Source organism: Anabrus simplex, chromosome 1 (genome assembly GCF_040414725.1).
Source record: "Anabrus simplex isolate iqAnaSimp1 chromosome 1, ASM4041472v1, whole genome shotgun sequence".
In the NCBI taxonomy this organism is placed as follows: domain Eukaryota; kingdom Metazoa; phylum Arthropoda; class Insecta; order Orthoptera; family Tettigoniidae; genus Anabrus; species Anabrus simplex.
The window spans coordinates 739,277,242-740,430,674 of NC_090265.1; the positions used below are offsets into that span (position 1 = coordinate 739,277,242).

The window sequence follows — 1,153,433 nt, forward strand, 5'->3', positions numbered from 1 at the left end:
AATCAACATTATATATATATATATATATATATATATATATATATATATATATATATATATATATATATGCGTTAGGCCCTCTAAGGAGCACGTAGAACCATTAGTTAGCATTCTTGTTTCTCTTCTTCTTCTTCTTCTTCTTCTTCTTCTTCTTATTATTATTATTATTATTATTATTATTATTATTATTATTATTATTATTATTATTATTATTATTATTATTATTATTGCCTCCAAAGTGCCTGCAATAATCCTGGACTTAAATTAATCCTAAGGTCAAGTAAATATCTGATTAATCAAAAACATAAAGACTTACATCATCAACGACTCAAACATGATTTGATTGTTACTTCAATTATTATTATTATCGAGCTTGGGACATTCACATTCCGATCGTTTAATTCGAATGCTCCGGCCTCGATTACGGATTACGCTACAAAAACTAATTTAAACGCAACTCTACTCCATATCAGGTACGCGAATTTTACGTATAAAACACTACAGAATCATAACCTAACCGGACCACGCGTTATTCACGTCATTTTAATTACATTAGATATAAACACAACATGCTCTTTTACCTTGGGTTGAACGTGGGCTGCATCCTCTTAGTCCCCGCTTTGGATTTGAATTAATCCATCTTGGACATGGTGATAATATTACACAACACTTCACACACTGATTGGATCCATTTTTACTTATATAGCAATCGCAGGTAGGTTTTAATCACACGCATTCTTCAAGCTTAAATTAATACTATTTATATAACATAAACAGAATTAATACACATAGAGTTTAGCTTCCGTTTGTTCTACAGAAACAGAAATTCTCTACTTGACGTGTACCTTCCATGCTGCCTGTAATTAGCCCGATCCGTGCTTGTTTGTATTGGGGATTAAAACGTCATTCACCTGCTATCGGAATAGAAAAAACGTCCAGGCCTGCCTTTCTCCCGTTACTTTCCGTGGCGACAAGTGTCTTCGCCCTTGAATATGTACACCTAGTCCGCCGACTCCATTGTCCCAGCTAAAATTGTCTTTAATGTAACGTCGATCCTCTCCGAGTAGATTACTGATCACAAAATCTACTGCTTAAATTTGTCCTTCTGAGTTTTGTGAATTTCATGAGCAACTCCTACTACGAAATTCACATTTGAGCTTGTAATTTGCTGCAAATATACATGTTCTGGCCGCTGTCACCCTGGAAAAAGTATAGTTCATCTGGGTACGCCGTGAAATCAACACTCTAGTGTCTATATGTGAGAAATAATAGTGGAAATTCTGCGATATTGCGACCATTCTAAGTGTCCTATCAGTTCATATTCTACACTAGCTCGTAATATCTTAACAGTTCTCCAAGATCCATCTCATAATTTAACTCACCGACATACGCGACGCGACTGAAGATACAACGGGGGGTTTAAATACACTTGAAAACTTCACTTTCCGCTGCTCGTCTGAAGTGTCCGTAGGTTAATTATTCACTGAATAAACTCTGATGACTCCAAAAATCGGTGTGGTTGAAACGTTGCACTAGACTATAAGAAATGATCGTTCATTTTTCCACAGATTGCTAAGCGTCATTGGGATTATATTATTGATAAAATATGGCGGTTTCCCGCTATGAGACTCAGTCTTGTGGGTGAAACCATTCTTCAGAAACTTTCGACGTAAATTCGGATAACTTCTTACTTATAAAATAATGTATCACGTAACCACATAAACAATTCCTTAAATTTTAGTCTAAGACTGGAGCACAGTACATTTCCATTAACTCTCTTCTCCCAATCACAAAAGACTAATAACATTTCTGCTAAAACAGGGCGGTTTAATTTTGTAATTTTCTGATTGGCCGAAAACTGCCTCCAGATGTACTGACATACATAAACAACGATTCAACCATTTTCACAGAGGGGTATCAGGTATAGCTGTCTCAGTCACTCATTAAGGTATGGCGAATTCCAATGTCCTCTTTCTCCTGGGAAAAGTTCAGTGGAGAGTTTCACATTGTCGGGACCATAAAACTTTACTGGAGAGTGCTATTAGCGAGGGCCTTCTTCAGACGTGCTTTTAAGCAAGTTGAAGGGATGTATCTCCTCCCTGTGGGGTCTCTTTGTTGCCACTTATAAATATCTGCACTGACTTGCCATTTGCAGAATTTACATGTAGAAATTCATCATTTAATCAATGCTTACATCTGGCCATTCGTCTTTTGGGTGCAAACCAGATACAGTACTGTATAACCCAGGTAACCCAGGAAGGATGCCATTTGTAGCATCCTTTATAAGGTAAGATTTCATATATTAAAGTGTACACGTTTAAAGCAGGGCGGCCGCGCGCGACAGAAGTTCGGCTGAGGCAGCTGCCGTAGCGCGGAGTACAAACACCGTGCGTACATTCTGGGTTTATAAGAGAGACCCTGTATTTAGAAATCAGACACCCACGGAGTGCTCCGATATCAGAGCAGAAAGTTAATACCGGTACATTATGTTCTACAGTTTTGTAAAGAGGTGGAGAGGAGAAGTCTCGTAATCCCTACCCGAGAAAGACGTGGGAAGGACTGATAAAGCCAACGACAGACGTGAAAGGACTGCTTAATATTGATAGGCACTGTGAAGAATCCACAGAACACGGAACTGTGATTCGTACCCTAAGCAAACGTTGCCCCCATCAGAAGAAGACAGAGCTTGACGAATTCTATAAGAATGGTGTGCACCGAACATATCTCGAATTTTATGAAGTTTGCAAAGAAATCCCCACTTTACGTAAACTTCTTAATGATATCAAAAGAATAATACCGTTTACAGGAGGGAAACACACATTCTGTAAACTCATAAGACGTATGGGAGTTTAAATTTTAAAGGTGTAAAAATGTGAGACAGTGATAATGTTGCACAAAGTGCAGCGTTAAAAGTTCAACTTTAGATGTCACGCAGTAATTAATTATTGTAAAATGTACATACAAGCAATTTAATTTTATCTAAACTCGTTTAATTTACTTCAAAATATAATTATTGTTATTATACTTACTTGTACGTTGATGAATATCTGCCTGGAGCCAATAACGCTGCATACCGAGGGTACCCAGGAGTGTTCATGTCTCCCAGTATAGAGCCCAGCAAGCTCACACATAAACGGCAAAGACTCGTGCAACGGGTAATGTGCCGATAAATCCCGTAAGTCGGGAGTTTCAAAATCACAGCGCAAGTCCGCAGATTCCTCAAAATAATGCTGTATGATGAGAAAGATGAGCCTACGTAACAATGACTTCCGGGCTTTGACAATCTTTTTAAATACGATGTCTAGTGCAATAAATACTGTAAAGGTGTTTTAAAGCGTGAGGTACATCGTATTAAATGCCGACCCCGTCAACTGTGAGTCTCACTTGTAATGCAAATCCAGGTCAAGTCTAAAAGAATTGGCAGATGTGCAGTGATGAGTGAGCAGGAGCACAGAACAATTAATTGTTCTGCGTTGGTTGTTCTCGTCACATTCCTGCGAAAAGAGGTCACTGTGTAAAAAACGGACGGTAACATTTGATGATCTGCTAATGTTAGAAACACCAACATCCACAACTGTGCGCATCTTTAGCCAGCCCTAGCGTTCGAAACGGATAGACGCAATGTTTTACCACTCCAAAATTTAAATTATACGTAAGTACAAAAAATGTGCAAAGAGGTTGTTTATTGTGTTGTTTGAGTTATAGACGGTTTTGATGCAGCCCTTCATGCCACCCTATCCTGTGCTAACCTTTTCATTTCTACGTAACGAATACATCCTACATCTGCCCTAATCTGCTTGTCGTATTCATACCTTGGTCTACACCTGCCGTTTTAAACGCCTGCACTTCCCTCACAAAACAGCTGAACAAATCCTGGGTGTCTTAAGATGTGTCCTATAATTCTATGCTTTTTACTCTCACATGTAGCCAAATTCATCTCCCCTCACCAATTTGATTCAGTATCTCTTGAATCTACCCATCTCACCTTGTGCTACTCTGCATTTTTATGCCCTAATTACTTCTGCCCTCGTTGGTTATTTACTACCCAAATAACAATATTCATCTACTTCCTTTAAGACTTCATTTTCTAATCTGATATTTCCTGCATCACCTCACTTCATTCGACTACACTCCATTACTTTTGTTTTGGATTCGTTTATTTTTATATTGTACTCTGTCCATACCATTCAACAATGTCTCCAGATCTTCTGCATCATCAGCAAATCTCCAAGTTTTGATTTCCTCTCCTTGGATAGTGATTCGTTTTCCAAATTGCTCTTTGATTTCTTTTACCGCCTGTTCTATATATATTGTGACCTTACACGTATTCTGATTCAGGATAGAAGTTATTAATGTTATGCCTCGGCTGATATCATGCGGAGATGCAAGGAACTCCACTCAAGGCACGTGTAAGTTCGACGAGTATGGTCACAGTCTCGCACCGTTTAGACTTTCGAGATCTGACTGACGTACGAGAGCGCATATTCAACGATTACTTAAAACTATACCATACTATGATACTATGAATGAGAATTCGGAGAATGATCTTTTCTTCGGAAGGATATTCCGTTTAATGAATATCATCACACAAAATATAATTACAAGTTAATTGAAACAGCAACATAAATGGATGTCTAGTTGAAATTGAATATACAGATTAATCGTAAATGTCCAAAAATTCCTAACTTTTGTTGGTTATAATATATCACAGTAGCAAAGTTACATAATATAATTAAACCTGTTGGTTCCGTTATTAACCTTAAATTCCAACAAATAAAAGAAACCAACATACGAGTTGCTGAAGGCTTAATTTACGTTACAAATCCATTATCCACATCATTTATTTTCTAGTTAATAAAATGAAATTAGAGAAATCTTATTCTTTGGCACTCGTATTCGTTGACCCCAAACATTCATGTCTTTCAGTATTCCGTTATCTTTTAAAACCATCACCTAAATTAAAATGTAATAAAACAACTTGGAGGCTTCACTGACATGCTCACAACGTTGTCGCTTACACCAACATACGATCAAGAAATAGAATTACGTTATGATCCATCTCTAATTACTAAGGTTGCGTAATAAATTGGAAATCAGCCTCCTTTGAAATTCTGCAACAGTTGCATCTAGACAAGAAGTTCTTGAAAATACGGTCATCACTAATAATAATTATTATTCAAAACGTCCGATGACTCTGCAACCTCTGGTATTCTCCATGAAAAATCCTGAAAATCTACATTCAGTGCTAATTACCAACCCTGTGATCTACCAGAAGACTATCATTAGCAGAAAATCATGCTACACCCTGCTCAAAATAAGATCTACACATCTCATCTGCGGCATGGTTCACATCTACATGGTGTCATTTATTATCGAAGATTATTTTTCATCCCTTCACATCTGCGCGTAATTTACTTACATTAAAACTTAGGTTATCGCATCTTTGATGGCTATCACATAAACAGCTTCAGTATTCTTCGAAAACATCATCACAAAAATTACATCTATGCTTAAGTACTCGTCACTCACTACCACCATTAAATTCATACGCACGACGAACATCAATCCTTACCTCAATAACATATCACCGGGACTTTTCGAAGACTGCATCATATCATTCAGTGCATAACCCCAATGAATTTATTCTCCATCAAACAACACATTAATTATTCACTTTATTTCGACGATCATATTCCAAGCCTCTCTCATTTCACATGCTCACCATGCTCAATAAATTCTCAATTCGTCTTCCAAATACTCAAGCACATTATTTCTCGAAGACTACCTCATCCTTACATACCCATAAAATCAATATCAATGCAATAATACTATCATCTTACTGGCGGAAGCTACGCATATGGCGTGAAAATATCATCCTAGATGACACCAATTTACACACATGTTAATCATCTTATGGTCACCTTCAAATAAAACATATCTATGCAATAAATTACACACTGAGGTTCGCTTACGACGACATTATCGTAATATAATGCAGCTACCGTGTCTAAAAATCTCCTGCATAATATCTACTGTTAATCGCTTGGATTCAAAATATGGCACACGACAGATTATAACTTCTCCTGGATTATTCATGACGAAAATCCATTATGAAATAATGATCGACAACCACACGGTATCACTCAAGTTGTTTACCTATACATGTCACATTCTGACACCACAAACTGATTCTGCACTACTTTAAGCAACTACATTGAACCCATAAGTCTACTCCGCTAAATACTGCAACTAGAAAATTGCAACTACAAGATGCAACTACGAGTGCAACCATAATTCTTTATTGCAAGCTTATTTCACATTCCGTGGCATGAGAACTCGCCGTAGTGAGCGAGCCACCCATTCGAGCGAGGTCGAAACACTTCGATTGACTTCGGGTAATTAATAATTAACTTCCACGTAATAAACCTTCATTGCGAGAGATCCTGCAATATCATTAACCAAGAAATAAATAATTAAGAATTTTAAGAAATATTTAATGAAGCTAAAATCCACAGGGTGGAAATTTATGTAATTAGGCCTGGAGAAAACTTAGCATCCACACTGGCAGATTAGAAACAGTTGCCAAGGCCACGAATTCCAAATGCGCGTGAAATCATCTACACGAAATTAATTAATTATGCGCGTTACAGACGCGGAAAAATCAGCGAACAACACCATCATGGTTTGGAAATTAGGTGGAAATTTTGGGGTGAGTCTCAAAGAAATCGGTCCAGTGGTTATGAAATTGTATGATTACGCCACAATACATCATGACAAGGATAGCGTCACTAGAAAAGCTATAAATATCCCTACTTCTGGACAGTAGCGACACTCACTTGGTCGTTGTTTGCGCGGGTGGACCTGCGTTGCGTTAATATCAAGATGAGGTCTTGAAATGTTTCTTCAAATAAACTTGTGACATTTATTGAGTGATTTGGCTCGAAATAAAATATTTTGTTGAATTGGTATCGAATTCCTGAACTTCTCAAATGAAAACCGCGAATTTATATATAGCTTTCGTGAATTAGTGTGTGTCGTCGTATTCAGTGAAGGGAACCGTAGACTAGCCAAGATAAGCTTCGGGTTTCATATCAGTGAGCCACCTGGCATAAGAGGGTGAGAGTGAGGTAAATTCTCACGGAGAGTTGGGTCTTCGCCGATGAACAATGTAGTTGTACATATTGTTTGTGTCTAGAATAAGTTATTATTTGCAAGTGTTAGATTAATTAAAGTGTAGAATCTGTTTAATCATAAGTCACATAGAATAAAGAGGAGGAATGTGCTCTCCAAATATGAAGGGCTAAGTGTGTGAGGCAACCTGGCCCAAATGAAGCCAGGATGGCCACTATATCTACGACGCAGTTACCAGGTTTGTCTAATTTGAATTTCATGTTTCGTAGTTAGAAATTGTACATGCATGTCCCATTAAATTACTTTGTGTCGTGTGTAAAAATTAAGTGTATAGGAAAATGTTGAGGGGAAGTGTCTATTATTCATGTCATTGCGCGAAACTGTAAAATGCGTTTAAAAAGTTCTTCAAGAAAAGTGTAATCGGCGATGTTTAAATATTGTAATGTGAAAATCAATGAAATAATGTTCAGGCTGGTAAAAGTTGCATTAATGATAATGAAAAATAGCTGCTGTTAGCGTGATAAAGTTAAATCCCATAATAATAATAATAATAATAATAATAATAATAATAATAATAATAATAATCTCGTCGGGAACATTTGAGATGATAAATTATGTGTTCAGTGGTAATGTCAAGCGAGATTTGCGATTTATACCGAAATCTAGTGAAGTCCGATAAAATTAGTACTTATTTTGGAAAAAAATTTTGTGACACCGTGTATTTGTGATACATAAAATCACGGTATGCTATTTTGCTCTTGAGGTCAGAAGAACGTAAAGAAGTTAAGTGTGAGATTCTTATAAAGTTGTTCGTCATGGGAGTACGTATCTTTGGAAAGTTTCGAACAGGAAGAAATGGATTGTAATGGAAATGAAATATTATGAGAGTAGTTAGGAAGATGTTAAAGGCAGAGTAAGCCTGTATTTTATGAGTTATGTGTAATGAACAGGAGAATGAGGATAAGAAGCCCTGTTTTACGACGGAGAAGAATTTGGGTGAAAGGGTGTATGTGAAGAGGCAATATTTCTGAGACAGGCTGTGTAAGATAAGGATGTCCTGTAAGCAATCCCGAACAGTTGACTAATTTAATGGTGGTCAAAGCCAAGTTAGCGCGTAGTAACACCTATTTTAATTACAAGTTGATGTTCTCCCATGGTTACTAATTTTTATGAGACCGTAGGCAATTAAGTCCAAGTGACAATTCTATGTAGTACCAGTAAAGTGCATTTTTGTGATAGTCAACCTCACGAGCAAAGTACAATCTAACGCACGGTCAAGGCAATACTCGATTATTGTCAATTGAATTCTATTCTGTAAGTTTACGAGACGAATTTATCGCTGACTAGAAACATTGTGGATGTGAAAAATGAATATATTAGAACGAGAGTGTAGCTTGGGTAGATTGTTGGAATGTTGCTTCACTGGACAATTCGCGGCAATACATGTTTGGAACGTTGAGACGAAAGGCCATTTGGAGCCTTACACTCGAGTCGTGCTGTGGATCTCGCGATGGTGGTGATTGCTGTTTTCAGCGATATTACGTAAAATCATACGAGAGTTGAATTAGTTTTTATTTAGCGAACTTCGCTGTGTGTGTTGAGATTGTATTGAGGAATGGATTAAACTGTTCGGACAGGTTGTTTAATTTCGATTTCACATTTTATTGCAAAGAAATGGACATAGTTATATTTCCAGGTTCGAGTTCATTCTGTGGCGAATTTCATTTCATTGTGTTAGAGTTTAATCAAAGATTAGATTTAAATATCCGGGATTGTGTTTGAAGTTTCGATTTCGCCTGACAGTGTAAATGAAGTGTAGACATCCTAACGTTGGCTCAACGATGGATTTAGGATACTACGCGTATTATATAAATATAAGGAGGTATAGACACTACGTAGGCTCAACGACAGGATTAGGGCGTCGTCTGTATATTGTCAAGTCATAGGTTAGTCATTTTTGCGAATCGACTTGAATGACGTTAGTGTCTGCAGTAGTGAATACGAATGTGAAGAGTATTAGCAGGTATTATTCAGGCCATGTTTCGGCATAATTCTTACTAGCCAGAAGGTGTTCCCATAATAGCGTTGCTTTAGTAGTGGCATGAATGTGAGTGTTGTCCCACATGGAAACCCAGCTAATGGAGACTGCTTAGTCGCTCGTGTTCAAATTCGATTAACTTTCGTTTTTCTACTTTTCCTTTTCTTTACTTTAGATTTATTGTTTGGATGTCCGGTATCTTCTGATAGTGCCGTGTGTTTACACTTAGTTGATTTATGTAGGATTTACGCTACGAATGCGGTTTGTATTCGTCAGCTGTTAATATATTTTATTTTAAAGTTTCTTTATTTCACTTTATATTAGGTGAGACGTTGATCTACCTATCATTGGTAGTTTAGTTTAATGCGACAAGTGTAGGTAGACAGATTTGTAATGGTAATCGTAGTTATAGAAAATTGGAAAGATTTCCTTTATTTTGTTTGGATGTGGACTTGTATGTTAATAAACTTAACGTCATGATTATTTATGACCTGAAAGTCGGTTCAGTAAGAACATTTTCAAGTGACTTATCACTTTTCTTTAACTTCAGTGATTGGCATTTCTTCTAAATGCATAATGAATTAACGTTTTCCTGCATTTCCCAGTTTTGTTCCTTCAGGACGACGTAACGTAAAATTCCCTCGGATCAAGTTGTTGTTGGTTCCTTCTGAATATCTGTTTGGGGTGAAGCATGTTTCAGCATTGGGATTTCTTCTGTAACTTAAGGGTGTCACGAGATGACAATACATGGTGGAATTTTATTTTGATTGTGATAGTTGTTGTTAACTTGTAACGAACACTATGCTTTCTAGTAATATTTCGCAACCTATCCAAAGCAACTGATAGTCGATTTGGTTCGATTGGGGGTCCATTCAGGGGATGTTCCAATATCCGATAGGATACCAGACTGGTATGTATGTTCAGTCCGTCAGCGCTAACGATGGTGGGATCTTTAACAGCTCTGCAGCTGATGATCTATGGCGTACTAGGGAAATGAGGAGTGAGGTAGTTTCCCGTTGCTTTCCTCACCGAGCCAGAGTTGCTATTACATATCAGTCTGCCAAGCCCACTGAAATGCATACACCAACCGACCCTATGAGCAACATTTTCACACCATTCATAGCAGGGACTGGCTGTATAAGGATTGGCATTACTAGCATCGCTCATACCTCAGTCACTTTCATATTGTCAAAGCCAAGGATAAGACAGAGACAGATCTATGAAAGTAACAAAATTGCTCTAGCCTATACCCTAGTACGCCTCTTCAGTGATGCCTAGGCCATCTATGACAGCTGATGGCAGAGCTGTTGAGGATCCCACCAACGTTAGCGCTGACGGACTGAACATACATACATATACCAGAAGACATAGTGCACTGTAAACACTAGGTCCTGCCAGCAAAGACATACCAGACATAACCTTCATTAAATGTAAATTTGGAATTCCACTTGTTGAAGGTCAGACTTTCCACGGATCGTGTGGATTAACTCTCAGTTATCGTTTGGATTAATGGTGCCCGATTTCCAGGGTTTTATTCTCGTTTTCTGGTTTTTGTTGTCCATGAACTTTACACATTTTCATAAATAATATTAAAAAATAATATTAACAGGATAACACGTTATGTATTGTGACTGCGTTAAAACGTTGTAAAATTATTAAGTGATTTTTCTAATTAATTTAATAGATATGCTCATCGTGATTAAATTTTAATAAATATTTTAGTAAGCACATTTTTGCTCCTCATTTAAAGTAGTTAGGCTCTCCCCTGAACCCCATCGTTTGGTCAATGTAGTGACAGAAAAAAAACCCTCTTCGACCCCAAGATCTAAAAGTTCGATATTGCTCTATTGAAGCACCCCTGTAGCAGACGACCAACGATGGAACGGGAAGTTAAAGGGTTCAGCATATCAGAATAGATGAAAGACATTTATTTTTGGTACTTTTCGAACTGATAGCTTCGGGAAGATAACACCTCTCATCTCTCGGGTCTTAATTTTATCATTTGGCATCCATCTGAACACTCTCCAGGTCCCTCAGGACCACTTCCCGAGTTTAACTCATTATCTGATAGTTAGGCGTCATATAACAATCTTTCATCATGTGTGGCGACATCGTAGTACCTGAAACTTGTAATGTGAAATTAGCACAATGGCATTGACAATATACTGAGTTAACACTCGCCTTATTACCTGAGGGAATAAGATATATTTTTATCCCTTTACAATAAATAATCCGTACTATTCGTACAATATTTATACAATTAAAATCAGCTTTTGATCTAGCTTCTTCCTAGGCGTGTATGATGCTTCTGGTGTCTTTTAGAATGTTTTTATTATCCGCATTGTTCTCTCAAAACAAAATCCAATTCTAAAATACAATAATAAAAGTCGGTTTGCATTTCATAAATCTTCCGAATTCTGTAGCATGTAATCTCCCTTCCAGATGATTTTAACGTTTAACGCATAACCTCTTTGATACAGAACGCTCTTGTAATCACTGACCGTAATATCAAAACCAAGATGGTGGACGTCGTGGGCGCAGTAGCTGCCGACTGATGAAGGTTAGGGTAGCACCCAATAACTTCATTTCGACGATAAACCAACTCACGATTTTCGGAGATGTCGGAATTTCGTCCCAAAGGAGTTCTTTTACCTGCCAGTAAATTTACCGACACGAGGCTGGCGTAGTTGAGCACCTTCAAATACTACCGGACTGAGCCGGGATCAAACCCGCCAAGTTGGGGTCAGAAGGCCAGAGCTTCAACCGCCTGAGCCACTCAGCCCGGCGTCACATTAAATTACTTGTGTTGATAATACTGAAAGAGCTACACAATATCTGGTTCAATCCGCCAGAAATTAAGAAAAGATCACGTACATATTTTGCAAACGGTGGTAGGTAATTTAACATGATAAATGTAACATCATAAGGAAAATCACTGTTGCACCTATGAAAACGCTTCGCGAACAAGTACTCATCACATATGATCAACTAGAATCACGCATATTCTGCTAGAATAGATGGACAGCCCCACAGCAAAAGAGAACAAGCTGATAATTTCGAAATGTCACTTAGTCAAATAACGTTTTCTCTTAGATTACACTTCGCTGGATAGATGGAAATACATTATAAAACTGTTAAAATGATATTGATAACATCATTTTGAATGTTTAAAAATAATTTAAGGTGCGAAATTCCTCGATTTATTCACTCTCATAAGAACTATGAAACATAACGTGTTGTCTTAGTTTCGCAGTGGTGGACAATTTCTAATGTTCAGCACTCGATGAAAATGATGAAAATGAAGTACACCCGAAATGATTATGCCAGCCCAATGAACAGCCCCGGTGATGTTAAGCCTTCCTTACTGGAAACTCTTATATCACATGTTGACATATGATATAGTAGCACTTCTAACCATGGTGGTAAACTTAGCAGTGAAGCGTTCAGACACGAAATATATAATAGGATTTTCCCCATTGAAGAACATGAGTAAAACAACTCTATTGACTCTAAACAATGATGTCTTTAACCTACATGGACGAGCTACAATTTGGTGTAGACTGCTTGATAAAAGATATCCACAGCATGAATCGGAAGGTATTGGTACAATAAAACCCCTGAGTCACAAACAAAGCTAATCCCTGCAAATGTCCCTGTGGGTGGGGGCGGTAGAATAACACCCACGGTATCCCCTGCCTGTCGTAAGAGGCGACTAAAAGGGGCCCCAAGGGCTCTGAACCTTGGAGCGTGGGTTGGCGACCACGGGGCCCTCAGCTGAGTCCTGGCATTGCTTCCACTTACTTGTGCCAGGCTCCTCACTTTCATCTATCATATCCGGCCTCCCTTGGTCAACACTTGTTCTTTTCAGACCCCGATGGTATTACGTATGGATGCCTAGAGAGTCTTTCATTTTCATGCCCTTCGTGGCCCTTGTCTTCCTTCGGCCGATACCTTCATTTTTCGAAGTGTCGGACCCCTTCCATTCTTTCTCTGTGATTAATGTTACATAGAGGATGGTTGCCTAGTTGTATTTCCTCTTAAAACAATGATCACCACCACCACCATCCCTGCAAGTCACTATTTCTTCTGTGTAACAGTGTTCAGATTGCTCCATCTATCACACTATACGTTTTGTCATACACCAAGATCTAGCCAAATGTTCCCGCAGGCAAGCACAGATTCTTTCAAAATACAATTGCATCTAAATCACACGACACTTTGAAGCACATAGTCACTGAAGGAACATCACCATATCAATTATCAATATCTAAATGAATTGTTTTTTCGAGGAATACGAATAGGTCAACCATTTAGAATTAGAAAAAATAGTCTTCCCTAATCTCAGACTTACTCTCAGATGACATATGCACACTACTGTTTTGTAGAAATATTCACAATGTATGTTCCTAATCCACTTCTCTCTTAATGTTTTATTCCTTAGAGAACTTAAGAATAGATGAATGAGAGGCACTGCCATAGTTCGATTTAAATCCGGTTCACAACACGATCAAAACTAATATATTCTCACATGACTGCGTATAATTCCAGATCCTAGTGACCAGTGACCCATATAAATACACTCACACACTTATATTATACATAGAAACTAATACTTATCGTCAACTTACATGAAATTACTCCGACTGAATGAGAAAACTAAAACGAATAGGCTCACCGTTATCGGTTGGAAAGAGATCTTCCCTAACCACAAATTTTGGTTACACACATAGCCTAGTACGATAGTTTGGTCTTTAACTTCCAAATTTTCCCGGTGAATATTCCTTATCTATTTCTCCTGTAGAGATCTATCTTCAGGGAATTTAAAAGCTTCAGCAACGGTATAATTAGATCTACAACCACGAACGCAGCAGGAACGACACATTTTGTGCTATGTTACAGCACGACAATATAAACACTATTATACATCAAAAATACCATCATATAAATTTCTAACAAAACACCATACTGATAAACCGTTATAGATTACTATTTTACCAAACATATACTTTATAGTTCAATAACTCGATCAAAATAACACTCTTTAACAGAATGTAAACACAGATATGAACCAACCACATGTCTCAAACGCTTGCCCACGAAGTCGCCATTTTCCTCCTAATCGATAGTAACATTAAGGTCTGATATTATTGTAGTCGGTCTTGGTCTGTGTCAATTGGTCTCGATTCTCGAATTATATCGTAATAGATAGACAATGTATGACCACCGTAAGTGAATTGAACTTGGCCATTTGATCCAACCCATTCCATGGCCTCCGCTACACACTTCATCATTGAGATTTCATGCCATCTATTGATAATTTGTTCATCTTCCGCTGAAGAAAATGCAATATTTATTCAATATTATCTCATCGTACGATAACATTCCGTTACCGACCGCAATTTAATGAATACCGCGGTGTTCTGAGCTTGTGAGTTCACCGGTAACTTCAATTCGTTATCTGTTCTTTATTCAGCTGAGTGAGTTATTTAATTTACTAGTGTACTTGAACGTATGACAATTGGACGTATTACAACTGGACATATCTTCACGTATGATTTCATCAATTTTATATTACCATAAACTTCCAATAGTCTCTTTAACTCTGATCCAGTAACCATTGGAAGGTTATAATATAGGCCTGTATATTTCAAGTTGCTTTACGTCGCACCGGCACAGGTAGGTCTTACAGCGACCATGCGATAGGAAAGGCCTAGGAGTGGGAAGGAAGCGACCGCGGCCTTAATTAAGGTATAGCCCCAGCATTTGCCTGGTGTGAAAAAGGGAAACCACGGAAAACCATCTTCAGGTCTGGAGAAAGTGGGATTCGAACCCACTATCTCCCGGATGCAAGCTCACACCTGCGCGCCCCTAACCACACGGCCGTTTTTATCATTATTATTCTGCCTTTATTTCCATGGCATGGTTCAGGCTATGAAGCCTGCTATACAGTTTAACAGTATATTTTTTTTAAAAATTTGTGTGGCTATTTCTAGCCGAGTGCAGTCCTTGTAAGGCAGACCCCTCGATGAGGGTGGGCGGCATCTGCCATGTATAGGTAACTTCGTGTTATTGTGGTGGAGGATAGTGTTATGTGTGGTGTGTGAATTGCAGGGATGTTGGGGACAGCACGAACACCCAGCCTCCGCGCCGCTGGAGTTAACCAATGAAGGTAAAAATCCCCGACCCGGCCGGGAATCGAACCCGGGACCCTCTGAGCCGAAGGCCAGTACGCTGACCATTCAGCCAACGAGTCGGACAACAGTATATTATACATATTACGTACATACTATAATATTTAACTGAACATAGTTACAAAAGAACACATTATAGGAAATAAATAATCTTATAAAAAATAACCCAAAATTGAAGGAAGTTTCCTAACTTGTCAATAAAAAATAAATGTAGCACGAGACTTCATAAAATATGAAAGGAAATAACAGAATCCATATACTTGCACGCAACTTACCCGTCCAATTCCTACTGCCAGCATTCTCTTGTACGTATCGGTTCATATATGGCGTCCCTAAGATCAGTGAGCAACGAATTCTGTGCTCGAATTGTACTAACAAAAGAATTACTGTAGTGGGTGGTAGATTAGGCTCCAACTCAGGCGGGTCTGATAGCAACTGGAAATACTTTGTTTGGTCTGCTTGTAGAGTAGTGATGGTTACGACGGTGGTTCAGTTCAAGCCGATTTAGCACATGGAATGCAGAAGTTATATGATGAAATTTTGGAATGTCTAGTATAAAGCGGACGCAAGCATTCTGAGCTCTCTGAAGTTTATTAGATTGGGCGCCGTACACGACGTCACAGTAGTCAAACAGCTTTTCAACCAGCAGCTTTCTGACCTTGAAAGAAAGTAAATCATTCATTCCTTTTTAAGTGAGTGAAAGGAGAAAAAATCCTTTTGGCATATAGCTGCTACGTGTTCTGCCCAGCCAAGGTTTTTGTGCAGTATTAAATCTAAACTGTTAACTTTGGTTTTAAAAGGGATGATGATTCCAGGAGGATATTTACGTTCGTTAAGTGATAATGGTGTACCTATCAGTATAACTTGAGATTTCGCGGGGTTCATTCTGAGTCCATTTGGTCTAGTCCACAGTTTGATAAGGTGCAGGAAGGGTAATGACGAGTGTTCTTTGACATGGAGGGTGTGGTGCACGTGGAATTTATGCTGGAAGGTGGTGGTGGTGGTAGTGGTGATTATTGTTTTAAGAGGAAGTACAACTATATAACCATCCTTTATCAAGAGGATAATCCACTATGATTTTTCACCCAAAAGTTGGCTTTGGGTAAGTTAGCGTATACTGAGACGCCCCTTCCTCTCAAGGAGTGAGAAGCCCATGAAGCTTTCTACATTAAGACTTTTCTTAATCACCTGCCCGTCCAGTTGTTGTTATCAGCTTCGTTGATATTTAAAACGCCAAAGACAGATTTCCTCTCACTCCAAAAGTCTGACAGAATGGAGGTTGGCACCATTGAGCGAAGAAAGACGGTTACACAAGTGTTGTTTACCTTTCACACGACCCTGTCCTAGACAACTTCTCGGAGCATATATCATTCCATCCGGACAGTCGTGAGGAAGCCCAATGACAGGTCGGTGGATGCAGAGAGGGTCTCGACCCATAAGTGACCACGGCTTGTCCGTGGTCCAAGAGCTCTGCCCTCTGACCGGCCAAGCGAGCAGAAGAGGGGTGGCAACGGCTCCCTCATGGCTGGTACCCACCGTCGGCTGTCCTGAAAATGGTTTTCCGTAGTTTTCCATTCTCGTGCACTAAGGCGAATGCCGGGACAGTTCCTAGTATAGGCCACGGCCGCCAACCCCCTCACCTTCTCCGAGCATCTCCTTCACCGTACCAAATCTTCCGGCCTGAGAGACGGCGTCACCGTCTAAGAGGGCCACCTCCCGCTTTAGGGGGGTAATGAAAACATTTAGTAGTTATATTAGCACAATGATTTCTTTCACAGCTCCTGTCAGTAACTTATCTACGGCATCTAGAAAGCTTTTGTTGATGTTTATTAATGGTGCACCCTGTAGAGACTGATTAATGACGGAGAGTTTCTGATCAGATTTCAGCAAACGTGAACAACACAATTTCTGAATGGCCTTCAGAACGTAAGAATGCAGGTGTAACAGTGTTCATTGTTGCATAAAAAGGGTTTTCTTCCTGCTTTCAGACTGCAGAAGAGTGCAAAGGCGGCCGCAGACGTTGAGTACCCGGCGTACGGAGTGACAGGTCCCAACAAGGAGGTGTCTCCTACCGGAGACCGGCGACTGGCGCAGTCCGCTCAGATGTACCACTATCAGCATCAGAAACAACAGATCATAGCCATGGAGAGGTGAGTCACACTATGTCCACCGAACGTGATGCATGTATCAGGTATCACGGGAAATGTAATCTTTTCAGCACTATATTGTACGAAAATCGGTTTAAAAAAACACTTCGGATCTAACACAGTTTGATCTGCATACTATCGCAAGAGGATTTTTACAGCCGCCTTGTAGAGGCATGACCCCTAAGGCATAAAGTCTGTTGCCTGACACCATGGGTGGCCGGTCCGAGTTTCATTGGTGGAAAAAATGTCACCATCAGAATGTTTGGCGACAGGGTAGGAGAAGTCGATCACTCCGCAATGTTTGTACGGAGTTAAGGGCATATAATGCTGTTGTTGGTGATTTGTACGTCGGATGGTGACGTTAAGCCTTGAACAGGTCTTATTAGATGGAAGTAGGCTATGTGCCGACACCGGGCTTCATCTTCTCCCTACCTCATTATCATCGTGACCCCACACGAAGACGCGCAGATCACATTTCGGCGTCAAATAAAAACATCACCAGGCAGCTGAACACGACCTCTGGCACTCCCGGCACTAAATTACATGCGATTAATTAATTAAATGAACAGGATTTTACAGTTACGTTGAATTACTTAAGTTATAGAAACTATTGTTTGTATAAGGAATATTGTATACTAGTTGATAACCGGCGTACGCTGCTACGCCCCAAGAAATAAGAGGTCTTTTTAACTAATTCTACTTTAAGCAATATTTATTAACATTTTCCTTCATTATGTTTGGTTTTGTTATTTATATTTTTCTTATTACATTTACTTGTAGTTTCACTTATAAAACAAACAAGTAATTATTATAAATATGTTGCATTTTTAGATGTCTATTCATTTGATCAAACTATTTCTGTATGCTTACATAAATGGCGATTTACACTGACTGACAGAGCAAATGCAACACCAAGAAAGAGTGGTCAGAACTTTATGCCAATTGCAGGGTAGACTGACGTCACTGAGGTATGCTCATGATGTGAAATGCGCCGCTGTGCTGCGCACGTAGCGAACGATAAATGGGACACGGCGTTGGCGAATGGCCCACTTCGTACCGTGATTTCTCAGCCGACAGTCATTGTAGAACGTGTTGTCGTGTGCCACAGGACACGTGTATAGCTAAGAATCCCAGGCCGCCGTCAACGGAGGCATTTCCAGCAGACAGACGACTTTACGAGGGGTATGGTGATCGGGCTGAGAAGGGCAGGTTGGTCGCTTCGTCAAATCGCAGCCGATACCCATAGGGATGTGTCCACGGTGCAGCGCCTGTGGCGAAGATGGTTGGCGCAGGGACATGTGGCACGTGCGAGGGGTCCAGGCGCAGCCCGAGTGACGTCAGCACGCGAGGATCGGCACATCCGCCGCCAAGCGGTGGCAGCCCCGCACGCCACGTCAACCGCCATTCTTCAGCATGTGCAAGACACCCTGGCTGTTCCAATATCGACCAGAACAATTTCCCGTCGATTGGTTGAAGGAGGCCTGCACTCCCGGCGTCCGCTCAGAAGACTACCATTGACTCCACAGCATAGACGTGCACGCCTGGCATGGTGCCGGGCTAGAGCGACTTGGATGAGGGAATGGCGGAACGTCGTGTTCTCCGATGAGTCACGCTTCTGTTCTGTCAGTGATAGTCACCGCAGACGAGTGTGGCGTCGGCGTGGAGAAAGGTCAAATCCGGCAGTAACTGTGGAGCGCCCTACCGCTAGACAACGCGGCATCATGGTTTGGGGCGCTATTGCGTATGATTCCACGTCACCTCTAGTGCGTATTCAAGGCACGTTAAATGCCCACCGCTACGTGCAGCATGTGGTGCGGCCGGTGGCACTCCCGTACCTTCAGGGGCTGCCCAATGCTCTGTTTCAGCAGGATAATGCCCGCCCACACACTGCTCGCATCTCCCAACAGGCTCTACGAGGTGTACAGATGCTTCCGTGGCCAGCGTACTCTCCGGATCTCTCACCAATCGAACACGTGTGGGATCTCATTGGACGCCGTTTGCAAACTCTGCCCCAGCCTCGTACGGACGACCAACTGTGGCAAATGGTTGACAGAGAATGGAGAACCATCCCTCAGGACACCATCCGTACTCTTATTGACTCTGTACCTCGACGTGTTTCTGCGTGCATCGCCGCTCGCGGTGGTCCTACATCCTACTGAGTCGATGCCGTGCGCATTGTGTAACCTGCATATCGGTTTGAAATAAACATCAATTATTCGTCCATGCCGTCTCTGTTTTTCCCCAACTTTCATCCCTTTCGAACCACTCCTTCTTGGTGTTGCATTTACTCTGTCAGTCAGTGTATTTGCATGATGTTCATTGCAACGCGAGTGGATACATGACATTCTTTGTTTTTCCATCTGGTGCGATTCCTCGGCAATGGTGGACATCCACCGGAGAATGAAGACTGTGTATGCGGCAGCATGTAGCTCGAAAACCACCGTTGTGGAATAGTGCGCGAAGTTTCGTGCGGGTCGCGTTTCGACACAAGACGCCGTCGATGTGGGAGACCAGCCTCATCCATTACGAACAGCAACAAGCGGGTGGTAGATGAGGCTTATAGTCCTGATCTCTCCCTCCCGCGTCTTCAGTCCCCTCAAAAAGACGTTGAAGGGTGGACGCTTCCTGTCCAAAGACGATGTGCAGCAGGCGGTTACGGACTTCTTCACTCAGCAGGACACGAGGATCTTCAATAGTCGCAGCGATTTTGCTTGATTTGCATTCCGATTCAAGACCGTATCAATCAATCAATCAATCAATCAATCAATCAATCAATCAATCAATCAATCAATCAATCAATCAATCAATCAATCAATATCAATACTGATCTGCATTTAGGGCAGTCGCCCAGGTGGCAGATTCCCTATCTGTTGCTTTCCTAGCCTTTTCCGAAATGATTTCAAAGAAATTGGAAATTTATTGAACATCTCCCTTGGTAAGTTATTCCAATCCCTAACTCCCCTTCCTATAAATGAATATTTGCCCCAGTTTGTCCTCAGCCATCGAACGAAAACATTTTGATCGTTCTTTATACATATCATTAAAAAGTGACTGAAATAAAACCTGTCAGTTTTCTATCACTAATGATAACTGAAATATGGGCCTCGCAAATGAGAAATATATTTTATTATTATCATTATTCGATCATTTTAACGACATAATTATGCAGGAAATCTTAGATTAGGAAATGAAGTCGTAAACGAAGTACATGATTACTATTATCATTTAGACTTTCACGGCCCGTGTAACTATTCATGAGTTGTATTTTTGGGCTTATGCCGTGTAAATAATTATAAACACACTCAACGTTTCAAAAGGAACCTTGCCTTTCTTCATCAGGAGACAAAAGAGAAGAGAAACGACGTATTGATGGTTGCTAGGAGAAAGCAACAAGAAAGCTTCAAATGGTGCCCAAAGATGTAAAGGTGACGCCATTTTGGCCCAATGCTAGAGACAATGAATAGTAACAGCAAAGCATTACTCTCTAATGGTTCTGAGTATAGGTAGCCATGATTCACTGAGGTTGTAACCTGTATCGCGGTTGAAATTATCTGGATGTTTACGTATTTCAACCGCCTCCCTGATAATTCTTGAGCGATATTGCTTTATACGGGCAAGAACATCCACTTCTTGGAACAAGACATCATGACCAGGTGTTAGGGCATGGTTAGCAACAGCTGATTTATCAGGTTGGTTGAGTCTGATACATCTGGTATGTTCTTTGATGCGAGTACACACCGTTCTCGAAGTCTGCCCAATATAAACCTTGCCACAAGTACAGGGAACTCTGTAGATACCAGGTTGTTGTAATTTAGGCAAACTATCCTTAGTTGGTCGCAGGAGTTGCCTAATCTTAACTGATGTTCCAAAAACAGTTCGTACATGGTACCTACGTAAGATTTTAGCAATACGATCCGTCGTGTTATGTATGTAAGGTAGGTAAGCAGTTCCTTTTACATCTTTTTTCTTAACAGACGTCCGATTATGTGCCGATTTCAGAACCCTTGAGATCAAAGCTCTGCTGTAACCGTTGCTCTCAAAGGTGGTTCTCAAGGTGTTAATTTCCTCTTGTAGATCTGACGCTTCACAAATCCTCCTGGCCCTGGTAGTCAGAGTTGTAAGGATACCATGTTTCTGGGCAGGGTGATGGTGAGAATCTGCATGGAGATATCTATTGGTGTGTGTAGGCTTACGATACACGCTGTGTCCTAAAGATCCATCCTCTTTCTTGGTGACGAGAACATCTAAAAATGGTATCTTGCCGTCAGATTCCATTTTCAAGGTGAAACAAATGGAAGGGTGCTGGCGATTAAGGTGATCCAGAAAGTGACCAAGATTGTCTTCACCTTCTGTCCATACGACGAACGTATCATCCACAAATCGCCACCAGATCTTCGGTTTGCAAGGTGCCGACGACAAAGCTTTCTCTTGGAAGTTTTCCATGAAGAAATTGGCCACAACAGGAGAGAGAGGACTTCCCATGGCCACACCATCTGTCTGTTCATAATATTTCCCATTCCATAGAAAGTAGGAGGAGGTCATGCAGTGATAGAAAAGCCTTGCGATCTCTTCAGTAAAAATATCAGTAATAAGAGACATAACACCGTCAACAGGTACTCTCGTAAACAGAGACACCACGTCGAGACTCACCAAGATATCGCCTGGCTGAAGTGATATAGTTTTTAACTTCTCAATGAAGTGTGTGGAATCCTTAATATATGAAGGGGTGTTACCCAGGTGTGGTTGAAGAAGACTACCTAAATATTTCGAAAGGGCATATGTCGGGGAACCAATCATACTGACAATAGGCCTAAGAGGAATACCCTCCTTATGTATTTTGGGAAGGCCATACAGTCTCGGAGGAATAGCATCCCCTGGAAGGAGACTCTTTGCTGTATCTTCTGGAATAGAAGATTGCTTGACCAATTTGACGGTCATATTTGAGTAGCGAGTTGTGGGATCACGACTGTTGATCCTGTATATAGGATCAGCTAACAAGGATTCCACACACTTCATTGAGAAGTTAAAAACTATATCACTTCAGCCAGGCGATATCTTGGTGAGTCTCGACGTGGTGTCTCTGTTTACGAGAGTACCTGTTGACGGTGTTATGTCTCTTATTACTGATATTTTTACTGAAGAGATCGCAAGGCTTTTCTATCACTGCATGACCTCCTCCTACTTTCTATGGAATGAGAAATATTATGAACAGACAGATGGTGTGGCCATGGGAAGTCCTCTCTCTCCTGTTGTGGCCAATTTCTTCATGGAAAACTTCCAAGAGAAAGCTTTGTCGTCGGCACCTTGCAAACCGAAGATCTGGTGGCGATTTGTGGATGATACGTTCGTCGTATGGACAGAAGGTGAAGACAATCTTGGTCACTTTCTGGATCACCTTAATCGCCAGCACCCTTCCATTTGTTTCACCTTGGAAATGGAATCTGACGGCAAGATACCATTTTTAGATGTTCTCGTCACCAAGAAAGAGGATGGATCTTTAGGACACAGCGTGTATCGTAAGCCTACACACACCAATAGATATTTCCATGCAGATTCTCACCATCACCCTGCCCAGAAACATGGTATCCTTACAACTCTGACTACCAGGGCCAGGAGGATTTGTGAAGCGTCAGATCTACAAGAGGAAATTAACACCTTGAGAACCACCTTTGAGAGCAACGGTTACAGCAGAGCTTTGATCTCAAGGGTTCTGAAATCGGCACATAATCGAACGTCTGTTAAGAAAAAAGATGTAAAAGGAACTGCTTACCTACCTTACATACATAACACGACGGATCGTATTGCTAAAATCTTACGTAGGTACCATGTACGAACTGTTTTTGGAACATCAGTTAAGATTAGGCAACTCCTGCGACCAACTAAGGATAGTTTGCCTAAATTACAACAACCTGGTATCTACAGAGTTCCCTGTACTTGTGGCAAGGTTTATATTGGGCAGACTTCGAGAACGGTGTGTACTCGCATCAAAGAACATACCAGATGTATCAGACTCAACCAACCTGATAAATCAGCTGTTGCTAACCATGCCCTAACACCTGGTCATGATGTCTTGTTCCAAGAAGTGGATGTTCTTGCCCGTATAAAGCAATATCGCTCAAGAATTATCAGGGAGGCGGTTGAAATACGTAAACATCCAGATAATTTCAACCGCGATACAGGTTACAACCTCAGTGAATCATGGCTACCTATACTCAGAACCATTAGAGAGTAATGCTTTGCTGTTACTATTCATTGTCTCTAGCATTGGGCCAAAATGGCGTCACCTTTACATCTTTGGGCACCATTTGAAGCTTTCTTGTTGCTTTCTCCTAGCAACCATCAATACGTCGTTTCTCTTCTCTTTTGTCTCCTGATGAAGAAAGGCAAGGTTCCTTTTGAAACGTTGAGTGTGTTTATAATTATTTACACGGCATAAGCCCAAAAATACAACTCATGAATAGTTACATGATTACTGTTACTTGGGTAGTAAAATAACTAACGATGGCAGAAGTCAGGAGGATATAAAATGTAGACTAGCACAAGCAAGGAAGAGCTTTCTTAAGAAAAGAAATTTGTTCACGTCGAATAGGCCTAGTGATATAGGAGTTAGAAAGATGTTTTTGAAGACTTCTGTCTAGAGCGTTGCGTTCTTTGGAAGTTTTACATGGACGATATGTAGCTCAGAAAGAAAGAAAGAAAGAAAGAAAGAAAGAAAGAAAGAAAGAAAGAAAGAAAGAAAGAAAGAAAGAAAGAAAATAGAAGCTTGTGAAATGTGGTGTTACAGAAGAATGCTGAAGGTGAGACGGATAGATCGAATCACAAATGAAGAGATACTGAATCGAATTGGTGAGAGAAAATCCATTTGGCTAAATATGGCGAGAAGAAGAGACAGAATTATAGGACACATCGTAAGACACCCAGGACTTGTTCAGTTAGTTTTTAAGGAAAGTGTAGGCGGTAAGACCGATATCGATAGACCAAGGTACGAATATGACAAGCAGATTAGAGCAGATGTAGGATGTAGTAGTTATGTAGAAATAAAAAGATTAGCACAGGATAGGGTGGCATGGAGAGTTGCATCAAACCAGTCTATGGACGGTTGACTCAAATAACAACAATCTGAAGACGCTAATTAAGTTGGTACTTAATCTTGATTTTAACACTTCCCTGCGTCTATTTTAAAATGTCGATATTCTTAAAGAACAAGTTTTTTGTTCGATGTAACTTGGAACGTTATGCAATAGATATTGCGTGGTACTTTCAACGATATCGACGTTATTCCAGAAGCACCATTTCAACCTGCGTTATTACAACAAAGAGCTTTGGTCGGTAATTCGTGCTCATTTTTGCGTTGAAACCAGGCTAATCGCTCAAAAGCGACGTAGAGGTATTCATAGACCCTACTCCAGATTTTCAGCACGCAATAATGAGCATTTTAAAATGCATTTCTGTGAATAAAAAACGCAATTCATTGTTTTTAAAAATATTAATTAAAAAACTAAAACAAACGTAAAACTAACTAACCGCAATTACTTTTTGTAAAGGTGGATGACATTCAGAAATGTTTGCAAAAGTAATTTATAAACAGACGAATGATTTTAATATTTATATCCATATAGCCTCCTGTCTGGCCAGGTATATCCTGCTACGGTAATTGAGTAGGCCATACAGCCAGCGTCTCAACGCCGAGTGTTGGGCGGCGAGAAATAATCCAGCCAACTGAGGGGACCAACGGCTTCGGGCGGAGGAGTCCTCTTAGTAGGGCGATGAACCCTCAGTGGAGGAAATGCCACTGGAATTCATAACTGTAAGCGTCTGACCCATAGTGGGCGGCTTGTGGGCAGCGTCTGTTCTCCAGGTTACGGGCGGCTGTTAACCTGATGTGCAGAAGGCAACGGGAAACCACTGCACAAGCAAAATCCCAAGATTAGCAGTCATGGATAGAAGCTTGAGCGAAACTGTAAATACTGATCATGGGCTTCGGAACCCAAGATCCGGCAGGAGAGGGGATGGCTGCAAGGCCTCTCAGGTCGTCATCCAACGAAATCCTTGTAGGAAAGTGCGTAATAAATTCAATGTAGGAACTTGGAATGTGAAAACGTTGCTAAGAACAGAAAAACTAGAAGAAATCAAAATCGCAATGCAAGAAACAGCACTTGATATTTTAGGAATATGTGAAACAAGGTGGTCAGGCAACAGGGACTTCTGTTCAGACTAATTTAGAATAATTTACAGTGGAAGTGAAAAGTCGGGAATGAATAGAGTGGCTATTATCTTGAGAAGAAAATGCTCCAGTCATGTGATCAACACATATCATGTAAGTGACAGATTGATGATGATCAAAGTGAAAGCCACTCCAGTTGATCTAGTGATCATGCAGGTATACTGCCCAACTTCAAACAGTTTCGATGAAGAGGTAGAGACAGTCTACGAGCAAATGGAAAGCTTGTTGGAACTCATAGGAAATAAAGATAATGTGGTCATAATGGGCAATTTCAATGACTCTGTTGGTTCACATAGCAACTTGAAATATGCTGGTATAATTCGGACTAGGGAACATGAACAAAAGAGGTCAGAGACTTTTAGAATTTTGTGAACAGCATGCTATGGTTATAACAAACACATTCTTTGAAGTGCCTGTCCAAAGAAGATACACATGGAAAGCACCTGAAGATAATGCACGATATCAGATTGATTATATATTAGTCAGAAGCGATATCGAAACCAGATTCAATTCAGCCACAGCTATCCATGACCTGATGTGGACAGCGACCACAATCTTGTATTAGCCAAGTGTGACATTAAGCTAAAGAAGAATATAAAATTGACCCAGCACAAATGGAACACACAAAGTTTAAGGAAGACTGGCATACAAAAGGCATACAAAATGAAAACTAATCAGTTAGCAGAGACTTTTCATGACAGTGCAAAATGGGAGGAAATAAGGAATGGTATAACTGAAGCTGCTGAGGAAGTGCTGGGAAGAAGACAGTTACAGCCGAGGAAACCATGGATGACTGATGAAATCTTAAACCTTATTCGCGAAAGGAATAAAGAGAGGAGAGTAGGGAATAAAGAACGGTACAAAGAAATTAGAAATCAGATCACAACAAAGTGTCGCGAAGCAAAGGAGAACTGGATGAAGGAGACAAGCGAGATTATAGAAAAGGACATGATCAGAGGACAGGTGGAAAAGGCATATTTTAGTATCAGAACCCTACAACACAAACCAAAAACCAGAAGTTCCATAGTCAGAGATAAAAAGGGAAATCTCCTGTTCAACACCGAAGAAATCTGTGAACGTTGGAAAGAATACATTGAAGACCTGTACCAAGGAAACGATGTAAATAATACAACCAGCTACATTGAAAAAGAACACGAGATAGACGAATGCAGAAAGGGTCCCTCAATCACATCTTCAGAGTTTAATGCAGCACTACACAGTCTCCAGGAAAAGAAAGCACCCGGTCCAGATAACATTCCAGCAGAACTTCTGAAACACTTGGGTGACGATATGAAACGTTACCTTTTTCAGCTGGTGTCCCATTGCTATGGGAATGGCGTAGTTCCACCTGACTTTAGTAAAACCAGAACTGTTGCAATACCAAAAAAGAGGAATGCCACGGTCTGTTCAGATTATCGAACTGTCACTCTCCTGTCTCATGCTTCAAAAATACTGTTCAACATAATCAAGAATAGAATTAAAGGGAAGTTAGAACACCATATCGATGATGACCAGTTTGGATTTCGATCAGGGAGGGGTACTAGGGAAGCAATTCTGGCATTACGTTTGATTCTGGAGAGAAGAATTGAGAAGAATGGGAAAGTATACGTGACCTTTGTCGACTTAGAGAAAGCTTTTGATCGAGTAGACTGGGAACAACTTTTCCTTAACATGAAAAAGCAGGAATTGATTGGAAGGATAGACGCCTCATACTAAATTTATACAGAATACAGAACACTGATTTAGAAATCAGTGGGACAAATAAAAATGCCAAAATAAGAAGAGGAGTTAGGCAAGGATATCCACTGTCTCCTTATCTCTTCAATATGTTCATCGAAGAAGCTATCGCAGTCATGAAGGAGAAAACAACGGGGATCAAAATTAATGGCAAACAAGTACACTGTATAAGATTTGCTGATGATATTGCCATCCTAGCAGAAACAGGTAAAAGTATGCAGAGAATGATCAACATATTAGCAGAAACTTTAGGCAAATGGAACCTCAAAATTAATACAAGGAAAACAAAAACCATGACAATATGTAAAGACAAGAAAACACCTGTAACACACTTAAAAATTGGCCCTGATAAAATAGAACAAGTGAAACAGTTTTGCTACCTAGGAACCCTGATCACGAGTGATAATTGGAGCATATCAGAAGCCATGAAGAGGATAGCCATGGCAAAGAGAGCATTCCAAGATAAAAAGCATCTGCTGGCCAACGAACTCGGAAGGCCTTTGCAAAAACCTTTGTATGGAGCGTGCTTCTGTATGGTCGCGAAAGCTGGACATTAGGAATGCAAGGAAAGAAAAAACTAGTGGCAGTTGAAATGTGGATCTGGAGAAGAATGCAGAGGATAAGTTGGACGGAAATGAAGAGCAATACCGAAGTTCTCGGAGAGATAAGAGAAGAACGGAGTCTGATAACCGAAACTGAAAAAGGGAAAATGAAACTTATTGGTCACATTCTGCGGCATGAGGAGTTCCTTCGTAATATCATTGACGGAAAAATTGCTGGAAAAAGAGGAAGAGGACGACCCAGAGTGCCTTACTTCAAGAACCTGCTTCTGAGGATGAAGTGCAAGACCTACGCTGAGTTGAAAAGACTGGCTCAAGATAGACAACTGTGGCTGCAGCGACAAGGCTTAGCCTTTAGAATATGATGATGATGATCCATATAGCCATTTATCTGATAACCGGTTTATTTTAAATAGCATTTCAGCTGGCCGTCTGTATTTAAAGTTCAGTAACTTGAAAATACTCCATTATTTTCTATTGTAGGACAAGTTCTCGGTATTTTGAATTAATTGTGCTTGCAAACTGTACAAGCAACCAAATCGACTGGATTTAACTTTTCAGAGTGCAGTCTGAATCTAGTTTAAATCGATCGCATTAATAATAATAATAATAATAATAATAATAATAATAATAATAATAATAATAAGCCTCCGTGGCTCAGACGGCAGCACGTCGGCCTCTCACCGCTGGATACCGTGGTTCAAATCCCGGTCACTCCATGTGAGATTTGTGCTGGACAAAGCGGAGGCGGGACAGGTTTTTCTCCAGGTACTCCGATTTTCCCTGTCATCTATCATTCTAGCAACACTCTCCATTCTCATTTCATAGCATCTATCAGTCATTAATAAATCACTTTGGGAGTGGCGACCACATCGTACTAATAGCCTACATATGATTCATTCATCACATCCCTGACCCGGTCTAAGACTGGAAAACAGGTTGTAGATTTTCATTTTCAATAATAATAATAATAATAATAATAATAATAATAATAATAATAATAATAATAATAATAATAATAATAATAATAATAAAAAATGTAGAAAAGCAAGAAAGAAAAAACTTACGGAAAATTGTTGGACCAGTCTGTTCAATGGGAATCTCGATTACAAGGAAATCGCGTGACCTGTACCAACACCCAGAGAAAATCTTAGACACGCTTAGGAAAAGACGTTTGAAATTTTAAGGACATATTCTCAGAATGAGTAATTAATTTACAGTGTTTGGCCTTTGCGGATGACGTAGCAGTGTTGTCCAATAATAGACAGGAAACGAGTGCATCCATCGAAAACCTCCATTAAATTGCATCCTGAACGGGACTTCAGATCTCAAATCAGAAAACTCACTACATGGAAGGATCTCTTCGGTACCTGGGTGGACAACTAATGAAAACCCAATATGGCAAAATATCCGAAGTGTCTAAATTCAAATACCCGGGAGAAGTCATCCAACCTTCAGGACTGAATCGTGAAGCAAATAAGCGTGTGTAAATGAAGACGAACCTTAAATACCTCATACTCTAGGAGTGGGTAAATATGTAATGTAAATATAGGATACAGTAGGGTTCATCCTTTAAACACGCAATTACATAGGAAAATGAACTAAACGAAATTTGTTCTGATGGACTGTATACCAACATGTGGCTGGAAGGCGTGACCGGTCTTGAGAGAAATAATGGATAGGAAGACAAGTTTTAATTGTTATACAGTATATATTCCATTGTGCTGTGACCCTTTCCCCTTTTCCAGGACGTCTCAATTCTCGTCCCCTAGAGTCTGAGGGCAGTAAATTAAAATTGACTTATAGGCACTCAACAAGTCGTGAAACTCGTGAGCGAACCTCTAGACAAGAGCAAAAGGTATGACAGTTGTTGGAAGTAACGACAAACTTCGAGAATTATGTCCTGTCCTCACATCATCTCTCTGCCGCTGCGTGCCCGTGAACGGTCTAGTTGCTGTCAACGCTTCTATTCCTTTTCATATGACATTCCTTCACATTATGGGGCTCTAGGGTGGGAATAGAATATAATGCCTGGAAATACATCATAGGATTGAAATAGCATACGCAGATTTTGTGTTTTTTTTTTGCTTTACGTCGCACCGACACAGATAGGTCTTATGGCGACGATAGGACAGGGAAGGGCTAGGAGTGGGAAGGAAGCGGCCGTGGCCTTAATTATGGTACAGCCCCAGCATTTGCCTGGTGTGAAAATGGGAAACCACGGAAATCCATTTTCAGGGCTGCCGACAGTGGGGTTCGGACCTACTATCTCCCGAATACTGGATACTGGCCGCACTTAAGCGACCGCAGTTATCGAGCTCGGTAAGATTTTGTAATTCTAACAAAAAATCTAGACGTGCCTTCGACTGTTCAGCACGAACGTCCTGCCAATCCTATTGATTTTAAACAACATGGGGACGCTTAAATGTTCACAGGTGATATGAGAAATTAATTGAATATCCGGTATCATAACACGTTTTGAAAATCTTTTACTGTTTTCAACATCTCGCTTGCAGTATTGGTTCTCTTGCACATGGATATGAAGTTACTTTCAAGACGGACAGTACACTTGAACTTCACCGCTCGAAACGGAATTGAGTTACTTAACGGAATGTTTGAGTTTCATTTCATTGCGCTCCACAACTTTGAAGCTGTTTTGTGTAACTAATCATGTAGAACCCAGTTCTGCCGTGTGCCTCAGCTACATACAACACAGTAAAACAGGTGCTTCGGAAGTAAATATTCAGTTCAAACTCAAGATGTGCTCTATCTGTCTAGCGGGACGGTCTTCTCTCAAGGAGATGGCCTCCAACTAAACAGAGCAATCTCGTTATGTGCAGTACAAATGTATTTACAAAATATATCCAAATTATTATCTGAAACTGCAGAAGATCTGGAGAAATCGCTAAATGGTATGGACACACTCTTCGTAAAGGAGTACAAGGTGGAAATAAGTAAGTCCAACACAAAAGTAATGGACCGAGCTCGATAGCTGCAGTCGCTTAATTGCGGCCAGTATCCAGTATTCGGGAGATAGTGGGTTCCATCCCCACTGCAGGCAGCCCTGAAGATGGTTTTCCGTGGTTTCCCATTTTCACAACAGGCAAACGCTGGAGTTGTACCTTAATTGAGGCCACGGCTGCATCCTTCCAACTCCTAGCCCTTCCCTTTTCTATCCCGTCGTCGCCATAAGACCTATCTGTGTCGGTGCGACATAAAACCACCAGCAAAAAAATCGGAGGCGTGTGTCTCCGTTTACAGCTAATGTGAATCATAGACAGACCTCATGAAGCAAAATATGATGCTGAAGGTATCATCGATATTTTTCGATCCGTTCAAGAGATAAGCACCGAACAAATTGATCGTAGTAGGCCTGCGTCCGATGCTGACATGACGTCACCATCTGATTGTCTAGTGTGCTAATACCGAGCGAACATTGTTTCATTCTGTTCATTACGACACTTACTAATAAACTTGTTAAATGCGTGTTCCATTTCGCTAGCCTCGGCTAAAACTGGTTGTCGTGACTTACGCACCGCCTGCCCCTGTCGGTGGGTGTGGAGTGGTGTCCCGCTCCTGTCATAAGCAGGGCGTCCAGGAGTGTGGCTGTCCTTGCGATGCTTCTTCTTACTAGTGTCAAGCTTTTTACTTTCATGGACCTCTCCAGCTCAACTCTTGTTCTCTTTTGACCCCCATGGTTTTGGCTTTGCGAGGCCTTTCCTTTTCCGATACCTTCATTATTCTCCTCTCTTCTATTTTGATTAGTGTTAAGAGGTCTCGGGTTCGATTTCCGACCTGGTCGGGGATTTTAACCTTCATCGGTTAATTTCTGTTACTCGAGTACTTGATGTTTGTGCCATCCTCCACGTTATATTTAATCATCAGAAATGCACAGGTCGTCCGTGGGCGTCAATTCGAAAGACCTGCACTAGCTGTACTTCCAGTGGTAATTTTTGTTGTAAGAGGAAGAACAACCAGATAATCATCATTTCTGAACAAATTAAGTGGAAAAGAAATTTAAAATAAAACAACAGTATTTATTCAACGAAGGAATTTCAAAACGAAGTACAAAATAAAACAAAAAATATTGAATTAAGCCGAAAAATCTCTAACGACCAAAAGAGAACGTGCGTTTCCTGAGTAGCAGAAAACTTGCGATTTACATACACTTGATTAGTCCACTGTCGCACATAAAGTGGATGACGAGACCAGCGGTAATCTGTGAGGATGTGGGCCACGGTGAAATCGGCACCACAAGAATACACTAGGGGAGATAAGAGTGCGTAGATCGTCCATGACTATCGTGAGCCTACGCAATACAATGGTCTCTCTCCTTGAAGGCCGAAAAGAGGACCGCCACACGATAGTTGTCTTAATTGTTCTCAGCTCATTGAAAGTTCGGATAGCTAGCAATCCGATTCCCAGGACGCCAAGATGGTTTGACGTAGCTGACAACAAATATCTTTAGCAGGTACATTCATAGGTCTTGGAGGTAAAAATACCGCTACCTTTGCAGCTTCATCCGCAAGTTCATTTCCCGCAATCCCAATGTGGCTTACTACTTTCTCATGACCACCATAAACCCTCTATGGGTGTGGGTGGTAGAAAAACACCCACAGTATTCCCTGCCTGTGGTAAGAGGTGGGCTCTTAACTCGGGAACGTGGGTTGGCAACCACAGGGCCTTTAGGTGAGTTCTGGCATTGCTTTTACTTGTGCCAGCCTTCTCTATCCTATGTGACCTCCCTTGGCCATCTCTTGTTGTTTTCCGACCCCGACCGTATTAGGTGTCCATGCCTAATGAGTCTTTCACGACCTTCGTGGCATTGTCTTTCTTTGGCCGATATCTTTCGAAGTGTCAGATCCCTTATATTTTTCCCCTCTGAGTAATGTTGATATAGGATGGCTGGCTGTTATCGCGGCCACCACATTAGGCGGGTGAGGAAAACTGCGCTGTCGTCAGATATGGGAACGGCGAAGCGACAGATGGTCGAGAGTCGCTTACCTCCGGGCACGGATTGGCAACGCTGATCGTGCAGTGCTGTCAAACTGAAGCCCATCCGCTCCAGGCCACCTTACCCGAGTCATTCCCTGTAATGCAACTGTTGAGCTCGCACCGTAAGTGCAGTTAAAGATGGATAGTGAATGTGAATTGATTTGGGCTCAAGTCAAGAGAGAAGTGGCAGAGAGGAACAAGACATTCAAAATAAAGGACGTAGAAAAACTCACGTCAGAAGCCATAGACCGTGTGACTGCTGCAGACTGGAAAAAGTGCTTCAATCGCGCGGAAAATCTTCAAACAGACGATTGGGCCAAGGAAATAGTAAGGGACGAAAGAATGGAGCCATTCATCATCATCAATGTAAAAGACAACTCGACAGATAGTGAGATGAGTGATGACAGTGACTAAGAAATCTTAGGCTGCCTTGAAGCTAGAAACCGATTCTTACTTCATTGTAAATTAATGTAAACCTATTCTTTAAAGTAGTTATTTTTCTATATTACTCAGTACAATATAAAGTATTCAAATATTTAAAGTTATAATGTAATAAAACTGATACAGATTAATATGTAATCCGAAAGTAATTACGGCATCCTGTGCTGGTGCGCACGCCCCGAACTGCCTCAGCTAGTGACATTTACATGATCGCTTTCCCGGCCATTTTCCAGGAAAGTTATAAGACTCGCGGAAATATTTTTCAGATAAAAATATAAGTCAGGCGATTTTTTACATTTTTCCCTCAGACAAAATGGTATTGGCTGAAGAAATAAGAACTTGGCTGCTTACTGAAATGTTCAATACATGATCCTACGGATTTAAATTTACTTGTTCAAGCTTTTATTTTTAATAATTATTTAAAGTGGTTTATATGGAAAAAAAGTTTTACCACTGGAATCAGCAGTGTTTTCTGAAGCTTGTAGTATAATTTGTTTCGAAATATTGTATGAAGTAACATCAGGAGCTTGAGAGAGAACAACTTGCCTCGCGCTCCGAAATGATGTGTTCAGTTAGACATTTCTTAGCCAGTTGCTACATATCCTTGGCAACAGTGTAATTTCTCTGACCCACCTAATTTGGTGGCCGCGACTTGTACTTCCTGTTAAAACAATAATCATCACTCACCACTATAACCCCATCTACCGTAATCAGTCGTATTCGCCTGCCGTAAGAGTAGACCGTCCCGCTGAACAGGTAAAGCAGAGACATTGCCGACACATCAGAAATTTAAGTTGTATTTATATCCCCAGGACGCGGAACGTTCTGGAGACGGTAAGACGTTTTTTCGCTTTATTAGCACTATAAAACATCCACAGTTCTGGCCATTCAGTCAAGCAACTCAATGTTGAACAGATCCTAGGGATATGAGCTACGAATTGTAGATAAATAAAATATAATAACGTATGAGAATATATTATTTATTTATTCCTAAAAATTACAATTCATTTCTTAATCATCATTATCCGGTCAATTAGATTAGCAGTTTGCATTTTTCTACCACTACGAGCGCTAATGTGCGTTAATGCAGAGTTTCACTGAAGCCCTTATAACTACACTCGGTGTGGACATTTTTCAAAAAATCAGAAAACGCCTGAGAATATTGAACCAAGGAACACATTGCTGAAAGAATTATGCTTTCTTTTTTTACAATTTATTTTATGTCGCACCGACACAGACAGTTCTTATTGCGACGATGGGATAGAAAAGGGCTAGGAGTGGGAAGGAAGCGGCCGTGGCCTTAATTAAGGTACAGCCCCAGCATTTGCCTGGTGTGAAAATGGGAAATAACGAAAAATCATCTTCAAGGCTGCCGACAGTGGGGTTCGAACCCACTATCTCGGATGCAGGTTGACAGCTGCGCACGCCGAACCGCACGGCCGAGTCGCGCGGTGAAAGTATTACGTGAATAAATTAATTTTGCTAGAATTTTAATCAAAAAGAAAATGAGTATAGAAACAAGCGAGTTTAGGCTGTTTCTCCGGAATTGCAGTTAGGCTGGTATTGATTTTCCAAGTTTGTTTTTATAGTTTCATAGTGCTATCAAAGACTCACAATTTGAGACCTTTCTCAGCCCTTTAGCCCTTCAACTTTCGGCATAATTGAGGAAATTTCGTTAATTTTACGTTTTTCGTAGTATGGGGATCCCTACTTTGTCTGCTGAGAAACGTTCTCAACATTAGTACCCACAGTGCGCTGTGAGTTAGACTAGCCAGCTCGTTGGAACGGACAGAAACAGACTGGAACCAGGCTCAGTACTGCTCAATCGAAAATGGCGATATTTGAACAGTGAGCCGTGCTTGAGTCGAGGCTGAGCGGGACCCAGTTCTTCTAAGGAAAGCTCTGCTGTGAGCGGTCTGATATTACTCACTGCGCGATTTTGAGTGTTTTGCGTTTACCCACAACACGAATTATTGTTTCGAAATATTAAATGGGACATTTAATGAAGAGTTTGAAGGTGTTGCTCTCTCAAGGATCGCGCAGTATGGCAGTCGCAGAGCGACAATTACAGCAAGCTATCAGGAAGGTGGAGCAGTGGACCTTGGAACATGGCTTTCGGTTTTCTACTGCAAAGACCTCTGTTGTCCACTTTTGTCGTCAGCGTACTCTACATCCTCATCCTGAACTTTCTCTAGGAAATATGTCTCTTCCCGTGGTTGACACTTACCGATTTCTTGGGGTCTTTTTCGACAGTAAATCATCGCGGGAGCCACACGTACGGGAGCTAAAAGTGCAATGCATCAAGAGGCTAAATCTCTTAAAATTTCTTAGCAGCACTAATTGGGGAGCTGACCGTGCGGTGCTCCTACGATTCTACAGGGCACACGTTTTATCTAGGTTAGATTACGGCAGCGCAGCATATGGCTCCGCAAGACCAAGCGTCCTTGCGAAGCTAAACAGCATCCACCACAGCGGGGTTAGGTTGGCGACGGGAGCCTTTCGTACAAGCCCCATAGCTAGCCTGCTCGCTGAGTCTGGTGTGCCGCCTTTACACCTGAGGCGCCAGCAAATGCTTCTTTCGTATGCTGCAAATTTGCGACAGATGCCACTTCATCCCAGCTATCCTAGCGTATTCAACATTGGCAACCTTATTCCTTTTCTCTCTGTATTTTCTCTTATTTTAATAGAAAATAAGGCATTGTGAATTAGATCCACTGCTGTTTTAATCTCATACTCATTTTTTCATCACCATATTTTTAACTCTTGTCAGTGGATACATTTTTAACATTTTAAATATCATGTATCATGTCGTCCATCACGTTCCATTAGGGGCCGATGACCTTCGATGTTAGGCCCCTTAAAACAACAAACATCATCGTCATCATCATCTCTCTCAAGGCTGATAGATCGCTCTCAGTGTATGATGGTCGGTACAGCCAAATGGTATGTGCAAGCTACGAAAAGGCAAGACATTTTGAGCTTCACGTGATGTGCGGACAAACTTTGGTTTTGAACGGTAGAATTTGCGTTCTTCTTGAGTGGACGCGAGGAAGTAGAATTTCATCATCATCATGATCATCATTTCCCGACACCAGTTTCTCGGGTGTGGTGTATGTACAAGCTCTTCCCATCTCCTCCTATCTCCTTTTTTTTTGTTAGGGGCTTTACGTCGCACCGACACAGATAGGTCTTATGGCGACGATGGGATAGGAAAGGCCTAGGAGTTGGAAGGAAGCGGCCGTGGCCTTAATTAAGGTACAGCCCCAGCATTTGCCTGGCGTGAAAATTGGAAACCACGGAAAACCATCTTCAGGGCTGCCGATAGTGGGATTCGAACCTACTATCTCCCGGATGCAAGCTCACAGCCCTCCTATCTTCATACGTCTTCTTTTTTTCAGGACATCTTCCCATCTGAGACCTCTCTCCTTCATATGTGATTTTACCATCCCTAATCCAGCGTTTCCTTAGCTTTGGACAATAAGGTCCAGGTATCATCTGCCACGTCTCTCGCTCTTCATTCTCATAATGTGCCCACGCCAGTTCTTTATCTCACTGGTAACAGGCTGATTTACTTCATCCCTGATTTTGTCCTTTCGAGTAAACTACTCGTCACGTAAGGCTGTGCACTAAAAGGCAAATATCGCCGACCTATTCTCTTTTCTTTTTTAATGGCTCATCCCTGCTGCCAACTTGACTAGTTACATATTGAAATCACGAGACAAACAAACTAACTTCAATTTAAGTATCAGTAATGGAGGTGCCCTAAGCCAAGTTAATGATAAAAAAAATATCAATCAAGATACTCATAATTAAGTCGGTTTCCAAGCTTTATGAGGAATTAAGTAAATACACACACTCTCTCACTCAATTTAATGTTATATATTTCTGCCTTTATTTTGATATGCACGTTACTATATAACAGCAATCTTCTGTGTTTGCCTGCTGTAAATAATTGAGCTCCCTTCTTGGAATTTGCTATTACTTGTCGGACTGAAGAGAAACCACGCTGTAATAACACACACAAGCTAATATACTACATGCCGTACATCAATAAGAATACACAGAGGCTGCAAACCGTACAAAAGTCGTGACAAGACAAGATTGGGTTGATAACGAAACTTTCTTCCATTTGAACTGAACTGCTCTTTACCCAGCTCGATAGCTGCAGTCGCTTAATTGCGGCCAGTATCCAGTATTCGGGAGATAGTGGTTCGAATCCCACTGTCGGCAGCCCTGAAGATGGGTTTCCGTGGTTTCCCATTTTCACACCAGGCAAATGGTGGGGCTGTACCTTAATTAAGGCCACGGCCTCTTCCTTCCCACTCCTAGCTCCTTCCTGTCCCATTGTCCCCATAAGACCTGTCTGTGTCTGTGCGACGTAAAGCAATTTGCAAAAGAAAAAAAATGAACTGCTCTTTATCAAGGGAGCAATGTTGCTTTCCTTTTGGGAGGAGTTCTTGCAAATTTGTCTTGCTTCTTAGACACCCTAATCGAATTCTATACGTAAGTATTCGACGAAATAACACCGTAATTAATAAAATGCTGCGTTTCACACCAACTACGTTATTTAATGCATTATTCTACTTACCTGGCATTACTCAAACAGATTAACAATCCCACAGGAAAAGAAAGTTTGCTTTAATTGTATCCACAAATGTAACACTAGTGATGTGGCAGTGGCAATACGTAATTCTCGCCAATCACGAAATAAACCAAGACTGTTTAGTGCCAACGTGCCAGATTAACAGGAACTGTAAGACGTCGTATCGGCAAGTATCGTCCCTAAACTGTATGGTTAGCGACACTGAATCGAACCCAACAGTTATAAAATAACTAAAAATCACTGGTAAAGTACTCGCCTTTGAGAACTGGTACGATGTGGTAGAGGGTTGTTGTTGTCCCAGACTAGGTCTCTGACTCGATTTTAAACGTTTTATGCTTTATGTGTCCTGCTTGACAGTGCTGACGTTGGAGATGTGCTTCCGGGGAACTTGACGTGAGAAACTGATCATAATTGGGTTCCTTCCAAAAAAGAGAGCTGAATTTATTTCTTATCTGTTGATGCTCATTTCTCACGCATCTTCAGTCCAAAGTCATTGAGCATATTGTTTCATTCAGTCAGCTTTTTCTGTACTTCATAGTCTGTTTTTCCACATAACAGCACTTCATCAGCAAAGACCAGTGCATTGTAAACTATGTTTTAGCTGTTGCCCTTAATTCGTTTCTATTCTAAAGTTAAAAATTAGTGAAGTTGTATTTTCATCTGCGTCTTTATTACTAATTGGCATAAAAACAGATAATCATAATTTTTCTGAACTGAGTCCTTAAGTTGAAGGAAGGAGGAGTTGCAATTAAGCTACATATTATAATTCATAGAAAAGCGGTACAGAAGGTCGCTCGGGATATCTGGGGACGATCTTTAGAAGGTATTAGCTTATGAAAAGCTATGCCTCCACCAACGATTATGCTCAATTGGAAATACAGCATTTCTATCTATACCCGACAACATAACTTCCATTGCAGCAGACGTTTTCGCAGAGCTAGCATGTGTATCTTATCCCACTCCTCCTGACAGGCTTTCGAGAGATCATTGATAGTGTGTGGACGTGTATTTCCTTATACCTTTTTAGAGGTCTAAATGCACAGAGGTCCCTGGATATCCCATCGGGTGCCTTCACCGGAATGTCAATAAAAAGAATAGCACGGATTCCGGTTTCCATCCCCATTCTCTCTAAGAACAGATGAGTCGAACGAGAGGTGTGGCTGGATGCTTTATCTTCACATACACTTACCTGATTTTTCGCCCTCCCATGCAGTGGTGGGATATCTGTGTTGTAAATGTGTGTTAAACCCTCTTGTTGATAGAATGTAGAGTTCACCTCCACATTATTAGCGACACGGCGACTGGTTAGCTTGCCACTGTCGTAGTATCCACCGATGATCATAAAACCTCTTGGAAAACTTTCCTGGCATTCTTTATACAGTGTTTGATTTTGATTTTATTTGTGTCCTTAGGGCGGTAATAAATTGCGAGCGGGGTTTGTTACACATACATGCTTCATGTAATGTCACCACATTTTCCCGTCTATTCCCTGCAAGCTTTCTTGCGTTAGTGCGACGTTCCGAAATGTGACGAGGCAAGAGCTTATGAACTCGGTGCGTATGCCCCTTTTCTAATCGCACATCCTTGCTGATCATGGTGTTAACTGTTGAAAGAGACATCCCTAATTTATGTGCGATGGTCCTTTGGGAGGCAAGGACAAGGGCCTTCACTTTCCTCACCACTTGTGGTGTACGGCTGGTCGTGGATTTGCCTGCTTTTCCCGTCTGGAGGCCTTTGCCCTTTTTATTCAATGCAGCACTGATCCCTTTCTCTGATATAAAGAAATCGCACTTTTTCCACATTCCTTGAATTCAGTAGCATCGGCAAGAGCTGTTGTGTAGCTCTCTCAGTAATGGTCAATCCACATCGTTGCAGCTAATGTTACGAAACTCGACACACACCATCTCAGTACGAACGTGAATCATCATTCCCCGTTTTGACGCGCTCAAGTTGATAACAGCGCCGCCAGTGGCCTTCAAACTCGTCATCAGAGATCCTGAACGACCTTATGTAATTGTGAAGAAGTTTGAAACATTCCTCTAAAGCATTCAGCAGAAAAGGCCATAGTTCGTACACGGGAGGATTACAGTGTCCTACCAAGATAACCCTACATATGTTAAGTTACTTTCTTTTTCTTGTCACAAATGTATTTTACTCAGTAAATGTAAAGGAAAGTGCGCCTGTTTGAGTACATTTGGATGACAGTTGTAGCAATGATGATCAACAGGAGGCTGGAGCCAGAGTTGAAATACCCAATAGCATGTGACACACGCCCAGCGTGCTTGCTCATATCACATCTCTGATGAATATGAACGTGGTTAATAAGTCAAGCATGTTCTAACCCTGCGTCGTGTGTGAGTAACGAGGACTGGCAGTAGTGCAGAATAAGAAACTGCTTTCACTATTACCTCGTTAGAGTTTGTTTTTTCAGTTAATCAACGCGTGATAACATCCCTAATTCATTCTGAATGGGTTGTTGTTGTTGTTGTTGTTGTTGTTTGAGTCATTTCCATAGACTGGTTTTATGCAGCCCTCCATGCCACCCTATCCTCTGCTAACTTTTCCATTTCTACGTAACTGCAACATCCTACACCTGCTCTAGTCTGTTGCGTTATTCATACCTTGCTGTTCTTAGCTACACCTCCCTCAAAAATTAACTGAACAAGTCCTGGGTGTCTTAAGACGTAACCTGTTATTCTCTTTCGTCGCCATAAGACCTATCTGTGTCCGTGCGACGTAAAGCAAATAGCAAAAAAAGAATTCTATATCTTTTTCTCAACAAATTTACCCAAATCGTTCTCCTCTCGCAGTTCGAATCAGTACCTCGTTCTACTCGTCTCGCCTTCAGCATTCTTCTGTAACATCACATCCCAAAAGCTTCTACTGTCTTTTTTATCTGAACTAGTATTCGTCGATGTTTCACCATGCCACGCTCCAGACGAAGGTCTTCAAAAACATCTTACTTTCTTTCTTTCTTTCTTTCTTTCTTTCTTTCTTTCTTTCTTTCTTAATCAGTTTACTCTCCAGGGTTGGTTTTTCCCTCGGACTCAACGAAGGATCCCACCGCTTCCACCTCAAGGGCAGTGTCTTGGAGCGTGAGACTTTGGGTCGGGAGATGGGGATGGGAAGGTTGGAGGGGATAGACAAGGAAGAGGAAGGAAGCGGCCGTGGCCTTAAATTAGGTACCATCCCGGCATTTACCTGGAGGAGAAGTGGGAAACCATGAAAAAACACTTTGAAGATGGCTAGGGAGGGAATAAAAAAAAAAAGACTTTCTAATTCCTATATCTATGTTCGAAATGAGCAAGTTTATTTTCCTAAGAAAGGCCTTCCTTGATTGTACTATTCTGCATTTTATGTCCTGCTTACTTGTGTCATCGTTAGTTATTTTACTACCCAAGTTAATTTAAATATAACCGAGCTCGATAGCTGCAGTCGCTTAAGTGCGGCCAGTATCCAGTATTCGGGAGATCGTGGGTTCGAACCCCACTGTCGGCAGCCCTGAAGATGGTTTTCCGTGGTTTCCCATTTTCACACCAGGCAAATGCTGGTTGCTGTACCCTAATTAAGGCCACGGCCGCTTCCTTCCCACTCCTAGCCCCTTCTTGCCTCATCGTCGCCATAAGACCTATCTGTGTCGGTGTGACGTAAAGCAAATAACAAAAAAAAGCGTCCGTGGATAAATCTAAATGTCGATTTGTTTCTGTGTTTGTCTTTCTTTCTCGTAAAAAGTGCCACTTATGCGATTGAGCTCAAACTTGGTACAAGAGTATGCACGACTGTTATTTACGTAATCTGTTTACAATTTGCTTTACGTCCCACCGACTTAGGTAGGTCTTTTGGCGAAGATGGGATAGGAAAGAGCTGTGAGTGGGAAGAAGACGATCGTGGCCTTAATTAAGGTGGGAAGACCACGGAAAACCATATTCAGGGCTGATCGACACTTGGATTCGAACCTGCTATCTCCAGAAGACAAGCTCACAGCCATTTGCTCGGTGTTAACGTAACCATGTACTTGGTCGGAATCAGGACACGTGGGGAAGGCAGGGAGTTTTTAACTTCTTTGCAAGTGAAGGATGTTATTGGTGAAACTAATGTAGGTACAGTTTGCTACCGCGATATCGATTTGGAGGGAGTAATATGAAACAAATGTAACTACAAATATTAAACTCTTGAGGAGAGACAACTCACAAATTACGTTCAATGTGTGCAATCTTTTACCATGTAACATACATCTCTCAGCAGACATGTGTGCCAAATCCAGGAACTGTTGCTAAAGAGAGAAGAACGCGATTATCTCCAGAAACCGAGGATGCTATCCCTATTGAGTACAATAATACAACTATTTAAGTTTAGAATGAATCTGTTTCTCTTTAACCCTAGAACTGCTGCAGGTTTATCTGTCAAATGCCGCAGTTATCTTCCTCAATATTCACCATGTAAACAAAACCATGCCTGTAATCATATATTAATCCTAATAAATCCATTTTATAGACCAGTAGAAACCTAAAAGTCTCATCTACATGAAGGTGACTGAAATAACAAAAAATATAGTTACGATTTCTAACTATTGTAAAATACAATTATACACTTTTTAAACAAAGAAAATTGCTGACACGTTTTGCTGTAAAAAAAACAATCCCTAATAGATAATTTATTCCTGAAACATGGTATTCTGAAACACATAAGTATGTTCTTACCCCACACTTCTCCACTTTTCATTTCGAATGCTAAGTAAGACACAATTTTTAATGGAAAGGATTTTATACTGGTTTCTTCAAATATTGACGCCTGCCAATAATAACATAACCTGCACCGACTTGAACATCACGGTACAACTTTATCTAAGGCTCACCAGTGTAGAAACGCTGTTTAATGCTCATTTGTCATAGATTAATTTCTAGTATGACGTAACAGTGTCTTCGTTGCTATGGTAATCAACAAGTTACTGATGAAAATGAACGTTGGTGTTTGTGGACATTGCAATTAAGGTACGTTCAATGTCGGTATAAATGTTTCTTTTTTCTATATCATTCTTTATGTCAATCAATCGATCGATCGATCAATCAATCAATCAATCAATCAATCAATATTCTAAAGGCTAATGCCTTGTCGATGCAACCACTCTTTTCTTTCGATGACTGTTCGTTTCAGTTCCATGTAATTGTCACAACCTAACCTCTTCTTGATGTCCAAATACTTCATTCTAGGTCTTCCCCTCCCTTTCTGTCCCAGCACTTTCCCTTCAAGTACGTTAGTGATGAAAGTATTGTGTCTGATGACATGTCTAATAAATTTTAATTTCCTGTTTTCCATTTCGTTTAAAAATCTTCTCCCTTCTTTAACTTCCCTTAAGACTTCCAGGTTGGTTTTTCTTTCCGTCCAGCTCGTTCTGTCATTGTCCGCCATATCCACAGTTCAGCAGCTTCAAGTCGATTCCTTTTTAATTTACCCAGAGTCTAATCTCACTTCCATACTGAAGTATACTCCATACAAATGATTTTGCAAAGGATTTTCTGATATCTATATTCATGTGTGTGCTGGTTAAAATGTTTTTCTTACTCATAAATGCCTGTTTTGCCAATGCTATTCTTCTTTTTACTTCCAGGAAGCATCTATTATCCACTGTTATCACACTACCAATATAATAGAATTGTTTCACCTGATCAATTCTGACGTCATCAATTTTTTTATTGGTTTTAATTTCTTCCATATTTTTCCGTACTACCATTACTTTCGTTTTCCGTTTGTTTACTTTTAATTTGTATAGTTTAAGAGTGCCTGAGAGGACTTTCAGCATTATGTTCATTTCTTTTTCTGAGTCTGCAATTAATACGATGTCATCTGCAAATCTGATACAATGTATCCTTTCACCATTTACTTTTATTCGCTTTGTCTTCTCCTTCATGATCTGAATAGCTTCCTCAATGAACATATTAAATAAATACGGTGATAGAGGACAACCTTGTCTAACTCCTTTCCTAATCCTGGCCTTTTCTTCTACCTGATTGATGATTATTTTCATGCTTTGGTTCAGATACAGTTGATTAATCATTCTTCTATCCTTCCAGTCCAGTCCTATTTTCCTCAGAGTTCTAAACAGTAGTTCCCAGTTCACATTGTCAAAAGCTTTTTCTAAGTCAATGAAGGTAAGATAAGTCGTTCTATTCATTTCCATCCTTCTCTCCAATAACATGCGTAAGGCCAAAATTGCTTCTATTGTTCCTTTGCCTTCTCTAAATCCAAATTGGTCTTCTCCAACATACTTATCTACTTTTCCTTTTATTCTGTTCTTAACTATGCTAATGACTATCTTGGAGGCATGTGTTAATATCGATAGTGTTCTGTAATTGGTGCAGTCAACTGCCCTTCCTATTTTAGGTATGGTAATTGTTCTGCTTTGTGTGAAGTCTTCTGGCACGATTCCTCTTTCGTATCATTCATTTATTACTCTGAATAATTGGTCTTTCATGTTGATACATACATTTTTCAGTGATTCTGCTGGGATGTCATCTACACCGGTTGCTTTTCCTTCTTTCAGACTCTGAAGGGCATGTTCAAATTCATGTCTCATGATTGGAGGACCTTGCATTTCTCTTCCACAGTCATTGATGTCTTCAGTTAGCTTATTGTCATTCTTGAAGTCCTTATCATCGTACAGTTCTTATAGGTATTCTTTCCATCGAGCACATATCTTATCGTTGTCTACCGGTAACATTCCTTCTTTGTTTTTTACTACTGCAGATTTGGTTCTATTTTTGTACTGAAGGGCACCGATTTTCTTATAAACTTGATCCTGTTTTCCCTTTTTTATATCTTTTTCTACCTCTTCAGAAGTGTTTTTGGTCCATTTCTCTTTTTCTTCTCTGCATTTGGTTGTGATCTGATTTTTAATCCTTTTGTAGTCATCTATATTGTTTTCCTTCCTGAGATTATTCCTTTCTTGTATTAGGTTTAGTATTTCTTCTGTCATCCAAGGTTTTCTGGGCTCCAGTTTCCTTTTTCCTAAAGGGTCATTTGTTGCTTCAATTATCCTTATCTTGATGTTATTCCACTGCATTGGCTCATCACTTCATTATCTGCTTTATTGGTTCGTTCTTCAAAAGCCACCTTTGTTGCTGCTTCTTTCAGTCCTTCTAGTCTCCACTTCTGTTTGATAGATCTTTTGGTTCTTTTAAATCTAATGTTGCACTTGGCTAACACAAGTGTATGGTCACTATCTATATCAGGACCTGGGTAGCTGTGGCATGATTTTATCTGATTCCTGAGTCTTTGCTTCATTAGAATATAATCTAACTGAAATCGTCTTTTGTCTGGCGCCTCCCACGTGTACCTTCTTCTAAGAGGAACTTCAAATAATGTGTTTGTAATAACCATACCATTTTGACTGCAGAAATCTACCAAAGTTTCACATCTTTCATTTGTTTCTCCCAGACCAAAACTTTCTACTGTCTTATTGCTTGTATGGAATCCCACTATTGCATTAAAATCGACCATTATTACATTATCTTTTTCTTTAGTTAGTTTTAATAGTTCTTCAATATTTTCACACATAGTCTCCACTTCTTCCAAGTCATGAGCCGATGTTGGGAAATATGTCTGAATTATTACTAAGTCCACAGGTGCATTATTAATTTTCACCATCATTAACCGGTCGCTGACATGGTAGGTGCTGCAAACATTATTTGACCATTTTCCTCTTATTATAACTGCCACTCCATGCTTTCCTCTTTTCTCTCCACCACTATAAATTACTCTAAAGTCATCACTGTAGAAGTCTCCATTTCCTTCTCATCTTGTCTCACAAACCAAACCAAACCCCATGGCACTACAGCCCTTGAAGGGCCTTGGCCTACCAAGCGACCGCTGCTCAGCCCGAAGGCCTGCAGATTACGAGGGGCCGTGTGGTCAGCACGACGATTCCTCTCGGCCGTTATTCTTGGCTTTCTAGACCGGGGCCGCCATCTCACCGTCAGATAGCTCCTCAATTCTAATCACGTAGGCTGAGTGGACCTCGAACCAGCCCTCAGGTCCAGGTAAAAATCCCTGACCTGGCCGGGAATCGAACCCGGGGCCTCCGGGTAAGAGGCAGGCACGCTACCCCTACACCACGGGGCCGGCCATCTTGTCTCACACATACCTAATATATCTATCTCATTCTTCCTGATCTGTTCTTTCACTTCATCCAGATCTCCCGCTTTCAATAGCGTTCGTACATTCCATGTTCCCATCTTCATGACGGTTTTAGAAGGATTTCGTTTGCTAATGACATGAGAAGCCCTCTTACCTCTCCTGCCGGATCTTGGGTTCCGAAATCCATGGTCAGTAATAACGGCTCCTCATTAATGTCACCTTCCATTGTGTGTGTGTATGAAATATTTTTTCTAGTGACAGCGAGATGTTCTATCTTGAATTATGGGAATGAAATTTCATTGGCGTAATCTTCAACCACTGGCAGAGTCCATTCGCGCACCGTCAGCCATGATTACTATGTTATTTATCCTGGCGAGCCTTATGAAAATTTATACCAACATCATTCCGGTTATCGGAATTTCCTATTACTTCCAAGGCACCTTGTACTTCGCTGTCACTTTCACTACTTTCAGGAGTAATTTCCTCGTCAGGCTTAACACAATAATCACTGTCATTATCGGTAGCGTCACTATGATCTTGGAAAATCAAGCGATCCATTTCAGAATATTGTCTATAAAGCGGGCTACCATCTTGATTCTCAGAACATGTGAATGTAGTTCCACTTTTGCAGTTGAATACACTTCTCCAGACCCCTGCTTGTTCTTCAAAGGCTGTCGAAAGTGAAGATAAAAGTACCAGTATTCAGCTGGTATCTGTCTTAGTGCCATCTGGTGTCGGAGGAAGAAAGACACCGTCTCTCAGAAGCACGATCGCACTTCACGGTCCGCAGTTCCACAAGAGTCCGCGTAATTCCGCAGCAGCAAATCAGGCTATTTTAAAAGTAATAAAGAGTGTAGATGTAACGGTGGCTGGCAAGTGACAGGAAGAACAACACGGGATACACGTCTTCCAAGCACAGTGAAGTACTGAACTGTACAGAACTTCTCCTCACAAAGCCGCACTTCACTTACTGAAGAGCGCCCCTTGTTCATTTTGCCTGGAGATTTTGGACTTATTCTTATTCTTATTATTATTCTTCTTAATCTGTTTACCCTCCATGATTGGTTTTTCCCTCGGACTCAGCGAGGGATCCCACCTCTACCGCCTCAAGGGCAGTGCTCTGGAGGTGAAGCTTTGGGTCGGGAAATACAACCGGGGAGGAGGAGCAGTACCTTTCCCGGACTGCCTCATCTGCTATGCTCAACAGAGGCCATGTAAGGGTGATGGGAATATTGGAATGCATAGACAAGGAAGAGGGAAGGAAGCGGCCGTGGCCTTAAGTTAGGTACCATCCTGGCATTTCCTTGGAGGAGAAGTGGGAAACCACGGAAAACCACTTCGAGGATGGCTGAGGAGGTTTTCGAACTCCTCTCTATTCATCTGACCTCCCGAGGCTGAGTGGGCCCCGTTCCACCTCTCGTACCACTTTTCAGATTTCGTGGCAGAGCCGGGAATCGAACTTGGCCTTCGGGGGTCGCACTACACCACACTGGTGGACTTAGATTTCTTACGGAATATAATAATATTTCCTATACCTGTCATCGATGTAAAGTGCTAATTGTATTTTGTGTGTATGTTTTTGGTCCTCGGATGTATATACCTTCATAAGGTTGTTTTACACGTTTATAAGCAAAGCTACGAGGAATAATCTTCATATTTTTCTGTTCGTAATCTCTTATTTAATTCACCTTAAATCAATACCTTTACTTTTTATTTCAATTTCTTTCGCTTTGTGCATCATGTTATTGCTTACGAAGTTGCAACATATTGAAAATGGATCCTTCTCAGAATGGATATATTGTAATCATTTCTCCTGCATTCAACAATAATTTATTTATTTCTTCCTTTCTTAGTCTGTTTTACTCTCCACGGTTCGTTTCTCTCCAGACTTAGCGCGGGATCCCACCTCAATCGCCTCGAGGGCAGTGTCCCGGAGCGTAAGACGTTTGGTCGGGGATACAACCGGGAAGGAGGACCAGTACTTCGCCCACGTGGCCTCAATTGCCATGCTGAACAGGGGTCTTGTAGGGGATGGGAATATTGGAAGGGATGGGCAGAGGATGGTGGGAATAGAACACCCCTCTACTCAGTTGACTTTCCTAGGCTGAGTGGACCCCGTCCCATTCCTCATACCACTTTTGAAATTTCGTGGCAGAGCCGGGAATCTAATCCGGGCTTCCGGGTGTGACAACTGATCACACTAACCACTACACCACGGAAGTACAAGTATGAAGGATGAGTTCTCCACCTAATCAATACTTTATTTTACTATATTTTATATATATATACTTTATACTATTTTTATATACTATATTTTATTTTAGTACTGTTTATTCTGTACAGTCGCTATTAAGTAAGTTCTCTAACAGCTGAAGATGACCTATTTACGGGTCGAAACCGGTATTGTTTTTATGTAAATTATTGACCCTATGTAAAATAAAGTATTGATTAGGTGGAGAACTCATCCTTCATACTTGTACTTGAACCATCAATACGGACCATGAAACTAATAGATTATAGTATCCCAGCCAACCAGGCAAGAAACATCGCGTTTAGATATCAGAACCTGAAAATTAAAATAGCGATTGTGATCAAGAACATTACCTTTTTAAGAGAATGCCTGTCTAACAACTTAGTACCGAATTTCCTTAAGAGATACAATAATAAACACAGGAACACCAACCAGACACGGAACACACAGAAAAAGACCAACAAAATATGGTTAACAGAAGAAATCAAATTCCTCTATAGGAAAAAACAATACCTCAATACCAAACTTTATGAAACACACCTAGAAGCTTCCCATGTTTTACCACATACCTTTTGGGACAACTTTCAACTAATAACCCAGGACAAAATAACTAACATAGCAATCCGGAAACAGAACACATTGAATAGAAAGCTTAATGCACTAAAACAGTCACAAATCCAAAACAAACAAGTTAATAACACCCCCTCCAAACGCAACAAAGAGAATGAACACACTTTTCACCCACCCATCATGAATTTAACAGACACGCACTTTGATGAAACAGAAACTAATATATTGAGCAAAGGACCTAACCATAATTGGGGAAACACATCAACCTTCCATAACCTCACAACCATCATCGCTGAAACTGAAAAATGCTGTAATTAAGGTCCCCCATGATTTACGCGATGAGATTAGACACGAGGTTAAGAAGAAATTACCACGATACATAAACAAGATTAACAACAACAACCCAAAAAGCAAAACCGATAACGCTCAGTTCAGGAAACTCAAAGACAAAATTAAGCAGAACAATCTATTAATAACAAAGGCAGACAAAGGTAATACGACAGTCATCATCGACAGAAACGAATAAATCTCTAAAACTAAACAATGTTTCCTGGACGACACCTTTCAAACCAAAAGAAAAGATCCAACTGCCAGTATCCAAAGAAATCTAAAAACATTACTAAAACACCCACTTTCTCCTTAACGAGCAGGAAACTGCGAAGCTAACCATAATGAATCCACAACTGCCGACTGCGAAGGCCTACCCTAAGATCCACAAAGATAATGTACCCATGAGGCCGATCATAAATTATAGATCAAGCCCGACATATAAATTATCATGCTTCATACAAACATTTCTCAAAAAACACTACACATTCTTAGCCAGGAAATCAGTACGAAACTCAATAGAATTCTGTAACATCACCAAAGAGCTGAAAATCAAACAACACCACATCCTAGCATCATATGACATCATTAACATGTACCCTAACATACCCACACAGAAGACGATAAGACTAATAGAATCAAATTTTAAAAAACGCAGTAATCTAAGCATCCTCGAAATAGAAGAATTCATTAACTTACTAGAATTTGCCCTAAACAATAATTACTTTAGATTTCACGACACTATCTACAAACAGCAAGGCCTTCCCATGGATTCACCAGCCTCAGGAATACTACCTGAGATCTACGTAGACCACTTAGAACACTCTAAAATTAGCAAAATTAAAATATAACATTCTGGTGCAGATTTGTAGACGACATCTTCGTCGTTATAGTCCGCAGGTCCACAAACGAGAACAACATACTTGAACAGCTAAACAAAATAGATCCACATATAAAATTTACTATGGAAACTGAGAAAGATCACACTTTGAACTATCTTGACTTATCTGTCACTAAAACTGAAGACCACTTAATATACAAAATCTACAGGAAACCTACACAAACCTCCAACACAATAAAAATTGATTCCACTCACCCAAACGCACACAAAAATGCGGCATACTACAGCATGATTTACAGAGCTTTCAACATACCTCTCTCTCAATAAGAATTGAAAAAAGAACTGAACATAAATCACGAAATAGCTGAGCATAATGGATACAACAGAAACATAATAAACAAAATCATTCACAAAATAAAACATCATCCGAAATCTAAATTGAGCACAAACAGTGAAACTAAGAAAGACTATGCACTTTTTACGTTTAACAACACCCACATCCACCCCATAACCAACATTTTCAAAAAACACAATCTAAGAATAGCTTACAGAACCTCACGTAACAATGCTTCTATCTTACACAACACTAAATCGGTCAATGAAAAAAACAAATACAGCCACTCAGGAGTACACCGCATAAAATGCAACGACTGCGAAGCTAGCTACATTGGGCGCACAGGCAGAAGTTTTTCTATCCGATACAATGAACACATCAACGCTACTAAATATAATCACTTTTCATCCATAGGGCAACATGTTGAGGAACACAAGCATAAATTCACCAACATCGAGAATGACATGGAAATTTTAAATATAAACCCCTCAGGCCCATTGCTCAATATAATGGAAGATTTATACATCAACATGGACCAACACGCTAATCCTAACTACAACTTAAATGAAGTCGCAGATAAAACAAGCATCCTTTTCAGCACAGCCATACCCTTTCTAAAAGACACATATTTAAAAAGAATCAGCAAACAAGGGCCCATACACGCCCCATAATACACGCCTCACTCCACACCACCCCCTCCACATGCCGCCCCCCCCCTCCCAACCATCCCTCTTTCTCAACTCTACGAGAGCCACACGACGTACACGCAACAATGTGCAACACGCTCCTAACCATGCTCAAGGACATATCCAGCTCACACGTAAGTAACACACACATCCCGTATATACAACCTATTTAACAGGCACTCTCTATCAGTTATTTTAATACCTACCTTCCTTTTCTTCTTTCTCAGATTTTCTAAAATTACATGAGGGAACGCAATTATGAAGAGAGGAGCACCCAAAACTAGCTTTCACTGATTTCAATATGTCACGCACAGCAACGTAAACCTCAATAAGGAAGTCTAATATAAACTACCGGTAGCTTGTTTTTTATCATTGATATAGACTGAGTAAGAGCTATGTATCTGTAAACAAGTTACTAAACCTCTTATTCTAGTGAACACGACGTCCCCGCATATTTGCGGCCCAACAATGCACCTTGAATAACCGTTGGACATGGTACTGGCATTTAACATTGGATATCTGAGCCTGACACCAGTATGTCAATGATTCTCCATAAACCTAAGAATTGTATCCAATTTCAGCCTCAGCAAACGAAACTTTTGTAATATGTGGTAATCATTGGGCCAGTGTAAAACCCTTCAACCCCATAACTGTACCATATGTATATATTTTAAGTATTTTTTAGAATAGTGGCACTCACTAACGTATTATTCAGCAGTGATATAGACTGGGGATAAGCTATGCGTCCGTGAACTGGTCCCTGAACCTCTTATTCTAAGGAACACGATACCCCCGAATCTTTTCGGCACAACAATGCACTTCAAAGATCTCATAAACCGTTGGACATAATAGTGGTTTTAACACAGATAAACTGACATCTGAATACCAGTGATTCTTGATCAATCTCCAAAAACTGTATCCGATTCCAGCCTCAATATATGTAATATTTGAAAATAACACCCTTAACCCCAAAACTCTACCATATGTATATATGCTAATATTAAGTCATTTTAGAATAGTGGTATCATGTTTATTTAATGCATTCTTGTTTAGTTTTAATTTTAGTACTGTTTATTCTGTACAGTCGCTATTAAGTAAGTTCTCTTAACAGCTGAAGATGACCTATTTACGGGTCAAAACCGGTACTGTTTTATGTAAATTATTGACACTATGTAAAATAAAGTATTGATTAGGTGGAGAACTCATCCTTCATACTTGTACTTGAACTATCAATACAGACCATTAAACTAATAGATTATAGTATACCACGGAAGTAGACCAACAACAATTTACGGTACGAAAATTGCACGTTTTTATTCGGTTTACATATTCCCAAGTTCATTTCAGATGTTTGTGCAAACAGTTACGAAGAATAGTTGACAATGTAATTATTTTAGAGAAGAAGAATTAGAATTATGTTTTACGAATTTACGAGCTAGTCACCCTCTGTATCTATCCTGCTTGTTTTCCAATTACTGCTGCCCGAAGCGAACTTCACCTCTTCGGGCAGGTGTGTCTCGCGGGTACCGTAGACCTGGTTACTGTGCACGTAGCACGGTATAGCCTGCACGGCGTTTTTGTCTATCGAATTGTTCGGCGCCACTCTCGTAAAATGCGCTATCCTGACAGCTTAATCCCTGTTCTGACATCACTCGGAACTCTGTGCCCGCCAAAGCCTGAGAGACATTACAAAACCTGCCGCCGAAATTGAGAACACGATTTTGCCACACTATGACGACTCATCTCACACCGACGATGGGTTTCTGCAGTTAACACATTCTTCTGCTTGAACTGCACGAAGTTCCTGTTTGGACCATTGCTCTCATCTTTAACTGGCCTTTCTCAGCAAGATCCTAGCTGTAGTTGTTCTAGCATTACCTTCACAGATGGTGAATGTGTTGGACGTCCCTCATATTTACAGATACTATTATATCCAGAAATCAGACTGGTCGGTAATGATTTACACCTCCTTTCATAAGCCACCTATGTGGAATAAATTGAGCTTATTACCTTTCCGCACCTCGCAGACAGACTCGGTTTCTAATTGGACTTGGGGAATTACACTTTCGTACCATTTGAAATATGAGCTCATCTCTCTGTGAATACAGCCCCGTGTACAGGTTACTTTCAAATAGTATTGCATTTCAGCTCAAATTTGTACTCGTGTGGCATACAGACGCATATTTTCTAAAATCATTTATTTCATAGACGTCTTACTTTGTAAAACGTTCTCTAACGAGATTATTGATCGCTTAATTGTCACTCTCCAGTTCATATCAGGTTATGCACAATCAAGAAAATTGAGCATTTTCATCAATAACAATTTGATACCATTTTATATATCAAATGAGAGAACCATGTTTCGAGTGCTGCATTTCTTGAGGAAGTGTGCATGAACAGTGAAAAATCCTCCATCATTGATCATCGACGTTGAGGTCTGTCGTATGAGCGACACCCCGCTAGGCACAAGACCCCGTGGTGCCCCTTTGAAGCGTTATGAAAACGAGGTGAAACAAACCTTGAAGGTAAGCCATCAAACGTGGGACACACGTGCCAAGGTTGACGGCGAACTGTTGAATTGTTTGAGCAAGAGGGTCGCAAGCATACTCCGGTCCAGTGCAGTCTCGTCCTTCCCCATGGACGCATGTCTCTTGTACAGCCACAAAGAGTATTGCGTACTAGTGGATATATAATGCACAGTGCCTCCATTCAACTCTTGTAATAACAACTGTTGACGGTATTAAATTTACTTACGAAGTGCCAAAAATAATTGCCCACCGGGTGTTCCTTTACGTAGCTGTAAATCTAGCAAGCAACACGAAATCAGACTGAGCTAAGATAGAACTTGTAGCGTCTGAACTAGTTGGTTGAGCAAAGTTATACGCAACACGTACACCTTAAACGTTAAGCAATGTTGTCGGTTGTAGTTGACGCATTGTCCATAGGCCGCTAGAAATGTATTATTATTATTATTATTATTATTATTATTATTATTATTATTATTATTATTATTGTTATTATTATTATTATTATTATTATTATTATTATTATTATTATTATTATTATTACTAAAGCCTCCGTGGCTCAGGCGGCAGCGCGCCGGCCTCTCACCGCTGGGTTCCGTGGTTCAAATCCCGGTCACTCCATGTGAGATTTGTGTTGGACAAAGCGGAGGCGGGACAGGTTTTTCTCCGGGTACTCCGGTTTTCCATGTCATATTTCATTCCAGCAGCACTCTCCAATATCATTTCATTTCATCTGTCATTCATTAATCATTGCCCCAGTGGAGTGCGACAGGCTTCGGCAGCCGGCACAATTCCTATCCTCCCCGCTAGATGGGGGCTTCATTCATTCCATTCCTGACCCGGTCGAATGACTGGAAACAGGCTGTGGATTTGGATTATCATTATTATACATACATACATTATCAGTATAGACTGTTATGCCTTTCAGCGTTCAGTCTGCAAGCCTCTGTGAAGTTACTAAACGTCGCCACAATCCTCGATTTGCAACTAGTGTCGTGGCCTCATTTAGTTCTATACCTCTTATCTTTAAATCGTTAGAAACCGAGTCTGACCATCGTCGTCTTGGTCTACCTCTACTTCTCTTACCCTCCATAGCAGAGTCCATTATTCTCCTAGGTAACCTATCCTCCTCCGTTCGCCTCACATGACCCCACCACCGAAGCCGGTTTATGCGTACAGCTTCATCCATCGAGTTCATTCCTAAATTAGCCTTTATCTCCTCATTCCGAGTACCCTCCTGCCATTGTTCCCACCTGTTTGTACCAGCAATCATTCTTGCTACTTTCATGTCTGTTACTTCTAACTTATGAATAAGATATCCTGAGTCCTCCCAGCTTTCGCTCCCGTAAAGCAAAGTTGGTCTGAAAACAGACCGATGTAAAGATAGTTTAGTCTGGGGGCTCACTTCCTTCTTACAGAATGCTGTTGATCGCAGCTGCGAGCTCACTGCATTAGCTTTACGACACCTGGATTCAATCTCACTTACTATATTACCATCCTGGGAGAAAACACAACCTAAATACTTGAAATTATCGACCTGTTCTGGCTTTGTATCACCAATCTGACATTCAATTCTGTTGAATTTCTTACCTACTGACATCAGTTTAGTCTTCGAGAGGCTAATTTTCATACCATACTCATTGCACCTATTTTCGAGTTCCAAGATATTATACTGCAGGCTTTCGGCACAATCTGCCATTAAGACCAAGTCGTCAGCATAGGCCAGACTGGTTATTACATTTCCACCTATCTGAATCCCTCCCTGCCATTTTATACCTTTCAGCATCCATGTAAACTACGAACACAAAGGTGAAAGATTACAGCCTTGTCTAACCCCTGTAAGTACCCTGAACCAAGAACTCATTCTACCATCAATTCTCACTGAAGTCCAATTGCCAACATAAATACCTTTGATTGATTTTAATAATCTACCTTTAATTCTATAATCCCCCAATATGGCGAACATCTTTTCCCTCGGTACCCTGTCATATGCTTTCTCTAGATCTACGAAACGTAAACACAACTGCCTATTCCTCTCGTAGCATTTTTCAATTACCTGGCGCATACTGAAAATCTGATCCTGACAGCCTCTCTGTGGTCTGAAACCACACTGGGTTTCATCCAACTTCCTCTCAACGACTGATCGCACCCTCCCTTCCAAGATGCCAATGAATACTTAGCCTGGTATACTAATCAATGAGATACCTCGATAGTTGTTGCAATCCTTCCTGTTCCCTTGCTTAGGTGCAATTACTACTTTTGTCCAATCTGAAGGTACCTTACCAACACTCCATGCTGATCTTATTACTCTCTGAAGCCATTTCATCCCTGCCTTCCCACGATACTTCACCATTTCGGGTCTAATTTCATCTATTCCTGCTGCTTTATGACAATGGATTTTATTTACCATCCTTTCCACTTCCTCAAACATAATTTCACCAACATTTTCCTCCTCCCCATGAGCTTGGCTGTTCGCAACACCACCAGGATGATTTCCTTTTACGTTGAGAAGATGTTCAAAATATTCCCTCCACCTCTCCAGTGATTCCCTGGGATCTATTATGAGTTCACCTGAATTACTCAAAACACTGTTCATTTCCTTTTTCCCTCCCTTCCTAAGATTTTTTATTACTGTCCAGAAAGGTTTCCCTGCTGCTTGACCTAGCTTTTCCAGGTTGTCACCAAAATCTTCCCATGACTTATTTTTGGATTCAACAACTATTTGTTTCGCTCTGTTTCTTTCATCTACGTACAAATCTCTGTCTGCCTCGGCCCTTGTTTGGAGCGATTTCTGATAAGCCTTCTTTTTACATTTATAAGCTGCTCTCACTTCGTCATTCCACCAAGATGTTCGCCTTTTCCCATCTTTACACACAGTTGTTCCTAGGCATTCCCTTGCTGTTTCTACTACAGCATCCCTGTATGCCACCCATTCACTTTCTATATCCTATATCCTGAACTTGCTTACTGTCTACTGTTGTCTGTGAGTGGCGCCATTGTGTGAGCAACACCATAGGTCTGCGTTCCCTGTACGAATTGCAATACTTGTGAGTAGTACCATCTTGTGTGGACCACCGTGAGTCTTCGCTACTTTTGATCAGTACCCCAAAATGACAAATACCATGGTTCTACTTTACTCGCGACATGTACCATTCTGTGGGGCCTTAGTCGTGAATTTAGCACCCCTTCAGACATCAAGCATCATTGTGCTTTATAAATGGTCCCTTGGTCAGTAATACTCTAATTAACTACCTTCTTTTTGAGTCTGATCCACTGTTTTTGTTTGTTTGTTTGTTTGTTTGTTTGTTTGTTTGTTTGTGTTTTTGTAGGGTTCATGTCCATCCATTCATTCTTCATGGCATTTTTTATTTTATTTTAATCAGTGGATGAATTTGAAATTTTTGTTTTTTCATTTCGTACCATTAGGGGCCGATGACCTCGATGTTAGGCCCCTTTAAACAACAAGCATCGCATCACAAAATATTCTCCAAAGTGCTACTGAACAGGGTCGAAGAACAAATAGACTCCCTCATTGGAGAATACCAAACTGGTTTCAGGAAAGGGAGGTTGTGTACAAAACAGATATTAAACCTCAAGGGTATTCTAAGGATTAGAGCATTGAGGGGCCAGAACACAGTGGTAATCTTCGTCGATTTCCAAAAAGCATATGACTCAATTGATAGACAGGCATTATTTAATGCCCTAGAAGAGTTTGGAATCGACAGGAAAACGAGAGGAATGATAAAACAAACCTTGACAGACACCATCTCAAAAATTAAATTCGCTGGAGAAATCTCTGATCCATTCCAAATAAAGACAGGAGTCTGACAAGGAGATGGATTATCACCCATCCTGTTTAACATTGTATTGGAGAAAGTTATAAGAACCTGGGAAAACTCTCTGAAAATAGAAGGCATACAGGGAATTCATGTTGGGTGCAAGGGACAAGATTTAGAAATTAAATGTCTGGCTTTTGCTGATGATCTGGCTCTTTTAGCTCAAAACAGAGAGGATGCCCAAAGGATGCTGGAGCTTCTTCATGACATTGCGAAGAAAACAGGTCTCAAAGTCTCCTACGAAACGACGAAATACATGGAGTACCGACATCAGGGAGAGAAAAGCATGGAAGTGAAGTGTGGAAAGGTTAGAAGAGTAGAAAAATTTAAGTATTTGGGAGAACTGATCCAACCAAATGGACTAGACAAGGAGGCAAACAAGGAAAGAGCTAGAAAATTGGAACTGAACTACAGCCTGACACAGAACAGCTACAATAAACGGGCAAAATCCTACAAAGCCAAAATTAAACACTACAACGTTGTTGTAAAACTAGAGGGGCTGTACGGTTCAGAATGCCTTATCTTAAATAAAAAAGGAGAACTGAAATAAATCGAGAAGAAGGAAAGGACAATTCTGAGAAAAATTATTGGACAAAAAACGACAGATGGTACATGGAAGAAAAGGATAAATGAGGATCTCTACAAGTATTCCGAAAAGATCATGGACACAATGCGAAAACGAAGACTGAAATTTTACGGACATCTCGTCAGAATGAATGACAACCGCCTGACTAAAAGGATATTTCAATATATAATTGGATTGAGGAGGACAACGAAATGGGTGGAGGAGGTTAAGAAGGACGCAGAAGAAATTCAAATAACACCAGAATTGATCCTCAACAGAAAGAAATTCAGAACTTGTGTAGATGACCACAAATTCCGTGAAGAGCAGCGGAAGAACAGGCCCAAATTTGTAATATCTGAGGAGCAGAGAAAAATAAGGAGTGAACGAATGAAGAAGTTCTGGGAAGAGAAAAGAAGAAGACTGGCCAGAAAACATTAAGTTTCACGCGGTCCACAGTTGGCCAAATTCCGAAGCAAGAAGAAGTGTACAGAAAACTAACCTATTGGTGTTATACAACGTACATGACAATAAGTGTAGGCCTACTAAATAATTTTTGTTTCAGTATTAATTGTACGAATACTGTACGTAAGTTATAACAATATTTTCTGATTTTTATGCAGTTTGCTGAAGAAATGTTACAAGTGTACCCTGTGACGATCTTATACAACCCTTTACGAGCATTAAAACAATTCGTGTAGCGTTCAGTGGGTTAATCCATACTCTTCAAATTGGAGACATTAATGGACCAAAATAATTCTTCTTTTTCTACCGCTTTTCCCACATCGCTGAGGTCGCGGTTGAGAAACTGGGTCTCATATGTGGATTTGGCCCTGTTTTATGGCCGGATGCCCTTCCTGACGCCAACCCTATATGGAGGGATATAAACACTATTGCCTATTTCTGTGGTGGTTGGTAGTATAGGGTGTTGTCTTAATACGAAGAGGAAAGTGTTGGAAAAACACAATCAACCAGTCCCCGGGCCAGAAGAATTAATCAGAGGCGATTAAAATCCCCGACCCAGCAGGCAATCGAACCCTGTACCCTCTGAACCGAAGGTCTCAACGCTGATCATTCAGCCAATGAGTCGGACAATGGACCAAAATAATTGTGCCCCATTATTGTCGTAAAATGTTTGATCATTATTTTGTACAACAGTGTCTCAGCTAGACAACAGCGCCTTTCACGTTTCCTGAAACTTTGTTTGGCGTCGAGTCGTGTGTTTGTCATAAAATTCCTTTCCCCCATGCCCCTCTTCAGTTAGCAGCGTTGTCTTCTCTTCGTGACAAGACATATTTTGTCGTACCAGTTAGTTCGCTGCGTCAATCATCTGTTTAAGCTGGAGATGATCAAATTTACTCTATTAGCATCAATCGCCCATATTGATTTAAATAATTAATGTCCTTTCGTACAAGTATTCGGTCTAAAGTCGTAAAAGTCTTCAAATAGGCTTCTAGCTAAACGCTTTATAGGGCAGTAATATTTTTCTTAATCTGAAAAATATTTTTGTGATTTATGGGTTCAGTAGCGATGAATAAGTGGATTGGGAATATTTTTGGAATGGATTACCTGCTAGTTTTACTTTTGAAAAATGGAACGGTGGCTGAATATTTGGACACCGTCCTTTCCAGGATGTGGATGGTAACCCGACGTAAAAAATCAACACTGCCCCACTCCAGTATAGAAAAGAAGGGGAAGGGATTGAACGGTGTAACAGTGCTGAAGGCACAGTGAGTGTATTGTCTATATCAATCACAACATTCTTGTGTCCGGCTCCATGGCTAAATTGTTAGCGTGCTGGCCTTTGGTCACAGGGGTCCAGGGTTCGATTCCCGGCAGGGTCGGGAATTTTAACCATAATTGATTAATTTCGCTGGCACGAGGGCTGGGTTTGTGTGTCGTCTTAATCATCATCTCATTCTCATCACGACGCGCAGGTCGCCTACGGGAGTCAAATCAAAAGAACTGCATCTGGCGAGCCGAACTTGTCTTCGGACACTCCCGGCACTAAAAGCCATACGCCATTTCATTTCATTTTTTACAACATTTTTGTATCGGACTATCTACCTGTAGCGAGGAAGTGAGGCGACGCCATGTTCTGTTTAGCTGCCATCCCCGGAGGCCGAGGTTCGATCTCCGGATCTGCCATGAAATTTGGACAGTGGTACGAGGTTTGGAACGGTGTCCATTCAGCCTCGGGAGGTCAACTGAGTGATGGTGGTTCGTTTCCCACCTCAGCCATCCTCGAAGTGGTTTTCCGTGCTTTCCCTCTTCTTCTGCATGCAAATGCCGGGATGGTGCCTAACTTCAAGCCACAGCCGCTTCGCTTCCTCTTCCTTTCCTATCCCTTTCCTTCCAATCTTCCCATACCCCACAAGGCCTTTGTTCAGTACAGCAGGTGCGCCAGCCTGGGCGAGGTAGCGGTCCTTCTCCCCAGTTGTATCCACGACCAAATATCTCACATTCCAGGGCACTTCCCTCGAGGCGGTAGAGGTATAATCCCTCGCTGAGTCCCGGGAGGAAAAGCAACCCTGGAGGGTAAACGAATTAATTAAACAAATATATAGTAATTAATACGACTCTAATTTTTAATTCTAAAATTTATTTTTGTATCATCGTGAATACTTCGTCATTGTTTGGATACCTAGGCAGAACCTAACACCTTACGAGATAACCACCGATGCCATTTCTGCCTGAGACTTTGCAGTTGACTGTTTGAAATAGCTCCATAAAGCGGTGAATAACGAAAGAAAGTGTAATCCGGGCTGTGATTAATAATTGTTTTTGGACATCCGAAGCAGCTAGGCGTTTCCACGTTTTAGCTCGAAGATGGATGCAAAATTACCGTCATTCACTGGGAGTGGTACAAGGAAAATTGAAACATCACAACAGGACGCCAGATTAGTGGCAGAGGTTGAAAGGAATCCCTTTCATGCCACTGCTGCTTTGAAGCCGGTTGTTAATTTTCGTGGCCACGACCAGCCGCCAATATGAGATCTCGACATGCCATTCATAGATGAGTGTTTAGACTTTGGAGTGGAAAATTGTGATCGGGATTTGAAAAAAGTAATCATTTCTGAAGAAGTGACATTCTGTAGTACAAAGGAAGGACCCACTATGGTATATCGCCCTCCTGTCCCACGGTTCTACCATAGATACGCCGCCATTCGTGCCGGCAGTGGTCGAGTGTCTGTATCGGCTTGGGGGTGAAATTCTCGTCCTAGAGAGGGAGTAGTCCATCGCTTCGCGGAAAATAAATATCAGTGGTGGTAGGAACGTTGTATGTGTCTTTATACTAGGTTGTTGTATCCAGTGTGCACATCATCGAACTCGTAATGATTAGATGATACGAGACCTTAAAAAGGAATCCCTGACTCCAGAATTAATGCGAAATATTCCCTGAGAGCATTAATAGGCGTAACTTGTTCCGTCTTCTTTATGATTGTACTGTCCCCACAACACCCTACATTCTAAAATAAAGTAGCCGAAGTGTGTTCCTTTGCGCTAATCTCGAGGACCACCGAGTGTATCTTGATGAACTTTCCCAATTGTTTGGGGCATTTATCGAGCAAACATTAACTTATGACAAAAGGTAAACAAACAGTGGCGACTTCAGCGAAGGCAGTCACAGAGTAAAACGACCTATCAAGCATTTTATTGGTTTATTACGCTTCCTAAAGCGTGTGGCCTCTGAATAGGCCTGGTGCAGATCTTTTGAGTTGAAAAGTCCGCCTGCAAGTAAACGGTGGCGCTCAGGCGGGAGAGATATTTTTGGAAGGCAATTTTCATCCTCCACGGTCCCTCACACATTCTTCTGTCAGTTCATTCTCCGTGTAGTGTCTTCGCACGTAATGCACACATCTTGCTTTCGGCGGACCTCTTCTTCTGGTCCCTTCCCACCAGCCGAGTTGGCCGTGCGGTTAGTGGCGCGCAGCTGTGAGCTTGCATTCGGGAGATAGTGGGTTAGAACCCCACTGTCGGCAGTTCTGAAGATGGTTTTCCGTGGTTTCCCATTTTCACACCAAGCAAATGCTGGGGCTGTACCTTAATTAAGGCCACGACCGCTTCTTTCCCACTCCTAGGCCTTTCCTGTCCCATCGTCCCCATAAGACCTATCTGTGTCGGTGCGACGTAAAGCAAAATAGCCAAAAAGTATTATTATTATTATTATTATTATTATTATTATTATTATTATTATTATTATTATTATTATTATTATTATTATTATTATATACAAATGTTGAATTTTACAGCATTATCAGAGGTCCTACGCATCGTTCACTGGTTTATTACCTTCCTCGGGAGATCAGTGGTGGTGTCCGACCCATGATCACGGGTTCGATTCGAACAATCAAAAGAGAATACTAAACCTGACAGATTACATTTCATTTCAGTAGATTTACCTTATATTACTCCTATAACAGTCTTCCTACAAAGATGTAGAAGTAACGGGAGTAAAATATCAGCACTTTGTTACCTATGAAGTGAGGAAGTATATATGAGCAGGAACGCATGGCTGTAGCGATTTGACGGACCGAAGCCTAGCACACCTATCCCCCGGTCCCTGCACCTGTCGGCCATACATCAGCAAGCCGCGCGAGGTGCGTCGAGGGGAGAGGGACACATAGCCTGGGCTGTAAGACATGTCTCCGATGCCTTGCTCTCAGAAATACATGCGACGTTCTTTTTTTTAATTGCTTTGAAATTTTGTAAATGCAACAACGTGTCAGATGCCTACATTATAATGTGCTTTAGATTTCCATCGTTCTCATTTGAGGTTTGGACTTCACCGATAGCCTTAGTGCCTTCAGTATACGCCACTGTTGAATGAGCTCGTCAGCTGTAACAATATATCTGATTTAGAAGTCCAGAAAACAGGTACAAAACCTAGTTGTTAATTTGCATAGATAAGAGCATTATTGCTTCTGGCAGGTACAATATCTTGAAAGATTCACAGGAGTCTGAGCTCCAAAATACAAGAGACTAGCCTCGAAGAGGCGATCTGTTTCTAATGGCGCACTTAAAATTGCACTAGGCAACACGTCGGATGACCCCACTTCAAAGTTTTCATCATTGCTCAACTATAGTAGTAGTAGTCACTGTTCCCAAAAGGGAACTAAAACGAATAACAACTACCTCATGGATAATACAGGACAAACAGGGGCATAATTACCCATACTACAGGGTATTAACAGTAAAGAGAAAATATTGCACAAAACCGGCTATTAACAAAAAGCAAGGGGGCGGAACACCAGCACTCCTTATAAAAATTCTAAAAACATAAGTGGGCTTGCGGCCTAAAGATACAGAGGTTAATCCCATTCTACAAGGGGATGACTAAAGGAGAAATCTTTAAAGCCAAGATGAGATTTACAAAATGTAGAGTTTGAAAACTTTAGTCACCCAATTGCAAGGTCGAATGGGGGACGGTAGAGGGTCACCACTCTTCATTCCCTTACATTACATATTTCCCGGTAGGGAATAGAAAAAGAGTCCTTAGACCGCCGAAAATCCTACATTTAAACCACCCGTTTACAAAATTACATTAAAAGAAAACGGCTAAAACCTTCCTCTCAAACTACCCGCAGGCGCTATCACATGTTTACGTTAATTCTGCCATTACCTTGTATCGCTGGGTGTTCTACAAACAGGCCGCGCCCCTGCCTCCTACGCCATCGTCAAGTCACACTCCCAAACACTGGAGCAATTCAGACAAGACGGCCCTGAAGTGCCCTGCTTATGTAGTCCCGTAAGGGGAAGCTTCCCGATTAAATTTAACTACACTTTGCTGATAAGCTGGATTCTTGTACACAACCCCGGTTTTGATTGGCTAGAGAACATATTTACAAGCATATGCTATTTAGATTACAATAGAGGAAGAACCAGCTGAAGTAGTGAAAACTTCGATACATGTAAAAAACCAATCTCCAGAAAAAGGTTTACCAATAACAAAAAAGAAATTTTCTAAGTTCTTGGTTTGTTTTTAGTGCGTGAGAGTGAGCTAGCAAATTGATGTTAGAGCCATCTAGAGGACGAAATTCTTTGGGAGTTTACAAATTCAAGTCCGTTGGCATAGATGGCCGCAGAGAAGGCACACAGTTTAAATAGCCAGGGAACCCCTGGCATTATTATTATTATTATTATTATTATTATTATTATTATTATCTACATACACTTCATATACACAAAACATATCACACTACCATCCACCACAGAAACACTGATAACGTCCCACCCCACAGCGTTGGCGTCAGGAAGGATATTCAGCCGTAAAACTAGACCTAACTTCGGTACGGGATGACTAATGAATTTAGTAATAGGACAGGGATAATAATAGCAATAATAATGTCACACTCTCCCTGTGGTTGGGGCCAGTAGAATACAATTACAGTATCTCTAGCCTTCAGTAAAAGGTGACTAAAAGGGGTCCCAGAGGCATTCATTTTGTAGCATGTTTGAGCCTGACATTGCTTCCGGTTACTTGTGTCAGGTTACTAGCTTTCATATTTCTCATCCGACCTCCCTTGGTCAACTGTTGTTATTTTTCTGTCCCGACGGTATTAGGTTTGCGAGGCCTGGGGAGTCTTTCATTTTCAAGCCCTTTATGGTGCTTGTATTTTTAGCCAACACATTAATTCTAAGCATTGTTGGAACTTAACAAATTTTGCTTAGGATGGTTGCCCAGTTATACTTCCCCTTGAGTCAATCGAAACCTGATAAACTACATTCCTTCAGACCAGTTACAAATGAAACTGATCAATTAAGGGGTGGTGTATATGAAATACACGCATTAGTGTAAGTAACCACCAAACACACACTTTCCTTGAAATATACTGGTGATTCGAATTTTGCACAATGAATGAAGATGACAATACAGATATAATAATAGTTCTTATGTAGATACGATAATAAGCTTTTGGGCTTTCTTTTCACAGAGAACTTTGCTCTGCGTCTTGAAAAGATAATCTCGTCTGTTAACGAGTAAGACTTCTCTAAAAATGAATGAAGGTTTGAATCACTTAAACATAAGAGGCTTTACCGTTGTCTATAGTACTACATGGCTCCCTGTGCGCAGTGTGAACCATCTCGTGATGAGAACACGAATTTGTAAAAAATCGGAAGGAAATAATAATAGTGAAAGGACAGCGAAGAGAACTACCTATATACTCGTAAATCCTTAATGGCTGGCAAGCAAGTAACAGAGAGTGTCCCTGGAAATTGTCAGGATTTTTACATATTTCCACGGCTTCCCGTATAATCCCAGACCTGTAGTGTTTAGTGTGGGTAAGAGCTCGAACATCTGGTCGGTGGATGCAGGGTCAAGTGGCCACGGCTGGTCCGTGGTCCGACAGCCCTGCACTCTGACCGGCCAACTGAGCAGAGGAGGAATGGCCACGGCTGTACGCCCCTGTATTCGGGAGACGGAGAGGGGGTGGTCCCCACTTTCGGCTGTCCTGAGAGTGGTTTTCCGTGGTTTTCCATTCTCCTGCACTAAGGCGAATGCCGAGATAGTTCCTAGCATAGGCCACGAACGCCTACCCCCTCACTCTCTCCGCACATCTTCTGGCGCGAGAGACGGCGTCATCGTCCAAGAGGCTCACCTCCTTCAAGGAAGAAATGAAAACGTGTTAGTAGTAGTCGAACATCTTGGAACGCGACATCGTGACCCGCTGATAGGGAGTGCTCAGCTTTCGCCGATTTGTCTGGCTGGTTGAGGCGGATATTACGTTGGTGTTCCTTGATACGAGTGCCAATGGAACCGGCATGTTTGGCCAATGTAAACTTTATTTTATAGGCAGATAAAAGGATACGCAGTAGTACACATTGCTATTCAACATACTCACTATTCTTATACAAGCACTTATTCCTCTACACCAAGACATCGATGTTGGCAAGACAGAAATCTTCTCCCAGTCTCTGAAGCCACATCATGACGTTCAATTGGGAACATGCATCATTTTCAAACAATTTTTTTTTTGAAAAGTACACCAATGAAATAGTACGTAAACGTATTACATTGTGGTATGTTGCCTTGTTTTCTACCATTAAAAAAATATTTAATAGTGCCTTTCCGCAAGGCGAGTGAAACGGCCTCTGACGTAAGCGGCGCGCTGTGACGTCACGATCCAGTACCTCATGGAGCTCTACCAGCCGTTGTGCATCAGCCGTTGCTAAAAGCCGATTGTTTATTATTCATGATCGCGAATAACTTCAAAATAACAGAAGAAAGGTTCAAAACAGCACAATCAGACAATCTATCATGTGTAAATGTCATCATTCTTGAAAAATAGTGACTTTTGTGGCCGCAGAAATTCGCGGATAACAAGCAAGTTTGTAAGTGGCGTCTTTTATATACGTGCAATGTACTGTAACCCATAGTATTAGGATAACAACGAACCTGGATAGATATCACATCACTTTCAACATTTCCTTCTAGACTGATTCCCCTATTAAGGAATAACATTAAATTTTCGGGCTTTCAGCATTAGTAAAGTAAGAAATCGGATTTCAGCACTAACATAAACATATAGGTAGCATTATAGTACTAGTCCGCTTCTGTGGTGTAGTGGTTAATGTGTGCTACTCCCGGAGGCCCGCTTTCGATTCCCGGCTCTGCCATGAAAGTTGAAAACAAATAGTACGAGGGCTGGAACGGGGTCTACTCAGCCTCGGAAGGTCAACTGAGTAAAAGGGTTTCGAATCCCACCTCAGCCATCCTCGAAGTGGTTTTTCGTATTTTCCTACTTCTCCTCCAGGCACCTCAGGCCACGGCCGTTTCCTTCCCTCTTCCTTGTCTATCCCTTCCGATCCTCCCATCCTCCAACAATGCCCGTGTTGAGCATAACAGGTGAGGCCGCCTGGGCGAGGTAATGGCCCTCCTCACCAGTTGCATCACCATACTCAAAGTCTCACGTTCCAGGACACTGCCCTTGAAGTGGTAGAGGTGAAATCCCTCGCTGAGTCCGAGAGAAAACCAACCCTGAGGGATAAACTGATTAAGAAAGAAAGAAAGATCATAGTACTATAGGGCTATAATCTATCATTCCCAAAAAATATATATATTTTATGGTTGGGACAACTGGCCTACCCACTTCCGGGGCCCGTGAAAGAGAATTAAATATCTTTGTGGAGGGAAAAAGTTAAACATGATAAAGATAAATATGACTTCATCTAGTTTTCACAAGTCGGGCTGAGTGGTTCAGACTGTTGAGGTGCTGGCCTTCTGACCCCAACTTGGCAGGTTCGATCCTGGTTCAGTCCGGTGGTAGTTAAAGGTGCTCAAATACGTCAGCCTCGTATCGGTAGATTTACTGGCACGTAAAATAACTCATGCAGGACTAAATTCCTGCACATCGGCGTCTCCGAAAATCGTAGAAGTAGTTAGCGGGGCGTGAAGCCAGTAACATTAATTACATTTGGCTTTTAACAAGCTGAGCATATCAGGAAAGAAAAGTGTCCTGGTGACATTTTAGTCGCTCAATACAGGAATGTCTTTGGGTGCTGTGACTTTTACTTTATATTTTTTCTGTTTGCTTTACGTCACACCGTCACATATAGGTCTTATGGCGACCATGGGACAGGAAAGGCCTAGGAATGGGAGCAAAGCGGCCGTGGCCTTAGGTACAGCCTCAGCATTTGCCTGGTGTGAAAATGGGAAACCACGAAAAACCATCTTCAGGGCTGCCGGCAGTGGGGTTCAAAACCCACTATCTCCCGGATGCGAGCTCACAGCTGCGTGCTCCTAACCGCACGGCCAACTCGCACGGTATTTTTACCCTTCGGTTTATTGACTTGGCTTGTATAACCTAAAACTTAGGCTAAGTTGGATAATATTTTAAACACCTGCATCACTATTTTCACCTGTGTGCAATTATGTTATTTATTTCATTAATATTATGATAATTATTATAACTGAGCATTGTTAACTTATAAGACCCCAACAGACAAGCATTGGTTTTGTGTAGAGTTATACATTTGTTAAATTCACGTTGTTTCCTTTCATGATGTACACGCCTATTCTTTGTTACATTATAGAGTATTTAGATATGGCCTAAATTTCTTTACCAATTAAGCTCTTCAATAAAGACATACATAACTGTCCCATGCCAAGATATATTGTTAGAATTAGAGCTGTCAAAATGGTTCATAACCCCTTTGATTTATTATCTTGACATGGACCATCCAAAACATAGGTTAGGTTTGAGGAATACTTTAATAATCAGCATTATTTAATGCACTGTTTATTACTTTCATATTCCAAGATGTAATTGAAGCATTTAAATAAAGCATCATACATTAAAATTTAAAGTTTTACCACTATAACAGCTGACATGGAAAAGTGATTTGAAAATTCAAACAAATTCATCTTACGTTAAAATCTTCAAAAAAATAAACTGTAGACTTTTCCGATATATCACCAGCATTTCTCCAGCTCGCCAAAATCCATTTCTCCCTAGTTTTAGCGTCTTTGGAACGTTTATAAACAATTTGTTTGGTATGGTATGCGATGTGCTATTGCACATGGGAACTCTACACCATTTATAAGTTTTCTGCCTCACTGTCTGCGCAGGATTCATTTTAAGTCTAAAATATACCACTCAGATTATTATCCAATGTATAGACCTCGAATTTAACCATACTAGTCACTAACGTAAAGTACAAATACGCGATGTGTATCCTGCTTCTCACAGCACACTATGTGTTATTTCGTCTGCTAATTCAGTCAACCTGTACGATGACGTCAGGCCAATGAGATCGCGTACTTGCGTGACGTGACATTTTCGTAGATTTTTTATCATGTTTGGAGTTATTATTTGTACATTCTGATCACATTTTTGAATTCTGCATGCAATTTTGAATCAGATTAGCATATTTTAAATTAAAACCCCGGATCATGCATATTCCCTATTGCTTACCATCCTCCTATTTCATCAACGATCCGAAGAGATGGAAATCAGTGGAGGCCTGGTCGAATGGTCATCGCTCAGCCCAGCTCGACAAGGTTTGCCCCTTTCTAGGTGAGATAAAATATAGAGTTGTGTTCGTATGTGTCTTTTTGGAGCAGGGGGAGGGGTGCCGTGAGGCTCTAACGCCCGCGTCACAGCCCGTGGTGACCTACCTGTTTGGAAAAATGACCGACAAGCGAGTACTAACGCGGGAACAAGAGTACAGAACAACTTGAGTTGCAAGGGATAGTTTTCTGCCAGCTACTTCAACCCCTCCGTAAAGGAGAAGTTATGAGAAAACTTCCTAAACCCACCAGGCATTCCCATATCTCCTTTCGGCACTGGTTACCCTGTCGCGGTACAAGGAAAAGAAGCCGGAGCTGGCGGAGGGGCTAATGTGCAAGATGGCGGCTATACATAGTCACTTACGGGACTAACTCTAGGGAGCTAGTGCAGGGCAATTGTGCAAGATGGTCGCCACGCATTGCGACCTCTGACACCCTGAGACAATAGGATGTCGTCATCTTATGGAATACAGTCGACAAAGGCTACTAAAAGAGATACCTGGCTTGAAAGAGCATGTGTTAGCGAACTCGGGGTATTTAACTGAGTCTAGGCATGATGTGTTCTAAGCTGTTGTCTATCTAACCTCCGTTAGTCAACTCTTGTAGGACACTTCATTCCGAGGTGGCGAGGTCAAGCAGAGTAAAGCTCCTCCAGGGGCACCCTTGTTTTACGTAGGGTCCGAGAAACCTGTGATGTTGTTGTGTCTGCATTAGTGAACTCGGGGTCTTTAGCTGAGTCTAGACATGTTGTGTGCTAAGCTCTCGTCTATCTAACCTCCGACTACAGTAAATGTACAATCTCAGCAGAAAAAAAACGACTTTGTGAGCTAAGCTCTATTTCCTGACCTGGTGTAGTGAAGGAATACCGACAATGTGTTATGACGTAAGACACCTAACTTGAGAAAACTCTGGGTTTTAAGCTACAGCTCAAAGCTTGTTAGCGGTGACGTTACTACAGCTCTGGAGTATCTTTGCCCTAGAGGCCTAGCAGAGTAAAGCTCCTCCAGGGGCACTCTTGCCTTAAGTAGGATCCGAGCAACCTGTGCTGTTGTTGTGGTGTCTGCATTGGCGGTCACGGGGTCTTTAGCTGAGTCTAGGCATGTTGTATGCTAAGTTGTCGTCTGTCTTACCTCCTTGACCAACTTTTGTAGAGGCACTTCCTCCCGAGGTGTAGTTGAGCAGAGTAAATGCTACTCCTAAGGATTCGAACATGGAGCTGACTTCGAACCTTATTTCGACAGCCATGAAGATGGTATCCTCCTCGTCTTTATAGACTTAGACTTCCTCTTCTCCTCCTCCTCCTCCTCCTCCTCCTCCTCCTCCTCCTCCTCATCTTCCTCACTGCACCCTCCTCCTCCTCCTCACGGTATTATGGTTACATAGCTCTTTGTTTTTTGAGGCAATGTTCACAGTCTTCAAAACGGATGTAATTTACAACACTTTTTGTAATACCTTTAATCTTCTTGATATCATAACCATCTATATCAAGGGCATACATCGTAGGTCTTAGACCCATAAATCTTTTCATAATTTTTCCACAAGCTTCACCCTTAAATTTTCCTAACACTTTCTTGTTTTTCAGTGAGTAGCACATGTAATGAACAGGATAGTCGGATGTGTCAAGATGATCTAGGAAGTGTAGTTTATCCTTGTAGACATCTGTTTTACTAGATGGATAAACGAATCGGTGTCCATGTACATCAAAGGTAGGTTTTCTTTTCCGTAATAAGGAAGCAAAATATCATAATGATAGGAATACGTAAGTGTTTTTGATATGTCTAGTACACTCATGCCAACATAAATAGGTTTGTTAAATAACAGTGTACGCCTTGCCGGATGAACCGCAGCTAGCTGAGGTCCGTGTATGGTTCTGTCGATAAAATGAGGTTTTGCTACAAGTTTTTCTAACATTTTAGCATCAGTAACCAAACGTATATCTATTCGCTTCCTGATATTTTTCACTGCTTTCCAAACATCGCATTACGGTATTAAACAGTTTGTACAGATCTTTTTCAAAGTAATTTTTGCTTCTTTGATTTTTATTGAAGTCAACGTAGGGTTTGAGCCAACGTGACTGACGAAACCTTAATGCACGGTGTATTTTAGTTAATCGCAGTCCGTGGGCCAAGGATGTGTAGTAGACTACATACTGTTGCTTGTTTTTGAGGTTAGGAATTAACTTTTTTGGAGATGATGCAGTAAGTTTCATACACTGAGGAAGATATGGTAAGTCATTATGAAGGTTGTGCAGTTCAGGAAGGTATTCAACGTCTACGTCCAATATACAACCAAGGGGTCATCTTCATTCATTGTTTCTAGGTGAATAGTATCAGGAGACACCCACTCAAAACCTCCCTAAGGAAGGGGGTGGCACATTGCCCATACATATCGTATTTCTTGTATCAAACTGCTCCATATACTTATTGTTCGCAACCGCATAGCGATACGGTACTTGGCATAAACCTCCACATATCCCTGCTTCCACCATAAGGTGCTGGTCATAGTCCTATAATAACTCCACTTCCAGTATCAGTAACCAAACGTATATCTATTCGCTTCCTGATATTTTTCACTGCTTTCCAAACATCGCATTACGGTATTAAACAGTTTGTACAGATCTTTTTCAAAGTAATTTTTGCTTCTTTGATTTTTATTGAAGTCAACGTAGGGTTTGAGCCAACGTGACTGACGAAACCTTAATGCACGGTGTATTTTAGTTAATCGCAGTCCGTGGGCCAAGGATGTGTAGTAGACTACATACTGTTGCTTGTTTTTGAGGTTAGGAATTAACTTTTTTGGAGATGATGCAGTAAGTTTCATACACTGAGGAAGATATGGTAAGTCATTATGAAGGTTGTGCAGTTCAGGAAGGTATTCAACGTCTACGTCCAATATACAACCAAGGGGTCATCTTCATTCATTGTTTCTAGGTGAATAGTATCAGGAGACACCCACTCAAAACCTCCCTAAGGAAGGGGGTGGCACATTGCCCATACATATCGTATTTCTTGTATCAAACTGCTCCATATACTTATTGTTCGCAACCGCATAGCGATACGGTACTTGGCATAAACCTCCACATATCCCTGCTTCCACCATAAGGTGCTGGTCATAGTCCTATAATAACTCCACTTCCAGTGAATAGAAGCATAGCATCCCATGTAAGACCAGGTGATGTGAAGTAGTGTCTAATTTATGGGTTTCCATGGTCTTGTTTCTGCAGGTTACAAACACGTCTGCCAAAAGAAAGTAAAGGTCACTATATTCTCCTGAATTGTTTATATTGAAATTATTCCAGACTTGTATTGCATGGATATAATCTTCATCTCTAATATGCTCTTGCTTTAATTTACTAAACCATGATTCCTTACGTGGTAACTTCTCTGTCTTCATCTCTTCCCACGAGTCTAGGTAATCATAGGGGAAGACTACCTTGCGAGTTATTAGATGCCCCTTATCCTCACCAAAATACTTGATTGTTTCAGGACACGATGTCAAATTATTTACTAATTTTTCTAAACTATTAGCCATAAAGCGAAACGTGTCTACAAATCTAAGCTTAATACCACCCACATGTTTGGTGAATGAGATGTAACTTTCTTCTGAGTTAGGAATAACTTCTATTCTTTCAGGAGTGCATCCTAACTGTTTAACGATAAAATGTCCATCATGACCACTTAGGTTGTGAATCAATACCGGGATATATGTAGGTGTTGTACATTTTAAATTACAGCTGTTATGTGCAGCACCGCGGTACATCTCTGTGATATGGCAGTGATCGCGAACTTTCCAGTCTTCATCTGTGAATTTATTAAACACAGGTAGCAATTAACTGCTAAGTGTAAATCCTTTTCTTGATCGGTATTTAAGCCTATAGGCTTATTTAAACTGTATAAGCGTTCAATTTCAGAGGCTGTAGATATCAAATATTTCATAAATTTCTCTGCTGCATCAGGTCCTCGATACACAAAGGGGTATTTTTGGAAGATTTGGCTCTAGATGTTCAATATCGGAAGAAGGTTTAACATACACCGCAAAGCTCATAGGAGTATGATCCTGGTAAAGAAGAGTATAACTCCTTTCAGGGATAGGCACACGTGTTTGAAGTAGTAAAAGAATACTTTGAAAATCAACATATATAAATAGGGTAATCTCAACATTCTCTCTACATTTTTAAATTTCAGAATACCCTTCTTTCTAGGCATTTGAATTCTAGCAATGTTATGTTGCTGACAGAATATCCTATGTTATTTCAATTTATCCAGTCCGCTAACTCCATACTGATCATCAAAGTATGCAAAACACCGCTTACGGATATATATTTTATGCTCTCGCTTAGTCAATTGATGACCGAGCTCGATAGCTACAGTCGCTTAAGTGCGGCCAGTATCCACTATTCGGGAGATAGTAGGTTCGAACCCCACTGTCGGCAGCTCTGAAAATGGTTTTCCGTGGTTTCCCATTTTCACACCAGGCAAATGCTGGAGCTGTACCTTAATTAAGGCCACGGCCGCTTCCTGCCCACTCCTAGCCCTTTCCTGTCCCATCGTCGCCATAAGACCTATCTGTGTCCGTGCGACGTAAAGCAACTAGCAAAAAAAAAGTCAATTGATGTACAATTAACTTCTCAAAGTTGGTTATGTAGACGTAATGATTACGGCCTGAGAGATCACTAAGCAGTAGTAGATAACAATGGTCTGTCAGTTCTTTGTCTACAACTTTCAAGCTAAAAATTGTGTTGTTTTCTTCCACTCCATACACATTCACGGAAATGTTGTTAACCTTTTCAAACTTCTCTATCTCAGGTAACGATGTTGGAAATGAGATGCCTCAGAAATCATATTTATCTTCCAGCTCCTTATATTTATTAACATATTTTAACAAATTTTGCTAATACAGCATACATAAAGCACTTATTATTCTTGTAATTTTGAGGGTTGATACAAGATTGTCTTGCTGCTATAGGAGCCGGTAGGTGAATATATGTACTCCCATGTAAGGGTCTGTACTTATTTATCCTCAGTCGAATGCCTTCAATAGCTAAGGTAGCCCAGTTACTGCCTTTTAATTGAGATTCCTCCATCTCTGTTACCGATTTTTAAAGTGATTGTTAAGAAAATCACTGAAATCAGTAGTCAAAAATATGGGTGTATTACGGGTTTTGAATGCTCGATCTGTGATATCCCCTACACTCAGACATAATATTCACTTTCAGTGATTTGTGTAAGGAAAGCTCTTTATTAATAATAAAAGTAATCCTATCCTTTGCTTCGTTCAAATAAGAACTTAGATCATTACATGTATTACACCGAAGAAAATAGGACTTCAAACGACCTTCGAAAGAGGTTTCATGCTCAACTAAACCATTATTATCAGGAACAGCAGAGAGCAGCTGATATTTGGTAGACTCTTTTTTAAATATTTTCGTTGGAGAGGTTTTCCTTCTGCAAGCGTCCTCATGCCTCTGTCCGTTATAGACAATGTTGAAAACATTCCCACACGTTGTACACTGATAGAATTGTCCGCACAACAATTCATGACGTTTCCTGATATATTCCCGGAGAAAGGTTTTTCCACAAGTCTTGCATGCATAGCTAATAACAGGCTGCTCCATGATGTAGTTCCCCACTTCCAATAATAATTGCTGTCTGTAGATTAAATCTGTAAAGATATATATATAGAAATAGCTAGATACTTTATTATTCACGCTAGATACTTGTAGAGAAGAAATGATCTAACAGAGGCTTACTCTATTCTTTATTTTAGATGTAGGTAGATCGCATTCTTACGATTACAAAGAATACCTACCTGACTATTTTACATAATATTTAAAAAATTATTCTACGGTCTTATCAAATTGACAGCGCGCGTGTAATGCCTTAGTACAGTGCCTGTATGACGTATTATATGCACTTAGAGTGACCTTCGAGTAACTACACATACACATACACACACACACACACATGTCTACGCAAGATAAAACTTGTAGTAGCTAACAGTTATTTGTTTCGAAAATATATAACTTGATATATACTGACTAGGATTTGAACCACGGAACCTAGCGGTAATAGGCCTATGCACTGCCGTCTGAGCCAAGGAGGCTTCACGATATATACTTGTAGAGAAGAAATGATCTAACAGAGGCTTACTCTATTCTTTATTTTAGGTGTAGGTAGATCGCATTCTTACGATTTCAAAGAATACCTACATGACTATTTTTACATAATATTCAAAGCTATACATCCAAAACAAGTTATTACGCGGGTCCTATCAAATTGAAAGTGCGCGTGTTATACCTTAGTACAGGGCTCCTGTAGCTAAAGCTAAAGACCCACAGTTCTCTCAAGTGAAGTGTCTTGCGTCATGACACATTGTCGGCATTTCTTTGGAAAATACTGTACAGCTTAGCTCACAAAGTCATTTTTTTCTGCTGATGTACATGTCTCCACATTTACTGTAGTCGGATGTTAGATAGATGAGAGATTAGCACACACGATGTCTAGACCCCGAGTTCGCCAATACAGACACCACAACAACAGCACAGGTTGCTCGGCTCCTACCTAAGGCAAGGGTACCCCTGCTAGGCCTCTAGGGCAAGGATGCCCCAGAGCTGTAGTGACAAGCTTTGACCTGTAGCTTAGAACCCAGAGTTCTCTCAAGGTACGTGTCTTACGTCATAACACATTGTCGGTATTCCTTCACTACACCAGATCGGGAAATACAAATTAGCTCACAAAGTCGTTCTTTTTCTGCTGAGATGTGCATGTGTCCACATTTACTGTAGTCGGAGGTTAGATAGACGAGAGCTTAGCACACAACATGTCTAGACTCAGCTAAAGACCCCGAGTTCACCAATGCAGACACAACAACATCACAGATTGCTCAGATCCTACCTAATGCAAGTGTGGCCCTGAAGGAGCTTTACTCCGCTCGACCCCACCATCTCACTCCTACAGGAGTTGGCTAAGGGAGTTTAGATAGACAACAGCTTAGAACACATCATGCCTAGATTCAGCTAAAGATCCCGAATTCGCTAACCCATGCTCTCTCAAGACAGGTATCCCTTTCAGTAGCCTCTTTCGACAGTATTCCATAAAATGACGACATCCTATTGTCTCAGGGTGTCAGAGGTCGTAGCGCGTGGCGGCCATCTTATACACTTGTCCTGCGCCAGCTCTCTAGAATTAGTCCCATAAGAGCCCATGTATAGCCGCCATCTTGCACATTAGCCCCTGCGCCAGCTCGGGCTTTCCCCCCCCCCCCCCCTACTATTCGCGGTCGTACCGAGACATCCCCGGCGCTAGACCACTGCTGCTCAAGAGCCACTGTCACCCGCGGGCCATGGCGGTCTGCAAGGCTTTCAAGGTAGAAAATGGAGAAGTTAATGAAATAAAAAAAAAGAAATGTTGATGCACGTTCGAGAGAGAATAAATAAATTAAAAATAGTCTTGCAAACGCCCATGCGATGGCCAGTAATGCGAAAGCTCTTCCCAAAGGAGCTACTTCGCATACCCCCTTCAAATTAGGATATTATTGTCGCCGCCACTTATAACATTAAGGACGGACCCCATAGAGAGTGTGGTGCCGCACCATTGTTCTCACAGCGGTGGTGGTGGTGGTGGTGGTGGTGAATATTGTTTTAAGAGGACGTACAACTGGGCAATCATCCTCTGATAACACTAATCAGAGGGGCTGGGGGAGTAGAAAGGATCCGGCAATTAGGAAATGAAGGTATCGGCCAAAGAAAGACAAAGTCCACTACGTGCATGAAAACGAAAGACTCCCTAGGCCTTGTGACCTAATACCATCAAGGTCTGAAATGAACAAGAGTTGATCAACTAAGGTCGGGTAGGACAGATGAAAGTGAGGAGCCTGGCACAAGCAATGCCAAGGCGCAGCAAAATACCCCGTGGTCGCCAATCCACGCTCCCAAATTGTCTCTGGAGCCCCTTTTAGTCCCTTCTTATGACAGGTAGAAGATGTCTTGGCTGTTATTCTACTGCCCCCACCCACAAGGCAAGTTAAAGTATATTAAAGCTCTCACAAACTTTACGTCTAGTAGAAGAGAAATAACTGAGAGCGAGCATCACATCTCGACTAGCAATTCCCCATAATATTAACGTTGTTACTGCTGATTGTTTGACTAGAAACTAACGAATAGTACAGCGCAAGGTATATTGTGGAATATTAAGGAGGTTGTCAAGAAAGGTTACACATCTCTCCACATGGTTATGAGCGTATTTAGGGGTGTATAAGTCTCTGGTAAGACCCCAGTGTATGGGATCCTCACCAGGACTACTTCATACGAGAACTGGAAATAATTCAAAGAAAAGCAGCACGATTTGTTCTGGGTGTTTTCTGACAAAGGTGTAGTGTTACGAAAACTTTGGGCTGGGAAGACTTGGGAGTAAGGGGACGAGATGCTTGACTATGTGGTATGTTTCGAGCTGTCAGTGGAGAGTTGGCGTGGAATGACATTAGTAGACGAATAAGCTTGAGCGGAGCTTTTAAAATTAGGAATGAAGTATGAAGATAAATTTGGAATTCAAGAGGAAAAATTCGGGCAAATTTTTGTTTATAGGAAGAGAAGTTAGGGACTGGAATAATTTTCCAAGGGAAGATTTCAATACGTTTCCAAATGTTTTGCAATTATTTAACAAAAGTCTAGGTAAATAACAGATAGGGAATGTGCCACCTGGACGACTACCCTGAATGCAGATCATTGATTGATTGATTGATTGATTGATTGATTGATTGATTGATTGATTGATTGATTGATTGATTGATTGATTGATTGATTGATTGATTGATTGATTGATTGATTGATTGATTGATTGATCGCGTATTCTGGGATCAAGACGTGGGCGACCAGTAGACTTACTCTAGGTTACCCCTTGTCGACGGTTGGCTTAGTGAACGTCAAGCCTTCGGAGTTTTTAAGCTGCAGCCAATAGCCAACGGAGACTGTGTTGTGAAGACTGCTTCACAAGCTACTGCCCTAGCCTCTGGTACTGCCAATGCTCAATCCCTGATCGTTTGAGATGGTAGCCTAAGGTTTAGCAAATGAAAGTCCGGCTTTGTGGCTAAATGGATAGAATGCTTGCCTTAAGTCCGTTGGCCCCGGATCAATTTTCAGAATCAACCCCCTCATACTTTTAATTCCCCTGGCTTGGGGACTGGATGTTTATGACGTCTTTGCCATTCATTTTACCCTCATTAGGACACCACCAAGCCTATACAGATGCCATGCACCATTATTATTATCGAAACCGACTTTCAACCTATTAGGTCGTGTTACGTACATATAGTACGTGTTGAAGAGATGTTAAGTCATCATCATCTGTTTACCCTCCAGGTTCGGTTTTTCCCTCGGACTCAGCGAGGGATCCCACCTCTACCGCCTCAAGGGCAGTGTCCTGGAGCTTCAGACTCTTGGTCGGGGGATACAACTGGGGAGTATAACCAGTACCTCGCCCAGGCGGCCTCACCTGCTATGCTGAACAGGGGCCTTGTGGAGGGATGGGAAGATTGGAAGGGATAGACAAGGAAGAGGGAAGGAAGCGGCCGTGGCCTTAAGTTAGGTACCATCCCGGCATTCGCCTGGAGGAGAAGTGGGAAACCACGGAAAACCACTTCCAGGATGGCTGAGGTGGGAATCGAACCCACCTCTACTACTCAGTTGACCTCCCGAGGCTGAGTGGACCCCGTTCCAGCCCTCGTACCACTTTTCAAATTGCGTGGCAGAGCCGGGAATCGAACCCGGGCCTCCGGGGGTGGCAGCTAATCACGCTAACCACTACACCACAGAGGTGGACAGAGATGTTAAGTACAGAACAAAATGGCCAACCAGACAGGTTGAAAGTCGGTTTCGATTACAATGCGGTCGTGAAAACTCAATATTCATTGACTTGCCCCTCAACGGGCAACTTAAACGCACTCTACAGTGTGATGCTAGTAGTACCAGACCTGTAGCTCAGATCCTTTCCAACAGAACAAAGATGGCCTAGGCCACCATAGCTCAATTGGTAGAGCAACCGACGCGAAATCGGGAGGTTGTGGGTTCGGATCCCACTGGTGTCTGGGATCCCTCGCTGAGTCCGAGGGAAAAACCGAACCTGGAGGGTAAACAGATGATGATGATGATGACTTAACATCTCTTCAACACGTACTATATGTACGTAACACGACCTAATAGGTTGAAAGTCGGTTTCGATTACAATGCGGTCGTAAAAACTCAATATTCATTATTATTATTATTATTATTATTATTATTATTATTATTATTATTAAATGCTGAATTTTACAGTGGTCGTACCCATCGTTCACTGGATTATTAGCTTCCTCGGGAGATCAGCGGTGGTGTCCGACCCATGATCACGGGTTCGATTCCAACCAACAAAAGAGGACCTGAAAGACTGCATTCCTATCCAACATTCAGCAGCAAACCGCAAGGGGCGAGTGAAGGGAAAAGGACGAGAGTCTGGGCTGCGATATCAGTCTCCAATGACTAGCTCTCAGAAATAAGTGCTACTTTTTTCCTCATTGGTTTCAAGTTTTGTAAATGGAACAATGTGTCAAATGCTTACATTATAATGTGCTTTAGATTTCCATCGTTCGCATTTGAGGTTTGCTTCTGTCTGTTTATCTAATCCTCTCTCCTCCAGCGCTGTACAGCACGTTTCCCACTTTCGCTGTAACTCGTCCGTGTTTATACTGCACAATACACCATCGGCAAACGGCAGACACCATGGCGCTTGATCCGTGATCCTTTCACTTAACTTCTACACAAGTACGAAGATGTACAGGCTGCTGCAATCCCACTCGTACTGACGTCCAGTCCGAACCCTTCTCCGCACTCTTTCATACATGTTCTGTACCAAGCGGTACAACTGTTTCCGTCATGCTCCTCCAAACGTCCTCCCGTGTTACCCTGTCGTATTTCTTATGAGAACAAATCTTTATTCGCCTTAATCATCTTGAAAATCACAGCTTGTTTCCAGTCATTCAACGGGTTCAGAAATGGAGCCCCTATCTAGCGGCTAGGATAGGAATTGTGCCGGCTGCCGAAGCTTGTCGCACTCCTCTGGGGCAATGATTAATGACCAAGAGATCGAATGAAATTATATTGGAGAATGTTGCTGGAATGTAAGATGACGCGGGAAACCAGAGAAAAGCCGGTTCCGCCTCCACACAGGAATGTTTGGGGGTATAAAAGCGAGCCAACAGGCAGGTGGTATACATCAGAAGTAAAGCAACTAATGTCGTCTACAATAAGCCCTATCACCATGCGAAGCTGGGGCAATGCATTCAAACAGACTCACGTACCAAAGTAACCCTGCATGTTGTAAACCGGGGTTATAAAGGCGGACGAGTAAACCTCCCCGGTGGGCCACTACCAGTAACGAGGTCCCGTCCGCATTCAATGGCTTGTCCTGGAGCTACCCAAACAATCGCCAAACAGGGGACGACTGAATTGCCTATCCGCTCCATTCATAACATGTTGATGTGATACCGAGAGGGAGAGAGGAAATCTAATTTGAACAAAGTATTTCTCAAAATGAGATTATCTGTCCTAACCTGGGAGAGAGAGTGGTCGGGCAGTTTGTCCGACCCACGAGGGAACGGTTTAGGATGGAGAGGTAAAATTCAAATGGATGGTCTACCGGACCAAGCAGCAAAAGTAGATTCCTAGATATTTACCCAAAATAATTCGTATTAATTAATTTTTCTTACCAAAATGAATATAAAGACATGAATTTTCTTGTCAATATTTGAAAATTAGTGATATTTTACATATATTGCCATAATCTAACAGACCTAACGTTTCGTATAAATGGTTCAAGGAAGTAAGGAAGGGCCCCAAGAGCATGGGACTGAATCAGGAGGACATCTCTAGCCGATCAAAATACAGATCAGTGATCAACAGCTTGCACGATGAGCAAAAGCAGACCTGCGGCTGGACAAACGAGAGAAGACAGGCGGTCAGAGAAAGAATGCAACGTTTTTGGGTTGCAGAAAAGGCTTCCAGAAATGCCTTGTAGTTACTTGACATGGTATCTAATAGCCTTAAACGAGAAATTGTTTTTGTCATAATCTGGGATAATGGCGCTTGGTCATCTTATTAAACACCCACGGTAGGTTGGCGACCACGGGGGCCTCAGCTGAGTTCTGGCATTGCTTCCACTTACTTGTGCCAGGCTCCTCACTTTCATCTATCCTATCCGACCTCCCTTGGTCAACTCTTGTTCTTTTCCGACCCCGACGCTATTAGGTTTGCGAGTGCTAGGGAGTCTTTCACTTTCACGCCCTTCGTGGCCCTTGTCTTCCTTTGGCCGATATCTTCATTTTTCGAAGTGTCGGATCCCTTCCATTTTTTCCCTCTGATTAGTGTTATATAGAAGATGGTTGCCTAGTTGTACTTCCTCGTAAAACAATAATCATCAATCACCATCACCATCTTATTAAATAATTAAACAAATTTCTTTTCTTTTCCGTCCCTTATTAACCAACAAAATTGTCATTCAGTGATTCGGTTTGACTTTTTAAAATGCAGTGCAGTGTAGAATATGTAATTTCTTAACAAATTATATTGCTCATTTAAGTATAGGATATCTTCTGTCAAATACCGATTCATGTGTTGTATTGATCATATTCGTCTACAGAACTCTTTCACAAATGCCTGCGTTTTGATACGTAATTCAAACTCAGAAATGGCGGTCACTTGAGCAAAACTTCAATTTAATGACAGAGGGTTTGGCGTTTGGTCAAAATTTATTTCCCTCGAAACCATCTTGAGAACAAATTTCCGGACAATGTTTACACGTTTAGCCACCAGAGGGAGCAATTTTGGTGCTTGGTCAAGTGATGCAGTCAAAGATGGGTGCAAGATTAACGAAGTTTAATGTAATAATAATGTTCCTCTATTATCAAGGGCATTGTTTACTCAGAGCATTTAGCTGATGACTTCAACAAGTTCGCTCCGTCTCGCTCCTTGCCATTCAATTCTTCACTTTCCTACAAGGTACGTATGGTGCAAATTTCTGTCACTTTCATTTTGAAAGAATGTTATTTTCCACGCGGGGCAGATACTTTATTCTTACCGAAGATTGCATAAGGTACGCCACGCCATCAACAGGATTGAGGAGCTTTTCCTTTATTAAATGTCGTTCGTTGTTGCCAACGTTAAGTGTAGATCTTACACTAAAATGAACCGTAATTTACTTACCGGTATGGTTGACGGTCCCGTACTTTCCCAACCAAATCCCACTTGCCCAATAAATCTCCCTTATATCTCATTTTGTGAGTGGGGTTTCTCTTGCTTTGAGAATCCACGCCAGGATTTGCACTTATCTTTCAAGTTCTAGAAACTAATGCTGAAGTTCAAGATATCTCCTAAAATGTCTGCATTTTTGTGAAGTGAAATCTATAAAAAGGGAAATATAATAATTGAGACCCTGTTCCTATCACAAAGTTACTCAAATATTGCAGGCAGTGGCTGTAGTTGCTAGGCAACCTCACTCATTACTCGCCCTGATGCCTTCGCATGATAAGACTAACAAGTGGGCTCGCCATTAATTGAGCTGTCACTTGAGCAACCCGCCGCTTCTTCTCGTCGATCTCAATTGGACATCCTGGGGACATAATCTATGCGCCGTCATGTCTTTGAAGAAACAGCGTTTATAACATAGACCTCATTTCTGATTGTCGGTGCAGTACCTATACACCGCGTTGAGATTGCCTTAAACTTGCCTAAAGGGACTAGAATACGGTCCTTGAAACTGTCTATATAACCAACTGCTGTACCTCGGCATGTACAGGATTACAGTTTGTCGACCCCTCATGACGTTTTTGAGGTTCCTAGGCAAATAGGTGGGCATGTCTCCTTATCCTGGTGTACTCGGCTCGCCGCCATCTCTGGCCATTTGGAGTTTCATGCTACTTGCGTCATCGCTGGTCTGGATGTAATTTATTCATTCAGGTACAAGTATCGAGTAAATATTCAAAAAGTACATTATTACAGTGAGCTTCTCTCATCGGTTGGCCGGCAGGCGTGCCCATCTTTTCTCTTTTCTGCCTCCCGTTGACTCATCACTCCCCGTTACACAGCGCAGCGTCAGCACAGGGATGCCCGCACTTCGCAGTTCAGGTCCGTGCTTAGAACGTGTAGTAAGTGTTGATCTGTCGCTTCAACTGTTCTCGAGTTGTGAAGTGTTACTTCAAGGTATACTTTTCGTAATACCTCCCCATGTGTACACGGAAGAGGAAGGGGTATTTATGTACGATAATGATGTGAAAACAGAGTCTTGCAGGGAAGTCATTACGCGATTTGTACCACAATTTCCAGGTGTACACCGTCCACATAGAGAGACCGTGCAGAAATTGAGAGGAACTGGTTCTTTACTCGATAAGAAGCGAATTGTTAAAATACGTGTACTTAACGAGGTAAAAGTAAATGAAATCGCAGAAAGATTAGAACATACGTCTTCAAAATCCCTAAGAAGACTTGGACAAAAAACCGGAGTTTCGAAGAGTTCAGCGTGGCGGGCTATGAAAATGTTAAAATATGTGGATGGAGAGGGAAAACATCTCCTGTCATAAGGTACGAGCTTATTTTGGGGCGCGCAGCTTGCATCCGGGAGATAGTGGGCTCGAACCCCACTCTCGGCAGCCCTGAAGATAGTTTCCCATTTTCACACCAGGCAAATGCTGGGGCTGTACATTAATTAAGGCTACGACCGCTTCCTTCCAACTCGTAGGCCTTTCCTATCCCATCGTCGCCGTAAGACCTATATGTGTCGGTGCGACGTAAAAGAAATTCTAAAAAGAAACTTATTTTCTTAATTCTTATTTTTAATTGTTATCTCATGTCATGCTCTGATAAAGTGAGCAAAGTGCTGTCGTTGTTGCTACGCCGTGTGTTGGCGTGCCATCGTACTGGAACCAAAGTTGACCACCGCCACACAAAGGGTGAGTGTGGCAGTTCTATACACTTGTTCTTAGTTTGTACCTTCTTAATTGCCAACAGGACAATGTATATACACAACCTACCACAGCTACTTAAGATATTATAAACAAATACTATCTAATAAATCATTTTACCATGGAATAATAACAAACATTCTACGAAAAATACAAATCTTACTAAGACGCAAATCGTAGGCAACTCTTGATGGTATAGAAGCTTATTGAACCGCGGGTGGTATTTACCGCTATTTCTGTCAACAGATGCTTTTCTGTGCCTAATGAACTCCAAAAATTGGTAACATTTTCTGTTATACATTAATGAAATCTATCCACTGAAATGTTGAATTTGTAGAGATTGTGGGTGCTTTTGTTTATGTCTAGCTCTCCTACAAAAACAGCATTAAAAGTCTGCAACTTACACTGCCTTCCTTTATACTCCATTCTAGGACCACTGCATGTTGGACATACCCAGATTGTTCGTGCGAAAATACGTCAAATCCTGTTTTGGTTTGAAGGGCCGTCGATGATCCTGGTTCCTTTTCCTGTCCTGAGAACTTGCGTTGTGCTACATTTACATTGTAATTTTCTTTCAGAATGTGCATGTATGGTACCACGATACTGCAATAAACTTGAGGAAAGCAACTTCATTCCTAATGCATTATTATTATGATTATTACTTCCTTTCTTAATCTGTGTACCTTCCAGGATTTGTTTTTCCGTCGAACTCAGCGAGGGATCCCACCCCTACCCCCCTCGACGGCAGTGTCCTGGAGTGTGATACTTTGGGTCGGAGTATACGACTGGGGACGTGGACCAGTACCTCATCCGGGTGGTCTCACTTGCTATGCTGAACAGAGGCCTTGTGGGGGGATGGGAACATTGGAAGGGATACACAAGGAAGAGGGGAGGAAGCGGCGATGGCCTTAAGTTAGGTAGCATCCGGCATTTGACTGCAGGAGAAGGGGGAAACCACGAAAAACCACTTCGAGGATGGCTGAGATGGGAGTCGAACCCACCTCTATTCAGTTTGATCTGGGCCGATGACCTTCGACGTTAGGCCCCTTAAAACAACAAGCATCATCATCATCATCATCATCAGTTTGATCTCACGAGGCTGAGTGGACCCCGTTCCAGCCCTCGTACCACTTTTCAAATTTCGCGGCAGAGTGCACGCACCGACGAATTTCATTGGTTGCGAGAAGCAAAGAATTGCATGAAAAATACTTCTGTCTCCCTTTTTCAAACCAACTTTGAAACTTTAAACGATGTCTAGTTAAACACCAGCTGAACATTGTTTATGCAATGGAAGATCGTGCTCGATTTAGACGTACCGAGCTCGATAGCTGCAGTCGCTTAAGTGTGGCCAGTATCCAGTAATCGGGAAATAGTGGGTTCGAACCCCACTGTCGGCAGCCCTGAATATGGTTTTCCGTGGTTTCCCATTTTTACACCAGACAAATGCAGGGGCTGTACCTTAATTAAGGCCACGGCCGCTTCCTTCCCATTCCTGGGCCTTCTCTTCCCCATCGTCGTCATAAGATCTATCTGTATCTGTGCGACGTAAAGCAAATGGCAAAAAATTTAGACGTTGTTTAGGTAGACGTTGTCTAAGGCTTAAAACTAGTCATCATTTCTGCAATCGGCGCATAGAATTCGACTATTTGCTTTTTTTTTTCTAGTTGCTTTAAGTCGCACCGACACAGATAGGTCTTATGGCGACGATGGGATAGGAGAGGCCTGGGAGTGGGAAGGAAGCGGGCGTGGCCTTCATTAAGGTACAGCCTGGTGTGAAAATCGGAAACCACGAAAAACGATCTTCAGGGCTGCCGACAGTAGGATTCCAACCCACTATCTCCCGGATGCAAGCTCACAGCTGCGCGATCCTAACAGCACGGCCAACTCGCCCGGTGAAGCCAAATCGGCTTAGTTGTTCTCTCGTGGCACCATTAGTACTACGTCACATTAGGAAAATGTATGCAGGATGAGTATCTACAAGTCTAATTCTCATGTCTGATGGCAGCATATTCCGATTATATTCTAGTGGATGGATGGAGGAGTACATTTTTCTACAAACATTGGTAACATTGGTGGTGGTGATTATTGTTTTAAGAGGAAGTACAACTAGGCAACCATCATCTATATAACAATAATCAGAGAGAAAAATGGAAGGGATCCGACACTTCGAAAAATGAAGGTATCGGTTAAAGTAAGACAAGGGCCACGAAGGGCGTGAAAACGAAAGACTCCCTAGGCTTCGACTGCTCTAATACCGTAGGGGTATGAAAAGAACAAGAGTTGGCCAGTGGAGGTCGGATAGGATTGATGAAAGTGAGAAGTCTGCACAAGTAAGTGGAAGCAAAGCCAGGACTCAGCTAAGGGCCCGTGGTCGCCCATCCACGCTCCCAAGTAGGGTCCCTCGCGCCCTTTTAGTCGCCCCTCTGGCATGGGATACCGTGGGTGTTATTCTACCGCCTCCACCCACAGGGGGCATTGGTAAGACTCTCATTTATCATTACACCAAGATTTCATAAGAAATAACTTTACCTAGAAAATGATTGGGAGAATGTTTTTGTTCTTTACGGCACTAATTTGTTTCCTCTACCCAACAATAAGGGAGAGCCTGGCCGAGGTGGTAAAGGCGTGTTCGGTTCACTCGGAGGGACGTGGGTTTGATTCCATGTCACGAAGTCGAAAAATGTAAGTTACGAAATTTCCATTCCCAGAGGTGAACATGACTCTGAGGATCACTCAGTCTACACCAAAAAATGAATACCAGGTTAATTCCTGAGAGCAAGGCCGCCGGGCTAAGCACTCCACCCCATCAAGTGCCCAGGTTACGGATAGTGGAGCCTTTACCTTCCACCCCTCCAAGGGACTTCACGGCCTGCAGGGAGATGACTTTACTTTCCTGTGCTTTAGATTTTGATGAATTCGTTAAAATTAGTTACATGGGTACATGCGCAGATATTATATAAGTCAAAGTTCAAATAACGTATTGATTGATAGAAATTTTGCAGTGATAGTAGATCTGTAGAACGTCAGCATTTAAGTGGTATTTACAGGTGCCTTAGCCGTGTCGATATATTATTCATTAACATAACAAAGAGAAGTGGTGCAAGTACTGAACCCTGTGGTAGTCCTGAGTATTTCGTTACCCACTCAGATGACATATTTCAGAAGATTACGCGTTGTCTACGATCGGCAAGATAAGACTGAAAGAATCCTAGGGCTGTCTATCTAACGTGTGGTGAATTCAATTTAGTCAACAGTATGTCCACATTTACTGTGTCACAGGCGATGCTACAAGGAAGAATTGCAAGTAATGTCACCTGTTGTTCGTCCACAGCACGTCTCATGTCATCTGTAACCTCCAGTAGGGCAGTGACTGTAATTTGTATCACTTTTTAAAATCTGAGTGTAAAGTGTGAAATAGTGATTATTTATTTAATTGGTCAGTTAACTGCACATGTGCTATGCGTTCAAGAGGCTTAGAGAAAGACGAAAATATACAAACAGCCCGATAATCTGTTAGAAGTACAGGTGGGGCAACAGGTTTTATAATGGGCAAAACGGTTGTTTATTCATTACACGCTATAATGCCACTTTGCTCTTTACTTGATGATATGAAAAGCTCGTGTATCTTGTTGTTAAAGAAGTTTGAGAAACGGATGTGAAAGGATCGTTGTACGTCCTGAGTGTGAGAAATGTTGAGAAGCGAGGGAGGAAGTTGTGAAATAAGCTATTCCGAGCGAAAATATCCTTTAAAATTGCATGAAGGAAACTCAGCTCAGCTAATGTTGCATTGGTTAATAATGAAGAAGGCCGTTATCCAAATCGGAGAGCAGTAGTTTAATAGAGGTTGAACAATGCAAGGAAGAAGAGGCGGATCAGAGATTTCTGTGCCTAGTAAAAAATGCAGTTGTTCACAAACGAAGTGATTATTCAGTAATTTTCAGCTTCTGGTTAACTTTTTTTCCATAGAACGTTTTACATAGAGTAAATTATTAATAATTAACTTGGCTTTTTTATTTAGAGAATCACTGAGCAATAGGTCACGACTTGTAATTTACAAGAACTTCCACTGATTATTTTCTTGGCGGAACTAAAATATCTTGGAGAACAACATTTAATCCCGTGTGGAAATTATGACTGTTTCCGAGGGGAGGAACACGGCAAGACCTCTTTAATTGTATGACGATATTCGAGACCTGCCGTAACTGCTTTGATAGGCACCGAAATTTGCAAGGAATTCTTAAAACCGCAATCGAAAGAGATTTATAAAAGCACAGTACATACAGTTAGTGATGATGATGATGATGATGATGATGATGATGCTTGTTGTTTAAAGGGGCCTAACATATAGGTCATCGGCCCCTAATTGTACGAAATGACACGAAATATAATGACAATTCAAAATTCCAAAGTTCACCCACTGACGAGAATCCAAAACTGGATGATGAAGAATGAATGGATGAATATGAATTTAAAATTGTAGTCGCCTGTTACAACAGGCAGGGGATACCGTGGGTGTATTCTTCATTTGCACCCCCATCCACAGGCGTTCATACAGTTAGCATAGTGTTTGTTTCAACAACGTCTATCTATTAATTTACTTACGTGTTCTGTTACCTGGCTATGAATACAAGTACTTATTTATCTTCTCAGTTGGTAACGATGGACTATTACACATGCCGCTAATTTCTTTTCCACAAGAATATGAAAAAGTGATCATTCGTAACTATTTTGAGGAGGGATTCGTTCCGAACGCTATTTAAAATGAACGTGCGTCCCCAGGCCTGCAGTACACTCAAACTGCAGGGTTTTCGCCTGGCCAAGTATGACTTCAAGACACGTTGGAGTATCTTATTTACAAGTGCCTGATGAGAACTACATTAAGATATAAATGGCATGGCAGTGATCAATTGTCATGTCAATAAATAAATACGAATTGACTTTAAAAAAATTCTTAGTGGTTACCTTTATTTGGAAATACTGCCTCCAGTAGGATTCAGTATGTTAAAGAATAGTGTAGTTTGCATAATATGGACAATTTATAGCTATGGTAAGTAACTCGCCGCAGTACATTTCGTCTAAATTTCAATTTCCTTACTGTAACGCTGCCGCTGACTCTACCCTTGATATTGCTTATCAGCATTCATCTACGTATACGAATTATTGTACTGCAACCGGTTTCAGACTTAGGAATTCCTTACCTGTCAGTGTCGGTGTCATTAACTACAATAGCTCTTGCCGAGATCAGAAAGCTACATTGTAGAGTTGAGTGTGTGAATATCGATAGACTGAATGTTACGTCATATTCGTCAATATACAGTATACTATTTTAATTGCTTTATTCATGTGAGAGTGTGCCTCTTAGAATTATGCAACTCTAGTAAATAATTTAATGTATTTTCAGAAAAGTGTTGTAAATGCGGTTAAGTGTAAACGAGGACCAGACCCTCTAACTTCGCCACTTGAAAGAAGCCAAATAGATAACTAAATAAATAAAGCATTCGAGAAAACAGTGACTTGTTTCCAGATTCAAAAGTCTCGTCGGAAACGTCTCAAACTCCAGGCGTGCACATTTTCTGCCCCGGTCAGTGGTCAAAAATGAGTTGGAACTCATGGCTGCGAATACTGATCACATTGGCGATGAATCATCAACAGCACCCTGGCTAGATACTGTATCCATTAGCCGGTATAGCACCGTTCGCGTATATATTGCACATATTTACACATTCCGAGTGAAAATATACTCTATATTCTTAACTCACATCACAGGACATAAGGAGCAGAGTTGAGATTGTATCGATCCTGCTCTATAGAGATAAGTTGGCATGACTTGGAGTACGCATTGAACGCTGCCAACTTTCACTGCGGCAATCCGCAGCATACGTCACCAGACAGTCTCCAGCCCTTGTGTTTTATGACTTATCTCATGCTTCCATTGAGTAGTTATCTTCAACATGGAGTCGTTTTAAAAACTTCGCAATCAGTCTGTACCGCACTTCTCATGAATGAATGAATGAATTAATTAATTAATTAATACACTTCTCTCCCATTCATGGATGACCACAAGCTTAGGAGAGCGTATTCCTTTATCATCATCATCATCATCATCATCTGTTTACCCTCCAGGTTCGGCTTTTCCCTCGGACTCAGCGAGGGATCCCACCTCTACCGCCTCAAGGGCACTGTCCTGGAGCTTCAGACTCTTGGTCGGGGGATACAACTGGGGAGTATGACCAGTACCTCGCCCAGGCGGCCTCACCTGCTATGGTGAACGGGGGCCTTGTAGGGGGATGGGAAGATTGGAAGGGATAGGCAAGGATGAGGGAAGGAAGCAGCCGTGGCCTTAAGTTAGGTACCATCCCGGCATTCGCCTGGAGGTGAAGTGGCAAACCACGGAAAACCACTTCGAGGATGGCTGAGGTGCGAATCGAACCCACCTCTACTCAGTTGACCTCCCGAGCCTGAGTGGACCCCGTTCCAGCCCTCGTACTACTTTTCAAATTTCGTGGCAGTGCCGGGAATCGAACCCGGACCTCCGGGGGTGGCAGCTAATCACGCTAACCACTACACCACAGAGGCGGCCGTATTCCTTTATTGTAATCTAAAATATTACATGGAGTTACATTTTAACGTACTACAAACAAAAAAAAAACATCCAAAAATATTCCAATTCCTTAAATGTTAAATAATGTTAGTATATGTTGCATACCCCATACATATTATACATCCCATACATGAATGCATGAAGACAACGAACAGGACCTCACCCCGGTGACGGATGACCACCAACATGGGGGGGAGTGACCGTCCGATCATCGTCACTGGTTTTGTTCATTTTCAAACTGTAACATACTTATTTCAACTAACAAACTGTCATGATACATAATTCAATTATAATTTACTACTACAAACATATTATTTAATGGGTATTTAGGTATATCTTTGATAGTATACAATCTTATGGTTATGACGTATTTCCTGCATTTTAACTAAGTTATACCGTCCAGGATACCTCGTCCTTAATTACATGTAATTTTCTCTGATTTCTTTACATTTCCTTTCTCAAATACTTCTAATAATATTAAATAATTTTACCGTTATTCCAGGTTTCCTCCATTCTGCGTTTAATAGCTTAGCAAGTGTGTAAAGTTCCTGTTCGTTTAGAATTTTATCCAAATCTTTCCCATCTAGGCCTATATATTTCTCTCTTATATTTATCGTTTCTTTACAGTCCTTAATCATGTGTGCCACTTTCACATATGAATTACATAAAATACATTTATGTTCGTTATTTTATCTCTTAAAGCGTTGCTTTTGTAAACTCCTATCAACCACCAAATTATTCCTCTCATTTCCCTTTTTGTCAACATTTGCGTCCTTATAGCAATATTTTCACTTCTATTAGTGTTCTCTTGCTGTTGCATTCTGTCTCTATTATTTGTCTTTCTGTATCTTTCACTTTTTAGACGACATTCTTATACAATCTCCTGCCATCCACTTCCTATGGAAACTGAAAGCTCCCCCTGTGCACGTGCGTTAGGGCGCCCACTCCGCATCCCAAGACCGGACACTTCTCCATGTCGTACACATTTAGTGTTTACCTCACAACATACAACAGAGATCCGATTTACTGTGCCCTCTGCCGGAGTAAAGCAGAACGTCGAAACTGACACGCACACTGCTCAGATGTATGCATTTACTTGGTTTATGCTACATGTTAAGCCGCGTACCATTTCAGGAACAACGAACATGGTAACAACACAATGAATAATTTACTAAACTGAACAAAAAAAACATTTTAAAATTGTGTCAAATTTACCTTTCGGAAAATGGAGTGATCATAAATATGTATGTGTGTGATGTTACCTAGCAACCGAGCAGGATGTGATGTGAAGTCCGAGGGAAAACCCGAACCTGGAGGGTAAACAGATGATGATGGTGATAATGAAAAATTGCCTTAAGCAATCATTGTATCGACTAGGTGGAAAATAAATAAATACTTCATTGTGAATCTATTTCATTACACAAATTTTCAGATTACCCCCAGGTCCAAGACTTATTCAAGTCAAAAACAGAGAGAGAGAGATGTGCAATAGAGCGAAGAGAAACACAAATTTTAAAAATGAAGAAAAGTATAAATATATATATATATATAAATTAAGAGATGAAAAGCGTAAAATGTGTGTTGTTGCAGCCACTAACTAGCTGTTGTTGACGTTATGACGAGGTCGTCGATAGCTCCGAAGAAGGCTGTATAAATGAAGTGATACAATTATTATATTTATTATTAAATTCTGGCATCTTCACGTCTCTGGAAACTGTAAAATTGGTTATCGGGACGTAAGAATATTAGTATTATTATTATCATATTTTTTAATGGATACAACTTGCGCAATTTTCCAAAGGAAACCGAAACTGATAGACGTGCACTTTCTCAGTAAGTTGGGTGGCCTGAAGTGACAGGCGCTTTAGAGAAGTCCACTTTTTCAGTCCGAACTCGAGATGTGCTTTACTTGTGCAGCGAGACAGTCTACTTTCACTAAAGGCGAATGGTGTAGTGTTTCTACGACTCGCTATATGGAGGATAAGGACTGAGGAAGAGTATTTGTTGATGTTCTGACTTTGCTGACGATAGAACATTCGTAACAGGGAAGGATTAGGGCAGCAAGTGATGCTGTCGAGGTTGCAAGAAAGCGTTGAGGTAACAGGAGGGTAGATATTTTGTAAATAAGAAGGTACTGCACGGTAATGAAATGGTACTGTTCAGTTACGTTTCTGAAGTAAAATACGTCTGTAGTTTCAAAATCGTTGTTGGGCTGGCGGGTTGGTAAATGAACACACAACTAGCAGTGTTAATTATCGGATTTATTAACTAGCTTATAAAGTGCTTATGTGACTACACAGGCACACAACTACATCAGTTTTAAACTGTCACTGCTCAACCACCCTATTACTTATAACTGAACAACCACAATACATGTTCTCCTACAGCTGTCACTTAGACCCTAGGGCAGTTCACAGTACACTTATCACAATCGCACAGTTCACACCTTGCGCGCGCCCAAAACGGTCTTCCAGTTTTTCCGTTGTAACATTGTCCGTACACTCACAGCGGTCTTCGTTCACTGCCCTTAGTCACTGAGCTGTACTGTCCCGCACTCGCCAAGAACACATACATACACAGCACTAACAGCCAGTACTCAGTTTCCAAAGTCCATTGACTGATACAATGCTCCACTTCTGACAGAATCGAACCATTGAAGCTCACACGGCCTGTCTTAAATAAGAAGGCTGGTCTTTCAAGATACTTCTTGAAGGGAGAAGTCTGCAGAAACCTCTGGAATCAGAAAGCTCTGGGCTCCCCTTCTAGTCTTCTCTCGTGCTGTCAAGGGCGCCTGCATCGAGATCACGGAGTTTGGCTCGTTTCTGAGTGGTTGCTGCAGCGACGAGCGGGTGGGCCCTAACTCGGTGACGTCACTCGCAGTTGGAACCAGGCTAACTTGCCTTACATTAAACTGGTGGATACCGTCACACTATCTAGACAACACGTGTTACGGCAGTGAAAGAGGAAGGACAAGTGCACCCAGCAACGAGAATACGTCGTCATCAGGTGATGGAATAGCGCCGTCATATTGAAGTCATCGTGCCGTACAGCTAACATGTAGTGTAGCTTCTGTGTGGTATCACGTCCGTAATCTGATTCGTCTGAGTTACTTCTACAAATGCGTGGCAAAAATAGACAGTATTCAAGGAAATTGTGGTACGAGAAAGTGAGAAAAATCTTTTCTTTTCGAAAGCACCGTGACATGCTGACAGTAAATGGCTTCAAAATAATGTAAAGGGGAGAGAGTGGCTTGTCAGAATTCCAAACAGTCCGCAGCAACCAATATCGAACGAAAAGGGTTATTGGGAGCGAGTTCCGCGCTACTAGAGTCCCATTGATGGAAAATGGATGAACCTGGAAATGGCGTCTAGGACCCTGTGATAAGCCTACAATACTTGACTTACGTCGTCCATGTCTTACCACGTGTACGTTTTTCTTTCATTCCGTGCATTTCCGGAACGATTCCGGTACAGATAAGGACTAAGTAGAAGGTATCCGCCCTGGACTACGAATAGGAATAGTCCCAGCATTTGCCTGAAAGTGAGCTTGGGAAAACCTATTTGTATATCACACACACACACATTGTACATCGACTTTTTGTTCTTTTTTTGCTAGGGGCTTTACGTCGCACCGACACAGATAGGTCTTATGGCGACGATGGGATGGGAAAGGCCTAGGAGTTGGAAGGAAGCGGCCGTGGCCTTAATTAAGGTACAGCCCCAGCATTTGCCTGGTGTGAAAATGGGAAACCACGGAAAACCATTTTCAGGGCTGCCGATAGTGGGATTCGAACCTACTATCTCCCGGATGCAAGCTCACAGCCGCGCGCCTCTACTTTTTGTTCTGAAGTATGACTAGACAATAGCTATCATGAAACCGAAACCCAGGCACAGCTCATTTCTTCGTTCCTTCAGTTTCTTCTTTGTAGTAGAGCGTGCCGCTGCACAGATCAAGCAAACAGGTTGCCGAGGGTTTGGGCTGAAGTACCGGTTGCTATAGGCCACCCATCTTACTGAGCTGAAGCACGCGGTTTATGTTTTACATTATAATATTAAGAAAATATCGGACACATTGCACAGTCCTCACTAACTTGTCAATTATTATTTTCGCACGGAAAGTTCTGTGTGCTGGAAAAACATTGCAATACAGATTTATTTTATTTATATAGAGAATAAAAAGTAGGGTGTGTTTTGGTATTACATACGATACACCGCAGAGAGCATGCTGTCCATGTGCAGTGCTTATGCTTTGACATCGTGGTTATGTGGTTCGAGTCCCGTTGGTGGAAAAATGTCAGCATCAGAATATTGGGAGACAGGGTAGAACAGTTGGTGGTGTGAACATTCTGATCAGTGGATTCCGTGCCAAAAGCCTCCAGACCTCTGTTGATGGCAGTTCGTCTATCAGATGAGGACGTGGAAACTTGAACAGGCCCCTTGGTGTAGGCTACGTGCCGGCACTCTGCTTCACCCTCCCCCTACCTCATTACCATCATCTCGCACCCGGACGCGCAGGATGCCCATGGAAGTCACGCAGTGTCATCAGTAGCAGTGAGCACAGTGTACGCGGTTTTATCTTCTATAATAAGAATTTTGTCTGTACTTTACTCAAAATTAAAAAAGAGGGATATTTCTGTATCGGTCGTGTCCATAGTAAGAAGGAAATAGAATGTTTAACTTTTCGTCATCTCTGTATGGACACTGGCGGAAAATGAATCCCATTACCAAGAAGGGTATGTACCAGACAAGCGAAATTTGGGAGGCATGTTTGTACATCTCAAAGATGACGGCTATTCAAATTAGCTTGTCTTCCTGGCAGATGTAACTGGTTGCTCGCACCAGAAAACGTTAACTGTTCACACTTGTTCTGGCACTAGGTTAGTTAAAGAATGTGTGACGCTTCCATTCTAAACAGCACCTTGTATTTGTTGTGATTGTCAAGGTATTCGACCTGTCTTTCTCGTTTCCTTTCTAGAATCTGCTTTACAGATAGGTCTAAGGCGAGAATGGTGTATGAAACGGCTAAGAGTGGGAAGGAAGTGGACGTGGCCTTAATTAAGGTACAGCCCCAGCATTTGCCTGGTGTGAAAATAGAAAACCACGCAAAGCCATCTTCAGGGCTGCTGACAGTGGGGTTGAAACGCACTATCTCACGGATGCTAGCTCATAGCTGCGCGTCCATAAGCGCACGGCCAACTCGCCCGGTAGGTTTTTCTAACGATGAAATTGGCGTGCGAGCATGTAGGGTAACAAACACAATCTGCAGCGCAAAATACCTTAGAATCTGATTGATTAGTACCTCAAAGAGGTTCGTTTTCCGATGAATGTCTATTGGGACTTAAACATGGATATGTTTTCGGGGTGGGGTCCGTCTACGAGTCGTCGTCATCTTCTTCTTAGGACGTCGTCTCCACACGAAGGTTGGCGATCGAATTGATTTTGGTAACTCGTAAAACAGCGGCTCTAAAGACTTCAATACAAGTTCGTCCAAACCAATGGTGCAGGTCTTTAAGCCAGGAATTTCCCCGTCACCCCCAGAGATCGGTTTCCTTCAATTTTTCCTCGATGATGACTTGAAGTTCATATCGTTCACACCAATGTACCTGAGCTTTCGTTCCTTTATGGTTGTTAGAAGCTCTTTTGTCTTATTTAACAATTTGAGGACTCTTCCTTTACTGCTCAGGATGTTCAAATCATTCCTCTTACAAGTACATTTGGAGAGCCTCTCCAGCAAAGGGCTACTGGTGAACAAATTTTTGGCTTGCCCCATCCTGAATAAGTCCCAAGATATTTGAAGGATGACACTTGTTGGTGATGTGTGGGGAGACCTCTGGAATTAGCGTCAACAGTTTCCTGACACTACTACGACCTTGGCAAACCAGTTGTATGCTAGGTCACTAGCGTCGTCTATACGTTGCTATAAGAACGAGTATCGAACTAGGTGGTGATTGAAACATCGATCTGAAGTTTCTCTCATCGAATTCTCCCTCGTTTTAAACAACGATCCAGCCACTTCCACCACGAGGAGTAGTACTTGCACGGTCGTCAACAACCCAACAGTCTGTTACTCATTAGAACTAAGGTACATTAATGTGGAAATATATTTTTGTTTCATTCCATCTTTACTTCGCGAAAAATACTCTACACTCCTCTACAGACACTCGTACATTTTCTCCACTAGACGGAAAAGCGTATAATTGTGGATATGCACTCGCTCCCTCGTCGTCTACGCGCTGGGAGTCATCCAAAAATTTGAGTAACTTGACGCGACAAAATGTGTGACGGAAGTATAACCATAGCAACCGTGCAGGCAGTGATGTAAAGTATTGTTACCTAGCAACCGTGCAGACAATGTCTTGTAGCTGGTCTGAAATTAGCAGCCGTTGATGGATGGCCAAGACCGGGAGACATACGATCATTTGATTTTCGCAAAGGGAAAAGTGGTTTGTTTATTTCTTTGTTGCATTGACCTGTACACAGCGCAGCAGTTTGTACCTTACATTTGTGCTCTACCGGCAGTGGTCAATAACGGCAGGAAAGTTTCAAAACTGTTGAAGTAGAACCTTCCACTTCTCATGTTCATTACGGTCCAGTTGAGAAGTGGGAGGATCTCTAGTTGTTCCCTTAGTTCATAACACTCTGTTTCTATGTAGCGACATCCCCGTTATGAACTAACCGGAGGAATCAGAATATTATTATTTGCTATATTGTACCGTGTTTCGTTCCGTATCGAACTTGGTAGTGATTTTAACATCGATCTGAAGTTCGATAAGTTCGCTCTCGAATTCAACAACGACCCAGCCTTTTCACATTAAGTGTAAACATTTTCAGTTCAGCTTAACACGTTCAGTCTGCACACTGTTGTGTACGAAGTATGACATTCGCAACTATACTGTGGTCTCGCGTGGGTGCGGACCTCTCTCTTAGATATTTTATGACACATAATACCAGGGTCAGCATTTATAGTCACTAAAGGCAGTTAAAATAGGCACCAAACGGCCAAAATAGGCATTTAGTATAATTTCATATTGCAATCAATGACTATGAGAGCAAAGTTTTAACATTTTCAGGTAATAATCGCGTTCTCTTTTCCTGAAGAATGTTTCTGTATTGTGAGAAGCGTCTGTCAAAATCACACGATGTGATGGGAAAACGGTTCAATGAAGGAAGTTCATCTACTTCATCTACCTCATCTCGTTCAACATTGGACACGTTTACTATCTCTTTGCACTCTGGATTTCATAGTGGGACCCTATCAAACTTTTCCCTAATAGCGGCTACCTTCCCCTAACTTGTTTCAGAATCCTAACGGACTTGGCAAGAGGCAAGCATGCCACTCCTTTCCAAGTCTGGGATGGCTCCCGACAGCTTGGTGAAGTTTCATTCAAGAACGCCGAATCTCATCCAGGACATGGTTTTCTTGGCATTTCTTATACAGACAGCATCCTCGTTGTCCATGGCCTGAATTATATAGCGTGCAACAAAACAACTTGCCCCAGTACATACATTAATGAGCCAAGAATGTTACAACGAAATGCGATCGTAGACCTGAACAAAAATAAAGGACAAATGAACTTGTCTCCTTACATGGCAGAAGACTTCCCTTCGATCGGTAGTGAAGTTGGGATCTCCAGTGATCCACTGCTTTAGCCCGTAGGACTTGGAAGATTTCTCTTTAGGCATTGCCGAACACACTTCTTTAAAGTAGATCACGGCGCGATTTCAAGTCAAAGCGTCCAGTAACTTGCAGCGAGAGGAAGATAGGTACAGTATATGATTGTGTACAAGATGGTTCGACGTTGACTGGTTCTCCCAAATGCTCTTAGGAGGCTTCGAGATCAAATTGTTCTTTGTTTGCTCTGAAGTGAATTCCCCAAGCAGAATTTCTGGAGACGTCCGAGAAATTTCCTTATCGTAAACAAAATTGAGAAACAAAAAATAAATTTGTCGATTATGCCAGCTACAATAGAATGCATTCGAAGAAAACTCGCTGTTTTGAACGACTGCCGAAAGACATTAAATAGACACACTCTAAATAGACACGAACCAATGAAAAAGACAATTGCAGTCGCAATAAAAGCAACAAATTCTTGCTAAAAGTGTCCTAAAACAGATTTATATCTTAAAAGCCTGCCTTACCGTACACAGGAATAAAATAGGCAAAACTCCCATTGCTACATATTACCTAAGAGCAAAACTAGTGCGTTGACATCAATGTTTATGAATTGTTGTGTAGTCGATCGTGGTACTGGATGTTCCTCAAATTCAATATGTTATCTGAATTCATTTTAATTATCATCAGAATGTAGATACAAAACCACGGAAAAACCACCTTGAGTGCTGCTCACGGTGGGATTCGAAGCCACCATCCCCCGAGCTCAGAGCTACACGACTCTAACCGCGGCGCCAACTTGCTCGGTCTGCGAGGAACTTATGCCGTCATTCTTTCTTCACTGTGCCTAAAATTTTAACTTACAAATGAAGATCTTTATCAGTTTTAATAACTACGTAGTGTGTAGCTACATTCACGCATGTGAATTCAATTTTTTCATTTAACGTATGATATTACTCGGCATTATTCCATTATTCACTCTCTTTTAATGGCACTTTCAGTTCTCCCGAGCGTCTCCGACCAATAGATTAAACTCGCAAGTTATTGTTTTATTAATATTACATTACTATTTACTCTAAGTTGATAATTGTCAGTATTCTAATACCAAACTATTCTTTATTCTAGCTGTGTTTAAAATGCGCACTTAGATGAGCGAAACGTGTTATATGAAGGGTGTTCCATAAACACACGGCATATATATAGGCTATTTTTACAATTTGCTCGTTCCACCGACACAGATAGGTCTTAATGCGGCGATAGGACAGGGAAAGGCTAGGAGTGGTAAGAAAGCAGCTGTGGTCTTAATTAAGGTACATCTGTCTTGTGTGAAAATGGTGAACCACGGAAAACTATCTTCAGGTTAGAACCACTATCTTCCGAATACTGGATACTGGCCGCAATTCAGCGACTGAATAATTTCAGGTTTGGATTCATCCCATATAGAGAAGGAAAAATTGTACCGGTATATAAAACTGGATCCGGAAATGCGGACCTTCAATGATATCAGAGCGTCAAGCGTTGTGGACTATCGTGCATGTAGGCTACTGATGTACTCCGGTCATTACCGTACTGCACGCTTGTGCTGATCGTTGCATGGTGTTACGAACATGCTCAAATATACCCGGTGTTGTACGTGAAGGGGCCTTACAATTCTGCGTCATCCTCCACATTAGTCGCGTACGCCAAAGAATGTGCGTAACCCCACACAAAGAAGTCCAACGGATTCAGATCAGGGGATCGTGGAGGCCATGGAAGTACGCATTTCCCAACCCATGTTGGTACACAATTTTTCTTTGTCTGCATGTGACGAATCCAAACCTGAAATATGCCGCGTGTTTTGAAGCACTCTGTATACATAGACATAGTCTCACTCTGAAGTTGTATTAAACACTGCTTTATGACCGCGGAAGTGTGCACGGCTGTCCATTACCAAAGTCCTAACTGCTTGAGTGAAAAAGGACAACCAATAAGCAGCACTCACTTCACTGGCAGCTATCAATCAATCAAATCAATCAATCAATCAATCAATTAATCAATCAAGCAAGCAAGCAAGCAAGCAAGCAATAGTGATCTGCATTTAGGGCAGGTGACAGATTCCCTATACGTCGTTTTCCTAGCCTTGGAAATTCATTGAACATCTCCCTTGGTAAGTTATTCCAATCCCTAACTCCCCTTCCTATGAATGAATATTTGCCCTAATTTGTCCTCTTGAATTCCAACTTTATCTTCATATTGTGATGTTTCCTACTTTTAAAGACGCCACTCAAACTTATTCGTCTACTAATGTCATTCAACGCCATATCTCCGCTGACAGCTCGGAACATACCACTTAGTCGAGCAGCTCGTCTTCTTTCTCCCAAGTCTTCCCAGCTCAAACTTTGCAACATTTTTGTAACGCTACTCTTTCGTCGGAAATCACCCAGAACAAATCGAGCTTCTTTTCTTTGGATTTTTTCCAGTTATTGAATCAGGTAATCCTGGTGAGGGTCCCGTACACTGGAACCATACTCTAGTTGGGGTCTTACCAGAGACTTATATGCCCTCTCCTTTACATCCTTACTACAACCCCTAAACACCCTCATAACCATGTGCAGAGATCGGTACCCTTTATTTACAATCCCATTTATGTGATTACCTCAATGAAGATGTTTCACCGAGCTCGATAGCTGCAGTCGCTTAAGTGCGGCCAGTATCCAGTATTCGGGAGATAGTAGGTTCGAACCCCACTGTCGGCAGTCCTGAAAATGGTTTTCCGTGGTTTCCCATTTTCACACCAGGCAAATGCTGGGGCTGTACCTTAATTCAGGCCACGGCCGCTTCCTTTCCACTCCTAGCCCTTTCCTGTCCCATCGTCGCCGTAAGACCTATCTGTGTCGGTGCGACGTAAAACAAATAGCAAAAAGAAAAAAGAAGATGTTTCCTTATATTAACACCTAGATACTTACAATGATCCCCAAAAGGCTTTAAGGTGAACAAAAACGGCATGACCTCTTCGGAGTTTCCGAAACAGTTTTCAAGCATTCGGTAGTCATACCAGTGTTCTCCCCAGAAATGTTCGTCAGCTGAGTGACAGGAATGAGTAACCGGGTGAGGATGAATATCAAAAACTTCAATTTATTCCCCTTAGGATATTAACAATAATATCAGATAGATAAATATTATTGAAGTATTTTATAGTGTTATTATCACGAACAAGACATATTAAAGTACTTTGTACTGCTCGTTCATAAGCACGTAACAGCGGGGCTGTGGAGTGCCATGCGGAATACCGCTCGCGTACGACACTACGTGATAGTCAAGCTAAGCATAAACTTTGATGTAATTGACGGAATTTTTCTGACAATAATGATTTATCGTTTAAATAAACAGCTCTACAGTATTTAGACTTTAATTTGGAGCATCCAGTGACTTACATACGTATCGCGTAAACAGCACATAATATTTAGGTTATGTTAGCCGGCGGTCTGTAAAAACGGCAGGGCGTTGCGGTCCTAGGGAGACCTGTCAGTGGAGAGATGGCAAATAAGCTTAAATAGAGATTTTGAAATGCCTTTGCTGGCGAGATGCACTATGATCTGCCTCATTTTTATCCTTGACCTTGATGTATGAGTGATGCTAGTAATACCATTCCTTATGCAGCCAGTCCCTGCTACGAATGGTGTGAAAATGTAGCTCATAGTGTCGCTTGTTGCGAGCTTGGAAGACTGATATATAATAGCAACATGTGGCTCGGTGAGGAAAGCTACGGGAAACTACCGCATTTCTCATTTCCGTAGTATGTCTCTTCAGTGACACCTGGGCTATCTATGACACCTGTTGGTGGACCTGTGGAGAGTCAAACCAAGCTTCGAGCTGAATACCCAACATACATACAGATATTTTAAAAGTAGGAAAGATAAAGAGGACAAATTAGGATAAATATTCGTTTGTAGGAAGATGGATTAGGGATTGAAATAATTCACCAAGGGAGATACTGGATACATTAACAACTTCTTCGAAATAAAGAGCAGGTAGACAAATCATAGGAAAAATGGCGCCTCAGCGAATACAGACCAGTAGTGGATGATGATGATTTGATGACGTCATAAATCAAGGAAATTCCCTGTGTGGTTCAGGTCCTGTTAGCTTGCATGGTGGGATCGAAACCTCTCAAAAGCAAGGCTTGGAAAAACGGTCAGCAAAATGATGCCAAATGCGGCGAGATCTTGCGTCGTATAGAAAAACGTCCCCTCTCTCCCATATAGTTAAAACTTCGCCTGGATTTTAGTATCAACAATTATTATTGCAAAAAGTGCTATGCAATAAGTTTTTACTCTGTTCAAACTACAAGATTTTGGAAGAACTTTCTCAAACGTAAAATAAACTTTTCAATCTGACCTGTTTTTAGTGGACAAATATAATTTTGTTGTATTTATTGCATGTTTTCCTGTCTTTCTTTCTTATATTTGTTGATATATATCTCTAGCCAGGCTACGGCTAAATATGCCCTGCACTTCAGGATGAAACATGTCGCGTGCATTAATGTGACTCAGTAAACAAATAAATAAAGTGTACTTTGTATTCTCTATATGGCATTTTATCTCCATGTGTGATGTCCAAACACCACGTTGGTGAGCCAATGAGCTAGGTCTCATGAGACAATAATGAACTTTGTTCTTGATGTTCATATTCATTGTAACTATTGTTAAACATCTAAATTATCAGTTCTTCATCATCAACATAGTGATACTATCATAATAGAAGGAATCACAGCTTGACTTGGCCCAGACAACAGCACAGTTGCAATTATTGGCCGTCGCCTGAAGATGATTTTTCTGACGTTTTCCTTTCTCACATAAGAGAAATGTTGTACCTAGTACTTCTTTACTCTTACGTCACCAAGAACATTCCGTGTGTGAAAGTGTTGTTTCTGTTGCAGCCGGTTGCCTGGGGAGAGGAACGGTTCCTTGTCCGAGGCTGAGAGTGACGAAGAGAACGAGGAAGGAGACTACACGGTGTACGAGTGTCCAGGACTGGCGCCGGTGAGTCGGCTACGTTATTCATTGCTGTGTTGTTTGAGTCATCCATGCCACCGTATCCTGTGCTAACCTTTTCATTTCAATGTAACTACTACATCCTACATCTGCTCTAATCTGCTTGTCATGTTCATACCTACCGTTGTTACCGCCTACACTTCCCTCAAAAACCAGCTGTAAAAGTCCTGGGCGTCTTAAGATGTCCTACCGTTCTACCTCTTCTCGTCAAAGTTAGCCAAATCGATCTCCTCTCGCCAATCCAAGTCAGCATCTCTTCATTCGTCATTCCATCTGCCCATCTCACCTTCAGCATTTTTCTGTAACATCACATTTCAAAAGCTTCTATTCTCTGTCTTTCTTAGCTAGTTATCGTCCAGACGAAAGTCTTCAAAAACATATTTCTAATTCCCATATCGAATGTTCGAAAGGAACAAATTTCTTTTCTTAAGAAAGGCCTTCCTTACTTGTGTTAGTCTGCATTTTTGTCCTCCTTACTTCTGCCATCATTAGTTATTTTACTACCCAAATAAGAATATTAATCTACTTCCTTGAATACCTCATTTCCTAATCTAATATTCCCTGCATCACCTGACTTTGTACAACTGCACTCCGTTACTTTTGTTTTGAATTTGTTTATTTTCATCTTGTACTCCTTCTCTAAAGACTATGTCCATACCATTCCGGAATTTCTCCAGATCTCTTGCAGACCCAAGTAAAATAACAATATCATCAGCAAATCTCAGAGTTTTGATTTCCTCTCCTTGAATTGTGATTATTATGTATTTCCAAATTCCTCTGTGATTTTCTTTACCACCTGTTTTATATACATTTTGAAAATGAGGGAGACAAACTTCAACCTTGCCTCACTCCTTCCAGGACTGCTGCTCCTTTTTCAAAGCCCTCGATTCTTATCACTGCAGACTGATTTTTGTACAGATTACAGATTCTTATGTGTCACTATTGTACCTCATTTCAACTATTGTGGTGCAGTAGTTCAACACTGGCACCACAAACAGCTGAGTGGGATGGGAAGCAAAGTTGTCAGTTTTCATTCTTTAGTGAAGTCTTCATTTGTTTACTTAATATTTATTTTATAGTTGGATCAATTGAGTTTCATGTTGTAAGGTCCTTAGTATCCTTATTTATATCCTGTAAAATATGCAATAACTATATGACAAGATATGGCAACCCAGCGCAGCACTCCACGCGGAGTTGACAAGCATTCTCAGGTTTTACTGGATACCACAGGGCTCTCTCACTTGTGTGGCTTGAGTCTAATGAAGCTGTCGTTGGTGCGGATCAACATAAGGAACATCGCATGGCAACATTCAGAGAAACGCAATAATAAAACGAGGTGGCGTTTACCGTTAATGAAAAATTACAACTCGATAAAAACATCTGTAGTCCCTAGGGCCTATACACATGCCCTACATTGCTATAACTATTGTTACGCGTTGGTTTGTAAGGAACTTTGTAACGCGATGGCGGTGTAGACAAATGAATACAGAAATTGGTACCGTTAAAGTTATAAAGTGTAACTACGTAATCTACACATTAACACACACAGGCGTACCAGGACCACCACTTACACGTCACAGTACAGATCACACAATTACACAGTTGGCGATCTCTCTCATTCTCCCGGTTCATTCACACTATCACTTACAGACTAACACATATCACACTGCCACTTTCACAACTGACACATTCTAACTCAGTTCAGTTATTCTCGCTGTCGTTGTCACAGTCCTCTGCACGCGTCAGTCTCGCAGTTCAGGATGACGTACGCTGCCCGTTCCCTGTCCCCTGCCGCTACCCAGTATCCTCTTCCACACTGCTACAGCACACAGTGGCTGGACCACAGACGACGACGGACATGCGCAACACAGACTGTCAGTTCTCACTCACACTGTCGCCACTCAACTCAAACTGAACCCACAACAACAATAACTGAAGCATCAAATCCCAGGTCTCACCTGACTTATACACCTGGGCGGCCCTTCGAGGTACATCAGGCACTAGAAGCCCATGGAAGTCTCTAGATATGGAAGACTTTTGGTTCGCGGTTTCTCGTCATTTCTACACCCCTCAAGGCCTCCGGTGACGTAGCGGCCATCGGCGGTATAGTTGGGGACAAATCATGACGACCTCGCCTCACACCACTACTTTCCAGCGGCAGCTCGGTGTCTATTAGCGACTTATAGGATTTACTACCTCTACTGCAGCCAGAGTTGCCAAATCGACTACTGCACTCTACACGAAGAAAGGATAAATACTTGCAGAGAGTGAGGAAGAAAGTGGTTTGGCAGCCTCTCCAAAACAAACAAGGATCACTTAGAACTCGTTAACTCAGCAGGGTGCAGGGTGTGATTGATTACTGGCTTCCAGCTCGCTTCTAGAAAGTGAGGCCATCATGTTTTGTCCCCAACTATAACTGCAGCAGGGTCCGAACAATGTGCGCCTGCATTCTCCCGTCAGGTTGGCTGCACGACGAGTAGCGAGGCTCCAGCGAGGTGACGTCACTCGTGATGGGACGATAATGGACCGCTCCCCCTCCTATCTTGCTTCACACAATGGCGAACATACCACACTTTGTTTCGCCTGCCTACAGCGAACTTGAACAGCGCCTTATACCATCCTCATAAACACTCTCTGACAGAGAGGCCTCACCTTCTAGTTCTCGTTTGTTTGTTGAGAAGGAAGCCATTCATTTCCGTACAGGCTCAGTTTATTCATAAGTTATTTTATTATTGGTGAATACGCCCTTCAGGACTACGCGAAGTACTTAGAGGCGAGATTTTGCCTTCCTTTGTGCTAATATTTCTTTTATTGTGGTCTCCCTCCTGTCTTCAGACCACGTTGTTTCAGTCTCCTTTTTTTTTGATCTTTCCTCTTGGTCAACTTGCCATTTGTGAATTTTTCATCTGAAGATTATTCAGTTTTGTACATCTGCTGGTTTAATTCCTGCGTGTTTCAAATCGATTTTTGATTTCTGCAATCCTTTTCATGGTTTTTCTTTTGGCTTAACGTCCTCTTTCCATAGAATTCGGCTATTTGTTTTGTAAGTCTGTCTGGGTGCATTTTCTTAATACCAGGTGTATGCGTAAGTCTTCTTCAGTTTCACTAAGAGATGGCGCCAGTGAACAGTAAGCAGCGTTTGTTCGTCTGACGTTAACCTACAAACACACACTAGCGTCTGTGTTGTATCGTTCAGTGATCATGTCTACGTTTGTGCCTGAAAAAGAACATTTGCGGGACGCATTGCTTTTCTTAATTAATCAAAAGAAAAAGGCTGTGGAACGTCATCGTTTGCTGGTAGAAACATATGGTGAATATGCTCCATCGATAAGAACATGTGAGGCGTGTTTTCGACTATTTAAACGTAGTGATTTCAATGTGAAAGAGAGTGCAGGCTCTGGTAGACCCCAAAATCGCAAAGACTCATGAAGCCCGGTGAAACCGTTAATGCACATCGCTATGGACAACAAATGATTAATTTAAATCACGCATTGATCGAAATAGATCGGAATGGGCCAAAAGACATGGCAAAGTGATTTTGCTACACGACAACGCGCCGTCTCACTCAGCAAAACCAGTGAAAGACACCATGAAATCGCTAAGATGGGACATCCTCCCGCACCCGCCGTACTGCCCTGACCTGGCGCCATCTAGCACCTCTTCGCATCAATGGGGCACGCGCTTGCAGAACAGCACTTCAGCAGTTTCGAATAAGTTGTAAAATGGCTCGATGAATGGTTTGCCGCAAATGAAAGGCAGTTTTTCTGGCATGGTATTCATAACTTACCTGAAAGATGGCGAAGTGTGTAGAAGCCGATGCCCAATATTTTAAATAAACAAAAAAAGGATTCCCTTGAAAATTACGTGTTTTGTTCACCACAAAAAAAACGGCAAAAACTTATGAATACACCTGGTATGTCCATAGAATCTTGGCCTGCGTTTTCTAATGTCACTGTGAATATTCGTGCATTGTTTGATTTCCTGTCTTTCTCTGAATCAGTATTGTCCATCTGTGAGTTTTTGGCCTAGAATTTTTCTTATGATTTTGCGTTCCTTTTTCTCAATGTTTTCAGTGTCTGCTTTCTTATTCAAAATTAGCGTTTCAGATCCATAAAGATATTCTGGTTTAATGACTGTATTGTTTATTTGATTTTTGTTTCGAGTGAATTTTCCTGAATTGTATCACCAAGATATTTAAATTGTTATGACATACTGTATAATATGTTATAGTGTTAAACATTTTGCACAAATCTTCAACAAACTGAAAAGCTTGTTTTTCATATGATATTCTAATTGCAGACCAATCTTTTCTTAAGCTATGCACTGTTTATAACCTACTGTTATTGTTACCGTGGTTTGGTGGATTAGCAGAGTTGAAAGACGGTGCGGGGGTGAACAGGTCTCAAAATACGAAATTAAAGTTAAGATAAAATTTAACAAGGTTATATTTTCTTTTCAAGATTAAGAAATAACAAGTAGAACAGGTACTCAGTAGCCGAAACACAATTCGAAAATGTACAATTACAGTAATTACAGGATTTGGGCTCCGAGAGCCAGACACATAATTCTTGAGCAATGAGCCCAACTTTACTTATATTCAAGGTTCAACCAAGGGGCAGAAAACCCCAATCATGCCTAGGAGCACTTGCTCCTCTTTACACAGTAAAGCCTCCTCGAGGCATACAGCAACTCAATTTTCAAGAAAGGGCAACTCGCTCTCAAAATTTAAGCCTATCATAGGCCACACCAAACTCCACTTTTAAGTTGTCCTCCAAGGACATGAAAACAGGGGAAAAAATACCCAACCTACTGAGGCCTATTAAGTAAAGAAACAGGTCAATTACATGGCCTCTAAAATACCAACTTGAGAGGAGGCGTTCTTGCACTCCTAATACACTTTATATAAAACCTACTTGGTACTAGGCCGTTACTGCAAGGGCTAATCCCATACTAGAGAGGTGACTTATAGAAGAAGACAATTTACATTACATTAAGGAAGAAACAGTTGAGAAAATAAGTTCACCTCAACGCCATATGAGTGGGAGCTCGAGAGGGTTAAGCACTCTCTATCCCAATATGTAGTTTAAAAGATAGAATAGATACTAAGTGTCTTTACATTTTAGGGGAAAAGTTACACGGTAGAAAGGCTTCGGACCTGCCCCTAGAGTTAAACTGCTGAGCTAGCAAGAAAAGAAGTTATTAAACAGCCATTACCTGGTGGTTCAACTGCTGCCCGAAGAAATAGGCGCTACCCGCCCCCTGCTACGTACTTTACACACTGATAGATGTTACTGAAGTGGCTCGGAGACCCGAAAATCAGCAGTTTATATACCCTCGTGGAAAGTTCGAGGCGTTTCAGGAATGAGAACACCCTCCCACAAGAATTTTATTGGCTACCCACGAAAACCCCTACACAAGATGAAGAAGAAACACATTATTGGTGGAAAATTAATTACAGAAAATTATGATTGGACAGTTTCAAAACTGGCAGAAGGGAAGGGTTAATATGGCCAACTTAAACAATAACTGAAAGAAATTTAACAAAGAACGAACTTATGAATTCAAAATTTCTCCAAAAAACACAGTTCTTTCACTTCGCACTAGGGTGTATGATTGTATTCCTTCAGTAGTGCCATCTAGAAGAGAATGTCCACACTTCTTACTACAGGGAAAACAAAAATGAATCGAAACTGACACAGTTCAGAACTTCAAAATTTACAAGTAGTGACTTCTTCTGAGAAACTTGATAATTAACACAAGTTCAGACTTCCTCCAGTAGAGGAGTTTCGACTGGCGCAAAGTTTGAATTAGCGGCGTGGGGGTGTACCACCCGGTACAGTTATCATTAAGGATAATATAAATAAGCTAAGTTAATATTTCGTGAATGCTAGCTAGACTCCTGTTACTATTTTAATCGTACACATGTGATTATTGTACTTTATCGTTAGACGGAAGAGAGGAGAGGACTTAATGACCTTAGGGGACACTGTAGTGAAATTTCAATATTTGAATGAATTTTAACCATTTTTCCTGAGGTATATCTCCTGTGATATAGTAATATTGCAACTTTCAGTATTGTACGTATAAAATATTTTAATATGATATTTTTACTTTCATTTATTAGCATTAGCATTAGCTAAGCCATAAAATGCAAAGCAAAAATGTATGCAACTTCACTCACTTTAGAATTGCTCTGAACAATAAGTGTGCCATTCTTCTCTCTTCCAGTGATATTTTCATCACCTTCTTCTTTTCCTCAGCTCCTTGCTTTCACCTGAGCTCATTTTCCTGGGACATAGAGCATGGAACAATTAAATAGCGGCATTTAAAAAATAAAAGCATTTTGGATAGAGCACACATCTGAGTATTTTTTAGTGTTCTAAACTCAATTTCGATATTTTTCTTGAATCCATGAAATTTCACTATGATTTCCTCTTAATCTTGCCAGATTAAATAAACCTATTCTACTGTTCTTTGATAAAGAAGGTACGGCGTTTCAAGAAACGAATAACTTTGAGTGGAGTTTTTAAAAGTAGGAAAGATCACAATATGAAGATAAAGTTAAAATTCAAGAGGACAAACCAGGGCAAATATTGGTTTATAGGAAGAGGATTTAGGGATTAGGATAATTTACCAAGGGAAATGTTAATACATTTCCACATTCTTTAAATTATGAAAAGACTAGGCTACCAACAGACAGGGAACCTGCCACTGGACTACTGCCCTAAGTGGAGATCAGTGGTGATTGATTGATTGATTGATTGATTGATTGATTGATTGATTGATTGATTGATTGATTGATTGATTGATTGATTGATTGATTGATTGATTGATTGATTGATTGATTGATTGATTGATTCCCGGTGCAGTGCCACCTTTGTTGAGCCCCCTAATGCTTGAAGTTGGGCGTGTTGTCGATAAAAACACTTTACGCCAGGTGCTTCCACCGCCACTGGGCCAACAACTTCCTCTCCCCATTCACCCTCAGGCTGGTGTCAGCATGGAGCTCCTGAGAGAGTGATCACAACTGTAGTGTTTTGAGGGGAGGGTCTGTTTATTGCCTGCCCGGTTGAAAAGAACGGGGTAGGGGTATGGGTGCCATGGACACGTGCGGTCGCCATGGAGAAGAGCCTGTTGTCCGCACTACCGTAGCCTCTCCCTCCTGCACTAGCTGTCAGAGAGCTTCTTTTAACATTAGGACTACACGCCACCATCCTCCCTTGGCATTACAGAAGAAAAATGAAAGACGTCCGGCACTTTCAAAACTGAAAGTATCCGCAAAGTGCGTGCGTCCTGTTATCATCAGGAATTTCACCCTCTCTCGACCTCATTATTTAATGATCCGGCATCCATCGGCATCAAATAGAAAGTTTCCCTCGGAGTGATTCCTTTAGTTTGAGGAACATATCGACGTCACAGGGACTCATATCCGATGAATCAGATGGATACTTCAGGATCTTCCACCTCCACTAGGCCAGCAAATTGCTCCCCCCACTTCGGCATTCGAAGAATGCAGGTATCGGCTAAATAAAGTCTAAGGCCACGAAAGGCGTGAAAATATACTTCGCGGGCCTCGACACTTAATACAGTCGGGGTCGAAAAAGAACAAGATTGACCACAGGAGGTCGGATAGGAGCCTGGCACAAGTACGTAGAAGCAATGTCAGACTGAGATCGAAGACCCGCGCTCACCGAGTTAAGGACCCCTGCAGCCTCTTATGACAGGCAGAGGTGAACATAACACTCCCGGCACTAAAAGCCATATGATGAATAATGAAATAAAACCTCAAGGTCTCGTAAATCTAAAACATTCGCAGTCGGAAGGGAATAAGATTTGACCTCGCGAGGTCGGATAGCAAAAATGAAGGCCAAGTAACTTGAAATAATGACAGACTCAGCTAGGGGAAGAAAACCCATGTTCCCGACACGAAGACGCATGGGTTTCCCTCTTATTCGCCTTTTACGACGGGCATGAATGCATTCTAGCGTCCCCACCCATAGGGAAACAAAAGTTCAAAGCAAAACTTACTAGTCCCTTTCCCAGAGTTTATAGACTGAACCTAAAATCTAAAACCCACTTGCATTCCAACTTTATCTTCGTACGTGTCCTACTTTTAAAAATGAAGCAAATTTCTCCTCTACACGGAAACGCATATGACCATGGATATGTCCTAATATACAGAGATGTACAGTGGTTGCCATGGTTATTGTGATGTAGGAACACTGTCCCCCCCCCACCTCAAAAATATATATAACATAGAGCGATATAATCCTGAACTGAAACAGTAAGGAACAAAGAGACATGAGTTACGAACTGTTACATCATTACTCCAAATGTCAACTTTGAAACCAGCCAAACCGTCATGACCATTGGAAATCAGGAGGTTCAAATTCAGGTGATCTTTGTGCAGTTAGTGTCATCTTCAGCAATAATATATACAAGGCCTCAGCCATTCCTGTAGGAATTCTTGGAATGGTGAAGGTGGAAGGTCCAGGAGCATCCTCCCTATTCACCGGATATGGAGCTCCCGGCATGCTGCGCCTTCCACACATCTGCCAACATGTCCCAGGAGATTACACTGAAGGGTTTTATATACGCATATACTGCCACTAGTTCATCGGAGAACACAAGGGCACATTTATATATGTAAAACACTAGGCTGATTTTTGTGATCGGCTGAAACGATTGACTGTGGATTTACAGAGTGTCTTTACAAGCATAAAAAAGTTCGTTCCATATATTATTAAATTATTAAAGGAAAATGTAGCATTCTGATTGGTGAGTGCGCTCGCCAGAACTTGAAGACAGCCTGAACTGAGCAGGTGACACGATAAGGGAGGTGGAAGAGAATAGGCACGCATGCGCATTCAGACATATTCCTAGTCGGCTGTACTTCGTGGACAGGAATAGCCGCTGGTTTGCTGCCCAGGCGTTGAACAGTGCTTATTTCATCCGAAAAGTTTCTAGATTTAAATGAAAGTTCGGTGTCTGGATTAAAATTAAATCCCCAAATCCATTAACACGGCTCAATGTGTGCGAGTCGTCTTCTAAAATATATCGTAGGTAACGACATTCCATTCCTTATGGCGGGAAAATTATTATTCTTGAGGGAGATTTCATAAAGGATTTGGCTGATTTTGCCACATGTTTATCGCCGAATAATTATTTATTTATAATTGTTTGAAATACTTTTCTGAAATACTTTCCTGTTTGACTCTTCTTCAAAATACGCCGCTTACATAAAATATGCGAGCAAAACCACAAAAAAGCTGATTTTTTTTAAGAAATCGATAACAGCGTCTACCCCTCTCTAGAGAGTGATGGATCCAATGTTACTGAACTATCAGCCAGAATTTTAGCGCGTGATATCGTGATTGAAATTATTGCAAAACGTTTACTTCTGCGAAGTATGTCATCATTTTCTCGAAAGTTACCAATCTTAATTAATTTTAAAATCATTGGATTTATAACCGTTAGTTCAAAACCATACATTAGCGTCAACAGACTACTACTGAAGATGAACCTAGTTACTTCATTTCCCTACATAATTCTTGAATTCCTTGGAATTAATGGTTTGTCTCCACAAGTTCTTATTCTAAAACTTGGAGCCATAGCTATGCTCCTTAGAAATCTGAACGTTTCCCAACGGCTCCTAAATGGAACCAGATTAGCGCCCAATTCTGGGAAGTAGGCCTATGTACGAAAATTGTTTAGATTTGGAAATGATAAGAGGAGATAAATCTGGATAGGGAATTAACAACATCCGATATAACACTTCCATTTTCTTTCAAGAGGAATCAATTTCCAACTAGCTTGGCATTTTTCACCACGATCAACAAACGTCAAGGTACGTGAAGGTCTCTATTTCAGCCATGGCCAGTTAAATGTTGCAATGTCAAGACAGCGATATTGTAAACTTGCAATAGTCCAAAAAGTAATTGTACAAGGAATGCACTGAGCAAGGTGCGGAATGGTTTGGGAGATAGTGGGTTCGAACCCAACTGTCGGCAGCCCTGAAGATGGTTTTCCGTGGTTTCCCGTTTTCACACCAGGCAAATGCTGGGGTTGTACCACGGTCCCTTTTTGCCACTTCTAGCCATTTTCTTCCCCATCGTTGCTCTATGACCCATATGTGTCGGTGCGATGTAAAGAAAATTTAAAAAAATAAAGTACAAGGATTGTATATAAGGAAATCCTTACCCCATTGACGAGTTTCAGCTAGTATTATTCCACCTACATGAATGCTTGAAAAGTTACTGCCCCCAGTGTAAGAGTTTAACTGAGTGACGTGTTATTGTTCCAGACCGGCGAGATGGAGGTGAAGAATCCACTGTTCCAGGATGACCCCACCCCCGCTACGCCTGCACCCGCGCCTAAGGATCCGGCGAACCAAGACCGCAGCAAGCCATAACTTGTGTGTTAGGTTTATCTGTATTTATTTCTCCTCCCTCATTATTTATAATTATGTAATAAGAGATAATATATATAATATTTTTAATTAAATGAATATTAGAATAGAATTTTTATTTTTAAAATAAAGAAAGAGAAAATGATGGATGTATGCGCCATCTGGCGGACAAAACACGAACTCTAGTGTGGGTCACTTTAGAATAGAAGTTCTTTGTTCTTTTACTCGCCACAAATACAAGTTCCGAAGGTAAAATACGTTTAAATCGAGACATGGCTATTTCATAGACTTTTCAGCAACTACATATAGCAAATATCCCTCCTGCAGGCAGAAATTATATATAATTCCGTAAGGAACAAAACATTTCGCGAGATGGCTCATTCTTAAGGTCATAATTCCAGAAACTTCGGGGTGAAAAAACACTTTTCTCTTTGCGAAAATCAAATGATCATAAATATGCCCTTCGGTCATGGCCATCCATCAACGGCTGATAATTTCACATGACCGCCAGCCGTAAGACATACCCTGCACGGTTGCTAGGTAACGTGGACCGTCGGCACGATTGTTATGGTTACACTTCAGTCACACATTTGGTCGCGTCACGGTACACACGACCGCCAGCCATAGAAAGAGTAAACACTGCAATAAGAGTTAGAAATGAACGAGCCAAAGGGATAATGAGATCGGTATGACAGGGCACAATGGTTGTCCAGCATTCATAGGGGATGTAGCAGTCTAGACTAAATCCTCTCAAATTGGCTGCCTTTAGCAACCCCGTCATAAAGTAACCCCTCCGAATTGCATGGAGGGCACGCCATTAGGAACATCTTCAACTCTACTCCACGAAAGAAACTTTTTATCTCTTCTCGGAGACGTGACACGACTGAGGAACGGCACAAAGCAGTTTTCTACATTCACGTTTTATTGCCGACCCTTAATGGAAACGAACGTGACAACATTTCGTGAGAACCTGAACGTGATTTAGTATACAATCAGTGTGACGAATTCTAAACATAGTTTTCATATTTAGCTTCTGTAGTAACAATTCTACCACGATAAATAACACATCTGATTCCTGGTGCAATATTCCCAAATGCCTTTATTATTATTAAGACGAGAAAACATATCTACAGTAAAAGTATCCCATATACCTCCGAGAATCGATTTCTAACGCTTAAAAATTGGACATGCCGAACGTCATAAATGGGTAAAATGCTGAATATTAATTGCGTAATTCGTCAAATAGTACATAATACGGCTAATATGCATTACCCTGCTATGTTTCAAATAGAGGGTGAGAGTCTTATAGGGATGTGAATCTGTGACGTTGGAACGCTGGAGGTTGAATTGTTCTAAAATTCTGAGTATGGTTTCAAGTTGCAGAACATTTCTCCCGTAAGAACACAATATAATACAACTTCCAGAGAATGTTCACAAACATGTGGTAGTCATATCACTGAACAACCAGAAATAAATGAGTGATAAATGTATATTCCACGATGTTATAAACTTGTGAAAAGTCTGTTCTTGTTTTTGTGATGAACTCTCTGTAGGTGCCACCAGTGTAGTAATAATTTCTTTCACATTTTACCGTCACTCTGTTAAGTTTATACTTCATTCCAGCTAACCAGTATGAAAAGTCTGGAAATAGAAGATGTTTAATGAGTACTACACTAGCGGGTTCACCTGACAAACACACAAATCAATGTTGCTATTCCATACATGAAATACGGTGCATTTAGTGTTAAATGTCATGATGTGGCAAGCTATTACTTAGAATCTGTAGTCGAATGAAATATACTCTTGACATAGATAACGTTAATATTATTTATTTATGTAACGTCGTAATTTACGCAGTAAAAGAAGTAAAGTTCAGTTACAAAAAGAAGAAAGAAAAGGAAAAACAATTCATGATAATGAACACAAGTAATAAATAAAATGAAACAAAAAGCATGAGAATACTGAAAATCGATGACGAGCAACGATATGAAAAATATAGACTGCTAATCTGATAGCCAACTTTGAATCTACTTGAACTACTGGCAGCCATGACACTTGAAGGCAAAACAGACGTTTATTTTCTCTAGATCTCCCATATATAGTATCAGGAGAAGTTGTGTCATGGCGTACAGTCTTTGAAAAGACGTACAAGTCGAAAATAAATAAAAATGAATAATAAATAAATGTAAACAATGAATGAAGTGAGGCGAAGTTTGACCAAGGGAGGCCCGATAGAAAGATGAAAGCGGTGAAGCTGGTAGAATACCGTATGCCGAAGGAATGCTAGACTCAGCCAGGGGTCTGGTGGTCTCAAGTTTAGTGGCCCCTTACGACAGGCAACCAGCAGGCGTATGTACTGTCTGTCGCACAGCTGCTCTCAGAAGGTAGTCGTAACTAACTGAAAGCATGAAACCTAACAAACTAGAACAAGAAAAACTATCACAAATTAGACCAGAATGAAACTGAAGGTATGCCATTCTCTACAGGTGGGAATTTCTCTATGAACTGCTGTGCGTATATTATGTCTTCCTGTGGTGCATTACTTTATTTTTAGTGTAAGATGCGTAATTACCCATTCTACTGTACATACCGGTACGTAATTCTTCTTATGACCTGTCAGAGTCACTGCGCTTATTTCATTATAACACTAATGTAATATCAAGGCTGGTTTCAAGATGTCGGGCTTATCTTTATATATAAAAATTCAGCCTGCGTATGTTTGTGATCGCAAAACTCTAAAAGTAGTCGGTCGATTGACTTGAAATTTTGACACGACGTTGCATTCGAATACGCGAGTGTTTAGGAAATGGTTTGAAGGAAATGGGATAGGTAGCTTTTTATAATGAGCAATTTTATGGAATTAATTTAATTACAAAGCCGCACCAAGATTGGATCGACCTTGATGGACAGATTATCGCCATGCGACAACGACTTACTTTGTATCATGACAGTTCGGTAAGAATTGCTGTATATAGCAGGATGGAAACACGCCACCACGTTTTATGAAGGACGTTTATTTCTAGGAGATTCATGTAATTAGGCAACTCAATGCCTGTTATTTGTAAATAGGAATCCAACGTGCCGTGATCGCGGTGTACTTTCATGTAACTAGGCAACTCATATCCTCTTATTGTAAATGTGAATAAATGCGAATAAAGTGTAACACAAAGGCTAAAGGTTTCCACCTATTCAATACTTTTTGTTGTAACCTTTAAAAAGTTACATATATTTGTTGAAACTAGTTATTAAATCATTTTTGCAATAACAAATAATCGCATCAACTCATTGAACAGATAATAGGCTAAATATGAAGGTCACGAAGTTGAAGCCACCGCGACAGTTACAGGCAACAGTTAATTTGCTGAGCGCCATTTAACGGTCTTAACTTTCATGTCGTTGATGACGAGTTATAAGGACATTCACAGTAAAACCATTAACGTTACAATGCGAGTCATGACATTGCCGTGGACGATGAAATATAAACCGCAAACAGTCGCAACAAGGAAGTAGAAAATGGAGTTTGGTACAGGTTCCGTTACTGAAGATGCAGCCGTATATTTTATGCAGTCTCTGTTTTAGGTATTTTAATATGGACATGCTTTTGGGCTGGGGTCCATCTGGAATTAGCGTCGACAAAAACTGACACCGTAACCAGGCAATGCATGGAAGAACGACGCCATGCTGGTGGACGGAAAGACGTGTTTTTGGAAGATGTTGGACATATTAGACCTGTAAAGAAAGCAATGGCGAATAATTTTAAAGGGAAAACATTAACTAACATTCTGAACAGTGGAGAGAAAAATAAATGATGTAATAATGTTGAAAACATTCCCTAGCAGACAAAGACTACGAAAAAAGTAAAAAAAGCAATGTTCTTAATTGTGCCGAAAGTTGTAGGGTTAAATGGCCCAGAAAGGTTTCAAATTGTGAGTCTTGGATAGCACTATCAAACTATAAAAACAAATTTTTAATATAACTTCGGGCCTAAATGCAGTTCCGGAAAAACAGCCTAAATCGCTTGTGTGTTTACTCGTATCCGTTTTTATTCAAATCCTAGCCAAATTAATTTACATTATTCTTTCTGTAATGTGTTCCTTGGTTCGATACCCTCAGGCATTTTTATAATTTCCAAACCGAATGTGAAACTCTGCATTGACTCACATTAGCGCTTGTAGTGGTAGAAAAAGGGAAACTACTAATCTAATCGATCGGATAACGACGAATAAGAAAAAGATTGCAATTTTTAGAAATATATGAAGAATGTATTCTCATACGTTGTTATATTTTATTTACCTAAAATTCGTAGCTCATATCCCTGGGATGTTTTCAACATTGAGCTGCTTGCCTGAAGAACTATGGATTTTTTGCTGTTGTAGGGTCGGAAATATCGATGCAGACGTTCAAAGACTTCAACGTAGCCTGTGTATCATCTTCATACGAGTTCTGTGCTTTTTCTTATAGACAGTGATAAAGCTGAGAAACGATTATCAGTTTGCCATTGTGTTTCTTTCCTCTAGCATTCTGCAATATTGTTCTTTTTTCATTACACTACAAATGAAAATCTTGGAGTTTGCAGGCCCAAAGTTCATTCACACTGACGAATGAAACCTGTTTTCGCAGCGCAACGGTTACCACTATTAGATGCCGTCTTCGGATGACCGGATTCTACTCCCAGTACAGCCAGAAATTGCAGGAGGGATGGTGTGTGTTTGAAATGGTACTTGCAGCTCACCTATATTAGAGGTGTGCCCGGAAAGGGCTGCACCACCTCGGGAGGAGGTCATGAGTTTACGTTTTTTTTGCGAATGATCCCATTTACGAAAACGTTTCTAACTGTATGCCTCTATAATCGTTTTGTTTCACTGGCTTCAAATTTTAAAAATGGATTTCTATATTTTAAAGTTATGATTGGCTTAGATTGAGATATATTTCATGTTATCATATATTTTTTCCTGGCCTTTTGTAATTCAGAACAAGGAAAATTCTAGTGAATCCGACTAAAATCACATATTAATTATTAACCTTTCTGACCCACACTAAACTTTGTGTCTTGTTTATATTTTAAATATTCTTGAAAGGAAAAGAAGACATTATAAAATTATTAATTTGATCCAAGCTCGTCTTGAAAGAGAAGTTTATCTTATAAACTGTGTATCGTCCCAGCAATTGTAGAAAAGAAGAGTTGTCGTACCTAGAGACACATACAATTGTTTGCCTATGTTCAAAATATAACATAATAATATAATGACTGTATTTTTGTATTCCTGTTCGTTTAGGCTTTAACACTGGCCAAAAGGATTTGTTTAGAAAAGACGATGAGAATATTTTAAAAAATAAACTGTTGTTAATTATACCTTCCTCAGTATGCAGACCTACTGTGCTATTGATGTTCAGGTCTCGAGGTCCTTTAGGTAAATGCTTGTGTCTCAGAGGAAAAGGAAACATGTGTTCTTGGACATAGAATTTCTTGAAGGAGAATTATGTCCATCTCACGGTGGAAACATTCCTCTGTAAGAGTTGTGAGTGTGATATTTCTGTTTCTTATGGTATTTGAATTCTACTCCTTCTTCTAATCTGCTCATCAAATTTCTGTTTATGAAATCAAATTTCATTCACTTTTCAATTATCTCAGAGTATGTATTGTAGATAAGTTAAAAATGTCTGTAATACATACATTCGTGTATCGTCTTGGTAATTTTATAAACAAACTTTAAATAATGAAACATTTATTTTTCCATGACAGGGCGGTAGGATTTCCCATTCATTTTGTGGTGGTGCAAGAAAATGATGACGAAAATTCAGAATGAAATTTTGTCTTATCCTTATCTATGCTAAGAAGAGATAACATTATGTTTCTGTACGTTATTCTGAATTAAAGAAAATGCACAATTGGTTTGCTTTAACTGCGTCCTTGTGTTTCAACAGGCAGCAGTATTGTAAGTTTACATGACCTGACTTCACAGCAACCCAAATCCTACTGATATTATGACTTATCCAATAAGTACGTGTAAATCTTTCATATGGTCATCACAATTGCACTTACGATCGTCCTATTCTTCACTGCAAAGGAAAAAGTCTGATTTTGTGCTTCAGGTGAAAATCCAGAAGCATACCAACATTTTACTGAATAACGGCTGTAAGGTTTAATCTCCTACTCTCAGTGGATTCCACCATCTGTAAGGAAAAAGTAGGGAAGGGGTGATCTTTAGAGGTGAAGTCCGGCCAGAAATTCATACTGTAATCTGATCCGACTTTCGTTAAGGCGTCGATCATTCACTCGGTGTTTAATAGGCCTGCTTATGAACAGTAATAAGTTTTAACCATCAGATTGGATTAGAGACATGGCGAGTCGGGGGCAACAGACTCAGAAGTTGCCCTCGCTGAATATCATCTCTTGTATTACAGTTCGTGCTAATTCATAAAACTTGCTGTAGTGTTCTTCATCCTAAACTTCAAGCAGACCAGTGAAATAAAATAAAGTATCCATTTCGTTGAATCATGTGACAGTCAATAGGATGAGCGATCACATCACGTCAACCTCGGAGCTCGTCCTGCAAAGTCAAGGCCATGTAAAGAGATAGTTGAGCCTGTTTCCACTCGGAGGATAAATTATGGATGGGCCTATTTACTTTTCTTAATTGGTTTCATATATCGAGAATATTCGGAGTTGATGTTTGGGAATAAAGGTTAGAATTAATAGAAATGTGTTTCAAGGTGTTCTTGGCGACTGAGACAAATTTTACTTCATTCCTACAGCCCATTCTTCAGTACCCATGAGCGTTAACGTTTATTTTGGCGGGATTTATCGATATTTAGATAATCTGTGGCGCACTTTCCCGCTTCCCATCGAAAGACAAATATTTTCCGACTTATTCCTTTATGATGACGAACTTTAAATTATTAACAGTAATTAAATCAATTTGGCTCAACATACTAATTATGACTACTCCGTTGGAAAAATCCATTCTCCGTCATAACTTCCTGAATTAGGTATGAATAGTCGTTCACCTGCATGCTAATCGATAGATGAATGGCATCTTGATGAGAAAGCAAAAGTCCCAAATTAATTTGTTGGAAGAGTTGGTTGCGCTGTGATTTCAGGTTTCTGTTAGTTTTGTTTCATCATGTTCATGCTCTCCAAACGTAACAGTGATATTCCTTCACCGAAGAGAAAATATACAATAACCCCACTTAACGCTCGTTGCGTGTTGGACATTTTGGCATCAATGTCATGTGATGTAACATTAAAAATACAGTTTCTTGATAACAGTACATACAGCCAACAATCATTTAGTTCAAGTGTGTTACGAATGAGGAATTCCAAATACTAAAACTGTCGGTTTCACACATTTTGCAAAGAAATGAGGAATTTCCTTTTTCATTATGAGAAAATATCTGTTAACCCTTCTCACAATATGAAAACTACAGGATTTTACCGCTGTTTCTATATACACAGAAAAATTCCCACTTTCATTCTAACTCGCAGAAATCCCTCTCCGAATTTTCTGCCACGTCTAAATTAATTACGAAAGAAGTTTCTATGCCATGAGCAACTGGATCTATCAACAAAGATCTTCACCTGAAAGCACTGTTTCCTAATTCTATTTTCTACGTCTTGGCGATGTATAATCTTCAGGAGCCTGAATTCATCTTGTGTATAATATACAGGATAAGTTCTGGCTTCGACATTTTATTAGATGTCTTCTCTATTTAGCGAAATGAAAAGCACAAACCAGCTTCTTGCCAGATTTTGCTGGAAAGTCCAATTCTACTATTTCCATTCATGTTTTTACTATATTCGCTATATGAATAACTTTTTGGATGGTCCCGAACCGTCATAACACAAACAGTACGAAATGTGAAGACATATTTTGTGGAAGGTCCATGAAACACGGCAGCGAGGTCCAGGTAAGAACTGGCCGGCTTCTTACTTGTAAAATAGAACTCCGTTATCCCTCCACTACTTACAGATAATCCCTAATCGTAATTAAGTTCATCCTCTAAGGTGGTATTACACGTAGCGGGTTGCAGTTTTGCACTCTGATGTCGGTTTGCATATCTGAAGTTTTTTCTATATCATGTGGCGGAGAACGCCTAAAAGATCATAAGGAAGACGTCTTTGTACCACTCTCCTCGGGATTGCACAGCTATGAACACAGACTTGTGTAGAGCGTTACACAGTGACTACCAAAGATTAGGTACTAGAGTATTCCTAGCGGGTGGCTTTGCCGTGAACCGCCACCCTTGTTCGAAGGCTAAGGGTGGTTTTGCACTTATTGATTTGGACCTGTCACCGTTCTACGCCGTGCATTTCGTCGAGATTCTCGTCGACAGCTCAGCAAGTTCGTTGGGAGAAATGTAGGTAAAAACATGTGTGAGCACGAAATTCATATACCACCACGGGAATGTCTGCTTTATATGCTGATGGCTATCTACACTGCCACGCATTAATTTCAGTAGAAAATAAAAGTTATCTAGTATTTAAAATGTCTATCATTCACAGCGATATTGAGAAAACAAGAAGGTTTCAACAGCTGAAATTGCTTCCAGGTATAGATTATGTCTTATTTAAAAGAAAAATACGTTTCTATCAGCCATGATGACCAATCCTCCTGTAGTGCAAGCTGTGTGACGTACCAGTAACTACGACTGCAAAATTGATAGTATATCATTTGCATTTATTGCGTGAAATAACGTTCTCTTACGAAAACGTGTGAGCCAATACATTTTTTCAAAAGCCTGGAAAAGTACTGCATGTTCAACTATGAACCATTAACTAAAGTGGAAACAGAATGTCAGTATCTTAAACTGTTTTCCCGACTTATTTGGGGTGGACATCTTAGCTGAGTAACCATGCATAATTTGTGAATAACTGAAGATAGGATATACACCTACTTGGATACTATAGGCGTGCATTATTCGAACCTGAGACGGGGAAGATGTGCTTTGCTACATACGCAACCCCCATTACACATGAGTGGAACGTGTAACAGGGGTGATGGGCAACTCTCTCGAGACCGATTCTCGTGTGCTGCGAGCTGTGAGATGTCCCAGTAACTACGAATGTAAGCTTGATAGTTATCATCAGCAGTTCTCACATGGAAACGTGTGTGACGATAAATTTGGTCAAAATCCTATTAAAGCACTGCATGTTGAACTATGAGCTCCTTACCATTGACGAAATTTAATGCAGAATGCCAGTATCTTAAACTGTTCACGAGTTATGTCAGGTGGACTTCTTAGCTGAATAACCCGTATAATTTGTTAATAATTATTATTAGGATGTAATCCTACCTGGATGCCTCACAATCGTTGTCGGCAGGGTGGTTTCTTGTGATTCAGACCGGGCCGGAGGTGTTCTGTGGCGATTCCTCTTCATTGATATTATGCGTTTGTAAGTGCCGGATCATCCCAGAAGTATTTCTGCCGATGTATTTTACTTCTTTTGAATAAGCAACACAGTGGGCTGTGCTGTGACACCTCTTAAAAATAACCGACATCCACGACTTACGTTGCGTTTCGGACATCGTCTTCAAGTTGTCGCGTACAATTCGACACAGTTCACATTGCACCATCATATATCGAAGTACCTACCTAATTATGACGTGAGAACTCTATAGCAATTTCACATTCCACTCATGCGTAATGGTGGTTGCATATGCAGCAAGGCGCATCTTGCCTCGTCTTGAGGTCGAATAATGCACGCGTCTAGTATCCAGGTACGTGTACCTACAGTAGCCGTCAGGTTCTGTACTTAAACCACTCATTCGTGTACCTACCAGTGAATACAACTCCCGAATGCGTATCCTTTATAATTAAGTTTTACTTCGTCAAAACAGACCTCGGTATAAATAAACGCCCTAGTCGCTTGTTGACACGTATTTACGAAAATGAGAAGGCCCGTTGTTGGCTATTCGCATATTCGGAACAAACAACATTCAGCTCCGACTACCTGCAGGCCTACGAAACGCTGCTTGTCGCACATTGCGGGGATAACGCTCTCGAGATTTCTCGAAATTTCTCGCGAGAAATAATGCCTGCGCTAATCTCGAGAAATCCCGAGAAATCTCGAGACCTCGTCTCAGACTGCCCATCACTAATATCTATCGGCATGTTGTACATCCTGGCTTCTGTTTTCTTCCACAGATATATGAGACTTAAACTGGTACCTTCTTGTTCATTACTACTAATTCTGCGCGCATATGTGGCGCAGATATGAACCTAGTTCCCTCACTAATAAATCTTATAAATTAATAATAACTTTTAGTTGTCTTACGATGTTGACCTGGTCGTGCTAAGTTCGGCCGTCTTCTGGTGATGTAGGCTGATTGCGCCTCCCCTATGCTTCGTAGTTTAGCGAGTTTATAAACCTGATTCTCTGAGTATACAACTGCAGCACGTGTCCACTCGTGGAGCGATTGTTACTAAGAGACTGAAATGTTGAATGCATCTTGGCAATGCTTGATGATGACCGCGGACGTCAAAACACAACAAGGTGTTCCTGTCGTGTCTTCAACTACGTGAACAAACATACCTGATGAGGTTCCCATTATTTAAGTTCCCAACATACGTTTCGTAAAATATTCCATCTAGAAGGAAACACACACTTAAATCCTGCATTTTTAAAACAAATGTTTTACTATTCCTTCACTTACTCAACCACAACCACAGGTTTATTACTGAATTTATTGGAAATTCTATGTAAATCATTAGGTGTATTGAAATTCATGAAGGATAGTGTACATACAGTTTCAAACAAGGGAGACCTTGGGAGCGCTGAAAGCCGATGGAAGCAGACATTCGATCTGGAAACATGTGTTTCAGACAGGGCCATGGTGTTGTACGCAGACTTGCGAATCTGCAATTAGTTTTTGAAATTCTATTAAGTGTATGTCACTGTTGCATTTGTAAATATATTTTTCTAAAAGAAAAATATTTTTTGCTTTAAGTACTACACTACTCCGTTAATTGGATCTTCCTTTTCTTTCCCGAGACAAACATCGAGAGATGATTGAGAGCGAATTAAATGAAAACCTTAAATATTTTCTTAAATTGAGCGAAAGTGGTCCCCGTTTCGCTTAGTGCCGCTTCAAAAGTGCATGGATTCGCCTAGTTGTCCGTGCAGCCATTCATACAACGCCTTGAGTAGCTTAAACAGGTGAGGACTAAGGTTTGGTTAATACGGTGGATATGGAAGATACTCTTGTCACTCAGGCAGTATGAGGCCGAGCATTGTCATGTCACTGTTGCTGTGACAAACGGGCATCACCACTTCAATAAGTTTCATAGCCCGCTGTTCTTCTTTCGTGCGAGGCCATTGTTACACGTGACTGCACGATGCTGCCATCTGTGGGATATTCGTTAAAATTTAAGGTTTTCATTTTAATCATCCTCGTATATGGGAGATTACTGAGAGGGTCCTAAAATGTTCAAAGTGTGGAGGTGTAAGAAAGGCGAAAACAGATTCTGAAGAATAGTTTCTTATACGCTTTAAATACTCCAAATAGAATTGAGCCGAAAACTGTTTTTTTTTCTTATGATCAAAATGTTAACGGTCAGAAAAATGGTGGGCTGTGTAGCGTTACTACTTTGGTACTCGTTTATCTATGTTCAGAGCTTCGAGTTCGACTACAGCACAGTCCATTGATATTTTAGAGCACTTATGTAGGAGAGACTAGTCTCAGTTGATTTGAATAGGCAACATTATGACATTTCTTAAGTGAAACTACATTAAAATGATTAGTAGTAATTATTATTATTATTATTATTATTATTATTATTATTGCTATTCAAGGTCTTTAAGCATTTTCATTCGTCCAATTACCAACGTTTCCTTCGTGACACTGCTTATCGGCGAAGAGGGTGACTTGAGAATAATATATATCAATGTAAACTATACGGTGGGACCCGACGTCTTTCATAACTATTTCCATATTCAATAATCAAAAATACTTTTTCCCAAGTTCCACCACAGTATTGGGTAACTTGGCACACTTTTTTTACTAATTCATTAGAGGAAGTGTGTGAAGAGAAAGGAATATACATTATTATCATCAAAGAAAATGCGCCCAGAATCAATAACAGGTCGAATTTTATTTCCTCGTAATGACATAATTATTTATTCTTTGCGGCACTTCAATGATACCGTCCACCAAAAAGGCGTCGTCTTGTAAGTCTAGAAACATATCCATGATTCGATGTTTCTCTTTGCAGCTGAAAAAATATTAACTGTTTTCTTCACGACGCAGGCCTCTTTAAAAGAGCCCCGATAAAATTATATTCTCAAATACCTTCCTTTATGCCATAGCACTTGTGTCTGAAGAGCAAATAACCACTAACTTGGTGGATGTGAAGCCAGTGATACGACATGAAGTGTATCTAGTTTGGTTTCTAATGGTCTTGCTTTACCGTACCTTAGTAATTAACAATTAATGAAGCCATGAAGCAGCGGGACGCGTGATTACCTCAGTGGCTTCTTATCTGAATCACGTGACGTCAGAAGTGCATAGTCTCAAATCCCCGGCGAAAACCAGAATGAACCTGGGTGGTTCCAGTAACTGGGATAAGCTCAGCAGCGATATTGGTTGACACTCGAATCTTAAACTTCAACATTTCTCTTCAAAATAGTTAAAATTCTGTACGATAGTCATATCACAAATAACTATTTCCGTGTCCAGAAAAGGCCTACTTTTGAAACGCAAGGGAACGCCTAGTTTTTGTTGTGATCGTACCCTAGATAAAAGTTATTTCGTGTCATTTATAGGGAATTTCCTTTGTCACTGACTGGACAGTTAGAAACCAGGAGACTTAGTTCATCGCCTGAGGTTGTCCAAAGTTTTCAGCTCAGTTCTTTTTTTTTTTTTTTTTTTGCTAGGGGCTTTACGTCGCACCGACACAGACAGGTCTTATGGCGACGACAGCTCAGTTCTATTCCAGGTATAAATTCTATTGGCACCTTCATGAATTTCGTAAGCTCTATTTTTATAAGCCAGTCCAGGGATGTGCATGTGCTGCTATTGACCTTGTAGTTGTAGCTACCCTGCATGAATTTATAAACGACACCAAACAACAATCATGGTACTGCAATGAATGGACGTAAGGATTATATTGTATAATATTAATTATAATGTGAATAAATCTATCGTGTAACATATTTAAACAATAGCTTGAGTTGTTTCAGTCACTAACCCATCTTCTGTTCCTTTCAGTGACCTGCAGAATGTTCTAAGAATTGCAGGTTTATAAAGCTTTACTCTGCGAGATGCGGACATGACTCACTCAACTCTCCGGGGTGCGAAGTACTAACAAACTTCATGATATATTTTGTATTCCCACTTACCGACACGTACAGTGGTGCATTTCGGTTTTAACACAAATATGTCTTACGGCTGGAGGTCATCCAAAAATTGGTGTAACGTAACGCGGCGGAAGTGACGTCACATTAGACGCTCCGCCACAAGTTACGTTCCTTTGACGTAGAGTTGCAATTCTCCTTGATATAACATTTTATTTGATTTATTGAAAGACATCCATGATCATTAACATTTCGCAAAGGGAAACGCTTCTTTTTTCCTGGAAGGTTTCCGGCGGCACTAAAACTAGACAGAAGGGGCTGTGGCCTTAACAGGGAACATGCGTGGTCCGGGGTTTCAATTTAAAATGTGCTAATCTGATCCAAGCTTCCATGCACAATTCAAAAATGTGGTCATAATATAGAAATAATAACTCCAAACATGATAAAGATCCAAATTACAGTTCGAAATGTCAGGAGACGAAAGTACGCGCGATCTCGTTGGTCTCACGCCATTGTCCAGCTTGACTGTATTAGCAGACGAAATAACACACAGTGTGCTGTGAGAAACGTATGTTAGTGTCTGGTGAAGTTAAGTTCATTTTCCATACAGCGTGTAATAATCTCAGTGTTATTTCTTTAACTTAAAACGAATCTTGTCCAGACAGTGAGGCAGAAAAGTTATAAACGGTGTATATGCACTAATACATCGCATACTACCACAAAAAGTATATTAATGTGCCAAAGGACCATAAAACTAGAAAGAAATGGATTTTGGCGAGCAAGAGAAATGCCGCGGAAAAGTCTACAGTTTATTGCTGTGAAGATGATTTTAATGAAATTTGAATTAGATTTTAGTCGCTTTTTCTTGTCTGCTGTTCTAGTGGAAAAACTTTAAATTTGAATCTATGATGCTTTAATTAAAGTCTTCAATTACATCTTGGAATATGAAAATAATAAACATTGCATAAGTCAATGCTGATTATTACAGTATTCTCCAAACCTAACCCAAGTTTTGAGTGATCCATGTCAAATTAATAAACCAAAGTGTTTTGAACCAAATTGTTTCTTCTAATTAGCCTATACCAATTTATTTATCTTGCCATGTAGCATTTATTTATTTATTTATTTATTTATTTATTTATTTATTTATTTATTTATTTATTTATTTATTTATTTATTTATTTATTTGCCGGCCCCCAGTTACCAGGAGGCCGCGTGTTCCATTCCCGCCAGGTCAGGGACTTTTACCTGGATCTGAGGGCTGGTTCGAAGTCCTCTCGGCCTACATGATTACAATTGAGTAACTATCTGACGGTGAGATAGCGGCCCCGGTCTAGAAAGACAAGAATAACGGCCGAGAGAATTCCTCGTGCTGACCACACGAGGCCTTGGGACTGAGCAGCGGTCGCTTGTAGACCGAGGACCTTCGGTGCTGTTGCACCATGGAGTTTGTTTGATATTTTTATTTATATGGAGGGTAAGACGCGTAGAGGGAGACCAATACGACAATGGTCAGGCTCAGTAAGGCCTTGCCGCTTCCGGATGATTCGTCTGGCCGAAGCATTGAAAGCTCTGGTTTCGGCGACTCCCATTGGCCGGGATCAACATGACGCCCAGGCGGTCCTGTGGGGCCTCTCTTTTTGGCCGCACATGCTGAATCATAAGCCGCACTACCGTAGTCCGTGCAGGAAAGCTCCGCGGACGTGGAAAAACTTAACAGCACCGCACGGTCAGCTCCACTAAGTGCTACTGAGAAATTTATTAAATCTCTTCAAGCAGATGCCTTCAACTGATGGATGTGAAGTTGTCAGGTTAGTCTTGTATGGAAATGGACACCCAGAAACCTGCAGGTTTCGCAAGCGGATCTGTGAGTCAAGACGTACAGGCCAGCGTTTTGAGGCTGAAAATCGAAAATCATACTGCAGGGCCCACCTGTCGCCTCGGTTAATAGAATGTAGTAGCTGTCTCTCAGCAAACGCTATCTTTTCGAAGCTGTGATGTACATCTAAGTCGTCTACATACAACGATGGAACGAGTGCCGGCCCAGCAGCAGCAAACAAGCACTTGCTGGTGATTGCGAACAGTGGCACTCGGTACAGACTCCATTTCCTTGAACGTTGTACTGAGACTATTCCGTCACTACTCGGACTCGAAAGAGGCGGAAGGACATGAAGTTCTCAATAATCATTGTCGAATTTCTCCGAAATTTCCACTGGTATGGTATGGAGGTCGTTTCTCCCCCGCCAATGTAGAACCAGAGGCTTTTCCGACTCATCGGCATTTCTCGGAAACAGGTGAGTAAAGGGGCATAGTTTTCGCCCTGGGATTCTCAGGTATTCGCCCTCAACAAAAAAATAAACAATAACCCCATGCCACCAGGTAGTGTCGTAAGATTTTCTTTCATTTCGAACAACACAGCGGTCCCAATGATTGTCTCCTAAAAGGCGCTCTCCAGTCTAACAGGATGATCGGTGGCATACCGATGAGAGCGAAAACCTCGGTGGTAGTTGGTCAAGACACCTCTCCCTCCCAAGGTCCACACACGTCGTCGGTTAACCATCCTTTCAAATAGCTAACGGCATATTGGTCTGTAGCTATATAGAAGCTTTGGATATATATCTGGCTTGGGAATTTGTGAAACAGTTCCCTCCTGCCATTGAGGTGGAAACTCTCCGTCACTCCATATTCTAATGAATACGGTGAGAGACCGGTCACTCAAATTGCAACGGCCCAAGGACAAACAAAATTGACACAGTCAAAACAACCGAAAATAATAACAAGGCACAAAGTTACTTACCTTGGTGCAGTAAGTTACAAATACAAAACGTGTAAGGAGCCCAAAATTAATTAAAGAAAAGACCAGGATCTTAAGCAAAATTTACACTTGCCTGAGTTGCCAGGTTAATGAGACTAAGTGTATCAAATGAGAACATTAAATTAAAAATGGAGTTAAAATATTTAATTAATACATAATTATTAATAATTCATGAATAATTACAATCAAGTAAATCTAGAAGTGGATTGAAAAACTGGGACCTTTTTAATTATTAGAATCAATTAAAATGGAAAGAAAATTGAGAAACTGATGTCTCTTTAAGATGACATAATTGAATAATTAATATGTACTAAAACCAATTCTTAAAAATAACTAAAACACTGGTCAGTAAGTTTACCTTGATACAATAAATCTACCTAAATTAAAACTTGCTTCAACCTAATTGATTTTCACGTAAATGTTTAAAGAACAATCGTGGTAATATGGTCACATACTTCAACTCAAAATGCGACCCGAATAGAAATAAATATTCAATTGAAATTATAAACTAATAAATAGTAGAAAATTTCCCCGAAACAATTACAAAAATTTAATGGAAAAATATATTAATGTTCTGCAAATACTACAGAACAAGTACACACGACAGAAAAATGCAGCTTTCCAAGCCAAGCTATCATTCATTAACAGCAGGTAAAGCCTGCAAAATTAAGGCGTACACCAATAGAGAATGAGCGTTTACCATAATAAAATTTAAGAATTAGGAGAATCAAATTTCAACTCTCTACAAACCGCGCTGTTACTTAAAATACTAAATAATAATAATAATAATAATAATTATTAGTAGTACATTAGAAGATATGATATAAATTTCGTTGCACTTAATATTTCATTTAACAGAGGACCAGAATCGTTGTTATTAAATTTAACGTGAGGTGGCCTTGGAAGCGGCATAATGCACATATGAATAGAATGTAAACACGACCTCAGGAAAAGCAGGAAAGGAAGAACGATCCCATTACAAGAAATCAGCCAACACAGGGCATCACACAATAAATAACGGTACAATTGGAGATCACAATACAAGAATAGGGAAATATAGATAGAATGAATTACACCCCAAAAATAATAATAATAAATCCAAAAAATAGGAGGAGAAAATTAAACACAAACGATAATCTCAATTAAATCAAACACTCATTGGCCCATATACCGCAATTCCAAATTACCTCAGTTACCCTACTAATATCAGAATTACATTTACAAGACATGTTTCCCCTTTATTAACAATTAATTTAATTATTTAATCCATAATAGGAAAGTTTTTTGTGCTGAAGAGAATTTTAATCAATTTAACGCAATAAATCGTTGCTGAAAAGTCTTAAATTGATAGGTCTAATTTTAATAATGTCCCATGACGATGCTTTTCTTTGTTGATTCAATTTACGATGTTATATTCTTCAACTAATCCGCGGCTGTAGAAATCCACCAAAAGATTTTAAGAATGAATAATTACTTACATTTTCACAGTAGAATATCCAAATGGGTAGGTAATCCAGTCACTCACATAACTTAATGCTCAGTTGAAAATAGGCGCACAGCCAGTAATTTAGCACTCACATGACCTAACTTGTTTGCAAATGAAAATAAGGAAGGTGATAAAATAAGAAATTAAGTCATGACCTTAGTTTTCAGTTATGTTAACCCGGAGTATCGTACTCCATCCCACCGACAACCAGACACACGCCAGCGCACCTCCATGTTGGAGCAAAGCCAGACCGCAAGTCCACGGCAAGGAGAAGGTCACACTCAAGAAACGAGTTAAGCGCATGCGCGCCAGTATTGATTTCCCATTGAGCGAATAGGATTCATCTCAGCTTCGACGCAATAATTACAGATCATACATTTAAATCATTTCAATTGTAGATCGCACTAATTAACAGGCGCTCTAAACAATGGACGATTAAGGGGAATAAAATTCCAGTACACAAGTCAAATATGTTCAAATAAATACAGTTTCTCTTATTCACGTCACACAAATGTTTGTTCTATTTTACCCAGCCGAGGAGTCGTGTCCGTGCAGATCGCGAGTGCACTCCGCAATTCCCATTCCGTGAAAGGCACCTTATAGGAATGCGAAGGACTAGAGGCGAAAGAGAGGTGGTGAATCTCTGCCTTGAGTTTAATAGGCAGAAATGCGGGGACGTGGTGTGACCTGCAGTGATCGAAGGAATGGTAACCGTATCTCCATCAATGAGAATCAGTGTACTAGTGGTGAGTTACATACGGTGGAGTTCTGTCCACGCTTATGATGACGGAGTATTTACAGTTATGAAAGACACATACTTTCCCAAGTGGCTTTCTTAAATGCTATATGGTTGGACATCGTTGGCTTCCGACGCTAATGCTTAATATTCCGTTCCCGATGACGTACGGTAGCTTCAATTTCGTGGGTTCACTATTGAACCAGTTTCCGGCGAGAGATGCCGGAGAAGGAACGTATTGTTCCTTTGCAGCGGCTAGAATTCAAGTGATAATGAAGCAAATATGATTGTCAACTAACCCCTATCGAATTACAAAAATGATAATCTTACGCATTTTTGACTACCTAACTTATTTTTGTTTGTATTTTGTTCCTTACAAGAGAAAGACGTGTACCGGAAAAAGCTGGATCTTTCTTAAATTTTGCCCACTTGTTAAATGAGTCAAGAATAACTCAACGGCCAAAACATTTAAGTCGGAAATTAATTTATGCGACATATAGAAAGTCTTAAAGTTCGCATGTTTGAATTGGCGCCTTTGGATAAACAGGACTACGGTGCGTGCTGGGTTCACTGGTCGATGGACTGCGCCATTGATTTCTTATTCCAGTAGTATTTGCGTAGCACGTCGCAAAGGTGATGTAGCAGCATTAGTTCAATTGGTGCATTGATTGTGGGTCAATAAAGGCAATGAAATAAGATTGTTATGGTGAAAATAAAGGTTAATCAGTAAAACAAGGAGCGTTAAACACGAAAGGAAGTTGCTCCTTGTAGTTTCTGCAACAACGATGCTCGTGGTGGAAATGTTGAAATGAAAAAGCGGTTTACACCAACCGCATCTAACGAAGCGAGGATAAGGCCAAGAGGAACCGTTGTCAAAACAGTATTGCACAGGATACTCAAAGGCTTCCAGGTCCTTGGACATGTTCTGACTTCGGTACCAGGCGTATTGACACATGGGACGAAACCAGGGGACGATAGTTGGTGGTATGTCAAAGACTGATTTTTCAAGATGGTGTTCCTCTGAGCTAGAATTATATCCAAATTAAATAATCGAACAGTGTCAGATAATCTACATACAAAACTTTTTCATACTCTAAACCGTATACATCTAGTTTTTGACAGTAAGCTATTGCACCTGAAGGGATGTTCATCAGCTGTAGGGTGTCTTCATTACGTGTATATTTATGACCAGAAAGGAATCGCATGAGAGAACTTCTATTTCACTGGCGAAAACGAAAGCAAAAGCGGGCCCCAATGACCACTTCTCGAATATCGAACAGCCTTCCTTTTTAAGCGTATGTCAGCGTGGCCTCAAATCAGTTGTTGGACAGTGCGAGTGACGATTCGACGAGTGAACACAACACGCGGTGGAGTACTGTGTACCCAAACGCGCCGATTCAAACGTACGAAAATTTAACGCTTTCTGTAGGTCGCACGAATTAATTTCCGAAAGACGTATTTTGGCCATTGTGCTATACGTAAGATCGGTGATTACACAGTACGCGCCCTCCCTTTGTTAATGCACTTTTCAAGAAGTATGGTAATCTCTGAATGTAATGAAATATCCGACTTCCCCATTGCATGACGTATCCCTCACCTACGCCAGTACGTTAGTACACATCGTCCACCGACTGCCATCAAACTCGATCAGAGAAGGATCAAAATAAGTCTGCACTGTACAATGTAATAATGAGTACGATATGCATAAACATTACACGACAGAACTCTGTCACCATAATCTTCAAGAGATTTTGCCCTTTACACAATTGCTCCATTATGACGAAGTCTGCGAACGATCTTATCGCAAAACTTGCATCAACCATTGAAGACATCCCTTTTCTCAGGAGACAGAAAGTCGACCCTTAACCTTCTATTATTTCCAGCATTCCCGAGCTATGGAAAATATCCTTTGTGAGACTGTTGGATACCAAAGACGACAATACTGAAATTCTCAAATATGATCCATAATACCATTCTCAAGAAGAGCGCGATTACTCGCTGTTGGCACAAAACCTCAGCTGCCCATTAAATAAGTTCTGTATGCGAACGAGTTCATGTGCTGTAGCGTGACCGAGAGCAACGTTGCTGGTTGCTATAGAAGTGTTCACGTTGGCTGCAGGGAACTGAAAGACCTTGTCTTCTGCTGTCATCATCCTCACAGGGCGTCATTTCGCATCGAGTAGCACAGAGGTAGCCCACTACCTTCCTTCCCCTCCAAGCTCGTGGCTTCGTGCAAGTAGTTTGTGTCATCAGTTATTAATCGTACTCTATAACTTATTTATAGTACTACAGTCCTCAGTGAAACGCAATAGATTTTATCATACACTCCCTGACAAAAAAATGGAAGCACCTGGAAGGGGAGGAAGAAACGAAATGGAACTTCTCTTGTTGAGAGGGTATGTGATGCTATTTCAGTGATTACAAAATCAAGTCAAATTTACAAAAGGACTTGGCAGTACGAGCGCCCTTATCAGTATGGCGTTGCACCCCCTGGCCTGGATGTATGCACTGATTCGTTTGAGAAGGGTGTCATAAAGCCGTTTTATCCTTTCCTAAGGCAAGCTGGCCCACAGCTCTTGTAACTGATCTTTGATATCCTGGATACTGTCACTGAGATGGAGTTAATGTCCGAGCTGGTCCCACACATCGGGGACAGATCTGGAGATCTTGGTGGCCACGGGAGTACCTCAACATTATGCAGACGGTTCATAGAGACACGTGCTGTGCCTGGACGATCATTGTGCTGTTGAAAAACGTCACAACGATACTGCCGCATGAAAGGGCGTAGGATGTCCATGATGTACCGTTAAGTCCAAAAGCCTATATCATTTGTACAAGTACGGGGTATGAAACCATCAATGGTAACACGTACAAATATGTTGGTTTCCCATTTATGAAAGTCACATCATTCAATAACTCTTTCCAAAATTTAAAATGTGTATCACCTGAAAGTAAAACTTGCCATTTTCACTCTTAAGTACAACCGTCTTATTAAAATGTTATAATGGTTGTTGATAATTTCAAGAATTCGCAGATGTCTGCTAATTCTTTAGATATGGGTAGATAAATTTTAAGATGGAACCACAGAAGAATTTTAACATAACACGAACTGAGGAGGACATGCGAATAATGTTGAAGTACCCTACAGGAAAGGATCACACATGTACAATGTAGTAGAGACGTGTCTTAAGGACAGAGAATCGCTCATCCAGTGTGGGGTCGGGATGAGTAGGAACTGACCCTGGCTCACTGCGTTGATATTTGAAAGAATTTTTGAGGTAAACAATTTCTCGCACCTCGGCGTCTCTGAAAACCGTAAAGTAGTTAATAGGACGTAAAACAGTGACGGTATTATCATCTCGTTCACGAGGTTGTGGACTTCATGGTGACATAGCCGCCACACTTCCTTTTGTCCCTGAAAGCCCTAACCATTTCCAGCCCAAATGGCATCATCACCTGTCTTATATTTTTCAGTACATATTAATTACGGCACTATTAGCTTGACCATGATGGCCACCAATGGTCCGTATTGACTCAATCACTGTTACTAATTATGTCAAGGTCCGCCTTGTCAATACAGTTCAAAATCTAGTATATACCCTAAACCATCAAATACATAAATATATAAGTACATGTTTTGGGAATTAAAAATCTCTTCTTCAGCTTATAGATAGAAGTCACATGCATATAAAACTATTTTATGCCCTAACAGAATACTGGATAAAAACAACAATAAAATAACAACATTAAAAGTTTAAACATGAATATTATTCATGTTAACTCCAAAGTCCTATAAAAAGTTTGTATGTGGTACCAAAATTGAACTGGTAGATCATTATCTAATGTTATTGTGGTGTGGCATCTTTATGACCTTGATAGTCAAACCACCCCTCATGGGTCAACCAGCTCAATTTTAGTACCAAATACGAACCTTTTACAGGACTTTAGACATTCATGTTTGACCTTTTAATGTTATTCTATAGTTGTTTTTATCCAGTATTTTGTGTAATTCAAGTTTACGAACGGTGAATCCATACTGGATATTCTAGTGGAAATCTCGGATTTTGAAATTGAGGACGAGGATAGCAATTATATAGCAAGTGAACAGGATTATTTTGACGCTTTAGGAAAGTAAACTGAGATAATGAACTGATTTCAAATTGGTATTTAAGGGGTACTCTAATAGAGCTTTATACCGCTGCCTAAAAATTTTGAATGTTTGCCGTGTGTAAATGCGAATCTCTAGCAAATCCATGCAAGGCCGTCGTCAAACGACAAACGGCGGGAAAGCATATTAGTGCTTGGAAAAGGGATACTCGTGCTAATTGACCAATTAGGTTAGAATCTGTTTTCGTATGTTTTAGTCGATGTGTCCTCAATATTTGTCAAATTTCAAAATATTAACCTAACTGGCCTCCATAGCCGCGTAAGAATATTTTTTCGTTTTTTGAACTTATTATCTTCATAAATTTATATGTAAACATTGCTGCTCTATTTTGATAATGAAAACTCATTCTTATGTAGAGCAGGCGTGCGGAAGATACGGCCCGCGAAGGCATTTTATGTGGCCTCCTGGCCGAGATTTCATAATGTGCTCAAGTTTCAGTTTCTGGTTTTCATAGATATCGAAACACGTAGTTAGTAAGAATTTGTTGTAATCTACGCAGAAAGGAGATACACCATAAGAAATATCACTGAATAATTCGTAGTTTTCTTCTTGGCGTGATGTTTCTTTCACTAGGCTCTAGGAGGCTGCATAATTATTCCCACCTTAAAATTAGGTAAGGATTAGACTTTATTCATTCATTTCTTTGGAACTACAGTTGCAGACTTCCCCGGAAAGTGAAGGGCCTGCTGCATTCCACGGAGGATTGATTATATAGGTAGAGTTATCTTGGGTATCCACAGGAAATGGCTAGTTTACAGCCGGAAAGTGCTTTGGGAGTATCATTGTTGTGGTTTACTACTTTACTGAGAACTAATGGTCTTATGAACTACTGATATTTAAAGTCGTTTGAATAATTTATTTGCGAACGAAAATGTTCCCTTTCAAATGTACAAAAGTGGGCACTGTTCCGTGCCGTGAGGCGCAGACGTCTCGTTAATTGGTAAGATTATCCGAAGTTACAGATTGTTGTTTACTTTTGTATTGCGTATCAGGTTATTGTATTGTCGAGTGGCCATGTGAGGGGTTGGGGCACCTGGGTGTGTGTTAGCAAAAGACGGGGTAGGGTTAGAGAATAATGTGTCCCACGGTTAATTTAGAATCTGCTATTCTGGCCGCCTGCACATTAAGTTGAGCACCCTTGATGTAGAGGAAAGTGTGATACTTTTTAATATCCCAAACGTTATAACAATCATTGCTTTCCCTAACATTGAAACAATTTCAAAAACCATTCAAATTCCGTAGATTTCTGGAGGTTAGGACATTCTCATATGTCCGTCTCCAAAGAGTTAAAGCGCTATAAACGTTGAGGAAACTCTTTCTTGATTTCAATTTTTTAGGAGTCTGTCTAAGTCCAAATAGAGGCTTAGTGGAAATGATGAACAAAGATTAAAAGACACACTACACCATTCTTAGGAAAACAAAATAACACTGCATAAAAATAAATAGAAAGGAGAGTAACGTAATGAAGTGTTATAGGGATGGGGAACAGAAGACCAAAGTGTGGAGGAGTAGTAGTAGTATAAGTGCCCGGTTCGGCCGCCTCCACCTTCACAGGCCCTCCGCAGAGGCCTACACCTCCACCTCCTCCACACGCGCTCGGGAGAGTCCTCCTCCTCACGCTGACTAAGAGCGCGACCCTTACCTCACATCCGCCATTTTGGAGGAGCTTAACCTAACTTTTTATGCGTAAGAGAGCTAGCCTAACCTCATGGAAGGGCCTAACCTCCGTTATACAGCCGGATGCCCTTCCTGACGCCGTTCACATGTGTTTGTCCTGCTATTTTAGCATGACCTATGTGCACGAACTTAAAGCACAAAGAATAGATATGTTTAAAAATCTTGTGAACATAGCAGCAGTAAGAACTGCAAGGTTTAAAAGCATACACACATCACCTTTCGATGATGCATACATCAACTATCGTACTAAACAACTTCCACTAGAGCATGAGACCATCGCTTGTATGTGTGCTGCTGCTATCTTAACATAACGTATGTGCACGAACTTAAAGCATAAATAATAGCTATGTGTAAAATTTTTGTGAACATAGCAGAGTGTTAACTACGTACGTGTGGACTTTGAACTTCGCATGCTGACGTAGCATGCCACGTGACCGCAACGTCACAACCACGTGCTCTTGTTGGTAAACAAAGCCACGTGCTTTTTTGACAGCTGTCATCTTGACGGACCCTTACCTCACTTTTAAGAATAATAGAGCATCGCTAACCTCACTGCTGCCATCTTTACGGCGCTAAACCTCAAGGCTGCCACCGCATGCATGTTATAGCGCGGAATTTAAAATCCAACAACAGAACATCGCTAACCTCACTGCCGCCTTCCTGACGGGGTTAAACCTCACTGTTGCACCTTGGTTATACGCTTTTGTGTTAGTTTACTGTTAATCGCTAAGCTGTTCGCATCATCGAAGCAGCGAATAACAAGTATCTAGCAGATTTAAAGAAAAATCTGTTAGCAGAAGATAAAAGTCCGTCATGGAAAACCCTATTTCTAGGTATATTTGTAAAGAGTGTGGAAAAGCATTTTCCCAAAGCTATCACAAGAGACGTCATGAGATATCATGTAGGACAATATTTCAATGCAAACATTGTAGAAGAGAGTTCAAGAACGCATACAACGCTCAACGTCATGAAGCCGCGTGTAATGTAGCTTCATCGAGAACAAAATACAAAGAGCTCAACCGTATACAAGCGAACATTGATTTATTTTTAAAAAGTACACCTGTGCGAGAGATTTTCAATTCTCCCTTGTTGTCTAGGCCTGCCACAAGTTCTGTTACTAAGCACAAACTTCAAGATAAAGAGAGGCAAGATCATGATTATGATAATAAGGATAATGATGTTGATCAAAACAGTAGTAAAGGGAAAGTAGAAGAAGAAGAAGAAGATCTCAATATTTCATTGCCATTACAGCTTGATGATTTTACTTCAATTTACTAAGCCTACTACACGTTCTGTCGCAGTGCAAACGTCTCAAGAAGAGATGCAAGATTAAGAAGAAAATTTCAACGCTTCATTGCTATCGAAACAAGTTAAGTTTGTACCTAGAAACGCTACTGATGAAGCACGTATTACATAAAAACAAGTCCCTACACATCAACTGTCTGCATATAGACTCAAAGTTCACAACAAGCCTCTGTTACCCTATGTAGACATAAGATACTGTAAAGACCCCAACGTACTCGTAAAATGTTTGCAACTGCTAAGAGCCTATCATGATGCTGGTTACACACAGTACAAAGTAGGTGTTTGTGAAATAGAGCATGAATTACGTCGTGTAGGTATTATTAAGTAATAGCTCTCTCTCGACAGTACAACAGCTTAAACATCTTCCTACAATCCCAGTGCTTACCCTCACCTAAGTCATCCTTCTGTAGCATATAGTCGATCGAGTAGCTATATTCGTATAGATTATTTTCCAACATTCTCCCTTCCTTAGGGTGTTAACGCGGGTCACAAGCCCGGATAAAGAGAGGAGAGGTACCCTAGCCCATTAGCCCTTTATCCTATTAGCCCTTTATCCCTACAAGGAATGTGTGGCAATCGGATCTTCTTTGAACAAAGGTATCCCTGACAGGTTCTAAACACATGTGTCGAGTGTAGTGTTCGATTCTAGTCTTGTTATTACTTATTTAGTGATCTGAACACATCAAACAATGTTCTAAACGCATGTTGAAGTTAACGACATCGAGTACAGTGTTCGATTCTAGTTTTGTTATGTTTCATTCACTTCTTTTGTAATCTGCAAATCTAAACGTGCACAACTATGATGACGTCATCGCTGCAGTACATGCACACTCTTGCTTTCATGATGCATACTTATTGCATTCCTTTGCCTCCTTACTCTTGAGAAAACGATCAAGTCTAAACATGTACAATAACGTCATCACTGCAGCACGTGCTCACTCCAGCCTTCGCGATGCATGTTTAAATTTGTACCTTACCGAGCTCGATAGCTGCAGTCGCTTAAGTGCGGCCAGTATCCAGTATTCGGGAGACAGTAGGTTCGAACCCCACTGTCGGCAGCCCTGAAAATGGTTTTCCGTGGTTTCCCATTTTCACACCAGGCAAATGCTGGGGCTGTACCTTAATTAAGGCCACGGCCGCATCCTTCCCCCTCCTAGCCCTTTCCTGCCCCATCGTCGCCATAAGACCTATCTGTGTCAGTGCGACGTAAAGCAACTAGCAAAAAAATTTGTACCTTAACAGAGGAGAAGGTCATAACAGCAGCTACCATCTTGTGTAGTAACCTCTAAGTGCTAATTAGCGTCGGGAAGGGTATCTTGTCGTAAACTAAAGATAGTCTCCTTCAAGATGGTAGATGAGGGGTTAGGTTCACGTATGCACTAAAGTTGATGATAGCGAACGGATTTTTTTCAAATTACCCGCCACCACATTTCAAAGGTAGCTAAAGATAGCAGCACGGTGCTCTGTCAGTTAAAGATGGCGAATGACAACTGACGGAATGTTTCAAATTGCCCGCTACTACGATAAAGATGGCAGAACGATGCTCTGTTGATTAAAGATGGCTCTGTCAGCTTGTCAAAAATGCACGTGGGTTTGTTTCTAAACAAGAGAACGTAGAAACTGCCGCCAGCACATTTCAAAAGTAGTAGCTAAAGATAGCAGCACGGTGCTCTGTTGATTAAAGATGGTTGCTGTCAAAAAGCATGTGGTTTTTTTCAAATTGTCCGCCACCACATTTCAAAGGTAAGTAGCTAAAGAGGGCAGCACTAAGGTTAGCGATGCAAGATGGCGGATGACAGCTGTCACGTGGAAATTGCCCACTACTACGATAAAGATAGCAGCACGGTGTTCTGTTGATTAAAGATGACAGCTTGTCAAAAATAACGTAGCTTTGAAGAGCACGTAGAATTTCAAATTGCATGCCTAACAGCAGCCGCCATCTTGCGCAGTAGCTTCTAAGCTAGCTTTCTTCATAAGAGCCTGTGTATAACCGCCATCTTATGCGAGCACCCCTAGGCCGTCTCATAAGGAGCTGTGTATAGCCGCCATCTTGTCGCAGCCATCTTGCGCAAGCATCCCTTGGGCGTCTCATGAGAGCAGCAGTCATCTTGTGCAAGCACCCTTAAGCAGTCTCATAAGAAGCTATGTATAGCCGCCATCTTGCGCAAGCATCCCTAGGGCGTCTCAAGCCGTCCTGTGCAAGCCCCTTAAGCAGTCTCATAAGAAGCTATGTATAGCCGTCATCTTGTGGAATTAAATAGCTGTCAATGCCAAAGGGCCTAAGTAGGAACCGAACCGTTGATCTCATCATTAGACTACTTTTTTCTTATGCTAGCATGTTCCTGATACTGCGAACCTATGTATTGGGCAGAAAATTGTTGTCCGTTTTGCTCTACGACGCACCGTTTTCGAGATATTTAACATTTTGCATTTAAGCCCCAAATTTAATTAATCGAACCAGGACGGTACGTTAGCCTCTAAGATAGCTTTCTTCATAAGAGCAGCAGTCATCTTGTGCAAGCACCCTTAAGGTGTCCCATAAGGAGCCGTGTATAGCCCCATCTTGTGTCCGCCATCTTGCGCAAACATCCTTAGAGCGTCTCAAGCCATCTTGTGCAAGCACCCTTAAGCCGTCTCATAAGAGCAGCCGCCATCTTGCGCAGGCACCCTTAAGGTGTCTCATAAGGAGCCATGTATAGCAGCCATCTTGCAGCCACCATCTTGCGCAAGCTCCCTTAAGGCGTCTCATAAGGAGTCATGTATAGCCGCCATATTGTGCAATTGACGTCGGGAAGGGCATCCGGCCGTAAAACTGAGGTCATGTCTTCTATAAGGTTAGGCTTGCTGTCTTGTGCGTTAAAAGTTAGGTTAAGCCCCTCTAAGATAGTGGATGTGAGGTTAGGCGGTGTCTCATAAGGAGCCATGTATATCCGCCATATTGTGTAATTGGCGTTGGGAAGGGCATCCAGCCGTAAAACTGAGGTTAGGCCCTTCCATTAAGTTAGGCTTGCTGTCTTGTGCGTCAAAAGTTAGGTTAAGCCCCTCCAAGATAGCATATGTAAGATTAAGCTCACTCTCTTAGGCGTCAGGAAGGGCAGCCGGCCGTAAAACTGAGGTTAGACCCTTCCGTGAGATTAGGCTAGCTCTCTTACGCATACAAAGTTAGGTTAAGCCCCTCTAAGATAGCGCATGTGAGGTTAGGGTCGCGCTCTTAGGCGTCACGAAGGGCATCCGGCTGTAAAACTGAGGTTAGGCCCCTCCATGAGGTTAGGCTAGCTCTCTTACGCATAAAAAGTTAGGTTAAGCCTCTCCAAGATGGCGAATGTTAGGTTAGGGTCGCGCTCTTAGCCAGCGTGAGGAGGAGGCCTCTCCCGTGAGCGTGTGGAGGAGGTGGCGGTGGAGGCCTGTGCGGAGGGCCTGTGGAGGTGGAGGGCACCGAACCATCCACTTATACTACTGTGTGGCAGGTCACTTCTGGGGAATACAGTCCAGTTCAATATCTCACGCCAAGATGGTATTATTTTTAAACGATCTTATTAACATCCAAATATCTCCGCCTAGGAACGAGGAAAATATTTGTACAATTCTTATGCCTCTGAGCCATGGACCCTACAACCTATCGATTAAGGAAATGCTGAGGAAGAAGATAGCACTGTTTACCTCAGGCACCTGCTGGTCCAATACTTGCCTAGGATGAGGCTATGAATGAAATGAAGTCAAGAAAGACCTGGAAAGGAACAACATACGAGAAGAAGAATTATTGGAAATAAAGTTTTTAGGAAGAAAGTCTTACAAATGGAAGGATTCCAAGAGAGGAAGGAAAAGAAAACAGGCACAAAGTGGACTGAAGACAGGAAAAAGAAGCACAGTGAAACAATGAAAGAATACTGGAAGAAAAGGAAAGAACTAAGGAGGAAGAATTGAAATTGTAACGTGGTCCTTAGAAGGCCGGAACGCAAGAAGAAGAAAGAAGAAATGACTACGATCGCTCTAGGTACCATTATACCAGATTCGCTGAGCCCTGCATTATTCATCGTCACACTGGTCAAATGTTCGGCGTTTCGGTTCGTGTGCCTTTGCACTGCAGTTCTGTTAGACTATGGTATGTTTTAACCATTGCCATCATTCACTTCAAAAACATCTTTCTAATTCCTAAATCAATGTTCGAAGTCAGCAAATTTCCTTCCTTAAGAAAAGCCTTCTTTGCTGACTAGCAAAAGCATCTTCACTTCTGATGTCTCCAAAATGGATGAAACTGTTATCAAAGTCTCAGAGCAGTGTGCTAGCGGACAAAGAGCGACTGACGATGTTTCTTTGCATTCGCGGTGTGGATGAAAAACAACAATCTACTCCTTCGTCCAAGGAGCTTTCCTTGCATGCTGTGGGAATTAAAACTCTTGGACACCAAGACCAATTTTTTATAAGAGGCATACAATTTTGGACAAAGAAATAGAAATGCAGGAGTGAAATGAACCTCAAGAGTCCGAATGTTCGACTTTTGTCACAAACACGACCTGCACTTTCCGGTCAAGTTCTTTGGGACGGCGCGACGCTTCCCTTACGTCAGTCATCGCGGTTAGTTCACTTCAAGAGAGTCGGGAAAACGTAACTATTACAACTGTTAAATTTTCCAAAGGCAGTGACAGTAAATATCAAAAATAGAAACACAAATTGTATGAAATATGAACCAGTGTAGATAAAGTAAGATAGAAGGGGCCATATTTCGTCCCCTTACCAGATTTGGACATGTAGAAATTCAGGAATATTATGGACAAGGCTAGAAGTTGGTATATATATTACTGAATATATTCTCTACTTACGGCAAAGTTACATTGAAAGTGTTATAAGGTTAGTCAATATTTGACATAAACATAAAACGTTAAGTACCAAAAATGTGTTCATAATTTCGTCTCCCACCAAATTTATGAAAAGTACAGTTAATTTTAATATACTTTTCCTTTATAATCTTATCAAACAATTTCCCTATAATGTACTTGAGAGCCATTTATGAAAAATGTTTTCTTGGTATTCTTCTTGACATAGTTTTTCAGCGTTTCTCGTGGGATGTTAAAATCTTTACTTGCACGTTGTAACCCGTTATCTTGTCTCTGACTGCTTTAATACCCCTTTTATATCCTCCTTATCCCACTGCTTACGTTTTCCCACCTGAAAATATGAATAAACTTCATAAATAACTAATAAAATGAAGGGGACGAAATTACGCACATTTCTGATTTATTACAATGGCCGCTACACTAACACCCGCCAACCACCTCACTGCAGCGATTACACGTCAGAAACTACACCATACGACTGAAATTCAGTAAAATATTTCACACACATATCAATACTCACTCTGCGAATAACAGGCTCTTAATCTGAAAGCTGCACCAACTCAGCTCAGCATGAATCCTCCTTGTACACAGAAACTAATCGTGTGCACACAACCAACTCTCACAACAAGACAACGGAATGAGGCTACGCGTGTGCGCGTGGCTAAACATTAGGTAACAACCACGGAAACTGGAAATCCCAAGGGCGGATGAAATTAGGAGAGGGGGCGGAATTTGGCCCCCTACATTACAGTCATATACTGTATGCTTTTAAATGACATTCATATAACAGTATTAGTATTACATGAAATTAAATGCCTACAACTTTCAAGTCGTCAGTCACTTGCTATCTTTAACAGCTACTGCGCGTCCCGAAAACATTAGGCGCATCGTGACTCATCGCAAGTTTACGGTGGCTCACTCTAAGCACTTGTAGATTGAATTTAAATGATTTGCTGGATACCGGGGGAGTTGGTTGTGCGTAGCTGTGAACTTTCATTCGAGAAGTGGTGGGTTTGAACCCCACTGTCAGCAGCCCTGGAGATTGTTTTCCGTGGTTTCCCATTTTCACACCAGACAAATACTGGGACTGTACCTTAATTGATATAAACAGATAAATAAATGTTACACTATAACATATATAAAACCACACTTTTTGACAGGTAAATTATAATATATTATATTATAATATTTACATTGAACTTGTGTGTTCGACGGACTGAAATAATTTAAGTTACATTGGACTCAATTCACCTACAGGAGTTTCATCTATTCTGTGTTCCCTGAATGCAGTGATCATACAATGAGTTTCCAGAGCAGTTTCTATATTGTCGCCCCCCCCCCCCCCGCCCCCCTACGGGTCAGTCCAAACACAACATTAACAAACAGCGATAATACACGGCGATAAATTATAAGGTATCAGAGTCTAGTACGCAGAGGGGCAATGTGGTGGAAAAGAATTCAGGTCCGATAAATCGTCGATCGGAGCAAACAAGAAACTGTTCGAAGTTGGACTCCTTCTGTCCAATGTAATATAAACACCCAACTAAACCAACCTTACTACCGGCAAAAGAAAGAAAGAGATAAGACTTAAACATAAGTTTATTAAAAATCAAAGGTTCTAATGAATGATTAAATGGCTCCGGTAAAGAAGTAGGGGACTGGAAATAATAATAATAATAATAATAATAATAATAATAATAATAATAATAATAATAATAATAATAATAATAATAATAATAATAATAATAATGCATTGAAAATTACTCAAATGTGTTCAGCACTCCATTTTGAATATTTTAGGTTCCGAAATGTAGCATTTTTAGTGATTGTGTGAGTAACGTTGGTAATAATTACTGGTATGAAGCAGGAGTATCTACAATGATAGCCGTATTTGTTTCCAGAGATGTTATGGGATAGACTGGTCACGTTGACTTTACAGCAAAGCATGGAACTTACAGCAGGTGAGGAAAGCATGGAAGTTACAATGCAAAGCGTGGGTGTTACAAAGTTTTTTATGTTATTGATATAGGCCTAAGGCAATGTATTTTCATAGGTTATGGTATGCTGTCGAGAAGAACAATGATCTGGTGACAAGCGAGGGGTCTGGAGGCGTAAGCCCCCAGGTTAGAGCCGCGAAGCGGCTTTAGGCCTCTAGTTTGCAGTGCAAGCAACATTGGTGTGGAATGGTTAGAGTAGGGGCTGGACTAGACAATTGATATGGATGCACCACTCATACGGGGACAAGCAAAGGGAGTCCGGGGCTCCCCAGGTTAGAGCCGCGAAGCGCGTTAGGCCCCTAGTTTGTACTGGAAGCCTCATTGGTCTGGAGAGGTTAGGGTAGGACCTGAATTAGGCCATACAAATCATTGCTTTTCTCAACACCATACCTATGAAAATATATTATCGTATATCAATAACATAAGCAAAACTTGTAACTTCCAAGATATGCGTTGTAACTTCCAGTTTTTCTCACCTACTGTAAGTTCCATGCTTTGCTCTAAAGTCAAAGTGACCAGTCTATCCCATAACACCTCTTGAAACAAAGATGGCTAGGATAAATACATCCTCCTATTACTCGCGAAACGTTTAGTGAGTCAGTGATCACCCCGGTTTCGAGAGAGCGCACTTCGTTGTCCTGAGAATTGATTTGGTTCTTTATTTCTGGACACGTGTCTGAATCAAAGAAATGAACTATTCAAACATCGCTACGGTCCTCTGTTCGTTCTTCATTTTCGAGTCAAATATTGTCCAAGAGTCCTGTCACGGTCGCCAATTTTATCGTTCTCAATGCGATTTTATTTTGGTGTAAATAAATATAACAGGAGATATGCCCACTTTTTTCCATAAAACCACTTTATTCCCGCTAGGTCTATTCTTTAACAGCTCAATGGCTAAATGGTTAGCATGCTGACCTTTAGTCATAAGGGTCCCGGGTTCGGTTCCCGGCAGGGTCGCAAGTATTAACAATCATTGGTTAATTTCGCTGGCACGGGGGCAGGGTGTTTGTGTCGTCTTCATCATCATTTCATACTCATCACGACGCGCGGGTCACCTACGGGCGTCAAATCAAAACACCTGCACCTGTCGAGACACGCATATCCTCGGACACTCCCGTCACTAAAAGACATACGTCGTTTCATTATTCCTTAACAACACACAATTATACAAAACACAACACTATTCAGGGAAACACACTGAAGCAATTAACTATCGATTCTGAGTACAGATATCAACAAATTCTCACACTGGTTATTCACTTCATCATTACACAGTCGATTCTGACAAATGCATATATCAACTCACTGTAACCCACACTCTACATTGTCTTACTGCATTGTCTCTGTCATTGGCTCACTGACTGACTGTCTGACTCCACCACGGGGCCAAACTCTCACTTCACCACGCAGCCCAACTCTGACTGACTGTGGTTCTGTCAGCTTGAAATATATACTGTTCGACAAACAGTCTAGAAATATCGACTTCTGGAAACGTTCTTGCAACCAAGTTGCAACACTCTGAATGGAACACACAGAGAACAATCAATCGACCTGGTTCTCGATTAGAGTACAACAAATTTGAATGTTCGATTACCGTTTATAAACACATATGGACAAGTCTATTACATTCCTAAAGTTTCTATATGTACCTGGAAAATAAATCATCACTGTAGGTTTCCAGAAACCTCCATATGTTACAGAATGATATTGGATTACACCTAATACACGAATATTATAGAGTTTTCTACAGTTTTCGATTAGAGATTTTGAGGTCAGGCGTATTCACAATACCTATTTGAGGTTATACAAATGTACAATACATATTTACAGGCTATAGTCGTACTCAGCATTTAATCAAAGATAATCAAATATATTTACAATGATAATTGAAAGATTTACAAGAGTTAAGTTATGTGTAGGTTGGCATACATACGACAATAAATATTTTACTGGGAAATGATCAGGGATCTGGGCATGAGAATCTTCATTTAAGAGTGAACGGCTCTTAGGAGCAGGTACAGAGAAGCTTATGCAGAGAAAAATAATAGTACGGATTAAAACTCAATTTATTCATTGCCATGAATTTATGGGCTATGTTTCCTATTATTCCTGCTCTTTTTGACTAATTATTTGTTTCTTTGGTAAATTATTTAAACATTAAAATAAGTTATTTTACGAAATGTTCGTAATACAAAAATAAATAAAGTTCATCTTGATGTTTGCCTAATTTAATAACGTAATATCCGCAAAAGATTGTCTTTATCTTGATGCTCTGAAAATAATTTTGTTGTTTGGACTTATAAGTTAATTGAAATGAGCGCCTTTCGCTTGAATATCAAATTCAAAATTCAAAATAACAGAATTGTTTTCCCTACAGTCTTTTTAAATAATAAATTTCACTCGTTTCCTACAGTCTTTTTTAATAATAATAAATATTTCTTCAATTTAAAATAAATACCCTTTAACTCCCAAAGTTTGTGAAGTTATTCCTAAAATTTCTTATAAGTATGGAAAATTTTACACTTCGAAAATAACGCAAACTATAATTTTGTAAAAGTAAAATTTCCAATGAGCGTTGTAATGATTGTTCGAAAAGCTACTAAACGAAGTCACAGATTTTACTATTCCACTTGGCAAGAAGAAAGTTTTTATGGAATTTTATGCACTTTTAAAAGTGGTTTGAAATGCACTTCATTATCACCTGTTTTAACTAGAACTCAGGACTGGAATGAAGTCAGCTGCTGGTCAGCGAACGGCAAGTTGTTACCATAGCAGCCGATGTCGTGAAGTCATCACCATAACACCACGCTCCATATCCGACGTTGATACCGCGGTTCCATTTCCTCGTTGACACGTCCCACGTCGACTCGAGATTCAGCTTGTGCAGCGGAAGGCAGATATGATAATTATGAGAAACAGGCAATTGTCAGGATTTTACGCGTCACTGTGTAGTGTAGTGAACACTAGAAAAGTTGAACTGACTGTGATTGCTTAGTAGTGTCTTATTCAAAATAACTCGTATTTGCACTTCATAAAAGTATGCACGGTATTTTGTTATGTCGTGTACCGACCTCCCCAGGGACTCGAACCGGCGGACTGCCAGATGGACGGCAGCCGGGGTTCGCAGCCGAGACTCGAACTCAAGGTGTCTAGGGAAACAAACTAGTATTAGAATAATGATCATCGATATGAGACACCTTGTAGTATCTGAGTAATTGTATAATAAGTATAATAATTATGGTCAGAATTAGCATTTAGAAGGAAGAAGTAATTTTTCAAGAAGTTACATGTAGTGGAGAGCGGCTTGTGAAATACGCTTACGAAAGCTGTTGACCAGAGCGGAAGCTTGTTTATTTGATGTGGACAAACAGAGTTGGTATGTGAGCCGCGCGGCCGGCGAGCCGCAAAGAGACAAAGCCCCAGTACACTTGCACTTTAGAAAAACAAGGAAGGATGAGTGCAAAGTAAGACAGAGACAGTAGTGCCCAGAGGGCAGCATATATTGGGATAATTATTGGAGAATGAGTGATTGAGGGCGCCACCGACTAGATGAGTAGCTTAGGAACGCCCATAAGACCCAACCCTAGGTAGCGGGAAGGGATCGACCTTTGGGTCCAATGAGCGGAGATATAACCCTAGGACAAGATGGCGCGGGGCTCTCTCCCAAGCAGTGATAGGTACTTTTCAGGACGAGGCTCTTTCAAGCAGTAAGACATACGTGTCACAGGGCAAAATTCAGAGATACGCGTAGTCGTAGAGTAGACGCGTGGAACAAGCTCGCTCTCTCCTCAGAACGAAATATTCAACTTGTAAATACTTGTACATAGTAGACTTAGTCGCTTTAGGAAATAAAAGGCAGTGGAGACTATCAATTCGTTCATTTCGTGAGTTGCGGGACAGAGTCACACCTACAATTACCTTCCTACTTCCGCTCGGCAGGACAGGTAATACTTCAACATCCAACGGCCTGGTGACCAACCTACAAGAACGTCTCTAAGGACAGGTAGGTCACGACAGTTATGTGTACTTGTTCACTGTTCTCAACACTGGCAGCAAAATTACGAACCCTCATTTATCGGAATAACTGTTCAGAGAAAAACACAGTTCTAATAAAATCATTGGTATGACACACGAAGGAAAGGTCTATTTACAACAGTAGAAGTGTTCTATACTCATGAATGTTCGTACGTTCAAATAGTATATCAGAATTGTCTTCCCTATAGTCTTTTTAAATAATAAAGTTCACTTGTTTCCTACAGTCTTTTTAAATAATAATAAATAAACAACAGTAGAAGTGCTCTAAACTCATGAATGTTATGAAGAAGAAATCGTCTAATGCGGCACTGTCTTGTTTACCCGCGATGAATATTTTAATGCTGTTTAGAGTTAAGCACACTTTTATTAAGTACGAATCTTTAAGCACTTTTTATGCGTGGTATGCTTTAACAGACTAAGTATTTATGTATTTCACTGGAAAATTGCACTAATATACACACACGCTTTTAAATTACAAATGTTTCAAATTAAAAATAAATCTGGTGCAGTACAAGTTCTACACACTCGCTTTCGACTGAGTTGAAGTTCAGATACATTATTCCACAGTTTAAGTTACTGTCACACGTTTTCGAAATACTCCTAGTAGTTCGTAAAGGCTTAGTTCGTATGTCAATTTTCGAAAAATTTCTAAGTACACAAGTAGCACTTTTGACGACAATTACGGCAGAGTTCTTACCGGCGAACCTCACTCGCGGCGGCTATGTTCGAACCTCGGAGTAGTCACTCACGTACAACATCGTGTTGTTCCTTCAGCTGCGACTTAGGAACTGATTTTTACTTGGCGAATCGCGTTCTTTTATACCATTCTGCCGAGTCTGACTCAGTCTGCTCGTGGCAGAATTGGTCTCATTTGAGGTGGAAATACTCGTAAAGCCCTGGGCCGATTTACTTGAAATTTGAATATGTTTGCCTTTAAATGATGGACTACAAAAGGACATGTTACAATATTTGATAGCTAATCCTGATCAAAATATCGTAAAATTATGTTCCATTCCTATCCATGTAATCATGCACTGTACACGTGATCGGCGCGACACAGCAAGGTCAGTTCCTTGCGTGGAGCTCGTTACGTAGTTACTCGCTCAATCAACACAAGTTTTAGCTGTGACAGTTAACGTCGCAGTACCTCGCGCTGAATTGAATTATGTTCCAAACCGCTGGCGATTCCTGGTACAATATATACATGCATACATACAAACACAAACAAATTATCATATGTATAAATGCATTTAAACAGAATTGCATTATTACAATAAGGGAAGTACGATTTCCAATTTATCATCGGCAATTTTTTACTAATGCCTGGAGGAAACCATCGGGTAGTTGGCTCGGTGAAACGCGGGTCCAGTTATGGGGACATAAACCCCTCTCTTACTTGGCTCAAGTATCAACTAGTTGTTATTAACACTGAAACAACTGTAACGCCCATACATACTCTCGTGATCACACACACACACACATGCATACACTCTTACAAATTATCATATTATCATATGTATATATACATGTAAACAGAATTCCATTCTTACAATAGTGGAAGTACATCTTCCAACCTACCATCGGCATTTTTTTACTAATGGCTGGAAGAAACCAATCGGGGAGCTATCTTGAATCAACGGGTGTCCAGTTGGCTCAATTATCAATTATCTTAAGATCGAGCCAACACCCTTGTCTACACCTATTCACATATTCTCATACGCCCTTACATACGTACATATGCACATGCACACAGCAGGAGATACGTGGTATGCAATTATACACAATTATTTTCCCACAATAACAGATGCAATGCGCTGTACTTATTAGTACATGATCATGGATTGGGGATTAATTCAAATAACATAAGTTGATTCGAGCAAACTGGGGCCCACCTCTCTTACTTGGCACAAGAATCAACTTATTGATGTTAAGATTGGAAAATTCTTCTGTCCATTCACAATCGCGTGTTTGCACACGATCAACCTCTCTCGAACACATAAAAAAATGAAGTGGCGAATGGCTTTTAGTGCCGGGAGTGTCCGAGGACAAGTTCGGCTCGCCAAATGCAGGTATTTTCATTTGACTCCCTTAGACGACATGCGCGTCGTGATGAGGATGAAATGATGATGAAGACGCCACATACATCCAGCCCCGTTCAGTGAAATTAACCAATTAAGGTTAAAATTCCCGACTCTGCCTGGAATCGAATCCGGGAGCACTGCCACCAGGATAACCATTTAGCCATGGAGCCGGGCTCTCAGATAAATAAATACATACATACGTGCATATATACATACATATCTTCGTTCCTATGAGATAGTATTTTTATGTTAATAAATGTCACATGAGATACGATCCCTTCCTTAAATAAAATCACCTTATTTCCGCTACGTCTATTTCTTAACAACACACAACACTACACTATTCAGAGAAACACGCTGAACCAATCAACTATCGATTCTCTCAAGTACAGATATCACTACTGTAAGTTCTCACACTGGTTATTCACGTCACATTATATAGTCATTCCGAAAAAGTGCAGATATGAACAAGTCCATACAGTGGTTACTGACTTTGCCGTCGCAAGGCAAGACTGATTACTCTCTCACTCAAGTCGATACTGATAAATACAGATATCAACTCACTCTAACCCACGCTCTACATTCGCTTAATGCGCTGTCTCTCTCTGTCACTGTCTCACTGACTGACCGACTGACCGACTCCGCCATGGAGTCCAACTCTCACTCCAAGTCCAACGCTGACTGATTGACTCCTACTAACTAACTGATGGAGAGTCAGTTGGATATACTTACTGTTAGACAAACAAACAGTCTAGAAATATCGACTTCTGGAAATGTTCTTGCAAGCAAGTTCCAACACTCTAAATGGAACACACAATCGACCGGCCTCTCGGTTGGAGTAGATCAAACTCAAATGATTGATTACCGTTTATAAACACATATGGAGAAGTCTATTACATTTCTAATGTTTCTACATGTGTATGGAAAATAAATAATTACTGTAAGTATCCAGAAACATACATGTGTGTCAGAATGATAGTGGATTATACCTATTATACAAATGCTACAGAGTTTTCTACAGTGTTAGATTACAGAGATTGCGAGGTTAGACGTATTCGCAACACGTATTTGAGGTTTTACAAAGGTACAATACATATTTACATGCTATATAGATTAACAATAATAATTGAAGGCATTACATACAACAATTATCCCCCTTATGCCCTTCAATATCTAACCTGTACATTCCTTACTCTAGGTTTTCAATTATATCTAGGTGACCTTATATGTGAGTCCTCACTGTTTGACTACATACCGACTCCCTCAGTCATACAGTCCTTTCGTTGGCCTTGGCGCTGTCCCATTCCACATTTCACTGCCAGCCGGTTCAGCCGGAAGCCACCGCCTTCCCATGAGGGATCCGCTGGTTCTGGTCGACGGTGCCCTCATTCCTGGTGGCGATGATCCGCAGTTCCTCACGTGGCAGTCGAAACTCCGCTGGCTTTCCCTTCGTTCACAGCTTTGTGTTTTGTCAGGGCCCACGTGTCTTCGTAGTCCACTAGTGTGATGGATGTGACAGGCTCGGGCTTGGTCCTGTTGAGTCTCCTCTTTCTCCGGTGTGCTTTACTCGATGTTCTTGTCGGCACATGGCTTCGAGCCGCGAGGAGTGTCCTGATCAGGTGACACCCTTGTTTGTCGCTTGTCGGTTCGAAACCCATTGGTTCTCCGTCTCCTACATGTGGTCCCACTGGACGTGTCGTTGCCATCGTCACCTCTTCCTGAGACATCGCCTGAGACTCCTCGTAGTTCTGTTTCACTCCGAACATCCTCTCTGGGCGTTTCTCGGTGCCGCGGAGCTTACTGCAGCTGTCGGGCACCTCGTTCTTGTGTCAAAGTGGTACGGTCGTCCAAATTCGCTTCGTTTTGTTGTTCGGCCCTGGCGTCGAATACCCGCAGCAGTCTATCGGTGCGCTGAGTCTTCTCCTGCTGCTGGACTCGGTAGTCGGCTCTCGGATGGTGGATACTACCACTGCCGTTGAATTCTCCCATAACATCCTCGCAAGTTGAACACTGCCGAAGTGTGCGTCGTACTTCCATGTCCTTCCCACGTAGTCCGGCAATCGAGTATTCGGCTCCCTCTTCTATCGTCGACCCGGTCTCGAACAGGGACCGACATGCTCTCCAGGAAGTGAGCCTTTCGTCCCGTGGAGTTGCCACCTTCACGACGCCAGAGCCACCTACACTACTCGCAAGCTTAAATCGTGTCCCCACGTCGCCGTACTTTCACGTAGGACCCACACTTCCACCGCTGGGCCTTCAACTACGGAATCCACAACCGCGAACATCACTTCGGACCGCTTTCCGTCCGGTTCGATGTCGTCTTGCACGACGTCAGTGATCACCTCGGTTTTGAGAAGGCGCAATTCGTTGTCCAACGTATTGATTTGTTTCTTTATTTCTTTATACTGGGTCTGAATCTAAGAAATTATCTGCTCAAACATGGCCGCGGTACTCTGGTTGTTATTCATTTTCGAGTCAAATATCGTCCAAGATTCCTGTCATCGTCACCAATTTTGTAGTTCTCAAACCGATTTTATTTTGGTGTAAAATAAATATGATACGAGATACGCTGACTTACTTGCAATAAAAGCACTGTATTCCCATTACGTCTATTCCTTAACTACACACAGTTCTACACAAGTATACACAACACTACACTGTTAAGGGAAACACACTGAAGCAACTTACTACAGATTCTGTCAAGTGCAGATATCAACCAGTTCTCACACTGATTATTCACTTTGTCATCACAAGACAAGAATGACTTCGCTCCATTCGATTCTGATAAATACAACTCACTCTAACCCAAACTCTATATTCTCTCTCTTTCCACGTCTCACTGATGACTGACTGACTATGTCCTACTTCACCGCGGAGTCCAACTCTGGCTCCACCACGGAGCCCAACTCTGACTGACTGTCGGCCTGTCAGCTCGATATATATATATATACTGCTCGGGAAACAGTCTAGACATATCGACTTCTGGACATGTTCTTGCATCCAAGTTGTATCTCTCTAAATCACCGGTGACCAAATGCTGCATAGTTCGCAATGTATACACTCCGCCCGCTCTCGTGGAGAGACTGGGGAGCACTGACCGTAGAGTTGGCCAGGTAACATAGCATACACGGTTCAGAACGGCGGTTCGTTCGCAGTGCGGTTGCAAACGCATTGCTAAGTACATAAAAAAGGAGAAGAAGTGACGAAAATTTGCAATCATTTAAAACGGTCTGGGGATTACAGTTCTTTTTTTAAGCCCGGCAGAAACAATTATTAATGCTTATTATGCCTTCGGACGATCTGCGGACACCAAAATGAGACACGATAGTATGCGAAGAACACGAAGCAAGGCTAAGGTATCTGAAAACACATGATCGCAGACAGCAGACAGATTCCGACGTAAGTTAAACATTTGAAAACGTATTTTAAGATCCAATCTTCTGTGGTTCACAACCGCATAATGTTCAATAGTGTCCTTCTCTCATACTTTCAGGAAGATGATCTCGACATTTCGGCATTAAGAGCTAGTTAAAACATACCGCTGATAAGAGCGAGATTGAGAAAGCTTTTAGCGTATGGCGAAATAGTGAAAGAGTACTAGGTTGACGCAGGAAAAACTTCTCAGCTCCCAAAGAAGCCAGCAAGTTTGAAAATGTCCGTTTTCCGGCCAAATAGTGACGCATCGCATCTGTGTCATGGCTAGTGATGTACAACAGTAGTTACTTTTGGACAGTTCTGCTACCACCGCCACCACAGGCCCCTGGGCGAGGCCTTTAACGGTGGGTGACGTCCCAGCGTGATTAGCAGGATGGCGGAAATAACGCTCATACGTACGTTTTATTCATTGGCGCCTACATAAAGCGAGAAGGCTGACGCAGAGGCTAATGCGCAAGATGGTCGCTATACAGAGGCTCTTAAGGGACTAACTCCGAGAAATTGCAGCTACGCCCCATATCAAAGTGGTCGACGCAGGAGGCTCGATTTCATCAGAAATATATCAACATATTGTCCATATGAACCATAACGGCAAAGCTATCAACCATGAACTTTACCATCAAAAATATTTGTTTACCCCTTTTCCTATCATCCGATCATCAATATAAAGGTGCCATTCGGAAGATCAACCCTTACTTAGATATTTTATTGAAACAGATTGACCCTTTTTCACAAACTTCAAGGCTATCAGCCTTCAAAGTACCAAAAATTTAACTTCTAAACAATTACAGCTCCAACCTATATCAAGGTGTCAATCGGCGCAGGAGACTCGATTTCAAAATTTCAACTGTTATTCCGATGGTTATCTAGTGTGATCTATACACTTCTCATAAGGTACCCCGTAACCAATATCGCTCTTAAAATGGTTTATTCTTGGTTACACGTTTATTTCAGTCTACCGAGGTAGGGGACTTGGAGCTGAACTTGGAATCTTGAAGAAGATAACGACTACACTTTGTACTAATAGGACTAGGGAGATTGTGTAACACTTAATGCATATGATTTATTCACAGGTGCGTAATGTCGGAGTGCAACCTCAGTGGCTTGGAGCTGAACTTGGAATTCCGAGAAAAGATGGCGACAATACATTGTATGGGACTATGGAGATGGTGTAAGGCCTAACAGGATTGCATTGCTTATATGGATGTAACGTTGGAGGGCGATCTCAGCGTCCCTGAACTGAACGACTGCAGAGTCAATTGCGCTAGCGTTTGTGCTGATGCTGAACGCTCTGTTGTTTTAGTGTCTGGAACACTGAATTTTTATTTTTAAATTTTCGAGCTGATAGATTTGAAATAGAGAGACTTCTAATTGCCTGCCGTAATGCTTACATCACTTAGAGATTAAAACTTAATGTTCAGAACCGACAAAACAGTTCGCGCTACAGCTGTAGTGGGAGGCTGCATGTTTTGACTTGATGCTATATTGTACCGTACCCAGGGATAAATGCCCTCTAGGACGATGCCTTCATTCCTGTATGAACATCCGACTAACTCAGGGTTGGGCAGAGAGTAGGTTGGTCGTCATTGGGTCAGGCTAAAAGTCGAAGTTCTACACTTAAATATAAGTAAATGACAGGAAAATGGAGGTATAACTCGAATGAGAAACAATAATATGGGGTAGGATGAGTTTATTCATAAATATCACCGAATCATACTACTCGAAAATCAAATAAATCAAATAATAAAATTTCATTACAAAAATCTCAAAATTAAAGAAATAACTGGACATTAACTACGTTAATTGTTCAAAGAAACAAAAGTGAAATGAAGTATCAAACACAACATTGAATACTTGCAAACTTTCAGAAATAATCTTCTGCTTGTCCATTGTTCATGTTATATGGTAACATATGTACGCATATACTGATACGTATTTATTTCAGATGGAGTGACACTGGAAAATAATCACATAGATACCGGTTTGTAATTGAATTTATAGTCGTCGCAAGATTAAACGTTAAAGGAAAATTACAATATAAGAGAAAGTTACGATGAAAAGAAAAACTGAAGAGAAAAATTAAGACGCAATGGGACATGATATGAATTATGAAAAATACTAGTAGCATTTCCTACGTTATATTTACAATAAGCAAAAATAAGCAAAATAACACATCTATTTACATCGGATAAGAGAAAAGTCTTACATACTACCCAGATTACAAGTGATCAGCTTTAACTGCTTCATTTCAAGTAATACTAATCTCGTATTGACTATAATCAATCAATGAATATTCAAGATAAATATTATAATTGAGCGGTCCGCCTATTCAACACAATATATAATTTATTAATATCTAGGACATGTTTCGTCCCCTAAGGGACATTATCAGCTAATAATAAATTAATATTAATATATCAGAAATAAATATTAAAATTGGAAAGACACATTAAAATTTTTGACAATTTAAAATAAGATCTTCAAATTTTGTTAAAATTGCAAGTCATAAGACAGGTAAAACAGTCAAATTGTCCATATTTCTCTTGTTGATGTTCTTGGAAAATACAAGTTTTGCTTATAAAATCTTAACATATCATTTGTTGCAAAAAGCACACTTGATTTGTATTCCTTGGTGAAAGATTTGTTAAAACTTAATAAGCATTCCTTAGATGGTATACTAAAATTTCAATGCTTCAGAATTTAAAGTCAGATCGGGGCCGTGATGGTAAAGTTCTGTGTGGTAATGGATATAATTTTATTTGAAATAAAATGAAAAAATAAAAAATAATATAAGTGTAAGTAACGTGAAATGGAAGATGAAATAAATATAATGTAATGTAATAAAATCGTATTACTTACTCATTATTGGCCCCGATGTGCGGAGAAGGACTCACTTCTACCGAGGTAAGTGTGCATCTGCTTTAAAACAAGTACTGGTAGTTGCTACGCTGAGCGGGGAGTGTGGAGGGGAAGTAGGAGAGTGTGTCCTAAGTTGAACAACATGAGTGTCACCGAGCGTGTGACGTGTTAGAGTCTGGCGTTTCTTCCTAACTTTCGCTTTTAACACTGTTATACTTCTCAGAAAGCTCATTGATATTATTTGTTGGATTGTTTTTCTGGTTCAGATAAATGTACATTTCCTGATATATGTTTAATAAATGGCCTTTCTTTACGGTTTTCGGTATTTTGAGGTCATTATCTATGTTTGTAAACATGTGATTGGAGTCGGTCATGTGTTCGCTCATGGCCGAGTATCTGTTGTATATCTTGGCTCTGGTGCGTTCCTGATATCTTATAATGAAGTTCCTACCTGTTTGTCCTATGTAACTTTTTAAACAACTAGCACATTTCAGTTTATAAACACCCGAATTTTGGAATTTATTATTATTATTATTATTATTATTATTAACGATATGAGTGTTATAAAACAATTTCGAGTTTGTGTTGTTTGTGCTGTGTTGTTAGTCCTAAAAGCGATTCTTAAATTACGTTTTTTGAATAGATTCGTAATACTATATATTTTACTGCTATTATATCTAAATACGGCAAATGTCTTATTCTCTTTTTTAATTCTTGTATTAACGTTGTCTTAGGCTTACTTTTTACTTTATTTATAATCCTGCTTACAAACTCTTTATTATAGCCATTCTTGTATGCTAAATGGTATATAGTATTAATTTCTTTTTTAAAATCCTGGGTTGAAAGCGGAATATTAAAAGCTCTGTAAATCATGCTAAAGAAGCCGGCTCTTTTATGAGCTCCCGGGTGTAAAGAATCATTTTGATCATTTTTTATCATGTTGACACTCTGTGTTGGTTTTCTGAATATGTTAAAGGAAAGGTTTTGACTATTTATAGTAATTTTCAAGTCTAAATAATTTAAAGGGTTATTTACTTCAGAGTCAAGTGTGAATTTGATATATGGTTCAAGGGAGTTAAGTTGGTTTAAAAAAGTCTGGCCATTAGTAATTCTCTCATCTAGTATTACAAAGGTGTCATCTACAAATCTAGAACAATGGTACAAACCATCAAGTTTGCTGATAATTTTAGTTTTTTCCATGTGATAAATATAAATTTCGGCTAGGATGCCTGATGCTGGGGCACCCGTCGGATATATTAATATTAATTTATTATTAGCTGATGATGTCCCTTAGGGGACGAAACATGTCCTAGATATTAATAAATTATATATTGTATTGAATAGGCGGACCGCTCAATTATAATATTTAAGTTTATCCTGAATATTCATTGATTTACTATCCAGATTCTACGTGAATCTCGGTTCACCACAAAGGATCTAGTGAGAACTAGATTAACCATCAATATAACTCAGCACTCGGGCTGTTCCCCATTAAACAACTAGACAACATATTCAAACAACATGAAACATCATAAAACACCATCCTGTGAGGGAAAACATATAATTATCCATCAATATGATGTAGAAAGCAATGAGCAACATTGCCTTCTTCTGCTGCATTTGCGCACTCAACAGCGCGATCATCCGTCACGTATTTCCTGGTGTGCTGTGAGCTGAAAGGAAATGTTGGAACTCAACACTGTACTAAGGCTTGGATTCTGTCTGCCAAGATTGTAACACGGAAATACCATCTCATTCACGCCGTCTAAGAAACACGGCCAATATATCAGCCTGCTATGAAATATTATCTTTCGTCGGCTATACGGAAACTCACGTACAATCATATACCTTCCTAGCATGCTTCGACAATTTAACACACATCAGACTCTTTGGTCTGGAATAAATTCCGTCAATTCTGATAACTAATATTCTCTCAGAAGACAATAGCTGGTACATATCCACTGCACATTATTCTTTCACTTATCAGGCATGCAAACGGCCTGCATAATCATTTTATAACTCCGCATGCATTATAACTTCTCATATCTCTCACAAATCACATTATTATTATTATTCTCGTATCAGAAACATACATGTTGTACACAGTTATAATTACTATATTACATTTGCCCAAAACTTGGCCACTTCCAAAGCATTTTTTGATGCTTGATATAGTTCATCTTCTGTGCAGGAGGCTGGACATAGACGACACTGGAGCATATGTTGGACTGTCTGGTCTTCTCCGCAGTCACATTGGATTTTTTCTTGATCTATATAGCCCCATCTTGCCAAATTAACTTTGGATCTGCCAACTCCAGATCTCAGTCTATTCAGGGACTTCCAGGTCATCCATTCTTCATTGTAACCAGGAGGTAGAGTTTCAGAAAATCTTATCCAGCCAGGAGGAAGGTAGGATGTAGCCCTCCATAATTGCAACCTGGCTTTTTCAGTAGTGGTTCTAAGTTCCTTTGAAGTTCTGAGAAAACTCTTCCTTGACTTTAAACGTTGCAGATGCGGTGCATGCCCATATAGAGGGTGGGTCCTTTCCTGTTCCACTGTCTTTCTTTCCTTGTTCGCAGCTATTTCTCTTCGAACAGAAGGAGGTGCTATTCCTGCAAGGTGGTAGAGCCATTCAACTGGAGTGGATTTCAAACAACCTGTTATAATTCTGCAAGTTTCATTGAGAGCTATATCCACCTGTTTGGCATATGTTGAATTATACCAGACAGGACACGCATACTCTGCTGCAGAATAGCATAGTGCCATTGCAGAAGTTCGGATGGTTTCAGGTTGGCTACCCCACTGTGATCCGGCCAGTTTCCGTAAAAGATTGTTCCTGGTGGAGACTTTTGATTTGCAGTGCTTCTTGAAAGTAAGAGATCTTCACAAATCACATCAGCCTTAGACATTATGAGACCCGGTTCGTTTCCTGTGCAAATCATCGGACAAAAACAGATTCTAACCTAAATTCGAAGATCCTATTCTTTCAACGATGTTATGCAACTCCTTACGTACAGCTTCTGAAATACCATGCGCCATGCAATTAACTGTTACTGTTTCTCAAAATGACCAAAATAAAATAACGTAGCAAGTGTTCAACTTTGTAAATTGGATGAACTTGTCAATCTAATCCTCCTAGCACTAATCTACAAGGAAAAACCGGAATTATACTAAACTAAATTATCATGCATGAATGAACAGCAACTAATCCTAACAATTCTCTCATTACCCCCAACAAACTAGTCATAAATCAAAATAAAAATAAAGAGAACATGCATTTCTCTTTTATCCGTATACACAACAATATAAAAGTGAAACAAACACATGGCGTTAGGCTTACTTTACGTTAAATAAAATCCCTATTCTAAACTGCACTAGTATTTTAGCATAACCCATATGAAAAAAAATGAAAACCTACAACCTGTTTTCCAGCCTTTGACCGGGTCAGGAATGTGATGAATGAATCATATACAGGCTATTATTACGATGGGGTCGCCACTCCCAAAGTAATTTATTAGAGACTGATAGATGCCATGAAATGAGAATGGAGAGTGTTGCTGAAATGAAAGATGACAGGGAAAACCGGAGTACCCGGAGAAAAACCTGTCCCGCCTCCGCTTTGTCCAGCACAAATCTCACATGGAGTAACCGGGATTTGAACCACGGTATCCAGCGGTGAGAGGCCGACGCGCTGCCGTCTGAGCCACGAGGCTCAGCATAACCCATATAACATTCCATAATTAACAGATGCGCCTTATCTTGGAAGACTCTCTGGATACATGGCAGCAGCTCACATCTCTGCCTTACTGGGTGTCTACTCCATGTTGATCACTACTTCAACGCGTAGAAATACACTTCCTTCTTCTTTAGGCGAAGCCATCTTCTTGCTGAAAGTTATTAAACACTGCAACACAGAAGGCTTTTTCACCGCTCAATTCTGCACGTGCCGAACAACCCTTATTGTTGCTACAAACTCAGCCAAACACACTGACACATAAATACACTGTAAATTTTACACTGGAGGGTAGATGTACACAGTTTTTGAGAGCGTCACGCGGAGCGAATCGAGAGTTCCTTGCGAAACGCGACCGACACGAAAATATGAGATAATGGAATGTCTCTCCTGCACTTTCTACACTGCGGCTAATTATCACCGTCTATATATTGGTAGTGAACTTTGCGATAATATAATCTGCAATTAACTCTGCATCAGTTACTTTGTTCCACTGCACGACTGAAACACTGTTTATTGGTCTTATTAACCATACTCTGTTAATGATATATTCACGTGGCAACTTTTAAGTACAATACTCGGAGCACATCGAACAACGTCCACCTCACGTCAGTATCCACGATCAGAATAACACTTCTACACTCTCCAAACTACCCGATCAGAGTCGCACCTCTGCACTCTCCTAACTACCCGATCAGAGTCACGCTCTCCAGAGCTTGGGGTGCTAAGCAAGCGTGGGTAACGCCGTTGTAGCCATGGGATTCCCGCATGTCTAGACAAACCACCAATCAGAATGCTTGCCATTTATAATGACACAATAGTAATTATAACATATCAATAAAACACAGTTCAAATAACATCAAATCTCTTCCTATAAATTTTATATCGTACTCCTGATCGTATTTCACTTGTAGACCTGTGGAAATCCGTCAAATAACAGAATTTATTTCAAGCAACTGTACATGTTGGTCAACCTGGGATTATGACTTCGCGCTATGTAGAATCCATGTTTGCCATATCCTCACGTTCTCATTGGCTGAATATTTCACTTTGTCAGGATCTTGTACACGTGCCGAGCTGTGCCAACGCTTGGTGATGCTAAGCCATTCCCACGGTCCCGAGGAAGTATTGGGCAATATTCAGCGACTTAATGTCTCCATCGAATTCCGGTCTCAGCTATCTTGCGATTCTTTACTTTACCATATATGACTGCAATTTAGATCAATAAAATATATATATTATGTCAAATAATAATCCGAGTATGTCTTATGAGCCGGCAGGATACGGCTCAATATAGACGACCTGCATATTTAGAGGCGAAACCTATGACTAACACCCTACCCTCTTCCGAGTTCGAAAGCAACTTAGGCTAAGTAGTTCAGGCAGCAAAGCGTTAGCATTTTTAGTCTTTAAAACTGCATGCCCATCAACTTGAGAGACGATCTAAGAATGACAGACAAAGGTGATGTTGAAACATAGCAGACTAACTTAGGCTGAGTATCTCAGGAGGCAAAGCGCTAGGCTTTTGAGTCTCAAAAACTGCATGGCCATCATTCCAACAGAAATAATCATGAATTTAGACTTTAGCTGAGTTGTGAGAAATTTTTTGAACAAATATAATAATACTCGGAATGTAAAAGTTAGGAATAAGCCGCCACTGCGTAGACTATAAATGACTTTTATTCATGCTAGCTGAAAAGATAGTTTAGTAGGTGAAGTCTAAAATTGTATTCTCGTATATCCGCGCTAGTAGCAGTTCTATCGAAAAATACTGCATAAGTAGAGTTGTTGAAAATAACATTTCTAATCATTTTTGTCTTACATGTTTTTCTGTATACAAGGTTATAATAACAGATATAATCGTAAATGTATATATTGTCGAGCTGCTAGGAAATGGTTGAACAGAATGTAACGGTCAGAAATAATGTGTAATCGTGTAGGCTATAAATAATTTTATTCATGCTATAAAACACACTTAAGAGTGCATATCGGCGACAGTGAATAGATGCTTGTTGGCCTACCCCTTATTTCTAGAGGCATAAGTAATTATTTTCATTAAGTTACCTTGCTATAGTTCATCCTTTCTGCATGCGATGACACATCTGCAACGGTAGATGCGATGAGCTTGTTGAAGTAACTTATGTGCAATGCTTATTGTTACAGGCTGGGCGTTTAATTTGAAGAGCTATTACTCAACTTACCCTACGACATAATTGTTGCTCTATTTCTAGAATCACTTCTTCATACTCCGTGTAACCAGCATCTTGATGAGCTCGTAAGAATTGCAAACGTTCTATGAGTAAGTTGGGGTCTTTATAGTATCTTACATCTACTTAGGGTAACAGAGTCTTGTTGTTAACACTGAGACTACCTGCAGGCAGTTGATGTGTAGAACGGTAGAACTTGTTTTGATGTAGTACGTGCTTCTGCAAAGCTATCTGTAGTTAAAACTAAGTAAAAAGAAGAAAACAAAGTTAAAATGATTACAATTACAGTAAGTCAAGAATACATCTATGAGATTTGAGTAACTTCGTGCTTCCTCTCATTCAATTCGAGAAGTACTTTCAAATGGTAAGATTTTTTTTTTTCTCAATCTAGTTACACTTCGTCAGGATTAGGTTTCGTCCAGGGACCTTACGCAAGGGAATCACAATTCTTAATCACAAGACAGAATTTCCTTTGGTTACCAAAACCAATCTGCCTTGAGCAACCGAGGAGTGAAGTCGCGTGGTGCAGTGCGTACCGTGAACATGGTCGGTATTGAGCAGTACCGGGCCGCGATTGGGAAACGGCAGGTGAAGCAGAGGAAGGAGGCCAAGAATGGACTGGGGAGAAGAAAAGAAGAAGTTAAAATGGGTGAAGCGGTGCTGGTAGCGACAGTGATAGCTGTGTTGCTGGTGATTGGGGGGGGGAATTAAACTCAGGCCCAAATGCCAGCGGAAAATTCAGCATGGAGGACTTGGCAGCACTTAAGGTGGCAGTGAGAAAAGTATTACAAGAAAATTGTCAATGGGATAAGGTACAAGAAATAAAGGACATGATGGGAGAACAGAGAAAGGAGTTCAGGAACATGAATAAATGGTGAGAAACGAAGACGGAGGAATCGAACAGGAGAGTGGGCAACAATGAGAAGGAAATAGAGTTATTAAGAGGTAAAGTGATACATCTAGAAGAGGAGGTGTTGATGCTGAAGAGAGAAGCAGGGGGGGTATAGGCAGGAGAGAATGAAAAAAGGCATATTTATATATGGTGTGGAAGAAGGTGAGAGGGAAGGCAAGATTGCACTAATTTACAAGGTGGTAGAGGTCATACGAGATAGAATGAAGATAAACTTCAGTGAAGTGGACATAGACGATGTGGAGAGAGTGGGAAAAACTAAAGGGCGGAGGCCTATTAGGATAAAAAAAATTCTCTACCCTAATGGCAGAAATTGTGATAAGAAACGGTAACAATTTACAAGGCCAGAAAGTAGGGGTGAAAAGAGACTTGGGAAGAGAAGGCAGTGAAATTATGAAGATATTGAACAGACACCTTTGGAGAGCGAGACAACCGGGTCTTAAGGCCCGAATAAGAGGTCAGAGGCTAGTTGTGACGAATGGAAGATGGGTAAGAGAGTACTCAGTGGCGAAGCTGAAAGAGATGGACGAAAGCGTGAGTGCCAAGGGGGGAGAGATGGCAGTGCAGGATAGAAGGAAGGAAGAAGGAACAATGAGGAGTGGAACGGAGGGACGAGAGGAAATCAACCCAGGTGGAACTGGACAGTGTTGTGTGGATACAGAAGGTCAGAGCAGTGAAGGGGTGAGTGAGGGTGAACAGCAAGAAACGGCAGGAGCTGAGTGCAGTATTTTAGTGAACAAGAAAGGACATGGGAAGAGTGATCGACAGGAAGGTAATGCAGTTATGAGCAAAGTAAGAAGTAGGAGTTTGAAAGACTTATGGGGTAAAGTAACTAAGGGGATGGAGGATACGGAGGGAATGGAAAGGCAAAGGTTGCTAAAAAAGGAGGAATGGAGATAGGGGATGAGGGGATGAGAACTACAAGGAGTAAGAATATGGGAGGAAATTTAGAAGGGAGGGAGGGAAAGTTATAACTATATTGGAAAATATGACGTGTGAATGTTGAGGGACTAATAAACAAACTAGGAAATAAGAAGGTTCGGAAAGTTGTAGAAAGTTTCGACGTTGTGGCACTCTTGGAGATGTGGCTGGATACAGGGAAAGAGATTACATGGAAGGCGTTTGTGATTAAATATAAATATAGAAGGAAGGAGAGGACTAAGGGACGAGCCCCAGGAGGGATCGTAGTATTAATTAGGGAAGAAATTAGTGAATTTGTGGAGGATATCGTGACAGATATGGAAGAAACCATATGGGTGAGATTTAATATGGGATGGGTAGAGGGAATGATGAAGAAAATAAATATAGCGTTCGTTTATTGTCACCCTAGTAGTTCAGCATATGCTAATATCTTTTTGAAGAGCTATTGGTGGATATTAGTACGATAAGAGAGAGGTTTGCAGAGGAAGAAGATATGTTGCAATTCGGAGATTGGAACGCGAGAATAGGGGAACAGAGCCCAGTATATAGTAGGGAAGATGGGAAGTATTTGTTGAAAAGTAGAAGTGAGGATAAAATTGTAAACAACTATGGAGAGAAGCCCCTAGAGATGTGCGCGGCGGGAAATTTGTATATTCTGAATGGATGGAAGGAGGGTGACAGTACAGGGAAATTGACCTATGTTACAGATAAGAGGGGTAGTGTGATAGATATGGTTTTAAGCTCGGAGGGAGTGTTGGAGGATATTGCAAGGATGGATATAGGAGACTGGATTGAATCTCACCATTTTCCGGTATGGGTTATGTTAAAAAGAGGGGAGGAGAATCATATAAGGAAGGAAATTAAGATGAAGGATGAACAAGGGAGTGGATATAAGAAGTACAAATGGTCAGAGAAAGTGGAAAGGGACTGGGATAGGGTAGCAAAAGAGGAATTACAAATTCTGAAATATGGATGGGAAGGAGCGTTAGAGGAGAATAATATTGATAAAGCCTTGGAATTACTGCAACATCCATTAAAGATGATAGCACAGGAGGTAAAAGGTAGGAGGAAAAAGAAAGAGGGCGAAGAATGGTTTAATTGGGAGAGAGAAGGTATGCGGAAGAGGGTGCTGGGGGCGTTAGGGGAGTATATAAAAAAGGTGGGAGTGCAGAGAGGAAGGTCTTCTGTAAGTTGAGGAAAGAGTATAAAAAGAAAATTTGTGAGGTAAAGAAGGAGTGGTTAGAGGAACAAACTGAAGCCATAAATAAAGAATGTAAGACTAACAACATGGAAAAAGTTTGGGAAAAGATTAACAGAATAATAAAGGGTGGAAGGAGTCGAGATGTAAAGAGCATTGAAGATGTACAGTGGGTGAGCTACTTTGGTGAATTACTCGGGGGTAAGGAGGAAGAATGTTGGAGGAAGACGGGGGAAGAAGTAATTTGGAGGAATAGAAGAGTGGCAAATTATGATCTGGACAAGGAAATTACGAGGGAGGAAACCTTAAGAGTGATAAGAAGAATCAGGGGCAAGTCGGCGGAGGGTTGTAATGGGATCAATAATAAGTATTGGGAAGAAATTAGCAAAAATGAGACAATGATAGAGGGCATAGTGAAACTATTTAACAAGATCTTTGATCAGGGGAAGTACCCGAAGGAATGGAAAACGGGAATTGTATGTCCAATATATAAGGGAAAGGGTAGTATAAACAGTTTGAATAATTATAGAGGAATATCTCTGTTAGATTCCTTAAGTAAAATTTACACAGGTGTGTTGGCGAACAGGTTGAGTGAATGGGCAGAAAAAATGAAGTATTGTCTGATTTCCAAGGAGGATTTAGAAGAAATAAAAGAACGGTGGATAATATAATGATAATGATGACAGTTCTGGAAAAGTATAAGAGCCTGTCAAGAAGGAAGGTGTATGTGGCTGCAATCAATTTTTAAAGGCACTCGATAAGGTGGATAGAGAAGCTCTATTAGAGAAACTGGGAAGGTTGGGGGTTTCGGGAAAGATTATGAGGGCAGTAGAGGGGATATATAGGGTAGTCAGGTTCTGTGTAAAATTGGGAGATGATAGGTTGAGCAGACCATTAGAGTCCAAGGTGGGTTTAAAGCAGGGGTGCAAATTATCGCCAATTTTGTTTTATTTATTAACGATATCTTGGAGGGGCTTGGGGCAAGCAATTGGGCAGTGCCGGTAATTAATGGGGTGGAGGTCCCACGATTGAATTTTGCTGATGATGTGATTTTGATGACTCTAACCCCAGGAGGGATGCAGAAGGCTTTAAATGCAGTCGGATTTTCAGAAGAAATGGGCCTTGAAAATTAATAGGAAGAAATCTAAAATGCTAATAGCCCAGGCACACAAAGGAAGAAGGGATGACGGGATATGGGTTATGCAGGGAGAAAGGTTGGAATTGGTAAGCAAGTTAGAATATCTAGGAGTCATTATTAATAGTATCGGCACCTGGAATGATCATATTAAGAGGGCGAGGAGCAGAGGGTGGGCCGCCCTAGCCTCAGTCAAAAACTTGCTAGCGAAATATCCGGGTATCAATTATAAAACCCTGAGGTCAGTTCTAAGATCGGTGATTTTCGGGAGAGTATGACGCGGAAGTATGGGGGTTGGATGACAAAAGAGTTGAATTAAGACGAATTATTAGTAATTTCGGTAAGATGGTGATGGGGCTCCCGATGTGCACAGCCAATGCAGGAGTGGAATTAATGTGTGGGGAGGATTTGGAATCTGAGTGTGTGAAAAGAATAGATATTGGATGAACTTGAAAATACAGGAAGGAGAGAGGGTATTAAATGCCGAGTACGAACAACAGAAGAGTATGTATAAGTGATGCTGGCTAGATAAAATTAAGGGATACTTGGTGATGATAGGTCTGCGGTACATGTGGGAAGAGGTGTGGACGAAGACAGATGCTAGAGGGATGAAGGTACTGGTAAGGAGGATTAGAGGTTTGGGTAGGCAGAAATTATTGGCTGAAAGTAGGTTAAGAAGTTCCCTTAGCGTTTTAATAATGTTGAGGAAGTAACGGGGGTAAATATTAGATACGTTGATAGGTTGAGAAGGAGAGGGTTGGTATGGTTGTTGTTGGGGGTACATAAAAATGGGGGGTGGCTGAAAGGTAGAGATAAGGCAGTATGTATACTTTTTCACTTATTAGGGAAGTGTGAAGAAACAAGTAGGATTAGAAATAGTTTACTGAGTGCCAAACATCGGAAAATTTTAGGTAAAGAGGGTCAGCAGGGTATCATAAGGTGGATTATTAAGGAATGGGAAAACGGAGGAGAACTGAACAGGTATTTATGTGCGGTAAAAAATTCATGTGTGAAAAAAATGGAAGAGGAAGAGGCATAGGACGATAAGTCAGGATGAAGGGAGAAGTGGTTAAGAGTATGAGGATATTCAGTCGATGGAGTTTGTTGGAAAATTTAGAAGCTAGTGAATTGTGGGTGATGTGGATACAGTGAAGTAGTTTGAATTCGAGCCTGGAGGCTAAGTAAGACCAAGTGACAACAAAGGTCGTTGAGGTGGCGAGGTAGTTGAGTGAGTAAATGTTATGATATCTTGGAAATGTAGATACCTTAACGATTGCGATACTGAGGATTGTACGCAATTGTTGTCATTTGGTTTACTTGAATCCAACGGAATTAGGTCATGGAACAAAGAATGCGGAGTAAGCAGTAGTGATTACAAGGGAGTGAGCCGAAACTGTTGCAAAGTACAGTCAGCGGTTCTTGCAGCATAATCTGTTGTGAAGGTCATGTGGAGTATACAGTCATGTGGTGAATGCAATGTCAGGGTAGGGCCAGATTAGTTGTTTTGAGGTAGATTTTTGTTTATTATTATTATTATTATTATTATTATTATTATTATTATTATTATTATTATTATTATTATTATTATTATTATTATTATTATTATTATTATTATTATTATTGGTACTTGGTTGTAAACATTAAGGCGTGTGTTTTTTCTCACTATTCACGCATGGTAGGAGCTGGTAAGGAATGATGGGCAAGGGAGAGTAGGACATACCCGTAGGAAGACGGGGTGGACGGGCCCACTCAAAGTGAGTAAAAGAAGAGAGAAATGTAAGAGGTGGGATATGGGAGGAGAGCGGCTCCAGTTTCACGTGGCAGACCGCAATGGAATGGTGAGAGAAACGCATTGTCATCTGGTAGTGTTGTTGGGGTCTTCCTTAGGGCCCCACAGATAGGGCCGGTCGTGTCATCATCGGGAGGGCGGCCTCCTTCTCACCATTGGTGATGACACGGCCGGACAGTAGCAGTAGTCACCAATATTATTTCTTGCTTTATTTTATTATCCTTTATTCTTCATTTTATTTTGTGCCTTAATATTAAGTGGAGACGATGGGCGTGGCATGAGGGACTGAGGATGACTGCCGTGGTGATTCTACCTTGGGAGTGTCACGTTTCCGCAGTATCCAATGAACCTCATGGCATGCCCGGGGAATCCGGTATTTCTTTTCTTTTCTTTTCTTTTCTTTTCTTTTGATGTGAGTTGTCCATGTGAACATGTATCGGGGCAAATTCGCTTGTTATGTTCAATAAATATCTATCTATCTATCTGGTTACCAAAACCACACAAGAAGAGAGTAAATAAACACCAATGAGGCAAAGAGTTTCATAAAAATAACTTACAGATGGACATTAAGGTGAAAATACACCACTAAGATCAGAATCCTTCACAGGAAAAATTAATTACACCGACCAGGTAAATCAACAATAGTCATCAAACCATAATCGCCATGATAACGTACACACGCTAAAAGCAAAGGGTAACGACCAGTCGCGAAACCAAAACACAACAATAGGACCTTACGTGAGAAGAACAAATGGGAATCTATTAGATCATAAAACTCCAAAATTACGGTTAAATTAAAATAAACGGGGAACAGAAAGTTGATATTAAGAATGGGATCTAACCAAAATTATAAAACACTTTGGAAACTCACATGGTTGTAAAACCGCCCATAAATATGATTTCATTAAGTCACATAGTAGGGCAATAATGCCTGCCCCCCCCCCCAAAAAGTAATAATATTTTACTAATAGCATAAATGGCTGTAACCTGATTAACGTAACAATCATATAACTCAAGACTTTTTAGGCGATTAGAATGCATCGTATAAAATCCGAATACCCTTTCAAATACAGAGGAAAATAGATTTTAAATTTCAGAAAATGGGTTTCTAGGAGGAGATCACGGGGAGTAGTAGTTTCCTTAAAAGCCTAATTCACAGTCCATGACGGAAATCCAAAATTTAAATGCATGAAGAAAACTTACAGTTTTAATTGCAGCTTGCAGTAATAATAATTGCGTATGGCCTTCGGAGAGGCCTGGTGCGGGTCTTTTTCTCGTAGGCGGCCTATTAGGCGACCTGCATATCTGTGAAGATGATTTCTAATGCTGAATACGCCACACACATCCAGCCCCCGAGCCATTGGAATTAACCAATTAAGGTTAAAATCCCCGACCCGGCCGGGAATCGAAGCCGGGACCCTCTGAACCGAAGGCCAGTACGCTGACCATTCAGCCAACGAGTCGGACACAGCTTGCAGTGATATGTCAACACGCATTTCTGCACACTCACAATAGATGTGCTTTGTTAGGGGATACTTAATTCACACCGATTCACCAAAAAAGCGAGGACGATTAAAAGAATCAAGGAAAAAATCATCTGAGGGTGATAACACCCTAACACTAGATCAATTAACCTGGATCCATGATCCAGGCCGAAGCCAGGACGCGGCGTCTTCTTGTAAAACGACCTCTCATCGTGGCTGAACAGAGAGTCATGACTGCCACAAGCTTACAATAAGCCGTTGCCAGGACAATAATGGACCCGTGCTCTCATTGGTCAGAGACAGCGCCAACAAGATTAGAACAGCTGCCGCGAAGAGCAGCACAAAGCAGGAACGAATGAGCACTTCACATGCCGAGTTGAAGAGATACATCAAGAAATATTTGAAAAAAGTAGCTTAGCGCTCAAAGGCAAAGAGGATATTAAAACTAAAAATGTGATATCCAGTCACATAGAAAATAATAGGAGAAGACAAATTCCCAGTAACACAGATTTCTACGATGAGTTTGCCTCGTCTAAAATGTTAATGGAGGGGGCCCCAAAAATGTAACCTCGCTTAAAATTTACAGGGTATGTTCGTACTTACGATTTAATAAGTATAATTAAAATACATCAACAATAATAACTGAAGGTTATACAAGAGTTACGTTATGTGCAGGATGCTGTACATACGACAATATATTATCTTAGGTGGGATAATTGTCAACCGATGACATCTAACCTGTATATTCTTTACTCTCGTTCTTAAATTATATCTAGGTGACCTTATATCTAAGTCTTCCTTTCCCTTTATCCACACTGTTGAACTACACACCGACTTCCTCAGTCATACAGTCCTCTCGTAGGCGCTGTCGAAGTCACACTGTTCGATCGGAGGCCACCACCTTCCAATGGGTGGTGATCCATTGGTTTCGGCCTTCGGCGCCCTCATTTCTGCTGGCGACGATATGCACGTCCTCGTGTGACGATCGAAACTCCGCTGTCTTTCCCTTCGTTCAGACCATTGTGTTCTGTCAGAGCCCAAGCGTCTTCGTAGTCCACTAGTCCTGTTGAGTCTCCTCTTTCTCCGGGGTGCTGAACTCAGTGTTCTTACCGGCAGATGGCTTCGTGCCGCGACGAGTTTCTTGGTCAGGTGGCACCCTCGTTTGTCAGTTGTCGGTTCGGACCCCATGGATTCTCCGTTTCCTGGAATGGGTGCCACTGGCCGTGTCGTTGCAATCGCTGCTTCCTTCACCTGGAACTTCGGCTCAGCCTCCTCGTAGTTCTGCTTCACGCCGAACATCCTCCCTGGACGGATTTCGGCACCGCGGAGCTTATTACTGCAGCTGTCGGTCGCCTTGCTCTTGGTGTCGTACTGGTACTGCTCGTTCACCTTGTCGTCGTCTGGTTGTTTTGTATCGGCGTTGAATTCCCGCGGCGTTCTACTGTTGCGCTGAGTTCTCTCCTGCTGGACTCGGTAGTCGGCTCTCGATTGATGGATACTGCAACGCCCGTTGAATTCTCCCATAACCTCCTCTCAGGTCGAACGTGGCTGGGAGCTGTGTAGTACTTCCACCTCCTGTCCACGTAGTGCTGCGATCGGATATTCGACTCCCACTTCTGACGTCGATCCGGTCTCGAACTGGGCGCGGTATGTTCCCCAGGAAGTGGTCCTGTCGTCCCCTGGAGTTGCCACCTTCACGACGCCGGAGACGCCATCACTGCTTGTAGGATTAACTTGTGTCTCCACGGCCGCCGTACTTTCACGTAGAGCACACACATCCTCCCCTCGCCCTCCTTGAACTACGGACTCCACAACTGCAAGCATCACTTCGGAACGCTTCCCTTGCGGTTGGTTGTCGTCCTGCACGACTTCAGTGATCACTTCAATTTTAAGAGAGGTCACGTCGTTGCCCAAAGAATTGATTTGGTTCTTTATTTCTTGAGACTGGGTCTGAATCAAAGAAATTAGCTGTTCAAACATCGCCACGGTCCTCTGGTATTTCTTAATTTCACGCAGGCGTTGGTGTTCTGATGTCAATGTCAACCGACGCATGGCGCGCTAGGACTCAAATCCGGCGGATGCGAGTCGTCGGGACAGTGTGCAGGAACTCACAAGATGTTGTAGAGTCTCCAGTGCATGTCCGCGGATGGCGGATGCCGAAGTTATGGTATCCGGAATGCTTAGTGCAACATACGACGGTCTTCCCTCGGGGTGTGTATTTTGGTCGACGCGAATCTGGACGACCGAGCTCGATAGCTGCAGTCACTTAAGTGCGGCCAGTATCCAGTAATCGGGAGATAGTGGGTTCGAGCCCCACTGTCGGCAGCCCTGAAAATGGTTTTCCGTGGTTTCCCATTTTCACACCAGGCAAATGCCGGGGCTGTACTTTAATTAAGGCCACGGCCGCTTCCTTCCACTTCCTCGACCTTTCCTATCCCATCGTCGCCATAAGACATATCTGTGTCGGTGCGACGTTAAGCAAAAATAGCAAAATAGCAGAACCTGGACGACGTGATTGGGTGCCCTCATTTACCCAACATCGGGCCACTGTGACAACTGAATGGCCCACATGCCTAGCAATTGCCACTAGCCTCATGCAGTCCCACAATGCGGCCTCTGTCAAATTCTGTCAGTTGGTGTATAGGCTGTCTAACGCATCTGCGAGGCATCGCGGATGATCCTACTTCACGTAGTCTCCTCTGTACGCCTTGCTTAACTGTCTGACTCACAGTAGGGATGGGCCACTCGATCGCCTGCTCGAGCAGGCTCGAGTGCTGACGTCACGAACTGGTGTGTCGAGCGTGGTCGAGCCAGATCGAGCAACACGGAATTCCCTCGTGACGTAGGCTTGCATGTGCGCTAAGCCAGTACCTACTAATACAACAGGCCTCACAGCACGGCTGATGACGTCACAAGGAACGAATTACTTTGATGATGAGAACTTGTGAGCTTTACAAAACGTTTTCAAAAGATGCTCTTTCAGGGTATTAAAGCACATTCAGTTGTACCGAGACCAATTAAAGCAGAAGAAAGGCGGAGAGATGGCGCACTCCGTTTTCTGGAAATTTCGTAAAAGTTCAGATTGATAGTAAATAACAATAAGGGGTTTTAATTTGATTGTTACCATTTTTAGTTAATAATAATTTTATGACCCTTGGTGATTAGTAATTAACCTACGTTTTACTCATGAAGTATCAGTTAACATTTTACTGGAAAATAAAATAATTATATTAATTAATAATCAAGGTCTTTCGTATATACTACTAATGATAAGCCAAAGTAAACTGGAATTTCGTCCCATTTAAGACTCTTTAACGTGCCGGAAACCTCCCTTTATTTCTTATTTACAACATTTTATTTTTACTATTTTGGTAAATATTTCTGTCTTAGTGCTGACTTAGAAACAAATCGGATATTATACATAATGGAAATAATTAGTTACAAATGAAAAATGGAATACAAAGGAGGGAATGATTCACAGAGGATGAAGAAATTATGCTGGAATTCATAACAGGAAATACCACAATTTAACAATAATAACATAGTTTTAGTTAAATAACTTAATTCTTCTGTACAAACATTACATCAATACACATTTCTGAACTGTTAATTCTTAATGAAGGGAATTTTCTCACAGAAACTTGTTTGAACTCATTTGTTTATTTAGATGAAATTAAATCCTGTAAATTTTCAATGTTTAATAATAAGAATAATAATATAATAATTCCACAAACATTACTGAAAATCCACTGAAATTTTCCTTAAGTCTTCCAGTGAAATAATCTGACATTTGTCCTAGATGTTCCATATTTCTTTTCTCCATTAGTGGCAAGATGCAGTAATTAACTTAATTTTTTACTTTTCAAGTAATACCCTGTCAATCACATTCCGTTAATGTAAAGGCTCTCTTTCTCTCCAACACACTGGTTTAAACATATTTTGCTCAAATTGCAAGAAAAGTGTTAAATATGTTTTTATGGAAGACAATTTAACTTAGAAACTGGCATAACATAGGAAAAATTCTAAGAAAAAGAAATCTAAAAATTCCAACAAGTGCATATTTTGCACAAATTGCAAGAAAGATGTTAAATATATTTTTCTTTTTTTGTGGAAGACAAATTAGGCTGGCTAACTAAGAAAATAGCATAATATGGAAAAAAATTCTTAGCATAAGAAATTTAAAATTTTGCTCAGATTACAAGAAAATTTTTAAATATGTTTTGTTGAAGACAAATTAACTTAGAGACTAGCATACAATTAGGATGATGGAAGTAAAGCCTTTTATGGCAATAGACTAACCTTGAAACAGTGAATCAACAACAATACACTCAGAATATGAGTGCATGGGCTTAATAATATCACAAAATTAGAGCCCAGAAATGCCTGATTAAATTCAGATTACATGGAAGTACTGATACTAAATTATGTACTCTCAAACTCAACATGTCAAAAATTAAAAGTATCTATTTGAAAATATTTTAACTTGGCTATAAAGTACCACTGGCCATTTAGATAATGTTTGAAAAATATTTTTTCATTGTCAATAGAAATATGCAAAGGTTTGGAGTATATTTTTTAAGAAATAATTTACAGCATACATGGTAATATAATCATGCATCCAAACCATAGTCACTGCAAGATATTAATTCTTAAAATTACAAGACACATTTAAAAGGGTATGCAAGCACCTAATATTTTTCAAGGAAACTCATTAATGAAACTGTGCAAAGATTTAGGTTCATTAAAAACATGATGCGATTTAATTTCAATTTCAACCTTGGCATAGAGCTCGAAAGTGAACTACTAAGTTTTTCACTAAGGCAGTACTTTAAAATTTAAAGATTTTTTTCTCCTTTGCAGGAACACATACATCTTCTGGTTCTGTTGCCATTCTGATAGGAATGAACACTTTATATTAATTGAAGAACACTTTAAAAATATGACACTTTTTGAATTACACTACACTGCATTTATGAAAATATCTGAACCAGTTTATCACTGACTAAAGGGTGGAATATGACAACATAATAGCCAAGTTTACAGGGTATGCCTACATTATAACATTTCATCCTCTTACTGTAGAACCACTCTATTACAAGATAATTTAGTACCCTTAACCTATGAGACTGTTAAGCTTCCTCCTCTTTGTATGTATGCATGCGACTCTGGACATTATTAAGTTTCTTAACATAATTATTAAGGAATATGTTACATCCTGTTTTCACAATGTAAGAGAGAATTTTTTCATGAGTATGGTCATCTTGAGTATATGGCAACTCCACAAGAAGTACACCTTCTTTTCTAATCACAGACATTGCCAATGTTACAACTAAATTTTGCTGTGATGGGTGCTTCATAAACAAGTATTCATACTTCTCAGATACCAAGGTTTTGACAGTCAAGTAAGTGAAAATAATGGCATTAACAACTTCTGGGTTGGGACAATGCAGCCCCCCCCTGTCAACACTTTTTATAAGCTCATAATTACCTTGATCATCTGTTAATGATAACGTTCTATCCAAAACGAGTGATGTTTTACAAATTTCACACTTCAACCTTCGAAGAACTGCTCTTACACAATATCCTGACAAATATGTGATAACAGGCAAATATTCCTGAATGGATAAAAGCTGGTCTTCACTGACATCTACACAGTAAAGGTCAACATCTGGGGGACTAGCCTCAAAGTCATCCAGTTTGAGATCACATTCAAATGAATCCAGGTCCAGATCAATTTCACCAAAAGCATTAGATGCAATTTTCAATGACAATAGAGTTTGAATTCTTATCTTTGATTCAATTTCAAATACTTGTCGCAGAGATATTAGGTACTGAGATCCAGCCATTGTTCTGTACTTACCAAATCGTGCTTCAAGTGCATCTGTTTGAATTTTACCTGGCAAAAGGTATTTGAAATTCAGCTCTTGAGTACAGTATTTAGTGATTTCTAAAAGGGCATGAGTAGTATGTGATATGGCTAGATGTGTTTCATTTGACAGAGCACTTGCACGGTTTGGTAAATTTTTCCAGAAATCTAACCAACACAAGAAACGTTCCAGAAATATGAAATTTTCATCACTTGGATTTGACAATGGTTTTTGACAGATATCCTTAAAACGAATATCTCTACCAGGTGATCCTACATTTACAATTCTCCACCATGTACAAATTAATTTAATGAAAGTGGCAGTTGCCTTAAAATTTACAATTCTGTTGCTTTCTCCAAGAGCTTCCAGCCCCTGAATAGTCATTTCATTGAAAACATTCAGTACAAGTTTTACATTTTGACGTTCAAGATTGGTAGGAAATAGTGACTTCAAGTTCAGCCGGTTGGCATATTTTACAATCTGAGTACTCTCAAGGTCATGAAGTGTCTTAATGGCTGAGAATTTGGCCACTGCTAACTCAGTGTCTTGTGGAAATGTCTCAAATGAGGGATACATTATCGACTGATCAACATCTTTTTGGTTAAGCCAATTTGAGAATGTGAACAGAATCTAACACATAGAAAAGAGGCTTGTTGTCATCACATGGGTGCCTATAAACAATTGATAATTTTGGTGGTGAGGCAAAAAAAGACATAGTCCTTCTATTGAGTGCATTATTGTCAGTTACAATGCATATGACCTTAAAACCTATTGCATGTAATCCACAAACCACTTTCTTAATAAATTGAAACAGGCCCTCACCATTGAGCTTCTTGACTGGAAGTATGTGTACTACATCTTTGAATGATGACAATAAACTTTGAATCATAAAAACTTGAGCACTAGCAGCAGCATTTGAGGAATTATATGCAGCACCTAGTATGTTACCACCAGTATAATCTAGATAAGGTTTCAGATGGATTTCATCAACCATTAGTGAAACAATATTATCTGATACACTAAGAAATTTATATTTCTGCCTTATATAAAGGAGAAAATTCTTGTCAATTTGCTCCATAGCTGGGTTGGTATTATATGCTGAGCAAATTTTATGCAGTGTGTTGGGATGGGGCAGTATCAAATAGCCTGAACTTCTCATAAATCTATATGCATGAGGTGAAATAGAAAATAAAATGCTGCAAAAAATTAGGAAATCTGATGAATAAGAATAATGATTCTTGGGTAAATTAAATAACAGTAACTGTTCACATATAAAGTTGATCAAACTAGATTCTTCTCCTTTAAGTAGCTCTGATAACTTCATTAAACTGTCCTTAATAAACTGAAAATGATCTTTTATAAAGTCCTGATTTTCTAATCGTCTAATCTTATCAAGTTTGAACATACTGTCTGCTACATCATTGATATTACTAACTATTATAGGAAACTTTCTTTTATCTAGGTTATTAAGTTCCATTTTCCCCACATGTAAGGACATACTCAGGTCACTTTTTACCACAATGGAAGCTAGGAGTGTGGGAATACTGCATGTCTCGAGTAGGACAAATGAAACATTAGATTCTGATTTAACACAGATCCAGTCATCTAAAATTTGGATATTAGGGAGACATTGAAGAAAACCTTGAAAGTCTGTGAAATTCCTTTTGTCTTGGTACTGAGCATGGGTTTTCAAACTTTCTGCTAATGCTGTTTCAAGATCCGTGTTTTCCAACCTTTCTCTTCTTTGATCACCACTCTCTCTACACGAAGAAGTGGAAGAGAGATAAGAGGGGCAGTTGGGCATTATTGTTGGCACTGCTCCCTGTTTCAGACGAGGTTTCTGAAGAGGTATACAATACTTATTTCCAGTCTTACTGTCATAGCAGTCACTATGCCTCAGGATTTGGTCCTCACTGAAATGCAGTTCACAGACCTTAAAAAGAAAAAGAAAAGTCTAAATTGTTATGCCAATACCTTAGAAAACAGTGAAGTAATTAATTAACTACGGATAATCATCTCAAGGTGGGCAGTTAAAATGTGGAACAGGACAGCAACTTGATGTGTGTGGTTCAAATTAGGGTGGTCTTAGACTCAAATATTATAAATCTTAAATGTTCACATTTATCACCTGGTTCAGTTTGAGAGATAATGAATACGGTATAACAAGCTTCCTAGACCTTTAAGTGAAAAATAAGAGCTCACAACCTAAAACGAACAGAATTTTCAAAATATAAGTACTGAGCTTACCTTTGAATTCTGCGTGACCTGGAAATTGTCTCGGCGTATTGCGTTAACCCATATCTTGCGAAGTTCTTCATCGCTTGGGAAGGAAAACACAGCTACACGGGATCCTTTATCATAATTTCCCCTGCAGCGGGGAACGGAACATTTAAACACCATTCTTCTACGAACTGTAATACCGGTACACTACACTAATTATTTCGACCATACGCCAGTATTAAACAGATTCAGCACAGCATTATTTAGTCGCATGTTCCTCACGCACAACTCAACATAGCAGCCATGTTTGATGATGATACTCATTACAGTAGGGTTGCCAACATGGAAACTTCAGTTTTTCTCCAGGTGAAGAGGCAGGGAAGGGAAAATAAATTGGTTCGAAATACATTTAACCGTTTTTATTCATTAATGAACTTCGCTGTTCTTTGTAGTTCACTATAATCACATTTATTTACGATGCTGAGCGTGGAATTAATATTCCATACGTGGGGTGAAATAATAGACGTTGGCACCTCTACTATGCTTAGTTCCTCCTTTCACCGCCAAGGAATCTCTCTCTTTGCTGTGATCTAAACGCTGGGTCGTCGACTGGCCACGTCTGCCTATCCCCGTGACGTCACATACCTCACGACACATCTGTTGTAAGGCCTGTAGTATTAGTAGGTACTGGCTAAGCAGGAGTGTGTGTTAGGGCTCGAGCCACAATTCCGTTTGCACTCATTCACGTTGATATTCACCTTCCGGCACTACGCGTAGAGTAGAAGTAGAGTCATTAGCGATAGCGTCCATTCTACAGAAATACATACGTACCGTAAGTCATAGTGGACGCATCGTTTATTAAATCCATATATGCACAGAATTACTTTTTTTTTTTTTTATCAAATGGAAGTGACTGCTCGACATAGCGATGAGCTCTGCATAGTGATAGTATTTGTGTGGTTTTCCTTTCGTTACTTGGTCGCTACTTCCATTTTTGGTTCTTCTGAACATTGTATGTATCATTTTAATAATATATTCTGTTCAGTTTTATTATAATGCTATATTTACTATTTCTCCTACATAATAAACAAATGTGAACAGACCTGAAGTCCTGCGTTCGATATAATATAACTGGGTTTTTTGCTATTGGTTTTACATCGCACCGACACAGATAGGTGTTATGGCGACGATGGGATAGGAAGGGTGTTAGGAGTGGGAAGGAAGCGGCCGTAGCCTTAATTAATCTACAGCCCCAGCATTTGCCTGGTGTGAAAATGGGAAACCACGGAAAACCACTTCGAGGATGGCTGAAGTGGGAATCGAACCCACCTCTACTCAGCTGACCTCCAGAGGCTGAGTGGACCCCGTTCCAGCCCTCGTACCACTTTTCAAATTGCGTGGCAGAGCCGGGAATCGAACCCGGACCTCCGGGGTTGGCGGCTAATCACGCTAACCACTACACCACAGAGGCGGACTTACTTACGTATTACGCCGTTTCATTTCTCAGGCGATAATATTACTCTAGGATAACAACCATATAATCCATATACTCCTATGTTTTGTAAGGGATTCAATGTATTCCGTTAATAATGTTAAGGCGTTATCATTATAAATATTATTTTCATGGTACGAAATGAAACAAGCTATTTCTGAAATTGCCGGGTGAGGATATAGTTTGTTCAGTTGTGTTCCTGTACACACACTGGTTTCATTTCATTAGTATAGGGATGTACTGAAACACTACCGATAGATGTCTCACGTGTAGTACCCGGTATGCGCTTGTCGATCGTCATTTGTTTGCATGTGTTTTTAATGGAAGTTACCTAGTTAAATGCTGAAATTAAAGATTTAATATATCGTTACGACAACAAAGATGACAAGAAAATTGTGATGTCTGACTATTGCTGTGTCCCAATGTCCCAAAATCAAGGTCGACCGTATTCATACCATCAGTTTCCTAAGCAAGATGCTATCCGTAAAAAGTGGTTGCATGCGATTCGTAGGCAGGACCTAGGAGTGACTCATAATATCAAAGTCTGCACGAAACATTTTATAGTTGAAGATTATGTCATTACTGAAACTGGCAAGTAAGCTAATTAGTACTAATTAAGGAATAATTTTATAATAAAATAGTACATTCTGAAAAGTTAATATGACCTATTTCAATAATTTTAGGCAAAAGACGAAGACTTAAGGAGAACGTTGTACCTTCGATATTGTCATGGTATGGCACCGGTACCTTGGAAATAACTCGCAGAGCAAGAAGATATAGAAGTAGAAAAACAGCCATAACACCGTGTGCGGTACGGAACCTAAATCACACAGTGACCTATAATTTGACACTGGAGCACCATCATTTTCAGACTTCCTGAACGTTGCTTCCAAATTTGAAATTTATATACCGGTATTTGTCTTATGGTCCGAAACAATAATCCTGAAACTCGTGCGCTACACGGAAATGAAGTTCAGTTGTACTGGATGTAGCCCCAGGCACTGCTGTCATAGCAATGTCGTGCCTTATGTACGCCTATAACCGGCAAAGAAAAGAAAAAATACCATATTAGGAATGTTTTCAAAATGCTATTTGTATTTTAAGAATTCAATCTTAACAAAAACGCTAAAAGAAAGAGTTGCTGCATTTATTCCTTACTGGTACCTTTCAATCAACTCTTGCATTTTTCCGGATATTTTTTCGCCCCTTTTCTTCAATTCTGCTTCCAAATCCGCAATCGTCATTGCACCTATACCATTTCCCGTCTTGTTGAAAACATTAGCAGAATATGGTAACTCCATTTTAATGCATTTAAAGCAAAAGTTTCGTTTCGATGATCGCAAATGTAGGAATACTCCATATAAGTCTCATGTAAAACAGTCGAGCAGCGGAAAGCGCATACCGGGTACTATCATTATGCTGCCTAGCGGACAAGTTTTGCGTGATACATCCCTATTAAAAGAGCAAAGAAGATAGCCACTCTTCTGATTTAGTACAAGGTAATCACTCATAGATGGCAGGCCATACTCCTGCTCGAGTACTGCTCGACCTAGATCGAGCAGTGACGTCATCAGCTCGAGCCGCTCGAGCTGCGCTCATGCCCATCCCTAACTCACAGCAGTTGACTGGTAACAACATATCAAAAACAGGACGGTGTCATGACGAATGCACTCTGGTGGACGTTATACACTTTCCAGATCCTTGTGAATGTGATCATTTACTCACACATCAAAGGTTTGCGTGTATACCGAATTAGAACGATATTGGACCACTGGTTCTGGGTGCTTAATTTGTTTTTGTCAGGCAGTGTATATACTGTTCGACAAACAGTCTAGAAATATCGACTTCTGGAAATGGCCTTGCAACACTCTGAATGGAACACAATCGAACATCCATGGACAATCGATCGACCACCTTCTCGAATGTTCGATTATCGTTTATAAACACGCATGGGCATGTCTAAGAAATTCCTAATGTTTCCACAGGGACCTGGATAATAAAAAATTAGAGTAAGTTTCCACAAACCTCCATATACAGGGTTATTCACCTAACATGTTAAACGCAAATAACCTCTAAACCATTAAAGTTATCAGAATTCTGTTTTCATATTCGTAAATGGTACGCAGGGTCTTGTAAATACTCAGTCTCATGGGGGTGATTAACAACCAAGATATTGATACTAACTCCATATTTTAAAATCGAACGGCACAAATTTATACAGGTGATTTAAAATTTCATCTGCCTACAAATTCAAATATGTAAGTATTTTCAAAATCGGACAATTACTTTTTGAGATATAAATAAGTTCTGCATGCCGCATCTGACGGCGTGAAGTCGGGCAAGGACATATTGAGGCGCAAGCAGTTTCCTGGGAGTGAGTTCAGCCACAGAATGGGTAACAGGCATGTAAGCACCTCGTACACATGTGATGGGTTTGCAAAGTGTGTATGACAGGCGAACACATGACAGGACAGAAAGGGTTGATGTGTTTAAAAGGAATAAAATAAGTACTTTGCCTTCAAAGGAACATAACGAAAGCTATAATTGTCACTGGTTTTAGTGTACAGGTCATACTACTATATGAGTTGAAAAATAAACATAACACAAAACACCGGAAGAGCTCCTTCTAGAAAAGCAAATGTTCAGATCTGATCCTGGTGAGATGGCAGCAACACTATTATTTATTGTTTTATTTTACACGCATTAATCTCCGCAGAGCTCCAGCGCGACTGTAGTAGCGTGCATTCGGGAAAGCGTAGGTTCGAGTCCTGCCTCGCCCAACCTGACATTGTCTTTCATGGTGTCCCATGTTTAACACCAGGCAAATACCGGATAGGTACCTTTGTGATAGGCCACAGCCGAATTTCTTTCCAAATCCTTCCCATCCCCATCCATCAGATAAAACGCTAAACTGAGCGCAACCTATTACATGTCAAATCAAAACAATACAACTTTAATCTCCCTTCCCCGTTGTGTGTTCGCCAGTCATACAATAATGTTGCACACCCAGGGTATGTTACGGTACATTACATTATGTTTACAGTACATGCCTGGTATCCGTTCTGTGGCTGGAATCAAGGCCAGGAAGCAGCTTGCGCCTCAGTATGTCCATGCCCGACTCACGCCGTCTAATGCGGCATGCAAAACCGCGCATACTGTTCTTATTTATATCTCAAAAAGTAATTGTCCGATTTTGAAAATACGTACATATTTGAACTTGTACGCAGATGAACTTTAAATCATCTGGATAAATTTGTGTCGTTCTACTTAAAAATATGGAGTTAGTATCAATATGTCAGTTGCTAATCATCCCATGAGACTAAGTAGCACGTAATTTTACAAGACCCTGCGTACCATATACGAATATGAAAACGGAATGCTGATATCTTTTAACTCTTTCGCTGCGCTACTTTTAAACAGAACACTTACAGAAAAATGTAATTTTTCGTATTTTCGAAATGAACTGAAACTTTATTTTTGTAAAGGCTAGTGACATTCGACACCAATTGCACCATTTTTAACTTAACTTTGGAAAACTAGCAGTGACATTTGACCTTGAAACACACATTACTGTGATACATCTCCGAACATGAGCTGACACATTGCAGGCTGTCCTGGAAAATTCTTACCAAGAAAAATACTGTCTGTTTCCTCTTGCACAGTCCCTGTCCTTTCTTTGAACACTTTGCTGCTAATTTGCAACAAACAACATAATTAGGTTATTGACTCTTGTCCGCCTGCTCCCCAAGAAAATGCCTCTCCGTCAGGCGCGTTTGAGGTATGTAATCAGAAGGTCTTCGTTTCGCCGGCGGACTGTCCTTATACTCTCGTAGAAGTCCCATTATGACAGAATTTCTGAAGTCAGGAGCAGTAATTGCCATTTTTGAAGCTTGTTGTGCAATATTCTAGAATTCATTAGTGGAGTTTCGATGTCATCACTAATATTCCGCTAGTCCGACACAAAATGAAGATCTTTCTCGTTGGCAATTTCTTCCGAACAGTCACTATGCCATCATCACTTGTTTCATTGTGCAAATTTACGGATCAGTCTGAATTAGAATCGGCCACTAAAAGATTCAAGATTTATTCACTGTCCTTAGTCATTAGTCACTCATTACTAATGTTGTTCCGCGCGCTCATATCTGCTGAGTGAAGCCTGGTATCGGCCAGACAGCTGACAGGAATGTTGGCGGGCGGGCGGGTGAAAGATAACAAATAAACAGGTATTAACTTTCGTCTACTCTAACGAGAAGCTTAGAAGAGCGAACAGTTTCATTTGGCACACCAACGTGAAGCTCGAAAACCATTAAGTATTCGTGGAAAGAAAGCAGTAAAGTAGAGTCTGTGTTTTGGGGGGTTAAGTGAGTGTCCATATAATTTATATGTGTGATTTTGGGGGAATCATGGCTGCAAGAAGAAGTGTATGCCAATGGCAATGTTTATGGTCGATCAATTATAAGTTCATGACCGCACTATGACAAAATTAAATCTTATATCACGATAAAATATTATTCACATTCCTACAGCTCTGAATGAAGTTAGCGCGAATGCTCAAAAGTAATCATAGTCTTTGTTTAGACAAAGGTTTATGGCGCAGTAACCAAGACAGACACGCGACACGCACTGGCAGCAATCTTACAGTCGAATGAGATGCCTCCCTTCAAATCTCTCGTCTGTTATAGGGAGCAAAAGTGATGCCACGCTAGGAAAAATCCGGCAAACTTACTTGAGTTTGGTATGCAGCCACTCGACTGCTTCCCATGGTGGTCGTATTAATGCGGAAATATCGAATTTGTCATGTATAAATGGCGTTAGACATACCATCATGTTCACAAAATTCTGGGAATTATTTTCATCGTTTTATTATCCCCAAAAGCCCTCAGGGAGATGAGATATCACTCAATTCCCGTGACGTAGTAATCCTGTCTTGTCCCGCTTTAAATGCTATTAAGGTGGCATGGTACTTCCCAAAACACAATTCTTATCTCTCTTTCCTTCTCCAACACACCTTCTGTTTCACTCATACATGGTCACACCCTTCCTAGGGAACCACCTCCGAACTCCAGCGTTCTATACAGCTTCGCGCCCTTATACTTGGCGTCATGTTGCGCAATATTACAATTGCGTTAAATATCGCGTACTATGTCATGAACAGGGTCTAATAGTTTGAAAAAATACTATTTGTAGCTCGATGAAAACAAGCAGTTATCCTGATCCCGGAGTACTTGTAGTCAGGACTCAATCACCGACCACCAGCGATTCGATCTCCATGATGTGCGACTTATTCTGTGCCCCGGTTTGGTTAGTACTGGTAAATATCGGCTGTATTTTAAACATTCTATTTGCTACTATCGGTTTTGCTAATACATTGTTATTATTGTTATCATGACCTTCTTCTTTTTCTACCACTCTTCCATCAACTGTGGGGTGGTGAGTGGGAACTGCGTCACACATATGTGGGTTTGGCCCTGTTTAACGGCCGGATTCTCTTCCTGACGCCAATCCTATAGTGAGGGATGTAGTCAACATTGTAAGTTTCTGTGGTGATTTTTAGTGTGGTATGTTGTCTGAATATGAAGAAGAGAGTGTTGGGACAAATACAAGCAACTAGTCCCCAAGCCCGAGCTATTAAAATACCCCACTCGGCCGGGAATCGAACCCGGGTCACTCTGAACCAAACGGCAGTACGCTGACCATTCAGCCACGAAGTCGGACTATTATTGTTATCATTATGATGTATGGGAAAACTCAGCTTGATGCCAGGCGGCACTTATAACCACGTGTTTTAAGAGATGAATAGCCATAAAGGTTTGAATTCGAACATATATCAATCGTAATATCTCATTCGGTGAAAATGAATGAGACTTGCACTCAATGATCGGGAGTGAACTTTCCCTGTGTAAAATAATATAATCGTGAAAATCTCAGTAATAATTCCTTACACGGTAAAATCGCACGTAACGTAAAAGATAGGAGATTATATTCTAAACAACTTTCGTTATGTACAGGTATTCGGTACGGCGAATATTAACGGTGAAATCTGACATTTACTGCCTTGGCCTCCATAAAATTACTAACCCATTTTGGTATTATTTTTACAATTATAATGCTTGAGACAACTCGACTAGTTGCTGCGAGTTTCTTATAACGTGCTACTTTCAGAACTGAAAACAAGCAATTATTGTCCAATTTCATTTTTAAACCCTTTCTGGATCTGTTTCTGCATCCATACGCATAACCGCCTGGCGTAATTTTCTACAAAACCCAAACCACACACACACATTACGAAACTAATAATAGTATAATTTTTTGGTTGTATTGAGGTTGAAACAGGTAGCTTGTACTTCGCTGAAATTGCATAAAGAGTGATCTTATCCAGTGCGGAATACATTTGTTTAAATCAGCTGACGGGTCATTTGGCTAAAACATGGCGGAGCCAATCAGAATGAAGCACTCGTTGGCCACACTGTACATATAGAGTCACTGTGATGTAACTCGCTGTTACTCGTCCGTCGTTAAGTCTTACATTTACAACTGATATTCATTTAGGACTACCCCCCCCCCCCTGCTTGTGGAGAAAACATAACATTTTTGTTCCATTTTAGGCGGCTGGAGCTAGGAATTAGAGGAATTATTTGAAAACAGCAATTTGTACAAGCCCTGTTGTCTAATCAGTTAATTCTTTCCTTTATTTTATCTAAGTATTAACAAAATTATTAGCGGAAATACGCACAAAAAGTCGGCTGGCTGATTTCTATAGCGCCACAGCAAATAGTGGAGACTTTGCATGTGCTGTGAGGAAGGGTAGGAGAGGTGTATTTTGTGAGGCATGATTCACCCGCTTGCCGCGCGCATTCTTCCGTCTGCCAGTCTCTAATGTCTGTTGGTTTCTTAGTACGTAGTCAAGTACTAAATGATTTTAATTCTATCATCACGCCGTACTTCTATTCATTTGTAATACGTGTGTAATATTATTCCTTTGGTGAACGTTTTATTGTATATTAGCCTATGGAATCACAATCTCAAGAAAAAGAAAGCCTGTTATTACGGCACTTAAGTTTGTTAATTGTCAACCTTTACCTCTCTGTAGAAATTCCCTCAGAGAGCATCAGAAACCTTTCCATCTTGTAGCTTTCTTTTTTTCTATATCCCTCAAACCCAGGTACTTTTTGTTGTCTGTACATTTTTTTGCCAACGCACTTCTAATTCCCAATCGCCGCTACTGACATCGTTCACTTTCCTATAAAGTCACCATGCAACCCCCTCATTTGACTTCAGTCAGCTATTAGATGGCGTTACATATAAACCCATTCGATTGAACGTTTCATAATTTTATTTTGCGAACATCACTGAATTTTACATTTTTTAAAACAGGTACATTTTAAGAATAAGATATATTTTTGTTTAAACCTAAAGAATATGGCCATAGAATTAATTGAAGGCATACTTCTTTATTAAAGCGCAATGTTAACTTATGCTAGATTTTCGATCTATTTATTAAATGTTAAAATAGTAAAATATGTTGGTATGTTGTGCGGCGTGTCACCTGGTGGCACGTGTGTCATAGGTTCGCTTTCAAGGAATGTAAACACAACCGCTAGGCTTCAGAAGCGTGCCGGTCGTTTATGTTGTTGATTTTATATACCACTAACTACTTTTACGGTCTTTGGAGACCGAGGTGCCAGAATGTTGTCCCACAGAAATTATTTAACGTGCCAGTAAATCTACGGACAGGAGGCTGACGTATTTGAGCACCTTCAAATACCACCGGACTGAGCCAGGATCGAACGTGCCAAGTTGGACAGCTCCGCTGCTGAAGGGGAATATGAGACTGTCGGACATAATTTGGAATATTCGAATAACAAATAAACGAATGAATACCTACACACACAATGGTGTAACAAAACACTACTAAATACACATAAACTGATACTGAATCAATTGTCATCATCAACATCACCATTACATTTAAAATGGTCATGAACTGGCCTTATTTTAACTCAGTCTCTCATTTTTTGTTCATAGAGTGATAGAGACAATTTACCACAAAATATGCATAACCAAACACAAGAGAAAACGTTAGTGATATTGCAGTCACTATATCTCTTTGGTGAACTGTCATTATAAATGGTTTGGTCGGTGGATGCAGAGTGGGTCTCGGCCCTTAAGTGGCCACGGCTGGTCCGTGGTCCAACAGCTCTGCAATCCGACTGGTCAATTGAGCACAATCGGGAGACGGGACAGGGCTGGACCCAACCGTCGGCTGTCCTGAGAATGGTTTTCCGCGGTTTTCCATTCTCCTGCACTAAGGCGAATGCCGGGAAAGTTCCTAGTGTAGGCCACGGCCGCTAACACTCTCTCCTTCACCGCAACGAATCTCCCGGCCTGAGAGACGGCGTTTCCGTCTAAGAGGCTCGCCTTCCCGTTCAGGGAGGAATGAAAACGCTTTAGTAATAGTAGTAGAAGTAGTAAATGGATTTACTTCTCATACCATCACTTATCGTAGCTATAGTTCGTTCTTTAAGGCGCAGTTTGCCAATACTAGTTTCCGTATACATGAGAAATAAAAATAAATACGAATATAACATTTAAACAATTCATAAAGAAGACAAGAACCACTACAGTTCACAGTTCAAGTTAACAGCGCAACTAATATTGTAACATAGAAGTCTTCCGCAGTCGAAAGACAAGGTAAGGAACACCAGAGTAAGCAATACTTTCAACTGAATGATGGCTGCGAATTGCAGCGCTGGACAGAAATGTTATGTGATACCGAGCTCTGTTTTGCTTTAAAAATTATTTAAGACTTTTATAAACATTTGTTTTTGCTTAGTCATCAACCTACAGTCAATAAATCAATAGGTTAGTCCTTATCTAACTTTTCTGTGATACCATTCGAGAATTTTCAAGTGATATGTAAAAAGTAACTTTCTTTTTAAATAAAATGTGTTATGCAGGGAAAGAGTATATTTTATATCAACATCAGGCAATCAAGAACAAAAACATCTCTATCTCTTTTGATCATTGTTTTTTATCTATAAAATGAAGAGTAATTTATTTGCAAAAATATAGCTTCAAGTTAACAGTCATACGAGTGAACAACCAAACAGCAACAGCTAAACAATATTCAACAGCAGGACGATACTCACAACAGCGAATATTGACACAGGTCTATTTACTCTCAAACTACCGACGAGTTGGCCGTGCGTTTAGGAGCGCGCAGCTGTGAGCTTGCATCCGGGACATAGTGGGTTCGAACCCCACTGTCGGCAGCCCTGAAGATGTTTTACGTGGTTTTCCATATTCACACCAGGCAAATGTGAACTGTACCTTAATTAAGGCCGCAGCCGCTTCCTTCCTACTCCTAGGCCTTTTCTATCCCACCGTCGTCATAAGACCTATCTGTGTCGGTGCGACGTAAATCCAATTGTAAAAAGAAAGTTTACCCTCACACTCACGATAGCGTCTTCCCTTACTGACTCCCGGCGATCCTCAGTCCACAGAAATACACAAACACACAGTACTCTCAGGGAGTACAGTGTCTTCCGTTCCGTACGTCGTCTGCAGCCCACCTACTCACTGGACCCTCCGACACCGTAACAACCGCTCCTCGTTCAGACCTCGGTGGGACACTAGCGGCAGCCAACGCCTCTATCGCCCTCAGGCCACCCACAGAACCACAACACACTGAGTCTCACACTGACTCCGAGTCCAACACCAACGCTGACTACAGCTCCTCCACGGAGTCCAACTCTGACAGACTGTCCGTGGCTAGCCTTCCTTTTTATAGCTCAAGTGATGTGAGCCAAAACATTCGCGAGGTGGCTAGAGGCGGAACATTCCCGTTGAATAAACACGAAACTCACAAACAAGTCAGCTGACGAGAACAATACACGGACAGGCCGCCCATGCCCTCCAGGCTGGCTGACTCTCTAGTCCCTTTCAGGAAGTACCTAAAGGGGCTACCTCAGGGCTGGCACGAAACAATAGTATAGTTACTAGACCAGTCGCCGTCACACGTTTATATGGATCTCTTCTTCCCGCACTCCGTCTCGACCTGGCGTGTCTATCCAAAGAGGAGCCGCGCTTAAATTCCAACATGACTGTCCAACAACTACAACCTACATCTGGGGCTACGATGACTTAAATTTACGACCCTTCAGAAGATCATACTTAGCAAAACCATAAGTAACTCGCCGTACAATGTAAACCGATTACGATGTCCTATCTTGTCATAACATTTCCGTGAAGCTTTGTGCGCCCCTCACAAACAAAACAATCATCATTACCATCGCTCTATATTTTGGACAACCCTGTTAGGGTTTGTTTACGATTTTTTGGGAGTCTGGGAGTCTCTCATACTCCCTTCGACTAGGTCGTTGACATAATTTCTACACCCCAGGGGGTGCACGGCCATTTTTAACAGCCACATGTAATAGTTCGTTCCTTTCCTTTCCATATGAGATTTATTTCTTTGACAGAGATTTTTCTTTCGCTTGCCTATATTTGTGTGTACAGTGTGTGTGATATCTGTATGTATTATTTGATTTATGTTTGATCGTTAGATTGGTAACCGTGAAGATTGCCCAGCGGTTGTGAGTTAACGTTCATTCAATTTTTGTGGAATCGTGTCACAAGTAGCTTCTGCGTTTTTTGTTTTGGTTCGGTTTTACAGTGTTCATTTTTCTGATTATGAATAAATATGCCCGGATGCAAGGGATTTTTAATGGTAAATTTATTTCTGCGGAACGTCGCTAATCCTAGCATTATGATTTGTTTTAGGTCCAATGGTATTATACACCGAAGGACCAGGTCACTAGTTCATCCGTCAGCACATAGACATTGTCACTTATATTTCTATTGTACGCCGTCTTTTTCATTTTGTTTTCGCACCATGAGTGCATCAAATTGTAAATAGCATTGTTTGATGTGCGATTGAAGAATTGACTATGCTTTTGTCAATTAAATAGTTTAAAACTTACGAAGTTCCTCAGTCATAAGATGTTTAGTAGTATACCTGTCCTGTATACACTCTCGTCACAAGAACCTGATACGAGTTCTCTCCGGCTGCTAGTTCGGTGTATTTTATTTTTGTGGCCAGGTAAGCAGGTAAGTTATTTAACCCACCATTTTTCTGTAATTAATCCATTTACTTGAGCCCTAAAGGGTACACTATAGGCATATTGTATAGTGATACTGAACCCTGTTTGGGGTGTCAGCTGGGTCATTCAATTAAAATTATTTATTAAGGAATATATTTCATGTTCGCTAAGCCAGAATATCTTACATTATAACAGGTGGCTCCCGAACGCCGTACTTTCTACTTACAAATGTCCCGCATGCACGAGTGATGAATGGGATATCTACCAACTGATTTTCACAGGGGTACTACTGCCAGTTGGTAGGTTACGTCAGAATATGAAGAGAGAAGAACCAGCCTGTCACCCGCAGCATGTTACTCAGCGCTACAGGTCTAATGCACCCCTTGCATTAGTAAACATCGTTTTCCACCGCATAGTCCTAGGCTTGTGAATGTACAACTGCACTATATTTGCTGTCGGCACATCGTCAATGGCCAGTGTATTCAGCAGCGACAAATGCACAGACATTATTTTAATCTGGATAACCTGGTCGGAATGCAACCAAAGCTCCAAACAGACGTATGCCTTCTACGCACGTATTTCGCCGAACAGTGTTAGTTTTTTTTCATACAAGCAACTCTATTATCGAGTGGAATGTCTACACGTGTATAAATTAATAAGTTATTAAATTTCCTTTTCTGCATCTTTGGCGTGTTTACAAACAGTAGCGGTGATTATGGAGTGGGGCGAGAAGAGACAGTCGCACCCTTCCCCCACACACACTTTTTGGAGTAAACAACACATTTTTATTCCACTTTAGCCAGCTGGAAGTAGGAATTATTAAAAAAAGCCGTGTTGTCTTATCTGCTAATTCTTTCCTTTATTTTTTTAATTATTAACATAATTATTGGCGGAAATACGCACAAAATGCCGTTCGTTGTGGCTAACCGATTTGTATAGCGCTACGGCAGGTAGTGGAGACTTTGCATGTGCTGTGAGGAAGAGTAGTAGGAGTACGTATTTTTTTTTTTTTTTTTTTTTTTTTGACAAAGTCGTGGACACTGAGTTATAATTCACCCGCTTGCCGCGCGCATCCGTCAGTCTGGCAGTCTCTATTAGTGACTATTCGTTTCTTAGTGTGTATTCAAATACTAAATTATTTTAATTGCATAATCATGCCGTACTTCTATTTAATTGTACTGGGCGAGCTGGCCGTGGGGTTAGGGGCGCGCAACTGTGAGCTTGCCCCCGGGAGATAGTAGTTTCGAATGCCACTGTCGGCAGCCCTGAAGATGGTTTTCCGTGGTTTCCAATTTTCACACGAGGCAAGTGCTGGGACTATACCTTAATTAAGGCCACGGCCTCTTCCTTTCCACGCGTAGTCCTTTCGTGTCTCATCTTTGCCATAAGTCGTATCTGCGTCGGTACGACGTAAAGCCAATTGTAAAAAAATATGTATATTTAATTGTAATTTCAACGGGAGATAATAGCAACTTTACTTTCACCGGACGACATTCTTTCGTTTGTGTTATATTATTTATTATGCAAATGTAATTAACCTGCTCCTTGGTTTGTTTGTAATAATACTTTTTTGAGATTTTGATTCAATGCTGTATACCAACATTTTCACCAGGTCTCACAAACAAACCACGGGGCAGGTTAAATATATTTACTTAATAAATAACATAACACAAAACAAATAATTTAGCTCAGTGAAAGGAATCTTGGTATTATCTCCCGTTGAAATTACAATTTCAATTGAATTTACTTTACAATTGGCTTTACGTCGTACCGATACAGATACGACTTATGGCGACGATGAGACAGGAAAGGGCTACGCGTGGAAAGGAAGAGGCCGTGTCCTTAATTAAGGTACAGCCTCAGCACTTGCCTGGTTTAAAAATGGGAAACCACGGAAAACCATCTTCAGGGCTGCCGACAGTGGGTTTCGAAACCACTATCTCCCGGGTGCAAGCTCACAGCTGCGCTCCCCTAACCCCACGGCTAGCTCGCCCTGTACAATTAAATAGAAGTACGGAATGATTACGCAATTAAAAATAATGTAATATTTGAATACACACTAAGAAACTAACAGGCACTAAACGAGACTGCCAGACTGACGGATGCGCGCGGCAAGCGGGTGAATTATAACTCAGTGTCCGCGACCTTGTCAAACAATATGTACCCCTACCATCCTTCTTCACAGCACATGCGAAGTCTCCACTACTTGCCGTAGCGCTATACAAATCGGTTAGTCGCGACGAACGGCATTTTGTGTATATTTCCGCCAATAATTATGTCAATAATTAAAAAAATAAAGGAAAGAATTAGCAGATAAGGCTAAGGCTTGTACAAATAGCTTTTTAAAAATAATTCCTAGTTCCAGCTGGCTAAAGTGGAATAAAAATGTGATGTTTACTCCAAAAAGTGTGGGGGGGAGGGTGCGACTGTCCCTTCTCGCCCCACCCCCTAATCACCGCTACTGTTTGTAAACACGCCAAAGATGCAGAAAAAGAAATTTAATAAATTATTAATTTATACACGTGTAGACATTCCACTCGATAATAGAGTTGCTTGTATGAAAAAAACTAATACTGTTCTGCGAAATACGGGTGTAGAAGGCATACGTCTGTTTGGAGCTTTGGCTGCATTCCGACCAGGTTGTCCAGATTAAAATAATGCCTGTGTATCCGTCGCTGCTGAACACACTGGCCATTGCCGATGTGCCGACAGCAAATATAGTGCGGCTGTACCATACACCAGCCTAGAGCTATGCGGTGGAAAACGATTTTTACTATTGCAAGGGGTGCATTAGCGCTGAGTAACATGCTGCGAGTGACAGGCTGGTTCTTATCTCTTCATATTCTGACGTAACCTACCCGCTGGCAGTAGTGCCCCTGTTAAAATCAGTTGGTAGATATCCTATTCATCACTTGTGCATGCGGGACATTTGTAAGTAGAAAGTACGGCGTTCGGGAGCCTCGTGGTATATTGTAGGCCTACTGGCCAATTCGGGAGGTATTGAGAAGCCTACCACAGACTTCTGTCTTCACCAGAGATTATGAAACACAATGGCGAGCAAGATTAGTATTCCCAGGAATTATTGCCACGTTGGAAAGAGGAGGGAATAGTTATTTTCCAGTCAATGGAAAATCCCGATCCGGAGGGCCAAGTGATATTAGAACAAGGAAATTACAGCGCGCAAGATCTTGGAAATGACGTCAGAGAAAGGCCAGGTTTGCGGACGGGTGTGAAGCGTGCAGTTGGTATTTAAAGAAAAAAACATGATATTCCATACTCCCTGTACCGGGAGGTACACCCCAACGCCGCGCATTTAAATCTAGCGCCTAAAAGAACTCCTCTACTGGAGAAACCGTGAAATTGAAACTAGACCAACTTATAAATTTACTCAGAAGATGTCACCACAGAAATATGATATAATTTTGTTATTGTGAAGTTTCCTGAACTGACTGTATTTCTACTTGTTTTGTTTATCATTCATCAAGAAGTTGGGACATTCTTCCATAGAAGTCACTGCTAAAAACTATGATCATGCACCCTCGTGTGAAATGAAAGAAATTTTGATTTAAAGAAGTTTTTTATTCATAAGTTTTTTCTAATTGATGTTCATTTATTTTTGGGTTGGCAATATTTTTCTTTTCTTTCCGCCAGTTTTGAATCCAGCCAATCCCTAACTTCTGTAATTACTTTCCTACCAATCACAGTCTTCTTCTTCTTCTTCTTCTTCGATTTTCAGTGTAATTTTTTCAATTGACCAATAAAGTGTGAGGGTGTGGCTAGTTTCATATTGAATGATCTCGAACTTCCCCGAGGGTTTATAAACTGCGGATTTTCACGTCTCTTGGCCAATTGATCGTCATCTTACTAAGTGTGAGCGTCAAAGCAGGAGGCGGGCGGCCTCTTTCATCGGTCAGCAGTACAACAACAAGGTAATGGCCACATAACATCTTTCTTTCTTGCTAACTCCTGGTTTAACCCGAGAGAAAGGTCCGAATCATTAACTGTGTAACCTAGTTTTCCTAAAAATGTAACTTTCTGATGCCTAATGTAAAAACTTCATAAATCTTTAACTGTAAATCGGAGATAGAGAGTAATGTACCCTCTCGAGCTCCCCTTCATCTTGGTTTGAGGTGACTACGTTTGTAACTGGCTTTCTTCCTTTCCGTAATACATTAATTTACCCTTATACGAGTCACCTCAGTAGTTTGAGAATAGCCCCTGTATCTCCGGTCTAGTGCCCTTTAGGTTTTAAGTGCTCATATCTAGGAGTGCAAGCATTCACCTCCATTCATTTTGTGTTCGGGCTTTTTATTTAACCGTTTTTCCTTTTACATGAAGGCCCAGTAGGTTGGGTATTAAATACCCCTGTAGAATCATTTTACTATTGTAAGTTGTGCCTTCAGAGGCCAGAATTTGTAAGTTGATGTTGCCTTGAGTAGGCTTGGAAAACTGAGAGCCTGTTAGCTCTTTTTCAAAGTTTTGTAAGATTTATGAATGCCTCGTGAAGGCTAGGTGTTGTAATTTCGGGGAGCAAGTGCTCCGTGAATTAGGGGATTTCTGCCCTTTGAACAAATTGGTGGCCGTCTGTAAATTTGAGTTGGGAGCTCGAAAATTGTAAAACTAGGGGCACGAAGCCCAAGAGTGTTAAAGTTCTGAAATCTTGGATTTTCTCAGTCTTGTTTCCAAGTTGCTATTTTGTACCTGAAATGTCATTGTTATCTCACTAAGTGAAAATTTGTTAAGTTGTTGTTTTTCAAAAATATAACCTTCAGTTTACGTTTTAAATTCAATTCTTGACATTGTAGTTAGAGCCATTCCCCCCGGCACCTTCTTTCACCTCTGCGTTCCACGGGTAACCTCGTATCACTCAAACAGTCAAACCAACATCATATTATAGGAGGCGCTATCAAATGTAACTTCACTGATTATATTTATAAAGGGAAACTGAAGGCAGATTCGTAATCAAGAAAAATTTAGAAACATGACCAAATATTAAGTTATTAATTAACGAAGTTTGCCGTCATAATTCTTAGAAATCAATGACGCTATTCGCTGACTGATTGAAGGCAGGGACGCCACAAATGGCCGTATTTACCCGCCAATAATACAGGAGCTAAATTCACAACTATATTAATTGCCAGCGATCGAAATGAGTCGAGATTTGACATAGAGGCAAGAATCATATAATCACATCAGTGGATCGCAAGTTCCAGCCACTCGCAGGTCTGCAGATAGTCAAATGGGGAAATAGCAAATGCTCACTCTAACGTGACCTCTCGTGAACTCGGAGAGGGAATGAACATTCACTTAAGTAGCAGGTCAGGGCGACTGAGGAGACACTTGCGAAAAGTTCGTCGAGCAGTTACTACGTCAGTACGTGTACACACTTGAAAAATTTTGGTCGAGCGACCACGATATCAGTGCGTGTAACCAATGCGTTTTGTAACATTTGTTCGAGCTGTTATAACGTCGTTAGGGTAGTGTAACAAATCGACTCCATAAAGTTTAGAGTCATCAGCAGTAATTGCCTAACGGCAAATTTACAGCAATATTCATAAACATTTGCGAAAACTTACAGATTCGGAACAAGTCCTGGTCAGTCTCACGGACATTAGTAGACAAGGACGCCCATATTACGGAATGCCGAGTTATGAAACCGAGTGCGCAACGGGCCGTTAAAGTGATCGCGTTAATATCACCAGTTCTTAAGTGTCGCGGAGGAACGAAGATATGTATGTGTAAATTAAGCGGGTCAGACATAAGGCCAGAAGTGTATTATTTCATTTAAATAAGCCCTGAGTTTAAATTGTTATATGTTAAAATTTTAATGCGTAGAAATGCGTAAAGTTCCAAAGTGCATTGGATTACTTCTTCAAGCTGACAGAATGCAGTGCTAGGCGGAGAAGGGCCACGAGGCTGTTCGTCCGGTCTAGCAGACAACAGGCTAAGATGACTAGGCCTACAAATACCTATTAAATTATGTAGCTTGCTAACGTTAGCGGAAAAATCATATCATTTAAAACGGTAACTTGAACGTCGAGCGATGCCGCTTCACGGCTCGTCTAATTCAGATAGAGGTAAACAAAGGGGCAAATAAATATGTAAATAAATATATCAGGCACTCATAATATTCTTGATTGTTTTAGTAGAGTAAATTAGGTTTGATTTGTTTTGTTCAAGTGCTTGAAGTGTTCATGATCGATTGTATAGTCCTGATCGCGTAAAGATAAATTAAGATTCATGTTAGAAGGGTTCCAGATTTGTTTGTCTGACTTAGCTCAGTTTATCGTAAATTTTGTAGATATTAAGGCATGTTGTACGATTATCCAGAGGTAGAGGGTTGCCAGTGAATTTAAATGTTGTGGGTCTGGATTAAAGTCGTATTGTTTGTCTGTAAATCTCAATGATTATGTGTACCGCGAAGTTTCGCCAGTGGACAGCAAAAATAATAATTATTAGAAGTATCGGAGTGATAAATGGACTGGTTATGTCTAAATGAGTGTTTAATAAATATGCTTTGTGAATAAGGCACGGTTCTAGTTTTATAGAATGATTGCAAGTTAAAGTAATTTAAACGTGGAGATAACATGTGGCACGTGGAAGACTTTAATTCGAATAGTAAATTTGATTTTAATATTATTTGTTGATTTAACGTTTTTGGACTCAAAAATAATCAAAATAATTTGTTTAGAAGCGATAGAGGTACTTGTATATGATGGTCACGCTATATTGAAGGCCCAGAGTGGGTTAAGGCCATTTTTGATTTTGGGAGTCGAGTGGGATAAAAATCCGGCATGAGATAAAATTGAGTCGTACTGATGTTTATGTTAAAATAGATGAATTCCTAGGTCTACCTCGATGTTATATGCCTATTCCAGTGTTATGAGTGGCAGAAGAGTCCACGCGCCGAGGATAAATGAATAAAATATTTTGAAGAGTTCCAGTGGAATAAATGGACTTCAAATGAGAAGGAAGGAATAATTTAGCACTCGCAGGGACTGGATGGATGTTTCCCAGCCGCGAGGTGCCATGGAATTTGAGATTTGTCTTGGGATAACATGGTGTCCCCATAAATTAATAACAGTACGAAATGAAGTAAGGTTGCGGTTAGAATACCGTTATTGTGTCCCGACCGATATGAAATCGAATCTTGGTTGTTCATATGGGATTTAACATATCTGACTTTGCTGGCGGGACCTAGTGTTTACAGTGCACTATGTCTTCTGGTATGGGCTAGAGCAATTTTGTTACTTCCATTGATCTGTCTCAGCTTTATCCTTGGCTTTGACAAAAGGAAAGTGACTGAGATATGAGCGATGCTAGTAATGCCATTCCTTCTGCAGCCAGTCCCTGCTATAATGGGTGTGAAAATGTTGCTCATAGGGTCGATTGGTGCATGCATTTCAGTGGGCTTGGCAGAATGATATGTAATAGCAACTTCTGGCTCGGTGAGGAAAGCAACGGGAACTACTTCACTCCTCATTTCCCTAGTATGCCTCTTCAGTGATGCCTAGGCCATCTATGACAGCTGATGGCGAAGCTGTTGAGATTCCAACCAGCCTTCGTGCTGAGGACTAAACATACACACATACACAATAATAATAATAATAATAATAATAATAATAATAATAATAATAATAATAATAATAATAATAAAAGTAAATCATGTCTTAACTGATTGCTTAGTGCCAAACAAGACCGGAACCGTAAAGTGTTATGCATTGAATATAATAAGAGTTAACTACCGTGTAACAAGTGAAATCATTTTAATAATAATAACCATAATAATTGTTACGAGGACACCCGTGGAGCAGAAAGAGGTGAAAGAAGGTGCCAGGGTGAATAGGTCTATCTACAATACCAAAGTTAATTTAAAACTTTAACGAAGGTTATATTTCTTTAGAAATTCAAACTTAACGATTTTTTAAAACAAAATTACAGGTACAAGTAGCAATCATTAAACAAGATTCGGAAAAATCCAAGATACTAACATTAACACTTTGGGCTTTAAGCTCCTAGTTTTACAATTTCACAAAAGGAAGAGGAATTATTTAATGAGGGCAGAAATCCCCTAATTCAAGAGCACTTGCCCCCTAACTCACAATATCTAGCCTCCCCAGAGGCACACTTTACTGTTACAAAACTTGGAAAAGAGCTAACAGGCTCTCAGTTTCTTCTAGCCTATTAAAGGCAATATCCGAAAATTACAATCACTCGCCCATCAAGACACAACTTACAAATTGAAAGGTAATGTTATACAGGGGTATCTAGTACCCAACCTACCGGCCTTTGCGGGAAAGAACAGCTTAAGTAAATGGCCCGAAACACAAACTGAATGGAGGCGTATACTTGCACTTCTAGATATGAACACTAAAACAACCTAAGGGGCTCTAGGCCGATGAAACAGGGGTTATTGCCAAACTACTGAGGTGACTCGTATAGAAATCACTTTAACACATTACAGAAGGAAAAACAGTTATAAAACGTAGTCACCTCAAACCAAGATGAACGGGAGCTCAAGTGGGTACATCACTCTCTATCCCCGGTTTACAGTTAAATATTTTATGAAGGTTTTTACATCAGCCGGAAGAAAGTTACATAATAAAAAAGGTTGTTACATACTAAAGAGTCGGGCATTTCCCTCGGGTTAAACTGCGGATGGTAGCAAGAAAGAAAGAAGTTATGTGGCCATTACCTTGTAGATGTTCTGTTGACCGATGAAAGAGGCCGCCCGCTTCCTACTTAACCACACACACTCTCAGAAAGACGACGATCAATTGGCCAAGAAACGTGAAAAGCCGCAGTTTATAAACCCTCATGGAAGGTTCGAGATCATTCAAGACTAAACCAACCACACCCTCTCAATTTAATTGGTCAATTTCAAAGTTACACTCAGAAGCCTGTGATAGGTTGAAAATTAATTACAGAAATTAGTGATTGGCTAAATTCAAAACTGGCGGAAAGAAAAACGAAATATTGCCAACCCAAAAATATATGAACATCAATCAGTTACAAAAACCTAGAAATACCAAACTTCTTTAAATTATAACTTCTTACACCTCGCACCAGGGTGCATGATCATAGTTTTTTGGTAGAGTCATCTATGCAAGAATGTCCAAACTTCTTGATAAATGGCGAACAAAACAAGGAGAAATTCACTCAGGTCAGGAAACTGCACAATAACAAAATTACAAAATATTTCGGTGGTGACATCTTCTGATTAAAGTTCTAAGTTCCTAATGTAGTAGTTTCCACCTTACTTCGATAGAGGAGTTCATTTAGGCGCTAATTTTGAATTCGCGGCGTTGCGGTGTACCTCCCGGTATAGACACCCCCCCCCCCAAATGTCCTTTCTTGGGGTGACACAGAAGAATTTTGAGAAAACATTTTCAGTTGAAGAGAAAAAAAATCTAAGTTTTTTTTTGAAGTAGATAGGTAGAAACTTGTTTAACTCCAGCTTTAGAGTGTCCTTGATATTGTAGAATATTCAATACATGTTGACAGGTTTGACGGCAAGACCTACCGCCGCTGCCGATACCCAGTTAAGGTCGCCCGGACCCCTCAAGTACCCTCAGATATACCTCTCCCGATACTATGAGAGGGGTAGTCGTGGAGATGGTCGCCGCAGATTAGAAGCATATGTACAGTCCCCAGATGAGTTGGCGGTCGGGTCACCGCTTCAGCCTTTGCCGAGAGATGGGCTCCGGCGCGCCGTTCACAAGGAGTCTTCACGGGAGTGGAGTGGGCCCGTATCCAACTTCTGTTGCAGTACGGCGACAGACAGGTGAGGCGGCACTGAAACAGTGAGATCTCGGCGACAGAAAAGTGTTATTGCAGACATAAGACTATGATCTTTATTGGTGATGCAGAGGGGCGGGCGGCAAACAAAATAAGGAGAAATTCACTCAGGTCAGGAAACTGTACAATAACAAAATTACATAATATTTCGGTGGTGACATCTTCTGATTAAAGTTCTAAGTTCCTATTGTAGTAGTCTCCACCTTAGCTCGATAGAGGAGTTCATTTAGGCGCTGATTTTGAATTCGCGGCGTTGCGGTGTACCTCCCGGTACAATAATAAAAATAAAAATAATAATAATTTGAAGGAGAAAAAGAGGAATAATTTACGATATTATTTCTGAGAATAAAAATAATGGTGAAAAATGAAATTAAAATGAAATCGATGATGATTAAGTGGTACGATAAAATGATATCCACTGACGAAAATAAATAACAATAATAACAATAAAAATATTTTTATGAATTAATCTGGATGATGATGTGGACGGAGACTAATCAAGTCAGCTGGCGAAATAACGTAATAATGTCAAGTTGTTGTAAATAATAAGCTAAGTTTGTGATTTTAAATATGATGGCAAATCCCTACAGTAGTATAATACAGGGATTCGGCGGCCACCTCCACCTCAGGCTCCCAGAGGCCACCTCCACCTCCACCTCAGCCAGAGGCCTCCCAGATGCCTTCTCCACCTCCACCTCAGCCAGAGGCCTCCCAGAGGTCTCCTCCACCTCCCGCGGGAAATTTGAATTTGTAAACAAAGCCACGTGCTTTTTGACAGCTGTCATCGACAACAACGCATCGCTAACCTCAGTACTGCCATCTTGACGGGCCAAATCCTCAGTAGTGCCAACTTAACCTAACTAGCGCGAGGTAAACAAAGCCACGTGCTTTTTGACAACCACGTGCTTTTTGACAGATTTGTAAACAAAGCCACGTGCTTTTTGACAGACAACAACGCATCGCAAACCTCAGTACTACCATCTTGACGGGCCTAAACCCCAGTAGTGCCAACTTAACCTAACTAGCGCAAGGTAAACAAAGCCACGTGTTTTTGACAGCCACGTGCTTTTTGACAGATTTGTAAACAAAGCTACGTGCTTTTTGACAGACAACAACGCATCGCTAACCTCAGTACTGCCATCTTGACGGGAATAAACCTCGGTGGTACCAACTTAACCTAACTAGCTCGAGATAAACAAAGCCACGTGCTTTTTGACAGCCACGTGCTTTTTGACAGCTGTCATCCGCCATCTTTGAGCACTGTGCTGCCCTCTTTCGTCACCTGTCATCGGCAGTGCAGCCATCTTGACGGGTCTAAACCTTAGTGCTACCAACTTAACCTAACTAGCGCGAGGTAAACAAAGCCACGTGTTTTTGACAGCTGTCATCCGCCATCTTTAATCTATAGAGCACAGTGCTGCCCTCTTTAGCTACTTACCTTTGAAATGTGGTGGCGGATAATTTGAAAAATGCTTTTTGACAGCAGCCATCTTGCATCGCAAACCTCAGTGCTGCCCTCTTTAGCTAGATACCTGTGGTGGCAGACAATTCCACGTGACAGCAGCCATCTTTAATCAAGAGAGCACCGTGCTGCCCTCTATGTGGTGGCGGCAAATTGAAAAATTCCACGTGCTCTTGTTTGGAAACAAACTCACGTGCTTTTTTTGACAGCTACCATCCACCATCTTTAATCAACAGAGCACAGTGCTGTACTCTTTAGCTAGATACCTTTGAAATGTGGTGGCGGCAATTTGAAAAATTCTATGTGCTCTTGTTGGGAAACAAAGCCACGTGCTTTTTTTTTGACAGCTGTCATCCGCCATCTTTGAGCACTATGCTGCTGGCAATTTCGTCAGCTGTCATCCGCCATCTTTAATCCAGAGAGAACAGTGCTGCACTCTATGTGGTGGCGGTAAATTCCACGTGCTTTACAAACCCATGTGCTTTTCTGACAGCTGTCATCCGCCATCTTTAATCTAGAGAGAACAGTGCTGCACTCTATGTGGTGGCGGCAAATTCCACGTGCTTTACAAACCTATGCGCTTTTCTGTCATCCACCATCTTTAATCTAGAGAGAACAGTGCTGCACTCTATGCGGTGGCGGCAAATTCCACGTGCTTTACAAACCTATGCGCTTTTCTGTCATCCACCATCTTTAATCTAGAGAGAACAGTGCTGCACTCTATGTGGTGGCGGCAAATTCTACGTGCTCTTATTTGGAAACAAATTCTACTCGCTCTTCAGCTGTCATCCACCATCTTTAATCAAGAGAGCACCGTGCTGCCCTCTTTGTGGTGGCGGATAATTTGAAAAAATTCTTTTCGACAAGCAGCCATCTTTAATCCAGAGAGAACAGTGCTGCCCTCTTTAGCTACTTACCTTTGAGGCGGTTAATTTGAAAAATTCTTTTCGACAAGCTGCCATCTTTAATCCAGAGAGAACAGTGCTGCCCTCTTTAGCTACTTACCTTTGAGGCGGTTAATTTGAAATATTCTATTTAACAAGCTGCCATCTTTAATGAAAAGAGCATCGTGGTGCTATCTTGCGGGTAATATTTTACGTCACAGCTGTCATCCACCATCTTGCATTGCTAACCTTAGTGCTGCCCTCTTTAGCTACTTACCTTTGACGAGCTGTCACCTGCCATCTTGCATCGCAAACCTCAGTGCTGCACTCTATGTGGTGGCGGATAATTTGAAAAAATCTTTTTGACAAGCAGCCATCTTTAATCAACAGAGAGAACAGTGCTGCCATCTTTAGCTACCGCCATCTTACATCGTTTACCTCGCTGCTGCACTCTATGTGGTGGCGGCTAATTCGAACAAGTTTAATCACGCATCAGGCAAGCTAGAGTAAGCACGTGCTGTTGTGATGACGTCATTGTGCATGTTTAAACCAGTTCGTTGACTAAAAGCTTTAGTCTTCGAGAAACAGTGATAGAGTGTAGAGTGCAAACATGACAAAAACATTAATAGTTGATGTGCAAGGCTTTAAAGTAAATGGAAATAAATTTGTGTTTAAAGAGGTGGCTGTGTTAGATTGCAGTGTGTTGTGGGCTCCAAAACTTGTTAGTTTAGTATTTAGTCCACCGTTCCCTTACTGTTTGCAAACAGATGAAGATAAAAAGCAGACTCAGTGGATTGAAAACAATTTAGGTTTGAAGTGGGAAGAAAAAGGAATACCTTATCGTGTTCTACCTTTAATGATGAATGCACATTTGTCAAGAGCAGATCTTGTTCTTTTAAAGGGTTGTGAAAAGAAAGAATGGTTGCGTGATTTTCTACCATCATCATGTGAAGTTATCGACATGCATGAATTGGGGTGCCCATCATTTAAAACTCTTCCGAAAGAGCATAGCAGAGAAACAAGTAAACAGTCTTTACAACATGTAGGTATGCTCTTTGATTGGTTGTGTCGCAGTGCATGCCGGGAAGTGAACAACATATGTAAAGTGCAGTGTCGAAATAACCTTAGTGTAAAAGAAACATTTGTAGAGTAAAGACATCATGTCATTTCTAACAGATACTAAGTGTAACGCAGTTGAAAAGGCGATCGTAAAGTTTTATGCATGCAAGAAGAAACTAAACACTTTTACTGAAGAAGAGTTAAATGCATTACCAAAGGCATTTTTGGTTAATGTAGCTGCGAATGCTGTAAAGAAGATTTGGGAAAAGGTGCCCCGTGAGTGGACTCAAGATCCTGTTTTGTCAGAGCTTCAAACGTATAGTTTACATCATGAACACGTGAGTTTAGCTAGAAGACCTTCTGTGAGACAGTGCCGTACATGTCAACTAATTAAACTGTATCACGGACCTAAAACTAACGAGTTGTCTTCGCTTATAAACACTTATCATGGCTGTGGAGAGAGTAAACAAGGAAAAGGTGAAGAAACGTGCTGGGAGAAAGATGTGGAAGCATGTTGGGCGTGGGCTCATCAATAGAGTGATTGATCTTCTTTTCTTCGTGCTTCATCTCCCCTGCGGCCCTAGAACACATTCGCCTGATACGTAGTTACATGCTGCCTGCATAGAGTGTAGCTGTTAAAATCTGCTTCGTAAAGTTATGCTGTGTGTGTGTGTGTGTGTGTGTGTGTGTGTGTGTGTGTGTGTGTGTGTGTGTGTGTGTGTGTGTTATTACCTAGTGCTTTAGCTGCTCAGAAGAATATAGCAGCACTTGTCGTTGTTGGTGCAATAAAACGAAAAACTGAGTGACAAAGACCGTAAAATAAACAAAGGATAAAAATGTATGTATATAGTCTAAAATAAATATGAATTGTCAAAACATATTACAGGTGTTGTTTAATCCTACAGCATGTCCTAGTGACTTAGAAGAAAGGAAACGTAGAGGATTAAAAGAAAACACACATAAGATTTAAAGTATATCCTCTTTATTAATCCATGAATTAAAGCTGTTATTAAAACCAAGCCATTTAACATACAGTTTATTACCACGACGTCGAATAACACGTTCAACTAAATAGTGATCAGGATATTTTGTTTTCTGCAGTTCTTCGATGTAGAATCCTCCTTCAATAGGCTGTCCTCTGAGATCGCGAAGTAAATACGTAACTGGATTAGTAAGCTTAACACTTCTGATTTGAAAAATTTCAGTGCTCCAGTTAGGTGTGTATCCTTTTGCAAAGATAGACTTGTGTTTGCTGATGCGAACGAAATCACCTTCTTTAAAGCGATGACGACGTGGATCAGCTGTTTTGATTACAAGATGAATAGCATCTAGACGAGGTGTATTCTTTGTAACAAGACGTGGCTTTGTTCCGATAGTGCGATGAGGTGTATCGTTGTAGGTAGATAAAAGTCTAGGTAGCAGATCAATCCAACGATATGAACCTTGCGCTGTAAATTCTCGCCACATCATTGTTTTGAGTGTACGATTAAAGCGTTCTACAACACTTGCCTTGAGATTACTGAACGTAGAGTAGTGTTGAATGCCAAGTAACTTGAGGTAAGAAGAAAAATCCTTGTTGTAAAACTCTTTACCTTGATCAGTTTGAAGAAGCCTTGGGCAGCGTTTCGATTCTTCAACAATATGTTTAAATGCTTCTTTAACTTGAGCTGCTGTTTTAGAACGCACGGGTTGTGCAAAAGCAAACTTTGAGTACACATCGATAACAGTAAGTAGATACTTATAGCCCTTATTACTAGAAGCATATGGAATCATTTCTACTAAGTCTGCTTGCCAGAGATCATCTTTTCCTCGTGTAATAACGCGTCTGCGACAGTAGGTGCGACGTGCTGGTTTATGTAACTCATGTGCGATGTTTACCTTTACAGGTGAGATCTTCTCTTGACGAGCCATTACAAAATAATACCGGCATAACGTAGTTCTCTTTCTATTTCTAGAATTTCTGATCCGTGACCCGTGTGACCAGCCTCTTGCGATGCTCTTAAAAGTTGTAATCGTTCAACGAGTAAGTTTGGGTCATTCCAGTATCTTACATCCACATACGGCAACAAAGGCTTGTAGATAACGTCTAGACTACGTGCAGTCGGAAACAGCTTAGAAATAAACTCACGATACTTGTAACTCTTATTCGCATTTACAGCTTCTGTTCTCTTGTAATTACGTCGTGTTGCATCAGTAGCAAAAAGTATTGCTTTATACTTTTTAAGATCATCTTGTAAAATTATATCCTTGTCAGGTATTCGTGAGAAAAGAAGTTCTAAGAGTCCTTTCGTAGGTTTATAGGTAACACCTTTTACAATGAGTTTGTTGCTATTAATCTTAACATTTGAATTTCCTATCCGGAAACAGTCATCTTCGTAGCGAATACCATAGGTAGTGTCAGTTTGTCCTGTAAAAAGTTTTTCTATATAAGGTGCAAAGAGAGATCCATAGGTATCTTGAATAAAAGTTCTAAACTGATTGCGATATTCTGGTGTAATCATAACCTCAGACAAAGATGGTAGATTTTGCGTCGATGTAGTAGGTGTTTCTGCAATAACATCTGTAGTTAAAAACTCAACACGCTTAGATGGTGATGCATCATTAAGTTCTTCTTCTTCTTCTTCCTTATCTTCCTCTTCTTGATCTACATCCTGCTTCTTCTCTTCCGTATCTTCTTCATGCTTTTCTTCTTCATGCTTCTCTTTATGATATGATGTTTGCATAGAAGCAAAACTTGAAGTAGGCTGCGGTAATGAAGTAGAATTAAAAATTTCTTTGAGTGGTGTACTTAGCTGTGTTTTTAAAAATAAATCCGTGTCTGCTTGAATACGTTTAAGCTCTTTAAATTTCCGTCGAATATTGTTTCGAGCTTGGATGATATGTTTTGTGATCTCCTTGCTAGATGTTAACATGATGGTGGTTTTTAATCAAGTAGTTACTGTAATTCTGTGTTAATGCATATAAAATGATCGAAACCCATGCGATATCGTCCATGCTGTACATCACTTTCTTTATCAATAACTAAAAAGCTGTAACGGTGTAATGACCAACATTTAGCACACATACGTTTAAAGTCATCGAATGTCATATCAGTGTTAACATGATCGTTATACACATGTCGCATGTTGCGCTCATCTTGCCGAAAAAGCACAATAACATTTGCGTTGTCGCGTATCAACTGCTTGGGCACACGAGAATAGGTTTGGCACAAATAGATGCAATCAACATATTTATGTCGACCCATACTAAAGAATGCACGAATAACGTTTTGCTGTTCTGTTGCGACATCATCAAAGATCATTAGAGAATTAGGAAGCACATCGTCTGGTGATGGTACTTGCTCATGTGAATTAAATTTAAAATATCTTATTCCATCTTTAACTAGATCGTGCATTACAGTTTGTAGAATAGTATATAGCGGCTGATAGAGTGACTTTGCGAAAACGTAAATATTCTCGAAGCGTACACCATTTACAGAAGTAATAAGTGTGAGTAAAAGATTTGTTTTACCGCATCCCGACGGACCTGATATAATACATCGAACAGTAAAAGGAAACAACGTTCCATGACGTTTTCTTGTAGTTGTACTAGAACTAGGTAAGAGATGTGGTACAATGTCGGTAACAGGTAGCGTGTCTTGCTGCTTTATAATCTTCATGATAACTGAATCATAAAGTACGTAATAGTAATATATATATATTAAACGAAACAAGAGGCAACGGTTAGTTTATGATTTGCTCTTGACTAGTAAAGTCGTGTCCAGCATGGTGAAACAACGATATCCAAACGACATGAAGAAGAAGAAGAAAGTAAAAACTGTTGGATGGAAAGATGTTATAAAGGCTGCGCAAAAAGCTATTCGAGGGGAATACAATCCTCGTGTAGCTATTACTAAGGCAGCAAGAGCGAGAATTTCTCCAAAGTGCAGAGCAATATTTAGTAAACGTGCGCGAATTATTCCTGTACCAAAACGAGGAGGATTTCTTCCTGCGCTGTTTGCTGGCTTAGCAGCTTTAGGGTCATTGCTAGGTGGTGCTAGTGCTGTAGCGAGAACTGTCAAAGCTGTAGAAGAAGCGAAACAACAGTTGAAAGAGAGTGAACGTCATAACAAGACGATGGAGGCAATTGCGTTACGAGGCAAAGGTGTGAACATGAAGCTAGCGCCATACAAGAAAGGGCTTGGTATCTACATTTCTCCAAAAAACGTCTACTGAATGCACTGCCATATCGAGCTCTAACGCATGATGAAGTTTTTACGTTTGCTAAACAACTAGGAATTCATTATTTTCGAGGAGTGTATATGCGCGATCAACTACCAGCACGTCCACGTGAACGTGAAAGTGCCGTAATTAACTTGGACGACAGTCGTGGACCTGGAACTCATTACGTTGCTTATGTAAAACGTAAATCTAAAGTATGGTATTTTGATAGCTATGGAGATTTACCTCCTCCTTTTGAGCTCATACGTTATTTCGGAAGCAGTGCAGACATTGTTTACAATAAAAACCGTGTGCAAAACTTTAATACACGCATGTGCGGACGATTATGTCTTATGTTCTTATATCAAACCCAGACAGTAGAGAAAGTGTATTAGTATCTACGTGATGACGAACAGTGAAAGAACGTTTGCTGTACGTGGAGAAGGACCTGAAACAACCATCTATTTTAATCCACCAATCGAACTTGGTTATCAGCCGCATAGTCTTGGACTAGTATCGTTTGAAAGCTACAATAAAATCTATAATGTGCGTGATGGTTTAAACAAGTTCTATTACGATGAGTATGTGCTAACACTACCCTCAGGTAGTTATACAGTAGATGATATTCACGACTATATTGAAAGTACGTTAATTGATCAGTTTGGGGAAGATAGTTTTAGTAATCATAATTACAAGTTCTCAATCACTATAAGCAACATTACGCATAAATGTGTTATTGAATCATCATTTAAGATTGACTTCAAATCACAACCTGATTCGATTGGATCACTGCTTGGATTTTCATCGAGGGAGCTCCTACCGAACGTACGTTACGAGTCTGATCAACCTATAAAACTCTTCGATGATTATAATGTGAACATTACTTGTAATATTATTACAGACTTGAATAGTAATCTACAACCTTCGCACGTCCTGCACGACTTTATTGTTACAGAGGAACGTGGATATACTATTTGTGAGAAACCAGCAGTAGTTCTTTATCATCCTGTGTCTGTAAAACACATTAGCAACATTACTCTTAGACTTGTAAATAAACATAATCAGCTTATTCATTTAGATCAGCACGCGTACGTAGCTTAAAAACTACATCTTAAACCAGTATGAAAACCATCTATAAAACACGGTGTACATTCCGAAGACATACTACATGTGTGCAGAGACTCATCGAGTTAACAGATACCCATAAGCAGATACTCCAAGATTTAGGATATACACTACTACAACAGAATGGAAGAAATGCTAGACATTACGAATACAGTAGAAAGTCGTGAAGGTGTAGTACGAAGTGAGCTTCATTCCTATCAACCTTTTACGTTTGGATTAAATAACAATGATGAAATCATTTTATTATTAATCAACAAGATGTTTACACCTTACCGCACGAAAGCTACCTCTATATTGAAGGACGATTAGAAAAGTCTGATGGAAGTGGACCAAGCACTTCACAACTAAACAACCATGCTCTAGCTTTTCTCTTTTCTGAAGCGCGATATGAAGTAAATAATGTTGAAATAGATCGAACGAAGAATGTTGGTATTACAAGCGCAATGAAACTCTACCCTTCTTTCTGTGATGAAGAAAGTAATCTTTTGCGGATGGCTGGATGGTGTCTAAAAGCTACTAACAACTGGATGATTAATGAGGATGGAACTTTTACGGGTATGTTATCACTGAAACATATTTTTGGATTCGCAGAAGACTTTACACGTATTATAATCAACGTAAAACAAGAGCTTATTCTAATCCGTGATCGAAGTGATTACAATTCTCTTAAAGCAGTAGAAACACCTGTAGAATCGAAAATAACACTGCATCGTATACTGTGGCGGATCCCACATGTAACCTTATCTGATCGTGAAAAACTTCGATTGCTCAAGATTGTAGAAAATGATACACCATTACCTATACGTTTTAGAAGTTGGGAGCTGCATGAATATCCTGTGTTACCACCTACAAACAAGCATAGCTGGGCTGTTAAAACATCACGTTTTACTGAGAAGCCCTTGTACATTATTTTTGGATTTCAAACTAATCGTAAATTCAATCACGAAAAAGATAGCTCACTGTTTGATCACTGCAAATTAAGACACGTTAGACTATATCTCAATGGAATTACGTATCCCTACGAAAACATCGACATTAACTTTGAGAAAAATAAGTTTGGGATGCTCTATGACATGTTTTGTAAATTTCAATCATCGTATTATCAGAAAGAAGATCGTCCGCTATTTACACCTCAAGAATTTAAAAATAAAGCACCGATTGTAGTTATAGACTGCTCTTATCACGAAGAATCTATAAAAGAATCTCCAGTTGATATTCGTTTAGAATTTGAAACATCTGAAAACATTCCTGCTAACACAGCAGCCTATTGTCTTATTATTCATATGAGTGATGTTACTTACCATCCGCTAACGAATATTGTTACGAGACTATAAATAAGAATAAATCTTTATCATTTTCATTAGTGTGTGCTTCGACATCGTACGCTATGGAACAAAACTGTAAATGTGCATGCTGTTTGCATGCTCATACGCAACATCTTATTTATGTTTCACGAGTGAGTGAGGCTATTAAGATGTTCTATAAACGTAGATCGTCGATGCCGAAACATCTTATTCAATACTTACCACCAGGATTTTTATATACGTACGCTGCCTCTTACGTACATAATTTTTGGGACATCCTTCCTCTACACAGTAAGATGTCAATCGAAGTAGCTTTATGCAGAACTTGTGAACGACATTACAAGCATCGAGGAGAAAATGGTGATGATGATTGGGATGGACCAAATCCGAGGATTGAACACTGTACACAGTGTATGAATGAACTTTCTCTAGTACCTCATGATGATGATGATGATTCCGAAAAGGAATAACAGCAAGGTAAGAAGTATATGATCTTCTCTGTAAAGCATAACATACTTAGTATAATATATTTCTAAATGCTTTGTTTAATTTGAATGTTGCAGGAGGCATTTCAGAAGCATACGTTGTTAAGAAGCACACCAACCTTGTCAGCAGCAAAAACGAACACTGTTGTAGTACATTTGTAAATAAATATTTGATCGCATTCAAAAAATGTTGTACTTATTGCATTGCTTTACACCGACTTACTCTTAAGAAAAACGATCAGGTCTAAACATGCACAATGACGTCATCACAACAGCACTTGCTTACTCTAGCTTTCCCGATGCATGTTTAAACTTGTTCGAATTTACCGCTACCACATTCCTTTACACCGACTTACTCTTAAGAAAACGGACAAGTCTAAACATGCATGATGACGTCATCACTGCAGCACGTGCTTACTCTAGCTTTCCCGATGCGTGATTAAACTTGTTCGAATTTACCGCCACCACATAGAGTGCAGCAGCGAGGTAAGCGATGTAAGATGGCGGTAGCTAAAGATGTCAGCACGGTGCTCTGTTGATTAAAGATGGCTGCTTGTCAAAAAGATTTTTTCAAGTTATCCGCCACCACATAGAGTGCAGCACTGTTCTCTCTGGATTAAAGATGGCGGATGACAGCTTGTCAAATAGATTTTTTGTTTCAAAGGTAAGTAGCTAAAGAGGGCAGCACTAAGGTTAGCAATGCAAGATGGTGGATGACAGCTGTGACGTAAAATATTACCCGCAAGATAGCACCACGATGCTCTTTTCATTAAAGATGGCAGCTTGTTAAATAGAATATTTCAAATTAACCGCCTCAAAGGTAAGTAGCTAAAGAGGGCAGCACTGTTCTCTCTGGATTAAAGATGGCAGCTTGTCGAAAAGAATTTTTCAAATTAACCGCCTCAAAGGTAAGTAGCTAAAGAGGGCAGCACTGTTATCTCTGGATTAAAGATGGCTGCTTGTCGAAAAGAATTTTTTCAAATTATCCGCCACCACAAAGAGGGCAGCACGGTGCTCTCTTGATTAAAGATGGTGGATGACAGCTGAAGAGCGAGTAGAATTTGTTTCCAAATAAGAGCACGTAGAATTTGCCGCCACCACATAGAGTGCAGCACTGTTCTCTCTAGATTAAAGATGGTGGATGACAGAAAAGCGCATAGGTTTGTAAAGCACGTGGAATTTGCCGCCACCGCATAGAGTGCAGCACTGTTCTCTCTAGATTAAAGATGGTGGATGACAGAAAAGCGCATAGGTTTGTAAAGCACGTGGAATTTGCCGCCACCACATAGAGTGCAGCACTGTTCTCTCTAGATTAAAGATGGCGGATGACAGCTGTCAGAAAAGCACATGGGTTTGTAAAGCACGTGGAATTTACCGCCACCACATAGAGTGCAGCACTGTTCTCTCTGGATTAAAGATGGCGGATGACAGCTGACGAAATTGCCAGCAGCATAGTGCTCAAAGATGGCGGATGACAGCTGTCAAAAAAAAGCACGTGGCTTTGTTTCCCAACAAGAGCACATAGAATTTTTCAAATTGCCGCCACCACATTTCAAAGGTATCGTTCTAAAGAGTACAGCACTGTGCTCTGTTGATTAAAGATGGTGGATGGTAGCTGTCAAAAAAAGCACGTGAGTTTGTTTCCAAACAAGAGCACGTGGAATTTTTCAATTTGCCGCCACCACATAGAGGGCAGCACGGTGCTCTCTTGATTAAAGATGGCTGCTGTCACGTGGAATTGTCTGCCACCACAGGTATCTAGCTAAAGAGGGCAGCACTGAGGTTTGCGATGCAAGATGGCTGCTGTCAAAAAGCATTTTTCAAATTATCCGCCACCACATTTCAAAGGTAAGTACCTAAAGAGGGCAGCACTGTGCTCTATAGATTAAAGATGGCGGATGACAGCTGTCAAAAAACACGTGGCTTTGTTTACCTCGCGCTAGTTAGGTTAAGTTGGTAGCACTAAGGTTTAGACCCGTCAAGATGGCTGCACTGCCGATGACAGGTGACGAAAGAGGGCAGCACAGTGCTCAAAGATGGCGGATGACAGCTGTCAAAAAGCACGTGGCTGTCAAAAAGCACGTGGCTTTGTTTATCTCGAGCTAGTTAGGTTAAGTTGGTACCACCGAGGTTTATTCCCATCAAGATGGCAGTACTGAGGTTAGCGATGCGTTGTTGTCTGTCAAAAAGCACGTAGCTTTGTTTACAAATCTGTCAAAAAGCACGTGGCTGTCAAAAAACACGTGGCTTTGTTTACCTAGCGCTAGTTAGGTTAAGTTGGCACTACTGGGGTTTAGGCCCGTCAAGATGGTAGTACTGAGGTTTGCGATGCGTTGTTGTCTGTCAAAAAGCACGTGGCTTTGTTTACAAATCTGTCAAAAAGCACGTGGTTGTCAAAAAGCACGTGGCTTTGTTTACCTCGCGCTAGTTAGGTTAAGTTGGCACTACTGAGGTTTAGGCCCGTCAAGATGGCAGTACTGAGGTTAGCGATGCGTTGTTGTCGATGACAGCTGTCAAAAAGCACGTGGCTTTGTTTACAAATTCAAATTTCCCGCGGGAGGTGGAGGAGACCTCTGGGAGGCCTCTGGCTGAGGTGGAGGTGGAGGAGGCATCTGGGAGGCCTCTGGCTGAGGTGGAGGTGGAGGTGGCCTCTGGGAGCCTGAGGTGGAGGTGGCCGCCGAATCCCTGTATTATACTACTCCCTACATCTGGACCATTAGGTTAAAGTCCCTTTGTCGTTTCCTTCAGTTAACGATAGCATATCTTGGTTAGGAACCCGGGGGCGATATTGTAATATCCCGGGTTGGTCTCATCTCCATAAAGGTGGAGGCGATGACATAATTCATGTGATCGCGCCCACCTTGCCGACAGGTAATTGGTCTCAACCATAAGTGGTCGTGGTTTTGTCACGAGGGTCGTGTTTCAACCCTTGGCAATCAACAGTTCAACCACTCGAGTGGTCTGCAGTGTCAAATTTATTACGTAAATTTTCAGGAATGATTTGCCAAATTATGGGCAAAATAAGGGTCAACAAATTTTTGTGTATGTTCCAGTTTATCTTTTAACTAGCTAATGTACCCGTGCTTCGCTACAGGTTTCTCAGAAAGACTGTCTTTGTGGTTTTCCTACCTGAAGTCGTCAGAAGGAATGTAGTGTAAAAGCAATGTTATATAAAATACTCGTTCAAATTAATAAACCGCACATTTCCTCATTTTTAACGAACAGTACTACGGTGCCGATCTAACAGTCCAAAGTTCCAGTCTGCAATGAGCAGACCGCAGACACACGTGAACACTTCTCTGCCATTATTCCGTTAAATATGCACACTGCTTATTCCAATCAATGCCTCAGAGTAGGAACAGAATAGCCCGAATGCTATGATGAACCAGTTTGTTACGTATCAGTAGTATCAGGAATTTATCTAACTCCCCAGCTACTTCCCGCCAAACCGGGCGAGATGGCCGTGCGCGTAGAGGCGCGCGGCTGTGAGCTTGCATCCGGGAGATAGTAGGTTCGAATCCCACTATCGGCAGCCTTGAAAATGGTTTTCCGTGGTTTCCCATTTTCACACCAGGCAAATGCTGAGGCTGTACCTAAGGCCACGGCCGCTTTGTTCCCATTCCTAGGCCTTTCCTGTCCCATCGTCGCCATAAGACCTATATGTGACGGTGTGACGTAAAGCAAACAGCAAAAAAAAAAAAAAGTAAAAGTCACAGCACCCAAAGACATTCCTGTATTGAGCGACTAAAATGTCACCAGGACACTTTTCTTTCCTGATATGCGCAGCTTGTTAAAAGCCAAATGTAATTAATGTTATTGGCTTCACGCCCCGCTAACTACTTCTACGATTTTCGGAGACGCCGATGTGCAGGAATTTAGTCCTGCAGGAGTTCTTTTACGTGCCAGTAAATCTACCGACACGAGGCTGACGTATTTGAGCACCTTCAACTACCACCGGACTGAACCAGGATCGAACCTGCCAAGTTGATTTTATAGACAAAGAAAATTGATAGAATTAAATATTGTAAATATATGTAAATGATAATGCACATAACTCTTGTTAAAATTGTACAGTGTGATATTTTTAAATTATGAAGTCAACAATTTTTAAACCTGCCATTGAAGGTCCAAAGCCCTTATGAGAAAAGGTGATGGGAAGTGGAATTTATACGAGGAAATAAAATGAAAGGTTGAAAGTAAACGAAAAACTGTGTTCGTTGCGCGCGTTGTTACTACTGAACGCGGCAACACTGTGCCCGATTTCACCACCCAGCCTGCTGTTAATCGCACGGTCCGGCGTACACAAAACCTCCTTTCAATATTACTCTTCATAAATTCGATACCACACTGTACGGTTACAGTTGTTGTAGTTTCTGATAACCATGACTGAGTGCTTCAAAACAAGCCCAAGTTTGCTGCTGTACGTTTATCGTGGGCTAAGAAAGAGTTGCTTTAGAAAAATGATAAGATTTTTTTTCGGGGTGGTTGAAGAAAATTGTAACTTGAGTATTACATTACAAATACATATGGTTATAACATATAAAAATGTCATTACCATCAGACAAGTAGTTTACCTTGTATATAGGCCTATTCCTAAGTGAGCGCTTCCTAGAGAAGAAGCCAAAAACCCGGGCAATATTTATTACAACCACAAATAAGAAATATTTAATGAACGTTGAAAACAATGTGTCTTATATACGCTAATGTAGAATTAAACAAGGAAAATATAGGTATAACTCGCATTGCAATAGGCTTATTGGTTCGTTTGTAATTAAAGCCTAAACTCGAGTGTCCATAATAAATCCGACAGTAGGTAATACAATTTTGTCTACCCATCGGTTAACTACAATTTCTATCTTCTGCGCGTGTTAAGATTATATACATATCCATAAGTCATATATAAATAAGTACGTTTCTAGATATAGTTTGATGATACTGCGTTGTATATTCTGATATGCAAAACCATGTAACCTGGAATATGGTAATGCTTATTTCTTTCATTTAAATCTAGGCTAACTTTACAGTCATTACATACATTATCCAAGACAATGACAATACTAATGTATGCCACATGTATTATTATATAAATCTTAATATAGGCCTAGCTACCTACACAGAATTCCTAAACTCTTCAATAATTGTGACTTGTAGGCCTATATCACGTATAAATCTAAATTTTGAAGTCTTACGTCAGGTGGTCAGACTCTGAATATAACAAATACCGATAGGCCTATATATACATAGCATAAGCAAAATAAATAACATCTTAAAACATTGAACTAGTCTATTCTTTATTGAAACAATAATATTATCATTCTCCTTCATCTATCAGCAGAGTCCTGCATGGATGCGGATACAAACTGCAAGGCAGTGCGGATAAGTTTGCAGATAATTTCTAAATAATTATGTTTAGTGATTTTCACGCTGGTATTCTCTTACTTTTGCTTGTAGTTAGGCGACCCTTGACATTGGTATGGGAGAATGATAATATATAGAGCCTTGAGATAATAATAATAATAATAATAATAATAATAATAATAATAATAATATGTTTTATTTATTCTGGCAAAGTTAGGGATGTGCTCCCTTTCTTACACTTAACCAGTCTTAACCTAGTACACTTAATAATAACTACTGATGATCATAATATGATAATCGTCGCCATAAGACCTGTCTGTGTCGGTGCGACGTAAAGCCCCTAGCAAAAAAAAAATAGTATGATAATGTTAACAATAGAAACAGTAACAGTATTAATAAAAGAAACTACACTTTAAAAAAGTCATATCATCTGTATAATACACATCGTACGTAGAGTACATTAAAATATATATGAATAATGAGTACCATAACTACTACTTAAGAAGTTTAAAAAATGTATACATTTCTACAGTACACCGAAATATCGCCTTCAATTGAGAAGTGAAGAGAAGGATTAGTAAGAAGAAGAATATCTGTGAAAGGAATGGGGAAATAATGATGAAGAGGCGGTAGGAGGAGGTGTTTGCAGGTCATAATTTGATGGTTCATACATGTTTACCTAGTATTTCGGCACAGGCATGTTTTGTTGTTGTTGTTGCTAGTTGCTTTACGTCGCACCGACACCGATAGGTCTTATGGCGACGAACAGGCATATTTAAAAGCTGAGCTGCTGGACGTGCTTCTGACGTCCGCTGGTAAGAGATTCCATTGTCGGGCTGCGGTAACGGTGAATGATTTCGTGTAGATTGCTATTCTGTGTACAGGAAGGGATAAACACATGGTGCTGCAGGATCGGGTACTTTTTTATGGTCTGTGGAGAGGGGCTTGATGCGATCCCGGAGATAGGCTGGTTGAGAACTTTTAAGAATATTATGCAAAAAGCAAAGAGTATGAAGTGTGCGCCGTTCTTGCAGGCGAAGCCACCCGAGCCGTATGTAAGACGGTGTGACATGGTCAGCGTAACGAAGTCCACAGATAAATCTTACACAAGCATTCTGAGCACACTGTAATTTCCTTCCCCAGTCTAGTCCTAGATTGTTGTAAACTATATCGCAATAATCAAAATGAGGTAATGCGAGTGATTCCACAAGAATTTTCTTTAGTTTAAAATGGAAAGTGAATTTGAATTTACTGAGACAGTGTAGCGTTCCGTATATTTTCCTATACAGAGATATAGTTTGGGCAGACCAGGACAGATGTTCGTCAAATATTATACCAAGATTTCTTACATTTTGACTATACTGTATGGGAGTACCACGTATGGACAACTGTGGTAACGCTGTTCGATTGAGTTTGCAAAGTAATTTAGGGTAACCAATAATATATTGCCTGGGATTTTCATGGATTTAATTTTAATCCGTGAGTTTTGGCCCATCAAGTCTTCCTTCAGGTGAAGTGTTTCTGAGTGTAGATCATAAAGCAGTAAATATGATCTAAGCTTCTGCCCGCAATGAGTGGAAGAAAGGAACAAAGGTCAGTACGTCGGTAGTTGTCGCAAGAGAAATCCCTCATAACGCTGTGACTGTAAGGGTTCTGGTGCCAGGTGTTAACACTAGTGGCGTGAGGTGAACATATATATTACCCCAGCTTCATTTTTTTAAAAATATAAACAGTCGTAGCCCCACTACACTCTCTAAAGTCAACATTATCATTTTATAAGGCTGCGTTTTTCGTGGGAAGGTCTGCCTGATAAAGATCTTTCAAGAATATTTTCAACCACACGCTCGCACATACTTCCAAATTGATATTCACGGCAGTGACGACACCATCATTACTTAATCTATAGCAGATTTTAAATAATGTACGTACAGTTTAATCCGGTGACGCTTCGTGATAGTACAGTCATGGTTTTCACAAAAGCACACTGGGACTAACTATTTGTCTTTTACATAAAAAGCCTACTCTAAACTAATGAGCAAAATTTAACTGGTTTTATAGTTTCACTCGCATGCTGAATGTCCGTGCATCAACGACAAACGAGGGAAAATATTTGTCACGACGTATAACACACGTTATATTCATGAAGAATGCCACAGAACTCGCATAACCTTCACCTATAATCCAGAGGAACACTACGAAAATTCACTATATACCACCATCACGAACAACCAAATACAAAATTATTTTACCTCGCGCTTAAATCTGTGTTCATGCTGGGTAACCTAAAGATTTTTCTGCGGCTATCGGAACACATACGGTACTCTACGTGCCATCAATGAATTGCTCGAAAAAAAATGTATATATGCCGAAACCCAAAACTAAAATATATTCTTCTGTATTACAATTGATTTCATATACTGGCTCTATTTTTTTTAGCAACACGATGTACAAGTGGCTATACTATTAAGATGTTGATATTTTTCTTGCCGTCTCTAGTGAGTGGCGCTGAAGACTTCGAGTGTAAAGTATTAAAACTTACATTACCTTACCTAAGCTACCTGGTCTGTCGCTGTAAATTGCTGTCGGGGCAGGGCCTACAGCTCCGCCCAGCTCCCAGGACAAGGAAGCTTCAAATGCATGCATCACCCAAGCGACCTTAAATTTCGCTGGGGTAGCTCTCTTTTGCGCCGGCAAGGAAACGCAGCTCGCTGGAGAAGCTGAACTGCGGTAGTGCGAGCGGATTGTCGAGACAGCTGTACTTGGCTTGGCTTAGATGTTCGCAATTTTTTAAACATTATAAAAAGCGTTTTAAGGAATAATTAGAAAATGTTAATACAAAGTTATTTACTCCAGCAGCGCTGGGGTAGATGGGGTTCAGTGCACGCCACTGGTTAACAGATCTACCCGTTTCAATATCTGGGGTGTAGGTAAATAATTATAATATCCGCGGATAACCATTCGCGGATGCGGGTGCGGATGATGGAAGTGCGGATGCGGATGTTATTTTGTATATGCGCGCAGCTATCAGCTGATTGTGTACTTGGCTAAAACATGGCGTTACTACTGGACTTAGCCACACTGTACATAATTATAGAGTCACTGCAAGTTACATCAAATACAATAGAGACAATACGCGACACTTCCGGATTTAGCTTTGTTAAAATGGGAGACAAGTCGCAAGTGGCGCTCCTAGTGGCTTGACCTGAAAATTCGCGCTAAATACAAATATCAGTGGAAATTTATACACGGAAATGGATAAATAAATTACGTCTAGAAAGAAAGTGTTACTAAGATATTAACTTCAAAGTTGCTAAAGCAATTCTGGATAAATGAATGAAGAATTATTTAACAGGTTATTATTTAAAGACTGAAATTAGACATATAATCAAGATGTGAAATGGACTGCTGTGAAAGGGCTTGATCTTTCATTTATGCATTAGCATTTTAGCTTTAGAATTCCTGCCTGAACGTTCACGGCTAGATTTTTCTTTTTTCTCATAAAAAGCATCGTATCATCATATTAAAACACTTTATCGGCACATTCTTTACACATATGATTCAATGAATTTACATTTAAGAGCTGGACAATTTTCCTTTTAACTTGAAGCCTACTAACAGAAAGAAAATCTATAAATTTAGCCTCAAAAATTCAAGCTTTCCTTATAAGCAACACTAACTTGTCATAATGCCATTACATTAGGGTAAAGCAAATTTGCATCATCATATTGTTTCAACAAAATGTACATTTCTTAAATCACCCATATTTTCTTCAGTGTTTGACAACGCATTACGGCATTCCAAATGTGGTAACTTGGAACACAACCAGCCACACTCATATGCATATGTATTTTCCTGAATTAAATTAAACCCACAGATCACACCTACAACAGCACATCGGTACTGAAGGTTAACTGCTGCACTATACAATGAAATATCGTATTATATTTTAAGCCAGTTAAAATATGAGTCGAGCAGGTCAGAAGATTATGAAGTACTATAAAAATATCTTTGTCACTGGAAGAATATATATGCAAACACAATATTACTTACATGTTCTTGTCACGAGGGAAACGGAAGAAAGACCGCGCATTCTTCTCTACTTCATAGTTACTGCAGCCAAACACAGCACATATCTTTCCCCCATGTTGAGAGGAGATATCAAGGAATGACACACGCTACTATTTAATTATGTCATCTCACTGAAAACGCATAAATAACACCAAAAACTTCACACACAAATACACGTGCTCTTATGACAGAATCAGTAGTTCTCAGGTCAATCCGCTAGAGAGAGCTCAAATAACTGTCCCTCGATATCTCGCTGAGTGTTGCGTATTGTCTCTTCTGTATTTAGTTACATCACGTAAACCTGACATCTACCAGTAACTGTTCAATTCTATTGCAGTTGGTCTTGGTTCAATCCAACACTAAACCAGAAGGGTACTTACTGTTCAGATCATCACCGTCTTTGAGATCAACCGACCGAAACTGCCAATCGAAGGTAAACACCACCGCCATTTCGATCCTTTTATACTGCCTGCTCTGTGCCACTATAATTCAACTCAAGTGCTTAGGAAAAGTATCCTTCCGCATGTGAGCACGTCCCCTGTTCCCCCTTCCCATCAACGTTCTCCATCTCCACCACAACCAGCTTATCATTAACGCCGTGCGTCTATCTGTCAAGTACTTCATTCTGAAATAGTGACGCATCAAACGAAATCACTTCCTTTTACGTAGCTGTACTTTGTCCGGCTCCATGGTTAGGGCTGGTTTACACGGGTAGAGTAGCGAGGCGAGTAGAGTGGATAGTAGAGCTACTAGCATCGTGTAAATGACTGGGATAGTAGCAAGTAGAGTAGAATAGCTAGTACGCAGTAAAGTAGAGTGGGTTTCCGCTGTGGTAAAGTAACTCTACCACTATCCTACCCCCTCCACCGGAACCGAGCTCCGAGAGCTGGCGGAGAAGGCCGAGGACGCTCGATTTTTCAGTTGGCGCGTCATTCGCCTATTTCCATGTGTGTACTGACGGTATTCCGCTGAGAAAACTGAGCATTTTTGTACGTTTATTTGGTGGCAAAATCAAGTGTATGGAAGAAGAAACATGTACATTTGTAGAACTGACAGTGAAAAAAGAATGTTTATGGAACATAAACAGCATTATTTACAGAAACTAAAATATGAGACGGGTGACGGAAGAGGACTTGATTACGAAAATGGGTAAAGAGGGTTTTGGTTTTATGGAACTTAAACAGAATTTTTTTTAAATACGATGTACCTACAACCAAGAACTGACGAAAATTCGTAAATCCAAGAAGTCTGGAGGTGGTGCCGCCGACACCTACACTCCCTCTCTTAAGTGGTTTAGTAAAGTATAATTTGCAAGGTAATACTGAAAGCCGTCCGCCTCTGTGATGTGGTTAGTGTGATTAGCTGTCCGGCTCCATGGCTAAATGGTTAGCGTGCTGGCCTTTGGTCACAGGAGTCCCGGGTTCGATTCCCGGCAGGGTCGGGAATTTTAACCATCATTGGTTAATTTCGCTGGCACAGGGGCTGGGTGTATGTGTTGTCTTCATCACCATTTCATCCTCATCACGACGCGCAGGTCGCCTACGGGTGTCAATTCAAAATACCTGCACCTGGCGAGCCGAACATGTCCTCGGACACTCCCGGCACTAAAAGCCATACGCCATTTCATTTCAGTGTGATTAGCTGCCACCCCCGGAGGCCCGGGTTCGATTCCCGACTCTGCCACGAAATTTGAAAAGTAGTACGAGGGCTGGAACGGGGTCCACTCAGCCTCGGGAGGTCAACTCAGTAGAGGTGGGTTCGATCCCAACCTCAGCCATCCTGGAAGTGGTTTTCCGTGGTTTCCCGCTTCTCCTCCAGGCAAATGCCGAGATGGTACCTAACTTAAGACCACGGCCTCTTCCTTCCCTCTTCCTTGTCTATCCCTTCCAATCTTTCCATCCCCCACCAGGGCCCCTGTTCAGCATAGCAGGTGACACCGCCTGGGCGAGGTACTGGTCATCCTCACCAGTTGTATCCCCCGATCCAATGTCTCATGCTCCAGGACACTGCCCTTGAGGCGGTAGAGGTGGGTCCCTCGCTGAGTCCGAGGGAAAAATCAACCCTGAAGGGTGAGCAGATTAATAAAGAAAGAAGAATATTAAAAGCCACAACGTAACATTATAGCTCAGTGACATTAAGGGGAGGTACACCTTTGGAGGTCAAACAAATTCAGGTGTATTGTCCTATAATGGAGAACAGACCTCCCTCTTTTCGATAGAAGAAGGATTTAAAAAATACCTAAACCTATAATAGTTTTGAACATGCAACAACAAATATAAACAAGTGTCAGCTGGATTGTCCCTTTAGATGAAGGTTTCTCAAGTTTCAGTGTTACACAGCGTGTTCATTATGTGTCTCGACGTGTTTAAGTTAGACAATGATGCAGGACTGTGTACTTTAATCATGTTAGTAACATACATAGGGATCTTAGACCTCGTATCACTTGACAATGCCATTAATTTTAAGCAATAACAGTAATTTCCACAACAAATAGAATAATTTTCATATTTTGTTTGGAATATCCAAAATAATTATTGTTTACAGCACAATGTCAGGTCTTGAAACTTAATCTCTACACCTGGGCCGTACAAGCAACGAACAAACGAATTATATAAATAGATCAGTAATTGGGCTATTTATGGCAAAGAAGCTACTACAAATTAGGCCTACGCCAGCGTGATTTACAGTGTACCGATGGCTATTATCATTGGCCAAGAACTTCAGAGTCACCTCAAGCTTAAATCTCGGTGTTATTGCATTTCTCATCACTGTGTTGTGTCTTTGAATTTGCGGTCTTATAGCATCTAACAGTGTCTGAAAGTTATCAGTCTTCGATCTCATACACTTTCTGTATTCTTCTTTATACTCTGTCGCAAGCTCTCTCAGAATTAATGTTGATGCCCCGAGTGTATCTCTCCTAAGCCAGCCTCTTACCCATTCCCTTCTTTTCTCATTTGCTTCTTCTAATGCTTCACTAACCTCTTGCATTAATATGTTTGCAAATGTCTTTAAACTCTTCGTTACGATGTGCTTGCTTCTTGACATGGTGCTACTACTCTACTGTATGACTCTACTCCCGTATGAACGATACAAGTGTCAACTATACCAGACAGTGGTAGAGTAGAGTAACGTGGCTACTCTACTATCTACTCTACTCGCCTCGCTACTCTACCCGTGTAAACCAGCCCTTAGCGTGCTGGCCTTTAGTCACAGCGGTCCCGGGTTCGATTCCCGGCAGGGTCGGGAATTTTCACCATCATTGGTTAATTTCCCTGGCACGGGGGCTGGGTGTAGGTGTTATCTTCATCATCATTTCATCATCACGACGCACAGGTTGCCTACGGGCGTCAAATCGAAAGACCTGCACTTGGCGATCCGAACCCGTCGTGGGATCTCCCGGCACTAAAAGCCATACGCCATTTCATTTCAGCTGTACTTTGATTACGTACCATACCTATTTATTCCTTTATTGACCATGTAAAACCTACAGATTACTGACGAATAGCGAGGCAAGAGAAGCAAGGTTTATTTTTATTTCATAATGCAATTCGTGTAAGGCACATGGAGACTTTTAACATAATATACTATTCCGCTCTCGTGCAACGACTGTCAGTGGCAGTTTCTCACATTTTAGTTTAGATTTCCTACTTAATTTTTCTCCACATTTGTTAGCTTTAAAGTATTTCACAGGGGACTCAAGTGGCACAGCATCACACACGTCTTGCTCACAGCTGGCAGTCATTATGAATACTGAACACGCTGTTGCAGCCAGTATTGCCAACAGTTTTCTTGGATCCATCTTCAACGTCACACATATTATGCGAACGTATCAGCAATGGAATGAACTCGAACAAAGCTTACTAAGTGCACAGTGCAATAAGATATCAATATCATATTAAATAATTATTATTTTGCTACATACACCACTGAGAACAATATCTATTCATATCCATCTATGTATGAAATATAAGAGTTGGTAACGAACCCGAATAACATACAACCTGTGATATATTTTCCATATTTATACAGGGCAAAATATTTTAATTCGTTGAGCCAGTTCACCATAATATCTAACCAAATTGAAGAAAGTTCCTGACCTCAGGAACAAGTAACAAATCTAGGGAACTATTTGGCGCTGCGGAAGCCTTTTCACCGACCAGAAGTCTGACTAACATCAAAGGGACCGCTAAGGTCTTGAATTGACTTTCAGTATAGTTTTACACAGGAAGGGGCGAATACCAATATTTCTTCAAGACGCCGTAAGACTGCAGCAGTAGACGCACAATCTTCGCTGTCAGTGTGGGTGTAGCACTGTGTTATTGGTGCATGAATGTGTGTGAAAAGCTGAGTTTTTTCGTACAATGAGTAAACGTGTCTGGTCATTTCCGTTAGTACAAGAGATATTTTGTATAGAACTGTGAAATGAATTAATCATGTTATGCTTATAGATATTTCAAAAGTTGTTTCTTTCCGTTTGTGCAAGGTATATTTTTTTTTTGTAGAACTGAAACTTCTGATTCTTTCCCCGAAATATTCAACTGTTGTGTACCATTTTGCCAATCTCGGCAAGGTGGTTCGCAGCCAGAAAAGATACGACTCCATGAAATACCGTCTAGAAGGGAATTAAGAGAAAAGCGGCTGTCGGCTTTATCTAGGCAAGGACCTAATAAAAGAAGTAAAATGATATCCTCAGATTACTCACGCATCTGTGCCTTTACACCTTATTTCAGAAGGTGATGGAGTCTCTGTGGCTCAGGCGGCAGCGCGCCGGCCTCTCACAGCTGGGTTCCGTGGTTCAAGTCCCGGTCACTCCATGCGAGATTTGTGCTGGACAAAGCGGAAGCGGGACAGGTTTTTCTCCGGGTACTTAGGTTTTCCCTGTCACATTTCATTCCAGCAACACTCTTGAATATAATTTCATTTCGTCTGTCATTCATTAATCATTGCCCCATAGGAGTGTGACAGGCTTCAGCAGCCGGCACAATTCCTATCCTCGCCGCTAGTGGGGGCTTCATTCATTCCATTCCTGACCCGGTCGAATGACTGAAAAGAGGCTGCGGATTTTTTTCAGAAGGTGATTAAAGCCGTGGACGATAGTGGATTCCTTGTGATAAGAATTGTGACGGACAGTCACAAAACAAACGTCTTCATGTTTAGACATTTTGGACAACCTCAAATATCCAGACGATAATATCCCAATCAAACTATAAACAGGAAATCAAATCCTAATTTACGGATACTTTGTTCGTGTTGTTGAAAAGAGGATGGAATGTGACATTTGCGACAGCAACATCTCACTGCCTAGAACAGGGCCTCTCAAACGCCCAAAATCTCACGCGTGCAGAACGAGGCGCAACAGCTCCGTGCACTGTGCATCGGTGCCGCTCGGTGCCGCTCGGTATGGCTCGGATCAACGCTTCGTCTCTGGGCTACTCGGCTATGCTCGGCTCTACTCGGCTATACTCGGCTCAACTCAGCCCGGATTTGGAGCGCTACGGCGCAAGTGGGGGAGAGGGAGACAGGCGGAGCGAGCGAGACAGGCGTGAGGAAAGAGAGAGTAAGCGCTATTGCTCCAAATCGAGGAGTAGGGGGTCTGCACTCTGGTCAACCAAGCCAAGTCATCTTTTGCACCGTGCACAGTGCATGCACCACGCGCATGCACCCTGAGAGGCCCTGGCCTAGAACTTCGACACCGCTAAATGGAAGTGATTATGCATCAGGACAGAGGAGGAATTCGATAACCAAAACCTTGTTTTGTTGCTCTGGTGAAGTATTCGCAGGAGTTCGCTTAAGCTGCTGTGCCCTATTGTCGAAGTCCTTCAAACGTCCGAGCGTAATACAAGGACTTGCGACGTCTTCCCTTTCAGAATGTGTTTTGTTAGAGTGTGAGGTCAAAGAACATCAGCAAACTGTTAGTGATATTATCCTAATCAAGTTCGTAAAACCTCTATTAACTGATATTGCGTTGGCAAGAACACAAAAAGTACGGTACCACTCCAAGCCTTCGTCCAGGAAAATCTTTAAATTGTGCATGAAGAGGCCAACTGCGACTTCATACAGGTAATATTGCCGATATTTTATATTACTGATGTAACTTGCGAGCTTCAGTGAACATATGACCATACTGCATAGCACGGGCGCCCATACGACAGTTTGTAGTGGAAGGGGAGGGGGTAGACCTGGGATTTGTAGTATTTTTAATGGCGACTTGTATTCGGCGGTAGAATAACACCTACGCTATCCCCTGCCCGTTGGTGGAGGGCGGTACTACGACATCCACGTAATACCGACTTTTAACTCATTTTCTTGAAAGAAAGACACCTGACTACATTAGATTTTTGCCTTCCCGTGGGAGCTAGGGGAGGGCTGCGTCCCCCCCCCCCCACGCCCCTGGGCATGGGCGCCCATGCTGCATAGTGTTTTGTAGCCTGTAGTCATTAGAATAAGTTTGGAACATTATGTACAGTGACTCTATATGTACAGTGTGGCCAACGAGTGCTTCATTCTGATCTCCACAATAGCCACTCTTCCTACCCCTCCACCTACATCCCTATCCACAGCTAACGTAAGCCCCAGACGCACTCGTAGTAAAACACAGCAAGCTTACAAACATATTGCTACACTACCTCCACAACAACAATAGTAAGTACTCTTTTCATTTCCATACACACACCGGGCATTCCTTCATACGCACATATTAGCTTACCGTTACAGATAATAACTATAACACGGATACAGACGAGAGAGGTGTCGCCACAAACAGCTCCTAATCAAAATTTAAACTCAAATCTTGCAGTCTGTCATAAAACTTATTGAAGTACATCAACAGTTGGATTACATAGTACTCCAAAAAAATTTCACGACAAGGGTTTTCACCACGAATCAATGTGACATAATCAGCCATAGATTAATCTCGAAGATCACTTCATACAACTAAATTAACATGATACAGAAGCACAAGAACCATAAAGAAGATTGAAGAAGGAAATCCACGCAACACGAACTGAAATTTTAACAAGTCTTTTAACATATATATACCATATTTTAGTGTGTTCAACTTAAGTGTTTTATACTGTGGCTTATGTATTTTAATATGTTTAATGTACTCGTATCCAATGTATACTCAATATGTTTTAGTTTACTGTAGCCTTCATCACCACTTTGACCACAGATGTTTTAACCTCGCATAGACAAACACTACTACAATATATTTTATTTGCATCCCCATTAGACATCCGGGTGATCTAACATAACATTTTTGTGATATTGTCTAATGGCTGTAATATAATTATGCACTAGATGATGATGGACATGGAAGGCCGAAACCGGTACTAATGTAAATCCATTTACAATAAATAAATATTGATAGGTGGAACACATTTCTTATCTGTACAGTATAGGTGATATGTTCCGAGCTGTCAGTGGAGAGATGGCATGGAAGGACATCAGTAGACGAATAAGTTTGAGTGGTGTCTTTAAACGTAGGAAAGATCACAATATAAAGATAAAGTTGGAATTCAAGAGGAAAAATTGGGGCAAGGAAGGGGAGTTAGGGATTGGAATAACTTACCAAGGGAGATGTTCAATAAATTTCCAATTTCTTTCCAATCGTTTAAGAAAAGGCTGGGAAAGCAACAGATACGGAATCTGCCACCTGGGCGACTGCCCTAAATGCAGATCAGTAGTGATTGATTGATTGATTGATTGATTGATTGATTGATTGATTGATTGATTGATTGATTGATTGATTGATTGATTGATTGATTGATTGATTGATTGATTGATTGATTGATTGATTGATTGATTGATTGATTGATTGATTGATTGATTGATTGATTGATTGATTGATTGATTGATTGATTGATTGATTGATTGATTGATTGATTGATTGATTGATTGATTGATTGATTGATTGGCTCCGCCATATTTCAGCCAAATGTCCCGTCAGCTGATTTAAACGTATGTATTCCGCACGGGGTAAGATCACTCTTTATGCAATTTCAGCGAAATACAGGCTACCTGTTTCAACCTTAATACAACCGAAAATATATTTTTATTAAACACTGAAGATTATTTAGTATTATTAGTTTCGAAATGTGTGTGAATTTACGTATTTCTGAGGTCTGAGTTTCGAAGACAATTACGCCAGGCTGCTATGATTATGGCTGCAGAAACAGATCCGGAAAGGGTTTTAAAATGAATTTGGACAATCGTTTGTTTTCAGCTCTGAAAGTAGCACGTTATAAGACGCTCGCAGCAACGAGTAGAGTTGTCTAATGCATTATAATGGTAACAATAATAACAAAATGTGTTAGTAATTTTATGGAGGCCATGAAAGTAAATGTCAGATTTCTCCCTTAATATTCGCCGTATCGAAAACCTGTACATGACAAAAGTTGTTTAGAATATATTTTCGACCCTTTACGTTTTGTGCGATTTTACCGTGTGAGGAAAAATGACAGAGATATTCACGTTTATATAATTTTTCACAATTTTGCAAAATTTCCCTAAATGTCGGCCATTTTACACAGCCATGGAAACCACGATGCAGATGGGAACTCTACCCTACATTTTATGCGTTGCCTAGGCCACAGAGCTTAAATTGTTTATTTACATCTACTGCCCTTACTTAGTCAGCCATCTTTAGAGCGGGGTTTTCGTTGCTACACGTCCGTAGGTTTAACCTCATATTACCCTACACGTGACCCCTGGGTGGTGTTAAGAGAGCAACAACTTTGGCTGCTGGACCCTAAGCTCTTCTTTGTGGATATCCCAGCAATTCAGAGGATTCATTAACTCAATATGAGAAAAATGATTAAAATCGTAAATGGTCCTTTTCAGAGCCCCACTGAAAATCATGATTCTACTTTAAACATTCTGCAGCTCAATATCGAAGGAGCAAGTCGACCAAAAAGTGACTATCTAACAAAAATACTGACTGATCACAAGGTGGATATTGTTCTATTGCAGGAGACCCATTGTGAAAACCAGGACCAGCTTTATGCCAGATGTAGGATTCCCGGATACAATCTGCTCAATGCAACGTTTCATAAACAGTACGGAACAGCAACATATGTAAAAAATGATATAGAGGAAGCTGAAATAATAAGCACAAATACTGATAACAACATGTTTTGCTCTAAAACAAAGATTGCAAATACAGAAATTGTAAACATCTACAAACCACCTTGTCAACCTTGGAGCCTAAACGAGACCATCCTGAATATACAGCACCCAGCCGTAATCCTTGGAGATTTTAACAGTCAGAACACTAAATGGGGTTATAACTATACCAACAAAGAGGGACAAGATGTGTCTGAATGGGCTGATGCCGAAGATCTTTTTCTATTGTTTGATGCCAAAGAAAAGGGCTCCTTCCACTCTACCAGATGGAATAAGGACTATAACCCTGATCTGTGTTTTGTATCAAAAGACCCTCTTGGAAGACCTCTACACTGTACTAGGAAAATTCTGAACAACTTTCCCCGAAGCCAACACAGACCAGTGCTTGTCAAAGTCGGCCTGGAAATACCTGCCATCAGATCAGTCCCACTTCCCCGCTGGAATTTTTCCAAAGCCAACTGGTCTAAATTCACCAGCGAACTGGAACATAATGTACAGTGGATTCCTCCTACAACAGGAAATTACGAGCGCTTTGTCAAACTAACATCCACCATCGCGAAAAAGCATATCCCAAGAGGATACAGGAAGGATTATATTCCTGGATGGAACCCAAAATGCAAAGAGCTATACGAGGAATATATGCTCAGCAGTGACCCTGAAATTGCAGATGAACTGATCCAGTCTCTAGATTCATCTAGAAAAGAAAAATGGTTCAATCTCATGGAAAATATGAGTTTTCAACATTCCAGTCGAAAAGCATGGTCACTTCTAAGGAAACTTGGCAACAGCACTCCCAAATTCGGTCCCAAGAGCTCTAAGATAAAACCAAACGAGGTGGCAAACAGATTAGTTAACCTGACAAGAAAACCAGTCGGCACAAATAAGAAAGAGTCAAAAAGAATTCAACAAGAGCTAAAATCGAGGATAACCCAGGCCAAAGCAGTCTCTCAGTTTTCCTCTGATTTCACAGCTGCTGAGATCTTAACTGCGCTAAAAGAAATAAAGTCAGGAAAAGCAGCCGGATTGGATGGAATATACCCAGAATTCCTTATACACTGTGGCCCCCGAACAACCGAATGGCTTGCCAAATTTTACAGCAATATCTTACATGTTGGACAACTACCATCAATACTCAAAAGAACAAAAATAGTAGCAATCCTTAAACCAGGGAAAAGTGGAGACAATGCAGAAGATTACAGACCCATAGCCCTTTTAAGTGTCTGCTACAAACTACTGGAGAGAGTAATATACAATAGAATCTCAGCCAAAATCCTAGAGCACATACCACTTGAACAAGCTGGCTTCAGACCAACCCGCAGCTGTACCGACCAGGTGTTAGCCCTAACCACCCATATTGAGAGGGGATTTCAAGATCGAAAGAAGACCGTAGCAGTGTTCGTAGATCTGTCATCAGCATATGACACAGTCTGGCGAAAAGGAATGATCCTCAAATTCCTGAAGTTAATCCCTTGTAAGACGCTTGCCACCCTGCTGAATAATATGTTGGCTAATAGAATGATTGAAGTACACCTACATGGCAACGTAAGTAAAACTTACAAACTGAGTGACGGATTACCACAGGGATCGGTATTGGCCCCATTACTCTTCAACGTATATACAGCAGATCTACCTTCAACTAATGCTAGAAAGTTTATATACGCTGACGACATCTGTTTGGCAGCCCAGTCTAGTGATTTTGCTGGAGCAGAAACCACACTCACTAAAGATCTCTGCAGAATTGATAATTATTTTAAAACCTGGCGACTGAAACCAAACATAACAAAAACAGAGGTCAGCTGCTTTCATTTGAGCAACAGACAAGCTAATTATGCCCCTCAGGTTCAATTCAGAGGTCATATACTGAAGTTCAATCCTCATCCAAAATATCTAGGCGTTACCTTGGATCGATCTTTGACTTACAGCGAACATGTACGCAAAACATCTGCCAAGATCAAAACCCGCAATAACATCCTGCACAAACTCACAGGAACAAGCTGGGGCCCATCTGCATCCACCCTCCGAACTACAGCACTTGCGTTAGTATACCCAGTAGCCGAATACTGCTGCCCAGTATGGCTCAACAGTGCCCATACAAAGAAGATAGACACTCAGTTAAACGATACAATGAGGGCTATATCAGGAACCATCCAATCCACACCTTTGGAGTGGTTACCAGTTCTTTCAAATATTCCACCTCCTCATCTCCGAAGACAAATGGCACTGAAGAAAGAATGGGTTAAATGCTGTGACAATCCTCTTCTACCAATACATCAAGACTGCCTACGTGAAGATCTCAGGCTGAAATCTAGGAAACCTTCTTGGTTACTAGGAAAGAGGCTAGTCCAAGATGAATTTCATACTAACACTGCCTGGCGCTATGGGTGGGCAGCTTCAAACCCTGACAGATTAGGTCTAATTTCGGATCCAGTTATGCAACCTCCTGGTTTCAACTTACCCAGAAAAATCTGGTCATCACTTAATCGGATCAGAACTCAACATGGCAGATGCAACTTCTGGAAACACAAGTGGAAGATTACCAGCGATCCTTATTGCGACTGCTCTGATGTGCCTCAGACCGTTCAACATATCGTCACAGAGTGCCCACTCCGAAGATTCAGTGGGACAATAAAGGATATCCACGAGGCCAGTGATGAAGCTGTGAGTTGGCTAAAAAAACTGGACATTCAGCTTTAGCAGCAATGCAGATATTGATGAGCTCAAATGTATAAATATAGTTAATAACCAAATTGTAACAATGTATCCTCATGCCATACGAAATATATATATATCTAAAACCTGTACATAACAAAGGTTACAGGAAAGGTCACTCCCGATCATTTACGGTAAGTCTCATTCATTTTCAACGTATGAGATATTATGATCGATATATTCTCGAATTCAAACTTTTATGGCTATTCATGTCTTAAAGGACGTGGTTATAAGTGCCGCCTAGCATCAAGCTGAGCTTTCCCATACATTATTATGATAACAATAATAGTCCGACTACGTACTGCCCTTCGATTCAGAGTGTCCCGGGTTCGATTCCCGGCCGGGTGGGATATTATTTTTCCGAGATATCTGTGGAACAGCAGAGGTGAAAGAAGGTGTGGGCTGGAATGGGTCTAACTACAAGTCCGAAAGATGAATTAAAAATTTTAATAAAGGTTATATTTTCAATAGACAACAAGATTTAACAAATTTTCACTAGGTGAAATAACAATGAAGAAAATCAGGTACAATTATACATTTACAAACGAAAGCACAAGTTAAGGGATCCTTACAAATCCTGGGCTTCGAGCCCCAATTTCACAATCCGTGAGCTCTCAGCTCACAACCACAAAATACCAAAGGGCAGAAATCCCCTAATTCCATGGAGCACTTGCTCCCACCTAGTAATGTCAAGCCTCCTAGAGGCACCTTTCAAAATACCAGAAAGAGCTGACCCGCTCTCAATCTTTCAAGCCTATTAAAGGCAATATCAGACTTCACAATTAACTGCCACCAAGGCAGAACTTACAAATATAAACAGGGGTATCTCGTACCCAATCTACTGGGCCCTCGCAGGAAGGAAAACAAAACGGGTTAAGTTAATGGCCCAAAATACAAAGGTGAATGGAGGCGAGTACTTGCACTCCTACATGAAAGCTTGTTAAAACCTAAGTGGCGCTAGGCCGATTCAACAGGAGCTATTCCCATACTAGTGAGGTGACTCGTATAAGAAAATTTTAATACATTAGGAAAGAGAAGAAAATCGGTTATGAAAATGTAGTCACCTCAGATCAAAATGAAGGGGAGCTCGAGAGGGTAAGGCACTCTCTATCCCCGATTTACAGTTACAGTAACATGAAAATTTTACATCCAAATGGTATAGGTTACATCAAAACGGTTTCGGACCTTCCCCGAGGATTAAACTGCTGGGCTACCAAGAAATTAAAGATGTTAAACGGCCATTACCTTCCCGCCTCCTGCTATTCTTCCATACACTAAGCTAGATGTTGTACGAGTGGCCGGGAGCCAGGGAAATCAGCAGTTTTTATACTCTCGGGGAAGATTCGAGACCTTTCATGAATTATTAAGACACACCCACAGTCGTTTATTGGGTAGCTTACAGTTACACATCGACATAGGTAAAGAAAGACGCCATTGGCTGAAAATTAATGACCGAAATTTACGATTGACTAATTTCAAAACTGGCGGAAAGAAAGATTAATATTGCCAACCCACAAATGAAAGAACAACATTTAGTAAAGAACAAACTTATGAATACAAAATATCTTCAAGAAAAGTTGCTTCACTTCGCACCAGGGTGCATGATCATAGTTTTGGTAGAGACATCTGTGAGAGAATTCCCACACTTCTTGATAATTAGTAAACAAAAACAATTCGAAATTAACATAGTGACATCTTCTGATAAACGGTTGAATTAATTCAGTTTTAAAGTTCAGAGTTTCAGCTGTAGAGGAGTATTTTAAGGCGGAAAATTCAAATGTGCGGCGTATAGGTGTACCAACCGGTACAATTATAATAGCTCAGGCTTGGGGACTGGGTACTTGTGCTTTTCCCAACAGTCTCCTGTTCATATTCAGACAACATACCACATTACAAATCATCACAGAAACACGCAATAGTGATTACATCCCTTCATATAGGATTTGCGTCAGGAAGGGCATTCTGCTGTTAAACAGGACCAAATCAACATGTGTGACACACCCACAGTCGTTTATTGGGTAGCTTACAGTTACACATCGACATAGGTAAAGAAAGACGCCATTGGCTGAAAATTAATGACCGAAATTTACGATTGACTAATTTCAAAACTGGCGGAAAGAAAGATTAATATTGCCAACCCACAAATGAAAGAACAACATTTAGTAAAGAACAAACTTATGAATACAAAATATCTTCAAGAAAAGTTGTTTCACTTAGCACCAGGGTGCATGATCATAGTTTTGGTAGAGACATCTGTGAGAGAATAGTTGTGGAAAGAGCGGTAAAAAAACGAAGACGGTAATGATAACAGTAATAACAATGTATTAGCAAAACCGATAGTAGCAAATAGAATGTTTAAAATACAGCGGATATCTACCAGTACTAACCGAACCGGAGCACTGAATTAGTCGCACATAACGAGGATCGAACCGCGTATAGTCGATAATTGAGTGCTGAATACAAGTACTCCGGGACCAGGATAACAGCTTGTTTTCATCGAGCAACAAATAGTATTTTCTCAAACTATAGCCCTGCTGTTTAGTGATACTAATATTTCATTCCTCATTGCGGGAATCAAACCGTAGCCATCATTAGAGGAGTAACATACACAAACCGGGGACCATAGCAGCTTCTTGTTTTCACCAATAAAGAGTAGCAGGTTTTAGTTAGTATTTCTATTAGTACCACGCGTAAAATGGTACTGTATATTATGCTAACTTATGTTACGTTAACATAAATATGGAGCTAGGTTATACAATTTTGTCTAGCCATCGGTTACCGTAACTAATCATATTAATTTATTTCTTCTGCGTTTGTTAAGATTATATATATATACCGATAAGTCATACATAAAAAATACACTCCTATGTATAGTTTGATGATACATTATTCAAGACAATAACGATACTATTTTATGCCACATATATTGTAATATACATATTATTGTAGGCCTATAACACGTACAAATCTAAATTTTGAAGTCTTACGTCAGGTAGTCAGACTCCGAATATAACAAATACTGATAGGCGTATATACATACAGCATAAGCAAAATAAATAATTAAAACACTGACCTAGTCCATTCTTTATAGAAACAATATTAATATCACTCTCCTTCATCTATCAGCTGATTGAGAACTTTGCTAAAACATGGCGGCTGGACTGGACTTAACAACACTCTACATATAGAGTCACTGTAACCACAGAACACCAATATACTGTAACATAGTGCGTCTCAACGGCATCTACGGCGGAGATGGCGGAAGGGGCATACCCGTAGCGTCTGTACTCCAGAGGAGCGGCTACGAAAGGCGTCTGTCTCCACGTTAGGGGCGGCCTAATTTTGAACCTGGCAGTAGGTATAAAATGCCTTTGGGTGTGGCGAGCCCATCGTAACAATAGCCTATATGGACAAAGGAGATATGGTGCCTCGGAAAAGGTTAGGGCGTCCCCTACTAAAAGCGACGCGCAGCTCTTCAGGTGCTGGGGGAACTGTGAAAAATGGGCAACCAGCACCAAACTACATCAAAATTGCAACAGTAAATGTACTGACACGGGAAAGACAGAAGAACTGGTTGACTTCATGATAGGAAAAGATGTAGCCATACTTGGACTGTGCGAGACCAACAAGAGGAGTACAGGGGAGATCCCTCTGGGAGAAGGATATAGGCTGTATTACAGCGGAGGACCTGAAGCAAAAAAAATGGAGTGGCCATCATACTTAGAAGAGAAATCCAAGAATATGTGGAATATACAAAGTACGTCAGTGATAGGATGATGATGATGATGAGACTCCAGTTTGAAAATGGCGTGGAAGATCTATTTCAGTTGTATGCCCCACAAACTGGTTGCATAGATGAACATCTAGAGGACTTCTTAGAGGAAGTGGAGAGACAGATAGAAGATAAGGAAGTACTATTGATGGGAGATCTAAATGCACAAGTTGGAATGGAAAGACAAGGAAAGGAAGATGTTGTAAGGCCCTTTGGATATGGAAATGTAAATCCAGAAGGCGAGTTGTTGTTGGTTTTTTGCATGAGGAATCAAATGATTGTTGGAAACACCTAGTTTAAGAAGAAGAACAGTCAGAAGATTACAAGGTATGGTTGGGGAGACAGACGAACAAAGACCATGATTGATTATATAATCATAGAGAAAGAACACCGGAAGAACCTTTTAGATGTATCAGCCATGCCAGAAGAAGCCTTTGGTGGAGATCATAGAGTTGTGATAGGAAAATTGAAAGTTGGAAAGATTGAAAAACCCCAATTAAGAAGAGAGAAAAGAATTAAAGTATGGAAGTTGAAGGAGAAAAGTATACAAGAAGAATTTCAAAGGGAAATAATACCCTTGGTACCCAGGACAGAGGTGGGGAATGTTGAAGAGGAATGGAAAAGATTTAAGGAAGCACTGGTTGGATGTGCAGAAAAGGTGTGTGGTAGAACATCAGGAAATGTGAAAGACAAAGAAACACACTGGTGGAATGATAGGGTAAAGATTAAAGTGAAGGAAAAGAAAATGGCATGGAAAGCATGGAAAACATCTAAGACTGAAGAAAGTAGAAGAAAATATGTGGAGGCAAAGAATTTGGCCAAGAAAATAGTGGAGGAAGAAAAGAGGAAAAGCTGGGCCTTATTCACACAGAAATTGAGAGATGATACGCAGGGCAGCAAGAAATTACTGTATGGTATCTTAAGAAACAAAAAGAGAGATCAAGTAAACACCAGATTTGTGATGGATGAAGGCAACATAATATCAACAAAGCCAGAAGAAATAAGAAATAGATGGAGAGAGTATTTTCAGAAGTTGCTGAACATGAGACCTAATGAGTCAATCAACGGACCACCAGGAAAGGCAATTAGTTGAAGAAATTGATAAAGAAATTATGATGAATAAAATTGAAATGACAGTAAGAAAGATGAAGAATGGAAAAACTGGTGGAGCTGTAGGCCTGCAATGGACACACCGAGTTCTCAGGAGTGTCTGGGAGAATCAGGAGGTCCCTGAGGATCGGGAAAAAGGAATAATCATCCCAGTTTTCTAGAAAGGCGATAAGAAACTATTGAAGAACTATAGGGGAATTCCGCTGATATCCCATGTTGCTAAGATAATGGAGAGGATATTGGAAAGTAGGATAAGGTTGAGGGTTGAAAATCAGATACAGGAAAATCAGTTTGGTTTCAGAAGTGGAAGGTCAACAATAGAGCCCATTTTCATTATGAGACAACTAATAGAAAAGCAATGGGAGTATGGGAATGATAATGGTGATGGCATTCATTGATTGAAAAGGCATATGACAGTGTCCCCAGGACGAAAGTTTGGGACAGTCTGGTGCAAAAAGGAATTGGACAGGGATTAATAAAAATGATCATGGCAGTGTATAAGGAATGTTGTAGTTGAATGCAAACTCAAGTTGTCAGGACAAGTTGGTTCAAAATCACTAGTGGATTGAGACAGGGAAGTGTTCTATCGCCAATCCTCTTTACAGTAGTATTGGATGACATCATGAGAACAGCAAAATCAGCATATGGAAGAAATGAAATGAACATGTTGTTATTTGCAAATGGTATTGTGATTTGGGGAGAGGAGGACATGATGTTGAAGAACAGTTGAATGTGGTAAATGGGATGATTGAGGAATGTGGATTGAAAATAAGTGTAGAAAAGAGTAAAACTCTTGTTATGACCAGAGGGGAGAAAGAAGGGAAAGGTCAGATTAGACTTGCAGACAAGCCCCTGGAAGTAGCGGAAACGTTTAAATACCTGGGGAGCGAATTAATGGAGAATGCTCGACTGAATGCTGAGATTAGTAAAAGGATTCAATCTGGAAGTTGTTTCTATCATAGTGTAAGAAACATGTTATGGGACAAAGATGTGCCAACGGAAGCAAAGAAAACTATGTACAAGATGTATTACGTACCCATAACAACTTACGGAGCAGAAACTTGGACAATGACAAAGAAGGACGAGAGTCGAATAAAGGCAGCCGAAATGAAGTTCTTGAGGAGTATGATACAGAAGAGTAGAAGAGACAAAATAAGGAATGAGAAAATCCGGGAAGAAATTGGAGTGGAAAAAATGAATGATAGGATAGAGAAGAGCCGACTAAGATGGTTTGGGCACATAAAGCCAATGAGCGACGAAAGAATGCCAAAAAAGGTGATGGAAATGCAAATCCAAAGAAGGAGAGGCCATGGACGACCACGATTGAGATGGAAGGATACCATCCAACGCAGCATTATAGAAAGAAACCTGGACTGGGACACAGTGTTGGAGGAGGAGTGGTGGAAAGACCGAAGAAAGTGGAGAGGAACCATATTTGCCCCTACCCGGCTACAGCTGGATAAAGGGAAATGATGATGATGAGTGCGTCTATGCCTGCCATCTAGCGGAGAATTTTTGTCGCAGCCTAGTTGCAACACGGCCGGCTGGATCCCTCGCTGCGCTCTTTATACCGGCCTTGACAATCGCTTGTGAAGCCCAGCATAAAGCTGTAATTGGAAAGTTTCACCGTAATGCCGCTGGAGCGCTGGCCTACTACCCACTGACAGGAAGCTGTATACCGCAAATTGCCGCATTTCCAGTTTTATTTATATGGTTTTGATGTCGTAAATGATGGCAATGTGTTCACAATGAGGTGCTTGTTGGCTTGATATTGAGATCTGATAGTTATGCGGCAGTGAGTTTATTTTTTATTGTGTTTTTAAATTGTGTTTACAAATCTTGGAATTTGAGACATTCTTCTGCACCTTTTCTTACTTCGAACAGAAATTTTATGGAAACAAGAACAAAGTGATTTCTCGCTGTAACTTCGTCCTGAACAAGGATTTTAACTTATGCGCTAATTCGTTTTTTAATGGTGTGGTGATTTGCTTTTCTTTAACTGTGTTAGGAAATGTGGGAATATGTATTTTGGTGTGTGCCTTTTTTGTATTCCAAACAGGGAAAAAAAAAAGAGCAAAGGCACACTATCATTTCACGAATTATCTGTAGACCAGGACAAAACTTCGGAGTGGCTAAAAGCAGGTAGCACTCTACCACCTCAAGGGTAGTGTCCTGGAGCTTGAGACTGGGGGTCGGGGGATACAACTGGGAAGGATGACCAGTACCTCGCCTAGGCGGCCGCAACTTCTATGCTGAACAGGAGCCTTGTGTTGGGGATGGGAAGATTGGAAGGCATAGACAAGGAAGAGGGAAGGAAGCAGCCGTGGCCTTAAGTTAGTTACCATCCCGGCATTTTCTTGGAGAAGTGGGAAACTATGGAAAACCACTTCGAGGATGTCTGAGGTGGGAATCGATACCCACTTCTACACAGTTGACCTCCCAAGGCTGAGTGGACCCCGTTCCAGCCTTCGTACCACTTTTGAAATCTCGTGACAAGGCCAGGCATCGAACCCGGGCCTCAGGTAGTGGCAGCTAATCACGCTAATCAGGTATTTTTACCCATGAATTTTCTTTCATAGAATAATCCTTTAGGCGGTGTCGTGTTTACCATATGACAGCAACACAACACATTTTTATCCAAGAAAATCTGAACCTTAATATTTAAACATTGACAAGTAAGAATCGCTACTGCTATGACAGATAGGTCTTATGACGCCGGTGGAATAGGAAAGGGCTAGCAGTGGGAAGGAACCGGCCGTGGCCTTAATTAAGGTACAACCTGATGTGAAAATCTGAAACCACGGAAAACCATCTCCACGGCTGCCGACAATGGGGTTCGAACCCACTATCTCCCGGATGCAAGCTCACAGCTCACAGCTGCACGCCGCGCGGCCAACTTGTTCCACCCTACTGCATTTCAAGTAAAAATTATTGTCTGAATTTAGCACGGCCAACTTGCCCGGTATTTAATATTCTAATGAAAGGTAGAATGAAATGTAATCTGAAACTATATATATTGAAATTAAAATTTAAACATGTTTGAGTCAAAACATGTATGTTATGCATACAACGAATATGGAAAAAGTAAGACTTTTATGTTTTGTCCAGCCCCCTTCCTGAAAGCAGCGCTTGAAGAATTTTAAAACTCTAATTGAACAATGACTCTTAATCTCAATATTAACATCAGAAGACAAAAGCATTGTGGTAAGTTCTGCTATGTATCTAAATGCCATGATAATAAAAACTATTACTATTATTCCTCACAATTAAGGAACGTCAGTTGGACTACTCCATCCTCCCCAGTTTCATTTCACGACGTTGTTTTGGCACATATCAATGCAAGTAGCCTTTAGGATTAATCATTTTAACAATATTAGTCAATGTAACATACTATTTTATTCCCTAAATTAAGATACATCGGCAATCCGAGTCAATATTAGAACGTCAGCTGAACTAAGTCATCCCCCGGCAGTTTCATTTCACGACATCATTTTGGCAAATATCAACGAAAGTAACCTTTAGGATTAATCATTTTAACAGTATTAACCTATGTAACATTCTCCATAACTCTAAATTACGATAAATCGGCAATCAAAGTCAATACATTTTCCATAAAGAAGTATGCATTTCACCGCCGTCTCAATCTCTATATACTGCCTGCTCTATGCCGCGAGAATTGCGTTTACAGCGACATTGCAGATGGCAGCACTTACCGCACCCAGAGCACATGTTGGTTAAATGAGAGTTGGTCCGTAACACCAATATAAAATGAAAAATAATCCTTAACATGTTACTAATTGAGAAGATAATGCACATACAGAAACTAACATTTCACATTTAAGCTTGGTTTAAGATATAGAAACGTAAAATATATAAAATCTTACCAGTCACAGTAGATATTTTAGGATCATCCCATGCTTCATAGTACATACCAATTTCAGAATTTTTTCGACACGTGTAACGGAGCACCTTTTCCGTACTTTTCTTACTGTTATTTACCAGCAGTGGACGCAAAAAAAGTTTCTGTCGCTATTTCGCTGACCGTTTGTTCATGAGCAGTTTTCAGGATACGTTTTATAGCACATCATGCAGTGCGTGCGTTCGTCATGTCATTAAATCCACCACCCAATCTCACTGAATTGAATAGAGCTTCTATTGCGTCTCCAGAAAATCATCTAGTGAGAACATAAAATAACCGATTATTTAACAGATAAGACACACATTCCACTATAGATTTCACAGTTAGCGAGACAGCATCTGCCGTCTCATTAGACAGACACTTCAGTTTTTCACGTTCTGATTTCAACCGAATTATGTTAACGTACTCGATGAAATCATCATTCAACCATTGTAAGTATTTTATCTGCTGGTGAATAGAAATGCACACAATCTGGATCGTTTTGCTGAAAGGCATTACAGTAATCATTTCTGGACTACAAGGGATAGATCGGAGACTTTTAAGCCTTTAACGAGGGAGTAGGCAGCAGGACTAGAGAACTTCTTTGAAAGTCAGATTACAAGAAAACACAATAGTTTATTCGCGAGAGTAGCAGATTTTACAATATCTGTGCCGCATACACGTTCAACATTGACCACGCAAACGAACTTGTCACTGGTTCGGTTTTAAAGGAGCCGTACCTAATTAACCATTTATTCAGCGATCACTGTTACACTCCTCTCAATTGGTCTGATAGTTTTACATTCAGCTCAAAGCCTTTCCTTCACTAATTGGGAAATCCCGACAAACACAATCAACATTTTCCATTTAGGCTACCTGTCCAGAGTACTTTGTGACGGAGCTGACACTAGACCAGGAGTCCTGCCATATTCGTAAAAGTTTAGGATACTATTCCCCACGCCACATAGTACCGCGTGACTTGTTCAGATTGCCCAGATTTTGTCTTGGGAAAATTATGGTTTTGATTTTAATAAACGGTTGTTTTTTCCATTAAATTTACCTCCTTCCTTTACTTTATTCAAACGATCAATTTCTGGGTTGTCTTCGAATTGTCTCTGTAGTCTTTTAATTTCATTGTGGATAGTCATCAGCTGTTATCGCAGTCTCAGAATTCTTGATCGGAGCCTTATCACTGCTGTCATTCTTACTCGTTGGAATATTGACTTGGATTGATACATCGCTGTTCAAATGAATTTCGTACTCGTCATCCAATATATTTTCTGCGGTTGAAGAGCTTGTTTCATCACAGATTTCTTCCGAAGAAATATCTTGTCGCTGTCTGGTCTTTCGTGGAGCTATTTTTCTGGCTTGAAGGTTATGAAGATAATTTGAAGACCGACTAGGCACGCTCTTTGGCTTCAATATATTTTTCTTTTAGCTTTATCTTTTACCTCCATCTCTAACATTCAGGCTACAAACACGGGAATAATCGGATGGAATCCATTGATCACCTTTGGTTGATCCTTGCCTTGATATAGCGTTAAGCCAATTTTCCCAAAGTTCTTTACTTGGGGGGATAACAGGAATCCTCGCGCCTGAAGAATGTGGATTTCCTACTTTGATATGCAGAGAGGAACACAACAATTAATCATTTTAAAACCAGAGACACACACACAAATGCTCGATGCAAACGCATTGGAACACAATAACGTGGGTACGGAGATAAGTTGGGTGCGTTAGCTGGCGCCCCTAGCGGAGGTTCATGACACCAAGAGCTCACGCCGAGAAGCATGTTAACCGCAGGGAGGCCTAAGATTCACCGCCATCTAGCACCACGTGTGACCTCACGCAAAGCCGAACATAGCCGACTCCGCTCCGACCCGGAACAGTCTCTTATTGTAGCACCCGACAGGGGCCAGCGGGTTCGCGCGCACTGGGACTCGCATTAATGTAATAATTTCAGAAAATACTGAAATATACACTTCCACTGTAGTACTCATGATGACATGAGATCTTCTCCAGTAGTCATTATTAAAAGTAACTATAAGTATATTTTAAAATTCGAAGTTCTTTTCCTTTTCAGAAATATAAATACAAAGTACACAATAAATTTGATATTAAATATCACTTTTGTCAGAAACATAATGCTGCTTATTCGTTTATATACCAGTTCTCAATAAATAATACAACTGTACAAAGATAATATACACAATTTTATTCATGAGTAGCTAGTTATCTCCCTAAAAATTATGTCTTTAGTTAATCTCCGTTTCAACGCAAACCTCGTAATTATCTCTGTTTCTGTTTATATCTCCATGACAGTGAAAAGGTGGTGGTGGTGATTATTGTTTTAAGAGAAAATACAACTGGGCAACCATCAACGCTTAATAAATTGATAACAGGAAGAGGTCCGACCCTTCGACAAATGAATGAATCGGCCAAAGAAAGACAAGGGGCACACAAGGCGTGAAAATGAAAGATCCATTCGCAGATCTAATACCGCCGGGGTCGGAAATGAACAAGAGTTGACCAAGAGAGGATGGATAGGACTGATGAAAGTGTGGAGCCTGGCACAACTAGTGGAAGCGATGCCAGGACTCAGCTAAGGACCAACCCACGCTCCCAAATTGAAAGCCCCGGGGACCTCTTTTAGCAGCCTCTTACGACAAGCAGGGGATACCGTGGATATATTCTACAGACCCTGCAACCTCAGAGGGTACCGAGCGAGTTGGCCGTGCGGTTAGGGTCGCGCAGCTGTGAGCCTGCATCCGGGAGATAGTGCGTTCGAACCCCACCGTCGGCAGCCCTGAAGATGGTTTTCCGTGGTTTCCCATTTTCCAACCAGACTAATGCTGGGACTGTACCTTAATTAAGGTCACAGCCGCTTCCTTCCCATCGTCGCCATAAGACCTATCTATGTCGGTGTGACGTAAAGCAAGTTGTAAAAAAACATCAGAGGGCTCCATGAAAGCCGTTATATATTACGAACAAAAAGCCTACACAGTACCTCAGTTAAACTTTAATATTAAAGATTTCTAGATTGGATACTAATTCTGAATTTTTAAAAATAATATGCATAGCTAAGTTACTGTATAACAAATAAAAATGTTTATTTAACGGATATTATCCTACGCTGCTATTAGCTCCGTAACTTCTGGCCAGCATCAAGACCTCCATTTCAGAGCGTCTTAAGTTCGATTCCCGGCCGGGTAGCTTTATAACTGCGTCTAGTTAATTTAACTCGGGGACAGGATGTTTTCTTTTTTTTTTTTTTTTTTTTTTTTTGCTAATGGTTTAACGTCGCATTAACGCATTTTCAGAGCTGCCGACGGTGGGACTCAAACCCACCATCTGCCGCATGCAAGCTAACAGCTGCGTGGTCCTAACCGCATGGCCAATTAACTCGGTACTCGTAATACATCCCTCCACATATATTTGGCGTTAAGAAGGGCATCCGATCGTAAAGCAGGCTCCAGTCCACATGTGCTGCACAGTTGGCACCCGACTTCACAAGGATATGGGAAAAACGGAAGAAGAATTGGAAAATCCCGTGGCACTATTGCTTTCCTATTGCATCTGTTATAGCTATGCACATTATTTTTAAAAATTCAGAATTGTTTGTTTTTTGTTTGTTGTTTAAAGGGGCCTAACAGCTAGGTCATCGGCCAAATTCAGAATTAGTATCCAATTTAGAAATCTTTAATATTAAAGTTTCATTGAAGTACTGTATAGGCTTATTGATGGTAATATATAACGGCTTTCATGGAGCCCTCTGAGGTTGCGGGGTCTGTAGAATATAATATCCACGGTATCCCCTGCTTGCCGAACGAGGCGGCTAAAAGGGGTCCCAGAGGCTTTCAGCTTGGTAGAGTGGGTTGGTGACCACGAGGTCCTTAGCTGAGTCCTGGCATTGCTTCCACTTAGTAGTGCCAGGCTCCACACTTTCATCAGTCCTATCGAACCTCTCTTGATCAACTCTTGTTCATTTCCGAATCTGCGAATGCTACGGAGTCTTTAATTTCTACGCCCTTTGTGACCCTTGTCTCTCTTGGGCCGATTCCTTCACTTGTTGAAGTGTCGCACCTCTTCCTGTAATCAGTTTGTTAGGCGTTGATGGTTGCCCAGTTGTATTTTCTCTTAAAACAATAATCACCACCACCTTCTCACTGTCATGGAGATATAAACAGAAATAGAGCTAATTACGAAGTTTGGGTTGAAACGGAGATTAACTAAAAACATAATTTCTAGGGAGATAACTAGTATTCACGAATAAAAACTGTGTATATTTTCTTTGTATAATTTTGTTTATTGAGAACTGGTAACTAATCGAATTTTCGTTTTACTTTAATATTAAAGTTACACTGAATTTTAAACATATCGTTTGCCGTCATGAAAATATTCCTTTTGTAACAGTAAATATTCTTTATTTACAGAGAGTTTTCCAAGGATTCTGTCTGAAGACAAAAATCTAACAGAACAGTTCTGAATAAAATTATTTTATGGTATATTCCTATCCCGCTGAAGTTCAGCATTATGTTTCTGACAAAGTGATATTTAATATAAAATGTACTGTGTAGGCGTACTTTGTATTTATATTTCTGAAAAAAACTTCAAATTTTAAAATATACCTCCAGTTATTTTCAATAATTATTACTACTGGGGATGATCTCATGTTATCACGTATAAAATGCGTACTACAGTGAAAGTGTATATTTCAGTATTTTCTTAAATTATGACATTAATGCGAGTCCCATTAAACGCGCAACCGCTGGCCTCTATCGTGTGCTGGAGTAAGATACTGCAGTCTCGTACTGTAGCACCCGACAGGGGCCAGCGGCTGCGCGCGCACTGGGACTTGCATTAATGTAATAATTTAAGAAAATTCTGAAATATACACTTTCACTGTAGTACGCATGATAACATGAGATCATCCCCAGTAGTCATTATTAAAAGTAACTTGAAGTATATTTTAAAATTCGAAGTTCTTTATCTTTTCAGTAATATAAATACAAAGTACACAATAAATTTGATATTAAACATCACTTTGTCAGAAACATAATGCTGAACTTCAGCGGGATAGGAATATATCATAAAATAATTTTATTCAGAACTGTTTTGTTAGTTTTGTGTCTTCAGTCAGAATCCTTGGAAAACTCTCTGTAAATAAAGAATAATGTTTCACAGTTACAAAAGGAATATTTTCACGACAGCAAACGATATGTTTAAAATACAGTGTAACTTTTTTTCGCTAGTTGGTTTACGTCCCACCGACACAGATACGTCTTATGACGACGATGAGATAGGAGAGGACTAGGAGTTGGAAGGAAGCGGCCGTGGCCTTAATTAAGGTACAGCCCCAGCATTTGCCTGGTGTGAAAATGGGAAACCACGGAAAACCATTTTCAGGGCTGCCGACAGTGGGATTCGAACCCACTATCTCCCGGATGCAAGCTCACAGCCACGCACCCCTAACCGCACGACCAACTCGCCCGGTATATGTAACTTTATTATTGATGTAAAACGAAGATTCATTTAGATACCAGTTCTCAATAAATAATAAAACTGTACAATAAAATATACAGCTATTATTTGTGAAAAGCTAGTTATCTCCCTAGAAATGATGTCTTTAGTTAATCTCCGTTTCAACCCAAACCTCGTAATTATCTCTATTTCTGTTTATATCTCCATTGCAGTAAGAAGGTGGTGGTGATTATTGCTTTAAGAGAAAATACAACTGGGCAACCATCCACGCCTAACAAACTGATTACAGGAAGAGGTGCGACACTTCAACAAGTGAAGGAATCGGCCAAAGAGAGACAAGGGTCACAAAGGGCGTAGAAATTAAAGACTCCGTAGCATTCACAGATTCGGAAATGAACAAGAGTTGATCAAGATAGGTTCGATAGGACTGATGAAAGTGTGGAGCCTGGCACTACTAAGTGGAAGCAATGCCAGGACTCAGCTAAGGACCTCGTGGTCACCAACCCACTCTCCCAAGCTGAAAGCCTCTGGGACCCCTTTTAGCCGCCTCGTTAGGCAAGCAGGGGATACCGTGGATATTATATTCTACAGACCCGGCAACCTCAGAGGGCTCCATGAAAGCCGTTATATATTACCATCAATAAGCCTATACAGTACTTCAATGAAACTTTAATATTAAAGATTTCTAAATTGGATACTAATTCTGAATTTGGCCGATGACCTAGCTGTTAGGCCCCTTTAAACAACAAACAAAAAACAAACAATTCTGAATTTTTAAAAATAATGTGCATAGCTATAACAGATGCAATAGGAAAGCAATAGTGCCACGGGATTTTCCAATTCTTCTTCCGTTTTTCCCATATCCTTGTGAAGTCGGGTGCCAACTGTGCAGCACATGTGGACTGGAGCCTGCTTTACGATCGGATGCCCTTCTTAACGCCAAATATATGTGGAGGGATGTATTACGAGTACCGAGTTAATTGGCCATGCGGTTAGGACCACGCAGCTGTTAGCTTGCATGCGGCAGGTGGTGGGTTTGAATCCCACCGTCGGCAGCTCTGAAAATGCGTTAATGCGACGTTAAACCATTAGCAAAAAAGAAAACATCCTGTCCCCGAGTTAAATTAACTAGACGCAGTTATAAAGCTACCCGGCCGGGAATCGAACTTAAGACGCTCTGAAATGGAGGTCTTGATGCTGGCCAGAAGTTACGGAGCTAATAGCAGCGTAGGATAATATCCGTTAAATAAACATTTTTATTTGTTATACAGTAACTTAGCTATGCATATTATTTTTAAAAATTCAGAATTAGTATCCAATCTAGAAATCTTTAATATTAAAGTTTAACTGAGGTACTGTGTAGGCTTTTTGTTCGTAATATATAACGGCTTTCATGGAGTCCTCTGATGTTTTTTTACAACTTGCTTTACGTCACACCAACATAGATAGGTCTTATGGCGACGATGGGAAGGAAGCGGCTGTGACCTTAATTAAGGTACAGTCCCAGCATTAGTCTGGTTGGAAAATGGGAAACCACGGAAAACCATCTTCAGGGCTGCCGACAGTGGGGTTCGAACGCACTATCTCCCGGATGCAGGCTCACAGCTGCGCGACCCTAACCGCACGGCCAACTCGCTCGGTACCCTCTGAGGTTGCAGGGTCTGTAGAATATATCCACGGTATCCCCTGCTTGTCGTAAGAGGCTGCTAAAAGAGGTCCCCGGGGCTTTCAATTTGGGAGCGTGGGTTGGTCCTTAGCTGAGTCCTGGCATCGCTTCCACTAGTTGTGCCAGGCTCCACACTTTCATCAGTCCTATCCATCCTCTCTTGGTCAACTCTTGTTCATTTCCGACCCCGGCGGTATTAGATCTGCGAATGGATCTTTCATTTTCACGCCTTGTGTGCCCCTTGTCTTTCTTTGGCCGATTCATTCATTTGTCGAAGGGTCGGACCTCTTCCTGTTATCAATTTATTAAGCGTTGATGGTTGCCCAGTTGTATTTTCTCTTAAAACAATAATCACCACCACCACCTTTTCACTGTCATGGAGATATAAACAGAAACAGAGATAATTACGAGGTTTGCGTTGAAACGGAGATTAACTAAAGACATAATTTTTAGGGAGATAACTAGCTACTCATGAATAAAATTGTGTATATTATCTTTGTACAGTTGTATTATTTATTGAGAACTGGTATATAAACGAATAAGCAGCATTATGTTTCTGACAAAAGTGATATTTAATATCAAATTTATTGTGTACTTTGTATTTATATTTCTGAAAAGGAAAAGAACTTCGAATTTTAAAATATACTTATAGTTACTTTTAATAATGACTACTGGAGAAGATCTCATGTCACCATGAGTACTACAGTGGAAGTGTATATTTCAGTATTTTCTGAAATTATTACATTAATGCGAGTCCCAGTGCGCGCGAACCCGCTGGCCCCTGTCGGGTGCTACAATAAGAGACTGTTCCGGGTCGGAGCGGAGTCGGCTATGTTCGGCTTTGCGTGACGTCACACGTGGTGCTAGATGGCGGTGAATGTTAGGCCTCCCGTTAACCGCATAGCATAGAGCAGGCAGTATATAGACATTGAGACGGCGGTGATGCATTTCTACCGCAAATAGGTCGGCCGCCAGCGCCACGTGTCGAGCTGTGCAACTAACCCGATTACAGTTCGTGCATCGCCCTCTACTATGACTGTGGTATTAGCAGTCATAGTAGAGGGCGATGGCAAATACTTTAATACACCAATACCGGACAGCTCTATCTCAACAGCATTGAGTGGAGTGCGAACAGCGACGGTGGTAACATCTAGCGTGTTGGTGTGAACTGTATACTTGTCTATGCTACAGTCAAGACCAACGGGAGAGGAATGCATTACACTCATTGGAAATGTTTTTGTTAAAATAATTGAATAATAATAATAATAATAATAATAATAATAATAATAATAATAATAATAATAATAATAATAATAATATATGAAATGCCTCCTTCATAAACCTCCAAACGAGCATTATGTTAGCCGTGCCTTTCGCTGTCTTAAAAATTATAAAGCAGAATTTGTTTGAGGATCCACCCAGCCTCTGGGGGAAATATTTAACAACTACTCTCTCCTCTTCTTTTTAGCCTTTTCTCAATTACCTAGCGCAAGATTTTGTATGGACTTAGCCTAGTTTTCCGGCCGGATGCCTTTCCTAACAGCAATCATATGTGGAGGGATATATACCGTACTCACTATCGCGTGTTTTTGTGGTTGTTTTCTGTATGATGTGTTGTATATACTTGAAGATGCGTATGAATACGAACACAAATCCGTAGCCCTCGATCTACAGGAATTAACAGACGCGATTAAAATCTCCGACTCAGCCGGGAATCGTACCAGCGCCCTCTGAAGGCCAGTACGCTGACCATTCCGTGGAGATGATTATTTTAAGAGGAAGTACAACTGGCCAGCCATCCTCTATTAACACTAATCAGAAGGGAAATGGAAGAGGTCCAACACAGAATTCCTGCGGGACTATATTCCAGCACCTCGGCGTCTCCGTAAAAGTGCTTAGTGGGACGTAAAAATATATTATTATTCTTACAGTAAAAAAAAAGGTGACTGGATTCGAAACTCGTGTCCTTCAATTTTCAATTTCAAGACTACCACGCTAACCATTACGCTACAGGCCCACAAGTTTCCGCTTGTGAAATTTATGGTACTGTTTAACAATGTGGACCCTCAAGTTTGAGTATACTAGAGTTCCATATTTGTTAATATTATTGGTTTTAGGTCCCACTAACATTTCAGTAGAGTATTTGATTGATTTTCTTAATATAAGGAGCATAGAATGTAACCTCAACACAGATGCGAGGTCATTACTTTTTTTAATACTTGCGGTCCTTATCAGTTCCCTTGCCCATTATCTTGCTGGGTAATTTGTTCAGCGCATAACACTTTTCTTGGAATATAACTGCAATGTAAGATTATTTAGTGACAAACACTGATACATTATAAACAACACGGCAGTGCGTCAAGAATCATACAGATAGCAATATGTTATTGAAGAGTTGGTCACACCAAGCTGTGTAGGTATCAGCACTAACGACTTTCGCTGAAAACAGTAAGCTGTCCCGTATTGGCGATGGTTCGTGGACCCGATTGTCAAGGCCGGTAAGGAGCTAGTTAGAGCGACGCATCAAGTTGGCCGTGGTTGCAAAAAGCCTCGCATAGAGCAGGCAGTATAGGAGGATCGAGACGGCGGCGATTCTAATGACGACAGCCTGAAAAACACTATGCAGTATGGTCAAATGTTCACTGAAGCTCGTAAATTTCATCAGTAATATTAAATATTGGCAATATTACCTGTATGAAGCCGCAGTTGCACAATTTAAAGATTTTCCTGGACGAAGGCTTGGAGTGGTACCGTACTTTTTGTCTTCTTGCCAAGCAATATCACTTAATAGGGGTCTAACCAACGAGCTAGAAAGAGGACTATAGAGTGGCTATTGGACCACCATATTTGAATCTACTTGAAAGCCACGTCCGCCATATTGTAAGCGATCAAATCGAGTGGGCTTGTGAAGCAAGTACAGAGGCTGCGGGAATAAATACCGTTTCACAGTTTTTTTTTATTAGGGAAGCACTCAAAGATGCGCAATGTCTGTTAAAAAGGACATTAAAAATACAAGATACAGGCTACATACTTACATATTGCATAAAGAAAGAAAATTAGCGCATTTCCAGTAGTCCGAATTACAAAACAAATCACAAGACATTGCCAACCCACTTACAGGGAATGAAAATATAGAACAGAAAACCTTGAGCAAAGTAATATAACATCGAAAAATAATTCATATAACTCTAATAATAATAATAATAATAATAATAATAATAATAATAATAATAATAATAATAATAATAATAATAATAAATCCTAGTATCTTTCCATTTACCTGGAATTGGAATTTTGTATGGATTTAGCCTAATTTTACGACCGGATGCCCTTCTTGCCGACGCCAACCCTAGGTGGAGTGATGTAATTACTATTGCATGTTTTTGTAGTGGTTTGTAGTATGTTCTGTTGTGTGTAGATGAAGAAGGTTATCCAGTCCCGGATCCAGAGTAATTAACTGTCGACTACCCGGTTACTATCCTCAACCCGGTCGAATCCGGTGCCCTCTGAACCAAAGGCCAGCACGCTGATCATTCAGCCAAGGAGCCGACCCTAAACAACTTGGCAGGTTCGATCCTGGCTCAGCACGATGGTATTTGAAGGTGCTCATATCCCTCAGAACTCCTGCGGGACAATATTCCGGCACCTCGGCTTATCCGATAAAGTAGTTAATAGGACGTAAAACTAATAATAATTTATGAAAAATAAGTATTCTAGAGCCGTGGGGTACAAGGTTTGAAGTGAACAATGGTGTAATAAAGTATCCCTTAATAATAATAATAATAATAATAATAATAATAATAATAATAATAATAATAATAATAATAATAATAATAATAAAAATAATAATAATAATAATAATAAAATAACAAGAATTTGTAGGATAAACAATTTGAAATAACTGTCGAAAAAGAGAACGGTTCTTCTTGTGATAATGATCTTAAATCACATAAGTTAACTTTCCTGAATAATTCACTTCGATTATCTTTGGAAGAAGATTATGGTAACGCCGATTTTTATTTGCCTTATGTAGCACCCACTCAGACACGCCTTATAGCTACGATGGGATAGGAAAAGGCTAGGACTGCGAAGGAAGTGTCAGTGGCATTAAGGCACAGCAGCCCCCGTATTTGCCTGATGTGAAAATGGGAACCACGGAAAACCAGCTATCAGTGCTGTCGGCAGTGGAATTAGAACTCACTATATCCCGAATGCAAGCTAAGAGCTATATACCGCGAATCACGTAGCCAACTCGCTCAGTAGTAGTGTTGATGTAGGACTTGTAACACCGTTGTTCACTTTATATTTATTTTCAAAATGCTGGGGAAATGTGCTCTGTAGGATACAATGTAATAATAAATAGTGGTCTTGGTTTTTCTTCCTACCGACTACTTAGTACGGTTTTCGGAGAAGCTGAAGTGCCGGAGTTTTGCCCCGGCGGAGTTCCCTTACGGGCCGGAAAATCTACTGACACAAAGGTGACCTGTCTGAGCATCTTCAAATACCAAATATGGCAACTTGGGCTCAGAAAGCTAGCGCTCTACCGTCTGAGCCACTTAGTCAGGTAGGATACATTTTTATCGTGTTTGGCTGCCAGTTCCTACAAGAAAATAAAAGTAGGCCTAATGTACACGTGCTGGATTGTGCTACACAGGCAACGTAATTCTGCTAATCGCCCAAAACTGTGTACATTAGTAAAAAAAAATCTTATCTGAAATGATATTTATTCTTCGTGTTTTCTCTACAATTTATGCAATTGCATGCCGCACACGTAGAGAGCATAATTTCTTCGATCTAATCTGTTAAAAGTATCGCACCGTATGCGGAAGAAATTATATGAACGGCGCTTAAACTATGGAGTCGCTATTTCGTCTTGGCACCACCCAGAGCGCTGTAGCAGCCATGTTAGCCACTCTATAGTCCTCTTTCTAGCTCGTTGGGTCTAACAGTTTGCTGGTGTTCTTTGACTTCGCACTGTAACAAAACACATTCTGAAAGGGAAGACGTCGCAAGTCCTCGTATTACGCTTGTTCGTTTGAAGGACTTCGACAATAGGGCACAGCAGCTTAAACGAACTTCTGCAGATACTTCACCAGAGCAACAAAACAAGGTTTCGGGTATCGAACGCCTCCTTTGTCCTGGTGCATAATCAGTTCCATTTTTCTCAAAAGAGAACTAGGTCTGTCAAAGTACACATTATCCCGACTTACATGTTATGTAATGACAAGAGAGCAATTTTTTATCGACCTGCTTCTACCAGCTGCCAATGCCTACTTGGATGTACTGCAGGAACTCAATAAAATTAGACAAGGGATATGGCCAGAGTTTCATTCAACGGATGCAGTGATATATAGGGAATGGGCACAAGCCAGATATGACCTACGTCATGTATTGACAAGATATGCTGTACACGGTTTCCATCATTGGATATGCCTAACAGATAAATTCCATGACCCGGACGATAACTGCAAGTGTAAATTACGTAGAGCCTACGAAATACACAAGGCCGGGAAATTCAGCACTCTAAACTTGTCCTCGAGATACTTCTGACAAGCGCCGCTAGAGTTCTCTTTACTATTCTGTCTCGCCCGCTCATTGCAACACGTTGGTTTGCGAAAAACTATGAAATTTAATTAAAACTAGTAATTTCAGAGGACACCAAACCGATATAAGATAAAAAATAGACTAAGAGCAATTGTATGACTTATTTTCTGGAACGTAGGCCTTTGTCTCACACGAAAACTTCGTGATCAATTAAGACAAATACAAATCAACAGCATTAATGTTCAAATGATCACAAGGAACAATTAATTTAATCTCACAGAATACTATCTATAATGTATGACGTACCGATACATAAGATTAGCTTACCTGAGATGCAGGGAGTTATCACAATTTCAGCACTTTGCGGTTCAGGGGTTTCCTTCTGAAATTCTTGAACGCATCATCCTGATCGGAAATTTTTGAAGTTCAGATATCTTAAAACGTTTTTCTGATTTCATTGCCCGTATCCTACTTCTCAATTTAAATAGTGTTTCCCTTAACCTGGTATTTGACTTTCTTGTCAATAAATATTTCGATTTAAAAGAGCTACTCGTAGCCTTTCCCTTTCATAGAAACGAGACTTGTACCCCTTTTTCGTTTGTGACTGGTGTAGAACCGTTATTTGTTGAAGATATATCATTATCTGAATCAGAAATTCTACTAAATTTTGATGGTACGTCATTTCTGGGAGCTGGATCCTTCCTGCGCTTGTTACTTTTCTGTTTAACAGGGTACACACTAAAAAAAAAGAAGGAACTTTGTTGGGAAGAATTCGTTTGATTGATGTGCTTACTTTAAAATCTGACGTATTAAAATGCAAGCTACACACTCGAGAAGAATTGTTAGGTACCCAAAGAGATCCTACTTTATCACCTTGCCTCCACTTCTCTCTTAAACCGCGCTCCGAAGGGAAACTATGAAGTCACATTTTCTTGCTTTTTAGCAGTATCGAAAGTACACAGAGGTACACAACAGTTCACCATCTTCTCAACCTCACATACACACACCGACAGAAAAAATACTGACAATAAATTGCACAAAATCAACACAACATCCGCACATCACAATGTTAAAAGTCCGCCAAGAACAGAACGGAAACCTGACATCTAGCGGCCAAGCCGTGAACACGGTCGGGCCGCTTTTTCAGCGGCAAATTGCTTCCTATTTCCCGGCCTTGGTAGAGCCGTTGCCTACGCTATAATAGTATCTAGTAGGCTTTGGTAGAGCGCAGCGAAGGATTCAGTCGGCTGTGGTTAAACTAGTGGTATAAAACAGGCAGTATACGAGGATCGAGACGGCGGTGTGTACAATGCAAGTGGTGTTGTAAGTATACAACAGATAGCGCTACAATCCAGCTTTGGAAGAATGCGTACAAAAAAGAAATGTGTCGCTTGCAAAATTGTTAAAGTCTGTACTGCTCAATACAGTAATCAGTACGTGGAAAACTGTATTGAAACTAGTCTCGTTGTATAAAAATTAATCGGATTACATTCTGTTTATTCGTTTTCATTTACGTTTTCATAGTTGGTAACATTTCTCTCCCGCCCTTCTATTGCGGATCGTTTGGGAACTAAGGTTGACAGGGTGTATGAATGTGTGTGTAGTGATTGATTTCCGAGATATGTTGTGAATGTGTTGCATTTTCATAAAATAAGTTGGTTTTTACGTAGTGAAGTGTTTCTGTTGTACATTAGTGAGTTGGTATACTTCTGTAAAGCTGCACGTCAATTATTTCGAACAGCAGACATTCACTACCGGCTCATCAGTCGATGTAAGTATTTTGAACTGAAGGCTGTTTTGTATTGATCATGGATTGTTAGGATTTAAGAAACATATCAGGAAATCATCTAAAAGTGAAACAGTCTTCTTCTCTCTTTGTTGGCGATGTTGACATGTATATCAGGAATGTAGAATTCTTCTTACGTGATTTATAAATCAGGCTAACCACACCTAAGTAATGTATAATAGGTCTATTTATTTTTCAGATTTTGAAAGAAAACTGTCACATTTGAAAATATTCGGTATTAGCTTTCTTTGTATTTGGATCAATATCCAAACACACAGAAGAATCATACCAGTTGGAACTGGAATGTTGCCAATAGGCCAATTCTATTATTCTCATCCAGGTTTTTTTCAAATGTAAATATAGTCTGCCGGTGACGGATTTGGTCGTATTGCGTTTTGTTTGTGTGGTTTACTGACACAAGGATGAGTTGGGAGATATTTTTCTTTCTGACTTGGCCCTACCTGATGAGTGGAAATTAGGATGAATTCTTCAGGAACTTGCGATTTTATGTTATTAAAAAAGACGGATTTGAATTGTTTTACAGTGATAATGTACATATAGGCTACGTATAATTTCTCAATATGCAAACCATATTTATTTAAATCATATTAATAGGCTACTGTTACACACTTGAACATATTTGTAGCATGTTCTTAAAAAAAAAAGAAATAGCTTTTAGAAAGGCCTACATTTCTGCTGAATAAGGCTATTAGTATAGGGGAATGCTGTTCAGTTCCTTGCTCTGCATCCCTCAGTAATACTGTTGTCAGTGTATGTGTTAAGAGTATTATTTAATGTTTAGTCTCCTCATTTTAATTTTCTCTGCAACAGAACTACCATAAATTAAACTATTTGATTAGAACTACAAGAATTGTATATTATTATAAGTTCATGGAAAATATGGTTACCGGTACCTGGTTAAGCTGTGGTTGACAGATCGAGTGGCTGTGCAGTTTGAGTCATATAGCTGTCATTTTGCATTCAGGAGATAGTGGGTTCGAACCCCATTGTCGGCAACCCAGAAGATGGTTTTCCGTGGTTTCCCATGAGGCCATGGTTGCTTCCTTTCTTATCCCACTGTCACCATAAGACTTGAGCTATCTGTGTCAGTGTGACGTAAGTTCATAGTTCCGGAACCTTTAAATTAAACTGCTTCCAAAAATTCACAATGGATGTAGGAATAGTCCCACGAGCTCCTACCATTAATCCTATCACTTCAGTGTCCTTCACTCCAAATGTTATCTGTATAATAAGTTATGGTCGGTTACTGGTGATGTCTTGTCTAGTTGATGACTCATCAGGGCTTATATAATTTTACCACATTACTTATTTTCTTCTGACCGGGCGTGTTGGCTGTGCGGTTAGGGGCATGCTGCTGTGAGCTTGCATCCAGGATATAGTGGGTTCGAACCCTACTATCAGCAGCCCTGAAGATGGTTTTCCAGGCAAATGCTGGGGCTGTACGTTAATTAAGGCCACGGCCACTTCCTTCTGACTCCTAGACCTTTCCTATCCCATCATTGCCATGAAACATCTCTGTGTCGGTGTGACATAAAGCATATTGTAAAAAAATATATATTTTCTTCTTCCATGGTATCATAGCCCTTTTTATTTTAACGTGTGCTCTCTTTAGTACGGTGGCCCACTCTTCCCTATCGCTGTATGGTAGTCCATATTAACAGATTTGATTACCGGTATTTCTTTTGATGCAGTCTTGAGTGAAGTTGTATTCTAGCTCTGAAATAAATTAACATCTGATTCCTCATTCTCCTTTTCTGTTCCCCTTGATGATTTTTGGCATTGCAATTTTCATTAATTTGGACTGCACGCGTTCTACACATGGAGAAGTGTACAGACATGCTCAGTTCACCTGTCGAGAAGTCAGAAAGTTTACTAATGAGACTTCACTAGTGGAGAGATTCACTCAGCCTTCATCAGAGACAAGAAGCTAAGGGCGTAGAGTACCAAGGTTACACACAGTAACTCCGGTACAGGGATGGTTTGGATTATTCCTTTGCATTTTTTACATGGAATAAGTCTTACCCTTCTCTCCTAACATCTGACAAGAAAAAGTAAGCTACATTATCAAAACATGGACCCTGAGAAAAAGTAAAATAAAACTGTAGTAGGCTGAGCGTAGAATCTAGAGAACAGTAGTTGAATCAGAAAGGTAACAAATAAAGAGGATTTGAAAGAATTTGCCAGGAAAGAAGTTTTGTGAGAACTGATTGAGTCACTGTTTCTACTTACCGGAGTGCAGAGTAAAAGGAAAAAGAGAGAAATAGGTCTCAGGCGACCACAGTTCATACACGACAATAGCTCAAGTTTCCATTAGTTTGGAATAACGTACAGTTCTGTGCTAATATATTTTGTAACTTGTCATAGCCATGGGTAACTTCTTTAATGCAAAATTACATCTTGTTTTCTAAAAGTCTCATCGTTTTTAGGTATTATTTATATATTTTACATGTTCAGGATATCAATTTTACATAGTTAAATAGAGAAATCTGTACCCTAAGTATACAAACTACATTACTAGATGGAATGTGAGGACCATGGTATTATCATTAGCAGAAACTAGATCGTTCATGCTGCAACTTTTAGGCAGGTTTCTGCAGATCAGTGGATGTTATGGGTCCTGTAAATCACCGCACTTGTAGCGCTCGTCTTCAGTGATGTATCCCCATTTTTCAGATTCACCTTGCATCGGGACACTCCAGTTCTCAGCCTATTTAACGTCTTCCATGTAGCATACGGCAAATGATAGCCTTGCAGGTTATAAACTTCATTTTCCTCGTCCGTATTGAAGATCTACTTGTGATACAATTCCTTTAGTTTTGCCAATTGCCACCTTTTCAATACAATAAAAATATGTTACAAACTTACATATTTATTATGATCTTTACATGGTGCATGTTTCGTTCCTTTTCGTGAGCATCATCAACCAAACTATCATTAATCTAAGATTGTGTAAGATCATAAAACAATTCTTTGGTTCAAAATTACTCTTATAAAACTAATTGAAAATCTTATAATATTTTAAAAGTCACACTACAATAAAATTATGTCTTAAGTTAACACTTTTTGTCTAAAATCTTCTTCAGTCTAAACATTTTATCGCCAAAACTTATCCGGTGAACATCTTTTAAAATTGTTTAAAATGAGAATAAAATAAAAATAAAAAAACTTTGAAATCTGGCTAGTTGTGTTGATTCCCGTTGCTTAAAACTTCATAACAGTATTGAATATCTTCTGCAGTTGATAATTGTCATTATGGATAATAGACTTGTTCTCGTTGCTGGAGTAACATTTATAAAATTTATTGGTATTAAATTTGATTATCAATGGGGTAAAATTATTCGTGAACAAACTTGTTGATAAAACACTTTTTGATGTGATATTGGATTCAAAATGTTCTCGAACGTTCCATAATGACATAATGACTTGGTGTATTTTCCTTTCTGCTGCTTGATTGTTTGGTGTTACTCCTAGCTTCTTGAGAACTCAATCAAGCAGCAGAAAGGAAAATACACAGTCATTATGGAACGTTCGAGAACATTTTGAATCCAATATCACATCAAAAAGTGTTTTATCAACAAGTTTGTTCACGAACAATTTTACCCCATTGATAATCAAATGTAATACCAATAAATTTTATAAATGTTACTCCAGCAACGAGAACAAGTCTATTATCCATAATGACAATTATCAACTGCAGAAGATATTCAATACTGTTATGAAGTTTTAAGCGACGGGAATCAACACAACTAGCCAGATTTCAAAGTTTTTTATTTTTATTTTATTCTCATTTTAAACAATTTTAAAAGATGTTCACCGGATAAGTTTTGGCGATAAAATGTTTAGACTGAAGAAGATTTTAGACAAAAAGTGTTAACTTAAGACATAATTTTATTGTAGTGTGACTTTTAAAATATTATAAGATTGTCAATTAGTTTTATAAGAGTAATTTTGAACCAAAGAATTGTTTTATGATCTTACACAATCTTAGATTAATGATAGTTTGGTTGATGATGCTCACGAAAAGGAGCGAAACATGTACCATGTAAAGATCATAATAAATATGTAAGTTTGTAACATATTTCTATTGTATTGAAAAGGTGGCAATTGGCAAAACTAAAGGAATTGTATCACAAATGATAGCCTGCCGCAGATATCTCCTCAATATTCTCCCAATGCTCTTCAGCTAACAAATCTCACCACAGTTGGAGTCTGCATTTACTAGGTAATAAAAAATCAAATCAAAATCTCTTTATTTGCGAATGAGGTGTCTACCTCGGTGGCAAATGGTACACTAAAATACATTATTGTCAAGCACTAAATTTTAAATTAACAGGAGACGAATAAAATTTTCCTAGAATACAATATTATACAATTTACGCTAATAATTTTTTCTATTAAACACACACATCATCCTTAATAAATTTATATTGTTTACAAAATTCTACTTATAATATCTTACAAACATAGTCAACTCATATACAGTACGGTATGTGAAATTACTTCTAATAATACTATACAACTGGTATAAGATTAAAATTTACATAGCATTTATTTACATATTTATATTTTACCCATTTTGGAACCTAAGTAGCATAACGACCTGCTGCGTCTTAACCAGAGCCCCTTTTGCCACCTCTTTTCAGAGTTCCTGAAGGGCCTTCACAGCTACCGTAGCGGTCCCAGGGCCCTCGAAGTCCCCACTGTACTTCACCCCTACAGGCAGTCCCCTACTTGGGCTGTCCAAACTCCTTAGACCAGGGGATGGAATTAATTTAATCACACACATTTATTATTTACAATATCCTGCACTGGTCGAATGCCCTCTAACATTTAATTTATTATCTCTGTTGTTGTTTATTCTCTTCTTGAATATCTGTACAGATTTTGGAAAAGGATCAAACACTACCCCTGGTAAACTGTTCCACTCCTTCACGCCCTTCCCAATGAAAGAAAATTTACCCCAATCGCTTCTGCTAAAATTCCTTCTAATTTTGTACTTGTGGTCAGTTCTACCAATATAATTATTTTCCGACCGAAGCCTCTCACGGATATCTCCCCATGCTTCTTCTCCTGTATAGGCTCTATATAATCCTATAAGTCTAGTTTTCTCCCTTCTCTTACTTAAAGTTTCCCATCCAAGTTCCTTTAACATTTCTGATACACTACTCTTTCTCCTGAAATCCCCTGTTACAAACCTTGCTGCTTTCCTCTGCACACCATCTAGTTCTTTTATTAGGTATTCTTGGTGAGGATCCCAAACACTGTTTGCATATTCCAATAATGGACGAACCATACTTAAGTAACATTTTTCTTTTAATTCTTTGTTGCATCCTTTAAGTAGCCTCATTATGACATGTAACGATCTGTATGCTTTCCCAACAACGTCATCAACATGACCCTTCCAATGCAAATTACTTTCAAATCTCACACCTAAGTATTTGCACTTGCCATCTTTTGGGATAACTACCTCATCCAAAGTATATTCAAATTCAGTTTTAAAGCTCCTGTTTGTAAAAGTTGTAACAGTTGATTTGGCTCCATTAATCTTCATATTATTTTCTTCAACCCATTCCTGGATACTGTCAAGGTCCCTTTGTAATTCTGAGCAATCCTCAATGTTACTTATTTCCCTATAAACAATTATGTCATCTGCATACAATCTTATTTTCGATGTTATATTGTTCCCTAAGTCATTTGCGTATATTAAGAAAAGTAACGGACCGATTATACTACCCTGTGCAATTCCCTTCCAGACTTTCTCTTCCTGTGATATATTATTTCCTACTTTGACTTTCTGAACCCTTGAATTTAGAAATGTTCTTATCCAACGTATAACCCTTACGTCCAATCCTATTCCCTCCAATTTCTTTAATAATATTCCATGTTCCACTCTATCAAAGGCTTTGGAAAGATCTATGGCTATGCAATCTAACTGGCCTCCTGAATCTAACTGATCTGATATGTCCTGCTGAAATCCCACCAGTTGTGCCTCGCAAGAAAATTTCTTTCTAAATCCATACTGGCTCCTCATGAACCAATTTTTATCATCACATATCCCTCTGATGTACTTTGCTATTAAACTCTCCAGTATTTTACAAACTATACTGGTCAGGCTGATTGGTCTGTAGTTCTCTGGTTTCCTTTTATCACCCTTTCCTTTATAAATTGGTATTATTATAGATTCCTTCCATTCCTTTGGTATCACACTATTATTTATGACATAGTCAAAGAGAAATTTTAAATAAGGCACTATATACCACCCCATTGTCTTTAATACCTCCCCAGTAATTTGATCACTTCCTGCTGCTTTTCCTTGCTGAAGCAGTTGGATTTCTCTGAAAATATCTTCATTTGTGAATGAGAAGCTTCTTGTTTCCCTCTGTGTCTCTCCCTCTCTATCTTCTGTTACGGTTTCCAAGTCCTGACAATCTTCTACTGAATCTCGGAATTCCCTACTAAAGAGGTTTGCTTTCTCAGTATCTGTTAAATAGTGTTCACCCCCTTCTCCCACCATTGTAGGAATTTGGATTCCTTTTCTTTTTTGATTCCTAATATATGAATACAGCTCTTTCCATTTCCCTTTGTGGTCATTACCCTCTTGAAGAATGCCATTCATATAATTCTCTTTTGCTTCCTTTTTCACTCTATTCAGTTCCCTCATTAGTTGTTTTCTAGTTTCTCTATTCTCCCTACCTTCTTTGATTTTCCTGTTTACTATTCTACATTTTCTTTTTAATTTTCTTATTTCCCTTGTGTAATAAACAGGGTCTGAGGTCATTTTACCCTTCTTAACAGGTACAAATCTCTTCTCTCCTTCCCAAATTATTCCTTTAAATTTAGCCCAAAGTGTATCCACATTATTCCCTTCACTTATCCAACAACTGAATTGTGATTTAAGGTAAGTCCCAAATTCATCAACTTTAGTTTTTCTGTATAATTTCTTGTCTTTTGTGACCCTCTATTAAGCATTTTTGGTATGAGTCCTACATCCATTATTACAGCCTTATGGTCACCTATTCCTTCAATTACCTCAGTTTTATCAACAATTTCCCATGGTTTAACCAAGAATACATCTAGCAAGTTATTGAGACGAGTTGGTTCTTGTACTACCTGTGTAAATCCTCCCTCCCAAATTAACTTATTTGCCAGTTTCTGTTCATGGGCTTCACTTGCAGCTCCATTCCATTCAACTTCAGGCAAGTTTAGATCTCCCCCAATTATTACCGTATCATTATTGTTTTTATGAGTATAATCTATTATTTTCTCAAATATTTCCATATCTCTTTCCTCCCTTCCAGGCCTATATGTTCCTATAATTCCCACCTCCTTCATATTATCACAAACTAATTTTATCCCTAATATTTCATCCCTTTCATCAGTAAACCATTCATGCGAACAATAAGTTTCCTTCACCAGAATAAATACCCCTCCTCCTTTTTTATCTCCTCGGTCTCTACGATAGACTGTATACCCTTCTGGAAATACTTCTGTATTACCCACCCCTTCTCTCAACCACGATTCCACTCCTATCACCACATCCGTCTCATAAGATTCCATCAATGTACCGAATTTTAATTGTTTATTTACTACACTCTGACAGTTTACCAAGAGCAATCTCAGACCTCCTTCCTCCCTAAAACTTGACTGTTGCAATTGGGTAACGTTTGACTCATGATCTAACTGCCACCGTTGACTGCAAGAAGCTCTTTCTTTATCTTAGCCTTGGAAGCTGTTGTTTTCGTCTGTACAGGGGATGTCTCGGATCAGATTCCTGCTGCTTCTTCTCCATTTCCGCAGCTGTTCTTCTCCAAATATCTGATGGTGCTATTCCCATGATTTGATATATTTTACAGATTGGAGTTGGTAAAATATTTATTCTGATGTCTCCAAAATATGCCAGCCCCGTGGTGTAGGGGTAGCATGCCTGCCTCTCACCCGGAGGCTATGAGTTCGATTCCCGGCCAGGTCAGGAATTTTTACCTGGACCTGAGGGCTGGTTCGAGGTCCACTCAGCATACGTGATTAGAATTGAGGAGCTACCTGAGGGTGAGATAGCGGCCCTGGTCTAGAAAGCCAAGAATAACGGCAGAGAGGATTCGTCGTGCTGACCACACGACACCTCGTAATCTGCAGGCCTTCGGGCTGAGCAGAGGTCTCTTACTGCTCTCAAAACTTGTTAGCTGAATTCATTTAACCACAAATTATTTCTAAGAAAAGGAAATCCAAAATAATTAAACATTTTTGGTACAAAACATGTAAATAATACTTGGAGAATGGTGAAAACCATTATAGTATGAGCAAAATATGTTTAATACAATTTTTTGGTCACATATATAAGTATTTATTGTCAACTTTTGGATTTGGGCGATGATAAATGTAGTAAAATATGCACATCTGTGACCAGAAAGTCAGTAAGTTTAGTAATGAGACTTCACTAGTGGAGTTATTCACTCAGCCTTCATCAGAGACAAGTAGCTAAGGGCGTAGAGTACCAAGTAACATAAGTTTGTAAAATGAAATCCGCATAAAAGTATGAATTGTCATAGAAATTCCAGTCCTTGTCATGATTCAAGCCAGATTTCGATTTCATTTTGTCCCGTAAAACCAATATTAGCTGCCCAAGACTATTTTCAACGAGTGAGTTGATTGATGAGAAACACACCAAGCGATTTGCTGTGTGGTATGGCTCTGGTAGGTATAAGCTTGTATTATTTATTGCAATGGAAAATAAATGTTTTATATATTAATCAGTCTCTACAGAATAAGAATGTTCAGCAACAATGATAATAATTACAATAAGTGCCATAAACTAAAATATGTTCACACACAGACACACACACAAAAGACAAGAATTCTTGTAAACAAAATACAAGGAAGAAGAATATTTATTACTAATAGGTTTAATCTCTCCTGAGGCTCCCTAGTTTGCATTGGAAAGATGCATGACTTTCTACAAAAGACTTCTATATTAGGTGATATCCTGAATACGCTTGAGTGTGCCATTTGCTTCAGAGCTGATGTTTACATGCCTCCACGTTAAAAATTATCTTGACCTTCTACAGGATGGTCAGCAGAAGTGTGTGTTCTCCTGCAATTATGAACTGACAATTAGGCTGGAAAAATCTTTTACTGAAAAAAAAAAAAAAAAAAACTAATAGGATGTTTGTCCTTGTTTCTATTTTTAAGATACAAACCACACTGTAGGTAGCTCTGATGGTATTACACAACAGATAATATAAGGGGTGTTGCAGCATTGTTGCATTAGTGGGACACGGGCACAGAATACCTGCCTCTTGTGAGAGTTGACTTCCCAAGAACACTCAAGGCCGGTAGCTGAGATCGTCATTGGTTCTACTCGCTTGCTCTGTATTCGTATCCGACCTCCCTCAGTTGACTCCTGTTCCCCTCCGACCCTGGAGGTGTTAGGTTTGTGAGGACTACCCTTCACGGCCCTTTCCTTCGTTTTCCAATACCAGATTGGACCTCTTCTGATTTACCTAGAACAGAGCACAAGTTTGTTTGTTCAGATGCCGTAACTTTCAGTGATATCTAGTTTGAAAACAAACAAACCTGTGGCACAACAGCCGTTGTCTCCCAAGATGACTGTTGCACATCCTAATACTAGAGTGGTACATATTCTGCATCTCATATCAACAGGTCAGTTGGTCTCATGGGGCTGAACCCTCACTGCAGGACTGGCCGAGAATCAAACCTGGCATCTCCAGGTACCCCTTCATCTTAGGACTTGCAATGTCTAGTTGAGTTGAGGGTTTCAGTCAGTCATCACTTCACAAGTTCTCAAAATAATGGGATAGGTTACTTTTTTTTTTTTTTTAATGTGAAAGTATGGATGCAATGAAAGTAACACATGTAATTAAATATCGTAAGCTTTTATAAATACCATACTGGAATGCTTTTCAAATGTATGACAGAATGATGCAAGAGATTAAATAACGCACAAATAAGCTCCTCCTTCCCTGCTTTCTTTCCTCTTAACATGCATCATTTAATATCTTAGGCCTATTTCTAGGCTATATGAAGATCTTCAGGGAATAATATGTGCCATTTTGTTTTCTTTTTTCAGGAGAGCAGTTTTCAAGTTCCAAACACATTCAAATTAAATCATATGATGCAATATGATCTCTATTTTTGTTTCACGGTTAATATATCTTGTATCATCAGAGTATTTTCTTGGTTGCAGCATAAGCCATTCCTTTGTGTTTTCTTTTTGATGAAACATTATTTTTCCTGAAAAAAATATTTTTTGAACTCTTGTAACTTTATTTAGCCTGATTTTGATCAAACTCTGTCCTTAAAACACAACAAAATATCATTTAGCGTAGGCCTGTAAAATACTAAAAAGGAAACATATCAGACTATTTTGTTAGAGTATAAACAGTAAGAAGATCGATGGATTTTATACCAGTTTATGATTTACATTGAAGTCCTTTATGTGAAAATCCTTTAAAAAAGGCTTTTCTCTCTGGGCCTGTTGAGCAAATAGAGAGAAAAGAAGCATATGATTTATTTTCTGATATTAGATGCTTGCATATAGAAGATTTACTAAAGAAAAATATATTAATGTTACCTTGAGGAAAGCAACGGGAAACTACCTCCCTCCTCATTTCTCTAGTACGCCTATTCAGTGATACCTAGGCCATCTATGACAGCCGATGGCGGAGCTGTTGAGGATTCAACCAGCCTTAGGGCTGAAGACTGAACATACATACATGTAAAATATCACTAATATTCAAATATTGACAAGAAAATTAATCTTTATATTCATCCTAAAATTGACAAAAATGGACTTATCATGTTTTTCCCCTGTGGTCTTTTTATTGGGCCCTACATATTTCTTAATCTCGAACATCCTTTTATGTCTTCTATTTCAGATTGTCAGCTTTCTAAACACTTGATGAGATTAATTTTATATTTCACTTGTGATTTGATTTAATTGACCACTTGCCTAATTAATTTTAACATTTCTCAAGACTGAATGACATGCCCAATTAATATTATAATTCTACTTACTTCATTCTTATTCTTCCCTGTTACATTGTGTGTTTATGGGCTCCATTGGTAGACAGCATTTGTTAGTACTGTTAATTGAACCAGTTGTGTATTTTTGCTGGAATGCATTGTGGACTGTGAAAGTAATATGGACCTATTTAAGGTACAATAATAGAAGTACATTATATTAAAAACAATTATATAAAATCCTAGTTATTTTTATCGATGTGAATGGAATTGATGTAAATTCTAATCAGTACTGTTTTTGCATTTTATTCTTAATAAGAATAATCAATTAATAATTTTGCTGCTAATTAGTGATCATTGTTATGCATTAAGCCGGCCCTGTGGTCTAGGGGTAGCGTGCCTGCCTATTACCCGGGGGTACCGGGTTCGATTCCCGGCCAGGTCAGGGATTTTCACCTGGACCTGAGGGCTGGTCTGAGGTCCACTCAGCCTATGTTATTAGAATTGAGGAGCTATTGGTGAGATAGGGGCCCCGGTCTAGAAAGCCAAGAATAACGGCCGAGAGGATGCGTCGTGCTGACCACACGACACCTCGTAATCTGCAGGCCTTCGGGCTGAGCAGCGGTCTCTTGGTAGGCCAAGGCCCTTCAAGTGCTGTAGTGCCATGGGTTTTTTTTTATGCATTAAATTCCTAATGGTATGCCTTTTACTGTATCATTACGTATGTGAAATTTATCTTAATTTATTACAAGTCTAAAGGAACAAAGGAATGGAACTATGCAGGCAGTCTTTTAGGTCTTTTGGTATTGCCCTCCCTGGTCTTCCTTGTCGCGGTCACCAAATTAGGCGGGTGGGGAAAACTGCGCTGTCGTCAGATATGGGAACGGCGAAGCGACAGATGGTCGAGAGTCGCTTATCCCCGGGCACGGATTGGCAACGCCGATCGTGCACTGCTGTCAAACTGAGGCCCATCCGCTCCAGGCCACCTTACTCGAGTCATTCCCTATCAAGCAGCTGTTGAGCTCGCATCGTAAGTGCAGTTAAAGATGGATAGTGAATGTGAATTGATTTGGGCTCAAGTCAAGAGAAAAGTGGGAGAGAGGAACAAAACATTCAAAATAAAGGGCGTAGAAAAACTCACGTCAGAAGCCATCGACCGTGTGACTGCTGTAGATTGGGAAAAGTGCTTCAATAGCGCGGAAAATGTTCAAACAGACGATTGGGCCAAGGGACGAAAGAATGGAGCCATTCATCATCAGTGTAAAAGACGACTCAACAGATAGTGAGATGAGTGATGACAGTGACTAAGACTGCCTTGAAGCCAGAAACCGATTCTTACTTCATTGTAAATTAATGTAAACCTATTATTTAAAGTAGTTCTTTTTCTATATTACTCGGTACAATATACAGTATTCAAATATTTAAAGTTATAATGTAATAAAACTGATACAGATTAATATGTAATCCGAAAGTATTTACGAGGTTCTGCAGCCTGTGCTGGTGCGCGCGCCCCGAGCTGCCTCAGCTTGAGACATTTACATGATAGCTTTCCGGGCCATTTTCCAGGAAAATTACAAGACTCACGGAAATATGTTTCAGATAAAAAATATAAGTCAGGCGATTTTTTACATTTTTCCCGCAGACAAAATTTTATTGGCTGAAGAAATAAAAACTTGGCTGCTTACTGAATTTTTCAATACATGATTCTACGGATTTAAACTTACTCGTTCAAGATTTTATTTTTCATAATTATTTAAAATGGTTTATATGGAAAATAGTTATACCACTGGAATCAGCAGTGTTTTCTGAAGCTTGTAGTATAATTTGTTTCGAAACATTATATGAAGTAACATCAGGAGCTTGAGAGAGAACAACTTGCCTCGCGCTCCGAAATGGTGTGTTCAGTTAAGACATTTCTTCGCCAGTTGCTACATAACCTTGGCAACAGCGTAATTTCTCTGACCCGCCTAATTTCGTGGCCGCGACAATAGACACGTTTCTTCTAGGATACGGATTAGTGTTTACCTACCGAATCGTAGGCCTTCTTGAAGTTCACGAATTTCTTGTTACTCTGTTTTTGGTATGCTGTGATCACGTTCAAGATCTGTTCCGCACATGACCTGCCCTTTCTAAAACCGCCTTGATACTCACCAATTTGCGGTTCCAATTGTTTTCTGCTCTATCTAGCAGTGCTTTTGAAAATATATGTGTCTGGTAGTAGCGATATTCCCCTGTAAATGTTGAGGTCTGCCTTATCTCCTTTCTTGTGGAGAGGGTATATTAACGCTGATGTCCATCCATCTGGCAGCTTCTCTTCTTCCCAGATATAGGATTCTTGTCAGTTCAACGATCGCTCTGTTGTCAGCATATTTCCAATGTTCTTCAAACATTCCATCTTCTCCAGGTGCTTTGTTGGTCTTTAAGGTCTTGATGATTCTCGTGACTTCGTCCACAGTCGGAGGGTCCGAGTCTGGGTTTGGTTCCTTTTGACTGTAGTCAAATTTCTGAGACAGTGGCTCAAAGTTGCGAAGTAGTTTGTCACAATCTGGCAATTCTCCATATCACTGGGAGCTACTTTTCCTTCTTGGTTTCTGAAGTTGAGGCTTGGTGGATCATATCTACTCAAGGTGTTCTTGGATGTTTTATAAAAGTCCCGGGTGTTTTTTTTTTTTTTTTTTTTTTTTTTTTTTTGAAATCCTGTTCAATCTGAATCAAGCGTTCCATTTCATTCTTTCTCTTCAGATTCCTGATGGTCTTGGATGTTCTTTTCCTTCTTTCCTGGAACTTATTCTGGTTCTGTGGTGTTTTCTGGGAACACCAATTCACCCACGCCTTTCGACGTTCTTCGATTGCATCAGCACATTCAGATGACCGCCATGCATGTTTCCTCTTTTTCTCTAGAGGAACTGTGACTCTTGCAGAATCAATCATAGCCTCGTTTAACTTTTCCCATCCCTGGTACTGTCTTTTTTAATTCTGTTGCAAAATATTTGTGCATTCTGAGATTTTCTCTGTCAAACTTTGTTGTTTGAGTTGTTCCTTTTTTCTGGGATCTTGGGATGATCTTGACTTCGATCTTGGAGAAGAAGTGATCTGAATCTATATTTACACCCCTCAGAACTTTAACATTTTGGATCTTCTTTTCTGCATGTTTTGAGATCGCTACGTGGTCAATCTGGAACTCTCCTAGATTGGGGTTGGGAGATATCCATGTTTTCTGTTTTCTTGGGAGGTGTCTGAATGCTGTAGATTTCATGACCAGATTGAAGGTCCTACATAACTATCGTTCTACATTTTGATTAGTCCTTTTGTGGGCTGGATAGTCTCCAGTGATGGCTCTGAATCTCCTTTCCCCAGTTGTGCGTTAAAATCTCCAAGGAGTATAATCACATTGTTGGTTGGTACCCTGGATAGTTTCCTCCAAGTCTTCCCAGAATTCCTCTACTTTCTCCGGGTCTTGTAGCTTTCATTTGTAGATGCATGTGCATTGACTAGCGTATAGAGCTTATTTGCTCCTTTGAAGGAAAGGGTGGAAATCCTGCCGTTCCTGGAAGTGAAGTCTGTAATTGATCCTAGGATTCGCTTATTGATTATAAACCCGTTCCCAGGTGAGCGACATTTTTCATCACACTCTTGCTGGTTTTCTTTTCAGAATCCTGTACCCTTGTGATTCAAAAGCTGGCTCATCTGTGAATCTGGTATCCTGTAATGCTGTTATCACGATGTCTTGTTTGAACGGTCTTCTGAGTTCAGTTTGGCTGTTCGATCCTGCCTCAGCCCGGTGGTATTGAAGATCCTCAATTACGTCAAGCCTCGTGTCTGTAGATTTACTGGCACGTAAAAGAACTGCTGCTGGACAAAATTCCGTCATCTCGGCGTCTCCGAAAACCTTAACAGTAGTTAGTGAGACGTAAAAACCAATTATTATTGTTGTTGTTTGAAGTTTCTCCGTTATTTGATTCTGTATTCATCGGGTCCGAATCAGATGTGTATTTCTCTCTAGATTACCGCCCAGGTTATCTAGCTTTCTTTCTTTCTTTCTTTCTTTCTTTCTTTCTTTCTTCTTTCTTTCCGTCCGTAAGTCATCATTCTTACTCAGACAACACTACTTCTTAAAATATACATTTCAGGTGGGTTGTTGCTAATTTCTGGGTGTAAGTAGCTAAACGTTGAAGACAGAATTAATTGATTTAGTAAATAATCAACATTTGTGTTTGTGTAGACTGATCTTTGCTCCTATTTACTTCTTGGAACTATCTTATCAGTATCTCCTTGAACTGATTGTGTAACTGCTGTGCTTTCAGAAATGTTAAGGAAAACGTTTATCTGAGGAATATATCGGTCTGCCTATTAAGCCTCTTCGGAGATATAAAGAATTCGTACGAGCTCTACCTACGAACATGTTTATGTCCCAAAATTGAAGGAACACTTTCGCATTCCTGTAGAAACAGAGATAAACTTACACCCTGCAATATTGATGACAGAAGAAAGTACCCTGGCTGTCATACGGCGAGCACTTCAAAACCTTCTCAAAGAACTTAATGACTAGTTATTGACGCAAGTGCGATATCATGTATAACTTGAAAACAATATTCTCTCACCCATGGGTAACTCATGTAGATATCGAGCCCGAATATGTTTATTATTTTACGATTATGGTCATTATTATTGTTATTACTTGTATGTATTGTTATGAAGTGTTACATCATGTTAGTATTTGTATTATTATTACGATACGATCGCGTTGTGTGTTAAGTTATGCCATTAAGTATTACTGTTGTTATTATTATTTACGTAGTCGAATGATCGTATTGTGTGTGAGGTTATGAAACATGTGTTGTACATAGACATTGATATCAGTTCCGTTAATGTAAATACATGTAAATTAATTTATTCTTACCTGTATAATTTGTAATCCATAATTGTGAAACACACTGTAACTTCCAGAATGGTAATAAGGCACTAGAATTATTGAGAATATTCTATACACTGTAATTTATTGGACACTCTGGAATATTCAAGAATAGTTTTTTTGTAAGTTCTAGAAGTTTGGCCAGACACCTGTATAAAGAGACATCTTGACGGAGTAGTTAGTTACTGCTGAGTTAGTGTTTCGAAGTTGAGTTATGGTGTAACAAGTAGTACGTTTACATGGGGATTGAGATCGATTTTAGGTATTCCAAATGTAATTGGTGCCATAGATGGAACGCACATTCCAATTTAACCCCCAACAGAAGGTTATCGTGATTTTGTTAATCGCAAGGGCTGGCCGTCTTATAATATGATCGCAGTTGTTGATCGTTTATACAGGTAAATATATTTACTGGCGTATTATAGTGTTATTTCGACAGAATTTTGATGATGATGATGAATTCATCAGAACAAACATGGAGTGTGTGCGTAGTCGTTTCAATACGATCTCAGTACGATCCGTGTTTACATGGAACTCAGTTCGAACAGAGTACGATACGATATCAGATTTTACCGTATCGACCTTGAGACTCAGTCCGAACTGAGGCCCCGTTTACATGGCGTTTTCAATACGGGAAGCGTACTCAAATCAATCTGAATCCTGCATGTAAACGTACTAAAGGTTATATCTGTAACCACGTGTCTGACTTGCTGAAGTGGACAGTCGGTAGTCATCTGTTTTATTTGTGTTTCATTGTTGTCATCTCGATATGCACCGATTGGCAGTTGTATTTAAATGGCGGTTTTTGATATGAATGTTTTGGTTTTGACAACAGTTATTAAGGTTATGTGTGTGTTTTGTAAATATATGTGAAAATATAACTGTATCAACTGACAGCATCTTGTGTGCGTCTTTGTGAATACGTTAATATATCTGAAAATAGTCCCTTATTTTCCTGTATGTTATACCTGTGCAGACAAAACAAATAGATTTACCGGTACACTGTGCTAATTGGTCAGTCTACTTCCAACAGTGGGTGCAGAAACAGTTCTATCGAAATTGGAATCGGTGACATTTTCATCCAGTGTAATAACGTGGATAAACCATTTTCTGTCAAGTCGTAATTAGTGTGTTTACGTCGTGAAAGAACAACCTCGTGGAAGCAGGTTGAGAGAGCGACGCCTCAGGGTTCTGTAATTTCTCCTCTTCTCTTTTCCCACTATATAACGATATTTCATCAAATATTGAAAACTGTAAATACCATTTAAATGACACGTACATCAAAAACCCATTATCACTCAACGAACGTAAATATCCCCCTCCCCAATAACGTTGAATGGAAACATTATCCCTTTTGAAAACAAAGATTTAGGATTAATATTTGACTGGACAGGATACCTAACAGGTATATGCTAACGAGTGTTTTTCTACCTTCACTCACTAAAGAATAAAAGATTTACTTCCATTCAAGTTAGTTGTTGATTCAACAGCTAATAATGCCTCTGACTGTTGTGACATGCTTTTGTCAGTTATATAATTAACATTCCAAACCTCCTGCATTCCGTGTGCTAAATTGGCTTAAACTAAACCAGCGTCTTAGCTATCACTCTTTACTGCGTATACTCCACAAAATAATATACAAGCAGACCCCCTCTTATCTAACAGATTCTTTCCGCTTGTTTTCAACCATTCATAAACATCCCGGCCAGAGTTGCAGCTAACCTAATCCTCAAGAGTATCAAATCGCAGATCCACCATCTACAATAATCATTTTGTTAGTACAAATTGAACATGGAATTCGTTGCCCACTGCTCTAAGGGACACCATATCTGAATCGGTATTTAAAAACAAATGTTGGCAGCGGTACTCGGGGACGGATTGAGCGTAAATTCATTATTTTTTCCTCTTTTGTTATTTAATTCTGTCTATTACTTAGTTTCGTGCTAAATTTGTTTTCATTGATAAGACAACTTTTTTATTCTGAGCTATTTTATCATTTTTTATTTCCTTGAGTGTGTTTTTATAACTATGTACAGTTTAGTGTGTATGTAATTACTGTACTTCGGTATTATGTCTTGGTCATGGCTAAATGGTTAGTATGCTGGCCTTTGGTCACAGGGTTCCCGGGTTCGATTCCCGGCAGGGTCGGGAATTTTAACCATAATTGGTTAATTCCCCTGGCATGGGGACTGGTTGTATGTGCCATGTTCATTATCATTTCATCCTCATCACGACGCGCAGGTCGCCGACGGGTGTCAAATCAAAGACATGCACCAGGCCTCTTCATAGCAGTCTTCATAGCTTGAGTCACGTCGTGGAAATAAAGACACAATAATAATAAAGCCAGCACCAGTAGTGTCGCAGATAAGATTGTGCATAAGCGTTTGCGTCGCCCCCTCTGAAATCATTGCGTCGATTGTCTGAGGAGACTGGCGATGTGCCAAAGAGCAGCTAATAAGTCAAAAGTTAGGCCGTTCAGAATGACAGCTATACACCACTTGGCAGAGTCCGATCAGGTGGTTATGGTGATTAAAGAGTAAGTATACAATCAGAAGAAAAATGAAAGAGGTCCGACACTTCGAAGAATTAAGAAAGGGAATCGTGGAAGTGACACACTGCGTGGGCCTCCCAAACTTAATAGCATCGGGATAGGAAGAAAACAAGAGTTGACCAAGGGAGGTCGGGTAGGAAAGACAAATTTATGGAACTTGGCGCAAGTGGAAGCAATGTCAAACTCAGCTAGGGGAATCGTGGTGGCCAACCCACGTCTCTGGTCCCCCCCCCCCCATTTCCTTCCTCTTATGAGAGGCATGAGATATCGTGAAAGTACTCTACCGCCTCCACCTACAGGGGGGTACAGCTCGATCCTGACAAACGTACGCATTATTGCAGTTGATCCCACAACTTTGTGGAAAGAAACCCTAGAATTTTGACAGTAATGTTGTTTACCCATAAAGCTTGGTTTCTTCTCTCAAACACGAGGATTTGGGCATCAGAAGACCCTCATGAGTTCGTCGAGGAACCACTTCATTCGTAGAAGGTTGACGTGTGTTGTGCAATTTCCGCTGAGAAAATAATTGATCCAGTTTTCTTTGAAAGCACTATGAATACATCTGTTTGTCAAGACATTTTCATGGCCTTCATGAACTGAACTTTCGCAAGGGTACTTCAAGCAGAACAGCGCTCACGCCCCACACCTCCAATAAATCCGTGACATTCATCAGGAGCTTTTTCGAGGATCGAGGAAACTTTTGGCCTCCAAGGTCACCATAATTTACATCAGCAGATTATTTTCCTTTCGGCCCATCTTAAGGAAAAATTCTACAAGAAATATTCAGGATTTGCAGGCAAGCGTCTTGGCTGGAATACCCAATATTGGCGCGGACATGTTGAGGCGTGTATCGTAAAACATGGTAAATCATTATTCCACGGTTTACTTCTGATTTGCACGCAGTAGCGCTGTTGCAATGTTATGTCGAATTCTACAGCTATATCAAAAGCGGGACTTCCACTGAAACATGAGCATCATTTTACTGAATGAGGTCGACCTCAAATCTTGCTATTTTAGGGAGTTTGTCCCTCTCTGTCGTGGGCAGTAGGCCTACAGTATATTTACCTCAGCCTCGTGTAGGTAGATTTACTGACACGTAAAATGGCTCGTGCGAGACAAAATTCCGGCATCTCGGCGTTTCCCAAAACCGTAAAGCCAGTAACGTTCATCATCGTCGTCATGAATTCCTTCCTGCGAGCCGGGTAGGATGTTAAGAACGACGTGCCTCCTTTTATTACGGCCCTGATATGCTTCTTTCTCTCTACGTCATCCCATGTTTCTCCTCTCTTCTTTGTGTCTTATCTTACCTGATCTAACCACATTTTTCTAGGGCGTCCAATTGGTCTTCGTCCCGGAACGTTTTCAAAATACTTCCTTGGTGTTCGAATCACCTGCATTCGCTTAACGTGTCCTAGCCACTTCAGCCTTGCAACACTCGGCTTTTCTTCCATGGTCAGTGTTACCGGGTTTCCGTGGTTCAGAGAGAGGTGAAAGAAAGTGTGGGCTTGAATGGGTCTAACTACGATATCAAAAATAAATTTAAAACTTTAAATAAAGGTTAGCCTATATTTCTTTTCAGAAAATCAAACTTAACAACAGTGTATCCGGTACAATGACAATTTTGATATAAGAATAGAAAACCCCAGAATAGGGAATTTAACACTTTTGGGCTTCAAGCTTTTACTTTATTACTTTACAACCTCGTAAATGTTGTGTTCATTAGACAAGGACAGAAATATCCCAATTCCAGAGCACTTTGCTCCAACCGTTACAAATTTACGGCTTTCCAAAGGCACTAGTAGTATCACACAAAAACCAGAAAGAGTTTACAGGTTCTCCGAATTCAACAAAGGAAATTGGCTCCCGATTTCTTACAGCCTACTCAAGGCAACATTACATAAAATCCTACAATTTCTGGCCTCTCTAGGCCCAACCTACAATTTACAATTCTTGTACACAGGTATATCTATTACCCAAACTACTGGGCCTTCGTGTAAAGAACAGGATAAATTACTGGCCCAAACACAAGATGTATGGAGGCGTACACTTGCGCTCCTAGAAAACCAAGTATAAAACCCTAATTGGGCTCGCAGCCCGATGATACAGAGGCTAATCCCAAGCTATTGAGGTGACTAGAATGAAAGGTTAATTTAATGCTTTACAGAAAGAGAAACAGTTACAAAATCGTAGTCACCTCGAGATAAATTGAAGGGGAACTCAAGAGGGTAACGCATTCTCTATCCCCGATTTACAGTTAAAGACTTTATGAAATTTTACACGAAAAGGAAGAAGTTTACATTTTAGAAATCAAACGGTTACATAGTTAAAGTTTAGTACTTTCCCCTCGGATAAGTTGGCGGAGATAACTACAGAAATAGAAAACTGGTGGCCATTACCTGGACTGATGTACTGCCTGCCGAAGACTGAGGCACCCCGCCTCCTGACCCAACACACACACTCAGTAATTCGACGATCAGTGAAACAAGGTAGCTTGAAAAAGCCGCAGCTTATATACCCGAGGGGAGGGTTCGAGAAGGTTCTGGACTAAATCCGGACACACCCTCTCATTTTATTGGATAATCCTAAAGGTACAAGGAGCCTATTATTGGCTGAAAAATAATTACAGAAAATTTATGATTGGTCGGATTCAAAAACTGTCGGAATGAGAAGGAAGTGTTGCAAACCTTGAAATATTGAAATGAAAGTAAGTTTAGTTGTGAAAACCTATGAACACAAAACAAAATGTTCAGACTACTTACTGTAAAACAAAACAAATCCAGTCAGTTTAGGAAACATTAAAATAACACAATACTCTGTTATTTATGAGTGACATCTTCTGATTAATGTCCCAACTTCATGCAGTCGCTGTTTCACGTTTTGTTAGATAGAGTTCCTTAAGACGCTTCTTTTAAATGTGCGGGGTTGAGGTGTACGTCCCGGCACAGTCAGGGTGACCTGCAGGTCTCTTCGTATCTGTTCATTCTTAATTCTGTCCTTCCTTGTTTTCTGTTTAACCCTCTGAGGAATTCCCTTGTCCCATACCATGTTCCGTACTTGATGGAAAGAACTTGGATCATTTCTACACCCTGTTCAACACTTCGTTCTTAAGTAGGTCTTCATATGTGAATGCAGCACAAGAAGATTATACAAGACCTGCTTATGAACTTCAACTGGAATTGTTTCGGCACGAAATAGTGTTGTTCTTTTTACTCTTTTGACTGATCGTTGTGCTATAAACATCAACTGGAATTGCTTCGGCACGAAATAGTGTTAATTATTCTACGTACTTTTTCTGACTGTGATCATTGTGTTATGTGTTTTTAGAACTTTATTATTTAATTTTTGCTCTACCTTGCTAATTGGCTGATGATGCCACTTCAAATATGTTGAAACCGGTCCGAAATGAACAGCTTGTAACTTCTATTTGGTTCAACTTAATAACAGGGTATTGAAAAGGTGGGTCCTTACTTCTATTTAATATTGTATAAATCGTATTGCGCAAAAAATCCCATAATTCCCCCTTGTGTCACAGTACATTCTATCCATTTTCAGTCTTCACGGGTCACGTTGAAAATCCACAACCTGTTTCCAGTCATTCGACCGGGTCAGGAATGGAATGAATGAAGCCACCATCTAGCGGCGAGGATAGGAACTGTGCCGGCTGCCGAAGCCTGTCGCACTCTTTTGGGGCAATGATTAATGCATGGTAGATGAAAGGAAATGATATTGGAGAGTGTTGCTGGAATGAAATATGACAGGGAAAATCGGAGTACCCGAAGAAAAACCTGTTTCGCCTCCGCTTTGTACAGCAGAAGTCTCACATGGAGTGACCGGGATTTAAACCACCAGTACCCAGCGGTGAGAGGCCGGCGCGCTGCCGCCTGAGCCACGGAGCCTCTCCTTCACGGGTAACGTACTTACGAAATCGTCGCATACGTCTTGCCTACTTTAGTCTGCGGCTTTCAGAAGCTGATAATGTGGTCAGTAGGTTGTTCATTCGTAATGAAGAAGCTTGACTCAGCAAGTTTGTAACCCAGTCTTCTCCCAGCACGGCTTCAGCCATGTCATTCAACAACAGTAGCTGAGACCTCGATGTTTTGTTTTCGTTGTATGGTTATTACCATTTCGGAATACCGATCGTGGAACAACAGGACGATCGCTACGAGACTGTACAAAAATTAATTAGAAGAGGGTTTAAAGTTCATTTTAATGCTGAGAATGGCTATTATTAGCCCGCCTGATCGTTAAGGCGTCAAAGCTGTATTGTCTGTCAACGTGTTTAGCCGGTTCGAGTCCCGTTGGTCGAAAAAACATTTCGCCAAAATGCTGGCCGGTGGGGTAGGAAGGGTGGTGGTATACAATTTCTGATCATTAGACTGCGTGTCAAAAGTATGAATTCAATTCCAAACCTCTCTGCAGTGTTCATATGGAGTGAGAGCATACAGCATTGATGTGGTTCGTCCGTCGGATGGTGGCGTTAACCCTTGAGCAGACCCTGAGTAGTATTCGACAGGAGGTGGCGCCAAGTTTCTCCTTCTCCCTTTCTATTATCATGTCATGCGTTTCATCTCATTTACTCCTTTGATTAGACTGACGTCAGGAAGTGCATCCGGTCGTAAAAACTCGCTACAAATATTCATCTCACTTCATACCCGACTACGTAAAGAAACGGGACAAGGGTTGTGCATATAAATGGTGATTGCTAGCTCCTATTGGCCTCAGCAGGCTGTTCACCGTCTGCAAAGGGAATAAACTAAATTATTTGTTCCCGCGAAAATAATAAATGAAATGGCATGTGGCTTTTAGTGCTGGGACTGTCCGAAGTCATGTTCGGCTCGCTAGGTGCAGGTTTTTGATTTGACGCCCGTAGACGACCTGCGCGTCGTGATGAGCATTGGAATGATGATGAAGACGACACATACACCCCGCCCCCGTTCCAGCGAAATTAACCAATGATTGTTAAAATTACCCATCCTGTCGAGAATCGAACCCGGGACCCCGTTGACCCAAAGCCAGCACGCTAACCATTTAGCCAAGCAGCCGGAAATGTGTGTGACTGAATTCACGCTTCACTGTAGGTGAAAAGGCAACAATGTCCAAAGCCTTTCTTTACTCCACTAATGCTTCCACAGTCCGGCTCTATGGCTAAATGGTTAGCGTGCTGGCCTTTGGTCACAAGGTCGCGGGTTCGATTCCCGGCAGGGTCGGGAATTTTAACCATAATTGGTTAATTTCGCTGGCACGAGGGCTGGGTGTATGTGTCGTCTTCATAATTTCATCCTCATCACGAGGCGCAGGTCGCCTACGGTAGTCAAATGAAAAGACCTGTATCTGGCAGCCGAACTTGTTCTCGGACTCTCCCGGCACTAAAAGCCTTACGCCATTTCATTTCAATGCTTCCACGCTGTCACTGTTCCGAATTACTACCGGTACTGGACATCAGACAACTTACAGGAACAGTACTTAGCAGCAGACTGTCCATATTCCTAACATTCGTTTGGCCTTTCTATTTTGATGACCTGTAATCTGAAAGTTAAGTGAGATTGAATCAAGATGCAGCAAAGCTAATGCAGTGAGCTGGCAGTTGCGATCAACAATATTTATTCTGTAAGAAGGAAATCCGCTCCCAAACGAAACTATATCTACATCGGTCTGTTTTCAGACCAACATTGCTTTGCGGGAGCGAAAGTTGGGTGGACTCAGGATATAAGTTAGAAGTAACAGACATGAAAGTAGCGAGAATGATTGCTGGTACACGCAGGTGTGGAAACAATGGCACGAGGGTACTAGGAATGAGGAGATGAAGGCTAAATTAAGAATGAACTTGTTGGATGAAGCTGTACACGTAACCGGTTTCGGTGGTAGGGTCATGTGAGGCGAATGGAGGAGGATAGGTTGCATAGGAGAATAATTAATTCTTATGGAGGGTAAGAGAAGTAGAGGGAGACCAAGACGACGATGGTTTGACTCAGTTTCTAACGATTTAAAGTTGCGAGGTTTAGAAGTAAACGAGGCCATGGAACTATTTACAAATAGAGGATTGTGGCGGCGGTTAGTACATTCACAGAGGCTTGCAGACTGAACGATGAAAGGCATAACAGACTGTAGTCTGCAAACTTTATTTAACCACGAGGAAAGGAGATCTAAAATACAACAAAACCTAACAAAATTATGGGCACAAATCATCTGCATGCAGACATTCCAAAGTTGTACTGGCACATCTTTTTTCGTGCAGCTGTAGGAGAATGTGTCATAATTATGTTTTTCGGCTACTAAACAGTGTGCAGCCGTAGGAGAATGTGTCATAAGTATGTTTTTCGGCTACTAAACAGTGTATCTCCGAATGTTGTTGGAATCGTTATCCGTCTTTGGTCACGGTGAGAGAACGGACATCTTCGAACTCATTATGACTACATGTTACATTAAATGATTCGAGACCGGGCGAGTTGGCCGTGCGCGTAGAGGCGCGCGGCTGTGAGCTTGCATCCGGGAGATAGTAGGTTCGAATCCCACTATCGGCAGCCCTGAAGATGGTTTTCCGTGGTTTCCCATTTTCACACCAGGCAAATGCTGGGGCTGTACCTTAATTAAGGCCACGGTCGCTTCCTTCCACCTCCTAGGCCTTTCCTATCCCATCGTCGCCATAAGACCTATCTGAGTCGGTGCGACGTGAAGCCCCTAGCAAAAAAAAAAAAAAAATGATTCGAGACCTCAAGACAGAACTCTTGACTCCACGAAATACCGCCTCCATTCCAGCTAAAAACCATGTAAACGACCGATCGTAACACGTATGTTCATTCGATCTGTCCGCGCCCCGACTTCTCACACTTTTAAACATACCCTGTGTACTTCAACAGCTATGTAGCTTGTGATAGATTACAGTCGGGGTCAGTGGTCTTTGTACACAATGTAATGACATAGTAACACGCTTGTAACTGTTAACTTATCGCTGTTAGCTGTCACTGTTATTGTTTCCGTGTCGACAACAGTTATGCTTTTGTTTCCCCGCCTTGCAGAGAACATGATGTTGCCTGAATCTTCACCCTTATTTTATCCGTATGTGGGAATGCTTGTTGTAAGAGGCAATTCAAGGGGGTACCCCCAGGGGCTCTCAACTTGAGAGCGTGGTTTGGTGACCACGGGGCCCTTGTATATGTCCTGGCATTGTTTCCACTTGCGCCAGGCTCTTCACTTTCATCTGCTGTATCCTATCCGACCTCCCTTGGTCAACTCTTGTTCTTTACCGACTCCGACGATATTAGAGCATTCGAGGATTCAGGAGTCTTTCATTTTCACGCCGTCCATAGCCCTTGTCATTCTGTGGCCGATACCTTCATTTTTCGATGTGTCGCACTCCTTCAGTGTTTTCTCTCTGGTTAGTGTTAATAGGTGATGGTTGCCCAGTTGTACTTCATCTTCAAACAATAATCATCACCACCACCTATCATCGTGGAAGCATGTATTTGTGACCATGGGCCCCCTAGCGGAGTCTGACGTTGCTTCCACTAACTTGTTTTTTTTTTTTTTTTGTTTGTTTGTTTTTACAATTGGCTTTCCGTCGCACGAACACTGATAGGTCTTATGGTGACGATGGGACAGGAAAGGCCTAGGCGTGGAAAGAGAGACGTGGCAGATGCGACTGTGCCACTAGCGACCGCATAATCTGTAACCGTGCCGCATGCGACCGGCGTTGACAAGCAAATTGTCATTTCATAAGCTTTGCCATCACCCAAGGTAAGGTAAGCTAAATCAGAACCAGAAAAAGTTAGAAAAATGGCCATAAATTGAGAACACTGCTTACGGGGTAGGGAATGAAAATGACTTTGTTCTGTTCAACTATTAAACCGCAAACTGTGCACAACATTAATGTACACTGAATTAGTCAACGGGAAATACAGCCTATACAGCTCTTTACGGAGAACAGTTCGAACGATTGCATGAAAGGCTTATAGATAATAATGACTGGGTACATTTCTTACGAAAGTTAAAATAAAACATACATTACTTCACACACACACACACACGTAATATCTAAACCCAATTCAATAACTCGCTGAAACATGTCAGTGTAATGTGTAATTTGGAATGCCATAAACCTAGGTATTCCTTCACCAAAGAAAACATACATAGGTCATAAATAGGCATAACGCAAGAGATATTTCAAGGACAAATTCCTAAACATTTGGGGAAATGTACAACCAGTAATCTTCTGCTGAATACTAGAATAACACAAGTTCGGTTACATTTTAACAAGGATTATTTGTTTTACAGTTACCTGATCCGTAAGTACAGCTCCTGGGGATCATCAGGACCAGTCCCTGGATTTTCGGGAAACAGATATGACAGAGTAGCATCTTCAGTTGCTTTTCAAGAACTTTCCTGTGACGTACCAGTACGGAGTGCAATGTCATTTCAACAAGTCCTGTAAGCAGCTGCTGCCCCTACTTTATGTAACACTTCTGGGGGAAACTCGTTATCTTACAACACGAAATATGCAGATGCATTTACGTCTTTTCCTAAATTATGTCCATATATGGAGCTGCGTTTCCATGTCTGGGACAAGGTACCAAGCAGGTTAGGTCAGAGCGTTGCAGCATGAAAAGTTACTGCTACTTAGGTAGGCTGCTGGGTTCGAATACCCCGTTGGCCATCCTCGAAAATGGTTTCTCGTCGTTTCCCATTTTCATCTTCAGGAAAATGCCTTGATGGCGCCTTCCTCCAGTTTCTAGCCCGTGCAATTACACTCGCAGGCAACACCCTCACAAAACGTACATCCTCGGACACTCCTGGCACTAAAAGCCAGATGCCAAAAAGTAAAATGTTAATGAATAGTTGTCTTCTAGTGAGGAGTGTTGTAGCAGATATGGGCCCTACAGAGAATAGCTGACACTGGAAACGCCATGCCCGTGCGTGAAGCTGGTGGGTCTAGGCCTGATCTTCGTACAGAGGACCGCATATTAGAATTTACTGCAGAGGGCCCCCAGCAGTAATACTCGCCATATCGCGGCAGTGGTAGGAGTGGACCGTCCTACGAACATAACTGGAAGACCGGCAACATCAGTATCATTTGCATTATGTTCAGCACTATTGGAAATAAATTATGCACCGCAGATAGCCTTCTGTGAATAGGTTCATCCTCAACACAAAGACTTCATGAATCATATTTTATTCACAAATGAGGTCTCGTTTACGAGGAATGGCAGCTTCAGTTTTGACAACACGCATGTGTAGTCGGAGAACTAGCCCCATGCTATGAGACGTTCCCACCACTAGGCTCGGTTTTCCTATTAATGTTGGAACAGGGATTTTGGGGGAGCATTATCAGAGGGTCTGTAATATTACCTCATAGAATGGCTGGCGTATCTTATCTACAGTTTCTAGAAGGCACTCTACTACTACTACTACTACTACTACTACTGCTGCTGCTGCTGCTGGAGGATGTTCCACTCCATATCGACGGCATCTGTGGTTGCAACATGATGTGGGCCGATGACCTTCGATGTTAGGCCCCTTAAAACAGCAAGCATCAAGCAACATGATGGAGCACCCCCGCACTTTACCAATGCAGTGCGCCGTCACCTCGACGCCGCCTATCCGCAGCGATGGATCGGCCGACAAGAAGTCCCGATCAAAACCCCTTAGATTACTTTTTTGGGGGGTTCATGAAATCTAAGGTTTATCGCAGAGAAGTGGAGACTCTGCAAGAGTTCCGGGAATGTGTCTTGGAAGCTGCTCAGGACATCAGTCAAAACAACGAGGCGGGTTCAAGAGAATTTTCTCCGAAGGTGCCGAGCATGTATTACCGCCAATGGTGTTTTCGAACACTGCTGTAACAATGAAAATAATTTCCCACGGCCAGTCTCGTCAAGTATGGTATTCTCTAAAAGGTACATAAACGCTTCGTCGTTGTTGTGATGTTTTTCTATTAAAAAGCAAATACGCTTAGAGTTTTACGTGACTTCTACTTTTGTGATCATAAGCCACAGGACCTCAATTTTTATGTAGAATCCGACCCATAGGACGTGGCATTTCCTTTCGTAAATCCCACACGTATTGGCCGGGAATCAAATCCGGACTGCCTTGGTGAGAAGCGAGCAGTGATACCACTGGGCTCGTTTCTATTACTCCCCACTTTATCCGGTTTTTACTGCGGGTCAGGGTTTGTAGCAGATTTGGCAGTCTTACGGCTGGATGTTTTTCTTGACTTCAGCCATTAGAGGAGAAATGCTATGTGTTAATGTGGTGGTGGTTATTATCAGAGAGAGAAAAAATGGAGGCATCCGACACTGCGAAAAATGAAAATATCAGCGAAAGAAAGACAAGGGCCACGAAGGGCGTAAACGTGAGACTCCCTAGGCCTAGAAAGTCGTAATACCATCGGGGTCGGAAAAGAACAAGAGTTGACCAAGGGAGATGGAACAGGATAGATGAAAGAGAGGAGTCTGGTACAAGCGGGAACAGTGCCAGGACTCAACTCAGTGCCCCGTGGTCGTCAACCCACGCTCCCAAGTTGAGAGCCTCTTACGACAGGCAAGGAATACCCTGGATGTTGTTCTACTGCCCCCACCCACAGAGGGATGTGGAGTTAGATAACTTTCTTTAGCATGGCATTCCTCTGGTTCATCGATTGTCTGATACTACTGGAACGTAATCCACTGGTTTATCACAGTATTCCACGCACTTGATCCCTACTCTGAGGTGCTGATTGGAATGAGCATTGTGCACACTTAAAGGAATAATGGCAGAGGAGTGTTCACGGACGTCTGCGGCCTGGTCATTCCAGGTCCGGAACTTTGGATTGTTAGATCGGCAGCATAGCACTGTTCGTTAAAAATAAGAAAATGTGCGGTTTTCTATTTGATTATTTCATATGATGATATTGCTTGTAATCTTGACATTCCTACTGACTTCATTGTAATGACCTGTGATGATTTCAGTTGGGAAAACCACAAAGACAGCCTTTTTGAGGATGTAAAAAGGCAGGTGGAGAGTGATTGTCTGCCATTTATCATCACACTGCCCAACTCGACTGACTGGTAGTATAGTCCTGACGCTCAACCCGTACCCAGCGGCATTCAAAGTGTTCGGCAAACGTTTGATCACCCTGGCCACTTACGGGCCTAGCAGGGGGTGATTTATGACGGCAGTGGGCTTTAAAACGGAAGTTCGCATTCCCCTTCAGAAATCTTCACAGCTCTGTTGCCAATGCACCTCTTGTTAAATAGACGTCAGTCTCTCTTTTCAGCTCAGATAATTCACACTTGCTTTGTTCGCTGTTTGAAAGTTTTGGATTATTTCTTTGCTTCGTTAATTAATATTTGTGAAGTGTGTTGTTTTTCACTTCGCTTCCCGCAGTAATGTGGAGGCCGTGGGAGTCACACCTGGAAATTATCGGATCAGAAAATCCTGAATTAAATCTGCCAGTGCAGGCAAACGATCCTCAACCAAGCACCGGTAACAGTGATATTCGACCGAGTAGTACTGGTTCCGTGTCCGCGAGTGATACTCAGCCGGGTAGCAGTGGTTCCGCGCCCGCGAGTGATATTCAGCCGAGCAGCAGTGGTTCCGTGTCCGCGAGTGATAGTCAGCCGGGTAGCAGTGGTTCCGTGCCCACGATTGATATTCAGCCGAGCAGCAGTGGTTCCGCGCCCGCGAGTGATACTCAGCCGGGTAGTAGTCGTTCCGCGGAGAAAAGAAAGGCGACTAAAACTTCAAGTAAGCAAAGTCAACGGCTGGTATGTAACGCATACGAATACGTTATGAAGAACAACGTTCTCAAGGGTTATATTTCCGAGACAGCTAAAATGTTGAAACTTAACAGGAAAACTGTAAGTAAAATAGTAAAGAGGGGACCTACAACTCCGAAAAACTGTGGTAATAATAGGGTTATCTTTAATAAAAGTGATGATTTTTGCTGTGACTTGGTGAGACGCGAGGTATATGCATTCTTTACTAAAGGTAAGTCACCAACCGTACAGGAACTGTTAAAATATTTGAAAAATGTGTGTGGCTTTCCTTATGAAAAAAACTACTCTACAACAGCTGTTGAAAAAACTTGGGTTTTGTTTCCGTATTCTGAAGAAAAAACAGATTGTAATGGAATCTGCTAGAATAGTAGCTTGGCGATATAAATTCATAGAGCGTCTCCGGAAGTTGCGTTCCGAGGATTGCAGAGTTGTCTATCTAGATGAAACTTAACGATACTCATGACATTGTGAAGAAAGGGTGGGATGATGGAACTTGTAATTGCATACTGAAAGCACAAACATCGCGGGGCAAGCGTATTATGGTATTGCATACTGGAGGCAGTGAGGGCTGGGTTGAGAAGTTTTCGAAAACTGGTTTAGGTCTCATCTTCTAGGGAACCTACCACGTGACCGAAAATGTGTAATCGTGATGGACAACGCAAGCTATCATTCGCGGCAGCTGATTAGGTTTCCATCCATGGACACTAATATTAAGGACATTAAGTTTATGGAGTACAATAACATTCCCGTGCCAAAACCTGTACCCATCAAGGCAGTTATGTTGCAGGAAATCAAATCAGCCAATATCAGTAAAAGGTACGCTGTAGAGGAGATCGCAGCCTCACGTGGACACGAAGTTTTGCGACTCCCTCCATATCACTGTATTTTAAACCCCATAGAAATGATCTGGTTTCAGCTGAAGACATATGTTAGGAAAAATAATGTTACGCCAACTTTGAGTGCTAGTGTGTGTCAACTTCTTCGTGAAGGAGCTGGAACGATCGGTCCTGAGAGGTGGTCTGCTTGTGTTCGAAGCACCATTAAGACAGAAGAGAAGTACATGAAACACGACACGGATAGCAACCAAAATAGATTTGTAATTCACCTAGCAGACAATGACGAGGACGACGAATAGAGGTAAGGTAAATACTGCTTTGTTTTAAAAATAGCTAAGTTTGCTGGCTATTTTTTGTCCGAACTACACACTCCGATATTTATTATTATTATTATTATTATTATTATTATTATTATTATTATTATTATTATTATTATTATTATTATTATTAATCTGCTTACCCTCCAAGGTTGGTTTTTCCCTCTGACTCAGTGGGATCCTACCTCTACCGCCTCAAGGCCAGTGTCCTGGAGCGTGAGACATTTGGTAGGGGGATACTACCGGGGAGAATGACCAGTACCTCGCCCAAGCGGTCTCACCTGCTATGCTGAACAGGGGCGTTGGTGGGGGATGGGAAGATTGGAAGGGATAGGCAAGGAAGAGGGAAGGAAGTGGCCGTGGCCTTAAGTTAGGTACCATCCTCGGCATTTGCCTGGAGGAGGAGAAGAGGGAAAACACGGAAAACCACTTCCAGGATGGCTGAAGTGGGAAACGAACCCACCTCTACTCGGTTGACCTCCCGAGGCTGAATGGACCCAGTTTCAGCCCTCGTACCACTTTTCAAATTTCGTGACAGAGCCGCGAATCGAACCCGGGCCTCCGGGGGAGGCAGCTAATCACACTAAACAACTACACCACAGAGGCGGACAATTATTATTATTAGTATTATTATCCCAGTCCCTAGTTCGTGATTTTACTTTTCCTTTGCCAGGCGAGTTGGCAGTGCGGTTAGGGGCGCGTAGCTGTGAGCTTGCATCGGGGAGATAATGGGCTCAAGCTCCACTGTCAGGAGCTCTGAAGATTGTTCCCACTTTCACACCAGGCAAATGCTGGGGAAGTACCTTAATTAAGGCCACGGGCACTTTCTTCCCACTCCTAGACCTTTCCTAGCCCATAGTCGCCATAACACCTATCTGTCGGTGCGATATAAAACAAATTGTAAAATTTTTTTGCACTTTTCATTTCTTTACTGAAAGCGAGACACTGATCAGCATAAAATTAATATTTTAATGGGCCTACTTTGGTATCAATTTACGTTTAGTCTTTGTCGAGTTTATTTGCCAATGCCTTCTTCCTGTTTTTTCTTTCTTTCTTTCTTTCTTTCTTTCTTTCTTTCTTTCAACATCTGCGACCACCGCATGGGTTAAGCACGAAACAAATTATTCTGCGATATTGGTTTGTGCTGTGGTTCATTATCAAGTTTTTATATTTATATTTTGACTTTAGAATAAATTAAATGTTAACATGTTTAAATAATCGACGCAAAATATGACAACCTTGCTTTTGACAGAGCTCACTTGCCTTTTAAACGACACGCGCCTCTTGTGTCCAGAGGAAAGAAGCCGATTGTCAACCCTCATTATCACTAGGGCGGGCAGACTGTCAACCCTCATTATTACCAGGGTGGGCCAAGTTTTGAGATCAGAAGATACCGCTTGGGTATACGTTGAGCGTCAGGACTATAGGAAGTGGGCCTGCCATCATAATGAAAACTCCCCAAGTTCATTGTGACTGATAGTAGGCAAGAAGACGTGCCATTATAATTCCCTAACCCAGTCTTCACATGAGAAAAGACGTATGGTGACTTTCCCGTCGCTTTTCTGGGTAACTTTAAGAACTATGCATTTTAATATAATCTTACAACGTCCAGAGTACTTAATCTAGAATTCTGAATACAATGTAAAATTCCGTAGCGAAACACGGGCACATCAGCTAATCATATCTAAATTTGTTTCAGAATCTAATTACGCTGTGCCAGTGACTCCGAAATTAAGGTTGAAACCCTTTCAGAAAACAATCGATAAACTTCGGTAACAAAACACACGAGTAGCTTTACGAAAATGTTGCAAATCTTGGGCTGGGAAGACTTAGAAGTAAGAAGATGAGCTGTTCGACTAAGCGGGATGTTCCGAGCTGTCAGTGGAGAGATGGCGTAGAATGGCATTAGTAGACGAATAAGTTTGAGTGGTGTTTTTAAAAGTAGGAAAGATTACAATATGAAGATAAAGTTAGAATTAAAGACGACAAATTGGGGCAAATATTCGTTTATGGGACGAGGAGTTAGGGATTGGAATAATTTACCAAGGGAGATGTTCTGTAAATTTCCTAATTCTCTGAAATTATTTGTGACATAGGCCTACTTAAGTATCGTGTCCTATTAGTGCCGGGAGTGTCCGAGGACGTGTTCGGTTCGCTTGGTGCAGGTCTTTCTACCTGACGCCCATGGGTAGAGAGAGGGTGAAACCTGGTGTCGGCACGTAGCCTACTCCTTTCGAATAACGTCAAGGGGTTTGTTCAAAGCTTTACGTTGCCATCCGACGGACGAATCACCATCAGCAGCATCATATTCCCCACTCCATTTGAACAATGCGAATAGGTTTTTGGATTTGAATCCAGGCATTTGGCACGCAATCTAGTGATTACAAATTGTATACCACCAACGTTTCTACCCTGCCGGCCTACATTCTGATGAATATTTTTTTCATTCAGGCTAAGTGGTTCAGACGGTTGAGGTGCTGGTCTTCCAACTCCAACTTGGCAGGTTCAGTCCTGGCTCAGTCCGGTTGATGTTTGAAGGTGCTTCGTCGTGTCGGTGGATTCACTGGCACGTAAAATAACTCCTGCGGAACTAAATTCCAGCACATCGGCGTCTCCTTAAACCAGAAACATAGTTACTGGGACGTAAAGCTAGCAACATTAATATAATTCTTTTTTCGTCCCATGGCACTCGAACGGGCTAACCACGGCGTCAGACCTTTATTTTAGAAAAGACTAAGTTAGTAAGCAATCTGCCACTTGGTGACAGCACTAAATGCAGATCAGTTGTGATTGATGGGTCGCATGCGGCACGATGTTAATCCACTCGGTCGCTATTGGGTGGTGTGAATAAAAATGAGCACGCACTCTTTACTCGCGAATTTAGAGCAGGCACTCGCAATGAGGTGAATAAAAACCGCCTGTCGGAAGCAATCACTCACAGCAGACCTGTGACCTTGAGCACACACTCCAGTCGCTCGAGTAGTAGAGTGGGCGCTCCAGATTTCTGGTGAATAAAGATAAAGCAGGCACTCTTTCCGGTAAGCGCCTGCTCCTGTTTCCTTGAGCTAACTCAGTAGGTGACTCCAAATTATAGTGTCAAGTTCAATAGCATGGCAGAGGAAATGCTGGTGGTTAATCGGAAAAGAACATTATATAAACTTCGCAGAGAATCATCTCAACTTGATTACAGTGTGTTATAAAGGTCCAGTAAGGAGCATGCTGAAGAGCCTCCGTGGCTCAGACGGCAGAGCGCCGGCGTTTCACTTTTGGGTTCCGTGGTTCAAATCTCGGCCACTCCATGTGGAATTTGTGCTGGACAAAGCGGAGGCGGGACAGGTTTTTCTCCTGGTACTCCAGTTTTTCCTGTCATATTTCATTCCAGCAGCACAATATCATTATATTTCATCTGTCAATCATTAATCATTGCCCCAGAGGAGTGTGACAGGCTTTGTCAGCCGGCACGATTCCTATCCTCACCGTTTCATTCATTTCATTCCTGACCCGGTCCGATGACTGGAAACAGGCTGTGGATTTTCGAGGAGCATCCTGAATGGTTAGCGGAGCATGTTATGTTGGTGACTCTGGGTTTCAGAGTGGAGTTGGTGAAGACATCTCGGAGAACTATGTCAAAAACATTTACGCAGGTTTTGACATGAACAGAAATGAAAGCAGATTATTAAAGTTCCAACAAATGTTGCTTAGATGCAGGAAGCACGGGGTAAGTGGCAAGAACGTTTGAGCTTCCCTTATGCTGTCGCAACTGTAGACTGTACTCATGTACAAATTCAGAAGCTACATGTTCATGGAAATGACTACATTTACAGAAAAGGCGTCCCTAGCATTAACGTACAGGCCACTTGCAATGGAAAAGAAGAATTCAACCAATGTAGATGTATCACGGCCTGATTCTGTCTACGACTCCCGAATTTGAAGAAACTCCGATGTTTGCAGAGTTATGACGCCTCTGTAGAAAGTCGAAGGGATGACAACTTCTGCAGATCTTGCAACTTGCTTACGTCACGCCGACGTCTTATGGCGACGATGGGATAGGAATTGCGTAGGAGTAGGAAGAGAGCGGATGTGGCCTTAATTAAGGTACAACCCCAGCATTTGCCTAGTGTGAAAATGGGAAACCAAGGAAAACCACCTTCAAGGCTGCTGACAGTGGGGGATCGAATCCACTATCTCCCGGATGCAAGCTCACAGCTGCACGCCCTTAACCGCACGGCCAACTCATCTGGTCCTGCAGACTGGCTCCTTAAAAATTTCATTCAATTGTCAATATATTTTTTTCAACATAATTGATGTTTGTTATTTACGTTATAGGCCTACCATTTTCCTCAATGTAATAATGTCGTAATATTCAGGCTACGATTTCCTACCTTTCAGACGGCCGATGGTAGGGTTATTCTCCCGCTGCATCAGATTCATCAGCCGCTTCTCCCATTATTTTAACGATATGCATTTGTTTCCCGTACGCTTTAATTCTACTTTATATTTCAGTCTTGTTTTTTATGTTTTGTAATTTTTTACCAACAGTTGGACGGAAAATCCTCTTCTCCTTCTACCACTTTTCACACCTCTGTGGGGTCCTGGGTCGAATTATGTCGCACATGTGGATTTGGCCCTGTTTTACGGCCGAATGCTCTTCCTAACGCCAACCCTAGATGGAGGGATGTAATCACTATTGCGTGTTTCTGTGATGATTGGTAGCGTAGTGTGTTGTGCGAATATGAAGAGGAAAGTGTTGGGACAAACACAAATACCCAGTCTCCGGGCCAGAAGAATTAATCAGAGGCGATTAAAATCCCCGACCAGGCCGGGACCCTCTGAACCGAAGGCCTCAATGCTGACCATTTAGCCAATCAAACAGTTGTTGGTCGGAAATGTTTAAGGTAAATTTGGCGAGTAGTTCACACTGAACTGCATTTATTTCTTGTGCTTCTTATCCGGTAACTGTGACTCTGAAAACATAATTGTATATTCCTTTAAAATGGAGATAAAAGCGGACTGGAATTCCACACTGTCGTCGCCTGCCATGTTAAGCATTGAACTACCCGGAAGTCATCGAAGTGTTGTCACAGTCTAAAGTGTTATATACATGGCACGTGCACGACCTTGATCAGTGACACTGAGAGGCTGCTCCAGACACTCGAGTGTACGCTGTGCTTCCGCTCTATATTTTTATTCACCGCAAATGCGGAGTGGAAGCTCATCGGCAGGGAGGCACTCAGGCACTCGGCGAGCACACGCTCACTCGCTTAGACTCATTTTTATTCACACCACCCATTGGCACGATAATGGCCGGATCGCATCCGGCACGGTCGCTTCTGGCACGTAACCTATTTACCAGTACTGCGGAACAGACTTTCGGCACGTCGGCGTCTCCGAAAACCGTAAAGTAGTTAGCGGGACATAAAACCAATAACATTTGTATTATTAAATCGGGATGCTAATAGGACCGCACTCAGTACAGTACGCATAAGAACGGTAACGACCAGGAGCGGTTCTGGGCGAGCCAGCGTAGCGAGCGCATGCGTTAACCGATTTCAGTGAAATCTAAGTTATTTCGTACAGATAACTTTAGAGTTATCTTATAATACCATTGAGACAAGGTTACAAACATTTGTCAGTGTCGACGCATATGGCGAATTTATTCGAGAGGAATTTCAGGATACGGCAGTTAGAAGCAAGAGTAGCTTATGGACGAGCACAGAAAGGTGCGACTTAAGTTAAATATAGATCATTCCATGTTAAGGAAACAGTATTGATGTTACGGACCTACAAGGAACGAACACATCCCCTCTTAGACGCTCATAATTCCGCGTGGTTAAGGAATATTATAATGTATTTTTATTGTATTATGAAAGAACATTGATTAGGCATGTTTTTGCCTTGAGTTATTAAAATAACGACTTAACATTCCCTATTTAATAAATATATTCGCAGGGAAGAAACAAAATGGCGGGAACAGCCGTCACTTTGTTGTCTTCATTTTCCTTCTGAGTTGCTCTGGTACATGCAATCCGTTACGCTGTGAAATGCCGCCAGATTATCACTGTTGAAGAGAAGTCATCTAGTTATTTATGTGCGTGTTCTAATATTCTTGTACTGCACAGCAGTTGTTACTGAAGGTTTTGATGCTGTGGTGTGCAGCGATACATCACGGCATGACTTGGTACTGTTACAGAAATTCGCTGTGATTTTTATCTGTGCTTGGTTTTATTTAGCTTTTGTTTCTTAAGCGCATTTTATTTTTGCTACATGTTTTCACAAGCACATTTATTACCATTCTTTTCGTGGGGCGATATGACGGCAGAGAAGTGCCCGGCGTTGCCTGGGCAAATTTATTAAATGCAATTAAGTGCATCCTCCACCCCAAGCCTGCAAAAAATATCTATTTATTTTATCCCATTTTGCCTTGAACTTCAATGATGAGGTTTTGTATATGCAGTAGTTTACCCATTTTGCTGTAAAAGCTTAAAATAAGTCCCCCGATCTACAACCACTGTACCCTAGATTTTAAACAAATAATTTGTAGCTTACATTCTTCGTTCTTTTATTTTGAACTTACGCTAATTACTGAGTTTCACCAATATATATGCGACAGTTTTCCCATGATGCTGTTGAGCAGAGCCATTGGGTATGGCAACTCTTTTGTTATAAGAGCAATACTGTTGGTTTTTTTTTTTTTTTAACATGGGATGAGCCATAGTGCCGAACGGAGCAGACAAGCGCGTTACCCACTGTAATACTGCGATGTAGAAACTGGTGCTTACTGCGTTATTCCCTTGTTAATCTGTTAACTGGGATATATTTTTGGTCTGTCTGCAATTAGCGTTATCAATTTCCCGACACCAGTGTTCGTCTATATGTACTATACTCGTAATATTGAAAGAAGCATTCTGACAGAGCTGGGGGGAGGAGCATTGCACGTGCATTCCTTTCTCCTTCCCCTAGTTTCCCGCTCACTTGTTCGTTCAGACCGCTCAGAAGTGAGAGTTTTGGCAACTGCAAGCAACTTCAGCAGGCCGCAACCGCAGTGGGCAGTGGGCACTCTCACGTTTCCATGACAACCATATCCCCTACTCCCTTCTTGCCACCCAGGCAGGCAGTAAACGGACCTCCCTTTTCGAGCTGTCAGAATTCATCTTTTAACATTATGACCATAGGTCAGAAGCGTCACTTCTCATTGTGCGCCTTCTTCCTGTGGAAAAACTCGAGTTAGTTAGCTAGAACCGGCATACCAACTGACCAACAATAAAAAGTGTCTCTCCCGTAACACTAAAATGAAGCACTACCAGACAGCCTTATATGCTTCAGAATGTCTAATATTCAACAGGAAGAGGGATTCACGGACAAGCTCGAAATCCAGGAGAGAAAAATATTAAGGAAGATATTAGGACCAATAAAAAAGAGAACGAATACTAAAGGCGGCCCAGCCAAGAGCTGTACAGATACTGTGAAAAAATCACGGACGTGGCCAGGAAGAGATGCCTAGCATTTTATGGACACTTGTACAGGATGCATCATGCCAGGTTGACCAACCATCTTCTCACTCTGGAAAAAGAGGAAGAAGTCACCATGGTTGTCGGAAGTAAACAAAGATCTGTAGGAACTGGGAGGAACAGAAAGAGACCAGACATCTCTCATGAGGACGCTTAAACAAATGAGGTTCCATGACAAACCACCAAGAAGGAAGAACGGTGCCCTCTGGACAACACAGCCAGAGGATGCGCATTAACATCAAAACCCGCCCGAAACGCAATAATTGAATATCGTGGTCCTTAGTCGGCCTATAAGAAACAATGCGCGATTATTAAATGTTTCGCAAACTACTAAATATCTCTCAAGTCATTTCTTGTATCTAAAAAGTGTAGCCTGCGTAGCAATTATGGAATATATATATATTTATATATATATATATTTATTTTATGCTTTATATCTGATGCATTGTTATCGATCGAGTAATGGAAATGAGTGTTATCTTTATTAAGTCCAACAGGGAGCATCGCTGACGTGGAAGTTAATAAAGAACAAGCTAGCGATGGTGGTGGTTGTGTTTTACAAGTTGAAAAACTACGTGGTCACTATCTTATATTCATCAGGAAGATAATGAAGAACATGAATGAACATTAACTCGAAGAAAGAGCCCCGGGCTGAGTGGCTCAGACGGTTGAGGCGCTGGCTTTCTAGCCCCAACTTGGCAGGTCCGATCCTGGCTCAGCCCGGTGGCATTTGAAGGTGCTCAAATACGTCAGCCTCGTGTCGGTAGATTTACTGGCACGTAAAAGAGCTCATGCGGAACGAAATTCCGGCACCTCGGCGTCTCCGGAAACCATAAAAGTGGTTAGTGGGACGTAATGCCAATAACATTAATTCAATCGAAGAAAGAGGGAAAAAGGAATGAGAAAAGATGGGGTAGGAAGCCTCGGCTGTAATATCACTGAGCCGAAACGAACAGCAATAACATTACACTGACTGAGGTTTGCTGCCCCTTATCTCTGCTAGAAACGACAAGTCCGGTAGGTATAATACATGTTTGTGTCATTTTGTTATTTAAAAAAAACATTCTCCAGCAGTAATGTGTTAGGGCCAACGACAACACAATGAACATCATCGCGACTCAGTGCCATCTGTTCATTGGCTGTAATTAGTCGACAACAAAGCGACAGAACACATTCCTATGTAAAGGGCACATTCCACTACGTCTTCAAAAGGCTGTAATTGAGGGGCGCTAGAATCGAGTTCATCAACCTCAGGCAAAGAAAGAGAGGGGTAGGTTGTAGGTAATAATTAGGATGCGAGGGACAGGATGTGATCTGTGATCAGTATCGGGTGACTTGCCTTCTAACCATGGGCCTTAAGTGCCTGTTTTTGGTGGCGACGAATAAAATCCCTGTTATTGTGTTCACGAAAGCCAGAATTTTTTAATTTAGGGTAGAGTGAGATAATTGGGGTGTGGAGTAACGTGGTGGTATGAAACTCTTTCAGATGTACCGTACCATCTTCGAATGGCAATTTTAATTACTTAACAATTTTATTGTGAAAAGTATGTCACTGGGGTGCTTTGCTCTGTATTACATATTTCAGTACCATGGAAATTAAGCAGAAGTGTATTTGATGCTGCCAATACTTACCCGGTGTTATTTATAAGCTAAACCACACTTTATATCTAGTGACCCAAGGTACAAATGCATGTTATACCTTGGGCCACTTGACACACTTTTTTATTGTCTACTGCACTAATATCAGCCAACGGCCGTAGCCGTGTTGACACAACGGATCCCGCGAGATCTCCGAAGTTAAGAAGTGGATGGGTTGCCACGCGCTGTTGGTGGCGGGTAACAGAATGGAGGAGGGGAGAGGAACTGGCCACCCTACCGTACATAAACTCCGGCTCATGCACACCTCTGCGGAGGTTCGGACCTGCCTTCGGGCAGAATACACCCTTACCTTGCACTAATGTCTATGTACGTAGTTGATAAAAGAATGCCAAACAAGTTCTTTCTTTCATTGTAGGTGAATAACAGGTGTATGACTAGAAAACCATTTTATTGAAAAATAAACAGCTTACAGCAATTTTTAAAAATATTCTGCCCTAGGTACAGCGGCTTTCCCTTCCGCCCATTTATTCAAAGGACAGTAAAAATTGGAACTGTAAGCATATGGTCATACAGCACCATATTACCCGGTGGTACGGTAATTTGGATATTTCCGAGTACGTCTGAACATTCCCATATACCAACATCCAGTATTGCCATAAAAATGTTATGCTTCTAGTATTTGTACTTAACAAGTAGTTCCAATTAGTCATATCTTCACGCCTTAAAAGTACTTAATAATGTGAGCAATTCAGGATTAGAAAAAAAATACCACCAATTTACCCCATTCTACCCTAACTAAAGTTTCCGGGATAAAAACAAATCATGTCGAGTCCTACTGATAGGCTTCTCTGCCTCATTCATCCATTATGAGTGAGTCGCTTCATCCGGCGAGAGGAAACCCCCGTGTTGGGATGTGCTCTGGCTATATGAAGGGCAGTGTACTTTATTGCGAGACGAACAGCTGCGTCGCTCTCGTAACCACCACATACGTGCTCTTTGTAGTGTGGACAGATGTTCCCACCACTTGATGCGGTACCCTTGTGATATTACGTGCCGTGAAATGCGTACTACGATTTTTCTTTGTCGTCCTTCCAAAGCGTCACAACTGTGAGGATGTATTGGTGAGACGTACTCTAATCGTTGTCGGGCAATTTCAACCTTTATTACTCAGTTGTGATGACCTGACACGAGAACAACTGATGCATAACAGCGAACAAACGTGCATTAGAAAAAACGACAGCGGGATTACACAGTATGAATACTGGGCGAGTTGGCCGTGCGGCTGTGAGCTTGCATCCGGGAGATAGTGGGTTCGAATCCCACTGTCGGCAGCCCCCTGAAAATGGTTTTCCGTGGTTTCCCATTTTCACACCAGTCAAATGCTGGGGCTGTACCTTACTTAAGGCCACGGCCGCTTCCTTCGAACTCCTAGCCTTCCCTATCCCATTGTCGCCATAAGACTTATCTGTGTCGGTGCGACGTAAAGCCACTAGCAAAACACAGTATGAAGCACACAGGAAAGAATAACATATTTTTAAGCCAACATTTTTCAAGCTACTTGTCTGAAATTGTTGCTTTAAATATGAATGAAGAGAGATTTATCTGCACTGAGTTGGTTCTTTTTAGGTTCGAATAGAAACTACGGTGCTTCTCCTACAGGTACTTCAACATATCTTGCAGATCATATGTGTTACAGTATTTTCGTGGGTCAGAGGAGAAAAGAAATATGAGAGTCAAATAGCTGGGCAAAGCATACACAAAACATTACATTTTGAAAAGTTATATTTACTGAAAAACTTGTCATCTCTATTCTTTGGTACATATTTGTTCAAGCAACAACAGTGACAAGAAATACATTTAGAACATTTAATAACTGACAAGTTTGGAAGCTTAGCTTAGTATACAACCGGGGAGAAAAGGGCTCCCATTTTCCAAACTAGATGCCTCAAAGGATCAAAAGGATCTTACAAGTATGTCCTGTCTTTGGTATTAATGAGATCAATGAGGCACTAGCCTTTACAAATGAAGTTCCCCAACAGAGGGAGCATTAAACCTTGCTTTGTTCAAAAACAGAAAGAAGCAGGAGCTTTAAGAACAAAGTTATCAAGGGGGAAATCGAACTCACAATTACAAAGTTACATGTCAGATGGGTTTCGAACCCTGAACCACAATTTACAGTTGTCAACAGCCTAATGCGGGCCAATTGACTTTTTCATTCCCTACCCTTATTCCAAATAACGGATCGAGGTACACACACATCCTAAACGCATACTAAACAGTCAAATAGAAAGCAAATGTAAATAGAAAAGGCCGAGAATAAAACGAAAGAACACCTCAAGCAATCCCGTTTCATGACTTGTCAACAAAACCTAATCGGGCAGAAGGCTAGGCGACACAGAGGATAAGCCATACTACCCAGTGACTAATACCAGAAAGAAGATAAAGTTCGAAACACGATAGAAATTTAGAGTTGAAAATCTTAGTCACGAGAAAGCGAAGTGAATAAGAGAAACGAGTGTACACACTCCCCATGAGGATTTACACCCGTTCCGTAAACAACCTAGCAAACCTACAGTACATGACAAACTTAGAACCTTACATTAAAATTGAAGGTAATCGCAGCAACTGTTACATACTAAAGACGAGCGCTGGTATTTTCCCTTCGCCAGACGTAGATAAAGTTACATATTAAGAAAGATTCTGTTTTACCTAGCTGCGGCTGCCTTGCCGCTACCCCAGCCCCGTCCACAGTCTACCAGGGGGTAACCTCACTCTATCTTGTACTCCCGAAGTTCAGATCAGGACACTCATAATCTGTTCGAAGTCTCTGTATATAAAGGACCAAGCTGGGTGCTGATTGGCAGAAATAGATCGATAATGACATCGCAAGGCAGTAAGCTGATTGGTTGATAATGACGTTTAGTATGAAATGAAATAGCGTATGGCTTTTTTTAGTGTCGGCAGTCGGCGAGGACATGTTCGGCTCACCAAGTGCAGGTCTTTTGATTTAATGCCCGGAGGTGACCAGCGCGTTGTGAACATGAAATGGTGATGAAGACGACACATACACCCACCCCCGTGCCAGCGAAGTTAACCAATGATGGTTAAAAGTCCCGACCCTTCCGGGAACCGAACCCGAGACCCCTGCGACCAAAGGCCAGCACGCTGACCATTTAGCCATGGAGCCGGACATTACAAAGGGCACTAGGAAAGTTTTGCAATAAGCAAAAACGGTTGGTTGGACACCCCTGTTATGGTGACGGGTAAAAATCGGTCTAGAAGACAGCAAGGCGCGACCTTAACACCAGTTGTTACCAAGCAGTGGAATTGAAAGCAAGTTAAGATATTGTGGTCTAAAGGTGAATATCGCGCAATTACCCGCTACAGTTTTGCTCGTGGATTAACTGTTGACCAGTGTCTGGAGGAAATGACTCCTGTGCTGGGGAAAGACTGTCCACATCGGACAACAATTTTCCTCTGGTACAAAGAGTTCCAGAGGGGAAATTTTGGGGTTGAAGACGATCCTCGTTCTGGGCGACCCGACCGTCTGTATCAGTGACTGAGTAAAACATTGAAGCTGTGAGGAAAATGTAGCAGCAAGAGAGGCGGTTGACATATCGACAGGTACAAGAGACCCTCCACAACCTTGCACCAGCTATTTATTCAGTTCTACACGACCATCTCCATGTTAGAAAGGTTTTTTTCCCCTTGGGTGCCCCATTCACTTTCAGAGGAACAAAAGGCACATCGAGTGAAATGGTGCCGAAAAATGCTAAAACAGTGTGAAAATGGGACTTCGCGTAACGTCAATAGCATCGTTACAGGCGACGAAACTTGGTATTATTATTACGATATCCCAACAAAATCCCAGAACAAGGTGTGGCTGTTTGAAGATGAGGGTACTCGTGTGACTGTGTGAAAGTCAAGGTCAGTGAAGAAAAGGATCATTGCAGTATTCTTCACTAAACGGGACATCCTGACTCGGTTTGTGCTAGAAACACATAGGACAGTTACTGCGAAGTGGTACACTGAGACTTGTCTGCCTCAGGTCATCCAGGCTCTCAAGCAGCTCCGTTCAAGGTCACGGCTGAACACTTGGTTCTTGCATCACGACAATGCTCCAGCACATCGTGCTAATGTAACAATGGATTTTCTTGCCAGATCAGGGTTGACTGTGCTTGATCACCCTCCATACAGTCCTGATCTTACCCCATGTGACTTCGCACTCTTCCCAGAAGTGAAGATGAAGCTGAAAGGGCGGCGTTTTGGATCCGACGAGGAGCTTCTGGCAGCATGGGATCAAGAGTGTAAAAATGTAACCGAAGAAAAGTGGCAGAGTTGGTTCAGTGACTGGTTTCGACGTATGGAGAAGTGTATTGAGTGTGGTGGAAATTATTTTGAAAAATTCTAAAGCGTTCACCCACATTGCAAAACTTTCCTAGTGTCCTTTGTACAGTAGTGACAAAGACACGCGCCCAGGCTGGACCACTTAATTTAGAAACAATTCTCAACCAAGTAAACACAACAGTAGTGATACCAGTAAATAGCTGGCCATACACGGATAGATTTATTCTCAGGCCTCGCCTTTGGGGCCAGATCCGACAGGCCGCCTGCCAGGCGTGACCTTCAGAGACCCGGCCTGCCGCTCGCCATCAACTGTGACACGAAGCCAGTCGTGTTGTGCAACATAATCTGTCAACATTCCAGACCCTCCCGTTAATGGAATGATCCCTTTGTTCTCGGCAGGCCAAACCTCATCCGCTGGCCTTTCAAACTAGTTTGAAATCCTTGCCGGTCGGGTCTGCCGTACTTAGAACTGTGCGATGGACATCGAAGCAGACAGTGTCCAGAGGGAAAAGAAGTGCTGTTGCGGCTGCTGGAATGTGCATTTTGCTATATGTTAAGTCATGCAAATAGAAAAATCGATCGAAGTGGATGAAATCATGGATAGGAGAGCGAGACAGCTTTAGTCACATGAGTCTGATACAACACCTGAGAGAAAATGAACCGGACGATTACAAGAATTATTTGGGAATGGACCACAGCGATTATGATATGCTGTTAGGTAAGCATGTACCGGGCGAGTTGGCCGTGCGGTCAGTGGCACGCGGCTATGCGCTTGCATCCGGGAGATAGTGGGTTCGAATCCCACTGTCAGCAGCCCTGAATATGATTTTCCGTGGTTTCCCATTTTCACACCAGGCAAATGCTGGGGCTGTACCACGGTCGCTTCCTTCCAACTCCTAGGCCTTTCCTATCCTATCGTCGCCATAAGACCTATCTGTGTCGGTGCAACGTAAAGCAACTAGCAAAAAAAAAAGGTAAGCATGAATGGATTTTTCTCGTTATTATGTTAAATGTTTGATGTGTGTCAGTCTTATCCTTGGCTTTGACAATATGAAAGTGACTGAGGTACGAGCGATGCTAGTAATACCATTCCTTATGCAGCCAGTCCCTGTTATGAATGGTATGAAAATATCACTCATAGGGGCAGCTGGTGCGTGCATTTCAGTGGGCTTGGCAGACTGATATGCGAGCATCTGGCTCGGTGTGGAAAGCGACGGGAAGCTATCTCACTCCTCATTTCCCTAGTTCGCTTCTTCAGTGATGCCTAGGCTATTTATGACAGCTGTTGGCATAACTGTGGAGGATCAAACCAGCCTTCGGACTGAATACCAAACATACACAACACATACATAATGGACTTGTTTACCGGGCGAGTTGGCCGACGGTTAAGGGCGCGCAGCTGTGAGCTTGCATCCTTGAGATAGTGGGTTCGAATCCCACTGTCGGCAGCCCTGAAGATGGTTTTCCGTGGTTTCCCATTTTCACACCAGGCAAATGCAGGTGCTGTGCCTTAAGGTCACGGCCGCTTCCTTCCCACTCCTAGGCCTTTCTTATCCCATCGTCGCTGTAAGACCTATCTGTGTCGGTGCGACGTAAAGCCATTAGTAAAAAAAATGACTTGTTTGGCGTAGCTATTACTGGAGAACAGTCTAGTTGAAAGCGTATTTACTGTGGATATTGTAGCTTCTAAGCTGAAGAAGGAGGATACTGAAGAACGCTTGATTGCAACACCTCATGTTTTAATTGTCAGAGACACGGCCGCTCTTTGTTCATTTCAGTAAATTTCCCTAGCAGTGCCTTTGTCCACTCCATGCTTTCCTTACAAGAGGCTTGATCTGTGAAGCGAGGTCTTTCCGTTGAGGCGCTGACAACAGGTCTCGCCTGTAGCAGATACCGCCTCGAACTGATCTCGCTCACTAACGAGCAGTCCTAGCCTGTCGGAACGCTTCACAAAAAGCCTCGTCTGTCACAATTCCTTTCCGTGAATGGCCAGCTATTTACATGGAGATAGTAGGGTTCAGCTAGTCCTCGGAGGATTTCATTACTTTCAGGCGTTAAAATGTTTTTCTGCAACTGCCTGCGTGGGCACAAGGACAGTACATCTAGATAACGACACCTCCTAACTAATCAGAAGATAAAAAGGAAGAGATTTGACCCTTTCAAGATTAACAATCGTATGGCCTCAGCTGCGTGCGCCTCAATTTTGATTTCTCGTTTCATTCTGTCTGATGGCAGAGTACGCCAGATCTCTTTTGAGTGATCTATGGACGAGTTTTAATTAATTTTGTCAGGTAAACACCAAACGTCTCACCAGAGATCTCGTACGTCGAACGATATGGAGTGTGGGCCGGTACCACTACAACTACTTCGAAGAGCCACGAAGGCCGCGAATATAACTGCCTAGATCTGACAAACCTAGTAGCGTCCTTTTACGAAAGAAACCAGGGGAGGTCTGATGCGAAAGTCAAGATCATGCTTAAAATCGCCGTTTTGTCAGGTTTGGTATTGGCCGTCCAATCCTCTGCCGTCTACTCTTACGTAAGGTAGCAGAGTTATTCGTGCTCTAAAGTTGAGAGCCCCACGTGGCCTCGTACGACAAGCAGGGATTGCCACGAATGTGTTCTATCCTCCATCCAGAATCTACAGCATTATGGCCTGATTATCTAGGTCATTACATTACAAGGTGCAAAAGACGACTTCCGTAGTTTGACCAGAGTGCAGAACCCCACTCCTCAATTATTTTGAACAATAAAGCTCGCTCCGCTGTCTCCCCCTTTCCTCACTTGCTCTGCAGCGTTACACCATCCGAGCAGAGTTGAGTCGAGCTTAGCCGTCGCCCCGAGACAAAACGTTGATCCAAGCCGAGCCCAGTCGGACAGATTCACTGTGCGCAGAACATTTGCGCCTCGGTTTGCACGTGTGAGATTTTGGGAGCTTGAATGGCCCTGATCTAGGTATTGTAATAGATTCTTGGAAAACGCTCTCGTGGTAAACCTAAAGCCATTAATCAAGGATCTTAGGTTGAAAAATAATTAATGGTGGTACAGGACAGTCGCGAGGAATGGGTATTTTCACCCATAAATTCCTCCTCCTTGAACAGGCCGTAGCAGCGTTCATGTTCTTCCTGTCCTGATTTGCTTTGTCCAGGTCTGGCCGTCTGTTGTGCTTGGAAAATGTCCCTACCATGACTTGCAGCTAGTCCAACCATCTGATTGAATGTCTTCCTTGCGGTCATTAACTTTTCCCTCTACCACAAGCTTCTCCTACGGTATATGATTTTCTGGCGATGTGTCCGAAGTACCGAAGGTGAGCCTGGTCTGGATGCCTTGTTCTTCCAGCGCGAACATAGTAGTTCGGTGCAGTTGCAATTCAGCTAGCGAGGTGAACGGACGTAGTGCTGAACGTGCGGGAAGTACAGGAGTGCGCGAGCATGGGAGTGTCAATTGAACAATACAGATGTGCTATAGGCAGATGGCAGGCCCGAGGTAGGAAGAAATCGTTACAAACGGTGAAAAACGATATCAACATCACTCATACAGTAGTGTCATTAGTTGTAGTGATGGTACTATTAGTGATTGGCGGAGTGGAGATGAACCCTGGCCCAGGACTGACATGGGACGATATCGAGAAGATTAAAGAGATCATGCAAGAATGCCATACAGAAAAGACCAAAGAAATGCTACTAGAACAGAAAAATGATTTCAAGGACTTGAAATCATTTATACAAACAGAACTGAAGGGTATTAAAGAGAGTGTATTACAAAACAAAAATGAAATACATGGTTTGAAGAAGAAAGCACTGGAGGTAGAAGAAAAATTAAGGAAACTCGAGGAAAAAGAAAAAACACGGTCGAAAGAAGAGAGGAAGAAAAACATAATAATCTACGGATTGGCAGAACCAGAGAGAGAGAACTTCAATGACTTGATAGATAGAGTACTCTCTCTAATCAGAGAGAATTTGAAAATAGAGTGCAATGATAGTGATATTGATAACGCCTTCAGATTAGGAAGAAATATGGGAAAAAGACCAGTAAAAGTCTGCATGGTATCTGGTTTGAAGGCCCGTAAAATTTTGGAGAATACCAAAAACTTGAAAGGCACGAAGATATGGATAAAGAAAGATCTCGACAAGGAAGAAATGGAGAATGTACGAATACTACGTTTTCACCAAGGAAAAGCTAGGCATTCGGGACTAAAAGCCTTTATACGTGGAAACAGACTTATTATATCAGACGATTCGTGGAGCAAGGCATGGTCAGCTAGTCAACTACGTGAGCTAGGGCATTGTCCTGATACGTCAGAGAAGCGGAAGTACAGCAGTACAGTGAGCGACGCCAGCACTCCTGAGTCAACAGGTACGTGTGCAATCCTACCAAGCAAGGACAACGAACTGGATGTTGTGACGACAGAAACCGGACATCACCAACCCAGGAGATCTACCCAAGAAGGAGATGTGATCCAGAGAAAGCAAGACACCGCAGGGAGACAAGAAGAAAAGAAACGTAAGCCAGCGTTAAATTTAAAGGACATATGGGCAAAGAAAGGATTGACAAGGTCTGAGGAAACTAGAGGGTCAGAGGAGGAAATAATTAGTTCCCCAAGTGGTTCTATTATACAAATAGAAAAACCACGAACAACGAGAAGCAAGGCCCTGGTAGCATCAAATATACCTATGAAAAAATAACTAGACTGGGTAGTGGGATTAATTAACATAGAGGGTATATTAAGTAAACTGGGAAATGATGAGTTTATAGATTTAATGAGAGAGAGTGAGATTATTGGTATAGTAGAGACATGGTTGCCGCCTAGTAAAAATGTGATAATACCGGGATTTAAGGTCTGGAGTAAAACAAAACATAAAAGGAGTACGAAAGGGCGTCACCCAGGAGGGATAACAGTTATCGCAAAAGATGAAATTAGCAAACAAGTGGAAATATGGGAATCAGGATGTGAGGAAATGATCTGGGTCAAAACAAAAAAAGGAAATCAAAAGGGGAGAGATATGTTTATTGGCTTTGGCTACAACCATCCATCGGGGTCCCCGTTTGAAAAGGAAAATTTCTTTGAAGAACTCGTCGACGCAGTAAATCAGATAAAATTACTAAATGAAGAAGCAGGAATAATTATAATGGGGGATTTTAACTCAAGGGTGGGCCTAAATAATCCATTATACGACAAAGAAATCGGGGAAATATTAATAGAAAAAAGGAGCAGCAAAGACAAAGAGTGTAATAAAAATGGAGAGAAATTATTAGAAATATGCGCGATAGAGGAATTGTACATTTTAAATGGGGGATGGCCGGGAGATGAATCAGGCAACCTAACATATATAGTTGAGTCAGGAGGGAGTGTTATAGACCTAGTACTGGCATATAGAGAGGCTTTAACTCTTATTAAAGAAATCCAGGTAAAAAATTGGACAGCGTCTCATCATTTCCCAGTTGCTATTCGGCTACAGAGAGAGGAAGATAATAAAGTAGACAAACAATTCTTTAACTATGAACAGAGAAAATTAGTAAGATATAGGTGGAATGAGGAAAAGAGAGAACAATTTAGAGATTACTATAGGGGTAAAACCTTTGAAATTCTGAGAATAGGCATGGAGTATATGATAGAGGATAATAACCTAGATGAGGCAATAAGAATGCTTGAAAGATCAATAGAAGTAGCTGGTAAAAAAATGGTTGTGAGTAAGAGTAGACAATATAAAAGAAATGTATGGTATACGGAGGAGTGTAAGGAGAAGAAAAATCAAGTGATTAAGGCTTTAAAAAGGTATAGAAATGAGGGATCTCAGGCCTTACGAGTAGATTTTTGTAACCAGAGGAAAGAATACAAAGATTTAATAAGCGATAAGAAAAGTAAATGGCAGGACAAAGAATCAAAAATATTACTAAAGTACTGTAAGGAAAATGAAACAAAGAAAGTATGGAACAAAATTAGCACAATATGTAAGGGTTATAAAAGCTATGATCAAGTAAAAATATCTAATGAGGAATGGTTAACGTATTTTAAGGGATTATTAGGGGGTAAGGACACATGGGTAGAGAACAGAAACGAAATTGGTATACTGAGACAAATGGAGTGTACGCTGCCTATACTAGACGATATAATAACCACAGACGAGGTACTAGATGTAATGAAAAAAGGGAAGGGCGGAAAATCAGGTGCTGCTAATGGAATTACGCATGAATTCTGGAAAGAGATAGGTAAAAACGGTCAGATGATTGAAATAATAACTAAAACATTCAATAAAATATTTGAGGGGAAAAAAATTCCAAGATCTTGGCAGGAAGGAGTAATTTGCCCGATCTACAAAAGAAAGGGAGAAAGGACGAATACGAACAACTACAGGGGGATTACATTGTTGGACTCACTAAGTAAGATCTACACTGGGATTTTAGCGAAAAGAATTATGAAATGGGCGGACGATTACTCTATTCTCTCGGTATATCAATCAGGATTTAGGAAAAGAATGAGAACTACTGACAATGTATTTATAATCAAAACGTTAATGGATAAGTACATAAGAAAGAAAGGTGGTAGACTATACATTGCAGCAATAGACCTACAAAAAGCTTTTGATTCAGTCAGCAGACGGGCTGTCGTTGTGAAGCTGGCCGGAATAGGAATGTCAATGAAAATGATTAAAGCCATAGAAGAACTATATGCCGAAGTAATATGTTCAGTTAAAGTCAAAGAAGATGTAATGATAGGAAAGATACACTCGAACATTGGACTTAAGCAAGGATGTAAACTATCACCAATACTGTTTTTGCTCTTTATTAATGACGTAATAGAATGCTTAGCAAAAGAGAATAATACTAGCCCTTGCTTACACAATAAAGAGATCCCCGGTCTAGTCTTCGCAGACGACATCCTGCTGCTCTCACTAACAACAGCAGGTATGCGAAGTAACCTCAAAAAATTGGTGGAATACTGTAATACATGGAATTTGAAAATAAATACCAAAAAAACAAAAGTAATGGTTTGCAAAAGAGGTAATAAATTAAAAAGAAATGAAAGGCGATGGCTGTTGGATGGTGTTGAATTGGAAGTTGTAAATAAATTAGAATATTTAGGAATAATATTAACAAAGAATGGGTTGTGGAAGGAACAGATACGCCATGCAAAAATAAAAGGTGTGGCCGCCCTATCAAGTATAAAGGCCTTAGAAAAGAAGATGCCTAATTTGCAATACAAAGTACATAAAAATGTTTTTAATGCACTTGTGGTATCAAAAGCACTGTATGGGGTTGAAATATGGGGTATAGAAGTTGATAAAAAAGAACTAGATATCATAAGTAACAAATTTTGTAAAATAATAATGGGCCTACCAGAATGTGCAGCAAATAGTGGAGTGAGAACTATATGTGGAGATATCAACATCCAAGCAGACATAAGTAAGAAAATAGTAAAATATTGGTTAAGATTAAAAAGAGGAGAGGGGAGGGAAATATTAAATCTAGCCTACCAGCACCAGATGAGACACTTGGATGAGAATTATTGGTTATCGAAAGTAAAAGGTATGCTAGACAAAATAGGAATGGGGCTATATTGGGATAAGGAGATAAACGGTAAAGAAAACAGCTTCATTAAAATACTAACGATTAGGGTAAAGGACATAGACAAACAGACGATCAGAGCAGAATGTGAAACCAAAAAAACACTAGTAGAATTCTGTGGCATTATCCAATATATGTCAATAAGAAAAAATAGAATCACAAATAGGGAACTAAGAGGTGTGTTGTGGTGGCTTTTGGGTTTATACAAAAATAAGGGAATAAGTGAGAACCATAACGTAAATCAGTGTGTATTTTGTGACGACATTATGGGAGAAGCTCATTTACTGAGAACATGTAAGGGAACGGAGGCACTGAGAACTAAATACCTTGGAGATGAATATAAATTAAAAATAGAAAGAGAGAAAGAATTTTATACAATAACCAAACTGTTAAATAGAGAATGGATCACCCCAGGAAAACTAGCTAAATTTTTCTGTATTCTAAGAAGCATGTGGAAGAAAGAAATCAAAATGAGATTTGTAATAACAGAAAGTAATAACAGTACAGGTAAATGATAGTAAATGTAATATACATGAGCACGATGATGACTGTACAACAAGAGACCTCGGAATGCTATAGTTATAAGTTTAGGACTATGTTTCTCTTGTAGTTGTTCAGTGTTCATTTATATTAGATATTGTATATTGCCAAGTAACAGATTTAATTCAGCAACATGCTAACAGTAATGAGTTCCTTTCAATGAGCTCATTTAAGAAATTAAAATGAGATTAGCAATAACTCAAAGTAACACCAGTGTTAGTAAATGATAGTAAATGTAATGTAGATGAGCACGAGGATAGATAAGTAATTTGTAACTATAAGTATTATAAGAGGAATGAGAGGTAGTATGGAAATAGAAAAATGTAATAAGCAAAACATAATGGCAATGTGTTTGTTAGCCTGTTTTTAGTTTGCTTTGGGATTGTTAGTTTGTTTTGACTGCTGCAGTGTATTAAACCAGAGAAAACAAGTTGTCAACCAGTCAGCGAAATATGAGCCGAGTATGGATTCCGTCTCGGCAGTGGAATACAGGTGAGGCAGCCTACATGTTGAGCTAGGTCATCCGCACACATGTGGGCTGTCACATGAAGGAGTGGAGAGGAAACAATATTGACAACTTAAGGGGTCTACGAGGTTTCGATTTCGGAGCCTCATGAGACGGGTCTGGTCGTGACATCCCTGGGAAGGGTGGTAGGAGTTCCTCACCAGGGGGGATGTCGTAACCAGACAGATTTAGGTTAGATGTAGTATATATTCAATGTAAATTTGTCATTTTGATTCTAACTTTTCTTTTAATGTTATAACGTAATATTTCTAATTAGTAGATTTAGTTCATTAATATGTTAGCAGTAATGTGTTCCTTACAATGAGGTTGTTTGTTAGCCTGTTTTTAGTTTGCTCTGGGATTGTTAGTTGGTTTTGGCTGCTGTAGTATAGTAGAGTTGGGAGAGGAGGAGATAGGCCCACCTATCTCAAGCATAGTGTTGACTCAGTACTTCTGCACGTGTAGATTAGAGTAAGGTGTGAACAGTATTAAACCAGAGAAAACAAGTTGACAATCAGTCAGCGAAATATGAGCCGAGTATGGATTCCGTCTCGGCAGTGGAATGCAGGCGAGGCAGCCTACATGTTGAGCTAGGTCATCCGCACACATGTGGGCTGTCACACGAAGGAGTGGTGAGGAAACAATATCGACAACTTAAGGGGTCTACGAGGTTTCGATTTCGGAGCCTCATGAGACGGGTCTGGTCGTGACATCCCTGGGAAGGGTGGTAGGAGTTCCTCACCAGGGGGGATGTCGTGACCAGACAGATTTAGGTTAGATGTAGTATATATTCAATGTAAATTTGTCATTTTGATTCTAACTTTTCTTTTAATGTTATAACGTAATAAATAATAATTCGTTCAGTTAGTAAGATAAGGTAGGGAAGATACATGTTGTCCTAGACTATATAATATTGTTAATGTCTAGGACAAAATAATTCATATTCAGTATAGTAACAGCCAACAATTGTAAGAGGGTATTGTAAGTCATGTATCATAATTCAAGGAATTGCAATAAACGAATGCTCTCTCCCCAGCTCTAGGCGATCCGGAATTGGAGGATGGGAGTATTCTATTCTATTCTATTCTATTCTATTCTATTCTAGTAGTTCGGTGTTCAGTCCAAATGCGTCTGTCCCACATCTCGAAGCTCTTCATTTTCCTGTTATCCGCCTATTTGGATGTCCAGGTCTCAGCTGCATTGGTGGCAATGGAGAATACGAGAAAGTGAGACTGTTCCAGTTTTGTGTTCTTTGTAACTGTGCTGTCCTTTCATATCCTGCTCAGCTTTATCGTTCCTGCTCTGGCCATTGCCATTCTTCCTTTGATTTCATCGGAACACCTTCCTGAGTTGGAAATCATGAGGCCCAAGTAGACGAATTTCTGAACGACCTCGACACCAGCCTGTCTCCCTCACACTGGGTTCACTAGCTTTCTGTCTGTCGACAGTTATCATCTTTGTCTTTCATCTGTTTATTTACAGGCCATACTCCCTGCTAATTAACACCAGCTTCTCCACGAGGACCTGTAGTTCTTGTACACTAGCTGACAGAATCAGCGTGTCGTCAGCGTACCTAAGATTGCTAATTATCCTACCCCCGGTAGAAATACTCCTTCCCAGTCTTCGAGCACTTTTCTCAGTATGTACTCGGTGTTGATACAGCAGATGATGATTGAAAAAATGCAGCCCTGTCTTGTACCAGCTTCTGCTTTGAAGTTCCTGGTTGACCCGAACAATCGCCTTATCAGAATGAGGATTACGCACAAGTACCACCAGATGTTGTGGGAACCCCACTTCTAGAAGAATAGTCCAGAGAGGTGTCCATTTTACCGAATAATCAAATGCTTTGGTGTAGTCAACGAAGCAGGAAAAGGTAGCAATATTGAACTCTGGCCTTTTCCTTTGATGAAGCCACATTGCTCTTCGGCTATTTCAGGAAGTAGAACGTTTTTCAGCCTATTGTAAAGGACATTGAGAAGAATCTATTCCTATGAGTGAGTGAGTGAGAGCTACTGTTCTATAGTTGGAAAATTCAGTCGGTGAACTTTTCCTTTTTTCTTTACATTTTGCTATACGTCGCACCGACACAGATAGGTCATATGGCGACAATGGGATAAAGACCTAGGAGTGGGAAAAAAGCGGCCGTGGCCTTAATTAAGGTACAGCCCCAGTATTTGCCTGGTGTGAAAATGGAAAACGACGGAAAACCATATTCAGGGCTGTGCTGACAGTGGGGTTCGAACCCAATATCTCCCGGATGCAAGCTCACAGCTGTGCGCCCCTAACCGCACGACTAAGTCGCCGGTGTGGACCTTTCTTGCAAATGGGGATGAAGATTGAATGACGCCATTCGTCTGACTATCTTCCACTCCTCCAGATGGTATTCCATAAATCTAGGATTTTGTTTGTTTGATCCGACCTGGCCCATGGCTTTTAGTACCTCGGCAGTTACGCCATCCATCGCAGGTGACTTCCTGGTTCTCAGCTGACTGATGGCCTTTTCAAACTCGGACTGCAAGATAGCAGATTCCAGTTCATGGTCGCATAGTCTTGGTTATCCTTGAACAAATTCACGCAGTACTCTCGCCATACTTCTGCGGTTCCCTCTTCACACCGCACTCGGTTTGAGGCTCGACTTCCCTTGTCAAATACTTGACAGTCCTTAAGAGGTGTGAGTTTTCATTCGAATGTTATGGCGCTGAAGCTTGGAACAAATGTTTCTCAGGAAGAAGACTTTGTCCTGATTGCAGGCTCGTTTGATCTGGTTGATCTGATGCAGTCGATCCTCACAGTCCAGATCACTCGATTTGCTTTTAGTGCGTCGCCTGTCTTCTACACTAGTGTCCAAAAGTTAAGCATACGTTACGAGTAAGCAGGGCAACAGGAAATAGACCGCAAATCGCACGACATATGCACCTACCAACATTATGTGTTCGCTTTGTATAGGAAAGGAGTGTTCCCCGTTTTGACTGGCGGCAAGGTCAACACAGCCAGTGCCTGCGCCCCTTATTCCCTCAGTCGTGTTTGCTCTGTTATAGTGTGCGGAGTGTAGCCTCGTAGTGAACGTGACAACATAATGGCACACCGACGCCATTTGGACCCCGTTTTGCAGGGTAGAATCGGCCGCCTGAAAGCAGGCCAGAGAGATCGAAGTTGCCATATCCTTGGAATGTGCCACAAAGTGTCATTTCCAGGCTTTGGAGACGGCTTCGAGACACAGGAGATGTTAGTCGAAGGCCACTGCCATGTCGACCAAGGGTAACCACCCCACAGCAGGACCGATATCTGGCCTTAACCGCCCGACGAAATCGGAGTGCACCTGCAAGACAATTGTCGGCGGAGCTTGCAGCCGTCTCAGGGGTTACCATTTCCCGGCAGACTGTGTACCGGAGGCTCAGAACAGCAGGGATGTTTGCCCTACGTCCAGCGGTGTGCGTCCCGCTCACTCAGCACAGAGACGGGTCCGTTTACTGTGGAGCCGTCAAAATCGAAAATGGACCCTAAATGGATGGAGGCATGTGGTCTTCGCAGATGAATCCCGCTTCAGTTTGCAGAACGATTCCCGTCGCACATAAATCTGGAAAGAACTAGGTAGCCGATACAACTACAGGAACATCGTGGAACGGGTTCAGTATGGTGGTGGTGGCGTCATGATGCGGAGCGGCATCATGTTTAATGGCCTTACGGACCTGCACATCTTCATGAGTGGTCCGAGGAACACTGTTAACCCTCGGAGATACAGGCATGAGGTACTGAGACCACATGCTCGACTGTTGAGAGGTGCGGTTGGTCCAGACTTCCCCTTAATGGACGATAATTCCCGACCACACAGCGCTGCTCTGGTGGATGAATTTCTGGCTGGGGGAGACATTCATCGCATAGACTGGCCAGCGAGGTCTGCCGATCCTAATCCTATAGAACATGCCTGGGATGCATTGGGGAGGCGAATTGCATCCCGTAAGCCTTCACCAAGGACCCTCCAAGACCTTCGCATTGCCCTTTCTGAGGAATGGGATCGACTGCCACAAGAGCTCTTGGACCATCTGATAGAGAGGATGTCACGTCGCTGCGCAACATGTGTGGCCGTTAGGGGTAAACCATACACCCTATTAACAGCATATTTTGTTGTGGAAGACATTGCTAAGTTTTGTTAGTTGTTGTCAAAGGTATACCTTAGCTATCAGAACGTTTCTGACACTGTTTTCTGGACAAGTTGTGTGACATATGGTGTGTGATTCAGCTTCCGTTTGTTCAGCATTCCGTCTGACATTCCTATCAGGAGGTATGGCCTCGTTTAGTGATATGCTTAACTTTTGGACGCTAGTGTACATTGCCGCGCGCATGGATGCGAGTATGTTTTAGAAGTTGTAGTATTTTCGATTTGTGATTTGTTTCGTGTCTGGTGCTGAAGAATTGTATAATTTTACTTAAAGCGTCTTGTTTTAACTGAGCCAGCTTTGGTTTTGTGAAAGTATGATGGAACAAATACATGTGGGGGCTTTAAACGCCAGTGACTGTATAATACGGAGTTTGTTCAAAGTTCCTTTCAGCCGTCGTCCATATACTGACACACCGGGTGAGTTGGCCGTGCGGTTAGGAGCGCGCGGCTCTGAGCTTGCATCCGGTAGATAGTGGGTTTTTTCGAATCCCACTGTCGGCAGCCCTGAAGATGGATTTCCGTGGTTTCCCAGTTTCACACCAGGAAAATGATAGCGGATCATCGCCATAAGACCTATCTCTGTCGGTGCGACGTAAAGCCACTAGCAAAAATAGCATATAGTGAAAAAGCTCAAATTAGGAATATGACAAGGCCTACACATGAACTGTAATTATGTGTCGATGTGAAGGAAAACATCATGAGTATACACGTCATTTCACATCACTAGAATACATATGATAGATGGAATTCGTGGTCTGGTAATTCTAAGCTGTCTAAACTGTATTGCTGGCCATGTCGTTATAAAGTCGTGAAGATAGTCGTGAAAATATGAACTATTTTCGCACGGCAGTTCAAAAATATGATAAATCGAAGTCTCTCATTTGCAATAGCATGAACTTTTCAAACTTTGGTAACACAAGAATAGATTTACAACTAGTTAAACAACATGCTCTGCACATTGACCAAAATAATGCTCTTTTAAAAAATAAGCATTGTGAAATTTTACTACATATTCGATTTCTAGCAAAAACAGTCCGTGAAATTATTTCCGCCGTATAAGAAATCAGACTAAACCAAGTGATTGCTGAAGTACTAAATTTGACAACATTAGCCGTGACAGACCTTCAGACTAGTATACGCCACTCTAAATGAAACGGTCATCATTCATGAATATAAAATGCATTTTATGAATGAAGGCTCCTATAGCAAGATTAATATTTTGAATGTATTAGTTCAGGTGGGTCAAAATCTTCTGCCTTGTGTAGAACGTGGCATACTTCATGTGGTCCTGTGGTACAATAACACTGAAATTAACATAATGTGAAAACTTCATTCTTCAGGGATCGATATCTGCTCATTCATTCTATTGGATTTTCGGAAAGTATTGAACGTTTTTGGATGCTTTCCGATGATTTCCGCATCGCTGTAGGAGTACATCAAGGCTCTGCCTTATCACCACTGCTGTTCATTCTTGTGATGGACACTGTTACATCAGACCTGCACAAGCCAATACCATGGACATTTCTCTATACTGACGATGTCATGTTGGCTGCTGAGAATAAGTCTGATCTCCAGCGCCAAACGGAAGAGTGGAACAACCGACTAGCGCAATACGGCCCGCGCCTCAACAAAATGAAGACAGAGTACATGACCTTAGATCCTCGAGAAGTTCGAACCATTCACGTTGATGGTGAAGGTCTACCACGAGTAGAGAAATTTAAATTTCTTGGCTCTACACTCTCTGACGATGGCAGACTTGCTGATGAGGTCAACACAAGGATACACGCAGGCTGGCTGAAGTGGCGAATGACAACGGGTGTCACCTGCGAACGTCGGATGTAGGACCATCTGAAATCTAAGATCTACCGGACTGTTGTCCGTCCCGTCGCTCTCTACGGCACTGAGTGTTGACCTGCTACGAAGGAGGTAGAACGTCGACTAAGCGTCATGGAGACAAAGATGCTTAGGTGGACAGCTGGCATCACTAGACTGGATCATATTTCAAACGACAATATTAGGAAACGCTTTGGCGTTGCACCGATCCAGAAGAAAATGCAGAAAAACCGTATGCGCTGGTTTGGACATGTGTTGCGTGCAGAAGACAATACACTGGCAGAGTCAGCGTATACATTGGAAGTCGCTGGAAAGAGGCCCAAGGGACGACCAAGACAGCGATGGATCGATACAGTGCACGACGACCTGAAAGCTGTAAGACTACATCCTGACATTGCCCGTGACCGAATTAAATGGAGACAACGAATCCACACAGCGGACCCTGCCACCAGGCGGGACAAACGCTAAAGAAGAAGAAGAAGGCATTTGCCTACGGTATAACAGCTGCTTGGTCTTACTAAAGAACACTTTCTGAATGAGGTGTTATGTTGCAGGAATAATGCCATCTAGCAAAGCTCGGAAGCAACACACGGCAGTCAACAGTTAGCCAGTCAGAATACTGTGATACAGTCCCCGAAGAATTAAAGGTAACTGGGTAAATAGAAGGTTCAAAACAGCGTTTCGCCGCAGTGTCATACTGGGTAGATCAGAATAGAATAGAACATCTCTTTATTGCCCACCCTAGTATACACCATCAGCTTACAAGCAATAAAGGTAATGAAACACACAGAAACAAAAAAACAAACAATATCTACTATATATCTCTTTAAAACTACTTAACTACATACTCTAATTTGATGGCGCCCGCACAGGCGGAATTACTGGGTAGATCAGTGCCGCACTGGGGCGAAACGGTTGATACTTTACGATTGAGAAAACCTGACTATTAAAAATTAATTCTAAATTCAGTTTTGTTAGAATTTTTTTCAAACGAAACTGACCCTTCTCAAATATATCAGCAAGATGCAATTTCAACATCCTTCTTTCCCCATTAGCAATCATTCCTTCTCTGAATATCGTAAACCCAATAAGGCCAGCCACTGGATGCTCCATAGCCATTTCCATGGGTCCGCGGAAGAAGGAAATGCAACCTCTGTTCTCTGGTTAATATGACAATGTTTTAATCAGTCTCACGAACAGCACGCAGTATTACAGGATACGAGCGTGTGCCCTGGTGCCGAGCAGTCGCTTAAGTGCGGCGAGTATCCGGTATTCGGGAGATAGTGGGTTCGAAACCCACTGTGGGCGGCCTTGAAAATGGTTTTCTGTGGTTTCCCATGTTCACACCAGGCAAATGCTGGGGCTGTGCCTTAATTAAGCCCACGGCCACTTCCTTTCCACTCCTAACCCCTTCCCGTCCCATCGTCGCCATAAGACCTATCTGTGTCGGTGCGACGTAAAGAACTTGTAAAAAGTACTGGCAAGGTGTGCTGGGAACACCTGTTGTGATTCAGTTCTTAGAGCATCAATGACTCAACAGTATGCTTTAAAATGTTTCGAAAATGTTTAGCAACGTTTAAGTCTGGCCATGCAGCAGTACCATTGTCTTCTTGCATTCACCCTAACGCAGACTCCTTTTTAATGGTGGAAACAGGCGTTTGCTGAATCAAGGCTGTTGGCAAGAAAGAGAACATTTTGCTCTAAAACTGTATCCCAGAAATAATCATCATTCCATGACTGATACACGCCACTCACTTTACTATGAAACATACGAATGCACTCCATGTTGATGTTTATCATGAGTGAGCCCGCTCTCGGTCATTTTGGTAGTTGGTGTCAAGTGCATCAAAACTTCATCCCAGTCGCGCGGATAATCCAAAAATCCAGAAGGAAGTCTTCAGTGTTTAACGCAATGTTCATGGCAGTACGTAAAAGGGTTTTATTTAAATTCTCGTTTTCGTGTTTAACTTGGAACAGCCTTCTCCCTCTATTGTAAGATTTCCTTTGCACCATCTGGATTGCTTCGACGTACTTCCCCGCTGCTGTCGTGATGTCTTTGTTCTCATACGACAGTTTTTGAGGTCATATGTACTCCATTTTTAATTTGACTCACGGCACGCATTTCTTGATGGATGGGGTGTGTCTTCACACAGACCAGAACAAAATGTAGTTTTCACTGAAGTCCCAGTCTCATCCATAGCTGTGATAATATGGAAGCTGCTGGGGTATGCGTGGTGCTGAGTAATGACGTTCGGCGCCCAAGCGTTGTGAAGGGTGTTTTCCATAGGGTCAGTCTTGCTGCAATAGCACTTTCTGGTCCAGAGAGGAAAGCAATGGCAAATTGCCTCACTCTTCATCTTGCTTAGTACGCCTTTTTTTTTGTTGTAGTGACGGTATTCGAATCCCGTGCGCAGTATGGCTTGTATCCATTTCTCACCGGCAGAGCTGACCAGGCGGCCAGCTGACACTCTACGTCACCGCTCGAGACCCTATAAGTGAGTGAGCCGGGAGAGAAAGCAGTCAATCGTCGGTCGGTAGATGCAGAGTAGGTCTCGGCCCATAAGCAACCACGGGTGGTCCGTGGTCCAACAGCTCTGCACTTGACCGGCCAACCGAGCAGAGGACGGGTGGCCACGGCTTTACAGTGGCTCTACGCCTCTGCATTCGGGAGACGGAACAGGGCTCGATTTACCATTCTCCTGCACTAAGGCGAATGCCGATACAGTTCGTAGTATAGGCCACGGCCACCAACCCTTTCACCTTCTCTGAGCATCTCCTTCACCGTAACAAATCTCCCGGCCTGAGAAGGCGTCACCGTCTACGAGGCCCGCCGAGGAATGAAAACATTTTAGTAGTAGTAGTAGTAGTAGTACTAGTCAGTCGTCCAACGGCTAGCTACACCTTACTTCAGAAACGCAGAGGGCGAATTGGCCATGCGGTTAGTGGCGCACGGCTGTGAGCTTGCATCCGGGAGATAGTGGGTTCGAATCCCACTATCGGCAGCCCTGATGATGGTTTTCCGTGGTTTCCCATTTTCTCACCAGGCAAATGTTGAGGCTATACCTTAAGGCCACGGCCGCTTCCTTCCAACTCCTAGGTCTTTCCTATCCCATCGTCGCCGTTAGACCTATCTGTGTCGGTGCAACGTAAAGCCAATAGCAAAAAAAAGAAGCGCAGAGGATGCTCTGTATAAGCAGCTTACTGAATAAGTGGACTGAAGCTAGCTCGTGAGGTTTCTGTCCCTGGACTCGCTGACATCTCTCCAAACTTTACATTCTCAAGTCTTCAGCTCTTGAATGAGCACTTTGCAAGTCAGTTGCTATGCAGCATTTCTCCCTCAGTGAGTCTTCATTTAGTTTGTGTACTGCCAACGTGTAAACATTGTATATATGTCAAGTGTCGTAGCAAACTGTTTGTGACAAAACCGTCCGTTCTTTGAAAGGACTTTTTCTTCAGCAAAAGCTGAGGACTTTGAGTTTAATGTGCCAGTGGCACATATTTTTGGAATACTGTATCATTGCAATTCTCCTTTAATAAAGTTTTGTTTCGTGTGTGTGAAATAAGTCTCTTAATACACAACATCGGTTCTTGCGGATCCAACCAGCATATGGACTCATGACCTAAGAGACACAATCATTCTATAGGTTCTTCACGATTCTCGAACACCCTATCTCGAAAACGGTAATCTTGTACCAACCAAAATTACCACTGCGGGCAGTTCTATTGTACATTCTTTGACAAATACTGAGTTATTAGATATCTTAGCGTTAACTTTGGTGATGAAATTGTCTTCGATGAAGCTGCGCTCTTAAAGGACCTGAAAGCAAGCATCAACAAATCATGTACTTCACCTTTGCCAAAACCTGATCACAGACTCTCCGTCATTAATCAGTGTATTTGGTCAAGCCCTGCAGTGCGTATCGTTAGAAAAGATTAAAAATGGCTTTGTAATGATGTAGGTAAGTTACTGAGAGGAGGTGTGAAAGAAATCGCTGTGCTTCCCCACGACTGTACAGATGGAATGATACATGCTCCAAGTAGTTGTCGCGAACTGGGTCTTGTGAAAGCTAAACGGGAAGCTTCCCTACAACACTTGAACATCTGTAACCGTCTGCTTCGCGTGAAGAATACCAAATATTGTCAGCGACTCACTGAGTGAGAGAAAATCTGTATTTGGCATTTTAAATATCAACGAAGCTATTAACAACTGGACTGGCAGGTGATTAAGAAGACTCTTAAGGGAGAAAGCCTTTCATACATAGGCTTCTCGCTCCTTGCGAGGAAGGGGCGTCTCAGTATACGCTGACTTACCCAAAGCCAACTTTTGGGTGAATAATCATAGTGGATTATTGTCTTCGGAGTGGACGAACACCCTTAAAATATCGTCCAACATGTCTGCGGTTCTAGCAGTCCCTGGAATGTGCACAAGTACAACCCGCTGCCGTCATCCTGACTGCAGCGAGACTGAATTGTTACGACACGTGCTTGGTATTAAGGGCTGGTTTACACGGGTAGAGTAGCGAGGCGAGTAGAGTGGATAGTAGAGCTACTAGCATCGTGTAAACGACCGGGATAGTAGCAAGTAGAGTAGAGTAGTTAGTAGGCAGTAGAGTAGAGTGGGTTTCCGCTGCGGTAAAGTAACTCTACCACTATCCTTCCCCCTCCACCGGAACCGAGCTCCGAGAGCTGGCGGAGAAGTCCGAGGACGTTCGATTTTTCAGCTGACGCGTCATTCGACTGCTGTATTTGCATGTGTGTACATACGATGGTATTACGTCGAGCGTTTATTTGGCGGCAAAATGAAGTGGACGGAAGAAGAAACTTGCAAATTTGTGGAGCTCTACAGCGAAAAAGAATGTTTATGGAACATAAACAGCGTTACTTATAGAAATAAGAAAATGAGGCGGGCGGCGGAAGAGGACTTGATTTCGAAAATGGGTAAAGAGGGTTTTGGGTTAACGGAACTGAAACAGAAAATAAAAAAATTACGATGTACATACAATCAAATACTCATGAAAATACGAAGATCCAAGAAGTCTGGAGGTGGTGCCGCAGACATCTACACTCGAAGATGCAACATAAAATATAAACAAGTGTCAGCTGGATTTTCACTTAATATGAAGATTTCTCAAGTTTCAATGTTACACAGCGTGTTCATCATGTGTCTCGACATGTTTAAGTTAGGCAATACAATGGTGCAGGACTGTGTACATTAATCATATTAATAACATACATAGGGATCTTCTACATATCACTTGCCACTGCCGTTAATTTTCAGCAATAACAGTAATTTCCCCAACAAATTGAATAGTTTCCATATGTTGTTTGGAATATCCAAAATAATTATTGTTTGCAGTACAGTGTCAGATCTAGAAGCTTAAGCTCTACACCTGGGCCGTACAAGCAACGAACAAATAAAAAAAAAAAAAAAAAGATCAGTAATTGGGATATTTATGGCGAAGAAGCTACTGCAAATTACGCCTACGCGAGCGTAATTTACAGTGTACGTATGGCCGGTTACGTCTCAAAACTCACGTGCAAAAATTAGTACCAAATGGTATCAAAACTCACGACTGCAAACTAATAGCTAAATTAATATTCCAATGAGTCTCAAAATCTACGACTCCGGATAGCAGGTGCCTGCGATGACGGCAGGAGGGGTGAGGTGCGCGGTGACTCACTCACCAGGCCTCTCCTGAGGCCACAATACCATTAACATTAAATTTATATCAAAAGGAAAAATACGTTATATTACCTTTAAGACCACAGAAAAATGTTTTGATGATGATAATAATAATAATAATAATACACCTCTGTGCCATTCACCGACCATTATTTTCCCCTGTGTGTTGGGGTGGCAGAGTAACATCCACAGTATCCTCTGCCTATCGTAAGAGGTGACTAAAAGGGGCCCCAGGGGTACTTACATTTTTTAGAAAAGGCCCTTGTCTTTCTTTGCCCGAAACCTTCATTTTCTCGAAGTATGGGCCACCTTCCATTTTTTCCCTCTGATTAGTATTAATAGAGGATGGCTGCCCAGTTGCACTCCCTCTTAAAACAGTAATAACCACCACCACCTTTTCCTTCATTGTTTTCAACACTTATTTATTTTTAATGAACCTTTCCACATTTTCTTGGCTGGGGAAAGAACCACCATCATAAAATATCATCAACATCAGCGCTGTGGAGTCTTTTTTAAGTCATATAGCAACAGAACGTCAAAGATAGCGATTGGCTACCTCGCTATATTTCAGATAAAATTCTGACACATTTTAATTTATGATTTTATAAATTTGGTGAGCCAAGTAGTCAATACTACAAGTATATAACATTGCGTATCGTGTAATCGCGTGGGGGCGTGATGTAATATATTAATCTATGCTAAGTAAGGCATCTGGGAGTACATGACTCAGTCATACGTGTGGAGCATGAGTTCATATTATTTTCGGAAAGCGTATCAGAGACCGTTCATCATACTCGCCCACTTTCTGAAGGGAATGGAGATAAGTAATTTAATTTCCCTGCGATGAGATTCATGACCAAATTAATCTCTAATGAAACTAAATGAGTGAATTAACAGTCGTAATATTTAATATCGGTAAAATAAAGTTTCTTATATAAGTAAATGCCGTCTTCTGGCCTCATAATAGAACCAAGCCCCGGTAATTACTACCAACTGAAAATTTATTTTAACTAGCAGCAGGCAATATACCTACTTTAATTTTATGTCGTCCGGCTGCATGGATACATGGTTAGCATGCTGGTCTGTGGTCCAATGGGTCCAGGGAGTCCCAGGTTCGACTCCTGGCCGGGATTTTCACTTTCATTTGTTAATTCCTATGGCTCGGGAACTGAGTGTTTGTGCCGTCTTCAGCATTGGACTTCATGGATTGCAAAAAAGAGGTGTATTTCTATTTTTCATCTATTCACATAATTCAATCGATTATCCATCCGACACACTTACACCGAAAAATGTATTCATGACGCAACCGATTATTCTACGCGATATAACTGAATGATATTTGAAATTCATTTGATTATTTATTCCATTATTTAAATAACCGGATGGAAGCTATTTGATTTTTAAAAAATATCCGATTATATCATCACTAGTAGGGTGGGCACATATCCATTCAAAGAAGAACTGGTCCTGCTCGTGAGGTTTGAGACTGGCCCAGATAGAGAAACCTATTCTTGCTAATCCTCTTCTTAGAATTCGTGAATTTTGATACTCGTGAGTTTTGAGACTCGTGGGTTCTGAGACGACACACTGATGGCCAATGGGTATTCTTTCTATAACTTTTGAAATGAATTCTGTAAACTTTCATTCGGATAAGATTTAGGTTGGCTGGAAAAAAAAAAAAAAAGGAAATAGAAACATCACTACAGTCTAACTGGGGAAAGGAACCCCCCCATATTTCTCCAAATTGCCAAGTTCTCTCAGAATTAATGCCGATGCCCCGAGTGTATCTCTCCTACTAAGCCAGCCTCTTACCCATTCCCTTTTTTCCTCATTTACTTCTTCTTCTAACGCTTCACTAACCTCTTGCAGTAATATGTTTGTAAATGTCTTTAAACACTTCCTTACGATGTGCTTACGTCTTGGCATGGTGCTACTACTGTACTCTACTCTACTGTATGACTCTACTCCCGTATGAACGATACGAGTGTCAACTCTACCAGACAGCGGTAGAGTAGAGTAACGTGGCTACTCTACTAACTACTCTACTCGCCTCGCTACTCTACCCGTGTAAACCAGCCCTAAGAGAAATGAAACTGCAAGTTCACTGTGTCTTCTACGTGGTCGAATCAACGAGCTAGAATAACATAGAGGGGCTGTATGCCTGTCATCAGCGCTCCCTGCTTGAAGCAAGTTGATAAGGGGCAGCCATGTTAACGGTTGTCAAAACAAAACGAATTGGCGCGAGAGCATATGTTGAGGTGACAGGGAGATCGTGCATGCCAATTTAATTCCCTAAGTTTCAAGAAGTGAACCATAGATTCTCGCTTTCAAGAATGCCAGCCGTAAGCTCAGCGTATGGTTGTTCTAATCGGAATAATAAAACCAAGGATATATCGTATTTTAAGTAAGTATTACTGAATTATAGCCGAATTCCTTTTTGTAATTTGTTTGTAATTAAATCCATTTTATTGTTTACTTAGCGAAAGTACGGATAGCCACGGTAATTATTTGTCGAATTTTGTTTCAGATTTCGTTTAAAGAACAAGGAATTAACGGAACAATGCGTTGTGAGGGCGAAAAGAGATAAATGGTATCCTACTCAATTCAGTTGCTTATGCTCTGTACATTTCCAGCCCTATTTAATTTCCATTCACATTTACAAATAAAGGAAATGGAGCGCCCACCACCAAGAAAACGTAACCACAAAAAAAACCCACTTACTTCGTTCAAACGTACACTAAGTATGATAAATACAGCATTTTACTGCTATTTTTGAAATGTATACAGCCTTTACTGTAGATGTATGTTGCCTTGGTTTTTAAAACTATGCCACACTTCATAATGGACAACTTTCAAGCTTACCTTTCAGCTAGTAATCCCAGTATGATATGGTAATGGGAGAAACATGATACCCCCCCTATATTATAATAAATAATTACACTAAACGATTATTGTGGTAAAGTATTCATGGGCCGCCTCTGTGGTGTACTGGTTAGCGTGAGCAGCTGCCACCCCTGGAAGCCTGCGTTCGATTCCCGGCTCCGCCACGAAATTTGAAAAGGGGCACGAGGGCTGGAACGGGATTCTATCAGCCTGGGGAGGTCAACTGAGTAGAAGTGGGTTCGACTCCCCCCTCAGCCATCCTCGAAGTGATTTTCCGTGATTTCCCACTTCTCATCCAGGCAAATGCAGGGATGGTACCTAACTTAAGGCCACGGCCGCTTCCTTCTCCTCCCCCACAAGGCCCCTGTTCAGCATAGCAGGTGCAGCCCTCCCTCACAGTTGTATCCCCCGACCCAATGTCTTACGCTCCAGAACACTGTCCTTGAGGTGGTAGAGGTGGGATCCGTCGTTGAGTCCGTGGAAAAAACCAACCCGGGAGGGTAAACAGATTAAGAAAGGAACACAGTACTCATGAGGATGCAATAATTTTAAAACTATGAACAGAATGAGGTTGTAACCTATTGTAGGTTCCAATGATTTTAAGGCTTCCTGTCATAAATATTTATGTCCATCGTTTTTATTCTAATTTACGCTTAACCACAACAGCCAAGCAGGGTAACGCTCTTGTTCCGATTTCGAGGCCTATTCGTATGTCACTGTGCGATGATTTCGAACTACCCTACAATCAACTGATCGTGATGTTGGCCTCGTGCCGCAATATGATGAAGTGGCGGTATTCGCTTTAATGCTTCAAGCTATCGGCAACGGTCTTTAATTCTCCCCCAGTGATTCTAAAATGCGTATTTTCTACACTTTTCGTCATTTAAAGGCCATGCCCCCTTGCTTGTGTGACCACAGGAAACATGGTGGACTTTCGTTCTATTAGCTTCACCCAGGCAGCGCTTCCGCCTCTCTATGTTATTCTAGCTCGTTGGGTCGAATACGAGGGCAAATCAAAATGTAAGTTACACTAGCTCGCCGCTAGAGCACACTGTGTGTCGTGATAATGGCCAATGCGGAACAAGCTACAGTAACTGCAGACACGTCTGACAGGAAGGTTGGTGTTGTATCCCTTTGTATTGTGTGTGCAAAGCAGGTTAGCCCCAATGGCGCGTCAACTGGATGTTCACTCCAAATTGGAGGTGCGTGCAACCAACAGATTTATATCGGCTAAACGGCTCAATTGCACGGACAGTCATCATGAAATCACTGCTGTATATGGTGAGCTTGCAATTCCTCGTCCAGGTATTGCAAAGTTGTGTAAGCAATTTGACGCCGGATGCACGGATCTCACGGACGAATATCGCGAAGGCAGGCTTCAACGTCCAGTGCCGTTGCAAATGTTGACCGTGTGGGTGGCATCATTAGGAAGAATCGGCTCATAGCACTGCAGGAAATTGCCAGCATACTGAATATTTCGCATGGCAGTGTGTTCGTAAACTGTGTCAAAGACGGGTCCCACTTCTGCTCACAGATGTTCACAAGGGACAACGATTCCAATCGTCACTGGTATTTTTGCAACGGTATTCTGTGGAGGGCAACGAGTTTCTGCGGCGAATCATCACAGGTGATGAAACGTGGGTCCATCACTTCACCCTCGAAAGAAAGAGAACATCGATGGAATGGGTGCAAACCACATCGCCACCACAAAAGGAGACTAGGGTCCAACCTTCAGCGGGAAAGGTAATGACGAGTGTTCATTGACATGGAGGGTGTGGTGCACGTGGAATTTATGTCAGAAGGTGGTGGTGGTGGTGGTGATTATTGTTTTAAGAGGAAGTACAACTATCTAACCATCCTTTATATAACACTAATCAGAGAGAAAAAAATGAAGAGATCCGACACTTCAAAAATGAAGGTATCGGCCAAAGAAAGAAAGAAGGGCCACGAAGGGCTTGGAAAATAAAGACTCCCTAGGCCTCGAGTGCTCTAATACCGTTGGGGTCGGAAAAGAACAAGAGTTGACAAAGAGACGTCGGATTGGATAGATGAAAGTGAGGAGCCTGGTGTAAGTAACTGGAAGCAATGCCAGGACTCAGCCGAGGGCCCCGTGGTTGCCAACCCACGCTCCAAAGGTCAGAACCCTTGGGCCCCTATTAGTCGCCTCTTACGACAGACAGGGGATACCGTGGGTGTTATTCTACCGCTCCCAATCATGGCTAATGTGCATATGGTTTGCCACGTCATCAACAGTCACTTGCCTGTTATTCAGGATCATGTCACCCACTTGTTCAATATTGGCATTAGTTACGGCTTCTGATGGACGTCCGCATCTTTCCGCATCCTCACGCTCATGTGACGCCTTTTGAACTGAAAGTCTTGTATGAATTTAGGCTCCTGGTACATCCTCAGACCAAAAAAAAAAAAAAAAAAACCGGATTACGGAACGCTGTTCTTCTTTGGTGGAAACAAGAGTGGCGCGGCCATCTTTATATCGCAACGGCGCAAGCGGTACTGACTTGATAACGCTGAAACCTACCACAGATGTAGACAACGGTGCCATCTAGCGGCTGGAGAAGACACAACGCCATAGAGCCAACCTACAGACAATTGCAGCAAAATTGCAGTTACTTATTGACTTGCGCAAGTATCAGGGAACTATTTACATATTAGGCTATCTGTGACAGCTGTTGTCGGACCTGTGGAGGATCAAACCAGCCTTTGGGCTGAATATCTAACATACATACAGATGGTATCGATTCATAATAGAATACCCCTGTGCCTGAGTTCCGAATCACCTGGAACTAGGGACTTTATTGCAGTTCATTTGTTTGATACATGCATTAAATTGACCTTACAATTTTTGTTGTGATTTGCTTTACGTCGCACCGACACAGACACGTCTTACGGCGACGATGGGATAGGAGTTGTAAGGAAGTGGCCGTGGACTTAATTAACGTACAGCCCCAGCGTTTGCCTGGTGTGAAAATGGGAAACCACGGTAAAGCATCTTAAGGGCTGCGGACAGTGGGGTTCGAGCCCACTCCATCTCCCGAATGCAAGTTCACAGCTTCGCGCCTCTAACAGCACGGCCAAACTCGCTCGCTCTTCTTACAGTTATTTGACTGTTACTACATTGAGTATTATACTTAAAGCCAATAATGCTTATATTAATTCCACAAATTATCATCCGTTTTTATTTTGTTTTTACTTTCATTTTATCCTATAGCCTATGTAGTTCAATTTCCGGAAGTTAGCTCATTTAATCTCACTTCCTAAGAACCTAGATTCGAAACTTCTATCAGATTACTGTTAAATTCCTATTCTTCCTGCCCTCTCCAAAACACTACAACGGTTGGTACATATTCAAACACAAGAATAGCTGCACACTCACTTCATTCTCGATCCGCTGCAGTCTTGCTTCGAAAAGGGCCAGAGTACAGCAACTCCCTTACTGAAAGTGACTGACATCAGATAAGCAATGGACAAAAAGCAAGTGACTATACTCACACTCCTCGACTTAAGCAGTGCTTTTGACACGATCAATATCCAGATATTGTTAAACAAAGTTGAATCATTTTTCGGTACTGAAGCTTCAAAACTTTTCCGCTCTTTCTTTACAGATCGTAAGCAGCGTGCTATAGCTCACGACATTACTTCACAGGGGTGGGTCAGGAAGGTAGGAGCTCCGAAGGGTTCTGTCCTTGGTCCTCTCCTCTTTCCCCTCTATATTAATATATATCGTCTAAAATAAATTATAGCAGGTATCAGTTGTTTTTGTCGATGGCGTCAAAATTTACTGCCACGTTAATATAAAAGATATATCGAACTCAATAAGAGATTATTAACTCCGACCCTCAACAACTCGGTATGTACACCAGTGAAAACCCTGTCCTCCTCGACCGTAAAAAAGCCTCAATCAATTATAATCGGTTATGAAAAATTATTAAACGTCATATATATGAAAGTTCTATTGAATGCAACCGTAATCCCGTTCAGTAAGGAAGTGAAGACTTAGGTATGACACTGACTGAAACTCTTGACTGGTCTACACACGTAACAAATACATGTAGAAAGATGTACGTTATTCTGCATCCTCTGGAACGACGTAGGATCATTTTGCAGCTAGATGTAAAGATACAACTTCTCCAATAGGCTACTTGTCTATTGCGCCATTGTCCTTGTTGATGCGACCCGTGAACAAACTACAAAACTTCAACGAGCACTCAACTCTGGTCTTCGATTTGCTTTTAACATGTTACACAGCTCTTGCCTGCCTGAAATCCGGCAGGCGATGAAAGTTTCATATACTTCCGTTGATATATCGAACATTGAAGGAAAATCTACCCAAATACATGTCTGTAAAATTCCATTTATCCTCATTCCACAATTGTAACACAGGATCTGGCACTTCACTCGCTATTCCTGTCAACCACTCTTCAATGTATAATATATCATTCATTGTGACTGGGTTACGACTTTGGAATTCACTTCCAGCTGCTCTCAGAAACTCGTAAGTCAATATCAAAATTTAAGACTGCATATAGAGATTACCTGTTGAATACCGCTGATTGTTTCGTGTGTTTGGTGACGTATGATAGGTTGTATGTTGTGGTAGGTAGGCTAGTAACATTACCATTGTACTGTACAGCTGAAGAACACTGTCCTTACAATTAATATTAGGTTATAATTATTATTCGTATGATTGTACATTAATGAAACGCTCTTGGAAATATATTCGGGTGGTTTCTCATGGCCAGCTTGATCCTTTGCCGTTCATCAGATATATAACTAGTTCACCCGTCTTCGTTCGTAAATGGTGCATGCGTCATAACGCGAATCATTCGAAAGTAGTGGAGTCCTTAGGGGAGCACGTTCTGTAGTAATTGATCGCAAGTGAGGTGTGGCCCGCCCGAGTTCAGTGCTCCTATACACTCCCGCCAGACAGGATCCAATCGATGTGTTTACCTCGGCTAGACGGGGGGTGACTGACTCACTGTCACTGAAGTATTCCCAACAATTCGTCTTACTGACTGAAATAGTGAAGCAAGACAGAATTATCGTACGGCTTTTAATGCTGGGAGCTTTCGAGGCCACGTTCGGCTCACCTCGTGCAGGTCTTTCTATTTGAGAATGTGAGATGTTGGTAGGGAAAGGGTTAAACCCGATGTCGGCACGTAGCCTACTCCGGTCGAATAACACTAAGGAGTCTGCTCAGAGCGTGATGTCCCTATCCGACGAACGAATGGCCATCAACCACAAGAACGAAGTATGTTTTAACTCGGGCAGTATTATGTTTGAACGTTCTGTACACGGCATGAGTTCCTCCCAATTGACCTCTAATCCAGAATTTCCCGTTCTCCGTCGAGCTACCGTCCCTTTGGCTCGAACAACTCATCATCAGGTTATTTATTTATTTATTTATTTATTTATTTATTTATTTATTTATTTATTTATTTATTCTTTGCGTTTAGGCCATCTGTGGACCACGGTGCTTGTGTTCTAGCTGTGTTTTTGTCGTCTGCCCCTTTTAGCGTACTGGATTGTGTTCTTAATGGCCCCTTGAGCCTTCCTGTTGGCCCAGTATTCCTTCATTTTATTGCTGAATTCTTTCCTGCGCTCTTCTGACCAATTCCCGGCTCCTTTGTGGCTAGCTGATGTAAGGGATGTTAGGAAAGGTTTAGTTTTGACCATTAAACGGTATGCATTTCTGTCAGTAATGGCGGCTTGATTAATATTAAGCTCTGCAAGATCTTTGTCCACTTGTTTGGTCCAGGGGAATCCAGTAGCTTTGCCTTTGTTAGCAACCTTGAAGATCTTATGGGATAATCTATTAGGATCCATTCTGTATAGATGTCCATAGAAAGTCAGACGTTTTCTCCTGATGACATCTATGAGGTTTTCTTGATGCTGGTAGAGCTCATTGTTGGGTTTGTACCATCGCCTTCCATCTGGTAGGATCCTTGGCCCTATTATTCTTCTCAGGAATTTCCGTTCTTGCACTTCCAGGGCTCTCAGTGGGGACTTTTTAGTTAGGGATAGGCATTCTGCTGCGTAAAGGACTGATGGTCTGACTGCTGCATTATAGTGTCTCAGTTTTACATTCTTTGATAAATGCTTTGAGGCATACAGTTTTCTGCTGATTCTCCTTTATTCAAGAGCCATCGTATCACTGATTCTCATTGTTGTAGGGATTTATTTATTTATTTACTTATTTATTTATTTATGTATTTATTTATTTATTTATTTAATTATTTATTTATTTATTTATTTATTTATTTATTTATTTATTTATCATATGGCTTTTAGTGCCGGGAGTGTCCGGGGACATGTTCAGCTTGCCTGGTGCAGGTCGTTCTATTTGACATCCATGGGTGACCTGCGCATCTGGGTGTGGGATGATAATGTGGTAGAGAGAGGGTGAAACCCGGCGACGGCACGTAGCCTACTCCTGTCGAACACCGCCAAGAGGTATGCTCAAAGGTATCCCTAGATCCGACGGACGAATCACCATCAATTGTGTCATATGCCCTCACTTCATATGAGAGGTTTGGAATTTAATCCAGACTTTTGGCACGCAATGTAGTGATTAGAAATTGTATACCACCACCTCCCCTACCCTACCGGCCGACATTCTGATGGTGACTCGAACCAAGGCCAACTAGATAGACAGGCCATAAGGCTCCCGCTCCACTTCCGGCGTTACGTCACACAAATAGCCGGCCGCTTCATTTTTCGCCACTGACTTGCAGGCTGATCTGAACCTCGCAGCAGTGAGGCTGTCAATGGTGTTGAATGATTTAAACGTGTGTGAACATTGTGAATTATGCCCACGTCGTGTTGTGTACCTGGTTGTAGAAGCAACTATAGTTCAAAAGAGCCCAATATTTCAGTGTTTAAATTTCCTACTGACTTGGTTCAGAAACAAAAGTGGACCTTAGCCATCCATCGAACCGAATTTGTCCCTTCAGCAAGCTCAGTTGTGTGCATAAAACACTTCGACGAACGTTTCGTAATTAGGGAGGATTCTGTTAAAAGACCTGATGGGTCTATTTTAATCGTAAAACGTAACCATTTAAAACTCTCAAACGACGCTATTCCTACTAAGTTTGAAAATGTGCCTGCCTATTTGTCTAAAAATATTCCAACACCTAGGAAAACTCCTATCCAAAGACAAGAAGAAAATTAAAAAAACGTGAATAAGAAAGAAAGAAAGAAAGCTGAGGAATAAGATGACAGGATCAAGAACTTCGATCATTAAGGGTAATTTCAGTACTAAATGCAAATTAGATTTTGACAAATTTTTTGTCAATTTTGACAGCCAAAGTCTCTGTATTTTCAAAATGTATATGACTGAAGAAAATATTCCGTTAATTGGTACTTCTTTAACATTAAACGAAGCTCTTGATTTTAAAGCCATAAAACATGGCATTTTCATTAATGATAACCCTGATATACAGTGCATAACAGTCTTGTTTGTACACCAGCTTATTGCAACGAAACAACAGTTAAACTATGGTATACAATTATTGTGTTGTATATTTTTGCTCATATCGTAATTAGGTATACACTAATAAACAATGCAAATAAAAAACAGATCTGTAATCTTAAAATACAAGCAATGTACCAAAACTGGTTCTCTCATCATGCATCATTCTTGTTTGCACACTTACAGAAGAAAAGGAAAACTTCACTCAAAAACACTGGTAACCTTGGATTTAATACCCCGATGAGTATCCTCTGATCTTGAGAACTGCCGTCGCTGCATGGAATTAGCTAGTTTCTCACATCTTTTTGGGCCGGTGTTACCCCATTCTTCGTTGACTATACTTCTTAACTGCTCAAGTGATAGAGGTTTCCTTACATGGACCCCTTCTTTTTAGATCGACCCACAAATGATCTATGGGGTTCACGTCAGGGGATTGGGCAGGAGTTCGCAGTTGCGTTGGTACGTTCAGTATCACCCCCTGCTTGCAAATATCAGCTGTGTGCTTGGGGCCATTGACTTGCTGAAAGATGTAGCAAGACCCCAACCCCATTTTTACTGCACTCTGTTTGACATTGTTCTTCAAAATATTTAAATAACCTCATTTGTCCAGGATGCCATTGATGATTTCGATATTTCCCACTCGACAAGGCCACATGCACCCCCGAATCATAATTGATCCACCTTCATGTTTTACAGTGGGTAGTGTATTTGCAGATTTGTTGGTTCCATTTACTTTTCTCCTTACAGAACTGTTTCCATCCGAACTGTATAGAGATAACTTTGGTCTCGTCTGTCCAAATAACTTTGTTCCAGAACGTACAATCGTTGTTTTCATACTCTCTGCAAACTTTCATTCTGGCTTGTCTGTTTTTCTTAGTAACAAACGGCCTTTTCCATGGTCGTCTACCGTGATACTCATATTTCCACAATACCCTACGAAATATCTGACTTTACATTTTCTTCGTACTTCCTTCCAGCATTACGCGGACCATAGGCGCACTTAATTGTGATTCTGTTTTACTTCTTTCACAGTATACGTCACTTCGGCTATTCAGTATTTTTCTTTTGCTTTCCTTGGCAAATTCTTTGTGATTCATCTACATCTGAATTTGTTCAACACATAGTGTATTGTAGAATGCGGTTTATTTACTTTGGGTCCAATTTCTTGCAGAGAATACCCTTGCAATCCGAGAGATGCAATTACATTTTTTTAGTTTCTCACTTAACTCTGTTCTTTTACCCATTATGTAACTCACGGCACTAACTGCAAAACTATACACACTAGCACAGCACAGATACACACTAGCTAACTAGGAGTGTTCCCGAGCGAATACGAGGTAATGAACGTGTACAAACAAGACCGTTGCAAGCAAATAGGCTACTACATAACATATTTCACTCCTATTCTTTCAAAATGAGTACCGAGACTTTTTATCACTAACATCAAGTTCTCAACACCTTGTGCAATAACTTATCCAAGTCTCGTGCATTGGTTATGTACTACTTAGAAATTATAAAGACATTATATCTGCTAAGTGGGGTGTACAGACAAGACTGTTATGCACTGTACGTGCATTAGGTAGCGGGGGCAAGATATTAAAATGGTCAAATTTGAAAAGTATCTGTAACTTCTTGTCTAGTCTTGCTTGTTACTCAAAAGTGACTGTTCACGACAAAATAGAAACTGTGAACAAAATAATCGATGAAATTGAAAGTGAAGTTGATGACTTTATCATTACTGTAAAATTCGAATTTTTCAAGGAACAGTTAAATTTAGGCTTTGCAAAGAAAGTGTGTTACTCCTGTATGCTAATAACATGGTTCGCTTCAATATTTTTCGCATCTCCTTGGGCGTATAAGAAGATAAGACAATCAACGTTCCTTACAATGCCTCACCCTGTGTATTTATAGTCTTTTACTGCAAAACTAGGCACGGGAAATTCAGGTATAGATGATTCTCATTGGAATTACCTGGAAAAAGAAAACTAAAAACTAAAATGGTTTAATGAATTTGAAAGATTTTGTAACTTGCTTGTTGGATGAAATCTATGTAAAACATAAGGTTAACTATAAAAGAGGAAAGGTAGAGGGAGTTGCTTTTAGTTGTAAAAGTGGAGAAAATAACACAACATTAGCTACAGCTGTACAGACCTTTATGTTGTCATCCGTTCTTTTAAAAAAATGAAGAACCTAACGTCATATTTCTTAGAAGAACTAACTTTGCAAGTCCTTAAAGTATTCACAGATATAGGTTATTAGGAAGTATGCATAATTTCTGATAATAACAGTGTTAATAGAAAAATGTTTGAAAAGCTGTGCAAAAGCAATTTACAAACCACTTTTCAAAATCCGTTTGACGAAACACAAAAGATTTTTGTAATGTTTTATACTGTTCATTTATTTAAAAGCTTAAGAAATAACTGAATCAAGTCAGTAACTTACAAGCTGTCGTGTTTCCTGACTTTGACAACTCTGAGTCAGACAAAAAATGTTTTGCTAGTGTTGGTCACCTTAAACAGCTGCACAGAGAAGAGAATGATGTAGTTAAGCTTGCTCCTGCCCTGAACCAAAAAGTGTTGTACCCAACTTCTTTAGAGCGACAAAATGTAAACCTTTGTTCTAAGCTGTTCGATGAGAAATATGTCACTGCTTTAAAACACTTTGATAAAATAAAAAATAGAGATTATTTTTAAAGCTCAGCTGTATTTTTAGAAATAATTCGTCAGTGGTGGAAGATTGTTAATGTTAAACATGCTTTCAAAGGCGATAGATTTAACGACCCTTTTTCAATTCATGACGACAATGTTTTATTTCTGCACAGGTTTCTAACATGGTTAATTAGATGGGATAATCTGTCTGTTCAAGGGGAGATCACACCAAAAACAGAGTTGTCATGGGAAACTTACTAATGAAGCTCAAACAGCCTTAGTTCGCACTATAAAAACTATTTTAGAGTTAATAAATTTCTTGAAAACAAGTTTAGGATTCATGTATGTATTGTTAGGGAAATTTTAAACTGAGGAATTGGAAGCAAGATTTGGGCAGTACAGGGAAATGAGTGGTGCCTGCTACCATACTTCAGTGAAGCAAATCCTTGAGTCAGAACGACAATTGAAAGCCCTGACGGTAATAAATGCATACTCTGCTAAACATGCAGCAATCCCTGTTAGTGATATTTCATTAAGTATGTGGATTGCAAGAGCTCAGATTGTAAAAGCTTCAAACCTTACAGACATTTCACATTTTGAAAATGTGGTAGTTGAATTAAATGATGTCAATGTATCTGAAAACATTTTGTTAGGTCTAGTTTATATTGGTGGATATATTTGTAAAATAATTATGAGAAATCATACAAGTTGTCAATATGTTTTAGTGTTAAATAATGATAATTTAACGTCAGATGTGTTAAAGCCAGAGGACAATTATTATTTTAATGTAATTGACAGGGGAGCTTTGAAATATCCATCAGATTTTATTGTTAACATTTTGATCACACGATTTAAATTATTTAGTGTACTTATAAGTGATACATTTGAATCGAGGTTTTTACATGGGGATTCTCAGAAAAACATTCTGATTTTGCTTGCCAACAATGTTCTGGAAAATGAAAATGTCATGTTTGAAACATGCAGTGATTGTAGAAGTAGTTTTAAAGATTTCGTTGACAAATGTATATACATCTTTTGTAATATATTATCGAATAACTGTAGAAAAGATATCGCAGACAAACTCGAGGCGAAGAAGAAGAAGAAGAAGTAGTCCTCAAGTAAGGATGCCAATAAATCGGCAAATAAAAGATAAATTGATGAACTGAAACCTTAAGAATTGTTAGATAAGTTTTAAGCTGAAGCCTAATTTCTAAGACAGGTTCCAGACTATTGTTGTGAATTGCTATCATGTATTTGCCTAGTAACATTAAAACTATTTTTATACGTATTATGGGTTTTAATCTTTTACACGAAACCGTGTTCCGTTACAAATGACAGATGTCAGCTTAATTTTACGTAAAGAATCGTACGTAAATTGTCCCGCCCGTTTCTCCCCTCATAAAACTCGTGTAGTGCAAAAGCCTTCATAAACCACAATTGAAGGCGTGTTCAATTATATCATTAAGGTTCATTAAATGAACAATATCATTGAGACGGTGAGAGCGGGCCGTACACTGCCATGCTGAACGCCAGCCACTCTCGTGACGTCACGGTCCGAGCTAGGGGGCTCTTAATATCAGGTATGCTCGCCCGCCATTATGGTTCATTCCTGCACTACGTTGGTAAGGCAGTTGACCGCCCCAGCGTTATTCATCCCTCTTTTTTTACTCTTCTAGACGCTACAAAATAATGCTAAACTAACATACCGTACTGTAAAAATACTCATTGTCAGTATTGCTCAAACGGTTACTCAACATAAATATTAGTATATTTCGTACATTATTGTGTAATTTTTACTCGAGACGGTGATTGTAAAAGCAAGGTCGTTGATAATTTGTCGTTTAATAAACAAACACACTAGGAATGTACTCTCATTGGACAAAATATTAGAAAAAATAGCTTACTAATAAATCGTTTTATTGTTATTATTATATTACTGATAAGTAGATAGGTTGTTCGTAAGCTATGAATCGCGGTACCGTCTAATGAAATGAGGGACACCGTGGTATTGATATAGGCTACTGTCATTCTTAAATCGTGGAATTTGACGAGGTAATCCGTCAGTGTCGAAGATATATAAATTGTTATAGAAGATTTTGATACCACATGATCTCAGTCGGTATTTCATACTTTCGTAAAATTGATTCAGCGCTATTTTCAGTGTTGTCGAAATAAGAAAAATACTCTTCGAACAAAAATAACGCTGAAATGTGATGTACGAAGACGAACACACCCAAGTAACTGGGATTCTTTAAGTTTATTTCTTTCTTCTAAAATTTAGTCCCTTTTATTATTTACCAGTATTTATAAAGCATTCTATGTGCAACATAAACTTAATTTTTGTAAGTTTTTTTTTTACAAGTGCTTTACGTCGCACCGACACAGATACGTCTTATGGCGACGATGGGACAGGGAAGGGCTAGGAGTGGGTTGGGAGCAGCCGTGGCCTTAATTAAGGTACAGCCCCAGCATTTGCCTGGTGTGAAAATGGGAAACTACGGAAAACCATCTTCAGAGCTGCCGACAGTGGAGTTCGAACTCACTATCTCCCGAATACCGCATACTGGCCGCACTTAAGCGACCGCAGCTATTGAGCTCGGTTTTGGTGAGTGTTATGAATCTCATCAGTTTATGCAGTTGTAATGAACAGAGGATTTTAGTTTGTTCCACCGAACATTCATGAAACATATGTTGTTATAAATTACACTCGGGAAGAAAATAGGAATAGAGTAATTACTTCTATAGCTGAATCTTCTCTCCCAACCTGAAGTATTGCACTGATAATCAGTTACCAGTGACTTGTTACGGGAGTGATCCACATGCTGTAGAGCAAATTGAAATTTTTTGACTTTGGCAAAAGTAACAGTAGCTTCTTGTTTAACTTGCTCAGGCAGCACATTAAAAAATATATATTTAAGTGATACTTGGCAAATTTACTGTCTCTTTTTATAACAGTATTTACAAAACAATACTTACAATGCTTACATTTTTATCTTCTTTTCCAAACCAGTTCCATACATTTTACCCCGTTTTCGAACATTTTTTTTTAAAGTTCACAACAGTATAGTATCGAATTTTGAAGAAGTGTCTAACATTTTTTTCTTTTAAATTACAGCATGTTGGAGAAGATGTACTGGTACGTTTATCATTCAAAATTTTCTGCGTTACAAGATTTGCACCATTTTGCATTATTATAATGATTATAGTCCCTATACAAGACCTCACAGTTACAAATTAATTTCATAACCACCCCAATTTTTAAAAAATCGAATATTTCAGAGCTTGAGTCAGAAAGCTCATAGTTGAAAACCTGTCTGCATATGGGCCTACCACAGATCTTGGTTTACAAAAATGCATTTGTTGTACTACCACCAACCTTAAACAAATTATTTCTGTCATATGAAGTTAGTTTTGACAAATATTGTAACTGTGGTGTTTGGATATTGCCGGACTTTGGGGGCAAAACTGAATATCGAATGATCAATGTGACTGAATTAAGGGGTGTAGTGGTTCGAACCCCACTGTCGGCAGCCCTGAAAATGGTTTTCCGTGGTTTCCCATTTTCACACCAGGCTGTACCTTAATTAAGGCTGCGGCCGCTTCCTTCCCACTCCTAGCCCTTTCCTGTCCCATCGTCGCCGTAAGACCTATCTGTGTCGGTGCGACGTAAAACAACTAGCAAAAAAAAAAAAAAAAAAAAAAAAAAAAAAAAGAGGGTGTAGTATTGTCAGTGGGAGTTGGATGCAGGTTTAAGTCAGCAGTCAAGTAGAAGGTTTAGCAGTTTAGCAGAGGGAGTGGAGGCATAATGCAGACCAGAAGGGAATCTAAACAACCTGTTTCTCACAGTAAAGACATTCCTACAATTAGGTTCAGAACAACCCATCATTATGTAATAAATATCCACACAAATATAGCACCATTCCGTCCATGCACGCGATGATTAAAGCAATACGTTCACTGTGACGAAGCGAGTGCCCGTACGAGAATCTAGAGTTTGATCACATGGCCCATTGTGCATGTATGAACTAAAATGGCGGCTAAGCATACCCATCTTTAGAGCCTTAATCCGAGCCTTGTGGCCTGTCTATCTAGTGCGGCCTTGCTCGAACCGGCTAACCACTGCGTCAGACCATATAACGATCATGGCCACCAGATAACCCACATTCTTTAAATACACTGACTGACAGAGCAAATGCAACACCAAGAAGGAGTGGTCAGAACTTTATGCCAATTGCAGGGTAGACTGACGTCACTGAGGTATGCTCATGATGTGAAATGCGCCGCTGTGCTGCGCACGTAGCGAACGATAAATGGGACACGGCGTTGGTGAATGGCCCACTTCGTACCGTGATTTCTCAGCCGACAGTCATTGTAGAACGTGTTGTCGTGTGCCACAGGACACGTGTATAGCTAAGAATGCCAGGCCGCCGTCAACGGAGGCATTTCCAGCAGACAGACGACTTTACGAGGGGTATGGTGATCGGGCTGAGAAGGGCAGGTTGGTCGCTTCGTCAAATCGCAGCCGATACCCATAGGGATGTGTCCACGGTGCAGCGCCTGTGGCGAAGATGGTTGGCGCAGGGACATGTGGCACGTGCGAGGGGTCCAGGCGCAGCCCGAGTGACGTCAGCACGCGAGGATCGGCGCATCCGCCGCCAAGCGGTAGCAGCCCCGCACGCCACGTCAACCGCCATTCTTCAGCATGTGCAAGACACCCTAGCTGTTCCAATATCGACCAGAACAATTTCCCGTCGATTGGTTGAAGGAGGCCTGCACTCCCGGCGTCCGCTCAGAAGACTACCATTGACTCCACAGCATAGACGTGCACGCCTGGCATGGTGCCGGGCTAGAGCGACTTGGATGAGGGAATGGCGGAACGTCGTGTTCTCCGATGAGTCACGCTTCTGTTCTGTCAGTGATAGTCACCGCAGACGAGTGTGGCGTCGGCGTGGAGAAAGGTCAAATCCGGCAGTAACTGTGGAGCGCCCTACCGCTAGACAACGCGGCATCATGGTTTGGAGCGCTATTGCGTATGATTCCACGTCACCTCTAGTGCGTATTCAAGGCACGTTAAATGCCCATCGCTACGTGCAGCATGTGGTGCGGCCGGTGGCACTCCCGTACCTTCAGGGGCTGCCCAATGCTCTGTTTCAGCAGGATAATGCCCGCCCACACACTGCTCGCATCTCCCAACAGGCTCTACGAGGTGTACAGATGCTTCCGTGGCCAGCGTACTCTCCGGATCTCTCACCAATCGAACACGTGTGGGATCTCATTGGACGCCGTTTGCAAACTCTGCCCCAGCCTCGTACGGACGACCAACTGTGGCAAATGGTTGACAGAGAATGGAGAACCATCCCTCAGGACACCATCCGCACTCTTATTGACTCTGTACCTCGACGTGTTTCTGCGTGCATCGCCGCTCGCGGTGGTCCTACATCCTACTGAGTCGATGCCGTGCGCATTGTGTAACCTGCATATCGGTTTGAAATAAACATCAATTATTCGTCCGTGCCGTCTCTGTTTTTCCCCCAACTTTCATCCCTTTCGAACCACTCCTTCTTGGTGTTGCATTTGCTCTGTCAGTCAGTGTAGTTTAACTTACAATTTACACTTAAATCCTAGAAAGCATTGAGCGCTTATAGCAACTTTACATTAAAATAATGTATAATGAACATTCTTCTTCTTGGCCTTCCCCAAATTATTTCGGGTCGACACTAAATGTCGAGTAAGCCGAGTTTTACGATTTGGATGCTCTGTGTGGAGGAATGTAATCACTATTGCGTTTTTCTGTGATGTATAAATAAAACTATAGAATAATGTTTTTCCAAACATTTCCGATATCAGTGTCATACTTGTTTCTTTTCCAGCGGATTTGCTATACGAAAGTCGAAAATAGGTTCAGTTCATAGACATCGCGGGAAAGCTGTTTCTCGAAACTCGGTATTCAAGTACACGGATTAGTGTACAGTAGTGTAGCAGGGGACCCAAACCAGGCAAAGTCAAATTTCACCGTTAATATCAGCTGTATCCAAAAACAGTAAATTTTTGTAATACCTTTGATAGTATTGCAAAATATGTTTTTATTTCTCGAGCAGGAAGAAAACTAAATGGCATAGCCTACAGTGTCCTAACTGATCAACTCATTTCCGCTAGATGGCTGCTGCAGCAATAGCAGCTTCAGACTCGAATGTTCTTGTGGACTTGGTGGAGCGATATCACACCAGGAGTTTTAAAATCTCCACTTTGGAGTCTTAGTTTTTATTTGGAAGGAAGTTCCATGGTTACACTGAAACCACGTTCCACCTGATATGATGTTAGAGGATCTTTCTGACCAGTCCCCGCTGTGAAGGGAAATATATTTCTGCTACCAGAAATCTTGATACGTTCTCTTTAAATTTTTACGTCAGGTCTAGTAAGCAGTTCCTTCATGGGCGCCACTGCCTCGGTGTATTTATCACCCAGTCTGGAACTTCCAACGAAAGTCGATCCTTAAATGGTCTGTTATGTAGAAAGGTTGAGCGGACAAATCGTCGACTTACCAATGTGAGTGGATGGTCGCAGGCTGTCATTGAGTGTGCACAAAGATCGAGTGTAACGTTAAACTCGCCAGCTACCGTACGTAATATTATTTGGATACAAAGAACGACGAACGAGGGACATTTTTTAAACTCAGCCATACATCGTCCAAGAGAGATCCAGTTTACTCTGTTCGCACACGATAGTTGAGAGCGTAACAAGTGAAACATCAACATTAGAATTACTGGGTACACGGGGTGAGGAAAATACTAGACGTGATGGAGAAGAGAGAACAACATAGAAAAGCTAACAACAGGGTCAGACTGTGGCATCAAGAGAAGACGAACAGAATTCTGTTTGCTGCTTAAAGGTGGTAAATAAGGATAAAACTATCATGCAAGAAAATAAGGAAACATACTTCACGAATTCAAGATCTGATTAATTATTATTACTAGTTACTTTAACGGAAAAGGCCTACGGAATGATTACTTTCCCACCCTTCTTGGCCCTTCCATGTATATTTTATTTTATTGTTGCCGTTATTTCTTCCTTTTCGTCTTCTGATTATATTTAGGAGGATGTTTGTCTCGTTCTGCCCCTTAAAACACAACAAGTGTTATTTACTGTAGATAGACGCTTTCACGGCCCGTAATTATGGACATGATAGCAAGCTTTTGGGCTTTCGCCATGCACCAAGAAAACATGAAATCTCTAATTCATTCCTCGTGAACGGACAAGTTTTTCCTCTGACGACGCGGAGCAAAATTCTCTGCGAAACGCAAAGACTTCATCTTGTTTTCTTAACACGGCAAAGTCCGGCTCCATGGCTGAATGGTTAGCGTGCTGGCATTTGGTCACAGGGATCCCGGGTTCGATTCCCGGCAGGGTCGGGAATTTTAACCATCATTGGTTAATTTCGCTGGCACGGGGGCTGGGTGTATGTGTCGTCTTCAACATCATTTCATCCTCATCACGACACGCAGGTCGCCTACAGGTGTCAAATCAAAAGACCTGCACTTGGCGAGCCGAATATGTCCTCGGACACTCCCAGCACTAAAAGCCATACACCATTTCATTTCAACACGGTAAAAGTTCAAAAGCAATGGCGGTTCGTGCATGAAGAACTTTTGGGCGCCGCCCCATTGCCTTTTCAAAAACATTTAACGCTATTTCACTCTAATTGATTACATAAAGAGATAGACAAATGTAGCGAAGTCGAACTTGTGTGGTGTGCTGTTCAGTTATACAATGTAATCTTTATTATTATTTCAGCTGTAAATATTTCGCTTTTCTATTTTCAACGAAATGGCAAAGCCTTTCAGACCGTGGCTGCTATCCAGCAAGCAAACTGTTTTCTCTTTAGTCTTGAGGCGCTCGGACTGTGGCAGGAGAGCCCTCATTAGGTCCCTAGTGTTAGCAAGTGTGTGGGGTGCGGGAGGAGCCTGGAAGGATAATATGGGCTTGTCAGGGGAAGGAAGAGTGCATGCGGGTGTATGGTCTATCCAGCAGAGCCCTCATTAGGTCCGATGAGTTAGCAAGTGTGTGGGATGCGGGAGGAGCATGGAAGGATAATATAGGCTTGTCAGGGGAAGGAAGAGTGCAGGGGGGTGTAAGGTCTGTCCGGCAGAGCCCTCAGTAGGTCCCATGAGTTAGCTTTTTTTTTATGCTAGGGGCTTTACGTCGCACCGACACAGATAGGTCTTATGGCGACGATGGGATAGGAAAGGCCTAGGAGTTGGATGTAAACGGCCGTGGCCTTAATTAAGGTACAGCCCCAGCATTTGCCTGGTGTGAAAATGGGAAACCACGGAAAACCATCTTCAGGGCTGCCGATAGTGGGATTCGAACTTACTATCTCCCGGATGCAAGCTCACAGCCGCGCCAAGAGTTAGCAAATGTGTGGGGTGCGGGAGGATCCTGGAAGGACGATATGGGCTTGTCAGGGAAAGGAAGAGTGCAGGCGGGTGTAAGGTCTATCCAGCAGAGCCCTCAGTAGGTCCCATGAGTTAGCAAGTTTGTGGGGTGCAGGAGGAGCCTGGAAAGATAATATGGGCTTGTCAGGGGAAGGAAGAGTGCATGCGGGTGTATGGTCTATCCAGCAGAGCCCTCATTAGGTCCGATGAGTTAGCAAGTGTGTGGGATGCGGGAGGAGCATGGAAGGATAATATAGGCTTGTCAGGGGAAGGAAGAGTGCAGGGGGGTGTAAGTGCTGAACGGCGGAGTCCTCGGCAACATCGCCAACCACTTTGCAATGCACCTAGGCTTTTTTGCCAACGTCTTACATTAATTGCTGTTATCGATTAATTACACTACATTTTACAAAACAGTTAAGTCCATTATACTGCCTATTTAAACAATTCAGGTCTATAAAGAAGCTAAAATAAAAATTCAGAATGTAATCATAACGTGACGGCTCTATTTGTACGGTGGTCAAATTGTTAAATACTTTGTCATGCTTTGAAATTTGAGCAAGGAGAGAGGAATTCGGGAGTGCACTGTTTGTTTTCATGAATGTCGTTATCACCTGTGATTGTGATCAGTGAAAGAATGCAGTGCTATTGTAGTCGGGATTGCATTAGCTGTTAGCCTGTTAATGTGTGTGCATAAATACCATTGTAGTGTAGTTAATTTATGATGTAGTGCAAGCAGATTTCTTTCCAGCCAGTGTCATCTTATTATTATCATCATCATTATCATTATTATTCAGAACATTTAAGCTCTTTAGGCTTTTTCAATCGTGAAATTACCAGTGTTTCTCCCCAGTGTAGCAGTTGGTTCATAAGTTGGATTACTACACATTTCCAAGACGCTGGCTACTAGTGCTCCATTGAGACACTACTGCAAGCCTCTTATGTAGGACAATGCAATGACGGTGCACTAGAGTAAGCATGTGCCTCCTCTTGTATAAACATCTGCCTTTCGCCTTTATATAAAAAATTAGCAAGTGTGTGAGGTGCGGGAGGAGCCTATAAGGATAATATGGGCTTGTCAGGGGAAGGAAGAGTGCAGGCGGGTGTATGGTCTATCCGACAAAGCCTGGGTACATGCAAAACGGTTGGCGATGTTGCTGAGGACTCCGCCGTTCAGCGCTTATACCCTCCTGCACTCTTCCTTCCCCTGACTCCTCCCGCACCCCGCACACTTGCTAAGTCTAGGGACCTAATGAGGGCTCCCCTGCCACAGTCCGAGCTCCCCAAGACTAATAAATTAATGTTTAATATAAAGGCCAAAGCCAGGCATTTATACAAGTGGAGGCACTTGCTTCCCCTAGTGCACCGTCACTGCATTGTCCTACATAGGAGGCTTGCAGTGGTATCTCAACGGCGCACTAGCCGCCAGCTTCTTAGAGAGGTATAGCAATCCAACTGATGAGCCCACTGTTACACTGGGGCGAAACGCTGGTAATTTCACGATTGAAAAAGCTTAGAGAGCTTAAATGTTTTCAACATTTGCAATCGATGAAACTAAAGTATGTTTTCCTTATGGGAACTTAATTTTGAAATTATTATTATTCCTCTAAAAGTATCGCGGTGCTGGTCATGAGAACTGGGCTGGTTGGGGAGGGGGAAGAGATGACGGCACAGCCCTGGCAGAGTAAAATGTCACGAATCGCCACTGCTCGAAAGATGATCATGTCTACAAGAAAATTATTATTCGTACGGAAATTACATGGAACAGAGAGGTGTAAGAAGGTGCCGAGGTGAATGGGCGGACAAGGAAATGACCAGACCATACGTTAAAGCACTAAATACTGAAATTTTATTTCCTTCCTTTATTTTAAAATTTGGTACGTAGAAAATCTGAGCAAGCAACAACAAATAACAGTTAAATGGAATAATAATGAGCTCGTTAGCTCTGATAGCAACAGTGGACTATAAGTAAAAAAATCAGGTACAAGAATGAATAGAATTTTCAACAAGATAATATATAAGGATGAGCCCTAGTCTAAGCAAGCGACAGGTGCACGCGTGGAGTGGCGAGTCATGGTGGGAGTTGAGCAGTACCGGGCGTCCATCGGGAGCTGGAAGAGGAGGTGGAAGAAGACTACGATGTGGACGACAGGCAAAGGTGTGCAGGGGAAGATGGGCGAGGTGCTATTGGTGGCGGCGGTGACAACTTTGCTACTAGCGATCGGGGGAGGGGTGGGGGAATGGAATTGAACCCCGGCCCGAACGCAGCGGAAACATCAGTTGGGAAGACATGGTGAAGATTCGGGAGGCGGTGAAAGAAGTGGTAAAAGAATTCTGGCCCTTCGAGAAGTTAATAGAGACGAAGCAGGCTCAGAACAAGGATTACGGAGATCTGAGAGAATGGATTTTTTAAAATACGGTGGAGATAGACAAAGGTAGGAAGTAATGTGAAAGAAATTCAGAGGTTAAGAGAGAAGGTTAAAAATCTGGAAGAGGAGGTGATTAAATTGAAAAGGGAGACAGAAGTCAACAGCCAGGAAAGATGAAGAGATGTTTATACATATACGGGTTGCAGGAAGAAGGGATAGAGAAGAAAGTAGATATTATATACAAAGTGGTGGATGTTATCCGAAACAAAATTATAATTAATTTTAGCGCAGTGGACATAGATGACGTCGCTGAAAGAGTAGGTAAAGTGAGAGGGCACAGACCAATAAAAGCCAAGTTGTTCTACCCTACCGAGCTCGATAGCTGTAGTCCCTTAATTGCGGCAAGTATCCAGTATTCGGGAGATAGTCGGTTCGAACCCCACTGTCGGCAATCCTGAAGATGATTTTCCGTGGTTTCCCATTTTCACACCAGGCAAATGCTTGGGGCTGTACCTTAATTAAAGCCACGGACCCTTCCTTCCCACTCGTAGTCCTGTCCTGTCCTGTCCATCGTCGCCGTAAGACTTATCTGTGTCGGTGCGACGTAAAGCAACTTGCAAAAAAAGTTATCTACCCTAATGACGGATATAGTAATAAGAAATGCAAGTAACTTACAAGGGAAAACAATCTGGGTTAAGAGAGACATGAAAAGAGAAGGGAGTGAGAACTTGAGAATGTTGAAGAGGCATCTAGGGAGAGCTAGATTTCAGGGGCTGAAGGCGTATATAAGGGGTTAACAGTTGATCGTATCCAACGGAAGATGGAGGCGAATCTCGACGGTGGCAGAATTGAAAGTTATGGAAGAAAAGCTCAAGAAAGAAGAGGACCTGGTTTCAAGGCAAGATGGCAGGTCGCTGATCAAGAGGAGTGAGGTAACGAAATAAGAACTGATTCCAATGAAGGAACAAGTGATCAGTGCAGTGTAGGGCTAAATACAAGGATTCAGGAGGAGGTGGTGGTGGTGGTGGTGGAGTGTGACGTTCAAGAAAAATCAAATGCAGAGTTCAGGAGACATGGGCATAATAATGGAGGTGGTGGGTCGAGGGATGAAAAGAATGGGAAAGATACTATGATGAAAGGGACAAGTAGGAGTCTAAAAGATCTGTGGGGTAAGAAAAATAAAGGTACAGAGGAAAAAGAGAGGAAAGAACGCCATATGGTATCAAAATATGAAGGAATGGAGTTAAAGGGGGAGAGAGCGATTTTAACGGGAAGTAAAAATAAAGATGGAAACGGAGAAGGAAGAGAGGGCAAGTTATAAATTGATTGGAAGATAGGCTTTGTAAATATTGAAGGTTTATTAAGTAAAATAGGTAATATAGAGGTGATAAATGTGCTGGAAACTTTTGATATTGTGGCACTCTTTTGGATAGAAAGAGGGAAAGAGATAACTTGGGTGGGTTACAGTCAAGTATAAGCAAAAGAACAGTGTAACAAGGCGCGAACGCCCGGAGGAATAGTGGTGTTAATTAAAGAGAGATCTGTGAATTAGTAGAGGGTATTGAGAATGATTTGGATGAAGTGATTTGGTTAAGATTTAACAGGGGGAAAGGAAGGGAAGATAAAATATATGTTTGGCTTGTGTTTACTGTCACCCCAAGGGATCCCCATATGCTAATGATAAGTTTTTTCAGGAGTTATTATTATAAACCAGTGTTATTAGTGGGAAGTTTGAAGAAGATGGAATATTTTTACTTGGCGATTGGAATGCCAGAATGGGTGAGCAATGCCCAATGTTTAGTAAAGAAGTTGAGTTGGAAATAAGGGTAGGAAGAATCAAGATAAGGAAAGAAACAGCTACGATGGAAAGCTCCTGGAATTTTGTGAGGCAAGAAAATTCTATATTTTAAATGGTTTTTGGGAGGAGCTAGAAGGTAAACTGACATATATTACGGCACAGGGGGAAGCGTTATTGACTTAGTAATGTGTTCGGAAGACATGTTACGGAAAATCAAAAGGATAGAGATAGAAGACTGGGTGGAATCGCGCCATACACCGGTAGGGGTGAGGATAGAAAGAAGTGTAAAGAAAGGGAGTGAGATAAAAAGAGGATTTCAGAGAAGGGTAAAAGCTACATTGAATATAAATGGTCGAAGAATCCAAAACGAGAACTCGATTTCTTTATAGAAAAAGATCTACAGTTAGATGTGGATGGGAAGTAGCATTGAAAGAAAACAATATCGATAGAGCCTTTGATCTAATTGAATACCCAATAAAGAGGGTTGCACGGATAGAGCAAGGTAAGAGAAAAAAGATGAGAGATGGGGGAGGATGGTATAATAAGGAATGTGAGGTATTAAGGAGTTCAGTGATGAAGGCATTAAAAGATTATAGAATAAACAGAGGAAATGAAGAAAGAGAAGCTTTCTGTAGATTACGGAAGGAGTACAAACTTAAAATTGTCGACAGGAAGAAGCTATGGGCAATGGAACAAACGGAGTTAATTAATAGAGAATGCAGGATGAACGAAGCGGAGAGAGTCTGGGAAAGAATAAATAAAATTAATAAAGGAGGAAAAAGATATGACAAAGCAAGGATTGATTATGACCTGTGGGTGGTATACTTCAGCGAATTATTAGGAGAGAAGGAAAAATGAGAGTTTGGGAACGGGACGAGGGGCGCATGCAGAAATATAGAAGTTACTATATATGAACTCGATAAACACCTCTCAATTGAGGAAGTACAGGTTGTGATAGGTAAACTTAGGAGCAGATAGGCGCGGGGGGGGGGGGGAGAAATGGTACAAACAATTTATTTTGGAAAGAAATCAGCAAATACAGACAGACAGGGGAGGGAATAGTAAAATTATTTAACAGGATATTCAATGGTAGTAAAATACCTAGAGAGTGGGAATGCGGAATTATTTGCCCAATATACAAAAAGAAAGGGAACAAAAACCTGCCGACTAATTACCGAGGGATAGACTCACTGAGTAACATCTACGCAGGAGTTATGGAAAATGGTGTAAGGGTTTGGGCCGAAGAATAATCGATGCTATCAATGTTTCAGGGTGGATTTAGAAAGGGAAGGAGAACAACAGATAACATTATGACAGTAAAGATGATCACAAAGTTTATACAAGGAGTAATTTTAATACCGCCTATTCAATATAATTTATTCCACTATTGTGTGGTTAAATACACATGGAAATTACCAGAAATTTGAAGGGTACATGTTTCGCCCACTGTTTATTGGGCATCATCAGCCTCAATCAATCTTAAAACACACATGGTCTAAGGAGTCATAATAATTTACATAAAACGTATTGAAGAATATTTACAAGTGTTCATACTGTAGATGCAAAATGTTTACAGTACAAAAATATTGAATAAAACAGAACTTATGCTAAAATTACTTTGAAAAGTTGAAACGTTCGTCTAAAAGTAATTGTCACACATTGTTTTTTTTAATAATCTATGTCTGGCACTGAAATGTATTTTTGATAGAAAGCTTGAGCAATATATATAATATTTGGAAAACAGAATATCAAAAATAAGGCGTCACAGGACAACAGCAAGACGGTTAAGTGATACAGTATTTGCTCATGTTTGAGGCCAAAATTTAAAATAATAATGAAAATATGTAGTCGAATTGGAGGCGGTATAGATTAAGACGTCTTGGAAAGTTGGATAAAAATCATAGTATGTCGTGAAGTGCTAAAAAACATCGAAGAATTTGCCGTAAACGCTGCTAAAAATATCCAATTAAAAGAAGGTAGGTTTGACGACAATTTCGTGTAACCAGAAAATGATATTCTGTTTTCCAAATGTAATATATATTGTTCAAGCTTTTTATCAAAAAGATCCATTCCGGTGTCAGACATAGATTATGTTTTAGAAAACAATGTGTGACAATGACTTTTAGACGAGCGTTTCAATTTTTCAAAGTGATTTTAGCATAAGTTCTGTTTTATTCAATATTTTTGTACTGTAAACATTTTGCGTCCACAGTATGAACACTTGTAAATATTCTTCAATATGTTTTATGTAAATTATTATGACTCTTTAGACCATGTGTGTTTTAAGATTGATTGACGCTGATGATACCCAATAAACAGTGGGCGAAACATGTACCCTTCAAATTTCTGGTAATTTCCATGTGTATTTAACCACACAATAGTGGAATAAATTATATTGAATAGGTGGTATTAAAATTACTCCTTGTATAAACTTTGTGATTAGCTATTCTTCAATACGGAATAATGACGAGAATAACGGTTTGTAAAGTAAAGATGATAGAAAAATACCTAAGCAGGGAAAGAGGCTGTGTTTACCTAGCGGCCATAGGTTTTGAAGAAGCGTTTGACACGATGAGCAGAAAAGCGCTGATATAAAAGTTAGACAGGTTGAGAGTCTCAAGGAAGATGATACAGGCGATTGAGGCAATATACCAAAACGTATATTGTATTAAACTAGAAGAGAATTGAATTAGTAGGCCGATAGATTGCACGACTGGGTTAAGACAAGGATGCACACTATCGCTGATGTTATTTTTATTATTCATAAACAACAGTCTGGAAGGGCACGGATGAGAAAAATGGGCAGTGCAGGTAGTACACAAACTAGAGATCCCAGGATTGATATTCGCAGACGATGTCATTCTAATGGGTTTAACAGGGGGGGGATTACAGATATTTTTGAAGTTGTCGGAGTTCGCAAGGAAATGGGCACTAAAAATTAATAGTAATAAATCGAAGGTGCTAATTATACGTAAGGAAAGGAGGAGAAAAATTATGGGAAATGGATAATACAGGGAGAGAGCATAGTAGAAGTGGATAAGTTAGAATACCTAGGAGTGCTGTTAAATAGAAGAGGAGGATGGGAAGATCATATTAAGAGTGCAAAATGGAGAGGGGTTGCAGCACTCTCTCTGGTAAAAATTTTAGAGGAAAAATTTCCGGGGATAAATTATAAAATACTGATATTAGTAATAAACACATTAGTACTAAGCAGAGGGGCAGAATTATGGGTTATAGAAGAAAAAGGGGTATCAGTATAAAATGATATACAAATTTAGTAAGAAAATTATGAGATTACCGCAGTGTACAGCGAATTAATATGCGGATAATATTTAGAAGTGGAATCCGTTAAGAGTACTGAACTACTGGATGCGACTGAAACGAGGGGAGGCTGGCTTAGTGCTGCAAGAAGCTTATAGTAATTTGAAAGGTATGTATGCCGAGAGTCGTTTGTCTAAAATTAAAACCTATGTCGAGAATATGAGAATGGGTTATATTTGGTTTGAGATGTGGAAGGGAAAAGCAAGTAGTAGCCAGAGTGCTGTGATAGCAAGAATTAAGGATATGCAAATGCAAAGACTGATAGAAGAATGCAGGAATAGAGCTTCGCTTAGTTTATTTTATAAAGTGTTCCAAGTCTCCAAGATAAATATAAGATATGGGGATAGAAGTGGGTTATATAAAATAAGAGGTGGATTAGGAGTAAATGAAACTCACAATGTATGTTATGCGGGAACAAGACAGATGACCTACATTTAGTAGGGTATTGCAATGAAACAGACAAGTTAAGGGTAAAGTTTCTAAGTGCTAAGCTGCAAGAGATGTGCAGACAAAGTGATGAACAAAAATGAGTGGAACAACGAGGGAAACTTGAACAAGCTTTTAAGTGCAGTGAAAAATACGTTCAAGAAGAGTGGAAGAAAGGGTCTCATAGCCTAGTGGTTAGAGTTATAATGTGTAGATTAACATGTTTTGAAGGTGCAGGAAGTGATTATGTAAGTGCTCAGGCGGTCCGGAATTTAAACAGTAAGTATGATAGTATAATGGCAGCAGGAAGGAGGACAGTGTACACTCAGCAGATTGTAATATTTTGATAGCTTGTAGTGGTACATCGTAATACCAGACAAGCTGACTCATTCAGATAATATGTGGGTCAGCACCAGGTGATAACTTGCAACTATTAATGAGGTTGCCTTATTTTCTTTTACTTTTGTTACGTAACCTAAAGTTACAGGTTTCTTAACAGTTTCTCTTACTTTGGATCATTTGCCAAGTTACCGCAGTTGCCAGTTGCCGTAAATTTAGTAGTTTCATTTATTTTGTTCTGAGGGCCAAGTTGTAGTGGTTCCTCTTTTCATGTTGAAATAGTTTGTGATAGTATTATAATCTTAACCTGGTTTTGATTTGTTCATTTCATATAACACAATCTAACTATGGAAGAAAACTCTGTATAGACTTATTGAATAAATAAAGGATGAGCATTATAACTCTGAACAGGTACAGTTTTTTATAAGAGCATATCTGCTCCACTCATTTTCATTCTAGGAGACTTGAGCTCCAAAAGGTTACTGTAGTCCAGCCTCTAAAAGGCACAAACTTCTTACAAAATTATGCCTTACATATACTGTGTTTACAGTAACTTCTGCTCAACAAGCCGTTACACACTCGTCTATAAACAATTATCAAAGTAACAGGGGCAGTGAGTGCTCATTCTAAACGGTCTTTAAAAAAAGTTTCACATGAACGGCCATGGAAAAAAGGCTAGGGGGCGAAACACTTGCACTCCTTTTAGAAAAAACTCTTAAAACTCTAAATGGGATTATGGCCCTAAGTTTGAGGCTAAGCCTATTCTACAGAGGGTTGATTAAACGATAAAATTAAATACCAAAAATGTATTAAGAATTTAGAGGTTTAGAAAATTTTAGTCACCCCATACCAAGCTGAATGTGAATTAACAGAGGGTGAACACTCTTTGTTCCCTTAGTTTACATGTTTCCCAGCAGGGATTTTCACAGAGTCCTCAGACTTGCCGAGAATCTACATTTAAAACCTAAGATTAGCACTTTACATAAAATCAAAGAAGTTTGAAACTTTCCCTCAAGCTATCTGCCTGGAGCGGTCACATGTTAAGAAATGTCTGCCTTTACCTTGAGTTGTTGGGCCTTCCGAATGCCGGCCTGCATCCCCTGCCTCCGAGTAACACGCCGCACTCACTAGACCGGAGCGATGAAGATGACAATACGGCCCTAAAGCGCCCAGCTTTTATAGCATCTCAGAGAGGAAGTTTGCAGAACTCCTTTTACAGATAGGCTGGATGCCTGTACACACACCCAGTTTTAATTGGCTAGAGCAAATTGTTCTGTGTGTCCTCCGCACCTACAAGCGCCGCAGCCCGCCCGACATGGATGTTTCCAGGGACCACGAGGCAGACTGCAGTGCGCTGACGTGATCGTCTGTGACGTCAGCCGGCGCTATAAAAGGAGCAACGTTTCTCGCCTCTCCAGGACTCCCACAGTGTCCAACGACCAGACTACACCGCAAGTCAGACACGGAGGCACCCTCTTAAAAATGTGTTCTGAATAGGTGGACTGATTCTTGGCCGTGAGGTTTCACCTCTGGACATTGCCTCATTCATCCTGCATCCCGTGGCCACATCGAACACCCATCCAAGCATTCTGCTATTCACACAAGTCCCCTACAGTGCTCCGACTGCAATCATAGCATTCTGCTATATATGAACACTAGACGCAAGTTCTTTGCAAGTTATACGCCTCCTGTTAGCATTCTGCTAATACGAACTCTCTCTACAAATTCCACTCGTTATTATACATGACCGATAGTTTTCGACTATCAAGAACATTCTCTCATTTGAACAGACTGTCTCATCAAGACAAGATTGAATGATTATAGAAATCTCAATTTGTACCTATTAAATATTATTAGTAAATATTATTCATTAAACGTGTGCAACTCAACAAGCTTCAAGAAAAGTTTCGTTCTATTTCATGTACATATTGTATAAATGTGTTGAAGCAATAAACTTTTATTTTGTGCCTTGTATACCAAGTTCCTTGTATACAACACACATATTCCTGATTGACACACAAAAAAACCAATCTGCAAAAAATAAGGTTAACAAACTTTGAAAATTGAAATTCCCTTAAGAATTAATTGTCCTTAATCCCGCAAAAGGGGGCACATAGGTCGATGGTATAGACATCTAATTGTTGAAGGTTCAAGTATCTTGTATTACATTAGGTCAATATTCATAGCACAGATGGCCTTCTAGAAGGCGCGCAGTTTAACGGGGCGGTACAGACCTCCACCCTCTGAGGTTTTACCACAGTCTCTCCAGTTTTGAAATCTTGCATCTAAGAACACTTACACTTCTGTATATATATATAACTTGGTAGAGAGTCTGTTCTAATTAATTTTTGAAGTAAGGAAATCTTGATGTTTGCGAATTCGTAGAAGTCCGGTTAGTTGCTCCCAAAGTTGACGGCAAGAGTGGCCGCCACTGCCGATGTCAGGATGGGGTCCCCCAGGTATCCTAGGATACCATTCTCCGGTATATTGAGGGATGCAGTCGAGGGTATGGTCACCAAGGACCAAATAGCTTAGTGTTCCGCCCAGTGGTAGAGTGGGTGGTTAGGGTTCAGGTTCCAAGCTACTCCTAATTATGACAGTCCCTAGTTAGCCGTATAGAAGGAGACTTGGCCGAAACGACGCGGGCCCGTACCGCGCCCTGGCATCCGTCGCCAGTTAACACGACGTGGCCACAGGTGAAAGTAGGGCACTGCAACAATCGAATTTCTGGATGACAGTAACTGGCTTACAGACAGGTTCATCTGGAGGTGTTAAGGTTGGCAGTTTTGTAGGACGAGGGCGCTGAATTTCCGACTTAGGTTTGGTAGAAAGATGAAGAAATTATTGAAGGGAAGGTTTTCCAAAAAAATTAAATTAACCTACAAATTTTCACCACCCACAGGGGCAGAAGGCCTCCTTATTTAAACTTGCTTATTTAAAACGTGAACTAATGAGATGCTAAGGAAGGAAATGTAATTAAATCGGCAACACCATCACTTGGTGGCCTATAATGAAAAGCAACATTGTTTTCACAGGTTATACTTCAAACAGATGAACGAAAAAATCTTTTCTGTTTCAGGGTTACTCACCAAGAGGGTGATAGGACTAAGGAAATCTAAGATGACACAAGGTCCATGAAATCCGGGGTCAAGCTTGCCTGCTGGAACAAAATTTTTAACAATGACCTGATCTCCGAATCTTAAATTGGTGGGTCTCCGTCCACGTTCATACCTCCTTTTTTACTTTCTCGTGAGAGACTTTGCTTATTTTTGGCTTTTCTCCACAGATCCTGGTTGTTATCTGGGTCTATTGTCTCTGGTAAAAGCTCATTGATTAACCTCAAATTGGACAAGGGAGTGTTGGGAACAAACTTAACCATAAGAGGTATGGGAGAAAACTTGTGTGACTCGTGAACGGCCGAGTTAAAGGCTAAAGATAACCATTGTAATCAAGTGTCCCAACGAGAATGATCGTCGTGGAACGCAATCAGGGCAGATCGAAGATTACGATTAACCCGCTCAGCTAGAGATGGCTGTGGGTAGTATGCTGACGTCGTGACATCTGAGATAGAGAGATCGAAGCAGAATTTACGAAATAAACTAGAGGTGAACGCCTTAGCGTTATCAGAAACTATACATTGACAAGGCCAAACAGATGCAAAAATAGTATTGAGAGAAAAAATAGTGGACTGAGCAGTGACAAGCCTAGTCGGAAACAGCCATGAGAACCGTGTGAAACCATACACACGAGAATGATTTTATTCGCATTCCCCGTAGATTGAGGGGAAGGTCCTACGTAATCTATGTACAATCGCTCCATAGGGCGAGATGCTATGTGTGATGACAATAGTACCTTGGTAGACGACGGAGGCTTGCTAATCAAACAAGATTCACATGCTTTAACCATTTCCCTAATCTCACCGTCCATACTTTTCCAGATAAACATTTTGCTTATCTTCTCTCCAGTTTTGAAGATGCCCAGATGTCCCCCTAATGGGGTCTCATGGTGATACTTGAAAATCATTGGCGCTAGAATAGCTGGGCCCAGAATTTTAGTCTTCTGATCGTGCCTCGAAGGGCAACAGAGAACACCATTCTTCAAAACATAAGGGACAACATGTTCCCCAGAAGAAAGGGTTTCCATAATAGGAGCCAGCACCAGATCTTCACGCTCATATTTCGCTATATCACGAAATAGCATAGGGCATCAGTCAACATGGCACTTACAGCAGGAGGTATGGAAATAAAAGCTGAAGGACTTTCCTCCGGGTCAACAGGTTCTAAATCGCCAGAGAACGTTCTCTTAATCCATCTGCGACCACATTGCCTAGCCAAAACCCAGCTCAGAGCATGTTTGTCAATGTCATGCTCAAGGTAAAGACGGAATTTTTCCAAAGCAAATAGGACGGCCAGTCCTTACTTATACATAAAGTACTTGGATTTTTGTGGCGACTAGGTTTTAGGTGCATAGGCAATTGGCCGCCTTCCGAGTTCCTATTCTTGAAAAAGAACTGCAACGACCGCAGATGACGAGGTGTCTGTCTGCACAGTGAACTTCTTGGAGAAATCTGGCATTGCCAAGACTGGGGCGTTACGGAGAGCTAATTTCAAATCGTCGAACACAGCTTGCTGTGACGGCCCCTATTCAAAATTGACATCTTTTCTACGGAGGAGATTTAGGGGTGTCGCCCTATTAGCAAAGTTGGGGATGAGTTTCCTAAAGAAATTCACCATGCCGATGAATCTAGCAACCCCTTCAACATTTTTTGGAGGTTTGAAGTTACGGATTGCATGCGTTCTGGAATAATCGACTGAAACGCCATCAGGTGACACAATATGCCCCAAAAAGTACATAGATGGTTTAGCAAAAGATACCTTTGACAACTTGACCGTCTATTCCGGTTTACGAAGGTGTTTTAGAGCTTCCTCTGGATGAGCTAAGTGTTCTTCAAAGATCTTAGAGTTATCATCATGGAGATAATGGTACAGATATTCAAATTTAATGTCAGAGAAGACCCTATCTAGCAGCCTAGTAAGAAAAGCCGCGCCAGTGAGGAACCCGAAAGGCACACGGTTGTATTCATACAGGTTCCAGTCGGTAGCGAAAGCCGTCAGATGTTTCGATTTTTCCGCCAGAGGTATCTGGTTATAGGCTTGATGAAGATCAAAGGTGGTGAAGATCTTAACCTTACAAAATCAAGAAAAATATGAGTGTAAATCGGGAAGGGGTACTGATTGTAGTGCAATCTCGATTTAATACCCTATAGTGGATCACTGGCGTGAAGCCACCTTGAGGTTTCAGCACCAGAAAATTGGGTGAACAACACGCCGACTTGGAGGGTCTGATGATTCCATTCCTCAGCATTTGGTCTATGATTTCCTTGAGGGCCTTCATTTTAGGTGAAGATAATCTATGTGGAGGAAACCTTACAGGAGCAGAATCCGTAACCTCGATCTTGTATTCAGTTAAATCAGTCACACCAAGATTTTTTGAAAACACCTCGGAAAATGACTAACAATTTACGAATGCGACTAGTCTGATTCTCAGGTAGATGGCTAATGTCTAACGACATCTCACTCTGGGTAGGCGAAATCATAGAAGACGATACAGAATTACATTTTTAAAAGAAGTATATAGAAATTACTCCTAAATTTGAATGTGCAGGATTTACTTTGAAGATCGAGCACAAGACCGGAATATACATGAAATCTGTCCACAAACAACTTCAACTTCCATGTAGATTTAGAAGTACGAATTTTAGCCTGGATAACTCCTAAAATTTGTAGAGGAGAAGAATTAGCCAAAACACATTTTACAGAAAAAGAAACATATTCAGGAAATTTACAACAAACTTGTAATATGGAATACCATTCTTCAGAAATAATGGAGCCAACGTTTTCTGAATCTAAAAGGGCCGTAACCGGTACGTTAATTTCATTTCTAAGGAAGGGCACAAATCTTGGAGTATCCGAGGCAATTTTTAGACATTCTTTAAAACCTTCAAAAAACGTCTTAGAGGGTCTTCCCTCCTCAGAAACTACGGTGCCAGAGTTAAACTGGGCTGATTCTTGAGAAGCTGATAGCGGCAACTCAGCCGGACACGCTAGTCATTTCCTATTGCTTGGGCTAGCGAAGGTAGAGCCAGAAGTAGAGCATATAAGTGTACCATTTGATTAGTTACAGTTTTTAGTGAGGTGTGTGAAAGACCCGCATTTGAAACATCCTTGAGAAGACCATGCTCCATTTCTAGGTCTGTTAGTTTTTAATACAGGACACTTATTCCTTAGAGGGTCGCCGCCCCACACGCATAATATTTGCCGGGAGAGAAGGTTTGGCGAAGTAGTGGCCGAGAAATATTACAAGACTGTGATGGTTACCGAGCGACTCGCAGAGTATCTGCATATCTTACTCCTTCCGCGGACACGATATAGCCTCGAGTTCAGCAAACGTTTGCGGACGGAAAGCAAAATATAAATATGATCTATAGATTCTACACGATGGCGAAATCCCTTCAATGATAGCCTGAACTGTTTTACCTTCAGAATAAAGCAAGGCAAACACACTGGTGTAAAACTTAATGTCTTTTATGAAGTCCACTAGATTTTCATCTAGGCTTTGCACTCAGAAATAATATTTTGGACTACAGATGACAAAACTCTTGCAGGGATAACATTTGCCAACAAATGAGCATGACATATTTCAATTGAACTCCTTTCCGCTGTGGCCTTGACGATCTTATCTGAGAGGACACCAACAAAGTAGGGGTAAATAACCTGTAAGATTTGTGAATGCGAGAGGGCAAATACTAAGGCATGGTCCTGAGATTCTATTAAAAATCTTTAAAATGCTATTACATCATCAGTTGAATTAACAGAAAATTTTGAAATCCCCTTAAGCAACGTGGCTAAAGGGTGGGGTAAGCTGCTAAAGCCTGGTGATATGACCGGAGAAGGCGCCGGAGGTTGAGGAGGTTAAGCTGCGTTACGGTTTAAAAAGGAGGAAGATGTGGATTACCAATTGGGTTTACCACTTATTCGGATGGGGCAGAAGCTTGTTGTGGCTCAACCTATTCACCACTATCACAAGAATTATTAGGGTCCCCTTCTCTGTGGACTTTGAATGGGACAGCATAGTCACACTTCCCGCTCGCCGACCCGGACTACATTTGATTAACTTTATTTGACAAGTCAGAAATGTGTTGAGCCAGAAAGATAGCCATACTAGAATCTTCATCACTGAGTTTGGGACAATATATTGTAACTGTACAACAGGGCTACAGACTTCATTTATCATTTATTATTATTATTATTATTATTATTATTATTATTATTATTATTATTATTATTATTACGGAGATATCCGTGACAGTCAGAGGTGAAAGAAGGTGCGGGCTGGAATAGGTCTCAACTACAGAATTAAAGTTAATTTAAAACTTTAACAAAGGTTATATTTTCTTTTCAAAATCAACAAATAACAGATAACAACATATAACAATTTCCACTAGGTGAAATAACAACTAAAGGCAGGTACAAAATAATTTTACCCGTTCAGGGGTTTTTCCACAAGGTTTTGGGGGTTATTACAAGATCTGGGCTTCGAGCTCCAGGTATAATTTCTGAGCTCTCAGCTCACAACAACAAAATACCAAAGGGCAGAACACCCTTAATTACATGGAGCATTAGCTCCCAACTTTACATCTCAAGCCTCTCTAAGGCACTTTTACCACAACCCTATAAAGAGCTATCCCGCTCTCGATCTTTCAAGCCTATAAAGGCAATAACGGACTTTTACACAAACTGCCATCAAGGCATAATAAAGAAACAAGGGTATCTCGTACCCAACCTACTGGGCCTTAGTGTGCAAAAACTAGTTTAATTTACATGGCCCAAAACGAAAGGATGGAAGCGTGAATTTGCACTCCTAAATGTACACTTTAAAACCTAAGTGGCTCTAGGCCGATAGTACAGGGGCTAATCCCTATCTATGGAGGTGACCCGTATGAGAAAACTTTAATACATTAAGGAAGAGAAGAAACGGTTACGAAACGTAGTCACCTCAATTTCAAAATGAAGGGGAGCTCGAGAGGGTACAGCACTCTCTATCCCCGCTTTACAGTGAAAGATATTTGTAGTTTTTACATAGAAGAGGAATTTACATTTTAAAGTGGTAGGTTACATATTAAAGGTTTCGAACCCTCCCCGAGAGTTAAACTGCTGAGCTAGCAAGAAATAAAGATGTTAACAGGCCATTACCTTGTTGAAGAGGTGCTGCTTGAAGAAAGAGTCGCTTCCCGCCCCCCGCTACATATCCACACACTAAGTTAGATGTTACTGAAGTGGCACCGAGACATGAAAATCAGCAGTTCTTATACCCTCGTGGAAAATTCGAGACCTTTCAGGAATGAATAGACACACCCCCCAATTTTATTGGTAGACAAATAATTACACATGGAAATTCGAAGAAGAAAGCAATGATTGGAGGAAAATTAATTACAGAAATTAGTGATTGGTTAAATTCAAAACAGGCGGAAAGAAAGGATTAATGTTGCCAACCCACAAACCACAGAACAAAATTTAGTAAAAACAAAACTTAGGAATACAAAATTTCTTCAGGAGAGTACATTCCATTACACCAGAGTGTATTACCTTAGTTTTTGGTAGAGACATCTGTTAGAGTTTGTCCACACTTCTTGATCCATGAAAAACAAAAGCAAATCAAAAACACTCAGTGACATCTTCTGATGAACCGTAGAATTAGTTCAGTAGTAAAGTTCAGAGCTTCTCCTGTAGAGAAGTTTCAATTGGCGCAAGATTTGAACTTGCGTCGTAGAGATGTACCGCCCGGTACAATTATTATTATTATTATTATTATTATTATTATTATTATTATTATTATTATTATTATTATCATTATTATTATTATTATTAATTGACCCGATTCATTAGATTTTATATTCACCGGGCGAGTTGGCCGTGCGTGTAGAGGCGCGCGGCTGTGAGCTTGCATCCGGGAGATAGTAGGTTCGAATCCCACTATCGGCAGCCCTGAAGATGGTTTTCCGTGGTTTCCCATTTTCACACCAGGCAAATGCTGGGGCTGTACCTTAATTAAGGCCACGGCCGCTTCCTTCAAACTCCTAGGCCTCTCCTATACCATCGTCGCCATAAGACCTATCTGTGTCGGTGCGACGTGAAGCCCCTAGCAAAAAAGATTTTATTTTCTGTTTTTTATCATTTAGACTGTAATAATTAGGTATCATGCATATTATATTATTTAATTGGATAAGGGAATTTTGTTTGTAATTGTTCTGTATATTAATAAGTGAGATTTGATGGTTTGAGATAGTCATACTGTAACTTGTAACTGTGGCCAGATGAGCTGGCATATTATTTTGCAATCTAGTCTAATTTTTAACCGAGACTGTATGAGGCAAGTAAATTTTCCGCTGACACATGCTATATAGTCAAGCTTTTAGACGCATGACTAATGACACCAGTGCGTGGTCATGTGGTTTCCACCGAGTGTCTGTATTCGCTAGCTACCGTGTGTGTATGTGGAAGGGATGACGAGATAGTAGGGAGATGAGTGATCATTACGAGTTTATAAAAGTAGAGGTAAGAATAGTTGGCCCATCTAAGAGTGGTGGTCTGAGCTAAGAAGTGGTCTAAGTGTTCTAAGAGGTGTTTGAAGAGGTCTTAGAATCGTCGAAGAGGTCTACGAGTGGTGGTTTCATCTGAGTAGAGACTGGTACTGGGCTGATAGTGAAATATCATTTACTTGTGAGGAGGGCCTTCACAATGTAAGTTTATTGAAGTAAATTCATCAGAGATTTAGTGCCATGGTTTGCAGAAGTATAGGATATATATATGTCGCGAATTTTACCTATGTATGCAGTTAATTGTCGCCATAGTACTTCGAATTCTTTATTGAATTCTAGTATGAAATTCGCAAACTGTGTTCGAGAATTGAATGTAATTTAGATGCATCTTATACCGCATAGGACTGTTGTAATTATTTCAACAGTCTCTATATCAAAATCAGGACGTGTGAAACTAGGTAGTATGCCTGGATATTACCGATGGTTCAATAAAGTTTTCCAATTTCTACTTATAAATATTGAGTGGTCGTAACCGCATTGGAGGTCACTACACTCGGAAAGGAAATGTAGGTCAACTCCAGGTTACATAAGAGAACAAGATTATAGCAAACGACTTCTGACTTCAACTCAGATTTTTGCGGGAATTTCAAGTTCAACAGTTGTGTGTGCAGCCATCAGGTAATTACAGCATCCGACATGTATCCGAATGTAATCAGCGGCGATATCATATTTCACTTCAAGTTCATGTCAATAACTTTTTTTACTTCGATTAAATTTTCTGCTCCTGTAACAGCAAATCTCATAGGGTATATTTTTTTTTTTGTTAAATTAAAGTACGGCAATGCTAGTTCATTGTGAAGCAAAATATTGTAATAATTTCAATTTTCTTTTAATAATAATAATAATAATAATAATAATAATGAGTTATTCTATTTCCAAATACAATCCTTAATTGTGGAAATGCAACCGTAATCTACTATTGTCCTGATCTATATTCCTCTATATTGCCAGATGTGTGAGTTTATCACCTCACGCCTTGAGAATAAGTTCTATAAGAGGCATGGTCTCCAAATGTTTTTGTTGTTTTTTTACAGCAACTGGCGCTCAACAAATGTAATGTATATTGTGTGAAAGAGATTAAGGTGTAAGAGTAGTGGTAGGAGTAGATACAATATCTCCCACTCTGTTGTAAGAATGAAATAACCTAACTTGAACACTTTTAAGTTGGTTACCGGAGGGTTCACCTCCTTCAAAAAACTCAGAACAGAAGAAAGTTCAGTAATGTTAACAGTGGTCGTGGATAAAGCGTCACCAACTTCTTTCTCTCCATACACAGGAATGCTACTAGGCAACTTTTAAGAATCGAGTCTAGATGCATCTGTTGCAACCGTGCCACCAGACTGGAACTTTCTAATTGATAGTTCATAAATAAGTTCTTTCTTGCGCAAATACCTATAGAGCGTTCCAACCTTAAATTGCTGTACAGCGTAGATGGAGCGCGCTGTTGCGAAATCGACTCGTGAAGATCACGCTCGCATTCAAATACGGCGTCACAGTTGCACATTTTTCGTTTGTAATTTTGTAATTTTAAGTTCATTCATAAATTAATATTTGTAGGATGGTAAAATAAATACAACATACCTTAATCACTGGCGTTGCTCTCAGACATTGGACGTACACCTTCTATCCTTTCTGCAAGGCCTGATGTTCCCGCTTTGGATAAACCGGGTTCGGGAGATGAACTTGAGGATGATCCAGACGATGAAAAAAGTCGTATTAAAAACTTGTCATTGTCGACATCGTCCTGTAATTTGTCTGCTTTCCACAAATCTCTTTCATTTTTCTTTACTTCGTTCACGTAATTTCCCCAATTGTCTTATGTTTTTATGGCATAAAAATGTTAGTTCAGTATTTGGAACAAAACCATGTTCATTACCCGCGTGGACTAAGGCAAATCACGGTCCTCAGCTTTTCGGTGGCCTAAGTCCCGAACTCACCCCTTCAATGCCGTCCTGCCGTGCCATTCTCACTGTCGTATCCTTCCATTCGTTTGTCACTGTCTGCCCAATATTTACCCACGATTCATCTGTGTCAATTATAGCTTTATTTTGTGCCCTCAAACGTTATATCTCCCTGAGATACCTGTGCCTCCAATTAATCATTTCATCGGTTTCAATGAAAGCTGCTTTATTACCCCGTCTTAAATAACGGAAGCCTATATCATGTAAGAAGCGATACAACGTAGTTTTGGAAAATCGTGGCAAAGAATCTTCTCCATCTACCCGACTCAAAATCACGTCCAATGTCGGTGGTATGTTAGCAAATAAAAGAGAGTGAACCACCCGACCCACTCCACTTCGCACAATTTCATCATATTTAATTTTCCTTGCATTTTTCTGCCGTTCTTCTCTTTTTTGCTTTTTTTGCGGGAGTTTGCAAAGGACAATGTGTGTGTTCCTTCCTTATAACATAGATTGTTCTTTCGGAACAACAACTTGTAGCTTTAGCTGTTTCACTGACTGCGCTGCTCATATTCATAGTCTTTAATCCAGGACACTCATTATAATATTGCGTTCTTTTCCGCTGAATTTACCTACGGAACGTTTCTTTTTAATTTGACGACCCATTGTACACCCTTCTGCACTTTTTCTTCGAACTAAGAAACCACCGCACGAGCACGAACTGACAACTACACAGACTACACAAACACAAGAAACACAATCCACTTGTCCGCAAGAACTATACATTTATCACTGATCTTGTCCGGGCCCATGGCTTAAAAGACTAGCGTACTGGTCTGGTCCAGAGGGCCCCGGGTTCGATTCCCGGCCGGGTCGGGTTTTTTAACCTTCTTTGGTTAATTTCAGTGGCTCGGGGCTGGGTGTGTGTGCCGTCTTCAGCATTAGAATTCATCACATTTTTATAGACGCGCAGGTCGCCTATGCGGCGTCAACTCGAAAGACCTGCACTCGGCCTCTTCGGAGGCCACACGCCATTAAATATTATATATTGTAACGGTTACGACCTGTACATAAGTATTTTTTTGAGCATAAGTTACGTTTATTTACCACGCGTAATGTTCCGAGCGCGGATGGTTTGTTTCTCAGCAGCGAGGACCAGCTAGCGAAGTGTATGACGACTGTGAGCTGTGACGTAGCCACAGGGGCTAGCTAGGCCGCCCGCTCGTCTCAACACGTATTGCCAGCCTTGACTGGTATTTTCTGGATTCCACGTCACTTGTTCTAGTGAGTTCGATGGAGAAAATTTGGAAATTTCTATAATAATTGTGCTAGCGAGTCGAGCGATATGTCATCTTGTTTGGGATCATCTAAACGTCCCAATGCTCGAGTTTCAAGCAAATCCATCGAGGGATTCGGGAGATATTCAACCAAACCGTATTATGACGTAGACATCCCGGATTGAATAAAAAGGGGATCTACTGTAGCCTATTCGCACAGTCTCAGCTGAGTAGTCAGCGAGGACACTCTTGCTGCTACTATCATCGTGGTACTCTGTCATTATGCCAGTGTGGGAAGACGATTCTTCCAAGTTTTATTGAGTGGACTCATAAGACTTCGAGTGTTGTAGAAATTTTTCTAAGTCTTCGTAATTGAACTCAGAATATTTTTCTAAGTGTTCGCTAAATGGACTTGTATTATTTGCGTGTCTTCGAAGCTGAAACTTTTCTAAGTGTTCGCTAAATGGACTTGTATTATTTCCATGGGTTCGAGACCCGAATTCTTCTAAGTGTTCACTGAACATTATTTACGTGTCTTCGAAGTTGGAATTTTTCTAAGTGTTAACTGAATGGACTTGTATTATTTACGCGTCTTCGAAGCTGGAATTTTTCTAAGTGTTCACTGAACGGACTTGTATTATTTACGCGTAAACGAGATTGGAACTTTTCTAAGTGTTCGTAAAATGGACTTTTGTTTTTTACGTGGAATATTTGCAACTGTTGAGGAACTCATTCGTCTAATAGACAGTGATTGATTAACATTGCCAGTGATGAACTTTAACTTTCCAACGGCTTTGAACAAAGTTAGGATTTCACTTGCATTTACTCAAAGACTTGTACATTTGCCAGTGTTGGTTTAAAGGACTTATAAATTTCGTCAGTGAATTTATTTATGTGAATGGACTTGTGTTTTCGTCAGTGGTCACTCAAAGACTTTATGAATTTCACCAGTGATTAACTTTAAAAATATTCAGACTTCCAAGTGAATGGACTTGTGTTTTTTCGTTCGAGTTTAGGCAAAGACTTGCACCTTCGCCAGTAATGAACTTTGAGTTTAACTATAATTTCGCAAGAAGGGACTTGTATTTTTCGTTGCCAAAAGTTATACAGGGAAGGGGATCTTCCTAGTGATGAACTCTAAAATGATTAATACCACTCATATCATTTTAGGAGTGTTGGGAGTCTTGATGTACAATTATCAAGATCTCTGCTTATAAGTTGATCATCCAAGGTGTTCATGGACTCAGTGCTACTAGTGACCTTGGGAACATCAATCCTCTCAGTCTCATTAGACTGAGGTAGTACGTGACTATCTACAACATCGCCTGGATCATCGGGGTTCAACACGGGTCTCAGAGTTCGAGACATCTCCACTTGCCGTCAATCCAGACAGTCCAGCTGCCTCTGTCTGGAGTATCTGGAGTCCCTGGAATCCCTGGAGTCTTCTGGAACGTGCTTCAACCAGCTTGGCTTGGCGAGCTGGAGAACCCAAGCCATACTATTGGAATACGAGGAAGACAGTCCATTTCTACTTAGAGGTGATGTGCAAACTCATGACTTATTTGAATAAACTCTTATACAATCAGAGTCAAAGTTTTCTGTAGATAGGACCCTACCTCCTGTACCGAGCCCTAGCTACAATTAATCCAGTTTTTCACCCTGAGATCTCTATTTCATGCCCCTATCAAATTTAATCTGAGAGTCGGGCTCTTTTACTGGTACAATATATACATACATCACTGATCTTCATTTAATCAATCTTATAATACTGATTAAATGAACACCACTGCACACGGCTGTCAGTATATTTAAAGGCTCAGCCAGCCGAGTCACTCGTGAAACGTAAACAAACGAGACGTTCTCCCTGTCATAAATTAAGAGATAACTAGATAAGGACTTGAGGTATGATTTAAAAATAACTTCCATATCCGAAGACCGTTTGCTTTGCTTTAACCACGCCATGATCCTTCTGCACTTTTTCTTCGAAATTAGATCCCCACGCACGAGCACGCACTCACGAACCACACAAACGAAATACACTTTCCCTCAAGAATTGTACATGTGTCACTGATATGTATTTAATCACTATTATACATGCTACTGACGAAATGAGCACTAAACTGCATGCGACTGTCTGGAAATGTTAAAAGTGCATGTTTGGGAGATCATTACCGGTACTTCAGCCAGCCAGACAGCCAGTCGAGTCACGCGCGAAACCAAAATTCAAGGAGATATTCTTCCTGTCACAAATTAAGAACTAAGCAAGATAAGATCTTCGGGATTTAAAAAAAAATAACTTCCATATCTGAAGACCATTTGCCTCGCTTTGACTCCCCATGCAAATTCAATAGGAAAGACGCTGGCCAGCGACTGCCTTTTTCGTGCCTGCACATAAAATTCCCTGAACATGACTGAAAATAAACGCATATACTGCATTTTGTTATTTAAATTTAAAAATAAACATCTACATCGAGCTGAAATGTTTCTTTACCAGCAATGAAAAAATTAGGAAAATTAAGAATATAAAATAAGAGTTATGACATGATAAGTTCTATGCAATGAAGATTTTGCATTTGGCGAAACTTTCCATTATATTACCGTTTTCACACTACTTTTTTTTTTACATTTTTTTGTTAATGGCATCAAATGCGCCTTGAAATTCTGTGCATAACACGATATTCACCCATTTTAACCGATAACATTCTGATTTACGAATATTTGGCAAACCCGCTGCATTAGAGTAGGACAGCGCTACCCGCAAAACATGGGAGAAGGAAAGAGACGGAATTATCCCATTACTGCCGTACTGCAATTTAAGGTTGGAACGCTCTATATGAGCACGAACCTCTCTAGGACTAGACACAATGAACGAAAATTTTCACCAAATTTAAAAAGATCAGAAAACAGGAAAAATCTCTAGTGTTCAATTTCAAATTTTACGAAAAACCTTCAAAAGGAGCTTTGTCCAGGCCCATTTAACCACGCTCTGCTACCACTTGATACGGAAATTACTTGAACAGAGAGGTGTAAGAAGATGCCGGGGGGAACGGGCGGACAAGGAAATGACCAAAGCATAAGTTAAAACACTGAAATCTGAAATTTTATTTAAGTCTTTTTTTAGTTTAAAATTTGGTGGGTAGAAAATCTGAACAAGCAACAACAAATAACATTTAAATGGAATAACAATGAGCTCGTCAGTTCTGATAGCAACAGCGGACTGTTAAGTTCAAAAATCAGGTACAAGAACTGAACAGAATTTTCAACAAGATAATATGCAAGGATGAGGATTATATCTCTAAACAGGCACACTATTTTATAAGAACATGTTTGCTCCACACATGTACATTCTATGAGACTGAGCTCCAAAAGGTTACTGTACTCCAGCCTCTAAAAGGCACAAGCTTCTTACATAATTATGCCTTACAAATACTGTGTTTACAGTCACTTCTGCTCAACAGTCTGTTACACACTCGTCTAAACAATTACCAAATAAATTGGGGCAATGAATGCCCATTCTAAATGGCCTTAATGTAAAAACAAAAGGTTTAACACGAACGGCCATGCAAAAAGGCTAGGGGGCGAAACACTCTTTTTAGAAGAACTCTTAGAACGCTAAATGGGCTTATGACCCTAAGTTTCAGACGCTAAGCCTATTCTGCAGAGGGGTGGCTAAATGAGAAAATTAAATACCAAAAATGTGTTAAGAATTTAGATGTTTCGAAAATGTCAGTCACCCGTTCGACTCGTTTTCTGAATGGTCAGCGTCCTGGCCTTCGGTTCAGAGGGTCTCGGGTTCGATTCCAGGCTGGGTCGGGGATTTTAATCGCTGCTGATTAATTCCTCTGGCTCAGGGTCTGTGTGTATCCTTTCCGACACACTCCACATCATATTCAGACCACATACCATACTACGAACCACCACAGAAACGCGCAGTAGTGATTACATCCCTCCATATAGGGTTGCGTCAGGAAGGGCATCCGGCCGTAAAGCAGGGCCTAATCCACATGTGCGACGTAGTTCGCGACCGCACAGGTGTGGGAAAAGCGGCAGGAAAAGAAGATTAAATATGTCACCCCATACGAAGTTGAATGGGATTCAACAGAGGGCGAACACTCTTTGTTACCTTAGTTTACGTGTTTCCCAGAGGGATTTGAACAGAGTCCTCAGACTTGCCGAAAATCTCAATTTAAAACCTAATATTAGGTCTTTATATAAAATTTAAGAAGTTTGAAACCTTCCCCTCAAGCTATCTGCCTGGAGCGATCACGTGTGAAAAAATGTCTGCCATTACCTTGAGTTGTTGAGCGTTCAGAACGCTGGCCTGCATGTCCTGCCCCCGAATAACACGCCGCACACACACTAGACCGAGCGATGAAGATGACAGTACGGCCCTAAAGCGCCCAGCTTTTATAGCATCTCACAGAGGAAGTTTCCGGAACTCTTACAGATAGGCTGGATGCCTGCACACAGCGCCAATTGTAATTGGCTAGAACAAATATTCCAAAAAATCCTAATTGTTTATTAACTAAGGAAGAAGGAAGCCGTAGGAGTCTTGACACTTAGAGGAAAACAAAACAATCTACAAAAACGAAGGTTAACAAACTTTGGAAATAGAAATTCCCTCAAGAATGAATTGACCTTAATCCCGGCAGAGGGGTCACATAGGTCGATGCTAGAGACATCTAATGGTTGAAGGTCCAAGTATCTTGTATTACATTTAGTCAAGATTCATAGCACAGATGGCCTAGAAGGCGCGCAGTTCAATGGGACGGTGAAGATGTATCCCCGGTACAATTATTATTATTATTATTATTATTATTATTATTATTATTATTATTATTATTATTATTATTATTTTACTTCGTTATGCCCTACTCAGGAGCACGGATGAACTTGCTTAGCGGATGTGTTGGCCTTCTTTTCCTCCCAAAATCTCTTCATCCTCTCCCTGAGCTGGTTCCTTCGTTCTTCTGTCCAAGTTATAGTAGCTCTGCCTTCAAAGTGGTGATTGTCGATTTTGGTTCTGTATTTACATCAGTCCTGTACAATTTCTTCTGAGATGTTGATTTCCTGGAGATCTGTTTCAATTTCACGAAGCCAGCTGTTCTTGGTTTTAGACGAAAGGGCCAGGTTGAAAATTATTTTAGTTAGCCTGTGTGATAATTTTTTTCAGAATGACAATATATCTCCTGGTATGATTTTTTTTTTCTCCATATTCCATCTATACAAACTGGGCCAAAAATTTTTCGTAAAATTTTCCTTATTTCTCAATGTCTTCGGTTAAAGATCCACCACCAATGATTAAGGTTTGTGAGACATATACCGCTTTATTATTATTATTATTATTATTATTATTATTATTATTATTATTATTATTATTATTATTATTATTATTATTATTATTATTATCATTATCATCATCATCATCACTATAGCTATCGGTTGCAGGCATTTCAGTTTGACGCCATGTAGGCTGCCTGCACATAAATTTCGACGTTCTTTTTTACTCTTATGAGATGCCAGAAAAGAACAAGTCTCTGTTGGGCTATTCATTGCTGAGTTTTAATAAATTGTGTCACCAGAGATCTCTTACGTACCACATGGAGTGTCGAATGGACCGACTACCTGTGCCGGGATCCGGAAGCTGACTCACTTCTACTGATCCACAGGGAAAGTTCAGGGTGTCAGGAAGGCGAAGAAAATGTTCGGCATTACCTGCGAGATAAGAATGACAGGTCCGCCCACGTGCGTGTTGCAGTACTAGTCGCATAAAAACATGTCAAGAACCCGAGATCGATAACTAGTTCAAATAATCTGTAACTAACATGTTGTAAGAAGAATACGACATTTATACAATCACCAGAATGACTCAAGATGATATTCAGTACAATTCTGAAGGTTAATGTACTCACCGATGCCGCCTGCGCAGGAAAGATAGGTTACTCAATCCCTTCCATAAAGTCATCACTGTTGGAGTCATTCACATTTATCACTGTGCGTTCAATGGCATGGTGTACTAACTGGTCTATGTAGCACATTCGTTTTTCTTCCGTCTCGATGACGTGTTTTACACGGTTACGTGCCAGATGCGACCGTGCCGGATGCGACCAGGTCATTATCGTGCCAATAGCGACCGAGTGGATAAGCATCGTGCCGTATGCGACCCATCAATCACAATTGATCTGCATTAAGGGCTGTCACCAAGTGGCAAAAGATTGCTTATAAGTAGCTAACCTGGTATTTTATAAAATAAAGGTCTGACACCGTGGTTAGCAGGTTCGAGTGTCGTTGGTCGAAAGAAAAATATAATAATCTTGCTGGCTTTACGTCCCAGTAACTACTTTTATGGTTTAAGAAGACACCGAGGTGCCGGAATTTAGTCCCGCAGGACTTATTTTACGTGCCAGTAAATCCACCGACACAAAGCTGACGTATTTGAGCACGTTCAAATACCACCGGACTGAGCCAGGATCGAACCTGCCAAGTTGGAGTCGGAAGACCAGCATCTCAACCGTCTGAGCCGTCTGAGCCACTTAGTGGTGGTGGTGATTATTGTTTCGAGAGGAAGTACAACTAGGCAACCATCCTCTATATAACACTAATCAGAGGGAAAAGGGGAAGGGATCCGACACTTCGAAAAATGAAGATATCGGTCAAAGAGACTAGGGCCACGAAGGGCGTGAAAATGAAAGACTCCCTAGCCCTCGCAAACCTAATAGCGTCGGGATCGGAAAAGAACAAGAGTTGACCAAGAGAGGTCGGATAGGATAGATGAAAGTGAGGAGCCTGGCACAAGTAAGGGGAAGCAATGCCAGGACTCAGCTGAGGGCCCCGTGGTCGCCAACCCACGCTCCAAAGTTCAGAGCCCCTGAGGCCCCTTTTAGTCGCCTCTTACGACAGGCAGGGGATACCGTGGGTGTTATTCTACAGCCCCACCCACAGGGGGGTGAGCCACTTAGCCTGGATGAAAAAAAATCACCATCAGGCTATGAAAGTTGGTGGTATACAGTTTCTAATCACTAGATTGCATGCCGAAAGCTTGGATTCAAATCCAAACCTTTTTTCAGTGTTCAAATGTAGTGAGGGGATATGATGCTGTTGATGGTGATTCGGCCGTCGGATGGCGACGTAAAGCATTGAGCAGACCCCTTGGTAATATTCGAGAGGAGTAGGCTACGTGCCGAAACCGGGTTTCATCTCTCCCTACTTCATTATCGTAATCCCACATCCAGATGCGCAGGCCGCCCACTGGTGTCAGGTAGAAAGACCTGCACCAGGCAAGCCGAACACGTCCTCTGACACTTCTGGTACTAATAGGACACGATAAATAAGTAGGCCTAAGTCGTAAATAATTAAGAGAATTAGGATTTTTTTTTTTTTTTGCTAGTGGCATTACGTCCCACCGACACAGACAGGTCTTAAGGCGACGGTGGGATAGGAAAGGGCTAGGAATGGGAAGGAAGCGGCCCTGGTCTTAATTAAAGTACAGCCCCAGAATTTGCCTGATGTGAAAATGGGAAACCACGGAAAACCATCTTCAGGGCTGCCGACAGTGGGATTCGAACGCATTATCTCCCGGATGCAAGCTCAGGGCCGCGCGCCTCTAACCGCATGGCCAACTCGCCTGATAAAAACGTAAACGCATCACCATGTTCCGTGTTGTAAAACGAGTTTCCTCCAGAAGTGTTACGTAAAGTAGGGGCAGTAGCTGCTTATAGGACTTATTGAAATGGCATTGCACTTCGTTTAGCTTACCTTATCTTGGGCGATGACACAACGTATCAAATGACAGTTTGCTTGTCAACGCCGGTCGCATCCGGCACGGTTACAGATTATGCGGTCGCTAGTGGCACGGGTCGCATGCGGCACGGTCGCATCTGCCACGCCACCGTTTTACACACATTTCCCAACGATGAGTTCAATCCCTTCCAGCAGCAGGTTTCTTACTTCCGCAAGGGCGAAAGTTTTGTTGTTCCCGGTGTTGTGTGTGAGTTGCAGGGGTGTTGGGGACAGCACAAACGAGCAGCCCCCGAGCCATTGAAATTAACAAATGAAGATTAAAGTCCCCGACCCGGCCAGGAATCGAATCCTGGACCCTGTAAATCGAAGGCCAGTACGCTGACCATTCAGCCAACGAGTCGGACTTTTTAAAAGTGAAGATAAACGGATTTAGATGACGTACATAACTTTTACGCGAAATAACGTTACTTCACACATATAAAGCATTTTTAACGTCTTACTGAACGATAGACATTATAACCGAATTTACCACGTGTTTTTGGTGTTTACTTTATCTCCCAGGTTATTTGAGATAGGGTTATAGTTGTTATAACGCAGTGGACGGTATATTTTTTAATCTACGAAAACGGAAGTGTGACCACTTCCTGATACGTGACTCAGCGTGGTCTGTACATTGCTCAGAATTACGGAAGAGTGGTATGTCTGCGTCGGTCGTGTCCACAGTAACAAGGAAATGCACTTTTTAATTTTCTGTCAAGTATGTACGCGCATCACGAGAAAATGGCTGAAGAGAATCTTAATGAAATTTGGTATGTAAAGTCGGGGAAGGTGGCCATAAAATTCAATTCTCAAAATATGTTACGACATAACTAAAGCTATATTGAATTAAATTTGCGATAATTTATGTCTTACACGTTTTTGATGATGCTTTTTTAAAGGGCCGAACATCTAAGGCCATCTGCCCTTACACGTTTTTTACCATACGGGCTATGATAAAGATATTCATGAATTTCGATTGTTCATACTAATTTCATGTTAATGTGGAGCCACTAGAAAATGGGTGGACAGAATATAATGAAAATCGGTGTTTAAAGTCAAGGAATAAAGCACTACAATGTAGGCTATAAATAAATTTATTCACGCTGGATGAAATGGTAATATAGGGGAAGGCGCCCAAAATTCAATTTTTAAATGCCTGTGCTATGTTATTATACAACTCTTATTCCTAACTTACACACGACTTCATCTAGAATTCTGTATACAATGTAGAATTCCGTAGCGAAGCACGGGTACACTGGCTAGTTGTCTGGATATAAAACTCCAAAACCTGAATTATACTCGCACCTTCTTCAAAAAAGAGTTGGATTAGTCCAAAAACGACAAATTGCGTATTATTATACGAAACTGTGTACACAAACATCTAACATATGAGAACAGAGGTAACTAGGACTGGGAAGGTAACAGTCAATATGGGAAACCTCGGAAAGGCATCCTGAGGGCTGTCCAACATCTGGGGTCTATTCCACAAAAGTATGGTCTTGTACATTACAAGTTACTAGTGTGGGTTCTTGTAATGTATGGAGTTGTATATTTCTGTTCCACAAAAGATTGATAGTCTCTTGTATATTACCAGTGAATTGTTACAAGTTTTACAAGTGACGACATATCAATAAACATACTACGTCATAGCATGAATCAGCTGTTTATCTTCGTATTCCATTCGTTGAATTAGGTTATGCTTGCCTCATTTATCGTAATATCGTATTTTACGGTAACTTATGCAGCAAAGATTGAAAGAACTAATATTCCTGTGAATTTCTTAATGCTACGATGTTATTTTTCAGTTTATTTCTTTGATGATAGGAAATTACTCCGTTATTATCACCCATTCTGTTCTTCCGCGATCCTCGCGTATGTTCTACGAGAGTCTAACATACCTACCTTGGTCTGTCATTAGGAATCAGATGCCGCTAATAACGATATTCGGCCGCCAAACTTAATTGTTACGAAATTGCAAACTCTGCATGAATTGTTAAAATGATGTCAAGAGAAACAAAGTTATTCATTTTGAAGGAAATAGAAGGTAGGAAAGATATTCGTTTCGGTGGATTCAGCGAGAGTCTGAAAAAACAAGACAAAATAAATGGTTGGATGGAAATATTTGACTTGGGAAAAGCTCATGGAGCTTTTGAGGGGAAAAGTTGGACATATGTAAGAGATATTCTGCTCATTAATGATTCCAGGAATGTCCTTCTTGGAATATGTTTTTTTCAGTATTTTCAGGCCAACAAACAATTTGAGGAAATTTTATATCATTTATTGCAGCTACCACAGACCGAAGATTTTGCCATCTCAAGCATATCTGCAGTACCATGGTACTGACCACCATCTCCTAGCCAATGTAATGTTGTTAGTAAATGTTGTTTAGCAGAGAGAGATTTATTTCTGTTCGTAGGATATTTTAACCTATGGCCAATATCTATCAAAAGTTCTTCCACTTGTATTGTGCTTAACCTAAAACGTTCATTGTATTCAAATACAGTGTTAAACTGGAAGTTTATTCTTTCCCTGTACAGACGATAGTTTTCATTTTCATCACCATCACTATCACTACCGCTAGACCACATAGTTATCAAAATGTATCCAAAATAAGCGTATTTAAATAGCACTAGTACATTTATATATTATTGTCCTTTCACTGGTAGAGAATTCTTCTCAATTCGCTAGTAAGTTACAAGTACTAGTACTTTTGTGGAACACGCCTATAAAAATTCACTAGTAATTTGTAAGTATGGAGTAGTGAAGTACAACTGTAGAAAATTCTTTTGTGGAACAGAAACTCTGATATTTGTACAAGTTACTAGAGAATTTACTTGTAATGTACAAGACCATACTTTTGTGGAATAGGCCCCTGTAGGGTATTCGTTTGGTTTTCTGAATGTTGAATAGCTGTTTAGTTGACATTTAAACCGAGAAAGTCCGTGACTATTTGAGTGCAAGTGATTTATTTATGAAATACCCTGACCTGTCTGGAAACTACACGCAACCTTCCTGGAAGTACGGCCAAGTCTGGCGGAAAATCGATGAGCGTCAGGGATGGGACACAACATGCATTTCGCGTGGGGATTTCTCGTCTTAACTGTTCTCTCCCCGCATCCTCCTAGCCTTTATTCCCCAATGTTGTCCAGTTCTACGGCCGAATACCTTTCCTGTATGGTTGATACTGCGGTGTGTTGTGTGCAGATGAAGGGAAAAGCCAGCTAAAATCCCGGATAGGCCAAGAATCGAACCCGAGGCTCTCTCAACCGATGGCCAGTAAGCTAACTATTCGGCCAAGGAGACGGACTTGTTCTGTCCCTAACAACAGCAACAACAACAATAATAATAATAATAATAATAATAATAATAATAAAATTGATGTCAGTAGGTAAGAAATTCTACAGAATTGAATGTCAGATTGGTGATGCAAAGCTAGAACACGTCGATAATTTCAAGTATTTAGGTTGTGTGTTCTCCCAGGACGGTAATATAGTAAGTGAGATTGAATCAAGGTGTAGTAAAGCTAATGCATTGAGCTCGCAGTTGCGATCAGCAGTATTCTGTAAGAAGGAAGTCAGCTCCCAGACGAAACTATCTTTACATCGGTCTGTTTTCAGACCAACTTTCCTTTACGGGAGCGAAAGTTGGGTGGACTCAGGATATCTTATAAGTTAGAAGTAACAGACATGAAAGTAGCAAGAATGATTGCTGGTACAAATAGGTGGGAACAATGGCAGGAGGGTGCTCGGAATGAGGAGATAAAGGCTAATTTAGGAATGAACTCGATGGATGAAGCTGTACGCATAAACCGGCTTCGGTGGTAGGGTCATGTAAGCCGAATGGAGGAGGATAGGCTACCTAGGAGAATAATGGACTCTGTTATGGAGGGTAAGAGAAGTAGAGGGAGACCAAGACGACGATGGTTAGACTAGGTTTCTAACGATTTAAAGATAAGAGGTATAGAACTAAATGAGGCCACAACACTAGTTGCAAATCGAGGATTGTGGCGACGTTTAGTAAATTCTCAGAGGCTTGCAAACTGAACGCTGAAAGGTATAACAGTCTATAATGATTACGTGTGTATAATAATAATAATAATAATAATAATAATAATAATAATAATAATAATACCAAGCAAGTGGCTACGCGATGTGGGTCACGCAGCTGTCAGCTTGCACTCGGGAGATAGTCGGCAGGCCTGAAGATGGTTTCCCGTTTTCACACCGTAAGGCCACGGGCGTTTCCTTCCCACTCCTCGCTTTTTCCTGTCCATTCGTCGCCATAACATTTATCTGTGTCGGTGTGACGTAAAGCAGATTGTAAAATAAGAAATAATTATAATAAATTGATCTTCGACATGTCAAGAGACGTATATCCGTTATTTTATCGTCTGTTTTTCTTTTTTTTTTATACCTTTATACGAATTTCATATTTTATAGAAAAATTCACAAATGTTATTAGTAGCCTACATCGAAGACGGTTCTCTTGGAACTTCATGTTTAGTGTACGTTGTGTGTGAAAGAGAGTGCATGCAGCAACATAGATATTAGAATACAAATAATTTACCTCCTATTTGTCAGTTTAGTTTATTGTGTTTTTGTCCGACTGAATGCTCAGCGGTGAGGCCTTCGATTCCCGGCCGGGCCGTGGATTTTAATCGCGTCTGATTAATTGTTCTGGCTTGGGAACTGGATGTTTGTGTTTGTCCCAACATTTTTCATATTCAGACGACACGCTACACTACCGACCACCACACAATAGTGATCACGTCCCTCCATAGAGGGTTGTCGTCAGGAAGAGCATCCGGCCGTAAAACATGTGTGTGGTACGCAGTTCGCACGCGCGACCGCACAGATGTGGGATAAGCGGTAGTAAAACTAGTTTATGTTCTTATTTTGTCTGGTGCGACATCGCTTTTAACTACCTATTGGATATAACGGGTAAATGCAACGGTTCCGTCTAAATCCTATACAAAGCCTGTATTTAAAAATCTCTTATCGTATAAAAGTGCGTACTTTTGTCGCATTTTCGGATAAATGTATCGACTATTACGTCGAATGTTGATTTTTGTTTGTTACGCGTTTGGGAAATGCCGAGAACAATGTAAAGCTTGTTTTCGGTAGATATCAGATGAGTGTGTCTGTTAAATCGTCAAGGAAAGCATCGCTGTGAAGATGTCGCAAAAGAGAAGTAAAGTGTTTAATATTGAAGAAAAGTCACATAACTTGGCCGATTACAAAATGGGGAAACAAACGTCAACGTCGCGAAGTAACTGGGTGTATCACACTCAACTATTTCTACAATTTGGAAGCTGTTTTATTAGCCAAGACCGTGTGCGACATTATCGTTGCTGTTTCTTTCCTCACTTATTTTATATTTTACTCATTGTACGTACTGTTCCGTTGATTCTCACTCCACAAATACAGTACTTACTTCACTTACGTCCTTTATTGTTACTTAACCATGTGAGTGCAGCCTAAAACTTACAGATATGACATTTTTAGCAACAAAAATAAAAGATCGGTTCGAGCAACTATAACGACCGTTAATTGGCGGTCCCTGGGTTCGACTGCGTTATTCGTTGTTTCTCGATTCAATTGATATTTCAATAATGACAAAAAATGTTTTATTTTACTCTAGCTGAAGAGCCTGCCTGTTCTTCGTATGGATTTATGAGCAAGTGGTTAATGTCGCAAAATGAAATGTGAGTTATAAACCCACTAAATATGAATCCCAAACGTATGTACACAATATTAGAAACATGGAATATAAATATAATACGATGACGATGATAATAAAAATTGCTAAACAATTTTTTTTTTACAATTTGCTTTACGTCGCACCGACACAGATAGGTCTCTTTTTTTTTCTATTGGCTTGAGGTCTTATGGCGACGACGATGGGATGGGAAAGACCTAGGAGTGAAAAGGAAGCTCCGTGACCTTAATTAAGGTACAGCTCCAGCATATGCCTGGTGTGAAAATGGGAAAACACGGAAAACCACTTGCAGGGCTGCCGACAGTGGGGTTGGAACGCACTATCTCCCATATGCGAGCTCACAGCTGCGCGCCCCTAACCGCACGACCAACTCGCCCAGAATTCATTTATGTAGTTAGTTAAGTTCTGCTCTTGTCTGTGTGATCCCCTCAATTCTACCTTACGAGCCGCCACTGAGGTCTGTTATAATAGCAGGTATTTTGGAGAGACTATGTATCTGTTCTTGGATGCCGATTTTAGCAAAACATTCCTGGGCTGTGGCAATGCTAGCTGCTTCTTTTGCATTTAAGGAATACAATTATGTTTTCACTTCGCTAAAATATTCCCCACCGGGCGATTTGGCCGTGCGGTTAGGCGCACGTGGCTGTGAGCTTGCATCCGGGAGATAGTGGGTTCGAATCCCACTGTCGGCAGCCCTGAAGATGGTTTTCCGTGCTTTCCCATTTCCACACCAGGCAAATACTGGGGCTGTACCTCAATAAAGGCCACAACCACTTCCTTCCAACTCCTAGGCCTTTCCTTTCCCATCGTCGCCATAAGACATATCTGTGTAAGTGCAATGTAGAGCCACTAGCAAAAAAAAAAAAAAAAAAAAAGTTCCCCGCACTGAGCCTGTAACCACGAACCTCACTGAGCTGAGGGTAAAGACAAAGGAATTCACGAAATTGTTGAATTCTAATCGGTCCCGTTATAAACACTTCCTTCATGCTGTAGACGAGAAGATCCACGTTTCAGGACATGAGGCAGGTCAAGTGAAGTACTTTAGGGTAAAGAGCTTTTAATCTAGCTCCCGTTTTAAAAATATATGGAGTAGCATGGCTAAGAAATAACAATACGTTTTCATACCGTAGACCTGGTCACAAAAGAGTGATAGACGTGGATAGACCAAGTAACAGCAGCAGGCGTGCGCCACGTTCCACCAACAAATTACTATTTTTAAGTCCGTAAATAGTATTTTACAGCGGAATAACTGATGTGGACCAACCCAAACAGTTCCCATGTCAGTCTGTTTCACTCCACTGGTATGTGTGGAGTTGTTACTGATAAGAGTTTGTTTACATTCTTGAGAAGTATGTTGGCCTGTTCCTTCTTATCGACGATGACTGCTACGGATTGGCATGTTTACATCCCGTTGTACAACCCTATTTCTGCTAATAACATAGGGCCGATTGCAGAAACGGTGACTAGTTTTAAGCCTTAGACAACGTCTACGTAAACACCGTCTAAATCGAGAACATCTTCCATTGCATACACAATGTTCAGCCGGTGCTTAACTAGACATCGTTTAAAGTTTCAATATTAGTTTGAAAATGGAGAGAGAAGTATCTTTCACGCAACTCTGCTTGTCGCAACCAATGAAATTCGTTGGTGCGCGCGCCGAACGCTAGTGAGGTGGTTTTTGCTTAGGAATGCGAAGGAAGTGGCAGTGGCCTTAATTAAGGTAGGCCTACAGCCTGGTGTGAAAATAGGAAACAACGGAAAAGAATCTTCAGGGCTGCCGATAGTAGGATTCGAACCCACTATCTCCCGGATGCAAGCTAACAGCTGCGCAACCCTAACCGCACGGCCAACTCGCCCGGTAGTGAGCTGTTTGTCTTCCTACACATTACTGAAATATAGCTAACCATGAGCATGACTTGCCCACAGATAAGAATATCACTTTCGGTGAAAATTAAGTCTCATAATATTATCGACATTGAAGTGACACGCCAACGTACGGGGAAGTGTAGTTTTGATTATAGCGTTGTTATGGTGAGTGTAATCTAGTCGTAAATAGCTTCGGCGAAGGGAAGATAAAACAATAGTAATGTGTAAGCGAATGTGTTGTACAGGCCATATAGATGGAGATCGTAGGTTCGAAACGCATCATCGGCAGCCCTGAAGATTGTTTTCCGTAGTTTCCCTATTTTTACACCAGGCAAATAGTAGGGCTGTCATTGTGGCCACGGCTGTTTTTTTTTTCAGTCCTCTTTAAACAGTAATCACCACCATCACCACCACTTGCTTTTTCCTATCTCATAGTTGCCGAAAACTTATCTGAATTAGCGCGACGATTATATATATATATATGTACTATATATATAAACCACATACACCTACTTTTTAATTTTCACTATTATGTGTGCTTACTTGGCAGTAAATATAAATTAATCACTCCCGGTTGATATATGTGACAACCCTCTGACGGTTGGGACAAGTAATTTTGACATATATGTAGTCGAAGTGTCCTATAATTCCATGGAAATTACCCTATGTATAATAAAATATATTGGTTGCTAAGAATTGTATTCCAGTTGGCATTTACCCGACTGTCCCTTTGTCAGTCTCAAGAAACAAGTATCTTGAAAAGCGAAATCTTATTTTAAGCTCTACCTCCCCGTACATTTCAAATGAATTGCTGCGATTTCGCAGCAGGCGACCCACAGAGAGGCCGTCGGACTAACCTTTCTTCCCGGAATCGTCTCAACATGATAATACAAATTACATGTTTGATGGCACATAACCTCTGATTGTGATTCACTCGTATCATTCGAGGTTAAACAGTGTCCTCAGTAATATTTAAACATGGCCGGTTGAACACCGGTTTTAGGCAGTGTCTACGTGTTAAATAACGTCTCTGCAATGCGCCAGCCATACTAGGCATTGTTTAACCGTAGACATTGTCTAAACATCATTTCTGCAATCGGCCCATAGTATTTATCAGAGTTGCGAGGTAATTGAATAATAGTAAGACTTCTCGTCCAGTGCAATGGAAACCTGCGAACGGCGAGTTCGGACGAATCTGTGCGAAGTCAGTTCGTCCTAAATCGTGCGTACGCTCTCGTTCTTTGGACGCATATACTGCCGAGTTATTTAGTAGGTTATTTAAGTTGATTTCTCGATTGTCATAACCGTGAGGCCCTGTAGGGCAGTACGGCGGCATCTTGTTGTTGTTATTGCTCTATTAGCACCACCCAGAGGACAAGTGTAGGGTACTTTAAGGTTAAACCTACGGACGTTGAGCAACCTATCGACGCCATCTTGAGAAACTGGCTGCTAAGCTTAAAAGCCGTAACAACTTGCTGGGTAGACTAGCTGCTACTTCATGGGGTGCAGATGCATGCACACTACGAACAACTGCTCTAGCAATAGTATATTCACCAGCGGAATATTGCTCCTCTGTATGGCTCAGTTAGCTACCACACTAGTCAGGTTGATGTCCAGCTGCACCACACAATGAGAATTATATCTGGTACGTTGCGCTCTACTCCTATTCAATGGTTACCATTACTGAGCAACATTCAGCCTCCTCACATCAGACGGCAAAGCGCCCTTGTTAGACTGTGGACCAGGATAGCAAAGAATAGTTACCTCCCAATACATCTGGATACAGACGAAAATGCCGTAATGAGACTCAAGTCACGGAAACCTGCCTGGACAAGCCTGATGAAATATGGAAACGCGAATGATCTCAATCACGCCCTTATGGCATTGTCAACATCAGGGATCCAACTACAAAGTTGCCTAGGTTCAATCTTCCTCGCTCCACCTGGACCACAGTCAACAGGATACGCTGCGGAGCAGCACTGCATCAGCTTGTGACTGTGGTGCTAAAGTGCAAACCGTCCTGCGCATTTTGAAGGACTGCCCTCTGCGAGCTTTTGCTGGTTCCATAGAGGACATTCACCGAGTGACCCCTGAGGCACTCTCTTGGCTGGAAGAGCTGGATATTCGTCTCTAAGAGACTGAAAGACCCCCACATTAGCCTTTTTAATGTGGAGTTTGTATAGGCCTATATATATATTGAGTGTATGTAAAGCTTTTTTTTTGTACATAGTCGTTTGTCAACTGTAGCATCATACATTAAACCTATACTATTATATAAAGAGGTAAAGTTTGTTTGTAAGTAATGGCTAATCTCAGGAACTACTCAACCGATTCTAAAATAGGGAACATGCATGATCCGGGGTTTTAATTCAAAATATGTTAATCTGATTCAAAATTTCATGCAGAATTCAAAAATATGATCAGAATGTACAAATAATAACTCCAAACATGATAAAAATCTAAATTAAAGTACGAAAATGTCACGTGACGCAAGTACGCGATCTCATTGGTCTGACGTCATCGTACAGGTTGACTGAATTAGCAGACAAAATAACACATAGTGTGCTGTGAGAAGCAGGAGACACTTTGCGTATTTCTACTTTATGTTAGTGTCTGGTATAGTTAAATTCGAGGTCTATACATTAGATAATAATCTGAGTGGTATATTTTAGACTTAAAATGAATCCTTCGCAGACAGTGAGGCAGAAAACTTATAAATGGTGTATAGTTCCGATATGCAATAGCAAATCGCATACCATCCCAAACAAATTGTTTATAAATGTTCCAAAGACGCTAAAACTAGGGAGAAATGGATTTTGGCGAGCCGGAGAAATGCTGGTGATATATCGGAAAAGTCTACAGTTTATTTTTTTAAAGATCATTTTAACGTAAGTTGAATTTGTTTGAATTTTCAATCACTTTTCCATGTCAGCTGTTTTAGTAGTAAGACTTTAAATTTTAATTTATGATGCTTTAATTAAATGCTTCAATTACATCTTGGAATATGAAATTAATAAACAGTGCATTAATTAATGCTGATTATTAAAGTATTCTCCAAACCTAACCTATGTTTTGGGTGATCCATGTCAAGGTAATAAATCAAAGGGATTATGAACCATATTGACACCTCTAATTATACCAATTTATCTTGGCATGCAACTTATTTGTCTTTATCGAAAGAGCTTACATTTGTAAAGAAATTTAGGCTATAGCTACATACTCTATAATATAACAAAAAATAGGCGTGTATATCATGAAAGAAAACAACGTGAATTTAACAAATGTATATCTCTACACAAAACCACTGCTTGTCTGTTGGGGTCTTATAAGTTAACAATGCTCAATTATAATAATTACCATAATATTAATGAAATAACATCATTGCAGACAGGTGAAAATAGTGATGCTGGTGTTTAAAATATTATCCAACTTAGCCTAAGTTTTAGGTTATACAAGCTAATGCAATAAACCGAAGGGTAAAAATGCCGGGCGAGTTGGCCGTGCGGTTAGGAGCGCGTAGCCGTGAGCTCGCATCCGGGAGAACCCACTGTCGGCAGCCCTGAAGACGGTTTTCCGTGGTTTCCCATTTTCACACCAGGAAAATGCTGGGGCTGTACCTTAGGGCCACGGCTGCTTCCTTCCCATTCCTAGGACTTTCCTGTCCCATCGTCGCCATAAGACCTATCTGTGACGGTGCGACGTAAAGCAAATAGCAACAATAAGGTAAAAGTCACAGTACCCAAAGACATTCCTGTATTGAACGACTAAAATCATGTCTGATATAAACACGGAAGATCGTTCCTTTTGCGAGACGAGGAGTGTTATCTCTTTAAAGGGAATCTTTGCTTTGTTTATGAGAGATTAATTAACAATGGAACCCGCACAGAGCAGAGCTGCATTCCTATCTTATAAATGGATGTTTAATATATTCAAACCGAGCTCATACTAACATGCATCTTAATATTTTGATTTTTCATATTGGAGGTACGTTAATTCTTGTTTAACTTTGGTTTTACGTTTCTTACTAGTACTATTCGCCCTATTGAATATAGCTGATTGGTATGCGCCTTCCGCCCAAACAGCATGAGTGGGACGTGTGTTTGATAGTTTGTTTGTGACTATGCCATGTTAGCAACTGGGTCTCAAAATTTGGTTCTGTTTATGTGCGCTGCATAGTATGGTATTTCGCCATCAATTATGTGTATGCTCTCCGTGTCGACTGGAAGCTTCATTCTCGTCGTACGAGGCGCGTGACATGATGGTTATGAGTACGGAATTCCTCCGACCCGTTTGTATTATTGTTTGCCCGTGCACACTGCTGTTTGGTGAATGCGAGACCTGTAGTTCGTGACCAGGTGAGTCACCCTATATGAATTGGTCTGCCTTATAAATTGGAGCTACCGCTCCTATTGCCTGCCATGCTGGCATGTGTGTGTGAACCTGGGTGCGTGTGCCTGAGTGAGAGGAGTGGAAAGACGACGTATCGGTCAGTTGTATTTTCGTTTGTGATTTTGTTTCTGTACCTTTTGTTTGTTCTTGGTACAGTATTGCTTATTCTATCTTGGTCTCTGACTCGGGCGCTTGCGTGCCCGTGAGGCAGCCATGATTGTTTTCTTTTATTCTGTCGGGCTATTCGCTTGCTTGTGTTTCCTCCTTTTTATTTCATTCACTTCTTTGGTCCAGAGACGTTTCTCTCTCTGGCGTGTTATTATCTAACGTTTTGGTTTTACCTTTCCCCCTTCCATTATGCATGGAACCTTTTTTCGATGAATCACGACTATTTTTGTTGTGTTGATAATGAGTGCAATGAGGGGTATGCTGCTAATGAAGTAAATCTCGTAAAAAGAACGACCTAGTTGGGCCGTGTGAGCTGTATAATTACCTGCATATGATGTAACCTGGTTATATGTGAGGCGGCAAGTTTGTGGTAATATTTATTTCTATCTTGGAGTGTAAAAACGCCGCACTCACGCTATAATGTTCAGACATCCATTGAACGAGGTGCTTATGATACAATCTTTTGTCTTTTTTAAATGTTATTGACATCACAATTTTACCTTTCTGCTTCAATCTTATTTCATCAATAAACCTCCATTTAAATTTTATTTAGATTTTATTGCTGTAGTGTAGACTGATATCCTTATTCATCGATAATGAGGATCGTTTCCAGCTCAAGGCTGTTCTCTGCTGGCCTTTTCTAGTCGCGGTTCACGCCTCGTTTTTCCCTACGTGCGCATGATTTTACGTCTTAGAATATCGCTAGGGAAGGGGGGCGTTGCATATCTCAGAAACTGAAGATGTTACAGACGTTAAAACTGGTACTTGGAATCTCTTTTAAAAATAAATGAACACACTTTTGTGGAAAATCCGCTTAAGGGGATGAAATAATAAAAAAGCGGGTGAATTTTTAAAATGAGTATCTTCTTCTTCTCTTTCTTATACCGGTTTTCTTACACCTATGGGTTGCGGGTGTGAACTGCATCGCACATGTGGATTTGACGCTGTTTTACGGCTGGATGCCCTTCCTGATGCCAACCCTATGTGTAGGGATATAATTACTATTGCGTATTCCTGTTGTGGTTGGTAATGTGGTGTGTTGAGTGAATAAAAGAGAAGGGTGTTGGGACAAACACACACAACGTGTCCTCGAGCCAGAAGAATTCATCACACGCGATTAAAATTCCCGACCCAGCCTGGAATCGAAACCGGAACCCTGTGAACCGAAGGCCTCAACGCTGAGCACTCAGCCAAGGAATGGGGCAGTTTTAAAATGAGTATATCTACAGTATACCTCATAAGCTTAACATGTTACAGGCGTGAAAATGGGTATTTGTAATCTCCTTTAAAAATAAAAAAATTAAGTAACACGTACTTTTTTGTTTTCAGAAAATCAACTTAAGCTGAAAATCGAAAATAAGTGAAGGAGTTGAATTGTCTCTATGAGGATACTTATATCTCAAAAACTAAAATGTTACAGACGTGAAAATTGGTATATGGAATCTCCTTTAGAAATAAAGAAACCCCTTTTTTTGTCGACTTAAAAGGAGGACTGTGTCTTACATGCAGAGTTCCTTGTCGCATGTTCCAGATTTAGCTCTGCCAGTAGCCTGGTCATCTTAGCCGCAAAAGGCAATGCCACAAACGTGGTTTACAAAGAAGTTCTGGAGTAAATGAAATGCAATTTTTCGGTGAGTTTTTATACTTGAGGGATTTTAGTTAATGGCTTAGTGCAGTGCCGAGGATCAATTATTTTTTAGTAAATTACGAAATCTTCGCGAGCGAAGCCGTGGGTAAGAGCTAGTAAATAATAATTTAGTAGGTATATGCGTGAAATAACGGCGCTTCCTGAATATTTGTGATCTTTATACAATAGGTACACCTCTGCTAGCGAGAAGAGGTCAGAAAAGGAGACGGGAGTAGTTAAATGATATTTGATCGAAAAGTGAATTTTTAACGTATATGGGCTAATCTGGGAAAAGTTATTTTCGCAGAAAATGTTTAACATTTCGATACATATTAGTCAAAGTATATCAGTTAAAGAAGTACAGTAATTTTCGATTAACTGTATCACCTGAAGAACATCTAACTGTAACTTTGAGATAAGCAGTGTTCGTTTTGAAGCGGGAATCTGGGGAATTTTGTCCCCTTGTAACTTATTTTTCCCATTTTAACATTCCTAATTCCCAACCAGGCAAAGGAAATCTTCTCTTATTCCAGAGAATGTTCAGTATGATTACAGACTGAGCACGTTTCACAAAAGCGAGAGGTAGGTAATATAAATAGCTGAAATGATTCTCTGTCACCAGTGATAAAGCTTGGCTCGGGTGGTCACAGGACTCGAGAGTATGTGTGAAGCTTCGTTGTCAAGTAACAGAATGATAACATTTATCTGAAATGAGAAATTACATCTAAATTCTCTTATAATTCGAACAGTGGAGGCTATGATTTCATATACACGAACGGGAAAACATAAATACTGTTAGATTTTTAATGAAAATTACACATCGAACTTGCATTGTAAACAGTCTTCAGATATAAGAATCAAGTAAAGAGGTATAAAGTGAATAAACTATATTAAAATGAAATTACCTGGTTCACCCATTTCTCCCGCCACCTTTCTCCTTAACAACTTCTGCACATCCCGCATATGGTAACTGGACTCTCTTCGCTCTCACACACACTTCCCATCTTGTACCAGAAGTATCAGCTTCTCAGCATTGATGGTAAAACGCAGCTCTTCGGCTGAAAAATCCAAACCAATATGAATGCTTCGCAGTTCGCAGGTATTCGTTCGTTCACTGACGAACAATGGACGCAGTCCCGCTTGACATCAGCGATTTGGATCGTTCGGCCGTTTTCGTGCATGTTCGTATGAATTCGTCATCGCACCTTTTCGCAGGTTTCCGCTTCCATTGGACGAGAGCCCTAATCGAATTACTTGTAACGAATACTTTTTTTTTCTTTTTTTTTTTTTTGTAATTTTACTTGTAATCGTTACTTTTTACAGAGTGTAATTTTTACTCGTAATATGGGGTCAATTGGGGCAAATATGGGATATCAAAATGTTGGGGTAAAAGCGGAACATCATCATAGCTCCTTACGAGTAAATTATCTGTAGCTTTATTAGCGGCAATATATTATTTTGAGTTCAATGAATGGCAGACAATGACTAAATGACCAAAAAAGACCATCTTATGAGCAGCAAAAATAATGATAAACACTTATTCTCAGCTTTGAAAAATTTGCTTTCTAGTTAGAAATATTTGTAATTTTAGAAAGAAACTGTTGTAGATACAGTTACATGCATCATTATAGACCGTTATGCCTTTCAGCGTTCAGTCTGCAAGCCTCTGTGAATTTACTAAACGTCGCCACAATCCTCTATTTTAAACTAGTGCTGTGGCCTCATTTAGTTCTATACCTCTCAACTTTAAACCGTTGGAAACTGAGCCTAACCATCGTCGTCTTGGTCTCCCTATACTTATTTTACCCTCCTTAACAGAGTCCATTGTCGCTTAAGTGCGGCCAGTATCCAGTATTCGGGAGATAGTGGGTTCGAGCCCCACTGTCGGCAGCCCTGAAGATGGTTTTCCGTGGTTTCCCATTTCCACACCAGACAAATGCTAGGGCTGTACCTTAATTAATGCCACGGCCGCTTCCGTCCCAGTCCTAGCCCTTTCCTGTTCCATCGTCGCCATAAGACATATCTGTGTCGGTGCGACATAAAGCCAATAGCAAAAAAAGAGTCCATTATTCTCCTAGGTAACCTATCCTCCTCCATTCGCCTTACATGACCCCATCACTGAAGCCGGTTTATGCGGACAGCTTCATCCATCGAGTTCATTCCTAACTCAGCCTTTATCTCCTCATTCCGAATACCCTCCTGCCATTGTTCCCACCTGTTTGTACCAGCAATCATCCTCGCTACTTTCATGCTTGTTACTTCTTCTAACTTATAAGATATCCTGAGTCCACCCAGCTTTCGCTCCCGTAAAGGAAAGTTGGTCTGAAAAGAGACCGATGTAAAGATAGTTTTGTCCGGGAGCTGAATTCCTTCTTACTGAATGCTGTTGATCGCATCTGCGAGCTCACTGCATTAGTTTTACTGCACCTTGATTCAGTCTCACCTACTATATTACTATCCTGGGAAAACACATTCTAAATGTTTGAAATTATCTACCTGTTCCAGCTTTGTATCACCAATCTGACATTGTTCTCTTGGATTTCTTACCTACTGACATCAATTTAGTCTTCGAAAGGCTAATTTTCATACCACACTCATTGCACCTATTTTCAATTTACAATATATTAAGACTGCAGGCTTTCGGCACAATCTGCCGTTAAGACCAAGTCGTCAGCATAGGCCAGACTGCTTACTACATTTCCACCTACCTGAATCCCTCCCTGCCACTTTATACCTTTCACCAGATGATCCATGTTAAAACAAACAACAAGGTTGAAAGATTACAGCCTTGTCTAACCCCTGTAAGGAATACAGAAGATGCCTGGAAAGTGTAGAATACAGGAGCCGCCTGGAAAGGGAGGAAAGTGTGAGGCGTGATGAAAGTGAGAAATACAGGAGCCGTCTGGAAAGTGAAGAATAAGGAATATTGGAGCCGCTTGAAAGTGAGGAGTACAGGAGCCGTCTGGAAAGTGAAAAATGTACGAGCCATCTGGAAAGTGGGTGAGGAGTACAGGAGCCGTCTGGAAAGTGAATCATGTAGGAGCCGTCTTGAAAGTGATGAGTGGGGAATACAGGAGCCGCCTGGAAAGTGAGGAATGTATGAGCCGTATGGAAACAGGAGTGAGGAATACAGGAGCCGCCTAAAAAGTTTTGAATACAGGAACCGCCTGGGAAGTGAGGAATGTAGGAGCAGTATGGAAAGTGAGGAATACAGTAGCCTCCTGGAAACTGGCGACTGGAGGAGCCGTCTGAAAATTGAGGAGTGAGGAATACAGGAGCCGTCTGGAAAGTGAGGAGTGCGGAATACAGGAGCCGCCTGGAAAGTGAAGAATGGAGGAGCCGTCTGGAAAGTGAGGAGTTAGGAATAGTGGAGCCATCTGGAAAATGAGGAATGTAGGTGCCGTCTCGAAAGTGATGAGTAAGGAATGTAGGAGCTGCCCGGAAAGTGAGGAATGTAGGAGCCGCCCGGAAAGTGAGGAATGTAGGAGCCGCCTGGAAAGCGAGGAGTGTAGTAGCCGTCTGGAATGATGAGTGACGAATACAGGAGCCCCCAGGATAATGTGGACTATAGGAACCCTATGGACCGTGAGGAGTGAGGAATACTGGAGCCGCCCGGAAAAAGTGAGGAATATAGGGTCCGTCTGGAAAGTGTGGAACTGAGGAGCCTCAGGAAAGAGGAATACGGGAGCCGTCCGCGAACTGATGAGTGAGGTATACAGCAACCGCCCGGAAAGTGAAGAATGAGGAATACTGGAGCCGCCTGGGAAGTGAGGAATGCAGGGGCCATCTGGAAAGTGAGAGGAATGTAGGAGCCGTATGGAAAATGAGGAGTGAGGAATACAGGAGCCGCCTGGAAAGTGAGGAATGTAGGAGCCGTCTGGAAGGTGATGAGTGACGAATACAGGAGCCGCCTAGAAAGTGGGGAGTGAGGAATACAGGAGCCGCCTGGAAAGTGTGGAATGTAGGAGCCGCCTGGAAAGTGAGCAATGTAGGAGCCGTCTGGATAGTGAGAAGTGAAGAATACGGGAGCCGCCTGGAAAGAGGAATATAGGAACCATCTGGATAGTGAGGAGTGAAGAATACTGGAGCCGCCTGGAAAGAGGAATATAGGAGCCGTCTGGATAGTGAGGAGTGAAGAATACTGGAGCCGCCTGGAAAGTGAGGAATGTAGGAGCCGTCTGAAAGTGATGAGTGAGGAATACAGGATCCGCCTGTAGAGTGTGGAATACAGGAGCCACTTGGAAAGTGAGGAATGTAGGAGCCGTCTGGAAAGTGGGGAGTGATTAATATTGGAGCCGCCTGAAAAAGGAGGAGTGAGGAATACAGGAGCCGCCTGGAAAGAGGTATGTAGGAGTCGTCTGGAGTGTGAGGTATACAGGAGCAAATGCAGTAGAGATATCGAGGGAGAACGAGTAGAGCTCTATCTAGGGGAGTGGCCTGGAGTTACTGATTCTGTCATAAGAGCACGTGTATATTTTGTGAAGATTATGATGTTATTTATGCGTTTGCTGTAAGTTAACATGCTACTATTCCCATTTTTAGACTACTGTGATATTGTACTAGTCAGTCTAAATGCTGAACAAGGTTTGAGACTTCAACGAGCACAAAACTCATACATGCGATATGCCTTTCAACTGCGACATGACGCTCATGTTACACCATATTTCAAAACATTGAGATGGCTATGCATAAATGAACGAAGGAATTTTCACCTAATGGCACTTGTTTACTAAGTGCGTCGACGAACCTCCTACTTACCTATCTTCTAATTTTCGTTTCCTTTCCTCATTCCATGAAATAGTACCTGTTTTGGTTCCCTACTTGAAATTCCAATAAATAGAACGAATTCCTACAATCATTCCTCTTTAGTTACTGCTTTGATACTCTGGAATACACTCCCAATGGACATTCGGCATGTTACTTCATCTCATAAATTCAAATCTGCCTGACGAAAGTTTTTCCTGGGAACATATAACTGAGTTATGTGAGTCATTGTGTGTATGTTGTGTGAATGGGTTTTCTTCATCTATTTTGCACTTTAGTCATTATCCTTATTACTATATTTCCTCTTTATAGTGTACTGATATGTAACTTAGTCTTAGAATTATCTGCCCGTAGTATTATTTCTTTGTAGAATTTCTATGTTTTACTTTTATGTTTACATTTTAAATTTTTATTGTTTATAGTGGTTAAGTGTAAGAGAGGGCCGTGAGCCCTCACTTCGCCACAAATGTAAGTCAAGAACAAATAAATAAATAAATAAATAAATAAATAAATAAATAAATAAATATGTTGTAGCGTGTATCATTCCTTTATATCTCCTCTCGTCGTGTGTGGAAGGATATGTGCTGTGTTTGGCTGCAATAAATATGAAGTGCATAAGGATTCGCGGTCTTTCTTTCGTTTCCCTCGTGACAAGGAATTGTAAGTAAATATTGTGTTCGTATATATATATATATTCTTCCAGTGACAAAGACGTTTTGTAGTACTTCCTAAATTTCTGAACCGCGTGACCCATATTTTAACTGGCTTAAATATAATAAGCTTACCGTATTTTATTGTATACTGCAGCACTTAAACTTCAATACCGATGTGTTGTTGGTGTGTTCTGTGGGTTTTGACATGTCAGAGAAGTGAATTCGATAAGGTATATATGAAAGAAGGACGTTGCCGGCACGCTTAAATAAGAATTACACGATCTGTTCAGATCATTTTCATGTCAGCGACTTTACAAATCCCCGACTGTACAGCGAAGGGTATATTCAATTCTTAATCTAATTGTACGTAAATATTCCTCAAAACATAACTATTGACAGCATTTTCATGCTTTTCTTTAGTTTATCCCTCTCCTCAGATTAAAGTCGTGATCCGCACCAACACACAATCTCCCAAAATATGAAACATCAAATGCCTCCAACCCTTCCAAAAGGGGTAGTCCTTCCAAGACAAAGACAGGAATGTGCTGATCTGTTTATTGACAAGTGTCTTAATACGTCGATAGTGTTTTTTAATGAGGGAATAGACTAATCTAAGCGGAAACGTTCAGGCAGGAATGATAAAGCCAAAAAAAAGTAATGCATAAATGAAGGATCTATCCCTTTCGCAGCAGCGCATTTCACATCTTGATTGTATGTCAGATTTCAGCCTTTAGACAATAACCTGTTGTAACAACTGCGTCTGTTCGAACGTTACATTCTTTATCCGATACCTCCATTTCAACTCGTCGTTGGGCAGCCTAGTCAGACGAAATGGGGTCGCTCAGCGGATACCTCAGGGTTTTCTAATGGCAAGTAAGACATGTAATCTTACTACAGGATACGCTTAACGTGAGTACGAAGAGATTAGCAACTCACGGGTGACGCCTATAGAAACTCACGACATAATAGTAGTAACCGTCGACAAATTTTATCTGAATATTTGACTACGTGAGAACTGGTCATGATTAAATGGAATACTTAATTACTCAATACTTCTCTTAGCTAGCAACTAACTTATGAACTAGGCTGTAATGGAAGAATTCATGACACATACAATTGTAGAAAATAAATAAGATATTTATTGATAAAATATTGGATTATTAAATTGGCATTTTATGCGAGGCATTATTTGGAATTGCGTAAAAACAAGTATGGATTATGAGTCAGCGCTGGCTCGTAGAAAGGAAAATAATATCCAGTATTAAACTATGAAGATCAGTTCCTTCGTGAAGTAAAAATTGAGTATGTACATATTTACAATCGATCACTGGACATCTAAGGTCCATACTGCAGTTGAGACATAGGTGTAATACGAACACAATCAACTTGTTATGATAGCTCATTTGCTTTAAGACTAATTAAACAAGTCTCACTTAGACACAATGTTAAGCCGAAGTGTATCTCAAGTCCACTAATAAGTTCAACTTTAAATTGAACCAAAACATCATTTTTAAATCGGAGGACTGAACTGCATTTCACGGATATATTTACTCGCCGATCCAATTAGAATTGAGCGTTGAGAACATCACATGGTAAATTGTAGCTAATACTCAGTCAATGACGAGTCACTAATAAGTAAATTCATATAAGCAAACTGAAATAAGTAAATCTAGATGCGTAAATTTAACTGGATGAATCCATATGAGTGAACTTAAATGCATAATTCCATGTGAATAAATCTGAATAAATCTGAGTAGATCTGAGTAAATCTGAGTAAATCCGAATAAATCTGAGTAAATCCGAACTCATGTTTTATCGCTACGTTCTCGTTGTGCATGGATAACTTCTTACGAACTAAGGCATTCGTTCCTAGTGCCTGTTAAATACTGCTCCTATTCTAGCCTTTCCCTAGCTGTAGTTCGTTGAGAAAATGTAAGTTCAAACAGAGAATGTTAATCTATTTAGCTATCTAACTAATTTCAACATAATCTTTGGCTGTCATACACATGTCCTTTTAGGTTCAATGTCCCTTTCCTTCGTTATATTCCATAACATTCTACTTCAATGCAAGCTACTTTATTCATACGCAGTTACTATGCAAGCGCTATGTCGCGGTGTTCAGAAACATGCTCACATATATATCGGTGTCGTGAATGCATTTGGTCAAATACAGCTATCAAACGTATCGTTGTATTCCGATATTCATTACAACACATCTAAAGTTGACATACGATTCCGTCACAAGCATACTTCTACAATAGTAAATTCTGTTCATACCTTGGCTTAGGTCGCTCCAGCGGTGTGGGCAATCTTACGTATACGAATCTAAAAAAAAAAAAAAAAAAGTAGTGTGGCATATCTTAAACTGCAGGCACCCAATGGTCCCTGCGTAGTGCGAATAAAACTTCTCATATCACTATATAACTCATACCTTTCCTCCAGTTAGCACAATCGTAACCTTATTTCAACATCCATATAATATTTTAACATCGTAGCCTCAATAATAACTCGTCGCGTTCCCAAATACACGACCATGTCAAAGTACCCCACTGTTTCTTAAGACAACATTTAAAAGTTGCTTAATCTCATAACCTATGATTGAGTTCAATGCCCTTATTGTGAAGCAAAACAATGCGTGATTCCATCTGTTTATTTTTACACCGCGCGCAACCAATCGTGACGTCAACTTGTAACATTACCTCTATGAAATCTCTGCAATCTGCCAGTATATCATTATAATCAGCTGTTTCCAAACTTCTCTTTCAAACCTCACGCTACATACGAGTATTTTGACCACTGATCTCTATTCCTGGATGGCTGGTAGCTTGGGTAGCAGTAAGCCGAATAGAAGATGACTGGCGTCGTAAGATGGCAGCGAGCGCATGGTGCAATAGACCACGAGGAGCGCGCTTGCTTTGTTTATGCTTAGTTCAGTGACGCCAGGCCTCTTGATTGTAGTTTCACGAGTGTTCTGTGCTGTGTTATTGCAAAGTAAATAGTAGTGTATTTTACGAATTTAGGTTCGTTGCCTTGTAGTATGCTTGTGAATTACAAGATTAAATGTAAATATGTATGTGTTTATCTGAAATATGAATGAAGAAACATTCTACGGGGTATGAACGTACCGCAGTATTCAGCTTATGGACGTACAAACAGAACCGATCAGCAGAAGGAGAAATCATTTCATCGGGGAGTTTTAATAATAATGTTATTTGCTTTACGTCCCACTAACTACTTTTTTAAGGTCTTCGGAGACGCCGAGGTGCCGGAATTTAGTCCCGCAGGAGTTCTTTTACGTGCCAGTAAATCTACCGACACGGGGCTGTCGTATTTGAGCACCTTCAAATACCACCGGACTGAGCCAGGATCGAACCTGCCAAGTTGGGGTTAGAAGGCCAGCGCCTTAACCGTCTGAGCCACTCAGCCCGGCTCGGGGAGTTTTATACTGTACATAAGAATCTTCCTAGGGTAGTGTTTTGAGTTTTAGGTTTATTGTATCTTATTTCGCATATTCCGGGAGCAAAATGGCAATTAATTTTTGTAGGTTTCCTTTCTCGAGACCCGAACATCTAAGATCATCGTTTAGGAATATCAGGCGGGAGAATTGGGAGCCTTCTAAAACAGCTGTTCTCTGCTCGGATCACTTAGAGGAAGACTGTTTTGATAGAAATGGACAAACTGTACACCTTAGAAGTGATGTACAGCCAACTGTTTTCAATTTTGCTGAACATTAACTGCAAGTAAAGATTTACTTATATATTTTTTTTTATTTCTCATAATTAAACTGACGGTTTCGATGAAATAATTGACGTGACCTTATAACAATCTTAGAAAATGAAGTCTGGAGGAATTCTAGACCTTATTTACATCAGTAATAATTATGGGTTTCAGACACTGGAGTGGTGGGAGAAGGAAAAGTGTGGTGGGTGTTTGGGGCTATTCCATTATACTATTCGTGGTATTTGGGACTCTTTTAACTGGTGTTACATATTTCTGATGATGACTTTTGCTAGCTGAATTTAATTAAAGAGGTCTGTAATAGTACATTAAGCTGCAGGTAATGTGGTATATTGACTAGTTTTGAATATTTGCTGATTTTATAAATGTGTACATTTGCTTCAATGATATTTTAATTTGATAATATGCGCGTTATTTCTTGGAAACAGGAAACAGAAATTCATTATCAAGCACCGATTACGATATGTCGAATCTAGGCCTGTATATTGAGCTACGTTTATAGGTACATCATTTTAAGAATGCATAATTTCGTGGCATACATGTATACAATTTACAGCAATGTTTCCAGAAACTGGTTTTCACTCGTATTGTGTTACCGATCGCTAATTGCATGTATTCAGCATCTAAGTTAATATTTGTCGGCCGTTATTATACACTCATGTTTATTGCTATCCCGGAGATTTACTGACCTCGGAATGACATGTCAGTGATCCCAATGTCCTTATGCTTTGAGTGAACATGTCTCTATATTTTTAATTATTCCAATGCGCCATTAATTGCGACTTAAAATTGACTATATTACCATTGCTTCCCCATAAGGAGAGCTCGAGGTTGGGTACGCCAACATGGCGAACCGCGCGTTCAACTTGGCGTACTTTCTCCTGCAGCGGAGACCTGCCATCAGCGATCCATGTATAGAGATCAGTGATTTTGACCGATATACGTTGACGTATATATCCGTTACATCAGAAACTACTGCTATATTGCTAAATCATGTAACTACGGACTTAAATATCTCACACTTCGTTGGTAACATTCACTTGCATTTCTTATGTATCGGTCTATAATTGGCCCATCGGCACATACCTAAGGTACATGTGTAGGCAAACCAAAATTATGCGATTAAATATTGTAAATGACTTAGCTCGCTCATGGTTGTCCCTGGTCCAGCTGTTCTGCTCCCAAATGGATGTAGTTGGGTCTTCGGTTAGGTCATGGGTTGGACATCTGGTACATCATCCGCTTCTTCATCACGGAAGTGCTGTCTGGATTCCCGTCGCCTTCCTCATCATGGCTCGGTCGGATGGTTTCCCGTCGCCTTCCTCATGATGCCTCGGTCGTATGGCTTCCCGTCGCCTTCCTCATCATGGCTCGGTCGGATGATTTCCCGTCGTCTTCCTCATCATGGCTCGGTCGTATAGCAAGATGTACTGGTCCCCAGCTTGGTCCATCATGTGTACTTAGCACTTCATCCTCATGGTCCTCTTGTCAGCATCTAAATTAATGATTATAGTGCAGTGTACAGCCATTATACAATTCTTTTTTTTTTTTTTTTGACGTCTAATCCTTAATTTTATTATTTCTTTCGTGGCTCTCCGACGTATCCTCGATTTCGTTGGTAATGATTTCAGTGCATCTATTCTCTGTCTGCCCTTCTTGTAGATCTTGAGGAAAACTTATTTTTATTCTGATTCAATCATTGGAGATGTTTCTCTTTTTGTGTGTGATCCTTTTTATGTTGGCTTGGTCTCCCTTTGCAGACTATAGATCACTGCGCTGAGTATCCACCCACGCGTATCTCGTAGCTCTTGTAGGTGATTCCTTCTTAATATCTCGAGTCAGCTATGGTATTTTTCGGTGATTTGACTTGTTTCTTCTCGTTTCCGATGCTTTTTCCTTTAATATATCTTTAGATTCTTTGTTATTCCTAAAAGAATTATACCGCGGTCGGTAATTCCGTCCTCACTCTCCGTTGAGAAAATTTAAGATGGAGTTTTCTTAACAATCAAGTTTTCTACTTTTTTTTTGTAAAACAATACAGTAGACAGTCCACTGTCCGTTTCACCCTGAATACTTGACCGTTCCATGACGTGTATGGCCTTCTGTGTCATCGCAACTGGTGTCTATTCTTTGCTTCCTATAGATTACATGGCCCATACCTTCAGTCGGCGCCATTTTGAAAGCTGTCGCGGACGTGTGAACGGGCACACTGTTAAATAATTCTTCTTTCATTTATCCAGAATTGCTTTAGCAACTTTGAAGTTAATATCTTAATAACACTTTCTTACTAGACATACTTTTTTACAGTTCCGTATATGAATTTCATTGATATTTGAATTTGGCGCAAATTTCCAGGTCACGCCACTAGGAGCGCCACTTGCAAATTGCTCCCATTTTAACCAGGCTAAGTCCGAAAGTGTCGTGTATTGTCTATACTGTATTTGAGAGGAGCCGACTAGAAAGTGAAGAGTGAGGAATAAAGTCACCTGGAAAGTGAGGGGTGAGGAATACAGGAGCTGTCTGGAAATTGAGGAGTGAGGAATACAGGAGCCGTCTGGAAAGTGAGGAGTGAGGAATACAGGAGCCGTCTGGAAAGTGAGGAATGAGGGAGCCGTCTGGAAAGTGTTGAGTGAGGTATACAGGAGCCGCCTGGAAAGTGAGGAATGTAAGTGCCGTCTGGAAAGAGGAGTGAGGAATGCAAGAGCCCTCTGGAATGGGAGGAATGTACGAACCGTCTGGAAAGTGAGGAGTGAGGAATACAGGAGCCCTCGGGAATGGGAGGAATGTACAAACCGTCTGGAAAGTGAGGAATACAGGAGCCGCCTGGAAAGTGAGGAGTGTGGGAACTGACTTGCTAAGCTAGTGGTGTGTAGAAGTTAAATCGATTCAATATTTTCTTTCTGGCCTTTTGAAGTGCTTGCGATTGGCACTATATGTTGATTAAGCCTGTTTTACGGCCGGATGCCCTTCCTGGCTGCAACCCTACGAGAGAAATGTGTACACTACTGTATGTTACTGTGTGATCTGTGAATTAAGGCGAACACAAACACCCAGCCTTCGATCTAGAGTTATATACCAGATCCGGATGGGCCGAGAATCGAACCCGGAGCGCTCGGACTCAAAGGCCAAGTACGCTGACTATCCAGCCAATAAGACACGGGAGGGGAGGGGGTCAATTAAACATATTACGTGTAAATGATCTGTATTTTGTCAGTATATGAGCTCGTTATCGTTGTCAAACCCTAACCAACGAATGTGAACGGCTACACGTGCCAGTGTGCCCTTCACGGGTAAAGATTCACGTTAATGAGTTCACAATTAACATCTTAAAACAAATGAATCAGTCATGAAGTTAGTGTACGTTCATATATTGTGCTAGTGGTGTATCAGTCGAGCATAGATGTCAATTTCTGCACGTTAAGAAAGGAAACAGACGGCAAATCATCTTTTGTTCCGTGTAAACATACAATGTAGTAGGGATGATATTGCGGTTCGAGTTGGGTTGTCAGAATCTTCATCAAAACTCCTCTCGCTTCATTAGCGAAGTGTACAAACATGGCTGCCACTGTTCTCACGAATATTCGCTACACGCTTGTGAAATTGTCTGAATGAAGCACTGCAATGTACGAAAATGGTTGCCATAACATTACTCCTCTTTCCATAAGACAACAGACATTTATAGTGCTGGCTTTTCAGGTGCATCAGGTATCAACCGCTTGTCCATGTTTGCGTAATCAATTTCATGGGTTTCCTTTGTTTCACACAAACTTTTTGTGAGGGCTGACATACGAATTATTGGCAACTCAGCGTAAAAAATACGGACTCACAACGCTTTCAAGTAAGGTGCCCCTTGCTTTGGCATAATTCGTTTACCTGTAATCTGTGGTATAGCCAGACGCGCCAGGAATGTATTTCGCTGCACTTCCGATCCGTTTCATTGCGCCAAGCAAACTCTGAAACTGCATCAGCAGTGAGCAGCAAGCACTCGGCTGTTCGCTTGGCGATTCGCTACTCCGGCCCTGATGCAAAACTTAAGGGAGTATCAGCAGGTGCGCGTTGCCACTTGAAGTACTTATAACTCCTTGCTACAACTTTCACCGTTGTAGTGACTTGGCTACCGGTGTTCGCTAATAGGAAACCTTGTGTGATTACCTACGTTAAAATAAATTTTGAAAATTAATATTCATTTTATCTAATTTGCTTTTCTCTCCCCGAATATTGGATTTTAAAATGACGGTGTGAGATAGGCTACATGCGACGGATAGAAAATCGAATTTGAGTGCCGGGCTGAGTGGCTCAGACGGTTGAGGCGCTGGCTTTCTGACCCCAGCTTGGCAGGTTCGATCCTGGCTCAGTCTGGTGGTATTTGAAGGTGCTCAAATACGTCAGCCTCATGTCGGTAGATTTACTGGCACGTAAAAGAACACTTGGGGACAAAATTCCGGCACCTCGGCGTCTCGGAAAGCCGTAAAAGTAGTTACTGGGACGTCAAGCAAATAACATTATTATCGAACTTGAGTAAAAGCAGATGGCTCACCTTAGCGCTCTCTGTGGAACAGTGGTAAAATGTCGGCCCCCAGATCCCATGATAACGAGTTTAAACCCGGTCGAGTGAGTGAGTCGGATTTGTGAAGGTCGGAAAGAGTTCATTCGACACTCCATGTCGTACGATGTCGGTATGTAAAAGTCCTCTGGTGACACATTTGGTGTTTACCCGGCAAAATTCATTAAAACTCAGCCACAGGCGGCCAAGAAAGGTTGTTTACTCTGCCATCTAGTGGGAGTAGAGTAAAACGGACGTCAGAATTAGCCAGATGGCGTCGAATTAAAACGTCTGCGTAAGGTAGGTAAGGCCAAACGATTGTTGTTGTTGTTGTTGTTGTTATTATTATTATTATTATTATTATTATTATTATTATTATTATTATTATTATTCCCCTTCAATTTCGCACGACTATCTAGCGTGTTTTAAAATGTAGCATTGCCTATCCATCATCACGCACTGAAGCAGTTCATTTTCGACATCATGGAATATTTCATCTTTCGGCCCCTGGAACGCTTTTATTTATTGTTGGTGTTTTCAAGAGCAGTTTTCTTTTTCCGCAGTAGCGTTCGTTAAACTGCGTCGCGTTAATTTCTCGACCCATGGCACGATTACCGCGTTTCTCCGCAAATTGAATCACAGCTTGTGAAACTTCAGCGCTTCTCCATAACTTCCGGTAAGCGACGTCACGCTGGAAAGCAAATAACCGGACCTAGAGATGGCTGAAAATTAACGTAGCAGTTATCGTGTCACGTTCCGTATTGGTCACGGTTACAGTTTTTAAGATATATAAAACGGTAGCTTGTTACTGTTACTTTCCGTTACGAAAAATAAATTCCTTAAAATGTAACTATCTTTTCACGTCGTGACTTCTCACAGTGAAATTATCAGTAATTATTTCCCCACGTAACCGTCCATTGCCGACTATCTTCCAAAAACCAAACCCTATTACACTACAGCCCTAGAAGGGCCTTGTTCTACCAAGTGACCGCTGCCCATCCCGAAGGCCTGCAGATTACGAGGTGTAGTGTGGTCAGCATGACGAATCCTCTCGGCCGTTATTCTTGGCTTTCGAGATCGGTACCGCTGTCTCAGTGCCAGATAGTTCCTCAGTTCTAATCACGTAGGCTGAGTTGGCCTCGAACCAGCCGTCAGGTCCAAGTAAAAATCCCTGACCTGGCCGGGAATCGAACCCGGGGCCTCCGGGTAAGAGGCAGGCAGGCTGCCCCTACACTACGGCGACTACCTTTCAGGGTCAAAAAGTTTAACTCCCATCTCAGTCCTGACCAGTCACGAACTTCAAATACTCGTTTTGAACAGGAACGAGTTAAACAAATATTTCAGTTCCCATTAAGAATAAGTGAAAACTATGTAAGGGGCTTCTAATAATACAGTTCCTAATAAATTCCCTGGTGAAGTGAATAATAATATTTACTTGATTGCTCCAGACCATGAAAAAAGAAGACATCCAATTTTGTATCAGACAATTTTTCTTCAAATTTAGATTAGTTTAGGGCCTTGTCATTAAAATATAAAGTTAGTATTCATTGCTTAATAATAATAATAATAATAATAATAATAATAATAATAATAATGGTAAGTGAGATTGAATCAAGGTGTAGTAAAGCTAATGCAGTGAGCTCGCAGTTGCGATCAACAGTATTCTGTAAGAAGGAAGTCAGCTCCCAGACGAAACTATCTTTACATCGGTCTGTTTTCAGACCAACTTTGCTTTACGGGAGCGAAAGCTGGGTGGACTCAGGATATCTTATTCATAAATTAGAAGTAACAGACATGAAAGTAGCAAAAATGATTGCTGGTACAGACAGGTGGGAACAATGGGAGGAGGGTACTCGTAATGAGGAGATAAAGGCTAATTTAGGAATGAACTCGATGGATGAAGGTGCACGCATAAACCGGTTTCGGTGGTGGGGTCATGTGAGGCGAATGGAGGAGGATAGGTTACCTACGAAAGTAATGGACTCTGCTATGGAGGGTAAGAGAAGTAGAGGTAGACCAAGATGACGATGGTTAGACTCGGTTTCTAACGATTTAAAGATAAGAGGTCTAGAACTAAATGAGGCACAACACTAATTGCAAATCGAGGATTGTGGCGACGTTTGGTAAATTCACAGAGGCTTGCAGACTGAACGCTGAAAGGCATAACAGTCTATCATGATAATGTATATTATTAATAATAATAATAATAATAATAATAATACAAAGGAAGCAGGGACCGAGTTCGATAGCTGCAGTCGCTTAAGTGCGGCCAGTATCCAGTATTCGGGAGATAGTAGGTTCGAACCCCACTGTCGGCAGCCCTGAAAATGGTTTTCCGTGGTTTCCGATTTTCACCCCAGGCAAATGCTGGGGCTGTACCTTAATTAAGGCCACGGTCGCTCTTTCCCACTCCTAGCCCTTTCCTGTCCCATCGTCGCCGTAAGACCTATCTGGGTCGGTGCGACGTAAAACAACTAGCAAAAAAAAAAAAAAGGAAGCAGGAGCAAAAAGTTTAACGCCCTTGTCAGTCATAACCGATCACATTCTAAAAAACGAACTGGAAGCAGGGCATTCTCTTCCTTGTTCCATCAAAGGTCGAATTGTTTGTCTAATATACCTCCAGAACAAATCGCACATCCGATTCCTACAAAGTGAAGTCCATTTGGAGACTGATGGCATTTTATTTTCCGTTACACTAGTTTCTGAAGCGAGATATGAAGTAAATAATGTTGAAATAGATAGATCGAAGAATGTTGGTATTACAAATGCAATGAAACTCTATTCTTTTTGTGATGAAGAAAGTAATCTTTTGCGGATGGCAGAATGGTGTCAAAAAGTAACAACTGGATGATTAATCAGGACGGAACTTTTACAGATATGTTATCATTGAAACATATTCTTGGCTTCGCAGAAGATTTACACGTGTTATAATCAACGCAAAACAAGAGCTCATTCTGATCCGTGATCGAAGTGATTACAATTCTCTTAAAGCAGCAGAAACACCAGTGGACTCGAAAATTACACTTCATGGTATATTGTGGAGGATTCCACATGTAACATCTGATCGAGAAAAACGTCGATTGCTCAAGATTGTAGAAAATGATACACCATTACCTATACGTTTTCGAAGTTGGGAGCTGCATGAATATCCTGTGTTACTACCTACAAACAAGCATAGCTGAGCTGTTAAAACGTCACGTTTTACTGAGAAGCCCTTGTATATTATTTTTGGATTTCAAACCCATCGTAAATTCAATCACGAAAAAGATACCTCACAGTTTGATCACTGTAAATTAAGAAATGTTAGACTTACGTATCCCTACGAAAACATGGACATTAATTTTGAGAAAAATAAATTTGCATTGCTCTATAACATGTTTTGTACATTCCAATCATCGTATGATCAGAAAGAAGATCGTCCACTATTTTCGCCTGAAGCATTTAAAAATAAAACACCGATTGTAGTTATAGACTGCTCTCATCATGAAGAATTTATAAAAGAATCTCCTGTCGATATTCGTTTATAATTTGAAACATCTGAAAACATTCCTGCCAACACAACAGCCTATTGTCTTATTATTCATATGAGCGATGTTACCATCCGCTAACGAATATTGTTACAAGACTATAAATAAGGATAGCCCTTTATCATCAACATTAGTGTGTGCCTCGATATCGTACGCTATGGAGCAGAAAGAAGGAAAAGTCTACACGGTTACAGACAATCGTCTTGATAGCGAACAAAACTGTGAATGTGCATGCTCTTCGCATGCTCATACGCAATATCTTATTTATCTCACACGAGTAAGTGAGGCCATTAAGATGTTCTATAAACATAGAACCTTATATCAGATGCCAAAACAACTAATTCAATGTTTGCCGCCAGGGCCCTGTTTCATAAAACATCTTTTACTAATATTATTAGTAAGAAACCAATAATATTAACTAATAATATTATTTATGTTTCATATAATTATTAGTTAATAATATTAGTTATTAGTTTATGAGTCAAAATTATTAGTAGATGTTCCTAATAATATTAGTAAATTGTTTCATAGACAACATGACTAATAAAAGTTACTCATATTATTAGGATTATTTCCATGAGTGTATTTTGACTCATAATTCATATTATTAGTTAAACCAAAGTGAGCGGTATTTTAATATTTTGGCATAAAATCATGAAGATCACTGAAATGGTCGACTCTGATTCAAATAGTGATAAGGAACGAGTGTAGGTATTCACCGTTCAATAAATGTTACGTCAAACATGTGAATACCGGTACAATGGGAGATTTAGGTTAGATTACATAACTTTTGAGTATTTGCTTGATAGGATTTGTAGGTAATAGAACGTTCCACTGCAAGGAATGAAGCATAACCTTAAAATAGCAGCTTCGCATTGCACTCCACCGGTTGGTAGTGATACACAGTATCATTGTGTTTCTCTAGTGCAGTTCTGTTCGGACACTCCAAGTATTTTTTTAAATCTTGGCTTATATCACCAGTAAACGAAGATGATGCTGGTGATGATTATTGTTTTAAGAGGAAGTAGGCTACAACTAGGCAACCATCATCTATAACAACACTAATCAGATAGAAAAATGGAAAGCATCCGACATTTTGAAAAATAAAGGTATCGGCTAAAGAAAGAGAAGGGCCACGAAGGGCGTGAAAATGAAAGACTCTCTCGGCCTCGTATCCTAATACTGTCAGGGTTGGAAAAGAACAAGAGTTGAACAAGGGAGGTCAGAAGGGTAGATGAAAATGAACCTGGCAGAAGTAAGTTGAGGCAATGGAAGGACTCATCTCAGTGCCCCATGTTCGCCAACACACGCTCCCAAGTTGAGAGCCCTGGGACCCCTTTTAGTCGCTTCTTATGACAGACATGGGATACAGTGGCTGTTATTCTACCGCCCGCACCAACAGGGGTAGTAAACAAAGATTTTGCTAGTCCATCTCAGAGATTTTTAAGAGCACATGAAATAAAAGAGTAAAAGGAACAAGGAGGGTTATAGTGTGCAAAAGGCTGTGAATAGTTGACGCTTTAACTCAATCACTTTCCGCAAATAAATTTTCTTCTCTCACATTATTTTCACTTATTTTATCCATTCTCATATGTATTGAAGTCATAACAACGAAAATATCAAGTGAGCCTTTTGAACATGTGGATTAATAGTCGGTTGTAGTCAAGCATTAGCCTACTGCTAGGAACAAACCCAAACCAAGAACATATGCAACAGACCGATTCTAACCTCCATTTGTATCAGCTGACTAATGAACTAATATTATTAGTAAAGATATTTTATTAGTCATGTGTAAATCTTTATGAAACAGAATTTGGTTAACTAATAATTATTTTATGAGCTAATATTATTAGTTAGTTTTATGAAACAGGGCCCAGGATTGTTATCTACGTACGTACGCTGCTCCTTTCGTAAATGCTTTTTGGGACATCCTTCCTCTCCACAGTAAGATGTCAATCGATGTAGCTTTATGCAAAACCAATGAACGTCATTACAAACATCGAGGTGAAAATGGTGTTGATGATTGAGATGGACCAAATCCGACTATTGAACACTGTACACAGTGTATGGATGAACTTTTTCCATTCATTTCAGTACATAATAACGATCATTCAGAAAAAGAACAAACCACCAGAAAAGGAACAAAGCACATAAATAACAACAAGGTAAGAACTTCTTCTTTGTAAAGCATAACATACATAGTATAATATATTTCATAAACACTAAATGTTTGGTTTAATTTGAATGTTGCAGGAGGCATTACAATTTCGGAAGCATGCTACCTCTTCGCAGTAAGCTGTTAAGAAGTACAGGATCCTTGTCGGTAACAAAACCAAGACTTGTAGAGATTGTTTAATTTTGTAAATAAATATTGAATTGAATTTAAAATGTTGTACTTATCGCATTCCTTAGCCTCCTTACATCTACTCATTGCATCTGTAAAGGCTTCAGTGAGTGACCGTGATAACGAACAAGTCTAAACATGCATAACCATCATAACGTCATCACTGCAAGTTAAAAACAGAATAATAGGACGTGCTCACTCCCGTAATGATAAAAGCCTTAAGCATGAGATCGCATCGTTATAGTTATGCATTTCTTTTTTGCTAGTTGCTTTACGTCTTATGGCGACGATGGGATAGGAAAGCCAAGGAGTTGGAAGGAAGCGGCCGTGGCCTTAATTAAGGTACAGCCCCAGAATTTTCCTGGTGCGAAAATAGAAAACCACGGAAAACCATCTTCAGGGTTGCCGACAGTGGGATTCGAACCCACTATCTCCCGGATGCAAGCTCACAGCCACGCGCCTCTAACCGCACGGCCAACTCTCCCGGTAGTTATGCATGTTCAGACTTGTCGGATAGAGACATAAAACCATAACCTGACCTCTTATGCCCCGTCAGAGGAGGAGGAGGAGGAGGTCATAAGAGCCTATGTATAGCCGTCATCTTGCGCAGTAGGCCCCTGGGCTAACTTTCTACATATTAGCCGGTGTATAGCTGCCATCTTGCGCAAGCGTCCTTAGGCCGTCTCATAAGAGCCTATGTATAGCTGCCATCTTGCGCAGTAGGCCCCCAGGCCGTTTCAGCCGCCATCTTGCGCAAGTGCCTCTAGGCCGTCTCATAGCCGCTATCTTGCGCAAGCGCCCTTAAGCCGTCATAGTATAGCCGCCATCATGCGCAATTGACGTCAGGAAGGGCATCTACTCGTAAAACTAAGGTTAGGGTCCTCCATGTAGTTGGGTTCCCTCTTTTAGGCGTCGGGAAGGGCATCTAGTCGTAAAACTGAGGTGAAGCCTCTCCAAGGTAGCAGCTATGAGGTTAGGCTCGCTAGGCATCTGGAAGGGCATCTAACCGCAAAACTGAGGTTAGGCCCCTCAAGATGGCGACTGTCTTGCTTGCTCTTATGCCAATTCACAACATCGCCATTGTAGATCTACTATACTAGGGGTCAATGACCTCGGGTCAGAACTCGTATCGCTACACTACTAGACCTCGAGTGCTGACGCAGCAGAAAAATGCTGACGAGGTGGCGTAGAATCGGCTTTGTTCCATTACTGCCATGCACACTTTTTCAAAATCCGCGCCGCACGAAGTTAGGGCCTATCAAGATGAGCTGTCAGTTAGCCACTTGTTCAAATTCCGAGCCCACGTGGCCAAAAATAGGACCTATCAAGTTGGCAACAGTGAGATTAGCCACGTTCACTTGTTCAAATTCGGCACCAAAGAAGTGCACGTGGTTAAGACCTGTCAAGATGACAGCTGTCATATGTTCAAAGTCCGCGCCCACGTGGTTAAGATTGCAGCAGTGAGGTTAGGGTCTGTCAAGATATCAGCTGTCAAAAGCATGTGGCTTTGTTTACAAACAATAGCACGTGGCCGGTCATGGGGTCAGTGACCTTGGCCGGGGTCAATGACCTCGTGGGGAAATGCTGATTCAGCTCCCATTGTTTTAGAACCCCGCAAGATCATACTACTGGCGTGCCTTTAAACCAACACTAAAGTTGCGTTATATGTTAAGGTCATATAACTCTGGAAGGGCGCCATTGCGGTAGAATTATTATTGTTCAGTAGTCTAGGAAGTTGCTCGTAATTGTTTAAATTAATTATACTTATTTAAACGAATAGTAATTTTACAGAGCACGTTAAATCAATACTTCAATCCTTGCTATTTTCCTTCTTCGCCCACACCTGCTTCATTCGTTCTGATCTCTCTTTCCGGACCTCTTCTGTGTTATACTATGGTCGCTTCCTTTTTCTTTCTTCATCCCTGAATACTGTTTTTTTGTATTTTGTCCCTTAACTTCCTGTTATGTGTATCTTTAATGTTAATGTTTGCTTGTTTGAGATCATTTAATGTCTGTATAAACCGTGCTGGTTGTACTTTACGCGTTATGATTTTATTAAAATTTTGTTTTGTCAGCTTGCCATTATTCATTTTGTTCAAATATCCGAAAAACGACAATCTTCTTTTACGCTTGGTTTGTACAATGCTCTCCTTATGTACATACATTTCTTTATTAGATCGTGGCCGCTTATATTCTGCTTCTGTTGTCCGTGGGCCAAGAATGCTTCTAATCAGTCTTCTTTCTATGTTCATAATTTGTTTTATTTCACCTCTCCGCATTAGTTTTAGTATTTCGGCTCGATAGAGAGCCTCAGGTCTCACCACTGTATTGTAATATTTAATTTTGGTGTCCCATGACATTGCTTTATTTTTAAATACATTTCTAGTGATCTGGAATGCCACGTTCATCTTCTTTGCTCTTACCTCCAAACTGTTCTTATTTATGTTTATCGATTCACCTAAATATTTCAAGTTCACTTTTTGATTTTGTTTTCATTTGTGATTATTTTATCGGGACAATCTTTAACGTTTGTTATCTATATTTCGGAAGGAGATTTGTAAACCTATTTTTCCTGCTTGCTGTATTAAGTTTTCGATTTCGATTTTGGTGTGTCCGCAAAAGCCAAGCAATCTATATGTGTGTTATCCCTTGATATCCCAATTGAATGCCTTTCGTGTCTGATATTATCCACGCCGTAATCCCCTTCTCCAAGGCACAGTAAAAAAATAATTGTGACAACCCATCTCCCTGCCCTGACTCCTGTTTTAATTGCAAAATTTTTGGAGAATTCTCCGCAGAATATATATTCGCTCAACTAATTATACTTGTGAATGTTGTCGTATATTTATGAAATAGTTTGAATTCATTTGATTTATAGTCGAAGAAGGTACCAAATGTATGTATTGTTCTTGATATTTTGTTGAAACCACCCTATTTCCATTCCCAGTGGTGAGCGAAATTTCCCAAAACTGAAACTGATAAAGACGTAGTTACTCTTTACTATGAAACCATGACGAATATAAGAACCAAATGTGATGACTCAACTCTTATAGCGTGGTAGTTTGTGGACCCGCCACTGGGAGCACTGCAAACGTCGGTGTCCAACACGTGCATCAATAGACCTGCAAACCATGTGATGGAAAGTGCGGGAGATGTTATTGTGCGAGATATTTCAGGTCAACAAGTTGAATTTCCTTTGCTTTCAGTTCCTAAACTCAGTTCATTGTGTGTTGAGCACTTAAAGCACGTGTGTTATGTGGCCTGATTAAATTAATAGTTCAACACGCCGTACTGTTTTGTGCCTGGCTGTAAGTCAGGCTATGGTAGAGTAGTTAATGGTATAAAATTCTTTTCACCACCGAAGGATAGAAATAAATTTGAAAAATGGGCCAGAGCTATTCCACGAAAGGAATAGTAGAATTTATCAAGTTCATTTCTCTGATGATTTGATAGTAAAATCAGATAACTTTATAGTGAATGCTGAAAAAGTGGTTATGCCTCGTGAGAGATGGAAATTACGTCCAGGAGCAGTGCCTCACATTTTCCCTAATTTGCCAAAATACCTTTCAAGTGAGATTAAGTCCCGTGAAAATCCCAACAGGAAAAAAGAATCTAGACACCACTAGAAGAAGAAGAAAGATGATTGAAGACGGGATTGTAGCAGCAAGTGGAGAATTAAAAGGTCAGTCTAATGTTGATCAAAATTTGGGTTATTCTAGTGTGCTTTCTGATGCCGAAAAGACAATATTATCGCTCACAAGGCGCCTAAAAATGCTAATCGAAATTTAAATCGAGCTAGATCCGGTCTAAACTCAGCAAAATTGAGAATTAATTTATTGGAGAAGCAGGTTAGAAATACACAGTTCGAAGCTTTTCGATTGAGAAGTGTTTAGTGTACCATTTGGCTGGGTACGTTGTTAAGCATTCTTCTTAATTTATTAAGTGTTCGCCCTGTGCCCATTCTCTACGTGAAAATAATCATAGTACATTTTCAGTTCTCTCCGAAATAAAAGACTACGGTGCAAGCAATAATGAAGTGTGTTTAACACGCCCTTCGAAAAGTATATGTGACATTCTTTTCCAGGCCGAGAAAGTATTTAGTGAAAAACTGAACTCAAAATCGATGTGGAGCGAAATATTTTTTGATTGTATCCATTCTATAGACAAAATTTCAGTTGATCCTTCAGGTGCTGGCTGTTGTCTTCAACATGTTATGGATATAATCCCCAGCCTTGTTTATCATTATCTGAAGTGCCGATTTTTCTTCAGAGTGAAAGAAATCCGGCGAGATTTACAATCTCGAACATCCGCCAAATCTTCACGCAAGCTTTCGAAAGTCCAGTAACCGACAAACTGAGATGGTAAGTAGAGTATTACCTTTAAATACTTCATGGGTGTTTTTTTAATATGCTGGGAGTTGTGTTATTTATGTATATATACACTCGAGTAACTTGTGCTTTTCGCAACATCTGTTGAAAGTCTTAGCTCTTATTTTCGTGTATGATATTTTTCCATTGTTCTCTGCCGTGGTATTTTGATTGTAATCTCTCATTCTTTTTATAAAAGACAGTGTATATACTTATCAGTTATGGAGTAATACGTTTCCTGTGTCACCATTCCGAAGACCAGCTGATAGATATTGTGGAGCTACCAAACTCTAGCGCTGCTTAGCGGGGCGCGCCTGAACTCGATGAGTCATCACACTTGGTTCTTATATTCGTCATGATGAAACGAGGGAGACTCAACGTTGTCCATATGACAGAAAATTGACTTATTTGAAGTTATTTCGTCGTTCTCCGAGCTGAAAGATTTAAGTTCCCTGCACTTTTAATATTTATCAAGAGTTACATGTGTTTATGTACATCAACCATTTTCTGTTCGTATAAAAGTTACATACATTGTGATAGCACATACATCGACCATGTGTACCATTTTGTACTTTTGATGATAATAATAATAATAATAATAATAATAATAATAATAATGTAAAACGTACAATTTTGCTTGTTTTGTATATGAATTAAATTTTTGAACGATTTTTGTGTACATTTATTTCATTACGAGAGTCGGGAGTCGGCTCCACAAAAGCCTTGGGGTAGATTGCCTTTTGACCGGTCCTGATGTTACCTGTATCTTTTGTCTTACGTTAGAAGACCACATGTATGTGTTTTAAGGGTTTCTCTCTCCTTTCAGGTGAGTGCATCTTCCGTTGAGTGACCTGGCAGCTGTGAGTGTTAAGATTTTCCAGTCCTACATTCTGTAAGATTCCCTTAAGTGTTGTAACTTCGTCCAGTTAGAAGAAGTATGGAGGCATGACTTGAGCACGATGTTTACGTTATATTGGTACTGTTTGGCTAAATGGTTGGTCCAGGGGGTCCCGGGTTCAATTAACCTTCCTTAGCTTGCGGACTGAGTGTGTATGACGTCTTCATCGTTATACCAGCCCTCTTCGGAGGCCACACGCCATGAATATTGGTACTGATTAAATTTGCCAGATAAAGTCGTCTTCTTGCGCCGCTTTTCGCGCGCTTTAGTGGGATCGAGTCCGCCTCCGTAGCGTAACGGTTAGTGTTATTAGCTGCCGTCCTCGGGGGCCCGGGTTCGATTCCCGGTACTGCCAGAAATTTAAGAATGGCAGGAGGGCTGGTATGTGGTTGAAATGGTACATGCAACTCACCTCCACTGGGGGTGTGCCTCAAAAGAGCTGCACCACCTCGGGATGAGGACACGAGTTTTTTTTTTTTTTTTTTTTTTTTTTTTTTTTTTTTTTTTTTTTTTAGTGGGATCGTGGACTTGGCCTTGTTTTATGGTCGGATGCCTTTCCTTAAGGATCGACATATTCACTATTGCGTGTACCGAGCAAGTACCTGCGCGGTTTGGGTCACGTAACTCCCAACTTGCATTCGGGAGATAGTGGGTTTGAACCCCACTGTCGGCTGCACTGTTTTTCGTGGTTTCTCATTTTCACACCAGGCCACGGTCGCTTCCTTGCCACTCCTAGTCCTCTCCTATCCCATCGTCGCCATAAGACCTATCTGTGTCGGTGCGACGTGAAGCACTTTTTAACTTTGCGTGTAATGTGTTGTGTGTGATGGGACGAACGCAAGCACGTGATCCCCGAGTCGGAGGAATTAACCAGAAGCGTTGAAAATCGCCATCCCGGGACCCCTTCAGGTGAGGATCCGGACAAAATACAGAAAACTAGGGTACATAACTGATTGATGGACCTCCAGATGTAATCTGGACTTCTCAGAGTATTTAGCAAAGAATTATTTTAGATAGCTTCTGGATAAAGGGTTTGTAGACCTCAGGCCTCAGCTGATTGTACCTTAGAACTGATAGCTGTCAAGGCAGTGCAGAAGTAGCCACTAAATGATCGTGCGTGGTTTTTTAGCTGTCAAGGCAGTGCAGAAGTAGCCACTAAATGATCGTGCGTGGTTTTTTGTTTGTTTTTGTACGTTAAGCATACACTTGAAATTTAACATCAGCCCTCCTTCCTATATTAAATTTCTGGCGCTGGACACGTTCTAGATGATCTAGATGACCTTTGCAAAGGGAACCCCCGATTCATACCTCCCATTTAAAAAAACATATATCGTTATTATAAATTAAAAAGAAATGCACCAGTGAGAAAATGGCTTATTTTATAGTGAACGGGAAAGAAATGGACGAAATATTATTGTGGATGAATTTGACAAATGTCGGGTAAGATGAGAGATGGGGAACATGCAGTGTATGTACCTTATGTCCTTTGGAGCCCCAAAAGAACATTCAGTACCGGTAGTGTTTGTGTGCTGTCACATTGATGCTCTCACTTGTGGGTCATCTTGGTTTCTAAACCGACTGTAACAATACTCAAACTTAGGGATGATAGGAGTGACAAAAACAGATAGGTTTTATTAGAAAACCATAGGATTGAAATTGATCATTTAAGTGATAGATAATGCCTTTATTTGTTGCGAAGTTAGGGCTCAAGGCCCTCTCTTACACTTAACCACTAGAAGAGTATACATGTACATAACTTATACAGTACTTACAAATACAAATAACACAAATAATATTAATAGCAAAAACAATAGTCATAATATTAAAAATGGCAATAAAATAATCTTTAATTTTAAAATACACAAAGTAAAATACACTTAAGTGATGTAATCCAATAATCCGTTCATTCGCAGATTAAATATATATCTTACGCAGCTATTCAGGCTCCGGTCCAGTTTCTTGTTACTGTCACAGGTAATTTCAGTCAACACAGTTCGCAGGTAGCAAATTCCATGCCCTGGACGCAGACATTATGAAGGAGCGGTTGTAAGCAGCAGTGCGGTTTACAAGTATGGTAAGAGAGGAGCCAGATCTCGTATTGTGGTCATGATATGACGAGAGGTAAGAAACAGATAAAGGAAGATAGTTGGGAGTATTACAGTAGTGGCAGGTATTTTGTGCAGAAGTGATAACTTGTGAAATTCACGGCGCTGGTGCACTCGAAGCCACGACAGTTCCGTATAATATGGTGATATATGAGCATCATATCGCAGATTAAATATATATCTTACGCAGCTATTCAGGCTCCGGTCCAGTTTCTTGTTACTGTCGCAGGTAATTTCAGTCAACACAGTGTCACAATAGTCAAGTATAGGTAGTATAAGAGAGTGAATTAGTTGTACTTTAAGTCGAGCCGAGAATGCAATACAGAGTCGCTTCAGAGGATATAAGGATTTGTGTACTTTATTACATGTGCTTATCACCTGTTGAGTCCAATGTAGGGTCTCAGTCATAATAATTCCTAAGTTAGTCACTGAAGTAGAATAGGGTATGATTTTATTGTTTAAAATTATTGGAGAGATGTCCCGTTGCTTGAGGGAATATAGGTTTTTACTGGTACCGATAATAATAACTTTATTCGTGTTTATTAGTAAACTGTTTTTATTCATTGAGGTACATTTTGCCGTGTAGTTAATTGTAAACACACTCTTACGCGTTTCGAAAGGACCCCCTGTGGGTGGGGGACGCAGACGAAGAATACACTTACGGTATCCTCTGCCTGTCGTAAGAGGCGACTAAAAGGGGCGACCAAGGGATGATTATATTAGAACCATGAAACTCCTTGTGATTAGTACCACCACTCGGGGGACACCATGGGTCGCTTTTCCTTGCGTGTAGTACCACTACGTTAGGTACCAAATAGGTTTGTGATTAGTAGCAAAATAGAGCGCGACGTTTTTTACAATACCTGTGATTAGTAGCACTATATGAGCGACACCATGGGATGAAGGAACCCATGGTTGTGGCTTGCCTTTAGTACCCACTATATGAGGAACACCACGGGATAGTACGAGTCCCTGTTGTTAGTACACTTAGGTGATGAACACCATAGGTTTGCGTTGCCTGTCAAGGGCGCCGCAATGTGCGAAACACATTAGGTCTGTAATACATGTGCGAATTTCATAAACTGTGAGTAGTACCATCGTGTGTGGAATACCGCGAGTCTACGCTACTCGTGATTAGTACCGCAACATGGCAAATACCATGGTTCTACTTTTCTAGCGATAAATACCATTATGAAGGGCCGATTACCTGGATTTTGGACCCGTTTCGACAACGGGCATATTCTAATCGATTCAGCGTCGTGCTATAGAAGCAGTTCCTTGGTCCTTACTACTGTGGTTTTGTGCCAGCTTCTGTGCATGTGAGGCACTGTGGGTCGGATCCACTGATCGTTTTAAATTCATATCAATCCATCTATTCATTCTTCGTCCTTACGCTTTGAATTCTGCTCAGTGGAGGATTTTGGACTTTTAATTTGTCATCTCATTTCGTACCATTAGCGGCCGATGACCTCTGTGTTCAGCCCCTTTAAACAACAGACATCAATCAATCATCATTTCTTCATCAGAAAGAAAGGCAAGGTTCCTTTCGAAACGCGTAGAGTGTGTTTACAATTAGTTACACGGCATAAGCTCAAAATATACCTCAATGAATAGTTACACGGGCCGTGAAAGTCTAAATGATAAAACTGCTTTTATTTGCATAGTCACTAAGATGTTTTAGGTCGGATTTTATTTTAGTAATCGCAGTATCAATATCACTCGGCTTTGAATGACAGTAAATTTCTACATCATCTGCGTACACGTGCACTTTGCAGAATTTAAGAGCGTTTTTATATATATCATTAATTTGGATGATAAATAACAGTGGTCCAAGGACCAACCCCTGAGGAACACCGAGGGTCTTACTTTGCCACCCTGAAGTCACATTTCCCACTGGCACACGTTTCCGGCGATTTTCAAGGTAAGAGGAAAAGAACCGAAGCGACACACTATTAAAATTTAGTTCTCGAAGTTTGTGCAGTAGGAACTGAGGGTTGACAGTGTCGGAGGCACTACTGAGATCCAATAATGTCAGTATAGTCACGTCCCGTTGGTTCATTGCACGTCTAAGATCATCTGTCACGCGTAGTAAAGCTGTCGCGGTGCTATGTTCTTACCTGAAGCCGGATTGGAACGGATTGGGGAGGGAATGCTTGGTAAGGTATTCAGTAACATGTGTGTGAACTAGGCGTTCAAGTACTTTGGACAGGGGTGGTAGGATGGATGAAAATAAAAATCCATAGCCTGTTTCAAGTCTATTGACCGGGTGAGGAATGGAATGTATGTATGAATGAAGCCCCTATCTAGCGGCGAGGATAGGAATCGTGCCGGCTGCCGAAGCCTGTCGCACTCCTGGGGCAATGATTAATGACTGGTAGATGAAATGAAATGATATTGGAGAGTGTTGCTGGAATGAAAGATGACAGGGAAAACCGGAGTACCCGGAGAAAGACCTGTCCCACCCCTGCTTTGTCCATCACAAATCTCACTTGGAGTGACCGGGACTTGAACCACGGTACCCAGAGGTGAGAGCCCGGCGCGCTGCCGCCTGAGCCACGGGGGCTACGGTAGGATGGATACTGGACGATAATCTGAAGGAGAATCTAACTTGGAGCTCTTCGGGATGGGTCTAATTAGCGCATCTTTCCAAACATCTGGGAACACTCCGTTTGTCAGTCAGTAGTAATATATGAGATAGTATTGGCAGAACAGCTCCCAAGATATATTTAATCAGCGATATAGGAATATCATCATTACCTGTGGCATTAGATGTAATAGAGTATTGTACCTGTTACGACCTGTACATGCCTTTTTTTTTTTTTTTTGCTATTACTTCTTCGTCACGCAAGACGTTCCGAGCGAAGTTTGTTTACGTTCGGAGAAGCGAGCAGGCAAGCCAGCGACTGCTGTGTGTGTGTGACGAAGCTGCAGGGACAGTAAAGACTACCCGCCTGACGCCACGTGTAGCCTGCATGGCCTGGTATGTTCTGGATATGAACGTCACGCCTTCGCGAACATTCGATTGAAAAAAATAAAACTTATGTAATAATAATAGCAGCTACTTGAGCGGTACGTTATTTGAAGATGATGACATAACGGTCTCAAATTGTAAATCTCAAGAAAATCCGTCGAGGGATTCACGAGATAATCAGCCTCAAAGAGATCACATTATCTGATGACGTAGGAGCCCCAAACTGAATATAAGCTGAGCACACTTGACTCTGATCACACAGTCATAGATGAGTGTCCAGTCTGACTCTGCACGCTGCAGTGTTCATCGAAGTGCTGACAGAGTCTAACCTCGAATGATTCAAAGTCTTCGTGTTGGACTTAAACTTTGACAGTCATGTTGAAATTATAAATTGTGCGCGTGTGAACTCCAATGTATAACAAAGTCGTTATAATGAACATTGAGTCTATCAGTTAAGTTGAACTTGTAATTTTTGCGTGTGATGAAGATCAAATTATTCAAAGTCTTTTGTATAGTAGACTCGAATTATATCTGTCAAGTTGAACTTGCACATTTTGCGTGTGTTGGAACTCTGATTATGACAAGTCATGTATTGGACATTAAAGTTTGAAGGCTTTCACGGCCGGTGTCAATATAATAAAAATCTTCCGGGCCATTATGCCGTGGTCCACTCCTCGCTTCTCCCAGACGTTTCGACTACTGCTACGGTAGTCATCTTCTGTGGCGTCGTGTCGATACGCTCTCCTGTATCCCGCTGGCGACTGCAAAAGTTGTTTGGGAAGCAGCTGTATTTATATGTAAGTGCGGCCTCCAGTTGGTTCGCGCCGTGCAGTCCGACATCTGATTGACTATCTGACAGCACGACCTCCGATTGGGTCGCGCCGAGCAGCCTGGCGTTTGTTTGGGTCTCTGAGCACACGACCTCTGATTGGTTCGCGCCGTGCAGTATGTCACCAGGTTGAGTATATGAGGGCATGAATTCTGACTGGGTCGCTCCGAGCAGACTGTCGTCTGGTTGGATCTCGGAGTGCACGACCTCTGATTGGGTCGTGCCGAGCAATGGATCCTCTGGTTGGTTGACTGTAATGTCCCTGATCTTAGTAAACTTCGGCCGTACGGTATATAAAGGGGTGTACCAGGCCTTGCTGACACACACACAAGGATGAGCTGACAGCCGTAGTGAAAGGACGTACGTGCCTCTCGCTACGCTCTCTCTCTCCTAGCCAGGCGCTCTGAACTTTTCATGTATCAGCCAGGCACTTGTACTTATTAGTACATCTTCGAAGGAGCATTGTCTGAGCTGTAGCACTTTTCAGTGCTCGCTCGCTCTTCTGTTTCAGGATTTCTTACAGGAGGACCAGGATGGAGAAGCCGACCCTACCAGTGAGACTGGTCGACTACGACTACGAGGGAGCCGTCGAAAAGCTACTAGACGCGATCGACACGATGGATCCCCCCAGCTATGAACGCCCGGGGCTAGTGGTGTTCAACCGGCTGGGGGAGGACGACCACCAGGGGACGCTCCACGTATTCGACAACCTGAATGCGACAGCGGAGTACATCGGAGAGCCACTCCTGCCGATCATCGGCATTATGGTTGCTACCTGGGCGATCATCATTCGCCCTAACGACGCAGCCAGCTTCAAGGTCTACGAGGAGCGCGCGTCCCAGCAGTTCCAGGTTGCCCGACTACCAGGACTTAGGGAGCATCTGGACGTCTCGGGCTACCAGCAGGCAGACGGAGCCAAGGACCGAGGACGACGGCGGCGCTCCCGAGCGCCGCGACGGCGCGACTCCAGTTGGAAAGCGGTACTTTACGAAGTACACGCAGACCAACCAGGATCGCCGACTACCTACCAAGGCGAAGTGGTCGCAGACGCAGGCCTACCAGGAGGGGCCTGTAACCCGGGTGCAAACCAGGAGGGCGCCCGTGATGGTGGATGGCAGCACGGCAGTGGACAAGGACGCCCCTTGGCGTGCTGAGGCCGCCGTCCAGGCCCTGCCAGTCAACATGTCGTTCGAGATGCAGACCTCGATGTGCGCCCCACAGGACAGGGAACGCAGTCGAGTGTTAGCACTGATCGACGCCGCCGCCGCCAGCCAGGAGGAAGAAGCAGATGGCAACGCAGCGGAACCGCCAGTCACCCCAGGGTCACCAGGTCGGGAGGAGGGCCTCCAGGACGAGGCCTCCTCCTCAGCCGAGAAGCAGCCCCAGGGAAGAAGAAGAAGAAGACGACGACGCCGCCGCACCAGGAAGCAGAAGGCGACGCTGGCTCATCAGGAGAGGACCGCCCAGCCGCAACCCAAGACAGCTCTCAGGACAGCAGCCAACCGAAGAACCAACCAGGAGAGGACCTCAGCGGGTAGTGGCAGTCAGGTGATAGTAAAACGTCCCCCTCAGCAGCTCTTGCAGTGTTTCCGCTGTCTGAGGTGGGGCCACCGTCAGGTCAGCTGTGGGCTCGAGGTGAGTTGCAACCGCTGTGGTGGTGATCACCACTACACGGCCTGCGCAACACTTAGGGAGGCGCCGGTGTGCGCCAACTGCTCGGGGGGCCACCCGGCCTCCCATCGCAGTTGCCCTATCTACCGGGCCATGGCGCGGGCAGAGAGGAAGGAGGCCTGGCGCCATGACCCACCCCCTTCCAGGAGGCCCCCGCCTCGGCGGGCTTGGCCTCATTCTCCGGGATCGGAGACTGGGTACGAGGTACCCCAAGGAGGTGGAGCCGTGTGACAGGCCCTAGTGGTACTCGACGCATGGCTTCGCAGCCGGCAAGGACCACGCTAAGCCACAGCAGTGCCTAGACGGACTGATCCCCAGACGATGGAATGGCGCGGAATTGGTTTATGTTTTGTGCATGTTACCTGTTCCTAACTAACACAACCTCTGGTCTTTTTCCAGCTCACATCCTTGCATGTGGTATCAAAAGATGTCAGGTTTTACATGTAGGCTCTTTCTTCTTTCTGCCTATGTGGTTTTTCCCTGACCCTTCAATACCACACCTTAACACTATCCAACCAACACAAACTTTGCCGTGGTAGCGCGTCTGACTCGGAAACCGGCAGATACTCCTTGTATCACTTCCCACTCTACCCAGCTATCTCTTTTCTTCTTAGAAATTAATAGCATGTCGGAGGCCATGTAGATTGAGTCGATGGTCACGGCGGGGGAGCGGCTTACGGGGGCCCCCCGTAAAGAAAAAAGCCTTGTTGAGTTTCAGTCCTTCCTCCTTTCTATTACAGTTATCCGGATGTTTATGTATTTCGATTGCTTCCCTGTAGAGACGGGCGTGAAAGTGGGATGTTGTGGCTAGTATGTCAGTATCCTCGTAACGGATCTCATGCTTTCTGTCAAGCAGTGCATGCTCCTACTGCTGATTTGTCGTATTGCCCCAAGCGACAGTTCCTTTTGTGGTCCGTAAGGCGAGTATTGACATTTATCCCAGTCGTGCCAATATAAACAGCTCCACAGCTGCACGGTATCCTATAGACCCCAGTAGATGTTAGAGGGTCACGTGGATCTTTGGCAGAACGTAACATGTTTCGTAGCTGTCGGGTCGGCTGAAAAATGGTTTTAACATCGTGACGTTCAAGGAGTCTTCCAATACGATCCGTGACGTCCCGTATATACGGCAAATAAGCGATACCTTTCTTCCTGGGTTCTTCTCGCTTACTATTCGCTGGCTGTCTTCTGGGGTGGAGTGCTCTCCTGACCTCTTGTACCGTGTAGCCATTGGTTTGTAAGACTAGATCAAGATGCCGTAGTTCCTTCTCGATGTACTCTGGTTCACAGACACGAAGGGCGCGATCCACCATGGCCGCACTAGATAGACAGGCCACAAGGCTCGGACCGTGACATCACGAGAGTGGTTGGCATTCAGCATGGCAGTGTAGGGCCCGCTCTCACTTTCGCCATGATATTGTTCATTTATTCAACCTTAACGATATAATTGAACACTCCTTCAATTGTGGCTTTACTTAGGCTTGTATACTACACGAGTTTTATGCGGGGAGAAAACTGGCTGGGCAGTATATGTACATTTTACTTAAAATTATGCTGACATCTGTCACTTGTAACTGAACACAGTATCATGTAAAAGATTAGAACGCATAATACGTATACAAATAGTTGTAATGTTGCTAGGAAAATACATGATGGCAATTCACAATAGTCTGAAACCTTTCTTAGAAATTAAGCTGCAACTTAAAATTTACCTAACAAGTCCTAAGGTTTCAGCGTATACATTTTTATTTTCCTGGGGATTTCTTCTTCTTAGCCATGAGTTTGTCTACGGTAACTTTTCTATTGTTATTCAATAATATTTTACAAAAGATGTATACTGTATACATTTGTCAACGAAATGTTTAAAACTATTTATTTAATCACTGAATGTTTTAAACATGACGTTTTCGTTTTCCAGAACATTGTTGACAGGCGAAATCAGAATTTTTCTCTGAGAATCCTCATGTAAAAAACATTAGTATACAGGTTTACATTTTTAGCTCTAAAAGTGTCTGTTACAACACCTTTTGGTCCAGGGCAGGAGCAAGCCAAGGCCGCACTAGATAGATTCAGATAGACATTTTTTTGTCTGACTCAGAGTTGTCAAAGTCAGGATAAGTTGTCAGCTTGATTAAACCAGTTATTTATTAAGATTTTAAATAAATGGCCATTATCAAACAATTATTTATTTTTGTGTTTCGTCAAATGGGTTTTGAAAAGTGCTTTATAAATTGTTCTTGCACAGCTTTTTAAACATTTTCCTACTAAACACTATTATTATTAGAAATTATGCCCAGTATTCGGGAGATAGTGGGTTCGAACCCCACTGTCGGCAGCCCTGAAGATGGTTTTCCGTGGTTTCCCATTTTCACACCAGGAAGACTGGATGACAACATAAAAGTTTGTGCAGTTGTAGCTAATGTAGTGTTATTTTCTCCGCTTTTACTAGTAAAAGCAAGTCCCTCTACCTTTCCTCCTACCGGGCGATTTGGCCGTGCGGTTAGGGGCGTGCGGCTGTGAACTTGCATCGGGAGATAGTGGGTTCGAATTCCACTGTCGGCAGCCCTGAAGATGGTTTTCCGTAGTTTCCCATTTTCACACCAGGCAAATGCTGGGGCTGTACCTTAATTAAGGCCACGGCCGCTTCCTTAAAGCTGTTAGGCCTTTCCTATCTCATCGTCGCCATAAGACCTATTTGTGTCGGTGTGACGTAAAGCCACTGGCAAAAACAAAAACAAGAAATAAAACCTTTCCTCCTTTATAGTTCAGCTTACGTTTTACGTAGACTCCATCCAACAAGTTACAAAATCTTTCATGCTCCTTTAACAATTTTAGTTTCTTTTTCAAGTAATTCCAATGTGAATCATCAATACCTGAATTTCCCGTGCCTAGTTCTGCAGTAAAAGACTGTGAATAACCGGGTGAGGCATTGTAAGAAACGTTGACTGTCTTATCTTCTTTTACGCCCCAGGAAATGCGAAAAATATTGAAGTGAACCATGTTATTAGTATACAGGAGTAAGATACTTTATTTGCAAAGGCTATATTTTCTCCGCTTTTACTACTAAAAATTATAAATTACAAAATTTTAATTTATCAGTAATGATACACACATCAACACTTTCAATTTCATCCATTATTTTGTGCACAGATTCTATTTTGTCGTGGACAGTCACTTTTGAGTTACAAGCAGGTCTAAACAGGAAGTTACAAATACTGTTCTAATTTGACCTAATGCACGTATATCAGGGTTATCACTCATGAAAATATCATGTTTAATGGCTTTAAAATTGTTACCGAGTTTTGGTGGTAGGTAGAGGTGTAAGAAGGTGCGGGCGTGAATGGGTCTCAAACTACGGAATCAAAGTTAATGTAAAAGTTAACAAGGTTATATTTCCTTTTCAATATTAAGTAATAACAAAGAACAGGTACTTAGTAGCCGAAACACAATTTGAAATGTACAATTACAGGGATTACAGAGTTTGGGCTTCGAGCCCTGAGTTCACAATTTTTGAGCAACTAGCCCAACTTTCCGATATACAAATTTTAACAAAGGGGCAGAAGACCCCAATCAAACCCTGGAGCACTTGCTCCAAATTACACAGTAAAACCTCCTCGAGGCATACAACACTCCGTTTCCAAAAGAGCCACACACTCTTTAATTTAAGCCTCTCCTAGGCCACACCAAACTCCACCTTCAAGTTGTCCTCAACGGACATAAACACAGGGGTAAAATACCCAATCTACTGAGGTCTATTAAATGAAAAGCAGGTTAATTGAATGACCTCTAAAACAATTTGAGAGGAGGCGAACTTGCACTCCTAATACACTTTGATTTTAAAACCTACTTTGGCACTAGGCCGTTATTACAAGGGCTAATCCCATACTACAGAGGTGACTTAATAGCAATTTACATTACATTACGGAAGAATTGGTTGAGCGAATAAGTTCACCTCAAGACGATGTGAGTGGGAGCTCGAGAGGGTTAAGCACTCTCTATCCCGATATGTCGTTTTAAAATAGAAAAGATACCAGTTGTTTTTACATTTTAGGAAAAGGTTACATGGTTGAACGCTTAGAACCCGCCCCGAAAGTTGAACTGCTGAGCAAGAAAAGAAAAAATTTATTAATCGGCCATTACCTTATTGTTGACCGCCGCCGAGGAAAGAGGCGCTTCCCGCCTCCTGCTATGTACTTAATACACTGAAAGATGGAACAGAAGTGGCCCGGAGACCCTAAAATCAGCAGTTTATATACTCTCGCGGAAGTTTCTAGGCGTTAGGGGAATGAAAACACCCGCCCACAAAGTTTTTATTGGATAGGACCCCGCAACAGATACAAGTTGGGGGAAGATACACCAGATTGGTCAGAAATTACTAAAAGAAATTCGGGATTGGATAAATCTAAAACAAGGGGAAAAAGAGGGGTATACAGCCAACTTAAACAATAACAGAAAGAAATTTAACAAGAAACAAACTTTTGAAATAAAATTTTCTCCAACAAAATAGTTCTTTGACTCCGCACTAGGGTGCGCTATTGTTGGTCTTCAGTAGTGTCCTCTAGAAGAGAAAGTTCACACTTCTTACTTCAAGCGAAACAAAAACACATCAAAAGTGACACAGTTCAAAAACTCAAAATTTTCCACGTGGTGACATCTTCTGAGAAAGTAGAGAATTAATAGAGTAGATAAAGTTCAACCTTCCTCCAGAAGAGGAGTTTCAACTGGCGCAACTTTTAAATAAACGGTGTAGAGGTGTACCGCCCGGTACAGACCTCCCCCCCCAAAAGTTCCTCCAGGGGTGACACATGAAATCAGTTTGAAACAAAGTCCAAGTAATGATGTTGATACGAAGATAGATAGCAGAAGCATTTACAAGATTTCTTAATTCAGTTTCAAAATGTTGTTGTTGCAGGTGAATGAAAGTCTTTAAGTTGTAGAATTTGAATTTCTGAAGATAAACTTTTAATACTTAGAAGTGAAGAAAAATTTTTTGCACGGTCCACCAAATATTGCTGTTGAATTCCCAAATGTAGTTATCTCTTATAGTAACTGTCCATGTAGTTGATGTTGATGAAGTTGGATGGCCGGACCGGCCGTTGCAGCTTGCGTCCAAAAGGAGGCCGCTCGGACCCCTCAAGTACCCTGAGATACCGCTCGCCCGCACTATGAGGGGAGCAGAGGTGTTGAAGCACGCCGCGCCCGCGGTGAACATATACAGGCTGCGGGCCAGTAGCAGGTCGTGCGCCGCACATCAGCCTTGGCCGGGAGGAGAGTTCCGGCTCGCCGTGCACATGTCGTCCTCGCTGGAGAGGAGGGGGCCCATCCCCCTCCCCAGTCGCTGCACGGCGCTGCGCGGCTGCGGGGGCGCTGAAACATTAAAACTAGGCGGCAGAATTGTGTTGGACTATCATCTTCTTTGAGGGTACAGGCTTGTGGAGAGGTTGAGGGGCCAGCGGCGTGTAGATATCCATGGCATTTACTATTATGAAGCCACAGTGTAAGGTGGAGCAGGAGACGGGAGCGTGGTAATGGCCGTGGCAAGAACAGGATGGCAGTTTAACGGGTCGGGGCAGATTTTACACAAGGCTTACATCTAAAACCAAAATATTACAGAAGGGGCAGAATGCCTTAAAAGTGAAACTCAAAAAAAAAAAAATATAACCTTCATATCCTTTCAAAATGATATGAAGCAAGTTAACACAGAAATTACACCGGTTTCACCTGGGACAGGTGAACTCTAAATATCCTCTCGGTGGCTGGATTACTTAGCAATAAGGTAACCGGCGTAAGAAAATCGAGAATGATACAAGGCCCATGAAATCTGGGGGCAAGCTTGCCCGCGGGAACAAAATTTTTGACCATAACCTGGTCACCTACCTTCAAAGGGGTTGGTCTCCGTCCACGATCATACCTTTCCCTAACCTTTTCATGAGACACTTTAAGATTGGCTTTAGCCTTCTTCCAAAGATCTTTAATGTTGTCCGGATCTATTATCTCGGGTAGAATGTCATTCAGAGACCAGAGGTTAGAGAGCGGCGAGTTGGGAACAAACTTGAACATTAAAGAAGCTGGAGTGAACTTGTGAGATTCATGAACCGCCGAATTCAAAGCAAAAGCTATCCAATGCAGGGACGTGTCCCACCTGGAAGGATCTTCATGATGATAGGCAATGAGTGCGGACCTGAGATTACGGTTAACCCGTTCAGCCAGAGATGGTTGAGGGTAATAAGCAGAAGTGGTTACATGAGAGATGGACAAGTCAAAACAGAATTTACGAAAAAGATTTGATGTGAACGCCTTAGCATTATCAGATACAATATATTGGCACGGACCAAAAGAAGCAAAAATAGAATTTAGACAGGTAATGGTGGACTGAGCGGTAGCCAGCTTAGTCGGAAATAACCAAGAAAATCTGGTAAAACCATCTACACATACAAAGATGAATTTGTTGGCATTTCCCTTCGACTGGGGGAAGGGTCCTACATAATCAATATACAGGCGTTCCATGGGGCGCGACGCTTGATGAGAAGACAAAAGGCCTACTTTAGTGGACATGGTGGGTTTACTGATCAAACAAGATTTACAAGCTTTTACAAGTTCCCGAATTTCACCGTCCATACCTTTCCATATGAACATTTCACGAATCTTTTCACGAGTCTTAAAGATTCCAAGATGCCCCCCCAATGGGGTCTCATGATAGTATTTGAAGATCATAGGTACAAGAACCGCTGGAACAACAACTTTCATCAACTTATCATGCCTCGAAGGGCAACATAGAACACCATTCCTCAGAACATAAGGGACAGCATGTTCCCCAGAAGAAAGGGTTTCCATTATCGGAGCCAGCGTCGGATCTTCACGTTGGTATTTCTCAATATCCCTAAAAAGCATGGGAGCATCTGTTAAGATGGCATTAACACCAGATAGTATGGACTCGGAAGGTGATGAACTGTCGACCGGTTCGTGGGTCTCTACGTCGTTATGAAACATACGGCTGAGTCCATCAGCAACAACATTTTCGGTACCTCTGATATGTCTAACATCAAACTGGAAGGCGGAAATACGAATAGCCCAGCGGGCTATACGACCAGTACGACGCGGCCTACCTAAGACCCAGCTTAAGGCTTGATTATCTGTCTCCAGGTCGAATTTAACGTGTTCCAGATAGAGACGGAACTTTTCTAAGGCAAATAAGACTGCCAAACCTTCGAGCTCATAGATGGAATACTTGGCTTCTTGAGCCGACAATGTCCTAGACGCATAGGCGATGGGTCGCCTCCCTAGTTCAGTCTCTTGAAGAAGGACTGCAGCTACTGCTGACGACGACGCGTCGGTTTGGACGATGAATTTCTTCGAGAAATCAGGCATAGCAAGTACAGGGGCATTACAAAGAGCTAATTTAAGGTCTTCAAAAGCGGCTTGTTGAGAAGGTCCCCACTCGAATTTGATGCCTTTCCTACAAAGAAGGTTTAAGGGCACCGCTCTATTAGCAAAGTTAGGAATGAACTTTCTGAAGAAATTCACCATACAAATGAACCTGGCGATACCTTTAATGTCCTTGGGAGGTTTAAAATCACGGATGGCCTGTGTTCTAGAATGATCGACTGCTACACCATCGGGTGACACAATATGCCCTAGGAATGACATAGAGGGCTTAGCAAAGGCAACCTTGGACAACTTAACAGTTAACCCAGCCTTACGAAGGCGATCGAGAACTTCTCGCAGATGATCTAGATGTTCTTCAAAAGTCTCTGAAAATACTACGACATCATCTAAGTAGTGATATAAGTACTCGAATTTGATGTCGGAGAAGACCCTATCTAGTAGCCTAGTGAGCACAGCTGCCCCCGTGGGGAGCCCGAAAGGCACGCGGTTGTATTCGTATAAATTCCAGTCCGTGGCAAACGCTGTAAGGTGTTTAGACTCTTCGGCAAGGGGAATTTGATTATAGGCCTGATTTAAGTCCAAGATGGTGAAGAACTTGGCCTTACGAAACCATGAAAAACAAGAATGAAGGTCGGGAAGGGGCACAGATTGTAACACCACCTTCCGATTGAGAGCCCTGTAATCAATGACAGGCCTGAAACCTCCTTGAGGTTTCGGTACTAGAAAAATAGGCGAAGAATACGCTGACTTAGAGGGCCTAATAATACCGTCCTTCAACATCTGATCGATGATTTCCTTCAGAGCCTTCATTTTAGGTGGAGATAGCCTATACGGTGGAAAACGGACAGGAATCGAATCCGTAACCTCAATTTTGTATTCAATAAGGTCAGTGACACCAAGAGTATCAGAGAACACCTCGGGAAACGACTGACACAGTTTGCGAATACTATCAGCCTGCTCCTCAGGTAGATGTCTAAGGTCTAACAACATCTCATCCTGGGTAGGCGAAATAGAAGCACATGACACAGAATTACACTTTAATAGTGGAATTTTACAACTAGAAGCAAATTTGAATGTGCACGACCTAGACTGCAGATCGAGCACAAGACCAGTGTGAGAAATAAATTCAGCTCCCAATATAATGGGGCAAGACAATTGCTTGGCCACAAACAATTTAACTTTCCATGTAAACTTAAAAACACGAATTTTGACCAGTAAGGAACCTAGAATTTCTAATGGAGATGAATTAGCCGAAACGTATTGAACAGGAGAAGAGACATAGTCAGGAAGTTTACAAACCGTTTTCAATTTAGAATACCATTCAGCCGCAATAATCGAACAAACACTACCTGAATCTAAGAGAGCTGTTATAGGCTCGTTATTTACCTCAATCTTAAGAAAAGGAACAGGTGCGGGGGTATCCGCCGCAATCCTAAGACATTCTTTAGGGCATTCAAAAGATGAACTTGAAGGCTGATCGTTCTCTGCATTCACAATCTGTTTACTAGGGGCTGAGTCTCGGGAAGATTGATTAGTCGACTCAGCCGAAGCCACTAGTCACTTTTTATTATTGGCATAGGTGGAATTTGCACCAGAAGTTGAGCAGGAGGGGGTGCTATTTGAGTTTGGGCAATTCTTGGCGATATATGAGATATATGAGAAGGCCCCACATTTAAAACAGCCTTGTGCTGAACCAGCTCCATTATTTGCCCTACTACTTTTGACTAATGGACATTTATTGCGAAGATGGTCAGGCGACCCGCAAGCATAACATTTATGGGGCGTGACTGGTCGGCGAGGTGGAGGCCGAGTGTTACTAAAGGAAGGCGGGGGTTCTTTCGCTACACGCAAAGAATCGGCGTATCTAACTCCTTCCGCTGAGACGGCCAACGCTTCAAGTTCAGAGAAAGTTTGCGGGCACGCCGCAAAACACAAGTATGACCTATAAGATGGTGAAATGCCTTCCACAATAGCTTGTACAATTTGATCCTCAGGGAAGTGAAGAGCAAACACCCTGGTATAAAACTTAATGTCTTGTATGAAATCAGCCAAGTTTTCATCCAACCTCTGTACTCGATAATAGTACTTTTGAATCAGAGATGACCTCGCGCGGGCGGGAATAAAGTTTGCAAGCAAGTGTGCATGAAAATCTTCAATAGATGACTGTTCAGCTATGGCTCTTACTATTTTGTCGGAGAGAATACCAATAGCATACGGATAGATAATTTGCAAGATTTGACATGGAGACAGAGAAAAAACCAGGGCATGATCCTGAAATTCCACTAGAAATCTTAAAAATGAAATTACGTCACTGGTGGTATTAACAGAAAACTTGGATATACCTCTGAGCAACATTGCCAATGGATGAGGCAAGCTACTAAATCCGGGTGACATAGTAGGTAAAGGTTTCAATGGCAAGGAAGTCAATTCAGAACGGATGTTACTCAATGATGCACGACGTTCAGATTCGTTGTCCAATGGGGCAGGGATAGTTTGAGCAGCAACGGTTATCCTATTAACTTCTCCCTTGGGAGGCGCTTCCTCACTACCTGGATTCACTATAGTGGGTTGATCAGATTTGGGAGGAACTTCCCCAGTTAACAATTGAGTGACCTTACTAGATAACTCGGAAATATTTTCCAGGAGCGTACTAGCTTCCTTCCTCTGAACGTCATTCAGTTTTAGAGACAACAGATCGTTAACCCTATTCGAAAAATGATATAGCCTGCCTTGCACACGCTTAATTTGATTTGGAGACGGATCATTTTCATCAAAAAAACTAACTACAGAAGCTAGCCCAGTAATATTCTCCGTGATCGTGGAAAGAGAGTCGTCAATTTCTTTCTCTCCCAAATTGGGGATGGAAATGGGCAAATCAAGGGACTCTCTAAGCTTGTTAGTGTCTACTGCAACCGTGCCTCCAGATTGTACATTTCTAATAGTCAATTCATAGATCAACTCCTCCTTGCGCAAATAGTTAAGAAGGAGAACATCGCGAGGGCCGGGCATGATGACAGAACAACTTGAAAAAAATCAAAAAATTCCAGCAACTGAGAAAATGGTTAGAGTTCGGAACAAACAATGTTTAGCCGTCAAAAGGGGCTAAATTGAGACCCATTCAACCACGCTCTGCTACCACTTGTTACCGAGTTTTGGTGGTAGGTAGAGGTGTAAGAAGGTGCGGGCGTGAATGGGTCTCAAACTACGGAATCAAAGTTAATGTAAAAGTTAACAAGGTTATATTTCCTTTTCAATATTAAGTAATAACAAAGAACAGGTACTTAGTAGCCGAAACACAATTTGAAATGTACAATTACAGGGATTACAGAGTTTGGGCTTCGAGCCCTGAGTTCACAATTTTTGAGCAACTAGCCCAACTTTCCGATATACAAATTTTAACAAAGGGGCAGAAGACCCCAATCAAACCCTGGAGCACTTGCTCCAAATTACACAGTAAAACCTCCTCGAGGCATACAACACTCCGTTTCCAAAAGAGCCACACACTCTTTAATTTAAGCCTCTCCTAGGCCACACCAAACTCCACCTTCAAGTTGTCCTCAACGGACATAAACACAGGGGTAAAATACCCAATCTACTGAGGTCTATTAAATGAAAAGCAGGTTAATTGAATGACCTCTAAAACAATTTGAGAGGAGGCGAACTTGCACTCCTAATACACTTTGATTTTAAAACCTACTTTGGCACTAGGCCGTTATTACAAGGGCTAATCCCATACTACAGAGGTGACTTAATAGCAATTTACATTACATTACGGAAGAATTGGTTGAGAGAATAAGTTCACCTCAAGACGATGTGAGTGGGAGCTCGAGAGGGTTAAGCACTCTCTATCCCGATATGTCGTTTTAAAATAGAAAAGATACCAGTTGTTTTTACATTTTAGGAAAAGGTTACATGGTTGAACGCTTAGAACCCGCCCCGAAAGTTGAACTGCTGAGCAAGAAAAGAAAAAATTTATTAATCGGCCATTACCTTATTGTTGACCGCCGCCGAGGAAAGAGGCGCTTCCCGCCTCCTGCTATGTACTTAATACACTGAAAGATGGAACAGAAGTGGCCCGGAGACCCTAAAATCAGCAGTTTATATACTCTCGCGGAAGTTTCTAGGCGTTAGGGGAATGAAAACACCCGCCCACAAAGTTTTTATTGGATAGGACCCCGCAACAGATACAAGTTGGGGGAAGATACACCAGATTGGTCAGAAATTACTAAAAGAAATTCGGGATTGGATAAATCTAAAACAAGGGGAAAAAGAGGGGTATACAGCCAACTTAAACAATAACAGAAAGAAATTTAACAAGAAACAAACTTTTGAAATAAAATTTTCTCCAACAAAATAGTTCTTTGACTCCGCACTAGGGTGCGCTATTGTTGATCTTCAGTAGTGTCCTCTAGAAGAGAAAGTTCACACTTCTTACTTCAAGCGAAACAAAAACACATCAAAAGTGACACAGTTCAAAAACTCAAAATTTTCCACGTGGTGACATCTTCTGAGAAAGTAGAGAATTAATAGAGTAGATAAAGTTCAACCTTCCTCCAGAAGAGGAGTTTCAACTGGCGCAACTTTTAAATAAACGGTGTAGAGGTGTACCGCCCGGTACAAAAATCAAGAGCCTCGTTTATGTTAAGGAAGTACCAATTTTCGGAATATTTTCCTCAGTCATATACATTTTGAAAATACAGAGACTTTAGCTGATAAAATTGACGAAAACTTTGTCCAAATCTAATTTGCGTTTAATGCTGAAATTACCCTGAACGTCATCGAAGTCCTTGATCCTGTCATCTTATTCCTCAGCTTTCTTTCTATCCTTCCTCTTCCCGTTTTTCAATTTCTTCTTATCTTTGAATAGGATTTTTGCTCGGTGTTGGAAGATTTGTAGACAGATAGGCAGGCACAATTTCAAACTTAGGAATAGCGTCGTTTGAGAGTTTTAAATGGTTAGGTTTTACAGTTAAAATAGACTCATCAGGTCTTTTAACAGAATCGTCCCTAATTACGAAACTTTGTCGAAGTGTTTTATGCACACAACTGAGCTTGCTGAAGGGACGAATTCAGTTCGATGGATGGCTATGATCCACTTTTGTTTCCGAAACAAGTCAGTAGGAAATTTAAATACTGAAATATTAGGCTGTTTTGAACTGTAGTTGATTCTACAACCAGGTATACAACACGACGTGGCCATAATTCTCAATGTTCACACACGTTTAAATCATTCAACACCATCGATAGCCTCACTGCTGCGAGGTTCAGATCAGCCTACAAGTCACTGGAGAGAAGTGAAGCGGCTCACGGCTGGCGACTTGTGTGACGTAGCGCCCGAAGTGGAGGGGGAGCCTTATGGCCTGTCTATCTAGTTGGCCTTGGATCTACCAAGGTCTTCATCATGGCGCGCTTCTGGCCAGGATGGTGATTGGAAGTTTTGTTTAAGTATCGGTCTGTGTGTGTTGGTTTTCGGTATACTTGATGCCCTAGGGATCCATCATTCTTCCTCGCCAGAAGTGGAAATTATCTTACATTTCAGGTCATTTCTTAATAAAGTAGAAGCCCACCACCTATTTTGTCAGTGCGGTCATGGCGTAATATTGAGTATCTGTCAAGGTTAGCTGCCGATGACGGCATGTCTGTACGCATCCAGCTTTCACTGATTCCAATAATATGTACATAGTTTCCTTTGAAAATAGCCTGTACCTCTTCCATATGAGCTAATAATGACTGTCCATTTAGCTAGCAACAATGTAAAGACCGCGGGTGGCTACTGAGCTGCTCTTGCAGCACAAGTCCTGTTGAAGGTGGTAGGGACAAAAGAGAAGGGTTGGATGAGGGCTGTTGAGAGGAATGCATTAGGCATTAGGACATAAAATTAAGCGAGAAGTAAAATGAGCTTACCCGAGCAGCCTGACGAGTAGATCCACTGACTTTCACAAGCATACTTACACAAACACACAAATAAAAACTAATCAGTAAACACATAATTTCTTTCACTAAGTTCACATGTTCAGCCTACTCCCTCCAATGTGTTTTAATCGAGCCATCGTGCATATTTGAATTTTACTTCCATCTTCCCGTAAAACACGAATGCGTCCATCTTGAGTCCAGCATTTCTGCATTCCCCATAAATCCCTTGCCTGATCAAGGGTATTTCTTCTCACACTTGTGAGGGACTCAGCATGAGTCCACTGCCCTTCAAAGCTCGCTTCGCACGCCGCACTCGATCACGATCATGGTACCGAAGGATCTTCATAATGATCGGTCGATTTCCGTGTGAGATCACCTCAGCAGGCGTTCGATTACGGTGGCCCACCCTGTGGCAGCGATCCACATCCAGAATTGGAAGTTCTATTGAGAGTTTTTTTTTTTTTTTTTTTCTGTCTCTAGCATTTTGATGTAAACGTCCTCGGGCGGCTGTTCCAGGACACCATGCAATAAAAGGCAGTTCCGGCGACTAATAATATTACATTTAATTTTAAGTCCTTTTGGTGGCGTCAAGTGTTTATGGCCGTGCTTATCCGGTTCGAGTCCGGTGATGGTGGGGAAAAAATCACCACCAGAATGTTAGTCGGTGGAGTGGAAGGAGTTACCACTAGATCGCGAACCAAAAGCATGGGTTCAGTAAGAGCATACGACACCGTTAAGGGTGATCCGTTTGTCGGATGGCGACCTTAAGCCTTGAGTAGTTCCTTTGCTGGAGGGCACGGGGTTTTACAAATGAGATTCATTCATCAGACTGGATACAGAAATTCATAACTACTTTCGCCACTGAGGTGCTAATTCCTTGACCAAAGACTGTGCGCACAATTAAATGAAGATCGCAACTACCGATCATCACAGAGTGCTTGGGCATTTCAGATTACTTGTAATTCTTTACGAAAACTGGCCTGTTGCAATGTTCAGACTCTGGCTTAGGCTATTGAAGACCGTAACCGAGTTTCAGTTCATGTCATCATACTGCATAAAGTGCAGGAAAGGTGCATTTAACACTTAACAAGTATTTGAACTGAGATCTGGCTTGTATCAGCCAGTGTCTCGCGTGTTGAATTGATGAGCCAGTTATTGCTCGTCCAGAAATATCAGACCTCGAGTGCTGGCAACATTTCAGCAACATGTGGGCGGAATGGTCAAGTGATTGTAACAGAATTAGATTGCTACTGCACTGCTTCCGATTTTTATAGCTCGAACTTCAGAAACCATTTACTGCTGCAATGGATACAAAATTCCCCATCTCCTAGCCTGGAAAGATTAATTAATTAGTTTGTAGCTTCGTCAGCCTCAGTTTATTATGCTTATTTAACATAAACATCTTGAATATCTTGGGCAATGTCGTGTTCTGCTAATGATAATACCCGGTGGTCGCCGAACTTGAGGGTATGGTATAATTTGAACTCTTCAGAATTGCGCTCGACAAGCCGAAGACAACCAACGTCCGAGTGGTTAAGGCAAACAAACAAGACGAATGATTGTTATTTGAGATTACATTCTTCTTCTTATTCATAATTTTGCCTGAATAATTTAAGTTTGGGAGAGCACGTGGCTACTAGCTCCTACTTCGTTTGCCACTCACTCTGCCATACGTTTTCACGTGGTCGACTCTTGGGCACCCGACTGTCGTAAAATGCCTCCGCAGTATCGTCTGCATGCCGTAAGAGGACTAGGGCCTCTCAACTTGAGAGCGTGGTTGGTGACTACCGTTTCTCTAGCTGAGTCTGACATTGCCTCCACGTACTTGTGTCAGGGTCCTCTCCTTCATCTTTCGTATCCGACCTCCGTTGGTGAAGTCTTGTTCTTTTGCGACTCTGATAGTATTCGGTTTTCGAAGCCTACAAAGTCCTTCGTGACCCTCGTCTTTCTTCAGCCGATACTTTCATTTTTCGATGTGTCGGATCTATCCATGTTTTTCTCTTATTATTGTCCGTAACTGCAGCACCACAATACGGTGAAAAGGGGGAGGGAATTCAATTATTGAACTTCTATTTTCGTAGGGCATTATTACATGTCTTTGAAACAATACAGAAATGTAAAGTGAAAATGTTGTGCTACATGGCATTTTTGTATTCTTGGTTCAATCAAAGCAGTTTATTGAACATTCGTTTCATGTGTGCTTAAGGCACTTCACACGCCAGTTGGGCGTTTTTCTGTCGTTATTGCTTGAGCAAGTAGGCTTATCTTATGCTAATAGTCACAGGGTCCTGAATATCCAACTTGCGCAGTCACACAGCATACTTGAGACTGTGGTGCCTAATGTGATATTCCACGGTAAGGATTAACAGGGTTTTACTTCCCCTCTTAAAACGAAAGCCTTTCACTACCCATGTTACCTAGGTTTGAAAGCCTAAGGATGTCATGTCACTCCTCTCAATTTATTTATTTTTCTAATATCTTCAATTTTCGATCTTCTAAATTTTTTGATTCGGTTTCAGAGACGACGACCATCGTTTTCTATTTCCCTCTGAAAAAATAATCATTACATCATGTGGGACTGTCTTGAGGGGGATGAGACTGACCTTGTAGTGCTCAAACAACTCCTGCCATTGTACTGTAAATTGCCATCTGTTGGGACTGTTCAAAAAAAAAAATCTATTGGGCTTCAAGATAATGTTATACTTTACAAGAAGAATGAACGTCAGTTCAACCAACACGAGGATGAGAGTCGAACGTCAGTTCAACCAACACGAGGATGAGAGTCAATCCAGAACGTTCGCAGCGCGCTCATTGTTGTCGGTTTGTTTACGTTCCATTTTTTGCTGGCTAGTAGCTGTTTTGTTCGTTTTGACTGATTGTCCGAATAAACTTGTGAAACTGCATAATGGTTTAAATAGTGAAAATATTGATTGTGTATTTTTAAAATAAAAATGAACAAAATAAGTGATTTGAAATATGGATTGACAATACATTTGGGAGGAAAACCAGGTGGCTATAGCATTTTTGAAAAATACTATGATCTTATATACGAGTGGTCCAAACCTTAGATTTGCTCTAGCCGATCACTTTGTTTTAGTGACCCTCATGTGTGTGCTGTATGTGTCAGCTTGTGCTGATCCTTGTGGGCGCAGTTGTTAATTTTCGTGGTGTAATAAGTGAGGCCCTGTAATGAGAGTGACACAGCGATTTATAACATGTAAACGTTGAGGTATCGGACTTGTATTTGGATGTGGGTGTAACAGACGTCGTCCTACTTGGCATGCCGTTAATTTAATTTCAATTAAGGGTTTAGAAATGTTGCTTCTGCCTTATTTCCAGCGCGTCGCAATGGCACATTATTATTGCTAGCTGCAGTACCCGTCGTTGACGGGACAAACATATAGAATGTGCAAAGTTATCTAACTCCCCAGTTACTTCAGGCAGGCAGCAGTAATCCCATCTGCCGGAGATGAATGGCAGCAAAAGAGACAAATCACATCACAGCAGTGCTCAGTATAATGTTACTGCTGATCAGTTGTTTGAGCTTTCGATATTGTAGGCCTCCACATTTAGTTTTCTTCCGACTCAGGGATATTAGAGCATCATGACTCCCTCGCGTCTTATTCTTTAAGCGATCGTTCCGTTATGCGATTTTTTCTTATATTTTACAATCATCTCAATTTTCCTTGTCGATACGGACCGATGACCTAACACAAATAATATTTCCACCGGGCGAATTGGCCGTGCGGTTAGGGGCGTGCACCTGTGAGCTTGCATCCGGGAGATGGTGGGTTCGAACCCAACTCTCGGCAGCCATGAAAATGGTTTTCCGTGGTTTTCCATTTTCACACCAGGCAAATGCTGGGGCTGTACCTTAATGAAGGCCACGACCGCTTCCTTTCGACTCCTAGGCCTTTCCTATCCCATCGTCGCCATAAGGTCTATCTGTGTCGGCGTGGTGTAAAGGCAGTTGTAAACAAACAGTAGATGCTTTGCGAAAGAGTTAACCCCCACACGATTTCTATTCATCATGATAGGGACAAAAGAAAATCGCACAATGAGAAGACTTGCGCGATATTATCATCTCCGCCAAGGAGCTTCTCACAAGGTGGTGCCTCATCTGCCCTTTCAGGTTTCTACATCTACACCCTTGACGGGCCTTTGCCTACCCAGCGATCACTGCTCAGTCCGAAGGCCTGCAGATAACGCGGTGCGTATGGTCAGCGTGACGAATCATTTCGGCCGTTATTCTTGTCTTTCTGGATCGGGGGTGCTATCCCATCGTCAGATAGCTCATATCGTTCTTACTTGGACTGAGTTGACCTCGAACCAGCCCTCAGATCTAGGGACGTCCTGGCCGGGAATCGAACCCGGGGCTCCGGGCAAGAGGCAGGTGCGCTACCGCTAGACCGCGTGTCAGGCACTATAGAATTCATGGACCATATGTCCTCACCGCATTTCACTTGCATCACTGAGTCGTGAACCGTGTCCCAGCACGGGGAACATTCAGGGTGATCCGTTTGGTATGTCATAAAAATAAAACGTTCTAGAATACACAGTGCGACTTTTTTCGATCGTTCGCCGAAACAGCTTGTGAAAGTCGGAAGATTGAGTTCCATGGGTCTCAGTTCACACACACACACTGCTATCATTTGGGGAAGGAATTGAGATCCTCTGGTAATGGCATTCATTTCATTTGGATTAAACGGCATAAAGGCATTGTCCACAATGGTATAGTCGACCATCTGGCAAAACAGGCAATAACTGGTGCACCTTTTGATGTCGTTGTTCTTTCGTATACAGACTTCTTTCTACTGGTTCATCAACGCACTCGAGAAGAATGGTCTCAACTTTGGAGAATAACTAAAGATATAAAGGACTTGTTAACAAAACCTTGGTTCGGGCCGATGACCTCGATGTTAGGCCCCTTTAAACAACAAGCATCATCATCAAACCTTGGTTCTCCAGATGGAACCCCGACAGAAGATATACATAACATATATCAAACGTATGCGGCTCAATCAGGGAAGCTTTAGAAGCCACTTATGTCACATTGGAGTTACTGACTCTCCCTACTGTCCATGCGATAATCGACCAATTCAAGACTTGAACCACATTTTCTTTGCGTGTGACCTCTATCGAGAACAACGTCGATCGTTTTTTAACAGTTTGGCTGTGTTGAGATTCCAGTTCCGAGTTAACATTCAGTATTTAATTTCATCGAACAACCTCCAGATATATAATGCCATTGCTTCTTTTCAAAGGCAAACTAATTTACATTTGTAACACCAGTTTTGTTTCATATTCTTAACTCTGTTTAAGTTAGTAATTTTATACGGTTGTGTTTTACTTTACATTTTAAAATCAATTTTGTGAAAAATGTTTGTTATTTACTGTTATCAGAACGTCGCAAGGACTACTTTGACAGAAGATTTTAATTTGATCAGTGATTCACAAGTTCTGTTTTTAAAGGTATTGTTTTATTTTGTGTTTTGAGCGCCTTTCAGTTTTGTTACATCAGCTGTTATGTAATTATATATGTTTGTGGATTGCTGGCTGCATGGCTCCTTGAAGACCAAAGCCAAATAAATGAAAGAATAATAATTTGAGGAACGGAAAACCCACATTATCTTCTAAGAACTCGGATGATGTAACCCTAAAGTGAACGATTGGTGCGCTATTTCCCATCGGAAAGTGTTCGACTTTAGGAAGACACTGTTTGTGCTACCATTTACGTCGACACATTGGAACAATTTGTGATAGCACAGTTGGAGCAAGATGCCTTTTCAACAGCCACAAGCTAGCGCTCCGCTGTACTTTCAACGACCGGTGGTGGTTTGGCATGGTCTGGGCTTGGTCCAGATTCACCAGACCTGACACCCTCAGACATTTTTGTGCAAGGGTTCGTCATATTACACGTATGGCCTAAAATCAATGGATCTGCAAGAACTATGACGAAATGTCCCAGAGGCGTTTACAGAAATAATGCCAGTTTCTCGAGGACACTCGTCCAGCACTATGATCTTAGCCGAGTCCACCAGGGTGAACATGTGGACGACTAGACTGATTGACACGACTCTTGTCACCTTACAAAGTTACATTGGCTTATGTCCTCCACATAGTACTACTACTAAATTGTTTTCATTCCTCTCCTGAAGGAGCAGGCGATCTTAGACGGTGAAACCACGGAAAACCATGCTCAGGACAGCCGACGATGGGGACCAGCACCTGTTCGTCTCCCGAACGCAGAGGTGCAGAGCCGTGACCACCACTCCTCTGCTCGGTTCGTCGATCGGAGTGCAGAGTTGTCGGACCACTTGTAGGCCGAAGCAGCCGCCGATCTTCTCCACATCCCAAACGGAACACGCTGTACTGTTGCATGACGATTGACTGGAGAGTTCCTTGATTTTTTTTTTCATGATTATTTGTCTGGGAGATTTGGAAAGTCGACCGCGAACATTAAGAAAAGTAGATAGTAGTTGTAGTCGGTGCTTTGTGATTTCAACGTGGAGATGTAGAATAATATAATGTCCCAGTATTATCTACGGATTGGGGACCAACTTACAGAGATTAACTTTTCTACAAGGGTAGCGACATTGTTACAGTTACCACACCCTGATGGCTCTTGGCGCGAACACAAGACGCTAGCGCAACTGCATTATTATGCTCTTGGAGATGTTCTTTTACATAAACTACTCTCGTAGACTGTCTGCAAATGTTGTTGGCTGTTAAGCTCAAATACCCAGAGTTTTCCCAAGTAGCTCTGCAACTTATTTTGGGTCCTAGCAAGATTGTAGATGCTGAAAGATATTATTTCAGTAAATGCAATTTAATTTTAAGTGAGAGGAGAAATGGTCTGTGGGTGACAATTAAAGGAACATTTGAAGAGAGTGTGGAAATGGTGCATTGCATAAGCGGTAGGATAATCAAAGTTCGGATGATAATGCGAAATGGAATGAAGGACTTTGTAAAAGTGTACACATCCCAGACCGGATACAGAAAATTCCTGGAGAAGTTGTAAGGAGAAATAACTAATGTGGAAGTAAGGGTTTCTTCAGTAAGAAATAATTGCACCTTACGGATATGGCACAAGGAACGAAGAAGGAGAAACATTGGTAGATATTTTTGTGAAACGTATTGTTTAATTGTAGGCAGTGCGTCGTTAAAAATAAAAATTGTGGAGAGATTATAAGAGATGGTTGGGGTGACAGTAATTGATATTTTTTTCGTCGAAAAAGAAAATAGTATTTACTGAACTTACTAGCACTTCCAGAGGAAGCTTCTGATGGAGACTATCGGGTAGTGGTAGCAAGGATGAGAGTGGGGAAAATGGAAAGAAAAACATAGAATTGAAATGTAAAAAGAACAGGAGCATTTACAGGAGATCCTAAAACGACAATCCACACATTCACTTCAGAAGTGCCAAAGGAAGGACATGTGTACGTTGTACCAAAACATCTGCAAGAGAGAAAGAAAAGGAGACACTGTGATGGAATGAGAAGGAGAAGGAAGCAGTGGAAGAAAAGAAGAAAGCATGACAAGAATGAAACAGGGACAAAAAGGAAATATCAGGAGAGTAGGAGATGTAAAAAGTGTTGGCTGAAGAAAAAGTGAAAAATGGAGAAATGGAAGAGGATGTTTATAGAGATAAAAGGAAGCTGTATGGTCCTATGAGAAGTAAGCAGGAGCAAAAAATATACACCAAGCTGGTGAAAGAGGACGGTGAAGAGTTATTAACAGTGCCGGAAGAGATACGGAAAAGATAGAAACACTATTTTGAGAAACTGTGAAATGCGGAAAATTGTGCAGAAAAACGCTGGAAGTACAGGGTGTGGCCTTAGAAGAAGACAGATTACAATGTTACCAGGGGAACTCGCAGTCAGAAGAATGAAAATGGGAATAGGGGTTTTGATATAGGAAATAAGAATGGACATGATAAAAATATGTAACTACAGATGGTGAAATGTATACACTTCGAAAATGTTCTGCGTCACCCCTGAGTGTTGCAATCTTGGCTTGGCCTGTGCAGACCGGAAAGATGACGATGCTTGTAACTCGTACAACTGCACAGGCTGAACGCCACCCTCAAATTGGAGGCAGTTGAAGTTGCAGTAACGATGGATCGAACCAGTTCATTCGTATGAAATACTTCACTCATTTACACTCTTTACTATGAATCGTTCAAATAAAGTAGTTCGTTCGTGAAGTAATGAAGCCTGACGAAGCCGCTGGCTATGTCATTCAGTGGCGACTCCGTTCACAGTATCTCACTCACTCAGTAAAGCTTAATAATAATAATAATAATAATAATAATAATAATAATAATAATAATAATAATAATAATAATAATAATAAATACCAACAGATGGCAGAGCTATGTAATTATGGACATCCAATGGCTTACCCGCTTACAGCATCTACAATTCTACATGATGGACGTGATGGTTGGTGGGACAAGGTATACTTCGTAAAAAAGTGGCACAGAACAAACTATGCTTTCCATTGTCCATTGCAAAGAATGATGAGTATGAAGTCCGGCTCCATGGCTGAAATGGATAGCGTACTGACCTTTGGTCACAGGAGTCCCGGGTTCGATTCCCTGAGGGGTCGGGAATTTTAACAATAATTGGTTAATTTCGCTGACACGGGGCTGGGTGTATGTGTCGTCTTCATCATTTCATCCTCATCACGACGCGCAGGTCGCCTATGGGTGTCAAATCAAAAGACCTGCATCTGGCGAGCCGAACTTGTCCTCGGACACTCCCGGCACTAAAAGCCATACGCCATTTCATTTAATTTCATTTCATGAGTATGAATACATGAATACGTTGGGTATAGATATATTTAACTGTTCATACTCTCACCTTATGAAAAGGCTAAATAATTAAATGTAATAAAAACATAATCATTAATTAATCCAGCCCATTTTTCTTAAAATACTGTATAATGATATAATTTGATATGTACGTTACCATTGTAATATCTTTGATGATAATAATAAATAAAATCATGAATAAAAATATATAAATAAAATCACTCAAAAACTTAAAAAAATTAATAAGCATAATTAACCGAAATGTCCGTGGTATGGGCGCCAGAGTTCACCAGAATGGATCCCTCGAATTTAGATAAGAGCATGATAAACTTTATATCCCAGGGCGTGTACATAATGCTGCGTACTGGTACATCTGCTGCAGGCCTTACCTAACCTCCTGAAAACGACTAATTAGGTAGGAACTGCACCTAGGTTCATCAATAACACTGATTCTAAAATAGCTAACTATATTCTGAACAAATTACGTGCATGAGCACCTCATCAACATACAACATTATACATATAATACACACATAAAATATTGCTGGAAGACTCCATATTTACAACAACAACAATAATGAAAACCGTGGGAAAACGAAAGCGAGAACTAAGCTACCATTTGTAGATGTTCCGATGAACAATGTACATGTATGAAGATAAACACCCTTCACTGTCTCTATATCAATTCGATTTACCGATTCTCATAATCGGCAGTTATCACATCACACAGATACTGTACCTTGTACTACTGTGTTCACATATTTTAACACTTGTTGTAAAGATATATACACACGTCTGTCGATCCTCAACATATAAATTTATGGAAAGTCTGAGATAGCTTTCACCAACATATAATGCTAGGCCGCCACAAGTGCTACAATACTTAATGCGCAAGCACTCTCCACAAACATAACAAGACTACGCTCCACGAACGTTTGAAGTCCAGTCCATTGCAGCCGTGTCACTCCAGTACCGTGTATCAGCACCACTTCCTACCCGTACAGTGCGTCAGTTGTAGTTGTAGTTGTAGTTATCTTCCTTCTCGTTCCTTTACAATCACCTCTACAATCACCCTTACAATGTTTCTTACCATCTCTCAGGTTGCCGCCGTATGATCAACCTTTATAGACATCAACATCCCCCTCCTCTCAGATGATACGTCTGGATTGATGCTTGCCAGCCAATCATGAGTGAACCTCTTCTTTCTCCCAAGTTATAAACAAACACTCGGGAGTTTTACATGAATCATCAAATTTCCCTGGTACAACAACAAGCTCATCTCATCAGGCTGGGATATATACATGACTCATACGAACTTTCCGACGACCACAACAAATACTGGGGTAGCCACATGACTAATCCAAATTACCAGAGTTATTAAAGCAATGTTTTCCCACTCGTGCAAAACAAATTACTCATACCTACATATGTGGATATATTCCAGCTTACCAATATAAATGGCAAAATATACAAATGAAATACTGATAATCATAATGATAATAATAATAATAACAATAAATCGAATACTGACAATAATATCTCTAACTTCTACATATAATTCGGGGGTGTGATATATGTACTATCACACCATTCCTCCTTTATGCCTTATGTAAAAATTTCTTAGTTATATATTAGCAACTCTGTAAGATGGTTTTACGCTCTCAATAAACATTATTATTAATATTATTATTGCACCAAGGATTGGCAGCAATATGGAAGTAAGGAAGGTGCGGGCTTGTAAGACCGAAGCTGCATACCAGTAACGAGCAAGGGAAGCGATAACACAGCCAGCGAAAACCGTTGTCGTGTGCAATGCTGAACATTTATTACAGTAAGTAAGTGCGAACAAGAATAAAGTTCGTATTCATTGGGGGACCTGCCCTCCGACAATTCAAACACTACAATTCTCGATTCTTAGCAATTACAGGGGCCTTAGGCCACATACCGATTCAACTATCATGAGGGCTACACTCATTTTACCAAGAAATGGAGGCTCAGCCTCGGGAACAATGTCCTTTAGTGACAACATTCTGAATTACCTAAAAACCAAGTTAACACATTAGCCTTTTCAGAAATAAGCCCTCTTACTATTTACCGAGGCCCTTAGCCTCTACTGACAAGAGAACAAATATGTTACATTCTGAATATTAAACAACTCCCTCCCTAAGCCTGAAGTTGGTTGACATGCATTTCTCCTACCTCCACGCTCACGGCTAGGCGACTAGGCGGCTCAGGGGGGTGACACTTCATAGAGAGCGACCGAAGCAGTTCTGAGATGGGCCAATCGATCTCCGCCAACTAATGAAAACTAAAATTCTCTTTTAGAGGGTTAATTTAGAAGGCAGAGGTTGGTATTACACATTCAGTTGCGTGGTACAGCAAATTCAAAACACAACACCGTTATCGTTCCGCACGAAGGGACCTTGTCGTACAGTATGTAATAGTGCTTGTTAGGCGAAAATTTGTTGAGATTCTTTCGCATTGAACGAGATTTTTGATCCAGTTTTTTGACAGTATGGTGTGAAATTATAATTATGCGCGTTCTTAGTGTGAAGAAATAGTATTATGATCATGAACGCACTTCATATTGAACTACCTAGCTATTGCGAGTAAACGTCTGTGTGATTGTGCTTCTTACCTGCTGTTTGGAATAAATAAATTCAAAATATAAACTGTGTGCATTATGCTGTGTTTTACTTTCATCCTTTCCTTCTCGTGTTTTCCATTCCCATACATAAAAGTCGTGGGAGGGGTTCAACGAACGAACGAACGAACGAAAGAATGAGGTTATGTTAGATCGTGATTTAGGCAAGTATGGGCGTTTTGGGGTTTTATATGAATTGCATTAACATTTTCAGTAATCAATGTTGCATTTATCACTTAATAGACATCGATGAACTACAAACTCTAATAAATGATCTTGTCTCAGCCTGTCAAAAAGTGGGACTATCCATGAACCTTTCTAAAACCAAAGTAATGCTTAACAAGTGGACCCCAGCAGGAAAGCTGCATGTGGGAAACACCACTTTACAACAGGTCAATGAATTTGTCTATCTTGGGCAACTTGTAAACATGAAAGGGGACTTAAGACCGGAAATCTTCCGACGTATCAAACTAGGATGGCAAGCCTACGGAAGAAATTCTTCAGTCTTCAAATCCAACATGCCACCCCACCTAAAGAAGATAGTCTTTGACCAGAGTGTTCTCCCCGTACTGACTTACGGTTGTGAAACCTGGACATTGAACGAGTTTGTTAAGCAAAAACTCAGAACAACCCAAAGAGCTATGGAACGGTTCATGCTAGGCTTGACGAAGAAAGACAGGAAGAGAGCAGATTACATCAGGTCAGTCACGAAGGTCAGTGACATTTTAGAAAGGGTATTTACCCTAAAATGGCAGTGGGCAGGCCATGTTGCTCGGAGAACTGATGGTAGGTGGACAAAGCTTGTGCTTGAGTGGTGTCCGAAAGATCATCTCAGACCAAGGGGAAGACCACCGGACAGATGGGATAAAGACATCCGGAAGATTACTGGGATCAGTTGGCAGAACATCGCTCAAGACCGTCCCAGATGGAGAGACCTCATGAAAACCTACCTTGCTTTGGACTTAAAGAGGCCACATCGTAAAAACGATTGAATATGGCTGATAGTGATAGTGATAGATGTAAATTTACATTAAAATGCGAACGGTGAAACAACGATACAAGCTAGCGTAATAACAGTATTGCCAACATACAAATACGGTAATTGCAATTTACTTTTCAAGTAAAAGACACGAGAGAAGCTTTAGATACAACTTTCCTACCGAAATACAATCATTATCTCTATCACAATTAAAATTTTAACAAAGTAACAACTATCATCATCGTGTTTACTACGAGGTACTATCGTGGGATTTATTTCCTTATGTTGGCAGAGAGAAAGTGGCCACTGTAGCTTCCATGACCTGTTTTCTCAGCCGACTTGATTATACAGGAGTGACGGATCTATTTCTCTTATATGATCCTTGAGGCGGCTTGCTCGCTCCAAGCGAACTGAACCAAGTTCTCTCCGAACTCCACAGCACCGTGCCCTCCCTCTGCAGGGGAGAGGAGGGGCGAGGTGGGGAGACAACGCGACAAGTGCGCAGGCCGGAGGAAGGCTTGCCAACGTAATATGGAAGGTGCCACCAGGGCGGAAATAATTTTCGCTTTTCCCTGGGGCCATAAGGGGGACGGGACAACATGTGTATTTTATTAAGATACAAGGAGAAAACATACTAACTACAAATATACAATATACGCAGATCGATCTGTATAAATTGAAGATTTAAGAGAATACGGCGAGGGAGAGTACCTCTTGGTATTATTATTATTATTATTATTATTATTATTATTATTATTATTATTATAATCAAAGAAGCCTGTCTCATAAAGAAGGAAATACGTGTTAGAACACAGTTGACAGGTAGGATGGGCCTAGGAGTGAAGTGGGAGGGGGAAGAGAGTGAGTGAGCGAACGACAGACGAATCGGATGAGTGTTATGAAGTGTGAGAACTGTGAAGTGTTTGAACTACCATTTATTGAAATTGAATGGTTAGTTCACACTTCATAGGAATTTTGAGCGCCTCATTCACGAGCTGCCCATGAGAGCATGGGAGTGTAGTGAGCGAATAGGACGGCACAACGCGCAGTTGCGACATGTAATCACATTGGGCCGATTGCAGAAACGATGACTAGTTTTAAGCCTTAGACAACGTCTAAATCGAGCACGATCTTCCATTGCATAAACAATGTTCAGCCGATGTTTAACTAGACATCGTTTAAAGTTTCAATATTGGTTTGAAAATGGAGATAGAAGTATCTTTCATGCATCCCTTTGCTTGTCGCAACCAGTGTAATTCGTCGGTGCGCGCGCCGAACGCCACTCAGCTGTTTGTCTTTCTCATAGAGTTAGTAAATTATACACTAGAGATAGCATTGGCGCTCCATTCGCGCGCGAAGTTGAACGAGCGCGCTGTTTGGCAAAAGCTAGATTGTTTGGCACTGCCACTACTGCAGCTATCCGGCTCCATGGCTAAATGGTTAGCGTGCTGGCCTTTGGTCACAGGGGTCCCGGGTTCGATTCCCGGCAGGGTCGGGAATTTTAACCTTAATTGGTTTCGCTGGCACGGGGGCTGGGTATTTTGTTTCGTCTTCATCATTTCATCCTCATCACGACGCGCAGGTCGGCTACGGGTATAAAATCAAAAGACCTGCGTCTAGCGAGCCGAACTTGTTCTCGGACACTCCCGGCACTAAAAGCCATACGCCATTTCATTTGACTACTGGAGCTTCCCGATTAACTGAAATATATACTTCTCTGAAGGAAAATGCCAGTCTCCTGTGCAGCTTATGGCTGCAAATATAGGTCCATAAAGGGCACTGGCGTATCATTTCACAGGTATTTTCCTTGAAATTCATTTCCGTGCGTAAAATATAATACTTTGCATGACACTTATTGTCATGTGAATTGGCCTACTTGGGCTGACTTCGCGACTGATTCCCCTGTCGGCGTGAATGAGAATCTTTGTATCTTACCTTGAAGACTGAAATTAATGTTTTAGGAAATATAAGGGATGACCTTTTCCTTTCACTGAATGGCCATGTGCATGATACCGAGCGAGTGGCTGTAGGCTTTAGGTCACGTGGCTGTCAGCATGCATTCAAGAGATATAGTGGGTTTCAACCCCACTGTCGGCAGCCCTGAAGATGGTTTTGAAATTTTAGACCAGGCAAATGCTGGGGCGGTACCTTAATTAAGGCCACAGTCGTTTCCTTCCCACTCCTAGCCCTGTCCTGTCCCATAGTCGCCGTAAGACCTATCTGTGTCGGTGCGACATAAAGCAAAATTTTATATATAAAAGAAAATGATAGCCTGGAATTGTGCACCGTTTTTCACTTTTTTAGTGTGTTTATAGAACAGTATTAACAGCTATTGAATATATTTTCTGTGCATACAGTTTGTTGCTTTCCCTTCGTACAATACGTGTAGCAGTTCACATTCATACCTTACCAGATTTGACAATTTAGAGACTAGATGTGCAACTCCGTGTGAACATCTGAGTCCTTTACTTTCGTCAATATTATTCCTTTAAATGTCATGCAGGACTATATGTAAGCATAATAAATTACTGACCGAACGAGTTGGCCGTGCGGTTAGGGCCACGCAGCTGTAAGCTTGCTCGCTCATCCGCTTCATACGAGAGGGGACATTTTCGGTCGTTTGGCAGAATTATACCCAATTCATGTTCATTTACACAAGTAGCGAAATATACGTGCCCTCCTTCTAAACATATGTTCTTAGAAGACTTAATATGAATAGTAAATTGGTTTTGTGTAACTGCACCTGAACACCGTCTTTTTTTATCACGCATTAAGGCCTGCATTCATGCATTTTTTGGCCGTTCTGTTTTACTGGAGAGAAGCGTCGCAAGTATACTGTAATATCTGAGAATATTTACATGTAAGAATTTTAAACCTTACCTATATCTACACAGTTTTAAAAGTCCCCTATTTACATTGAGGAGTACAGCGGAGTGGGGCCAAACAGCTGCGATTTCAACATGCTCCGCTCGCTGCAGTGATTCTCTCGTAGACGGTGGCGCCAGTGCTACCTCTAGTGTATCATTTACTAACTCTATGGTCTTCCTACACATTACTCAAATATGGCTAAGCATGAGCATGACTTGCTCACAGATAATTAAATCTCATAATATTATCGACACTACAGCGACACGCCACCGTAAGGGGAAGTGTAGCTTTGATTATAGCGTTGTTACAGCGAGTGTATTCTACTCGTAAATACGGTAGCTACGACGAAGAGAAGATGAAGCAATAGTAATGTGTAACCGAACGTGTTGTAGGGCCATATGGATGTAGCTTGCATTCTGGAGATCGTAGGTTCGAAATACATCATCGGCAGCCCTGAAGATTTTTTTCCGTAGTTCCCTATTTTTACACCAGGCAAATACTAGGGCTGTTATTATGGCCACTGCTCTTCTTCCCCAGTCCTCCTCTTTAAACAATAATCATCACCATCACCAAAACTTGCCTTTTCCTGTCTGGTAGTTGCCAAATACGTATACGACTATATACATAAACCACCTTTTTAGTTTTCACTATTATGTGTGTTTACTTGGCAGTATATAAAGTGAATCTCTCCCGGTTGATGTATGTCACAGCCCTCTGACGATTGGGACAAGTAATTCTGACATGTGTGTAGTCGAAGTGACCTATAATTCCATGGAAATTACCTCATGTATATAATAAAATATATCGGTTTCCAAGAATTGTATTCAAGTTGACAATTACCGGACTGTCCCTTTGTCAGTCTCAAGAAACAAGTATCTTGAAAAGAGAAACCTTATACAGTAGCTCTATCTCCCCGTACATGTCAAATGAATTGCTGCGATTTAGCAGCGGGCGACCTTCAGAGAGGCCATCGGACTAACCTTTCTTCCCGGAATCGTCTTAACATAATAATACAAATTACACGTTTCATGGTACATAACCTCGGTTACGTATCTTTTAGTTAGGTCAGTTCACCCACGATGTCAAGCTAGGGGAAGGGGAGAACCCAGTTAATCTTAAGGTAATGAACAATATTTAGGTAACAGGCCAAGCAGAGCAGAAGGAAGCGTGCACGAGGCAATATGCAATTCATCACAAACACAGCGCGCAGAACACAAAGCAAGGCCCTTTCCTAGAGGTGTTCCGTGGTAGGAGCATTAGAATTAATGTGAAAGGGACATGAAATAAATAATAAAACTCAAGGGAGCAGGTTTTAAGAAAGCAAGACATATATTACAACCGTATCAAGAGAAAGGACTTACGGACATGGTACATAGTAATTGAACTCATTATCTTTGGTATTTCACAGGTACAAGAGTAGTAGAAATTACAAAAGATAAAGTTAAAAATGACTATACGTACAAGTACATTTATAGTAGCACACAGATGACTAGATCCAAATTCTCACAATGATACCAACATCGTAACAAGTACGTGCCACGAAGGTATTTTAGAAAAAGGGGTCCTATTAATTTTTACTCAAAAGGAATGATGCATTCCGTAAGCATTGGGATGCCAAGATGCAATTACGCATTTATTATTGTATTTTATTATATTAATCCCCCGAACTGAATTCATTTAACTTCAAAGAACAAGATTGGCACCATTTTAAACAATTGAATGGAAAGAACACCTTTCAGATTCGCAGACCACGATTAACCATTTAGTACCATTACAATTTCCCATTAGAAAAAGGAGAATAGGAAGTGATAAAGGCAAAGCACGAGAAGAAAGAGAGCAAGGGAAAGGATAAGAAAAAACAATAACACAGGTAAAGGTGTGATAGAACAGGCAGGGACCAGGCTGCGAATACCCAGTTCGAAATAAGGTTCATTTCAACACATGAGTAAAGTTCCAAGTCACTTGTTAGTCTGCCAACCATAACTCCCTCATCACCGTTGTTAACCTTCACAGAAGTGAGGGCTGTGCTCCATATCGCAGTACAGTGGCGGTTCGTGACATTTTACTCTGGGAGGGCTGTGCCGTCATATCCTCCCCCCCCCCTCCAACGGCCCACTTTTCACTGTCCAGCACCACGATAATTGTAGATGAAATATAATAATAATAATAATAATAATAATAATAATAATAATAATCCGATGACACTGACTAAATACTGTATGTATCTTCTTCCGAGGCAGAACGATCACGTAGCGAAAATCAGATAATATCGCGAAGCGGAAAAAAGTAGAAACATAAAGCATCGCAAATCCGGAAGCATTACAATCTACATATCCTTAAAACATCGACAATAAACATATACTTATGTTCACAAAACCACTAAATTCATGACTCGATATACTTTTCAGGTTGAGGTTCAAAAAAAAACATAGGCTAATATATTACAACACATGTAGGGAAGTGAAGTGAAGTGAAGTGTGAAGACATCTAAGCGAACACCACTAACAAGAAACCTCAACAACTGTATCCGAAAAACAATTCTAGTAGATTACGAAATGTCAGTCAATTGTTATTATAAGTATACAGTTCGTACTTTGATGATGATGATGATAATGACGGGATGAAGATACACATGAAAATAATACAAGAAAGTAGGTAACGACCTTAGCTGACTTGCTTGTATACAAAATCCATTCTCCTCTCCTTCTGCTCTGCGAAGTGGTTGATGACACGTTCGTTGAAGTTAGGAACTGCCAACAGCTGTTTCTCGATGGAGCACATAGCAAGCGCATTAAGTCGGTCTTCCTCCATGGTATTCCGAGTGAACGACTTAATCCTTTTCAGCGTAGAGAAGCACCTTTCATTTTCTGACGTTGTCATGGGAATTGTACAAATAATTCGTAATAACTTAATTGACTCGGGAAGAAGTACTTCCAGGTTGTTATCACAAATGCATGTCAGAAGAGTTAGGGCACCTGAAGCGTTAGCAAAATCACTTCTGCCGTATAAAACTGAGAGTTCATGCCTTAGTTCAATTTGGTTAATAGGAAATAATCTAGCAGCAATTTCAAATTCAGTTTGCGGGAACAGTATCCTATACCTCGGAAATAAACTAGGCTGGAAAAGTTTGGCAACAGACAGATGGTCACTGAACAAAAAACGGTCCTCTATCCCGGATAAAATAACATCGCACACCTCTCTCGCTGCAATCTTTCTATTATCTTCCAACCGTGCGCGTTTCTGACTTGAGCCTGCTGGATTTCCATCGGTGGTGTCTGTGCCATTAAGCCAGTGATGGTCGTAATCGAGAGAGTTTCCTGACTCGTTGCACCGATAACTTGAAATCAGATATACTTTTTTGAGCTTTTATACTATCAATTTCGCGGTGCTGAAGCTCGTTGAATAGAAAGTGAGGAGTGGCTTCTGTGTTTAAGGAGTAATATATTAGGTCGATTGATGTAAGGTCCATATTTTTAGTAAGTATATTGGTAAAATATGGATCTCTCATGGATGAAATTATTAGAGAATAGCTCTAGCCAGTAGATTCCTTAGGCCTACAGCTTTTCTCACTGTCGAATAGTCATTATTGTCATCGGCGATCTTCTCGAGACACTCCGATATTTCATTTCAGTACATAAAAACCGTACTTACACATCGTGCCTTGAAGTTCCACCTTGTGGCGGCATTTTTTGGGATGCGCCTTTTTACCACTTCGTCCAAAACAGCAGTTCGTTTCGCAGATTTTGAAAAAAATGATGAAAACCCTTCTAAATTACTAAAAAAGATCCTGACCTGCTTATTCTGAATAGCACATCGCTCAACAATTAAATTTAATTGATGCGCGTAGCAGTGCACAAAATGAGAGTTTTTGTAAACGACCTTGACCCTTGCTTGAACGCCAGTCTGCCTTCCACTCATTACTGAATGGCCGTCGTACGTCTGCGCAATGACTTTGTCCGGAGTTTGGTCCAGCTTAAGTTTTTCCAACTCCTGGAATACTGCAGAGGTAATGCCTTCTGCTGAGTGATTATCAGGCGACACAAAACTAATGAATCTTTCATTTATTTTGCTACCCAGCTCGTACCGTACAACAAAAACGAGTTGAGATAAGGTGGAACAATCGGTGGTTTCATCAACTTGAATTGCCACAAAATTTGTTTGAGAGATTTCTTCCGAAATCATTTGATGACACACGGCATAGATTGAATTCAGAAGCTCGTTCTGTATGGTATTAGATAACCCAACAAATACTCTGTTATTTGCTCTTTCGATATGTTCTTTCAGTGTGCTGTCTAGCTCTGACATTAAATTGACTAAACCTCGAAAAATGCCGGGGTTATCAGACGTGTACAGTATGTCTCATCGTGGCCCCTGAGCGCTAGTTCAAACTTCCCACAGAACTTAATAGCATCAATTAATTTACCAAGAATGTATCGATTCTTTGAAACCTGTTCATTTGATTGTTTAATTTTAAGTCTGTATGCACTGTCTAATTGGCATCGAATATCTACTCTACCAAGCATAGCAAATTCAATACCAGCGTTTATATGTTTCTCGCTCATTTTACGCTTTTTCACTTTTTCACCTAGGTGTTTTATGTCTGATACCCCGACTGATGTCCATGGAGCGTCAACGACATTCATTGCTAAACAAGAGTAACAGAAGAACGCGTTCCTTATCTCACATCCGCACAGCCAATCAGCCTGCTTATAAAGTGACGGACTGAATTTCCTAGTATATGCATTTTTGTTCTTGTAACCCTTCTGTTCTTGTGCAATATTTAAATTCGGTCGAGGAGGCCCTAATTTCTTTAATTCTATCCTATGTTCAGAACTTAAATTTCCGTCACTACTTAAAATACTATTTACAGAATTCATCTTCCTTGTCTTCCTAAATTAAGACTGTAACATTTAGTTTTCAAATGGACAGGTAAGTACTAAACACACGAATGAAGATATTAAAACGACACTTAAAACTGAAGGTAGAATTTACAATGTTATTTAAACTATTATGGTACTGTAGTTTTATCTACTGAACACTTGCACAGCAACACTACACTACAATGGCATTTAAACACACACACATTAGCTGGCTAACAGCTATTGCAATCACGGCTACTCCTGTTTCACTGATCACAAACGACAATGACATTCACGAGAACAAATAAACAATGCACGCCAGAATTCCTTTCGGCTTCCTCAAATCTCAAAGCAATGTGACCAACGTACAAATAGTGCCGTCACCTTATGATTAGATTTTAAATCTTTATTTTAGCTTATTTTTAGAACTGAATTGTTTAAATAGCCAGTCTAATGGAATCCATTGTTTTGTAAACAGTTTTAGAATTAACCTCTAACAACAGTTAACGTAAGACGTGTGAGAAAAGGCCTAGGTACATTGTAAAGTGGTTGGCGACGTTGCTACGGGCTCTGCCGGACAGACCAAGTATTAAATGCTCTAAGCATACACCCCGCCTCCACTCTTCCTTCCCCTGACAAGCCCATATCGTCTTCCAAGGCTCCTCCCGCACCCCTCACCCTTGTCAAACTCTAGGAGCTTACTGAGGGCTCTCCTGCCAGCACCCGACCGCCTAATGTCTAAAGAGAAAACATTGTGCTGGACTAAAGAGAAAACATCGTGCTTGCTGAACGGATATCATGTCTTTGAAAATAAAAAAGCGAAACGTTTACAGCCAAAACAATAAAGATAACATTGTATAACTGAATAACACACTACCATAAGTTACACTTTGCTACATTGTCCATCTCGTTATATAATCAGCTACGGAGTGAAATTATGTTACGTGTTTTAGTAAAGGCGGTGGGGCGGCGCCCAAAAGCCCTTCATGCACGAACCGCCACTGTCGCAGTAAAGTCCAAAAGAGACCAAGGTTCGAAGTTGATAATCGTAACAAAGTCTACCAGGAGCAAGAAAGATGTTAACATGAAAACATGATAAAATATGAGTCTGCTCACCCAGCCAGAAGAAAAAAGTTCCACACAGGTTTTAAAGCCAGCACGGACCAGCCGCGCGAATGGTATAACCTCTCACTGCTTATCACAACATGAAGCACACACCTGATCGCCGATCAAGGCGAAGCGGCGCGTTAATATAGGTCGGAGAGGGCAGGCGTGGAAAGTACTGGAAATAGGTGACGTCAGGGGGGGTGACGCGGAGAGGGGGAGCGAGCACAACAGTCGTAAGGCAGACAAGGCAGCAGATGGACGGAAAACGTAGCAGTTCAATGTCTATAAGAGCGAAGAAATATGCACAAGGTAAGAAAAAACACATATATATCGGGAGCACGTAACACCTCTGATTGTGATTCACTCCTCTCATTTGAGGTTAAACAGTGCTCTCGGCAGTGTTTAAACATGGCCGGTTGAACATCGGTTTTAGACAGTGTCTAAGTGATAAATGACGTCTCTGCAATGCGGCAGCCATACTTAGGCATTGTATAACCGTAGACACCGTCTAAACACCGTTTCTGCAATCGGCCCATTATGTCGAGGAGGATGGTCAACATGGGCAGGTGCTCGACGTGTGGCCTCGCACAGTTGATAACTGTTAAGTTGGAGGAACCGTGCAGCCACATGTTGCACGAGGCACGACCTCTCATGCTGTATGGCCTCTTCAGACTGCCGTAGCGACTTTTTCACCGACGAGTGCCGGACTGAGTGACCTCCTGAGCCCAAGTTGACGGGTTCAATAGCCTCGTAAAAACAACTCATGCAGGACAATATTCCGGCACCTCGGCGTCTCCGGAAACCCTAAATGTGGGACCGTTGCCTACGTAATATACAAGGCCTGGAATAACGGGCAATTTTCTGCCAGAATAGCGGGACGCTTGAGGTTTGCAGTTTTACCGGTAGATGTCAGGGTTATGGGCTGTTCTTCAGCAAGGTCAGTATAGAAAGGTCTGGTCACGCTCCCACAGTTCTTTGTGGTGACGGCCATATTGAGTCTTAAGCATCGTTATGATGTGTGCAAGACCGATGTGATAATGTGAAATATATTTGCATTTTTAAGGGAAATGGGGGGCTGCGCTACACCAAATTTTCAGAACTGGCGGGATTAGAGTGTTTCGCTTTCCAGTGGTAAGCAATGGTGAGCTCATTGGATACGATAAAATATTACAGGCGTGATAAACGGCAACCCACTTATAATTCCGTCTTGTTCGAGGTTAGTAAGTTATTACAATGCAATTATTTTTGAAGAATCATATGTTTATATGAACATTTTTGTATTTGTGGATTCCATTATGTATTTTCTTCTGATATTTTGTTGAATCGCAGTTTGAACAGAAGAGTGTGTAGATGGGCAGAAACACTCAAGTGGAATTCTATCACAAAAAATGTTCCCAGTCCACCCAAGTCTTTAAAATGAAGCTTCCAAACGGAGGTATTTAAAAAAAAGAAACAAAAAAGGTAATAAGAACTCTATAATAATAATAATAATAATAATAATAATAATAATAATATTCATGTTTTCGTTTTCGAGTTAACTACGCATGGGCGGCCGTTTAGGAAAAATTGAAGTAAGGAGTCTGACACAAGTAGGCTAAGTGATAGATTTAAAAAAAAGCCAGGACTCAGTGAAGGACCCCGTAGTCGCCGTTCCGGGCTTCCAAGTTAAGAGACCGTGGGGCCCGTTTTAGTCGCCTCTTACGACAGGCAGGGGATAGCGCGAGTGTTACTCTACCACCACTACCCAAGGGGAGGGGATAAAGATTATTAAAGCCTATATAAACAGGTTCGCAGTTACCTACCGTGTTATGCGACTCCTATATTATTATTATTATTATTATTATTATTATTATTATTATTATTATTATTATTATTATTGTACCGGGAGGTACACTTCAACTCCGCTCATTCAAAAGAAGCGCCTTAATGAACACCATCTATCCAACAAAATGTGAAGCTGCTATTACAAGAAGTTGGGACTTTAATCAGAAGATGTCTCTACTGAAGTATTAAGTAATTGTGTTGTTGTGAAGTTGCTTAAACTGACTGGATTTATTTACTTTGTGTTAGTTTATTTAAAGAAGTCTGGACATTTCTCCATAGATGTCACTACCAAAAACTATGGCCATGCACTCTGGTGCAAGGTAAAAGAAGTTAAATTTTGTGTTCATGGGTTTTTCTAATAAATCAGTTTTCATTTGTTTTTCTTACATATTTCAAAGTTTACATAACTTCTTTCTCATTCCGCCAGTTTCGAATCTGGCCAACGGAAATTTTCTGTAATTATTTTTCAGCCTATCACAGGCTTCTTTTGGTTCTTTGGGTGTAACTTTTGAATTTGCCAATAACATTGAGAGGGGGTGTCCGGATCAGTCCAGAATCCTCTCGAACCTTCCTTTCGTGTATATGAACTGCGGCTGCTCTGGCTACCTTGTCATTTGATCGTCGAAATTCTAAGAGTGTGTGTTAAGACAGGAGGCAGGGCGCCTCATCCTTCGCCAGGCAGTTCATCAGTCCAGGTAATGGCCATCAGTTTTATCTCTTTCTATCTTTCTAGCTGTTTCCGCAAACGTATCCGAGGGGAAGGTCCGAATTTCTGACTATGTAAACAGTTTGATGTAAACCTCTTCCTTTTCATGTAAAATTTCATAAAGTCTTAAGCTGTAAATCGGGGATGGAGAGTGCGTTACCCTCTCGAGTTCCCCTTCAACTTGGTTTGAGGCAACTGCGATTTAGTACTGTTTTTCTTTCCTGTAATGTATTTAACTTTCATTCGAGTCACCTCAGTAGCTTGGGATTAGCCCCTGTATCATCGGGCCGAGAGCCCTGTTAGGATTTTAATACATTATCTAAGAGCGCAAGAGTACGCCTCCATTCAGTTTGTTATCGGGCCATTAACCTGTTCTTTTCCCACAAAGGCCCAGTAGGTTGGGTTTTAGATACCCCTGTGTACTGACTTTTGTTAAGTGTAAATTGCGCCTAGAGAGGCCAGAGATTGTAAGGTTTTGTAATGTTGCCTTAAGCGGGCTGTTAGAAATTTGGTCCATGTTAGAGAGCATATAAGCTCTTTCCTAAATTTCTGTAATATTGAGGAGTGCCCCTGGAAGGCTGTAATTTGTTGAAGCAAAGTGCTCTTGAATTGGGGGATTTCTGCCCTTGCCTATATTATATCTCATTTTCGAAATTGTAAATTTGTAAACTAGGGGCTTGTAGCCCAATAAATTGTTAAAGTTCTGAATCTTGGATCTTCCAATGCTTGAATTGTCATTGTACCTGTAACCTCATTATTGCACTGAGTGAAACATTCGTTAAGTCTGAAATTCTGAAAGAAATATAACCTTTATTTAAAGTTTTAACTCAGTGTCTGATATCGTAGTTAGACCCATTCAACACCCGCACCTTCCTTCACCTCTTTCTGCGCCACGGATATCTCCGGAACAATAATAATTGTTACGGGGATACCCGTGGAGCAGAAAGATGTTAAAGAAAGTGCGGGGCGAATGGGTCTATCTACAATAACAAGATCAATTTAAAACTTGAACTGAAGGTTGTATTTCTTCCAAAACAACAAACTTAATAAACTTAACAACTTTTCACTTAATACATTTTCACTTGTATTACAATAATATCTCAGGTACAATGCCAAATCAGGATGGAACACCCCAAGAATAGGGAATTTAACAAGTTTGGGCTTCAAGCCATCGATTTACAGTTTCTGAGCTACGAGCTCAAGTTTACTAAATTTTACAGTTCAAAATGAGGAATAATTTAGTCAGGGGCAGAAATCCCCTAATTCAAGTGGACTTGCTCCCAAAATTACAATATCTAGCCTTCCAGAGGCACCCTTCACTATTACAAAACTTTGAAAAGAGCTTACAGGCTCTCGGTTTCTTCCAGCCTACTCAAGGCAACATTACATCAACATCCTACAATCTCTGGCCTCTCAAGACGCGATTTACAAATTGAAATAGTTTTTCGCAGGGATATCTAGAACCCAACCTACCGGGCCTTTGCGGAAAAGAACAAGTTAAATAAATGGCCCCAACACAAACTGAATGGATGCGTCCACTGCGCTCCCAGATAATGAAATGTTAAAAACCTACAGGGCTCTCGGCCGATGAAACTGGGGCTAATCCCAAACTACTGAGGTGGCTCGCATGGAAATAACTTGAATACATTACAGGAAGAAAACGGTTACGAAAACGTAGTCACCTCAAACCAAGATGAAGGGGAGCTCGAGAGGGTAACTCACTCTCTATCCCCGATTTACAGTTAAAGACTTTATGAAATTTTACATGAAAAGGAAGAAGTTTACATTAAAACGGTTACATAGTTAAAAATTCGGACCTTCCCCTCGGATAAGTATGCGGAAACAGCAAGAAAGATTGAATTTAAGTGGCCATTACCTGGTAGATGTTCTGCCGGCCGAAGAAAGAGGCGCCCCGCCTCCAGCCTTAACACACATACTCAGAAAGACGACGTTCAATAGGCCAGGAAACTCGAAAAGCCGCAGTTTATATACCGTAAGGGAAGGTTCGAGAGAATTCAGGACTAATCCGGACACACCCTCTCAGTTTTTATTGGCTACTTCAAAGTGAACAAGAATTGCGGGATTGGTTGCAAATTAATTACAAAAATTCATGATTGGCCAGATTCAAAACTGGTGGAAAGAAAAAGAAGTGTTGCCAACCCAAAAATAAATGAACATAGATTCAGTTATGAAAATCTAGAAATACGAAACTTCTTTAAGTTATAAGTTGTTCCACCTTGCACCAAAGTGCATGACAATAGGTTTGTTTTTTGTAGTGTATAGCAAAACAAAACAAAGAGAAATTCAATCAGTTTAGGAGACTTCACCATAACACAGTTACTTAATTTTTCAGTAGTGAGATCTGATTAAAGTCTCAACTTTATGTAGTAGCAATTTCACATTTTGGTCGGTAGGGGAGTTCATTAAGGCGCTTATTTTGAATGTGCGGAGTGGAGGTGTACCTCCCGGTACAATAATAATAATAATTTCGTGTGGCTATTTCTAGGCGGGTGCAGCCCTTGTGAGGCAGACCCTCCGATGAGGATGGGTGGCATCTGCCATGTGTAGGTAACTGCGTGTTATTGTGGTGGAGGATAGTGTTATGTGTGGTGTGAGTTTCAGGGATTTTGGAGGCAGCCCAAACACCCAGCCCCCGAGCCATTGGAATTAACCAACGAAGGTTAAATTCTCCGACCCGCCTGGGAATCCAAGCCGGGACCCTCTGAACCGAAGGCCAGTACGCTGACCATTCAGGCAACGAGTCGGACTACTACTCCTAAAATAGTGAGACTGATTCGAATGATAGGTGTAGCCCAGTATTTACATAATGCCTAATTATTATTATTATTGTTATTATTATTATTATTATTATTCCTCCTTTACAATCTGCTTTAGGTCGCACCGACCGCCTTGTGGTGACGATGGGGTAGGAATGGGAAGGAAACGGCCGTGGCCTCGTAGTTAAGGAACAACTCCAGCATATACTTGGCGTGAACAATGGGGAAACCACGGAAAACCATCTTCAGTGCTCCCATCAGTGGGGTTTGAACCCACTATCTCCCGAATGCAAGTTGATAACTACGTGATCCAAACCGCACAGTCACTTGCTCGGTGTTATTATTATTATTATTATTATTATTATTATTATTATTATTATTATTGCCTTGGCCCTTTTTTTTACCAAAAACCAACTGAGAATTGTAGCCCTACAAATAAATATCGCCAGTTTTCAAATGATGTTGACATAAACATAATACAGATGTCGGCTTTCTACCATTTTGTGGGGACGGTAGAATACATCCACGGTAAACCCTGCCTGTCATGAGGCGACTAAAGGGGACCCCAAAGATTCTTAACTTGGGAGTGTGAGTTGGCGATTACTTGTGCCAGACTCCTCACTTTTTCTATGTTATCCGACGTCCCTTGGTCAACTCTTGTTTTGTTTTTTTGATGGGTTTTTTTTCGGCCCGGACGGTATTAGAGCATTCGGAGTCTTTCATTTTCACGAATTTCGTGGCCTTTGTCTTTCTTTGGCCGGTGCCTTCATTTCTCGAAGTGGTTGATCCCTTCAAATGTTCCCCTCTGATTAATGTTAATAGTGGGGGGTTGCCCAGTTGTACTTCCTCCTAAAGCAGTAATCACCAGCACTACTTTGTGCTACTTAGCTGCATGGGTTATCCATAAACTAGTTAGAATTGCCAAAAACATCACTCTAGTAATATATGAGAAGAGTATTTTTGCCTCAGAACCCAAAGAAGTTACCACATGAATGCATAACGACAGTTAGAAACAACATTTAATGCACTCAAGTCAAGAGGCATTCATTGTAGCCTATATCAACATGCTGAAGGTAATTTACTACAGTGTTTTAGGTAATCATAATATAACCGAGGTACCGTACAGATTTCTGTGTTTCTGTGAATGAGGTTACGTATTTTGACAGATGGCATTGATTTGAAACACTGTAAGACCAAGTTGTATAGAAGTGAAATAATATACATGAGCACTTTTGTTGATTCTTGTTTCTCAAAAAATGAAAGGTTCTATTAATTATTTTCCTACTCCAATAGCTGTGAATGTATTCATGTCATTTACAAGTCATATAGTGTTATATACACATGAATAATAGATGCCCGATTAAATTCTACATGCCACGAACCTACGACGCCTGCGTAGCAGGGGGAGAAGTGATACTCCCACGTGGCGCGCCCCAGGTGGCGGATAGGGGGGTCCTAACCGGCTTGCCGGCGGACTTGAGGGAAATAAAATACCTGCGGGTGGGGGACGCACATGTAGAATACACCCGCGGTATCCCCTGCCTGTCGTAAGAGGCGACTACAAGGGGCGACCAAGGGATGATTGAACTAGAACCATGAAACTACTCTCGATTCGTACCATCATGCGGGGAACACCATGGGTTGCCTGTACTTGCGAGTAGTACCCCTGAATTGGTACGAAATAGGTTTGTGATTAGTAGCAGTAAAGAGGCTGACCTGGGGGTTTCCAGTACCCGTGCGTCGTACCCATGTCAGCAACACCGCGGGTCTGGGCGTAACCTGTGAGTTGTACCGCTATATGAGCGGCAACGTGGGTCTGCGTTGCCTGTGATTAGTACCCACTACGTAAGGAACACCACGGGAATACCGGCGCCCGTGATTAGTACACCTAGGTGGGGAAACTTATCGGTTTGCGTTGGCTCTGAGTGGCGCAATTGTGTGAGAAACACCATAGGTCTGCGTTCCCTGTACGAAGTGCACTCCTTGTGAGTAGTACCATCTTCTGTGGAACACCGTGAGTCTTCGCTACTTTTGATTAGTACCCCAACATGACAAATGCCATGGTTCTACTTTACTCGCGAAATGTACCATTCTATGGGGCCTTAGACGTGGATTTTGCACCCCTTTAGACATCGAGCATCATTGTGCTTTATAAGTGGTCCCTTGGTCAGTAATAATATTATTTACGATCTTTTTTTAAATCTGATCCACTGGTTTTTGTATTTTTTTTGTTGAGTTCGTGTTTATCCATTCATTCTTCATGACATTTTTTATTTTATTTTGGTCAGTGGATGAATTTGAAATTTTTGTTATTTCATTTCGTACCGTTAGGGGCCAATGACCTCGATGTTAGGCCCCTTTAAACAACAAGCATCATCATCATCAAATTCTACATGATAAATAGTTGTTCGTTTCTATTTCAATGTTTGGTACCTAAATCCACAGAACACCAGTATCCTAAGTCCTCTAAATTCGAATACACTTGCCTTTGGTTACGCTTACTTGAAGACTCAACGTGGCGGCTCCATAAGTAACATTCGTGTCTTGACCTCCCTAGACTGACCTTGGTTAACAATGTATTAGAGCCGTAACGTATAAGATTCGCGCTACATGTGTGATTTGTTTGCAGTTTATTAATGGTCCATTAATTACAACTTTAACAATGTTTCATCTTATTCCGTCTATAAGTTAGTTTCGATCAGCGTGGTTATTTTGTAGTTTATTCGTATAATTTACAATGACTGAGCAGAGTGCCCTTCGACTCAACAGCGGCTAGTTTTACTATAGACTTGGAACTCTGCATTCTGGAGGCAGAGGGTCTGGTTCCAACCGTTGGCTGTCCTGAGGATGGTTTTCCGTGATTTTCCATTCTGCTGTACTAGGCAGATACCGGGACGTACCTTTCATTGGCCACGGACGCCAACCACTCAACTTCTCCGCATCTCAAATCACCGCTTCAAATCTACTTGGCCTGGAAAAGTGCGTAACCTTCTAGGAGGCCTGCCTTACTCCATCAGGCTGCAGAATAAAAACGTTTAATAGTAGTAATAATAATTTATAGGTTTTTTCTTCGTCTACTTCAGTACCAAAACACCAAGCCAAGCCTACCGTTAGTTTCTTTATGGCAGCGACGAATAAGGTGTCGTTACTGTCAATACTGTGATAATTCATGTAGAACCAAGTCATGTAATGTTCATTTTGTGCACAGAGAATGTGAGTCAAGTTTTGAAACTGCTTTGTTCCAAGATGTACTCTAAACAGTGCGAAGAAAGAAGAAATTGTGACGATCCAACCTTATTAGAGAACCGTTTCGAGGTAAAGCAAAAAAGTAGGTTTTTATGGTTACCAGAAAAACCGCCTACAGTGTATAGCAAACATTTCGTTGAATTTGATGTTTGTGTTAGCTCCACAAAGAAGAGGTTTATTCCAGATAAAATGCCATCCGTATTTGGTGATTACCCCACTTATAAACAAATATGTGCCGAAAGCAGGATTGATCCTACCCCAGATTAGATTCTTCTAAATCAAAAAGAATTCAATGAATGACAGCTTCACCTACGGAGAAACTCTTCAACCTCCTGTTACAAAAGTAGCAATTCCAGTACGTCCACTCCAGCCCCAAAAGCATCCCGAAGAGCTAAATACAATAGAAACAGAAGGCAATCTACCTTGTTGAGAAAGTCAATTTATAGATATAAGTTTGGACAGAAACTGAAAGAATTAAAATCAGAGAAGAAGACGAAAACAACAAACGTACACAAGAAAGTAAATGAAATTGTACACTGACTTAGCAAATGTCATGGGAAAGTCACCTAATAGCGTGTGGGGCCTCCTTTGGCCCTGCGAACTGCAGTGAGACGCCGTGGAAGTGAGTCGACAAGTCCCTGGTAATCCTCTGAACGCAGCTGACACCAAATCGTTTGCAGAGCGGCCGCCAATGCTGGTCTGTTCGTGGGAAGGATCCATGGCACGGAGCCTGCGTTCCAGGACATCCCAGATATGCTCGATAGGGTTCATATCGGGGCTCCTGGGTGGTCATGGCAGTCGTGGCACCTCCGCTGCATGTTCCTGGAACCATTCCCGGGCGACGTGGGAGCGATGTGGCGGCGCGTTATCATCTTGAAACACCGCAGAACCGTCTGGGCGCTGGAAGGCCAAAAATGGGTGGAGATGGCCTCCGAGCAGTTCAACATACCGCGTACCATTCAAAGTCTCTTCCAGAACAACTAGGGGGTCCATTCCATACCAGGAAAATGCACCCCAGGCCATAACAGAGACACCAGTGCCCTGGACCACACCTTCGAAGCAGGCGGGATCCATCGCTGCATGTGGTCTGCGCCACACACGGTGCCTCCCATCGGCATAGTGCAGTTGAATCGTGATTCGTCCGACCATATCACGTTATGCCATTGTTCCAGTGTCCATCCCTGGTGACTGGCGACAAATGCGCGTCGTTGTGCCCGATGACGTTGGGTTAACAGTAGCACCCATGTGCGGCGCCGGCTCCCATACCCCATAGAACCCATGTTCCTACGGATTGTCCACTGGGAGACGTATCTAGCACGGCCTGTGTTGAATTGAGCCGTGATTTGTTGCACGGTTTTCCGTCTGTCACTATAGACAATCCGTCTCAGATGTCGCCGGTCACGGTCATCGAGGGTGGCTGGACGGCCGGTCATTCGTCTGTTGTGGACGGTGACACCCGCATTCAACCATTCACGATACACCCTGGACACGGTTGATCGTGTGAAGCCGAATTCCCGCACCACTTCCGAAATCGCACTTCCCATCCATCGGGCACCGATCACCATACCCCGTTCGAACGGTGTCAGCTCACGACGGCGTTCCATGTTACACCTGCCACATGCACAGCCACTCCTCACAAGGTCTCCTATACAACTGCCGCAGGCACAGGGGGCGTGTGGTGCGCAGACACACCTGCGCATCAGTGTTTCGCTATCTCATGACATTTGCTCAGTCAGTGTAAAAAGAATGCCAGTAATGGTGATTCAAATTAACTATTAGTTGTAGAGCAGCTAGACTCGTACGGAAAGAAAAACATTAAAAGTTGGTGAGACTAATTCGATCTGCTTTATGGCATAGAAAAGCATGTAATGGCTACAATTTAATTAGATCAATGGTTTGCCTAAAACTTCTGCACAGGAATACATTAAAAAATACATTGGCTACACTAATGGAGAGACAGGAACATCTTGCATATTTAAACGATTCTTCAAAACATTATAGACTGACAGGTACGGAGTAAGTATTGTGTGATTTAAACTGATTAATTTTTTTTGTAAATTTGCCCGTCCTTATATCATTTTTATGACTTTATCAGATGAAAATCAACGGATCTGAAGAACATTGTATAGGTCAGCCCATAAAGATGACATCTAGCGGCGAATTCTGAAACTCCCCGCGACCCCATCAGCTGGTCAGCATTTCCAAGCCTTGGATATCACGTAGGCAACGGTGGGACATAAAAACCGATAACATTTTAAAAAATTTGAGTAACACTACAGAAAAAGAATGGCGGAAGGAAGTTGGAGTAGTACTGTACCACAAACCCGGCCGGAGGTGGATAAGAACAACACGAGTGACAGAAGAAAATGTTCTCTGATTTCCTTTAACAGTGTCACTGAGTCATGAAGATGACTTAAGTTCATTTTGTATATTTTCATTTTATTATTCTCATTTTGTATTTGTTTTGTTAGCCTGTATTATGATTTAGCCTACGGTATATCGATTTAAAACGAATGTACAATTTTATACTTAGGCATTTTTATTTCACTTCCTCCATGTAATTGAAATTTTAATTTGACAATAAAAGATTTTCAGAATTACTTCATTTCTCCAAAATACTATAAAACAGAAAATTACAAACACATAAACTTTACGAAATGCTACAAATTACCACAGCTGCTGATAACTCACTATTTCCTTAAGATCACCAACTGACAGATGTTTGAAGTAGGAATTCGAAATCAGCATGCAATGATGCTTTTTGGGGGGGGGGGGGCGGCAATGTTCATAACCTAAATTGTGAACAAATAATCACATTCGCCGCGCTTTCTTCAAGGAAATAAACGTAGTTCAGTGGTCTTCTGCAATATTTATGATTATTGTAACAAACTGCTAACAGACGCCTGAATTCCGGAAAGTCGCATTCAGTTAAATGAACCTCAAGCGAGATCGAAGGCGCTCTCTTGAAAACAACAACATTAATAATAATAATAATAATAATAATAATAATAATAATAATAATGTTATTGGCTTTACCTCCCACTAACTAACTTTTACGGTTTTCGGAGACGCCGAGGTGCCGGAATTTAGTCCCGCAGGAGTTCTTGTACGTGCCCAGTAAATCTACCGACACGAGACTGACATATTTGAGCACCTTCAAATACCATCGAACCTGCCAAGTTGGGGCCAGATGGCCAGCGCCTCAAACGTCTGAGCCACTCAGCCTGGCTATCTTGAAAACAGGTGGTCAAGAACTAGCCGTCTGTCTCTCTTAAATCGTCCGACGCAAAGTCACTACCACAACGACTAGAATCTCTGTTTACCACAGGAAGTGAACTAATGTTCCAGTAGCGTGCTGAGACACCACAAACCGTAGAACTTTAAAAAAAAAAAAAAGCCCTGACGAGATCCAGCAGGAACCAACGGAAACGGGTAAATGATTCCTCCAAGTAGGTGTACAGCTGTTCGTAAAGAGATCTTAACAAACAAGAGTTCCACATGATTGAAGAGTACGTCACTAGTCTCTCCATACAAAGTCTGACGTGAACTGCACAATCTGTGACGTCAAGAACAGATGGCTTGGCTATTCCCAGAAGCAGTGCCTGCTTCTCGAATAGATTGCAGAGAGTTCAACTATCTCGCTACTAATGGCATTCTACGTCCTCATACAGTGTATGGCGAATTGAGCCATAAGTGCCGGACAGGACATCTTTCCTGTAACCTGCGCAACATAGTGAAAAGTGGGTCATGTTGGGATCGCTGTGTTTAAAACAAAATATCCAAGGAACTGTGCAGTCATATCAAAATAAAATACACGAAAGAAAAAAGTTACTTTCCTGTTTTGAATGTATTGCAAGAAATCAGCTTCATTTCCCGTATCAAATATTTTTTTACATTAAATCAATGAAAGTAAACTTCCACCTGTTTGATACTATATATTTGCTTTAAGCTGCCAGGTGCAGCTTGTATAGGGGAGGAACTCTGAACAGAGAAGGGACTTTTCTGTACTCTGTGGAAGACCGGACTGGATGGGGAGGTCCTTAACCCCGACACGGCGCGTCCCAATGACTGATAGGGGCTCTCGTGAGTGTGTGGTGCTCGCACCCGCGGATCAACTGAGGACATGATATAGTGGTAGCAGCTATACCATTAATGCTGTTAAGAAGATCGATACCTCGGCCTTGTGTCAGGATATAGCTGCCTCGCGTCCTGGCATCATTGGATGTTCGGATATGACGTGGTTACTACGCATTTAGGGAGGCAACGGGAAACCACCTCAATTAATTTTCCTTAGTAATCACTATGGCTATGCTTGCAGCTAAATTAGTACCCGGAGTAAGCTCCTCAATCGGATCTCCGGGAGGGGCAGATACAAGCACAACAGTAGAAAGATTGAAATATCAAAATGGAGTCAAAGATTGGAACTTGGAATGTGAAGACGATGAGCCAGGCGGGAAAGATCCTCAGTGTAATAGAGGAGATGACAAGAATGAAAATATATATTCTAGGAGTAAGCGAAATGCGATGGCCAAGATCTGGAACCATCAGCATAGACGAGCAACGAATCTCCTACTCGGGTACAGACAATGGTATGCATGAATATGGGGTAAGAATCACACTGAACAAAAGAATAGCCAAGTGTGTTGACAACGTTATCTTAGTCTCATCGCGTGTTATGTTAGTTCAAATCAAAGCAAGGCCAGTTGACTTAAATATTATTCAAGTGTACGCTTCTACTGCAGACAAATCGGACGAGGAAGTCGAAAATTTCTATAACAGCATAAACCATATCCTGAATAAGCTAAAAAGAGAAGACCTCAACATAGTCGTGGGCGACTTAAGTGCAAAATTGGGGCAGGAAGAACATCAGACGCCGTCGGACCCTTCGGTCTAGGAGACAGGAACGCTCGAGGAGATGACTTGAACTATTTGAAGAAACAAATCAGCTAGTGGTGATGAATACGTGGTTTAAACTACCACCACGCAAGTTATACACATAGAAATCGCCCATGGACAAACCAGGACACATTGTGAGAAACCAGATTGATTTCATGATGGTGAACAAGAGATACAGAAATGGTTGTACATCTGTTAGAACATATCCAGGAGCAGATATACAATCAGACCCTGTCGAAGTTGGTTGGAAGTTTTAAGATCGGAATTAAATATGTTGTCCCCAAAACAGCACGGAAATACGACTTGAGAGAATTGAAAGCTGCTTCCGTATAGCAGACAGTCAAGACAGTTCTAAACAAATAATTGACTGACAACGGTGACGATGTTAATGAAAAACTCACACACCTACAAGAAGTGATAAAAGGAGTAAAAGAAGAGCATCTGAGACTGGACCTTAGAAAGAGGAAAACATGGATGACAAATGATATTCTTGACCTAATGGAAGAACGAAGGAAGAGAAGAGGTAATTTGATGGAATGCAGAGCGATTCAAAACATAATCAGAAGGAAAATCAGAGAAGCCAAAAAGAAAAAAAAAACTGAATTGTGTGCAGAAATAGGGTTTTATCAGAGTAAACATGATGATTTTAATGTGCTCCGGAAGGTCAGAGAGGCAACAAAAGAAACACCGCAAATCAAACTGTGCGAAGCTAGTAGATATTAGTCGTAACCTCATAATCGACAAGGAAGAAAAAAAATGGGAGAAATATCTGGAACAGTTAATCCAAGATGACATGAAGAGACAGGAACCAGAGATATCAGATACAACGGGACCAGATATCCTAGTAAGTGAAGTGAAGTGAAGTGGAAGCGGGTATACAACAAATGAAGGAAGGGAAAGCAGATGGGATGAATTTCTCAAACTGCTCAGTGAAGAAAAAATAAAAATGATCACAAAAATATTCAACGACATTTACTCATCGGGTAAAATCCCTCCAGAATGCCTCATTGATTATCAAAAGGCGTTTGATCGTGTGAATCATGAACACATGATAGACGTGCTCAAGAAAACAGGAATTGATAGGAAAAATCTAAGAATAATAGCAAATGTATACTGGAACCAATCTGCAGTCATGGAAATATATCAAGACCAATCTGAGCAAGTGAGAATACGCCAAGGGGTCAGGCAAGGATGTATAATATCACCGATACTCTTTAACCTTTATTCTGAACACGTATTCAAATAAACCCTATTTGATGTGGAAGAAGGAATTACAGTGAATGGTGCCAAACTCAACAATTTGCGCTACGCAGATGACACAATTGTCTTTGCAGATACGATGGAAGGACTACAGAAGTTGATGAACAAAAATTTCTGAAACAAGCAAGAGATATGGTCTAGACATCAACACTAATTTTAAAAAATTATGATCATCAGTAAAAAGAACATCCGAGGCGTGAATCTGTTCCTCAGTGGAGCAAGAGAGTTTCACAGTATCCGTACCTGGGTACCATAATTAACGAAGCATGGGACAATTCGCAAGAGATAAAGTGTCGCATTGGCAAAGCAAGGAGTGTTTTCAACTCAATGAGCTCAACCTTCAAGAATCACGACCTTACCCTGGATACCAAAATGCGGCTCCTTAGGTGCTATGTGTTTTCAGTTCTCTTCTATGGTGTGGAAACGTGGGCCCTTACAAAAACCACCACTGCTAGACTGGAAGCATTTGAACTCTGGCTATGCAGAAGAATTTTGAGAATATCATGGACTCAGAAAGTTACAAACGTTGAAGTTCCACGCCGAGCTAACAAGAGACCAGAGCTGATCAACACCATCAAGTGCCGTGAACTACAATATTTTGGACACATCATGAGGAATCAGAAAATATATGAGCTGCTACAACTTATCCTCATTCATTCATATCGTAAAGGCAAGTCTTGTCGCTGCAACCACATGTCTCCCTCCTCTGCTGAGCGTTTCAGGTCAACATATTTTTTTCAAATTCAGCCTGTCCATCACGGAATCCATATACATCTTCCTCGGCCTTCCTCTTCCCTTCTTATTCAGAACTTTTCCTTCCAACAGAGTCGTGAGGAATGTGTTATGTCCAAGTGTGGGGCAAAGGAATTTGATTTTCCTCTTTTCTATAGTGTTATCAAACAACTTATCCTGGAAGGAAAAATAGAAGGAAAAAATATCCTGGGCAAAGAGTAATTTCCTGGCTCGACAATCTTAAAACCTGGTTCAACAAAACATCTGCAGAACTGTTCCGAATTGCAATGGATAAAGTCAGAATAGCCATATTGATGATAGGCACGCTAAGAAGAAGAAGAAGCAAATTCATTATTATTATTATTATTATTATTATTATTATTATTATTATTATGATTTACCGAGCTCGATAGCTGCAGTCGCTTAAGTGCGACCAGTATCCAGTATTCGGGTTCGAACCCCACTGTTGGCAGCCTTGAAGATGGTTTTACGTGGTTTCCCATTTTCACACCAAACAAATGCTAGAGCTGTACCTTAATTAAGGCCACGGATGCTTCCTTCCCACTCCTAGCCCTTTCGTGTCCCATTGTCGCCATAAGACCTATCTGTGTCGGTGGGACGTAAAGCAGCTTGTAAAAAAAAAGTTATTATTCATTATTATTTTTAATAACGGTTTCAGTATCTATATGTTAGTCTATATTGTACCCGCTCAAAGCCTGAGTCCCAACCAGCATTTATCTCAGGGAGTGTTACGGTCCGAATCCATCGCAACTAATACTCAATTAAAAAAAATATTTTGAGATATAAGATCTCAAACTAAATGTAAGGGCGCCATCCAATCAGTACTACAGGGTTGAACGGGACACACTAATCTTTATCTTTAAGGCTCATCATAAAACACACAAATTATATATATTCAGATCAAAGGGAAATTATGAAGGCTCCGTCCTAGGAATGGGGATGGATATTTAAACGGTCACCAAGGGTTTACTATTCTACAAGAACAAGAACCTGAAACTGTTTCCTTGCAAATGCTAAAGGAGCATTTTATTTAAGTAAACAAAATAATTTTTACACACAACAAAATCTGTTGACCCTTGATTTGCCGGTAATTTGGCAAATTATTCCTGAAAAATGATTACATAATATTTGTCACTTTTGACCACCCTTCCATTTGGGTGGTGGAACCGTTGATATCTGAAGGTATCAGATTTACCTTCGTTAACACCATGACCATATTTGATCATGGACCAATTACCTGTTGGCTAAGTAGGCGCGATCACATGGACCATGTTATCGCTTCCACTTTGATTGAGATGAGACTAACCCGGGAAACTACAAACTCTCCCCGGGTTCCTAACCGAGATATGCTAATCGTTAGTTGAAGGAATACGACAAAGGGACTCTAACCTAATGGTCCAGATGTAGGGATTTGCCTTCATTGTACACATATCAACTTAACTTATTATTTACAACCAATTGACATTGTTACGTTAATTCGCCAGCTGACTTCCCTAGTATCATCCATCATCAGCATCCGACATAATAAGAAAAATAAATAAAATAAAAAATAATGTATTAAATATTATTATTATTATTATTATTATTATTATTATTATTATTATTATTATTAGTATTATTATTATTATTTGTGGAGATCATGATTATCGTAACCCGTAATCATCCTCGGAATAATATTTCAATTTTTCGCGATTTTTATTTTCATCTGAAATAAATAAAAGTAGCTTCTTTGATTATTCTTCTTCTCCTTCTTCAAATATTCTCATTATTATTATTATTATTATTATTATTATTATTATTATTATTATTATTATTAGTTAAAAATCTCAATTTTTTCATTTCAACTCCCAACATCATCATTATGTCCAAAATAAAAAAAAGTAAATTCTTCTTTTTAAAAAGTAGTTTTTTATATTTATTATTATTATTAATTTTAAAAAATTTAATTTCGCCTGTTACACGGTAGTCCACTCTTAATATGTTTAACCCATAACCCCTTTTACAATTCCGATTTATTTTGGCACTAATCAATCCAGATATGATTTACTTGGAATATTATTATTATTAATAGTATTATTATTATTTCGAGAATCTTTATTTTTATTCCCCATCTTTATAATTTAGTCACATACGTTCTCTCCCAAACAGAAATCACCAAGATCCGAATTCACATCGGTCGGGACATAATAGTGTTCTAACCCGCAACCTTATTTTCGTACTGTCGTCAATTCATGGAGACCATATGCTCCTAAGACAATTCTCAAATCCCATAACACCTCGCAGTTGGGCAAATACCTCCAATCTCTGCAAGTGTTAAATTATTCCTTCCTTTCCCATTTTGAAGTCCATTTATCCATTGGAACTCTTCAAAACATTTTCACAAATTAACCCTCGGTGTGTGGACTCTATTCTGCCACTCAATACACCGGTATATAAATACAACCTCTATGTGGGCCTTAAGATCCATCTATTTCTTCATCAACATCAGTACAATTCACTTTCATTTCGGGCCGGATTTCTGTCCCACAAACTCCAAATCTCAACTTTTGGCTCAAATCCCTCTGGATCTCAAACATAGCGTGACCATATTATAAAAGTGCCTATCTCTTTTGTACCAAATTATTTTATGATTATTATGGAGTCCAAAAACGTTAAATCAACAATTAGTGTTAAAACCGGATTCACTGCACAAATTATAATTATTCACGGCACATGTGATCTCCACATTTAAATTACTTTAATTTGCAATCATTCTATCCAACTAGGCCCGTGCCTTTATTCTCAAAGATTATTATTAAACACGCCTTTACACATTACCAAATTTTAATGTACTACTTCGACACTTGTACAGATTATTATTATTTTGTCCACTGGCGAACTTCGCGATATTTACAAACAAATCAGTGGACTTCATTCCGTCCCACAACAATTTAAATCACTTGGCAATCCTCCCTCTGGATTATCTTAACAACATGCCTTAATATCTATAAAAGTTCCGATAACGGAAAAACACTTTGGAAGCACTTCTAAATGAATATTAACATTATCTTTACGTGAAACGTGCTCCATATCATATCAAACAACTCAAGCACTTGAATGAACAACTCAACCCTACTATACTCTATTTAATAATCAAAATTAAGATGAGTGCTCGATCTAATCATGTATAAATTAATTTGTCCCTTTGTCTATCTATCTTTGAATTTATACGAGCCGGAAACTGCTCGTTTCACAATCAAGTTACCATGATAAAATAATATGATTTCCTACCCCTAACGATAGCAATCTACAAATATGTTAAAAGGTTACTCAACTCTGCCATTGTAGTCTGCTAAAACCGGACGAGAAGCCATAGCCCCTCCGGTTTTTAGCAATGCATTCCACTGGTATTCATGCCAGCTTGAAGAATTAATCCTTGACCCTTTTCAACTTTACACATTTTGAATAAAAACAAATATTAACTGTTGCACTTTGGAATAATTTCCACCCTAAATTCTATTCACAAATTTTACACTCTCGGCCTTGTATCTAGCCCACTTAATGTAGATATACATTCTTCATTCCTTTCCCGGACACTAGGAACATGGGATACCTCGGGATTCCCTTTACAACGGCCCGTGCGCGCACTTGAATTTCCCGTCTCACGTTCGTGTAGCTGACCAGGTATCAGTTTAGAATCGACTGTTTATTAGGTGCCATAAACACTCGTGACCGTTCTCATGTAACGCACTTCCTAATCTGTTGGTAGAATCTCACACTCCGTAAGTTATGCTTTACTGAGTCCTGTCTATTTGAAACACTTCATACTAGTATACTGCTCAAGACTGTAATATGAGCTACATCACGTCATGAATCACTGTACTATGTAACAATATAATACTTCGAACCCTACTCCACGAGTAAGTACACACTCGCACCCCTGGCGTAATCACGGCTCGAACGCTTTGTCAAAAGTAGTTACGCACCACTGGCGTGGTGACCGCCCGAACACTTTGTCAGAAGTAGTTGCGCACCCCGGGCGTGCTATCAGCTCGAACACACTGTCAAAAAGTAGTTGTCAGTCCTTGTCCACGACCTCATATTTATACTTGTATATACCGGAGTTCATCTTGAGACGCGCAGTCCCGATATCTTCATACGACACCTTGCGGTTTGGCCCGTGGCTTTAATATATGATTCAATGATGTAATTATGTTCTCCAATGCTCTATACCAATTCTCAACTATTATCGTTCGCTGGTAATGGATATATTCGCGAATTTAGCTGCCGTATCCCGGCTCGGGATTTCGCGCTCTTTTGTGGCTTCCTTTGCCTTCAGCCAATCAACGAATAGCGTCCATGAATTCTCAGAATTACACCATGCAATCTCCCGCAATTATTAACTTTTTATAAGTTTTATGGTATAGTAAGGCTCCTAAATTCCACTTTATTCTGAATCGATACTTCACTTCCTTCTATCAGTTTAATCCACGGAGTTAGCCTCGCTAGTGCTTCTTACAATACGAAGTTGTCGCCTTGCTTTGGTCAAGTGAATTTTTCCATTGGTCCACCTAAACCACGTGACCGGGAAGGCTCATATTTTTTTTTCTTCCTGTGCCAACCCCGCGTTCAACTCCCGCTAGTTACATGGAGATACCCGGCCATCATTTCTCAGAAATTTGCACCCGGCTCCCTGCGCTGTTGCTACTACCAAGACTGCCCGGGGCTATGAAAACTTTGGCAACAAGTTATCCTCTCTCTTTCCTCGTCACAATTTCTGAGAATTCTAATTCTGTCACTCATTGTGTTTGTTAATCTCAATGGAGACAACAGTCTGTGGTAAGGTGAAACCTGCCATCTCGGCCTGGCCTGTTCTTACTGTACGTACAGTAAGATACTATTTATTCTGAAAATGAAATATATATTCCTCAATAATTCATCATAATTACAATTGCATGACGCTTATCACACCCCCACCAGGGCGCAATATGTAGGTACTGATGTTTTCTATTACCTGATGTGAATTTATTTCTGAATACTGAAGACCATTTAATTTCTTATTAAAAATATTCCGAGATGTAAAATATTTTCCCGTGAATGTAAATTATGTTATTAAACATAAGTTCTCCTCCCCATCTCTTTTTCCACAAGAACGTGCACATTTTCTATTATGTATACGCATTCGTAATTATTTAGACGGGGGGGGGGGTGTGGTGTTTCTGGATTAGAGATATTTATTATCAAAAAATCCCATCGTGTGGAATTATTTAAATGCGAACGAACATATTGCTTTTAATTTTACTTACAACATGAATTGAATGCAAGTACGCTATCCCAAGGTTACACTGACCGAGGGTAAAGTACGTCATCATTACGACTGTCGTGCTTGACAAGCCAAGACCAAGGACAATATTTCTTGTACAGTATGTTGGGTATTAAACAGCTCCACCATCAGCTGTTATAAATGATCTACTAAGGGAAAGGAGTGAAGTAGTTACTCGTTGCTTTCCTCAAATTACAATATTATCAGATCTGAAGTGATCGCCAACTTGACCTATGTGTAGTCGGCGAGCTCAACCTCGTTTGCATTGCACGCGTGTCTGGTCGGTTGAGGTTTTCTTCCTGCTGAAATTCGCGACTTCATTATCAGTTATTTCGTATATGTCCCTTACTGATGTTATTGCTTTGACGTCCCACCAGCTACTCATGGCGGCTTTCGGAGACGCCGAGGTGCCATAATTTTGTGCCGTAGAAGTTCTTGTACGTGCTAGTAAATTTGCTGACACGAGACTGGCGTATTTGAACACCTTCAAATACAGCTGGACTGAGCCAGGATCGAACCCGCCAGGTTGAGGTCAGAAGGCCAGCCACTCAGCCACTTAATTAGCGATCCTGTTGTTTGTGATCGTGGTACTCAAAAGTTACTGCTACCGTGTCTTGAGTGTGTTGTTTGGAAAGGTGCTTTAAATGTGTTAGATACATGAAAGTTCTGTGGCAGATTGTCGATGTAATTATGAATGTACCAGCACAACAACTTTTAGATTTTCGAAGGACAAATCGTGAACGGAACCCCCTGTGGGTGGGGGACGCAGATGAAGTGTACACCCACGGTATCCGCTGCCTGTCGTAAGAGGCGATTAAAAGGAGCGACCATACTTGTGATTAGTGCCATTACGTGAGGAACACCATGGATCGACGTTACTTGCGACTAGTACCACCTTCCGAGCAAGACCATGGGTTTACTTTACATAGGAGCAGCACCAAACACTACGGGTCTGGGCGTTGTTTATGATAAGTTCCATCATGTGCATTCCACCAGTCGGTTGCGCTGTGTTGAGAATGGGTCTGCGTTACGTATGAGTAGTACCACTTTATAAGGAACAGCATGGATCCACGTTGCCTGTGGTTGCCACCACTTTGTGAGAAAAACCACGGGTTTGACTGACGCTGGTATTTACCATACCACTGTGATGAAAACCCCGATTGTGCGTTGCTTGAGAGTAGTACCATTATACGAGGAACACCATGGGTTTTTGTTGGCTGTGGGCGTTACTATAATGTCTGATTCACCGTGGGTCTACATTGCCTATGATTAGTAGCACGATGCGAGCAACACCATGAGTATACATGGCCTGTGATTAGTCCCGCTATGTGAGGAACACCATGGGTCTGCTTTGCATGTGATTAGTACCTGTGAGTAGTGCCATTCTGTGCGACATACCATGGGTCTGCGTTGCTTGTGATTAGTACCACTATAGGAGAAAAACCATGGTTCGGCTTTACCAGATCAGTACCATTATGAGGGCCCGGTGACCTGGATTTTTGACCTGTTTAGATAAGATTCATCCCAGTACTCAAGACATTGTGAATTGGATCCACTGATTGTTTTTGTTTCACGATCATTTTTTCGTCATTCGTTTTAGATTTAGACTCTAGTCCCAAGTGACGTCGACCCATGATATTCCGCACGTAATGGTACTAATGACAAGTAACCACATGGTTCTAATATCATCCCTTGGTCGTCCCTTTTGGTGGATACATTTTGAAGTTTTAATTTTCATTTCGTTCGCCTCGTACCTTTAGGGGCCGATGACCTAGCTGTTAGGCCCCTTTAAACAACAAGCATCATCATCATCAGTCGCGAACGGGAAATTAGTTGAAGTGTTCATGACCCTGTGTTGCAACGCAGGTATTGCTTAGTGACAATTATGAATCTCAATTTCTCCAGTTACAGAATGAAAGCCATGTACTGCACTGGGAAGTTTAACTGAGAGTAGTGAATGTGGTGGTGTGTTGAAAGCAGTGATTAAAACGCTGGTAAGATCAAAGCTTTTTGTTTTAGTCTATCTTTCACTGTTCTGATTTACTGGTAAAAGTTAGTGATTTTCATTTTTGCTGAGTTTAGGGTTAGGTAAATAGGTCGAACATGTGTTTGTGTTATTTTTATAGCACAGACGCTCTGTGAGAAAGGATTTCAAGTGCATGAGGATGTCCATGGTATCGGAGTAAATGGCAGCACGAGGATAGACATGATCGCCATTAAAGGGAAGGAAGGAAGGAAGGAAGGAAGGAAGGATAGGCCTTAAAATTAGATCCCACGGTAAGATTTGAAACACACTCCGACCAACCAGACGAAGTAGACAGATAAAATAAGTCTACCTACCTGCCTACAGTGCCAAGCTGAACGACATAGAAGTGGGGGGTCTCCTGATCGGTGCGAGAGGGACAATCCTAAGAAGACGATAGAGCTGATGATCTTCAACGTCGGTTCCTAGGAGTTCATCGACTGAGGGCTGAAAGCGCTCAGGGGTTCTCTTTTGATACTCAGACACCACTTATATTCGCCAAACTGAGACATAATTTACTTTATTTTTTATTTTTGAATGGAATTGTTTTTTGTGTAATCTTTGTCGTAGGCAGCCTTCGAGTGGAGAAAGATTTTGAAAGAAAACCAATTTTTTTTTTAAACTTTGAAACGCTGTTTACGTTGAATATAACAGGTTCTTCACGGACATTACGAACGTTATCAGCGTTTATTTTTTCTTTCGTGCAAGGAACTCCCAAGAATACAGGCAAGGCACCGGGAAAAATTTAAACTTGGCAGCAAATGATCCTCTCTTTATTTTATTGGGCTTTAGTATTACGTGGTGCCATTGAAGTTGGACTAATATTCTTAAATATACGGCACTCTTCTTGTCCACATATGAACTTGGCTACTGTATGTAGTGTACTTTGTGCGGACTGAGAATGGCATTTCAACTTTGTTTTCTATTAATCGTTTTACACTCGTTGTTTACTGGTAAATGTTTATAAAAGTTCGTGATTTTCACTTTCATTACGGGATTTTTTTCTTTTTTCGAACTGACCACTGAGGATCACGCTACAATTTCACTTTTTCTTCTGTTCATCCGTCCAGGCTCTTCCCGTCTTTGCAGTTCTTTCGACTTGAAACCCTTTCACATTTTGAATCATGGCCCGATATCTAACGTCTGTCTTCCTGGATGTTCGGCTTTTCTAGATCTTTATGAACTTCCTTAATCCATGCCGTCGTTGTCTTCTTGTTCCACGGGTAATCAAATAATGTTTGTTGTTAGTCTGGTGTTGTCCATTCTGTGCAAATGTCCAAGAAATGATAACTTCCTCTTTTTCATGGTCTCTGAAATGTTCTCCACATTTTTGTGGACTTCATTGTTGTACCGCAGTTTCCAGCCGGTTTCAGTTTAGATTGGGCCCAAGATTTTCTGTAGTATTCTTGTTTCTAGGATCTCCAGCTTCTCCAACTTGTAATTCATCGAGAGGCATTCACTGGCATACAGACATTCTGTTTTTTCTAGTGTTGTAATGCCTTACTTTGGCATTCCATGAGATGCATTTCTTGTTGTAGATCTTTTAGATAGTCTATAAGCCCTCTCCATTTTTGAGATACGATCGTCTACAGCAGCTTTCTTTAGTCCGTTAATTTTATCCAGAACTTAATTTTAAAATTACCGGTACCAAGAATAGCCCTGCTCATGAACATGAATAGTGGAAAAGATTAGGGGGTGAACAATAGAATTTGTAGTGAGATGGTGTTAAACTGGACAGTGGAACTAAGAAATAGTGTACATCCGGTTTGGGGGGGGGGGGGCAGTTGGACGTGAGGGTACACATACCCCTTAAACAGTTGGAAACATCATAGGGAAAAATTACTGAGATCGGAAGAAGTTATGCAAAATTAGAAACTTTAGTATTGTATGTTGTCTGTACTGTTAATATCTAAGTGGCACAAGAATAACTCATAATCTCTACTGCCCCTTTGGGCATCATCTCAAATTTGACGAACGATTGTGAACGAGGCTTCTCACAAATGAACGTATCATGACTCCGACAAGAGCATCAGTATATTCAAGTGAAGTTCAAGTTGATTAGCCCTTCTTTAAGCCTTTTGAAAACTTTTTTTTTTTTTTTTTTTTTGCTATTTGTTTTACGTCGCACCGACACAGATAGGTCTTATGGCGACGATCTTTTGAAAACTAAGGATTCTGTGAAATCATGATTACTGAAAGGACTGGACACTACGAGTACTTGTTTATTTGCTTCTCTGTTCATTGCATTCTTAATTTATGTCAGTTGTGAGGTGATGGTGTTTTGTCGAGTTCAAACTGAGAGTACCCCTTAAAGCACTGTGTACATCTGTCGGAAAGCGATCACGCAATTATCTCGTGCGTATCTGATGAGGTGGTCTGTCAGCAAATAGCCGGCCGGGATTGAGCTGATGTCGAAATAAGGTTTGTGGGTTGAGAAGCAGTCATGTGCGGGAGGGGGCCGAACAAAGCACAGAGAGAGGACAATGGAGCTGAACACGTGGCCGACAGGATCTCATGGCTGAGAATTTAGGCCACTGCGATATCCCCTTCCAAGTTGTGATTATCTGTACACTTGGTGTTTATCTCGGAGTAGATGTACGAAAGTCAAAAGACATTGACTGTCAGCGCTCCTAGCGGGACGGCCCTAAAACGGAGTGTAGTAGTTCACTATACACTATGAATTATGCCGAAAGTGTCAGGTTCCAAGTCATCTTTAATTAAACAGTGGTTGCAGGAGTTTCCCCATTTCACATCGCTTGGTAAAATTATATTCTGTGACGTTTGCAGCAAAGAGGCGAGTAAAACTGCGAAAAATATTTTAGAGCGTACTTGAGAGTCTATTTTACGCAGTTAAAATATCATTTTAGCACCTAAAAATTCTGGATTTATTTATCACTAGTATATGATTCGGTGGTGATTGAAAGTGTTGTGTATTGTTTGAATATAAAAACAAACGTTGGAACAAACGCAAACACCTAGGCCAGAAGAATTAATTAGACGAGATTAAAATCCCCGATCCAGCCGGGAGTCGAATCCGGGACCTTCTGACCCGAAGGACTCAGCGCCGACAATTCAGCCAAGGATTCGACCAAAACGAAATCATTATTGAGTTTCATGATTTCTGTCGATATTAACATTCAATTTTCATATCAGAACAAAGCAAAAATCAGTATTTGCTTTCATTTTTCTATCAGTTTTAACATGCAACTTTTGTAGTTTCAATCGTGCCGCCTGACGTTTATGGTAGAGCCGCCAGGTGCGCCACTGTCAACATGTCTCTCCGTTTAGCACGGGAGAATACAGAAGTGTCCAGTATTGTCTATAGGCTAGTGTATTTGGTAACAGTTAACCATAGGATGGGCAAGACACGAGGTCCCTGTGGAGGCGGGGGGTGTTTTTCTTAGTGATTTAACGTCGCACTAACGGCAATGCAAGAATGTGAAGGCTGTGCGGTTCGGGTCGTGTAGCTGTGAGCTTGCGTTCGGGAAATAGTAGGTTCGAATACCACTGGACCTTCCCTGTCCCATCGTCGCCTTAAGACCTATCTGTGTCGGTGCGACGTAAAGCAACTAGCAAAAAAATAATTATTCGGTCAAATTCCTATGCAAGTGTTAGGACATTATTTCAGTAAATGTGATATTTAAAAGTGTTTGAAATATTTAATCGTGATAACACAAGTGTTTGCCTATTTCTTGCTATTCAACACTTAAGTGCTCCTTAACTAGTGATAAACTTTGTGTATGATAAACTGTACCTACCGCACTGTTCAATATTTTGAATAAAACCAATACTCAAAGTATATCTTCACTTTTTGTAGATAGAACCTATCGTCCTGTAGAATGTCCTAGCTATTTTTGCCTAGGATACGCCTTGAATGTTAATCTTAAATGGATTCGAACTGATTTCTCCACATACTTGTACATGATTACTTCTAAATATTCGTCAGAGACTATTATTTTACGAGACTCACTGTGCTGAGAGTTTTTTTTTTTTTTTTTTTTTTTTTTTTTTTTTTTTTTTTTTGCCTAACGTCGCAGATATGTCTTATGGCGACGATGGGATAAGAGTGACTGACAAGTTATTATTTATTTAATCGTTGTTAGCAGTGTCTTGCGGATAAACTCTTAAATAGCTATTTGTGTGTCAAATGCGACATCTTATTTTACGTTGTGGCAAGTAACCACAGACAGTGTATTGCAAGTGAACGGTGTTAAGTTTCATGATTTTCAGTGGTAAAAAAGTATGAACTGTGGTCCATCATTTCGTTTCTTAAATCAATGCTATCTGCATTTTTAACTTTTGGAGTGGCATTCATTAATTTCTATCTGCAACTGTCAAGTGAAGTTTTTTGGCATATTTCAAACTACGTGTTGTCCGCCCACATCAATTAAAGGCAATATTTTACAAATTTTGATGACAAAGGATTCTGAACGTGTCGGGGGACTGTACGGCTGTGGACACTCGTGAATGATTACCCCGCATCAAGATCATCGTAGACCTATAAATTTGAGATCTTCAGATACGAGGTAGGGCTCGATTCCATGCTGGCGAGCGGACTTGGGAGTACGAGTCCAGTTCCATGGTGACGAGAGGGCCCTGGCGTACCGGTTGCCTGGAGAGCAATTCGGGAGATGGCGGTTCACTGCACCAAGGTGATTTGAATTTAAACGTGCTAATATTTTGAATAAAACCAATATTCAAAGTATATCTTCACTTATTGTACATAGAACTTATCCTCCTGTACAAAGCCCTAGCTATTTTTGCCTAGGAGACGCCTTGAGAACTTTAATTCATGCTCTTTCAAATAACAAGTTAGTACGGGCTATCTTTTACTGGTGCAATATAGAAGGTTCTGTATTTAGCGCCGAGAGAGTATTTATTGTAAACATTCATTTCACAGGATGTTTATTGCGGCGTGATAAACAGTGGTTTATTATTGTGTACCATTCTGCCAAAGTAAACTTCAGAAATGTATTGGAATTTCTTTCCACGAGCAAATGGAGAATTACGAGAAAATTTGTCAGAATTATATCACGTCGGGGTAACAAAAAAAAAAAAAAATAGCATGTGGCAATCTTCCTCGAAGTCCGTAGTATGTAGTGAACATTTTGAAAGCACGTGCTTTTTTAAAAAAAATACTAAAACTAGCCTCATTCAATTCCAACACTTTTTTCAGGGTATCCATCGTATTTGCATGGCGAGAGAAGGCTGTGTGAATAATGAAGTGTTTAGAAATATACTAGGAGGTATTTTCATTTATAGTAGGGCGTGAACTTGCGGGTTGCAATTATACTACCTGACTCGTATGAGCTCTTCTTGAATTACTGAGTAATAAGTTTATTTTTTCTTTATTAAACGTCATAAAAATATCGCTTTCCCAGTCAAAACACAATGTTTTATCTTTGCAATGTGCTTTTATGTGCAAGTTAGTCTCGTAATGCCAGTTGGAATCGTGCTTAGAAATGGAATAGAGGGTTAACATGGCATCTAGTGGCACTATTTTAACTACTACTCTGTCAATTTAGTACATGAAAAGAAAACGCGCATGCAGAGGCACGGCCGACTTGATGCGCCTCTCTAGCTAGTGGCAGAGGCAACGTTGGGATAAATGGGGAACTGGAGAGCGCCACTATTGGTCAGTGGTGGATGACTGACTATAGAGCGCGCTACCAACGATCAGAGTTCATTATGTGCACTGCCGTCTCGATCCTCTAAAGGCGCGTTCACACTTGCTAACATCTTTCGAATGTGTATGGGGTACTGAGCGTAAAGCGAGCATGTTGTGAGCCGCTCACTGCGAGCCGACTGGAGTCGGTTTTCTAGGCGAGCAGTCCGACTCGTTGGCTGAACGGTCAGCGTACTGGCCTTCGGTTCAGAGGGTCCCAGGTTCGATTCCCGGCCGGGTCGGGGATTTTAACCTTAATTGGTTAATTCCAATGGCACGGGGCCTGGGTGTATGTGTTGTCTTCATCATCATTTCATCCTCATCATGAAGCGCAGGTCGCCTACGGGAGTCAACTAGAAAGACCTGCACCTGGCGAGCCGTACCCGTCCTGGGATATCCCGGCACTAAAAGCCATACATTTCATTTCATTTCTAGGCGAGCACAAAGGGATGCTCGCGCTCAGTGTGGGCGGCCAAGGAACGTGCTCGCAAGTGTGTACGGCAAAGTGAGCATCCCGCGAGCATGGCGGCTTGGTCGGATGAAGATGTGCTTGCGCTAATAGACACTTATCGGACACATTCTGTTTTATGGGACCCGAAAAATTGCGATCACTTGACAAAGAATGTGAAAGAGGATGCATGGCGGGATATTGGTACAACAATTGGACGACCCGCGGATGAATGTTGTTGTTGTTGTTGTTGTTGGGATCACACCGGAGGGAAAGGAGCAAAGAAAAAAAGCAGTCGCACTACTGAAAAAAGTAAGTTCTCGTGTTTAAATAAAATGAAGCTTCAACTTCCTTTTTGTACTTGATGTATTCATTTATTATCTTTTTAAAGCAACAGTTGTAAACAAGTAATGATGTAATAACCAATAAATATCAAAAGTGAACACATGTTGCAATTCAATAGGTAGTACTTACATAATACCGTATTCAATCATACATATTTTGCACGCTTTTTTTTTTTTTTTTTTTTTTTTTTTTTTTTTTTTTTTTTTTTTAAGGAGCTACGGAAATTTACAAAAGCCGATGGTTTTCGTATGAAGCTTTGGTTCCTCAATGAAAGATATAAACCAAATCAGACACAAAACACAGGGAGTATTTTTCCTTTTCTTTATCTTTTTCAAGCGTACGTATTTTGCCATGGCAGAACTCCATCTTTCGTGCAATAGTCAGCTATTTCATCTCTAATTTTGTTTACGTAAGCAGAAGATCTCCTAGGAACATTTCGTAGCTGTCTCATGGAAGTCGTCTCTTCATTGCGTCTCCATGTTCCGTCAATAATCTCTCCGTTCGCTTCATGGTCTAGTGAAACGGGTGTTGTGTATAAGTTAGGGGAATGAATCCTCAGGTAATTATGCAAAACTACTACAGACATAACAATGATTTCGGCTTTAGGGGGCTCCAAAAGCATTCGTTTTCTTAAAACTGGAAACACTGAACTTGATATACCAAAGCTATTTTCCACTACTCGTCGAGCTCTGCTCAATCGATAGTTGAAGATTCTCTTGTGAGTTCCAGAGTCATGATCTCCCAGGTATGGCTTCATAACATTTTCGCTGATTGCAAATGCACTGTCACCTACAAAAAAGTATGGCAACTTCATTTGACGACCCGGAAGTTCTTCTGGTAATGGCAGGCATCTTTGCATGGAATTCACAGACTGATGCTGCGAGGAAATGGCGAGCAAATGGCTCAAGAAGTGCTCGCGAGCCGCTCGGACATTTAATGATTTCCACGGCTCGCAAGTGTGTACGCGCCTTTATACTGCCTGCTCTATGCCACTAGTTTAACACAGGAAGGCGTAAGAGTGCAGTCTCGTAGACGCACAATCTTCGCGGTCATATGTGTGAAAATTTCATACAATGTGTAAACTTGCCTGTCTACTTCCATTTTTACGAGTGATATTTTGTATAGAATTATGAGATGATTTAATCATATGATGCTTATAAATATTTAAAGTCATTTTAAAGTGTACTTGTTTTCTTCCATTTGTGTGAATTATTATTATTATTATTATTATTATTATTATTATTATTATTATTATTATTATTATTATTATTATTATTATTATTATTTTGTAAAACTGAAACTTCAGATTTCCCCCACCTCCCGAAATATTCAACTGTTGTGTAACATTTTGAAAATCTCGGCAAGGTGGGTCGCAGCCAGAAAAGTACCGTCTAGAAGGGAATTAAAAGAAAAGTCGTTGTCGGCTATATCTAAGCAAGGTCCTAATAAAGGAAGCAGTTGGATATCCTCAGCTTACTCTCGCATCTCTTGCCTTTACACCTTGTTTCAGAAGGCGATCAAAGCCATGGAGGATAGTGTTAAGAATTGTGACGAACAATCACAAAACAGACGTCTTCATGTTTAGACATTTTGGACAACTTCAAATATCCAAATGATAATGCCCTAATCAGTCTAGAAACAGAAAATCAAATCCTAATTTGCTGGTGCTTGGTTCGTGTTGTTGAAAAGAGGATGGAGTGTGACATTTGCGTCAGCAACATTTCACTGCCTAGAGCTTCGACACCAGTGAATGGAACTGGTTACGCATGACAGAGGAGGTCTTTGATACCCAAAACCTTGTTTTTTTGCTCTGATGAAGCACCTGCGGGAATTTGTTGAAGCTGCTCTGCCTCACTATGGGAAGTCCAAACTTACGGGCGTATTACGAGGACTTGCTACTTCTTCCCTTCCAGAATGCGTTTCGTTACAGTATGAGGTCAAAGAATATCAGCGATATTATCCTAACCAAGCTCGTAAGACCTCTATTAATTGATATTGCGTTGGCAAGAACACAAAATGTTGGTCGCCCGTCAGTGGCGTATGCTGGGATCAAGACTTGGGCTACCACTAGACTTAAATTATGGCACCCCTTTTGGATAGTTGGTTCAGTGAACGTGAAGCCTTCAGCATTTTGAGCTGCAGCCAAAAGCCAACGGAGAAGCCTGGTGTGTTGTCAAGGCTGCTTCACAAGCTAGTGCCCTGGCCTCTGCCACTGCCAATACTCAACGCCTGATCAGTGGAGATGGTAGCCAAGGTTTAGCAAATTAAAGTCCGGCTTTGTGGCTTATTGGATAGACTGTTTGCCTTTGGTTCGATAGCCTCGGTTCAGTTTTCAGAATCAATCTCCCTCATACTGTTAATTCCCCTGGCTTGGGGCGCGGGTGTTCATGATGTCTTCGCTATTCATTTATCCTCATTAGGTCACTACCAAGCCTATACAGATGCCATGCTCCATTATTATTATTATTATTATTATTATTATTATTATTATTATTATTATTATTAAATAATGTTGAATTTTACAGCGGTCGTACCCATTCTTCACTGGTTAATTAGCTTTCTTGGGAGATCGGTGGTGGTGTCCGACCCATGATCACGGGTTCGATTCCAACCAACAAAAGAGAGCACTAAACCTGAAAGAATGCATTTCATTTTAGTAGATCCACCTATAAAAAGAAAACTTTATGGGCTTGCTGTCTTCCACTGTTGCCATATTATTCGATCGCGCACCGCGGCTCGGTCACTGCATGTGAAATACAGTGATGACTGATGGCAGAAAATTATACATCGCTTGGTTCAGCTGTTTCAGGACTGTGTAGTAGATATAATAATAATAATAATAATAATAATAATAATAATAATAATAATAATAATAATAATAAAAGAAAGTGTTTGTCTGTCTGTGTGTTTGTCTGTGCGCGATGCCCAGCAAAATCTACAGCACGCAGAGATCTGAAATTTTGAACATAGGTAGATGGAAAGGGGTCCAAATGCACCTCGAAGCCATAATTTTCATTTTCGCTTTCGTTGGTGAGTTATGAACGAAAAACCATCGGAAAACGTGCATTGGGATATGACAATCCAGCGTGCTGTCACCAAGATTAAATGCATAGAGTTGCTGTCGCTAGGCAACATACATAAGATAGGTAGAGAACACAATATTCAAGGAGCCATTTTACGTCCAGGGCGTAGGAAACCGTTTTTTGTCGTATATGGTGTGAAGGCATAGGACGCTGTTGATGGTGATTCGTCCGTCAGATCGGGACGTGAAGTCTTCAGCTATTCGAGAGGAGTGGGCTACGTGCCGGCGTCGGGTTTCATCCTCTTCATTCTTACTATCATATATAATGTCATTCATTTAATCGCATTAACTCATCTGATTAGGTTGACGTCATGAAAGTCATCCGGTCGTAAAAATTCGCTACGAAGATTCATCTCGCTTCATACCCAAACCCCGTAGAGAAAGGGGACAAGGGTTGGACACTTATTCATTTAGAGAAAACATATATGACACAAGATAGACGATAATAATAAACAAGGAATAATACATATATCAGTTAGGATGCCATTGTAAGTCCGTGGAATAGGAAACCATTTTCCTTCAATCCATGATGTCTGTCTGTCTGTCTGTCTGTCTGTCTGTCTGTCTGTCTGTCTGTCTGTCTGTCTGTCTGTCTGTCTGTCTGTCTGTCTGTCTGTCTGTCTGTGTTCGTGTGTGCGATGCCCAGCCATATCCACAGCAAACAAAGATCTAAAATGTTTGTCATAGGTGGGCACAGGTTTTCACCTAAGCTGTATCTGAGAGCAATTCTTGCACCAAGACATGAAGCTGTCAACGTCATCAACAAGCAACACTCACAAGAATTATCCGGTTTCCTATAAATTGAAAAGTCTATCAACACGACATGTCATACAGATGAGGCTGTCAGCTACACGACAGAGATTTTGAACAATTTGGAGTCACCTGGAGTACCCTCGAACATCTAGGGGTGGACGATTGTGACACCGATTATCCTTCTCAGGAATATGAATCCTTCCCTTTGCAATGAACACGGCTCTGAAACTGATGACGAATATTATTGAAGCCACCATCATGACTGAGCATGCCGCGGGCGAAGTAGTATTCCTCGGACTGTAAGTTTATTGAGTAGGAAGCCATTTTCGGCCCGCCACACGAGGAGCCATCAGCCCGTAATATTCGGAAGTGTTTGTGTGTATGTATGCGAAGCCCAGTCAAATCTACGGCACACAGAGGTATGAAATTTTGACATAGGACAATGGCTTAAAGTTGTAGGACTCCATCTTCAAAAACGGTGCTTTTGCCATTGTCAACTGTACGTGGATTGTTCAAGAGTTCGAAATGCAAAAAACATAATACAACATCTTACGTCCAAATGGAAGGGCATTATTATATTTTATTCCGAAGCTCTAAGGAAACACTATATTTTGTATTGTATAACATGATCTTTTACATGGTTTTAATATTTGTACCATCCATCAACCCGGTATCTTAAGCATTGAAAGTAAAAATATAATACAAATAAAACATGTATTTAATGCAATTCACGTCAAAAAGATGTGAGTTAATAAATATAATGCTTTAATTTGCTCTTAAATAAAGAGTTTAGAAACATCTAACGGTTGAATTACTAAACGCGGGCAAAGCCGCGGGCACATGCTAGTAATAATATAAATGCCCTATTATCTCAATCTCCGTTATCTCTATTAATGAAATTACAGTTATGAAATTTCGTTTAGCCATAACGTTTCTAAGGATATCAGCCCACTGACTGTATCATTCGAAATAGAGTAAGAGTTTGAACATGTAGGGATGCAAACTAAATAATAATAAAAGCAAAGTCATCTCCGTACAGGCCATGAAGGCCCTTGGAGGGGGTGGAATGTAAAGGCTTCCACTATCCGCAACTCGGCTCGTGATGGGGTAGAGTGGTTAGCTCTACGCCCGGTCGTCTTTGCTCCCAGGAATTAACCTGGTACTCAATTTTGCTGTAGGCTGAGTGAACCTCAGGGCCAGTGGAAATCTCGTTTCTTAAATTTTACCATTTCCTGACGGGGATTCGAACCCACGTCCTTACGGGCGAACCGAGCACGCCTTTACCGCCTCGGCCGGACTAAATAATAATACCGGTAACATAAATAATAACATGCGTGTCCAGAACCGGAAATGATTGTCTTGCTTCTTATATCTGAGAAAATTTCATGATCGTATATTGCCGCCATCTTGTGAAATTCACGTCAGGAAGGGCATCTGGCCGTAAAACTAAGTTTACGCCCCTCCAAGATAGCTACTGTCCACGCCGGAAAGGGCATCTCGCCGTAAAACTCAGGTTAGACTCCTCCAAAATAGCAAATGTGAGGTTAGGCTTGCTCTCTTAGGCGTCGGGAAGGGCAACTAGCCGTTAAAGTAAGGTTAGGTCCCTCAGGATGGCGACTGTGAGGTTAGGCTTGCTCTCTTATGCAAATCCGCAAAATCGGCATTGTACACCTACTATACTAGGGGTCAATGACCTTGGGTCAGAAACCGCATAGCTATTTTACTAGACCTCGGGTGCTGACTCAGCAAAAAAAATGCTGACGAGGTGGCGTAGAGCCGGCCTTGCTCCACTACTTTATTACCTATACCTATCCTCATTTTCATTAAATACTGTTTACCCATGTTCTCGTTACTATTACAGAATTGCATTAAAAGAAAACTGGTGAAATCTTCCCCTCAAACTACCCGCAGGCGCTATCACATCTATATATATAAAATAAGAGTTTTGTCTGTACATTGCTCAGAATTTGAAAATAATGGTATTTCTGTATCGGTCATGTCCATAGTAACAAGAAAATGCACTTTTTACTTTTCCGTAATTTCTGTCTGTCTGTCTGTCTGTCTGTCTGTCTGTCTGTCTGTCTGTCTGTCTGTCTGTCTGTCTGTACACGCATCACGAGAAAACGGTTGAAGAAAATTTAATGAAAATCGGTATGTGAAGTCAGGGGATGAGCCTCTACAATCTGGGCTATAGATCATTTTACTCACGCTGAGTGAAATGGTAGTTTAGGGGAAGGCCTAAAATTGAATTCTCAACTATTTATGTTATTAGTGGTCGTATTTTAAAGAAAATAGGTATGCAAAGTTGGGGAATAAGTTGCTACAATCTAGGATATCAATAATTGTATTCACGCTGAGAAAAATGGTAGTTTAGGGGAAGGCCTAAAATGTAATTCTCAAATATTTCTTATTAGAGGTGTAATCGATGAATGCTACATAACTAAGGTTATATAGTATTAAATTTCCTATTATTCATGTCTTATACATTGTTACCGTACTGGCTATGATCACAAACATATTCATGAATTTGTATTTTTGTTACTAAGTCCATATCAGCGCGGAATAACGAGAAAATGGGTAAACAGTATTTAATGAAAATCGCTATATAAGTCGGAGAATAAGAAACTACAGTTTACGGTATAAAATATTTTACAAATCACAGAGTCGAAAGAAAACTAAATGTGAAGGCCTACAATATAGAAAGCTCCTAACATTGATCAACAATAACATTACATTGACCATTGTTTGTCGTGATGTGCTTTGTGTCTTCTGTTGCCCCTCATCTCCGGTAGATAGGACTACTGCTGCGTACAGAGTATTTTTTATTTGATTTACGTCGCACCGACATAGATAGGTTTTATGGCGACGATGGGATAGGAAAAGGCTAGGAGTGCCTTAGGTCTTAATTAAGTTACAGACCCAGCATTTGATTGGTCTGAAAGTGGGAAACCACGGAATACCATCTTCAGCGCTGCCGACAATGGGGTTCGAATCCACTATCTCTCGGATGCAAGCTCACAACTGCGCACCACTAACCACACGGTCAACTCGCCCAGTCGTACAGAGTGTAGCAGCCTGCCTGAATATTGATGGGAAGTAGCTGGGGAGTTAGGTAACTTTCTTCTTTAGCATGCCATTCCCCTGGTTTATACATTTTCTGATACTACTGGTACGTAACACACTGGATCATCATAGCATTCGGGCTATTCAGTCCCTACTCTGAGGCACTGATTGGAATGAACAGTGTGCATATTTAGCGGAATAATGGCAGATGAGTGTTCATGGCAATCTGCGGCCTGGTCATCCCAGCTCTGGAACTTTGGGCTATTAGATTGGCACCGCAATCTAACCGCAGCACTGTCCGTTAAAAGTGATAAAACGTGCGGCTTTCCATTTGATCCAGTATTTTATATGATACTTTTAATCGCTACATTCCTACAGACGGTTTTGTAATGACGTATGTTGATTTCAGTTAGGAAAACCACAAAGTCAGTCTTTCTGAGAATCCCGTAGCGAAGCACGGGTACATCAGCTAGTATTTAAATAAATTCTGCCATTACCTTGCCTCCCTAGGTCTGCGCCAAGTCGCACTCCCAACCATTGAGGCAATACAGTCAATTAGTGATGAGCAAACGATACCCGTGTTCGAGCGGGATCGAGATGACCCGATACGCGTTGAGGTTCGAGCCTGTTCGAAGCAAGATCGAGCAGTCACGTGACCGAAGGCGAAGTCTGACTCGCGCTACAGCGCGAACGTGCAGATAAGCAAGTAGCATACGAAGTGAAGCACCGTTCGCGCAGGTGAGTGGATAATATTGATAGCGAATGTACCTGCTGTCGTATATTACTACATTCAGTCATTGACGTATATCTTATGGGGAATAAAGATTGCCCTTAAAATTAGAAGGCTTAGATTATGATACAATATGCTATGAAAAGGACAAAGCATGTATCCGTAATATTCCCCGCGTATTAAAGGAAGTATTTCCTCCCAAGTCAGTACTTGTGTATCTTGTAACAACCGTACGTTTGACGCAAAATTATGAATACGGTAATGCTGTATTATTCTTACAGTGTCATGCTTTGGGCGGCTAAGACAGCTGTGTAGCGCGACAGGCGAGGTTCTCCTTCTGCCCTCATGTTGGGGGATTTGAATCCACTCCTTGGGAGAAAATTACCCTTTTTGCTCGTATAGAAGAATTTGAGTAAGGAAGGATTGGCATTTTACCAAAGTTCAGATCAATCGGTCCAGTAGTTTTCGAGCCCATCCGGAACAAACTAAACAAGTCACCATCTCATGGTGTTAAAAATTCCGACCCTGCCGGGAATCGTACCCGGGACCCCTGTGACCAAAGGCCAACAAGCTAACCATTTAACCATGTAGCCGAGCAAGAAATGTGTCGACAACTGAAAACAAAATATCATACATTTTTAGTCTTATAACCATTCAAATATGTAACTATTTCAACACGTATAATGGTTTCCTTTTTTGTATTTATTATACGTCCCTAGCAACACATTTTAGCAGACACTTGGTTTATTCTGATGAAGGCATTTGTAACGAATCATCGCACAAACACAAATTTTGGCTGTCTCCAGTAAACAGATTGGGGTCGAAATTATATTTCGTACAAAAGACACGGAAGTAACAATAAACAGAGGACGAACCGGTACTGTCCAGCATAATACTCTTACACATCCTTCTCAAGTCTTCTGGGTGTTAGTAAGAGCAAGGCGCTAGGTTGCGGCGAGCACAAAAGCTCGAACAATGCTCGAACTTGTTCGAACTCTGACGTCATCTGTTCGAGCAGTTCGAGCCGGGCTCAAGCACATCACTACGAGTCAAGACGGACCTAAAGTGCCCTGCTTTAGTTCCGTAGGGGAAGCTTCCAGATTAAATTGAATTACACTTTGCTTACAGGCGAATTCCCCTACACACCTCAGGGTTTGATTGGCTAGAGAACATATTTACAAGCATCTGACAGGTAGATTACAATAGAGGAGGATCCAGATGAATTGTTTATAACTTCGGTGCATTAAAAGAAATCCTCAAAAAGAGGTTTACCAACTCCCAAAATAAACATTTCCTTGTTAATTAGTTTGTTTCTAGTCATAAGAAAGAATGCGCTAACAAATCGATTGGCTCAAACCGCAGCAGAGAAAGTGTTTGCGAGTTTAAAAGTTCAAGTCCGTTGGCATAGATGGCCGTAGAGAAGGCGCGCACTTTAAGTAGCCGCGGAAGGTGTACTCCTGGTATATTTACTATTATATGTTCAAATTTAATTTTGATCTTGTTACATGCCCAGCCTAGCTCCATTTAGGGAAGCGGTCTCTCAGATAAACGTCAGTTTATTTCCAGACTTTGAAGGTGCTCAAATACGTCAGCCTCGTGTCGGTAGATTTACTGGCACGTAAAAACTCCTGTGGGACTAAATTCCGGCACCTCGGCGTCTCCGAAGACCGTTGAAGTAGTTAGCGGGACGTTAAACAAATAACATTATTATTATTACTTTCCAGACTTAAGTTGTGAGAACGGACAGAAAACTTCTTAAGAATGTGCCTAGCTGCCAAATATTTCTTCCTGGCATGCGCTGTTCTCCTGATATATTTATCCTGTGTGCTTTGAAAGGACACCGTCCGGTTTAAATAAACGTATTCTATCGAATTATCTAAGCTTCTGAGTCCTTAATGATCATCCTAACAAGTTCTATTGTGATCGGTTAAGTGCAACCCAAACAGTTCCGTGTAATTTGACTTTGGATCGGCTCATCACTGGATTATTATGGGCGTCGCTGAATCAGCATCAACGGCCATGATACTGCGGTGTGGAAAGCAAGGGGAAATTACCACATTACCTTCCCAAGAGAATCTCTGGATATGGCTAATTTGGAAATGAATTCGTCAAGCGATCCGGTTGACACCCGGCGCCATCTCAGGTCCAGGCTGAATGGTGTGAAATTGGTGACTGGGCACACGAAGGTCAGGCCTTGTGTGGGAAATGTGCGACTGGGAGGAGTAACATCTTAAGGAGAACATCTCTTCGACGCTAAAATAAAATAGCAACTTGGAATGTAAGGGGACTCTTGCAACCTGGGAAACTTCAGATCATTAAGAAGGAAATGAAAAATCACAATCTAGACTTGCTAGGTCTATCTGAAACACACTGGAAAGGTAATGGCTTCTTCTGCATCACAAAGGGTAATACGGCGTACTTTTCTAGACCAGATAATGAAAGCGCCAATGGCGTTGCAGTAATTGTCCCTCCGCATCTGGCAAATCTAGTGGATGTTCATGTGTTACGACAGAATCATCCACTTAACACTTAAGGCAGCATCATGTAAACTCCATATCATTCAAGTGTATGCGCCTACATCTGTTTCGAGCGAAGAAGAAATCGAGAAATTCTATAGAGAATTAGATGATGTAATGAAGAATATCCCAAGTAAGGAAATATCAGTGGTTCTTGGAGACTTAAATGCAAAGATGGGAGAAATGACCCCTGACAGTGAGTTTAGACACATCGTGGGCCATTATGGCATTGGAAAGCGAAATGATAGTGAAGAGAGGCTACTACAGTTTTGTATGGAACGTGAATTATGTGTAACCAACACATTCTTTCAACATCATATTCGTCGACTATATACATGGTGCTTCCCTGATGGTCTTCATACAAATCAGATTGATTTTATATTGGTTAACAATCGCTGGAAATCCTCTTCTATCAATGCAAAACCATACCCTGGTGCAGATTGTGGCACAAATCACCAACTAGTGTTTATGGTGTTCCGGTTGAAACTCAGAGGTATGCGCCGTGTACCTTGTAAAATCAAAAGGTGGAAGGTGAAAAGTTAAGGAGTTTGGGTGTGGAAATCCAAAATGTTCTTTTGAACACTAGAAGAGAGCACAATACTGATGAAAGGTCCGTGTGCGAAGACCTCAGACAAAATATAGTGAAAATTGCAATGAAACATTCTTCTCCAATACAGAGTCATCGTAAGTGTTGGATCAGTGATCATACGTGGCAGCTCATAGAACATCGGAAACAACTGAAAGAAACAGGCTTGCACATTCAAGACAGATACATTGAGCTGTGTCGTGAGATTCAACGTAATTGCCGCTTAGATAAGCATACGTATCTGTCAGGATCTGTGAAGAAATTGAAGCTCATGGCCATCACAATGAGACAAGAGATATATACTGTAAAGTAAAACAGCTGCCAAATAAATACAAATCTTGTGTATGGTCCATAGTCCCATAGAAAATTCTAATGGTCATCGGATACATGATTTTGAAATTGTATTGAATAGATGGAAACACTGTGAGGAGTTGTATAAAGAAGAGACAGTACAGCCGATGATTGAATGGCGAGATTTTGAACAAGAACCAGACATCTTACTTCAGGAGGAAAAAAAAGAGGGCAATCACATCGTGCGACCGCACAAAGCACCGGGTTCTGACAACATAACAACTGAACTACTGAAAGAGACGTGCGCAAATTATCACAGACATTTGCATTAAAATATGGATACATGGCAAATGACCAGCTGACTGGGTTACATCCATTTTCATCCCCCTTGCATAAAAAGGGCTCAACAATGAAATGTGATAACTATAGGACTCTATCATTAATTTAACATGCTAGCAAGATCATGTTGTATATCTTGAAAGACTGACTCCAAAATTATATTAATTTACAGATTCACCCAGAACAAGCTGGTTTCGTCAAAGGAAAAGGCACAAGAGAACAGCTGTTGAACATCCGACAACTAATTGAAAAGAGCAGACAATTCCAGCTTCCTATGATCATTTGCTTTCTAGACTATAGGAAAGCCTTTGACTGTGTTCAATGGGAGAAACTTTGGCAAGTGTTGTTGGACATGGGAGTTCCAAAACATCTTACCTGGTTGATAAAGAATCTATATAAGTCTAACACAGCAGTTGTCAGGAAAAATTGTAAGATGTCTGAAATCTTCAACACACAAAGGAGCGTTCGCCAAGGCTGTATATTGTCACCCCAACTTTTTAATATTTATGGCAAGTACATCATGAGAACTGCATTGGCTAGATGGACTGGTGGATTTCCTGTTGGTGGCAGAAAGATATCGAATATCCGATATGCAGATGACACTGTATTGATTGCCATGGATGAGGCAGAAATGACAGAGCTTTTAGACCGTGTCAGAACCGAGAGCATCAGTTTGGGTTTGCAGATCAACATGCAAAAGACAAAAATTATGGTGGTTGATAGGTCTGGCAAGCTGAACGAACTCAGTGCCTCAGCGAAATGGAAATGGTTTCAGAAATGTTGTACCTGGGTGCCATTAAAACTAGCAACAACAGCTGTAAAATAGAAATCAGGAGAAGGATTGCCATGGCCAAGAACATCATGTCTACCGGGCGAGTTGGCCGTGCGCGTAGAGGCGCGCGGCTGTGAGCTTGCATCCGGGAGATAGTAGGTTCGAATCCCACTATCGGCAGCCCTGAAAATGGTTTTCCGTGGTTTCCCATTTTCACACCAGGCAAATGCTGGGGCTGTACCTTAATTAAGGCCACGGCCGCTTCCTTCCAACTCCTAGGCCTTTCCTATCCCATCGTCGCCATAAGACCTATATGTGTCGGTGCGACGTAAAGCCCGTAGCAAAAAAAAAAAAAAAAAAAAAAACATGTCTCAGTTATCTCATATTTGGAAGGATCGCTCCATTTCTGTAAAGCTAAAGATGAGACTAGTACAGACACCGGTATTCTCTATCTTCCTCTATGGTGCTGAAACGTGGATTTTACGAGCTTCAGATGAATAAGATCAACTCATTCGAGATGTAGTGCTGGAGAAGAATTCTTCGCATTCCTTGGACAGCATTTCGAACCAGCGAATCCATCCTCAAGGAGCTGAACATCAGTACCAGGTTATCGGGAAAATGTCAACAGAGAATTCTCCAATTCTTTGGTCATATTATGCGTCGTGGAGAATGAAGCCTTGAAAAGCACATACTCTTGGGAAACGTGTCTGGAAAGAGGGAGCGTGGGTGAGCACCTATACGTTGGATGGCATAAAACAGGCAACAAAGACATCGTTCATACATCTACCCGTATAGGCTCCGTGCGCTGCTGGGGAAAAATGCACCGCTGCGCTGTGAGTGGCGAACATTGTAAGTTAATGCGATCACCGCACAAATCTGTGGCTTGGTTCTAAAAGGGCCAATGTCAAAAAACCTGTTTTTGAGCTATGAACATTTGAACTTTTGCTTATAGTTTTCCAAGTATTTTTTCAACAACTAACTTTAAATAACTTTATACTTTCCTTGTGGAATTCACCTTATTAAACGCTAATTTTTTCTATTGTGTTTTTTTAAAATTGCCAGGTCTCTAATCTTTATTGGTAATCTGTCATTATTGGCAAGGGCTTATTTAATTAAATGTTAACTGTTCGTTTAATACTTAACAGAGACATTGGCCCTTTTAACATGTTGCAATCCAGGATAAACCGCGTTTCTATCAGTTAATATCTCAATTTCGATTTTAAAAAAATAAATGACATTGGCCCTTTTAGAACCAAGCCACAGAAATATCTCTGTCGTTTCACAGCGTGTTGCTAAGGCCGACTAAATAACAACAGTGGGATTTCAGAGTGTTTTATGCAACAACAATCGGCCAAATTATTCCAAACTTCATGTATTAATTTTACAAGAAAAACTGTTCGGAGGAAATAGCAACAGAGCGAATAACTGCAAATATGATAAGAGAAAAACGTTGGTTCACTAGAGAGACTACCATTTCACGATAGAGGCAACATAGTAATTTATATATTATTTGTGGTGATAACGAGATTGATTTTCATGTACACATTCTACACATTCAACAATGCTGTCTTCAGAAAAATATATTTGGCCTATCTCTAATACGATATCATGTTAGCGTAGGTTAATGTTGCGAGGGAGGCCTTGGTAAAATAATAAAAATATTTCCATGAAATGTAAGCATATTTTTGCTGTTATTTATACAGTTTACTGAGAACATATCACTTCGTGTACCGATCAACCCTGTGAATAGTCTGGACCTCGCATCTAAAAAGCGCGGAAGGAGAAATACAACAGGGAGAAGAGCTTATTGAGGAACTTTTTCCGATAAAAAGGCACAGGTTTGATGTTGGACCAGTTGAAAATATCAGAATATCTTAACGTTGCCAATAAATTATTGTGTCTGTATTTATAATATGATCGCGACCACCTCTGTAATATAACGGTTAGCGCTACTAGTTTCCTTCGTCGGGGGCCCGGGCTTGATTCCCGATACAGACAGAAATTTAAGATTGACATGAGGGTACATGCAGCTTATGTTCATTAGGGGTTGCTTGAGAAGAGTTGCACCACCTCGGGGCGAGAACAGAACTTTACGTATGTAAAATGCGGTATTTCTGTAAGCTGTTGATATTGTGTAATGGAGGCCAATTTCTATAATTACAGTATATTTGTCCACTGCCTTTTTAAATCCATTTCGTGAGGTTGTGACAGAATGCTCTAAAATTTCACATTGTGGTCTGTAGTACGGTATATTATTATTATTATTATTATTATTATTATTATTATTATTATTTATTTTGCACACTTTCGTGGTAATGATATTCAAGCAATTGTGCAGTTTTTAGGAAATCAAAGCAGAATAAACCTTAATGTAAACTAGTTTTACGTAGAATTTGAACCCATAAATTTCCGTACAGTTCCAGTCGTAGCAATGACCGCAGTCTGCTGCATGGTCTTGTAGATGTTGGTGTTGCCATCCAACTTCTTCAATCATTTGTTTGTAATTGTTAACCTTTGCATTATGTTAAGAGTAACTGCGTATTAAATACTGTAAATGTAAAAATCTGGAATCACTTTCTTCGATTTACTGCTAAAATCTATTTCGTGAGGTCGTGAATGAAAGCTCTGTATTACTGTATATATTAATGCAGCCAAGAACAAGCGCATCATTCTGTCGGAACGTTGTGACATTAAAATATTATCATTTGAAGGCAGCACTGTAAAATAATTGAATAAATGCATGTAAACGTCACACACATTCCAGCTTCTTATGGCGATGACTCTAAGTAGTTCTCGTAGTATCCACCCGCAGCAGCACAGTGCTGTACGCACGGAGCCTATAGCAGAAGACCGTGGAGGATGGAAACGGGTACAAACAAGTTTCTTCAGAGATCTCGATCCTCAGAATTGAGGGGCCGATATAAACAGACACATAGACATATTGCTATCGAAATCGCACTTTGTAGAACGCTCTTCTGATACCAAAATTGTACACACATTTTCAGGAAGAATTTTGACGAAAGTCTTGAGCGCTGCTGTACATCTCATTGAGTTAATCAGTGCCGAACGTGATGCAGAATATCGGAAACACTTCATTGTCGATGGCCTCTTCACTGGAAGCTGTCGACTGTGGGAGCGAGGCACGAGGCTTTGTTGTCATATTGAGGGAGGATGTGTCCACTTAATCTATTTAGACTTGTGCTTAAAGAGACAGTTTTATATTTAGCAGCACAGCTGATGCCCAGTATTCATCCTCTATCTGCAACAGGACATAAAATTTGAAGTGAGAAGGCCCTCACAAATATTTCTTCGTCCATCTTTTCAACACATTTCGCATCGTCGTTTCCAGAGGCCATTCCTCTGCAGTTTCACTGGCGACATATTCGCAGTGTACTTTGCCTTTTTTGTAATAATGACAAGGTCATAACCTTAATTTTTGTTATTATATATATATATGTATATATTAATGTTGTAATTATTCCTACAACATTGTCTTAGTATGTTTTAGTTATCACATAATCTGTTTAATTTTTATGTGGCTGAAGATGGCCACTAAGTGACTGAAACTAGTCCCAAGACGTACGTAATATCATTTACTTGATATATTGTGTTGAAAAGGTGGACCCTCTTGTCAATTTATTATTATTATTATTGTTCTTATAATTATTTGCCCTTGTTAGGTAAAACTTGTGATTATTTTTTAAATGGCGTAGAGAAACCCGTGACATATTTCTTATCGATGCTACTGGACGCATCTCTTCGTAATAATATGTGCAAGTTGCGAGACTAAGTGATCGCGTCGTCGTATAAGAATCAAACTTTATTGAATTTCCTTTTAACAGGAAAATATGTTTTGACATCTTCACGTTTACTTTTCACAGAACGGAAAGGTGAACGCCAGCCCCGTGGTGTAGGGGTAGCGTGCCTGTCTCTCGCCCGGAGGCCCCGGGTTCGGTTCCCGGCCAGGTCAGGGATTTTTCTCTCGACCTGAGGGCTGGTTCGGGGTCCACTCAGCCTACGCGATTAGAATTGAGGAGCTATCTGACGGTCTCGAAAGTCCAGAATAACGGCCGAGGGCGAGAGGATGCGTCGTGCTGACCACACGGCCCCTCGTAATCTGCAAGACCTTCGGGTTGAGCAGCGGTCGCTGGGCAGGCCAAAGCCCTTTCAAGGGCTTAAGTGCCGTGGGGTTTGGGTTGTTTTTTGGAAAGGTGAACCCTGTTTCCGAGATTTGTTTACTTCGCACGTGCGATACAGTCCAGTCGTCACTCATTTCTTCACTTTGAATACTATCGAAGAACAGAAGATTACTTTGTTTTGTCTCCATGACAGGTACTTAATCGTCACAGTATATGAAACAAAATGTCACCGGGCGAGTTGGCCGTGCGGTTAGGGGCGCGCGGCTGTGAGCTTGAGAAGAGTTTCACAGACCTCTTAGGGCTTCTTCTATAAAAGCACATCAAGATAACTTTGCAGACAAAGAATATACTTTATATGTTGTAGAAAACCGATCGTCTTATTCACGAAGAAAACATCCTTAACCAAAAATTATAGCCCGCCTGGTGGCCTTGGTCGTGAAAACGCTGAGGTCTAGGCTACGTCGCCTATGGGAGTCAAATAGAAAGACCTGCAACAGATAGGCCGAACATGTCCTCTGACACTCCCGACACTAAAAGCTATGCGAAAAATAAATAAATACTGTAAATAAAACAGAAATTGTGTTCTTCGGTCTTTATCGTGCAAAAATGGCCACTCTATACAAAACTGAAATACAGTACCATCATCAAGTGTAAATTGTGTAGAGTTCATGTAGTTTAACATGAATAAAATGGTTCTTCACAAGGCAATGCGCATCCACTACAGTATATTCCGATATTTTTAAAAACATGAACAAGAGCCGACTATTTCAGAAGTTTTCTACATTGTGAAGAAACTCGGGAAAGATAGCGATCACATATGAATCAGGATTTCCAAACACAAAGCCTAGATAATATCAAATGATAACAAATTCATTAATTCAGGTATTCTGCCTAATGGCAGGTCTTGTCATGGGATAAATCTCTTCCACTTTTGCCTGTCCATAGGTAAGTATTTCATGTCCGAATATTTCTTTCTTTTGATGTTGTCCAGCATTTGATATCTTTTCCTTCCTCTTCTTGTTTTGCCTTTAACCATTCCTTCTGTTCTTTCTTTCAGTAAACAGTTCCTCCTCAAACAGTGACCGACCCAGTTAATTTTTCTCCCCACCGGGCGAGTTGGCCGTGCGCGTAGAGGCGCGCGGCTGTGAGCTTGCATCCGGGAGATAGCAGGTTCGAATCCCACTATCGGCAGCCCTGAAAATGGTTTTCCGTGGTTTCCCATTTTCACACCAGGCAAGTGCTGGGGCTGTACCTTAATTAAGGCCACGGCCGCTTCCTTCCAACTCCTAGGCCTTTCCCATCCCATCGTCGCCATAAGACCTATCTGTGTCGGTGCGACGTAAAGCCACTAGCAAAAAAAAAAAAAAAAAAAAAAAAAAAATCTCCTAATGATTTGTAACAGTTCGTTCTTCAACTCTTCGTTCCTTACCCAGTCTTCCCATTTTACTTCCTCCATATCCACATCTCTGCTGCCTCCAATCTGCTTTCATCTTTCTTCCGTACTCTCCAAGTCTCTACACCATACAGCGCAATGCTCCAGACATGACACTTGGCAAGTATTTTTCTCAGATCTTTCGTTAGTGGCCCACAAAATAATTTCAATTTTCTCTTGAAACCTTCTTTTGCCATGGCAATTCTTTTCTTAATTTATGTTGTGCAGTATATATTTTCCATGATCATACTTCCCAAATATACTGCTCTAATTCTTCACCCCCTATATTAGTACATTTTCCACCTTTTCCCCCAATTATCATACTTTTGGTCTTCTTACTAATTCCCATTCCATTTTCTTCTAGTTTCGTGTTGAGTTCATCTAACATTTGTATCATTTTTCGTGCGCTTTCTACCATCACAACCATATCATCTGCAAATCTTATACACTCTACTTTCCGACCCCCAACACAAACTCCACCCTTCATTGATTATTTCCTCGAGATAGATATTGAACAGTACCGGTGATCAACAGCAATCCTGTCTTACCGCTCTTCCTAATTCAATTTATTAACTCATCTCATCTCCTCTCCTCTTGCTCTCTGGTTTAAGTACAAGTTTTTTATTAGCCTTCCATCCTTCCAATCGACTCCATGTTTCTGTAGGATTGCCATCAGTTTGTCGCATCTAACACAGTCAAAATTCTTCTCAAGATCAATGAATACAGCGTAAACCTTCCTGTTTTTCTCCATTAATACCTCTCTCGTATCCCCCTCAGTAGCCCAATGGCATATCTTGTTCCAACGCCTCGCCTGAAACTAAATTGTTCTTCACCTAAAAATTATTCAGATTTCCATATATCCTTTTCTTGAGCGTTCTCAGTAAGATTTTGGCTGCATGTGAAATCAGACTCCATGTCCTATGTTCTTCACACTTTTTGCTGTTCTTTTTCTTTTCCATAGGGATTAAGATGATTTCACGAAAGTCCTCCGGCCATTCTCCTGTCATGTATATTTGATTACATAATACAATCAACTTCCTTCCTTCCTTCCTTCCTTCCTTCCTTCCTTCCTTCCTTCCTTCCTTCCTTCCTTCCTTCCTTCCTTCCTTCCTTCCTTCCTTCCTTCCTTCCTTCCTTCCTTCCTTCCTTCCTTATTTAAAGATTTTAACAGTTCAGCGGGTATTTCCTGTATTGCCATTGCCTTTCTATTTTCTACCTCGTTCAATGATGCCACGATCTCTCTTCTCAGTATGGTATCCATTTTATCACCCCCTGTAACCATATCTCCTTCCTCTAATTCGAGCTTTTCTTCATTTGGTCGATTGTCCTGGTCATGTAGCAATTCTATGCATTTTTCCAATCTTTTCATTAGTTCTTGGGGCTCACATATCATTGTGCCATATGTAGCCTCTATTTCCTTATTGTTGATGTTCGTTCTCTTTTCTCTTAATACTATATTTGTTGAATATTTGTGCATCAAGTCATAATTTCCGTCTTTCTCCAGTTTCTCTCACTTTTCTGTCAACCATTTCTTTTTTCCTTTCTGTTTATCTTAATTCATTATTTAACCTCCTGTAGTTACGCTTTCCTTCTTCTATTCCCTGTGTGTCGTCCATTTTGTTTATTATTTCTGAACCCCATCTACCTCAGCGCTGCTGGGCTAAAGAACATTGTATTAACATTTACTAATATTATTCCTTAGAACGCTTTTTATAGTGTTTAAAACATTGCGAACATCTAAGCCAAGCCATTCCAAGTACAGCTGTCTCGACAGTCCGCTCGCACTACCGCAGTTCAGCTTCTCCAGCGAGCTGGGTTTCCTTGCCGGCGCGATAGAGAGTTACGCCCAGCGAAATTTAAGATCGCTTGGGTGACGCAGGCACTTGAAGCTTCCTCGAGGCGAAGCTGTGGGTTCCCCGACTGCAGTTTACGGCGACAGGCCAGCTAGCTTAGCTAAGGGGTGTTAGCTTTAAGACTTGACACTCGAATTCTTCAGCGCCACACACTAGAGACTGCAAGAAAAATATCAGCATCTTAACAGTTGCACATCGTCTAGCTAATAAAAATAGAGCCAGTATATGAAATCAATTGTAATATAGAAGAATATATTTTAGTCTTGTATACAGTTTTTTCGAGCAATTCATCGATGGCACGTGTAGAGGATGTGTTCCGATAGCCGCAGAAAAATACTTAGGTTGCCCAGCATGAACACTGAGTAAAGCGCGAATGGTTGTCTGTGATGGTGGCATATAGTGAATTTTTGTAGTGTTCCTCTTGGATTATAGGTGAAGGTTTCGCGAGTTCTGTGACATTCTTCATGACAAATATTTTCCCTCGTTTGTCGTTGATGCACTACACTCAGTATGCGAGTGAAACTATAAAAATTCAACGCGGTAAAATACCAGTTAAATTTTGCTGATTAGCTTAGATTAGGCTTTTTATGTAAAAAAAACCAATAGATAGTCCCAGTGTATTGTTGTGAAAACCATGTCTGTACTATCACGAAGCGTCACCGGATGTAACTACACTGACTTAGCAAATGTCATGGGATAGTCACCTAAAGCGTGTCGGTCCTCCTTTGGCCCTGCGAACTACAGTGAGACGCCGTGGAAGTGAGTCGACAAGTCCCTGGTAGTCCTCTGGACGCAGCTGACACCAAATCGTTTGCAGAGCGGCCGCCAATGCTGGTCTGTTCGTGGCACGGAGCCTGCGTTCCATGACATCCCAGATATGCTCGATAGGGTTCATATCGGGGCTCCTGGGTGGTCATGGCAGTCGCGGGACCTCCGCTGCATGTTCCTGAAACCATTCCCGGGCGACGTGGGAGCGATGTGGCGGCGCGTTATCATCTTGAAACACCGCAGAACCGTCTTAGCGCTGGAAGGCCAAAAATGGGTGGAGGTGGTCTCCGAGCAGCTCAACATACCGCGGGGGCCCATTCCGTACCAGGAAAATGCACCCCAGACCATAAGAGACACCAGCGCCCTGGACCACACCTTCGAGGCAGGCGGGATCCATCGCTTCATGTGGTCTGCGCCATACACGGTGCCTCCCATCGGCATAGTGCAGTTGAAATCGTGATTCGTCCGACCCTATCACGTTACGCCATTGTTCCAGTGTCCATCCCTGGTGTGCGTCGTTGTGCCCGATGACGTTGGGTTAACAGTGGCACCCGTGTGCGGCGCCGGCTCCCATACCCCACATTACCCATGTTCCTACGGATTGTCCACTGGGAGACGTGTCTAGCACGGCCTGTGTTGAATTGAGCCGTGATTTGTTGCACGGTTCCCCGTCTGTCACTATTGACAATCCGTCTCAGATGTCGGCGGTCACAGTCATCGAGGGTGACTGGACGGCCGGTCGTTCGTCTGTTGTGGACGGTGACACCCGCATTCAACCATTCACGATACACCCTGGACACGGTTAATCGTGTGAAGCCGAATTCCCGCACCATTTCCGAAATCGCACTTCCCATCCGTCGGGCACCGACCACCATACCCCGTTCGAACGGTGTCAGCTCACGACGACGTTCCATGTTACACCTGTCACCTGCACAGCCACTGCTCACAAGGTTTCCTATACAACTGCCGCTGGCACAGGGGGCGTGTAGTGCGCAGACAACACACCTGCGCATCAGTGCTCCGCTATCCCATGACATATGCTCAGTCAGTGTATAAGTACATTGTTTAAAATCTGCTATAGATTAAGTTATGATGGTGTCGTCACTGCCGTGAATATCAATTTGGAATTATGTGCGACTGTGTGGTTGAAAATATTCCTGAAAGATCTTTCTCAGGTAGACCTTTCCACGAAAAATGCAGCCTTATAAAATGGTAATGTTGATTTTAGAGAGTGTAGTGGGGCTACGATTGTGTATATTTCAAAAACTTCTTTGCAACTGGCGTAATGAATATGTTCACCACACGCCACTGTATTTCTGATGTTATCCATTCTTTCTTTGTCATTTTCTTCTCCTTGACTCCAGGCGTTTTTAAGTTTCCCATCTCCTTTCTACATTTACTGTTTCATTTCCTAGGTTTTTTTTTTTTTACGATACTCATCCTCTAGCTCTTTGTAGTTCCTTTTATCTTTCAGTTTCTCAATATTAATTTCTTCTCTCTTCTTTCCTTTACAGGCAATTTTCAATTTAATTAGTACCTCTTCTAAAACTAATATATCGTCAGAGTAAATGTCTGTCCCTAGGTAACTTTAGCATTCTTCAGGCAGTTTCTTTACCGTTGACCCCCTGTGGCGGGGGACGCAGACGAAGAATACGCCCACGGTAACCCCTGCTTGGCATAAGAAGTGACTAAAAGGGGCGACCAAGGGATGATATTAGAACCATGTGATTACTTGTGATTAGTACCATTAGGGCCTACGTGTGGAACACCATGGGTCGACGTTACTTGCGACTAGTACCACCTTCCGAGCAAGACCATGGGTCTACGAACATAGGAGCAGTACCAGTATGCGAGAAACACTACGGGTCTGGGCGTTGTTTGTGATAAGTTTCATCATGTGCATTCCACCAGTTGGTTCCGCTGTGTTCAGAATGGGTCTGCGTTACGTATGAATAGAACCACTTTATAAGGAACAACATGGATCTACGTTGCCTGTGGTTGCCACCACTTTGTGAGAAAAACCACGGGTTTGACTGGCGCCGGTGGTAAATACCACTGTGATGAAAACCCCGGGTGTGCGTTACCATTATGTTAGGAACATTACGGGATTGGTGGTAAATACCACTGTGATGAAAACCCTGGGTGTGCGTTACCATTATGTTAGGAACATCATGAGATTGTGTTGCCTGTGGGCGTTACCATAACGTGTGAATCATCGTGGGACTACATTGCCTATGATTAGAAGCAATATGTGAGCAACACTATGGGTATACATGGCCTGTGATTAGTTCCACTATGTGAGGAACACCACGGGAATACCGGCGCCCGTGATTAGTCCCACTATGTGAGGAACACCATGGGTCTGCGTTGCTTGTGAGTAGTACCCTTATGTACGAAACACCATAGGTGTGTGTTACCTGTGAGTGGTGCCAAGATGTGTGACATACCATGGGTCTACATTACCTGTGATTAGTAGCACTATAGGAGAAACACCATTGTTCTGCTTTACCAGTGATTAGTACCATTATGAGGGGCCGGGGACGTCCATTTTTGACCCGTTTAGATAAGTACGTAAGGCATTGCGAACCGGATCCACTGATTGTTTTTGTTTCACGATCATTTTTACATCGTTTTAAACTCTAGTCATTGGATTAATTTTCAAGTTTTAATTTTCATTTCATTTACCTCGTACCTTTAGGGACCGATGACCTAGCTGTTAGGCCCCTTTAAACAGCGTCATCATCATCAAAAGCGTATAATAGTTCTCAAACCGCCTGTGGGTGGGAGACGCAGACGAAGAATACACCCACCATATCTCCTGCCTGTCGTAAGAGGCGACTAAAAGGGGCGACCAATGGATGATTATATTAGAACCATGAAACTCCTTGTGATTAGTACCAAAACGCGGGGAACACCATGGGTCGCTTTTCCTTGCGTGTAGTGCCACTACGTTTGGTACCAAATAGGTTAGTGACTAGTAGCAAAATAGAGCGCGACGGCTTTTATAGTAGGGCCTACCTGTGATTATTAGCACTATATGAGCGACACATGGGATGACGGAACCCATGGTTCTGGCTTGCCTATGATTAGTACCCACTATATGAGGAACACCACGGGATAGTACGAGTCTCTGTCGTTAGTACTCTTATGTGATGAACACCATAGGTTTGCGTTGCCTGTCGATGGCGCCGCAATGTGCGAAACACAGTAGGTGCGATTTTCATTACCTGTGAGTAGTACCATAATGTGTGGAATACCGCGAGTCTACGCCACTTTTGATTAGTACCGCAACATGACAAATACCATGGTTCTACTTTTCTAGTGATAAGTACCATTATGTGGGGCCGATGATTTGGATTTTGGGCTCCTTTCGACTACAAGCATCATCGATCTATAGAAGCAGTCCCTTGGTCAGTAATACTATTGTTTTGCGCCAGCTTCTGTGCATGTGAGGCACTGTGGGTCGGTTCCACTGATCGTTTTAAATTCATATCCATCCATCCTTCGTCCTCACGTTTTGAATTGTGGTCAGTGGAGGATTTGTGGTTTTAAATTTGTCATTTCATTTCGTATCATTTCGTACCATTAGGGGGCCAATGACCTAGATGTTAGGCCCCTTTAAACAACAAGCATCAATCAATCAGTAGTTCTCAAAGTATTATTCACATGTTTATGTGCCGACAATGCCGAATGATTTTGTTTTCTGTTTGCTTAATTTGGATTTCCTTTCATTAGGAAGTCTGAACGTTATGTGACTGGTTTCAAAACGGTTGTCAAAATAGAAAAAAGAAAAAAAAAGAATTTCAGGTAATATGTGATCAGTAGAACCCGGTTGTTCAGGCATTTATTTTGGCTTAAATAGGCAGCCAAATCAGCATTTAAAATTTTGGAAATATGCATTTTAAAATGAGGAAAATGAACAATACTTAATGGATTAAGTGCAGCTACTTAATACACACCTGCATCGCATAGCAGATAACCATCTCGACCAGTTGTTTGCTTGTGGAATGAGATTTGTGTAATACGAAAATATAATGTATGCAAATTTTATTTTTTATCTCTTGAATTAAAATGAAATTAACGATAAGATATCTGTTAGGTTCAACTTTTTCAATACTAATTAGGTTCGTGTTTATATTACAAATACATTTTATTCAACTTGGGGACCGGTTTCGACGTATATAATGTCATCATCAGCCATAAAATGAATCACAAATATATAAGCAAAGACATAATCTGTAACTGACCATTCACACCATGTGTCATAACTCTTCTAAGAATCCTCCCTTCGTGAGCACCTGCACTCTAATATGAATGTATCCCCAAAATTTCATTTCGTTATGTCTGGTAATTTTGGCTCGGCAATGATGAATCAGTCAGTCAGGACATGTTATTTTATATGGATAACTTCCAGGATCACGCAAGACCTCGGAGAACCTAAACGAGGAGCATTGTGAGGTGATGTGAACTGTGTCTTTTTTCTGCGATAATAATTCTCTCAAACCAGTTGCTGTCGTAATACTTCAGTAGCGACGCTGAACAATAATACAACACCGGTATTGGTCTTCACGACTACTGTCGTTTTGCCTTCTCCTGTGAAAACTATTTCTTTGTTACAAACGGTAATTAATTAAGAAAATTAATAAGAAAGGAACGAGTTCTCGGTCCGGACATTGCTGTACACTGGTGAGAATTAATTGATCACTGACCGGGCGAGTTGGCCGTGCGCGTAGAGGCACGCGGCTGTAAGCTTGCATCCGGGAGATAGTAGGTTCGAATCCCACTATCGGCAGCCCTGAAGATGGTTTTCGTGGTTTCCCATTTTCACACCAGGCAAATGCTGGGGCTGTACCTTAATTAAGGCCACGGCCGCTTCCTTCAACTCCTAGGCCTTTCCTATCCCATCGTCGCCATAAGACCTATCACTGATCACTGTAAATGTCGGGAATATCTGACAATTCGGAAGTGGAAATGTACTATAATCGGTTGGGTAGCCACTGGAAAACTGTCAGCACAGTTTCTTTCTACTTTGTGTCAAGTTTTCTTTTCTGACTTCACACTGTACCGACCGTCCACGCAAAGAAAATATAACCTATTGCGAATTGTTCAAATTTGACATTCGCCGTGTTAATGGTACAGAATAGCTCAGACGTAGAGCACTGGCTTTCTGAGCGGGTTCATTAATATGTGGAAAGTTGCAGAAAGGGGTTGGTGAGATTTCCCTCCTGCCTACGCATACAACGGGTAGATCATGGGCGTACTGGAATTTCCCCTAGTATGACTAAAGCGAGCTGTGTGGTGTGCATTTATCACAACAAATTTGGTTTTGCAGGACCGCCCATTACTCGTACACAACGTGGACCTAGAAGCTCTGTCCGCCGGTGAGAAGTATCCCATATATCGTACGTATTGGTAGAACATGTATACGTCAGCATCAGCTAAGTGCTCCGAGATGCCCAGTTAATTACACTACTGTCTGTGACTAGGCTACCACCATTAAAATGAGGATGTGTTGATTGATCATTCACCCATGTTTCATTGAGCTCTTGTCTTGTTGAACCGAAACAGGTTCCTAGTCTGTAAACTCCCAAGATGATGTGGTGTCTAAATGTTTCGATTTTCCATCCATAAATCGAATCTACGTCCTCTGTACCATATCGACTAGATAGCCCACTCTAAAGTGGTTGATTTGATATGCCAGAAGCCGAAGCAAATTTTTACGATATTGTTGGTTACAAAGAGTGTAGTGTACATTGTTCACTTAACAAGTATTTGTTAATTGCTGATTCGTCAGAGCACTTCCACTTACGTATTGATTGGGCCGATGACCTTCGATGTTAGGCCCCCCCTTAAAACAGCAAGCATCATCATCTTACGTATTGTGCGCCCGACTCGTTGGCTGAACGGTTCAGAGGGTCCCGGGTTCGATTCCCGGCTGGGTTCGGGGATTTTAACCTTAATTGGTTAATTCCAATGGCGCGGGGGCTGGGTGTATGTGTTGTCTTCATCATCATTTCATCCTCATCACGACGTGCAGGTCGCCGACGGCGTCAAATAGAAAGACCTGCGCCTGGCGAGCCGAACCCGTCCTGGAATATCCTGGCACTAAAAGCCATACGACATTTCACGTATTGTGTAGCCTAACGTGTGTTGTTTACTTTCTCCCACCTTGCTCAGGCTTTGAGCCCTCTACTTTATCCCTCCGCCTCATTTGATACCACACAACTGTAATAATTCACACCCAGTCGTTAATCGTGCTGTGCTGTCTCGTATAGTCCGTCTGTTGATGTAGTAGAACACAGCGCCGCAGAGGGGGAGGAACAGTTACACATAACAGGACTCAATTAGCCGTGTAATCGGGTTGTAGTAGCGTATTGCATGAAAGCCTGTTTGACAGAAAATAGAAGAAAAAGTACTGCACCATGGAGTCCTTGTCTCACGAAGAGGGAATTTCATTCACGCAAGGTATAAACAGCACGATCATTCACTGAGACCTTTGTTTGAACGCAGTGTCAGTACACCATGTAAGCTACTCTCCTAGCAACTGTCGTAGAGGTGATGTGGTACAGTTCCAAGTAAAGTCTCTCAAAATGAATAAAGAATGAACGCGTGGTACTGTTACGTACTCATGCGACTGCGCCTCTGCATGTATTGTGCTTTTCGTCTGGTGTCTCCGTGGACTTTCTAGAAGGCGAAACTAGAACATTCTTATTCTGGCTTCACATCGAATATACTAGTTTACAACGTCATTACCGGGTACATAAAAGCAGGCTCGTCGCGAACAAGGGCTAGTGCTGGAATGGTGAGTTGTAGTTGTGTTATTGTCTTGTCGAATAGTTCAGTGTATGGAGCAGTCACGTGAGTTGTGTCTGGAGTCGAGCCAAGTGTACACTCGTCATGCGTGTATTCGAACCTGACGGGAAGCAGTTGCTTTTTGAAGTGACGGCGGTTCGTGCGAAGCGAAGTGAAAAGTGAGACCTGTCAATCATCATTATGGTAGTTATCGCCCGTTCCAGGTAAACACCAGCCATCCGAAAACTCTTATGAGGGCGAGAGTGAGTGTGCTGATTGGGTCGTTCTATATATATATATAGCAATGTCCGTACCGAGAACTCGTTTCTTTCTTATGAGATTTAATTTTAATTAATTACCGTTTGTAACAAAGAAATATTTTGCACAGGATAGGACAAAATGTCAGTAGTCGTGAAGACCGATACTGGTGCTGTATTATTGTTCAGCGTCGCTACTGAAGTATTACGACAGCAACTGGTTTGAGAGAATTCATTATCGCAGACGAAAGACAAAGTTCACATCGCCTCACACTGCTCCTTGTTTAGGTTCTCCGAGGTCTTGCGTGATCCTGGAAGTTATCGATATAAAATAACATGTCCTGACTGACTGATTCATCATTGCCGAGCCAAAATTACTGGACATAAAGAAATGAAATATTGGGGATACATTCATATTAGAGTGTAGGTGCTCACTAAGGGAGGATTTTTAGATATTCCGTCGCTAACAGGGTGAAAAGGGGGTTAATTGTTTAAACGAGTATATCTATATCTCAATAACTTAAAAGTTTTCAGACGTAAACATTTTTTTTTTTTTTTTTTTTTTGCTAGCGGCTTTACGTCGCACCGACACAGATAGGTCTTATGGCGACGATGGGATAGGAAAGACCTAGGAGTTGGAAGGAAGCGGCCGTGGCCTTAATTAAGGTACAGCCCCAGCATTTGCCTGGTGTGAAAATGGGAAACCACGGAAAACCATCTTCAGGGCTGCCGATAGTGGGATTCGAACCTACTATCTCCCGGATGCAAGCTCACAGCCGCGCGCCTCTACGCGCACGGCCAACTCGCCCGGTAGACGTAAAAATTGGTGTTTGGAATCTCATTTAAAAATAAAGAAACGTATTTTTGTTTCCGAAAAATCCCATTAAGGGGGTAAAAAATGGTGAAAAATGGGGTTGAATAACTTTTAGAAAGATACTTAAAGTATTTCTCAAAAATTGAAGATGTTAACAGACATGAAAAGTGGTATTTGAAATCTTTAAAATTAAAGAAACACGTATTCATTTGTTTTAGGAAAATCCAATTAATGGGGGAGATGAACACTGGTGACAAGTGGGGTGAATTTTAAAAAAGGCTATATCTGCAGTGTATCTCAGAAAAGTAACATGTTACAGGCGTGAACATCGGTATTTGAAATATCCTGTAAAACAAAAGAAACATAGTAATTTGTTTTAGGAAAATCCACTTAAGGCGAACTGAAAAAGGGAGTGAATGTTTAAAATGAGCATATCTACAGTATATCTAATAAACTTAACCTGTTGCGGGTGTGTAAATTGGTATTTTTAATATCTTTAAAAAATAAAGAAACCTCCATTTTTTTGTATTTGAAAGAAACACATAAAGGGGGCGGGAGGACTGAAAAGGGGGTTGAATAATTTTTATTAGGATACTGATCTCAAAAACTGAAGATGTTACAGACGTGAAAATTGGTATTTGAACGCTCCTTTAAAAATTAAGAAATATGTATTTTGGAGGGATAATCAACTTCGGGGCGGGGGGGGGGGAATTGGGTGAAATAGGAGTTGAATTCTTTTTATGAGGATACATATATCTCAAGAACTGAAGATGTTACAGTCGTGGTAATTGTTATTTGGAAGCTCCTTTATAAATAAAGAAGCATGTATTTTTTGTTTTCAGAAAATTCACTTGAGGAGGGTGAAAAAAAGTTTAAAAAATTAAATTCCTTGAATGGGGATGCTTATATTTAAAAAACTGAAAGTTATAGACGTGAAAATTGCTATTTGGAATCTCCTTTAAAAATAAAGAAACACTCATTTGGGGGGGGGGAATCAACTTAACGGGGCGGCGGGTGGAAAAGGGCTTAAATAATTTTTATGAGGATACTAATATGTCAAAAACTGAAAATGTTACATACATGAAAAATTGTATTTGGAATCTTCTTTCAAAGTAACGGAACACGTATTCTTTTGTTTTCGGAAAATCCACTTCAGGACGGGAGGGGGTTGAATGTATTGAAAAATGAGTTGAATTCTTTGTATAAGGATACTTATATTTCAAAAACTGAAGATGTTACAGACATGAAAGTTGGTATTTTGAATCTCCTTTAAAAATAAACACTTTTTTTTCGGAAAATCCACTTTAGGGGCTGAAAAGAATTGAAACACGTGATAATTTATAATGATTACCGGTATATCTACAGTAGCCTATATGTCAAAAACTTTACATGTTACAGGCAGGAAACTTGGTCAGATACAGAAACATGCATTTATTTTTTATTTTGGAATAGGCACCTAACGGGGGTGAAAAGAAGTGAAAAAATATTTGAATTTTTGTTATGAAGATATTTATATCACAAAACCTGGAGGTGTTACAGACGTGGAAATTGGTATTTGGAATCTGCTTTAAAAATAAACCTGTATTTTTTGTTTTTTAAAAATCCACTTAGGTGGGGGGTGGGGGAAGGACTGATAAAGGGGTTGAATTATTTTTGTGGGGATACATATATTTCAAGCTGAAGATGTTAAAAACGTGGAAATAGGTATTCGGAATATCCTTTAAAAATAAAGAAACATGTATTTTTTTTCGACTTAAGAGAAGACTCTTTCTCACATATACAGTTGTATGGCGCATGGTCATCCTATTCACAAGAAAACAAGACCACAAACGTTTACAAAGAGTTTCTGGGGTAAATAAAACTCAGTTTTTCGGTGAGTTTTTACACTTTATGGATTTTCAAATAATGTCTTAGAACAGTACCGAGGAACGATTACTGTTATCAAATTACGAAATCCACGCGAGCGAAGCCGCGGGTAACTGCTAGTTAGTGTAATAAAACAGTTACTGCTTTACTCGACACAGTATAAGGATACAGTTATTACAGTTATTTATTGTCTAAATAATTCACACCTCCCATGTAGGTGCAAAGCCTGTGATCACAACAAACATTATATCAGTCGTTTCTGAAAAAAAATATTTTGCATGGAAAGTTTTTTTCGACTGTACATTCCACCTAAATGGCGCAGTTAGGCCGATGTTAGTTTGACAGAGCTGGTGATCCCTGTACAAACATCGAATGGTGCTGACTGAATGTAACACAGTGAACGTGCGTGGCCCTCCAGGGCAAAATTCAGACACCCAGGCTTCTCTAAAAGCCACAGATGTTAAAGGAATAACATAAATAATATAATATAGCGTACCTTCTTTCTCTTCAGCGTTTATCCCTGCTGTTGGCGGGGAGGGTATCGGCCCATCACTGATTGGATCGTCCTTTTGGTCTCCTACCGGCGAACTTCTAACAGTAAGCTGTCTTTGCGATAGTAGTAGTAGTAGTAGTAGTAGTAGTAGTAGTAGTAGTAGTAGTAGTAGTACATGTCGTTAGTACATGTCCGAACAACGTAGACGAAGTTCGCGCATTTTCTTCTTGAATCGGTGCAACGCCAAATCTCTCCCTGACGGATTCGTTGGTGATGCGATCCAGTGTAGTGACGCCAGCTGTCGTCCTTAGCATCTTAGTCTTCATGACGCCCAGTCGCCGCTCGTCGTAGTCGGCCGACATTCGCAACCATACAGTGCAACAGATCGGATGACAGTACGGTAGATTTTGGACTTGAGATTATCTTTCATCGTCCGTTAATATTTGAACAGTGCAAGGAAGGGAAACATATGTCACTGTTCAATAATATGTTAAAGACAGACATTAAACGAACCTTCTTATTCCAGTATCCTAATTCCGTCCAATTCGTCTTCTTCTGATGATGAGCATGATGGTCCATTTTTGGACCGGGCGAGTTGGCCGTGCGGTTAGGGCCGCACAGTTGTGAGCTCGCATCCGGAAGATAGTGAGTTCGAACCCCACTGTCGGCAGCCCTGAAGATGGTTTTCCGTGGTTTCCCATTTTCACACCAGGCAAATGCTGAGGCTGTACCTTAATTAAGGCCACGGCCGCTTCCTTCCCATTCCTAGGCCTTTCCTATCCCATCGTCGCCATAAGACCTATCTGCGTCGGTGCGACGTAAAGGAAATTGCAAAAAAAAAGTCAATTTTGGCCTACGTCTTCATCACTTTCATCAGAGTGTGAACATCTTCCACAATATCGTCCATTAATGCACCACTCTTCCGCTTCAAAAGCATTTTTGTGAGATTTCTGGAGTTACCTTGGACTTCTGATAAGTTCACCTGCATACACCCCAGCGTAAGTGGGTAGGGTCTGACACATCCCAATCTGATGAGTCTAGTGTCAGACCTAAGACGAAACGCTGGTTAATAGAGCAAACGCCTGAAAAACCTTACATCTGATGTTTTTGACAAGCTCTATTGGTGAAAAATATCTAATTCCCTCCATGGGAACTTGGAATTTTTCATTCGAAACAAAATATGTTGAGCAGCACTCATTTTAAAAGTCTCGTGCCCACATAAATTCAGTAAGCGGGTCTGACCTACCTGTGATTTACCGATACCTTCATTCTTCGAAGGATCGAACCTCTTCCAGTCGTACAGACTGAGCGAATTGGCTGTGTGGTTCTAGTCATGTAACTGTGAACTTGCATTTGGGAGATGGTGGATTCGAACCCCACGGTCGCTTCCTTCCCATTTTCCCATTCTTGTGTCAGTGAAAACATTCAATTGCGTCAACTACTAGAAAAAAAAAGCACTTCCTCTTTTTTTTTACAATTTGTTTTACGTCACATTGACACAGAGAGATCTTAAGGCGACGATGGCATAGGTGTGGAGAAATAAATATTATTATATAGTATTGTGCCTAGTGGCAGGTCGGTGTCTTAGTACGGAGAATTTCTGACGCCAGTGTTCCCTCTTTTCAGCTTCTTCTTTCAGTCTGCTGTATATCTTGCCATCTTTCATGTCATCCAGATGTTGAATTATTATTCTTCCTCGTCCTGCACTTCCTTTGATATTCCCTTCGATGACGTCGTGTATGAACTCGTGTCTAAGTATGTGCCCAATCCAGTTGGCGTTTCTCTGGAGAATTGTATTCAATTTTTTTTTCTCTCCTCCTCTTCTCAGTACATCGTGGTTTGTCGCCCGATCTGTCCACTTGATCTTCTGTATTCTCCTCCAACATCACATTTCAAAACTTTCTGGGTATTTTTTTCTCCCTCTTTCTCATGGTCCACGTCTCTGCTCCGTACAGTGCTGTGCTCCAGATGCAACACTTCACCAGTTAAATTTTGCCCCCTCTGCCGGGGCACAGTCGCAGCATCTGCTTTTGTGAAAATGGGAAACCATGGATAACTATCTTCAGGGCTGCCGACAGTGGGGTTCGAACCCACTACACTTCCTCTTTAAACAGTAATCTTTAGCGACAATGATTGCTAGAACAAACGGGATGAGATCAGCTCCATGGATGAAGTTGTGTAGTTAAACCGGTTTCGGTGTGGGGTCATGTGAGGCGAATGGAGGAGTGTAGGTTACCTAGAAGAATAATGGAGTCGGCCATAGAGAAGCAGATGGAGGCCGAGGCGATTATGGTTAAAGTCAGTTTTTAAGGGTGGGGTCGCAGAGCTAGAGGCTTGACACTGAACTCTGAAAGCCATAGATAGAGCTCGGAATGCTCCCGGACTGTCTTTATCTTCTTGTGTACACTATTGTGTTAGCCACTTCCGGCCGCTGTTCCACCGGCTGTTCCACGCAGGCAGGTGTGGCAACAGCAGCAGGTGATACGGAGCAGGTGGCAGGCGCTTCTTGGCACGGGATCACTGCTCAGACCATCTGCACGTCCTCGCCAAACACTACTCTTCGCTCTTTTCGCTTTCCGTTTGTCAAAAGGGCGTCCGATCGGTTTTGTTTTTGTTTTTTCAGATTAAAAAGTCCGGTTTTCTGCATATTCTCAAACAGAAGTAACAATGCACGCACTCCGCAGAATCCCTTCCTTGTCGTAACAGCGCACGAAAAGCGCGGCAACTTGGGAACGTGGTGGATTGGCTCCAAAGGAGCCTTTAACTGAGTCTCACTTATCTTCCACTTGTGGCAGGCTTCTATCGAACATTCTTTCCCAACTGATCTTGTTTTTCGACCCTGACGGTATTGTTAGCGAAGCCTTCACATCCTTCGTGGACCTTCGCTTTCTTTTACGGATGCTTTCATCCTCCGAACCTCTTCATATTTCCCTGTAATAAGTATTAGTAGAGAATGGTTGTCCAGTTGTACTTCCTCGTACAAGAGCAATCACCACCCCCACAGAACATGGTTGCCCAGTTTCTGCCTGGGCCGCCACTGAGCTGTATGCTATGTTCATGATTATAACTTAGTTTCTTTTCACTGGGTTCAACCCGCGGTGGTAGTCAACATTCCATGTTGTACGATGTCAGCAGGAAAATATTTGTGGTGAATTTTTTATGTTTACGCGACAAAATAAATTAAAACTCAGCTATAGATCGCCCAACACCAAGGAACATTTGGTGACCGATCACTCACATACAAAGTTACAGTGGCTCAAAGTGAAACTCGTACACTGAAGAATAACCTTGTATTGATCATGGTAATAAGGTAACTATGATGAAAAGTGAAACGAAATCTGGATTGTCTTATACCATAGACATTACAGATTATGTACTGAAAATACCGATCACGTGGAACTATACATTAAATACAAAATAGTCTGAGTTGTCTACATAATAGGTCAAAATGAAACTCGTACAGTACATTGCTGATGTCAGTGTAAACAGTACAAAGCCTATTCACTCCCTCATTCCTAATCAGACTTCTGCCCAGGTTAGACGTGCTTCATTCCGAGACCTGCATAGAGTACGCACGGTACAGAACAAATGCAATGGGACGTCAGGATGGACAAACTTCACTAGGAGAACGTTAACGTATCATCCATCGTCATAGACAACGTAAATCTCTAAGAGAAATAGCCAAAGTCGTAAATAGATTGCATTCCACTGTACAAGACACCATGAAACGTTTCAAAGAACGAAAAGTGTCAGTCACCAAGGCAAGAGATAGCTCCAGAAAATCTTTAGTCAAAAGGATGAATGCTGATTACTTAATGAGATGAAAGAGAATTCAAAATTATCTGCTCCTAAGTTGACTTTAGAGGCTGAAAATGGTCAGGAAAGACATGTAATCCTGAAACCGTGAGAAATGTGTTAAGGAAGCATAATTTAACGACCGAGTAGCTAGGAAGAAACCTTTCATTAGTGAAGTCAACAGAAGGAAGAGAGTCGCATTTGCAGTTAGAGTCGCGCGGCTGTGAGCTTTCATCCGGGAGATAGGGAGTTCGAATCCCACTGTCGGCAGCCCTGAAGATGGCTTTCCGTGGTTTCCCATTTTTCACACCAGGCAAATGCCGGGGCTATACATTAATTAAGGCCACAGCCACTTCCTTCCCACTCCTAGGCCTTCCCTATCCCATCGTCGCCATATGACCTTTCTGTGTCGGCGCGACGCAAAAAAAAAAAAAGTTCTCTTCACCGACGAGTGTAACATAAACCTCTTTGGATCCGATGGGAGGGCTTGTGTGTAGCGAAAGCCAAATACCGAAATTCAAAAGAAAAATCTTCGACCATCTATGAAACATGGCAGTGAGTCTGTCATGATATGAGGCTGTATGGCTGCTAGTGGGGTTCATAGAGGACGTTATGGACCGACATGTATATTTAAATATCTTACAGAAGAATGTGCAACCCAGTGCTCAAAACCGTGGGATTAGTAGTACATTCGAATTTTATCAGGATAATGATCCGAAACACCAGGCTCTGAAAGTTCACACCTGGCTTCTTTCCAAGAGCAAAAATGTATTAGAAACCCCACTCCAGTCACCGGATATTAATGTAATAGAACATCTATGGACTCGCCGCCGAGTCTACCAGAGACAAGAATGACTTGAAGAAAGCAATTTTAGAAGAATGAAACAAGATTCCTGTGTGTTACTGTGAAAAGCTGGTGAAATCAGTACCCAGGAGATTGAGGGACTTTGCAAACAATTAAGGGGTTTCCTACAAAGTACATACCTGCCAACCCTTCCGATTTACCCGGAAACTTTCCGGTTTTTAACTCGTCTTCCGATTTTCCGATTTATTTTTACTTCTCCCTATTTTTGACCAATATAACTTCTAGTACGGCCAATACTCTTCCCCTGTGTTTGTGTAATTTACGAAACCTCATTTTCAAGAGTATTTATTTGATGCTTTATTTCGTGAGTATTTCGTCCTGCGCCTTCGTGTATCGTGTTTCCCGCTCACCACAGCAGCGTGTCCGCTTTATACAGCTGGGGATTCGGGGCGGCAATTGTCCTGCAAGCAAGACAGGCTGGCGTGCGCTAGCGACTCAGTTAATCGGGATGAAAGAATGAGTTTATTATTGTTCGCGCTCTGTTAACATCGTTTCTGTGCGTAGTTTCGTCGGAGTTTTAGGCCCCTTTTTTTCTTGCATTTGTATGCTTTCCCCCACTGCCAAAGTCGTATGTTAATAATATATGGGACATATAGAATTGTTTTGTATGTGGTAGTTTCGCGTATTTAAGTGCATCATTTTAATGAGTTGAATGTTTTTAAGGGGGTTGTGTCGGTGACAGTTTCAGGTAGTTTATTTTCTCGTTAAGGCCAAAAATATAACAAACGTTATCTCCAAGTGTTCAGAGATACCTGTAAATTTCCGTTCATTTTACCGTGTGATAAAGAAACTACCATATTCTTTCGCGTAATTAACGCCCTTGCATAATTTACGCATCCCAATATTTTTGGGTCCAAAGTGGACAAAAAACAAATGTTCACGTATCTGACGCTCCCACAACTTCGAACATCCATCACGCAGCTCCGGTTGCGTTTCGAAACTACTCAAGTAGCAGGCTTCCTATTGCGAAAGCGGGCATTCCAGATACAGGGCAACGTGTTGTTATTAGCCGGCACTAGTTTTACGAGTGTTTCGGGTACGTGACATTCTGTGATCTCAAAATTGTCAGTCCACTAGTAATACTGCATCATACTAACTTGCGGTGATCAGTTACGCCGAAACATACGGGAAGAGGGCAGCGAGTATTCAATGCCCAAATGAAAAGTGCGCTACCGCGGTAACAGAAGTGCACTTCAAGCGGCCAACATGTCTCGCAAAGCATTTCGCGGACCAAAAAGCAGCAAGTTTCCGCAAGTAGAGAAGGATCTGCTTAAATATATGATTTTGTGACGCAACGTTGGATAAGCAATTTCTCACGAAATGCAGTATTTTAAAGAATGTGAAATAACCGCTGCACATGGAATCAGTGTCTCGGATTTGAAGGTTAGCCGAGTCTTGATTAATTTTATGAAGAGAAATGGACTTCCTCTTCGGCGAAGAACATCATCATGCCAAAAATGACGAATGATTTAAACCATTTTCATCGTTTTGTGACTGAGAAGCGTAAAGTGAGGAATATTTGATCTCCCTTATAGGAACCGCAGATCAGACGCCAATCAGTTTCCATATGCCACAAAGTCGAACAATCGATAAGAAAGAATCATACAGTGTTATCGTACGCGCTACCGGAAGCAAAAAACAACGATGTACTGCAATGCTTGCTATAACAGCTGATCTCAGAAAGCTTACACCTTACATTGATCTAAAACGAAAAACAATGCCCAAAGCAAAATTTCCGCGAGTGATCCACGTTCGTATTCAAGAAGAAGAAGGATGGATGGACACGTCACTCGTACAAGATTGGATACGAACGGTTTGGAGTAATGTAGCAGGGTCCCTCCTTCGATGCCCGGCCCTTCTCGTGTTGGACAGTTTTTTTCCGGTGTGTCATTGTTATGGCATTACATGAATTGTACTTTTATTAGTTCATGTTTTCACTCCAGGTCGTATTGTCAGCTCGTAATGGGAAGAATATTTTCCAGTCGGTACTTCCATCCCACGTGTCTAACTTACCTGATGTACCCTATTTGAATTTTCAGGAAAAATCTCACTCCGGAATTTTACGCCAAATGACGATAACCGCAAACGAGTTGAACCAGTTGTGTTTTTATATTATATTTGATGTATCTTTTAAATGTAAATGAATTGTAAATATCTTAATTGCTTGAATAATTTACGCATCCGAAGTTTTCGCCTGTATTTTTCGTCAAAAAGTGCGTTAATTACGCGAGAAAATACGATATTATGCATTTTGTTGCGTGTGTCGGTGTGACATAAATATTATTATTCGTTTAAGTGTCATAAATGATAATGATAAGGTACATTTTCTTGTAACCACTTTTATGTTTTGGTAGTTTAAGATTTGAAATTTAACGGTCAATTCGCATTGTAACTGTAGATATGTATGCCTTTTATCTTGACCTTTTTTCACCTAGACTGTGGTGGAATATGTGTGATGAAATCCAGGAATAAAAAAATCTTCCTATTTTTGGTTTATAAAAGTTGGCAGGTATGAAAGTATTGATTATTTGGATTCGTATTCTATTTACAACATCTACCGTGACAAAAGACAATTAGTTTGTATAGTTAAAAAGTGTACGAGTTTTATTTTGAGACAAAATCTATTTAATTGTGATAAAATCTAATTTTCTGGTGCATTGTTCCAAATTATGAATTTGCTAACTATGGATTGTATGAAGGTTATACTCGCTAGTATTATCAAATATTCATTTCGTTAATGTTCTGCATGTCCTTTGTTTTTTATTAACTGTTACACAAGTCATTATATCACTGTACGAGTTTCACATTGAGCGACTGTATAAATCCGAAACTAAAACATTGTACAATCATAATTTATTAACGACAATACCTCCGAATGGAGTGTGCGCTGACAGCCACCGGTAGACTTACATCTAGTTCCCGTTTCTCTGCCATCCGGTACGATAAAACGAAACGTCAAAATTGACACGCAGGCAGCTAAAATGGCGTCGAATGAAAATGTATTTGTCCAGCCCTGTAGATGAGGTCACGATTATTATTATTATTATTATTATTATTATTATTATTATTATTATTATTATTATTATTATTATTATTATTATTATTATTATTATTATTATTTGGTGAAGGAACTCCCATGTCTTAGAATCTTAGAATCGATGATGCAGAAAACCACAGGTCTCTGAATAAGCCCCCCGTCTCCGGATGGGCTCAACAAGCTGTTTGTTGAGGTAATGTTGCTTCCGTTTTTCTTTTATTAGATTCCTCTTGGTCCATTTTTTTAAATCCGTGTGGTATTTTGTCATTTATAAGGCTTGTCTTACCTTATCCAATACACTCATTCTTCCAGGAGCCCCACAGCGTGCCACTTTGTGTTCAGAGTCTCAAATGTGCCACTCCACATTATCATCTCCTCCAGTCAAAGATGCCAGAAATCATAAATGTTGTGTGCTTATAATTATTTATGTATGTAGGTTAAAAAGAGTACAGCTTGAAAGTGTATATTTTAGTTAAAACCAGTGCTACTTTTGACTCTTAAATATTTAATGGAAGGTATATTTGCATCATAAATACACGTTCAGGAAGCGATGTATTAAAGTACCTAAAAATTAAGTAACATAGTCCACACTGATGACACTGGCATGTAATAAAGAAACAAGTTTAGTTCTTTGTGACATTAAAATGTACTTTATGTTTCACCAGTTCTTCAGCGTTGGGTTGCTAAAAGCAGCAGGGTTTCAGTGTGTACGTCCAGCCCTTGTTTCGTCGGATTTCTATACGGGGTCGGGTATGAGTTAAGATGAATCTGTCGTGACAGGATTTTATGACCGGATGCCCTTCCTGACGTCAACCTAATCACAGGAGTTATTGAGTTGGAATGAATGACGTGCTATATGATAGTAGGAAGAGAGAGGGTGAAATCCGGTGCCTGTCGAATAGCGCCAAGGGGTCTGCTCAAGGCTTAACGTCTCCATCCGACGGACGAATCACCAACAGAGATTTGGCATTTAATCCAGGGTTTTAGCACGCAATCTAGTGATTAGAAATTGTATACCACCACATCTTCTACCCTGCCGGCCAACATTTTGATGGTGAAATATTTTTCGACCAACGGGACTCGAACCGGCTAACCCCGGTGTCAGACCGTTTCGACTTCAACGCCTTAACGATCATGGCCACCAGGCGGGCCAGCATCAGGCTTTGAGTTTTGACCAATAATTATTTTTCACCAACAAATAGGAAAACATGTTCATGTGTGTATGTCGACCCAGGGTCAGGTCTCGCAGCGCTGGAGGAAGACATTGGATTCATGTCTTTGGCGCAGAAGGATTTCTAATGAACAACGCAGCGATATTTAACAACTTTTCGATTCAAAAGTTGGGTAAATTAGTACTGTATATCTTACTACTTTGCGGGTGGGCGTCTGCCTTTGCTTGTATGCCATGGGGTTGATGACTTCGACGTTAATTTCTCAAACATCTTCAATACAAAAATATCGATACCGTTTCCTGTCATGATAGTAATATATTAAAATACAGTACCTATAAAGTAACATATTTTACTACAATTATCTAACCGCTTTCAAGTGATTAATTTGAGAGACGGTTTATCACTGTTCATACTTGTTTACAAGGTCCAGACGTCCGTGCGTACATGGCCTGTTATTCTGTGTAGTGCGGGACTGTGCCACTTGGCGCGCTGCGAGCATTCAGCTGTTTGGTGCATTTATGTTGTCGGCGCGTCGGATGTTGTTTAGTTGAGCTGAGAAGCGCGTGTAGTATGTTTGTGTGTGCAAAGTTCGAGTTTGTGTGCAGTTAATTTGTGTCTGGCAAAGTGTACATTTCATTGTATGTTGCCTTATTTTGGAGTTACTTCTGCTAGGTAAGTTAAATTAACACTATATTGCCTTATTCTGTGCTCAAGGAAATAGCTGACAAATACCAACATGTAAATTTGGAATTATCTCCTATTTCATAACCTCATATTGCAGTTGAAGGAGCTGTCATGTCTGTTTCTGTTCAGTTATCTTAAATTCATTCGTTGACCTTCAGTCGTAATAACGCTCACAGCTATGGGATCACAGATTTCCTTCAAAACAGATTTCCTTCTGGAGATTTGTATCATTAGGCCGTACCGTATTTAACGAGAAGGTGACCCTTCAGATTTCAGAGTCGGAAATTTGCGTGAGATTATCTGTAACACCGTTGGTCTAGTGGTTAGCGGGCGTCTCGGGTTCCTTTTTGCTCTTGAGCTTATCTCAAACCAGCTATTGCATTTACTTCAGCGGCGAATAGCTCTTGCAGTGAGCAATAAAGCCAGCCCAACTAATTGGACGCAGTTCTATGTACTGGCTGACTCTAGGGCTACAGAAAATAACACCCTTATTCCGTTCCGTTTAATGTTTCTTTTGTAATACAAGTAGCCCTCTTCTCTTCTATTAAAAGCATAGGTTTTAAATTAGACCGTTTGACCGTTCTGGATGCGGAGTAATGTTATTTTGTGAACCCACCTTAGGCCCACTGTAACTAATTTTGTGATTTAATATGTGGCTGTTATATAGGCAGAACTTCCGTCACTCATCGGTAATTTTGATAAAGATGTACTATCTATTCTGCCAGTCCCGTGGTGTAGGGATAGCGTGCCTGCCCTTTACCCGCAGGCCTCGAGTTCGATTCCCGGCAAGGCCAGGGATTTTCACCTGGATCTGAAGGGCTGTCTGACGGTAAGGTAGCGGCCCCGGTCTAGAAAGCCAAGAATAACGGCCGAGAGGATTCGCCGTTCCGATCATACGACACCATGTAATCTGCAGGCCTTCGGGCTGAGCAGCGGTAACTTGGTTGGCCAAGGACTTTCGAGGCAGTTACTCCGTTGGGTTTGGTTTGGGTACTATCTATTCTACAGTCGCCTATTGCGATACGGCAAATGTATTTATTTGAAGTTACATGCATCTCCAAATATAAAAATGTTTCAAATTGTACGTCTTATTAATTTCAACATATTAACATGTCCTAGTTATTGCTAATTCATTTTACATTACTAGCAAGAGAGATACAACCAAATGCAGGTTAATGTAAGTATTATTAGTTTTAACTTTTGACAGTCAGCAGTCTTAATTGGTTCAAAGAGAAAAGCGAACCATTTACTGAATGCTCTTACATGAAATTCTGCCAACAGTATGGATCCCGGAAGTTCGAGGTATATGGATCGAGAGGATGTTTGTTTTCCAAGAAATTTCATCTGGAAGGGAGAGAATTGATAACCATTTGTAGGGACATGTTGGTGGATTCAGCCACCACATTTATTAGAAGTAAAATATTTTGTGCAACAAAATGCCATGTTACATTTTGAGCTAAATTTAATGTAAAAATGACGGCATTGTTATTTATCACTGTTATCGCTGTGTATTATTGCACCTCCTGCATGTTTCTCCATTGCATATCATATTTTATCAGACGGTGGTAGGTGCAACATTTTTCGATAAGAAGGGACAGAACAGTTCCAACCGCGGGAAAACCATCTTCAGGGTTGCTGACAGTGGGATTCTAATCCACTATCTTCCGGATGCATGCTCACAGCTGCCAACAGTCAGCTTACTTTTCTTTTCTTTGGAATGATGTAAGGAGGGATGTTCAGTGAATCCTGCGCTGCCATTCCAGGAGACGAGTGCGCAGCCCTCTTTCTGTCGCGTGGGCATCTCTTCCTGCTGTTTTGGTACCACTGGTGTAGGGAATCACTGGAGGATTGGTAGTACTGGGAATTTAATCATATTCTCCTTCTGTATGTGGTGCAATGTGAATATCACACAAGCTTCTCGACCGTCTTGTGTCTCCCAGTTATCGCCCACTTGCTGAGCTGTCTACTGTAGCATTTCCTTGTCATGTGCAACATAGTTTTTCACGGACCGCTATTGGCATAAGGAAATGTCATGAAGACCATCCAGAGTCGCTTCTGCTAGTTGATATTATTACATCATTCGGGGACATAACCCGTTGTCACCTCGAACTGAACAGTCAATCTGTTGGAAGTAGGAACAGATTTCGCAGTTTGTTGCCACGGCTTCTTTGCTTTTGAAGATGCCGAAAGACAAGTTTACGTGCAGATTTAAAGAATATTGTAAGTCTAAATTCTCGTTTCCGCGTGAAAAGATGTCGCTTTGTTTGGAGCCGAATATTTGCTTTGAAAATTTCATTAGAAGATATTATGAAGATAAGTGCAATCCCTGGCCATAATACAGCCGTGCATTGCATAGATTGGAGAAAAACTGAGCGGGTGCCTGCGCCGTTTGGGTCATGTAACTGAAGCTTGCATTCGGGAGATCGTTGACATCCCTGAAAATTGTATTCCGTGGTTTCCCATTTCCGCACCAGGCAAATAATTAAGGCCACGGGCGCTTCCTTTCCATCGTCTCAATAGGACCTTTCTGTGTCGGCGCGACGTAAATTGTAAAAAAAAAAAAAAAAAAAAAAAGAAAATAGAGAAAAGTGTTAATGTGTCAAGGATTAGCTCACTTGGTCTCAATTGTACGTGGGCAAGTCAATAAGTATCTGCAATTTTGCTCTAATTGTCTTTAGGTTGGCTCTGTGGCGTTGTGTGCTGACCGGCCGCTAGATTGCACCGTTGTCCACGTCTGTGGTAGGTTTCAGCGTTATCAGATCAGTACAACTTCGGCTGTTGCGACGTAAAGTTGGCCGCGCCACCCTGTGTTTGTACCAAGGAAGAACAGAGTTCCGTAATCCGTTTTCTGTGGTCTGAGGGTGTACCAGGAGCGGAAATTCATAGAAGACTTTCAGTACAATACGGGAGCAATGTTTTGCCACTGCGAAGTGTTTACCATTGGATTGAACAGTTTAAAAGGGGTCGTATGAGCGTGAAGGATAAGGAAAGATCCGGCATGCGGGCGTCTATCTGCAGCCGTAACTGATGCCAGTATTGAACAAGTGCGTGATATTATCTTGAATGACAGACGAGTGACTGTTGGTGACTTTGCAAACCATGTGCACATTAGCCATGGTTCTGAGACCACACTTCGAAAAGTGAAGGTATTGGCCAAAGAAAGGCAAGGTCCACGAAGAGTATGAAAACGAAAGACTCGCTAAGCCTCCACGCGTGTTACCGTCGGGATCAGAAAAGAACAAGAGTTGATCTAGTGATGTCGGATAGGATAGATGAAAATGAGCCTGACACAGGTAGACCTCAGCTAAGGGCCCCTTTTACGACATGTAGCGGATACCGCGTGTGTGTTCTAACCGCAGGAGGACGGTGCCGATACCTGGTTTAGAACGACATCCCGCATTCTCCTATCGGGAGGAAGGCGTAAGACTATTCGATCCCGCTGGTTTGATGTTAACTTCATTTCTTGTCATATATTGTAGCTCAGAGTTTGACTCATTGGCTCAATGGTGAGCGTTGAGGCCTTCGGTTCAGAGGGTCCCGGGTTCGATTCCCGGCCGGGTCGGGGATTTTAATCGCCTCTGATTTATTCTTCTGGCCCGGGGACTGTGTGTTTGTCCCAACACTTTCCCCTTCATATTCACACAACACTCTACACGATCAACCACCACAGAAACACGCAATAGTGATTACATCCCTCCAGATAGAGTTGGCATCAGGAAGGGCATCCGGCCGTAAAACAGGGCCAAGTCCACGTGTTCGACACAGTTCGCACCCGCGACCCCACCAAGTGTGGGAAAAGCGGTAGAAGAAGAAGAAGATTGTAGCTCAGCGCTTAAAAGGAAGGCAATGTAGAAGTGTTCTGTACAAAGGTGGTTTTCTAATTGCAGCACGTCATGATCCGTTTTAGAGGCTATCACATTTTTTCTTCCAGCGCGGAGCTACTCCAGTATCTTAGTGATCTTTCCTTCATTTCGATAATCACCATCACTACCATTGACAGTTCGTTACGAAGCGCGCCGTTGTTTGGACTTCTCTGGGGTGGGGTGCTGTAGAACGCATGATTTGAGACGTAAAAGCGTTATTTCCTGGTGAACCAAGAAAATCGATATGACTTTTTTTGTTTGTTTGTAGAAAAGTGGATTTGCAGGGCTTCATATTCTGATAGAGAATATCATCTTGGTTCAGCGGATAAAACATGCTCAAATACCTGAATATTAATAGTCGCCGTTTTTAAATGGTCAGTTCTGTTGAACAGTCTGAATACTCTGTGTCTCAGATGTATCAGCTCAGATGGTCCTGTAGTTTGGACGTGAGTACCATCTTATTAAAACTGTTTAAGTAATATATAATAAGATTTATTCAGTTTAATATTTCCAAACATATCCTAATCATGTGTCAGTTTCCTCTGATAAATTTCATATGTTTTCTCCCATTGTTTGGATACGATACTGTAAAGATTGTATGGTCTTCAAGAGGGCGAGACTGTGTTGTGTGAGGGGCGAAACGGAAGAGATCTGCATCAAACCAGTCTGTCGACTGGTGACTCAGCTCGGGGAATGCCGGTCAGGCTCCGGCTCCAGTTTCTCTAGAGCTTCGGTGGAGACGAGCAGGTGCTTTGTACTGCCTGACCTTGCTTGAATTACGTCACCTACCTACAAGTAGAGCGACCGAGCTGATGGCCTTATGTGGCCAGGCCACAGCTGCAAATTGATTCGGGGACAAGTCCGTCACAAGTAGTGCAGTAGCTGGAACTCCGCACACTTGTAGAACCCCCTAGCAGGTGCTCTGTTGCCTCATTTTCGACCCCGCTCAAAGGTTTCCGGTGCTGCAATGTCCTGTTTAAACAGAGTTATGTTAGGGTTAATAATAACGACGGCAGTTACTGACGGATGCAGTTTCTTTCTATCGTGTATTCGGGAGAAATTTGCGAGCCAAACAGAGAAGTAGGCCTACATACGGAGCTGTATATAAATTACTAAGTGTCTGTACCACGACTGTCACATAAACAGCCAGATACGTAGGCTGCAGTTTTGCAAACTAGAATTTTTTTTCTTGCGTACTACCAGCGGATTTTAACGACGGCATTGTTATACGGAAGATGTAGTAACATTTTTATTGCGTTGGCAATGAGATTACTGAAAATACAGTGAAATTTAGGGCGGTGGTATACCTCTTCTCTGGTGTTTTCGTTTGTTTAGCGCTATTCCTTTTGAAATTGGAATACAGTACTAGAGTCCACTATCAGACTCTTATTAAGTTATAATGTGGAAGTTCGGGTCAAAAACATAATTAGGACTGAAATCTACACATGCCGGTAGGAAGAAATGTTAAAATGAACTATATAAGGAAACTCAGAAATTGTAGAAAATAGACTGAAAATGTAACCTGGATTCAGGTTATGTATCTTATCAAATAATTCCTACCACACGGTATAGGCCTAATTTTGTATTTTGTCTAACACTCGAAAGTATTTATATTCGTAATCAATGCCATCGTATGCGGCGTAGGAACATTGATTTTATTAATAATTCAATTCAGTCTTGCTAATTTAATAAGTACTTAGTTTCTTTTTTTCCAAGACAATGTTAGAATAGCATTATCTCACTTTAATGTAAATACTTGTTAGCAAGATTTTGTGAAGTCAAATATAACCGTAACGTCCCCATTCGACGGACGAATCACCATGAACAACATCGTATAGACTACCTTTACTCCATATGTGCGTCGCGGGTAGCTTTGCAGTGGAACCCAAGCTTTTGACACGCACTCCAATGATTAGGAAATGTGAACTATCACCTCTAGTGCCCTACCGACTAACATTTAGAAGGTAAAAGAAAAATGTTTTAACGATTGAGACTCGAACCCATAAATAACTGGGTGGCAGCATCAAACTATGTTGCCGTAACGAGTACGGCTACCTAGGAAGGTTGCTATTGAAGTGCTTGTGTGCAACTCATATAGTCAGTAACAACAACTTGTTAGCTTGGAAAATCTTTAAAAATTCTGTGATAGCTGGACAGGAGCCATGATATATACACGAAGTATCATGCAGTTGTAGATTCATCTTGATGTGTAGCCATCTTGATTCTTACAGTAGCGTCGTCGATAGGAGCAAAGTTTCAGATAAGAACGTTAAGTGCCTCTCCAACTTCGGCATAACTAAACTCGGGAATATTCTCCCAAATTGCATATAAACGATAGTCGTAATGCGCGTCTTCAAACGAACTTCCAGATAAATGTGCAAACTGCCTCATACATTTAAATCGCACTTTCATCTGACGACCCTAAATGTTGTAAAACTTCACGATGTACTTCAATACATGATAAAAAATGTATGTTATCATACAAACTCCATCATATTAGGTTTGTTGGGGTGTTATCCAACTCCCCTGTATCCTTCGATATCCCGGAGTGTCTTGGAAAGTAAGCGAGCACGAAGCTCCCGCTCCTCTGTCGATCGACCACGTGCTTGGGCGGGTGACTAGAAAAGTATGAACTTGTTTGAGCTACTAGGACAAGTTCCCTTTGTATGAGTTGTCTTGCTTATGCACATGTCCATCAGATTTAAACATATTAATACAAGTTTTTAACTTGTTTGAATTATGCTTTTCTTTCAGACACCGGTCACTTTCTTTCGTTTATTTTACTTCCTTATACAAATTTATTTTCCTTATGTTATTTTTCCTTTAGTTGGTACGACTGAGACTGGTTTGTTCATAACTCTTGAAGTACGCAATCATCACAGACGGGAAAATTACGAAATTCCATATTCTAAAGCATGTCTGGTAGCACTGCAAAAACGAATTTTATGATGTGCAGTGTGTAGATTTCATTTTGTGCCGAAAAAATAGTTTGGTGAAATTTGCAGATTTCATGAACATCGTAGACCATTACTTCATATGTTTAAGATTTGCGATTACAGTAGAAATCTTGTCACCGAGCGAGTTGGACGCGTGGTTAGGGGCACACAGCTGTGAGCTTGCATTGAGCCCCACTGTCGGCAACCCTGAAGATGGTTTTCCGTGGTTTTCCATTTTCACACCAGGCAAAGTCCTTCACCCGCATTCACATCCGCGGATAATGTAAATATTTAACTAAATATATATTACACGCAACTTACTGAAAATGATAGATCTGTTAACATAATATAACAGGCACAGAGCCCTTACAGTCACAGGATTATGAGGGATTTTCTCTTGCGACAACTACCGACGTATTGACCATTGTTCCTTCCTTCCATTAACTGCGGGCAGGAGATATACGGCTTTATGGTCTCAAGACTCGGTATATATCACCATTCTCCCATACCACTGCTAAGGGTCGTCTAACCACAAGCAAAAATAAGAGTATAGGCCTACCTGAGTGAAAATCAATAAACTTCAATATTTCGAAATTATCAAAAAAAGATTCGCACTACCGTATAGTATGCATCCGCCAAGACAGTAACTTTGCGGATACCGGTATATCCGTGGATATCCGCATCGGTGGCGAGAATTCATCTTTCTTAGAAACGCACGATTTCATTTTCCTGATTTTTGCAGTATTGGATTGAAATAAATAAGTCACCAATACTGCACTGATAATCCCTACAAAATTTAAATTAACACTTTAGTGGTCGCGTGACGTCTCGAGACATCACACATGTTTATTTCCGTCATTGCTAGGCCACTCGCCGGAAATGTCATCTACCTTTCAAGTAACTATTCGCAACCAACATAATAAAGAATCAGCGCACCAGTGTTAAGCCTAACTTGTGATAACTGATTTTTACACGCATGCCAACAGCGCCTGATGGACGCCACGCGAACTTGAACGTTACACAGTAAGTTCCCATTTTCGAGTATTGTCTTCAATATTATTGCAGTAATTATTCTTCAGAAGGATGCTTGCCAAAACTTACATTTTTCGTATTTTTAGGGCTGGACATGAGTGAAAATGAAAGGAGATATAATCTTGACCGCTTTGACAACAGGAGGACTGTGTCGAGTTTGCTTGGGGAAGATGATGAAGATGGTGAATTCTACAGTGACTATGAGGGAGATGAAAGCAGAGGTGAAAGTACAGACGCTGAACAAGACGCAGACAGTAGTGAAGAAGCATGAGGGCCGATGACCTTAGATGTTAGGCCCCTTTAAACAAGCAGCATCATCATCATCATCATCGAAGAAGCATGAAAAAATGTCAGTGCGAAATGGAGTTTCTAAGTAGCGTAAACGTATTCCTTCCAGAAATGTTCAAACCCGGCGAGGAAATATCGTGTGAAAGATGTTGCAGAGCTTGTTAAATCTCCTCAAGATTCTGGGAGCTATTTTTTCTACTACAGTGGAGTGCAGAAGTAGAAAATTGAAAAGGTTCAAAAGAACTACGGCAGATAAAATGACGTTCGATTTATCAACATCTAAAACAAAGTCCGTAATTGGCAAGCCCTGCAAGGAAGGGTAATTGCACACACACTAAGGACATTTGGGCTAGCGAAAAGACGGCTGTATAACTGTGCCGCTTGTTTATGTCGGACATTTCCTAATGTCTATCGTTAGTTGCTTTTATATCAGTAAATTAGGTTTAGCCTTTATTAATCAATGCAATTAATTAATGAATAATAAATTAATAAAGAAATAATGAATGCCAATCCTTTATTGATATTGGTAATTTGAGATTGCATAATTGCCTCAGAAACGAAATGGTGTCACTCAGCCGCCACGCGACATAGAATTGTGTGCGGCCACTGCAGGGTTAAATAATAAACTGGTAAAAACGCACAGCAGATAAGTCACGGAAAAAAGCGGCAACTCTACTCGTCACGTGTTTAGCAGGGTGTGGGTTGTAGTGTTGGCTACTGAATGAATGATTCGAAGCAGTGTATCGATTCATTTAAGTGTCCGAGTGAATCGATTCACAGGAACGGCGAGCTCACGGCACACGATTCAGCTTACTCCCAGCGGACAGTGCTGAGTGGCGCACTCACTGGACGTTGACGGGGAGCCGAGCTTCCGCTGCAGCGAGACACTGAATCATGGCACATCGAAAGAATCGTGAACGAGCGCGGCTCAGTGAGACACATGATACACACGGCTCCTTATCGGCTCACTGGACACGCGGAGAGCCGAGCTTCCGCTGCAGCGAGACACTGAATCATGGCACATCGAAAGAATCGTGAACGAGCGCGGCTCAGCGAGACACATGATACACACGGCTCCTTATCGGCTCACTGGACACGCGGAGAGCCGAGCTTCCGCTGCAGCGAGACATACAGTGAGCCATCCTACACTGAAAGAATCGTATGCTATAATGGACTCTCGAGCTCAGCTCATTTGAAAATAATACCCATTTGCATTCACTGTCCTCTTCTTACAGGGAGGTTTAAATAATAGATGGATTTATTTGCAGTGTTAAAAAGGTAGTCACAACATAATTCTGAAGTAGCTAGTAAGTAGGTAGGCTATTAGGTTATACTATTTATTAGTTTAATGAATCTTAGTATTATAACTTAGTTGACATTTGACAATTAAACTCGACTCTAGCCTGTCCTATGACTATGAGTCATGCTCATGATCACTCAAAAGTGCCTGTTTTATATTTTGGAAGAACGGCTCAGTATTCTCTCAGTTCATATGTCACATCGTTGCACATGACTTCAATCATATGTGGACATACGCAATAACAGTATGTTGAATCAGAAAACCAGCGGGCTACTGTACATCTTGGGTAGCCTATACAAAATATGACGATTTAAAAAAATCCTCAGCTGATAGAAAAATACTTTTTTTTTAATGACTGAGCGAGTTGTCGTGCGGTTAATATCGCGTGGCTATGCGCTTGCATTCGGGGGATGGTGGGTTCGAATCCCACCGTCGGCAGCCGTTAAGATGGTTTTTCCGTAGTTTCCCCATTTTCACACCAGGAAATGCTGGGACTGTACCTTAATTCAGGCCATGGCTGCTACCTTCCTAATCCTAACCTTTCCCACCCTGCGTCGCCGGAAACCTTCGATGTGTTAGAGTAACTAGCATTTTTTCTAAGAAAGGAGTTCATTGTATGAAGACCAGATGGCAGATGCGAGCACTGAATGCTGTTGCTGCTGTCTTACCAGCACATACTACACAGATGCAGTAGGAGCGGTGACCAGTGAGCCGTGAATCGGATCACTGTATCGATTCAGTAACGTGAACGGAATCAAATGAATCGATTCAGTAAAATGAATCGAATGTCCCATCACTAGTGGGTTGGGAGAGCGATGCCCCTTACTGTTTACCACCAAACGTAGGGAAATATAAAGTAAGGTAACATAGTCACACGTTGAACACTGTAGGTTGTTTGTCGGCAGGTTAAGGTGAAGCAGATGAACATGATCTGATTCACTTCGTTTATGAGGAGTAACGACATCACTGCTTGCAAATGCTCCAAATAGCTCGGGCAGTTTGAAATCTCAGACCCCGAAGCTAATACCCTAATTCCGTGCGGCCTGGAATTCAGCGGAGCTAAACCGAAGAGAAACACTTTTGGAATCTGTGCAATGAGATGTTCTCTAACAAAGCTGTCTTTTTCGGGACACATACTTTTCACCGCGTTATACTATACGTCTATCCAAACATCCTGGCTCTGGTTGAGAACAAGTTCGGTAAGCAAAACAGAAAATAATGACGACGGTATCAGATCCTGATCAGGACTTTGTTTGATGGGTTGGCGGTTGTGGTAGTGCGATGTACACACTATGTCACATGAATCAGATTGACATTTAGAACGCCCATTTTGTCATACCACTATGTCTTCCTGCGAACTCCCACCGGTACGACTGATACGAGCACCAGCTCCAGCGAGCGATACCTCGTCCAGTCTTAACAGTAGCATTGTCCTTTAGCGCACTGTGATTGTTTGTTACTACTTGTCATCCTCAGTGTAGAACTGGGTGCAATCAATTATCCTAAAAGTAACTGTTCGTGGTTTCTCCACTTCGGAATAGACGAATGCCGCGGCAGTGGTCACGGCATTATCCATCACAATTGTGTTACATTGTGACCGCGTCACATATCCATAGAAGGTTATCATTCTTTTCCGGGTGGTGTCTGTTATCGTCTCAACATACGTATATAGTTCGTGGTTGTGCCATCTGCTGTATTCACCATTTTCTTTGACAGAGCCAACGATTTTTCTCAACTTCTTTCTTTCGCCTCCAGTTCGTCAGTCAGGCCTTTCCTAACAAATGTGAGATATTCTGCTGCGTATAGGACACTGTAATGGCTCAGGTTCGCGTTGAAGGATATTGGCATTTTGTTGTAGACACCTTAGTTACCTGATATTGTTCATGCGTTTTGCGAAGGCTTCTTTCTGGAAAATATTATTATTATTATTATTATTATTATTATTATTATTATTATTATTATTATTATTATTATTATTATTATTTGTTTAGGCCTACAATGGACCACGTGGTTCTTAACTCTGGGGAGCTTTTTCTTCTTCGTAGCCCACTATTACCTCATGTTATCGCAATGGATGTCTTTCTTGAGTCCATTTCACTCCCACTCCTAGACGCAGTGATTTAGCTGTTAGTGACTGAAGAGAGTCAGATGTCTTGATTAGCTTTCTGAACTGATCTCGGTTGTAAATGTCAAAGTGATCAATGTTTAGGTATTATTATTATTATTATTATTATTATTATTATTATTATTATTATTATTATTATTATTATTATTATTATTATTATTTCGTTTCACCCTTTTTAGGGTATGTTGAATCGATCATTTCTGTGTGGTGTTGTTTTCTTAGTGCCCAGTATTTCTTCTTTCTTTCTTTCTTTCTTTCTTTCTTTCTTTCTGATCTTTGTTTCCTCTCATCTTCCGACATAATAGGTTTGGTTTTTAATGTAGACTTGTCTCGGAACCTTATATTTTCGTCTTTAGTTATTACTTTAGCTGTTCGATCGAATCTGTAATTTTTAATTCGACTAGGTCGTTTTTTAAGTTTATTAAAACCAGTTTTGTTTTGTGGTTACCGAGGAAGTCAAAGATTTGTTTGCTTAATCTATTAGAGTTCATTCTGAGAAGATGACCGTAACATTTTTTTTTTTTTTTTTCCTTTTTCGCGTAGTATCTGAGTTCTTCAATTTTCTTGTAGAGTGTTTCATTCTTGATCTTATTATCCTGAAATTTTGGTCCTGTGATGTTTCTTACAATTTCCCTCTCTTTTAGCTCGAGTTTCTCCATCTGGCCTTTGAAAATCATGTTTAGTGTTTCTGCTGCGTATAATCAGTGGGTTTTTCTTTCACTGTTTTGTAATGTTTAATTTTGACCCCCATGAAAGGATTTCTTGTTGTATATATCTTTTGTTAGTTGGAAGGCCAGTTCAAGTTTATTTTTCCTGCATTCCATTGCTTTGCATTCCACCTAATCCATTTTCCGATATATTTGAATTCTTTTACTGTTTCAATCTTTTGTTCTTGGACTTCGAGGTATTTATGTGGATGTTTGTTTTTTGTCATGATTTTTAAGTATTATTATTATTATTATTATTATTATTATTATTATTATTATTATTATTATTATTATTATTATTATTAAATTGTCGATAGCGGCTTGCCAAGTCTGCCTCCCTACCGGGTTAATAATGAATACGGTAGAAAATGATCCTAATTGGTATTGTTAAATGAAGTCGTATCTCCCAGATTTCCGTCTAGCCTCTTCGGTGCATTGACAGGCGAGTCCATAAGAATCTGGAGCGCTTGTAAATAATGTAGCTTTGACCTGTGGTGCCCTTGGGGCGATTGCTCCGTGGCCACGAGCCGTTGGCGGTACTTTGGAATGACGAAGTGTCGCTACGCAAGCTTCGTCTGAAAATGGAAACACTCATTCCCAAGATGTTCGAGCACCTGGCGTTTCTCGCAATTTTCTTACTCACGTCTGCTTTGAAATTCAGTATGGTATGAATCATGGCATGTGGGAGAAGTTAGTACTACTGCCCGACTGCCAACACTTGCTCTTATTTTCTTTCGCGACCCGTCGGTTATTTTCTTACTTATCCCTCTGTGCCACAAGTAAATAAGAGGAAAAATATACAAATACTAACACATATGTACACAAATTTACGACCTGGACATTTGTTATGATGTAACAAGGGTAGGATTCTGATGATTTCGCATACATTTTTGTGAGCCCAGTTTTTTTGCAGTTAAATATAAATTTGTTTCACAGTATGAGGTGGTGAGCTAAGCAAATTTGTTTGTGCATTTTTCTCCATTTTTGTGGTATAGAGTATTTTAAAGATTGTTTAAATTGCATTTTATGCATTTTAATTAATTGTGAATACTGTTTGGTTTTTAATGTTTTCAAGAGTGAAGGGGAATTTTTCGATTTTCAAATGTCCTTTATCAGAAGTTAAACTTTGTTTCTTACCAGTACTAGAACTGATTCCAGGAAATAATACAAAGAGCACCTTCTTCCTCTTCTGTGATACCATGAGAACAAAGTATGCTCCTGTAAAGTCAATAAAAGTGGAAAGGAGCTTCTCGGTTTGTCAGCATTTTCTTTTGATGGTTTTTGGCTGATCAAAATGAACACTTCGATTGCCAATTACATTAGGTCACTTATTATAAACTTCGTTAAATAAACTTTATCTTTGCTCACTTGTATTGTTTTGTATAAATTATTATGGCTTTATGTTCAAATCTGACACCAAAACCAAATGTTGAAAATTTCGTAGTTTTAAGTAGCTTTCTTCAAATTTTATAGGGTCGTTTTTCGTTTTCATTTTTCGTGTTTGTAAGTGCATTAAAATTCTAGTAATAGTTAATTTTTCTCAGTTCCGTTGCCTTGATAATAGGTTAATTTTAATTATAAATACACAACATTTTAACAATTTTGCACATATCTTCAGTTTTAAGCGTGACGCACAACGTACTTCTCTTCGTGAGATTTATTAAATCAGTGTGCCTTCTTTTATCATCCTAGTTTTTTTTTGTATTTTTTTTTTTTACATTTAAATTGTATGTTGCCTATTGTACTTCTTGAAATTTTGGATAGTTGACTGCATACGGTTAGCTGCCCCTTAATCGCTGCGTCAAGAATTACGGGCACAAACTGCTCTGGAACCACTATCGTTCTGAGTCGACAGTTTCTTCGAGATTGTCGTCGACAAATCGAGTTTGTGACACTTGCACGGAAATCCGAGGTTTGGATGATTACGGCGGAGACTCTTGCTCGAGAGGTGGGATTCGAGATGATGGGCAAATCGTTTCGACTGTGGAAATAGAAGTAGAACCCCTCACCAGGGGGGATGTCGTGACCAGACAGATTTAGGTTAGATGTAGTATATATTCAATGTAAATTTGTCATTTTGATTCTAACTTTTCTTTTAATGTTATAACGTAATAAATAATAATTCGTTCAGTTAGTAAGATAAGGTAGGGAAGATACATGTTGTCCTAGACTATATAATATTGTTAATGTCTAGGACAAAATAATTCATATTCAGTATAGTAACAGCCAACAATTGTAAGAGGGTATTGTAAGTCATGTATCATAATTCAAGGAATTGCAATAAACGAATGCTCTCTCCCCAGCTCTAGGCGATCCGGAATTGGAGGATGGGAGTATTCTATTCTATTCTATTCTATTCTAGAAGTAGAACAAAGCCGCGATCCACACATCAGAGGCACAGGACTAAATACAAGGAACTTAGGAAAAGGTTACATGAAGCGCGACAACAACTACGATGATTTAATCGCAGAGGTAGTTTCTGTATGAAACGTTCTTAAACATTGGCTTTATGCAGGTGGTTGTTCCTCGTTTCCCAAACGAACAGGAAATTGTGATCCACTGCCTTGTCTTTTCTCCCTTCACTTTTGTTCTTAGGTGACGCTTTAATGCAGTCTGTGAGCACACGCCCACTGAAATGTGGTTTGCATCTCATTTTGAGAGACCATTGTATTTATTTGTCGTTGACTGATACTTTTCCGTTGCCGAAGCTTATAAACTAGACGTGGGATGAAATAAATTTACCCCTTTGTAATTAATGTTGTAGGATAGCACTTTATGTACTGTCGTAGCGCTCATAGTTGGAGTAAAGTTACGGCACTACATTAGAATGAGTTCTGTCGACTTCGTCTATAGCAAGCAAATGCTTGGCTCGTAGTTATCTTCATTTGTGTAGTATTCTTATAAAGCAGTGGTGTCCAAACTGTCTTGATCGCGGATCCTTTTGGGGTTGAAAAAAAATTAGTTTCCTCTTGGAAATTCATATTGCGTGATTATTGCGTATTTAACATCGACATTAGGTCTTATACATTAATTGTCTTGAGTTCATATACACAGTATGTATATATATAATCCTTTATTCAGGGAACTGGCCCTCAACGGGTTTGTCACACGAGACAGAGTATTGCAAGATTTTTATGTTTTACTGTATAAATGGTTTCTGAAAAGAAGCACGGACCCACGCACAGCTGCTAGGTACCTTTCCTCGAAAGCAAACCTCTTCCACAACTCGACCATCATTGCCGGTATGCTGCTTCTTGCACCCTCTTAACAATCCGCAGACGGTGACTGAGTTTACGTAATATTTCTCTAGAATCATCATCTACTAATGGCAATGCCTTGTCGCTGTAGCCACATCTGACGATCTGCTAGCCTCTTCACGGTGCTATATGAACTACATGCCAGTTCACCGACGGAGTTTCTGATGTATGACATCCTTGGTCGTCCCCCGGATCTCTTCCAGTACTTTACTTTCAATAATGGTTTGGAGAAGAGTCATGTCTCGGTACGTGTCCAAGGCCTTCCGCTTGGAACACCGTGATCAACATTGGGGACTGCCTGGTGTACAAACATTAGTCAGCTTTCATGTGTACGCAATGTATCCAGTAGGCTTATATTGACTAATTTTTGTTTCTCAATCACCCAGGCTCGGATTTGGGTGCGAGTTTGTTTCAGTTCAGTAACTTAATAAAAATGAGCCGTTTGCTGGGGATCACTCGTATTTGCGTGGAATGAGCAAGATAGATGAAAGTCCGAGGCGAACCTACATCAGCCACAATTAACCTCTAACCATACGGAACGGCTGCAATGGTTCAGCGAATGGTAATTTGAAATGGAATTGCCCAGCTTAAGCTCGGATATCAGCTTCATTTTGCCAGTGAATTAGTTCCGAAGCACCTGTTCTACATGTTAGGCTTGTTCGGTCTTAATCATTCTTCCTGACTGCATCGTTCTCGTTGTCATTCCCTTCAGCTAGTGTAACGTGGTTTTCATTTTGCCACGACTGTCGGGAAGTTAGTTTCGTATCAGTATATATAGGCCCTATAACTTGTATAAATTATAATTTCAAGAATGATGTGTGCGGGTACAGTTGAATGTGGGCGGGTGTGGGATTGGTTGTGAAGGGTTGTATACAGGGGTGTGAGTGAGGGTCTTCTTACTCTAATATGTATACTTGGGGACCTCGCCTCACACCTACTTTCCAGCGGTAGCCGGGTGTCCATTAGCGGCTTATAGCATTTACTACGTGCACTGCACCCAGAGTTGTCAAGTCGTCTACTAAAAAAAAAAAACAAAAAAAAACATGGCGCAACAGCCCTGAAGGGCCATGGCCTACCAAGCGACCGCTGATCAGCCCCATAGGCCTGCAGATTATGAGGCTTCCTGTGGTCAGCACGACGAATCCTCTCGGCCGTTATTCCCGGCCAGGTCAGGGATTTTTACTTGGGCCTGAGGGCTGGTTCGAGGTCCACTCAGCCTACGCGATTAAAATTGAGAAGCTATCTGACGGTAAGGTGGTGGCCCTGGTCTACTGCACTCGCTACGAAGAAAGGGTAAAGACTGAAGAGAGTGTAGAGGAAAATGATTTGCTGGTATGAGTGGCTCAGACGGTTGAGGCGCTGGCCTTCTGACCCCCAACTTGGCGGGTTCGATCCTGGCTCAGTCCGGTAGTATTTGAAGGTGCTCAAATACGCCAGTCTCATGTCGGTAGATTTACTGGCACGTAAAAGAACTCCTGCGGGAGTAAATTCCGGCACTTTGGCGTCTCCGAAAACAGTAAAAATAGTTAGTGGGACGTAAAGCCATTGACATCATTATTATTATTAGAAAGTGGTTTGACAATCTCTCCACTCCTACAAGGATCACTTAGAACTCAGCAGGGTGTGATTGACTGCTGGCTTCCAGCTCGCTTCCAGGAACTGAGGCCGTCGTGTTTTGTCTCCAAGTATATATTACAAATCAAGATAATTATTATTCTAAGAGTACAGTGTTTAGAGTGTAAATATGTAAAATTTAAAATTGTCTACACATATGTAAAAATTCAGTAGAGTTTACGTAAATATACATGTGGGGATGGAGGCACTTCCGTGTCTCCATTGTACATGTACAATTTAAGGATAATAATAATAATAATTATAATATATTATTATTATTATTATTATTATTATTATTATTATTATTATTTATGGTCCCACGAGAAAAAATAGAATGTGGATTAAGAGGTGAACAGCGGACCTTCTACTCATTAACTGACAGGTTCACTTATGCCGTACGCAAGAGACGCCTGAAATTCTGTGGCCACATCTATAGAACGGACAGCGACAGACTCACCAAAAGATTACTTAAAGTAATCAACTCAAAGAAGGTGAAAATAAACTGGCTAGAAGAAACTAGGGCCGACCTCCAAGAAATGAACATCGTAGAAGATCGTAGAGCTTTTAGCACAACAGTAGCCAAGCACAAATTCGTGGAGAAATCTAAAAACAAAACTGGTAGGAAGTGGTCCACTGAAAGCAAGAGGCAACGCAGTGCATTCGTTAAGGGATTTTGGGAGGATAAGAAAGCGTAAACCATCAGACAAAGGAACAAGTTCAAACGCGCTCTTTGAATGGGCATAACGAAGAAAGAATAATAATAATAATAATAATAATCATAATAATAATAATGTGAAGATGTGCTGCTGTAATTTCAAAGATATGAGTTTAACTATTTTATATATTATGTTACAGTAGTGTTTGTTCCGAATCTCAGGCATGTCGATCCTGGGGCCTTTGACAAGGGTTTGGCCTGATCGATTGCAATGATTTTAAATAGATAACGTCGTGGTGAAGTTAAAGGCTCTTACACTTAACAACAGCAACAGTTATTTTGCAGAAATTCAACAAACCGTGGAAAATATTAAATAATATACTGCTAAGTATTACCGGAGATAGTAATAATAGAAGTAATTGTAGAATATACAACATGACAATACAAATGGAGATAACAACTTGCAGTATAAACGTGCAGCTAGGAAATAAATATCTAATTTTTAGGAAAATGTGCTCATACACACTTCACTCATCTGGAAAGACTCAGCAAGTGATTTCGGCAATCCACCGTAAATTTCCTACGAGAACACAAATCTGATGTTGGCCCAACGGCAATGACTTGGAAGGAGCGTTTGTAAAGCCTTGGAGTGACTGAGTGATATACTGACAGAGGAGCTAGATCGTGTATCGCGGACAGGTAATTAAAGTTTGAAGAAAGTAGAACTCTAGGCGGAAGGAACAGCTGCAACGCTTGTACACAACTCCCTATCGCAGCTTAACTGCAACTGTATCGGTATCTGCCAACTGCTCAGTGGTCCAACTCAAAGAGTTCCCTTGTTAGTGCTAAGAATGTTAGTGTTTTCCATGGTTGAGACTATCAGTCGAACAACATTTATTATTTACTAGCTGACCCGACAGACATCATTCTGTCAAAAATAAATGACAATGGAACGAACTGAAATTCAGTCTGTACTGCACGCAAAAATCAGAATAATGCAAATGACTACATTATCAACATCAAATAAGTTATTTTTCTACTGCTACCAAAAGTTAGTAACAAACAACTGGAAAAACTTGTTTTCATCACGTGCAATATTAATGTCTTGATTGTGAATAAGAAAATGCTCAAATAGGTCACAACATATCACTACCCAGAAATAACCCTGATTGACTGTAACGTAGATGGGAACTGTTCAGCAGGTCTTCAAATCCCTCACAGAGCCATAATTATCCCCCCGTTGCAAATCAAGTAATTTGATAAGTTGATGGCGGGAAGATAATGTGGCAAAAGTTACTCCTCTTTCTTCGTAGGAAATAACTACCATAGAAAACACTGATTCCAATCAACACTGTGAAGATATTTTTCATTATAAAGCTTTCAGGTACACGATATTTTTTGTTTGATTACATGGCGCGTAAACAAAGAAAGTTGATGGTTTTCCAACATGGGAACAGGCAACATACAATTGGCCATGCGAGAAACATGGGTTTTCAAGATTAATGCTGCAAACGCTCAATGAATGCCCCTGGGATTTATTTATGGTCATAGCAACAGCGAGCCGCACTGGAAACTGCAGTCGTTTAAATTTAAATGGTATGTCAGTCAGAATCATAGAGATGCGTGGTATCAAAACGTCTTCTCCTTTATACTTCCCCGTTAGAATGGTTGCTTCGATCACGTTGTTCAGTAATGTTTTCACCGCTAGCCGTGTGCCATTACAAAGACGCGGTTGGTTGATATTTCGTAGCATCATGACCACTGATCCGACCTTTAATTGAAGAATGTGAGGCGGCAATCGTGGCAAATCCAGCGAGTTCAAAAATCTGTAAATTAAGGAGGACAGGTTTATTATTTTTGTCACAAAAACTACAAAATAAAATAAAATAAACAAAGCAAAATGGGGGATAAGTCTGTTCGTTATATGTTAACAGAAAGCAATGTTATGTGTTACCTTGAAAGTTGGCATGAAATTGTCCCGAAGTACATTTGTTACCCCAGATGAATTTATTTGAAAGCAGTTGTTATATTTTTGGATATTTGGATATCTGTTCCTGTTCCTTAAACCAATGAGTACAATGGTTCTGGTGATGGAATCAATGGCACTAATTTCACTTCGCCATTTGCGCAATACAATCCAGCGGCTTCATTTTTGTATTTCAATGCCTTACAGTTTGGGCAAACGGAGTGCATAGATCGAATAACAACGCATTTGTAGGCACTGTAGTCAACTGAAACATCGTAACTGAAAGCTCGATTCAAACTTGGAAGATTAGTTGAACGACGCGCTGCACGGGTTTGTGATATTCGAATCCTTTCAGTTTCATTTCGCTCTTCACGTTGTTGTGCAGTCCGATTGGACTGAAAATTAGCTTGGCTTGTAGCATTTCGAGTTCTTCGACCGAAGTTGCTCCGCCCGCGTCTTATAGGCGGCATGAGTCTTGAAATGAGTATCTGTATATGGAAGCACACACAAAATAAACCAATCAACCAAAGAAATCGATGAACTTGTTGAGAAGGGAAGATTAAAAAATAATCAGGGTAGACAAAGGTCTCCAACTATAACAAAACACGACACTGCATGCGAATGTCTGGAGAGCGATATTTGGGAGATCCGTACCGGCAGTCGAGGCAGCCAGCCAGCCCGCGCGAAACCAAAACCCAAGGAGACATTCTTCCTGTCACAAACTGAGAACTAAGCGAGATAAGGACTTGAGGTTTGTTTTGAAAATAGCTTCCATATCTGAAGACCATATGCCTCTCTTTGACCCCCCCCCCCCCCATGCAAATTCAGTAGCAAAGAAGTTGCCCAGCGACCTACTTTTTCGTGCCTGCACACAAAAATCTCTGAACATGACTGCAAAAGAAACACAAATAGTGCATGTTATTATCATTTAAATTTAAAAACAAACGTATCTACGTCGAGCTGAAATGTTACTTTACCAGCAGTGAAAAAATTACAAATATAGTGAATATAACATAGAAGTTATGACATGATAAGTTCTATGCAATGAAGATTTTGCATTTGAGGTAACATTCCATTATATTAACATTTTCACGCTCAATTATTTTTTAACTTTTTTTTTTGTTTCTTTGTTAACGGCATCAAATGCGGCTTGAAATTTTGTACATAATCCGATATTCACCCATTTTAACCGATAACATTGAGATTTACGGATATTTGGCAAACGCGCTGGATTAGAGGAGGACAGCGCTAAGTGTACGGCCACACTTGCGTGTTTTACCGCAGCGTGACTGCGGGAAATCACGCGCTAAAAATGCACAACACTGACTTTAATGGGACTGGCGACACTTGCGGGAAGAAGACGCTGCGGGACAACGGTCAAGGCGCGTCTTCAAGATCGCCCGCTCGAGAATGGGCCGGGGTCCATTTTCTTTGCGTGTTTCCCGCTCTCCCGCTCAGCAGTGCCTGGCCACACTTGCGGGAAGAAGACGCTGCGGTTTTATTGTGCTCTTGTTCGTGTTTAAAAAGGAGAATGTTATACAGTGAACTGATAATTTTGGAGGTACAAAGGTACCCATGCATTAACGACACCTTAATGTCAATGCGAGTTTTTCTACCTCAGGAACACATTCCCGCAGCCTTGTGTTTCTTTCGCTGATAGCATTTTTCAACATACAGAAAAGCAGTTCAAATTAGGTCACGGACATTCTGTAATACTCAAAAAAATTATCTTGGTTGTCTTTTAGTTTATTGTGTAGGAGCACAAATTGTCCATTTGATGACCTGTCACTTAATACAGTATGGATCCAATGTTTTCTTTGACGCTGACGACGACGAAGAACAACCAAGCACATAACACAACAACGGAATTATTATTTAAAAATGGAATTCCTTCCATATGAAGAGCAATGGCGATGTTTTGCTACTCACAATATACAACCAAAACCAAACCCCATTGCACTACAGCCCTTGAAGTGCCTTGGCCTACCAAGCGACCGCTGCTCAGCCCGAAGGCCTGCAGATTACGAGGTGTCGTGTGGTCAGTACGACGACTCCTCTCGGCCGTTATTTGCGCTTTCTAGACCGGGGCCGCCATCTCACCGTCAGATAGCTCCTCAATTCTAATCACGTAGGCTGACTGGACCTCGAATCAGTCCTCAGGTCCAGGTAAAAATCCGTGACCTGGTCGGGATTGTGGTGGTGATGATTATTGTTTTAAGAGGAAGTACAACTAGGCAACCATCCTATATATAACACTAATCAGAGGGAAAAAATGGAAGGGATCCAGCACTTCGAAAAATGAAAATATCGGCCAAAGGAAGACAAGGGCCACGAAGGGCGTGAAAATGAAAGACTCCCTAGCCCTCGTAAACCTGATGGCGTAGGGGTCGGAAAAGAACAAGAGTTGACCAAGAGAGGTCGGATAGGATAGATGAAAGTCAGGAGCCTGGCACAAGTAAGTGGAAGCAATGCCAGGACTGAGCTAAGGGCCCCGTGGTCGCCAACCCACGCTCCGAAATTCAAACCCCCTGGGTCCCCTTTTAGTCGCCTCTTACGACAGTCAGGGGATACCGTGGGTGTTATTCTACCGCCCCCACCCACAGGGGAGCCTGGCCGGGAATCGAACCCGGGGCCTCCAGGTAAGAGGCAGGCACGCTACTCCTACACCACGGGGCCGGCATCACCATATACAACACACTAATATAATCACGCCGTACAAACACGCAAGTGTGGCCACGTGTTGTCGTCAAGTTGGTGAAAAACACGCAAAAATCCAACGTGAACAAACCGCAAGTGTTTGTACGGCGTGATTATATTAGTGTGTTGTATATTGTGATGCCCGCCCCGTGGTGTAGGAGTAGCGTGCCTGCCTCTTACCTGGAGGCCCCGGGTTCGATTCCCGGCCAGGTCAGGGATATTTACCTGGACCTGAGAGCTGGTTCGAGGTCCAGTCAGCCTACGTGATTAGAATTGAGGAGCTATCTGACGGTGAGATAGCGGCCCCGGTCTAGAAAGCCCAGAATAACGGCCGAGAGGAGTCGTCGTACTGACCACACGACACCTCGTAATCTGCAGGCCTTCGGGCTTAGCAGCGGTCGCTTGGTAGGCCAAGGCACTTCAAGGGCTGTAGTGCAATGGGGTTTGGTTTTGGTTGTATATTGTGAGTAGCAAAACATCGCCATTGCTCTTCATATGGAAGGAATTCCATTTTTAAATAATAATTCCGTTGTTGTGTTATGTGCTTGGTTGTTCTTCGTCGTCGTCAGCGTCAAAGAAAACATTGGATCCATACTGTATTAAGTGACAGGTCATCAAATGGACAATTTGTGCTCCTACACAATAAACTAAAAGACAACCAAGATAATTTTTTTGAGTATTACAGAATGTCCGTGACCTAATTTGAACTGCTTTTCTGTATGTTGAAAAATGCTATCAGCAAAAGAAACACAAGGCTGCGGGAATGTGTTCCTGAGGTAGAAAAACTCGCATTGACATTAAGGTGTCGTTAATGCATGGGTACCTTTGTACCTCCAAAATTATCAGTTCACTGTATAACATTCTCCTTTTTAAACACGAACAAGAGCACAATAAAACCGCAGCGTCTTCTTCCCGCAAGTGTGGCCAGGCACTGCTGAGCGGGAGAGCGGGAAACACGCAAAGAAAATGGACCCCGGCCCATTCTCGAGCGGGCGATCTTGAAGACGCGCCTTGACCGTTGTCCCGCAGCGTCTTCCTCCCGCAAGTGTCGCCAGTCCCATTAAAGTCAGTGTTGTGCATTTTTAGCGCGTGATTTCCCGCAGTCACGCTGCGGTAAAACACGCAAGTATGGCCGTACACTAAAGGGCTGTTTTCCTAGAGACTGGCTTATTGCGTCGCGCCGGACGCAACGCGCCCAGCGTAATACGTTCTCCACTCCTCTATGTAGAAGTAGTGTTGATGTTTTCCTACAGAGCGCAACACGTCCTACACCAGCGACAAACGTTCGGCGTGTTTGGCCGACTGGTTTAGAACGATTTTATTGCGTCTCGCGCCCGGCGTACTATTTGGATTCAGAGTTCATCACGTGATATCACCAGTCTGTTCATTGTTCGTGTACATACACATGTTTACCACAATGTCACAACTTGCACGTTTCAGTGCTGAGGAAGATAAAGAATTAATTGAAATGAAATGGCGTATGGCTTTTAGTGCCGGGAGTGTCCGAGGACAAGTTCGGCTCGCCAGATGCACGTCTTTTGATTTGACTCCCGTAGGCGACCTTCGTGTCGTGATGAGGATGATATGGTGATGAAGACGACACATATACCCAGCCCTCGTGCCAGCGAAAGTAACCAATTAAGGTTAAAATTCCCGACCATTTAGCCATGGAGCCGGACATTAATAGAAATAATTAGTGGTCATCCAACTGAAGAACCCGGAGTGCAAACATACCGTAAAGAAAGAAACGATTTGGGCAGATATCGGCAATATGATCAACAAGTAAGCACCTACACAAAAAGAAGTAATTTATTGACAGTACATTACATGAAAGGTCTTCTTCAATGAGGTGCAAAATGGACGCGAATTTCTCACGAGAGATTCTGAAATAAGCTTAAATTTTTTCCTCTTCGTCCATCAAATGCTTTGTAATCAGCAATTAGTAAAATGCTCGTTCATCGGCTCTTTTCTTGTACGTCCCATCTTCCAACCTCCTTTTTTAGACCACCCTCACGAAGCACGAACTCCTCATCATTCTCAATCTCCTAATCTAGTAAGAGCAACATTGTCAGTACTTTCCTTTTTTTTAGTTAAAAATGATCCATGACTCTGGAGAACACAATATCACGCAGATCGCAACTCGCCTGAAAACCTAGTGTGCCCTCTAGGAAAACAGTCGCCTTGAACGTTTTACGTTGCGCTGGGCGCATTACGTTTACCGAGCGCATTACGTCCGGCGCGACGCGATAAACCTGTCTCTAGGAAAACAGCTCTTAAGGGCAAACGTGGGAGAAGGAAAGAGAGACGAACAGTTTAAATGGAGAAAGAGAAATAGGGCTCTTATGTTTTTCCAGACATTTTTTCCCATTTTTCTCTTCGTAAAAACCTTACTCGGACTTCGACGAATATTTGAAAAAAAGAATTAGCCAAATTGGTCCAGCCGTTCCCGAGTTTTGCGCTTAGCAACACATTTGGCGATTAATTTTTATTTATATAGATTTAGCGTATGAGTTTTAGTGCCGGGATCGTCGCCTGACACCCATGTGCCACCTGCGGGTGTGCGTGTAGGGAGAGGGTGAAACCCGGTGATCCATATTAACACCGAGGAGAGGTTTGGAATTGAATCAATGCTTTTGACACGCTGCCTGTATCTGCCGTCATCGAGAGAACCGTAAACAAAGAACATCATGTATCCATCCGCGGTCTTCACATTGATTGGAGAACGACCGGGCTACTTCCGAGCACATGGCAAGAACCACGTGCTATTGTCTACGAACTGACATTACCTCGCCTGATTTTGCGATTACATCAGACTGTGCTGGGTGCAATAGATTTCAAAATGTAGATGAAATGCAAAGATGATATTATGGATACGAAGCAAATTATATTCAGGAATAAACTGCAAGTGAATGGCATCACATCTGAATATTAACGTCTCAGAAAAGAAATAAATTACAGAAGGTTGTTGTATTTGAGGTTATGCACAAAATGTAAATACGCAATAAATCATTCACACAGCACATATGAGGAAAAATTCACGCTTTTGACATTTAATATTTCAATCAAATTAAATTCTAGAAAGGAAATAAGGTTTTGAAAAAGCAGTTTACATTTTTTTAAGCAGTTACATTATTAGAATCTGTTTAAGGACGAACTCCTTCCAAATCGGATTTTCCTCTCTCTCTCTCTCTCTCTCTCTCTCTCTCTCTCTCTCTCTCTCTCTCTCTCTCTCTCTCTCTCTCTCTTTCCTCTTTCTCACTGTTCCTTCCAAATCAGATTTTCCTCTCTCTCTCTCTCTCTCTCTCTCTCTCTCTCTCTCTCTCTCTCACTGTTGCTCGTATCATTCGGATTAATGACAAGACGGTCGGCAGTCATATCGCACAGACCGTCCGATTCCCAGAATCTCAGCTCTTCCGTCACCATGTGATAAAAGGCACGTCACGTTACAGCTGTTACTCACCAGAGTCTCCTTAATATTCTGACTGCCGAGCTCGATAGCTGCAGTTGCCTAAGTGCGGCCAGTATCCAGTATTCGGGAGATAGTGGGTTCAAACCCCACTGTCGGCAGCCCTGAAGATAGTTCTCCGTGGTTTTCCATTTTCACACCAGGCAAATGCTGGAGCTGTACCTTAATTAAGGCCACGGCCGCTTCCTTCCCACTCCTAGTCCTTTCCTGTCCCATCGTCGCCATATGACCTATCTGTGTCGGTGCGACGTGAAGCAACTTGTAATAATAATATTCTGACTTCGAGTTTTATTATTACGTGCAACGTATCTGTTTACCACGCTCCACACCAGCTCTGTGGAGGTAAAGTTTTAATCGAGCCTTCGCGAACGATGTCGTTGTGGTTAAAGATAACACGGCGCGAACGAACGATGTCATAGAGGCTAGAGATTAAACACGGCGAGTCAAGCGTGATGGCCTGGGTACGCGGCATTCTTCAGGTTGAATTACTTGCTTATATTAATGACAATATATTGGTTCTCTCATATTATTCTGACTGAAATTATTTGAGGAATTGTATTTTGGACATTGTGCACGCAAGATCGCATTTGCTATGCTATGAGATGGACAGTAGGCAATGGTATGGTGATAAACGGGGTTAAAAGTCAGGTTGTGAGTTTGACAAATAGGAAAAGTCCTCTCAGTTTTAATTACTGCGCTGATGGGGTGAAAGTTCCTTTTGGGGATCATTGTAAGTACTTAGGTGTCAATATAAGGAAAGATCTTCATTGGGAGAATCACATAAATGAGAATGTAAATAAAGGATACAGATCTCTGCACATGGTTATGAGGGTATTTAGGGATTGTAGTAGGTATGTAAAGGAGAGGGCATATAAGTCTGTGGTAAGATCCCAACTAGAGTATGGTTCCAATATATGGGACCCTCGCCATGATTATTTGATTCAAGAACTGGAAAAAATCCAAAGAAAATCAGCTCGATTTGTTCTGGGTGATTTCTGACAAGAGAGTAGCACTACCAAAATGTTGCAAAATTTGGGCTGGGAAGACTTGGAAGAAAGGAGACGAGCTGCTCGACTAAGTGGTATGTTCCGAGCCGTCAGTGGTGAGTTGGGCGTGGAATGACATTTGTAGACTAATAAGTTTGAGTGGTGTTTTTAAAAGTAAGAAAGATCACCATATGAAGATAAAGTTGGAATTCAAGACGACAACTTGGGACGTAAAGCCAATGACATTAAAAAAAAAAAAAAAGATATATCTGAAGTATTGATGGTTTCCTGATTCTGAGAACAACATTCAACTCGGTCAGGATCAGGATATGACTGAGAAGATTACTGAACATTAGAAGGCACATATCATTCCTTTCAAAGATATTTGCCAAGACCTGGAGAAGAGAACAGATGGATTGCCCATCCCTATAAAGAAGAATACTTCCAAGAAAAGGAAAGTGTTCGAAGTCTCAACTGATTCTACTTTGAAAAAGAAATTTATGGAGAAATCTCTTATTACCTTTTGCAGTGAAGAATGCGAGAGCTACTTACTGACAAGTTTTTTTTTAGAGAGTAGTGGTGCTGGTGATTATTGTTTTAAGAGGAAGTACAATTATGCATCCATCCTCTGTTTAACACTAATCAGAGAGGAAAATGGAAGGGGTTCGTCACTTCGAAATGTGAAAGTGTCGCTCAAAGAAAGACAAGGGCCACAAAGGGCGTGAAAATGGAAGACTCTTGGGTTCGCAAACCTAACAACGTCGGAGTCGAAAAGATCAAGAGTTCATCAAGGGAGATTGGATAGGATAGGGGAAAGTGAGGAGCCTGACACAACTAAGTGGAAGCAATGATGGGACTCATCTGATGGCCCGGTGCTCGCCAACCCACGCTTCCAGGTTCAGATTCCCCGGGGCCTCTTTTAGTCGCCTCTTACGACAGGCAGGGGATACCGCAAATGTTACTCTACCGCTCCCATCCACAAGGGGTTGGTGCAGAGAGTTTTCTCTTATATTTTGATTAAAAAATGAATATCATAATAAGCCTATGCAGCTCCAGATTTAAGATTGCATCTTACCTCAACTGAAGCTGGTGTTCCTCAAAATAGACTCAGTGATTTCACTGAACATTGGTTGTATGTTTTTGAAATGCATAAGGAAATATATTGATACAGTTTTGTCCCGAATTCATTTGAAATATACAGACCAAATGCAAATTTTATCTTATTCCTGGATTACTTGTAACCCATAGTTCGCCAATTTATCCCTACTTACAATAACTTTGAAACAATAGCATATTCATCAATTCCGGACATTTTGTTAATATGGGGTACAATTTACGCAAAATGGTTTTCAAAAGATTATGCAAGTGAAAAAGAGTTGCGAACCGCCGATGTAAATGACAAGTGTAAGTGAGACGCCCTCTGCTAGGATGGGAGCTCCAGTCAGATCTAATGAGAGAACAATACGATACAGGAAATCCGTTCGCCGAGCGATGTACCAGTCATAGGACTAGGAGGTGTAATTACTGGCTACCTTGAGGCGGTGAGAATATTTCCCATGTAATCTTCCATCGTGCGTTACACAACACATTGTTACAAGGTCGCTACTGGCCTGTCCTTTGTTCACTTTACCGCCAGCTTACATCGGGTTAATGTGCAGCCAACTTTCGAATTGGATCATTTTGGCTGGCAGGCTCTGCTGAAAGAGTGAGAAGTAGTGTGTTCTGTAGGGAGAGGTTTGAATGTCAGGTGGAGAACAGTTGGTTCATTTTATCGAAGGGTTTCAAAACTATTTATTACATTGCATGTTTAAAATAAACTGTAAACATAAGACAAACCCATAGCTTCTTTATGAGGTTCTCCTTGGGTAATTCTCCCGAATAGCTTTTACAGACTCGTGACTAACCGACGACTTCCCGGAAAGTTTTGCGTCGAACAAGCTGTCAGTTTCCTGTAGCTGATGATCACACCGGCGAATGTTAATTTAATGTGGTTGCTCTTTACATTTCATACGACGATATCCAGACGAACACGTGTCACAGATTTAAATTTCGCACGCCGAAGGACGCATTGAACTTTCCTGCACACTCCACATCTTGAGTGACTGAATGAATACCTGCTTGCAATTGTGTCTTCTCTATGCTACGAAACTCTTTGAGATACTCTTCAGTTTAGTGTAGGCATCGTTCTTTGTTTTTTTTTCGTTCAGATATTACAGGATACTGAAACCGCGTCTTGACATGCATTTTTCCAAGAGAATTAAGGTGCAGCAAAGGTAATGCAGAGGTAAACTGTTTTCTGTAAGATAACATATAATTATAGTGGTGGTGTTCGTCAGCTGATGGACGAACGCATCTACATTATTCTGTTTTCGGACAGAGTTTGGTGGGCGGGAGTGGAGGCTTGCAGACTGAACTGACTATAATGGAGATGCGGTAGATGTTGAGGTCGGGTGACATATTTGGTGTTTATCCGACAATCAAAACTCGGCTATAGGTCCCCGAACAGACACACACAGGCAGCTGTTGTAGAGTCATCGCTGGTTTGATGCAGCCCTCCATGCTACCCTGTCCTGTGTTGTCATATCCCTACCTTCCTTACCGCCTACACTTCCCTCAAAAACTAAGATGTGTCCTATCATTCTATCTGTTCCGGTCAAACTTCGCTAAATCGTCCTGCTGTCGTCAATTCGATTCAGTATCTCTTCATTCGTTATTCGATCTTCGGAACTCGCTTTCAGCACCACAGCCGTTTTCTTTCTGAGTTAGTTATTTCATAATCGTGGCGTGTGGTCTCAGAAGTTGGCAGCATTGTTGCCTACCGGAGAATCGGACAAAAAACGAGTAAGTACTTTGCGTTTTGGGTCACGTAGCTATCAACTTACATTCGGAAAATAGTGGGTTCGAATTCCCACTGTCAGCAGCCCTGAAGATGTTTTTGCGTGGTTTCCCATTTTCACACCAGGCTGTACCTTTATTAAGTCCAGGGTCACTTTCCACTCTTATCCCATCGTCATCATAAGACCTATTTTGTGCTGGCGTGACATAAAGCAAATCGTAAAACAATATTTTAAAAAAAGAACTGGAAAGGAACTAGCTACCCTCCTGGAAGTAACCTCCGGTCCAGAATGTCTGATCAGTGGCCCCTGAGTAGCCTATTATTATTATTATTATTATTATTATTATTATTATTATTATTATTATTATTATTATTATTATTATTTTGAATTCCAGGTCAGTTGTATTTTTGTAATTGTATTCCCGTTGAGAGAACTTGTCCATGTAAGCTGAATGTTCTATGATCGGTCAGGTCAGGCTAGACGTTGGCTCTGCATTAGCTTCTCATGGCAAGTCATAGGTTAACTTGTTCGACCCTGTAGCACAGTACGTTGTCGGCCAATCTCTCTGGGCGCATGTCTAAATAGAAAGCGCCAATGCACGACTCGTTACATGCACTCCACAAATAGCTCTACACTTACCTGGTGGTCCAATAACAAGAGTACTCTCGTAACCGCCTGCGGTCTGAGAATTAGTACAGTATAAGCGAGTGAGTAAGCTACGTGGTAAGAAACGATTGATTCGAGAAGCCACAAATACCGGGGCTCTACCCACTCTGATAAGGAAAGTGCTTGAAGTCCCAGCTTAGGATCGTGAAGAAGGAGCGTGTATGAGAAATGCTACGTAAACAGAGTTGAACGAAAATCCTTCCCCCTGAGGTCTGGATGTTTCTGAATAGCTGGCTAGACAAATGCCGTTAGTTGAATTTGTGACGCAAAAGCGAATGTACAAAAATGGAAAAAATTATTTGAAACGGCATAGGCTATGAATTGAACACGTTAAACTGCCTTTGATGTTATTTTGTATATAATAATTCAAAAGGAGTATTACTGGCAGTTATATTAACAATTGATCTCTTGGCTTGATTTGGATCAGATGATAAACAAACCAAACCAACCACTTCGATGGTGCATATGTCTCAATGGAGTGCTGTAAACAGGCTTTTTCTCGCACCACAACAATACACGATAAATGCACTGTTTTTACATTCTGGAAATAAACCGTTTGTATTTGGTTAGAATTTTATTTCAGTACATTCTAAAACACGACTTTATTTGTACGTGATAACAAACAGATGCTTTCCCACACATAAACATATTTCTTCGTTTTCTACTTACCCTTAGATACCGTTACGAACGTACAGTAGATGTTCATCCTACTTTCTAAATCCTACTTTCCTAAATCTCTTCCAACTGGGAGAGTTTCATCAAAATCCTTGCGGGAACACTTGAGTTCGTTCGTATGCCATCGTCCCCATAGTTAATCATTTCGAAATGGCAACGATCAATATGACGTTATTTATCCGCTAACATCAAGATACTGGGATGGTTTGTCCTATTGCAAAATAAAACGCAGAAGGTTTTAAAAAATCTATAAGGTAATGGTCTTGTAACTGTGATGTGAATTATAGTATATTCAGCAATGTAATATACAAAATTTAAAAGTGGAGTAAGTTTGCGTGTTCGAGCCCGACAGAGGTTTCATGTAAAAAATCTCTGGTAACAGGCACATTTCACACGTCAAATTAATTAAAACTGAGCCATAGGTTGCGAAATAGAGATCGTTTCATTGACACGAAGGTAGTTTAAATGGTGAAATCAAAATGTCTGCACGCAATAGCTTAAGCCATACCATAGTCGGTAAACAGCCCAAAATATGACAAGGATTTTACTTGTCCCACTGCTACTCTTTGAAGTGCTACGCCGGATTCACCTTCTCACCTTTTAAAACTTTAATTTGTGCGTTTTGCATTTGTGTTTTATTGTTTTCGTGGATTCCATTAAATGTGCAACCTTAGCACGTTTTTGCAAACTATCAAAAAGTAGTAGTAGTAGTAGTAGTAGTAGTATGATCAACTACAAGGTGTACAACTTTGCTTCCGCCGTTTTGTCCCCAACGTTGGAGGCTTTAATGAAACAGATTACTTACACGTGTATCATTCAAAGTAGTGTCCATCGCTGGCCACGACTTTCTCCCATCTTTCGGGTAGTGTTCGAATCCCATGTCGAAAAAATTGTTCATCTTTTGAAGCGACCCACGAATCGATCCAATTTGTGACTTCTTCATGAGATCGGAAGTGTCGGTCAGCCAGGCCATGCGACATTGATCGAAACAGGTGATAATCAGAGGAAGCAATGTCTGGAGAATACAGCGGATGGGGTAGGACGTCCCATTTTAACATTCCCAGGTATGTTTTGACCTCTTTTGCAACGTGGGGTCGAGCGTTGTCGTGTTGCAAAATCACTTTATCGTGCCTCTCGCTGTATTGCGGCCGTTTGTCTTTCAATGCTCTGCTCAAACGCATTAATTGCACTCGATAACGAGCACCCGTGATTGTTTCACCGGGTTTTAACACCTTATAGTACACGGCGCCGAGCTGATCCCACCAAATGCAGATCCATGAATATTCGGTTTTGCCGTCGACGTTGAAGCATGGCCGGAATATCCCCATGATTTTTTGCGTTTAGGGTTATCGTAATAAACCCATTGTTCGTCCCCGTTCAACATCTCTTGGTTTCAACTCATACGGGACCCAAGTTCCTTCTTTCTGAATCATGCCCATGGTCTTGAGACGTTTTGAAATGGCTTGCTGTGTTACTCCCACTGATCGTGCCAATTCTTCTTGAGTTTGAGGCGAGTCTTCACTCAGCAATGTCTCCAATTCTGCATCTTCGTAAACTTTCTCTCTTCCACCACTATGCCGGTCTTCGGCGTTAAAATCACCGTTCTTGAAGCGTTGAAACCACTCACGACACGTTCTTCCACTAATAGCGTCCTCACCATACGTACGTGAGAGCATTCGATGAGAGTCAGCCGCTGTTTTCTTCATATTGAAGAAATTGGTTCGTACACTGTCATGCTCAATCGAGAACAATTTTATGATGCAGACACACATCGACTAAGTTTGAATGGGATTATGTTTTGATTGATTGATTGATTGATTGATTGATTGATTGATTGATTGATTGATTGATTGATTGATGTTGACCGAGGTCCAAGCTAACTGTCTGACGTCTGCGATCTGTTTCGTTCGACCGCTACGTACCGTCCGCTACGTACCGTTGTCGCCATCCATCGGCAAACGGCGGAAGCAAAGTTGTACACCTTGTATATCAACAGTATATAATAAATGGCCTTATCTAGCGATGAACATATTTGAAAAATCATTATTATTAAAGTTTAGATACAGTTTTTGAGGATTCAAAATGAAGAAAAGTAGAATTTGTAACAATGTTAATGCTAGATTTAGTCTCGAGTTTTTTTCTAATTATAAATAAATGATTCTAATGTGCATTTCACAATAAATAACTAGCCTATTAAAATACAAGGAGTTTCAGAATAATTTTTTAAGAAGTCGTTAAATTTGTTCATATGCTCCAATGTTCAATTTACTCATTTAAACAATCGATCTTACTTTAATTTGTCCTTAAATACTATTATCTCCTTTAATCTGATAAGCATTTTGCCAATTTTTCTCAGTTACAATGTTTTTTGTCAACTGTGTAGCACCTGTTGCAGTCAAAATAGTAAAATAATAAAAAGAGTGATTGTCTTTTTTATCATATGTTTAGTTTTTCTAGAGTTTCTTCGGTCTTGAATAAAATTTGCAAGTTTCTATTAGCTGTCATCTCACAGAGTTTATTGATTTTCACCATCGACCTCAACAAGTGTGTTGCATTAGTACAACACCCGTTGCAGTATGTTTTTTCAATATTTAAAATACTGGGAAAAGTCCTGTTTCAGAAAATAATAGCCTATAGTACACACAAAAGTAAGAGCTATCTTTTTACAATTGATGGTCTTTTGAATAATTGTTATTTCATTCTCGAAATTCGTCTTTTTAACTGCTCCACTGTAACATCCGTTACGATGGTATGCCTGTTTAGAGTATTTGAAGAAAAAACGTACAATTTGATTTAATTCTGATAAATAGGACGTACTAAGAGTGTAAAAATAAAATCACATTTGCATAAAGCTAATGGTAAGATAAAATCGTCCGTCCCAAGGATGCGAAAATCAGTACAAATGAAATTATTGTCTAAACACACTAACTAAAGAAATAATCTCTGTAAGTGAAAATATCGCTCATTGATTTCACGCAGGAAACACATTCTCTCCTCGCTTATTTAAAAAAAAAGTAAAGGTGAAATTGAAGTATTCGAAGAAAATCTTTTTATATTTCGACAAACATTTTCAGTTTCATAAAAGGGTATGTAGAGACTGTAAAATGTGGTACCGGTAATGATTCTCTAGTGCCAAAGAATTGTCCAGCTATCAAGTGGGACGCCGTAACACGAAGTAAAATTATCCATTTAATTTAAATTGACATGAGCTGTCATAGAGAAAATTGTATTGATGCAAAATCAGAATAATAAAAACATAAATGTACAAATTAATTTTAAATGATGTTCATGAATCAGTGACACTGTTGCAACATACCTGGCCATTTTATTCTCTCACAATTAAATGTATTTCAGCATCTACAGTATTGGTAGGAGGACCCCCAGATACTACTAACAATCTCTGGGTATTTGAGCTTAACAGCGAACAGCATTTGTGAAAACTCCTCGGTCTGGATATTCAAGAAAAGTAAAGTTGTATTTGAAAACGACGTCGATTTCCCACTTATATAGCATTTTAGTACTTTTTTTTATTTTTACAATTTGCTGTACGTCGCATCGACATTCTTACGGCGACGATGGGATAGGAAAGGTTAGGAATAGGAAGGAAGCGGCCGCGGAAACCACGGAAAACCATCTTCAGGGCTTCCGACAGTGGGGTTCGAACCCACTATCTCCCTCACAGCTCACAGCTGCGTGGCCAACTCGTCCGGTAGTTTCATATTTTATCTCGTTTCTAGAACACATTAAACAGTCGTTTATAGATCGTGAAAAATGAAAATACGGAAGTGCCATCCTTTCTACACATTTCACCGTGGTTAGCAAGTTCGATTCTCGTTGGTCGAAAATATCTTCACCATCAGAATGTTGGCCGGTAGGGTAGAAGTGGTGGCATACATTTCTAATCATTACACTGCGTGCCAAGAGCCCGGATTCAACTCGAAACCTCTCCACAATTTTTATTTGGAGTATTATTATTAGCGTATGGTAACGTACAAAAAAACAATACAAAGATTAAATATACAGCACAAAATATTATATACATAATTACAAGATATACACATAACATTTTAAACAATCATGCAAGCGAAAGGGTTCTAGCCATTGTATAGCCTCAGAAGAAGCCACCACAAAGTCCTGGCTGGATCCAGCGAATGCCCTTCCAATGCATTCGGTGACAATATGGTCGATAGTCTGCTTAACTGCACCACAGTCACAGGCTGGAGATGATCTCATACCCCATTTAAACAACATTGATCCACATCTCCCGTGGTTAGTACGTACTCTGTTGAGGGCTACCCATGCATTGCGGGGCAAATCAAAGCCAGCTGGAGGATTCTTATAATTGAACAATGTCAGCCATTGAATCGGAGCTACGCTGTTTCACTATTGTTGCCAATCAGTTTTTGGATTGAAATCCCTCCTAACAAGTTCCTGTGCTGTTTGAATAGGAGGAGATCTTTATTTGAGGCGGCTGAATCTGACGTTAACATCTTCATGGATAGGGAGATCAGGATTGGTTAATATCTTGTTGTATTCTCTAACCAAGTTATTCAATCTGCTAATTCTAGGAGGTTCTATGTGGCTGAGCACTGGCAACCAGAAAAGAGGAGTAGATTTTTACTGTACCAGTTATGCCACGCATTGTTTCATTCAGGACAGTGTCCACCTTTTTAGCATGAGAGCTGTTGATCCAAACTGAAGAACAGTACTCAGCTGTCGAAAGCACCAGCGTCATAGCTGAAGTACGCAAAGTAGATGCAGAAGCTCTCCAAGTGGAACCAGCAAGTTTGTGGATGATGTTGTTGCGTGGCCTTAATTTGGCTGCTGGGTTGGTTAGATGTTTCCTGTATGATAGCGTTTGCTCGAGAGCAACTCCAAGATATTTGGGGTTGGCATTGTTAGGGAGAAGACTTCCATTAAGTTACACTTTCAAGGTGATATTCGCTTGCCGGTTATTTAAATGGAAGGAGCAGGTTTCAGTTTTACTAGGGCTTGGTTTCAAGCACCGCGTTTTGAAGCATGTGCACAGAACATCCAGGTCTGCATTTAAAGTTCTCTCTAACACATTAACATCCACATGCTGACTAATTATTGCCAGATCGTCGGCATAAGCAAATTGACGAGAGCTTGTGACAGGTATGTCTGCAATATACAGGTTAAAGAGTAATGGAGAGAGAACAGATCCTTGAGGTAGACCATTGTTAAGTACCTTTATTTTGCTGTGATTTGTATGCATGAATACCCAGATAATTCTATTGAGAGCATATTGTTAATCAGGCGTGACATTTGACTACACTTTGTCAGTTTGAAGAACTTATACACAATACCTTCTCTCCACACTGTATCATATGCAGCTGTTAGATCAATAAACACTGCTGCACTCTTTAATTGCTTTTCAAAATCTGTCTCAATATGTGTTGTCAGAGCAAGTACCTGATCTTCAAAACTACGTTGAGGTCTAAAACCAGCGTGTTCGATTGGAATGATTTTAAAAATTAGAGGACTTAGATAAGCCGTTCCAAGAGCTTAAAGCAGACACTTATTAAGGTAATTGGTCTATAGCTTTCGACAGAAACCGTAGGTTTACCAGGTTTTAAGATAGCTAGTATCTTAGTTCGTTTAAACTCTGAAGGGAGTTGACTTGTTCGGAGTATGTTTGAGAAAAACTGCACTAGCCAGTTCCTTACATTTTTTCCACAGTGCTTCAAACATTTTGGGTGTATACCATCAAAACCCGGGGATTTTCCATTCTCAATTCATTTAGGGCAAGCAAAAGCTCTTGCTCAGTAAAAGGAGCAGGAATGTTGGAAGAAGTAGTGTACTGCTTTCTCAAATGAGACAGTTCGTTTTTAATAAAGCTTTTGTGTAATTTGTCTGGCTTGGATTTGGACAAACTGGCAATGCGACTGGCAATATGATTAGGTGAAATCTCTGGTTTCAGCTGGGGACTGTGAGTATTCTTCCTAGCTTCTTTAGAAGGCTCCAAGCTTTTTTACTTGAGTGTCTGAAGTCCAGTGTATCCATGGTTTCCTTCCATCTGCTTCGTCTAGCTTCATCTAGTTTATGAAGGAGCGAGTCAGCTGCATCTTTTTCACCACTCATCTGGAAATCTTCATAAAGTACTTCACAAGTCTCATCCCACCCTGGAATAAAGTCCTTTCTCACTCCACGGGGAATATGTCTTTTAGCACATGTTAGAATAGCTTTCACAAACCTAGAGTAGTTACTAACCTGAGGAGGAACCCATCGAATGGTACTGTCAAGATCAGCTGAATAGCTCTCCCAACTAGCTTTACTAAAGTTCCGACGAGGAAGTGGAGAAGATCTTATAATAGGAATCTGCATTCCAATTTCCAAAATGACAGGCCGATGTTGACTATGTGGAAAGTTCATAAGAACTTTACGAAACACAGGTAAGCTGGATCCCTGATGATCGCATGAAGCAAAGTACAAGTCAGGATTGGTTTCTGAGTCCCATCTTCCTGACTTGAATGTAGGTTTGTCTTTTGGATTGAAAATCAGTTGCATGTTACAAAGCTCTGCCCACTCTATAAGTTTATCTCCACACTGATCACTATATCTATAACCCCACAGAGTATGAAGACTATTGAAATCACCCACATATATGGATGGGTGAGTGATTGTTTGAAGAACACTGTTAGGCCACTGAATTCCTGGAGGTTTAGAAATATTTATGACTGATACATCATTAACTTTTGTAGTGATGTTGGAAATGCCTGCATCAGAATTAGCTGAGACTAAATAAGAGCAGGCGATGGAATTTGGAACAAAGGTTGCAGTTCCATAAGACTAATGATAAGTAGCCCCCAGTAACTTGTATCCAGGAATGTTTCCTCTTGAACGAAGCTGAGATTGATCAGAGGCATGAGTTTCCTGAATGCATAATACATCAACATTATTTTCCAATGCCAGTTTGGAAAGGTAGACACTTTTAGCTCTACTGATTCCTTCGGTGTTGATTTGAAGGACTCTCAGAACAGTTGGCTACCAAGTTACAAGTAACTATTCTCATTTTGGTTCCGTACAGTTCCCAAGGGCTTTGCAGATTGGCTCTGAAAAAAGCTAGTATCGTTCGTTTCGTGTACCATTAGCCAGGTGATCGCAAGCGATAGTCTGGCAACCAAAAGCTGACGTTCAGTTCAGTACTGGCAACACAGTTACCTGTACCTATCCAGGGGCACCACACGGGGAGGAATCAGCATCACATGACGCTGTTGCTGATTCGTCCGTCGAATGGCGACGTTAAGCCTTAAGCAGACCCCATAGTGCTATTCGACAGGAGTAGGCTGTGTGCCGGCACTTTCACCCTCTCCCTATCATATATAACTTAATTTAATCTCATCACCTCCTCTGATAAGGTCGACGTCAGGAAGGACATCCATGCGTAAAAACTCGCTACGAAGATTCATCTCGCTTCATACCCGACCTCGTAGAGAAACGGGACAGGGGTTCGGACACACACACCTCCCCTGCCACGACTGTTTTCCCTGTTAATGATTTGAAGTAGACTCCAGTTCGAGTCCCATCCTGCAGTTTCACCTTGTTACTGTACATGAAATGTTCTGAGTTGTGAGAGTCCTTGTGATCTTGGAACGAAAAATGTCACTCCATGCTTATTTTGGTGAGAATGACTGGAGACTCGCAGGATGTCGGCGGGCAGCGTGTTTCCTTCCGGCTTGTGGGGTGTTCGGTGAGGCGAGACCTGTGGTGAACGCCCTCGCCGGCAGGTGGAGTTTAAGGCCTTTTTTCCACTAGTCACGTTGCTCCCGAAACGAGTACAGTATTTGCGAGAGGTGATAATTGTTATGGTTTTCGTTCCACCGTCCTGCGCTGTGGCTGTATTTCAGTGGCCTTCGTTTGAGAGAGGTCCGGAATTTAACCACGTTTAGTTCGCGATGAACACATGGGCCTGGCGTAAGGAAGGGTATTGGGCCTTAAAACTAGCCTTAATTCAGATAACTAGGGAAACAGAAGTGTTTTGGTCCCACTAACTACATCCATTATTATTATTATTATTATTATTATTATTATTATTATTATTATTATTATGTTACCTGTTTATCCTAATAGCACTATTTCGTTGTGTATTTTATGCTACCTCTTGAATTCTGAGTCCGGTAAAGGCGGCTAGATGTGGCACCGTGAGAAATGAGGTATTTCGGTCTGTGAAATGAGCCACTTCAGCCAGTATTGAATTTCGTGGTCGCTTATGACGATGTAGGTTTGTACAGACTGTCTTTCATTGGGAAAAGTTGAGCGTGTGATTCTCATCTCCAAGGTAACTGCACTTGTCAGATGTAGAGAATGGCTTGTGGGGGGGGGGGGGGGGCGAGAAATTGGACACCTGCTTTCATTGTGAACTTTTTGGGAGGTGGGGGAATAATCATATTTATGAAGGGGGGGGGGGGTGCAAATTTTACTTTATTAGACAACTGATGATCAATTCCAGGTGGCTTTTATTAAGTTGGCGATGTCAATGACATCTTTACCCATCGTGGACGTGTGAACTATTATGTGACGAAGTGAGTTAATACCTCTGTGAATTAGTTTCCAAAGGCCTCCTTGTACACCATATTAGCGGTCAAGAACAAAGAAATCTCTTGTTTAGCTCCATATAGCAGGCCATGAGAAAAGCAGCGTGATCTCTGATCCGAGTGTGTGCCCCTGGAACTTGTGGCGCTTGAAGGCGAAAAGGTAGTTTCATGGTATCAACGGAATTCTTGAGATTAGAACGCTCTCTCCGAACCCACTTCCTATAAAAATACTATCTGCGTCTCATGAGAAGTCGTGGCAGCTTGTAGGTACGGCACGAGTAACAGAGCTACAAACAGTAAGCTACAAACATTAGTCGTGATAAACAGTGCGAGCTCCCTGAAAGAGATGCGTGTTCATTATTAAACTGTGCATTATGCAGTACGTACAGTAAATTTGTAACTAACCAGTTTGAAACTTGACAGCAACACCTTAGTTCACAAGAATCACCGCGGACGGAACCGATGTCGGGCCTTGAGACTTGAGATTGACGCATGCGCTTACCCTCCGAACCCCTTACCCCGCATGCACTAGACTTCTCGTCAGACGACCGTAGTACATACGTCCATGACGAAGTGTCGTAAGACGAATAATATTACAGTTTAGGTGGGATGTACAGCATAATGGTTGTGAATCGTTGGTTTGAAGCTGTAGCAACCTCCGCACGCTAAGAAGTCCAGTCGGTGAATTACCAACAGGGATACTATATCCAAAAACAATATTTCGAAAGATAAATATGTCATAATGTTGTTGAAGTTAATTAAAATTAAATACGTAACTTATACGAAAGCCATGCTTTTCACTGTCGACATTAGTTGATAGAAGATATACATTAATAAAATACTGATATATATGTTTATTTTGTAGGTATCTATATCTACTATTGATTTGTTTCTTGTTGGGCAGACCGGGACTGAAAAACCTGAAAGTTACTTTAAAATTAAATAGTCATGCAGTTAACATTAAGAAATATACACCGTTCAAAAACATTAGGTGAACATGTTTTGTAACGTCTGGTATGTAAATGTTAATTTGGTAGACGGGGTTCCAATGGTCGTACAGCATACCTTGAGACATAGCTACTCAGGGTATGTCAAATCGAAGTTATACTCCATCTGTAGGCGTACCCATGCATTAAACTGTCAGGTGTCCCCTCAAAACAAAGTTAACAGCGGTGCGTCCGTGTATATCGTTGTGAGGTACACAGTCTACTGCGGTCATTTGAGCATGTCGTAGGCTTGTTGCTACTCCAACCACTACTCTTATACCTTCATATCTTCCACACAATATAAATAACATTTGTTTGAGCGCCAGTTGCTTTTTTAAGAAAAACAACAAAATTCGGTAGAGCATACCTCTTATATCAATTATCTCAAGGCGTGAGGTGATAAACTCACATATCTGGCAATATACAGGCATATGGATCAGGACAATATTAAATTACTGTTGCATTTCCACAATTGAGGATTGTACATGGAGCTGGAATCACTTATTATAATTAAAATAAAACTGAGTTTATGACTATAATTTACGTCACAATGAACAATCATTGACGTCTTTTAATTTAACAAAAAAAATATATAGTGAGATTTGCGGTACTAATAAAAGGAAAATTTAATCTAAACAAAAAAAGCTATAGGCATGAACTTGAAGCGAGATGTGATATCGCCGCTGATTACATTCTTCTTCATGTTATGAATGCATAACATGTCTGATGCTTTAATTACCTGATGTCTGCATACACCGCTGTTGAACTTGAAATTCTTGGGAAAACCTATGAGCTGAAGTCGGGAGCCGTCTGCTGTTATCTTCTTATATAACAAGGAGTTGGCCTACATACCATGTACGCGTGTAGGGAGCTCCAATCTAATTACGTCCACTCAATATTATTGAAACATCTTGTGAAGTCCATCCTCACAAGAAGATGATGTTTCTTTATCAGCATAGTACCTGTCTCTGCTCGGATACAACCACCACTTGTAGACCTCCTCGATTATTACAAGACCTCTTGAAAACACAACTCTTAGCTCTGACCATCACTCTAAGACCACTTCTTCCATTTGATACATCTGACTGTTACATATGATCTGAATCCCTCTCACCACCGTTGCATCGACTTTTATAACCTCGCGATGACGACTCATCTCCCTACTCTCTGTTCATCCCTTCCACTTCAACATACAGTAGCTGGCGAATACTGACACTTGGTCGCAATCACGTGCCCACGCACTGATGTCATCAGTCAAGTGTTGTCTAAGCGTGCCCAAGCGGATTGCAGTTTCATGCGTCACCGGGAATTCTACTTGCACACAACATTCTCAGTTAAACATAGCCTTGATTGCAAAATACTATGCCAGCTCATCTAGCCAGAGTTACAAGCCACAGCCTGACTATATGAAACCAACAAATCTCACTTCCTACAATCTATATATATAAAATAACTTGTCCTGACTGACTGACTGACTGATTCATCATCGCCGAGCCAAAACTACTGGACATAAAGCAATGAAATTTTGGGCATAGATTCATATTAAGATGTAGGTGCCCGCTAAGAGAGGATTTTTGGATATTCCTTCGCTAAGGGGGTGAAAAGGGGGTTGAAATTTTAAAATGAGTGTATCTATATCTCAAAACTTTAAAAGTTTACAGATGCAAAAATTGGTATTTAGAATCTTCTTTAAAAATAAGGAAACACGAATTTTTTTGTTTTCAGAAAATCCCATTAGGAGGGGTAAAAAACGGGTTGAATACCTTTAAGCAGGATACTGGTACTTATATCTCAGAAACTGAAGATATTACAGACCTGAAAATTGGTACTTTTGATCTCTCTTAAAAAATAAAGGAACACGTATTTTTTGTTTTTGCAAAATCCAATTAATGGGAGGGTGAAAAGGGGGTGAATTTTTAAAATGAGTGCATCTATATCACAAAACTTTTAAAGTTTACAGATGTAAAAATTGGTATTTAGAATCTTCATTAAAAATAAAGAAGCGTATTTTTTTGTTTTCGGAAAATCCCAATAGGAGGGGTGAAAAGGGGTGAAAAATGGGTTGAATGCCTTTAATGAGGATACTTATATCTCAGAAACTGAAGATATTACAGACCTGAAAATTGGTATTTGGGATCTCCTTTAAAAATAAAGAAACATGTATTTATTTGTTTTCTGAAATCCAATTAATGGGAGGGTGAAAAGGGGGGTGAATTTTTAAAATGAGTGCATCTATATCTCAAAACTTTTAAAGTTTACAGATGTAAAAATTGGTATTTAGAATCTTCATTAAAAATAAAGAAGCGTATTTTTTTTGTTTTCGGAAAATCCCAATAGGAGGGGTGAAAAGGGGTGAAAAATGGGTTGAATGCCTTTAATGAGGATACTTATATCTCAGAAACTGAAGGTATTACAGACCTGAAAATTGGTACTTCTAATCTCTTTTAAAAATAAAGAAACATGTATTTTTTGTTTTGGAAAATCCAGTTAATGGGGAGGGGGTGAATTTTTAAAATGAGTGTATCTATATCTCAAAACTTTCAAAGTTTATAGGCGTCAAATTGGTATTTAGAATCGCCTTTAAAAAAAGAAACACGTATTTTTTGTTTTCGGAAAATCCCAATGGGAAGGATGGAAAAGGGTGAAAAAGGGGTTGAATGCCTTTAATGAGGCTACTTATATTTCAGAACCTGAAGATATTACAGACCTGAAAATTGGTATTTGGGATCTACTTTAAAAATAAAGAAGCAGGTATTTTTTCGTTTTTGGAAAATCAAAATAATGGAGGGTGAAAAGGGGGGTAAAATTTTTTAAATGAGTGGGTCTACATCTTAAAACTTTAAAAGTTTACAGATGTAAAAATTGGTACTTAGAATCTCCTTAAAGATAAAGGAACACGTATTTTTTGTTTTCTGTAAATCTTAATGGGAGGGGTGTAAAAGGGTTGAATGCCTTTAATGAGGATACATATAAATCAGAAACTGAAAATATTACAGAAGTGAAAATTTGTATATGGGATCTCCTTTAAAAATAAAGAAACACGTATTCTTTTTATGGAAAGTCCAATTAATGGCGGTTAAACGGGAGTGACAAATTGGGGTGAATTTTTCGAAAGACTATTTCTACAGAATATCTGAGAAACGTAAAATGTTACAGACGTTAAAAGTGGGTATTTGGAATTTCCTGTAAATGTAAAGAAACATAGGTAATTTGTTTTTGGAAAGGGGAAATTAAAAGGGGTGAAATTTTAAAATGAAAATTTCTACAGTATATATCAAAAAACTTAACATGTTACAGAAGTGAAAATGGTATTTTTTATCTCCATTAAAAATATAGAAACGTATATTTTTAGTTTTCGAAAATACCACTTGGGTTGGGGGGGGGGGTAAAAGTGACTGAAAATGGTGTTGATTTCTTTTAATTAGGCTACTGATATCTCAAAAATGAAGATGTTACAGACGTGAAATTTGATATTTGGAATGTGCTTTAAAGTAAAGAAACACGTATTTTCGGAAAATGCAATGGGGGGGTGAAAGAATTGAAAAATTAATTGACTTAATTGTATGAGAATACATACATCTAATAAAAATAAAGTTGTTTGAGACGTGAAAATTGGTATTTGGATCTCCTTTAAAAACAAAGAAAAACGCGTTTTGTGGGGGGGGGGGGGACAATCTTGCGGGACGGGAGTGAAAAGGAGTTGAATTCCTTTCACGAGGACGCATAAATAAGAAACTGAAGAAGTTAGAGTCGTGATAATTTGTATTTAGAAGATCCTTTACTATTAAAGAAACAAGTAATTTTTTGCCGGAAAATTCACTAGGGGGGGGGGAGTGGGAAAGGAAGTGAAAAAAAATGAATTATTTTTATGGGAATACTTATATCTCAAAACTGAAGGTAATAGACGTGAACATTTGTGTTTGGAATCTCCTTTAAACATAAAGAAACACGCCTTCTTTTAATTTTTTTGGGGGGAGGGGGTAAATAAACTTAACGGCGGTGGGGTGTAAAAGGAGGTGAGACCAATTGATTTTACTGTTCATAATGTACTTATAAGGAGCCTCCGTTGCTCAGGCGGCAGCGCGCCGGCCTAACACAGCTGGGTTCCGTGGTTCAAATCCCGGTCACTCCATGTGACATTCGTGCTGGACAAAACGGAGGCGGGATAAGTTTTTCTACGGATACTCCGGTTTCCCCTGTCACCATTTATTCCAGCAACACTGTACAATATTTCATTTCATTTGTCATTCATCGATCATTGCCCCAGAGGAGTGCTTCGGCAGCCGGCACAATTCCTATTGTCGCCGCTAGATTGGGCTTTATTCATTCCATTCCTGACCCTGTCGAATGACTGGAAACAGGCTGTAGATTTTCGATGTACTTATTCTGATCATAAACCGATCATTTTTAATCTTTCCTGGGTTCGATTTCAACAGCCATCTTTTCCTTCGGAGAACGTTCTTAGATTACAGTAGACTCTCCTGGCATATAAATAAAAATGTAAACACATTTGAAATAAACGATAGGAATGAGACTGACCGACAAATTGTTCACCTTTATAATAAGGTCAATAATGCACGGAAGTATGTCATTCGTATCGCCAGAAATCCCGCACACTTGCCTACGCGCGACAATGGTGCTGGTCACATTGTCAAAAATGACAATGGCAGCAGATGTAATTTACCGCCAAGAAGCGGTCTTGCATCTTGCTGTGGGGTCCAGAACATATAATAATAATAATAATAATAATAATAATAATAATAATAATAATAATAATAATAATAATGTTCTGGACCGTCGTCAAATTGTGCGGACCGCGCTGGAAACGGGTCATGGCCTGGTAATGACTACGAATACAGTCCGGCCGCGGGTTCAGTACCGCCAAGGCAGCCAAGACGACACCACGCCGGATCTCCTTCAGGATTTGATCCATACTAAAAATGCTTATGGGGAAATATGGCAAAGATTTAGGGGCCCAACTGACCGCGTGGAATACCTAGACCTAGCCCGGGAAGTACGAAATCGATTGCTGGAAAGAAAGATTGAAAAATGTGAGGAACTTTGCCGTAATCTCCCAGAAAACGAGTCAGATCGCGAATTTCGGAGGATTATATATAAAACGTTAAGCATTCAATTATAAATGTCAGTATAATACCGTAGCGAAGCACGGGTATCTTGCTAGTACAGAATAATTACAAACAAATTTCACTTAACCTATGATTAAATACAATAATATACGTGATACCTAATTATTACAGTCTAAGTGATGAGAAACAGAATATAAAATCTAATGAATCGGGTTAATAATAATAATAATAATAATAATAATAATAATAATAATAATAATCTTCTTCTTCTTCTTTTCCTGCCGCTTTTCCCACACCTGTGGGGTCGCGGGTGCGAACTGTGTCGCACATGTGGATTTGGCCCTGTTTTACGGCCGGATGCCCTTCCTGACGCCAACCCTCTATGGAGGGATGTAAGCACTATTGCGTGTTTCTGTGGTGGTTGGTAGTGTAGTATGTTGTCTGAAGATGATGAGGAGAGTGTTGGGACGGACATATACACCCAGTCCCCGAGCCAGAAGAATTAATCAGAAGCGACTAAAATCCCCGACCTGGCCGGGAATCGAACCCGGGACCCTCTGAACCGAAGGCCAGTACGCTGACCATTCAGCCAACGAGTCGGACAATAATAATAATAATAATAATAATAATAAATACTGAATGGAATCTGTAACCCTGTTGTACGTTTACAGGCTACGTAAACCAGCACACCCCATGAGGCATCTTAACGAGGTTCAAGTCTCAAGGGCCATCACTGATCCAAGAAGGGTGGACTTTTCGTCGTGTTGCTATGAATGTCAATGTTTCTCCGCCAGTTATTCAACGCTTGTGGAATCCCTGCAGTGAGAGAGGCCAATTCACAAGGAGGGTTGGACAAGGTCGTGGACGCATGACAACTCCAAAGGATGACCGATATCTGACCATCTGTGCGTTGCGGCATTGTTCAGCAACTGTCAGAGAACTGCAACAAGACCTCAGGAGGGTCACCGGAGTCACGGTGTCTGACCAGACACTAAGAGAAGTGTCCTTACGACCGAGATGTCCTGTTCGAGTGCCCCGTTTAACGCAGCAACATCGCGCAGCTCGCCTTCTGTTTGCCCGTACCCACGTTGAATGGTAGCTTCGCCAATGGAGACCTGTGTTGTTCACAGACTAGTGCAGATTTCCCCTGACACAGCCTGATGGACCTCAACGTGTCTGGAGACGCCGTGGTGAGCAGTACATGCCGAATGTTGTCCAGGAAGGCGACCGATTCGGACAAGGTTTTGTGATGGTGTGGAGTGGCATCAGTATTGATGACCGTACGGATCTTGTCGTCGTCGGTGGTAATCTTACCGCTGCGAGGTACATCGAGCAGATACTGCTACAGTATGTGTTGGTTGCTGCATATGGTGTTGGCCCTGAATTCGTACTCATGCACGACAATTCCAGGGCTCATGTGGCGCTCATCACCAGAGCTGTCTTGCGAGAACTGGATATTCAAGATATGGAATGGCCAGCAGTGAGTCCCGACCTTAATCCCATTGAGCATGTGTGGGATAGGCTTGACAGAAGTGTTCATAGGCGTCCTGTTCCACCACGGGCTCTCATTGAAGAATGGGACCTGATACCGCAACGTGAGCTCCGCCGACTTATACGGAGCATGCCGCGTAGGTGCCAAGCTGTGATAAATGCTGTGGAGGACATACACCATACTGAAGCTCTCCAGCTGTGATAAAAATCCACCCTGGAGGACTGTTATCACTTTGTTTTCGCCCCTGTTTGGACAGTTCAGTTTGTGTTCTGAAAATGAACGCGAATCCATCATGTTCTTTTGTATACTTCAACGGGAAAGAATAAAGGTTTTAGTTGGTAATATACCTGGGTGTGAGCTATTGTTTTGTGGAGCATGACATACGTTCAAAATTATGTTCCCCTACTTTTTTAACTGTGTAATTTCATAATTTCGCTCATTAATCTATGCGTCCTTCTCTTCCTCCCCGTCTTTATGAATTTCGTTTTTCATCGGGTCATGAAATTCTGTGCGAAGTTGAATACCGAGATATTCGAGAACGCTTTTGGACGCTGATTGACAATTGGCATTTGAGACTGTTTATATGCGAGGGACTCGTACTACTGGCATGTTAAATATCCGTCTTCAAAGCAATGTTGTATGGAACCTAACTTCTCCTAAAACCGGTAGCAGCTAAAGAAAAATTAAACGTATCGTTGGCATTAAAGCACACTTTCCACCTGGTTACTTCTAGTACTGAAACGAAGAAAGAGGGATAATACGGAAGATTTCCAACTAATTTAATTTTTTCTGGACTCTTTTTAGGAAGATCTTCCGATACTTTTGAGGATCTGGCAACAGTGATCGCCTGTCGAATAGCGCTCGGCTGGTAGGTGCCATACTAACACTGTGGTGCCATACCAAGAACCAGCAACAAATATTGTGTTAGAACTAACTATTTCCACGTAAGTCAAGCGGATAAGACGTACAGAAGTATCCGCCATCACATAAGCCTGCACGGGTTCTTTATAAAAGAAATACTTGTTTTAGCGGATAAAACATTCGCCACCATTTTGAAAGCTTAAACCAGAATACTGAATAGCTCAGGTACATCCGTAGAAACGTGACTCGGCGAAGAAGAAAGACATCTCATTTTAAAGTATTACCGGGCGAGTTGGCCGTGCGTGTAGAGACGCGCGGCTATGAGCTTGCATCCGGGAGATAGTGGGTTCGAATCCCCCTGTCAACAGCCCTGAAGATGGTTTACCATTTTCACACCAGGCAAATGCTGGGGCTGTACCTTAATTAAGGCCACGTCCGCTTCCTTCCAACTCCTAGGCCTTTCCTATGCCATCGTCGCCATAAGACCTATCTGTGTCGCTGCGACATAAAACCCCTAGCAAAAAAAAAATAATTATTTGGATATTTTTTCAAATAATTTCACAAATACCTTCGTTTCCAGTTCAATATTTTGAAATGAATCATAGTCATGTGACGGTTCCCTCAGAGATTGTTTATGGAACGTTTTATGCAATTCCGCCCAGCGGTTGACTTATCAGTCAGTCTCTTCTGTTTCTCGCCGTTCTTTTTAACCTTTCAAATCATGTGCTTGTCACCGCGTCCTCTCTTCCCAGCAGTGGTGTTCTAATGTGGCCAGTGATTTTCTTTTACGAGTTATCCTTCTCACTATTCACATGTTTCTCTGCACGATGAAACAAGACTGCTCCCTCTTTGCGTAAAATACGTCCACGGTATCACCTCCTGTCGTAAGAAGGAGTCGATCACACGGCCCCTAGCTTAGTCTGGCATTGCCTGTACTCACTTGACACTACCTGCGCGAAGCCATGAGTTTGGAGGGGTAACTACTGCTGTGCTACTTAACCTGCAATACAGTTACCGATGTGAACACTTCCGTAGCAACTCGTGAAGTGAACGTTTCTCCCCTCTCTCACGCTGCAACACATGGACTCACTCTCATATAAAACCCATTTTATGTGACCCCCTGTGGGTCGAAGACACCTATCGTAAGAGGCGACTAGAAGGGGCGACCAAGGGATCGTGGATTTTGAACCATGCCATTACCTGTAATTAATACCATCACGCGAGAAACACTATGAGTCGACTTTAATTCCGATTAGTATCATTGTGGGGTGGATCACTGTGGGTTTACAGTACCCGTGATTTGTACCACTATATGCGGAACACCATGGGGTTTAGGTTGCCTGTGAGTTGTACCACAATGTGAGGAACACCACAGGTGTGCGAGAAGCCTGTGATTAGCACCACTATGTGAAGAACACCATGCGTCTGCGTTAACTGTGATTTGTACCACTATGTGAGGAACATTACAGGTGTGCGAGAAGCCTGTGATTAGTACCACTGTGTGAAGAACACCATGGGTCTGCGTTAACTGTGATTAGCACCACTATGTGAAGAACAGCATGGGTCTGCGTTAACTGTGATTAGTACCACTATGTGAGGAACATTACAGGTGTGCGAGAAGCCTGTGATTAGTACCACTATGTGAAGAACACCATGGGTCTGCGTTAACTGTGATTAGTACCACTATGTGAGGAACATTACAGGTGTGCGAGAAGCCTGTGATTAGTACCACTATGTAAAGAACACCATGGGTCTGCGTTAACTGTGATTAGTACCACTATGTGAGGAACATTACAGGTGTGCGAGAAGCCTGTGATTAGTACCACTGTGTGAAGAACACCATGGGTCTGCGTTAACTGTGATTAGCACCACTATGTGAAGAACAGCATGGGTCTGCGTTAACTGTGATTAGTACCACTATGTGAGGAACATTACAGGTGTGCGAGAAGCCTGTGATTAGTACCACTGTGTGAAGAACACCATGGGTCTGCGTTAACTGTGATTAGCACCACTATGTGAAGAACAGCATGGGTCTGCGTTAACTGTGATTAGTACCACTATGTGAGGAACATTACAGGTGTGCGAGAAGCCTGTGATTAGTACCACTATGTGAAGAACAGCATGGGTCTGCATTAACTGTGATTAGTACCACTATGTGAGGAACATTACAGGTGTGCGAGAAGCCTGTGATTAGTACCACTATGTGAAGAACACCATGGGTCTGCGTTAACTGTGATTAGTACCACTATGTGAGGAACATTACAGGTGTGCGAGAAGCCTGTGATTAGTACCACTATGTGAAGAACAGCATGGGTCTGCGTTAACTGTGATTAGCCCCACTATGTGAAGAACAGCATGGGTCTGCATTAACTGTGATTAGTACCACTATGTGAGGAACATTACAGTTGTGCGAGAAGCCTGTGATTAGTACCACTGTGTGAAGAACACCATGGGTCTGCGTTAACTGTGATTAGCCCCACTATGTGAAGAACAGCATGGGTCTGCATTAACTGTGATTAGTACCACTATGTGAGGAACATTACAGGTGGGCGAGAAGCCTGTGATTAGTACCACTATGTGAAGAACAGCATGGGTCTGCATTAACTGTGATTAGTACCACTATGTGAGGAACATTACAGGTGTGCGAGAAGCCTGTGATTAGTACCACTGTGTGAAGAACACCATGGGTCTGCGTTAACTGTGATTAGCACCACTATGTGAAGAACAGCATGGGTCTGCATTAACTGTGATTAGTACCACTATGTGAAGAACAGCATGGGTCTGCATTAACTGTGATTAGTACCACTATGTGAAGAACAGCATGGGTCTGCATTAACTGTGATTAGTACCACTATGTGAGGAACATTACAGGTGTGCGAGAAGCCTGTGATTAGTACCACTATGTGAAGAACACCATGGGTCTGCGTTAACTGTGATTAGTACCACTATGTGAGGAACATTACAGGTGTGCGAGAAGCCTGTGATTAGTACCACTGTGTGAAGAACACCATGGGTCTGCGTTAACTGTGATTAGCACCACTATGTGAAGAACAGCATGGGTCTGCGTTAACTGTGATTAGTACCACTATGTGAAGAACAGCATGGGTCTGCGTTAACTGTGATTAGTACCACTATGTGAGGAACATTACAGGTGTGCGAGAAGCCTGTGATTAGTACCACTGTGTGAAGAACACCATGGGTCTGCGTTAACTGTGATTAGCACCACTATGTGAAGAACAGCATGGGTCTGCGTTAACTGTGATTAGTACCACTATGTGAAGAACACCATGGGTCTGCGTTAACTGTGATTAGTACCACTATGTGAGGAACATTACAGGTGTGCGAGAAGCCTGTGATTAGTACCACTGTGTGAAGAACACCATGGGTCTGCGTTAACTGTGATTAGCACTACTATGTGAAGAACAGCATGGGTCTGCGTTAACTGTGATTAGTACCACTATGTGAGGAACATTACAGGTGTGCGAGAAGCCTGTGATTAGCACCACTATGTGAAGAACAGCATGGGTCTGCGTTAACTGTGATTAGTACCACTATGTGAAGAACAGCATGGGTCTGCGTTAACTGTGATTAGCACCACTATGTGAAGAACAGCATGGGTCTGCGTTAACTGTGATTAGTACCACTATGTGAAGAACAGCATGGGTCTGCGCTAACTGTGATTAGCCCCACTATGTGAAGAACAGCATGGGTCTGCGCTAACTGTGATTCGTACCACTGTGTGAAGAACAGCATGGGTCTGCGTTAACTGTGATTAGTACCACTATGTGAAGAACAGCATGGGTCTGCGTTAACTGTGATTAGCCCCACTATGTGAAGAACAGCATGGGTCTGCGCTAACTGTGATTCGTACCACTGTGTGAAGAACACCATGGGTCTGCGTTAACTGTGATTAGCCCCACTATGTGAAGAACAGCATGGGTCTGCATTAACTGTGATTAGTACCACTATGTGAAGAACAGCATGGGTCTGCGTTAACTGTGATTAGTACCACTATGTGAGGAACATTACAGGTGTGCGAGAAGCCTGTGATTAGTACCACTGTGTGAAGAACACCATGGGTCTGAACTGTGATTAACACCAATATGTGAAGAACACCATGGGTCTGCGTTAACTGTGATTAGTACCACTATGTGAGGAACATTACAGGTGTGCGAGAAGTCTGTGATTAGTACCACTATGTGAAGAACACCATGGGTCTGCGTTAACTGTGATTAGCACCACTATGTGAAGAACACCATGGGTCTGCGTTAACTGTGATTAGTACCACTATGTGAGGAACATTACATGTGTGCGAGAAGCCTGTGATTAGTACCACTGTGTGAAGAACACCATGGGTCTGCGTTAACTGTGATTAGCCCCACTATGTGAAGAACAGCATGGGTCTGCATTAACTGTGATTAGTACCACTATGTGAGGAACATTACAGGTGTGCGAGAAGCCTGTGATTAGCACCACTATGTGAAGAACAGCATGGGTCTGCGTTAACTGTGATTAGTACCACTATGTGAAGAACAGCATGGGTCTGCGTTAACTGTGATTAGCCCCACTATGTGAAGAACAGCATGGGTCTGCGCTAACTGTGATTCGTACCACTGTGTGAAGAACACCATGGGTCTGCGTTAACTGTGATTAGCCCCACTATGTGAAGAACAGCATGGGTCTGCATTAACTGTGATTAGTACCACTATGTGAAGAACAGCATGGGTCTGCGTTAACTGTGATTAGTACCACTATGTGAGGAACATTACAGGTGTGCGAGAAGCCTGTGATTAGTACCACTGTGTGAAGAACACCATGGGTCTGCGTTAACTGTGATTAGCCCCACTATGTGAAGAACAGCATGGGTCTGCATTAACTGTGATTAGTACCACTATGTGAGGAACATTACAGGTGTGCGAGAAGCCTGTGATTAGTACCACTATGTGAAGAACAGCATGGGTCTGCGTTAACTGTGATTAGTACCACTATGTGAAGAACAGCATGGGTCTGCGTTAACTGTGATTAGTACCACTATGTGAAGAACACCATGGGTCTGCGTTAACTGTGATTAGTACCACTATGTGAAGAACAGCATGCGTCTGCGTTAACTGTGATTAGCACCACTATGTGAAGAACAGCATGGGTCTGCGTTAACTGTGATTAGTACCACTATGTGAGGAACATTACAGGTGTGCGAGAAGTCTGTGATTAGTACCACTATGTGAAGAACACCATGGGTCTGCGTTAACTGTGATTAGCACCACTATGTGAAGAACAGCATGGGTCTGCGTTAACTGTGATTAGTACCACTATGTGAGGAACATTACAGGTGTGCGAGAAGCCTGTGATTAGTACCACTATGTGAAGAACACCATGGGTCTGCGTTAACTGTGATTAGTACCACTATGTGAGGAACATTACAGGTGTGCGAGAAGCCTGTGATTAGTACCACTGTGTGAAGAACACCATGGGTCTGCGTTAACTGTGATTAGTACCACTATGTGAGGAACACAACGGGTTTAGGCTGCGCATGGGCCTGCGTTAACTGTGATTAGCACCACTATGTGAAGAACAGCATGGGTCTGCGTTAACTGTGATTAGTACCACTATGTGAGGAACATTACATGTGTGCGAGAAGCCTGTGATTAGTACCACTGTGTGAAGAAGACCATGGGTCTGCGTTAACTGTGATTAGTACCACTATGTGAAGAATACCATGGGTCTGCGTTAACTGTGATTAGTACCACTATGTGAGGAACATTACAGGTGTGCGAGAAGCCTGTGATTAGTACCACTGTGTGAAGAACACCATGGGTCTGCGTTAACTGTGATTAGCCCCACTATGTGAAGAACAGCATGGGTCTGCGTTAACTGTGATTAGTACCACTATGTGAGGAACATTACAGGTGTGCGAGAAGCCTGTGATTAGTACCACTGTGTGAAGAACACCATGGGTCTGCGTTAACTGTGATTAGCCGCACTATGTGAAGAACACCATGGGTCTGCGTTAACTGTGATTAGTACCACTATGTGAGGAACATTACAGGTGTGCGAGAAGCCTGTGATTAGTACCACTGTGTGAAGAACACCATGGGTCTGAACTGTGATTAACACCAATATGTGAAGAACAGCATGGGTCTGCGTTAACTGTGATTAGTACCACTATGTGAGGAACATTACAGGTGTGCGAGAAGCCTGTGATTAGTACCACTATGTGAAGAACAGCATGGGTCTGCGTTAACTGTGATTAGTACCACTATGTGAAGAACAGCATGGGTCTGCGTTAACTGTGATTAGTACCACTATGTGAGGAACATTACAGGTGTGCGAGAAGCCTGTGATTAGTACCACTATGTGGAGAACAGCATGGGTCTGCATTAACTGTGATTAGTACCACTATGTGAGGAACATTACAGGTGTGCGAGAAGCCTGTGATTAGTACCACTATGTGAAGAACACCTTGGGTCTGCATTAACTGTGATTAATACCACTATGTGAAGAACAGCATGGGTCTGCGTTAACTGTGATTAGCACCAATATGTGAAGAACAGCATGGGTCTGCGTTAACTGTGATTAGTACCACTATGTGAGGAACATTACAGGTGTGCGAGAAGCCTGTGATTAGTACCACTATGTGAAGAACAGCATGGGTCTGCGTTAACTGTGATTAGTACCACTATGTGAGGAACATTACAGGTGTGCGAGAAGCCTGTGATTAGTACCACTATGTGAAGAACACCATGGGTCTGCGTTAACTGTGATTAGTACCACTATGTGAAGAACAGCATAGGTCTGCGTTAACTGTGATTAGTACCACTATGTGAGGAACATTGCAGGTGTGCGAGAAGCCTGTGATTAGTACCACTATGTGAAGAACAGCATGGGTCTGCGTTAACTGTGATTAGTACCACTATGTGAAGAACAGCATGGGTCTGCGTTAACTGTGATTAGTACCACTATGTGAAGAACACCATGGGTCTGCGTTAACTGTGATTAGTACCACTATGTGAGGAACATTACATGTGTGCGAGAAGCCTGTGATTAGTACCACTGTGTGAAGAAGACCATGGGTCTGCGTTAACTGTGATTAGTACCACTATGTGAAGAACACCATGGGTCTGCGTTAACTGTGATTAGTACCACTATGTGAGGAACATTACAGGTGTGCGAGAAGCCTGTGATTAGTACCACTGTGTGAAGAACACCATGGGTCTGCGTTAACTGTGATTAGCCCCACTATGTGAAGAACAGCATGGGTCTGCGTTAACTGTGATTAGTACCACTATGTGAGGAACATTACAGGTGTGCGAGAAGCCTGTGATTAGTACCACTGTGTGAAGAACACCATGGGTCTGCGTTAACTGTGATTAGCCGCACTATGTGAAGAACACCATGGGTCTGCGTTAACTGTGATTAGTACCACTATGTGAGGAACATTACAGGTGTGCGAGAAGCCTGTGATTAGTACCACTGTGTGAAGAACACCATGGGTCTGCGTTAACTGTGATTAGCACCACTATGTGAAGAACACCATGGGTCTGCGTTAACTGTGATTAGTACCACTATGTGAGGAACATTACAGGTGTGCGAGAAGCCTGTGATTAGTACCACTGTGTGAAGAACAGCATGGGTCTGCGTTAACTGTGATTAGTACCACTATGTGAAGAACACCATGGGTCTGCGTTAACTGTGATTAGTACCACTATGTGAGGAACATTACATGTGTGCGAGAAGCCTGTGATTAGTACCACTGTGTGAAGAACACCATGGGTCTGCGTTAACTGTGATTAGTACCACTATGTGAGGAACATTACATGTGTGCGAGAAGCCTGTGATTAGTACCACTGTGTGAAGAACACCATGGGTCTGCGTTAACTGTGATTAGTACCACTATGTGAGGAACATTACAGGTGTGCGAGAAGCCTGTGATTAGTACCACTGTGTGAAGAACAGCATGGGTCTGCGTTAACTGTGATTAGTACCACTATGTGAAGAACACCATGGGTCTGCGTTAACTGTGATTAGTACCACTATGTGAGGAACATTACATGTGTGCGAGAAGCCTGTGATTAGTACCACTGTGTGAAGAACACCATGGGTCTGCGTTAACTGTGATTAGCACCACTATGTGAAGAACACCATGGGTCTGCGTTAACTGTGATTAGTACCACTATGTGAGGAACATTACAGGTGTGCGAGAAGCCTGTGATTAGTACCACTGTGTGAAGAACACCATGGGTCTGAACTGTGATTAACACCAATATGTGAAGAACAGCATGGGTCTGCGTTAACTGTGATTAGTACCACTATGTGAGGAACATTACAGGTGTGCGAGAAGCCTGTGATTAGTACCACTATGTGAAGAACAGCATGGGTCTGCGTTAACTGTGATTAGTACCACTATGTGAAGAACAGCATGGGTCTGCGTTAACTGTGATTAGTACCACTATGTGAGGAACATTACAGGTGTGCGAGAAGCCTGTGATTAGTACCACTATGTGGAGAACAGCATGGGTCTGCATTAACTGTGATTAGTACCACTATGTGAGGAACATTACAGGTGTGCGAGAAGCCTGTGATTAGTACCACTATGTGAAGAACACCTTGGGTCTGCATTAACTGTGATTAATACCACTATGTGAAGAACAGCATGGGTCTGCGTTAACTGTGATTAGTACCACTATGTGAGGAACATTACAGGTGTGCGAGAAGCCTGTGATTAGTACCACTATGTGAAGAACACCATGGGTCTGCGTTAACTGTGATTAGTACCACTATGTGAAGAACATTACAGGTGTGCGAGAAGCCTGTGATTAGTACCACTATGTGAAGAACACCATGGGTCTGCGTTAACTGTGATTAGTACCACTATGTGAGGAACATTACAGGTGTGCGAGAAGCCTGTGATTAGTACCACTATGTGAAGAACAGCATGGGTCTGCGTTAACTGTGATTAGTACCACTATGTGAGGAACATTACAGGTGTGCGAGAAGCCTGTGATTAGTACCACTATGTGAAGAACACCATGGGTCTGCGTTAACTGTGATTAGTACCACTATGTGAAGAACAGCATAGGTCTGCGTTAACTGTGATTAGTACCACTATGTGAGGAACATTACAGGTGTCGAGAAGCCTGTGATTAGTACCACTATGTGAAGAACAGCATGGGTCTGCGTTAACTGTGATTAGTACCACTATGTGAGGAACATTACAGGTGTGCGAGAAGCCTGTGATTAGTACCACTATGTGAAGAACACCATGGGTCTGCGTTAACTGTGATTAGTACCACTATGTGAGGAACATTACAGGTGTGCGAGAAGCCTGTGATTAGTACCACTATGTGAAGAACACCCTGGGTCTGCGTTAACTGTGATTAGTACCACTATGTGAGGAACAGCATGGGTCTGCGTTAACTGTGATTAGCACCACTATGTGAAGAACAGCATGGGTCTGCGTTAACTGTGATTAGTACCACTATGTGAAGAACACCATGGGTCTGCGTTAACTGTGATTAGCACCACTATGTGAAGAACAGCATGGGTCTGCGTTAACTGTGATTAGTACCACTATGTGAAGAACACCATGGGTCTGCGTTAACTGTGATTAGCACCACTATGTGAAGAACACCATGGGTCTGCGTTAACTGTGATTAGTACCACTATGTGAGCAACATTACAGGTGTGCGAGAAGCCTGTGATTAGTACCACTATGTGAAGAACAGCATGGGTCTGCGTTAATTGTGAATAGTACCACTATGTGAAGAACACCATGGGTCTGCGTTAACTGTGAATAGTACCACTATGTGAGGAACATTACAGGTGTGCGAGAAGCCTGTGATTAGTACCACTATGTGAAGAACAGCATGGGTCTGCGTTAACTGTGATTAGCACCACTATGTGAAGAACAGCATGGGTCTGCATTAACTGTGATTAGTACCACTATGTGAGGAACATTACAGGTGTGCGAGAAGCCTGTGATTAGCACCACTATGTGAAGAACACCATGGGTCTTCGTTAACTGTGATCAGTACCACTATGTGAGGAACACAACGGGTTTAGGCTGCGCATGGGCCTGCGTTACCTATGAGTGGTGCAACACCGTGCGTCTACGTTACTTGTGATCAGTACCGCTACACGAAGAACACCATGGTTCTACTTTACCAGCGATTAATACTATTATGCGGGGCTTGTGACCTGATTTTGGATTCCTTTAGACAAGAAGCATCATCGATTTAGGATTGTGCTTTGGAAGTAGTCCCTTGTTCAGTTTATACCATTTTTTAAAGTTATTTTATGGGAAGGTAGACCATTGCGGGTCAGATCCGCTGATTGTTTCAAGTTCATAATCATTGCCCATCGTCGTCTTTTTGAATTCTAGTCAGTGGATGGATTTTGGTATTATTTTAAATTTAAGGATTGTGAGTTGGATCCGCCGATTATTTTAAATTCATATTCATTCATTCTTTAAATTTTGGTCATTGGATGAATGTCCGACTCGTTGGCTGAACGGTCAGCGTACTGGCCTTCGGTTCAGAGGGTCCCGGGTTCGATTCCCGGCCGGGTCGGGGATTTTAACCTTAATTGGTTAATTCCAATGGCATGGGGGCTGGGTGTATGTGTTGTCTTCATCATCATTTCATCCTCATCACGACGCGCAGGTCGCCTACGGGAGTCAAATAGAAAGTCCTGCACCTGGTGAGCCAAACCCGTCCTGGGATATCCCGGCACTAAAAGCCATACGTTTCATTTCATTGGATGAATTTCGGAATGTTAATCGTCCTTACATTTCGTCTCATCTCGTACCATTAGGGGGCGATGACCTAGATGTTAGGCCCCTTTAAACAACAAGCATCAAGTTTGTGTCATCAGATAGCTGTGAGCTTGCATTCGGGAGATGGTGTATTCGAACCCCACCTTTGGCAGCTCTCAGTGCAGTTTCTCGTGGTTTCCTCACACCAAGCTGTACCTAAATTAAGGCCACGGGTGATCCTTTCCTTACCGCATTGTCGCAGAAATACATTACTGAGTTAGTGTGTCATTAATTCATTTTGTGAGACGTTCTTTCTTCAAAGAGCAAACAAACCTCTTCTCTCTCGTTCGACTAGATCAAAGCCAGGTTCACACTAGATGTGCTGAGTCGTTCCGATCAAGACATCAAAAATCGTTTATATTAAATTCAGTGCAATCGTTCTCGCTTCATGTTCCTAGCTGTGCAAGGAAAGATCAACTGACCATCTCATCGGTCTCTGTCCGATCAGAGACCGGAACGGCTCGGCTGGGATCATCAATGACCTGAGGGATTATATGCGTCTGAAACTTTGACCTTAAGTAGTAAAGGTCAAGCTGACCGGCTGGAAAAAAGAGAGCGCAGGATACTAAGAAAAATCCTAGGTAATAGGTGGGTTGATGGACAGTGGCGAATGAGACCAAATGAGGATTTGTACAGCAAGACAGAACCTCTCACAGCGTCAATTAAGAAGAGACGGCCATTATTTTACGGTCATCTCTTGGGGATGACTGATGATCGACTAACAAAAAGAACATGGAATTGTATTCAATCTAAGGCAACAAGGCCGAGATGGTTCCAGGAATGCGAAAAAGATCTGAGGCAGATTGGTATTTCAGACCAAGAAATTCATGACAGGAACGCATTCAGAAGATGAACAACTATCAAGGTTTCAAAATGGCATCAACTTCCAGAAGACGGAAAGGACCTTTGTCTGAAGAGCATAAACAGGCACTCGTCGCTGGGCTCAGAAGATACTGGCAGGAAGTCAAAAGGCCCGCTCACACTTAGCGGAAGCGAGACGCGGCGCGAAGGCGGAAAATATTCTTTCACTGCGTATTGGATGAAGTGGCTCACACTAGCACAGACTGGAGGGGAAACGCGCCGCGCCGAAGACGAGGAAGTTGCTTGGCGAGAATATTTCTTCCGCTCCTCCCGCCGGAATATAACTTCGGTAACATTCGTAAAGTAGTCGGATGTTTTCGTCGAGTCCATGCGGTACACTGGCGGTACACAGCACAGTGCTTGCTTCCTCTACGGATATTCACATTCCTGAGAGACGCTTAAACTGTTAAGTTACTACTTTTAATAATAAATTACATTGTTATTCGTAATTATTTAAAATTATATGTATTAACAGAACCACTTGAGTACTAGTACATCGCTGATTTTAATATTTAATATATATTATCATGTAGTTTTAGTTGTGTTTATTATATGTATGCCACTAGAGTTTTGTAATAAATTGAACATTAAGAACTATTAAAATATGCAACATAATTTACTCACCTTAAACATACAATCTGTCGTAGGGTCGCTGATATAGGTTCACGAAATCACGTAAAATGCTTATTTAAATGTTCTTCAACAAGCTGAAATAGCTGTTGAAATTTCTCAATGCTCATTCGAAAATACACTTTGAATTTCTCTTCATCGCGCAACAGCGATTGAAACAATGTACAAAATTCACCATTTAAATTCCTGGATAAATTTATGTCGTGAACCCAAAATCTTCGATTTTGCCTTTGTTCTTCCCTCTCAGCATCTTCAGCCAACAGAGTAAGAGCCAACAAGCGATCCATTAGTTGCGATCGACTGAGTCACACTTCATACACAGTACTGTGACAGAATGATCATAACAGCTATCCAAATGGCGAGGCGCGCTTCCGGTAGGTATGAGTGCATACGAAAGAAATTCTTCTCGGAACTTCTTCTCTCCGCGTCTCCCTTCCGCTAGATGTGAGCGGGCCTAAAGCTGGAAGAACAAGACCTAGACATTAAAATGAAGTTGGTTGTTACCACGCAGTCTATTGAGGCTGAACTCGATGTAATATATATATATATATATATATATATATATATATATATATATATATATATATATATATATATACAGGGTGATGCGTAATTCGTGCACTCGGGCGTCGCAGCGCGACTCCTCACATGCCAGCAATAAAAAAATGTCTCTTACAAAATTTCGTCTTGCGAGTATATCCGGCAGAAAAACGACGTTGAAGAGTAGCAATCTGGCAACACTGTAACCACATGTAGGGTAACTACCTCTGTCAGCAGTAGTTAGACGTACTGTACAGTTGGTGCAGTAGATAGAGTTGTGGGTTAGCATGCAGGATGTCGAGTGGTCGATCCTGGGTTGAGGCGTATGTTTTTTATTTCGTAAATGTAGTCCAGGTGGTATGGTATCTGGCATCTTAATCGCCAACAGCGATTGCAGTGGGTCCTCTAGAAACCATTTGCACTTACCTGCTACGATCCTAGAAATGGACGAACAGTCGTTTTCATTGGTCAGCTTTGAAAGGCGCCCTTTCCACGTCGTGGGCGTGAATTTATTCGCACCACTTCATCTACTAGATGTGAAACCTGTTTGTTTCAGCTGTCTATTTCTTATTAGTCTAACCAGGTATTTGTTGTTTCAGCGTTACAAAATTTTGTAAATGTAGGATACATGTGACCTCAGAAACGATGTCTTGCTGTATTACAGTAGGTAATGTCAGATGGAAATTAGCAAATAAAAAACGCACCTCAACCCAGGATCGAACCATCGACCTCCTGCATGCCAACCAAAAACTCTACCCACTGCACCAACTGTACAGCACGACGAGAACGTGCTGACAGCGGTAGTTACCCTACATATGTTTACAGTGTTGCCAGATTGCTACTCTTCAACGTCCGTTTTCTATCGGATATACTCGCAAGACGAAAATTTGTAAGAGACATTTTTTTATTGCTGGCATGTGAGGAGTCGCGCTGCGACGCCCGAGTGCGCGAATTACGCTTCACCCTGTATAATACGTAACTTAATATCTAAGCTTGATTTGATGTATTCTTGTACACAGAGAAGGAAAGAAAACCGAAAAAAAAATGTTAATAAAAGTGCAGATATTATTCAACCTCTAATTCCATTTGGAGGTGCAATCATTAACTAAATATGTTTCCAAAATTCTGCGGCCGTCTGTCTGTTAGGATGTTTTTATATACAGAAAAAGAACTTCCAACTTTACATGAAGTCGCTGGCGCGTATTTCATATGAGGAATGTTACTGGGAGGTACGTTCTCATTCTCAGGAAGCTGCACAGACTCGCCGTTAAGTACTTGGCATACATTTTAAAACATTTTGTATCCTGGGTTCTTTTTCAGTAAGATACATCATTGAATTTTACTGAACCACACTCATCGATTGCCTCTTCCATTATACAGTAGACATAGATTCATGGAGGGGCAGTCCAGAAGTTTCCAGCTTTGTAATGCTGTTCGGAATCCAACTAAAATGGCTTGTGATGTATGCAATCAATGAAGTCTTGAAAGGCACTCACGCACAGACGCTGCATTTTCAGGAAGAAATGTTTCCGCCACTGACTTCCCTGCTTTTAAATTTTCATTGAAGACGTTCACAGCTCCTATCAACGTTCCCCATCTGGTGATCACAGGCTGTGGAGGTAAAGGCACATTTGGTAACAATTTCTTGTAGGACAGCACGCTATAAGGAGATTAGCGGAACTTTTCTTGTTGCTGATATTAAACCATTCACTTCAGGCAATTCTTTTTATGGCCTCAGCTACTCGATGTAATCCATGTGACAAACATGTGAAGTGGACCGTATTGGGAAAAACATAGACAATGCAACTGCAGCTTTTAGCATATACGATCTAGCATCTGAGTACCAACGCGTTTTTTCGTTAATCCCTAAATCTTTAAGTCCGTTGTTGATGAATCGCGAAACTGTAGCATGGTTTTTCTGTTCCAGTGGTTTGCAGTAAATGAAATAAGACTTACACGGAGCCTCTGGATCGAATTTACTTACTAGGAGATTTGCAATAAAACGACCCAAGGCATCGGTCGACTCGTCAACGGCAATCCCATGTATGAATCGCCAGGTTCAGCTCTGATCGTTCCCATCTTGTCAATGTAGCAGGAGATCAAATAGTTTTTTCCGGGGTGTTGATTCATCCGGAATATTGAAGTAGCAGTATTTGCGTAGGAATCCTTGAAACTTCGGCACTCTAAGTTTATACCACGGCATGTTTGCAGCAACCATTGCCGTACACAAATCTTTATTAAATTCACTGATACAAGACGAAGAAGGTGCCAACTTGTTTCTTCAACGGAGCACATTTTTTTATATCTCGCATGAAGATCAGGTTTTAAATGCTGTTTTAATTGTGACTTCATGGAACACCCAATACGTTTGTCACACACTCTGCATAGCACGCTTTTACCGTCACTTGTGAAGGCTTCATCAATCGAAATCAACTTTGACGCTAGTCTGAATGCGACTGGTGCCATAGCAACTCAGAATATGGTTCGAGCAAGCGTTTTCTTTCACGGGGTGTTTTTGCCAAGCGGTCATCCCATCCGTAGGGTAACTTTCACTTTGTGTCTTTCTCCGTAATAGGAGTCCGGCTCCATGGCTAAATGGTTAGCGTGCTGGCCTTTGGTCACAGGGGTCCCGGGTTCGATTCCCGGCAGGGTCGGAAATTTATACCTTAATTGGTTAATTTTCCTGGCACCAGGGCTGGGTGTATGTATTGCCTTTATCATCATTTCATCCTCATCACGACGCGCAAGTCGCCTACGGACGTCGAATCAAAAGACCTGCATCTGGTGAGCCGAACTTGTCCTCGGACACTCCCGGCACTAAAAGCCATATGCCATTTCATTTCATTCCCGTAATAGAAGCGACATGTGATTGACCCATCCTTCACACTGTACCGTTACTTCATTAACATAGTTAAGGGATGCGATTCTTTGTGACAGAATACTTCACTTTAAATTATTTTTAGATGTGAGAGACGTGCAGGCTTTTTAAAATATTTTCAAATGTTTTAAATCGATGTAAAATTTTGTGAAGAAAGAATTGTGTTTTTTCAAATGTGCAATATCCTTGAAAATATTTAAAAATGTAATATTTATCAAAATATTTATTATGCATCGAAATATGTAGAAATATGTAAACCGAGCGAGTTGGCCGTGCGGGTAGGGGCGCGCAGCTGTGAGCTCGCATCCGGGAGACAGTGGGTTCGAACCCCACTGTTGGCAGCCCTGAAGATGGTTTTCCGTTTTTTCCCACGGCCGCTACTTCCCAGTCCTAGTCATTTCTGATATTTCGTGTGTTAGTGCGACGTTAAACCAATAATAATAATAATAATAATAATAATAATAATAATAATAATAATAATAATAATTCTCATAGACGATGTGGTGAATTGGGGAGGAACATGAGAAGTAGTTCAACAGAAATTAAACACTTGGAACCAACCGTTGAAGCAGTTTGGCTTAAAAATCAGCCTCACAAAAACAGTGTAGTGATGGCAGTCTGCAGGCAAGCCCTACAGGACGGCGAGAAACTAGAAAACGTTAACCATTTTCAGTTTTTTGGTAGTATTGTAACTAGTGACGGAAAGTCCCCTGCTGAAATCACTAACAGAGTCCAGAAAGGAGCACAGTTTTATCATCAGGTTAGGTCTCTTCTATGGGATAACTAAAGTACAAAGAGAACCCTTTATCAGGTATATTTCGCGCCAGTAACTACTTACGCCTTTGGAACCTGTACGATTAACAGTAGAGATAGTGACAGAAATGAAGTTCCTGAGGTCAACGCTACAGAATACAAGAAAAGATGAGATCCGAAATTGAGGGATCCGTCATAATACACAAGTAAGGCAGTCGTTAAGCGAAAATGTAAGACTCAAATGGTATGGACATGTTGAAAGGAGGGGTCAAGTGAAAACAGGAAAAAAAAAAACCAAAAAACAAATGCTTAGAAAAGAAACTACTGGCTAAGGAAACGGTGGATCAGTCAAGTAAAGCAGGGCCTGGAAGGAAGAGGAGTGGAATAGCATGAAGTTGAGAAGGAAGAAATGAACCTGGATAGACAAAGATGGAGAGCAAAGAAGGTGAACTTTTAAAAGCGTGTTGATGGATGCGGCCACGTCTTTGCATCTGTTTTGACACAGGCCAGAGCCAGACTGGCCTCAGTTTCAGACTGCTGAGACCGTGTTGAGTCGATTCATGCTACAGTAGCGAACTACCTTACTCCTTATAATTATGATGTCACCTATAATAGTTCTGCTACTTGAGGATCCATTCCGCCTTCAGGCAAGAGACCTATTTCATAAAAGGTGTGCGCTACGGGAGTGTGAACATTATTATTGTTATTTTGATTGGCATAACGACACCAAACCTTGTGATCGTGGAGTTCCTACCCAACTGAATCTGACATTGCTTCCGTTATTACTTGTGCCATGATTCTTGTGTGATCTAAAGAATCCTTGACTTTCTCGTCTTGATGTCCCTGATATCTTCATACCTCTTTATCCCATGTCAGGACAAGAATATTCGACGTCTATACTGCAGAAGATAGGCGTACATTCACTTGTGTCCCTATTTATTTTTGTTGCAACATAAAGATCGATAGCTATTTCTTTAGCGGTATTGTTATATGGGAACAGGTTGCAGGGTACTCAATCCACCAAGTAGGAACTGTGGCCCGATTGATTCAGAGAAGGAAGATGCAGCTATGTTTAATCGACTGTAACCAATCTCGACTGCAACTTCCATTTCCCTTACCCTTTGTTCGGCCATCGTTGTCCGAACAAAACTTACAAGATGTCGGCAGATATCATCAGGAAGGGTAATGTTCTTGCGGCGGATTCGGCAGATGCTGTACACAGATCGCCTCAGCACGCCTAGCTTAAGCCTAACTCAGATAGAGAAAGTTTAGAGAAGTCAATTACTTGAAGTGTCTAAACTAGAAACCAGTATTTGTGATTACACGAGGGAAGCGTACGCTGGAATTTCTGTGCTGTGCCGAGCTCGATAGCTGCGGCCATACCTATCTGTGTCGGTGCGAGGTAAAACAAATTGTATAAAAAATAAAAAAATAAAAAAATAAAAATAAAAAAAAACCACTAACATTTTGTCTCTTTGTTACAGATTGTTGACTGGAGTCTTGCTGTACCAGGTGAGTGATGATTTTTTTAAAGTGTATTTCCGGATGTGTACTCGCCTCTGTTGTCCAGGGTTATCGGATCGACTCCCCGCACGATGGTGCAAGTTCATTTTTTTAAACGAGCAAGTGGCTATGCGGGTTGGTTCACATAGCTGTGAGTTTGCATTCGGGAGATAGTGGGTTCGAAACTCACTGTCGGCATCCCTGAAGATGGTTTTTCGTGGTTTCCCATTTTCACACCATGCAAATGTTGGAGCTGTATCTTAAGACCACTGTCGCTTCCTTCCCTCTCCTACCCTTTCCTATCCCATCGTCGCCATAAGACCTATCTGTGTCGCTGTGACGTAAAGCAAATTGTATAAAAAATAAAATTTTAAAAATCTGGACGCAACGTCCGACACTATAAATTGCTCCACTTATGTTGAAATTGCCAGCAGTATAATGTGTTGTCGGTTTTTGTGTTTCCTCCCCAAAGAATAAGTTATTTAAAGTATTTTACTTTTATCACTCGAGTCAAATAGTGGGAAGACTTGCTCAATAAACACATGGTACCTTTCCAGAACACGTGGGACAGAAATTGTTTTGTTGCCCTGATGTTCTAGACCTTCCCATTCCAAAAATGTATTCTGAAATGCTTTGGGGCGGGAATCTCTCCGCTTGTCGGGAATTGTCTGAATGCTTGAAAAAGGCGAAGATTTTGGTAATAGCCTGGAGAGGCTAGATCAAGGAGCAGGGAAACGTTTCTGGGCAGTAATAAAGAATCTTATGAAGGGAGGGGAAAAAAGGATTGAACAGTGTTTTGAGTAAATCATGTGAACTCATAATAGATCCCAGGGAATCACTTGAGACGTGGGGGGAATATTTTAAACATCTTCTCAGCATTGGATGAAAACCAGTGTAGTTTCATACCACAGAGGGGCTGTCAGGATCAGATTTTCAGTATACGCTAGGTAATTGTAAAGTGGTACGAGAGGAATAGGCAGTTGTGTTTACGTTTCGTAGATCTAGAGAAAGCATATGACAGGGTACCGAGGGAAAATATGTTTGCCATACTGGGGGACTATGGAATTAAAGGCAGATTATTAAAATCAGTCAAAGGCATTTATGTTGACGATTGGGCTTCAGTGAGTATTGATGGTAAAATTAGTTCTGGTTCAGGGTACTTACAGGGGTTAGACAAGGCTGTAACCTTTCACCTTTGCAGTTCGTAGTTTACATGGCAGGGAGGGATTCAGTTAGGTGGAAATTTAGTAAGCAGTCTGGCCTATGCTGACAACTTGGTCTTAATGGCAGATTGTGCCCAAAGCCTGCAGTCTAATATCTTGGAACTTGAAAATAGGTGCAATGAGTATGGTATAAAATATAGCCCTTCGAAGACTAAATTGATATCAGTAGGTAAGAAATTCAACAGAATTGAATGTCAGATTGGTGATACAAAGCTATAACAGGTCGATAATTTCAAATTTCAAGTATTTAGGTTGTGTGTTCTCCCGGGATTTTAATATAGTAAGTGATATTGAATCAAGGTGTAGTAAAGCTAGTGCAGTGAGCTCGCAGTTGCAGTCAACAGTATTCTGTACGAAGGAAGTCAGCTCCCAGACGAAACCATCTTTACATCGGTCTGTTTTCAGACCAACTTTGCTTTACGGGAGCGAAAGCTGGGTGGACTCAGGATATCTTATTCATAATGTTACGGGGATACCCGTGGAGCAGAAAGAGGTTAAAGAAGGTGCTGGGGTGAATGGGTCTATCTACAATATCAAAATCAATTTAAAACTTGAACTGAAGGTTGTATTTCTTCCAAAACAACAAACTTAATAAACTTAACAACTTCTCACTTAATAAATTTTCACTTGGATAACAATAATAGCTCAGGTACAATGCCAAATCAGGGTGGAACACCCCAAGAATAGGGATCAGGGTGGAACACCCCAAGAATAGGGAATTTAACAAGTTTGGGTTTCAAGCCATCGATTTACAGTTTCTGAGCTACGAGCTCAAGTTTACCAAATTTTACAATTCGAAATGAGGAATAATTTAGTCAGGGGCAGAAATCCCCTAATTCAAGTGGACTTGCTCCCAAAATTACGATATCTAGCCTTCCAGAAGCACCCTTCACTATTACAAAACTTTGAAAAGAGCTTACAGGCTCTCGGTTTCTTCCAGCCTACTCAAGGCAACATTACATCAACATCCTACAATCTCTGGCCTCTCAAGACGCGATTTACAAATTGAAATAGTTTTTCGCAGGGATATCTAGAACCCAACCTACCGGGCCTTTGCGGAAAAGAACAAGTTAAATAAATGGCCCGAACACAAACTGAATGGAGGCGTCCACTGCGCTCCCAGATAATGAAATGTTAAAAACCTACAGGGCTCTCGGCCGATGAAACTGGGGCTAATCCCAAACTACTGAGGTGGCTCGCATGGAAATAACTTGAATACATTACAGGAAGAAAACGGTTACGAAAACGTAGTCACCTCAAACCAAGATGAAGGGGAGCTCGAGAGGGTAACTCACTCTCTATCCCCGATTTACAGTTAAAGATTTTATGAAATTTCACATGAAAAGGAAGAAGTTTACATTAAAACGATTACATAGAAATTCGGACCTTCCCCTCGGATAAGTATGCGGAAACAGCAAGAAAGATTGAATTTAGGTGGTCATTACCCGGCTGATGTACTGCCTGCCGAAGATAGAGGCGTCCCGCCTCCTGCCTTAACACACACACTCAGAAAGACGACGATCAATAGACAAGGTAGCCAGAAAAGCCGCAGTTTATATACCCTAAGGGAAGGTTCGAGAGAATTCAGGACTAATCCGGACCCACCCTCTCAATTTTATTGGCAAATTCAAAGTGAACAAGAAATGCCGGATTGGTTGAAAATTAATTACAGAAATTCATGATTGGCCAGATTCAAAACTGGTGGAAAGAAAAAAAGTGTTGCCAACCCAAAAATAAATGAACATAGATTCAGTTATGAAAACCTAGAAATACGAAACTTCTTTAAGTTATAAGTTCTTCCACCTTGCACCAGAGTGCATGATCAGAGTTTTTGGTAGTGTCATCTATGGAAAAATGTCCAAACTTCTTGATGTGTAGCGAAACAAAAGAAGAGAAATCCAATCAGTTTAGGAAACTTCACAAAAACGCAATTACTTAATATTTCAGTAGTGACATCTTCTGATTAAAGTTCCAAGTTCATGTAGTATCAGTTTCACCTTTTGGTCAATAGAGGAGTTCATTAAGGCGCTTATTTTGAATGACCGGAAGTTGAGGTGTACCTCCCGGTACACATAAGTTAGAAGTAACAGACATGAAAGTGGCGAGAATGATTGCTGATACAAACAGGTAGAAACATTGGCAGGAGGGTATTCGGAATGAGGAGGTAAAGGCTAATTCAGGAATGAACTCGATGGATGAAGCTGTACGCATAAACCGGCTTCAGTTGTGGGGTCATGTGAGGGTAATGGAGGAGGATAGGTTACCTAGAAGAATAATGGACTCTGTTGTGGAGGGTAAGAGAAGTAGAGGGAGACCAAGACTACGTGGTTAGACTCAGTTTCTAACGATTTAAAGATAAGAGGTATAGAACTAAATGAGGCGACAGCACTAGTTGCAAATAGAGGATTTTGGCGACGTTTAGTAAATTCACAGAGGCTTGCAGACTGAACGCTGAAAGGCATAACAGTCTATAATGATGATGTATGTCTTGTATGTATCGTGGGAAGAGTCTTTGATATGTGGTTTGAATTATGAGTGGCTCGTCACCACCGCCCAGTAGTGTACACCAACTGGAGAACCTGCTGTAGCGCTTATGGTAGCACCACCTTCCGCCACCTGGTTGAATCGATGCCTCGAAGAGTGGCCGCCATACATCGTATTAGATGTCCGACTCGTTGGCTGAATGGTCAGCGTATTGGCCTTCGGTTCAGAGGGTTCCGGGTTCGATTCCCAGCCGGGTCGGGGATTTTAACCTCCATTGGTTAATTCCAGTGGCCCGGGGGCTGGGTGTTTGTGCTGTCCCCAACACCTCTGCAACTCACACACCACACATAACACTATCCTCCACCACAATAACACGCAGTTACCTACAAATGGCAGATGCCGCCCACCCTCATCGGAGGGTCTGCCTTACAAGGGCTGCACTCGGCTAGAAGTATCCACACGAAATTATTATTATTATTATTATTATTATTGTTGTTGTTGTTGTTGTTGTTGTTGTTGTTGTTGTATTAGATCCCTGGTCGAGGTGGTCATCGGTGTATACTGTGTGTTAGTAAGGGTAAAGTTTCATTGAACGCTTTTGAAGTACCCTTGTTTAAAATCATACATGGTTAGTGTTATCAGCAGACAACTGATGCACACAGTCGTTTATCTAACGAAGACTTCCTTAGAATTTCGTCAAGATAACTAAACAAGAAATATGCATCGTTTTGCACAATGTCGTGTTTTGGACGTGAGGATCTATGATGATGATGATGATGATGATGATGATGATGATGATTGTATGGTTCAGCTATATTCTGAAGTAGATGTACCGCTTACCAACAAAGACATTGGATTGTGCTGCTGGCGACGAAGGTGCGCGCCACCAGAGATAATGCCCGCAGCAATGACATAGAGTGCCAATTAAGTGTTTCTCGGCCGCATATTATAGAGGAACAGCGATATAATTCCATGGGTTAATAGGCCGTGTGAGGATAGCGTTGTGTGGTTAGACATACAGTACAGTTTAAAATCGCCCTTCAAAAATCTCTCGAGGAAACTACACCATAAATCGTTCGGCGATATTTTATAGGACAAGGATAAAACGTGATATGGTGATAAATATCAGTATTTTGTTTCAGCGCTGTATACTAACCTTATTCTTACACTGCATGAGTGCTGGGCAGTAATAAATAATTTTGTAAATTATGTTTACGGCATTGCTCAATATCCAAGCTACAGATTTCTGGTTTTCAAGAATCCACCTGTTCCAGTTTTGTATATGCGATCTGATATTCAGACCTCCTATTGACATCAGTCAGTCTAATCAACAAAACCAGGACGGCGAAAAATTGACAAGGATACATAGTTGTGGAGTAACGAGGTCATAGCACGAAAGAAGAAACCGCTTTACAATGAGGTTCTTTCCGACTACACACCGTCTCGTTGGAATGCCTACAAGATACCCCGTACTGTTGCAAAGAAGATTGTAGCTACAACAAATTCAGCACATTTTGCAGATCTTTATACAAAACTAGACACGCGAGCGGGCGAGCGGGAATTATACCGACTCACCAAAGAGAGGCATCGCAAAACACAAGACATCCAGCGCTTCTAACGTATCAACGATGAAACAGGAAACTTATTAGTTGATTGGAAGAAGATTAGAGAACCCTGGCGTAGCTACTTAGAGAAGATCTCAAATGAGGGATTTCTTCGTCCACCAATCTGTCACTGCTGTTGTGAAGGACCTGTCAGAGACATTGATATCGAAGAGGTCAAGGGTGCTTTGAAAGAAATGAAGCCGGGGAAAGCTACTGACCCAGACTTTCTTCCAGCAGAACTCTGGTACTGTACTCTCAACAGTGGGATGCGGCAGAATGGTTAGCACGACTCTTCGAGCAGATCGTTAAAGAGGATCGAACACGGAGCGATTGGCAACGGGGCATCACCGTACCCATCTTCAAAATGAAGGGAAGCTCAGCTGAATGTGTTGATTATCGACCGATCCGACTTGTGTGTCACGACTGAGACAGGGCGTCGACCGTGTGTCTTGGAGACTAAGGTGGACAGATGGCGTCGCTAAATTGGATTGCATCTCCAATGAATCCGTCAGGGAGAGATTTGACATTGCACCTACTCAAGAAAAAAATGCGTGAGAGTCGTCTACGATGGTTTGGACATGTAACATCGCGAAGATGTGTTACCTGTTACAAGTCGCCGGTAGGAGACCAAAAGGACGACCAAAACAGCGATGGGCCGATACCCTCCACAACTGTCATGGCCCAGGACAGAACTAATGGAGGCCACGAATCTGTGTAGCGCACTCCGCCAGAAGGTGGGACAAACGCTGAAGAAAAAGGAGAAGAATTCCAATTTTCATATTAAACTCGCATATTAAGATTGCGGGTTTTCTGCCCAGTCTTCCATAGGCCAAACTGCTTACTACATTTCCACCTAACACATTTTATACCTGTCAATAAACGATCCATGGAAACTATGGTGATCAAGTTGGCCGTGTGGTTAGTGCATTCGGAAGATAGTGGATTCGAACCCCACTGTCCGTAGCCCTGAAGATCGTTTTTCGCGGTTTCCCATTTTCACACCAAGCAAGTGCTGAAAATGGCTAAAAATTTCTTCTCTTTCATCACCAGTCTTGAAAATGCAAACATCGCGCAGTGTTCGTTCTTTGTGCATAAACACTATATGTAGTATGTCCGACCCTTGTCCTGTATGTCAGGTATGAAGTGATGTGAATCTTCATAGCGGATTTTACGACCGGGTGCCCTTCCTGACGTCAGCCTCATCAGAGGAGTTAGAGGTGAAATTATGACTGTTATGCGATTGTAGCAGGGGAGAAGGTGAAATCCGATGACAGCACATAGCCTACTACTGTTTAATGCCATCAAGAGGTCTGTTTAAGGCTTAACGTCTCCATCCGACGGATAAATCACCATAAACAGCGTCATACGGCCTCACTCCATCTGAACACTGCAGAGAAGTTCGTAATTGAATCCAAGTTTTGGCACGCAATCTAGTGATTAGAAATTGTATAACTCCCTCTGGGTGGGGGACGCAGACAAAAACTATACCCGCGGTATCCCCTGCCTGTCGTAAGAGGCGACTGAAAGGGGCGACCATGGGATGATTGAATTAGAACCATGAGGCTACTTGCGATTAGAACCATCATGAGAGGAACACCATGAGTCGCCTTTACTGCGAGTAGTGCCACTATATTAGCTACACAATAGGTTTGTGATTAGTAGCAACAGTGGGTGGATCACTGGGTTTACACTATCCGTGATTAGTACCACTATATGCGCAACACCACGGGCTTACTTTGCTTTTGATTAGTACCCATTATGTGAAGAACACCACGGGATAGTACGGATCTCTCTGATTAATACAAATATGTGAGGAACACCATGGGTTTGCGTTGCCTACGAGTGGCGCCATTATGTGAGAAACACCATAGGTCTGCGTTATCTGTGAGTAGTGCCGCAATGTGTTGAACACCGTGAGTCTACTTACTTGTAATTAGTACCGCTACATGACAAATACCGTGGTTCTACTTAACTAGCGGTAAGTAACATTTGAGGGGCCGTTGACCTGGATTTCGGACCCCTTTAGACATCAAGTACCATTGATTCAGGATTATGCTTCGGAAGTAGCCCTTTGGTTAGTATATACTATTGTTTTAAGATAGTTTCTTGGAAGGTGGGGCATTGAGGGTCGGATCCACTGTTTGTTTCAAGTTCATAATCATTGTCCATCGTCGTCTTTTTGAATTCTAGTAAATGGATAAATTCATATTCATCCATTCATTCTTCATCATCACGTTTTGAATTCTGGTCATTGGGTGAATTTTGGACTTTTAAATCGTCATTACATTTCCTCTCATTTCGTACCATTAGGGGCCGATGACCTAGATGTTAGGCCCCTTTAAACAGAAAGCATCAACATCGTGAGAAATTGTATACCACCACTTCACCTGCCGGCCACTTTCTGACGGTGACTTTTTTTCGACCAAGGGGACTCGAACTGGTTAACCACGGTGTCAGCCCATACGGACTTGACACTTTAAGGATGGTGGCCACCAGGCGAGCGTAAGTAAATTCCCGTACGTTAAGACTTAGAACTAGAATGTATTGTTGATTTACCCAAGCCACACCTTGTTTCCTTTTGTTAAATCATAGGGTATGGTTAAATGTTAATTATTTTCAGGTATCACTATTTCAGAATGTTGTCTTCATCAAAAAATACCGTCACCACTTGTTATACTACGTCATCGCCTGCATTCTGAAATAATCTGTCATATAGAGGTTTAAACGTGCACATATGAAATAACCTTACATTTTAAAAATTAAGAAAGTTGCTCGTCTTTCACCTCGCTGTAACTTCTCTCTTATTTTTCCCTTTCGCCGAGGGGAAATTTCCCCCCATCTGGCAACTTTGGCCATGATTACCACAGACTGCTTTCTAGTTTCTAGTTGTGAGTACCTTGGAAAGTGCTGTTCCTTCGACTTCATAATCCGGAATTCAAGAAGGAAAGAGAGGGTTTTTACAAAGTAGTTATGATGAATGTAATAAAAATGTATGTGTCAATCCTGATCCCTTGCAGTTTGCTGTTCGTTTGTAAACACGTGACGTGTCGTACCAGCCAGTGACGTAACAGGATACCGTCTCATGTTACCTTCCATCCATTCCACATGATCAGCTGTACGGATCCAGGCCAGGGTGTAAAGATCAGAGAGAGATAAAAGTGGTACACAATTAGTTGCCAGTTACATTCATTTGCGGAGATATCTACCACGCATCCTCTGTTGATCGAAATCAACACGATTTCGAATAATAAGGAAATTGTGAGTTTTGGTGCCAAATGGTACCAAATGACTCATAAAGCAGCTTACATTGAAATAATTGTTTCGAATGACTGCATTTAAGTTATAATAGTATGAGAATAAGGCCACTCTGTTTTCTTGTTGTTGAGTGACCTTTACAATAGAGCATCGTTCTGTTCCTCTTCTTTTAAATAGGCATCTTTGAAGAAGCATGTTCTTTAAGTTTATTTTTATTGTAATCCAGTCTGATGCAGTACAGATACCAACGCCGTATTCTACATTTATTGTTTGCAGAATTTATCCTTTATTCTTGCGACTCTTCCCATTTTTTTGAATGGTTATCCCGATCTGCTTCCGTTTCATTGGCATGGTCGAGACCATTCAGTACACTTAGTGACAGCACAAAACACTAACATATTCAGCCCCGAGGTCTAGAGGTAGCGTGCCGGAGGTCCCGGGTTCGATACCCGGCCAGGTTAGGGATTTTACCTGGATCTGAGTGGCTGGTTCGTGTTTACAATTGAGGAGTTACCTGCAGTTAAGGTAGCGGCCTAGTTTTGAAAAGTCAAGAATAACGGCCCAGAAGATTCGTCGTGCTGACCACATGGCACCTCGTAATCTGCATGTCTTGGGGTTGAGCAGCGGTCGCTTGATCGGCTTTGGCCATTCGGGGCTCTTGTGCCATGGGGTCAACGGTATTCCGGTTAATGGAGGTTTTACAGATGACTGAACTGTCGCTGGAGCTTATGGAGGCTCTATATTTATCTCAAGATAATTCCGTTGTTTTGTCTGGTAAAATTAACACACGGTCTTTCTCATCACTGCTGTTTGTCATGAATGATTTAGTTTTGATTGTTCGCAGTTCATTCTGCCTTGAGCCCGAAGTCCTAGAAACCAGAAATCACAGCACGCGTGACTGATCTGAATACATTTACTCATTCGCAGAACTAAATTATAGTACTGTTTAGAAATTACAAAGAAACTCTTGTGAATTATAAATAATATGGCACTAACTATCGATATATTAGCCAAGTGATAAATACAGCTTTATATTCCAGGGTCATTTTTGTTACGTCCACCATGCATGTCTATATAATCGCCCCTGCCCGCTTTACCTATTTTCTGTCGCACAACATAACTGGCAAGTCGTCATTATTCTACCATATGTTTTGTCTATGGCTTGAAGAACGTGATTTACCTTCAACCAAATGGACTAAACTTCTTGGCCCGTTCCAGTCCTGAAATAATGAATTGTTAAACGCCATGAATGAATGTAGGGATGTAATGAAATTAGTACGATGGGGTCGTCACTCCCAAAGTGATTTATTAATGACTGATAGATGCTATGAAATGAGAATGGAGAGTGTTGCTGGAATGAAAGATGACAGAGAAAACCGGAGTACCCGGAGATAAACCTGTCCCGCCTCCGCTTTGTCCAGCACAAATCTCACATGGAGTGACCGGGATTTGAACGACGGTATCCAGCGGTGGGAGGCCGACGCGCTGCCGTCTGAGCCACGGAGGATCTGAGAATTTATACATATAAATGATTAATAATAATAATAATAATAATAATACCTATCAGTTCTGCATATTTAGCACGGCATACAAAATAGTGTCACTGTATGTATGAGAAACCTTGGCACATGCAAGCCATTATATCCCATTATATCCACAATAGGAAAACCGTTTTTCCTGAACCCTTTGTACTTGAACAATGTCATCTTCTATGTATATAATTTGAACGTGTAACACAATATTGTGAGAAAGCCGCAGTACTAACACCTATGTGTTATAATCAAAAGAAAGGTCTCTGCCTCAGGATTACTAGAAACATTTTATTTATTTCATTAAGCCCTTTATTTGCGTAAAATAATCATTTATTTGAATAATACAATGCTTCGGTCGTTATAGTTAACTGAAAGTTGTCTCCACGATACCACCCGATAGAGGAGTTCTCACGCTTCCTGTATCATGCCTTTCCTCGCAGCTATTGCTGTGACAGGCCACGAGCAGTAATGTAGTACTCTTGTTAATGTTACCGGTAGTGGCCGGAGCTACTGGAAGTCGAGGCTGCCTTCACGGCCCTAGGGAACTTATCTACAAGAAGAGACGGACGGATACCTAAAGTAACCCTCCTTCGATACGAAGTGCATACGGTTTGTGACTGTTGATAGCTCAAGGTCTTTAATTTTACATGGAATGCGTACCACAGATGCATTGGTCGGGAATCGAACGCGGCCGCCTTAGTTTGAATCTAATGACGATGTCATTCATCCTCTTACCCCCTCCCCTGTAGAGAGAATTAGGTTCGAATCTCACCCTAGAAATTGGACGTAACGTGTAAATCACTGCCGCTTTCTTCCAAATTCAAGCATCAGTTAATTAATTCGTGGTTTCCCATTTTCACACCAGACATTGGTCGAGCTGTACTTAAGGCCACGACTGTGTGCTTCCCAATCCTAGCCCTTCCCTATCCCATCGTCGCCTAAGATCTATCTGTGTCGGTGCGACGTAAAGCAAATTTTAAAATAATTAATCAGCTGGGTGGAAATGTAAAATAAGCAATTTGACTTTCGCTGAAGAGACTTGGTGCGGAAAGCCAGCAATGCAGTATCTTGGAGCTTGAAAATAGTTACAGCGAGTATGGTATGAAAATTACTATTTCCAAGACGTAAGTGGTGCGAGTAGACAACAACAGTGGCAGGTCGGGAATACAAAATTGGTGGTGGTGATTTCTCTTTTAAGAGCAAGTACAACTGGACAATCATTCTCTATTAACACTAATGAGAAGAGGTAGAATCTCTCGAAAAATGAAGGTATCGGCAACAGAGGCACGAAGAGCGTGAAAATGAAAGACTCTCTAGGCCGGCTGGATCGAAGGAGAACAAGATTTGGCCAAGGGAGGTGGGACGGGCCTTACGTCAGGCAGGGGATATCGTAGATGTGATGGGAGACAATTTTCAAATTTAAAAATAAAAAGTGAATCGAGGAACAGCAAAGCTAATGCACTCGCAGCGATCAACGCTATTCTGTACGAAAAAAGTCAGCTACCGGACGAAAAGCCGGGATGACTCAGCATATGTTATTTTTAAGAAATAACTGGCATGCAAGTAGCAAGAATGATTGGGAACAATGACAGGAGGGTACTTGAGATAAAGGCTAAGTTTATTGAAATTGCACCCAGCCGTAATAAACATTGCTATTACGTACCTTGCCCGATATGACAACTAAGTATAAATAAGTACAGAGTAGGCTAGTGGACTTGCTGCACTCTTCTCTGAATATTATACATTGAATCTCCTCTCTTATGAATAGCGGGGTTTCCTCGACGGAAATACTGTCAGCGAAGTTATTGTCTCATTCGTCATGATGGCGTAAGCACACAGCTATGTCTATCGGCGGGAGGTTGAACGACATACATCGTGAATTCTGTTGCCTTTGTATATGGAGAAAACGGGATCGTTCGAGAGACCTAAACTGGTACCAGATATAGGCTACAAGAACAGTGGAAATGATGACCATCATATTTGAACAATTTAGTGAAAAACACTACTTTCCCGTGAAATGATTTTTTTTTTATTGCGGGTTATGAAAACTTATGTATATATGTAGGCATGTGCTGTTTTCTCACTATTTATGTTTAGTAAATGGGTAAGGGAGAGGAAGACATAGTCGTAAGAAGAGGATGGGGTAGGACGGGCCTACCGCAAAGAATGATGCGGGGATGAGAGGCGGGGAACAGGACGAAAGCGGTTTCAGCCCCACGCGGCCGGCCGCAAATGGAATGGTGAGAAAACTGGAGCCATCTGGTAGGGGTAGTTGGGGTCCTCTTTTGGGCCCCACGGGTAGGGCCGGTCGTGCCATCACTGGGAGGGTGGCCTTTTTCTCACCAGGGGTGATGGCGCGGCCGGACAGTAGCAATAGGTAGCTAGCTTGTCCTTTCTCATATTATTATTATTATTATTATTATCTTTTTATTTTTTATTTATTTTGTCTCTTAATATTAAATGGAGACGATGGACGTGGCATGTAGGGACTGAGTAGGACTGCCGTGGTGACCCTCCCTTGGGAGTATCTGATGGATCTCATGGCATGCCCAAGGAGTCTCGTGTTTTTCTTTTGTTGTTGGTTGTGTGTGCATGGAAAGGGGCATTGTGAACATGTATCGGGGCTAATCGCCTGTTTTGTTTAATAACTACTATACTATGAAAACACTTTTATCTCTAGCACCAAGCACAGCGAGTGTGGTGTCCATGATCGTTAAGCCGTGCAGGCGTGCACCGTGTTTAGCCGGTTCGAGTCCCTTTGCTTGAAAGTGTGTTGGCCGGTAGGGTGGGGGAGGTGGTGGTATACAATTTATAATTGCGTGCCAAAAGCCTGGATTAAATTCCAAACCTCCCCGCAGTGAGTGAGTGCGTATGAGGCTGTTGACGGAAAGTGTAACTTTTATTCGTAACATATACTGTATTAATAGCCCATTTAGAAGTTCCATTACTTTATAGAGAATGTCGGAGATAGGCTTACGTAGTAGTTCTCAATAATTGACACGACTCTTGAAATTATGAATGTGAAAATGAAAACTCTAACTTAGTGATTGTGCATTGGCTCGTTCAGTGAGAGGATGGGAACAGCAGCTCGTGAAGGATGCCATTAGATGCAAAGGGGCTAAAAAAAATTTCACAAATAGAAATGCATCTAGAAAAGAAAGTTCCTCCACATCACAAACTCTCAAATCAGATTTCTTTAAATTAAAGAGAAAAATCATTTTGTTATTGGAGACGGGTCACTGCACTCTATTAATGTATACATTCCTGTATTAGGCCTACTATTGATGGAAGATTGTCTATCTTTTGGACTTCAGCTGCGAGTGTTCATATGGGAGACAAATCTTTGTAATAACGGATATTTCGTGAGTCCACCAAAGATTTTCATGCTAACTTCTAAGTTGACGTGGTGGTTGTGTGTGGAATCGCAAACATCCAACCAGTCCGAACTGCCATTGATATCGATAGAACGCGATCTCGAAATCTGATTGCCAGTTCTCTCGGAGTAGAGTTAAGTTTTGCACCATATATCAAGCATGCCAGAAAAAGATGATATAGTGGACAACTGTGTGTGAAATTTAGCAATATCTTTGGAAGCTGACAGTAGTGACTGATACACCATTAGAGGGTTCCAGTGACTCTGAGATTAGTGTCATAATCTTCTTTCCACATTCTCATTTATTCGTAAGTTACTTCTCTTGTTCTAGCGTCAGATATAGTTAGTTCGTTCGTTCAGTTTTTGTGGGTCTGTTTTCAACGTGTTCTAGTTACTCGTCAGTTTAGGAGTTAAGTCGCTCGGAGCTGCCGGTGAGAGCATGCAGTAACGGATGGCTGTGTTTTTTGGAAACTCGCTCGACTTTCTCCCTATTGGCAGCAGTCGGAGCATATCCCATTGCGTGACAGTTCCGGTGCTGTGACTAGCGGAACGCCACCTGTTTGTATACAATGACTACTTGGCGATATCACGTGCAGATTCACAAACCGATGTATTTGATTGACGTTATTTAATGACATTACTGCAGGACTTATTGGCACCACGCATTCATCTCTCCTCGCACACTTCGAGATACTAGAAACGGAACACTATGTCATTTTAATACACAATGTGCACTGTAAGTAATTAAACTTCTACTAATGAATTTTAATCAAGCATTGCAGGAATATCCTTCCCGACAGTCTATAATTATGTTAGATAAGATTTATCTCGCACAGAATACGTCCTGACACAAGTAGTGATTCCCCGGAGACTACGCCATCTGCTTGCACTTTCCTGTCACGCCTCGCATGGTCAACTCTCCTTTTTTCTTTTGCTGGTATGTTCATTCTTCGAATGGTCAGACGTTTATACCTTCACTACGCAGCAAATATCACAATCATTGGTCGAATAACCGGAACATAACCCTGGTTTGACAAACTGCGTCCATCATACGAACAACGAGTAGGTAGGTAGTCCTTTTAACAAAAATAACTGCAGAATGTGTCATGTTATGTTGCTGATCATTCAGCACGATGTCGCCTCTTGTGGCTTGTCATTGTTGTCATATTAACGTTATATTTCCGTAAGTTATTGTGGAGGCTTATCAAATGTTTACAAACTGAGGTTGAATTAAATTCATTTCTAGTATGTATGAATACGATGACCCTGTTTTTATTGGTCATAAGTGGATGTTTTACCATATTTTAACATTAAGTCGTATTTGACTAAAAATGTTTTGAAAACATATTATTCGCGCGTTTTGTGTTTGGTTATTTTCGACTTCCTTTCCTTAAAAATGTTATGTTGTTAAATCAGCATTGAGCATTAAGTTCTCTACTTAGGAAGGACGTTGAATGTAAGGAATGAGGCCAGTTTACTGCTACACTCCATCACCCCTCCCAAACACTGCATGTTGCCAGGTAGTATTTCTGTAGAAACTCTGTTAACATTACTGTGACAGCATTAGTTAAGCAGAAAAAAGACGCTGGATATTTGTATCTTTTTTCCCAGAATTATATTGTCTTCTATATACGTCGAAGTGTCAATTATATACATTTTCTTCTTTCGCGGGATGAAATCCATTCGGTGTACGGACATTTCGTACCATGAACAGCCCGTACCACTTGATTTTTGAGGACATTTCGTACCACCTACGTCGTTATCTACCTACGATCGGTTTTCCCGTAATCCCAAAATATTTACGCCAGGACAATCCATACCACTTAATGTCAAATTGGAATTCCATTTCCACGCCAGCGGGTGTAATGAGCCTGGCGGACACGCTTTAGAAATCAGAAACAAAAATAATATACATCATTTACTAAAAAACTTTTATATTATTTTAATAATTGTCCTTTAAACTATACTTATCACTTGCATTTGCATAAATATTATCATAAGAAAGTCGATTTTTAAAGTATAAATTCTTAAACAAAATAATACATTAGAAATATACGTCGTGTTCGGGCGAAATGTGCCTGGCGAGCATTAGTCTGCGTTTATAGTGAGCGGCAAGGAGTGCGAACAGGAGAACAGAGAGAAGTCTGCGTTTATAGTAGAACGTGGTAGAGCGGTGATGAGTGGGGAGAGGAGAGCGGTGCTGTGCACAGTTCAGAAGGAACTGCCCAATGTCAGAGTTTACTGAATCTAATCGCAGCTTCTACAGTGTGTTATCAATGTCTCTGTCGAAGTTTCGTAAACAGACATGTTTTGAAAGTGGTAATGCGGCTATATATTATTATACTAGCAAGATACCCGTGCTTCGCTACGGTATTATACTGACATTTATAATTGAATGCTTAACGTTTTATATATAATCCTCCGAAATTCGCGATCCGACTCGTTTTCTGAGAGAATCCGCCAAAATTCGCGATCTGACTCGTTTTCTGAGAGATTACGGCAAAGTTCCTCACATTTTTCAATCTTTCTTTCCAGCAATCGATTTCGTACTTCCCGAGCTAGGTCTAGGTATTCCACGCGGTCAGTTGGGCCCCTAAATCTTTGCCATCTTTCCCTATAAGCATTCTTAGTATGGACCAAATCCTGAAGGAGATCCGGCGTGGTGTCGTCTTGGGTGCCTTGGCGGTACTGAACCCGCGGCCGGACTGTATTCGTAGTCATTACCAGGCCATGACCCGTTTCCAGCGCGGTCCGCACAATTTGACGACGGTCCAGAACATTATTATTATTATTATTATTATTATTATTATTATTATTATTATTATTATTATTATTATTATTATTATTATTATTAGATGTTCTGGACCCCACAGCAAGATGCAAGACCGCTTCTTGGCGGTAAATTACATCTGCTGCCATTGTCATCTTTGACAATGTGACCAGCACCATTGTCGCTCGTAGGCAAGTGTGCGGGATTTCTGGCGATACGAATGACATACTTCCGTGCATTATTGACCTTATTATAAAGGTGAACAATTTGTCGGTCAGTCTCATTCCTATCGTTTATTTCAAATGTGTTTACATTTTTATTTATATGCCAGGAGAGTCTACTGTAATCTAAGAACGTTCTCCGAAAGAAAAGATGGCTGTTGAAATCGAACCCAGGAAAGATTAAAAATGATCGGTTTATGATCAGAATAAGTACATCGAAAATCTACAGCCTGTTTCCAGTCATTCGACAGGGTCAGGAATGGAATGAATAAAGCCCAATCTAGCGGCGACAATAGGAATTGTGCCGGCTGCCGAAGCACTCCTCTGGGGCAATGATCGATGAATGACAAATGAAATGAAATATTGTACAGTGTTGCTGGAATAAATGGTGACAGGGGAAACCGGAGTATCCGGAGAAAAACTTATCCCGCCTCCGTTTTGTCCAGCACGAATGTCACATGGAGTGACTGGGATTTGAACCACGCGACCCAGCTGTGTTAGGCCGGCGCGCTGCCGCCTGAGCAACGGAGGCTCCTTATAAGTACATTATGAACAGTAAAATCAATTGGTCTCACCTCCTTTTACACCCCACCGCCGTTAAGTTTATTTACCCCCTCCCCCCCAAAAAAATTAAAAGAAGGCGTGTTTCTTTATGTTTAAAGGAGATTCCAAACACAAATGTTCACGTCTATTACCTTCAGTTTTGAGATATAAGTATTCCCATAAAAATAATTCACTTTTTTTTCACTTCCTTTCCCACTCCCCCCCCCCCCAGTGAATTTTCCGGCAAAAAATTACTTGTTTCTTTAATAGTAAAGGATCTTCTAAATACAAATTATCACGACTCTAACTTCTTCAGTTTCTTATTTATGCGTCCTCGTGAAAGGAATTCAACTCCTTTTCACTCCCGTCCCGCAAGATTGTCCCCCCCCCCCACAAAACGCGTTTTTCTTTGTTTTTAAAGGAGATCCAAATACCAATTTTCACGTCTCAAACAACTTTATTTTTATTAGATGTATGTATTCTCATACAATTAAGTCAATTAAATTTTCGATTCTTACACCCCCCCCCCCCGTTGCATTTTCCGAAAATACGTGTTTCATTACTTTAAAGCACATTCCAAATATCAAATTTCACGTCTGTAACATCTTCATTTTTGAGATATCAGTAGCCTAATTAAAAGAAATCAACACCATTTTCAGTCACTTTTACCCCCCCCCCCCAACCCAAGTGGTATTTTCGAAAACTAAAAATATACGTTTCTATATTTTTAATAGAGATTAAAAAATACCATTTTTCACTTCTGTAACATGTAAAGTTTTTTGATATATACTGTAGAAATTTTCATTTTAAAATTTCACCCCTTTTTATTTCCCCTTTCCAAAAACAAATTACCTATGTTTCCTTACATTTACAGGAAATTCCAAATACCCACTTTTAACGTCTGTAACATTTTACGTTTCTCAGATATTCTGTAGAAATAGTCTTTCGAAAAATTCACCCCAATTTGTCGCTCCTGTTTAACCGCCATTAATTGGACTTTCCATAAAAAGAATACGTGTTTCTTTATTTTTAAAGGAGATCCCATATACAAATTTTCACTTCTGTAATATCTTCAGTTTCTGAGATATATATATCCTCATTAAAGGCATTCAACCCTTTTACACCCCTCCCATTAAGATTTACAGAAAACAAAAAATACGTGTTCCTTTATCTTAAAGGAGATTCTAAATACCAATTTTTACATCTGTAAACTTTTAAAGTTTTAAGATGTAGACCCACTCATTTAAAAAAATTCACCCCCCTTTTCACCCCCCATTATTTTGATTTTCCAAAAACGAAAAAATATCTGCTTCTTTATTTTTAAAGTAGATCCCAAATACCAATTTTCAGGTCTGTAATATCTTCAGGTTCTGAGATATAAGTATCCTCATTAAAGGCATTCGACCCATTTTTCACCCCTTTTCACCCCTCCTATTGGGATTTTCCGAAAACAAAAAATACGCTTCTTTATTCTTAATGAAGATTCTAAATACCAATTTTTACATCTGTAAACTTTAAAAGTTTTGTGATATAGATGCACTCATTTTAAAAATTCACCCCCTTTTTACCCTCCCATTAATTGGATTTTGCAAAAACAAAAAAATACGTGTTTCTTTATTTTTAAGAGAGATCAAAAGTACCAAATTTTCAGGTCTGTAATATCTTCATTTTCTGAGATATAAGTACCAGTATCCTGCTTAAAGGCATTCAACCCGTTTTTCACCCCTCCTAATGGGATTTTCTGAAAACAAAAAAATTCGTGTTTCCTTATTTTTAAAGAAGATTCTAAATACCAATTTTTACATCTGTAAACTTTAAAAGTTTTGAGATATAGATACACTCATTTTAAAATTTCAATCCCCTTTTCACCCCCTTAGCGAAGGAATATCCAAAAATCCTCTCTTAGCGGGCACCTACATCTTAATATGAATCTATGCCCAAAATTTCATTGCTTTATGTCCAGTAGTTTTGGCTCGGCGATGATGTATCAGTCTGTCAGTCAGTCAGTCAGTCAGTCAGTCAGGACAAGTTATTTTATATATATATATATAGATTATTCAGCCAGAAGTCCAAGGCGATGGAATGTTCATCCTGTCAATACGGATAGGCCAGAAAGCGGGGAATTCAGTCGTTTATACGAGAAGTTGCGTTTACACCTAGATAAATTTCGGCAGTATTTCAGGGTTTCTATTTCTGCATTCGATTATATTCTGCAGCTTGCCAGTCAGACTGCAAGTTGATGGGTCAAATTTCGTCCGCAATCCATTATAGGCTAATAGAACATTTCCTTAAAATAACACAACTAGTCCAGTGATTGTACAATATGTTATTTATTACTTTATAGACTATAAGTGAAAATTTGTACATTTTAACATTTTGAATCACCGGGCGAGTTAGCCGTGCGTGTAGAGGCGCGCGGCTGTGAGCTTGCATCCGGGAGATAGTAGGTTCGAATCCCACTATCGGCAGCCCTGAAAATGGTTTTCCGTGGTTTCCCATTTTCACACCAGGCAAATGCTGGGGCTGTATCTTAATTAAGGCCACGGCCGCTTCCTTCCAACTCCTAGGCCTTTCCTATCCCATCGTCGCCATAAGACCTATCTGTGTCGGTGCGACGTAAAGCCCCTGGCAAAAAAAAAAATAACATTTTGTATCATGCATGTTTATTCATAAGATTACAGTTATAAATGGTATTGAACAAAATATTGAATTTATTTATTGGAATCATGTAGTTCATGTCCATATATCAAAAACAAACTTTGTAGATAGAATTTGCTCTTTTGGTCCCATAGTGGCCGACGTAAAATGAAAACTGCACTCATTAATTCGTCCTATGAAAAAGACATAAACACACGTAGTCTACGTTGCACACGAAGTTACACTCGGCCGAAGGAAACAGTGTATAAAACGAAAACGACCGAGGGTTGCCGAACATGACCGGCAGCGCAGGTCACCGCTATGTGAAATAATTTTGTTTCGCTCTGCACCGCTTCCTGGCAGCTCTCCTCTCCTCTCCTCTATAATTCTACACATGCTGTTGCATTATTTTGTTTCCTCTGTTCTCTTCTCCGCTATCCTCGCTCCTCACCGCTCCACTATAATCGCACCCTAAGGATGGATAGTTTTACCATTGTTGTGAATATTTATGAACAACTATATTATTTCATTATCAAATAAGTAAAATAAAAGATCCTGATGAGCTGGCAGATATGGGGTTGAAGTTCATGCGGAAACAAGAAACTACTGAAAGGTGAAAGTAGCTAGGTTCCCGCGAATGATGAATACGAGATAAGAATTAACACGCGCGCCAATCATATCATTTGGGCCCGACGGAAGATTAAAATCAGTAGTTGCACAGTCTAATACATATATTAGACTGTGGTAGTTGTCAGACCGCGCGGAGGCTTCTGCGCCAGTAGTGGACAGTGGAGCTTATAGAAATGAATACATTCATTAGGATATCGTTTTTAGTTCGCAAAAGTTCCCATTCTTTCAAATGGTACGGAATGTCCTCTCCTAAATATTTTAAAGTCATTTAAAGTCATTGGCTGACACGTTGCAGGAAATCAGCCGGTCAAGTGGTACGAAATGTCCTAGAACCATTCATTCAGTTTATTCTGCACTGCCTGGCAAAATCAAATTGAAGCAGCCAGAAGAAACGGTCGGATGTCAATGTAACTTCGTACACGTACATGCCATCGGTGGGTATGTGAATGATTAAGTTCCAGTTATCTGTGGCAGAACGGCCACCAGAGTGCATTAGTGTTGTTACCAGGCCTGATATGGTACATCAGGGGCATATACAGCGTAGGATGTTGAGTGATCACTGTGAAGGACACGGAGATGCCGCGTACTCGTGTGAGACGCGTTATCAGCACCTGACAGAGTTTGAAAGGGGCCTCATTGTGTGTCTCCATTTGGTCAACTGGTCGAATTGTGCAATATCCAGATTTCTGGGACATTCTAATGTGACAGTGGCCCGATGTTGGACTGCATGGGAACGTGAGGGCAAGCATAGTATCGTCAAGGTTCCGGTCGACCACGACTCACCATCACAAGGAAGGCTCGCCGTATTGTGCACCAAGCACATCTGCACCTGCTTTCCGAGAACAAGTAATGGACTCCCTGCAATATTCTGTCTCACCATTGGTCGGAGATTAGCAGCAGTCCGACTAGGGAGTTACGGTCCCATGCGTAGGGTGCCTTTAACACCACAGCACAAACGGCTGCGTTTGGAGTGGTGCCGTGACCGAAAATAGCGTCGTATTGTGTTCAGCGACGAATCGCCGTTCTGCATTACCCGTGATGACCATCATCTGCGAGTATGGAGCCGACGTGGGGAGAGGTCCCATTCTGCCAATGTTTTGGAGAGGCACAGCGGTGTTACTCCTGGTGTCTTGGTGTGGGGAGTCATCGGATATGACTTCAGGTCACTACTGGTAGTGATTGACGGTACAACGGTTTGTCACGGACATCCTGCGCCCTCTTATGCGGCAGTATCGTGGTGCCATTTTTCAAAAGGACAACGCTCGTGCACACACGGCACGTGTATCTATGAAGTGTGTGCGTCATGTTGAAATACTCCCGTGGCCAGCAAGATCCCCAGATATGCCTCCGATAGAACCTGCGTGGGACCAACTCGGACGTCAGCTTCGTCCCAGTGACAGTCTCCAGGATATCAAGGACCAGTTACAACAGCTGTGGGCCAGCTTGCCTCAGGAGAGGATATAACACCCTTTCCAACCGAATCCCGTCCAGAGGGGTTGCAACGTCATACTGCTAAGTGGGCTCGTACTGCCAAGTTCTTAGAAAATTTGACTCGATTTTGTAATCGCTGAAATAGCATCACATACGCTTTCAACAAGTGAAGTTTCATTTCGTTTCTTCCTCTCCTTCCAGCTGCTTCAATTTTTTTCAGGCAGTGAATTTTGTTGCGGTCTAACAATCTTGTGGCCAGTAACAAGAATGTTGCCACGACCTGGGGGCCATCTGGTGGCGAATGAACGTACCATTTCCACTTCTAGTATAACATTCAGAATTTCAAAGGGCCATTGTTTAAGAAGCCTTTCTCGTGGTCAGTCGAGATTTCTTCTGAGGACGCAGAGCACAGTTTTCTGCGAAACATTAAGAATTTCACCTTATTTTCTTGACACGGCACAAGCCCAAAAGTCTATACAGCAACAAGAATGTTGTTCGCCAATTTTTGAAGAAATATGAATTTAAAGTCTCCTATAAACAGGATAATACTGAATTTGTTTTGGGCCAATTTCTAAGTTTCTATTTCCTGTTTTTGTATCTTTGTGAGGTTATGATGTAGACATCTTAGCGCTCGCGAACTGGAAATGGAAGCAAAGCTAATGGTTATGCTAGAACCTGGTAACCTACGTCTCCGTATTGTCTGGAGCATATCGTCTGAGATCGATGATGCGGCCCGGCACGCAACAACTGGCTGGTCCTACTCCATTCATAGCGGTTGCCTTCCTTTGTGCTGATATATATATATATCATTATTTTGCTGTGGGCTTCTTTGGTCCAAGTTTTTTCTACGGTTAACTTACCGTTCGTGAATTTTGGATCTAGAGGTCTCTCTGTTCGTCTTGTTCGATTCTAAAGGCGTTTTTGAGGTCGGCGATCTGTTTTTGCTTGACTCCTGTCTCGTAGAATTCAACTGTTAGCTTTTCGAGTGATGTGTCCATTTTCTGATGGATGTGTATTGTTTGAACGGGATAACTGATAGAATGAATCCACGTTATCCTCTACTAAAAGCAAAGTAGCGACTCCCCAGGTTCTCTCTACCTTGGTTGGCGACCACGGGGCTCCTAGCTGGGTATGTCCACTCCAACTTTCTCTGTTCAACTCTTGTTCTCATCCACCCTGACGATGTTAGATTTTCACACCCACCGTAGCCCTCCCCTTTCTCTAGCCAATATTGTCTTTCTTTGAAGGATCAAACGTCTCCCTTGTTTTCTGACTAGTGAAGAGTTGTATCGCCCGTTACGATAATTCCTACCATCACAATCAAACACCTGAACAAGAAAAAATCCGTATTCCAGTAAACCCAGTTTATCTGCATCAGTAAGGACTTACACGTTACTATAATAACATTTTAACAACAGCTGACGATAATTTTTTATTCTGTTCCCAAATTAAAATAACGGTAGTAAATCGTTTCTGATGTTGATGGTACTTTATTTGAAGATACAACGCACAAATTGTGCATAGAGTTGAGAACAAACTAGAATTACTGACATCACTCACTTTTACAAAACTTCACAATAGATCATCTCCGATTTGTACAAGTGAGTACATGGTATCGGCTACATTGCACACCGCATAATTTACGTACGCAGGGTTCGTCTGAGTCATGGAAGAACTCGGTAATGCACAGCTTATAATGATATCCATGTACTGCCATCGAGTTTACAAAGCGTCGTAGGTCTTGGTTAGTGTTTGTTCATGTCCTGTTCATCATGGCCTCCGTTGTATAAGAGTCGATCTAGATTTCGTCTCTTTTCTTCACTCTGCTCTGCAATATTATAATACCAAACCCCATGGCACAACAACCCCGAAGGGCCGTGGCGTACCAAGCGACCGCTGCTCAGCCCGACGGCTTACTGATGACGAGGTGTCGTGTGGTCAGCAGGACGAATCCTCTCGGACGTTATTCTTGGCTTTCTAGACCAGATTAATAATAATAATAATAATAATAATAATAATAATAATAATAATAATAATAATAATGTTTTTTGAGTCATCAGACTGGTTTGATGCAGCCCTCCAAGGACACACCATCCTGTGCTAACTACTACGTCTACTCCAATCTGTTTGTCATATTCGTACCTTGGTCCACCCCTACCGTTCTTGCCACCTACACTTCCCTCAAAAACCAACTGTCTTAAGACGTGTCCTGTCATTCTATATCTTCTTCTGGTCAAATTTCGCCAAATCGTTCTCTTCTTACCAATTCGATTCAGTATCTGTTTATTCGTTATCCGATCTAAACATCACACATTCAGCATTCTTCTGTAACACCACATTTCAAAAGCTTCTATTCTCTCTTTTTTCTGAGCTGGTTATCGTCCTTGTTTCACTTGCATGCAACGCAACGCTCCAGACGATAATTGTTTGTATTGTGGTCAACACAGGACCAGTCCAGTCAGTTATACAACGAAAAATTAGCTTTTCTATGCTTCCAATATTTCTTCATCCTCTCGGATGCCGACATCCTTTCTTCGGTTGAGAACACTTTTATTAATTTTGGTTTGTAATCTTACATGAGAGTCGCTGAGAATCTTCGTTTTGTCTGTTTTGTTCTTGAAATCATGCAATGGTATTTGTAGTTAATTAATATCATTCTAAATATCTGTGATCCATTCAATCCTGGTATTGCTGTTCCATAATTTTTATATTACCTTTCTACTAATTCTAGTTTCTGGTGTTCTAATAAGATGTCCAGAAAATGAGGTGTACTTTCTAATTGTGCTCATTACTGGTTCGATTTCCTTATAAACGCTGATATTTGAAGGTATTCTCTAATGGCCATTTACTTGATATTGTTTTCGAAATTGACTTTCAACCTATTAGGTCGTGTTACGTACATTTAGTATGTGTTGAAGAGATGTTAAGTACAGAAAAAAAATCGCCAACCGGACACCAGCGGTATCCGAACTCACAACCTCCCGATTTCGCGTCGGTTGCTCTCCCAATTGAGCTATGGTGGCCTGGGCAATCTTTGTTCTGTTGGAAAGGATTTAAGCTACAGGTCTGGCACTGTAGAGTGCGCTTAAGTCGCCCGTTGAGGGCCAAGTCAATGAATATTGAATTTTAACGACCGCATTGTCATCGAAATTGACTTTCAACCTATTAGGTCGTGTTGCGTACATTTAGTACGTGTTGAAGAGATGTTAAGTACAGACCAAAAATCGCCAACTGGACACCAGCGGGATCCGAACCCACAACCTCACGATTTCGCGTCGCTTGCTTTACACGTTCTAATTCTCCTTCTTTCTATCTTCAGTATTTTATCAATTTCAGATGTATTAGTAGTTTTGAAAATAGTTCCGCTTGCATAAGTCACATTTGGCTGTGTGACTGTTTTATGTCTTAATTTTGCTGCAATCGATAAACTTTTTATTGGTACGATATGTGTTTTTGTTGACATAATTTGCTTTGTTTAATTATTTATTCTGTTTCGCCAGTTCGGTTTTTCGTTTGGATTACAAGTTATAATTTCTCCTAAATACTTAAATTTATCAACAATTTCGATGTCATGTTTATCAACATTAATTCTATTTTCGAGTGGTGGATCAGTGAACATGATTTCAGTTTTTCAAAAGAAATTCTACGACCTTTTTCTGTTCTATTTCCTGCTGAGATCTGATTTGATGCTCACTTTCCTGAATATTGTTGGATAATAATGAAAGGTCATCAGCAACTCCCAAACAGTTTAATTTTTTTGTTATGTTTTGTTTAGAACTTCCAGTGTTTCTTTTAGGATTCTCTTTGAGCCATTCTCTCATTACATATTCTATTCTACAGTTAAATAGCAAAGGTGACAGTCACCTTGTATAAAAAACCAGTTTTAATCATGAATGGATCAAAAATTTCCCCTCTAAACTTAACTTTTGTTTTAGTATCAGTTAAAGAATCTATGGACAACAAGAAAGTGACAGTTTTAATACTCCTAGACATGAGCAAAGCTTTTGACTCTGTTGATATTGACATTTTGCTCTCGACATTGTATTCCCTCCACTTCTCAGACAGCGCCCTCCTTTGGTTGCATTCCTACCTGTATGGTCGTCGGCAGTGTGTTACAGATAGAATAAACAAATCAACGTGGCGGTCTGTGCAGTGTGGTGTGCCCCAAGGGTCGGTGTTAGGACCCCTTCTTTTTGCTATTTACATACATTAGTGATGTCTCCGAAACCCTAACCCACTGCAAATACCATATTGATGCTGATGATGTACAAATGTACCTCCATACATCTCCAGATCTAATATTTTCGGCCATAGACAAAATCAATCAGGATCTAACATTGTTTTCTTCTTGGTCTTTGAGATGTGGTCTTAGGTTAAACCTAGCAAAAACGCAAGCCATCGTCCGTGGATACCCGAAACTACTCGCGAAGGTCAATCGACCAGAGCTTCCATCTATAAAGTTGTGTAATACTAACATACCATTCATGTCATCAGTAAAAGTCCTAGGCGTTACTTTCGATGATAACATGTCATGGAAAACGCATATTACAACATCACCAAGAAAACATCCTCTGCATTGCACATGCTGCGCGGGTATATATACTTATTTCCTGAAAGACTCAGAAAATACTTGTAGAAGCTCTGGTTTTCCCTCATTTCGACTATTGTGACGCGATTTATAGAGACGCTCGGCCACGAACCTACTACGCTGGCGTAGCAGGGAGAGATGTGATAATCCCACGTGGCGCGTCCCAGGTGGCGGATCGGGGGGTCCTAACCGGCTTGCCGGCGGACTTGAGGGAAATAAAATACCTCTCGCGGACCAAACACACTACCCCCTGCGGGTGGGGGACGCACATGTAGAATACACCCGCGGTATCCCCTGCCTGTCGTAAGAGGCGACTAAAAGGGGCAACCAAGGGCTGACTGAATTAGAACCATGAAACTAATTTTGAATCGTACCATCACGCGGGGAACACCATAGGTTGCCTGTACTTGCGAGTAGTACCACTAAATTCGGTACGAAATAGATTTGTGATTAGTAGCAGTAAAAGCCTGGCCTGGTGGATTCCAGTACCCGTGCGACGTACCCATGTGTGCAACACCGCGGGCTTGGGCGTAGCCTGTGAGTTGTACCACTATATGAGCAGCACCGTGGGTCTGCGTTGCCTGTGATTAGTACCCACTATGTGAGGAACACCACGGGAATACTGGCGCCCGTGTTTAGTACACCTAGGTGGGGAACCTTCTCGGTTTGCGTTGACTCTGAGTTGAGCCATTGTGTGAGACACACCATAGGTCTGCGTTACTTGTACGTATTGCAATACTTGTGAGTAGTACCATCTTTTGTGGAACACCGTGAGTCTTCGCTACTTCTGATTAATACCCCAACATGACACATAACATGGTTCTATTTTACTCGCGACATGTACCATTCTGTGGGGCCTTAGACGTGGATTTTGCACCCCCTTTAGACATCAAGCATCATTGTGCTTTATAAGTGGTTCCTTGGTCGGTAATAATGTTATTTTCGATCTGTATTGAGTCCGATCCACTGGTTTTTGTTTGTTTGTTTTGTGTTTTGTTGAGTTCCTGTCCATCCATTCATTCTTCATGCCATATTTTATTTTTATTTTGGTCAGTGGATGCCTTTGCAATTTTTGTTCTTTCATTTCGTACCATTAGGGGCCGATGACCTTTGATGTTAGGCCCCTTAAAACAACAAGCATCATCATCAGAGACGCTCGGGGCAAGTTATTGAGCAGATTACAACCCTGGTCAAAATGCATGTGTGAGATACATCTGTAACGTACGGTACTATGACCATGTAACTCCTTCATATAACGACCTATCTTGGCCCCGACTAGAAATCCGTCGCACTGTGCATACCCTATGCCATATCCATAAAATCCTTCATTCTTCACAGCCATTTTACCTTACTTCATATTTGAAATACCTATCCTCTTATCACAGTCTTAACACCAGATCTGCTAATAATTCCATCCTTGCTTTACCTACCCATAGAACTGCCACCTACGATAAATCATTCACAGTAATTGCCTGCCGTGAGTGGAACCTCCTTCCCGAAAGTATCAGGGGGTTAAGCGCTATTCGCACTTTCAAGGAAGCACTTTGGAGATATTTTATGCACCAGTAAGTATCATCTGTAAACTTGATGGTGCTACTTATAACCATTCTATTGTTATGGATATCCTGGTAGAGATTCTAAAATTCGTATCCGATTTGTTTTTAAAATCAAATTTTATGTACTGCCTCTTTTTATTACATGTAGGATATTAGTTTTAAGAATTTATCCTTTTATTATATCTGATTTATTTCATATTAATTTAATCTTAATTTATTTCATCTTAATGTAATCTTACCTTCCTTGTATTATTATTATTAATTTAATTTGTATTAGATCTAGTTATGTAATACAATGTAATATATGTATATTTCAGTTCCTGGTTAGATGGAAGATAAGGCCTGAAGGCCTTAATCTTGCCAGGTAAAATAAAACATTACTAAACTAAACTGAAGAAAGTTCTATTAGTTAAACTAGTTTCGGATGGAGTCCAAAATTACTTAAAATAGTTAACATGGAAGGCATATGTATGCAATCATTTGCCTTCTTAAAATCTACAAATGTAATTGAAAGAGGCTTATTTCTTTTCTTGTAATATGCCATAACTAATATGGGAGTAATGATCAGCCCAGCACAACTTCTTCACGTTCTAAAACCCCCCTGGTATTCTCCTAGCTCTTCTTCTAATTGTTCTTTAATTCTTTCATATAAGATGCGTTAAAAAATATTGTGTGTACAGGATCACTCTTATCACCTTTTTTTGTTAAGAGGGTGTATTAAAGCTCTCGTCTAATGGTCAGGAAATGTTTGTGATCCACACTTTGTAACTGTTCCACCTCGTCAAAACACTTGGGGAGATGAAAGTTATTATCTTGGGACACATGATAATAACTTAAATAAACTATTTGTGGCTTGCCCGCAAATTGCCACGCAAATAGAAACAATTAACATTCCATGGTTCCCCATTTCTCTATGTAATGTTTGAGCGCCATGGTTACAGTTTTAAATAAAACTGTAAACCAAAATTTATATTTACTAGCATAGAGACTTATACCTAAATCACAGGGGTAGGATTTTAAATAATTAACCATTAAGTATCGCTTAAGAAAGAAAATTAACGCAATATAAAATACAAATGAATTTATTATACAAAAAAATGAGATGAATCGGAAAAGTTTCCTTAAAGCGTGGAGGGATTTAGAATTTACTGAATTTACTAATTGCTTGCTTTATCTAATTGAAGCTCACCAATTGCAGCTTTCGTTGACGTCATCTGGTTTCCGTGATTACTCGTTCTCTTCTCGATGTAGACTTTGCTCCATGGACATCCTTCCTTCCTTCTCTGATATGGTACGGGCTATCTGGACTAGCACTCCCTATTTGCCTAGTCTTTAAATTAGACATTGGCCCTATACTTGTAATAACTGATCAGCGTTGATCGTATGAGGAGAAAATTCAGAGATATGAATTTTTCCATATTAGTAGAAATCTCAATCCAACTGAGCTATACTATTTATACGGTACAGACTTGTACCAAAATTCCGTAGACTTGAACTAAACATAGTTCTTCGTCCACAGTATTTACTGAATATAACACAAGCCGTAAGCTTGTTTCGTTTCACGTAGATCCGATAACATAACCGCACCTAAGTACTGTATCGAAGCGATAATACATTGTACAAAAATAACTATGTCGCGGAGCGACCACACACTGTTTCAAAATCAAATCACGTCGTTCAAAGTAGATGTTCACAGTAGAAGTAGTAGTGATGGAGTATCTCGTAGTTGTAAGGTTGTAAGGTCCCGTTCTCGTGTTGAGAATCAGTATATATCCGGGCTCACCCCCACTCTTGGTAACAGCTTAATCTCAAAACTCATATACAACGAAGTATCTGATTCGATAGATCGAAGCATCAACTCCCTTTCTCTTCTTCCTCGACAAGTCCAGAAGGCGTGGCGATGATATAGCTGACCAGCTTGCAAGCCTCGCGCACGGGTCGCTGTTTACTAGCCTTGGTCATAAAATAAACCCATGACTCACGCAAAATCCCAAGCTTCAAGAATAACCCTCCGTATACACAAACATGAGATGAAATGAAAACAACTATGTCTCAACATATTGACCGTATTTACGACATAATGAATTCTTATCCTACATAATATAATAATTTAAATAATAAAACGATGTTATCATATATACAATATGATTCCAAAATGCCTTGATTACAAATGATTGACGGTGAATAAATATGTTATTACAAATAATTGCCGATAAACTTGATATCAAATGATATCGCGTAAAATGATATTATATTAAATTAGTAGGGCTGGAGAAGCCTGGACGGTTACAACTTTTTAAAAGCCGTGTGTAAGGAAATCCGAACCGTATTACTTGCACATTTCCACATTTGTACAAAAGTCTGATCTTCTCCACATGCCTTATAGTTTTTCAATTTCTGGAGTTTTTTTTTCTTCTACAACTTGAGATGTTGGAAGGATCTATATTATTTTGTTTTTTATTGGAGTATTTGTCGGTATTTGTAGGATTTCCTTTGGTTCTGCACTCTTCAAAAGTTTGCTCAATGCTTTTGGCATGATTTCAGCATTTTCACTATTATGTGCTAATTTACCATTTTCATCTTTTAGCATTAAAATAGGAGGATCATATTGGTCTAACTGTCTTTCAAAAATCTTATAATAATCTATGGAATTTTTTAAATGATAATTATCCTCTGTACGATTTATTATGTGTTTATGAAATTTTCTCTTAATTCTTATAATATTTTGTGTGAATTTCGTCCTAACATTTTTGGGGTTGACAGCATTCTCATTGCAATTTTAACCATGCTTGGTGTGCGTCTTCATGAAGTTCATCACATTCTGATGTCCACCTTGTATGTTTTTTTTTCTTTATTTTTTTTTATCTGTCAATGTTATTGTTTGTGATAGTTTTCATTATGTATTAACTGGTGGGGGTCATAATTCCTCTTTACTTTATTAGTATTTATTTTCTTCTTCCTTGGCGGTGTGAATTTAATGGGTAGCCAACTGAAAGACGGCAGTTAGAGGAAGCGTTTGCGATCAAATAAATATAGGATTCAACATAAACAAATTAAGTATATAGCGACGCATAATATTATTTCCTTACTGAAAACTGGAAAGTTTTATACAAGAATTGGAGAATAATATTACTTAGAAGACAGCTCCGGCAAAGAAATGTTGCTTTTACCATCAGTTGTACCTGATAACATGTTATATACCTGTAAGAAGTTTAAAGGTTTGGGTCTGGTACGAGCGTCCTGGAAGGCTTGCCTTCAAGATTGTAAGATTATTATTAGTGTATTAATCTGCAGTAATCTCCATATGAATACTTTAAGGTCTCTAGAAGAAGAACTTAAAGCATCATGGAATCATCTGTATCTCCCCTGTCCAGCGGATCATCGTATTTTACTTTAGTGCCGGGAGTGTTCAGAGGATATGTTCGGATCGCTTGGCGTTCTATTTGACATCCTTGGGCGACCTTCGCCTCTGGATGTGATGTAGGTGTTGGTGGAGGGGGGTGATGATGATGTAGGGAGAGGGTGAAATTTGGTGTTGGCACATAGCCTGCTCCCGTGGAATAACACCAAGGGGTCTGCTCAAAGCTTTACGTCCCCATCCGGCACTTTTTAAATAAAATAATGATGATAATTTTATGACCTCGGCTACCTTGTTGCGACATTTTAATTCGACGCAATCTAGGCTGCCTCTGCGTCAGTTTCGACCTTAACCCGGATCTCTGTTAGCCGACCTGTGGTTTAATTATAGTTAACTTTGTCGGTAAACAACAGGCGTGTCACGACAGTGAACTTTCTTCCGCCCTGCTGGGTTTGAACCCGCTATCTTGAGATCCTGAGGCGGGAGTACAGCAGTGCCTCTTCTGTCTTACTGCTCGAACGCGGGCTTCTCTTTCGTCTGGGTGTTCCGCTGAGAAGCTTCACAAAGTGGACATTAGGGCTTCTAATCCAATTTGTTCGCTCGCTGAAGAAGCAGTTCGTCTGAGTTCCGAGTAAATGCCATGTTTTGTGAATGGCTCGAAATTGTACTGTTGTGTATGATTTGAAGTAATCTTCAGGAATTGGAATCTCTTTCAGCAAATATTTAGTGAGTGTCAACACTTATACAACATCGAGTGCTTCCATTATTATTATTATTATTATTATTATTATTATTATTATTATTATTATTATTATTATTATTATTATTATTATTATTATTATTATTATTATTGTTCCGGGCTATCTGTGGAACGCAGAGGCGAAAGAAGGTGCCGGGGTGAATGGGTCTAACTACCAAATCAGAGTTAAAATTTCAACAAAGGTTATATTTTCTTTTTCAAAATTAACAAAGTAACAGGTACCAGTAGCACTAAACAGGTCTAGTAAAGACAAGATTGGTGGTATAGACAGGTCTTGGGCTTCAAGCCCTTACTACACAATTGCTGAGCTACACGCTCAAAATTACAAAGGCCACCATTTATGCAAGGTTAGAACACCCCTCAATACATGGAGCACTTGCTCCCAGTTTTTAACCTCAAGCCTCCCAGAGGCACTTTAACAACACTTGAAAAGAGCTGACACGCTCTCAGTTTTTCAAGCCTATTCAAGGCAATATCAGACTTTACAATTACTTGCCATCAAGGCACAACTTACACAAATGAAACGAGGGTATCTCGTACCCAACCTACTGGGCCTTAGCAGAAAAAGAACAGGTTAAGTAAATGGCCCGAAACACCAAGTTGAATGGAGGCGTGTACTTGCACTCCTAAATATGCATTCTTAAAACCTAAAAAGCACTAGGCCGATGAAACAGGAGCTATTCCCAACCTATGGAGGTGACTCGTATAAGAATAATTTAAGACATTACAGACAGGAAGAAAACCAGTTACAAAACGTAGTCACCTCAAACCAATATGAAGGGGAGCTCGAGAGAGTAAATCACTCTCTATCCCCGAATTACAGTTGCAGATTTTATTAAATTTTCACATTAGCCGGCAGAACTTATATCTTAGAGAAGAAGGTTACATATTAAAGTTTCGGACCTATTCCTCGAGTTAAACTGCGGAGCTGGCAAGAAATAAGAATGTTAAACGGCCATTACCTTGCTGAAAAACTGCTGCCTGATGAAAGAGGCACCTCCCGCCTCCTGCTTCACATACACACTCAGATGTTGATCAAATGGCCAACAGACGTGAAAATCCTCAGCTTATAAACCCTCGGGGAAAGTTCGAGACCTTTCATGAATAATCAAGCCACACCCTCTAGCTTAAAGTTACACACCAAATCGAAAAAGAAGCCTGTGATACGCCGAAAATTAATTACAGAAATTAGGGGTTGGCTGAATTCAAAACTGGCGGAAAGAAAAGATCAATATTGCCAACCCAAAAATGAATTAACATAATTTAGTAAAGAACAAACTTATGAATACAAAATGTCTTCAAATAAAGTTCCTTCACTTCGCACCAGGGTGCATGATCATAGTTTTTGTAGTGACATCTATTGTAGAAAGTCCAAACTTCCTGATAAATGGTAAACAAAACACGTAGAATTTCGTACAGTACTGGAAACTTCATAATCACAAAATTAAGGTGGTGACATCTTCTGAGTAAAAGTTTAAGTAGGTATAGTTTCAAGTTCAGTGCTTCTCCTGTAGAGGAGGTTTTATTGGCGCAAGATTTAAATGTGCGGCGTAGAGGTGTACCTCCCGGTACAATTATTATTATTATTATTATTATTATTATTATTATTATTATTATTATTATTATTATTATTATTATTATTATTATTATTATTGTTACCGAGTTTTTGTGGTAGGTAGAGGTAAAAGAAGGTGCGGGGGTGAACGGGCCTCAAAATACGAAATTAAAGTTAAGATAAAAATTTAACAAGGTTATATTTTCTTAGCAAAATCAAGAAATAACAATAATGGCAGGTACAGAGTAGCAAGGTAACAAATTACAATTACAGTATTCACAAGATTTGGGCTTCGAGCCCCGAACTCACAATTCTTGGGCAATTAGCCCAACTTTACCCCAAAACAAGTTTCAACAGAGGGGCAGAAAACCCCATTCATGCCCAGGAGCACTTGCTCCAAATTACACAGTAAGGCCTCCTTGAGGCGCGCAGAAAACAAAATTTTCAAGGAAGAGCAACTTGCTCTCAAAACTTAAGCCTGTCAAAGGCCACACCAAATTCCACCTTCAAGCTGTCCTCTAAGGACATATACACAGGGGTAAAATACCCAACCTACTGAGGTCTATTAAGTGAGAAAAAGGTTAATTACATGACCTCCAAAATAACAATTTAAGAGGAGGCGAACTGCACTCCTAGTACCTTTTGTTTAAAACCTAATCTGGCTCTAGGCCGCTAATGCAAGGGCTAATCCCATACTAAAGAGGTGACTTTAGAAGGAAACAATTTACATTACGTTAAGGAAGAATCGGTTATGAAAAATAAGTTCACCCCAAAACAATATGAGTGGGAGCTCTAGAGGGTTAAGCACTCTCTATCCCAATATGTAGCTTTAAAAGATAATAGATGCTAAGAGTCTTTACATTTTAGGGAAAAGTTACATGGTGGAAACGCTTCGGACCCGCCCCGAGAGTTAAACTGCTGAGCTAGCAAGAAAAGAAGTTATTAAACGGCCATTACCTTGTTGTTGAACTGCTGCCCGAAGAAAGAGGCGCTTCCCGCCCCCTGCTACGTACTTTACACTTTGAAAGTTGGTACTGAAGTGGCGCAGAGACCCGAAAATCAGCAGTTTAAATACCCTCGCGGAAAGTTCGAGGCGTTTCAGGAAATGAGAACACCCTCCCGCAAGAATTTTATTGGTTACAGAACCCAGTTACAGAGCAGTTTGGGGAAGAAGGCCCCGATTGGCCGAAAATTAATTTAAGAAATTCGGGATTGGCTAATTTCAAAACGAGGGGAAAGAAAGGGTTAATATTGCCAACTTAAACAATGACAGAAGGAAATTTAACAAAGAACAAACTTATGAAATAAAACTTTCTCCAAAAACAGTTCTTTCACTTCGCACTAGGGTGCACTGTTGTAGTTCTTCAGTAGTGTCCTCTAGAAGAGAAAGTTCACACTTCTTACTACAGGTAAAACAAAAATACATCAAAAACGACCCAGTTCAGAAACTTCAAAATTTCCGAGTAGTGACATCTTCTAAGAAACTTGATAAAGTTCAGACTTCCTCCAGCAGAGGAGTTTCAACTGGCGCAAAGTTTAAATTAGCGGCGTGGAGGTGTACCGCCCGGTACAATTATTATTATATAATTCACAATTTTACAGTTGGGTTTATATATTTCTTCGGTACAATGTACATGGAAGAAGTACTATTCAGAACATACGAGATATGCTCTATACATATATACTTACATACAATGTTGAAAAATAAATTTGACTGATATTTATAAGGAATTTACAATGCATAAATAGTCAAAATTATTAGTAGACGATTTTCATTACTCCTCTGTATAAAGTGGTATGTTCATGTCAGTAAACTTCCTTACTAAATGACAAGTGGCTAAGATTGCTACATTTTGTAATTCTCTGCAAGTTAAAATGGTGGAGATTAAGTGCTTCAATGCTCCTGTATAGGGTATTTGGTATAATACCATTACATCTAATCACTACTGGAATGATAACATTGTTGAGTATCAACATAGCTCTTATTTGTGCCAGATCGTCTACTTGGATATCTTCTCTGTATGTCTTGATTGAAGATTCTGAGGATTAGGGTAGGCTAGGCCAGTTACGAGTATGAAGCAGATTTTCTTGTTTTTATCTACAAAAGTTATATCTGATCTATTAGAGGTAATATTTGATACTTCTATTCCAGTAATGTTTGTAATTTACACTTACCAAGACTGATTGGGGTTTGTACTTCCAATGTGCTGTAGTACAATGGATTAGGTTTTCTTTTCCCGAATTGGCCACTTAGGATCACGCTAAAATTTCATTTTTTCTTTGTCTGAAGTTTCCCATTCCTCCAGTACTCCTTCATATGGCGCTATGGCGTTTCTTCTGTTCATACTTTCAGGCTCTTCCCGTCTTTCCAGTTCTTTCGACTTGAAACCCTTCCAAATTTTGAGTCGTGGTCCGAAATGTTGTGCTGTCTAACATCTTAACCTCCTGGATGTCGGACTTCTCTAGATCTTTACTTACTCCATGTCGTCGGTATATTATTATTATTATTATTATTATTATTATTATTATTATTATTATTATTATTATTATTATTATTATTATTATTATTATTATTTACATGGTCCGACTTGTTGGCTGAGAAGTCAGCGTACTGACCTTCGGTTCAGAGGGTCCAGGGTTGGATTCGCGGCCGGTCCGAGGATTTTAATCGCCTCTGATTAATTCTTCTGGCACGGGGACAGGGTATTTGTGTCTGTCCCAACACACTCCTCTTCATATCAGACAACAGACCACACTACTAACCACCACAGAAACACGCAATATAGATTACATCCCTCCATATAGGGTTTGCGTCAGGAAGGACATCCAGCCGTAAAACAGGGCCAAATCCAATTGTGTGACGCAGTTCGCACCCGCAACCCCACCGGTGAGGGAATAGCTATAGAATAATAAGAAGAATATTATTATAAGCCTTCGCTTGGGTAAATATTTTTAGGTTTAAAGACATTTCGAGTGGTCTGTGGGCAACACTGTTGGGAAGTCGAGACCCAAAGTCGAAATTATTAAGGAGGAAGAAGAACGTTATAAACATTACTCCAGAAAATAGGAGTTATTGGGCAAGTGTCGGTTTGAAGCACAAAATAGTGATATGTTAAGCTCCAATTATTAGACTACGAAGAAAAAAAATATTTATTTGGTGGTAGAATGAATTCTTGTTTGACATTGGTTTCTCAGACGTTGGATAATATTGTTAGCATTGTTTATTGTGCGGAGTATACAGGTGTCACTTCCTGAAATATTAAAATAGAATTCAGTGCGATACGAATCCTGAGAGCCTGTGTCGAAAAGTTGCTCTTTATTATTTTGGTGCACTCATAAACACACACCGTGGATACGGATCATCAAGACAAACAAATTGTAATTCGGTACGTGGTTATTGAGGGTTCGTGCAAATATCGGAAACCCAATTGAAATAAGTGCATCAGTCAAGGCCAGATTGAACAAAACAAAACTTTCGGGGGTTCCTCTGACTATAAGGGACCCGTGGTCTCCGGTGGGTCGTTACAGAGTAATAATGTAATTGCGATTAATTCGGTTTGTGACCCCAATCATCCTTGTTTCTGCGAAAACATATTCATATCAGTGAAAAAGCCTGTCATATGCAATCATTTTTTGGTGGTGGTGGGGGGACGAGTAAATGGAGTGCTTCAGGGCGAAAACTACGCCCTCTTACTCATCTGTTTCCTAGGGCTACCCGACGAGTCGAAAAATCTGTGGTTGACTGCAGTGGCGGGGCAGAAAACAATCTGACATGGATGCGGTATTTACCAGAGATGAAACCCCTTCTTCGCTATGAATTGTATTCTTATTGTAAGCTTCTTGACAAACGATCGTTTTCAGGGTCAACGTTTGATTTAATTTCGTGAGCTATGGTGTAAATTTGGAATAGTCTGAAAGTTAACTCAAACCAGGTCATAAGTGAGCCATGGGCAGGGGTGTTCGGCTTCTTAGTTCTTATGACCCGTTTAAGAATGGATATGCCCACGGTTGACTGAGCTTCGTCATCTTAGCTGAGTTCTAAGAGTTGGAATACGAAGTTCCGATCGTACCCTTCTGTTAGATCTCAGGAAAATGGCTATGGTCATCTTTTTGGAATATTTCTAATTTTGAAAAAGGAGTTTTAGGAATAGCACCGTACAAGCAGCATGGGCTTAGTATTCCTTCTCCAAATAATAGGTAGGGATATTTGACTTGATTGGTCCAGGACAGTATATGCAATAACCAAAACGTACAACACAAAACAGAGTAATGCAACAACCCTGAGACGAAACACGTACACTTTTGTCACAGTCTGTTCAATCTGTTCAGTCAGTGTACTGTATAGTACAGAGCAGAACTGTCGACTACCATTGGCTTTTGGCATGTTAGAGAACTCCTGCGGGACAATGTTCCGACACCCGGGCGTTTTCAGTGCAGTGCAGGTACAAAGCTAATTGGTGTAACAAACCAAACGAGCCATGGACGCGGTATTTACCAGAGATGAAACCCCTTCTTCGCTATGAATTGTATTCTTATTGTAAGCTTCTTGGCAAACGATCGTTTTTAGGGTCAACAAAAAGATGACCATAGCCATTTTCGTGAGATCTAACAGAAGGGTACGATCGGAACTTCGCATTCCAACTCTTAGAACTCACTTATGTAGATAGATAGATAGATAGATAGATAGATAGATAGATAGATAGATAGATAAATGTCTTTATTGGCGTAGTTAAGGCCATTAGGCCTTCTCTTACACTAAACCACCGGAGACCACGGATCCCTTATATCAATATACTCACAAGATATCCATGAAGAACCTCCGAAAGTTCACCCTGTATAAAGAGCACCGTACTGTCAGCTACAGCAATCGAATATGAACAACAATAATGACTCTACTCTCTGCCAGAACTGGCTTTCACTTATATAAAGAGTAATTAAGCGGAATCTTTTGGCATTATTGATGGCTGTTTAGGACGTAATGAAAAGTCGATGACTAAACTCGGTTGCGTAGCGAGTTGGTGTTGGTGCATTTTCGGAAGCTAGGTGTTCTATTTTTGTCCCAGGTTGAAGGAGCTGTGCGTGAATGATGTGGGTTCGGATCAATAGATGTTTCATGACCTGATATTTCTGTTGAACTGCGTGCATTTATCTCAAAGTAGGTCAGCATCGCTCGCAGAACCCTTTGTGTGGTACACACCACCCAACTGTACGGCTCCATAGCTAAATGGTTAGCGTGCTGACCTTTGGTCACAGGGGTCCCGGGTTCGATTCCCGGCAGGGTCGGGAATTTTAACCATAATTGGTTGATTTCGCTGGCACGGGGACTGGGTGTATGTGTCTTCATGATTTCATCCTAATCATGACGCGCAGGTCGCCTACGGAAGTAAAATGAAAAGACCTGCATCTGGCGAGCCGAACTTGTCCTCGGACACTCCCGGCACTAAAAGCCATACGTCTTTTCATTTTTACCACCCAACTGCCCCATCCAACATCGAAATGACGTCATTTTTCTTCTCTTTCGACTGTAGAACCAAGGATGAAACATCAGCGAGTTGTCCGTGTTGCTGTGAGCTTCATTCGCGAGATCGTGGCTTCCAACAGCTTGTCCACGGCATCTCCGAAAACTTATCTTTCGCCATTAGGAAAAATAAAACAGATCAATAACTAGATTTTAAAACCATCATAATCATAATCAAACCACTAGCATGAACATAATTGAATTCATCGCCTGTTTTCTCACTTGTAAGTATTACAAAACAATTTCCCTATATAGGAACTCAGTTTTTAAAATATTGTTTTGAAATGCTGCATACAAGCATATTTCATTCGGAAGATTAAATCTTAGCAGAATTGTTGTTTCTATTTTTTTAAATAAATATTTCTGAAGTTGATTTCAACATCTGGAATCAGTTTAAGACTTTAAGACTCGCCACTCCCACGTCCTGTTGTTAGCAGCGGGGATTCGAACTCGCGGATTAGGAGGCGAGTGCCACCGCACCCTTCATGAAAGTAAATAAGTATGGAAACTTGCAGACTGAACACTGAAAGGCATAACAATATGCAGGGTTATTCAGCTAAGTTGTCTACCTAAAATATCTCCTGATTCGTTAAAGATATAGACATTCCGTTTTTACATTTTGAAATCGTATCAAGGGACTCACAAAATACTGCCTAATTCGTCTCCATCGTTTACGTAACCGGCAGCAAGGTGTTTTTTTTAAGTGGGACTAGACTAACTTCAACCAATAAAACAACTAAGAACCGAGCGACAAGTTCAGTGACGAGTACTTCAGGAGTTCCATATGTGTAGTCATTAGACAGAAAGCGATGTGCCACTGTGCACGCACAGGCCTACCCCAACCAATTTTTGACCGACTGAATATTTCCCTGCGTCATGGAAGCGCTTGAAAAGCGGGAGAATGAAACAATGCTCCTAAAAATAAAAATACCTGAACCATATTGTCTAAACAGCTGTGTATGCTAACATACCAGCGGTAATTTAATCTCCACTCGACCACTGTCTATTGTATGTACATCGATCTTTCATGTTGGCTTTAAAGAGGACCAAAGAGCTCAACAATAACGTTCTCCGTTAATTGCTTTTTATTTTTCCAATAATTCATTGGATTTTGAAGTTGCTGATTGCATTTCATGTAGTGTCTACTCTTGAGAAGGACAGTAAAGCAATTGAAGTATTACAATTTCACTGTGTTATGTCGTCTCTTTCTAATTCAACGTCAACGCCAAAGTTTTGTAACTTCGAAATGCTGCACATCATACTGTTGTTTCTCGGGGCCCGCTCAAGATAAGGGCGAGGTGTGTGTATCAGCAAGCCGTGACTCACGCAGCATCGCTTTCTGTCTAATGCCTACACATATGAAACCCTTTAGTATCTCCAAAAGTACTCGTCAGCACATCACTGAACGTGTCGCTCGATTCTCAAATAAATAATATGAATGACGACCTAGAAAAAATATGTAAGTGGACCGATGACCATGCATAAAAATCAATGCCCAAAAATCGCAGTGTATTCTTTTAGTTGCCAAAAACACCCACACACGCTTCACAGGTGTTCATACCCACTCAATAACATTAAGAGGCACTCAGTTACAATTTAAAGACACAGTTAAAAACTTAGGACCGGGGGAGTTGGCCGTGCGGTTAGGGGCGCGCAGCTGTAAGCTCACATCCGGGAGATAGTGGGTTTGAATCCCACTGGCGGCAGCCCTGAAGATTGTTTCCGTGGTTTTCCATTTTCACACCAGGCTGTACGTTAATTAAGGCCACGGCCGCTTCCTTCCCATTCCTAGGCCTTTCCTGTCCCATCGTCGCCATAAGACCTACAGTATCTGTGTCGGTGCGACGTAAAGCAAATAGCAAAAAAAAAAAAAAAACCATTTTGGGATGATAATGGACAAAAACCTTTGTTGGAACGATCATGCAATAGGTATATGTCAGCAAGTGTTTTATTCCTTACATTCACTTAAGAAACTCAGAGATTTACTCCCCCCAGAATGTTACAAAACTGCTTATCCAAAGTAATACAAGATGCAGTGTTTGAAATTCGACCTGTAAATGTATCGATTATCACCGTGCTTTCGTCACCTGTTCGACCTCGACTGCTACTTCATTCACTGAGATGTTCCCAAACAAGTAGCAGGCTGTGATTTTGAAGAAAAGATACCGTGAAAAGTAGCAGGCTGTGAATTTATATGTAACAACTTTAGTAACTGTGTCGTGCTTCGTAGCAGCTGTGAAAGGCTTTGTCTGTGTGTGGGTGTGAGTAACATTGGTGGTAGTTCTGAAACTCGTGGAATTGTGTGACGAATTTTAAAGCGATTTAGTATTTTTAGTGGTGTTCATCATGAGTTCAACTAAGAAACCATATTATCAGTCTTTTAGGAAGGCATATTCTACTTAATTTCCTTGTGTTATACGATGAAGGAAAGTGTTCCCAGTGTTAAGTGGAAACAGACGAGCACTCCTGAAGATGTAACCTCGTGTAAGTATTTAATTTCAGGGGTGATCATAACTTATATTTGACTTGTATTAGTATTGTTTCTAATATCACCCCCCCCCCTGCCGTCCTTTTTCATTATGTCTCAAGACTTTGCGACGCATGGATCCGCTTTAGGATCTTCCGGATTTCTCTTTTTGAAAGTTGGCAGGTATGATACAGTAGCCTGAACGCCTCACTTTCCATCAAGCTCCAAAAGGCGCATAACGCATGTGTTCGATTTATTTCAGATATACCAAGGTTTAACCATATTTCTCCCGTATTTGATAGACTTTCATGGCTCCGCATAAGAGAGCGACGAAATTTACACACTGTTTTTCTGTTACATCGTATACTGAACCTTAACACTCCTGAATACCTTGCCACACAATTTCATTACCTAGCATCACCTTCCAGTATTCCTACCAGATCATCATCCACCTCAACATTCCCATTCACCGTTCAACTGGCTACAATAGATCATTTGTAGTCGCCGCCAGTCGAATTTGGAATTCCCTACCTGCTGAAATTAGGAGCGTGTCAAACCACCTCCGCTTTAAGAAACTCTGTCAAACCTGGTTAATAAATAATAATTATTGATAACATATCATAGCTAAATTATTAGGTTAATTAAAACATGTAATTGATACATTAAGATATCAAATCCACGAACGTACTACGCTGGCGTAGCCGGGGGAGAGGTGATACTCCCAGGTGGCGGATAGGGGGGTCCTAACCAGCTTGCCGGCGGACTTGAGGAAAATAAAATACCTCTCGCGGGCCAAACACACAACCTCTGTAAGTGAGGCGACGCAGACGAAGAATACACCACGGTATCCCCTGCCTGTCGTAAGAGGCGACTAAAAGGGGCGACCAAGGGATGATGGAACTAGAACCATGAGACTACTTGTAATTAATACCACCACGCGGGAAACACCGTGGGTCGCTTTTACTTGCGCGTAGTACCACTAAGTTAGGTACAAGATATGATTAGTAGCAGCAGTGTGTGTTGCCGGCTTTTACAGTACCTGTGATTAGTACCATTATATGAGCGACACCACGTCCGGCTCCATGGCTAAATGGTTAGCGTGCTGGCCTTTGGTCCAGAGGGTCCCGGGTTCGATTCCCGGCCGGGTCGGGGACTTTAACCTTCATTGGTTAATTGGCTCGGGGGCTGGGTGTGTGTGTGTCGTTTTCAGCATTAGAATTCATCATAGGTAGGGCCCCTTTCTCACAGACACGAAAGTCGCCTTTGCGGCGCCAACTCGAAAGACCTGCACTCGGCCTCTTCGGAGGCCATACAACATTTATTTAGCGACACCGTGGTTCTGGCTTGCCTATGATTAGTACCCACTATATGAGGAACACCACGGGTTAGTGCGGATCTCTCTGGTTAGTACCCTTATGTGATGAACACCATAGGTTTGCGTTGCCTGTTAATGGCGCCGCAATGTGCGAAACACCATAGGTCTGTATTACATGTGCGAATTTCATTACCTGTGAGTAGTACCATAATGTGTGGAATACCGCGAGTCTATGCTACTTTTGATTAGTACCGCAACATGACAAATACCATGGTTCTACTTTTCTAGCGCTAAGTACCATTATTAGGGGGCGGGATGACTTGGATTTTGGACCCCCTTTAGCATCATCGATTCAGTATTGTGCTATAGAAGCAGTCCCTTGGTCAGTTTTACGTTTTACGTCAGTTTCTTTGAATGTGAAGCATTGCGGTTCGGATCCACTATTGTTTTAAATTCATATCCATCCATTCATTCTTCGTCCTCACGTTTTGAATTCTGGTCAGTGGAGGATTTCTGACTTTTAATTTGTCATCACATTTCGTCTCATTCCGTACAGTTAGGGGCCGATGACCTAGATGTTAGGCCCCTTTAAACAAAAGCTTCATCATCATCATCATCATCAAGATATTAAATTGTAGATAATGTATTTACTGTATATTTAACTCTTCATGTAGGTGTATGTATGGTCGGACAGAATAGCAGGCTTCATAGCCTGAGTCCCGCCATATAAAACAAGACGATAAATAAATAAATAAATAAATAAATAAATAAATAAAAATTATTAGTTGTACTATTAGGTGAAATTAATATAGTTCCATTTAAAAAACAAAGCTGCTACCTTTTTCATGGGAAGTACGTATGTGATGAAGACGAAGTGGACATTGTTTTATGAGCCCCTTAATGCATTTAAATAATTTGAAAACAATTGTCTATATCTTTAACAGGTGGGAAAATATTTCAGGTGGACAACTTAGCGGAATAACTCTGTATAATGAAGATGTATGTTTACATAATACGTGCAGTATGTACTTATTCTATTCGTACAGGCTATTTGCTCTAGTACCTCAACGCGCTGCTAGAAAATAAATAAACTGAAAAGGATTTTTTTCACTGAACATATATTCAACAAAGCCTTCAGAAAACATATATACTATATCTGTTTGCAACCATGTTAACAAATCATACGGCTTCTGATAAAGAAAAGTGCGCCCAGAATCGGGTATCTTTCCTATTCGTACAAACAAATTGAACACTTGAAATAAACAAAAAATGAAGGGTTCCTGGAACATGTTAGTATCTAGTGGAATGCCCCCTAGGCTTTATAACTGCTTGACATCGTCGCCGCATAGAATACACTAATTTATTGCACATGTCCGGGCTGATTATCTCCCATTCCTGAAGAATCTCACTTTTAAGTTCCTTCTTCGTACGCACACGTTCCCTATGATTATTCCTCTTCAACGTAGCCCAAAGATGTCTGATGGGATGTAAATCCGGAGAGTAGGGAGGTGTTCTAAGCTGCTTAGGAATGTTCCAGATCAGCCATGTCTTATTAATGTTAGCGGTGTGTTTTGGGTCATTATGAGGCTGGAACATATAAACAGGTAGGATCCCCATTTGTTCGGCACTCTGCTTCACGTTTGCCCTCGGGATTGCATTATATCCCTCCTTGTTCATTACGTCAATGAAATGTATGTTACCCACATCTTTGGCTGACATACAGCCCCAAAGCATTACAGACCCACCACCGTATTTTGTCCGCATATCAATTTTTCTCCATATTCTGTGGATGCCATCTGACCCGAAAAGGCTTATTTTTTTCTCATCAGACCAGATAACATCATTCCAGAATTCTTTCTCCTTATTTATATGCTTCTTAGCGAATGTCAGTCTAAGCCGTCTGTTTTGTATTTGTTTTTTTTTTCCTTACTTACGTTTGGCCTTTTCCGAGGGATTCTTCCATAGTACCCAAGCCGATACAAGATCCGACGGGTGGTGGAGTTGCTGATCATCTTTGCAGTTCGTTGCTCCGTGAGTTGCCTCAATACTGGTGCACTTAATTTGGAATCTGACTTTATCAGTCGAACAACAAGCCGTTCTTCCCTTTCAGTTAAACGCTTTCTCCTGGGTTTTTTCGCGTTTTCTTACTGTAACAGTGCCTTTGTATTTAAATTTATCAACCACATATTGCACGGTAGAATATGTTCTATTGACCAGCTGTCCAACCTTTCGTAATAAAAATTATTATAAGTGCCAGTTTAAGTATATACAGTAGTGTTCTTAAGCTCCGTACTTAACTCTGCACTCCTAATCATGTGCACTAGGAAGGAGACTAACGCACTTGACCAGTCGTATACCGTCACTGAGACTTTTCCGTGCATCGCAAACAAACGGTGCGAGTAGTATAATTGGATGGTTCGGGCGCCGCCTCCGCCTCAGGGCTCCCAGGGGCTCCTCCGCCTCCGCCTCACGGGAGGCGTCCCAGAGGCCTCCTCCGCCTCCCGAGGGGCCTTCCCAGAGGCCTCCTCCGCCACCCGCGGGAAATTTGAATTTGTAAACAAAGCCACGTGCTTTTTGACAGATGTCATCGACAACAACGCATCGCTAACCTCACTGCTGCCATCTTGACGGGCCTAAACCTCAGTGGTACCAACTTAACCTAACTAGCGCGAGATTTGAATTGGTAAACAAATCCACGTGTTTTTTGACAGCTACGTGCTTTTTGACAGACAACAACGCATCGCCAACCTCAGTACTGCCATCTTGACGGGCCTAAATCTCAGTAGTACCAACTTAACCTAACTAGCGCGAGATTTGAATAGGTAAACAAATCCACGTGCTTTTTTGGACAGCTGTCATTCGCCTTCTTTAAACCACAGAGCACTGTGCTGCCCTCTTTATCGCAGTAGCTGCAAATTCGTCACCTGTCATCCGCAGTGCTGCCATCTTAACGGGCCTAAACCTTAGTGCTACCAACTTAACCTCACTAGCGCGAGATTTGAATCGGTAAACAAATCCACGTGCTTTTTTGACAGCTGTCATCCGCCATCTTTAATCTATAGAGCACAGTGCTGCCCTCTTTAGCTACTTACCTTTGAAATGTGGTGGCGGATAATTTGAAAAATGCTTTTTGACAGTAGCCATCTTTAATCTAGAGAGCACCGTGCTGCCCTCTTTAGCTAGATACCTTTGAAATGTGGTGGCAGGCAATTCCACGTGACAGCAGCCATCTTTAATCAAGAGAGCACCGTGCTGCCGTCTTTGCGGCGGTGGCAAATTCCACGTACTCTTGTTTGGAAACAAACTCACGTGCTTTTTTCTGACAGTTGTCATCCGCCATCTTGCATCACAAACCTCAGTGCCGCACTCTTTAGCTAGATACCTTTTGAAATGCGGTGGCGGCAATTTGAAAAATTCTATGTGCTCTTGTTTGGAAACAAAGCCACGTGCTTTTTTGACAGCTGCCATCCGCCATCTTTAATCAATAGAGCACTGTGCTGCTATCATGCGGGCAATTTCGTCAGCTGTCATCCGCCATCTTTAATCAAGAGAGCACCGTGCTGCCATCTTTAGCTAGATACCTTTGAAATGTGGTGGCGGCAAATTGAAAAATTCCACGTGCTCTTCTTTAGTAAACAAACTCACGCGCTTTTTGTCAGCTGTCATCCGCCATCTTACATCGCAAACCTCAGTGCTATACTCTTTAGTTGAAATATGGTGGCGGATAATTTAAAAAGAAAAATTCTACAGCAGCCATCTCTCGACGCTAATTGCACAAGATGGTGGCTATACATGACTCTCTAAAGGTGCTTATGCAAGATGGCCGCTATACATAGGTTCTTATGAGGCGCCCTTGGGATGCTTGCGCAAGATGGCGGTTATACAAGGCTCCTCATGAGACTCCCTAGGGATGCTTGCGCAAGATGGCGGTTGCTCTTATGAGGTGGCTTAAGGGTCCTTGCACAAGATGACTAGAGACGCCCTAAGGATGCTTGCGCAAGATGGTGGACGCAAGATGGCGGCTATACATGACTCCTTATGAGACGCCTTAAGGGTGCTTGCGCAAGATGGCCGCTGCACTTATGAAGAAAGCTAGCTTAGAGGCTAACGTGTCATGCTAGTTCGATTAATTAAATTTGGGGCTTAAATGCAAAATGTTAAATATCTCGAAAACGGTGCATCGTAGAGCAAAACGGACAAAATTTTTCCGCCTAATATCTAGGTTCGCAGTATCAGGAACAAGAGAAACATAGTCTAATGATGATGAGATCGACGGTTCGGTTCCTACTTAGACCCTTTGGCATTTGCTCTGTTTTAGCTTGTATTGAAGCAAGTCTTCGTAACATGATCAGGTCTAGCTATGGTAGAGAGTATAACGTACCGTGCTGGTTCGATTCATTAAATTTGGGGCTTAAATGCAAAATGTTAAATATCTCGAAAACGGTGCATCGTAGAGGAAAACGGATAAAATGTTTCCACCTGTTACCCAAGTTTGCAGTATCAGGAACATGATAGCATAAGAAAAACATAGTCTAATGATGAGATCGACGGTTCGATCCCTACTTAGGCCCTTTGGCATTGGCAGCTATCTAATTCTACAAGATGGCGGCTATACATAGCTTCTTATGAGACAGCTTAAGAGCGCTTGCACAAGATGGCTGCTGCTCTTATGAGACTCCCTAGGGGTGCTTGCGCAAGGTAGCAGCGACAAGACGGGAATATACACAGCTCCTTATGATACGGCCTAGAGGTGCTCACACAAGATGGTGGCTGCTCTGATGAAGAAAGCTAGCTTTGCATCGTGCAGGTATCTTTACAGCACTAAACCTCATACCTTTGAAATGTGGTGGCGGGTAATTTAAAAAATCCTACGTGCTTTTTCTTAACAGCAGCTATCTTTAAACAATAGCGGCTATACATAAGCTGTTAAGGCCTCCTCTTATGTCAAGGCATAGCTCTATCGAACAAGTTTAAACCTGCATCGGGATAGCTAGAGTAAGCACGTGCTGCAGTGATGACGTCATTATGCATGTTTAGGCTTGAAAATCACTAAAGAAACATAACAAGACTAGAATCGAACACTGTACTCTATGCCGTTAACTTTATCATGTGATCTGAACATTGATTGAAGTGTTTAGAACACTAAATAAGTGATCAAGACTAAAATAGAACACTTTACTCGACACAACATGTGTTTAGAACATGTCAGGGGATACCTTTGTTCTAAGAAGATTAGATTACCGCACATTCCTTGTAGGGCTAATAGGCTAAAGGGCTAATGGGCAAAAGGGCTAAAGGGCTAGGGTGCCTCTCCTCTCTTTATCCGGGCTTGAGACCGGCTCTACAACTAGAGGCGGAGTTAACACCCTAAGGAAGGGAGAATGTTGGGAAATAATCTATACGAATATAGCTGTTCAAAATTGAAATATCGTCGTCTTGCATTAATTGAACATTAAAATAACTAAACAAGTAAACATTAACTACGTTGATTTGTTTAACAATTTGCTTTACGTCGCACCGACACAGATGAGTTAGGTCGTATGGCAACAATGCGATAGGAAAGAGTGCGAAGGAAGCGGACGTGTCTCCAACTCACTGCACAGCTGCGCGACTCTAACCGCACGACCAATTCGCTCGGTAAATACGTTACTAGCAGTAAACGTAAATCCGTTTTAAAAAGACGATTTAGGGGAATAAAACGAAGACTGAAATGTAATAAATCTTGAAGTCCAAATTTTCTTGATATCAGGAAAATAAATGATTTATTCAACTTCAAAGGCATTGATTAAACTTGAGATTAGAAGATTTATTTCTTGATTCCATATCGGCAAAGATGCTGGGGATATACCGTAAGGCTACATTCGCTTCCTTCCCTCTCCTAGACCGTTCCTGTTCTTTCATAGCTGCAAGACTGATTACTTAGTGTCGATGCGACGTAAAGCAAATTGTAAAATTGAAGCGATGTTCCCACTCACCTCATCCATCAACTGTGATCACTTCATGTGAACTGACTGTGTTTGTTGTCAGTTCCTGCCTACAGTATGGTAATTTTAAACAACGATTCCAATCTCTAGACCCTGGCAGTTGATGCAGTTGTTCGCTGTATTGCATCACCTCTTTATTCGCTACATAACTTGTAGAAACCAAACACCTTCATTTGAGCCGTTAACGATGTGGGTGAACTGGATTGGTGGTATAGGCTACTATGCAAATAATTTTGATTTCGTAAAAAATGTTCAGCAGCTTGTGGATTCCAAGATGCAGTTTCTCGACAAATAGCCAAGGAAAAGTTTACAGTGTACAGCTTAAGACTGATGTTACTTACATCCTGTGCTACTTTTCAGTTTTATGCCTTGAGACATCTTCAAACTCTCAAAACAGCTCAGTAGTCACTTCTCCGGAGAATCTACAAGGGCCAGTTGTGAAGAACAAGCTCTCTTCAGGTGTGGAGGAAAACCCGGGATTTAGTACAAACCGTTGTGTTAAGAGTGCTGTGTCTAGGCAGTGCCGAAACCTTTGAATTTGAGTACACAGCAGGCACTTTAAATATGCAACAAAGATTACTTCATGCGACATTCAGTCGGTAAAAATGAAAAGGCGTATGGCTTTTAGTGCCGGGAGTATCCGAGGACAAGTTCGGCTCGCCAGATACAAGTCGTTTAATTTGACTCCCGTAGGCGACCTGCGTGTCTTGATGAGGATGAAATGATGATGAAGACGACACATTACAAAGCTGTGTTACTCGATAACCGGATAAGTTGCATATTTGGCAATTTGAAACCCGTTTTTGTTCCTCATTGTTATGGAAGTCGCAACGTGGAAAATTATTATAACAGTGTAACAGTGTACTGTGGTCCGTAATGTCTAACTTGATACCGTAACTCTTCAATGTTTTGCTTTGAGATAATCTACAAGAAAATAGGACAGAAATGCTGTTAGTACAATGTTGCATATTTCTTAATTTCTTGTCTTTTTTACTTATTTCAAGATTTTATATACATATATATATATAATATTGACGTTTTTAGTATATAATGATATAGGCCTCAGTAAGAAGTTTGAGAAGTCTGACGTGTATGAATTACCATCGACCATCTTCAGTAGTATTGTGCAACCATTCGCTGATGGCTTAAGGCTCTTTAAGAATCCGGTGAAACAGTTCTGCTTTCCTGTTCATCATCGCAGTCAAGGGAATTTGCAGGGTTTTTGTCCTCGCCCTGCGAACAATACAGCCACGGTGAGAGAAGCGAAACTGAGCGATAAGGCATATAGAATATACCGGGGTACTGTATATTCAAAGTTTCATTTTCTTACTTCATTCGAAAGATGGTGGAAATGAGGGTTTCGATGATTTAAATCAAAATATACATTTTTGTATAACTAATATAAATGCATTTGTTATTTTATAGGAAATGGTGTAAATGTAGGTAGGTTATAAATAATAAAACTAAAATATTATTTAAATTAGTTATTTACTTAATACAAATGTAAATATAGGCAAGATGTCAGTGAAGAGAGAAGTGACATGGTTTCCAGTTATTTTCCTCACTGAGCCAGAATGTCTTGGTACGTAGCACTCGGTCATCTTCATATCATTCGCAGTAGGAGCGGCACATATGTCACTAGACTAGCGCACTGTGTCTCACCGCATTATAACTCTAGTTTTCGACCAGAATACTCTCGGAATGAGCCAAGTGGTGGGCAGAAAGGAGATTTAAGTTTTGGAACTTATCGACTAGGTTTTATGACATTAAATAACATTAAATAGATAATAGGTCTACTGATTTTCAGATGGAATATGCGGATATAATAATAGCTCTTAAATTTAAGTATGCATATGCCATAATTGAATAAAAATGTCGCGAAATTTACAATTTTTAGATAAGATTTTAATAAAAAATCTGATGTAAGTCAACTACTGTATCTTTGACTAGTTGAAGACAGTGATTGATGACCATAAACGGTAGCGATATCAATTGTTTTTTAATGGAACTGCACAGGAAGCCACATTCGGGGAAGGAATTATTTCCACTGTCAGACCAATGGTGAAAATGGTATTGAAGAGAGCGTGGAGCCGACATTCAGAATATTGAAATTTGACTCTCCCCAGTGACAAACACGAGTCATCTTGATCGTCGGGCTATCGTCGTGCAAAATGCATGTGTATCAACTTGAAAGGGTGCAAAAGAAATACTTGAAATGTTTACATTATAAAAGAACATCTCAATATCCTCAAATGGTTTCGTACAACGAGCTTTTGTTAAATTTAGAAATGGAGAGTTTAGAAGATCGAATGCAGAAAGATAAGGCAAAGTTCATATGTAAAATAATAAATTCGCAAATTGATAATCCTGAGTTCCTTTCCCTCCTGAATTTCCATTTGCCACGCCCAAAGTCAAAATTTCATTTAACATTTTCAAATAAAAAAGTTAGAAAATCTGCCAATCAAAAATCACCACTTTACAGACTATGTAGTGTCTATAACAGTGCATCTCGGAAAAATAATGCCTTTGATTTCAGTACAAACATAACAATATTTTTAAAAGAATTCATGACGGCAAGAAAGGCCATGTAATTGATCCCGCAGTCAGAATGGAGCATCACACCGGCCAGCCTTTATATTCCCGTTAATGTCATAATAAGCAATGTATTGTTCTTCAATTTTTTTTCGTGTTTTCAAATGGTAATGCTGTAACTGTTTACTGTGTTATTGTTATTAATTGTGATTGTTACGGAGTTATCCGTGGTAGTTAGAGGTGAAAGAAGGTGCTGGGATGAATAGGACTGAATCTACGAAATTAAAGTTAATTTTAAAATTTAACAAGGTTATATTTTTCTTTTCAAGATCAAGAAATAATAAATATAACAAGTACTCAGTAGCCTAACAACAAATCGAGAATGTTCAATTACAGTGTTACAGGATTTGGGCTCCCAGAGCCAGACACACAATTCTTGAGCAGTAAGCCCAACTTTACCCAAATACAAGATTCGACAAAGGGGCAGAAAACCCCAATCATGCCCAGGAGCACTTGCTCCCAATTACCTAATAAAGCCTCCTCGAGGCACACAAAATCAACTTTTAAGAAAGAGCAAACCCGCTCTCAAAATTCAAGCCTATCAAAGGCCACACCGAACTCCACCTTTAAGTTGTCCTCCAATTACAATAACACAGGGGTAAAAATACCCAACCTACTGAGGCCTATTCAGTGAACCAGGACAATTACATGGCCTCCAAAAATACCAACTTAAGAGGAGGCGAAACTGCACTCCTAAAACATTTTGTTTAAAACCTACTTGGCACTAGGCCGTTAATGCAAGGGCTAATCCCATCCTAAAGAGGTGACTTATATGAGAAAACGATTTACATTACATTAGAAGGGAAGAAACGGGTGTGAAAATAAGTTCACCTCAAAGCAATATGAGTGGGAGCTCGAGAGGGTTAAGCACTCTCTATCCCCATATGTAGTTACGGAGGCAGTATTTAAATCAAGAGTCTTTTACATTTTAAAGGAAAGTTACATGATAAAAGTTTCGAACCCGCCCCGAGGGCTAAACTGCTGAGCTAGCAAGAAAGAAGTTATGAAAAGGCCATTACCTTATGGTTGAACTGCTGCCCGAAGAAAGAGGCGCTTCCCGCCCCCTGCTACATAATTTACACACTGATAGATGTTACTGAAGTGGCGCAGAGACCCGAAAATCAGCAGTTTATATACCCTCGCGGAACATTCGAGACCTTTCAGGAATGAGAACACCCGCCCACAAGCCTTTTATTGGACGACCAAAAGATTACATGTCAGAAGTGAAGAAGAAAACCAGGATTGGTGGGAAATTAATTACAGAAATTACTCATTGGTCGAATTCAAAACTGGCGGAAAGAAAGGGTTAACGCTGCCAACTTAAACACAAGCTGAAAGAAAATTAATAAGGAACAAACTTATAAATAGTAAATTTCTCCAAAAACACAGTTCTTTCACTTCTCACTAGGGTGCATAATTGTAGTCCTTCAGTAGTGCCATCTAGAAGAGAATGTTCACACTTCTTACTACAGGCAAAACAAAAATACATCGAAAACGACACAGTTCAGAGCACTTCAAAATTTACAAGTAGGGACATCTTCTGAGAAACTAGGGAATTAACACTGTAGTTAAAGTTCAGGCTTCCTCCAGTAGAGGAGTTTCAACTGGCGCAAAGTTTGAATTAGCGGCGCGGAGGTGTACCGCCCGGTACAGTGATATTTTTATTTATGTAGTTAAACTTTGTTCTTATGGCAATGTAGAATGTCTAGAAAAGTAGTTCAGTTTTTCAGTAAAAAGGATTAGATTAAGATTAGTTTAGAATAGATGTAAGTTAGGCTAGGTAATATTAAGTAATAGGTTCTCTGTGTATCACAAAGAATGCTGCTGTAATTGGGATGGAAATCCTGTAGCTAGCAATAAATTAAATTAAACTTCTGGGGGAAGCGAAGGGATTGTACGGTGAAATGAAATTAAATGGCGTACGGCTTTTAGTCCCGGGAGTGTCCGAGGACAAGTTCGGCTCGCCGGATGCAGGTCTTTTGATTTGACGCCCGTAGGCGACCTGTGCGTCGTGATGAGGATGGATTGATGATGAAGACGCCACATACACCCAGCCCCGTGCCAGCGAAATTAACCAATTATGGTTAAAATTCCCGACCCTGCCGGGAATCGAACCCGGGACCCCTGTGACCGAAGGCCAGCATGCTAACCATATAGCCATGGAGCCGGGGATTGTACGGTGATAACTGATAACGGTTCTACTGATCAACCACTAAGTGGAAATATGGAACAACCGTGTTGAACAGCGGACTGACCAGACAGTAGATAAATAGTGTAATTGTCTTAACTGTAATTAGCCATCGTTATTGTTCAGATCTTCTCACGTAGAAATATCGTATATGTATACTGTACTAACAGTGGACCTAGACACTACGTCTCAGTGACTGTGGAGTCAAAGCCAATGTTAATCTTATAAACCTCTTCTTAAACTGTCAAGAATTGGCATATTTTTTCATTTGACATTTATCATATTAGAGATATTATGCTGAAACTGATGTAAGCTTGGAAAGAAATTGGTGTATTATATCGTTCTAATTTGAATATTAACATACCAACATAACGCTACAAATGAACATACCCAGGTGCCGTGCTTTACAAACCACTCGGACCAGTATAAAACACAAGTGCTTATTATCACGGGCACATTGATACTAGCAGCAGCTATATGGACGTGATTAAGGAAAAAGGACTAGTTTATTTTTCTGCCACGGTCACACAGGCTACCCGTTTTCTTAATTGTGACGAAGGCACATTAAAAATAACCACTGTTGGGTCTGCGACTTGAGTTTCGACTCCTGTAGCGAGTAAGAGAGTTTTATTTCCTTGATACTTTCCTGTGGTCCGTTGGAAATAACGTTCGCGTGTTGTAATGACGTGTACTGTACCAACTATTAGGAAATACCGTTCTCAGCCATTAGTCACCCTACGGGGATTCTCCCTGTGGGAAAGGAGTAAAGGCTCGCTAATGTACTCCCGTCCAGATTTTCAAGGTTATACGAGACCTAGGAAGGGTGGTTTCTCTGATGTTTGACATAAGTGCATGCATAATTCCTGCGAGCCCTACTCCTCGGTTACAACTTCAAACTGGTAGCTAAAGTAAACATTCTAATGAGTCTCAAAACTCACGACTCCGGCCAGCAGGTGCTTGCGATGACCGCAGGAGGGATGAGGTGCGCGGTGACTCACGCTTCCCTTTTTAGTCGCCTCTTACGACAGGCAGGGGATACTTCGGAGGTGTGGATGTTATTCTGCCACCCCAACCCACAGGGGAATGAAGGAGACCGAGGTGTATTATTATTAAAATATTTTCCTGTTGTCTTAAAGGTGATACAGTATAATGTATTTTTTTCCTTTTCACACACATTTATAATAATGCGTGTACTCTCCGGAGAGGTCCGGTGCAGGTCATTAGAGTTGACGCCGCATACGTGACCTGCACGTCTGTGAGGATGAGGCCCTACCTAAGACGAACGCTGAAGACGGCGCGAACACCCAGTCCCCGAGCCATACGAATTAACTAAAGTTCAAATCTCCGGCCCGACCGGAAATCGAACCCGGGACCCCTTGAACTCCTTGAACCAAAGGCCAGCATGCTAACCATTTATGCATGCCCTGTTGCCTACGCTATAATACAAGGCCTTGAAATGCACTCATGAAAACGGGCGGCATCCTAGGTCACCATTCAGCCATTAGGATCAGTTCTTGCACCCTTGTATTCGCATGGCCGTATATGTCAATACGTAAATTATATCCTAAATAAAAAGAGCTAAATGTTTTTGCGAATATTTAGAGTACCTAATTTATAGAACGGTGCGTTATTGGCTTGGGTAGGTCTCTTATCAAGTTTCAAACTTTCTTTGTTCTACTTGAGTGGCTCGAAGCAATGTTGTCAAATAGAGGTCTCGGAAATTTTCGGAGTAGAAAAAGAGGTAGTTTGTCGTCTTTACACTTTCTGCATTTAATTTCACTGAACATGTCTTTCAGAAGGAAAAGTACACATTTTTAGTAACTGTCTTCGGGCCAAGTTCTGCACATCAGAGGTGACGAATTCCGCCGTGCACTGCAGAAGTGCCACAAACGATGATTTCGAGTAGCTGGAGAAGAGATATGTTCTAAACGGCCTTCACAGTCTGTTCTTCTGCCACACGCACTAAGTATCCTGCTACCATAGCTACAGAAATACCAGGCATTGTAGCTGTTGAACGTGAAACAAATTAATCATATTTATATACTAGCCAAGAAAAGCAAAAGCAAAGTCACCTCCGTACAGGCCATGAAGGCCCTTGGAAGAGTGGAAGGTAAAGGCTTCCACCATTGTTAACCTCGGCACGTGATGGGGTAGAGTGGTTAGCTCTACGCCCGGCCGCCTTTTCCCCCCAGGAATTAACCTGGTACTCATTTCTGGTGCAGGCTGAGTGAACCTCAGGGTCATATGCACCTCCGGAAGTGGAAATCTCGTTTCTTAAATTTTACGACTTCCTGACGGGTATTCGAACCCACGTCCTTCCGGGCGAACCGAGCACGCCTTTACCGCCTCGGCCAGGCAGCCCCTATACTAGCCAACAATTTACAATTTTGTTTAAACAGAACTGATGTTATTTACCTTGCTCGGTTTTTGTAATAATAGACATTATGGGCTCAGGAAGCTACGGAATTTGCACATCATCCCTACTTTCATACCTTCTATCTTTTTCATCCATCTGGGACTGTGTTGATTGTAGTAAACTTGTTCGTACAGTGTGGATCTTATCTTCATCCCTCGGCTGAACATTGTCATGTTTTGATGCCACAGCGCGTAGATGTGAGCTCGCATCTGGGAGATAATGGGTTCGAACCCCACTGTCGGCAGCCCTGAAGATGGTGGTTTTCCGTGGTTTCCCATTTTCACACCAGGCAAATGCTGGGGCTGTTCCTTAATTAAGGCCACGGCCGCTTCCTTCCCATTCATAGGCTTTCCCTGTCCCATCGTCGTCATAAGACCTATCTGTGTCGGTGCGACGTAAAGCAACTAGCAAAAAGAAACGATAATCCCAGTATGGAGCGTTGTTTAGATTGCGTTAAGGCATGACCTTGAGTCCAACATGTCATTGTATCCCGCTTTGTGTCGCAGGAGGCTGAAGAAAAACTCGATGTCGTCGCTTGTTAGGTTCTTCTTCAAGACATGATGAAAATTAATACTTATGAGGAATTTTACTCAGACCACAATGGATTGCGTAGTCAAGACCAATGCCACGTTTCCCTCGTGAATATTTTCGCTTTCTCTGAATGCATTTGAATGTTTTTAATATATGGCAGGAAATCATTAATTAACCAACTGAGGCGTTCATTTTCAATGCTGAAAAATACCAGTTTGTTCTCATTCCTGGAATGTGAGGTATTGCAGACGTCATGTGCATCGAACAATTACTTTTCATAAATGCTCCATGAAACGAATTATTTTTTTAAACGGTCTCTGTCTTATGCTCTCGGGACAAACCACCTCCATACTTTTCAAACCAGAGATTGTTTCCGGGGAAAATAAAATGTTAGCTCTTGCTACCTTCATTTTCTCCAAATTTGTTGGGCAAATTACTATCCTGGTCAGTTTCCTTACCGGCTTCATAATTGGAGAGTTCTGAAGTTTGAAAAGGCTTCTCAAATGATCGCCGGTCACGGTAGTATTGTTTAAAAAAATCCAGTGACAAATATTGGGATCGCACTATTTTTATGACGTGACTGGGCTCAAAACGTAGGAACAGAGACCTAGTCTCATCAGCTGGATATCGCATCTCATGCGTAATGCTTTCTTCGCATAATGTTTCGAACATTGAACATTTACTGGAAACTTATAAATAAAATTCCACTACCTTTAATTTCTCGCGAATGACAATAAGGAACACAGTAATAAACCATGACTGGAACTGCGAATGCCTAGCATCAGAAGAATACACAATTCACAATAAACACGTTTAAAGGCGCGAACCTGGGGGAATAGAAACTTCGGATAATAATTGTACGTTAAACAGAGCCATGCCATGTGAACTTAAAGGGATATCCTTCAGGATCCTTAATGCAGTGGTTTCCCGTTGCCTTCCGCATCCTAATGCAGTTGACCAGTTGTAAGTACTTCCGCCTTTTGGAACCATTCTGGGTTAAACCTCATTGCTGCCACCTTATGCACGTAGGGGCGTGGAATTCAAATTCCACGTGCTTTTTGACAGCTGTCATCTTGACGGACCCAAACCTCACTTTTGACGACAATAGAGCAGAGCTAACCTCATTGCTGCCATCTTGACGGGGCTAAACCTCATCGCTACCACCTTATGCACGCGGTGGCGGGCAATTTAAAATCCACGTGTTTTTTACATCTGTCAAGATGACAGCTAACATCTTTAACCACCTGGGCACGGAATTTTAAAAACAGAACGTCGCTAACCTCACGGCTGCCATCTTGACGGGGCTAAACCTCACTGCTGCCACCTTATGCAGTGGTGGTGCGGTATCTGAAATCCACGTGCTTTCTGACAGCTGTCAAACGGAATCTAACCTCACTTTTAAGGACAACAGAACATCGCTAACTCACTGCTTCCATCTTAACAGGACCAAACCTCACTGTTGCCATCTTATGCACGTCGTGGCGCGGAATTTGAAATCCACGTGCTTTTTTGGCAGCTAACAGGTCCTAGCCACGTGGGCGCAGGATTTTGAACAAGTTAACATGGCTAACCTCAGTGCTGCTATCTTGCACCTAGGAGCGCGGAATTTAAAATCCACGTGCTTTTTGACAGGTCCTAACCACGTGCACTTGTTTTGCTGCGGAGTTTAAACAAGAAAACATGGCTAACCTCAGTGCTGGCATCTTGACAGACCTTAACCTCACTGTTACCATCTTATGCACGTAGTGGCGCGGAATTTAAATTTTTCTTGTCAGGACTTAGCCAGGCCGCAGAATTTGAGGACATACCCAGAGGGCCTAACCATAGGCAAGCTGCCCTTCTCGTCATACTTCTGTCTTATAACAAGCTGCTCTTGAAGGTGATAGGCTAGCTTACTCTTATCGGAGGGTCTACCTTTTAACGGTCTTAGCTGGTAGCACGAGGAAAATGGATATATCTACCATCTTGCGCAATCGCCCCTAGGCCGTCAGGGTGATGGGCTAGCTCCACTCTTATCGGAGGGTCTGCCTTTTAACGGTCTTAGCACAAGAAATATGGCTATATCCGCCATCTTATGCAATCGCCCCTAGGCCGTCAAGGTGATGGGCTAGCCTGCTGTCATTAGAGGGCCCGGTAGCACAAGGAAGATGGATATATCCGCCATCTTGCGCAGTTGCTCCTGGGCTGTCAAGGCTGTCCACTCTTATCGGAGGGTCTGCGTGTTAACGGTCGAAGAACAAGGAAGATGGATATATCCGCTAGCCTACTCTCATTGGCGGGCCCGGTAGCACAAGGAAGATGGATATATCCGCCATCATGCGCAATCGCCCCTAGGCCGTCAAGGTGATGGGCTAGTCTACTCTCATTAGAGGGCCCGGTAGCACAAGGAAGATGGATATATCCGCCACCTTGCGCAATCGCTCCTAGGTCGTCAAGGTGTTGGGCTAGCTCCACTCTTATCGGAGGGTCTGTATTTTAACGGTCTTAGAACAAGGAAGATGGATATATCCGCTAGCCTACTCTCATCGGCGGGCCCGGTAGCACAAGGAAGATGGATATGTCCGCCATCTTGCGCAATCACTCCTAGGGCGTCAAGGTGATGGGCTACGTTATTTTGCGCAATCGCCGCTAGGCCGTCAATGTGATGGGCTAGCCTACTCTCATTAGAGGGCCCGGTAGCACCAGGAAGATGGATATATCCGCCATTTTGCGCAATCACTCCTAGGCCATCAAGGTGATGGGCTACGCCATCTTGCGCAATCGCCCGTAGACCGTCAACGTAATAGCTAGCTTACTTTCATTAGAGGGCCCGGTAGCGAAAGGAAGATGGATATTATCCGCCTTCTTGCGCAATCGTCCCTAAACCGTCAAGGTGATGAGCTAGCTCCACTCTTATCGGAGGGTCTGCGTTTTAACGGTCTTAGCACAAGGATGATGGTTATATCTGCCATCTTGCGTAATCGCCCATAGGCCGTCAAGGTGATGGGCTAGCCTACTCTCATTAGAAGGCATGGCAGCACGTGGATTCTAAATTCCGCGCCACCACATGCATAAGGTGGTAGCAATGATGTTTAGCCCCGTCAAGATGGCAGCAGTTAGGTTAGCGATGCTCTGTTGTCCATAAAAGTGAGGTTAGGTTCCGTCAAGATGACAGCTGTCAAAAGCACGTGGCTTTCTTTACAGACAGGAGCACGTGGTCGTGACTTCACGGTCACGCGGTCATGACGTCACGGGGTCAATGACCTTGGCCGGGGCCAATGACTTCGGGTGCTGACTCAGCAAGAAAATGCTAACGCTATGAACCAGAACTCTCACTGCTCCCCTACTCGCGTAAAATTCTGTGGAAATATGACAAACTTGTTCAAACACCTATTTTATCACCAACCACCTTTGGTCAGGTTGTTCAAAACAGACAGTAAAAATGGTGGCATTGTACTTCAAACGAAGTCAAATCAACCTTCGTTATCTTTATCACCATCCACTTCAAGAGTTTATCCTTCTGACAGTCATAAAAGTAACGCTGACAGTGACGCCGATCTTCAACTAAAGAAATCATTCTCCACGATCACCCAAGCATTTGAAAAAGCATCTCAGTGTTCGGAAGGAGGGCTCCGACATGTTGCAATAGTAAGTCACATACTTTTTACATCTGCAAAGATAATCGGCCTTTTGCTGTTGTTGAGGGAAAGGGGTCAAACGATTGATGAAACTTTTGGCTCCTTCATTCAAAGTGCCGTGGGGTATAGTGCGCATTGGTATCACCCAAATATCACTATAAAATTTGTCACAAATGGAACATAATAATTGCTTTTACACATATCAAGTGAAAAATCTGCGGCAAATTAAAAAATATTTGATTTTTGGAGAATATTATGTATACGTACTTTACCACTTTACTAGTACATTTGGTGTTGCGCACACAGTGACACACGTATGTCTTTTGTCTTAAGGGCCCCATACACGCGCAGACTTAGTCGGAGGTAAGTCTGCGCAAACCAGTCTCTTCAAACATATCTCTGTTTGTATGGCCGATAAGTCTGCCGACAAAAAGTCTGCAGGCAAGTCTCTGACATTCTGGCGCTGCTTGAATTCAGCTGGAGACTTTGCGACGAAAGCGCTATCTCAGAGTTGCGGCAATAAATGTAAACGTGATAACCTACAACAAATATGAAAACTGAAATCATTTCTTGCGCGTCTTCTTTGTGCAGAGCGCTACATTATGTCCAAACAACAACTCATCTTCTATACTGACTATCTAATTAATTTCAATCCGTACATATTTTTCAACCATCTGAAGTGCATAATCTTAAACAGAAAACAGCTGAGCGCGTCGTATTCAACCTCCTCGGTAAATAATCATTTAGTCTGAGCGTGTGTGGACAACTGCATACTTCCGACTTACCTCCCAGAGGCAAGTCTGTGCAGGTAAGTATTCCAGAAGTCTGCGCGTGTATGGGGCCCTTATTACACTTTCAACAATTTCGTGTGTGATATCTGTGTTCACTGAAGTTCTTTGCTTTCGTTTCATTGCTTCAGTTGTCAATGACATCAATTCCTGAATTGTATCACGATATGCAATATTTAATATGCGACAAAATGGTATGGCCAATGTACATAAGAAAAATTCAGTGGACTAGTGATTTATTGGTCCAGGGTTCGAGCTACTTTCGTTCGAACAGAAATAAAAATATTTATTGGTCCAGGGATCATGCTATTTTTCTGTTGACCTCCATTTTGCTGTTTGAACTGGCCGCTCTAGTCATATGGACAAAGATATTGAGAATCTACAGACATAGCACTCCCATTCCACGGTGCTAGCCCTGGACCTGAAGAAAGTAACAAAAGACGGCACCAGCAGCGAATGGACAAAGATAATGAGAATCCACAGACATAGCCCTCCCATTCCACGGTGCTAGCCCTGGACCTGAAGAAAGTAACAAAAGACGGCACCAGCAGCGGAGTATGACATAAACCAGTCCTGTCTACAAGCCTTAAGTATGTTTTCATATTTCTCAAATAACGACGGTATTTCTTAATTTGCCGCAGATTTTTCACTTGATATGTGTAAAAACAATTATTATGTTCCATTTGTGACAAATTTTATAGTGATATTTGGGTGATACCAATGCGCATCGTACCCATATTCGACAAATAAACTAACATCTATCGTCAAATTTAATGAAATTACACCGACTACATACGATAACAACAAACCAAAACAAACCCACATTTCCAACATGTTCGGCTACTCGATTCGCCATCTTTGAACGATCGAGAGTAGCATTAAGGTCTGAGGATTGGAGTCGGTCTTGACCCGATCCAAGTAGATGTCCATTCGTTTCCTTTGTCTAGCAGCTAGAAGTGCCTGGTAAGCGTCAATAGATGGCAGGTTGAGCTTATATCTGATGTCTTCTATGAAGAAGGTCTCTCTTGCTAATCCATAGGCAAGTCTCGATGGTGCATACTTCCCTATTCGCAGGCAGTGCTTTATGAACCTTACCTGCACCTTTTCAATTCTCTCGAGGTTCTTGTACGTTAGATTTTAGTTCTCTGCCATATGTTATTACTAGCTGATGTACCCGCGCTTCGCTTGTGGTTTTCCTAACTGAAGTAAACAAAGGCCATTACAAAAACGTCAGTAGGAAAGTAGCGATGTAATAATAATAATAATAATAATAATAATAATAATAATAATTTCGTGTGGCTATTTCTAGCCGGGTGAAGCCAGACCCTCCGAAGAGGATGGGCGGCATCTGCCATGTGTAGGTAACTGCGTGTCATTGTGGTGGAGGATAGTGTTGTGTGTGGTGTGTGAGTTGCAGGGATGTTGTGGACAGCACGAACACCCAGTCCCCGAGCCAAGGGAATTAACCATTTAAAGTTAAAATCTCCGACCCGGCCGGGAATCGAACCCGGGACCTCTGGACCAAAGACCAGCACGCTATCCATTTAGCCATAGAGCCGGACAATATTATCGTATAAAATACTCGACCAAATGAAAAACCGCACATTTTCTCACTTCTAACGAACAGTACTACGGTGCCGATCTAACAGTCCAAAGTTCCAGAGCTGGAATGACCAGGCCACAGACATCCGTCATCACTCCTCTGCCATAATTCTCTTAAATATGCTAACTGCTCATTCCAGTCAGTGCCTCAGAGTACGGATTGAACAGCTCGAATGCTATGATGAACCAGTGTGTTATGTACCAGTAGTATCAGAAAATTTATGAACCAGAGGAATAGCATCCTAAAGAAGAAAGTTATCCAACGCCCCAGCTACTTCCCGCTAATATTCAGGCAGGTTGTTACACGCGGTACGACCGGGCGAGTTGGCCGTGTGGTTAGGGGCGCGCAGCTGTGAGCTTGCATCCAGTGGATTCGAACCCCACTGTCGGCAACCCTGAAGAAAGTATTCCGTGGCTTCCCATTTTCACACCAGGCAAATGCTGGGGCTGTATCTTAATTAAGGTCAAGGCTGCTTCCTTCACACTCCTAGCCCTTTCCTATCCCATCGTCGCCATAAGACCTATCTGTGTCTGTGCGACGTAAGGCAATTTTCATCCAAACTATCGTAGATATGTGGCAACAGAAGACACAAAGCCCACCACAACAAACAATGGCCAATGTAATGTTATTGTTGATCAATGCTACGCGCTTTCAATATTGTAGGCCTTCACATTTAGTTTTCTTCCGACTCTGAAATATCACTCTTATCAAAGTCGGTACGATAAAATTGAATAAAACATAAATGGTCGGAAATTGTATTTTCTATAACTTTTGTTATGTAGTACTTTTCGATAGGACCAATAACATAGGTATTTAAAAATTAAATTTTAGGCGTCTTCCCCTAAACTACAATTTCATACAGGGTACATAAAACTGTTTATAGTTTAGACTGTAGTTTCTTATTCCCCGACTCTATATACCAACTTGCATTAAATTCTGTTAACCCGTTTTCTCGTGGCTCGGCGTTGATATGGACTTGGCAACAAAAATACAAATTCCTGAATATCTGTGTTATCAAAGCAGGTACGGCAACAATGTATGACATAAATGATCGGAAATTTAATTCTATATAACTTTGGTTATGTAGTATGTATCGATAGGACCACTAATAATATAAATATTTGATGATTAAATTTTAGGCCTTCCCCTAAACTACCATTTCACTCAGCGTGAGTAAAATGATTTATAGCCTAGATTGTAGGGGCTCATCCCCCGACTTCACATACCGATTTTCATTAAATTCTCTTCAGCCGTTTTCTTGTGATGCGTGTACATACATACATACATACATACAGACAGACAGACAGACAGACAGACAGACAGACAGAAATTACGGAAAAGTAAAAAGTGCATTTTCTTGTTGCTATGGACATGACCGATACAGAAATACAATTCTTTTCAAATTCTGAGCAATGTACAGGCAAAACTCTTATTTTATATATATATAGATTGGCGTTATTGTTGCGTCGAAAAACATCATAGCTGTGTTCAGAGATAAGCGGTGAAGGTTCTTGAGTCCACATATGTTTTTAATAGCCGTTGTTGACCTTTCTTCTACATGGTAGCTGAATAATCGACCCGTTGTCTGCAGAGTGATGCCTAGATATTTAAATTTATTAACCACTTCCATCCGCCTCCGTAGCGTAACGGTTAGTGTTATTAGCTGCCGTCCTCGGGGGCCTGGGTTCGATTCCCGGTAATGCCAGAAATTTAAAACTGGCAGGAGGGCTGGTACGTGATTGAAATGGTACATGCAGCTCACCTCCAATTGAGGTGTGCCCGAAAAGAGCTGCACCACCTCAGGATGAGGATACGAGTTTACTTTTATCTCTTCGTTGTTCGTTGGTGATGCTGATCCCTCTTTCCTGTGCTGATTTCTTCATGTTTATCTCGAAACCATTCTCCAGTGCCCATTTTGCCAGGGCTTTTAATGTCGTCTGTAATTCCTCTTTGTTGGGGCCCGCTATGACCATATCGTCGGCATACATCAGGTGCGTCGTCTCCATTGTATTTCGAAGGATATTGGTGATATTCGCTGTGGCTATATTAACTTAAACAGTGTTGGACTGATGGTGTTCCCTTGTAGTACACCATTTGTCTGCCTGATTTTGTTAGATGTTATTCCATCATCTACTACAATGTCGTTGTATGTCAAGATGTCTTCTATTATTTTACTGATGTAGTGTGTCTTTCCAATCATGTCTTCGATGTTTTGCAGTAGTTGTTTTCTGTCCACAAGATCCAAAGCCTTTTTTGTAATCAATGACGACTGCGTAGTATTTTCCCTTTGGCATTCTTAGTGCTGATTCTATCTCGTCCAGAAGATATTTTACAGTTTTTGTTTTTCTACCCTTCCTGAACCCGAATTGGCAATCTGGTATTTTTGGGTCTACTTCCTGTTCAAGTCTCTTCCTTGGTATTTTAGTATAGATTTTGAAGATGATATTCTCCATTGCTATTCCTCTGTAGGAATTTGTGTCATTTGTTTCCCCTTTACCTTTATATAGCTTTTAATCTTCGCAGTTCTCCAGCTTTCCGGTTTACTAAAATCACCTTTGGCAAATCGTCCGTCCATTCTGTTGGACCGATTTTCTTCATTTTTGTTTTATTCTTTCCGAAATTACCTGCCGGTGAATCGTCAGACATTAATAGGTCTTATAAGTTCAGACACCTTTGAGTAATCATAACCGGCGAGTTGGCCGTGCGGTTAGGAACACGCAGCTGTGAGCTCGCATGCGGGAGGTAGTGGGTTCGAATCCCACTGTCGGCAGCCCTGAAGATGGTTTTCCGTGGTTTCCCATTTTCACACCAGAAAAATGCTGGGTCTGTACCTTAATTAAGGCCACGGCCGCTTCCTTCCCATTCCTAGGCCTTTCCCGTCCCATCGTCGCCATAAGACCTATCTGTGCCCATGCGACGTAAAGCAAAATAGCAAAGAGTAATCATAAAGTGATCACTCCAATAATTGCAGGCGAAGGCTTACCCTAACCCGCAATACATTCTGTACTTAGCGAATTGCTAAGCGACTAACACTTTCATTAATATTCTGATATATGTGATTTTCATCCTCAGTAATGGAATTATGCAACCATGGTTGATTACTACCTGTCAAGCCAGAGAGTATACACTTCTTCCGATCACGGAAAAATACTATTCCCTGCTGGATTCTCTTTGTTTCTCTAACCGTTTCCAACTTCCAAATATATTCAACAGATGGCAGAGCGTTCCTAATAACTTACATGCTGCTAAGAGAAAAAGTGTATGTACAAACAGACCCCATCATGACATACGCCTTAGACATTATCTAAAAGGTTCTCTGCCTGGCAAAAAAAAAAAAAAAAAAAAAAACCCCGCTCTTTCCAGACTAACCTATGAGCTCACAAGACAACCGTTCTATATAGAACTGCGATTAAAAATACCATTGCTTTCTACGCCACAATACCAAGCTTTACATCATGAACTGCAGGATAAAAAGAAAGCGAATATATGGATAGATTTTTGCCAAACAGGCGGCATGTTGACGTCAAAATTCTGACTACGAACTGCGGCATATCATTTGCTTCTTATTAAATGTTCATAAAATCATTGAAAAGGGAGGCAAAACAATATGACTAGGACAGGCGTAAAAAGACGAGTTATCTGACCTATTTTTAACGAATGCTGCGGAGCAGCGCGGATCTTTTGTTATAATCAATTGTATTTAAGAAGTAATTTTAACCTCCCGTCGCTGCGTAACAGAAGAATTATTTCGTTAAAAACGTTAAACAAAATTGTACACAATGAATTTTAATTCCATAAGACTGTTGAATTTTATCTCCTTTCACGTTCCTCGAGTTACAGCTCGCAAGAACACAGTATTTCACCTTCAAAGATCCAGAACATCTCATCACTTGAATTTACCATTTATTAATATGCTACATTTTTACAAATTTTCTGCAGGAATAATTTATTTTCAGACTCTCACACTGTTATTAACAAACATTTAAAGACCGAGCTCGATAGCTACAGTCGCTTAAGTGCGGCCAGTATCCAGTAATCGGGAGATAGTGAGTTTGAATCCCACTGTCTGCAGCCCTGAAGATGGTTTTCCGTGGTTTTCCATTTTCACACCTTAATTAAGGCCACGGACGCTTCCTTCCCACTCCTAGCCCCCTCCTACCTCATCGTCGTTGTAAGACATGTCTGTGTCGGTGCGACGTAAAACAACTTGCAAAAAAAAAAACACATTTAAAGGCCTGTGTTTATAATTTATAAATTGAGATGTTATATTCTCTTTCTTTTCAATAATTTAAGGTATTTATTATTGTAGTCGCTTATTATTTTAGTTACATCTTTCTTTTATTTACCGTATTTTCATAGCATGGAAATAACCTCAATGTACTTTAGATCGTTATTTTCTCTGAATATGTGTTATCTTCTTTTTATTCTTCTTGTTTTTATTATTATTATTACTTGTATTTAATTTTACTTACATATGTATTGGTGCGTTAAGAATGTACTATATTGAGCCTAGTGTCTCTGTAATTTTAGAGAGATAAATAAATAATATTGAACTGGTGTCAGTTGCTGTTGGTAATTTTATGAAGAGTAAATTTGATGTTACGTGTGATGTACGCGCATCTCTTCGGTCGCCTGATGTTTGCTGGCTACTAGTTGTTTTCCTTACTTCATTGAGCCTTATTAAGTACATCTAGCGGTTGTCACCATCGTACTTAATCGACATAATGGGGATCAAGGACAATGTGATGACATCAGTCTTGCCGTGCACCGGGAAACGATCAGTTTAACCATGAGAGATCTGTTATCTTGATTGCTGCGACTACCTTGCATTGTCGTTTTTAGTTTCGTCTTTCATTGTAATAGCCTCGACTTCGCACGTTTTTCTTCACAAGGTCTGTACTTTATTCATCCCCATTATGTGAACAAGCGACCTTACACCACATGACATGGCTCGAAGACTGGTGATGGGCAGAATCGATTACTATGGATCCGAGAACATTTAAGAATCGAAACTTGCATTCGAAATCAAGTTCTCGAATCGTACATAACTCGAGTAACTGAAATGTAAGCGAACTGTGGACATCAAGAACAATTAGTGTCCAGGAAGCGCATTAGTAAAGACTAGCCTAGACGGTGTATATATTATTTGACGAACATATAAGACATTTTAAATTGCAGCTATTTATATCACTTTGATATTACGCCAATGGTTGTTGTCAAAATGTGTATTTTCAATTCTCTCAGTCCCTCCTTCTACTGTGTATTTTCATTCGGATATTATGTAAGTTACAGTATATATTAGATATCAATTGTGTTAACTAACATTTTATTTCACCGAGAGAGTGGCGGAGTGGGCCGGGGCACGAAGCTGTCGGCAGGCATTAAGATGGTTTTCCGTGATTTCCCATTTTCACACCAGGAAAATGCTGGCTGGGGCTGTGTCGTAATTAAGGCCACGACCACTTCCTTCCCACTCCTAGCCGTTTCGTCTGCATAAGAGTTATGCATGTCGGTGTGACGTAAAGAAAATTCTAAAAAGATCAGATAAACATATTATTTCTCCTTATAGGAAGTATAAAAAAGCAAACGATTGAGAGTGATTTGCGTTCAGATAGTCACCTATAGCCATCAATACAACTTGATATTGGAGTATAAACCCAATCAGTAAGATTCTATTCGAGAACTGGTCCTCTTTCCGTCTGAAGGAAGCATCTTAGGCATATATTCTCTGATGTGCATTGCTCTCTTTACCCCCATCATGAAAACAGAGGCAGTTCTGAATTACGTCCAGAGATGGCGCTACCATCCTCACTGTTCTCAGAAATTGCATAAAGGGAGACCAATGTGGTCTCGCTTTGGCATTATCATTTATAGTGAATACAGCGAGCGGAAGTATTCGAATACTTTTTTTACAATTTGTTTTACGTCGCACCGACACAGATAGTCTTATGGCGACGATGGGATAGGAAAGGGCTAGGAGTGGGGAGGAAGCGGTCGTGGCCGTAATTAAGGTACAGCCCCAGCATTTGCCAGGTGTGAAAATGGGAAACCATGGTCAACCATCTTCAGGGCTGCCGACAGTGGGGGCTCGAACCCACTATCTCCCGGATGCACGCGCACAGCTGCGCGTCCCTAACCACGTGGCCAACTCGCCCGGTCTAATACTTTTATCAGGACTCGAGATATCTCGAACTTGTAAGAATCGAATTCGTCGACATTTTGGTCTCGAATACTCCCATCGCTATCGAAGACTGATCGGATTCGTTAGACACTCCACTGTAGATGACGTGGTTTTAAGAAAACACACAAAATGTCATTACTAGACAAGATAAGAATAACACCTTTCACTTTACCCGCATGCATTTCCAGTTGCATTACAATAACCGTACGACGCGGCCCATTTGAAATGCTGTGGTACTTAGTTGGGAGTTTTAAAATGCCACCTTATCTGTAAGCGATTGGTTTCTGTAATTTGTAGATGTGGAGAATGCGGATGGCAGATTCCATACCGAGCGATTCTAGTAAACTAGGTAGCAAGGCAACAGTAATAGTTTATAGTAGTTCATTAGTCGGACATGTTAATTTAACCCATTAGCGTCCAGAAAAAAAATGTTCCTACTTTAATTATATTTTCATTAATTTGTGATGGTTGGGGTATACAAATTGGGAAAATAACACAATATTTTCAAACAAGAATTCATTTTACGAGATATTAGCTGATACCATATGGTATCACTGGGCGGTTACACTGCTATCATTGTACAGGGTACAATAAATTGTTAATATTGTTCCAACCTGTTGACACAGCTCACTGAGTATGGTATGTAGCAAAACATGTTACGCAAAAGCCTACATTACACTTCAGACACATTGTTCTGCCGAATGACTTGCACTCTTCATTGACACATCATCTCCTATTGCAGTTTGCAACAAAGTGATTGAGTCCATCAAATCTCAAAGCTGGCATTGTATTTCGGGCAACACTTACTCTCCCAGGAATCTTTTGTGGGACACAATAGCGTTTTAGATACACTTGAACAACTTCTCTACGGAAGTCAAGTTGTGATGTGCCCTTGCAGTCAGGAGGAGCGTAGGGAACATCAACACGTTCTAAGTCACCGTCATTCCATTCATAATTGGCTAATTTTTCTAGAATCCACTCAGGAGCTTGTTTTTCAGGTTGTTGTTGTTGTTGTTGTCGCTGCTGCTGCTGCTGCTGCTGCTGTTGTTGTTGATTTTTCTCCGTAGGCTGCATGGATGGTGAGAAAGTACTAGAGGAAATATCAAGGGGTTCAAAATCTCCTCCAATACGTTCGTTGTTTGCTAAGCGTGTTTCAGCTGCAGCACGCAGCTGACGTCCAGTTAGGTTATGAACCATTCCTCCTCCATCTTCATTGGCTGAATCTTCATCTGTGTCAACATTACCATCAGGTGGTTCAATGAAAATATCCTCAGTCTGATGTCCTAACTCATCGTCTGCTTCCAATATATCCATCACTTCTGATAAGGCCAGTCGACCCCTCGAATAATAAAAGATAAATATGTAATCAACTACATTTAGCACATAAGTAACCTTCGAATGTACGATATAAAATTTTAAAAATTACTGTGTCAACGGCTTGATATCATAAACGCCCAGTGATACCATATGGTATCACGCACTTAGAGGCATTGCTGTGTTGTCACAAATAACATTGTTGAAATTCAAATGTTACAGAAGGTTTCTTTGATTCATCGTCAATGTTCTAATATACTGATTAGAAAGGAATAATAGATAATAAGGGCAATATTATACTTACACATATCGAACGTGCATGATTTTCACTCCAGAGAATCACACCTGAATTCATGCAAGCGCTCCCGCCAACAAACCACTCGTAAGTGTCGGAAGCTTCTTCAGGTGCATGCGTCACTTCAAGCCGAAGAACGTATAAAGCTCCAACTAAACCCCTCTTGCGACTCAAGCCAGTACCAGCTCAGTTAAACTTCTACTGTCTAAATACAATGCCAGCTTTGAGATTTGATGGACTCAATCACTTTGTTGCAAACTGCAATAGGAGATGATGTGCCAATGAAGAGTGCAAGTCATTCGGCAGAACAGTGTGTCTGAAGTGTAATGTAGGCTTTTGCGTAACATGTTTTGCTACATACCATACTCAGTGAGCTGTGTCAACAGGTTGGAACAATATTAACAATTTATTGTACCCTGTACAATGATAGCAGTGTAACCGCCCAGTGATACCATATGGTATCAGCTAATATCTCGTAAAATGAATTCTTGTTTGAAAATATTGTGTTATTTTCCCAATTAGTATACCCCAACCATCACAAATTAATGAAAATATAATTAAAGTAGGAACATTTTTTTCTGGGCGCTAATGGGTTAAACAAATAACTTCATTATTGAAAATCCACAGCCTGTTTCCAGTCATTCGACCGGGTCAGGAATGGAATGGATGAAGCCCCCATTTAGCGGCGAGGATAGATGTTGTGCCGGCTGCCGAAGCCTGTCGCACTCCTCTGGGGCAATGATTAATGAATAACAGATGAAATGAAATGATATTGGAGTGTGTTGCTGGAATGAAAGATGACAGGGAGAACCGGAGTACCCGGAGAAAAACCTGTCCCGCCTCCGCTTTGTCCAGCACAAATCTCACATGGAGTGACCGGGATTTGCACCACGGAACCCAGTGGTGAGAGGCCGGCGCGCTGCCGCCTGAAGAACGGAGACTCTTATAACTTTATTCTTATTTATAATATATTATTTTTATGATTTCAATACGGAAACATGTGCTGTTCCTGGTGTAATATAAAATGAAAAGGAAATGAAAAAAACAAATATAAGTGGAAACGGTACCTAAGAGAGTATGATTGAAAACAACATTTATTAATAGAGATTTTTCAATTAGGTTTTATATTTCTGTTTAACCCTTTGTACTTTTTTCTTATGGATTGTGTGTTTTTCTCTCGTTTTTGTATGTTACACTGATAAATTAAATTGCATACTTAATTCGATCTTTGATTCTTTAATAAATATACAAATAAAATTAAAATAAATAAATAAATAAATATCAACACTTTTTAAAACTATTCATATCACTTACCTTAGTCACAGTTAAACGTTCCAGTTTGACGCTTTGGCTATTTTTGTCTCTATTGCATTCAAAATATAATGAAACGTTTCTGGACGCATCCGATAATAATCAAAGAACTTCTGCGGGTCTTTGTCCGGATCATTGTGCAGATGGTGGAATTCTCCCATTGGCTTCCTTTTAGCTAGTGTTGGGTTTACCCAGCACCGATGTCTTCGTTTGCGATTTTTCCTCCGACGCCTCGTCAGGTAGGGACTTTCCAGAATGTAAACTAAATCCTTATCATCCTCTCACAGAATATTTAATACGTTTAATAACTCGACAACGTCCACTACGGAAACACACACAGACCTGTACGGAGTACAGATGGCGCGCGAAGTCGCCTGCAGTGGACGACCCCAGTCACGTGTAATAGCATGAATCAAAGTCGCCTGTAGTCGCCTCTTCTGGTAATCGGTTGTAGTCGCTTCCAGTGGACGAGCGGCCTTAGAGTTGCAAAGAAAATTCATCTAACGTTCACCTGTTGATTGTATGACTGGACTTAACATTGTATGGGTTTTTATGGATAAAACACTGCCTGGTTCAGTAAATGCCTACATATTGATGGCCACGCCTGAGTTTGAACTTAATATCTGAGATATTTGCTGCTAATTGAGCCAGAAACATTGCGCGATCTTTTCGTAGATATTATATTTTCAGGTCAAATATTCAGTTCATGAAATTCCATTCAAGGGTTTAGACAGACGAATATAGAGATCTAATCATAATTTTAGACAAGAGATGTAGAAGCGTTAGTTTCTTACAAGATTGTGGCTTTGTTCATGTGCGAAGACCTGAAAGATTGTCAGAAAAGTTAATGCTGTTGGCAGCCTGAGCAGCTCGCAGGCTCAGTCCAGCAGTATTTGAAACGCCTAGAGAACTAAAGTAATCTATCAACTGCTTGGAACTTGGATACATTATTAGCCAGCGATCATTAAATATTATTATCATGGTTATTGTTAAATAGCGGGTTTTTCCCTATGATAATAATATGACTGTATTTTCACCGAGCGAGCTGGCCGTGAGCTCGCATTCGGGAGATGCTGGGTTCGAATCCCACCGGTGGCAGCCTTGAACATGGGTTTTCGTAATTTCCCATTTTCACACGAGGCACATGTTGGGACTGTACTTAGCCCTTCCCCCATCTTTGCGTCGCCGGAAGCCTTCGATGTGATAGTGCGACGTCAACCACTAGTAAAAAAGAAACTGCTTTTAAATAATCCCAATATGAACATAAAACAGAAAAACCTAGGAGTGCTTTCATCAATCATTGTGTATCTTAATAGCCGGCCTGCTTCTTAGCCCGAAGGCTCCGGGTTCGATTCCAACAACGAAATCTGAACTTACGGAAGCAAAAGAAAAATTGAATTAAATTAACTCTAAGAAAATGAACTGTTGCGCGAAGACTTGCAGTAACTTATGCCATAAGCTCACCATATGTAGACTCTGTTGTCTTGAAGGTGATGATGGGTGGATCTCTCGTACCGGCTGCCTCATCTGTTGTTGGATTCTAGTCCTACTTATGCTTTTCCTGCCTTTAACACTTCCTACTTTACTCCTTACATAAAGTCGTAATGAGTCCTAATTTTAAATGCAAAACCACCATGGGTTATGTTCATGGAGAGAATACACTTGTATTCTTCCGTATTACGGATCAGTAGCGTAGCGAAATTCATAATAAAAGCTCTCCTTCCCTGTACTAGTCAAAACCGGTCTCCCGTTGACTATACCTCTCGTCATTGGGATAACAAGTCCCAATGAGAGTAACTTTTGAGTAGTATATACTCAAATGCGAAGTGAACTAAGTTAAAATCTTCTGCGATGTGCAGACGTAGAATCGTAGTAAGAGTGTCTTCCAAGAGTGAGAATAAGAATGTCCGAATACGAGTGACAATCTGCTTACGAGTAAGAATGTCCTTTCCAGCTCTTGTCTTCGAAGTATATCCGTTCAAAAGTCTCCTTCCATCAGCCATATCACATGGTCCAGTAAGATTCGAGGTCTCATCCCTTCTCCTATGTATTGCTGTGAATCCATCACGTTGCTTCATTACGTTCATTCACATAGGCTGAACTTTCCCACTGAAATAAAGCGTCAGGTAGCGAAGTTCGAAAAGTGGGCGTTTATAATGTATCAACTGTCTCTTTATGAGGTGGAGAGGGTAAGGTCTCTCGTAACCTAGATGACGTACTTTTCCTGGAAATGGGCTGAAATTAGCCTGCTGAATCTGTTCACCTCACAACGGCTATTGGAAAATTTACTGCAAGTTATTAATATGAATGATGTTGAAATACTTTACCCAATTATTTGTTCGTTCAGAATACGTTATAGCCGCGATACAAAGAAATGAAATGATGATTGAAATGGATGATAAAAACCCTATATATTTTAATTTAAAAATGACCTATCACTGATTAAATATATACTTCTTATCAAATAATTATATAGTTCAATAATTGAAAACATGCAGTGATGTCCCAAACATCACAGTGTCAGGAAGGCATCTAGCCGTAAAACACGCTATGTAAATTCGTCTCACTTCATCCCTTATCTCGCGTCAAGAAAGGGGACTGAGGGGTTGACATATATACCATTGTCAACACCCATTCCTCTCTATAACATTCACCCATAGTTTGTGTCGTATATCTCGAGAATGATAGCGTTTATCTTTCATATGGGTATTTAACATTTTTTTGTGTGTATGACGGCGGGAGACAACCAATGCTTGTAGGAACCGTAGTGTACTGGAGACTTCAAGCGGCAAATCCTATTCGAGGGGGATCAGTCGCTTATCGCCTGTTGTCGGCTGTAGTCGCGTGAAGTTGGCCGTTCGAGGTCGCTTTCAGTCGACGCGGTTTCGACTCTACGCAGTGGGATCGGTCGCGCTAGTACGCGCGTAGTCGCTTCCAGTGGACGAGTACCCCAACGGCCGAGAGGATTCGTCGTGCTGACTACGCGTCGTCTCGTAATCTGCAGATCTTCGGATTGAGCAATGGTCGCTGATTTACCAGCGATATCTGTTCACCGTTTTGCTGATCTCGACAAATAAAGACGTGAAATTAAATGCCCGTGGTCCATTATGCCGACCTTTTCTGACTTGACTAACTGTATTTAAATTTGTACAATACTACAGGGGAAATAAGCATGAACAACATGCACGCCCTTCGCCATGCGCGCGGCCCCGATTAGCTTTGGAGTCGTGAGGCTTCACTCGCTCTCACCGCTACGTCTTTTAGTGGCACATACTGTGGCACTTCCACGTAACATCGTAATAGTAGTTCTTGGGACGAAAATCCAATACTTCTGTTGTGATTTGTACCGAACCCCTCCCATACCGTTGGTAATTGACCCATAAAAAACACGCAAGACGGGAGATTCGAGGCGTGGTTCCGAATAGGAAAGGCAGAAAACAGTCCCAAACTGGAGATGTCCCTCGTAATTAATGAACAATGATATATACCAAGTCCTACTCTCAATGAAAATCAAATGAAGTTAAAATAATGGTTTATTGAGAAAGTAAATACGAAACATAAAGGGACTGAAAGCCAGTAGTGAAGCCAAAATAAACGGAATATAACATAACGTACCTTTACAAATGATCAACTCGAAGCTGTGGTGTGAGCATAACATTTTAATTTTCAATTTTCAAACACCCAACAAGCATTATAGAGAGCTCGCAGTTTTAGTAATGATCTCGTTTCATCAAGTATTAATACTTCTGCCGTGCATACGGTTGAATTAAATTCGATCATTTTACGAGAATAACTTCATTCATATTAGACTTCTTTTCGCTTCACTATCCACACAACAATAGCACACTGTTCCAACCGAACAAAGCCCACACGTCCAAGGAGAAAAAAGGTATAAACATGGAGCGGAGAGGAAGATCTCTGGACCACAGAGATAATAACAAACACAGGGGACCACGGACATGCGCGCGATTCAAATACAAGAAGATAAACATGGCCGCCACGCGGACAAGAAAAATCAAGTTAAAGACCCGGCCAAAAAATAAATAAAGCTGTACCGCAAACAAAGATAAGGTACAGAACAGGGATTAAAATGAAAATAAAACTAACCGAATGGTCATCTTTTCACTTCGCCCAATCACCAACACTCATTTCAACATTCACACTATGTCGGTATCGGGAAGTAATGATAATATGACTCACAGATAGGTCTCACATATATCAAGTAGCAGCGTGCACACTGCTCAAACATTACACGCCAGGAAATCGGAGAGAATCACATACCAAAAACCCATCAGGTCCGCGCTTCGAACGACCCAAATGGAAACTTCTAGCCTACTCGAAGGACGTACAATCATTGATGGCGAGGTGCAGTGCACGAAATATGTAATCAGTAGGAGACCCAGGTTGCCAAGATATGACCATAAAGCAATCATACGCACCCACACAGATCGTTTCACGCAGCGAAGCGGAAAGGGACACATCGATCAGTTCTCAATGACCGAGTACAAAGTACTCAAAACATTCTTAAAATCAAGGTTAAAAACTAAGACAAACTAAGACCAACATACCTGTAGTATTTATACTCATTTTACCAAAAGAAAGTAGTAAGAACAGGTTTTAAATATCTCAAATAACCACTTTAAACAGAGGAATGCGATTCCGGTCCGTATGGGCTCCATTGTTAATAAGTCTTATGTCAACAAAGCAAAGATAAGACTCTAAGAAGATGAAACACCGTTGTCTCGTATAAAGGAACGATCTTTGGTACATGTTATGAACAGTGCTGCGCTCTCGAGCGCAACCACGGAAGTAGATAAGTAATTTGAATAGAGGTAGACAGAACTCATATGCATATCAAAACATTGCATTAGCAACACAAATCATTTGAATTAAAGAAACGTGCAAAGGGAGCATGGTTCAGATTTTCTAAACGTTGTTCCCCATTCATTTAATTTAATTTAATTTAATTTAATTTAACTTAATTTAATTTATTGCTTGCTACAAGATTTTCATCCCAATTGCAGCAGCATTCCTCGTGATACAAAGTGAAATTACGAATAATTATTACTTAATATTGCCTAGCCTAACTTAAATCTATTCTAAAGTAATCGTAGTCTAATCCTTTTTATTTAAAAACTGAACGATCTGCTAGACATTCTGGATTGCCATAAGGACAAAGTTTAACTAAATAAATAAAAGTATGACATTAACTCAGTATACAGCATTAACATTTGGAAACACAAAAATATAACATTAAAGAACAGTACATTGCTTATTAGGACATTAACGGCAATATAAAGGCTGGCCGGTGTGGTGCTCCATTCTGACTGTGAGATCAATTATATAGCCTTTCTTGCTGTCGTGAATTCTTTTAAACGTATTGTTAAGTTTGTACTGGAATCAAGAGGTGCACTGTTATGGATACTAGTCTACAAAGTAGTGAATTTTGATGGGCAGATGTTCTAGCTTTTTTCATTTGAAAATGTTAAATGAAATCTTTAATTTGGGCGTGGCACATGGAAATTCAGGAGGGAAAGGAACTCAGGATTATCAGTTTGCGAATGTATTATTTCATGTATGATCTCTGCCGCTTTCGACCTTCTAAACTCTTCAGTTCTAAATTTAACAAAAGCTCGTTGTACGAAATATTCGAGGATATTCACGATGCTACTCAAGCTTGATATGACGTAAAATCTCCGAAATGTTGTTCCTGTAGCCTCTGTTAGAGGAAACTTGTGGACATACGACAAGGCACATACCAACCATATTTTGCGCTATGAAAGAAGGAAGATCAGTCAAAGCCGCGGGGTGTGTGTCTGTGTGTCAGTGAGCGCACTCTGTTCTGGTTCAGTGCTACCTGCTGCCAGTTTCTCTGCTCGTAGCCAACTTTCTCTGCGGTCAAGGTGTAACCTAGAGCTGTGGGGATTTATATCAATATTCGCTTTTCTCATTAAAATACGATACTAAATCAACCCTTGTCGTTTTATGCATGTTAGTATATTTGTGCTGTGCTATGCTTTTTAAACCAGTTATTTGTTCACATGTACGACTTAACCTTTCAAAATTGAAGAGGTGGATTCCAAAAGGTACTAAGTCGTTTTCTGCAATGTTTCAGGAAATATAAAAAATGATCTAGGTAGGTAAATGTAGTAACGTGTTTACATTCTTTTGATCTTAGGCAACTATTAATGTTATTTATTTGTTTATATGTATAGATCTACTTTTCAATAAATCATTTTGAAAATATTTTTCAAAAGGGCACTATATCATTTGACTTAGCACTTCTTGGAAAAGACGTTTAAAAGGTTTAATCAAGTTATTTTTAAAAAACCAGTTTGTTTAACGACAGATATGTTTTAGTCAAGAAATATTTCATACAAAACATTATTTGAAATATTTAAAAAAACAGTACTGGAAAAATGTACATTATATCTATAAGCAATTTGAAAAAAAATTCCAGCAATTACTCTATGTAGGCCCTACCAAAATCATTGATGGTTTTTACAAGAAGGTTCTTGCTTGTCATACAAACGTGCAATATTATCGTCGTCTCCAATTTGATCTTTCAATGCTTCTTGATAAAACTTTCTGACTTCTGGGTTTGTGACTGACGAATTTTAAGAGTTTGCTAAGATCTTTCTGCTTTTCTTTGGTGGTGCAATTTTTGGGTTGAACTTTCGAAATGTTTTTGTAGACATCTACACATCTACAAGATTACATTCCTTTTTTTAAAACTTCGTACCAAGAATAATCAGCACTATAAGTACATTTGCAACCTACCTTTTTGCGTTGGCTTACTTTGGAAAATATAAAAATTCTGTGCTTTCTTAGTCTGACCGGAAATGGTTTTTTAAATCATATTGGTTGAACACAACTTATAGTCAAATACATCTCAGTCTTTGCCCAACATTTTTACATTTGCATATTTTTCATAAATGTCAGAGTATTCTGCTGAGCTTTCAATAACTCGTGTTCCATGTAATAATGATCACGAATGCTACAGTTAACAGCCACGTTACGAGTGAGATATTCACCGAGATTTCGAAACGAGTCTGTTGTTGATTTCATAGGCCTACTATTTACATATTTTAAATTTAATTAATTTAATTATAAATAATTTTGATTCGTCTTAACGCAGATCGTCGGTGTTTGAGTCATATTGTTTGTGTCTTGTTATGAAAGGTATAATGAACCATATCTGAAGCATCGAACAGTCCACTAAGCTACATGGTCCTCTGGTCCTGGATTAATGATGGGTGTATGATATATCCGATATATACATTAGTCAGTATTGTGATGGCGGCAGGTTTCTTGAGCTGGGAGTGCAGAGACGCCATGTTTTGTTTAGATTGGTGCGGAAACACGGTGCTGCAATCAGGCGGAGAAACAATACAGCAAGGTGTTCCTTGATTCATGATCTCTCCGACTATCCGTGTTTACCTTACTATGAAGCGGAGTTCAAACAAACAGAGACTACTTACAATAAAACAGTAATTACAGAAAGGTAAACTGTCATTTCTCGTACTCTTTTGAGTTAGTGTGAAATAAAATATAATTTCCGAACTTGTATGTCCCGTAGGTTGAATAGTAACAGAGATATTCATTATCATCAGCCGTCTCCAGTTGTCCGGGTGCAAGATGTTCTCACTCATTTTTTTCACAAACTTCCAAATATCTCCATCGAAAATGTGTACATAACAATAAAAATAGAACATCTTAACGGCACGAGCTACAGTAATGTAAGATATTCACAAATTCGTATTTCAATTGCGAAGTCCGTCAGCGGCGAGCATCGCGTGCGATCGCTAATCATGGTAACGAACTAAGTGCCGACCGGCTCCTAGAGGTCCGGGGTTCCATTTCCGGTAGGGTGTGGTATTTTAGTTCCTCTGGCTCTATCGCTGAGTGTTTGTGCCGTCTTCAACATAGTGGTAGTACGAGCTTACAGAAATTGTTACACCATTTACCCGGCTCAACAACAACAACATCAACAACAACAATCTTTGGTCATTGGGAACAATGTACAGTCTTGTAAGCTGTTTGCGAATGTCGGTCAATTCAATCACTAGAGATATAAACAAGGTCAAGGGTCACATTCTGTTTTGTCTCGCAACGTTAAAAGTTGTCACCCATTCCTTGTTACCACTACTTCGCTATGTGCGAGACGGTCACTAAGGGATAATTTTGAAACGTAAAGTCGTACATCTGAACTAGGGCCCCATTCTCAGAGACGCGCAGGTCGCCTATTATTATAATCGAAGAATAAGGGGAAAATACATCATAGCGGGGAATGGATGGAGGCTAATATCGTTGAACCGGAAGAAAACAAAATGTGATGCCCTAAGCCCCTAAAACTTAACAATAACATTACACATTGCTTGAAGTTCTGCTGCCACCCTACGCCGTTACATGGCATTACTGCAGCACTAGCGCTACGTGTGAACGTCAAGTTAATTTACAAGATCACCACAATAGAACTAAATAACTAGTCATACTAGAGTAGTGCATTTCCTACTTATATGGATATCCCTTATTGCTTTGCTTGCTGTGGAACACAATTAATCAACAAACCACGCCGATTGGCTCCCAGGTTCCCTGTTCACTCCTGTATGATAGTTTAAAACAATCTAGAGATAAACAAAATACTGAATATTATCAAATTAGACTGCACAAATCAGTGTGTTAATAGTAGAATTGATGTTCTTTCAGAACTACTTTCTCGTGAGTTGTTCAAATGCAAATGCAACGTTTATTGCAGCGAGGATTTTTTTAATACTCAGACGATTTTTATTATTCTCAAACATAATGTAAGCATTACATCGTGTCATTTTAAAAACTCCAAACAAACCAATGAACTAAAATGTCTATTATACAAAAAATGTTAACACAAAATAATGGAATATGTTAATCGCCCTTCAGTAAGCATAATGATCATTAACTTTTTTATATTTTGTGGCCATGGGAAATGTGAGTGGACAACCTTGTGTGTGACCCGTGTGTACCCTTGGATGACCAGACGTATCTTCTTTTAGTGTCTGTACCGTTGGTTTTCTGTCTGCATTTACTAGAGATAAAAATAACATCTAAAGTCCAAAATTGGAATGATGCTGCACTGTTACGCTTACGGGGCCGATGACCTAGATGTTAGGCCCTTTTAAACCATCATCATCATCATCATCATCATCATAATATCACGCTTACTCTGTTATTGATCAGACAAGTAGGCCTATCTGTGTACTTCGAAGGCTATGTGAAAGGAAGACGACATTACATTGACGTAAACTCAGCCGTTACCGGGTGAGTTGGCCGTGCGGTTAGGGGTACGTAGCTATGACCTTGCATCCGGGAGATAGTAGGTTCGAACCGCACTATCGGCAGCACTGAAGATGGTTTTCCGTGGTTTCCCATTTTCATACCAGGCAAACGCTGGGGCTGTACCTTACTTAAGGCCGCGTCCGCTTCCTTCCCACTCGTAGGCCTTTCGTACCCCATCGTCGCCATAAGACCTTTCTGTGTCGGTGCGACGTAAAGCAAATTGTGTAAAAAAACCTTAGGCGTTTTATACGTAAATCACACCATTTTTGTTTTCAAATTATGTTCCAGTTGATATGTTCCTTTTTATGTGACTAAAATATTGTTTAATTTTGGAAAAATTTATATGTAGGGTTGTTCATTTTTTTCTGTATTCATTACAGTTATGATTTAACATGGCACAGTCTATCTTATGAAATGATTTCATCGAAAAGTTCGAGAAAAGCGTCCCGTTTTTTCTGATCCTAGATCTGGTCACGCTAGTGTTCTGTTCTCCTTTGCTATCGGACACTGATCTGTCATGTGCAGTATCTACCACCATTTTTACAACAGGAGTTGTGTTAGAATATCGAACATTAATGCGCAGATGTCAGCTGTCAGTCAGCTGCGACTCACTGGCCTGGATAAGTTGAACTATAAACAGAACACAAGCTGCTGCTACTGTTGTGCACCATTATAATAATTGCAGCTCATTTTCTCCTGGAAGTCGGTCACTAATAAAAGTTGCGTGACACCATTTTATGAACAATCAAAGAGTTCTCGGGTGCCTCACGGTGAGGCATTTGCATTAATTAATTCGCCCGGCTGATTAGCTCAGACGATTGAGGCGCTGGCCTTCTGACCCCAACTGGGCAGGTTCGATCCTGGCTCAGTCCGGTGGTATTTGAAGGTGCTCATTGCACCGGTAGGCGACCTGCGCGTCGTGATGAGGATGAAATTGTGATTAAGACGACACATGTACCCAGCCCCCGTGCCAGCGGGATTAACCTATTATGGTTAAAATTCCCGACCCTGCCGGGAATCGAACCTGGACGCCTGTGATCAAAGGCCAGCACCCTAACCATTTAGCCATTATTTCTGTTGTTCTTGATGAAGTTGATAGAGGAATCAAATACTATCCACTTTGCAGATGACACCGGGATACTTGCTGACAATTCCTTTTGAACGAAGTGTCTCAAGTGAAGTCAGCTTTTAGGATATCCTTCAAGGAGTCAAGGTCGTTCACAGCATGACGGGTAACAGAACATTATGTGAAATACGAACCCGAAGCCAGGACGTAAATGATGTCGTCATTACTACGTACGTTCCAGCTCGACCTTTTATCAACAAGGAAATGGTAATTAAAGCAGTTACGTAAAGCTGGCCAACTGGATAGTAGAAAGTCATGGAGGTCGGACTAGCTGCATGTTTCTCATATAAGTAGTCTCATGAATTCCGAATTTCTAAACCACACTGTAGTAGCTACCAGCTCCATGCACTTGCTAGTTTGTTGTGGGATTTGCCGGGCTCAGTGGCTCAGACTGTTAAGGCGCTGGCCTTCTGACCCCCAACTTGGCAGGTTCGATCCTGGCTCAGTCATATGGTAATTGAAAGTGCTCAAATACGCCAGACTCGTGTCGGTAGATTTATTGGCATGTAAAACAACTCCTGTGGGACTAAATTCCGGCACTTCGGCGTCACCGAAAACGGTAAAATAGTAGGACATAAAGCAAATATTATTATTATTATTATTATTATTATTGTTGTTGTTGTTGTTGTTGTTGTTGTGGGGTCAGTAGCAGATAAGACATTGCCTCAGTGCCAGAAGAAGGAGAAGTTGGAAAGGAAACTGAAGCAGGAGTTCTTCAAATGTAATGCCATCCATAGCAGATGTGCAAGCATTTAGGACAGAATCCACTGTGTGCGATGTGAATGTCTGTTAGCACTCTAACGTGGTAGAGTTAGGCGGGAAAACGTCCACTCGATTCACCATGATGACAGTTTTGGTGTTTACACGGTAGATAGAAACGAAACGTCGAAATTGGCTCGCAGGCAGCGTAAATGTAGTAGTATTTAGTAGTATTTATTAGTAGTATTTATTTATGAACAAACAGGCTTTCCGCCCCATTACATGTTCACAAAGCAATAAGACACAATATTAATAATTATCATTAAAAAAAAAATAATAATAAAAATAATGATAAAATAATGATAATAATAATATAATACATAAAAATAAAATAATGAAAATAGAGATAATAGGAATAAATAATAACAAAAATGATAACAATTCTGTAGCAGTCCTCGGCTCGAGGATCCAGCAAACTCATCACTTGTCCTTATGCCTACCGCAACTTTCGTCACATTCCTTTTCCCTGACCTACTCCCGATCAATACCAAAACATCGACAGTCAGCACTTACATTCTAACCAGCCATAACACAAACAAAAGTCCTCCACGTTCACAACAATAAATAACACAATCCTAACCCAGCAGAAAATCATAATAACTTACAATCAAATTTCAACACTGGTCTCCCTCCACACTTACCTTAAATACCACTTTTATTTCAATGCATTACTACCTCTCATGTTGCAACTTGATCATTATTTAGCCATGCTTGATCTCATTTTAAAACCCAAGCCATGCTCAGCATTACATTTGCTATCGCAACCACCACTCATTCCGTGTCCTTGTGGATTCAGCACATACGTCATCTTCATTGTCCTCTAACTTACTCTCTGTCCAAACCATAACAACCAACATTCCGCAATTGCCCTTCAATCCATCATACACTACATTTACCAACCCGCACTTAATACAATCATCTCTCCAACTCCAAAAGTTTCAGCAATAAATTAAACCATCTCATTACCAAACCATCTTCGCCTATACCAACACTTCTCCCACACCACATTTTTTTTTTTTTCGATAAATCTAAACTAATTCAGCAATAAATAAACCATCTACATACCAACTCCCGGATTCCGATACCACCTCTTATCCACCGTTTCCATTCCAGATCCACCTCATATACCTTCCACAATACACCACTAAATCTAAATTTACAACATCTCAGATTTACAAAATAACACCGCTTAACACCGCTTCTCACCATATTTCAACCATAGTCCTCAATAACTGCGACCATTTTATACCACCACTTCTCCAACACCTCATTTCAGCAATATGACACATCTTACCTTAATCGTATCTAGATACCAGGCCATCTTCACCTTAAAATACCAAACACTCATATACCATCTCTTCACCAACACCACATTCCAATCTCTACCATCCAAAACTCTTGTCCCTCTTAACACTCACTTAGTTAGCATTAAATAAACCTCCTACCCAACCAAAAGCTAATACAGCTACCCTTCAATACCAACACATCGCTTCATATACCACCTCTCAATCTCATACCACACTATCATGCTATCCTCTCTCTTATATACATCAACAATAAATATACCACTTCACCATTGCCACATTTCGGCCTTCACAAATAATTACCATCATAACCTAATAAATTTACAGTGAATAACAATTACTGACATATCGTAAGACTTACCAATCAGCGTCAACTCCAAATATCACAATAAATATATCACTTCACCCTTACCACGTCTCAGCCTTCACAAATTATTTACCCTATTTCAGTCTTCACAAATAGTTACCATCCTAGCCTAATAAAATTACAATGAATAACAGTTACTGACATATCATAAAACAAACAGACCATGCCATCCTGTCCTCTTACCCAACTCCCCTAACTAAATACTCAGTCCCTATATACACTAAACCATTAAAATTTTAACCTACTATCTCCTTCCCTTATACAGATAACTATTCTACCCCCCTATTCCCCTGCCCACCCTCTAACTCACTCTCCTTCATTTTACTCTCGCAGGCCTTTTTTGTCGCACAAAAATACCTGTTCAATTCACCCCCTTTTTCCCATTGTTTAAGAATCCATCTCAGTATTGCGTTCTCATCCCCTCTCCCCAGTACTTCCCGATTCTCGGCACTCAATAATCTGTGTCTTAACCCCCTCGTTCCCTCACAGTCTCTTAGCAAGTGAAACTCATCATTCACCTCTCCACAAAGTACACACCTTGTCTTATCCCTGCCCTGTAACCAGCCCTTATTCCTTGGCAGACCTAAAAGCCACCACATCATCCCATATCGATTTGACCTATCAACGTATCTAATATTCAACCCTGCTATCTCCTCTATTTTCGTCAAAACAATCAGCGAATTTCTTAGTCTGCTTTCCCCCAATAATTTCTGCCTGTGGATATCCCTAATTCTCCTTTCTAGTATTTTCATCCCTCTCACTTCTGTCTTTGACCAAACCTCCCCCCACAGGTGCCCTAATCCTATCCTCTCTAAATATCCTTTTATTTTTTCCAACCATCCACCCTTATACATGCTCTTAAATTGCTGTACATATGCAGCCTGTAAAACTCTCCCACCTTCCTGTCTTTTTAAATTCATCCAATATCTAACTATTCTTTTCACACCCTCTGATTCCAAATCCTCCCCACACATTAATTCCGCCCCTACGTTTGCTGTACACCTCGGTAAGCCCATCACTAACTTAGCAAAACTACTAACAATCTTTCTTAGTTCCTCTCTTTTTTCATCCAGCCCCCAAACTTCTGCTCCGTATAATACCCTCCCCACTATTACCGACCTGAACACGAGTCTCAGTGTTTTATAACTGATCCCCGGGAACTTGAGTAGCAAATTTCTGACTGAGGCTAAGGCTGCCAAGCCTCTATATTTCATTCTTTTGATCTGGTCACTCCAAGTTCCTTTATCATTAAAAATAACTCCTAGATATTCCAGCTTCCTTACCTGTTCCAATCTTTCTCCCTGTATTACCCAATTCCCTTCCATCTTTCTTCTTTTGTTCACCTGTACTATCAATATTTTAGACTTATTTCCATTAATTTTCAATCCCCATTTCCTCGCAAATAGCATCACTGACTCTAAGGCCCTATTCATCGCCCCTGAAGTTAACGTCATCAATAACACATCATCCGCAAATATCAGTCCTGGCACTTCCAAACCATTAATTACCGGTACAGCCCAATTTCCTGCCCCAAACCCCTCTAAAATATCGTTTATAAATAAAATAAACAGTATGGGCGATAACTTGCAACCTTGTTTTAAACCCACCTTGGACTCCAATGGTCCACTCATTCTCTCTTCTCCCAATTTTACACAAAACCTGACGTCCCTGTATATTCCTTCCACTGCCCTCAACATCTTCTCCGAAATCCCTAGCCTACCTAATTTCTCTCGTAGGGCCTCTCTATTTACCTTATCAAAAGCTTTCTCAAAATCTATTGCTGCTACATAAACCGTACTTCTATTCATATTCTTATACTTTTCTAAAATAGTCTTTACTATCATTATATTATCCACTGTTCTTTTCTTTTTCCTAAATCCCCCTTGGTAATCTGTCAAAATTCCATTTTCTTCCGCCCACCCACTTATTCTGTTCGCTAGCACCCCCGTATATATTTTACTCAGAGAATCCAACAGAGATATACCCCTATAACTGTTCACATCGTTCCTACTACCCTTTCCCTTGTATATAGGGCATATAATTCCTGTTTCCCATTCCCTAGGGTAATTTCCTCCCTCGAATATCCTATTGAATAGTTTCACCATGCCCTCTATCATTATCTCATTTTTACTAATTTCCTTCCAAAACTTATTATTTATACCATTACACCCCCCGGCCGACTTCGCTCTGGCTCTACTTATCACTCCCCGGATTTCCTCTCTTGTGATTTCTTTATCCAAGTCATAAATTGCCACTCCCCTATTACTCCAAATTACTTCTTCTCCCGAACCTCTCCATCTATCACCCCCCTTTTTTCCTAGTAATTCCTCGAAGTGCCTGACCCATTGCACTTCCTCAATACTCGTTCTCTCCATATTCCTTCCACCCTTAATAATTCTATTAATCTTATCCCAGACTCTCTCAAAATTGTTAGTCTTGCAGTCATTATTTATGGCTTCCATTTGTTCCTCTAACCACGTCTTTTTTGTCTCAGAAATTTTCTTTTTATACTCCTTCCTCAATCTACAGAAAAACTCCCTTTCTTGGCTTCCACCTTTCCTTCTATATTCTCCTAAAGCGTCCATCACCCTCCTCCGCAATCCTTCACACTCCCTATTAAACCATTCTTCTCCCTCTTTCTTATTTCCTTTTCTAGCTTTCACCTTCTGCGCTATCATCTTTATTGGATGTAGCAACAATTCCAAGGCTTTATCAGTATCATTCTCTTCTAACGCCCCTTCCCACCCATATTTCAGAAGATGTAACTCCTCCTTTGCTACCCTATTCCAATCCCGGCCTACCTTCTCTGTCCATTTGTACTTATTATAACCCCTCCCTCGTTTATCCTTTGTCTCATTTTCCTTCATTGTACGCTTCTCTACCTCTCTTTTCAGCATAACCCTCACCGGGAAATGGTGTGACTCAATCCAATCTCCTATTTCCATACTTACAACTTCCTCAATCATCCCTTCCGAGCTCAGAACCATATCTATCACACTACCCCCTTTCTCCGTAACATATGTCAATTTCCCCGTCCTGTCACCCTCTATCCACCCATTCAGAATATACAAGTTTCCCACAGCACACATCTCTAGGAGCTTCTCTCCATAACTATTTGTAATTTTGTCCTCACTCCTTCTGCTTTCTAACAAACACATTCCATCCTCCCTACTATAAATTGGGCTCTGTTCTCCTATTCTCGCCTTCCAATCCCCAAATAACAACATATCCTCCTCCCCTGGATACATTCCCCTTATCCTACCAATATCCACCAATAACTCTTCAAAAAAATATTTATTTGCATATTCTGAATTACTAGGATGACAGTAAACAAAAGCTAGATTTATTTTCTTCCTCCGTCCCTCTCTCTCTCCCAAATTCAATCTCAGCCATATGGTTTCCCTCATATCGGTCTCTATATCCTCTACTCTTTCACTAATTTCTTCCCTAATTAGAACTATCATCCCTCCTGGTGCTCGTCCCTTATTCCTCTCTTTTCTTCTATATTTATATTTTATCTCAAACCCCTTCCATGTAATCTCCCTCCCTGTTTCCAACCACGTCTCTAAGAGTGCCACAACATCGAAACTTTCAATTACTTCCCTAACTTTCTTGTTTCCTAATTTGCTCCTTACTCCTTCAATATTCACACATCCTATCTTCCAAAATTGTTATAACTTTCCCTCCCTCCCTTCTAGGTCTCCCACTCTATTCTTACTTCTAGTATTTATCGACCTCTCTCCCTCTGTATCCTCCATCCCTTTACGTACTTTTCCCCATATGTCTTTTAAGCTCTTACTCCTGACTTTACTCATAAGTTTTTTACCTTCTTGTCGATCTGTCTCCTCTTGACCTTTCTTTTTCGCTACACCACTGCACCCTGCACTCACCTCTTCTTGCTGCTCACCCCCACTCTCCCCCTCACTATTTTGGACTTCTGAATCCATCTCCCTTTGTCCTTTCTTACTCACTGCACCACTACACTCTCCTCTCCCAGTTTCTTGCGGTCCACTCTCACCGTCCACTTCACTATCTTGGTCTTCTGTCTCCCGGCTGCACTGCCCATTCTCTTCCGAGACGCCCTGCTCTCCTGCCACGTCCCTCCTCCTCTTCTTTTCTTCTTTCTTCTTCCCATCTTGCCTTGACCTCTCACCACTCTCAACCCTCTCGTTTTCGTCCATTTCCTTTAGCTTAGAAACTGAATGAACTCTGACCCATCGCCCGTTCGTCACCTCCAACCTCAGACCTCTTATTCGGGCCTTTAGCCCCTGGTTCCTCGCTCTCCAAAGGTGCCTATTCAAGATCTTCGCGTTTTCACTTCCTTCTCTTCCCATGTCTCCTTTCACCCCTATTTTCCGCCCTTGTAAATTCTTGCTGTTTCTTAACACAGAATCTGCCATTAGGGTTGAGAACAATGTAACCCTAATTGGCCTCCGACCTTTGATTCTACCAACTCTCTCTACATCATCAATGTCTACCTCACTAAAGTTTACCTTCATAACATCACGTATAGCTTCCACCACCTTAAATATCAGCTCAATCTTGCTCTCTCTCGCCCCTTCCTCAATTCCATATAAAAATATGGCTTTTTTCAATCTCTCCTGCCTGTACCCCTCCGCTTCTTTCTTCATCTTCATCACCTCGTCTTTCAGATGCTTCACTTCCCCTCTCAATAACTCGATTTCTTTCTCGTTATTGACCACTCTCCTGCTCGATTCCTCTGTCTTCGTTTCAAGCCATTTCTTCATGTTCCCTATCTCCCTTCTCTGCTCCTCCATCATGTCCTTTATTTCCTGCACCTTATCCCATTGACACTTTTCCTGCATCACTTCACTTACAACCCCCCTGAGTGCGGCCAAATCCTCTGCGCTAAATTTTCCACTGGTATTTGGGCCTGGGTTCACCTCCACCCCCCCAATAACCAGTAACACTGCTATCACTGTCACCACCAGCACCGCTTCACTCATTTTCAATCCGTCCGTCACCAATCCATTCCTGACCTCCTTCTTCTGCCTTGCCTGCCATTTCCCAATAGCGGCCCGGTACTGTTCAATGCCAACCATGATTACAGCACGCACTTCGCTACGCAACCTCTCTCCTCGACTGCTCGAGCTAGACTGCGGCAGCGTAAATGGCTTGCATACGATACCTGAGGCCATATTATTATTATTATTATTATTATTATTATTATTAGGTAAGGCTTAGGTAGTTGAGGTTGTATTGTGGATAAGGTTCTCGTAGCTGCAATTATCTTTTACATGTACGTCATGAAACTTTATTGTACTCTGGAGGAAATGTAGTTCATACTTACTTCAAGGACAAAGCCCGCCCGAAACATCGGTAACTTCAAGACGTGCTGTATTTGTTACGCGGGTCTTTGCCATTGAGGGACTTGGCTTTCTACCTTGTTGTGACCTTGATAATATGTATTTCAAACCAAAGAAACTTATTTGATCACCTGTACTTCTGTTCTTACAACGAACAGTAATGACGATTAACGAACAGGGTTGCCAGTTTAGCCACTATGTGGCTGGATCTGGCCGTTTCGAGTTTTAAGTCGGCCACAAATTTTCGAAAAAGCCACTTTCTTTTTCAGTTTAGTGACATTTTTTTAAAATATTTATATTTTGGTCATTTTGTAAAATAATTATATTAATGATAATAAAAGTATTGGACATCCCTGTTTCATAAATATCCTTCAAAAATTCCTATTGGACGTTTCGCGCATGTTCGTCTGCATATGTGGTTATTCAATTGAGACTGAAATGAAAAAATTCAATGTACCTTATGACACCAAGGTGGAAAAAAAAAGTGTGTACATTTTGCAAATGAGCAGTTAAAGAAATTCGAATTCTGCTTCCTAACACCTTTGAATCCTCCGAAAAATGTTACTACTAAGTGTGAATGCTTAAAAACAGTTAATGAACCTGCAGGATTTGAAAGAAGTGTTTAAAAATATATTCCAGAAAGTTCCACACTGATGGATTATTTATTTAAATTTGAGATGTGGGTATTTTTGTTTAATTTGATTTATACAATATTTTTTTAAACTGTCGGCATAGAATTATTTCTTCTGTTCATACAATAGAAATCTGCATCTATGGCAACAAGTTATCTGCACTCCTTCGCTCGGAATATAGCCTGATCGCTGAAACCGAATAAGCAAATAAACAATGTTTAGAAGAATAATTTCAACCTTGTTTCTGTATATACTTCAATATGATGGTTTTCCACATCATCAGTTACGACAAACTGCTAATGATAATTTCAAAATTTTCTTATGATATTCAGCGTATTACCTATAGCGCAACAGTGTAGGAATTCAACTTGCTGTTTGTCTGAAGGTTCAAAACTATACATTGGCCGGTTTCAGTCAGATAACTTGAAAATGGTGTCATTCCTTTGGAAAGGTTGCATCGGCGTAAATATAATTCCATTACACTTGGACTTCTGCCTCTGAAATTTCACGTCTGTCGTCTGATTTCATTCTCTAGGGCTTCAAGAGCACGTGGTTTGTTCGGCGGAACGAGGGGGGCAAAGTCCACGACTAATTCGCTCATCGAACACTTGTTCTAATCCATGGATCGACTGATGAACTGAAAGTAGGCATGCTGCCTTTTTTCCTCAGTCAACATTTCTTAAAATTGCTACAGTGTGTTTTGCATATAATGTTCCGAGTTAACTGTATCATAAAATAAAATAGGGCCAATTATTCCGCATCCAGTAATGCCACACCAAATATCGACTTTCTGTCGTGAATGATGTACTTCATGAAGATTGTCACTGTGCCAGTACCTTGAATAAATACTGAGAATTCACATACCCACCTAAATGGAAATAAGCTTTGTCCGTCCTAATAAAGAGAGGATTGACAAGAGAGAAATTTACGCGGGCAGCCGGACGGATCCTGTGGTGTTAACTGATGTACCACCGATAAAAGTGTAGAATTTTCAGTCTCCGTGGTGCCGATCTATGTGAAATACGACACTCCTGCGCCAGTTGGCCTGAAGATTTACTCGGGCTGATATTCATTCTTGTTTCTCTTCTGTTAATACCCTCTTCTATAGACCTCTCCTTTTGTTTAAAATTTACCCTGTGTCTCGCCATTTCCTGAATAACTTGGTTATGTATTGTCTCGAAGGCAATATAGCGCTGCGGAAACCACGTAGAAATTGCGAGCGGTTCTGTCATAGGATTTCTTCTTCAGGAAAAAATTCACAACTAGAAATATCAGTGGTCAAGTTGTCCTTCCTCTTGATGCACCGAATCCATTCTGAAATTTTGCATCGAACATATGCATAAACTGTACTTCTTGTCCACCGAGGGTCATCTTGATATCTGGCGTGTCGATTGTGAATGTTTTCTTGTTAGAAATTGTTTGGAAAAGTAAATAGACCATGTCTGAGCAAAGCAGTGTTATTTTCTTGTCTTCGAGCCTTTCCAATGCATTCCAAGTGGTATCTCTATCTGAAGTAAAGTAAAGGTGTTAAAGCGCCACGGAGAACCTTCAAGTACAATATGCGGAAAAATAAAGGGCACCCCTGTGGGTGGGGGACGCAGACGAAGTATACACCCACGGTATCCCCTGTCTGTCGTAAGAGGCGACTAAAAGGGGCGAGCTAGGAATGATTGAATTAGAATCATGAGACTACTTGTGATAAGTAGCATCACGCGGGGAACACCGTGGGTCGCCTTTACTTGCAAGTAGTAGGCCCTACCACTAAGTTAGGTACACAATAGGTTTGTGATTTATTAACCAAAAACAACTCAGATATGTTGGTCATATTACCAGAAGACAGGAGGCAATGGAAATACGTATCATAGAAGGAAAAGACGACGGCCGAAGACCTAGAGGACGTGCACCGTTACGATGGATGGACCAGATCAAGAGCTTGACCAGGATGAGCTTACAGCAAACAAGTCACCATGCCCAAAGCAGACTCCTGGAGGCAGATCACTAAAGGCTTGTCGCGTGATGCCACTACACCCTTACGAAGGGTTGGACTCAGAGAGGTTTGTGATTAGTAGCAGCAGAGAGTGGTTCTCTGTGGGCAAATACAGTAGAGACAATACACGACACTGAGCGAGATATCGAGGGACAGCTATTGGAGCTCACTCTAGCGGATATACCTGAACAGTACTGATTCTCTCATAAGAGCACGTGTATTTTTGTATAAAGTTTTTGGTGTTATTTATGCGTTTTCAGTGAGTTGACATAATTAAATAGTAGCGTGTGTCATTCCTTGATATCTCCTCTCAACACGAGGGGAAAGGTATGTGCTGTGTTTGGCTGCAGTAATTACGAAATAGAGAAAAATGCGCGGTCGTTCTTCAGGTTCCCTCGTGACAAGAACATGTAAGTAATATTGTGTTTGCATATATATTCTTCCAGTGACATAGATTTTTTAGTACTTCATAATCTTCTGACCTGCTCGACCCATATTTTAACTGGCATAAAATGTAATACGCATATTTTATTTTATAGTGCAACAGTTAACCTTCAATACCGATGTGTTGTTGTAGGTGTGATCTGTGGGTTTTGAAATGTCACAGAAGTGATTTGGATAAGGTGTACAAGAAAGAAGGGACGTTACGCTTATATAAGAATTATAAGATCTGTTCAGATCATTTCCAGGCCAGCGACTTTAAAAATCCTCGACTATACAGCCAAGGGTATGTTACATTTTTACTCTAATTGTACGTAAATATTCCTTAAAGCATCACTATCGACAACATTTTCATACTTTTATTTCTTTAATCCCTCTTCTTAGATTAAAGCCGGAATTTTATAGATTTTCTTTCTGTTAGTAGGCTTAATGTTAAGAGGAAAATTGTCCAGCTTTTAAATGTTTTTCATTGCATCGTGTGTGTGAGAAATGTGCCGATATTTTTATTGACAAGTGTCTTAATGTGATCATACAATGTTTTTTAAATGAGAAAAAAGACAAATCCAACCGTTAAAGTTCAGGCAGGAATGCTAAAGCTAAAAAAAGTAAGGCATAAATGAAAGATCAAGCCATTTCACAGCAGCCCATTTCATATCTTGTTTATGTGTCTAATTTCAGTCTTTGAATAATAACCTTTTAAATAATTCTTCATTCATTTATCCAGAATTGCTTTAGCAACTTCGAAGTTAATATCTCAATACCACTTTATTTCCATACGTAATTTACTTATCTATTTCCGTATATACATTTCCATTGATATTTGAATTTAGCGCGATTTGTTCAGGTCAAGTCACTAGGAGCGCCACCGTCGAATTGTCTCCCATTTTAGCAAGGCGAAATCCGTAAGTGTCGCGTATTGTCTCTACTGTATTTGCTGTGGGTTTACAGTACCTGTGATTAGTGCCACTATATGCGGAACACCACGGGCTTATTTTGCCTGTGATTAGTACCATTATGTGAGAAATACCACGGGTCTGGGCGTTGCCTGCGATTAGTATCCACTGTGTGAGGAACACCACGAGAATATCGGCGCCCATGATTAGTACACCTAGGTGAGGAACACAATGGGTTTGCGTTGCCTCTGAGTGGCGCCATTATGTGAGAAACACCATAAGTCTGCGTTACCTGTGCGATGTACAATACTTGTGAGTAGTGCCATAATGTGTGGAGCACCGTGAGTCTACGCTACTTTTGATTAATACCATTATGAGGAGCCATTGACTTGGATTTTGGACCCCTTTAGACAACAAGCATTATCGATTCAGGATTGGGCTTTGGAGCAGTCCGTTGGTCAGTAATATTGTTGTTTTAAGATAGTTTCTGGCAAGGTGGGGGGGCATTGTGGGTCGGATCCACTGATTGTTTTAAACTCATATTCATCTATTCATTCTTCATCATGTTTTCAATTCTGGTCATTGGATGAATTTTGAACTTTTAAATTGTCATTACATTTCGTCTCATTTCATACCATTAGGGCCCAGTGACCTAGATGTTGGGCCACTTTAAACAAGCATCATCATCATCATCATCAAAATAAATTACACTGAAATTATTGCTCATCTGTTCTAGGAACGAAGTATTTATTTATTGTATGTAATAGTTTGACATCCAGTGTTCCCACAATTAAGGAGGTGTTTATCGTGGAACATTATTACGGTCACACGGAATGGGGCGTCATAATGGGCTGAGGTGTCCGGCTCCATGGCTAAATGGTTAGCGTGCTGGCCTTTGGTCGCAGTGGTCCCGGGTTCGATTCCCGGCAGGGTCGGGAATTTTAACCTTAATTGGTTAATTTCGCTGGCACGGGGGCTGGGTGTATGTGTTGTCTTCATCATCATTTCCTCCTCATCAAGACGCGCAGGTCGCCTAAGGGTGTCAAATCAAAAGACCTGCATCTGGCGAGCCGAACTTGTCCTCGGACACTCCCGGCACTAAAAGCCATAACGCCATTTCATTTCATAGGCTGAGGTTACTGCACGTTAAAGTACAGTACGATAAGCTATTTAACAAAGGGGCGCTAAATAATAGGAAATTATTAGCTGACAAATTCCGTCATACGCAACCAGTCTTTTCTCAACGAAAGGGGACAAGAACCGTCACTAATACGGAGGCCAAGGCGTTGTCTACGACGAACGTGGCTGATTTATGTCGTTTGTATTCCCCATTCAAGTTGCTTGGCGTCTAGCAGAACGAGAGAGCAAGCCCGAGTGTTGTCCGTGACGTACTAATGAGTACGAGTATCTAGATTTCCTCTCCATCATATATAACGAGCTTGATGGGTACATTTAAAAAAAAAAGTGAGTTGGCCGTGCGGTTAGGGGCGCGCAGCTGTGAGCTTGCATTTGGGAGATAGCGGGTTCGAACCTCCCACTGTCGGCTTTCCATTTCCACACTACGTAAATGCTGGGGGCTGTACCTCAATTAAAGCCACGGTTGCTTCCTTTCCACTCCAAGCCGTTTCCTATCCCATAGTCGCCGTAAGACCTACCCGTGTCAGTGCGACGTGAAACCAATTGTAAAAAAAAAAAAAAAAAAAAAAAAAACTACCGAGAAACAACTTGTTTTTTAAGGGTTTGAACGTCCTGATGTCGTTACCACTAAACAGCGCGCGGATTAGCATTTCGTGCACCGTGTCTGGTCATGGAATATTGGGCCTATATTTCGTCGAGAATTCTGCACATAATCTAAAAACAGTTGTAACAGATAGTCCTGAGACTTCATTATTACTTCATTCGTACGGGATATGGGCCGTTTTTGTCCCGCCAGAAACTTGCCCCTGCATCAAAATGAAACTATAGCCATCACAGTCACTACCCTTCTGCAATACTTCTGGAGATCGCCAATTTCTCGTGCAGTTCCATTCCCGTACCGTCGCTGCTCCTAGATAAGACCTGCAAATATTCCCGAATTTGGTCTCTCTCTCTCTCTCTCTCTCTCTGTGTGTGTGTGTTTTTTTTTAGTTCAGCAACCTTTGCACATCAACGTACTCAGTAATCTCAAACGGAATGAACAGTGTGTAGCTCGTGGTGGTACACATGTCGTTTGTTTTGCTGTCCACAAACCTGTTGCCTAGTAGTATGTCAGTGGAACATCTGGCATCCGCGCTCCACAATAAGCTCTTTTATCCAAGGGAGCGAGATGAACTCATTGCTTGTGCTGCCCACATGGTAATACGTGTTTTTCGCTCAGGATGAGACTTTTAAGAGCTATGTCTTGTTTTCAGGCTGGTCACAAACAAATATATTTCTAGCTTTGGTGAACATGACGACGCGGTTTTATTGGTCATCTATTTGCTCATTTGACCGCATTTCACCATTAAGTGATATTTGGCCTAGTACAAATCCCGGGCACCTAAAATTGTTTCTATGGCGCCTTATTTTTCGAGCTGAGTATAATCTCCCACTTTATATATGTAGCTAATTCCCGGTTTGCTGTCGCTCAACTATTGCAAAACCCCTTGACACTCAGCGCAATTTCTGCTTTGATATGAATGTTATTACCATTTTAAATAATAATCAAGGCCGCATAATGTAAGCAATAGAAGAAACATTAATATTAAGTACGAACGTTTGGGTGTCGAGGAAACTTCTCGTAAAGAAAGTATTACGGACATAGAAATAACTAAAATATCATTCTCATGTAAATGACACGAATATCATCCTGCGATGCTGCTCTACTATCAGAATAGTCTATTTTGCTATTGTACTGATTATTTTAACAGAGCTGTTATTGCAAAGTGAAATAATACGTAATCTCACGGAATTTATTTCCGTATGTTGACAGGATGCGAAGCGCCTGGGCATGTGCATGGACACAGAAGGCAAAATAAGGATGTTTTCTAAAGTATAGGTTGTTCCTTGTAACATATTTGTTTTAGATACGTAGATAATGTTTACGTTATTAATCCTTTAACATAACAGACGAAAGCACACAAAGGAATTGTGCATTTTGGTTTTATTTACCACAATAATCACTTTGCTATTTACGTTTTGCAATTTACAAGTTTCTTAACAGTATTGAAATATGCAACTGTTACGAATAAAACTCCATCTGCTTCATTATTCTAATTTATTTCAGGATGACCTAATGAAATGAAATGGCGTATGGCTTTTAGTGCCGGGCGTGTCCGAGGACAAGTGCGGCTCGCCAGGTGCAGGTCTTTTGATTTGACTCCCATAGGCGACCTGCGCGTCGTGATGAGAATGAAATGATGATGACAACACATACACCCAGCCTCCGTGCCAGCGAAATTAACCAATGATGGTTAAAATTCCCGGCCCTGCCGGGAATCGAACCGGGGACCCCTGTGACCAAAGGCCAGCACGCTAACCATTTAGCCATGGAGCCGGACGGGATGACCTAATAGCGCACACACACACACACACACACACACACACACACACACACACACACACACACACACACACACACACAAAATTCTAACCAGTTATGAATGACCACATTTACTAATAACTTGTTCTACCGAGCGCTGCTTGGGTGGAAAGGAGATGGTAAGTTCGAACCCCACTGCCGGCAGCCCTCAAGATGGTTTTCCGCGGTTTCCTAATTTCACACCAGACAAATCTTAATTATGGCCACGGCCGCTTGCTTCCCACTCCTGCCGGGCTTAGTGGCGCTGGCCTTCTGACCCCAACTTGACAGGTTCGATCCTGGCTCAGTCCGGTGTGCTCAAATATGTCATCCTCGTGTCGGTACATTTACTGGCACGTAATAAAACTCCTGCGGGACTAAATTCCGGCACCTCGACGTCTCCGAAAACCGTAAAAAAATAGTTAGTGGGACGTAAAACAAAATAGCATTATTCTTCCCATTCAACCCTTTCCTATCCCATGGTCGCCATAAGACCTATCTGTGTCGGTGCGACGTAAAACCATTTGTAAAAGTTGTTAGTGGTTCTGTTGCCAGGTAGTAATTCTGAGCAGTCAATGACTCTGTGAAAGTTGTTGTGCAGAGAACAGACGATGGACTTTTTTCTCGGACTCCTTGCGTCTTCTCTAAAGTGAAGTGAGAATTAGTTAACTGCATTTCCTTAATTCATTTGATTCTGTTTTTATAAAGCGGAGAGTCTGTTGTGGCCAGTAACAAGAAATTGATATTCTCAAAATTAATTTTTTGTAGGATCAACAAAAAAGGTCTCTTCGAAGCAGTTTTTGGACATTTTTTCAACTTCATATTTCCTCACTTATGCCATACTTCGGTACTTTTGGGGGGGTATAAGTACATATATATTACCAGAGATTTTTTTACTTCATAGAAAACAAAGCCCTGATTATCCGTGTGGGTTATTTTGTTTGTCATCTTTGAGCTTTTGTCCCGTGTTTAACTAGAAAAATAAGTGTTGAAAATAAGTTGAGGAACATTTTTGTCGTCTCTTTTAAATCAGGCGAAAACTGCTTAACATACTTTTACAAAACTTAGTTCTTAAGCTTAGAGAAAGACGCTATAAATTCTGTATGTATACTGTGGAACCCCGATATCTCGAATCACCTCGGGAGATAAATTTTACTTCGGGTTATCTAAATTTCGGTATATAGAGAATACCGTTTTTGAGCATGTATAGCACATAATCGAATCATTATGTATCTACATCAACATTAATACATTATTTTTATCAGTATTCAAAAATATGCAAACTCTATTTTACGGCATCGCCGTTATTGTAGTAACTTTTTAGAAGACAGGATACAGTACATACAGTAGTGAAACGAGAAACATACCTCCTTGTCATCCGCGACTTCGGGGGTTGCCTTTGTACGTGAGCGGTAATTAATTCACACCCGAGAAACAATGAGGCTTCGCCGATTTTCCGATCACTAGAGGTTTTAGTTTTCCGATTCCTGTCATATTAGCTCCCAGCACCACTGTAAATCTTGCTTTACTTGTTAACTGTTTCTCACAAACCACAAATGTCGTATTGGACAGTTAATGTTGCACAAAATTTGAGTTGCAGAGTATTTTTTGCTTCAAGGGAGGAAATGTTTGTTTTGAGAAATCGAGAAATTCGTATAACCGAATTTCGAGTAATAGAGAAATAAATACATGTGAAGAATAGGACACCCGGGCTCGAAAGCCCAGAATAATGGCCGAGAGGATGCGTCGTGCTGACCACACGACCCCTCGTAATCTGCAGGCCTTCGGGCTGAGCAGCGGTCGCTGGGCAGGCCAAGGCCCTTTCAAGGGCGTTAAGTGCCGTGGGTGGGGGTGGGGGGAGAATAGGACAACTGGTCGGGAAATTTTACTTCGAGATACTAAAAATCCGAGTAATGGAGGTTCGAGATATCGAGGTTCGACTGTATATATTAATTGGCTTTACGTCGCATCGAAACAGATGATCTCAAGGCGACGATGGGACGGCTAGGAACAGGAATGAAGTGGCCGTGGCATTAATTAAAAGTACAGCCTGGTGTGAAAATCGGAAAGCACGGAAATCCATCCTCTGGGCTGCCGACAGCGGGGTTCGAACCCAGTATCTCCCGAATGCAAGCTCACAGCTGCGCAACCTTAACCGCACGGCCAACTCGCTTGGTGCTATAAATTCTGTGATTAGGGCTTGGTGGAGTGGTGGTTTTTAATAGTTAACAGAACATCTATTAGATAAACATCAAATATGTCCCATAATATTGTTGTCCAGTTCCGTGGCTTTATATTCAGCGAGAATGTGGGTTCGATTTCCTGCTGAATCACGGAATTGTAACTGCGTTCGGTTCATTCTTGTGACACGAAGGCTGAATATTTCCAACTCACAACTCTACAGTGACACCTAGTTTACTTTCCAGCTATACAGTGTGTGGAACGCAGAACCACATGGATATTTTTGGTTGAATTTTGTCATTAAAAATGCATTTTTAGGGTGAGTACAAGGTCTGGAAAAGAAACGATATTTCTACCATACGTGTTCTCCTGCCTGTTAGCCGTTTACTGAGCAAGATTTGCCGTTATTTGACACAAAGCAGTGATAAGTTGTATATGTTAAACGGTTCGTAACTAACGAGTTTTGGTTCTACTTTTGCATCGTCAAATTCTAGCCCTAGCTCAGTAACAAAAGAAACCCACACAATCACTGCAGTCTGGGTCAAATGGGAAAGGGATATCGGACTGTGTTGAATGATTGTTATTGTGATGATTTTAAGTTTTATGGTTATTTGGTTCACCAGGACTGCTTTAGGATTTTCGATTGGCATTTGCATTCTCAACTCGGGATACAAAATCCACGCCAACATCATAAAATATAAACCGTACAGCCACCACTCTAACTTGTAGAAGAACAAAATGCATCCCGCAAAGAAAAATCATGCTCTGATGGTTACTTCATTCTCAAAATTCGACACCCACGTAGTATTTGTTGATTAAAAAATGTCGTTTGACGCAGTGAACAGAGGAAAACTTTTAGAAATACTACAAAAAGATGAAATCCCACAACAGGTGATCCTAGCAATATCCAAATTATACACAAACAATTTAATTGCAGTATGAGTTCACAATACAATATCAGAATGAAAACCAATCAACAGTGGTGCACGACACGGTTGCTTTTCGTAATCTGCATGAACGCTCTTTTAAAAGATTGGAGACTTCTCTCGCACTGTAGCATCGCCATAAATAACCGCCTACAACTGGATACGCTGCTGACCAGGTACTGTTTGCCTGTTCAGGCATGCTTGACAACTCTGCTGGATATGACATGGAAATATCACTCGCTTTCAAAAGTAAAGCTCTAGTTCACTACTTCGGCTACTTCCTATAAGAAGAAATAGCCAGACTAGTTCTCTTGTACGGAAGGGAAGCATGGATCATCAGGAAAAGAGATGAATCCCTAATCAGCCCCGCTAAGATGAGATTCACGAGCCGTATGCGACCACAAGAGGAACGGGGAGATGATGAAAGAACTGAAGGTAGAACCCTTGTTAAACGTAGTAAAACATAGAATGAACTGGAAGGAGCATGTGAACAGAATGGGATCTTATGATACCAGCTCAGAGGACACCCAGCTAAGAGGTTGACCTAGTACCTGTTCCGATGACGATCGGTTTATTGAATTGGCGCTCATTCATATTATTCGTTGAGACTCTTATGAGCATGTTTTCTCATCAGAGAATGACTGGCGCTAATTTCTGAGAGACTTAACCCATCAACGGGAGGTATTGTGGCGAGATGAGAAGAATGCAAGAATGAGGAATGTGGCTGCAAGCACGAACTTCCTGTTCTGCCCAGACAGATCGGCTCTTATCTGCTCGTATCTGCTACACGAAAACATTGACTCACACTTTGCAGTGTTCAATGTCTTGCCTGATCTAATCAGATATGTGAACACTCAGATGAATATGGAAGAATCTGTCGATTTTTTCACTTACTTGATCCATATACTGCTTTGCCACAATTTATATTGGTCACGCATACCAAATCACAGCATTAATAAGAGCAAAAGTCTGCAATATATCTGGCTAAATCTTTTGCAAGCGTTATTTCAGCATGCTATGAAAACACGCATTATTACCTCGAAAACTTCCAGCGACAGAGTTGGAGAGAAAGGTTCAAAGTTTATAAACTTAATATAATAGATTATATCAAATCTCAAGTTGAAAGTGCTATTAGTTCATGCGCTAGGGAATGTATTTTGATGCGGGCGCCACTGCTTCGAATTAATCTTAGTAATGATAAAGCATACCAAACTTATTTCTTTACCGGGCGAGTTGGCCGTGCGCGTAGAGGCACGCGGCTGTGAGCTTGCATCCGGGAGATAGTAGGTTCGAATCCCACTATCGGCAGCCATGAAGATGGTTTTCCGTGGTTTCCCATTTTCACACCAGGCAAATGCTGGGGCTGTACCTTAACTAAGGCCACGGCCGCTTCCTTCACACTCCTAGCCCTTTCCTGTCCCATCGTCGCCGTAAGACCTATCTGTGTCGGTGCGACGTAAAACAACTAGCAAAAAAAAACATTTCTTTTTTTACTATTTACTTTATGTGGCACCGACACGGATTGGTCTTATGGCGACGATGGGATAGGAAAGGCCTAGGAGTTGGAAGGAAGCGGTCGTGGCCTTAAATAAGGTACAGCCCCAGTATTTGTCCGGTGAAGAAATGGGAAACCACGGAAAACCATCTTCAGATCTGCTGACGGTGGGATTCGAACCCACTATCACCCAGATGTAAGCTCACAGCTGCGCGCCCCTAACTGCACGGCCAACTCGCATGGTTACCAAATGTATGGTGAAACATAATTTAGACAGACATGTCGAGTTCCAGTATTTTGATTTATATTGTATTTTAAAGTCTTATTCTTCTCCTCCTCCTTCTCCTTGGCCTTTTTTTGCCTATTTACTAGAGTCGGCACTTGATTTGGATTGCAACCGAGTGACTTACTACAACACTATTTTTTTAAGAATGACTAAAGAACTAGAAATGGAATTACAGATAAGACTTTTTGCAGGTGAAATAAGTTACAGGATTGTGAGTGACCGCAAAGAGACCTCGACAATGTTGTAGCTGTACCTATTTTGAAACTTTGAAACTTCTCTTGATGTGTGATTAATAATACTGTAATAATAACATACATGCATCTTCATTAGAGACTGTTATGTCTGTCATCGTTCATTCGGCAGGCCTCTGAATTTGCTAATCACCGCCACAATCCTCTATTTGTAAATAATAATAATAATAATAATAATAATAATAATAATAATAAATGTCCGAAAATTTCACCAAAATCGATCCCTTTTATTTTAATAAAGAGTGATAATTCTTTCTTTCCTCCCAGCACGTGTACTTCAGGCCGTGTTGTGCTCACATTAATCGGGCTTACCTAACCATCTGAAAACGACTAAAAGTTTAGGGAACTGCACCTGGGTTGTACACCTTTCCACTGACTTGAAATCAACCAGCTGTTTCCTGTTATATTATATGTAATATATCCACACCTCAGATTTCAACAATACATACAACAATGCATAATATATATTATATACACACATCTCATAAACAAGCATACGATAATAATGAACCCTACACTAATAAACCAAAGACTAGAACGTTTCCCACAAACATTTGAACATATTGTGCATAAAAAAGATAAAAGTACGTGGTAAAACATGGTTCGTCTTCTTAATACATCATGCTAGTCCGTAAATAGAACATAGTTTCCAAATGCTGCACATTTATATGTAAAAAGTATCCACTATGGAAAAATCTCCAAGCTTCTACATCTAACGTATCAAATAAATTAATTCTGAATTACATGTAATAATGTATGTCTAGGGGTTGTGATATCTGTCTCAGTACAATAACATAGTTCGTAAATATCACTTAACAATGCATTAAGCCTACGACAAAAACACTTTGAGAATAATAAAATAATAAAGTTTGCACTTTCTATCACAAATCTTCAAAGAAATAATTGCAAATTATTACAGTATGGTAGTTATCAATATGGTGCTCAGTAAAATGCTTTGAAGACTATGCGAAAACATGAAAGATGAAGTTAATTGAATGAACAGTTTGAGACTGAATAAATGGCATAAAATACAGTAAGTTACTCAGGAAAAAATGAAAATGTAGCCTGCATGGGGACACAGTAATCTTAGGATTTTGAACAGATATGGAGGAATTAAAAACGAGAGTGAGTAACAGGATTCCGGTTAAGCAATTTCATCATCGCTCACTGCAAGCGGTTGAGCTAGGTCAGAATCAGAAGATGAATCACCACTCTCCCCATCATCATCGTCACTGGATTCCATATCACCTAAGCGTATGATAAAACTGTCAACTGCATCTTCTATTAACCCATCCTTTTCCCAGAACTTGTTTTCGAGGTTGATGACGTGTTGGTCGAATCCCTCCCAGTCAGCGGGTGTCACAGATGCGATAGCATTCGCCGTCACTTCCTGCAGCTTCGTTAACGAGATGTCACCCGAAATGTTCTGTTCTCGTACAGTTCTTTTGATTTTGGCCCAGGCCAGTTCGATAGCATTGAATTCGCACATGTAAGGAGGTAAGCCTAAAACCGTGTGCCCATGAAATCTCAGTAATTCATCGAACCGGTATTTTTTTTTTCAGGATCTTTGAACTTCTGGATCAGTTCAGACAGCTGACATTTCTTCATTTCTTCAGAAAAATTCACTTTATTCTCTTTTAACCATTTCACCATATCACTTTTAACAGCATACAGAGAAGGTACTTTGTTTACTTCAGTACTGTGATAAGTTGCATTGTCAATTACTATAACGCTTTCTGAGGGAAGATTAGGAAGAAGTTTTTCACTCGCCCACTTATGAAAATTTACTCCATTCATTTGGCCATGGTAATCTCCTGTGGCCTTTCCTGCTCTAAAAATCAACTTTGCTCCATCAATAAACTCACTCTTAGAACCAGCATGGACAAGTATAAGCCTATTTGAAGAGCTTCTGTTGGTTGTTATGCCCTGAACACTGTCACTCTGCCAACACTTAATAAATGTCAGGTTATTGTCAACCCATGATTCATCAATATAAATGATGTTCCTGTTCTGAGAACGGTAAATTCTCATGCGTCTTAAATAGTTACTTCGCCAATAAACAATGTTTGGGCGCTCAATCAGTATTTTCCTGTTACTGGCGCATCTCTTCCACTTGAAACCCATATCATGTAACAACTTTCTTAGTGTGTGCACCTTCCAGGGAAAGTTAATTTTCGCTTGAATTGCCTTCAGCAGCTTCGGTGCTGTTGGAACTATTCTCAGCTTTACATAGAAGTCGTTTATGACGTCTCTTATGACTCCCCTATCAAATTCATCACAATGAAAGTTATGTTCCTCTGATCTAGGCCTCTTTTTACCTGGAGTACACAGTGAAGACTCGCCAGCAGAAAGTCCTTCCTTTCGGATCTTTGAGATCGTTCGAACAGATACACCACTGTAATTAGCAGCCCGCAAGTTACTCTCAGTTACTAAGTACTTGAATTTTCCTTGCCTAGCTTCCTCATCACATTGGTTTGTAATATTCCTGATCACTTCTCTAGCTTCACTGTGAATTGTCTTTCCCTTCTTGCGTACGACAGACATTACGCTGTCTTTACAAAACAGTTACGCACAGAAATAACAAGAGAAATTTAGAGCAACATCAGTAACAAGAAATAAAAGGCAAACAACTGAAAAAGGAACACGAACGAACGCAGACACAGCTGGATTACAACTGACAAGATCGAAGAGCTGCCAGTAGAGGACAATATAAAGTCGCCTGGGTAGTAGCGGAGTTGCTATGGTAACCACTGCGTCACTGGCTCTGCCGGTGAAAACCCCTTCACCCCGTGCCTCAGCAGGCATGTGCGTTCTTCTGATCTCCGAACAATACTAGACCCTTTATTTAAAAAGTAAAATAGTCAGTATAAGGTGAATTCGTCCTGACCCGCAGTCGATCCATTTTGGCTTGCAAATGGAGATATGTACTGCTGGTGACAAAAGTCCAGCTGAATCTTCTTTATGAACTGTTATCAGTTTCACTAATTCACTTCACAACGCGTTTCGTATTCACTTTCATTGGAGAGATTTTCATTCCCCTTCTCGAGGGGGGAGGGGCGGGCCACTTAGAAGGTGACGCCAAGAGATTGGCGGGTTTGAAGGTTGCAGGAGTTGGGTGAGGAGGGGAGTTTTGACTTCTGATTGATTGATTGATTGATTGATTGATTGATTGATTGATTGATTGATTGATTGATTGATTGATTGATTGATTGATTTCTTGTAGTTGGTTACTATTTGTTACACAGTTTGATATTCGCATTGTCTTTATGAGAGGTACAATAAATTTTGCGGTTCCTCTGAAGTAGTTTCCTACATGATACAATATGTACCGAGTTTATTGCATTGCAGCATATACAGGAGTTCATAGTTTCTACTGCAAATGAATGCAAAAATAATACAATACATATTTGGTTACATGTAGTTTCGCTCCATGGCTGCTCTTCGTTTCAGAGGGCTCCGGGTTCGATTTCCGCCCGAGACGAGCATTTTAATTGTTTTTGGTTAATTCCCCTGATTAGGGGACTGGATGTTTGTGTTTGTCTCTACACACACAACACACACACACACACACACCGTTCGAGCCCCACTGTCGGCAGCCCTGAAGATAGTTTTCCTTGCTTTCCCATTTTCGCACCAGGCAAATGACCTTAATTAAGGCCACGGCCGCTTCCTTCCCACTCCTAGACTTTTCCCATCCCATTGTTGCCATCAGACCTATCTTTGTCCGTACGACGTAAAGCAAATCGTATACACACACCACACCACACAAGCAAGGAGTAGGAAGGATATCCGGTCAAAAATCCAGTCTGCTCGAATTTGTAGTGCATTGGCTGACCTAGTAAGTTTATGGTTGAGAAGCTTCTTGTCTTGTTCACATGGTGTTCACTTTCTTTCATTGTTTCCTTCATGATGCCGCATAGTCTTAAATGTAATAATATATTTTTCTATGGAAACGGTTGTATATCAATATCAATATCACCATTTCATCACCTGAGGATGAGGCAGTGTCCGAAACGTGTTGTGAAGTGAATTTTATATGATAAAACTTTGAAGTCACTGGTAAGAGTTGCGTTGTTTGATAAGGAGCCCAGCTGCTTCCATTTACCGATTGCCTACCTAACTCACTTGTACTCTTTCTCTGACCCGGACACGTCCGCTAGGTCTGGTAAGTCTCATTTCCGAGAAGCGTTGATACAGCAGTCATCACTGCGAGGGTATCAAATAGTAGCAGCGCGACCATTGCTTCAGTCTCTAACATTGTAGTGGACCGACTGTGATAAAGCGACATCCAAGCAAGTTCATTACCGGATATTAGTCCCGTAGAAGTCTGTAAATTCAAATAGTTATCGCAGAAGTCACCGTCAGCTACCGGAAGTTTGACATGAGACAAGAAATCGGAAACACGGGAGCGTGGGTATAAGTGTTCATGCCGCACCCGGACAGGGTACAGCGGTTTAAGGCCGTCCCACAGGACAGTGGTGGGATGAGGTGGCTGTCCCGGCATTCGCCTTAGTGCAAGGTAATGAACAGCCCCTCTCCATCTCCCGAACACAGCTGTAGAGAGCCGTGGCCATCGGCAAAAAGCCGAAGCCTCCTGTTCATCCGCCTACCTGGGAAACGCATGAACAGTTGATTCTGGAGAAGTTTACTGTTAAGTAATGTGAACTATCGTCTGTGTCGGGGCTACGAATTGCCCAGATAAAGTAGACATTTTATTTCTTAATTATAAATTCATCTCGGAAACCATGAGGCAATGCGGACGCTCCTGATAAGCCAGTTCACACTCGTCATTCATCATTTTGGAATTCAGATAAGCCGCCCTGTTCTCTCTCCAATACGTTTTCGATAATTTTGGAGTCATTGATTGTGCGTAAGTCAATTTTTCTGCCGTATGCGCGTAAAATTCACTGAGACGAATCAAAGTGCTACCACGCAGAGCTACAGTAATTGATTTCAGTACCGGTACCTCTAGATGGCAGCACCCTATGACGTCATACTCCTGGACACCAGGGAGTAAAGAATACAGGGAGATGCTTTGGAGCTCAGAGAGTGAAGCCCAATGACAGTGGTCTACATAGGGGGCGTGGACGTAAATAGGCGCGAGAACGCATCAAATCTATCACAGCTCATTGAAGTAAATACGGTGTGCGCAAATTGTAATTGCGGGAATTTTCAGATGCTAACACTGTACGACACGCTAAAATGTAAAAGAGATACTAATACACTGACTGACAGAGCAAATGCAACACCAAGAAGGAGTGGTCAGAACTTTATGCCAATTGCAGGGTAGACTGACGTCACTGAGGTATGCTCATAATGTGAAATGCGCCGCTGTGCTGCGCACGTAGCGAACGATAAATGGGACACGGCGTTGGCGAATGGCCCACTTCGTACCGTGATTTCTCAGCCGACAGTCATTGTAGAACGTGTTGTCGTGTGCCACAGGACACGTGTATAGCTAAGAATGCCAGGCCGCCGTCAACGGAGGCATTTCCAGCAGACAGACGACTTTACGAGGGGTATGGTGATCGGGCTGAGAAGGGCAGGTTGGTCGCTTCGTCAAATCGCAGCCGATACCCATAGGGATGTGTCCACGGTGCAGCGCCTGTGGCGAAGATGGTTGGCGCAGGGACATGTGGCACGTGCGAGGGGTCCAGGCGCAGCCCGAGTGACGTCAGCACGCGAGGATCGGCGCATCCGCCGCCAAGCGGTGGCAGCCCCGCACGCCACGTCAACCACCATTCTTCAGCATGGCTGTTCCAATATCGACCAGAACAATTTCCCGTCGATTGGTTGAAGGAGGCCTGCACTCCCGGCGTCCGCTCAGAAGACTACCATTGACTCCACAGCATAGACGTGCACGTCTGGCATAGTGCCGGGCTAGAGCGACTGGGATGAGGGAATGGCGGAACGTCGTGTTCTCCGATGAGTCACGCTTCTGTTCTGTCAGTGATAGTCACCGCAGACGAGTGTGGCGTCGGCGTGGAGAAAGGTCAAATCCGGCAGTAACTGTGGAGCGCCCTACCGCTAGACAACGCGGCATCATGGTTTGGGGCGCTATTGCGTATGATTCCACGTCACCTCTAGTGCGTATTCAAGGCACGTTAAATGCCCACCGCTACGTGCAGCATGTGCTGCGGCCGGTGGCACTCCCGTACCTTCAGGGGCTGCCCAATGCTCTGTTTCAGCAGGATAATGCCCGCCCACACACTGCTCGCATCTCCCAACAGGCTCTACGAGGTGTACAGATGCTTCCGTGGCCAGCGTACTCTCCGGATCTCTCACCAATCGAACACGTGTGGGATCTCATTGGACGCCGTTTGCAAACTCTGCCCCAGCCTCGTACGGACGACCAACTGTGGCAAATGGTTGACAGAGAATGGAGAACCATCCCTCAGGACACCATCCGCACTCTTATTGACTCTGTACCTCGACGTGTTTCTGCGTGCATCGCCGCTCGCGGTGGTCCTACATCCTACTGAGTCGATGCCGTGCGCATTGTGTAACCTGCATATCGGTTTGAAATAAACATCAATTATTCGTCCGTGGCGTCTCTGTTTTTTCCCCAACTTTCATCCCTTTCGAACCACTCCTTCTTGGTGTTGCATTTGCTATGTCAGTCAGTGTATTTAGTTGATGTAGCTCTTACAATGTCGTGTTGTGCATACGGTTGCAAGAATCCGAAATCCAAAAATATTCCTGGAATAACATTTCACATGTAATATTCTAAGTATGTAGTACAGTACATTATACTACCTCCATTGTATTTCGGAGTCTCAGAAGCACCACCCACTTTTTGTAAGAATTTTTAGCTTAGACCTGTTGTTTATCGTCAATTTTTCCTGAGTTTTCCTGTTCATGAAGAAAGGAGAGCAGAGTGGATTAAAGCAATTTGAAGGGAAAATTGGATACCTTCTCCTTATACCAGGATATGTTCAGCACATTTCAAACAGGAAGTATTTGATCGGTGCATAAAGAAAGTTGTTTTAAAAGTGAATGCAGTACCTACTATTTTTAAAGCGAACCCTTCTTACCTACAGAATTAGAACACTCGAGGCCTAGGGAGTTTTCCAGTTTCACGCCCTTCGTGGCCCTTGTCTTCCTTTGCCCGATACCTTCATTTTTCGAAGTGTCGATCCCTTCCATTTTTTCCTCCTAATTAGTGTTAATAGAGGATGATTGCCCAGTTGCACATCATGTACGGTAGAATGAGGCGCACGGAATCCCCTGCCTATCGTAAAAGTCGCTGGGGAGATGGGGGTAGTAGGACAACACCCACGGTATCCCCTCCTTTTCGTAAGAGGTGACTGAAAGGGGCCCCAGGAGCTCTCAGATTGGGAGCATGGGTTGGCAACCACGAGGCCTTTAGCTGAGTCCTGGCATTCCTTCCACTTACTTTTGTCAGGCTAATTTTAATCTATTATGTCCAACCTCCGATGATCAACTCTTGCTCTTTTTCGACCCCGAGGCTATAAGAGGATTCGAGGGCTAGGGAGTCTCATTTTCTCAGCCTTCATGGCCCTTGTCTTTCTTTGGCCAATATCTGCATTTCTCTCTGATTAGTGTTAATAGTGGATGGTTGCCTAGTTGTATTCCCTCTTAAAACAATAATCACCATCACGTGTCGTAAAAGGCGATTAAGGGCCTAAGGGTCTCTTAACTTCGGCGTGTGGGTTGGCGTCCAAGGGGCCCTTAGCTGAGTCCTGCATTGTTTCCACTTGTGTCAGAGGACGGTTTACTTGATGGTTTTACTTCCTATTAAAACAACCACCACTCCAAAATATGTAGTAAGCAATGTTGCTAAGCCCAGTTTGGTGATTTATTGCGCATTCCCCTAAGCATTCAGATTGCAGTATGTCATTATTAATAGCCTATTCCCTATCTTTACTGATATGTGGTGAAGATTTGCATCTACTGTTTTTAATATACTGGTTTTTTTTTGTTTTTTTGTTTTTTTTGCTTTACGTCGCACCGACACAGATAGGTCTTTTGGCGACGATGGGACAGGGAAGGGCTCGGAGTGGGAAGGAAGCGGCCGTGGCTTTAATTAAGATACAGCCCCAGCATTTGCCTGGTGTGAAAATGGGAAACCACGGAATATACTGGGTTTATAGTACCGATAGTCAACTAGCGAGAGGGTAGATTTAAGGCTGCGGGTCATGAGAAACGCTTTCTTAGAGCTTAGTAAAAAAGCATTAACAGGTCTGTTTGCCAGAAAATTTTGTTACAGTTAATCGCCGTGTTATTTTGAAACGATTCTACTTAATTGAGCGATTCGAAGTTTCCATACTCCCGAGAAAATGTCTTAGTTTGTATATATCCACAACGTAAGAACTGCCATGTTTTGGTAACCATGGGAGGCGTGGCCGTTGGCTTCAAGCGATAGCCACAGAGAGTAGTGTAGCAGGCAGCTCCCTGCATTCTTTACTCCCTGCTGGGCACTAGTCGCACGCTCACCGGCCGAGGTATAAACCACCCCGGTGAAAGTCTAATGGGGCTTATGGTTCCAATCTGTAGCTTGCTTCAGGTAGTTCCAGTCCTAATTTTGAGATGGCGTTGGAAGTCATTCACAATGTGTAGATAATTGTAGGAAGGTTCTGTAGATGGCAGGCAAGTGGGCATGAAAAGAACGATTTTTTAAATGAAAGGTCGTTTGGCTCGAAGTGAAGTATTTCAAGTCTGACCTCAATCAGAGCGGCCTTCTGACAAAGAACCAGTCGCATAACGTCAAATATTATGAAGATAATATCGCTGGATTGCATTGAATCCGACTGTACCCAATCGACTAACTTTGTTCGAACTAATATTGATTTTGAGCGATAGTTCCCATGATGCCACAGTATTTGTGTTGTTTGAATTCTAAGTGCCCATATGCCTGTGGTGTAAATCTTTGTTCCTTGTGCTTGTTTATTAGAAATATATCTTCGGCAGTCCTCCTGAAATCCTGTATTTCCTGTTTGAGTACACCTCAGGGGCTGGAAGCTGAATGGTTATATTAATGTAGTTATGTATATTTCCTGTCTCGGTGCAGTTAATTCTGTTATTTTTATTTTCGTGCGGTACTTGGATACTGAGGTGATACTTATATCTTGCGTATGCTATGCTCTGCAGTCTTACTTAGGAAGGAATTTATTATTTTTCATAATATAAGCTTTGTGGTAATCTATATATATAAAATAATAGTTTTGTCTGTACATTGCTCAGATTTTGAAAAGAATGGTATTTCTGTATCGGTCATGTCCACAGTAACAAGGAAATGCAATTTTTACTTTTCCGTAATTTCTGTCTGTCTGTCTGTCTGTCTGTCTGTCTGTCTGTCTGTCTGTCTGTCTGTATGTATGTATGTATGTATGTATGTATGTATGTATGTATGTACACGCATCACTAGAAAACGGCTGAAGAGAATTTAATAAAAATCGGTATGCAAAGTCGGGGAATAAGTCGCTACAATCTAGGCTATAAATAATTTTACTCACGCTGATTGAAATGATAGTTTAGGGGAAGGCATAAAATTTAATTCTCAAATATTTATGTTATTAGTGGAGATATCTTAATGAAAATTGGTATGCAAAGTCGAGGAAGTAGGTTGCTACAATCTAGGCCATAAAAATTTTTATTCACGCTGAGTGAAATGGTAGTTTAGAGGAAGGCCAAAAATTTTATTCTTAAATATTCAGGTTATTAGTGGTCCTATCTCATTGAAAATTTGTATACAATTTTATTCACACTAAGTGAAATGGTACTTTGGAGGAAAGCCTAAAATTTAATTCTCAAATATTTATATTATTAGTGGTCGTATCGATAAATAATACATAACGAAAGGCATATAGAAATAAATTTCCGACCATTTATGTCTTATACATTTTTACCGTACCGACTATGATAACACAGATATTCATGAATTTGTATTTTTCTTGCTAAGTCCATATCAACGCCGAGCCCCGAGAAAATGGGTTAACAGAATTGAATGAAAATCGGTTTATAGAGACTGCGAATAAGAAACTACAGTCTAAGCTATAAACAATTTCATTCAAACTGGATTAAATTGTAGTTTAGGGGAAGCTGCCTAAAATTTAATTTTTAAATACCTAAGTTATTGGTTTTATCGAAAAGTACTACATAACAAATGTTACAGAGAATACAATTTCCGATCATTTATGTTTTATTCACTTTTACCGTACTGACGATGATAAGAGTGGTATTTCAGAGTCGGAAGAAAACTAAATGTGAAGGCCTACAATATCTAAAGCGCATAACATTGATGAACGATAACATTACGTTGACGATTGTTAGTGGCGGTGTTCTTTATCTCTTATGCTGCCTCTCAACTCCAATAGATGGGAATACTGCTGCGTACCGAGTATAATAGACTGACTGATTACTAGCGGAAAATAGCCGGGGAGTTAGAAAACTTTCTTCTTTAGCATGCCATTCCTCTGGTTCATACATTTTCTGATACAGCTGGTACGTAACACACTGGTTCATTATAGTATTCCGGCTGTTCGATCCCCACTCTGATGCGCTGTTTTGAATGAGCAGTGTGCATACTCAAGGCAGAGGCTCACTTAGTAGTAGTAGTAGGAGGAGGAGGAGGCCTATGGCCTGGTATAGAATAACAATTTAGGCCTATTCCAAATTATAGCACCACAATTCACTAAATGACTCAAAATTCAACCCTGAAAAGAGCCGTTTCTTAAGCTTCTTCTTCCTCACTTTTATTAAATTCTACATTCATTTTATTCCAAATTAGCAGTGAAGAGGGGGTTTCTCCTCTGGCTTGGAGGAGAAATTTTCCTCCAAGTCAGATAGATTTTTCCGCCGCCAGTGTAGTGAATTGATATTTACCGACTCATCGTTTACTCCTAGGAAATAGATTAGTAAAAGGGCATGATTTTTGCTCTAGGAGTCTCCACTATTCGACCTCATCCCCGCCGAAGAAAAGAGTTCACGGATCACGGCTCTCTGCAGCTTGGTCATCCCAGCTCTGAAACTTTGGACTGTAATATCGGGAGCTTAGACCTGTTTGTTAAAAGTGAGAAAATGTGTGGTTTGTGATTTGATCGAGTATTTCGTATGAAAGCATTGCTTTTAATTGCGCCATTCCTACTGACGTCACTGTAATGTTTGTTCATTTCAGTTGGGAAAACCAGTACGACAGTCTGAGGATGTAAAAAGGCAGGTGGAGACTGAGTGTCAACCATTAAAATGAAAGCTTCCCAACCTTATTGTGACTGATGGTCTGCAAGCGGGTATACCATTACAGTGAAAATTCTCTAACTCAGTCTTCATATGAGAAAGGATGTTTGGTGACATCGCCGTCGCGTTTCTAGGGTAACGTTAAGAGCTTTGCAGTTTAATACAATTATTCTTGCTCACAACGTGCACACTACCTAACCTAGAATTCTGTATACAATGTAGCGAAGCACGGGTACATCAGCTAGTGTATCAATAAATCATTTCAAGTCAAAGCTACTTTGTGTGAGGTTATGCTCTCAATAACAAAGTATGCCGTACAAACTAGGGGTATCAGATCATCATCATTATTTAGGACATAGCAAGTACTTGAAAATAAAAATATATGAATTATAATGTATTGGGAATGGAAATAGTAGAACTGCGTTATAATCGTCATAGTAGGTGAGGAGTTGTGGTGAAGGAGGGGGAATAGGATAGAAATTGGGGGAGGGAGGGCGGGAAAACCGGATGTGCGTTACTACGGCGGAAGTCACTTCTCTGCGCTATCTGTTGATAATAATAGTAAGGTATTGCACACACTGGGCATTGCGGCGCTATCTCTGATTGCAGACTGAAAGTACAAGGGGTCATCTGTCTTGGAACCGAAATGTATTATTGACTTTTATCTCTATCCTATTATATCCTCTTTGGTATAGACACCTATATTAGTGGAGGGGACGCAGTTGAGCAGTTGTTGTGACGTCATCACCCGGTTGTACCGAGTGAATATATTGTAGCGGCATGTTTAAATACGTTAGTGGTTTGACAACGTAAAAGTATTTCACCCTTCTATTCGTTGCCCTTTTCTCACAACATGACTGTTTTGCTGAATACAGCAACGCTGTTTTCTGCTGGAGAAGCCGACCTGCTCATTTCGGTCTTGTGATGCCTCCAGATACGATCCCACAAAATGATGATAGAACACAATGAAGGTGCTTGTGCGTATTTGGTGCGCTGATACAAGTGAATTATGTTGATATTCAGACTGCAGTACAGGACAAAATATCATATATTAAAATACGATCAAGGTCAACATTTTGACAGCGAATGGTAATTCAATTTACAATCTAAAATCTAACTTTCGAGGCTTCTTACAAAATATATTCAACAGATCGGTTGGTTCTACAATTATTTATCTGAATGTTTATATAGTTAATTGTTTATTTTCTTTTTATAAAATTTCCGTGGGGATGTCTAAGCCCCAGTACCCCTCTCCCTCCTGGCTACGCCCCTGGACGCAGATTTTCTTTGTTTAGGAGGGGATTTATTGGCGACAACAGATAGAGGTAAGTCGGGAGCATTAAATAAGCACTACGGAAAGGTTTTTAATCCGGCGGCACAGTTATTCAGGGACAATTTTCCGAAAGCTAATAATGATTTCCAAATTCTTCATTATTGCGTAAAGGTCTTTCTAAACTCAGAAGAAGCAAATCTTGTGGGCCAGATTCTATTTCCGGAGAGGCAGTTATACTCGGGGGTGAAGTGATCCTGCCATATTTAATATATCACTGAACAATACGAAGGTTCCAGAAGATTGGAAATCGGTCATTGTAGTTTCTATTCACAAATGGAGTGACAAGAACGACTTGAATAACCACAGACCGGTAAGTTTGACGTCAATCGTATGCAGACAAATGGAACAATTAATAGTAGATTATTTGAGGTTAAAATGGGACCCTTCTGGAATGATACTTAAGGGGCAGCATGGTTTTAGGGAAGGCTTCTCCTGCGAAAATCAGCTCAGTTCCGTATGTCAAGATATGTCTGATAAGTTCGACAGTCGGTCAAGGATTGATGCAAATAATTGATTTTGCTAAGGCATTCGATCTTGTGCCACATGACATCCTCCTTAACAAGTTAGCGCGCACGGGCATTGACATCAGAGTTGTGAAATGGATACGAGAACTCCTGAGTGAAAGATCTCAGAGGGTGCGCGTGGGAGAAACGCTATCTTCTCCAAAAAGCGTTACGTCTTGTGTGGCTCAGGGTAGCGTTATTGAGCCAATTCTTTTCATACTTTTCATGAATGATATGCCTAATTCGATAAAATCGGAAGTGCGTCTTTTTGCCGTTCATTGCGTCATATACCGGGAGATAAAGACAGAGGAGGACGAATTATTGCTTCAGCAGGATTTAGAATCGATTGAAAAATGGGCGCGTGAAAATCGAACGAAAATCCACAGCGGAAAAGGCAAGAATTTGTGTTTCAATAAAAGGAAAATGACAGGAAAGAGGGATTACGAAAGGGTTGTTGAAGTTGTAGTTGTAAGTACTTAGGTGCTAGTATTTAGAAAAAGACTTAAACTGGTCAGAGCAAGTGGAAAATGTAATTAAGAAATCCTGGAGATCGTTACATTTTTTTAAGCGAAATCTCAAGAAAGCTAATTCTGGGGCCAAAAGTAAAGCTTATAAATGCTTGGTAAGACCGATTCTCGAATATGGATCTGCGTGTTAGGATCCGTACAGGGTAAGTTTAATAAATTCCCTAGAAAAAGTTAAAAGAAGAGTGATGCGTTTCGTAACCGGGAGTAGGAGGAATACCATCAATTGGGGAAGTCTTGAATCTAGAAGAACTGGAGCTCGCCTGTGTGGTCTTTATAAAAGCTATGCGGGAAGGGCTGCCTGGAGTAGTATTAGGAGTAGGTTGGAACCTCCCTCATACTTATCGAGCAACGATCAATCATAAGGATAAAATTAGGGCCAGAAACCTGCATACGGACGTGGGCAAATTTCCTTTGTAAACAGGACCATAAGGGATTGGAATAAATTACCTGCAGCAGTCTTTGATAGATTCCCTTCCGGTATCAAGTCATTTAAGAAGACCATTAGTGCTAGTGTAAAGTGAAAATTAAAAAGTTGTCAGTTACGGACACAGAATTTGTAATTTTCTGTTTGGTTTAGATTGTGAAGCTAGGAGTTTTTCTTGTGGTATTCTCTTCGCAGGGAATTGCTTGTTGTACTCATGTTGCTGTTAGATAATTACCTCTGTTTTTAACTTTATTATCACTTGTAGTGTTAAGCTAGTAGTAAGCTCAGCCTATCGTATTGTAAGCCGTAGTGTTAATGACTGGAAATATTTAAGTTTTGTAATGAAATTGTATACGATGATGCTGGATTTAGAATGTTAAACTAGTAATATTTCTTGTAATATTTTTTTCCGTGGAATTGCTTGTTGTACTCCAGTAGTAGTAGTAGTAGTAGTAGTAGTAGTAGTAGTAGTTGTTGGGTAGCTATGTTTTAAGTTCACTTTGTTATCACTTGTAAAGTTAAGCTAGTAGTAAGCTCGACCTATAGTATTGTAAGCTGTAGTGTTAAGTAGGCCTACTGGGAATACTTAAGGTGTGTGTGAATTTGTATAACATGATACTGGATTTAGAATGTTAAACTAGTAGTAATTCTTGTAATATTTTCTTTCCATGGATTTTGTTTCTTGTACTCTTGTTGTTTGTTTGTTGTTCGGTAATTATGTTTACTTTATTATTACACTACTGTAAGTGACCATTGCCACCAGGATATTTCCCATTTGCGATGTATTTGTTAATAATAATAATAATAATAATAATAGATTTGATAAGCACAGATTAAATAGGCCCTACAGGTGCAGTGTCGTGCCCTGCTCTGTGCTTTGGTCCTTCGCGAGTACTTGCAGTTGTAAGCGGAGGGGATCGGTGGTGCGCTCTACCGCTACAACCGGATTACTTCCCGGTATTACTCGCTCCTCTCCCAGCGCTAACCTATATAGAGAAAAGTTAGATTTCGGTTGCTCATGTACATTTTAAAACCAACACCAATCTATTGTCTGTAAAACCCCAGAGAGATTATCAAATAACATTCTTCTTCTAATTTTACCGCTTTTCCCACACCCCAGTCGACATGTGTCCCACACGTGGACTTGCTCCTGTTTTATGGTCCGGTGCGCTTCCTGACGCCAATCCATTTTTCAACTGACATATTCAGAATATGAAGTTTGGTTAACATGTGTCCGAAATATTTTTCTCGTTATTAGATTGTTATTCTTACATAATTTTTGCATCGCAATTTTAAATGTTGCCGGATATATACCGCACAGGTACATGACCTTAATTTTATGTAAACATAGTACGGCAGTTAAATTACATATCAAGGATAGGCTATTCTAAAACCTGCACTCGATTTTCTCTCCCAGTTTGGCGAAGTCCTCTCGCTCTAGGTCGCGTATAATTACACTTGTCCTCGTTCATCATAGGACGTCCTTAACTGGCTTTGTTGTTGAAACCCCAATATTTCGCTTTTCCCTACACATAAAATCTTTTTTTTAAACCCGGTTTTTACGCTTCATTCGTGGAATGTTTTCAATTCTTAGAATAAAAATTACATTTCCGTTAACCCCCTGTAGGTGGGGGGCGCAGACGAAGAATAAATCCACGGTATCCCCTGTCTGTCGTAAGAGGCGACTAAAAGGAGCGACCAAGGGATGATTAAATTAGAACCATCAACCTACTTGTAATTAGTACCATCACGGGAATAACAGCGCCCGTGATTAGTACACCTAGGTGAGGAACAATATGGGTTTGCGTTGCCTCTGAGTGGCGCCATTATGTGAGAAACACCATAGGTCTCCGTTATCTGTGCGACGTACATTAGTTATGAGTAGTACCATAACGTGTGGAACACCGTGAGTCTGCGCGCCGGGCTGAGTGGCTCAGACAGTTAAGGCGCTGGCCTTCTAACCCCAACTTGGCAGGTTCGATCCTGGCTCAGTCCGGTGGTATTTGAAGGTGCTCAAATACAACAGCCCCGTGTCGGTAGATTTACTGGCACGTAAAAGAACTCCTGCGGGACTAAATTCCGGCACCTCGGCGTCTCCGAAGACCTTAAAAAGTAGTTAGTGGGACGTAAAACAAATAACATTATGAGTCTGCGTTACTTGTGAATAGTACCGCTACATGAGAACTACCATGGTTCTACTTTACAAGCGATAAGTACCATTATGAGGGGCCATTGACCTGGATTTTAGACCCCTTTAAACAAGCATCATCGATTCTGGATTGTGCTTTGGAAGCAGTCCCTTGGTCAGTAATACTATTGTTTTAAGATAGTTTCTGGGAAGGTGGGACATTGCGGCTCGGATCCACTAAGGTCATCATCATTGTTCATCGTCGTCTTTTTAAATTCTGGTCAGTGGATCGATTTTGGAGTTATTTTTAACTTTCAGTATTGAGAGTTGGATCCGCTGATTATTTTAAATTCATATCTATTCATTCATTCATAATCATCATGTTTTGAATTCTGGTCAGTGGATGAATAATGGACTTTTAAATTGTCATTACATTTCGTCTCATTTCGTACCGTTGGGGGCTGATGACGTATATGTTAGTCCCTTTAAACAAGCATCATCGTCATCTAAATGGTATTTTAGTACGCTATTAATTTTGGCAATATAATGAATTAGCCCCATAAAACCCCTGGATTCTTTGAGTCTTCTGTATCATCATCAAATTTCCGTTACTTGTTCTCGGCAGGATGAACTATTCCATGCTGTACTTGCTGTTTTTTCCAAATATTGTTCACGTTACCTGCGCTCATGCGACAGCTGTTCTCTCATACTCACATCCCTTACCTCTGGAAAATTTTGTCTCATGTTATCTTTGGTGTGAGATCAAAATGAATGACACTTTTATGATCGGATAAATTAGAAACCTTAAGGAAGTATGATGAAAACACCGTTCTCGCTGATTCATTAGACATTACTGTGTAATACTGTAGGTATTTGATTGTCTTCCGCTTAATAGGCATTCCCGGCTGTAAGGCGTTTTACACGCGGTCCCTCGATGAGCGTCTTACTCACTTTCATCAATGTGTGTAGAGAGTGTCTTGTTAACCTCTGCGATACTATCCTAATGCAGTCCCATAGCGAGAGTAGAGCAGTATTTGAACCACGCACCTCATGCACTCTCACTCGAAAACGGGATATTTTCGTTGTATAATTTCAAGAATGAGGCTATAAAGTACACTTTCTTAATTCGCATTTTACATGAACTGGCCTTAATATAAGATATTTCAGATCACTGTCTCCATCGACTTTTGTATATTGTATGTTTTTCATGTCCTCTTTCATTAAGTGTCGATGATGGATGTTGATGGCATACGCTAGGAACTGGGAACATCCAGAAAACCTTCCAAACTGCAGACGAGCGGTTTGAGTGTACAGCTCTGAGACTCGCGACTCGTGTGCTTGCGGTGTTAAGGGCACGTGTTATCTCAATGCTTTGGATGAGAACTCCTGTGAGATGTGCGCGATGGAACTCGTAGATCAGTGTGCCAGGGTTGCAATTCCTGGCACGCCTCCCAAGTATAATTCAGACCTAGTTAATCGGGTTAAGGTCCTTGTTACAGCCTAATCACAAGATGCACGCAATATAGCGTTGCAGCGAGGCGCCAGTGGGCCAGGAGTATTCTTGACATCTATTTCAGACTTTTAACCCTACTTTTCATAACGTATATCGGAAACAAGGGACGACAAATTGTTCGTTTTCTGATAGCGAAAGGAGACGTCTTCGACAGTAAATAATCCAGTGTTCTTAATTAACTTGTAAAAGAAGCTTAAAAACATAGCCTACGAGTGAGGTACGGGACTACCCCAACATTTCATAATAGCGTACTCAGGGAGTTGGCTTCGCGGTTTGTGTGAGAAGTCCCATAGCTGTGCACTACTGTTCGGGATATGTTATGTTCGAACCCCACTGACGACAGCTCTGACTTTTTTTTTTTTTTCTTTCAATGTTAATACCGGGCACGGCCGCTACGTTCCCAATCCTTGCGCGGCGAAAACCTTCCGTGTGTTACTGCAGCGTTAAACCTCTATAACTGATAAGTTCCAGGAACCAGTTGTTGAACCTCAGCATCATCGCAGATTTTGTTCGAGCGGTGAAACGTCAAGATTTTGTTTCATGGAAAGAAGGAATTGTTTCTTTTAATTCTTAAACATCTCTTTAATGATTACAGTTGTAGTTTTTATAATGTATCAAGTTGATGAATCCATAGAAAAATATTAAGTGCAACTATCTGTCTGTAAAAAATACACTTGCTTGACAGTGTACAGTGAATCACTAGGAAGTATCATATCTTGTGAGGTACATAACAGTGAATGTTATGCCTTTTTACAAAATGTTTCTTATCTAGTACCACAGCTAAAAAGAGCCACGATTTCTCCCATGATATTTAAATGAAGTTTCTTTACTTTTTAATATGACGATTAAAAAGACCATCGCAGACCTTCGAAAATAAGAGAGGTTCGCGGCCGTTAGCTGACTGCGAACCATTTAATGCCGGTGAAATATAACGTACGGACCATGGCTACATACAAAATTGAACTCTCAAAAGTTCCAGTGCGGTTTAAAACAAAAAACCACTAGAATCCGTGCAGTATGAACAAACTTGCGCGGCATTAACTTTTCCCTGGCAGCAAACAGGATGGTTCTTTGTGATTTGCCGTTTTCACATTAGGGAAATGCCGGGGCTACACGGTCGTTACCTTCCCAGTCCTAGTCTTATCACCGACCGAACAAGTTAGCTATTGCGTTATTGTTCCTAGCTCTGCAGTCTGTTCGAATGCCCCGTCAGCCATCCTCAGAATGGTTTCCGTTCTTTCCCATTTTCAGCTCCAAGAAAATGCCAGAATTGTACCTTTCCCAAAGCCACGGCTGCTTCCTTCCCATTCCTAGCCCTCACGTGTACCTCGCCCCTATGAGGTGTACCGGTGTACGGAACACTCTCGGTACTAAAAGCCGTAGGTATTTTATTTTTAGTGATGTTACGATTATGGCTTTAGACGTGCAGTTTCCGAGAGAGAAGGAAATGGAACTATATTGATTATAAATAGGGCTCGTGTCCGGATCCATGGCTAAATGGTTAGCGTGCTGGCCTTCGGTCACAGGGGTCCCGGGTTCGATTCCCGGCAGGGTCGAGAATTTTAACCATAATTGGTTAATTTCGCTGACTGGGTATGTGTTGTCTTCATCATCATTTTATCCTCATCACGACGTGCAGGTCGCCTACGGGCGTCGACTTAAAAGACCTGCATCTCGCGAGCCTAACTTGTCCTCAGGCACTCCCGGCACCAACAGCCATACGCCATTTCATTTTTTTCATAGGGCTCGAAAGTTGAAGGCCTATAAATTGCCTAAAAAGACCTGAAATATCTACAAGAAAGGATTATTAATTACATATTTAATGAAGAATCATAATGCTTTAAAATGCAAAATTCTGATGATCTGCAATATACAGTGCAAGAATAAGAGTGAAATACTTCTTCTTTCAGACAGTATACATTTTAGAACAGCATAATTTAAAGAAAGGAATTCCGTGTTTGTTAAAAAAGTATTTGCGGAATCTGGAATGATTTTTTTTTTCACATAGAATGAATTCAGCGAACCCGCAATGGACATCCTGGAGAACGAAATTGAAATTAGTGTTACGGCAGTCATATTTGGCTTCACCACACGAGGATTACACAAATTGGAATTCGGAAACCTGACCTCAGTTGGCTTTGTAGAAGTCATCTCCAGGTGCTTAGGTGGATCTTCCGTTTTCAGACAGCACGTTGCGAAACATTGAGAAACTTGTTTCCGCATCAACGAGGTTCGTACTTGAAGCAAGCGAGAACTTCCTCTTCGAAAATGCTCATTAAAATTTTCTCCTTCCCTATTTCAGTTGCGTTGCACGTAATTTGATACCCGTGTTTTTTCAAGCATTAGTTTCACCATTTAATTTCATTTCGTTTTCTCTCTTTTTAGATATTCAAACATATGTATTTACTAGAGAAAAGAGATGATGATGAACTAATGGCAATTCGAATTGAGAATTGGCAGTAAAAATGTACGGAAGTAGAAAGAAGGTGAAATTGCAGAAAAAACAGTGGTTAAGACCTATAAAAAAGGCTAAAAACGACCAATAAGCCAGATAACGCCGAAAAAGGCAAGAAAGGACAAATACAACGATGGTCTATAATGATGTTGAGCCTCGTGTTCGGTCACTTTGAGAATAAAAAGGACTTTCCCTCAAATTCAGTGGTAATGGACTCGTTTGTGTCGACCTACGTCTGCATGTTTTAAGTCTTCAACCCTAAGGCGAAGGTGAAGGAGGCAATGATACCTATTGCCATTGCTTTACTCACGGAGCCAAAAAGTGCTGTTGCAGCACGCCTGGCCTTATTCGTTACTCTGCACTCACAGCTTCTTTCCGAGAATCATACAAAATTGCTGCCTCCGCGTATGAATGATTTACTTTGGATTTAGTCTCCGTGAAATATGTTATATGTACAGCGACTATAGGGGCTGCCTAGCCGAGGCTGTAAAGCTGTGCTCGGAAGGACGGGGGTTCGATTCCCCGTCAGGAAGAAGAATTTAAGAAACGAGATTTCCACTTTTGGAGGTGAACATGGCCCTGGGGTTCACTGAGCCTGCACGAAAAACGGGCACCAGCTTGATTCCTGGCCGCAAAGGCAGCTAACCACTCTACCCCACCAAGTGCCGAGGTTACCCCTCCACGGGCCTTCATGGTCTGTACGGTTTTGCAGCTATAATAATAGGCCTATTGTCTTTGCGTGCAGCTCTAACCATGGTAGTATTATTGATATTTGTTTTACGTCACACCGGCACAGACAGGTCTTATGCGACGATCGGTTAGGAAAGGCGTGGGAGTGGGAAGCAAGCGGTCGTGGCCTTAATTAAGATACAGCCCCAGCATTTGCCTAGTGTGAAAATGGGAAACCATGGAAAACCACCTTCAGGACTGCCGACAGTGGGGTTCGAACCCACTATCTCCCGTATGCAAGTTCACAGCTGCGTGCTCCTAACCGCACGGCCAACTCGCCCGGTAAACCATGGTAGTAACCGACCGTGTAATCAGAATTCCACTTTTCTATGAGTTCTCCAGTAGAGCAGAGCATGACATCACGGACTGAGAGAGAGGGTTGAAATTGCCCAGGACAGTGCTCTGACGTCACTGACCTCGATCACATTCCGATATCGTGGCTCATGGCGGCGCAGTCTATTGCGCATGCTTCAGTAACCATCGCGAATCATGAATTGCGGCTCCTTCGGATGGCTACAGCGTACAGGGGAGGGATTGATCTTCTAGTTATTTATAGCGGAGATAACCTCGGCTGGTTTGTATCTAGTAGGAACAGGAATACATGCTGTACGCAGAGCGGGAGTGTTCGACTCGTTAAATGTTTAGAATTTTCATTATTTATTAGAGCATTAACATTTGATTAAGTCGTACGACAAATAGGCATGGCCCTTAGTCACTACCCTAGTTAGTAGTTTCATTCAGGACAGAATTCCAGTATTTTTACAACCAGTGATGAAGGTTGAGATTCGAACATACCAAAGGTGGCAAGGAAATTCGGGCAGAGAGGAACCTGGTTTAACGTAAATGCTCAGCCCTTCGCCCCATGAAGAACGGCTGCATTTCACGAATCGTGGGGAATTATTTTGTAAGGATGTGTTCCAGATGTTCAGTCCTTTAGTATGTCCAAGTCTGGCGTATTAATTGTCCGTGGGAAACTATTTCATTGCTAGAAAATCGTATTTTATTTTTTTCCATGGAATATGATTTATGTGCCCTTGTCAGTAACACAGTGAAGTGAGCCAAAATGTTCAAATACTGTCACATTGTATTTCAAATTAGATAAAACGCCATGGGATTATTTCCCTTGGGTATGTTACAAAGTGCGGCTGAAAGTCAACTACAGTATATGCGCCAGGAAAGAGCATCCACTGCGAGCCATTATGACTTTGGAGAAAGAAAAAAAACTTCGAATCCATGCAGCAAAATGAGTGGTGATAAGAAGAAAGATATCGCAATGTTGAAGTTTACGGGTGTAAAATAAGCTCACCGGACAAAAAATCACTACAAGCATAATTTAATGCCGTGTAACTCCGCCTCCGGACTTGATTCGGTTAGGAGGCGAGTCCACAACGTTGTGTAAGTACGTCTCATCCAGGTTAAGCCACTCGGTGAAGATTTGATCGCGCAATCCCACCAAACTGCGGGGATGGTGATGTCGGCGTTTTACCCGCTGTTCCAACATGTCCCACAGATTTTCTATGGAGTTCAAGTTACGTGATTTTGCAAGCCAGTCGAGATGTAAATAGGGTGGGGCAGTATTCATAAAACCAGTCACATATGCGTCCAGCCCGATTAACTTTGCTGTTGTCATCTTGAAAAATCGCGGTATGAATAGCATGCAGCATCTGAAAGGCATAACTTGATCATCCAGAATGTTTAACTAAACATGCTGGTTCATGTTCTTGGTCACCTTAGGAGCGGGCATAATCTATAAAACACCCCCAAAACATCACAGACCCACCTCCGACTTAACCTGACCTTGCACACATCCAGGATGAAATGCTTCATTTGGCCTTCGGTGCACTCGACGACATGCGTCATTAGAATACAGGCAAAAAAAGTTATTCGTCAGACCATATTACTGTCCACGTTCGATGATTTCTAGCCTATTGAAGACTCGCAGCTTTATGTGCCTGTGTTCATTGCATGCAGTTCCCGTCGCAATGTTTTCTCGCAGTCATGTTGGGATGGACCTTCATTCACTGACTGCAGCAATTCATGTCGGGTTCGGAAGCGATCTATTTTTCTGACCACACTTCTGACGTCATGTTTCGTGGCCAGGTGTAGTACACCACTGCTTGTAGATACGTTCAACGTTCCACTGCGAAACACCAAATCCAGCAACTTCACGCACCGAATGGCCATGGGCACGGCCAAACACGTTTGCCCCGTTTTGCCACTGTCACATTCTTAGATCTACGCATGTTGACGTACAGTGCCCGCTTAAAACATCAGTGTGCTACTGCCTTATGCTCACGTAGGGGGCAGTGCGCGTGCCGTTGAGCACGGGACTTGTTCGCTGCGCCGCGCCGCCTGTACAGGCTTAACGATCCATCTGTGCGTGCGCTTTAGGGTGACTAATTTTTTGTCTGGTGAGCTTTACCGTTCATATTATGGATATCTTTCATCAGTGCAATACTAAATGAAAACTCCAATGCATTGTTCAACATTTACAGTTTTTTTACGTCTTCTTGAATCAGGGGCGGCTTTTCAGGTGAAGTAGGTGAAGTGCCACTTCACTACTTATTTTTACCATAATGAATTACTTAAATTTATTTTTCTTATGACATTTGTTGGTTTTACGGAAAGAAAATGTTTTATTGTACGGCGTTTGGAGCACCTCATCACCTGATGAGAACCAGGGGAACTCACGAAAGCGCCGGCTGTCGGCCACAGTACGCCGCGTGAGACTGAGTGAAGACGAGAGATTCCGCAGCTGCCTCTACCTCCCAAGTGCTCCCTCCTAGCTCTTGGCCTTGACGGTTGCCATGACAACCGTGACGTCACCCGCGTACTTTCTACATAGCGGAATGTGCAAGTGAAGTTGTCGGAAGAGCGGAATGTTTCGTCTTCCCTGCGTCATCCTGTGTGAAGTATGAGTAATTACGCATCGTGGTTCATTCGTAGTGTTGTGCTGTTTTATTTAAATATGTCTCCTATTTATGACATAGTGTGCATTTTATTATAAACACCATTTTCACGTTGGAGAAACGAAGATCAGAATGAAGTTCTACGTTTCGATCGCCCTACTGAATCACTGCAAATTTGTGCTACAAAAGAAGTGAACCATTCCGGTAAATCTTACAATCTTAGTTTCAAACGATCGTGGTTTAAGGAATTTCCATGGTTGTGCTCCTCTCCAGCTCTACAGAAGTTGTTTTGTTGGGCCTGTTTGCCTTTTATCAATAAAAATAACGTTTGGAATAAACAAGGATTTTCAGCCCTTTTGTTCATAACACGTTCTTTACATAAGCACTTAGACTCTGCAGAACATAAAACACGGCAGCTAGATTTCAAGACATTGGAAACAAACCAAAATACGATCTCTGATGTCCTCAAGGAAAATGCCAGACTGTATATTGTAATTGTACAGTTCAGTGAAAATGTACATTTAAATAGGCTTTTCCTTCAGTTGGTAATTGATGCAGTGCTCCATTTAAGTAAGCAAGAACTAGTTTTTCGTGGTCATGACGAAACATTAAATTCAATAAATCGTGGTCAGGTGCTGGACCCTCCGCCAGTCACAGGTACGAGGTACGAGTACAAAACAACCAAAAACAAAACGTAGTTCCTAAATCTTGTCCTCCTCTGTGGTGTAGTGGTTAGTGTGATTAGCTGCCACCCCGGAGGCCCGGGTTCGATTCCCGGCTCTGCCACGAAATTTGAAAAGTGGTACGAGGGCTGGAACGGGGTCCACTCAGCCTCGGGGGATCAACTGAGTAGATCCTGGAAGTGGTTTTCCGTGGTTTCCCACTTCTCCAGGCAAATGCCGGGATGGTACCTAACTTAAGGCCACGGTCGCTTCCTTCCCCCTTCCTTGTCCATCCCTTCCAATCTTCCCATCCCCCTGTTCAGCATAGCAGGTGAAGGCGCCTGGGCGAGGTACTGGTCATCCTCCCCAGTTGTATCCCCCGACCCAGAGTCTGAAGCTCCAGGACACTGTCCTTGAGGCGGTAGAGATGGAATCCCTCGCTGAGTCCGAGGGAAAAACCAACCCTGGAGGGTAAGCAGATTAAGAAAGAAAGAAGTTCCTAAATCTGTCGCTCGAAACCGAACGGGTAATAGCTCTTCACCATACTTTACAGCCACGAGCCGCCAGTTTTGACAATGTTTTTGTTCAAATGCAAGAAAGCTGTACATGGATTTCATATTGTAAACAGATATACTCAAATAATAGTTCATTTAACATGGAGTGCGCAACTCCTTGCACTTATACGACACTATATCGTTACAAATCTGTCTAAACTGGTTGCATAGCACTGTGTTTTTTTTCTCATGGGACAGTTCGAAATTCAGCCAGAATAACGTTTACTTTTGTTTTCCATAAGGTTTTCGCTTTTGGACTTCGTTTCTCCGTTACACTTCCCAATTATAACAAAAACTAGATAAATTCCTTTGTGCCTTTCCATGTCTCGTATTAATATTTGGAATGTTTTTCAATACTCTGCAATGTTGTATATTTTGGTTGTTCTTTACATTCCTGTCGTTTTTCCTTGATCGTGTACAGTAAAGCTCAATTTGATGTTATTAAATTACAACAATTAATTACAATTAAACAACAGCGTTTTTAGGTTGGGGATAGAGACCGCTGATATGATCGTCAAGATCTTGTGACGTCTGCTACCCGCATGGACTTGGTATGAAAAGTCAGTGGTACGAAATTGAATAGTGGCTCCGAGTCGTGATTTGCTGTTTTCACAGCAGACAAATACAGAGGGTGTACGATAACAAAATTAGGCCGTGGCCCCTATCATCCTAGTCTTATTCCAGAGAGAAAAAATATGTATTAGTGCGACGTTAAAACATCCACTTAACTTTGACTTGGAATTTAAAATAGAAAGTTGATATCAGTCGATCTGGAGGTTTTCCATTCATATCGTGCTACGTTAATGATAGCCGTATGACCTCTACCATGTCAGACACTCCTGAACCCTCTTGGGCAATCTATAGCCGAGTTTTACTTTTGTGAAGTAAACATCGTACGACTTCTGGTCTAAACCCGCGATACCGGGATTCGAAGACCGACAGTAAAGGACTGAGACGGCCTGGCAAAGACTACAAAATTTCTCGACGCGCACCCAAACACATTAAGCTAATTGGTCGACGCCCATTGTCACCTGCAGCTACGACACGCACAGTCTGAACTGGTTCCAGGACCCCACCAAGAAATACTATTGTGCATGTGAGACAGACACCAAAATACGAAGTGCATATTTTAATACTAAAACTAAAATATTTTAACCCTGAACCGCTTAGATCAGGTTCACATCATTATTTACGAAATGAGCCTTCATAGGTCAAGTTTTGCCTATATTTAATCATAGGCTAACAAATGAAATATAATAAATAGTAATCATTTTATAGGCTTTAATCGTTTTGGAACATGATAGGAATACAATAAAATGTTCGGTTACTTTAGCTGGAAGGGCGTAACACTACTTACTGACCACGAATCAACAACCTTCATCATCATCATCAGTATCTCTGCCTCTGGTTAGTTTGTAGTAGGTATACAGGTGTTGCCAGATTGTTGTTGGGAAGAGTGTGTTAGGTTTTCCTGCCGTGTTTCCTGGAAAACTATCTCCATGCAATATCTAGAAACGTTGATCCATTGTTAATAAAAATAAAACGCGGGGAAGGGGAACACATGAATTATATAAAAATATTTTTAAAGCGAAAGATTGTAAATCGTACAAAATATGAAGCAGTATGAATTGTTTCATTAAAATTTTGGTAAAATATTGTGAAATTGTATCCTTTACACTAGAAATCGCGAAACTCATGGTTCCCATCTATCCTTGTACTTCGTTGTGGCATTTATTTATTTATTTATTTATTTATTTATTTATTTAAAAATATTTCGTGATTGAGAATACCTATTACGGCAATTCTACATTTAAATTTTCTTCAGCAGTATCATGTCAGTTCCTTACGGCATAGACTGTACTAAAGTTAGGAAGTGTCTTGAGTTTGGTCGTTTAAAATATTAAGAATCCTTGGTTCTTTAAAAAATAATTCTGCTGTATATAATGAGTGTGATACGTTGTTATTGGACAGACTTGTGATATAATCTGTGGCTTTGGTTATAACTCGTGATAGGCCAGGGATGGCGAACCTATGGCACGCGAACACGACTACTGTGACACCCCCCACAGCATGTTAATGTTTTTAACATGTAATAAATAGGTCGAAAATCTATCAACATAGCACAATGTAACATTGCGCTTTAATAAGGAATACAATTCTGAGTGCCTCAGACGGTTGAGGCGCTGGCCTTCCGATCCCAACTTGGCAGGTTCGATTCTGGCTCAGTCCGGTGGTAATTGAAGATGCTCAAATACGTCAGCCTCGTGTCGGTAGATTTACTGGCACGTAATAACTCCTGCGGGACTGAATTCCAGCACCTGGGCGTCTCCGAAAACCGTAAAAGTAGTTAGTGGGACGTAAAGCAAATAACATTATAATTATTATTGTTACCGTGTTTGCGTGGAACAGAGAGGTGAAAAAAAGGGGCTGGCTTGAACGGGTCTATCTACGACAGTCAAAGATTAATTTAAAACTTTAAAAATAAAGGTTATATTTCTTTTCAGATATTAAATTTTAACAAAACTATTCGCTAGGCAAAATAACATTTCAGGTACGGAGCTAATTTGGTACAAAGTGGGGGGGGGGGGAGACAGAAAACCCCAGTAAGGTTAGTTACAAAATTTGAGCTTCAAGCTCCCAATTTAAATCACTCAATTTTCACGAGCACTTTTTGCTCCAGAGGTTACAAGATACGGCCTTCCAAAGGCACCATTCAGTATTTACACAAATATCTTTTAAATTACCAGAAAGAGCCTCTATGCTCTATAATTCTACCAAGCAGACTGCGCTCCAAAACCCTAATCAAGGTAACATTAAGCTTTCATATTTGTAATTAGAGCGTCTTTGCTCAATAAAATTTACACTTTCTGGCCCATCTAGACACAGCCTACATTTAACAAGACTGTATCAGTTGTATTTTAAGAAATAATTCAGGGGTATCGAGTACCCATTCTACCGGACCTTCATGAAAAAGTACAGGTTAAAGTTACTGGCCCAAAAATTTAAAAAAAATGTATGGAGGCGGAAACTTGCGCTTCTTGAAATCGAAGATTAAAACCATACTTGGGCATGTGGCCCGACGATACAGAGGCTAATACCAAACAACTGAGATGACTAGATGGACAAGATAAGTTACAATTTACAATAGTGAAAACAGTTACAAAATCGTAGTCACCTCCACATTAAATTGAAGGGGAATTCGAGAGGGTAACGCACTCTCTGTTCCCAGATTTTTGTTAATGCTATAGACTAGTTGAACCTTTACATGAGAAGAAATAAAAATTTACATTTTCGGAATTTTACAGTTACATTATTAAAGATTGGAAACCTTCCCCTCGAATTAGCTTGCAGATACAACTACTGAGTTAGAAAAATGGTGGCCATTACCTTAGCTGATGTTCTGCTTGCCGATGGATGAGGCCGCCGCCTTCTCTCTTTAACACACACACTCAGTAACACGACGATCAATAAGATAAGTTAACTCGAAAAGGCGTCAAGTTTTATACTCGAGAGGAAGGTTCGAGAAGGCTGTGGACTAAAACCAGACACACTCTCTCACTTTATTGGTAGGTAAAATAGGTACAAGATAAACATAATTGGCTGAAAAATAAATACACAAAATGTCTGATTGGCCAGAATCCAAAGCATGCGGGGTAAGTTAGAAGTGTTGCAACCTTTGAAGTATCAAAACAAAGAAAATATCAACTCAGTTTAGAAAACCTATAAATACAAAATTTCTTTAAATGTTTGTAGTTCCACTTTACACCAGAGTGCATGACATCAGATTTTGAAGAGAGACATCTGTGGAGAAAAGTCCCAACTCCTTGAAATAGTTGTTGCAAACTTTGTGTTTGATAGCGTTCTTCAAGACGCTTCATTTAAATGCACGGGGTTGAGGTGTACCTCCCTTTACAGACCCCCACCCAGAAAAGTCCTTCCCTGGGGTGACGCTGTAGAAATTTGCTTAAAGAAAAGGTTATGTTGGAATTTCACAGCTGGAAAATTTCTTGCAGAAAGTTTTTTTGAGAGAAATTATTTTGAAAACACGTCTTGAAGTCTTCCAGAAGTTGTATAAGTCCGTGATGCCTAGTTAAGCTTGATGGCAAGAGCGGTCGCCGCTGCCGATACCCGAGTGGGGTCCCCCGGACCCCCCAAGTACCCTCAGATACACCTTTCCCGCAACATTGAGAGGGGTAGCCATGGTGATGGTCGCCACAGACGAGATATATTAATGCTGCTCCAAGATGGGTAGGTGGTTGAGTTACCGCAAACCGAGCTCGATAGCTGCAGTCGCTTAAGTGCGGCCAGTATCCAGTAATCGGGAGATAGTGGGTTCGAGCCCCACTGTCGGCAGCCCTGAAGATGGTTTTCGTGGTTTCCCATTTTCACACCAGGCAAATGCCGGGGCTGTACCTTAATTAAGGCCACGCCCGATTCCTTCCAATTCCTAGGCCTTTCCTATCCCATCGTCGCCATAAGACCTATCTGTGTCGGCGCGACGTAAAGCAAATAGCAAAGAGTTACCGCAATTCAGCCCTAGCCGGAAAGGATGTAGTTCCGGCGCGCCGTTCTGAAGGAGACTGGACCAGAGTAGAGTGGGCCCTTACCCCACTCCAGCATTGCTAGCCGGACGTTACAACTCGGCTGCCGATGTCAGAGAGGGCACTGGAATAGTAATTTATATGGCGACAGGGATTGTTTGATGGAGATACAGAAGCATTTGGTTTTTCTGTAGGTTGAGATGAGACGGGTGGCATTGAGGACGAGTGTGTGTTTAATTGGCAGGGGTTTAGGAGATGGGGGCTAGGTAATGGCCACCAGGCCATGGGCAAAAGGTAAACCTTATTAGAGAGGAAGGTTGTACAAATTTAAATACACAATATTATTCTTTTATGGTCGGGGCAGCACGCCTCCATATTTCAAATGCTCTTTATCTAATTAATTTTAAGATTCAGGACCGTTACTGTAAGGAATATAACCTTTGCTTACTGCCAAGATTTAGTGGCCTATGTACTAAAACAAGGAATTTGTACTGGTTTCACCTGAGAAAGGTGAACCCAAAATATCCTCTCAGTGGCTGGATTGCTGACTAATAGAGTGACAGGGGTTAAGAAATCTAAAATAATACATGGCCCATGAAATCTGGGGGCAAGCTTGCCCGCAGGTACGACATTTTAACCATAACCTGATCTCCGACTTTTAAATTGGTGGGCCTCCGTCCACGATCATATCTTTCTCTAACCTTTTCATGAGAAACTGTAAGGTTACTCTTAGCCTTCTTCCATAGGTCTCTAATATTATCGGGATCTATCGGGATTTATTGTCATTAAGTGACCATAGATTAGACAGCGGCGTATTGGGAACAAATTTAAACATGAGAGAGGCAAGGGTGAATTTGTGACTCATGAACAGTCGAATTTAAAGCAAAAGATAACCAGTGCAACGAGGTATCCCACCTGGCATGATGAAAAGCAATCAACGCCGATCGACGATTACTATTGACCCGCTCAGCCAGAGATGGTTGAGGGTAATAAGCAGAAGTTGTTATATGTGAAATAGACGGGTTGAAACAGAATTTTCGGAATAAGTTAGATCTGAAAGCCTTAGCATTATCAGAAACAATATATTGACAAGGGCCAAAAGAAGCAAAGATAGTATTAAGACAAGAAATCATAGACTGAGCGGTGGCCAGCTTAGTCGGAAACAACCATGAAAATCTAGTGAAGCCGTCTACACATACATGAATGAATTTATTTCCGTTCCCCTTTGATTGGGGGAAGTTTCTGACGTAGTCTGTGTATAAACGTTCCATGAGGCGAGTTGCCTTGTGCGATGACTATAGTCCTAGCTTAGTAGTCAAGGTGGGCTTACTAAGCAAGCAATATTTACAAGCCTTAACCATTTCTCGGATTTCACCGTCCACACTCCTCCAAATGAACATCTCTCTGATTTTTTCCCGTGTTTTGAAGATGCCTAGATGCCCCCTTAAGGGGGTCTCATGATAGTATTTGAAGATCATTGGCACAAGAATGGCTAGAACCATAATTTTAATCTTTTGGTCATGCCTCGAAGGGCAACACAAAACCCCGTTCCTCAATACATAAAGGACAACATGTTCCCCCAGAAGAAAGCGTTTTCATTGTAGGAGCCAGCTCAGGATCTTCACGCTGATATTTCTCAGTATCCCGAAATAACATAGGGGCATCAGTCAGAATAGCATTAATACTCGAAGGTATGTGCGTGGGAAGAAAATAACTATCTTCCTATTCACTGGCCTCAACCTCATTGGAAAACATGCGGCTTAGTCTATCAGCAATTACATTTTCTGATCCTCTAATGTGTCGCACATCAAATTGGAATGCTGAGATCCTGATAGCCCAACGGGCGATACGTCATGTACGACGAGGCCTATCTAATACCCAACTTAAGGCTTGATTGTCTGTTTCTAATTAAAATTTTACATGTTCCAGATAAAGGCGGAACTTCTCCAGAGCGAACAAGACTGCCAAACCCTCTAGTCCATAGATAGAATACTTGGCTTCTTGAGCCGATAAAGTCCTAGACGCATAGGCAATGGGCCGCCTTCCGAGTTCCGTTTCCTGAAGAAGGACAGCGGCAACAGCAGATGAAGAGGCGTCCGTTTGGACAATGAATTTCTTGGAGAAATCAGAGGCATTACAGAGAGCTAATTTGAGGTCTTCAAAAGCGGCTTGCTGCGACGGCCCCCAGTCAAATTTGACACCTTTCCTACGCAGTAGGTTCAGGGGCGTCGCCCTGTTAGCGAAGTTAGGAATAAATTTCCTGAAGAAATTCACCATGCCTATGAATCTAGCGATTCCTTTGACGTCCTTAGGAGGCTTGAAGTCATGGAAGCCTGTGTTCTGGAATGGTCTATGGAAGCACCATCGGGCAACACAATGTGCCCTAAGGATGACATAGAAAGCTTAGCAAAAGCTATCTTAGATAATTTAACAGTCAACCCAGCCTTCCGAAGGCGATTGAGAACTTCCTTCAGATGATCTAAGTGCTCTTCGAAGGTCTCTGAAAACACGATGATACAGATATTCGAATTTGATGTCAGAGAAGACCCTTTCTAGCAGTCTAGTAAAAACAACTGCACCCGTGGGGAGCACAAAGGGCACGCGGTTGTATTCATACAGATTCCAATCCGTGGCGAAAGCCGTTAGATGTTTCAATTCTTCTGCTAGAGGTATCTGGTTATATGCCTGATTAAGATCAAGGATGGTAAAGAACTTGGCCTTTCGAAACCATGGAAAACAAGAGTGAAGATCAGAAAGGAGCACGGATCGTAACACTACCTTACGGTTCGAAGCCCTGTAATCAATCACAGACCTGAAGCCACCTCGGGGTTTCGGCACCAGAAAAATGGGCGATGAATACGCCTACTTTGAGGGTCGAATTATACCATCCCTTAACATCTGATCGATGATTTCCTTCAGAGCCTTCATTTTAGGTGGCGATAGTCTATACGGAGGAAACCTAACTGGAATGGAATCTATTAGCTCAATCTTATATTCAATAAGGTCAGTAACGCCAAGGGTATCTGAAGATACACCAGGAAAGGACTGACACAACCTTCTAATACTTTCAGCCTGCTCCTCAGGTAGATGCCTAAGGTCTAACGACATCTCACTCTGAGTAGGCAAAGCAGATGCACATGGCACAGAATTACATTTCAAAAGGGGAATATTACAGTTAATAGCAAACTTGAAGGTGCACGACTTGCTCTGAATATCGAGCACAAGACCAGTATTAGACATGAAATCGGATCCCAATATTACAAGGCAAGACATTGTTTAGTTACAAACAACTTAACCTTTCAGGTAAACTTTGAAATGCGAACGTCAGCAAAAATGAAACCTAAAACTTCTAATGGAAATGAGTTAGCCGAAACACATTTAACAGAAGAGGAACAGTAGTCTGAAAATTTACAACAGGTTTTTAATTTAGAATACCACTCTTCAGAAATAATGGAACTCACGCTTCCTGTCTAATAGATCCGTGACTGGTTCGTTATTTACTTCAATTTTCAGAAATGGCACGAATCCTGGGGTACCTGTCGCAATTCTAAAGCACTCTCTAGGGCCTTCAAAAGATAAATTAGAAGAAATATCACCCTTAACTGAATTGTTACTTGGTTTAACGGCGGCTGAGCCTCGGGAAGGTGAATATGGTGACTCAGAGCCGATGACACTAGTCATTTCCTATTATCGGAGTTAGTGGCGGTAGCACCAGAAAATGAACAAGATGGTGTTCTGTTAAGATTGGTGCAATTCTTGGCAAGATGAGCAAATGAGCCGCATTTAAAGCAACCTTGTGATGGACCTGCTCCGTTCCTAGTCCCACTAGATTTTATCAAGGGGCATTTGTTTCGAAGATGTTCAGTTGATCCACATGCATAACACTTGCGAGTAGGAAAGGTTCGGCGAGGTAGTGGTCGAGAACTGTTAGAAGACGGAGGTGGCTCATTGGCGACTCGTAAGGTATCAGCGTACCTTACGCCTTCGGCTGAAACTGCCATGGCCTCGAGTTCCGAAAAGGTTTGAGGCCGAGATGCAAAACATAGGTACGACTTATAGGGCGGAGAGATACCTTCAACAATCGTTTGGACAATCTGATCTTCTGGAAAATGAAGAGCGAAAACCCTGGTATAAAACGTTATATCTTAAATAAAGTCGGCGAGGTTTCCGTCCAACCGCTATACTCTAAAATAGTACTTCTGAATTAACGATGACATAGCTCTAGCCGGGAAAAAGTTTGCCAGGAGGTCGGCGTGAAAGTATTCTATGGAAGATCTGTCAGCTATTGCTTTTACAATCTTCTCAGATTGGACACCTGTTGAATAGGGGTAAATTATTTGAAGGATTTGAGATTGAGACAGAGTAAAAACTAGCGCATGGTCTTGAAATTCTACTAAGAACCTTAGGAAAGTAATCACTTCGTTAGTGGAGTTAATGGAAAATTTGAATATGCCTTTAAGCAATATAGCTAATGTGTGGGGAAAACTGCCGAAACGTGGCGACATAATAGGGGACGGCATTTGAGGTTGAGGAGCTTCAAACACTGCATTACAGAAAAAGAAGGGTGGAAGTTGTCTGAGATGGTCAGACACTTATTCCGATGGGGCAGATGTTTGTTGAGTTGCCACAAATTTCCTACTTTCAATAGATTTACTAGAATTCTCTTCCGTAGATACATTCACCACAGGAACATGGTCGCTTTTAGCACTAGCGGCCCCAACAAGAGTTGACTAACCCTATTAGACATATCCGACAGATGTTCGACCAAGTTACTAGCCTCCTTAGCATGATCATCCTTTAGTTTTAGAGAAAATAGGTCCCTAGATCTATTATAAAAAATGAAACAGTCTAGCTTGAACTCTCGTAAGTTGGTTGGAAAAGGGTCACTCACTTCAAAAAACTAACTACAGACGCTAGCTCGCTGGTATTATCAGTGATAGTGGATACAGCCTCATCAATGACTTTTTCCCAAATACTGGGATACAAATAGGAAGTTCTAACGACTCTTTAAGTTTAGCAATATCTGCCACAGCCGTGCTTCCAGATTGGACCTTCCTATTTAGAAGCTCGTAAATCAATTCCTCCTTGCGCAAGTACCCGGGAGCAAGACTTAACGAGGACCAGACATGTTGACAGAAAAATGTAACAATTTTGAAAATTTCCAGCAACCGAGAAAATGTTTAGAGTTCGATGTAGATTTCTATGTTTAGCCGTCAAAAGTGGCTTTATCTAGACCCATTCAACCACGCTCTGCTACCACTTGTTACCGTACTTGCGTGGAACAGAGAGGTGAGAGTGCTGGCTCTAATGGGTCTGTCCACGACAGTCAAAGATTAATTTAAAACTTTAAAAATAAAGGTTATATTTCTTTTCAGATATTAAATTTTAACAAAACTATTCGCTAGGCGAAATAAGAAAGTTTCAGGTACAGAGCTACTTTGGTACAAAGTAGGAAAAAACAGAAAAACCCAGTAAGGTTAGTTAAAAACTTGAGGTTCAAGCTCCCAATTTGAATCACACAATTTTCACGAGCACCTTTTGCTCCAGAGGTTACAAGATACGGCCTTCCGAAGGCATCATTCAATATTTACACAAATACCTTTTACATTACCATTACATAATTCTATCAAAGAGACTGCGCTCCAAAACCCTAATCTAGGTAACATTAATCTTTCATATTTGTAATTAGAACGTCTTTGCTCAAAAAAATTTACCCTTTCTGGCCCATCTAGACACAGCCTACATTTAACAAGACTGTATCAGTTGTATTTTAAGAAATAATACAGGGGTATCGATTACCCATTCTACCGGACCTTCGTGAAAAAGTACAGGTTAAAGTTACTGGCCCAAAAACATTTAAAAAATGTATGAAGGCGGAAACTTGCGCTTCTTGAAATCTAAGATTAAAACCATACCTGGGCTTGTGGCCCGACGATACCGAGGCTAATCCCAAACATCTGAGCCCCGAAAATGTTTTTCCGTTGTTTCCCATTTCCACACCAGGCAAATGCTGGGGCTGTACCTTAATTAAGGCCACGGCCGCTTCCTTCCCACTCCTAGCCCTTCCCTGTCCCATCGTCGCCATAAAACCTATCTGCGTCGGTGCGACGTAAAACAACTAGCAAAAAAATCTGAGATGACTAGATGTACAATATACGTTACAATTTACAATAGTGAAAACAGTTACAAAATCGTAGTCACCTCCACATTAAATTGAAGGGGAATTCGAGAGGGTAAAGCACTCTCTGTTCCCAGATTTTTGTTAATGCTATAGACTAGTTGAACCTTTACATGAGAAGAAATAAAAATTTACATTTTCGGAATTTTACAGTTACATTATTAAAGATTGGAAATCTTCCCCTCGAATTAGCTTGCAGATACAACTACTGAGTTAGAAAAATGGTTGCCATTACCTTAGCTGATGTTCTGCTTGCCGATGGATGAGGCCGCCTCCTTCTCTCTTAACACACACACACACACACACACACACACACACACACACACACAGAGTAACACGACGATCAATAAGACAAGTTAATTTGAAAACGCGTCAAGTTTTATACTCGAGAGGAAGGTTCGAGAAGGCTCTGGACTAAAACCAGACACACCATTTCATTTTATTGGTAGATAAAATAGGTACAAGATAAACATAATTGGCTGAAAAATAAATACACAAAATGTCTGATTGGCCAGAATCCAAAGCTTGCGGGATAAGTTAGAAGTGTTGCAACCTTCGATGTATCAAAACAAAGAAAATATCAATTTAGTTTAGAAAACCTATAAATACAAACTTTCTTTCATTTTTTGGAGTTCCACTTTACACCAGAGCGCATGGCATCAGTATTTTAATAGAGACATCTATCGAGAAAAGTCCCAGCTTCTTGAAATAGTTGTTGCAATCTTTGTGTGTTAGATATTCTTCAAGGCGCTTCATTTAAATGCACGGGACAGTTATTATTATTATTATTATTATTATTATTATTATTATTATTATTATTATTATTATTATTATTATTTAATTATATGGCCATATGTTTACAAATTTTATTAGGTTAAAGCAAAAATATATCTTATTTTTAAAATGTACTTTAAAAAAGTAATTTTCAGTGATGTTCGCAAAACAAAACCATGTAACATTCAGTCGAAGGGATGTATATGTAATGCCATCTAATACCTGAGTGAAGTCAAATGAGGGGGTTGTATGGTGACTTTATATAGGAAAGTAAACGATGGCACACCAGACAATAAAAAGCAATACTAGAGATCTTAATTGACACCCTAGTCGGGAAAGGCCTAGATGATCTCCCGAGGAAGACTTCCGTGTATTGGACTGTGATTAAATAACGCCACAGGAACATTTACGCTGCCTGTGTGTAACAATTCTCGAGTATATAGCACACGTACTATGTGTCACCACAAGGATAATTAAATTTACAAAAACACTAGTAGACGTAATTTTTTAATTTGGAAAACACAAATATGTTTTGCGAAAAATTCTGCGTGACCACATATGAGCATAGCCCACAATAACAGATTTTATTTTGCACTTATAAAATTAATAACATGATGACGAGATGCACGCGGGGTTAGTATCAAACAAAATAAACTTCAGACACATTGTATGGAATATTTTATGATGATTTGCTACCTCTATTTTTTGCACTATGATAAAAGTTCATTTTAGCAAACTATGGTTTAAATAATTAAATGAGGATCTTGTGTGTTGCAGCATGCTGTAGGGTGAGCCCCACATGGCCAAGATGAGGTACTCTGAGATGCCTCGCGATGTCTCCTCGGACAGCCTTGCCACTCTGCGCATCTCTGAGGTAATGAGTGGCGGCCGAGCAGCCACATTTTCTCATTATTCTGCTTCTAATGCTTGTTAAACTGAAACACGTTAGTTTACCACGTTTTATGTAGTTTTATCCTCACTAAGTGGTATTGTTCATGTTTTCTTTGTACCATTTTCCTGCATGTTTAGCAGCTTCATTAGCTAGTTTCTTCTTAAAAAACGTAGCCAAATTCACAAAATCAAAATCCAGGACACCCCTCCCGCAAGACTTGCTCCTAGAAAGATTGCGAACCGTGAAATAAAATTATCTGAACTCCCAAAATACAACCTTGAAAAATAGAGATAATATTTTGGGAGAAACTAGCGTATAGGGCGGGCCTTTGATGATTTTGGGAAGAGTTATCGTCAAAATTATATTGCAATCTCATATAACACAATCTAACCATACTGCCAGCCGAAAATGTTAAACAAGTTTATTGCTACAGTCGTTCGAACGAAAAGTGCAATGGCGTGTTGCAGTGTGGTATGACATGCATCTCTTCACCACAGTCTGAACGTTCTAATGTTTTACTGTACTTTGGGGCACTTAATGATTGTTTGACTGAAGATGTTCTTTCACATCCGAACCACTGCGATGTAATTATCACAAATTGTGCACTCAACTACGTTCGTCTTAGTGGACCCTTTTGATAAAATGCCAGTAGTTAATACTTACAAGAGCGTTTTGGTGACACTAACCTTCTTTGAAATTCATGTACAAGCACAATAATTATTGAAAACCTCAAATTTTTTTTCACAACAGCAAAGCAAGTGGAAGTTGCTAAAAGAAGGCAGTTGCCATGACAAATGAATAATGAAGAACCCTGCTCTTTAAACTTTCCGGAAACGTTTCTTATAAATTAAGCTTAAGTCATTTTAAGCATTAAAAATCTTGTTAAAAAGCATTAGAAGATTAAAATAGACACTGTCAGACTTATATTAACTTCTGCCGTTTATCCATTCGACAAAACCGGCCTATAACCACCCCGTCGACATCCATGCGTACCAACCACCGTTTATTTTCCGTCGGCTCTCCCCATCCAGATATCACAGGCTTCAGGAGTACCTACGGTCGTGCAAGTATACTTGCGCCTTACAATACGCCCATGATCGGTCTTTGAATGTGAAGAGCTTAGCGTAGTAATCGCGAAAAATCGTATATACCGGGTGGTTCACCCCCCCCCCCTCCCATCTATTTTTTTCGGATCCTTATGATTTAGTTTTATGAACACCAAATAACTTAACATTTCTCGTTTTGGTCGATAAGTCCCTCCGCAACCTGTGTGTAATCACTGTAATTTGATCCATGGACCTAGCAAAGGTAAAACTACTATGCACAGTTCCGCGCCAAATACTAAGGACCATTCTGCAAACGTTTTGTGCCTTGAAATAAAACAGGTACCTGTAATACGATCGAAATTATAGGTGTGCCACGTGTTCTGTAATGCAAAAAAGTTAAATGAACACTGTAAAACATCATTGAAGACTTTGACACGGATATTAACTTTCGAGGTGGAACGGCCAAACGTAAAACCTCTAGCCAGTATCATGTATGTTGACTTCATTGCCGAATCGGTTAAGGGCTGGAGAACAAGCTATGTGAGTATCGGCAGCGTAGTGGTTCGAATCCAGCATAAGGAGTTTTTGAACGACAGAGGTGCTCAATTTTAGCGGGGATACAATAATAATCAATATTATTTTCCTATTGATTTTAAGGGATGCGCTCTGATTTGGCGTCTTTCCCATAATAATGGGTGGGGGAAGGAAATGGACCTTGGTCTTTTACTAAGCTATCGTCCCGCCATTTGCCTGGTGGTGAAAATGGGAAACTGAGGAAACTATTTTAAGGACGGCCAGCATAGGATTCGAATCCACAACCTCCATAATCCAACGTTTACAAATAGTAATCCACACGTACAATGTCACATCACAGCACTTATTCATTTCCTCACGATGTATTCCTATGAAGAGTACATTGGTAAAACGTTAAATGAACACTGTAAAGAATTATTGAAGACTTTGACACGGATATTAACTTTCGATATCGAACGGCCAATCTTAAGTAATAATCCTGTAGCGAGCTTGTATGTTGTATTTTGTGGCTGAGTCGATTAAGGGCCAGTGACACAAGGCAACTGAATACCGGTAATGCAGTGGTTCGATTCTAAACTTACGCATGTTCTTTTTATTTTTGTCCGACAGATCGTGCCCCATTTTAACGGACACACAATGTTTATGCACACTTGTCAGGTCACATCACAGCACGTATTCATTCACTCACGATGTATTCCAGTGACGAGTACGTTGATATGTTGTTCATTTATGGGGAAACAAAGCAGAACGCAGTCCAGTCGCAACGTCTCTATCGCGAGCGTTTTACTGAGAGGAGACTACCGACTATCAATACGTTCCGAAACCTTGAACGAAGATTGCGGTCAGCTGAGACGCTTGGAAGGGTAACATCCGTTAGAGATGCTCCTATAACGTCTGGACTAAATGAAGAGGCTGTTTTGGACGTTGCCCATAATAACCCTCATATTAGTACTCGGACACTTGCACAACAGACTAGCATCAGCCGATCATCGATCATGCGTATACTGCATAACAATAAATTTCACCCATACAATCTGTAGTTACACCAGCAGCTCTACGGATGTGATTTCGATGCTAGAGTAACATTTTGTCAATGGGCATTACGTAGGTTGATCAATAATGCAGCCTTTTTGTCAGGATTCCTGTTTTCAGACGAATCACGATTTCACAACAATGGCGTCGTGAATAGGCACAATATGCACTATTGGAGCGCGGAGACTCCCCATTGGGTAAGACAGGGTACATTTCAAGGGCAGTGGAGAGTAAATGTCTGGTGTGGGATCTTGGGTGGCTATCTCATCGGACCATATTTCTTCGACGGACTTATAACGGGAGCACGGTATTTTCATTTTCTTCAAAATGAGCTACCACAGTTGCTGGAGAAAGTGTCACTGCGCGAGCGATTACGAATTTGGTTTAAACAGGACGGGGCTCCACCTCACGGATCAGTAGTCGTCCGGAGCCATCTTCATGCTTCATATCCAAATAAATAGTTAGGAAGGGGCGGACCCGTTCACTGGCCCGCCAGATCACCTGATCTGACGCCACTTAACTTACTCCTGTAGGGTCACTTAAAGCAGGTAGTGTATGCACAGGAATATGAAGATCTTCAACATGTAGGAATGTTTTTAAAATGTCGTGCTGAAATCTGCATAAACCAAGGCGGTCAGTATTTCGAACACTTGTTACACTGAATATGCAGGCTACCCTACTTCCTAACTACAGACCATCATGTCAATCATGTCGTAGTCCAAATAAAAACGGTCGTTTTCAGGACCAGATAAAAATTCACTCTTTGGAACAGGACGACATGTGCCCATATTACAGTCACTGTAAATGGCGTTAATCGAGAAAAAAAAGTTTACCAGCCTGTGAATCGAACCTACTATCAGACAGCTTGGCTGACACAATAGCAGTGATGCGTGATTTATCCCCCTTAGCTACCGCGAGCCGTGGTGCATAGCTAGCACGTTGTAGTCCTTATAGACACTTCCTGTCCAAATGTAAGATAATGTTACTCGCAGCTGTGATCGTTTCACACATTCATTATAGTTGATATATAACACTGCCGCTCGTGATTTCTACCACATTATATAAATGGCATAGTTGTATGAGGGTAGCTCAGAAACTAATAAATTCCATTTTTTCTTCAACAATTGTTTATTGAACACAATGAAACTTTTATACAAGAAAGAATTATGTTTCTTCTTCACTCCCTTTTTTGCTCCACGTTATCTCCTTGTCATTCTATGGCCTTCCTCCATTGAGACACAAGGCCGTGTATGCCCTGACGGTACCAGTCCTTATTCTATTCACGAAGCCTTTTCTTCACTGTGCGAATCACCTCGTCGTCATCCTCACACAAATGACATTCTTCAGTGGCCCAAACAAGTGAAAGTCTGAGGGAGCATGGTCAGGGCTATAGGGTGGATTGGGTAACACTGTCCAACCCTGTTTCGTAATGTGTTCCGACGTCCCCAAACTTGTGTGGGGCCGAGTGTTATCATGTTGAAGCAAACAATCACCTAGCTTGTTATAGCGTGCAACTCGCTGGAAGCGTTGCTTGAGTTTGGTTAATGTGTTCACATTGCCTCAGAATTAATGGTGGTGCCTCTCGGCATCACATCAATGAGTATGATACCATTACAGTTCCAAAACACAGTGATCACTCAAAATGGTGAACCCAGGTTTCATCACCTGTCACAATCTGGGACAAGAAGGCTTCCCCCTCAGCTTCAAAATGTTGCAGCAACGCAGAAGAAATGTTTTCTTTTTTTTTCTTTTTTTCTGAGAGTTTTGCGTTCTTCCGTAACGGCACGGAACCTATCGTGAACACTTTTTTGCGTAATCAAGAGCACCGATGATTACACCTACACTTCCTGTGCTGATTGACAGCTCCCGCGCCAACTGCCGAGTCGTTCTGCGTCGGACCGCGCGAATGAGCACACTGCATCTTGTCAGGTGTGAGAGCTGTGGGTGGCTTCCCCGACCGCTGCAAATCTTGGAGCTCTGCCTCACCCTCTGTGCCCAGCGACTAACCGTTCTGTCGACTGCTGATGCTCCGTAAACTGCACATAAACGTTTATGAATGTTTCCAACCGTTTCTTGCTCCGCAGTGAGAAATGTAATGACGGCACGCTTCTTCTAACGTACATCACTTACAGACGGCCATGTTGAACCATTACTGCAAGTATGCTATCTGAAACTTTGTGCGGTGAAAACTTCAAAGAATAATCTAAAATTTTGCATTCGTGCCATTGTTGGGGCTGAGAAAAAAATTGTGGTGCATTATTTTCTGAGCCACCTTCGTACTAAGGCCGTAAAGGAGCAGGTACTGACGTTTTACGGATGATTGATTTACATGTTATTCGGTTACCTGTCCCCCAAAAACCACCCGGTATATTCCATACGAATGTTAACAGTTGTTGGTAAATCTAAGACACCTTGAATTTTAAAGCGTGAAATTTTAGTCACGAAACGAAACGAAAAATAATTCATGCAGTAGAGGGTTCATTTAAATTATCTCCTGAACAATGTTAAACGGGTGTTTTTAATATATTTGGGTATGGGCTTTCCATCCGGATGGCTGTGGTTCGAATTCCGGTCGGTATTGGGTGCCAATTTCCACCTGAAAAGTCACGTGGCGTCACGAAGGTCATCTGGCCTTAAACCCTCGGCCAAAATCAAACTGAGCTAAGATAAGAAGGTTCAGTTCTGTGAAGATACAATGAAACACCATGCTCTCTAGGCAACTATTTTTACGGTTTTTTTTTTTGTGTGTGCAAATGTATGCCTTGTTCCGGTGAGCAGATTTCTCTTAACCTCACACGATGTGACCGAGTTATATACACTCTGCCGATCAACGATATGCATCGAAGCACAATATATATATATATATATATATATATATATATATACAACATTTTCCAAAAAATATCAAAAACGTTTTAGACACTTCAGTATTCATTACGAAATAGGTGATCACGGTCAAAATAAGCCTTTATAGGCACTAACAAATACCTTTTATTCGTCATAATTTGCCCGAAAACGTTTAAACTGGACTGCATGTTTTGCAGGTAGAGGAATAAATAGGCATTATAGGAAATGTCTTCGGCATATTACACGCTTCTTCAAAAGGAAGTGTATGTGTGCCCGATGCCCAGCCAAATTTACAGCACGTAGAGATTTGAAATTGATAACGTGGATGGACGGACGGACGGACGGACGGATGGACGGATGGACGGATGGATGGATGGATGGATGGATGGATGGATGGATGGATGGATGGATGGATGGATGGATGGATGGATGGATGGATGGATGGATGGATGGATGGATGGATGGATGGATGGATGGATGGATGGATGGATGGATGGATGGATGGATGGATGGATGGATGGATGGATGGATGGATGGATGGATGGATGGATGGATGGATGGATGGATGGATGGATGGATGGATGGATGGATGGATGGATGGATGGATGGATGGATGGATGGATGGATGGATGGATGGATGGATGGATGGATGGATGGATGGATGGATGGATGGATGGATGGATGGATGGATGGATGGATGGATGGATGGATGGATGGATGGATGGATGGATGGATGGATGGATGGATGGATGGATGGATGGATGGATGGATGGATGGATGGATGGATGGATGGATGGATGGATGGATGGATGGATGGATGGATGGATGGATGGATGGATGGATGGATGGATGGATGGATGGATGGATGGATGGATGGATGGATGGATGGATGGATGGATGGATGGATGGATGGATGGATGGATGGATGGATGGATGGATGGATGGATGGATGGATGGATGGATGGATGGATGGATGGATGGATGGATGGATGGATGGATGGATGGATGGATGGATGGATGGATGGATGGATGGATGGATGGATGGATGGATGGATGGATGGATGGATGGATGGATGGATGGATGGATGGATGGATGGATGGATGGATGGATGGATGGATGGATGGATGGATGGATGGATGGATGGATGGATGGATGGATGGATGGATGGATGGATGGATGGATGGATGGATGGATGGATGGATGGATGGATGGATGGATGGATGGATGGATGGATGGATGGATGGATGGATGGATGGATGGATGGATGGATGGATGGATGGATGGATGGATGGATGGATGGATGGATGGATGGATGGATGGATGGATGGATGGATGGATGGATGGATGGATGGATGGATGGATGGATGGATGGATGGATGGATGGATGGATGGATGGATGGATGGATGGATGGATGGATGGATGGATGGATGGATGGATGGATGGATGGATGGATGGATGGATGGATGGATGGATGGATGGATGGATGGATGGATGGATGGATGGATGGATGGATGGATGGATGGATGGATGGATGGATGGATGGATGGATGGATGGATGGATGGATGGATGGATGGATGGATGGATGGATGGATGGATGGATGGATGGATGGATGGATGGATGGATGGATGGATGGATGGATGGATGGATGGATGGATGGATGGATGGATGGATGGATGGATGGATGGATGGATGGATGGATGGATGGATGGATGGATGGATGGATGGATGGATGGATGGATGGATGGATGGATGGATGGATGGATGGATGGATGGATGGATGGATGGATGGATGGATGGATGGATGGATGGATGGATGGATGGATGGATGGATGGATGGATGGATGGATGGATGGATGGATGGATGGATGGATGGATGGATGGATGGATGGATGGATGGATGGATGGATGGATGGATGGATGGATGGATGGATGGATGGATGGATGGATGGATGGATGGATGGATGGATGGATGGATGGATGGATGGATGGATGGATGGATGGATGGATGGATGGATGGATGGATGGATGGATGGATGGATGGATGGATGGATGGATGGATGGATGGATGGATGGATGGATGGATGGATGGATGGATGGATGGATGGATGGATGGATGGATGGATGGATGGATGGATGGATGGATGGATGGATGGATGGATGGATGGATGGATGGATGGATGGATGGATGGATGGATGGATGGATGGATGGATGGATGGATGGATGGATGGATGGATGGATGGATGGATGGATGGATGGATGGATGGATGGATGGATGGATGGATGGATGGATGGATGGATGGATGGATGGATGGATGGATGGATGGATGGATGGATGGATGGATGGATGGATGGATGGATGGATGGATGGATGGATGGATGGATGGATGGATGGATGGATGGATGGATGGATGGATGGATGGATGGATGGATGGATGGATGGATGGATGGATGGATGGATGGATGGATGGATGGATGGATGGATGGATGGATGGATGGATGGATGGATGGATGGATGGATGGATGGATGGATGGATGGATGGATGGATGGATGGATGGATGGATGGATGGATGGATGGATGGATGGATGGATGGATGGATGGATGGATGGATGGATGGATGGATGGATGGATGGATGGATGGATGGATGGATGGATGGATGGATGGATGGATGGATGGATGGATGGATGGATGGATGGATGGATGGATGGATGGATGGATGGATGGATGGATGGATGGATGGATGGATGGATGGATGGATGGATGGATGGATGGATGGATGGATGGATGGATGGATGGATGGATGGATGGATGGATGGATGGATGGATGGATGGATGGATGGATGGATGGATGGATGGATGGATGGATGGATGGATGGATGGATGGATGGATGGATGGATGGATGGATGGATGGATGGATGGATGGATGGATGGATGGATGGATGGATGGATGGATGGATGGATGGATGGATGGATGGATGGATGGATGGATGGATGGATGGATGGATGGATGGATGGATGGATGGATGGATGGATGGATGGATGGATGGATGGATGGATGGATGGATGGATGGATGGATGGATGGATGGATGGATGGATGGATGGATGGATGGATGGATGGATGGATGGATGGATGGATGGATGGATGGATGGATGGATGGATGGATGGATGGATGGATGGATGGATGGATGGATGGATGGATGGATGGATGGATGGATGGATGGATGGATGGATGGATGGATGGATGGATGGATGGATGGATGGATGGATGGATGGATGGATGGATGGATGGATGGATGGATGGATGGATGGATGGATGGATGGATGGATGGATGGATGGATGGATGGATGGATGGATGGATGGATGGATGGATGGATGGATGATGGATGGATGGATGGATGGATGGATGGATGGATGGATGGATGGATGGATGGATGGATGGATGGATGGATGGATGGATGGATGGATGGATGGATGGATGGATGGATGGATGGATGGATGGATGGATGGATGGATGGATGGATGTGGATGGCATCGATGGCATGGATGGCTTGCGATGGCATGGCATGGCATGGCATGGCTTGGCATGGCTGGATGGCATGGCATGGCAATGGCTGGATGCGATGCGATGGCATTCGATTCGTCATGGCATGGCTGGATAGGATTGGATGGCATGGATGGATGGCATGCGATGGATGGCATGGATGGATGGATGGATGCATGGCATGCATGCGATCGGATGTGATGGATGGATGGATGGATGGAAGGATGCGATGGATGGATGGCATGGATGGATGGATGGATGGATGGATGGATGGATGGATGGCAGGCATGGCATGGATGGATGGATGGATGGATGGATGGATGGATGGAATGATGGATGGATGGGATGGATGGATGGATGGATGGATGATGATGGATGGATGGATGGATGGATGGATGGATGATCGAGTAGGATGGCATGGCATGGCATTGCATGGATGGATGGATGGATGGATCCAGGCATGATGTTCAGATGGCATGGCATGGCATGGACGCTAAGCCACCCTCAGAAAAACCTGAACTAATTATCTCACATGCCCGTCCCGACCCAGTTCCCCCCGCAATGTTCCCCGTCCAAGCAAACATTATCAAACAAACATATTCACCCCCACTAAACTTCCTCAACCCATCCCTAATATCTACGAGGATCGCTCTGTTCGAAATCAAAGCGTGAACCCCGAACTTTCTATCCAACTAACCAACCAAACACTCCCTCTGGGTGGGGGGCGCAGACGAAGACTACACCCACGGTATCCGCTGCCTGTCGTAAGAGGCGACTAAAAGGGGCGACCTGGGGATGATGGCATTAGAACCATGATATTACTTGTGATTAGTACTATTACGTGCGAAACACCATGGGTCGTCGTTACTTGCGACTAGTACCAACTTGCGAGGAAAACAAGGGTCTACGGTGCATAGGGACAGTACCATTATGTGCGGAACACTAAGGGCCTGGGCGTTGCTTGTGATAAATGCTTGTGCATTCCGCCGGTCGGCTCCACTGTGTTCCGAATGGGTCTGCTTTACCTATGAGTAGTACCACTTGATGAGAAACACCATAGGTCTACGCTGCCTGTGATTGGCACAATTGTGTGAGAAAAACCACAGGTTTGGCTGGCGCCCGTGATATGTACCGCTATGTGATGAAAACGATGTGTGTGCGTTGCCTGGCCCGTCGAGTTGCGCACATAATGGTTGCCATTATATGAGGAACACTATGGGTTTGTGTTGCCTGTTGGTGTTACCATGATGTGTGATACGCCGTGAATCTACATTGCTTATGATTTGTACCACTATGTGAGCAACACCATGGATTTGTGTTGCTTGTGGGTGTTACCATAATGTGTGATATGTCGTGCCTATGATTAGAACCACCATATGTGACCAGTGATCAGTTCCACTAAGTGAGGAACACGATGGGTCTGCGTTGCTTGTGGGTAGTACCCTTACGTGCGAAACACCGTGGGTTTGTGTTACCTGCGAGTGGCGTCATTGTGTGTGACATACCACTACCTGTGATTAGTACCACCGCGCGAGAAACACCATGAGCCTACATTACCTGTGATTAGTACCACCGCGCGAGAAACACCATGGGCCTACGTTACCTGTGATTAGTACCACCACGCGAGAAACACCATGAGCCTACGTTACCTCTGATTAGTACCACCACGCGAGAAACAGCATGAGCCTATGTTACCTGTGATTAGTACCACCGTGCGGGAAACACCATGAGCCTATGTTACCTGTGATTAGTACCACCATGCGGGAAACACCATGAGCCTACGTTACCTGTGATTAGTACCACCATGCGGGAAACACCATGAGTCTACGTTACCTGTGATTAGTACCACCATGCGGGAAACACCATGAGTCTACGTTACCTGTGATTAGCACCACCTTGCGGGAAACACCATGAGCCTACGCTACCTGTGATTAGTACCACCATGCGGGAAACACCATGAGCCTACGTTACCTGTGATTAGTACCACCGCGCGAGAAACACCATGAGCCTACGTTACCTGTGATTAGTACCACCATGCGGGAAACACCATGAGTCTACGTTACCTGTGATTAGTACCACCATGTGGGAAACACCATGAGTCTACGTTACCTGTGATTAGTGCCACTATAGGAGGAACACCATGGTTCTGCTTTACCAGTGATTATTACCATCATGAGGGGCCGGTGACCTGCATTTTGGACCCCTTTAGATAATAAGTATCGTCTCAGTAATTAAGGCATTGTAAATTGGATCCACTGATTGTTTTTCTTTCGCGATCATTTTTTCACCATCCTTCGTTTCAGTTTCTAGTCGGTGGATACATTTTGAAGTTTTAATTTTCATTTCGTTCGCCTCGTACCTTTAAGGACTGATGGCCTAGCTGTTAGGCCCCTCTAAACAATCATCATCAACAAACAAACAAGCAAACAAGGTATATATTAGTCAAGGTCCAATTTTAAGTCGATGGTATAGGAAGCCATTTTCGGGCCCCGACATGAGGAGTCGTATTCAGTCCGTGATGTCCGGAAGCGTTTTTGTGTGTGAATGGGTGTGATGCCCAGCCAAATCTACGACACGCAGGGATCTGAACTTTTGAACATACGTGGGCACAGCATTTCGCCGATCATGCATGGTTGTTACCAAGAAATGAATCTGTCAGCTGTGCGTGGCTTGTTCATTTTAGCTCCAGATGGAAGGACACTTAATATAGTTTACTCGGAGGACCTGTAAGAAAGAAAAGTTTATTTTATATAATATGATCTTTTGTATGGTTTTAATACCTATTATTTGTACCATTCAGCAACCTGGTATCTTAAGTATTGAAAGTAGCAATATAATTAAATATAAAATAATGTAGGCGTAAATGTCTGTAAAAACTATGTATGTTAAATAAATATAATGGTTTGTAGTTTGCTTCAAATAAATGGTTTAATAACATCTAACGGTTGAATCAATAAACGCGGGCGAAGCCGCGGGTAGATGCTAGTACGAGAGAAAGGAATTCCAAATTATGAAGAAACCCATACAACTAGCCTATGCAGGTGTAAAAATATATGTTTTCTGCTGTATAAAAATCTGTCGCAAAGACCAACGATACGTGTAGAATGCTACAGTAATTTATTATTTAACCACCTATTCAATACATTATACTCTTATACAATTAGGATTTGATCCTTGTTACCTTATGAAATGTGAGACATGTTTCGTCTTTCATTCAAGGCATCTTCAGATGGCCTTCATTTAAACCGCAGTGGTACATATAAGTTAGGAAATTTGTTTGGAAGGGTAATAGGGAGGTACATTCAGGGAAACGGGATGGCCTAGGGAGCGGTGATAAGGGAACAGGGAACTGGAAATCAAGTAGGGATGACATAAAATTGTTAGTGTTGAACTGTAGAAGTATTGTAAAGAAAGGAATAGAATTAAGTAATTTAATAGATATATATTTACCAGATATTGTAATAGGAGTTGAATCATGGCTGAGAAATGATATAATGGATGCAGAAATTTTCTCACGGCACTGGAGTATATATAGTAGAGATAGGATAGGAATGGTGGGAGGGGGGAGTGTTCATTCTGGTGAAAGAAGAATTTGTAAGCTACGAAAAAGTTAAAGATGAGACACATGAAATTCTAGGTGTAAGGCTCATTTCTAAAGATAATAGGCAACTTGATATATTTGGAGTGTACAGATCGGGAAAGGGTAGCACTGACGCGAATTCGGAATTATTTGATAGGATAGTCAGCTATGTGGGAAACGACATGGAAAGAAATGTGATTGTAGCGGGAGATCTGAATTTGCCAGATGTAAATTGGGAAGGAAATGCGAACGACAGGAAGCATGACCAACAAATGGCAAATAAGTTAATATGGGAAGGACAGCTGATTCAGAAAGTGATGGAACCAACCAGAGGAAAAATATCCTGGATGTGGTGCTGATAAAACCAGATGAGCTCTATAGGGAAACTGAAGTAATAGATGGTATTAGTGATCATGAAGCTGTTTTTGTGGTAGTTAAAAATAAATGTGATAGAAAGGAAGGTCTTAAAAGTAGGACTGTTTGGCTGATAAAGCAGGCATGAGGCAGTTTCCAAAAAGTAACTATGATCGGTGGAAAACGGTAAATAAAAATGTAAACAGACTCTGGGATGGGTTTAAAGAAATTGTTGAGGAATGCGAAAACAGGTTTGTACCTTTAAGTGTGGTAAGGAATGGTAAAGACCCACCTTATTATAATAGAGAAATAAAGAGACTAAGAAGGAGGTGCAGACTGGAAAGAAATAGAGTTAGAAATGGCTGTGGAAGTAAGGAGAAATTGAAGGAACTTACTAGAAAATTGAATCTAGCAAAGAAGGCAGCTAAGGATAACATGATGGCAAGCATAATTGGCAGTCATACAAATTTTAGTGAAAAATGGAAGGGTATGTATAGGTATTTTAAGGCAGAAACAGGTTCCAAGAAGGACATTCCAGGAATAATTAATGAACAAGGGGAGTGTGTATGTGAAGATCTTCAAAAGGCAGAAGTATTCAGTCAGCAGTATGTAAAGATTGTTGGTTTCAAGGATAATGTCGAGATAGAGGAGGAGACTAAGGCCAAAGAAGTAATACAATTTACATATGATAACAATGACATTTACAATAAGATACAAAAGTTGAAAACTAGAAAAGCGGCTGGAATTGATCAGATTTCTGGGGATATACCAAAGACAATGGGTTGGGATATAGTACCATATCTGAAGTACTTATTTGATTATTGTTTGGTCGGAGGAGCTATACCAGATGAATGGAGAGTTGCTATAGTAGCCCCTGTGTATAAAGGAAAGGGTGATAGACATAAAGCTGAAAATTACAGGCCAGTAAGTTTGACATGCATTGTATGTGAGCTTCGGGAAGGCATTCTTTCTGATTATATTAGACATGTTTGTGAAATTAATAACTGGTTCGATAGAAGGCAATTCGGTTTTAGGAAAGATTATTCCACTGAAGCTCAACTTGTAGGATTCCAGCAAGATATAGCAGATATCTTGGATTCTGGAGGTCAAGTGGACTGTATCGCGATTGACCTGTCTAAAGCATTTGATAGGGTGGATCATGGGAGACTACTGGCAAAAGTGAGTGCAATTGGACTAGACAAAAGAGTGACTGAATGGGTTGCTATATTTCTAGAAAATAGATCTCAGAGAGTTAGAGTAGGTGAAGTTTTGTCTGACCCTGTAATAGTTGAGAGGGGAGTTCCTCAAGGCAGTGTTATCGGACCTTTATGTTTTCTTATATATATAAATGATATGAGTAAAGGAGTGGAATCGGAGGTAAGGCTTTTTGCGGATGATGTTATTCTCTATAGAGTGATAAATAAGTTACAAGATTGTGAGCAACTGCAACGTGACCTCGAAAATGTTGTGAGATGGACAGCAGGCAATGGTATGTTGATAAACGGGGTTAAAAGTCAGGTTGTGAGTTTCACAAATAGGAAAAGTCCTCTCAGTTTTAATTACTGCGTTGATGGGGTGAAAGTTCCTTTTGGGGATCATTGTAAGTATCTAGGCGTTAATATAAGGAAAGATCTTCATTGGGGTAATCACATAAATGGGATTGTAAATAAAGGGTACCGATCTCTGCACACGGTTATGAGGGTGTTTAGGGGTTGTAGTAAGGATGTAAAGGAGAGGGCATATAAGTCTCTGGTAAGACCCCTAACTAGAGTATGGTTCCAGTGTATGGGACCCTCACCAGGATCCAAAGAAAAGCAGCTCTATTTGTTCTGAGTGATTTCCGACAAAAGAGTAGCGTTACAAAAATGTTGCAATACTTGGGTTGGGAAGAATTGAGAGAAAGAAGAAGAGCTGCTCGACTAGTGGTATGTTCCGAGCTGTCAGCGGAGAGATGGCGTGGAATGACATTAGTAGACGAATAAGTTTGAATGGCGTTTATAAAAGTAGGAAAGATCACAATATGAAGATAAAGTTGGAATTCAAGAGGACAAACTGGGGCAAATATTCATTTATAGGAAGGGGAGTTAGGGATTGGAATAACTTACCAAGGGAGATGTTCAATAGATTTCCAATTTCTTTGAAATCATTTCGGAAAAGGCTAGGAAAGCAACAGATAGGGAATCTGCCACCTGGGCGACTGCCCTAAATGCAGATCAGTATTGATTGATTGATTGATTGATTGATTGATTGATTGATTGATTGATTGATTGATTGATTGATTGATTGATTCAGTCAGTCATTGTACCTCCTCAAGGTTAAATCGGGCACCTGATTTATAATTAAAATATAATTATTAAGATTTAATATTAACATACTTAAAATAGGAGCAGTCTAAAGAAAAATTGAAAGACAATGTTTGGTATATTTGTGAATAACAATAATATCAGCCGTTGGCTGTTGATAAATAGTTGAAGAGTGGAAATGCTAATGGATCTAAGTGCCAAAAGTGAAATTTTTCAGGAAGCAGAAAAATCTGCACATCTTTGTGAGAAATGAATATTTATTTGTAATTAAACACAAATAACTCTTTTCATGATTTTAAATATCTTGACAAAGGTTTTTTAAATTATCTTCAAAAATGAAATAGTTATGTGGCCTTTTGGGCAGTAAGATCTAAGTACAAAAAGTTTTGACACAGCTAATAGATCCAAGTGCCACGAGACAGCATTGACTTCATTGAGCTAACAGCTGTTGGAAAAAGTCCTTGTTATTTTCATCCACGTAATCAATCATGGTGAAAAGATCTTTTTGCTTGTTTGGTGCCAACGGAACTGTAGCTGGAAGTTTTTCCAATTCCACAGCTGCAAGGTCTTTCATTTTCTTGCCTTTCTTCAGTACATGAAAATTCTCCCAGTCACACAGATCGGGAAAGGTAGTTTTGTAGAACACAATGCCGGGCTGTTGTTGCTTATTTTCAGCAAACAAACCTGAGTGATACCAAGTTTTTCTATATCAATGCACTCAGAAGTTTTTTTCTCAAAGTCGAAGAAACTGTCATACATATTCAACACTCGGAAATGTATTGTAGGCCTAGATATTCCATTACTTGCTTTTGGCTGTCTTGCTGCGTTTCTCTATAAGAGCAAAATCGTGATCGGCAACTGAAAAACTGTGTCCAGACAATATAAATTTATGTTCTACTGACTTGAAAATACCCCGTTCTACTATGTACTTGTACAAAAATATTAACATTCGATTTTTTATTTGGCCTGAGCAATTGCCACTCCATACAACAAGATTCGTTTTTCTGTTTGGAAGTAAACCAGAGTTTAGAGCCTGCAAAATACAAGAGGCCATCTCATTCCCTCCTTTACCTTATGTCATCGTTCGTGTCGGTAATATGAATGTTAAATTATAGCAAGAGAGTTGACGCAAATAATACATGTTACTGTGTGTCAGTTTAGGCAAAGGGAAAACTTTTTCTAAATCCACAAGAATGGTGCAATGTTGGCTGCGAGGTAATGTGCTGGATATTGTGTTGTAAACAAGATAAGGTTTACAAGAATACAACTTATTTATTTGCTTCACACAGAATTCTACAGTATGTACAGGAATAAAACATAAAATTGTCTTGAAGCAAGTAGATGATTAATCTTGAGAGAGTTTCTGTTTCTATACACTATGTACACTCAGAATGTATTTACACTCACTGCTATTTTGAAAAGATAGTTCTTGGGAAAGATATAGTTCGTGATAGTTGAAAACTATCAGTTGCACTAGTCTAGATTAGCTAAGAGAGTTCCTTCTAACTTGAAGTGTCTGAGTTCATAGGCTTGTACTAAATGAAAGCTATGTTCACAATTAGAGAATCTAATGTGTGTGTCGGAGCTTGAGTGAGCTTGGGGATGTGTGGCATACAACATCGGGGCTCGACATGGATGAAGGAACGGGAAAGTGGAGTAGTGACCTGAGGTGAAGCCTCATACTACCAGAATTCCGTCCACCTGGTCGAGACACATTTTTAAGAGGAGTAGCCTCCGTGTTCGACGTTCAGTGTATTCTGGAGCAGGACACTGGGGAGAATCCTCATGAGTGACAGACAGGGAGCTCCTTATATACTGCACACGACGTAACAGACACGCGCACTGAAGACAGCGCGTCGAGTCTCGAATGATCCACGCTTGCGTGCGTGCGGCTGGCTGGCGCTGAGCGAAGAGAGCGGAGGACATACAACACCCTCCCCTTCTAAATACGCCGATACGGCGTGAAGCGGCGGCGGTGCTGGCGGCGGCTACGATGGTGGGCAGGAGCTTCTGACGTCTCTGTTGTATTGTCCGGAGCTGTGACTGGGCGGAGTGGCGCTGCATCGTCCTGAAAGGAACCCATGGTGATTAAATGGTCTAAAGCTCGTTCAGCAATAGATTTATCTGGCTTAACAAGAGAATGAATAGCCGGATATGGACGGTAGCGCAGGCGTATCTGGTCCTGGTGGCGGCAAATGCGTTTCTCAGCAGTCCGAATCTCGTAGAGACGATGGCCCAAAGATCTGCGGATGACACCAGGTAACCAGAGTGGATTCGACTTGAATGTCCTTATGTAGACCCTGTCGTTGACGGTGAACTTTGTTCTCGAGGTCTTAGGCTGGGCCGGAAGAGGCTGCAACAGAGAAAGTAAAGTTCTGTGAGGTCATCCATGGAGCTTTCGTGCGGGAGTGACATTATCAGCGCCGGGCAGAGTTCTGTAGTCGCTTAAGAGTTGTAACAATGCTTGGTCTTTAGTTAAGCCTGAAGAGACAGCTTTTTTCATACTTTTTTTAAAAGTTTGTACAAAGCGTTCAGCTTCACCATTAGATTGAGGGTGAAAAGGCGGTGTTAGAATATGGCGAATGCCATTATATGTACAGAAGTTCTTAAAAGCAGTAGCTGTAAATTGCGGTCCATTGTCAGAAATTAGAACTTGAGGTAAGCCTTCAGTTGTAAATATTTTCTGAAGAGCACGAATGGTAGCTTCTGTACTAGTAGTCGAATGCATATCCACTACATAGGGAAAGTTCGATAGAGAATCTATGACGATGAGCCACATGGAATTGAGGAAAGGGCCTGCGAAATCGATGTGAACTCGTTCCCATGGAGAAGTAGCAGGAGGCCATGAAGCTAGATCAGAAGACGGGGCATTCTGATTAATTTGACATTGTTCACAATGGCGGATGAGCTTTTCGATGGCATCAGTTCCAGGCCAGTAGCAGTGTTGACGTGCCAGTTGCTTAGTGCGGGATATACCCCAATGACTTTGGTGTAACAAGTCGAGAACTTGTGTCTGTAGACTAGGTGGGATAACCACTCGGAAGGTGGTGCCGGTTTCGAGGAGTATAACTCCGGCACGGGTCGTAAGACGATGCTGAATACGATGATAAGGCGCAAGGTGGGCAGGAAGTTTGTTCTGAAGGGGCCAACCATTGCGGATGTAAGTACGTACCGTAGCAAGTGTACTGTCCTTATCCGTAGCTTTAGCAGTGCAGGTAGCGTCAATAGGAAAGGTGGATACGGTGTCTTCGAGTTCTATGTCTAACTGAAGACATTCGGATTCTTGAGAATCGAAGGCGGTATCGGGACCGACTGGTAAGCGAGAGAGGGCATCAGCATTACAATGCTGGGATGTGGCACGATAGGCGATCTGATAGGAATAATCAGAAAGGAACATGGACCATCTTTGAAGCTTTCTGAGGGAATGCTCAGGGATCTTATTACCAGGATGAAATAAGTGTACTAGAGGCTTGTGATCAGTAATGATCAGGAAATGGTTGCCATAGAGATATTCATTGAAACGGCGAATACCAAAGATGATTGCTAAAGCTTCTTTTTCTATCTGGGAGTACCGACGTTGATGCTCATTAAGTGTCTTCGAAGCAAAGGCGATGGGGCGTTCTTGTCCGTGACGATCCTTCTGGGAGAGAACGGCGCCGACGCCGTAATCTGATGCGTCAGTAGCTAGCGTGATGAGCTTGCCAGGCTGAAAATGAGTGAGTTTAACAGCTTGAACAAGGGCTTTGTTGATCGTTTGCCAGGCCTGTTGGCATTGCGGAGACCATTGAAATTTACCACCTTTTTTGCGTAAGGCGTTTAATGGAGCTGCAACTGAAGCGAAGCGGGGAATGAACTTGTTATAATAGTTCGCTTTGCCTAGGAAGGATGGGAGCTGTTCTGTGGTACAGGCATGTTTACAATCGCCGAGACATTCCGTTCACTAGGTTGAATGCCGTTTTTATCGAGGATGTGTCCCAGGTAGTGAACTTGCGGCTGAAAGAATGTGCATTTAGCGAGATTCGCTCGTAGGCCATTGTCTTTCAACTTCGTGAGAAGGAGGCGCAGATTATGGAGATGTTCTTGATGATCTGCGCCGGTCACAATAATATCATCAAGGTAGTTAGCACAACCGGGAATGGAGGCGGTGAGTTGAGCTAAATAGCGCTGAAAAATAGCCGCTGAGGAAGAGACGCCGAACGGGAGACGCTGGAGCAGTCCGATAGGAGTGTTGAGTGTGAGAAATTGCTTGGATTCTTCGTCTAAAAGTAGCTGTAGATAGGCTTCTTTAAGATCCACTCTAGAGAAGAATTGTCCACCAGCTAGACGACGGAATAAGTCCTCTGGACGGGGAATTGGAAATATATCTGTGTCGATTCGTGCGTTGATCGTAGATCGGAAATCACCACAAAGTCGTACATTGCCATCAGGTTTCTTGATTACAACTAGTGGAGTGGCCCATTGACTGGAATTGACTGGTACCACTATTCCAGCTTCTACCCATCTTTCTAACTCCTTAGTGACCTGTTCTTGAAGTGTCAGGGGTACTGGACGTGCTTTCAAAAAGCGCGGCTTAGCTCCTGATTTCAGCTGTATGTGAGCTGTATAGTTTTTGGCGGTTCCGAGCGTAGAGTCGAAGACTTCAGGAAACTGCTCGAGGAGAGCCGTAATATCAGAAGTAGCTTGCAAAGTAGATACCACGTTGATATTGTCATGAATCTGGAAGCCGAAGAAATTAAAGAGATCCATGCCCATAATGTTCGATGCGGTGTAGTTGTTGACTACGAGGAGTGGAATGACCTTCCGAATTCCTTTATAGTTGGCTGGAAGCGTGATTCGGCCTTTAATGTCAATCTTCCGTTTGTTAAATGTAACAAGCTGGATGTTAGCTGGAGAGCATGAAGGTGAACCTAAGTTGTGATATGTAGCCAGGTTAATGATAGAGACAGGTGATCCAGTATCTAACTGAAAATCGACAGAGCGATCAGAGAATGATAGGGGAACGATGACCTTGTGAGAATTCTTGGTGGGAAGAATAAGATTTATCTGATCAACTTCCATGTCCTGTCGGGGCTGTATATGCTTCGGGCGCGCTGCAGGAGTCTTAGCGGGGCGGAGCGAACTCTGACATACAGTCTTGATGTGTCCTACTTTATTACATCGTTCACAAGTGGCTTTGAAAAAACGACAGGCACGACGTTCATGATGTTTGAAACATCCTCTGCAGGAAGGCAGGAGTTGCGACTAACTCTTAGAAGTGGGCTTCCTTGGAGAAGAACGAGAGGGAACCGGGCGAGAATGCTTGGCAGAGAGCGACTTGGCTGCGCGGTTCAAGGTAGCAGAGGACTGGCGGGCTGGAGTAGAGACTTGAGCGACTTCGTGTTTAGAAGCTATTTCTGCCGCAGTCTTGGTAGTAAGTTCGTATACCGTAGCAATACGCTGGACGTCTTCTAAAGAAGGGTTACTCTTCTTGACAGCGTCAAAACGAACTTTGTCCTCAGGAGTATGCAGAATGACCATATCCCGAATGAGGGAATCGGTATAGGGCGTACCACAACCGTCCTTGGAACATATAAAGTGGCAGGGTTTAGCTAGACCTCCCAATTCCGCTATCCATTCAGCATGAGTCTGATGCAGTCGCTTCCTGCTCTGAAAAAATTTGTAGCGAGCGGCCACTATGTGCGGGGCTTTAGCATAGTGTTCAGTGATACGGGCCAAGAGCTGTGCGAACGGCACTTCAGAGAGTTGCTCCTCTGGACTTAATTTTTGTAGTAATTCGCACGTAGCATTGCCAACCGAACTGAGAAATAGTGCACGTTGGCGCTTGTCATTCGTGACGGAATGGCATATGAAATGTTGCTGTAGGCGGGCGAAATAGACTGACCATTCGTCCTTAGCCGGATCAAAAGCAGAGAACGGAGGAATTGCTGAGGGCTGTGTAGAAACAGAAAGAGTTCGCATAGCTGTGAGCAATGCCGCTTGTTGTTGCTGCATGAATTGCTGTTGTTGCTGCTGCTGTAGAGCCTGCAATACGGCAGCTAGCTGCTCGGCTGTAGCCATGTTGAGATGCGTGAGAGAAAAGAACTTGTCTAGCAGCGTGTACTAAGCTGGCTGTAGGCGAGACCTTCACCGGAACAGCTGGGAGTGTGTGAGAGAGCAAGCAAGCGGAAGCGTGCCGAACAGGTGCTGCGAGCGAGAGAGAACCTTGGAATGCCGGCTGACTGTCCGTAGTTCGACGGAGGCTAATAGTTGCACTGTAGAAAAGGCTAACTGCTGGTAGAGGCCGTACAGGTTCCAATGTGGAGTGGTGATAGTTACGGAGTAGTGTTACTGTGCCAATGAGTGGACGATATCCTGTAAGAGTTTGTTGCCCTGTCGCGAATGAGTTGACGACAGAATGTAATCAGTTTGGTACCTCGTTTCGAATGAGTGGGCGACACACTGACCACTGTTTGACTTCGTCGCCATTGTGTTGGTGGCAGATGGCACGTAGGTTTTTTTTTACCTCGTCGCCAATGAGTTGTGTTATAAACAAGATAAGGTTTACAAGAACACAACTTATTTATTTGCGTCACACAGAATTCTACAGTATGTACAGGAATAAATCATAAAATTGTCTTGAAGCAAGTAGATGATTAATCTTGAGAGAGTTTCTGTTTCTATACACTATGTACACTCAGAATGTATTTACACTCACTGCTATCTTGAAAAGATAGTTCTTGGGAAAGATATAGTTCGTGATAGTTGAAAACTATCAGTTGCACTAGTCTAGATTAGCTAAGAGAGTTCCTTCTAACTTGAAGTGTCGGAGTTCATAGGCTTGTACTAAATGAAAGCTATGTTCACAATTAGAGAATCTAATGTGTGTGTCGGAGCTTGAGTGAGCTTGGGGATGTGTGGCATACAACATCGCGCCTCGACATGGATGAAAGAACGGGAAAGTGGAGTAGTGACCTGAGGTGAAACCTCATACTACCAGAATTCCGTCCACCTGGTCGAGACATATTTTTAAGAGGAGTAGCCTCCGTGTTCGACGTTCAGTGTATTCTGGAGCAGGACACTGGGGAGAATCCTCATGAGTGACAGACAGGGAGCTCCTCATATACTGCACACGACGTAACAGACACGCGCACTGAAGACTGCGCGTCGAGTCTCGAATGAGTCAAGAACACGTTCATTTAAGTACACTTTGAAATAGTACATTTCATTTCAATTATGCATTGCAACAGGTTCGTATGTTTACATTCATGTCCTTCCATGCGCACCTGTCTTGACTACGCCGAATAATAATAATAATAATAATAATAAATGTTTTCCTGCATTTCAGTGCAGACGGAACTCCAACGGAACCCACCAAATGCTCCGTCATTTGCAGTGAACATTTTGTTGGAGGAAGGCCTAGTAATATTGAAAATCATCCATCATATATACCATCTGTGTTTCATGAGAGTTATAATAAGAAACCGAAAAGAGAATGTGATGTATCCCGGTTTTAAGAACGAGTAAACGAATGAAATGTTCAAATATACATACGTCTTCTAATCAGGAAACTCATGAATTTATTGTGAAAAATGAGTGTGAAAAACTACGTAAGTTGATGCAAGCAGCATTTAAGATTGAAGCAACGACTTTCGAATTCACTTGTGTTTTTAGTGGGAATGATGTAGGCACACAGTGCTAGTCAATCACAGTACCTCCAAATTTTTCGCAAAAGTTGGATAAAAGTTGTGGTCCCAACACCTCCTTGGACATATGCAGAGGATTTTATGGATACCAGAGCATAAAAAATGAGGCACAGTTTAATTTGAAACATTGTTTTTTTTTTTACTTTCTCTCTTTGTTTCTAAAGTGTCTGTAAATATAAGTAATAACCATGTTTGTTTACTCTTTTTAATGAAAATGAAATTGGGTATAACCTATGCTGCCTTGACAGTCATATTTGGTGTACATCGGACTACTGCTGCGCGAATATTTTTACTGCTCTTGGAGTAGTCAAGAAACGAACTACTAATTTCATTTTGTGGGCTAGCAAACTATCCCTGCATAATACTTTGCCTAGCGCTTTTAAAACATTTTATCCTGACGTACAAGTTATAATAGATTGCACAGAAATGAAATCAGAAACGCCAGCAAGAATAGATGAGAGATGTTACATGCATTCTTCGTACAAGTCATGTTATACATTTAAATGTTTATTAGCTGTGGCCCCTAACGGAACTATTGTTTTTGTTTCCCCTTGTTATGGTGGTAGAACTAATGATTCTTTTATTGTTAACAATTCGGGCTTCCTAAATCTTTTGAGTGAAGGGGACGTTATATTAGCCGACAAGGGATTCCCAGGTTTTAAAACACAGTCACCTCATTCTTTACTTGTTATGCCGCCTTTTCTTCACAATGGGAGATTTACAGAAGATGATGTGTTACAAACTCAGAGTGTAGCAAGTGTGCGAATTCATGTTGACAGATGCATACACAGGGTGACCGTTTTCAAAATCTTGAAAAATATTCCTCAAGATCTGTTTCCGTATATCAGCGACATTGTTTACGTAGCTTGTGTGCTAGCAAATTTCTTGCCACCAATAATAAAGAACGTAGAACTGTAACCCCTGCACATAATCCACTCGTATAAATCTTTCTTATCAGAACTTCGCTTAGCAACATGACGTGTTATCTACTTATTCAAACTAAATTCCTGTTTATTTGCTTACCGGATGCTGCCTGTCAATAGTTTGTCAGAAGCACAGTCAATTTCACCGGAAATCTCACTCGCGAAATTTGACTTTTCACAGATTCATAGATATGAGGTAGTTACAATATTGTTCTTCATTTCGTCCTGTGACAACAATATCAGGTTTGAATGTATTTTATATGTACAGCATTACAACTTCCATAGAATTACTTCATATTTATCTTGACGACAAGATGCAACGATATTTTTTGCCGTAACTATGAAGCAGGTCTTCCAGCGGAACGCACTCTCACCGTATTAATTCTCGCAACTCCGCCAGAGCGCTCTGTTACTTGTACCGTGCACGCTCCCTATAGCACGAGATGAAGGTTATGGCATAACCTTGACTACTGCTCGGCTAGCGGCAGACGACTGTGGCACATAGATCCACTACACAGCAGGCCTGTCTGAACATAGGACTAGCGCATTCTGTTAGGGACTGTAGCAACTCCAAGGAACAACTGAGACACATAAATCTCTTAGCACAGGACTGGCGCACAGGACTGGTTAACAGTGAAAAACCCGAAAGTTAAAATGGCACTTAGATCCTTTAGCACAGGGCTGTCCAACGTTCGTTTCTACGCGAGCACATTCACATGATAACTAAGGGTATGCGGGCGCCAGGTACGATTCCACTAATTCGACTACTGTTATCGGTACTACAACGACTATATAATAATAATAATAATAATAATATTAAAATTATATGAAAATATATTTACTCACATAATTAATGTGAAGAGCCTCCGTGGCTCAGACGGCAGCGCGTCGGCCTCTCAGCGCTGGATACCGTGGTTCAAATCCCGGTCATTCCAAGTGAGATTTGTGCTGGACAAAGCGGAGGCGGGACAGGTTTTTCTCCGGGTACTCCGGTTTTCCCTGTCATCTTTCATTCCAGCAACACTCTCCATTCTCATTTCGTATCATCTTATCATTCATTAATATATCACTTTGGGAGTGGCGACCCCATCGTAATAATAGCCTATATCTGATTCATTCATTACATCCCTGACCCGGTCAATGACTGGAAAACAGGTTGTAGGTTTTCATTTTTCAATTAATGTGAAATCTGGCACTGCGTGCTCGCTGCAAGTTGAGGAAAGTCTGGTGTGTAACTGGAACAGGCTGCTCTTAACGCGTCATCCAGGTGTGAGTCTGTCAGGCAGGATCGGTATTTGTTTTTTATTATGTTCATAGTCGAAATCGCGACTTCACAAAGATAAGTTGAACCAAAACAAGATTGCATCTTCAGAGCAACACTGCGGGTAATGGGATATTTTTTACCGTCCACCAGGGTCCAGAAATTGCCACATGTTGCGTAGGAGGATTTCAAAGAAATGTCTGACTGAAGGCTTAAAATTTCCATTTCTAATTCTTCATTATACACTGACTGACAGAGCAAATGCAACACCAAGAAGGAGTGGTCAGAACTTTATGCCAATTGCAGGGTAGACTGACGTCACTGAGGTATGCTCATGATGTGAAATGCGCCGCTGTGCTGCGCACGTAGCGAACGATAAATGGGACACGGCGTTGGCGAATGGCCCACTTCGTACCGTGATTTCTCAGCCGACAGTCATTGTAGAACGTGTTGTCGTGTGCCACAGGACACGTGTATAGCTAAGAATGCCAGGCCGCCGTCAACGGAGGCATTTCCAGTAGACAGACGACTTTACGAGGGGTATGGTGATCGGGCTGAGAAGGGCAGGTTGGTCACTTCGTCAAATCGCAGCCGATACCCGTAGGGATGTGTCCACGGTGCAGCGCCTGTGGCGAAGATGGTTGGCGCAGGGACATGTGGCACGTGCGAGGGGTGCAGGCGCAGCCCGAGTGACGTCAGCACGCGAGGATCTGCGCATCCGCCGCCAAGCGGTGGCAGCCCCGCACGCCACGTCAACCGCCATTCTTCAGCATGTGCAAGACACCCTGGCTGTTCCAATATCGACCAGAACAATTTCCCGTCGATTGGTTGAAGGAGGCCTGCACTCCCGGCGTCCGCTCAGAAGACTACCATTGACTCCACAGCATAGACGTGCACGCCTGGCATGGTGCCGGGCTAGAGCGACTTGGATGAGGGAATGGCGGAACGTCGTGTTCTCCGATGAGTCACGCTTCTGTTCTGTCAGTGATAGTCACCGCAGACGAGTGTGGCGTCGGCGTGGAGAAAGGTCAAATCCGGCAGTAACTGTGGAGCGCCCTACCGCTAGACAACGCGGCATCATGGTTTGGGGCGCTATTGCGTATGATTCCACGTCACCTCTAGTGCGTATTCAAGGCACGTTAAATGCCCACCGCTACGTGCAGCATGTGCTGCGGCCGGTGGCACTCCCGTACCTTCAGGGGCTGCCCAATGCTCTGTTTCAGCAGGATAATGCCCGCCCACACACTGCTCGCATCTCCCAACAGGCTCTACGAGGTGTACAGATGCTTCCGTGGCCAGCGTACTCTCCGGATCTCTCACCAATCGAACACGTGTGGGATCTCATTGGACGCCGTTTGCAAACTCTGCCCCAGCCTCGTACGGACGACCAACTGTGGCAAATGGTTGACGAGAATGGAGAACCATCCCTCAGGACACCATCCGCACTCTTACTGACTCTGTACCTCGACGTGTTTCTGCGTGCATCGCCGCTCGCGGTGGTCCTACATCCTACTGAGTCGATGCCGTGCGCATTGTGTAACCTGCATATCGGTTTGAAATAAACATCAATTATTCGTCCGTGCCGTCTCTGTTTTTTTCCCCAACTTTCATCCCTTTCGAACCACTCCTTCTTGGTGTTGCATTTGCTCTGTCAGTCAATGTAATTTTCGAATATTTCACACACCCTCCCTCCAAGCTCACAAACGTCAACAGAAGCGAAGGGATTATTGACAAACATGATCACTGGTTCAAGCATTGTAAACTGGCTAAATCTGCTACCAAATTCGGACCCAAGAGTTTCAAGATGTTTAGCAAGAGATGAAAAATCACGCTTGCCGCCATTTACTGTATCTGCCATAGATTTCAAATTTGGAAAATGTGAAAGGGAATTTCTATTTAAATGGACAATCCATACTTTAAGTTTCTTTCCAAATGCATTGACAATACTTATCATACCTGAAATATTATGATCTTTCCCTTGCAATTCGAGATTTAACTCATTTAATTTTGAGGTGATGTCTGCTAAGAATGATAATTCGATTAGCCAAGATATATCATCAAGTTCGTGATAATATTTCCCAGGAAATGATTTCATAAACTCTCGTATCTCATCCAACAGGCAGCAAAACCGTTCGAGTGTTTCCCCCTACTAAGCCACCTTACGTCTGCATGAAGGATGACGTCACCATACTCCGAATCTAACATACTTAAAAATATTTCTGAACAATCGATGACGAGTAGATGGCGATCTTATATAATTCACGACATGAGTTGCAATTTTCATGACATGATCGAACTTTAAAACCTTTACGCATAAAGTTTCTTGGTGAATAATACAATGATAAGAAAGAAATTTTAGAAATGATTCATCCTTAGCGCAAAGGGAAAGAAATCCATTATTTCTACCAGTCATAGATGGTGCCCCATCTGGTGTTATAGCGATAAGCTTTGACAGTGGTAAGTTACTCTCTTTGGTGAATTTAACGAAAGCATTAAATATGTCTTCTCCCCCCATACGTCCATGAAGTGGCAATAGCTTGACAAATTCTTCCTTTACTGTAAAATACACACAACTCAGTGGTGTCAGATATATCAGCACTTTCATCAAACTGGAGTGAAAAATGTTCACACGACTTCAAATCCTGATGTAATTGAGATTCCATAATATTAAAAATCTGTTCAACCCGCCTAGCAACAGTTTGGTGAGACAACTGAAGTCCATTGATTGAAGATATCAGTTCAGATTTATTTTTGTGAGATTCGAACAGAGATTCAGCGGCATTTAGCATAGCTTCTTTCACTACTTCCCCATCACTGAAAGCTTTTTTTCCTTTTAGCTAGGACGTAACAAACGTTGTAAGAAGCTATTGTCACGTTACGCGTTTGCTGAACTGACTTCTTAAACGCACATTGTTGCAATGCTAATTTAGATTTTATGTCTTTCACTTTGTGTCTTCTTAGTTCAGAATTAACAGGAAATTCACTGTCAATTTTTTTGTGATTAGTCAAGAAATGTCGCCGTACATTACTTCTTTTAGGAACAGACACGCTAACATTACACAGTAAACACACAGACTTTCCTTTGTTTTCGGTAAAGCAATACTGGTCCTCCCATTCACTGTTAAAGTTATAATTTCTTTACCTTTTAGCCATGTTAAGTAGTGTTATGTTTAATGAAATATAACTGATTATAAACTGAATAATTTAAAATTTTAAATAGTAATGAAAAAAAAAGCACACGAAACATGTTGAATTTACAACTTATCACAACACAAGGCACTCAAAACGTATTCCATAAGCCCTGCATAAGCTCACAAGTAATACTAAATGTTCGCCTGAAAGCTAGGAACTGGGAATATTCAAATTGCAATATTTTCATAAATCGTTTGTTCTATGTTTACGGCACAGCTTTGTTGGGATTAAAGTTACTTTGTGGGCAAATTGGGTGTCCCATTGTCGTCCTGGTGAAACTCTGTCATGGTAGGTAGTTTATGGCATTGGAATCAAGTGAATCATAAGGAAGCGGTTCTGTTTGGCAGAATAAATATGCGGCTATATTTGGCTCCGTGAGTAGAGAGGGCCTTATACCTGGCGCTATCCCCCCCCCCCCCCCACGGTGAGAGGTTTGTGGACGATTTCCCTTTGTCGCAACTACTTACATGTCGAATAGCTCTCTTTCTGAACCTTTCTTCTATCTCTTCACTAATTGCGGACACGAGTCAGTTAGGCCTAGATCACATTTATGGCTTACTCAAAGCTCTTTGTATATTTGGAGGTACGGATATAACAAATATCCTGACTTTGAGGACGGTATTTTTAAGAGAAAAGTAAGAGTATTTATTGAAATGCAAAAGTATTGTTTTCAAATACTAAGTAACATTTAATTTGGAAATTACTTGCGAAGGGTGCCATAAAAGGGTACCTCGGGCGCCATGTCTCACATTTCATAAGGTAATAAAGATCAAATCCTAATAAGACTATATTGAATAGGTGGTTAAATATAACATTAATTAGCATCCTACAAGTATAGTAATCTTCAATATGGAATCATAATGATATTTATCACTTGCAAGACCAACGATGCCAGTAGGAAATATCTCTTTTCAAAAACTTACATTCTCGAAAAAAATCGTGTTCTGAAAATGGGTCCTGTGTAGAATCAGAAAATCGACAAAAGCCATTGCAGTATCATCGGAACAATGCATGACATCACGAGTGTACATGTGAAAACATTAAATGATATTCAGAATGTGCCAAATCATTATTTTTTGTATACTGAGTGACTTTATGTTGTTTAATTTGATGACCTGCCCCTAGTACTTTGGGATTGAACTAGGAATTCTTGACTTTCAAACTGAAAAACTGGGACAGTTTGTTGCATGAACACATGTTTTACTGTGACAGCAGTACCATATACAGCGTGCATGTTGGCTGGGGTTACTACCACCAATCAGTACAGTCCTTTTATAGTGTAGGACATATTTTCTAAGTTAAAATTAATGTAGCTAATTTAAATATTGCTCAGCCATCAGAGAACAATCTACGAAGCCTATTACTTGCCGTTTCTGACCTACGGGTGTGATACTTGGGCGATGAGGGTGAAAGAGGATCCAAACAGCTGAGCTGAGATGGGTTTTGTATGGAGTATGGTCAGAATAACTAGATGCGACAGAATAAGAAACATTATAAAACTGGTTCAGTTTGGTGGATTACAGGGCACCATAGTGTCACCCAGGCTCATGCAAAGGATGGGGGCAAATAGATTACCAAGAAGGATATTCAACTTACAGCATGAGGACAAGAGACCAGAATGAGGTCTAGCATTGAGATGAGAGGTGAAGACTGGAACACCATATTTATATTTATTGAGTAACTTGACAACTTTGCAGACATTTTGGATTGCCACAAGGACAAAGTTTAACTCCATGAAAAAGAAGAAACAAAATTATATTTGAACATATAATATTAAACAGTATCTGATAAATAACTCTGTGGCAATCTCCACTTTTCAGCAGAAATGAGTATTCTGCGACGTAAATGCCGTCTATGACAAAATTGTTGAGTTGTGTAACCAACATAACCCTCCTTAAATATAACGTTAAACATTACGGTTAATTGCAAAGTCGGCAATATCCATGTTGGCCAATCAAAAGTGAGCTATACGTCACGTGATAGATTGTATGATGTGTTGAAGTGTACCGGTGTCTGGCATTTCACATTTAATGTTATGAAGCGTTTTGTTCTAACAGTAGCTAAAACAAATCCAGTGAACACTGTGCTAATGCGAGGAGAGCCTCATTATTGAAGTGATACAGGGGTGGCTAAACGTGTTTGTAAAACTGTATTTGAAAGAGGTGTTAAAGTGAATGCTTTGAAATTGTGAGACATCGACAAATTGTTGACTAAAGATTACGGCAATCAGTAAAAAACGTTTGACAGCCTCCAGTTTTATACAAATTTGCTGAAAACAATGGGGAATGATGTGACAGAGAACGAGGAAGAATTCATTGACGGAGAGGAAGTTTTTGTAGAATCAAATGATTTGATGGCTTAGATGTTTCATGTATGTGATTAAATACAGATAATATACACTGAACTTTTATTTGATCATGATTTTCTGTTATTTGACTTGCAATTATAACAATCTCCAAAAAATGGTGGATGGAGAAGTGGAAATCTCCACCTGTTAGTTGCAAACCTGTCAGTCTCCAATTTTAATAACGTCAGAGCTCAAAGTTTATCGTAGATATTAGGTTAAGCTGGATTTTAAAATTTCAAGAGCAGAAGGGTTATCTGTCTAATCGGTCCCTCAATCCTGAGGATCGTGATCTCTGAAGATATTTCTTTGTACCCGTTTCCATCCTCCACGGTCTTCTGCTATACGGGTAGATGTATGAACGATGTCTTTGTTGCATGTTTTATGCCATTTGTCCAGCGTATAGGTGCTCGCCCACGCTCCCTCTTTCCAGGCACGTTTCCCAAGATTATGTGCTTTTCAAGGCTTCCTTCTCCGCGACGCATAATATGACTAAAGAATTGGAGAATCCTCTGTTGACATTTTGCCGATAACCTGGTACTGATGTTCAGCTCCTTGAGGATGGATTCGTTGGTTCGAAATATTGTCCAAGGAATGCGAAGCATTCTTCTCCAGCACCACATCTCGAATGAGTTGACCGAATTCAAACCTGAAGTTCGTAAAGTCCACGTTTCAGCACCATAGAGGAAGATAGAGAATACCAGTGTCTGCACTAGTCTTATCTTTAGCTTTACAGAAATGGAGCGATCCTTCCACATATGAGATAACTGAGACATGATATTCTTGGCCATGGCAATCCTTCTCCTGATCTCTATTTCACAGCTGTTGTTGCTAGTTATAATGGCACCCAAGTACAAGATTTCTGAAACCATTTCCATTTCGCTGAAGGCACTGAGTTCGATCAGCTTGCCAGGCCTATCAACTACCATAATTTTTGTCTTTTGCATGTTGATCTGCAAAAATTAAAGCATTTATCTCTTCTAGTTACAGAGTTCTAATAAATAAGTCTGTCCTGTAAAATTGGGTTGATTGGATTTTGCCAGTTTAGCTTGTAGACCCCACAGCATTAAACATTTGGAAATACAAAAATTAAAGAACGGTACTTTCGGTATTAGGACATTAACAGGAACTACTAATATATGTGTGAGTTTAAAATAGACGACTCCCCATAAAGTGGTGACTACCACTGGACTTTTGAAAGCCGAATCTGTTCCAGAAATTAAGAAGAAAGTTACTTATAATGCCTCATGCCCCTACCATTAAACCCAACACTTCCAGCTCACCTAAATGGTACTCTTCCCTGTAAATTTGATTATAGGTGTGTAGATGTTCATTTTTTCAACGTTAATCTTCTCAGGCCACGATTGTGTGGTGGTCCATTCTGACTGTGAGATCGATTATATAACCCTTCTTGCTGACATGTTTATGTCTATTCTTCTGATGCTTCAGTTTGTTGACACTAAATACTGAAGAGAGATGCGATAAAAATTGGTGTAGGGCTTTGACCCATCGAATAGATCGAATGTGCCGGGTGTGAATGAATGAATGAATGAATGAATGAGTGAATGAATGAATGAATGAATGAATGGAGCTCAGAATTTATAAAGCTACTTTAATTTTAATTTCTCATACTTTGAAGTAAACCTGGTGTTATGTGCTTCACATAAATTTGTTGATTTGTAGGTTGAGGCACAAGTAGACCTATATTTTTTTTTGAAGAGTGATCACTTTGAACAGGGTGTCCACCCGTATGGAAAACCTGGGAAACAGGGAAATGTCAGGGAATTCGACAAATAACGGGAAAACCTGGAAATGTCAGGAAATTCAGGAAAAAATCTGGAAATTCGTTCTTCTGCCCGATAAAATTGACATACCGGTACCGTGTTTATCTGTAATATAAACACATTTTTCAGTTTTTATAACATTAATCTAGGGCGTGTCTTTTATGCCAGGAATAAATTGTAATGAAAAGTTAATAAAGTGTGATCTCGAATGTGAAGTAACCAATAATATCAATAGCTATATGATTGATCGATCGAATTTTCAATGTTTTGATCTGCTTACTATTGAATATTCTGTGTTGTTGGGAAATGGCGAGCTTGATGAATTAGGGCCATATTCCGTTCTCAGTTTTTCTAATCGCTTAAATGCATGGCTTCCACAACAAAATATGCATATAGACAAAATTCCACAACCCGACGGATGACTGTGCTTGTTTACTATGTAATGACGTGTGCGATAGTTACTACCGGTACCTTATAAAATGTAAAAACAGACACAAAACACTGACTGAATGCAGAAAAGTGTGAAATTCTCTTAAACTTAATACTCATTCCAGTGCTCATGATTATTATGAAATGCGCTGACGTAGGTAAGCCTTGTGTAAATGTGTAGTGCATCGCAACACCATTTGGGCTGCGCCATGTTGAGTTTCTAACCTATCTTTCGTGCGAGGGCTTCGGAAGTTTTGAGGCACGACTAGTAGCTTGTAATATCACATATAATTTTGTGAATACAGAACAATATTTAAAATAGTGACATAACATTGTAAGATGAAGGTTGTTTGTTGGTTAAGAGATTTTGAGTTTGTGAAGTATAGTATATTTGGATGCATTCGGTCTTGATCCAGCCAATCCCAAGCTGCCGTTCATATCGATTTATATCGGTTGAGCGCAATTTTGAAACCTGGCTGACAATTGTATTGTCAACATCACCATGTGGTTAAGCTACCTCACTCCGTGTGTGTGGTATAGGTTTAATAGTGTTCAGTGCAGATGTAATTTTATTTGCATCTGTGTGTTGGTTAGTATATACTGTCGTTAGTTGTGTATCATACCTCATTATAGTTCGTGAAAGACAAGTGGCAAGAATGTGACTTGGCAAAAATTGGCACCGTGGTCTCGATCAGCCATATAATATCCTTCCCGTTGCCTACGTTATAATACAAGGCCTGGAAATAAAGCCCGTAAAACGCTATGGAAGTGGTTACACTGAAGTTCAATGCCGGGCCGCTAGGATCGCTATCTTGCCCCCTGTCGACCAGGCTCGCGCCTTTAAACGTGTTCATTAACTGAGTTGGTTGTGAATGTATTATGTATTTGTCTGATGTTAAGCATTCGCAGTTCCAGTCATTGTTTATTCACGAGAAATTAAAGGTAGTGGAATTTCGTTTCACAAGTTTCCAGTGAATATTCCTAAGTTTTGATCCGAGTTACGTCATAAGAATCGGGCGATCCCAAAATTTGTCACTGGACTTTTATTAAGCTATGCTACCGTGACCGGCAATCAATTGAGAGGCATCTTCAAACTCAGAAATCTTAAATTAGGAAACCAACGAGGAAAATAATTTGCCCAACAAATTTCACGAAAATGAATGTAGCAAGAGCTAAAAGTATTGTATTTTCCCCTGAAACAATCTCTGGTTTGTAAAGTATGGAGGTGGTTTTGTCCCGAGAGCATAAAATACAGTTTAAAATAATCCATTTGTTTTATGGAGCATTTTATTAAATTGTTCAATGCGCATAACTTCCGCAACACCTCACATGGGACATATTCAGGAACGAGAACAAACGAGCATCTTTTAACCGGGCGAGTTGGTCGTACGGTTAGGGGCGCACGGCTGTGAGCTTGCATCCGGGAGATAGTGGGTTCGAATCCCACTGTCGGCAGCCCTGAAGATGGTTTTCTGTGGTTTCCCATTTTCACACCAGGCAAATGCTGGGGCTGTACCTTAATTAAGGCCACGGCCGCTTCCTTCCAACTCCTAGGCCTTTCCTATCCCATCGTCGCCATAATACCTATCTGTGTCGGTGCGATGTAAAGTCACTAGCAAAAAAAAAAAAAAAAAAAAAAGCAACTTTTAGTACTGAAGATGAACTCCTCAGTTGGTTAATTAATGATTTCCTGTCATATATTAAGAAACTGAAAATGCATTCAGAGAAAGTAAAAAAGAATCATGAGAGAAATGTATCAGGCATAGATCTTGACTACCCCGTCCACTGTGGCCTGCGTAAAATACCTCATAAGTATACATTTGCATTATGCAATGATGAGGAACCTAACGAGCTATGACATCGAGCTCTTCTTCAGCTATCTAAGACGCCAAGCGGAATACAATGACATTATGGTTCGTGTGGCAAAATAAAAAACAGACTGTAAAGGCTGTTTAGAACGTATCTGTTATCCAGCTACTCAAAGTCCAACATTGTGTCTTATTCGTTTTCAAGATCGAGGAGCCCTCAGATACCGAAAATCGTCTGTGGCACTTTTGCAGTGAACGACGGAATTTGTCACTTCCGCTACGCAGTACTTGTCCCGAAGAGAGTTACTAAAAGTGTACGTTTATTTTTTCGAAGGACATGTTCAACAGTGAAATTAAGTGTGGAAAGTGTAAAGGCGACAAACCACCTCTTTTTCTACTATGAAAATTTCTGAGACCTCTGTTAGACAACATTGTTTTGAGCCACTCAAGTAGAAGAGAGAAAGTTTTGAAACTTGATAAGAAGCCCCTCAGAAGGAAAGTTTTGAAACTTCAATGACATATCCAAGCCAATGCAGCACCGCTCTATAAATAAAGTACTGTCAATCAAGACCAACTATAATTACATCAGACCCTAATGCAGAAAAAACATGGCGGACATCGGCGTGCGATATGAGAGGTTGAGGGAAAGGTTATGCATGTTTATTCCGAGTCACTTAAAGAAAATATCACAAGTCGAACCTCATAAAATGCAACTCACTAACTCAAAATATGAATGATTAAACACCATAAGTAGCGTTATCGCGTACTGTAAGTCTAAATGAAATTTCAGAGAGGAAAATAACGAAGTGAGAATTATTGTATCAACGTCAGGTTGAAACAACACAGAGTATAAAAATATTTCACATATGAATCTACGGTCAGCAAATACGATATATAGATGTCAACAAAGTACATTATTAACCTTACATGTAACACCACCATTAACCACAGCCCATTATGTAAAACACGCAAACAAATTTCCCCCCAAAAATTTCAACCCTCCAAAATCCACCTGGATTGTTGAGTAGGTTCAAGCGATATTTGTATGATAAACTTGACCGTCTAAAGCACTCGTCACCTTAAAACTCATCAGAATTGATGGCATAATTGTATTTTATATAAAAAAGAACATAATCCTCACGTTAACTCACGGGAAATGGGGTTAGCTTTAGTTTACGCATGTTCATTGTAAAACGTTGAAAATTAATTTACATCATTCTTGCACCACCGTTTAAGATTAATTTAGTCTCTAAATCATAAATCTTGGTCATGATTTTCCGGATCTTTCTGGGACTGATTTAATTTTCTTTGTAGTAAGTTACGTCGGCTGATAGGGTAAATGCTAGGATAGGCAACATTAGTTTTAACTTCGGAAGTTTGCGCGGCGCTGGAATTAGATCACCACCTTCTATAGGTATATGTCTTCCCTCAGAATACATTTGATTTCAAAAATGATAAAATCATTAATGCACACAACATTATTAGTCCTATGATTCGGTTCGAAGATTTCCTTACGAATGCTCTTAACCCAATTTTGCCTTAATACCGGTACTAGGTCTTTTGGAAACGGGAACACTGAGCTCTTACTTACATCAGGCACACAGCACATTGAACTATAAACATATTGCATAGGTAACTAAAACATTCGGAGAAGGACACGAGAATCAAAATTAACCTAATCACCACCGACATTGTTGGAATAAATAAGCTCTTTGAGAACAAACAGCTTCTTACGGCACTGAAAGAGGATCTGTAATCTTCTTAAGACCATAAATAAATATAATGTACGATTAATAATATTCAAATTTCCGTAAATATTTGGTAACAACACGGCTTACACAAATCAAAACAACCGCATGCTAGCACTCCAGCTGCCGCCATTATGGACAGTTTCGATAGGTCGGTTAAGGTCTGAGATATTGTAGTTGGTCTTGTGTCAATACTCGCAAAAACATTCAGTTCTTTTTATTTCGAATATACTTTACTTATTGACATATAAGGCCATGCGAATACAAGGGGGCAAGTCCGCGATCCTAGCGGCTGAATGGTGAACTAGGAAGCAACCCGTTTCCACGAATGCATTTCAAGGCCTTATATTATAGCGTAGGCAACGATCCTTCCTATGACAGTCATTAGGCACGAATAATTTATTTCTTTTATTCTTAATAATAATGTACCTATTCTTGTTTTAGTGTCGGATATTATTAGGAAGTGTGCATGCACTATCTTAGAAGGATTTGCGAATTTGTTTTCACTTTGATTCGCGTGTGGTTTTCGTAGTACGGTATTACATTTTACGAGGGCTGTGTGCCGCAGTTATATTGCATCAGCTGTTACTGAAGTAGTAGAGTGCTGGCAGCATAGGTACGGCAATGCTCACATGTTTTGCGAACTGTCAGTTTAGAAGAAAGCCATGCGGAGTATAGGGCTATTTAAAAGATTTTTACAGTATCCTTATCTTACTTCTTTTTCCAGCTAACAATATCAGCAAAGCCAAGAAAAACTTGTTTAATGAAAGGTGGCTGCTTGATGATACCTACAGAACATGGATGAAACTCATGCCTCAAGACAAATTTTCAGCATATTGCATAATATGTAAAACATTATTTTCTCTTAGCGACATGGGGAAGCAGGCGTTTAAAAAGTCACATGGGAGGAAAGAAGCATGCCAGTAGTGTCAAGTTCAGCCAATTCTCGTCATCCCTTTCAAGTTACAGTATTTCAAAAAGGAACATTCGAATAGTGAAGTAACAAAAGACTTAAACTCAGTAGATAATACCTGGCTGCGCACAAGTTTCCCTCTGCCTGCCACAGTTACCACAACAAACTCTATCACATATGACTCTTCTTATTCTTCCTAGTCTTTTCCTTCTTCCATTAAGGAAGGTTCACCAGAGATGAGATGTCTAAGAATTATCTTTCAAGAGATCAAGTAACCAAAGCTGAGATTATATGGTGCGTGCATACTGTCATGCAACACCATTCTCTACGTGCGAGTGAAGCTAGTGTACGTTTGTTGCCAGTAATGTTTCCAGACTCTGAAACAGCTTCGAAAGTTCAACTGCACAGAACAAAAGTTGCGTATACAATCACTCATGGTTTAGCTCTCTATTTCCATAAACAAGTTCTTGAGATGGGTAGTAAGTGCACACATTTCACCATTGGGTTTGACGAGTCACTGAATAAAATTTCTCAGATGGGCCAAAAGGACCTTGTAGTTCATTGTTTCAATCCTGATACTAATGAAGTATGCACTTCTTATTGATTCCAAGTTTCATGGTCATTCTACCTCCTCAGATTTGTTAAATGTTTTTTTGCAAGCACAGCAAGGACTCTATCTAAAAAATTTACAAATTTCAGTGGATGGTCCAAATGTTAATAAAAAGTTCCTTCAGGATTTTGGTAATTTCTTAAATGATGATCTAGATGCTCCTATTTTGTTGAACATTGGATCTTGTGCCTTGCATACTGTGCACAATTCATATAAAATGACAGTAAAAGAAACCCAATGGAATATTGCAGAGTTTCTTCGTGCTCTTCACTTCTTGTTTTGCTACGCTCCTGCACGTCGTGCTGGTTATACACATTATTCATGTTCAAACGTATTTCCTTTGAAATATTGTGCTATAAGATGGCTTGAAAATGTTCAAGTCATTGAACATGCTATAGATATCCTACCTAATGTCGAAAAATATGTGGAAGGAACAAACAGAGATAAGAAAATCCCAAGCTGTAACAGCTTCAAAATAGTATCAACTTCCTTAAGGCCAAGTTGTCATTTTTATCATCACTTGTTGGAGATTTGGAACCATTCCTGAAAGTTTCAGACAGATCTTCCATTTGCATCACTCCTTTATGAATCTTTCATTGATGATAAATGTCATGACAAGGTTTGTTAAGTCTGAGTCACTGCAATCTTCAGAAAGTGTCCTAAAACGAATTTAGACAGTAAAGAAAATCTTTTGCCTGCATCTAAAATTGACATAGGTTATGCAGCTAAAGCAACACTTTATGGCACTCCTGGATTAAATGATAGAGATATATTAGTGTTTCGCACAGATTGTCTAAGAGGAATGGTAGCTTTGTGCAAGAAGTTACTGGAAAGGTCACCCACTGGCATATCATCGTCATCATCTGCAGTTTCCAGCTGTTGGCCGGGTCTGCTCACCGCTGTCATATAAACTGACTAAATTAATTTCTTGTTTCGATCCAAGTGTAGCCAAGTAGCCTCTTAAGCAGCAGACTACTAAGGATAGCTTAAAATGACTTTGTTGAAAACAAATGGATCTCGGGTAATGAAGCTGATCATGTACAAAGGGAGTTCACTTCTGTTTGTGAGAATGATACTTTGAAAGAAGTGAATTCTTTGTATTCTAAAGAGGAGAGGTTAGATCACTTTTGGCTTTGCACTGTTTTTCCAACAGTAAATTTGAAAACAGAAAAGTTGGCTTCATTTCTCAAAATGATACTAATATTGTTTCATGGAAATGCTTCACTTATACGTGGTTTTCCTGTTAATAAAGAAATTATAGTAAAGAACATGCTTAGCACAGAGAATGATATATGATGCTATCCCAAACCCTGGTGGAATTGAAAAGGTCTCCATTAATAAGAACATGCTCCATGTTGGGAGGAGTGCTCATGCTTTGTATGTTCAAAGCTAAAGGAGAAACGTGAAGCATTGGGAGAGATTCTTTGCAAATAATAATAATAATAATAATAATAATAATAATAATAATAATAATAATAATAATAAGAGAAGGGCTGCTTTGTTGCTGAAAGAATTAGAAGAAAAGAAGCGGAGGGTGTTGGCAGAAGCTCAACAGTCATTGGTGGCTACGAAAAAATTTCTTCGCTGAAGCAGTAGTGGTAATAAATTTAAAAAAAAACTTAAAGTGAATTTAATTAGACTAAATTAAACTTCCAAGTTTTGAAATTTAATATGCACATTAATTGCTCATTTATTTTTTTGGATGTTAAGTTTGTAAAATGTATTTTAATATTACTGATACTTCCTTTATAATTTTGTTTTTTGTCATTGTGTGTCAAGGAAAAAACTGGTTTTTATGACTGGAAAACAGGGAAAGTCAGGGAATTTTAAAATCTGGATTTGGTGGACACCCTGTTTGAAGAGTTTGGCATCAGAAGATGTCATTTCAAAGAACTTACGCAAGTAAGACCTTGTAAAAGATTTTCAACAACAAAATTGACTCCGGCTCCATGGTTAAATGGTTAGCGTGCTGGCCTTTGGTCACTGGTTCGATTCCCGGCAGCGTCGAGAATTTTAACCATCACTGGTTAATTTCCCTAGCACGGGGGCTGGGTGTATGTGTTGTCTTCATCATCATTTCATCCTCATCACGACACGCAGGTCGCCTACGGGAGTCAAATCAAAAGACCTGCACCTGGCGAGTCGAACATGTCCTCCGACACTCCCGGCACTAAAAGCCATACGCCATTTCATTTAACTTGAATTCTGGGAGTATTTGAGGCAGACGGATTCAAGTAGGAGGGCAACAACACTGATTATTGTTCACATTTTGCAAAAATGGACAAGAGAACAGGATATTTTTTCTTCCAGTTACATTTTGTTGGGGCACCAGGACAAAAGTTTTAAAAACAGGACTGTCTCTGGTAAAACTCGTTTAATAACATGTTGACTGGCTGATAAATTGAACATTGGTTTGTTTCAGGCAGGAGAAGAGACACCAAATGGATGCTGTTTGGACAAGTCCCCTGTTAGTGAAGTGGATTCCCATGTGCCTATATTCAATGGTAACGATCTGCCACTGCTCAGCAAACCAGAGGCCATCAACGGAAAGCCCACTCGAGCGTACACGAAGCCGCGTAACCCCGCTCCCTCTTCGGAGCTTACTCGCAAGGTTTCGCACCCGTCGGCAGTAAAATGTCGTCCTCCATACTACGACAACTACGGGTGAGTGAGCTGCAGTGTAATGTTTTCATTCTGTCGGAAGTTTGGTCGTCCCAGTGCAAACTTTATGTTGTGTGCTGCAGATCTCTTCCCCATTGCATGTCGTCACAGAGCAAGTCTCAGAGTCTGCCTAGCAACGCCTCCATGAAGAGTTATGACTCGGTGGTGTTCGACCCGCTGCGGGTGTATCCCGAGGACTTCGCCAGTCAGCTCACCCTCCTGGATCTCCCGGTATTCCGGAATATCGGGCCAGAAGAATTGAGCAGCTGTGCGTGGAACAAGAAGAACAAGCTCACGGTCGCCCCTAATGTTGTTGCCTTTAGTCGCAGATTCAACCACGTGAGTACTGGCTTTGTGCATCATCATTCAGCATGAATTACCCTTTGCCAGCTCCCACTGGGTCGGGTACCTTTCTGTCTTCCTCTGCCTGCTCCTTAACTTTGTTCACTCCAGGCTCCTTCTTATTAGGCTGTTCTTGATCGAGTCTAACCAACTTCAGTCTGGATCTACCCTTATTGCTCTGCTGCCAGCAGACATTATTAGGTTAAGTTATATAACTGTAAGGTTCTTCAGTCTGCCAAAACTAATGTTGAATCAAGTAGCGAATATTTAAGAATAACTTGAATATTATATTTAAACGGTCCGCCTATTCAATCCGTATATAATTTGTTAAATCTAGTACATGTTTCTTCTCCTAAGGGACATCATCAGCTTGAATAAATCACACAATATATCAGATACAAAAATTACATTACTAGATTGGTAGGACAAATTAAAAACACCTTTATACACAAGAACATTTAAAAATAAATTATTGGCAAACTTTGTTAAAGTATCAAGTCATATAGTCAATAAAATTGGTGTGAATTCATTAAAATTCTTTATGACAAAGTTGGCGGAAACTAACATTTGTATTCATAAAATCATAAGATGAACATTGTTGTGAATAAAAACCTTTGATTTAAAATATTTCTTGATAAAAGATCCTAAAGATCTTTGATAGACCTTCTTTTAAATTGTATTTAAGAATGAACGCTTCAGGATTCCAATTCAACACGAGGCCAAAGCAGTAAAGTTATTTATAGAATTGAATAATATTCTGTTTTCTTGTTATTGGTTTCTGCTGAGACATGCGTCTATCTCTTAAGGATCTTAAGGATCTCTAGTTGATGATGTCCCTTAGGGGGAGAAATATGTACTAGATTTAATAAATTATATATGTATTGAATAGGCAGAGCATTTAAATATAATATTAAAGTTATTCTTAAATATTTGCTACTTGATTTTATAGTCAATACGGGTTTTTATCTAAAATGAAGCTGTTAAAGCTAATCATCATCATCATTTCCCCTTATCCAGCTCCTGCCGGATCGGGGTATTTATGGCACTTCTCCATCTTCCTCTTTCCTTCCACCATTCCTCTTCCACGATGTTGTCCCAGTCTAAATTTCATCTTGTTTTATATAATTCAATCCACCTTGTTCTAGGTCTTCCTCTTGCTCTCTTGCCTTTGCACTTTGCCTTCAGCATCTGTCTTGGAATTCTATTCCCCTCCATCCTCTATACATGACCAAACCACCTTAGTTAATTCTTTTCAATTCTCTCATTTAGCTTTTCTCTCCCAACTTCCTTCCTAACATCTTCATTTCTCACTCTGTCTTTCCTTGTCTTTCCTGTGATACTTCTTAGGAATTTCATCTCGCTGGCTTGTATTCTACTCTCTGGCTTGCTAGTCAAAGTCCAAGTCTCAGCTGCATAAGTCAGTATGGGTACATAGTACATTTTGTACATTATCACTTTGCTTTTCCTTTTCCTTGGTACTTCTTTGCTCCAAACTTGTCGTCTTACACTTTGGTAGAATGCATTACCCTGCTGCTAATCTCCATGTCCACCCTAGCATTTTGCATTAATTCACTTCTTAGGTATTTAAAGCTGTCCACAATTTCCAGACTCCAATTTTCACAGTGCCCTTTCCTTGCCTTTCCCCTCTCAACATCACCATAGTCTTGCTTTTCTCTGTACTGATATTGAGTACTAAATTTCTGAACTATCTGAAAGAGAAAATGTATGGTAACAGTATTACTGTATACTCGAATAAGAAACAACTAATTAAAATGTAATTTAATTAAGTTGTTTGTTTTTGTGTGAGAACGGGGATTCTGGGAGGGTTATCCTGCATTTTGATTTTTGTGAATTTCATCACCTTTTTTTGTTAACCCTACAACTGCCATTGCTATACTCTGTAGTCACCATCATTATCATTTTCCAGCTCTAGTTTTCTGGATGTGGTGTACAAGTGCTTGCTTTGCATTAATGCTGAAAGTGTAGTTGTTTAGGAAGAGGAAAAAAAAACAAAAAAACATGGCACAACAGCCCCAAAGGGCCATGGCCTACCAAGTGACTGCTGCTCAGCCCAAAAGTATTTTATAAAATCAGTAAATATTATTAGAAACCATAATATATGCACCATTTTGATCAGAAACAGTTGTTTCACAATAAAAAGACATATAAAAAATGAAATTATTAGAACTAATGATTTTTTATAGAAAGGAAACTTTTTGTTGGTTTGAAGTTTTTATCCTGAAAATACAAAGTGGAATTGCACAAAAATATCATAACAAAAAAGAAAAAGAAATATACAAAATGTTCCTCATACAATGCTGAAATAAGCCTGAAAGTTTCAAGAAAATCTGCATTTTATTAGCTAATTAATTAACTAACAGTGAAGAAAACACACATATACTGAGGATCTCAAAAAGCGATCCTGGCAAAGTGAGCCACTTTTAGCAATCCTTGGCACTTCTTGGTTAAGAAGGAAGCCGTACTTACCATTGTCAACTCAGTTAAATGTAACTTAAGAGCTTGTCATTTATGTATTTATTTTCTTCCTTCTTTCTGACAGACCTATTGTGCTGCCTGGTCCATGCGTCTTCTTTATCCTCAAGTATTGTCTTATGTTACCTGTTTCTATCTCTATTTCTACCTTGTTAATTACATAATAAAGTTAATGTAGAATTCGTCACTGTTTTGGTCTGAACAGACTGTGGATCTCTGCTTCCAGGTTAGCTTTTGGACGGTACAAGAAGTACTGAATGGTTCCACTGCCAAGCATCGAGGCGAAATCTTGAGCCATTTCATCAGAATTGCTAAGAAGTTGTATGACTTAAATAATTTGCACTCTCTGTTCGCCATCATCTCCGCCTTACAGAGTGCATCTGTTTACAGGTAAATTAGGAGGTTATTAGTTTCTTGTCTTCAGCCATCTACTAGAAAGCTGTCTAACTGGAATATGCTCTCTGATGTAGGTTAACCAAGACCTGGGGGTGTATCAGCAAGAAGGACAAGCAGACCTTCGACAAGTTAGCCGAAGTGTTCTCGGACAAGAACAACTGGAGCCACTTACGGGACCATATGGAGAGCCTAAAACTACCTTGCATTCCATACTTGGGTTGGTATTCTTTGTCTACCTTGTTATATAACTCTAGCTCCCTTTCAGCCAACAACATGCTTCAAATGGACGTAGTTATGCATTCGTAGACTAAGCGCTAAGTTGCTCATTTCAGGCTTTTCCTGCATTCTGGTGGCCAAGACTTCAAACTTCAATATAAAAATAAGAAATGCCAACTTTCTTCAGTAAAATTTCCTGTAAAATATAAAAACCTAAGCGCCACACGATTTAAGTCCATTACTGTGTTTTGCATTTGAAGACCCAGTATCACCTTAAAAGGCAATCGTAGACCAACCGACTAAACATTCTGCAATTGTAGACCAAGGCTGTCACTTGGTCTATAAATGCTTTTGTTCTTAATGTTGATGCTTAGTTCTGGCGGGCTTTTGGTTTAAGGATGAAGGTTATTTTACTTAATACTGCATTAGGCATCTACATTATTTAGCAGCTGCAGTATTCACAAATCTCCTAGTAAGCTCTATACATGCTTCTTTCAAGAGGAAAGATGTTAGAAGCATTAGGAATAACTGTTATGAAAATGGTAAGATAGATTTTTCATATTCCCATCAAAACGGATAGAATGGTAAGGTTTGTAATTGGATATTTAACGTTTTTCAATTTCTATTTTATGCATTTCCACAAGATCTGCCTTCTAACAAAGAGTATGCTGAACACCGCATTCAAGAACTAATCCTGCACAACACTTTCAAACCAAATTTCTTATATCTACTGAACGTGACGGAGGTGTTTCTGACTTACATAATCAATTTGATCGACCTAAAACGGACATGATTCACTGTGAAAGTAATACGTTTTCACCTTCATTCAACCAGGACCTTCTGCCTTGTGATATTTCACTTCCAGTTGGAAAACAATGTGTAAATGGTTCGCCTGAAGTCGTCACATTTGATGATTTAATGTAAAATTTGAGTGCCGGTTAATAGTTCCGACAGAATAGCAGCTCAGGAATCTGTTGAAATGGAAGTGTCCGACCCTGAGTTGAATGAATTGATAGAAACAAAATTAGGGAATGCTGGGGAAACAAGCCACTCTGGCGAAGATGTACGTGTGTTAAAAGAAGTGTTTTCTAATGAAAAGCCTCTGAAAGACTGTAATGATATTCCGCGCTTGTACCGCAAGTGTTCAGATAACAGTATTCTGTCAAACAAGATTTCTATTATAAATGAAATATTTCCCAGCACATCAGGAAATATTTTATGCCAAAATTGTGACAAAATACTGGAAACTGACACCTGCAATAATTTCGCCCCGCAAGGAGACCCTGGGACATCAGATGTGGAGATGGAATTGGTCACTAACAGTGCTATTTCAGATGTTCGACCAAGAAAAGGAAGAAAGCGAACATTTTGAGATCAAACGCGACAAATTAAGACAAGAAAGGTGAATACCAATCAAGATTACATCAATAGTAGGGGGATGGTCACATTTGGTAAAGAATTTCTGAATTACGAATTTAATTGCAGGCTCAAATGCCACGAATTAGTTACAGTGGAGGAGAGACGAGTGATACTAATTTTCATAAATCTGACTTATGAAGCTACATGCCAACTCATAGCAGGGATAGTTAAAGAGGTCAGTATTAAGCGGAAGAAAGCAGTAGGATCTGAGGAGCGGAATGCGTCTAGAGAGTACTTTTTGTGCAATAGAAAAGTGCGTAAAGCAAAATTTTTACAAACGTTATGAGTGTCGAGTTGCGTTGTTTACAAGGCTTTAAAAAATGAAGCGATGTGAAATCGTGGATGGGAGAGGGAGTGCTGGAGGACATAATAAACTACCAGAAGCTAAAGTCCGTGAAGTATGTGAACACATTTCAAAATTTCCAAAGTATAGATCACATTATTGTCGCTCACAAACAAACGCAGAGTATTTAAGTCCAGGTACTTCTCTCAGTGTGATGTATGGTCTCTATTGTGACAACTATGCAAATCCTGTTTCTTTAGCATTATATAAAAATATTTCTAACTAAGTTCAACCTAAAGTGTGAAACACTAAAAAAGACACATGCAATACATGTGATGTTCTTACTATGAGGATAGAGAATTCATCGGGATTGCATTCTTCAGTAGCGAAAGAAGAACATGAGTCATTTAGAGGAAGTAAACCTTGCAAGGAATCTATGAAGCAGAATTTCATGCAGGCTAAAAACGACATGTCAAGAGAAACTGAATGCATTTTGTTCAATTTGGAAAAGCCATTGTCACTCCCAAGAATACCAACAAATACAGTGTATTATAAACGCCAACTTTGGTTGAATACCTGCGGCATTCATGATTCTAAGGGCAAAGAATCTTGTTACATATGGGTGGAAGTAGATGCTGGAAGAGGAGCCCAGGAAATTGGATCGTGTTTAAGAAAACACACACTGGCTCTTGTATCACCAGAACACATTTGACACTCTGGTCAGATTCATGCGGGGGCCAGAATCTAAATATAAAAATAGCTTTGTTGCTGAAACTAATCTAGAACAACATCCTAGCCTACTGACTGTCCCACAATGCTTTCTAGTTCCTGGGCACTGTTTCCTGAAAAATGACTCGGACTTTGGTGATATAGAGTCTGCATTGAAGTTCCAGCAACATCTATATGTACCGGAAGATTACATTAAAATAATGTTTTGCAGAAAGAGAAATCCTTTACAAGCCTTTCAAATGGTAGAGGATTTTGTAGGTACATCGGCAATAGATGGCGCGACCGCCAACAGGAATAAAAGCGTTGAGGGTGAAAAGGTAAACTGGTTACTGTTCAAGGAAATTCAGCACAAGAAATCAGAGCCTCTGTCAGTGTTTTTGAAAAGTGATCTAAGGCAGGAAAACTACACGGAAATAAACATTGGAAAAAGGACTGGTCGAAAATCTGTCAGTGACAGCCTACATTTCTCAAGAAAACTGCTTAAACTGTGGCCTGGAGGAAAACCAATAAGCTCAGAAAAATTACGTGATCTGAAGTCCATGTTTCACTTAGTCCTTAAAGACTGCTTGGAGTTTTATCAATAGTTAGTTAGTTCTCCTACCGTAGCTGATGATATCGGAGGTTATCACGAAAGCCTGATTTCGAAATAACTCGTGAAGTCGCTTGAGAAGGTGCACTTTACTCTTTTCCTTACGTTGATTTTACTATTATAATGTGCATCATTTAGTTTGAAGTTCATACACTATAATGAACATGGGAATGGTTGTTCATAAAAAGAGTTATTATTGACTATAGAATGCAATATATTATCAGTATCATACTCTGATATCGTGTTTGTCAGTTCTTTCGTGTAGAAATGTTTTGCTAGTTTTGTATTAATTTGTTTCGCATTTGTAGACCAAACGCCACCTGATGCTGCTTGGACTCTGATTGCATTATAGAAATTTTGAAATAACTTGTAGACTAAGGCACTTTTTTATCAAAATAAAATACTCAAATAGGATTTTTGCTTATATTATTTTGGAAAAACAAAATATGGTGCTACATAAATATAATAAGATTTGATTTATAGAAAAATGCACGAGGTAGATAGTGTTTCTTTAAGCATTCGCAAAGACGCCGTTTTCTCGAAACCGAGTTACTACAAATGCATAACACCGTTGACAACAAATAAATTGAAGCCTAGAGGATAATATATAGCCTGTACGCCATGTTATCATTTGGATGGTGTTATGCAATGATAGACCAAGCGACAAAATTCTTGTTTCGAGTAGTACGGAAATGAAACTAGTAAATCAAGAAGCGGACACCAGTGTCGTGAAGATGGCAATATGTCGCGAGTTAACAGAGTTTCAATTTGGGATGATCATGACGCTTGGGTCATCGCATTGCGGAGATTACATGCGAATTCCTTCATCTAATTGGGTTTGTAACTTAATTTTTTCTTTGATCGAGACATGTGCTCTAGGAACTTCCATATTGAAGCATGATAAGTAGAAATGAACTTGTGTAGTCTTGCAGCATTTGTAGTTCTTTGCATACCATTCAAAACGTGGTTGTGAACATTCCACACTTGTGGACCAACACGACATCTTTTACCTCTACATTTGAAGTAAGGTCGACAACTTCCTCGCGGGTTTCATCTATTATCATATCAAATATTTTGTGTATGTCCAAGGAACAAATGGTAAAGCTAACAGATATCTGACAGAACTCCATATGTATTTGTTTTCCACATACAAAGTTTTAAAATTTCTATGTGTAACTGCATTTATCCATACTGAAGGCATATAATGGAATAGACAACCGAGAACTGAAGTATGTGTGAAAATATGTTTGATTGTGTTCATGGCAGCTACCTCAAAACATTGAACATTGCTCACGTCAGTAGGTATAACCTTAAATTGCCCTGCACGTTACCCCCCTGGGTGGTGCTAAACGATCAATAGTGATCAAGCAGTCGGACTATCTTTGAGATCTCCTGGCTTTCAAACATAAGAATGAAAAAACATAATGCAAAAGGTTATTTTCAGAACCAACAAGCTAACAGAAAGTGTATAGGACCTTCACTCAGAATTTATCATCTAAATGTAGAAGGCATAAGTAAATCCAAGTTCCAATATTTATCAAAATTCTTATGTGAAAAAATTGATGTGGTTGTCATTCAGGAAACTCATATTGCAGATGAAGACCAGATGCGATTAAGAGGGCAAATACCAGGATAAGATATAATCAGTGCAACATACCACTATGCATATTGTGGCCTTTTCAAGGCATGTGTGGCGGTGCTCCTCTTGATCAACTGTTGCTCTGGCTGCTCCTGCAAATAAAAACATCAAAAATACCTACCGCTCACGTAGACTCTCTCTCCTTGGGCATGGTAACGTCCGTCAGCTTTCCTCGAGGTTGTCGGGCCACACAAAATGGGGGTGAGGAAGTAAAATAACTGTACCCAAGACTGAATTGAAATTAAATGATCAAAAAAAAATTTATTAACCAAAAAATAATTTGCAACGAAAAAAAAGTAAATTTTAAACGAAGTGAAATCAAAATGGATTTCAAGAATAATAACAGGAAGTAACAAACTCAAAATCTTCCCAAACCATCTGCCTCACGTAAACTTTGGATGACGGTCACAAATAAAATAAATAAACGTCACCATGAACATATAATTTCTATGTCGATAGACGCTACTATAGACGAAACCAGTGGTGTACCAAAACTCACCTGTCAAAGAAAATATCTCAGATTTGCAATCTAACTGAAAAGTATTGGGATTTATATAAATTATTAAATAATTAATTAAATAATCTGAGATCACTAATGGGTGTCTTAAATTCACAAATCCAGACTTATCAATCTGCCAGTTTACCCAACTGTTAACAACCAATATTAAGTCAAACAAAATAAGAAAGAAAGATAGAAAAACCCATGAACACACATCTCCTTATATAAAAAATATCACTTTTAAATTATATAAACTTTGCCCCATAAAATAACTAGTGGCTGAACAAAAATAAACACAAAAACTGTGCTTCAAAATAGAATGAAATTAACTATGCCATTAATTATTCTGCCATGATACAGTTTACATTTTCCTCACTGTGATAGTTCTGGACATTCACAACAAAAATAAAAATGTTAGGCTATGTGCCTCAGTCTTTACATTAATCAAATGAACTCTCCTTTATACACACTTTAATCTTACTTGCTGCTGTCTTACACTTTATTGAGAATACCCAAAATGTGTTACTTTAATAGTTGATGGAGGCAGATTCCATCTAATTGAACCAAATATGCGGCTTTGTTCACATAACCTTTTATTAAAGGTTGGTTCATTTGCATAAATTTAACCTGTAGTGGCATCTAATTTTATTTATTTATGGTGCCTTCATGTGTGCATAAGGAACCTGCTGTAATTGATTTTGACTGTGAATACTAGGTGGTCCTATTAACCTAACCCTTGAAAATTTAATTTACAAAATATACACGGCACTGTAAAACATAGTGCTCAAACAAAAAAAAAAAAAAAAAAAAGAAATCAAAATACCAAATAACCTAACTACACCTACACTCAAATTTACAAAATACAACCAATATCCACGTACCTTTGGCGTCTACACTTTAAAACACGGTAAAAAAAAAAATCAAGAATTTTTTTTTAAAAAATAACCAAAACAGGAAAGTAAAATAAAAGGAACAAATCTCAAAAATAACGTGATCAACGCCTACATCGAAAAATTTTAAAAAAATACGCAATTCCAAAAATACAAAACTTTGCTGACAAGAACAAACTTCCTACACGCTGAGGTGCATCTGGCGGCAATCCGATAACTCAAAACGTAATGTCTGAAACTGATATTCTCGAATTCAAAGAAAATGAAAAAGAAAATCCACATCACAATGATCAGAATATAACTTTCCAAAATTATTCATTGCTAGTCCGCTCTGCTTCATGTCTCAACTCGGCCCATATAGAAATATCTCCGAGCGTTACGTCATCGCTGGTCATATTTGCGTACTTAAACCTTCCGCCTATAACTGTCATACGGATACTGCCGTAAACTTAAACTCAATATTTCTTGAACTGCTTAAAATTCAATTCCCATATTATCACATTATTATTTCTTTTTAACGTAGCATTTGTATATCAACATATGGACGACATGGTCCTCAAGACTCTTCTTTCCATCTCATAACTATTACCATCAGGGATACTATTTCTTATTTATTCTCATACTTCGATCTTTTATTTCTCTTCCACAAGTTGCCATGTATATCAGAGCTGGACGGCAATGATTCTTCATTTTATAACCGAAATATAACAAAACACGATTGCCTGCCAAACATACTCACGAGAAAAATCATGCATTTGAAAACGTACACCATCACAACAAGGAAAAGAAATCCAAAAACTCGTCGTCTAACTATGATCACGCAAGGTAAAAATAAATCAGATACGCTCCAAATTACACATCATGATACGACGGCTCTCCGAATGAAATCACTTCGGCTAACTTAAAATGACTTGACAACAATCCATAAAACAAAACAAAAAAATATTATTATTATTATTATTATTATTATTATTATTATTATTATTATTATTATTATTATTATTATTATAAGGCCTCGAAATAATCTGAACATGAAATACCTAATGTAAAGTAAAAAAAATGATCCATAAGTCATCACCATAAAACAACATGTCATTTGATGATTCAAATAATATTGACAAGAACTTCAAAAGAGTATAAAATTATTATTATTATTATTATTATTGTTATTATTATTTTGATTTATCGAGCCCTTGACATTTACATCCCGAATCGTTAGATGTAATTGCCCTGGTCTCTCTATAAAAATGACAGTGAACGCAACTATGCTACCTCCGGTAAGTGACATTTTTCCTATATACAACATACATGAAATTATTAACCTAAACGGACCACGAATTATTCACGTCATTGTTATTTACATACTACATAAATACAACATGCTCTTTACCTTTTATGTGCTGACAGGTGGGCTGCATCCTCATTAGCCCCCGTTACATCGTGTTTAATCCATCTTCCACATCTTGCTGGGATTACATGATATTTCACACACACGAGTTGGAATCATTTTAATTATGTAGCACTCGCAAATCAGTTGAAACACATGAACTCTTGAAGCTTATACTATAATATAATTTACACAATATAAAAGAATTAGCAAACATAGAGTTGGATTTTCATTGCCAGAAACAGAACTACCTCGCTGCCTATGTCCTTTTCACCTGGTCTGCAAAGCTTCCTCCCTGCATTGGTTGTTCTAGGGATTAAATGTCATTCACCTGGCTCGGAAATAGAATGTGTACGTCCAGTCCTTTTCCCCATTACATTCCTAAGTAACCAAGTCTCACCTTCAAATTAGCACGACTAGTACTGGCTCCAAGTGTCCCAAATGAACAGTAAATTTTTATACAATATAAAATCTAATTGCGATGTTTTACTGGTCATGCACAGAGGAAAACTATGAAAAAAAATTTGTTGTCCTTCAGAATGTAATGACTTTTCCACTCAATTTCTTACTGCATAGGTTACGTGTGAGCTAGGAAAGTGTTGGGAGCCTAAATGTTCTGAAAAATACCATAATTCATCTGCATCCTCCGTGAGCTTAACACGTTAAAATGTCCATTTCTAAGACATCATAGTAGGAAAAATGTATCAGAATGTACTAAGTGTCCACAACATTTTATATAACCTGGTCTCGAAATATTATAAGAGTTCTCCAAAGTCCATCACCTGATTCAACTCACTGATCGCACACTAAACGGTGACTGATCAATAGTGGATTTAGTTACCCTCTGCGCTGCACGTCTTAAAGACTAGACCGTAAGCTCTCAAAATTCAACCAAGACTGGATGTTCGGCAAAGTGTCCCCAACAGTTTTGTAAATTCAGTAGGCTCCGCCTTCCAAGTACTCCAACTGGAGGGATTAATTTTCCAGCTGTCCGTAGATTTAATATTCAGTAAATACACTCAGATGTTCCTAAAAATTGGTGTGGTTGTTACGTAGCATTCAAATACCAAAAATGATCGTTCATTTTTATACACGCTACCCCGCATCACTGGGATTATTTTGTGATCGCGATATGGCATCTTCCCGCCATGTGACTCAGTCCTCTGAGTGAAACCATTTTTCTAAACAACAGACTTTAATGCAGATAACTTATTATTTATGAGATAATTAATCACATATCCACACAAACGATTCCTCAAATTTTATTCCCAGATTGGAACACAGTATACTGTATTTCTACTTCTCTCGTCACCAAATCATGAAAAACTAGATAAATATTCTCGCTGGAACAGGGCGGTTTAATTTTGGAATTTTCTGATTGGCTGAAATTTGCCGCCGTGTTCACACTCGGACTCAACCACTTTTCGCAGAGGGGTGACAGGTATACTCTCTGTCTCTCTTACACAAATAAGGAGTGGCACATTCCGATGTCTCCTTTCTCGTGGAAAAGCTTACTGGTAAGTTTCGCAGCAGTCGGCATCATAAAGTTTATTGCAAAATGCTTTTAGCCAAATATATTTCCGGTACGTGATTTTAAAGAATTTCTGGGGATATATTTCCAGCCTGTGTGGTCTCTGTGTGGGACTTTGTGAAATTACTGCCTCTGACTTGCTATCTGGTGTATTCACATATATGAATTTCATAATTTAATTAATTCCTCCATTCGGCTATTCGCCTTATGGGTGCAATATGGTGTAGCGACCTATGTGTAGAGTACCATTGATAATGTTCCACTGTTAAGAGCTAACATCGATGACAACATTTATAGAGTTGTCATAAAGATTGGTGGGGTTGCTGTTACTAACGTTTATAAGCCTCCAGTCTCTACATGGCCACTTCAAGTGCAAGACCATCCTGCTGTCTATACAGGCGATTTTAATAGCAGTCGTGAGGAATGGAAGTATGCTACTACTGATGTCATTAGAGAAAATCTCATGAGTTGGGCTAAGGAACATAACATTCATCTTGTGTTTGATGCGGAAGATAGAGGCACATTTAGATCAGCTGCATGGAAACAGGAATATAGCCCGGACCTAGTTTTTGTATCCAGTTACAACTATCGGCCTTTGTGTGCTACGTGGAAAGTTCTTCCAGCTTTTCTGCATAGTCAGCACTGCCCAGTTTATCTTGAAATTGGAATACAGATTCCTCTCGTGACTTCATATCCTTGCCCACGCTGGAACTTAAAAAAAAAAAAAAAAAATCAGACTGGAAAGCTTTCTCAGAAGAACTAGGTAAATGTGTCCGATGGTTACCCCCCAACAAGTGACAATTATGGGAGATTTGTAGGAGCTGTAATTGCCATAGCCAAAAAATACATTCCAAGAGGTTTCAGGAAGGAATATGTTCCTGGATGGAGTGAAACAAGTGAAAAGCTGTACCAAGAGTTCTTGGCTAGTGGTGAACACGAAATTGCAGAAGAATTACTTAACACTCGGAAGGAAAAGTGGGTTGAAACTATGGAATCTATTAAGTTTAGTAAATTCAGCAGAAAAACTTGGTCACTCCTCAGAAAACTTGAACGAGGTACCCTAATCCCCTGTGGTAGTCGAACTGTCACTCCAAAAATGGTTGCTACCCATGTAGTTTCTATGTCTCAAACAGCTAGAGACAGAAAACACACAAGATATACCAACCTAAAAGCCACAGGTAATCCTGGTTAAGAATATACTACACCCTTCACCACCAAGGACATTGACACAGCTCTCAAAAGTCATAAGTTATGAATTTCATTATGGTCCGTATTGACAATTGATCACTATCAAAGGGTAGGAAGGGTCCACCTATTCAATACCATTAGCTTGTATATTGTCTTATAAAACTGGGACTGGTTTCAACCCCATATATATCGGGTCATCTTCAGCTACGCTCCAATTCAAAGACATAAGCACACATATAACCAATAATAATTTAATAATTTAAGTAATAATTTAAATCAAAAACGTAGTGTCAAAGTACAACATTCGAACACAGACACAATACATAATTTCCACCCACCTATCATTAACTGACGTAACACTGAATAAAGAAGAATCCAAAATGTTGAGTAGGAACCCAGAACACAACTGGCCAAACAACGTCATTACAACAGTAACAGAATCAGAATTAGCAGTTACGAAACTTCCTAGTGATCAACAAGATGAGGTTAGTTTCGAAGTTAGGAAGAAGTTAAATACAGTAATATTATTAAACTACGTAATACCAATTCTCAGACAAATCAGCCAACACCATTAATTCAGTTTTGAAGCTTAACAGGTGGCCAGAGCTGGAACGACCGGCCACGAGCTCAGTAGCTGTTGTAACATGGGTCAAAAATTTGTAAGAGTTTTTATAAGGAAACGGAACAAGGTAAAATTATTTTGTTTTTATAGTGCACGGTAGTCTGTGATACACGTTTCATTAGTGTAAAAGCATTTCAAAAAGAAATGCAATATAGTTATAAAATGGTAGTTAAAATAACGAATCTCCATATAAAATTGAGCTCTGAAGCGCGGTTTTCCTAAACTTGTTTTAAGTCAAGATGGTGTTCAAATTAGAAGCAAACTATACCGTAGGGAAGTTTATATTTTTCTCTAAGGGGCTACTTCAACATACTTTAAAATTATTGATTATTTATATATTTAATCGTGATTTTAATAAAGCTCTGCTTATTGACATGAGTGTTGGCCGAATTCTAGTGCTGGTAGTTCAGCCAGTTTCCGTCAGATGCCGCAGTGTCACAAAGTCTTGTCCTTGAAGAGGTATGATAACAGATTAGCTCTTACCCATGCAGGGATGTGGTGAGTGAGCTGCTATCAGTCGCTTCCTCACTCTTGCTTCATAACATGCGGCAGTGGACACGCTGACAATACTTTGTTACTTGCTAGTTGTGTTATGACCATTCAATAGAAAGTAAAGTCACCTCCGTACAGGCCATGAAGGCCCTTGTAGGAGTGGAAGGTAGAGGCTTCCACCATTGTTAACCTCAGCACGTGATGGGGCAGAGTGGTTAGCTCTACGCCCGGCTGCCTTTGCCCCCAGGAATTAACCTGGTACTCATTTTTGGTGTAGGCTGAGTGAACCTCAGGGCCATATACACCTCCGGAAGTGGAAATCTTGTTTCTTAAATTTTACGACTTCCTGACGGGGATTCGAACCCACATCCTTCCGGGCGAACCGAGCACGCCTTTACCGCCTCGGTCAGGCAGCTCCTACGACCTTTCAGTAGCACGTTATATTCTGTCGTGTTCTATTATACCGTGGTACTATGATTAGTGGAATTTTTAATCCACTGTCGGCAGCCCTGAAGATGATTTTCCGTGGTTTCCCATTTTCACAGCAGGCAAATGCTGGGGCTGTACCTTAATTAAGGCCGCTTCCAACTCCTAGGCCTTTCCTATCCCATCATCGCCATAAGACCTATCTGCGTCGGTGCGACGTAAATCCACTAACAAAAAAAATTAACATTCATAGACCTTATTCTTTAAAACACGTCGAATATATGACAAATATGTTAGTGAAGAAAACCATGAAATTGCGAATGAACTTATCTGAGGTAGGTGTTATCCGACTTTATTGAATTTTCTTTGTTATATTAGTGACGCAATGATGCTTACTATTAAAACTAAGACAATTAACTTATTTTTATTGGTAATTGTAGGTCGGAGGTGAATCATCATTTCGAATAAACTACAACATATCTCACTAAAAGAATGGCTAAATGGCGTAACGTTACAGAAAGAGATGCAGCAATGGTTGAAAATCCGCATACTGAATAGTAGTTGCTTACTAATATTTCTGTATTATCTCTGTGTGTATACATTTATAAAACTATTTTAAGGTTTAATAGAATAAGAATAAAAATGGAATTAATTGCTATAAATATATGTTGTTCCTCTTTCAGTTGTAGCCTATTACAATATGGGCAGTGGCGGTTCTAGATACTTAAAACTGTGGTGGGGGGTGGGGGGGGGGGGAAGGGCGGCTGTTTGGAATTGAGTGTCTTGGTAACAGAATTCAAAAGAAAAGTAACCATGTTTATGAAAATACAATGAGCAATATTAGCACAACCATTAACATGTTTATTTCAAATACATTATATCTGTAAATTATCAATTTCTTTATTAATCAAGGAATTTTAAAATAATTATTTCACTAAAACTGAGGCCCCACCCCGCCAGGGCTAGAATCGCCTCTGGATATGGGTTTAAATATACGTTTGTTACTAGTGTCCACGGTAACTCACCGCTGCACTGCTTCCCTTGCTCTCGATACAAGGCTTGGAGGCGGACCTCCCCTGTTTCTGCATTACAACCCTTCTTGAGGCTCCGTGCATGTGTCACTGTTTGTAATTCCCATTACAGCTGGGACAGATAGAATGCAACCGTTTCGGGAACACAATCGTTGTTGAATGAAACAGTTACAAGAATATAACCATTTTTTCAGTTACAGTGCGGTGGTGGTGGTGGTGGTGATTATTGTTTTAAAAGGAAGTACAAGTAGGCAACCATCCTCTATAGAACTCTAATCAGAGAGGAAAAAATGGAAGGGATCCGACTCTTCGAAAAATGAAGTTATCGGCCAAGGAGAGACAAGGGCCACGAAGGGCGTGAAAATGAAAGACTCCATAGTCCTCCTTACGTAATACCGTCGGGGTAGGAAAAGAACAAGAGTTGACCAAATGTGGTCGGATAGGATAGATGAGAGAAGAGAATATCGTCTACTGCAGCTGGTTATTCAAGGGAAGATACAAGGCAAAAGAAGACCAGGAAAAAGGCGCATTCCTTGGGTTGATAATTTGAAAACTTGGTTCAACTGTTCCACTACTGAGCAACATCCAAAGCAAGAATCTCTATGATGGTAGCCGATCTTCTGAAAGGAGATGACCCGAGCTCGATAGCTGCAGTCGCTTAAATGCGGCCAGTATCCAGTATTCGGGAGATAGTAGGTTCGAACCCCACTGTCGGCAGCCCTGAAAATGGTTTTCCGTGGTTTCCCATTTTCACACCAGGCAAATGCTGGGGCTGTACCTTAGTTAAGGCCACGGCCGCTTCCTTCCCACTCCTAGCCCTTCCCTATCCCATCGTCGCCATAAGACCTATCTGTGTCGGTGCGACGTAAAGCAAAAAAAAAGATAGGTCGTTCCGGAGAGCAGCGCTGCTATTGGCTAAAGCGCCTGACGTCACCGAGAGTGAGAGTTTTATACACTGTTTATATATTTCAGAACTGTTTGTTTCCAAGGATAAAAACTGTTATAAATTTGTAAGGCTTTTTTTTACTCAGGGTTATTGGAAAATTCCATTCTTGGTCGCGTTACAATCTTTATCATATGTCCAAAGTATCATTGTGTGACTAAAAAATGCGTAAATGAATTCACTTCTTTTATATCAGTTTGTATTTTCATTGGATAGAATTATATTATGTATCACTGACTGGCCGGTACAGGGAAAGACATGAGGCGGGGACGGGGTTGATGCATTACTTCATTTCAACATCGGAAACAGTGTCCGGCATGCTGGCCTTTGGTCACAGGGGTCCCGGGTTCAATTCCCGGGAGGGTCGGGAATTTTAACCATAATTGGTTAATTTCTCTGGCATGGGGGATGAATGTATGTGTCGTCTCCATCGTCATTTCATCCTCATCACGGCGCGCAGGTCGCCTACGGGAGTTAACTCAAAAGACCTGCATCTGGCGAGCCGAACTTGTCTTCGGACACTCCCGGCACTAAAAGCCATACGCCATTTCATTTATTTTTGTCGGAAACAGTACGTTATTTTGACTGTTGACGGTTGCCAGTTTTGCTCAGCACTAACCCATGCTCAATAATTTCCTGGAATGTTTCGCATTCCGTACAAATGTCAACACCATCAGCTCCGTGCAAGTACTGCATCACAACTTCCTGGTGACACACTATGTGACGCTGGAGGGTGAGAAGGGAATAGCTCGCTTGGCCTTGGCTTTTCTCACTGACATCTATGCACCAGCGATGTAACTATCAGTGGAGTTAGCTGTTGACAGCAACGAGACTAGTGGCGATATTTCGAAATAAAAGGTGAATCTAGAGCTGACTCCGGCCGCCTCTTAAAAAGAAAATTAATTGTAACGAAAGCCGACAAAGGTAACGTAACCATCGTCATGAATAAAGAGGAATACATTAATAAAACACACAACTTTTTTCCAACAAAACTTTCACCATTATCAAAAAAGATCCTACAACTAGAATTCAAAAAACAGTTGCTTAAAGCTCTAACTTTCCTCTTAAATGACAAAGAAACCACTGAATTAATCAATATGAACCCAGGTCTCCCTAAAGCTAGAACACAAAGATCCACAAAACTGACGTCCTTATGAGATCTATCATTAATTATAGACAGAGTCCTTTATATAAAATCTCACAGTACATACATCAGTTTTTAAAGAAAAATTACAGGTTTCTAACCAAGAAATCCATTAAAAACACAATAGAATTAGTCAAAAATCGTAAAAATTTTGAAGTTCCACCTAACCACACAATCCACTCTTTCAATATTAAAAAAAAAAAAGGAAACCAAAGATATAATATATGTACAATAATTTATTAAAGTATAATCAATTGTCCATACAAGGAATTTATGTCCATTCTGAAATTGGTTCTAAATAACAACTACTTCAGTTTTAATAATGTCATTTACCAACAGAATGGTTTAGCCATGGGATCGCCAACCTCAGGGATATTTTCAGAAATTTACTTAGATAATTTAGAATACACAAATATCTGAAACAAACCTGTATTCAATAATATCTGCTACTGGGCTCGCTATGTGGATGATGTTCTGGCTATATTAAATCAAGACCTTGGAATTGCAGCCAGTACCCTATCCAGTTTAAATGCTCTAGATCCGCATATCAGTTTTACACTGAAATCTGAATCCAAACAGAATCTAAATTGTTTAGATTTAAATATTACTAGACATCCCAACCGGCTATCTTATTGTATCTTTAGAAAACCAACTCAAACAGTTAGTACAATCCAAAATGATTCTCTCCATCCCCAATCCCATGACATGTCGTATGGCTTTTAGTGCCGGGATATCCCAGGACGGGTTCGGCTCGCCGGGTGCAGGTCTTTCTATTTGACGCCTATAGGCGACCTGCGCGTCATGATGAGGATGAAATGATGATGAGGACAACACATACACCCAGCCCCCGGGCCAATGGGATTAACCAATTAAGGTTAAAATTCCCGACCCGGCCAGGAATCGAACCCGGGATCCTCTGAACCGAAGGCCAGTACGCTGACCGTTCAGCCAACAAGTCGGACCCCAATCCCATAAAAAAGCAGCATACTTTTGTGTGGTAAATAGGGCATTCACCATCCTCTTATCCAAAAAAGACCCTCAAAATGAACTAAATATTATACAATCAATAGCTAAATCAAATGGGTATAATGCACAATTTATCAATAAAATCATCAACACAACTAAAAGATGTCAAATTTCTACTTTAAACAGAGAATCAGTAGACAAAAAACATATTCCTCCATCATCATCTTCATTTCCAGTTTCCAGCTTCCTGGATCGGGTTGTGAATCGAGGACCTTCATTGCTGTCTGTCTCTCCACCACTCTTCTCCTTTTTTAAGTACATCTTCTGGTTTTCTTCCCCTCTTCTCCATGCACGCCCACACCGAATCTGTCCACCTCTTTCAGGGTCTTCCTTGTGGTCTCTTTCCTGTTAACTTCTCTGATAAAGCTTTTTTTTGGCACTTGCTCTTCTACCATTCTCATCAAATGCCCATACCATTTTAGCTTTGTTGTTTCTATCCTGTCTTGAAGTTTCAAGATTTCTGTCCATTTCCTTATCTCTTCATTTCTAATTCTATCCTTTCTCGTCTTGCCCTGAATACCTCTTAGGAATTTCATCTTCGCTCCCTGTATTCTACTCTCCTCTCGTTTTGTTGGAGTCCACGAACCAACTGCATAGGTTAGTATGGGTTCATAATAGGTTGAATATAATGTATATATACATTTCTTCGGGACATCTTGGTTCCGCCTTCACGTTCAGCAATATAAACATATACCAAATTACTACTATTTTGAAGAAACATAACCAACAAATAGCATTTGAAACAAATAATAACGATTTTTCCAATTTCTTTAATACGCATACTATCAATCAAAGTAATAAGTTTTCTCAATCAGGCGTCTACAAACTGCAATGGAATAGCTGTGAAAGTACATATATAGGCCAAACAGGACATAATTTTTCAATAAGATCCATGGAACATGTCAATGCTTCAAGATACAATAATTTCTCTGCCATGGCACAACACATGACAGACTTAAAACATAATTTTACATCAATTGACCAAGATCTAAGCATATTAACCCTTTCACACTCAGCGCGCCGATCGATCGGCTTGAGAGGTTATGGCGAGAAAGCGCACGGCACCGATACATCGGTTCTGTCCTATTTAGGGATATTGGTCGTATGTGTGGCTGTTAAATCGTAACAGTTGATCGTGACACTACCTTAAAGTGTTGAATTTACGTTTTAGTCAACAGATATATCCACCAGCGCTACAAAATATTTTTATTTTCGGCAAATGAAATTTGTTAACGGTGAATGTTTATGTTCTGGTTATTGGAAGTTATTGCGTGGATATGTTTTGGTTGGCTTATGAATACAACAATTTGATCTTGCTATGAGTTTAGAGTTTATTTTGTTTCTTTGGTATATCGTGTGTTCGCTGTACTTCGCGAAGTATAATTTTACTCCTTTTCATAACTCTGTTGTTGCATGTGCTTGCGTCATCTTTTTATCGTAATGGCTAGGCCATATTCAAGGCCGAATGAGGCCGATATCCTTGAATTTTCAGATGATTTAGATAGTAATAATGACCTTCTTTTGCCTAAAGTGGTTCCTGTTATGTGGGAAATGACACAGTCACAGCTGCTCACCGACCGCAAGGACCTGATATCGATGACCGTTACATGTACAGTGAATAACTTTGTGCCATGCTTCATGAGTGAATTGCAGCACATACATCATATTGATATCGAATTATTCAGAATGAAATGTTCTTTCTTTCACGTCTAAAAGTAAAGAAGGAAGATGCAATAATGTCCGATTTTTCTGTCGTTGAAAACCATAATTTATTTCTTTAAATTTATTTTCGAAATTTAATATTTTGGGGGGGGCTTTACTAATAACAATACGTTCTAGATATATTCATTTCTGAAATGCTCATAGTTTCCTGTATTAGTGTGATTTATTTTATTTTAATGTGTGATAAACTGTTTACGTGTTGAATTTTTGTAATTTGGTTTGGAAAATCACAGAAATTACTTTGAGTGTCTTTGCGCAAACCCCTGCATACAGGCTGAGTGCCAAAGGGTTAAAAGTGGATAAGAAGGGCACCATGCTTGACATATTGGAAAACTGTTACATTCATTTAGAACAGTACTTTAACCCTAACCATAACATTAATGAAATAAATGAAAAATCTTATATTCTGTTCGATATAATCATTCCTATATATACAAAGTATAAACGGAACAAAGACACGTTAAGTCCACCAATCAGTTCAAACCTACCTACCAAACCCCCCCACACGCCCCTCCTCAAACATCCCTCCTCCAGCCATTGCCATCATAAGCTATACTCCTGCTCCCTCTCAACAATCAGTCTGGGGTTGGTATCTGTACCAGGTGCACACAACTTACGAAGAACTTAGGGGTGAGTGTCACATAACTATATATATTTACCGTATAATCTTGAATACTACCCGCCACCGAATAAGACCCGCACCCTGATTTTGAAAGAACAAAATTTTTTTTTTTTAAAGTGAAGTCAAAATTATTTACAATCTGTACTAACATACATCAAATGATTAGAAAATACAAATAAAAGTAAACAAACATTACCAGAACAATATCCGACGCGTTCATTCATCGTCATCATCAGTACCAACTTCGGAACTTTCACCACCATCACCTTCCCACAAAATGTCGTCATCGCTGCCATCCATAGCATTAGAAATGCTACATTTCCTGACGCTCTTCCGTATGAGGGCTCCAGGGATACGATTCCATTCCGTCAAAATCCACGAACACAGCAGCTGAACTTCCGGGTGCTGAATGCGACCAGTTGGCTTCAGTGTGTGATTATCACCCGCCATCCATTCTGTATAGAGCTGTCTCAAGGCTGCTTTAAATGGACTGTTCACGCAGACATCCAGCAGCTGTAGCATAGACGTCATCGTGCCCGGAATGATTGCTAGGTCGGTTTTCCCATCCTTGATATGTTTCTTCACAGTGTATGTTGTGTGGCCGCGGTATCAAGCAAGCTCTTTTGTCCCAATAATGCACCAGGGCGACGTTGCCAGACACACTTTACCCACTCTTCCATCCAGCCGGAGTTCTGAGATCTGACAATAACACCAGCGGGTAGATTTTTAGGAAGCATCTTTTGCTTGAGAACAATGTACGGCGGCAATTTGGTTCCGTCGGCGAGAATACACAACATTACCGTACACCGTTGTTTTTCATTACCACCTGTTCTAATGGTAACACTTTTTGCAAGTTGCTTTATGTCGCACCGACAGAGACAGGTCTTATGGCGATGATGGAACAGGAAGAAGCTAGGAGTGGGAAGGAACTGGCCGTGGACTTAATTAGGTACAGCCCCAGCATTTGCCTGGTGTGAAAATGGGAAACCACAGAAAACCATCTTCAGGGCTGCCGAGAGTGGGGTTCAAACCCACTATCTCCCGCACCCTTAACATTCACAGTCCTGTCCACTGGCATTTCAAAGTAGACTGGCGTCTGATCTGCATTGCCAATTTGGGAAAGCAAATATGCATTTTCCTTCCGCAACCGAATTATGTGACGCTGAAACGACAATAACTTCTCAGCGTAGGCACCAGGAAGACGCTGTGAAATTGAGGTACGCCTTCGTACGCTCAACCCATTTCTTTTATAAAAATTACAAACCCATCCTCGGCTTGCCTTAAACCCTTCCGTTGAAAGTTCCTTTGCGATCTCTAATGCCTTTAGCTGACACATTTCGGTTGACACACCATATCCCAATTCCCGCCTTTCTGTCACATTTCTGTCACATATTTATAAAGTTTTTTTTCAATTTCTGGAAACTGTACACTCAGTCCACGAAACGCTCTACGATCACCACTACATGTTAATAGCATTTTTCTTCTTTCTCCAATCGCGAATACATGACCCAGTATTTCCTACCGGCTGTACAATTTCCAATAATATCGGCTTCCTGAACTACTTTCAGTTTCTCACTCGCAGTAAAAGATCACAAATGCTTTGTGGAATTCATGTTGATACTCCGAAAACGTGCGTGAGACCGACAGCAAGCGCGGAAGTAGCGTGTACTGAGAATGGAGAGAACATTGTTGCCAAGCTGCGCTGGCGGTGATGCCCGATTTATGCGCATTCGGAAAGATAAATTTCCCAAAAATTTAAGTAAGACCCACACTCAATTTTGGAAGCGATATTTATGAAAAAACAGTGCGGGTGGTACTTGAGATTATACGGTATCTCGATCTTCTAACCTCCCTTCTTCTCTTAATAATTTACTTCAAATTATTTTCTTTTCAGACATTCACTCCAAAACCTATTCACCTTACAAATGTTTTCCCTTAAAGCTACATAAAAGTCACTACCCATATTACTACTGAACAAACATAACTTATAAATAAAGTTGCTCGTCTACACAGATAAGGATACCAACTCCCAGATCAACTCAAGAACATTTGACTGCTGTAAGAGCGACAAAATAGTTGGGCATTAACCACAGCAGTTTTGATGTGTCATTTAGTTTCAAGTTTGGATATGTTGTTCAGACTTTATTAATGTTTTAATTTAAGACTGTAAATTGTGACATACCAGTGTTTAAATTATTATTGGTTATATGTGTGCTTATATCTTCGAATTGGAGTGTATTTGAAGATGACCCAATATATATGGGGTTGAAACTAGTCCCAGTTTTATAAGGCAATATACAAGCTAATAGTTATTGAATAGGTGGACCCTTCCTACCCTTTGATAGAGATGTCAAAAGTGGTAAGGCACCAGGGTTTGACAGAATACATCCTGAATTCTTGATAAATTGTGGCAAACACGCTCGACTTTGGCTATCCAAGCTAGCCACTAATATTGTTAAGACTGGCAAGCTACCTCGTTTGTTTACATTAACAAAGATCGTTGCCACATTGAAGCCTGGGAAACCCAGTGACAGACCAGACAGCTATAGGCCTATTTCACTGTTAAGTGTATGCTACAAGTTAATTGAGAGACTTATCCTGAACAGAATCACCTCAAAAGTGCTTGAGGTAATTCCCATAGAACAAGCAGGATTCAGACCACAACGGAATTGCACGGACCAAGTACTCTCATTAACCACCTATGTTGAGGCAGGGTTCCAGAATCGCCAAAAAACATCTGTGGCATTCATAGACCTTGAGGCACCTTATGACATTGTTTGGAGAGAGGGTGTTACTTACAAACTACTTCAGGTCATCCCTTGTAAGACATTGGGTTGTCTTGTAAGCAACATGTTGAATGATATACATTTTCAGGTCATCATTGGCAGTGAAATCAGCAAGCCAAATAAATTAAACAATGGACTTCCTCAAGGATCAGTGCTTGCCCCACTCTTGTTCAGCCTGTATATATCAGATTTACCCTCCACAAAATCCAGGAAGTTTGGATATGCTGATGATTTGACAATTGCTGCTAGAGATCCATGTTTTGAGAGAACAGAAGAGATGGTGACAAATGGTCTCTTTGTTCTGGGAGACTACTTCTGAAGATGGAGACTTAAACCAAGTACAACTAAGACCGAAGTTGCTTATTTCCACCTCAGCAATAAAATGACAACAAGGGAACTTGTAGTTTACTTTAATAACACCCTCCTTTGCCACAACAGACATCCCAAATATTTGGGTGTAACAGTGGGCAGAACACTGTCATTCAACATTCAAAAAACATCTATAAATGACTGCTACCAAAATGAAGAGAAGAAACAACATCCTGCAGAAATTATGTGGTACCACTTGGGGTGCCAGTACAACTATTCTCAGTTGCTCAGCATTAGGTTTAGTTTATTTTGTTGCTGAGTATTGTGTTCTGGTATGGATAAACAGTCCTCAAGTAAGATTAATCGATGTTCATTTGAATAACACCATGCGCATGATTACAGGAACAATTACGTCAGTTCCCACACAATGGCTCCCTATTCTCAGCCACATCCCTCCACCTCATTTGCAGCGATACAACATTCTGATTAGAGAATATCAGAAGATCCAGACCAACAAACAACTACCTATTCATGGTTACGTTGCCATTCTACATGTGAAACGATTACGTTCAAGGCATCCACCTATATGCACAGCGGAGAACCTTGTAGCTAACAAATTCAATCTGGCTGAGAGATGGTCTCATGATTGGAAATTGTTTGCCCCTCCAGAGAGTACAGAAATGCCCTGCATAACTGGGAAGGTGCCTGGGTTCATTAAACCTAGAAAGATCTGGTCGAAATTAAATAGAATTTGGACCAATCATGGTGTACATGGGATCTCCTGTACAAGTGGAGGAAAAGACCTCCACCACATTGCGAGTGTGGTGCGGTAAGACAGACTGGTAGGCATTTAGTTCAAGAATGTAACATAGGACAGAAATTCAGTGGATGGAAATGTTTCTCGACGTAGGAACAAGTAGACGAAATGTGCTTGGACAGGATGATGTAGAATGGAGAAAAAGAACAAAATGGCAGAATTTTGGAACTTATGTTAATGAAGTTCTCACTGCTCTCCACCCTAACATAGAATGCTCTAGGCAGTCAAGTTCTTAAGGATTTAAATGTTTCTACATTTATAAATATATTTGAGTGTGATTTGAAAGAATCTGATGATGATGTTTCAAGAACAAATCATGCCATTCTATTTTAATTGAGTTATTTCTTCTGTTAACATATGTTTTCCTTTTCAGACAATTTATAATTAACAGAATCTAAATTGAAAGGAAATGGCTTCACGTATCAAAAAGAAAAAATGTAAAACTAATTGGACGAAACTTCTGGGAACAGATTATTGACAAAGTATAACTGGGCAGCTATCCTCTAATTAATGTATTGGGAGGGAAGAAAGGAAGAGTTTGGATCCTTCAACGAGTAGTCAGATAAAGCTCAACCCACAGTACATATAAACATAGTGCAAGTCAATACGCATCAGATCATGAAGTTTCAGTGAAGGAAGCAAAGGGTCTTGAATGGTGTGAAAGTCGAAGTCCCTGTGGCTCGCTAACCTAATAGAACAAGAGTTGCACCAGGGCGAGGTGGCGCAGAGAGTAGAGGACAGAGGAGCAAGTAAATGGCAGGCATAAGTCTCACATTACCAACAGGACAAGTTGAATTTTAGAGAAGAATTTGCGAGTGCAAAATCAATAGGGTGAAGAACTACAAGAAAATGAACAAGGCAGTAAAGATAAATCCATGGACTTTATATAGCATGCATAACAAACCACTGTGTCAGAGCACTGGGTGTAAACAAGCAGTATTTCCAGGTACTGTATTCAGGTGTCTGCCTGCAACATTATTGTTGTGATGAAGGTGTGATGAAGCATGGATGTGAAAATCAAGCAGTGTGTGACCAAAAAATTCTGTGCGATATCAGAAAAGATAGCCACAGAAAGCTGCAATTCACAATAATCAAGTGCCACGTGTGCTTGCGATAAGGCCTGCTGCCGTGGCTGTCTTTCCTAATTTCACACACACACACACACACACACACACACACACACACACACACACACACACACACACACACACACACACACACACACACACACACACACACACACACACACACACACACACACACACACACACACACACACACACACACACACACACACACACACACACACACACACACACACACACACACACACACACACACACACACACACACACACACACACACACACACACACACACACACACACACACACACACACACACACACACACACACACACACACACACACACACACACACACACACACACACACACACACACACACACACACACACACACACACACACACACACACACACACACACACACACACACACACACACACACACACACACACACACACACACACACACACACACACACATCCTCCATCACACCCTGACAGCCAATACTGCCATAGGTCCATTATTGCATCAGAGTTGTGAGTGTATGTTTGAACATTTTATGAATACATTTTTGTAAAAAACAAATGGGCTGTTTTGGAGACTTTTATAGCGTAATTTTTTTTAATACACGCCAAATATAGAGTTATCTGTTACTGAGTATATGGTAATGCAGCAAACGATGAGGATGATGGGCTTCAGTCAACTTGCACTCTACAGACTCTAGGGGTACAGTAGCAGTGCTGGGATGTATGTCAGCATTCCTGGAGACTTCTTGGGCTTACTCCATTTCCCATTGTCCTCTTGAATGCATTTACGGTAGTTTCTGTTCCATTCAGACCAAAGACATTTTGTAAACTTAGCACAGTTTTCAACTTTTCAAGTAATCTATATAATTGTGAAGTTGTTTGTCCAGCCTTTGTCCCGTTTCCCTACGGGGTCGGGTATGAGGTGAGATGAATCTGTCGTAGCTAGTTTTTATGACCGGATGCCCTTTCTGACGTCAACCTCATCAGAGGAGTTGATGAGATGAAATGAATAACATGATATATGATATTAGGGAGAGGATGAAACCCAGTGCCAGTCTATATCCTACTCCTGTCAAATAGCACCAAGGTGTCTGCTCAAGGCTTAACGTCTCCATCCGAAAGACGAATCCCCATCAACAGAGTCATATGCCCTCACTCCATATGAGGACTGCGGAGAGGTTTGGAATTTAATCCAGGCTTTTCGCACGCAATCTAGTGATTAGAAATTATATACCACCACCTCCCCTACCCTGCCGGCCAACATTCTGATGGTGAAAATTTTTTTCGACCAACGGGACTCGAACTGGCTAACCTCGGTATCAGACCGTTTAGACTTCAGCACCTTAATGATCATGGCCAACAGGCGGGCTGATCTATATAATCGTGAAGTTATGGTGAGTAATGGTCTCTACAAGACAAATTGATCACTCTGGCACAATGGAGTCGTGATTCAGTTGCGATGATCTCGATTGCAGGTATGCCCGCGGCTCACCGGTTATTGAAACTAATTTCAGAGAATATTTTTTATCCTTGATCTTTTTTAACTATTTTTATATTGCCTATACAGAAGTTGCAAAATTATTAAGTTGAACTTACTATACAATCCTGGTGATGCCTAAAATTCTATGCAGGGCACAGAATACTAATGAAACAGAGGATCTAATTAGTTCGAATTGTACCTCTTGGAAAATATCAAACTCATTTGCCTGGCATTAGCAGATGGCCTTGTGCTGCTCGCAAATAGTATGGAAGAGGCTAAACACCAAATTGAAGAATTAAAAAAAATAGCAGCCAAAGTCAGATTACAAATCGCCTTTGAAAAGATGGAAATGATGCCATCGTTCAAGATTGAAACACAAACTGTCACACTGAATAATAACAGACAAATTAAGATTGTAAATAAATTCAAGTATCTTGGGAAAATTATTACTTGGAACTTAAACAAGAAAGTATCGGTAGAAAATAGAAGTACTAAATTGAAACAAGCACAACGTATCACTTGGCCAACCTACAAGAAGAAATCTCTCTCAATAAATGCAAGATTCAAACACTACAACTCTGTTATTAAACCTGAAGCAACCTATGCTAGTGAAACACTATTCAATTTGAACACCAAATCAACAACAGATAAATTACAGAAGACAGAAAGAACAATCATAAACAAAAAACACCAAGTGGATGGACAATGGCGATTATTTCCTAATGAAGTTGTATACTAGGAAACTGAGTCAATAATAAACACAATGCGGAGGAGGGGGGTCACATATTTCTGCCACATATCAAGACTACCATAAACTAGGGTACTGAAACCTCTTTCCAACTACTTTTGGAAAAGTAAAACCAAGAATAAATGGTTCAAAGAAGTCCAGGACGAGATAGGCTTGACAGTGCAGCAAATTGAAGACCAAGAAGAGACGAGGATCCTGAGAAACAGAGACTTGAGACTTAAATTACACTTACACACAAACAGTATACCATAACTGACAATGAAAGGACAGCCAGGTTGGAAAGAACGAAGTAGTTCTGGGAGCAGAAAAAGAAACATACGCCAAATTTGTAGCTAATACTCTTAAGACTTAAATGTATATGGATTGATCAAAGTGCTCCAGTGAGAGCGTAAAATATATATATTTTTTAAATGATTGTGTTGTTTCTCTCCAGGGCTTTTCCTCACGGACCTCACGTACATAGACATGGCACACCCCCACTCCGGTGGTCTGGAATCTGAGCAAAGGCGGCTGAAGATGAACAACATCCTGCGCGTCATCTCCAACTACCAGCAATCAGACTACAGCCACCTGGTCCACCTGCCTCACATCCAGAACTACCTGCGCTCAGTACGGTACATTGAGGAGCTGCAGAAGTTTGTTGAGGATGATCAGTACAAGTTAGTGTTACCATTTTCTCAATTATAGACACATGGCCCTTGCAGAAGCCACTTTTCGTTCCTCTGACTTGCTTGTCAGGTTAAAACTTACTAGACGATGGTTTTGTTGCAGAACTTGCAGTTTTTATATTAGGTTGTGGAGGTACGGGGAGTGAAGTGTCTTCTATCTCCATAGTTAATCCAAATGTAGCCAGTGACAAGGAAATATGTAACTAAAATAAATTTAGTTCCTATACTTTTTCCTCTACAGCCTTTGGTTGTAGCATCATATAAAACCATTAACCTGGCTTAAGAGAGACATGGCCACCTTCCCTATCCTCCACTTGAGTAATTCTTGCCTGGTGTATCCACGTTGCGGGGGTGGGTATCCTATACTCCAGTAGGCCGGAGTGGTAGGATGGCAGAGTTCAGACAGGGACCCAGTTCCGTGGGGTATATCACGTAACCCGTGCCCAGAGTTACGGGTGAAGACCTCAACAGCAGCGAAGGCGGAGAGGATGATTCGGTACGACAGAGCTGGCGGAAGAGGCAGTCTATCCTCTGGGGTAGTACAGGTGGAACCCACTGCCTTGTGGGATGAGGAGGGATCCTCAAAGTCTAAGGGAGTAAACTCCGAAAGAAAATCCTTCTTTATGTTAGGCCCAGTGAGGCAGTAAAAAAATTAATTGTTTTGATTGCTTTCAATGTACGGACAAGCCTCGGATTGAACATACCAGAAAAAGACTTCACTTCTGGCACTAATGATGACCCTAAGAAGGCTGATGCTTATCCTGAAAATGCAAGAAGATATAGCAATCAAGGACATAACAGTTAAAATTGAAATAATAAATAAAGAGGTTCAACCTATTCAATACAAAAGAATAAGAAATGCAGGACATAACAACCAGAATAGACCTTACCAAGAAACCAAACTGAGAGTAGAAACCCTGAATATAATTACACTGACCAACAAGTGTGAAGAGATAGTCGACCTGATGGAAAGGAGAAAGATTCATATATAAGGAATGAGGGAGACAAAATGGAAGGGACTGGGCGAGTTGGCCGTGTGGTTAGAAGCGCATGCATCTGGGAGTGGCTTTATGTCGTACCGACACAGATAGGTCTTATGGCGACGATGGGATAGGAAAGGCCTAGGAGTTGGAAGGAAGCAGCCGTGGCCTTAATTAAGGTACAGCATTTGCCTGGTGTGAAAATGGGGAAACCACGGAAAACCACCTTCAGGGCTGCCGACAGTGGGATTCGAATCCATTATCTCCCGGATGCAAGCTCACAGCCGCGGGCCCTAACCGCACGGCGAACTCACCCGGTGCGAATTTATTTAGTGGAATAGGTAACTATAGTAGACTAGCTGATGTACCCGTGCTTCGCTACGGGATTTTCAGAAAGACTGACTTGGTGGTTTTCCTAACTGAATTCAACATAGGTCATTACAAAAACGTCAGTAGGAATGTAGCGATTGAAAGCAGTGTTATGATATAAAATACTCGATCAAATGAAAAACCGCACACTTTCTCACTTTCAACGAACAGTACTACGGTGCCGATCTAAGAGTCCAAAGTTCCAGAGCTGGAATAACCAGGTCGCAGACTGCCATGAACACTCCTCTGTCATTATTCCGTTAAATATGCACATTACTCATTCCAATCAGTGGCTCAGAGTAGGGATTGTATAGCTCGAATACTACGATAAACCAGTGTGTTATGTACCAGATATATCAGAAAATGTATGAACCAGAGGAATGGCATGCTAAAGAAGAAAGTTATCTTATACCCCAGCTACTTCCCACCAATATACAGGCAGGCTGTTACAGTCGGTACGACCAAGCGAGTTGGCCATATGGTTAGGGGCGCGCAGCTGTGAGATTGCATCCGGGAGATAGTGGATTCGAACACCACTGCCGGCAACCCTGAAGATGGTATTCGGGAGATGGTGGGTTCCAGCCCCACTTTCGGCAGCCCTGACGATGGTTCTCCGTGGTTTCCCATTTTCACACCAGGCAAATGCCGTGACTGTACCTTAATTAAAGCCACGGCCGCTTCCTTCCACTTCCTAGACCTTTCCTATCCCATCGTCGCATAAGACATATCTGTGTCGGTGCGACGTTAAGCAAAAAAAATGGTATTCTGTGGTTTCCCATTTTCACACCAGTCACACCAGGCTGTACCTTAAAGCCAAGGCCACTTCCTTCACACTACTATTCATTTCCTATCCCATCGACGCCATAAGACCTACCTTTGTCGGTGCGACGTCAAGCAAATTTAAAAAACCTCGGTACGCTGCAGTAATCCTATCTATCGGGGATGAGAGGAAAGAGAAGACAAAAAGCACATCACAACAAACAGTGGTCAATGTAGTGTTATTGTTGATAAAGTTTATGAGCTTTCTGTATTGCAGGCCTTCACATTAGTTTTCTTTCGACTCTGTGATATTAGGGTGCCTTACAAAATTATTTATATCGTAGACTGTAGTTCCTTATTCTCAGACTTTACATACCGATTTTCACTAAATTCTGTTTACCTATTTTCTCGTGATTCGGCGCTGATATGGACTTAGTACTAAAATCCAAATTCATGAATATCTCCGATTATATGCGGTACGGTAACAGTGTATGAGACATAAGTGATCGGAAATTTAATAACTTCTTACATAACTACTACTAACTTACGACATGACTAAAGTTATGTTAGTTATGTAGTATTTATCGATACGACCACTAATAACATAAATAACTTATTTGAGAATTACATTTCAGACCTTCTCCTAAACTACCATTTCACTCAGCGTGAATAAAATAATTTGTAGCCTAGATTGTAGTGGTTGAACACCCGACATTACATACCGATTTTCATTAAATTCGCTTCAGCCGTTTTATCGTGATGCATGTACATACATACATACATACATACATACATACATACATACATACATACATACATACAGAGAGACAGACATAAATTATGGAAAAGTAAAAATTGCATTTCGTTGTTACTGTGGACATGACCGATACAGAAATACCATTCTTTTCAAATTCTGAGTAATGTACAGACAAAACTCTTACTTTATATATATAGATTTACCGATACGACCAAGAATAACATAAATAACTTATTTGAGAATTACATTTCAGGCCTTCCCCTAAACTACCATTTCACTCAGCGTGAATAAAATAATTTATAGCCGAGCTTGTAGTGGTTCATCACCCGTCATTACATACCAATTTTCATTAAATTCTCTTCAGCCGTTTTCATTGATGCGTGTACAATCATACAGACAGACAGGCAGACAGACAGACAGAAATTACGGAAAAGTAAAAAATGCATTTCTTTGTTATTGTGGACATGACAGATACAGAAATACCATTCATTTCAAATTCTGAGCAATGTACAGGCAAAACACTTATTTTATATATAGATTACATTTCAGGCCTTCCCCTAAACTACTATTTCACTCTGTGCGAATAATATTATTGATAGCCTAGATTATAGCGACCTATTCCCCGACTTTGCATACCAATTTTCGTGAAGATACGACCACTAATGAAATAAATATTTGACAATTAAATTTTAGGCCTTCCCCTAATCTACCATTTTTCTCAACGTGTATAGCCTATATTGTAGCGACTTATTTTCCATCTTTGTCTAGCGATTTTCATTAAGACACGACCACTAATAACATAAATATTTGAGAATTAAATTTCAGGCCTTCCCCTAAACTACCATTTCACTCAGCGTGATTAAAATTATTTATAGCCTAGATTGTAGCGGTTCATCACCCGACTTTACATTCCGATTTTCATAAAATTCTCTTCAGCCGTTTTCTCGTGATGCGTGTATGTACATACAGACAGACAGAAATTACGGAAAAGTAAAAAATGCATTTTCTTGTTACTGTGAACATGACCGATACAGAAATACCGTTCTTTTCAAATTCTGAGCAATGTACAGACAAAACTCTTATTTTATATGTATAGATGGTCATAAATATCCTGTTTCTTCCATTTTGAAGTTGATGAAAGAGTGGCATACAGCAGGTTCAGTTTGTGATGTTCAGAGGAAACCTGCACACTAACATCAAAGGATTTTAGTAGGATTAAAGCCTGTGAAATGAAATTTCTTAGAACTGCCCTCCAAAAGACACAACTTGATCATGTGAAAAATGATGAGATCCAGTCTAACCTAGGTCTAAATGAATCGATGGAGGAAAGACTTAGGTCATCTAGACTTAAATGGTTTGGACATGTTGAATGAATAGCACAAGCTTACCATGTGCTTATTTGGAAAATAGAATAACAGGTAGAAGACCAGCCGGAAGACCAAGAAGAAGATGGAGGGAACTGAGGGAAGACCCGGAGAGAAGAGGATAGAATTGGGAATCTGTCATGGACAACAATATCTTTTTGAATAGGCAACTTTGGAAGACTCTCGTTTTCAAACACCCTATCCATCTCGCTGGAAGGGAAAAACTGATGATGATGATGATGATGATGATGATGATGATGATCAGAGGAAGTGGAAAAGACACTTTTTAACTGATGATAAACTTATTTGGGCGTGGTTAGAAGTAAGTCCTTAATCGTTTAGGGCAAGACACAAAGATATCCATGGGATCAACCATCAAAGCGACCAGACTGCCGAAATTTCAATTGTATAAAATGAGGTATGTGAAGCAACTTCACCAGACAAGATTTAGCCGCAAGAATAACATTCTGTAAGTGGTTTCCTGGAAGTGTTTACAATGTGGATCCACAGCTAATGTTTACATCTATGGCTCGATCTTTGTGAAAATGTAAATTCTCAAAATGTGAGATTGTGGAGTATTGAGAACCCCTGCAGGAAGTTGCAAAACATCCAATTAAAATAGGAATATGGTGTGCGGCAGGTAAATGGGCCTATTTTTTTTCGATGTGTATCTGTGAACAATTTTGCATCAATTTTTTTATGCACTGACACAGGAAGAAAAGGATTATGGATATATTCAACAGGAGAATGCCATAGCCCAGTATAGACACTTTATGTCCAGTTATTTATGATCGGATAATTAGTACAGGTGTATGACCCCCCTAGATCAGCTGACCTAACTTACTTTGGGGAACCCTGAATGGCAAAGTGTACCAAAATAATCCCTGTAATGTAGAAGAACTGAAGGCCGACATAACACTTGCAGTACGGTGCATACCCAAGCAGAATTACTAGGAAGTAATTTGTTTAAATGATGTGAAGCGTGTGTTACTGTGGAATAAGATCATTTACAACAGTATCTGAAATAAATGGTGAGTAATTGCCGTGTGTTCTGTACTTGTACAACATTTTATGTTTGTGGGTTACTGTAGTCATGTCCTAGTTCGTGAACCATGGGCAACGGCTGAGTGACCTAGTAAGTGGTCTTGAGAGTCGGGATACCAGTTGCTATGGAATGGGAGTGGGCATCTTGGACATATTCTGAGTCATGGCCCTCCTTGTGCTCAGGCGGCTAGGACTATACAATTCACCGGTGGTCCATAACCCGTTAGAGAAGAGATCCTCACTTGGACTCTGTGTAAGTAGGGTAGCATTCTGCTTCGTGAATTTACCGAGCTCAGAACATTTTAAGCAAGCCTCGGACCTATGGGAGTAATGGAGTCCCACTCCCATTTGACAGGCGAGGGACACCTTGGAAACAACTTGTCGAACGAAATGGAATTCGATGGGGAGCTATCAATATTAATGGGGCTTATGGAAGAAAGAAGGTAGAACTGGCTGAGTCAGCAAAGAGGATGCATCTGGATGTGCTAGGAGTAAGTGATATTCGGGTAAGGGGAGATAACGAGGAAGAGATAGGAGATTATAAAGTGTACTTGATGGGTGTTAGAAAGGAAAGGGCAGAGTCTGGCTATTTATCAGGAATACCATTGCACGCGACATAGTTTCTGTTAGGCACGTAAATGAGCGAATGATGTGGGTAGATTTGTCAGTTGGAGGAATTAGGACAAGAATTGTGTCTGTGTATTCACCATGTCAGGGTGCAGATGAGGATAAATTTGACAAGTTTTATGAAGCATTGAGTGACATCGTGGTCAGGGTCAACATCAAGGATAGAATAGTGCTAATGGGCGATTTCAATGCGAGAGTTGGTAATAGAACTGAAGGATACGAAAGGGTGATTGGTAAATGTGGGGAAGATATGGAAGCTAATGGGAATGGGAAGCGTTTGCTGGACTTCTGTGCTAGTATGGGTTTAGCTGTTATGAATACATTCTTCAAGCATAAGGCTATTCACCGCTACGCATGGGAGGCTAGGGGTACCAGATCCATAATAGACGATATCTTAACAGACTTTGAATTCAGGAAATCTGTTAGGGATGTACGAGTTTTTCGCAGATTTTTCGATGATACAGACCACTATCTGATCTGTAGTGAACTAAGTATCTCTAGGCCTAGGGTAGAGAAAGTGAAATCTGTCTGCAAACAAATAAGGGTAGAAAATCTCCAGGACGAGGAAATTAGAAGTACATGGATATGATTAGTGAGAAGTTTCGAACAGTAGACGGTAAGCAGGTTCAGGATATGGGAAGTGAATGGGTGGCATGCAGTGATGCTGTAGTAGAAACAGCAAGGGAATGCCTAGGAACAACTGTGTGTAAAGATGGGAAAAGGCGAACATCTTGGTGGAATGATGAAGTGAGAGCAGCCTGTAAACGTAAAAAGAAGGCTTATCAGAAATGGCTCCAAACAAGGGCCGAGACAGATAGGGATTTGTACGTAGATGAAAGAAACAGAGCGAAACAAATAGTTGTTGAATCCAAAAAGAAGTCATGGCAAAAATTTTGGTAACAACCTGGAAAGGCTAGGTCAAGCAGCAGGCAAACCTTTCTGGACAGTAATAAAGAATCTCAGGAAGGAGGGAAAAAGGAAATGAACAGTGTTTTGAGTAATTCAGGTGAACTCGTAATAGATCCCAGGGAATCACTGGAGAGGTGGAGGGAATATTATGAACATCTTCTCAATGTAAAAAGAAATCATCCTGGTGGTGTTGCAAACAGCCAAGCTCATGGGGAGGAGGAAAATGATGTTGGTGAAATTATGCTTGAGGAAGTGGAAAGGATGGTAAATAAACTCCATTGTCATAAAGCAGCAGGAATAGATGAAATTAGAGCTGAAATGGTGAAGTATAGTGGGAAGGCAGGGATGAAATGGCTTCATAGAGTAGTAAAATTAGCGTGGAGTGTTGGTAAGGTACGCTCAGATTGGACAAAAGCAGTAATTGCACCTATCTATAAGCAAGGGAACAGGAAGGATTGCAACAACTATCGAGGTTCTCATTAATTAGTATACCAGGCAAAGTATTCACTGGCATCTTGGAAGGCAGTATGCGATTAGTCGTTGAGAGGAAGTTGGATGAAAACCAGTGTGGTTTCAGACCACAGAGGGGCTGTAAGGATAAGATTTTATGTATATGCCAGGTAATTGAAAGATGCTACGAGAGGAATGGGCAGTTGTGTTTATGTTTCGTAGATCTAGAGAAAGTATATGACAGGGTACCGAGGGAAAAGATGTTCACTATACTGGGGGACTATGAAATTAAAGGTAGATTATTAAAATCAATCAAAGGCATTTATGTTGACAATTGGGTTCAGTGAGAATTGATGGTAGAATGAGTTCTTGGTTCAGGGTACTTACAGGGGTTAGACAAGGCTGTAATCTTTCACCTTTGCTGTTCGTAGTTTATATGGATCATCTGCTGAAAGGTATAAAATGGCAGGGAGGGATTCAGTAAGGTGAAAATGTAGTAAGCAGTTTGGCCTATGCTGACAACTTGGTCTTAATGCCAGACTGTGCCGAAAGCCTGCAGTCTAATATCTTGGAACTTGAAAATAGGTGCAATGAGTATGGTATGAAAATTAGCCTCTCGAAGACTAAATTGATGTCAGTAGGTAAGAAATTCAACAGAAGTGAATGTCAGATTGGTGATACAAAGCTAGAACAGGTCGATAATTTCAAGTATTTAGGTTGTGTGTTCTCCCAGGATGGTAATATAGCAAGTGAGATTGAATCAATGTGTAGTAAAGCTAATGCAGTGAGCTCGCAGTTGCGATCAGCAGTATTCTGTAAGAAGGAAGTCAGCTCCCAGATTAAACTATCTTTACATCGGTCTGTTTTCAGACCAACTTTGCTTTACGGGAGCGAAAGCTGGGTGGACTCAGGATATCTTATTCATAAGTTAGAAGTAACAGACATGAAAGTAGCAAGAATGATTGCTGGTACAAACAGGTGGGAACAATGGCAGGAGGGTACTCGGAATGAGGATATAAAGGCTAATTTAGGAATGAACTCGATGGATGAAGCTGTACGCATAAACCGACTTTGGTGGTGGGGTCATGTGAGGCGAATGGAGGAGGATAGGTTACCTAGGAGAATAATGGACTCTGCTTTGGAGGGTAAGAGAAGTAGAGGGAGACCAATACAACGATTGTTAGACTCGGTTTCTAACGATTTAAAGATAAGAGGTATAGAACTAAATGAGGCCACAACACTAGTTGCAAATCGAGGATTGTGGCAACATTTAGTAAATTCACAGAGGCTTGCAGACTGAACGCTGAAAGGCATAACAGTCTATAATGATAATGTATGTATGTATGTATGTATGTATGTATGTATGTATGTATGTATGTATGTATGTATTTAAATTTGTGGGAATATTTTATTCTGTAGTTGCTAAATGTCTTGATTTACTGTAATCTAGTTTGAGCGAGTTGGCCGTGCGCGTAGAGGCGCGCGGCTGTGAGCTTGCATCCGGGAGATAGTAGGTTCGAATCCCACTATCGGCAGCCCTGAAGATAGTTTACCGTGGTTTCCCATTTTCACACCAGGCAAATGCTGGGGCTGTACTTGAATTAAGGCCACGGCCGCTTCCTTCCAACTCCTAGGCGTTTCCTATCCCATCGTCGCCAAAAGACATATCTGTGTCGGTGCGACGTAAAGCCCCTAGCAAAAAAAAAAAGAAATCTACTTTGATTGTTTTGTCACCTCACGTGGCTTTCCACGTTGCAATCGAGGGCTAGAAGTTGGCCTGTGGCAGAATGATCCGAAGTTTATTTGTAAAGTGAAATCACAGTAGTAGTAGTAGTAGTAGTAGTAGTAGTAGTAGTAGTAGTAGTAGTAGTAGTAGTAGTAGTAGTAGTAGTAGTAGTAGTAGTAGTAGTAGTAGTAGTAGTAGTAGTAGTAGTAGTAGTAGTAGTAGTAGTAGTAGTAGTAGTAGTAGTAGTAGTAGTAGTAGTAGTAGTAGTAGTAGTAGTAGTAGTAGTAGTAGTAGTAGTAGTAGTAGTAGTAGTAGTAGTAGTAGTAGTAGTAGTAGTAGTAGTAGTAGTAGTAGTAGTAGTAGTAGTAGTAGTAGTAGTAGTAGTAGTAGTAGTAGTAGTAGATTTCCACTCTTTTTTCAAATTGCCTGTTTTTGAACTTGTGGTTCTTGACTGCAAGTGCTATGATCTTCAATTATTCAATTCTCACTGCAGTCCTCTGGCTCAGTGTCATGTTCTCCTTTTGCATTGGTTTTGGGTAAGTGGAGTTGTTTCCTGTGTTGAAGCTCCAAAATGTGTTATTTTTCTAGTGGATTAATGGTGTTTTCACATAATTGAAGAGTACAATAATCTTGTGCAATAAATTGAGGAAAGTAGAGGCAGAAAACCACCACTTCATGAGAGAGTGAACAGACCTATTTCATTTTGCCCTTTTACAAATTTCTTGGTACACATCATCATTTGTATTATTTATTTACATTTTATGGCCTTCATTAGACCACTCTAGCCAACTTTATACAAATAATTTTTCAGGATCCTGTCAGCCCAGTACTACTTCATTCTCTCGGATCTTATCTTTCTTTCTTTCTTCGTTGGAAATCACCCTTCCTATTATCTGTTTGTTGCTTCTAGTTTGCAGTCTACCGAGCTCAATAGCTGCAGTCACTTAAGTGCGGCCAGTATCCAGTAATCGGGAGATAGTGGGTTCGAGCCCCACTGTCGGCAGCCCTGAAAATGGTTTTCCGTGGTTTCCCATTTTCACACCAGGCAAATGCCGGGGCTGTACCTTAATTAAGGCCACGGCCGCTTCCTTCCAATTCCTATGCCATTCCTATCCCATCGTCGCCATAAGACCTATCTGTGTCGTTGCGACTTAAAGCAAATAGCAAAAAAAAAAAAAAAAAAAAAGTTCGCAGTCTGGTTTGTAATTTGTCGTTCATATCTTCCTTGATTTCTGTAATCCACTTAATGTTGCACTTACTATTCCGTAATTTTTCTATTATTCTCCTGATGATCCTGTTCTCTGGTGTCCTGATTAGAAGTCCAAAAAATGAAATAAGTTTCTTCCTGATTGTGCTCATTACTGGTTCTATTTCCTTGTAGACTGTTTCATTAGAAGCTGCTCTCCAGTGTCCATCTTTTTGGTATGATTTGTTGATACACCTAATGATTCTTCTATCTTGAATATTTTGTCTGTTTGTGCTGTGTTAGTTGTTTTGAAGATGATTTCACTTGCATGTGTTATTCCTGGTTGAATGACTGTTTTGTAATATTTTAATTTTGTTGGTACTGACAGGCTCTTTTTGTTGTAGGTATTCTTGGTGACATATTGTGCTCCAGTCAATTTATTTATTGTGTTATGCCATGTTGGCTTTTCATTGATGTTATATGTTATGATTTTGCCCAGATATTTAAATTTATCTACAGTTTTGATTTCTTGGTTTCCTAGGGCTTTTTTGTTTATGAGTGGTGGGTCAGTTAACATGATTACTGTCTTTTCAAAAGATATTTCAAGACCAATTTTCTGTGCTATTTCCTGTAGTGATATATCTTGTTGCCTGGTTTCCTGAATATTGTTGGACAAGAGAGCAAGGTCATCAGCAAATCCTAGGCAATTTAAACTGGGTCTTCCAATTCAGATGTTCTTTGGGTTAATCTTATACCATTCCCTCATTATATATTCCAACGCACAGTTGAACAGCAGTGGTGACAAGCAATCTCCTTGTCTTAAACCTGTTCTTATGATCAATGGCTCTGAGAATTCCCCTTTGAACTTGACTTTTGATTTAGTGTTGGTTAAGGTGAGTTCTATCAGTTTGATTAATTTTGGATAGAGCCCAAAATTTCTGAAGATTTTTAACATTGAAAGTCTATGGATAAATTCATAAGCTTTTTTTAAAGTCCACAAAGAGGTTTGTTTTGTTTCTTGTAATATGCTATGGCTAATTTTAAAGTGATTTATTCTGCACAGCTTCTCGAAGGTCTGAAGCCTCCTTGGGATTCACCTAATTCTTCTTCTAGTTGCTCTTTGATCCTCATGTATATTTGTATATCTGACAATTTTTGTTTGTCAAAAGCTTAAATTAAAGTTAGCTTCCTTTAAATATTTGCCCTGTAATTGTATTTTAATAGTTTCAAGTACAATTGTAAAATTAATGTAAGTGCCCCTTACAAAAATTTAATTGAGAAGACCTGCACTAGAGAATGGAGGGAGAAGTACCTCACTCACTGTTTCTGAAATAATCCCTCAGTATTAATTAATTGAGATCATCACCAGTGAGGTATAAGTACAAAGTGATTTCTATGGGTAGTTCAAGACATGGGACAAACACACTCTTACTTCACAAATCTCTACCCAATAGCTTTTTCTTTCTTACCTTATGGTGTGTGAATATGGAATTCCATTTGTTGCAGACTGTCACTAAAATTGGAGCCTCCCTCGCCTGCACCAAGCTCGTCCAGTTCCAAAGAGTCGGTAAGCGAAACGGTGGCAAGCGTAGCTTCCTTGAATCTCTCCCCTGCTAAGGGGTTGTCGTCTGGTTCATTGAGACTCTCGGCGGCAACAGCTGGCAGCAAGTTTGTGCCGACACATCGCAAGTGTCGCAGCCTTGGGACAAAGTAAGTGTGCTTTGCCATTATATTTGTTGTACGTGTTGAGATCATTGACTAATGGACTAACACTGCAAAGTTTGTAATTGTTTACAATAACACGAACTTGACCGCATCGGTTGCATCAAATTCACTCAGATATTGAAAGCAGTACAAAATCACTTTTTAAAGTAGAAATATTAAAGAATTTTTTAGCATGTAAAAATATGTTACCAGTACCCTTCCAAGTGATGATGTTTACTTCCAGAAGTGTTAGTGTTTTAATTTCAGTTTATGCGTTCCCCATGTGTTCAAAAGGTGGTAATGTTGAAATCTGACATCATTACAGCCTTTTTTTTTTTAAGTATCCTTCGGTATCACAACTCCAGCATGTTTCAGAACATTTGCTAGTTCTTTTTATTAGTTTCAGGAGTGGCATGGCAAAGTTTTTTTGGCTGCTCCAAGCCAGTTGCCTCAATTTGTTGTACCATATGTACACAAATAATTTTGAAAGAAGTTATTTTGTAATTAGCTTTGTTACACATTAATATTGAAAAATATAAATACCACAGTACAGTAAACATGTTTGGTCTGCATTAGCAATCTGCGAGAGTAAATACAAATTTCTCCAGTGCAAATTGATAACGGATCTGTGGAAATACTTCTGCATAATTGGCTGGAAGTATGGAAACAGAAGTATTTAATTCGAAAACACAAGTGATCCATCCACTGTTAGCCTTGCAACACACAGTTGTTAACTGTCTCTCTTGCTTATGTTATAGCTTTCAACCAACACATTTCACTTGTGACAGCATATCCTCTATTCGATTTCTGAAAACGTACTTTTCTTCCACGAAATGCCCAGTGGTTACTATTTGTTCAAGATGAGTTTATTTTTCGTCTAATTACATATGGAATTCTTGTCCATATACAGTGAAACCTCGTCAAGACATTTCTGCAGAGGACAAGGAAAAAGAATATGTTAAGCAAGAAAACGTACTAATGAATATACTAATAAAAACTATCCAACACGGACATGGAAACCCTACTGTCAGATTTTTTATTATGGACACTCGAGTTTAGGCTTTCATTACAAATTAACTGATAGGCCTATTGCAAAATGAGTTATAACAATACTTTCCTTCTTTAATTCTGCATTAAGGTATATAAGACACATTGTTTTTGAAGTTCATTAAATATTTTTTATTTGTGGTTGTAGTAAATATTGTCCTGATTTTTGGCTTCTTCACAAGGAAGCACTCACATATGAAAATTTCATAAACATCAGACAAGTAGTTTTCCCTGTATACATTCCTAAGTGAGCGCTTCTTGAGAAGAAGCCAAAAACCTGGGCAATATTTACAACTGCAAATAAAAAATATTTAATTAACTTCAAAACAATGTGTCTTGTATACCCTAATGCAGAATTAAACAAAGAAAATATTGGTATAACTCACTTTGCAATAGGCCTATCGGTTTGTTTGTAATTAAAGCCTAAACTCGAGTGTCCATAATAAAAAATCCGACAGTAGATATGATTTTTTCCGACATGAGGGCATTTTAAGTCGTGTATCTGCGGGTACAGTGAAAACTATAGACCATTTCTAAAGATGGGAGGAAAGGATTGAAAGGTGTGGAAAACATGAGAGAACAAATGTGAAAACCTTTTCGGCTGGGGATTATAAAATAACAAGTACAGATACACTGAAAGCTGTGAAAAACACCAAACAACAAATATGAAAATGTGTGCACAGGGACCAACAAAAATATTGAAGTATTATTGCAGATCACACTTTTTCAAAAACAAATGTTTGTAGAAGCCTTTTATATCGGAGCAGTGGGTTAATTTTCTGGTCACTCTCTTAGACAGTGAATTGGAGGTTGCACTTGACCATGTGCAACTGTGAGGAATGACTTTGGCTGCCATTTGTAATCAAACAAAACTTCAATCAATTTGACGGATCGAGTCGAAACTCCAAGGTGTGAGTTTCAACATTTGCGACCTCTGCACGCTTATGCCAAATATGCACCATGTTAGTCAATTTCACACGGTTATGTTCCTAATCCAGATAGTCTGCCGTATCACACGACAAATATTAGGTACTCTTCACTGTACCACTCAACAGAAAATACATTTTTACCTTCTGAATGTAATGTGAAATACAAGCACGAACAGGCTCACTCTGTTATTCAGCAATCTTGCTGCTAACCAGCAAGCAAACATGAACATTCATGCGGCTAACGGCTTGCTCTGTGAAGTGCAACCTGTCCTTTGAAGTTCAGGAAGGCCTTTTCCTCTAATCACGCAACTGTGGCGACTGTTCCTACCAGAGTTGGAAATCACATTTCTTTCAGAACGGATGACAAATACAGTAACATTTTCAGGTCTAGGAAAAATGTGATCTTACTAAGCACTAATAGCAAAAATACATGACACAGTAAGTGAGGAATTTTTTCTTTTTTATAGATTTAATACTATGAGAATCGGGACTTCGAATTTCCAATGTGTTAAGCGGGAAAATGTGTTAATGAGGAACGCAGTAATGAGGTTTCACTGTAGAACTTTCTTCCCACAGCATGGTTACCAATTTGCTCTGCCTCTTGAATAACGTGGAGCCTTTCTTTAGGCATGAACAACTTATAACAAGAACCAGCCATCTTAAACATGTGATACTATTTAAACTGATGCCATGGACGTTTCTTGCTTTTGGAGGCATCAGATTTACCAACAGATTGAGCAGAAAAATACCAGTTTCCAGATTTTTGTATGTCAGGAGCACTGTACTGACCTTGACACAAATAATACTGGTATCATGACTTCCCACCGCCGCATTTTAGATAGAAAAAAATACATGCAGGTATTATTCGTATGTATACAATGTTTTGTATTGACGATTAAGCTATTCGTGGCATTCAGTCCATTGGTACTTGGTCTGCATACATAGGAGAAACAAACATTTTTTAACAAAGAGTTCTTTTCTGAGTTGGATGGTGGTGTTGAATACATTGCAGAGTTGCACCAACACAGACAGGTCTTACAACTATGGTATAATGTAACAGCTTGGTTGGGTACTTGTAATGTATTTTAATTTAAAACAATATCTGCAATACAGATTATTGCCAAAAGCAGATTTTTAATATATCATGGTTTATTTTACTTCAGTACTACTTTCCCAAGTATTTAATCTCATGGCTTATTCAGCAAAAGAATATTATTCCTTGTATTATTTTATTTAGCTTCTTTTGCTCTGTTAACGTATCCTTTATTTAGCCTTTTGAGTCAGGAAACAGTGAGTTTGTTGCTCCATTCATAGTTCTTGATAGTTGTGGTTCAAATCAGCACGAGGGTCAGAAGTACATCTTCTCTCTTTTCTCTGCTGAATTAAAAAGTAACCCATATCTTCGCATGCAGGTCTATTAAAAAGAGAGGAAAGTGCATTTTGTTAGATTGTGTGTGTGATGTGGAGGAGTGCTACAGCAAGTTCTTTGTGTGCAGATTTCGTAGCACAAGTCTTCCACGCAACTTCCATAAGCAGGAACACCTGTTGTACTACCATCAGCCCAGTTGGGTCCCCGGCGGGTGAGTGCTCCGTGTGCAGCACACGTCGGCATGCAGGCTCCTTGCAAATATTACACTGATTTCCACGTTCAGACTGTAGAGGTATTGGAGGTGTGACAGCAGTGTGTGTGTTTGGTTCATAACGTCACTGACACCAGACGAGCACAACAGCAAACGCTATCAACTACTACTTTAGTGCGGCTTTTCCACACATTGTAATGGAGTTAATTGTGCCTGATATCTTCTACAAAATTCTGATAAAAAATAGAAAATTATGTTAATTGAACTAAGGCTCTCGCCAGAGTACTTCGCCGCACTGTTGAACGGTTCATTTAACAGTTTCAGAAGTCATTTTGTGGTCTTTCCTTTCTCACAACCTTCATAATAATATCCCTTTCTGCACTATGTATCACAACATTGTTGTTCGTGCATAAATGTATTAATTCTTGTACATAGTCATTTACGCTCACTCGAGAGGGACGGATCTGTGTTCCGATTGAATGTTTCTAGCATGTTTAGTATGCGATACAGCTTACCCCCGCGCTTCCATCCCACCACCTTGAACCACTTGTCAAGTTACCCGAAGCCAGCTGTACAGTAGTTACTCCTTGCCTCAGAGATTGAGATGAGCGTGTCCAGTGTGATGTCTGCGTATTATATGTTGTGTAGATAATGAGGTAGAGAGAGAGTGAAACCAATGTTCTCGCAGCTGAACGTCCCCATCCAATGTCATGCTCTCACTCCACATGAGCACTGTGGAGAGGTTTGGATATGAACGCAGGCTTCTTTCGCACAATCTACTAATTAGGAATTGTATTCCATCACTTTTCGTATCCTACTAGCCAAGATTCAGATGGTGAAAATTTTCCCAACAATGGGACTTGAACCATTGTGTCAGACCATAATGATCATGGCCATTAGGCAGGATTGTTTTGAAAATACATAGCAAAATTGCAGGATTGTAATCCTCATGTGCAGAGGAGACAGAAATGACTGAGGAGTAGTAAGCTGGAACATTTAGTTTAAGTGTCCTGTAATGATGCACTCTGGTGATTACCGTACGACACATGTTCCTTGCCATACTACAGGCTTCTGCTTGTTGTGAACATGTTCAACAGTGTCTGGTGTTGTATGTATCGTGTTGCATGCTGTCATGTACATCACTGACTTTAACTCTCTCCACATGGAGAAGATCGGGTGAGAGGGGAGAAGCAGTGGATTCACCTATCCAGTTAGTAGGATAGCAGACATATTGTTAGTATTGCACAAATTAATTTTAGCCTGTAACATTACATAGGATATAAACTTCATGGTTTTGATCCGTATTGCATAACATTACAGCTTACAAAACTTGAGAATTTGATATCTCAGTAATTACAAATTTTCAGGCCCACATTTATGTAACATTTTTGTCTGCACTACATATGCAGTTATGTATTTTTGAAATGCTCTTTATACCCATCATTTTGACTGATTTTTTTCTTCTTTCCTGGCCATATGAGTGCCCACAATGGACACTCCCAAGTATCACTCAGGGTCGGCTCTTCTGATCCTTAGAGAGTACTCGGCCATGTTGCTCTCGGATGTCCGCATCCTCTCCTTGGTTCCTCGATTGCAAGAGCTATCTTAACGGGATGATCTTCATCTCAACGTTGTACGTGTCCATACCAGCGCAACTGCTGCTCCTCCAATTTCCCACTGATAGGGACCTTGTTAAAAGATCCTCGTACATGCTAATTGCGCTCTCGATCCAAGAGGGTGACACGTGCTGACCAGCGCAGCATCCGCATTTCCATTACATGCATTTGCTGATCGTGCTTCTTTTGCCTTATCCAACACTCAGTCATGAGTATGGGTGTTCCACTTGGTAATATTCAACAAAATATTTCTAGATAAGTAATCTGAATTGATTATTGACTGATTGTCTGTTATAAAAAGCTAGGTATGCCATGCCCTTTGCGTCTTTGGAGTTTTTGACCAGAAATTTAGGTCACTTATGTGTTAATTTCTCTCTCATTTGTCTCTGGTCACAGAAAAACAGCTGAAATGATTTGTATGAATTTTTGTATTGCTGTGACATAAAATTCAGGCTACCTCAAGCAACGTACACAACCTTCCTTAAACGCTTTTACAAAGGAAAACCCCATTATAGATTAACGGGACAGATGGTGTATTATTTCTAAGGAATACTGCTATGCAGTGCCAAAACCGCAACATTTTACTCCCAGCCTGTGGCATGCCGTTTGGGTAGTTTGGTTTCATTGTTGACAGACCAGAAGGTTCATACCAGACAAGATTCACCAGCCCAAATTTCTAGCATTTATTTGGTTTTCCCTTGATAATATTCAACAAAATATTTCTACACAAGTAACCTGAATTGATCATTCACGAGATATAACATCGGTGTATTAGTGTTGCCCATCAAAGCCAACATAACATTAAATGTACCTCCTGAGATTGTGTTAACTCCACCACAGGATCCGAGCTTATTTATTTATTTATTTATTTATTTATTTATTTATTTATTTATTTATTTATTTATTTATTTATTTATTTATTTATTTATTTTTCACTGGCGAAGTTAAGAATCGAGGCCCTTTCTTACGCTTAACCACATTTTGATTCCAATCTTTAAAAAAAAAGTACTAAATTAATGAAAGTAATTGGAACCAAATAAATTAATAGAATTAAAAACATAATTTAAGTTAAATTTATGACTTAAAGTAAACCTCACCTAATTAAGATCATGAGAGTTAAATTTAATTGAGAAATTAACGTAAATAAATGAATGATTACTGGATTAAAGCCACTATGTTTATTTAATGAAGCCGAGCTTTCAGCCAAATTGCATTGGCCTTCATCAGGGCAACTTGCCCTATGTTCATTACTAATTGAGAAATATTGAAACTTTAAAGAAAATTATAACATTCTTTAAGAACAAGTATAAACACAATAATAAAACTAAAAACACAATAAATTTAAAAAAGTGCTTGTTCCTCATGCTAAAGAATTTTAAGAATGAAATAAGATGAAATAAAATCAAAACACAATAATCTACTGCTTTTCGTACAGCTATAATGAAACATTATTCCCTAGGTCCTATTACTAAATGGTCTATTTAACTAATCCTCGGGCATACCCATAGGTCAGCTATCCTCAGCAGGTAGTCTCGGCAGGTAACCTTAAATCTTGATTTAGTTAGTTACTCCATCATATTTGTTACACCACCATTTGTCAGTTAATATTTACTTTAGCAGTCGTGAACTCTGGCCGCATTTGTACACCCTGGGATAACGTACAAATCACTTGGCTCTTTAGGTCATTTTTATTATGCTAGGAGTCGGCCAGATTTCAGAAATGCAAAGGATATGTCATTTATTTCTATTTAGTAGGGATTGAATTTCGTCGTGATGCTCTGGAAAAGAAAGTGAAAGTATTTAAATGGCAACACTGCAGACTGTGTAAAGAGGACAGCAATGCTTGTTTCAACATAGTACCTACTGAGGAGGGAGAGCCCAGGCGGGAGTGATTACTGATTCTGTCACTGCCAAGGTCAGGTCCAGGAGCACAGTATTTGTCCAGCTGAATACTGAGAAGTCCAGGAAGTAGATCTTTAGAGAATACATGCCTCAACTTCCTGGAGAATGCGTCACACACAAATTCACACAATCTTAAGAAAACTGATTATCTGATCCTATCATGATTAAGAGGGATGGTTGCACAAGGCAGTATTATTGGACCTTTTTGTTTTATTATTTATATAAATAATATGAGTAAAGAAGTAGAATCATCGATCAAGCCTTTTGTGGATGATGATATGCTGTACTGTATAAAGCAACAAATGTGTTACAAGGTTGTGAGGGAATGCCAGAAGGCAGCATATGTTGGTAGAAGGGATGAAAAGATGGGTTGAAAATTTCCATTCCTCCCATTTGAGATGTTCGATAAATTTCCAAATTCTTTAACATCATTTAAGGAAGGACTAGGTAGACAATTGATAAAGAATCTCGCACCTGGGCGACAGCGCTAAATTCAGTTTAGTGTTGATTGATTGATTGATTGATTGATTGATTGATTGATTGATTGATTTCATTCATTCATTCAATTATTTGCTGCCAGTTATTTACAATTCCCCCCCCCCCCTTCCACTTTATTTGTTAAAAGTTACCTCTTAAAAAAAAAATCACCACCACAACCACTGCCCTTCCACAATTTTTCACAAACCTCATCAAACTGTACCTTTTCTACCATTCTGTTGACATCGTTCTGCTCCTTTTATAGCAGAATACATTGGCAAACATGGTTCATACTCCTTTTCAGTGAGTTCCTTACTAGTATTTGAGAGGATAATTTCGGTGACTTCCTACACTGGTGGAGCTTGTGGCTGATTGCTTGCTGCACGTTTTAACGTTAACAGATTCCTTTCATGAATCGTGGTTGTATTGAATGGTCTGTTTGATTCTGAGAGGTTCCCCTCTAATAGCAAAGCATTGCAACCGAACTTTAACATGTCCTTCTGGTTGCTGTGTTTCTGTTGTTCAGAAATGCTGAGCGAGACTGTTGCCTTCCTCCTTTTCATGGAAGAACACACAACCCATCTAAGGGTAGCCTCTAACTTCCTTGCTCTTGCTGTTACTTTCAACAGACACATGTCACTCATGACCACACAACCAGATTGTCTCTTTTCAGTCACACATTTGTGTATCTTGTTTTCGATTACTAGAAACTTTGTTTTATGTCCACGATATGCTTCTGGTTCGGTTCAAGATGACCTTTATTTTTCCTCCTATTGTGTACCGCAACTCTTTTCCACCTCGGCCTCTTGAATAATTTGGAGCTTTTTTTAGCCATCCTAAACTTGAGCTACTAGCTAAAGCGACACCATGCAAATGATGCAGGTATATGTGACACGCTTCTTGCTTGTCGAAGGAACAGAATTTCCAACTGAGTGGGTGGAGAAATACCACCTTCGCCACCATATTTTGAAAAAACATTGAGATTATTCACATAAATATGGTAGTAGCCAATGTTGCAGGAGGCCAAATACATTGGGAGTCGACCATATGGTCGGTAGGATACATTACGTGTCCTGAAATCGAGTTGTATTCTTTATTGCTTCTCCTTTTGTCCTAACTTACGGCTTTGCTCTGAGGGAAGTTTGTGCAGGATTTCCAAAGCAATTTGTTCAATGAAATAAGGTCATGTTGGATAATGCTCTCACACCTCGTTAAGAATTAGAGTGACTGGTTTATTTGAGATGAGACCTGCAGTTGTTGCTGGAAATCAGTGTTTTATTTGAGTTGAGCCTTGTGAAGAATTTTGAGCATGCTGTATTCATTTGTTTCAGTGTGTTTGGTTTTGACTTTGCTTTGCATTTTCCTGTTGGTTTATTAACTTGCTAACTGCTTTACTTTGTTTCCAGATACACAGTTATCATATGTGAATATTTTTTACTTCCGGGTCTTTGTTGAGTTGACGAGATATTAATTGTGTCTTGAAAGGAGGTTAATTACTGTTTGTTGTGTAGCTCTACCACATTCGTACACTGTTGAGTCACAATTTTAGAACCACTGGCATATGGTGGTCCATTTTCTTACTATAGGTGATTCCATGTTAAGAAAACAATATTGCTCTTGTGGTGGGTAGGTTGTTAATAATAATAATAATAATAATAATAATAATAATAATAATAATAATAATAATAATAATAATGATTTTTATGAAAGATAAAATGGGAGCATGGAAGCGATGTATTAAAGTGTTGGGCAACGAGAGGTAAACTGTGCATGGTACAAAGGGTGAAGATTTAAATAGCAATGTACAAGCAGTCAGCAAAATACAAGGGCACTAGGAGATGAACAAGAATTGCCAAGTTCAGGTGAACAAAAATCAATGTATTGCAATACAAGACACAACAAGTTAAGAAAAGTATGACGCAAGTGTAATAGACTGATATTACTTGAAAACAATATCCTTTAACCCACAAGTAAATAATGCAAGTATCGAGCTCGAATTATTATTATTATTATTATTATTATTATTATTATTATTATTATTATTATTATTATTATTATTATTATTATTTATTTCATATGTACAGATGACACGATCGTATTATTTGTGAGGTTATGTCATGAAACATGTGCTGTATATATATTTATGAACCTGTAATTAACTGTATATCATTTATTTTTACCTGTATATATGGTGTGTAATCCAGTACAGAATATCACTGCGTAAGACAAGAACTATGTAGAATATTATTTACATTATCTCTAGGCTTTAGCCACTCTAGAAATTACTAGAAGGTATGTTATGGCATATCCTTCTAGAAGCCTGGCCAGGCAACCTATATAAAGAGACTGTCTCGATGGTGAAAAAGAGTTATTGTTTAACAGGAGTTGTGTTGTGTTTAAGGCCGAGATGCTAATGTAAGCAGTCAGCAGTCAACTGTTTCAAGATTGCAGTCTCCATGTGCTTAGCGATAGGCAGTTAAAAATGGTGGTTTGTTGATGTTTTCGGAGTGAAGTGTTTTGTTGTGATGGCAGTGATTAAGATTATGTGTGTTTAATTTATAAATAATTGTAAATAAATCTGTGTCTGCAAGTTGACAGCATTTTGTGTGTGTCTTTGTGAATTCAACAAGTTCAGCACCAGAATATCAAAATATTAGAACACTTTTCACAACAAACCGCAAAGAAAATATTGCAAAGCGACAATTTGGATTTCATCCGAATAACCTTTACAATTATATTCTTTAAACAGAAGAGTTGTTTCCCAACCAACTGTACAAGGACAAATAAGAGAGCTTAGGGAAGATAAGCAAAGCAGTAGAATAGGAAAATGAATTAAAGATCAGCATTTTTACATTACAATGTCTGGGCATACTACAAGAATTGAGCTGATTAGAAAATAGGGTGCTATTTCAATATCAAGTTTCAGGAAACAGTGGATGTAACAAAGATACATCTAGACAACAGGATAAACGTAAACAAGTTCAAGGTACGACTATTCGTCGTCGGCTGCAACTCGATCCGAGTATGTATAACTTCTTCCTGCATACATTGACCAGTTCGACTCAGTTTATGGATGTGTTTACGATGACTAAACAGACCAATCCTCGCATAAAACATACATCCACACAGATCACACTGAATGTATGGAGGAGGGCGGGCTTGTAATTGATGGAGTTTTCTTGCCTGTCGCTTGGCCTCTTGATGTCTGCGGCGTTCTCTTTCAAACAAGTTGACAGTGGTCGATGTAGTGTTCCACCACAGTGAGTAGTCCACAGCACATTCTTCCCATGTCTGTATATCTATACCTATTGTCTTCATGATGTGTTTCAGCTGGTCCTTAAAACGCTTAAGAGGGGTTCCATGAGGTCTACTACCGGAGAAAAGTTCACCATAAATAATTTGGCGGGGAAGCCTGGTATTACCGATGCGGTGAACATGGCCTAACCATCTCAATTGATGAGCGATGATTGTTGCCTCAATGCTATTTAGCTGCGCTTTGTCAAGAACTGCCATGTTGGTCACATAGTCCTCCCACTTAATATTCATCATCATCATCATCTTCCTTCCAAGTATTGGACCATGTGACCCGTTACGGTCTTGCATTTTACTTTTTGCAAGGCTTGAAAGCAATCAAATGTCCTTCCGACGGGTTGCTAGCCTGAAGGAAGTAAGACCATTGGTAGGGCTGCCACCTCTCAGCTAATGGACTAGCTGAAATCACAGCATTTCCTCCATAATGGATGTAACGGTTATACCGCCGTGACTCTGTCAACAGGGCTGGGAACAGGTTTTTTCATCTCGGGAAGGTGAGGTTGGCCTTTGAGCAGAAGAGGTTATGTCATAATCATCATCATCATCCTTCCAAGTACTGGGCCATGTGGCCTGTTACGGTCTTGCATTTTCTTTCCATCGCTTCATTGGACGTCCTATAGATCTCTGTCCTCTTGGTTGATAGCGTAGGATCTCCTTTGGTAGTCTTCCAGATTCCATCCTTTGAACATGACGTTTCCAGTTTTCTTGGTAATCATAGATGTAATTGATTACTGATTTCACATTCAATCCCTTAAGCACATCTTCATTTCTTATACAAAACCATTTCGTATAGCCTGCTGTTCTGCGCATGAATGTCATTTCACGTGCTGTAATTCTGGAAATGTCTTGAGTTCTTATTGTCCATGCCTCACTGCCGTAGTAAAGCGTTGGTCTGGCTAAAGTGTTATAAAGACGTAAGCGAGTGTGTTTTTGGACAAGAGATGGCTTCATGATATGATTTATGATTCCTGTTGTTCTGGTAAATTTGGTTATTTTTGCAGAGATATCAATTTCCCCTTGGTAAGATAAATTGTATCCCAGGTAATTGAATTCGTTGACTCTTTCCAAAATTTTATTATCTAAACAGATTTTACTTGGGATAGGGTCCTTCCCCTTAAAGGCCATTATTTTGCTCTTTTGTGGTGAAATGATCATGTCGAATTTTGAAGAGACTTTCTGGAGATTAAATACTGACCACTGAAGATCATCTTCTGATGATGCTACCAATGCAACATCATCAGCAAAGAGTATGGCATCTAGATGTGTGAGATATCTGCTGACTGGGATTGATCCATGCCTTTCATGCCTCCATTCCTCTGCTGATCGGTTTCCATTCAGTCTGATGATTACCTAACTTTATTGCAATAAGGTTGTCACTGTACATGTTGTATATGTTATCTATTAACTGTTGTGGGACATTATCTTCTGCTAAGATATTAAGAAGTCTGTTCCTATTAACTAGGTCAAAGGCTTTCTTAAAATCAACAAATGCTATGTGAGTTTCCAAGTTAAATTCCCTGCGTTTTTCGACTAAGATTTTCAAGGTAAAGTAAGCATCAGCACATGAGCGTCCCTTTCGAAATCCATGTTGTTCATTTCCAATCACATTTTCATAATACCTGAATAATTTTTCTCTGACAATATTTGAGTAAATTTTGTAACCTGAGTTGAGTATACTTATCCCTCTGTAATTTCCACAATCTTTCACACTGCCCTTCTTATGAAGAGGAATAACTATAGCTTTTTGCCAATTCTCTGGTGGTCTGTTGCCATTCCAAATTAAATTGATGAATTTGAGAAATCTTTGCTTGAAGATGTCACTGGAATACTTGAATAATTCTGCATTTATTGAATCTTCTCCAGATGCTTTTCCATTTCTAAGTTTTCTGAGTATTAGCTCCAGTTCTTCGAGTGTAATGGTTTCCGAAGACTTGTTAAGAGATGTTGGCAGAAGAAATGGCTCAATATTTGAACCTCTCCAAAGGTTCCAAAAATAAATGAGCCACTCCGTTAGAGGTATTGCATTAATGCATATGTCTTCTTTTACATCATTATTTAGTTTCTTGAGTATTTTATAGGTCTGTGGTTGTGGTCTTGTTATATCAGTCTCCAGTTGTGAAACAAAGTTTTCCCAACTCTTTCTGTGCTTTTTCCGCACTTCCCTTTTTGCTATTGCTCTCTTGTGGTGATACTCTATTTTATCTTCTAATTTGCCAGTTGACAAAAATGTTTTATAAGCATTTCTTTTGTCTGAAATAACCTTTTCAATCTCTTCATCCCAGATTCTTAAACCCTTTTTCCTCTGCCATTTTTTCTTAACTCCCAAACTCTCAAAAGCAGACTGCTTTAAAATTGAACACAAATTAGACCACTCCATTTCCACATTGTCACTAACTGGTGTCATCTGTGTAAGTTCGTTAAGTCTGTTCTGGTACAGCCATTTTATACTGGGGTCTCTTAATAGGTTAACCTTATAAGAAGTTTTAATTTCTTGTGTTGTTTGTGTGTTTCTTTTATACCATCTAGGCCTCAGACGAATAGGTGCTACTAATAGATAGTGATCAGTTTCCAATTCAGGGCCTCGATAGACTCTTGTATCCAAGACTAAATCTGCCAATTTACTATTACAAATTATATGATCTATAATCGATTTCTGATTTCGTGCAGACCACGTATACTTGTGGGTGTCCTTGCGTGGGAACATTGTGTTCATAATCTTTAACTGATTGAAGACAGTGAAATCTATTAATTTCGTTCCATTGTTATTTCGGGTTGTTTCTCCGTGGATTCCGATGTGATTCTGAATTTTCTCATTACCAACTCTGGCATTGAAGTCTCCCAGTAATAGTAGCATATCTTGTTTGTTAATTTTATTGACTATCTTTTGCAGATCATTATAGAACCCATCACTTTCGTTTGAATTGCCCTCCACTGGAGCGTATACCCCTATAACTGTAAGATAACCCCTGAATGGTTGTAGTCTTAATTGGATAATCCTTTCATTCCAAAAAATGTAGTTATCAATTGTTGATCTTAATCTTTTGTGTACCATGAGCAGTACACCCGCCTGTGCTCTAGTATCTCTGTCAACCCCACTGTAAAACTGTAAATAATTTACTGTCTCTTTTGATCCCTGAAGCTTTCTTTTTGTTTCTGAAATTGCCGCAGTTAAAATGTCTTTTTCTGCGAGAATGTCGTCCAGCTGGTCATCTTTGTGTGAGATACCTTGTACATTCCAGGTAGCACATCTAAAAGTATTTTTCTTCTTCCAATCTTTGTCCATTTCACTGTCCTTTTCAATGCCAGGAGAGGTTATGTATTCCACATAAAGTTAATTTTAGATAATATACAGAACAATAACAAATAGGTAATATGCCAAGTTCTTCATGATATAGATAAAATACATATAAAGTGTATAAAATATCATAATTTTAAAATATTCACCGTATAAGGAAACTTCAATCTTCAAAGAATATAAAAGACTTGTTTATAATAACCATAGCAACTGTCACTAATCCTTCACAGCACCATAATTTTCATATTTTCAAAAAAAAAAAAACTACTATAAAATTCAGGACACCAGTAAGTGTATATTACAAAGATGACTTTTAAGTTTCATAACAACAGCATCAAATCTATATCAATTCAGAAAAAACAGAATTATAATGTAATTTTCTGTTGGGGGAAGTGCTCGAGTTTTTTGATATCACAGCGATAGTGTGTCCAAGTTTCACAGCCATACAGCAGCATGGAAATGACAACAGCTTTGTACACCATGAGTTTGGTATGTAGTTTTAGGTTGTTATTCATGAAGACTCTGTGAATTAACCATCCGAATGCTGCATGAGCAGCCCCAATTCTTTTATCAATGTCTTGTTCACAGGTACACTGTTTAGACAAGATGCTTCCAAGATATGAAAAGTGATCAACCTGTTCCAGTGTTGTGCTTAAGATGGAAATACTAAACTCAGGAAGCGTTAATCCTGGGGTAGGTTGTGCAGGTACCTTTTTTTTGCATTAATGGCAAGACCAAAGCGATCACATGCAGTTTTAAAGCAGTTGACTGACTGTTGTAGCTCTGCAGGTGTTAGTGTAGGAGATGCGGTGTCATTGGCATACTGCAGTTCTGTCACCCGGGTAACCAGAATACGTCTTTGTGAGCGAGGTCTTGCCAGATTGAAAAGGCCTCCATCAGAATGAAATTTAATCTCCACGCCTAAGTTGTTTGCCGATGATTCATGCAGCATGGCAGCCATATACAGTGCAAAGAGTGTAGGAGCCAGCACACAGCCTTGTTTCAACCCATCAGTGATTGGGAACGAATCTGATACTGAGTTACCATGAAGAACCTGTCCAGACATGCCATCATGAAGAGCTTGAACCAATTCCACATAACGTTCAGGACATCCAAAATGTCTGAATACTTTCCACATAGCAGATCTTGGTACTGAATCAAAGGCTTTTGCAAAGATCATAGAAAACTAAATACAGAGGCTGCTGTTGTTCTCTGCATTTTTCCTGGAGTTGTCTAGCACAGAAGATCATATCTGTTGTGCCTCTGGAGGTTTGGAAACCACACTGGGACTCAGGCAAAATCCTCTCTGAGATAACTTGGAGCCAGTTTAATAGAATTCTTGCGAGAATTTTACCTGCAGTCGACATGAGTGATATACCAGGGTAGTTCCCAGATACACTACGATTGCCTTTCTTGAAGATAGTAATGCTGGTAGCATTCTTCAAGTCGTCAGGTACTTCTCGAGTTTCCAAAATCAGAGGATGAGTGTGAAAAGTCTAGTCTTCAAGGGTATACCTACATTTTGTATTAGTTCCAGGGGGATGTTATCAGCACCAGGAGCCTTTCTTGGTTTTAGTGATGGAGTGCTTTGGTGAAGTCTCTGTACGTAGGTGTACTGCCATCCATGCTTGCTGGGGCTGCCGAGGGACATTACGAAGAAAGTCCTCAGCAACTCTAAAATTTCTCCATTATCAGTTAAAATGATGAAGTTGTCAGCAGTCTTCAATGACCCCGATGAAGATCGATTTGGACCATATATCTCCTTTTATGCCAGCATAGAAGAATTGCAGGTCACGGGCATCAGATAGTCTTCTTGTTGCCACCAGTTATTCTTGGTTTCCCTAATTTGTGCCTGACATTTTCCTTTAAGTTCCAAGAAATGTGATTTCTTCTCATTGGAAGACGGATCTTGAAGATTGGATAGGTGGGCTTCCCGTTTGGCATTGATCAGACATTTAATTTCATTATTTTCATCAAACCAGTCCTGTCTTTTTTTCCTCACAAAACCAATTATTTCCTCAGCTGACTCATTGATGACTTTCTGAAGCATGGCCCATTCCTGATTTGTACTATCACTGCTGACTGGATGACTAGCCAGTTTGTTTGAGATTGCATTTCTGTAATCTGTAGCAATGGATTCAGTTTGAAGTTTAGAAGTATCAAATTTCTTTCTGGGCAGGTTGTGGATGGATCTTTTCGGTTTGCGACAGATTGAGATTCTCAACCGGCAAAAAAGAAGCTTATGATCTGTCCAGCTGTCATCTACGTTTCTTGCGGTCCTTGTAACAAGGACATCTTTTATCACATTGCCTGGTGATGATATAATCAAGGATGTGCCAGTGCTTTGAGCGAGGATGCATCCAAGTGGTCTTGTAACGATTAGGCAGGCAGAATTGAGTATTAGTAATGAAGAGTTCATGTTCAGCACATAAACCAAGGAGCAGTAGACCATTGGCATTACAGTTGCCAAGTCCATGTTTTCCCATCACATTGCCCCATAATTGGTGATCTTTACCAACTCTGGCGTTGAAATCGCCAAGTAGTAAGAGTTTGTCTCTTGGTGGTACTTTGGTGATCGTAGTACTCAGCAGGTTGTAGAATTGATCTTTAGCTTCTACATCAGCATCCAAGTTGGGAGCATATGCAGAGATGAGTGTCATAGATTTGGCACCAGAAAGTGGGATTCGGAGAGTCATAATTCTTTCACTGACTGTGGTTGGAGTTAGCTGATAATCATTCAGCAATGTGGTTCTTCACAGCAAATCCCACACCACGAATGCGGTGTTCTCCCTCATCTTTTCCCTTCCAGAAGATTGTGTAGCCTGAGCTGAACTCTGTAAGTTTACCTATGCTGGACAGTCTGGTTTCACTCAAGGCAGCAATAACAATGTTCATTCGTCCAAGCTCATCGGTGACAAGCGCTTTTCTTCTCTCAGGTCTGTTATTGTCTTTCAAATCAAGTAGGGTTCGAACATTCCAGGTTCCTATAATCAAAGTTTTGGTAGTCTTCGTTTTTTGACCGCATAAGGGGTGACCTGCTGAGTGTGGTCTCCCAGGCGGCTGAGAGTGTGACTACCGATGTTTAGCCCACGTTTTCTAGGGCCGTTCCCATTCAGGGTGGGCAGTGGTGATTCTAAATAGGTCTACCCAAACACAGATGCAGGATCGAATTCCTGAGTAGTCACGGGGTTTCAGAAAGACAACCATCACACATCTGCTGCCAGTGTGCAGGTCCAGACTAGAGGCTTCCAGTTTCACCCGAAAACCTGCCTCCACCATCCTTATCCCATCGCCGTTGGACTTGAGATAAAGGGAGAGACAGCATGAAAAAGTGCCACAAGCGGGATTTTGTTTAAGGTGGATCTCAGCTTGCAAGGAAGTGACCCACATACTATGATCTCGGAACTATACCCTGCGGCACAAATGAAATGCAACATGCAGGTTCTAGTACCACGACTGCAACAGACTGCTGCAGACTCGAAATACCATTGAGTTGCGCCTTCACAGCCAGTCCGTCTGGCATGGCCTCATCCACCTCCACGACCGGTGAGAACCACAAAAAGGAGGTTCCTCCATCCGTTTTGCTGTTGGGCCAAAGACACAGATGATGGATTCCAGTGTCATATCCTACACTGAGGGGACCATCACCCCACCCAAAGGGGCTCGTCCGCCCAAAGCCGTTGGCCCCTATGGGAGGGGGTCAAGTTATTTACCGCCGCTCGACACTCTGCGTTAGCTGTTTTTACAGCTGGTTGCCAAGCTAGCTAACACTCCTCCTTTCCCATTCCGGACTTGGGACCGGACAATGGAGGAGTTGTACGACTATTACGCAGTAGAAAAATGTAAACCAATTTGAAGTACCAGAATTTTTTGAGAGTATTGACACACAGAAAGTTTGTCACATAACTTGAAACAGCATTCAAACAAAGGAATTAGACAACCTGCTGCTCCCTTATGGATACATAATCGAGTACAACCACTCGAGAACATAATCATGCGAAGTTTACAATACCTCATGGTGGAAGAATAAGTCCCATACAGGTGTGAAAATTTACATCGGCGTAACACCAAGATGTTGCCCTCTCTCCAACAGCCAAAGAATGTGTCGAAGTAGTAGGAAAAGAGAGCTGCTTATATAGGCCAGTTGGAGAGGGGAGGTACAGGGGAAATCATGACGCACTGCACTAGAAACGCTGAGAAAGTCCATGAAGAGTGTAGAGTCGATGACTTCATCCACGTTTGACACAGGTAATTGGCTGACAGTTTTCCCGTAGCTGTGTCAGTGTGCGGATGTCAAACATCGGGAAGAAAGCAGCGGAAAATGACGAATGTGGCGGAAGTGAGTTGACAATGTTACACTCTTATAACAACATGTTTGCCATATCAAACAGTTCTGCTCAACAGCATCACAGGAAAACGGTGGCACGTAAATTTGTCAAGATCAGTATTTAAGTTCAAGATGAAAGGGGGGACAAAGATACAGTAAGTTCCAAGTTAAGCGCAGTTTACTTTTGTTTCTTCCTCAGCCTTATCCATAAAGTAAATAAATCACTGTATTAAAGTTACCTGGAATGTTCGAAAAGAATCCCACATAAGTCACTAAACAGAAGAAAATTACGCACTGATATAAAGACTGAAAGACATGCGCATAACATAAATAGAAGACTTCTCTACAAGAGTAACAAGCTGCCAGGATTCAGAGACACAGAAGGAATAATGAAGGAAAAGCTTCAGTAGTTATTTTAATAATGCAGGCAAAAATACTTCACCCCTTTTTTTTTTCTTTCATAAATCAATATAAAGTACATTATAATATTCCTTAATTGCGAGGAGTTATACTTGTCTAAGACGGGGTGTGTTCACTCGTTGTATTCCATAAGAGCAGTACTGTTTTCTTGACGTGGAATGGTCTATAGTTGAAGATAGAGATAGATAAGAACAACAAGGGGCACTAGCGAACTATGTCACATACATAGTTGGTCGCAGGCTAAAAGGGGTGCTAAAGTGTGCACATTTTCAGTTGTCGCACCCATTTTTAATGTCGCTGCAGAGAGTGAACTTACAAACATCACCCTCGGCTTACACGCTGGAAATGTGCCTATCTACGACCAATCAGGTATCGCTGTCTGCTTATTAAACTGCGGGACACAGGCCATCTATTTACATATCACTTGTTGCTGTCACGGATAAGAGGGGAATGAAGCTCCGTCAGTGGTTCATTGGTAGAGATCCCAAATCTCTCACAATGTGACACGCTTGGTGTTCGACAAAACTAATTAAAACTTGGCCTAGATTGCTCAGTGCTGTGTGTTATTTTTTGCAGCGATGACCAGGCTCTTCAAGAGGGATGAGCTTTGAACAGTTTTTGTCAAGTTTACAATTAAATTAAAAAATGATATTTTCATCAATTTCTGATCTGTGGTTATTTAATATTTGGTCTCTTCTCTTTGTGACACCCGGTAACAGGAAGCTATGAAAGTGCAGTCAATGACAGGTTAATGTGAGCAAGGCCATCTTCATCAATCCTTGTTGTTCCCTAACAGGTTCCTCCCTACTGCAGCCGTCTAGACTTGTTGAGGCGACCATTCAGTAATAATTGTATGGCCTCAGCTACCGTGTGTCATTTAGGCTCCCTGCATTCTGTTTTACTCCACCAGATATTTGTTGGGCGAGTTTTAATTAATTTTGTCAGGTAGACACCAAATGAAACGCCACCCTTAAAAAATCCATCTACTGCTGCCGTGTTTGATGCCTACATGCTACCACTGATATGCAGGGGGATCTTTTCTTAAGATATGAGAAGTGAAGAACGAGGAGACCACCAGCCTTTGTATGTGGGGTTTTCCTGTTCCCGTGGTTTGGAGCTCACGTAAAGCTATTATCACATAAAACTACAAGCTTTCCTGTTAGGAAAAGGAGAAAGAAGGATAATGCTTTGTTGTTCCCTCTATCCACATTGTGGGAGTCCTGTCCTGTCCTGTCCTGTCCTTGGTATTTGTTCATGTTTTCTGAAAGTGGTCACTTGTTTAACCTTTTCACTGCAGAATTCTCAGATGTGGCCCTGCGCCCCGTGTGTGGGACTTCATGACTTGATCTTGACTGTGTATTTAAAAAATCTGATAATTTAATCTGCAATATTCTTTAAAATTTTCTCGTTCATAAAAAAATCTGGAGTGAAATTAGTACATGTAATTAATCTCATAATAGAACCATATTGAGGATAATATATTAAAATTATAAAATTCTTTTATTAACAACCACCTACTCAATACAATACAATATACTCATTGAATTATAAAATAATCATGAGGTGTCTTAAATAATGGAACATGTTTCGTTCAGCATAGCGAACATCATCAGCCGTTAATGTACAAAGACTAGGTCAGGGCCCTGAGCTTAAGTGATCAAAATTGTTAAAAGAATAACGATGTTGTAATAAAAAGTAATATGATAACATTAGACTTAATTTGTAACAGTATGTACAGATCAACAGCGAGAATTTGTGGTGAAATACATTGAACGATGCCAGTCTGTGAAGTTAAAAACAATCATGGGGTTGTTAAAGTAAAAAAAAAAAAAAAGATATTGTAGAAATTTAAAATATACGTCAATGCGTGAAGCGTGGATTAATTATTGATGATGGAGTTCTTTCAATTATGCAAAAACAAAAGTTGAAATAGAGTTAATCGAATAGTACGAGTCAAATTGAACCAGTCAAAAGCCGCATGACGACGTAACTAAGGTTGATATGACATGATCTCCGGTAGTTGCGAATTCTGTAGGAGAGACAATCACAATGCCAGAAGGAAATACAAGTTGAACTAGTCCACATTCACGCGCTAGCAATAAAATTAAAATCGTATACAACGTAGAACATCAATGATGAACTCATTAAAGAATAACTGCGATCTTGAATATAGGGAGAGTTCTGGCAATCCGTAGATGAATGAAGCAGAATATGGCACAATTGGAGTTTGAAATCTGGAATGAAAGAAAAGGGAGGAAAATGAAGTTATGTTATAACAGAAAATGAAGAAGGAGAAAAGAAAAAATTTGAAAGAGGAGGCTTACCCTTGGGACTAGTGTGAGGTGTCCGCTAGCGTTGGCTGCGTGAAGCAAACTGGTGAGTAGCTTTATTGCTGCTTCTAGTGTTGTATGTATGTATACGTAGAGGCGGGGAGTGAGTCATGTGCGGTGGAGGGGCAACCGATTCCTTGGGCGGGTCGGATGTTCGTGGAGGGGGTGTCGCATGAAAGGGCTGTAGAGCAGTAGCTGTTGTTACAGTGGAAATATTATTAGCGGTTGTGTAATTAAAAATTCTCATAAAGTTATTATTATTTATATTGAAAAGAGAGAGCAGTTCTGGAATTTTTTCAATTATTGGACTTTTAATTTCTGAAGTATCATTTAAATTTTGATTTCCGTTAAAATACTGGTCTAAGAATATATAAATGTTCTCAAACTCTGTCATAAGTTTACTTTTATTGACGTATTTCAAGATTTGAAGGTCTTTTTCAATAGTCGTAAAACTGTGACCAGTTTTTTCCATATGAAAAAAAAAAAAAAGAACTAAACTATATCAATGATTTGACCAGAATTAATGGCTATAATCCCTTGATGATTAATAAAATCATCAACAAGATAAAATTAAAAACTACAACGAAACTGATTCCGGACAAGCCTAAAAAAACAAAATAGGCTCCCTTTACCTACACGAACCCAGGCCTATTTCAAGTTACTAACCCTCTAAAGAAATACAATATTAATATCGCTTATAGAACCCGATATATGAACCGTAATATATTCTTCAATTCAAATCTAGTTAACATTAATCACAATAAATTCTCTAACTCTGGTATCTATAGGCTTAAATGCACCCATTGTGGATTTTCTTATATCGGACAGACTGGACGTAGCTTTTTGACCAGATACCTTGAACACTACAAAGCTTCGAAACATAAAAAGTATTCCGCTATGAGCACCCATATGGAAGAAACTGGTCACAGTTTTACGACAATTGAAAAAGACCTTCAAATCTTGAAATACGTCAATAAAAGTAAACTTATGACAGAGTTTGAGAACATTTATGTATTCTTAGACCAGTATTTTAACGGAAATCAAAATTTAAATGATACTTCAGAAATTAAAAGTCCAATAATTGAAAAAATTCCAGAACTACTCTCTCTTTTCAATATAAATAATAATAACTTTATGAGAATTTTTAATTACACAACCGCTAATAATATTTCCTCTGTAACAACAGCTACTGCTCTACCGCCCTTTCATGCAACACCCCCTCCACGGACATCCGACCCGCCCAAGGAATCAGTCGCCCCTCCACCTCACATGACTCACTCCCTGCCTCTACGTATACATACATACAACACTAGAAGCAGCAATAAAGCTACTCGCCAGTTTGCTTCACGCAGCCAACGCTAGCGGACACCTCACACTAGTCCCAAGGGTAAGCCTCCTCTTTCAAATTTTTTCTTTTCTCCTTCTTCATTTTCTGTTATAACATAACTTCATTTTCCTCCCTTTTCTTTCATTCCAGATTTCAAACTCCAATTGTGCCATATTCTGCTTCATTCATCTACGGATTGCCAGAACTCTCCCTATATTCAAGATCGCAGTTATTCTTTGAGTTCATCATTGATGTTCTACGTTGTATACGATTTTAATTTTATTGCTAGCGCGTGAATGTGGACTAGTTCAACTTGTATTTCCTTCTGGCATTGTGATTGTCTCTCCTACAGAATTCGCAACTACCGGAGATCATGTCATATCAACCTTAGTTACGTCGTCATGCGGCTTTTGACTGGTTCAATTTGACTCGTACTATTCGATTAACTCTATTTCAACTTTTGTTTTTGCATAATTGAAAGAACTCCATCATCAATAATTAATCCACGCTTCACGCATTGACGTATATTTTAAATTTCTACAATATCTTTTTTTTTTTTTACTTTAACAACCCCATGATTGTTTTTAACTTCACAGACTGCCATCGTTCAATGTATTTCACCACAAATTCTCGCTGTTGATCTGTACATACTGTTACAAATTAAGTCTAATGTTATCATATTACTTTTTATTACGACATCGTTATTCTTTTAACAATTTTGATCACTTAAGCTCAGGGCCCTGACCTAGTCTTTGTACATTAACGGCTGATGATGTTCGCTATGCCGAATGAAACATGTTCCATTATTTAAGCAATTATTTAAGACACCTCATGATTATTTTATAATTCAATGAGTGTATTGTATTGTATTGAGTAGGTGGTTGTTAATAAGTGAAATTAGTATTCGACATACATGAGTTTTACTGCAGGCACAAACTCCCTATCAGTCTTCGCAACCACTTCTCTCCCTACCCCATGAGATTTTGTCACGGCTTTCAAAATTCACATCCGAATTAATCTCTTCCAAAAATAATAATTTCCTCGGAACACAAACTACAGTCACTCAGAGAACGCATGATTCACAGCAGATATTTACATCCGGATGAGTATTCATTCCACCACTGACAACATAAAGAAACTTAAGTGGACGAAACCATTGCTTGCACTATACAAGCATGTTTCAGTTAAATGGAGTTTAACAGCCACACCGAGAACAAAACGCTGAAATTAAGTTAACTTATTTGCAGCACTGGCAATCGGGATCAGGCAGCACAGAACAATTTTTGAAGTGCTTACCGGTAAATCTTGAGAAGAACAGAAATTAATAAGCTAGCTAGGAAGCACATTGTTTTACTGGATTGTAGATCATAAGTCACAAAGCTTATTGCTTTATGTGGAATCCAGATTATGGGGACAAGATTTGACGTTCCCTTTACTGAAATAATCGTCCCCTCTTGGATTGTAAAATATGTGAAGGACTGGTTCAATAGAGAGGCATTAAGATCATCAGTTTCAGGGTGAATCCATAATGTTCTAACAATTAGGATACTGGGTGAAGAAAGGGTTATGCCTAGTTAACCGTACACCAGTGAGTCTGAGAAAAAGAGTTGATCAAGAAACTGGTAACTGTGGTTCACCTCCAGGATACAACAGTATGTGAATATTATGTGTAGCATTCAATATTTTAACCAGTGGTTTTGTTTTTACTATGGACAGTGGGAAAACTGGATAATTCGTGGTTTTTTTTATATTTCATGAATGTTCATGCATTAATTACCAAAAACTGCTGGGAGTGCATTGTAGATTGAAGATGTTAGTGCTTAAAAGACACACCACAGATAATGAAGGGGTGAGGCAGTGCTTCTATTTGCACATCTCAGTACACAGGGAATCCTGTGTGTTATGGAGTCAATATAGGCCTGGATCATGTCTTGCGGAATTTCAAGTCATGCTTGTTGCGCTGCAAGGATCAGTTCGTCCACAGTTCAGGGTGGCTGAGGGGAGTTGTGCATGTCCCACACATGGAGATGCCTGCAGTGTGAGGGCTGACAACAGTCGCCATCAGAGGAACGACCACTTGATTGACATATCCTCATCCTTCACAGTATCTATGGTCTATCATTCCATATATGTGTTCCTTTCAGTTACCTTTTATGACTCTTATCTTGTTCCTTGTCTTCTCTGCTTATGTTTGTCTTTATCTTGTTGTCTCTTCCCTTGTCCTGTCTTGGTTTCTTCTTCCCCAAACTTCCAATTAGTTTACACATAAAATGTATTTTTACAGATTATTATGCTATAATACTGAGCAGAAACTTGAAGAAGGTTCTAGTACTGACAGTTTTGGAACTAAACCCTGAATAAATAATACACGTGAACATCATAAAGATGACACCTGCTATCGTAATGTACAGCACATTCCTGTCTCTATCTTGTTGCTTCTTGTTGCTACTGTTGGTTGTCATAGTGTAGTGTAACATCTGTCTTCTCTACTGTCTCTCAGGTCTGCTTGTCTTTTCTTAGATGTCTGCAGTTCACTTGTAGTGCAGTTTCGTTTCATTGGCTTTTCATGCATGACGTTCTGAGCAGAGTATTTTGCTAGGAAGTAATGCAAATTATTTACTGTTTGCAGTATTTTCAACAAATCCCCTCAGGTTCTCCCCCTGCCTGAGGAGACCAAGTCACGCCACTTACTGGACGACTCTGTCCTGGAGGAACAAAACCAAGAGCACACCCACATTGAGCCGACGTCTCCAGGACACAAACGGCTAGAAGCTCCAGAGGACGAAGAGGGACGCACATTGCTCACCAGGCATGGGTCAGTATTAATAGTAGAAAATCGACAAAAATCTTAATGTATCTTATAAGTAAAACTTACTCAGGGTTGACAGACATAATTACTACAGTAGATAATGTTACAAAATGACAGTGCCACCTCGCTGAATGAGAGGCATTTTATTGAGAAGTTCCATCTCGTCTTAATCATATCTCTATTGTGCAATACCTACAACAAAGCATCCTCGATCAAAATTTGGTAGATGGCATGTGCCCGCCACCCCGAATTAGAGTTCTGGATGAAGGTAATGTCACTGCATATGCCAGAATGATGATGATTCAATCCACTTCACTGATAGAAGTATCTTTCACTAAACATTCAAATATATGGTCCTCGTACCACTGTGGAAGGCAACAAAACGCAAAACTCATGTCGATAGAAATTGAGCTGTCTCATCAGCATGGTGAACATGATACAATCACTTCATCAAAAGAAACATGTTTTTGTTTAAAAGTACAAAAATCGTGTTTTTGGGAGTTTCATTGTATTTTTAGTGTAAAAGGGATCTCTGGAGCTGTTGAAACATTCTGATTTTCTCAATCACTGTGGGAGGGATTTTACATATACTATATATGGTGACCTCCAGGAAATCATACCTTAAGTTCTGCAGTAAGATTAAACTTGGTGTGGGTGAAAAATACAGATTTTTTTCTATTTGAGCACCATGTAGTTGCCTAATGAACAGCCCTAGCAGTCACTAGAAAGTCTCTGAAAAGTTCCTTGATAAAGTTTATGCACTGTAACAAAATAACCCCTTGTGGGTGGGGAATGCAGATGAAGAATACACCCATGATATCCCCTGCCCGTCGTAAGAGGTGACTAAAATGGGCGACAAAGGGATGATGACATTAGAACCATGAGATTACCTGTCATTAGTACCATTACATGCGGAACACCATAGTTCGACTTTACTTGCGACTAGTACCACCTTGTGAGGAAAACCATGGGTGTACGTTATATTGGAGCCATACCATTATGTGAGGAACACTGTGGGTCTCAGTGTTGCTTGTGATGGAGGTCATCGTGTGTGTTCCACTGGTCAGTTCGACTGTGTTTAGAATGGGTCTGTGTTACCTGGGCGTAGTACCGCTTTATAAGGAACAGCATGGGTCTGCGTTGCCTGTGGTTGGCACCACTGTGTGAGAAAAACCACGGGTTTGACTGGCGCCTGTGATAAGTACCACTGTGATGAAAACCAAGGGTCTGCGTTGCCTGAGAGTAATACCATAATGTGTGATACTCCGTGGGTCTACATTGCCTATGATTAGTAGCACGATGCAAGCAACACCATGAGTATACATGGCCTGTGATTAGTTCCACTAAGTGAGGAACTCCATGGGAATACCGGTGCCCATGATTAGTCTCACTATCTGAGAAATACCATGGTTCTGCATTGCTTATGTGCGGAACACCATAGGTTTGTGTTACCTGTGAGTGGTGCCATTGTGTGTAAAATACCATGGATCTACATTGCCTGTGATTAGTACCACTATAGGAGGAACACCATGGTTCTGCTTTACCAGTGATTATTACCATTATGAGGGGCCGATGACCTGGATTTTGGACCCCTTTAGATAAGTATCATCCCAGTAGTCCGGCCCCGCGGTGTAGGGGGCAACGCGTCCGCCTGTCACCCGGCGGCCCCGGGTTCGATTCCTGGCTGGGTCAGGTTTTTTTATTGTAAATGATTAATATCCCTGGCCTGGGGACTGGGTGTTTGTGTCATCCTTAACGTTCCTTTCCTCACATTTAGCACTCTACACTTCCTCCATTCCAATTACGTGCAGGTTCATATCACACAAAAGATATATTTCAACGCCCCAAACAAATAGCTTTTTTTTTTTTTAAATCCCAGTACGTAAGACATTGTGAATAGGATCCAGTGATTGTTTTTGTTTCACGGTCATTTTTTCGTCGTCATTCGTTTTAGACTCTAGTGAGTGGATACATTTTGAAGTTTTAATTTTAATTTTGCCTTTGGGTGTGGTGAGCCCATTGTAACAATAGCCTATATGTATAAAGCAGATTTGGTGGCTCAGAAAAGGTTAGGGTGTCCCTGCTAAATGCGATGCGCAGCTCTTTGGGTGCTGGGGGAACTATGAGAAGTGGGCAAACAGTACCATACTACATCAGGATTGCAACTGTAAATGTCGTGACACTGACAGGAAAGACAGAAGAACTGGTTGACTTCATGAAAGAAAAAGAGATAGCCATACTTGGACTGTGTGAGACCAGGAAGAGGGGTACGAGAGAGATTCCTCTGAAAGAAGGATACAAACTGTATTACAGCAGAAGACCTGAAGCAAAAAATGGAGTGGCCATCATACCTAGAAAAGAAATCCAAGAATATGTGGAATCTAGAAAAATGCATCAGCGATAGGATGATGGTGATGAGACTCCAGTTTGAAAATGGCATGGAAGATCTATTTCAGTTGTATGCCCCACAAACGGGTTGCATAGATGAACATCTAGAGGACTTGGAGAGACAAATAGACAAATAGAAGATAAGGAAGTGGAGATCTAAATGCGTAAGTTGGAATGGAAAGACAAGGAAAGGAAGATGTTGTAGGGCCCTTTGGATATGGAAATGTAAATCCAGAAGGCAAGTTGTTGGTGGATTTTTGCATGAGGAACCAAGTGATTGTTGGAAACACCTGGTTTAGGAAGAAGAACAGTCAGAAGATTACAGGGTATGGTTGGGGAGACAGATGAGCAAAGACCAGAATTGATTATATAATCATCGAGAAGGAACACTGGAAGAACCTTGTAGATGTTACAGCCATGTCTGAAGAAGCCTTTAGTGGAGATCATAGAGTGGTGATAGGAAAACTGAAAATGAGAAACATTGAAAAATTCCCATTAAGAAGAGAGAAAAGAATTAAAGTATGGAAGTTGATGGAGAAAAGTATACAAGAAAAATTTCAAAGATAAATAATACCCTTGGTACCCAAGACGGAGATGGGGAATGTTGGAGATGAATGGAAAAGAAATAAGGAAGCACTGGTTGGATGTGCAGAAAAGGTTTGTGGTAGAACATCAGGAAATGTAAAAGACAAAGAGAAACATTAGTGGAATGATAGGGTAAAGATCAAAGTGAAGGAAAAGAAAATGGCATGGGAAGCATGGAAAACATCTAAGACTGAAGAAAGTAGAAGAAAATATGTGGAGACAAAGAATTTGGTCAAGAAAGTAGTGGAGGAAGAAAAGAGGAAAAGCTGGGCCTTATTCACACAGAAATTAAGAGATGATATGCAGGGCAGCAAGAAATTAGTGTATGGTATCTTAAGAAACAAAAAGAGAGATCAAGTAAACACCAGATTTGTGATGGATGAAGGCAGCATAATATCAACAAAGCCAGAAGAAATAAGAAATAGATGGAGAGAGTATTTTCAGAAGTTGCTGAACATGAGACCTAATGAGTCAATCAATGGACCACCAGGAAAGGCAATTAGTTGAAGAAATTGATAAAGAAATTATGATGAATAAAATTGAAATGACAGTAAGAAAGATGAAGAATGGAAAAACTGGTGGAGCTGTAGGCCTGCAATTGACACACCAAGTTCTCAGGAGTGTCTGGGAGAATAAGGAGGTCCCTGAGGATTGGGAAAAAGGAATAATCATCCCAATTTTCTAGAAAGGCGATAAGAAACTATTGAAGAACTATAGGGGAATTACGCTGATATCCCATGTTGCTAAGATAATGGAGAGGATACTGGAAAGTAGGATAAGGTTGAGGGTTGAAAATCAGATACAGGAAAATCAGTTTGGTTTCAGAAGTGAAAGGTCAACAATAGAGCCCATTTTCATTATGAGACAACTAATAGAAAAGCAATGGGAGTATGGGAATGATAATGGTGATGACATTCATTGATTGAAAAGGCATATGGCAGTGTCCCCAGGACTAAAGTTTGGGACAGTCTGGTGCAAAAAGGAATTGGACAGGGATTAATAAAAATGATCGTGGCAATGTATAAGGAATGTTGTAGTTGCGTGCAAACTCAAGTTGTCAGGACAAGTTGGTTCAAAATCACTAGTGGATTGAGACAGGGAAGTGTTCTATCGCCAATCCTCTTTACAGTAGTAATGGATGACATCATGAGAACAGCAAAAGCAGCATATGGAAGAAGTGAAATGAACATGTTGTTATTTGCAAATGGTATTGTGATTTGGGGAGAGGAGGACATGATGTTGAAGAACAGTTGGATGTGGTAAATGGGATGATTGAGGAATGTGGATTGAAAATAAGTGTAGAAAAGAGTAAAACTCTTGTCAGATTAGACTTGCAGACAAGGCCCTGGAAGTAGTGGAGACGTTTAAATACCTTGTTAGTGATCTAATGGAGAATGCTCAACTGGATGCTGAAATTAGTAAGAGGATTCAAGCTGGAAGCTGTTTCTATCATAGTGTAAGAAACATGTTATGGGACAAAGATGTGCCAAGGAAAGGAAAGGAAACTATGTACAGGATGTATTAAGTACCCATAACAACTTACGGAGCAGAAACTTCGACCATGACAAAGAAGGATGAGAGTCGAATACAGGCATAAATCATTCTCTTAGTTGCACTCCACCGGTAAGGTTGTTCACATTGCACGCAAGGTTCTATTGGTTCCAACTTGGATTGGGAATATTACCCACAGTACAGCAAGAATTCATTGTATTAGATATATTGGACCTCAAAGCAAGACAGACACCCTCTGCGCCAATGTTCAACTTTTAATTCTCCACCTGAAGACACATTCGGAATTCTAGAACTCACTAGAAGCATTGGACTTTGCATTCAACCGGCACATTACGTTTTTAAAGTGCAATTTTAGATTATTCACCAACAAGGGCATATTTTAGTAATTATTGTAATAATTATATGATAACTGTTCTTACAGTCTAATTGTATTTGACGTAAATCCTAAAATAAATTTTGTCACTGATAAGCACAACATTATTTCATCTATAACAGTTCACCAATCCACCATTTTATATGTACATCATCGCATCACATACATAGTTCATTCTTTTAAATCTCATTTCCACAACGTAATTCTGTCTTAGGACTTCGGCATATCCATAAGTATCTTAGTTAGGCTGATGATGACCCATATAGGGTCGAAACTAGTACCTTGTTAATATATTGTAATGTATTTATAACCATTGCAATTACAGTATAGTATTGATTAGGTGGAATAAACTTTGTATTTTATTTTATATAAATATAATTAGTTATAAAATATTTTATTCCACCTATTCAATGCTATACATTATTTGCAATACCTATGCTTATATCATAATGCATTGCTAGGTACTAGTTTCAACCTCAATTTAAGTCATCATCAGCCTAAAATAATTACACTTTTCTATCGGATGTCCTGGAACATTACCCTCTTATGAAGTAATAAAAACTAATAGAGTAAACTATATGTACATTGTGATAACATTCATTATAAAATGTGGTCGGATACTGAATGAGATTAAAATAAATTGTGATGCCGATGATTAGATAAAAACAGTCAATGAAAATGTCTAAGTTTAAAGTACAAAATATTGTCTATGAATCTGTAAATTCGAATGTACATTACGTCAATTTTATGATGATATTAGGATATTACATAAACATTAAGTATTGCGCAAAGATAAAACCATAGAAATTTCATGGCATTCTAATTGCGATATCCAGGTTGTTCTGGTGAGTTCTATGGCTATTACACTTTCTTAAAAATTGTGGATCAGTTGTACATTACATCAATTTTATGATGATGTTAGGATATTATGTAGACAGTGAGTATTGTGCAAATATAAAAGCATAAGAAATTTTCATAGCATTCTGATTACAATGTCCAGACTGTTTGTAGTGAGTTCTATGACTTAATTGCACATTCCTACCCATGATTGAAAGTTTTAATTTTGTACATCACTGGCGCAGAGGGTATGTGTAACCTGCTTAGAATCCACTATTACTCAGTTTAAGAGTTCAGATAAAATATACAGTATGTAGACCGTAAATAAACTATTTCTTGAATAATAATAGGTGGAATTCCCAGTCCAAGATGGAATCGAATGGAACCTGATGATGAAAGGAGAACTATGTTAACGCAAAGTTCTCAAAAGAAAAAGAAAATAGAGTGAGAATAATAGTGAAGTAGAGCACTCAATTTGCACGGCGATGTGATGGACTTGGCCAGTAATGTGCAACTAGTGTGAGTTGGAAATGACAAGGAAGGAAGCAGGGGAAGTGGAGGGGGTGTGATGAGAGGAGCTGCCTGGTGAAGTGGGCCTTGTGGGATGAAGGAGAGAGGAGAGGAAGGGAAGGAATGGTGACTAACTTAAGGCGGGGCTGAAGGATGTGGGCGTGGTAGTAATTGTTTCGGCGCGATACCCTTAATTAAATTTAAGAACCGATTTTGGTCAGCTAAATTATCATTTCTGAGAAAAGAAATGAATAGATCAAATAAAATGTTGGATTTCTCCGTGGTTTCATTAAGGATGTAATTGGCATTAAAATACTGAATAGTTGTATGTAGTAATTTTCTATTATATTGAGTAAAGGACCCTTGTTTACTATTGCAAGAATGTCCATGTCCTGTTCAATGTTCGTGAAATTATGGTTATAATCAACCATATGCTGGCCGATAGCTGAAAATTTGTTGTATCTTGTTGCATTGATATGCTCTTGATATCTTATATTAAAATATCTCCCGGTCTGCCCTACATAAGAAATATTCTTACAGGTGTTACATTTGAGGCTGTAAACACCCAATTTTGAAAAACTACTGACTTTGTTGATATGTGACGTATTATACGAAGATTGGGGAAAAAGTCATGGCAACTATTTTTTTCTTGTAGATGTGTGAACGGATCACAAACATATATGTGTCGTGTGGAAGTTCTGCAGGCATAGTGTGTATGCAGAACAACAGGTGGCTCTGTTATAGCTGATAGTAGCGCAGCGAGGGCTGTGAAATCAGTCAGTTGGTGAGTGTCGTGCGAGATGGAAATAACCCGTGTTGAGCAGCGCGCTTACATCAAAATAGCCATTCTCCAAGGGTGAAATGCGATGGAATGTCACAGTGAATTAGTGGAAGCCCTTGGGAATAATGCCCTACCATACTGTACAGTAGCACGGTGGGTAGGAGAGTTTCATCAAGGACGTGTGTCAACCAGTGATGAGCAATGTTCGAGACGACCTGTCAGTGTGCGGTCCGACGTGGCACGTGCCGTCATCAAGCAGCTCCTGGATGAAGACAGACGATGGACGCTACTTGGAGTTAGAGGGGGCAAGTGGCATTGAGAAACGCACTGTCCACAGGATATTGCATAATGAGCTGCAACTGCACAAAATCTCATCGCGGTGGGTTCCGCATGCACTGGCGGAAGTTCAAAGGTGGGTGCGCTATGCAATATGCTCAGACCACCTTGCACGCTGGCAACAGGACAGCGATCAATTCTTGTCACGAATAATCATTATCGATGAATTTTGGGCCAGGGCATACAAACCAGAACTGAAACGTCAGTCCGCGGAGTAGCAACATGCTGGATCACCAAGGAGGCAGAAGGTCTGTCAGAATCCTTCCCCAGTCAAATTCATGGTGATGTCAGGAGTGTCATTGTTTGCCACTTTATTTCACATGGCAGAACAGTGACCGCACAGTACTACAGGGACTTCCTGGTGCGACAGGTACGCCGTGGCATTCGGGAGAAATGTCCGGATCTTGTGGACAGTGCAATAATCCTTCACGACAATGCAAAACCACATAAAGCAGAGTGTGTAGGGCAGCTACTGCGACGTTGGGGATGGGAAGAATTGGAGCACCCACCGTACTCTCCCGACATTTCGCCCTTTGACTTTGATCTCATTCGAAAGGTTAAAGAGGGGTGGTGGAAAGACCAAAGTAAGTGGAGAAGAATCATATTTGCCCCTACCCGACTACAGCTGGATAATGGGAAATGATGATGATGATGAATTTTCATTTTATTCACCTCGTATCATTAGGGGCTGATGACCTAGCTGTCAGGCCCCTTTAAAGAGCAATCATCATAATCATATGAAGTTAAGAGTAAGCAAAAGAGTGCGGCACGTCAAATATTCATCTGAGGTCAGCAAGCATGGTTCTTGATCATGATGGACTTCTTGAGAGCAGTGATGGCAATGTTATAGATGAAATCTGTATTCAGCCCAAAGGTATTGCAAAAGTTGACAAACAGTTTAGGAATGGTCGAGCATCTAACATCAAGCCGATTACAGAGATGACTGAGAGCTTAATACTTTTGATTGTAGGGGTCCCCTGTTTCGTCATAATTTGTCAGAATTTTTTGTTTGTCTCAGATCTAATTGTTGGATCAATGATATCAATGCGTCGGTTGCTTCCTCTGTTGGAGAGATCGTGTACTTCTTCATAGACATTATAATCTTGTTAGCTGTCATTGATCTGGCTACATTATGGCGTGAAATGCATAGTAAATCACCATGCAGACAGGCTCCCGGGACATGTGAAAGAGTTTCAAACTCTCTGTGGCAATGACAGAGACTGTTGCCCTAGGATCTGCCAGGTACAGTAGGCTACCCACAGCAGGGACATTGGCATTCATTTTTATTGCCTCATGCCATTCATTGCAAGACAACCCTTTATGATCACGAATCCATGTATTTACTGGGATATACTGTTTAAATAGGACTACACCTTTGCCTTTATGTTCTTTCCTTCTTCAGTTGTCAAAGGCTCTTCTTCTCTCTTCGAGTCGAACTTTCCTTGTATCTACAAAACCATGCCTTTTGTCTCAAATCGATTCTGTTTCTGCTACATTCAATGCAGCGAGGGTCATGCTGATTTCTTGACATAAATTTTCCGTTGAGTGTAAAAACGTTTTTGGAAGAATTAAAAAATTTGCATGCATTAATATGTTGCAGATATATTTCCCTTCATGCACAAAATAAACCCAGACCTTTAAATTTCATTTCAGCGTATGTCATATCATTCGGGACATCCATGGGAAGTTGCAAAATTTCCTTTAATGCTCCTCTAACCATAATATCGGCATCATTTATAAATTTGACTGGAATCTTTTGCAGTGGTACACTCTCAAATTTGTATATTAAACTGGGACAGATTGAAGTGTTTATGGTAACAAACTTTTGATTGGACTGCAAAAGTGGTGAAGAAATGAGGAGCTCTAGGGTGGTTTTGAGTTTATTTAGGACCTTGACGGACTGGAAAATAATTTAATTGGAGAAATTTACATTCAAATAATAGATTTTTGTTTCTTCAGACATGGTATCTGTTTTTCATCTGCCGTGAATAATTTTTCTTCTGATAGGTGACCATGTTTGATGCATATTCCTTTACATTTTCCAATATTGATGTTAAGCCCAATTTCTTGTGATTGATGTATGGCGGCATGAGCAAGTAATAAAGCTGGCTCAGAATCTTTTCCAATAATAACTACATCCATGGCAAAACTTAATACTGTTAGAGCTTTGGGATTTGGACACTATTGAAAGCCATATTGGGTAGATATCGACGTTCGCTGAGGTCATCTAGAATATGATTGATGGTGAGATTAAACAGTTTAATTTTTGGTAGGTATATACATCTGTTTATTTGAACCAATTTCTTCTTGTTGTCATCAGAATGCTTCTTAGAAATGTACAGTATATATTTATTTAAACATTGCCTTTTACAGAAGTTGCCTCCAGTTACAAAGTGCAGTACATAGTACGTACATAGAACATTTAAAAAACAACACAAAAAGTTTTAAAAGGTTAAAAAAGTTGAAGAAAAATAAAATAAGAGAACAAACAAACAACTGATGAACAGAGCATCTTTGTGTACAACCATAATTTATTTTAAATTATAGTAAGTGCATTAATTAATGTCATCAGTGAGAAAGAACTACAGTAATAGGAAATACTCTACTCGTAAGACTTCATTTACAGTGAAGTGATGTATAGTATATAGTTTTTAAGTTGTAATAAATGCATTAATTAATATTATCAGTGAAAAGAACTGCAGTAATAGGATATACTCTACTCATAAGGCATAATATACAGTGAAGCGATTTATAGTATATAGTTTTTAAGTTATAATAAGTGCATTAATTAATATTATCACTGAAAAGAACTACAGTAATAAGACATAATTTACAGTGAAGTGATGTACAGTATTGGAAATATATTGGGAATATTTAGTAACTACAGCTTAATACTAACCATAAAGAAACTTCAAAAATCAGATACTGTATGTGTAAACCAATTTGAAACAGAAATTTGCAAATTGGCATAGCAAAATCAATATTATTAACATTCAAGGCTATTTGATTAAACTGTTCACATATTCTAATCAGTGGCAAATTTCTTTGACTAATTGACTTGGAACGTGGTTGCTGTGTCCTCAAATTAGTTAACTTTATGCTGAAGTTCACCCTAGCAAGTAAATTGCTATCATCTGTTATACCATTTATTATTTTATACAGAAATACTTGCTGATTAACTTCTCATTGATTAATAAGAGTGGAGAATTTAAATTCCTGGAGTAAGTCTTTATAAGATACTCTTTCCTTTAGAGCCAAAATGTTATGACTTTTATAGTAGACAATTCTAAGAAATTTCTTCTGAACCTTTTAATTTCATTTTTGTAGGATTAATAATACGGATTCCACACAACGCATCCATATTAAAGTTTGCTTCGAACAAATGTATTGTATAGTGTGCTCAAAGTATTATGTTTTTCAGCTCTCTAGAATTTCTTGGGCGGCGGGAAATAACCTGACTCCCTAAGGGGGCCAACGGCTTCGGGCGAATGAGCCCCTTTGGGTGGGGTGATGGTCCCCACAGTGGAGGAAATGCCACTGGAATCCATTATGCAGCGTCTGTTCTCCAGGTTAGGGGCGGCTGCACAAGGCGTCTGTACTCCAGAGGAGCGGCCTCATTATCACCTCACTGGATCACATCCAGAGTTGTAATTCGGGACCTAGTCCCACACAGGTGACACCTTGACAGTCAACCATGGAAGGTCTTTTAAGGAATACTCCACCGGCTGAACCAAGAGTTCAGAGAAGGCAGCATTCGGATACGGTGGGCTGCCACCTGAAAGATACCGTAAAGTCGGAGGCACGGAAATACCCCAGTACTACATACACGAATGAGACAAAATCAAGAATCAAACCAAAGCAGATAACATACTTCTCTACACACAACATAAACTCACTCATGCAAACCGGTAAACTAAAAGTGATCACCGACATAATGGACCAACACAAAATTCTTATCATGGGATTACAGGAAATTAGAAACACTGACCAGGATGCCTTGGAATCTCAAGGGTACAGACTTTATAAAGGTATACCCGGGAAGAGAGTGATGAAGAATGTCCCACAATTTGGAACAGGATTTTTGGTCAGCCTTAAAATAATAAACTCAGTTCAAGAATTCAGATCACAGTCTCCACGACTCTCAACGCTCACCTTAAAGGCATCTAATAAAATCTATACTATAATAAATGCCCATGCTCCCACTAATGATAAAAACAACTCCTCAAAAGACCAGGAGGAAACAGGAGAATTTTGGGACCTATTGGACCAGACCATAGATAACATCCCCAAACACCATATAAAATTATTAATAGGCGACTTCAACGCTCAACTAGGCAGAGAAAGAAAATACCGTGACATCATCGGAAAATGGCCAGCACACAAGAAAACAAATAAAAATGGAGAGAGACTAGTTGACCTGTGTAGAAACCATAATTTAATCTCAAAATCTACATGTTTTAAGAGGAAACCTCAAAAACTCAAAACATGGAAACACCCTGACTACACTAAAGGAGAATGGCAACTGGACCACGTCTGCATGGACAAATACCACCACAAAGAGATCTATAACGTCAAAGTCCTCCGAGGAATAGACACAGGTTCAGATCACTACGTAGTTAAAATTAAAATTAAACTCACTCCCCAGAGGAGACAACAAAAGCAAGCCCTTAAAACTAAAAGAAAAATAGATCCTACCCAGCTAATCAACAACAAAAATTACCAGAAAGCAACTGAAAAAATAAAAATCACAGACAAACTTGAAGACTTAGTACACAATCTTAAACAAATTGCAGAAGACCTAGCTCCAATTAAACCACGTAAAAAACACCAATGGTGGAACAGTGAATGTGATGAAACAGTGGAGAAAAGACATCAGGCATGGCTATTACATCAGTCCCAAAAGACAGAAATATCCTATCAAAAGCTAGTAAAACAGAGAAAAGAAACTACCCAAGTCTTAAGAAGAATAAAAAGACAACATCATAAGGACACCCTGCAGTTAATTGAAGAACAGTTCAGTAAAACTAAATCAAGGGACTACTACAAAACCTTCAGAAAGCAGCTCCAAAAATATGAACCCCCGACCCTACTGATGAAGGATGAAGATGGTAAGCTGGCCCATAACAATAAAGACAATGCAGAAATTCTGGCTAAACATTTCAACAAGCTTTTAAATTGTGAGGAACCTACAGAACTCCTTCATTTGGACACCAACACCCCGATAAAAACATCACCAGAAAACATCAATCCCCCCACAATAAAGGAAGTCTACCAAGCTCTGAATAAATTAAAAAACTACAAAGCGCCAGGAGAAGATCAGACCTTTGCGGAAATCTGGAAATATGCAGGAACCTCAGCAAAAGTTGCCCTCCATCAACAACTTGTCTCTATCTGGATTAAAGAAGAACTACCAGAACACTGGACAACAGCCCTCATTCATCCTCGGCACAAAAAAGGGGACAAAACCGACCCTAATAACTACAGGGGAATCTCTCTCCTAGACATAACATACAAAATATTTTCAATAATCATCCTTAATAGGATAAGTTTACAACTTGAGAAAGAACTAGGAGAATATCAAGGAGGTTTCAGACCCTGGAGGAGCTGTCCTGATCAGATCATGAGTCTTAAGTTGATAATGGACTATAACAGGAGAAGAAACAGAGATATGGTGATAACATTTGTAGATTTCAAGAAAGCTTATGATTGCATCCATAGAGAATCTCTGTTTAAAATTTTAAGACACCTTGGACTACACCCCAAATTAATAAACATGATAAAATTGACTCTCACCAATACCAAGTCAAAAGTGAAGTTTAGGGGTGAAACATCAGAGACATTTGAAATTAAAACTGGACTACGGCAGGGAGATGGGCTCTCACCACTATTATTTAACTGTGCTCTAGAAATGGTAATGAGGGAATGGTTTAGAAAATGTCCCCCCAAAATAAAGATTGGCCGAAAAATCAAAACAAATTGCCTGGGTTTTGCTGACGATTTAGCATTACTAGCAGTGGACATAAAAGAAGCAAAAACCCAGATATCAGAACTTCAAAACATTGCAAATAAAATTGGCCTCAAAATATCATTTGAAAAAACAGAAATTATGCCCCAAAAACCAACACAGCTAAAAGAAGTCACCATAAATGGTAATAAAATCAAAATAGTAACTCAGTTTAAATATCTTGGAGAAGTAATAACACATAACTTAAATGAAAAAATCTCAATCCAAGTAAGAACAAATAGATTAGCTAAAGCACAAAAATTAACATGGGATATCTACAAAAAGAAATGTCTATCAATAAATACAAAAATAAAACACTACAACACAGTTATAAAACCGGAAGCTACATATGCAGCAGAAACACTCTTTTACCTGAATAAACAATCAAAGACTGACAGACTTCAGAAAATTGAAAGGAGGATTGGAAGAACCTGTATCAACAAAAAATATCAGAAAGATGGACAGTGGCGGTTAATACCTAACAAAGTCGTGTACAAAGAGCTAGAACCCATTACAGATACTATGCGTAAGAGGAGACTGGGATTCTTTGGACATATCATGAGGATGCAGGACTCGAGACTTCTGAAACAACTAGTACAACACAATCTCGTCTCAAAAAATACCACAACAGGATGTAAATGGATCAGAGAAGTAAGAGAGGATCTGAAGGAAATAGGCCTTACAACAGAAGACACCAAAAATAAGATAAAATTGAATACAAAACTCAAGAATACAAACCTCCGCTTTACCCTTACACAAAACAAACCAACAACACGCACATTTTCAACTGAGGAAAGGGCACGAAGATCGGAGCGTCTGAAGAAGTACTGGGAGGACCGCAAAGCCCGAACAATCCCTTCAAAGAGACCTGAACGACGGACTGACTAAAGTGATCCTATGTGGTCATAAAAGAAGAAGAAGAAGAAACCTAAGGACTTGTATCCTTCATTAATGACTTGAAAGACATTGTACTGAGCATTATGAGCCCTAGATCCTTTACTGAGTTTGTCTTCTGAATTATTAATTTTATAATGAAATAAAATTTCATTTTTTCTCATAGAAAATGTTATACTTAAGCATTTATTAATATTAAACTTCATTTTATTGTTTATGCTCCAAACATAAACATTATCAATGTCTTTTTGCAGTTCAAATGAATCTTCGTGAGTTGTAATAGTTTTGTATAATTTTTAAATCATCAGCATATAAGAGACAATCCGAATGTTTAATAACGCATGGGAGGTCATTAATGAAGATCGTGAAAAAAGAAGTCCTAAGTTAGAACCCTGTGGTACACCGGAATTAACAATGTATACAAAGGATTTGGTTTGATAGTATATTACAAACTGTTGCCTACCAAACAGGTAAGAAGAAACTAGAGTCAAAAAGGAATACGATAACCCATGATTTGACAGCTTGTGTAACAATATACGAAAGTTGATCAAATATAAACAGGATTTTTGTTCCTGAACATCAACAGTTGGTAGGACCAGCCCCGCGCTTCTGCTATGCTTAGGTGGAACTGTTAGGAGTGGGGAGAGTATGCTGTTAGATATTTCTCGCCGTTTCATCAGTGAATGCTCACGATGTCAAAGCAGCAGGTGCATCCCTCCTCTGCGCAACACATAATTATAACATTTCTTGCCCATGAAGGAGTTACAGCAGCAGAAATTTGCCATAGATTGACTGCACAGTTCGGTGATCAAACATTGTCAAGGATGCGTGTGTTTGCCTGGCATAAAAAGTTCAAGGAAGGACGAGAGCGTGTGGAGAATCAGTAACACGATCGCCATCCTCAGACCAGCATTACAGATGAAAACAGAAATTGCAGAACAAGTCGGAATCTGTTATGGGAGCTGTCAAGCAGTCATCACAATGCAACAGTGCACGGCCCCATACTGCAGTCCAGTATGTCAAAGGCTTTCGAAAATTCTGTATAGATGATATAGATCATAGGGAACCTGAAATATTTGGCCTGAATGAGTAAATGAATTAGCTGGAAAATTTTGTAATGTCCAATAACGGACCATTTATTGGTATTATAAATCTGTATAGATTGCATATCTCTGCCATTGACTGTTCAGTGCATTATAAATATCTTGGGTAAAGTTTGTAAGGTTAGTTACAGTGGACCTTCCTGGATGAAATCCACGTTGATGATTATTTTCTATTACTATCATCATTATTAGATTTTCTTATTTGTATATATATATATTGCTAGTTGTTTTACGTCGCACTGACACAGATAGGTCTTACGGCGATGAGATTTTCTTATTACATTATAAAATATGGCTTTTACTATTATATGTAAGCATTGAACTGATTCAGATTTTTACAGTTTGACAAACTTTTCTGCTCTGTTTTTTTTTTTTCTTTTTTTTCTTAATTTTGTATTCATTTATTGAAATTTGCTGTGAATAAAGCAATTACATATTTATGAAAACTATTTTTAATACCTCCTACTGGTATTCTTCTACCCAGTGAAACAGTCAAAATTGTCTTAAATGCCAAAATTTAAAATTGACATTCTTAAAATGCAGTTAATTTCAACAACTTAGGGCAGACGCTCAAATTTTCAAGCTTCAGACTTATGATTTACAAGAAAACAAGTGTTATGTTATGAACTATCAAAATATACATTTTAAAAATACATTTTCGGCTTAGGTATCATTTTCTGGTGATTGTTGCGCATAGATTGTTCAGGCCCAGGCACACAATACAGTGCTATCCTCCATGACGTCATACGTAGGTGGTTTGAAAAGTTCTTGGAATGTACTAGAATTAAGTATCTTACCTGAGTGGAACTGCTTTTATTTTTCAACATAGTCTCCCTGTAGACTAATGCATTTGGTCCAGCAATGTTCCAATGCCTTGATCCCATCTCGAAAATGAGATTCCTCCAGGCCTGCAAAATATCTCTCCAATTCGGCTGTCAGTTCTTCCCTTGTAGAAAATCTCCATCCACCGAGGAAAATTTTCAGCTTGGGGAATAGATGAAAGTCTGATGGTGCCGAATAAGGTGGATGTGGCAACAATTCGTACCCCAGTTCATGAAGTTTTGCCATGGCAATAACACTTGTGTGCGGCGGAGCGTTGTCGTGATGAAAGATGACCTTTTTCCTTGCCAAAACAGGCCTTGTTTCGCGTATGTTTTCCTGTAGTTGTTCTAGGAGGTTTGCATAGTATTGCCCCGTAATTGTTTGGCCAGTAGGAAGATAATCTATCAGCGGAATGCCTTTTGCATCCCAGAAAACTGAGGCCATGACCTTTCCGGCCGAACGCACTGCCTTTGCTTTCTTTGGTGGTGGTGAATCAGCATGTTTCCACTGCTTTGACTGCTGTTTTGTCTCTGGGGTATAGTAGTGGACCCAAGTTTCATCTGTAGTCACAAACCGGCGCAAAAATCTTGTTGGTTGCACTGAAAACTTTGTTCTGACATTTCCAATCTGGTGCATTTATTGTCCAATGTCAAGAGCTGCGGCACCCATCTTGCAGATGATACTTCAGCAATCTCCCGCACTTTCAGTCGACGATCCTCCATGACCATTTTATGCACTTTTGCGATAAATTCTGGGGTCGTAACACTTTTTGGCCGTCCACTACGTGGATCATCATCCAAGCTCTCCCGATCAAATTTAAACTCGCTGGTCCACTTGGCAAAAGTTGAAAATGAAAGAGCAGAGTCCCCCAGTGTGTTCTGAAAGTCGGCATGAATTTCCTTTGCTTCATACCTTTCTTTACAAAGTATTTAATCACTGCTTGAATCTGAGGTTTTTCCATTGTCACAAATCACTACGCGGGAACAACAAAGAGTCGTCACTACCACACTCCTGCAGCTAGAGCACTGACGCGCCACGTGTTCACTACAAAGGATGTGTGATTATTGTGCGGGAACCTCATTGCTCTAGCACTGACATCTAGCAGTGATTCCGAGAACTTTTCAAGCTGTCCTCGTATGTTTATAATGGTTATGGATGAAATTCTAAAAGAAACAAAGGTAAGATATGGAAAGGATGTTAGGCCTTTGCTGGCAATATGTAGTGTTTACAGTGCGCTTTGTCTTCTGGTATGTGCTAGAATAAAATTGTTACTTTCATTGACCTGTCTCAGTCTTATGCTTGGCTTTGACAATATGAAAGTGGCTGAGGTATGAGTGACGCTAGTAATGCCATTCCTTATGCAGCCAGTCCCTGCTATAATGGTGTGAAAATGTCGCTCATAGGGTTGGTTGGTGCACGCTTTTCAGTGGGCTTGGCAGACTGATGTGCCATAGCAACTTCTGGCTCAGTGAGGAAAGCAACGGGAAACTACCTCACTCCTCATTTCCCTAGTACGCCTCTTCAGTCACACCTAGGCCATCTATGACAGCTAATGGTGAACCTGTTGAGGATCCAACCAGCCTTCGGGCTGAATACCCAACAAACAAACAAACAAACAAACAAACAAACAAACATACATACATACACATGAAAATGATGTTTTTTGCAGATGACTTAGTGATATGCGGAGTCAAAAATACAGAAGTGCAAATCCAGCTAGAGGTTATAAATTACAATATTGAGAAATATGGTATGAAAATCAGTGTGGAGAAGAGCAAAACAGTGGTGATGACAAGAGAAGGAAGAGAAGGAAAAGGAATCATTAGTATCAGTGGACAAAACCTTGACGTTGAATGCTTCAAATATTTGGGAAGTAAAATAATCCAAGATGTAAGGTTGGATAAGGAGACCAGCAGAAGGGTACAAGTGGAAAATATGTTCAACCAGAATATAAGGAACTTGGTGTGGAACAGAGAAGTTCCTATGAAATGTAAAGAGAGAATGTATAAGATATTAACGTATGTGTCAAATATTTGGACTTAACAGCAAGCGATGAGAGTAAAATTTAGGCCAGTGAGATGAAGTTCCTGAGGAGTATGGTAGGAAAAACAAGGAGAGACAGAGTAAGAATGTTGAGGTCAGAAAAGATATAGGGGTAGAAAAACTGAGTGAGAGGATGGAAAAGAATAAATTGAGATGGTTTGGACATGTTATGAGGATGGAAGTGTAAAGCATACCAAAACAAATGTGGGAGGCTAAGATAGAAGAAAAGAAAGCAAGAGGGAAACCCAGAGAAAGATGGATAGAATCTGTCAAGAACAGTATAAGAAAAAGAAGACTGGACTGGAATATAATGAAATGAAATGTTGTATGGCTTTTAGTGCCGGGAAATCTCAGGACGGGTTCGGCTCACCAGTTGCAGGTCTTTCTATTTGACTCCCGTAGGCGACCTGCGCGTCGTGATGAGAATGAAATGATGATGAAGACAACACATACACCCAGCCCCCGTGCCGTAGGAATTAACCAATTAAGGTTAAAATCACATACCCGGCCGGGAATCGAACCCGGAACCCTCTGAACCGAAGGCCAGTACGCTGACAGTTCAGCCAACGAGTCGGACACTGGAATATAATTATGGAAGAGGAGTGGTTGAAGGAGAGGCAACAGTGGAGATGTGCCATCAACACCCCGACCTGGCAGGAGCTGGAAAGGGGGAAATGAAAATGATGATTATGATGATTATAATTTATTCTAGGGGAAAATTACAGGAGTTCTGTCAAATTAAATTCTGAATAATTGATTTTTACAGAATGTGTGTTTCCCTATTGTTAGACATCTCAGAATTATGGTTCAGAACTTCACTAGGTCTTCTGTAAAACATGAATGTACTGTTATATCTGGGCATTATGCTCAAATCCTGGAAGAATACAGAAGAAGAATATAATGTAACATATTCCAACAGGTCCACCTTGTCTACAGATTCAGACGACTATGGTGAGGACGTAGGCAGTCGGTGTGTGCTCCAGGGCTGTTTGCGTAGGAAGACTGTACTCAAGGAGGGGAGGAAGCCTGCAGTATCGTCGTGGCAGCGCTACTGGGTGCAGCTATGGGCCAATTCCCTTGTATACTACCCACCAAAGTCGTTCAAAGGGTGAGTGTCTCTTCTCCTGTCTTTCTGCCCTCAGTTATGCTCTTTCTTTGTGGAGGATTAGCATTTTTTTTTTCCTTTTCTTGCAGATGTGACAGGTCAGACTTCAAACGAGAGCCGTGCAAAACGGTGTCTGTTTCCGGCTGGTCTGTGTTCTTGGGCGATAATCCTTTTCAGCCCGACTTGTTCCAGCTCACAGATATTAGTAGAGGTGGGTGTCTTCTTTTTACCTCGGTACTCTACTTAAAATAGTTAAATTTTAATATGTTTGTCATGTGAGTCTTCTTGGCTCAGGCGGCAGCACACCGGCCTTTCACCGCTGGGTTCCATGGTTCAAATCCCGACCACTCCATGCGAGATTTGTGCTAGACAAAGCGGAGATGGGACATGTTTTTCCCCAGGTACTCCGGTCTTCTCTGTCATATTTCATTCCAGCGACAGTCTCCAATATCATTTCATTTCATCTGTCATTCAGTAATCATTGCCCCAGGGGAATGCAGCAGGCTTCGGCAGCTGGCATAATTCCTATCCTCGCTGCTAGATGGAGCTTCATTCATTCCATTCCTGACCTGGTCGAATGATTGGAAACAGGCTGTAGATTTTCATTTCTTCATGTTCGTCTTCATCAGCTGTATGTAATCCACGAACTCATGGTGTTTGTGCTTGTACTTCCGATGGCTAAACAACACTGAAACATGCATATCCGCCGTGTATCCTCTTCATTCTTGCGACACTCATTAATAGGACCCGGATGTTGATGCCATAATAAAGCTTAAAGCATGCCCTTAAAATGTTTAAAAAATGACGTTAATAAATGATTTAAAAATTCAAAAAATGCACTATAAAATGGAGAAAATGATCTTATAATAATAAAATCACCAATATTTCAAAAATAACATCTTAAGCTCAAACTGAAAAGTCAATCAAAATAGATTTATAGCACTTAGTGAAAGGTTTATGTTCACTTTAGTCTGAGTTGCACTGCACTACAAATGTCATCCTGATGTCAAATGTAAATGATCTGCGGTTATCAGCAAACGAGTTCTTATATCTTGAAAAGCTGCTTTCAACATCAACTGATGTGATCGGAGCGTACTTGAAGTGAGGAAGGTCGTTTGCTGCTAAATCCTCCCCAATCCCATCCATGCAGTAGTTTTCACCAGAAAGAATGTCTGAGATTTTGCATAATGTTTTATACCCGGTGTTTTTGTCCAGCACTGTTTTCAGTTTTGATGCAATATTTAAAGTCTTAAACTTCATTATTGGTTCCGTATTGAATCGAGATTCACAAATTTAGTCATATGGGACCGGTTTCAACAAAATTGTATGTCATCATCAGCCAAGAAAAGAAACCAGAGACATAAGAAATACATTAAAATTTACATCTCTAGTAAAAATATACCAATAATTTACAAAATTATTCATATTAGGGCTAAAATGTTTATATAAACGTGAACTGGTAATCGTATTACATCGGTGTATGTTTTATATGATGAGGTGTACACCCTAATACTGTAATTGTAAATGAGAGATATGCTAAAAATCTTTTTACAATATGCTTTGTAGTAAAATGTATACAATAGTCAATTTTTCAGTACTAAATAAGTGTAATATTTTTGTTTACACACAGTTTAGTACATTATAAAAAATATATGGGTATTGTAATCAAGTTTCATGAGGCTAAAAAACAGGTACTCAGTTATAAGTCATTCCACAAAAGTATATACAATGATGGTGTTAGAACATTTTAATTGGAATACAGCCTTTGTACTTAACAGAAATAATGATTTAAAAAAAGTAATTGCCACTTTAAACAAAGTAGGCAGGTTGAGTTTATAAATCACTGGTGTTTTGGCATTAAAAGCGAAGTACTAAAATATCCTGATTTATAAATTTCATTTTGTTCCGTATTGTTAGCCACCAAATGTCATAAAAGAAAGAAAAGTTCCACCTGATCAATACTTATTTATTATCACATGTATGATAGAATTCACATGTATATTACGACCGGTTTTGACCTCTTACAAGGTCATCCTCAGCTGCATTAGAATCTTATGTTTGCATTTTGTATTATGCCTCATTCTTAAAAGCTTTATGACATACACTGGTTTTTTTTGTAATGCATAATGAGTATGTAGGAATAGTTTACCATAGGTGTTTGCCTATTCAGTTAAAATAAGCTCCATTCTTATAAATGTTTAGTCATGTATGAGGCGAACTTTGTTGATACTTGTGAAGTGATCAATGTTATAGCAGTAAATTAGCAGTAAGATACGCTAACCAAATGCAATTATATGCTGATAGTTCAATAAAACATATTATATATCTACATTAAAATATTAGCAAACATGGTTAAACATGCTTGAATGCATTTTTGAAAGTCTAAAACAGCTGATAACAATAAATCTTGCATTGTTTTGCAGTACGTATTACATTGAAATAATGTGAAATTTGCCCATTATACAAACATATAAACACATTAAAATATTGAACATTGTGATATATGTTTTGACGCAAATGTCTGTTTGTAGTCTAAATTAACAAGTGACAGCACATTCTTATGTTGTTTTTAAAAGACTGATGAACATGCGAGTTACAAGCCTGAATTTGTATAAGCTTAGCCAATACACTTTGTGTATAACTCAACCACTTTATCTTTCTAATTTTGTTTTTGTGACTTGAACATAATCCTGGCTTGTTTGACGTGGCTGATGTTCTGGAAATTGTTCAATTTGAATGACAAAGTCATAATTATTGGTGGCTCTTTCCTTTCTTATGATGTTGGTGTTGGTAAATATCTGTAAGTCGAAATGAATGAATTAGAAATCCCCGCCCCCCTCCGTTCTCTCTCACGATGTACTGCTGGTCAGTTTAACTTAACTTCTATCAGCTTGGCACCTGAGGTGAGTCTCATGCTTCATTAATACAGTATATTTTTTCCTGCCTCCTGTTTGTAATGCTAATCGCATCTTATTCTTCTTGTAGGTTCCGTCTTGGTTCGGGACCGTTCTAGACCCACCTATGTAACCACGGATTTTTCATATAAGATCCTTTTTCGACACACTGTTTTAACAAGAGCCTTGGTCATTTTATATTAATCAACCTCATATCATAATTTATTATGACAATCATGGACATAAAAGTGAAAAAGGTGATATAAAAACTATTTCAGTACTTTGCTTTTAATGTCAAGACACCAGCGATCTATAAACTCAACTTCCCTACTTTGTTTAAATTGGCAATTACTGTATTTTAATCATTATTTCTGTTAAGTACAAAGGCTGTATTCCAATTAGAATGTTCTAACACCATCATTGTATATACTTTTGTGGAACGACTTATAATTGAGTACCTGTTTTTTAGCTTCATGAAACCTGATTACAATACCCATCTATTTTTAAGAATGTATTAAACTGTGTGTAAACAAAAATATTACACTTATTTAGTACCAAAAAATTGACTATTGTATACATTTTACTACAAAGCGTATTGTAAAAAGATTTTTACCGTATCTCTCAATTACAAATATTATGGTGTACTGCTTATCATATAAAACATACACCAATATAATACGATTACCATTTCACGTTTGTATAAACATTTTAGCCCTAATATGAATAATTTTGTAAATTATTGGTATATTTTTACTAGAGATGTAAATTTTATGTCTTTGTTTTCTTTTCTTGGCTGATGATGACATACAATTTTGTCGAAACCAGTCCCATATGAGTAAATAAATGATATGTGAAGATTTAACAGACTTGTGGACCTTATAATTCCCTTGTTTATTTTTTATGCAATACCCGCAGTAGTTTTGCCACGATTGTTGCTAAGACTAGTTTCCACCTGGTTGATTAAGGAAATGGAATCAACCATTTCTTTGCCCGTATTCTCCAACGATGTGATTGTTGCTGTCAGTAAGGCGAAATTTGATTTTATGAATGCGAAACTACCTTCAATGTTTGGTTCAGATAACATGTCCTGGGCAATTTTTATTGCTGCAACTTCTTCACTGTCAAAACTCTGCACTATTCCTTCACTAACTTGACATTTTTGCAATAATACATACACGCGTCTAACTACATGCCCCAGCGTGTTATGATATGTTGTGGAGGTAATGCAATGTCTGGAGCTTCATCTCTGAAATGTGCGACTTGTGAGGGTGCTTTTAAGGAAACTTTCTTAACGTTCGCTTTGAGCCTGTCTACACTGGGGTAAAGAGCTCTTACTTCTTCACAAACTCTGTGCAGTCCATGGGCAAGGCATGTAACATGGACCATTTTAGAATAGAGTGCCTTCAATGAATTAGCTGCTCGTACCAAGAGTAAAAGGCGAAACATGTCTCATATTTAAAAAATGTTTTAACTTAAATGCCAACATCTTATATTGTATTGAATAGGTGGAAATAAATATTAAATATTTACCTATATACATTTTTAGACACTTTCAATACGGACGAAAAATGAATTTCATCACTTGTAATAAGAAAACACATTGTCACCAAATTCAGATACTAGTTGTTTTAAATGCACTGACACACACGGTTTTACTTTAGGCATTTGGAAAGCGGCAATGAACTAATATCTCTCGTCGTGAACTATGGGGAACTGAGACAAGAATATCCACCCCTTCCCCTTTCTACCCCGCCACAGCTGACCTTGGTCAACAGAACAGGTAACACTCCCTTCCGCTAATAACTGGTTTGCGACAAAAACAATATCTGTATACCTACCCCCATAACCTTCTGCATCCAAGATATATATTTTACTACTAATAGCAATACTGAAATATTTTATTTCAATATTTTAAATTATCTTGTATCAGCTACTAGCCTGTCCTTAACTCTGAGAGATGTAACTCCCTCACATAAAGCTGTGACATGACTAAATCGGAAAAAAATGACCTTAAAATGCTGATTTCTCTAAAATATGACCCAAAAAAATCTACCAAACTTAATAAAATGCTCTTAAAATGTAAAAATTGCAAAAAATGCAAAAAGATGCAAAATAAAAATGACATATTTAAAGACGGGGTAGTCCGGCCAGAGTTTATATGTGCTTCAGCATTGTTTTAGAGAGCTCAGGAATAAGATGACATGTCATCACCATCCGGGCCCTACTCATTGGTGATAGGATTGATTAAAGCCATATACCATATTTGCTCGCATATAACTCACACTTTTTTGACAAAAAATAAGCGTGAAAGATTTCGGTGCGTGAAATATTCGGGGATTTGCGTGCGAAAGATCGTATTCCTGGGGAAAAAAAAATGGTAAAATTTGCGTTAGGCCATTGAAACAAGACAACTGGCATACTTACCCTATTCATTGTCACTGCCTTCAGTCTCCGAGCTAATCTCACATGCATCATTCTGGTCACCATCCCATACTGCATCATCCTGACTATTGAAAGTTGGTTATGATATACTCTATTGGTGCCCATACCCTCCCATGTGTAGCGGTGAATAGCCTTAGGCTTAAAGAATGTATTTCTAACTGCTAATCCCATACTAGCACAGAAGTCCAGCAGTCGCTTCCCATTCCTATTATCTTCCATATCTTCCCCACATTTACCCACCACCTTCTCATATCCTTCTCTTCTGTTTCCAATGCTTGCATTGAAATTGCCTATTAGCATTGTCGTATCATTACTGCTGACCCTCACTTCGTCGTCATTCACTGCTTCATGAAACTTTTGTCCTTCATCCTCATCTGTTCTCTCACACATGAATACACTGGGACAGTTCTCTTCCTTTTCCTCCAAGTGCTAAATCTGTCCACATAATTCATTCATTTAAATGCCTGACTGAAACTATGTTGTGTGCTATGGTTGTTGCTGATGAATAGTCCTACCTCACTCTCTGCCCTTCCCTTTCTAACGTCTGTTACGAACACTTTATACTCTCCAATCATTTCCTCTCCTGACCCATACATAATGATCTCCTAATACATCCACACGCACATTCTTTGCTGACTCAGCCAGTTCTACTTTCTTTCTTTCTTCCTTTCTTTCTTTCATTTTCTTTCATAACCTCCATTAATATTGATAGCCCCCCATCAAATTCCATTTTGTCACCAAGTTGTTTCCAAGGAGTCCCTGGCCTGTCGAATGGGGGTGGGACTCCAATCACTCCATTAGCCGAGACTTGCATAAAATTTTCCAAATTTGGTAAATTTAAATGACATAGGATGCTACTCTACTTGAACATAGTCCCAGTGATAGTCTCTCTCCTTTAACTGGTTAGGGAGACAACCAGTGGATTACATAGCCCTGGCTGCCTGAGCACAAGGAGGGCCACAAGTCAGAATATGTTCAAGATACCCTCTCCCATTCCTTAGCAATTGATATCCCGACTCTCAAGACCACTTACTAGGCCCCTGAGCTGTTGTCCATGGTTTTTAAAATTCTTTTTGTAGATATGTTACATCCTGCATTTCAGGGCTTAGACTATTAGCAATTACAGTGTTGTTCACCACTAACCAGTATTTATTGAATGTAGTTTCTGCCGCAGGTAACGTGTACAAGTATCGCGCAGGAAGCAAATCGGCTGCTCAAAACTGGTGCCGTGTCCTCCAACAGGCAGCAAACGGGATCAGAGAAAAACCGCTTCCTGCAAACCTCATGTCTTTCGAGTGATTGTGGTGTTAAAACATTACTTGCACAAAGTTGTGTAAAGAAGAACAATTGTTTGTTTTTAGTGCTAGAGGCAGGTGTTTTACGCTTCCAAGGTTTGTGTGGCTTGTCTGCATCTTCCATTCCCACCAGGTACAGTAATACATTCCAGTGGACAGAATTTTACTGGATTGTTGTCATGGAACCCAGGACTAACAGACACTACCGATAATACTCAACCGCCATGCTGTTCTGTGACAATAATCTGTCTCTCTTGTTTTAAATACGGCCTTTTTTTATACTTAAGTATAAGTGTTGTATAAAGTGTGTAAATAGTTTTACTGATATAGAATTTGTAACAAGTTTCTATTGTTATATTCTTCTTAGATATTAGCTTTGTGTTTTTATTTTTTAAAGTTGCAAGCAAGGCTTTTCTAGTTGGTGTGAATGTGGCTAGTATTAGATGTGAGCTAAGTGAATGTATTTGTACATTCAGAAAATCGAGTGCCTCAGAGTTTTGTCAAGTTGGGGGCATTCACTGCAACACGTTGGATCTCTCTGAACAAAATTACATTTAAACAACTAGCAGAAATGTTCAGCAATTTTAGTATTAAGTTATAACTCGTTTTGGGCAGTTTTATTGAAGATAGCTGTGCCAAAAATATTTACAGTAGGCTAATACATTTCTAAAGTAGGTTTGTTTGTAAACAGCCATCTCCACTGTCACTATCATTTAATATTTTCACAATGTGAAATGTCGTCTGCAACCATTCTATCAAAAGCATTCTCAGTTTCCTCAGAATTATTAAGCCTTTCATGCAACCAATAATGTTCACAGCTTTTAAACAAAATGTACAAGTTTGCCCTCATTTGATTTTAGAATATATCAAAAACGATACAATTATTTGAAACTATTGAAACTAAGCGCAGAAATTTATAAACCTTCAATGATGGATATAGCAAATTTCTCTGCCATAAGTGGGAAAAATAAGGAACTAATTGAACCAAAACTAGCGATGTACTTGGGTGCTGACAGCAGTTAAAAACTTAACATCAGTCGATGAACTTGGTGATGAATGTGTTAACATTCATTAAACCTAATTCCTTGCCCATGTTTGAGAAAATAATATACATATATGGGTGAACAAAATAGTTGGATATTTTCTCAGGCATGGGGCATGGCTTAATTTGATATCTTTAGGTTCAGTTGTCCTGGCATTATACCATGTAAATATACAATGCTTGATATTAACAAAATCTTGATGTTCATTGTTATAATTTTTGAAAAATTCATTAAAACTCAGCCATAGACACCTAAAAGAGATTTGTTTTACTTGTCTCTAGCAGACCTCGAGTACAACGGACCATTGAAATTGACCAGCAGGCAGCCACGTGGCATAAAATTAAAAAAGCCTGCTCCCAATAGCAGAGACCATATGATTATTACTATTATTTATTTGTTGTTGTTCTTGTTAGGGTCACCAATCCATAGACTTTGATGCAGCATCCATGCCACCCTATCCTGTGCTAACTTTTCATTTCTATGTAACTACTGCGTTCTAAATCTAATCTGCTTGTCATATTCATACCTAGGTCTACCCCTGCTGTTTTTACCGTCTACACTTCCCTGAATAAGTCCTGTGTGTCTTAAGATGTGTCCTATCATTCTCTCTCTTCTTCTCATCAAATTTTGCCAAATCTTTCTCCTCTCATCAATTTGATTCAATATCTCTTCATTCGTGATTCTGTATACCCATTTCATGCTCAGTATTCTTCTGTAACACCGGGTTTGAAAAATTCAGCCTGTATTTAGTAATTCGACCAGGTCAGAAATGGAACGAATGAAACCTCCATCTAACGGTGAGGTTAGGAATTGTGCCGGCTCCTGACATGTGTTGCACTTGTCTGGGGCAATGATTAATGACTGACAGATGAAATGAAATGATATTAGAGTGTGTTGCTGGAATGAAAGATAACAGGGAAAACCAGAGTACCCAGAGGTAAATCTGCCCCACTTCCGCTTTGTCCAGCACAAATCTCACATGGCATGAAACCGGGATTTGAACAATGGAACCCAGCGGTGAGAGGCCAGCACACTGCTGCCTGAGTCATAGAGGCACTGTAACACCACATTTCAAAAGCTTCTATTCTCTTTCTTTCTGAGGTAGTTATCATCCTTGTTTCACTTCCATACAATGCCACGCTCCATACGAAAGTCTTCAAAAAAGTCTTTTTAATTCCTATATCAGTGTTCGAAGTGAGCAAATTTCTTTTCTTAAGAAAGGCCTTCTTTGCTTGTCCTAGTCTGCATTTTATGTCATCCTCACTTGTGCCATCATTCTACTATCCAACTATCAATATCCATCTACTTCCTTTAAGACTTCATTTCCTAATCTAATATTTCCTGCATCACCTGACTTTGTTTGACCGCACTCCATTATTTTTATTTTGGAATTTCTTTTCATCTTGTGCTCCTTCTCAAAGACTTTGTCCATGCCATGTAAGCATTTTCTCCAGATCTTCTGCTGACTCAGATTATTTATTTATTTATTTATTCGCTAATCAACTAACTGGGGACCACAACCCATTTCATTATTCATTATGGAATAATGTTTGATAAACGTACAGTGTTGTCTAAAGTTAGAGAATATAATTCACTCAAAAAAGACTAATGTTTTCTTGTTTAAAATTATACATTCTTCATTTTTTAATGCATTCCTCCATTTCTTTACCCACAACACATGCGCAGGTGTTGTTGCTGGATGCTGTTCAATGTTTTTCTTCTTCATTAAAGTCAGTCTAGAGAACAGTGGTAATGATTTAGTCATTAGGCTCTTCGTTAGTGACCTCAAGTAACATCTCCTTGAGCTAACCACTCTTCTACATCGTCCAGTTGAATATCTGGCTGAATAGTCCATAGATCTTGGACGATTTCCATTACGTCGAGATGTCTGTAAATTTGCTCTGAACTTTTATTAACAGCAGCTTCTGATGTTTTTTCCAAAGTAAAATAATGTCTGAGAAGGAAGTGCCATCTTCTTGCTCCACAAACTATGCAAGAGTACAGTGTGTAGAGTACAGTCCCGTTTTCTTTGCCACTGCCAGCAACCACCATTTTACCATTTTTGAATATTTCAATTATTCCAACTTTTCTTTCAATTTCCAGCACTTTGTGTTTTCTCTTATTAACTAGTTTTGAAGACATTATGATGCAGAAAGCGTTTATGCTCAAAGTGAGAACTAAAGCTGAACTGTCTATAGTTGACGAGATGAAACCTTGTGATTGATGTTTGTGAATGATTGGTGACATTCAGTTACCAGTAAGGCTTCTTTTCACTCAACAGATTAGAATATCACATCTTGAAGCCTCATAGAGGGTCTGTTCTTGGACATGTTATACATTATTTTTCTGACAGGCATAACACTTTATTTTATTCTAGCAGCCACATGGAATTTATCTGGCCTTATTGATAATTTAGAAAATGGAAAGATCATTTTAGCATGAGATGGATAATCAAGGTTCTGCAACAGGTATTTGATCCCTTTAACTTGACAGGTGTCATTCAGACTACTTTATGGATATTGTGATATCCTTAAAGGAAGAACTTGTAGTTTTGTGGCTGATTCAGCAGTGTTCGTGTTCTCAATGCCTACAACTTGTCAAGCTCTAGATATTGGTGAGTTTGAACTTATCATTACGAATGTCAGCAACTTGTCTCAGTTGAGCCAAGAAAATGTAGAAGAATCATCTCAAAAAATTGTACATCTCTTGGGTCAGGTATCTTCAGCATGTTCTTGGTGGTACAGTAAGATTTTTGTGTATTTCCAAGTTCTTAAACTTGGATTGCTCTTTATGCATTTAATTTTTTTAATTATGAGTTTTACTTTAGCATGATTTTTTAAATGTTTTCTGTATGTGAGGGAGCTCATATCATGAAGTCTTCCTCGTGAACAGTCGAGATTTTCTTCTGAAGACGCGGAACAAAGTTCTCTGCAAAAAAGAATTTCACCTTATTTTCTGGACACGGCATAAACCCAGAAAGCCTACATCATATCTATAAGTGGAGGTTGTTTGAGTCACTTTCTTAATCCTGGAACTACGTCGGCCTCAAACGAAGAAAATCCATTGTCAGAATTTGTGAAACTACCCTATTTGAGTATACAGTAATGCAATAGTTTTGGAACATGAAAAATTTCCATGTAGAGATTGTTGAAGATCCCTGACTTAAGTTGTACAAATCGTGCAAGATACTAAAGTTATGTCTGTATGTATTCAACATCTGTAGGTTTGGTATATACACATATGAGTGCTTGGTGGTGCTTACATTCAAGGTAAAATATGGAAATTGTGGAATGTAGATCATTGAGTACTATGAGCAGCTCATAAAGCATGCCAGGTCTAAATTGAAATATATTCCCTTGCAGTCTTCAGATTTGGACTCAAATTAAAATTTAAAAAAATGTTTGGTCTTGTTATTTAAGGCCATCTATAAATCCCTCATGAATCAGGGTTTATAGATCATCTGTTCGTATGTTGTGGAAAATAATAAACCAAGCTTCTGGTGGTGAGAGAGCTGTTAATAGTATTTTTGCTGCATTCCACGTCCAAATCAATAACAGAGTTTTGGTTTTGTGAATCCAACAAGCTCTGTTAATAGAGACTGAATGTTGTCAAGAGCCCTCCCACTCTGTCAGTCGTGATATTTTACGCTTTTGCATGCAATGATTATGAGATTGAAGACTTTTTATGGTAGAAAGGGTTTCTAAAAAGATATTTAATTGCAAATGTTTACAACTGTGTTATCATTCTGTGTCATATGATAAATACTTGCATAATTTTCACATTTTAAAACTCTGTGAGAGGTAAGTGGGTATAAATTATGGCATATAGTGGAACTTCTCGCTAGCAGACTCCTTTGGAGATTTACAGAATGTCTGTTATTTGTAACAACTGAAACAGATTTGGAAAGACATTTTCCTGCTGTAATCGGAGAGTAAATTGTTCCATCAGCAGTAGCTATTGCAGTGAAACTTATCCAATATCAAAACGACAAGACATGACTAATCTGATGAGAGCTTTAAGTTTATTTTCTAAATGGATATCTACCTCCTCCTGCATCTCCGCTGCAGATCAAGTAATTTTTCTCTTCTCTCACTTTTTTAACATTATCCTTACATATTATCCCATGAGTTTCCACATTTTCATCCTCCTCGATTTAGGAGATTGGGCGGAGTTGGGACGGAGTAGAGGTCAGTTCTTGTAGCTGGCAGTAAACAAACTAATGTATCTGCTATGTACTCACCTTTCAGTGGAATAAGATTTCACATAAAAACGTGATATATAATTTCATCCCCCTGACCCCGTATCACGAAACAGAATCAATGGTAGACACACACATAAGATTTCCTATAGCACATTGCATCATTAGCGACATATTGAATTTGTACATAGGGATGTATCAACTTGAAACAATTTAAGTAATTTTCAGTTTATCAAATTTGTATCCTTAATACAGGAAATTTTAGCAATAATACTTATTTTGTTGTGTTGTTCCTAATTGAGAATGTCCACTATTCGGAAGCAATTTTTCCATGTGTTTCTGACAAGGAATTTACAAACCACATTTTTAAGTAAGTACCAACATCTTTTTTTCTTTCAAAGAAGCACATTATTTTGAAACCATTTTCTTTTCTTTGGATTCTAAACTACTTTGGTACATAGTCACCACTTGTCATAACGTGGCACCAATTTTTGTACACCTTCCTCATAGAATGACGACAACACCTGTGATGTACTTCTTTGAGGTCATCCTCACCATGTAAACACTTGCCACCAAAGAACTTGTTCGGGTGAAGGAAAAGATGGAAATCACTTGACTCTACATGAGGACTGTAGAGGCAGGTGCTGCCATTGTTACCAATCAAATGGTGAGATGAGGTCTGTGTGCGGTCTGCCATTGTCATGAAGCAAGATGATTCCACGCCTTTTTATTCTGAATTGCACAATGCAGATTTCATATTGTTGCACAGTAGCCTTCTTTGTTAATTGTTATATTATTCCAAGGCAAGAATTTGAGCAAATGCCTTGTCGGTCTCAGGAAAACCCTGCACGTGATCATCGGGGTGGAAATTGTCTGTTTGAATTTCTTTTTTTCACTGGTGACGTTGAATACCTCCACTGCTGCTTTGATTGAAGAGAGATGTGGGGTACCCATGTCTCATCTCCTGTATCACCTTCCTCTCATTTTCTTCATCGAGCTGTTTTGACGCCCATCGTGCACACAGTTTCCGTAATCCTCTGTTATCTGTCATAATATGGTTGAGAACGGACCTTGAGTATTGTGGGGGGAAATAGAGTGAGTGCCGATACGTGTACCGTCTGCCCTCTCCAACTTTAGCTTCAACTGTGCCCACCAGATCGTACGTGATGAGAAACGGTTGGCTGCTCTGCGGGACATCACGAACATGTTGACGATTTTCATTGAACATTCAAACCCCATTTGTCACCTCACACATTTGGCGATGAATGTCGGCTGCTTTAATAATTTGTGCATTCAAGAAATAATTGTGGACCATATCTCACAGAAGGTTGAATATTTTCAACACTCGTTACAAAATGGTACACAATGCAAATGTCTCCTAGTGGTGCGTCAATGGATGAAGGAAGGCATTGTGCATCGCAACAAATGCACTGCACCAAACAGTACTTACTAAACTAATTCACTTTGTACGAAGATCCGTTCTGCTATTGAAAAGTGTCTGTTAGAAGAAGTTTCACTGTATTTTGTACAAAAAATCTAGCTCTTTGATGACCAGAACAATAATCTGCCATGGTTTACTGGAAGTGGATACTTTACAATAAAGAAATCATTATTCACAAATTACATAGTCACACAGAGAAACTTGCTGTGGATAGTTATTCATTTCAGAACAGGCCTCTTACATGTAGGAAGAGTGCTAATTAGATTATGTAGAAAAATACAGAGGCATTAATTACATGGTAAAAAGAAAACATTGTACATGTCCAGGTCTATTACATTGTAATGAGCTAAATGGTATCTGTTAGAGTGAAGGTTATTATAATGCTCAAAGCCCCAGACTAGCTAATGAAAAGAGGACATATCTCTTGTACTGTCTCCTTTGGCCACTAGACTAGATGAATAGTTTTTTGTTTGTTTGTTTGTTTGTTTGTTTGTTTGTTTGTTTGTTTGTTTGTTTGTTTGTTTGTTTAATACAACTATATTAGAAAAGTTTTAGGGAGATCACCTCCGCTATCAGTCTTCAACCCAAGTCTCTGAGGGTTTTGAAAGTATCAAGAGATTAGATTTAAGTTGAGCAATGACATGACAGTATGTAGTTGTTTTGTGGAATTACTGAATTTTAGATCAGGGAAGTGGTAATGTTGGTGATTCCCATTATTTTACTGTACTTTTTCTAAAATCTTATTGTAGTTGTTTTGATAGATACACAAATACAGAAAGGCATGCTAAAGAAAGATTTTATCTCATCAGTTTGTGTGAAATTGATCAACAGAGATTTTATGTTTCAATTTATATCGGATAGTTTTAATGCATTCAGAATAATTTCCAATTTTCTTTGTTAACTATTTATGTTTCCTTGCTCCAGAAAACTGAATGGACTTATTCTGTAAGAGTATGCAGTTGGTTTTTTTATCTACAGTCTCGCTCTATTTCTTCTTCTTCTTCTTCTTCTTCTTCTTCTTCTTCTTCTTATTCTTCTTCTTCTTCTTCTTATTCTTCTTCTTCTTCTTCTTCTTCTTCTTCTTCTTCTTCTTATTCTTCTTCTTCTTCTTATTCTTATTCTTCTTCTTCCTCTGTCCCCCATATCCAGGAGATCAGCAACCTGGGTTGTTTTTTTCACATGTCCTTCTTAATCTGGTTCTCCCATCTTGTGCTCTGCTCCACATCCTTCTGGTTTCTTTATATCCAGCTTCCCTCTGATTTTCTAGTTACTTTGTCTCTCCTCATTTTACCTTCTCTGCTCTCCTCCTGCAGGTCAGCATCGGCACAAAATAAGCCTGGTAAAGGGTTTTCTTACAGTTAAGTGAGATGCCTTCTTTCCACACCAGGTCTCTGACCAGATTATTTATAAACACTTTTGTTCTGCCTGTTTTTAGTTTTATGATGCCAACTACACCTTAATGGCCAGAAAATTAAACATGAAAAGGAGAAAGTAACACACCTTGATAGGTGAAAACAAATACCAGATTCCTTGTAGCAGTGAAATACGGAGAGAAATGAAATGTTATAGGCCTTGCTGACCGTGAGTGTAGTATCTACAGTAAGCTTCAGTAATCAGTCCTGTTGAGCAGAACCTGTGTAAAAGCAGTTGCAACTTTTAAAAGACGCTAACTGTGTCAAGTTGAAAAAATGAAAGAGGATCAACAACTTACTTACGCAAGGATGAAAACAGAAAATGTCTTCAGTCTTCATTTATTTCCATGTCCATACCATGGGCAAGTTCCATTTCCTGTAATTCTTGTTTTCCTGGTCAGCAAAGTGTGTCATTTTTGAAGAGCTGGTTAACTTGTACATCGTGTACATATCAAACAGTCTCCTTGTTCCATTATTCCATAATGTGATTTGTGTCTCAAGTTGTCTAGCTTGGTGCGTGTTCCTTGCAGACCAGAGGGTATCTCCGTTCCGTTTTACTTTTCATTTAGGTATATTGTTGTTTTAGATCATTACACAACACTCATTATCAGTCTTCACGACCAAGTCAAGCTATCCAAGTCCTGTTATAGTCCTTTCCAAATGAGATTCATTTGAAGAAAATGCTTTTTGGTGTTATTGCCAATGGGAAATTTGTCATTGTTTTCACTTTAACCCAACTGCTGTTAGTTGCAGATCTATTAGCCACATACTATACACATTTCATATGCAAACCTTTTTTTTCTTCCTCTGATATTGGCCGACTGAGCAGTCTTTCCTTATCTTACCAGTACTTCTTATCTATCTCTGATCATTGGATTCTGTCGCTTTGAGCCTGTTTTTTAGCAGTGTTTTGAGGTTGTCGATTCCTGAACTATGTTCTGCTGTGTGATTCTGATCTCTTCTGTGTCCTCCTTGATCTCATTCACCCACTTCATAGGATATATTCAAAGATCATTTTGGTCAGTCAGTTTTTGTCTATTCTCACTAGATGTCCGTCAAACTTAAACCTTTGCTTTTGCATTGTATCCATAATCTTTTCAGTATACTAGCAAAGGTTGTCCTTTTTTTTTCTTTCTGTTGTGTTCTGTGGTCCTAGGAATTTCCTAACAGTTTTCCTTTTCTTGAGTTCTTTCATCTCCTCGTTCTTATTCAGTATGAGATACTCCAGCCCAAACAGTCCCCCTGGTTTTAGTACTGTGTTGAAATCTTTGATTTTGGCCTTGTAACCTGGCCTGAGACGGACAGTAGGCTAGAAGGGCACGGCGATGAATCTTAAGTGCAAGTGCCTGAATATCTGAAGTGAATGAAAATAAATCATTAATAATAACAATCCCTACATAAATTCACGACAACTAAGCATTATTAAGGGTTATAAATTTCATCTTGTTGGTCCGTATTGAACTGAGAATAACATATGAGTAAACAACACAATAAAGGTTTCCACCTATTCAATACAAAATATATTCACAATATTTTAAAGTTACATGGAACTAGTTTCGACCCATGTAGGCGTCATCATCAGCCACATCAAAGCAAAGATCACTCTTGACGAAATCCTGGCCTCTACCGACGTCTGGACAGAGAAAAATTATACTTGTATTTGTCATCTTTTTATTAGAATAGACTTCACCATTTGTCTCAACCATAACAAGTCAGTAGGATGAAACATAATGAAGAGACACAAAAGACCAAGAATAATCTTCTAGCAGATGGACTCTCTCCTCAGTTATTCATCCATTTCTTCTCAGCGCCCAACAAACTCCTTTCTACTTCCTATCTTCATTATGAGGGTGAACTCAGACTTGATGTGAATAGTGTCAGAGGCTGAGAAGAATTGGGACTGATGTGGTGAGAGCTCCGTATGAAGATGAATCTCGTCTTTCTGTTGCTCCTTCCTTCTCACACTACCTGTCATTGTGTTTCTTGTATTCATGTTCCTGTCATGTTTGTTCCTTGTCCATTACAAATGTTGTTAAGAGTATCAAATTAATCCTCGTATTGGTACAAACAAGTTCAGTTGCAACTGTTCCTCATTTTGTGTATAAATAAAGAATTGCATATCATTTATGTGTGGCTTAGACCCAAGAGATGTATATTACGTGTTACAATGTGCAGCCTAAAAGGAAGAATATTGTTGTTGCTAGCTTTTAAAGTGCAGCTTTCTGTGAGTGAGCGACTGTAAGATGTTCCTGTACATAGTCATAGGCTGTGAAGACGTGGAGCTTTGGCCTAAAGTAGGCGTCCTTTGCTTTGTCGTGTGTGCAGAAGAAGGAAATAAAATATATTGATGAACTTTTATTGTTGTCGGTTATTTAATCCTCTATCTGTATTGTTTGATCTCAACCTGAAAAATGTTTAACAGAAAACATTATTAATCCTCTACCAGGTGTACATAAAAGAATGTGGTTATTACGGCTATGTAACCAACTTCAGCCATTTTTTTTGGATCGGATGAAAGAGCAGCTGTTACCTCAGTCGTGCTTGACAGCGCCATATGTAGAGTTTTGTTATAAATGGCAGCTCCCAACCCAAATCTATCTGTGTATTGTAGTTTACGACAGTACAGTAACAATATGTATGTGATCCTTAATTGTCGGACAATAATCACAGCTGGTAATAAACAGTTCCAAATAACAGGATGCATGTGTATAGGGAAACGTGGGGTGACATTCGTGTGCGTACAACAAATGAATGAATGAACAAACGAGAGACAGATGTCAACAACACTTGAGAGTGTACCGGGATGCTTCAAGGCAGGAACATAATCAATTCCTATTATCAATTTGTTTGGATTTTTCAACCAATGTTCATCATAATTGTCCCATATTGAAGAACCAGCAGCAGTATTACATAATGACGCTTATGTTTAGTCATAACAAAGGAACATGTTAGCTTCAATTTCATCAGCATTGGTTTATTTTCTTTTTAGAGAGTATTGGTTTTTATCCTTTTTTAAAAATGCAAATTGGTGAGTATTTTATAACATGTTTTAAATATTTGTGTGTGTTTAATTTTTATTTGTTTTTGTACTTTGTTAATTTTGCTTTTCAAAGAACACAAAAAGGAATTAGTTGTGTGTTTTAACTTTCATTTAAATGTCTTTCTACTCTTTTAATTTTAGAATGGTCCATAAAAGGATTGAAACGTGTCCTAATTTAAGATTGAATTGACTAACTATTATAAATGAATAGCTGTACAGTATTGAACAGGTAGATATATATTACCCTGTGAAGATTCCTTGATCTTCATGTGCAGTCCTAACAAATCTGTGCAATTTGCTAGACGTGAACTATCACTCCCAAGGATGACAATGTGAAAAAGCAAATTAAAAAAAAAAGCAACCCTACAGTCTTTCAGTTACTATCAGCCCTAAAGCTTGTGGTAAGTTCTGTTTCCTTCACTGTTTAATCTTCGGTTATGAACCAATATATCACCTTAGTGGGAAGGTGAACACACTCAATGCTTGTATCCAAACGCTGGAGAATCTACACTCAACAGCAGAATCTGAAAGGGATTTCCCAAAAGTTAGTTTTCTGTGCATTGCCCGAACGACAAATTTAGCAGAATACGCTTCAGAGTTGATGACTCGCCCCTCGGATACTTCCTCATTTCAACTGGCAGCAAGATGATGCACATCCCTCACTTTTCTCACCATGTGCAGGAATGGTTGAGGAAGTCAGTGGTCACAATCCAGCTGATAAGACTTCCCTTCCATGGCCTGCAAGGAGCCATAGGATTTCCTTTTGTTAGGAATCACGTGCATGCGCCGCCACCACCTCGCAGCCTGTCTGAATTCAGATGGCTGTCGAGTGCTCTACACCAGAGAGTAGGAAGAGCTCTACTCAGTTGTATGTGTGTGTACTGAAAACTTGTACAGTTATTTTTGTATACCATACGTAAGGGAAATTATACCCATTCAAAGCTCTAATGTTTCACATTTGAAGGTTGGTTTCTTTGTTTGTGAGCTTCAGCAGACTGTGTTCAAAGAAGTCTAGAGATAGATGCACATAAACTGTGGGACCTAGTAATGAACGGATATCTGTGAATGACCAAGCTTTTCCAGTTCTGGAAACTTATTGCTACATACTGAAAACAGTAGTTGGGTTTGTTCACTTCAAATAGGCCGTGCAGTTGATGTTAAGTTGTACTGTGAGCAACGGGATTGGCGTTCTGAAGTGACCCTGTTCCAGTACATCAAGCAACAGAAAACCAGGGAACTATGAGGAGTGGAATTGCCGCATTATGAACTCTCAAGGTATATGATTTGATGTTCTTGAAAACATATAAAACTCGTACAGAGTTTTTCATATTCAAATCTTCACATTCGTGAAGCAAGACTGATATGAGAAATCGAGCAGTTGCCTTTATTTTTAATAATGATTTTCTTTCTTCTGCTTTTCCCACTCCTTGGAGGGGTTGCAGTGTGAACTGTGTAACAATCTTCATTATATTTTTGGCATTCACTCTCCAAGCCTCTGAGAATTAACCAACCCCCCACAATCCTCTGTTTGTAACTAGCTCTCGGGCCTCATTGAGTATCAGATCGCTTACCTTTAAATTATTAAAAACCAAGTTTATTTATTCCTCGTCTCCTTGGTCTCCCTCTACTTCTCTTACCCTCCATTATTCTCCTAGGTAAGTTGGTAAGGTTATGTTACAAGGAGATTGCACCTTCTAATACATGTCAGTTTCTTCATCATCATCATCAATGTCCCATTCCAGTCGCCCAGTGTGGTTAACAAGCCTCCTCCACTCCTTTCTGTCCTTCCACTTTTCCTGCTCCATTACTTCCGCCACATCCAATCCAGCTTCTCTAATGTCCTTCCAAATCTGATCCATCCACCTTCTTCTCGGTCTTCCAACTGGTCTCTTTTCCTTAACTTCTCTTTCCAATTCCCTTCTTGCTACCTGTTCCTTTTCCATTCTTTTTACATGTCCGAACCATCTTAATCTTGCTTTCTGTATGTTCTGTACTAACGATTCTGTATTTAGCTCTTCTCTGATGTTAATATTTTGAATGTTATCTCTTCTTGTCTTTTTAACTCATGTTCTTAAAAATTTCATTTCTACTGCTAGGATCTTACTATCTTGTCTCTTATTGGTTTCCAGCGTTTCTAGTCCGTATGTTACAATTGGTATGAAATACTGTTTATGTAATGTTAATTTCGTTCTCTTGTGTACTTTGTCATCCCATAAAAGCTCTCTGACTTGATGATAAAATGTTAGTCTGTTATTAATTTCAGGGTTGATTTCATTACTTCCATTAATAATGCTACCCAGATTTGTAAACTGTTCTACATTCTCTAACTGTTCTCCATCTATGTTCACCACGAACCTACAATGCTGGCATAGCAGGGGGAGATGTGATACTCCCACGTGGCGCGTCCCAGGTGGTGGATAGGGGGGCCCTAACCAGCTTGCCAGCGGACTTGAGGGAAATAAAATACTTCTCGCAGACCAAACACACAATCCCCTGTAGGTGGGGGACGCAGACAAAGAATACACCCACGGTATTCCCTGCCTGTCGTAAGAAGCGACTAAAAGGGGCGATCAAGGGATGATTGTATTAGAATCATGGAACTCCTTGTGATTAGTACCATCACGTGGGGAACACCATGGGTCACTTTTACTTGCGCGTAGTACCACTATGTTAGGTACCAAATAGGTTTGTGATTAGTTGCAAAAGAGTGCGTTGCCGGCTTTTACATTACCTGTAATTAGTAGCACTATATGAGTGACACCATGGTTCTGGCTTGCCTATGATTTGTACCCACTATAGGAGGAACACCACGGGATAGTGAGAGTCCCTGTGGTTAGAACACTTATGTGATGAACACCATAGGTTTGCGTTGCCTGTAAATGGCACCGCAATGTGCGAAACACCATAGGTCTGTATTCCATGTGCGAATTTCATTACCTGTGAGTAGTACCATAATGTGTAGAATACCGCGAGTCTACACTACTTTTGATTAGTACCGCAACATGACAAATACCATGGTTCTACTTTTCCTAGTGATAAGTACCATTATGAGGAGCCAATGACGTGGATTTTGGACCCCTCTTGACTACAAGCATCAAGTATTGTGCTATGGAAGCAGTCCCTTGGTCAGTAATACTATTGTTTTACGCCAGCTTCTGTGCATGTGAGGCACTGTGGGTTGGTTCCACTGATTGTTTTAAATTCATATCCATCCATCAATTCATTCTTCATCATCACATTTTAAATTCTGGTCAGTGGCGGCTTTTGGACTTTTAATTTGTCAATTCATTTTGTCTCATTTCGTACCATTAGGGGTCGATGACCTAGATGTTAGGCCCCTTTAAACAACAAGAATCATCATCATCATCATCGTCTATGTTCACGTGGCTTCTCTTTTTCTCTTACCACAGTGCATGACTACAGTTTTCTTTTTACTAATTACCATTCCATATTCCTTCACATTTTCATTCCAAATGTCCAGTCTCCTTTGTACTTCCTTTTCACCCTTTCCCCAAATCACACCATCATCTTCAAATACCGAAGCATTCACTTCATCACTACTGATACTCTGGTTTACACATTTTATGATTTGTCCATCAATATAATAAACAATAATGGTGACAGTGCACTTCCTTGCTTGAGACCTTTTTTTGTATGAAATGTTTCAGAGTCACCAATCCCCACTTGTACACTGCTTTTACTCTCATGATACAACATTTTTATCTTGTTAATTAATGATTGTGATACATTCCTTTTCAGTAGGCATTCTCATACATGTTTTCTCTTAATTGTATCATAAGCTTTTTCCAAATCCAAAAATACAAATATGATTTCCTTGTTCCTTTCCAGATGTTTTTCCATTATTGTTCGCACTGTAAATATCCAGTCTATTATTGATGTATTTGGTCTAAAGTCATATTATTCTTCCTCTGTGTTCTATTATATCCCTCAGTCTTTTGTCTATGACTTTCTCCATTATTTTTAGTCCATGTGGTAATAGGGTTATACCTCTACAATTTTCACATTTCTTCCTATTTCCTTTTTTTGAACAGTGGTACAATGCTTCCTTGTTGCCAATCTTCAGGTATCCTTTCATCCTTCTATATGGCATTCAGGGTTCTGTATAGTCACTGTAATCCAGTGCTTTCTGCTGCCTTAATCATATCAGCATTGAATTTGTCTTTTCCACTTACTTTACCTTTGGTCACTGCTTTCAATGCCCTTTCAAGTTCCAACCATGTTATCGGGTTCTCTTATTTTTCTCCATCTGTTATTTCCATTTCCTTATCTCTTTCTTCCTCCAAGCAGTCATCCTCATAACTAGAGACAAGATTTATAGGCACTAAAAACACTTAAAATAGGCAGGCATATAGGCTCTTAAATTAGCCAAAATAGGCATTTAAATAGGCACTGATGTGTAAAATAGGCAACAAAATAGGCATGAAAAGTGACTTATAATTTAATAACACACTCAGGTACTATAAAAGGAATTTAGAAGCAACGTTTCAATGTTTTTCGGTAACAATCTTGTTCTCCTCTCATGCATAATGCTTTGTACTGAGAGAAAGATATCTCAACATCACATGAAGTGATTGAACAAAACTTCAATGAAGTCACTTCATCTGGTTTTATTTCACTGACAGTGGCTGCATTCCCAGAGGTTCGGTCAAAACTTCCCCCGACTTCTTCCACAATCCTAAATGACTCCACCAGGGGCATGTCACTCTTCTCCAACTTGGTGTTGGCTCCCGGCAGCTAGTTGAAGTTGGTTTATGCAGGAGCATATTAGTTCCCAACATTGCAGTGCATAGGTCTGAAGAAAATGGTTGTTGGTCGCTTCCCAAAGTGGATTGGTAGAAAGGCTGTGTTGATACAAATTTATGTACGGCTGTATGCGTATCAGATGCATCGCAGTATTTCTAAGTTAATCTATGTGGTATTTTTCTCACATTTGATCTGAAAAATAAATAAAGCTCACAGAAATTATTTTGTCCCTATCTTAAATTTCTACAGTTGGGCTAATTGGCCATAATGCTTAGTATATATCATGCACTTGTTTCATAGAAAGAGACCATTAGAGATGATGTTTCTAGAAGTACAAAACTTTAAAGTAGGAACAAGGGAATTAGTAATTTACATGGAAATATCTCCAAGGATTTTCAGTTATAATTTGGCAGTATCGTATCAAGTTCACCGGGTGAAAAATATAATTAAAAAGGCGTGATACGATACCGGAGTAGAGTAGAGGAGAGATCCATTCTTTATGCTTGCCAAGGACCCACCAAGCTGGCCCTAGCAGTATTCTTACTTGTATAAAAGAATGAAAACGGAGGCACTATAAATCACAGATTTGTGAACATTTTATTTGTTTCTATTCGCCGGCTTTGATCAGCCGGGTCAGCTGTCATGAAGACTATTTTCTGTTGCCTGCAATAGATTCTGCATCATGTGTGCCCACAAGGCCGCCACCCTCATTGAAGATTAAAAACCACGTAATTTGAAAGTGTTGTGACATGCGCCCATAACCTTATTTTTGTCACAATTTAGCAAGACTCTAGACGGGATGCTAGAAGCTTGTTAACCTGGGAGCTTACGCCCCTCAGACTCTCTTTGCTTCTCCCCCCCACAAGCACAACGATTACTAACCGGTCACCAATCAAGACCAACGGTCTTTCCGCTGGCCTGGTCTTGTAAAGATAGTCTTGGCAACCTTGCAAAACACGCTGTGGCATCGTCATAGCCGGGCTACATTGGATCTGCAACCTGTGTTTTGCGAAGGCTTAGTGGAAGTGTAATAGAATTCATGACTTTTTTAAGGGAGTTTTAAAAATTGCATTTCAGTTGTATATCTCTGTTTTCACGGGTAATGAATCACAGTTCAAAATACCATTTTAATTTTCATCCATTCTGTGACAAGAGACCACCGGCGTTCTAACTCCTCGTTCAGTAATGTAATGATTTACATTTTAGCAATATAAATTATTGAAAGTTCACGACTAATACAGCATTGCAACAAAACAACTTGCCACAATACATAAATTAATAGGCCTATATATGCTGCAATGAAATGCGATCATAGTTCTCAATCACAAAAAAGATAAAAGGAACAAACAAACATACCTCCTTACAGCAAGCTTGACAGATCCGTAGTGAAATTGGGATCCCTTGTAATCCACTGCTTCAGCCAGTAGGACTTCGACAATTTTTCTTTGGGCATTGTCGCAAACACACTTCTTATTCTTCTTATTCTCCCACTTCACAATAAATCACAACATGTTCTGAACATAAAATGTACATGTACAACAGTTCGCATCGAAAGGGAGGTACAGGGCATGTGGGTTGTGCAACATAGTTCGCCGTTGACTGGTTCTCACTCAAGTCTTAGGAGGCTGGAGGGGTTGAAGGCTTCGAGGTCAAATTGTTCCTTGTTTCTCCTGATGAAAATTTCCCTAGAACTATTTCTGGTGACTTCTGAGAATTGCGATTTTTGTTCGTGGGGTAAACAGATACTGAGAAGAGAGAAGATAATTCTGTCAAGCACACTAGCTGCAATATAATGTACTGGAAGAAAATCGGCTGTTTTAAAATCCAGTCAAAAGGCATCAAATAGGCAGTTATACTCCAAATAGGCACAAACCCCTGAAATAGGCATTTATAGGCACAATAAAACCAACGAAATACAGCTAAAAAGACCTTAAAATGGATTTATATCTCAAAAGCCTACGTTTCTGAACACAGGAGTAAAATAGGCAAATTCCCGTATGTAGTATATAGTTTTTCAAAATACTTTGCCATCACCTTCTGAAGACCCTTTTCATCATGTACTATGGATCCATCTTCCCTCTCTAATGCCTTAATTTTTTCTTGATTTATTCTTTTCGATTTTATTACTCTTCATAATAGTTTCTGATTTCCTCGACTATCTTGCTCAATTTTGTTGGTAAACTCTCCCCAATATTTCTCCTTTTCTTCCTTGATACTCCTCTTTACTTGTAGTTTCAGTCTTTTGTATTCCACATGTTTCTATCTTATTCTCATCTCTCTGATACGTTTTTTGCTTTTCCTTATCCATTTCTTTCTTCACCTTGTTCCTTTCTTTTATTTCTTTTTTTATTTTGTTTGTCCACCACCGTGTCTCCTTTCCCTTAACCTTTGCTTTTATTTTCCCGCATACCTTAATTGCTGCTTCCACAAATGTCTGTCTTAAATTGTCCCACTCTTCTTCTCCACTTAGTATTTCCGTGTTGTGCAACTTTTTTTAATACAATCTTGGAATGCCATTCTTTTATCCTCCTTCTCCAATTTCCAAATCCTGATCTTTGATTTCTTCCTCAATACAATTTTAGTGATTTTTATTTGTTTAATTCCACAATCAATAATCTATGATTTTCATGCCTATGCGATACAGTGTATGAGAAGAGGAAGACCAGTGGGCAGTGTGCTATGCATCATCAAACCACAACTGGCCCCCTTCAAACTACTATTAAGAGAAGAAAACATGCTGGTTGTCAGGACAAGAATTGGAGTTATAGTAGCAGTCTACTTTAATCCAGATCACACCGCGACAGACATAATAGATAAACTAGGGATGGCCTTGGATCACAGTAGAAGTATGGATAAGATAATCACTGCGGGAGATCTGAATTGCGCAATAAATAGGCAAGATAGAAAATGCAAAGAAGTAATGGAATATCTAACAAACGAAGGCTTTACAATACACAACAGACAGGAGGACTGGACATACATAGGGCATAACGGAGCTAGCACAATAGACCTAATAATCACAAAGGGCTTTAGATCAAAACACCTTGCCACCACAGTGAAAAAAGAAGCAGCAGTCATCCATAAACACATTCCAGTACAATTAAATATAGAAAACGGTAGAAGTAGCAAATTAGATGAAAGACGAAATATAACATTTGGCAAGATCCTGGACATGGAAAAAATTAAAGGGAAAATGAATGAAAAAGATAAGGTTGAAAGAGCAATAAGAGCAGGAAATATTGATGAGGCCGCTACATGGCTGAAATAAGTGGGGCCACCACACAAGATTAAAATAGGAAGGCGAGGCCGTGGTTCGACAGAGAATGTTACGAACAGAGAAAACTGACACTGAAAACACTACATAAAACTAGAGGACAAATGGCAAGCGCAACCACCGAAGAATACCAACGAGAACGAAAGAAATACAAGGACCTAATAAAAAGAAAGAAAAAGCAACACCTGGAAGAAGAACATAAGAAAATGGTAGAGGAGGCAGAAGAAGACCCCTACCGAGCTCTGAGGCCAAAAGGGCAGAAAATACAGCCCAACATACCTTGCCACCACAGTGAAAAAAAAGCAGCAGTCATCCGTAAACACATTCCAGTACAATTAAATATAGAAAATGGATAGATCATATAAGAATAGTAATTTGCTCAAAAGAAACAAGACCCATGATTAAGACACCTATGACTCCACAAGCTGATGAGATCTTCACCACGGATGAAATTGCAAAAGCGATACAGAAAATGAGGAATAACAGAGTACCAGGAGTACATGGAATAAGAAGTGAACACTTAAAGCAGACAGCACAAGAATACCTACCGATATGGACCTCCCTTCTAAATAAATGTTTAGAATTAGGAAGTATACCAGACGAATGGAGAAAGTCAACAATCAAGCTATTATACAAGGGAAAAGGAGACACAGAGAACCCAAACGCGTATAGAGGAATAGCGTTGGAATCTACATTACTGAAACTCCTAACAGGAATCCTCGTCAAAAGGCTGGCAGAGAAGCTAGAACCCCTTCTACCAGAGGAACAGTTTGGTTTTAGAAAGGGAAGGTCCACGACTCTGGCAGTAGAAAACCTGTTGGAACAAATAAAACAGACGATAGAAAGACCAAAAGGAAAACTATATGTGGTTTTTGTTGACTATTCAAAAGCCTTCGATATGGTCAACAGAAAGGTATTAATAGATAAACTGGAGGAACTAATTGGAAGAACGAGCACAACGACCCTGATATCGAACATACTGGCAGAAAACTACATACAGATAGATAATGGAATAGACATATCTGACTGGCTGTCACAGACAAATGGCGTCCTCCAAGGCGATCCACTCAGCCCTGTCCTGTTTAATGTTCTCACGAACGATGTCACCAAAGGAATGGCAGGAACAAGCACTTACATATACGCTGATGACATGGCCATCGCAGCGACAGATATAGATAAACAGCAAGTATCGCTAAACACACTATGTGAATGGGCGGAGAGAAACGACATCCAAATAAACGAAGAGAAGACGGAATTGGTAGTATTTAGGAAAGGAGGAAGACTCACTGAAGCAGAGAACATCAAATGCAATGGCAAACTACTCAAGAGGGCTAACAATTTTAAATATCTAGGTATCACAATTCAAACAACGGGAAAGAGTTTCAGTTTACATATAAGATCTAGAGCAGTGGCGGCCACTAGAGCTATGAATGAAATCAGAAACATCACACAACTATCGATTAGCACAGCTATGGACCTGTTTAGGTTAAAGATACTACCTGTTCTGACGTATGGCCTAGAATTAGTGGGAGAATACCTCGCGTACAAACAGCTGGAAGAATTTATTTATTTTTATTTTTGCTAGGGGCTTTACGTCGCACCGACACAGATAGGTCTTATGGCGACGATGGGATAGGAAAGGCCTAGGAGTTGGAAGGAAGCGGCCGTGGCCTTAATTAAGGTACAGCCCCAGCATTTGCCTGGTGTGAAAATGGGAAACCACGGAAAACCATCTTCAGGGCTGCCGATAGTGGGATTCGAACCTACTATCTCCCGGATGCAAGCTCACAGCCGCACGCCTCTACGCACACGGCCAACTCACCCGGTACTGCTGGAAGAATTGGAGCGAGTAAAGGCTAGATACCGGAAGAGAATTTTAGGAGTCCCGCAGAATGCAAGATCGAGGCTAGTGTATGAGCTTACCAGGGAGACCTTCCTAATAGAGGATTTGAGATACGAGCTCATACTTCCAGCTAGTACCAGCTTCAAACAGCTTATACAAGATCTGCATGAGAAGAAAAACAACATACCGGAGGACTTCTATGCAACATCTGCTATGCAAGACAGGACCTGTATGGAAGCTAATCATGATATGCGACACGTGACGACGAGGTTGGCGATCCATGGTTTCCACCACAAGGTGTGCTGTAACAAATTATTTCACGAACCAAATAACGAATGTGTGTGTGAGTTGTGCTTGGAATTCTGTGATAGATACCATATTGTAAAATGCAGGAATAGACAGAAATCCATCGTAGCTTATAGCAAAGAAAAGTAATGTGTATGTAATGTAAATGTAATGTAATGGTATTCTGCATGGCATGTGCGCGTTTCCAGTAATAATAATAATAATAATAATAATAATAATAATAATAATAATCTATGATCACCTTCCATACTTTCACTGGGGATTATCTTCATATTCATGACGTATCTTCCCTATTCTCGGTCTTTTATTATAAAATTGATGAGTGTTCCATACTATCCATCCCAATTATATCAGCTGATTCCTCTTCATAAACCATGTGTTCTTTATTATCAGGTTATTTCTGATACAAAAGTCCAACAGTTCCTCTCCATCTTCATTTGTATCGCCATACCCGTGTAGGCCCAGAACATTCTCATATCCCATTCTATCAGTTCCCACATGAGCATTCAGATCTCCCATTATCATGATCCCATCTGCAACAATATGTGTTTCCAGTTCATTGAGAAACTCTTCTTTTTCTTCCACACTACATCCTGTCTGTAGAGCATACACCTGTATTATCTTCAGGAGTTCCTTGTTTACATGTATGTGCAATATTGTAATACTTTCATTTGCAGCTATTGGTTCGACAAATCCCACTCCATTTCCTTTCTCTTTACTGTTACCCATCCAGTACAAGGTGATCTTTCTTAGTTTCTTCATTCCTTTCCCTTTCCATTTTACTTCACTTAATCCCAGGATGTTGAGTTTTCATCTCTCCATTAGGTCAGTCAGTTAATTTTCCTTCCCATTCATTGTTAAAATATTTATTGTTCCAAATCGGGTTTTGTTCTCTGATCTAACACTTGCACGAACATCAGCATTACCATCGTACTGTGCATCTGTAGTCAGAGACTTGTCAATTTCATTTCCATTTTTAAACTTCCATCTGAGGCTTGTATTGTAGTTGAAAGCAAGTACAAATTTACTCATCTGCTGACCTGCTAAGCCTAACGCATCTGAAGATTTTCTTTTGGGGTTTACTCCCTTAGCCTTTGAAGATCCCTCTTCTCCACAAGGCAGTGGCTTCTTCTTGTAATTTTCCCCAGAAAGGATGGGTTGCCTCATCCACCATCTTCGCCATTCCGAACCTCATCCACCATCTTCGCCATTCCAAAGGTCTCCTCCTCTGCCTAAGATGCTGTTAAGGTCTTCACAGCATTAAGCATCCCACAACGTGGATGCACCAGACAAGAATTGCTCAAGTGAACGATAGTGAAGATGACCCTATCTCCCTTGAGCCGGGTGAATGGTTGTGTATGATGCCACAACCAATGGCTTATCAGTTTCTTATAGCTAGTTTATTATTTACATGAAATAATCCAGCTTAATCTCTGAGTATAATACTAAATAGAACATGATTCGTTCCGATTATGGAACGACTTCAGCTAAACGATTTAACAAAAATTGACCAGACAAATAAAACACTTGTGATGATTATGATGATGAGATAAAATGTTCATTCATGGTGGGTTAAAATTTTCCAACATGTCAGTGTCCAAGTTAACGAATAAAATCGATGTAAGGGGTCTTCTTTTAGGCTGGAGAAGTATGTACTTGTCGAATATTGAAGGTAAAATTAAGAATATAAAAGATTTTCTTCAAATATGATTGCCGGGAGAACTCTTGAAAACAATCATAGTTGAATTTAAAGTTAGACTGTTGAAAAAAGTTTCATATTCGTTCGTTTTGCATTGAGCGTCCTCCCTTATGCCGTGTCATCAACTGACTGAGTTTGTATGTGTGTGAGGAGCTTGTGGTAGGCGAGGGAAAGCAGAAGGAGAAGTAGAGGGAATGCTGTGTAGGGTGGAGCTATGTGTTTGATGTTTTTCTGGATCCTTTTGATGGCTTTCCCAGATAAATCCAATTTGGTAGGCTCTTCTAACAATATATTGATATTCTCTGTTATTTTGTTAATATTCTGACTTGGGTTTTGTTTCTGATCTATCTCAATATAAATATTTTCCAGTGGCGTGCGGTGGTTTTGAAAAGTGGGTATGCTGTCCAAGGTAGGACGTAGTAATTACCGGGCGTAGGAAGTATAATTTAAAGTGCATCATTATATAAAGGAATATAACCAAGCTGTAACCATATAGACTTACCTATGTGTAATTTCATGAAAATTGAAGGACTCCTAACCAGAGCGTACGGTGTCATGTCAAATCCTTGGCTCTTCAGGAAACACAAAATAACTAGTGACATCACATCTATAGATTTAAAAAAATCGATAATATTTTTAAAGCTGCAATTAACTTATTGGGATGTATAGAAATAGTTTATTTATGCCCAATGACAATGCATAATCCATTAAAAAAAGGAAGACAAACGTATCATTGTTGCGTTTTTGTCTAAAAATTGTTATTTTATTCAGTTTCCTACATCAAAGTGCATAGATTAGTAGAAATCACGTCTATTTCATGTATCACCCCTCACTATTCAGTTAAAAAACTCTTTGATCTCTTATGTATGTATCAGAAAACTCTGTCCTGTTACACTTTTCATCCTTCAGCATAGAGGCCAAGTTGAAATACCTCTGACACTAATGCAACAGTATCATGCATATTACATTGTACACATAGACCTATCAAAAATTGATAGTAACTTATTTGCTACGTTTTTGTGAGAAGTTCTTCTATTGTCCACTGTATGCTCTACTACTAACAAAACTATGCATTAAGTCCCTCCACAAGATTTTTGGTTGCTTTGAGTCTACTTGAAGGTGAAATCTAGTCGTCTCTCTTGTTTTGTGAATGTCGTGATGACATTATCATAAAATGTGTCTGTGCTTTTCAGTTGGTGCAGAACTTCCTTTTCTATGGACATAACTGCTAAGCATGATAGCCGCTCTTGACTCCGTGTTGACCTCTGATAAGTCTTAATCCTCCTGAGGGCTGAAAACGATCTTTCAACTGACGCTGTTGTGCTTGGAACAGTTACTATAAGTACACCCAATTTGTACACTTCAGGCAGGGCTGTATCTAATTGTTTGCTTTTCAGGGAACACACTAACTGATGAGGGTGTTAACCATAAAATTCATCAAACGAATACAGCACGGTAAGTTCATTCTTCAACCGGATAAAATCAAACAAGTCTTTATAGGACAGTTTAAGATTTTCAAAGGCAGAATGAGGAAAAGTAGCTTTGTACGCTTCATACTTCAGAGGATCCAACAAGGTAGTAAACTGTAATCGATTTAATGACCCAAATCGTTCATCTAATTGTACAATAATGTTGTCAAAAAAGTGGTAAAGGCATTTCCTTGACATTATTGGATCTTCTTCCCGACATTGTCGCTTAGTTGGTAGAGAGTCTTCGACACCATGATAGACCAGAGTCTCGGCCCAAATTACGTCGCACTTTTTCCTGAGGTTTAGTATCTCATTTTTGATTTCCTGAACTTTTTGGGAGCAATATAGGACGTCAAAATGCTTGGATTGAAGGATATTGAAAAGGATATCAGTGAAGGTGAAAATGTTGCTAAAAATAGGTAACAAAAAGGAAGTTTCAGTGCTGGTTAGAAATTTCATGAAACCTTGTGCCGCTACAACTGTTTCACTGTCCCAGTTTGAGCTTTCATCTAAAACATTCCGAAATAATTCAAGGAATGAAGTGCGATGTTCTTTCACTGTGTGAACAAGACGAGATGACAAATTCCACCGTGTTAGAGCATTTCTAGGCATCCTCTTTGCGGTAATTTTTTTCAGTTCATGAGATCGTTTAGAGGACTTGTGAAAAAATGACCCTAATCCCGTTAAGGTCTGAAAAAATATTCTACATTCCTTGATGCAGGAAACTGACTGTGACAAAATCAGATTGAGCTTGTGACTAAAGCAATGGATAAACATGGCCTTCGGAAAGAGTTCTTGTACTTTGGTTCTTAGTCCACTTGTGTGGCCGGCCATCACAGCTGCTCCGTCGAATGTTTGTGCAATCAACCTGTAGTTTAAGTCAAACTCAGTAACAATGTTTTTTCACATGTACAAACAAACCACTGGCTGTTCGATCTGCACTGACATCAGTGAAAGTAATGAAACTTTCGTGAACTTTACCACTTTCAGAATCAACGTATCTCAGAGTGGTTGATAGTTGAGACAAATTCATAATGTCTGAAGTCTCATCAAGAAGAAGGGCAACGAAAATAGCGTGTTTTATTTCTGACTTCACTTTTTCCAAAACTACATCACTGACTGCCCTTAGTAAGTCATTTTGTATCCTGTTTGAAGTCCCGCGGAACACGGTCGATGTTTCTAGGTGTGTACTTAACGTCGCTTCATAAGTGGCGAGTAAGATCACTGCACCCAAATAAGCACCCCTGTTCAAAGAATCTTCACCCTCAGAATGTCGACGGAATGGTAATTCGTGAGTAGCTAAAATTACATGGGCGCCCGCAGGATCTTTTCCAGGGGGGGGGGGGGCACATTAACAATTTTCTTGAATATAAAATCCAATATAACGTCAGCAACATTAAATTGTTTACAGAAACTTCCAGTTATAACATATGCTAGATGACTGTCAGTAATTTCAGTTTATGAAATAATCTGGTATGATATTAAACAATTGAACATCAACATCTTTAGAATTCCAGGGGGGGGGGGCAAGTGCCCCCCCTTGCGGGCGCCCATCCTAAAAACACACATCATCAATGAATCGCTTGAGCACCTCTGTTTTTCCGAACGGTCTCATTATATTGTGCAGTGCTTGCACGCATTTGAGCATCAAGCTGAATATCAATTCTAGATTTTCCAAACGTTCTCAGCTGTAATATTGCAGAAATGTGTGACTGCGATTTCTCATGCTTTTGAATGACATTGTGCAAGTTACTCAGATTATCATAACCAGTGTCAGACCAAACAGTTCGGTCTCTTGCAAAGAGTAAACATGGCCAGCAAAACAGTTTATTAAATTTGGAACTTCCAGCAATCCATTCTGTTTTACTGTACTGTGGAGTTAGGAAATGACGAACGTACTCTTGACCTTTGTTTTTATGCGTCCCTTTAATGTTGGGCATATCTGGAGAAGGTTTTCCAGATTGAACAATTTCTAGTTTCTCACATAAGCTCCTAAAACGAAACGCAGTGGCGTATGTTGGTATCAAGACGTGGGCTACCACTAGACTTAGGCTACCCCTTTTCGATAGTTGGTTTAGGGAACATCAAGCCTTAAGCATTTTGAGCTACAGCCAACGGAGTTGCCCACTGTGTTGTTAAACGTGCTTCGCAATCTACTGCCCTATCCTCTGCCACCGTCAATACTCAACACCTGATTAATCGAGTTGGTAGCCTAAGGTTTAGCAAATTGAAGTCCAGCTTTGAGGCTTAAATGGATAGAATGCTTGTCTTTGGTCCGACGGCCCCGGTTCAGTTTTCAGAATCAACCCCCCATAGTGTTAATTCCCCTGACTTGGGAACTGGGATTTATGACGTCTTCGCCATTCATTTTATCCTTATTAGGTTACCACCAAGCCTATGTAGATGCCACGCACTATTATTATTATTATTATTATTATTATTATTATTATTATTATTATTAACATCATCATAATCGTTAAATAACAATGTTGAATTTTACAGCGGTCGTATCCATCGTTCAATGGTTAATTATCTTCCTCGGAAGATCAGTGGTGGTGTCCGACCCATGATCACGGGTTCGATTCCAACCAACAAGAGAACACTAAACCTGAAAGATTGCGTTTCATTTTAGCAGATCTACCAATAAAAAGAAAACTATATTACTCATATAACAGCAGCCCTGCAGTGTCTTCCTACAAGGATCTAGAAGTAAACGGGAGTGAAATGCCAGCACTCCGTGAGGTGAGGAAGTATATACGATGAGTAACGCATGGTGATAGCAATGGCGATCTGACGGACCGAAGCCTAGCACAGCTATCCCCCGCCGGTCCCCGCGCCTGTAGGCAGACAGCAATAAGCCGCGTGAGGCGAGTCGATGGGAAGGGACGAGAGTCTGGGCTGTAATATCAGTCTCCGAAGCCTTGTTCTCAGAAATACGTGCGACGTGTTTTCTCATTGCTTTCAAGTTTTGCAAATGGAACAACGTGTCAGATGCTTACAATATAATGTGCTTTAAATTTCCATCGTTCGCATTTGAGGTTTGGACTTCACTGATAGCCTTGGTAGCCCTCAGTATACGCCACTGACGAAACGGTTTGTTCAGCAGTTGTTCAATCACACAAATAGCCATCGCAAATATTACGATAGTTGAATCTAATAAGAAATTACCGACACAGCACTGTCCACGTTGCATGTTATTATTATGAAATTCATTAGAACGTACGCCCCTACAAATACGCCACATGGTCCACGACAACGCTGGTACCTACTATATAGTAGGCAAGTTTTTCTCACACTTACATTTAAGAAAAAAGTTTCAATTCTAAAATGAACTGGGTATTCGTACTTTTAAAACGTTCCTCACTGCTGTCAGTTATCACTCGCAAGAGCTGTTTCAGCAATAAGCCAAATAACAATAAATAAACGTATCATAAACCAGCACAAATTTGCTTCACACTGCTACACCATGCGATCAAGCCGGGCAGCGTTGAGTTTTCGGCTTATCAAGCTCACTTACTGGCGCGGTTACTACGCATGCGTCACTTTGAACTCAACGCTGGGCGAGCCAAGCGGTAGGTGTGTCGCGTAACCTCGCTAATGCAGAAATTCGTACTGCAGAAATAACCTTACTGCATACTGCAGAAAATGCTCTTAGTTAAAAAATTGTATTGCCAAATGACAAGATAAAATTATTTGTTGCACTTACAGTTGCATTACTGTTTACTTTGCTTCTCAAGTCCAACGGGTAAGCCCGGCTTAGCCTACATACCCACAATGCACGCTACTGGTATTTTCCAGAATATTCATTAATTTACCTTTATTTATCGTTCGCAAAATGGTCAAGTCTTTTTCTATTGTAGAATTGTGTTTATATTCAGTCATATGTAGACTCATGGCCGAGTATTTCCTATGTTTCTCAGCATTAATATATTCCTGGTATCTTACTAAGAAATTCCCTCCTGTTTGCCCAATATAAGAATTGGCACAATTTGAATACTTAAGTTTATATATCCCCGAATTTGAATATCTGTTTTCATTTGCAATACTTTGTTAATTAAAAATTAAACGTTGACTATTGTTATTGGTGCGAAATGCTATTTTGAAAGTAAGTCTCTTAAAAATATTAGTAATCTGGTAAATGTTTCCATTATTATAGGTGAAAGTGGCAAAATAATTCTTTTTATGCTCCTTTTTTCAGCTGCGTTTGAGGTTTATTATATATTATGTTTATTAATCTACCTATCTATGTAGTGTTTTGTGTATCCATTGCTTATAGCTATTTTGTAAATGAAATTAATTTCTTTTTGGAAATAGTTTTTGGACAAGGCTCTATTTAACATGCTTAAAAAGGAACTACTTTCATGTGCCTCAGGATGGTATGAATCTTTTCGTATGGGTATGGTATGGTATTTATAGTTAAGGTTGGTTTTCTAAAGATTAAAAAGGATAAATTTTCTTCCTTTCTTTCAATGGTTAGATCCAGGAAATTTAGTTTTTTATTGTTTTCAGTTTCTAATGTGAATTTTATGAAATGGTCTAAACTGTTAATTTGATCTATTAAATTAGTGCTGATATTGATCTATTCATTAATAATTTCTTCCTTTCTTTCAATGGTTAGATCCAGGAAATTTAGTTTTTTATTGTTTTCAGTTACTAATGTGAATTTTATGAAATGGTCTAAACTGTTAATTTGATCTATTAAATTAGTGCTGATATTGATCTATTCATTAATAATTGCTAACATTTCATCAACGAAGCCAGACAATAATACCTTTTTTCTTCATTTAAAATTTTATGTTTCTCTAAATGATCCATGTATATTTCAGCAAGGATACCTGATGCTGGGGATCCCATTGGAAGACCTCTCTGTTGATATACTGTGTTATTGAAGGAAAAATAATTATGGTTAAGGGTAAATTCTAGGAGTAGCATAAATTCTTCTATTTCATGGTTACTAAGTTTCCTATGTGTCCTTGTTCTTAATTATATCTAGGGTTTCCTTTATGGAGATGGTAGAATACATACGTCGAATGAGTTCAAGGTGAAAGATGATTTTAGTGTTATCAATAATTTTACAAAATTCTATTGAATTTCTAATTGTAGTTCTGCTTTGGAAAGTGCTTTTTAAAGAAATTATTGATAAATTTAGAGGTTTTATAGGTACGGCTGTTTTTAAAGTTAATAATTGGTCTTAGAGGTGTGTCAGGTATGTGAATTTTAGGCAAAGCCCTTGCTATCGGTAGTCTTGGATTCATATTAACTAAGCCTGATATTTTGTTATCATCTATATATATAAAATAACTTGTCCTGACTGACTGACTGACTGACTGACTGACTGACTGACTGACTGACTGATTCATCATCGCCGAGCCAAAACTACTGGACATAAAGAAATGAAACTGTGGGGATACATTTATATTAAGATTTAGGTGTTCGCTAAGAGAGGATTTTTTGATATTCCGTCGCTAAGGGGGTGAAAAAGGGGGGTTGAATTTTAAAATGAGTGTATCTATATCTCAAAACTTTAAAAGTTTACAGATGTAAAAATTGGTATTTAGTATCTTCTTTAAAAATAAGGAAACACGTATTTTTTGTTTTCGGAAAATCCCAATAAGAGGGGTAAAAAAGGGGGAAAAAGTGGTTGAATGCCTTTAATCAGGATACCGGTCCTTATATCTCAGAAACTGAAGATATTACAGACCTGAAAATTGGTACTTTTGATCTCTTTTAAAATAAAAAACATTTTTGGAAAATCCAATTAATGGGAGGGTGAAAAGGGGGTGAATTTTTAAAATGAGTGCATCCATATCTCAAAACTTTTAAAGTTTACAGATGTAAAAATTGGTCTTTAGAATCTTCATTAAAAATAAAGAATCACGTATTTTTTGTTTTCAGAAAAACCCAATAGAAGGGGTGAAAAGGGGTGAAAAATGGGTTGAATGCCTTTAATGAGGATACTTATATCTCAGAAACTGAAGATATTACAGACCTGAAAATTGGTGTTTGAGATCCCCTTCAAAAATAAGGAAACACCTATTTTTTTGTTTTTGGAAAATTCAATTACTGGGAGGGGGTAAAGGGGGGTGAATTTTTAAAATGAGTGTATCTATATCTCAAAACGTTTAAAGTTTATAGATGTAAAATATGGTATTTAGAATCTCCTTTAAAAGAAACACGTATTTTTTGTTTTCGGAAAATCCCGATAGGAAGGGTGGAAAAGTGTGAAAAAGGGGTTGAATGCCTTTAATGAGGCTACTTATATTTCAGAACCTGAAGACCTGAAAATTGGTATTGGGGATCCACTTTAAAAATAAAGAAACACGTATTTTTTCGTTTTTGGAAAATTCAAATAATGGGGGTGAAAAGGGGGTGAATTTTTAAAATGAGTGTGTCTATATCTTAAAAGTTTACAGATGTAAAAATTGGTATTTAGAATCTCCTTTAAGAATAAAGGAACACGTATCTTTTCGTTTTCTGTAAATCTCAATAGGAGGGGTGTAAAAGGGTGAATAGTGGGTTGAATGCCTTTAATGAGGATACATATATCTCAGAAACTGAATATATTACAGAACTGAAAATTTGTATATGGGATCTCCTTTAAAAATAAAGAAACGCGTATTCTCGGAAAATCCAATGAAAAGGGGGGGGGGGTGAAAGAATTCAAAAATGAATTGACTTAATTGTATGAGAATACATACATCTAATAAAAACTAAAGTTGTTACAGACGTGAAAATTGGTATTTGGATCTCCTTTAAAAACAAAGAAAAACGCGTTTTGTGGGGGAATCCATCTTGGGAGCGGGAGTGGAAAAGAGTTGAATTCCGTTCATGAGGACACATAAATCAAAAACTGAAGAAGTTAGAGTCGTGATAATTGCTATTTAGAAGATCCTTTACTATTAAAGAAACAAGTATTTTTTGCCGGAAAATTCACTTAAGGGGGGGGGGGGAGAAGTGTGAAAGGAAGTCAAAAAAAGCGAATTATTTTATGGGGATATTTATATCTCAAAACTGAAGGTAATAGACGTGAACATTGGGGTTTGGAATCTCCTTTAAACATAAAGAAACACGCCTTCTTTTAATTTATTTGGGGGGGGGGGTAAATAAACTTAACGGCAGTGGGGTGTAAAAGGAGGTGAGACCAATTGATTTTGCTGTTCATAATGTACTTATAAGGAGCCTCCGTTGCTCAGGCGGCAGCGCGCCGGCCTCTCACAGCTGGGTTCCGTGCTTCAAATCCCGGTCACTCCATGTGACATTCGTGCTGGACAAAACGGAGGCGGGACAGGTTTTTCTCCGGATACTTCGGTTTTCCCTGTCATTATTCATTCCAGCAACACTGTCCAATATTTCATTTCATTTGTCATTCATCGATCATTGCCCCAGAGGAGTGCTTCGGCAGCCGCCACAATTCCTACTGTCGCCGCTAGATGGGGCTTTATTCATTCCGTTCCTGACCCTGTCGAATGACTAGAAACAGGCTGTATATTTTCGATGTACTTATTCTGATCATAAACCGATCATTTTTAATCATTCCTGGGTTCGTTTTCAACAGCCATCTTTTCCTTCGGAGAACGTTCTTAGATTACAGTAGATTCTCCCGGCATATAAATAAAAATTTAAACACATTTGAAATAAACGATAGGAATGAAATTGACCGATCAATTGTTCACCTCTATAATAAGGTCAATAATGCACGGAAGTATGTCATTCGTATCGCCAGAAATCCCACACGCTTGCCTACGCGCGACAATGGTGCTGGTCACATTCTCAACAATGACAATGGCAGCAGATGTAATTTACCGCCAAGTAGCGGTCTTGCATCTTGCTGTGGGGTCCAGAACATCTATAATAATAATAATAATAATAATAATAATAATAATAATAATAATAATAATGTTCTGGACCGTCGTCAAATATGCGGACCGCGGTGGAAACGGGTCCTGGACGGGTAATGACTAAGAATGCAGTCCGGCCGCGGGTTCAGTACAGCCAAGGCACCCAAGACGACACCACGCCGGATCTCCTGAAGGATTTGATCCATATTAAAAATGCTTATAAGAAAAGATGGCAAAGATTTAGGGACCCAACTGACCGGGTGGAATACCTGGACCTAGCCCGGGAAGTACGAAATCGATTGCTGGAAAGAAAGATTGAAAAATGGGAGGAAACTTGCCGTAATCTATTAGAAAACGAGTCAGATCGCGAATTTCGGCTGATTATATATCTAAAACAACATTCAATTATAAATTTTCAGTATAATACCGTAGCGAAGCACGGATATCTTGCTAGTTAAGAATAAAATTGTTTTTAAGTATTTGTTTTAGTTTTCTTTGGACAGAGTTAGTAGGGTCTTTTTTTATTTTTGTGAAAGTATTACTTGAGAAAAATGCTTCGGTTGTTTATTTGTACTCTTTCTTGTGCATAACTGACACATTACCTTTATCTGCCTTTGTGGTTATAAGGTCGTAATTTATTCTTTGTTTTAAGCCTTTAATGTCTTTTAGAAGGTAAATGGAGCGTATTGTCTTTCTGATCTTTAAATAATTCCTGAAGTTTCTTTTTAACTTCGAATTTAATTTCAGGTTGTTGATCTACTGGGAGTTGAGCTATAACTTGTTCCACTTCAGCAATGGTTGTTATATATTGCTTTTGGTTATATGGACTAGACCAATTATGTTTGGGTCCTTTACTGATGATCTGTAACTCTTTGTCCTCGAAAACAACGTCAGATTCTTAGTTTGAGGGTGAAAGGTTGAATTGGGTCCAGTATTAATGGGGGACCCTTTTTACTGATTTATGCTTTTTTGATTTAGAGTAAGATTGTGAAGTTTTTTGTTCAAAATTTCTTGTTTTTTATCCAAGATGTTTTGAATTTTGGTATTACCATATCTCAAAAAGGAATCCCATTCAATAGGGGCCATAAGGGAGGAAGCTTCTAGATGAACATTATATAACTTAAGAGTTTAGAAAACTTTTTTCTCTGTATAGAAACTAAATTTCATTTTTGATCCATAAGTTGTTAATTTTTTCTTGAGTAGCTTTATGCCATTTTGTTGTACAAGTTATTCTCTGTACTGAATTCAGAAATTTAGGAGTAAGTTTTTGATATAAACACTGTTTTAAGAAGTTTATGTCTTTGCCAATTTTTGATACTTTAATATTAAGTGCAATAGGTGTTTGATCGGTTTTTTGCCTGATTGGCTAAAGTACAGCTTATAAATCTCATATTTTGTCCCGTATTGGCTCAACACAACTAAAGTTACGGTATGTTACAAGGAGATTCCCACCTTCCAATACTTGTCAGTTTCTTATAGCTAGTTTATTATTTACATAAAATAATCCAGCTTCATCTGTGAATATAATACTAAATAGAACATGTTTCGTTCCAATTATAGAACATCTTCAGGTAAGCTATCCTCATCCATTCACCTAACATGACTGCACCACCAAAACAGGTTTATACATAGATACAGCTTGATTGAGTTCATTCTTAACCTAGCTTTTAAGCCTGGCTTCGATTGCAAACCTCTCTGCAGTGTTCACATGGAGTGAGGTAATATAACGCTGTTGATGGCGATTCCTCCGTCGGATAGAGACGTTAAGCCTCGAACAGATCCCTTGGTTTTATTCGACAGGAGTAGACTACGTGCTGACACCGGGTTTCACCCTCTGCCTTCCTTATTATCATCATCATCACACAACCAGATACGCTGATCAACTAGAGAGACTCCAGAGCCACAGGACATCACGTCTCCTCATTCTGAGTATCTTGCCATTGTTTCCACTTGCTTGTACCAGCAATCATTCTCGCTACCTTCATGTCTGTTACTTCTAACTTATGAATAAGAGTCCGGCTCCATGGTTAAATGGTTAGCGTGCTGGCCTTTGGCCACAGGAGTCCCGGGTTCGATTCCCGGCAGGGTCGGGAATTTTAACCATAATTGGTTAATTCCGCTGGCACTGAGGCTGGGTATGTGTGTCGTCTTCATCATCATTTCATCCTCATCACGACCTGTATCTGGCGAGCCGAACTTGTCCTTGGGCACTCCCGGCACTAAAAGCCATACGCCATTTCCATTTATAAATAAGACATCCTGAGTCCACTGAGCTTTCGCTCCCGTAAAGAAAAGTTGGTCTGAAAACAGACCGGTGTCAAGATAGTTTCGTCCGAGAGCGGACTTCCTTCTTAGAGAATGGCAACTGCGAGCTCACTGCATTGGCTTTTCTGCACCTTGATTCAATCTCACTATATTACCATCCTGGGAGAACACGCATCCTAAATACTTGAAATTATCTACCTGTCCCAGCTTTCTCCTGACATTTCTTCAGTCTTGGAAATGCTAGTTTTTACGTCGTACTCACTCTATTTTCATGTTCCAGGCTTTGAGCCCAGTCGTCGACATAAGCCATACTGCACCTAGCTGAATCCCTCCCTACTACTGTATACCTTTCAGTAAATTATTCTTATGAACTATGAACAGCCTTGTCTGACCCGTGTAGTACGCGAACGTTTTCTTGAGCCCTAGTTCCCATTCAGCACTATGGAGCTCAGGGCTCAAGAAAAGGTTCGCGTACTATAAGTACCTTGAACCAAGTAGCGGAGATGTGGAAACATGCTGACGAACAATCCATACAAAGCATCCATCAGATCATAGAGGATATTTGGGCAACGGAGACCTTACCTGAGGAATGGACCTCAGCGGTGATCCATCCTCTACACAAGAAAGGTAGTAAGATAGACCTCGACAACTACAGAGGCATCTCTCTAATATCGGTTACGTACAAGATCTTTTCTAAAGCCCTGCAAACCAGAGTGGTCAGTCAACTGGATTCCCAATTAGGTGAATATCAGGCTGGTTTTCGCGAAAATAGATCTTGCACAGAGCAGATACAGAACCTCAAGACAATCCTGAGGTACAAGAATCGTGGCGGACACCAGTGGGTAGTCATACTAGTGGACTTCCAGAAGGCATATGATTCAATAGATAGGCAGACCCTCTTCTCCTCCTTAAGGGAATTAGGCCTGGATGAGAAGACCACCAGACTAATCCAGTCTACGCTGAAGAACACCACCTCCAAAGTAAAGTTTAGAGATGAGCTCTCAGAGAGTTGCTCTATCCAAACAGGAGTTAGACAAGGTGATGGAATTTCTTGCATTCTCTTTAATTGCGTTCTAGAGAAGATTATCAGGGAATGGACTGCCACATTACCTCCAGGAGGTGGACTGCAAATTGGCTACAAGAAAGATAATCTCAGTGTACCTTGCCTGGCCTTTGCCGACGACCTTATTAGCCAACCACATAGAAGAAGCTACTCACCAGCTACAGAGCCTCTATACCATAGCAGCTAAAACCGGCTTGAGGGTCAATATAAAGAAAACTGAGTTCATGACTAACATAAAGGGAGTCCCACCTACTATGCCATTGGAAAACACCACCATTCGTAAGATTCCTGCAGTGAAGTACCTAGGGGAGTGGATTTCAGCAACCGAGAATGATACATTAGCAATAGACACCAGATGCACCAAGTTGGAAAGGATCTACCATACCTGTAAGAGCATCTATGCATCCAAGTGCCTCTCTAAGAACCTTAAACTCCAACATTACAATTCAGTAGTAAGATCGTCCATACTGTACGCCTCTGAGTGTCTTCTGATGAACAGAAAAGGTCCACTGAGGAAGCTAGAGCTCAAGGAACGAAAAATACTAAGGAGGATTTTAGGACCAATAAGAGAAGGGGATGGTACTTACAGGATAAGGCACAACAGAGAGATATATGACCATCAAGAAGACATAATTACATCCATGAGGAAGAGGCGATTGACTTTCTATGGGCATTTGACTCGTATGAGTACCTACAGACCAGCAAGATCTTTACCACTACAGGCAGAGGGAAAGCGTCCAAAAATAAATGGATCACCACAGTGAAGTCCGACTTAGAACAGCTAGGGATTTCAGAACAAACTATACAGGATCGTGTATTATTCCGGCAGTTAACCTTTCAAGGTGTCTTTCCAGAGTCTCTCACCAGCAGACAGAGTACAGGCACCACCCGACCGAAGTGTACCGAGGAAAGGAAACAAGCACACAGCCAGAAGATGAAAGCTTTCTGGGCAAAGAAAAAACAGAATTTCCATACAAGGAGTCGAAACGAGCCCCGTGGTCCTCAGCAGGCCCAAACGACAAGAAGAAGAAGAAGAAGAAGAAGAAGAAGAAGAAGACCTTGAACCAAGAACTAATTCAACATAATAATCTACCCTTAATCCAATAATCCCCAGTACGAATAAGGTATTTTTCCTTTGTATTCTATCAACTGTCTTTTCTTTGTCTACGAAACGTAAACATAATTGTCTACTCTTTTCGAAGTATTTGGATAATGAAAATCTGGTCCTGGCAGTCCCTGTGTGGTCTAAAACTACAGCGGATTGTAACCAACTTTCTTTCAACCATCGATCGCATTCTCCTCTCCAAATCGCCCGTGAACTGTTCAACGAAACCACTCAATAGTTGTTACAGTCCTTCGTCTTCCCTTGCGTATAGATAAATGGTAATCTTGCTACTCTGCCTTCCAACTATATTTCACAATTTAAGTCTAATAATAATAATAATAATAATAATAATAATAATAATAATAATAATAATAATAAAATAATATATATTATATATTATTATATATTATATATTATTATTATTATTATTATTATTATTTCATCAGGCATTTTGATTTGATATCTGGGCTGTCCGCTTGTGTAAATGCCGATGTTCCATTTTACTCTACAAGATGGCACAGATGCAGATCTCCGTTTAATTAATTTTGTTTTTGCCCCTCAATAGACATTCTACTGCTGATCCACGGATGCAGCTGTGGTACTACACTTGTTCCCCAAACGAGTGGAAGCTCAGTAAATAATTTTCATTTAAAACCGTAATGAAGGCGGTAAATTCGTTTTAATTGATAACATAGCTCGGAGGAACGGATGACAGGGAGTCGCTCCAAAGATGTAAGCATGCTCGAAAGAAATTACAACTGCATGCAAATTGTACATGCAAGAATTTTGCTTTCCTTATTATCTGCTTTGAAGTTCCTCAATTTCCTTTAGGCAGGGTGCAATATCGTCGCGGGGCCAAAGAGCAAAGGCTTTTCTTTCTTAGCAAAAGTTCGTTGTTTTAAATAGAAACTTTTTTTGTGAAATAATCAAGCAGCTCTTACGACTAATCTACAGTAGTTCGGTACGTTTGATTGTAATCGTTACTAAGATGCATTACATGTTGAAAGACCAGTAAATATCTTCTGGCACGAAACCGGTTATGCAATGTAAGCAGGAACATACGACACTTATAACCAGGCTCGTAAGTTGAAGACCTATAAATTGGCAAGAAGGACATAAAAATGCGGTCCAAATTCATTCATAATTTTAGTTTTAATTATAGAATGAAGGAATATAACATTTTTAAAAGCAAAATTCTGGTGGTATGCAACGTACAGTACAAAAATATGAGTGAAATACTTCTTCTTTTAGATTAGATTAACATAATTTAAAAAAGGAATTCCGTGTTACTTGCAGAATTTAGAATTCTGTTTTTTTTTTTTTTTTCACATAGAATGAATTCAGCGAAGCCGCAATGGACATTCTGGACAAAGAAATAGAAATGAGTATAACTGGAATCATATTTGGCTTAACCACACGAGGGTTACACAAACTGGAATTCGGAAACCTGACCTCAGTTGGCTTTGCAGTAGTCATCTCCAGGTTCTTAGCTGTAAAGGATCGTCCGTTTTCAGACAGCACGTTGCGAAACATTGAGAAACGTGTTTCCACATCAACGAATGTTAAGGGTTCGTACTTGAGGCAAGTGCGATCTTCAAAAACTTTCACATCATTTTTTTTTTCTTTCAATATTTCGTTTATCTTGCATATAATTTGATACACCTGATTTTTCAAGCACTAGTTTCATATTTCATTTCATTTTTCTCTCTTTTCAGATATGGTTCAAATATATGTATTTACTAGAGAAAAGAAGTGGTGGATGAACTGATGACAATTCCATTTGAGAATGGGCAGTAAAAATGTACGGAAGTCGAAAGAAAGTGAAGTTGCAAAAACAGCCATTAAGACCTATAAAGAGGCTAAGAAAACACCAATTTCTGGCGTACAGTGACCCAGAATGGTCGGCCTCGTGGTCGGATACTCGAGAAAAAAGAATTTTTCCTCAATTTCCGAGCACTGTAGCATTGCCACGTTATTGTACATTGCAATAACAGTACCGTATGTACTCTGGTTGCCAACCATCCGTATCTTCCCCGGACAGTTCGGAATGTTCCTAGGTCTGTCGGAAGAAATCTAGACTTCTTTGTCCGGAATTATCTATTTTAAACTAAGTTCTATCAACCGAGCCAGTGATTAAAATTAACGTCTTAGTCAATTACGTAATTAGTTCACTGTTCAATATTCGGTTTCAAAAGAGACGCAAACGTCTGTTAACTGCGTCAAGTTGCAACTTCTGTTTCTTTAAATTGGTCGAGATTTTACTATACACGATTTTAAAGTAAGTTCTATCAACCGAGCCAGTGCTTAAAATTAACGTTTTTGTCAATTAAGTAATTAGTTCACTATTCAATATTCGGTTTCAAAAGAGACGAAAACGTCTGTTAACTGCGTCAAGTTGCAACTTCTGTTTCTTTAAATTGGTCGAGATTTTACTATACACGATTTTAAAGTAAGTTCTATCAACCGAGCCAGTGCTTAAAATTAACGTTTTTGTCAATTAAGTAATTAGTTCACTATTCAATATTCGGTTTCAAAAGAGACGAAAACGTCCGTTAACTGCGTCAAGTTACAACTTCTGTTTCTTTAAATTGGTCGAGATTTTACCATACACGATTGAAGGTAGTTGGCTTCGAAACTCAACACAGAATTACTGAGGTCCACAACCGCCACAAAAAAATGCGAAAACGCTTCTGTCCGCTTTAAATTACGAGTGCAGATGATAGGGGGTTGCCTAGCTGACGCGTGAGAATTGTACCATCATTGATCTGGCAAATTCCGTATCACTTGTCTTTCCTTAAATGATTTCAAAAACGTTTCCTTGATAAATTATTCCAATTTTTCCTATAAATGAATATTTGCCCTAATTTGTCTTCTTTTATCTGCTTTTCTTTGGAGCTTTTCCAGTTCTCGTATCAAGCAACCCTCTTGTGGGCCCCATACATTGGAACCATGTTCTTTATTCTTATTCCGTCATACAGGATCGGCGTTACCTTCTCTTAATTTTCTTCCTCCAGGTGTACCTATCCGCAGCTTCCTCTCGGTTCCAGCCTTTCTCTCTCACGTATTCCATTATCTTGTCCCTCTTCCTTCCTTGCTTTCTTCTACCATTTACCACCAAGTTTTGGACTCGTTTCCTTACTCCTCCTCTCATCGCTGCACGTTATCGTAGTCGCCTTTCTTCAATTTTCTTTCCTAGGCATTCCACTTTTACTGTACCTCTAATGTGTTCATTTATTTTATCCTCTATGGTGACCCCACACATCCAACGGAACAACCGCATTTCGAACGTCTTTCCTTGGGCATTCCGCATCCCTAAATACCGTCACAACTATGTGAAGAGATACGTAACCTTTATTTACAACCATATTCATGTATTAATGGTTCACCCGAAAGGACGTGGGTTCGATTCTTGTCAGGAAGTCTGAACATTTTAAGAAACAAGATTTCCAGTTCTGGAGCGACACACCACCGTACACCAGATTTATTCTTGTGTTTGCTTGGTCTGTGTGGAGATTGCTTCGTTTTTCTTTGAGGGCAGATTTTAAGAACGACCGAACTGGATAGCTGCAGTCGCTTATGTGTGGCCAGTATCCAATATTCCGGAGATAGTGGGTTCGAACCCCACTGTCGGTGGCCCAGAAAATGGTTTTCTGTGGTTTCCTATTGTACACGCACTTTTTAGTGATAGTTTTTTGTACTGGTTTGAGGAGTAAGGAGGGAGCGATCCCGATTCCGATAATACTGCCAACTGAATTGAAATGAAATCTGAATTGAATCGATAATTTATGATCGATCGATATGAATTTTCAAAACCTTTAATATCTTACGCCAACAACTGTGTCACACACACAATATATAATACTATATAACATTTCTCGATGCGAAACTTCTTCCTAGCATGAATTCTATAGTTTGGCTTTGCTGTGTAAACAACAACAGTACGAGTACGTAAAGTGTACGCCAGATGTCGCACACCGATCATAAGCGAATCTTAGTTTGTGTTTCAAAGGTTGCCAATACGAATCTCGAAGATAACCGAAGTCGACCGATTCAGCACTAGGTTGTAAATCTATCGCTAAAAAGTGCGCAGATAATATTTTCAAACTGCGCAAATGCTGGGGCTGTACCTTTTAAGGCCACGGCCGCTTCCTTCCGACTCTTAGCCCTTTCCTATCCCATCGGTGCCATAAGACCTATCTGTGTCGGTGCGACGTTAAACAACTTGTACAAAAATATTTAGAACATGTATTATGTGTGAACGCGTTTATTAATAACAAACCTCATGGCGCTGGAGCCCTGATGGGTTATGGCCTGCTCAGCTTGAAGGCCTGCAGATTGAGTGGTGACGCATGTCCTCTCGGCCGTTCTTCTTAGCAATCTAGACCGGGATGGCGATCTCGCTGTCAGATAGCTCCCCAATTGCAATCAAGTGGGCTGAGTGGACCTGGAACGAGCCCTCAGATGCAGGTAAAGATCTCTGACCTGGCGGAGAATCGAACCCGGGGCCTCCAGGTGAGAGGCAAGCACGCTACCCCTAGAAGGCAGGGTCGGCCATTTGTTAATAAACATGAGAAATATTATTGCACCCATTGTTGTTGTGATTTCAATACAAAGAAATAATTTTCCCCTCCCACTTGTACTCCATCTGTGATAAAATTCGGATTTTTCTATTAGAGTCGGTAACCCTAGTAAAATTTACAGACTGAGCGCTGAAGTACATGTGGATTAGGCCGACAGTGTTGCGTGTTTCTGTGATAGTTGGTGGTGTGGTGTGTTGTATGTATAACAAAGTCCCCGAGTCATAGGAATCAACCGTGCACAATGACAATCCCTCCCACTCTGCCGGGAATCGAACCCAGGGCTCTCTGAACCGAATGCTACCTACGCTCACCATTGTGCCAAGGAGTCAGGCATATTGCAGGTGTATGTATTAATATTTTACAAGTCACTCGTCACAAGAATGCAATACGCGTAATTGTCGGAAGTTACTTGGTTGCAAGCACGCTTCCAGTCATTTCTCAAGATGTTTTATGTTTTAACAGTACAGAGATAAAATGTTTCAGGCAGGATAGTACAAGCGAGGAGAATGCGGACCGCGCAGGCGGATTGTGGACACGGAGCCGTCAGTTGCAGCAGAGCCAGTGCAACGAACGCTTGTGTTGGAGCGAGCCGTCATTACGAAATTGGAAAAAGTGGGGCGTCTCTGCAATTTATTAGCATGTAGAGCGTCCAAGTGCGTGAGTGTGATATCTGTGACAATATGTGCTTTCGAAACATGTGAATATCGTGACGCGTGTGTCAAGAAGTATTATATACGACCAGTCACTAAGGAAAGTTGTTAGCTAGCGACAGTCTTGATACTAATTCTTCATTGGGACTGTGTTCGGTGTAACTGAGTATGATGCCGCAGCCACAAGACACAATATTGGTTTCTAACCCCCAGGTGAGCCCTCATGCATTCTCTTGTTATTGATCTCGCCTTGCGACTGCTTGCTGAGGTTATCTGAAGACTGACTCGGCTTTGTAAATGTAGCACTTCGCGATCATTTAAGGTCATGTACAGTACTTTCTCCATCAATAAGAACTGTTAGCAGTTACGACTCAAGAGCTTGGTTATCCTTATTCGATTCCCCGTGACAGCATTCTTTCTGTCAAAATCACGTTGTTGAATTGTGTGTAAACAGGCGCAGATTTACAGTTGTGGTCCCATATCGCATATATTTTAAACAAGGAAAAACTATAAATTGTATTTCACATGAATTGTTCAGAACCGATGGACATGGATCATGTTCTGAAATCAGTGCTTTATGTATGAAAAGAACTTGTGAGATTCGATACATGCAGCTAAAAAAAAAAAAAAAAAAAAACCCTAGAGAGACCAAGTTCATCTTCTGAAATTCATATTATATAAAATTATTTTCAAAATTGATCTTTTGAAAGAAAAACACGAAATTTATAATGGACAAGTTTGTGAAAAAATATTAAAACATGATCGTTGCCCCCTCCCACCCTCATCTTAAATAAGTTTTGGGAGTGTAAATGCACTCGCATACGCAAAAAAATGAAGTTTGGCTTTACGTCCCACTAACTAGTTTTGCGCTTTTCGAAGACGCCGAGGTGCTGGCATGTTGTTGCGCAGGAGTTCTTTAACGTGCCAATAAAGCTATCGACACGGGGCTAACGTTTTTGAACGCCTTAAAATAACACCGGACTGCACCAGGAGAACTCAGAAGAGCGCTGTACCGCGTGAGCTACTCAGCCCGGATTATACGCAAAACTTTCCTGAAGTAATCCCGAAATGTGTATCTTCAGATGGTTAACAGGTTAATCTTATCTCGATGTCACTCATAAAACACATCATTCAGTAACACTGTCATGACGGCCTATTTTTCTATTGGCCAAATATTTTTAAAAGATTGTTATCTCATGTGTATGTGACCTGGTGTTAGAACCTTTTTAAGTGCTTGCTTTTACATTCGAAAACGTGGGGAGCCGAGGTTATCAGTCCTGTACACTTGCCACTTCGATTTATTGTGGTATTCTTGAATGTGTAATGGATTGGCCACGAGGGCCAACGGTGGGACTCGAACCCACGAGTTCAAGGTTGCATCTGCACTATTGCAGATTTTTAAGAACTACATTATTTAGGTTAAAACAAAGGCGAAAATCTCCCTTACGGTGTTAGTTTATTGAAGCGTGATGGTAACGTCAGTTGGAGCCGTCTGCGCAGGAGGTCAAAGCGTCAGATACATTTTAGTAACCATGGCAACGGCCTTTTCTCATTATTTAACACTCCTTTTAATGGCAGATGAATTTAGAAAAGAATTGATTTTAATAATTCAGAGTAAAATATCTCGGCCAAATTTCAAGTCAATGCCGTACATCGTATATGAACAGATTTTTCGATATATACCAAAACAATACCTATCGTGCCTTTGTAATGTCGCATAATATTAGGTGTTTGGGATAAGTAAGTTTACTGGAAATATTAGCGGAAAGCAAGTATTCCGATAATACTTAATAATGATCTGACATTTTTCTGATGTAGTGCATACATATACTTCGCAGTCCTTTATTGTGGAAGACCATATCGCTTTGTGAAAAGTAAAGGGCATGTCTGAAAGTGCAGAATGGAATCAGTCATATGCATTTTCAGCTACCCAGCTTCGTTACTGAATACCGGTAGTCGAATTTTGCTGCTCGATAAGACAGGTGGAAGGTTTGCAGTTTGAAATCCCGTGTGTGTTTTCTTTGTTTTTCTTGTTCCTTTTTACCATTCTCTGCAGGAAAATACTGGGAAATTGCCTTTTATCAAGTTCTGCGGTGCCTACCCTAGTCTTATACTTGGTGATTCCATTTACGTCACGCGCACGAAAGAAAATAACCACTCCCGCAGAGTAATGATGTGCCGCGAAGTTAGGGGAATCGAAAACCACTAACACTATCAGCTGTTATTTATTGGTTCCAATGTGACAGGTGAATGAGCATTTTATTTTCATTATATTGTAAATTAGAAAATTTTCATAGGATTTGAAGACACGGAGGACCTAGAGAGAGAAGAATGCGCCAGAGTCACCTGTAAATGGTTATGAAACCAGCTCTGGATAATTATCTTACGTTGTGTTCTGACGATAACGATAAATCCTTGAGGATTACCCAAGACACATCACATGAAAGCAAGCAAAGCCTGCTACGTGTACAGAAAGAAGTACCATCAAGTCACGATTTCGTAGTTACTGTGACATCAGCGATAAGTGTGTTAATAATTCTAACTAAAACCTGAATGACACTGGGCGAATTTACAAGCTGCTAACAAACTGAAGTAGGCAGCCAGCAGCTTTGGCTTACTGGAGAAGCTAATCTGTATCTGCCTCGGCGGTTCATATCGTAATATCAAGGAATTATTACTATTATTCTCAGACTTGATTTTGTTTTAAAAATACTAAAACCCTAACTAAAAAACTAAACACTCCAGCCCTAATGGGCCTTGGCCTTCGGAGGGACCGCTGTTCAGCCAGAAGGCCTGCAGATTATGAGGTGACACGTTTTCTAGACCGGAGTTCACTGTCATATGGGTTCTCTGTTGTAATCACAAAGGATAAGTGGACCTCGAACCAGCTCTCAAATACAAGTAACAATACCTGTCATGGCCGGGAATCGAAGCCGGGGCCTCCGGGCAAGAGGCAGCCACGCTAGCCCAAGATATCTGCTGTTTTAAAATGTTTAATAAACAGGAAATCTCACGTCACGCCACTGCTCACATGTAGGTACACTATAAGATGATACAAAGAGGTGGAAACAATGTCAGGAGGGTACGGTACTCTAAATGAGAAGAGAAAGGGTAAGGTAGATATAAACTCGATGGATTAAAATTATAGTGGAGGCTTTTTTAAGGGGAACTACAACTCGGCAACCATGCTCTCGATGGATTATTCATAAATCGGCTTCGGCGGTAGGGTCACGTGATGTGAATGATGGACTCGTCAGTGGAGGGTAAGATAAGAAGAGGGATACTCAGTTTTAATGTTTTTTTAAAGATTTCAGTATCGACTCAGCTACAGAGTTCTAAGTGTTCGAAAGACTTAAAAGCTTATAAGTTATATTAATGAAAAGAGGCGTGGATCACGAAGCTATCAGCTTGCTTTTGGGAGATAGAGGGTTTTAACCCCACTGTCGGCATTCCTGAAGGTGGTTTCGAACTTTAACACTGTGCAAATGCCGGGGCTGTAGAGGTACTTTAATTAAGGCCACGGTTGCTTCCTTCCGCCTCCTATCCCATCGTCGCCATGAGACCTATCTGTATCGGTGCGCCGTAAAGCAGATTGCAAGAGATGTGAAAAATGAACGAGGCCACAGAGATACACTTGCAAATAGAGGATTGTGGAGGCTCCTAGTTAATTCACAGAGCCTTGCAGATGAATGCTGAAAGGCATGGCATTTTATAACGAAGATGTATGAGTCTGCTAGGAATTGAAATTAGTGTGTATGATGGCTGGCTTGGGGCGGAAACATGGAGCGTACACGTTGAGACATGTTCCACAGAGGAACGGAACTTGTAATGTTTTCCATAGTTCCACTGTTTCTGACTGATCTGTAATTTGATTGTGTTGTGTTCAACTGACTCTCAGTCCAACAATTCTAGATATAGCCGGAATGGCTATTACATAGGGAAGGTTCGGATTTGAGTGCCAGCACAGTCCATTCTTCAGTAAATTCACAACATGGAAGAGCGTACGTTAGCAGTATCTGTTGCTGCCTTCTCTTCGTAGAGTGAGTGAGGAGGCTGGGAATCGGGCTAGTACTAATCACAGGGAAAAATGGAAGGGGTCTGACACTGATATCGGCCAAAGAAAGACGAGGACCACGAAGGGCGAACCTAGCACCGTCGAGGTCGGAAAAGAACAAGGGAGGTGAGATAGGATAGATAAAAATGAGGAACGTGGCACAAGTAGAAACAATGCTAAGGCTCAACTAAGGGTCCCGTGGTCGCTAACCCACGCTCCCAAGTGGCGGTTTTTTTGCCTCTTACGACAGGCAGGGACGATCTATATTCAAAAGGTGACTAAGAATGAAAATCGTAAATCATACAGAAAGGTAGATTACCATTGCGTCCTCTGATAGTGGTATGGTAAATTATGTCCTCCACTCGAAGCCATACAGGCCAGTCTGAATTCAGCAGCTGTTCGCTAGGCACGTGTTAGTGACTTAACAGCACCGTAAACATTCGTTTGAATACTGCTGTGTCTACGCTATTGTTAAATAACTCTTAAATAAGAACCTATGTTCTGTATGATGCAAGCTATCATTTAATCGTCGTATAAAGCAGTGGTTTTATTGTGTTATTTTTTAAGCATTAAATATGTGAACTAGAAAATTTCTGTTCCTAGAGTACAACTGATGACAGAAGGAAATCAATCCAGAGGAAGAAGAGAGAGAACTAGACGAATACTACTCCATTTTAGGACTTACAAAGTGGATTTTCTTGTTCGTGCGTAAGCACATTAAATTGTTACTTTATATCGTTTATAAAACCAATTTAATTTAATAATTTTGACCAACTTTTGAAGTGAAATACTCCACTGTGAGTCGGTTAGTGGTTGTCAGGGTATCTGGTGCGATCATCGGTAACACTTGAGGGTATTTAAATGTTGGTTGTGGCACGTTAAGGAACTCCTGGGGGAAATAATATTTAAAACCAATAGCAATTGAAGGCACAACAGCCAGTTAGGGCTTTGGCCTGCCAAGATGGATTCTGCTGAGCCAGATGCTGTGCATCTTCATACGGTAACTTTGAAAGGAAATTATTTTGGTTCCACCTTGTTCAGTAGACCTACCACTTCAGATTCTTAAAATCATTAACTTAATATTAACATTTATAAATCGCTCAGTTCATGTTACATTTTTCGTTCCCGTTGTGGGACTTCTTCAGCCAGTACATGATTAAAACACCGAAGATTGCAAATAAACATGTTTTTCTGACTATCTGTTCATTAAGTTACATAAAAACAAATATTCACTAGAAAAGTGTCACACTTAAAATAGTCTTCATAGATATACTGTCCAAATAAAACATTACTTAGGGAATTGAATCACATAACAGTGGGCCTATTCGTAATTTACAGTGTTCATTAAAATTGTTTAATTCATTGGAATAGAAGCATAATCTTACTGCGTTTTCGTGTTAGAGTGCTCCGGGTTCGATTCTCGGCCGGGTCAGAGATCTTAACCTTAGTTATTTCCCAAGGATCGGGGATAGGTGTTTGTACAAAATTCCTGCACCTCACACACAACTCTATCCTCCACTACAACAACACACAACTCCCATACATGGCAGATGCCGCCCACCCTCGGGTCTGCACCACGCTACGAATAGCCACATAAAATTATTATTTCATTTCATTATTCGTTTAATCTTCAAGGTTGATTTTTCCTTCGGACACAGCAAGGTATCCCACCTGTACCACTTCAAGGGCAGCGTGCTCGAGCGTGAGACATTTCGTCGGGGATACAACAGGAAAGAAGGACCAGTACCTCGCCAGGCGGCCTCACCTGCTATGCTGAAAAGGGATAGACAAGGGTAGAGGAAAGGAAGCAGCCGTGAACTTACGTTAAGTACCGTCTCGGCATTTGCCTGGAGAAGAAGTGCGAAACCACGTAAAACCACTTCGAGGGGAATCGAACCCCCACCTCCCCATCTAGGCTCATTTGACCTTCCAGGCTGAGTGGACCCCTTCCACGCCTCGTACCACTTTTCAAATTTCGCGGCAAAGTCGGGAATCGAACCCGGACCTCGGGGGTAGCAGTTAATCACACTAATCAGTACACCACAGAGGCAGACATATTATTATTATTTTAATACAAACCCAGACAGTGTTAATCATTTCTTAAAGAATAAGTGTTTAATGCAGTCGGTCGCCTGCGTAGCTAACGGTTAGCGCTATTACCTGCTGTCCTCGGTGGCCCGGGTTCGTTTCCCGGTGCTGCCAGGTCTTTAAGAATGACAGCAGAGCTGGTATGTAGTTATAAGGGTACACACAACTGTGCCTCAAAAGAGCTGTGCCATATTACGATGTTATATTTTTATCTTCCATTGCGGTTTATTACTTCTACAGTTACGTTGTTACTTTTTTTTTCTGAAAGCTGAAAGCTCCACTCGCCGGTTTTGTAGTCTATCTCCTCTGGGTAGCAACAACCTATTGAAGAACAGAGATGTTTCTCGTGGTAAGTTCTCTCCATTAATGTGTTATCAGAGCGCTATTTCTGTCATCTCATTGGAATACATCTCCATAAAGCTCGTTCCGTGAAGATAACGCTGGATTCCGGGAGCGCTAATAAGGAGCCCCACTTTACATTTTCTTCGTCGATTACGTCATTGCGTCTTCTCTACCACAAGTGGCCGAGCTGGTTCCGTGCCAGCCTTGTGTCGGCAGATTTACTGGCACGTAAAATTCAGGCAAGCAATTCAATGTTGAAAACATCCTATAGAGCGTTCCAACCTTAAATTGCAGTACAGCGTAGATGGAGCGCGCTGTTGCGAAATCGACTCGTGAAGATCACGCTCGAGTGTGACTCAAACAGGGCGTCACAGTTCTCCCGCTTTGGATGAACCGGGTTCGGGAAATGAACTTGAGGATGATCCGGACGATGAGGAAAGTCGTATTAAAAACTTTTCATCGTCGACATCGTCCTGTAATTCGTCTGCTTGCCACAAATCTCTTTCATTTTTCTTTACTTCGTTCACGTAATTTGCCCAATTGTCTTATGTTTTTATAGCATAAAAATGTTAGTTCAGCATTTAGAACAAAACCATGTTCATTACACGCGTGGACTAAGGCAAATCACGGTCCTCGGCTTTTCGGTGGTCTAAGTCCCGAACTCGCCCCTTCGGCCTGCCGTGCACTTTTCACTGTCGTATCCTTCCATTCTTTTGTCACTGTCTGCCCAGTATTTACTCACGATTCATCTGTGTAAATTATAGCTTCATTTTGTGCCCTCAAACGTTTTATCTCCCTGAGATATCTGTGCCTCCAATTAATAATTTCATCGGTTTCAATGAAAGCTGCTTTATTACCCCGTCTTAAATAACTGAAGTCTATATCATGTAAGAAGCGATACATCGTAGTTTTGGAAAATCGTGGCAAAGAATCTCTTCAATTTACCCGACTCAAAACCACGTTCAGTGTCGGTGGTATGTTACCAAATAAAAGAGAGTGAACCACCCGACGTACTCCACTTCGCACAATTTCATCATATTTAATTTTCCTTGCATTTTTCTGCCGTCCTTCTCTTTTTTTGCTTTTTGCTTTTTTTGCGGGAGTTCGCAAAGGACCATGTGTGTGTTCCTTCCTTATAGCATAGATTGTTCTTTCGGAACAACCTGTAGCTTTAGCTGTTTCACTGACTGCGCTGCTCATATTCATAGTCTTTAAAAAATAGTCCAGGACACTCATTATAATATTGCGTTATTTTCCCCTGAGTTTACCTACGGAACGTTTCTTTTTAATTTGACGATCCATTGTACATCCTTCTGCACTTTTTCTTCGAACTAAGAACCCCCCCGCACGAGCACGAACTGACAACTACACAGACTACACAAACACAACAAACACAATCCACTTGTCCTCAAGAACTATACATTTATCACTGATCTTGTCCGGCCCCATGGCTTAAATGATTAGCGTGCTGGCGTTTGGTCCAGAGGGCCCCGGGTTCGATTCCCGGCCGGATCGGGGATTTTAACCTTCACTGGTTAATTCCAATGGCTCGGGGGCTGGGTGTGTGTGTGCCATCTTCAGCATTAGAATTCATCACAAGTAGGGCCACATTCTTATAGATGCGCAGGTTGCCTGTGCGGCGTCAACTCCAAAGACCTGCACTCGGCCTCTTCGGAGGCCACATGCCATTAAATATTATATATCACTGATCTTAATCAATCTTATAATACTGATTAAACGAACACCACTGCACACGGCTGTCAGTATATTTAACAGCTCAGCCAGCCGAGTCACTCGTGAAACGTAAACAAACGAGACGTTCTCCCTGTCATAAATTAAGAGATAAAAAGGTAAGGACTTGAGATATGATTTAAAAATAACTTCCATATCCGAAGACCGTTTGTTTTGCTTTAACCACGCCATGATCCTTCTGCACTTTTTCTTCGAAAGTAGATCCCCACGCACGAGCACGAACTCACGAACCACACAAACGAAATACACTTTCCCTCAAGAATTGTACATATGTCACTGATACGTTTTTAATCACTATTATACACACTACTGACGAAATGAGCACTGAACTGCATGCGACTGTCTGGAAATGTTAAAAGTGCATGTTTGGGAGATCATTACCGGAACTTCAGCCAGCCAGACAGACAGCCAGCCGAGTCACGCGCGAAATCAAAATTCAAGGAGATATTCTTCCTGTCACAAATTAAGAACTAAGCAAGATAAGAACTTCGGGATTGTTTTAAAAATAACTTCCATATCTGAAGACCATTTGCCTCGCTTTGACCCCCCGTGCAAATTCAATACGAAAGACGCTGGCCAGCGACTGACTTTTTCGTGCCTGCACATACAGTTCCCTGAACATGACTGAAAATAAACGCATATACTGCATTTTGTTATCATTTGAATTTAAAAATAAACTTATCTACATCGAGCTGAAATGTTTCTTTACCAGCAGTGAAAAAATTAGGAAAATTAAGAATATAAAATAGGAGTTATGACATGATAAGTTCTATGCAAGAAGATTTTGCATTTGGCGAAACTTTCTATTATATTACCATTTTCACACTAAATTATTATTTTTACATTTTTTTTGTTAACGGCATCAAATGCGCCTTGAAATTCTGTACATAACACGATATTCACCCATTTTAACCGATAGCATTCTGATTTACGGATATTTGGCAAACCCGCTGCATTAGAGTAGGACAGCGCTACCCGCAAAACATGGGAGAAGGAAAGAGACGGAATTATCCCATTACCGCTGTACTGCAATTTAAGGTTGGAACGCTCTATAGCTACGAATTTTAGCTACTTAAGATATAATAAAGTATGAGAATATATATATATATATAATTATTTATTTATTCCTAAAAATAACAATCTGTGAGCTTGCATCCGGGAGATAGTAGGTTCGAATCCCACTATCGGCAGCCCTGAAAATGGTTTTCCGTGGTTTCCCCATTTTCACACCAGGCAAATGCTGGGGCTGTACCTTAATTAAGGCCACGGCCGCTTCCTTCCAACTCCTAGGCCTCTCCTATCCCATCGTCGCCATAAGACCTAACTGTGTCGGTGCGACGTAAAGCCCCTAGCAAAAAAAAAAAAAAAAATACAATCCTTTTCTTAATCATCGTTATCCAGTCGATTAGATTAGCAGTTTGCTTTTTTCTACCACTACGAGCGCTAATGTGAGTCAATGCATTGTATCACTTAAGCACCACTACGAGCGCTCATTTGTCATTGCAGAGTTTTACTTAGCCCTTACAACTACATTCGGTGTGGACATTTTTCAGAAATAAAAAAAAAACGCCTGAAGGTAATGAACCAGGGAACACATTACAGAGAGAATGATGTAAATAAGTTAATTTGGCTAGGATTTGAATCCAAACGAAAACGAGTAAGGAAACGAGCGATTTACGCTGCTATTCCGGAACTGCATTTAGGCCGGAAGTGATTTTCGAAATTTGTTTTTTATTTTGTTAGAGCTATCCAAAACTCACAATTTGAAACCCTTCCGGGTCCTTTAGCCCTTCAACTTTCGGCACAATTGAGGAAATTGCTTAATTTTACGTTTTTCGTAGTATGGGGACTCCTACCTTGCTAAGAAATGTTTTCAACATCAAAACTCCTGCGGGACAAACTTCTGGCACCTCCGCGTCTCCGAAAACCGCAAAAGTAGTTAGTGGAGGCGTGAAATCTATTTCATGTTTCCAATACGACCTCCATAGCCAATTGTTGTCCGGCTCCATGGCTAAATGGTTAGCGTGCTGGCCTTTGGCCACAGGGGTCCCGGGTTCGATTCCCGGCATGGTCGGGAATTTTAACCATAATTGGTTAATTCCGCTGGTCCGGGGGCTGGGTGTATGTGTCGTCTTCATCATCATTTCATCCTCATCACGACGCGCAGGTCACCTACGGGTGTCAAATCAAAAGACCTGGATCTGGCGAGCCGAACTTGTCCTTGGACACTCCCGGCACTAAAAGCCATACGCCATTTCATTTTCAGCCAATTGTTGTTTTGTATTAGCGATTCTCTTCACTATCTTTAGCCGATAACCCCTCATACGATTAACCCTCTCTTACAGTAGTATCATTGGAAAAACACATGTTTTTACCGTAGAAAGTAATCGATTATTACGGCATGACATTTGTAAGACAACTACAGTTGGAGGGGCCTAGGAACTAGTTAGTAACACACCTCACATTAGGTCTAAAGTGAAGTGTGGAATCATTATCCTTGAAGGATGATAGGATCTGGGCCTTCCAGCCAGTAATACATTGGATGTATGAAGGGGTTCAGGAAAGGCTTGACCCGCAGGGACCTAGTTCATGGACTTTAGGGATCAACAGAGGAAACGGATGTCGTAATTATTCGCCCAGCCTGCTGATATGTTTCCGGTAAACAATAAACGATTCGCGTCATAGGCAAAGAATTTGCCACGTCATGATCGTTTCAGTAAATACACCATTCGACTCGAACGAACCCAAAACAAATATTGTAATATAAATTACGGTACTATATTTTCGCTCTTGTCTTCGGATGCTTCTTTTTGCAGTAAATTAGTTCTAAACAGGCGTCTGCTTTTAGCGTCACCTTCATTATCAGTCATCGCAGCATTTTTTTCAATATTGTATTGACATTTTAATTCATGAGTTTTACTAAAGAATGTAGCGTCTGTATACACGATGCGGAGGTGATGCTGTTCATTTTGTAAAATGTAACAAAACTCTTCAGTCTGTTAAACACACTGCAATTACAATATAAATAATAACACTATAAACATACCTGTAAGACTACACAATATTATACAAAGAATGGCATGTTCCGTTCTACAAGAACATCCTCAGATTCTATCAAATCACTTAAAACATGCTTATATATGTACAGTATTGTTTACGTTGCGTAAACTTGTCAATGATAGAGAGTTTAGTGATAACATGAACCAGTAATGACAAAAAATAAAATTTACAGGTATTAATATAATGAAAAACTGTATGTTTCAGTCCTGTAATAGTGTTTGGTGACCACGGACTTAGCATCGGCAGTCTAGATAAGTATGTAAATAAGGCCTATATTGAACGCATTTTGATACGGTTTGGAGTACACGCATGCTAAGCCGCATGAAGTGGTGCCATCATGGACTGGCCATTTAATACTTCTACTTTCACCAAAGTGAACCCATGACGAATTGCTTTCCTCAACTGCTTTTTACGTACACTACGTGTTAAAAAATATTGACGATTTGCAATAAATGGACTGGTGTTGCGTCATCATCCATCAGACTAACTGCGTAGTGAGATGTCGAGAATGTCGTAATTAACGATCTTATTCAACTCGTACCTTATCATTACAGACTCTATTGCGTACAGTCAAATTCGAATTACACTGTATTTCTAGTGCTGGTTAGGGCCCTGCAGCCCTGATTATGAGATTATTCTTGGTTGTCTCGCCGTTCTTATGTAGGCCGAGTGGACCTCAAACCAAGCCTCAGATCCTGGTAAAAAAAATAGCTAACCTCAGGAATCAAACCCGGAACCTCCGGGTAAAAGGAACGCACCCTAGATCTAGATAAATGAGAGTGCATTAAATGCTTGTAATTTAATGTTCACTGTCCGTGTAGTTGGTTTCTTTAAAGGGTGAAGTTTGTGTTTACTTTCAAGCCGACAAAAATCCCACTGTTACATTGTGTGCGCGACACAATAACTATAGAGTTATGGATATGTTTTTGGGCTCACAAGACGAGAGAGCGAGTTAGTTCATCCCTCGTGGACATGCAAGGGGTACTGACACCGACACAGATACGTCTTATGGCGAGGATGCGATAGAAAAGGCCGAAGAATGGGAAGGAAGCGGCCGTGACCTTAATTAAGGTTTTGCCTGGTGTGAAAGTGTTAAACCACGGAAAACCATCCTCAGGGCTGCCGACAGTGGGGTACGAACCCACTATCTCCCGATTACTGGATACTGGCTGCACTTTAGCGACTCCAGCTATCGAGCTCGGTGATATAGTTCTGTTATTGTATCTGTTCCGAGTGCTTCCATTCTTTCTTTGTACGCTTGCTGATTTAACCGTGCTGGATCAATAATTTCACCTAGATACTTAAATTTGTCCACTTGAGTGATATTTCCATATTTTTTATTGATTAAAGGTTGACTGTTGAAACCTGATCTAGTCCCTTCCATGTATTTGCTGTCTTTCCATAAGAAATTTGGAGTCCTGTTTTGGCTGCTATTTCATGGAGTTTTACTACAGACTAGATAGATTCCTGTCTGTTGTTGGATAGAATAGCAATGCCATCAGCAAATGCTAGGCAATTAAGGTGTATTATTATTATTATTATTATTAGATGACCCGCGCTGCTCCGCAGCATTCGTCATAAGTAAGTCGGAAAACTCGTCTTGATATTCCTGTCGTAGTCATATTGTTTTGCCTGCCCCTTTTCAATGTTTATTTTGAACATTTAATAAGAAGCGCGTTATCGTATGCCGCAGTTCGTAGTCAGAATTCATCCATTTTGACCTCATCATGTCGTCTGTTTGGTGAAAATTATCCATATATTCGCTTTTTTTATCCTACAGTTCTTGATGTAAATCTTCTTATTGTGTCGTAGAAAGCAATGCCATTTTTAATCGCAGTTCTTCTGTATAGAACAGTTGCCTTGTGAGTTCATAGGTGTCTCGAAGGAGCGTTTTTTGTCAGGGAGAACATGGCACTCTTCCTAGTGTAGCTAGGTCGTCCTTCGATAGGTGTTTCCAGATAATGTCCAATGCGTATATCATGATGGGTCTGTTTGTACCGTACGTAGACTTTTCTTTCTCAGCATATTTTTCACCCCCTTTAATTGCCGTACATTAATTTGAATAAACCTTATTTTCTTGTGAAAAGCCATCTGGGAAAGTTTTAGCTGCCTGATTTTAGGACCCTTTATCTTATTTCTTTAGTTGTATGAGAAAGCGATACCGATAACTCGTTGAAGATCCTTCGTATAATGTATTATAATACGTAAAATGTCACAACCCTTGCGAAATCTCACACCTTCCTGGCGCCAAGTCTAATGCGCAACTAATGGAGTATTTCAAGTCTCAAAGTCTGTAATCTTATTCCTGATGTATTCAGCATTTCTCAAGCTGCTGCTGACAGCATGACGAAGCTTTAAAAACAACATTCCGCGTCAAATATTTCCCAGACATGTACGTATCTAAAATAAGGAAAAAGTTCTTGTATAGGTGGACATTCTGCTTTGTTACAATGGGTAAAAAGTGCTGTGATGTCTGGTTAACGTGAACCACTCTTCCAGAGGTCAAAATACTCGATTTTCTCTCAAAAGGATCCACGTTATACTTTTATATATATAAATAAATAAATCGGAACGACCGTGTCTGTACATTTACTATTTTGGCGAAATTTTCATTCATTATCCGTTCCAGGTGTAATAATGACCATCTGCGTAATTTTTTTTTTTTTTTTTTTTTTTTTTTTTTTAGCTTTAGTGTCTCTTTTTCTGTTTGGTTGTTTCGTTGTTTGTGAGAGTTCTTACAACTTGAAAGCTACTGGATATATTTCTACCAAATTTCAATCCACCTGTCCTTTGGGTAGGTTTTAGGGCCAATATTGTTTCTAAATCCCTGAATTGACTGGGGGTTTATACGAAACTGAAACCGTGATTTTGCACTCCCACAAAATATACACAACCAAACTTTATGGAAATATACCTGCCTTAAAGGAAATCAATTTCTAAAACTTTTTGCATGTGCATCATTTCGATACGAGGATTAATAAGGGCGGTATCATTAACGGACCATTTTTCAGTCAAATTCGAGCGGACTTTTTTAAAGAGTTTTTTGTCGATTAGTCTGTTCGTCCCTTCGTTGAGTTCTTATAACTGGGAAACTATATATTTGTATCAAACTTTAAATCTCTCCTTGGGTAGGTATTAGGGTCAATATTGTTTCTAAATCCCGGATTGGTTTGGGGGTTTAGGCATATACGAAGTCGAAACAGTGATTTTACCCTCCCATAAAATATATATGACCAGCCTTAATGGAAATCAATTTTTTTTTAAAATGTGTTCCTCATGTGCACCTTTTCGATAGGAGGATAATAAGGGAGTTAATGAATGGACTGCTCTACAGGCTGTCACGTCATTTCATGTTGGGTTAAATGGTTTAACTAAAGAGCCATTTGACTCTTTTCGATAGAATAGTTTTTTATCCTTTCGAAGTGTGCTTTCTTCCATGCATCAGAATTGACATGCTTCAATCGAGTTGGGACTTCTTCATGAACCTGTATAAGTTTGTGTTTGAGTGGTGTTCGGCGTTGAATGTCTGTTTCTGGGATTCCATATTTTAAAAGATCCTTGTCGATTTCCACCAACCAAGGAGGAATCGTTTTGAGACTTCTGAAGTAGGATAACAAACGTTTACAGATTCTTTCAGTTGGTAATCTGAAAAGGTGAGCGTAAAATATTATCCTTCTCTTTCGGATTATTACGTTTAATATCTTTTCAGTGTGGGTGTATATTTCTAAGTTGCTCCGAAGTCTAAACACCATCTTTGAGGCTGGGACAAAGAATTTTTCAGATAATCCTCATTTCCTTAATTGCCAGTTCTTCAAGCAGGCTATGTGTTCGAAGTGTTAAACATTCTGCTGCATATAATGCTTCAGGTCTAATTACAGTTTGATAAGGTCGAACTTTTGCATTTCGAGAGATGGGCTTTTGGTTATATATGTTTCGAGTGAGTCGGAAGGCTGTTTTAAACTTGTTGACACGTGTTAAGACGGTAAACTTCTCAGCATTATTGGATTCAACTCAAGGTACTTCAGTCTTTCCACTTTCAACAGCAATTACTGAGCTACTCAATCCACCCAGTGGCAACTGCAGGCGGAATTATTATTATTAAGAAAACCGCCAATGGTGGTGAGCTGCATGTACCTATTTAACCATATACCGTCCGACTCGTTGGCTGAATGGTCAGCGTACTGGCCTTCGGTTCAGAGGGTCCCGGGTTCGATTCCCGGGCGGGTCGGGGATTTTAACCTTCATTGGTTAATTCCAATGGCCTGGGGACTGGGTATTTGTGCTGTCCCCAACATCCCTGCAACTCACACACCACACATAACACTACCCTCCATCACAATAACACGCAGTTACCTACACATGGCAGATGCCGCCCACCCTCATCGGAGGGTCTGCCTTACAAGGGCTGCACTCGGCTAGAAATAGCCACGAAAAAAAACCCATATACCAGCACTCCTGCCAATCTTACATTTCTGGAAGTATTGGGAATCGCACTGGGACCCTCGAGCACACCAGCCAACAGCGGTAACCGCTACATTACAGAGATGGACATTATTATTATTATTATTATTATTATTATTATTATTATTATAAAATGCACTTTTATTCAACGTAGGACTCGTACCATGAGCAATCACGTGGCCTGTCCTGGCGGGCTGAGCGGCAGTCAAGGCCAGCCGCCTCATGATTTGTTTGTTGTGTCATCTGCCGACACTGGTGAAATCTAATCTGGGTTATCACTTGGTTGCGAAACAAGACGAGTGTTGCACTTCACGGATCTCCATCACATCCATCTTGCACTGGCTTCGAATCCTAGTTAGGCACGGTATTTATTCACAGATTTCACAGATTTACATTAGCTACAGTTACAATAAATTCGTTCCGTACGTTTACGAATTAAGATGTTTGTAGTGATTAAAACCATATTTTATTTTCCATATTTCCGGCATTTGTACATGTTTTTACAAGGAAACTCAAGTATATTTACATAATTTAACATTTTATTTTAAATAGGTTCCATACTTTATTGTTTCAAAGATGTTCTTGTCAGGAAATTTTTAAAATGTATTTTATTTCCAGCAATGTTTGAAAGTGACGTAGATTCTGGTATTTCTTTCAAATGTGCAAAGCAAGTTCTGCTCTGTGCAGAATTACTCTTTTCTTCCTTGCTTTGGCCTTGTCGGCTCTTGTTTAAGCAACAAATCTTTGTATAAGTATGAATATTTTATTCAAACCAAACCAAATATCATAGCGCAACAGCCCCGAAGGACGGATCGCTGCTCAGCCCGAAGGCCTGCAGGTTATGAGATGTCGTGTGTTCAGCTTGACGAATCCTCTCGGCCGTTATTCTTGGTTTTCTAGCCCGGGTCCGCCATCTCACCGTCACATTGCTCCTCAATAAATTGTAATCACGTAGGCTGAGTGGACCTCGAACCCGATAAGAGGCGCGGCCGGTATTTTATCCATAACCTACATATTATTTTCATTATTTACACTATTTTTATAAAATGTTACTCTATATTTTGAACATTTTAAGCCCACTTGTATGTACATATTTAGCATGGATGCCCATATGACAGTTTGTAGTGGGGGGGGGCTAGACCTGGGGGTACGTAGTATTTTTTTAATATTTTGGAAGACGAATGGGGACTTGTATTCCGCGGTTGGTGGTGGGCGGTACTACCACTTCTACGTAATACCGGAGGGGAGGATGCTACTAAACGCGCCTGTAGCCAAAGAATAATGTTATTGGTATTACGTCCCACTAACTACTTTACGCTTTTCGGACACGCCCAGGTGCCGAAAGTTTGTCCTGCAGGAGTTCTCTGACGTGGCGATAAACCTAGCGACACGAAACTGACGTATTTGATCACTTTCAAATACCACCGAACTGAGCCGGGATCGAACCCTCTTGAAGGACAGTGGTTGTACACAAAAACTACTTACTGCTACTGACCAACACTCACACTGTGTTTCAATGTCGAGTTGATGAATTCGATTGTTGAAAACTGAGCAACGAATGCACAATTGTATTTACTAATTCCGTGCTGCAATAATAATAATAATAATAATAATAATAATAATAATAATAATAATAATAAGAAAATAGTTTAGAGAAAGAAGCAAATAAATCAAGAGCGAGGAAACTACGAGGGCAGATCAAAAAATAAGTTGCACTTCCCAGTTATGGCCATTTATTACACCACCTATACAACAGCAACACGACTATAACGACATACACTGTAACGTCACTTTTCCACATAGTTTCCTAGAGACTCCAAACATTTCTGCGAACGCACAACCAACTTGTCCATCCCGGATGCATAGAAATTTCCTCAAGCGTTCTGCAACCACTCGGAGACAGTGGCCTTCACCTCCTCATCGGTCTGGAAACGTCGACCACCGAGCTCCGTTTTGAGCTTACCGAACAGATGAAAGTCACATGGCACTAGGTCGGGACTGTAGGGTGGATGTTGCCAGACCTCCCACTTGAAACGCTGCAGCAGTTCTCTCGTTTGCCGGGCCTTGTAAGGTGTTGCGTTATCGTGCAACAAAATCACACCAGAACTCAATTCCCCCCGGCGCTTCTCTTTAATCGCTTTACGCAACCGGTGCAACGTTTGACAGTACGACGCCGCGTTGATCGTCGTTCCTTTCGGCATGAATTCCACGTGCAGCAAACCGTCCATGTCAAAGAACACTGTCGCCATAACCTTACCGGCTGAAGGTTGAACCTTGGCCTTCTTTCGTTGTGGTGATGAGGGGTGCACCCATTCCATTGATGTTCTCTTCGTTTCGGGGGTGAAGTGGTGGACCCACGTTTCGTTGCCTGTGACGATTCGCCGCAGAAACCCGTTGCCGTCTGCGGCATAGCGTTGCAAAAATGCCAGGGAGGATTGGAAACGTTGTCCCTGGTGCTCATCGGTGAGAAGACGTGGGACCCATCTTTGACACAGCTTACGATATCCAAGGTCCTCGTGAACAATGGCGAACACACTGCCATACGACATGTTCAGCTGCGTCGCGATTTCTCTCAGTTTAATGCGCCGGTTCTGTCTAATGATCGCATTCACACTGTTGACCTTTCCACGGGTGCTGGACGTTGCGTGGCTGCCTTCGCGATGGTTGTCCGTGATATCCGTGCGTCCGGCTTCGAATTGCTGATACCACTTTACGATACCTTGCCGGGAAATGGCCCGCTTCCCATACACAGCACTAATTTCACGATGGATGTCCGTGCAATTCTTCCTTTTGGCCCATAGGAATCGTATTGTCGCACGCACCTCATATTTGGAGTGAACGTCCAGTTGACGTGCCATTGCATTTGGCCGCTATTCGAGACACCAGAGCGACCTGCCTAAGAGACGTGTAGGCAGTGTCTGTCCCGTTCTCCGCTGTGCCCACGTTTTCGACACGCAGCGTGCTGCTGCAGTGCGTTAGTGCAACTAACCTTTTGATCCACCCACGTAAAAGCAGCTTACCAGCTAACCTATAATAAGAAGAGTCTCTCCATTAAAACTAACATCAGCACGGTAATTAAGCCAGAATGTCTCTATGTTACAGAGAGTGTATGTTCTCCATCAAAACAGGACAAATAGAAGAGCTAGAGAAAAAGGAAAGAAAAATTCTAAGAAAACTCTGGGGCCTATTATACTGAAAGCGGGGAGTTCAGACACAGGACGAAGACCTCTACAAAACTAAGCTGAAATAATGTCTGATATGGTCAGGAAGAGAAGAGTTATTATTATTATTATTATTATTATTATTATTATTATTATTATTATTATTATTACAATTTGTTATACTTCGCACCGACACAGGTAGATCTTATGGCGACGGTGGGATACGAAAGGCCTAGGAGTGGGAAGGAAGCGGCCGTGGCCTTAATTTAGGTACAGTCCCAGCCTTTACCTGGTGTGAAAATGGGAATCCACGGAAAACGATCTTCAGGGCTGCCGACAGTGCGGTTCGAACACACTGTCTGTCGGATGCAAGCTCACAGCTGCGCGTCCCTAACCGCACGGCCAATGCCAAACTCACAAAACAAATTTTAATCTTGAAAACATTTCTTAGCAGACGAAGTAGGGGTCCCCATACTACGAAAAACGTAAAATTAAGCAATTTCCTCAATTGTGCCGAAAGTTGAAGGGCTAAAGAACCCGGAAAGTTTTCAAATTGTGAGTCTTGGATAGCTCTATCAAACTAAGAAAAACTAATTTCGAAAATCACTTCCGGCCGAAATGCAGTTCCGGAAAAACAGCCTAAAGTCCCTTCTTCCTTTACTCGTTTTCCTTTTGATTCAAATCCTAGCCAAATTAACTTATTTACATAATTCTTTCTGTAATGTGTTCCTTGGTTCAGGCGTTTCTTGACTTTTTTGAAAAATATCCACACCGAATGTAGTTATAAGGGCTTGAGTGAAACAATGCATTGACTGACATTAGCGCTCGTAGTGGTAGCGAAAGGCAGACTGCTAATCTAATCAGCCGGATAACGATGATTAAGAAGATTGTAATTTTTAGGCATAAATGAACTATGTATTCTCATACTTAATTATATTTTATTTAGTTTAAATTCGTTGCTCATATCCCTGGAAGTTTTCAACGTTGAGTTGCTTGACCGAAGGGCAAGAGTAAAAATGGCAGTCAGTGGATACAAAGTATAAAGAGAGTTCAGAACAGGGCAGAACAGCTTTCAGGACATCGATAAAATATTTCGAGGGTTCCCACGAGAATGAAAAGAAGGAAAGCAATAACATCTGGGCAGAAGAGAGGAGGAAAGAAACACAGTGAAATAACGAAGAACTGTTGGAAAAGAAGCAGGAAACAAATCGAAATGAATGTAGTGGGTTAATTTATATGGTCCTAAGATGGACAAAAATCGAGAAAAGAATATGAATAATTTGTGCTGCGATTTTTATGACTCTTGAAATATGCATCATCATCATCACTAATCGATTTACTTATTTCTGAGTGTCGTGGCTCCACTGGCTTTGCTGGTCACATATCTGCTGTAGCTTACGTTCTTAAGTGTTCCTCAGGGCACGTTGCAAAGATAAACCGATGACAGTGTTCACTTGTCCTGTCCATCTGGTCGCAGTTCTTCCCCGTGGTCTCAACCTTCCCTTCCATGATTAACTTCTCTTGTTTTCTCCTGGCTGTCTTGCAATGTGCCCAAAGAACTGCAGTATTCATTGGTATGGGGAGAAACCCATTTTAAAATCTTCAGCTCCTCAAGAATACAATCATAAATGCACCAAAAGTATATATAGTTTTCTGTCCTGTGAGATCTATTTTGAGAAAGTAGCTGAATTTAAAACTGGATGAGGTATGAAAATAAACATGTACATATGTCACTCGAAGAGAACAATGAGATCTGTGCAAAGGTTTAGGCGAGGTGAAGTGGTGAATTTCCCATTTAAAATCTATGGGAAAAGAGTGCGAGAGAATTATTTGTAAGTTGTCAGAAGGCTTAGAACGGAATGATACCTACAGAAGGCAGTGAATATACAGCTAGCGTCGGAGTGCGGAGGACGTAATGATCGCACCTGGAAGTCGGCAATTGTGATCACACTTCTCTCCACCACCAGTTACCAGTAAACAAACAGTAGGAATGTTTCCTTTTCCTAGCGTACTGAATGAACGATCACAGTTATTGGGGTTGTTGGTGACTGTGTTTACGTTTACCCTTCGTACATTGAACTATTTGATCGTACAGTGGCATGCTAATATATATTCCCCCTCAGACAAGACTGATAGAGCGCGCCGCGCTTCTTTCTAGCACTTACTTCTGTACCCACTGCTGCCTCAACACTCCAAGGTGTGTACATTGGTCTGCGCACATCAACTCAGGAGCCTCTCAAAGGCCTACAGCAAAGTTGTTTTTATTTTTCGCTAGTTGGTAATTCTGTGTTGAATTCTGGGAGTGACGGCTCAAACATATGACCATGCCAACAGGATGTCGGTACAGCAAATCACTTATTCTTTTCATGTCCAATTTATAAGCCTCAACGTACGAAATTCTGTAAGCAATTAATAGACAATCATAAACCCCTACCAGCCAATATACCTTGCTTGTATCCACTCCTACAGTATCCAAGATTAAAATAATAACAGATAATTCTTATTTAACCCTATAATTCATCACCACTTAACCTAGTCTGACAAAAGCTTTAGTCCCTTTAATAGTATATACCCCAAAGAATCTCAGAAGAACGAATTCTAAAAACACTTCAATTATATTTAAATAACATCAACGTGGTACAAAGTAATATTTAAAAGTTCAAATAAAAGTCACAATTAGGAAGTACTCTCAATATAAACATAACAGAGAGCAAAGAGAAGGTGTACAAAGAGATAAAAAAATTCAAACAACCTATTAAAGCAAATACCGAAGGGGTACAGTGCGCAAGCCGACCCCAACAAAGAACCAAGCAGAAGAAGAAGAAGAAGAAGAAGAAGAAGAAGAAGAAGAAGAAGAAGAAGAAGAAGAAGAAGAACTTTCAGCGGATGGCGATGGCTTTTCACTCGGAATGTACGGAAAATGGTGCACTATTTCCGATATTTTGTTTTAAAAATAAATATATTTTTGAGGTGTGTTATTGGGTCCCTAACGTTGACAATAAGCTCATCTCTCCCTCCTGCATGATGTAAGATTTCTTCGTGGTGAAGAGGAATTTGATTTGATTGTCAGCCATTTCTCTCGAAAATTATGACTCATGACTACGGAGGGGACGGGGGGTGTTGTTGATCTAAACGCCACTCAAAATGATTAATAAAATTACCTTAAAAATAATGATTTACAATACTGAATTTTGGTGATTGTGTAACAATAGTTTTACACGTTATACTATATATCCTTGTACTATTCAACAGAAATAATTATATCGTAATTTTCTTGGACATGATTTGTTGGATATAGTGCTAGCACGTTGCCCCCGAAGAAGCTGGGAACACTCGTTACAGCTTTCAGATATGTTTCTCGTGTAATGTGTTGCTGCACAACAAACTTCGTTTCCGCACTCATTTTAACACCACATTGTTTACAAAGTAAATCACGCCCATCTGATATAAACACGTCTTTTCCAAATTCATTCACTAGCTCAATTAAAGATACACTGTGGTGGTTTCACTACTTGCATTTTTCTTGCACAGAACTACTAGGGAGGATAATTCTGCACTGAAGGGGAAAGTTATATTTTAACTGTTGTTTCCCATCAGTTCTCGTTTCCGTTTGTTCTTGGCCTTGAGATACGCGGGGGGTGAATGACTGGCTGTAGGGTCGAGTGAGACGGTACAAATCCTCCTCAATTTGTTTGGTCAGGAAGCATATTTAGCAAATGTAATCATTTGTAAGAAAATTTCATATGTTTTTATATTGTCACATGTGGGCTGTTATCAGTTGGCAAGAAAGTATACATGCATACATTAAAAATACATTTAAAATGATCTAAACACTCTTCAAACGTCTATACCAGGGATAGCGATCCTATGACAGGCCTGTGACTAGCAACATAGCATATATTAACATTACACTTTAGTAAAGAAGTTATGTCTCAGTTAATTTTGTGGCCACATTTTTTACAAATTGTGTTACGTTAAAGCAAAAATATATCTTATTTTTAAAATGTACCTGTTTTAAAAAATGTAATGTTCAGTGATGTTCGCAAAATAAAACCATGGAACATTCAGTCGAAGGGATGTATATGTAATGCCATCTAATACCTGACTGAAGTCAAATGAGGGGGTTTTATGGTGACTTTATAGAGAAGTAACCAATGGCAAACCAGACAGTAAAAAGCAATACAAAAGATCTTAATTGACACGGTAGTTGGTAAAGGTTTGCTATCTCTGCTCTCTATATTCACCTAAAACCTTCTTGACCGGGCGAGTTGGCCGTGCGTATAGAGGCGCGCGGCTGTGAGCTTGCATCCGGGAGATAGTAGGTTCGAATCCCACTATCGGCAGCCCTGAAAATGGTTTTCCGTGGTTTCCCATTTTTACACCAGGCAAATGCTGGGGCTGTACCTTAGGCCACGGCCGCTTCCTTCCAACTCCTAGGCCTTTCCTATCCCATCGTCGCCATAAGACCTATCTGTGTCGGTGCGACGTAAAGCCCCTAGCAAAAAAAAAAAAAAAAACCTTCTTGAGAGTTGAAATAATGACTGATAATCCCAAATTGGCAAAAATACAAAACAATGCAAAATAAAAAGGTATTGTTATCGTTTGTTTTATCGCCGAATTCATTTGTATGCTAGTGAGCAACGTTCTAAAGCAAAAACGACATTTCAACAGCATCCGCCCATACTGATGACGCCTTGACACAAAAAGTAGTTTAGAGGTCTTGCTTGATCAAAACCAACTGTGTTAGTATAGGCACGGTTGGCCCCGTGGTCTCTTTTGGAGCTAGCGGATAAGGCAGTGGCGGACCAAGTCGTAAGTAATGCGCGACCCACAGACTTGGCATTGCACTCGCGTGATGACGCCGAGAAGTTAATTAAAATGCTCGTCTGCTATGACTCTTGTGCGTCACTCACACAGCAATGGAAGCTCGAGACAGTTCACAAGCAATCTCGCTCTCCGCTATGGTAACCCCCAGCTCGAGACAGTTCACAAGCAATCTCGCTCTCCGCTATGGTAACCCCCATGGGATGGAGAAGCTTCTCTCGCTCAATTTGCTTCCTCCCCTTAACCGAACAGTATTAGGTTTGCAATCCCTAAGGGGTCTTGGTGACCTTCCTCTTCCTTTTTCATTGGAAGTGTCCGACCTTTCCTGCCTTGTTCTTCTGGTTAGAGCAGGCCCGCGGTACTTCCCGACATAAGACTTAAACACAACCGTATTTTGAGTTCTTCACGATATCCGCTGCCTGTCGTGAGAGGCGATTAAAGGGACCACAGGGGTTCTTAACTTGGAAGCGTGGGTTGGCGACCGCATTGTTTCCACTTGCGCCAGGGTCCTCATTTTCATCTATCCTACCCGACCTCCCTTGGTCACCTCTTGTTATTAGGTGTCGAGGCCTAGCCAGTCTTTCACGCCCTCCGTAGATCAGTGGTAGAGTGTCGGCTTTCGGATTCCAAGATAACGTGTTCCAACCTGGCAGTGGTAGTCGGATTTTTGAAGGGTGGAAGAAAAGTTAATTCGACACTCCATGTCGTACGATGTCAGCATGTAAAAGAACTCTGGTGACACATTTGGTGTTCATCCGACAAAATTAATTAAAACTCAGCTATAGACGCCCAAGAGAGATTCCATTTACTCTGCCATCTAGTAGGCCTAGAGTAAAACAGGACGTCAAAATCGACGAGCAAGCAGCCAGATGGTGTCAAATTAAAATGCTTGCTCAGCGTACCTGAGGCCATACGATTATTATTATTATTATTATTATTATTATTATTATTATTATTATTATTATTATTATTATTACACTGTTCCCTTACTTTGGCCGATACCTTCATTCTTCGAAACATCCTAGTGTTATGAGCTACGAATTTTAGGTAAATAAAATATAATAAGTATGATAATATATTCGTTATTTGTTCCTAAAAATTACAACCCTTTTCTAATCATAGTTATCCGGAAAATTAGATTAGCAGTTTGTCTTTTTCTACCACTACGAGCGCTAATATTGTTTCACTTAACCACCACTACGGGCTAATATGAGTCAATGCAGAGTTTTGCTTAAGCCCTTATAACTATATTCAAAAAAATCAAAAAACGCCTGAGGGTATTGAACCAAGGAACACATTACAGAAAGAATGAAGTAAATAAGTTAATTTGGCTAGGATTTGAATAAAAAAATAAGACGAGTAAAGAAACAAGTGGTTTTGGGCTGTTTTTCCGGAACTACGTTTACACCTTAAGTGATTTTTAATTTTTTTTTTTTCAGTTTGATAGAGCTATCCAAGAGTCACAATTAGAAACCTTTTTGGGCCCTGTAGCCCTTCAACTTTTGGCACAATTGAAGAAATTGCTTAATTTTACGCTTTTCATAGTATGGGGGCCGCTACTTTGTCTGCTAAGAAATGTTTTTAACATTTAAAAAAATAAAAAAGTCGTAACTATATCAAGATTAAAGTTGTTTGGACATTTAGAGAGAACGGACCAAACCGGGGAAGCAAGGAAATGAGTGCAGAAAGGTCTGGAATGTGAGGAATCTGGAGACTGACCAAGGAAAAGCTGGATCATTTGAATAAAACAGGATCTGGAAGAAAGAGGACTGGAATAATGCGAAGTCAAGGAGTAGCCTAACTAATGTACGTAGGTCGACGTAAACAGAGTGAGTTCTTACATCACACTCGCGACTGTTGATGACGACGACGATGTGAGAGTCTGCGGGACAAAAGTCGAGCAGTTCGGTGTCTCTTGGAACATATATAATACAGTACAATACTTCCATCCCCTACTTTTGGATCGCCTGAAAATTAGAAAATACCTTTTGAATGAATTCAATGAATTAATGAATGTTCTCATTCAATTCACATGCAATAATTAACGTGAGAATAAAGAATAATGCCACTACGATACAACATTATCTATTGCTACATGTAATATATATTTAAACCTCCTGGTACGGTAATTATTTTCGTTAATGCTTGTTTTATTTTTTCTTATTTCCTCTTGCCACATAGTTTTTAGAATACGAAATTTTGCAGTTCTTTCCAGTGCAATCAATTCCGTATTGTATTCAATAATTTAACAATTGTGTAGAATTCATTATCTCTTTCTTAACTGACATTTTTTGAGTAATTTCACAGTATTCGAATAATGTCCTTTTTAGTCTTACATTCCCCCATAATCAATTGCTTTTCAGTTTCTTTCACTCTAATCGCTACTTTCTTGCAGCTCTTGTCTTTCAAACGTCTATTAGTGTAGGTACTGAAAGCGATGCCAAACGAACTCCGACCCGTTCAGTGACGACCTTCAGAGTCATGGCAATGGCCTACATTACCTAGCTTCAGAGATGCAATAATGCGGCCACAGACGAAGCCACACAAGCAATGCGTGGAAGAAGTTATTTTTCGCACATCAAAGTAACTCTCCTTCATTTTATAAATCAAAAATATATTTTTGTATCACACTCAAATGCGACAAGAGTAATCACACTTCGGGTACGTTACTTGTCCTCATTTAAGAAATTTCCAGCGTCTCTCTTATGTTAATGCAGTACTACAATGATTATGTCAGAATGTCTACATTTCCTCTTCGAACATCATCGGAACTTCCCTAGCGAACATTGTCAACGTTAATGGATTATTGTGCACCTACGACTATATCAATCAATCAATCAATCAATCAATCAATCAATCAATCAATCAATCAATCAATCAATCAATCAATCAATAAATAAATAAATAAATAAATAAATACTGATCTGCATTTAAGGCAGTCGCCCAGGTGGCAGATTCCCTTTCTGTTGTTTTCCTAGACTTTTTAAAACGATTTCATCGAAATTGGAAATTTACGAATATTTGCCCCAATTTGTCCTCTTCAATTCCAGCTTTATCATATTGTGATCTTTGCTACTTAACTGACATTTTTTGAGTAATTTCACAGCATTCGAATAACGTCCTTTTAATCTTACATTCCCCCATAATCAATTGCTTTTCAATTTCAAACATCGTTACTTTCAAACTTATTCGTCTACCGATGTCATTCCACGCCATCTCTCTGCTGACAGCTCGGAACATACCACTTAGTCGAGCAACTCGTCTTCTTTCTCCCAAGTCTTCCCAGCCCAAACTTTGCAACATTTTGGTTTTGTAACGCTACTCTTTTGTCAGAAATCACCCAAAACAAATCGAGCTGCTTTTCTTTGGATTTTTTCCAGTTTTTGAATATGCTATGCTATGTTCCTGTGTGGCACAGAGAAAATGTTATACCATAAAGAAGCCTCAACAACTACAAAACCAAGTTCGATCATCTATCATACTTGGTATAATTGTTTTCAACATACTGTACCTAAACTGAAGCATGTAACAAAGAATGCCAAACCGTGCGTATAGGCTAACAATTAAAAAATAATCGGTCCTACACAGAGTGTGGTTGACGCTCGAAATGATGATGATAGTAATGGTCGAGATGACCGAAATTGACGGGTTCGATCGCGGGTCAGTCCGGTGTTTTTTATGTAGCACTAATGCGTCAGTCTCATGTCGGTAGATTTACCAGCAGCTAATATAACTTGTGCGAGACAAAATACCGGCACCTCGGCGTCTCCAAAAGCCATAATATGTATTTGGTTATTATTCTCAGCGTGTGTGACTCATAAAACTCTTAGAAGGCAAAACGGCTGCTACTCAACGGATAGTGGAATTTCATGACACCTCCTCGGTTGAGCTCACGGCTGAGTGGCGCTCATTCGTCTAATAGCGAATGGAACCCAGGGCCTCCGGTAAGTAGCAGAGACGCAGCTCCAACACCATATGGAACTCTGCCCAGCCGCCTTTGGCTCCTATGTTGAACAAACCATGTGCTCTAACAGAACATGAGGTCTCGCTTCTTACAAGGAATAGAACTCACGTCGTTCCTTCAGACGTCCTCTTATAAATCATTAAATTGGTTGTTAACTGGTTTGAGTCCTGTCACTATCGCCATGTTGGCCGGTGGCGCAGGAGTATACAATTTGCAATCACTAGCTTGCGTGTCTCAGTCCTAGATTTAATTCCAAACCTCTCCGCAGTGTTCATATCGCGTGAGGGCATGTGATGCTGTTGATGGTGATTCGTCTGTCGGATGGGGAGGTTAAGCCTTGGGGAACCTGCTTGTCTGTGAGGATGTGGCCCTATCTACGATGAGTTCTAATGATGAAGGCACAAACACCCAGCTCTCGAGCCGTCGAAATTAACCAATGACGGTTAAAATCCCCGACCCGGCCGGGAATCGAACCCGGGACTCATCGACCTAAGGCCAGCACGCTAACCATACCAAATATACTAAATTCGATGGGCCGGCCACGTCGTCTACGAAGCGAGTGATGAGTAGACAGCGCTATCAGGGAGGGTGGCAAGCACCATACAAGGACGCTCTAAACTCTGATATGAAATACGAGTACCGTAAACTTCAGCAAGTCGTATTGTCCATAAGAAGAGTGAGGGAGGCATGAGATGACAGAAAAGAACTGACAAGAACAAGGAACGAGCTTGTCGTCCTAGTGCAGGGATGGCGAACCTATGACGCCTGTGACACGCCGCACATGTTCATGTTTTGAACATGTAATAAATAGGTCGAAAATCTACCAACATAGCATTACGCTTTGATAAAGAAGTACTGTCTGTCCCAGTTAATTTAATGGTCGTATGTTTTACAATGTTATTAGGTTAGAGGAAAAATATACCTTATTCTTAAAATTTAAAATTAATTAATTAACGATGTACAGATTAATTTTAAAATTAATGAATGAAATTTTCAGTGACGTTTGCAAAATAAAATCATGAAACATTCAGTCGAATGGATTTATATGTAATGCCATCTAATAGCTGACTGAAGCCAAATGGCACACCAGACAGTAAAAAGCAATACAAAAGATTTTAATTGACACGGTAGTTGGTAAAGTTTTGCTATCGCTATCCTAGTGTTTAATCCATCTCAAAATCTATAATCGATAACATGGATGAAGACAATCGTTATACTTTGCAGGGAGTGAATATCGATACTTAGAATAGTATGATATGGCGATAGAGTTATTTCCGTTTTCTGCATGTAACTAAATCTACCCTGGGCTATTGGAACATTCATTAGCTTTTTTTTCTCCCGGTTTTTGTTCTTTAAATTTCCGTACAGTATTTCATATACTTTAAAATTGAATCTCCGTCGAGTTGTCAAGGTTGACAGGTATGAGAATATTTAATGAATACGTTAGTTCATTGGAAGGGCTGTGTGTATAACAGAATTCCCGAACTACGTCCTGTAGATACAACGAAAAAGCAATCCCTCTAGACTTGTGTGATCCTTTGTACAGTTGAGTCTGTTCATCCACTGTCATTTAAATGTCATTTAAAAAGTATCATATTTCCCCTTGCAACTGACTGAATGACGTTCTAAAGGAACAAAAGGAAAGATCAGATTCCTGCTCCATTGTGCTCGGGATGCAATTAGAGGGCCATGTTACACCCATTCAGATCCTGTGCCACTCACTTTGGTGAACAGTATGCAGGCTTATAGCGCGAGGGTCACTCGCTCGACTACACTAGTCCAAACCAGCAGCAAAGAGTGGAAATCTTCTTTGGGTCGAAACATGAAATAATAATACTACTACTAATAATAATAATTGTTACCGTGTTTGGGAGGAACAGAGAGAGGTGAAAGAAGGTGCTGGCTTGAATGGGTCTATCTACGACAGTCAAAGATAAATTTAAAAATTTTAAAATATTAATTTAAGATATTAAATTTTAACAAAACTATTCGCTTGGCGAAAAACCAAGATCTCAGGTACAGAGGTAGGAAAAAAAACCCAGAAAAACCCAATAAGGTTAGTTACAAAATTTGAGCTTCAAGCTCCCAATTTACAAAAGTCCCTACATCACTACTGTTGCGTTTAGTTCGATATTCAAGGAGACGAGTCTCCCAATTTCTTTTACAGGATATTTAAATCACACAATTTTCACGAGCACCTTTTGCTCCAGAGGTTACGAGTTACGGCCTTCCAAAGGCACCATTCAGTATTTACATAAATATATTTTACCTTACAAGAAAGAGTCACTATGCTCTATAATTATACCAAGGATACTGTGCTCCCAAACCCTAACAGCCTTTAACTTTTACACTTGTGGTTAGAGCGTATTTGCCCAATGAAGTTTACACCTTCAGGCCTCTCTAGGCACAACCTACAATTTACAAGACCGTATTAGTTGTCTTTTAAGTTTACGTGGAAGAAGTAATACATGGGTGTCGAGTACCCATTCTACCGGGCCTTGGTGGAAAGCAACAGGTTCAATTACTGGCCCAAAAATCAAAAATGCATGGAGGCGGAAACTTGCGCTCCTTCAAATCAAAGATTAAAACCCTACTTGGGTTTGTGGCCCGACGACACAGAGGCTAATCCCAAACTACTGAGGTAGCTAGATGGACAAGTTAGGTTAAAATTTACAATAGTGAAAGCAGTTACAAATCGTAGTCACCTCAAGATTAAATTGAAGGGGAAATCGAGAGGGTAACGCACTCTCTATCCCCGGTTTTTAGTTAAGTGCTATAGACTAGTTGAACTTTTACATGAGAAGAAAGAAAATTTTACATTTTCGGAATTTTACAGTTGCATTATTAAAGATTGGAAACCTTCCCCTCGAATTAACTGGCAGAGATACCTACAGAGTTATAAAAATGGTGGCAATTACCTTAGCTCATGTTCTGCTTGCCCATGGATGAGGCCGCCGCCTCCTCTCTTAACACACACACACACACACACACACACACACACACAGTAACCCGACGATCAATAAGACAAGTTAGTTCGAAAAGGCGTCAGCTTTTATACCCGAGAGGAAGGTTCGAGAAAGCTCTGGACTAAGTCCAGACACACCCTCTACTTTTTATTAGACAATCGAAAATGTACAAGAAGCTTGTGATTGGCTGAAAATTAAATACACAAGTTTTCCGATTGGCCAGACTTCAAAGCTGGCGGGATCAGTTAGAAGAGTAGCAACCTTTGAAATATCAAAAACAAAGAATAATCGATTCAGTTTAGAAAACCTAAATTTCTTTAAATTTTTAGTAGTTCCACTTTACACCAGAGTGCATGACATCCGTTTTTAACAGAGACATCTATGGAGAAAAGTCCGAATTTCTTGAAATAGTTGTTGCAAACTTTGTGTTAGATAGCGTTCTTCAAGGCGCTTCATTTAAATGTACGGGGTTGAGGTGTACCTCCCGGTACAAATAATAATAATAATTTATTTAGAGAGACTGTGAGCTTGTGGTTATGTAATGGTAATCTCAGAAACTACTGGACCGATTTTGAAATATCTTTCACCATTTGAAAGAATATTATTCCGGGTAACATAGGCTATGTATCATCCCAGCATATCGAAGGGTTCCCGTGAGAACCGTGATTTGGACCCTTTGGCACGTTACATTAGGCTAATACAGCCGAAATATAGAATTACAAAGATGAGAAAAGGCCCTAAAACAAACTGTTTTCAAGATATTGACACCACACTCCCTCGCTTTAGGAATGGGATGAAGAAATTACGGATCGTAACCATGCCAACGTCAGCTCAAGGGTTCTAGAATACAGGCCTGGTGTTCGAAGTAAGCACGTGCTTGAGTCAAGACCAAGGATAGATTCTGTTTAAACATTTTAAACTTAAAGCTAGCGTTAATCTGCGACATACTTATTGTTTCTGGATCCACATTTCCATACTCTAGTTACCATCATTATTGTGAATAGCACCAAAATGCTTTCGTTGTTAGAAGGCCGATATCTAACTTAACTAGGGTTATGCCAGGGTGCGTCAATCTTGGTTAGGACTTAACCGTGGTAAAATGGATAGCTTACCATGGTCAGTTTTGAAATTCGTGAAGTTTTACCGCGGTCATGAGCGAGCGGTTAAGCAGCTAACCGAGGCTTTAAGGCCTACGTAAGCTACATAACCTCACCAGTAAGTTGTATATTACGTGCATCAAAAGTGTCGTGATCCGATTTAAAAGCTTATCGATCGTGAGCAACGAGCTAGAAAGGGGACTATAGAGTGGCCATTGCACCGCCATATTTGAATCCACTTCAACGCCGCGTTTGCCATATTTTAAGCGATCAAAACAAGTGGGCGTGGTATTTAAATAAGTGCACAGATTGCAGAAAAAAGACAATTTCATGGTTTTCTTAATTAGGGAAGCACTCAAAGGTGCATAATTGCCTGTTAAAAGAGAATTAAAAATACAAGATGAGGAAGGAACATTAACACATTTCCTGTAATTATACATGACACTAAATACATATAGCGCTACTTAGGCCTATAGAGAATAAAAGTATAGGACAGAAAACCTTAAACAAAACAATATAACAGCATGGAAAAAATGTTCATAACCCTCGAATAATAATAATAATAATAATAATAATAATAATAATAATAATAATAATAATAATAATAATAATAATAATAATAATATATTATATATAATATTAGAATATATAATAATAATAATAATATATTATTAATAATAATAATAATAATAATAATAATGTTATTTGTTTTACGTCCCACTAACTACTTTTTAAGGTCTTCGGAGACGCCGAGGTGCCGGAATTTAGTCCCGCAGGAGTTCTTTTACGTGCCAGTAAATCTACCGACACGAGGCTGTCGTATTTGAGCACCTTCAAATACCACCGGACTGAGCCAGGATCGAACCTGCCAAGTTGGGGTTAGAAGGCCAGCGCCTTAACCGTCTGAGCCACTCAGCCCGGCATTATTATTATTATTATTATTATTATTATTATTATTATTATTATTATTATTATTATTATTATATAATTCGCTGGGGCCATCAAGGACCACGTTAAGTCTTGTTGCATTTGACACTGAACTTGGTCTTCTTTAGAGCCCAAATTTCCCTCATTCTTTGTGAGTGGGCCTGCTTACGCTCCTCTGTCCAAGGGGCACCGTGTCTTCTCTTCGGTTGCTCGTCTCGGTTTAGCCCGTTCGTCAATATTTTCTTGCGGAAGAGATCTCTGTTAAGAGCGTCTTCAGCTGAGATATGTAGCATTTGCAGGTCTTCTTTGGTATTTCTAAACCAGGGAATTGTGGTTTTGGGGTTTGAATCAAAAAAGTGAAAGATTTCTTTAGTTAACTTTCTTCCGTCCATTCTTTTCAGATGACCGTAAAATCGTGCCCGTCTTTTTCTGATTGTGTCGGTAATTTTCTCTATTTTGCTGTAGACTTCCTTGTTGGATCTCTTTTGATGGATTCCATTTCTGTACTTTGATCCCAAGATTCCTCTCACAATTTTGCGTTCTCTTTCTTCCAGTTCTTCAAGGAGTCCTTTGTTGGCATTTAGAGACAGGGTTTCCGCTGCATATAGAACTACTGGCTTCAGAATTGTTTCATAGTGACGTATCTTGGTGTTATGGGAAAGGCATTTTTTGTTGTAGATTGTGCGGGATGTTTGGTAGGCTATTTCCAGTTTGCGTACTCGCTCCTGAAGTGCTTCTTTGTCCAGTCCATTTTTCATGATGATCTCACCCAGGTATTTGAATTTGTCTACTCAGGTGATGTCCCCGTATTTTGTATGGAGTCTCTTTGATTTTAGTCGTTACTTCTGTTTTCTCAAACGATATCTGCAAACCAGTTTGTTCGGCAATTTCCTTTAAAATTTCAACTTGAGCTCTAGCGGTTTCTATGTCGTTTGAGAGAACAGCAATATCATCGGCAAATGCTAAGCAGTCTGTTGCGATCCCCTTGGATTTGGTTCCTATTCTCAATGGACTGTAGTTGGTTTCCTGTAATCTCACCCGCCAGGTTCTGATGATCTTTTCAAGAACACAGTTGAAGAGTATCGGGGATAGCCCATCACCTTGTCGGACTCCTGTTTTGATGTCAAAGGAATGCGAGAGACATCCATGGAACTTCACCTTGGATTTTGTATCGGTCAGGGTGGCTCTAATTAATGCCAGCAGTTTCAAATCAACTCCAAATTCATTTAAGATGTTTAGCAGGACTTCCCGGTCAATGGAGTCGTACGCTTTCTTAAAGTCCACAAAGACAGACACATACTGCTTGGACCTTACTGTACAATATTTGATGATCGTTTTGAGATTTTGGATCTGTTCAGCTGTTGAGCGACCTTTTCTGAACCCTCCTTGGTATTCACCTATTTGATGTTCGACTTGTGCTTCCAAACGCTCCAGGATGGCAAGTGATAGAATTTTGTAAGTCACGGGTAGCAAAGATATTCCTCTGTAGTTGTTGATGTTCTTCATGCTGCCTTTTTTGTGTAATGGATGGATCAAAGCTATTTTCCAATCTTCGGGTAGGGTCTCCTTGTTCCAAATTTCTTCTATTTGCTTTTGCAAGATATTAAGTGATTCCTCTGGGGAATATTTCCATAGTTCTGCTACTACTGAGTCTTCCCCCGGCGCTTTGTTATTTTTGAGACAGTCAATGTGGCGCTTGATTTCATCTCTGTCGGGTGGTCTGGAATCTGGGTACCTGAGTAAGGGTTCCTTGGTCTCATTGGCGCTTTGCGGTTTAGAGCAATTAAGTAAATTCTTGAAGTAATCTGCCAGAATGCTGCAATTTTCTTCATTTGACGTCGCCAGTGTGCCGTCCTTTCGCTCAAAGCATAGAGATGGTGGTTTATAGTCAGTGAGTTTGCGTTTGAAGGCTCTGTAGTACTCTCTGCTTTCATTCTTCCTATTTGTTCTATCTTTTCAATGAGAGATTTTTCGTATTTATGTTTCTCAGTTCTGAACACCCTAGCTGCTTGGGCACGTTGAGTTTTGTAGGCTTCCCAATCATTTTCTGATTTTGTAGAGTAGTACTGTTTCCACGCATTGAGTCTTTCTTGGAGGACTGATTTGCAGGCAGCATTCCACCAGACATGCTTTTTGCTTCTCTTGATTTCTGCAACGTCTTTAGCGGCCTCAACAAGGAGACTTTTCGCGTTATTAAAGTCACAGTCATTTGGTCTAGCCTTCTCCTGGAACTCCTCGACCCTTTGCCGAAGTTTATCATTGTCGAAGCGTGTGATCTGTTTGGTTGTCTTCCTTGTGTTTGCGGGAATTGGTTTGAATTTGATAAGAGACAATTTGGAACTCTCCGAGAGCTTGGACGGGAGAACGCAAAGTCATTTGCTTTCTGGGTAGATGGCGAAAGTTGGTCGACATGATCTACAGGTTGTGATTTTCGCAAATGGACACCAGTCTTTTGCCGTTGGGATTGGTTATTTTGTGAGTAGGGTAATTTCCTATAACTTTCTTGTACTTCTGTTCACGACCTAGTTGGGCATTGAAGTCACCCAAAAGAAGCTTGACATGGTGTTTGGGGATTATGTTTAATTTTTCATCCAGTAGGTCCCAGAAATTATCAACTTCGTTAGGATCAGACTTGTTCTTATCGTTTGTAGCAGCATGTGCGTTAACTAGGGCGTAGGTTTTGTTCGCGCATTTAATTGTGAGTATAGACAATCTGTCATTCACAGGCTCGAAATTTGCAACCGTTTTAAGGATCTTGGTTCTAACAGCAAACGCGGTTCCAAGCATCGCAGCTCCATTGAGGATTCCTCTTTGCGCTTTGCTCTTGAAAAATCGGTAGCCTTCGGATTCAAAAATCTCTTTATCTGGGTACCTTGTTTCCTGTAGGGCCATTATGGATATCTGATTTTCGTGAAGAGCTTTGGTGAGGGTTTTCAGCTTGCCAGTTTGTGTAAGTGAATTTATGTTGAAAGTTGCTAGAAAGGTTTTAGATTTTGGCCTGAGTTTTTGACTCTTCGTGGTACACCGAGACGCTCCGACTCGTCTCTTGCATGATGTCGAGTCTCCCCCAGAATCCGAACGAGACTCGTGCGCCGTGGCGTTCACGACGAGGGATTTATCCGAAGATTTACCCCCTGGGGTATGTTTCTTGAAATGTTGTGCCATTATGCTTTTTGACTTGACTTTGCTTTGGACGGGTACCCATCCTTTTACAACTAGGGTTGTTAGCCCTAGAGGTTGCCTCAAGATGTTTTCTGGCTTCTGGTCATTTACCAGTCTTCGCCGTAACCCTGGCAAGGGACCAGTTTTTTTTTTTCACGGTGGTATTTTATTTCCCTACAACCCTCTGCCTCTGCTGGTGGCAGAGCCAGCGAGCTTCCCCAATTCCAATGGGACGCGCCCGATGGAGGTAACCGGTAAATCCCCACACGGGTTATTATTATTATTTAATAATAACAATGTTATGTTTGTTTACTACTACTACTAATAATAATAATAATAATCTTATTGGCTATACGTCCCACTAACTACTTTTACGGTTTTCGGAGACGCCGAGGTGCCGAAATTTTCTCCCGCAGGAGTTCTTTTACGTGCCAGTAAATCTACCAACACGAGGCTGACGTATTTGAGCACCTTCAAATACCACGGGACTGAGCCAGGATCGAGCCTGCCTAGTTGGGGTCAGAAGGCCAGCGCCTCAACCGTCTGCGCCACTCAGCCCGGCTTTACATTGTTTTGCTCCCTGCCAGCCACCGGTATATTTATGCCAAATTTCTTAATACATTCTAGTAGGCCTACAGTATATTTTCTATCCTTCCTGAAGGCTACTGCTGCTTTTGTATCAACCTTTTGCTCGAAAGTTAGATGCTGGACAGAATGTCTTATTGAAAAGTTAGACGAGTCGGATAGTTCACTGTTGATGTCTTCTCTATCTCCCATCTTTGTGTTTTTGTTGAAGTAAGATTTTTTCCAGATCGGGAGTGACATTTAATTTTTTTTTTTTTTTTTTTTTTTTTTTGCTAGTTGCTAGTTGCTTTACGTCGCACCGACACAGATAGGTCTTATGGCGACGATGGGATAGGGAAGGACTAGGAGTGGGAAGGAAGCGGCCGTGGCCTTAATTAAGGTACAGCCCCAGCATTTGCCTGGTATGAAAATGGAAAACCACGGAAAACCATTTTCAGGGCTGCCGATAGTGGGGTTCGAACCTACTATCTCCCGAATACTGGATACTGGCCGCACTTAAACGACTGCAGCTATCGAGCTCGGTCATTTAAAATTCACACACCTATTTGAAGTTTTACATATTGTTAAGTAGATATACATTTCGGTAAATAGCCATAACCTACTATTTTTTTCATTCTAGAGAACATTGACTTCTCACAAACTTTTCCTTCAAGATCGTTAACAACCAACGAACATGGACGCAACGAACTAATCCCTGTGTGTTGGTATTCTCGTGTTAATGTGTCAATGGTTACCTGTCCATGGGATGCGCGCAGTGAATGTTACTTAACTATGTGTCGCTCTCACCGAGCCTCGATTGTTGGACATAAATGTTTGCTGAAGTTTTATTTGTGAGCCAGTTTTGAATTATCGATGTTTGCTTCTGTGGAATTGTGGTGTCGTAGCAGTGTGGACGTTGGCGTAAGGAGAACAGAGGATGTAGAAACGTTGCCTTGTCTTTGAACGAGCCCTGTCGGACCTCAAAGGAAAGTCTTGTAGTGATACACAAACTACCAAACGAGTCTTGCTCTTTTGGGTTTTGTACATTGTGCATAGCTTGCTGTTACAGGTGAATACGAGGTGCCACATGAACTAGGAAGTGTATTCTAAGGCTGCTTATAGCCCGAAGGAGGGAGAACTTCACTAGTGGTTGGTATGTAGTTTTATTGACAGAAAGAGGTGTCTGCACTTTACTGCATACAAAATATTTTTACAACCAACAACAAACAATAGTCTCTACCATGAACGCTTATTATGACCTTTTCTCTGAAATGTTCTTAGCTGTACAAAATAAACCTACAGTTACGAGCTTTTGAACACATTCTTACTTTCTAATTTTTTTTCGTCGCCATAAAACCTATCTGTGTCTGTGCGACGTAAAGCAAATAGCGAATGTATATATATATATATATATACATTCATAAATGTTCATGTAAAAATCGTGCCTAGAATACTTTTGACATAAATATGTCTTATGGCTGGGGGCATCCGAAAATTTGTGTAACGTGACGTGACAAAGTGTGTGACGGAAGTGTAACCATAGCAACCGTGCAGGTTGTGATGTAAGGTATGGATGGATGGTCAGACAATGTTACCTAGAAACCCTGCAGGCTGTGATGTAAGGTATGGATGGATGGTCAGACAATGTTACCTAACAACCGTGCAGGCTATGATGTAAGGTATGGATGGATGGTCAGACAATGTTACCTAACAACCGTGCAGGCTATGATGTAAGGTATGGATGGATGGTCAGACAATGTTACCTAGAAACCCTGCAGGCTGTGATGTAAGGTATGGATGGATGGTCAGACAATGTTACCTAACAACCGTGCAGGCTATGATGTAAGGTATGGATGGATGGTCAGACAATGTTACCTAACAACCGTGCAGGCTATGATGTAAGGTATGGATGGATGGCCAGGCAATATATTTTAACATGTTTTACAAGTAGTCTTGAAGAAAATTTAAACATGGAACTCTTTCGGCAATGAAACGGTTAGAGGGAACTGCCACTTGTCAAGACACACTTCCAAATCATACCAGAATTAATCAAGAAGCAATAACGCGTGGTTGCGTCTTAGTGATTTCCTGGACATTATGGAGAACGTGAAGCGTGAACTAGAAGGTATCCCAGGAAACCTCGGCTTCGACATCATGGTAGCTAACTGGTAGTCTACTGATAATGTGGACCTACACCTACACTCGCTCCCGAACTCAAGAGATCATTCTCCGCATTGAAACTTCTTTTAATAGGCGAACGCCACAGTTTTAAACCAAAAGAGTTGGAGAAGACTGTGGTAATGTACTGCAGAGCAAATAATTATGAACGAGAAAAGTAGGGCACTGAGTGTAAAATGAAATAGTATTTAAGTTTCTTCACGTTTGTGCTTTTTTCCACGGTTTTCTTACAAGCTTTATGATTTATGATGTGTATTAATACACATATTCTTTTAACAGTGAACACTACCGAGCTCGATAGCTGCAGTCGCTTAAGTGCGGCCAGTATCCAGTATTCGGGAGACAGTAGGTTCGAACCCCACTGTCGGCAGCCCTGAAAATGGTTTTCCGTGGTTTCCCATTTTCACACCAGGCAAATGCTGGGGCTGTACCTTAATTAAGGCCACGGCCGCTTCCTTCCCACTCCTGGCCCTTTCCTGTCCCATCTTCGCCGTAAGACCTATCTGTGTGGGTGTGACGTAAAACAACTAGCAAAAAAAAAAAAAAATAGCAACAGTGAACACTGGTACTTCTCACGAACTACGCACGGATTGTTTGTACTGGTGGAACAGTTGCAGCTATACGTAAAGTGTGATTTTTGTTTTTCATTCTGTTGTTTATTCATAATGATTTTGTGTACTGTCGTGGGTGAATCGCGAGAGTCTAGTAAAGGAATGTTATGTATGCATTTCATACAGTGTTTAATAGCATGAAAATAAGTGCATAGTTAAGTGCAGATTTCACCACTTTGTGCATCATAGTTCCATGCTTATATTGGTGATTTATACAGCATTTACATCCAATGTCTAATATATATATATATATATATATATATTGACTGACTGACTGACCTGACTGACTGACCTGACTGACTGACTGACCTGACTGACTGACTGACTGACTGACTGACCTGACTGACTGACCTGACTGACCTGACTGACTGACTGACTCCGAGCCAAAACTACTGGACAAAATGAAATGAATTTTTGGGGATACATTTATATTAGAGTGTAGATGCGTACTAAGGGATGATTTTTGGATATTACGTCGCTACGGGGGTGAAAAGGGGGGTGTATTGCTTAAATGAGAATATCTAGGCCTATATCTCAAAAACTTGAAAGTTCACAGACGTAAAAGTTGATATTTGAAATCTCCATTAAAAATAAAAAACACACGTATTGTTTTGATTTCGGAAAATCGCATTAAGGGGGTTAAAAAGGTGAAGGGTTGAATAACCTTTATAAAGATACTTATATCTCAAAAACTGAAGATGTTACATTGGTATTTGGAATCCCCTTTCAAAATAAAGAAACTTGTATTTGTTGTTTTAGGAAAACCCAATTAATGGGAGATGAACAGGATAATAAAGGGGAAAAGTTTTAAAATGAGCATATGTACAGCATATCTCAAAAAATTAACATGTTACAGACGTGAAAACTGGTATTTTTTACTCTTTTAAAAATAAAGAAACATTTTTCGGAAAAAAACACTTAAGCGGGGGGTGGGGGTAAAAAGGACACAAAAGGGGATTGAATTATTAGGATACTGATATCTCAAAAAATGATGTTACAGACGTAAACATTGGTACTTGGAATCTCTTTTAAAAATAAATAAATACGTATATTCTTGTTTTCGGAAAATCCACCTAAGAGGGGAGGGGGGGTGAAGAATTGAAAGATTAGTTGAATTATTTGTATGAGGATACTTGTATATAAAAAACTGAAGATGTTACAGACGTAATAATTGGTATTTGGAATCTCCTTTAGAAATAAAAAGCTATGTTTTTTCGACTTGAGAGAAGACTGTTTCTCACATGTACAGTTTTGTGTCGTATGGTCATCTTAGCCCCAAAAGGCAATACCACAAAAGTGGTTCACAAAGACTTTCTGGGGTTAATGAAACTCGGCGAGTTTTTATACTTGAGTGATTTCCAGATAATGTGTTAGATAGTACCGAGGGACGATTATTTTTATCAAATTGCGAAATACACGTGAGCGAAGCCGTGGGTAACTGCTATTGTTATACAGGGTGAACAAAAAATGCCGCACTTGGAGGTCGGCGTGCGATTCCTCATCCCATTGCAAGACAAAAGTTTCTATAACCAAATCGGATCTGGTGCTGTTGGAAAACAAGTCGAAAATGAAAAGCTGGCAACACTGTCACATCCTGCAGTGCATCGGAATGTAGTAGAGGAACGTGCATCATCCCTCTCTACCGTACCTGCCGTCGCAGCTCACTCAGTAGACGGCTGGGTTATCAAACCCACATGCACCCTAGAGCTACGGCTCGAACCTAAGTCATGTTGTTCTTTTTTCCTTTTGTGTGTGTGACGTCAGCTCCCTAGTTCCCGTCGTGTAACTGCGTTTGTAAGCATGACATCCTGTTGTCACATGACAGTAGTCGAACACATGACAGTGTGATCCATTCAACTGAATGCATGAGTCGAGTAACCACGCAGTGCACAACCATAACTGGTCCTGTCAAGAGCATGAAGGGAGGCTTTCTGATTGAGTACACAAACGCACAAACGGCGAATACGTCGATATGCTTTTAGTGTTGGGTGCATCCGATAACCAAACTTCTGCTGCTGCTCGTGAGTATGCAGCACGGTACCCTCAAAGGCGCCATCCCGATAAGAATGTTCTTCGTCGCCTTGAGCAACGCGTGCGGGAAACCGGTAATATTCGTCCACAAGTAGTGGACAGAGGTCTTCCAAGGACTATCTAGACGTACTCCACAAACAGAGGACGAGATTCTTGAAGCCGTTCACCAATCACCTCGGCGAAGTGCCCGTGATATTGCAAGGCAGTTCCAGCTATCTCAAACACTGGTTGTTGACGTGTTGCACGACGAACAACTGCATCCATATCATTACACGTTAACCCAACACCAGCGGCCAGAAGACCGCATTCAACGAGTACCGTTCTGTGAATGGCTTTTGCAACAAGTTGAAGATAACGAACATTTTATAAAGAATGTTATATGTAGTGTCGAATGTAGTTCACTCGGGAAGGTATTGTCAACCATCACAACAGCCATTATTGGTCTGACCGTCACCCGTGAACGTGACATTCAGGCTCGCTTTGGCATAAACCTGTGGGCTGGAATCGTAGGAGGAGTGCTTTTAGGCCCTCACCTATTGCCGGACAAGTTGAATGCGCCCTGCTATCGTACGTTTCTGGGCAATACTTTGCCTGACGCTTTAGAAAACGTTCCACTTGGTGTTCGGGAACAGCTATGGTTTCAGCATGACGGTACACCGCCACACTTTGGAATAGCCGTGCGTAACTGGTTAAATGAAGCCTTTCCAGGGAAAAGGGATTGGTCGTGGAGGTCCAATGTTCTGGCCTCCACGTTCCCCGGACCTTAATCCACTAGATTTGTATTTGTGGGGACACTTAAAGGAACATGTTTGTAGTACTCCCTTAATGGAACATGTTTGTAATACTCCACCCATGGATGCACAAGACCTCAAAGCTGGCGTGCATGCTGCTTCGGCAATGGTGGATGCAGGTGTGTTGCGTAGGGTCCGGCAAAGTATGCTCCAGCGAGTGGCGAAGTGTTTGTAAATGAAAGGTGGTCGCTTTGAACATCTGCTGTGAAGTTAGGCCTAACGTTGCTCGTAAGTGTACGTATCGGCTCTGTGAAGATAAGACTGGACGTCACACGTACGCTATGGAATTATTGTGCGTAGCATAATGGGAAATCCAGTGTAGCCTACCTAATGTACTGTATCGTGTTTCCTTGTACCGCATTGGATAGAGACGATGTTACTGTATCCACTATTTTCTACGTATTGGCTGTATTTGTGCCATGAACGAAACTAAGTGGTCGTTTACGTCTGTAAGAAGTTCATGTTATGTTTGAATGTTTAAATAAAGGTAACTCTAACGGTAAGACAAAGCATAGTGTATTGCTTAGTGGAGGTGTACATTGGATACAATTTGATACATTAACTGAAAAAAAAAAAAAAAATTGGCGCGAGCACGACACGAACATCGGCGCATCTGCACAACCGGCATTTATGGCAATACCTCGTCTCACTGAGCTAATGAGACAGCTCCCGCAGAGCGCCGAGTTCATGCGACCTGTAGTTGGCCACGCTGCTCGTCGTTACACCGTTGCCAGAGCCTCGTTTCTAAACTCGCATTTCTATTAAATCTATTGGTGGGACTAGGTTTTGCAAGATAAACTTTTGTCGTGAATTTCGACGAGGAATCACATGCCGACCTCCACGTGCGGCATTTTTTGTTTACCCTGTATACAGGATTATTCACGTAACTAATTACACGGAAATAACTTCTAAACCATTAAAGATGTCAGCATTTTGTTTTCATATTTGTAAATGGTACCGGAGACTTGTAAAATAACGTGCTACTTAGTCTCATGGAGTGATTAATAACCGAGATATTGATACTAACTCTATGTTTTTAAATGGAACGGCACAAATTCATACAGCTGGCCTAAAAGTTCAACTGCGTACAAGTTCAAATATGTAAGTATTTTCAAAACCGGACAGTTCCTCTTTGAGATATCAATAAAAACTACATATGGGCTTTTGCGTGCCACATCAGACGGCGTGCAGTCGGCCAAGGACATATTGGTACGCAAGCTGCTTCCTGGCATTGATTCCAGCCACAGAACTGATACCAAGCATATACTGTAAACATAATGTGATGTACCGTAACATACCCTGGGTGTGCAACATTATTGTATGACTGGCAAACACACAACAGGGTAGGGAGATTAAAGTTGTTTTGTTTTGTTGTGCCATCCATGTGTAATTGGTTGCGCTCAGTTTAGCGTCTTTTCCCACGGATGGGAATGGGAAGGATTTGGAAAGGACGTCGGCCGTGGCCTATCCCAAAGGTGCCTATCCGACATTTGCATGGTGTTGAACATGGGGCACCATGAAAATCACTTTCAGGTTGGGCGAGACAGAACTTGAACCTGCGCACTCCCGAATGCACGCTACTACAGTCGCGCTTGAGCTCCGCGGAGATCAATGCATGTAAAATAAATAAATAATAGTGTTGCTGCCAGTCCGCCTCTGTGGTGTAGTGCTGCCACCCACGGAGGCCCGGGTTCGATTCCAGGCTCTGCTACGAAATTTGAAAAGTGGTACGAGGGCTGGCACGGGGTGCACTCAGCCTCGGGAGGTCAACTGAGTAGAAGTGGGTTCGCTTCCCACCTCAGCCACCCTCGAAGTGTTTTTCCGTGGTTTCTCACTTCTCCTCCAGGCAAATGCCGGGATGGTATCTAACTTAAGACCACGGCCGCTTCCTTCCCTCTTCCTTGTCTATCCCTTCCAGTCTTCCCATCCCCCACCAAGGCCCCTGGTGGCCGCCTGGGCGAGGTACTGGTCATTCTCCCCATTTGTATCCCCCAACCCAGTGTCTCACGCTCCAGGACATTGCCCTTGAGGCAATAGAGATGGGATCCCTCGCTGTGTCCGAGGGAAAATCCAACCCTGGAGGGTAAGCAGATTAAGAAAGAAGAAAATTGCTGTCATCTCACCACGATCAGCTCTTGAGTATTCCACATAATAAGTCGAGCTGTTTGTCTCCTAATGTCTAACCTATCCCAACCCAAATAATTTAGCATTGGTAACACTGCTCCTTCGCCTGAAATAACACAGCACAAAACGAGGTGCGCTTTGTACTACACACACACCCAAGCAAACGGGGCTACATGATCACGCTGTCAAAGCCCCGGAAATGAAATAACATCAAACAGCCACTCTTCTCCGCAGCCTGTCGAGTTTCTCAATCGCGTGTAGCGGCTAGCATTCGTAGCTGTCACCGCAGTGGTTCGGGTTCAATTCCCGGCTCTGATAAGCAATTTAATTCTGGTTGGAGGGCTGGAAAGGGGTACACTCAGCCTCGTGAGGAAAAACGGAGAAGAGGTGGGGTCGGTACCCATCTCAGCTATCCTGGAAGAGTTTCCGTGGTTTTCTTGCTTGTTGTTTAAAGGGGCCTAACATCGAAGGTCATCGGCCCTCCGTGGTTTCCCATCGCTACTCCAGGCAAATGTCGGGATGGTTCCTTACTTACGACAACGGCCGCCTCCGTCCCAACTCCTCACCTGAATTACAAATACAGTACACTATTACAGACACCACAATAACACAGGTTATCGGACTCATTCTAACAGACATACAGTACACACACACCCAAGCACATGGGGCTATAAGACCACGATGTCCAAGCCCCGGAAATGAAATAACAACAACTATTCTCTGTATCCCTTCGAGTGTCTTAATCACGTACGTCTGGAGAGGAACCCGAACAGTAAGATGCATTACTGGAAATGCGACCGTATAAGCATTTCTGTTCTGGAGTAGACTTGGTGTTTGAAAATGTGGATGTTGTCATGCAATCGCAGTGTGAATGACACACGTCCTGCAAAAAAAAATGGAAATAGTAAGGTAAGGTAGTGTAGCTGCTGTTAGAGGGCGTAGGAAGGGAAGGTCTTGTCCGCCCTGTGTCTCACGGGCCTCGTGTTACGTACAGTACAGTTTTGGAGTACGTCTGGAGTACTTACGCAATGTCCTACACAAACCAAGAGAAACTGGACATGCTTCTACTGTACAGAGCGTGTGGAAAGAGTTTTAGGAGAGCTTCACAACTGTATGCTGAGAGGTATCCCGCGCGGGATCATCCGTCAAATATGACAATACGAGGCCTTTGCCGCAAGTTGTTGCAGAACGGACACTGGAATAATAATGTGAAGAGAAACAGGCGCACACCAGCGACAGGGGAAGAGAAGGCAATAGCTGTTTTGGCGGCCGTCACCCATAATCCACATACTACCTCGCACTCAATTGCGCGTGATGCCGGGATAAGCCAGGCAAGTGTCATTCGCATTTTACAGCGACACAAGTTGCATCCCTATCACGTATCTTTGCATCAAGAACTTGATGAGCGAGAATATGGACAACGTGTGGATTTCTGCCGTGCTGTTCTTTTGCGAGTACGGGACGATAGGAACTTCCTGAAGAGACTTCTCTTCACTGATTAAGCGACCTTCAGCAACCATGGACATATCAATCTACGGAGTATGCTCTATTGGTCTTGTGAGAACCCACACTGGCTCAGGCAGGTGGATCATCAGCGGCAATGGAGTGTCAATGTGTTGCTTGGGATAATCGGCGACCATGTAGTAGGGCCATATTTTCTTGAAGGTACTTTAATGGGGAACAGATATGCCGAATTTCTATCAGAAATTTTACCGGCTCTCCTGGAAAACGTACCCCTTAACATACGACAGGATATGTGGTTCCTGCACGATGGGTCTCCTGCCCACTATTCGCTTGTGGCCCGGCAAGTCTTAAACGAGATATTCCCCGGTCGATGGATCGGACAGGGATGCGCCATCAGGTGGCCAGCACGGTCACCTGATTTGACACCACTAGACTTTTCCCTCTGGAGCACGTGCAAGGACATAGTCTACGCGCAAGCTCCAACACGACCACAGGATCACAAGCGACGTATCATCGCAGCATGTGCTGCAATATCGAGGGCAACTCTTCGGTCTCTGACATCATCCCTCGCGACACGACTGCAAATGTGTATTGCCGTTGATGGTCAGTATTTCCGAGCACATAATTAAATAGACACATTGTGTATGCGGATCACTGAGGCGCACGTTTTCAAACATCACCTACCTCGTATCTTTATTGTTGTGATAATTCAGCGTCCAGTCAATGAACGATTGACCACGAGTGGCTTTGCCATATAAAGTACTGAACTCGTTGCCAACACGGTCTCTACATACAAAATGTCCGCCTCATAACAGTTACACTGACGAGACGTTGTTATGTTCCCGTGCCTACGCCCTTCGGATCATCTACAGTGAAGTCTGCCTCGGACATTATTCATTTGCTTTTCTAGAAAGAGCTCTTTTTTGTGTTATGTTTATTTCTCAACTCATATAGTCGTATGTACTGTACACTAAAACCAGTGACAATTATAGCTTTCGTTATGTTCCTTTCAATGCAAAGTACTTATTTTATTCCTTTTAAACACATCATCCCTCCCTGTCCTGTTATGAGTTCGTCTGTCATACACACTTTGCAAACCCATCACATGTGTACGAGGTGCTTACACGCCTGGTATCCATTCTGTGGCTGAACTCACTCCCAGGAAACTGCTTGCGCGTCAATATGTCCTTGCCCGACTTCACGCCGTCTGATGCAGCATTTGAAACCGCGCATGCTGTTCTTATTTATATCTCAAAAAGTAATTGTCCAATTTTGAAAATACTTATTATTATTTAATATCCAAAAACAATACAGGAACCCTATTTTACCGTAGGTATATTAGGGTTATAGTTTAAAATCACAACAAAGAGATGTTCTTATTAATTTAGTTTACAAAAATTTTTGTTAATGAATGTGAGAAACTGCACATAACAACATTGTCTCATGAGTACATTATACAGTGGTTTCGAAAATTCCAGATTACAATTATTCAGGTGACATTGCAAAAAATATCTTCCCGTTTCAAACACTGGACACTCAAATATCAAATGATGCACTGTCTGAACTGATCCACAAAGGCATAAGTAGCCGTCTGTACCATTAAGTTTAAAGCGTTCTAAATACGATTTAAATTTTCCATGACCAGTTAAAAATTGAGTTAAAACAAAGTTCGGCACTAATGCTTTACATAATAGTCGATTTTGAACTTCCGGAAAAAATATTTCTCGTGTAACAGATCTTTTAAAACTACATGTCCATAAAATATTCCAGTGATGTAAAATATATTGCCTGATTTGTCTTCGAACATAACATATTGGAGATTTATGATATGAAATATCCAAAAGAGACGTTGCAGCTTACAGTGACAGTCAGAATTTTTCGGACAGAATAATCTATACATGTAACTCCCCTGGTATTAAAGAAAGAACAGGTAATAAATTCGAAATTACTAAACTCTGAATTTAATGCACTTCGTAGGTACTGTAATTATCCAATTGCGATTTGTAGATGAGTTTACAAAGTAATAATACCGTTTACTTACTTGAGATACGAAAATTCGCTGGTCAGTATTTTTCGGACAAGAGATGTTTAGCTCCTCGAGGCATTGTTTGCACTTGTTATGCACTGTGCAGGAAGGTCCTAATCAGTGCCTTCATCATGCACAAAGCAGACGCAACGATTCTTGAGTGAAATGGGATGCAGAGGAAAGAACAGTACATTTGATAAAAGGCAGTTAGTAATATTCCATCATGAAAAAAGGGAAAACATGTCGACAAATCGCAGATTTGCTGAACATGAAGAAAAGTACTGTTAACGATATTATCTGCCGATACATATTTCAAGACAGAATTGAAAATTTGCTACAGACAGGTCGCCCGAGGGTCCTTACTGGGAGAGAAGAGAGGGCAGTAGTAAGAAAAGTGAAAAGAAATCCACATCTTACTACAACCACTATCGCTGCTGCAGTTGAGAGCGAGAGCTACTGCAATCCGGAGGGTGTTATATAGAGGTGATTATTACAGGCGCAAGATGGAAGCCCCATATCAACAAAATAAATAGGATCAAGCGACAACGATTTGCTAAGGAGCATCTTAGCAAAGATATGAAATGGTGGAGGACTGTAATTTTCTGCCTTGAATCGCAATTCAACGTTTATGGCTCAGATGGGCTCATCATCGTTTGGAGACAGCCCGATAAAGAGTTTGAAGAAAGAAATATGAAGGCAACGGTAAAACATGGAGGGGGACATGTTATAGTGTGGGGCTGTATGTCGGCTCAGGGTGTAGGTGAGACATGGACCACGGTCAGTATCTTCAGATTTTAACGAACAACCTCAAGAAAAGTGCAGAAAATATGGGAGTTGGGGACTGTTTTAAATTTTATCAGGACAACAACCCGAAACATACGGCCTATAATGTACGGCTATGGTTGTTGTATAACTGTCCTAAAGTTGTGAATCATCTCCCCAAAGTCCTGACATTAACCCCATAGAGAATTTATGGGATATACTGGAAAACAACATCCGGAAACTTTCCATAAATTCCAAAGCTGATGTGAAGAGACGACTGCGAGAGGAGTGGGAACAATTATCCCATTTTACCACAAGAAAACTCGTGGATAGCATGCCAAAACGCCTGGCTGAAGTGCTTCGCAGGAAGGGAAGAATCACGAAGTAATATTCCTACATGAACTCCATCCTTCATATTTTTGTTGTACTTTCGTATTTTTGTCCGAATATTTATGAACAGGCAATTTTGTATTATTGTAATTGCATTCATAAGTTTCAAATTTTTTGTGTATCATGAAATGAAGTGCATGTTTATTTTTGGTATCTGTATGTGTAACTATACATTCTGAAGTACGCAAAATTAAACTATATATGATGGTTATTAATATATATATTTTTAAATTAAAAAACTCTGCCTGTCCGAAAAATTATGACGGTCACTGTACGTATTTGAACTTCTACGCAGTTGAACTTTTTAGGTCAGCTGTACCAATTTGTGCCGTTCCATTTAAAAATATGGAGTTAGTATCAATATCTCGGTTATTAATCACCCCATGAGACTAAGTAGCACGTTATTTTACAAAACCCTCGGTACCATTTACGAATATGGAAACAGAATGCCAATTTCTTTAATGGCTTAGAAGTTATTCCCGTGTGACATGTTAGGTGAATAACCTTGTATAGTAAAAGGAATAACTGCAGACGTGATAAAACAAGTACTGTACGCACACACAGTGATAAAAAAAATAGTGTGACAAAAAGGAATTTGCCAGGAAAGGACACCAAGTGCGTTACCATGACAACAGAACGACATTTTTCGTAACACCAGCGCCATCGTCATACTGGCATTGCCGCTCACCTGGCTCTCCTCACGGTCATCTGTCGGTTGGTATGGTGACCTTGACATGCCGTCGAGGTTACACCAGCTGTCAGGTTTATGACCTACTGCACTACAATAAGTCACCACTGGGAATTGACTCCAGAAATCTGCTACATGATTGAGAATGTCAATATAAATACAGAGGTATAAGAAATGAAAGGAGAGAACCTCATTCGCTCTGAAAATGGCTTCCGACCAATCAGGTGAGTTCGCATCGCTCTACGTTTCTTCAGTGCAACATCCACCGCATTCCCTGCCTGTCATAAGGAGTGTTCAGGCAATCTCAACTTGGGAGCGTGGGTTGGCGACCACAGGTCCCCTAGCTTAATCTGGCATTGCTTCCACTTGTGTCGGGCTACTCACTATAGTCTTTCCTCCCTTGGTCGACTCCTGTTCTTTTCCGAACGCGACGGTATTAGAGCGTTCGAGGCCCAGGGAGTCTTTCGTGCCCTTATCTTTCTTTCACCGATGACTTCATGTTTCGAAATGTCGGACCTCTTCCGTTTTCCTTCTGATTAAGTGCTAATAGAGGATGTTTACCCACCACCACCTGTCAGGCTCTTAACTTTCAGCTTAATTATCTCGCCTCTCTTAGTCAACTGTTGTTCCTGTCCGATCCCGACACTCTTTTCATTTTCGCACTCTGCTCTTTGCTTTGCCAATACACTGCCTTGGCAAAAACATGCCTCTTCCCTTACGTGCTCATTAACACAGGATGGTTGCCCAGTTGTACTTTGTCGTCATCATCACCACCACACTTATATAAGCAATAGAGAAGTGACAGTAGCCAACAGTGGAACGGCGAGTACTAATGCTGCACCGTGTCATCATCTGGCCACAGGTTCGATTTCGGGACCTTGCGCTAGAAACAGGCAGCTACAGTAGTGTCGTCTTCTCCTGCAGTTTCGCCATGAAGAGTTCCAAAAATTGAGCCCGGAGAGTTTTAACAGCAACCGCCACATCGCAGTCTTTTAAGGATTGCATTTTCATTCATTTGTTTTCGTGTCCCCTCTTTCCCAGACTGTTTTGTTTACACTCCTTGAAACTGCTGTAAAATGTTTTACCGAGGTTCCAAATCTGAAACTTGTCACTCTTGACCAGTTAGTTGGTAAGTCCTGGTATAGTAATAGACTTGGCCTGATCGACGATCTCCTCAGTCTTATTGTGTGCTGTCCGGCTCCATGGCTAAATGGTTAGCGTCCTGGCCTGTAGTCACAGGGGTCCCGGGTTCGATTCCCGGCAGGGTCGGGAATTTTAACCAAAATTGGTTAATTTCGCTGACACGGGGACTGGGTGTATGTGTCGTCTTCATCATCATTTCATCCTCATCACGACGCGCAGGTCACCTACGGGTATCAAATAGAAAGAACTGCACCTGGCGAGCCGAACCCGTCCTGAGATATCCCGGCACTAAAAGCCATACGACATTTCATTTCATCATCATTTCATCCTCATCACAACACGTAGGTCGCCTACGGGCGTCAAATCGAAAGACCTGCATCTGGCGAGCCGAACTTGTCCTCGGCACTAAAAGCCATACGCCATTTAATTTTCTTATTTTTTTATTGTGTGACTGACGTATGAGACAGTTTCCCAGTTGAACTCACGAGGCTAAATGAACCCCATTCTATCCCTCATCTTTCAACGTACCGGGAAACGACCCTAGCGTCTCAGGGAAAGAGTATTGAGCTTTGTAATAAACTAACTGAATTGTACTGAATTCGCATTAAACTGAAAAAAAAATCGGGAAGGATTACACTGGAAATACCAGTACACTTGCGTAATATCCTAGAAATGTGTTTTACCGAGCTCGATAGCTGCAGTCGCTTAAGTGCGGCCAGTATCCAGTATTCGGGAGATAGTAGGTTCGAACCCCACTGTCGGCAGTCCTGAAAATGGTTTTCCATGGTTTCCCATTTTCACACCAGGCAAATGCTGGGGCTGTACCTTAATTAAGGCCACGGCCGCTTCCTTCCCAGTCCTAGCCCTTTCCTGTCCCATCGTCGCCATAAGACCTATCTGTGTCGGTGCGACGTAAAGCAACTAGCAAAAAAAAAATGTGTTTTAAGAAGAAACTTCCCTTGTTTGTCTTGCGTTTCTTCCTGAGGAAAGTGGACATGTTTGTAGTTATCGCTGTGCGCAAACAGAGATTACTTTAGAGTTGTAGTTTACTTTCGCACGATTTTATCGACTACAGATAACTGAGGACTCGTGATACCGTGAGAAGTGGAGCTACTTGCTGTTTGGGAAAACTAATTCGCATATGTATGGTTATGCTTTTCTAAACCATTTTCCGGACGAGTTGGCCGTGCGATTAGGGGCGCGCGGCTGTGAGCTTGCATCCGGTAGATAGTGGGTTCGAACCCCACTCTCGCCAGCCATGAAGATGTTTTTCCGTAGTTTCCGATTTTCTCACCAAGCAAATGCTGGGGTTGTAGCTTAATGAAGGCTACGGCCATTTCCTTCCCACTCCTAGGCCTTTCCTATCCCATCGTCGCCATAAGATCTATCTGTGTCGGTGCAACGTAAAGAAAAAAACATTTTCTGAGCATTTCACACAGAGCTGGGACATTATGAAATCCATATAATTTTGTTAATGTCTTGATTTTTTAAGTGGGCTAATGGCCTTAGATGTTAGGCCCCTTTAAACAATAAGCAAGCTATTTTTTAAGTTTCTTTTTTCATAGTAAGAATGCCGGATATCCAGATCCGAATATGGATCCAAGCACTGTATCATACATTTTGGTTAAATGGAAGCTCCAGAAATGCAATATAGCACTTATACCACGTGGTCCGAGAGTGTCTCACATGCACTAATGATGAGGAATGTCTAATAAGTTATTTTCACAGGGCTATTACTGCCTGCAAGTTAGTTACATCAGATTATGAAGAGATAACAACAGTGCATGTTCCTTAGCGCTACTCGTCTAAATGCGCCGCTTGCCTCGTTTTCGAACGCACAGTAGTAGGCTAGTATTTGGTACAGCAGCTGGCTGGTGTGTTCACAATATTAATGTATGGAGAATCTCGCCGGAATGCAGCAGAAGATCGCAGACGGTTTGCGCAGGAGTTTGCAAGTAGCCGCCTGCCTTCTACACTATACAAGTACAGTAGGTATGTCCGACTCGTTGGCTGAATGGTCAGCGTACTGGCCTTCGGTTCAGAGGGTCCCGGGTTCGATTCCCGGCCGGGTCGGGGATTTTAACCTTAATTGGTTAATTCCTACGGCACGGGGGCTGGGTGTATGTGTTGTCTGCATCATCATTTCATCCTCATCACGACGCGCAGGTCACCTACGGGTGTCAAATAGAAAGACCTGCAACTGGCGAGCCGAACCCGTCCTGGGATATCCCGGCACTAAAAGCCATACGCCATTTCATTTTTTTACAGTAGGTGTTTCGCCGAACGGAACGAATGGATCGTTCGAGACACATACAAGCAACCTTTCGGTAGAGTGGAATGTCTGCATGTGTATAAATTTATGCGTTATTAATTTTACATTTTTTGCATGTTTAGCTTGTTTGCAAATGGAGCCTGTTAGAGAACGAGTGTAGTCAAATGACTGCTATTTATTTCACATCCGAAAAACAACACGTTGTAGCGCTCCTTTGTAAACCATTGACTAGGCATCCCATTCATCTTAGTGCATGCGGGACACTTATAAGTAGAAAGTACAGGCCGGAGGGCCCCCTGGTATATTTCTTGCAGACAACTTGAAGTTGAATGTTGCGTCTTAAGCCCGAAGGCTGGTTGGATCCTCAACAGATATGACATCACAGATTAACGTTTTTTGGTTTTTTTTTTTTACTTCTCTGAGTAGGGTGAGCTTTCCTAGACTCAAGCATAAATGATAGCCTATACAATCAGTATAAAACTCAGTCTGCGGTGATAAGAATCGAGGGCTTTGAAAACAAAGCAGCAATTCAGAAAGAAGTGAGGCAAGGTTTCAGTTTGCCCCCCCCCCCCCCCCCTCGCTACTTTTCATTGTTTATATAGAACAGGCAGTAAAGAAAATCAAAGAAGAATTTGGGAAGGGAATCACAATCCAAGGAGAGGGAATCAAAACCCTGAGATTTACTGATGATATTGTTATTTTATCTGAGTCCGGAGAAGATCTGGAGAAGTTGCTGAATGGTATGGACAGAGTCTTGGGTAGGAATACAAGATGAAAATAAATAAGTCCAAAAAAAAAAGTATCGGATGCAGTCGAACGAAATCAGGTGATGCAAGAAATATTAAATTTGGAATGAATCTTAAAGGATTTAGATGCATATTGTTATTTGGATAGTAAAATAACTAACGATGGCAGAAGTAAGGAGGACATAAAGCTTTTTACAAGCACAAGCAAGGAAGACCTTTCTTAAGAAAAGAAATGTGCTCACTTCGAGCATTGATATAGGAATTAGAAAGGCGTTTCTGAAGACTTTCGTCTGGAGCGTGACATTGTATGCAAGTGAAACATTTACGATAACTAGCTCGGAAAGAAAGAGAATAGAAGCTTTTGAAATGTGGTGTTACAGAAGAATGCTGAAGGTGAGATGGATAGATCGAATCACGAATGAAGAGATACTGAATGGAAATGGTGAGAGGAGATGAACTTGGCTAAATTTGACCAGAAGAAGAGATAGAATGATAGGACACATCTTAAGATATCCAGGACTTGTTCAGTTGGTTTTTGAGAGAAGTGTAGATGGCAAGAACGGTTGGGTTAGACCAAGTTATGAATATGACAAGCAGATGTAGGATGCAGCAGTTACGTAGAAATGAAAAGGTTAGCACAGGATAGGGTGGCCCGGAGAGCTGCAACAAACCAGTCTATGGACGATTGACTCAGACAACAACAACAGCCTATGTGTATGTTCCTGCATGGTAAATGGCTGTTTAAATATGGCGGCACCACATTAGACTTCTTGAAGTGCCTAAAACCTACCAGGAAGACGTACGAAAGTCCCCAAAAATTAACCATTAACCACCCCTGAATTTTTGAGGGAAGGATGTTTTATTTTCCACATCCTATTTGAATAAGGTAATAGTTCTTTACCGATCTTTTGCGTTACGAAACGAGTAACGTGGGTGTCGTGTATCTTCTTCTACTACCGCTTTTCCCACACCTGTGGGGTCGCGGGTGCTAACCGTGTCATACATGTGGATTTGGCCCTGTTTTACGGGTGGATGCCCTTCCTGACGCCAACCTTATATGGAATGATGTAATCACTATTACGTGTGTATGTGGTGGTTGGTAGTGTAGTGTGTTGTCTGAATATGAAGAGGAAAGTGTTGGAACAAACACAAACACCCAGTTCCCCAGCCAGAAGAATTACTCAAACATGATCAAAATCCCCGACCTGGCCGGGAATCGAACCCGGGACCCTCTGAACCGAAGGCCAGTACGCTAACCATTCAGCCAATGAGTCGGACTAACGTGGGTGTCGTGTACACGTATTTCAAATTAAACATACAGTTATCGTATAAACGTTTCGAGACGTCATCACGCAAATCATCCGTATTTATCTCATGCATTGTTTTGTTGTATGTGTTGCTATGAAAGCTATAAGAGGTGTGTTATGCGTTAATAGAACATCAAAATTAATGTTATTGGAAGTACTGAAGTGTCTACAGTTGTAAACATGGTCCTCCGGTCCTGGATTAATGAAGGTACACGCGATGGTGATGGCGGCAGATTTCTTGTGTAGACGGGTACGGAACCACTCAGGTGGAGAATGATCTCTCTGACTACCCTAGTTTGTATTACAGTGACTTCTAATAAAACATTGCCGGGCTGAGTGGTTCAGACGGTTGAGGCGGTGGCAGGTTCGATCCTGGCTCAGTCCGGTGGTCAGCCTCATGTCGGTAGATATACTGGCGCGTGAAAAAACTCCTCCGGGACTATTTCCGCCACCTTGGCGTCTCCGAAAACCGTAAAAGTAGTTGGTAGGACGTAAAAAACAATAATATTATGTTAATAAACAGTGCGGAAAGTACGGCAAAGTGTCAATTTCCATAGTCTACTCATTTGAGTACGGAAATAAGGCAATTACGTCATAGTAATGCTTTTTGGATACGCCAACCCACGCTGCCAAGTTGAGAGCCCGTTTGTTTGAGAAATGTCCTGCAACAAATAGTTTCTTAGATATGAACCTACAGAATGACCCATGAAACATGGAGGTTTCACGCCTTCAGTACTCAGGTACGTGATCTATTACACGTACAGTATTGTATCTGTTTGCCCGATAAGCAACTCCATTGCTCTGCTACCGTGCAGTTATCTGCTCCGCGGGCAAGGTGACTGCGCTGTTGCCACGGTGCACAAGAGAACTTTTCCGGTTCGCCTTCGCCTCTTTGTCTCCAGAGTAACGATCACAGAACCCACACACGAAACCCAGGTTATAAAGGCGAATTTTGTATTTGTATTTTATCTGCTGGAGAGTGCACCTAACCGGAAAATATGAATGCTTTTTGTATTGTTTGTAGTGAATGTATGAGGCAGTGTCCACAGTGGTCTTTGTAAAGAACTCAGTGAGAGACTGTACAAGAACGAACGGTGTACTTGAAGAAGAGAGGTATTATTGGAGATGACAACGCACTGTTTGATCAAATTATCCGTCTGGAAAGGTTTGTATGTGAGTAGCTCGGATGAGAAAACAGAGTAACACTTTTAGAAAAGACCCCTTCAGATTGGTGGTATAATTTCATGAGTAGACATTCTGAAGACAAATGCGCTGAATTGTTGACAGTTGTAAAGTTTTTGTATGGAATCACGACCCATAATGCAGTCGTGCAAACGGTATACTCATTGGACAGATATAGACTGTCTCCAGAATGTGTCTATAATTTCGTGATTATCTCCTCGAAGTAGGCATAGCGCTGTCACTTGTTTTCTGTGACATTATAAAATCTAGAAGTTTGGAAGGAGTGGGAGGTGTTATTTTTTTCCAAAAAGTAAAGTGAAGGAAATTTACAACTATTGTTGGAATAAAAGATTTGTGAATAACGTCCGGGATTTTTACTTTAGAAACATGGTAGGCCTACACAAACACTTTTTTTACAGTATGCTTTACGTCGCTTCGACACAGATAGGTCTTATAGCGACGATGGGATATGAAAGGGCTGGGAGTGGCAAGGAAGCGGCCGTGGCCTTAAATAACGATTTGTCTGGTGTGAACATGGGCTGCTGACAGTGGGGTTAGAACCCACTATCTCCCGAATGTGCGGCCAAATCGCTCGGTCACAAGAAACAACTAAAGTACACATAATACTTTGATATTTTAAGCTATTTCGTACAGCTTGTTGTCAACACATTTGGATACTGTACTGTGACTATTTATTTCATTCATTTGTAATTTTTAAAATTAAAGTTATGCCCAATCGTAGCTCTAGCGTATTTATTGTTGCCAATATATAGCGCGAATTTTATTAATTACTCATTGGTCGTAGATAGCCCTTTTTTCGATCTTCGATTCTTTCATTGTACTTCTATTTCGGGATATAATATCTCAGGTCTGCGATGAAAACTCTGCTTTGCATACTTTTATGTGCTGAAGCAGCAAATGACATAAATGGCATATCACTCACTTTTTTTTCCTCAATCACTTTTTTTCCCTCAACATTTTAATTTACTAGGCTACCTGCAGCATAAATATATTAGTGATTTTGCTGCATCTATAATTCATCCAAGGATGTAATCTTTGAGCTTTGTTATTCATAGGGGAACATTTACTGAATGGTAGGGTGGAGGTTTGGCTTATGCCGACGACTTGGTCTTGAGGGCAGATTTTCTGAAAGTCTACAATGGAAAGATGTAGAGTGAGTATCGTAGGAAGGTTTGCATGTCAGCAGAGAAAAAACCTAAGAGTTCTAATGTCAGACAGGGGATACAAAGCTGGAACAGGTAGATCCTTACAGGTGTTTAGGATGTGTGTTCTCCCAGGATGGTAGTGTAGTAAGTGAAATTGAATAAAGGTGCAGCAAACTTATGTAGTGAGATCGCAGTTGCGAACAACAGTATTCTGTAAGGGAGAAGTAAACTCGGGCGGAACTAACCGTACATCGGTGTGTATGGGAGTGAAATCTGGGTGGAAGTTTATTTTGCTACTGGTTGGGGCCGCACAGTGAAGGTTTTCCGTGACGTATGGATAGGGAAGCGACCGTAGTGTTAACATTAAGGTACAGCTCCAGTATTTGCCTGGTGTGAAAACGTGTTTCAGGACTGCCCGCGGTGAGGTTCGAACCCACTATCTCCCGACTCATCAATCCATCCAGCCACAAAGCATCATCGCCTGTAAATGTTATTGATGTTTTATGTCCTTTCTGTGTTGCTACAAGGAAGCCTACCTGATTGGGAGGCACAGAGTACCACAATAAACAAAGTGTGTTACGAGTGACACTTGTTTTGTTTCAATCGCTGGTCGTGTTCCGGACACACTGTACCTAGCATCTCGCGTGTTGTCATGCACGACATCCGTTTCTCGTAGTAAAAACGCTAAAGTCATGTGAATTCCTCCGGGGCCATCCAAGTGTTACATAATGCATTTTGACGCGTTAGTGGGGGCGAGACATGAATCCTTCCTTCTCCACACACAACATGCACATAGGCTGTGAACGAACTAAACGTCTCTGTTTGTAACTCGCTCTGTGGTCTCCTGTAACTTCGTGTAACCATTGTCGTCCATTATTCTCGTAGATAACATATCCTCCTCCAGTTTGTACGTCCTGCTTCGTCCGTCGAGTTCAGAGTACCCTTCTGTCATAGTTCCCACCTGTTTGTACTGGCAATACTTCTCGCTGCTTTCATGTATCTTACGCCTAGCTTATGAATAAGATATTCCCGACCCAAATCCATAAGTATGATAAGAACATTTCGTTCGAGAGTTGACTTCTTACATAGACTTTAGAACTTGATTCTATTTCACAAGCATTCATTGAGAATACACGTCGTAATGATCCACCTGTTCCTCTTACGTTTTGTCCCATCTGACATAGCTTTAGACTTGGAAACGATTATTTTCCATGCACCTCTTTTTGAAGCTCGAAGATATTAAATTGGAGGCTCTCGATACGGTCTGTCATGGATGTACTGACCAATCTTCCAACTGAATTAGGAAGCGGCCATTGCCTTAACTAAGGTTCAGTATTTCTCTAGTGTAGAAATGGGAAACCACGGAAAACCATCTTCAGGGCTGCCGTCAGTGGTCCTCGAACGCACTATCTCCCTAATGCATGCTCACAGCTGCGCACTCCTAACCGCACGGGCAACTCGCTCGGTAAATAAATAATAGTAATAATATTTTATTTACAAAATTTCCCTCAGTGGAAGGTTGCCACAATGGACAAAGCATAACGAAACAAATGAAATTATAATTTTGCTTTTCAATAATTTTGTTCAATACATTATTTTTATAATGCCTTTAAACTATAATAATTGAATAATGAAATAGAACCTCGTAAAGCTAACAAGGAAATAGATTGTAGTTCTGGAACGCCTAAATTAAACTGCTTCCAAAAATTCACTATGAATCAAGGAAAAGTCCATCGAGCTACTATCACTTTAATGTCCTTCAATACAAATTTATCTTTATTATAAATTATTGTTGGTTCATAGATAAGCTTCTTTCTCCTATCAACGTCTTCTGGCTGGTCCGTTATCGGCAAGTCCGGACACTTCATCGGCGACCCTATAATTTTTCTTTTTGAGGACATTTGCTATAAAGGACCAAGTCTTGTTATGCCTGGCATTCCGCAGCATCTCTCCATATAATATAACTGATGAAGTTTTTAAATGCATGGATTTTTGTGAAAATATGTAAGTCATTTCTGGATTATCTGGGTTAATATTAACCTGCACATCAGAATCTGGCGGAAGGTGACGCCAGACAGAGGAATGTAGACCTAAAACTGGACGTCTGGCCATGCTACGGTGAGGATCGGATGAAGAACGCGTCGGTACACCGATCGCTAGGATTCACTGCTTTTAAACCAAAAGTCAGTGCGGAAAACCATTTACTTCATACTGTAGCCTATCGAATTTCACATACTCTCGTTCTTTAAAAATAGTATTTCCCATTTTCACACCAGACTTTACCTTAGTTAAGGCCAAAGATGGTACCAAGCGAATCATATCACTGTCCCATTTTGCGTCGCCGAAAACTTTCCATCTTTTAGTGCGACTTTAAGCCACTAGAAAAAATCATTTAAAAATTGTTTTGCATCAGTACAAATTGTTATGTTCTATCAGTTTATAACAAACTAGTGGACCTGTGCTTCTCCGCAGCATTCGTTCTAAATAGGTCAGATAACTCGTCTTGATATGTCTATCGTAGTCATATTGCTTTGCCTGCCTTTTTAAATAGTTTTATGAACATTTAATACCAGTACATAACAAATAATTCATTTGTAATGTAGTTATAATAGCTCTTTCTTAACATTTTCAAACGCTTTGCCCGAAATAGTGCAGCATACAACTGCCCGTGACTGAATACTTGTTCGTGTAAGTAGATACCCACTTTTTCAAGAGTTTGTCCTTGCGCTTTATTAATGGTCATACTACCAGTGGCGTATTCTGAGGGCTACCAAGGCTATCAGTGAAGCCCAAGCCTCAAATGGGAACGATGCAAATCTACATCTTATTATAATGTAAGCATCTGACACATTCTTCCATTTACAAAACTTGAAAGCATTGAGAAAGAACGTCGCTCGTATTTCTGAGAGCAAGGCATCGGGGACTAACATCGCAGCCCAGGCCTTCGGCCCTCTCCCCTCGACCCGCCGCGCGAGGCTTGCTGGCGAATGTCCGAATGGTGCGGGGAACGAGGGGATATTAACCTTGAGCTGGGCTAGGCTTCGGTCCGTTAAATCGCCGCCGCTAACGAGAGAGAGAGAGAGCGGTGGAAAGAGAAGGCCCAAAGACTCGAAGTTCTCCGGAAGTGTCCGAATTGATGGGATTTACCCATGTGCTACAGTATCAGGAGTTTATTTTTGCATGTGCAGGACATCTTACGGGTTGCTTATAGTTGGAAATTATTGGTATATTTCAGTTGATCCCAGAACAATTTTAGTTTATCTGAAGTTATAGTGTTTAACGTGACTGTGACCTAGTGATATTACTTCTGTGAAATGGCTGAACCGTGTGTAAGTTGTTGGATAATCCATTCTCGCAACTGAAATATGAAGATAAATTGCTGATAATTAAAAATGGTAAGCCTACCCCACCTCTTCCACAGTTACAGTGTGAACAGGAGGAGAAAAACAAGAATCCATACAAAGGGGTATTTCAACTTAAGTATGAAAAGTATTTGTGGTTATGTGGCTCATGCCAACTTCACAAACTTTATTGTTGGCCATGCTTATTGTTTGCAACTGAGAAAATAATAATAATAATAATAATGTCCGCCTCTGTGGTGTAGTGGTTAGTGTGTTTAGCTGCCACCCCCGGAGACCCAGGTTCGAATCCCGACTCTGCAACGAGGGCTGGAACGGGGTCCACTCAGCCTCGGGAGGTCAACTAAGTAGAGGAGGGTTAGATTCCTACCTCAGCCATCCTCGAAGTGGTTTTCCGTGGTTTCCCACTTCTCCTCCAGGTGACCTGATGAATTGAATGGTGAAGAGGTCATAAGCATCCAGTCCCCGAGCTAGGGGAATTAAGAGTACGATGAGGCTCATTCGTTGGCTACCATCTACATTGATCAGGTGTTGAGTATTGGCAGTAGCAGAGGCTAGGTCTTGTCAACCATCCTTAACACAGCAGGCTACTCCGATGGCTATTAGCTGCAGCTCAACACCCTTAAGGCTTGACGTTCACTAACCCAACTATCGAAACTGGGTAACCTAAGTCTAGTGATAGCCCATGTCTTGATTGCAGCATATGCCACTGCATACTACAGAAGGCTTCTGGTGTGTGCGTACGTCGACTGTTTTCTCTTGGCAGCATGAAAGTTACTAGGAACGTTTCACAATCTGTTGAGGGTATTTAATAACTGGGGAAGATCTGAGAACCAAAGAGTATCTAGCAGAGAATAGCATTCTTCCGTGATCAGAGTACGTGTATACTCTTCGGCTTGACAGGTAGTAATCAAACATGGGTGCATGCAAACACATTAATAAGGATGAAAATCTCATATATCAACATTAATGAAAGTATCAATCGCTCAGCACCATCTAAGTGCAGAATGTATTGCGAGCTAAAAGGTAAGCCCTCGTCTGCGATCATTGGAATGGCCATTTAGTGAGATTATTTTATTTCATCTTGAAAATAAATATATTTCCATTGACTTTTCGAGAAATGCTGGATTTTTCTGTACTATTCAGACGATTTGGAAGATGTTGGTATAAACCGCGCCTCTGGTTTAAGAGCTTGCGTTTTGTGAAACATACACGTTAGCGTTTTATACATATTGCCGAAAATGTGTGCAGGCTGTGATGTAAGGCAGGGCCTCTCAGAGTGCATGCACTGTGCACGGTGCAAAAGACGACTTCGCTTCGTTGACCAGAGTGCAGACCCCGACTCCTCGATTTGGAGCAATAGCGCTGTCTCTCTCTTTCCCCACGCCTGTCTCGCTCGCTCCCCCTGTCTCCCTCTTCCTCACTTGCTCCGTAGCGCTGCAAATCCGAACCGAGTTGAGCCGAGCTTAGCCTAGTAGCTCAGAGACGAAGCGTTGGTCCGAGCCGAACCGAGCGGGACCGATGCACTGTGCACAGGAACTCTGCGCACCAGTTTGCACGCGTGAGATTTTGGGCGTTTGAGAGGCCCTGATGTAAGGTATGGATGGCCATGACCGGGAGACATATTTATGGTCATTTGATTTTCGCAAAGGGAAAAGTGGTTTCTTTTTTTTTTAGCCTACTATTAGCTATTTTAATTTCATTAACAAAAATATTACCTATTTATCACAATTGACTGAAACTCTGTGGGTTTTTTCCTTGAAAACGCCATGTGTAGACGCGACAGAATGCGAAATGTACAAATCAAAAGGATACATTTCTGATTTCAGAATACTAAAAATCACCATCGCTAAGTAACGCGATCATCCGATACTGGTTACACATCCAGCAGTCACGCACTAGCGGGTTCTTATAGGATGTGCTGCATAAAAAATATGTTTATCTACTTTTGCTGCTTAGGATTGAGTCAGAACTGCTATGCAAGGTTAAAAAGACAAAAAGTAAGGTCATTCATGTTCCTGCTGGTCAGACCATTGTCTGTTATTTACTTATATTGGGAATTACGGAATTTCTATTGGTTTTATTGGATTATTGCCTTGAAGAGACGTCCTTAACAGCTCTTTGAGGAGCGGAGCACAAAAAATGCGGCACTTTGCGGATCTTGTGAGAAGCAGGTGGTGCTGGAGGGTGTTGTGGACATTATAATGCTTACTTTGTGTGTGTGTTAGCGACATTCTGAGAAGGGGCCGCATTCCTCTATACCTGACATGTGGTGTGGGGGAGTGCGAAGCATTTCCGGAACAAGTGGGCTGTTCTGTTGCTTGGCAACATCCACTGTGCTCGCACGAAACTCGTCGCTTGGTGGTTTTTATATCGTGCATGATCTTATAATAACTGTATTAATATTTAAACAGTTTATGAACACACCATCCGTAGAACACGAATTTCACAACAATGTCAAGACTAGGGCTCGGAAGTGGATCTTTTATCGAGTGTTCAAAGACGACATAACATATGTTCATTCTGGGTCATTGTAGGCCAGAAAGTGGTCGGTTTTGTTTGTCATTTTTGTCTTTTTCGGCGTTTCTTGGCTTATTGGTCGTATTTTAGCCTCTTTTTAGGTCTTAACGACTTTTTTGCAACTTCACATTCTTTCGACTACATTTGTACTGCCCATCTATCTAGCTAGTAAGAAAGAAAATGAAATGAAATCCAAAATGAAACTAATGCTTGAAAAGAAAAGCAAGGGGATCAAATTATGTGCAAGATAAGTGAAACATTGAAAGGAGAAAATTTTGATGTGAGTATTTTTGAAGTGGAAGATCTCACTTGTTTCGAGTACGAACCCTTAACATCCGTTGATGTGTAGAGACGTTTCTCGATGTTTCGCAACGTGCTGTCTGAAAACCGATGATCCTTTACACCTAAGAACCTGGAAATGACTACTGCAAAGCCAACTGGGGTAAGGTTTCCGAATTCCAATTTCTGTATCCTTAGTGTGCTTAAGCCGAATATGATTCCAGTTACACTAATTTCAATTTCTTACTCCAGAATGCCCATTGCAGGTTCGCTAGGTAGAAAAAACATTTCATTCTAAATTTTTCGATTTTTTTTACAAACACTGAATTCCCTTTCTAAAATATTGTTAATCTAGAAATATATATATAATATCTGAAAAAAGAAGTATTTCAGTCATATAGTTTTGCACTGTATGTTGTATATCGCCAGAATTTTGCATTTTAAATTAAATTAAATTAATTAAATATGTGATTAAATTCATTAATTCATTAAATATGTGATTAAAGTTAAAATTATGAATGAATTTGGACCGCATTTTTACGTCCTTTTTGCCAGATTTTAGGTCCTTTGTTTGGATATTTTTAGTAGGTGTTTTTACAGGTCTTTTGTAGTCAATTTATAGGTGCATTTTCCGAGCCCTAGTCGTGACAAACACGTACCAAAAAAAACGATTTTATTATCATCGGAAGTATAAATTAAAGAGGGATTAATCTCGGATGTGGTTATGTAATACATTTGCTTCTATTATTATTATTATTATTATTATTATTATTTTACTCTAGACAGTCATTATTTCTCCTGGCAGTGTTTGAAATGCACAGATGCATAAATGAAATGTGTAAAACAGCCTATAAAAAGACTTATTTTTTCTCTAAGTGGAAAAGGATAGAATCATGGATATGTTTTTGGTCTTAGAAGATGAAAGAGAGAGTAGAAATTCTTTGGTTGTTCTCCTCTCAGTAGCCTCTTACGACATGCAGAGGGCACACTCCACCACAGGGGAGATAAAGACTTCCAATAAATCGAAACAAATATGTAGCATCATGATCTAACGTCCAAAAATATGGCGGCTGATCCAGCACATAACATTCCCATGCCATGGATCAAGATGTACGTCCAACAAAATCGTCGCTGATTTAGCACAAAGTTACACTGCCATAAATATTCGTAAAATGCATATTATTATGAAAAATATTCCGTTGCTTTCATTGACGTGTGTAAGGGCCTTTGCTGTGACCTAGGCGAAACGCCAGTCAAAGACAGTGGAAACTCGTCTACCTACTGTATATGGAAGGCAGAGTTCTGGCACACGGTTAATAACAGATGACGAACGCGGGTCGCCTGGTTACCACACTGACGGTTTTCTGTCCTCACTAAATTCCAGACCCCAGCCCAAAAACATATCCATATTCCGCATTAAAATATTGAAATATTGCGGTTACAGTGATGGACGTTGAGTTGTAGGATCTCACCCTGGCCTTGCCTTAGGCCCCACCACGCGCAGGCGTGCCATATATGGAGACTCGCTTCTCGGCGCGCTGGAGCCGGGTTAAGAGGCAACTAATGACTCGTTTTGTCACGCAACACATGCCGCCAGCAAAGTGACCGCAACAGGCTTTTATAATATGCGAATTTTCCACTTAACTGGGCTGGAAAAGAATCACAGCCGCCAGGTCGTTTAAGGACTCCTTGTTTCGGAGGAAGGACACGTGTAATGTCTGTCTTGTCTGTCGCAGTCCTGTGCCCCTACTAGAACACGCAACACGTCAACTGAAATGTATATACCATCAAAATCAAATGTGGAAATCTGTTTATTGACAAAAATTGGGCGTGTCGTTTGAGAAACCAGTAGGCCTACTCAGTTATGGCGTACACAGCGCTCAGTACTGAAGATAGAGCTAAAAAATTTAGGAGAGCCGGTATAGATATAAACTGTCAGAAAGTTTTGCCTCGTATCCGCCTGGTCATTAACTACAGTCTGACACCATAGTGCAAAAAATCACCATCAGAATGTTGGCCGACAGGGCAGCAGAGGTGGTGGTATACAATTTCTAATCACTAGATTGCGTGCCAAAAGCCTGGATTCAGCCTATACACTAACGGCGTATTATTTTCGAACTGTTGGGTTCGATTCAGTGTCGCGATCCTACTTGCCGATACGTCATACAGTTATTGTTAATCTGGCACGTTGGCACTGTACAGTCATGGTTTATTTCGTGATTTGCGAGAATTACGTATTGTTAAAATCACTAGTGTTACATTTGCCGGTATAATTGAAGAATGTCTTCTTTTTCTGTGGTATTGTAAATCTGTTTGAGTAATACCAGGTAAGTAGAATTGTGGCATGTTCGAATAATGTATTTAATAACGTAGTTGGTGTTAAACGACGGACGCAGCATTTTATTAATTGCCGCCTTATTTCATCCAATACGTTTCGGTATAGAATTCGATTAGGATGCCCAAGACGCAATAAAAGTCTGCATGGACTCCTTCGAAAAGGTAAACAACATAACCTCCTCTTTAAAGGTCAGTTCAGTTCAAATGGAAGGAAATTTCGTTATCAACCCAACTTAACCTAACCTTGTCTTGTCACGATTTCGGTACGAATTGCATACATAGCCTTTCTGTATTCTTATCGACTGACGGCACATGTACGTGTAATACATTTGCTTCTGTCTATTTATTACAGCGTTGTTTCTCTTCAGTCCGACAAGTAATAGCGAATTTCAAGAAGGGAGCTAAATTATGTACACAAGGAAACACCGAAGAATACGGTTATAGTAATGCGTATATCAAAATAAAGGCAGAAATATATAACATTAAATTGAGTGAGGATGAGAGAGAGTGTGTATTTCCTTAATTCCTCATTAAGCTCTTGAAAACCGACTTAATTATGAGTATCTTTGTTACGGGGATACCGTGGTTTACAGAGGTGAAAAAAGGTGCGGGCGTGAATGGGTGGATGTACGAACATTGAAAGATTGATTTAAAACTTTAAAATTGGGAGTTTTATTTCTTTCCATTTTTTTCTCTTTTCAAATGTTAAATGTTAATAAAAACAATTCTCTAAGCGAATAAGAAAAACCTCAGATACAGCAACGATCTCGAGAAGTAATATTATGAATTCATAGAACAATTAAACAACATTCAATACCAGCTTGAAGCTCCTACCTTGCCAATGTGACTGCTCCATTCAGTAATATTTCTTACAGGAGCGCCTTTGCTCCACAAAATGATCTAGGAGACAACTCTCCGAGCCCAGAGGCACCATTCAGCCTTTACATTAATAGGAAGAGCGTCTTTGTTCTACAATTTTACACTTAGGAATCTATCTCCGAAGCATTCACACTTTCCAGGCCTACCAAAGCCATAACCTACATTTTAACAAAATGTCACTGTCATAATTGCTCAACAGTCTGGTATCATTAACATGAAAACATGTAACAGGGGTAGCACGTACCCATTCTACAAGGCCTTTGGTAAAAACAAAAGGTTAAATAACTGGCCCAAAAACCAAAATGGAAAAGAGGCGATCTCTTGCACTCCTAGAAATTTACATTAAATGCATAAACACCCTAGTTGGGCTTGTGGCCCGACGTTACAGAGGCTAAGCCTATACTACTGAGGTGACTAGATGGAGAAACATATTTAAGTTACGGAAATTACAACATAGGAAAGGTTACAAAATCGTACTCACCTTCAAAGCCAGTTGAAAGGGAATTCGAGAGGGTACCTCACTCTCTATTTCCTGATTTCGGTTAAGTTCTTTCGACTAGTTTGAAATTTACATCTAAAGTTTGAACTTCACCCAGGTGAAAAGAAAAGTTACATTATTAAGACCCTCACATGGTTATACTGAATCTGCCATTTCCTTGAGTTGGTAGACCTCCCGAAGATGGATGAGGCGCCTCCGCCTCCTTTATAAACACACTCTAGACTGGAGCGGTCACTACTTGGTCCCAAAACAGCCAGCTTTTATAGTAGAGGGGAAAGTTCCAGAAAACTCTGGGCTAATTATATGCTTATATGTCACATCATGTGCCACAACTTTGTATGTGCAGTAGATCTGGCAATAGTGCGCCCCATTCAACGGGTACTCTCTTTTAAGGTAGAGACGCACTATATCCGTGTGTAGTTTCCTCTTGCGCAGTGCATAATTGTTTCCTTGCAGTGTTTGCCGATGGCACCTTTTTCCTCCGAGAATATTAATGTCAACTGCAGAGTGAACGAAACACGTTCTGTATTCAGTGACTTCCGTTCGTCCCATCATAATAGAGTAGTCCTACATGTCGAATAATCGTAATTTTCTTTGGCCGTTGGCTTGCGTTGAGACTTGTCCTATCCATGAAAGATCCGTTGTTATGTTGTTCAGTTCCCTGTCCCGTTGTTCTGTGGCTAGCAGTACGCAGAACGACTGCTTGTAAAAGTTGTGCTCATTTTACGTCAGGTTTACTGTGATAATTTAATGTCCTTATAATTGCGTGGAATATCTTGTTTCGTGCGAGTGGTGTGGTGTCTCCTTGGCATGATATATTCAAGGCGGTATAACAGGATCGGAACTAGTGTTTATAAAGATAAATACTGGAGATGAAAATAGGAGCGACCTTGCATTCTCACGTTTCACGAAGCCTGTTGTGTTTGATGTTTCGCAGGCGTTCACTGCTCTTAGCTCCTTGGAGAGAGCTTCTTGAATCCAGGACGGTTCCGCTCTAATGGGCCATGTTTTGTGAGATAATTACTGTATGTCTTCATTTAACAGGTCAGGGGTGCCCAGACCACATTAGGCTACCTACATTCGATTGGAAATGTGTGAGCCTCAATTATACATTCTGTATCAAAACTCGACAGAAAAATTTCAGAAATTGATTTGGCACCTACCTAGAGATTTAAAAAAGTAAAAGGTCCGGAAATGTATAATTACAGATGTATCCGACCTTAAATAACGTTAGTGCAATGTGACACTCCCAACACTGTTACGAAGAATACGCATGTGACGCAACACAGTGTTCACGAGTGAGTATGTGACATCCTGCGTGAATTCGACCAGAAATGTCTCGTACAGTGCGTACAGGCTGCCGCAATGCACGCACGGAGAGTTGGTTCATCAGCCCCGGCTTCAAATACTTGACAGACGTTAGGGTTGATTGCACAAGCGGTACTTAGACGATGTTTATAGTTAAACAATGTCTAAGTATGGCTGCCGCGTTGCAAATACGCTATTTATCACTTAGACAATATCTAAAGCCGCTGCCAAGGACACTGTTTTAAACTCAAATTTTAAGAGTGAATCGCAACCGGATGTTATGTACCATGAAACATATAATTTGTATTATCATGCTGAGACGATTCCGGGAAGAAAGGTTAGTTCGACGGGCAGGTACGTATTAAAATACGATTTCGGTTTTCAAGATATCATATAAGGGACTTGTTTCTTGAGACTGACACAATGGATAGGCCGGTAATTGTCAACTTGACTACAATTCTTGGCAGCCGATATATTTCATTATATACGGGCTAATTTCCCAGGAATAAAAGGTCGCATCGACTACATCCATATCAGAATGACTTCTTTCGATCGTCAGAGGGCTGTACATAATAGTAACATAATAGTACATAATAGTAACACTACAAAGTAGGTTGGCCAGACGAATTGACCCTGCGGTTACGGGCGTGCAGCTGTGAGCTTGCATTCGAAGGGTAGTGTGTTCCAACGCCACTGTCGGTAGCCCTGAAGATGGTTTTCCGTGGTTTCCCATTTTCACACTAGGTTGTACCTTAATTAAGGTCACGGCCGCTTTCTTCCCACTCCTAGCCCTTTCCTATCCCATCGTCGCCATAAGACCTACCTGTGTTGGTGCGACGTAAAGCAAATTATTTTGTAAACAGAAAGTCGGTTGTGTGAGTGTTGTTTTTTTTTTTTTTTTTTTGCGGGTACTCGTCGCGCTAATTCAGATGTGTTTTAGGCAACGATGAATTAGGAAAAGGCAAGGACTGGAAAAGAAGAGCCGTAGCCATTATAACAGCTCCAGTATTTGCCTCGTGTAAATATAGGGAAACTACGGGAAACAATCTTCAGGGCTGTAGATGGTGCGTTTCGAACCTACGATCTCCATGGCTCGTACAACTCATTCGGTTACACGGTATCTTCCCTTCGCCGGTGCTATTTAGATTACACTCACTCTTCCGTATACGGTGGCGTATGGCTTAAGTTAATGAGATTTTATTTCCACCGAAAGAGATAGTCTTATCTGTGGGCAAGTCATGCTCATGCTTAGCCATATTTGTGTAACGTGTAGGAAGACGACAGCTGAATAACGTTTGGCGCACGCACCGACGAATTGCATTGCTTGCGAGAAGCAAGAGAGTTGGATGGAAGATACTTGTATTTCCATTTTCGAACCAATATTGAAAATTTAAACGACGTATAGCTTACCACCGGCTGAACTTTGTTTATGCAATAGAACACAGTGCGTAACTTAGACGTTGTTTAGGTAGACTTGAAGTCATAGCAGGGATACAAACCGTATGGCAGTACGGATAATTTTCCTGATACTGTAATTTCTAAATCATGAAGAGTATTGATTTTCACTCAGATATACTCTTATTTTTGCTTGTGGTTAGGCAACCCTTGACACTGGTATGGGAGAATGGTGACATGGAAGGAAGGAACAAAGGTCAATACGTCAGTAGTTGTCGCAAGAGAAAATCCCTCATAAACCTGTGACTCTAAGGGTTCTGGTGCCAGGTGTCAGGCCTATTGTATTAACAGATCTATCAGTTTCAATACCCTGGGTGTAATATAAAAAAGCAAAGCAAAGTTATCTCCGTGGAAGGTTAAGGCTTACCTCGGCACTTGTTGGAGTAGAGTGGTTAGCTCTACGTCCGGCCGCCTTTACCCCCAGGAATTAACCTGGTACTCATTTTTGGTGTAGGCTGAGTGAACCTCAGGGCCATGTGCACCTCCGAAAGTGGAAATCTCGTTTCTTCATTTTTACGATTTCCTGACGGAGATTCGAACCCGTGTTCTTCCAGGCGAACTGAGCATGCCTTTACCGCCTCGGCCAGGCAGCCCTTCTTGGGTATAATATACTGTCTTCTGACTCCAACTTGGCAGGTTCGATCCTGACTCAGTCCGGTGGTATTTGAAGGTGCTCAAATACGTCAGCCTCGTGTCGGTAGATTTACTGGCTCGTAAAAGAACTCCTGCGGGACTAAATTCCGGTACCTCGGCGTCTTCGAAAACCGTAAAAGTAGTTAGTGGGACGTAAAGCAAATAACATTAATAAATGTGGATGCGAGTGCGGATGCGGATAATATTTTGTGTATCCACGCAGGGCTCTAGAGTTTCTGCAATCGGCGTAAGCGAGGAGATCGTGGTGGTCAGACAAAGGTAGGATAACTGCATTCCTGGACGCATGTTTTCATAACCTTTTGAATCACGACGTACTTAAGTTAGCTAAGAACGCCATGTTTTGAATCCGTTCCTGAATTGTTGCCACTGTATACGTGGGCAAGGGAGAAGTGGGGAGGGGGGCATTTTGAGGTATGTGATTTACTTTACGATTTCGAAACCAAGGTTACGATATCTAAAGAGAGAGCATTTGACTCCTTACATTCACGTAAAAACGTGGTCGGAATCCTAAAAGGCAGGGATCCAAAATTTGAATTTTAAATTATTTTCGGAAAATCAGCAATTTGACCGTCTAAATATCCGTTCCAATTGTGGGGTACTCTCTGAGCCCATGATGGTGGTACCCCTTAGGGATGAAAATGCACTTCATTCATTTCCTTGTCCCAGTCAAACAATGAGTAGCAACAGTTGCAGCTATAAGGTCTTCTTTAGATCACTTGTTCTTCATCAAGGGGCAGAGCAGCAAGTTAAGATGCCGCAGTCATCGTAGCATGTTCTACTTCTTCAGGTCTGAGGCCTGGGCAGCTGCCTCAGGCGGTGGATCCTAAGGGGCGCTCTTATTTACTGTTAGTTTCTTTTTATGGTGATATTCAACATTTTATTCACTACTTTTGAAAAGAAGACCCGAACTTAAATCACAATGAAATGGATATGAATAACGTCGGCAAGAATCAGCTCAAACGGTCTGGCATCAGAAACACTAGAGGTGGCCGTCAAGTCTGTCGCGGTGGTTAGCCCGTTCGAGTACCGGTGGTTGAAAAGCATTTCAGCAACAGAATGTTGGCCGCTAAGTTAGCAGCGGTCCTATCACTGGATGATGGGCTGAGAATGATATTGTCATAGATTAGACGTAAATGAGATGTACTTCTCAGTTCTTGTTGAGGGCTGAATTTGTTTACTCATTAGTGTAGTGCATGTGTGTGTGTTCGAACTGTCCCACAGGTGACAAGAGTGGAAATATCACAGAACACTTGTGGCTGATATTCAGAATTTGAAGGCCAGGATAAACGAAGCCGCGGCCATAGTTGATGAGGGAGGATATGCTTACGCGGAAATAGACAGAAGAGAAATTGGTCAGAAGAACAGTACATGACGAAACTTTTGACATAAATATGTGTTATGGCTGACGATCATTCAAAAATGTGTGTAACGTGATGTGACAAAATGTGTGACGGAAGTGTAACCATAACAACCTTGCTGGCTCATGGCCGTGATGTAAGGTAAGGAGGGATGGTCAGACAGTGTTACCTAGCAACCGTGCAGGCTGTGTCATGGCTGGTGTTCATCTGAAATTAACAGTCGTCGATGGTTGGCGATAATCGACTTATGGTCATTTAATTTCCGGAAAGGAAAAGTGGTCACTCTTTTTTTAACTTGGTAATTAACATAAATCAAGTGTTTTCCTGCATGCCAATTACAAGCCTAGTTACATGAAGTTTAAGTTGTAAAATACTTATTGGGACAGCCTGTATATACCACTGCTTGTTTAGGCGCACAGCGTGTGGGCATAAAGGAGGAACATACACTTTCTGGCCTTGATGCTGGTGTTCTTTAACTGATAGAACCCGTTAGGGTCGTTTACGAAAGTGAAAAGGGGGGTTTAAGAACAGGAAGCGAGCAATTTAACGACGCCCCTAATTCAATTCAGGGTAATTTTCCTTGAGGGGGCGTGTACAAAACAGCTACCGGTACTTATTATGACCGAGGCTGTAAAGGCGTGCTTGGTTCACTCGAAAGGACTTGGGTTGGATTCCCCCATAAGGAAGTCGAAAAATTTAGGAAGTGAAATTTCCACTTGCGGAGGTGCATATGGCTTTGAGGTTCACTCTGTCTTGAGGCAAAGGCGGCCGGACGTAAAGCTAACCACTCTACCGTACGGATACATTCTACTCCTCCAGGAGCCTCCATGGCTGGTTATCATATCAGCCTCCAGCGCGCACGAACATCAGGTTCGTTCTGTTTTTGCAGCCCTGTCCGAGACTTATGGTGAAGTCTTCATTAACGATAAGATATTTATTTACAAAAATGTCCATTCCGCGTGGTTTGTACGCTTTTCTTTTTGTATTTCCATGCTGGTCTTGTTTGCCTTGGAAGTTGTAAAGTCGCGCGCGCAAGAAAAAAAAAGGAATGAGCACATGTTCCTCGCAAATATTAATTTACGAGACTTCAATTATTATCAGACTACAATCCCCCTCGTATGGACAAGCACAACATGTTCTGTTGTTTCTGCGAGGGACTTACACAACACCATGGGCTCATTGTTGTTTTGGACCGACTGTACGGTCTGCCGCCGAAGTACAACGTGAAGCTTGGATATTCACATAAATATGTGACGCGATGTTACCAAGCAACCATGCAGGTTGTGATGATGATAATAAATGAGTTGTGGTTCCGTAGATCCTACCACTTTACTTGGATAATGGTGGTAATTCTGGAGCTATTACATGCTAACAGAGTCCCGACCATAAGCTTTTAACTGGATCAAAATCAATCGGTCGAGTCGTACGGCGACTCTGGGCTGATCGGACGGTCCTCGTACCGGCGACGTATCATGCGGTTATAAAGCTCGCAGTAGGTCCCACGCTGTCGGTGTCTGACTGGCATGGTTCGTGGGACGTCCTGCCGGTGGTGGCGAGCATTTTAATTTAACACCATCTGGCTTTTTGGACGCTCCGTTTTACTCTAGGGCTACTAGATGGCAGAGTAAACCGAATCTCTTTTGGGCGTCTACGGCTGAGTTTTAATTCCTTTGGTCAGGTAAACGCCAAATGTGTCACCAGAGGTTTTTTACATGCAGACATCGTACGACATGAAGCTAAAAAATCTGACTACCTCTGCGGGGTTTGAACTCACTATCTTGGGAAGCGGAAGGCGACACTCTAGCACTGATCCACAAAGGGAGGTGCAGGCTGTGATGTGAAGTGCTGACAGATGGCCATGACTGAGAGACATACAGAAGGCTCTGTACCTATCTTTATCAAATGAAATGATGCAATTAAATTAATCGTTATCAATTTGAGTTTCGCTTATTAAAAGAGGTATTTATGATTTACTTTTTGCAAAAGGAAATTTGACACCATTTTGGTTCCAACATTTAACATCAACTATCTACTTTCCTTAGTTCATAAAAAGAGATGCAAATAACAACAAATCGCATTTTAATTAAAAGTCCCGTCCGTGCCGTAACGTAGCTGCCGTTCTGGAGGTCTGGGTTCGATTGCCGGTACTGCCAAATATCTAGGAATGGCAGGAGTTCTAGTGTGTACATACATCTTGATGTATCCACTAAGACACACACAAAATGCTGTCAATTGTGTACACTGTTTTATTTATTAATTACTTACACATTACACACTCACACAAACTGCCGTCATAAACAAAACACTATACCGCTTTTCACGAGAGTTTAATCGGGATGTAAACAAATAGGCGGAACACCTTGCCTTTCCACGTGGACATAGACGTAGTTGATTGGAGAAGCAACCGTCGCACTCACTCGACTGTACGCGAGCTCGAAGAAAAGTAGCACGCCGCATTAATTTTATTTTATTTTAGTTTATTACATTTAGAGAGTCTGGAAGAGTACGTAATCAAATTAAAATACGGTTGTCATATATATATGTTATAAAATAGTGATTAAATAACGAGAAATGAAGGCAAAAGGGGTGATGTAATACAGGAAGTCTTCTCGTAGTGAGGGAAAGTCAGCATTCATAGTGACAGACATGGAGTAAGAGGTAGGACCACCGCGTGTAGTGAAGCACAAAAGAGGAAAACCGCTCAGAAGTGACCATAGCCAGTGCACTGTGAATGTGTTCAATAAACTAAGTGAACAGAATCCAGGTTTAGTCGTTTATTCAGAAGTTCAGATCTTCGCCCTGTTGTCGTATGCGATGCGCAGCCCTGTACGTCCGAACACGAGACGTTGACAGGATGGAGGTCGGTACTACACGCTCAGGGAATCACAACTCTTTCTTTGGCGGAGGCGTGGACATACCATGTTTACATCAGGATTAAACTCTCGTGAAAACACATATACTACGAAGAATAAGAAGACTACTCCATTAGCATGTCACAACACGAGTTCCCGACTTCCACACAAGTCTCATTAAAACAACTCAACTCTACTTCCAGGACAGCCTCTTTATATACGTTGCCTGGCCAGGATTCTAGAAGAATATGACACAGTATGTTTTCTCATAGTTTCGCGAGTCTCCAATAGCATATTTACATTGTACATAATTCTAGTCGCACATAGCGTTGTTCTGGATTTATTATAGTGTGTTGCACAATATTGTAGTGGAATATGCATCATATATACAGTCAGACGAATTTTTCCCAAAAAGTATATACTATTAATTACGTGTTCTTACATTAAACAAACTCATATTAATATATATAGCATATGTGTTATCACATAACCTCACAAATGATACAATCATGATTATACCAAATAAAGTTCGTACACAACTACGTAAATAATATTACTAATAATAATAATAATAATCACCATTGATATTTCCATTATTTACCCCGGGGTTAAAGAATATTGTTTCCATGTCTGTTAAACTCGCGGCGAGCTCACCTGCAGAGGGCTGCACCACCTCGGTGTGAGAACACGAGTTTACTTTTACATTTTTGCACATCTTTAGGTACACTTTTCATGGAAGAGATAGTGCCCACAATAAAGACTTACAAGAGTATCCAAACAAGTATTTTACGGTATTAAAACATGTTCTCAAGAAGAAAATATTTTTCCCAAAAAATTCCGGCTGGTTAATGTCATATCAGAGGTTTCCCAATACTGTGTCGCACATGTGAAATTGACCCTGTTTTGCGGCTGGATGCCATTCCTGTGTTAAGAGATGTACTTACTATTGCGTCTTATTGTGGTGTGTTTGTGAAGAGAACAGTCATAAATACACAATCCCCGAGGTAGACGAATGAACCAGGCGCGATTAAAATGCTCGATCTGGCCTGGAATAAAAGACAGGACCATGTGAACTGAAGATCTCAGCACTCAGAAGTCACAGTATCATACTACTGATATTCTGGGGAAAGTCTTCCTTGTAGCTTTTAGACAACTCATACGCTATATTTGGGCCCATGACAGTTGGAGCCTGACATTTGAGCGGCGAAAGCAGTAACTTTTTTTTTTGTATCGGCTGTACGTCGCACCGACGCATATAGGTCCTACGGTAACGATGGGTTTGGAAAGGCCTGGGAGTGAGAAGTAAGCAGCCGTGGCCTTAATTAAGGTACAGCCTCAGAATTTGTCTGGTGTGAAAATGGGAAACTACGGAAAACCATCGGGCTCTAGCCCACTATCTCACGGATGCAAGCTTATAGCTGCTCGCCCCTAACCGCACGGCCAACTCACCCGGTAAAGCAGTAACTACAGCGTGCGCTGCGTTGCCATAGTTACCTTCATCTGTGGCCTCAGCCCGAAGGCTGCTTGGATCCTCGGCATATCCAGCATTAGTTGTCATAGGTGGCTTAGGCATCACTGAAGAGGCGTGCTAGTGAAATGAGGAGTGAGGTAGTTTCCCGTTGCTTTCCTCGCTGAGTCAGTTGCTGTTTCATATCAGTCTGCTAAGCCCACTGAAACGCACTAATCGACCGACCCTATAAGCAACATTTTCACACCATTCATAGCAGGGACTGGCTACATAAGGAATGACATTACTAGCATCGCTCATACCTCCTGCGGCATATCATCCTCAATACAGGCTGAGTGTCTAATGAAACATGTTTGCCTAATGCAATTTGATCCTTTCGTAAGCTAATTCCACCTTAACACGTCATTGCCGATAAATATGAGATGTCATAATCAATAACAAAACCATCAACTGCTGATAACAGTATCAGCAGGTAAAGAATTGCAGTCACATAATGACATATCCATCAATCAGCCATCAGAAAGTTATGGTATAATACAGAATGCTGTAGAACACTTCCTACATTGATATTTGTATATCTAACGCCGATTGTTAATCGTACATTTTAAGAATATAATTAAGAAAATTGCGCAGCTAGCCTCTGATTACCTGACAAAGACAAACTAATAACAGACGTAATATTCGGAAAAAATACACGCAAAGAAATCACAGTAGCCTATCACTAAGAGCAAGGCAAGCCACGTGGCATCACTGTGATCGTCACCATGACAACTCTATATGTCGTGGGGCGCTCCTATGGTGAGGGTGAACATTACGAGAACTACTCAGAGGCCTGTTCATCAACAGCTGGAGCAAATAGGTTACAAAGATTATAGCGGAAAGCAGGCAGAGACTATGACTCACTCTGGTGGCTCGAAGTGCACATAAACAACAGCTGTGAAGTAATACAAATGGCTGGAAGATAACAGATTTGCGCTTTATATGGTTATAATAATTACAAACAGCAGAATGCGTCGAAGTCTTTTTACAGATTTCGGAAAAACAAAGAAATATAAGTATGAGTTGTAATGTTGGCGACGCTCATGCTGTCAAACACAAGTTAGTGAAGTTCTTAAAGAGTGAATATGTTAGAGTAGTTGGTATGTGTGACAATTGTTATTTCTTGTTGGTCCATAAATGCTTTACAGTCAGTAATACTAACCCCATAGCACTACAGCCCTGAAGGGCCTTGCCCTACCAAGTGACCGCTGCTCAGCCCGCAGGCGTGCAGATTACCAGGTGACGTGTGGTCAGCACTACGAATCCTCTCGGCCGTTATTGTTGGCTTTCTAGACCGGGGCCGCCATCTCACCATCAGATAGCTCCTCAATTCTAATTACGTAGGCTGAGTGGACCTCGAACCAGCCCTCAGATCCATGTAAAAATCTCTGACCTGGCCGGGAATCGAACCCGGGGCCTCTGGGTAAGAGGCATGCACGCTACCTCTACACCACGGGGCCGGCTTGTAGTCAATAAAGTCTTTGTAAATAAAATATTTGGCTGGAGTATGTGTGATGTTTACATCAGTCATTTTACAGTGCTATCTTCAGATTATTATTTTTTAAATTATCATAATGTTCCGGCAGAGCTACATGCTTGTTGTTGGCTGCAGTAAAAGACACTGTAATACAAAACTTTCGTTTACGACCTCACAAAATTGCTTTGAGAAGACGGTGGATGTTAGCAGTAAATCGCAAGAAGTAGTTCTGTATTTAAATATTTTGATTAATGCATTTAAACACTTATTTTAACCTTTTACAAGTAGGTTAAAGTTACAAACAAATAATTATAGTAATGTTGCCATTGATGCTTTCACGGCCCGTACTTATAGACATGATACTGTATAGGCTTTTTGGGCTTATGCCGTGTCAAGAAAATAAGGCGAAATTCTTTATGTTTCGCAGAGAACTGTGCTCTGCGTCATCAGAAGAAAATATCGACTGTCCACGAGAAAGGCTTCTTAAACAATGATTTTTTGACATTTAGACGTTATAATAGAAGTGGAAATGGTACGTTCATTCGTCATCAGATGGCTTCCCGGATGTGGCACAGCGCTAGCGTTCGAAGCGGAAGCGGACCGAACCATCAGAAACAGTCTGACGGGGTCGCATAACATGTGTACGCAACATATGATATTGACAGGTGTATGACATAGACACAAGCCTGGAATAAAACATCTGGCGATGAGGAACGTACGAATTTGGAAAAAACAGAGACGAAATAACAATAGTGACGGGACAGGGAAGGGAACTTCCTACGTAAATCCTTTATGGCTGGCAACCAGGTATTACTTAATTGATAGCCAGTGTCCATGTTGAAATTGTTAGGATTTCTACGTATTTCCACAGCTTCCCGTATAATCCTGGACCTGTAGTGTCCAGTGTGGGTAAGAGCCCCAGCATCTTGGGACATGACATCATGACCCGACGACAGAGCGTGCTCAGTTATTGCCGATTTGTCAGGTTGGTTGAGACGAATATTACGTTCATGTTCTTTGATACGGGTACCAATGGACCGGCATGTTTGGCCGATGTATACCTTACCGCAAGTACACGGAATTCCGTATACTCCAGGATGTAAAAGTGGGGACAATTTGTCCTTAGTTTTACTCAGACTGTGAGCAGTTTTAGTGGCGGTGCCAAACACAGTTTTTATATTTTGTTTGCGGAGGACCTTGGCAATTCGATCTGGGTGTTGTGAATGTAAGGCAAGTAGGCATTTCCCTTCACTTCTTCCTTCTGTGAGTTTTGCTTGGTCGTTTCTCTGGGATGCAGGGGTCTATGAATATGCAAATCGCTGTAACCATCTGTAATCAATAGATTGCGTACCAAAAGCCTGGACTAAATTCCAAACCTCTCCGCAGTGCTCATATGGAATGAGAGCATATGCCACTGTAGATGGTGATTCGTTTTGGACAGTTGTATGTAGCTTTTTCAAGAGTATGCAGATCCATAGAAATCGAGGTACAACTCCGAGCTACAACTGCACTCAATATGGCTTGTGAGTACTACATTAGCTGTTTTGATTCCATTCAAATGTAAAAAAAACCTGGAAAGTGTAACTTTTATTCATAAGATATATTAATAGTCCTTTTAGAATTCTCAGTTACTTTATAGATAGTAACTGTGACAGTCGAAGTTATTCTTATGTACTAGTACATATCTAAATACAGAAATAGGCCTGCACTACTCAATATCAATAGCTCACAGAAATAGCGCATTTTAAAAATGCGTGATCATGCGTAAATTCATGTCCTAGTTTCAAGGTGGTGCAAGTTTTTTCAGGCATATCAGCTGCATGTACCGTTCTAAACACATACAGCCTTCATAGCAGTCTTACACTTCTGGCAGTTTCGAACCCGGGACCCGGAGGACGGCAGCTATAAGCGCTAATCGTTATACTGCGGAAGCGAACTTGATCATACACAAACATAATGTAAATAATGATTCATTGGCAACTTTGTTTGCTAGTTGCTTTACGTCGCACTGTCTTATGGCGACAATGGGATAGGAAAGGTCTAGGAGTGTGAAGGAAGCGGCCGTAGCCTTAATTAAGGTACAACCCCAGCATTTGCCTGGTGTGAAAATGACAAACTACGGGAACCCATTTTCAGGGCTTCCGACAGTGGGGTTCGAACCCACTATTTCCCGGTTGCAAGCCCACAGCTGCGCGCCCCTAACCGCGCGGCCAACTCGCCCGGTAACTTTTAAGTTATTCTGAATTTGTCTAGTCACGCAAGATTTTTGATAGTGTATGAGTACACGCGGGTTCAAAATCACAATTTCAATTGGTCCAACATCAAGACTCTGCCTTTTAATAAGAGAAAATTCCTCTAATCTCGTACACTCGTTATGCGAGGGTTGTAAATAAAGTAGTTGAAACATAGTCCAGACACTATCGGGAGATCGGGCATGCGCAAATAGGATATGGGAGCAGTCAGGTGGCTCTGCTGTCGATGTTTAGTGTGCTTTTGACAGGCATCCAGTTGGGAGTATTGTTGCTGTGTGGCGTTGAAGAGAAGAGTGTCATTTCATCGCTCTGAAGCATGTTTTCAAAAGGTGATCAGCGTTCCAGGATTAAAATCGAGGTTGCCAGTGGCAAAAATTGCATCAGAATGTTATCGAGGATTACGTGAAGCCAGTGGCGAGAATGCATTATCTTGCCAACGGTCTCCAACGGCTTTCTGATATTTGGCAATAGAATAGACTTTGCGAGTGACTACATTGAAGTATTGTACTTGTTAAATATTGCCAGTAATTTATTTACAGCCCTCGTTTGGGATGCGAGGTCGAGACCATTCACAGGGTTAATCAGTTCAGTACATTATTCTCGATATCACCAGCATGAATACATAAATCATAATGTTGCCTCTATCGTGAAATGGTGGGGTATGGAGTGAACCAATGTTTCTCTTATCACATTAGCAACATTAGCTGCTATTTCCTGGGAGGCGTTTTTCTAGTAAATTTAATACACTAGCACTTTTTGCAAATTTCGAAGAATGTTTGTCGCATAACTTCCACAGTCGTTATTTAGTCGGCCATGGGAATGTTCGCCACTCGCAGGGAGCCTAAGAAAACCTCGTGTCATCTGACATAATTAAAATACACTGTTGCCCAACCTACACGTATTATTTGGATTCAGGAAAGAAGTGATGTTTGATGAGTCTTCACGTGAAGGTGCTCAGCTCGACTACACATGTGCTCAGACTTTTGATGTACTTTTTCGCATTGTTGTTATTCTGGACGAAGCACTTCCCTCTCGAATGCTGGGTATCCGGCGATCTGAATCACGTAGCTTTCTGACAGCTGACATTGCGAGGCGCACATCAAACAGCTTTGGCTTCCAAGATCATTCCGATACGACGAGGTGGTTTTTGTTATCGCGGTTTTCAAGTATTCCAAAGTTTCCCACGTTCTGTCGAAAGGATAGCAAAGGCATTGCTCTCCAGAATGTTTCTCTTGGAGGAACTGTGACTTGTCTTAGCTCAGGACCGAGTGAGTGGCCGCTATCAGCTGTCAGTTTGTATTCAGCAGATAGTGGGTTCGAATCCCACTGTCGGCAGCCCTAAAAAATGTTCATTCCAGGCAAATAATGCTGGGGCTGGACGATTAATTAAGGCCACGGCCGCTTCCTTCCCATTTCTAGCCCTTTCCTATCGCATCGTTGCCTTTTTCAGTGCGAAGAAAAGCAAAAATAAAAAGTAAAAAATAGTCTTAGCGCAGACGAACACACACAATTTTCGTTGTACACTTAAAATGTTAAACGGTACTAACCAATTGTTCTGCTTCGAGATAACTTAAAGATATTACGTTTCCCTTGGGAAAATCAAATGATCACAAATAGGGCTCGGAAGTTGAAGACCTTCTTCTCCTTCTTCTTCTATAAATATGTCTTGAGACAAGTAACAACTGGACGTCCTCCGTGATTCTCTGTTCTGAGCAACTTGTTTCAGTTGTTTATAGCTTCTCCCTTGTTTGACAACTGTTAACATTACAAACCTTCTTCTTCCCCTTGTCCGACTCGTTGGCTGAATGGTCAGCGTACTGGCCTTCGGTTCAGGGGGTCCCGGGTTCGATTCCCGGCCGGGTCGGGGATTTTAAACTTCCTTGGTTAATTCCAATGGCCCGGGGACTGGGTGTTTGTGCTGTACTCAACATCCCTGCAACTCACACACCGCACATGACATTATCCTCTACCACAGTTGTTCCGGAGTTTTCTGTGGAACGCAGAGGTGAAAGAAGGTGCTGGTGGGAATGGGTCTATCTACGATAGTCAAAGATTAGTTTAAAACTTTAAAATAAAGGTTACATTTCTTTTCAGATCTTAAATTTTAACAAACTCTTCACTTGGTGAAAGAACAAGGTTTCAGGTACATAGCAATTTTGGTACAACACAGAGAAACCAAGAATTGGTAATTTACAACCTTGAACTTCAGGCTCATAACTTACAAGGTTCCAACATCGCAAATGTTGCGTTTGGTTAGATAGACAAGGAGAGATATCTCCCAAAACACAATTTTCAAGAGCATCTTGCTCCAACGGTTACAAATTACAGCCTTCCAAAGGCACCACTCAATTAGACACAAATATCTATTACATTACCACAAAAGAGCTTACGTGCTCTACAAATTCTACCAAGGAGGCAGTGCTCCCGAACTCTTACGGCCTACTCAAGGATACCATTAAGTATTACATTTGCACAATACTTTACAATTTCTGGCCTCTCGAGGTACAACCTACATTTGAGAAGATAGTAGCAGTTGTATTTAAGAAGCAGTACAGGGGTATCGAGTACCCATACTACTGGTCCTTCGTGAAAAGAACAGGTGAAATTACTGGCCCAGACTCAAAAATGTATGGAGACGTACACTTGCGTTCCTAGAAATGAAGGTTAAAACCCTACTTGGGCTTGCAGCCCGACGATGCAGAGGCTAATACCACACCACTGAGGTGACTAGAAGGACAAGTTAATTTATGATTTACAAGAGAAACCCCGTTACAAAATCGTACTCACCTCAAGATTAATTTAAGGGGAATTCAAGAGGGTAACGCACTCTCTATGCCCCATTTACAGTTTAAGTCCTTAGGACTTACATTAAATTTTACACAAGAAAGAAGAAAGTTTACATTTTTTAGGAAATTGACTGTTACATAGTTAAAGATTGGAACCTTCCCCTCGGGTCAGCTTGCGGAGATAACTACTTAGATGGAAAAACTGTTGGCCATTACGTTAGCTGATGTTCTGCCTGCCTCCGCCTCCTGTCTTAACATACACTCTCAGTAAGACGACGATCATAAAGACAAGTTAACTCGAAAAAGCGACGGCTTTTATACCCGATAGGAAGCCTCGAGAAGGCTTTGGACTAAATCCGGACCCATCCTCTCATTTTTATTAAATAAACAAAAAGTTACAAGAAGCCTATGATCGGCTGAAAAATAAATACAGAAAATTTGTGATTGGCCAGACTCCAAAGCTGGCGGGATGAGAAGGAAGTGTTGCAAACCTTGAAGTATCCAAAAATAAGAAAGGTCAATTCAGTTCAGAAAACCTATAAACACAAAACTTCTTTAAATTTCTAGTTATTTCACTTTGCACCAGAGTGCATGACCTCAGTTCTTTCATAGAGACATCTATGGAGAAAAGTCCAAATTTCTTGAAATAGTTGTCGCAACCAGTGACTCACTAAAACAAAACAAAGAAATCCAGTCAGTTTAGGAAACTTTAAAATAACATATTACTCCATCATTTAGTAGTTACATCTTTAGATCAACGTCCCAACATCTTATACTAGATGTTTCAATTTTTATATGATAGATAGCGTTCTTCAAGGCGCTCCATTTACATGTACGGGGTTGAGGTGTACCTCCCGGTAAAATAATAACACACAGCTACCTACTTATGGCAGATGCCACCCACCCTCATCGGAGGGTCTGCCTTACAAGGGCTACACTCGGCTCTAAATAGCCACAAGAAATTATAATTATGTTCTTCCTCTTCCTTTTCTTCCATCTGTCTTTCCCTCCATCTCCCTCTCTTAAAGACAATTTCTACGTAGTGTGTGATCCATCCAGGATATTTTCCTCTTCCTTAACGTATTCATCATGTGTCTCTTCTCTCCTACTTTTCTTAGCACTTCATCATTTGTCACTTTATCTGTCCACTTCACTTTTTCCATTCTTCTCCCCAACCACATTTCAAAACTTTCCAAATACTTTGTTTCTTTGTTTCTTTCTTTCTTAATGTCCATGTTTCAGCACCATATGACACCACACTCCACACAAAACACTTTGCGAACCTCTTTCTTAAATCAATAGGGATTGCCTTAGATGTCAAAAAGCCCTCTCACGTTTCTGAAAGCTTCTTTTCCCATAGATATTCTGCTTCTTATTTCTTGTGTGCAGATATACGTTATTGCTCATTACACTAGCTGATTGGATAACATTCAAGCCTTCGGTTTAGAAAAATCTCGAAAAGGAAGAGAAAAGAGTGTTCCTAGTTAACTGTCCGTCGGATGGAGATAAAATAAAATAGTGTTAGGAAGGGGGTCGGGGATCTGACAAGAGAACGTTGGGGAAAGGACATCTCGCCGTTCATAGTTATTTTGTCTGTCGGATGGTGACATAAAGCCTCCAAGATGGTGTAGTGAAGGGAGGGGGGAGAGGCCTTCCAGGATGGTGTTGAGGGAAAAGGCTTCATGCAAGATAGCGTTCTATAGTTTCCTATTTTCACACCAGGCAAATGAGATGACAATAGGGAAGAGCATCTCGCAAGATGGCGACGGGAAGGGCATCTAGTCGTAAAACTATACTGTACGCTGTAAGAATAGGCCCCTTTAATATAGCGTCGGGAAGGGCATCTTGAAAAATAGCGTTGTGTCGGAGAGAAGGGCATCTGACAGTAAAACTAGGCACTGTGTAGTTAGGTCCTACCAAGATAGCTTTTATGTGGTTAGCCTTGCACTCTTCCGTGCCATAGCACGCGGTCGTGATAACACCTGTCAAACAAGAAAAGCACATGGAAAGAGGATACGCCCCTCTAAGATGGCGTCTGTGAGGTTAGCCTTGCACACTTGCACGCCTCAGCACGCGGTCGTGTTGACAGCTTTCAAATAACAGCACGTGGTCAATCAAAAAAGCACGTGCTGTTAGACCAAGTCCCGTCAAGATAACAGCTGTGAGGTTAGAGTCGTTCTCTCTTTCAATATTCCGTGCCTCACACCTGTCAGAAGCACGTGGTGTATGGATAAGTCCCGTCAAGATGACAGCTGTGAGGTTAGGGTCGTTCTCTTTTTCAAAATTCCGCGCCTCACACTTCTCAAAAGCACGTGGTGTGAGGTTAAGTACCGTCTAGATGACAGCTGTGAGGTTAGCCTTGCCCACTTATTCAAATTCCGCGCTACACACCTGTCAGAACCATGTGGTGTGTGGATAAGTCCCGTCAAAATTACAGCTGTGAGGTTAGGGTCGTTCTCCTATTTAAAATTCCTCCCCTCACACCTGTCAAAAGCACGTGGTGTGAGGTTAGGACCTGTCAAGATGACAGCCGTGATTTCCCATTTTCACACCAGGCAAATGCCGGGGCTGAACCTTAATTAAGGCCACGGCCGCTTCCTTCCACTTCCTAGGCCTTTCCTATCCCATCGTCGCCATAAGACATATCTGTGTCGGTGCGACGTAAAGCAAGTAGCAAAAAACAAAAAGACGACAGCTGTGTGGTTGTTCATATTCATATTCCGCGCCCAACACGTGCTTATGTTTGTAAACAAAAGCACGTGGTCTTGTTTGTAAACAGTAGCACGTGGTACTAGGGGTCATTGACCTTACCAGGGGTCAATGACCTCGTGGGAAAGTGCTGACGCAGCTCCCATTGTTTTAGAACATACTTTGGTCTACTACTGATGGCTCACATGTTCTAATCGATGGAGCGTGTTCACCAGATGTTTCTACCAGCAAACAATGACTTTCCGCAGCATTTTTCCTTTGATTAAATAAGAAAAGCAATGCGTGCCGCAAAAATTCTTTTTCAGGCACAAACGTCGACATGATCACTGAAGGATACACCACAGACACTAGTGTTTGGCAGAGTTAAAGTTAAATTAATGTCAGACGAACAAACTGACGTATGTGTCAAATTCTTGGGGTGGGTACTGTTCGCTGGCGCCATCTCTTAATGAGACCGGAAAAGACTTGTGCATACACCTGGTATATCACAATAGTCTTAGGCGTAAGGGATGGTCGGTTTTCAGACAGCATGTTGCGAAACTTCTCTCCACATCGACGGGTGTATAGGGTTCATACTTGAAACAAGTGAGATCTTCCTCTTCAGAAACAGTAACATCAAAATTGTCTCTTTTCAATATTACACTTATCTTACACATAATTTGATACCGCTGGTTTTTTCAAGCACTACTTTGGTTTTTCATTTCACTCTCTTTTCAGGTATGGTTTAAATATATGTACCTACTAGAGAAAAGATGTTTAACAGGTAATGGACGAACTAATGATGATTCGAATTAAGAATGGATAATAAAGATATAGTCGAAAGAAGGTCAAGTTGCGAAAAAAGCTGTTAAGACCTAAAAAAAGGAATAATAAGCCAAGAAACGCCCAAAAAGGCACAATGGACAAATGAAAACAACCCTTTTCTTGTCTACAATGACCTACAGTGTATAATGTTGACCGGCCCCGCGGTGTAGGGGTAGCTTGCCAGGTCAGGGATTTTTACCTTCATCTCAGGGCTGGTTCGAGGTCTACCTATACTCTGAGACCTAAGCGGTTTCTTTGTAGTTATTAGAATTGAGGAAATATCTGAGGGTGAAATGGCACCCTCGGTCTAGGAAGCCAAGAATAACGGCCGAGAGGATCCGTCGTGCTGACCTCACGACACATGGTAATCTGCAGGCCTTCGGGCTGAGCAGCGGTTGCTTGGTAGGCCATGGGGCACTTCGGGGCTGTTTTGCGCCATGGAGGGGGGGAGGCTCGTGTTCGGACACTCGAGAAAAAAGTTTTTTCCGAGCCCTAAGATAATGTGTGACGCGATGTTACCTATACTCTGAGTCCTAAGCGGTTCCTTTGTAGTTATACAGGGTGTGTCGGAACAATACCGACAAAATAATCAGCGATACTCTTCGTGTTATGTTAAGAATAATGCTGCAATCGGATTGGCGGACACAGTTTTTCTTTTCGAAAAAATGAGGTTACTTCTTTACATCCGGGCGCATGATTCAACCTACTAGGCTAGTTCACTTCGCTAGTTTATTTAAAATAATCATTACAGTCGATCACGTCGCGATAAAGTTATATCGATTACCGTGATTCTGCATTGTTGATTTATGCCCATCTTGCTTACCGGATTCAATAGGATACTCAATACAACATGTAAACGGGGATCGTATTCAGTACGGTGAGCGTACTCGGATCGATTTCAGTCCCCATGAGATAACAGTTCTCTCTTGAATGAGGTTATCAGCGACAGATAAGGAGTGACCGTGTTTAGGATTGTCCTCATTTTAAATGCATACAAATCTTCATAAGCTTTAATTCTGATGATATTGAGGTGTTGGGTCTTACGATTGGGGCCAGGTGGTAGAAATCATGAAAATCTTCGGGTTGAGCACTGATGAACTCGTGGACTCGGGAGCTAAAAGGGTGTCCATCCTTACTGGAATAAGATCAATTAGCCTCAAGTCTGAATCATAGTTATCTTTTAACTTTTGTAAGAATTATTTATCAAGTTGTTCTTATAACGTTTTAAATGTTTTTGTGCCTTTTAACTTTAATACGGTAATTGTTTTGTAGTATGCTAAAATCATAGATCTAACTTCAGAATCGTTTTTAATTCTACGAGTTCTTTACTAACTATTTCTTTATTTCGCCGTGTATTCTTTATCTTCGGCGAGCCTCGAAGTGGAGGAAGAATAATAAATACTTGTCTCTAATTCTTGGTACCTTTTGAATCCATTTCCTTTTTTGGTTAGATGTATGGTTACAATTATTAGTTACTAGCATTTACCTGCGACATCACAAGGACGTAATTGCTCCAATTTGATGTGAATTTCAACCAAACTCCTTACCTGCTTCAGCGCATAAGTACGACGGGTTAACTTCTCGCAAGCGACCGGATTCTGTCGTAGAAGAAGCTCGAGTATTTTCGTAAAGTGATACTTCTGATCGAACTGTAGCGCATATCGTTATTAACTACTCTTGAGTTCATTTGGAGGTTTCTGGACCACTCTGAGCCGGAAGCTCAAAAAGCGCCTTTAGCACAAAAACTAGTACATTTTTCTGGAATACCGACAGTGTTACGAAGAGAATGGTTATGAATATTTTAAAGGGAAAACGACTTTTAAATCATGTACGGTATGTATGCGCCTTTTCTTTGCAAGCCTAACTGCTTACCGATTTTATCTGATTAATTATCGAGCAAAGCCTGGAAAACAGGACACTTGCTGACTTCCAGCGTATTTACTTTCAACTTACCCATAGACGCAATGTTTTCGAAGTGTTCTACTTGTTATTTAAAAGGCTGCCTGCTTCGGTTAGCCTGTAATGACCTGGAAAGATCACTTCCCCATACAAACAAGCAAAGAAACATCTTATATACGTCAGTGATAACAGCGTCATTTATTTTGTCACCTTTTATCGACACGAGCGGTTTACAACAGTACATTTTTTTAAATTTATTTTTTTTACACTTATTACTTCTCAGTTTATTGGTTGCCGACAGTTAAGAGGATGCTATTAGCAACCCCCAGATTTCACACCAAATGTTGTTCCTCTGGCGCCGATCAGTAGTCCAAGAGCTTTGACGTTACACATTTAGTACCGTACTAGTGTTTAAATATGCTATTGTTGGCTCATAGATGGCTCTCTTTTCTTCGTCTGTCTCCAGAGGCTGGCCAGAGCTCATTTCAAGTCTGAAGATCCAAGATCGCAGCGCTGTCCTTTCTTTAGTCGATGGTGATCATGTCGTTCCGTCTGTTGCTCTCTCTTGTGGCGATACATGCAGCTTCTTCGTACACTTCCTGACTTTGCTGGGAAAGGGCAGTTGCGATCTTTGTCCGGATTCTGTGATGTTTGGTGTTCGCTCTTAGACAACAACTGAGAACGTTTGTCGCCCCTGCAGTTTTTGCAGCGCATTCCGCCTGGGCTTGGTCCTGGGAGGACATTAGACTGTACCGTATAATAATAATAATAATAATAATAATAATAATACCGGGCGAGTTGGCCGTGCGGTCAGGGGCACGCGGGTGTGAGCTTGCATCCGGGAGATAGTGGGTTGGAATCCCACTGTCGGCAGCCCTGAAGATGGTTTTCCGTGGTTTCTCATTTTCACACCAGGCAAATGCTGGGGCTGTACCTTAATTAAGGCCACGGCCGCTTCCTTCCAACTGCTAGGCCTTTCCTATCCCATCGTCGCCATAAGACCTATCCGCGTCGGTGCGACGTAAAGCAACTAGCAATAATAATAATAATAATAATAATAATAATAATAATAATAATAATAATAATAATAATAATAATAATAATAATAATAATAGGAGGTCACTTCAATTTCTGCCAGTCTTAACAGACCCTGATCTATTTTTGCCCTCAATTAACTGTTATCTTTACGATTATGTAATTAATCTGTCTCACGTCTGAAATTATATTTAACTATCGAATGTACTTATACTATCTATGTGGCATTTGTAAATGTGGCATATTCTTACTTCGTAACCATTGATTTCAGAACTGTTCCTACTATTTTCATTGCTCGCTTTATAATATTGGTGTCCTAATCTTGACAAAAATGTATATCTCATGTTGATCACTACATATATGTGTTTGGTCTGTTAATATTCTGGTTCTCGCTATTCTAACCATTTCTTTAATCGTCTGGAGCCCATCACCTTCTCTCTGCGTATTTGTTTACTACGCGATTATTCTACTACGTACGCCAACAAGCTACTACAATAGATACGCCTAATAAATACGTCCCACTAACTACTTTGACGGTTTTCGGAGACGCCGAGGTACCGGAATTTACTCCTGCAAGAGTTCTTTTACGTGCCAGTAAATCTACCGACACGAGGTTGACGTATTTGAGCACCTTTAAATACCACCGGACTGAGCCAGGATCGAACAGGAAGGCCAGTGCCTGAACCGTCTGAGCCACTCAGTCCGGCTACTATACCACCGGACTGAGCCAGGATCGAACAGGAAGGCCAGCGCCTGAACCGTCTGAGACACTCAGTCCGGCTACTATACCACCGGACTGAGCCAGGATCGAACAGGAAGGCCAGTGCCTGAACCGTCTGAGCCACTCAGTCCGGCTACTATACCACCGGACTGAGCCAGGATCGAACGGGAAGGCCAGCGCCTGAACCGTCTGAGCCACTCATTCCGGCTACTATACCACCGGACTGAGCCAGGATCGAACAGGAAGGCCAGCGCCTGAACCGTCTGAGCCACTGAGTCCGGCTACTATACACCGGACTGAGCCAGGATCGAACAGGATGGCCAGCGCCTGAACCGTCTGAGCCACTCAGTCCGGCTACTATCATAGTTTAATGTGTTTAACATATAATAAACAGGTCAAAATCTAGCAAAATAGCATATTTTAACATTACGCTTTAAGTATGTGTCACTTAATCATGTTGCCATATTTTTTACAAGTGTTATTAAGTTAAGCCAAAAATATACCTTATTCTTAAAAATACCTGTTTAGAAAAATGTACTTTTCAGTGATGTTTTCAAAATAAAATCATGACATATTCATTGGATTGGATTTATGTGTAATGCAATCTAATACCTGAATGAAGTCAAGTGAGGGGGTTTTATCATGATTTTGAGGAAAATAACAGCTGCCACACTAGACAGTAAAAAGTAATAAACAAGACCTAAACGGACACGCTGGTTGGAAAAGGTTTGCCATCTCTGATATAGAGTGAGGGCATGTGACGCTGTTGATGGCAGAGCCTTGGTGTTTCCACAGGAGTACACTACATGCCGACAGCGGATATCACCCTCATCATCACCCCACATCTAGACGCACAGGTCGCCCCCTGTGCCAGGCAAGGCGAACATATTTATCCTCGGACACTCCCGGCACTAAAATCTATACGATACATGAATAATTAAATATGGAAACCATGACGGTAAAACACAGTTCTCTAGTACAGTGTAATTTAGCGTTGCGTCGCACCGACACAGATAGGTCTTATGGCGGCGATGGGACAGGAAATGATTGGGAAGGAAGTGGCCGTGGCCTTAATTATGGTACAGCCCCAGCATTTGCCTAGGGTGAAAATGGGAAACCATGGAAAACGTTCATGGCTGCCGACAGTGGGGTTCGAGCCCACTATCTCCCAGATGCAAGCTCACAGCAGCACACCCATAACCGCACGGCCAGCTCACGCGCTCGGTTAATACAGTGTAGGATGCGTAGTATAGTGAATATGTTCTCTAGGCTTTGGTCATCATGCCGGGGATTTTGCACTAAATGTCTGTCGTACCAGGACCACAGTTCTCTATCTTCTGTTAACAAAGACTAGAGGGTAGTTACTTCAGAGTGCAATAAGTAAGTTTGATAAATAGACTTTACATCCTTCCAGAAATGTTATATAGTTAGTGGTTTACGTTGATTCCTCGTCAAACGAATTGACCTTTGCTGATAAAAAGAAGTGTGCTTAATTGTTCAGTGAGTCATGATGAATGCGACCTATAAATACCTACGTTATGAATAATCAGGTAGGCATTACCTCAGTTCTAAAAACTACTTCATGAGTAATGTTGACTATGTGTGTACTTTATCTGTAATGGTACAGAGTGTTCTGAAAGACGTCGACGAGCGGCTGTGCAAACCTGAACCCGCTTAATTTTCTTGAAAAACGTTTTCTGCTTGTGATGACTGCAGTGCTGCTTCCCACTGGTATAAGACGGGACATTACGACCCACACCATCCAAGAGTTGCGCCAGGATTTTCTTCGTGAATTTCGAGTGTTAACTTAACAAGGTCTCATCTAAATGCAGATTGTAAACCATTCACAGAATCAGATTCACTTTTGTAGATCCTCAATTTTCAATTCTTGCACCGCTGTTACTTAGTACGAGAACATTTGTCGCCGTTCTCCGAGCGCTGTTGCAAGCGCGATATCTCCCTGGGCTCTCTTCATTTAACGTCCCTGCCATGTAAGCGCATACTCCGCTGTTAATACTGAAATTAGTGATTTACTGTTATTTTCTAACTGTTGGGTTCGATTCAGTGTCGCTAACCATACAGTTTGGGGACCCTACTTGCCGATACGACGTCTTACAGTTACTGTTAATCTTGCAGGTTGGCACTATGCAGTCATAATTTCTTCGTAACTTGCGAGATTGCACGTACTGCCACTGACGTGTTGTTAAAATCGCTAGTGTTAGATTCCCGGGTATAATTAAATCATATTTTCTTTTTCTGTAGGATTGTAAATCTGTTTGGGTATACTAAGTAAGTGGAAATGTGGCATGTTCAAAAAACGCATTAAATAACGTAGTAGGTGTTAATGACAAACGCAGCATTTTATTAATACGGTCCCTTTCCGTCCAATACTTACGTATAGAATTCCATTAGGATGTATAAGAAGCAAGAGAAATCTTCAAGAACTCTCCGGAAAGGAAAGCGACGTTACCTCCGTTATAAAGATCGACTCATTTGAAGTGGAAGGAAATTTTATCATCCTGACTTAACCTAACCTTGTCACAACTTTTGTACGCTTTGCAGCCTCTGTGTATTCTTATTGACGTATGGCATATGTACATGTAGTATATGTGCTTGTGTGTATTATTACAGCTTGGTTCCTCTTCAGTCCGACAAGTAATAGCAAATTCCAAGAAGGGAGCTGAATTATTTATACCAAGCAAACATCGAATAATACCGTTATAGTAATGCGTATATCAACATAACGGCAGAAATATATATATCATTAAATTGAGTGAGAAAGAGAGAATGTGTTTATTTGCTCACTGAGCTTCAAAACCGACTTAATTATGAATATCGTGATTGGTCATTTACTTGGACAAGGTAAACTCCATTATTGATACTTATATTGAGATTAGTTTGTTGATTCTTATGTCTCTTGATTTCAATATATGAAGAGTCAAGTTGGCAGCAGTGATGGTCCATTAAAAAAAAGAGAGAGAGAGAATAGGGTGGCGATATTTGCCGAGTTGCCTTCCACTTCGTTCGCCATCTAACACAGCCTTAGCCGACGAATTGCATTGCCGTGAGGTGCAGTTGTTTCGAGGAAATTTTCAGCAAAGGCCACCTGATTTAAATCTGTGTATTCATCCCCTTAAACTAGAAAAACACGCCCCTCAACTGAAAGGGCCATAATTAACAATAAAACACTGCACCAGCTAAACGCCGTGCGACATTGGAACACATGAGTACAGACAAAGTCACACAACAATGAATGATCAGTTCTACCAATATAATTTACAGCAAGACTTTAGACAAACCTTAGCTGGATTCGAACTTACAACCACATCCGTAGTCGGAACGCTCTGTACAGAGATATACAGAATACCTGCCGTTATTCTAGTAGCCATGTAGTATTCTCCAAAGTTACTAAAAAATTTGTATGAACATGGACACAATATCAGTCTATATTCAAGTTCTTGTCAATGCATTTAAGGCATTGTAACCGCAACTTCTTCAATGACACATTGTCTCAAATCAGCCAGAGCTCGAACTTATTCTCCTGTCCACAACTTCATTAATAAACCCGGTGTAAAGAAGTCTAAAAACGGGATCAAATTCGTTAATCGAGCGGAATTCGAACTAGGCAGTAGGCCCCTGTTTCTCTTAGAGTTTTGTCGTACTGGGAGGGTCGTATTCCATTCCCATCTTGCATGTCGCTGAACTTGTGTAACTGAATTCTGCTAATCTTATTTGCTCATTGAGCTTGAAAACCGACTTAATTATGAATATCGTGATTGGTCATTTACTTGGATAAGGGAAACTCCATTATTGATACTTATATTGAGGTTAGTTTGTTGATTCTTATATCTCTTGATTTCAATATATGACTAGTCAAGTTGGCAGCAGTGATGAGTCATTGCACTTTACGCTGTGGAATCCACATCTACGCCGGGTTGCCAACTCCACGACACGGATACCCTCTAAACACAACCCCCAACTCGACAAAAGGAAAAAAACTGCAGATTTTTAACGGTTCGAACGTTCTTACTAACGATGGATAATAAATAATAATAATAATAATAATAATAATAATAATAATAATAATAATAATAATAATAATAATAATAGCGAGCTCGATAACTGCAGTGGCTTAAGTGCGTCCGGTGTCCAGTATTCGGGAGATCGTAGGTTCGAACCCCACTGTTGGTAGCCCTAAAGATGGTTTTTCGTGGTTTCCCATTTTCACACCAGGCAAATGCTGGGGCTGTACCTTAATTAAGGCCACGCCCGCTTCCCTCCCACTCCTAGCCCTTCCTTGTCCCATCGTCGCCATAAAACCTATCTGTGTCGGTGCGACCTAAAGCAAGTAGCAAAAAAAAAAAAATGTAATTTATAGCTAAAATAATAAAAATGAAAGTTCAAAGGTAAGAAAATATATTTTATATAAGGGCGGTATAGTGCACCAAAATTATACACATTTTCTTCGCTATAATCTATGAAATTAGCGACTTTTCCAAAAGTATCTTGTATCCTGTATCGTGCCTTTCTACGAACGTTAGTTTGTTCCACTGAGTGTGAAGTCGTCGTCTTTAACTTCGTAACGTGTGCCAATGGAAAGGCGCGAGACATGCATTAGATGACAGTATTACAATATTTTGTAGAATTTCAATGTTTATGGGCTAACGCTGTTGTAACTGTGTGAAGTTTAACGACAAAATTTACTCAACTTTCCCTGATTATGCTCCCAGGATCAGCCACGAGTAAATGTGTGTTTCTTTAACTCCTCCAGTTTTAGTGACAGTGATGTAGTTCATAACTCATATGATACTCATCTGAAAAAAGCATGTCCAAGAGAGGGGATGCTGTTAATATAATAAAACAATACTCAAAACAGTAATCTTAACTATTGCAATGACATATTTCAAATTGCGTGGCAATATCGAAAGAAAACCCCTAGATTTCCCTCGTACATCTGACCCTGTTTTATCCCCTCTGATAGACATTGAAAACCTCCATAATCAGAGGGAAAACCTCTCATGTTGGTAACGCTGACGCTGCGCAAGTAGTTTTATTGAGTTGCGATGCGGTTAGGGGCACACACTTGTGATATCGCATTCGGGAAATAGTGGATTCAATCCCCACTGTCGGAAGTCCTGAAGATGATTTTCCGTCGTTTCCCATTTGCACACCAGGCAAATGCTGGGGCTGTTCCTCAGTTAAGATCAAGGCTGCTTCCTTCCCACTCCTAGCCCTTTCCTATACCATCGTCGCCATAAGACCTGTCTGTGTCGGTGCGATGTAAAGAAAATTGTAAAATGTAGATTTATGCGCAGTTCTTCGAAGGACATTTCGTCGCATGCGTGACAGTGAATTGAAATGTTTTTAAAAAATGTCGGAGAAATTGTCTATCGATTGAGCACTTACCTACAAATATGTACCGAATAATTATCGCAATATTAACTATGTGCGTGTGGCCTGGTCTAAACGGGACGTGTTGACCAGCACCAGGAGCTCTTAAGGGAGCGTGAGTTGGCGACCACGAGGCTCATAGCTGAGTCCCGGCATTACTTCCACTTACTTGTGCCAGGTTTCTCACTTTCATCTATTCTATTCGACCTCCCTTGGTCAAATCGTGTTCTTTTCCCACCCCGATCGAGACCTAGGGAGTCTTTCGTTTTACGCGTTTCGTGGTCCTTGACTTTCTTTGTTCAATACCTTCATTTGCCCAGTTGTACTTCCTCTTAAAACAATAATCACCACCACTTTAACACTTCATTGGAAATATAAACAGTACTCAACATGCTTACAAAAACCTGCTGTATATTCCGGGATTAATTCTCTTCATTTAAGTAACATGTTTAAATTCTGTTGTTTGAACTACTTTTGTATACAGAGTGTACAAACACGTTACGGGAGGCAGGGATGAATATCCGCAGTTCGATATACTGTATATATGATTTAGTGAATAGTTTGTGCGAGGGAGGAACTTGAAGTAGAGTGCGATGCTTGTGAGTTAGGAGTACCTTCGTTTGCCCCCTCGGCTTACAACACCCGCCATACAATGCTTCAGGCAATAAACATGCGTAATGTGCAAGAAACAGTTCTAAATACATCACTGCACGGCTGCCTCAGGTAGCAAGTATGGTTAAGTTGTATGAAAACCTTCTACGTGCAAGAGGCGAATGTTTTCACTCTGGAAAATATTGTATTGGATATCAACAAAGCTCTAAGTCCATCGTTAAATACTACCTGAGCTACAAACATTATTTTAAAAAAATAAGGCATTACTTTGACGTCATGTGTACTCAGCGTCCTGCCAATAATCACCAAACACTCTGTATACTAGAAATTACTCCCAGATAACGTTAATTAATGTTCTGTTATTTCCTCTTTTTCAGGTGAGTACTGATTCTGCATGACTGGAAATGGAGATATCCCGTGAGTTACTGATGAATAATCTGAACTAATTCAAGACTGGCTGAATATTAGATGATAACACTTAATGATGTTTGACTGAAAATACATTTGTTTCATTATGTTATTCTTTTAAAATATAACCAGTAATTTTCATGCAAGGAATCTATCATTGTTCGTCCATTAAAACTGAAGGCAGGAGGAAGAACATGTTTCATGTACGTCAGCAATTGAAAGTATTGGGAATTCAAACATTACATTTACCTGGAAATACAGATATGAACTAGTAGCAGGTAGCTTCGCTTGGGAGCAACTTTGAATTTATGGTGCTAAACCTGATAAACTTTCCTTGTAAAACTATAGATGTTTCCCTCCTCGTTCTCGTCCTCATAATCCTCCGCATCATCATCGTCCTCCGCATCGTCATCATGGAGAAGCGGAAAGGAACTGACCACCCTACCGTACGTAAACTCCGACTCAGGCACACCTCTGCGGAGGTTCGGACCTGTCTTCGGGCAGAATACACCCTTACCTTACTTATATCTCAAAAACTGAAGATGTTACGGGCGTGAAAACTGGTATTTAGAATCTCCTTTAAAAATTAAAAAAAACCCGCATTTTTTCGAAAATCCACTCAAAGGGATGAAAAGAATTGAAAAAGCGGGTGAATTTTCAAAATGAGTACCAGTATATTTACAGCATATGTCAAAAGCTTAATATGTTACAGACGAGAAACTTGGTATTCGGAAAGTCCTTTAAAAATGCATAAATATGTATTTATTTACTTTTGTTTTCGGAAAAGACCATTAACGGGGATGAAAGGAAGTGAAAATGGAGTAGGATTATTTTTATGAGGATACAGATGTTACAGACGTGAAAATTTGTATTTGGAATGTCTTTTAAAAATAAAGGAAGATGTAAATTTTGTTTTGTTTGTGGGGGTGTGATATGGTCTGATAAAGGGGTTGAATTCTTTTTATGGGGATACTTACATTTCAAAAACTGAAGATGTAACAGGAGTGGAAATAGGTATTTGTAATCTCTTTTAAAAATAAGGAAACGTATTTTTTTCGACTTGAGAGAAGACTGTTCCGTACATGTACAGTTCCATGTCGCATAGTCATCTTAGCCCCAAAAGGCAATAACACAATTATTGTGGTTTCCAGAGAGTTTCTGGGGTAAATGAAACTCAGTATTTCGGTGAGTTTTTATACTTTAGGGATTTTTAGATAATGTCTTAGTACAGTGCCCAGGGATGACTACTTTGTCAAATTACGAAATGCACGCGAGCGAAGCCGCAGGTAACTGCTAGTATCATATAAAGTCCAGATGTGATCTGTAATGGAAAGAAGGTGAATGAATGTATGTAAAAAGTTTGAGCTAAGAGGCAAGAAACAAAATTGAAATGAAACGTGCGACTTACTCGTTAAATAATGAGCACAGTCGCCTAGAAGTGTTTGTGAGCTCCCCCCCCCAGCCAATCGACCGCGCGGAGTTTACGCGCTTCTTCCAGGGACTCGGAAATAAGCACCAGATTCTGGATGAGTTCTTCTATTTAATTGTCCTCTGTCCAACCTTCCTTAATCATCTCTTGTTCTCTTACCAGCCGGACGAGATTACGTTTGTGAGACGTGCGGAGTCTTTCTCGTGGCTGTCCCTCTCTTTCTCTCGGTGCTTTGTGTGCCACACTCACGTGTATTACCACTGCAATGTTTTTTCTTTTTTTGCTATTTGTTTTATGTCGCACCGACACAGATATGTCTTATGGCAACTTTGGGACTGGAAAGGCCTAGGAATGGGAAGGAAGCGTCCGTGGCCTTAGTTAAGGTACAGCCCCAGCATTTGCCTGGTATGAAAATGGGAAACCACAGAAAACCATCTTCAGGGCTGCCGACAGTGGGGTTCGAATCCACTATCTCCCGAATACTGGATACTGGCCGCACTTAAGCGACTGCAGCTATCGAGCTCGGTACACTGCAATGTTCGATGAGCTCATGTTTACATTGAAAGGTATGAAGTCCTATGACTTGTACAATCCACTCTTCATACTGTAGCGCCTGAACTGCCAAATCTTATGATAGAAGAGAATTGTCTCCTCTCCCCTCGTGCAGGGTAGAAACAGTACACTCAATTATCGTAGCGCTGTAGGGAGACACATATGACGGCCATGAGTCACAGCTTGATGACGTCAGCCTTCTTATCGAACAACTGATCTTAACGATAACGTGAGGAAATGATACAAGGGACGAGTTAGTTAACTGTGGGTATGTGAGTTAATTACCGCCATGGTGACCAAATTCACAAAATTAAAATGCAGGACACTCATCGCGGAACACCCGTCTTCACAAACAAAATTTCATGGTCACTCAAAAATACAATTACGAAAATTTTAGTTTGGGAGAGACTAGCGTATTGAGGTTCCGATGAGTTAGGGAAAATCGTTAAAATTAGAATTGTGCAATATTCGTCTGTTCCTTACAGCGTGGTTTTATAACAATACATATTCAAATATTTTACTACAATTTGGGGCACTTACGTTTTTTGGCTTAAAGATGTTCTTTCACATCCGAACGACATCCATGTCAAACTTTTCTCTACATTTCGTTGTACTTACACAAGCGTTTTGGTCACGTGATTATCGCTTCTCCTTTGAATAACTTGAAAACACGAGCGAGTTGGTTATGCGACTTGGGTCATGTAGCTGACAGTTCGCATTTGGCGATAGTGGGTTCGAACCCCAGGAGATAGTTTTCCGTGGTTTCCTACTCTCACAGCAGGCTACCTTAATGAAGGCCACTGTCGCTGTATCTTTCTTAGTCCTAGCAATTTCCTATTCCATGGTCGCCTTAAGCTGTCTCTGTCGGTGCGACTTAAATTAAGCTAAATAGCGAAAAGAAGGAGACATCAGCCTTAATTCACCACAAGTTGCTAAAACAAAGCAATTGCACCAAGACAAATGGATAGGAAAGAACGTATCACAGCCTTCTGGAAGTAAACGTGCATTGTCGTATGTGTATCCTGTGTTTCCGTGTTACACTAAGAAATGCGATACTTCTGCCAACATCCACATTAATATGTGCAATGAATTATAAAATAGGTTGTCAAAAAGGGCATCAAATGTGCTCAAATAAAATATCAGAAAGAGTTGGGTGCAAAAACCGTCAGCATTTCTCCTGGTCACCCTAAACTGTCCGCCAAAAGAAATCGATTAATATTATAATTGTGGCTGCAGTTTATCGCCTCTACTTTTAATGTTTATGCAGAGCAGGCGATAAAGAAAATCAAAGCGGAATTTGGAAAGGGAATCAAAATCCATGGAGAGAAAATCAAAACTCTTGAGATCTGTTGATAATATTCTTATTTTACCTGAGTCTGCACAAGATTTTGAACAGTCGCTGAATGGTACGGACACAGTGTTGGAGAAGAAGTATGGGATGGCAGTAAATACAAGTTGTGGAGTGCAGTCGAACAAAGTCAGATGATGCCGGAAATATTAGATGAGGAAATTAAGTCTTACTTGAGCAGTAGAATAATTAAGGATGGTAGACTAGTACAAGCAAGGAATTCCTTTCTGAAGAAAATCAATTTGCTCTCTTCGAACATTGATGTAGGATGTTTTTGAGACTTTCGTCTGGAGCGTGGCAATGCATGGAGGATAACCAGCTCAGAAAAACAGAATCGAAGCTTTTCATGATGCTTGTTCTTTAAAGGGACCTAACATCTAAGGTCATCGGCCCATAGAAGCTTTTGAAATCTGGTGTTACAGAAGAATTTCTGAAAGTTATATGGGTGGATTGAATCACGAATGAAGAGATACTGAATCGAATTGCTGAGAGGAGAACGGTTTGCAAAATTTTGACCTCAATAAGACATGAACTCAGGGCACCCAGGACTTGTCCAGTTAGTTTTTGAGGGAAGTGTAGGCGGTAAGAACGATAGGGGTAGACCAAGGCATGATTATGTAGTCGTTAGGTAGAAGTGACAAGGTTAACACAGGATAGGGTGTTATGGAGATCTTCATCAAACCAGTATGTGGACTGGTGACGCAAACAACAACGTTATTATTGTGATGGCGTATGATGTTGCGTTTGAGTTCAGACATGTGTGAGGCGCTTACTGTGGTCGCTAGGTGACTATAAGCCCGTTACGAAGAGCAGGGCATGTTCATCAAGGCTGCTGGACATTCCTTGATGTCATCACACGTACTAGCGTAGTGAACTAAACACAGGAGGCCATGGTAGAACTACGTCAAGGAAACTACTGAATCATTCCGTGTCGGAAGGAAAGATGAAATAAAGTTAAGTTTGGGAGCCCCTGACAAAACATAAAATCCACGGTTCTAGCCCTTCAAGCAAGCAACTCAATGTTGAAAATATCCTAGGGATATGCGCTACGAATTTCAGGTAAATAAAATATAATAAATTGTGAGAATATATTCTATATTTATTCCTAAAAAAATCCAATCATTTTCTTAATCGTCGTTATCCGGTCGATTAGATTAGCAGTCTGCCTTTTTTTTTACCACTACGAGCGCTAATGTGAGTGAATGCAGAGTTTCACTCAAATCCCTATAACTTAAGCCCTTATTGAACCAAAAAAACACATTACATAAAGAATTATGTAAATAAGTGTATTTATCTAGGATTTTAATAAAAAAGAAAACAAGTAAAGAAACAAGCGATTTTAGGCTGTTTTTCCGGAACTGTATTTAGGCCGGAAGTAATTTTCTTTTTTAGTTGTTAGAGCTATGGAAGACTCACAATTTGATACCATTCCGGATCCTTTAGCCCTTCAACTTTCGGCACAATTAAGGAAATTGCTTAATTATATGGGGACCCCTACTTTTTCTGCTAAGGAATGTTAAAACCATCCTCTACTGGGGAGGGTGATAAAATCTCGACTGTATCAACGTACAAATAGCCCAGAGTCCCCTCTTCTGCCGTGTTTTGCTTGCATGCCTTCATGCAGAACTTAGAGAACGTCACTGTAACGTTCTGTACTCCCAACAGGTCAGTTGACGATGAACTAGGGCGGCGGAGATTGTTAATCTCATCTAAGCTTGCCGCTGGTCATACAAAGGGGATGTGCTAAGTCACTAGTGAGTCACTCACAGCTCACCCTAAGTCATCTTCACAAAAGTTGTAAAACTCCCCCGCCAGTGTGAGTCATGTGGTCAAGACATTCGTAACGGGATCAAGAAAGTGGGAATGAATTACTGTCCCGAGTTCCTGTGTGGCACATTCGTCATGCTCAGTGATCAGCACGCTGTGGGACAAGAGTGAACCAGCTCTCATATAAAAATATTCAACAAACAGATGTGTCATTGATGGGGTTGGGGTGGGGGGAAGAATACAGCCTATTAATAGTGTTAAGAGACCACTATACTCCCTGGCACTGAAGCAGCAACCTTACTCTTTCTCCCCTGTTAATACTGAAGGCACCGAGCTCGATAGCTGCAGTCGCTTAAGTGCGGCCATATCCACTATTCGGGAGATAGTGAGTTCGAACACCACTGTCGGCAGCCCTGAAGATGGTTTTCCGTGGTTTCCCATTTTCACACTTTAATTAAGGCCACGGCCGCTTTCTTCCCATCCCTAGCCCTTTCCTGTCCCATCGCCGCTATACGACCTATCTGTGTCGGTGCGACGTAAAGCAACTTGCCAAAAAAAAAAAAAAAAAAAAAAAAACTGAAATTAGTGATTTACAGTTATTTTCGAACTGTTGGGTTCGATTCATTGTCGCTAACCAAACAGTTTAGGGACTCTACTTGCCGATGCGACGTCTTACAGTTATTGGCACGTTGGCACTAAACAGTCTTAGTTTATTTCGTGATTTGCGAGAATTACGTATTGACATTGCCGTATTGTTAAAAGCACTAGTGTTACATTTGCGGGTATAATTAAAGCATTTTTCTTTTTTTCTGTGGGATTGTAAATCTGTTTGGATAATACGAGGGGCGTACTATATTGTTTCACACTTTATTTTTTTGTACGTCCGGGTATGGTTCGCGTTTCACTTTTGAAGGTGGTGACGTGTAACTAGTGTCTTGTTCCACCGTTTGGTAGCAGCACACACACAGGGGCCAACGAATGCACTTGGTGTGTGACTGATGATGAGACATGGTTCCATTACCATGAGCCACAAACGAAACAACAATCGATGCAGTCGAAGCATAGGGGCAGTTCACCGCCAAAGAAATGTCGAACAGTGACATCAGTTGGCAAGTGAATGGTGACAGTGTTCTGGGACACAAAGGGCATCATCCTCATTGACTGGCTGGAATTTGGGGCCATGATTAACAGTGCAGCATATAAGGCAACACTTAAGCGCTTACGTCGTGCCATTCAAACTAGGCGGCCAGGAAAATGGGCTAAAGGTGTGCTTCTGCAACATGATAATGCCCGGCCCCACACTAGCGGAGAGACCACCGCTGCCATTGAACAAATGGGATTGATGGTGCTGCCACGCCCACCGTACTCTCCCGATTTGGCACCAAGAGATTATCACGGGAACATGAAGAAACCTCTGCGTGGTCGCCGTTTTGCGGATTTTGCAGAACTGGACACAGCTGTCAAGGCACGAGTACGCAGCACTCTGAAAGAATGGTTTCATTAAGGTCTGGAGAGACTGACAGATCGACGGCGAAAGTGCATACAGTTACAAGGAGATTATGTTGAGAAGGTGGACGTAACAGCTGATGTGTAATGTACTTCATATGGGTAGAAAAAAATAAACTGTAAAACAACTGACTTAACCTAACCTTGTCACGACTTTGGTACGGTTTGCAGCCTCTGTGTATTCTTATTGACGTATGGCATATGCACATGTAGTATATGTGCTTGTGTGTATTATTACAGCGTGGTTTCTCTTCAGTCCGACAAGTAATAGCAAATTCCAAGAAGGGAGCTCAATTATTCACAGCAGGCAAACACAGAAGAGTGCTGTTATAGTAATGTGTATATCAAAATAAATGCAGAAATATATAACATTAAATCGAGTGAGAGAGTGTGTGTATTTACTTAATTCCCCATTAAGCTTGAAAATCGACTTAATTATGAGTGTCTTGATTGATCATGTACTCTGATAAGGGAACCTCCATTACTGATACTTATATTGAGATTAGCTTGTTGATGGTTATGTCTGGTGATTTCAGTATGTAACCAGTCAAGTTGGTAGCAATGAGAATAGGACGGCGATGTTTGCCTTTTAGTGTACAGCCTGACGTGACGAGTACTAGAAATCTAGGTGCTTGTGGCTCTACCGCACAAGATGAGATTGATCGCAATGAAACCTGATAGGGTGATCAATTAAGACATCACATATAACCAGGATTTATTCATCCTACACTTCTCATATTCCTGGGTTGCTTATCAGTTATCACAAAAAGTATACCGTACTTAAACACATTTTCAGTTGGTTAAAATTGAGAGAATTCTGCGGGGTTTCTTGCAATTGCTCTTCCGATTGCTTCTCAGAAGCAGCGATTCCTGAATATTGAGATCGATCCTGTCAGGGCCACTACTTCGATCTTGTTTTAAGACGTCAGTTTGTAGAGAAGAATGTCTCCAGAACTCCGCGAGGAGCCGCTCCCAGCATTAGGCCGACAACTGAGATTTCTTCCTTGTTGTACTTAATATGGGATGATAGGTCCATAAATGTCCCGTTTTTCTACACCAACGTCAGCAAATTGGCCGCTGTAGCTTTCAACTTTTGATTTTGGCCATTTAAGGACCACAGAAAGTAACGCTGTGCATTCATGTTAATACTTCTTTTCTTCACTTCCGATAGTTCGTCATCCTTTCACTTTGCTGTTTCCTCCTCTCTTGTGTCCAGATGTTATCACCTTTACTTTTCTTCTTCTCCTCGAAGCCGTTGAAGTGTTGTATCAGTCTTCTGAAAGTTGTTAATACAGTGAGTTTCTCTCATCGGCCTCCCGCTGACTCACACAGCACTTCGCAGTTCAGGTCCGCGTTCATCCGTCGTTCCAACTGTTACTTCTCATTAGATTAGAACATACGAAATCCCTAAGACGACTTGGACAAGAAGCCGGACTTTCGAAGAGTTCAGCGTGACGGGGTACGGAAATGTTAAAACTGAAACCTTACAAGGCAACAGTAGTACACGAACTGCATCTTCGTGATCATGATAAGCGGATACGTTTTTGTAATTGAATGTTGCGAAACGTTCATGATGAAATAATTGATCCACGCTTAATCTTTCTCTCTAACGAAACATTGTTCCATTTACACGCAGAATAACAGATATAGGAGCACAGAAAACCCCCATCGCATATACGAAATTCCTCTACATGACGAACTGGTGCGCAATGAATGGATACAGAATTATAGGACCTGTGTTTTTCAGGGCACAATTAATGCTCAGAGATGCAGGGATAATATACTCAAACCATTCTTTGACGAGCTGACTGACACTGGCTGTCGAAATGGAGATTTTCAGCAAGACTCTGCCACCGCACACAGCTAATGACACATTAAACTTAATTGAGGAAAGTTTTGAAGACCGTATACGGACTTATGACAGTCTCGATTCCCAGATTTAACTGTTTGTGACTTTTAATTGTGGAGGAGCTTAAAAAATAAAGTGTATGCAAAAAACCGTTTACACGTTGGACGAACTGAAAGAACATATCCGGAGAGAAATAGCCTCAATTACGGAAGACGAACTTATGCGTGTGAATCGGAGTATTATAAGACGACGTGAGAAATGTGTGGATGCAGGACAACATTTCCAACATCTCCTGTTATAAGGTACGAGCGTATTTTCTTAATTGTAATTGTTATCTCATGGCATGCACGGATAAAGTGAGCGGAGTTGCTATGCCGCGGAGCGGAGAGTGATCGGGTCAACGGGAGGCAGATAAGCCGGCCAACCGATGAGAGAAACTCACTGTGTTGTATCTTCTGCTATCCCAATCTCTGTCATAACTTTTTAAACTCCTTGGATCCACTGATTTCCCATTCTTCAGCCGGTCTGTTGTATAACTTACTGAATAATATTATACTTTATGGGAAGCATGTCCGTCTTTCTGCTACTGCCATTTCTGTACTTGTTCTCAGTGCTTCGGTCGTTGTTGACCAGATGTTAAGATGTGTAGCAATGAGCAGAATTTTTCCGTGCATCATTATCTCATTTCGTGGCCTCATTTGGCATCGCCTGCAGAGGTTATCGTGCTGCCGTAAAATAACATTTACATTCTTAAAAAATAGTAATTTGTTGAACCAGTTTTAAATGGAACGTAGTGAATCGAAGATATCAATTCGAATGAAATCAATTAAGACAATATGAACTAAATGGTACATGATCGTGAACACTTCACATCTGGGTACAATTTTCTTTACCCTTAATGGAGCTGAAGAAATAGAGAAACATAAGCAGGAAGCTATAAAGAAATACTGTACACTTATTGTGAGTATTAATAGGATTAAACAAGTAAAAAGTGTTCCATGGTACAACGTGCTACTGCATTTCTATTTGACATTGCTTTCATGTGTACACTGAAATGTTATCAGATATCAGACAACACGTAATGTGTGCATTAACCTTAACACCCGTAAGTATTGAGTAGCCCGCATCTGTCGTGTAGTGGTCACTGTGATTAGCTACCACCCCCAGGAGGCCCGGGCTCGATTCCCGCCTCTGCCACGAAACTTGAAAAGCGGTATGAGGACTGGAACGGATTCTGCTCAGCCTTGGGAGGTCAAGTGAGTAGAGGGAGCTTCTATTCCCACCTCACCCATCCTCGAAGTGGTTTTCTGTGGTTTCAGCCCTTCTTCTCCAGGCAAATAGTACCTAACGTAAAGTCACGGCCGCTTCCTTCCCTCTTCCTTGCCTATCCCTTCCAATGTTCCAATTCTCCCACAAGGCCCCTGTTCACCATAGCAAGTGAGGCCGCTTGGGCGAGGTTCTGGTCCTCCTCCCCAGCTGTATCCCCGACTCATTGTCACGCTCCAAGACACAGCCCTTGAGGCGGTAGAGGTGGGATCCTTCACTGAGTCCGAGGGAAAACTAAGCCTGGAGGGTAAATGGATTAAGAAATTAAATAAATAAATAAATAAATAAATAAATAAATAAATAAATAAATAAATAAATAAATAAAGTATTGAGTAAAAGTTTCGTATTGAATGCGAGACAGCATGTGAAGAAGCTTACCATTTCCGAAGACTAACATATTAAAATGTCAGTAAATACTTTTCTTCTTAGGTAATATTATGTTCATATTTGAACTATTTTGAGGTCAGAAGTTATTGTATTCTTCTCAGTTGTTTAGGTCGTAGACTTTGGGGCTAGGCACTTCACATCCAACTGCACTGACTCCTGAGTCATCCGCTTGACCCTCACTAAACTACTTTCATTTTTATTAACTTTCCCTTCTTCTTCAAGGAAGTAGACTGAAGTACTCTTATTCTGTCGTCTTGTTTTTAGTTCTATGACTTCTCACGACGTAGGATGGAGGACTTTTCTGAAGTGATGAGCAACGATCTTTTAGGGAGAAATGCACGAGATTAAAAGCTGTTGGTTGTTGAAGAGATTAGTGTAGCAAGGTCTCGGGTTAGGAAGTGAAACGAATTTACTTGTTGCCAACCGTCACCTCCAATTTTAAATTCTTTGACGGTCTAAAAATGTTACCAGACTGTTGATGGTCATACGTCACCACCGAGGAAGTCTTACCGTCATCATCATGCAACCATTCTCCTCTCTGTCCTGCTGTTCTCTTCACTACCTTCTGGTCTTTACATCCCATCAAGTTTCTCACATTCTCGAAGCATGTCTTCCTTGGTCTTTCTTCTCCTTTCTTTCCTAATATTTTTCCTTCAAAGACATTTACTAGAAAGTCATTATGTTTCAGGATATGACCCACAACTTTTATCCTCCTTGTTTCCATATCCTTTTATCAGTCTCCGTTGTTCATTGATTACCTTTAGAACATTTCGATTCGTCTTCTTTTCAGTCCAGCATGTCCTCGTCATTTTCCTCCAAATCCACATTTCCGTTGCTTCCAATGAATCGCTTTCCTTTTTTCCAATACTCCAGCTCTCATAACCATAAAGTAGTACACTCCAGTCAGAGGATTTTACAAAAGCCTTTCTTGTTTTCTAAACTAATATGGGTATTTGTTAAAAGATTTATTTTATTTTGAAAGACCTTTATTAGCAAGAGCTACTCTTCTTTTGAGTTCCTTGCATCTGTTGTCTTCAGTTATGATGCTTTAATTCCTTCTTCATTGGGGTAATCACATAAATAGGATAAAAGGTACACATCTCTGCACGTAGTTAGGAGGGTATTTAGGGGTTGTAGTAAGGATGTAACGGAGAGGGCATATACGTCTCTGGTAAGACCCCAAGTAGAGTATGGTTCCAATGTATAGGACCCTCACCAGGATTACTTGATTCAAAAGCTGGACAAAATCCAAAGGGAAGTAGCTCGATTTGTTGGGTGATTTCCGACAAAGGCATAGTCTTACGAAAATGTTGCAAAGTTTGCGAGAGTTGGGAGAAAGGAGACGAGCTTCTCGACTAAGGGCCGTTTTCCCCAAATGAGTTTAAACTAGGTTTATTTTAATCTGGTTTAAGTCTGAGTTTAAACTAACATTCATTTTCCGCACATTGGTTTAAACTTTGTATCAATTTAAACTTGGTTCAAAGTTAAACCTTCTATATTGAAGGTTTAAACTGCTTTTTTGTATTCACCCTTCTTGATATTTTATCAACCTATCTGTGATTTTCCTAGTAGAAGGGTTAGTTTTGACTACCAGTACTGCAGTGCTTAAATAGAAAACGTACTAAAATTAGAACGTAGCATTATTATTAGAAAAATGGAAGAATTTCTTGATGTGCATGTATTCTACGTACCTTGGATGTGCAAGTGAGGTTAAGAAGGCGCATTCCAACAAAAGTTTACAATTTTGGAAAATCGGATGTAACGGAGATTTTTGGTGGATTTATAATTCATAAGCGAACAGCAAGGATTGTCTTATATCAAAGGAGGATTCATTTAAAACGTCAACTGCACGAAATAATGCTATTTCGCTAGAAGCAATGATTCTGGTTGCTTTAAAATATGAAGCAGGCATTTTTCTCAATTAACATCGGATACCACAGGCCTTAAATTGCAGTCTTCTTATAATATTATAAAAATACTGTTGGTGCTATGAATAGTGTAATGTGAAGCATCCGTAGGTTCGTGTCCGGTCTGATGGCTGCGATCGTTAAATCGTCAGGTTTGCTTCGTCTGAGAGCGTGAACAGGCGGTTCGAATCCAGTTGGTCGAAAATGTTTTTACCATCAGAATGTTGGCCGGCACGGTAGGAGAGGTGGTAGTATACAATTTCTAATCACTAGATTATACACTGACTGACAGAGCAAATGCAACACCAAGAAGGAGTGGTCAGAACTTTATGCCAATTGCAGGGTAGACTGACGTCACTGAGGTATGCTCATGATGTGAAATGCGCCGCTGTGCTGCGCACGTAGCGAACGATAAATGGGACACGGCGTTGGCGAATGGCCCACTTCGTACCGTGATTTCTCAGCCGACAGTCATTGTAGAACGTGTTGTCGTGTGCCACAGGACACGTGTATAGCTAAGAATGCCAGGCCGTCGTCAACGGAGGCATTTCCAGCAGACAGACGACTTTACGAGGGGTATGGTGATCGGGCTGAGAAGGGCAGTTTGGTCGCTTCGTCAAATCGCAGCCGATACCCATAGGGCTGTGTCCACGGTGCAGCGCCTGTGGCGAAGATGGTTGGCGCAGGGACATGTGGCACGTGCGAGGGGTCCAGGCGCAGCCCGAGTGACGTCAGCACGCGAGGATCGGCGCATCCGCCACCAAGCGGTGGCAGCCCCGCACGCCACGTCAACCGCCATTCTTCAGCATGTGCAAGACACCCTGGCTATTCCAATATCGACCAGAACAATTTTCCGTCGATTGGTTGAAGGAGGCCTGCACTCCCGGCGTCCGCTCAGAAGACTACCATTGACTCCACAGCATAGACGTACACGCCTGGCATGGTGCCGGGCTAGAGCGACTTGGATGAGGGAATGGCGGAACGTCGTGTTCTCCGATGAGTCACGCTTCTGTTCTGTCAGTGATAGTCACCGCAGACGAGTGTGGCATCGGCGTGGAGAAAGGTCAAATCCGGCAGTAACTGTGGAGCGCCCTACCGCTAGACAACGCGGCATCATGGTTTGGGGCGCTATTGCGTATGATTCCACGTCACCTCTAGTGCGTATTCAAGGCACGTTAAATGCCCACCGCTACGTGCAGCATGTGCTGCGGCCGGTGGCACTCCCGTACCTTCAGGGACTGCCCAGTGCTCTGTTTCAGCAGGATAATGCCCACCCACACACTGCTCGCATCTCCCAACAGGCTCTACGAGGTGTACAGATGCTTCCGTGGCCAGCGTACTCTCCGGATCTTTCACCAATCGAACACGTGTGGGATCTCATTGGACGCCGTTTGCAAACTCTGCCCCAGCCTCGTACGGACGACCAACTGTGGCAAATGGTTGACAGAGAATGGAGAACCATCCCTCAGGACACCATCCGCACTCTTATTGACTCTGTACCTCGATGTGTTTCTGCGTGCATCGCCGCTCGCGGTGGTCCTACATCCTACTGAGTCGATGCCGTGCGCATTGTGTAACCTGCATATCGGTTTGAAATAAACATTAATTATTCGTCCGTGCCGTCTCTGTTTTTTCCCCAACTTTCATCCCTTTCGAACCACTCCTTCTTGGTGTTGCATTTGCTCTGTCAGTCAGTGTATATTTATAAGATCAGAAAAATAATAAAGTGTTTCATGTTTGCTTGTAAACTAGTAATAAATTATAGTTAAGGATGTTTCATTGCCTACCAGCAATATGAATATTAATGCTATAGGGAGATGAGTATTATGCAAACCTACATACCGTAAACTAGGTTATGGTATAAACGAATATAGAATCAAGTAATACATCTCCAAACAATACATCCTCAATGGTCTGTCTGCTGGATCCGAGGTTTGTGAGATTGATCCCGGCCGAGAGGGATGGATTTTAATAGGAGGTAGATCTCGAGCATGCTTGGAATTTGTTTCCTTGAAATTCACATAAATGTTGATTTTCTGAGGAAAGGAATATTGCTAAAAGACCAGGATTTTAATATTTCACCGTTCCCGTGTGTTCCGTAAGACAATACAGACTTCAGGAAACACGTATTAGGCCCACGGTACTTGTTAAGCATGTTAGAGAAAAATAAGAAATAAAAGTGCGTTCCAAGAAATTGTAGACAACAATGGGTAAAATTATACGACACAACACTTCGCATAAATGTAAACAATTTATTTATTAGTAAAGCTAATATCCCGCCAAATTTCTTTATTCACTATGTACCAAAGAGAATATGTACGATAGCATTAATTCGCCACAGACAGCTGATATTAATACAAAAATGTCGGTCTTTGAATTACTTGGCTCTGATTGACCAATTCCAATCGACCATGCCTTCGACTATTCTTTCAGTGCAGCCAACGCTAGCGCAGACTTGGCATCATTAGTTTGAACGGGCGAGCTGTCGATTAAATTAAACGAGTGTCAGAAATTGGTGGAGAAAATGGACGCAGGTTTAAACTAGGTACTAAAGTTAAACGGTTTTAATTTATACCAGGTTTAACTCGATTTGGAGAAAATGGCGCTAAGTGGTATGTTCCGAGCTGTCAGCGGAGAGATGGCGTGGAATGACATTAGTAGACGAATACGTTTGAGTGGTGTCTTTAAAAGTAGGAAAGATCACAATATGAAGATAAAGTTGGAATTTAAGAGGACAAATTTCGGCAAATATTCGTTTATAGGAAGAGGAGTTAGGGATTGCAATAACTTACCAAGGGAGATGTTCAGTAAATATCGAAATTATTTGCAATCATTTAAGGAAAGGCTAGGAAAACAACAGATAGGGAATCTGCCGTCTGGGCGACTGCACTAAATGCAGATCAGTATTGATTGATTGATTGATTGATTGATTGATTGATTTTGGCTTCCTAAGTAACAGAAATGTTACACTTGTTCTATTTTGGAATTTCCTATTCTTATGTTTGTGTTAACTTCCCTGCCATCTTTGCTCGCAACTAAAATTTTGATGATGATGATGGTGATGATGCTTGTTGTTTAAAGGGCCTTAACATCGAGGTCATCGGCCCCACTAAAATTTTAGTTTTCTTACTATTTATTTTAAGTTTGCAATGTTTCAATGTATCACACACAACAGTCAACATCTTCCCATAGTGGGCCGATGACCTTCGATGTTAGGCCCCTTAAAACAACAAGCAAGCCTTCCCATAGTCTGCTACAATGGAAATGTCATCAGCAAATCTAATATTGTGGACCTTTTGTCCTTTCCTTTAAAACACGCATTGCTTCTTCAATAAACAGGTTCGATATGGCAAACACAAAGGAGTGAAACTAGACCCATGAGTTTTGTGAGCCCGGCATTTCATGGCTGATTCCTTTCCTTATTTCTCAGCGATTGTTACGATGCATCTCGGCACTCGTTACTGAGTCTGGCATTAGGTTTCCGATGCCTGGGAATCAGGCGCTTTATGATGGCAATAAGGAAGTGGCAGGTAAGGCCCTGCTATGAATGATGTGAAGGTTTCATTTACCGGGCCATTTGGTACGTGCATTTCAGTGGGCTTGTCTAATATCACTTTCTGGTTTAGTGACAGTTCACTCCTTCCTCCTCATTTCCTTAGCACACCTGATTGATAGAGTCCGGGAATGCAACCACCTTTGAGACTGAGGACTCCAGAAACTCTTTACACTATTATGAGATTGTTCTTGCAGAGTAGCCGACCGGAAGGATTCACGATATACTGGTATTGCCAGAAACAGTTCCGGGAAAGCGAGTGGGGCCGACACTGCTCTGTTTATTGCTGTGGAAACTCGACAGTGGACTCCTAAACCGGCCTAGCAGAGAATCACAAGTTTAATGAGTTGTTGTTCTTGTAGATGCGTGCTCTTCACAAAATAGATGACTTCCATTCCTAAAGACGGCAAATAAAAAAATGCAGAATTCACCATCGACCTCCTCTGTGCTGTAGTGGTTAGTCTGACTAGCTGCCACCGCCGGAGGCCCGGGTTCGATTCCCGGCTCTGCCACGAGATTTGAAAAGTAGTACGAAGGCTGGAACGGTGTCTATTCAGCGTCGGGAGGTCAGCTGAGTAGAGTGGGGTTCGATTCTTACCCCAGCCATCCTCGAAGTGGTTTTCCGTGTTTTCCCACTTCTCCTCGAGGCAAATGGTACCTAACTTAAAGTCACGGCCGCTTCCTTCCCTCTTCCTTGTTCTATCCCCTCCGATCTTTCCATCCCTCCTCCCCCCCCCCCCAATGGCCCTTGCTCAGCAGAACAGGTGAAGCCGCCTGGGCGAGGTACTGGTCCTCCTTCCAAGTTGTATCCCTCTGACCCAAAGTCTTGCGTTCCAGGACACTGCCCTTGAGGCGGTAAATGTGGATCCCTCGCTGATTCCGAGGGAAAAGCCAACCCTGGAGGTTAAACGGATTAAGAAAGAAAGAAAGAAAGAAAGAAAGAAAGAAAGAAAGAAAGAAAGAATTCACCATTTATACCAATATTTTTCTTTTCGACTTTTTTCAATTTCATTGTTATTTACATATATTTCAGGAACGTTTTCAGTCAATAGGCTCCATTATTTTTCAAAAGAATAACGCCAATGTATTAAATGTCGATATTTTCCGGTTGCTTGGGCAAATGGTGGCCGGCCGCGTGGTGAGGGGGTACTTTTCTTGCGTGCCTGCCTCTTACGCAGAGGCCCCGGGTTCAGTTCCCGGCCAGGTTAGTTTTGTACCTGAATCTGAGGGCTCGTTCGATTCCATTCAGCGAACAATAAGAAGCAACGAAGAAAGGAAATACAACGAAATAGGAGAACAATGGCTGCTCCACGTGGGACTATCTCCCGTATTGGGCTGTTCAGTCACCTACAGATAAAGAGGAGCTCTGTTGCTATTGTATTTTAGCCTACGTGATTACAACTGAAGAGCTATTGACATTGAGATAGCGATCCCGGTCTAGAAAGTCAAGAACAACGGCCGAGATATTTCGTCGTGCTGACCACACACCACCTCGTAATCTGCAGGTCTTCTGGCTTGGCAGCGGTCTCTTCGCGACTGTTGCGCCATACGGTTTTGTTTTGTTTGGTTAAATGGTCCGCGTATTGCCCTGAGTTCGATTGCCGGCCGGGTCGGGGATTTTTGAACTGTATATGGTATTTGGGTATTTGTTTTAGTCTCAGTGCACTGTTCTTGATCTACAGACGACACGTCACTCTACCAAGTACCACATGACGCATCCGGTAGTGAATACAGCCACTGCCTTCGTGATGTCCAGGCCGTACTGCAACGAGCGCGGGAAAGCAATCAACTGATCGTTAGGGGGGAAGTTTAGCTCATGAGTTAGTAGAGTTAAACATTGATTTTCGCAGTTTTATTGAAAATTTTAACGATCGCCGCATGTTCACCCAGATATATGTGAGAATGAGTCGTCATCGACTGCATTATTAAGTGGAAAGTCGTTAATTAGTGAAGAAAACTTAGTGTGAGCGTGTATTTATGTGAAACTATAGGTTAAGAAGATCGTTCTTCAGTGTTTTAATTTTGTAGTTTATTTGTGTAAAGTTATATTTATAGTGTAAAATTAATTGAGTTAGTGCATTCTGTGTTTATTATTAACCACGCGTTGTATATACTTGAATTAAGATGATCAGTGAGGGAAATCACCATGCCTAAGAGTTGCTGTGCACCTGGTTGCAAAGCCAATTATAAACAAGGAGAGTACACTCCGGTATTTGTGTTTCCTTCTGATGAAGAACGAGTTAAGTTATGGAAGAAGGCTATTCCCAGGGAGAATTTAATAGTTAATCACAACACAGTTGTGTGTATCAAGCACTTTCCTGAAAATCACATCCTGAGAGAAAAAAGAGTGTCCCGTCCAGATGGCGAGTTAATTTTTTTTATTATGTCACAAACATGGGTAACATTAGGTAGGCCCTATATTTTTATGTAATCAGACCTACGGCTTATCTGAATTCGGTGTATTTGAAAATGCAAGTCTTATTTATGAGTATCACCGAGCTCGATAGCTGCAGTCGCTCCAGTATCCAGTATTCGGGAGACAGTGGGTTCGAACCCCACTGTCGGCAGCCCTGAAGATGGTTTTCCGTGGTTTCCCATATTCACGCCAGGCAAATGCTGGGGATCTACCTTAATTAAGGCCCCGGCCGCTTCCTTCCCATTCCTAGACCTTTTCTGTCCCATCGTCGCCGTAAGACATATCTGTGTCGGTGCGACGAAAAGCAAATAGCAAAAGAAAAAGAAAAATATGAGTATCAAACAGCAGTGTGATTTATGTAAATCTTATCTTCTGACAGATTCAGATCTTATTTATGAATTACCTCCAGAAGTAAGATATCTGAATTTCCTAAATCGAGGGGGCTTAAAGTATCCATCAGACATGTCAATAGAACTTGGAATTGAGGTGTACAAAGTATTTTGTGTGTTAGTGTCAGATACATATAAGATGGTATTTTCTAAATTCAGACGATCCTAAGTGTGTCACAAAATCCTTGGCTTTGGAGTCAATGCAGTTGGCAGATTCCCTAGTCATTTGTGACTGCGGGAAGAAATTGGAAGACCTGGCCGGTGGGTGAATATATTTTTAAATAACTTTTCCAAAATTCACACCGACTTGTGTATTCATTAAAGTGCTTCAAAGAAAGCAGACCTACTGCATACTGGTGTAACTTACTGTAAGAGGTCCAGGAAAGCTGCAGTGTTCATGGACTGGAAACAGTGAAGTACAGAAATAATTTATCATTCATTCATCCATTATCATTATAGACTGTTATGCCTTTCAGCGTTCAGTCTGCAAGCCTCTGAGAATTTACTAAATGTCGCCACAATCCTCGATTTGCAACTAGTGTTGTGGCCTCATTTAGTTCTATACCTCTTATCTTTAAATCGTTAGAAACCGAGTCTAACCATCGTCGTCTTGGTCTCCCTCTACTTCTCTTACCCTCCATAACAGAGTCCATTATTCTCCTAGGTAACCTATCCTCCTCCATTCGCCTCACATGACCCCACCACCGAAGCCGGTTTATGCGTACAGCTTCATCCATCGAGTTCATTCCTAAATTAGCCTTTATCTCCTCATTCCGAGTACCATCCTGCCATTGTTCCCACCTGTTTGTACCAGCAATCATTCTTGCTACTTTCATGTCTGTTACTTCTAACTTATGAATAAGATATCCTGAGTCCACCCAGCTTTCGCTCCCGTAAAGCAAAGTTGGTCTGAAAACAGACCGATGTAAAGATAGTTTCGTCTGGGAGCTGACTTCCTTCTTACAGAATACTGCTGATCGCAACTGCGAGCTCACTGCATTAGCTTTACTACACCTTGATTCAATCTCGCTTACTATATTACCATCCTGGGAGAAAACACAACCTAAATACTTGAAATTATCGACCTGTTCTAGCTTTGTATCACCAATCTGACATTCAATTCTGTTGAATTTCTTACCTACTGACATCAATTTAGTCTTCGAGAGGCTAATTTTCATACCATACTCATTGCACCTATTTTCAAGTTCTAAGATGTTAGACTGCAGGCTTTCGGCACAGTCTGCCATTAAGACCAAGTCGTCAGCATAGGCCAAACTATTTACTACATTTCCACCTAACTGAATCCCTCCCTGCCATTTTATACCTTTCAGCATATGATCCATGTAAACTACAAACAGCAAAGGTAAAAGATTACAGCCTTGTCTACCGGGCGAGTTGGCCGTGCGCGTAGAGGCGCGCGGCTGTGAGCTTGCATCCGGGAGATAGTAGGTTCGAATCCCACTATCGGCAGCCCTGAAAATGGTTTTCCGTGGTTTCCCATTTTCACACCAGGCAAATGCTGGGGCTGTACCTTAATTAAGGCCACGGCCGCTTCCTTCCAACTCCTAGGCCTTTCCTATCCCATCGTCGCCATAAGACCTATCTGTGTCGGCGCGACGTAAAGCCCCTAGCAAAAAAAAACAGCCTTGTCTAACTCCTGTAAGTACCCTGAACCAAGAACTCATTCTACCATCAATTCCCACTGAAGCCCAATTGTCAACATAAATGCCTTTGATTGATTTTAATAATCTACCTTTAATTCCATAGTCCCCCAGTATAGCGAACATCTTTTCCCTCGGTACCCTGTCATATGCTTTCTCTAGATCTACGAAACATAAACACAACTGCCTATTCCTCTCGTAGCATTTTTCAGTTACGTGGCGCATACTGAAAATCTGATCCTGACAGCCTCTCTGTGGTCTGAAACCACACTGGTTTTCATCCAACTTCCTTTCAACGACTGATCGCACCCTCCCTTCCAAGATGCCAGTGAATACTTTGCCTGGTATACTAATCAATGAGATACCTCGATAGTTATTGCAATCCTTCCTGTTTCCTTGCTTATAGATAGGTGCAATTACTGCTTTTGTCCAATCTGAAGGTACCTTACCAACACTCCACGCTAATTTTACTACTCTATGAAGCCATTTCATTCCTGCCTTCCCACTATACTTCACCATTTCAGGTCTAATTTCATCTATTCCTGCTGCCTTATGACAATGGAGTTTATTTACTATCCTTTCCACTTCCTCAAGCATAATTTCACCAACATCATTTTCCTCCTCCCCATGAGCTTGGCTGTTTGCAACACCACCATGATGATTTCCTTTTACATTGAGAAGATGTTCAAAATATTCCCTCCACCTCTCCAGTGATTCCCTGGGATCTATTATGAGTTCACCTGAATTACTCAAAACACTGTTCATTTCCTTTTTCCCTCCCTTCCTAAGATTCTTTATTACTGTCCAGAAAGGTTTCCCTGCTGCTTGACCTAGCCTTTCCAGGTTATTACCAAAATCTTCCCATGACTTCTTTTTGGATTCAACAACTATTTGTTTCGCTCTGTTTCTTTCATCTACGTACCCCTACCGCCTCAAGAGCAGTGTCGTGGAGCTTCAGACTCTGGGGAGGATGACCATTACCTCGCCCTGTCTGCCTCGGCCCTTGTTTGGAGCCATTTCTGATAAGCCTTCTTTTTACGTTTACAGGCTGCTCTCACTTCATCATTCCACCAAGATGTTCGCCTTTTCCCATCTGTACACACAGTTGTTCCTAGGCATTCCCTTGCTGTTTCTACTACAGCATTCCTGTATGCCACCCATTCACTTTCTATATCCTGAACCTGCCTACTGTCTACTGTTCGAAACTTCTCACTAATCATATCCATGTACTTCTGTCTAATTTCCTCGTCCTGGAGATTTTCTACCCTTATTCGTTTGCAGACAGATTTCACTTTCTCTACCCTAGGCCTAGAGATACTTAGTTCACTACAGATCAGATAGTGTATCATCGAAAAATCCCCGAAAAACTCGTACATTCCTAAAAGATTTCCTGAATTCAAAGTCTGTTAAGATATAGTCTATTATGGATCTGGTACCCCTACCCTCCCATGTGTAGCGGTGAAGAGCCTTATGCTTGAAGAATGTATTCGTAACAGCTAAACCCATACTAGCACAGAAGTCCAGCAAACGCTTCCCATTCCCATTAGCTTCCATATCTTCCCCACATTTACCAATCACCCTTTCATATCCTTCAGTTCTATTCCCAACTCTCGCATTGAAATCGCCCATTAGCACTATTCTATCCTTGCTGTTGACCCTGACCACAATGTCACTCAATGCTTCATAAAACTTGTCAACTTCATCCTCATCTGCACCCTCACATGGTGAATACACAGACACAATCCTTGTCCTAATTCCTCCCACTGACAAATCTACCCACACCATTCGCTCATTTACGTGCGTAACAGAAACTATGTTGCGTGCAATGGTATTCCTGATAAAGAGCCCTACCCCAGATTCTGCCCTTCCCTTTCTAACACCCGTCAAGTACACTTTATAATCTCCTATCTCTTCCTCCTTATCTCCCCTTACCCGAATATCACTTACTCCTAGCACATCCATATGCATCCTCTTTGCTGACTCAGCCAGTTCTACCTTCTTTCTTCCATAAGCCCCATTAATATTGATAGCTCCCCATCGAATTCCATTTCGTTCGCCAAGTTGTTTCCAAGGAGTCCCTCGCCTGTCAAATGGGAGTGGGACTCCGTTACTCCCATAGGTCCGAGGCTTGCTTAAAGTGTTCTGAGCTCGGTAAATTCATGAAGCAGGATGCTGCCCTACTTGCACATAGTCCAAGTGAGGATCTCTCCTCTAACGGGTTATGGACCATCGGTGAATTGTATAGTCCTAGCCGCCTGAGCACAAGGAGGGCCACGACTCAGAATATGTCCGAGATGCCCACTCCCATTCCATAGCAACTGGTATCCCGACTCTCAGGACCACTTACTAGGCCACTCAGCCGTTGCCCATGGTTCACGAACTAGGACGTGACTACAGTAACCCACAAACATGAACCACGAAATATTTGTAATAAATAGTAATGGTAATTGGCTGAATGTTTTCTGTCAGTGTGTATGATGTGAATGTTCCAGTTGACCAGAAAATGGATCAAATCGCAAGAATGTCTCAAACTGTTAGGCTGTACTCACGCAAACGAACGTATATACGCGAGAAATAGAACGTTACGGAGAAGGATATGCATTGTATGCCAGAATTAACAAATATTTGAGGATAGGTTTTGGTTTTATAAGGTGTTAACAGTTCTTTAAGTAATTTAAACGAGTGTGTTATTCAAGCGGAGCGTATGCGTATCGCCTTCAAGTCCCCCCCCCCAAAGCGTGACGTCATCAGAGGTACAGTACGGCCTGGACATTACGAAGGCAGTGATACAGCTCTCCACTTTTGGCGTCATGAAAGGCCTCCGGCCGTAAAACTAGGCCAAGTCCACGATAGTGTCAACCAGCTTGAGGAGAGTAGGTCGGCCCGGCCCTCATTTCATTGAAGGAGAGGAGTCGGCTGTGACTTTCTCCTGGCGCCACATTCCAGCATCCAGCCGGCAAGTGACGAGTCTGTTATCGCCAGGAAATTCCAGCTTTTGAGCGCTCTGCCGCTTGGAGTTCCGTAGACGTAACCACTAGCCCTTTCTCAAACAAGGCTGGGCCAGGCAGATGTCAGTGACTCCTGGGTAAATGGTCAATTAATGTTTCCTAAGTTGTCGTGAAATCAACAATAGTAATTGCTCAGCAATAGCTGGGCAGACTAGAACGGTAGAAATATACCAGTAGTTCTGCTCTGAAGTTAGATAACATACTTCATACCGAAAAAATAAACTGCTTTTCCCTTCGCTCCCCCTGTGGGTGGGGCGACTAAAAGGGGCCCCAGGGGTTCTCACGTTAGGAGCGTGCGTTGGCGACCACGAGGCCCTGAGCAGAGTCCTGGCATTGCTTCCACTTACTTGTGTCAGGCCTTACTTTCATATATCCTAACCAACCTCCCTTGGACAACTCTTGTTCTTTTCCGACCCCGACGTTGTTAGAGTACTCGAGGCCTAGGGAGTCTCATTTTCACACCCTTCACGACCCTTGTCTTCCTTTGGCCGATACTTTCATTTTTCGAAGTGTCGGATCCCTTCCATTTTTGTCTCTGATTAGTGTTATATAGCGGATGGTTGCCTAGTTGTACTTCCTCTTAAAACAATAATCACCACCACCACCTTTCCTTTCGCTGAAATCAAATAAATGATCATAAATATGTTTCTCGGTCATGGCCATCCATCATCGGCTGCTAATTGCAGATGGGAACCAGCCACAAGACATAATCTGCATGGTTGCTAGGTAACATTGTTTGGCCATCCATCCATACCTTACATCACTGCCTGCACGGTTGCTGTGGTTACACTTTCGTCACACATTTTGTCGCGTCACGTTACAGAAATTTTCGGATGACCCCAGCCATAAGACATACTGTACTTCCGTCAATTTGACTTTGAGTATATCTTAAGAAATTTCAAGTCTTATTCTACGAAATATTTTTGGATCTGAAAACCTGCTCCTGAACACAATAGGAAACCATTACTAAAGGGAAGTGCATTTCATATACAGTATGTATGTATATGCATGAATTCATAAGATTGAAATAATGATATATTCGTGTCTTTGAACCTTTGACGAGAGGTTTCCTTCCTCGTGCGCTGCCTTGTTGGTGTTTGTTTACATCCGGCCGGTAACGTTCAAGGGGGTGAGGTGCAGCTGTCTCTGCCAGGGAGGAAATAAAGCTGCCCTATTCAGATCAGTTTGTAAGAAGAATTCTCTCAGTCTAAATTGGTAGCGGTCTGATACATTGTTAAGCTGTCATTATTATTGATACTTCTATAAAAGAAATGCCGATTTGTTGATGGCGTAGAACTATAACCTCCCTCCTTTGAAGCATTCACTGACAGCACCAGCAGCTGTCCGGAAGACGAATTTATTTGCAGCTACAGGAAGATTAACGGCCATTAATTTGTTGCAATATCTCTGCTAATAAATGTAAAGATGAGGTAGTTACGGGCACTCTTTCTTTCTTTCTTTCTTTCTTTCTTAATCTGCTTACCCTCCAGGGTCGGTTTTTCCCTCGGACTCAGCGAGGGATCCCACCCCTACCGCCTCAAGAGCAGTGTCGTGGAGCTTCAGACTGGGGAGGATGACCATTACCTCGCCCAGGCGGCCTCACTTGCTATGTTGAACAGGGGCCTTGCAGGGGGGTGGGAAGATTAGAAGGGATAGACAAGGAAGAGGGAAGGAAGCGGCTGTGGCCTTAGGTTTGGTACCATCCCGGCATTTGCTTGGAGGAGAAGTGGGAAACCACGGGAAACCACTTCCAGGATGGCTAAGGTGGGAATCGAACCCACATCTACTCAGTTGACCTCCCGAGGCTGAGTGGACCCCGTTCCAGCCCTCGTACCACTTTTCTAATTTGTGGCAGAGCCGGGAATCAAACCCGTGCCTTCTCCGTGCCAGTAAATCTACCGACACGAGGCTGACGTATTTGAGCACCTATACAAATACCACAGGACTCCGCAATATAATAAACAAAAATTCAAAAAATGCCAATAATAATAATAATAATAATAATAATAATAATAATAATAATAATAATAATAATAATAATAATAGCCGTGCTGAGTGGCTCAGACGGTTGAGGCGCTGGCCATCTGACCCCAACTTGGCGGTTTCGATCCTGGCTCAGTCCGGTGGTATTTGAAGGTGCTCAAATACGTCAGCCTCATGTCGGTAGATTTACTGGCACGTAAAAGAACTCCTGCGGGACAAAATTCCGGCACCTCGGCGTCTCCGAAAACCGTAAAAGAGTAGTTAGTGGGACGTAAAGCAAATAACATTAATAATAATGATAATAATAATAATAATCGTATGGCCGCAGCTAGTGGGTGCAGACATTTCAATTTGACGCCATCTGGCTGTCTACTCGTCAATTTCGACGTTTTACTCTAGGCCTACTAGATGGCAGACCGAGTAAACCGAAACTCTCTTGGGCATCTATGGCTGATATTTAATGAATTTTGTCGGGTAAACACCAAATGTGTCACCTGAGTTCTTTTATTTGCCGACATCGTATGACATGGAGTGTCGAATGGACTTCTGTCCGCCCTTCAAAAATCTGACTACCTCTGCCACGTTTGAATCGGAGGCCGATAGTCTATCACTGACCCACAGAGGCATATCCTACATCGTGAAATGCGAATTCTCGAATGCGCCCATAATTCTGCGGCTTGGTTCTAACAAATAGTTAAATGAAGAGTTTACGTTTAATTAAATAAGCCCTTGCCAATAATATTAGATTACCGACAAAGATTAGAGACCTGGGAACTCTTAAAGAATACCATAGAAACATGTCCACCTCTCATGTGCAGTGGTTAGTGTGATAAGCTGCCAACTCCGGACGCCCGGGTTCGATTCCCGGCTCTGCCACGAAATTTGAAAAGTGGTAGGAGGGCTGGAACGGGATCCACTCAGCCTCGGGAGGTCAACTGAGTAGAGGAGGGTTCCATTCCCACCTCAGCCATCCTCGAAGTGGTTTTCCGTGGTTTCCCGCTTCTCCTCCAGGAAAATGGTGGGATGGTACCTATGTTAAGGCCACGGCCGCTTCCTTCTCTCTTCCTTGTCTTTCCCCTCCGATCTTCCCATCTCCCGTCTGTTTAGCATAGCAGGTGAGGCCGCGTAGGCGAGGTAGTGGTCCTCCTCCTCAGTTTTATCCCCGACCCATAGTCTCACGCTCCAGGACACTGTCCTCGAGGCGGTAGAGGTGAGACCCTCGCTGAGTCCGAGGGAAAAACCAACCCTGGAGGGTAAGCAGATTAAGAAATACAAGAAACATTTAGTATTTGATCAGTTGATTTCCACAAAGTAAAGTTAGTTGTTGTACCCCATTAATCAAGTCTTCACAAATGGAGAACAATTTTTTACAGTTTTTTGTGATGTTCTGTGAGACACTTTGTAAAATGATAAATATAGTCCGTGTATTCATTGATATTTGTTGAGCGGGGCGGCGTCACAGTGCGCGGCGCCGGCTAGCTCTCGCGGTTACGACTCATTATCCTTGGCGAAGTGTAGCACTCACTATAAGGGAAAACCGCTGTCTAAAATAACATTTTTTCTCCGCGAATGGTTTATTTATGAGCGGTACAAACTTGTTCCTTCTTGGTGTGCTCCACTTTAAAGGTTGTCAGCAATTAATGTCGTAACCTCTTTTTTAGAGGGGCGGTGTTGCCAAACTGAAGCAGTCATGCTGTATTGTTCGCCCCGGATTGGTCTGTCGTCGCTTTAATAGCCACTGCTAGAAACTAGACCACTTTTTAAACATCAGTAATGAAGTTCTCAAGGTGAGAGTACAGTTTAATTTCGTTGATTGCTAATATTAAAATATTCAGTCTCTTGTGACTTTCAATCGTGTTTCGTCTCAGTCAGTTGGAGTGCCACCCGTTTCCAAGACCCTAGTGCCCAGTGCGCCGTTGAGAAATCTTCTTTTTCATCTGCTTGTATGGTTCTACAGTTCATTGTAAAGCCTGGTCGCTTCAACAATCTTCGGATATGTATCTCGATCCAACGCTAAAGCTTCCCACCGAGCTCGATAGCTGCAGTCGCTGAAGTGTGGCCAGTATCCAGTATTCGGGAGATAGTAGGTTCGAACCCCACTGTCGGCAGCCCTGAAAATGGTTTTCCGTGGTTTCCCATTTTCACACCAGGCAAATGCTGGGGCTGTACCTTAATTAAGGCCACGGCCGCTTCCTTCCCACTCCTAGCCCTTTCCTGTCCCATCGTCGCCATAAGACCTATCTGTGTCGGGTGTCGGTGCGACGTAAAGCAATTAGCAAAAAAAAAAAATCCAAATTCTATAGGCCATTTGCCGAAGATTCATCCAGTTCTCGGGAGACCTCGTCCTCTCCGTCCCCCTAGACTTCATTTAATATCTTTTTAGGTACTTCCAGATCACTCATCCGTGCTACGTGCCAGACCCACCACAATATCCTTCTAACAGGTGGATCTTTATAAATGGTGAGCAATTCATTATTATACCCTTCCAAGTTCCTATTTTACAGATTGGACCTATGGTTCTTGGCAGTATCTTTCTTTCGAAGGCATCCATCATTCTAGTATTTTTTTATGTCAATGGTCAAGTTTCCGAGGTATATGAAAGCACAGGTCTGATTGTGACGTACCCACTCTTGCCCACAGATGTGTGACATTATTTAACTTGGCGGGTCACCATATAATAAATACTCGCTCATTTACTTCTCCTTACACAATATCCCATGGGAGCCAGCCTTCAAATTTGGGACTCTACTGTAAATATTCCCAGACGTGAGGTGACGGAACACTAACCATTAAGTATAACTAACTTGGAAATGAAGGATCATTAATAAGAGTTTATGAAAGTATCAATTAAAATAACTGTTTATTGGGAAACGTGACGGCGTATTTACGGAAACTGAACTTACGGAAACAAAAGAAAAATTGAATGAAATAAAATTTAAGACAATGAACTGTTACGCGGAGACTTGCAGTAATTTATGCCATTAGCTCACCATGTGTAGACTCTGTTATCTGGACACGTTAGATGTAGCAGCTGCTGTTTGAAGGACCTCTCGTACAGGCGTCATCATCTCTCGCTGTAGGTACCAGTCCTATTTCTGATTCGTGCATAGCCCACTAATTGAACTATGACTTTCCTGACTTTAACATTTCCTGTGATACTCCTTACATAATGTTGTAATGAGCCTGAATTTCAATATCAAAACCACCTTGGGTTACGTTCTTGGAGAGAATACAGTTGTATTCTTCCGTATTACAGAATTGTAGCGTAACTAAATACATACCAGATATCTCCTGTCCTATACCAGTCAAAACCGGTCTCTCGTTGACTTTATCTCTCGTCATTGAGATAATCAGGACTCAATGAGAGTAATTTTGAGTAGTGCTCTAATTAGATGCGAAGTGAACTAAGTAAAGATCTTCAGCAGTTAAGACCTTTCGCGATGTCAAGACGTTCTCCGATGTAAAGAAAAGACGTACAGCCCTTCTCTGATGTTAAGCAAAGACGCTCTCCAGCTCTTGTCGTTGATGTATATAGGCTCCAAAATCCCCCTCCAGTTCCATATCACATGGTCCAGTAAGATCTGATTTTTTATCCCTGCTTCTATCCATCGCTGTATATCCATCATCTTGTTTCATAACGTACAATCACATCGGTTGAACTTTCGCGGGCAATCAAAGCGTCATGTAGCGAACTTCGAAAAGTAGGCGTTAACAAGTTGTAACTGTCCCTTCAGAATATGGAGTGGGGTAAGCAGTATTGCAAGCTCGATGACGTCTTTTTCCTGGTAAAGGGCTAATATTAGCATGTCGTGCCCAGTCACCTGACCTCGACTACTGGAAATTTACTGCAAGCTATTAATAGAGGTGATGTTGTAATACCTTACTAAAGAATTAGTTCGTTCAGAGTTCGTTATAGCCGTGATACAAAGAAATGAGATGATAATGTGAAATGGATGACTAAAGACCCTATATATACCAAACCAAACCAAACCAAACCCCATGGCACTACAGCCCTTGAAGGGCCTTGGCCTGCCAAGCGACCGCTGCTCAGCCCGAAGGCCTGCATATTCCGAGGCATCGTGTGGTCAGCACGACGAATCTTCTTTGCCGTTATTCTTGGCTTTCTAGACCGAGGCCGCTATCTCACCGTCAGATAGCTCCTCAATTCTAATCACGTAGGCTGAGTGGACCTCGAACCAGCCCTCAGGTCCAGGTAAAAATCCCTGACCTGGCCGGGAATCGAACCCGGGGCCTCCGGGCGAGAGGCAAGCACGCTACCCCAACTCCACGGGGCCGGCAAAAACCCTATATATAAACATAATAATTTAGAATGACCTACCACCAATTAAATATATACATCTTTCCACTTAATTACACAGTTGGATAATTTTGTAGATGCTGTGATGTTCAAAACATCACACCATAAGTACACATAATATAGGCTTTTGGTCTTATGCCGTGTCAAGGTGAAACTCTTTACGTTTCAATGAGAACTTTGCTCCGTGTCTTCAGAAGAAAATTTCGCCTGTTCACGAGGAAGACTTCTACAATAATGAGTAGAGAAGATCGATGAATCACAGCCTGTTACTTTGTCACCTTTGTATGAGATACGCTGTCACGGAAGTATCAGTGACAAAATATCGTTTAAGTTGTGTACTTAGGGCCTGATGACTTAGCTGTTAGGCCCCTTCAAACAACAATCATCATCATCAAGTTGTGTACTTGGATCACACTCACGTTATCTGCTGTAGCTCAAGGTCTATATCCGATTTTCATTTACCAGTTACCTACGGCGATATTAAAGAGGTTCAGTCATACATTTTACCATACTGCATTTATGAGCACAGTAGAGAGAATACCTATCTACCAACTCTATATGTCAATAGTTAGCTCATGTTTCATACGGAGCGCGAATCGAACAGATCAGTCCCCAGCTGGAAAATGAAGCATGTTTTAATACATGCCTTTTTCGAGAATTTCTTGTCCGATTTTCAAAATAATCACGGTGCTAAATTTGTAACCTTTGTAGATATGTGTACAAAAGGGTGTGGTACCGTTTATAAAAGCGAAGTTAGTACCAAGATCTCAGAAAATATTAACGCCATGACGCAGTACTTTAAGTCGGATTAATAGCCCTTTGCTACCATTACTGAAAGTGAAAAGAAAATGTCAATATCTTTAACCGTTCACGAGTTATTTGAGGTGGACAACTTTGCTGAATAACCCTGTATATGGGACGAATCTTTCTATTAAGTTCATACATTTATTAGTTTTAGTCATTTTAATTTTAAATCCACATTATGTACTGTAAATCATTGGTATCCCGGAGACATGACATGGGTAATCACATTGAAAATGAAAATCCACAGCCTGTTGCCAGTCATTCGATGGGGTCAGGAATGGAATGAATGAAGCCCCATCTAGCGGTGAGAATAGGAATTGTGCCGGCTACCGAAGCCTGTCGCACTCTTCTGGGGCAATGATAAATGACTGACAGATGAAATGAAATGTTAATGGAGAGTGTTGCTGGAATGAAAGATGACAGGGAAAACCGAAGTACACGGAGAAAAACCTGTTCTGCCTCCGCTTTGTTCAGCACAAACCTCACATGGAGTGACCGGGATTTGACCCACGGTATCCACCGGTGAGGGGCCGATGCGCTGCCGCCTGAGCCACGGAGGTTTCGCGGTAATCACATTCCACTTGTTAATTATAAATGTGAATACCATTTTTCTCACTTCTAATGTCCCGAATTTTCCGAAAAATACTATCGGATCAACTAGGAAGTATTCCCATACTGGCCGCCCGCGACCAAACAGTGACTGTGACGATAGTCATATGCGCGTGCTTCCGGTGACTGGATCACATATATTCTGAAATATCAAGCTCATCTCTAACAATGAGTATTTGAATTTAAGAATGCCTTACCGTTGGAGCTGTAGTGGTACGCTCGTTCGTCACCAGGTGGCTGGCACAGCGCTCCAAGCGCTGACGACAACATTAAGCCAAATACTTTAATATGATTAAAGTATTTGATTAAGCTCCAGTTAAGATGTTCTATCACACCGTGTGTAACAGAGAGGACATCAGACGAATCAGGGACCAATCTAATAGAGGAAAATAGAAACTAATAAAATAAAATGCAACGAATGACACCAGGATAGAATAGAACAGAGCTGAAAATTAGAAAGAATGTGGAGAAAACTAGAGGATGATATGCGACGGTATGGCTGGCAACCACGCATTACTTAACTGATAGGCATACCCAGTGTCCCTGTTGAAATTGTTAGGATTTTTACGTATTTCCACAGCTTCCCGTCTGATAAGGGTTTTGTAGATAGTTAATTCGGTGGTAAGAGTCACGAGCCTTGAGGAGAGAAGTCTTGTTAGAGCAAAATAGGCTCCGTTAACAGGTATTAATCTCTGTTTAATTTCGTACGATGTATTATTTGAGTAGGTCACTGCCGATCCCAAATATTTGAACTGCTCAACTCTCTCGAAGATGCACTTGGCCACAGTCACTGTTCTCCTTGCTTGCTTTCCCGGCAGCCAAAAATTGAGTTTTCTGCTGGTTGATGTTCAGCTCCTTGTACTTTATAATATGAAAATGATTATTAACGGTTTCCTGTCCGGCTCCATGGCTAAAATGGTTAGCGTGGTGGCCTTTGGTCATATGGGTTCCGGGTTCAATTCCCGGTAGGGTCGGGAATTTTAACCATAATTGGTTAATTTCGCTGGCACGGGGCTGGGTGTATGTGTTGTCCTCATCATCATTTCATCCTCATCACGAAGTGCACGTCGCCTACGGGTGTCAAATCAAAAGACCTGCACCTGGCGAGCTGAACTTGTCGGATCCCGGCACTAAAAGCCATACGCCATTTCATTTCAACGGTTTCCTGCTGCAGATATATCAGTACTAGGTCTTCCTATCAGAAAAGGAAATTAATATTATTTTCCCCCCATAACGCTTGTTATGTCCATTTTCTCCGAAAAATGAACTATTGCGCCAATAGGTCCCCTGTAATCTCGTCCGCCCTTTCTACTTAGGAATATTGCTGTAATGTTGATTTTTTGTGTTGCTATTTGCTTTACGTCGCATCGACACAGATGTGTCTAATGGCGACGATGGGACAGTAAAGGTCTAGGAATGGGAAGGAACCGGCCGTGGTCTTAATTAAGAAGGCACGGAAAACCATCTTCAGGACTGCCGACAGTCGGGTTCAAACCCACTATCTCCCGGATTCGAGCTCACAGCTGCGCGCCCCTAACCGCACGGCCAACTCCTCCGGTTTGCTGTGATGTAGAGTCATCTAATATAGTGCTAACTTTCATGCCATTCACTTCAGTAGACTCAGCTTGTTACTTCCACTTTCACGCATACATGACTACATCCGTCAAAATTATATTAGCGGAAAATTTGAAATGTACTGGCAGAGATTCAGGTCATTCGAATTGAAAGCGAGAACTCCAGAGCGGCAAGTAGACAATAAATATGGGCTTTCAGTGGTCCTCTCAACTGTCGAAATGACTTCGGTGCTGTGCTTCACTTCGCGATGTTGTGATATTATCGATATTAAAAGATCGTTAGGAAAAAATAAGGAACAACAATATGTACAACATGATGAAAAGAGGTAAACGCCACTACGTGTGGAGACATATCCTCACGGTTGGTAACACTGCGTCAGTATCGGTTACCATATGCAGTCATCTAGGCTGCTTCCGTGTCAGTTTCGACGTTCCATTTTGCTCCAGCAGATGGCTGAGGAACGGATATATCTCGAGTGATCTTTGGCTGAATTTTAATTGTTGTTGTCGGGTTAACACCCAATGTGTCACCAGAGATCTTTTACATGCCGGCATCGTACGGAATGTCGAATGGACTTTTTCCCGCCCTTACTACTTCTGCCGCTTTCCAACCCGCTACCTTGGTGTCCGGAGGCCGACATTCTTCCACAGTTCCATAGATGTAAACTCGTGTCCTCATTCCGGGCTGGCGCGGCACACTCCTAGTGGAGGCGTACCGACAATCAGACCCGGGCCTGATAGTGCTGGAGTTCTTCGCACTTCACTTATTTTTAATTATTATCGACATAAACATTAGGTTCAGTAGTTTCTGAGAAAGTTCAGTCAGCAATACCACACTCATTGTTTTTGTTTCATTATTTTGAATGTAAAGAAACAACGTGTTGAATTATTTTGTACCAGGCGAGTTGCCCGTGCGGTTAGGGGAGTGCGGCTATGAGCTTGCTTCCGGAACATAGTTGGTTTGAACCCTACTGTCGGCAGCCCTCAAGATGGTTTTCCGCGGTTTCCTATTTTCACCAGGAAAACGCTAGGACTGCGCCTTAATTACGGCCATGGTCGTTTCCTTCGCACTCCGAGGCCGTTCTATACCATCGTCGCCATAAGACCTATCTGTGTCGGTGTGATGTAAAGCAAATTGCAAAAGAAAAAGAAAAACTTCTGCAATTTTTTTGGCCATGTTTACCTCTTACCTTGAAATATGACTAACTGATTTGTTTGACGTCTGGTTTACTTCAGAATTACCCAAAACTTGGGGACACAAAAGTCCGAATAGGATCTTCCCACTGGCGATCCAGGCACTTCGCAACAAGTGTGAAAAGGGAATGAATGAGAATTCCTGGAAGCACGTTCGTCAGCTGTGGTAACGAAGCAACCGCAGTGTGGCCGGTTATGAGTCAGTTCCCCGCACGACCTTCCATCCCACGTGGCAGTGTGTTAAAAATAGCCGGGACCAGTAGTTGTGTGTTTAGACTGCTAGCACGACACACGGGCAGTGTTATCACCTCTGATCTCCATTTAGGATTATTGCCCACGTGGCAGATTCCCTGTCGTTTCTTTACGTACTTTGCCGTCGTCATGGTTGTCATGAGTGTTTGTTGTACGATTACTATTTGTTTTTCGTCGCACCGACACAAATGGGTCTTATGGCGACGATGGGACAGGAAAAGCCTAGGAATGGGAAGGAAGCGACCGTGGCCTTAACTAAGATACAGCCCTACCATTTGCATGGTGTGAAAATGGGAAACCACGGAAAACCATCTTCAGGGCTGCCGACAGTGGGGCTCGAAGTCACTATCTCCGGATGATATGAGTGTGAAAAATAAGCCCGTTTATACAGGTGTATCCGTGATGATGTTACTCATACCATCCGGGAGATAGTGGCTTCGAGCCCCACTATCGGCATCCCTGAAAGAGTGTAACATCATCACGGATACAGCCTTGTTTCGTATTTCTGTTTATTTCATACTGCCTTCTCTCCGTACTCACTTGTTGAACTCCGCTTGACAGTAACGTAAACACGGATACTCAGAGGGACTGTGAACTATATCTCTTTACAACTCTAGTAGCTGAGTGCACACCTATTATATCTTTCTTGGTAACATACAACAAAACAAGCACTGCACGAGTAAAACATGGATGACTTGCGTGGCGACGTGTCAAAATTGTTTATAATTAAATTTAAAATAAGTAAATTCACCGCAGTTCCTTTATTCGGGAGAGGGGAATGTTTTAGAATTAAACAGCATATTTTTAGGACAGAAATAGTCGATAAGAGTTAGTTTAGTGATGGATCTCGTATTTGTGGCATTCAGTGCTCTTTTTCCAAAGCACTGGATACATTTCGGTACTGTTTGCATTTCCAAATTATTGAAGGAACGCATTCGAGACATTTCAACATAAATGAGTAAATAGTGCTTGGGATGCAGATACCAACTATGTAAAGTTTGTCATCCACTTTGTTAATCGCCATACAAAGAGCATGACGAACAGGAAATTGTCGTCTGTTGATCGGAAAGGAAGTACTTTGTGTGACGGTGTTAGATTCATTCTTGGAATCAGAGTTCTTTGAACTTATTCCTAAATCAGTGGGAATTTCAGGTCTGTACAGTTGTCATACACATTTCGTGCTCCATTTAAAGTCGTTAAAACATTTTGAATAAAATCACAGTAATAGGAAATCACTTCACTCGAAATTGTTTAATAATTCTGTTCGGAACTAAAAGAGTTAATTTTTAAACTGTTTACCCTGACGTATGTCTTTGGTTATCCAAGTATTGATTTCATCGCAGTTTTCATTTTTGCGGAGCAACAACGCTACATTTAGGAATATTCAACACATCATTTGAAGATTTACTCTCTCTCTCTCTCTCTCTCTGTCTCTCTCTTTGTTTTCGTGGATGGTAAAATTCTGTGAAGGTTCTTCGTTTAAGTGACAGTGATTTTAATTATGAGTTTGAAGTAACACATCAGAAAATTCCAGTTTTGTTTAAACAACTGAAATACTTTAAATTCTGACCACAGTGAATGAAAATTAATACAGTACTAGAGGACCCGTACTGCTGCAGCATTCGTTATAAATAGGTCAGATAACTCGTCTTTTTATGTCTGTCGTAGTCATATTGTTTTGGCTGCCTTTTCAGTGGTTTTATGAACAATTAATAAGAAGCACGTTATGGTATGCCACACTTCGTAATCAGAATTCATCCATTCTGTCGTCATCGTGTTGTCTGTTTGGTAAAACTCTATCCATACATTCGCTTTCTTCTTCTGCGATTCCTGAAGTAAAGCTTGGTATTGTGTCGTAGAAGGCAATGGTATTTTTAATAGCAGTTCTTGTATACAGAACGTTTGTCTTGTGAGCTCATAGCTTAGTCTAAGGAGTGTTTTTGCCAAGCAGATAACGTTTTTAAGATACATGGCCTTCATTCTTTATAGTGTAGCTATGTTATTCTTCGATATGTGTTCCCAGATAATGTTTTAGGCATATGCCATGATGGGGTCTGTTTGTACGTAGACGTTTTTCTCTTAGCAGCATGTAAGTTATTGGGAATCCTCCGCCATCTGTTGAATATATTTGGAACCTGGGAAAGGTTAGATAAAGAGTATCTAGCAGGGAATAATATTCTTCCGTGATCAGAGGAAGTGTGTACTTCTGACTTGACAGGTAGTAATCAAATATGATTGCGTCCAATGACATTACTCAGGATAAAAATCATATGTATCAGAATATTAATGAAAGCGTTAGTTGCTTAGCAACCTGCTAAGTACAGAATGTATTGCAGGTTAGGGTGAACCTTCGCCTGCAATTATTGGAGTGATCATTTAATGATTTGATTTTATGATTACTCAAAGTTGGCTGAACTTAGAGACCTATCAATGTCCCGTGATTCACCGGCAGGTAATTCCGGAGAAAATAAAACAGAAATGAAGAAATTCGGTCCAGTAGAACGGACGGACGGACGGACGGATTTGCCAAATCCGTTTTTAGTAAACTCTTTTAATATATAGATTTAATTATTGTTTGTTTTGAGGCATGTGAAAGTACTGTACTAGCAAGATCGGTCTGAACTCTGTTCCTAGTATGGACACTTTTCCTCTAAAATTGGTGCTTGATTCATTCTTGACCTGTCCTTTCACCAGTAATGACTTCAGCAATACACAAACAACTTGTCATTCGATGGCTAAAGTAACCTAACAAAGGAGTTACAACTGTTGGCGCTTGTTACTGATTGTTTTGATTCACAGCATGAAGTAAAGGGTAAACTGGGCTACAAGTCACTTTTAGAAAAAGAGCAATAATTCCATATGCAGGGTATTCAGAAGCAAGTTTACACAATAATATGTGAAGCAAAGAGAGAAGTACAATGAAAGAGGAAATGTAACTGAGTCTCACATTAGCGCTTATGGGTATGAACGGGAAGCTCGGTAACTCGTTGTTCGTCACCTTAGTGACATACCGTACCAGCCAATCGGCAAACTAAGCAAACATCTGCCGTGCGTTCATATTAAAAACGGCAATTTATCATATACTGTGTACACTGTTGAAAAAAGAAATTGAGTTACGTCTTTAGATGTTCCTAAGTACATTGTACGAATGTACACTGAATTTGCAAATGTCATGGGAAAGTCACCTAATAGCGTGTGGGGCCTCCTCTGGCCCTGCGAACTGCAGTGAGACGCCGTGGAAGTGAGTCGACAAGTCCCTGGTAGTCCTCTGGACGCAGCTGACACCAAATCGTTTGCAGAGCGGCCGCCAAATGCTGGTCTGTTCGTGGGTGCAGGATCCATAGCACGGAGCCTGCGTTCCAGGACATTCCAGATATGCTCGATAGGGTTCATATCGGGGCTCCTGGGTGGCCATAGCAGTCGTTGGACCTCCGCTGCATGTTCCTGGAACCATTCCCGGGCGACGTGGGAGCGATGTGGCGGCGCGTTATCATCTTGAAACACCGCAGAACCGTCTGGGCGCTGGAAGGCCAAAAATGGGTGGATATGGTCTCCGAGCAGCACAACATACCGCGTACCATTCAAAGTCTCTTCCAGAACAACTAGGGGGCCCATTACATACCAGGAAAATGCACCCCAGACCGTAACAGAGACATCAGCGCCCTGGACCACACCTTCGAGGCAGGCGGGATCCATCGCTTCATGTGGTCTGCGCCATACACGGTGCCTACTATCGGCATGGTGCGTTGAAATCGTGATTCGTCCGACCATATCACGTTATGCCATTGTTCCAGTGTCCATCGCTGGTGACTGGCGACAAATGCGCGTCGTTGTGCCCGATGACGTTGGGTTAACAGTGGCACCCGTGTGCGGCTCCGGCTTCCATACTCCATACAACCCATGTTCCTATGGATTGTCCACTGGGAGACGTGTCTAGCACGGCCTGTGTTGAATTGAGCCGTGATTTGTTGCACGGTTACCCGTCTATCACGACTGACAATCCGTCTCAGATGACGCCAGTCACGGTCATCGAGGATGGCTGGACGGCCGGTCGTTCGTCTGTTGTGGATGGTGACACCCGCATTCAACCATTCACAATACACCCTGGACACGGTTGATCATGTGAAGCCGAATTCTCGCACCACGCCCGAAATCGCACTTCCCATCCGTCGGGCACCGACCACCATACCTCGTTCGAACGGTGTCAGCTAGCTCACGACGACGTTCCATGTTACACCTGTCACATGCACAGCCACTGCTCCCAAGGTCTCCTATACAACTGCCGCTGGCACAGGGGGCGTATGGTGCGCAGACAACACACCTGCGCATCAGTGCTCCGCTATTCCATGACATTTGCTCAGTCAGTATATATGGGATGGCAATAACATAACATAACAGAGGACTCCACTGTTATCCAGGTGTTTGTGCGGCGTCAGTGTCACTTGAAAGGTACGAATGCCTGCGAAGGTTAGTCTGTGTACATTTTAATATTTACTAGTCATGGCTGAACGTACGGACCGGGGTAGCAGTTGTTGCGCAACTTATGCTTACTGCTCGTAGAGGTGCGTTGCCAGGAGACTGGAAGTGTTGCCAGGTAACCTGTCACGGGGTGGCTGTTACAGCACGAGCACTACAGTTGGACCTTCAGCAAGTTTCTGAAGTACGAGTTAGTGAGTACGAGTCAGAAACAGGGTTGAAGAGGCCAATTTGAGATCCCGACGACCTGCTCAAATGACGACATTGCGGTAGGTGACTGAGTTCGCTAGAGATAGTCAACACTGCCAGCTAAGACTCTGGCGTCCTGTGCTATTCTCGGATAAATTCCATTTCACTCGGATGGTCGTCTGCGAGTCTGGAGTGATTTCATCCTACAGCTGTAGTATCTACCGTTTCTTATAAGAGGCGGATCTCTTATGGTGTAGGCAGGCGTAAGTCTTGACTCGAAAACCGATCTCTTGATCATTCGCGATGGATTCTAAATTGCTCTGTGATACATAACGAGATTATTCACGCGAGGCAAGTTGGAGAAAACACAGAATTCGTGCATAATACTGCTAAAGCGCGTGTTAGCCAATATTGACGGGTATTGCCTGCAAGAGTACGACGTTCTGGAGCTGCTACCTGTACGAGCGGGTATCAGTACTCCTTATTAAGATTCTTAATTGCCACATAGCCATTTGGTATATGACCAGGGATCACGTTGTCCAATGAGTGTCCTACTACTACTACTACTACTACTACTACTACTACTACTACTACTACTATTACTATTACTAACAAAACATTTTTATTCCGTCCCTGAAGGGGGAGGCGGGCCTCCTAGACGGCCACGACGTCTCTCAGACCTTGGAGATGTGATACGGTGAAGGAGATGTTCGGAGAAGGTGAGGGTGTTGGCGGCTGTGGCCTACACTAGGAACTGTCCCGGCATTCGCCTTAGTGCAGGAAAATGGAAAACCACGGAAAACCATTCTCAGGACAGCCAACGGTGGGGATTAGCCCCTCTCTGGTTCCCGAATGTAGAGGCGTAGAGCCACGGCAGAGCCGCGCTCACCCCCCTCTGGTCGGTTGGTTGGTCGGGGTGCAGAGCCGTCGAACCACGGATCAGCCGCAGGCCGAACCCACGCTGCATCTGGCGACGGTGTGTCCAAAGAACGCTTTTCTTTTCAGTTATTGTTGCAAGGAAGAAACGCGTGTGTCCGTTTTGATGGTCAATGTCCATGCGTGTAATGAAGATATGAACTGTAACGGTTCAAATTCCGTTACAAATATTTCTTTGTATTATTATTATTATTATTATTATTATTATTATTATTATTATTATATATGTATTATTATTACTATTATTGTAACTATTATTATTTGATTCAATTCTATAATCTGATTTCGCTATGTATCAATTAATTATCGCTTGCTTTATTGTATTTAATTTATTGTATATATATGGTCCGCCTCTGTGGTGTAGTGGTTAGTGTGATTAGCTGCCACCACCGGAGGCTTCGGGAGGTCAACTGAGTGGAGGTGGGTTCGATTCCCACCTCAGCCATCCTGGAAGTGATCTTCCGTGGTTTACCACTTTTCCTCCAGACAAATGCCGGGATGGTACCTAACTTAAGGCCACGGCCGCTTCCTTCCCCCTTCCTTATATATCCCTTCCAATCTTCCCATCCCCCCGCAAGGCCTCTGTTCAGCACAGCTGGTGAGGCCGCCTGGGCGAGGTAATGGTCATCCTCTCCAGTTGTGTCCCCGACCCAGAATCTCAAGCTCCAGGACACTGCCCTTGAGGCGGTAGAGGTGGGATCCCTCGCTGAGTTCCATGGAAAAACCGACCCTGGAGGGTAAACAGATGAAAAAGGATAAAATATACATATATATGTGTATGTTAGCATCAAAATAATGTAGAGTGAGACTTAGTGCTTAATATCAGATATGGATATATTATTTGTGATACCGGTGCTACTTTTAAAACATTACAACATATGGTGCAATACTGTTACAGTAACCGTCGAGTCATCGCTCTGTCATTGTATGCGTTAAGCACGATGAGGTAATTCGGGGAGTTTCTACTTTGCCTGAGGCTATTTCATCACAGTCTGTAACACTTGATAACTGGGTGGGAGTGACATCATAGCTGTTTTTATAGATGACGTGGGTGTGACAACTAGTGTCTATATAAAGGGCTGTATCCTATAGCACTAGTCAATTGGAGACAGTTGGAAGGAGAATAAATCCACAGTTTGTCAGGGGGTGAGTTGAATGGAGAGGCTTGCCATGAAGTGTTGTAGTCAGATAGATGGAGCCTTGGTCGATGGATAGTCATTTTAGAGAGTGAGGCCAGCTGGTCAGTAAGTCAGTTTAAGATAGAACAGTGACAAGGATACATAGTCGTCAGTGACCAAATGGAGTGTGTTTCATGCATCTGTTCGGTCGAGTTCTTGTGTCAGTTCGGTGACAGCCGAATATTGAGTCGTCGTAATGCAGACTAACAGTTATCAGTGAATTATTTGTAAATTTGTTTGTGAAATGTGAATATAATTTTAAGCCATCCTATATCTCGTTTGTGAAACTAAAAGGATACATCACCAAATTAGGTTTGAGATACCTACAGCTGATACCAGTTCAAAGGAATACGTCGTAATAACACTCAAAGTGTTGAAGGTACTGTTAAGTGAACTAGTGAGGGATAAATTTCTTGTACAACTTTTAAATGTTTGGTCAAGAGGATTTCAAATTTAATGCTTAGAGTTGCTTTCAATTGCAATTTCAGAATTTTATATCATCATCTATATTATCGCAACAAGTCAATTTAAAGAATATATTTTGTTCAGTATCAAATACAATTAATTGTTTTATTTCAATAATAGATCAGATAACCTCAAATTTTAATAGGGAAACCAAACTTCAGTGACCTTTTCCCAGAAGCTATATGTTATGCTGTCAAAGTAAGCTTATTTCCTCACACCCCAGAGATATTCAAGATTCTCATTCATATATAGTTACACGTATTTGTGACCTAAACCACAGAACGTATAAAAAGTGTAAGCAAAAACTTTTAATATAAAAGAAGGATTACGTAAGGTACTTCGATGGAAGCGCAGATGAACAGTCCAAAGAAATGGCGTTGTTTAAAAATATATAGTTATATCATTTACATGTTTGCGAGGTTTCACTATTATAAATTCGGACTGTACAAATGAAAACTATATATAGTCCAGTTAATCGTTTCATTTCCAGGCGATCACGCCGTGTGAACCTGTTTGTGTGGGCTCCGGCACGCTAAACTGCTTTGGGATAACTTTCTCTTAAAATCTACAGCAATTGAATCGACTTAAACGATTATTCTTGACTCGTTATGCTCAACTAAGGAGCGCGTGTAAACTTGTTTAGTACACATTTCTTCCCACTTCGTCTTCATTCGTTCACTGAGTGCTTTCTGTCCAACGTATATATTTTATTTTAGGTTTCTCTGCAAATTTCTGCTTGCTTACTAAGTTTCTAAACTTTGTTCGGTCTTGAATTGTTTCGTCGGTAACACTAATATCTTGTAGGTCTTCCTTTATTTCCACTAACCACTTTTTGTGGTTTTTCAGTGATAGTGCTAGGTTGGGAAGTTTCTTTCTCAGCCTGTTGTTATCCATTCTGTGTAGGAGTCGCTAGAATTTTGACCGCCTTTTTCTAATTGTGACTTGATACATTTCCTGTGACTTCTTTTTCATCCAAATTCTATTTTCGTGTCCCAGGAGTTTTCTGAGAATTTCGCACTCTATATTTTTCGATGTTTGTTATTAGTTACCTGCCGCCATTAGTCATCTTTTAGTAATTGTGTTGTAGTGTCATAATTTTGCATTTTTTAATAGATTTTTTGTTGTATCTACTCCAGGTGATTTTTTAATATCTGCTGGTTGAATAGTTCAACCTATATACTTCGGTTTATCTACTTGGAAGATTTTTCCGAATTTGGTGATTAACGGCTGGTTGTTGAATATTGATTTAGTTCCTTCCATATACTGCCAGTCTGACTAATAAAATCTCTTTAAACAGTTGTTTAACTCTTGTAAAGTTATCTATACTATAATATATTAGTTCCATGGTCCTTATTGATAGTTCAAGTACAAGTATGAAGGATGAGTTCTCCACCTAATCAATACTTTATTGTACATAGTGTCAATATTATTTAATAAAAAGACAGTACCGGTTCCGACCTGTAAATAGGTCATCCTCAGCTGCTAGAGAACCGACTTAATAGCGACTGTACAGAGTAAATACTACTAAAATTAAAATTAAACAAGGATGCCAATAAATAAACATGAATGCCACTATTATAAAATTACTTAATTTTAAGATATATACATAAGGTACAGTTTTGGGGATTAAGGGGCTATTTTCAACAATTACATTTACTGAGGTTGGAATTGGATACAGTTCTTAGAGTTTATCAAGAATCACTGACATTCAGGTGTCAAGTCATCTGTGTTAAATGCCACTATTATATCCAACGGTTTATGAGATGTTTAAAGTGCATTGTTGTGCCGAAAATATGCGGGGGCGTCGTGTTCCTTAGAATAAGAAGTTCAGCAACCAGTTCACGGACACATAGCTTATACTCAGTCTATATCACTCCTGAAAAATATGTTAGTGACCGCCACTATTCTAAAAAATACTTAACCATTAAGATATATACATATGGTACAGTTTGGGGTTGAAGGGTTTTACACTGGCCCCATGATTACTACATATTACGAAAGTTCTATTTGCTGAGGTTGAAATTGACATTCTGGTATCAGGCTCAGATATCTAATGTTATATGCCATTACTATGTCCAACGGTTATTCAAAGTGCATTGTTGGGCCGCAAATATGCAGGGACGTCGTTTAGTTTACAGATACATAGCTCTTTATTAGTCTATATCAATGATAAAAAAGCAAGCTAGTTTATATTAGACTTCCTTATTGAGGTTTACGTTGCGCTACTTGCGTTCCCTCAGGTAATTTTAAAAAATCTGAGAAAGAAGAATAGGAAGGTAGGTTTCAACCTCAGCAAATAGAACTTTTGTAATATGTAGTAATCATGGGGCCAGTGTAAAACCCTTCAACCCCAAACTGTACCATATGTATATATCTTAATGGTTAAGTATTTTTTAGAATAGTGGCGGTCACTAACATATTTTTCAGCAGTGATATAGACTGAGTATAAGCGATGTGTCCGTGAACTGGTTGCTGAACTTCTTATTCTAAGGAACACGACGCCCCCCGCATATTTTCGGCACAACAATGCACTTTAAACATCTCATAAACCGTTGGATATAATAGTGGCATTTAACACAGATGACTTGACACCTGAATGTCAGTGATTCTTGATAAACTCTAAGAACTGTATCCAATTCCAACCTCAGTAAATGTAATTTTTAAAAATAGCCCCTTAATCCCCAAAACTGTACCTTATGTATATATCTTAAAATTAAGTAATTTTATAATAGTGGCATTCATGTTTATTTATTGGCATCCTTGTTTAATTTTAATTTTAGTAGTATTTACTCTGTACAGTCGCTATTAAGTCGGTTCTCTAGCAGCTGAGGATGACCTATTTACAGGTCGGAACCGGTACTGTCTTTTTATTAAATAATATTGACACTATGTACAATAAAGTATTGATTAGGGGGAGAACTCATCCTTCATACTTGTACCTGAACTATCAATACGGACCATGAAACTAATAGATTATGGTATCCCAGTCAAACAGGCAAAAGGCATTGCGTTTAGATATTAGAACCTGAAAATTAAAATAGTGATTGTGATCAAGAACATTACCTTTTTAAGAGAATGCCTCTCTAACAACTTAGTACCGAATTTCCTTAAGAGATACAATAATAAACACAGGAAGACCAACCAGACACGGAACACACAGAAAAAATCTAACAAAAAATGGTTAACAGAAGAAGTAAAATTCCTCTACAGGAAAAAAAGCAATACCCCAATACCAAACTCTATGAAACACTCCTAGAAGCTTCCCATGTTCTACCACATACATTTTGCGACAACTTCCAACTAATAACCCAGGACAAAATAACCAACGTAGCAATCCGGAAACAGAACACATTGGATAGAAAGCTGCGCTAAAACAGTCACAAATCCAATACAAACAAGTCAATAACACTCCCCCCCGAACGCAACAAAGAGAATGAACACACGTTTCACCCAACCATCATGAATGTAACAGACACGCACTTTGATGAAACAGAAACTAATATATTGAGCAAGGGACCTAAACACAATTGGGCAAACACATCAACCTTCCATAACCTCACAACCATCATCGCTGAAACTGAAAATGTCCTAAATAAAGTCCCCCATGATTTACGCGATGAGATCAGACACGAGGTTAAGAAGAAATTACCACCATACAGAAACAAGATTAACAACAACAACAATAACAACAACAACAACAACCCAAAAAGCAAAACCGATAACGCTCAGCTCAGGAAACTCAAAGACAAAATTAAGCAGAACAATCTATTAATAACAAAGGCAAACAAAGGTAATACGACAGTCATCATCGACAGAAACGAATACATTTCTAAAACTAAACAATGTTTCCTAGACGACACCTTTCAAACCAAAAGAAAAGATCCAACTGCCAGTATCCAAAGAAATCTAAAAACATTACTGAAAAACACCCACTTTCTCCTTAACGAGCAGGAAACTACGGAGCTAACCATAATGAATCCACAACTGCCGACTGCGAAGGCCTACCCTAAGATCCACAAAGATAATGTACCCATGAGGCCGATCACAAATTATAAATCAAGCCCGACATACAAATTATCATTCTTCATACAAACATTTCTCAAAAAACACTACACATTCTTAGCCAGGAAATCAGTACGAAACTCAATAGAATTCTGTAACATCACCAAAGAGCTGAAATTCGAACAACACCACATCCTAGCATCATATGACATCATTAACATGTACCCTAACATACCCACAGAAGACGATAAGACTAATAGAATCAAATTAAAAAACACAGTAATCTAAGCATCCTCGAAATAGAAAAATTAATTAATTTACTAGAATTTGCCCTAAACAATAATTACTTTAGATTCCACGACACTATCTACGCTAATTCTAACTTCAGCTTAAACGAAATCGCAGATAAAACAAACATCCGTTCCAACACAGCCATACCCAACATATTTAAAAAGAATCAGCAAACAAGGGCCTATACACGCCCCACTCTACACCACCCCATCCACAAGCTGCTTCCCCCTCCCCAACACCACTCTTCTCAACGCCACGACATACACGCACCAATGTGCAGCACGCTCTTAACTATGCTCAAGGACATATCCAGCTTACACACACACACACACACACACACACACACCGTATACACAACCTATTTAACAGGTACTCTCTATCAGTTATTCTAATTCCTACCTTCCTTTTCTTCTTTCTCAGATTTTTTAAAATTACCTGAGGGAACGCAAGTAGCGCAACGTAAACCTCAATAAGGAAGTCTAATATAAACTAGCTTGTTTTTTAATCATTGATATAGACTAAGAAAGAGCTATGTATCTGTAAACTAAACGACGTCCCTGCATATTTGCGGCCCAACAATGCACTTTGAATAACCGTTGGACATAGTAATGGCATATAACATTAGATATCTGAGCCTGATACCAGAATGTCAATTTCAACCTCAGCAAATAGAACTTTTGTAATATGTAGTAATCATGGGGCCAGTGTAAAACCCTTCAACCCCAAACTGTACCATATGTATATATCTTAATGTTAAGTATTTTTTAGAATAGTGGCGGTCACTAACATATTTTTCAGCAGTGATATAGACTGAGTATAAGCGATGTGTCCGTGAACTGGTTGCTGAACCTCTTATTCTAAGGAACACGACGCCCCCCGCATATTTTCGGCACAACAATGCACTTTAAACATCTCATAAACCGTTGGATATAATAGTGGCATTTAACACAGATGACTTGACACCTGAATGTCAGTGATTCTTGATAAACTCTAAGAACTGTATCCAATTCCAACCTCAGTAAATGTAATTGTTGAAAATAGCCCCTTAATCCCCAAAACTGTACCTTATGTATATATCTTAAAATTAAGTAATTTTATAATAGTGGCATTCATGTTTATTTAATGGCATCCTTGTTTAATTTTAATTTTAGTAGTATTTACTCTGTACAGTCGCTATTAAGTCGGTTCTCTAGCAGCTGAGGATGACCTATTTACAGGTCGGAACCGGTACTGTCTTTTTATTAAATAATATTGACACTATGTACAATAAAGTATTGATTAGGTGGAGAACTCATCCTTCATACTTGTACTAGTTATCTATCTATATAAAATAAGAGTTTTGTCTGTACATTGCTCAGAATTTAAAAAGGATGTATTTTTGTATCATTCCTGTCCACAGAAAAAAGGAAGTGCACTTTTTTATTTTCCGTAATTTCTGTCTGTCTGTGTGTGTGTATGTATGTAAACGCATCACGAGAAAACGGCTGAAGAGAATTGAATGGAAATCGGTATGCAAAGTCGGGGAATAATTCTCTATAATCTAGGCCGTAAATAATTTTATTCACGCTAAGTAAAATGGTAGTTTAGGGGAAGGCCTTAAATGTAATTCGGAAATATTGGTGTTATTAATGGCTCTATCTTAATGAAAATCGGTATACAAAAACATAGCTATGTTATTAGTGGTCGTATCGATAAAAACTACATAGTATTAAATTTCCGATCATTTATGTCTTATACATTGTTTTTGATTTTTGCTAGTTGCTTTACGCCGCACCGACACAGATAGGTCTTATGGCGACGATGGGACGGGAAAGGCCTAGGAGTGGGAAGGGAGCGGCCGTGGCCTTAATTAAGATACAGCCCCAGCATTTGCCTGGTGTGAAAATGGGAAACCACGGAAAACCATTTTCAGGGCTGCCGACAGTGGGGTTCGAACCTACTGTCTCCCGAATACTGGATACTGGCCACACTTAAGCGCGTGCATCTATCGAGCTCGGTTTATACATTGTTACGGTACCGGCTATGATCACAGAGATATTCGTGAATTTGAATTTTTGATACGAAGTCCATATCAGCGCCAAGTCACAAGAAAATGGGTTAACAGAATTTAATGAAAATAGGTATGTAAAGGCGGAGAATAAGGAACTACAGTCTTCGCTATAAATAATTTTATAAGACGCCCTAATAACACAGAGTCCAAAGAAAACTAAATGTGAAGGCCTACAATAGAGAAGTCTCATACAATTGATCAACAATAACATTCCATTGACCATTGTTTGTTGTGATGCGTTTTGTGTCTTCTGTTGTCACTCATCTCAGATAGATAGGATTACTGCTGCATACCGAGTATATTTTTAATTTGCCTTACGTCACATTGACACAGATAGGTCTTATGGCGACAGTGGGATAGGAAAAGGCTAGGAGTGTGAAGGAAGCGGCCTTGGCCTTAAATAAGGTACAACTTTCTTCTTTAGCATGCCATTCCTCTGGTTCATAAATTTTCTGATACTACTGGTACGTAACACACTGGTTCATGATAGCATTCGAGCTATTCAATCCTTACTCTGAGGCACTGATTGGAACGAGCAGTGTGCATATTTAACGGAATAATGGCAGAAGAGTGTTCACGGTTGTCTGTGACCTGGTCATTCTTCCAGCTCTGAAACTTTGGCCTGTTAGATCGGCACCGTAGTAGGCCTACTGTTCGTTAAAAGTGAGAAAATGTGCGGATTTTCGTTTGATCAAGTATTTTATATGATAACATTGCTTTTAATCGCGACTTTCCTACTGACGTTTTCGTAATGACCTATGTTGACTTCAGTTAGGAAAACCGCAAAATCAGTCTGTCTGAGAATCCCGTAGCGAAGTGCAGGTACATCAGCTAGTACATTTAATAAACCTCGTATAAGCGTTGCATATTTATCTTACCAATAAACATGGTATAAGCATTGTATTACGATACTGCACGTATACACTCGTTCCAAGTCGTAGGAATCTCTTGCTGCAGTTCACTGGCGTATTTCTTCACGTTCATGTTCGCTTTTGCTGGTTAGGCCTATCTATATATAGATCTGAATGTTATCGGTTGAAATAGGTGAATATCCAGTTATGTACAGAATCTAATGCATCTAATGCCGTTAACAAAAAAAAAAAAAAAATCCTAAAAAGTAATCGAGTGTGAAAATATTGATATAATGGAAAGTTACGTCAAATAAAAAATCTCCATTGCATGAAACCTATCATGTCATAACTCCCATTTCATCTTCGTTATGTTTGCAATTTTTCACTGCTGGTAAAGAAACATTTCGGCTCAACGCAGATAAGTTTGATTTTAAATTTGAATGATGAAACAATTCAGTATGTGTCTTTCCTTAGAGTCATGTTCGGAAATCGGTACGCGCAAGCGCGAAAAGGTCTTTACACAGAGGGTCAAAGCGAGGCAAATGGTCTTCGGATACGGGAGTTATTTTTAAAAAACAAACCTCAAGTCGTTTTATCTCGCTTAGTTCTCAGTTTGTGACAGGAAGAACGTCTCGTTTGTTTAGGTTTCACGCGTGACACTGCTGACAGGCTGATTTGCCAGTAGAGATCTCCCAAACAGTGGGCATGTAAATCTCCAGACAGTCGTCTGCAGTGCAATGTTCATTTTTTGACTAGTATAATGATGTCCGTGTCCGCCTCTGTGGTGTAGTGGTTAGCGTGATTAGCTGCCACCCCCGGAGGCCCGGGTTCGATTCCCGGCTCTGCCACGAAATTTGAAAAGTGCACAAGGGCTGGAACGGGGTCCACTCAACCTCGGGAGGTCAACTGAGTACAGATGGGTTTGATTCCCACCTCAGCCATCCTCGAATTGGTTTTCTGTGGTTTCCCACTTCTCCTCCTAATCTGGTGTGAAAATTGAACTATTATTATTATTATTATTATTATTATTATTATTATTATTATTATTATTATTATAGAAAAGGTAAAACATACAAATGCTGATAAAAGAATGTGGATTAAAAACAACGTGAAAATATACAATTCTTCAGGTACCGGTAATGAATTAATATGATGGCAGTCGTTCGATTGCACCACCGATTTAGGGACATAATGACTGACTTATCCCAAAGGCCACCGCGGTTCTAATCTCTGGGATTTTTGAAAGTAAAAGTCACGCCCCTCTGGTTGCAATTCATCTTAAAAGTGGAGGTCCCGTGGCTCTGATCACGTAAAATTACACACATGCTTCGCTTCTTACCAGCGATATAAGGGTGTGATTTTTCCCATCTCACTTTCCTTTGTCAGGCTCTCTCTGAGCTTTGTTGGTCAGTTCTTGTTACTATGTGAGACCTGAGGTCCCTCATTCGTTAGCTCTGCAGGTGTGCATCTCGATAGCTCACTCTGTGCTCAGTGGCCGTTCAGTTCGCTGTCGGACGAGAAAGAACTCAACTCGCATCACCATTTGTAGCATTCCAGAATCGTCATAGCTCACACGTAGGTTGTACGTAGAGTGAGTCAGTCTGGTCGCTGGCCTCGCGCTCAACGCAAGGACGATCAACGCCAGGGCCATGTCAAGGAGTTTGGGTTTTTCTCGGACGACCTACTGTACTTGCACAAGAGCGACACCCGTTGTCATAATCGTTCTTATAGTGCTCGGCATACCCTTTTATACACTCAAAAGCAACAATCGCCGTCCTGTTCCCTTATTTTAAATGGCTCATCACTGATGTCAACTTGACTACTTACAGACTTAACCATCAACAAAGTAAGCTCAGTGTAAATATCAATAATGGAGGTTCCCTTATCCAAGTACATGTCAGTCAAGATTTAAGTCGGTTTTCAAGCTTAATGAGGAATTAAGAAAATATTATATATTTCTGCCTTTATTTTGATATACGCATTACTATAGCCGCATTCTTCGGTGTTTCCTTGTGTAAATAATTCAACTCGCTTCTTGAAATTCGCTATTATATTCGGACTGAAGAGAAACAACAATGCAATAGTACACACAAGCAAATATATAACATGTACATATGCCGTAAGTCAATAAGAATATACACACATACGAAGTCTGCAAACCGTACCCAAGTCGCGACAAGACAAGGTTAAGTCAGGTTGATAACGAAATTTCCTTCCATTTCAATAGAACTGATCTTTATAGCAAAGGTAACGTTGCTTTTCTCTTCGAAGGAGTTCTTGCAGATTTGTCTTGCTTCTTATACATGCTAGTTCAATTCTATACATCGCTAGGTAACATTGTTTGACCATCCATCCATACCTTACACCACAACCTGCACGGTTACTAGGTAACATTGTCTGACCATCCATCCATACCTTACACCACAACCTGCACGGTTACTAGGTAACATTGTCTGACCATCCATCCATACCTTACACCACAACCTGCACGGTTGCTAGGTAACATTGTCTGACCATCCATCTATACCTTACACCACAACCTGCACGGTTGGTAGGTAACATTGTCTGACCATCCATCCATACCTTACATCACAACCTGCACGGTTGCTAGGTAACATTGTCTGACCATCCATCTATACCTTACACCACAACCTGCACGGTTGGTAGGTAACATTGTCTGACCATCCATCCATACCTTACACCACAACCTGCACGGTTACTAGGTAACATTGTCTGACCATCCATCCATACCTTACACCACAACCTGCACGGTTGCTAGGTAACATTGTCTGACCATCCATCCATACCTTACACCACAGCCTGCACGGTTGTTAGGTAACATTGTCTGACCATCCATCCATACCTTACATCACAACCTGCACGGTTACTAGGTAACATTGTCTGACCATCCATCCATACCTTACACCACAGCCTGCACGGTTACTAGGTAACATTGTCTGACCATCCATCTATACCTTACACCACAACCTGCACGGTTGCTAGGTAACATTATCTGACCATCCATCCATACCTTACACCACAACCTGCACGGTTGCTACGTAACATTGTCTGACCATCCATCCATACCTTACATCACAGCCTGCACGGTTACTAGGTAACATTGTCTGACCATCCATCCATACCTTACACCACAGCCTGCACGGTTACTAGGTAACATTGTCTGACCATCCATCCATACCTTACACCACAGCCTGCACGGTTACTAGGTAACATTGTCTGACCATCCATCCATACCTTACATCACAACCTGCACGGTTACTAGGTAACATTGTCTGACCATCCATCCATACCTTACATCACACCCGGAACGGTTTTTAGGTAACATTATCTGACCATCCATCCATACCTTACATGACAGCCTGCACGGTTGCGAGGTAACATTATACCTCGGTAGTTATTGGGCAAATTTCTATTTCCTTTCTTTTTGTATATTGGGCATATTATCCCATACTCCCATTCCTTCGGTACCTTTGCTCCGTTGAAAATCCTATTGAATAGGTTTACAATTCCTTCTACCATCTGACCGTATTTACTTATTTGTTTCCAGCATACATTACTAATACAATTCCTCCCCCCGCTGATTTTATCTTCAGATTCTCAATCACCTCCTTAACTTCTTCTACCGTTCTTCATGCTGCATTCCTTATTTATTAGCTCTGATTGGTCCTTCAATCACTTCTTCTCCGCAATTTTCCTTTTACACTCTTTTTTCAGCCTACAAAATGCTTCACGATCTTTGTTCCTTCCTTTCTGTACTCTTTTAATGCTCCTAGCGCTGCTCTTCTACAAGCCTCACATTCCCTATCATACCATCCATCCCCTTCAGATTTTTCCTTCTGTTGTGCTCAACTGCCCAAGTCACTCTCCTTATAGGGTACTCTAACAGCTCGAGCGCTCTGTTTGTGTTATTTTCCATCGGCGCCCTTTCCCAGCCAATTCTAATTAACTGTATCTCTTTATCCATCAACGCATCCAGCTCTACTTTTGAATTCTCTGCCCATATATATTTAATGTAACTACTCTCTCCCTCTATCATACTATTCTTCTCTTCCTCTTTAGTTTCCTCTTTCCTTACCAAACTCACCCATACCGGTGCGCGGTTCGATTCGTTCCAATCTTCCACCATTATGCTTTTGATGTTATCTAGCAAGTCCTCTGAACTCATTACTAAATCTATAACGCTCTCCCCCCTGTTCAGTAATATATGTCATTTTTCCTTCTCTGTCCCCCTCCCAATACCCGTTCAAAATGCAGAAATTTCCGACTTCGCAGAATTCTAAAAGTTTTCAACCGTAGTTATTTATTACCTTATCATTACTACTTCTTCCTGATCCTACTATCAGCTCTTCCTCCTTACTATACCTCGGGCTTCGCTCGCCTATTGTGGCATTCCAGTCTCCCAATAGCAATATTTCGTCCTCCTCATACCTCCCTCTAATTATGCTAATTTTTAATAACAATTCCTCGAAGAAGTTATCATTTGCATATGGAGATTCCTTGGGGTGACAGTAGGCAAAAGCTAAACATACATGTTTCCCTCTCCCTGCCTCTCTCCCCATGTCAAATCTTATCCATATCACACCTATGCCACTCTCAATATACTCTATACGTTCGTTCAATTCTTCTTTTTACTAGCACGACTACTCCTCCTGGCATACTGCCCATTTTGCTCAATCTCTTCCTTGACTTGTGCCTCACCGTAAATCCTCCCCAAGTTATCGAGCTAACATTATCTGACCATCCATTCATGCCTTACATCACAGCCTGCACGGTTGCTAGGTAACATTGTCTGACCATCCATCCATACCTTACACTACAGCCTGTACGGTTGTTAGGTAACATTTCCGTCCAGTTTAAAAATTTAGAATCATTGTCCTTATTTTTTTCACTAGAGATCTCTTCTTTAAGACGCAGCCTGTAGAAACGTTTCGGAAGTATCAAAGTGTTCTTTTCCTGGAAATTGTTATGTCACTTAGATTACAAAATTATGAGGACGGTTTTAGACAAATTTTGCTCTCTTCAGTAGTCCATCACACTCACAAAGATCCCTCTGGACGAATAAAACAACCTTTGTGAAACTAAAGACGCGCAGGGTGTGTTGTGAGTAGAATATTGCGGAGGCGCGCAGTTAATTCACAGAGCCTTGCAGACTGAAAGCTGAAAGGCGTAACGTGTATAATGAAGATGTAATAAAAATATTAACGTGTCCTGCAGTTTGATACGTTGTACAAATTACTCTCTAATCACACTTCTGTATATCCTTTATAGACATTTTACATTCCACTGAGCAACGTTTATCATTCATCGCCACCTCTGTGCACCAGTGGTAGAGTGTCGGCCTCCGGCTCGCAAGATAATGGGTTCAAACCCCGCAGAGGGTAGTCGGATTTTTAAAGGGCGGAAAAATGTCCATGCGACACTTCGTGTCTATCTGGTGACACATTTGGTGTTCACCCGACAAAATTAATTAAAAACTCAGTCATAAACACCCAAGAGAGGTTCGGTTCATTCTGCCATCTAGTAGGTCTGGGAACGTCGAAATTGTCGAGGAAGCTGCCAGATGGCGTCATATTAAAATGCTATCACACGATAAATATGATTATTATTTTTTACCACCAATAATTCATACAATATTTCCCAACTACGGAAGTGTCATCGTAAAAGATGAATTACCCCAAAAATGGACTTTAATAGAAGGCTGTGGGCGGAGACTAGATCATTGTTCAGGTATTTTGGTGGCAGATGAAGATGGCCAGAAGCGAGACCACGTGATGCACATCCAGGCCACAGATGGTGCGGTGATCATGTGGTCCGACAATTGAGCTTAATTCAATCAGCAGCAGCAGGATCGATTGGAGCTCGTTTTTATTGAGTGTTTAACTGAGGTTAATGGAGTGCTTGGCTTCTCTGTTTCATCTCAAAGGCTCTCATGGTTCACTTTAATTTTGAGTCCTTACTGTTCGTTTGAGGAATCGTTATCTCGTTCTTCTTTTCAGTCTTTTAAAGAAGACAGAAAGAACATGTCCGTCAGACCAGTGAGTTGAGGCATGGAATACTTCTCCGGTATCCCCTGGCTGACTAAAACGTGCTCTCAACTTGGGAATGTAAGGTGTCGAACCTAGGTCCCAGAGGCTAGTCTAGCAATACTTTCACTTACTGTGTCAGGCTCCTCGGTTTCATCCTTTAAATGTCACGTCCGTCTTACAGAATTCGTTTCAAAATCCTGCAGCATGAAAACTGATAGACAGATCAAGTTGGGCACGCGATTTGGGTCACGTAGAGGTGAGATTGCATTTGGAAGATGGTAAGTTCGAATCCCAATGTTTGGCAACCCCCGAGGATGTTTTTCTGTTTTTTCCTATTTTGACAGCATGCAAATGTTGGGATTGCATTTTAACTAAGGTCGCTGTTGCTTCCTTCTCATTCCTAGCCCTTTCCTCTCCCATCGTCGCCATAAGACCTGTCTGTGTCCGTACGATGTAAGTAAAAAATATACATCCACAAAGGTCCAGCTGATGTAAATAAATAAATAGATATATAAATAAATTTGACCTGGAAGTTAGGTCAGCGTTGCGTTAAGTATGTCAGATAGCACTTGCAATATTTTGCTCCTTGTGCAACTGTTACAAAACTTATTCAGTGTATCCTTTCGCCTACCTTCTGTCTCGTCCTTCTTGCTTTTCCACTCATGTTTTGTTTTACTACTATTACTACTAAAATAAGCTGTTACGGTGAAGGAGATGCTCGGAGAAGGTGAGGGGGTTGGCGGCCGTGGCCTATAAAGGAACTGTCCCGGCATTCGCCGGAGAATGGAAAACCACGGAAAAACATTCTCAGGACAGCCGACGGTTGGGGCCAGCCGTGAGGTCCAGCTCTGTTCCGTCTTCCGAATGCAGAGGCGTAGAGCCACGGTAGAGCCGTGGCCACCCCTCCTCTGCTCGGTTGGCCGGTCAGAGGGCAGAGCTGTTGGACCATGGACCAGCCGTGGACCGTTATGGGCCGAGACCCACTCTGCATTTACCGACGTTTGTTTTATATTCTAGTTTTGAAACAGCGCTCTCAATAAAGATTCGTAAAGAAGCGACTTTCATTTATATAAACCTACGAGGTGAAAGTTAGGGCATCACACAGTCCACAAGAGTCTGGAGTAAGCTCCACTCAAGAGAACCTGCATGTTTTAAGGCTCACTTGCTAGGTTCATATCTAAGAAACTATTTGTTTTTAGAGGATGGTTGCCCAGTTGTACTTCCTCTTAAAACAATAATCACCACCACCACCATAAGACTACAAAACATTGCTCACCTTTTGACACCAACTTACCCTATCATCAGAGATGCGAATAGCAACAGATTAAATTTTAAAATTTGAATTTCTGGCATAACTTGAGCTACAGTTTTCACGGAAGATGTTTCTTCACGAGTCATAATTCTCTCTCTACTTGTACCTACAATATAGACTTAGAAAGAAGCCTCTCGAATGTAGAGCTGTTAATGTCAGACTGCTTTATTCCTTTCAGCTCTTACATCATTGAGGAGGAAAGATGGAAATGAGTGAAAGTGCCAGAAACATGTTTTCGAGAAAACGCCAATAATAGAGTTCCCGAGAACGATGGCACTTTCAGCCTTCTCTACCAAAGGAGACCAGGAATTAATGATTAATGCAAGTATATCACATCAGATACATTTTATATGATTGCATATCAATATTTAGCTTCTATAAATATCATTTCTTTAATTAAGTGGCTCAGAAATTAAACAATACATGAGTGATAGAACACTGACACAATGGACAGCACAGAGCGAGACTTCCCCACCAAACTCAGCGGGGTACATTGGACTGTGCCTCTACCCACGGTTACTAGACTAGACGGTAGGGGTCATCAGTTGGTTGCGCAGTAGCAGGTCACGCCTCCTGACGTCACGCGGTACCCAAGTTCGCTAAGCCAAGCAGAGCTCCATTAGTCTACTGATGGTGTTTACCTTCGTAACAGTGTAAGAGTTTAATTTTTCTGTGCTGTGCCATGGTGTGTTGTGCTGTCGCTGGTTGCTTTAACCACGACAGACACCAGGACTTATACATGAAATGTCATCGTTTTCCAAAGAACGGTGGCATTAAATTAAAGTGGATTAATGCCTATAAACGGGCTGATTCGTTTACTGTTGAAAATGCTCGTGTATGCTCTGTACACTTCAAAGACTCGGACTACATAAGGGACTTGAAGAGTGAGTTATTAAACCTTCCAATTAGACGTAACTTAAGGCGTGACGCAGTACCACATTTATATTTGCCACTGAGTAGTAGGTAATGATTTAGCGTGTCAGTCCAGTAAAGATCGTGAAATAAGGGCACAAAAGCGAAATCATCGTAAGGAGATACGGCAAATTTTACGATTGCAGGCATCAGTTGAGGCAGAAAATGTTAATAATGCAATCTTCAGGAAGGAATTAGATAACAAAAGTAAACATCAATGTTTCTGTGATGAGAAAATTGTTGAAGTGACTGCTGGATTGGAGTTAATTAGACTAGGAAACTGTGACTTAAAACAGAAAAATAAGGATCTTCTGGACCGTCTTAGTGTAGCTAATATCAAGATAATAAAATTAAAAAGTAATGTTCAGGTTTTTGAGGTTTTTAAAAGTCAACAGCAAGCTTTAGTAAACGGCAGAAGCTCAAGGTGGTCATCTGAGGACATTGCTAAGGCAGTCACCTTACGGTCTATATCATTTTTTTTCTATTTGCTTTACGTCGCACCGACACAGATAGGTCTTATGGCGACGATGTGACAGGAAAGGTCTAGGAATGGGAAGGAAGCGGCCGTGGCTTTAATTAAGGTACAGCCCCAGCATTTGCCTGCTGTGAAAATAGGAAACCAAGGAAAACCAGCTTCAGGGCTGCCGACAGTGGGGTTCTAACCCACTATCTCTCGGATGCGAGCTCACAGATGTACGCTCCTAACCGCACGGCCAACTCGCCCGGTATATATCATATAAAGCATTGTGTTTTGTTAGAGACGTGATTAATTATCCTCTTCCTAGCGAAGTTACAAGCAAACGGCGGCTAAGACAGTTTTCTATTTCTCCTGGATTCAATGAGTTGAGCATTAATATCTTAAAAATACAGTCAATTCTTTTTACAAATTTTGAAAGAGATGTTCTCAGCTTTGACGAAATGAAGGTTAACAACGACTTGTGCTTTGATCAAAATGAAGAAATGTTTTTTTTTGCTAGTGGCTTTACGTCGCACCGACACAAATAGGTCTTATGGCGACGATGGGAGAGGAAAGGCCTAGGATGTGGAAGGAAGCGGCCGTGGTCTTAATTAAGATACAGCCCCAGCATTTGCCTGGTGTTAAAATGGGAAACCACGGGAAACCGTCTTCAGGACTGCCGACAGTGGGGTTCGAACCCACTATCTCCCGGATGCAAGCCCACAGCCACGCGCCCGATAAAATGAAGAAATGATTAGAGGACCCCGTGATAATGTCCAAGTTATTGTAATGAGAAGTTTAGCTCAAAAGTGGATACAACCTACTTACTACAACTTTGATGCAGCGATGTCAAGAGAACTGTTAGTAGAAGTAATTCAAGTCGTAGAAGCCACTGCATTTAAAGTTAGAGCAGTTGTATGTGACATGGGACCTTCAAATAGGAAATGTATGACTGATCTGAGTATTTCGTTGGACAAACCCTCGCTGGAAAACCCATCAAATAAAGAACGTAACATGTGGTTTTCTTGCGATGTGCCTCATGCACTTGAATTACTGCGGAAGGATATCAACTGAAAAGTGGGCTATCTGTTTACAAAAGAAGCATTTAAAAAATTAATTGAAATGCAAAGTGAGGGGGAAGACCTGCAATATGAGCATACTCTTTCAATGAAGCATATTCTTGTGACTGGAACGGAGAGGCAAAATGTATGGAAAGCCGCTGAAATGTTATCACTGACTGTGGGTAAAGCAATATGCCACAACTTTCCAGAGCTCAGCTATGTAGGAGAAACTGTAATCACTATTAATAATGGATTTGACGTCCTAAACTCCCTTGTCCACGTGTGTGGTACAAATAGCTTAAAAAGTGCCTATGGGAATTGCATAGAACAACAAAATCATGCTCTTGACAAATTATTCGAATTAATTTTCACCATGGGAAGCCTCTTTCCCCTAAAAACGAGTGACCCCTGACATGGTGGAAGAGGTTGACGTTTCTTCAGGGGCTTTTCACCAACAGTTCACCGGCAAGTACACATTTATAAATAATTACTTATACAATAATATAATGTTAGGTTTTTGCAATACTACTTAATACAAACAATCCGCCAAAACAGCGGTAAAAAGCATCCCGTGCGATTGGTCATGTTTCTTTATTTTTAATAAGTAATTTTTGAAACAAAACGGCGCTTAAAATCGTTCTAAAATCACTGGATGGATAGAAAATACGAAAACTGAAACGTAAATACTTTATTTGCGTGGCGAAAGATAATGTAGTACTGAGAAAGCTACTAGAATTGTTCGTGTTAATCAGTGTTATACCTGTGATGATCTGAAAAATACTGAAATAAATTATAACATAATTATCTACACATAACAACTGGCAATTATATTTGACAACATTGAAAAATATTAACGAAGTGGTTAAATAAAAACAAGCAAATCATTAACAGAAACGCGCAGTTACAATGGGTCGTGTGCAGTCGCTTAAGTGCGGCCAGTATCCAGTATTCGGGAGATAGTAGGTTCGAACCCCACTGTCGGCAGCCCTGAAAATGGTTTTACGTGGTTTCCCATTTTCACACCAGGCAAATGCTGGGGCTGTACCTTAATTAAGGCCACGGCCGCTTCCTTCTCACTCCTAGCCCTTCCCTGTCCCATCGTCGCCATAAGACCTATCTGTGTCGGTGCGACGTAAAGCAACTAGAAAAAAAAATGGGTCGTGTTCACTGCAAGCTCGGCAGTGGAGGCCACATGACGTCACCAGCCAAAGCGAGCCTGCGCGTGACCAATATTAAAGTCTTTGCGCGTGACCCCTACCGTCTAGTCTAGTAACCGTAGCTCTACCTGTTGAACTTTCTACCAACTAAACTAATGACCTCCGGCACATGCTCAAGTCACCACCATATGTGACCTGGCTAATACACTCCCTTATTAAAAGTTATTAAAAAACTGACATTTTTAATATTTTGGCACTTTCACTCTTTTCCATCCTTGGTCGTCAATTAAAGAAATGTAGTGAGTTTGACTGCTCTAGCTCCTAACATTGCTGAGAAGAGTGTAGGCTACGTAAAGGTTACTTTGGGACAGCTGTGGTGTCGCCATTCGAAACACATTCTTGTTCCAGCAACATGCACGTACTGTATACTTGTTCGTCTTACTAATAAACCGTGTATAAGCCTCCTGTGTATACATCTGTTATAGTTATTCACTGAATTGCTTATACAGACCAGGACCTTTGTATAAGCGTTGTTTTATTTTCGTGGTATTTATTGTCTACAGTAAAATAATCGTGGTGAAATATTCGACTTATCCATTTAACATTGAACACACATTGAAAGAATGGACGATAACGTTGATGATCTTCACGATATTTTAAACATACAAGACATGCACCATTCAGAGGTTATGGAGGCTAGACGTCTTCGTAAAGTAAAACACTTAGTTGAATAAGCAGAAATATGATGTATAAATGCCTAATAGAAACTTTTTGATCAAACCTTTCTTTCAGCTACAAAACAGTTTTTCCATACTCCTGAAAAGTAAGGATTTTCGAATGTGTACCCTTTTCAACTCGCCGGTTCAATTACAATTGCTTGCACTTTCCGTACTATCCCAGTTTGGAGCTTTTGATCTTTTCAATCTCTTTTTTGGCGTTCATTACACAAGCAAGCTGAAGAAACGTTGATATCAATATAAGCCAATTTCCAGCTGTCTCACTTAGTATTGCCACTGCCTTTTCGATATGCTGTGCTGTTGAGCGACTTTCGGAAAGTTTTGCTCGTAGATAACCAGCAGAAGCGATCATAAAGGCGGTGAATGTGCGAAATACGTCAGTGAACTGCAGGAAGAGATTCCTACGCCTTGGAACGAGTGTATACGTGCTGTATAGTAATACAATGCGTATACCACGTTTATTAGTAAGAAAAATATACAACGGTTATACAAGGTTTATTCACTGTATAACTATACAAGTGATAAACAACTTTATAAGGACTTTTTATTAGTAACACGGTATCTCTTTACTTTTCGTAGGAACTTCGGATCTTGCGTTATTTCACTTCCCAAATATTAGAATCATTCAACATCCTCTAGGTTTTGTTCCCTGATACTAATTATTTCTTTTCTTTCTCCTCTAGTCATCACTACTGTTTCTCTCTTCTCCACACTGATTTTCGTACCATATTTCTCCATATTGTCATTTAAAGCCTCTATTTTCATATCCCCTCCATATGTTGCGTTTGTTTCCTTTAGAATTTCACCCATAATCATTTGATAAAAATGAGACTTTTGACGTCCAGGTGCCCTTAAAAGGATCGTTCACTACTCGTCATATGTTCCCATTAAAACTACATTTGACTGAACCGTGTGATTGTGCCATGGACAGGAATTTCCACAGGGACAGATTGCGTCAGGTCAGGATTTTCTTGGCCACATCCTGAATGCACGAGACTGTGTGTCTTTCTGCCCACGCGATGACGTAAACGTTGCTATTAACAACCGCCCACGTCAGTGATAACGCTCGCGCGATGTTTACAGAAGGCTTTGACCACCTGCATCACTGCACGTGCGCAGCCTTTCTCTTACTTCTCGAGTTTTGGAGTTGTCTTTACTTCAGTTAAATGTGTAAAGTTATTGCCCACGGCTTCACACGATCACTGAAAACTGTATAAAAATGTTTTCGTTATATTTCTTTTAATGTTGGCATCTGTTCATTTGTGGAGAAGGGTGTAGGAGTGTAGAAAAGCCATACACTCATAGAAAATCGCTTAAAATGGTCGAACAACAGTAGGGACGATAAGAAACGTCTCCAAACAAGACGTATGTGTGATACTAGAATGAGGCACTTGGGATGGTTTTCGGTTCTCTATTGTTAGCAAGAATCTCACAGTGGACCTGGGTGAGGGAAGTCGTTTCTCTCTCGGTATTCATGAAGTGGTTAACGGACTGAGATATAAAGGTCCTGGGAAATGTCTCCCAGTTAATACTAACAAATTCAAAAAAATCTATTCCAAAACAAATGACAGACAGAACCTTCGATATTGTCTGTGCTCCAAGTATTATATCTGTCCTCCACAAAACAGCGACAACAGACAGTGCATTCTTGTACTGTTAATAATTTCATACTGTTAATGAAAATAAATATTTTATTACTCATCGTCAAGACTATGACGAAAATTCACAGTTGGCACGGCGTCGGCTTTCGGTCAGCGATACAGGTCAGCCCGCCTGGAGAGCTCGTTCATTAAGGCGTCCGTTCCTTACGATCTGATACCGTGGGTAGCTGGTTCGAGTCCCGTCGTTGGAAAAACGAATTCACTATCCGAAAATTTATTTATTTATTTGTTTATTTATTTATTTATACCTTCAACAGAGCTTGAGCCCAAATTACAGAAGGCGTATTAAATTATTACAGATTTAACGAAAGAAATAAACAAAAAATGAATACTGTAATATGTACAAAAAATGGAAATAAGTTTTTGGAAATGTTTGAGCGCAGTACACTACACAATGAAAACAATCAGTGATGTTAAATACATAGTTCCATATACACTGAATGCGTTAATAGAACATACCATACTTAGGCCCGGTTTCATCAACACATGTTAGTACTTAACAAGGTGTTAAATCATTTTAACATACGATTTAAGAAAATTTGCGTTTCATCAACAAATGTTAACATTAACAAATGTTAAACAGCGTATTAAAGTTAACATCAGCCATTTCCAATGTTAAATGGCTAACATTAGCATTTAGCAACCTGTTCCAAAATGGCTGCTGTGAATCTCGCTTTCGAGGCGGAATTGCTCTATTTAGATCTTTTACAAAACAATCCTGATCGAAGAAGAGTTCAGCGACGTAATGACTTTGAAAATTTGACGGATCCAAAATTTCTTCATAGATACAGTTTATCGAAAACAGTCGTTGCTAAGGTTGTTGACGAAATTCAAGTGAGATTAGACTATCCTACGAAGGGAAACTTACCTCTTTCTCCAATGTTGCAGGTACTGATAATATTACGAATTTTTGCTACTGGTTATTTTCACATAATGGCCGGAGACAATGCTGGAATTTCTAAAGCCACTGTTAATAGAGTTGTTTGTCGAGTGTCTGCAGCAATAGCATCCATGAGAAGGAGGTATATAACATTCCCTTCAGTAGAAGAGCGTCAGCAAATTATCCGCGACTTCTATGAAATAAGCCGTTTTCCTAGTGTTTGTTCTACGTGCAATAGATTGCACACATGTAAGAATCCAATCACCTGGAGGCAATTGGGCCGAAATATATCGTAATCGAAAGGGATATTTCTCTGTTAATGTTCAGGTGATTAGTGAGCCTAACCTCCAAATCAGGGATATAGGCCTACTTGCTAGGTGGTCTGGTTCTGCACGCGACAATACAATATTTAATAACTCCCATATCGGAGCACAGTTTGAAGTGGGACAATTAACGAAGTGATTTTGTTAGGTGACAGCGGATATCCGCTAAAAAAGTATCTGTTTACCTCATTGAAACCCTCGCGGACTTTTCCCGCGTCTCGTCCGTTTCTTTTATCGTCAAGCCATCTGTGCGCTTGCACTCAATAACTTATATATATATTTAATAACTCATTCTATTAACAACTCTTTTTCGAAGGAGGAAAAATTAGAACTACGATTCCGTTTCACTTCACGCGCCATATTTTACAGCTGTGCTCAAAACAAAAGCGCATCGGAGCGCGCTGTAAAACAGCTTGTTCGTACCACTGCCTCCTTGATTCGCACCAGTTCGCAATATTGGGAGAGTTAACAGTCGATTAGTTAACATTTCACAAGAAAAGTTTGATGAAACGCAAGAAACCTAACAAGATGTTAAATTTCTAACTCCGTATTAACTAACTACTTGTTAGTATATATTTAACATGTGTTGATGAAACCGGGCCTCAAGCTACACTATAGCTAACATTCTCCATTCCCTCTGTTAAGACAGAATTGTTCCCACGAATTCCCTAGCATAAGGAGACTCTACAGGTAGCGCCTCAATTCTTCAGGAACCTTCCCTGTACTTCGGCAGGAGTCAGGGGTTACCATTGCCCGCCGTGAATAGCTACAGAGGGGAGTTGTACCTCCTCCTGCTTTCTGTTTATAGCATGATCATAGTTATCATCAACAGCCTGACAGCACTACTCATTATTATTATTATTATTATTATTGGTGCTTTACCCGGATTTTTTAGCGTGCACTTGATGCGAACTTGGCGCAGCTTTATTGGCGGATGCCCTATATGGAGGGATGTATTCACTTTTGTGTCTTTCTGCGGTGGTTGGCAGTGTTCTGTTTTATGAAGACTATTACGAAGGACAGAAAACACCCAGTCGCTGAGCGAGAGAAATGAACTATAGCCGCTTAAAATCCTCGACCGCCCGGGAATTGAACTTGGTGGCCTCTCATCCAAAGGTCAGTACCTCGGTGGTGGTGATTATTGTTTTAAGAGGAAGTAAAACTAGGCAATCATCCTATATATAACACTAATCAGAGAGAAAAAATGGAAGGGGTCCTACACTTCGAAAAATGAAGGTATCGGCCAAATAAAGACAAGGGCCACGAAGGCCGTGGAGAAGAAACACTCCCTAGGCCTCAATAAGTTATAGCGTCGGGGTCGGAAAAGAAAAAGAGTTAACCAAGGGAGGTCGGATAGGACAGATCAAAGTGAAGAGCCTATCACAAGTAAGTTAAAGCAATGCTAGAAGTCAGCTAAGGGCCCCATGCTCGCCAATCAGTACGCCGGCCATTCAACCAAGGAGTTGACACAGGACTAAGGGCGAGAAGAAGAAAAGATCTCACAATGATTAAATTATGGGCGAGGAATGAAAATGATCGTATGTTATCGTACTGGTACATCGTACCGGTCTCAAAATTATCGTATATCCCTGGAGGGCAGAGACTTGGAAAACAGAACGAGACGTTTGTGATCACGAATTAAAAATAGCTCTTACAGTAAGAATTTGAACGTCTTAGGAAGCGACTTAGACACTTAGCATTCAGAGTATGTGATAACGCGAGCTTTACGTGGAACTTGAGTCAGCCTTGGAGAGCGTGTTGATGACGTCATGACAATCACTAGCAGTATGTCTCTCTCCCATGTGGGCGAAACTGGCTTGCTTCCTTCCTTCGCACTGTTTAGTTTTTCACTGTAGAAAGTCGAGCATATCCGAGGATTACGAAAGGAGGGTTTTGTTGCGAAACGTGGACTAGCAGAATGACGTCTAATAATTACAATGTGAGGAAACAGTGGATGCAACTCACTTTGGAGACGGGAGAATGTACAACCTCGCTACGTCTAGCTCCTGAATGTACGGCTGTCCGCACTCAATGCTGCTCGATGGGTAGCTGACATGACAGGGGCTCGGCACGAGGTTCATTGATACACTTTGTACTGCAGGTCCAACTTACAAGCGCTGCATCAGGCTTCCACGTGGCAGATGTGCATGCCCCTTCTGACGTCAGCTCTTATAATAATAATAATAATAATAATAATAATAATAATAATAATAATAATAATAATAATAATAATAATAATAATAATGGCGCAAACAGAAACTGGTCCACTGAGCGAGTTGGCCATACGGTTAGGGGCCCGCAGCTGTGAGCTTGCATCCGGCAGATAGAGGGTTCGAGCCTCACTGTCAGCATCCCTGAAAATGCTTTTCCATGATTTCCTATTTTCATACCAGGCAACTGCTGGGGCTGTATCTTAATTAAGGCCACGGCTGATACCTTCCCACGCCTAGACCTTTCCTCTCCCATCGACGCCCTAAGACATATCTGTGCCGGTGCGACGTAAAGCAAATTGTAAAACAAATAAAAAATAAATTGGTCCTCAAAATTCGCCAGCCAATCACTTAAACAAAACAAACCAAAACCCCTGGCGCAACAGCTCCGAAGGGACTTGGTCTACCAAGCGACCGCTACTCAGCCGGCAGGCCGCCGATTACGAGGCGCCGTGTCGTCAGCACGACGAATCATCTCGGCCGTTATTCTTGGTTTTCTAGACCTCGGCCGCTATCTCACAGTCAAATAGCTCCTCAATTGTAATCATGTAGGCTGAGTGGACCTCGAACGAGCCCTCAGATGCAGGTAAAAATCCCTGACCTGGCCTGGAATCGAACCCGCGGCCTCCAGGTAAGAGGCAGGCACGCTACCCCTACACCGCATGGCCGGAAAACAAACACTTGGGCAGGGGAAAGCTAGCGATAGATTGCCATGCATTTGCGGACGACCTAGCAGTATTAACCCGAGATATTTTATGAGCCCAAAATCAGATTGAATTCCTGAAAGAAATTGCGGTATAAGTCGGCCTTCAGATATCCTTTGAAAAGACAGAATACATGACCTACAACAAACAAGCACCAAAATTCATGAACACAAAATATGGCAAAATTAAACGAGTATAACAATTTAGGTATCTTGATGAATCATTTCAGGAGAATGGACTCGAAACAAAAGCCAATAAATTAGATACCGAAAGATCGAAACTGCATATCGAGTAAACCGTTGGGCTCCACGGCTAAATGGTTAGTGTGCTGGTCTTTGGTCACAGGGGTCCGGGTTCGATTCCCGGCAGGGTCGGGGATTTTAACCATCATTGGTTAATTCCTCTCGCAGGGGGGCTGAGTCTGTGTTGTCTTCATCATCATTTCATTCTCATAACGGCGCGCAGATCGCCTACGGGAGTCAAATAAAATTGACCTGCACCTGGCGAGCCGAACATGCCCTTGGGCACTTCTGGCACTAGAAGCCATACGCCATTTCATTTCATCGAGTAAACAAAAAAAATCTATAACAAAAAATGTATCTCCAAGCACACAAAACTACGACATTATAATACAGTCATTAAACCAGAATGTAAAGACATTCTGGTTGCAGACGCTAATTTTGAACAGAAAAGCAGTCATTGAGAACATTGAGAAAAAGGAACGCAAAATCCAAATCCAAAACCAAAACTCACCAACGGATAACATCCACTTAGAGGCAGACCGGGAATCAAATAATACGCAAATATTCACAGTGACATTAGAAAACGCAAGCTAAGATTCTATGGTCATATTAAAGAATGCAACCAGACGGACTTACGGAACAAATAGTCGAATTCTATGAAAAAAGGAGTAAAGCCAAAACAGACACAAGGAAGTGGATTGGCGAAATCAAAAGCGATTAGAAACAGGCAGCAATTACAGCAGCAGATGTCCAGAACAGGGTAATATTCAGATCCAAAATTCACAAGTGGCAAATTGACCAAGAGGAAAGACCAAAGAGGAAGACTGGAAAAACGTAGTATGAAAACAAGAAGGAAGACCACAGTAAAAGAATGAGAGAAATATGGGCACAAAGAAGGCAAATGCACGCCTATAAGTACTTTGCACTGGGCTGAGTGGCTCAGGCGGTAGAGCGCTGGCCTTCTGACCTCAACTTGGCAGGTTCGATCCTGACTCAGTCCGGTGGTATTTGAAGGTGCTCATATACGTCAGACTCGTGTCGGTAGATTTACTAGCACTTAAAAGACTCCCGCGGGACCAAATTCCGGCAGCTCGGCGTGTCCCAATACCGTTAAAATGTAGTTAGTGGGACCTAAAAACAGTACCATTATTATTAAGTACTTTGCGTAGTCCTAATGGGCTTATTTGCACATATAATAATAGTAATAATGTTATTGCTTTACGCCCCAGCCTTAGACGAGACTGACGTATTTGAGCAGCGAACTGACCCAGGATTGAACCCACTATCTTCAGCTCAGAAGGCTAGTGTTATTTTCTGTGGTGGCTGGTAGTGTGGTCTCTGTGAATGAAGAGAAATATTCAGTCACGGAGGCAGAGGAATGTCCAAATAAGGCTAAAATCCTCGGTCTGCCTGGGAATTGAACCGTGGGCCTCTGAAACGAAGTCCATTGCGCTGACAATTCAGCCATGGGGCCGGATTAAACCAAGCTCTATAAATCCGGGAACTGTTTCAGGTGTGACCGTGAGAGTTGCCCGTCCGGTTAGGTTCGCACCTCATTGTCGGCAGCCCTGAAGATGGTTATCCTTAGTTTACCATTTTTACACAAGGAAAATGCTGGGGGGCTGTACCTTAATTACGGCCACGGCTGCTTCCTTCCGACTCCTAGCCCTAATCCTGTCCCATCGTTGCCATAAAACTTATCTGTATTGGTGGGACGTAAGGCAAATTTTAATGTAAAAAAGTTTCAGTGATTGTGATTCTTATTTCAAGGAACAGACCTACGGAATTCAGAAATTCTTAACACTGTATATAGAGGAAAAATGGAAGAAGTGTCAGTTTGTTTGTATTGTTCTCTTTGTTATGTTGCAGCACTGCGTAGCCCGCGCCCTCTACGACAACATCGCCGAATCTCCGGACGAACTGGCGTTCCGCAAGGGCGATCTCCTCACGGTGCTGGAACAGAACACGTCTGGACTGGAAGGTTGGTGGCTGTGTTCACTTCGGGGGCGGCAGGGGATCTGCCCCGGGAACAGGCTGCGGCTACTGGTGGGAGTGTATGACACTGGCCAGCTGATAGGAGACAGTCCCGTGGGATCCGAGATGCTCCCGGAATTGAACACTTTGCAGAGGCAGGGGAAGCGCCGTTCATGGCACGTCCAGCCCAACAAGGTGAGACGATGTTACTCGCATGTATGTGCTTACTTCCGCTGAGTGGAGAGTGAACAATATCACATTTGAAGTTTATTAATACGAAACAATTAACAAATGTCGCAGATGGGAAGGTAGTTTCAATTATCTGACAAAAGCTGGGACGCTCTAGAATTTACATAGATTAATTAAGGAATTTTACAACCTGAGGAGTTCGAGTTCAAAATATTTACAATGGTATAATGAATTAAATGCAACTCGCTTTGAGTAGCACAGTCAAACTCTTTGACTCGCAAGCTCTAAGATTGTAGCAAGAGAGAGGAAATCCCTCGTGGAATTTAAACAGTCAAACGAGGGCGAAGCCTCAGCTTCGATATTAATTACAACTCTCAGGGTTTCTAACCCCGAAAGATCATTTTATATCATGGTGCAATTTGTCCCTTGTGGGCTATGACTTTGCCGGCCCCGTGGTGTAGGGGTAACATGCCTGCCTCTTACGCGGAGGGCCCGGGTTCGATTCCCGGCCAGGTCAGGGATTTTTACCTGGACCTGAGGGCTGGTTCGAGGTCAACTCAGCCTACGTGATTAGAATTGGGGAGCTATCTGACGGTGAGATAGCGGCCCCGGTGTAGAAAGTCAAGAATAACGGCCGAGAGGATTCGTCGTGCTGACCACACGACACCTCGTAATCTGCCGGCCTTCGGGCTGAGCAAATGTCTCTTGGTATGCCAAGGCCTTTCAAGGGCTGTAGTGCCATGGTGTTTGGTTTTGGTTTTTGGGTTATGACTTTACACCCATGATCGCGTCGGTCATCATCACAGAAGAAAGCAGTAGTAGGACTACTCTGCCGTGCAATTACCTCTACGCAACAAATATGAATGTTACCCCCGAAAAAAAATATACCGGGCGAGTTGGCCGTGTGGTTAGGGGTGCGCAGCTGTGAGCTTGCATCCGGAAGATAGTGAGTTCGAACCCATAGGACGTGTCATCGACGCCGGCGTTCCGTAATGCAGTGAGAGTAAAGGTGCCCGTACACTTGAGAGTAAATACTGGCGAGAACCTCTCGATAGCTGTTACTCGCCAATGGACACAGTGCCGAGAGCAACTATCGGAAATTCGCTCGCAACTCTCCGAGAGCTAACTTGTCTCAACGTGCTCGCTAGTCGGCACGTACTGCCCGGCCCTCTCGGAGATTAGCTCTCCAGATACGAACTGTGTTCGAATTATGGCGAAGCTATCGAGAGCTTAGTTCTAATTTCAATTTCAAGATGACTAAAAATTGGTCACTGGATTAAACAAAACTATTAATTGGAATGTATGAAAGTAGAGAAATTTTGTGCTGTGGCTCAGGCGGCAGAGCGCCAACCTATTACCGCTGGGTGCGGTGGTTCAAATCCCGGTCACTCCATGTGAGGTTTGTGCTGGACAAAGTGGAGGCGGGACAGGTTTTTCTCCGGGTACTCCGTTTTCCCTGTCATATTTCATTCCAGCAACACTCTCCAACATCATTTCATCTGTCATTCATTAATAATTGCCCCAGAGGAATGCGACAGGCTTCGTCAGCCGGCACACTTCCTATCCTCGCCGCTAGATGGGGCTTCATTCATTCCATCCCTGACCCGGTCAAATGACTGGAAACAGGCTGTGGATTTTCATTGTGAAATGTACCGATTACCGTGACAGAGTGAAGAAACATACAACTTTAGAGAAATAGGAGTGAAGTTTTCGTGTTCCGGAGCTGAAGTTCAAACGAAACTTCACAACTTAAGGAATCAAGTAACTTAAATCAGTTTAATAAAAGTGAATTAAGAGTAAATTGTTAGTTTATATTTTATTATAACCACACCAATTTTCATGGAAATAAATATATTGTAATGATTGTAGCCTGGTTATTGTTATAATAAGTATATAATATACACTGACTGACAGAGCAAATGCAACACCAAGAAGGAGTGGTTCGAAAGGGATGAAAGTTGGGGAAAAAACAGAGACGGCACGGACGAATAATTGATGTTTATTTCAAACCGATATGCAGGTTACACAATGCGCACGGCATCGATTCAGTAGGATGTAGGACCACCGCGAGCGGCGATGCACGCAGAAACACGTCGAGGTACAGAGTCAATAAGAGTGCGGATGGTGTCCTGAGGGATGGTTCTCCATTCTCTGTCAACCATTTGCCACAGTTGGTCGTCCGTACGAGGCTGGGGCAGAGTTTGCAAACGGCGTCCAATGAGATCCCACACGTGTTCGATTGGTGAGAGATCCGGAGAGTACGCTGGCCACGGAAGCATCTGTACACCTCGTAGAGCCTGTTGGGAGATGCGAGCAGTGTGTGGGCGGGCATTATCCTGCTGAAACAGAGCATTGGGCAGCCCCTGAAGGTACGGGAGTGCCACCGGCCGCAGCACATGCTGCACGTAGCGGTGGGCATTTAACGTGCCTTGAATACGCACTAGAGGTGACGTGGAATCATACGCAATAGCGCCCCAAACCATGATGCCGCGTTGTTTAGCGGTAGGGCGCTCCACAGTTACTGCCGGATTTGACCTTTCTCCACGCCGACGCCACACTCGTCTGCGGTGACTATCACTGACAGAACAGAAGCGTGACTCATCGGAGAACACGACGTTCCGCCATTCCCTCATCCAAGTCGCTCTAGCCCGGTACCATGCCAGGCGTGCACGTCTATGCTGTGGAGTCAATGGTAGTCTTCTGAGCGGACGCCGGGAGTGCAGGCCTCCTTCAACCAATCGACGGGAAATTGTTCTGGTCGATATTGGAACAGCCAGGGTGTCTTGCACATGCTGAAGAATGGCGGTTGACGTGGCGTGCGGGGCTGCCACCGCTTGGCGGCGGATGCGCCGATCCTCGCGTGCTGACGTCACTCGGGCTGCGCCTGCACCCCTCGCACGTGCCACATGTCCCTGCGCCAACCATCTTCGCCACAGGCGCTGCACCGTGGACACATCCCTATGGGTATCGGCTGCGATTTGACGAAGCGACCAACCTGCCCTTCTCAGCCCGATCACCATACCCCTCGTAAAGTCGTCTGTCTGCTGGAAATGCCTCCGTTGACGGCGGCCTGGCATTCTTAGCTATACACGTGTCCTGTGGCACACGACAACACGTTCTACAATGACTGTCGGCTGAGAAATCACGGTACGAAGTGGGCCATTCGCCAACGCCGTGTCCCATTTATCGTTCGCTACGTGCGCAGCACAGCGGCGCATTTCACATCATGAACATACCTCAGTGACGTCAGTCTACCCTGCAATTGGCATAAAGTTCTGACCACTCCTTCTTGGTGTTGCATTTGCTCTGTCAGTCAGTGTAATACATATATACAATATTTTTTTTTTGCTAGGGGCTTTACGTCGCACCGACACAGATAGGTCTTATGGCGACGATGGGATAGGAAAGGCCTAGGAGTTGGAAGGAAGCGGCCGTGGCCTTAATTAAGGTACAGCCCCAGCATTTGCCTGGTGTGAAAATGGGAAACCACGGAAAACCATTTTCAGGGCTGCCGATAGTGGGATTCGAACCTATCTCCCGGATGCAAACTCACAGCCGCGCGCCTCTACACGCACGGCCAACTCGCCCGGTATATATATACAATATTTAATCACTAATGTGGTGGTCTCTATTGTTTAAGGTATCTCAAGAATTGAACAAAAATGAAAAACAGAAAAAGCGGTAGCGGGACAGATGGCAATTACCAAAATAGATTTTTCTTTTTTTCTTTTTTACATAGAATAATCACAGCTGCTGCGACTTGTCAGTAGTAGTGTGATAACATTTCGACTACTCTCCACTCTCTACAGGTGCGCAAGTGGACAGGGTGTGACGAGAACTCGCGAAAGCTATCTTGGCGAGGGACTCGCCGGGTACTCTCGATAGTTATTCGGGCCGAAATTAACTCTCAAATGGACAGCAACCTGAGAGCGGATATCGAAAGTTACTCTCCAAGTTAATATCAAGTGGAAACCCACCCTAACATAAAGCCTAGGGGTTCCAGTAGGTTGTACCTCTCATGTTAGGCAAACCTCACAGCGTAACCATTGCGAGGGATATACTGTAGTATTCTTGTTATTCAGTGCAGAACGTTTGCATTCCAAACTATCACTACCTACAACTCCGAACTCTAGTGATGAACCAGGTCTCCGTACGCGCATTGTGGGCAGCCTGTCAGAAAGCGTTTTGACAAAAATATGTCATCTGAAATTAGCAACAGTGGCCATGACCGAGAGACAGATTTATCATCATTAGATTTTCGCAAAAGGAAAAGTTTTTTTATATCGTGTTCAGTACTGGCAGAAGGAGTTCGCTTTCAACATTTCACCTCATACGTGAACAGTGTGTTCCGGCTAGCGTTACACGCTGTCGGATTGCAGTTATTATACATTTCCTTCTCGCTGTGCGAGGAATATACTCCTCAAGTTTTGATATCCATTGTATAGATAGATAGTAGCTGAGATACTAGAGCCCTAGTTTTCTGAGCACGTCATGTTGGGTTCGATCCTGCCTCAGCCCACCAGCCTCGTATACGTAAATTTACCAGTGCAAAAAACTTTAAAAAAAAGAAAATTCTGACTCTTCGCATCTCCAAAAACCACATGGCGTAAAGACAATTATTATTATTATTATTATTATTATTATTATTATTATTATTATTATTATTATTATTATTATTATTATTATTATTATTATTATTATTATTATTATTGCCGTCCCGATGGTCCAGTCGTAGCAAATTTGCCTGATTCCCGGCCAGGTCAGGGATGTGTATCCCGATCTGATGGCAGGTTCGAGGTCCATTCGGCTGTAGTTGAGCTATCTCACGGTGAGATAGCGGCCCCGGTCTAGAACGCCAAGTATAACGTTCGAGAGAGTTTGTCGCGCTGATTACACGTCACCTCGTAATCGGCAGGCCTTTAGGCGTACTGAACGATAAGGGAATTAGGAGTAAGTTATTACAGGCAATCAAGGGTATTTATGTTGACAATCGGGCCGCAGTCACAAATGATGGTAGAATGTGTTAGCTTGGTAGATCTCTAGTGCCAGCCCCAAGGGCTCTGAACTGGGGAGACTGGATTGGCGACCAGGAGTCCCTTAGCTGAGTCCTGCCATTGCTTCCACTTACTTGTGCCAGGCTCATCACTTTCATCTATCCTATCCGACCTCTCTAGGTCAGCTCTTGTTCTTTTCCTACCCCGACGGTGTTAGGGCATTCAAGGCCTAGGGAGTCTTTCATTTTCACGCCCTTCGTGGCCTTTGTCTTTGTTTGGCCGATTCCGTCATTTTTCGAAGTGCCGGATCCCTTCGATTTTGTCTCTCGGATTAGTGTTATATAAGAGTATGGTGCATAGTTGTATATGGTGCATAGTTGTACTTCCTCTTAAAACAATAATCACCACCACCACCACCCTTTGGTGCCATAAGGTGTGCTCCTTTTTGTATTATTTTTAAAAATATATTGTTTCGGCCTCTTAGACCACATTGCGCCAGTTATTTTCTTTTATGTCGCACCGACACAGATAGGTCTTACGGCGACCATACGATAGGAAAACGCTAGGAGAGGCAAGTAAGCGGCCTGGTGTGAAAATGGGAAACGACGGAAAACCGTCCTCAGGGCAGTCCACGGTAGCTAAAGAGAGACGGTAGGCGTCACGCGCAGCCGGCCACGAGCATGTGACGTCAGCGGACTCTAGTCTGCCAATCGCTGTTAAGTTACTGCAAATCAGTGTGCCGAGCGTCCCGCTTATCTTCATTATCGCAAATACGTTTAGTACGTTGTAATATAATATTTTCACACGACAACCACTAAGGTATTGCATACAACCGTTATTTTTATTATTTTGTTTGTGTGCTTTCGTGAATATTGCAGACCTACTTTAAAAGCCAGAAAAATCTAAAAAATATTTTTGAATGTTCCAATACACCAGAAATTTTCCGACTCGTTGGCTGAATGGTTAGCGTACTGGGCTTCGGTTCAGAGGGTCCCAGGTTCGATTCCCGGCCGGGTTGGGGATTTTAACCTTCATTGGTTAATTCCAGTGATCCGGAGGCTGGGTGTTTGTGCTGTCCCAACATCCCTGCAACTCACACACGACACATTACACTATCTTCCACCAGAATAACACGCAGTTACCTACACGTGGCAGATCCCGCCCAACCTCATCGGAGGGTCTGCCTTAAAAGGGCTGCACTCGGCTAGAAATAGCCATACGAAATTATTATACAGCAGAAATTTTAGTATTTATAGTTCCCAATTACTTGAAAGAATTTAAAGTAAGTGCCCTATACACGTAAAGATTAAATAAACCAAAGCTTAACAATCAAGATATATTAACCGAAAGAGTGTAAATAATATACACAAGATTAAATACTGCATGTTGTTACTTTTCCTGAAAATAGTAAGTACTGTACTAACATTATTACCGGGCGAGTTGGCCGTGCGCGTAGAGGCGCGCGGCTGTGAGCTTGCATCCGGGAGATAGTAGGTTCGAATCCCACTATCGGCAGCCCTGAAAATGGTTTTCCGTGGTTTCCCATTTTCACACCAGGCAAATGCTGGGGCTGTACCTTAATTAAGACCACGGCCGCTTCCTTCCAACTCCTAGGCCTTTCCCATCCCATCGTCGCCATAAGACCTATCTGTGTCGGTGCGACGTAAAGCCCCTAGCAAAAAAAAACTAACATTATTGTTTTTTTATTACTAACAAAAATTAATAATAATAATAATAATAATAATAATAATAATAATAATAATAATAAATATACATAACTAAATAACATTACTATCAATTTAAGACTACCTTTCAGGACTTAATTTTGTTCATCTTCTTCGAATTTTTTCCGTACATCGTCAGCATGCGCATCCGTAGTCCGGCTTTCATTCACTGACCTCTTGAGTGCTCTCTTTTTATTCAGTTCTTTCATTCTAATAAATGAACGAGTTCTCACAAAACACGTAACAGCGAAGTCATCGACTTGACTATACTTAGGTCTGATAATATTTACCAGTTCCTTCATCACTCGTGGGCAGTTCCTTAGACCATTTCCGTGGAACCTTTGGAAATCTTTTTCTAGTTCGCAAATGGTACCGAACCACTGGGGAGATGGATTCATTAGGTCTCCTCTAGACAAAGCCGAGATCCAGTCAGAGTTCATAATATTATCGCATTTTCCAGTTCTTCCTCCGTAGATGAAGCTAGTGCTGATTCCATTTTTTTGTAACTCGGTATGCAATATACCCCGCCAACATTTTCAATAAGTCCTTATTTTCATTTAAGCAATCTTCGAGATTGTGCTGCTCAGTAAACTGATCTATTAATGAGTCAACTATACAATTAGTCTTCGTACTCTGAATCAAAAATTTCCAAGTTAGTTTCGACTGATTCTATGGTGTCATTAGTAACAGCACAGTCTACTCGGTCGAGGACATCTACAGTTAATGTTTCACACTCTGCCCTGTTGAAGTTTACAGTTTTAGTTATGCCATATGCACTTTTGCTCAGTAATAGGGACTTTATTCTTTGGGTAACTGTTGTAGGCAGGCGGTGGTCATAAAACCGACCTAAGTCCCGGATCATAAAAAAAAATATGACTCTGAAACATCTTGATTACATTTCATGCTACTAGATATTGATATCCTTCAGATTTTAGGTTTCAAAATACTCCCTGCGAACTACGGATGGAAACCATACAGCCTATTTGAAAGGTAGTAAGTCAGTCTTTCCAATAACTTTTGCTGATGTAAACAGGTCGAACATTTTATTGGGGATAACGTCCTGTTCCTCTAAACTTGTTTCGTAAGAAGTTTTGAACTTGTTTGTTGGATGATGAGGGATTCTGTTATTAAGAACATCAAATCCATCATTAACAGTTTCAATAAATTGTACTACATGTTCATTCCCCGGAAAAATATACGATATAGCCTTAGCCACAGTGCCAGAGAGAAGTTCAGCAGCTTCTATACCTTTTGTCTTTCACTAGCAGTTACTAGCAAATGTTGTTCGGTTATTTTGTACGTGAATTTTAAGTCCCCAATTTTCTGGTACTGTACTAAGTCTACAAAGATGTCTTTAGTAACCGTTTTTCAAGATGCAAGCGTGTATCCTTGGTCTAACAAATGGTTTCTTATTAACTTAAGGATGTGAGGAACGTTCCAAAACGCCCAAATCACACGTTCATCAGTACATGGATTTTTTATGGAAGACTTCTCTGGACTTATTCCCAGGTCGATGCCTAACTTTCGGTTGGAACCACCCATATGACTCACAAAAGCCCTTAGGCGAAATCCTGTTTCCTCAACAAGTTTTACAGTTTCATACAATAAATCAGTAGTGATGGTCTGGTCGAACTGATAGTAAACAGGCTGTTTCCATTTACCAGTTACACTTCTTATTATAATAACCTGCACATTTACATGAGGTCCTCTAAATACATCTTCGACACTATACAAATATATTTATTTAAAGTTAATTACAAGTAGGACCAGACGTCCCTTTGGCTAATTGCCACTTTAACTTAAATGTACCAATTAATATGCACAGTGTAATAAAAAGTGTAAGGTACATTTTCCTACTGAGGGTATAAGAATAAGATTAAAAACTAAACATCTAAGAGATTACAATAATATTTTTACCATTTCATAAACATAGACTATACTAACAAGAAAGAAAAGACATAAGAGAAACCTAAGAATTTTATGCCGAGGATGAATTGAGAATCTGAGCATCTAAAAAGTATCTAGGACATTATGATATTTCGTACTATTTAATTAATTTGGTGAAAACTCACTCACATGGCTTAATAAGTGGAAAGGTAGCGGTATTTAAGACATTTTTCTGAGTTCCGACACTACTTTGCTCTATTTCATATAGTTTAAGATCATTGTATAATTGAGAGGCAGTGACAATGAACGACTTACTGCACTTTACTGTACGATGCTGTGGAGCCTGAAGGGTGTTAGCTGTAAACCTGTTGTCCTGATCATGCTTTTGACTCATCTGAACAAAGGACTTGGTCAAATATGAGGGAACATTAGATTTTGCTTTTGTTGTTATTTTGCTTTACGTCGCACCGGCACAGACAGGTCTTATGGCGACGATGAGACGGGAAAGGCCTAGGAATGGGAAGGAAGCGGCCATGGCCTTAATTAAGGTATAGCCCTAGCATTTACCTGGTGTGAAAATGGGAAACCACGGAAAACCGTCTTCAGGGCTGCCGACAGTGGGATTCGAGCCCACTATCTCCCGGATGCGAGCTCACAGCTGCGCGCTCCTAACCGCACGCCCAACTCGCCCGGTCGCTGTAAATTACAACGTCGTTATCTAAAATAGGAAATACCATAGTTTGGATCAACATCTTTCTCACCAAAAAAGGAAGATACGGCAAGTTTCGTCGAAACTGATGCAACATACCAGACACTTTCTTGACCAAATGCTTGGCGTGGAAGGTCCAGGATAAAGTGTTATCCATTAGAATACCTAAATACGTAACACATTCCTGATACTTGACTGCGGAACCGTTTACAATTACTGGAGGAATGTCCCTGTTGAAAAGATTTGATAAATGTTATCGATATCCTAGAAAAATAGCTAAAGTTTTGTTTTCATTTAATAGTAAATTATGACTTAATGTATATTGATTTAGTATTTTTATATCTAGATTTATTTTACTAATACTTTCGTCAACACGATATATATCAAATTTAAATTTCATCTCGTCAAAGCTTATCACAACATCTCTTTTAAAATTATCGTTAATAATATTTGCTTGACCCTTTTGAACGTTGAAACTGATATCCCAAAACCTAGATAGAGTTGAAAATTTTGACAACTGCCGTGTTATTGTTTCACTAGGAAGAGGATATTTTAGAGTTTCCCTAATATATGTCAAAGCTTTTTTGGAGATACACCAAATTCTAACTACTTTGACTACATCTTCAGGTGACCAGTTCATGCACTTTCATTTAGTAAACATTGTTTTTGACATTAAAAAATTCCTCATAGTTCTTTAAAATTGCCTCCAATTTCGTTATTTTGGTTTGGGCTCCTTTTAGATCTTCAGTAAGTAATTTTATTATTTCTTTTAATTCATTTTCGACCATCACACAAGCTAGTTCACACTTCAAGGGCAAGTTGTCTTTCTTTTGGCGTAACTGTTCGTTAATTTGTTCTTCGTGGTAAAGGTCATCAAGCTCACAGGATATTTCTACAGATTTGCTTATTAGCGATTCTAGAACTATTTACAATCCCGCCTTTCGGCGCGTGTATTTCTCTCTAAATTTTCTATTGATGCAGAAAACGTGGGAATGTTTTCGGAAGGAACTATTCCTTTTTTCAATAAGCGAGCACGTAGGGGGAAGGCCTAGCAGTTCAGATTGTAAATCTACTGTATTTCAAAATCAGAGGACAAAAAATGTTCGGAGCATATATGTGCGATTTTAGAGTTGAAAGCATATTTTCTTTTGCAAAAATGTACCCATTGTTCGTGTAGAGTTGGGTCTTTTTGGAATCTATAAAAGGACAACTTACGATTCTTTGCGTTGTTAGGATGGTTTGTACAGCCTGCAATCGCACAGTCCGGCATTTTAACAGCACACACACGACATATACACTGGAATTCACTTCCCTTACGAACGATAAGCACAAGTTCACGACTTTCAAAACATTCGCAAACCTCGAAATTAATTAGATAATTAAAGAAACAATATACAGAACGCAGACGAATAACAATGCACCGAACTTCACTGCTTGAGTGAAATCACTGACACCAAAGAATTAGACTGATATGAGCGCGCCAAACAATGCGTAGTGTAATGGAGGGGACGGTCCAGTGACGTCACGACCGCGGCAGTCTACTGCACATCCGTCTCGTGACATCTACCGTCTTTCTTCGAGCTACCGTGGGGCAGTCGACAATAGGGTTCGAACCCAATATATCCTGAGTGAAAGCTGAGAGCTACGTGACCCGAACGCCAGTTCTTCTCACGCCTTTGGGGATCTTTATCCTGTGTATCCAGGTCCTTACTTACTTCTTTCTTATTCTGTTATTATTATTATTATTATTATTATTATTATTATTATTATTATTATTATTATTATTATTATTATTATTATTATTATTAATATCCATGCTGCTAAATAAAAATGACCAACCCGCTACTACACCGTGCTCGGCCGCTGTTCACTCGCAGCAACTACGCGCAGTGTTCTATGCTTCCCTTTCAAAACGAAAAAAAATCTGGTGTGGCCGTTACCATAGCAACCAGAGCTCCTTGCGTTTATGAGGTGCGCTGTCGTCTGACCGCAGTGCACTGTCTCATCGATCGAGACACCCCCTGATCTCGGACGGAGATGCCCACTCGTTTCCTGCATTTTGGGCAGCTCAAAGTTCAGAAGCTTGATTTTAATGCTAAAGAGTACCTCTAAAAAGGGCTTTGGTATGCAAATTGAAGAATGTTCGATGTGTTTATTTTGGAAACGAAGTTGCGATCAATGGCGTAGGATAAGTTGGACGAAAACTACTGTGTTTGCAAACCATAGAGAGGCTGTCAGGACAAGCATTCTTTCTGAATACATTAGACATGGTTAAGAAATTAAGGAGTGGTTTTATAGAAGGCAGTTCAGGTTTAGGAAAGGTTATTCAACTGAAGCTCAACTTGTAGGATTCCAGCAAGATATAGCAGATATCCTGGATTCAGGAGGTCAATTGGACTGTATAGCGATTGACCTGTCTAAGGCATTTGATAGGGTAGGTCATGGAGCCTACTGGCAAAAATGAGAGCTGTTGGACTAGACAAAAGAGAGACAACGGGTGGCTATATTTCTAGAAAATAATTAGAATAGGTGAAGCTTTATCTGATTCTGTAATCATTAAGAGGGGAATTGCTCAAGGCAGTATTATTGTACCTTTTTGTTTTCTTATATACGTATATAAATGGTATGCGTAGAGAACTGGAATCAGAGATAAGGCCTTTTGCAGATGATATTATACTGTATAGAGTAATAAATAAGTTACAAGATTGTGAGCAATTGCAAACAGAGGTCGACAATGTTGTGAGATGGACAGCAGGCAATGGTATGATGATAAACGGGGTTAAAAGTCAGGTTGTAAATTTTACTAATAGGAAAAGTCCTCTCATTTTTAATTACTGTGTTGATGGGGTGAAAATTCCTTATGGGGATCACTGTAAGAAACTAGGTGCTAATATAAGGAAATATCTACATTGGGCTAATCACATAAATGGGATTGTAAATAAATAAATGGTTATGAGAGTATTTAGGGGTCGTAGTAAGGATGTAAAGGAGAGGGCATATAAGTCTTTGGTAATACTCTAACTAGATTTATGGTTCCAGTGTGTGGAACCCTCATCAGAATTACTTGATTCGAGAATTGGAAAAATCCAAAGAAAAGCAGTTGGATTTGTTTTGCGTGATTTCGGGCAAAAGAGTAGCGTTACTAAAATGTATCAACATTTGGGCTGGAAAGACTTGGGAGAAAGAAGACGAGCTGCTCGACTAAGTGGTATGTTCCGAGCTGTCAGTGGAGAGACATTAGTTGACGAATAAGTCTGAGTGGTGGTTTTAAAAGTAGGGAGTGGTAAATCTAGAGAAGGCAGTATCGAGGGTTCACCTTTGTTTACATTGATGGCCTACTGAAGGGTATGAAATAGCACGGACCAATAAATAGTATCATGTACAAAGGAAGTCAGCTGTATTTTACATCGGTCTTATTCGAGGCCGACTTTACTGTATGGGAGTGAAAGTTGGGTGGAGTCAGGATATCGCATTTGTAAGTTGTAAGTTGAAATCACCGAGAATTGTCGCTGGCGCGTGCAGGTGAGGATAGTGGTAGGAAGGTACTGGGAACGAGGAGATAAAGGGTATGTTGCTAATAATGTAGATAGCAGTTGGTGGCTTGTAAATTACAGAGATGTTCATTGGGTGCATTAATTTACATTCCACGGGCTTTATTCGGCGATAAGGGTAGCGAGCCTCCCTCTTACTCAAGGGTCCCGTGTTCGAAGGTACGTGGACCTGTGGAGTGCCGTTAGGGGTGAGAGGTGACCTATTGTTCTAGCTCCGTCACCTATAGTTCGTAGAGCCGATCTCCCAATTGTAGAACGTCATAGGAAACTGATGACTGCCTCCTTGCTCGCCTCCTCACCACTCCACGGCTCCTACAGATTATTCTTTCATTAATTTTCGCGTCTTTTTATGGCCCTTCCCTTTCTTTTGCCTAGTATCGGCAGCCCTCATACCAAGCCACTACTTTCCAAATCGTACCCTTTCCCATCTTTCCGTCGCCGTGTGTTAATGTGACGTCAAACCAATAGCAAAAGGAAAAAACATCCGTTGGTTCACAGAAGTTCACATGTTGAACACTAGAATCTCTGATATGTGAGCAAGATATTGTGATTTAAATGCTTACTTTCATTTTTCTCCACGCTTCACCCAAATAGACTTCGTGCAATAAAACTAGTCGAATCCTCCTTGGTTGTAACGAGTGACGTCTTACGAACCCTGAGCATTATGCCACCGGACCGAACAGGTTTCGAAACCACCACCTACCGCTCTACTCGCTTCTGTACTCAGATTTGTATAAACATTTGGGGTGCAGCCTGCAATATATGCAACGCTCCGTACACAGCAGTAGAGTGGGCGCTGTTCGCGAAAGAAAGTGGCGTATGGATTTTGGTGCCGGGAGTGTCCGAGGACATGTTCGGCTCACCATGTGTAGGTCTTGATTTGACGCCCATAGGTGACCTTCGCATCATGATGAACAGGAAATGATGATGAAGGCGACACATACACCCAGCCCCCGTACCAACAGAAATAAGCAGTGTCGGTTAAAATTCCCGACCCTGCCGGAAATCGAACCGGAGACCCCTGTGACCAAACCATTTAGCCATGGTGCCGGACGCTGTTCACAAAATAAGTTAGCGAATAAAAATTCGGTCTTATCTGATCAAATACAGTACGTTCCGAAAGCCGCTGTACGTTTACACTGCAGATTATAGACTGTAAGTTCGAATAAAAGTAAGCCTTTTCTAGAATCTTACCGCAAGATATATTGTTCATTTTCACGTTATATTTAACTGCTATAGTTTACTCGTTCATTTTACTTTTTCATTTTCATTCTTTTCGTATTGATAAGGCGATAAATACACAGGAGATATTAGCTGAAAGACCTGTCCCCCTTCGTAGAAATGTTAAGACAGGTACAGTGTTCGCTGTGATAGTCCTTGTACTTCACATGGAGACTCACAGTCATTTCTTCGTGTTTAGAACACTGAAGTGATGTGTCGCAGCTCGCGATCATGGAGGCGTGAAGTAGAAACAATAAGCCAACGTTACGTCACAGATGGGTCCTTCTGACCCCGCCCTTCTCTTCCTGTGTGTGTGAGTCTCGCAGGTCTGCCTACTCTTTGTAAATGCTAGGTGTAATGAGGCCCTCAAATCAGTCGGAGGATAAGAAAGTGTAGGCGATGTGGGTGTGCGTGTTACACAGCTTAGACCCGGCCTGGAATCGAACGTAGTTCTCCGAGTTTCAGCCATGCGACCGGGTTGTAGGAACAAGCAATGGCAGACTCAGTTAGAGCATCATGCCGCGCTCTCTCTGGACGTCACAGACATCAAATTGTGGTGGCTTTGGAGTGAAAGTTGCGGGCGCTATAGAAGTGGAAGTAATTTCGTTAGTTCTGGCTGCTAACTTTGTTGACGATTCTGAACTAGAGCGCTTAATGTTCGAAAATTTCAGTTACAATATCAACAGTGACACTGATTATTGTGTGGAAACTGATTAAATTCAGGAAAAGAAGACCGTGAGCAATATAGGTAAGAACTACTCTTAAGCCTCCAATAATCTTGTTTTAAAAACAAGTTCTATCCTGATCATGCCATAATGCGTACAAAAAGGATTGCTATTTTCTTTAATTAAAAAATGTTTAATGATGCATTGATACATTGAACAATTATTTCCACACAGACCTAGATATCGTATCTCCTGCTGATTTCTTGGAAACTGGAGCAGCATAACTTATCGGTAATAAAATAAAAAACAACCTAGTTACAAACCTATATTAATGTTCAGCAGCTATAGTGAAGCAGATTATAGCAGACCTAAGTAGTATAGTTATGGTTGTATAGGAAATGTTCGACTATTGTCACTTACGTTATTATCAGGTAAACTGTGATCAGTTTCGTAAAAGAAAAAAAAGTGGCTTTCTCCGATATCTGGTTCATTATTAGAGTCACATTTGTTTACAGACTAAAGGATGTCGATGTGTTATTTCTTCAAACGTTAATGTGTATGTTGTGAAGCTGTTGATCCACGTGGCCTGTGAGCAGTCTGACATGTGTTATGCATAAAGTGCCGGCAGTGAGTTTTATTTTTTCATAATTATGTATGATTATAATGTTTTTGTTGCTTTTGCCACAATATCTAGAAAAATCTTTCAGCTATAACATGGATAAGATATATATATATATATATATATATATATATATATATATATATATATATATATATATATATATATATATATATATACAGACAGTATTTTCTGTTTTCCAGCAAAATAACTGCCGAACTTAACATATATCTTACTTTCATCACTTAAGTCGTCCGACTCGTTGGCTGAATGGTCAGCGTACTGGCTTCGGTTCAGAGCGTCCCGGGTTCGATTCCCGGCCGGGTCGGCGATTTTAACCTTAATTGGTTAATTCCAGTGGCTCGGGGGCTGGGTGTTTGTGCTGTCCCTAACATCCCTGTAACTCACACACCACACACAACACTATCCTCCACCACAATAACACACAGTTACCTAAACATGGCAGATTCCGCCCACCCTCATTGGAGGGTCTGCCTTGCAAGGGCTACACTCGGCTAGAAATAGCCACACGAAATTAAATTAAAATCACTTAAGTCTTGGAAAAGTTAATTTTCATTATCATACTCGCTAGGTCTCTTTTCTAGTGTGCCATTAAGTTGAAGAAGTTGTTGAAGATGTTAATAGGGAGGATACACTCGTATTGACGTCTTCATTCATGTACTGTAGTACATAATTTGCATCAACTTCTGGCTTCCGTGGTTTCTCATTTTCAGAACAGCAAAATGCTGGGGCTGTACGTTAATCAAGGCCACGGACGCTTCCTTCCCATTGCTAACCCTTTCCTATCCCATCGTCGCCGTAAGACCTATCAGTGTCAGTGCGACGTAAAGCAAAAAAAACAAAAACCCTTCTGGTCTTGACCAAAACGGCATTGCCAGCTTGTCCAGACCACCGCACCAGTGGCGCTATCTGGCAGTTATGGCCGTTCTTTGTTTCATATTTCCTATCTGTAAAGCCCTGCGCGGATATACAAAATAATATCCGCTTCGCTCCACATCCGCAAAATGGTTATCCGCGGATAATTAAATATTTAACTACAGTATATTACACCCAAGGCATGGAAATGGATAGATCTGTTAACATAATACAATAGGCCTGACACCTGGCACCAGAACCTTACAGTCGCATGTTTATCAGGGATTATCTCCTCCTTCCCTCCTTCCATTAATTGCGGCAGGAGCCAGTTAGGCTTAGGTCAGTTTTACGGCTTTATGGTTTCAAGGCTCTATATATCACCGTTCTCCCTCACTACTGTCATTGGTCACCTAACCACAAGCAAAAACAAGAATATACCTAAGTGAAAATCAATAAACGTCATTATTTAGAAATTATCAGCAAAATTATCCGCACTGGCGTACAGTTTGTATCTGTCAAGACATTAACTTTGCGGATATCCGCATCCGTGTCTGACCTCTTGGTCAAGTCTTGTTCTTTTCCGACCTCGACAGTACTAGGTTCGCGAGGCTTACGTGTCTTCCCTTTATTTTGACCATACCTTACTTTTCGTACGGTAGGGCTTTTTCCAGAGTTAATAGAGGGGAAAAATGGAAAGGGCCCGAGACTTCCAAAAGTGAAGAAAGACAAGGGCCACGAATGGCATGAAAATGAAAGACCTGATACCTTCGGGATCGGAAAAGAACGAGAGTTGACCAAGGGAGGTTAACAGCCCCTGGGGCCTCTTTTAGTCGCCTGTTACGACACACGGGGGATACCACCTGTAGCGAGAAGTGACACAGAAAGAAGTCTGAAAAGAACGTGTAGCCGTGACTTGCCGGCCGGCCGGCCGATCGATCTTCCTGGCGGTGGTTAAGCGCAAAGCAGATGGTTACCATGGCAACGGGCGTGTACCCGGGGGATGCATAATCCCTAGCATCCAGCGCTGCCAGGTCGCGCTCACAGGGTTGGGCTTCCAATGGCTAAACAGTATGCATCGACCTATTAATAAACAGTTGACTTGTCAGTTCCCCAGCAGTTGACAGAAATTAGACTACGTAGTGATAAGTAATAGTTTACGAAATTGTTTAGTCGTATAACGTGTGAAAACATGTCCAGGAGCTAGCTTTAGCTCAGCTAACAAGAGTCTCAGACATCCTGGAAACTAAATAATAATCCTATGGTTCCATCCGGGAGATAGTGGGTTCGAACCCCACTGTCGGCAGCCCTGAAGATGGTTTTGTGTGGTTTCCCATTTTCGCAGCAAGCGAATGCTGTACCTTAATTAAAGCCACGGCCGCTTCCTCCCCATCCCATCGTCACCACAAGAGCTATCTGTGTCGGCGTGACGCTAAACAAATTGTAATAGATAAATAATGGTATGGCGTCAGCTACCGTGATGCCATCTGGCTGCTCGACGTTCAGTTTTACACTACGCCTACTACATAGTAGAGTAAACCGAATGCTAGTTGTTACGACATGCACCTGCTCCCACAGGGAAGATGAAGAGTTCCAATAAATCGAAACAAATATATGAGAATGGCAAAGCTCATCAATTGTGAGAAGAAGGAACACGTCATAATAATATTATTATTTAATTTTCGTTTTGGCAGTCAATGGACCGCGTTTGAAACCTTGGCAGTATTTTTTAGCCTTCTCTGCTTTCACTCTCTGCCAGTACTATTTCATCCTTTCTCCTACTTCCTTCTTTTCATTTTCTGTATAGCACCTCCCTTTTCTCACTAGCGTTTCCCCACTCTCCTGGAAACCACGGAACGTTTTGACAAGTTGTCTAATTTTTTTTTTTTTTTTTTTTTTTTTGCTAGGGGCTTTACGTCGCACCGACACAGATAGGTCTTATGGCGACGATGGGATGGGAAAGGCCTAGGAGTTGGAAGGAAGCGGCCGTGGCCTTAATTAAGGTACAGCCCCCGCATTTGCCTGGTGTGAAAATGGGAAACCACGGAAAACCATTTTCAGGGCTGCCGATAGTGGGATTCGAACCTACTATCTCCCGGATGCAAGCTCACAGCCGCGCGCCTCAACGCGCACGGCCAACTCGCCCGGTGTCTAAATTATTATTATTATTATTATTATTATTATTATTATTATTATTATTATTATTAGCCGGTCCTGTGGTCCCACTGACTACTGTTTACGGTTTTCGGAGACACCGAGGTGCCACAATTTAGTCCCGCAGGAGATCCTTAACGTGCCAGTGAATCTACCGACACGAGACCGACGTATTTGAGCACCTTCAAATACCACCGGACTGAATGAGGTTGGGGTCAGAAGGCCAGCACCTCAACCGTCTGAGCCACTCAGTCCGGCGGTCCTGTAGTCTGTCTCTGGGTTCGGTTTCCGCCCTGTTCAAGAATATTAATTGTGCACTGAGGAGTAGGGCGTGGTTCACTTGATAGCCAATTCTCTCCAGCTGTTAGTTACAGGAAGAAAGTGCACAGTGAGAAGACGACGCTACTGAACTAGTGGCTGTCATGGTTACAACGGTAATGGCGTTAATTGCAGATAGACACAGTAGCCATGTTAAAAAGGGTTCCAATATCGAATCCCTCCCTCATTCCAGCTTGAACACCTCGGAGAATTTGCTGTCAGTAACTGGGTAAACAGAATGAGCAAAGCTCTAAAGGGGTTGCATCTCTTCCTATATTAGTAAAAGCTACTACTACTACTACTACTACTACTACTACTACTACTACTACTACTACTACTACTTCTATCTGCGCACTTTCGGTTTTCAGCTAAAGAAATTGCCAACGTGCTATGGTAGCTTCGAGTGCACCAGCGCCGTGACACTTCTGCATAAATTACTTTCCACTAGTACTCCCAACTATCTTTCTTCACAGTTTTCTTTCCTTTCGTGCTGTCGTGACCACAGTACAATATCTGGCTCTTGTCTGCGTCCAGATCATGTAATATGCGAACATTAGAGACAATACATCTCATCGCAAGTTTAAAGTGGCATGCCGCGAGCATTTACTGAGTAGACCCCGCTGACTTGGTCGATACTCGTTGAGTGAATGAAAGAATGAATGAGATGAATGAATGGATTACTGTAGTTACGTCATTTAAGTGTACTTTTTGTGTATTTTAAAATTAAGGGTTATATTATTATTATTATTTATTATTATTAGCATATTCTCCCAATAATGGAAGACGTTAAGCAAACAACTCAATCAAGCTTTCTTTGGGTTCTTCTTGTTCTTCCAATAGGCTTCCATTCTCTCTGAGAAGGCTTGTTTACGTTCTTCCGACCATTTCGGTCTGGACTGTTTTTGCTTTGGTTGCTCTGATATAACTTCCCACTTGTTGACTTTGTGTCTAAAGGTGTCTCTCTCTAAAATGTCTGTTGCACATATGTTTGAGTTTTTTAGGTCCTTTTGAAGTTCGTCCAGCCAAGGTGTTGAATTCTTAAGTGAGCTAACATAATTTAATATTAGTTTTGACAGTCGATTTTCTGGTAATCTTATGACGTGTCCAAAGAATTTCATTTGTCTTTTCTTAATGTCAATTTCAATGTTTGAAACTTTTTCTGTTGTTTTGATTGATTGTAGCCTGTAACCATCTTGGGTATATCTTGCTCCTAGGATTTTCCTGATGATCTTCCTCTCTTGATTTTTTATTTCTTCTAATTCTTGTTTACTGTTAAGTGACAATGTTTCACTCGCGTAAAGGACTGTTGGTTTTATGACTGTGTTGTAATGCCGAATTTTTGTCTGTCTTGACATGCATTTTTTGTTGTAGATGTCTTGAACTAACCCTAATGCCTTCTTGACTTTTTGGAGACGGTTTTGCTGTGAGATCTTCTCAAGGCCTGTCGGTTCGATGAATTCTCCGAGGTATTAAAAGTACGAGACCCGGTCGATTTTACCGTATTTTGTTCTCAGGCTCGTGATATCTGTCTTTGAACAGAAGAATTTGGTTTTCTCAAATGAAATCTGTAGTCCCACTTTTTCTGCAGATTCCTTAAGTATCTCAAGCTGCTTGATGGCAGTCTCCTCATCCTCTGTTAAAATCGCCAGATCGTCCGCAAATGCGAGGTATGGTACGTAGAGGTTGTTTTTGGGAAAGCCCAATCGGATCGGTTTCCAAGATTCACGTTTCTTGAGTTCCTTCTCCCATTCTTCCATCACCTTGTCTAGGACGACGTTGAACAGAATAGGAGAGAGTCCATCACCTTGTCTCACACCTGTTTGAATGTCGAAGGGTTCTGAAATTTCTCCCATAAATTTCACTTTAGATTTTGTGCCCGTTAGTGTTTGTTTTATGAGTTCTAGGGTTTTGGGATCTAGTCCTCTCTCTTCTAGAATTTGGAATAGTGAGGGTCTGTCTATCGAATCATATGCCTTTTTGAAATCTACAAATGTGCATACTGTAGGCTTTTGTCTGAGGGCTCGTAGTTTAAGTATGGTTTTGAGGTTGAAAATTTGTTCTGGGCATGACCTGTTTGGTCTGAATCCTGCTTGAAATTCTGATAATTTGGGTTCTAATTGTTGTTGTGTTCTATGCAAGAGACAGGCTGATAGTATTTTGTATGTGACTGATACAAGTGAGATTCCTTTGTAATTGTTTACGTCTAACTTGCTGCCTTTTTTATGTAGTGGATGGATTAGAGCAATCTTCCAGTCATCCGGTAGCTTTTCGGTTTGCCAAATGTTTTGGATTATTTGTGTAATTTCTCTGAGTGAATTTGGGCCTAAAATTTTCAGAAGTTCAGCTACAATTCCGTCTTCCCCTGATGCTTTGTTGTCTTTAAGTTTCTTGATATGTGAATAAATTTCTTCTTGAGTTGGTGGTGACGAATTTTCCGGTATGATTTCTGGCTGTACTTTCGGGAATCTCTTTTTGGGTTCTGGACAATTTAAAAGCTGTAAAAAATATGTAGCTAATTCTTGGCAGTTATCCTTATTTGTCAAGGCTAGTTTACCATCTTGCTTCCGAAAGCAAAGGTTCTGTGGGGAATATCCTTTAATTTGGTTCGCAAAGGTCTTGTAGAAATCGTGTGTGTTGTAATTTTTGAAGTTGTCTTTAATTGACTTCAGTTGGACATTGACGTATTTCCGTTTATTTTGTCTTAAAATCTTGGATACATGCTTGCGAACTTCGAAGAATTCCTTCTGTGTTTCTTCTGATTTGTTACAATTGTAGTTTTGAAATGCCTTTTTCCTTTCTTCTAGTGCGGTCTCACATTCTTGATTCCACTAAGGATGTTTTGGTTTCTTGTGAAGAGGGATTAGGTCCTTCGCCGTTTCGATGATTTTAGTCTGGAAATTCTCCCAGCTCTCTGCAGGTCGTTTTTCCCATTCTTCTGAAATTTTGGAGTCCTTTATTTTGTGTAGATCAAATTTTGGAATCACCGATGTTTTCCTGTTGAATTTTCCCTTGGGTGTGAATTTAATTTTGATTCTGCTTAAATAATGATCCGAATCGATGTTAGCACCTCTGCGCACTTGCACATCAAGAATTTCCTTTTGGTAATCATATCATATTGCCACATGATCAATCTGAAATTCTCCTAAATGATGGATGGGTGATCGCCAAGTTTTTTGCTTTTTGGGATTCTTCCGGAGTGATGTTGACATAATTTTGAGGTTATTTTGTTGGCATAACTCAATGAGGCGTGTACCATTTTTATTGGTGAATCTGTGGGCTGGATAGTCTCCCACTGTCCTCCTGTATTTGTATTCCCTGCCAAGCTGTGCATTGAAATCACTGAGTAGAATTTTCACATCATTTTTAGGGATTTTGGCCATTTCTGTTTCAAGTTCTTCCCAGAATAGCTTTCTGTTTTTTCAGGCTCCTTTTTATTGTCTCCATTTGTTGGTGCATGCACATTAATAAAGGTGTATTTTTTGTTTGTATGCCTGATTCTTAAGGTCATAAGCCTATTGTTGATGGGTTTCACCTCTATTACTGAATCCAAAACTTTTTTGTCTACACAGAAGGCCATTCCTAACAATGCTGCTCCTTTACCAATTTTCTTCTTTGTTCCACTTTTGAAGATCCTGTAATTATTGTAAGCCATCGTTTCTGAATCGGTGAAGCGTGTTTCTTGTAGGGCCAGAATTTGGATTTTCTGCTTTGTAAGTTCTGTTGTGAGATTGTGCAGTTTTCCTGTTTGAATCAGTGTCTGAATGTTGAATGTGCCAATGAAAGTGTGAGTCTTCCGTGGAAGTTTATCAGAGCACTCCGACTTGCTCTCTCGTATTCGCCCAAGCTCCCCAGAATCCGAATGCTTGGTTGCCACTTTAGAGTGGGTGGATTGTCCACCTGGGGTAATTTTGTCTTTACTTGTACGAGTCATGTCTGCTTGTAAGCAATCTTCTAGCTTTCGCTAGTGGTGTAGAACCAGGGATTGTTAGTTCCTGGAGCATATTTACAGCCGCACCTCTGGTGATCAGACGCTGACCACTTGCCGCTTGCTACCAGTCAGACGCGAAGTGGATTTGATTCGGTTCTTCCGCTCTCTCTGCCATTGGGATATGTCCTCTTCTGCCGTCGAGGCCGTTGACCATTTCTCTGTTTACCTCAGTTGATCCGCGGGTGCTTATTTGGCTAAGCCTTATTCACACCTGTCCTGCATATCTACAGGAGTTTCCCCTATCAGCCATATGGGACGCGCCGTGTCGGGGTTGAGGGCCCCCACCCCAGTGTCTTACGCAGGGTTATGCCTAGCTCCTACTCATTTCAGAACCAGACCCCCACGTAAGCTGACCGGGCACGGTTATTATTATTATTATTATTATTATTATTATTATTATTATTATTATTATTATTATTATTATTATTATTGTTACCGTGTTTTGGTGGTAGTCATGCATGAAAGAAGGTGCTGGGTGGTGAATAGGTCTCAAGCTACTAAAGTGAAATTAATTTTAAAATTTAACAAGGTTATATTTTCTTTGCAAAATTAGGTAACAACAAATAGAAGAGGTACTTAGTAGCCGAAACACGATCGAAAAAAATACATTTACATAGGTACCCCATTTGGGGCTTCAAAAGTCAGAAACATAATTCTTGGGCAATCAGCTCAGTTTTACCCCAAACACAATTTTAACAGAGGGGCAGAAAACCCCATTCATACCTAGGAGCCCTTGCTCCACATTACACTGAAAAGCCTCCTCGAGGCATACAACATACAATTTTCAAAAGAGCCACTCGCTCTCAAATTTAAGCCTCTCCCAGGCCACACCAAACTCCACCTTTAAGCTGTCCTCAAAGGACATATACACAGGGGTAAAATACCCAACCTACTGAGGTCTATTAAATGACAAGAAGGTTAATACATGACCTCTAAAATACAATTTGAGGGGAGGCGAACTTGCACTCCCAATACACTTTGTTTAAGACCTACTTGGCCTTAGGCCGTTAGCGCAAGGGCTAATCCCATACTACAGAGGTGACTTAAGAAAATAACAATTTACATTACATAACGGAAGAATTGGTTGAGAAAATAAGTTCACCTCAAGACAATGTGAGTGGGAGCTCGAGAGGGTTAGCACTCTCTATCCCAGTATGTAGCTTTACAAGAGAATGGATGAAAAGAGAAGTTACATTTTAGGAAAAGGTTACATAGTGGAACGCTTAGAACCCGCCCCGAAAGTTAAACTGCTGAGCTAGCAAAGAAAGAATTTATTAATCGGCCATTACCTTGTTGTTGACCGCTGCCGAGGAAAGAGGCGCTTCCCGCCTCCTGCTAAGTACTTAATACACTGAAAGATGGAACAGAAGTGGCGCAGAGACCCAAAAATTAGCAGTTTATATCCTCTCGTGGAAGGTTCTAGGCGTTAGGGGAAAGAAAACACCCTCCCACAAACTCTTTATTGGGTAGGACCCCGCAACAGATTCAAGTTGGGGGAAGATACCCCAGATTGGTCAGAAATTAATAGAAGAAATTCGGGATTGGATACATTCATAACAAGGGGAAGAAAGGGGTAAATATTGCCAACTTAAACAATGACAGAAAGAAATTTAACAAAGAACAAACTCTTGAAATTAAATTTTCTCCAAAAAAATAGTTCTTTGACTCCGCACTAGATTGCACTATTGTAGATCTTCAGTAGTGTCCTCTAGAAGAGAAAGTTCACACTTCTTACTTCAAGTGAAACAAAACCACATAAAAAATGACACAGTTCAAAAACTCAAAATTTTCCACGTGGTGACATCTTCTGAGAAAGTAGAGAATTAATAGCGTAGATAAAGTTCAGACTTCCTCCAGCAGAGGAGTTTCAACTGGCGCACATTTTAAATTAGCGGAGTGGAGGTGTACCGCCCGGTACAGACCTCCCCCCCCCCCCCAAAAGTTCCTTCCGGGGTGACACATGAAATGGTTTGCAAACATGGTCCAAGTTTTGATGTAGATATGGAGATTAATTGCCAAAAAAATTTATAAGATTTTCATGATTTGGTTTGTTTCAGTTTCAAAATTTTGTTGTTGCAGGAGAAGTATAGTCTTTAAGTTTGTAGAAGTAGAATTCTGAAGATAAACTTTTAATACTTAAAAGTGATGAAGAATTTTGCAATGTCCACCAACTATTGCTTGTTGGTTTCCCAAGTGTAGTCATTACTTATAGTAACTGTTCATGTAGTTGAGGTTAATGAAGTTGGATGGCCAGACCGGCCGTTGCAGCTTGCGTCCAACGGAGGCCGCTCGGACCCCTCAAGTACCCTGAGATACCGCTCGCCCGCACTATGAGGGGAGCAGAGGTGTTGAAGCACGCCGCGCCCGCGGTGAACATATACAGGCTGCGGGCAAGTAGCAGGTCGTGTGCCGCACATCAGCCTTGGCCGGGAGGAGAGCTCCGGCTCGCCGTGCACATGTCGTCCTCGCTGGGGCCGAGGGGGCCCGTCCTCGAACCCAGCCGCGGCACAGCGCCGCGCGGCTGCGGGGGCACTGAAACATAAAGCTAGGCGGCAGAATTGTGTTGGACCATCATCTTTTTTGAGGGCACAGGCATTATGGAGAGGTTGAGGGGCCAGCGGCGTGTAGATATCCATGGCATTTAATATTATGAAGCCACAGTGTGTATTGGAGCAGCAGACGGGAGCGTGGTAATGGCCGTGGCAAGGACAGGATGGCAGTTTAACAGTCGGGGGAGGTTTACAAGAAATGCTTACATATAAAACAAAATATTATAGAAGGAGCAGAATGCCTTAAGTGTGGAACTCAAAAAAAAATATAACCATCATATTCCTATCAAATTATATGAAGCAAGTTAACACAAAATTTACACCGGTTTCACCTGGGACAGGTGAACCCTAAATATCCTCTCGGTGGCTGGATTACTTACTAACAATGTAACCGGGGTGAGAAAATCGAGAATGATGCATGGCCCATGAAATCTGGGGGCAAGCTTGCCCGCGGGAACAAAATTTTTGACCATAACCTGGTCACCTACCTTCAAAGGGGTGGGTCTCCGTCCACGATCATACCTTTCCCTAACCTTTTCATGAGACACTTTAAGATTGGCTTTAGCCTTCTTCCAAAGATCTTTAATGTTATCCGGATCTATTGTCTCGGGTAGAATGTCATTCAGAGACCAGAGGTTAGAGAGCGGCGAGTTGGGAACAAACTTGAACATCAAAGAAGCTGGAGTAAACTTGTGAGATTCATGAACCGCCGAATTCAAAGCAAAAGCTATCCAATGCAGGGACGTGTCCCACCTGGAATGATCTTCATGATGATAGGCAATAAGTGCGGACCTGAGATTACGGTTAACCCGTTCAGCCAGGGATGGTTGAGGGTAATAAGCAGAAGTAGTTACATGAGAGATGGACAAGTCAAAACAGAATTTACGAAAAAGATTAGATGTAAAAGCCTTAGCATTATCAGATACAACATATTGGCACGGACCAAAAGAAGCAAAAATAGAATTTAAGCAAGTAATTGTAGACTGAGCGGTAGCCAGCTTAGTCGGAAATAACCACGAAAATCTTGTAAAACCATCTACGCATACAAAGATGAACTTGTTGGCATTACCCTTTGACTGGGGGAAGGGTCCTACATAATCGATATACAGGCGTTCCATGGGGCGCGACGCTTGATGCGAAGACAAAAGGCCTACCTTGGTGGACATGGTGGGTTTACTGAGCAAACAAGATTTACAAGCTTTTACAAGTTCACGAATTTCGCCGTCCATACCTTTCCAGATGAACATTTCACGAATCTTTTCACGGGTTTTAAAGATTCCAAGATGCCCTCCTAATGGGGTCTCATGATAATACTTGAAGATCATAGGTACAAGAACCGCTGGAACAACAACTTTCATCAACTTATCATGCCTCGAAGGGCAACATAGAACACCATTCCTCAGAACATAAGGGACAGCATGTTCCCCAGAAGAAAGGGTTTCCATTATCGGAGCCAGCGTCGGATCTTCACGTTGGTATTTCTCAATATCCCTAAAAAGCATGGGAGCATCTGTTAAGATGGCATTAACACCAGATAGTATGGACTCGGAAGGTGATGAACTGTCGACCGGTTCGTGGGTCTCGACGTCGTTATGAAACATACGGCTGAGTCCATCAGCAACAACATTTTCGGTACCTCTGATATGTCTTACATCAAACTGGAAGGCGGAAATACGAATAGCCCAGCGGGCTATACGACCAGTACGACGCGGCCTACCTAAGACCCAGCTTAAGGCTTGATTATCTGTCTCCAGGTCGAATTTGACATGTTCCAGATAGAGACGGAACTTTTCTAAGGCAAATAAGACTGCCAACCCTTCGAGCTCATAGATGGAATACTTGGCTTCTTGAGCCGATAGAGCCCTAGATGCATAGGCGATGGGTCGCCTCCCTAGTTCAGTCTCTTGAAGAAGGACTGCAGCTACAGCTGACGATGACGCGTCCGTTTGGACGATGAATTTCTTTGAGAAATCAGGCATAGCAAGGACAGGGGCATTACAGGGAGCTAATTTCAGATCTTCAAAAGCGGCTTGTTGAGAAGGTCCCCACTCGAATTTGATGCCTTTCCTACGAAGAAGGTTTAAGGGCGCCGCTCTATTAGCAAAGTTAGGAATGAACTTTCTGAAGAAATTCACCATACCAATGAACCTGGCGATACCTTTAATGTCCTTGGGAGGTTTAAAATCACGGATGGCCTGTGTTCTAGAATGATCGACTGCTACACCATCGGGTGACACAATATGCCCTAGGAATGACATAGAGGGCTTAGCAAAGGCAACCTTGGACAACTTAACAGTTAACCCAGCCTTACGAAGGCGATCGAGAACTTCTCGCAGATGATCTAGATGTTCTTCAAAAGTCTCTGAAAATACGACGACATCATCCAAGTAGTGATATAAGTACTCAAATTTGATGTCGGAGAAGACCCTATCTAGTAGCCTAGTGAGTACAGCTGCTCCGGTGGGGAGCCTGAAAGGCACGCGGTTGTATTCGTATAAATTCCAGTCCGTGGCAAACGCTGTAAGGTGTTTAGACTCTTCGGCAAGGGGAATTTGATTATAGGCCTGATTCAAGTCCAAGATAGTGAAGAACTTGGCCTTACGAAACCATGAAAAACAAGAATGAAGGTCAGGAAGGGGCACAGATTGCAACACCACCTTCCGATTGAGAGCCCTGTAATCAATGACAGGCCTGAAGCCTCCTTGGGGTTTCGGGACTAGAAACATAGGCGATGAATACGCCGACTTAGAGGGCCTAATAATACCATCCTTCAACATCTGATCGATAATTTCTTTCAGAGCCTTCATTTTAGGTGGAGATAGCCTATAAGGTGGAAAACGGACAGGAATCGAATCCGTGACCTCAATTTTGTATTCAATAAGGTCAGTAACACCAAGAGTATCAGAGAACACCTCGGGAAACGACTGACACAGTTTGCGAATACTATCAGCCTGCTCCTCAGGTAGATGTCTAAGGTCTAACAACATCTCATCCTGGGTAGGCGAAATAGAAGAACATGACACAGAATTACACTTTAATAGTGGTATTTTACAACTAGAAGCAAATTTGAATGTGCACGACCTAGACTGGAGATCGAGCACAAGACCAGTGTGAGAAATAAAGTCAGCTCCCAATATAATGGGGCAAGACAATTGCTTGGCCACAAACAATTTAATTTTCCATGTAAACTTAAAAATACGAATCTTGACCAGTAAGGAACCTAGAATTTCTAATGGAGATGAATTAGCCGAAACGTATTGAATACGAGAAGAGACATAGTCAGGAAGTTTACAAACCGATTTCAATTTAGAATACCATTCAGCCGAAATAATCGAACAAACACTGCCTGAATCTAAGAGAGCTGTTATAGGCTCGTTATTTAACTCAATCTTAAGAAAAGGAACAGGTGCGGGGGTATCCGCCGCAATCCTAAGACATTCTTTAGGGCATTCAAAAGATGAATTTGAAGGCTGATCGTCCTCTGCATTTACAACCTGTTTACTAGGGGCTGGGTCTCGGGAAGATGGATTAGTCGACTCAGCCGAAGCCACTAGTCACTTTTTATTATTGGCATAGCTGGAATTTGCACCAGAAGTTGAGCAGGAGGGGGTGCTATTTGAGTTTGGGCAATTCTTGGCGATATGTGAGAAGGCCCCACACTTAAAACAGCCTTGTGATGACCCGGCTCCATTCCTTGTCCCACTTGACTTGATCAGTGGACACTTGTCGCGCAGATGGTCAGGCGACCCGCAAGCATAACATTTACGGGGATTGACTGGTCGGCGAGGTGGAGCCCGAGTGTTACTAAAGGAAGGCGGGGGTTCTTTCGCGACACGCAAAGAATCGGCGTATCTAACTCCTTCCGCTGAGACGGCCAATGCTTCAAGTTCCGAGAAAGTTTGCGGGCACGCCGCGAAACACAAATATGACCTATAGGGAGGTGAAATTCCCTCTACAATAGCCTGTACAATCTGATCTTCAGGAAAATGAAGGGCAAACACCCTAGTATAAAACTTAATGTCCTGTATGAAATCAGCCAAGTTTTCATCCAAGCGCTGTACACGATAATAGTACTTCTGAATAAGGGAGGACCTGGCCCTAGCAGGGATGAAGTTAGCTAGCAAGTGGGCATGGAAATCCTCAATAGATGATTGCTCGGCAATGGCTCTTACGATTTTATCAGAGAGAATACCAATAGCATACGGATAGATAATTTGCAAAATTTGACATGGAGACAGAGAAAACACCAGGGCATGATCCTGAAATTCCACTAGAAATCTTAAAAATGAAATTACATCACTGGTGGTATTAACAGAAAACTTAGAAATACCTCTGAGCAACATTGCCAATGGATGAGGCAAGCTGCTAAACCCGGGTGACATAGTAGGTAAAGGCTTCAATGGCAAAGAAGTTAATTCAGAACGGATGTTACTCAATGATGCGCGACGTTCAGATTCGTTGTCCAGTGGGGCAGGGATAGTTTGAGCAGCAACGGTTACCCTATTAACTTCTCCCTTGGGAGGCGCTTCCTCACTACCAGTATTCACTATGGTGAGTTGATCAGATTTGGGAGGAACTTCCCCAGTTAACAATTGAGTGACCTTACTAGATAATTCGGAAATATTTTCCAGGAGCGTACTAGCTTCCTTCCTCTGAACGTCATTCAGTTTTAGAGACAACAGATCGTTAACCCTATTCGAAAAATGATATAGCCTGCCTTGCACACGCTTAATTTGATTAGGAGACGGATCATTTTCATCAAAAAAACTAACTACAGAAGCTAGCCCAGTAACGTTCTCCGTGATCGTGGAAAGAGAATCGTCAATTTCTTTCTCTCCCAAATTGGGGATGGAAATGGGCAAATCAAGGGACTCTCTAAGCTTGTTAGTGTCTACTGCAACCGTGCCTCCAGATTGCACATTTCTGATAGTTAATTCATAGATCAACTCCTCCTTGCGCAAGTAGTTAAGAAGGAGAACATCGCGAGGGCCGGGCATGATGACCGAACAATTTTGAAAAGTCAAAAAAAATTCCAGCAACTGAGAAAATGGTTAGAGTTCAGATCTAAACAATGTCTAGCCGTCAAAAGGGGCTAAATTGAGACCCATTCAACCACGCTCTGCTACCACTTGTTACCGTGTTTTGGTGGTAGTCATGCATGAAAGAAGGTGCTGGGTGGTGAATAGGTCTCAAGCTACTAAAGTGAAATTAATTTTAAAATTTAACAAGGTTATATTTTCTTTGCAAAATTAGGTAACAACAAATAGAACAGGTACTTAGTAGCCGAAACACGATTGAAAAAATACATTTACATAGGTACCCCATTTGGGGCTTCAAAAGTCAGAAACATAATTCTTGGGCAATCAGCTCAGTTTTACCCCAAACACAATTTTAACAGAGGGGCAGAAAACCCCATTCATACCTAGGAGCCCTTGCTCCACATTACACTGAAAAGCCTCCTCGAGGCATACAACATACAATTTTCAAAAGAGCCACTCGCTCTCAAATTTAAGCCTCTCCCAGGCCACACCAAAACTCCACCTTTAAGCTGTCCTCAAAGGACATATACACAGGGGTAAAATACCCAACCTACTGAGGTCTATTAAATGACAAGAAGGTTAATACATGACCTCTAAAATACAATTTGAGGGGAGGCGAACTTGCACTCCCAATACACTTTGTTTAAGACCTACTTGGCCTTAGGCCGTTAGCGCAAGGGCTAATCCCATACTACAGAGGTGACTTAAGAAAATAACAATTTACATTACATAACGGAAGAATTGGTTGAGAAAATAAGTTCACCTCAAGACAATGTGAGTGGGAGCTCGAGAGGGTTAGCACTCTCTATCCCAGTATGTAGCTTTACAAGAGAATGGATGAAAAGAGAAGTTACATTTTAGGAAAAGGTTACATAGTGGAACGCTTAGAACCCGCCCCGAAAGTTAAACTGCTGAGCTAGCAAAGAAAGAATTTATTAATCGGCCATTACCTTGTTGTTGACCGCTGCCGAGGAAAGAGGCGCTTCCCGCCTCCTGCTAAGTACTTAATACACTGAAAGATGGAACAGAAGTGGCGCAGAGACCCAAAAATTAGCAGTTTATATCCTCTCGTGGAAGGTTCTAGGCGTTAGGGGAAAGAAAACACCCTCCCACAAACTCTTTATTGGGTAGGACCCCGCAACAGATTCAAGTTGGGGGAAGATACCCCAGATTGGTCAGAAATTAATAGAAGAAATTCGGGATTGGATACATTCATAACAAGGGGAAGAAAGGGGTAAATATTGCCAACTTAAACAATGACAGAAAGAAATTTAACAAAGAACAAACTCTTGAAATTAAATTTTCTCCAAAAAAAATAGTTCTTTGACTCCGCACTAGATTGCACTATTGTAGATCTTCAGTAGTGTCCTCTAGAAGAGAAAGTTCACACTTCTTACTTCAAGTGAAACAAAACCACATAAAAAATGACACAGTTCAAAAACTCAAAATTTTCCACGTGGTGACATCTTCTGAGAAAGTAGAGAATTAATAGCGTAGATAAAGTTCAGACTTCCTCCAGCAGAGAAGTTTCAACTGGCGCACATTTTAAATTAGCGGAGTGGAGGTGTACCGCCCGGTACAATTATTATTATTATTATTATTATTATTGCTATTAATAGTGTTTGTCTTATCTGTATTTGTAATTATAGGTTATATATACTCTTCTAGTGGTTAAGTGTAAGAGAGGGTCTTGAGCCCTAACTTCGCCACCAATAAAGGCATTATCTAATCTGTCTGTCTATATAACGTGTATTTCTGTGTTTTCATGCAACGCGTTTTATTGTTTTTCATCGCATCAGAACAAGACTCCACAGGTCTGTTCGTTTGATGAATACCTAACATTCTACAAGCAGTGTATTGTTAATTCTGTGCGCAGACACGCAGTCTGGTCTGATCCTGTGCTGGTCTTCTTTGACAGGTGCTGACTCCACAGAAAGTGGGCGACGTTTACCTCTACGATCTGCCGCCTACGAGAACGCCGCCTTTACAGGGACGGTACGATGTCCCGCCTACATCCCACAGCGTCGCAGCCGACACTAACCAAGGTATGTTATATCTCTAACGTTAGAGCACAACTACTTCACCATCATTAATTTAAAAAAAATAATGTGTATGTGTACTTAATTTCATAATTTGAGAATAACCATCCAGGTAAAACAGGTGTAGTTGATGGAAAATTGAACTCGACGGACTAAGAAATGGGTAATTTTGTCCCTGCTTAATTATATTATTATTTTTATTATTGTGGTGTTATAGAAGAATGCTGAAGGTGAGATTGCATGATCGAATCACGAATGAAGAGATACTGAATCGAATTGGTGAGAAGAGATCGATGTGATTAAATTTGACGAGAAGAAGAAACAGAATGATAGGACACATTTAAGACACCTAGGACTTGTTAAGTTGCTTTTCTTGAGTGAACTGTAAACGGTAAGAATGGTAGGGTAGACCAAGGTACCAATGTGACAAGCAGATTAGAGCAGATTTAGGATGTAGTATTTACATACAAATGGACTGATGAGGCAAACAATATTATTATTGTCTGTCTGTTTGGTCATCAGCCCAGAGGCTGGTTGGATCCTCAGATAGCACCACCAAAGGTTATGCGGTTATAAGGAAACCCCAAAAACCAATGGCAGCACCAAAATGAGGCGTACTAGGCAAGATGAGGAGTGAGATAGTTTGTCATTGCTTTCCTCACTGGGTCAGAAAGTACTATTGCAGCACGACTGACCCTATGAGCAGCACCTTTCATAACACTCAAATGCACTAGTCATGCTCTGAATGCCATTACTCAGCACTACCCATACCCCAGCAACTTCCATATTGTCACAGCCATGGATGTTGACTAGGACTTCGGTGGAAGCTACACTTTACTCTGGCCTGTGCCAAGAGATGGATGCAAAAGTACTGTATCCATCACGAAATGACAGCAGGCAGCATATTATTATTATTATTATTATTATTATTATTATTATTATTATTATTATTATTATTATTATTATTATTATTATTATTATTATTATTATTATTATCATTAAAAATCCACGGCCTGTTTCCAGTCATTCGACCGGGTTAGGGATGGGATGAATGAAGCCCTTATCTAGCGGTGAGGGTAGAAATTGTGCCCGCTGCCGAAACCTGTCGCACTCCTCTGGGGCAATGATTATGATTAATAAATGAAAGATGAAATATATTGGAGAGTGTTGCTAGAATGAAAGATGACAGAGAAAACCGGAGTACTTGGAGAAAAACCTGCCCCGCCTCCGCTTTGTCCAGCACAACTCTCACATGGAGTGACCGGGATTTGAACCACGGAACCCAGCGGTGAGAAGCCGGCGCGCTGCCACCTAAGCCACAGAGGCTGTTTATTATTATTATTATTATTATTATTATTATTATTATTATTATTATTATTATTATTATTATTATTATTATTATTTTACGGGTGATGCTATACTACTGTATTGAGTGAAAAAGTAAGTTCGAGGGTTGTGAGTGACTGCAAAAAGGACCTCGACACATTTGTGAGATGGACAGCAGACAATGTTATGATGGTATGAAAGTCAGGTTGTGTAAGTTTTAGCGAGAGAAAGAGCCCTCTCAGTTTTGATTATTGTATTGATAGGGTGAAAGTTAGTACTATACCTCACGTGAACCTCTGTAATTACCTAGATGTTAATATAAGGAAACATCTTCATAGGATAATAACGTTAGCGGGATTGTATATAAAGATCTGTAGATCTTTCCATATGGTTAGGAAGGTAATTAGGAGCTGTAGTAAGGATATAAAGGTGAGTGTGGTTCCAGTGTACGAGACCCTCACCAGGATTACTTGACTTTAGAAATGGAAAATATCCAAAGGAAGGCAGTACGATTTGTTCTAAGTGATTTCCGGGAAAAGAATGGTGTTACGAAAATGTTGCATCTTTGGGCAGGGAAGGAGACGAACAGCTCGACTAAGCGGTATGTTCCGAGCTGTCAGTGAAGAGATGACATGGTATAGACGAATGAGGTTCAATGAAGCTTTTAAAAGTAAACTAGGGAAGATAATTTTGAAATTCAGGAGGACAAATTGGGGAATAAGAGTTAGGGATTGGAATAATTTACGAAACTCAATGTGTCCGATTTCTTTGAAATGATTTAAGAAAAGCAGTTGATTGATTGTTATTGTTTGTCCAGGACGCTACCAGGTGCCGCCGTCGAGAGGCGCCCCGGAGATTGAGGCTCCCGAGCCCTACGACGTCCCTCCTCGTGCTACGCCAGTGCCCGCGAGCTACGACACGCCGCGGTCTTGTTGGCGCTCGTCCCCCGCCCCGAGGAGAGACTCCGCTGACAGCTACGACGTCCCACGTCCTCTTCTGCAGCAACAGCAACAGCTGACTCCGAGCAGCTCGGCCAGCTCGCTGACTGCCGACTCCATGTCGAGCTCGAACCGCTCCAGCCTCGCCCTGGCGCCCGAGTACGACATCCCTAAACCGCGAGGACCGCAGCTCAACTTACAGCAGGTACACACAGGCAGCATCAGCCATCCTGCCAGGCGCAACTCTGCAACCTTCAACATGGTTTTCTATAGTTTCCAATTTTCGCACCAGCCAAATGCTGGGACTGTACCTTAGAAACCACCACATATGGTACACAACCCAATGAAGTTGTATGGAATGGCACACACAGACTGCTATGCTAACGTAAGCAATGTCAAGCTAAATTTTACACATCGCCAAGGAGGCAGTTTTCATAGCTGTAGCTGACTTCGCACATGCGCACAACACATTGTTCTGTCCGGCGTCCATCAGATGGTCGTTGTTTGTAAATTACCTCAATACAACAGATATTTTATTGGTTAATTGTGTATGTGCTTATTAATTATTACGGGAGGCAGACCAAAGGATAAAGTACTGATTGAAGAGTTACAAAAATATACTTATCTGTCAAATTATTAAAGATATACAACCATGAAAGACAACTGTTAACATCAAATCAATGAAACTTTGGAAATTGATTGTACATATCATTTATTGCTTTCACTTACATTTTTACCCTACATTCTATCATTTGGCTAGTTCATATTCATTTAAAAAAATATCATCCTCTGTAATAGAGAGAAGTTCCTGAAGCTCTTCCTGATTTAGAAGAAAGTGATAATTTCCATGCAATGTTTGAATCAAACGATGGAATTCACCATGAATTATTCTCCCTCCAATTTTACGCATTCAGAATCTTCTCTTTTGTTCCGTTTCTTACTCTTTCTTCATCCTCCACCACAATGGCCAATAAAAACATCCTCTTCAATTAATCCGCCATTTTAAACGTCTTCCTAGCATAGTTAACTTAGCTTTTTATTCGTGACATAGCACAACATAGCTTCGCATTGCTTAACGTAGCTTTCTCTTTGTGAGGCTCTCTTCCCCCTCCTACACCTTTCCTATACCATCGTCGACATAAAACATGTGTGTGTTAGGGAGACTGAAACGAATACTCCAAATCCATTTCCTTGTTTAATTTGCATTTGTGACTCCCATAACTCTTCGTTGGGTGTAACTTTGTTCAAGAGCCGGTTCACAAACATCTGAACTTGGTGGCTGATGGAATTGTTGACCTCATCATTTGTGAATTTGTCGGTATTTCTGTAAAATTGAACAATACTTTAATTAAGTCGGATAACAAAATTATTCCAATATAAATGGAATTTTACGCAAGTTATAAAATCACCATCTTGCGATCTGTAATTGTTCCGCCACAAGGTTTATCGTGTATGTTTATCGGCATTGCTGTAACAATATTCACAAAATAATATTTCATTTGTTAGTTACCAAATGTTAGCCTGATGTCATCTTTGTTTTGTTGTTCTCAGCAGTTGTACGACGTGCCAGCTCCCAACCCGACCCCGAAAGAGCTGCCTTTGGAACTGGGATCCGCTCTCGACTCGCTGGCCAGACTGCAGAACGAGGCCACTGCTGCCATCTCGCGGCTCTTGGGCTACGTTGGACCCCAGTGGCGCAAACAGGAGAAGCTGGAGCCGCGTCTCATGGACATCCGATTAGCAGTCGTGCGCCTTCGAACTTCGTTACACGATTTAGCGGAGTTCGGCGAAGGTGCCCTTGGGAATGCGGCGAAGGCGCCTGATAAAGGACTGGCCGTGAAGCTGCGGCCCCTCGTAAAGGCTCTGAGGGATGCAGACCGGCTGGTCCACGAGGCTGCTGGTACGTTAGATGGCCTTGAGTGGTCAGCTGAGGCTCTCTCCCACTGCGAGGAAGACCAGAGTGAGGGCAAGAGAACCACACCCCAACCTCCAGATGCTCTGGATCAGCTGGTTGCTTGCGCCCGCGCTCTCACTGAAGACGTTCGGCAAATCGCTTCCTTTATTCAAGGGAACTCTACACTTCTTTTCAAGCGATCATCGACACCACCTGGGAACAATAACAACGACTGGCTGGAAGACTACGATTACGTGAACTTAGAATCTAGGGAAACTGTCGCCAAGCAGCACGCGGAGATCCTGGATGCTCTTCCCGTGGAACTGAGGAAATCATATGACGCTCTTGTAAAGGAGGCGGAGTCAGCGGCCGTAATGAACGAGCCTACCAAGACTGGTGACAGTGATTTGGACCCTAACGATCGTCAAGTCCTTGCTTTCTACGCAACGCAAACCGTAACTTACACTACGCACTTAACTCACGCCATTGATGCGTTTCTTCAGACTGTTGAGCATAACCAGCCTCCCAAAGTATTTTTGGCACACGGTAAGTTTGTGGTTCTGAGTGCGCACAGGTTGGTCCACATCGGCGACACAGTTCATCGCAACGTCGTGAGGCCCGAGGTTCGCACCAGAGTGCTCCAGTGCGCCAATGCTCTGTCGGAAGCTTTGGCGGCGACTGTCCACAAGACTAAGAAGGCAGCATTACAGTTTCCCAGTGTGACAGCAGTGCAGGAGATGGTCGATTCTGTCGTTGACATTTCCCATTTGGCTCGAGACCTCAAGCTCAGCATGGTTCAAGCTGCTCATCAGCCATGAAGCGAACATCATCACTCAAATTGCTGCATACTGAGTTTTAAATTTTCTTGTAGACTGCAGCTTACTGCCTCCGTGGGAAATTAGAGTATTGTTGTAGATATGCAGCTGTCTCAGTATTTCCAGAGAAGTATTGAGGTGGGACGGACGCTGTCGTTGGTACTGCTTTTTAGTACATGTTATTTAGTTACAGGGTCTTTATTTTAACAGCGTTGGCCACACAGCGTCAAATAGCGTGGCGTGTCATACCGAGCCAGAAGAAATAACCATTGAAGGTTAACATACCGGACCCGATCGGGAATCGAACTCGCCACAACCATAGAGCAGGACTTTCTGGCACTGAGGAGACAGATGACTGAAATTTGCAACTTCCACAGTTTTTCAGATATCAGCATGAACCTTTGTGACCCCATTCATGAGGTAAATATTACCTGTTATACCAAGTTCCAATGCAGTGCGTTGATTCAGTCTTCAATTATTATTGTTTGATATCTAGTTATGAGTTACTGAAAAAGTTCCCTGAGACACAATTTTGGTTTCTATGACTTCAGAGTTAGATATTGGTGTTTGCATACATATATAACGGTATCACATTAGATTTTTTTGAATTTATGGTTTGCTAATTTCTATACTGTCGTTTTTTTCCCCAGTTGTTTTACGTCGCACCGACACAGATATGAAAATGGGAAACCACGGAAAACCATTTTCAGGGCTGCCGACAGTGGGGTTTGAACCTACTATCTCCCGAATACTGGATACTGGCCGCACTTAAGCGACTGCAGCTATCGAGCTCGGTTATACTGTCGTATTCAAATTCGTGTAACGTTGCTTCCAGTCAACAGATACAAGAATGTTTTGTTAGTAGACAGTATTACTATAACTCCAGAAAGTTTCATATAAATCAGACACCGAGCTCGATAGCTGCAGTCGCTTAAGTGCGGCCAGTATCCAGTAATCGGGAGATAGTGGGTTCGAACCCCACTGTCGGCAGCCCTGAAGATGGTTTTCCGTGGTTTCCCATTTTCACACCAGGCAAATGCTGGGGCTGTACATTAATTAAGGCCACGGCCGCTTCCTTCCCATTCCTAGGCTTTCCTGTCCCATCGTCGCCATAAGACCTATCTGTGTCAGTGCGACGTAAAGCAAACTAGCATAAATCAGACATGTAGTGGAACTACATGGAACCTTTTCCAGGAAGCAAAGCACTGAAAAAAATGAAAGGTGAGAAAAAGGCATTTGAAGTTTTGCGTGCACCTGTTATTTTTTGAAGGTTATGAGGTAAATGGAACATCGTAAAGCGCTCACACCATTTCTGAAACCTTGGAGCCAAATTCAAAAGGAAACATGCGATAAAGTGCCATCAGTGTCAGGTGGGCGTGGCAGAGACACCCACAGCCTTTAAAAATGGCGGAACTTGAAATATTCTGCCATTTTCTGATAATAGAAGGGTTGGTGTTATTTTAACAATAATTACCAAAATCGATTTTTTGGGTAAGGAAATCGCGAAATTTCAGTCATCGGTCCCCTTAAAGTGACGTCCCTCGATTCTCAAAGACGTTTGTCACCTCCTAAGCAGGTTTACAGACACTCGGCGAATCTCTTCCTCTGACACCTGCCGAATGTTCTGGAAATTTATGAATGCATTAAAAACCGGCGCTCTTTGGCATGCATTCTACAATAAAAACATCAGTATTAAAGGGCCAACGGCCATAGCCGTGTTGAAACACCGGACCCCGTGAGATATCCGAAGTGAAGCAAATTGGGCGTGGTCAAGATTTGGATGGGTTGCCACGCGCTGTTGGTGGGGGTTAAGTGAGTGGAGGAGTGGAAAGGAACTGGCCACCCTACTTCACGGAAACTCCGGCTCAGGTACACCTCTACGGAGGTTAGCACCTGTCTTCGGGCAGAATACACCCTTAATATTAAAGGAACTCATTAAATGGTGTCCTGGTTTAACAGTGTCAGAGGCTGCATGTGGTGAGGTGACGCCTACTTCCACAATTTTAAAATAAAGATTCTGTACCGGCACAAGGTATGGTGGTATTCGAAGCCTTTATCTATTAAAACTGTAGACACATAATATCAAGTTATCTTTTGGAATGACAGGTAGATTACATTCATGTTTGAGCGAACAGTTTTGGTCTGCATTCTTGTATTTCTTCTATTCTATTCTTCTATTCAGTTTTTATTCTCTACAAAACCAATAAGTGCCAAGGTAAATTAGAAAAGTTGACAGATTTTATTAATTTATCTTCAAAATCATTTCGGCGAAACTGGAGACATGCCTTTACCTATCATCGAAAATCAGATTTCTAGATGAGAAGGTGAGTCTGGCGAAATAAGGGTCTCAGTGTTGAATTATGTGTGGCATGATACATTACTGTGTGTGTTTATTTTCTTGCTAGCATCCTCTGAAAGGATCTGAGTTATTCAGCAAGCTTGAAGCAGTAAATGTTGGTTCTTTTTTATCGGGATGCTCATAGTGACATAAAATCCAAGAATCATTTGTTCATAGGAGTGATAGCTTCCTAAAAGTCCACATTTAGAGTGTTGCTAGTATAACGTAGTCAAGTGGAACAAACGTTTTGGGATGAATGTTTAAAAATATATAAAAACTCATTGGTGCTAACTCTGTTGCAGGCATCCCTGACGCCCTCCTACGTTAATATTAAACGTGTAAGATATTTAACTCCAAGATTAGGGAGCTCTGTTGTGCTGTGATTGTACGAGACTGTAGTCCCAGAGTTTGTTTATTTTTATTATTTTCCCACCACATCCTTGTCCATGAACATGTGTATCATAATCGTCCTCTTTGTATATATTGCGTCCTCGGCGGATATCGACAGCAGAATTGGACAGGCCTCTCTTAAATGGTGCCTCTAGAAGAAGAAGAAGAAGAAGAAGAAGGTGATGATGATGATGATGATGATGAAGACGAAGACGATGACTGAAACACTTGAGTCTGAAACTTGGATACTCTTCAAGGCCGACGTAGGCCGTACGTCAGATACTGAGGACGTCTATTCACCATCGCGTTCGAAAGGTACATGTGGATGTGGCCTAGTTTTACGGTCAGATGCCCTTTGTGACGCAGTGCGATCACTAGAAAGTAGCGCGCTCAGCAGCCCTGCTGTGAGCTTTGCCCGGCCTATTACAACCCCTGTACTTTATGTTACTCCCATTACATTACGTAAAAGCGGGTTAGTGGACACTTCCTGCTAGACAAATGAGTTTGTGTTCTAACCTCTTGCTGCCTAAGCATGTTTCTGTGGTGGTACAATGTGTTCGAAGGGGAGTGTATTGAGAGAAACAGTGAGTCCCAGAAAGGAATGGTACCTGGGACCCTCTGAACAGCAAGCCAAAGGACCGGACAGTCAGATTATTATTTAAAAAGAATTATTTATGTTGAATTCTAAATGTTTCATTATTAACAAATTATTTCACCTATTTCGGAATTACTTCAGTTTTTCGTCTAAATTACATGTTTAATCCCGGCCTTCATAAGGCATTCTACGTAACTGTTCCAGAGCATTTAATGTATCTGACGGTTTAAGAAGCTTCATTCATTAAACTGTTGATTTTATTGTCGGATAGAAATTGTCAACAAAGAGCAAATTAATAACATCTTCTGAAAACTCGTGTATTTGTCAGAAGTGTGAGTTATCATAGAGACCATCTTAATTGCTGTGCCGGTGATATGTGAGGTTCTGCAAGAATCTCCCTTTTCGTTGAACGAACTTTGGGAAATGACCTCGCAGCACAGCAGTGTTCGTAGGTGCTAGCTGCTGATTCTGCTTTACTTCGTTCAGAAGCAGCTGTCTCTGTGGAAGGAGAATGGGTTGTGAAAATAAGCTCAACAAGGGTGAGGTGGACGAAGCACAAACACATAACTCTGTTTTAAGTTCCTGAAAGTTTTGTGTGGCTCACACTTTGTACATGTCTTATATGTGTATGATACTTTAGTGTAGTTACATTTTTAAATCGTGTAATATATATATATAATTAAGAGACCAGTGATGTTCAATGTAAAAAGAAGGAGGTTGGTAAGCAACTATGGGATCATGTTGATTGTATAAACAGTTGTCGTATTAATAAGATGGATGACAGTAAAATATCTGACCAGAAATAATTGGTATACAGTGTAGAGTTGAAGGCAAGTTGCTATGCGGTATTATTCAACATACGCACACCAGGTGAAACAAACAACTGTTTCATGTTTATGAGGACATGTTTCCTTCTCACAAAGGAAATCCTTTCCTTTTTAAAATTTATATATATTTTTCTCAGTTTTCCTATACATTTGAAGCACAGTGTTTGAGGACGAACATTTCAAATCATAAATTTCTGATTCAGTGTGAATATTTACAAACTCTTAAGGTTACACAAGCGCAGACTGAAAAGTAACCCACAACATTTTTCATGAAATATTTAATAACTAGGAAAAACAAAACGTATGTACAAAAGAAGTACACTATTTGCCCCCACGTTGCAGCTTCTGTTCGTGCAAAAATTGAGAAGTATCGCTGGAAGGTGCTAAGTTATCCACTATGCGGTTCACACCTTGCACCGTCTGACTTTCACCTCTTCGGACCACTGAGCTTCGGGTGAGGTGAAAAGTGAAGTGCGCAACAAACTTAGTGTCTTGAGAGACTTCATTCATATGTTGGGAAATTTGAAAAAGGTGTAGGCAACGCTTGTATGCCATATGGATGGAAGAATGACGCAATTTTGGTAGACGGAAAGACATTTTTGGAAGATGTAGATGTTGGACGTATTAGAGAGGCTGTAAGCAAAGCGATGGCGAATACCATTAACGGGAAAACATTAATTAAAATTCTGAACACTGCGGAAGGAAGATGAAATTATTTATTGGACATAATATCACTCGCCCTGGATCAATAATAGGTGCTAGTTAATATATTTATGACCATAAAATGTTGTGCTAAATCAGTGACCATTTTGTTGGACGTAATACGTGGGGCTATCTTTTGACAAGTCATGTGCGCTGGATGAGCTGCCATATTGTTGGACGTACATCATGATAGGTGGGGCCATCTTGTGACAAGTCATGTGCTCTGGATCAGTTGCCATATTGTTGGACGTACATCATGATAGGTGGGGCCATCTTGTGACATGACATGTGCGCTGGATTAGCTGCCATATTGTTGGTCGTACATCATGATAGGTGGGGCCATCTTGTTACAAGTCATGTGTTCTGGATCAGCTGCCATATTGTTGGACGTACATGGTGATAGGTGGGGCCATCTTGTGACAAGTCATGTGCTCTGGATCAGCTGCCATATTGTTGGACGTACATCATGATAGGTGGGGCCATCTTGTGACAAGTCATGTGCTCTGGATCAGCTGCTATATTGTTGGATGTACATCATGATAGGTGGGGCCATCTTGTGACATGACATGTGCGCTGGATTAGCTGCCATATTGTTGGTCGTACATCATGATAGGTGGGGCCATCTTGTTACAGGTCATGTGTTCTGGATCAGCTGCCATATTGTTGGACGTACATGGTGATAGGTGGGGCCATCTTGTGACAAGTCATGTGCTCTGGATCAGCTGCCATATTGTTGGATGTACATCATGATAGGTGAGGCCATCTTGTGACAAGTCATGTGCGCCATATTGTTGGACGTAGATCATGATGCTGCATATTTCCTTCTACTTATCGAAATAATTTATCTCCCCTGTGGGCGGAGTGAAAGGATGCATTATCTGTAACCCATGTATGTCGTAAGAGGCTACTAGAAGGGGAACAACCAAAAAATCTGTACTCGCTCCCCTGTCTTCCAAGCCTAAGAACATACCCATCGTTCTATACTTGCCCATGTAGTGGAGAGATTTATATATAGCAATTTTATTTTTGGCATACTTGAAAAAATGTCCAAATATATGACTAATAAGCGGGTAAAAGCGTAAAGTGAACGTATACAGGCCTTGATAGGAGAACGAATAAGACGAAAGTATATCTGCAGAGTGAAAGAGACGGCTACTGGAGCCTCTTGTGAAGACAAGCGACAAAGTATTAATTACAAAACTCTATGACATTTCACGTGTATAATTTTAGTGGCTCTGTACCAAGTACAACCTATCACATGTTTTGACATAAGAATGTCTTATGGCTGGGGGTCATCTGATGACGTGACAAAATGTGTGACGGAAGTGTAACCAGAGCAACCGTGCAGGGAGTGTTGTAAGGTATGGATGGATGGGCAGACAATGTTGCTAGTGGCTGGCGCTCATCTCAAATCAGCACCGTTGATGGATGACCATGACCGGGAGACATATTTATGATCATTTGATTTTAGCGAAGGGAAAAGTGGTTTATTTTTTCCTAGTCATTAAATATTTCTCAAAAGAAGGTGTGCGATATTTTTTTCTCTTCCGTCATATTTTTCAGTGACTTCACCATTTTTATTGCAGTTTTTGAATCGTTTACCTTCGCGTGACAAAACTTTTCATAATGATACATATTCAGAAATCTGTGTGGCGCATATTTGTAACCAGTACTTGAAACTGAGGTTAAGTCAATCTTTTCTTACAATATTTTGCTTTCAATTTAGTTTCAAAATTTAAGAGCGGAAAACAATGGAAGGTTTACTTTATTCATGTTATATATTTAAAATGTTTCTTATAAAAGCACAACATTTAGGAGTTAATTTAGCGGGAGAACATTTTATTTAGAAACTTGTGGTCTTTATAAAATGCTATACGTCATAAATCTAGTTGATGATTTCGCTTTCACAGATGGAAATTGATGATTTTGAAGCACAAACGAATTCTGAGGATTTGAGATTTTTTTCGTACATTTCTCGCAGTTAGTTTTTAAGAGCATAGCAACTGTCTTCGAACTTTACCAGACATGTATAAGGCTGGTAAATGTCTAGTTCTTGATGTAAATTGACTGTATTTTTTCTGGTGTTTGAAATTGTTCATGGTTGTTCTATAAGAATTCTAAAATTATTTTACAAGAATGATTAGAAGTGCTGCATGAATTTTAGCTGCTTGTAGGACGAAGAACATGTCTGATATGGTAATATGTAAAGAAGTTGGTAACAGAAAATTGTCGATATTTTACAGCTCTGAACTGCTCTTCTCCAAATCTCCGGTAATAATTTAAGTGGACTATCTATAATGTTTAGTTCGTGGGTCAGAATATTATCATTAAAATATAAAATTATTGTTACAGTTTAAAGAACTATTTATGTTCCAGACTTTGCTACTGTGTTGTAACATTCCATAATACCAATTAGAGGTGAGTTGTACTTAAAATTCTTCTGATCTAGAACAGTATATTCTGTTGTATGTAGCTTAGTTGTCTTTCAAACAAACGTAAGATGCCTTTCGTAATTTCATTTCACCAGACTGGTGAAGAATAATACCCTTGATGAGTTTCAATTGTTCTATGACTATAGACTACTTGTCAACCTCGTGCTGAAAACGAAATTCCAATGTATATTTTGACGAGACAGGCTAAGAACCTTAATGCAAGGAATTCATGTGATCACATCTGAGCTTAGAGCTACGGGTCTTAAGATCGCATCCGAATGGTTGAGGCACCTTTTCGTGGGACACGAGAGAAAATATGGCATTCGGTGTGGAGGGTGGGCTTTAAAAAAAGCGATATTTTTTGTTATATGACTTGTTTTGTGATTAAGATGTGATTACGATGCTGCCTTACGTTCGCGTTACAAAATGGTTCGAATGGAGTGCAAGGTTCGCGCATGCAAAAGCCATATAATTAGCTATCCGTGCTGCTAGGCGACGAGCGACTATCTAACTTGTGTTTTAGAGTCGCAGGAGAAAGTTCTTTGTTTCAGCATCTCATAATAATAATAATAATAATAATAATAATAATAATAATAATAATAATACGATAGTAATCTCATGTCTCCAAGAACAAATTTCCTCTTCAATATTACAGTACAAAAATATATTTTCATTCTTATAGTGATACCGGTAGAGCCTCCGTGGCTCAGGCGGCAGCGCGTCGGCCTCTCACCGCTGGATACCGTGGTTCAAATCCCGGTCATTCCATGTGAGATTTGTGCTGGACAAAGCGGAGGCGGGACAGGTTTTTCTCCGGGTACTCCGGTTTTCCCTGTCATCTTTCATTCCAGCAACACTCTCCATTCTCATCTATCATTCATTAATATATCACTTTGGGAGTGGCGACCCCATCGTAATAACAGCCTATATATATGATTCATTCATTACATCCCTGACCCGGTCACTGACTGGAAAACAGGTTGTAGGTTTTCATTTTCAGTGATACCGGTAGATGATTAAAATACACTATAATTTCGATTATCTTACAGCCTTCCCATTTTTAAGTACCGTAATCAATAATCACTGCTAAAGTTATACGTACCTTTCTTATAAAAATAAGGTATAAAGCATCCAAGGCGCTACATGACATGGTTTTCTCATCTGTTGCTATTGGATGTCGTTAATCTTTCATGAAAGTATTAAAAATTACTTTAGCTTCAGCTCTCACTTTAAGCATAAACAATACAGTGTCTTCAACACATATGACAAAGCGCAAAATAAAAGTTAGTGTATTTTAAAGAAGGCTCGAAGGGAAACGGCGAATTGGTGGCCGTGGGCAGTGGCGAGGAAGAAGATACTGTGCCTCACTCCACTTCAGTCAGCTCAAACCCTCGCGTAGTTTATCGAGCAAGAAGATGACACTTGATTATCGGACATAATTATATTCCCGAGAATTATAATGGGCATCACTGGTAGTAAAGGCCAAAAGAAAGTTACAGACTTATTTTAAAAAACATAAAATTATATTAAGAAAAAGTGGAACGGATTATCCATTCCTCGCATCCCATCCCATTCATTACTATGGATAATCGCATGTTCTCCAGCAACGAAGTTTTTAATGTTGGCGAAATAAAAAAACATGGCACTACAGCCCTGGGAGGGCCTTGGCCTACCAAGCGACCGCTGCTCAACCTGAAGGCCTGCAGATTACGAGGTGTCGTGTGGTCAGCACGACGAATCCTCTCGGCCGTTATTCTTGGCTTTCTAGACCGGGGCCGCTATCTCACTGTCAGATAGCTCCTCAATTGTAATCACGTAGGCTGAGTGGACCTCGAACCGGCCCTCAGGTCCAGGTAAAAATCCCTGACCAGGCCGGAAATCGAACCCGGGGCCTCCCGGTTAGAGGCAGGCAGGCTACCCCTACACCACGGGGCCGGCGTTGGCGAAATACAGTCGCTCAAAAAAAGAAAAACCTTTCCCTTTGGGAAAAGCTGATGATTATGAATATCTTTTTCAGTAAATGAAACTCAAATATCGATAACGAACGATTTATTTGCATCATTTCGCAATCATCTTTGGCGACCGAGGCCTACGGTAACCACTAATGTGACGTCACTGACGGTACACTTTCTATTGCAACACACTCTATTTATACAAATCCACAGCCGCAGCATCTTTGGCGTCCAAAGCCTACGGTAACGACTAACGTGACGTCACTTCCGTCACACGTTTGTCGCGTTACGTTACACACATTTTCGGATGATCGCCACACAATGAGACATATTCGTATCAAGAAATAACGAGTGCATAGTATGGTATAAATTTCTAGTAGGTACACTTTCTCATGAATAATGGAAACTATAAAGTTTGTTGTGGATATCATGAGCGCTTATATATACGTTGATAAATTATAATAATTAAAATTAAGTCTGATAAAAATATTAAATGCGAGGAGTGTATGATACCATGCGCCGATATTTTTCTCCAACGATTGCACATTTATTTCGTATCCATTTAAGACTAATATTTTGAGCACGAACTCATTTCTTATCATTCCTGGAATAAATATTATATTACAAAGAAACTCATCTTGGGAACCAAAATATAAGTGCCAAATGTTTCAGAGCTGCCATGTTTCATTCTCTTCCTCTGTATACATCAGCTCTTTTCAGATGTCATCATTTTTCTGGAAGATGATATACAAAAGAAGTGAACATGTAGATGGTAAGAGTGTGGCGGTCTGTAAAATGAATGGGTTGTTTTCTAATTGCTCCACTTGAAATTATGTAGTGAAAAAATGTTGAAAAATTGCTCAGGCATGAAGATAATAGCGCAGTCTTTTATTAGTGGATTGTTGCTAAGCAACAGCACTTAGGTAGCACAAGTCGTTAGTCATCTGCCACCTCGAGTTCTCCTCAATAAATATGCACTGGCAAATCAGAAAGCACATTTTTTTATATATATTTGTTTATACTGAAGAGTATTATTACTTGCACAGCCGTATGTTTATGGTGTATATAATATTATTTATATTTGTGAATTACGTTATATATGAGTATTAGAGCGACTGATTTTGTTAGTTTATATGTGGTTGTATGTACAAATAAAGAAGTGAACACATCGTGGTGTCTTAGGTTTGATATTCCATCCCAAAACTTCTCCTGTCTGTTACCTGTTACTTGGTGTTTATACCCGATCTAACAAACGAACTGCATTAAACAGATCGGAAGCAACACTCAACAACGATAAAATACGAGTTGGTCTACCATTACCTATTTTCAGAAAGGAACCAATCTTAAATACATTCATCATTAAAAAATGTTTGTTGGAAGATGCAGCATTTGTATTTCAGGAGAAAGGAAACAGGTAAATGCCATTTTCATCTTTACAGAAAACGGGCGCCTTAACTTTGACTTCTCAGAATGTACAGCCGAACTTTCGGGACATAATCCCCACACGTAGAAGCAGTAGCGGCGTGTTTTGTGTGTGTGTGGGGGGGGGAGCAAAAGAACGTACCCGGGGTTCTGGGATATATATCAAAAGTGAAAAATGGTAAGAATGTTTATGATTTTCGACAGAGAGGTTAAGTTTGACAGTTTACCAACTTCAGTTCAGTAATAATCATTTTTTGATATTTTAATAATAATAATAATGGAGTGTGGCCTCCGGAGAGGCCTGGTACAGGTCTTTATATTTGACACCCGTAGGCGAGCTGCGCGTCGTGATGAGGATGAAATGATGATGAAGACGGCACATACTAATATGAATGAAAACCTACAACTTGTTTTCCAGTCAGTGACCGGGTCAGGAATGGAATGAATGTAGCCCCCATCTTGCGGCGAGGATAGGAATTGTGCCGGCTGCCGAGGCCTGTCGCACTCCTCTGGGGCAATGATTAATGAGTGACAGATGCAATAATAATGGATAGTGTTGCTGGAATGAAAGATGACAAGGAAAATCGGAGTACCCGGAGAAAAACCTATCCCGCCTCCGCTTTGTCCAGCACAAATCGCACATGGACTGACCGGGATTTGAATCACGGAACCCAGCGGTGAGAGGCCGACGCGCTGCCACCTGAGCCAGGGAGGCTTTTTTGCACAAACTAATAACTAATACATAATAACTAATCATTATACTACGTGTTAAAAGCCTGAATTCTATTCCAAACCGTGCCAGGGGAATTAACCAGTTAAAGTTAAAGTTTCCGACCCTGCCGGGAATCGAACCCGGGACCTCTGTGACCAAAGGCCAGCATGCTAATCATTTTACCATGGAGCCGGACTTTTGAGATTTTGATTCAATACTGCACAATGAAACTTTCACCAAAGGAACAATATTACACATGTATTACAATTAAATAGAAGTACGGTGTGATTATACAATTAAAATCATTTAGTTCCGCCACTGTGGTGTAGTGGTTAGTGTGATTAGCTGCCAACCGCGGAGGTTCGGGTTCGATTCCCGGATCCGCCACGAAATTTGAAAAGGTACGAGGATTGGAACGGGGTCCACTTAGCCTCAGGAGGTCAGCTGAGTGGAGGGGAGTTCGATTCCCACCTCAGCCATCCTCGAAGTGGTTTTCCGTGGGTTTCCCCACTTCTCCTCCAGGCAAATGCCGGGGTGTACCTAACTTAAGGCCACGGCCGCATCCTTGTCTATCCCCTCGATCTTCCCATCCCACCACAAGGCCCCTGTTCAGCATAGCAGGTGAGGAAGCCTGGGCGAGGTACTGGTCCTCCTTCCCAGTTGTATCCCAAGATACAAAGTCTGAAGCTCCAGGACACTGCCCTTGGGGTGGTAGAGGTGAGATCCCTCGCTAAGTTCCAGGGAAAAACTGACCCTGGAGGGTTAACAGATTAAGAAAGAAAAATCATTTGGCATTTGACTACACACTAAGAAACTAACAGATACAAAAGAGACTGTCAGGCTGACGAATGCGCGCGACAAGCGAGTGAATTATACCTCAGTGTCTATGACCTTCGCAAGAAATATACCCCTGCTACCCTTCCTCACAGCTCATGCAAAGTCTCCACTATTCTTTGTGGCGCTGTACAAATCAGTCAGCTACGACGAACGACATTCTGTGCGTATTTCCACTAATAATTTTGTTAATAATCAAAATAAAATAAACGAAAGAATTAGCTGATGAGACAACAGGGCTTGTAAACATTGATTTTTTTATTCATTCTTAATTTCGCCGGCTAAAATAGAATAAAAATGTAATGTTTTATCCACAAAGTACTTTTATTTTACAAGTCGCACCGACACAGTCGACGATGGGGTTGGAAAGGGCTACGAGTGCGAAGGAGGCCGTGGCCTTCATTAAGGTAGAGCCTGGCGTGAAAATGGGAAACCACAGAAAAACATTCAGGGCTGCCGACTATGTCCCGGATACAAGCTCATAGCTGTGCGACCCCGCCCCATCTAATCACCGCTACTGAGAACACAATATAGAGATGGTCCCGAAACGCTTTATTTCCACGTTAGAACGCTTTTTCTACAACTCCACATAGAGGAAACACACAGCGCATCCGACACTGTGGTTAGCGGCTTGCAGTTCCGTTAGCGGAAAGTAAATTCACTATGAGAATGTTGGCGCAGGGTAAGAGAACTACTGGTAATAACCAATCCCTATACTACGTGTTAAAAGCTTGAATTCAATTCCAAACCTCTTCACAGTTTTCATATGGAGTACGTTGTTGATGGTGATTCATTCGTCAAGCTTTGAGCAGACTCTTTGGTGATATTCGATACAGAGTAGCTATGTGCCAGGACGGAGTTTTAACCTCTCCCTTCCTCATTATCTTTATCATTCCACATCCAGACGCGCAGGTTGCCCATGGGTGTCAAACCGCACGATCCTCGGACACTGCCGGCACTAAAACCCATACGTCATTTGAAGAGACGGCACACGAAGAAGAAGAAGAATAAGAAGAAGATGAAGAAACCAATATACACAACCGTAACTAGCGAGTAAGATGTCGACCAACCTTTTCCACTCCCATGCACCTTTCTCCTTCGCGCCAGAGTTCTTGTGCATGAGTTTGCTGGTACATTGGCGTTTGTGTTTAGCTGATATCAACCGCCTTTTATGAAAAGTATTTTTCTTCGATAATCTATGTAAGGTTATATTCCAAAGCTAGCAAATGTGCCCGTGCTTCGCTACGGTATTCTACTTTGATATCCGTATACAATGCAGTGAATAAGACTTTTAAATTGCATGTCTCTTAGCGTTATCTAGAAACAGCAGTGGGTAGTTCCCATACGTTGTTTCCAGTGTAATGTGCGAGTTGCGGAGTTATGATGATAATGGCAGGCTAACTTGCCTACTGCCATTCAAAATCGAGCAGGGACATTTTAATTGTAATGGCGGTCCCCATCACCTACCGCGCGGTCACAATCGATTTGGGGAGATTCGTTACAATGACAGACCCCCTTTCCTACTTCTAGACAGATTACAGTTGAGGAGTGTTTATTATTCCTTACTGCCAGCCCAGTCAAAATTGAGTTGTGCTGCTTTCATTATAATGATAGGCCCCTTTCCTGAATCTCAGTCACACCGAGTTGGTGAGTTTCCATTATATGCCTAATGCCAGTCACATTTTAGATGGGTAAATTTGTTTATAATGGCGGGCACACTTGTCTACTCCCAAACACAATCGGTTAGCGGAGTTTTGAAAAAATGCATCCTCACTTAACTTCTGCCAGTCAAATCAAAAAGCGAATTCATTACAATGGTAGTCCCTCCTTACTAATACCAGTTACACAGGAGTTGGAGAAAGATCCCATTCCTACTGCCAGTCAAAGTCGATGTGGAGAGTAATGATTACAATAGAAGACCCCCTCCTGCTGAGAGTCACTATCCATTTGTAAAATATTAATTGTAATAGCAGACACACCCTTTCTACACCGCTACAAATCGACTTCAATTAATATATAGATTGACATACGAAGTATATGTATGTTTACAATATTGCAAACCTCCATTTACAGATTAACTACTGCTAAACGATACGTCATATCGACAAACGGATTGTACCATAAGACGCCTCTTTTAACGGTCTAAATGGCTGGTCTTATGATATTTTCTCCATCACATCTATTTATGGGCATCATTGAGTTAGAAACGTAGAATAGGGTGAAATTTGGATATGTCTTTCTCACAGTGCATTGCTTTTGGATACTTATGTGACAGCTACAAACATAGACTTTGGCTCACATATGGATACTGGTTGGGCCAACGTTTGTGTAGAATTAGATGATTCCATCTTTCGTATAAGTTATTCGAACTATGAATTATACGTTAAAAAAGTGCAAAATGTACGTGCAATCGAGAAATAGAGACAAATCTAACGTATAAGGAATAGACACGACAAAAATCATAGGACCAAAGTTGTAGATCACTCCAAATTGAACGGAGATACTGCTATCCGTTTTGTGACACGACTTACCTTTCAGCCACGAGATACCTCGTAACGAAGGTCTGCACTGACAATAAAATTGCCTCAATATTTCGATATTTTTCGGGGTAGAAAGTGAAATATTTACAGATCTTGGAAGCTTTCCGTCAGCTACAAGCGAAGACATAAAATAATTTTGCCTAATTTCAATATTCTAGCTCGTCTGGCAGATTGTGCCACAATCTTGAGGACATTCGGGAAACTAAAACTAACAACTGTGCAGATGGTCAGTATTATACCTGAAACAGATAGCTGTACGAAAATTTCGCCAAGATAGTCAATGTACAGACACACGGTCGTACCGATTTTATTTATATAGAACAGGAATCTGCTCCAAGTACAACACCTTTTGGTCTATGTTCGCTGGACTTAGCCTGCAAAACCGACCATTCATGATATCTCCCTTATTAATCCTCCTGTCGATATGATGCACATGAGAAAAAAAGTTTAGAAATTGATTTCCATTAAGACAGGTAGATTTCCATTCATTTTGGTTTGTATATTTCGTGGGAGTGAAAAATCATGGTTTCGGTTTCGTATAAACCCCCAGTCAGTTCAGGGATTTATAAAGAATATTGTCCCTAAAACCTACCCAAGGACAGGTGGATTCTAAATACGAAGCTTGGTAGAAATATATCCAGTAGTTTTCAAGTTATAAGAACTCAAACAGACAGACACCAAAGCTGAAAAATATGCAGATGGTCATTATTACACCTGAAATGGATAACTGAATGAAACTTTCGCAAAAATAGTCAGTGTACAGATACACGGTCGTTACGATTTTATTCATATAGACGAAAAATCGAAGTGTAGGGCGGTATTCCACATATCCTTTATTCTAAGAATAATTGTAAACTGTCTTAATTTAAACTTCCTTTACTTTTCAACAAAATAAATTTTGTCATTCTTTGAATTTTCTAAAGAAACTCGCTTCTGAATTTGATACTGTCGTGTAAATTAAAACTACAAATGTTTATAATATTACCAAAGTAAGTCAGTAAATGTTTGACAAGTCAGTAGAGAGCATACTTGTCTCATATATCCAGTGAACATTTACTAAGGAACATTTATTTTCCACGCCTGATTTTTGGGCGGGATTGCAAACAAAAACTGTAAATTTTCAGTATTCGATTGCATTTGTCTTCAGAATATCTGCCCATGAAATTAATTTGTTTAATTCATTCATTAAACGAGCTCTGTTTACTGATCCTAGCTGTTCTCAAACAAGATTTTAGGCCGCTTAGTTCACCAACCAGCGCATTATCCAATAATGCGTCTCTTTCTCAAATTCAGGAGATAATTTTCTACACTTTCTCACTTTCTACACTTTTCTTTTGGAAGAATTAATGAATTGAACAGATCATAATGTTTAAATCATTTTATAATGTAACGACTGGAAACAATATAAAAACCGCTTGTAGAGGGTATATTACACACTTTGAGGGCTTGTAGAGGGGACCCAATAGATAATATATTGGACAGGAACCTATGTCCATTAACGTACAGTTTTCCCGCTTCAAGCAGAACACCACCACGCGTTTAAGTGAGCGGACGTTGTGTTGTCCACTTACAAGAGCTTACAAGAAGAGTAGAGAAAGATGTTCGACTGTGAGCGAGTGTACCCGAACAAGTGGGTGGTCGTCACGTCTTGTAAATGGGCTCAGAAGCATCGCTTCGCCCATTTAAAGGCGTAGTGGTGTTATACTTCGGGGAGACGGTACGATCCTATTTTCCCGCACGTTAAGACGTCGAAGTGTAGATCCAACCTGTGTATTCCCACTGTATTTTCTTGTTCTCGTAATGTTTAATTGGGTGGCAGAAAACAGACATCAAGAACCAGGTGATAACATGAAACTAAATCAGTGTTCTTTACTCGCATACAACTGGCGCTCCTACTGAAGGGATCTTCAATTGTACAAAACTAATCTCACAACGACGAACTTGCGAAATCACTTCACATAAAACATGAGCCTAATTCATGTAAGTAGAATACAGTCGTCAACAAAATGAAAACTTCTGTACAAGGTTCATTATTGATTTCCCAGTTTTCACGTCTCGTTTCTTGGATTGCACGTCCTCTTAAAATGCGTGAATCCGTCCTTGTGCAGTTCTTGATCTAATTTGTCCAATTCATTCTACTAAGTCGAGCAGATGCATGCTCGATCAGGATGTCTATAAACAACTCGTTTCAGTTTGTACAGTGATTGATGGTACAATAGGTGGAACAATGGTAGGAGGGTGCTCGGGCCGACAGGATAAAGGCTAAGTTAAGAATAAAAACTTGATAGAGGAAGCTTTGGTCGATCACGTGAGACGAAAAGAAAGGGACACGCTACACGGCAGAGCGTAGGCGACGAGGGTTAGACTCTGTGTATAATGATATGTGAGGAAGAAGTTAATTCACAGAGGCTTCCAGACTAAACCCTGAAGATGTAGGCCTATGTTGTTCAACATTCTTTTAGGACCGGCTGGTTTAAGAAAGCACTTAAAAAACCTGCGGGCTGTGAAAAAGACCATACATTTTCATAAAAACCACAGCATAGGTTGTAATTATAGTTCCTAAAAGGATTTTATTCCAAAATCTAGTTAAACTACAATTTGCACTTTGTATGAATGGACTATTTAAAAATAGTGCAGTTGTATTCTATCGAGAGTACAAAGTTTCGCATCTTGGTCTCTGTTACTACTTTAACAATTGAATGCTCTTAAAACAATTAGGCCTATCTCATTCTCACTTCGAGATGAAAAGGATGGGGATGCAGTGCGGCTGAGCAAAACGAAGAATTAAAACTAACCCCATGGCACTACAGCCCTCAAGGGCCTTGGCCTACCAAGCGACCGCTGCTCAGCCAGAAGGCCTGCAGATTACGAGTTGTGGTGTGGTGAGCACGACGAATCCTCTCGGCCGTTAGAACAATTACGTCGTTGATATTTATTTATAGCAACAACTAAAAATTGGAGCCTCCGTGGCTCAGGCGGCAGCACGCCGGCCTCTCACCGCTGGATTCCGTGGTTCAAATCCCGGCCTCTCCATGTGTGATTTGTGCTGGACAAAGCGGAGGCGGGACAGATTTTTCTCCGGGTACTCTGGTTTTCCCTGTCATCTTTCATTCCAGCAACACTCTCCGATATTTCATTCCATCTGTCAGTCATTTAATCATTGCCCCAGAGAAGTGTGACAGGCTTCGGCAGCCGGCACAATTCCTATCTTCGCTGCTAGATGGGGGCTTCATTCATCCCATTCCTGACCCAGTCGAATGACTGGAAACAGGCTGTTGATTTTCAACTAAAAACTAGGCTTAAACAGTTTTGTGCCGTACACTGTGTGGCCTACTAGTTAGTGATTATTTCCAGTCCATATACACAACGAGGATAACGAAGGCAATGCTTAATACAAAAGACACGCATTACCGAAGAGAACATGCTTATGGCTTACGAAACAACGTAAACGAAGAAATGTTACACATAACCTTAGTCAGGTTATTATACTCGGAACAAGTAGGCCTGTTTTGAATTAAAGAAATATGAACAATTCAACATATCACATTATTCGTGTTTCCCTACGTAGTTAATGTTAACTGTGTAGTGTTTTCATATATTAATTTAACTTATTGTACTTGTGAGTAAAATAGTTTTGTAGCCGTCAAAATCTCAATTTCGATATAATGTTTTAAGTGAATCAGCTAACTGCTGGGAGCCGCTCAAACACTAATTCTAAGTTATTACTACCCTTCATTTACGGCAAAGTTATGATAACCATTAATTTAGGAGCATTCACCTAGGTTTTGTGCACAGTCCACTCATGCATCTTTCTCACTTTACTTGCAGTAAGACACAAAATCTCTCTGTTTAGAGAAAAACCAGCATTCTTTGTTCGCGGAGGAAGAGACACTGGTTGGTACGAGTCGATGTAGCGTATCCTTTTGTGGCCGAGCGAGTATTGCACTTCAAGATCAGCAGCCGACCTTGGTGCGAGGCATGTTCGGAGACCAATTAAGGACCTCGTTCAGAATCCTGGAAGGTGTGGTAACGGGAGAGTCTCGGTCAACTGAAGTCAACGTCCATCTTCGTCCGGCTCCATGGCTAAATGGTTAGCGTGCTGGCCTTTGGTCACAGGGGTCCCGGGTTCGATTCCCGGCAGGGTCTGGAATTTTAACCATCATTGGTTAACTTCGCTGGCATGGGGGCTGGGTGTATGTGTCGTCTTCATCATCATTTCATCCTCATCACGACGCGCAGGTCGCCTACGGACGTCAAATCAAAAGACCTGCATCTGGCGAGCCGAACTTGTCCTCGGACAACGTCCATCTTACACATCGAGCCAGTTGGCTATGCAGTTTAGGTTGTGTTGCTGTGACCTTGCATGTCGGGAGATAGCGGGTTCAAATCCCACTGTCGGCAGTCCTGAAGGTAGTCTTCCATTGTTTTCACACCAAGAATATATGTGACCTTAAGATCACGTTCTTCCCATCTCAGCGTCATTGAAAGCCAGTGTCAGTGAGACGTTAAACCACAATAAAAACATATTTCAGAGTGCAGTACGGTACAAGTTAGCCCGAATATACCACTTGTGACAGGTGTTGGTGGTGGTGATTATTGTTTTAAGAGTAAGTACGACTGGGCAACCATCCTCTATATAACACTAATCAGAAAGAAACAATGGAAGGGATCTGACACTTCGAAAAATGAATTTATCAGCCAAAGAAAGGCAAGGGTCACGAAGGGCGTGAAAATGACTCTCTAGACCTCAATAACTAACACCATCGTGGTCGGAAAAGAACAAGAATTGACCACGGGAGGTCAGATAGGACAGATGAAAGTGAGAAGCATGGCACAAGTAAGTGAAAGCAATGCCAGGACTCACCCAAGGACCTCGTGGTCGCCAACCCAAGCTCCTTAGTTGAGAGCTCCTTGGCCCGTTTTAGTCGCCTCTTATGACCTCTTACCGTGGGTGTTATTCTACCGCCCCCACCCACGGTGGGACCAGTTGTGGCAGTACAAAATATTAAATACATTTTGGGCAGCGCAAAGATAGACCTTCGAATCTATATAAATAAAGTTGTAGGGGGTCCACTGTCTGTAATTTCTTTTGTTTTGCCAATTTTTCAGATATTTATCCATTTGAGGTCAATTCAAGACCGAAGCGGGGGTTTTTACTTTTCGTGTCTGTTTGTCTGTTCCACCATCACGCCGAAACGGCTGGATAAATCTCAACCAAACTTCATATTTAGAGTATACTCTTAACGGGCAAGGTTTTGATATGCATATCATTTTAAAATCTTTGTATAGACGGGGGTATGTGTCTTCTTCATCATCATTTCATCCTCATCACGACGCGCAGGTCGCCTACGGATGTCAAATCAAAAGACCTGCATCTGGCGAGCCGTCCTCGGACAACGTCTATCTTACACATCGAGCCAGTTGGCGATGCAGTTTAGGTTGTGTTGCTGTGACCTTGCATTTCGGGAGATAGTGGGTTTATAGGAAAACCAGAACGGTTTTCCTCCATTTTCTCTTATACTATTGATTTTCTGTAAACTCCGTGGACCGAACGTGAAACGTCTCTTCATTATAAACAACTTTCGTTATGTTCATAATTTATCCTACTCTTCACATGACGGAGAAATTTACTATTTTCTGCGGGTATTGAGTGACCGACAGACCAACAACAAACCTACAGGTTACCATGGCAACGTCTCTGCTTGCCAGCAGGGAAGTAACGTATTGCCATTTTCCTCATCATGCTTTTAAATTCGTGGTTGTTCCTTGGGTAGAAGGCAAGAGAGGCGTCAATCGGCCTATCTGCGGGATATTGGCGGAATATCGTTGGAGGTTAAAACCGCCCGCGAATAGATTAAGTAATAACACCATTAGTCATCTTCTTATCTGTTTACTAAGAATCACTGCGCCTAAATTTCTCCTCTGTTATCGCTTTATTATATCCATAACTCACACCAGCATAATTTATTGAGAGGCATTTAATTTTCCAATACATTCACTTGGCATTTACATATTTGTCGTTATCCGGCTGTCCTCAGTTATAATCCATTTTCTATTCATTTCAACTTTCTTAACTGTATTATTTTCCTCCTTAATTACTCCGTATGTACGCGAGTGCTAGAATCTACTGGATATATTTCCACCAAACTTCACATTTAGAATCCACCTGTCCTTGGGAAGGTTTTAGGGCAAATATTGTTTCTAAATCCCTGAACTGACTGGGGGTTTATACGAAACCGAAACCGTGATTTTTGCACACCCACAAAATATACACAACCAAACTTATTGGAAATCTACCCGCCTTAATGGAAATTAATTTCTAAACCTTTCTTTCATGTGCATCATTTCTACGAGGATTAATAAGGGAGATATCATTAACGGACCGCTTTTCGGTACAAGTCCCATCGGACTTACCTCAAGAACGGGTGCGTGTAAAGCGTATTTCTTACAACTTCAAAACTACTGAAGATATTCGAACCAAACTTCATATTTAGGATCCACCTATCCAAAAGTAGGTTTTAAAGGTCAATAACATTTCATGTTCCCGGAATGGACTGGTGGTTTATAGGGTACCGAAATGGTGATTTTACTGTACAGTACAAGACCAACCTGACTGGAAATCGACCGAACGTGATGGAATTCCATCTCTAAAACCTTTTCTTCATGTGCATTTTTTCGTCAGGAGGATTAATAAGGGAGATATCATGAATGTTCAGTTTTGCAGGTCAAGTCCAGCGGACATAGCCCAAAAGGTGTTGTACGTGGAGCAGATTCCTTATCTACATCTATATAAATAAAATCGTAACGACTGTGTGCCTCTACATTGACTATTTTGGCGAAATTTTCGTACAGCTACCCATTTAAGGGGTAATAATGACCATCTGCATATTTTTTTGGTTTAGTTTCCTGAAAGTCCTAATTTTTACCCTCTTCGCCCAAAATCCAGATTGCGGCATAATCTGCCAGACGAAAAAGAAAATGGAAATTTGACAAAATTATACGTTTTAGCCTGTAAAGGACGGAAAACTTCCAAGATCTTTAAATTTTTCACTTTTTATACCCGAAGAATATCGAAATATGGAGGCAATTTTAATGATGGTGCAGACCTTCGGGAAGTCCTATCACATAACGGATTGCACAATCTACGTTCAATTTGGAATGATATACAACCTTGGTCTTATGACTTTTTGTCGTATCTGTATCTCTTTTACGTTTGATTTTTCTCTATTAATCGATGTTAAGTAAATTTGGACTTTTCACATGCATAATTCATACTTTCAGTCACTTATAGGAAATATAGGATCATCAAACTCTTCACGAAAATTGGCCCACCAAGTAGCCATATGTGAGCCAAATGCTATGTATGTAGCTGTCACATAATTATCCGAAAAGTAATGCAATGTGAGATAATCTTTCAAAAACTTTACCCTGTTCAACGTTTCTAACTCAATCTGACCCAGGAATAGATGAGATATCATAGGACCAGCCATTTAGGCCACTAAATCCGGCGCCTTATGGTACAATCCTTTGTCGATATGACGTACGTTTAGCAGCAGTTAATCTGTAAATGAAGGACTGCAATATTGTAATCACGCATATACTTTCGTATGTCGATCTATATATATTCACTGATGTCGATTTGTAGCGATCGAGAAAGCGTGTATCTGCTATTGTAATCAGTACTCCCCACACCGACTTTGACTGGCAATAAGGAATGGGGTCCTTCTCCAACTCCTGTGTAACCGGCATTAGTAAGGAAGGCCTACCATTGTAAGGAATAGTTCACTTCTCGATTTGACTTGCAGAAGGCAAGGGAGCATGCAGTTTTGTTTAAAACTCCCCTACCCGATTGTGTTTGGCAGTAGGCAAGTGTGCCCGCAATTATAAACAGATGTCATAATCTAAAATGCGACTGGCATTAGGCATAGTGGCCTGCTATTTTGATGGAAACTCACCAACTTGGCGTGACTGGCAGTAAGCTGGCTAGCAGTAGGAAAATGGGCCTGACATTATAATGATAACTGCACGATCAATTTCGAATGATAGTAGGGTAGTTGCTTGCCATTATAATAGAAACTTCTCAACTGTCTGGAAGTAGGAAAGGGGGCTGCCATAGTAACGAAAACTCCCCAAATCGATTGTGACCGCGCAGTAGGCAATGGGACCTGCAATTATAATGTAAACTTCTCAATTCGATTAGGCAAGTGAGCCTGCCGTTATATCACAAATCCGTAACAAACCCTTTACATTGGAAGGAGCGTATGGGGAACTCCCGATGCTGTTTCTCGGATAACGCTAGGAGACATGCAATTTTAAAACAATCTTATTTACTGCATGTACAGTATTTACTTCGATATTCGAATACAATGTAGAATACCGTAGCGAAGCACGGGTACACTTGCTAGTTTAAAAATAAAATTATATGTCACAAGTGAGTCGGTATATTCGGCCTCAACCCTAATTCGGGTTATTGTAGAGAACATAGCACGAGCAGCTGTGGGAGGTTGAGCTACATCAAACATAAACATAGTTAACGAGCGCATAACTGTGAGCGTCCCGGGCAGCGCCTCCCGCCTTATGTCCGCTGTTTTCTCTGTCCACGCGGACTTATTTTCTGGAACTGCGCAGATAAAAATATAAACCGTATCGAAACGAAGGCGTTCACTATCGTCCTAGGTTTGTTTGTTGTAAAATATTCACTCTCTCTCTCTCCATCTCTTGCAGTGCAGTGGTTATAACAAACGAAAAAAGCGAAGATTGTCAAGCCAAGATTAGACCTCTGATGCAGATTACTTTTAACCTGGGTGTTTCCTTGCTTGCATAGCTAATAGGTGAAATGTGAAGAAAAGAGAACATAAAGATGATGCAGTAGCTGATCATCAGATCTCACCCAAATTAAAGCGATATTTGCTTGTCAGGAAGAGTGACTTACAACTAACGTGCCTACAAAATCATTATATTGGCTCTGTTCCTCAAGCAAAATCACTGAACACAGTACTCCCCTACAATCAAAATATCTGTTTCCTGATGCAGTGGTGTAGTTACTTGGCGTCTCTCGTTGCCTCAATGACCCCAGGAAACTCAGGATGGTGACGTTGACGAAATAAAACTTGGTATATTTCATTGCTCTTCTTTACTAGGGTACCTCCAAGGGGCTCCTAGCTGAGTCGATCTCTACGATATAATCACAGAAAGAAATTTCTTTGTTTGTGTTTAGCCTAGAATGCTTACCAATGTGATGCGCCTCGTTGCTACCTTGTGATCACTCGTGCCAATAAGGTGAGCCGAATAACGCTAGCCGTGCGGATAGGGGCGCGCAGCTGTGAGATAGTGAGTTCGAATCCCACCGTCGGCAGCACTGAAGATAGTTTTCCGTGGTTACCTATTTTCACACCAGGCAAATTCTGGGGCATTACCTTAATTAAAGCCACGGCAATTCCTTCCAACTGCTAGTCTTTTCCCGTCCGATTGTCGTCATAAGACCTGTCCGTTTCGGTGCGACGTTAAGTCAATTAAAAAAAAGGAAAGATAAAGAGACTGCTAATGGAAATACCCGAAAACAAGTTTGAGATCGGTTACGATTATCAGTGTAAAGTGAGCACATCGGAGAAATTACTGCTCCTGGAGTCACCATACTTGATTTTCTCCCATAACTAGCAATAACATTTCATTGACTACGGTTTCAGTCTTAATGTTCCTCACATATATTGAGGATGAAATATACTTCGAGCGACTATCGTCAGAGTTTGAATACAGATATTGTTATACCAACATATTTTGATTTTTGGTTAGCTCAGTGGCTCATTTACAACTCCGAAGGCTCAGGTCCGAACCGCGATCCAACCTGGGCTCAGAATTTCGTCTAAAAGCTCACAGGCGCGAGGAAGGTCAGGATGGTTCCAGCGACCACAGACACGTTCTACCGAGCATCGTGGCCGCGCTACGGCTGTCCCGGGACAGTCCCTATTCAAAGGACACAGACACGTTCTACCGAGTATTGTGGCCGCGCTATTGCTGTCCAGGGACTGTCCCTATTCATAGGACACAGACACGTTCTACCGAGCATTGTGGCCGCGCTACTGCAGTCCCGGGACAGTCCCAATTCATAGGACACAGACACGTTCTACCGAGCATTGTGGCCGCGCTACGGCTGTCCCGGGACAGTCCCTATTCATAGGACACAGACACGTTCTACCGAGCATTGTGGCCGCGCTACTGCTGTCCCGGGACAGTCCCTATTCATAGGTCACAGACACGTTCTACCAAGCATTGTGGCCGCGCTACTGCTGTCCCGGGACAGTCCCTATTCATAGGTCACAGACACGTTCTACCGAGCATTGTGGCCGCGCTACTGCTGTCCCGGGACAGTCCCTATTCATAGGACACAGACACGTTCTACCGAGCATTGTGGCTGCGCTACTGCTGTCCCGGGACAGTCCCTATTCATAGGTAACAGACACGTTCTACCGAGCATTGTGGCCGCGCTACGGCTGTCCCGGGACAGTTCCTATTCATAGGACACAGACACGTTCTACCGAGCATTGTGGCCGCGCTACTGCTGTCCCGGGACAGTCCCTATTCATAGGACACAGACACGTTCTACCGAGCATTGTTTCCGCGCTACGGCTGTCCCGGGACAGTCCCTATTCATAGGACACAGACACGTTCTACCGAGCATTGTGGCCGCGCTACTGCTGTCCAGGGACAGTCCCAATTCATAGGTCACAGACACGTTCTACCGAGCATTGTGGCCGCGCTACGGCTGTCCCGGGACTGTCCCTATTCATAGGACACAGACACGTTCTACCGAGCATTGTGGCCGCGCTACTGCTGTCCCGGGACTGTCCCTATTCATAGGACACAGACACGTTCTACCGAGCATTGTGGCCGCGGTACTGCTGTCCCGGGACAGTCCCTATTCATAGGACACAGACACGTTCTACCGTGCATTGTGGCCGCGCTACTGCTGTCCCGGGACAGTCCCGATTCATAGGACACAGACACGTTCTACCGAGCATTGTGGCCTGGTTACTGCTGTCCCGGGACAGTCATTATTCATAGGTCACAGACACGTCCTACCGAGCATTGTGGCTGCGTTACATCTGTCCCGGGACAGTCCCTATTCATAGGACACAGACACGTTCTACCGAGCATTGTGGCCGCGCTACTGCTGTCCGGGGACAGTCCCTATTCATAGGACACAGACACGTTCTACCGAGCATTGTGGCCGCGCTACGGCTGTCCTGGGACAGTCCCTATTCATAGGACACAGACACGTTCTACCGAGCATTGTGGCCGCGCTACGGCTGTCCCGGGACAGTCCCTATTCATAGGACACAGACACGTTCTACCGAGCATTGTGGCCGCGCTACGGCTGTCCCGGGACAGTCCCTATTCATAGGACACAGACACGGTCTACCGAGCATTGTGGCCGCCCTACGGCTGTCCCGGGACAGTCCCTATTCATAGGAAAGAGACACGTTCTACCGAGCATTGAGGCCGCGCTACGGCTGTCTCGGGACAGTCCCTATTCATAGGACACAGACACGTTCTACCAGGGCATTGCAGCCGCGCTACTGCTGTCCCGGGACAGTCCCTATTCATAGGTCACAGACACGTTCTACCGACCATTGTGGTCGCACTACTGCTGTCCCGGGACAGTCCCTAATCATAGGTCACAGACACGTTCTACCGAGCATTGTGGCCGCGCTACGGCTGTCCCGGGACAGTCCCTATTCATAGGACACAGACACGTTCTACCGAGCATTGTGGCCGCGCTACGGCTGTCCCGGGACAACCCCTATTCATAGGACACAGACACGTTCTACCGAGCATTGTGGCCGCGCTACTGCTGTCCCGGGACAGTCCCTATTCATAGGTCACAGACACGTTCTACCGAGCATTGTGGCCGCGCTACGGCTGTCCCGGGACAGTCCCTATTCATAGGTCACAGACACGTTCTACCGAGCATTGTGGCCGCGCTACGGCTGTCCCGGGACAATCCCTATTCATAGGACACAGACACGTTCTACCGAGCATTGTTTCCGCGCTACGGCTGTCCCGGGACAGTCCCTATTCATAGGTCACAGACACGTTCTACCGAGCATTGTGGCCGCGCTACAGCTGTCCCGGGACTGTCCCTATTCATAGGACACAGACACGTTCTACCGAGCATTGGTGCCGCGCTACTGCTGTCCCGGGACAGTCCCTATTCATAGGTCACAGACACGTTCTACCGAGCATTGTGGCCGCGCTACGGCTGTCCCGGGACAGTCCCTATTCATAGGTCACAGACACGTTCTACCGAGCATTGTGGCCGCGCTACTGATGTCCCGGGACAGTCCCTATTCATAGGACACAGACACGTTCTACCGAGCATTGTGGCCGCGCTACTGCTGTCCCGGGACAGTCCCTATTCATAGTTCACAGACACGTTCTACCGAGCACTGTGGCCGCGCTACAGCTGTCCCGGGGCAGTCCCTATTCATAGGACACAGACACGTTCTACCGAGCATTGTGGCCGCGCTACTGCTGTCCCGCGACAGTCCCTATTCATAGGACACAGACACGTTGTACCGAGCATTGTAGCCGCGCTACTGCTGTCCCGGGACAGTCCCTATTCATAGGAAACAGACACGTTCTACCGAGCATTGAGGCCGCGCTACGGCTGTCTCGGGACAGTCCCTATTCATAGGACACAGACACGTTCTACCGAGCATTGTGGCCGCGCTACTGCTGTCCCGGGACAGTCCCTATTCATAGGTCACAGACACGTTCTACCCACCATTGTGGTCGCACTACTGCTGTCCCGGGACAGTCCCTAATCATAGGTCACAGACACGTTCTACCGAGCATTGTGGCCGCGCTACGGCTGTCACGGGACAGTCCCTATTCATAGGACACAGACACGTTCTACCGAGCATTGTGGCCGCGCTACGGCTGTCCCGGGACAACCCCTATTCATAGGACACAGACACGTTCTACCGAGCATTGTGGCCGCGCTACTGCTGTCCCGGGACAGTCCCTATTCATAGGTCACAGACACGTTCTACCGAGCATTGTGGCCGCGCTACGGCTGTCCCGGGACAGTCCCTATTCATAGGTCACAGACACGTTCTACCGAGCATTGTGGCCACGCTACGGCTGTCCCGGGACAGTCCCTATTCATAGGTCACAGACACGTTCTACCGAGCATTGTGGCCGCGCTACGGCTGTCCCGGGACAATCCCTATTCATAGGACACAGACACGTTCTACCGAGCATTGTGGCCGCGCTACTGCTGTCCCGGGACAGTCCCTATTCATAGGACACAGACACGTTCTACCGAGCATTGTGGCCGCGCTACTGATGTCCCGGGACAGTCCCTATTCATAGGTCACAGACACGTCCTACCAAGCATTGTGGCCGCGTTACATCTGTCCCGGGACAGTCCCTATTCATAGGGCACAGACACGTTCTACCGAGCATTGTGGCCGCGCTACTGCTGTCCGGGGAGAGTCCCTATTCATAGGACACAGACACGTTCTACCGAGCATTGTGGCCGCGCTACGGCTGTCCCTGGACAGACCGTATTCATAGGACACAGACACGTTCTACCGAGCATTGTGGCCGCGCTACTGCTGTCCGGGGACAGTCCCTATTCATAGGACACAGACACGTTCTACCGAGCATTGTGGCCGCGCTACGGCTGTCCCGGGACAGTCCCTATTCATAGGACACAGACACGTTCTACCGAGCATTGTGGCCGCGCTACGGCTGTCCCGGGACTGTCCCTATTCATAGGACACAGACACGTTCTACCGAGCATTGTGGCCGCGCAACTGCAGTCCCGGGACTGTCCCTATTCATAGGACACAGACACGTTCTACCGAGCATTGTGGCCGCGCTACGGCTGTCCCGGGACAGTCCCTATTCATAGGACACAGACACGTTCTACCGAGCATTGTGGCCGCGCTACTGATGTCCCGGGACAGTCCCTATTCATAGGTCACAGACACGTCCTACCAAGCATTGTGGCCGCGTTACATCTGTCCCGGGACAGTCCCTATTCATAGGGCACAGACACGTTCTACCGAGCATTGTGGCCGCGCTACTGCTGTCCGGGGACAGTCCCTATTCATAGGACACAGACACGTTCTACCGAGCATTGTGACCGCGCTACGGCTGTCCGGGGACAGTCCCTATTCATAGGACACAGACACGTTCTACCGAGCATTGTGGCCGCGGTACGGCTGTCCCGGGACAGTCCGTATTCATAGGACACAGACACGTTCTACCGAGCATTGTGGCCGCGCTGCGGCTGTCCCGGGACAGTCCCTATTCATAGGACACCGACACGTTCTACCGAGTATTGTGGCCGCGCTACGGCTGTCCCGGGACAGTCCCTATTCATAGGACACAGACACGTTCTACCGAGCATTGTGGCCGCGCTACGGCTGTCTCGGGACAGTCCCTATTCATAGGACACAGACACGTTCTACTGAGCATTGTGGCCGCGCTACGGCTGTCCCGGGACAGTCCCTATTCATAGGACACAGACACGTTCTACCAAGCATTGTAGTCGTGCTACGGCTCTCCCGGGGCTGTCCTTATTTATAGGCCACAAACAAGTTTTACGGAGCATTATAGCCGCGCTACTGCTGTCCCGAGACTGTTCCTGTTCATATTCACCAGTATAGATATACCGAGCATCGTGGCCGTGCTACGGGTTTCCCGGGACAGTCCCTATTCATAGGCCACAGACACGTTTACTGAGTATTGTTGCCGCTCTACGGCTGCGCCGGGATAGGCCCTATTCATAGGTCACAGACAGGTTTCTCCGAGCATTTTGGCCGCGCTACTGCTGTCCCGGGACAGTCCCTATTCATAGTTCACAGACACGTCCTACCGAGCACTGTGGCCGCGCTACAGCTGTCCCGGGGCAGTCCCTATTCATAGGACACAGACACGTTCTACCGAGCATTGTGGCCGCGCTACTGCTGTCCCGCGACAGTCCCTATTCATAGGACACAGACACGTTGTACCGAGCATTGTAGCCGCGCTACTGCTGTCCCGGGACAGTCCCTATTCATAGGAAACAGACACGTTCTACCGAGCATTGAGGCCGCGCTACGGCTGTCTCGGGACAGTCCCTATTCATAGGACACAGACACGTTCTACCGAGCATTGTGGCCGCGCTACTGCTGTCCCGGGACAGTCCCTATTCATAGGTCACAGACACGTTCTACCGACCATTGTGGTCGCACTACTGCTGTCCCGGGACAGTCCCTAATCATAGGTCACAGACACGTTCTACCGAGCATTGTGGCCGCGCTACGGCTGTCCCGGGACAGTCCCTATTCATAGGACACAGACACGTTCTACCGAGCATTGTGGCCGCGCTACGGCTGTCCCGGGACAACCCCTATTCATAGGACACAGACACGTTCTACCGAGCATTGTGGCCGCGCTACTGCTGTCCCGGGACAGTCCCTATTCATAGGTCACAGACACGTTCTACCGAGCATTGTGGCCGCGCTACGGCTGTCCCGGGACAGTCCCTATTCATAGGTCACAGACACGTTCTACCGAGCATTGTGGCCACGCTACGGCTGTCCCGGGACAATCCCTATTCATAGGTCACAGACACGTTCTACCGAGCATTGTGGCCGCGCTACGGCTGTCCCGGGACTGTCCCTATTCATAGGACACAGACACGTTCTACCGAGCATTGTGGCCGCGCTACTGCTGTCCCGGGACAGTCCCTATTCATAGGTCACAGACAGGTTCTACCGAGCATTGTGGCCGCGCTACGGCTGTCCCGGGACTGTCCCTATTCATAGGACACAGACACGTTCTACCGAGCATTGTGGCCGCGCAACTGCAGTCCCGGGACTGTCCCCATTCATAGGACACAGACACGTTCTACCGAGCATTGTGGCCGCGCTACGGCTGTCCCGGGACAGTCCCTATTCATAGGGCACAGACACGTTCTACCGAGCATTGTGGCCGCGCTACTGCTGTCCGGGGACAGTCCCTATTCATAGGACACAGACACGTTCTACCGAGCATTGTGACCGCGCTACGGCTGTCCGGGGACAGTCCCTATTCATAGGACACAGACACGTTCTACCGAGCATTGTGGCCGCGCTACGGCTGTCCCGGGACTGTCCCTATTCATAGGACACAGACACGTTCTACCGAGCATTGTGGCCGCGCAACTGCAGTCCCGAGACTGTCCCTATTCATAGGACACAGACACGTTCTACCGAGCATTGTGGCCGCGCTACGGCTGTCCCGGGACAGTCCCTATTCATAGGACACAGACACGTTCTACCGAGCATTGTGGCCGCGCTACTGATGTCCCGGGACAGTCCCTATTCATAGGTCACAGACACGTCCTACCAAGCATTGTGGCCGCGTTACATCTGTCCCGGGACAGTCCCTATTCATAGGGCACAGACACGTTCTACCGAGCATTGTGGCCGCGCTACTGCTGTCCGGGGACAGTCCCTATTCATAGGACACAGACACGTTCTACCGAGCATTGTTGCCGCGCTACGGCTGTCCCGGGACAGTCCGTATTCATAGGACACAGACACGTTCTACCGAGCATTGTGGCCGCGCTGCGGCTGTCCCGGGACAGTCCCTATTCATAGGACACTGACACGTTCTACCGAGCATTGTGGCCGCGCTACGGCTGTCCCGGGACAGTCCCTATTCATAGGACACAGACACGTTCTACTGAGCATTGTGGCCGCGCTACGGCTGTCCCGGGACAGTCCCTATTCATAGGACACACACACGTTCTACCAAGCATTGTAGTCGTGCTACGGCTCTCCCGGGGCTGTCCTTATTTATAGGCCACAGACAAGTTCTACGGAGCATTATAGCCGCGCTACTGCTGTCCCGAGACTGTTCCTGTTCATATTCACCAGTATAGATATACCGAGCATCGTGGCCGTGCTACGGGTTTCCCGGGACAGTCCCTATTCATAGGCCACAGACACGTTTACTGAGTATTGTTGCCGCTCTACGGCTGTGCCGGGATAGGCCCTATTCATAGGTCACAGACAGGTTTCTCCGAGCATTTTGGCCGCGCTACTGCTGTCCCGGGACAGTCCCTATTCATAGTTCACAGAAACGTTCTACCGAGCACTGTGGCCGCGCTACAGCTGTCCCGGGGCAGTCCCTATTCATAGGACACAGACACGTTCTACCGAGCATTGTGGCCGCGCTACTGCTGTCCCGCGACAGTCCCTATTCATAGGACACAGACACGTTGTACCGAGCATTGTAGCCGCGCTACTGCTGTCCCGGGACAGTCCCTATTCATAGGAAACAGACACGTTCTACCGAGCATTGAGGCCGCGCTACGGCTGTCTCGGGACAGTCCCTATTCATAGGACACAGACACGTTCTACCGAGCATTGTGGCCGCGCTACTGCTGTCCCGGGACAGTCCCTATTCATAGGTCACAGACACGTTCTACCGACCATTGTGGTCGCACTACTGCTGTCCCGGGACAGTCCCTAATCATAGGTCACAGACACGTTCTACCGAGCATTGTGGCCGCGCTACGGCTGTCCCGGGACAGTCCCTATTCATATGACACAGACACGTTCTACCGAGCATTGTGGCCGCGCTACGGCTGTCCCGGGACAACCCCTATTCATAGGACACAGACACGTTCTACCGAGCATTGTGGCCGCGCTACTGCTGTCCCGGGACAGTCCCTATTCATAGGTCACAGACACGTTCTACCGAGCATTGTGGCCGCGCTACGGCTGTCCCGGGACAGTCCCTATTCATAGGTCACAGACACGTTCTACCGAGCATTGTGGACGCGCTACGGCTGTCCCGGGACAATCCCTATTCATAGGACACAGACACGTTCTACCGAGCATTGTTTCCGCGCTACGGCTGTCCCGGGACAGTCCCTATTCATAGGTCACAGACACGTTCTACCAAGCATTGTAGTCGTGCTACGGCTCTCCCGGGGCTGTCCTTATTTATAGGCCACAAACAAGTTTTACGGAGCATTATAGTCGCGCTACTGCTGTCCCGAGACTGTTCCTGTTCATATTCACCAGTATAGATATACCGAGCATCGTGGCCGTGCTACGGGTTTCCCGGGACAGTCCCTATTCATAGGCCACAGACACGTTTACTGAGTATTGTTGCCGCTCTACGGCTGCGCCGGGATAGGCCCTATTCATAGGTCACAGACAGGTTTCTCCGAGCATTTTGGCCGCGCTACTGCTGTCCCGGGACAGTCCCTATTCATAGTTCACAGACACGTCCTACCGAGCACTGTGGCCGCGCTACAGCTGTCCCGGGGCAGTCCCTATTCATAGGACACAGACACGTTCTACCGAGCATTGTGGCCGCGCAACTGCAGTCCCGGGACTGTCCCTATTCATAGGACACAGGCACGTTCTACCGAGCATTGTGGCCGCGCTACGGCTGTCCCGGGACAGTCCCTATTCATAGGACACAGACACGTTCTACCGAGCATTGTGGCCGCGCTACTGATGTCCCGGGACAGTCCCTATTCATAGGTCACAGACACGTCCTACCAAGCATTGTGGCCGCGTTACATCTGTCCCGGGATAGTCCCTATTCATAGGGCACAGACACGTTCTACCGAGCATTGTGGCCGCGCTACTGCTGTCCGGGGACAGTCCCTATTCATAGGACACAGACACGTTCTACCGAGCATTGTGACCGCGCTACGGCTGTCCGGGGACAGTCCCTATTCATAGGACACAGACACGTTCTACCGAGCATTGTGGCCGCGCTACGGCTGTCCCGGGACAGTCCCTATTCATAGGACACAGACACGTTCTACCGAGCATTGTGGCCGCGCTACTGCTGTCCCGGGACAGTCCCTATTCATAGCTCACAGACACGTTCTACCGAGGATTGTGGCCGCGCTACGGCTGTCCCGGGACTGTCCCTATTCATAGGACACAGACACGTTCTACCGAGCATTGTGGCCGCGCAACTGCAGTCCCGGGACTGTCCCTATTCATAGGACACAGACACGTTCTACCGAGCATTGTGGCCGCGCTACGGCTGTCCCGGGACAGTCCCTATTCATAGGACACAGACACGTTCTACCGAGCATTGTGGCCGCGCTCCTGATGTCCCGGGACAGTCCCTATTAATAGGTCACAGACACGTCCTACCAAGCATTGTGGCCGCGTTACATCTGTCCCGGGACAGTCCCTATTCATAGGGCACAGACACGTTCTACCGAGCATTGTGGCCGCGCTACTGCTGTCCGGGGACAGTCCCTATTCATAGGACACAGACACGTTCTACCGAGCATTGTGACCGCGCTACGGCTGTCCGGGGACAGTCCCTATTCATAGGACACAGACACGTTCTACCGAGCATTGTGGCCGCGCTACGGCTGTCCCGGGACAGTCCCTATTCATATTACACAGACACGTTCTACCGAGCATTGTGGCCGCGCTACGGCTGTCCCGGGACAGTCCCTATTCATAGGACACAGACACGTTCTACTGAGCATTGTGGCCGCGCTACGGCTGTCCCGGGACAGTCCCTATTCATAGGACACAGACACGTTCTACCAAGCATTGTAGTCTTGCTACGGCTCTCCCGGGGCTGTCCTTATTTATAGGCCACAAACAAGTTTTACGGAGCATTATAGCCGCGCTACTGCTGTCCCGAGACTGTTCCTGTTCATGTTCACCAGTATAGATATACCGAGCATCGTGGCCGTGCTACGGGTTTCCCGGGACAGTCCCTATTCATAGGCCACAGACACGTTTACTGAGTATTGTTGCCGCTCTACGGCTGTGCCGTGATAGGCCCTATTCATAGGTCACAGACAGGTTTCTCCGAGCATTTTGGCCGCGCTACGGCTGTCCCGGGATTGTCCCTATCCATATTCCCAAGACTAGTTCTACCGATCATCGTGGCCGCGCTGCGGCTTTCCCGGGACAGTCACAATTCATAGGCCACAGATACGTTTTACCGAAGATTTTAGCCGAGGTACTGCTGTCCCGAGACCGTTCGTATTCGTAGGCCACAGACACGTTATACGGAGAATTAAGGCCGCTCTATGGCTGTCCCGAGACTGTTTCCATTAATAGGCCGTAGTCACGTTTTACCGAGTATTATGGCCGCGCTAATGCTGTCTCGGGACTGTCCAAAATCATAGGCCACAGACACGTTCTACAGAGCATTGTGGCCGCGCTGCGACTTTCCCGGGACAGTCACAATTCATAGGACTGAGACACGTTCTACCGAGCATTGGGGCCGCGCTACGGCTGACCCGGTGCAGTCCATATTCATAGGACTGAGACACGTTCTACCGAGCATTGGGTCCGCGCTTCTGTTGTCCCGGGAATGGTCCAATTCATAGACCTCAGACACGTTTCACCGAGCATTGTAGCCGCGTTACGGCAGTCCCGAGAATGTTCCAATTCATAGACCACAGACATGTCCTGCCGAGCATTGTGGCCGCGCTGCGGTTGTCCCGGGAATGATCCAATTCATAGACCTCAGACACGGTTCACCGAGCATCGTAGCCGCGCTACGGCAGTCCCGAGAATGTTCCAATTCGTAGACCACAGACACGTTTTACCGAGCATCGCAGCCGCGCTACGGCAGTCTCGAGAATGTTCCAATTCGTAGGCCACAGACACGTCCTGCCGAGCATTGTGGCTGCCTTGCGGCTGTACCGGGACCGTTCCGATTCATAGATTACAGACACGTTTTACCGGGCATCGTGGCCGACCAACGGCTGCCCCGGGAGAAACCCTATTCATAGCCCACAGACTGATTTTACCGAGCATTTTGGCCGCACTACGGCTGTCCCGGGACAAACCTAACTCATAGGCCACAGACACGTTTCATCGAGCACTCTGGCCGCGCTACGGCTTTCCCGGGACTGTCCCTATTTGTAGGCAACAGATACGTTTTACCGAGCATCGTGGCCGCGCTACGGCTGTCCCGGGATACTTCCCATTCAAGTCCACAGACAATTTTTGCCGAGGATCGTGACTGCACTACGGCTGTCCATGGACAGTTCCTATTCCTAAGCCACAGGCACTTTTACCTAACATCGTTGCCGCGTTACGGCTATCCCTTGGCAGTCTCTATTCATAGGCCAGGTACATGTCTCAACGATCATCGTGGCCGCGCTACGGCTGTCCGGGTACAGTCCCTATTCATAGCCCACCAGCAGGTTTTACCGACTATTGTGGTGGCTTAACGCTGTCGTGAGCCAGTCCCTATTCATAGGTCACAGAAACGTTTTACCGAGCATCGTGGCCGCGCTACGGCTGTTCTAGGACAGTTCCTTCTTATGCCTCAGACAGGTTTTACCGAGCATTTTGGCCGCGGTCTGGCTGTACCGGAACAGTCCCTAATCAGAGGCCACAGACACGTTACCAACTATCGTTGCCGCGCTATGGCTGTTCAGACAGTCTCTATTCATAAGTCAGAGGCACATTTTACCGAGCATCTTGCTGCGGTACTGCTGTCCCGGGACGGCCTCTATTCATATGCCACAGACACGTTTTACCGAGTGTTGTGGCCGCGCTACGGCTGTCTCGAGACTATATTCATAGGTCAATGGACACGTTTTACCCAGGATCGTGGCCGCGCTACGGCTGTTGTGGGACAGTTCATTTTCTTAAGCCTCAATCACATTTTACCGAGGATTGTGGCCGCGCTCCGGCTATTTCGGAACAGTCCTTATTTATAGGCCGCTGACACGTTTTACCGAGCATCGTGGCCGCGCTACGGCTGTCCCGGGATACTTCCCATTCTTAGGCCAAAGAAAAGTTTTGCCGAGCATCGTGGAGGCGCTCCGGCTTTAAGGACAGACCCTATTCATAGGTCACTGACACGTTTTGCCTAGGATTGTGGCCGCGCTACGGTGCTCGGGGACTGCTTCAATTCATAGGCCACAGACACGTTTTGCCGAGGACTGCGGCCGCTCTACGGCTGTCCCTGGACAGTTCCCACACATAGGCCACATACACGGTTTACCAAGCTTCGTGGCCATGCTACAGTTGCCCCCGGAAAATCACTATTCATAGGTCACCGACAGGTTTTATCGAGCATCGTGGCCACGATATGACTGTCGCGGGACAGTCCGTATCCATAGGCCTCAGACAACATTTACCGAGCAACATGGGCACGATACGGCTGCACCGGGACAGTGCGTATTCATAGGCCACAGACACGTTTTACCGAGCATCGTGGCCGCGCTACGGCTATGCCGAGAATGTTCCTATTCATAGACCACAGACACGTCTTAACGAGCATTGTGGTCGCGCTACGGCTGTTTCGACAGTCCCTATTCATAGGCCAAGGGCACCTTTAACCGAACATCGTGGTTGCCACGCTACGGCTGTCCCACGGACTTGTTCTACCGAGCACCGTGACCACGCTACGGCTTTACCGGGACAGTTCCCACTCATAGGCCACAGACACGTTTTGCCGAGAATTGTCGCCGCGCTAAGCCTGTCCCGGGACAGTTTCCATTCATAGGCCACAGACATGTTAACCGAGCATTGTGACCGCACTATGGCTGTACCGGGACAGTTCCCAGTCATCGGCCACAGACACGTTTAACCGAGCATTGTGGCCGCGCTGAGGCTGTACCGGGACAGTTCACAATCAGAGGCTACAGACACGTTTTACCGAGCATTGTGTCCGCGTTATGGCTGTACCGGGACAGTTCCCAATCATAGGCCATGGACACGTTTTACCGACAATTGAGGCCGCGCTGAGTCCATACCGGGACAGTTCCCATTCATAGGCCACAGACACGTTTTAACGAGCATTGTGACCGCGCTAAAGTTGTACTGGGACAGTTCCCATTCATAGGCCACAGACACGTTTTACCAAGCATGTGGCCGCGCTAGGGCTGTACCGGGACAGTTCCCATGCTTAGCATACAGACAGAGTTTACCGAGCATTGTGGCTGCGCTAAGGATGTACCGGGATAGTTCCCATGCTTAGGATACAGACACGTTTTACCAAGCATGTGGCCGCGCTAGGGCTGTACCGGGATAGTTCCCATGCTTAGGATACAGACACGTTTTACCAAGCATGTGGCCGCGCTAGGGCTGTACCGGGATAGTTCCCGCGCATAGGATACAGACTCGTTTTACCAAGAATTGTGGCCGAACTAGGGCTGTACCGGGACAGTTCCCATTCTTAAGATACAGACAGACTTTACCGAGCATTGTGGCCGCGCTAAGATTGTACCGGGATAGTTCCCTTGCTTAGGATACAGACACGTTTTAACGAGCATTGTGGCCGCGCTAAGATTGTACCGGGACAGTTCCGATTCATAGGCCACAGACACGTTTTAACGAGTATTGTGGCCGTGCTAAAGTTGTGCTGGGCCCATTCCCATTCATAGGCCACAGACACGTTTTACCAAGCATGTGGCCGCGTTAAGGCTGTACCGGGATAGTTCCCGCGGATAGGATACAGACACGTTTTACCAAGCATTGTGGCCGCGCTAAGGTTGCACCGGGATAGTTCCCATGCTTAAGATACAGACACGTTTTACCGAACATTGTGGCCGCGCTAGGGCTGTACCGGGATAGTTCCCGCGCATAGGATACAGACACGTTTTACCAAGCATTGTGGCCGCGCTAAGGTTGCACCGGGATAGTTCCCATGCTTAGGATACAGACACGTTTTACCGAACATTGTGGCCGCGCTAGGGCTGTACCGGGATAGTTCCCGCGCATAGGATACAGACTCGTTTTACCAAGAATTGTGGCCGAACTAGGGCTGTACCGGGACAGTTCCCATGCTTAGGATACAGACACGTTTTACCGAACATTGTGGCCGCGCTAGGGCTGTACCGGGATAGTTCCCGCGCATAGGATACAGACTCGTTTTACCAAGAATTGTGGCCGAACTAGGGCTGTACCGGGATAGTTCCCATGCTTAGGATACAGACACGTTTTACCGAACATTGTGGCCGCGCTAGGGCTGTACCGGGATAGTTCCCGCGCATAGGATACAGGCACGTTTTACCAAGCATTGTGGCCGCGCTAAGGTTGCACCGGGATAGTTCCCATGCTTAAGATACAGACACGTTTTACCGAACATTGTGGCCGCGCTAGGGCTGTACCGGGATAGTTCCCGCGCATAGGATACAGACACGTTTTACCAAGCATTGTGGCCGCGCTAAGGTTGCACCGGGATAGTTCCCATGCTTAGGATACAGACACGTTTTACCGAACATTGTGGCCGCGCTAGGGCTGTACCGGGATAGTTCCCGCGCATAGGATACAGACTCGTTTTACCAAGAATTGTGGCCGAACTAGGGCTGTACCGGGACAGTTCCCATTCTTAAGATACAGACAGACTTTACCGAGCATTGTGGCCGCGCTAAGATTGTACCGGGATAGTTCCCATGCTTAGGATACAGACACGTTTTACCAAGCATTGTGGCCGCGCTAAGGCTGTACCGGGATAGTTCCCATTCTTAGGATACAGACAGACTTTACCGAGCATTGTGGCCGCCCTAAGGTTTTACCGGGACAGTTCCGATTCACAGGCCACAGACACGTTTTAACGAGCATTGTGGCCGCGCTCAAGTTGTACTGGGACCGTTCCCATTCATAGGCCACAGACACGTTTTAATGAGCATTGTGGCCGCGCTCAAGTTGTACTGGGACCGTTCCCATTCACAGGCCACAGACACGTTTTACCGAGCATTGTGGCCGCGCTCAAGTTGTACTGGGACCGTTCCCATTCACAGGCCACAGACACGTTTTACCGAGCATTGTGACCGCGCTAAGGTTGTACTGGGACCGTTCCCATTCATAGGCCACAGACACGTTTTACCAAGCATTGTCGCCGCGCTAAGGCTGTACCGGGATAGTTCCCATTCATAGGCCTCAGACACGTTTTACAGAGCATTGTGGCCGCGCTAGGGCTGTACCGCGATAGTTCCCATTCATAGGCCTCAGACACGTTTTACCGAGCATTGTGGCCACGCTACGGCTGCCCCTATACAGTCCCTATTCATAGACCACAGACACGTTTTACCGAGCACCGTGGCCACGCTACGGCTGTCCCGGTACAGTCCCTATGCATAGACCACAGACAAGTTATGCCGAGCATTGTGGCAGGGCTATTCCGGGACAGTCCCTATTCATAGGCCACAGACAAGTTTTGCCGAGCATTGTGGCCCCACTACGGCTGTTCCGGTACAGTCCCTCTTCATGCGCCACACACACGTTTCCGTGCATCGTGGAAGCGCTTCGGCTGTTCGGACAGTCCCTGTTCATAGGCCACAGATATGTTTTACCGAGCATTGTGGCCACTCTACGGTAGTCCCGGGACCGTACCTATTCCTTGACCCCAGGCGCATATTACCGAGGATTGTGACAGGGCTCTCCCGGGACAGACCTTATTCATAGGCCACTGCACCAGTCGTCTGTGAGACTGTGAGCCGAGCGGATGTGCTGAGTGGAGCGCGGAGCAATGGGTATCACGTTGACACAATATAGGATAGAGATCGGCAGATGGAACTGTAAAAAAGGACGTAGTATGGAAACAAGGATGGAGTTAAAGGGTGAAAAAAGGAGGATGGTGGCTATGTTACTGGTGGCGGCGGTGGTGATGGTGTTGCTGATAATAGGAGGAGTAGAGATTAATCCCGGCCCAGGTCCAGTAGGTTCCATTGGATGGGAAGAGTACGAGGCGATTAGAGAGATGATAAGAGAGGCTTGTCAGACGGAGCAAATAAAAGAAATGTTCCGAGAGTTATCCAAGGAATTTATGGACCTAAAATTGAGTGTTAAGGAAGATGTAAAGAAGATATTGAAAGAGGAAGGGTGTAATAAAGATGAATTAGACCTATTGAAGCAGAAGGTAAGAAGTCTGGAGTGGGACCTAAGAGAAACGAAGAGAGTAGTCGAGAAGAGTATACAAGAAAGCGTAAGAAAAAATATCTTCATATATGGTGTCCAAGAAGAGGAGAGAGAGTCTAAAGTTGAACTAATGTACAAAGTGGTAGAAGTGATCCAGAACAGGATGAAGATCAACTTCATTGAAGTTGATATTGACGGATGTGCAGCGTGTGGGGAGAGTGAAAGGAAAGAGACCAATTAGAGTGAAATTATTATCGACACTGATGGCGGACATTGTAATAAGAAATTCGAGTAATCTAAAAGGAGAGAAGGTGTGGATAAAACGGGAGATGGACAGGGAAGCGAGAGAGAAGAACAAAATTCTGAATAGACATTTAAGAGAGGCAAGAAAACAAGGTCTTAAGGCATATATTAGAGGGCAGCAGCTGGTGGTTGGAAACGGAAGGTGGAATCGAGTGTGGGGGTTGGGAAGGCTGAAAAAACTTGATGAAGAACACCAACAGCAGCAGAACGTGTCCTTGGCAACAGTGCAAGTAGAAAAGAAAGGCAGTGACGTAGAAAGGAGTGATATTACGGAAGTGAGCGAAGTCCACATCACATCAGGTGCAGGAAGTAGGGATATGCTGAACAGCAGTGCCAGCAACCAGGTGGGCGGAAATGCAGAAACCTTGAAGAGTCAGCACAACACAGAGAAGGAGGAAGCAAGTAATGTGCCACAACTGGTGAGGAGTGCAGTGAAAATTGTGAATGAAGGTAACAGTAGACAGGGTAAGGTTGCATCCTCTCCGAGTAAAAAGAACACAGAAAATAAAATGGAAAAAAGACAGACGCTAAATAAGGAAAGATCATTAAGTTTGAAAGATTTATGGGGAAAGAAAAAAGGCGCAGTATGGAGAAGGGGAAGGAAGACGGGAGAAAAGAGGATGAGGAGGGATCTGGAGAGGACGCACAGGGAGGAGTGACAAGGAGTAGAGGTGGAAGTGGAGAAGCACAGATGCAGAGAGTGGGAGGGAATAAATAACTATATGTGGCGATTGGGTTGTGGAATATTGAGGGGTTGATGGGGAAGATAGGGAATAAAGAATTGGAGAAAATAGTAAAGGAGTATGAGATTATTGCCCTAGTAGAGACATGGTTAGGGAAAGGGATAGAAATTGAATGGAATGGGTATAGAGTAGTCAACGTGATAAAGAAAAAAAGGGGGAAATGGGAAGAAACCCGGGCGGGATAACAGTTTTAATAAAAAATGAGATAGTAGAGAGAGTAGAGAGAATACAGAATGAGGTAGAAGGGGTGGTGTGGCTGAGAATTAAAATGGGAAATGATGCGAAGGAGGCAATTTGCCTGGCTCTATTATACAACCATCCTAAAGACTCAACTTATGCGAATAAAACATTTTTTGAAGAACTGATTGAAGAAATAAACAAAATTAAAGGATTGTATTTAGAAGATGGAATGATATTGTTAGGGGATTGGAATGCAAGAGTGAGTAATAGGGTACCTGATTATGGGAGAGAGGATAATGAAGTGAGAGTACAGAAGAAATAGTAAAGACAAAGATATAAATAGATATGGTGTAAGGCTATTAGAGTTATGTGCTATAGAAAAATTATATATTTTAAATGGATGGATGAAGGGAGATAGTAATGGGGAACTGACATTCATCACATCGAAGGGTGGGAGTGTAGTAGATATAGGAGTAAGCACGGAAATAGCTCTAAAGAAAATAATAGGTTTTGAGGTGACAGAATGTGTGATAACAGAACATATGCCCATCAAGATAAAATTAAGAGGGGAGTGTGATGGAGTGAAGAGAAGGGTAGGAAAAAGAGACAGATATAAGGAGGGTTGGAAGTACATTTGGAATGATACTACGATTGAGAGATTGAGAACAGAGTTAAAAGTGAGTGAAGAAAGTATAAGGGTTGAAAGTGAAAGGATGTTGGAAGTAGGGGATGTGGATGAAGTTTTAAAACTAATAGAACGCCCAGTATGGAAGGTGGGTAAGAAAGTGAGGATAAGAGAAGAGAAAGACAGGAACATAGGCACGGGGTGGTTTGATGAAGAGTGTAAGAGGAAACGAGAGGTTGTAATGCCAGCTCTAGCGGATTTTAAGAAAGGAGGGGAACAAGGGAAAAGAGAGGAATATTGTAAATTAAGAAGAGATTACAAGAAGTTACTAAATGAGAAAAAAAATGTTGGAAAGAGGCGGAAGCTGAGAGAGTGAACAGATATTGTAAAGAGAAAAGATTTGATAGGGTTTGGGAAACAATAAATAAGATAAAGAGAACTAGATCGACAGGGGGAGGAGCAATGATAGCAGAAAATGAGTAGATAGGATATTTTGCAGAGCTTTTGGGTGAGAGGGGAGAAGGACGGGGAGGGGGTATGGAAAAGACGTATATTGTAAAAGAAGTACAAATAGGAGTACAGTTACTAGATGAGGAGATAACAAGTCAGGAAATAGCCAGGGTGTTAAGTAAAATAAAAACCAAAACAGCGGGTGGGGCAAATGGCATTACCAACAGGATATGGAAGGAAGTAGGAGCAAATCAAGTATTGCTGAAAGTGATGGTGAAATTGTTTAACAAGATATGGGAAACTAATAAATTCCCTAGCGAGTGGAGAAAAGGAGTACTTTGTCCTATATACAAGATTAAAGGAAGTCGAAGTGATCCAAACAACTATAGAGGAATAACACTCCTGGACTCGCTGTCGAAGGTATATACAGGAATTCTAGCTAATAGGATTATAAATTGGGCAGAGAATTATGGAAGGATTTCGGACTATCAAAATGGGTTTCGAAAAGAGAAAAATACTGTGGATAATGTATGGATTCTGGATACTTTAATTACGAAGTATGTGAAAATAGCAGGGAAGAGATTATATATAGCAGCAATAGATTTAGAGAAAGCCTTCGATGCAGTGAATAGGGAGGCGTTATTTACTAGATTAAGAGAGGTTGGGTTATCGAAGAAAATGAGACGGCCAATAGAAGGAATATATGAGAAAGTATTGGTGATGATTAAACTACAAGGGGGTGGGTTGAGTAAGTGTATGGAATCGAAGAGGGGTGTGAGGCAGGGTTGTAAGCTGTCACCGATATTATTTCTATTGTTTATAAATAATATATTAGATAGACATGGAGGTGAGAGATAGCAATGCCCTTGGATTGGGAAGAGGGAGATACCGGGGCTGCTATTTACAGACGATTTATTGATCTTGGCATTAACAGCAAAGGGATTGCAAGAAGGGCTAAATGAGGCAATGGAATATACTAGAAGATGGGCACTCAAAATAAATGTACGGAAGACGCAGATAATGATATGTAGGAAGAGGAAAGCCAAAAAAGAAAAGAAATTCTGGACAGTCGAGCAGCAAGAAATCAGACCAGAAAAAAGAATGGAGTATTTAGGAGTTATAATTAGTAGTAACGGTTCGTGGGAAAATCAGTGTAGAATAGCCAAATATAAAGGGAGAGGAGCACTGGCAGTAGTGGGGATATTAGAAAATAAATTCCCGGATATAAAGTACAAAATAAAGAGATTGGTGTTCCAATCAATGGTTAAAGGAAAAATGTTATATGGGGTAGAAATATGGGGAGTGGAGGAAAGTAGAAAAGAACTAAACCAGGTGGTGGCAAAATTTAGCAAGATTATTATGGGGGTCCCAAACTGTACTGCAAATGTGGGGGCTAGATTAGTATGTAAAGAATCGATAGACATTACTATAGCCAAGAGGGTGATGAAGTATTGGATGAGATTGGAAGAAGGGAAAGGAGGGAATTTAATTCAAGAGACGTATAGATTCCAGAAAAATATGGAGAACGAGAGGTATTGGGTGAATAAGTGCAAAAATAAATTACGAAAACTAGGGTTAGGAGATATAGGATATGAGAGATGGAGTGAGAAGAAAGAATGGGTATGGAGAAGGGTTATAAGGAGAGTTGCCGATATAGAGAGACAGAGTTTAATAATGGAATGTAGAGAAAGAGCCTCACTATCAGTATTAAACAAATTGTTAGAAACCATGAACCCGAAAATCGAAGTTGAGGACAGGAAGGGCAAAAGAGGTCTATACTGGTGGATTTTTGGAATTCCAAGAAATAGAGGGTGGATAGGTAGAGAAAATGCGGGTAGTTGTATTCTGTGTGGAGAAAGATGGTCGGACCTACATATATTTATCGAATGTAGGGAGTTAGAGGAGTTGAAAAAAGAAAGTGTTGAGTAAAAAAGAGATAGAAAAAGTAGAAAAAATTGAAAGGATGACGGTATGGCTAGCCAGAGAATGGGGAAGAGGAACAAATATTTCCAAATATTTAAATATGGTTAGAATTAGATTTATAAGTAAATTAAGAGAATAAGGGGTAGAAGAGGGTTACAGAGGAAAGAGAGGAAAGAGGTAGACGAAACTGCTAGGTTATAAAAAACTTTTATTACATTAAGAGGAGTTTGGAATATAACTGAGGAGATTGTGTGATGAAAAGAAGATTTGTATATACTGGGAGAGGAGGCATACGTGAGAGAACGTAGGAGGCAGCTAATGTAGTTAGAAAAAAAGGACGATAATAGTATGAAGTATCGAGTGGTAATAGCAGGAAAGAGTCGGGATGAGTTGATAACACAATAGAAGAAAAACTTTAAACATTAATTAAGATTCTAATAAGTAATGAGTGGCTGTGAGTAAGAGGAACTGCTGGACTGTTTAGAAACGGAAATAAGCGGAAGAAATGGGAGGAATAAGGAAAAGACAGGTTTGATTGTTGGCAATTCGATAGATTAATATGTAAGTTCAACTAAAAAAGTAATTAGAGAGTAGTTTCTAGTTTTAGTCTAAATAAGGAGCTAGAGAATTGTCAACAAGCGCATTTGTAAACAGTGTTTGAATATTAACTATAGGGTTAGTGGACAAAAAAAGGAGTTTGGAATATAAACAGATAAGATTGTATGATGAAAAGAAAATTTGTGTATATTGGGAGAGGATTGCATATGTGAGAGAACGTAGGTGGCAGCTAAGGTAGTGATCAAAAGAAGAAAGGGAAGAAAATAGTATTAAGTTCCGAACTGGTAACAGCGCGAAAGAGTCGGGATGAGTTGATAACATAATAGAAGAAAACTTTAAACACTAGTTTAAAATTTTAATAAGTAATGAGTGGCCGAGAGGAAGAGGAACTGTTGGACTGTTTAGAGATGTAAATGAGTGATAAGTGATGTGAGGAATAAGGAAAAGACAGATCTGATTTGTGGCAATTCGGTGATTAACATGTAAGTTCAACTAAAAAAAAGTAATTAGGTAGTAGTTTTAGTCTAAGAGGCGGAAGAATAAGAAAGAAATGTGATGAATAAGGAACTGGAAAATTGTAAACAAGTACGTTTGTAAATAGTGTTTAAATATTAACTATAGGGTTTAATAGATGATCATGTGTAAAAATTAGCGAATAAGTATTATAAGAGAGATAAACAGAGGCAAGGAAGAAGTGGGGAAGATTGGGGATGGAAGGGGGGAGGGGTATAAGAGCCAGACGGGTGGGATGGTACAGTCCCATCCCAAGGTGAAAGATGAAGCATGTCCGCTCATAGAATAACAAGTGAATCAAGATGGTGGCAGGAATGAAGTAAGACGACCCGGTTATAGGCGGAGCAGTAGATAAATGCGTGACGGATCGTATGATGGACTGGTAACCGCCTCTACGATTCGCCACGTAAAAGAGGAGAGAAGTACGAGTTATAGGTGGGGGTAATATCTAACTCGGGAGGAGTGGCTGATAGCGGTGCTGGGTGGGAAGGTTCTCTCCTTACTAGGGTTCCGCGTGCAGCCAATGTTTCTTTCTCTTTTTGTTTAGTTAGCAGTAGATAGTAGAATATGTGTTAGTACATTAGAATTAAGGTTGGGGATGCCCTATCATGCGGATGGTGTTCCTCGCATATCAGAGGCATCTCAATAGTTTTAGACAAGGTGGTGCAGTGCAAGGCTGGATTCCGCCGACACGGGCACCACTAATTAGAGTAGATAGTAAATAGTTTTAGTGTAGATAGTAAGAGTTGTACATGATATAATAGTATGTTAGTTTATATTGTTCTGTTTGGTTTTTGGATTATGTGTATTTCATAGTCTTTATTGCCTGTAACCGATGGTGTAAACTAGGGTGGGCAATAAAGAGTTATCTTATCATAGGCCACTGACATTTTTTGCCAAGGATTATGGCCGCGCTACGGCGTTCCAGGACTGCTTCCATTCATAGGCCACAGACACGTTTTGCCGAGTATGTGGCCGCGCTACAGCTGTCGCGGGATTGTCCCTATTCATAGGTCACAGACACGTTTTACCGAGTATTGTGGCCACGCTACGGCTCTCGCGAGATTGTCCCTATTCATATGTCACAGACACGTTTTACCGAGCATCGTGGACGCGCTAAGGCTGTTCTGGACCCTTCCTATTCATAGGCCACAGACATGTTTTACCGAGCATTGCGGCCGGGCTACGATTGTCCCGGGAGGATCCCTATTCATAGACACAGACACGTTTTACCGAGCACCGTGGCTAGCTTACGGTTGTCCCGGGGGTACCTCTATTCATAGACTACAGATATTGTTTACCGAGCATCGCTGTTCGGCCACGGTTGTCCCGGGAGAATCCCTATTCATAGACAACAGACACGTTTTACCGAGCACCGTGGCCACGCTACGGCTGTACCGAGACTGTTCCTCTTCATAGGCCACAGACACGTTTTACCGAGCATCGTGGCCACGCTACGGCTGTTCCGGTACAGTCCCTATTCATAGACCACAGACACGTTTTACCGAGCACCGTGGCCACGCTACGGCTGTACCGGGACTGTTCCTCTTCATAGGCCACAGACACGTTTTACCGAGCACCGTGGTCACGCTACGGCTGTTCCTATACAGTCCCTATTCATAGACCACAGACACGTTTTACCGAGCACCGTAGCTTACGGTTGTC

General features: G+C 41.1%; 3 protein-coding genes across 7 annotated transcripts in view; all 3 read left to right on the plus strand.

The window, feature by feature from the left end:
• The window catches only part of LOC136857456 (neural proliferation differentiation and control protein 1), a 711,810-nt gene extending 597,923 nt beyond the window's left edge, over nt 1-113,887 (plus strand). For both annotated transcript variants that reach the window (XM_067136126.2, XM_067136127.2), the window contains exons 5-7: nt 17,349-17,510; nt 103,253-103,355; nt 113,671-113,887. In XM_067136126.2, coding sequence (XP_066992227.2) covers nt 17,349-17,510; nt 103,253-103,355; nt 113,671-113,778 — 373 coding nt within the window. In that variant the 3' untranslated portion in view covers nt 113,779-113,887. The remainder of the gene's footprint in view (nt 1-17,348; nt 17,511-103,252; nt 103,356-113,670) is intronic.
• A 143,307-nt stretch (nt 113,888-257,194) lies between these two features.
• Nucleotides 257,195-862,401, plus strand: RalGPS (Ral GEF with PH domain and SH3 binding motif). Of its 3 annotated transcripts, none has more exons than XM_067146666.2 (13): nt 257,195-257,372; nt 588,905-588,932; nt 728,595-728,691; nt 769,072-769,313; nt 769,394-769,649; nt 772,372-772,535; nt 772,616-772,758; nt 798,624-798,849; nt 810,536-810,739; nt 835,925-836,110; nt 855,212-855,400; nt 855,487-855,608; nt 861,908-862,401. In XM_067146666.2, the coding sequence occupies exons 3-13, from the start codon at nt 728,617-728,619 to the stop codon at nt 862,030-862,032; spliced, it is 1,932 nt and encodes a 643-aa protein (XP_067002767.1). In that variant the 5' UTR covers nt 257,195-257,372; nt 588,905-588,932; nt 728,595-728,616; the 3' UTR covers nt 862,033-862,401. The 3 variants fall into 3 exon arrangements, with proteins under 3 accessions (XP_067002767.1, XP_068083654.1, XP_067002766.1); XM_067146665.2 differs by lacking the exon at nt 257,195-257,372 and adding an exon at nt 522,801-522,885; XM_068227553.1 differs by lacking the exons at nt 257,195-257,372; nt 728,595-728,691 and adding an exon at nt 522,755-522,885.
• A 41,530-nt stretch (nt 862,402-903,931) lies between these two features.
• Nucleotides 903,932-1,106,531, plus strand: p130CAS (Serine_rich_CAS and FAT-like_CAS_C domain-containing protein p130CAS). 2 transcript variants are annotated; one of them, XM_067146668.2, is made up of 5 exons: nt 903,932-904,231; nt 1,068,265-1,068,564; nt 1,100,768-1,100,894; nt 1,103,032-1,103,357; nt 1,104,704-1,106,531. In XM_067146668.2, exons 1-5 carry the CDS (start codon nt 904,187-904,189, stop codon nt 1,105,862-1,105,864), a joined length of 1,959 nt encoding a protein of 652 aa, XP_067002769.1. In that variant the 5' UTR covers nt 903,932-904,186; the 3' UTR covers nt 1,105,865-1,106,531. The 2 variants fall into 2 exon arrangements, with proteins under 2 accessions (XP_067002769.1, XP_067002770.1); XM_067146669.2 differs by having other exon boundaries at nt 1,104,707-1,106,531.
• The last annotated feature ends 46,902 nt before the right edge of the window (nt 1,106,532-1,153,433 follow it).

Coding starts and splice junctions, on each gene's coding strand:
- RalGPS (XM_067146666.2), top strand. CDS start 728,617: ATGGCCAAGATGAGGTACTCTGAGATGCCTCGCGATGTCTCCTCGGAC. Junction 836,111..855,211: donor ACATTGCTCACCAGGCATGG/GTCAGTATTAAT, acceptor ATATTCCAACAG/GTCCACCTTGTCTACAGATT. Junction 855,609..861,907: donor GCTCACAGATATTAGTAGAG/GTGGGTGTCTTC, acceptor TTTCTGCCGCAG/GTAACGTGTACAAGTATCGC.
- p130CAS (XM_067146668.2), top strand. CDS start 904,187: ATGATGCCGCAGCCACAAGACACAATATTGGTTTCTAACCCCCAG. Junction 904,232..1,068,264: donor TATTGGTTTCTAACCCCCAG/GTGAGCCCTCAT, acceptor GTTATGTTGCAG/CACTGCGTAGCCCGCGCCCT. Junction 1,068,565..1,100,767: donor GGCACGTCCAGCCCAACAAG/GTGAGACGATGT, acceptor CTTCTTTGACAG/GTGCTGACTCCACAGAAAGT.